Source organism: Globicephala melas, chromosome 3 (assembly GCF_963455315.2).
Source record: "Globicephala melas chromosome 3, mGloMel1.2, whole genome shotgun sequence".
NCBI lineage: Eukaryota > Metazoa > Chordata > Mammalia > Artiodactyla > Delphinidae > Globicephala > Globicephala melas.
The window spans coordinates 117,266,006-118,419,438 of record NC_083316.1 but is presented as its reverse complement, the minus strand read 5'-3'; the positions used below and the strand labels follow the sequence as shown (position 1 = coordinate 118,419,438).

Here is a 1,153,433-nt window from a genome sequence, read left to right as displayed (position 1 = left end):
GTGAACCAGGTAACCGACTCCTGGGAATTTACTGAGGAAATACATCGTAAAATGATAAAAAGAAAACTGCACAGAGACCCTCCCTTGGGCTTTTTCAGATTAAAAAAAATTAAAAAGTGTCTAGATGAGACCCAAAAGAGTAGATTGGTTAAGTAAGTTATGCTCCATCCTCCCCATGAACTTTCACCCAGTCTTTAAAATCATAAATATAATGACTTCACAGAAATGTTTATAATACATATAAAGCCAAACAAAAAACCATGAAATAATACATGCACTATGATTAACACCATGTACGAATACCCATACCCAAGGGCAAGATTGGAAGCACTTATTAAAGTGGTAAGATCATGGACATATTTTTTCCTACAAATATTTTCTTTACGGCTACAATATATTTAATACATTGCTAGCACAATATTATTTTGACAATCACATGTAGAAGGGAAAAGTTTAAATTTCCAAGGTAACAAATATTTTGTGGATAATACCTGTAGTTAGTCTCTTCCCTTCTCTAAATCCCTGGGTCTTTTAACTGCTGGTAACAGAACACCATGATGTGGTGAGTGGAGCATGGGCTTTCAGACAGAGCTGAGCTCCTGGATTTGAGATCTGTGAGGCCTTGGCTAAGTTATGTAACCTCTGTGAGCTCCAGTTTCCTCACCGAAATATAGGATGATAACGTTTACCTACCTTCTAGGGATTTTAAAGGTAAGTGCGTAGTATAGAAGAAGTGTTCAATAAATGATGGCTATCAGGCCAATCCACTGGAGCTTATTTCTACAAGTCTATTTGACACTGCTTTCTACTCCACTTCCTACGTGTATCGCTTTCCTCCCAAATTAGCCAGTGAATTCCTTAAGGGGCACTTCCTCCAGAGTTAGCCAGAGGCTGAAGCCCACAGACCACACTCCATAAATATTAGGTGAACGATGATGGATAGATAACAATTCAGTCCCTTGTTAATCATATGAAGGGGGCAAAAATAAAACCTAGAAACATTTGACCATTCAGGAAAAGCTGATGAAATCTATGGTCTCCCACAAGCAGAGAGCCAGGAGGAACCCCCGAGAAATAATGACACTACCCACCCCCCAACTCCAAAGGCCCTCCCAGCTCATTCCAAAAAATGGAGCAAGCACAGGACCTGGAAATGAAGCACCCCTCCCCCGATCCCACCCAGGGAACTAGCCTGCAATGGGAAAATTCCGAGTGGAGGACTCCACTGCTGAGGAAGGGCAGTTGGCCCCATGTGGTGCTTCCAGCCCATTTCTGAAGACTTGAGAGATCACAGTGGAGAAAACAAAGGAAGAGAAAACCTTAACCCCTCATTATATTCAATCTTCAGCCCCTTAAAGGCTAAACACTTCCCCCACTCCTCACTCTGAAAATTGGTCATGATAAGGAAAGAATCTAGCATTTATCCCATCTTTTCAGAAAGCACTGTATTTCAGGGTAATCAGATAGTGCCACGCAAGGAGGGAGAGCTCTTCTTTACAGATTCTAGGTAATAAACGTAGAAGGAACAAAAAATTAGAAAATCACCTTTTGCAACACCAGTGACATAACTGATTCAGTCAGGGATCATCAACGGATGCACTGGTTTGCGGTGAACTGGATAGTACTCAACGTGGGACCAAAGTCCACCTCACAAATTGTTTGCTGGTAGCAGCGTGGAAAATGACAGTGGCAGGATCAGGCAAGAATCTCTTACCCCCCCAATCAATCTCTGCCCCAGGCACAGAGGGACCCACAGTAGGACCACCAGACAAGATACACCTCCCGATTCTAGGCAATAAGAAGTGTGCAGCGTGGCCACACCTGAACCTAATCAGGTTCCGGGTCTAACTTCAGTTTACGGGAAAAGAGGCCAATGGAAAAGGAGTTAACATCACCACCATCAACAATCAGACCAATCCAGAAGGACTCTACAGAGAATCTGCCTGGTTTCTTCAACAAGCCAGTCTCACAAGGGTGTGGAGAGGTGGGGAGTGAAGTTCTAGAATAAAAGCATCTTAAGAGCCATAACAACCAGATACAATTTGTGGTCCTAATTTAAATAAACCAGCTGTAAGAGATATTCTTAGGACAACTCGGGAAATTTGAACATTGGTTTGGTATTATACGATATTAAAGAATGAATGCAAATTTTATAAGTTGTGATACACGGTCCTAAGGTAACTTACGAATATATTCTTACTTCCTAGAGACGTATACGGAAATATTTAGGGAAATGTCACGATGTTTGTAATATACATTAAAATACACCAGTGAAAAAAAGATATGACAAATAGAACCAAATATTAACGGCTGTTAAATTTAGTTGGTGAACTTGTAAGGTACCTAGTAGAGCTGACTTCATAAAGACAAAGGAGAATAGTGGTGAGGGGGGAGTTGGGAGTGGTTGTTTAATGGATACGGGGTTACAGTACGGGATGATGGAAAAGTTCTGGAGATGGGGGGGTGGCGATGGTTACACAACACTGAGTGTACTTCATGCCGCCAAACTTTACACTTAAAAATGGTTAAATGGTAAATGTTATGTTATGTGTGCTTTATCACAATCAAAAAATTTAGGTGGTGGGTGTTCATTATACCACTGTTATTCTTTCTACTTTTCTGTTCGTTTCTACTTTCTACTTTTCATAATAAAGACTAACTCTCCTCTGGTCACACACTGTCCCTCGGTCTTTACTCTTAGTTAGACCCTATGTCTTCCAAAAAGCCAATAGGAGGTCGAAGCATTTTTTTTTTTTAACTCTCCTTTTTTCATTAAAAGCAAACATCTAGGATGAATCCCTTTCTGGACCTGCAGAGAATCTGGCTCAGAGCAGAACGGAGGAGGTAGATCCTAGAAAGAGAGACTCAGAGCTGGAGGCCTGAGAAACCGAGCCTTGCCTGGAGTGCCCAACACAGCCGGGCGCAAAATAAGGCAGCCAGCCCTTCAGATCACGTGAGGTCAGCATCATCCTCCACTGACAGTGAGGGAAACAGCCTCAGAAAGGTTAAGTAACTTGCCCAAAGCAGCTCAGCTGATGTGCGATGGATTTTTCAGAAAGCAGAGCCTGAGTTAACCAGCCGTGGAAGCTAATCTGTCTCCTCCGCTAGAGAGACTGCGGGGCTGTCACCTCCAAACAGAGGGCTGGCCAAAAACTGTGTTCGGCCTTTTCCGTACCATCCTGCGGAAAAACCCGGATGAACATTTTGGCCGGCCCAATACATCACTCCTGCCACAGGGTTCAAGGTTGGTCGGTCAGTTTGGAAGCACTGACCCCCATTTACCAGGAACTCTAAAGTGGGTGAGGCTCACGCAGGAGTCGCGGCAGAAACCTGGCCTCTGGCCTAAAGGCACTTCCGAGCCGAGCCGTGTGTGGCGACAACACTGAGAAACGCACTGTAACTAGGAGTAACAAAGCAGATTGTGTGGTACCTCCCCCAGCAGCACCTTTCGCACTTGGTTCCTCTTGCTGCCATGCGTGTGAGGACGTATTTAGAGAGGGTTCTCTGCCTCTGCAGTTTATGGCTACGGACTCCTTAAGCTCAGGATCTTGTCTTATCTTTATGCACTTAATACCTGCAGTGCTGCCCGGCACAGGGAGGGCGCGGGCAATGCCGAACGTGGTGGGAAAGTGTGACGAAGTGCGCAGAGATGGCCCGAATTCCCCCTCCTTATCTGCCCTTCCCCCACCCCAGTCATTCCAGAATCCCTCCAAGGGGCCTGGGTTCCCTTGACTTCCTCCCCAGCTGCTGGAGGATGTGCTGTCACTTCTGCCAGAGCCCCACACAGATGCTAAGGGCCCTTCGGGAATCTGCTCCGACCAAAGGCCACCTCCAGGCCCTGAGCCCCGCCTGGTTGTTCTGTCCTTAGGCTGATGGGTACCTTGTCAGTGCTGGTCCCCATTTTCCCCAGCCCCTGGCTGCTAGGCCATCCAATTTTCTCCATGGGTGACAGGGACTCACCAGGCAGATGGGATCGGCTGCCTCCAATCCAGCCCTGAGACCTGGGCAAGGTGACGGAGATAGCAGTAGAAGTCCCCACCCCAACCCCCATCAGGATAAAGGCTTGTTTGTGTGCAGAGCGATGCTGCTAAGACCATTTCCGGGGTCAGGCCTGCCCCCCACCCTCAGCAAGTCCTCTGGGCTCCAGCAGGACGAGAGCATGACACACAGCCAGGCCACAGCGTCCAGGTGCTCAGGCCCCAAGGACGTGGGTTCCCCCAAGAGTCCCTAAGTAGGCAAATAACCCCTCCCAGACCTGGTGCCACTGTCTTTCTGACGGAGCGGGTGGGTGGGCAAACAAAAACCTTAGCAACAGCAGCCTCTCCCAAGGAAATCTCCCTCCCCACAACGTCCATGCCTCTGTGGGCTGGCATTTCATTCGGTGCCACGTTTTCCTCCCTCCTTCCCAGGGATGGCACTGAAAACACACCATCTCCAGGCTCCCACGTGGCTGTAATGACTCCAGTATTCCTCACCGTATGCTATTCACTGACACAGTTTTTAAATGCTACAACATACACGAACTGCCAAGCACATTCTTGCCTTCCAAAGCCTTTTTTTCATTTTGGTCAAACAGGTCAAAATTATTAGTGTCACAGGCCGGATCTGAAGGCAGAAGAAAATGTGGACAAGCAGAAACCTGGAATTCTGTCCTTGTTTGTTTTTAAAGCCATATTCCAACTTTTTTTTGAATGTGCACTCAAATTTGAGACGGAACAATTCTGAGGTTACATATTTATACTCGAAGATATTTGAACTAGAAAATTCAGTTCAACATAGTAAACACTTGAAGTTACATCCTAGCTCAAGACGCCAACACTCAGTGCAGCCGCATTAGTCCTACTTCCTGTTGTTTATATGACAAGTTCATATAAAACTATTCTGACGAGGATACTTCCAGGACCCACCCTCCCCGCCTCCAACCCCAGCTTTTTGTGCAAAGCTAGTTGCCTAAATACCACTGAACAGTGGCACTTTTTACAACTTTACTTTGTCCTGTTAACTATAATTAAGTTATATCTCTAAACCTTCCCAGCTAGAAAGCTTCTGTAAATGCTTCCTAATGAGGTAGCGTGGCAGGATGGTCTGGGGCAGGTTCTGGAGTCTGACCTGGACTGGAACCCCAGCTCCACCTTTTCAGCTCTATGGCTTTGGGCAAGCAACTCAACATTCCTCCACCTCAAGGTCCTCTCCTGGAAAAGAGAGAAGCTAACAGGCCCCAGCCCAACACACAGTAGGGGCTCTGTACATGCTCACCACTCGTCTCGTTCTGCTCGTCCTGACTTGGCGTTTTCCCTAATTGCAATCCCCCGCTGCCGACCTCACAGGTAGAAAACACATGGGGGCAACAAATAGGCAAGCAGTCTGCATAACCTTGGCGGCCAAGTTTCCCGGTGACCCAAGTATGTTTTAGCATCACGACCCTTGGTCTGGCATGGACCCAGAGGAGCACAGGCACCTAGGAAGGGAAGGAAGGCTCTTCCTGTTCTTTCAAGCTCTCAAAGCTCTCCATGTCACTGCCCTCAGCAACCCCCCACTCCACCCCCACTGGGCCTCCACAGCCAAGGTCTCCTTGCACGCAGGAGGGCCTGGTTGGCTCTCATCCCCCTCCTGCAAGGTTGCTCTGTGTTGTCCTCAAGGTGCCTCGAACATGGTCCAACCCAGTGAGGGTCCAACTCTCTCTGAGAAACCAAAGTCTCCTTCCCTCCAAAGCGAAGGCAGAGGACACTGAGCTCACCTGGGAGGACTCAAACCAGCCAACGCTCGCCCTTTCAGCCCAAATCCCAGTATTCAGGATGTTTCCACAACATAGCTTGGGGGCAGGGGGGAGAAGAGGGACGGCAATTGGGACGCAACTTAAACATTCAATAACAAGAGATTACTGAAGTAAATTACGGTATAGTCAGGTGATGGAATACGACCCACACTTAAAATGATGAGATGCAGGCAATGAAAGGAGATGCTTGGGATAGACTGAAACAAAAAGCAGGCTAAAAAGTTTGCACAGTGTCATGCAGTTTGAAAGTTTTTCATGAACCTTTCCCACGCCTATGTGTTTATACATTTCACACCTAGATACATACACAAGCACCAAAATCATACTGCAGTCACCGCACGGTGGAATTGGGGGAAATCAATTTCTTTCTCCTTTTGTTTATCAATAGTATTTTCAATAACGGTCATGCATTACTTCTGGAAAGAGGAGGAAATTAACTTCAAAAGACCATGAAGTATCGTCTCACCTCTAGTCTCTGTGGCTGAGTCACATCTTACAGAGAGAAGAGACGAAGGCTGGGCGGAGCTCCCCAAACGCGGCTTCCCCTCCCGTGCGTGTCACTGACATTCCTTCCGAGTGGCAGAGAATGAGTTTCTCGACAGCAGAGCCGGCCCATCTCAGGGCCAGGATGGTGCTGGCAGGAGTCACTTTCTAACACGTCCCGACATGTGTTTCCAGTAACGCTGTTTGTGGCCGCTTTCTTCTCTTATCGCTCCTCCCGTGACCTTTGCTGGTTACAGACTTACTGGCTGGAGCCAGGTGGATTTGTGTGATTTTTGTTGATGGTTATTAGGAAGAGGAAGTGCCAGAAGGGATTACCCCAAGTTTAAACCTATTTCCAGCAGAGTCCCGGGGCCTTTAATTACACATCTCGGGTCTGTTTGGTAAAGAAGTGGTCAAAGATGTGTTTTTTATCTCCCTCGGAATCTCCTGCGACTGGCAGTGCTCCATGTGCGCCTGGTGTTGTGTCAACTCCAGCCACTGGCTCCTGGGGGGAGGAGGGCGGCGGTGGAAGATGGGATGTGAAGAGGGAGGCCGGCGGCGAGAGGCATTTTAAACAGCCCCATACCTGGGAATCCTTGCTCAGGCCATGCCATTTTGCGGTACAGACAGTAGAGGAACTGCACTCCCAGAGAGCTGGAATTTTGTTTGCAGGACCAGAACTACTGCAGCTTCCAGAGGAGTAGCCCAATTCAGCTACTGCTGAACTACAAGGATGAGGACAGTCAGAATGTGAAATGCCCAGACCAATCCAAGAGCAGACTTTTCTTTTTTTTTTTTGCGGTACGCAGGCCTCTCACTGTTGTGGCCTCTCCCGTTGCGGAGCACAGGCTCCGGACGCGCAGGCTCAGCGGCCATGGCTCACGGGCCCAGCCGCTCCACGCCACGTGGGATCTTCGCAGACCGCGGCACGAACCCGCGTCCCCTATATCGGCAGGCAGACTCTCAACCACTGCGCCACCAGGGAAGCCCAGACTTTTCTTTCTTTCTTCCTTTTTTTGCAGGTTTGTTTTCACATCTTGGTACTGAAATATTAACAGCCTGACTCACCGTGAGGCAATCCTTGACTGGAATGATCAAGGTACCAGATCAGCTGTGGGGCAGACCAACGTCACTTCCGCTACAGGTGGGTCTAGTCAGAGAGATCAGAACCAGCTGGTCCTCAAAAAGAACCTTTCCCACTGTGATTTCTCGAGGCCGGGGAAAGAAGACAGATTCCTGGAATCCACCCCCCAGGCCCTCCTGTGTCTTACTTGCCCGTTGAAGGGACTGCCAAGTGACAAAGTTGCTAAAGGTCCAAGACCGGGAAGTTTAACACGTAAATTGAGACTTTACTGGGGGAAAAAATGAGAATGCTCGGTCACTGAGGGTCTTAGCACGTTTTTGGCATAACAGCGAAGTCAGGAAATGAGGAATTGTTCTTTAGCTGCTTATATTAAAGACACAGCATTGTAGGTCAAATGCACACACAACTTCAGACAATAGGACTCTAAATTTCCCTTTAATTTACGGCCCAGAGGGGATGGAATTTGGGGAGGAACATTTGGTTAGAATGGAAACGGGAACAAATGGGGTTTAGTTAGAGGCCTCTTTCATCCTTCATCTGAGGCTGGGACCCCTTAACCACCCAAATTCTGCCCCTGGCAAGGCTGTTTCTTCCATAATCCCCAGAATCCCAACAGTTCCCTTTCAGGAGGAGCACACAGCATTGAGTACAGATTCTTGCCCCAGTCTCTGCAATCCTGAAACCCCCTCACGGCAAGCTAGGTAATACGCTTTATCTTGGCACTGCTGCCTCATTAGTGCAATGAAAACAGGCCCTGAAAGACACAGAAGAGCTTCTTCCCTGGAGTCAACCCAGCCAGCTCTCTGAGGCTCTCAGCACCATGCTCCATGAGGCGGGCCTGGGTGGGAAAGGCTGCCTGGGGTGGGAGTGTAAAGGCTATTTTAGTTCACCCACAGTTCTGAAGCAATAGGGACAGCCTTTACATCTTACATCAGGATTGTTCCAAGTGCAGTGCCCATACCTTGAGGGTACCTTAAATGATGTTAGGAGGGGCATAACATTTTTCATTTTAATGGGTTTGTATTTATTTTAGTGTGAATTTGAGAAAAATGAAATTAGCACATCAGTGGTTATTTCACGGATGTTGTTTAGGATGAGGCTAAGTAATAACAAATTGAATAATAATAAAAATTTTAAACTAAGGAGTAATTTAATAATATAGGTGATATAGAAATAGGACAAAATCCATGAAGCCAATTTTTAGATGACCAAAGTTTGGGACAAGTCTGTGCCAGTTAGACAAATTAACCAATGTATATGCAAAGGCTAGACAAGTATATTAAAACACTAGAGACAGCCTTCCACGGTGCTAAGGACTATGGAATCAGAAAGCCCAGGTTCAGATGCTAGCTCTATCGTTCAGTTAGCTCTGTGACCTTGGACAAATTCCAACTCTTTAAGATTCAGTTTCTTCACCTGTGAAACAGAAATGAAAACTCCTAACTCATTAGATTATTCTGAGCATTAAATGAGGTAATATTTATAAAGTCTTTAGCATAGCACCTGGCATATAGCAAGTGCTTTCAAAGTAGGAGTGAGGCTCACAGAGGCAAAGGATTCATTTCTAAAGTAGGCTACTCATCTACCTGTCCTAAAGGGTTCCTTCCAGGAAGATGCAACCCAAATAGTACACGAACATTTAGCCTTTGGGTCATGGATCTGCTCCCAGACAAATATGCATGCAGACATGCTTGCAAATGCCAAAATTGCATACAATTTTAAGGTGTTCACAGTTGCCACCTCCTTTAACCACTTCCTGAGCTGACTGCAGACCTGGTAAGCTAAGATGGAGAGCCAGGGTCACAGGAGGGATCTCCACTACTTCTGCGCCAGGGAGGCCGGGCGTCATCCCATCTCCTGGATGCATTCCTAAACTAGATTTTGGTTCTCTCAGGCTGCCTCTAAACACAGAGGCTACCACAGCTTTACTCTCTACGTGGGCAGAATGCAAATAAGATATCAAGGACCACCCTCGGCACCACCACCACACTCAGTAACCGGCTTGTTCTTCCTGCCCTATCTCGGTACAGTACAGCCTGGCCTTGCAATTTTTAACTCGGTGCTAATGGAGCTGGGTAAACTCAAGAGACCAGCAAATGTACATGGAAAACCAGGGGCCCCGATAAGCTGCTGATATGGTGTGCCTGCGCTTCCGTCCGTTCTATTTAAACACTGATAGACCCCTGCACAAACAAGAAACTCTTTGTGCTCTGAGCATCCGCAACTGCCATCCGGAGTCCATTCTGGACACGGCCAAGGCTTGGAGTAGGCGGAGTGGGGGTGGGAGAGAGGCAAACCTTGCCTGCATTTTATCAGACAAATGCACACGGGGAGGACCAAGCTGATCTTCAATCCTAAGGGCTCCACATCGTTCTGCCCCCTGTCCCACCTCACAGTGCTCTCTTAACAACTGAGACTGAGAAAATGTCTTCTAGAAAACTGACTGCAGATCCTTCAAGCAGGACACATGGGCTAGTTCAAGCCATGACCCACCCACATCACACCAGTAAGTAGGAGATGACTGACTCAGCTCACAAAGAAGCAAGGAGGTGGAAGCTGGTGAGTTTCCCCACATGCACTAACATCAACCAAAAAAGGAGTCAAGGTCAAGCCCAAAGAAACTCCAAGGAAGTCAGATTGCTATGGAGCTGGAGTACGGAGGCTATTTGAGTTTTGGTTTATTTAGTAAACAACGTTTGTAAACTCAAATTCTGAACTTGAATTTCTTTCTTGAATATTAAGATGGTAAGAGCCTCACTCCTCAAAGTATGGTTCTTCTGGATGGGTAGTTTGGGCATCATCTGGGAGCTTGTTACAAATGCAGAATCTTGAGGCCCAGACCAGACCTTCTAAACCAGAAACCGCATTCTAACAAGATCCCTGGGCAATGCATATGCACGTTACGGTTTGAGAAGCACTGCTTAGAGTATTTACAAAGCTCTTGGAAAGGTCTATTAGAGGCTAATAAAACTATTATGGATTATGTCCTTTCAGGTTTGCAACAGATCTTCACCTAAATATCGAGTAATAAAAAATAAAGTTCAATTTAAAAGGAGACTAATAACAGTAGACCTATAACTTTTGTTTTCAGTAATCAGTTCTCAAATCTAAATAAAGACATTTCTCACAAATAGCTCAATAGAGATGACATCAGCTGGGCAGCTTCAAACACCCTTCTCTGACTTGAAAACAGGACTATTCTTAGCAGTCCAAAGACTACAATACATGCTCTTCCCATGAAGGTTCACAGCTGTACACATGTGAATTAGTGGCACTTTGAGAAGTTAAAAATGTACTTCAGATTTAGCATTATTGACAGAAGGCGAATTTTACAAAATCAGAGAGTAAATGTTTCTATAATCAACATGGATTACCTTTGGGAAAAAAAAAGCAGAGGAGGTTGAAGATGTTTCGATTAGTGGTCAACAGTGGCTGGGTTTGGGGCTTCCCTGGTGGCGCAGTGGTTAAGAATCCGCCTGCCAATGCAGGGGACATGGGTTCGAGCCCTGGATCAGGAAGATTCCATATGCCGCAGAGCAACTAAGCCCATGCACCACAACTACTGAGCCTGCACTCTAGAACCACGAGCCACAACTACTGAAGCCCGCGTGCCTAGAGCTCGTGCTCTGCAACAAGAGAAGCCACCGCAATGAGAAGCCCGCGTACTGCCACGAAGAGTAGCCCCCGCTCGTCACAACTAGAGAAAGCCCGTGAGCAGCAACAAAGACCCCGCGCAGCCAAAAATAAATAAATAAATAAATTTATTTTTAAAAAAAAGAGAGTGGCCAGGTTTGATGTGGAATCTAAAAAAAATGATACGACTGAACTTATTTACAAAACACAAATAGACTCCCAGACATAGAAAACAAATTTATGGTTACAAAAGGGGAAAGCAGGGGAGGGAGGAATAAATTAGAAGTTTGAGATTAACAGATACATACTACTATATATAAAATAGATAAACAACAAGGACCTACTGTATAGCACATGGAACTATACTCAATATCTTGTAATAACCTACAAGGGAAAAGAATCTGAAAAAGTATATATATATTATGTTATACATATATATTATATATAATATATATATAAAACTGAACCACTTTGCCGTACACATGAAACTAACACATTGTAAACAGTATAAACCAACTATACTTCAAAATAAAAACAAAACTCGTAAGCTAAAAAAGAAAAGAAAAAAAAGAGTGCCTGCATTTGGATCCTTGCTTTGTGTGCTGTGTGACTTCACCTAAGTCACTCGACTCCTCTGAGCCAGCTCCCTCAGTGTAAAATGGGGATAACAGAACTTTTACTACTGATTTATTGTAGGATTAAAAGATATTACGCATGAAAAGCATTATAACAGCACTTGGACTCACTAAGTGCTGAATAAATGTAAGCCATTAATAAGAAATTAGTGTTGAACTACTGTTTCAAGATGTCATTCTGCGTAACTTGAGAGCGAGAGAGTGAAGGACACCTGGGTCTTGTCCTGTCTCTGAGAGCCTGCAGGAATCACTTCATTTGAGCAGTAGCTAGAAAGATCCACATCAGCAGCTAGGCCTGCCTCACTGGCTTAGAGGGGGGATTAAAGAATCCTGGGGTACGAGCTGGGGAGCCTGAGGCCAAGGTCAACGGCTGTGTTAGGGTAGATGTCCTGTGCCTCCAGGCCAGAATCCCCCCACTGCCACTCCAGTGAAGGGGAGTTGGCGGCTGGGAGCCTGGGGGGAAGGGAAATAGTGTTTGCGGATCAAGAAGGGGCAGGTGCACTCCCAGGATAGGTGCTGCATCTTTGCTAAGAGTTCATGTTCTGACAACACCAACCAAATCAGTCTCAGCCTCATCACTTAAGAGCTCTAAGGGGCAAGTTGGTTAACCTCTCTGGGCCTCCCTTTTTTAAAGTATAAAATGAGGATAATAGTACTACCCACTTCAAAGGTTGGGGATGATGATTAAATGAGGTAATGTGTACAAAGAATAAAGCAGGGTACTTAGCACATGGTAAATGCTCCATAAATAGTACCCATGACTATGTATTTATGATAGGCGTCTGCAACACAGCAATTTTACTGTAGGTTGATCTCCTGGGGCCAAGGAATTGGATATAAATTTCAGATGAACAGAGGACTGGAAATGTTTTGGTCATCCTATGAGTGAAAGACTAAGATTATAGGAAGGCTTTGTAATAATTGCTGCAAAAGCCTAGTCATTGTCCTTAGGAATCAAACAGTGGAAAGAAGAGGAATTACAAGTTGGCTTTAGGGACTTCCCTGGTGGTCCAGCAGTTAAGACTCCGCACTCCCGATGCAGGGGGCCTGGGTTCCTACCCTGGTCAGGGAACTAGATCCCACATGCTGCAACTAAAGATCCCGCATGCCGCAATGAAGATCTCACACGTGGCAACGAAGATCCCACGTGCCGCAGCTAAGACCCGGGGCAGACAATAAATAAATAAATATGTATTTAAAAAAAGAAGTACTGGGCTTCCCTGGTGACGCAGTGGTTGCGAGTCCGCCTGCCGATGCAGGGGACACGGGTTCGTGCCCCGGTCCGGGAAGATCCCACATGCCGCGGGGCGGCTGGGCCCGTGAGCCATGGCCACTGAGCCCGTGTGTCCGGAGCCTGTGCTCCGCAACGGGAGAGGCCACAGCGGTGAGAGGCCCGCGTACCGCAAAAAAAAAAAAAAAAAAAAAAAAAAAAGTACTACAGAAAAGTTGGCTTTAAAAACATAACCATTTAGGACTCATCAGAACTCGTCGAAAAGCAGGACAAAGCAAGATAATCTCCACTGTAGCAAGAAGACTGTAAAAAATTTCTTTTTAATGTCTAACATGACCAGAATGGCTTAATAAGAGACCTCATCTCACCAGACTATACTGGCGGCTAGTACTACACTATGTAAAAATGATAAAGCCACAAAAACAAGGCTGAAACCACCCCCCAAAACAGTTGCTTTTGGGGGGTAGTGGGATTAGAGTTGATTTCTAGATTTGGTTTTTTTTTGCAAAATCAGGGTATTTTTGAAACCCCTGTAAGATCAAGGGGGGAAAAATGTGTGACGGTCTGATAGTTTCAGGCACAGTGAGAGATGATTTGGGGCAGTGCTTTTCAAACCTTTTTTCCGGCTGTGGAACACTTTTTGTAAACAAAATCTTATTGAAACCCCCATCTATAAAGCAGATAAAACATTGCTTTTATTGAATAAATTCACTTATAGGTTCAGTTTTAATCCTTGCTCCACGTAGGTCTCTAAATGAGAGCACAAATGTGTACTGGTTGCATACACATTTCAATAAAGACATTCTATTCGATTTTTTAACGGTTAAAGATAGTTTTAGAAGATAAAATTCCAAATAAAAACACAGAATCCTAGTATTTCTTGGAAGATGGTTCAGGAACATAGAGAGGATTGTGAAGATGAGGGCTAGCCGACTGCCAGGCACTTTTCCATAGGGACCACAGCTTCCAGAGCTGCATGCAGAAGTCATCTGTGTACATGTAGGGAGAGGAGGAACAGTGAGCGGAAGACACCCCGATGTCTTCTGTTTAATGACCAAACCAAACTAACACAGAGGGGTATGGAGAAGAGGCGAGTGTGGGGACACTGTGACAAAGGCCTCATCTGTGCAAATCTCCCCAGGTCCCAAATGAAAGGAGAAAACAGGCAGGCGTACCGGATGGGCTTGGATTTGCTGGAAACACCTACCTGGGGGCATTTAGGAATCCTAACTGGCGGGCTCAGGAAGGAAAATAAAGCATGTGATCTTCTTGTCCGGTGGGGCTAAGCAGGAAGGTAAAGAAGGCAGAAAGTAACTAGAGTTGCCGTGGCCTAGGCAAGATGTAGAGAAAGGAAAGGGTGAGGGGACCGCCGAGGAGATGGTCCTCTCTACGGCGGGAGAGAAGAGACTGGTAGGGATTTGGTTCAGGAAAAGGCAAAGCCAAATAGAGTGATCTAAAGTACTGGAAACCTTGTTAGGGGGAGGTACAGAGCGGCAGGTAAGGAGGTCTGGTGAAGAGCAGGGAACATGGCGAAGAACTTAAGGCGAGCGCAGAAAGAAACAAGCGAAGGATAAGAAGTTCAAAGGACGCTTTGAAGACGTAAATCCACACAAAGATAGTGTACGGCAAATCTTGTCATATAATACAAATGGCCCAAGAAAAAAGGAGGCGAGAATTTCAGCCTACAGAACTCAGGAAATGAGAATCAGAGTTTATTGGCTTTATAGAGTGTTTTGATGTGACTGAGTGATGAAAAATTATTTGCCGGGGTGGCTCGGCGGTAAAGAACGCGCAATGATCCCTTTTATAGTAATCTGTGAGGATCAAATGAACATGGATATAAATATAAGGGCCTACAGAAACACATGATGGTATTACCAGAAAAGCAAGAGTAGGTCATACTCTCATCTGGGCAGCAGGAATTTAGGTAGAAAAGAGTGGTTTGATTTGTCAGGGATGGTCTAACGACAGCCTTGACGAAGGAAGGAATGAGGAAAGGCAGAATTTATGAAAGCTATGTGGTCCTCAGAAGGAAATGAATGCCTGGGTTTGAATGATAGGTTGGGGTTTTTAACGTCCTGCCCTTGGATCCAGGGCTGGAGCTGGCTGGAGAGCTGTAAAGAGCTGTCTCCTAAGTGCCTGGCCCTTTAACTACATTATCCCATTTAGAACTAAAAGCAGCCCCGTGAGAAAAGATTCTGCAACACAGATTAGAAAACCAAAGTTTGGATAGGCCAAGTGAATGACCTAAGACAACAAAGCTGGCAAGTGGGGAGCAAGGGTTCCGGCCCCGTGGGATGGACACATGCGCACATCTCCCCTCGCAGTGGTTTTCCAGGTCCCAGCCTCACAAACGCCGAGATGCTTTCCCATCCATCCTTCTAGGCCTTTGGGGCCTGGCTTCTTCAGGTGGTAGGAATCTCTCTTTCCTTGGAGGGTATTGGTTTTAGGAAGACTTTGGTGCTCTTCTGGTGAAAACTAAGTTAGGGGCAGGTCATCACAACTTGAAAAATGCAAAAACCTTCTTACACCTCTATGCAAATAAGGCAGAGAAAATGATGGTGTATTATGATTTCTTGGACAGGAAAGCACTTTGTCTTATGCCCTGCCCTCTCCCTCACCAGAACCTCCTTGTGCCCAGGGGCTCCCATGCACAAATCTTGCATACCCTATAGCCAGCACAGGGTCATACACATCATAATCAGCTAATAGAAATTAATTTATCAAATGAAGGCCTAAAACATCTATATTCAAGAAGCCGGAGCATTTCCATTATGAGTAAGTCCCAGCAATCTACTGCACAGCATAGTGGCCGTAATTTAACAACACTGCTGTGTACTTAAAAACCTGCTGAGAGGGTAGATCTTATGTTAAGCGTTCTTATCATCAAAAAAAAAAAAAGATAATACTAATAACAAAAGAAGAAACTTTTGGAGGTGATGGAGAGGTTCACGGCACAGACTGTGGCGATGGTGTCACTGTATACTTATCTCCAAACTCATCAAGTTGTACACATTAAATACGTACAGCTTTTTGTATTCAATCATTATCTCAATACAGTGGTTTACAACAAATAAAAATTAAAAGTCCAGATCAAAAGTATGTATAATATACAGAAACTATATTTTTCAGAAGGTGGACTTTATCACTTCTAACACACAGGTGATTGTCTAAGTTTCACCTGTAATTCTTTCTGAGGGGAATAAAATACGTAGATGGAGGCGAAGCCAAGGCCACTTGGGATGTGAAGATGCAGGAAGGTGTCTTGGCTTCCCTTCAGGTGTCTGATGTCACTAAAGCAGTGCTCTAGAGGGCCAGCTTGGGTAAACTTATGAGCTCTGTTTTGCCCTGTGTTCCTAAAAGTTTTATGGGAAGGTCACTAATAAACTAAGTGTGTAATGCTCCACCATCTAGTTAAAAAATAATAACTGCTACTGGAGCTGACTTGCACTACATATTTTCTGCAAAACACATTTATTTACCTTTCCTTCTAATAAAATACACCCGGCAATAAATAAAAGGCAGTAAAAGTATCCGTGCCTTACTATTAAAATTTGATATGTTTTTAGTGACAATTTTTAGTATATTGTTTTTGAATGGATCAGGTACTATTTGAAAATAAGCACCCAACGAAGACACGATTGAGATTGGCACCAAGTTACAAACATAATAATTTGTCCTAAGTATAGTGTCTGTACTCAGAGAATTTAAACGTCTTACCCTAAAAGATCCAATTGCACTTTAAAATGGTCAACGTACTTCTACCAATGAGCCGCTTGTATAAAAATGCCACCATAAAACACATTAGTCTTTTTATTTTTTAAGTTTAAACTACAGTCTAGTGAATTTAGTTCATCACACGCTTACATAAATCCTACAGTGGAGGTGGGGGTAGTCTTTGGAATTTCAGACTTCTTTTTTTAAGAAAACCTCTCAAGAAGGTATCCAACCACTTCTTGGAGACATAATCACATCTAAAGAAAAGTGACCCGAATAAAGGAGGGATTTAAAAAAAAACCTTTAGTCAGTCTTTAAATTTATTCTCCAATTTAGGCCAATCCTCTTTTATAGGGGGCTCCTAGCAATTAGCTGGCAATCTTATCCTGTGAGTCTAAAGGATTAAAGCAGAAGCAAAGAACAAAAGGAACCGATTTGCTACACTCTTCCACAGGTCCCCTCTCTTCTTAACAAATCAGACTTCATTTCCTCCAGGGCCCTCCTTACCCACCTAATCTTCTTTCTTTCTTCCTCCCACGGTCCCTTAGGAAAAAGATTCTTAAACGTAACATTAGGGAATGCCATCTAAACCAAATTCCTTCAGAATATAACAAAGGTTGAAAATGACTGCAGAAACTAGAGGGTGCTTTTTTGAGTCCTTGTTTTGGGATTCTGACAAAGTGTAACTTTTTTGATAACTGGATCTTAATATAAAAGGTAGCAGTAGGTAATAAGCCACCCAAGTTAGGTTTCCCAGAAGTTTAGACACACTCCCTTCCCTCTTGCAGACTATTTAGGACAGTGCTCACAGAAGGTCACCACATTAAAGAGAGCACAGCCTGGGAATGGCAGACGTGACATCTGTCGAACTTACTGTTCCATCTGTCACTGACATGGGCCACATACAAACCTCTAGAGCTCTGAGGGACTTTAAGGGGCCTGCTAATCCACTCCTTTTCCTTTACCCTTAAACCATTCCAGAGGAGGATCGACCCTACTTTTAAAGACCTCCAAGGAAGAGTCCACAATCACTCTTAGCCAGCCAAGTATTTGGAAATCATTTTCCCTATGGCCTTTCCCCATTGCTCTGCAGACACATTCCTTCCCATAGTCTTGCCATAAAAAGAAGAAACTATGGTAGCCACGAGCTTTGAGAAGATCTACATGAAGACAAAATAACTCTTCATTTCACCCAAAAATCGATGCCATGAAAATACCCTAATGAAAAATTAACTCATAATTTTAAGCGTAGGTATACATGCTCTGCAGGTTTCTTCTATGGAAAGTGAACGTTGGAGATGAGTACTTACCCCTTATCCTTATTTGGAAGCTCTGTGTAACTGCAGCAGGAACCAAGTCTGACCATTTATAAATTCTACAGGATGGGGATTAGAAAAACATAAGTTTAGTTTCAATACCTAAATCTTGAAAACTGCTGTATCACAGAAGGGCTTAAGGTCAAAATTAGTTGGGAGACCTACATACAGATTAAAACGCATCCCACACATACAGCCACAGGGAAAATACATACAACTACCCCAAAAAGGGCTTTTCTCATACACATGACCGTGATTTATAGAGATCTAGGGTTTGAGAGTCATTGAGCCAAACCTAGAAAAAATGGACTGCTAATTTTGATCCTTTAGCCCACCAGTGCCCACTTTTTAAAAGAACTATATAGTAAGTACCAAGTGATGCTAGTGATAAAAGAGTTGCTGAAAATATTGATCCATCCAGTGGCTCGCTTAGTAATTTATCTGCAATCCTAGTTAAAATACCAACTGGAAATAAATCATGAATATAAAAATCCTCAATGTCAATAATCAGAGAAAAAAACAACATACTAAAATGACCAGAATGACATCTAAACCTAGTGACTGCCAAATACGGCCTGAGAAATGTTCTGTCAAAATAAAGATGTGGAATCAGGAAACAGATGGCAAAATTCTTTCTAAAACCTCACTTTAAGGGAACATTTTAGGCATTTTGGACTGTTGCACAAATGAAAAAAAGAATGTTTCATCAAGTGTAACTCTAGCCGAGTTATGATGATAGGTTGCTCCAATCCTCTCTCCTTGACTCAGGAAGTAATGGGCTTAAATGGGAGAAGCAGCTCTCAGTAGGGGATGTGACTGCAAACCTTAACTAGCATGGTGAAAAACGAGTGCAGCTTGGGATGAATTTCAGAAAAGAGTCAGGCTGGGTTTCAGAGTCAGAAGGCAGCACTTCCTGAATTCTGTAGTTTAGCTGATGATGCTTTGCGGCAAGAAATCACCTTCTCTATTTGAGACGGTCTTTTTTTAGGTTTTTGACCCAATGATGAACCTTCCAGTCAACTAATGAATAACAATGAATACCGTCTTCTCAGCACTCCAGCACTAATCTTTGTAAGATTTAAGGAAACCATTTTTCTCTGTTTTGCTGTCTATTAACCTGCAATCACATATGGATGGGAAAAAGCTTATGAAACATTTCATTTCTCACATAAATGACAACAACTATTCACATCCTGTTCATCACAGGATGAACAACATACAAAGCAGGGTTGGGAGATGTCTGTTTCATACAACTACATCTCAGTTTCTGACCTGGATGAAATCCTGCATAAATGCAAGAGAATTCTCTTTATTTCATATATTCTATACTCAGGTTTAATAGATTTGCATTTCAGTTTACATCTTATTAATTTGCCAATTGAGTTAAAACTCTCAAAATCAGAACACAATGCTTTTTAGTAAAGAAAAAACAAGACTTTTCAGCAAAACAGGCATCAAACCAAAACTTGAGTAATGTATCTATTCTACAAGTGACAAATTCTGAGAATAACTGGAGGGCTGAGGGGATCAAAATGCCAGGCAGTAGATAGGACTATTTCCAATTTCTAGTCAGAGAAACTGTCCTTCAGGAGGACAGCTCTCCATTTAGGTTGTCCAAAGAGCAGGTCTTTCTATAGGCCATAAAGTTGTAAGTAAGAAAGTTGTAAGGAGTAAACTGGGTAATAAAAGAGCCCCTTTTTAGAATGACACAAAATTAGTTTCTGTAACTCTTTTCCTCCTGAAAGTCTTTTACGCTCAACCTGAACTTATCCTCCCCTTCAAGAATTCTTGGTGTCTTTCTCTGAGATGTCCTCCATTTTAGCAGCAGAGCCTACAGAGAACCAATACACAGAAGTTCCCTGTCACAGAGCACTTTCTGTGGGTGCTCTAAATGAGTACAACCATCCACTGTACAAAAGCGTACAGTGTATGCAAAGGGAACGTTAAACCTCGAGTACCTACCTTTAGTATTGGTGGTTTAGCAAACGCTCTCACTCCATCCACCTTATCGGCCTTACACACTTTATAAATGCTATTTAGGCTTAAAGATATGCGAAACAAGATTTTTTTAAACCCACACACCATCTACAGAAACATGTGTGCATTTTGTTAGGCCTCTCATCACCCTTCAAATCATCTTCAGAAAGCCTGAAAAGGTGAAAATCTAAAGAGCTAAAAAACATCAGCAGAACCTGAAAATGATTAAGCTGCATCTTGCACATGATTTTCCTGTATTCATCACTGAGGTTTCACCAAGAACCAGATTCAGGTAGGTAGTAGGGGCCACACTGCTTTTTCATAAATTATTCCCTCATACTGTACATAACGTACAGTTCTATGTCTGTTCTTGGCATGTTTTAAGTTAAAATTTGATCATCGGTGTTTTACCAGCATCGTCAGGACCAAGTGATTTTTCAACATCTACTATTCCAACCCTTCAAGAAGGTCAGACATCCAGAAGAGGTGGTAGGGTTGGACTCAAAGCTGAGGCCAACACTCCATTTGCTGTGTATATTTTTCCTGATTCTCACCTAGAACCCTGCCACCTCAGGCAACCACTTAACTTGAACTATCACTTGGCCCTGAAACTCTCTTTCAGGAGTTATTTCTTCCCTTAAACATAGTATAAGAATATAATGAAGGTGAAAAGAAATTTCATCTGGGTTACAAATGACTCACAGTGGGACACAGCTCAAGTCAGATTGCTTAGTTTGGATCATTCCAAATGGCAGCAACAAGTAAGAGACATGAGGGACCTACCTCTAGTCATGGATGAGACCCAATTGTCCCCTAGCCCAAGGTCAAAGCCAGTTTATTCCATAACCTTACGCAAATAACAGTGGTTCCTCAGTATCCCCTTTCAAATAATTTAAACACTCCTCCTTTATCTGAAAGGGTTATTCTTAATAATGAACCTACCAAAGGGAGACAGAAAAGAATGAAAGACAAAAATAAAAAGTAACAGTGCAGGATAAACATTTCCACCCTAACAGTAAGGCCTCTAGGTAACATATGGTACCAACTTTATATATCTACAAAGACTTTAATCTTTAGAACATTAAAAGGAGAGAAATCACCTTCCTAATTAATTTTAAAGCAAAGCAAACTGTAGGTTTACATATGACAGAGTCTTAAGGACCACCAAATATGCAGAAATAAGAATTCCAGATATTTCAGTCCTCAAATATACAAAGCCAAATAAGGCACAGGACCTAAAGAATAAACACAAAGTGAGACTACAATGTTTTAGTTCATGTGATTTAGGGCCCCTCTATTTGGTCCTGTAAGATAATTTAAATAGTTCTCTCTGTTGTACATGTCCAAATTTATTCAGACTGTTTAGAGAGATCTTCGTTCTGAAACATAGAACACGATAGGCTATAAACTCCTCCAAACTACATTGTTGGTATAATCTAATTCAAAATATAAAAAATCTTCAGAGACTTTCAAACCCTGCCCCACTAATCTATTGTAAAATATAACTTTTAAACAGAAACATACTATACTATTACTTATAGTAATCAATAAACGAGTTAGAATGAATGATCACTGAAACGTTGATCCAGGAGGCACTGTTTTCCTGCTTGGTTTTCAAATAATGTACATTTCTGTGCACTACATACTGACACCCCTGAACAGACTTCCTAAGCTGATCCTGGATGTTCACATGCAGCAGATAAATGAATATCTGCAGGTATCATACCAAGCTAGTGCTGGTTTGTGTAGTTATTGGACCATCTTGCTACATTTTTTTCTTCATATTTTGAATAAGTGGAAGAGGTGGAAAATATCAAATGACTGATATTGTAAGAACCACTGGTCTCTAAATTTAACACAATTGAGACAAAAATAGAAATCAGGAGGAATGAGACATTTTTAGCTTCAACTGGATGCTCATAGGACTTAAACCAGTTGGCTGTGTTCACCTGAGAAAAAGGGCAAATGCAGGGAACACGCAGAAAACATTGGAAATAAATTATCTGAGATTATGTCTAAAAAATGAAGCATAATTGGGAATTCCAGAATGATTTAAGAGCTCTACAATTCCTCCCTATTTTAACCCATTATCTTTTGAAGAACTAATATATTTTAAGGAATATATTGAGTATGATATGAAAGAAACTTCCCCTGCTGAAAAATTGGCCCAAGACCAATTTCTTTTTTGTTTACTGAATGATTCTGTATGAATCTATATGAAGATCAGAAAAAACTGCCTTAGCAATTAACAAGTGCAAACCAAGATATTAAACACTAATCCACAGCAAAAGTTGCTACACAAGAGACGTTTATTAATGTTCTGTTGTATTTACAGCTTTAACATACCAAACCAGGGTGAATACCACTTGGTAGAAAGCACATCACTCTACACTATAACACATTGGTCTCTGCTAACACATTGTAAAAGCAAGTAGTACAGTATGTTAGGGATCATCTCAAAAGTTCCAAGCTAATTCTTTCTTTGCTCCTAGTACCTAATCCCCTCCCTACTCCTAGCCCCTGGCCTAATCATCAGGAGACAAAAGAAAAAGAAAAAAAAGGGGTAGGGATTCTAATCACAGAAAGTATCACCAATTGCATTTTATTAGTAATTATGCTGCATTTGTCCTTGTCCTTTCTATTTTATACAGTGATAACACCTTTACAATCCCTTAGGTACACAACAGAATAAGGTACAGCAAAATTAGAATACAGACTATAAAAAATTAATGCTTATCATTTACCAATTAAGAACATATTCTTGACCACACCTTAAATGTATTTTGCACTATGATTTTGTTTCTAGGTGTTCACAGTACAATTAAATAAATTTCTAGATTAATTTTAACAGCAAAATGGATTATGTGCAGAAATGCAGTCATAACAAAAGTTATACTTTTGAGAAAACCCCTTTTTTAAATGGCCAGCATTGTACATATCTTACACTAAAATATTTAATTCCAAATTCATTTTGAGATGGAGGATGAATAAAGCAAGATTGCCCCCTACTGACTACAGGGACAAGGCTCATGCTATTTAAAATGACTACAAATAGATAAGGCATTATTAGTACACCACAGACTTGATTGCGAGAGCTTTTTCAAACATTAACCACTAATGATTCAATGATTACAGAATTTTTCATTAACTATTAAAATTTTACATCTAGGAACAAATAGAGAGAAATGATCTTTGTCAACAGTACTTTATTTTTTTAAAGCAGGTGATTATTCCTCGGTGTTCCGCCTCTTGATTCACTTCCTGCAGGTGTTCTCTTGCTTCTTGGGAGAGAATTCATAAATGCAGGAAGGCCTCTGCCAGAAAACATCTGCCAGAGAAGGATATTGAATATTGAAACTCTGGTTAAGTTGTTATTTTGGCTAAAAGAAGGATGTAGTCACAAAAGAAGGCAGGATGTCTGGAGACACAAGAAGTACATTTTTACATAGCTTTAAGATTACTATACACTGACATCATAGTATTCAATAAACGTTACATTTTTGGTTCTTAAAGTTATAAAGGACTGTAGAACTAGAGAGAACTTGAATGCTTTCTTAAAACCCATGAGGTCAGGGGTCTCTCTCTCTCTCTCTCTCTAAACCTCCTAACAAAAGAACAGAATTCAAGTAGCACTTCATCCTACACTTAACCTCAACAGCAATGACTGAAATTTGGGGACAAAGACACAGTAGAATCCAAATGCATAGGTAATTTTCCACACACACTCGAAGCTGTTTACCCTGCCAATTCTGCCAAATCTCACACGAGGAAGATTTCCAATAAGGATGCCAGTGATATCAGTCTATACTTGAAGCAGGGCAAAGTTAGGAAACAACTATAAACTCACAGGTACCACAAGTACTTTTTCCAATCAATTAGAAAAAAAGTGACTGTATTTTGGGGCATGTATCTCGGGGTGGGGGGACTGTATATAGCCCCAATTTTTAAAAAGCAATATACATGACTAAAATAAATACTCTCAAAATGATGTCCATCTATTTTGTTAAATGCAGTTTTCATCTAATACTCTAAGGCACTTTTGTTTTGGCATATAAATTGGTTTGGTTCTCATGGAAATAATGGAAAAAATACAAATAACTCCCTATATTACTGCTAAAAAAAATACTCTAAAGAGATATATTAACAGCTTAACAAATATTTATGGAGAAACTACACTGTGATACCCTATACCGGAAGAGAGTTGGATGGGCTCATACATAGGCCCCTAGCTCACTTTTCCATCTTTCCAAATTACTGTAAAAGCCACAAGCAGCCCTTCTGTATCTTTTCTAATTAGACTACTGTATACGTCTTTAAAAGGCTGGCAAGATGCAGAAAAGCTACAACACTGGAGGAAATCAACATGTTCTTTTTGAACACTTAATATTTCCCAAACCCCAAATTCACTAACACTGGTGTTTTGATTTGAAGTAAACCAATGATATTGACGTAAGAGCAACTTTTCTTCATGGAGACTTCAGAATGTGCAGGGACAAAGACACAAGAATATAAGGAATCATGAAGGGCAAGTAGAACCAAAAAGAAAATTGGTAGACAGATGTCAAATAGAGATTTTTCAATGAGGCTAGCTAGCTACACTCACTACAAGCCTAAGTAAATTCAGTTTTACCACTTTCCATTAACAGATAAAAACTGATAGAATGATTACTATAAAGTCAAAACACTAGAGTTTTGCAAGAATATGAGATACAGTTCAGATACAGTTCACCTGGCCACTTTCTTTAGTTCATGCTGCTTCCACGGAGGCAAATTAGTTTTAATAGATCCCTCAAAGTCAGAGCCACCCAACAAACATTAAAAATGCATTAAGAGGTCCTACCTACTGTACAGCACAGGGAACACTACTCAATATTCTGTAATAACCTATATGGGAAAAGAATCTGAAAAAGAACAGATGTATGAATATGTATAACTGAATCACTTTGCTGTACACCTGAAACTAACACAACATTGTAAATCAACTATAATATTAAAAAAAAAAATCCATTAAGAGGTCCTAGATAGGTTACTAATGGGTGATCTCAATCACCATACAAATTCCAAACGAAAAAGATTGCTAGAGAGGCACTCACTGCTCTCTAAGACCCAGAGGCCTGTTCTGATCAACTTGACTCACAAGCTGTTACAAAAACAGTGATGGAATGCCACATTTTAGGGACTGTGGCTATCATTACTAAACTTTAGATTAGATCACTTCAGAAACAAAAGGAATCCAACAGCCTACAGATCATTTAATTTCAAGAGGAAGACAACAATTTCTTCTAGGACACTGTGTGATTTTTTTTTTTTTAAGCAAAAATTCCCCTGGAAACATTTTCTACTATCTTGCTACTTTACAACACAGCCAAATAAGTGAAACTAACTTGAGGTGAATTAAAAATAAAGACGTATTAAGAAGGAGGGGGAAGGTTATAGAAAAAAGGAAATGAAAACACTTATCACTACGTGGAAAAAAGTTAAGAAGATATCTGATGCCTCATATGTATAGCTCACCAGGTCACAGCAATCACTATTTAATTATGAAGGGCCCTATCTCATTAATGCCGCGAGGGCTTACAAATTTTCTTCCCTCCTATTTCAGATGTGGTTAAAGTAACAAATTTAAGATCCATTATACTTCACATATACAAGTGCTTTTGCAGTAGTGTTAGATTATCAGTTAACTGTGTTACCACCTTACGGTTACTATAACTAGCTCCTCAATTATCTGGCAGCATCAAAAGAAGTGGTACTCCATAAAAATTTATTTTCCAGTTCATTGGTAAATAAGATAAAGTATGGACATTTTACATTTTTGACCATTTCAGATAAAGACGTTTCTAAAAGGTATCTGTTTCTTTTTAAACAACATAGAAGGAACATTTTGTTTTTCCTGCTTCCTCACAGTCACACACTTCTTGCTGCCACTGTGCCCAGCTCTAGCAGTTCCTTCTGGCTTTTTTTGCTGTGAGGCAGGAACCCAAATTTCCTTTATAAGCTTATAAATAAGTTCTGAAAGGGAACCTGAGAGTTGCCCTATGATAGTAGTACGTGAGCTTTAGTGTTCAACTCTTGTAATATCTACTTTGGCTGGTTAGAAAGAAGGCCTTTTGAGGTCATTTCACGGTATGTGTGTGTGTGTACTATATTTTGGGCAGCCTAAATAGAAAAGTCACTATTCTTACACTTTTTTCTAGTACAGTGCCAGATCTTAGCACGGGAATTGAGTTATTTTTCTCTATGGCAAAGTTATTTTAGAAATTCCCTACCTGTGGCTTTCTGGCAAAAAGGAAGCCCACAGCTAGCTTTTAACTAGTGATACCTCCAGTAAAGAAAGTAAAAGGTCTTGGTGAAAGAAAAGAAAATCTTCACACCTTACATGATGGTTTTCTAGTACATCTTCAAACTAAATTAAACTAAATTTCCTCTGAACTAGAGAAAGAAAACATTCTACTTTTGGATCTGGATGGACAGTTCTTACCCCTGTCAAATGGACAAAGGAAATTCAGTCCCATGAGATATTACAGCTTTTTGGGTTCCCTCTGGGGATACTGAAAGTTAGTAAGGAAGTTATTAAAATTCTAAATGCTGCTGTAAGTCCCTAAACCCCTAATTTGGAGCTCTGAATCCTCTGGGCATGTCTGGGACAATTTCAAATCAACTAGGATATCAAAGTCAGACAGGAAAGCAAAGAAACCCTACTATGCCCTCCACTGGGGAACTTTATTCATATACCTCTAAGTCTGACAATGCCTAAAGCACTGTAAGGCCTCTGGCTCCAAAATACAGAGAACACCAAGTCTATAATATCCTTTTACCCCTCCAACAGCATTATTACTTAACTAAGGGCTGCCTACTTCAACTCATAACCCTAAAGATGCTTTGTTTTACATTTAGAATATACCCATAAAGCATTTCAGAAGTTTTAGAAAATCAAAACAATAATAACAAATTTTATAAACAAAAAAACCCTCCAAGTCCCTAACAATACAGGAAAACTGAGAAGTTCAGGCTTTCTCTCAACCTGTATTGTCATGTCAACCTGTCATGTATTAGAAGCAAGAATGTATGCATCCTCTAATAAAGCCTGAAATTGCCTTCTAACTGAAGAATGAAGAGAACAGACAGCGTGTGGCCTCATTCCATTTAGAAAGTCAAAGCCATTAGACTAGACCTATAGAATCTGTGAAGGAAGGAAGAAAGGGAGGGAGGGAGGGAGGGCAGGAGGAATCTGTCCCCTCAGGATATGTTGGGCACCAATGGATTAGGGGAAATCTGCAGGTGATTTCAAGCATTCATCCTAAGAAGAACTGTGGCGACCCTAAAGAATTAACTTTTTTTTTTTTTGCGGTATGTGGGCCTCTCACTGTTGTGGCCTCTCCCGTTGCGGAGCACAGGCTCCGGACGCACAGGCTCAGGGGCCATGGCTCACGGGCCCAGCCGCTCCGCAGCACGTGGGACCTTCCGGACCGGGGCACGAACCCGTGTCCCCTGCATCGGCAGGCGGACTCTCAACCACTGCGCCACCAGGGAAGCCCAAGAATTAACTTTTGAGTCTATGGTAGGTAAGAGTTAAACCTAGGGCTTAGAAGTAACTACAAATTATAATCAGATATGTAGAGGAAGAAAAAAGATGACAATGGCTAACTACAATAAAACCACACAAAATATCTGACAAGCCTCTTAAAGTTAGGATGTCCCAGACACAAACACAGGCACATCACAGGCATTAGGACCTAGGCCAGTGGTGTCAGTGTCCATCTGTGCCCAGACTGTGTAACTGAATTCAAATTCAGGACACACCACTCAGGACATTTTAAACATGCAACAAAACATTCCCTTTCTTTAAAAAAAAAAAAAAAATCATACACACAAGTGGTACTCTTAATGGCTAAAATTATCTCTCAAATAAAAGTCCACGCTCCTTTGAAGAAACTGACTTTAACCAACAGAACCTAAGTTCTTTCCATGCTTTCTTTAACTTTTGTAAGAAATGCCTTATGAATATACTCTACCATGCATGTATCTGAGCTTATCTGTCACTGTAACCTTTGTTACTTATGTAAGAACATTTAATTATACATGTAAAGTGCTTAGTACAGTATCTGATATATCAAAAAGTTGACAAACATTAGTTATTACTATTACGCCATGCTTGAAAAAATTTTTGTTTCATTTAAGTAGTTCTCATCACATTATTCTGTTGCTTAAAAACTTTCAATACCATCTCACCACCTGGCAAATTAAATACGGTACTTTCTTTTCTAGAAGCATATATTCTGAGACCACCACGAATCTTCAAAACTGAGAACTCTACTCTGCATGCTAAGATCACCGCAAATCTTCAAAACTGAGAACTACACTCTTAGCATATGATTACTTACATAAACTATGATAACCCAACAGCAAATACAGAACAAACTGATGTTCACATGGAGTCAGCCTTGTGTTGAGCCAACACATCACTGGGTTTAAAGGGCTGCTCTATGAGTTCAACACTTCCAGCGCAAACGGGCTTAGTGCTCAAGATATTTGAGAACACTTTCTCAGCCTGGCTTTCCAGCCTTAATCATCAACACTCCCTTACGCTACAATCACACTGCTGTCCCTTAAGCCAGCTCCGTAACTTCTCTGCTCTATTCCTATTCAATGCTTGGCCTTAGGTGACTCTGAAATGCTTCCCCACCCAACAATTTCCACGATCATTTACACTTCCTACCTATCATTTCAGGTTTATCTCAACTGCTACAACCTTCACAAATCCTTGCTTGAGGCCTTCAACCAGCCTGGTCCCACCTGTCCTCAACAGTCTTAAGTAACAAAGAGTCAACTCCACGAAGGTTAGATCTTGTAACCAGAGGCCTCTCTCTGGTGTACTCTTTCCCAAGATTCCCTAACTCCTCCTTTTTGTAGCTAGTGATGTAAGATGGAGTCAGCCTCTGGGGAAAACCACGGGTGAACCAAAGAGCCTCGGCAAGGCTTAGTCCTCCTGTTCTAGGCAAGGGAAAAGGCCCTTTCCTCCCCTTCCTTTCCTAGGGTTTGACACTACCACCAGAATGGTAACATTAGGATGGGAACCTGAAGAAAAGGGATCAGCAAAGCCTCTCTGACTAACCTGAGAAGATGGAAGCCTTGATGGGCTTGTCAGTGGCCAGGCAAAAGGAGTTCCTAAAGTACTCATGGTCCTGTCAGCTCTGGGGTTTAGGGCCCCGCATAACTGAGCTGAGTGATCAGGCCTGAGAGGCTCCTTCTCGCTACAGTCCTCTGGAACCGGTAAAACTGCAGGCAGCAGTGGCTTTGGGATTCACGATTCAAAGATCTAGGACCCTGAGTCCCAGTCGAGCCTCTTCTGCATTGTCTAAACATGAGATAATGTTTTCTCCTTCGGCAGTTTTTCTAACTTGCCTTTTTTAATAGTTTTTTTCATAGAAACACCCCTTACTAAACTAGAAACTAAAAGACAAGGCTTCCTTACCTTCTCCATATCCCCTACCGCAGGGTGTACACTCTACTCTAAACCTGAATAGTCATCTGCAATGCATCACATGATTATACTGGGACTACAATAAAGTTTTTTTCTTTAATACCTTTAATAAATAAAGAGAACTCTGGTCCTGGGGAGATTTGAGAAAGTTTCTGGCATCTTCCGGACTTTTGCATAATTGATAAATCCTCTGAGAAACAGGAGAAAGCCTAATTTAAAAAAGAGAAGTCAAGAATGAGTTTATAATTCCCATATTAAGTCCACTCCCCAGAAATATCCCTTCTGATACCAATACTTCATCATTTTTCTGCTAAAAACTATCAAAACACAATTGCCTCTAAAATTTCCAAAGGATTTCCACACCAAATTTTCCACTTCTCAATGAGAATACATAATCTCAAGAGCCAAAACAAAGTCTCTTTTGCACATTCAGAATCTAAGTGGTCTAAAAAGGAAACAAAAATAAGATGGGGCCAAACATTTACATTTAGAAGCCTCATTGAGAAGCATTATCAAAACCTACCTTCTCTCCCCTGCCCCGACTCTGGCCTTGCCCCACGGCTCCAGGGATCTTAGTTCCCCAACGAGGGACAGAACCTGCGACCACAGCAGTGAAAGGGTGGAATCCTAACCACTGGACCACCAGGTAATTCCCAAAAGCTACCTTCTGAGTTCCAAAAAAGTATTCCAAGATAATATACTCTTTTTAGAGAGGTTATAAACTGTTTTTCTCAAAAAAAAAAATTCCATCCTTTCTTGCTGTGGGCTTCTTTTTTTCCAAAGACAGTACATAATGTTGTCCACTAGATGTCAGGCTCCCCTTACCTTTACAGCAATTCTCATATTCTCAACTGTATTTCTCTACTCTTAATTTAGGAGTCAGCGGGGAAGGTGACGAGCCCCCTCCAATGGTAGCTCACATACTCCCGGCCCTCCTCCTCCAGAGATGGTCCCTGAGTCTTAGACACATTTTTTTTAAACACCTTTATGGAGATATAATTTACACACCATAAAGTTTACCCATTTAATGTGTACGATTCACTGGCTTTTAGTCAGTTAAAACTATAATCCAATTTTAGAACTCTGTCGCCCCTAAAAATATCCTGTACCCACTAAGGAGCCATTCCCCATTTCCTACCCTCCTCCCATCTCCCCAGCTCTAAGCAATCACTTTCTTTTGGATACATTTTAAAATATACTCAAGGAGTAGAAGACTCTTTGTACTCAAATAGAAATGATTTTTGGCAGTAACCAAGAATCATCAGCACTGAGCACAACATCATCCTTTTGGCACCAAAATCAACAAGCCAGCTCCAGTCAAAGGATGGGTGCCATGTGGGAATGAATATAGGTCAGTTTTGCTAGACATTTCAATTTTGAAAGGTTAAAAAATGCAGGTATTTTATATGAAAATTCTTGATTTTCATGCGAAGACAACTAATAATAATAAAAAAAAAACTTCTTGGGGCTTCCCTGGTGGCACAGTGGTTGAGAGTCCGCCTGCCGATGCAGGGGACACGGGTTCGTGCCCCAGTCCAGGAAGATCCCACATGCCGCGGAGCGGCTAGGCCCGTGAGCCATGGCCCCTGAGCCTGCACGTCCAGAGCCTGTGCTCTGCAACGGGAGAGGCCGCAACAGTGAGAGGCCCGCGTACCGCAAAAACAACAACAACAACAAAAAACTTCTGAAAATAACTGTGGAACATACAAACCACAACTGCAGGCTAGCTATAGCTTATGAGCTGCCAGCTTGAGAACTTTGTACAGACCTGTTCTCTGCAGGAAAAAAAAAAAAAAAAAAAAAGTTCTCTCTGCAAGGGGTTCCAAAAATGACCCAAACACTGGATCCAAATACACTAAGTACATCCAAAGTCTCACTACTTTTTGCTTATCAGTAAGCAGTAAGATAGCAAGAATGATGAATTACAAAGTACTATAAATTCATCTCCCATGAAACTTTAATATATGAAGGAAATCAGCCCATTAAATTTCTTTAAATTATCAACGCTGTCAACAATCAACCTAAAATTATGCTTAATGACTCTTCTTTGGTCTATTCAGGATTTGCTTGGACTTTAGGCGGCTTGGGGGAAGATGAGGAGTCAGACTTTCTCTTAAAGGTACAGTTTAGAGAATAAGCAAGTCAAGGAACTACTCCTCTAAAGTAACTCTCCTGTAGGTCACTTTTAAAAAAAGTTTCTCAGTAATCAAGGGAAGGGGTAAAAATCACTCTCTCTCTTTCCTTGGAATGCCAATGACCAATAGTAGAGCAGATGATGCTACTGGGGAGGTGGGGGATGGCATCATGGATGACTTGTATTTTCTAAGTAAAATTTAGGGTCAGCAATACATGGCTCTATTACCCTGGGTAAAACAGGTAGGTCCTGAATATATTAAGCACCTGTCAGGCATGGGTTCTACACTGTGCTAGCCAGACCCATTAGCAGCCCTGGAACAAAGGATCCTAATCAAGGAGACAACAAAAAGGCCTGAAACAGGAGAAATGTTAGGATAGGAGAAAATGATGTCACAGAAGCAGAGTGAGGCAATTATACCATCTTTAGCAGCTACAGGATGTCTCTGCTATTGTAGAAATGACAGCAGTGATGATGGTCTGTTACTGTATCATATGTATTTTCTCTACAATGAGGAAACCAACAGTATTCACCACACTGCTCATTTCTTTGCTTTAAGATATCTTGGAAGAAAAGATTTTAAAATAAAAATTTAGAGTAATAAGTATAATCTGAAGACCAACAACCTGAAATGGCTGGTATATTTTTTTTAAAAAAATTCCTCCCTCTCATCACAAAATAATTCTTATTCGCAACAACAGCAAACTAAAGAATTCTGGAACCCCAATTCTTACTAGACATAACTTCTGGTGGTTCTTCCAGAAGTTATGTCTAGTAAGGTTATACATTTTCTGTTTTCTACCGATAGATCCAACTGAATATAGGCCACATAGACTCATGAGTAGTTCAGCTGGTTACAATATACCTATAAGCAATTTGGGGTTGAGCTTGTGAATGCTTTGCGGCAATAACTCACAAGGGGAAAACAGATCTATGGACTATAAAGTTATCTTATCAGTGTGCCCCTCTGGCTACACAGGAAATGTGAGAAGTGTATATGGATGGGTTAAGAGAAATTTATCACCACTAAGAGATGTTCTATGAACATTTATATTACTCTGATGGTGACAAGAGCCTAATCCTTGAAATATTTTAAAAATTATACTTACTATTGCTAATATATTACTGTATAGTAAGTGAGATGAGGGCTTAACAAAAGTAATTTTACTTCTAAAATTTAACATAATCTTTCCTCTCCTTTGTCTTTGTTAAGAGCACTTACCTAAAACCAGGAACACCCACCAGAGCCAGTACTGACCATCAAAATATCCAGGGAAGTAAGTGGAAAACTGAAAAATAAAGCAAAATACTTCAGAGCACCTCAGCAGATATAATTTCACATTTTAGCTTAAGAGTTTACAAAACACAAGATTTTATCTTGTATACTAATGCTATTCATTTAGTTCTTACAAAAATTTCTAAGAAGTTAGTGAAAGTATTTTATACAGTACAGATCTGAAATGATTATGATATACGCAAACATATTTTCTTTCATGGAAAAGCAATCTTGAAATATGATAGCTTTCGGCTTTACATACGCCTTGTTTTGAAAGTGCTCAAATCTGCTTGTTTTTAAAAAAAAAATTTTTTTTTTTTTGCCCACGTTATTTTCCCTTGTAGAAATATGTCTTGATGATAACTTTCATTTTGCTTACCCAGTGCCAAACCCAACTATCTGACCTCTTTTCTAATGATCCCTGATTTTGTTTCTATGCCTCCAGCCATGTCTTGACCTTGGAAAACTTTTGTCACATACATCATGATGATCACATTCCTTTGCCAGGGACTAGCACATAATGTTATTCTGGCCAATGGAACTGAGGGCTGCTGAGAAGGTTTCCTAGCTCTTAAGAAGAAAAAGAGGAGAAGAAATAGTTCCCTTTCTTCTGTTGAACACTGTTGTGTTTCTGACGTGATGCGTGAAACTGCCTTGGCCATCTTAACCCTGAGGGTGGAGCAGCTATACTAACATGTTGAGCAGACCGTCAGCTGTCCTCGATGTCAGTGAAACATTTAACTAACCTCCATGTCAGGACTTATTTTCACTGGAAATAAAGTTTCCCCATTGTTTTCTAAGCCATTTTGAGCTAGGTTTTCTGTTACTCAAAAAGCCATCCTAACTAATACAAGCTGATTCATTCAATTCAGTTAAAAGTTTAGTAAAAATAAAAAGATTGGTAACTAATTTGATCTTGTTTCTATTGGAGGCTTTACACAGTATGGACTTTAGCACAGTTTGAGCATTAAATACAGTATTTTATTTCTTAATAAAATAACAAGGTTTATAGAGAAAGAATGAAAAACCTCTTTAGGGCTTGATTTCTTAACTTAAAGTCCATGTTTTAGGTGAGTACACATTAGCCATCTAGGAGAAAAGCATGTAACTTTTATCAGATTCTCTAAGGAACCTGGAATTCTAAAAACGTTAACAATTCCTTTAGAATAAATAACTTTGAAAAACTCCAATGCTCAGTCAACACTCATTAATTAGTTAATGTCAATTTATGATAAACACATTGGTTTTATATATAAAGTTAACCATGGCAGTAAACCTATCCGAAATCAGAGGACACTTTAAGAGACTAGGTATTTTACAATTTTAAATTAACTTCATGCAATGCTAACTAACTGGTAACTCCTACATCACTGAAGATCTCTCTCTAATTTACCTTAGAGATAAGGGCCCCTAATGGAGTAGGGCTTGTTAAACAGTTAAACAGTTTTGGCTCTCCAAACATTATGGCATAACCAATGATGCTACTGATAACCAATCCTGGAAGGAAGGATAGGAGGGAGGAAGGAGGGAGAAAAGAAGAGAGGGAAGGAGAGAAGAAAGACTAAAACTTCAGTAGCATTAATGAGAGGAATGTCTGCTTTTGATGAGATACCAGAGAGGTGACAGAGTCTTTCTTTTATTATAAAAACAACTAATTTCAGAACAAATACATGTATTATCACATTACAAACATTAAAAACAGAGAAAGCAGCTGGTGAACAAGGATAGATGGATGCCCTTGGACCACCAATATTCACTAGATTTGACTACAAAACTTGGGTGCATGAACCAACTGCAACTGATCTAGGTTCAATTTCATGAAACCAGAACAAAGACAAATCAAAAATCATTTTTAAGTGATTCCAAAAACCAGATAAAAAAAATCAAATATTCAAAATTATTCTACTTATTGCTTCTCTACAGACTATCATTACTGTTGCACAACTTACCCTGACAATCAGGATCCACTTAATTAGAGAGAGACCAAATCCTGAAATGGCCCCATACCTTCCTGCAGCTGAAGTGGTCAGGCAAAAAGACAGGAAAAACCCAATCCAGTTAAAGAGGAATGCCACTGTAAAAGCCAAGAGAAAAAAAGAGGTCAGACATGTCCTGTTACCCAAGGAGCAAGAGTGCCCTAAGGGTGCCCTCTGTACTTGCTTCTGCTTAAATGGCTTAGCCCACCCTCCAAAACCCTTATCCCACTTCCCCAAAACATCCATCCTCTGTCTTCCTCCCAAAAGCAAACAAGAAAACACAGTCTCTGGATATCAGGTGTTATATTATTACATCTACTGCTATATACGCTTTCAAAAATGCCTTAATATCACCACACTGAATACTTATGACTTGTGCCCTTTACTGTATGTGTTACACCTGAGTAAATAAACATTATTTGAACATTAAATTAGTGCCCGCCAATAATCTGATTCAAGTAATTCACCTCCTGCTTCTATGAATTTTGACAGCTTATGTAACACGTCACCTCTAAAAGCACTGCATTTGCTTCATATCTTTTTAATACATTAAATTAAAGAAATTGTTGCTCACTTCCAAGTCAGGCATATGGAAACCTAAATGCAAAATAACATCAAGGGGGAAAAATCGGGCTGACTTTGATATATTAGAAAATAGAAGCTTGTAAAATAAAATTCATCGAAGGCATTTAATTCCTATTCCACGGTCAGGAATGAGTAGGAGGAATGCTAAGGGGCCTTGAAGATTGCAAAACTGAAGCTTATTAGATCATGTAAAAATGAAGCATCCCCCAAAACTGCTTTAATTACATTTTGCATAGGTATTCACAGAAATAAAAGACAAAGAGAAAGGATATTAAAAGTGTACTAAGCTCTGAACATCTCAGGAAAAGGCATCAAATATAATGTAATATATTAAATAAAATGTATTAAAATAAATATAATGTATTAAATATATGTAATAAATATAATGTATTAACTCAACTAGTTCTTTTAATTCAGTCATATTCACTCATAATCCAAAGCACTCTGGTTTGTGGGAAGTGGCTCTGCTGCGTGTATATACTTACTGAAAAAAGTTAACATGAAAATCCCATCGTTTCCTATCCTCATCTGGTCAGGATCATCAAAATCATCCCGACCCACAAAATCCTCATCCTAAATGAAAAGAAAAGGTAAATTCACAATAAATTATTTCAAGGCAAAGGAAAGACATCAAGAAAAACAGAGAAAGGGACGAAAGTGAGTTCCAATGAGAAAATATACTGCTTCGGCTCAATTCAAAACTAGGAGCATTAAGGCTTTAACTATATGTTAAAATTTTCATTTGTCTTATAAGTAAAAGATATAATTTTTCTCAGTGAAAGGAATTTTTCACTTTATAACCCAAGTTCTTTAACAATACACTTCAAAAATTATGAAGTTCACAAAGAACTGTTCACTCTTCCTTTTATATATATATAAAGAAAAGAAATATATACATAAAGAAAAGAAAAAGAAATTTTTCTTACACATTTGGCTTAAATTCTAGAATATCAGCAATCCAGGGCCTGTTTAGCCCAGAATATTCGTAATCCTGGGCCTATTAAGAAGATACCATTGACTAGCTCAAGTGCTTTATGAGACTGACTTGGGGTGGGGTGGGGTGGAGCGGTGGAAGAAGATAGTGTAATCATACGTGAAGAGTCTAACAGCGCTGCCCACTGCTCCATAACCATTTATTTATATTGGTACATAGGTCTGAAACAACCTCACTTCCAATCTTGTCGGCAGATAGGATCCTTTCCATCCTAACCTGAAAACACAGTGTTGCAAGTCTAGAAGGAAGATGATCTTGACCAACAATGACACCAACATATGCAACTTACCTTTTCAACTAATTGTAGATAAGTGTTGAGATATTGAAAAATAAATGAATATACACTTAAAAGTAAAAGTGGTAGACTTGTACACAGTACAATGAGGGTTCCTCAAATGAAAAAAAAAAAAAAAAAACTTGAGGGAGAACCAAAACTTGCCCTACACAGAAAAAGGACTGGGAAATCCATAACAAGCTGCCAACTGGCTCCCCTGGGGGATGGGAACTGAAGAAGTGGCAGGGGCAGCTTTCATCTAATTTAACACCTTTCCTCTATTGTTTGAAATTTATATTAGAATGTATTCGTTTTATCTTTTTAAAAATACGAAATAGCTAGTATTATGAATGCATACTAGTAGGATAAATAGGCTTTGCCAAATTAGAAAGTAATTCTGTTTTTTGCATAACTACTCAAAGATGTACTACAAAAATACATGAAGTAATGCCTAATCATATTACAAATGACTTCTAGCTGTTCTTTCTGTCCTTGGTATCTCTACTACCAGGATTCCTCCTACAAACTGTTGCCAGGTTAATGTTTCTAAAACACCATACTTGTCTTATCATACTCATGCTTAAAAACTCTGAAAGATTCTGTGTGACCTACGTGTAAGTCTAAATGCCTCAGCCTAGCATTCAGAAGATTCTACAACCTACAGTTCTGGTCACGAACTCTTTGCTCAAGCAAAACCAATTACTACAACCACAAAACCTGCCCTGCACCTGGCTGATTCACATCTGCTTTCTGAGCTTTTCCTTCTGGAATGTTCTTATCCATCAAAAATCGGGGCCCACTTCAAATCCCATCTTCCCCGTGATCACAAAGTTAAAGTCACAGTTCTTAACGCTCACTGCTCTTGTGCTGTTCCTTAGATATAGGTCTTCGTGGGCCTTTTCCCCAGCTGCATTTTAAGCTCTTGTATGGCAGGAGCATTGCTTTATACAAAGCCTTCCACCTATCCACTGCAAAATACATAGCACATTATATAAAAAAGTGTTCTATATGTGTTGGCTGAATAAAAGAGCCCCTTAAGAAGTTCTTAAATGTGTACAAAAGCATTCTAAAGAGTTCTGTGATTAATCAGAGCTAATCTCCTGGTCTATTTCATGGGACAGTTACCATAATCCAAGAGGTCTGGAGAGTACATACAAGGACTTTGGAGTCTAGAATATCTGGGTTTGACTCACCTATGCTACTTATTAGCTATATGACTTTGGGCAAATTATTTAATCTCTCTGGGCCTCAATTTTTGCATTTGTAAAATAGGGATAATATAATCTCTACCTTGCAAAGTTATTGTGAAGACTGGAAACAACATACAAAATACATGTAAGCATCAAGCACTGTACCAACCACGTTGTTTGCTTCCAATACATGGTAACTATATTAAGACTGTTTTGTCTTTAGAGAGTGAGCTGCATGAGGGGTCTTAGTTTCTCCCTAGCACCTACAAGAAGTGAATGCATTTCACCAGGTAGAATCAGCCTAGACTAGGCTTGTAAACTATTACTTCTGCCCAGCAGTGGTTTTATGAATTTCACCCCTCGTAGTATAAATATGATCTGCGAACAGTCTACTATCCTAAGGCCCGAACTTCTGGGGCTTGTGTCATTGCACTGCCCAGACCGAATTTCTGTTCTTGTTCTTATCTTTTACTCTAGTTTCCTGTCAGGCCTAGGGTCTGGAGCCTTGATTGCCCCACATTTATGGGGACTGGATCCTGCTTTCCTTTCTCTCAATATCTCACCCAAGGCCCCACCTGCATCAGCTTCAACCTGAATGAATATTTATGAAAACACAACTGTATCACTTATAGGCCTGACATCACGAACCAAGAGTGTCCAAAATTCTCCATGGGCTTTCATCACACCCCACCCCCACTCCCATGAATTAACATCAGGCCAGATGGGATCTGAATTCACTGTGCCTCCACAGATGGCATGATCTGGACCGCTGGTGGCATGGGGTTCATCTAGATGATTGTTAGAGCCCTTCTGAGTTTAATTCTATGAAGTTCCACTTATTTATTCTCTCCATAGACTCCCTAGCAGCTATCTACCTAACACCAAAATATTCAGTGTGCAGAATCAAGGCAAAGTTGGTGTATTTCCTAAATCAGCCCCTGCTCCAAGATGTTTCAGCCATGCCAGGAGACTTGAGAAAGTGATGGCAGTAGGAGAGATATAGGGAAAATGAGCTGGCTTGACTAGTGATTTTTCTGCTCATTTGTATCTTTTACCTCATCGTTTTCAGGAAAAGATAAGAGTTTATTATCCCAAAAGAAAATGTATCTGCTTTTAAACACTAGCTGTACTTTTACTAATCAATTTAATCATAAGTAATATCACAAAGTGGATAATGCAAAGAACTTAATTCCCATAAACCAGCACCAAGTAACATGGTAAGTTGGACTTACTCTTCCAGGAACCAAAGGGATAGTAGCTTCAGCTTTGGTTCTCTCAGCTTCATCATAACTGGGCAGTGTGGTAGCCACATTGTAAGATGGGGGCTTTGGAAACCCAGACTCATCTTTGTAGTCAAAATATGCTGCAGAATAAAAAGGAAGTCATAATAATCTGAAGATTAGTTGAAATGAGGAAAAAGAGGATTTCTGCTAACTCTGGCAAACAAAAACCAGCCATTCCTCTAACAGTACATACAGAATAATTGAATCAAAAGGTGTTTAAAGATGAACATAAGACTGGGAATGATTTTTAAATGTATCCACTTTTCAATTATCTAAATTCCACATTCACTTTGCCCTCCCAAGTGCTTCTGAACACTTTTTTTTTGGCTGTTTATGTGGTGTGTTCACAAAAGGCATGTAATATTAATAATGGAATAAGGTAAAATTAAACTAAAAATAATTCACCTGTGTGTTTGGAAATCTGTACCATGGTGTCCTCCCATTTATAAACATGAAATAAACTTGAAAAAAAGTTAAAAGTCATTTCTCACAGATTTTGGCCCTTTTGATTCTTTCACATTATTTTTGCCATGTATTGTTTTCTGTGACATGCCTAAGGTAATTAGGTAATTACAGGTTCAGTTACAGAACCATTATTTATTTGTGTGAAATCTTGCATTCCTTCTTTCTAATACTGCATCTTCATTTTCACTGACTTCTATTATAAAAGAGTCAATATGTATTATTAGAAAAGTTCTATTTACAAATGGATTAAATTTCTATACAATTTTTGAAAACACTTAAGAATTCTGAAAAAATTCCTATACTTCATCAAGATTAACATTTTTCTTTTCTTTTTTCTCTTTGGTTAATTATAACTAACTTCCAATTTTACTGTAGTATATTACTGAAATTATCAATCAATAGAATTCACCTCATTAACAGAAAAAAGGAGAAAAATTCTGTCTTCACATGGGCAGAAAAAGCATTGATAACATACCTATTAATAACAAAAAAACTTAGCAAATTAGGAATACTGTAAAAGAAAACTATGATTCCTTAACCTTCTCACAAATCTCTATGAAAAATCTAGAGTAAGTATCATAATTAATGGTAAATTATTAAAAGCTTTCTCCCCTAAGATTAGAGAATCAGACAAAAATGGCCCACCATTCCCACTTCTAATCAAACATTATCTTAGAGGTACTACTAGTTGATACAATATGGAAAGAAAAGAAAATGTAAGACATAAGGATTGGAAAAGAAGAAATCTATCCTTAACCATGGATGACATAGTTACATATGTAGAAAATCCAAGAGTATCTACAAACTATTAGAATTAATATATGAATTTAGGAAAGTCTCTGAACATATAGTTAATATAAACCATCAACTGTATTTTCATATGCCAGCAACAAAGAGAAAATAAAATTATACACGGACCTTTTATAACAGCACCAAAATACACCAATACCTAGGAATAAATCTAATTATCTCTATATTGAAACTCACAAAATATTATTGAGAGAAATTAAAGAAGATCTTAATAAATGGGAGGGATTTAACATAGACTGGAAGATGCAACATTATAAAGATGTTAATTGATACACAGATTCAATGCCATCCCAACTAAACTTCCAGCAGAATTTTTGTTTGTTTCATCCGTTTTATGGAAATTGGCAAACTGATTCTGAAATGTAAATAAAAATACAAAAAGCCAAGAAGTATCAAGGAAATCTTGAAGAACACAAAGGCTAAAGGACCTAATTACCAGATATCAAGATTATAAAGTTCTGGAATTAAGAAAGTTAAGCACAGGCACAAAGATGAATAAATAGACCTAAGGATAGAATATTTAGTCCAGAAAACAGGCGCGCGCACGCGCGCACACACACACACACACACACACACACACACACTCATTTGATTTATGACAAAGGTGACATTACAGCAGTGGAAGAAGAATGAATGGTCTTTTCAATAAATGGTGTGGGACCAAATGGATATCCATACGGAAGAACAACCTTGACCACTACCTCACACTACACAGAAAAAACAATTCCAGATGGAACGCCCATCTATCTAAATGGGAAAAATAAAATATCAAAGGTTTTAGACGAAAATTAGGAAAATGTGTTACTGAAACTAAAGCTGCCACCTAATCCAATTCAAGAAATTTGTTTTTCTCTATGTCAAAGTAACTATTTTACATACATTACACATACACATACATATATACATGCATGTATGTGTATATAAAACACTGTATATATAATTTCCTTAAAAATTTCTTTTTACTTTTAATTTAAAAGTTAATTTACAAATTGAAGGGTACAATCTGCATTCGCCCACAGCCACAGTAATTCTGAATACATGAACAAAACTGATACCTACTACCTTAAGGAAAACTTTTTTTTTGGCTGCGCCACGCAGCTTGCATGATCTTGGGTTCCCCGACCAGGGAAGGAGCCCAGGCCGCAACAGTGAAAGCCCGGAATCCTAACTACTAGGCCACCAGGGAACTGCCCTTACTACCTTAAGTTGAGGGAAATCAAGAACATTTTTATTTCCCTATTTCAACAGAGTTTTAAAAAATGGGATCCATCAATATAGACACCTCACATAATTTTAAGTTTCCATGAAAAGTTTAACGACAATCTTTTCCATTTTATTTAATACATTCAAAACAAACAAAAATCCAATATTTGTTAGACTGTCCAAATTTATACACCACAAATTAAAACAGGTAAAGTGAGTATACAAAATAGTGACTTGTGCCTTTTATCCCCCTGCCAACATGTGTGCACCACTCTTATTTCTAACCATCAGCCATGTACTTGCCACTCTGCCACAATTGTTTCAGAGAATATGGAAGAGGTTCCATCAAAACTGGTCAATTTTCAGTAATTAAAGTAGAACTGGTTATCATAAAGATCTAATTACCAAAAGTCCTGAACTACTGCAATTTTCTTTCTTCTCCCCCACCCCTTCTAAACATGCGTGTGCAAATTATAAAGATAATCTGGTATAAGATGGGAAGATGAAAGGTTAATTAAGGATGGTTTTAAACTATGAGAAACAAAATGAAAGAGTTGGGAGACTTCTAGTTTTTTTATTAAGAATTTATTAGCATAAAAGAAATCTAACATACTATATTCCAGGTCACAGGTACTAGAATCAAAAAGCAAAACAGGGGGCTTCCCTGGTGGCGCAGTGGTTGAGAATCTGCCTGCTAATGCAGGGGACACGGGTTCGAGCCCTGGTCTGGGAGGATCCCACATGCTGCAGAGCAACTAGGCCCGTGAGCCACAACTACTGAGCCTGCGCCGTCTGGAGCCTGTGCTCCGCAACAAGTGAGGCCACGATAGTGAGAGGCCCGCGCACCGCGATGAAGAGTGGCCCCCACTCGCCACAACTAGAGAAAGCCCTCGCACAGAAACGAAGACCCAACACAGCAAAAATAAATAAATTAATTAATAAATTCCTACCCCCAACATCTAAAAAAAAAAATGATTAAAACAACAGGATTTGGTTTAAAAAAAAAAAGGCAAAACAACTAATGAGCAAACTACAAAAAGAACAGCAACAGAAAAAACAGGTGATCACCTGGTTCCTGAATTCTACCTCCTTTATATTAAGAGTCTCTTGGTATGAAACTGAGTTCCGTAAGAAAGCCACATTGGAATGGGGTTTTATCTGTTTTTCAGAACAGTGACTTTTTTTCACCGCAGACTACAAACTAAAACTAATGTCAAAGATTTCTTAAGGAAAGCTGAAGCAAACACAAACACCAACAAATACATAGCAGACAAAAGCCTCTGGCTGATGCATTTCAAGAGCTCAGCAGCCACCTCACCCTGTTACCTACCTGCACTCTCTGCAGAGATGCTGCTATAAGGTGGAGGAGCGTCCCCTGCAGCTTGTTCCGGCTCTCCAGGCTCTTCTTCATTCTGCAACTAAATAAAAATTTCACATTTTAATGCAATCATAAAGCCAATTAGACAGAGGAAAACCTGAAAACTGGAATAGCCTTTCTGGAAAGCTATTGTGCAATGTGTTTCAAAAGCCTTAAAATGAGCAAATCCTTTGCGAATTATTCTACTCCCAGGAGTTTATCCTAAGGAAGTAATCAGACAGAGGCAAAAAAGGTAGCCATAAATGCTATTGCAGCAAAAATTAGGAACAACCTAAATACCAATCATTGGGGACTTATTAAATAAACTACAGTTCATCTCACAAAGGATTACTAAGTAACCACAAAAATGAAAATGAAGAAAATTCGATGACTTGAACAGATATTCGTGCTGTACTGTTACATGAAAAAAGCTAAGTTTACCAAACCGTATGAATCATATAACTTGGTTTTGAAAGACAGATATGTGATGGAAAGCAGGTCTATAAAGATAAACATCTACAGTTTACACTGGTTATCTCAGGAGATGCAATTAGAGGGGATTTTTTCCTTGTGTATATGTATGTTCTAATTTCTTGTAATGAACATTTACCACTTAATTTTTTCCATTAGAAAAATAATCTAATAATAACAATCTGTTAAGGCAAAGACAAATCACAGTAAAACCAAAGTTTACCATTATATCCAGTTTGTGCATAGAAATTATATCTTAAATAATTGAGATATTTACAAAAACATAAAATTCCACCTAATTCTACATATAACCTCTGTCAATACATCTTCCTCTTCCATATCTCAGTAACTTTCTCACTAGTCAAATCTACAGCTCCAGTTACTTTAGATAACTGACACTGAAAGTGTCTTCCTACCACTGCCAGTCTATATAGTCTATGCAACTCATCTTCATAAACAAAGACATGTGATTTAATTTTTCCACTGTCACGACTACAGCTCATTTAAAAGATGAACTGGCTAAGAGTCAGTCTATTGATGGGCAGATGGGAATATGCTTCAGAGGTGATGGAAGTATTATTACCTGGTCTGGGTGCTGGTTTTGTGAATGTCAACTCCATTAATGTTTAGTAAATGTTATATAAATATATATGATTTATGTAGCTTTCTGTGTCTATATTTTACAAAGGAATTTTAAAGAAAAAATTAAAAACATTAAAAAAAAAGATGAAGTGGCTGAGAATGGGAGTCAATCTGTAAAGTACTAACAGAGTATTTATCAGTGTAACTGACTTGGGGGTCTGCGTCCCAGCTGTGTAACATCAAGATATATAGAGCCAATTGAGCCAGTTGTAAAATACAAACCCCTCTAAACCAACTGCTGCAAAGAACTCTATCCTGAATTGAAACAGAAAAAGAGAAAAGCCTGACCTGTCCTAACATGAAGTAGATATTAAAGTAATATCTCAGCCTCCAATCTCTATGCTATTCAAAATCGGAAGCCAACAAAACCTTTCTGATTAATACTGCCAAGCATTCAACTTCAAATGAATTCTTCTCCCAAATTTTCATCAACATCTACCATCTGGGCACATTTTTTTGAACCCTAGTTATCTAATGTTAAACCTAAGGCATTCCCAAAATAAGTGCATTGTAACATAAGATGAATTTTCCTTTCAAAAGAAAGGAAAGGACAAAATAGCTACAGTAAATCCAAATGTTCCTGGGAGACCAAATCAGTAAATTATTTAAATAGAGTTCCTGGGGCCATGTTCACTTGGAATACTTTTAACATCATCTGTAGCTCTCTAGACAGGGTATTCTCAGCCTACTCCTACCTAACCACTCTTGTGTGCTGCAAAAAGTACAAAAAAGCAGCAAAAAAAAAGTTGCAAAAAGCAGCAAAAAGAGTCAGCAGCAAAAGCAGAGGCAAATACAGACTCACTTTCAAGAATGTTGCCTTAACTTACTGTAGCCAGTCATGTTCTTTATTTAAACCCTGCTTGATATTGTTTTTTTCCAGCTTGATACTTTTGATTTGATAATTCTTTCATCTCCTGAGCTTGGTCAAATAATCATGTTACCTCTGCATAATTTAGGTTTTAGAAAGAAAGCATGAGAATTCTAAGAAATACAGAATTCTAAGAAATAAAGCATAATGGAGTTTTAATGCCTGTATCTACAAGATAGGTTGCCTGTCTCCTAGCAACCTGGAAATGTGAAATTTGATCATTCCACACCAGGGTAACAGATAACAAAGCAAAGAAATTCCAATTGGCTCAGAAACCCCCATTTTCTCTTTGATGAGGAAAAAAGAAACATTTCCAGATGAAAATTTTTACTCCATTAAAATTCACCACTTCAGAATCATATTATTATTAATAGTTAGTAATTAATCATACTAATATTATTTCTAACTGAAAAAACATAACCAACAAAAAACACCCACTATGATTATGGAGGCTCCCCACATACTGGGATGATCCCAGGACCTCACTCTACAGGGTTCCCAACTCTGGTGTTTTCTATAATGCTGGTGATAAATTTAGGCTCCACCAAGAAAGGTGTTTAAAATGAAACACTACGATGTGGGAGGGAAAGAGGCAATCACCTTCAAGAAGTATTTAGTGACCACCATCTGTGTGAATAATAACTTGTTATATAACAGAAGCCCTAACTATACATCTTTTTACACTTTGGGGGCATCTATTGCCATTAATTTGGCTCTGCCAGCCAAACAAGCCAGGCACTCACTAACAGGGGCGGGGTGGAGGGGAAAGGTGGGGAGGACTAGAACTAGAGTGGGCCTTACCTATAAGGCTATGAAATTGGTTACCTGGTTCCAAAATGTATTTTTTAAAATATTTCTTTATTTTTTAAATTTACTTAGGCTGCACCAGGTCTCAGTTGTGGCATGCAGTATCTTTTAGTTGCAGCATGCGGGCTTCTTTAGTTGCAGCATGCGAACCCTTAGTTGTGGCACGCGTGCGGGATCTAGTTCCCTGACCAGGGATTAAACCCGGGCCCCCTGCATTGGGACCGCGGAGTCCTACCCAATGGACCACCAGGGAAGTCCCCCAAAATGTATTTTTAAGGTTCTCCTTTTCTGTCCTTGGGAACCTTTCCTGTGCAGCCCTCCCTGCCATATCCCAGGGGTTCAGGGATCCTCAGGCTCTCCCAAGGCTAAGACAATAAGTGTCACTGTCAATTGGGCTGGCGTTGGAAAGATGCCCAGTCTCTTCTAGCAACTGGGTCAGTGGAAGCTTGAGTGCAACCTACCTGTTACAGATCCCTGGTTGTAGGGGATACTGAGAGACAAATCTGAGAAGTGGTGGGACTTTCTGCTCTCTCCCTACTGCGGGGGGTGGGGGGGTGGTCCTTTGATTGTGTAATTGTGACAGATAATAAATACCTTCGCGGCTCTGGATTCTTCTCAGTCACATAATTTTTTTTAACAATTCTCATCAATTTTACTTATCTCCAAATAAGATTTAAACTGTGGCTTTTCCAAACAGAATTATACAATTACCTATACATGCCATATAAACTACTGAGTTTAATACAAAAGTATGTCTCCACTGCTGACAAAGGAATAATTCAATCATGTGAAAATTCAGATGGTCTTTCTCTTTGCCACTCCCCGGACAGTGCCCTTACTCCCACTTTCCTGATTACCTGCGTTCCTCCTTATACTCTGAGCAGACTCTGTTATGGCTCCCCAGAAGAACCCTAAAACTCTTCCACATTCCCATTTTATAAATATGTCACAATCTCCTATGGTACTTCTTAGCCTTGATCGCCCTCAGGTTGAAAAAAAAAATTACCTACAAATAAGTACTAAAATGCTTTGTCCTCTAGATGTAGCCTGTGAAATACAGCACATCTAAAATAAAGGATGTTTTTCCTTCCTCCGTATCCTATCCATATTGTTGCTATTAGAAATAAGTATATGGTGTTTTAGTTGGACAACAGAATCTCCCATATAGAAATCATACATAGCTCCAGTTCTAATAGAAGAAAACTTGAATTAACAAGTTTAAAGACACGTAAACCCTACAGGTTTAAATTCTTATTTGAGCTCCCACCCCAGTAAGAAGGCTTCCTCATTGCCCTCCCATAAGTAGTTCTAAAGATGTTCTCCAATTTAGAAATAAGCTGTTTTTAAGCAACAGAAGAGCAAGGGCTAGGATTAAGCCTAAGTAAGGGTCAACATTTACAACTGTACAGGACGGCAGTACCTAAAGGCACTTACGTAAAAGTCATTCTTGGATTCTATTTACTAAGAATGGGAGAACAACAAGAAAACCTACTAAACAACAAAGAGAAAAGCCAAAAACTCATAAATCCATGAGAAGAGGTATCAAAATATGCCTCATAATTCACACAAACAAATATGTGGAAAATAATGCTGAACTTATCCGATAAGTCCATAAAGTTACAAGTATTTTCACCACTCATTTTTTTCTTGGGTGAGTCCTATTTAAACGGCAAGAAAATTCTGGTAAGTTTTAAATCACTTCTTTAAGTTAGTAACAGTCTCAGAAAAGCCTAAACTTTAGCTTTAAGTGCTATTTACCACTTCTAATTTTAGAGTTAATTTCTAAAACTTTTACTTAAAATGCAATTTTTTAAACCTCTCATTACCAACCCACTATTTCTGTGTACTCTTTAAATCCCACCAAATGAGACAGTATCATTACCAGAAAGTAAACAAGCACATTTCTTTAGGTAAACAACTGAGTATGCTATTTTACTGTGTTGTTCAGAAACAGCTGAAGTTTGTGAGGACTATAAATTTTCTATTGTATATAGACTATAGTTTTTTTTGTAATTGAAGTATAATTGACATTCAATATTATATGATATTACTTTCAGGTATACATTATAGTAATTCAATATTCATATACATTTCAAAATGATCATCACCGTATCTAGTTACCATCCATCACCATACAAAGTTGTTACAGCACTACTTACTGTTTTCCCTATGCTATACATTACAACCCCGTGACTTACTTATTATATTTTAAAACTGGAACTCTGTACCCCTTAATCCCCTTCACCTATTTCACCTGCCCCCCAACCCACCTTCCCTCTGGCAACCACCTGTTTGTAGATTTTTAATTGTATATAGTATACTGACTATAAAATATTCTACCACCACCAAATTCTTTACATTCAAGAATAGTTCTCCTGGGACTTCCCTGGTGGCGCAGTGGTTAAGAATCCACCTCCCAATGCAGGGGGCCCGGGTTCGATTCCTGGTCAGGGAACTAGATCCCACATGCATGCCACAACTAAGAGTTCGCATGTCACAACTAAGGAGCATGTGTGCCGCAACTAAAGGAGTTGGTGAGCTACAACTAAGGAGCCCACCTACCTCAACTAAGACCCGGCACAACCAGAAATAAATTTAAGAAAAAAAAAGAATAGTTCTCTGCTAAAGGTAATTTTGACAAAGAGAAATTCAACAATAAAAAGACAATCTAATTTTAATAGACATTTCTCCAAAGAAGATATACAAATGGCCAGTATACATGAGACGCTCAACATCATTAGTCATCAAGAAATGCAAATCAGGGGCTTCCCTGGTGGTGTAGTGGTTAAGAATCCGCCTGCCAATGCAGGGGACACAGGTTCAAGCCCTGGTCCGGGAAGATCCCACATGCCACGGAGCAGCTAAGCCCGTGCACCACAACTACTGAGCCCATGCGCCACAACTACTGAAGCCCGCGTGCCTAGAGCCCATGCTCTTCAACGAGAAACCACCAGAGTGAGAAGCGCGTGCACCGCAGCAAAGAGTAGCCCCCGCTCACCGCAACTAGAGAGAGCCTATACACAGCAAGGAAGACCCAATGCAGCCAAAAATAAATTAATTTAAAAAAAAAAGAAATGCAAATCAAAACCACAAGCTACCTCGTCACACGAATGAATATGGCCATAAAAAAAAAAAAGGAAAAAAGGGGGGCTTCCCTGGTGGCGCAGTGGTTGAGAGTCCGCCTGTCGATGCAGGGGACACGGGTTCGTGCCCCGGTCCGGGAAGATCCCACATGCCGCGGAGCGGCTGGGCCCGTGAGCCATGGCCGCTGAGCCTGCGCGTCTGGAGCCTGTGCTCCGCAACGGGAGAGACCACAACAGTGAGAGGCTCGCGTAAAAAAAAAAAAAAGGAAAAAAATCAAATGTTGAATATGTGGAGCAGTTAGAACCCTCACACACTGCTGGTAGGAATGTCAAGTAGTACAGCCACTGCGGAAAACAGTTTGGCTGTTTCTCAAAAAAAAGTTAAACACAGAGTTATAAAAGGATCCAGCAATTCCACTCCTAGACATATACTCAAGAGAAATGAAAACAAATTTTCACAGAAAAACTTATATATGAATGTTCATAGCAGCATTATTTACAATAGTCAAATGGTTCATCAAATGATGAATGGATAAACAAAATATGATATATCCATACAAAAGGATGGATAGGAATAAATCAACCTAACAACAACAAAAAAATGGCGGTAAAGTACTGATACGTGCTAAAACCTGGGTCAACCTTGAAAACGTTATTATGCTAAACAAAGGAACCAGTCACAAAATGCCACATACTGTATGATTCCACTTATATAATGTCTCCAGAAACGGCAAATCCAAGAGAGACAGAAAGTAGACTGGTGGTTGCCAGGTGCTGGGGAAGGGAAGAAAGGGGAGTGACGGACTGCTAATAGTGTCATGTTTCTTTTGGGAGTGATTCAAATGTTCTGGAATTAGACAGTGGCAATGGTTGCAAAACCGTGTGAACACAGTAAAAATCACTGAATTGTACACTTTAAAAAGATGAATTTTATGGTATGTGGATTACATCTCAAAAAAAGAGTATTTTCTAAAACTGCAAATCTGTATAATGCACATTTCATTTAAAATGACACTGAAAACTGACTATTCCAAATCAGTATTTCCTTGCTAAATCAATGTCTATGTCCTTTAATGGGAGGGGATAGGTCCTGATCCCATAAATATCTCCAGAGCTTAACACGGAACACATATATATGAATGGATAAAAAGAAAAAAGAAAAATAACACAATGAATTATAACCTCATCATGATTTTTAAAAAATTCCTTAATATTCTCCTTTCCTGAAAAGAAAAATATTAGGATCAAGAAATTAAAAGATAGTTTGACTAACAATCTGTTTTAAGAGCTGAGAATAAACATCATGATTTTTTTCTACTTTGTTTACCTAAAGATAACTTTAAAAACAAACAACCACCGGATTTAGACTATCCCCAACAGCAGCTCTCATGGCAGAGAGAAAAGATAAATGCAAATCCTCTTAATAGCAAAATGAAAACACAATTAAAAATCAAAATTCACCAAAGCAAAGTAATTAGAATAATGCTTTAAAAAGACAATGGCAATAAGAGGTGAAAAGTATACTACAGTATACCTCCTCAGAAAGGCCAGCAGTTTGTAAAGTTTTCTATTTAAAGATGTTTGTGGTTATCACCGTTAACATACATAAGAACAACTGACGAATATAATCTGGTTTGGAAGGAGGGAAAATATTCTAACTCAGTATTTATGTTAGTCCTTAGAAATGAGAGCAAATGCTACAAACTATGATCACCAATTTGATGGTTTTTCTTCTTTTTTTCACCTGAGGTCCAAATAACAAGTGAAGGCATACCATCCAGAGAGAAAAGAGGAAGGCAAGATAGTAGCCACTCATCACCAACTCCAACTTCATTAAGAAGCCAAGGCACTAGGAGAAATAACTCCTCATCCATGAAGGCACTGAACTAGCCAACTATGGCTATGACAGTGGCATTGTGAGATTTTTGGGTGGCACCAGAAAGCTGCCATCAACCTGCCAACCCCTGGGATCCACATCTTACATCCAAGTATTTTCACTACTGATGGCTTCACCAAGGCACTGTCAAGTAAATGGTGCCCAGTGTTTTCTGTCACCTAGCTTCAGCAAAATCTACAGCCAAGAACCTTCCAGGTTAATGATAAGTGCCCCCCCATCCCTTGCCATGCTTCATGATTTTATAAAGATTGGGGAAATAAGGAACAATCACATGGTTTTCAAATAGGTAAGTCTCTCTGCCCCTGAACATAACATGTTTTAAGAAGTAGCATCCAACTATGTACTAACCAATCCATGACTTGATTCTTACCTCTTCTCCACTTTTTGGTTCCATAAGAAAACTCAGTTCTTAGTTCAGCACTCCAGAACCCACTTGGAGAAGGAATTAAACGTCCTAGCAAAGGCAAGTTGAGCTGGAGACTGAACACCTGGCTTGTTCCCCTTGCCTCTGACAGGACAGTTCATCTTTTGTTTACAGAATAAACAATATGAAAATAGGAGCTAGATCAGATTCATTTTAAAATAGTTTACATAAAATCTAGTCCATGAGTGGTAAATACTGTTTGTGTTTTTAAAACCCTACATGTTGTCCTCGTCTAAGATACGTTAAAGCTCTAAAATATCATCATGAAAGCAAAACTGAACTCCTAATTATTCACCACTTAAAAGGATATATTAAGCAACACTTTATGAAAAAAGAATTGTCCCAACAGAACGTGGACTACAACTGGCATCTATTCAATGGTTCTTTTAAATTTCAAGAACAATTTTTTACAATTATCTGTTCCTATTTATAAACTCACAACAGAACTGAAAGGATTTTGGACTTGGCATGCAGAACATTTCTAGTCTCCATTAAGATTTTATACACACATATACACACTAATACACACATATACATGTATGTGTAAATGTACACATATAAAGACATATATATAAAGATACATATATTTAAGATACATATATACCATACATACATATATATGTCTCTCCTAAAATCCTGACTGGTAAAACAATTATATAATGCAATATTAAAATTACAAAAGAAGTCAACCCTTTTAAATCAGTACAATGCAAGGCTATCATCAAACTACATGCCTATCTAGCAATATATTTAAATTAGTTTGATTTGTACAACTTTTCTGAAAAACAGCTGTACTGCAGAAAGAGTATTTAGAATGTAAATGTGGCAACTTCCCTGGTAGTCCAGTGGTTAAGACTCTCCATGCTCCCAATGCAGGGGGCCCGGGTTTGATCCCTGGTCAGGGAACTAGATCCCGCATGCCACAACTAAGACCCGGGGCAGCGAAAAATAAAAGTAAATGCTATTAATGTAGATACATAACGTACAGGAATAGAATTAGATGTAAATATGTTGTGATTCATGCTTTCCATTCTCTCCATTGCCTTTTCTTCTGCAATAGCCCACAACAGCATTCTTCATGGATAGTCAGAAATTTGAATGATTTCATTCAATGAAATTTTACCAGGCACTATTACATGCCACAATCACACCAATTTGACTATTACCCCTTAATATTCCTGAAAGAACACTTCCATTTTTTCATTAATTTACTAGAAAGACTGGTTGCTATTTTAAGCCATAATAGTATTATTTAGGCTGATAATTTGGGATATTAAAAAGTTAACTTGATGAAATTTGTTAAATGATGCTTTATGTACAATTATTAAGATCAACATTTGTCAACATGGACAAAATAACTTTTCCATTAAATCTACTGACAGAAGCACTATTCCTATATACCATTATAATAAAATGCCACAGGAAATTCTTTCTTAGGTACAGTTACTGGTTTCTTCTGGGCTCTACTTGTTTTTCATATGTCAGTATTTTCTACTCTGTGGTCAGCTTAGTGTTTGGGTCATCACAAGGGATGGCATATTTTTATCAGCAAGTTCCTGCAGAAGTAGTACATATCCATCTTACAGATCTTCAAAAGTGAACTATCAATTTCTTCATTTATCGTTAGCTTTTTTGTGCACAAGGACATGAAGATGTTCACTCACATGTGCTTCTCAAATTAAGAACTTTTATTCATTCAAAAGACCCTACTGAGAGAATGAAAAGACAACCCAGAATAGAAGACATATTTTCTGGCCAAGGACTCATATCCAGAATACATTAAAAAAAAAAACTTCTAAAAAGCCGTAACAAAAAGGAAAACACCGAACAGAAAAATGGGCAAAAGTCTTGAATAGACACTTCACAAAAGAAGATAGCCAAATGGCTGATAAACATATTTAAAAAGTGCTGCATTTCAATAGTCATCACAGAAATGCCAATTAAAACCACAGATAATAGTTAAAATAAAAAAGCAGAAAATACCAAATGTTGTTGAGGGTACATAACAACCAGAACTCTCATACTGGGAATGTAAATTTGCAGAGCCACTTCAGAAAACTGTTTAGCAATATCTACTAAAGATGAATTCATACATACTGTATGACCCAGCAATTATACTCTAGTTATACATCCTGACAGAAACACACATGTTCACCAAAAGACATACCAGGATGTTCAAAGCAACAGTATTCATAAAATTGGAAACTACCCAAATGCCCATCAAGAGCAGAATGGGTAACTAAATTACAACTTCACACAATGGAATATTATACAGCCATGTGAATGAATAAACTGTAACAACACACAACAGCAAGGGTGAATCTCATAAACATAATGCTGAGCAACAGAAACCAGACAAAAGAGCATTTACTGTACGATTACACTTATGTAAAGAGCAAAACCGGGCAAACCTAGTCTGCCAGCTGAGCGGTCACCCAGGGCACGGGCACAATTGGAAGGGCACATGAAGGGAGCTTTTGGAGTGTTAGTAATGCTGTTGCTTGATCTGGGTACTAGTTAACGTGCATGTTCAGCTTGTGAAAATTCACTGAACTACAATACACATTTATGATTTGTGCATGTTTCTGTATGTAAATCATACTCACTAACAGTTCCAGAAGGGGAGAAAAGGAGACTGGCAGAGGATTCGTGAAACCGCGTCCCCCTAAAACTGAGTTCCCCTGCTCAGTCTATGATTAATCTCCTCCAAAACTTTATTTCATTTCTGGTTCTGCCCCTGTTCCTCTCAGGATTGAGGGCTATCAAAGAAAAGGGGGAAATGAAACCAAACAGGACCCTGTAGGGCCTTCCCAGGTACAAAAGGCTCTTCTTGTCCTTTGTTTCTTTTTTAAAAAAAATTTTATTTATTTTTGGCTGTGTTGGGTCTTCGTTGTTGTGCGCGGGCTTTCTCTAGTTGCGGTGAGCGAGGGCTATGGGCGGGGGCTACTCTTTGTTGCGGTGTGCGGGCTTCTCATTGCGGTGGCTTCTCTTGTTGCAGAGCACAGGCCCTAGGCGCACAGGCTTCAGTAGTTGTGGCTCGCAGGCCCTTGAGCACAGGCTCAGTAGCTGTGGCACACGGGATTAGCTGCTCTGCAGCATGTGGGATATTCCTGGACCAGGACTCAAACCCGTGTCCCCTGCATTGGCAGGCGGATTCCTAACCACTGCGCCACCAGGGAAGCCTGTCCTTTGTTTCTTGTTTGCAGAAAGAAAAGCTTTAGTCTCCTAGGCTGCAACTACTGAAGCCTGCATGCTCTAGCACCCGTGTGCCGCAACTACTGAGCCCATGTGCTGCAACTACCGAAGCCTGTGCACGTAGAGTCCGTGCTCCGCAACAAGAGAAGCCTCCGCAATGAGAAGAGTAACCCCTGTTCTCCGCAACTAGAGAAAGCCCGCGTGCAGCAACAAAGACCCAACGCAGCCAAAAAAAAAAAAACCCTTGCCTGAAAGCCATCAGAGAGTTTGGGTCTTTTGAGCATAAGCTGCCCGGTGCTCCTTGCTTGGCATCTTCAAATAAACCCTTATTTTGCTGCAAATACCCACTGCCAGAGTTTGGCTTTCTGTGCCACAGGCACACGAGCCCTTGCTGGGTTAACAGTGTAGACTGTGAGCCCTCTGCAGACTGGGACCTTCATATGGTTCACTGCTGTATTCACCCCAGCACTTAACAGTGAGTGGCATATCATGGATACCTTATTAGCACATGTTGACTCAAGCAAGCATGGAGGTATAGCTTTAACAGAAACCTACCTGAAGAAATGGCAGCTAATCTTAATGCCATCTTGACTTACTAGTTCACATTTATCTTATTCATATTACTTTACAAATCACCAAATAATATAAGGCTAGGTATGGAGCCACATGCAGATGACTGCTGTATCTGTGGAAGGGACAGTGATGATGATTCCATGAGTGATCAACAGCAGGTGGCATCCCCATCACTACTTCATGCTTCATAAAGTACTATGCATTACATACATCAACACTATGGTTCCAGAGTTACCTAGTTTAAAAAGAACTGGTAACAAGAGTATAAGAAACAAAAAAGAGAAACAGACCTCTCCAACCTTCAGCTCTTAGGAAATAAAACATTTAGCATAGTGTATTGGGTACAAATAGGTATTCAGTAAATGTTTGTGGTACATACGAAGGAAAATTGGTATTTTGATTGATCACACTAATTCCTAGAAAGTTTTCCCTTCTAAAAACTACCAATTGGCATATCCAAAAAATGGAATATTCTACATTAAAATGATAGTAAAGGGACTTCCCGGTGGTCCAGTGGTTAAGAATCTGCCTTCCAATGCAGGGGACATGGGTTCGATCCCTGGTCAGGGAACTAAGATCTCACATGCCACAGGGCAACTAAGGCCACACGCCACAACTACTGAGCTCACATGCCACAACCAGACAGAAGCCTGCGCACCGCAACTAAGACCCGACGCAGACAAAAATAAAGAAATATTTTTGAAAAATAAGCATGATTATAATTTCAAAAATAATAATAATAATAAGATAGTAAAGTCAAATGTACAGCCCCAGAAAGTGACAGACATGCCTAGAATCCAGAGACTCATGCTGACTGCAGCCTGCTTGGCTCTGCTAGCCCCATGAGCTACCAGAGCTCTCTCAGCTATGCTTGCTCATTATTATTATTATTATGTGATGATGATGATGATGCCTGGAATACAGCATACTGAGACAGAGATTACGGATGGGGAAAGGTATTCTATTCAAGAGGCTGCCTTAACTTAGGCCTGGTCATGAGGTCCCCTTCTCCTGCAAGAACGAAAACCAAGAGGGAGATTCATTAAGCATTTCATATCTGTCCCTTCACCCTATCAGAGAATGTTCCAATATGCAAGTGTATAATTGCTTGCATTTTATAATTAACACCACTCAAAGAACATGTCAGGCCATGACTGATGTTTTTTACCTCTCTAAGTCTAGAGCTTACCAAAGAAAAGACCATCAAAAGAAGTAATTACAATCATAATTTTCCAGCTGAAGATTAAACACACACATTTGCCTCTTATACCTTCCAAAATCCTCTCAAATGTAAATGTTATTAAAGTTTTATTAAATTTGAGGCCAAAAAAAATTCAAAATCAATTAACAGGAGACGAAGCAGCAATAAAATCCCGCAAGTTAGAAGCAGGAAGACAGGAAACAATGTACACAGCAGACCCAAGAAACCTGAATCCTAACCCAGAAAGCAGAAAATCAACCTGTCTTGCACTATACCCTCTAAAGGCTCAAGAATCAGTGGTAACAGGTACCAGCAGAAATAACAGTGAAAATGAGATTTAAAAGCAGAAAGGGAAGTTGGAGATCCAGTTATTCATTCATTCATTCATTTATTTATGGCTGAGTTGGGTCTCTGTTGCTGCGCGTGAGCTTTCTCTAGTTGCAGCGAGCGGGGGCTACTCTTGGTTGCAGGGTGTGGGCTTCTCATTGAGGTGGCTTCTCTTGTTGCGGAGCACAGGCTCTAGGTGCGTAGGCTTCAGTAGCTGTGGCATGTGGGCTCAGTAGTTGTGGCTCACGGGCTCTAGAGCACAGGCTCAGTAGTTGTGGCGCACGGGCTTAGTTGCCCCGCGGCATGTGGGATATTCGCGGACCAGGGCTCGAACCAGTGTCCCCTGCACTGGCAGGCAGATTCTTAACCACTGCGCCACCAGGGAAGCCCAGAGACCCAGTTAAACAAACACAGCTCCGGGAATCCCCATTAGAAGACTCTCTCTGGAGAGACTGAGGTGGAGAGGTCTGGACTGGAGACACCAGAGCTTAGGAGAAAGAACAACATATCAGAAAAGAGTGATTAAGTGAGAGGTTTATGTACTAAACCTTGAGATATCCCAGTATTCCTCCGCCAATCAGCTCCCAGAACAGTAACAGTCAGGCCTATTCTCTGGGGAAACTGACCAGCCCAAGAAGAAAGATTTAAAAACACTGTCACACAAAGAAACAGCCTAGTTAGATTAGAAGGCAAGAAGCCCCCGCAAGAAGTTCCATCAAGCGTCCTGAGCTTCCAAACTGCTTTACTGATTGTGCACTCTTAACCAAGCAGACAAAGACCACCACATACTTCTAACTAAAAGGTCATAAAAGACCAAAGCAAAGAGAATAAATGCAACACGGAGGAAAGAACTACGCAGGAAGGTGTAAACTTTAAAAAGAAAGAAAAAAACTTTCTGTAATCTCAGAGAAATAAGAGAAAAAAAATTAAAACCATAACACGAGGACAGTGTGCTACTAAAATAGGGGGTAGGGCCAATTAAAGAGTTTTTGAAAATTAAAAATAACAGATTATTAAAATTTTATCAAAGAGTTAGAATATAAAATTGAGAATCTCTCATAGAAAGTAGAGAAAAACAGGTGAAAATATGAGAAGAGGTTAAAAAAAATTTTAAGGGACTTCCCTGGTGGTCCAATGGTTAAGACTCCGTACTCCCAATGTATGGAGCCTGGGTTTGATCCCTGGTGGGGGAACTAGATCCCACGTGCTACAATTCAGACACAGCCCAGCCAAATAAATAAAATTTTAAAAATTAAATAAATAAACAATTTTAAAGAATCAGTATAAAAGATCCAAGATCCAAGGAGAGAAGGAAAAAAAAAATTAAAGCAGAGAAAAAAAAATCAAACACTTTTTAAAATTTCCCAGAACTAACGGACATTAAGCTTCTAGACCAAAAGGACCCACTGAGTGCCTAGCACAACAGATGTAAACAGATCTATACCAAGGTACAACATAGTGAAATTTAACAACACTGGGGACATAAAGAAGCTCCTAAAGGCTTCCAGAGAAACAGAGAAAGTAGGCCACATTTAAAGAATCAGACATCACAATTGGCTTCGGTCTTCCTAATAGTGGAACCTAGAAGGCAATGCAACAAATGGCTTTCAAAATTCTAAAGGAAAATGTTTCCAACCCAGAAGTCGAAGTAAGGGTGAAGATTAAAAAAACACAAAACTTTAACCCCCATGCATTCTTCCTCAGAAAGATACTGGAGTGTATGTTCCATGGATATGAGACAATAAACCAAGAAAAAAAAAAGATGTGAATCAAGGGAAAGGGCTTCAATTTAAAAAGTTGGAAAAGGAAATCCCTAGGATAACAACTAAACAACAGACCTTGAGAACAGCCTTCTAGAACAAGTCAAAAAGCCAGGAAAGAGCCACACACATCACCCTAACAATGAAATCAATAAAATAACTGATGTGTTTGAAAATATCAAAAAACTATTAAGAAGGGCTTCCCTAGTGGCACAGTGGTTAAGAATCCACCTGCCAATGCAGGGGACACAGGTTCGAGCCCTGGTCCGGGAAGATCCCACATGCCACGGAGCAACTAAGCCCGTGCACCACAACTACTGAGCCTGAGCTCTAGAGCCTGCGAGCCACAGCTACTGAGCCCACGAGCCACAACTACTGAGCCCGCGCCCCTAGAGCCCGTGCTCCGCAACGAGAAGCCACCGCAATGAGAAGCCCACGCACCACAACAAAGAGTAGACCCCGCTCCCTCAACTAGAGAAAGCACGCGCACAGTAACGAAGACCCAGCACATCCAATAAATAAATAAATAAATAAATCTAAAAAAAAAACCAAACCCCAAAAACCATTAAGATTATTGAGAGTCTGAGGGTGAATTCATGTTATAAGCAATTTATGATATATACGTAGAAAATCAGACAAACAAAAAAAAATGTTGTTAACTAGGGAAAATAAGGTACTGTCAGGCAAGGAAAAGTAACCACAGCATACAACATATTACTGAATACTGATCTAACTACATTGCGGATATAACTATACTAGAAAAATGGAGAGACAGGAACTGGGAGTACATGCAGTTGTGGGAGGGTGGTAAAAGAGAGCTAAATCCTTAAATCTCCTAGTGGTAAGTCAATTAAAAAAATTTTTTAAACCCTGAAAACTGAAAAATCAAGAAGTAACAGCCTATAAATGTTTTTTACCTTCACAGATAACAGCGAAACAGCAAAAGAAAGAGCTAAGAAGCAGGTAAGTAAGCAGGAGACTGCTGTTTTGGGTAATAAGCCTGTAAGATCGATCTGACTCTAACCTATATGTAAGTATAACTATCTGTAAGATATGAAAAATAAATTTAAAAAGATTAAAATGTGATTACAAAATGTGTCATGAAAGAGTAATCTCGTATTCATGGGAAACTAACCTAACTGGGGGAGAGGGGAGGTACTCAAACTCCCCTTAGGACAGACTACCTAAACTGAGAGGGGAGCTGGGAAGAAGGGAGCATTCCAGGTAGAGGAAGTAGAGCAACAGGAGAGCTCCTGGCCAGAGAAGGTGATGTATTCCAAGAAGTGAAACAAGTTCCCCAGGGAAACAACAAATCATGAGAGTCCAACTCCACCCCTTCTCCCAAGTCCTGGTCTCCCCCATCTACCTCTTACCTATCCTCCAAGGCCAGGCTTAAGTTACATCTTCTCAGAAGCTTCCTAAGAAGTCTCTGGAAGTAGGTGATCTCTTCCATCTCAAGATAATGCCTTTTATCTACTATCTTATTTTCTGAATTAATATAATTAATATTGTGTCAATACCATAATACATTCTCATGGATTGAAGTCATTCAACAGGTATTTAGTGAATACTTACTATATGCGTCAAATTGTGCTGGGTACTAAAAGTAAGGGGAAGTACCATGTTCTTGGATTGGAAGAATCAACATTGTGAAAATGACTCTACTACCCAAAGCAATCTACAGATTCAATGCAATCCCTATGAAACTACCACTGGCATTTTTCACAGAACTAGAACAAAAAATTTCACAATTTGTATGGAAACACAAAAGACCCCGAATAGCCAAAGCAATCTTGAGAACGAAAAATGGAGCTGGAGGAATCAGGCTTCCTGACTTCAGACTATACTACAAAGCTACAGTAATCAAGACAGTATGGTACTGGCACAAAAACAGAAATATAGATCAATGGAACAGGATAGAAAGCCCAGAGATAAACCCACACACATATGGTCACCTTATCTTTGACAAAGGAGGCAGAAATGTACAGTGGAGAAAGGACAGCCTATTCAATAAGTGGTGCTGGGAAAACTGGACAGCTACATGTAAAAGTATGAGATTAGATCACTTCCTAACACCATACACAAAAATAAGCTCAAAATGGATTAAAGACCTAAATGTAAGGCCAGAAACTATCAAACTCTTAGAGGAAAACATAGGCAGAACACTCTATGACATAAATCACAGCAAGGTCCTTTTTGACCCACCTCCTAGAGAAATGGAAATAAAAACAAAAGTAAACAAATGGGACCTAATGAAACTTAAAAGCTTTTGCACAGCAAAGGAAACCATAAAGAAGACAAAAAGACAACCCTCAGAATGGGAGAAAATATTTGCAAATGAAGCAACTGACAAAGGATTAATCTCCAAAATTTACAAGCAGCTCATGCAGCTTAATAACAAAAAAACAAACAACCCAATCCAAAAATGGGCAGAAGACCTAAATAGACATTTCTCCAAAGAAGATATACAGAGTGCCAACAAACACATGAAAGAATGCTCAACATCACTAATCATTAGAGAAATGCAAATCAAAACGACAATGAGATATCATCTCACACCAGTCAGAATGGCCATCATCAAAAAATCTAGAAACAATAAATGCTGGAGAGGGTGTGGAGAAAAGGGAACCCTCTTACACTGTTGGTGGGAATGTAAATTGATACAGCCACTGTGGAGAACAGTATGGAGGTTCCTTAAAAAGCTACAAATAGAACTACCATATGACCCAGCAATCCCACTACTGGGCATATACCCTGAGAAAACCATAATTCAAAAAGAGTCATGTACCAAAATGTTCATTGCAGCTCTATTTACAATAGCCCAGAGATGGAAACAACCTAAGTGTCCATCATCGGATGAATGGATAAAGAAGATGTGGCACAGATATACAATGGAATATTACTCAGCCATAAAAAGAGATGAAATTGAGCTATTTGTAATGAGGTGGATAGACCTAGAGTCTGTCATACCGAGTGAAGTAAGTCAGAAAGAGAGAGACAAATACCGTATGCTAACACATATATATGGAATTTAAGAAAAAAAAAATGTCATGAAAAACCTAGGGGTGAAACAGGAATAAAGACACAGACTTACTAGAGAATGGACTTGAGGCTATGGGGAGGGGGAAGGGTAAACGGTGACAAAGCGATAAAGAGGCATGGACATATATACACTACCAAACATAAGGTAGATAGCTAGTGGGAAGCAGCCGCATAGCACAGGGAGATCAGCTGGGTGCTTTGTGACCGCCTGGAGGGGTGGGATAGGGAGGGTGGGAGGGAGGGAGACGCAAGCGGGAAGAGATATGGGAACATATGTGTATATATAACTGATTCATTTTGTTGTGAAGCTGAAACTAACATACCATTGTAAAGCAATTATACTCCAATAAAGATGTTTAAAAAAATAAAAATAAATAAATAAATAAAAAAATAAAGAGCAAAAAAAAAAAAGTAAGGGGAAGAAGAAAAGGAAGGCAAGATGCGAAGGAACGAGGACAAACAAAGCAGCACTCTACAGGCACTTAGTCAACTTTTAATTCCATAATATTTAAACACGCAAGCTGGCACTTCATAAATGCCTTATTACGCAGATTGCAGATGGCTCACAAGATGAAAAGTCTTGGATGAATGGAAGCTTGACACTTTAAAAACCAAGATACAAATCTGGGGGGAAAAGTATACTCTATACATAAGACAAGCATAAAAGTAACATTTTCATAATAATAAACAGCACACAGCGATTTTTAAAAATTCTTTTTTCTAAGATTCCTAGGCTCACAAGGAGAAAACCTGACAAAAATACAGAGAAGAAAATAAAACCCACCACAATCCCATCTTTCAGATATCCTTCCAGCCTTCTGGGGGAATACAAATCATCTTATAACCTTTTTCACTCACTACACGGTGGAATTTTCCTTCATTATTAAATATTCTTTTGTAATATCACTGTAGCATTTGAAAGTCAGTCTATATTTTTCTCATGGGAAAAAAAGTTCACTTCTTAGAAATAACTACAGCAGTAATTAGGTACAGCTAAATAATATTTAAAGCAACCTGCTAAGAGAAATACAAAATCAGTGTTAAAAAGGTATATGCCAGAAATTGCTGAGATCCATTCAAACACAATTACAGATTCTTACTTAAATATTTTCACTAAAATGTGAAGTCCTAAATATAAAATGGCATTTGGATTACCTTAAACCTAACTGATACATAGAAAATAAGATATTTTAACCTTCCCAATAATGGTGAAGCTAATAAGCCAATAATTACCTTTCATGCCCAGCATAATTTGCCTTTTCTCCCCCTCGACTCAGCTAGTCATTTTGGCCAGAGCTGAATGGTGACAAGATGGCTGTAAAGCTTACAACATCACATAACTGTGATCACCTCAATTAACTCTCACCTAAAATGAAATTGGACCAATGTGCTTGAGAGCATTAATGCTACCCACCCTCACATGCATGACTGAGTAGATCTGATTTTAAGTATGTACACTCTAAAATACTATTACATCTGAAAATGCAATTCTGCTTCACAAGGACAAGTGTTGAAAGGAATCTCCTATCAACAATCAATCATGTGTAAGATCCCCAAGGCTGCAGATAACCCTCAATTCATACTTCTTATGCTATTTCTATAATAACATGAGCAGATTTTCCAAACTTGTGAAAATGCAACTGCTAAAAGCAGTGAATAAGAATACTAGAAATCAAGAGCCAGTTTCCTTTAAAAAAGCTAAAAAAACTTTTAAAATTGGTATTTTCTTCCTTTTAAAAGATTATTGATTTTATTGTGAACCTAAAATTGCTCTTAAAAAGTTTATTTGAAAAAATTTTAAATTATTGATTAACTTTTCTGATTTCTAAAAGCATCATTAACTTTTTATTTTTTAATTAATTTATTTATCTATTTTTGGCTGCGTTGGGTCTTCGTCGCTGCGCGTGGGCTTTCTCTAGTTGCAGCGAGCGGAGCTACTCTTCGTTGGCGGTGTGCGGGCTTCTCATAGTGGTGGCCTCTCTTTGTTGTAGAGCACGGGCTCTAGGTGCGCGGTCTTCGGTAGTTCTGGCACGCGGGCTCAGCAGTTGTGGCTCGCGGGCTCTAGAGTGCAGGCTCAGTAGTTGTGGCACACGGGCTTAGCTGCTCCGTGACATGTGGGGTCTTTCTGGACCAGGGCTCGAACTTGTGTCCCCTGAATTGGCAGGCGGATTCTTAACCACTGCGCCACCAGGAAAGTCCCATATCATTAACTTTTTGTCATGATACACCATGTTTGTTTGAAGCTGACCAGAAGGGAAAGACCTACAAACAGAATGTTTTAACTAGTGGGAAATTACAGAACAGTACTCTGTACTCATCAGTGACTCATTCTTTTAAAACATAATATTAAGGAGATTTTTCTATTTTTTAAACCATGCATAATTTAAAAAAAATCTACTGGGCATATATATTTACTGACATCATTTTCAAAAATAATTATTCATCATAAAAGAAATTTGCTAAATCATCAATAGAATGCTGTCTCTTTGGATCAAAGCCACCAACTTCTATAAATAAAAACAATCAATCATAAAGCTGGAAGGAGACAAAATGATCTAATCTAACTACTACTTCATTTTATGAAAGGAGGAAATAAAGCTAGAAAGAGATTGAAGTTCTAAGTTCTAGCCCACAGTCATATGACAACTACATACTTCATTGCAGAAGTCAGGCAATATATTACTGATTAGATGTTTTCATAAAGTCCTTTTTTGTTCTCCTGAATCAGTCTCTACTTAATGTCCAAATTGAGCCTTCCAGATACTGAAGTGTACATCACACCCTTCAAAAACTGCTTTTTAACACAAAGTTATATGAAAAGTTTGGACGTTATATCATAAAGCTCCTAAAATGAAAGCTTCAAGATACTAAGAACACTATATTCCTGACTACACAGTCCACAAAATTTCACCTAAATTTAACAAGGACAAAACAAATTTTTAAAATTAATAACAAAGTAAACAGCAAAATAAGCACTGAGTTCCATAGAGAAAGGATTGGTGGTTAAAAGGACTTGAGTTTTACCTGTAGTGCTTTCAATTTTTATAGGATTGTAGTCATTGTTAATCAAATCTTAATGTTTACGATGAATCTGGGCAATACATACTATATGGGTATTATTTTATACTATTCCTGCAGTTTTTATTTACTTCCAAATAAAAAAAATTTTAAGGAATTTTTTAAAAAGAAGCAAAACATGATCATTAGTGGAAAACCTGCAAAATAAGAATGAGAAATCACTCATCATTTTTCTTTAACAGTAGTTTGAAAAACAAAAAACAAAAAGGATGCTATACATTTGTCAAAACCTATATTTGTCTAAACCTACAGAACTTTATAGCACAAGGGGTGAACTTTAATGTATGTGAAATACGATAAAAAAAATTTAATGTATGTGAAATAATGTATGAACTTTAATGTATGTGAAATTTTAAAAAAAATGTTAGGTGGTTGGTGGTTCCCAGGATGGTTTGCAGAATGTGACAAAACAATCTAACTGTGTTATAAATTTATGAAACCACCTCATTAAAGAGGGTGAGAAGAAAAGGTGCTGACATAAGTACCTAAGTAACTTTGGAAATGAGTAGTCTTTATAAGACTAAAGGCAAAAGAAACTGTACATATGCCCTGTCCTCTAGTTGATAAAACTGTTTCCCACAGGGGTGTAAGTTAACAATTCTGACACTGCTACACATGTACATGTACACATGTACATTAGAACTGAAGTTAAATTAAGTAAATGGATGGCAGGTGGGAGGAGCCAGGTCTCTCATTGTTGGAGTAGAAGTTTAAAAATGAGAGGGGAGGAGGCTAGAGTGATCCATGTAGTAATGGATTAGAGTCAGTTTAATATAGATAGATGGTTACATATGAAATGTTTATGGATATACACACACACATATATTTCTTTACTCTGTCAGCCTAGAAGGCCTAGAAGCAATGACACACCAGCAGCAATGAGCACAGATCTTGGTTTCTAACATCATTCTCCAATAAAAGGAACCAGGGTTCCTTGGAGAAATGGCTGATTCCAGGATGGCACAGAAAATATACATGGTGAACCTGGTGCCAAAAAGTAAGGAAGTGCTTTAAAAAAACCACAAAGATGGAGCTCTGTCAAAGGGATACAAGTGCCAACTGAAAGAGATCCCAATGGCCAAAGCTGGAACAATTTGAGCAACAAAATAAAATAGTGTTGGCTTATAACCCAGAGTAAAATTAATGAGTTCATACTAGTATCACTGAATAAATAAATTAATGGAGAAGAGACGAATGTCCCACGCAGAAAAATTCCAAATAATTTATGTAGATACACTGCCCCCAATGAGGTGGTGGAACTTAACTCCCCAAACCTTAAGTATAGGCTGTGCATAGTGACCACATTGACTTCCTTCCAAAGAGCACAGTACAAAAGGGGGGAAAGAGTCATTTTACGTAGAGTGATCTGACAAACACTACTTCAGCCAGAAGATCAAGGTCAACATCAACAGTGGTAAGTCATGGGGACAGTATGCATTCTTGATATGACATGATGTAAAATGGCACTTTACCTCTGTGGTCTTCCTCCCTCCAACCCACAACTCTAGTCTAATCATGAGAAAAGCAACCAACAAATCCCTGGACTTCCCTGATGGCGCAGTGGTTAAGAATCTGCCTGCCAATGCAGGGGACACAGGTTTGATCCCTGATCCGGGAAGATCCCACATGCTGTGGAGCAACTAAGCCTGTGTGCTACAACTACTGAGCCTGCGCTCTAGAGCCTGCAAGCCACAGCTACTGAGCCCGTGTGCTGCAACTACTGAAGCCCACGCACCTAGAGCTCGTGCTCCGCAACAAGAGAGGCCACCGCAATGAGAAGCCCGCGCAGTGCAACGAAGAGTAGCCCACGCTCGCTGCAACTAGAGAAAGCCCGCGCACAGCAACAAAGACTCAAAAATAAAATAAAATAAATTAATTTATTAATTAAAAGTAAATTAAAAAAAAATCCCAATTCAGGGACATCCTGCAAATAACTAATACTCCTCAAAACTGTAAAGGTCATCAAAAACATGGAAAACTTGAAAAACTGTCACAGTCAAGAGGAGCCTACGGAGATACAATGACTAAATGTAATGTGGAACAGAAAAAACACACAGATAAAAACTGAAAATCTGAATAAAGTATGGACTTCAGTTAATAACAACATATCAATACTGGTTCATTAATTGTCACAAATGTACCACACTAATATAAGATGTTAAAGGGTTAACTGGGTCTGGGGTATACAGAAACTGCACTATCTCCAATGTTTCTGAAAATCTAAAAACGTTACAAAAAGTAAAGTTTATTTTTAAATATTTAACACTTTTAACATTTTTTTTTTAAAGGAAAGGAAGAAAGCCTGAAGAACGCACACCAAACCTGAGAAGCAGTTACACCTCTGGGGAGAGACTAGAAGGGAAGTCAAGTTTTCCTTTACAAGTTACTGTTTGACTCCAGTACATAAAGAATGTATCTGTGTACTATTTTATCACAAGAAATGTTTAACATTTAATGCCACATTTAAACACTGAATGACAAATAAAATGAAATTGTTATTAAACAGAAACCCTCCCTAAACCTTTGTATGTCTATTCATAAATATCCAATCTCCAGAAAGACCTCCAAATCACATTCAAGCCTCTGATTTACTACTAACTGATATTATTGCAATACACAAATTTAAAAGAGAAACTGTCAAAATTATACTAAATTGCTAGGGGAGAAGAAATATATAATACACGTGAAAGAAACTGCTTTAATCAGAAAATATTTCACTAGAAATGTTCTTAAATTGGATCAATATTTAGAGCTGGTATTTAGAACTTTTAATATAAATTGTGGTATTCAGAAAAAATGAGCCTAACTGTTACAGAAGGATGTGCAAAGTGATGTCTGATAACACTCACTTTATTACTACACTTGGTGAAAGCAACAACATACACTGTACTTCTATCTAGACAGCCACGAGAAGCAATTACAACTGGAATGTGTAAAATTCAACAGATTCAATACATGGTATTCACCAACTGCCTGGCATACTGGCAAAAATGACTTGAGAATAAAGATAAGATCACCAAGGTGATTCTCAGCAGTAATCTCTAATTAAAGTGTTAAAAGTTGCTTTAACTAAATGGGCATTATCCACTACTACAAGAATATGATTCCACTAAACGGCTGTACTTGTTCACAGATAATGTAAGAATAAATGATTAAGAAACCAAAGTAATTATTTTAAAGCCCTAAGAACAAGTAAATCAGAGACTGTCACTTGAATTTCTTCGTCTTCCTTTTTTTTTAATTAACAAAATACAAAATTACTCTCATGGTAGGATTTATTTTATAATCGAATTTAATGTAATGTAATATAATTGGTGTCCAGGATAAAGTAATTTGAAGTTATATGCAGGCAAGGCAGTGGGTGGCATCAGTTTAGATGATGCGAGGATTTCCTAGAGCACCTCATAGAGAGTGAGTCAAATACAATGGATAGCTGCAGATCTGAGCTCCTGACACTCACAAATCCTGGTTCCACATTCATAACAAATTACAAAAGTGCTCTCATGACATATTTCCTCATGTGATAATGTCTGCTTAAAATATCACACCATTATCTTTTACACACAGAAGTATTTATGGACAAAATGACATGATTTCTAGCATTTGCTCCAAAATAATGGTAGAGAGTGTAAATGAAAAAGATTAGCCATTTGTTTTGTTTGTTTGTTTTTTTATTTGGCTGTGTCGGTTCTTACTTGTGGCACGCGGGATCTTTGCTGTAGCATGCGAGATCTTTCGTTGAGGCGCGTGGGCTTCTCTCTAGTTGTGGTGTGCGGGCTTAGTTGCCCCGTGGCATGTGGGACCTTAGTTCCCTAACCAGGGATTGAACCTGCATCGCCTGTATTGGAAGGTGGATTCTTTTTTTTTTTTTTTAACGTCTTTATTGCAGTATAATTGCTTTACAATTTTGTGTTAGTTTCTGATGTATAACAAAGTGAATCAGCTATATGCATACATATATCCCCATATCCCCTTCCTCTTGCGTCTCCCTCCCACCCTCCCTATCCCAGCCCTCTAGGTGGACACAAAGCACTGAGCTGATCTCCCTGTGCCATGCGGCTGCTCCCCACTAGCTATCTATTTTACATTTGGTAGTGTATATATATATGCCCATGCCACTCTCTCACTTAGTCCCAGCGTACCCTTCCCCCTCCCCGTGTCTTCAAGTCCATTCTCTACGTCTGCATCTTTATTCCTGTCCTGCCCCTAGGTTCTTTAGAACCTTTTTTTTTTTTAGATTCTATATATGTGTTAGCATGCGGTATTTGTCTTTCTCTTTCTGACTTACTTCACTCTGTATGACAGTCTCTAGGTCCATCCACCTCACTGCAAATAACTCAATTTCGTTTCTTTTTTTTGGCTGAGTAATACTCCATTGTATATGTGGAAGGCAGACTCTTAACCACTGGACCACCAGGGAAGTCCCAAGGTTAGCCATTTGTTGATAATTGTTGAAGCTGAGTGATGGGTACATAGGATTTATTACGCTAAATTTTTGTATATGTTTGAAATTTTCATAGTAAAAAGTTGAAAATGTACATAAAGAAGATGTGAGATACACACACACAAACACATACACCATTATCTTCTTAATATATACATACAATGGAATATTACTCAGCCACAAAAAAAGAATGAAATACTGCCATCTGCAGCAAGTGGGTGGACCTAGAGAATATTATGCTTAGTGAAATAAGTCAGAGAAAGACAAATACTGTATGATATCACTTATATGTGGAACGTAAAAAATAATACAAATGAATGTATATGCAAAACAAACAGACTCACAGATATAGAAAGCAAATTTGTGGTTACCAAAGGGCAGAGGGAAGGAGGGAGGGACAAACTAGGGGTATGAGATTAACAGATACAAGCTACTACATATAATATAGGTAAGCAACAAGAATATTCACATAAAGGGAATTATACCCAGTGTCTTGTAATAACCTATAATGGAGTATAATCTGCGAAAATACTGAATCACTATGTTGTACACCTGAAACTAACACAATATTGTAAATCGACTATACTTCAATTAAAAAAAAGATATTATGCCTACAACTCAACAACAAAAAGCAAACAATTCAAAAATTTGAATTTTTGAATTTGCCCAATTCAAAAATTGGCAAAGGACTTGAATACACATTTTTCCAACAATATTCAAATGGCCAACAAGCACATAAAAAGATGCTCAATATCACTGATCATTAGGGAAATGCAAACCAAAATCATTATGAGATGCCACTTCACACCCATTAAGATGGTTTTATCAAAAACAAAACAGAAAATAACAAGTGTTGATGAGGATGTGACAAAATTGGAATCCCTATGCACTGCTGGTTGGAATATAAAATAGTGCATTTCTATGGAAAACAGTATGGCAGTTCCTCAAAAAATTAAAAATAGCAATACCATATGAACAAACAATTCTACAAATTGTTGGTTCATACGGTAAAACCTACAAATTATACAAATTCAACAATATATCCAAAAGAATTGAAAGCTGGGACTCTTTTGATACTTGTTCACCCATATTCACAGCAGCATTATTCACAATGGCCAAAAAGTAGATAAACAAAATATAGTATACACATACAATGGAATATTATTTAGCCTTAAAATGGAAGAAAATTCTGACATATGCCACAACATGGATGAACCTGGAGGACATTATGCTGAGTGAAATAAGCCAGACAGAAGGAACAAATACTATATGATTCCACTTATATGAGGTACTTAGAGTAATCAAATTCATGGACAGAAAGCAGAATGTTGGCTGTCAGGGGCTTGGGAGGGGGAAATAGAGAGTTATTGTTTAAGGGGTATGGAGTTTCTGGAAATGGATGGTGATGAAGACTGCCCAACAATATGAATGTACTTAATACCACTGAACTGGGACTTCCCTAGTAGACAGTGGTTGGTTAAGAATCCGCCTGCCAATACAGGGAACACGGGTTCGATCCCTGGTCCAGAAAGATCTCACATGCCGCGGAGCAACTACACCCGTGAGCTACAACGACTGAGCCTGCACTCTAGAGCCCACGAGCCACAACTACTGCAGCCCGCCGCCTAGAGCCCGTGCTCTGCAATGAGAAGCCACCGCAATGAGAAGCCCGCGCACTGCCACGAACAGTAGTCCCCGCTCGCTGCAACTGAAGAAAGCCCGAGCACAGCAACGAAGAACCAGTGCAGCCAAAAAACAACAAACAACTACTGAACTAACTGTACACTTAAAAACAGTGTACAGTTAAAATGGTAAAACTTCATATATATTTTACCACAACTAAAAAAATTCTTCTAAGAAATAATTCTACCCATCTTCTCAGTATTTTTATAAAAGTTTTCTTTGATCATTGGCAATACAGGCCACAAATACGCCAAATAACCTCAAAATCTTGACATGACATCCTAAGGGGCATTCCATGATATAATTATAATGTCTTCTGAAACTAAAAAAAATAAAAATAAAAAAATAAAACCACATGGGCACCACTCACTCCTTCCTCTAGGATCATAACGTCATCTAACACTTGAACGTGAAAAAGTTTGGCCTGCCGGAGATGAAATTCTTTCCCTCATCTATCAAAACCTTCCTTCACAATCCTGAAAGAACTTACCCAAAACTGCTTTACAATGTCACCAAACTACAACACAAACTTATTAGTGATGCCCACAAGCGAGCAACTTCTTTAGCAGACAGGGAGTCAGATCTAAAAGTAAACATTCTGCAGCCTTTTTTTTTTGGCTGCACTGGGTCTTCATTGCAGTGCACGGGCTTCTTCTAGTTGTGGCGAGTGGGGGCTACCCTTCGTTGCGGTGCACGGGCTTCTCATTGTGGTGGCTTCTCTTGTGGAACACGGGCTCTAGGTGTGCGGGCTTCAGTAGTTGTGGCACGCGGGCTCAGCAGTTGTGGCTCGTGGGCTCTAGGGCACAGGCTCAATAGTTGTGGCGCACGGGCTTAGTTGTTCCACGGCACGTGGGATCTTCCCAGACCAGGGCTCGAACCCGTGTCTCCTGCACTGGCAGGTGGATTCTTAACCACTGCACCACCAGGGAAGCCCTCTGCAGTCTGTTTTTAAGTCTATATGGCAGTGTCATCATTGCCTACTTTCAATGGATTTAAATCCAAATATCTCAGAACATTTCAGGAAGTATTTGGCAAAATGCATGATATAGCCAAAGATCTATTACAGTGAGGCAAAGAAGGCTTGGAATGGATGAACAGGGTAAACATCCTCAGAGAGATGAAAACACAACAGGTTTCTCAACACTGGGCCTACCTAGAGCTTCCTGAAACAGTGCTTCAGAATGTTTGGACACACAATCTCAGTTTCAAAATGCAAAAAGGGAAAAATAAAGCGACAGGAAACCTATGAGCCCAGCCTATCTGTATAGTCTGTGGTAATGCTAAGTTGTGCACATATTGCTCTACCAATCAAAAGGCCATAAAGGCAAAACCACTGTTTGCATTTATGAATGAATCTCACAGTTTTCCATTACACTTACTTCACTAGAGGACCAGCTCAATTTGACTAACCAGATCAAATAGAAGTCAGAACGGCCCTTTGTGACAACCAAAGAGTATCATGCGCCTATCAAGTTGCCTGGACAATTCAACATTCCATAATTCAAAAGCCTTTTAAATATGTATATTCTCTGACCAAGCATTTACATGGCTAGAAATTTATACTACGGAAATGGTTGAAGATGTATATAAAAGAAACTTCAGTGACAGAAAAAAAATTATAAACACCCTTAGAGACCAACAATAGCCAATTGATTAAATTATGGTTCAGCTATACAACTGCATGCTCTGCAGACATTAAAATATGAACCCATTTTATTATATAGCTATATTGTGTGCCTTTGTACATATATGTGCACAATACATACACGTGCAAATTTGTGAATGCACATGTATTTGAGAACATGTGGGTATGTAAACATACATGTGCACATATGCACAAAGTGTGTGCAAGTATAATCAGGGGCCCTTGGAACTGCACGTATGTACAAAGATGTGCCTGTATATGTATGTATGGGTACATAAAAGAATACATATGCACATGTATATATCTGCTAATGCATATGCTTATATTTGGGCCATAAGCCTGTGTTTTAAGTAGGTAAGCATGTATTTATCCTTGTAATCACTACTTAGAAGCTGTGACCTTGAGCAAGTTACTGAGCCTCTAGGGAGTCTTGACTTGTCATCTATACAATACCAAACCCTGCCTCGAAGGGGTTTTGTGAGGATTAAGTGAAATAATGGATATAAAGCACTTAGTACCATGACTGGCACATAATAAATGCTCAATCAATATTAACTTTCCTTATCTGTACATGTACACACTCATGTATACTTACACAGCTATGAGTCCACAAGAATACACAAAATATTAACTTTGGTTATCTATATGTGATAGGTTTTTGGTGTGGGGTTTTGGTTTTTTTTGGCTTTCATATTTTGCAATTTTTCTAGGAAGATTAGGTCTTTCTTTTTTTTTTTTTGAAGATTTCTTCAAAATAATAAGTTTTAAAAAAGTAAAAACGATGGCCTGTCCTTAACATACCTCTGTTCTGCATATTAAAAGCTATTAAACACTACGCTGAGAAATACGTAATTTTGTTACTCCACCAAATATTTTGTATTCTAGCGTTATGTCAGCATTACCTAATAGCTCAAGAAGATGGCAGTACAAAGAAAAGCCACAGCTTTTTGCTTCTTTGCCTTAACCAAGGCAGGATGAAAAGAATGAATTAAATCACACGATGGGGTACATGTGATTTGTGAACACCTTGGTGACAGTTAAGTGATACCTGTCAATCATATTTTACTAAAGCAGGGAGGAACCCAGGGCCTTGCCCAAGGTCATACAAAAAAGCATGTACCCCAGGCTGTGAGAGATCTAAGGACTAGACTCCATTGCCACAATTTGGGCGTGCTTATGAAACCAAAAAGCTGAATTCTTAAAATCGGTCATATCAGGAGTCTGACTGTAGGAGGGAGGAAATTACAACAGAGGGCTGACGACAGCAAAACAACCCAGTAACTGGCCCCACCAGGGTTAATCTACATGTTTTAATCATACTGGTTTTCCTCACTTCTAAAATATAAAACTGTATATCATCTATGATAGGACATTTAATTTCATAAAAGCACGATTGCCATTTGTATGCAAATTATAGTGAAAGCATCTGAAACAAAATGTAAGCAGTTACCTGCAGTTCCAATCAACATCAGTTACCAGCTGGCTCAGTTGCCATAATTACGGTGTCTTAGATTGAATACCTCTAAAAACCCTGCAAAATGTCTTCCCGAATTTCCGAGGGAAACCCGGCTACAGACAGGCGAGTAAAACAAGCAGCTGTTTTCCCTAGGGCCTCAATTTATAAATCGTACCCGAGATAATAATCCAATCATCTCCTATACATTTTCTCCCCAGCTATGCTATTCAATCTCTTTAAACGTCATTTCCAATCTCTGAAAACACACACTCAGGCACACGCCCTGCAGCCTGCAACGTAGCTCGACATTATAGGGACATCGCCAGTTAATCGCCTTTTCCAAATCTACTGCGAACTGCAGACTTGTTCCTCGTCTCATTTTGACTTTTGTCTTGAAACGCAAGCGAGGGGTATGGGTTTCGACGAGCAGACTAGGCTCTGAAACCCTGAGTAATCGCATCTCGCTGCGGAGGGCTGTCGGCAGCAGTAGCAGCGATTTTAATCTTTCATCTCCACCCAGTTTCCTTTCCCATCTCACGCTTTTTTTTTTCTTTCTTTCCAGTGACATCAAATTCAAGGTGGAAAAAAGGAAAACTGAACGCACCCTGGTCGACGCCTCCGGAGGGTGGCGGGTTCCGACCCGGGGACCCGCCCGCCGTGGGAAATGCGAGAAACACTGTGGGGCGGAGGTTTTTCCACCGCCCGAGTCCCGGCCCGGGTGGCGGAGGGACAGGCCCAGCTCGCGGCCGCCTCGAATTCGAGCCCGGGGCCCGCCCAGCCCGCCCAGGCCCAGCGCGGCCTGCCAAGCCGCGGCATCGAGTTGGCCACAGGCGGGGCCGGAGAGGAGGCCTGAAGCGGCCAGCGGGTAGGGCAGGGCCGGGGAGACACTGGGCGCTGCTTACCTGCTGGTACCGGCTGCCGCAGGCCGGCTCCACCGCCGCCAGCGCCGCCAACGCCAACGCCATGGCGCAGCCGGCCGCAGGGAAGGAGGGCGAGCGAGCGAGCTGAAGGTGCGCGGGCGCTGCGGCCTGGGGGCGCCGGGAGGCCGACGGGGACGCGCCTCGGGTGGGTCTGGGTGGCCACCGCCGCTGCCAAACCCGCCGCTCTCCTCGGGCTGTAAACGCCGCGGCTACCGAGGTTCCGACGCGGCCCCTGGGGAGGAGGCGGGGACGACGACGACGACACTGCGCCGCCGCCCCGCCCCCGACTCGCGCCGCCCGGCCCGCCCGGCCCGGCCTCGCCCCGCGGTGCCGGCGCCCCGGGTGGGCTCCGCCCCTCCTCCCGCACCCCGAGGCTGAGGCTTCGGAGTCGGTTCCGCTCGAAACCCGGTTGCTCCCAGGTCACCGCAGAGAGGGCGACGCTGTAAATGGGCCCCTCGTTCCAAGCACCGAGCTTCCCCTGCGTGTCACTTCTAACCCTCATCACAAACCCCAGACACGGGGGCCGCAGCCCCGTTGCAGAGGTCGTTGGCGCCCAGGGAGGTTGAGACAGCCTCACGCAGCAGCCATCTGATCCCTAATATCTGGCTGCAGAATCTCGGTTCTTCTCCACTCCCTTCTTGTCTGCCATCCTCATATAGACTAGGGGTCAGTCCGCTACAGGGCAGAGGCCAAATCCGGTTCAGTGACTGTGGAAAGCAACGTGAAAGTCAAATTTCTGTGTCCATAAATTGTTTTATTTGGAACACAACTGCTCCCATTTGTTTAGTATGGCCTGCAAATCCTAAATGACTTGCTATCTGGCCATTTAGAGAAAAAATTTGCTGACCCTAAATCCCGGAGAACTCCTTGATCTCAAAGCCTGTTTCGGGTGGCTGATAATAATAGCATCCGTATTTTTATGTAGTCCTTTTCGTGTTTCAACAGCCTCATCCGTGGATATAGACACGATATTTTCTGAACTAAAGCTCTCTGACATGAAAGGCAAAACTTCAAAGATGTAGCCATGCTAAGAGCTTTCCAGGTAACAGGAACATGTATGCAAAGGGGGTGAGGGAAGTGAAAGCTTGCCTTGTGGAAGAATGGAAAGGAGGCAGCATAACTGCCATATAGGAGATACAAGTATTGATGTTCCACAGATGAGGGAGTAATGCCTGAAGACATTAAGTATTTTACCCAAGAACACAGTGCTGGTAAGGGTTAAAGCTGGACTGTAAACCCATCAAGTTGGCTTTCTAAACCATTATCATGCAACTAAATTAGAAACTTTATGAAGATGAAACTATTCGTCTTTTAAATATTTTGATATCTCCCCAAGTATCTAGCACAGTATAGCTATCTGTACTAGAGCAGGCATTTGAGGTCTGCTGTTTTATCATACCCAGACATCTGGAATTGCTTCTACTCACATGTCCAACACAGAAAAACACTTGATCTCTGAAGCCTGTCGCCATTCCCACTTCTTCTTGATTGCCTTTCCAAGTTGGTAGTCCAGAATTGCCACTAATCTCATTATTGTTTTATCTTCTAATTTTCAAGTTATTTAACTACATATTTTAAACCTCAGCTGCACGTTTTGAACCAACCCTGAGGTCTCTGTATGTAGAAGCCAACTGTAATCAACAAAAATTCTAGGGGCTTCCCTGGTGGTGCAGTGGTTGAGAGTCCGCCTGCTGATGCAGGGGACGCGGGTTCGTGTCCCAGTCCGGGAAGATCCCACATGCCGTGGAGCGGCTGGGCCCGTGAGCCATGGCTGCTGAGCCTGCGCGTCCGGAGCCTGTGCTCCGCAACGGGAGAGGCCACAACAGTGAGAGGCCCGCGTACAGCAAAAAAAAAAAAAAAAAAAAAATCTATATATTTCTCTTCCTCACTTTGAGTTCTCTACCAGTATCCAAACTCCAACATGTCTGTCCCTATTTCCAAGCACTGGCCTCACATATGTCCACTGTGGGAGAGTGAACAAATCCAGCAACATGCCAGTCCGAGAGTTTCCAAGGGGTCTGCTCCTTAGTCTGTCCCACAATTGTTCTTTTTAATCCGGAAAAACAACCTTCAAATGTAACAATGTACACTGAGTCATTCCAAACATAATCTCCTACCTTGTGGTTTTATATAAGGGAAAAAAAGTCTAATTTGAAATTTTAAGAAATCTCATCCTTGGAAAGTAGAAATCCAGACTTCTTTGCTCAGATTTTCTAAATTTATGGGTAAGAAGGAATAAAAAAAAGATGTCTGTGCTGAAACATATGGCTACTGGAGCAACTGCTGCCACCTTCATGCGTGTCTGCAGCACTCTTGTGGCTTCTGTGGATAAGAAGTTGCTGTCCTTCTCATCTACTTCTTTCCTAAATTACTTTCTCCCTCAATAGCTATATACTCCCTGCATGTGGACATACATATTTATCATAATATAAACACTGGGCTTTCTCACAGGAATATTTTCTCTCAAAAGAAAAAAAAAAAGTGGATCTCCAGCTTCCAATCTCCCTTTCTTGCTCCTTTTCTGATGTCCTGAACCAGTATGTTTTCTGTTAACGGTGAGGACTTTTTTTTTTTTTCTCTGAGTTCCCCCAAAGCCTTTTGTAAGTAGATTGGGAGTTCCCTCGTGGTCCAGTGGTTAGGACTCCATGTTCTCACTGCCGAGGACCCAGGTTCGATCCCTGGTTGGAGAACTAAAATCCCATAAGCTGCACGGAGTGCCCCCCCCAAAACAAGCCTTTTGTAAGTAAATTGAGGTGATGTGTGTTGATTCAATGGCTGCGTGAACTGGGGAATTGAGAAATTGAGTCACTGCTGTGTAAGGTCTCCAGTTGGCGAGCAAACTGTACAGCAAAGGGGCAAACTCTGAATTTCTGACTCACGGATCCGTGCCTGCTACAAGCCAAGCAGACAGAGAAGATAATCCAAGGCTGTAAAAATTGCACTCTTTGGCTTCATCTTGAGATGTTGTCAAGAGAGTTTCCACAGAGAAAGTTATTAATTTCAGACTGCTGTACTTAGAAGCTTATTTCCCCACAGAATAGCAGTAATACTTTCCATGTGCAATTCTTTTTATGTGAATTGCTGGCTCTGAATCATCCATCCTGAGAGAGAAGAGAAAAATTACGGACAAGTAAGAACATAGCTCATGTCTGTTTCCCCACTCCTACCCCAATTTAAACAAAAATCTCCTCCAGGATAGATGTGGTCTTCTTTCACATCACCTGAGGTCTGTCCAAGGCAGTACTGAGCTCAATAAGTAACCAAGAAAGGTTTGTTAAATTTTAAACAAAGTCTCATTGGTCTAATATCTCATTTCAGGCCTTGAATGTCTCCAGCTAATCTTTACAGGACTCCAGCTGAACCGTGCAGCTCCATTTCTAGTGACTTACTACTTCTTTGAATTCTCACTCCATCACTATGAGTATCATTAAGGGCAAAGGTAATGTCTTGCTATTGCAAATAAAGAAATTATCCACTGATAATTACTACTGTTTGTGGAGCACCTCCTGGGTCTTGGACCCTTTCATAATCATCTCCTTATTCTTCATAACAAAACCCTTCTGCAGATGAAGAGATTCAGGAAATGTACATCACTTTCTCAGCTAGTGAGTGCTGGAACCAAAATGCGAACCTGTCTGACAACAAAACTTGGGCACTGCCCTGTGTATGGAGGGAAATATAGGACATAGAAGAACCTTGGAGTCTTCACAATGAAGTAGAGAAGATAGGAAACACATATTCAAGACATATTTTTAAATATAAAAATTGCAAGTTAACTATATTTGTGTTGGCCTATATTAAGTAATGCCAAGAGGTGGTGAAGAGAATTATGTGACCAGGTGTGATAATCAGGTAAGGACTGAGGAGAAAGGGTTTTGAATGAGAGTAAGGGTTTGTCATGATGGAAAGAGGGAAAGGCATAGCAAGTCATGAATATAGTTGTACAAAAGCTTAGAACAGGGGTCCACAAACTTTTATGTAAAGGGATAGATAGTAAATATTTTGGGCTTTGTGGACCACAAAAGCTTTGTGACAAGCTTTCTGTCACAGCTACTGCACTTTGCCATTGTATCATGAACACAGCCATAGAAAATAGTAGACAGATTGGCGTGGCTGTGTTCCAATAAAGCTTTATTTATGGACAATGAAATTTGAATTTCCTATCATTTTCAGGTCATGAAATATTATTCTTCTTTTGATTTTTTTTAACTATTGAAAAATGTAAAAACTATTCTTAATGCAGGTCATACGAAAACAGGTGGTGGGCTGGATCCGGCCTCCAGGCAGTAGTTTGCCAATACCTAGTTTCACAGCAGAACAAAAAAAGTTTATGTGCTAAGAGCTTGACTACATAGTTTAAACCACAGATTGATGCAGAAGGCCTAATGGAGAAGAAAGGGAAAGAGTGAAGAGGATGGGAATTTATAAAAACTCTTAAAACATAAATGGCTTGTGCAAAATAGTAAGAGGAAAAGGGTTAGTCAAGTAGGAATCCAACATGAGACTCCTGATTCCTTAGTTTACCTTCTTGCCACTGGAATGCAACTGATTCATTCATTCAACAAATATTAATTTAGCACCAATATGGGCAAGTACTGAGGCTTTCTGCCTAGAACCTGAAACTATAAAAGAATAGTTTCTCATTTATTCTCTGAAATGAAATTAAGTAATGCTAAGAGTGGTTATTTACTTATTTTAGTTAACAGATAATAAGTTTTGGTATGTTATGGCCTTATTTTCATTCATCTCTAAGGATTTTCTAATTTCCCTTGTGATTTCTTGGACTTGTTGATTATGTAGCAGTGTGTGGTTTACTTTCCTTATATTTGTGCATTTCCCAAATTTCTTTCTATTATCGACTGCTAATTTCATTCCATTGTAGTTGAAGAACATACTTTGCATTATTTCAATCCTTTTAAATTTATTGAGGTTTGCTTTTTGCTATAGCATATGGTCTATCCTGGAGAATGTTCCATGTTTACTTGAAAAGAATATATATTCTGCTGCTGTTGGGTAGAGTGTTCTACAGGTGTCTATTAGGTCTAGCTGGCTTATAGTTAACTCAGATCCTCTATTTTCTTGTTAATCTTCAGCCTAGTTGTTCTAGCTATTATTGAAAGTGGATTGTTTTGTTTTGTTTTGTTTTGCTGTACGCGGGCCTCTCACTGCTGTGTTCTCTCCCATTGCGGAGCACAGGCTCCGGACGCGCAGGCCCAGCGGCCATGGCTCACGGGCCCAGCCGCTCCACGGCATGTGGAATCTTCCCGGACCGGGGCACAAACCCGTGTCCCCTGCATCGGCAGGCGGACTCTCAACCACTGCGCCACCAGGGAAGCCCTGAAAGTGGATTGTTGAAGTCTCCAACTGTTATTGCTGAATTGTCTATTTCTCTTTTCAGTTGTGTCAGTTTTGCTTCATATATTTTAGTGCTTTATTGTTAGGTACATATATATTTACAGCATTTACTTATTTTTTACACTTTCTTGATCCAAAAATGATATAAGTGCTTACAGTATAGCAAGAAATCATAGATTAGAGTAGATGAGAAAGAAAAAGCAAAACAAGAGTAGCAACATGAAATAGACTTTGCCTTCTTGTTCACTGTTGTCTCTATGTGAACAGAGCCTGACACATAGTAGGCCCCTGTAGGATTGAAATAACATCAGGAATGAGGTTAACACAAAAATGAAGTAATACATATTACAGGCACACCATAAATTTGGCATCCAATCATAGTGAAGACTTCATTGTTTATACAATTGATAGTGAACCTCAGCTAAATAAAATGAGAAGGACTTCCCTGGTGGCGCAGTGGTTAAGAATCCACCTGCTAATGCAGGGGACACGAGTGTGAGCCCTGGTCCGGGAAGATCCCACATGCCACGGAGCAACTAAGCCTGCGTGCCACAACTACTGAGCCTGTGCTCTAGAGCCCGGGAGCCACAACTAATGAGCCTGCGTGCCACAACTACTGAAGCCCACAGGCCTAGAGCCCGTGCTCCGCAACAAGAGAAGCCACCGCAATGAGAAGCCTGCGCACCGCAACGAAGAGTAGCCCCGCTCACCGCAACTAGAGAAAGCCTGTGAGCAGCAACAAAGACCCAACCCAGCCAAAAATAAAAAGATAATTAAATAAATAAATTTACTAAAAAAGAATAATAAATAAATAAAACGAGAAGATACCGAAAACAATGGAGAAATTTCTTCCAAGAGTCTTCACTAACATTTAATTATAAAGATGCTAAACTGACCCCTCTGTCCTGAACAGAACATATGCTTTAAGTTTTGGGAATCCTCCCTGCCAGGAATGGTGCTACAGCTTGTCCACGTACTTACTGCCATATATGATTGTGCACGTTGTGCATTGCCCCACTGCAGGAATGGCCATCCCATTGTAGTCTATGCAAATGACGCCCGCCACCCTGAATTTGGGCAATATACAATCTGTGCAACCATAGGAGGTGAACCCACAAAATCTCTGAGTGATCCCTCCCCTGACAAATGGCTCCTAGTTTATTTAGGGGCATTGCGGGGGCAAAGGAATGAGGAACAGCAAAGGGTCCACAAAGAAATCAAGTGAGTGGTCCTCAGCTTTGGACAAAACATACCAACCAATTGTATTAAATAGTTCTTTGAAAAAAAGAACAAGGTGATTAGGGCAATGCTTAAATCTCCAACCCTCAGGCTGACTGGAAGGGTAAGAAAAGCGTTTGTCACATTTCCCAGGCTAGTAGTTTTCTTCCTGTGTTTAGGGAGTATAATAAGTAACACAATTACACAAGGGAAATACTAAAGCTCATATTTATTCCTGTGGTGTGTCGGGAGAAAAGATGTGCACTAATTATGACACAGAAGAGAAGCGACCCGCAGGGGGCCCCCACTGGAAGAAGCTGAGGTTGGCTTAAACTGAGCAGCAGCTTGTGGGCATGCATGCTGGTTCCTACAGGTCTTCAGGGAGCTCCTCCCAGGTGACTTAGAGCAGGCCTCAGGCAAAGTACAAGAGAGAATCTCGAGTTCTAAATGAGATTACAGACGGACCTGGAAATTACACCTTAGTTTCTAAGCAGTGTTGACATCCCGGCCAAATTATTCAGGAACTCCTCTCTAACATTATTCCTCTGTGGGTCTCGCCATCCTCACCACATCTTCAGTAACTAAAGCCCGTAGATGGAACAAAGAGAAGCCCCCTTGTATGCCAAATTCCTCTCCTTGAGTCAGCAGTGCTCCACTAGGGTAGTGGTACAAGGTGGGATGGCACTCTGGGAACGCAGCCTTTCCAGAATTGATTGCAACAAAACAGGTCACAAAATCTCACATTTCAATTTTAAGTGGTATAATTGGCTACCCTCTTGGTGGCGGGGATGGAAGCTGTTAGCTCTTGAAACACCAAACATCCTCTTTCCTTGTCTTTCCTTTACCTGTTAAGCCAGTGTCATTCCAGTAGCAAACATGGTCAGTATACTCATCTGTAGGTCATCCAGAATACCAGCTTAATTCCCACTGATGTTTGTCACGCTTTTTATTGTCCACCGCCCTAACAAAGCTGCCTCTGACGTCACTGGCCACATGAACAGTGCTTTAATAACTCACATGTATTGAGCACTTACTTTACACTGGGGACTGTGCCAAGCAGTTTACATTTATCTTTTTACCACTCATACTAAATACATGGGGTAGAGTCTGTTTCTATCTCTGTTCTATGGATGAGGGAACAAGTTGCATGAAAGTTAATTATCTTGCGTGTGTGTGTGTGTGTGTGTGTGTGTATCATCGAAGACTGGGGCTAAAAGGACCTTAGAAATCATTTGATTTGATCCTTCACTTTACAGATGAGGAAAGTGAGCTCAGAGAGGTTAAGTCACGTGCCCATGATCACACAGCCAGGAAATGGCAGAGCTGATCCCCAGCACAAGGTTCCTTCCACCTCGGAACTATACCATCTACCATTTTAGGTTAACACACATCACCCTGGCCTCCTCTCTGTGAGTCTGAGGCCCAATCTTTTATGATTTGAGAATTTGTACCATCCCCAAGTGTGCTGTCATCATGCAACCAAATGTGATTCAAAACAAGGCCGGGGCGGGGTGCGTGGGGGCGTTTTGTGCTCTCTCTGCAACAGATTGATGATGAAGTCAAACTTCATGACTCAGAATACGCAGAAGCTCTCCAGCCCTTAACAACTTTCCCCACAGGAAACCTTGTGCCAGGTGCTTGGTTACCTTTTGAGGTCTTCGTGGGTGGCAGAGAACGCTTCCAAAAATAGATCTGTCCTCAGTGCTGTCAGAAGAGGCTTGCAGCCTAAAAATGTCACTCCCTTCTCCCTTCCAAAACACAGACATCACTGCCCAGGGCGTAGCCCTTCCTTACTAACCCACCAGGTGCCTAAAGATAAGCCTTCCTCCCACCTGGAGTCTAGACTTCTTTTATTGGGGAAGGTAGAAAAGTGTCTCTTGCCAGCAGGAAAAAACCACCTTTCTTATGAATTTTGGCAAAAATTGCTCTTCTAAAGCAGATAGATTTCAAGGAAAAAGGTGTGGGTCTCTGACTTAGTCTTTTACCTCCTGAAGATCAACTAAAATGGATAATGTATGTAAAAGTACTTTGTAAACTGCAAATATCAAGAACTATCACGTGTTTCTGCCTGTGGTCCCTGCATCTCCAAAATTGCAGTGAGTGGAAGGGATGACTTCTCTAGCGATACTTCTGGTGACACAGATTTTCCAGCCGCAGAGACCCAGGGAGTTTTCGTGGCCTGGGCTTTCTGTGGGTAACTCCTTACTTGCTGAGATGAGATTAGGACCACTGCAAAAAGCAGTCCTGAGGCTGGACTGATGCTGGCTAAACCGGGGTGCAGGGCGCTAGAATGAGCAGAAATGAATTCAACCAGACAGCAGAATTGAGGAGACTGGGAGAGAGCATTGTTCAGCCGTGGGCGGACCTTCCAATTGAGTTTCTTCTGCTGTGTTAACCTGGAGTTGGTCTTAATACAGAGACCTGTTTGCTAGCTTCTTGCCAGGGGCATGAGATGCTTGAGCTCCGTGGAACACCTTGTCATGTCAGAGCTGTTTTCAGTTCTTTTATTTTATTCATGTATTCATTCATTCATTAAATAGATTGTTAATTCTTACTTCATGGGCAGCTTTCTCTGTTTCAACAAACCCTTCCATTTTCTGCCCACATACAAAGCCCACATGCAGTGAGTATAGTTTGAAGGTAAACAGGTTTTGTTTGAATAAAAAAGTAAAGATGTGCCTTCTTCTAGTGCACCCAGCCCCTGCCACCCTCCTGCCTCCACACCATAAACTAGAGGTCACTCTGGGGATATTTTCTGGGTGTGGGAACCATTCGGCTCCTGGAAAGCACTAGTTTCAGAATGCCAGGTACTCTTTTCAGAGTATTTTTTATAGCATTATTACAGTATTTATTGGGCACTGTTGTACATAGCTCCACGAGAGATTCTGAGGGAATATAAAAAGCAATAACAACAGTAGCAACACAAAGATATATCATTAAGAACAAGAAGTGTAAGATGTGGTCCCTGGGCTTTAGGTACTTAGAATGGGATGCCCAAAGGCAGAGGAAACGCATGTGACTCATGCCACCTATCCCAGGCCCCAGATAGATACCAATAATTGATCACAACACTCCCACCGAGGTCAGTGCAGCTCAGAATCCTTCTCAACACAGTGCTCTGAATCACCACTGCCAGTTGTCTGGAGCTGGCAGGTAAAATACAATCCATCCACCTCCTCTTTCCATCCCTATATTTTTGACCAAGTTCAACAGAAGTTCAGGAAAGGAAGAAATGATCATATGTGCTACAGTGGCTGGGAAAGATGCCACAGGGGAGAGCAATTTTAGCTCTACCCTGAAGGACCGATCAAATTTGAGTAGAGTGAGTAACTAGAAAAGAGGAGAGAGGAAGGCTATTTGCGGTACTGAAGTTTCTTGCATTTTTTTAAAAAGGTAGTCAAATCTATGTCTCCTTTTTTTTTTTTAACTTCTTGCTTTAATTTAGGAAGATCTTTCTCATCCCCAAGATCATGAAAACATTCACCTATATTTTCTTCCAATACTTTTACGGTTTTCTTTTTTATGTGGACATATTTGATCCAGTTCAATTTATTTGGGGACAAGGAATATGATAGGAATCCATTTTTTTTAATGGCTAGCTAGCTCTCCTACCATTTGTTGAACAATCATTTAAAAAGTCTCCTTTATCATATACAAAATATCCTTATATACATGTGCTTATTTCTGAACCCTGGATTCTTTTTTCAGTCATCTGTTCATAAGTTTATTGTGAGTCCTGAATTTTAGAAAACTCAATTCACAAACTCAACATACAAATTAGATAAACTAAGGAGATAGGATTCTTCAGGCTGCAGGTCGTAAGCTACCCTAACCACCCCTGAAATGATTCAATTTTTCAAAAGCTTAAATGTATACATCTCTTTTATTATGTAACAGCTTTATTGACATACAACTCTTATACCATACACCTCTTCCATTTAATATGTACAATTCAATGGTTTTAAGGATATTTGCAGTGTGGAACAATTTTAGAACATTCCCATTCCCCCCAGATCTCCAGTCCTGTGCAACCATTATATATTTTCTGTCTCTATGGGTTTGCCTGTTCTGGGTATTTCATTACCAATGGAATCATATAATATGTGGCCTTTTGTGTCTGGCATCTTTCACTTAGCATGATGTTTTCAAAGTTCATATTTTAGCATGTATCTGTACTTAATTTCTATTTTTTAAATTGAGATACGATTTATATAACATGAAATTAACTCTTTTAAAATGTACATCTAGTACCCTCATTATGTTGTGCAACCATCACCTCTATCTAGTTCCAAAACATTTTCATGACCCCAAAAGGAAACCCTGTGCTCATTAAGCAGCCACTCCTCACTGGTCCCCCTCCCCCAACAGCCTCTGGCAACCACTGATCAACTTTCTGTCTCTATGGATTTGCCTAGTCTGGACATTTCATATAAATAGAATCATACAACACGTGACATTTTGTGACTGGCTTCTTTCACTTAGCATAATGTTTTGAAAGTTCATCCATATTATAGCATGTGTATCCATACTTCTTTTATTGTTATTGTTGAATATACCACACTTGGTTTATCCATTCATCAGTTGATGGGCATTTTTGTCATCTCCACTTTTGGGCTATTATGCATAATGTTGCTATGAACATTCGTGTACGTGTTTTTGGGTGAACTCTGCACTTCCTTTAAAAGGGGCGTTATCTTTTGCATAAAGTCATATAATTCTTTGTAATACCAATCCTGTGAGTCATCTTTTCAGGATATCAAAAAGTTTCTTTCAGGACTTCCCTGGTGGTCCAGTGGGTAAGACTCCGTGCTCCCACTGCAGGGGGCCCAGGTTCTATCCCTGGTCGGGGAACTAGATCCCACATATATGCCACAACTAAGAGTCCGCGTGCTGCAAGCAACGAAGATCCCGCATGCCACAACTAAGATGCGGCACAACCTAAATAAATATTTTTTAAAGTTTATTTGCTCCTAGCTTTGTTTCTTTTCTTTTTCTTTCTCTCTCTTTTTTTTTTTTTTTGGCTGCGTGGCTTACGGGATCTTAGTTCCCTGACCAGGGACTGAACACGGCCCCCCTGCAGTGGTAGCGCAGAGTCCTAACCACTAGACCGCCAGGGAATTCCCTAGCCTTATTTCTTTAAAGCCAAATGTAATTTCATTTGTGGAAGCCTTGATCCTGTCACTCTATGCTGATTTGAACCACCACTAAGTAAAGTAAATTAAGAAATTAATTAAGAAAACTGCAGTCTGGTGAAGGACACGGCTAGGTGGGTGCACAAAAAGATCTGGTGATAAAGATGAGGTGACACTGAAGTATAGTGTCCAGACTCACTAACGCTACCCCTTTTAAGTCCTTTCCTTTGCGGGAACAGGATCCAGGTAACTTCATTCATTTATTTATGTACCAGAGGTTCAAATTTTAAACTAGCTTAAACATTTAATAGGTTTTGCCCGTTAATCATGCCGTGAACAGGACTGCCGCAGAAAGGTTCAGTGAAATAAATTAAAGAAGCAAAACAAAGTCAGACTCGGTTTTTTTTACAGACCCAACTCCCCCACCAGACTCTAAGTTCTTGAAAACAAGGCCTGCATCTTTGTGGTGGGAGCACCATAAAAGTATTCTATTTGTTAAATGAGAGAATGAGGGAAGGCGTGTCTAGAATCAGATTTCTAGCTTTTGCCCCACTCACCTACTCCCACCCTGTTGTTTATGCTCCCCTGGAGACCCCGGTTTCACCCAGTTCTAAGGGACAAATCATGGTCTGTCTAAGGCAGGGGAGCTGGAAGACTGTCTTTAGCATTTTGGGGAAGGGAGGGGGCACCCACAGTAGAAAACCAAACAAACCTGTTCGGTCATAATCCTTCATCTGCCAATTTTGAGAGGAGAGTGATTTTTTTTTTTTATCCTTTGCAGTTTATACTGAGAAACAAAAATGAAAACAAAAGCAAACAAAAAAGTCTTTAAATACTAAATCAAAGCGACTTGACCAAACCCCAAGGGTGCCTGTAGAGGTGAACAGACCTAGCACTGTAAGCCCCCAATCCTCCTCCCAGGGCTCCCTGACCCCTCAGTGCTGGCTAATTGCAGCTCTGGGAGAAACAGAATAAACAGATGGTTCAATGCCGCTATTTTAAGCAGCACCAAGTCCAGATAGTCAATGCTGGCAACAGACAGTGCAAGAAGCACCTTCATGGCCCGGACGGCCATGTACTCTGCGATACATACTGAAGACAAGTTGCAGGGAAGCCCGAAAAGTCCCTTTCAGGAAAACACCTCTTTGCCCTTTGTTAGGGAAACCTGGGCAGACATGCCAGGCCAGAGGTGACATATCTATCTGGAAGCGCCTAAAAAATCCCACAGTGCCTTGGCTTGAAGCAGCCGTCTCGATGTGCCAGTGGCTGGCTCCTTTGTATTACCTGGCAATCAGTTCAGATGTCACCTCCTTCGGGGGGGAGCTACCCTGGTGCCTCACACAGCCCTTGAGACTGTAGAGATGAAATCGCTCGTCTCAGCCCGCACAGTGCCCTAGTTCTGTCTCCTTGGCCACAGGAGCTCACTGACGGTGAGGGGTGGCGGGGCCACCATCTGAAAGGGGGGTGGCGGCCCTTTTGATTAGTTGGTACTCAGTTTTTCTCTGGCTTTAGCTTCTATTCAGATGAAATAATGGTGATTCCCGCCCCCCCCCCCCCGCCCCACCGTCCCAGAACAAACAGAGCTATGACTTAACGCTTGTTTCCCAGTGTTCACTGCTAATTTCCTGCACCATCAGGTTTCCTGTTCTCTCGCATTTCCATTAAACCTAGACTCCCCCACCCCGGGATGTTGGCACATTGTGGGGAGCACATTGTGATGGGCTGGCTTGCTGGGGGTTGGGAAGAGGCTGGAAATAACTTGAGGAGAACTTGTCCCTCGGCGACACCCACCCATGGGAAACTTGTTCTTCTGACTCTCACCCTCAACCCCCAAGGGCAGCCACAGCTCACCAATCACAGCCAAGCCTGGAAACAGCCTCTGGGTTCTTCCGCACAGCACTCCAGGCAGCCACCACCACTGAACTTAACTGGCAGTATTTGGCTTGATTTATTACAATAATTGGAAAAGAAAAAATAAATCTGTCCCCCAAACTGGATTCAGTTACACTGTTGCTCAGATCGTGTTTTCTTGCACTGTTTCATGAATTTTCCCATCACCAAAGTCCGTAAGGTGAGAGGGCCCCTTGTTCTTTTAAGAAGGAAGGAAAATTTCTCTGAAAACTTCTTTTAAAAATAAGTTTGAATATTTTTTAAGCATGGAGAAGTACAGAGGAGAAAACATTTAATGGTCCCTGTTCTCACTGCAGATCACTCCAGTTGATAGGAGATAATTATTATAATGTTAGAATAGTAATACGTGTATAAGTTTTGAAATTTTAAGCATTAAAGTATAAAATAATATAAAAGTATGAAAATATAAAATAAAGTATAGAATAACAAGTGATAACTTCTGTTCCTGTCCTTCTTATGGTAACAACTGTTATTTATTAATAATTTTTTATGAGTCCTTCCAGAAAAAGTATATGTATATATATACACATTTTTAAAAAGATTTACCAAAATCAGGAGAGAGATAATGCTCTACATTATGTTCTGTACCTTGTTCTTTTTTTCCTTCTTATTAAATAATACATCTTGGCATTCTTTCCTGATTCACCTCATTCATTTTATCAGCATATGGTTTTCCAACATATGGATGTGTCATAATTTAATCAGTACCCTATTAATGGCAAAACATCTTTTAAAGACTTCATTGGGCCCCTTGGCAGTTGATACACTATTCATCAAAAGAGAGGAGGGACCCCTATTTCATTCATTTACTCAAACTCCTATAGCTCCAAAGATGATTCAGCTTGGTCCAGAACATCTGGCAAATACGACTACAAAGCAAAGCATCAGCGGAACTGGGGTGCGGGAGTTGTATGAAAAAAGCTGTTTGTAATGCACCAGAGTGAAGATCACTTGCAAAGATCATAAGCAGTAAACGTCGACAGTCCTAGAAGACTCAGTCACGTGATGGGGTCAGGTGGTATTGCTCTGGGTGACATCAATGCAGCGTTGCTTCACACAGACTTCGGATTAACAATGTCTCAGAAGCCTTCTGGTACTGAAAATGCTTTATTTTATTCATAATGGGTTATTTACTACAGCTGCTGAGTCCACTGAGCCAGCCGTGCTTTCCTATCACCAAGGTGCCTTGAGATTGATTGATTGATCAATCGATCGATCTGTTTATCTATCTTTTTTTTTTTTTTTTTCGGTACATGGGCCCCTCACTGCTGCGGCCTCTCCCGTTGTGGAGCACAGGCTCCGGACGCGCAGGCTCAGCGGCCACGGCTCACGGGCCCAGTTGCTCCGCGGCATGTGGTATCCTCCCGGACCGGGGCACGAACCCACATCCCCTGCATCAGCAGGCGGACTCCCAACCACTGCGCCACCAGGGAAGCCCTATCTTTATTTTTTTTCATTCTCCAGGGAAGAGACCTTTGCTTTGTAATTCTAATTCTGCCAAGGATTTGGGGTGATCGGTTCAGGTAAAATTGAAACTAGCCTCACTTTACCACTTGTTAACTGTGCCCTGGGGCACGTCACCTAACCATCCTAAGACTATAAAATGGAGATGATAATACCTACCCCACAGGGTTGTTGGGATGATCAGCTGGGACAATTTATGTCTGTAGGAAAACACATGGTATGCGCCCACTCGTGTATTTAAACACATATCTAATATGTGAATCTGCAAAGAGAGATGTCTAGGAAGATGTTTACCAAAATGCTAACCTTGGTTTTCTCTGGGGGTGGGATTTCTTAAGATATTTTTCCTTCATTTTTTTCCATACTGCTTGGGCTTCTTTGTTTTGGGGATTTAAGTTTTGGGGGTTTTTTTGTGTGTGGGGGTTTTTTTTTTTACAACGATTAGGAATGATATTTATAAAAACCATAAAGCCATTTTCAAAATGAGATAATGCATTTAAAAGATCACATACAGTAAGTGCTTAATCAATGGTAGATTTTGTTTTGTTTTATTTATTCATTTTATTTAGGCTGAGCGAGGTCTTAGTTGTGGCATGCGAACTCTTAGTTGCAGCATACAGGATCTAGTTCCCCAACCAGGGATCAAACCCGGGCCCTCTGCATTGGGAGCATGCAGTCTTACCCACTGGATCACCAGGGAAGTCCCAAGGGTAGATGTTATTACTGTGAAAAGCTATCTTCAAAAGATGGCTCATTCAATTCCAGAAAATCACAATTTAACTATATTTAAGTCTAAGAAAGCCCAATTTTTAAGAAATTAGGGTTTGGAATCAGACAGTCCTGGGTTTAAATCTCAGTTCTATATCTCTTTTTTCCCCTCTCAATCTTTTTAGATGCTACGTCTTAAGCAAAACACTTCACCACTTATAGCCTTGATTTCTCCATCTGTAAAATAAAATGCTTTTCCCCTTAACCAATCACCCAAAATCCTACGTAACCTTCAGACCACTTGGTGTTTCCAGTTACCTTGAACACACAGAACACCTAGAATACTTGTGACTTTGTAGTGGGTCCTGGATACAATAATAGAACCCAGTCATGCCAACACTGCTAATTTCCTACACAATATCTACTTCCTTTTCTCTCTACTAACAGAACCTGGATTTTATGCAGGGCAGCAATGTGCCCAACTAAAAATGCTTACCTCCCAGACTTCCTTGCAGTTAGGGGTAGCCATGTGACCCAGTTTGACCAATGAGATATAAGCAGTACTCATATGTTTCTTATATATCACAAGGAGCTTACAAGAAAATTGGCGTATACCTGCTCAAAAGGGAGATACTCATCTGATATATATACTCTGCCCTTAAGTCTTCCCCCTGTTCCCACCTGAAGCAGGAAGATGACATTTAGAGGAGCAGTAGCCATCTTTGCAACTATAGGAGCCCCACACTAAGAATGACAGAGCAGGAAAGCAGAAAAAACCAGGTCCCTGATGAATTCATGAAAATGCTGTCCAAATCCTGGACGACATACTCTAGATTTCATGTTGCATAAGGAAAACAAACATTTAGTGGGTTAAGCCACTGCTGGCAGGATTCAGTTACATGCAACCAAATGTAGTTCCAAGCGAATACACTACATTACAGGGTTTCTATGAGGAGTCAAATAAGATAATGTTTGTCAAGTACTTAGCCCAGTGCCTGAAACATGGGCATAACTTAATAAATATTTGTTGATGAGTTCCAATCTTGTCCTAGTAAGAGGAAATTAGGAATTGGAAATCTTTTACAGAACATGATTTCCTAATAGAAATTTAGGAACTTTATTTGTTCATTTGTAAAGTTCTTAGAATGATGCCTGGCACACAAGAAGCACTTTATAAATATCCGATAAATAAATACAATCCTAACAAATGCTTATTAAATGCCTACAATGTGCCAGGCACTGTTCTAGATGCTTGCAAATACAGAAATGAAGACAGACAGTGTTCCGGCTCTTGTGGTACCTTCATTTTAGAAGGGGCAGCAGGAGAGGAACAGTACGCAAATAAACAAATAAACAAGAAACTGTCATGAAAATAAAAGGATGGTGTGATAGAGATACGAGATCTCCTCGGGTCGGGTACACAGGGAAGGCCTCTTGCAGGTGGTGACCTTGAAAGTAAAACCTGATCTGTAAGAAGAAGCCAACTCTGTAAAGATCTGGGGAAAAAACATTGTAGGCAGAGAAAGGCTTGTCAAAAGCCGTAATGTAGCTATGAGTCTGGAGTTACAAAGGAAGAGTCTTCCTGTAATCACCCAAGGTTTGCATTCGCAACCACAGAGAGAAATGCAAACGCAGGGCAAATCCACATTTTATGCAGCCTGAAACTTACAACTTGGGGCGCCCCTCTTTAAGAAAAAGAATACAAAAGTACAGATACAAAATAGGGCTTTGGAAGGGGCCTTTGCAAGTGAGTGGCTCTAAAGCTTAAGCTTTCCTGAGCTTCATGGAAAATCTATTTCTGTTTAGACCTGACGTGATAAAGAAAAGTAAAGAAAGGATTTTTGTACCAATGTTTTCTTAGGTCAGTCTCCAAGGCAATAGAAATAAAAGCAAATATAAACAAATGGGACTTAAACAAACTTACAAGCTTTTGCACAGCAAAGGAAACCATAAACAAAATGAAAAGACAACCTACGGGCTGGGAGAAAATATTTGCAAATTGTGTCACCGACAAGGGCTTAATTTCCAAAATATACAAATAGCTCAGACAACTCAATAACAAAAAAACAAACAACCCAATTGAAAAATGGGCAGAAGATCTAAATAAACAGACATTTCTCCAAAGAAGACATACAGATGGCCAACAGGCACATGAAAAGAGGCTCATGATCGCTAATTATTAGAGAAATGCAAATCAAAACTACAATGAGGTACCACCTCACACCAGTCAGAATGGCCATCATTAAAAAGTCTACAAAGGGAATTCCCTGGCAGTCCAGTGGTTAGGACTTGGCGCTTCCACTGCCATGGCCAGGGTTTAATCCCTAGTTGGGGAACTAAGATCCTGTAAGCAGCACAGTGCAGCCAAAAAAAGAAGAAGAAAAAGCCTACAAATAATAAATGCTGGAGAGGGTGTGGAGAAAAGGAAACCCTCCTACACTGTTGGTGTGAATGTAAGTTGGTGCAGCCACTATGGAAAGCAGTATGGAGGTTCCTCAGAAAACTAAAAATAGAGTTGCCAGATGATCCAGCAATCCCACTCCTGGGCAAATACCCAGACAAAACTCTAATTAGAAAAGATACGTGCACCCCTATATTCATAGCAGCACTATTCACAATAGCCAAGACATGGAAACAACCTAAATGTCTATCAACAGATGAACAGATAAAGAAGATGTGGCACATATATACAGTGGAATATTACTCAGCCATAAAAAAGAATGAAATAATGCCCTTTGCAGCAACATGGATGGAGCTAGAGATTATCATACTAAGTGAAGTAAGTCAGACAGAGAAAGACAAATACCATATGATATCACTTATATGTGGAATCTAAAATATGACACAAATGAACTTATCTATGAAGCAGAGATGGACTCACACAGAGAACAGACCTGTGGTTGCCAAGGAAGGGGGCGGGGAGGGATGGAGTTGGAGGTTGGTATTAGCAGATACAAACTATTGTATATAGAATGGAGAGACAAGAAGGTCCTACTGTATAGCATAGGCAACTATATTCACTATCCTGCAATAAACCATAATGGAGAAGAATATGAAAGAAAAGAATGTGTCTGTATGTATAACTGGATCACTCTGCTGCAGAGCAACAACATGGTAAATCAACTATACTTCAATAAAAAATAATAAAATAAGGGCTTCCCTGGTGGCGCAGTGGTTGAGAATCTGCCTGCTAATGCAGGGGACATGGGTTTGAGCCCTGGTCTGGGAGGATCCCATGTGCCGCGGAGCGGCTGGGCCCGTGAGCCACAACTGCTGAGCCTGCGCGTCTGGAGCCTGTGCTCCGCAACAAGAGAGGCCGCGATAGTGAGAGGCCTGCGCACCGGCGATGAAGAGTGGCCCCCTCTTGCCACAACTAGAGAAAACCCTCGCACAGAAACGAAGACCCAACACAGCCAAAAATAAGTAAATAAACAAATGTGGGGTTTAAAAAAAAAACAAAAAACAAAACCACTTCTCTAATAAAAAAAAAAGAAATGACATCATGTGATTAAAAAAATAATAAAATTAAATTGAATTTTAAGAAAAAGTAGATTTGAAGTACAACTTATTCAGACTCTTTTGGTACTCAGAAACGCACTGAGTTTGATGGAGTGAAAAAAGTTGACATTTATGATAAGGATCCAGGATGACAGGACCCAAGAATGAGCATCTAGCTGCGCCAAATTTGTACTGCAGCCGGAGACTCAAACACCAGCAGGGCTCCTCGTGCTGCATCCACCTCCCTAACCTATACCTGTGCTTCATTCCTATCTTCCTCTTGCAAGATCAGCTCCATCTGCTTTTCTGACCCATGGGACAGAAAACCACGACCACTCATGTTACATGGTACAGCTCCAACCACTAGCTCCAACCACTACACTCCTGGCACATCTCAATTCAGATCAGCCACATTTCAAGTGCTCAATAGCCACACCTGGCTGATGGCTACCAAAGTGGACACACAGGTCTAGATTTCTTGGCTGAGATCTGGTGGATGCTGCTACTTCTGTCCATCACAGCAGGCCCAGGGCTGTAGTGATCAAGCTCAACCTACTCTTGCCTTCTGCGGATGTCATGATTGCGTGTCTGCTCTTGGGCTCAGATAAATGTGCAGGATTAATCATCACGGGCTTTCAGAGTACACACAGCACAAGCACATTTGCTGCTAAATTGCAATGACAGAGTTCTTTCTTTGCTGGACTCAGAGTTAATGTCTTTGCACTTCCTTTATTCCAGAAATGAAATTAAAGCCACTCAAACACACACACATAAGAGGCCCCCAGAAACCTGCAGCTCCATCAGCAAATTGTTCAGCCTTGGTAGGAAGGTCATTAGACTGGTTTTAGATAGAGCCCATAAAGCATCGGGGAAACAGATAAATTTCAAAATACTGGTTGCTCAGCTGTACTTCAGCTCAGCCTCCCAAAGGTAATAAACGCATCTCTCCAAAGTGTGTCTGCTTTCTCTTCAATTTGCTACATCCAGATACTATAAGGTATACTCCTTTTTCATTACATACATATTTGCCCCAAGTTTTAGCCAACACATACGTATATAGGTCAGATCTGCTCCATGTCACTTTGGCAGGTTGGTTTCTCTTCTGTCTATAGATTTTTCAGGTGCAGTTTGTTGAAAAGACCAGATGCGACTGATTTAGAAGTCTTATTTCTCCGTCTGGAAGCAATTTCTAACAGTGGCCTAATAATTTGATAGCTACTATACATCGAGCACTTATTATACACCAGGCAACGTGCTAAGTGCTTACAGACACGATGTCATTTAATTTTTGCAACGTCACCATACATACGTACTATTGTTAACACACTGCCACTTTACAGAGGAGGAAAGTGAGGTTTGCGAAAGGTTAAGCACCTTGTCCGAAGTCATCCGCCTACAAAGCAACAAAGCCAAGATTTGAACCCCAGTTGCCTGACTCCAAAGCTTTAGCTGTTGATGTCTGCACAGCAATTCGGCATGATTTTTGAAACAGAAAGCCATCAAGTCTCGCTTTCAAGGGCCAGCGCTTTCACCAAAAGGCATCTTTGAGGCAGGGTGTCTGAGAAGAGAGGACAGTCGGAATGACGTTACCAACTGGCAGGGCTGGAAGGTAGCAAAATGAAGCTCCTCGTCCGTGGGAAAAATAAAGACAGATGTGCAAATGCCTGGGGAGAGGTCAGTTGACCAATCCTGGCAAAGAAGGGCCGGATCCCAGTCCTCCACTGTTGTAAACCAGCTCTAACCTTCCTCTGTGTGGCCTAGAGCAAAGCCACCTGGCTCCCTGAGCTGTAAAGATGACGGTTCTGCCAGGCTTCCCTGAGGGCCGATTTGGATTAACTAGTTAATGGTTATACACTAATTTGAATAGGCGAAGGGCCCAATAAAATCTCTACTCAGGTCTTTTTAGCACAGTACTGAGCCCCTGTTGATGACAGATACTAAAGGAAGATTAATGTCTCTTGAGTTTTATGGCTTGAATTGAACCATTTGGCAGTACTAGGCCAGACAAGCAAAAAACAGCATGCCGATGTTAATTAGCTAACTCGACTCTAAGCGACAGCACCAGTAATGTTCTCAGAACCTGAATTTAATGTTGGTAACTTCAGGTGGAGGGCAGGCATTGGAGCAACATTTGTCAAAAGACTGAATGCACAGATTTGAGGCTCACTCAGGCACCTACTATGTGCCGGACAGTGGATTACAAATACCGGGCTCTAAAAGGCCACCTATGTGATGTCAAGATTTTGCCCGGCGATTGGGAATGTTACTACATCGGTCTGAATGTGGATTTCTCCATCAGTAAGTGCACAACCAGCAAACCAGCAAACCAGCAAACTATTGAACAATCTTGCTTGATAGCAAACTATCAAACGATTTCTCGGAGCAAAGGGAAATTGAAAATCCAACAGTAGCTCTCTTGGAAGGCTGACCCTAGAAGACGGAAATCTTCATTTGCCAAACACAGGGTAAATAACAGGATTTTCAGGAGCTATTTTGATAACAAATATAAATTGAAAAATATACAGAATATTTTCATCCTTTAAAGGTCCACATCTACTCAGATTTCCACATGGCAAGAGTAAGTAAATTCCCACTTAGAGGTAGAAGTCACATGTCAGTCACATAACACCTCTCCCGCCCACAACTCTTTTTTTTTAAGTGAAAGCAAGTTTATTTAGAGAGAGACACATTCCATAGGCAGATGCAGTCTGTCTCAGAAGATGGGAGCAGCCCCCCAACTCTTAACTGTTTGAAAAAATGTGAAATGTTCAAGTTTCCATACAAATAACCAGGCAATTGTCCAGCTGGTCTCAAAAGTGGCTAGATCCTGTTAATCATTTAACACCTTACCTAATGTAAGATAAACACAAGAGAAGTCATTGCCAGGCTACAGTATTTTCTGGAACCATTATTTATGTATTCATTCGTTCATTCCTTTATTCATTCAACTAAAATAAATTGAGGGCCTACTATATGCCAGGTGCTGTTCTAGACATCAGTGAAGCATGAGCAAAACAAAGATCACCTGTCTTCCTGGAATTTACATTTTTGCGACTACTTTCAATTCACCAGCAGAGCCCAAGGACCCTTCAGCTTGTAGTTTAACGAAACGAAATAGCCTTTTGGGCTAGTATTCAGATTTTCTTACGTTGATTCGTTCTTTCAGCAAATATTTACTGAGTAACTACTGGGCTACTCTGGAACAATACAAACATGTATGAAGATGGAGCTCACTGTCTAGATGGAAACATAAAGCATTTACAGAAAAAAACAATACAACAAGGAATTAAATGCCATGAACCAAGCAGACAGAATGCTGTGGAATAGTCAGAGAAGAAAATTCAGCTTCATGGAGGAGAAACTAGGTGGCATTTGAATTAGGATTTAAAGGATGAGTATGGGGACTTCCCTGGTGGTCCAGTGGCTAAGACTCCTTGCTCCCAATGCAGTGGGCTCGGGTTCAATCCCTGGTCAGGGAACTAGATCCCACATGCTGCAACTAAGACTTTGCATGCCACAGCTAAAAATTCTGCCTGCCACAACGAAGTTCCCACGTGCCGCAAATGAGACCCAGTGCAGCCATATAAATAAATAAATATTACACACACAAAAAAAAGGATGGGTATGATTTGCATATGTAAAACGAAAGGAGGATGGGACATACTAGAATGAAGGGCAGTCTGTAACTGACCAAAAATAACTGATCTTGTTTTCTTATATACATGTTGGTAAAACAAGGTCTGAATGCTGCTACAGACTGAATGTTCGTGTCCCTCCCAAATTCATGTTGAAGCTCTAATCCCCAGTGGGATAGTATTTGGAGGTGGGAACTTTGGAAAGTAATTAGGTCACGTGGGTGGAGCCCTCATGATGGGATTAGTGCCCCTAGAAGAAGAATCATGAGAGAGAGATCATTCTCTGCCATATTAGAATATAGCAAGAAGGTGTCATCTGTAAACCAAGACGAGAGCCCTCACCAGAACCAAACCATTCTGGCACCCTGGTCTCAGACTTGTAGCCTCCAGAACTGTGAGACATCTTTGTTGTTTAAGCCACCCAGCCTATGGTCTCTTGGTCAGTTTGGCTAAGCAGCTATATAGCAGCCCAAAGTATCTAAGACAAAAGCAAAGGTTTCAAAGAAGTTTTAAACTTCTTTATCCAAATGAAGTTTTAGAGCAGCTGTTGTCCTCAGTTCAACTGAACGCTCAAGGTCTACCTACAATGAAGTCACAAGAGTGGAAAATTGATTTCATCTCATATGCCCACAGTGGAACTGGCTGCTAGAAGAGTTATGTTACAAATAATTCTGAGACTTTATTAAGGTTCAGCAGGAAAGGGCCTGTGATTGATTAGTGATGCCTGCCACAGGCACAGGATTCAGATATGGTAGTTGATTCATTTGCTGTCCCTGGGTTCAGGTCACATACCTGAATTACCCAGTGAGGAAAGCTCTGTAATAGAGGTTTTGAAACTGTTTTAGCAGCACAACATTTTGTGCAGATGAAATCTTACTCAACATTCCAATTTTTTTTTTTTTTTTGCAGTACGCGGGTCTCTCACTGCTGTGGCCTCTCCTGTTGCAGAGCACAGGCTCCAGACGCGCAGGCTCAGCAGCCATGGCTCACGGGCCCAGCCGCTCCACGGCACGAACCCGTATCCCCTGCATCGGCAGGCGGACTCTCAACCACTGCGCCACCAGGGAAGCCCTCAACATTCCAATATTTTAAAGAATGGGGCTACCCTCCTCGAAACAGGGAAGGGAGGGGTCTAGAGCCCCACCCACTCACCCTCCTCAGCCATCAGAGGGGCACCTGGAACACAACCTGAGCCATCACCACTTTATGAGACTGTGGCTTTCTGTGTCACAAGAACAGCATTTAGTAATTTGTTCATATTAAATTCCACAAGAGGGATGATAATCACCATTTTACAGATGCAGAAACTGAGGTTCAAAGAGGTTAAGTGCTAAGCCCCAGCCTCCTCCCTCTTACTCAGGCTGGGGTCTCACATGTCTCTAGTTCTGCAGCTTCATCAGAGCTTGTCTTCCAGAGAAGAGAGCTGAGTTGAATAGAAATAAATGCAAGGAAAAGGGGGGTGCTCCTGCCCCTCTGTGTGAAATTCTGTCTCCCTCTGCCTTTGCCTGCATAGCACTTCCACAAGCCCCTTTGTCAGTGACACATTAGAGGTCTGCAATCCTGAGCCACTCAGGGCTCCAGCAGGACTGAAGTTTCCCCCTCACCTCATGAGCTGAGGCAACCTGAGCATGCCCTTCCTCCTTTCTTCTCGGCTGTTCCTAAGGAGAGCCTGTCATCTCTGCTTGGACTGGAGCGTGGGGTGGAGCTGCAAAGGGGGGCACAGGGTGGTCACGGTGAGTCCCCACATAAGGCGTTTACAAATGACAAAGCACGTTTGTTATCTCACCATGCTCACCCCGCTCATCATCACCACCATCCCTTCCAGCCTGGACCACAGCAGCAGCCTCCCATCCCACCTCTTCTCCCCTCACCCACTCTGGTCTCACCGCAACCCCTTCCATTTCCTGCACTGCAGGCAAAGATTTTTTAATAATGCAAATCTGATTGGGTCACTCCTTTGCTCAAAACCCTTTAACAGCTTCCCATTGTCCTCAGTACCCTGTGGGAAGAGCACTTGCTTGTGAGAGTGTGTGTGCACGTGTGTGTGTGTGCGTGTACGCACGTACACTCTTGCAAGGGAGGGTGGTTTATGATACTGGGACATTTGATACACAGCAGGGTGTGTGTACTTATTCATGTACATTTACGTAGGTCCTGCCTCAGTCCACAGAGGTACTGGAGTGGCTGCGTATACAATATGCTTCCCGGGCAGGCAACAACAGGAAGCATTTCCAGCTATGTTTTGGAAACTTCATTCATGTGGTATAAACCAACTGCAGTGTAAAATAATAATAAACGAGTGTTTTATTATTCTAAAAACTCCGACAGGAAACTAAGAAACAACATAGCTGCGGAGGTGCTCTATCTGGATCAACAAAAGGGCATTCCGAGGTGCACTAGGAGAAACTGAGTCATTACCTAAGACAGTCGGTGCCAGCCCTCCTCTGCATGACACTCAGGGACACTTGTTTATTTTTAGAAATTTTCCTCAATTTTAATTACACAGGAATTACACTGTTGGGGAGGGGGAAATTCCTCTTCTACTCCTCTTGATTTCTTGTGGCTGGACTAATAATAAAATTGACACAAGACAGGAGAAAAAGAAACAAATTTCAATTCATGCACATGGAGGTCCCATAGAAATGGGACCTAAGAAGTGGTCAAAGCAGGCACCTTTAACCTTTTTAGACAAGAAGCAATAAATTTGTGAGGAATTGACTGGATAAAGAAACATAGGTTTGGGGTGATGGATTAGTGAAGACGCTAAACAGAGTTTGGGCTTGGGACAGTACATTAAAGAAGGAACAAGGTTTGTTTATATAGACTTCTTGGCCTGACTTCCTATCTTTGGTGATAAGGGCATCCTTCTACCTCCAGATGCAGGGAGTGCATCTGTCACGTGAGAGATTGATTTCCTGCTTTCAGGGAGACAGAGAGTCAGGGTGTCCCTCTTGCTTTGGCTGCTTCTTCTAATGATTTTATTTATTTATTTTTGGCTGCATTGGGTCTCTGTTGCTGCGTGCAGGCTTTCTCTAGTTGCGGAGAGCGGGGGCTACTCTTGGTTGCAGTGAGTGGGCTTCTCACTGCGGTGGCTTGTTGCAGAGCATGGGCTCTAGGCATGCGAGCTTCAGTAGTTGTGGCACGTGGGCTCAGTAGTTGTGGCTCATGAGCTCTAGAGTGCAGGCTCAGTAGTTGTGGCGCATGGGCTTAGTTGCTCCACGGCATGTGGGATCTTCCCGGACCAGGGCTCGAACCCGTGTCCCCTGCATTAGCAGGCGGATTCTTAACCACTGCACCAGCAGGGAAGCCCTGGCTGTTTCTTAAGTCACTTTAATTCAAAAGAATCAATATGCCATTGAGGCACATTTGGGGGTGGCCGACTCTGGGCCCCACAACATGAATATATTTTGGCTGCAAAAATGTCAAACAGGGCTTCCCTGGTGGCACAATGGTTGAGAGTCCGCCTACCGATGCAGGGGACACGGGTTCGTGCCCCGGTCCGGGAAGCTCCCACATGCCGCGGAGCGGCGGGGCCCATGAGCCATGGCCGCTGAGTCTGCACGTCCGGAGCCTGTGCTCCACAACAGGAGAGGCCACAACAGTGAGAGGTCCGCGTACCGCAAAAATAAATAAATAAAAAAAATGTCAAACAATATCCACCTTCTACTCAGAAGTATCCACTGTAGCCAATTTGGTATTTTGTGTATTTTGAGCCTTTTGTTTTGTGGGGTAGGTTGTTTTTGTTGTTTTCCTACACAGGATCATATTCTATGTATTACTCTATAACATGCTTTTCTCTTTTAACATTTTGTCTTGGCCTTATTTCCCTTTCCGGGTATGCAGATCTACTTTGTTCTCTGTAACCACCACATTCTAATTCCACTGTATGGGTGTATCATAGTTTATGGAAGGATTTTCCTCTGAATAAACATGTAGGTTGTTTCTGACTTTTTGTTATTACACCCAATGCTGTATGTGAAAACTATGCACAGTCAAAAAATAATTTCTCTAAAATAGAGAAGAGGAATTTTTGAGGTAAAGCATATACACATTTAAAATTTTAAGAGATACTCCCGAATTACCCTCCAAAAAGAAAGTTCAGGGATCTCCACTAAGCAGTGACATGGTTGTACAGGACTGCTATGTATGTACCTTTGGAGATTGTGGCCTAAAACTGATACAGTGTTCACAAGCAAAAAGAGGCATGCAAATCCATAGGATAATACAAACTCTAAAAAACAAATAAAGCACCATTTGCACTGCCATCGGGGATTGGGGGTAGAGAGAGAATGGTGAGCATAGAGGACTTCTCAGGAGAGCAGCCCCCTCCTCACCCTTCCCTCCTCCAGGCCCCGCCCCTCTTCCTTCCCATCCTCTGGTTGAATAAAGCAGCACTGAAGGGAGAGAGAGAGGACTTCAGATGGAGCAATGGAGAAGGAAAATTGGTATGTGCTCTAACACAGACTGCAGGAGGCTGCCATCACCAGAACCCACGAACAAAGTACTGATGGCTAATTGTACTGACCCCAGTGGAAGTTTGCATTCCACCGGGCTTCTCTCTGGAGATGCTCTGTTCCTCAGCTTGTGATGTAATAATATCATGAGCAGCCTATTTCCCCAAGTCTTCCAGCCTTCAGACGGTACCCTTCCCTTCAATAACAAAATAAAATGGCTGCTTTTCCTATTTCACAACCTACGGCAAGGCCATCTCCCTCCCCAGGATTACTGTGGATTCCAGGGTTACTTATGTGTCCCTGGTCACTTCCTGTCCCTGTCCTGTTCTTGAATCTGCTACTGGCCTCTCTGTTCTCACACCTCTCTCCACACTCATCATCGCTGCTATTCCTTCTTTCGTTCTCCCAAACATCAATGTTTTTCTGCGGTTTGTGGGTAAAGGAGAGGAGTCACAACACAGTGCTGAACAGGAAGCATTACAACGAATACCAGGCATCACTCTTCTGAACAGCTCCTTGACGGCAGTACCCTGGGGGGAGCCACTGGCTGAACTTCTCAGGCCCTGGACTCATGGCAACTTGCCAGGTCACCTCCTCTCTCTCAGGGGCCCTTTGCCGTCTCCCCAGATTTCTTCCCATTTCACTGTCCAGGGAACAGCTCCTCAGTTCCCATTGCTTTCTTCTTATTCAGCCCAGCAGCTGACCTCTCTTGGTCTTGTGGAGTGGTCGATAGGCCCCATCTGTCCACATCGGGGCTCCGCTACTGCTGCCCGCATGGCCTTCGGCATGGTACTCATTCTCTCTCAGCTCCAGTTTCTTAATGTGTGACAGGGGTAACACCAGAATGTATTTAAAGGGGTCAGCACCGTCCCTCGTACATTTGTGCTAGGCATCCGTGACAGTACCACCTCTCATGCCAGGAAGTGACCCATCAGGTCCCTTACCGCTCAGAAGGGCTGTTATGGCCCTGAGTTTTGTCACCACCCTAGCACATCTGGCGGTTGGCTTTTGAAATATGACTTTCTTCCCTGTTAGTGTGTTGTAGGAAAGCTTCCTTTCAGCCTAGCTCCTTAGAGATGTTGCTTGTGAAATGTACTCGTTCTCAGGGGTTTCATGGTGAATATGGGAAAAGAGGTGCTTGGGCAACTTAAACTCCCTTCCTCCAGGTCACAAGGCAGAGATTCAGTGCAACCCCTCCCCTTGGCCCTCTGCTACCCCTCCCTTCACGGATGGCACCTGCACCCACCCAGGGGCTCAAGGAAGACATTTGGGAGTCACTGTGAAGCCGCCTTTCCCTTATCTCCGCCTGTCAGTCCCCCAGTAAGCCCTCGTTGGGGTTACCTACAGATTCTCTATACACCGCTCCGCACAAGCCAGGCCCATGCACCTGGGTCACTGCAGCCATCTCCCCGCTGGAATCCCTGCTTCCACTCTTGCCTTCCTACAGTCCATCGTCCAGCAGGAGAGCAGAGCCATTTAAAAACATGGCAGGGACTTCCCTGGTGGTACAGTGGATAAGAACTTGCCAATGCAGGGGACACAGGTTCGATCCCTGGTCTGGAAAGATCCCACATGCTGCGGAGCAACTAAGCCCGTGCACCACAGTTACTGAGCCTGCGCTCTAGAGCCCGTGAGCCACAACTACTGAAGCCTGTGTGCCATGACTGCTGAAGCTCGCGCGCCCTAGAGTCCGTGCTCTGCAACAAGAGAAGCCACCACAATGAGAAGCCTGCGCACCGCAACAAAGAGTAGCCCCTGCTGGCCGCATCTAGAGAAAGCCCACGCGCAGCAACAAAAACCCAACACAGCCAAAAATAAATAAATAAATAAAGTTATTTATATATTTTTAAAAAGTAAAAAATAATAACATAAGTCAGATCACTTCCCTCTCTTGCTTAAAACCCATCAGCGCTTCCTGTTGCCTTCAGAGCAAAATCCAGGCTCCACGGCGAGGCCCAAGGCCGTGATCCCACTGCTGCCTCTCCAGCTCCATCCCCCGCTGCCCTCACAACTTGCTTCCTTCCTCCTCCTCTAAATCCACATCCCTGGAACACTCCTCACACCTGGGCAACTCCATGGCTCCTTCTCAGCTTGCCAATTTCGGCACAGAAAGACCTACACTGACCACCCACTCTAGATTGGCCCACCCACTCCAATTTCTCTGCATCATCCTGCCCTGTGTACCACCCTCCGAGTCTCCCTCTACTCAGTTGTTACTGTTTTCTCCCCACAAAACTGTGAGCTCCCTGAGGGCAGGCGCTCTGTCTGTCTTGTTTGCTGTTTTGCCCCCAGCCCCTGGCACAGCAGGTGCACAGTATGTACTTATCGAATGAATGAGCAAACAGATGAATGAATACATCAACCAGGAAAATGAAGGAGGAAACCTCCAGGAGAACGTGTGGTGTGAGGAGACACTCCAAGGGAGGGGTCCCCAGGGAGCTCTCTCTCCACACAGGAGCCTGCTTCCTCACTGGGACACAGGCGTAGATCGGAGCCAGGAGCGACAGCCCTGAAATCTCAGGGGCCTCCTGAGGCTTCCTGAGATGGGAGAGGGAACGGCTCTCCATCACTGAGAAACGCCTTGACTGCCGCAGCGAAAGGGCAGAGCTGCTGCCTCCAATGCTGATTTCCACACAGCGGCTGCCTTCCTCCACCCACCAGCGAGCCCACTGAGTTGCCGTAGCAACAGAGGATGGTGCCAGAGTCCAAATAGGGATGTCTGCATCTCCCAGCACGTCTTCTGGGGAGGGCGAGAAGGAGGGGGGCCGGTCCACAGTCGTGCCCTGGCTCTGTCTGCCTCTGGTCTGTCCTGGTGTCTAAGCAAAGCACCTCCTCTGCCCCTCACCCCCACATCCCTTGAACATCGGAGGAAGATCTTGCTTCAGAGCCTTCTCCTCTGTGTTCTCTCTCCTGCTGTGGAAGGCAAGGGAAGGGATGGCCTCATCTTTGTATCCTGTTCAGGCCTGTAAATTGGCCAGAAGAACAAAGGACAAGGGCTCTCTGCTGGCTCACGGCTCTCAAGACGGCCTTAAGAATGTTTTCTTTTTGGGGCTTCCCTGGTGGCACAGTGGTTGAAAATCCGCCTGCCAGTGCAGGGGACAGGGGTTTGAGCCCTGGTCCGGGAAGATCCCACATGCTGCGAAACAACTAAGCCCGTGCGCCACAACTACTGAGCCCACAAGCCACAAACTACTGAAGCCCACACGCCTAAAGCCCATGCTCTGCAACATGAGAAGGCACCACAACGAAGAGTAACCCCCACTCGCCACAACTAGAGAAAGCCCGCGTGCAGCAATGAAGACCCAACGTAGACAAAAATTAAATAAATAAATTAATTAATTAATAAAAAAAGAATGTTTTCTTTCTTTTTTTTTTTTAAGAATGTTTTCTTTTTAAATACCACTTTGTTAGTCTAACTTGTCACGTCCTGGAGTTTTTGAGGCTCTGTTGGCTGCCTTTTTGGTATCCCTAAAGAAGCAAAACCTGGCTTTTACTCCCCAGAAGCTAAATGCCCTTTGGGGAAGCTGCTGAGAAGCAGTTTGTGTCATTTGTCAAAAGAATGACAATAGTATCTACCACTCACTGAGTGTGTGACATGCATCACTTCTCTCAATCCTCACAACTGCCCTGGAGAAAAGGTATTATAGTCCCTCTTTACATGTAAGGAAACTGAGGCTCCCTCGTTCCTGGGGTCACACAGCTGCTAAGGGGCCAAACTGCGATCCAAACACTGCACTCTCAGATGCTGAAACCCAAGCCATTGGCCACTGCTCTATACTGGGAAGTACCAGCAGCTACAGAACATGACTACAGTGAGCTTCCCCAGCCTCAGCCAGCCCTCTTGGGTCCTCATGTGGCCTCATCCTGGCCACAGTGGCCAGCACTTGTTGGCTCAGGTCCCAAGCGGCATCACCCCCACAGGGATCTAACAGCAGCTCGCTCAGAGTGGGAACAAAGGCAGCTTTTTCAGTCCCTTCTTTAGAAACCTTCACTCCACGCCCGCAGAAGCAGCCCCTCGGATTGGCTGTTACCATGGCAACTGGCTGCTGATCTCTGTCCAATTATGTCAGCCCAGAACTGCAGTGCCTCCGTGTCCATTTCCTGCCCAAGCTTCCCAGCCTGCCAGCCCAGCCCCTCTGACCTCCAGGCAGCTTTGAATGCCTAGGCTTTCTAATTACAGCTGCCTTTCTAATTACAGCTGCCTCTGGCTCTTTATCTGGGGTTTATGAAGCACTGATTGTGTTATCCAGCCTTGCCCCCAGCATATGTACTCAACCGACTTGCAGAGAGCTTGGACACACACACGGACACACACATTTCAGACATCTGGGACTTAGTGTCTGGCACCAAGATCTTTCCGCTGCAACCGTGACTTTGTATGCGGTCTACAGTGGCCTGATTTCACGTCTGATTTCTTCATTCATTTATTCATTCAATGACTCATGAGCACCTACTATGTTCCAAGCACTAGGGACACCATGTTAAACAAGAGAGAATGGAACTTTACATTTCCCCAGGGGAGAGGGGTGATAAAGTAAACAGGTAAACAAACAAATAAATATAATTTGCGGTATCTGTAAGTGTGGTGCAGATAAAGGAGCTGAGGGGCTCCGATCCTAGGCTGGACATTTTCCTCTGTCCTCATCTAAGTTCCCCACTTGCAGAGGGAGGGGCACACCAGATGAGGGGTGAGTAGATGGTGCTTGATGTCCAGTGGGCACTTTTGGATGCAAGTGGCAAAGACCAAACTTAGGGAGAAGTGTTCTTTAGGCAGTGACGCAGCTGGGGATCTGAGGTCTGAAAGTCATCAGGACTCCATCCCCATCTCTTGTCCCTCTCAGGACATCAGCAACCTTCCTTCCCCTTGCAGTGGCTTTTCCCACGAGACGGGAAGCGTGGCTGCTGACAGATCCTATGAGTTTTAATTTTCACGGCCTCAGTCATGGAAGACAGCCTGACCTCAAGCACTCTCCCATTCCCAGACCAAAACACCAAGGGGAGAGACTCATTGACGCAGGTTGGAGGTTCCCAGGCCTGGGCTAACAAGTAAAGGCCAAGGATGGGATCAGAGTACTAATAAGGGTTAGTGCTCTGTGCTCTGGGGGAAGGCAGACCATCCCAGGGTCTAGACCACCCCTACAAAGTGAGACCCATGGCGGTGTGTGCTCCCTGCCACTCCCCCACCCTCACCTCACCCCACCCCTACTCCTGCTTTCATACCTTAATGGTCTAACTTCTGTTTCAGAGAGGCAGCGTTGTGGCCTGTACCCCAGTTCAGTCCCAGTTCTTAAGGTCACCCTCTGCTCTGGGGTCTTCTCTGCCCACCTCACCTGTGTCACCCTCATGTGGAATCCTAACCACTCCATGCATGAGTCCAGGTCACCATCAACACTGGGCAGGTACAGCAGGTTTTATTGAAGGTCTGGAGGTGACAGAGGGCGAACACCCCATAGCTCAGAACAAAACCAACTTGTGGTCCGATTCTCACCATCTTCTATCCTTAGAGCTGAGACCCAAGGGTCTTATCTGGTTTCCCTCCCTCCTGACCTCACACCCCACCCCCAACTCACAGCCGGCGCCTGGAAATTCCTTATTACGTTCTACTGCAGAGGTATTCACCTGTCTGTCTCCACTCAAATCAGGTTCCCGTGCCAACACTGGCATATCCTAAAAACACATTAAGGTGCTTTGCTCAACTAAAGAATCTTCATGCTGAGCCTACAAAGGACAGGAGAAACTTTGGAACTATAGTCACTGGTTTAACTTATCCACTCTCAAATGCTTAGGGCTCCCATTCCCAAGGACCAGAGGCAGGACAGGAGGTGGGGGCAGAGGAGTTCATGCACAGACTCTGATTTGGGCCCAGGATAAAGCGGTGTCTTCCTCGATGCGGAACTCTTGTAAGCCTGACCGGGAAAACTTACACACAGTGTATTCCACCACGCCTACTTTGAGGTTAGATGGGTTCGTGTTTTTGGATCCCTGAGAGTTCCTCCAAGGGGTGGGCTAGCAGGTCACACACTACCCAACACCCAGAAGGTGACACAGAGGAAGAACAAGTGGCTCCCAGACTGCAGAGGTCGGGGATGCTTCAGTGAGGGACACACGATCCCATTCAGGGAAGAGAAATAGTAATATGGCTCTGTTACCAAGCCTATTGCCCCAGAATCATACCTCTGTCCCTCCCTCAAACAGAAACCAACTACTCTTATCTAAGTTTCAGGAGGAAGCTACAAAGAGAAAAAAACAACTGGTTGGAACCAACTAGGCCCAAGATGGTGGAAGATTTGACTTCCAATAGACCTTGAGCCTCGTTATAGTCTCACTTAATACATTAGCTAAATGACACGCCCGCCAGCGCCAGGACAATTGCCATGACAACAACTGGAAAAGCCCATACAAGGACTGAAAAGGAGAGTTGGATTTCTGGGTCCAAACCACACCCCTGTTCTTGGATAACTCACGAATATTCCCCCCATTCTTTCCAATTTCCTCCCTTTTACCTCGACCCTCCTATATATTTGATGTCTCCACCCGAATTGGGTTGAGAAGTTGATTTGTGAACTAGGTTCCTGCTTCTCCATTCTTTGGCTGTTGAATAAAGCTTGTGCTTTTCCCGTCTCAGCATCAGTTTTGTATTGGCTGTGCGAATCTGATCGGAAAAAGAACCTCCCTGGCAGAGACAGGGGTCTTGGTCTGGGCTAGGACCCCAGCACGAGTGCAGTCAACCGATTCAGTAACAGATCCTCTCTCCCATGCTCAGTTACATTACCTTGCAGCTGAAAAAGTTCAAGTGCCTGCATTTCCAGTGCCTGCTCTTTTCACTCAATGCCATGGGGCTCAGCAAATGCTAGACTCCTAACGGGGTGTCTCCTCCACAGCTCCCTATTGGATCTGTGAAGATTCAAAGATGACAGTCATCTGGGAAGCTGTGCCCTGACATGTTTCCAGCTGCCTGACGCTATCTCTGTGAACAATCAGAGCCCTCCCTGAGACCTCAGAAAAACCTGTGCAGAGGTAGACTGCCCACAAAGGGCATTCATGCCTTCTAGTGCCTTAACGTAGAGGCTATTTTTAATCTTCTGGAAGGATGAGGAACAGGGATGGGGAAACCAGCTGCCCGTTCTACGTCTGTCCTCTTCTCCCCCAGAGAGTTCATATGAGGAGAGTTACCAAGATCTTGGTGCTCCTTCTTTAGAAGGCTGGTTCCTTCTCATTAACTCAGATTTCCTGGAGCCGGGTCCTATTATGGACTCCTCCTGACTTCATGGTCTGAGCAAACTGCAGGTGGTTTCTGCAAATGCATTTGACTTTGAATCTAGGGGCTACACTACATGGCCTTGAGATCACTTTCCCTCCTCGCAGGAGGGAAGAGCACATTAGTGACATGGCCAGGAACCAGGTAACTTGGGTGAGCTGGTCCTGGCTCTGAGGAAGTCTGACTACTGCAAGCAGGTCACTTGCATCCTGGCACCTTGGTTTGCTCATGTCAAACGCATGGCTTGATAGTTTTCTGAACCACAGTCACTCATCTCCACCTTCATATCTTTTGTCACACTTGTGTATTACCTATCTTATTATATACTTAATCTTTTTCTGAAAATTCATTAATCTTTATAACTTGGCTCCATGCTAAGCAATACATCCATGAAATCACATATTTACGGTGCTAGTTTTATTTTTTCGACTATGTGCTGAAACAAATATTTATTTTTAATCACACTCATCTGTATAATCCCTGAAACCATCCTGACTACCATACACGTGGACACCCCTTTGGAAACGCTGGATTAGAGCACCACTTCAGCTCCCAATGTCTTCACCCCTACTGTGAAATTCTAATAATCCCAAAAAGGAGAAGCAATTTCAGAAAAAAAAAGTATTATTCCCCAGCCAACAGCCAGCATGACCCTTCAAACAAAATTGCTGTGTTTTGACAGGTTTTCCTCTCCCATCACAGTTTACAGAACCCAACACTGACTCCAATTTCCTGAGCCTTTGAGGAGTCTACTGGGCCCTGGCCACTGCACTTCTCTTAGAGTTCCATGTGGTCACTGAAGGCCTCAGTCCCAAACTGCCCCAGGCCTGGCTCTGTGTCAGGTGGTGGGGTTGCTGTGGCCCAGAGGGAAATGGCCTTCCTTTCCCACCCCAAGTGACTGCAGGGTTGGCCTTTCATCCTAAGCAAGCGATCCCAAGGTTAGAGCAAGTCTTTGTTGGGTTGGCAGCCTCATCTGATGCCCTTCACACCCTCCGTGTTTCCTCGAACTCTTTGGACGACACATCGAGAAATTCACGGGGATCCTTGGCTTGGAACTCTCTTCTCTGGTAAGAAATTGGCAAGCGGGGGAAAGAAGAGCTGGGTAGCCAAGAGAGGGGCAACACAAGATGTTTCCCTGGTGAAAGAAGTCGTTCCTGACACCTGCACAGCGACACAAAAGCTGAACAAATCATCAGCCGAATCATCACGGTTGATCTTTCTCTTCCTTAGGGGTCCCCAAATCTGGCTGATCATCAGAATCATTTGAAGCGCTTTTAAAAATAAAGTAAAAATAAAGTTAAATGCCCTTACGCAGCAATTATACCCCTAGGTATTTGCCTATGATAAATGAAAACATATTTATAGCAGCTTTATACATAATAGCCAAAAACAATCCTAAAAGTCCTCTCAGTAGGTGAAGAGAGAAACAAATTGAGGTACAAACATATGGTGGATACTACTCAGCAATAAAAAGGAATGAACTGTTGATGTGATCCATGCAACAACATGGATGGATCTGGAAAACACTATGAGAAGCAAAAGAAACCAGATCCAAATAAGTGAATCCTGTATGATTCTGCTGATATTCCAGAATGGGCAAAACTCACCCATGGTGGCAGAAATCAGGACATTGGTGGTCTATGCAGGGTGGGGGTTGATTTAACTTTCTGGGGCCATGGACATGTTCTATATACATTTGTCAAAACTCATCCAATTATACTCTGAAGATCCGTGTAATTCGCTGTAGATAAATTTTACCTGAATTTCAAAACAAAACTAAAAAATATATCCTCTGACCCCATCCCATTCCTACTGAATCAGAATCTCCAGAGGCAGAATCTGGAAATTTATATTTTAAAAAACTCCCCAGGTGATTCTGCTACACAGCCAGATGTGGGAACCTGCGGCTCTAGAAGCTTTGGTTGACTCTCTCATTGTTTACCAGATTTGAGGAAGTTGTAGGCCTGTTACTAGAAAGAAAGACTAGCTATGATAATAGCTATTGCTCACGGAGCACTTATTATGTTCTCAAATTCTTCCAATAACCCAGCAAAGCAGGTGTCATTTTACAGATTAAAAAAAACTGAGAGCAAGAAACTTGCTCAAATCACACAGCTGATAAGTAGCAAAACCACTTAGCCCAAAGTCTTCCTTACCACAAGTACCTCATTCTTCCCATCATTCATTCATTCATTCATTCATTCAAACAATCAAAAACAAATAAGTATTGTGTACCTTCCCAGAGCCAGCCCACCTGCTGGGCATGATGTTGTACCAACCTCCCTGAGAAGTCTCTAAGGAGGAGTAATGCGTGAGCGAGATGGAGTCTGTAAGGCAGCATTTCCCTTTGCTTTGAAGAACTTGAGGAGGAAAAGGGATCCCAGGCCTCTTTTGATTTTAATTATTCAGGTGGTTTGGGGAAAGGCAGGAGGTTTATGGTTATATAAGCATTGCTAAAGGAAGCCTCTCTGTTGCTTACTTTGGGAACTTTCCAGAAGCTAACACCAATAGCAGGTCATGATAAAAATGGGTTCAAACCATTATCGGATTATGAATAATTCACAAGGTACCCCCTGTTACCCATTACATTTTGTTCTACATAATTGCCTTCTGGAAATCTGCTCCCAGTGAAGGGAATTGGGAGTATGCATGAAATTGAATATTTCTGCCTTTGACAAATAAATTTAAACAAAATTGTGAATTAGTTTCAGTCCACTGCCGCCTATCCCCTTTGAGTTGATAAGACTGGTCTTGTACCCCAGCAAAATAACTCAGCAAGGAGAAAAGGGTCTAGCTTCTTTGAAGGGGAAGTCAGCCCCAGCTCCTATTCATGGCAGGCAGTGTCCCAAGGGTTCTAAATATTGTGGAGGATTCAGGGTGGGATGGGGAGCTCTAGGTCTGGGGAGAATCAGAGCCAAACCACAAAATGAACTCTGGATGGTATGATGCAAAGATGGGAATGACCAGAATAATAAGAGTAATCTTTTCTAAAAAATTGAGATGTAATTCATCCTTTTAAAGTATACAAGTCACTGTACACCAGCCTCTGGCAACCATTAATCTACTTTCTATCTCTATAGATTTGCCTGTTCCAGACATTTCATATAGATGGAATCACATAACACGTGGCCTTTAGTGACAAGTTCCTTTAACTTAGCGTAATATTTCCAAAGTTCATCCATGTTGTAGCATGTATCAGTACTTCATTCCTTTTTATCACTGAATAATATTCCATTGTACAGATATGCTATATTTTGCTTATCCACTCATCACTTAATGGAAATTGGTTTGTTTCTCCTTTTTGGCTATTATGAACATGCTACTATGAACATTCACGTACAGGATTTCGTGCGAACTTATGTTTTCAATTCTCTTCGGTACATACGTAGGAGTAGAATTGCTGGGTCATAAGGTAACATATATTCAATTTTTTGAGGAAGTGTCAAAATGTTTTCCACTGTGGCTGCACCATTTTATGTTATTACCCCCAGCAGCATACAAGGGTTCTGCCCTTTTCTAGCACTACCTTTCTCTAGCAATACCCTTACTTTATCTTCCTGGTCAAAATGTTATCTATTCTGTGTACCAGTCACAGCTTATCTGAAAACCTAATCTACATTACTGGCTTCATGTGTCATCCCTCTGGACAACACATTCACAGTTTAAGAAAAGCTTCCCGGAGATACAATAATACATTATTCAGGACACGTCCAAATTCAAAACATCTGAAGCAGAAAGAGGATTTATTTGCTTATGTAGCTGGGAAGATAGCAGAGCAGCTTACAGACTCTAAGGGGGAGTTACAGGAACCAAAGCTTCAGCTTCACGGTGAATCAGTAAATCTCTCTCTTTCTCTCTCTCTCTCTCTCTCTCTCTGTTTCATCACCCCCACCTTTCTGAACCTCCCTTTTGTTTCTTTGGTTCCCTCTTTCCATGATACTCTCTCCATATCTCATCTCTGTAGCCTCATCTTGGCCTCATTCCACATCAGGTTCTTTCCATGTAGAAGAATGATGGCTGCCAGCAGTTCAGACTTACATCCTCCCAGCTTAGTAGCCCCCAGGGATAGTTTTAGATCTGGGGACAGGGACCCTCTCTCCCAGAATCGTGTGTCATGCCCATCTGGATCAATCATGTGTCTAGGAAAATGAAAGCTAATGTTCGGTCTACACTAGCCACCACACCTACATCTGTGGCCAGATCAGAAGAAGGGGCATAGGTGGACTAGGGTAGATGGTGAGAGGGACACGCTGAGCAGCCAAAAATAATCACTGCCAAAGACCTTAATCCAAAGGGGAGGAGCTAGTGTTAGAAATTTCTGACATCATGGACATTCCAAAATCATAGGCAAATAGAAGGCCATTTGGGGCAGGACAACAACCCCAGAGCTTATTCTGTCTGTGTCTGGAGCCAGCCCTGGTCTGGACAGTTTCCTGGGGTAACAGAGGACACTGAGTCCCTGGAAAGCCAACAGGAACTTTTCAAATTATAGGGCAACACATATCACCGCAGCACATGTGGGGACTGGAGCAGACCCACCACCTAACTTGATTACTGCCTCCTTAGCTATTTAATTCTGTTGCAGTTTTACTTTGTCCATATGAGTGGAACGGAATCTTTCTTAGAAAATGGAGGAACAACTTCAGTAAATGAAAGCATTTTCTACTTTACTCTCGGTGGGTTCCAAAATCTGAAAAGGACTCTCAAGGGACTTCCAAAACTTCTCAAATAAGGTTAAATGGCTATTAGGACCCACACATTCAAGAGACAAAATGAGCTGAATCCTTAGATGTTAGAATTGGAAGACCCTGTGGGGACCACCTAGTCCCCCCACTCGTTTTACACAGGGAGCAATTGAGCCCCAGGGATGGAAGAGGCCTGTCTGGTCGCACAGATAAGAAGTGGCAGAGCTACTACATCCAGATTTCCCAGTCCATCAACCCCATTCTTCTTGACCAGGCCTCTTCTTGTCTGTACTCTCCCTTATGAGCACAAACTTAAATTAAAAAAAAAAAAAAAAAAAGTAAATATGGCTCCAGATACACAGTAAGGGCATAAGAAAGAGGTGCTGAATGGTTGCAAAGACTTTCCAGTTTAGTTCACGCTTTGGGCATTGCAGGAACCCAACCTATGCCTGGGGGAGGATTTCTTGCTGAAATCAGCACTGCGGGTACCATAATCCAGCTGTGAGTCACAAACTGCACAGGAAGCATTTTAATGAGATTTTTTCTGAGTGAGAGAGGAGAGTCTTTACATGTGAGGAAGGGAAAGAGGTGCAGACAGTTTTGAAACTGCAATAAACAGCTGAAATCAACAGACTCCACCTGAGTACTCACCATGTATAATGCCCCGTGGGCAGAACAAAGACATTTCAGACACAATTCTCTCCTTGCACATTTACAGTCCAGGCTCCCAGGAGAGAAGACATGCTTCTGGGACGTGTTTTGGAGTGTGTGTGTGTGTGTGAGTGCTCTCACGCACATGAATTTGTAAGAGCTCTTAGTTCCTGTCTGTCTCAGAAGTTGCAAATATTTCTCTCCTGCTTTCATTTGTCTTTTAACTTGTTTTTCTCTTCTGAAGTATTTCATTTTCATACACGATCATATCCATCAATCATTTCTTTTGTGTTGCCTACGCTTTTGTGTCATGACTCAGTATCCTGCTCTACTTCAGTTTTCTTCTAATTTTTTTAAAATAAATGTATTTTAAATTTTGGCTGTGTTGGGTCTCTGTGGCTGCACACAGGCTTCCTCTAGTTGCGGTGAGGGGGGGCTACTCTTCTTCTCCCTTCACAGAGCAAATATCCCACATAAATGGATGGAGACCGATGGGGGTGACTGGGGATGTGGATTATCAGCAAGAACAATGCTCTGCTAGCCCCATCCCTTTTTCTAGACCTAACCTGAGAGCATGTCTGGTCTCTCTAACTCACCTAGTTAGCACTTGGCTTCTCACAGATATAGCTTTCCCATCCTTGTTCCAAATATCTCCTCCTTGGGAACCCAACAGCTCTCCCTCTGCCCCAGAGGAACGAGACCTGCCTGTGCTTTTTTTTTTTTTTTTTTTTTTAATGAGGCTACTGGATGTTTTCTGAGGGGTGAGGTCTCCTGATTTAAATATTTCTCTCAGGGCTTTTTTTTTTTTTTTTAATATTTATTTATTTATTATTTACTTGGTTGTGCCGGGTCTTAGCTGCCACAGTCAGGCTCCTTAGTTGCGGCTCACTGGCTCCTTAGTTGCAGCAGGCAAACTCATAGTTGCAGCACGCATGTGGGATTTAGTTCCCAGACAAGGGATTGAACCCGGGCCCCCTGCATTGGGAGCGCAGAGTCCTAACCACTGCGCCACCAGGGAAGTCCCAACCTGCCTATGCTTTTGCATTATAGATGACCTAGTATTCTTAGGGAAGCAGTGCCTTCTGCACTTTAGATCTAGGAAGGAGTGAGTCTGTGTTCTAGAGAGGATTCTTTTCCCTCTCACCTTCAAACTGGCATTCACCAGTAAGAGGTTTTTGTCGTCAAGGGTGGGGAGGGGGACAATCTAGCAGCCTTCAAATCACACATCTCAGTCTTTTAACAAGCAACTCCATGGTTAGAAAAATTTTAAGGACATAGCAAAGATTTAATGGCAAGGGTGTGCATTATTTTTTTTAATTGAAATATAGTTGATTTACAGTATTGTGTTAGTTTCAGGTCCACAGCATAGTGATTCATTTTTGCTGTTGTTGTTGTTTTGCAGATTATATTGCATTATAGGTTATTTACAAGATATTGGGTATAATTTCCTGTGCTATACAGCAGGGGTCCCCAACCCCTGGACCACGGAGCGGTAGCAGTTTGTGGTCTGTTAGGAACCGGACTTCACAACAGGAGGTGAGTGGCAGGCAAGAGAGTGAAGCTTCATCTGCCGCTCCCCACCGCTCCCCGTCGCTCACATTACCACCTGAACCATCCCCCCACCCCATCCATGGAAAGATTGTCTTCCACGAAACCCATCCCTGGTGCCAAAAAGGTTGGGGACCGCTGCTATACAGTAAATCCTTGTTGCTTATCTATTTTATGTACAGTAGTTTTTATCTGTTAATCCCATACTAATAATTTGTCCCACCCCAACCCCCCTCTTCCCTTCGGTAACTATAAGTTTGCTTTCTATGTCTGTGACTCTGTTTCTGTTTCGTATGTAGATTCATTTGGACATAGATCTATTTTTTAGATTCCACATGTAAGTGATATTATATAGTATTTGTCTTTCTCTGTCTGACTTATTTCACCAAGCATAGTATTCTCTAGGTCAAGGATGCCCATTATAACATAGTTTATAATAGTGAAAAATTGGCAAGAGCCTAAAGGCTCAAGAGTAAGGGGATTCACACACCTATGGTTTAATCTTCAACAAAGGAGGCAAGAATATACAATGGGGAAGAGACAGTCTTCTCAGCAAGTGGTGTTGGGAAAGCTGAACAGATGCATGCAAATCAATGAAGTTAGAACACACCCTCACACCGTACACAAAAATAAACTCCAAATGGCTTAAAGACTTAACTATAAGACATAACAACATAAAACTCCTAGAAAAGAACATAGGCAAAACATTCTCTGACATAAATCATACCAATGTTTTCTTAGGTCAGTCTCCCAAGGCAATAGAAATAAAAGCAAAAAAAACCAAATGGGACCTAATAAAACTTTATAAGCTTTTGCATAGCAAAGGAAACCATAAATAAAGTGAAAAGACAACCCATAGAATGGGAGAAAATACTTGCAAACGATGCGACCGACAAGGGTTTAATTTCCAAAATATACAAACAGCTCATACACTCAATGACAAAAAAACAAACAACCCAATCGAAAAATGGGCAGAAGACCTAAATAGACATTTCTGCAAAGACATACAGATGGCCAATAGACATATGAAAAGATGTTCATCATTGCTAATTATTAGAGAAATGCAAATTAAAACTACAATGAGTTACCACCTCACACCGGTCAGAACGGCCATCATTAAAAAGTCTACAAATAACAAATGCTGGAGAGGGTGTGGAGAAAAGGGAACCCTCCTACCCTGTTGGTGGGAATGTAAGTTGGTGCAGTCACTATGGAAAACAGTATGGTGGTTCCTCAAAAAACTAAAAACAGAGCTGCCATATGATCCAGCAATCCCATTCCTGGACATACATCCGGAGAAAATATACATGCACCCCTGTGTTCATAGCAGCACTATTTACAATAGCCAAGACAAGGAAACAACCTAAATGTCCATCGCCAGAGGAATGGATAAAGAAGATGTGGCACATATATACAATGGAATACTACTCAGCCATTAAAAGAACAAAGTAATGCCATTTGCAGCAACATAGATTGCAACTAGAGATTATCATACTAAGTGAAGTCAGAAAGAGAAAGACAAATCCATAGGATATTACTTATATGTGGAATCTAAAATACAACACAAATGAACATATCTATGAAACAGAAACAGACTCACAGACATAGAGAACAGACTTGTGGTTGCCAAGGTGGTAGTGGAGGGGGAGGCTGGGGAAGGGAAGGATTGTGAGCTTGGGATTAGCAGATGCAAACTATTATATATAGGATGGATAAACGATAAAGTCCTACTGTATAGCACAGGGGACTATATTCAATATCCTGTGATAAACCATAATGGAAAAGAATATGAAATAGAATACATATATATGTATAACTGAAGCACTTTGCTGTACAGCAGAAACGAACACAACATTGTAAATCAGCTATACCTCAATTTTTAAAAAAAAAAGAATATGGGGATTTATTAAATTATGGCACATCCATAAAATAGAACATTATTTACCTTGTAAAACTATGCCGTAGATGAATACTCATAGACATGGACAGATGGGTACAGTACAATAAACTGTTAGAAAAAAATATAATTGTAGTATGATGCCATTTTTGCCAGTATACATACAGATAAATGTACAGATGGATATATGTATTTCAAGTGTTAACAGCAGTTGACTTGAAATGGTGGGTATGTTTATTATCTTCATTTTGCCTAAGTGTAGGTTCTACATATCTTCTAGGGGTTACCTTTAGAGATGGTATTGAAGAAAAAGGAACATGAGGCAGATGTCTGGTGTGCTGGGAATGTTCTAAATCAGTGCTATCCAAAAGAAATATAATGTAAGCTGCATATGTAAATTAAAATTTACAGGTGAAATTAATTTTAAGGATATATTTGTATTTAATATAATATATCCAAAATATTGTCATTTGGGTATTTAATTACTATAAACAAACCACCAATGACATATGTTCCCTTTTATTGTACTAAGTTGTTGGAAGTATATTTTACACTCACAGCACATCTCAATTCCAACTAGCCAGACTTGAACTGCTTAGTAGACAGAGTGGCTAGTACTTACTGTATCGAATAGTGCAAGACTGTATCTTGATTTGAGCGGTGTCTTCATGGATATTTATATAAAAATTCATCATGCTGTACATTTAAGATATAAGCGTTGGGGACTTCCCCAGTGGTGCAGTGGTTAAGAATCCGCCTGCCAATGCAGGGGAGCCGGGTTCCAGCCCTCGTACGGGAAGATCCCACATGCCGCGGAGCAACTAAGCCCGTGAGCCACAACTACTGAGCCTGCGCTCTAGAGCCCGCTCTAGAACCATGACTGCTGAAGCCCGCACGCCTAGAGCCCATGCTCCGCAACAAGAAAAGCCACCGCAATGAGAAGCCTGCGCACCGCAACGAAGAGTAGCCTCCCTCGCCACAACTAGAGAAAGCCCGCGCGCAGCAACAAAGAGCCAACGCAGCCAAAAATAAATAAAATAAAGACTTGACCTTTAAAAAAATAATCTTAAAAAAAAAGGTATAGGGCTTCTCTGGTGGTGCAGTGGTTGAGAATCTGCCTGCCAATGCAGGGGACACAGGTTCGAGCCCTGATCTGGGAAGGTCCCACATGTCGCGGAGCAGCTGGGCCCGTGAGCCACAACTACTGAGCCTGCGCGTCTGGAGCCTGTGCTCCGCAACAAGAGAGGCCGCGACAGTGAGAGGCCTGCGCACCGCGATGAAGAGTGGCCCCCGCTGGCCGCAACTAGAGAAAATCCTCGCACAGAAACGAAGACCCAACACAGCCAAAAATAAATAAATAAATAAATAAAAATTTTAAAAATGTATAAGCGTTGTATCAATACTTCAATAAAATAAATTTTAAAAAATTTAAATGAACCTTTAAAAAAGAGGGTTAGGAGACATATCAAGCAAAGAAAAGCAGCCTCGAGACTCAGCAGAGCTGAGCATTCCTCTCTGGGACCGAGGACACCATTCAGAGTTCCAGGGGCAACCCCCTCAAGTCAGCTGATTTGCCCACACAACAGAGGCTCAGCCCAGGGCCAGGCAGAGCAGGGCGAATCAGCTCCACTAAGAGAAGGAAGAACAGAGACTTGGGGGGAATGCCCTAATGCTAGTAGGAGTGTGGAGTGAGTCTAAAGGTTTACACACAGCACCTTCTAGCTGCCTTTACCCCCAGAGATGAAGAGAATGTTCTGGGACTCATGTAGAGAAGAGGCGGGTGAGATCCCAACCCACTGGCCAGGAAGGCTCCCACGGCCACAGCTGACCCGTGCTCCATGCAAGCCTGAGAGAATCTACCTCCATTCTGCTCTGAGCACTGCAGGTTAGGTCAGTGTTCCTGAGGTAGGGTACATGCACCCGATAATTTTAGTGGTATGTCAGAAAATTTTTTTAATTGTTATGTATTTATTTAAAATTGTGTGTAAGTACACGCGTGTATAATGGAACATAAAATCCATAACTTCATAGATAACAATTGGTTAGGGTAATGCTAAAGTTAAAAAAATGACCATAGGGAGTCCCCTGGTGGTCCAGCGGTTAGGACTCTGCGCTTCCACTGCAGGGGGCCCGGGTTCGATCCCTGGTCAGGGAACTGAGATCCCACAAGCTGCATAGAGCAGCCAAGAAATAAAATAATAAAATAAAATAAAATAAATGAATAAAATAAAAGGTGACTGTAAATAAAAATATTAAGCATGTAACAACACAGATGGTACATGGATATAGCAGCAACAGCAACAAATTATAAAGTGGTAGGCAAATCTTTGAATTTTTGATAAACCACTGTTCCCTCCATGAAATGATCCTGGAGACCCAGGCTTTTTGGGGTGGGGCAGTGGGAGGTACTTAAGGGACTGGTCTATGCAGGTGAATCAGGAAGAAAAGAAAAGCAACAGTTAGTTCAGAATCTCTTCAAGAGGCATCAGAAATTGGCTGGTTGGAAGTCAAGAGACCATTTGGTAGAAAAAGCAAGACCTTGAAGGAAACACAGTGCAGGTTTCTCCAAAGGGACTTAAATTGCGGTCACAGTAGAGATTCTTCTTCTTTGTTCCCCTGGGGCAAAGGGGAAAGGCCCCCACTCCTCACCCAGGCGGCATCCCAGAGCCATGCACTCCTGGGTCAGCAGATCTCCCAAGGGGGCACTTCCTGTCTGTGGGGTTCACAGGCAAGTGGCTGCCTGCAGGGCTGACCAAGGGCCGGGACAGCTGCCAGGATGAAGGACTGACAGAGAGGAAAGCCGTGGGGAAGTGCACATCTGTGAATATTGAATTTGTTGAACAAAAAAAGATAATGGACCAGTTCCCTAACTCCGGGTGGTGCTCTCTTTCTTAGGTCTATGAGTAGATCTGTTTTGGGAATTTGTCTTTCCTATCAATATCCCCAAAGTCCTTTCTTTCTTTCCTTTTTACCTGTTTCTGACCAGAATGCTTCCCAACTTGGATAGAACTACCTTTGGACGCCAGAGTCCAAAAGAGTCAGGGTCCTGCCAGCAAAGCAGGAAGTAAGGGCTTTGTCTGCCCTTGAGTTCCTGGGGGCCACAGGGCCCACTGAAGAGAAGCCACACACACACCCATTCAGCAAGCATGTGGGTTTCCCACTATTTCTTTTGGGTCCTTTGAGCCTAAAGCCTGTGTGTGGCACCTGTGGAGCAGACACAAAGATTTCACCATCTTGTTCTTAATGTACTCAGTCCATCTGGGAGTAGAGAGGAGCAAAAGCATTAAAAAGGTAGAAGGAAGCCAAGAAGGAGGGATGCCTAGGAGTGCACTGAGGAAGAAACAAGTCAGGCTCACAGAACGGGGTGGGGGGTGAATTATAACCCTCCTCAGAGCTCCCAGCCATATGGATGGGCCCATGATGGTAATAATTGTTTCTATTTATGGACAGCTGACAACGTGCCAGGACTGTGCTGAGCTCTCTCCATGTGTTACCCCACTTAGCAGAGTGGCTGACAGCACAGGCTCTGGAGTTATTCAGTTAGCACATTTTATTAAGAGCCCACTATGTGCCAGGTGCTGTTCTAGGTACTGGAGAAACAGCAGTGCCAACTCCAAGTCCCTACTCTAAGAAGTTACCTAAGCCAGAGGCTTCACTTCGACCAGATTTGGGTTTTAAGCCTACCTTTCACTAGATGATCGACCAGTAGCCCCTGTGGGCCTTAGTCTCTCCAGCTATGAAATATAAAAAGAATTTACCTTAAAGGTTTGTGTGAGGATTAAATGAAACAAAACGTGTCAAGTTCTTAGAGCAGTGCACAAGACCCAGTAAAGGCTCAATAAATACTGGCCGTTATTTGTAATGCTTCAGGTAGGTACCCTTATTGTCCCCATTCTTTTTTTTTTTTTTTGCTGTGGTGGTGAAATATACATAACATAAAATTGATCATTTTTACCATTTTAGAGTATATAGTTCAATGGCATTAAGTACATTCACGTTGGTGGGCAACCATCACCACCATCCATATCCAGAATTTTTTCCACCTTCCCAAACTGAAATTTCATACCCATTAAAAGTAACTCCCCATTTCTCCCTTCCTCTGGTCCCTGGCAACCACCATACTACTTTCTATGAATTTAACTACTGTTAAGTACCTAATATAAATGGAATCATACAATATTTATCCTTTTGTGGCTGGTTTATTTCACTTAGCATAATATCCTCAAGGATCATACATGTTGTAGCATGTGTCAGAATTTCCTTCCTTTTTTTTTTTCTATTTCTATTTTTTCAAACATCTTTATTGGAGTATAACTGCTTTACATTGTTGTGTTAGTTTCTGCTGTATAACAAAGTGAATCACCTATACATATACACATATCCCCATATCCCCTCCCTCTTGCCTCTCCCTCCCACCCTACCTATCCCACCCCTCTAGGTGGTCACAAAGCACTGAGCTGATCTCCCTGTGCTATGTGGCTGCTTCCCACTAGCTATCTATTTTACATTTGGTAGTGTGGTAGTGTATGTATGTCAATGGCACTCTCTCACTTCGTCCCAGCTTACCCTTCCCCCTCACCGAGTCCTCAAATCCATTGTCTGCGTCTTTATTCCTGTCCTGCTCCCAGGTTCTTCATGACCTTTTTTTTTTTTTTTTTTAAGATTCCATATATATGTGTTAGCACACGGTATTTATTTTTCTCTTTCTGACTTACTTCACTCTGTATGACAGACTCTAGGTCCATCCACCTCACTACAAATAACTCAATTTCATTTCCTTTTATGGCTGAGTAATATTCCATTGTATATATGTGCCACATCTTCTTTATCCATTCATCTGTCAGTGGACACTTAGGTTGCTTCCATGTCCTGGTTATTGTAAATAGTGCTGCAATGAACATTGTGGTACATGATTCTTTTTGAATTATGGTTTTCTCAGGGTATATGCCCAGTAGTGGGATTGCTGGGTCAGATGGTAGTTCTATTTTTCATTTTTTAAGGAACCTCCATACTGTTCTCCATAGTGGCTGTAACAATTTACATTCCCACCAACAGTGCAAGAGGGTTCCCTTTTCTCCACACCCTCTCCAGCATTTATTGTTTGTAGATTTTTTGATGATGGCCATTCTGACTGGTGTGGGGTGATACCTCATTGTAGTTTTGATTTGCATTTCTCTAATGATTATTGATGTTGAGCATCCTTTCATGTGTTTGTTGGCAACCTGCATATCTTCTTTGGAGAAATGTCTATTTAGGTCTTCTGCCCATTTTTGGATTGGGTTGTTTGTTTTTTTGATATTGAGCTGCATGAGTTGCTTGTGTATTTTGAAGATTAATCCTTTGTCAGTTGCTTCATTTGCAAATATTTTCTCCCATTCTGAGGGTTGTCTTTTCGTCTTGCTTATGGTTTCCTTTGCTGTGCAAAAGCTTTTAAGTTTCATTATGTCCCATTTATTTATTTTCGTTATTTCCATTTCTCTAGGAGGTTGGTCAAAAAGGATCTTGCTGTGATTTATGTCACAGAGTGTTCTGCCTATATTTTCCTCGAAGACTTTTATGGTGTCTGGCCTTACATTTAGGTCTTTAATCTATTTTGAGTTTATTTTTGTGTATGGTGTTAGGGAGTGTTCTAATTTCATTCTTTTACATGTAGCTGTCCAGTTTTCCCAGCACCACTTATTGAAGAGGCTGTCTTTTCTCCATTGTATACTCTTGCCTCCTTTATCAAAGATAAGGTGACCATATGTGCATGGGTTTATCTCTTGGCTTTCTATCCTGTTCCATTGATCTATGTTTCTGTTTTTGTGCCAGTACCATACTGTATTGATTACTGTAGCTTTGTAGTATAAAGTCAGGGAGCCTGATTCCTCCAGCTCCGTGTTTCTTTCTCAAGATTGCTTTGGCTATTCGGGGTCTTTTGTGTTTCCATACAAATTGTGAAATTTTTTTGTTCTAGTTCTGTGAAAAATGCCATTGGTAGTTTGATAGGGATTGCGCTGACTGCTTTGGGTAGTACAATCATTTTCACAATGCTGATTCTTCCAATCCAAGAACATGGTATATCTCTCCATCTGTTTCTATTATCTTTAATTTCTTTCATCAGCGTCCTATAGTTTTCTGCATACAGGTCTTTTTCTCCTTAGGTAGGTTTATTCCTAGCTGTTTTATTCTTCTTGTTGCAATGGTAAATGGGAGTGTTTCCTTAATTTCTTTTTCAGATTTTTCATCATTAGTGTACAGAAATGCAAGAGATTTCTGTGCATTAATTTTGTATCCTGCTACTTTACCAAATTCATTGATTAGCTCTAGTAGTTTTCTGGTAGTATCTTTAGGATTTTCTATGTATAACATCATGTCATCTGCAAACACTGACAATTTTATTTCTTCTTTTCCAATTTGGATTCCTTTTATTTCTTTTTTGTCTCTGATTGCTGTGGCTAAAACTTCCAAAACTATGTTGAATAAGAGTGGTGTGAGTGGACAACCTTGTCTTGTTCCTGATCTTAGTGGAAATGATTTCAGTTTTTCACCATTGAGAATGATGTTGGCTGTGGGTTTGTCATATATGGCCTTTATTATGTTGAGGTAAGTTCCCTCTATGCACACTTTCTGGAGGGTTTTTTATCATAAATGGGTGTTGAATTTTGTCAAAAGCTTTCTCTGCATCTATTGAGATGATCATATGGTTTTTCTCCTTCAATTTGTTAATAGGGTTTATCACATTGATTGATTTGCATATATTGAAGAGTCCTTGCATTCCTGGGATAAACTCCACTTGATCATGGTGTATGATCCTTTTAATGTGCTGTTGGATTCTGTTTGCTAGTATTTTGTTGAGGATTTTTGCATCTATGTTCATCAGTGATATTGGCCTGTAGTTTTTTTTGTGTGTGACCTCTTTGTCTGGTTTTGTTATCAGGGTGATGGTGGCCTCGTAGAATGAATTTGGGAGTGTTCCTCCCTCTGCTATATTTTGGAAGAGTTTGAGAAGCATAGGTGTTAGCTCTTCTCTAAATGTTTGATAGAATTCAACTGTGAAGCCATTTGGTCCTGGGCTTTTGTTTGTTGGAAGATTTTTAATCACAGTTTCAATTTCAATGCTTGTGATTGGTCTGTTCATATTTTCTGTTTCTTCCTGATTCAGTCTTGGAAGGTTGTGCTTTTCTAAGCATTTGTCCATTTCTTCCAGGTTGTCCATTTTATTGGCATATAGTGCTTGTAGTAATCTCTCACGATCCTTTGTATTTCTGCAGGGTCAGTTGTTACCTCTCCTTTTTCATTTCTAATTCTATTGATTTGAGTCTTCTCCCTTTTTTTCTTGAGGAGTCTGGCTAATGGTTTATCAATTTTGTTTATCTTCTCAAAGAACCAGCTTTTACTTTTATTGATCTTTGCTATCGTTTCTTTCATTTCTTTTTCATTTATTTCTGATACGATCTTTATGATTTCTTTCCTTCTGCTAACTTTGGGGTTTTTTTGTTCTTCTTTCTCTAATTGCTCTAGGTGTAAGGTTAGGTTGTTTATTTGAGATTTTTCTTGTTTCTTGAGGTAGGATTGTATTGCTATAAACTTCCCTCTTAGAACTGCTTTTGCTGCATCCCATAGGTTTTGGGTTGTCGTGTTTTCATTGTCTTTTGTTTCCAGGTATTTTTTGATTTCCTCTTTGATTTCTTCCGTGATCTCTTGGTTATTTAGTAGTGTATTGTTTAGCCTCCATGTGTTGGTAATTTTTACAGTTTTTTTCCTGTAATTGATATCTAGTCTCATAGCACTGGGGTAGGAAAAGATACTTGATATGATTTCAATTTTCTTAAATTTACCAAGGCTTGATTTGTGACCCAAGGTATGATCTATCCTGGAGAATGTTACACGAGCACTTGAGAAGAAAGTGTATTCTGTTGTTTTTGGATGGAATGTCCTATAAATATCAATTAAGTCCATCTCGTTTAATGTGCCATTTAAAGCTTGTGTTTCCTTATTTATTTTCATTTTGGTTGATCTGTCCATTGGTGAAAGTGGGATGTTAAAGTCTCCTACTATGATTGTGTTACTGTCGATTTTCCCTTTTATGGCTGTTAGCATTTGCCTTATGGATTGAGGTGCTCCTATGTTGGGGTCATAAATGTTTATAATTGTTATATCTTCTTCTTGGATTGATCCCTTGATCATTATGTAGTGTCCTTCTTTGTCTCTTGTAATAGTCTTTAAAGTGTATTTTGTCTGATATGAGAATTGCTACTCCAGCTTTCTTTTGATTTCCATTTGCATGGAATATCTTTTTCCATCCCCTCACTTCCAGTCTGTATGTGTCCCTAGGTCTGAAATGCGTCTCTTGTAGACAGCATATGTACAGGTTTTGTTTTTGTATCCATTCAGCCAATCTTTGTCTTCTGGTTGGAGCACTTAATCCATTTACATTTAAGGTAATTATCAATATGTATATTCCTGTTATCATTTTCTTAATTGTTTTGGGTTTGTTATTGTAGGTCTTTTCCTTCTCTTGTGTTTCCTGCCTAGAGAAGTTCCTTTAGCATTTGTTGTAAAGCTGGTTTGGTGGTGATGAATTCTCTTAGCTTTTGCTTGTCTGTAAAGGTTTTAATTTCTCTGTCGAACCTGAATGAAATCCTTGCTGGGTAGAGTAATCTTGGTTGTAGGTTTTTCCCTTTCATCACTTTAAATATGTCCTACCACTCCCTTCTGGCTTGCAGAGTTTCTGCTGAAAGATCAGCTGTTAACCTTATGGGGATTCCCTTGTTGTTGTTTTTCTTACCTTGTATGTTATTTGTTGCTTTTCCCTTGCTGCTTTTAATATTTTTTCTTTATATTTAATTTTTGATTGTTTGATTAATATGTTTTGGCATGTTTCTCCTTGGATTTATCCTGTATGGGACTCTCTGAGCTTCCTGGACTTGATTGACTATTTCCTTTCCCATATTAGGGAAGTTTTCAACTATAATCTCTTCAAATATTTTCTCAGTCCCTTCTTTTTTTTTTCTCTTCTTCTTCTAGGATCCCTATCATTTGAATGTTGTTGTGCTTAATGTTGTCCCAGAGGTCTCTGAGACTGTCCTCAATTCTTTTCATTCTTTTCTCTTTACTCTGCTCTGCAGTAGTTATTTCCACTATTTTATCTTCCAGGTCACTTATCCGTTCTTCTGCCTCAGTTATTCTACTATTGATTCTGTCTAGAGAATTTTAAATTTCATTTATTGTGCTGTTCATCATTGTTTGTTTGCTCTTTAGTTCTTCGAGGTCCTTGTTAAACGTTTCTTGTATTTTTTCCATTCTATTTCCAAGATTTTGGATCATCTTTACTATCATTATTCTGAACTCCTTTTCAGGTAGACTGCCTGTTTCCTCTTCATTTGTTTGGCCTGGTGGGTTTTTACCTTGCTCCTTCATCTGCTGTGTGTTTCTCTGTCTTCTCATTTTGCTTAACTTATTGTGTTTGGGGTCTCCTTTTCACAGGTTGCAGGTTCATAGTTCCTGTTGTTTTTGGTGTCTGCCCCAGTGGGTAAGGTTGGTTCAGTGGGTCATGTAGGCTTGCTGGTGGAGGGGACTGGTGCCTGTGTTCTGGTGGATGAAGCTGGATCTTGTCTTTCTGGTGGGCAGGACTGTGTCCAGTGGTGTATTTTGGGATGTCTGAGAACTTATTATGATTTTAGGCAGCCTCTCTGCTAACGGGTGGGGTTGTGTTCCTGTCTTGCTAGTTGTTTGGCATGGGGTGTCCAGCACTGGAGCTTGCTGGTCATTGAGTGCAGCTGGGTCTTAGCGTTGAGACAGAGATCTGTGGCAGAGCTCTCACCGACTGACATTACGCTGGGTCAGGAGGTCTCTGGTGGTCCAATGTCCTGAACTCAGCTCTCCCACCTCAGAGGCTCAGGCCTGACACCTGGCCGGAGCACCAAGACCATGTCAGCCACACAGCCAGGTACGTGGGGAGTTTCTTGCCTATTGGGAAGTCTGAGGTCTTCTGCCAATGTTCAGTAGGTGTTCTGTAGGAGCTGTTCCACATGTAGATGTATTTTTGATGTATTTGTGGGGAGGCAGGTTATCTCCACATCTTACTCCTCTGCCATCTTGAATGTCCTCTTCCTCCTTCCTTTTTAAGGTTGAATAATATGCCATTATATGTATATACCATATTTTGTTTATCCATGGACACTTGGGTAGTTTCTACCTTTTGACCATTGTGAATAATGCTGCTATGAACATGGGTGAACAACTATCATTTCAAATCCTTGCGTTTGGATATACACCCAGAAGTGGAATTGCTAGTTCATACAGTAATTCCATTTTTTATTTTTTGAGGAGCTGCCATACTGCATTTCCACAGCAATGCACCATTTTACATTCCCACCACGAGAGTTCTAATTTCTCCACATCCTCGCCAACACTTATTATCAGTTTTCTTTTTTTTATAATAGCCATCCTAATGGGTGTGAAGTGGTATCTCATTGTAGTATTTATTTATTTACTTACTTATTTATTTAGCTGCACTGGGTCTTAGTTGCAGCACACAGGGTCTTCATTGTGGCATGTAGGCTCTTTGGTTGCAGCATGCGGGCTCTTAGTTGTGGCACGCAGGATCTAGTTTCCTGACCAGGGATTGAAGCCGGGGCCCCTGCATTGGGAGCACAGAGTCTTAACCACTGGACCACCAGAGAAGTCCCCTCATTGTGGTTTTGATTTGCATTTTCCTACTGGTCAGTGATGTTGAACATCTTTTCAGGTGCTTCTTGTCTATTTGCATACCTTCCTTGGAGAAATGTGTATCTAAGTCATCTCTGAATCTGAGCTGTTTGTGTTGTTGTTGAGTACAGCAAGGTGTTTTACATGAGTTTAGTCCTTTCTTCCCACAATGCTCCCAGAGCCTCCTCTTTATTTATTTATTTATTTATTTATGGCTGTGTTGCGTCTTCGTTTCTGTGCGAGGGCTTTCTGTAGTTGTGGCAAGCGGGGGTCACTCCTCATCGCGGTGCGCGGGCCTCTCACTACCACGGCCTCTCTTGTTGAGGTGCACAGGCTCCAGACGCGCAGGCTCAGTAATTGTGGCTCACAGGCCCAGTTGCTCTGTGGCACGTGGGATCTTTCCAGACCTTCCCAGACCAGGGCTCAAACCCGTGTCCCCTGCATTGGCAGGCAGATTCTCAACCACTGCGCCCCCAGGGAAGCCCCAGAGCCTCCTCCTAATGCCCCCGCCAGGCACAGACTCAGGCCCCGCCTCCTCTGCTGGCCTCCCAAGGCACCTCAGCCTGATAAATGAAACCTGCAACAGCAGCTAGACAAGAAATAACCAAATGCAGAAAGGAGGGAGGGGAAGGCCAACTAAGAGGATAAACAAATAGCCTCCAATTCTCTCAATCCGGTGCTTACTAAATTGGGCACAAAATATCAGTGCCTCAGATCCAAACGTGAAGTGATTCATATGAATTTCACCTTTGAACTTCACAAAGGGAATGTGTCTTTGCACATTCTAGGAGCATCCTCCCTGCATCCCCTCACAGTGGAATGGCAGCAGCAAGGAGCAGAAGACATAAGAAAAAGAGGGGCCTGGAAGGATGGTAGGTCCTGTGCAAGCAGCCTTTGGGGAGCAGAAACGTGTCTGGGGGAAGAAGCAGGAAGAGTGATTGCTCCCCCAGCACATTCTCCAGAGGTGGAATTTTAGAACAATAGTGTAATAAATAAGTTGCTGTTAAAAAGGCAATTGCAGCCATGATGAAAAGTTGTGTAGGGAAGACACATGAGAGCAAAATCAGGAGACCTCCTAAAATGGCAGCCATCCATGAGCCACTTTTTAAGCATACTTGCTCCTCTGACAGTGACCCCAGCCCCATCCCAGGTTCCTTCCCCTAGACATTAGAATAAGACTATAGCTCTTCACCAGGAAACACTACACGCAGGTTCCCAGGCGCCATCTCTGGAGATGTGCCCTCAGTGGGTCTGGGGCAGGGCCTGGGAACCTGAATTTTGGCCCCGCTGCCCACGATGACGGCAATGCTAATGGCTAGAGCCCATACCTCGAACCCCGCTGGCTACTCTCAGTGGCAGAGACTCCCCTGGGCTGTCCCCAGTCTGTGAGACAGCCACCATAGTCTCTATTCCCCCTTTCCCTTCCCCAATACTGGGAATGATTCCTGAGATGATAAACAGAAAAATTAGGGGTCAATGACTTATTACCCCAAGACAACAGGATTCTTCCCTCCCCAAAAGAATTTGCTAAGGGATGCTTTCACTTTTCAGGTGCTTGCTCTTAGGTGTTCGTTTGCCAGATTAAGAGTGTGAGAAGTTTGGCAGATGGCATTCAAGGGAGAGGTGGAGAGCATTTAAGATCCATGGCAAACTGAACATCACTGAGCAACGAAGATAAAATGAGAATCACAATCTAAAGTTACAGAGAGATAGGATTTGGTTTTTATACTTGTCAAGAACACACCCATTTGTAACCATAATAATAATGGCTCATGAGCCAGGCCCTGTGCCAAGTGTTTTATTCATTAATTCATTTAAAAATATATTTACATAAGCAAACGTGTACAAAAATATAAACAGAGGCTGTATTTACAGATGGTTGCAAGTCAGTCAAGCAGTATAGCCTTCTGTTTTAGCACTTGAGTTCTAGACAGCCTCAGGTTCCAGTCCTGGCTCTGACCTTCATTAACTGTGTGACCTTAGCAAGAAGGATATCCAGACCTCAGTGTGCTCATCTGAGAAATAAGGCAGCACGTACCTCACAGGACTGTTCATCTGATTAAAGGAGATGATACATGCAAAGCTCTCAGCACAGCCCCCGGCATGTGGTAGAACAGCTTATGAGTGTTTCTAATGGTTGTTATTATCATTGTTTCTGCCAGAGTAGAGTTTGAGTCCCCCATCCTAAAGCAGGGCAAGAGGTGGGTCTAAAGCCACTTCTGACTTCACACACTCCCACCAAGATAGAGAAAATCCAGGGGATGCTTTCAGGCTAGTGCAGTTGCCGAGGTGGTACCAGAGCCAGAAACAACCTGCCACCAGCATTCATGCTGGATAACTCCTCCTGCACACACAGTATGTCCTAGAAACTGCAGAGATCTGTAAGATAGATGGGAGGCCACTCTAAGAATTAAATGAGTTAGTAGAGAGCCTAGCACACAGCAAATATTCCATCATTATTAGGCATTGTTATTATCTATCATTTTGTAAGGTATCTGCTAGAGTGTCTCTAAAAACATGACTTCATTAATAATAATTCACATTAATTGAGTATTACTCCAAGAGCCATCTCTTGGGTCTGCATGCTCAATGCCTTCACCTTTTCCTGATGACAGCATCTCATTTACCTCTGGGGACCTTCCTCCCTCCATCACAGTCCTCTATTCCTGACAGTCAGTAATAAATCGTTCCAGCCTAACCAGCCAGAGGTGACCAAGGACAAGCCTGTGGTCTGCTGGAATCAGATTTCTTGGCTCCAAGCAGTGAGGTGGGGCACCCCAGAGGACCCACAGAAGGATGGCAGCTCTTTTGTAAGTTTTGGGTTCCAGCTCAAGGATTCCAAGGAGGGTCAAAGGGAAGTGGGAATCAGTTCTGGACTGGTTGCTGTTTTGGACTCAGGATTGAGAAAAGCAGAGATTAACTAGGGATGGAGTGCTGTCATGAGGTGAGGCCACAGAGCAGTTGGTTATCTGCAGTAAGAGATGAGAATAGCAAACCAGGCTTTTGCTTTTGTCTTTTGTCAAAAGTCAGAAAGCAGCAGTCACCCAAAGAGAGGTCCCTGTGGCATTTCACAGCTGCTGCCTGACTGTGGGAGAAACACAAAGCTGTGGCTTTGCAGCTGGCTTTATCTCCTCTGTCCTCCCAGCCGGCTTTTTTTCTTTTTCAGTCCAAGCTGATTTTCAGCGCCAACTGTGACTTTGTACAAAGACACCCTTCCTCAAGACACTTGACTGTCATTTGCTAGAAAATTGTCCTAATGAGAATTCAATCCTCTGACGACTGTGACATGAAGGAACCCCCTGGAGTGTGCAAAGCCCAAACTGCAGTGATAGGCAGAACCCTGCCACACCAGCAGAGGTTGGAGCTGGGTCATCCAAGACAGAGCCCCAGGGGAGGCCGAGCTACAAGCCTCTGGTGCTGAGACGCCCATCACTTCCTGGCCTCTTTCCAGCCTCCCAGAGGACTGATTGTTTAGCTATTCTTTCCATTCTGGGAGCTATCCCAATCTTTATCCAGTAATCCTTGTTAAACCAAGCCACTGAGTTTCTATTGCTTGCCACTCCAGAATCCTAAATGACCTATCTCTGTAAGCCCTGTGTTGGCTGCTGGGGATAGAGGAATAAGATGCAGGCCCACTTGGATGTGCTCACTGACTACTTGTGGCTAAAGGGAGCGATTATTCTCATGACAAAAAGATTCTTCCTTTTGTAAAATAATTCACTCCTGGGTCCTCCCTTCCTCCTCCCACCCCTCATTTTGTAAACTTCACGATGGCTTACTCTATCCCCAGTGCCAGACCTGCAACAAGCCCTCAGCGGATTCATTGAATGAATGAATGAATGGATGCTGTGATCATCTCCATTTCTGCTGATAACTTATTAGCAGATGCTTTCAATAAGTGGTAGAGCAGAGATTCAAAACCAGGTCAGCTTGTGTCTTCCCTGCACTACACCACACTGTGTTTCTCTTATTCACCTGAAAAATGAGTTCTCCTTTTCTTGGATAGGAGAAAGCCAAGGTACCACGGAGAGATTCTAATATCAAAACATCACATTCTGATTTGGCAGATCCTCTAAAAGTTAAACAGAATTCCCACATGACCCAGCAATCCATTCCTAGGTATACACCCAAAACACTGAAAACAGGTACTCAAACAAGCACACACACACAAATGTTCACAGCTGCACTACAGCCACAAGGTGGAAACAGCCCCAAAGCCCATCAATGAATGGATGCATAAACAAATTGCGGCAGATGCACACAATGGAATGTTATTCAGCCATAACAAGAAACGAAGCACTGATGCATGTTATAATGTAGAAAAACCTCAAACACACATGCTATGGGAAAGAAGCCACACACAAAAGGTCACATATAGTATGATTCGATTTATATGAAATATCCAGAATACATAAATCCACAGAGACAGAACACATATTTGGTGGTTATCAGAGGTTGGAGGGAGGGGGAAATGGAGAGAAACTGCTTAACGGATAGAGGGTTTCCTTTTGGGGTGATGAAAATGTTTTGGAACTAAATAGAGGTGATGATTATAAAACACTGTGAGTGCACTAAATGCCACTGAATTGTTCACTTTAACATGGTTAATTTTATGTTAGGTGAATTTCACCTCAAATTTTTTTTTTTTTATTTTATTTTTTGCTGCACCATACGGTATGCGGGATCTCAGTTCCCCGACCAGGGATTGAACCCATGCCCCCTACAGTGGAAGCGTGGAGTCTTAACCACTGGACGGCCAGGGAAGTCCCTCACCTCAATTTTTAAAAAACCACATTCCAGGAGCTGTGCTGGCACTCAGGAACACCAAATGTTTCCCATGGCACCTATGCTTAATGCTGTTAATTGGTTTTTAGGTTGTGCCAGAGAAGCCCTCTTTTGGAGGCAGTATGGTCAAATGGCTGGAGTACAGACAGCCTTGGTTCAAACCCCAGATCAACTACATATGTGCCCTTGGGTGAATTTCTAAACCTCTGGTTACCAGTTTTCTCATCAGTGAAACTGGAATAAGGGTATCTACCTCATAGGGTTGTTTTAAGGACTAAGTGAGAGTATAACGCATGCAAAGCACTTGGAACAGTCCCTAGGACACGATAAATGCTCATTTAATATTAGCTGCTATAATTATGATGATGATCCCCTATAGTGGGTTCACTGTTTCCAACTCCTCCATTTTCAAAAGTTTTTGTCATACTCTCTCTCTTATACATTTTATGCTGCAGAGATCTGTTTCTGCCAGGAAAGGAGCTGTTCTCCTCAAAGCAGACTGACTCCCCAGTGAGGAGACCTCCAGCGATGAAATTCCAAGGATGTTCGGAGGGACCCTTCCTGCTTTTTATCTCCATCAGCAGTGGAGAGCTCCCAGGAAGTGAACTCGACACAGGATCATTACAGCGATCCCTGTTCCCTTTGGCTGCCTGTGCAATTTAGTGCACTTATTGTGAGCTCTGTTTCTTGGTCATTTGCTACGTGGGATGGCATTGTTCCCCTCCCAGCCCCAGGCTAGTTCCTCTGCTCTGTGGTGTGGAGACTTGGAGATGTGGGAAACATCCCACACACCTGGTTAGCCAGCCTCAGAGGTCCACCCTTGTGCAGACGGGTCACTAGGCTCAAAAAACATCCTGTCCACACCCTTAGCCTATCAAACCTGTGCCTCTCACCCATGCCCAGGTCACACATTCGATTTTTTAAAAATCATTGTTTTAAAAATAATTAAAAGTGTTCCATTTGCAAAAGGATATGCCCTGAAAAGGAAGCCTCTTCTGCTCCCTGCCCTTCAGCCTCCCAGCCTTTCAGTTCCCCTTCCCCAAGATCATCATGACTGTTTCTTGAATATCCTTCCACAGACAGTCGACACATATAGGAACATATATTTATTCCTCTCTCCATGACCCCCACACATATTCTAGCACAAATGATACCATACAGGGAATTTGCATCTTTTTTTTTTTTTAAATTAACTATCTATCATGGTAGTATTCATATTAGTTCACAGAACTCCATCTCATTTTTAATGGATGCACTGTATTCCATTTTACAGGTACCCAAAGCTTTATCCAACCAGTTCCCAACTGACGGACATTTAGGTTGTTTCCAGTATGTGCCTTTAACAAGCAGGCTACAATGAATGCCCTTCTAGAAGGAAATGAGAATTCAATTTCCTTCTGTTGAGGTGAGGCTTCCTTCTCTTCCCTTAGCACTTTGCTCATAGAGTTGCCTGTACATACAGGACATGTCCTATATTTTGTCCTGCGTCCTGTATTGACTGTCAGGACACCATGAATGTCTTGCATTCAGCTTTTTTCAATAAATTACTAAAATGCGTCAGAGCTATTTTTCCTCCACAGTAACTGGTGCTTAAATCACTTAAATGGCAACACCAGCTGAAAAGCGTATCTCCACAAATAAAAATTCAACCTCTTATGATCTCCTGCAGGTTTAGCTGAGGGAAATAAAAGGGGAGACTGAGAATCAAAGGTACTTATTTTCATATTCAGGAAAGGAGAACACTGTTCTTTGGTCAAAGTCCCAAGCTGTGACCAGTAACTGCGATGATGAGAAATCACTTACGATTTTTGTTCTGAAAATCAGCCAATCAGCGATACTCTCACTTCAGTAACTATGCTTCTGGATGTGAACAAATCCACCACCAAGCCTCTGAAAGCCAGCAAGTCAGTGACAGTCCCCACGCTCCTAGACGACAGCCAATCAGCAAGCGTCTCACTCCCAGGACCGTGCTCGAAAGCCAGCCAGTCAAAGACAACCTTGCTCCAGGGAGCAGCTGAAAGTCCTTACATCCTTAAAGCCTTTCTCTTCTGAAAGTCCACCAGCCCCTGCGCCCAGGCTTCCCAAAACCTTCCATAAAATCAGCTCTGGCTTTGCTGGGGAGACTTTGCCTTAAAAGTGCAGTCTCACTTTCAGGCAAACAGGAAGTTCACCTTTTTTTTTTTTTTTAATCAGATGTTAAACTCAATTTATGTTAGCTTGCAGTTGTGCAGCCCTTTCAAACTGGGTCAAGTTGGACCCAGTTTATAGTAAGTCAAGAGTTTGAACCTGTAAATGACAAATGCACTCTCACAGCTGTGAGATTATCAAATTCAATCTCTTTGATTCTTGAAGTGGTTTCTATTACTTTTTTTTAAACCTTCCTGCAATTTTTTTTATTGAGGTGTAACAGACACAACACTGTATTAGTTTCAGGTGAACAAAATATTTGATATTTGTAAATATTGCAAAATGATCACCACAATAAGCCTAGTTAACATGTCACCATACAGTTACAAAAATATTTTTTTGTGATGAGGACTTTTCAGATCTACTCCCTTAGCAGCTTTAAAATCTGCAGTAAAGTTGAACTGCAGTCACCATTACATTATCTGCAGTAAAGTTGAACTGTAGTCACCATTACATTATACCATTACATTACAGTCACATTACATCCCCATGATTTATTTACTTTATTGCTGGAAGCTTGTACCTTTTGGTCCTTTTCACCAATTTCTCCCACTCCTTACCCCCTCACCTGTGGCAACCACCAGTCTGTTCTCTGTATCTGTGAGCTTGGTTTTTTGATGTTGTTTTAAATTTCACATATAAGTGTAATCATAGGCTATTCTGTCTTGGTCTTATTTTGCTTAGCATAATGCCCTCGAGGCCCATCCATTTTGTTGCCAATGGCAAGATTTCATTCTTTTTGATGGCTGAATAGTATTCCATTGTGTAATATATACTGCATCTTCTTTTTTAAAAAATATTTATTTATTTTCTTACTTGGCTGCACCTCATCTTAGTTGTGGTAGGCGGACTCCTTAGTTGTGGCATGCATGTGGGATCTAGTTCCCTGATCAGGGATCAAACTGGGGCCCCCTGCATTGGGAACATGGGGTCCTATCCACTGTGCCACCAGGGAAGTCCCTATACTGCATCTTCTTTATCTATTCATCCATTGATGGACAGACACATGGGTTGTTTCCATATCTTGGCTGTTGTAAGTAATGCTGCAGTGAACACAGCGTTGCATATATCTTTTTTAAAAAAATTGCTTTATTTGGCTGCTCCAGGTCTTAGTTGCTGCACGTGGGATCTTTGTTGTGGCATGTGGGAATCTTTTAGTTGCAGCATGTGAACTCTTAGTTGCAGCATGCATGTGGGATCTAGTTCCCTGACCAGGGATCGAACCCGGGGCCCCTGCTTTGGGAGCTCAGAGTCTTAGCCACTGGACCACCAGGGAAGTCCTAACATATATCTTTAGGAATTAGTGTTTTCATTTTCTTCAGATAAATACCTAGGAGTGGAATTGCTGGATCGTATGGTAGTTCTGTTTTTAATTTTTTAGGAACTTCCATACAGTTTTCCATAGTGGCTGCACCAATTTACATTCCCACCAACAGTGCACGAGGGTTCCCTTTTCTCCACATTCTCGCCCACACTTGTTATTTGTTGTCTTTTTGGTAATAGCCATCCTGACAAGTATGAGATGATACCTCATTGTGGTTTTGATTTGCATTTCCTCATGATTAGTGATGTCGAGTATCTTTTCATGTACCTATTGGCCATCTGTATATCTTCCTTGGAAAATGTCTATTCAGATCCTCTACCTATTTTTAATTGGGATTGTTTGTTTGTTGCTATTCAGTTGTATGAGTTCCTTATATATTTTGGATATTAACACTTTATCAGAAATCTATTTTTCTGTATATATGAACCCCCAAATATAAAAGAGCAAGCATAACTTGTGCTGAACTTTCTGAGCAGTGAACATTTATTAAACAAGACAGAAATCCCTTTTGAAAGTTTCTGCAGTATGCAGTTGTTCATTTAATAAAAGATGAAAAATCAGACATAAGCCAGCATATATTAACAACTAACCATAAGAGATGTATGATTTCCTTAACTAACACTAAGGAAAGTGATAAACAATTTTTTTTAGGAAAAATTCAGATTAAGCAGATAATACAATCACAGCAGAAATGTAATGGACTTCCACACCTGTATATCATCATCAGTCTTTCAGCTCAAGTAAGTGTTTGGATGGACTACCACCAGAAGTGTTTTCAGGTTCCAAAATTGCAAACGAATTTTCAAATGCTAGGATGAAATCTGCTGCCATAATAATATAATAGTTCCATTTATCACTACAGAGATTATCAAAGATCTAAATGTCTCACTCTTTTATGGCATTGCCAAAATGCAAATAATCACAGTGCAGAAACAAATTTTCCTTTGTGCAATATTTTTCTTGTGAAAAAGGCTTGCATATAAGGCTATTGCAAGTAGAATACCTTTCAGATGAGACTTCAGAAACAGTAAAAATTTTTGCAGACAGTCTCTTATTGAGTTAAGAGTTAATCTCACACACACACACACACACACACACACACACGAAAACCAAAAACAAAGGGACACGGGAAACTTTTGGTGATGGATAAATCTATCACCTTGATTATGGTGATTGTTCCCCAGGGAATGCATATGCCCATACTCATCAAATTATACACATTAAATATATGTAGTATTTTGTATATATTTTAAAAAGTTAGTAGTGCAAATCAAAACCACAATGAGGGACTTCCCTGGTGGTCCAGTGGTTAAGAATCCACCTTCCAATGCAGGGGACACAGGTTCAATCCCTGATCAGGGAACTAAGATCCCACAAGCCATGGGGCAACTAAGCCCGCGCGCCACAACTACTGAGCCCGCACACTCTGGTGCCTGCGCTGCAACTGGAGAGAAGACCACGCACCACAACAAAGAGCCCGAGTGCCGCTACAAAAGATTCCGTGTGCCGCAACTAAGACCCAACACGGCCAAATAAATAAATTAATTAAACCCCCCCACCACAATGAGATATCACTTCACACCTGTCAGAATGGCTATTACCAAAAAGACAACAAATAACAAGTGTTGGTGAGAATGTGGAGAAAAGGGAACCCTTGTGCACTGTTGGTGGGAATGTAAATTGGTGCAGCCACTATGGAAAATAGTGGCTCAAAAAATTAAAAACAGAACTACCATATGATCCAGCAATTCCACTCCTAGGTAGTTATCTGAAGAAAAGAAAAATACTAATTCAGAAAGATGTACCCCGGGCTTCCCTGGTGGTGCAATGGTTAAGAATCCACCTGCCAATGCAGGGGACACAGGTTCGAGGCCTGGTCCGGGAAGATCCCACATACCGCGGAGCGGCTGGGCCCGTGAGCCATGGCCGCTGAGCCTGCGTGTCTGGAGCCTGTGCTCCGCAACGGGAGAGGCCACAACAGAGAGAGGCCCGCATACTGCAAAAAAAAAAAAAAAATTAAATTAAAAAAAAAATTTTAAAATACAAAATATCTTCCCTCCTAAAAATAAAAAAAAGAAATTACATGTGCATCACAACCAATTCTAAGGTCATTGCTAATATCCTAATATGGTAAAAACATTTTTATCATGAAGCTGTGATTCACCAAAATATATATTTGTATTGAGACCACAGAAACAATTTTATCTTGAATGCTGGATATTTTAACTAAATTTATAATTGTGTTTACATTAATTTTGGATGTTTTACCTTTGGCAGAATGAACTTCTTAAAGCTTTATTTTGATTCCATGAATTGGTTGAATAAAAATCAAATCCCCATTGGAGTTAACTGATATACTTAAAACACTGGATGACATTGATATCAAACTGGCATTATTTAGCTGTTTGTAAGGTTGTTCTTTTGCCCATGGAGCCCACACATTAACAGTTATCACTTCTCTTTGGATATGTACAAGGAAACTTGGAATAAAAAATGAACAAGATTAAAACAAACTCACAGAAAAAGAGATGAGATTTGCAGTTACCAGAGGCAGGGGGGGGAGGGAGGGGGAGTTGGCTGAAGGTGGTCAAGAGGTACAAACTTCCTTTTAAAAGATAAATAAGTACTAGGGATGTAGTGTACAACATGATTAATATAATTAACACTGCTGTACGTTATGAATGAAAGATGTTGAGTAAATCCTAAGAGTGCTTATCATAGGTAAAAACATTTTTTTCTTTTATTTTGTATCTATGAGATGAAGGATGTTCACTAAACTCATTGTGGTAATCATTTCATGATGAATGTAAGTCAGATCATTATGCTGTACACCTTAAACTTATACAGTGCTGTATGCCAATTATATCTTAATCAAACTGGAAGGAAAAATCTTTCCCAAATAAGTGCACCAGATACACATTTTGGCTGAATAACAATGTTTATATCAGTATTTGACCAAAGTCAAGGTCAAAATGCAATACTACAATCACAGAATGAACTTCTTGGATATCAGAATAAAGTCGAAATTTTATTTTAAAAATAAAGAGTTAATGAGAAACTTTTACTATTTTTGTTGGAGATAATACAAATATAACTTTTGGTGGATGTTTCCATAACGGTACAAACGACGTTTATTCAAAGTTGAAGCAAAGCATGAATAATTCTATGGAAGGCGTTGGTGGTCCTGCCTGTGCTCTGCATAATGTGCTCAAGAGTACCTGATGTTGGGGCTTCCCTGGTGGGCCAGTGGTTAAGACTCTGAGCTCCTAATGCAGGGAGCCTGGGTTTGATCCCTGGTCAGGGAACTAGATCCCGCATGCCGCAACAAAGATCCTGCAGTCCGTAACGAAGATCCCGCGTGCTGCAAATAAGACCCGGTGCAGTCAAATAAATAAATTATTTATTTATTTATTTATTAAAAAAAAAAAAGAGTACCTGATGTCTTTTCTTTTGAGATTGAAGTAACTGTCATGCAATGTTCTCCTACTTCAGCATTTACACTATTCTAACTAAGCGATTTAAAGCTTTTTGTGATTTTTTTTTGGCATTCAGTATTCTTTACTTCTCCACATTCAAAAACCACTGGCTCTCTAACAACTGCAGTTGAGAGAATCCTCCATTTATTTGAAGCACGGACATTATGCTTCAATTCTGAAGAAAAGGACCCCAAAATTCTTGTTGGCTTTTTAAATAATGCACTGAATGAAGTTTGTTCCTAGTTTTCAGTATCAATTTAGCGATAGGATTATGCAAACAGAAAGAAGAACCAACAGTGTTGCTGCAGTACTCCATTGCTTAAAGGAACTTGTTGAATGTGTTAAAGAAGAATTGATGGAAAATGTATCCCTTTTATTACCAAAGCTGTTTTTAAAAGGGACAACATTATGTAAGCAGGAAAATAAATTTCAGCCCAAAGTGGATAATTATTGCAGCACTTGTTATGATTATCTTTTGAAATGGATTTCATCCATTGACAAATTCAATTCTTTTACGTGGATGTTACTAAATACGCTTTTAGTGTGGAAACAGGTGGAATCATCAGGTGCAGTGTTGAAGAAAAAAAGAATAAACACTGATGACAATGCTCCTTTTTGTTTGTGCACATTTTAAAAAGTTATTGATCAAAAGGTACAATGTAATCCTGAAGAGTGGAAAAGCAAGTTATGCTGTGAAAGACTTTATTATGGGCTTCAACCAATGAAATTTGAAGAGTAATTCTCAGAGTTGTTAACTTTATGACAAGTTGTTAACTTTATGACCAGCCAGTTCTATATACTGGCTCATAATGCTAACGCTGAGCACGATTTCTCATTAGTGAATGTTCAACGGCCAAGAACACAATAAGTTAGACGTGACCCCTAAAGAAATCGTATCAAAATGTAAATAAAACACAGACTGTAACTTTGAGGAATTTTATAAGCAAATCCTGCAAAACAAAGATTAAGAGCTTCAGTAGTTGTGGCACGCAGGCTCTTTAGTGGCTTGCGGGCTCTAGGGCACAGGCTCAGTAGTTGTGGCGCATGGGCTTAGTTGCTCTGCGGCATGTGGGATCTTCTTGGACCAGGGATCGAATCCATGTCCCCTACACTGGCAGGCAGATTCTTAACCACTGCGCCACCAGGTAATTCCCCAAAATTTGCTTTTAGAATAAGTATGTCATGCGATATTTTTCTTTTATCTCAAAGTACATATGCACAGGCAAGTAGCCATAATTCAAATTTAACTGGATATCCTGTGTTTTTGTTTCTTAACTCTGGAAACAGTACTCACCCAGCCTCAGTCCATTCCTGCCTCTGATCATCCCTGTCTGTAATGCCACCCTCCTCCTCTTCAGCGACCAAACCCTGATTCTCTTTCAAGGACCATCTCAAAACCCTAGTAATAATAATGATCCCTTAGTGACAGCTAACTCAGTGCCAGGCACCGTTCTCAGTGCCTTACATGTATTAAATCATTTATTCCTCCCCTGAGGTAACTACTCTTGGCAATAATAGTCCATACAATAAGGTAGGTGTTATTTTTCCTATTTCATGGACGAAGCAATTAGTCAGAGAGAAATTGACTTCCCAGAAGTTAACCAATCGGTAAGTGGTAGAGCTGGAATTCAAAGCCAGTGTGGCTCTGGCATCCATTCCTGGATATGCCACCCAAGTCTGTCCGGCTCTGACCGATGTGGCTCTCTTGGGGCCGTGACCTGCTTCCCCATTTAACATTTGAACAACACAATCATGCAGTTTATTACATTGTCTTCCCCTTGTGAAGGAGCCTGAAATTACTAAATTTGTTCATATTTCCCCATTTAAAAGGAATTCTGCAATAGCCAAGAGGTAGAAGCAACCTTAGTATCCATGGACAGATGAATGGATAAAATAATATAGTATGTACGTATGTATGTGTGTGTATGTATCTATGTATGTATGTGAGAACACTGTGCTAACTGAAGTCAGTTGCAAAAGTCAAATACCACATGATTCCACATATATGAGGGAACTAGAGTAATCGAATTCATAGAGACAGAAAGTAGAACGGTGGCTGCAGGGACTCGGGGCAGGAGGAAATGGAGAAGTTGTTGTCTAATGGGTTTAGAGTTTCAGTCTGCCAAGAGGAAAGAGTCGTGGAGATTGGTTGTACAACATGAATGTACTTAACACTATTGAGCTGGATGCTTAAAAATGGTTAAGGTGGTAAACTTTGTATGTTTTTACCATAATTAAAATTTTTTTAAAAGAAAGAAGGAATTTCACCTTTGCCTTCTCAGCCTCTCCCCTCTCTTCTGCTCTCTAGGAAGCCAGTTTTGGGCAGTATCATGTCTAGGTTTTTGCAATGAGAGAGAGGAAAAGAGAGACACCTGGGAAGCCAAACCCAGGTGCCTGCATCAAAAAAGAGAAATTTACTGTAAGGAAAAGAATGGAGGTAAGTTGAAGGATGGGCAAGGTAGTCACCTACTTTGGCTGGTTATGTGGGATGGGGTGTTGGGGCAGAGATTTTTTTAGTTAGGAGTTTAGAATGAGCAGTGGAAAAGGTTTCCTGGTAACAGTAAAAAGAATGAGGCAAGGAGAATTTTAAGAGGTGCTCTGGGTTCTGATTTGGATTGTCTTTAACATTCTTCTAGAGACATTACCAACAATTGTAAGTGTTTTGGGTTGCCGGACTGTTTCTTTGAATATAACTCTGGTGAAAGGATAGAAATAATAATATGAGATTAAACTATGTGAAATTGCCAGTATTTAGTTTTTTGACCCAGAAAAATGACAATTTTTGTATGATTCAATCTAATAAGTGATATTTATGGAGCAGCTGCCACGTGTCAGGCATAGTTTCAAATGCTTTCCACGTGACAAGGTATTTTAATGCTCAAAACAACCCTATGAAGTAGCTACCATTACTCTCCCTATTTTACAGTTGAGGAAACTGAGGCACAGAGATTAAGAAAGTACCCCAGCTAATAAGTGGTTGATCTAGCATCTGAACCCAATGGGCTCCAGAGCCAGTGCTCTGAAACATGTGGGGCTTTGGCTTTTACGTGCAAGGTAGTGAGCTAGGTGGTATGGGAAATGCAAAGATCAGTGAGAAACAGCTACAGGGAGTGAAGGTAAGACATGGCCTCAGATAATTAGAAAACAGCAAGTAACAGGAAGACAGGCTCAGCAGAAGCCTTGGCAGGGGATTCCACAAACATGGCAGAGGGCAGCACAACGTGGGAATGTGTGGTCTGAGGAATGGAGTCTCTGGTGGGTCAGATGACACACCTCCATGCACAGGGGAGAGAAACAGGGGTTGAATCCCCTGCTTAACACCTACCCCACCTATGGAATTTTCCTGAGTGTGTTATCTATTGCAGCATAACAAATGACTTTATAATTTAGCAGCTTAAAACAACAAATGTTTATTATCTCACAGCTTCTGTGGGTCAGGAATTCAGGACTGACTTAGCTGAGTGATTCTGGGTCTGGGTCTCTCATGAGATTTCACTCAATATACTGATCAGAGTGGCACACTTGTTGCAAGTGACAAACCTATACATTATAATCACCCAAAGTCCATAGTTTACATCAGAGTTCACTCTTGTACATTCCAGGGTTCAGACAAAAGTATAACCACGTGTATCCACCATTACAGTGTCATACAGGATAGTTTCACTACCCTATAACCTCTGTGCTCTACCTATTCATCCCACCCTCCCTGCTAACTCCTGGCAACCATCTTTTTATTGTCTCCATAGTTTTGCCTTTTCCAGAATGTCATAGGGTTGGAATATTACAATATGTAGCCTTTGCAGTAACACACATTTATGTTTCCTCCAGGTCTTTTCATGGCTTGACAGCTCATTTCTTTTTAGCCCTTATTGTAATTATTGCTTTCAGCCATTAAGTTTTGGGGTAATCTGTTATGCAGCCATAGATAACTCAATATTCTCCCAGAGTTTCCCCTAACTAGCCTCAGGGAAGAAAAGATATTATTTTTATACTCCCTCATTCATTCACCCAACTTAAACCCAACAGAGTATATTTGGCTTTGGACATGGCTAGATCTAGGCAGCTCAAATGATGTCACAGGGCTTTGTATCTCTTTTCTATTGTTTCTACTTTCCTCACTGGCAGCTCTAAGCTTTCCTGGATTTCACAGCTCAAAATTCCTGTAGAAGAAAGGTATCTCCCCACAATACCAGCATAAACCCCAAGGAAGACCTGAGTCATCTGCTGTAACAGTGAGTCATGTTTTTAATCTCAAGACACAGAAAACTCTACCAGCAGTGGCTTAAATAAATACCACACGGATATTTGTTATTTCCTTAGAGGAAGTCCAGAAGTAGAGGTCTAGCACTTGTCAAACATCAAGGACTTAAGTTCCTTCTATCCTCCACTCTACCTTCATGCTTATTGCCTCATAGTTATAATATGGCTTCCCCAGCTCCAGGCATCACATCTGCCTTCACCACAGGAAGGAAGGAAAAGGAACAGAGACTGCATAGATGAACTCACAAGCAAAAAACCTGGGGTGGGGAGGGACTCACAGTTCTTTTAGTTAGCCAACTTTAGTTCCAAAACAAGAGGATGGAAGGATGGGTATGGGTAACAGTTTAAACCGAGGCATGGAGTGGGAGGAGCCTGAGGAGGGCAGAAGGTTAGGGTAGAGAGTATTTCAGGGTTAGAGAGAGAGAGCTGTAAGGAGGGTAGGAGGAAATAAGGGGTATTGGTAACATGGCTAGCCATGCTATGATATGCTAACACAGTCAGCCATCAGTTTCCCCAGGAAATTGGTTCCAGGACCCCCACAAATACCAAAATCCATGCATGCTCAAATCTTACATAAAATGACACAGTATTTGCATATAATCTACATACATCTTCCCATATACTTTAAATCACCTCTAGACTACTTATAACACCTAATACAACGTAAATGCTATGTAAACAGTTGCCAGGCACAGAGCAAATTCAAGTTTTGCTTTTTGAGAACTTTCAGGAATTATTTTTTGAATATTTTCCATCTGAGGTTGGTTGAATCTGTGCATTTGGAACCACAGATATGGAGGGCCCACTGGTTTTCATTTAATGCTTACAACAGCTACATGAGGTCACTATTACGTAATTTCCACTCAATTCCCAAGTTCCAGATAAGAAAATGAAGAGCTGGAGAAGCTGAGTCATTGGCTTGAGTCACTCACTCAAGAAATGGATATTGGCAAGACCAGAATTTAAACCCAGGCCTTCCTGATTAGTCCGCATGCAAAATCAAGAGCCTCCAGGCTTAACAGACACCTGCATTGGTTCCCTACAGAAAGGGTAACTCTGGGGAAACAGACCCAATTAGGTCCCATGAAGTCACTTCCTGTACCATCTGAGGGCAAGTGCTGCAGACCTGAAGGTATCATCTGAAGTGTTTGGAGATTGGGATGGGAACCTCACTGTGAAACATCTGCAATCCTCAGGCTAAGATGAGATTTCTAACTGAATTTAAAAAAACAGAAAAACAAAAGACACCTACACCAACACTGAGGCCAAAGAACAAGTCCCTCTAACTGTGTTAGCTCCACCGCCCGGGCTCATCAGGGCCTCACCATTAGAAGCCCACTCTCTCAAGCTGCTCCGGAGTCGCAGCGAGGCCCAAGGAAGAGGCGAACCAAGTCACGGGAACTGCAGGATGTGGTTGCCCAGCTGACTGTGGACCACACGTGTGGTGTGTTCTCATTTCTGTAAAATACAATGTAAGGATATTCACGAAAAATCACTGAGGATGTAGTCTAACCTGTTAGCAATGATTACCTTAGGGTGGGAAGTAGAGGAGACCAGGGACCTACATTTTTCTCTAGTTCATACTGCTGCAAAGATGGATTTTTTTTTTAAGGTAGAAAAAATCCAATTATATTTAAAACAAAAAAGCAGCAATAACTAGGTAAATAAATGATATCTAAAAAAATAAACTGAAGGCAGAGCCAAGCCCAGCCCTAGAGGAAGCGAGTCTGCTCTTCCTCCCGCGCCCCACCCCCAGCACTGAAAACCCTGCCCCAGCCCCCGGCCTTGGGGACTGCATCCCTGGGAGCGACCTGGGACCGCCCCCAAGTCTCCCTCCTCCACCAAACCAGTCTCCAAGCCCCGCCCCCCACGGCTTTTCCGGGGCCTACACAGCCCCTGTGCTAAGAAAATGGGAGCCCCTGGCCCGCCGGGCAGAGCCCTCCCTGGAGCCGCAGCCCCTAGAAGTCAGCCCCGCGGGCAGAGCGCGGCACCGCGTGACCTGCAGCCACATGACCCACGCGGGGCGGGGCCGCCAGCGCAGTCGCTGCATCAGCCGCGGGAAGCGTCCGCGTAAGTGGGGAGCGGGGTCCGCGGGGACCCTCCTCGCGGGCGGGGGTCCGGGCGCTGCCCAGCCTCCGGCAACCTGGGGCCGGGACCCCCAGCGATCCGTTCGGGTCCCTCCCCGGGAGGGGCGATGGGATCGCCATTGGGGTGGGGGAAAAACTCCTCTACCCCACGGACCGCGGATCCGGCCACCTCAGCCTTGGCCTTCCCACTCTGATTTGACCGCAGTGCGGCGGGGAGGACTAAACGCCCTCCTTCCAGAGCGATTACCTTTGCCGCGTGTTCTTTGGGGGAAGCAAGATCTGCAAAGCAAGGCAGGCCGCTGGGAGCGCCCCTCTCTGGTACTGAAAGAACACACCTCTCCAGGCCTCCACCTGCTCTAGTGAGCCAAGATGATCCCATGACCTCTCTATTTATTGAGGAAGAGTTCAACAGTAGAGTATCTAGCCAGGTGGGGGTTGTCGAGGGGTGGGGAAGGGGGGCCTGGGTCGAGCTGCAAGAGGATAGCCAACATGTTATATTGAATACTATGTGGTTTACATGCATCTTCTCATTTCACATTCACCATCATGAAATTTGTCAGGTAGGTGCTGTTGTCCCCATTTTCCCGTAAGAGAAAACAAGCTCAAAGAACTTGGGTCCTTAACCAAGGTCCTGCAGTTGATCAATGGAGGAACCGAAATTGGAACCCAGGTCTGTCCCACAGCAGCGCCTCCCGGTGGGTAGTGGAGGCACTTGGCCCAGCCTGTCAATGCTCTGTGAACTTCCCCTTCTGGGCTCAGACAGCATGGAGAGAAGGGCTTCTCCCCTCCATCCCTTTCTCCTTACCCCTTACCACTGATTCCTTTTGTCACCTACTCCTGCAGGACAAGATGAAGCTCATCATCCTGGACCACTATTCTCAGGCCAGTGAGTGGGCAGCCAAATACATCAGGAACCGCATCATCCAGTTTAACCCAGGGCCAGACAAGTACTTCACCCTGGGGCTCCCTACTGGTGCGTTGTGGGATGGGGAGGGTGGGCGAGGGCATTATGGGCTTATAAGGGGCCAGGTAGGTAGGCCCATTCAGCCAAGGGACTGCAAGGAGGGCTCTGAGGTACTGGCCCTATGAGTGAACGACTCCCCTGCCCCCGGAAATACGAAAGAGAGGACCCAGCTTCCTCTGGGCTGGTTTGTTGCTGCCTGCTCCTGAAGAGTCCTGGAGTAGAAGGGATCTTGGTTAGGCAGGAAAAACTTTGATTTTTAGACTATATCCTAAGCCAGCCCTGTCAGTCAAGTCTCCTTAACAGAATTAAGTCCTAATACCTTAAGGCATACGTTTTATGTAATGAATTAATTTCTCTTCTCTGCATCTAGAGTGCTACTAACTAAGCACCATCCTTGGGAGAATTGAGAAGATAGTCACTCAACGCATTTTCTGTAAGGCTTAGTTAAACACAGGACCTAAGTGAAAAACAGTCCTAGTTTCTTTGGGGAAAAAATCAGAATGTTGCCTTTATGGGAGGATATTTTAAACCCAGTTTTTCAAGGCAAATGTTCTGATTCTTTCTTTCAGAAGTGGGGTGGATTTGCCTCAGTGACCAATCCACTATTGCAGGAGTCTTCAAGCTTTTTCTGTATACGGCCAAATAATAAATATTTTACACTTCACTGGCCATACACTTTCTGTTGCAGCTACTTAACTCTGCCCTTGTAGCTCAAAAGGAGCCATAGACAATCCAGAAATGAGCATGGATGTCCGCTGGCACTGACATTTGAGTTTATATAATTTTCATATATCATAATATTCTTTTGGTTTTTAAAAAGTTTTAAAGTGTAAAAACTACTCTTAATTTATGAGCTCTACAAAAACAGGCAGCAGGCCAGATCTGGCCTGTGGGCTGAAGTTTTCCGACCTCTGCTCTAGCGGTTTGTGGAAACAGTATATTCAGGTAGGTATCTGGTGAAACCACCAGCGTCTCAGACTGTGTCGGGGCTGTGCTAACATCCTGTTTTCTAACTGTGGAGCCACCCTGGGTCAGAGTCTGGGCTTCTGCTGAAACCCCTCCCCATTTCCCCATCGTCTGCAAAATTAGATCCAAGCCCCTCAGAGTGGTGTTCAGGGTCCTCCAAGACCTGGCCCCTTCCTGACTATCACACTTGAACCAGCACAGCATTTCCATATGGGTTCCTTGGAACATTCCTACTGTTAGTTGAAGCACCCTCAGGGCTCTGGGTGGAAGCCACAGAAGCCGACTCTGGCTAACTTAAGCAGAAAAGGAATTTATTGGCTAGATAGTGGAAGCTCACAGAATTGATGGGAAGGCTACAAGTTTGGAAAATGGACATGATGAAGCTCAGGGGGAGGACAGGGAAGCTGTGTGGCTCAGCCATGGCTAAGACCATGTCACAGGGATAGGCTGATTATTTTGTGTGGATGGGGCTGCCACTGTCATTCATTCAGCAGGTACTTATTGAATACCTGCTGTATGCCAAGCTGTTCTAGGTGCCAGGGATACAGCAGTGAATAAAAAGAACACAAATTCCTGCCTTCCTAAAGCTTGAATTATGGTGGGAGAGACAGATAATAAACAAGTGAATTAGCAAAATATAGAGTATGTTAGATGGTGATAAGAGGGAAGGAGAAAAATGAAGCAGGGAAAGGGGCTAGAGAGTGTTTAGGCAGAGGTGGGAGTTACAGTGTTGGATATGGGGGCAGGGAAGGTCTCTCTGAGAAAGTGACATTTGAGTAAAGGCCTAAAGAGGTGAGTTAGCTATGCAGATACCTGAAGGAGAGCGTTGCAACAAACACCATGTGCAAAGGCCCTGAGGTAGAATTGCTTGAAGCAGGATTCCTAGCTGGGGAGAGAGTTAGCCGGGGGCCAGGTTATATAGAGCCTTTGTTAGGACTGATTATAACTCAGAGTGAAATGAAAAGCCATTAGTGGGTTATGAAAACAATGATCTGATTTGGGTGGGGCTTTTTTCTGTCCATCTTTTCATTTTTAAAAGTTTCATGCATTCAGAAAAGCTGAAAGAATAGTACAGTACCATCTACCTAGATTCACCAATTGTTAACCTTTTGCCACATTCGCTTTCATCTCTTGTGTCTCATGTTCTGTCTGTACACACACACACGCACACATTTCTTATAAGCCACTGGAAAGCAAGGTCCAGAGATCCTGACACTTTACCTCTAAATCCTTTAGTACATATCTCCTCAGAATAAGGACATTCTCTTATATAACCACAATACTATTATAATACCTACGAAAATTAAAAATCATTTCATAATATCATCTAATATATAGACTATATTAAATTTTTTCCCCGAATTGTCCACATTTTTTTAGAGTTTTTAAAAAAAATTAATCCCAGTGTCCAGTCAGGCTTCATGCATATTTAGTTTCTTAATCGACAGCAGTCCTCTTGCCTTTTTACGGGTTTTATGACTGACTTTTTAATGAGACTCAGCTCGGGTTTGCTGCTCTGAGGGGAAGTCTTCCCCAAACCCACAGGCTAGCCTGTACCACAGCCGACATTACTGCTTCGTGTCCCCACTCCTAAACAGTGAGCTCTTCCAGGGTGGCTGCTGTGTCTCTTACTTCTCTGCATCCCCATCACGTACCTCTCACGTACTGGTTGCTCAGGGAATGTCATGTCAGTAATTAAGTCTGACATTCACTGAGGTGCTAATCACAGTCATTTCAATCATCAGTGTGCTGAATGCTAGGGATTCAGCCATGAACAAGACAAGACACAGCCCTTTCCCTCCTGGAGCTTACAGTCTAGGGGGGAAATAGGCATTAAACCAGCACTTAACGGATGGCAGTTGGGATTGAGCATTGGGCAGGACTTCAGATCTGATTTGTTTCTGTCAGGTCTGACAGGTTCTCCTGGTGGAGCATCCCTGATTCATTCCCGGGCGCCCTCTGGGCTTCCAGGAGCTGGGGGCTGAAGGGGGTTCATGGCTGTGGCCTCTCTTGCAGGGAGCACCCCACTTGGCTGCTACAAGAAGCTGATTGAATACTACAAGAATGGAGACCTGTCCTTCAAATATGTGAAGACTTTCAACATGGACGAGTATGTGGGTGAGTCTTGGGAGAATCGTACTCCTCCCCTCACAGGATCGGCCCAGGAGAGGACGGGGGAGGTCTCAGGGAACCAGTGGCATTTGGGGGTAGGCTCAATTGGTGATACTGTATCTTCCAGGCCTTGGTTCACTCAGCTATGACATGAGGCTAATAAAGCTGACCTCATGGGCTGAAAGCATTAAGTGATATAACAGGTGTGGAAGCTTCTTGATCAGAGCAAGCACTTAATGAATTCCAGCATATCTCCTCCCCTGCCTCGTCCCCAACTCCATGCCATTTCTTTCCGGAACAAATGGCTGCAAAGGGGATCTGGGGTCCCATGGCTGGGGTGTGTGCTCCCCCTCACACCAGTGTCTGTGTCTGGACTTTCTCTCTACTGTTCATCTTCCAGTCCCCTTCCTGCCAAGTATACTGGGAAGGGAGCTGAGACTGGTGTCCTTTCCACTGATGAAAAGTGGCACCTTGGGCTTCTGTCACCCTCTCCACCTCCACCATCATTTTGTAATGGTTTTAATTGTGGTAAACTACACGTAACATAGAATTTACCATTTTAACCATTTTTATGTGTACAGTTCAGTGTTAAGTAGATTCACACTGTTGTGCAACCAATCTCCAGAACTCTTTTCATCTTGCAAAACTGAAACTATCCATTAAAAATCAACTGCCCATTTCCCCGCTCCTCAGGCCCCTGAAACATGCACTTTAAACACTGTTTTTCTTCTTAACTGAAAAAAATCTTTTTTTGGAAGCTCTGAGATAATTCTCTCCAACCACTTGGTGTTCCACTTGGGGTTCAGGCTGAGCAGGGTGTAATGGGGGGGTGAATGGTGAGGTGGGAGGCACAGGGTAAGGGGTGTTCTTGCTTCCTTTCCTGATGGGCCCAGCCCTCCCTCGCAGAGGCTAGCCCACCTCCAGAGGTCCAGACTGATCCTGGCCTCCAGCCATTCTCTTGTGAAAAGGAGATCAGAATGAGGGCCCAGGCCCATGGTCATGGGCACAAGGACACCAGCTCAGCTTACTCCGAGTGGCTGGGGGTGAGAGGGCTACTGCCCAAGGCTCCCCGATGGGCTCTTCCCTGAAAGTGTCTCTGGGGTCTGGGAGTATCCTGCCATCCTTGGGAGGGTGCCCTTGCTCAGCCTGGCATGACTGAGTGCAGCCATGGCCCCACAGGCCTTCGTCGAGACCACCCGGAGAGCTACCACTCCTTCATGTGGAACAACTTCTTCAAGCACATTGACATCCACCCAGAAAACACCCACATTCTGGATGGGAATGCAGCTGACCTTCAGGCTGAGTGTGATGCCTTTGAGGAGAAGATCAAGGCTGCGGGTGGGATTGAGCTGTTTGTCGGAGGTGAGCTCGACACCGCAGCAGATGTCCAGGGCAAACCCAGGGTGGCTGGAACATAGGAGAAGGGGACAAGACCCATGCCTGTCTGCAAACAGCTCCCTCTCTCTGCACCAGTGACAGTGGGGTCACTCATTAGCCTGAGGCAGCAGGGAAGGCACAGAGTGGGAGCCCTGGTGCCCTGCCCTGCCTCTGCCGCTCAGAAACTTTGTGATCTGGGGCATCTCCTCTTTCTGCAATTTGATGCCTTGTCTGTAAATCGATGGATTTGGATTTGGACTCCAAGATTCTCTCTATTCCTCAGACAAGGTTTTATGGATCAGTCATGGGACTTAGTTAAACATAATCACAGACTCATGTAGTTCCAGAAGATTCCACCATCAGCCCCTGCATGCTAAAAATAGCAATTGAACCCCAGAGAAGTTTTGTGACTTGCCCAGGGTCAGCCAGCCAGAGCAGTGGAGAGAGGGTGGGGACCTAGGGTATCCCGCTCTCAGGTTTATGCCTGTCCCTGCCCTGAGTTGCCCTCTTACACTTCCATCTGTCAAGGCCTCTGGAGTCCCCCATGGGGGGTGGGGGTGGGAGGCTGAAGTCGAACAGTCTTTGACTGCTCCAGATTTAACCCTTCTTTACTTCCAGGTGGGGAGGAAATGGCTAGGAGTGCTCATGTTCTGAGATCTTATAAACTTGGCAGCCCCTTTCCAGGCCCTGTGTATGTTTTCTTCGGTGTGACTCCATCCCAGCAGGGATAGAGAAGTGGCAGGAGAGAGAGAAGTTACACTTGGATGATCTGGGGGGCAGAAGCTTTTGGGATTGCTCCGTACTTAGCTTTCTGAGGGTGGCAGCAAGTTAACAATGTCTGTGTGTGCCTCAGCTAGAAGTGAGAGGGGAAGATCATATGCTTGGTTTTCAAGGATTTTTTTCAGACCCCAGGTGGGGAAGGAGAGATTGTCCGTTCTTGAAATCTTGGATCCCTGGGACTGACAGGGCTGCCCTGTCTCTTCTGGGCAGGCATTGGCCCTGATGGACACATCGCCTTCAACGAGCCGGGATCCAGTCTGGTGTCCAGGACCCGTGTGAAGACGCTGGCCATGGACACCATCCTGGCCAATGCTAGGTTCTTTGATGGAGATCTCGCCAAGGTGCCCACCATGGCCCTGACGGTGGGTGTGGGCACTGTCATGGATGCTAGAGAGGTAAGGGCACAAGGGGGGCTGGACTTGGCTTTTTGCTGTTAATTTCAACTATACAGGTACCACCTGAATCCATTTTATTAAAAATGAAGACATTGTAAATAAGGCTAAAATCCCAACTGACCCTATCACTGCCGTCCTTCCTCTCTGGAAGTAACCATTCTTCCCAGTGTGAGGTGAAACCTTTTCAGCACTGACTGCCCAGGAGGCCACAGGCTCCTGGTCTCTGCCTACCCAGCACCACTAATATCAGAATATGAATTTGTACCTGTCCAGGTACTGAGAGGGGCCCTCTGGTTCCCTGCAGTTGGTGGAGGCCACTGCTTGAAGGGAGCTCCCCCTGCAACCGCAGGATGCTTGTGGTTATAGCCCTGTGCTCAGGGAGTCATAAATGTGGAGAAGTGTGATTGAAATAGTGTCTTGAACTGAATTGAGTCTTTCTATAGAAATTTGGGTATCATTTGAATTTTTTGTAGTTCCAATTTCCTTACTTTCATTAGAAGCATTTTCTCTTCCTTTCTGATATATTCAGTGGGAAGCAGCTACAGACATTTTAGCTTTAGGTTTCTTTGTCCAAGTCTGTAAACAAACATGTAAATCATTGAAAAAGTTTCCCTGTCTAAAGTGATTTTTTGTAAAATAAGCAATGGCAGCAATTTCTGTTGGGTAACCTTGAATCAGTACCTAGGGAGGTCATTCTGCTGTTTTTGGCCTTGCATCTTATAAACACTACAGTTTGAGGGCTCTTCCTGTGGTGTGCAGAAAGGACCTGGGGATGGAAATCTGGAAATTCTTTTTTTTAAAACGAGTTCTGGGGTCCTGAACAAAGAGTCACATTCTTTCTATGCCTCTGTTTTCTCATTTCAAGAAAGGAACAGTAAATCCTGCTCACAACTCCATGGCAGAAGTGAATTACAATGAAAGGATATCTGGAATGCTGAGTTCTTGATAATCACTTTCTGGCACTTAACATTCTTTTTTTTTTTTAATTAAAAAAATTATTTATTTTATTTATTTATTTTTGGCTGTGCCTCACGGCTTGCAGGATCTTAGTACCCTGACCAGGGATTGAACCCAGGCCCTCGGCAGTGAAAGCAAGGAGTCCTAACCACTAGACTGCCAGGGAATTCCCACACTTAACATTCTCGATATTTTAAGTGTTGAGGGGAGTCTGTGCCTGTTTTACTTAAACAAGAAGCATTACTCCAAGTCACATGAGCAGGTCTAATACTCTGAACTGAAAGTGACCAGATTAAGGGGCAGCTTTATTGGCATTCAACCTTAGCAGCCACACAGATAACTCTCACCATTGCTTCCAAGGCCTCCCTGGAGGCGCAAATCAGGACTCGTCTTTTTCCAGTTTGCCACTGTGGAAACTCACCCAACCTAGCGGCCCCGGGACCCAGTGTCAGAACCGTTGGGATAAGGCGTGGGCCTCTGTATGTACGGCACATCTGCTCCCAGGGCACTTTCACGGTCATCATCAAAGGTGCCAGGAGGCACTATCATGTGGTGGTCAAGAGCATGGACTCTGGGTTAGAAATGACCTGGGGCAAGTTACTGAAACCCCCATCACAGAGTCCACTCCCTTATCCTAGAATGTGGGGATAACAGTGCTCCCCATCTCAGGCTACTTGTGTGACAGAGCACACAGAGCGTGGAGCAGCGTGCCACGTGCTAACGACTTACAATGACACATAACAACAACAGTCCTTACGATTGTCCTGGGTGGCCACCAGGATTCAGGTGTCTAGACTCCCCGTTCCGCTGCTCCTTCTCCTCCATCACAGGCTTGTTTTCTGATCCCCAGGTGATGATCCTCATCACGGGTGCTCACAAGGCGTTTGCTCTATACAAGGCCATCGAGGAGGGAGTGAACCACATGTGGACCGTGTCTGCCTTCCAGCAGCATCCCCGCACGGTGTTTGTGTGCGACGAGGATGCCACCCTGGAGTTGAAAGTGAAGACCGTCAAGTATTTCAAAGGTGAGGGTGGGGTGGGTCAGGGAGTAGGTTGCCAAGTTCAGGTGTGCCAGGAGAGAGGAGTGGATCTAGCTTGCATGCTCTGGCCACTTTGACAACTATGATTTTAATAAAATCAAACCCTCCTCTCAGAATACAGTTTTCTCTTCCATCCATGACTATTTAAGGGTCCATTTCTAGAGACCTGTTTGCTCTGAGGAGGAGGAAAGAGAATGAAATGAAAGTGGTAGTTCAAGGGCAGTTTGGTAATCTCCTTGCAGCGATACTGAGCCTCAGGTTTTTTATCTTTCCAGATCTTGTACAGGCCTTTTCCTTGTAGTCAAGGCACTGAACTGTCATGCACATCTTTTTTTCTTCTACTTAAAGCGGACACTCACTGCTTTAAATAAACTTATGGGAAAATCCTCATTTACTGAGCAGGCAAATTAGGAATTTGTTCTTTGATGAAAAGATTTTTTTTTTTTTTTTTTTTTTTGCGGTACGCGGGCCTCTCACTGTTGTGGCCTCTCCCATTGCGGAGCACAGGCTCCGGACGCGCAGGCTCAGCGGCCATGGCTCACGGGCCTAGCCGCTCCGCGGCATGTGGGATCCTCCCGGACCGGGGCACGAACCCGTGTCCCCTGCATTGGCAAGCGGACTCTCAACCACTGCGCCACCAGGGAAGCCCAAGATTAACCTTATAATGGCCAACTCTCCTAGAGACGAATTTATAACAGTCCCATGGATTCTAGCATTCATTAGGAATAACAAATTCTTTTCCTATTCTTAGGGTGTTTATCGTTTGGGCCCACAGACGAAAGATGATGAGTATCAGTTCTAGGACAAAATTTGAGAGCTCCTGGATGTTACTGTTGATAATCATGGAACTCTGCCTCTACCTGCATTAATGACTTTTGTTTTTAATTTTTTGTAGGTTTAATGCTTGTTCATAACAAGTTGGTGGATCCCTTGTACAGTATCAAAGAGAAAGAAACAGAGAAAAGCCAGTCTTCTAAGAAACCATACAGTGATTAGCCTGTGCTAATCCTAGTGCCAAGTACCTCATTGGGACAGGCAGGTCTTTCTGGAAATTGTCTTTAGGAGGACAGAATTGTATTTCTTTAATCTAGTACAGTTACCCCAGATAAGTGGGTGAACTTATTATTCTTGGCTATGCAGCGTGGAGTCCAGTCATGGAGTTTAGCTACTTGGTTGTAACTTACTGTTAATCAGAAAAAAAAAAAAAAAAATCACTCCATAATTTTGATGTTGGCCCGACTAGGGGTTTTTAACTTTTTGCTCTGTCTCTGACACTGTTCACGTGTACAATACACTCCTGCTAGTAAGTTCTATCATTATGTGCACTGATTCTCAATTGGGAGGGAGTTAGGGGCTTATGTATATGGGACAAAACCTCTTTGGAGAGTCCTGAGAGCCCCTCTTGAGCAGGCCTGCCCCTTATTTGGGAATCACTGTTTTAGATTAAGGAACAAACACTCTTAATGTCTAGAACCAGTATAAGGAAGCGGTCCCTCTGGTCAGTAACAAGTGCCATGGGAAGGAAACTATCCCTTACTTTCTTTCCCCAGTTTTTACTGCTCTTTCAGTTGGCCTTTCTGTGAACTCAGAGGACTCCTTGAGGGAGGATTTGGGTGGGTAGGACTAAGAAGAAGGCTTTTGCTGATAAACTCAGAGCCTCAAGGGGCCCAGCCACGTCAAACTCCCCTCCATCAGGGACCTTCCAGCACCAGGAGGAAGGCGGAAACGCTTTTCCCACCAGAGCCCTGTGTTTTGTTCCAAGGTCTCACTGTGGCACCTCTCATACGTGCTCTTTCATAAGTCCACAGGGCCAGCAGATACTGTCAAGTTCAGCGTTGTGTTCAGTCAAGGTGATGGAGCCAGGGCAAGCAGCTTAGTTGAGTTAGAAACAACACACGAGTGACATGTTCTACATCCCTAAGAGCTGAGTGCCAAGAAACATACCAACTGTTTCTAAAGTTGCCTAATGTCCTTTCCCCACTGAAAATACCCTGCCCTTCTAACCCTCCCAGGTTCGTGTGGCATGGTCTGATGTTCCCAGAACATCAGGAAATACAGCGCTTTTGCTCCTTTATCCTTCACCCCTTGTTCACAAGCTGTCCACTGCTCTGCCTTCTTTTACTCCTCTGCCTTGATGGTTTGGATGCTGCCTCCTCCTCCCTATCTCTGTGCCCATTTGAAGCTGCTGCTGCCTCTATTTCTGGGAAAGACCTTTTGGAGCCTGGCTCAGGCCTCTCTTTAAGTGCTGTGTTTGGTACCAGCATTTCACCTTTAGCTTTTATACGTGATTGTGCTGTCATTCTGTCTTAAGCTAATGGATCAATGGACTTGTTTACAATATTTTCTATTAAATCCAGTATTTTCACGTAAGATGTGTTGTTTGTGGACTTCCACCCCCAAAGGTCAGAAGCTGGTTTGGGTTGATATTTATGTATTTTGAGAATAGCTAGCGAGCAAAGCTTCATACTCGCTCCTCACAGCAGCTCGGCAGGAAGTCACAATCATAGCAACTGTTGATCTTCTTCAATCACCCGAGGGGAAAATAATCAAAATATTTCATAAAAATGAAGTGCCTGTGTGAAAAAATGGTAGGAATGAACAGATGAGCAATAAAGTATCCGATTCTGGCTCTACTTGGCGTCCAAATGAAGATATGACTGTTAACTAGAATAAGGCAGATTTGTGACCAGGAGGGATGTATCAACTGCAAGGTATGGAAGACAGGTTTATGGTTTTTTTTTTAGTTAAAAAAGTCAATATAATGGAACATCTTGGGTCAACGTAACCAACTGAGGTATAAGTAGAAGTTGAAAGAAGGGTTTACTTTTTTTTTTTTTTTTTTTTTTTTGCGGTACGCGGGCCTCTCACTGCCGTGGCCTCTCCCGTTGCGGAGCACAGGCTCCGGACGCGCAGGCTCAGCGGCCATGGCTCACGGGCCCAGCCGCTCCGCGGCATGTGGGATCTTCCCGGACCGGGGCACGAACCCGCGTCCCCTGCATCGGCAGGCGGACTCTCAACCACTGCGCCACCAGGGAAGCCCCAAGGGTTTACTTTTTTAAGAACTGTATTAAGATAACTTACATTCCCATAGAATTCACCTGTTTTAAATATACATTCAATGATTTTTATTAAGTTTATGGAGTTGTACAATTCCTCACCACAGTCCCTCTCTATCATCCCCAAAGCTCCCTACTCCTACCCCAGCCCAGGTGACCACTCATCTACTTTGTCCCTATAGATTTACCTTTGCTGGACATTTCGTATATAAATGGAATCATACAGCAGACATCTTTTGGATCTTCTTTGGCTTCTTTCACTAAGCATAATGTTTTTGAGGCTTACCCATATGACATGTAGCAAGCATCCATTCCTTCTTATTGCTGAAGAATATTCCATTGTATGGATATACCACATTTTGTTTATCCGGTAAAGAAGGGATTACATTTTAAGTACATATGTTAATAGGAAAAAAGTCATATTAGAACGAAATGAGAAAGGATTTAGTGATGACAGCTAAGCTGGAGATGTCTGTATGAACTCAGGACCTTAAAAAGATCTGTCATGGGAAAAGAATCTTAAAAAGAGTGGATATATGTATATAACTGATTCACTTCACTGTACAGCAGAAAGTAACAACATTAAATCACCTATACACCAATAAAAATAAAAATAATAATAATGATTAAAAAAAAAAAGATCTGTCTTTCCCAGGCCAGTTTCCCTGGTGGCCCAACAGCCGTGTCGTCCTGCTACAACCAGCTCTTATGCAGATCAAGTGGGATGTATACTCCTGGGCCAGACTGGGCCTCTGATACCACTCAGGGCTTCTTGGAGAGGAGAAATTATATGTTTTGGGGGCAGGGATCACAGTGGTCCTGGAATATCTTGTTCCCAGAAAACAAGGATGCTTTCAAAAATGTCCGAGGCAGTACTGAGAGGACAAAGCAGCCTGTTTAATGAGACTCCTATTGGCCAGGTTGTGACAGTTTGATCAATAAAGAAATATTAAATACAGCTAAATGAAAGAAGACATACAGATGGCCAAAAAGCACATGTAAAGATGCTCACCACCACTAATTATCAGAGAAATGCAAATCAAAACTACAATATCACCTCACACCAGTCAGAATGGTCATCATCAAAAAGTCTACAAACAGGACTTCCCTGGTGGCACAGTGGTTAAGAATCTGCCTGCCAATGCAGGGGGCACGGGTTCGAGCTCTGGTCTGGGAAGATCCCACATGCCGTGGAGCAACTAAGCCCGTGCACCACAACTACTGAGCCTGAGCTCTAGAGCCTGTGAGCCACAACTACTGAGCCCACAAGCCACAACTACTGAAGCCCGCGACCCTAGAGCCCGTGCTCCGCAACAAGAGAAGCCACCGCAATGAGAAACCCGCACACCACACGAAGAGTAGCCCCTGCTCACTGCAACTAGAGAAAGCCCACGCACAGCAACAAAGACCCAACGCAGCCAAAAATAAATAAAACTAATTTTTTAAAAAAAGTACAAACAGTAAATGCTGGAGATGGTGTGGAGAAAAGAGAACCCTCCTACACTGTTGGTGGGAATGTCAATTGGTACAACCACTATAAAGAACAGTATGGAGGTTCCTTAAACTAAAAATAGAACTACCATATGATCCAGCAGTCCCACTCCTGGGCATAATATCTGGAGAAAACCATAATTCGAAAAGATACATGCTCCCCAGTGTTCATTGCAGCACTATTTACAATGGCCAAGACATGGAAGCAACCTAAATGTCCATCGACAGGAATGCATAAAGAAGATGTGTTACATATATACAGTGGAATATTACTCAGCCATAAAAGAAGAACAAGATAATGCCATTTTGCAGCAACATGGATGGACCTAGAGATTATCATACCAAGTGAAGTAAGTCAGACAGAGAAAGACAAATATCAAGATATCACTCATATGTGGAATCTAATTTTTAAAAATGATATAAATGAACTTATTTGCAAAACAGAAACAGACTCACAGATTTCGAAACCAAACATTATTATCAAAGGAGAAATGTTGGGGGGAGGGATAAATTAGGAGCTTGGGATTAACATACACACAGTACTATATATAAAATAGATAACTAACAAGGACCTACTACATAGCACAGGGAACTCTACTCAATGTTCTATAATAACCTATATGGGAAAAGCATCTGAAGAAGAACGAATATATGTATCTGTATTGATAAAACTGAATCACTTCGCTACACACCTGAAACTAACACAACATTGTAAATAAATCAACTATACTCCAACAAAATTTAAAAAAAATAAATAAATACAGCTAAGTGGAACAAATTGAATCTATCTGTAAAACCCCAAGTGTGACACTCAAAAAGGAAATGGTAACATTAAGTATACATGGAGTTGTATAGGAAGTTGTTCAGGAAGGGTGGATGGAATGTGCTTAAATTTTCATTACATTTAATAAAAACAAGCAGCATGTTGACATAAATGGGTGTCACCTCTCCTATTCAATACGTCTGTTTATAAAGAACAGATGGATACAAGAGTCTAGCCCACTATCTACCCGCCCCTATCTATGGCTTACTCCCTTACTTCCTCAGGTCTTTGCTCAAATGTCATTTATCAGAGAGATCTTCCCTGACCCTCCAATATAAAGTAGCAATCCTGATTCTCCATCCCTCTCTGGGATAGTTTGTGATGCCTCCTTCCTGGGAACTAAAATCCCTACTGTGCTGAGATGCTAGTGAAGCATGCATAAGTTTCCAGTAAGACATATTGTGATAGAATCCTGGGTTATGAAATAATGGGTAAATAAAACAACATAGTAATTTGGATCTCAAGGGTGCCCTTAACACCAACTATTTTCCCCTAGTCCACTCGGTCTACTTAGAGAGACCTAATTCATAATGTCTCAAGACTCTAATCCCTTTTCCTCCAGTTCTTCTCTGAGCTGATGACCTTGAAAATAGAAGCAATCGGAAAGAACTTCCACAAGTTCCCACCATCACGTACACCCGCCTGCCAGCCCTGCCCTCATTGTTTGCCCTTTTCTTGTCACCCTCTGTGCACTAGATCCCATCTTCTCCTGCCTCCTTGAGGGCATTGCTCCAGCAAGACTCTCCTCTCGCACCTACAGCATCAAACTCCTTCTTTCCTGGATCACCCCTACCAGAATACAAAGCAAGCTTTAAAAACAAATCTCTTTACCCTGTTTGTCCCCTCCTGTAATAGCTTCATTCTCTGATACCCTTTTCAATAAGCAAAATTTCTGGAATTACCTATACTCCGGCTCCAATCTCTCTCCCCTAGTTCTCTCTTTATTCTGGTATTCCCATTATGCACGTTACACACCTTTTGCAATTCTCACAGTTCTTAGATATTCTGTACCTATTTTTCTTTCATTCCTTTTTCTCTTTAAATTTCAGTTTGGGACATTTCAAGATATTGACATATCTTCAAGTGCAAGATTCTTTTCTCAGCTGTGTTCAGTCTACTGATGAGCTCATCAAAAGCATTCATTTCTGTTAGAATGTTTTTATTTCTAGCATTTCTTTCAATTCTTAGAGTTTCTTTTGCTTACTCATCTGTTCTTGCATGTTGTCCACTTTTTCTGAGACCTTATCATATTAATCTGGGTTATTTTAAATTCCCATTATGATAACTCGAAAATCTCTGCCACGTCTGAGTTTGGTTCTGATGCTTGCTTTATCTCCTCAGATTATTTTTTTCCGCCTCTTAGCATCCTTGTAATTTTTTATTGAAAGTTGGACACGAGGTACTGGGTAATAGAAACTGAGATAAATGGGCCATTAATGTGAGGTTTTATGTTTATCTGGCTAGCAGCTAGGCTGTGTTTTAATGTCTCCTGTAGGTGTCAGATGCTTCAATTTTCTTCAGTGTCTTTTGTTTTTGTCTCCCCTGTTGTCTTTGGGTTTCCCTAGAAACTCCTTAAAATAGAGGCTGTGTCTTGCAACTCTTTCAAGAGCTGTAATCCACTGTTATAACACTGGAGCCCTATAGATGATATAGTATTAGGGAGAAGCATTCTATAATCTTATGGTTAAATCTGCTTTATTTTACTGGGCTAGAATCTCTGGGCTGAGACCTACAGAAGTTCCTTAGCCTTTTTTCCCTCCCCACTTACGTGAGCAAGGAAGGCTAGAGAGGGCTCACACCATCCAAATGCCCTTCCCCTAGATCACAGAAGACTCCAGCAAAGTAATTTTCCTTGAGGGCAGGCTTCTGCCTGGAAGCAAAGCTCTGGGTGTATTTCCAAATGGTTACTCCTCCCACCCCACCCCCACCTCCTGGGGCCACCCGTTCCCCCAACAAGAGGGGATTCCTCTGCCATCTTCACAGTGGGAACATGATCCAGCTCCTGGAGGTAAAACCCACAGAAGCGTGGGGGCCCCCTAAGGAAAACTCCCAGGAGTTTTCTTGTTCCTGTTTTAAGTTGTAATAATTTGATACTTGTTACAAATTGCTCCCCAGAGTTTTAAACTCTCAAATGAATCCACACTCAGCGCCCTAGCAATTCATTTAAATCCTAATTATTGCCTCAAGCAACTTCGACTTTGGGTGAGCTGATCTGTGTTTTCTGCATTTTCCTGTCTTTCTAGTTTTTGTGGAAGTTTGCCCTGTGACCTCAGTTCTCTGATGGATCGAAGAAAAGCTGATTTTCAGTTTGTTCAGCTTTTTTTATTGTGAAGATACCCCGTTCTTTCTCAAACACACTCCAGATTTTCACCTCCCCTCCAGTGAAACAGCACTCGTCAAGGCCACCAATGACCTCTACACTGATTGCCAAGTCAGTGCTCAGAGCTCATACTATTTGATCCATTTGCAGTACCTGACAAAGCCGACCCCTCCTTCCTTCAAATTTGACATGGCTTCCAGGACATCACACTGTGCTGGTTTTCTTACCTTACTGGCCACTCTCAGTCTCCTTTGCTGGTTCCTCCTCATCACCCTGAATTCTTAGCATTTGCAGTGTCCCAGGGCTCAGTCTTTGGACCTCTTCTCTCTTAAAACTCACTCTCTTGGTACTTTCATCCAGTCTCATGGCTTTAAATACAATCTATACATTGACTCCCATATTTATATCTCCAGCCCGAATCTCTCCCTTGAACTCTGGACTAGAATATCCAACTGCCTACCGAACATCTCCACTGAAATAACTATCAGACATCTCAAACTCATCTGTCCACGACTCAACTCCTGATCTTCACCGGCAAACCTCTGCTACCTATAGGTTTCTCCATCTCAACTATTCAAAAAGACCTAGAAATCGACTGTGATGCCTCACCTTCTCACATTGTATATCCAATCTATCAACAAATCCTATTAGTTTTACCTTCAAGGAAGTACAGAATCTGAACATTTGTCAAGACTCCAAGTGCTGGTACACTTGTCCAAGCCATCTGTACTTTTCACCTGAGTCACTGCAGTAGTCTCCTAATTGGTCTGTTTCTGTCCCTGCTCACCCTGCTCCCCTGAAACGTTAAGTCAGACCCTATCACACTTTGCTCAAAGTCCTCCAAAGGCTCCCATCGCAGAGTAGAAGCCAAAGTTCACCCAAGGCCCTATGCAGTATGTAGCACCACCCACTCCCATCCCACCTCTTAAAATTCTCCCTTCCTCAGCCTGCTTAAGTCCTTACTGGCTACCACACGGTGCCTGGAGCCCTCTAACATGCTCCTATCCCAAGGGCCTTTGCCCCTGCTGTTCCCTCTGCCTCGACTCTCTTCTCACAGGTGTCCACAAGGTTCACTCCCACACTGCCAAGCCTTTGTTCAAGTGCTATGTTGATGAACTCCTCTCCACTCTTTAAGATTCCAACATCACTCTGCTTCCCCCAACACCTTATTCCTTCTCCCAGCTTCTCTCTGTGGTGCTTATTTTCTGATAAACCATATGATTTGCTTAGCGTCTGTCTCCTTCCACCAGAATTTAAGTTCTACAAGGGCAGGGAGATTTATACCTGCTTTAATCACTGTTACATTCTCAGCACCTAGAAAAATAGTAAGGCCCATTGTGAGGTGTTCAATAAATATTCGTTAAATGAGTAAATGAATACTAGGAAACACAGTAGGTTACAAGAAGTGGAACGGGATCGAAAATAAGATACACAATCACCTTTTAAGTTTATATGCATTTAGGTTATATTAATATTAGTTTAGTTTGTTGATTCAATGAAAAAAATTAAAAAGAGCCAAGGAAAAGCAATAACTGTGCTGACTTTATACTTACCAACTGTGGCATCAGAATCTCACTAAATTTTCAATGTGCACAATATCCTCCAAAGCAACCCCTGGCTCTGAGAAATACGGGACTACTTGGAGTGGTAAATCTTCGGGCTGCCTGAATAATTGTGCAAAGAACAGACTATGGGTGCTGAAAGTTGACAGTACCATAAACAGCTTTCTGACCACAAACTCTCAACCTGGCCTGCAGGCCGATGTTTTTTTTAATGAGCCAAAGTTCAGGGAACAGACTATTTGGCTACTCTTACCAGTATGAGAGGGCACCACAGTGTTACAATTCCTTGTCTTACTTAGCAGCTTCAGCTATAACTTAATTTCTTTACTTCAGTGGTTGCAGGCAAGTGCTACTATCAGGAGTGACACTTTAATGTCACATCACAATTGGATGCCAACTATGGTTCAAATAGTTTTAAGTGGTCTTACAGTTTTTGGTAATACTGCTATTCCTGCCTTGCTTGTCTCATTTGATGCTATTCTACCTACCAAGGTGTGTAACAGACTATAATGACACACAATGAGGAAAATTAAAATCCCAGAAATAAACCTGCTTCTATAACCAAGTACACTCCTGTCATAACCAGTTATTGCATTTATAACATGGGAACTGTTGCCACCTGCTGGTGGTGCTTATGATAAAATTAATACTTGGTGGGCTCTCCAAAATTCCAGTCAAAATTTTAAAATTCCCTTCTAAAGCAGGCAACCACATGAATGGCTTTATGATTATCATATTTGATTAACTCCAATTTTTTTTTCTCTGAACAAAAAAGCAGTAAGTATAATAATGAAATTCTAATGTAAACGAGAACCCTCTACTACTAAAAAATGACTTTGCTGACAATGCTATAGGTCTGGGAGTACGGCTGCCAAGTGTTTTCTCCCTTACCCATCTCCTCAACAGGAAGGGATGTAGCCACTAGATGCTCACTCGTTGGATTCAGTATTTAGCTGAGGTGGCAGGCTAATCCTCTCACACTAGTGCAGAGCCTCCGTGAGTCCAGATGACCCACAAGTCTGATCAACTTGTCCAGTGTTTAATGATTTCCTCATGAAGCTGAGCAGAAAAATGACCATAACAGGCACACAGCCTAAAACTCCAGAGACAGCCAGTGTTCTCAAAAAAACCCGATTCAAAGCTACAAAAAGACCTCAATCAAAAAAGAATTTCAGGGACTTCCCTGGTGGCACAGTGGTTAAGAATCCAACTGCCAATGCAGGGGACACGGGTTTGAGCCCTGGTGCAGGAAGATCTCACATGCCGCATAACAGCTAAGCCCGTGCACCACAACTACTAAGCCTGCACTCTAGAGCCCGCAAGTCACAACTACTGAGCCTACGTGCCACAACTACCGAAGCCCGCGCGCCTAGAGCCTGTGCTCTGCAACAAGAGAAGTCACTGCAATGAGAAGCCCACACACCGCAACGAAGAGTAGCCCCCGCTCGCCACAACTAGAGAAAGCCCACGTGCTGCAATGAAGACCCAACGCAGCCAAAAATAAATAAATAAATAACTTAAAAAAAATTCAAAGGAAATTAACAGCAATTCATAGAATGAAATTTCAAATTTCCAAAAATTATACTCATTAGTAATTAATGTGTGCAAAAAATTTAATTGTGTGCCATTTTGCCCTATCAGATTGGCAAAAATAAGTTAATTTTAAAATAAAACAATAATTTTAAATGCTGGGGGGAAAAAAGGCCTTCATGAAATGAAGCTAGATACACAAAACTCTTCGTTCTCTCATATACTTTCTTGATAATACCAACATTCCACAAACCTATTTATTTCACAGGTCATATAAGGGGTTACCTCAATCTTCCATTTTACTCAGAGACAAAAGTACTCTACCCAAAACTATACCATCTTAAAATTAGCTCGTAACTCATACCTCAAAAATAAGCCCTATTGTCTTTGTGAAAATTAAGGGGTGAAGATTTTGTACCTAAGGAAGAAACACTCAGTTGAACAAACAAATCTTTAAGACTAACGACCTGTTGTTTTATTTATTTATTTATTTTTGGCTGCGTTGGGTCTTCGTTGCTGCGCGCAATCTTTCTCTAGTTACGGCGAGCGGGGGCTACTCTTCATTGCGGTGCGCGGGCTTCCCATTGAGGTGGCTTCTCTTGTTGCAGAGCATGGGCTCTAGGTGCACAGGCTTCAGTAGTTGTGGTGAGTGGGCTCAGTAGTTGTGGCTCGCGGGCTCTAGGCTGCAGGCTCAGTAGTTGTGGCTCATGGGCTTAGTTGCTCCGTGGCATGTGGGATCTTCCCGGACCAAGGCTCAAACCCATGTCCCCTGCATTGGCAGGCGGATTCTTAACCACTGTGCCACCAGAGAAGCCCACGTGTTTTTTAAAATCATGGAGAAAAACCACGCCATTTGTTTCACGAAACTAAGGCTTCTTTCCTACTTCCAATACATCATCAACATAATGTACAACAGCCTAAAATAAAATAATCTCTAGCAATGTCAACTAGCCCATGAACTAATAAAGAGCTTCTGAGTGGCTAGTAGTGAAAGATGAATTGAACTCCTATCCAGTCACTGAGAAGAAGCACTCTTCTCAAGTATGTACTGTATAATTAGTTGTTTTAATTTCCATTTCTTATCTTCAACTTATTCTTTAAGTTAACTTTCGTTCTTATATTAAATGTGCTGAATCGAAGTCCATGTAGTTCAAACAAAATATGGGTTCTAAAATCTAAGTTCAGTCACAAGCGGAGGTGCTATACTATGACTTTCTTCCGCTCATTTTAAGAATATGTGTTATATACCATATAGTTTTTAAATGTGAACAGTTGCCTTGGTGACAGAACACAGAGCAGCAACTCTGCTTTAATTATAAGACAATTTTTAAATAATTTTTATTTTTAAGATTAAGCATCCTCATTGACAATCCAGAAACAGTCCGTGCTCTTTGGATACACACACTTAAAATGGTTAAAAGTGATTCACCAATTTTCAATGACAAGGTATGAAAAAAGAACATGTTCACAGCTGCAGAAGAATTCCTCTGTCCTTTTTTTCCAAAAATCTTATTTTGCTACCAAGCCACTCACCAAACCACAAGGAAAGACAATTTTTCAAAAAGCCAGCAAAACCCAGAAACAAGGATCTAGGTATCAAGCCAAAATTATGCCCTGAAACAGCGCTGTTGCCAAAAAAAAAAAAAAAAAAAGGATAGGAAGACAAATTTCCATAGCTCATTAGAGAAGCCCTTTAAAAAGAATTCAGAAAGTTAGGACTGGAACTATGGTGGTACAGTGTTCAAAACACAGATAATTAAAGTTCAGCTTGCGGGCTTCCCTGGTGGCGCAGTGGTTGAGAGTCCGCCTGTCTATGCAGGGGACACGGGTTTGCGCCCCGGTCTGGGAAGATCCCACATGCCGTGGAGCGGCTGGGCCCGTGAGCCTGCGCGTCCGGAGCCTGTGCTCCGCAACGGGAGAGGCCACAACAGTGAGAGGACCGTGTATCGCAAAAAAAAAAAAAAAAAAAAAGTTCAGCTTGTTCGTCTTGGGAACGTATTAGGCTTTCTCCTATCCCAGCAGAGGAAACAGAAATATGAGCTGCTGGAGCTAATATTAAAATTGTCCTTACCAATGAAAAGCAGGGAAAGAGTCAACAGAAAGAATGCTGAACAGAAGACAAGTTGTTCTGAATCTAGGCTCTACTGCCTAGAAGAAACTGGAAAGTTGAATAGGGCTGAAATTCTTCTGAGCCAGTATCAATAAATTCTAGACTTGGCTCAAAACCAGTGGACTATAGACCACTAATAAATATATCAGGTGACCCACAGTGTTTGTGGTATCAAAAAATATTTTTAAAATTATCTATAAATTTCTATTCTGAAAATCAGATCAAAATGACACTGGGCCAGCCAATCAGTCATAGAGTAAAGGGCTTCCTCCAAAGAAAATTTAGCAGTAATTCAGGTTGGAAAGAATGTAACATGAAGTAAATAACATCAGGCTCTCGGTACAATTTTAATAAGGCTTCTACCCACCCCAGTTGTAAGCAGTACTACTGAGGGAGCTCCCACAGAATGTCTTAGAGGGATGTTTCTCAGAGATAAAAAGGACTATAAGCTTAACTCTTGACCCCTCTCTCCTTACCTAAAGCTTGGAGAAGAAAATAAATATTTAATTTTTAACTACTCAAAGCTTTGGGCACATTGTAATACTAATATTTTCTAGTTTTCATTTTCGGAACCTTTGGCTTAATATTTCCTCAATCATGTTGCAATGAAAAATGTCTGAATGTGCCTTAATCAGTAGTACCACATGAAAATATTAAACTTGTTCTTCCATATCTTCTACACAGGAAGAGGGAATCAATGGTACCCTAAATATCCTGCGAAGTGAGTCTGTATACTTGACAAAAGATTAGGGCAAACCATTCCACTTCCATATCTTGAGCAGCAGAAGTTAACTAGTCTTCAAACTCATCTTCCCAAATAACTCCATTAACATCCACAGCATGGAACAACCTGGAAGCATAAAATAAGGTACATTTTAATACACCTGATAGAAACTGAATATAATTTCTTTCCTTTTCTCAAATATACTTTCTGTACTCTTCTGATAATATCTTTTCCTCTCCTTTAATCATTCCACTGGCGAGGGCTGAAATATGGGTCCCTTAAAGTTTATAGGAACAGGCCTTTTAAGGATCCAGACAACTCTCTAGGACCAAGCATAAACAATAATGGGAGATGGGTATCACAAAACTGATACTAAATGTGTACAATATGTGGAATAAGCCAAGACTGGAAAATTCAGGTAGTCTAGAAGCTGAACTCATTAAAAACACTATAACTTTATTACACGCTAATCACTCCATCCTCTCCATCTTCACTGTCCTTGCACTCTCCATCTATAGAATATTTTTCAGTTGCCAATTTCTTTTCCTCCCCTTATGTTACTTAAAATTTATGCAATTTTCAACACTATATTTCCAACGGTTCATGGGAAGAGCCTGTTTCTTCAACTTATCTTATAGTTTCATAACACCAATGATTGATTGTAGGTATTCCACAAATGTCTATTAACAAAGATTATCAGCTGATGCTGAAATTGGAGCTGGTGGAGAACAAGATATTCACATTGTGCCAAGGAATCACCCCACAGATCACTTACTAATAACAAAAAGAGAAACCTTACCTTTACAGTGGAACAAATGATAGAACTGAGCATCATACTAACAGTGAGACAGCCTGACTTTATGGATCTGACGTGGTACAACATGAAGTACATCACCCCTTATTAAGTATTCTTGTCAAAAATGTTACTCCAAATCTAGTCAAACTCCAGTCTAGAGCTAACTTCCACTTTACAGGAAATAGAGAGGATAGAGAAACAAACTCAAAGGTACCATGGAGAAACAAAACTCCAGAAGGTAAGAAGTTATACAGGACAACAGCCTGGACTCCTCAAAAAGTCAATGCTCCCCTCAACATAAACAAACAAACAAAAAGAAGGTGGGCAAAACTTTTCTCCATAAAGAAACTAAAGAGACAGAACCAAATAAAGTGACTGAACTTGATTAGATCCTGGTATAATAAAACAGCTTCAAGAGATATTTTTAGGGATAGTTGATAAGTCTTAAATATTTTATTATATGATAGTATGCCATTGTTGTTAATTTTTTGCAGTACTGTCATTATATAGAAGACTTTTCTTATCTTAGGAAAGACATGTGAAAGCATGTAGAGGGACTTCCCTGGTGGCACAGTGGTTAAGAATCCACCTGCCGATGCAGGGGACACGGGTTTGAGCCTTGGTCCAGGAAGATCCCACATGCCGCGGAGCAACTAAGTCTGTGTGCCACATCTACTGGGCCTGAGCTCTAGAGCCCGTGAGCCACAACTACTGAGCCCACGCGCCACAACTACTGAAGCATATGTGCCTAGAGCCTGTACTCCGCAATAAGAGAAGCCACCGCAATGAGAAGCCCGCGCACCGCAACCAAGAGTAGGCCCCGCTCACTGCAACTACAGAAAGCCTGTGCGCAGAAATGAAGACCCAACGCAGCCAAAGATAAATAAATTAATTAATTAAAGAAAAAAAAGCATATAGACATGAAGCATCATATTTCCAACTTAGGGTCAAGTAGTTCAGCAATAAATTTAGAAAACAAATATGGCAAAATATTACCAATTGTTCATTTTGGTGGAAGGTATCCTATTAATCATAGTCCTATCTCTTCTGTATGTTTGAAAATTTTCACTAAAAAAGTTGAGGAGGATAATAAATAAAAGAAAATCCCCAGATAGTATATTTTCATCATAAAACTCATTTTCAAGAAAATTCATACATGGGGGAAAATATATGAGAATTCTCTAAATAAGCAAAGTACTGAAGTAAAACTTTCTGGGCTTATGGTCCGCAAACCAAGTACCCAAAACTGCTGAGACTAGGAGTCTGTGTGTACGTACCGGTTAAAACATGGGGAAACAGGATCAGTGAAATGTTTATAAGGGTTTGCTCTGGAGAGAGAACCCATGCAAATCCAGCAGAAATACTGCATACAGCCGGTACATGTCATCTTGTTACATCCATCTAATTTCTGGTGGGAAAGACAGAGAAAAATATCAAGGCTACAAAAGCAAAAGAGAAATGCACATGACAAAATGATTTGGTACAACATTCTCCTTGTCTTCTCACTTTTCTAATGCAGGGTGGAGATATACAGGTAACACACAATGATAACTATGAATGCCTAACTCGTTTGCATTACAAGTAAAATACAGAAAACACTTAGCAGGTGTTCCTACAATTAGATACTTAGCAAAACCTCTTCTGATAAACAGTAAATACAAACCAAACATGTATAAGTGAAACACATAGTTAGATTAATATTAAAATGTTTGGATTTAATATGTGGGATTTAAACTTTTTACGTAAATCTAAGTAAACATTTGGTACCAAGTCCCCCATTCTATAAGAGCTGAGGCATGTCAGAAGTGGTTAAATAGAAGGCCAGTTTCCTTAATGGAGTAACTGGGGCATCACCACAAGGGTCAGCTCAGATATGATGGACTGGAACAACAGAATCAAATGCAAAGACATATTTCAATTTTGAAACATATTAAGATTTTGTCAAGAAGCAGTAGATGTATCTATCTATCTTGACTCAGATGTCTCCATTTCATAAGCAGGCACTTGTAAAACAGCTATTAAATTCCAGGGTATATAGTTCGGAGGAGAAGTCAGGCTTGATTCTTTTTTAGTCAGGTAGATGAGTTAAGAGTTGACTGTAGCTCGAGTATGGCCTCTTTATAACCCACTCAATTTTGAGGTGGATATAATGTGAGAACAACTGTCACCATATGAAAGCACTTTGAAATGGGAAGCCTACATACATTTTAGGTCAATAACAATATTTAGTAGTAAATTTACATCTTCCAAGTTAAGAAAGTTTAATAAATACCAAAATGTGTTTTCTTAATTAGGCACAAAATTAAAAGGCTTCTTGAGGAAATCGTAACATGCTTGCAATTAGGTTTGCCTCCATGTCTGTCCCCAAACCTTTACCTCAATGGGAGTCCCACAACATGGGCAGCTCTTTGAGTTCTTTTCTAGCCACTCCTTACTTTCCATCTCTTCCAGTGCCTTCTGAATCACCCTCTTACCATACCTCTGTTCCAAAAACCTTTTATTGGCCTCATCTGCTTGCAGGTACTCATTTCGTAAGTCCATTAATTTCTCTAGAAAGTGAAATGGAAAATTAACTTTTATACAACTTGTAATGCTGACTAAAAACCATTAAAATTGGCTATAACCTTTGACTACTCAATAATGCTATTCCTGGGATTTCATCATAAGGAATTAATCCAAAGTAAAGTTACATATAAAAATGGCAAACGAATTAAATGTCCAAGGGAATAAGTATGTGTGGAGCCACTTAAGATATAATATTTAGTTATTAAAACTTATAATTAGGATGGCTACAACTCAGTTAAAATACTCATTATGGAATTCAGAAAAGAGCGTATTTAGGTTGTAACTAGGTAAAAATTACACATGCATGAAAGACAAAGAACAGACAGGAATCCTCCAAGTAGAAAAGCTGGACTTGTTAAAGGTGACAGAATAACAGCTTATCTTTTTCCTTTGCTTTTAACTTATTAATGTTGATATTTTTGTGCAACTAGTACAACTAGTAGTACAGTTTAAGACTGACTTATCTAAATGACGCAAAGGTTGAAACAGACGCTGATTTTCTACTAAATCAGCATCATTCACCATTTGATAACAACAGGCCTACCAAATTAAACAAGAGCACCAGGGCAAAGACCAGCTATTCAATTCTGTATATAAAAAGAAGCCAGTGAATAAAGTTTACCACCCACAGGAAACGAAAAGTCCCTCCTGTCAACTTTTCCCCTTAATACTCTTCAGTCTGGTTTCTACTGCTTTATCACTTAACTCAAATGGAATGGGCAGCCATTCCCAAAGGCTTTAGTTGTAGACAAGGCTTTTGCTCACAATTCTATTACCTTAATTTTTCAACACAATTAATTAAAGACCTCTCTCAACAATGTTCTAGCTATGTTATTAATTTACTTTCCTCACATTATTTAGAGGTGGACATCTTCCCTCTAAATGCAGTGGACATCTTCAGGGGCAGAATTCTATCTGCACTTTTGCTTCACTTGTGAATCCTTTCTCTGTGCTGTTCATTCCCGTGACTCCATCACTTCTACTTAGATGTAGCAGACATGTATTTTTTTATCCTGTCACTTTTATCTCCTCTAATAATTCAAAACGTTTTTGTGTTCCTAGACATCTTAAGGACAAAGGTTACTGCTCTAATGTTCTCAAAATAATAAAATGATTAGTATATCATATATTTTGTATGGTAATATCAAATATATAGATATAGAGACTGAGAAAGAGATTCCTAATTTTGCTGAAGCCCCCAAGCCTATCTTTGATTTCTTCCCCAAACACTGTGAAACACCCGAAATGTACTTCAGCCTCTCAATGATAAGGATACAGAAGTCTAAAGTAAAGGCTAACATTATATTCTGGTGAGTTCTCCATCCCATCTGCCTATAACCACTACAAAACTCTGCAACAGGCAACTGGAAGTACTGTATTTACTCATTCTCCGCTCAGAGTCCCTTCTTAGAGATAATGACACTGCTAACAATTAATAACTATAGTAATACTGGCATTACTAGTTACCATTTTGTGGTTTAAGACTTAAATATAAGACATAACACCATAAAACCTCTAGAAGAGAACACAGGCAAAACATTTCCTGACCAAGGCAATAGAAATAAAAGCAAAAATAAACAAATGTGACCTAATCTAACTTACAAGCTTCTGTACAGCAAAGGAAACCGTAAACAAAATGAAAAGACAACCTATAGGCTGGGAGAAAACATTTGCAAATGATGTAACCGACAAGGTCTGAATTTCCAAAATATACAAACAGCTCATACAACTCAACAAAAAACAAACAACTCAATGGAAAAATGGGCAAAACAACTAAATAGACATTTCTTCAAAGAAGACATCCAGATAACTGAAAGACATATAAAAAGAGGCTCATCACTGCTAACTATTAGAGAAATGCAAATCAAAACTACGATGAGGTACCACCTCACACCAGTCAGAATGGCCATCCCTAAAAAGTCTACAGGGGAGGACTTCCCTGGTGGCACAGTGGTTAAGAATCCGCCTGCCAATGCAGGGGACACGGGTTCAAGCCCTGGTCTGGGAAGATCCCACATGACGCAGAGCAACTAAGCCCACGTGCCACAACTACTGAGCCTTCGCTCTAGAGCCCGCGAGCCACAACTACTGAAGCCCGTGCACCCTAGAGCCCGTGCTCTGCAGCAAGGGAAGCCACCGCAATGAGAAGCCCGGGTACTGCGACAAAGAGTAGCCCCCGCTCGCCACAACTAGAGAAAGTCCACGTGCAGCAACAAAGACCCAACACAGCCAAAAATAAATAATAAATAAATAAATAAAAATAAAAACTAAACTTTAAAAGAAAAAAAGAGTCTACAGGGGAGTTCCCTGGCAGTCCAGTGGTTAAGGTTCCATGCTCCCAATGCAGGGGGCACGGGATCAATCCCTGGCCAGGGAACCAAGATCCCACATGCCACACATCAAGGCCAAAAAAAACCCAACAAAATAACAAACAAGTCTACAAATAACAAATGCTGGAGGGGGTGTGGAGAAAAGGGAACCTTCCTACATTGTTGGTGGGAATGTAAATTGGTGTAGCCACTATGGAAAACTGTATGGAGATTCCTCAAAAAACTAAAAGTAAGAGTTGCCATATGATCTAGCAATCCCACTCCTGGGCATGTATCCAGACAAAACTATAATTCAAAAAGATACCTATGTTCACAGCAGCACTATTTACAATAGCCAAGACATGGAAACAACCTAAATGTCCATCGCCAGAGGAATGGATAAAGAAGATGTGGTATGTATACAGATACAACAGAATATTACTCAGCCATAAAAAAGAATGAAATAAGGCCATTTGCAGCAACATGGATGGACTTAGAGATTATCATACTAAGTGAACTAAGTCATAAAGACAAATACCATATAATATCACTTACATGTGGAATCTAAAATATGACACAAATGAACCTATCTACAAAACAAAAAGAGACTCACAGACATATAAAACAGACTTGTGCTTGCCAAGGGGGAGGGGGCCTGGGGGAGAGATGGATTGGGAGATTGGGGTTACCAGATGCAAACTATTATATTTATATAGAATGGATAAACGACAAGGTCCTACTGTATAGCACAGGGAACTATATTCAATATCCTGTGATAAACCATAATGGAAAGGAATATAAAAAAGAATGTATACATATGTATAACTTAATCACTTTGCTGTGCAGCAAAAATTAACACATTTTAAATCAACTATATTTCAATAATTTAAATAAATAAATAAATACACAAACTAAACAAAAAATAGTTACCATTTTGCATTTTCCATACATTAGCCCATTCTCAAACTATGGTTAAGTACCAGTTTTTTTCCCTCACTCTGTCAAGGACCAGTACTTTTGCAAAATATAATCAAATGAATTATTAGAAAAATGAGGGTAAAAAGACAAAAAATATAAGCCTAAATTTTTATTAGATTTGACTGCCATAAAATTTAGTCAGTGAATAGCGATAGCAAAATCATTATTAAAGTTTCAAACACTGACTCTCAATTTCTGTATTTACCTTGTCACAGACCAGTATAACAACTACAACAACTTTAAGTAGCACTACAATAGGTCATTTCAAACTTACAGTAACCTTATGAAGTAGCTATTATCATCAGCCCTTTTAGTTTGAGAAAGACTAAGTCACCAAAGTCTAGTCAAATTGATGTCCAGGGCCCGATTCCTCAAACCTTAATCTAGATCAGAAATGGCTAACAGGTTTTACCTCCTGTGACTACCTCAATAGAGGGTGGCCTTCTGAAGCACTGTGTTGAGGAAGATTCTGAGGCCTCCCTGGGCTCACTGAGAAAAGCACTTGATGACTGATCAAACATGTGTACAGTGGAAACAAGAGTGATGGCTTAGATGCTCTGCATCTGCCGACCAGGATCTACATTATTCCATATTCATAGACAGAAATTACCCTGTCATTCCTTCCCTGGAATGCTCCCCCTGATATCTGCGTGGCTTGTTTCCTTACTTCCTTCAAGTCTTTACTCAAACCACTTTGCCAGCGAGGCCTCCCCTGGTTTTTCTAAATAAAATCCAAAGCCCCTTCCCCTTCAAAACACTTCATAGCCTGTCCCTGCTTTATTTTTTTTTCCCTCTTCAGCATTTACCACCATCGAATATTCTTATTTATTTTGTTTGCCTATCTCCCCCATTAGAATATAAGTTCCATGAGGGCATTTGGTCACTGCTGTATCCCCAGAACCTAGGACAGTAACTGACTCAAAAGTATGTGTTGAACAAACACAGAAGAACACAATTCTTCCAAACTGAAGAATTGAAGTGATGTCTCTTTTTATTTCCGGTGAGTGGGGGGAGGCGGGTGGAGCGCTGGGAGACTGAGTTCACACAGTTACAACCTACCTGCAGTCACCTTACATGGAGAAACCCCATGGTAGGTCAATCTGCATAAAGTACAGAAGGCAAAATTGCAGCTGGAACAGATGCCCATTGTGCAGCCAGGCTCCTGCATCACAGGCAGCTGGCAGGATGGGCGGGGGCAGTACACCACATCTGCCATCAGGTCCAAGGTAGACTGGAGGAGAAGGCGGTCATAACGGGCAAATAACTCTGCTTCCACTAGCTCTTTGACCTGGAGGGAAATATAAAACATCATAGGTTTGATGATTTCCCAACCAGTTCTGATCCTGAGGAGATCCTTAGGAAGCTAGTGTAAACCAGAGGCACATAAACTAAAACTCTACCTTCAAAATCAAACCAAGTTATAGGAGGTCTACATCTTGACTGAGATGGTGGTTACATGGGTCTACACATGTGTAAAAACTAAGCAGACAGGGCGAAGGGTGAGCTGTGACAGGGCGAGAGAGAGTCATGGACATATACACACTAACAAACGTAAGGTAGATAGCTAGTGGGAAGCAGCTGCATGGCACAGGGATATCAGCTCGGTGCTTTGTGACCTCCTGGAGGGGTGGGATAGGGAGGGTGGGAGGGAGGGAGACGCAAGAGGGAAGAGATATGGGAACATATGTATACGTATAACTGATTCACTTTGTTATAAAGTAGAAACTAACACACCATTGTAAAGCAATTATACCCCAATAAAGATGTTAAAAAAAAAAAAAAAAACTAAGCAGACAGTACACTTTAAATGAGTACATTTATGCCTTAATGGAGTTGACTGAAAAAACAAGGAAACCAAGCAGGCTGTCTTTAAAAGTCTGTAAAATATTTGGTTAACCATTCTAAGAGATAATAAGGAAGTACGACAGGGTCGTACTTCCCCCACCTAGCAGATGTACAGAGTAAATCACCAGAATTACTTTACTTTTTTAACTGCTCATCCCTGCGGAGGACCACACATTCCAAAGCCAGCAAAGGAAGCATTTACATTTGCTTAAACTAAGATCATGGCATTCTTGACGGATACAATGAAACAACTTGTCAGGCCTCAGACCGCCCTGAGGAGCCCTACCAAGAAGCTCCTGAGAAAATGTCTCCCTTTGTGAGAGAGAATTAGGGGGCGGCTGTCAGCAGAGTAAAAGAGTTACCTGACCAGGCGTGGCCACTGAAGGGCACTTGGGTTCTGGGCAGTTGAGGCACTGAACTTGGCCATCTCTGATCTGGATTTCAAAGTAGTCCTTGAGACAGGCTTTGCAGTACACATGCCTGCACTCCAAGAAGTACATGCACTCACTACCCAGCTTCTCACAGAAGCAGATATTGCACAGGAACAATTTACTATTAAAGCATTTTATCTGTTGAGCCTGATCGAAGTCCAAGATTTCCTGGATCAGACTGGACAACGATTCCACATCCTGCACGGCTCTCTCGTCCACAACTTCCACTTGGTCTACATCAGATCCAGCAGCTCCTCCAAAATCTAGCTCTGTGTTGGAAGAAGCTTGAGCCATCCTCCTCTGAACTTTTTTCTGAGAACCCATCTTGAGTTCAAAAGGAGAGACAATATTCAGATACGCTAAGGTCTCTTCTTTAAGAAACTGCATCCAGGCAAACAGGACCACGCTGCCGCGGTGTTCTTCCCACAGGTTGTCTAAGTGCTTGCAGAGAGCAGACAGCTAGGGGAAAACACATGAGGATGCTGGTAAGTTTGGAAAGATGACGATGCTGTCAACTCCTGATTTCCCTTGAAATCTTTTTAGGTCAGGGTTTTCTACCTCCTAACATGATTTTTCACTTCTGTGATAAACTGTGCTGTACAACGGCATCAGTGTTCTTATCGAAGCACTTCTTAAACTATTCAGCAACACGAGCCACAGTAGAACACAAGGTCAGAAGCTAAAAGAAGTATCATTAAAACAAGAGAAACAGCAAGACTTTACCAAATGCAGAACTAGGTTTACATACGAGCCACTGCAATGGGGGACTTTTTCTGTTCTTTATTTTTCTTCACGTTAGTATTGCTACCTCGTGTAGGAGAAGAGATCTAGTTCTAAAATGAACTATTTCTATTCCTTGGAGTCCTAGCCCTGTAGGTACCCTACAATAATGATTAGGAAAAGAACAGTTTAAAAATACCATCCAAACCTTAAAATTAATTCTTTCAGTCGTATCAAGAAGCCACCTCGTGCGAAAGAATCACTAACAGAATCTAACCTCAGAGTCCTTGGTATTCAGATTTACAAGCTGATTTTAACTAAGCAATCTGGGCTTACATCAGATCCTGGCTAATAGAGGGAGGCAGGCTGATATTGAATCCAGACATGATTATAAGCCCTTAACATGGTTTGGCTGCCATAGGCAAAGCTCACATTTCCTAACCTAAGCAACCGAAGTTTAAACTATTTTGACTTTTCCTCCTTAAAACTGGTCTGTTCATGGGCTTCCCTGGTGGCGCAGTGGTTGAGAGTCCGCCTGCCGATGCAGGGGACACAGGTTCGTGCTCTGGTCTGGGAAGATCCCACATGCCGCGGAGTGGCTGGGCCCGTGAGCCATGGTCGCTGAGCCTGCGCGTCCGGAGCCTGTGCTCTGCAATGGGAGAGGCCACAACAGTGAGAGGCCCACGTACCGCAAAACAAAAAAAAACCCAAAAAGCTGGTCTGTTCAATTTGAAAGGCAAATATAATTCGATTTTCCATTAGAAATGTAAAATATTTTAAAGTAGAGCTCAGGAATCATAAGCAGCTTTTCTTTTTAAGGTAAACATCAAAAAATAAGCCTTCCAGATGTAAATAACTTTTGTAAATTTGAATACCAAGTGAAAAAGGACCACATTCTCTCTTCCTTATGCTGCGTAGTGCTATTCACTAAACCCTATACAGGCACAAAATTAAACACTTACTGACTACTTCAAGATTGGACAACTAATGCTTTTATACATTTGCATGAATATGCTTATATGATCAACCAGAAACCTGATGAAATCTTTAAAATGTAATAAATACTAAAAGGGAAGCCTTGTTCGTGAGTATTGTTTGAGCTACCAAGTCCAGTGGAGAAGCCATTCTCCTCCATCCTCTTTTCTTCTCTAGTCCCTTCTCAAAAGAGGCATCTGGGATGTACATAAATGTGAGGAATAAGGGAGGAAGAAAGAGAAGAGCATGAGAGAGACTGTGTATATATACTGGAAGAGGAATAATGGAAAATACTAGAAAACTAAACCCACTTCTATCTACCAACCAAATTCAGTGAGGGACAGGTCCATGAATCAACTTCACTATCAACAGGTGAAATTCATGATGCCAAGGAATCAGGGCCCAGTAACAAACAAGAATTGAAGGAAGGACAAAAATTTGATAGAGAACCCTACTGTAATTTTAGCTGTGTAACATAAAATAATGAATAACCCTCTTCTCCCCACACCCTAAAAGCCAGCATTAAGTAGATGCTATTTGGCTGGAATCTGAAACTGTATATGTGCAAACATGCATGGACATAAAGTATCAAGAGCTCTCTAGAGAAATGGGACTATAAATATCTAGATAATTCAGTCAACTCTCAGTGATCTAAATGTCAAACATCGTTGATATTCTTGGGCAAATCATCCACTGTCTTGCATGTGTTGCCTCTGACACAGATATTAAAATGTAAGGTAAAATTCCTTTTTATTCTACATGTATTATTCTTTCTTAAAGTTTAATTTTGTTTTTAAACTGTAAGTTCAATTTTACAAAAGCACTCTCATCTAAAGATTAGACTGGTGATGAGCAGGGGTGGGAATGAAAATTACATGATCAAAAAGGAAAAACTGACAGCTGTTCCTTGAGGTCAAGTAACTCTGACAGCTTTTGTCTTAATACATCAGCCTATCAATCTTTATCATGACTTCTAGAATAACGGCTACTGATCCATTATCTACCCCAGAATACATTATATTAGCTTCAAGCCATATTTATGTCTCAATCAAGAGTTGAGGTTGTTACTAGAAAAAGATATACAACCCAGAGTAAATGAAGATCATAATATAAGATCTCAAGCCTTAATGAGATATCTACAGGAATCATACACATTTCTATTTGTGTGCATTCACACCTATGTGAGAGTAGTCAACAACTCTGTTATTAATATACAGACTTTAAAAAATAAAAGCACTCTTACGTTTTCTTAGGAAATATTTATTATAACTACATTAGCTCAATTTTAGTCCTCCTAACTACAATTAAATCTTTCATTTAAGGAATGGATAAGAAACTAAAAAAAAATAGAAAGCAATACCAGGGCTTCCCTGGTGGCGCAGTGGTTGAGAGTCCGCCTGCCAATGCAGGGGACACGGGTTCGTGCCCCGGTCCAGGAAGATCCCACATGCTGCGGAGCGGCTGGGCCCGTGAGCCATGGCTGCTGAGCATGCGCGTCCGGAGCCTGGGCTCCACAGCGGGACAGGCCACAACAGTGAGAGGCCCACGTACCGGAAAAAAAAAACCAAAAAACAAAAAAAAGCAATACCAACATCTAAGGAAAATGAGGAGGACCTTATAGTATCCATTACAATACAGATTAAATAGGAAAATAACAAGACAAAGAGAGAAACAATTTACTTGATTAAAAATTACTCCTACTGCAATTCAAAATGATTAATCGTTCTAATTACGCCATTCTTTTCTAAAACACCAAACATTTTCAATTTATTAACATTACAATTCATGAAGGCAAGGGAAAAAAAAATTACAAAATCAAACCCATTTGTTCTTCATGCACTGAATTCAAGATCATCAAGGTAGTGTTCAATTAAAGATGATTTTTAAGTTTCTAAAGATGGATAGGAGAAATTAAGTTTCGGGTCTAACCTGAGTTGGTGACAGCCATTTGCCACTAAGTGTGAATGAAGGTGGGGCGGAGGATGGATAATCTGGTGGCAGTTCAAAGTTCAGCACAAGTGGAGGCAGAAAGCAAATGGTGTATTCAAAGCCACTATTCTGGAGACACTCATTTGAATTGCCTGAACCAAAAACAAAGATTAGAAAGGATCAGTTGGTCAACACTTGAGTGTCCGTTACTGCTGAGCAGTGCTCAAGAAAAACGTAATGCTTTGGTTGAGGGGATAAAAACCCTCCCCCAAAGCACCTTCTATTCCCTAATGTTACTTCGTAGCCGCCACCTTAAAAAAAAAATCTTGTAAGCCCTTAAAAAAATCTACTAAGCATCATGAAATTTAAAATGAAGATACACAACTTATTCTTGTATACACTTTTGAGTATAATTCCTAACACTAATGACAAGTAATAACACAATATTTTCTTTTGTTGTTGTTTTACAGTAGATGATTAAAGACACAATCTAGAGAAAAGGACGTTTATTTCTATCAAAGAGCCATGACCTACTTAGACCAGCATGTGCCAACTACCCATGAATCATAGTTGGGAGAATTTGTGCCAGTACAAGGATCTCTTGAGGGCAAGACACAACACACAACACTCTCACAATCAAAGTTTCATTTTCAGTTATCACACTTAATTTGTTTACTCAAAGCCTTTATAGTAGAAACATTTTAAGAAAGTGTTCACAGATGACATCTGGTACATTGGTATCAAAAGTACCAGTTTTCAACTTTTTTCTGAAGCAGAAGGTCACAGAGTAGCAGCAAGTGTCATGTGTTTATGGTGGTTGAAAAGATTCTGGAAACCAAACAGTATTAACAACCGCCATGGTACTTTAAGTCTTTCCAAGTGTTTTCACATATATTATTTCATTTTCTCTTTTATTATCCCTATTTAACAGCCAATGACTCATGGCTAATGAACTGCTAGTTAAGACGATTAGGATGCATGAAATATGCAGGATAATATCCGAATTCAGTGATCAAAAAGGCAGAATCAAATTGAAAATTGTTCACCCCCAGCTCAATTTTCAATTAAAAGAGAAACAGGCATTAAATCTGTAATACTACCATATATCACTAATGCCTATAAATACAAGATGATAAATAATTTAGGGTACACTAAGAAACTGAGAATAACCTTTATTTAGAAAAATCTGTTTAAGAGAATATTAACTAACCGCTCACAAATATCTTGAAATTTTGTGGTAAGTCCAAATAGATCCTGGTTTCTCCACCTTGGACAGACTCTGCTTTTCTAAATTCATCTCCATCATAAATACTCGCCAGGGCCAGCAATTCATCCTCCTGAGCTTCTCGGTCTTCTGACGACATTTAATTTTCTGAGGAGCTGAAGACAATCATTCAAGTCAGTTAAGAACAGAAAAGGCACAGAGTTTGGAAAAGTCTAGCAGCACTGTCCACGGCCCCCCCGCACACCCCCCAAAAAGAAAGTTCCTCAAAAACAACTGCAAAGAATTAATCAATATTCTCACTTTTCTGTCAAACTAAAAATGACAGGCATATCTAATATTCCAGTAGCTCTGCAACAGTAACAGCCTTTTCCAAAAAGGAGAGTTGTGTTTCTTTTAATTGCTCACTTTATCAGTTAGGTATGATTTAAGAAAAAAAGCACAATCAAAGAAATCACAAATTAGTTTGACTTGCCCACTGAACTTCGGAAAATGCCTTGCTCATAAAAGTAGTCAAAGTATACTTGATATGCTTAAAAATAAATGAATTTTTTAAATCCACAGCAATCTCTAGGACAGGTTTTCTCAATCTCTGCGCTACTGACATTTTGGAACAAACAATTGTTGTGGGAGGTTATCCTGTGCATTAGAGGATGTATATCAGCATCCCTGGCTTCAACCTACTAGATACCAATAGCATCCCTTTCCCTCAAGAGTTGTGACAGTCACAAATATCGCCAGACACAGCCAAATATCCCCCCCTTGCACAGGGAAGGCAGAAGAAAATTGCTCCCAGTTGAGACCACCCTACTCTAGAGAATGTTACAGGGACAGATACTATGTAAGACAGATAACTGAGGAAGTAGCAAAATAACATTAAATTTTTGAAACAATAATGAATTTTGTCAAATCAATTGTAACATTTATCATTTTTTAAGGTAACACCAACCGTGAAAATATGCTACAATTAAATTGTACAATGCTTTTTAATCACAGCAACTGAAAGACGCGCCACACTATCAGATAATTTAAATGTGCAAAAAATATGTAGTGAGAATCTACGAAAATTACTTTAATAAAACCACCACCAAAATTACCATTCTATCAATTAAAATACTGGACTATAACTGCATTTGCAAATATGCTCCCTCTTGGCTGAAATATTTTTCTAAACTGAAATGCACAGAATTGAAAAGTTAGGACATGGTTTTTCACATTATAAAATACTACAAAACTTAGACAAATTCATTTAAAATGATTCCATTTTCAAAAAGTACGTTTTTCCAGCAGATGATAACAGTTCTCTGCTTGAGCTGTGTCCCTAAGACACAGTGACATATTCTATTCGAGGTCAGTTAGTACCTGTTAATAACAACCAGAAGAAAAGGATATTAGCATTGCAGTCCGTATTTCAGCTCAGTTTGGAACTCACGCAAATCTCATTTATTCTCCAGATGATGGAGATGAGACTGCTGAAGCTGGATAAGAGGCCAAGATGTGGAACTCATACTAGGTATACTACAGAAATCCTGCCAATTGCAGAAAAAAAAATACAAAAGATGGTGTTAGGACCCTCTCCAAATTTAAATTCTGAATTTCCGTTACCATCACTTAAATCAAACACATCCTAACACACAGTCAATCCTAATCTACAGCTGCATATTACTCTCCTAGGTCAGCCTAACTGAGGCACGTGGTTGAACGGACATGTGCATGTCCCCAGTAATAAGAGCACCCTTCTTATCTGACTGCCTTCAGCCCCAGGAGGAGCTGAGGTGAAACACTGAGGTCCTATGAGAGGACAGTACAGCATGCTCCCATAGCAAACGACTTCCTGCGGTTTTCTTGATTTTGTTTTTCCTTTCCTCTTCTGCTTCCTCTATTCCTTCACTTCCTATCCCCCTCCAGTTTGTCCTCTTGCCTGCTAATGAATTAATCCTGCCAGGGACACTCAACATTAGGTTAATTTAAGCAAGACAGCAGGATATTTGAAAACAAAACAATAAAAGCGCGCACGCACGCACGCACGCACGCGCACACACACACTTTTAAGTCCTATTCTAAATGCTTTACCAGGCTTCTTAACTGGGAATGAAGGAGAAGGGGAGAGTGGTCCATAGATGGGTTTTAGAGAATCCTATGAACATCCTAATATTATATGCAAAAAATATGATATAAAACCATAATTTTAAAACCAAATTCTCAGATGTGTGACTCCCAAATAAGCTAAGAATGAAATTCAGGATTAATTTACATTTACTGAGTAGTATTACTATGTACTATACCGTCTTTTCACATTACTTAATTGTAAACAATTTTACCAGGTGTAGTACATGGTGATAATGTAATTAAGCTTTTTGTTTCTTCCTGTTCAAACATTATAAATGGGATGAGATGAATTTATAGTTTCTGGTTTTAGATTAGTGTTCTCTACCTTGTCTGCATGGTAGAATCACCTGAGAAGCTACTTTTAAAATCCCAATACCCAGGCGATACCCCAGAGCAATTCAATCAGGCATCAGTAGCTAGCCAAGCTCTCCACGTGATTCTAATGAGCAGCCAGGCTTAAGCTCTACTCCAAGCTGTTTGAAATCGGCAGCTCCTCATGACCTACCCCACCAGACCCCAGCTTCTGAAGCTGCCACTGGGTCCCAGTCCCTTAATTCAGATCGCTGACCTAGATTTCCTTCTGATTCTATCCATTCAGCTTTCAAGACCCACATCCAAAGCCCCTATTCCACGTAAAAATTTCCAATTAGATATCATGTCTTTCTTTAAAAATCCAGCAAACTCTTCTACTATAACTTTCCTATGATATTGTCACAACCCACCTTGCATTACAGTTCTTCCTCTGAACTTGCACTTCCTCTCCTACCAGACCGCATTAGCTCCTTAAGGGTGAGGATCAAGTCTTTTGCATCTGCGTATATTGTTCTCAGCATCTAGCAGTGCCTTACATTAGACACTGGAAAAAGTGAGAACTGAATTGGGGTGAGATGCAGTGTGCTCTTATGGGGGACTAGAATCAAGGTTCAGTGACAGCGTTGCCACATCCCACTAGGAGCAGGTTGGGTCGGTCGTCACAATAACCGTAAGAACAGTCACTTAGGGAGCTCTTGCCGTGTGTCAGCCATTGTGCTAAGCCCTTTAAATGCATCAGCTCGTTACATTCCCACAGCCCCATGGAGCAAGTCCTGGCCCTACTTCCATTATACAGAGAAAAATGACATTTTAAGTCCTTGCTGGCCCAAAATCACACATCTAATACATAACTAAACCTGGATTCGGACCACCCTGTTTCCTCAGCCGTAACACGGGAACGAGAATAAACCCCGGTGCCACGACGCAAGAGAGAATTCAAGTTTAATATTACTTTTGGCAAACCGGAAACCGCTACATCAGTGAGGGAAGGCCCCTCCTCCTCCGGGTTTCCCTTGGGCCTGGGAAAATCCTACTCATACTCCCAGGCCACACCGTGCGGGCTCCAGCGCTGGGGTCTGCCCTGGCTCCGGGCTCAGCACGCCGCTGCCGGTGTCTCCACCGCTCACCGCGGGGTGTGGAGTCCTTGTTTGTGAGACTCACCTACAACTTGGGGGCAGGCCCGAGCCCTGCTACCTGCCCCGGCGCTTGGATACGGAGGGCGCTGCACGGGTGTGGGCCGGCCCGGGGCGTCCCAAAGGAGCAGGGCCTGGTCCTTCCCCTTCCTCCTCTAAGCGCCCCGTGGGTCTTAGCCGGGCCGGGCTGTGGGCGCCCAGTCCCGGGTCTGGGGAGCTGAAGCCCGCTGAGCAGTCCCGGCCCGGCCGCCCTTCTCTGCCTCGCGCGCCCGGAGCGCAGTCCCCACCGTACCTTCCGGCTGCCCCGCCGTGCCGGGCCCGACAGTTCCGCCCTCCACCCTAGCTTCGGATCCCCTCACCTCCACTCGCCGGCTCCGCCTGGAGACGCCCGGCTCAACCAGCGTACCGCCTCTTCAGTCTTCGGAGCTGTCAGCTGAGCGGCGCGGATCTGGCTGAGAGTCCCCCGCGTGAGAAGGGCTCTGCGCAGCCGCCTTGACCGCCCCGGCCCCTCGGCCGCCCCCCGCAGGTCAAAGGCGGCGCTGCAGGAGCGACCATCGTCACCCGTACCGCAGCCCTGCACACTTAATAAGTATGCCTCTGGAGAAGTTGACACAAATGCAGATTCTGGGGCCCCCTACCCAGGGGGGTCCTTTCAGTACTTCTGTGACAGTGTCCGGAAATTAGAATTTTTACCAGTCCCTACAGATGATCATGAGGCAGCGATCTACCGGGGGGCAGACGTTCCTATAACAATCCCAGACCTGCTCCCCAGATAGACTACGCAAGCCTCTTCTCCCTCCTCGGATCCCGGCCTCAGAAATGCTGCCCATCTTTCTGGCACCTCCACTATGAAGGCATTCACTTATTGTTCATAACAGTAATAACTACCATGTTTACTAAGCATAGGATGCTTCAGGCCCTGTGCTACGTGCTTTATGTAAATTTTCTCTTTATCTTCACTATAACCTTATGATTTCGGTACCATCTGTTATTCCCACTTTACGAGTGAGAAAACTGAAACTTAGAGAGGTTCAAGAATTTACCAAAGGGTACACGATTATTAACAGGCTGAGTGGGAGTTAAAATTACATGTCCCCTACCTCATGCCATATGCAAAAATTAACTGAAAATGGATCAAAGACCTAAATGTAAAAGGTAAAACTAAAAAACTCTTAAAAGGAAACGTTGGAATAAATCACGAACTTGGATTATGCAGTAGGTTCTTAGATATGAAAAAAAGCACAAGAAACGAAAGAAAAAGTAGATAAATTGGGTTCATTAAAATTAAAAACTTTTTTGGCTTCCCTGGTGGCGCAGTGGTTGACAATCTGCCTGCCAATGCAGGGGACGAGGGTTCGAGCCCTGGACTGGGAAGATCCCACATGCCACGGGGCAACTGGGCCCGTGAGCCACAACTACTGAGCCTGCGTGTCTGGAGCCTGTGCTCCGCAACAAGAGAGGCCACGACAGTGAGAGGCCCGCACACCGCAATGAAGGGTGGCCCCCGCTTGCCGCAACTAGAGAAAGCCCTCGCACAGAAACGAAGACCCAACACAGCCAAAAATATTAATTAATTAATTAATTATTTTTTAAAAAGAACAGTTTAAAAAGAAATTAAAAACTTTTGTGCTTCAAAGGACATTATCAAGAAAGTGAAAAGACAACCCACAGAATAGGAGAACATATCTGAAAATCATATATCTGATAAAGGTTTAATAACCAGAACATATAAAGAACTCCTACAACTTGACAATAGAAAGACCAGTAACCCAATTTAAAAATGGGCAAAGGATCTGAATAGACATTTCTCGAAAGAAGATATACAAGTGGTCAGCAAGCATGTGAAAAATACTCAACATCATTAGTCACCAGGGAAATCAAAACCCTAATGAGAAGCTACTTCATACTCACTAGGACTGCTATAATTAAAAGAAAAAAAAACAAAAAAAACAAGCCCATAGATACAGAGAACCATTTGGTGGTTGCCAGAGGTAGGGGGTGGGCAAATTGCGTGAAGATACAGCTTCCAATTATAAAATAAATAGGTCATTGGGATGTTATGTGCACCGTGGTGACTATAGTACATAATACTGTATCGTACACGGTATTTGAAAGCTGCGAAGAGAATAAATCTTAAAAGTTTTCCTCACAAGAAAAAAATCTGTATGTATGGTGACGGATGTTAACTAGACTGATTGTGGAAATCATTTCTCAATACATACACATATTGAATCACTGTGATATACCTGAAACTAACATAACGTTTTATGTAAATTACACCTCAATAACAATTTTTAAAAAGAAGACAGATAATAACAAGTGTTGGTGGGAATGTGGAGAAATTGGAACCCTCATATGTTGCTTTTGGGAATGTAAAATGGTGTAGCCACTCTGGAAAACAGAGGGTCTGCATTTTCATTTTGTGCTGGGCTTCACAAATTACGATGCTGGTCCTGCACCCAGGAGAAAGGAAAAGCCAAGTGGGAAAAAAAATCGGGCACTGGAAGGGCTTACCTGACTGCCACAGAAGGGAAATTTTTGAAATGCAAATAATCAGCCCTAATTTTCTGTACTGTAAATCTTGACCATTACAGAACAGAAAACTAACTACCCCTGTAATGGACACCAGAACCAGAAATATACTCCTTAAAAACGTAAAGGAAGGAAGAAGACTCTCTGAAGCCATTCACTAATATCACTGTTCATGTTTAGCCAAAGGAAATAAAATCAAGAGAGAAATGCATGGCAACCGTACCGCAGAGTGCGTGGAGGTGAGACCACAAACACAGGAAGAGACCTCCCAGATGCAAAAAGTGAGGGAGCCGAAGAACCAGGTCGGGAAATTCTCACAAAGTCGGAGTAGGAGGTGAATTGTGACATCACATCATGACTTCATGTCAGAGGTCACAGGATGGAGGGAATAGAAGGGAGGATTTCAAAGCAGTGTTAATAATTTGGATGAATGTTTAAAGTGGACTAAGCATTCAGAGTCCAGTTTGGAGGTCAGGATTGGATAAAGAGAGTTTTCTACTTAATTTTCTTTTTAGACTCCATAAAAATAACATTTTTGTATCTTTGGTTTTATGTGACTGGCGTTATGTCGTTTGGTTTTAAATTGAGCTATCCCCACGTGCCCAGCCCTTCACTGTGCTAAGCATTTTACACGCATTGTCCCATTTAAACACCCAGGACCCCATGACCAAGGTAATTTTATCTCCCCATTTCACAAATCAGGAACTTGAGGCACTAAGGGGTGAAATGATTTTACCGGTGTCATTCAGTGGTGACATATAGTATCAGGACCAATTCTGCATCAGTCTGACCCTCTCTTAGAGCCTGTGAAAGAACTAGGGTTTGTTGAAACAGAAATACAGAATAAAATCATTCTGGCTTTAAGAATTAAAAGGCGAGGCCCTAGGAAAGTCAGGATTACAGTTTATGACATCATGATAGGTGAGAATGAAGATACAAAGAGAGAGAGAAAGAGACCCAACGCCATACCCCGTCCCCAGGGACACTAGATGATGATGGAGTCTAGGGCTAGGAGAGGATGGGGTGTGTGACCTAGGCCAGAGGTCAAGACCCAGGCCATTGGGTAGAGATGCAGGAGTAAGTCACAAAATATGTCTGGTCTTGTAGGGACCAGCAGGCTTCCATCAGGAACTGCACTGCTTCCCGTCCATCACTGGCATCCAAATGGTGTCCAGAGACTTTGCTGAGCTCATCCCACCTGCCCAGAGGGGACAGCCTCCTTTTCAATGGCCACCACTCACAAGCACCCCTGAAACAAGCCTTGACGTAGAGAGGGGCAGCAGTGTGGAAGGGAAAGCCCTGCCCCAACTCTGGGACAGGACTGGACAGTGGTGAGCCCCACCTCATTACAGAAGTATCACTGCTGGTCTCCTGTCGTTATGTATTTGTTCACTCTGCAGATCTCAAAAAATTTACCATTATCACCTGGGAATCTGAAAAATTGGTGTTTCTTTAAAACGGGGGCTTCATCCTCAAAAAAAAATTGAGAGCTACTACACTAAAAGCAATTATAAATAATTAACAACTAGAGCGCTACTCATGTCCCATGCCCCACTCTAAATGTTCTGTATTGACTAACCTAAACCTGACAGTAACCCTGTAACATATTACCATCATCGTCATCCCTATTTTAAGGCTAAAGAGACTGATCACAGAGAAGTTAAGTGGCTTGCCACTGTCACACAGATAGGAAATTACAAAGCCAGGCTTTGAGCCCAGGCAATTGGAGTCCTGAGCCCACATTACTAACCCTAATGCTATGCTTAGATCAAGTTTACACTTTGCTCATGCAAAGTGCTCAGGTCTGTAAGGAGAAATAGCCAGACTACCTGTGTGGCCAGCTTCCCTGGTCAGCGTAGCTCAAACAATACCTCAGGTCATCCCAGGGTTATATAAAAACAGACTCGTAGAGAGGCTTGCGGTGGCTAACAGTATAAAAATGTTTTCTGCGCTTCTGATGCAAAAGGTAAAATTTGATTTACAATAATAGGCAAAGAATGATCATGTTTATACTTGCAAACTGGGACTTCATTATTATTCCCCCGAATAACAGTGAAAAGGGTTTTGTAACCCCAAGGTAACATGGCGCTGTAAGAAAGAAAGAGGGGTGAGATTTAGCAGCGGCCATCATAAATCAGTGTATGGCTGTTTCTCTCGGAGCTCCAGGCTCAACTCCTGGCTGTCATAAACTTATAAAGGGGAGCCCCATGAGAATTTATGTAACGATGGCAGGACTCATTTTCCTTCCTGCAAGAATCTTTCTGAAGCAAGGTGAGAATTAGGCTGATTAGATTCTATGTGAAGAAAGAAAACCAAACCAATGGAAAGGGGAAAATGTGGGTCAGCTTTAGCTATTTACCACTTCCCTTGCCAAAGAAACCCTGACCTTGTAAATGGAGAAGAACATGCTGAATTCCACCAATGAGCGGCTGAGGGCTTCCCTGGTGGCGCAGTGGTTGAGAGTCCGCCTGCCGACGCAGGGGACACGGGTTCGTGCCCCGGTCCAGGAAGATCCCACATGCCGCGGAGCAGCTGGGCCCGTGAGCCATGGCCGCTGAGCCTGCGCGTCCGGAGCCTGTGCTCCGCAACGGGAGAGGCCACAACGGTGAGAGGCCCGCGTACTGCAAAAAAAAAAAAAAAAAAAAAAAAATGAGTGGCTGGATGACCGAATAAATTAATGAATGAGTGTGATCCAGGCTTTCTCTGGGGTGGTTCTTCCAGTGTGAGAACAGTTCCATCCTAGAGTCACCGAGAAATGCTGAATACATAACAAGGCCAATCAACAGAGTCAGCCTCTGAATATTCATGCACAGATGATGCTCCCAGTCAATATGTTTGATTTTTGTGTTTACTGATAGATTTTCAAATTCACTGTGTAAACCAAAGTTCTAAAAGTAAAAAGAAGAGGAAAAATGAAAACAGAAAAGAACTTGTGGTAAGATCATACATTACTTCTGGATAGGATTGCCAGATAAAAATACTAAAAATTTTTCATTGTTTATCTGAAATTCAAATTTAACAGGGCACAGTATATTTTTATTTGTTAAATCTGGCAAACTATTTCTGGGCTAATAACCCTATGTAGAAGAGAGGGCTGAAGAGAGTTATCTGGTGGACATGCCCATACCTGGGAGTCAGAAGGAAGGCAAACCAAAGGAGGATTCAGAGAAGCAGATAGAAGAGCCTGCAGAAATACGGAAGAAGAACCAGCTGTGCGCAGAGCTTCTGCGGAGCATTGACACAAGCACGGGGGGAGGTGGGGACCAGGAGGATGCTCAGTGAGAAAGGCCTGATGGCTGTAGAGTTTGGCCCTTACAAGGTTGTTGGTGCTTCTAAGAAGTTCTATGTCAGTGGTTCTCAGTGAGGTTGGGGTGGAGAAGGGGTGCGTGGCAGAATGACCTACAGTATATCAGAACCAAAATCTACATGCTGGAAGTAGCCCTCTCCCCCTCTAAGGATGGGGGAGAGAGACATAAGTGTTACCCTTATCAACTCAGAATTTATGTGGTCTGTTCGGGGGGGCCGTGTTGTGGTTACTAAAGCACAAAATAAATGATAAATCTTTTCTTGCATTTATCTTGAAAACCACGCAGGTGATCCACAGTTTACAACTATCTGTTGGAAAGTCCTTATCTTCAACCTACTTCCTTCACAGCCTCTGCCCGTTCTGTAGGGTACCTCCCTCCACAATATCCTCAAGCTTCAGCAATCCCCCACCCCCTCATCTATTTTTCCTTTTATTATGTAGATCAATTAGGCCTCTCTTGCCAGCAAAAAAGGTCCAATCAACTTTCTCAATCCGGTCCCAAATGATCTGAAAGATGAAGCATTTTCAGAGAGGGGGTAATAGAGCTGGCAATTATAAAATTCTCTTTGGCAGGCTGCGAAAGAGAAAAGTATGAATTTTCTTGCCCTGTTCCTGGTATTTTGAAAAGCTTTTCAAGTGATCGTGATACGTGGACGCTTCTGAGAGATACCACTCTTAATCAAGACACAAAGCCTTTTCATTTCTTGAAAAGTCTTATTTCTTGGCAAATTTCTCCCTGCAAAGTGCATTCTTCTCTCTGCTCTTTGCCCAGAAAGAGGTGCCCTTGTGTGGGAATGGACATCCGTGGTCTGTCCCAACAGAGATCACAGAGTGCGGGCCAGGACCAGGTGACCCAGAACAGCCACTTGAGTCTCCCAGCCAATGGCCCTGGCTACACTGCCTCCAATTTCAACAAGGTCTTGCTGAAAAAAAGAGGCAGACCTTAGGTGGTCCAGTCACCTCCCCAACCAGAATGATCCTGAGGATGAAGCTTCCCAGTTGCATCAACACTGCCTTGGTGGGTGGTGATGACTATGGCCAGCGACTGGGCAGATTCACAGGGGGCCCTGGGGGTGAGCAGCCAACCCCGCAGGACATTCATAGGTGGGGCATGATCTTAGCCTTCCTCCAGCTGGTCTTCAAGTCCCCCAAGGGTCAGAGTCCCACCCTGCTGGTCTGACCCCTCAAGGTTCCTCAGGACACCAGGGATCCTTTGACCCCCCCACCCTTCTCACTTCACTCCCCAACCCCTCCCAAACAACGGACCCAAGTGTGAACAACCCCAAGGCTGGTGGTGAACAAGGCTTCACGCACCAAGCCCAAGCCTGCCCTCTTTTCAAAAAGAGGGAGGCTGTCCTCAGCTATTTCGGACCTATTTCAGAGGACTTCTGCTCCTTCAAACCTATTTTCAAAACTCAGGATGATGAAGGCTCTCCAGATAAACTCCAGTTTCACCCCCTGATGTGTGGCGGCTAAAGATCAACTGACCCTGTAGCCAAAAAGGAGGAGGAAATATTACTAAAAGGGGACCTCGTTCCCAGAGGTAATAGCCTTTAAAAGGTCTGGTTTGCTGACTTTGGACTCTTAAAGGGTTGTCTTAGCTTCCTGCCCCCAACGTGAGTAAAACAGAGAACAAGAAAAAAACCACCTACGAAATCCAAATTCAAAATTTTTCTTGGCCTGTGAGTCCATTTTTTACATCCCCGAATCCCAGTCAAGGCAACACACACACACACACACACACACACACACACACACACAATCAATGCCCTTTCCAGAATATAAATGTTAACACATGTAAAATCATGAATTCCATAATTCCTCCTGTGGGCGTTGGGTCACATTAGGTTTCCCACTAAGTGAAATGATTGTCACCTGGGTATAGCTCCTTCCATTGTGTTGTACGTAGCACAGGAACACGGGTCTGGAGTTGTGGACATTTGAGAACTCCAGCCACCCACCTCCCTGCCTCTGTGGCTTTCCTGCCTTTGGCCACCAGATGGCACTCCAGAAACGTTCTCAGCACCAGAGTCTCCTGTACCAAAGCTCCCCTGCATTACTCCCAGCTGGCCTTCTTCTTCCCTCTTCTCTGTTCCCTTTCAATCGACGTCCCAGAGTACAGTTGAAGGGGCTTTGTGGAGGGCAAATGTGCGTGATCTTGGGCAAGCTACCCTTGCTCAGCTTCTTCACCCCTATGGCCTGGTTGTGAGGGTGGCATGGGACGATGCAGGTAAAACACTCGGGACAAAGCTTGGCAGGTAGCTGCTATTCTCATCAGTCTGCTCAGACCCCTTCCAAAGCTCTGCATGGCCTTCAGGACAAGGTCCAAATCCTGAGCACGGGGTCCCAGGCCTTCCGTCATCTGGCGGCCGCTGCTGACACCCCCAGCCCACCGTCCTCCTCCCCACTCGCACAGGCCCTCGTGTGGGACTGCGAGAAGCAAGGTCGCCCACCTCCAGCCTCTTCCATTCTGCTCCCTCCACCTGCTCGCACCTGCCCCCCCCCCACTCTTCCCCGTCCTTCAGGGTGTGTCGGAGGGTCCTCCAGGAGGAGCCTCCCCTGATCCCTAAGCCTGACTCTGGAGCGATCCACTGGACCCACTTCTTTCATTTTCCCCACCCTGGCTTGAGACTACAAGCCCCTTGGGGGTCACTTTGTCTTGCTCACTGCCTTGCACATAGTAGGATGGGTGAGGGCCAGACAGTGAGGCCGCCATGCAGGCTGACTGTCACCAGAGGGCCTGGGGCCCACGCTGGTTCCCCTTGCAGGGCAGGTAGCACTGGGCCCTCGCCCGAGATGAAGAAGCCCTGGGAAATGAGCCTTCCTGGCCAAGAAGGCGGAGGAAAAAACGTGAAGGGACAAATGCAAGACCATTTTTACCATTTGCATTCGAGGTATAAAGCCTGGCCAACAGTACAAGGCAAACGAGTCCCATGTAATGAGTGCTTTCTCTGTGCCAGGCACTGCAGCAAGCCTCCACTTGCATTATCTCATCAAATCCTTACCACAGACTCGGGAGATGGGTGACAGCCATGCTCTACAGAGAAGGAAACTGAGGCCCAAAGAGGTTATGTGACTTGTGCCACGTCTCCGAGCTATTGAGTGTTCTGTCTTCAGAGCCAGACTGTAGGAAACACCCCATTGGATTCAGGCCCCTTGCTATTGGGAAACCTCCAGGGGTAGAATATGAAAGGATAGGGTGTGGGAAAGAGAATACAGAGGGGAAGGGGGGTGCAAGGTGAGGCTTAGGCCAGGGAGGTCCTCAGTCGCCCCATCCTAATGGCCACAAGCCCCCTGGCCAATGGGCCTGATTGGAGTCACTTGTGTCCCAACAGGCACCTCCAGCCCCAAGGACTGAGCTGCCAACACCCATTGAGGGGAAGCTGGCCCTTAACTCCCATCACTTCAAAAGGTTTACAAACCTCTGGACTCAACCTCAAGGTAAAGTGCGAGACTGGACAATGGTGGGGGCAGTGGATGGAGGAGGAAATGAGAAGCAGCAAGTCACCTCAAGGCCACCCAAGCCAACTGCCCACTCGCCCCCCTCCTGGCCTCACCTCTGTGACGGGACTCTTGGACATGAACAGCAGTGGGAAGAGAAGAATTGGAGGAAGGGAGGGAAAGGGAGAGGAAGGTGTGGGAGAGGGAAAGGTATAAAAACCTCCAAGACCAAGGAGCAGGAGCTGGGGGATTCCCCCGAACAGGGGCTCAGGCTGGACCAGATGTGGAGAACAATGGGCCAGGAGGCTAGGGAGCCGGAAGGGAAGGGGGAGGGAGGCCACACCGTCGGGTCAGAAAGGTCATTGTACTTCAGGAGCCAAGGACACGGGCACTTTTGGCTCCTGAAGTATGTGGGCAGGGACTGACCCAGGGCCAGTGCAAGAGCCAGAGGCAGCCACAAGGTAGGCCAAGCTGGCAGATCACACCACCCACCGCTAAGAACAACGTCATTGCCTACGACTCCGGGCCAATGTTTCATTTCATCCCCACGATTTCCTGCTGAGAGGGCTACTGTTGTTATTCCCATCTGTGCTCTTAAGATGAGGCCCAGAGAGGTTGAGTGACTTGTCCTACATGACCCAGCTGGGAAGTTGTGGAGTCAGGATTTGAACCCAGGCATTTTGGCTCTTATAGCCACTCTCTTAATCAGCGCTGCTTCCCATGAGACAAAAACGGGTGATGAGGGCGAAGTCAAGACTGAGAGGTAGACAAGTGTGGGAAAAAGGGGAATGGGAGAAGAATGACGGGAGATGACGGAAACAAAGAGAGACAAGGAAGGGAAGAGAGGCCAGGGTGTGACTTGCCCGGGAGGGGCTCAGGCTCTCTGCTCACTTGGCCACAGCAGGGGCTCCCCTCCCCTCAGTGGCTGCCTTGCCACATGGACGGCACCTTCCCATCCGGCCTGTCCCCAGCCGCATCCTCCTCAGCGGCGGGCCACTCAGCTTCATGGAAACTCTCTTTCTCTAATTGGCATAGAAACTCATAGCCCTCCCTTTTCCTGTAGGTGGGGTTTCCATAGGAAAAAGCTGCTTCTCTGTTTCCCCAGCCTAGCAACTGTTTGGAAGTCAGATCCCCACATCCTGCTCTACTGGGTCAAGTCCCTCCTGGACCGGCTCTTGTCCATCATTTGCTAACGGGGACCAACAGTGCCCCTGAACAATTTTCCTTCATTGGTCCTTGGACCCCTCAAATCTCTTCTGATGAAGATGGCCTCGCCTGGGAATTCTGCTGGCTCCATCAACTAATTATGGGACGAGGCTGTGCCAGCAGGTCTGGGGGCAGGAGAACAGGGCTAATCAAGCCCCCCAGGGAACACTGGAGGACTTGCCCAGCCTTCGAAGAACTCTAGCGGTTTCTGGATCTAGCCCACTCTGGCGGTAAGCATGATGCGACTTCTGCCACTTCTGCTGGGACTTTGGGGGCCAGGTGGCTACTTGTTCCTTTCAGGGGATTGTCAGGAGGTCGCCACTCTCACTGTGAAATATCAAGTGTCAGAGGAAGTACCGTCCGGCACAGTGATAGGGAAGCTGTCTCAGGAACTGGGCCGGGAGGAGAGGTCTGGGCGAGCAGGGGCTGCCTTCCAGGTCTTGCAGCTGCCTCAGGCGCTCCCCATCCAGGTGGACTCCAAGGACGGCCTGCTCAGCACGGGGAGGCGGCTGGACCGGGAGCAGCTTTGCCGGCAGCAGGACCCCTGCCTGGTTTCCTTTGACGTGCTTGCCACAGGGGATTTGGCTCTCATCCACGTGGAGATCCAGGTGCTGGACATCAACGACCACCAGCCTCAGTTTCCCAAAGGTGAGCAGGAGCTGGAAATCTCTGAGAGCGCCTCCCTGCGCACCCGGATCCCCCTGGACAGAGCTCTGGACCCAGACACTGGCCCCAACACTCTGCACTCCTACACGCTGTCTCCCAGCGAGCATTTTGCCCTGGATGTCATTGTGGGGCCCGATGAGACCAAACACGCGGAACTCGTGGTGGTGAAGGAGCTGGACCGGGAAATCCACTCATTTTTTGATCTGGTGTTAACTGCCTATGACAGTGGGAACCCCCCCAAGTCAGGCACCAGCTTGGTCAAGGTCAATGTCCTGGACTCCAATGACAATAGCCCTGTGTTTGCTGAGAGTTCGCTGGCACTGGAAATCCAAGAAGACGCTGCCCCTGGTACTCTCCTCATAAACTTGACTGCCACAGACCCTGATCAAGGCCCCAACGGGGAGGTGGAATACTTCCTCAGTAAGCACGTGCCTCCAGAGGTGCTGGACACCTTCAGTATTGATGCCAAGACAGGCCAGGTGATTCTGCGTCAACCCCTAGACTATGAGAAGAATCCTGCCTATGAGGTGGATGTCCAGGCAAGGGACCTGGGTCCCAATCCCATCCCAGCCCACTGCAAAATTCTCATCAAGGTCCTGGATGTCAATGACAACACCCCAAACATCCACATCACGTGGGCCTCCCAACCATCCCTGGTGTCCGAAGCTCTTCCCAAGGACAGTTTCATTGCTCTCATCATGGCAAATGACCTAGACTCAGGAAACAACGGCCTGGTCCACTGTTGGCTGAGCCAAGAGCTGGGCCACTTCAGGCTGAAGAGGACCAATGGCAACACATACATGCTGCTAACTAATGCCACGCTGGACAGAGAGCAGTGGCCGCAATACACCCTCACTCTTTTGGCCCAAGACCAAGGACCCCAGCCCTTATCAGTCAAGAAACAGCTCAGCATTCAGATCAGTGATGCCAACGACAACGCACCTGTGTTTGAGAAAAGCAGGTACCAGGTCTCCACTCGGGAAAACAACCTACCCTCTCTTCACCTCATTACCATCAAGGCCCATGATGCAGATCTGGGCGTTAATGGGAAAATCTCATACCACATCCAGGACTCCCCAGTTTCTCACTTGGTAGCTATTGACTCAGACACAGGCGAGGTCACCGCTCAGAGGTCACTGGACTATGAACAGATGGCCGGCTTCGAGTTCCTGGTGATCGCAGAGGACAGGGGGCAGCCCCAGCTTGCATCCAGTGTCTCTGTGTGGGTCAGCCTGCTGGATGCCAATGATAATGTCCCAGAGGTGATTCACCCCGTGCTCAGCGATGGGAAAGCCAGTCTCTCGGTGCTTGTAAATGCCTCCACAGGTCACCTGCTGGTGCCCATTGAAACTCCCAATGGCGTGGGTCCAGCAGGCACTGACATGCCACCACAGGCCACCCCCAGCTCCCGGCCATTCCTTTTGGTGACCATTGTAGCAAGAGATGCAGACTCGGGGGCAAATGGAGAGCTCCTCTACAGCATTCAGAGTGGGAACGAAGCCGGTCTCTTTGTCCTCAGCCCCCACCTGGGGCAGCTGTTCATCAACATCACCAATGCCAGCAGCCTCACGGGGAGTGAGTGGGAGCTGGAGATCGTGGTGGAAGACCGGGGCAGCCCCTCCTTACAGACCCGGGCCCTGTTGAGGGTCTTCTTCGTCACCAGTGTGGACCACTTGAGGGACTCAGCCCGTGAGCCTGGGGCTCTGAGCACATCGGTGCTCACGGTGATTTGCCTGGTCGTACTGCTGGCCATCTCCGGGTTGATCTTGGCTCTGATTATGTCCATTTGCCGGACGGAGAAGAAGGACAACAGGGCCTACAACTGTCGGGAGGCCGAGTCCACCTACCGTCACCAGCCCAAGAGGCCCCAGAAACACATCCAGAAGGCGGACATCCACCTCGTGCCTGTGCTCAGGGGCCAGGTGGATGAGCCTGGAGAAGCTGGGCAGCCCCCCAAGCACGTGGGCAAGGAAGCGATGATGGAAGCAGGCTGGGACCCCTGCCTGCAGGCCCCCTTTCATCTCACACCGACCCTGTACAGGACTCTGCGTAACCAAGGTAACCAGGGAACGCTGGCCGAGAGCCGAGAGGTGCTGCAGGACACTGTCAACCTCCTTTTCAACCATCCCAGGCAGAGGAATGCCTCCCGGGAGAACCTGAACCTTCCCGAGCCCCAACCTGCGACGGGCCAGCCCCGCTCAAGGCCCCTGAAGGTTGCGGGCAGCCCCACAGGGAGGGTGCCTGGGGACCAGGGCAGTAAGGAGGCCCCGCTGAGCCCGCCGGCCTCCTCTGCAACCCTGAGGCGGCAGCGGAATCTCCATGGCAAAGTAGCCCCTGAGAAAGAGTCAGGCCCCCGTCAGATCCTGCGGAGCCTGGTCCGGCTGTCTGTGGCTGCCTTTGCGGAGCGGAACCCCGTAGAGGAGCTCACTGTGGATTCGCCTCCTGTTCAGGTAACTCGGTGTGGGCAGCTCCCTCTCTTGTCAGCCCCCCTCACCCGCCCACAACAGCATCAGACCCCATTACCCTCACATTCTTCACATTCATTCCTCAAGCTCACCACGCACTTTAGGATGCATTGGGTGCAGTGGTTCAGGGCACAGCTCTGGGGTCAACAGAATTTAGCTGTGTGATCCTGGACAAATGACTTACTGTCTCTGAGCCTTAGTTTCCTTCTCTATAAAATAGGGATGACAGTAAGAGCATCTGCCTTGCAGAATTGTCCTAAGGATCTGGTCAGTTAATTCCTATATGAGCACTCACTTAGAGTGCCTTGTGCAAGTAGACACAGAGCAAAGGTAGTGATTGAGAGTACAAGCTTTGGAGCAAGGCTGCCCAAGTTCAAATTGTGGCTCCACCTCTTCCAAGCTGTGAACCACAGGGAAGTCACTCAGCTTCTCTGTTGAAGTAGCCCAAGTTAACAGCACCCATCTCCCAAGTTTGCTTGAAGGTAATAAAGTGAATGTGCTTAAAGCCTCTAGAATAGCGTCTGGCGTGTAGTCAGCACTCAGAAAATGATTATGATGATTTCTGCAAAGCTCTTCTCCATTTCACCTGCCCTCATCTCATCTGGGCAACCTCCGGGTGAAGCAAGCCGGCATAGGCATCATTGCCCCCAGGCTCAGGGGCTGCATTTGACCTGCCTGAGACCCCAGAGCTTGCCAGCTAGGCCTATGGGATAGGACAGTGGAAACAACCTTGGAACTTGGGAGTTAGGCAGATCTAGGTTCCAGTTTCAGCACAGCCACTTTAGGAGCTGGGCAACATTAATATCTGAGCCTTATTTTCTTCATCTATAAAACGGGGAATGTGATGCCAAACTTAGCTGTGTCTACCTCCCAGGGGGTTGAGAATTAAACGGGATGATGAATGGCTGTGTCCAGTGACCTAGGATTTACTGGACACACCTGGGAAAGCTTTTTCCGGGACGGTGTCTGATCTCACACCCGTATCAACTCCTCTGAACCCTAGATCATTTTCCCTGTGCCAGGCTGCCCGCCCAAGGCACACTTCTGTCATGAGCCAGGCTATCAGCTCATGTTTCCTGCGGAGCAAGGACACAGCTTCCTTCCCCCACCCCTTCCCCAGGAAGCCACCTCGAGAGGGCCCAGCTGCTCTCTCAGGAGTCCTGCCCTGGGCTCTGTGCAGCCCCAGAAGTTGCCCAGAGCCATGCATTCATTCATTTGTTCATTCATTCATTCACCCATTCATTCATCAAATGCTTATTGAATGAGCTCTTTGTGCCAAACACTGTGCTGGTGGTTGGCAAACAGAGCAGATAGCAAGCCCTGTGGGTGACCCCACTGGGGTGAAAGAGAGGAGGGTACCAAGTTGGGATCAAGTTGAGGGTAAGAGGCAGCTTGCCTAATGCTTGTCTTTCTGGTAGCACAGTGCCACAGTGGAGTCAGATCCCAGTTCAAAGTCCAACCCTGCCTCTAATTGCTGTGTAGCCCCTGTGAGCCTCAGGTGCCACACCTGTAAAGTGGATATAATGGTATCTCTTTCCTTGGGTTACTGAAGAATGACATGAGATTATATACCACTGGACAGTTATTAAGTGCTTATCATAAGATCTATTCCTAAGTAATTTATAGACTTTCACTCATTTAATCCTCATAGCCACAACCAACACATGACCTGAGTCTCATTTTTATTCCCTTTTTTTTTTTTTTACTGCTGAGGAAACTGAGGGTCAGAATGCTTAAGTAATTCCTCAAGGCCACACAGATGGGAAGTGGAACAGGGGCAGATTTAGGACTTGAACCCAAGTCTGACTCCAGAGTCTGGACTCTAACTGTGAAATGACAGCCTGAATGACAGCATACAACTTAGGGTTTGGCACTCAGGGAGTTTCCCTGAAGTAGCAGCTGTCACTCGAAAACAGGGTGGCAGGTGCTTGTAGGAGGGTTTCTGGGCCTGAGCCAGGAGGTGGGAACTGCCCTGAGGCAGGCAATGGGACCCTGGCCCTCCCATATCACAGTGAAACCCCAGTCCTGGCCACATCCCCTTCCAACTCTCCTCTGAGGTTGGCATTTTCTGTCTTGAGCTGCCCAGAGGGCAGAGGGACCCTCTCAGGGAAGAGGGGGTCTGGGCCCAGTTGGGAGGCAGACGCAGCATTTCTAGGAGGAACAACCCAAACCCCTTGACTCTGCAGAGCATTTCAAATTTTCAAACCACCTAATTAATCCTGACAACCCTGTAAAGAAGTCTGGGTGGTATTTTTAGATCCACCTTAGAGATGAGGAAACTGAGGTCTGAGTATGTCTAAAAACCTGCCTGACATCACAGAACAAGCTAGAAACGCCCTTGACTTGGTCTGTTGCCTTCTCCCTCACAAGGGCCTGTGGGGCCTCACCCTGACGTCTCACCCACGCCTGCCCCATTCACCAGCCTTTCTGAAACGCCACCGTCTCCTCTGGCCTTTCAGCTTGAGCACCTTCTGACCGAAACTCCCTTCCTCCCTCACCCTGGCCCTCACCCTCTCTCCACTTGCCAAGCCCCTGTGGAACCTCCGGGTCTCAGCAGAGGCGCCTGGCATGTAGTATGAACTCAGAAAACATATGTTGAAATAAGTGAATTACTTCCCCCTGTATCCACAGCCCCACCCCGTAACTCCCTCCTTGCTGCAAGCTGGGTGAGGGGCCTTCCTCTGCTCCACTTGACCTCCATCGTTTCTCATCCCTGGTGCAACCCCCCATAGCAGCTGCTGTGTCCTCTCTCCCCTGACTGTCCTCCCTGGCAGACTGGGAACTCCCTGAGGGCAGAGACTGGGCCTTGTTCTCACTCTTACCCCCCCAGCAAGCACTCGGCGTGGCACAAACAAGCTCTCATTAAATACTTGTCGAGCGAATGAAAGGATGAATAAACGAATGATTCAAAGACACCCTTCTGCCTTCTGTACAACATAGTCTTACATCTGGCCCGCCAACAATGGCTCAGTTTTTGAACATCACTGAAGCGGGGGAAATAACACTTTACAATAATCCTTATCGAGGTTATAATACATTTACAGTCAGGACATGCCCTTTTCACCCCCGTCCCACCGCTTCCACCGGGAGCTGGTCTCCTGGGGGAATGAGAGTTGGGGGACAGGCCCAGAGGGTTCTCATTCTCTCTCTCAGACTCCCAGGTCCCGGGAATTTGTAGTTGACACATGGCCAAGCAGGGAACCTGTCTGCACACATCCCTGCCTCCGTCACCATCACCGTTCACCATCCCCCATCCGATCCACGAACATCTGAAGCTGGAGGAAAGACTATAAAAAGAAAGCGCCGGCATTGAGGGAAACATCCGGTGAGGAAGTGTGCTGGGTCGGAATTGTGTGGAGTCAACAGATTTTTCCTGTCTTGTAGCAAATCTCCCAGCTGCTGTCCTTGCTGCATCAGGGCCAATTCCAGCCCAAACCAAACCACCGGGGAAATAAGTACTTGGCCAAGCCCGGCGGCAGCAGGTAAGCTGCACGTAGCCCCCACTGGCTTCTCAAGCCCCCCACCAGCCTGCCCTCACCCTTGCAGCCTCTGTGCCTTGAGGAAGGGTGAGCACATCCCAGACGCTGCTCCCCTGGGAGACTGCAGCGAACAGCATCCATTCCCCCACCCAGGCATCCTGGTCCTGGAGCAACTGTATTAATAGTATTTACAGGACCCGAGTCACTAAGGAAGTGACTTCATCCCTGAGGCTCTGATTATCTATCTGTTCCCTGATTGCAGAGGTGCTGGGCTATGAACTTTAAATCTGTAACGTTTAGCTCTTTCTCTTGACCCTTAAACATAATATGAAGGCTCCTGGCTAAGGATGTGGGTGTGTGGGTGTGTTCCTTTGGGCCATCCTAGAATTAAAGAGACCTCAAGAGGACATCTAATTTAACTCCCTCTTGCTACAGATGGAGAAACTGAGGCTCTAAGTAGTTTGATCCAACCCAGCTATGTAAACTTGAGCAAAGCAAGCCTCAGGGATGCAGTTTCTCATCCATGAAACAGAGGTCACCACACTTCCTCGTAGTGATGGGGTAAGGATTTAATGATCACACGCATTCTAAGCCCATGGCCCAGTGCCTGGCACATGGGAGGTACACAAACAATGCTAAGTCCTTTCCCCTTAAAGTGACTTTGCTCAAGGTCAAATAGCCAGTGAGTGGCAAAGCTGGGACCAGCTCTCAGGACACTGACTTCCGGTTCAGTGCTCTTGCTGTGACAACTTACAGTCTTTTTTTTGTTGTTTTTTTTTTTGCAAAGATAGCTAGAAATAGTGTAGAGTAGCGGTGAGCACACACATTCCAGAGTCGTATCAGCCCGGATTTGAATTCTTACTTAATTTGTGGGGACCTTGGGCAAGCTACCTAATCTTCACAAATCTTGGTTTTCTCATTTGTAAAATGAGGACAACAAGAGAACCCCTTACAGACGTGAAAGGTTTGATGAGAAGGTAAATATACCTTGCAAAGCATATGTCTGACTCAGAGTAATTGCTCAATAAACATTAGTTGTTGCCATTACTTGCAAACTTGCTACCCCTGCATAGGAGCCGAAATGGCCACAGAAAAAAAGCAGCAAGGACCCCCAGGCCTTAAAGGGAGCTTTTCCAGATGCTGGGATGAGGCGCCAGGCCTGTCCCCACCATGCTAAGGTAGTCCCAGGAACTGGCCTCCCCCAGGTGATAGAGAGGGTCTTTGGGAGGGAGGGGTCAGGGAGACAGCAAGAGACACCATAGTAGATTCTGAGTAGCTTTCGGATGCCTCACCTCTGCTGCATCCTCTATTGACCTGCTCTTCTGGTCTGCGATTTAGCCTCAAATAGGGAGGAAGGAACATTCAGTCACTCAGTCCACAAAGTATTTATTAAGCACCTACTATGTGCCAAGTCCTATTCTGAGCACTGGTGAGAGAGCAGGGGATGAGACAGACATATATCCCTGCCCTCACTGGAGCTCATACTCAGATAGAGGGATGGAGGGGTGGAAGGATGACTGCATTAGATCACCCAAAGTTTACTAAACTCCTATTCCATGCCAGGTAATGAGAAGCAATGGAGGGACAATGGTGAGTAATATCAGGGCATTCATAGTCACTTCTGTTTGCTGACTGCTTACAACACTGTGCTAAGCTCTTTACATGCAACACCTCATTTTACCCCCATAACGCCCCATGAGGTGGGTGTTATTTATTACTCCCATTTTACAGATGAGGAAGCAGACTCAGAGTAGGCAGGAGGGCTGGGATCAAGTAACCCAGATTGGTCTGACTCTGAAGGCTGGGCTGTGGACCCACTTCCCTCTGTGGATGAATGAATGCTGGCATGAATAGAAGACTATTCATGAGCAGGAATGAATGAAACTATGTGTGAATTTCCTCACTCACGGACTGTGTTGGCTCCCTTTGCAGGAGTGCAATCCCAGACACAGATGGCCCAGGTGCCAGGGCTGGTGGCCAGGCAGAACCAGATCAGGAGGAAGGGCCCTTGGACCCTGAGGAGGACCTCTCTGTGAAGCAGCTGCTAGAAGAAGAGCTGTCGAACCTGCTGGACCCCTACACAGGTAGGGACTCCCCAGGGTCACCCCGACCCCGCTTCTGCCCCCATCGTACCCTCCTGTGCCCAGGCTTCAGAGTTCTGCTCCAATCCACTGCAGGAAAACAGCCATTCTATTTCTGGAGACTATCAGCAAAATTTTTTCACTTCCCCTGGAGCTTCAGATCTTCATTTGTTTAAAGATCAGATTCTACTTTGGTCATTCATTAAAAAAAATCATCATAAGAATAGTGAACAGTTACTGAGCTCTTGGTGTGTGCCAGGTACCAAGGAAGCATCTTATATACATTATCTCAGTTAAGCTTCCAAACAGTCTTTTCAGGTAGATATTATGAGCTCCAATTTAGAGATCAGCAAACTGAGGCTCAGAGAGGTAATACAGCCTGCCCTGAGTCACTTCAATGATTGAAGGGAAGCCATCCTGAGCCCACCTACCATCAGGGGACCTCTCTCTACCTCCTAAACCACTCATCTGCATTTCTTTGATGTCTTTAAATACCCTTTTACCCTGAGAATTCAAGAATCTGCCAGCTCCCTCCGCCCCCGCATCAGTCAGCCCCCTTCAGGTAACACACAGTAAGTCCAACCTACGCTGATTTTCTGTTTCTGTAGTTAATAATCTGCTCTTCATCTGGACATATTCTGTGCTCTGAAGGCATGACAGGGACTTCCCTTTCCTTGGTTAAAAAAATAGATAGCTAACTTTTATTGAGTGCTTTCTATGTGCTAGTCCCTGTTCTAATTGCCTCATGAGAAAATCTTCTGAGATAGGGACTATTCGTTATCCCCATTTCATAAAGGAAAAAAACTGAGGGGCCAGGGTGTTCAGTAATTTTCCCAAGGTTGTGCAGCCAATGGTTATTAACCCAGGCAGTGTGGCTCTAAATTAAAATTAAGTAAAATGAAATCTAATTAAAATCAAGTAAAATGAAAAATTCAGTTCCTCAGTCATATCAGCCACATTTCCGGAGCTCAGTAGCTACGTGTGGCTAATGGATATTGCTTGGGACAGCACAAATCTACAGAGCTTTACGGGACAGCATTGTCTAGAATGCGGAGCTGTGAGGTCCAATAGAGTAGCCACTGGCCACATGTGAAAATGGCTAGTACCAATGGAGATGTGATAGAAGTATAAAACACACTCCAGATTTTGAAGACTTAGTATGAAAAAAGAATGTAAAATATCTCATTAATAATTTTAAAAATACTGATTATGTGATAAAATGATCTTAAATATAAAAAAAACTTTTACAAATTAATTTCACCTTCTCTTTCTACTTTTTAAATGTGGCTACTAGAAAATTTCAGACGACCTCAGTGCCTTGCATTATATCTGTGTGCACCAGCTCTGCGCTGGAGCCTGTGGGCTCAGTTCCCATGTGGTCCTGCTTCCCCACAGCACAGAGGGCAAAGAACACAGGGAGATGGTAACAAGTGGTGTGACGAAGAGCGCAGCAGGGGTAGAAGTGCCTGCGCTGCTCACAGGGCTGGACTGTGATGAGGCTACTGGGGAATGTGCCTGACACTGGGGTCTTGGCTGCATCAGATAAAAGCCCCACCTGAGGATGTGATGATGACCATATTTTACCGTTGCATGAGCTCACTGAATGCTTACAGCCACCTGACAAGATAAGTGCTATTATTTCACCACTTTGTGAGCGAAAAAGGAGGCTCAGAGAGGTTAAGCAAGTTTTTCAAGGTCACAATGCTCATAAGCTGCAAAGTTAGGAAATCAAATCCAGGTCTGCCCAGTGCCCACCTGCCGCGGAGTGAATTCATCATCACATTTCAGCCATTCTCCTACACTCCACTGATTTTCTCATTCCAAGCTTCATTCCCTCCAAAGCTCTCTGACCCTTGTGCAAGGAAAAGCCTGATTCTGTAACACCAAAAGAGTTCTAAACTTATTACCCCAGAGTCTCAGGGCACTTAGGTTTACATTCCCCAAATGTCCAGGGTTAATATTTATGTCCATTCAATCATTCAATAAACGTTCACGAAGCCCCAGGCGTGGGCTGGACCAGTCGGGAAGGGGCGTGACCCTGCCTCACAGCCTGCACAGCCCCACACTGTGAAGGCAAGACCGAGGCTCATTTATCAATAGAAACAGCATTTACTGTATTTTGCAATAACTTTTCAAAATCACAAAAGTAATATTTGGTTAATATAGACAAATGTAGATAAACAAAAAGAGAATAAATCATTTCTGCCCAGGGGTAATTTCAGTTAACACTATGACGCGTCCCCTTCCAGTCTTTCATTCTATGCACAGAATTTAAAGCAGGGTACCTTAAGCAAATATTAAATACATGTTAAAGCAGATGTTGTGCTTTTTTTTTTTTAAAGACACACATTCTTAACCACAAGGCCTATAATTTCTTCCCTCTGGCTTGGCCTCTATCATTGGGCCTGGAACTAGTTTTCTGAGACAGGATTTTCTGTTGAAGAGATGGGAAAAGGAGAAGTGTGATGGTGGGATTTGGGGCCTGGGGGACACTTTTTCACCGCACCGGCCCTTCCCTGGGACAGCTCTTAGGCAGCCAGCCCCTTCACACGGTTTCCTGCAGCTTGAGAGGGGAAGGTTGAGGAGTTGAGAGCATGGGGCCAGGAGGCAACAGTACAGACCTTAGTAGGCCTGGGAAACCAGAGCCACCTAGCATCCAGGGGGAGGAAGGGCCAGCTCTTCAGAGAGTGGGTGCAGTGGTGCAGTGACAGGGGGCTTCCAAGTCATCAGACCTGGGGGTCAAATCTGGGCTTGGTTGCCTAGTAGCTGTGTGACAACTTCTTGGAACTTCAGTTTCCTCATCCATAAAATACTCTTGACTTCAAAGGTTTGTGTGGAGGTTAAATGAGATAATTATGTAAATTGCCTAGCACAGAAGTACTTAATAAGTGGTCACTATTATTATGAATAGGAACCGAAGGCAGCGCCAAGCCAGGAACTCCAGCAATGGCTAAAAACGGGGATTCCCCCACCCCCACCCCCGGCATCCTCAGCTAGTGGTGTCCTGAGGGAGTGAACATCCTGGCTGTACAGGGATGGATGAAGGACACCTAAACCTGAAACAGCCCCATGGACCGGTAGATGCTTTAGAAACGGGCCATTTCTAATTCTAGGCCTTCCTCCTCCCCCTGCCGCATCCTCACTCAGCTCACGCGCGGACATCAGTCGCTGCCTTCCTGCCCGGAGCGCTTCCCTGTCAGGGCCTCTTCCTTCCCGCCCACCTCCGGCCGCCCCATCGGTCCCCTCCATTTCCCTTTCCTTCTTTGTCCGGCGCCCCGCCCTGCCCACGACCCCACCCCCGCCCGCCATGGGCTCCGCCCTCACCGCGTCTCTTCCGCCCCTTGCAGGCCTGGCCCTGGACCGGCTGAGCGTCCCCGATCCGGCCTGGATGGCAAGACTCTCTTTGCCCCTCGCCACCAACTACCGTGACAACGTGTTCTCCCCGGACGCTGCGACCTCGGAGGAGCCCAGGACCTTCCAGACGTTCGGCAAGGCGCCGGGGCCCGAGCTGAGCCCGACGGGCACGCGGCTGGCTAGCACCTTCCTGTCGGAGATGAGCTCACTGTTGGAGATGCTGCTGGAGCAGCGCCCCGCCGTGCCGGTGGAGGCCGCCTCCGAGGTGCTGCGGCGGCTCTCAGTCTGCGGAAGGACCCTGAGTCTAGACCTAGCCACCAGCGGGGCCTCGGGCTCGGAAGGCCCTGGGGTCCGATCTGGAAAGAAGGGGGCCGAGGGCAGGACCAGCAGCGGCGGCAGCAGCAGGGACCTGTGGATCCAGGAACCAGGGGCCCCGGGAGATGTTAGGAAGCCCAGGCCTTGAGGACTCTGGGACAGGAGGTGGTTTCTCTAATCTTTGAACTCACTGACCAGAGGTGGCCTGAGAACTTAAGGTGACCAGTGCTGCCCCACAGAGGAGGCAGGAGCCCCAGGACAAACAGCGGGCTGACCAAAGCAACCCCTTGTTAGGGGCTGGCTCTGCCTGTGGATTTTTTGGAGGAGGAAGACAGTTGGCCGCTGAGATAAGTGTTTGCTGGCAAAACACATGTAAGAGCACAGAGGGTTCATTCTCCTGCAGAACGGATGCCAAGGAGTGTCACAAGCAGGAAAGGATGGCCTGGGTGCACACTGGAGGGTGTGGGGGGCTGGATCCTGGGGCACCAGGCAAAGCTCTCTGACCTACTAATAAAGGAAAAGCAGTGGCTCGTTATCCTGTTTGCACCTGTCGAGAGGGAGGATGGAAGAATAGAGTGAAGGTTCTTTGTCATCCAGTTCCTGGCCAGAGGGTCATGCGGGGCCTGGACAGGAGGGTGCACAGTGTTAGGTAGGCAATGATGGACATGGGTACTCTTGACCCCTGCTCCTCTGCTGCTGCTACATTATCAAATAATCCGATTCTCAGCTGGAAAATTAAGGCTAAGAAAAGCATGACTATAGAGCATTAACATGAGCCAGACACAAGTCTTTACAATAGGATTTCATTTCATTTCTCCACAGCCCTAGGAGGGGAGGTGTTATTATCCCCATTTCACAGACAAAGCCATGAAACTTGGAGAGGCTGAGGGTCTTGCCCAAGATCAAGGAGAGAGAGGAGGCAGAGCCAGGAATTGGAACTAGGCTTGTCCAACACCAAAACCCATGCCCTCGACCTTGACACTAGACTGCCAGCCAAGGAAAGGAAAGGAAGAGCCCCCATAGGTGAGCTTTTGCCAGTAGCAGACTTGCCTGAGATCCCCTCAAGAAACACAGTTGAAAAGACCATTTCCAAAGCCACTCAGGCCTTCACATCTCTGCTCTTCCAAGCACATAGCGAGAGGGACTTGGAACTGACCTGATGCAGGGTGGGTGTCTGCAGACTCCTGTCCTTTCCCAGCAAGCAGCCCTTCAGGTACAGAAGTCATCTTTCCAGACCCAGCAATCGTGAGTAAATCTTCCTCTGTCACAGCAGTGAATTCAGGCCCTAGAGGACAGTGTGTGAACCGGGTCTATGAAATTGACACTGACAGCAGCAAACCTTCCAGGAGAGGAAGGAGTGAAAAAAATAGCAAATATTTTCCCAAGGCTCAGCCTTATAATTTCCCTGGAAATTTCCAAGCAGTCTATTCAGCTTCTCAGTAATGTGGGGCTTTCTTGGATACTAAAGGGAAAAATTCCTTTCTGTGCCTCTCCTTTTGCCCTTTTTCTGGAGCTCAGTACACATGTTCACTGTCCACAGAAATGGGCCAATCATACTCCCCACTAGGGATAATGAAAACCATCCACACTTGGAATGCAATGAGGCATCATTATTCCATTATCCCATTTTACAGATGAAGAAAATGAGGCCCTCATAGTGCTTCAGGAGCTTCAGGAATGCTTCTGGAGCAGGGTCTCTAGGTCTCTGATCATCACTCCGAGGCAGAGTAAACTCTTTACAAGGTCTGTGATTTGCAAGCTGCTGGGTTCCCCAAGTCAATGAAAGAGGCTGGGGGACACCAAGCAGGTAGGGTCTCCAACCTGACCAGCCAGGTACCTGGCACAAGGCAACACTTGATGAATACTTGTTGAATGGAAGAATAAATGAATAAATGGGTAAATAGATGCTACAGGAGTCCCTTTTCTCTGTATTGGAGCTCCAGGTAAGCCTTCCTTAGAAAAGAGAAAAAAAAATGTTCCATTATGTGAAGACAAAGTCGGAAAACCACAGCACTGGAGTAGGCAGTGCTGACCCCCAATTACTAGTGGATTTTCAGTGCAGAGCTGATGTTGGGAGGTGGAGAGAAGAGATGGGGAGAGGTGACCTAGGGAAACTGGAACCAGGGCTCACGACTGGATCACTGCCTCACTCTAGTTCAAAAGTCCTAAATCTTGGACCCCCTGAATGCCAGGCGAGACTTTGTGTACAGGTGTTTTTCTAGGCAGAAGATACGGAGTTATCAGATTTTCAAAGGAACATGTGACCTATAAAAAGATAAGCAGCACTGCTCTCAGTCACTATCTAAACCTCCACAGACGTGGGCAATTTTAGTCACAAGAAGTCTGAACATTTTATAGCCAAGGAAATGGCAAGACAGAAAGAGCTGACTGGCCCAGAGCCACACGGCAGGCTTGTGACAGGGCTAGCATCTGCATCTGAGGTTCAGGATGATGTTCTTTCTAATACATCAAGGGTTCTTAACCTGAGGTTCTTGGTTGGGCTTCAGGATCTAAGAACCTGCTGAACTGCATGCAAAATTGGGAAGATGTGCATTTTTCTATGGGAAGGAGTCAGTGCTTTCATCTCATTCTCAAAGGGGTCTGTGACCTAAATAAGATTAAGGCCCACTGTGATCCTCTATTCCCCGCCGAACCTGGAGAACTCATGGGTAGAGCTGTTCCTGTTCTGAGGCAACCGACCTTTGATCAGGGCGGGGTTGTAGGTACGTGAGGGTTAAGTGCTCTCACCCGAACGTTGCAACCCCTCCAAGCAGGCTGATGCCAGACCTTATACCCAATAACCGACTGAGAGTGAGACAGTGTGCATGCTGACAGAACTGAGTCTGCTGAACAGAAAGGTTACAGAAACTTCTTGACATAAGCCGAGATGTCAGAGCTGAGACCTTGGACGTGCTCAAAACCGTTTCCACCAAGATGGGCTCTGTCCCCCGGGAGACTGAAGGAGCTGGCGAGCCAGCGAGCACTCAGTTAAATGTCGTCTTAATTTGGAAAGCGCAGAGGGACATTTTTTATCAATAGTCAGCCGTCCTCCAGCACCAGGAGGGCAATGCAGTGCTCACTCGGAGCCTGGGGGCCGTCCTGAGATTGACAGGAAGCCTCCTTGTCTGTGACCCAACTTCAGCTTGGCAGTTCACTGATCCCTACCTCTCCGCTGACTGAAATGAGTGAGATGGCAACTACCACCCTTGGGACTCTGGAGAGAACCAAATCTCCAACACGAGAAGAGAGGACAGGGGAGGGGAGGGAGGAGTTTTAGCACAGGCTCAGCCTGGCACATAGTGTGGACCTAGAAAATAGATCAGTGTTTTCCAGTCCCTACTGAGTACTGGGCACAATATAATGGGTCTGGGGTGGGGGGCACGATCAGAAACGCTCATTCAACAAACATTTTATATTTGCTGAGCAATTACTACAGGTCAGAAGTAGCACTAGGAATGGCAGTCAGGGGAGGGGTATACAGAATCATTCATTCAACAGATATTTTAAAGCACCTCCTATGTTGCTGGGTAGGTTTGGTGCTGGTGTCCGGTGGAGAAAAGACAACGCATAGAATCCCTCATTCACTGAATGAATATTTACTGAACATTTACTAAGTGCCCTGCCCTGTATTAGTACTGAAGATATAATGAACCAAACAGCCTCATTCCCTCCACAGTGTCAGGGCTCCCTGAAAACAGCATCTCCGGATGAGGAAACTGAGGCAGCAGAGCCTTGCGCAAAGGGCTCATTGCTGAGGGCATCAGGGCTCGAACCTCGGGTCGTCCTGACCCAGGCTGGCCCTGCTAACAAAGGCCACCTCCCTAGCCTCCCCTCACATTTCCTTTCAGGGCACTAACAATGAGTCATTAATAACGGAATTTTAATGGCAAAAGCACAGCAGTTCCAGGGTCTGCGAGGAAGCCCATCCCCTGGGCAGTACAGAGACCGTAGGGACTGAACAGCGAGGATTCTTGGCCCCTTGACAGCATTTCTCTCACGACTCTTCCATCCTTCCTGCTCCACAAGGAGAGCTTAAAAATATCCTCCCTCCACATTTGGTACCCTAAATTGGATCAGCACTTAACTTATAACGACGGAGAGGGAGGGAGAACCCTATTTGGCCATCAACACAGAAGGCCCTGGGTCCCCGGACTGTGCGAACTGCCCCCCGGCCCCAGGCATGGCCAGAGGAGCCCATAATCGGAGAACCCCAAGTGACAACAGGAGGGGAAGAGGCTGGCAAGTGGAGCTCCATGGGAAGGCAGGAAGTGACACTTTACTTTACACAGAGGGTGCCCCCGGGAAGGTTCATCGGCGATCTGCAGGGAGCCGGGCTCTGCGCCCGACTCTATGAGGGAAGCACTGGGTTAACCAAGTTCTTTACTGCAGGACTTCTTGGAACCTTGACTATGCTGACGTGCATCGTGCATCTATAAAAAGGGGACGTCTAGTACACTGTTTCCCAAACTTATTTGACCACAGAAATCTTTTTTTTTTTTTTTTTTTGCAGAGATTAGTGCACTGCACAGCTTAAAAACCGGAGCTTTAACCAATGTGTGTATTGAGCCCTTACCTGCATGACGGGACCTTGTGCTAAGTGCTGAGGATACTGGAATCCAAAGACAAAGTCCCTGCTTCCAAGGAGCCATCTGTGGAAGAAAGCCACATGAGGGGACCAGTGGGGGTGAGGCCAGTGTGCAGGGCAGCCCTGGAAAGGGAGCAGAGGGCAGGAGAGGCGCTCGAGCTGGAGGAAGCTTAGGGCTCCAGCAGTGAGAGGAAGTTGCTGGGAAAAGTGTGATGAGACCACTAGAGGCTGGGGAGGGGGGCGGGCAGCAGACAGGGAAATGTGGACAACTCCCCTCCTCAAATCCTCCCCGCTTTGAGCTGGCCATGCTGGGTGGTCTTTCGCATTTGGACAGTTCCTAGGGGGTTTGGGCCTCAGTCCCTCCCACCCCCCGTCCTCAACCACATCTCTGCTATTGAACTTGGGCTAACATCCAGAAGCCGGGGAACAGCTATGCACAAATTCAGTAATTGGAATCATTAGCGTTGACTCAGAAATCATTTCTTGCTATGTCTCTCTCTCGGAGAAGCTTTTAAGACCCTTTAAATTGGTTAATGGAGAGTTTAGAGATGAGGATGGAGCCTCGGCTTTCTGCTTCCCCTGCCCATCTCCCTGGCTTTCCCCAACATACTCAAGGGCAAGAGTGATGAGACAATCCAGTATCAGTTTTATTAAACTCCCATCCATTTCTGGCACAAACCTTTCACAAAAGAGGATCTCAAAATCTATACTCTCCTGCTCCAAGACTCCAAGGGCCCAATTGCCATTTACCCCCTTGTATCGGCAGGACGATAGTAACGCTTTCACCTAAAATTACAGTGAGAACTGTGCAAAAAAGAGCCCTGGGCCAGGAGTTGGGAGGCTGGGGTCCTTGTCCTGGGCTGGTGACTCATAAAGCCAGGTAACCATGGGCATCACTCTGCCTCCTCAGGCCTAAGTAAGCACCAACGTCCTTTCCGCAGTGAAATGCCCTACATCAGCCCTGGAGGGTAGGAGGGCAGACACCGCTGCCCTTGGTCTACAATTGAGGAAACAACACAGCAAGTCAGGCCACTGCTTCAAGGTGACGTGGCCAGAACCTGGATCTTTACACACTTTCTTCTTCTGTACTGTGCTGGGCAGGTACTTAAGGTTCTTTGGGAAGGCGGGTGAACATCTGGCCTCTTCTCTGGGATTCAAGTTGTGGTATCTCTCTGAGAACTCGCAGGCTCCATCTCTAGGGCTGAGTGAAGTGCGAAGGTCTGAAAAAGTCAAGCAGCTACATCAGGCATTTAGACACTAAACTCCTTCCTTCCAAATCAAAGGTGAAATGGAGACAGTCGGGAATCCATTGGGGATGAACAAAAGCGGACGTCATTCAGCGTTTCCTGAGTTTTAGGCATTCGTGAAACCACCCCATGACTTCTGCCACCTCTCTGGATCTGTGCTCCCCTTTACGCAATGTCACAACGTTTTTTCTCTACTTGATTCATTATTTTTAATATCTGTGACACTATGACATGCTAATCGCATTTTTATAATATATATTAATATACAAACACTAAAATTTAAAAATATTAGTTTGAATACTACCTAAAATCCTCTGGTGAAGCACTGGAGGCACACACATCAGACGCTGGCAAAAAATGATGTGGTCTAAGCCTGAGGAAATCGAAGACTGGCAAGGGGGACGGGAAGGGATTTGCTCCAAGGCAAAGGCTAAGGCGAGGACCAGGGTCCCTGGAACCTTCAGCAAAGTTTTTCACAGGTCACTGAACGAATCTTTTTTATGCACAGCACAGAAATGACTGTGAATGGGGAATTCCCTGGCAGTCCAGTGGTTAGGGCTCGGCGCTTTCACCACTGAGGCCGCGGGTTCAATCCCTGGTTGGGGAACTAAGATCCTCACAAGCCGTGTGGCGTGGCCAAAAAATGAATGTGTCCACTGCCCCCTTGTGAGGCTGAGGCTACCAACTAGGGGAAATGGTCAAAGTCGTTTATTAGCCATGCACTTGAAATTGCTTGGGAACCTGAGCCCCCATGGAATTTCTACCTGTAAAGGGATACTGACACCCTGTTTTTTTTTGCTGCATCCCATCTCCTCCCTGCCCGCCCCTCCCCCCAGCACCAGTGAGAGGTACCGGTGGCTGCATTTTATCTCACCTTAGCCGAAACCCAGTCTGACGAGACTCCTTTCCAAGGGGTAGGGGTGTGGGAGAACAGCCCTGCTGGGGGATCCGGGGCTGGCTCTGAGACGAGCGTTTCTATAGAGGAGGCCAAGGTTCCCCGTGCTGGAGGCATGTGGCAGGCGCGAGGCTCCTGCCAGCAAGGTGTTCAGGCTGCAGAGGGAGGGGCTGGAAAACGACTTCAATCCTCTCACTGCCAGGTCGCTGGGCCCCGGGGCTGCGAGGAGAGGCGAGAGCAACTCTTACTCAGGCTGTGTTCTTAGACTCCTACTTTGGAGCAGGGGCTTCTTAAAGGACTTGGTTCCCCTGGCACTACTAACCCAGGTCAGCCCGAATGAGTCAGGAGTGAGCAGGGCTCCCAGAGCCCTAGATGGTAAGTCAGGGCACGGAGGCAGCCTTGGGATGGTGTCTCTCCTGACAAGTCATTGGAGTGACTACCATTTATTCAACACCTACTGTGTGCCAGGCTGTGCTAAGCCCTTTGCTGTCATCTCATTTAATCTCAGTGCGGTGGCTTCTCTTGTTGTGGAGCACGGGCTCTAGGCACGTGAGCTCAGTAGTTGTGGCTCGTGGGCTCTAGAGCACAGGCTCGGTAGTTGTGGCGCACGGGCTTTGTTGCTCCGCGGCATGTGGGATCTTCCCGGACCAGGGCTCAAACCCGTGTCCCCTGCATTGGCAGGCAGATGCTTAACCACTGCGCCACCACGGAAGTCCCATCTCATTTAATCTTTACAATCTAATGAGTTTTCAGAGGTGAAGAAACAGAGGTGCAAAGACATACAGGCCAAGTTCAGGAATGGAGCAGGGGTTAAAACTCAGGTTTGATTTGTCTGACTCAAAAAGCTGTGCTCGTTCCCACCAATGGAGCAGAAGTAACAAAGAGACCAAAGACTACTGCCACCCCCTTCTCCGTCACAGGGTACTGAGCTCGGGGAGGCACCTGCTGGCTTTGACTCTCATCTGTACCTGCTGCCTCCATGGAAAAGAGGGTCCGCAGCCTCTCCTGGGCAGGCGCATTCCCCAGAGCTGCTGACTGCTGGTAGCATCTCACAGCCTCTCCCAGATTCCTCTGCACACCAAGGCCCTTCTCATAGCAAATTCCCAAGTGGTACCTGCTCTGTGAATCCTAAAGGAGAAGACGGACAGACACACAAATGCCCACGCATGCAGGACTGAAGAACTGAAACGCTGGGGCAGGAGGAAGGTGCAGCAGTCAGCAGGCCGGTGCTTCACCCCTGCAGGGTCAGGCCCAGCTGCAACCCTCCCTGGACCAAGGGATCTCAACTGTGAAGAGCCAGAGGCCCAGAACAGAGGACACAGGGATCCCTCCACCCAGGGAGCTTCCAGCCAGAGCAGCGTGGAGGCTTCTCGTGTTGAGGATGGTGCTGAAAGTGTGCAGAAGTGAAGGCTGCGGGAAGCACTTGGCCCTGCTCTGGGAGCCCAGGGAGTCGGGCTCCTATGTTATCCTGAAAGAGCCAGGAGCAAGGGTGGAGGCTGGGCTTCCGAAGGCCCTGAATGCCTTCCTGATCTCTACCCAGAGAGCTACAAAGCATACATTACAGAGAACATGTTTAATCTCTTTGTCCCTGGCTCTGGATCCTCTCTCCCCTCTCACTGAGAATTAGGCTCCTGGGAGAGGCAGTATCAGGTAGTGAGTAGGAGCCCAATCTCTCCAGCCAGACGCCTGGGTTCCAATCTTGGCTCCACCACTTACCAGCTGTGTAACCTCGGGCATCATATTCTGTGTCTCTGTGCCTCAGTTTCCTCATCTGTAAAGTAGGCATGATAAGAGCACCTACCTTATTACCCTGTCGTGAGGATTAAATGTGTCAATATGTGGAAAGTGCTTAGATTAGTGTTATTATTTTCACACCTTTAGTTGCCCACATCATTCATCTCTCCCTCTCTGTAATGAATATTTTCATTATATTCAATCTCCCAACCATGGTTCTATTTCTCTTCTACCCTCTAAAGAGTTTCTGTAACACGTAGGTCAAAGTCTATGTAATAAATATGGTGGACTCATGGCTACAGGCCAGCTTAGGACAGTTAGGCCAAAACACCCATGCTGTTATGTGTGTGTTACACAACATCCCTTTGTGCACTTCTCCTGGCATGCTGGGTGACTAATGCCAGCCAGGGTGCCCCCAGGCTTGTCCCACACATGGTCACACAACCCACTGAGCCCAAGGAAGACTGGGGCTCTTTCATAGAAAGACAGGCACAGAGGCAGGTACTGTTTGATGACATTGGTCCCCTTTTGATGGCTACTGCAGATACTTTGGACAACACAGAGTGAAAAAGGAGAAGTATTCTGATGCCCAAGAGTTCAATAACGCTATCACTATGTTGGCCAGGAAGTAAAGAGAAGCAGCAGCCCCTATGCTGGGAAATTCTAGTGCATGGCCCCTGCTGGCTTTAACCCAGGGCTCCTGGTCCTTTAAGATACAACTCAAAAAATATACTGGTCAAAGACACTTGACGATACAGCAAACCCACAGATGCCTTTTCAGTAATTCACAGTGACATAAAGCTCTGAGATTTCCTGCATTAAAGATACCTGTTTAACAAAGTATTTCCCAAACCCATCTGACCATTTTTCCCTCGTGTGATTTATAAACGTTCCATGGAACTAATGCTCTGTGGAACAAACTCCATGCTGCCTGGATGCCAACCCCTAGGTGACAGACAACCAGACATCCTCTACCCCGCCAAACTGCTCAATGTCTTCACCTCACGCGTCTTCTGACTTCCCTGGACTAAGCCACTTGTGACGATGCACCTTCCACGTGTACACTTTACAAAGCACTTTCACACTTATTATCTCAGATTTTGATCCTCACGACAACCCTGTGAAGTGGTAGACAGGTCAGGCAGGCATTAGTATCCCAATCTGAAGAGATGAGGAAGACAAGAAGTGACCAGCCCAGTAGTATGCTAGTAAATGTTTAACAACCAGCTCTCCAGGGGAAAAAGCCCTGTTTTGTAGCATTTGGCAATTCTAATGCTAATGCTCTCCCCGTAGCTGATTTCAAGCTAACAACAATTCTCGCAGGCTGGTACAAGCCAGTGCCAGCACACCACTGGACCTGTCCAAGGGGCACACAGTAAGTCAGCAAGAGTTAAGGCTTGAAGCCAGCCCAATGCTCTTATCAACCGTCTCCTAGGCACGGTACCAGTTCCAAAATCCCTTCCTTTATCAGACTTGATCCCCATCATGCCTGGATATGGACACCTCATACCCCACTGTTGGCTGCAAGCCAAAGATATTTCACGGCTCTCTGCTCGTCCAGGTATGCCTCCTTGGTGAAGAGCACCCCGAGAAAAGCTTGGGCCTGTGGTCAAGGAAGAAGGAAAAAGGTATCTTGGTCACTGCCAGGCCCCACCTGCCCCAAGTGCCCAGGAGTAACCCCACCAGTGGCACTCACCTCTCTCAAGCCTGAGTCTGCAGCATGCTTCAGCATGGACACTGCCCTCTGCTGCTCAGGGTCCCACGAGGAGGCTGGATCCTGCAGCAGGCACCTGGCATAGCGGTACTGAGCCAGGTTGTGGCCCTGGCTGGCAGCCAGCTGGTAGTAAGAGGCTGCCTGGGGCAAAGGGAAAAACATCCAGTCAACTGATAACTCTGTACGCTGCCTTTTTATGGAGTGAAGTGTTTAATTAAATAACACATAATCATTATAGATTAGTCAGAAAATACAGAGAAGCCAAAAATAGAAACAAAATTCCAAGAAATCCTGCCTCCTAAAGATCATTCTCTGTTAACATTTTAGTGTACAATCTTGCAAATTTCTTCCCCCCCCGTACTGTATGTATTAACATATATACACAAATATGTTAATATACACTCACACACATATATAAATGTGTGTGTGTATGTGTGTGTGTGTAGGAAGAAAGGGAGAGAGAGAAAACTACACTCACTATTTTTTGTAACCTATTCTTTTTCATTTAACAATACACCATGAATATCTTTCCCTGAAAATAAATATAGATCTAGCATATCATTTTTAAGGCCCACATAGATCTTATTAACCAATTCTCTGTTGAAGGAACTTCAAGTTTCTTCCCATTTTTTGGCCATCGTATACAATTCTAAGAAACTGTTATAAATAAATTCTTATATATAACATCTATGCATACTTATCCTACTTTTTAGAATTAATTGATCCCTTCATCAAGGTAACGTTCTAGGTCGTGAGGATACAGCTGCAAAGAAGAAAGACAAGGTCCCCGGCCTTCCTGTGTTTTGAGTCTAAATTCCTAGAAGCTGGAGACTTCTTTCTTAGTTTTCCCTCCGGGCTAGAAGAGAGAAGCTGGACTTTCCCAAGCCCTGCCCACTGCTCATTTCTGGAGGTCACTCTGGGCGGTGCAGCACAGGCCATGGGCCTGGGGGCAGGGAGGAAGTGTAGTACCTTGCCGAGGTCCCTGGGGGTGCCTCTGCCGTGCTCGTGACACAAGCCCACATTGTACTGCGCTTTGCTGTAGCCACGGTCTGCTGCTTTCTGGAAGTAAGAAAAGGCTGCCATGTAGTCTCCATCCCTCATGTTCTCTGTCCCTGTAAGAAAGCACTAGGCGTAAACATAGCTTGCTCTGTGAACTTCCCCACATTCTTAGTCAGATACCCACATGCTCCTTCCTTTCTTTTCTTTTTTTTTTGGACACTTCGCATGCACTTCCATCCTCTGAATATTTCACTGGTTTGCCATAGGTATCAGTGGGTTCTGCCCTCCTGTACACCATCCTCCTCTTGGTAACAACATCCTAATTTCCCTTTGGGAACAGCCCTCCCCGCAGTGCTGTCAATCAATGTGCCTGCCCTCTTCCCAACCAATGAGACCCTCTCTCAGGAGTCTGAATCTTGATCTGGCTGCAACAGGAAAGAAAACAGCTTCCGCAGGTTTATTCTGATGGCAGCACTCTGAAGACGCTGTTTCTCAGTTACTGCCGCATGCATCCCTGGAGCTCTCTGATTCCTGTCCTTTCTGAGGCTTGGCAAGTCGACAGATCCCAATAGATTCCTTTTGTGCTTAGGTTAGCCAAAGTGGTTTTAGGCTGCTTGTAACCAACATAACATAACTGATTCAGCTGACACTGTCAATCTTGCTTTGTGAGAGAATATAAGAAAGAGAGCTCAGCTCCAAAGCCCATGTTCTCTTTATCATCCAAACGAAAAGGAAAACAGGGAAGGGGCTGAGCACAGCCTACTCTCAACTCTAAGCCTTTGCTCAAGCTGTTTCTCCTGCCTGGGATACCTTTTTCTGCCTCCATCATCAGACCTTCCCAACCTGTTTCTGCTCTAGAATCTTCAGACCACACTCAGGCTTTAAACACGCTTTCGGCACTTACTTCACACACAAGCCTTTTTCTAGGAACTGAACTGTTTCAAGAGTACAAGCCCTGTCTCCTCAATTAGACTGTAAAATCCTGGAGGCAGAAGCAGAAAAAGAATGTAGAAGAAATAACTTTGCATAGGGTGAAAGCTCTATACAAATGCAAAATATGATTATGGCTTATGCTCCCTTTGTGTTCTGCCACAGTGCTTAGCACTTGCTGAATAAATGAATATGCATATGAAGGAAGGAATGGGCAAGAAAATTCGCGGAAGACTGTCTGCCCATGAAAAATCACAAAAAGCCAATGAGGCAGAACCGGGCTCCGTTCGGCCAGCAGTGAATGAGTCACCTCCTGGCTGCCTGAAAACTCACTGTCAAGGGTTCACAGAGCCCTCTGTTCTTGAGGAGAAGACTCGAGAGGGCACAGGATCCCACCCTGTCCCCATCCCCCACACCGATCCTCTGCCTCTAACCTAAACCAAGTCACCATCATGTTTTGCTTAGCCATCAGTAACAGCTCCAATCTAGTCTCCTGTTTCCCCTCTGGCATTCCTATGACCTGCGTCTGTCTACACAGCAGGCAGAGAGATCTTTGGAAAAGTAAATCAGATCACATGACTACCCCCACTTCCTGCTCCAGCGTAAAACACTCCAATGGCTTCCTGGCTCACTCAGAAGCACCACACGCCACCACGGCTCAGAAGGCCTGATCTGATCTGGCCCCTGCCTGCTTCTCTGACTTCATCTCTTTCTACTCTCCTGGTGATCGCTAAACTACAACCACGCTCACCCTTTTCTTTGTTCCTTTAACAAACAAAACTCAATCCTGCCTCAGGACCTTTGCACTTGCGGTTCCCTTTACTTGGAAAGCTTTCTCCAGATGGAAACAAGACTGGCTTGTTTTTGTCAGTCTGGTCAAGGATCTTTCCATCCGCGAGGCCTTCCAAATCAGAGCTGCTCCTTGCCCAAGTCACTAATGCATCCCCCTGTTTAATTTTCTCCATAACATTTATCACTATCTGAAATACTCTTTGTTTTTTGGGGGTTTTTTTTTGCGGTATGCGGGCCTCTCACTGTTGTGGCCTCTCCCGTTGCAGAGCACAGGCTCCGGACGGCGCAGGCTCAGCGGCCATGGCTCCGCGGCATGTGGGATCTTCCCGGACCAGGGCACGAACCCCTGTCCCCTGCATCAGCAGGCGGACTCTCAACCACTGCGCCATCAGGGAAGCCCTGAAATTCCCTTTTTTATTTGTTTACCAGTTTGCTGTTTTTCTCTCCCTCAACTCACATGGAAGCTCCATGAGAGTAAGGACTTTGTCTTGTGAATCACTGTACCCCCAACACCTCAACTAAGACCTAACCAAAGGTGAATGCTTAATACATTTGTACTGAATGAATCCTAGCCTCTCACTCACTTGCCCACTAGAGTCCAGGAGATGCTGCTGGCAGTCTGGGTCTCCACATGAGAAGGCCTGAAAGAAGCCAAGTCACTGCAGAGAATAGGACAAATGGTGGAGAGGAATCTGGAGTCTCCAGATGTGGGTAAGGAAGGGCACTTGAGGGCCTGCTCCAAATCTCAGGAGCCTGTTCTTGCCTAAGTGCGGCAGAAAATTCAAGGTGTCATTCGAGATTTATTTTCTCCTTCTGACACAGTAACGGAATTTTCAGGTAAGCACATGGTCATTCAGCTAAGGACTCTATTTTCCAGGCTCCTCTGTGACTAGGTAAGGCCGTGAGACTTCATTCTGGACAATGATTTGTGTAACTTTTAGGTTGGGGAGGAGTGGTCCTTTAGTTTTCCCACCTTTCCCTTCTAGCTAGCTAGAATTTGGATATGAGGCAAACTGAACCTTGAGATGGGAGCCCATTTTAAGAAGGGCAGAACCATCTGACTGAGAATAGGTCCCTGACACCACTGTGCCACCAGGCCAGATTTGGTCGACCTACCTGGGAGAAAATAAACTCTCTCTCATGTAAACCACTCCCTGCCCTGACTCTACTTGACCTACTGCATACCCTTTCCATTTTCCCATCCACCCTTCTTGAGACAGGGTCCACCCAGTTACCCAGGAAGTTGAAAGCGATGGAAACACTGAGCTGGAAGAGCTGCTGAATGGAAGTCATGGCCTCCTCGAGGGAAAGACTTTTTGATTTATCTTGTTCCTGGGGAAGAAATATAAAGACTCATCATGGGACAGTTCACTGGGATTGCCACCTGTCTAGGGGAATGTTACGGGGATCCAGGTGGCCAAATCTGGACAATACCTGCTTTTCGCCAGTGGGCCGAGGCTGGGCTGGCTTTGCCTTGGACTTGAAGCTACTGCTGGCATGCAGGAAGCCGGCGTCACTGGGATCTGCAAGGGAAAAGGCAAAGGAAGAAGGTGTTAGTTCTCCTTTTCTCTCACTCCCCCAGTCCACAGAGCCCTCCATCCAGCACCACTGCCAGGAACCAAAATCATTCCAAATTGCCCCAGAAAGCATGGGGGCTCACAGGAATGACAATTCCGCAATGTGGTATATGCAGCAACAAATGTCCATCTGCCCAACTCCCCACCCCGCCACCGCCTTCTGCTGATTTTAGGAGGTGAGACCATACCTTCCTCAGAAGCACCCTGAAGACCAGTTGTTCTCAAGGAGCTGGGTGAAGAGAGGCTCTCAGGCCGAGTGGAGGGTTCTTCCTGGCCCAGCCTGAGTTCCCTGAGGCCAGTGTGCCTGGGAGCCGGGCTATCAGGGCTGGGCAGAATGTGTCTCCGCAGTGCTGGAAAGAGCCAGTGAGAGCGGTCACATCAGAAGGGGATAGGTTCAGCCTGCTGGGGCTGACTGAGCCCTCCCTGAGGCTTCGCGGACCAAAGGAAGAATCTAGAAACTGCTGACACCTGTCCTTCACATGCCTCCTCCTCCACTTCCTTGGCTGGCTTCCCTCCGCAGGGGTGGAGAGGGGCCCACATTTATGCTGATCCCCACACCCCAAGCATAAATCGCTCCTTGGCTTGAATTCTTCCAGTCGCAGGGAGGGATCTACTTTATTCACTGTTCTAGCCCCAGCACTTAGCACTTAGTTTGATGGTTAATATTGATTATGATTATAATCATAATACTAAGGGCAAGAACTTAAACCGCTACTTACTGAGCACATACTACATGCCAGGCACTGTTCTAAGTCCTCGACATGTATTAACTTATTTAGTCCTTCCAAGAAACCTGTGGGGGTAGGTTTTATTAGTTCCCCATTCTATAGGTGAAGACACTGAGGCACAGGGAAGTTAAAAGTGACTCATCCAGGGACACCAAACTAGTATCAGCAGTTCTGGGCTTGAACCATGACAGTGTGACTCCAGAGCCTTAATCACTGTGCTGCATTGCCTCTGTACCACGGCACATGATGGCCATTCAATAAAGATTCACTTACTGATGAATGACTGACCAGAGAATGACCTAACTGGCTGAGGAGTGGGCAGGAAGCCACTCCTAGGATCTAAAATGACCTGGACCCCTGCGGGGCTCTGTCAATGGAAGGGGAGGGGAGGACATGGGAGGGGCCTGGAGGACAGGCGTGGCCCACACGCCGGGTGGACAGACCTTCCTCCCATTCCTCTTCCTCTGACTGCAGATAGGAGAGGCAAGGAGCTGCTGACGGCTCTTTTCCTGAGGTGTGTCCAGAGATGTTTCCTGGCCCAGAGAAGCTCCCAGCCCAGCTCTCCTGTCCCCGGGACTGAGAACTCACAGGAGCGCGGGTGCCTCAAGGGAGATGAGAAGAAACGGTCCAGAGGACTGCGCCAAAAGCAGCGCTCCGCTCGCCGAGGTCCTGCTGGCAGGGATGCCTGGAAGTGGATCTGCCTTGCCAGCTGCAGGGCCAGCACGGCCAGGGTGCCCTGAGGAAGACAGCACTTCAGGGGACACAGTTCTCCACCAGTCAGCTCCTTCAGTCTCCGCCTACATCTCCAACATCACTTCCTCGAGAAGTCCTTCCTGACTCCTGGCTGTAGCCGCTCCCCCACAGCGCACTCTCGTAAGCACCCGAACTTCCCCCATGGAGCCCTGATCACACTGGTACTTAAACAGCCACCTCTACAATTACTCATCAAGGTCTGTCTCTCCTGTTAGTCTCTAAGCACCACGAGGGAGGAACCATGTCTGTTTTGCTCACCTATGTATCCCCAGCGCCTAGCAGAGCACTAAGATACAGCACTAATAAATACATGCTGAATAAACGCCTGAGCGAGTGACTGAATAAACAAAATCTAAGCAGGCAAAAAGATAACACGGCAAGTTTGGGCTTGGGCACACGTGCAGCCAAACGCAGACGGGTCAGAGTTCCCCAACAGGCTCCCTCCTTCTCTAGCCTGGCACAACTCCTCCCCCACCCCAAAGCCACCCCACCACACACATTCACAGCTACAGGCTTGTCGTGGGTGTCTCTTCTCCAACAGGTCTGCAGAAGACCTAAGCTAGCTCCTAGCCCAGTGACTGCTTGGTTTTCCCTGTCCCTTCCTGTGTTATGCACGAGAAAAGACACCCAAATACTTATTTGTTGCAACAGGCACTGTATACAATGGCAAACAAGACAGACCCAGTCTCTGCCCTCATGGAGTTCATACCTTCACTGAGGGAGAAAGACGACATCCAAGTACACAGAGAAATAATATAATAACGACAAATTATGCCAAATGCCGCTAAGGAAACAAATCAAGAGTTTACACAGGGCATAAGAGGGACTCCTGACAAGACAGGAGTAGAGGAAAGCCTGTCTGTAGAAGTGATGTGTGTGCTGAGACCTGAAGGAAGAGAAGGTCCCAGCAATGTCAATAACAGGGACACGTATCCATATCACTGGAGATAAGCTTGTGCTCAGGCCCTTTCACATAGGCAGTAGTGACAGAGCTGAGGGATGGCATCAGGACCCCTGAGATGCAGACCCAGTTTTAGAAGGACTCACTATAGGATTGCCCTAGGGTTCATATCTTCGACAAAATGGGAAAACACATCCCTCTCCAGGGTGTGTTATGCCCCTAGGCCATAGCTCCCCAGAGAGAAGTGTCCCTGGCATGGACACATTCCAGTCTCAGCTCTGCTGATGACACCAAGTTACAGATGAGACAACTGAGGCTCAGAGAGGTCAAGCCACTTGCCCAAAGTATGCAGCATGAAAGTGAGAAGGATGAGAAGTGATGGAGACAAGTGTGACGTGAGTGCCAACTTCATTTAAAATATCTTATAAGCAGAACCTAAGAGGCAAAGATTCTGCCTTGTTAGACCTCGTGTTACTGAGCCTCTGGCTTTATAGATCAGATTTAACAAATATTTACTGAGCGACGATCATGGGTCAGGATATGTACTATGTGCTTTTACAAGCCATACTAGGTATAGCAACCAAGCTGCAGAGCATAGTAGCTAAGAGCATGAGCTCCAGAGTAAAATCTGGTTCCTCTACTGAATAGCTGTGTGACCTTAAGAGTGTTACCTAAAGTTTCAGAGCCTGAGTTTTCTCATCTATAAAATAGAGATTATATTTCCTCTGCAAGATTTTGTAAGGATTAAATAAGATGATATATATAGATACATTAATAAATTAAAAGTTAGCTATTTAGTATTATTTAATTATAAGATTCAGGAAGGCAAGAGTCATATCTACCTTGTTCTCTGCTATGTCCCTAGTACTTAGCAAAAAATGCCTGGCTCAAAGAAAGTGTTAAATAAATGTTTACTGAATGAAAGGAGGAATATATACATGGGCAGCAGGGGGAAAGGGAGTAGCAATATCTCCCCAAATATGCTCCAATGCCATGAGTTACTCAAATTTTGAGTGTGGCCACAATGATGCCCTAGCTCTTGTTTCTAGGCTATACTTCCATACAGGATCATTCTCATCCACACTGAAGGACAAGGACAGGGCTGGGGAAACCTTACCCATGATATGGCATCCCACAATGTGTTCCGGGAGTCACGGGCAGACATCCACTGGAAGGCAGCCTTCCATCCATGGGACCTTGGGCCCTTGCTTGTGCCTGGGCCATGGTGGCCAGACCTAGAAGATGTAAGATGTAACAGAGGCTATCAAGTTCTGTCCTAAGTGGGAGTAGAGGGAGGCTAGGGGAGCACATGGGTGACGGAATGGCAGTCTTTCACCTGTCGAAACTGGGCACAGGGACCAGCAGGTTGGAGGAGGTAGCCTGAGGCCCATCTGGGCTGGTGGACTTGGAGGTCACCCCACGGAGGCCAGGTCCCAGCAGACGGGGAAGAGCTGTGCAGAGCAAGGATCAGTCACTTTGATATGAGCGGGACTGAGGCAACAGTGGCCCCATCAATCTTCCCTCTGACCCTTGACAGAGCCCCACGCCAGGAACCGAGGAAACACTGGCACCTGCTTCTGCAGAGGTTCTTAAACAAGGATACATACACGTGGGGATCTTTTGCTTAGTACAGATTCCAGCGTGCCACCCCAGAGCCAAATAAACTAGGATCATTCAGGGTTGAGCATCAATATTTTGAAAAAGCTCCCCGGGTGATTCTGACGCCCTCCTAGGGCTGACAACCACTGTTCTAAAATGACCAGACATTCATACACAAACTCTCGCTCCATGTTTGTAGCTCTTTGTCTCTAAATCGCGCCTCTTTTCATTGGCTCCGCCTACCCCATTGGCCCCGCCTACTGCACTGGCCTCTACTCCTCTTTCATGAACTCCGCCCACCATCTCCGGGTACTTGGCTCCTCCCCCTTCCAATGGCTCCACCCATCTCCTTGGCTCTAAGTCCCACCCTCTTCCTACTAGCCACGCCCACACCTCAAATTCGAACCGCCCCTTGACTCAGAGTGCAGGGCGGCCCCTAACGACCCCGCCTCTCTTCCGCTCTAACACCGCCCACTATTGCTTTGGCTCAGTCCTCCGGCCCGCCCCCTCCTCAGTTCCAAGTCTCAGCTGCCGCAAGACCCGCGGCCGAAGGCCCTTACCTCGGCCCAGGAGTCCCGGGAGCCGCCACATGTCGTCGCCAACACCATAGAGTTCGCAGCCGAAAGAGCGCGGCCAAACCCCGGGACGGCGGCTAGAGTGGCCTGTGTGGCGCCCTCGGAGTGGCCGAGTCCCCAAGGAAGCTCACCGCCAGCCAATTAGAAGGGGGCCCAGCCGGAAGGACGGCGCTCAGCGAAAGGAAGTGGGAGGTGTAGGCGTACTGGGGCTGGCGGGGAGGTGAACTTCAACAAGGGCACGGGGATGTGGGCCTGGCCTCCGGTGGAAGAGGTGTCATTTGCTGCCGGCATAAGAATGGGGGGGGGGTCGTGCAGAGGAGGAGGGTCGCAGGGGGCGAAGCTGAACCGCCTCAGAAGAAGGACCATTGAGAAGCGGGGCGAGAGCGGCCTCGGTGGTGCCAGACGGCCTTGCAGACACCGTGGAGACTCGAGGGGGAACAATCTTCCCCAGGCCCCGATGCTAGAGGAGGTGGGAGACACCAGGCCCAGTGGGTGGAGGAGAGGAACCTTAGGGTCCGACGGAGGAAACCAGTAGTACGAGCTTTCTGCCCAAGGCCATCTGCTTGGAGTTGCCCGACTGGGTAGGCGATGATAACTGCGAGCGGGGTTCCGATTCCGGGGGATCCAGCTCTGGCTCCAGCTTTGTCTCACCATGTAGCCTCGGGCCGAGCCCTTCCCTTGTCTGGGCCTCCGTCTGCCCAGTAATAGAGTCAGATGGAGTGAGGTCGACTGGTCCTTCCTGATTTGACAAGAACAACTTGAATTGCTGCTTTCAAAATACCAAAGAGGATACTGGCCCCTTCCCCGCCCCCACGCCTGTTAATCAGAGCTCTCATCTTCAGACCCAGCCAGAGTTATCTGTGTATTCTTTTGTTGGGCAAAGACTCGGTCCTCTTTCCCCACACCTGAATCCGTGAAATAAAGGAGCTCAAAATCAAATATAAGTTGCTTACACTTTCTCCCTCCTCCTTTCTCCCAGGTAGTGACTTCTGGTTTGATGGAAGTCTCTATCTGGGGTAAAAGAGTACTGGAGGTACCTACTTTTAGACCCAGGCATGTGTATGACAGTGGTATTAATTTGTTCAGCAATTTTTGAGCCATATGTCAGCCAGCATCCTAGAATCTGAGAAGACCGAGGAGTAAAGAGCATTTGTAGCCTCCAGAGAGACATGATCCAGTGTTTTAAGAGTGGCCTCTGGAGTCCCACAAACGGTTTGAATCCCAGCATTTGCAGCCTCCAGGAAGACATGGTCCAGTGTTTTAAGAGTGGCCTCTGGAGTCCCACAAATGGTTTGAATGGTTTCTTACTTCCTGTTATGTATTCTTGGTCAGTTTACTTAACCACTTTAAGCCTCAGGTTCTTGATCTATAAAATAGGAAAACGGATATGTCATGCAATTGTTGTGAGGCTTAAACAACACATTTAAACTGTTTAGCATAGTTCCCGGCACATGGTAAGAGCCTAACGAATGTAAGTTGCTATTAATGGCAGTGGTAGAGGAGGTGAGTACGCAAAAGGCATAGATATGTTCCAGTAGAAGCAAGAGCACTGGGTTATGGGATACCATGGAAGGATTCAGAAAAGTAGTTGCATTTGAGTTGGACCTTTAAATTTGAGTAAGAATTTACCAGGTGGAGAAGGGAGGAAGGTATTGCAAGCAGAAGAAGCAATAAACAAAGGCCCAGAAACGTGAATATTGGGAAACTTCAGAAATACCCTTGGCTTTGGGATTTGGGGCAGCCACCTTTCACATTCCTTGTGTTATTGTGTCAAAATAAAATAACAAGCATGCTGGTTCAGCTCTCTTCCATCTCCCAGCATTTCCCAACTGTTTGAGCCCTCACTGCTCTCCACGTTTCCTAATTCCTGTAGCACTTAATTTCTTACCACACAATTTAGCAGTAATTATATGTTGTCCTGTTATTTAATTATCTCATTTGTGTAAGTCTAGTCTCCCCAGTTCTCTCCCTCAGGGCAGGGATGGCATTTTCCCATTTTGCATCCCACGTAAGGCTTGACACAGAAGATATTCAAACAATACACGTTGACTTGACTGGACACTTTGTGCTGATGATTATTACAGACAAGACCACCAGACCTCAATCCTGGGATTTACCGATTTGAGCAGAAATGTATTCATTCCGCATACATTGAAGGCCCTCCATGTTTAAAGCGAGTTAAAAATTTTTGACGATGATGTCTGTTCCTATGTGTAAAATGGCATTTTGATGTCTCTTGTCCCTAGAAGCCTGTGAATGCTAACAGACCATTTGAGTGAGGGGTACTTGGCTAGAGCAGCTGGAGTCCTCACTGACTGACACACCAGATCACCTGTTCAGTGCTGCCCAGAGGAGCACCATCGGGGATCACAACTTTGTTCCCTTGCCTTTAGCTTCTGAACTTGCAGGCCCGAACCATTAGCCATTCTCTTCTGCTCCCAACGTTGTTCTGTGTTGTTGGCTTGTGGCCCAAAGTCAATCTGACTCAGTCCTTCTACAAAGGTAAGCTGTCTTACATCGGGAACTTACTGCCCAGATGTCCAGTTAATCACCTTTTGTTGATGTCATTGTATACTCAACACAGTGAGTGGTCTAGACATTTGTTGTTGGCTTCGCCTTGTAGACATTCTTAATTTGCATTCATCAAATATATGAGAGCTTATTCTGTGCTGGAGAATGTCCTGAGTGTATAACAATTTTTAAGAATAGAATGGTCCCTGCCTTCATGGAGAAAATAGTCTAGCAGGACAAACATTCAGTAGACGATTGAAATCCAGAATGGTCCTTTAGTTATGTATTGCAGCATAGCAAACTCTCCAAAATTTAGTGGCTTAAAACAATCATTTTATTATCTCTTGCAGTTCTGTGAACTGACTGGGCTCAGCTGGGCAATTCTGCTGGTCTCACTTGGGGTCTGTCATGAGGTGGCAGTCAGATGGCAGCTGGGGCTGGAGTCATATGAAGGCTCAACTAGGCCGCTTTCTTTCTCCGTGTAGTCCCAGGGCCTCTCCTTCTGGGTAGCTGAACTTCTTAAATAGTGGCTCAGAGCTTCTAAAAGTACAAAAGCTGAAACTGCCAGGCTTCTTCAGCCTTAGGCCTGGAACCTGCTCAGGGCCACTTCTCCCACACTCTGTTGGTTAAAGCACTTCACAGGGCCATCCCAGCATCAGTGTGGGAGGGGAAGACACACAGGCACGAATACAGGGGAATGTGGTTTTTTTGTGGGGAAAGAACAGGGTGCTATTGGAACACCCAGGGGAAGCTCATAACCTAGGTATGGAAGTCAGGAAGACTTCCTGGAGGCAGTGACTTCTAAACCGATGAACCTCAATGAGGAGGCCTGGGAATTAGCCAGATGAGGAAGGGAAGGGAAAAACAATTCAGGCAGGGGAAACAGCTGGTACAAAGTCCCAGGGAGGCAAAGAGCACAATTTAAGATCAGTGCAACTGTAGCTAGGGTAGGGGATGGTGGAGGGGGTGGTATAGGATAGCAATAGCCCTTTAGTCTGGAGAGGTAAATGGGGCCAGATCATAAAGTCTCTTTTTTTTTTAACTTTTTATTTTATATTGGAGTATAGTTGATTAATAATGTTGTGATAGTTTCAGGTGTGCAGCAAAGTGATTCAGTTATATATATATATATATATATATTTTTTTTTTTATATTTATATATATAAATGTATCTATTCTTTTTCCAACTCTTTTCCCACTTAGGTTGTTACGTATTATTGAGTAGAGTTCCCTGTGCTCTACAGTAAGTCCTTGTTGGTTCATAGTCTTATATAGCGCCCACCGCCCACCCCCCCACTCCCACCCCATGTCTGGACTCTGTCCTGAGGGCGTGAAACATCAAAGAAGGAAGGAGGGGCATGATCAGGCCCAAGGGATGCTAAAAGGCTCTTGGCTGCTGTGTGAGGGATGGTTTGGAGAGGGTCACGCCCTCATTTTCACCCTGTCCCTTCTAGCCAGTGACCTCACCTTCATCGCTGAGAAGGCTGAGTCATTATCACAGCACTGATACCAGTTCCTTTTGCTTTTTGTTAGTGGGAATTTGTATCATTAAAAAATGCAGACTCCTTTGTGCAAGTTTTTGATTTTTTTTTTGTTTTGTATTAGAGAAAAAACCCAAAAACATGTCATAGAAAGCCTGCTATTTCTGGTAGCATCTAGACATGAGGCTGGCCAGGTGGTCAAACAGTTTATGCTTAAGTGTGAACCGTGTTAAGGAAGAGCCTGCCTGCAAAAAGCAGGGATCGTGCCAGGCTCAGTGGATTCTACCCCTCACTTAAAAAATGGGCTGCCTGCCGGGACTTCCCTGGTGGCGCAGTGGTTAAGAATCCGCCTGCCAGTGCAGGGGACACGGGTTCGATCCCTGGTCCGGGAAGATCCCACATGCCGCAGAGCAACTAAGCCCGTGAGCCACAACTACTGAGCCCACGAGCCACAACTACTGAGCCTATGTGCCACAACTACTGAAGCCCACGTGCCCAGAGCCCGTGCTCTGCAACAAGAGAAGCCACCGCAGTGAGAAGCCCGCACACAGCCACGAAGACCCAACACAGCCAAAAATAAATAAGTAAAAAAAATAAAAATAAAAAAAGGTCTGTTAAAGGAGCGCCTACTCTAGTAAAAACGTCACTAAACGGCTTATAACAAAGCCCAGCAGACCCCACACACAGCTCTCTACCCTCTAGTCCTGCTCCCTAGAGGCAACAATTTTCAACTCTAAAATTTCCAGAAGCAGCACAGAAGAGCACTGGAATGGGACTATCTGGCATCCAACCCAGCTCTCCCACTTACCGGCTGGGTGACCTTGGTCAAGTGAATTATCTTTTACCTTGGTTTCCACATCTGTAAGATGGGAATGATAATTGTACACGTCTCATGAGATAACACATAATTGCCTGGCCCGTGGTCAACAAACAGGAATGTGAAGAAGGATCTAACTTGAAAGCAGCTGTGAGCACAGCTGTGGATGTTTAGCTGCACACTGTACAAATAAATGTAAGCCATGAATGTGAGTTGGAGGAAATGACAAGAACACAGAAGAGGTCTGTCTCTTTCCTTTGTTCTAAGGCCAAACTCGGTATTTGCTCCTAGTCCCATTCCCTTCCTGTCTCTTCTAGAACCTTGTCTCTATAATTATCCTGACCCTCAAGACAAGCATACATCTATTAGTTTTTTTCTTTCTATGAAATATACACAGGCCTTTCCTTTCTTGGGGGGGAAATCCTTTATTTCATCCTCCTGCCCTTTACAGCTACCATTCTGTTTCGTTCTCCCTACTGCTGGATTTCTTAAGTAACACACACACTGCCTCCCATTCCTTCATGACTCCCTCACTTTTCCGCCGGCTCCCAGCCTCCATCGCTACTCTTCTGACACAGCTGTCACCAGGGTCATCAAAGACCTCCTCATTAACCATCAGTGGGCCTTCGCTCAATCAGTCTTGACCCAGAGCCCTTGACTCAGTTGACCGTCCACTCCTTAACTCTCACATACCAAACCACCTCGTCACCCAACCCTTCCTTACGGCCGTCAATTGTATCATTTCCCCAGACCATTCAGGAATAAACCTTAAACCCAGGGTTGGCTCAACTCCTTTCTCTGCCCACCCCCATATTACTTTTGACTCTTACTGCAAATGTGAGAAACTCATTGAAGATAGCTTTTTAGAAAAGTTTTTATCAAGATATGGAGGAGTGGGGGACAGCTAATGGACCCCAAAGGTAGAATGCATCTGGAACCCAGGAAAGCCCAGGACTGCAGACTCAAAGCCAATGATGTGAGTCCTCTCTCTCTAGCTTGCCTCCTGGATTTCTCGTGATCGGCACCCCAAAGGTGTCAGACACTCCCACACCCAGCTAGTCACCAGGTCCCGTAAAAATCACCATCTTTTGTGTCAGCCCCTTGAATCTGTCTCCTCTCCAGCTTCCCTTGTACTGCCTCTCCCATGTCTGTTTACCTCCTGATCACTGTTTCTGCCATTGCCTCTTCCTCCCGATGCTGAGTACAGCATTGCCCACATTTCAGTTCTCTGTCCATCACTCTTTTCTTGACCTTCCTTCTGGGCGGCTGACTCCTAAACAGAGTAGAGTGGTTAAGAGCTTGAATTCCGGAGTCCTAATGGCCTGGGTTTGAATCCCCCACCACTTTGTTTTTGGTCGCGCCGTGCAGCATGTGGGATCTTAGTTCCCTGACCAGGGATCGAACCCTTGCCCCCTGCAGTGGGAGCACGGAGTCTTAACCACTGGACTTCCAGGGAAGTCCCTACCACCACTTTCTAGCTGAGTGAACTTGGGCAAGTTACCTGAATTTTTTGAGCCTCAATTCCTCATCTGTGAAATGGGGATAATACTGGTCCCTTCCTGACAGGGTTGATGTGAGCATTCACTGGGCAACCACACATGAGGTGCTTAGCACAGCTCCCTGCACACAGAAAGGACTCGATAAATGGCAGCACTTAACAGCCTTACCCTTGTTCTCTTTCCTGAGTTCTAACATCACCTGCTAGTCTCTTCCATTAGATGTCCTGCTGTGACCTCAGATCCACCTGTCGGAATACTCCAGCCACTGCTGGAAGATGCAGCTTTCTGAGAACTGGAGGGGGGTGGGTGCTGAAAAAGAGGAGTGGTCTCATCAAATCCTCGAAGGAACCCTGACCTAACCTCAGCCACGCCCCAGCAGAGAAGACTCTGAAGAGCAGTTCCCCTGTAAGCCTCCAAAAGCTTTGCTGGCTGTTTCTTGGAATCTGGGAGAGCAGGCAGGGCCGCTGTTAAGAGAGCAAATGAAGGATGTGAATCCAACCTTTTAAAAAAAAGCCCCGGGGGTGTGGTAGCAGGATCAATGGAGCTTCGAGGTGGGTGTGAAAGGTGAGAGCAACACCCTTAGGGTGCTGAGCCGGCTTAGGCTGGGGCCTCCCTCCAGTGCTGGGGTTTGGCAGCACAGAAGCCAGCGATGCTCCTGTTTTCAGCTGAGCTGTTGCAGGTCCCCCTTGCCGCCCTGTGAACATTCCTCATTAAGCTCTTGTGCGGAGCAGGGCGTAGGGCTTTCACCTGCCCCTCAGCCCTGCGCGCCCACCTCCCTCTCTGCCGCTGGGTGGCGGGATTTCTACTAGCAAGAACATGGTGAGGGGCAGTGCCCCACTCTCAGTGCAGAACCAGAACTGGGGTCGTGGGCAGGGAGGGTAACCTCACTGAGAGCCCTTTGCTCTGAGGCAGAGTGGCCAAGTAGCTGAGAGCTCTGGCTTTGAAGCAGAATGTGCCCTCTTTGAATGCCACTTCTGCCATGGCTGTCTTTGTGATCCTAGGCAAGTTGTTTAACCTCTATGCTTCAACTATACAATGGGGATAGTAATAGGCCTATCTGACAGTTGTGAGTTTTAGTAAGATAATGCAGGAAAAGCACGAAGCTTAGTCCACTTAGACCACCCCCCACACACCCTGTGCTGTCTCCACCCCATCTGTGTGTTGTGTTGTCCTCTATTTACATGCCTGTCTCTGCCATTGGACTATGAGCTCCAGTAGGTCAGTGATAGAATTATACGGTTCTGTGTCCTTGGTGCCAAGCTTAATAAATACATTTATTGTTGGAAGGAACTGGTAAAACAATATAGAAGATTCAAGATTCCCTCTGGCCTCAGAGTCCCACCATTTCACCAAAAATAGTGGGCCTAGGTCGGTCACTGTCCTGGGGGCTGGGGATACCACAGTGAATGCAATAGGATGGGCTCCTGGCCTCAAGAAGTGAACTGTCTAGGGAGTGATGGACATCAAACATATAACAAAACTGAAGATACATTACAACTGGGAGCATTGCTAGTAAGAAGCCAAGGCTGCTATGAAAGTATAGAGCAGAGACTATGTTTGGGGGAGGGGAGAATCAGGAAATTTCCTGGAGGCAAGTAAACCGAGGCCCCAAGAACGGGCAGCCTGGAGTGAAGTGGAAGGTGTAAAATAGCCTTCCAAGCAGAGGAAATAGCATGTGCAAAGATCCTGAGGTGGAAGGGAGCTAGGCTGCTGGGTGGAAGACAAGGTTAATGACTGGAGCCTAGTGATGGAGGGGGTCAGTGGCTTCTCCAAGGCCACAGAGCTGCAAGCATAGGTTATGCAGAGCCTTGTAGGTTATGATGAGAATCTGAGCCTTTAACCTGATGACAATAGCTAATATTTATTCAATTTCATGTATATTTGTACTGAGCTGAGTACTTTATGTGTGTTTTCTCATTCTCCTTGCACAATCCCCCAGGAGGCTGGTGCTATTATTCCCATTTTACAGATGATGAAACCCTGGCTCAGGGAGGTTAACGTGTTCAAGGTCACCCAGTTGGCTGTGGCAGATCTGGGATTTGAACCCAGACATCAGGATCCCAACGCCTGCCCTCTTAACTCCAGCGTGGCCCAGCCTACGAACTAAGTGCGATCTTTGATCCGTGCTGCATCATCCTCAAAGCCTGCGTTCTAATTTCACCATACATCCCCGATCCTTCCCCTTGGAACTGGGGGAACCCACGCAGAGGCCCGCCCTGGTGAGATGAGCTCCCTGGCGGCCGGCCGTACTGCGGGTGGTGGCGAGCACCGAACCTCCTCAACGCAGGCCTCCAGCCACGTGACGGGTCTGGGCGCCGGCGCTGGGAGCGCGGAACGCGGCCGCAGTGCGGTGGGCGCTGGGGTAACGCGCTCGCGCTGCCGCGGCAGCTGTGAAATCTGGAGTACCGGACCCCAGAGAGCCGTGGGGGTGTGGGGAACGAGGGGTGCCGCTCCGCGTCCGGCAGGGGGCTCTCTCTCCCGGAGATCTCGGGGCCCCAGCAGCCCGGATCAAGTTCCCTCCAGCCTTGAGACGGAAAACAGCGTTCGTTTCTGATTTAAAAAATGACTGTTTTTTAAATAGGCTTCATTCTTCCTCTCTGGCCTCTCCCAGGGCCAGAAAGAGGCAGAAAGCGACACGGAGAATCCATTCCAAACGAGCAGCCAAGAGGAGACACGGCAGCTCCCAGATGTTGATGTTTTGTTTTTTGACATAAATCTTTGCACTCATATGGGAGTCTTTTCATTGATTCATGTTTCCATCTGCTGGATTTCCTTTTATTTATTTAATACGGCTTTTGGGGGAAATCTTGCTCCGAAGCTCTGGAGGAGCATAAACGGTGGCAACCGCTGTACCCCTCCCCGCTCCTCCAAACCTTGGCTGCTGGGGGAAGGGAGTGTGTGGCACCCTGCGGATAAGGCTGCTGCATGTCCTCCGCTTGGGGAGCAGGTGCCCTAGGCCCCCGTTAACGTGGCTGTTCCCCTGCTTGGTGCCTGCCAGAGGCTGTAAACCCGACAAAGAAATGGCAGGAGTCACACGGAGTCTCTGTTCCTTCTCCTTCCAGCCCACCCACAGTACCACGCTGCCTTCACGCCAAAACACTCTACGTCTGACAGTGGCTGTCCGCATCAAATGTATTAAAGAGTATCTCTTCCTTCCCCGGCTCCTCTGCCCACCCCAGGAGTGATTCTTAGTAATTAATAAGAGCTTCACCTCTAGAGTCAGACAGCCTGAGTCTGAATCCTGACTCTGCTCTGTATAGTGAATTCCTGAACACCTTAACTTCTCTGAACCTCAGATTCCTCATCTGTAAAATGGGGATGATTATTCTTTCTTTCTCAGATACAGTTACACTTTACAAATGAGACACTGAGGCTGAAGGTAGTTTAGAGATTTTCCCAACTAGGACAGAGCCAGGACATACTCCTATGTCTTTCTGATCCTCACCCTATTTATTCACCCCCAATCTTGCACAGCTGCTCCTCCAGGTTTCCCAGAATAGGCCATCTGTGACAGAAAGGGGGTACCCTCTTTTCCATGAGGCAGAAGAAAAAACTAGAAGTTATGGTTCAGGAAGTCTGACACCTTAGAACAATATCTATCTAACCTTAGAACATAGGCCCAGATTTGGGAAGGACCTACAGGTCATCTCATCGGGTCTCCTACCTAATCCATGCAGACTTCCCTGACAGGTACAGAAAACTCACGTCCTTACAGCCCCTCCTATCTGAGGGTGCCTCTAGGTATCAGAAGACCCACAGACCCTTGAATGGGACCATTTGAATGTAAGAAACATGATTTCCACAGACCAAGCCCCTTAAGACCCCTTGTTGCTAAGGCCCAAGGCTGTATCTTCAGTCCTGAGTAGAGGGGAGGGATTACTCAAGGTGTGAGATTATTCCATAGTACATCCTTTGTGAAGCACATTCCTTCCTTACGTATATCCCACCCAGTCCAAGCTCCTCTGCATGTGCTACGTGGGGCTCTCCCTGCAGGGCAGGACATGGCTACATATCTGGGACTCTATGATTTGGTTCTAAGCTCACTCTATAGGAGCACATGTCCTTAACTCTTCATCCACACATGCTGTTTTCTGGAACTCCCATATATGGTAAACCGACATTTATGATGCCTCTGTATGTGCTCAGTGCCTTACAGGAAGGAAGCCTCAAAATATGATTATTAAAGAGAATCGGGGGCTTCCCTGGTGGCGCGCTGGTTAAGAATCTGCCTGCCAATGCATGGGACACGGGTTCGAGTTCTGGTCTGGGAAGATCCCACATGCCGTGGAGCAACTAAGCCCATGAGCCACAACTACTGAGCCTGTGCTCTAGAGCCCGTGAGCCACAACTACCGAGCCTGCATGCCACAACTACTGAAGCCTGAGCTCCTGGAGCCCGTGCTCTGCAACAAGAGAAGCCACCGCAATGAGAAGCCTGCGCACTGCAACGAAGAGTAGCCCCTGCTCGCTGCAACTAGAGAAAGCCCATGCACAGCAACGAAGACCCAACGCAGCCAAAAATAAGATAAATTAAATTTTAAAAAAAAGAAAGAAAAGTTTGTGAGGTCCAAAAAGGAGAAACAACCCCAATACCCAGCTATAATGAATGGAAATATAAATGGTTGTATTTCATACAGTGGAATATACAGCAATGAATATCAATTAACTTCAGATACATGAAACAACATAAATGAATTCCACATAGATTCATGATAAGAAAAAACCTCAAAAGAATATATATTGTATTATTCCATTCATATATAGTTTAAAAATAAACAAAACTATACGATTTAGGAATGCATACATGGGTAATAAAACTATAAAGAAAAACAAGGGGATGTTTATCACAGATATATGTAATAATAACACATAATCTATTGATATTATAATATTAATTATAAGTATGTTAATATAGGGGACCAGTATGGGTTAAATGGTTCATATACATGTTTTAGACATCTTCTGTATATGTTGTATTCACAATTAAATTTCTAAAGCATCACATACCTACTAGGGTCCTGTGAGAATTGAATGAGGTAATACATGATGAAAGCGTTAAGTTCCATTGCCTGGTGCACAGTATGTGCTCAACGGAAGTGACTTTTTTCATGTTGAGGGAAATATTGGGGGCCTTGGAGAAATGCCATATAATTAGCCAATAATAAAAATTCTAAAAGGCCCTGGTTTTTCCTTTGAGACACACTGTCTTCCTATTTTGGTGGTATCTGGTATGTAAGCATAAGTCTGTGGGGGCGGGGAGGCGGTGGCTGATGGATGTAGGGTTAATTGACCGTCGTAAGCTTAGTGCGGAGCTGGAAAACTTCACTCTCCTCCTCAGAGAAGACACAGAGGCGAGGGTGCCTCTAGGGAGCCTGGACGGGAGGGGTAACAGCAGTGAGGAGAAAACTGCATTTTGCACGCCTCATATGAGAGGTCCAGCCAGTCCCAGGGATGTCTCACCTACACCCTCTCGACTGCACTGTGCTTCCTGCAGTGTGGTTGAGGCCTCAGAAATCAGCACGGGCGACAGTAGGATGGCTCAGGCCCAGCTCAGCGACAGTGAGGGAAGCCATTCTGCTGACTGTGTTCTCTAAGGCAAGGTGCAAGCAGCCAAGGCAGGAGCAGTCGCCCAGCCAAAAGGTGCTGGGATCAGCCAGGAGGCTGGGAAAACCTGGCAGAGTCTTCCAGCCAGGAGATGCCAACAGAGGTGTACACCTGTAGATGCCACGTCTGAGGGTCCAAGAACGGAAACTGCTGTGCCCAGGCTTGGCCAGGAGCTCCCTAGCTGTGCCTCCCCATGGGGAGCCCAGTCTGAGATCCTAGAGAAGGCCTTTCCCAACCAGAGTGTGCTGATTTCCACACCAGGGATGGATACACTGCATCATGCGGTGGAACTCATGGAGAGAAGTGAGTTTAAACCTTGGATGCATTACATAGACTGTGGCTTCTTGAGCTAGAGACTCCTTAGGATTTCCCCCTTTTATTCTGACCCCTTCTAGTTAATCCAGTTCAGTAATTCCATTCACCTGATATCAATTAAGCACATGTACTGTCCAGGTGATTTTTCTAAATGCTGGGAGTATTATGATAAATAAGGAAGACATGGGTTCTGCCCTCAGGGAGTTTGCAGACTCGCTGGGTGGGGGCGGGTGGCGGTGCAGGAAGAGCTGCGGGAAAAGTAATTCCAGTTATGAGGTGTATTACGAAAGGAGAAGCTCAGGTCCTATGGGAGAGGATCAACAGGAGGTTTAAGACAGTATAGTGATATTTCTCAAAATCGGTACCTGTGCCTGCGTCAGGTATCTAAGGTACTTGCAGAAAATTCAGATTCCTGGGCCTCGTGGCAGATGCACTGAGTCTAAGGCTCTGAAGGTGGGGCCAGGAATCTGCTTTTCTTTTTTAATCGAAGTAAAATTTACATAACATACAAATAGCCTTAAAAGCATACATTTCAGTGACATTTAGTGCATTCACAATGTTGTGCAATCACAACCTCTATCTAGTTCTAAAATATTTTCATCACCCATCAAGCAGTCACTTCCCATGTTCCCCTCCCCCATCTCTTTGCAACCACTAACCCACTTTCAATGGATTTACCTATCTTGCATATTTTAAATGAATGAAATGATGCTCTATATGACATTTTGTGTCTGATTTCTTTCACTTGTCGTAATGTTTCTGAGGTTCATCCATGTTATATCATATGTCAGTACTTCATTTCCTCTTATTGCTGAATAACATTCCATTACATGAATATACCATATTTTGTTTATCCATTCATCCATCGATGGACATTTTGGTTTTTTCCACCTTTTGGCTATTGTGAATGTTGCTGCTATGAACATTCACGTCTAAGTATTTGTCTGAGTACCTGTTTTCAATTTTCTTGGGTATATACCTAGGAGTGACATTGCTGGGTTACATGCTAGTTCTATGTTTAGCTTTTTTTTTTTTTTTTTTTTTTGCGGTACGCAGGCCTCTCACTGTTGTGGCCTCTCCCGTTGCAGAGCACAGGCTCCGGACGCGCAGGCTCAGCAGCCATGGCTCATGGGCCTAGCGCTCCGCGGCATGTGGGGTATTCCCGGACCAGGGCACAAACCCACGTCCCCTGCATCAGCCACCAGGGAAGCCCTATGTTTAGCTTTTTAAGGAACCACCAAACCATTTTCCACAGTGGCTGCACCATTTTACGTGCCCACCAGAAATGTACAAGGGCTCCAAAGTCCTCAGATCCTTGCCAACACTTGTTTTTGTTTAGGTGTTTTATTTTTTGTTTTGTTTTGTTTTACTATAGCCATCCTAGTGGACATGAAGCCGTATCTCACTGTGGTTTTGATTTCCATTTCCCCAATGACTAATGATGTTGAGCATCTTTTCATGTACTTATTGGCCACTTGTATAATCTTCTTTGGAGAAATGTCTGTTCAAGCCCTTTACTCATTTTTACATTGGGTTATTTGTCTTTTTGTCATTGAGTTGTAATGAGTTCCTTATATATTCTGGATACCAGAACCTTACTGGATCTATAACTTGCAAAATGTGTTTTCACTTTCTTGATGGTGTCCTTTGATGCACAAAAGTTTTTTATTTAATGATGTGCAATATATCCATTTTTTCTTCTGTTACTTGTGTTTTTGGTGTCCTGTTTAAGACCATTGCCAAATCCAGGTCATGAAGATTTACCGTTATATTTTCTTCTAAGAGTGTAATAGTTTTAGCTCTTATATTTAGCCTTTTGAACCATATTGAGTTAAATTTTGTGTATAGTGTAAGGTAGGGATCCAACTTCTCTTCCTCCTCCTCCTCCTCGTCCTCCTCCTTCTTTTTGCATGTGGATATCCAGTTGTCCCTGCACCAACTGTTGAAGAGACTATTCTTTCACCATTGAATTGTCTTGGCACCCTTGCTGAAAATCAACTGACCATAGATATATGAGTTTATTTCTGAACTCCCAGTCCTATTCCATCAATCTATATGTCTATCCTTATGCCAGTACCACACTATTTTAATTACTGTAGCTTTGTAGTAAGTTTTAAAATCAGGAAATGTGAATCCTCCAACTTTGTTCTTCTTTTTCAAGATTGTTTTGGCTATTCGAGGTCCCTCCATATGAATTTTACAATCAGCTTTTCCATTTCTTCACTGAGTCAAAAGCTCTGAAGGTGGGGCCCGGGAATCTGCTATTTGAATTTTTGAAAATTGTGGTAAAATATACATAACATAAAATTTATCATCTTAACCATTTTAAGTGTACAGTTCGATAGTGTTGAGTATACTCACATTGTTGTGCAACCAATTTCCAAAATTTTTTCATCTTGCAAAACAAACTATACACATTAAAAAAACAAACAAAAAAACCTCCACTGTTTCCTCTCCTCCCAGCCCCTAGAAACCCTATTATATTTTCCATCTGTATAAATTTGACTGTTCTAAATACCTCATATAAGTGGAATCATACAGTATTGTTTTGTCACTGACTTATTTCACTTAACATAACGTCCCCGAGTTTCATCCATGTTGTAGCATGTGTCAAAATTTCCTTCCTTTTTAAGGCTGAATAATATTCCATAGTATGTATATACCACATTTTGTTTAGTCATTCATCCATCAACGAACATTTGGCTTGCTTCCATCTTTTGGCTATTGTGAATAGTGCTGCTGTGAACATGGGTGTATAAATACCTCTTTGAGACCCTGTTTTGAATTCTTTTGGGATTATACCCAGAAGTACAATTGGTGGAACATGGTAATTCTATTTTTAAGTTTTTGAGGAACTGTCATACTATTTTCCAAAGTGGCTGTACCAGTTTACATTCCTACCAACAGTGCACAAGTATTCCAATTTCTCCACAACCTAGCCAACAGTTGTTATTCTCTCTCTCTCTCTCTTGATTTTTTTTAATAGTATGAGATGGTATCTCATTGTGGTTGATGACTTGCATACGAATCTGCTTTTTAAAAGAATAAACTTTCTATTTTGGGATAATCTTAGATTTACAGAAAAGTTGCAGATAGCAGAGCTCCTGTATATCTCCCATTCAGTTTCAGTTTCCCGTAATGTTTCACCTTATGTTACCATGGTACTTTGTCAAAACTGGGAATCTGCTTTGTAATAAGCACACACTGACACACACACACACAGTGACTCTTACATGCACTAAAGTTTGAGAGCCATAGATCTAGGGGTCAGGAAAGTCCTTCCAAGGAAATACATTTCAGCTGTTACTTGACAGATGAGTATAAGTGAGTAAAGAGAATGGGGTGTGATCCAGGCAGAGGCAAAAAATTGTGCCAAAGCCTGGAGGTAATAAATAACTTGGAGCATTTGAGGATAATCATAATAGCAACAGTAGTAATTTATTGACACTTACCATATGCCAAGCACTGGTAAGCACTTTAGAACATTATTTTACTTAATTTTTCACAACAATCCTATAAAGTGGGAAACGTTATCATCTCCATTTTATAGATGAGGTGAGAAAGAGACAAGTAGCTTGAGACTTGAAAGAGATAAGTCACTTGCCCAAGGCCACCCAACTATAAAGTGGCAAAGACAGAATTTGAACTCAGACCTTTCTCTTCCAGTTCCTTCTCTCCCACCAGGCCCCAGGAAAGCTTAATCATCTGCTTGCGGTAAGAAGCAAGGCATTGAACACATGCTTTTCCCTCCCCTGGTTTACTCTTCCCACTCTCTTCCCTAGGCTACTCATCCTTCAGGGCTCAAAGAGCCCTTTCTGTTCCAAAGCTGTTCCTTACTATTATTCTCCCTCATTGTACTGGTGTTTGAATGAGTGAATGAATAGAAATAAGTAGCACTAGCAACAATTTGCACTTACATACTTATTCATGTGTTTAAGGCTTCTCTCTCCTGCTATCCTATTGACCCACGAAAGCAAGGATCCAGACTCTTTGGTTCACCTAGTACCTGTAGGTGCTTATTAAGCATTTATTGACTAAAGGAAGAAAGATAGGAACTCAACAGACATTTTTTGGAGGTTGAATGAGTGACTTTTATTTTTGAGAAAGAAGAAAATCAGATGGGTTGTCGGATGTCATTTAAGACATTAACCATGTTAAGGATTCCCTCTCTCTCCAGCAAAAACCTCAACCTCACTCCTCCAAAACCCATCACACCCTACAGAAAGTGCCAGTGGTTTTGATTCCTCAGAAAGAGATACAGAAGAGACCTTGGTCTGACCTAAGAAACATCTCCGTCACTGTTGGGAAGTTCAAGTCCTGAGATGGGGGTGGGAAGTCTCTATGCAAGAATATTATCAAGAAGAAAATAGAACATCATCTTAACAGCCTCAGAAAGTCAACTGCCTGCAAGGATGGAAAGGGACAAGCGACTTCCCCAACCTTTTTCCCACTGTGGGATTCTGCTTTCCAACGTAGCATCAGAGAGCTAGCAGAGTGACCATGCTGCAGGTGAGGGCATAATTGCTCCTTACCTCCCCTGGCTCCCACAGTGTTAAATTAGCTTTGTGTCAATACAACACCCGCAGCTGGGATGAATTACTGAAGCTCATTCACTGCAACGGGCCCAGGTTCCACTTGCTTTATGGGATGGAGGTGAACGTGAGCATATTATTTCTGTTTGCCTTGTGGTCAGTACATTTTTGGTCCATTGTTAATACGGAGGGACTCAGCCCTGACCAGCAGATAATCCCAGCCTCTGCGTCTCATGAGATCAGTGGAGACAGGCGTAGTAGGAGGGGAGGAGCACACAAACAGGTCTGCTGGCCCCAAACTCACAGGGGCTCTTAGTTATCACAACTGACACTGTAGTCCCCAAACACCTACTTATATACACATAAGCACGTACAGTCAGCATTCACACACATATAGATGCATACGTACACTCAAACTCTCAATAAAGGTATACTCACTCACCAGGGGCCCAGGAACAAAAATATGGAGGATGCCAACGTTTTAAATAATGATTTTCTAGAAGATTGTGCAAATTTTAAAGGCTCTTCTCCTCCCCCACCTTCAACACCAATGCTTCGCTAGCAGGGCTGCCTAGTTTGCCCCTGATACTTAGCAGAGATGGATGATCTGGGATGTCCAAGGTCAAGGGTGGGGGATCTAACTGCTGGGGGCTCCCATGTGCATGCACGTGAACAGTTTTCCTTCTCTGTTCTCCTGCAACTCCCCCATGGGTTGGTGTATACCTGGATTTAAAGATATGTTTCTGTTGCTTGGCCCAGATGTCAAAGTTATTAGCTACAGCTCTGCATTTATTCATAGACACCAGCACCTACATTCACAGTCACAAACATGCATTTACATTCCTACACACACACAAACACACACACACACACACACACACACACACACAATGCATACCCAGAGATAGGCCTGCTGGCCACATGGTTTGGTTAGAATGCTGCTGATGAGAAGGCCTCCTGACCCTATCAGCTGGTCACATGTCTCTCAAAAATCCCGCCATTAAATATTTATCCCTTTAGGAGTCCCTAGTTAAGAATCAAATACCTCTGGTCAAGGCAACACATCACAAGGTTATCATCTAACATCTTGGCAGGAATTCACTTTGCCCAGGGCACTTCCCCCTCCTTGGGTGGCTAACTCTTATTCATTCTGCAGGTCTGATCTGGCCTTTCCTGCCCACTCCCTCTTCCTCCAGACTAACAAGGGAGGTTAAGTTCCTCCATTATCCACTCTCATTACTCTCTGTCATTTTCCTTAGATGCATCCACTATAACTGTAATTAAATGAATATTTTTTGTCATTATAGTTGTACAGTTTGTGGCCACAGTGAACTGAGAGCTCCAGTTGGTTAGGGGCTGCCTTTCTCTCTGTTCTTCACTGTACCCCCGTGTACCTAATATGGTGCCTGTGCTTGGTACATAGTAGATGTTCAATAAAATTTAAATGAAGTTGGAGGGTTTGAGGAAAGGAGAGGAAAGGAGAAAAGGGGGCACAAAAGGTCAGAGCAGATGGTTCCAAACTTTTTTGATCTTGGGCCAAAGATCACTAGATCAAAAAGGCTAGTGAATATCACTAGCCTTTCCTTTCCTCACCTGCCAGAGTGACATCACGGCCCCTTCCCTGGGTGATGTTAAGATGCCCTAATGGATCCACACAGGGACAGCACTAGGATTCAAGGGGACAGAGACTTCTCAGCCGGAAGAAACAGGCTTGAGGGGCATCCTGAGCTGGTCTGGCTCCCCACTTTTCCAAATTGTGACTAAGAGCGCATACTTCCAGAGTAAGCCTTGTGTGAGGAACCCCCTCTTCTAAATGTTTCCAGGTAGTTAAGATGGAAGATGTTTGCTGCTGAGAAAGTACGGTATCAATAATAATAACAAAAATACTAACAGCTGCCATTTACTGAAAGCTTACTATATGCCAAGAACTGAACCAAGCACTTTGTCCATGGTTATCCATAATCATTTCAATTAGTTCTCCAACCTTCTTGGGAGGCAAGTATGTTTTATTCCCCTTTTACGGATTGGGAACAAGCTCAGAGAGATTATGTCATTGGCCCAAGGTCACACTAGGGCCAAACTAGGAAGCAGTTGAGTCAGGACAGGACTCTGGAAGCCAAGATTTTACCCACCGGGATACACTACCTTCCATTTTAAGCCCATGAGGAGATGCCAGCCCACTTCTTATCCCTACACTTTCATACTCGCTCAGCAGATATAAACTGACACCATTTATAAACGAGATTTATTTGGGATCTTGGAAGCTGCTACTATTTCCTTGTCCGAGAAGCACCTAGACTCAGCTCCTGATTCCTAGAGTCAGAGAAGAGAAGATGCCAAACCATCTGGAATTTCAGGAGGAAGCAGAGATAGACAGCTGGAAGGTGCCAGTTTCTGGATATTCCTCATCAAAACACCCCTGGGTTCTCCTGCTTGAGGGATGGGCCCACTTTAGCCTTCCCTCGGCACTCCTCTTCTCCCAGTGGTGATCCTGAGGGCTCATTCTAGAATGATGGTCTGAGGCAGGTGACAGGTGAGCCACATAGGGCCACATAAGCCAAAACCAGTCAGCGTGAGGGAGGATCTGCTACCAAGTGTGGGCCCTGTTTTCTTGGGACCTCACTCGGGGTCCTGGATTATTGCGTATAGCCCCTTCCAGGAAGTGGGAACTATTGTGGACATTGGGTCATGGTCTCTTCTTTCCCCGCCTCTCCCTCGTGCACTGACGTCAGCTTTAGTCCTCCAGTGATTCGCAGAGCCTGAGCTCCATAGCTACAAATTAGGTCTGGACTCACTTTAAGACCACTAAGGTCCCAGGCCTCCTGGGGCTGAAATTTGGTCTGTCACAGATACTTTCTGGCTCATCCTTTTAACCTGCATTGATCCTGGTGTTTTCTCCTCTAGTCTGTGAACTCCTAAAGGGCAAGGTCCAAATTAGTGTTGAATATGGTCAGTTGGCATGCATCCTCTATTGCTACTTTCTTCTACTGTGTTACAGAGACTAGAAAGCTACAATCCAGTTCCTCTGACTCCCTTACAATTAAGTGCACTTGTGTGACTGACAGGCAGAAAAGCGGAAGAGGCCTTCTTTCTGCTATTTTGGGCTTTCTGCCGGCAAGCAGGATCCTGGAGATGTGGGGTTCTCCTGTAACGGTTATTCCAGCTTCCTGGTCTCTGCTTCCTAATTCCTAGATGGAAAAGCTTTGGCAGTGTGTTCTTTAATTCAATAGTTCCAGTGGTGGCCTTTTGAGTCCCCATCTTTCTGATCATGGCATATGTATTAGCTCTCTTGGTACAGCTTCTAGGAGTCCTTTCCACAAGTCTTTTTAATATTTTTATAAGCATTCAATTCCCATATTAAATTCCCTTCAGTTTAAAATACCTAGAGTAGTTTCTGTTTCCTGCACTGAATCAAGCCCTCAAAGAGTTGTGAAATGACTTCTTGGAAAAATTGGTCAGTATGGTGAAGGGTAGGAAGCCAGCTGAGAAGAAACGAAAAGACACTATCATAAATCAGCTTCTGTTATTGACAACCAGTAGACTTTCCCATTTAGAGTAGAGTATAACAAGGATGGAGGTAGGGACAGAGTAGGTAGGTAGGTAGGCAAAGAAACAGACATATTTCAAGCGTTGTAAGGCTTATTATACATAGGGGATAGAAGGCAAACAAGTATACCGTTGAATTGTGTGAGTTCAGAAGTCTGTTACAGATCCACCATTGAATTCAGACTAATGTGTGTAACCCTTAGATACACACACACACACACACACACACACACACACACACACACACACACGGCATGACTCAGGATCCTCTCTCCTAGTTTGAAAACTCAACCCCTTTATTCACTATGATGACCCCAAATGGGATGGAGAATGATGTAGAAGGTAAAAGACGTGTGTGTGTTAGGAGGATAAGAATCAAGGTGAAGTGATAAGACTGCAGAGAAAGAAGGAAGAATGAAGTAGGAAGAATGAAGGAAGAGCTGGAAGTAGGTGGGAGGGTAAAATGGGAATGAACTTAAATTGAAAGGAGGAAAGGAGGCAAATGAAGGAGTGTTTAAGGGCGGATAAGCAAGAAAACCAACTTCCTCACTCCTGAATAATTTAATTTCTACTGCACAGTGCCTGGAAAAATAGCAGGCATTAGATGTATATTTACTGAACTGAAGAACAAAGTTAGGAAGGATGGGGGAGGCAGGATCACACAGGATGGGGTACGTGTGTACTAATAACCACTAACATTGACCAGGTTTTACCGTGAGCCAGGCACTCCGCTAAGCACTTTACATGCATTATCATTTTAAATCCACAAAGCTCTCTATGAGGCCATTGTTAAATTATCCCCATTTTACAGATGAAGAAACTGAGGCTCAGACAGTTTAAGTAACTCATCCAAGGTCACACAGATAGTAAGTGGCAGAGTTAGGATTTGAATTCTGACGTGTCTGACTTCAAAACCAGTGTTTCTCACCACACATTATGTGTATTCCTGCTTGAGTCAAAGGTGGGTCCACCCCCCCACCCCCCCACACACACACCCCGCATAAGTTTAAAGGGGACACCAAGGGACATGTTCCCAGACCTGGCCTATCAGAGAGGAGAGGTCCAGCAGAGGAGGGATGTGGCAAGCAGCTGGGGCCAGGCCAGGCTCCCTATCTGGGGAGGGACCATATTAAAGCCTCATCTTCAACAACACACAGAAAAACAATTTGAAACTTAATCATCTCCCAGAATTACGATCCCTCCCTGCAGCAGGGAGCACATTAGCAGAGTTGGGAAGTGATAATTCAGCAGCCCCCAACCCAGCAGGGAGGGAAAGAGAAGAGGAGGGTGGAGAGAGCTAGGAAAACAGAAACAGAGGCACGGCAGAGACGGTGGGGGAGGGAGAGGCAGGGCGTGACCTCTCCTGTTTTTTTCTGTAACTCTGTCAGAGACTGAATTCCAGGGGAGTGGCCTGGTGGCACTTGACCCTTCAATTCTCCTCAGATAGGGCAGGGGTCAAGTTGTTCCCCAGGTCAGTTCTCAGCACCCATGGATCCCCATGTCCAGAGCTGCACCCATGCCCACCCAGGTCAGGTGTGGTTTGCAGTGTTAACCTGGGTGGAGGAGAGCTCCCGAGCCCCCGGCTAGCTTAGGCTGGCCCTGAGCCCCCTCTTGTCCGATGGCACCTAGGCGCGTCATTGGTCCGTCAGGACCCGAGGCGCTGGACAGCTCCCAGCCCCAGAAAGGGTTCTGCCGAGAGAGCCAGAGGGTTGGGGCGGGGCTTCTCCCCCAAACCACGGCAGTCCCCACCCTCAAGAGAAGCATGAAGGCTGCTGGGAGCTAGTGGGGGAAAGGGCTTGGGGTCATGTAGCGGTCCCGTTGGAGAGCTGGTGGGGACCTGGAGACTGGAGCCCTTCGGGCAACTTCTCCAGACACATTCCTTCCTTCTGAGTCGAGACCCCCCCACTGCCCCCACCACCCCCCGCCAGGGACAATGGTGCCTTCAGCCCCCGGAGATGAATGGGGCCTTTGAGAGCCGCACGCCACGGGGTCAGCAGTGGTCACTGGGTCCCGGGGCGGCCCAGCCTCCAGAGCACAGAGCCACTGGTCTGGGGTGAGTGCATAGCTCTTGGGGGAGGGAAGGTATCCTATGGCCCCTGTCTTAGACTAAGACTGCTGGCTCCTGGGAAAGAGATTCACCCCAGATCAGGCAGTTCCTGGTAAAGAAGGATCTTAGGGGCGTGGGGAGAGAGGAACCCCCCTCTCTGCGCCAGAGGAAGAGACAGTCCTGGGTCTCCTCAGGAGGCAGCAGAATAAGCTGTGGTGCAGGGGCGGGGAGGGGGGTGGTGAATAGAACCTACCAAGCTTTGGTTACCTCCTCTCTCCCCTCCCCAGATCAAGGTCCCACCCTCCCTTTGGATGGGGCAGCTTCCTCCTTCTCTCATTGCCCAGGTCCCTGCTTCTGGGGTTGCCCCTGAGGTCTGGTCCCTCCTCCCTGCTCCTGTCTCCCCTCCCCTTCTCACACTGCACAGACTATCTGGTTTCTATGGAAACAGGCCCAGGAAGGCTCTGCCAGGAGGCCAAGGCCACTACTGCTCTTGGTGGGGAGGGGGTTATAGGAACTGAATGTAAGGGGCAGGAGGTGAGTCCTAGCTCCCAGAAAGGGACGAAGACCTGTTGGGAGTGAGATTTTCCCTGCTGGAGGGGCACCAAGAAGAGGAGCCAGAGATATAATTTTGTGATGTGACCGAGGCAGAGTTGAAGAGCTTCTTGTTCCTCCGGTTCTTCGCGCTCCAGAAATCTAGACGAGCCCCCTCAGGGGGGAAATTAGTGGGTAAAGAAGGGAGACAGGTAGTACCAAGAGCTTTGCCCCTTCCTATTTCATATGAGGCTCTATTGTTTTGCCCCTCCTGGGGATATGCCCACTTGAGAGAAGGAGGTCCCCAGGAAACTAGAATGCTATTGGGGGGAAAGTGAGGGTCAAGTGCTATTGGGGGTGTGAGCGTTCAGGGCTGTTCGGGAATCTTCCGTAGGCAGCTGGAGCTAGAGGTGGCCAGAGGCCCAGGAGTGTCAGGTGCTTTTGTGGCATCTCTCCTAGCACCTCCACTGAAGAGTTGTGGGAGAGACTGCAGCTTCCTCCCCGCCATCCATCCTGTCAGGATGCTGGGGTATGAAAAGAAGAGAGTGGAGGTGGCCACGTAGGGGTTGGGAGCAGAGAAAGTGAAAGCCTGAGGAAGGAGGGGTAGGGAGAGGGGTGGGTGGGGTGATGCAGATGTGTATGGTGAGGGCAGGTAGGGAGCTTCTTAGAGGCTTGACTGTCAGCTCCTGGGAAGTGAACCCCAGCCTTCACACCCTCCCAATGCTCCCACCTCAGGCAAAACGGCCTCTCAGGCAGGGACCATTGGAAATCTCAGAGTCCTGGGAGATCTGTGTGTGTGTGTGTGTGGTGGTGGTGGGGTTCCCTTGGGAAGGGGCCTCCCAGGTTATCAGAAGGTTCAGCAAAGCTTCCCTGGGGAAGAAAAAGGGGTCTCTTGGGAACCTAGAGTTTCCTGGGCTTGCGCCATCGGCTCTCCCTCGGCCAGAGCCCCCAGCACAGTCGTTTCGGTGTTTGCTTATTTTGGTTATTTTTTGATCAGATATTTTGGCGCTGTGCACACTGCCTCCTGTTGCCATGGCAGCCGTGACAGGGGCTGAGGCACCGTGAGAAAAATACCAAAATTAATGAGTGAGCGAAAGTGCAGCCGAGAGAAAAACAAGGTTAAAAAAAGAGTTAAAACAGTAATGAAAACAGGCTTCCCAGCTCCACAGCAGAGCAACTGCTGAAGCCTCCCCAGAGCAGCAGCCCCCGCCCAGCCTTGGGCTCCTGGCATCTCCCAGACCTCAAGGCAGAACTCACTCGCCTTCCCCCACCCAGCCAGCCACAGACACAGCAATGGCCACTCGGGAACCCTCCCAAGTACAGCAGTAGATCAGCTCCAACAGCAGATCAGCTCCCATCTTAGGTAGCATCCTGCCTTCCAGAACAGCTTCCCAGGGAACAGCTTCTCATCTCCTAGGAAACAGAGTGTGGCCTCTGTCCCCCACACAACAGTGGTCCCGCTATATTACCAGGAAATGGCCTCTCAGCTCCACTTGAGCTTCAGAGCTATGGCTGCAGGCATAACAGCATCCCAGCTAGAGTCCTGCACACAGTAACAGCCCAGCCACAAGACTGGGCAACAGCACCTTAGCTGTAGCCAATCCCCAGTATGCTGTCATCACAGCTATAGCTTCAGGACCAATAGCAACCCAGCTACAGTCCTATACACAACAGTAGTTCCGCTCTTATCCCAGGTAACAGCCTTCCTCCCAGGTACAGGCTCCTAGCAACGGCCTCTCATCTAGTACCTAAGCAGTAGATCCAGCTACAGTTCTACCTACGTCATATTAACAGAGAACAGCTTCTCAGCTATAGCCAGTCTCAGGTATGCCAACCTCACACTTTTAGCTTCAAGCCTTACAGCATTTCAGTTACAGCCCTCCTCTCAACATGCACACATGAACACACACACACACACACACACACACACACACACAGCTTGGCAAAAGCCTCTCTGATTGTTCTGGCTATACCCTAGGCACACCAGCATCATAGCATCACAACAGTGTCCCAGCTGCCATCAGAGACAACAATTTTTTCTGTTACAGTACAAGGCTCTACAGCATCCTAACTCTCTATTAGCCACGGCCCATCCCAGGCACATACATATCACAGCAAGAGCCTTAGGCCACAAGCAACGCAACCGCTCCCACACCTAGCATCCCCCAATCCCTGGCCACAGGCTCAGCTGGAATCTCAGGCATTATCAGTTTAGAAGACCCCGATTCCCTACTTGCCAACCAGGTCCTCCTCCCAGTTTGGTATGGGGCCAGGAGCCTGGCTTCTCTCCTCTTCAGATGCAACCTCCCAGTCTCAGCCCTTTGCCTGCCCTTCTGCTTGGGGAAGACAGCCTCATCCTCATTTCTACCTTGTCCCAGGCTCAGGGCCCCCACAGAGCCCAGCCTGGCAGCTGGGGTAGGAGGGGATGGGGAGTAGGGAAAAGAGTAGACACACCCTGGTGTTGCGCTGGCCCAGTTCTGCTCCTATCACTTGAGGTGCAGGATTTGGGTTTGACGGTGGTGGAGCAGGGAGGACGGAGGAGAACATCTGGGAGATTAGCATTTCCTGCCCAGCTCTGCGGCTGCCTCTTGCTCAGCCCTGAGCAAGGGAGGAGAACAGAGGAGCCTTTGAATGGCTCCCAGCAAGCAGACTGGGGAGGGTTTGCTGCAGTGGGCAGCGGGCACAGGCTGGGGGCAGGGAAGCTGGGGCAGCTCCTCTGTGGAAGATTTCTTGTCTCTGGGCCACTGATTCCTCCCTTGGAGTTGTGCTCAGTGATGCGGAGCATATGAGTTTTGCAGGGGACCGGGAGAAACCACCTATAGGACAGTTCCTCCTTTCACTAGCTCACCCCATCTCGTACCCAGAGCACCACATCTTGGATTCCGGGGCTGAGGTCTGAGAGTGCAGACTAGAGCAGGGCCCAGGCCAGAAAGGGAGTTGGAGGGGAGCTGCTCTCGGAGAGATCTTGGGCAGCCCTCAGCTGGCCCGAGAGCCCACCCTTACCCTGAAGAGTGTTCCACAGAGAATACAGGTGTCAGAAGGGGAGGAAGCAGAGGAAAGAGACAAGGGATAGAGGAGTGGTAGGGATGGGAAAATGCCTGTGGATAGGGTAGTCAGAGGCTATGGCAAATAGAGGCCCAGTCATCCCATATTAGGCCTCTGCACACCCAGTTCCAGGCCTTACCAGGGACAGTCTTTCTCACTCTTCTGGCCTGGAACCCACTGCGTTGGCTTATAAGTGGCAAAAGCTGGAGGTCGTATTAGACTGGGGCACTTGAAAGCCTGGGGTACCAAACCCTGAGCGAAGGAAAAGGAGTTCCCAGGCTGCTCAGACACCTCTAGATGGCGCCAGAGAGCCAAAACTGAGTGGGAGAAACTGAGTATTGAGTGTGTGAGACACTGCGTGTGACACAGTGTGTGACTCGGTGTGATTGTGACAGGGAGCGTGTGGCACTGCGAGGGCGTGTGACACAGGCCGTGACACTGCTTGGCTTCGCGGGGTAGGAACCCATGTGACTGTGTGAATGTGTGTATGTCACTGGTAAATGTGTCGGGGTCACAGCTCCATGCCGCCCAGAGGGCAGGTGATTGAGGGACCCTCTAATAGCCCGAGCTTAGGCGCGTTACCTCATCCTCACACTTGTACATCTCCCCAGTCCTCATTCTAGAGGAGCCCCCCGGGGCCCGTTACCCTCTCCCTCGCACGGTCCCCTCCATAGCCCCACCCCCAAGACTTGCTGCGGCCACCGACGCTGACCACTCTGCGGCTTCGGCCAGAGGGGGAGGGGTGGACTTCCCCTGAGCGCAGTGAGAAGGGAGGGCCATTCGGGGTGATCTGGGGGTCTGGGCGGGAAGAAGGTGGATCTGGAGGAGCAGATGCCCAGAAAAGAAGGCACCGGGGGAGACATTTCCCGTGCCTCCACTTCCCAGGGGGGCAGGGTAGGGGACAGGTGTTTGAGTGAGGTTAGGAAAGGAATTCGGGAGGGGTCCCAGATGGGGGCACGGGTGAGATAAGTGTAAACTGAAGAGCCAGGGAGGGGGACGGACTGTGTATACAGGCCTCGGGTAGGGGAGAGATAGCCAAAGGGGTCCTGGCTTTGGGGAGCGGTGCTGGGGTCCCCTCCCAGCAGGACCAGAGCGGTCCCGAGCTCCACCTCCCGGCCGTGTTGGGCGGGGGAGGGGGCAGGGAGGCGGGAGGGAGGCAGGCGGGCGGGCCAGGAGGGAGGGGGAGGGAGGGGGCGGGGGGGAGGGGGCGGGCCCGGCTGTGCTCTCCGTTCGCCGTTGGCTCCGCCACCGCTGCCGCCACCACCGCCGCCTCACACACTCGGGGAGCGGGAGCGCGGCGCGGACGCGAAGCCGCCGGGGCTGCTGTGCCCAAAGCCAGCCGGAGCCGAGCCTGAACCGCAGCGCCAGCCAGAGCCGTGCCGTGCCGAGCCGCAGCCCGGGCCGGGGCCGGTGGCGGCTCATGGACTGCAGGGCCCGCGGCCTGCGCTGCCCACAGGCGGGTAAGGATCGGTGGCGGTGGAGGCGGTGGTGGCTCCCGGCCGGGAGCGGCCATGGCCGGCAGGAGCCGAGGGAGGGGCACTCGGCCGAGCGAGGCCACGGGGGCCCGGTCGGTGCTCAGCGCGCCGGGGCTGAGGTGGGGGCGGTTGGGGTTGCGGCTGGGGCACCCTGGCCTCCAAGGTCCGCCGCAAATAGCCGAGCGAGGAGAGCGGGTGCTGGACTGGGCTCCAGCCTGGGCGCCCTGCACCCTGGAGCGCTTGGAGCTGCGGGGATAGGGGGGCTCCAGCCGCGCGAGGGATGGAGATGGCCTGGGGCAAGCCCAAAGCCCCCAGTTGGAAGGGGGGCCGTCCCCGAGGATGTAGCAAGCAAGGACCCTCGTTCACAACGCGCGCGCGCACACACACATACACACACACACACACACACACACACTTGTTGGGCGACCAGCTCGGATCACTCAGGCGCTTCCAGCTCCCCGCGGGCACCCGGAGGGCCAGACCACGGACATATGTACACACATACATACATATGTGCACACAGGCATACCTCCCGCACACCAGCGCCCACTGGGGCACCGTCAGTAGCTTAGAATCTGCTTCAGCTTCTGCACGCTCAGCAGCACGGACACACAACCCGTGGCCATACAAAGCAACAAAACACAACCGGGTGTGACATTCGGCGACATGGACACACAAAAGCAATCTCATGCTCGCACATACGAGTGTCACGACCACAGTTCTCCAGATGAACACTCAAAACCCAGCCCCGCACACACATATTCCTTTAAGGCACACACCCTAACATAAATTATGTTACACTCCTTGGCCAGAACACAGGTACACAACACATGTCTCGCTTGCACCCCTCGACTGCACCCATAAACACAGAACCCAGTGTTTCAGCACACTCCTTGACGGCACACGCCCTAACACAGCAAGTGGCACCCACAGCAGCGCCTCACGGTCACAAACACAGAATCTACTGCTTCACACATCTTAACACTGGGTGTCACACACACCTTCCACCAACAGTGTCACATTACACCTTGCAGCGTATACACACAAGCATACACGCTCTGTCCCTCACCCTCGGAGGCCAGATTCCGTCAGGGGAAGCCGCCGGGCCACCCGGAGAGCCCCTAGAGCCCGTTTCCCCTTAGCGCCGTACAGTGAGTGTAAATTTCGGCCCAGCGGGAACCCTAGGGACTGGCCGGACCTGCTTCCCCGCTGGCGCCTCCCCACCCCCACTCCGGGGCCGGCCGGCCGGGAATTCCCGGAACGAGCTGGACCTGGCAGCCCGCGCCAACCCCTCCTCCCCGGAGCTCCAGGGCCCTAGGTCCCTTTACAGAGGGTGCAAGCCTTGGGCGGTGTTTGCGACCCTCTTCGGACCATTTAGCTTCGTTCTCCAAACCACCTGGATCCCCAGCACACCTGGGGCCCACACACCTGTGTCCTTCTCACACCTGGGCGTCCTCTCCGCCGGGTCCCGGCTGCAGGCCAGAGTCGTGTGTGCGGGCAAGGCCCTGGGACCAGGAGGGCACGCGCGCGGCACGCGCAGGAGCACAACCGGCAGGCGAGAAGGACTCGCACCCCTTCCCCCCCCCGCAGCTACCCTCGGGAGCCCAGACTTCTGGCCTCAGTTTTTCAGCAGTGGTCGGAGACCATTCCTTCTAGCAGGAAATATTCGGGGCTGCTTTGAGGTCTTTGACGATTGAGAGTGGGGCAAAGCCCCCTTTTTCCGCTAGAGGGTCCGTTTTACGAGAATTTCTCCTCCGGGCCGGGCTCGCTGCTTTGTGATTCCGGCGCTGGCTCCCTCCCCGCCCCCTCACTGCGCCCGCTGCGCGGCTCTAGACGACGCCGGCTTGCGGGGGTCCCTAGGCTGAGGCCCGAGAGGCGGAGGAGGAGGGAGTCCCCGCGGCGGCCCCTGGGGCTGGGGGCACCAGGGACACGCCGGTGAGGCGCGTTCTCACCGCGCCGCGCTCGCGCCTCGCCCTGAGCTCGGGAAGGCCCGGCGTCTCCCTGCTGAAGGTGGGGGTGGGGTGGGGCCGGCCGAGCCGGAGGCTGGCGGAGAACAGCCGCCGTCCCACCTCCCCCGACACACTCTCCCGCGTCCTCTGGGAGGAGATACCCCGCGCGCAGGAGGTGTACGGGGAGCGCCCGCTGACCGCGGCGGTGTAGGCTGAGGTCTGCCACGGCCGGCAGAGTCCAGGACGTCGTGCCGGAAAACGCCGAGAGCCTTCCATTACCTGCTCTGGGCCAACCCTCGGTAGCTGCCAGGAAGGAGAGCGCGCAGAAGGTGTTTGTGACAGCCCAGAGGTCTAGGTGTGTGTGGGGTGGATGGGTGTTACTTTCTTGACGTGGCGGTCTGGGAGGATTGAAATGTGTAATTACGACCAGACCAGGGGATGTGGAATCGAGGAGAGAGGGATGAGAGGAGCCTCCAGAGACTGCCAGGGGCGGGGTGGTAGGGGAGCAGGTCCGGTTTCAGTTCTGGCTGCATTTAGTTTCTTCCCTTCCCTCCCACCCAATCCCCAATTCCAAAAGGGATTTCAGCTGGAAAGGGGGGGTCTTGCTGGTAAGGCGTCCTCCTGGAAGACGGGCTGCTGCTGTGGCTACTTGGTCAGGGGAGCTGGGCTAGGTAGAGATGGTGAGCTAACTGCCGCGGAGTGTGGGTGGAAGGGTCAGGAGAAGGTCTGCAAGGGTGGGGGGAGGAGCTGAGCAGGAGTCAAGGCTGGGGGGGAGAGGAGATGGGAAAGGAGGAGGCCCTTCTGATACGGGTGAGGTCTGCCCCTACCGTGAGAGAGGATAGTTGGTGCTGCAGAGAGAGATTCTTTCAACCATGTATTGAGCACCTACTGTCTGCTAGGGCCCATGGTGGGTGATGAGGATGCAGTACTGTAGTAAGACAGACACCATCCTTGCCTTCATAGGTCTTCCCAACTGGCAGGGGATTGGCTCATTTATTTATTGAACCAATGAGCACCTGCTGTTTGCCTGATGTTGGAAATCAAGTGCTGTCTTCGGTGATGGAAAGCTATCTGTCCTTTACAACGTAATAGACCTTAATGCATCGGCTCTCATTTAATCCTCCCAAATAACTTCAAGAGGCAGGATTATTTCCATTTCACAATATGGAAATATGTTCAGAGAGGTAAAGTCACTTGGCCAAGGTCACACAGCTAGGAAGTGGTGGAACCAGGGTTTGAACCCTGACAGTCTGACTCAAGAATGCAGGTGCCTGGAAACCCTGCAGAGGCTAACAGAGGGTTGTGAAAAAGAAGGGAGAGGAGCTGAGGGCTGTGCACTTATTCACTGTGGGAAGCCTCTGAACAGCTCCACCCCACACAGCCCAGCTTGCTTACCCTCCTCTCCCAGATGTTTGCTGTGTCCCTTGGTGATTTGTGCCCACAGTGGTGGTGACTGTTGTGTAACAGTGCAGGAGTGAGGGTCAGGGCTGACCTGGCCTCTGGGACAGTGATGTCTGCCCCTGTATGTTTCCTCTCTGGCCACAGCATTCAGCAGGAAATGGCCCCTGGTCCCCGAGGTGGACTGTCAATGAAGGTTCCAGGTGAACCCTCAGCACTGTTCTCCTTCCTCCCCAGATGTTGACACAGATGGCGTTTTCCTTGCCCTTCCCTGGACTCTGCCCCCTCACACCTCACTGTGCTCCTCTGGCCTGAGAAGAATGAGTCACTGCCCCTACTGAGGCTCTGGCTTCTCAGGGTCCTGGGTGCCCAGTGTCGTTAGGTGGAGGTGGGGACACCCCTGCTGGGAAGGCAGCCAATGCCTAGGGAAGGGCAGATAAGGCACTAATCGTTTCAAAGGCTGCTGTCTGGGACTAAGGACTCCCAGCAACCAACCACCAGGACAAAGTTCAGGGATGGTGGGTGGGAGCAGGGGGTAGGAAAGGCTGCCGCACTGCCACTCCTGGCTGTTCTGTCTCTCTCTCTGCATCCTGGGAGGCCTGGGTTCCTTTGGACCTTGAACCCTAGGCTCTCTCTTTCTCTTTCACTCCTTGCCCTGCAGGTTTGGCAGCCCAGGGATCGTGTGTGTGTGTGTGTGTGTGTGTGTGTGTGTGTGTGTGTGTGTGTGTGTGTGTGTTGGCAGGGGCAGGGAGGGGGGGTGACAGGGGTGGTACATAACAACCACTGATTTGCCTTCCCCCATCCAGCCTTTTCCCAATTCAGTGAGGAGGCATTCTTATTTCTCAAATCCCAACTCTTCTGCTTACTACTTCTGTGACCTAAGGCAATTATTATTTTTGAGCCTCAGTTTTATCATCTGTATTATGGGGAGCCATAAATTAATAATAAATAGTACCCATTTCAGTGGGTTGGGAGGATTCGATGGGAAATGGATGTAAATGTAGTGAAATCTCTCGGGGAGTGTTAGTTGGGTCGATGGTGATAGTGAGGAGAGTGATGATGGTAATAAAGGTGACGATAATAGAATCTATGCTTCTTTCTTAACTCCAAAGACCTAGAGTACCTCAAAGTTGTTCCCAAAAGGTTCCTGACCCTTGCTGCCTCCACCTTGCTGCCTGGGGGTTTCTCCAGGTCCCTCTTCCAGAATGAGAATTCCTAAGGGTGGAGCCAGATAATACTCATTTTAAAGGAACTCTCCAGGTGCTTAAAAGAGCCTAAACTCTCTTCAGGTCTTATTGGGCAACCTACTCTGGGCAACCCTCCCCCAACCCCATTTCCCCCCCAAATTCCACCTTCCTCCCAGGAAACCGCGCCCCCTCCCCGCCCCCAACCTTGCTTGCCTTGGATATTCCCTTTTGGTTTTCTTCCCAACTCAGAAGTTAGATGCCACAATCCTTTCCTGACCCCTAAGGGTGACAGGGTGAGTGAGAGAATGTGTATGAGAGTTAGGGGGCAGGCGTGGGGAGGGGGGAGGGGGGGAATGTGTCACAAGCATGCTACGTTTGTGCTGCCTGGAAGGCCTGAGGGGTTAGAGCCCCTGGTTGTGACCCCAGATGGGGAAGGAAGCCCCCAAGGTCAGTGCTTAATCTGTAGCTCTTAGAGCGGCTACAAATGAAAGTCACCCTGACGGTGCCAGACCACGGACCTCTGAATTTGTAGCCAAAATTTCTAAGTGTTCATTTTTCTTGGAAAAATCTGCGGTGTGGTTTCATAAAATACGTAAAGGGGAATGTGACCCAAAAAGGTTACAAACCGTTGATCTGGAGGGAGGGAGTGGAGGCAGGCCGGCACTGCTTTATTTCTCCTCTTTGTCATGTTTAGGGTAACTCCCAAGTAACCCCCACCCCGCCAAGACTTCCGCACGGAATCGGTGCTCACAGTGATCCCATGTCGTGTGTGTGCTGTGCAAGGGAGGGCAGGACAAGGCGCCCAGAAGGGAATGAGGTTCTTTGGAGACAGGTGTGTTTGGGTTGAGGCTTGTTGGTAAGATGAGCCCAGTGCCAGGTCCATGCAGAGAGAGGGGAAATGGCTGGAGGGTGGGTCCAAATAGAGCATCAGATAGATTCCTCCCTCCTTTAAAGAGATTAAGATTGCAGCTGAGAGCAAACACACACACTAATCTGATAACAGCCTCACAGGCGTTGAGCCTATTAGTGCGAGGAGTGACCTGGGAGGGGCTATGCTTGTGTAAGGAATCTGCATTCAATGACCATTTGCTGAGAGTCTGCTAGGGACCTACACAGAGAAGGATTAAATCAGACCCCAGGGAGTTCTCAGTGGAGTAGGGAAATTGGGCAAGAAAACAAGCAGTGACCATACAGAAAGTTCCAGGATAGGCTGAGCCTGAGAGGTGAAGTAATCACAGTCATTCATGAGCTGTTACTGAGTACCTACGGTGTGCAGGGTCCAGGGCAAGGCCCTGAGGATGTAAACAGAGCAGAGGCCCTCCCAGTCTCCACTCACCGTCTCATAGGAAAGAGAAACAATTCACAGGTTATTTCCCAAACAGCTACCTAACTGCAACTGTGAGTGCTTTGAGGCAGCATTTGTTGAATACTCACTGTGCTAGGCATTTAGCCCACATGATCTCAGACTCCCTAGGAAAGAGGTAGTATTATCCCCATTTTACAGATAAGGAAACTGAGGCTCTAAGTCAATTGCTCCAGCTCACGCAGTCAGAAAGTGGGCAGCTGGGGTTTGCCTCAGGCTGTCTGATGTCACATTCCCTGCTCTTCTCCACCCTGCTGCCTTACATCTGTCAAATGGGTACAGCCCAACAAAAGTGACAAATAGTCCTTGAGTTAGAACCACTGTCAGCTCCACAATGACAGATTGCATCTGTCTTGTTCGCCACTGTGTCCCACTGCCCAGGATAGCGCCTGGAATGTTGTAAGTGCCCAATAAACGCTCACTGAATGCATGAATGAGCACCTATAGTATGCCCAGCTCTGTGAAGGTGAATGGGTGGGGGCTGGGGGATGAGTGTAGGGAGCCCTGTCCCTTCCTTCGGGATGCTCAGAGAGGAATAAGTGCAGAGAACACAGGAATAAGTGCACAATAACTGGGATTGAACAACACGGGCGGGCGGTGTCCCAGGCTGCACAGTGATTCATTGCCATGGGATTGAGACACACAATAAGTGGCTGTGAGTTGGAGGAAGGAGAGGTCACCGAGGGCTGAGGAGGCCTGGGAAGGCTTCCTGGGTGACCAGAACCTGCCTTCAGTGGGGTGGGTGTGGCCTGTGACAGGGCCTGGGGTGGGATTTCCAGGTATGGGGCACGTACTCCAGGAGCTAGGGAAGGAAGATTGAGCCTGAGCCTCTGCTGAAAATACTGGGCTGAAGATTTTGGATTTGAATAGAAGGGCTGGCCGTGGTCGTGGTAGTGCTGGAGAGGAGGAGGGAGTCAAGACTGGGACTTAGCTGGAGGGTCTGGCTGGGGTCTGCTGATGCACAGCTCAAAGCTGGGGGAGATGGGCAGAAGAAGCAGGCTCTTGTGGTGATGGCGGTGCAGCTTGTGGTTGGCTGGGGCATACAGGGCTCTAACTGGAAGGATTTGGGGGTGGGCGGGGAGAGGCAGGTATGAGATGGGACTGGACCGATTAAGCGGGGGAGGGGCCAGATGTTCACTGAGAGACTGAGCAGGGGTATGGGGAGTGAGCGGTCAGGGCAAGGCTGCTGGTGTTATTGGCAGCTCTGTCCCAGTTAGACCTGCTGGGCTCCTAGTTGCTAAGGATAGGCTGGGGCAGCTCCCAATGCCAATTCCAGGGCTAGTCAGCTCTGACCACAGTCCTGACCCCAGTCTTGACGTCTACTCTCTTCTTCCACTTACCTGCCCGTGTCTCTCCTCCCCGCCGTCCCCCACCCTGGTGGAGAGGGAGGGTAGAGGAGCCCCGGGAGCTGTGTGTGTACACACAGGTGTGAGTGCCCAGGGGCATGTTTGTTTGGAAGGGGCTCGGGGAGGGCTAACACCTACTCCACAGCCCTAACCGTTTTCAAGCCTTGACTGGTGCCCAGTCCAAGCTGGCCCTTCACAAGGGCGGGGACATTGGGCACTAGGGTGATTACTGCCAGGAGAAAGGGATCTGAGATGTCCTACCTCCTGTGCGTACACTGACTTGGCATCTCAGAAGGGAGAGGAACGTGACATCATCCCTTCTCCCTGCAGCCAACGTGAGTGGCCCTCAGTGTGGGCAGCTGACGATCTGGGGTCTGGGGAACGTGAGGGTACCTGCGGCTCTCTCCTACCTTGTATGTGGGGGTGGGGGGGTGGGGGGTTGCCCCTGGTCTCGCCCTTCCACTTGCTGTCTCTCCCTATCTCAGTATCAGGGTAATTAGCATGGGTGACTATGGCAGGATGCTGCTGAGAAGGAGGTGTTGGGCAAAGCACAGAGTAGAGAGCAGGGAGGGAGGGAGGGAGTGTCAGGTGGGTCAGGGCGTTCCTTGGGCAGGAACTGCTCTAGACCTGCTCCTCCAGCTGGGGCAGACACCGCTGCTACACCAGCTGTGGGTGAGACTCAGGGTTCTGGGCTCTGTACTAGGGCAGATATCTCCTGGGAAATCAGTGTGTAGGTGGCAGAGGGGGAGTCAGGGGCTGGCTCTGGGCAGCCCCCAGGGCCTGGGCCCTCCTCGCAGCTGACCCCCTGTTTTGTCTCCCTCGCGTACAGCCCTCCTGATTCTGGAGCCTGCCCGGATGGGGTCCCTGAGGCGCAGCCCAGGCCCTGGGGGGCAACGGTTGCTGCCGCCTGCCTTGCTGCTGGCCCTTCTGCTGCTGCTGGCTCCGTCCCCAGGCCACGCCACTCGGGTGGTGTACAAGGTGCCAGAGGAGCAACCGCCCAACACCCTCATTGGGAGCCTCGCAGCCGATTACGGTTTTCCAGACGTGGGCCACCTATACAAACTAGAAGTAGGCGCCCCGTACCTGCGGGTGGACGGCAAGACAGGCGACATCTTTACCACGGAGACCTCTATCGACCGCGAGGGGCTCCGAGAATGCCAGAACCAGCTCCCTGGTGAGCCCTGCATCCTGGAGTTTGAGGTGTCTATCACGGACCTCGTGCAGAATGGCAGCCCCCGGCTGCTAGAGGGCCAAATAGAGGTCCAGGACATCAATGACAACACGCCCAACTTCGCCTCACCAGTCATCACGCTGCCCATTCCCGAGAACACCAACAATGGCTCACTCTTCTCCATCCCAGTGGCTTCGGACCGCGATGCTGGCCCCAACGGTGTGGCATCCTATGAGCTGCAGGTGGGGCCCGAGGCCCAGGGGCTCTTTAAGCTGCAGGTGGCAGAGGACCAGGACGGAAAGCAGCCGCAGCTCATCGTGATGGGCAACCTGGACCGGGAGCGCTTGGACTCTTATGACCTCACTATCAAGGTGCAGGATGGTGGCAACCCCCCACGCGCCAGCAGCGCCCTGCTGCGGGTCACTGTGCTCGACACCAATGACAATGCCCCCAAGTTCGAGCGGCCGTCCTACGAGGCTGAGCTGTCTGAGAACAGCCCCATAGGACACTCAGTCATCCAGGTGAGAGGCCCCTCCATCTAACTGTCAGGGTGACCCACATTTAGAAATGGGAGCCTACCCCAACCTCGTGAGAGTTCCCTTCACTTAAGGGCAAGATGGCCAAGATGTTGTGGTGAGATCTCTTTTCCCCAGCCCCCGCCTGGTGAGACCTTCCCACAAGCCCACCACACCCCAGCAGGGGATTTACTTTCCTCTGTCAAGCTATTCAGGTGACAGTGACATAGCATATGAACAGTGATCCCCCCATCCCCGAGGCAGACTCGAGCTGGAGAAACCTCTGCAAAGTGAAACCCCCTCCCAAGTCAAACGATATCCTTCTCCCCAGCCAAGTGAGCTGAGCTGGAACAAGTGAACCGCCTTTTGTCCAAGTAGAATCTCTCCAGAGATGAGAATGTCTTCCCAACCAGGGGCCCTTTAGCCACATGCGAGTTTCCTGAGGCTGGAGGACAGAGCCTTGCTTTGCCCATCCCTGACAGTCACAAGAGATCCTTTTAGCCAGGTGAGTCCTCAGAATTCTAGAAAACTGTACACAGATGTCTGTACACCCACCTCCTCCCCTAGGCACAGGGTACCCATGGGTGTGGGGTGCTGGGCACAGTAGGGGGGGTCGGTGGGCTCTGCTGAAGCTCTCAACACCCCTCTCGATGGGAACTGCCCCAGGGGCTGGGCAGCTTGGTGGGGTCAGGGCCTGGGAGAGAGCAAAGAAAGCGTCCCTGCAGACAGGTGGGCGTATCTCCCACTGTCATCTCAGCCCTGGCCTCCTGCCAGCCCGAGCTCCTTTCTCCTTCCCCATGGGCTGAAGCTGTCTGTCTCTGGTATGAGGAAGCTGAGGAGGGCTCACCATTACCCGTCCTGGGAAACCCTTCATCCCAAGTCCTCAAGCTGAAGCAGGGCACGGGGAGGAGTTTGGGCCTTTTTTTAGAGGCTGGTGGACTGGAACCTGTAGAAGAGAGACTGAGAAAGAAAAGGGAGACAGACAGTCGGGGATGGCGAATACTCATAGCCTAGGTGCCAGGTACTGTTCTGAATACATTATGTGTATTATATCATTTAATCTCCACAGTACAATGTAAGCATTATCCCCATTTTGCAGATGGGGAACTGAGCCCACAGAGATTAGGAAACTTGCCTGGTAACCCCCACCTGATGTGTTCAGATTCCACCTTGGCCACATCCAACAGTTTGGCTTCAGAGCCCATGTGTGTAAGAGCTGGGAAGTGGGATGACGCAGGAGAATGGGGCAGAGACAAGGCTACGGGTAGACAGAGCAGAAAAGAGAGGATGGGAGAGAGCCAGCAGTGGGAAAGAGGCAGAAGGAGAACTGAGCAAGATGGGAGGAAAAGAGAGACAGAAGTCAAGACTCAGAGACAGAGACAGAGAGGTGAGATGGCAAGAGAGGCAGACAAGGAGGTGGGTGACCAGTTTAGAGACAGGGAGACAGTGGGGATCATAATGAAAAAGTTGGTGACAGACTGGGGGAACAGGGGGATGGAGGGGCGAGGAGAAACGATTAGAGGGGTGAGCAGAGACCAGGTAGCTCACCAGTGTTTTCACTGACAAAAAAATCCTGATGGGAAGGAAAGGAGACTAGCAGTGGCCTGAGGGCCTGCTAGGTGCAATGCCCAATACTGTGTCAGCACCGATTTTCAGAGCTGGATGGACAAAAAGAGGGATAAATGCTATTTAGGGAGCGCTTGCCATGTGCCAGGCAGTGTTAGGCATTTTTACACTTATCATCCCATTTAATCCTCACCACACCCCCATTAAGTAGGTTCTATCATTATCCCCATTTTACACATTTGTAGACTGAGGCTTGAGGATGTTAAATAATTGGCCCAAGGCCTCATAGTTGGGAAGTGGCAGAGCTGGGATTTGAACCTAGGACTCTTGCTCTGCTCCCCAGAGACTCTGCCAAGTGGCGCCTATCCTGTCTACCCCCTACCCCCTCCTCCCCCGCCCCCGCCCGCACTGCCATCACATTCTGTTGGGCTGTGACCTAACTCCATCCCTCTTGTTGCTCCCTGACCAGTGCTACCTCATGACCATTCCCAACTGGCTCCTGTTGCCCCATTACCACCCATGTTTGTATAGACTTGGGCCGAGTGTGTGTCGGCCTTGGCGTGGAAGGATGCGCCCACTGCAAAGGGACAGACAGTTCATTGTGTGATGCTGGGAGCCCAGCCCGCTGCCAGCAGGCTCTGTGGGCTGCACCAGCCCCTCCCTCCTGGCCGCAGGCTCGGCTGGATTCCTCAAGTTGATGCCTAGCCAGCGCCAGCCATGGGAGGGGAAGAGAGATGAAACAGGTTTCCCCGGTTTTGACAGAGTGTAGTGACCTGGCCTGGCGGGCTCCCTCTGACCCACATCCCTACCTGGCTCCTTTCAAAAAAGAAATCCCCTCACCTGTGGCCTCCAGAGGGGCACGTGGGTCTCCATTCGTGTGCCAGTAGACACGTGCATAAACATACCTTCTCACGTAATCACAACACGTGTGTGTGCATGCATGCATGTTGCACACATATGTCTCGCATACACACCATCTCTACTACTCACACCTTTCCAGCTCTTCGGAAGGGTTTGAAGGCCAGTTTAATCGGGTGGAAGGGCTGCCCTAGCTGCTAATTGGATCCTCATCCCCATATTTGGGTGGACTAGTATAGGAGAGATAAGTAGAGTTCAGTTCTGCCCTGTCCCATGTCTAGTAGTAGCTTGTAGCACCACTGAGGATTTGTGGGCTGTATCTGTGCTCTTCAGGGAAAGAGATCCGTAATATATGCCAAAGTGTCAGGATTGGGAAAAGGGCAGGGCATGCATGTGCTGCTTTTGGAAAGGGTGCCTTGTTGGATTAGTTGCGTCTGCCGTGCTCGTTGGAAAGGCAGAAATGTGTCGCTTAATTTATCGCCAAACTAACCCAGCCCCGTTTTCCTTGTTTCTTCCCCCTGCCCTGTAGGTGAAGGCCAATGACTCTGACCAAGGTGCCAACGCAGAGATCGACTACACGTTCCACCAGGTGCCCGAGGTTGTGAGGCGTCTTCTGAGACTGGACAGGAACACGGGACTTATCACTGTGCAGGGCCCCGTGGACCGTGAGGACCTAAGCACCCTGCGCTTCTCGGTGCTTGCCAAGGACCGAGGCACCAACCCCAAGAGTGCCCGAGCCCAAGTGGTGGTGACCGTGAAGGACGTGAACGACAATGCCCCCACCATTGAGATCCGGGGCATAGGGCTGGTGACTCACCAAGACGGGATGGCTAACATCTCAGAGGACGTGGCAGAAGAGACAGCTGTGGCCCTGGTGCAGGTATCTGACCGAGATGAGGGAGAAAACGCAGCTGTCACCTGTGTGGTGGCAGGTGATGTGCCCTTCCAGCTCCGCCAGGCCAGTGAGACGGGAAGTGACAGCAAGAAGAAGTACTTCCTGCAGACCACCACCCCGCTCGACTATGAGAAGGTCAAAGACTACACCATCGAGATTGTGGCCGTGGACTCTGGCAACCCCCCACTCTCGAGCACCAACTCCCTCAAGGTGCAGGTGGTGGATGTCAATGACAATGCACCTGTCTTCACCCAGAGCGTCACTGAGGTCGCCTTCCCAGAAAACAACAAGCCAGGTGAAGTGGTCGCCGAGGTCACTGCCAGTGATGCCGACTCGGGCTCCAATGCTGAGCTGGTTTACTCTCTGGAGCCTGAGCCGGCTGCCAAGGGCCTCTTCACCATCTCACCTGAGACTGGAGAGATCCGGGTGAAGACATCCCTTGATAGGGAACAGAGGGAAAGCTACGAGTTGAAGGTGGTGGCAGCCGACCGGGGCAGCCCCAGCCTCCAGGGCACAGCCACCGTCCTTGTCAACGTGCTGGACTGCAATGACAATGACCCCAAGTTCATGCTGAGTGGCTACAACTTCTCAGTGATGGAGAACATGCCGGCGCTGAGTCCAGTGGGCATGGTGACGGTCATTGATGGGGACAAGGGGGAGAACGCCCGGGTGCAGCTCACGGTGGAGCAGGACAATGGTGATTTTGTTATCCAGAACGGCACGGGCACCATCCTCTCCAGCCTGAGCTTCGATCGGGAGCAGCAAAGCACCTATACCTTCCAGCTGAAGGCGGTGGACGGCGGCGTCCCACCTCGCTCGGCCTACGTTGGCGTCACCATCAACGTGCTGGATGAGAATGACAACGCGCCCTTTATCACCGCCCCTTCCAACACCTCCCACCGGCTGCTGACCCCCCAGACCCGTCTGGGCGAGACGGTCAGCCAGGTGACAGCTGAGGACATTGACTCTGGTGTCAACGCTGAGCTGACCTATAGCATCGCCGGCGGCAACCCTTACGGACTCTTCCAGATTGGGTCGCATTCCGGCGCCATCACCCTGGAAAAGGAGCTTGAGCGGCGCCACCACGGGCTGCACCGCTTAGTGGTGAAGGTCACTGACCGCGGCAAGCCCCCTCGCTCTGGCACAGCCTTGGTCCACCTGTATGTCAATGACACCCTGGCCAACCGCACCCTGCTGGAGACCCTGCTGGGCCACAGCCTGGACACGCCGCTGGACATCGACATTGCTGGGGATCCGGAATACGAGCGCTCCAAGCAGCGCGGCAACATCCTGTTTGGCGTGGTGGCGGGTGTCGTGGCCGTGGCCTTGCTCATCGCCCTGGCCGTGCTCGTGCGCTACTGCCGGCAACGGGAGGCCAAGAGTGGCTACCAGGCTGGCAAGAAGGAGACCAAGGACCTGTATGCCCCCAAGCCCAGCAGCAAAGTTTCCAAGGGAAACAAAAGCAAGGGCAAGAAGAGCAAGTCTCCCAAGCCCGCGAAGCCGGTGGAGGACGAGGATGAGGCCGGGCTGCAGAAATCCCTCAAGTTCAACCTGATGAGCGATGCCCCTGGGGACAGCCCCCGCATCCACCTGCCCCTCAACTACCCACCAGGCAGCCCTGACCTCGGCCGCCACTATCGCTCTAATTCCCCACTGCCTTCCATCCAGCTGCAGCCCCAGTCACCCTCCGCCTCCAAGAAGCACCAGGTGGTGCAGGACCTGCCACCAGCCAACACTTTCGTAGGCACTGGGGACACGACGTCCACGGGCTCTGAGCAGTACTCCGACTACAGCTACCGCACCAACCCCCCCAAATACCCCAGCAAGCAGGTAGGCCAGCCCTTGAAGCTCAGCATACCCCGGCCCCCACCCCACCCCTACCACGGGGCCATCTGGACCGAGGTGTGGGAGTAACAGAGCTGGTGTCTCGGGCCTGCCGTGCTCACCAGCCCAAGTCGGTGGTGGGAGGTGGAGCCAAAGATCGGGGGATGCTGGGACCGCTGATGACCCTGCTGCCTCACCCAGGCTTGGAGGGTCGGGCCGAATGCAAACTGAGGGTGTGCTCCGTGTCCCCCCCTCCCCCGCTCCGCACTGGGAGAGGCCTGTGGCTTGTCACATTCTGGGACACTGGACCACCCGCTGGGTCCTGCAGGTGGGGACTGATGGGTAGGTGAGCAGAAGGGTTTGGAGGCAGAAGCGGGGAGGGAAATGGAGAAGAAGTCTCCTACAAACGTGGGTCTCTGTCCGAGACCAGCCATGGGTGCTTCTCTAGAGGGGAAAGGGGGAGACCTGGGGTCCTGGTGGGTAACCAGGTGGACGCTCTGTCAGGGAAGGGGGCCTCCCCACTTGTGCCTTCTCTGTGTACTGTGTGTCACCCTCTTCCCCACCCCAGACTCCTGGGGCTGGGCCCCAGTTCCCCTCCCCCAGCCCCAAACACTTCACCCTGATAATAAAGTTCTCTATTTTTGGAGTTTTGGCTTCTTATTTTCCTGGAACTGAGAGAAGGAGCGAGAGAGACTGGAAACAGCCCTTTGTCCGATGTCCTGCCTCACTTTCCCCATCCCTGCTCTTTGTCCCTTCCCCCGTCCCAGACCTGCCCCTCTGCCCCAACCCTATCTTAATTGACCAGGTCCCCCCGCCGCCCCACCATGACCATGTCCATGATTGGGGGAAGTGCTTTCTGAGCAGGCTTCAAATGGAGCTGTCCAGCAGTGTCCCCTTCCCTCACGTTTGTGAGACCTCCCTGGGAATGGCACCCTTTACCAAGAAAGCGGATGGAGATGCACCCAAGTCCTGCCCTTTCTCTGCTGGCTGAGACTTGACCTTTCCCATTTGTGCACATCGGAGCATCTCCCAACAGAGCTCAGACCAGAGCAGCTGGTGGGGGTGGAGTGCAGCCTGGCTGCCTCAGGTGAAGGCAGAGAACCTCTTAATTATACCAGCCACCTTCCCTCGAGGTAAGATCGTCCCAAGTCCTTTTCCCAGCCTATTCATCCCAATACCGCTCAACACCCAGCAATTAGCCTGCTCTGCCCTGTGTCTTCCCACCATGGTCACCAGTCTGGGCTGCCGGGAGGGAGGACCCAGGGAGAGGGGAGGATGTCCCCCAGTGCTATGGACTGACCTGCTCCGTATCCCCACTGCTGACCAGGGCTGAGGCGCCCTATCCGGCCCCCTCCCTTCCCTTCCTTCAGCTCCTTGCTCTGGCCACCCTGAGCTGCTAGCTCTCACTCACTCTCTCTCTCTCCGTCTCTCACTTCTTGCTCTCCTGGGTCTGCCCTGTCTCTGGCTGTGCCTGAGGAGGAGGCTAAAGTCTGGGTGAGGGGCCTCAGGTCCTGGGGGAGTCTCTGAGGCCAGAGGCAACCTATCTCCATGGCGACTGAAGAGGCTTGAGACACTCCCAGGAGGTCCAGGGTGCCAGCTCTCTACTCTGATTCCGTCCACAAACTCCCCAATGCCCCGGGGTATCCCCAAAGTAAAAACTCCTAGGGGCTTTGGAGGAGTGGTGCATGGGGAAGTGAAATCTGGTTTCATCGCGTTTCCCTTGGACAAATAAGCATCTCTAGGGTCACCTCCAGCAGCTCCTGACCAATCATTCTTTCTCTTTTGTTCCTCTCCTTGCTGCTACCGCCTCTCTCTTTCTTATGTTCCTTTAGCTCCTTAATCTCTTTTTCTTTCTCAAGGTCTGAGGGATTATCCCTTACTCGGCTCCAGTCCAACCCATCCGTGGAGCCACACTGAACATTCAAACACAACAAAACCACAACACCAGTGTCATCATTAAGACACATAGGCTGAATCCCTACTGTGTGCTCAGCATAGTATTAGACCTTGAGGGAAAAATGGTCACATTTCTACAAGACATACAAGTAACAAGATGAGGCAGTTGAGAATCGTGGTGTCGATTCTCACCAGTGAGAACTGCCACATATTAAAGCTCTTCCCAACTTGTTCTACCACTTCTGCCACGACTTGCTTCCATTTTTTTGAGTCCTTACCAGGTGCAACGTACCATGCTGAGCATTTTATGTGAATTAGCTCATCCACTGCTCATAACTCTTTGTGATGCAGGTCATTTTACAGAAGTGAAAACTAGTTAGCGACGGAGTCAAATTCAAACACAAATCATCAGGAAATCTGATTGCCAGAGTCTGCTGTTTTCCGTTATGCTATAAAAAAGGGGTTCCAAGACTAAGTTCACATTAACCTGTTAAAGGCTCTGCAAAGCCTGCAAGAAGGGAAAACCTGTTAAACTTTGTGTAACTCTGGGTTTTCCAAATTTATTTGACCATGGTGCCCCCTCCCTTTCTTTGAGGCACATAGTACGAGAAAACATGCATAGGACATGGGAGTGGGCTTCTGGGAGGGGAATGAGAACCCTGAGCTGGCTCTTCATAAAGTGAGGAGCTGGAGTTGGACGGGAGGCTGAGCCAATCCCGAGGTGAGGCGGGAGTGAGCGAGCGTGACCAAGTCAGAGGCAGGGGGAGGGCAGAAAGGGGATTCTGGCTGGAGTGGAGGGTATAGGAGGGAGCTGAGACAGGAGACTGGAAGACTGTAGGTTGTAGAGGACATAGATGCTTTGCCAAAAGTTCCTTAAGAAGAAGTGGGAGGCCCTGAAAGCTCATGAGTTTTGGATGAACTGAGTTTTAGAGAGTTTACTGGAGTGTATGGTGGATTTAAGGTGGGTAGAGGTGAAGGTACAGGACTGCACCTCTAAGGTCTGAGCAAGGATGGTGGAAAAGAGCATGATGGATGGATGGATCAGGCTGACCTTCTGGAGAAACGACCCACAGAACTCAAGGGATAATTGGATATGGGATAAGGATGGGGAGTGAGTGGAGAGCTACCAGGATCCCCAGATAGATATCATCCTTCTGCATCTGGGTGGTAGGATGATGAGATCTTTGCCCATGCAGACACTGAGTAAAGAAAAAGAATTTGGTTTCAGGCATGTTGAATCTGAAGGGTCCATAGGGACGGCCGATTGGAAATAACCAGCAAGGGTCTAGAACTTCTGGACTAGGGTCTGAGAGAGATTTTGGATCTAGGCTTTTTAAGATTTGATAGTCATAGAATGATAGGGAATATTTAGTGTTGAGTATGACCCAACCCTCCATTTTACAGAAAAGAATCATAGGAAAAAGACCAAGTGATGTGCCTAGGAGGCAGGACTGAAGCCTTGGATTACCGGGCACAGGTTCTGCAGGGAGGGAGGGCTGCTGGCTAATGTCTTAAAAGAAAACTGGAAAGAAAAACACCCAACAGCCAGACTGCCCTGTGCCTCCCAGACCCTCCTGGAACCTATTCACTCCATCACCAGGTGGACGTGCTCCTTTACATCCTCCCAGCCCCAAGTATCAGGTCAGTTTTGGGGATCTTGTCTGTCATCACCCAGACCTTTCAGTGTTTTGGATCCCAACGTGGATCTCAAGAAGGGTTGCCTATGCCTGAAGGTGGGGTGGGAGCCAAGGTGGGAAGGCGGCTCCAAAGCTCCCTGTGCTGACAACCTCCCTTACCCCAGCTGCCTTGGATGGCACGGAAATTGTGTAGGGTATCAGGAGGGTGGGTCTGCAGACCTGGGACACCCTCCTCTGGCCATCTTGAGAACCTCCTATTGAGAGTTTTAAAGACAAAGCACCACAAGGTCTTAGAGGATTAGAAGGAGCCTGGAGACTCGTCAGCAGGGCCCTGGGCCTGGGCTGCTCCCACCCCTGGCCCACAGGGGCCCGGGTCTGTGCCCTCCACAACTTCTAATTTCCAGTTGGCAGGAGAACCAGTGGTGGTTCCAGGTGGGTGTTTGGGGGATGGGTTGGTTGTACCGAGTGCCAGGCTGAGGTTGCCAGATCGTCAACCCATGGCAGGCAGGCAGGGCTGCTGTCTGGGAGCAGCCTGTCCCTGTTGCCCTCCCTCCACCCCAGTCCCCGCGCCAAGCTCCTAAATCCTGGCTCTACCAAGCCAGCGGCCCCTCCCGGAAGCTCCTTCCTCTTTCCTAGAAGGAGTCTCCGTTCGAAGAAGCCAGCCTTCCGAATCCCTGATGTCTGCTGGGCCCCTCCCCCTATGCCCAGGTCCTCCTGGGCCCTGCCCGCTCCAGTTAATACTGTTTCCTGATCTGGAGGACTGGGGAGTTCCCAGTGTTCTGCTACCCCACCCCCAAGGTGCCCAGGCTCCCTTTCCCTCTTCCCTCCCACCTTTTTCCACTCCCAGGCCTCTCTGAAGGGGAACGCGGTGGGCAGCTGGGTGGGTGAGGACTCAGCAGGGAGTCCTGCCTATGGCATTACAGACCAGGGGTGAGGAACAGAAGATCAGAAAGAGGTTAGCACCCCACTGGCTGGAGGCAATGAGAAGTTAACAGAGCAATGAGACAGGTGAGGAGCTGGAGTCTGGAGGGTGCTATTTGGAAATCAGGGAACTGTTCTGGTATTGGTGAGCTGTTGTGGAATTAGGAGTCTGTCCTGCTTTTAGGGAGCTGTTGTAAAAACTGGAGGCTTGCTGGTGTTTAGAGGCTATGCTGGAATTAGGGGAGTTGGCTGGTGTTGTGCTGTTTTGGTGTTGGCTGTCTGGAATTAAACAGAGGCCGTGCCAGTACTGGGAAGCTGTGCTCTAACAAGTGGTTGTACTGGATTAAGCTTATTGTGCTGGCCTGGGAGCTATCATAACACTGGGGCCTGTGCTGTGTTGGGACTTCCAGTGCGTGGTCCTGGCTGTCCGGGGAGCTGACCTAGAATCAAGGGGCAGTCCTCTATTAAGGTCTCTGCTTTCTGGGGGGGTTCTGCTGTGCTAGGGGGCTGGGCCTCTTCCTGGTTGCTGTTGAGGCCTAGAGGGCTAGGAGCTCTAGGGGTGGGCTTGGCTGGGGCTGTAGCCCGGTGCGGTGGTGGCCCCGTGGCGCAGGCTGGCCGGCTGGCAGTGACACTCCCTCTCCCTGCAGTTACCTCACCGCCGAGTCACCTTCTCCGCCACCAGCCAGGCGCAGGAGCTGCAGGACCCGTCCCAGCACAGTTACTACGACAGTGGCCTGGAGGAGTCCGAGACGCCGTCCAGCAAGTCATCCTCGGGGCCCCGACTCGGTCCGCTGGCTCTGCCTGAGGATCACTATGAGCGCACCACCCCCGATGGCAGCATAGGAGAGATGGAGCACCCCGAGAACGGTGAGGGGACCCCAGGAATGAGTAGAAGCCTGTGAGTGATGACGAGACCTTAGAGGTAGCCTCCATCTCTCGAGCTCTCGTGTATTCAGCAGTAAACACTGTGCTGAGTGCTTTCTGGTATACGTTCATTTAACCTTCGCAACCGCTCTCTGATCTGAGAACTTTATTGTGCCCCCTTTACAGTGGGGGAAACGGAGGCTCAGAGAGGTTGAGTCACTTACCCAAAGTCATATACAGGAAGTGACAGAGCTGGGAGGGATTCACACCCAGGCACCTCTGACTCCAAAGACTTTGAATTCAGCACTACTTTATTCTGCTTCCTGGGAACAGAGACCCTGAGAATGGGGGCCAGAGGGCTCAGGTGGTGGTGAGGGAACTTTGAGGGGATCCTGAGATAATGAGAGCGCAGAGGGCCTTGAGAAAAGGGAAGGGACCCTGGATGCTATGAGGAGCCCAGAGAAGGGTGTGATGATCCCCTGTCGGGAGGAGCAGGAGAGGGTGTGGCTGAGGAGAAGGAGTGGGGAGGCCCGGGGAGGGGAAAGGCTTGTGTGGGCGGGGCTTGGAGGGTGATGGCAGACGTGGGATCTGGGCTGGAGCAGAGGTCAGCATGGGAATGGATGGGGGGCGTGTTGTTAGAATGTGTGTGTGTAGTGCGTGTGTGTGCGTGAAGGCACCTCTGGTGGCCCGTGGTGGGGAGACTAAATCAGCTTCCCCTTGGGATAGAAAGACTCTCCAGCTTAGAGCTTTCCTCAGATCTCATCCCCTCCCTCAGTCCAAACTCCCCCAGCCCGCCACAAGATGAAAAGTTTCACACCTCACCCCTCAGGCCCAGGGCTCTTGTCTAACCTCCCAGGCCCCAGGTCTCAGAGTGCCCTCCATCCCCACCCTGCCCATCATCGTGCGATCTCACGCCCGTCTCGTCCTTTTTGTGCCCGCGCAGAGCCGGCTGGCCGGAGCAGGCCCTGAGGTGGACTGCCAGGTATGTGGGAGCTGCTCTGGGGTCTGGGGTCTGTGGGACTCGGCCCAGCACCCAGCCCCGCCCACCCAGTGCCCGTGCTCTGCTCCGTGCCACGTTGGGTCCCCCCACTCTGCCCTGAACTGAAGAGCCCCGGAGGGGTTAACAACAGAGCTGTCCCCTCCTCACCTTGCACTGGCAGGAGGCCAAGCCAGGGAGGGTGGTGCCGCTCAGTCACATCCCTGGACGGGGGGGCACCGCCTGGTACTGTCCCCAAGCGAGGGCGGGACAGGGGCAACTGTGACAGGAAGTACTCAAGGCCCAGACGTTCCCATGGAGACCCCCACTGCCCAGCAACCACACTGGCTACTGCTGATGTCAGACAGCCAACTTCTGTTCCCATGGGTGTTCTGGGCAGGGAGCGGGGCAAGGCCAGGGGGGTGGTGGGTGGTGTAGGGGCCGGAGTGAGGCGGGGAGGGGCTGCATGAGTGTGCTTGTGGATATGTGAGTGTGTGCTTCTACGCAAACCCCTGGCTTTGTAGCAGGGCCTTGCTATGCTGGTGTGGGGTGGGGTCCCAGGGCAACTGGGAGCATGGTGAGGCTGGAGGGGGCTCAGAAGGGAGGCATGTGCCCACCTTTGTCTGAGGATAGAGATGCCTGGTGTAGATTTGTGTGTCCACACCTATCTGAGGGTAGGAGTGTGTGTGTGTGTGTGAGAGAGAGAGAGAGAGAGAGAGAGAGAGGAGGGAGAGAGCAGTAGAGAGAGAGAGAGAGGAGAGAGAGAGAGAGAGATTGTGTCTTTAATGAGGATGGGGGTTTCCTCACCCCCATCTGAGGGTAAATGCATGTTTCAGCCCGTCTGGAGATAGATGACGGAGTGTGTAGATGGGGTGTGTGTTTGTGCACCTGTCTGAGGGCAGATATGGTGGATGTGTGAGAGGAGAGCTGGAGGGTGGGTGAGGATGGAAAGAATGTGTCTATTTAAGGACAGATTGTGTGTGTGTGTGAGAGAGCACGCATGCGGTGGATGGTGGGAGGGTGTGTGTCTATTGCGGTGGATGGTGGGAGGGTGTGTGTCTATTTGAGGGTGTGTGTGCCTGTGAGCTCAGTGGGCAGGAAGGGGCGTGCACCCCCGTTCCAAGGCGGCATGGAGGCGCTGGTGGGAGGCTGTGGAGCAGAGCTCTGCGAGGCTGCCCTGCCTGAAGACCATCCTCCCGGCTCTCCCCTGCAGACCTGCGCCCTTTGCCTGACGTCGCCATGACGGGCACATGTACCCGGGAGTGCAGCGAGTTTGGCCACTCCGACACGTGCTGGATGCCTGGCCAGTCATCTCCCAGCCGCCGGACCAAGAGCAGCGCCCTCAAACTCTCCACCTTCGTGCCTTACCAGGACCGAGGAGGGCAGGAGCCTGCGGGCGCCGGCAGCCCCAGCCCCCCGGAAGACCGGAACACCAAAACGGCCCCCGTGCGCCTCCTGCCCTCCTACAGTGCCTTCTCCCACAGTAGCCATGATTCCTGCAAGGACTCGGCCACCTTGGAGGAAATCCCCCTGACCCAGACCTCGGACTTCCCACCTGCAGCCACACCGGCATCTGCCCAGACGGCCAAGCGCGAGATCTACCTGTGAGCCCCCTTCTGGCCGGCCGGCCATCCCTTCCCCAGCCACCGGCCAGCTCCCAGGTGGGCCCATGCCAGGGCCCCTGCTCCTGACCCCTCTAGCGTGGACTTCCTGGCCAGGGCCCTGAGTGGGGGGGTTACTGGCCTCATGACCACACTGGCCCTTCCCCCATGCAGGGTCCAGGTCTTCTTCCCTCACTTCAGCCCCCAAACCCTAGGGAGCCCCCTCTTCCCCTTTATGGGGCTCCCCCCAGCTGATGCCCAAGAGGGCTCCTCTACAATGACTAGGCTCCGGTTCCTCGACTTCCAGGGATCACCCCCTCACTTTGGGCAGATGGCAGAGTCAAGGGTGGGCAGCACACTTTTAACTCGTTGTGCCCCGCATGGCCAACCAGGGCGGGCATAGGACGCCCCCATTCCAGCCCTGCAGCAGGGCTGAACTGGGGAGCCCCTTTCGCTGGGAACTCCCAGAGGAAACTCTTGACCGCCAGGGGCTCCCTGAAGGGCTTTTGTTACCAAAGGTGGGGTGGGATGGCGGTGGGAGTGGGGCGGAGGCCTTGTCTTCCTATACTGCTCCTGGGCTGGCCCACCTGCCTGCCGCATGCCCATGCCTGGTCCCATCCGGGCACCCCCCCTTCCCACTGGTCATGCAGTGTCTGTATATAAGGACCTTGGAATGACGTCCCCATTTCTGCCTGATTTGCAACTTTTCTTGTTGATGTTGTGTTGTCTTGGGGGGGCCCCTCTGGGGGGAGACCTGCCCTGCTCCCCCTCTTCCCTGCCGCAGTGCCCCCCACCCCAGGCCTCTATTGTTCCATGTTGTAAATACCCCTGGGGCTGTGGCAGGATGGGGGTGCAGGCCAGGGAAACAAGGGGGGTGGGGGTGGGGATGGGGGAACACTCGCCTATCAGCAGAGCTGGGCTTTTATTTAATTTTTTTTAAGAATACAAATCTCTATTTTTTTGGAACTGTTGCGCTGTGCCCTGGGGTGGGGGGGATCCCCGCTCAGGCTGGCCCCCACATCCAGACGAGCATCACGGAGGGGCCCTGAGGCTGTGGGGGGCAGCTGGCCGGGGGTGGGGAGACTGTGCCTCTGGCCTGGTTGGGTGAGTTGGGAGCAGGAAGGTTTGCTCAGGGGGTGGCTGGTTGCTGCCCCCAACAGGGGGTACCTGCACCCTGCCCCCTCTCTGCTCTGCACCCCCCCCCAAGCCCCTGCCATGACTGACCCGTCAGCCTGTAAAACCACCATTGCCTTGATCTCAGGGGGTGGGAAGGGCTGCCTTAGGGCACCCTGGGCTCCAGGCCCCCTTCTTCCAGTTGGGCTTCCCTTTGCCAGGGTCAGGGGTCCCGTGGCGTGGGGGGATCGGGGGGCAGAGAAGCCCAGTCAGCCATGATGAGGTGGGATTCTTTTCTTCACCTCAGGGGGCCAGGGTGTGAGGGGCATCCTGCAGAGGCCCCATCTCCCACTGTGGCCATCTCAAAGCCTCAGCCCCTCTTCCTTCCACAAACCCCCACTGCCTTGGCCCATACCTCTCCGGCTCTCCAGGGGCCCAGGCTGGGAGGCTGGAGACTCAGGGTATGGCCCTTGCTTGACTTAGTCTAAGCCTGGGGGTGTGGCCCGAGGGTGGGAGGGGTGGGTACAGGCTGCTGGGTCGTCTGGTGCCTTTGGGAGCTGTGCTGCTGGAGTCTTGACTCCTGTAACCCCAGAGACCCCACCTCCACCCCTGAAAGCCAGGGGGCTGAAGAATCACCTTGTTCTCTGCTCCGTGCCCCTAGCTTGGCTTGGGGTAACAGTGCTGGGAAGGAGAGCCTTGTTAGGCTCGTGGCCCCAGCATACACAGCCCTCCAGTGGAGGGTGGAGGGGGGGTGGTGTAGAGTGGCCTGGGGTGGCAGCAACCAGGTCTAGGGATTGGCCAAAGGCTCCTTTCCCTGGGGGAGGCCCAGGAAGTGGGCTGGGGCTTGTTAAAGAGACAGCCCCTTCCCCCTGCACAAACGGGGCAGGTGCAATAGTGGTGCAGTTGGTAACGTGAGGTGCCCCGCTGGTGGGTCAGTGGCCTCGAGGGCTGTCCTGGGTCCTGGGGGTCAAGATTCTGGCAAGAGGATTGTACGAGGCCCATTTGCTTGGTGGAGAGGGTGGTCCAGACAGGAGGCATTCCTGGGGTCAGTGGACTTCCCCTGGAAGCCCCTGGTGGCCTGGGCACCCTGGCCTGGTCTCGGAGACCCCTGCGCACTAGGTGGAAGGGCAGAGGAGCATTTTGCACAGTGGAGAAGCCAGAAGGAAGGGGGTGGCCCAGGTGGCTGGGAGGGCTGAGAAGCACAGAGGAGGAGCCCTTCCCACAGGCAAAGGCAGAGCCCCTAGCCCCCTGGTTGGGGTTGGGGCACTGAGTCTGTCACCACCTGGGCACTTGAGAGGTGAAACCAAAGGTGGGCAGGGGATGGGTGACAGCACTGGGGACCATGCCTGTTGGTCCTAGGTCTGTGAAGCCCTTCCCCAATGCCTTGTGTCGCGTACAGTTTTATGTACAAATAGGCGACATTTGGCCAGAGGAGACCCCGCTCAAACCCAGCCTGACCCAGTCAGTGTCTTCCTAGAGGGGACCTAGTCTGTCCCTACCTCCTACTTCAGAGCATGTCTCTTGGTAGGGGGAGGGTATATGGGGACATACTTCTCTCCTAGGGTCCCTGAAGCGCGTCTCACATCCTCGGGGGAGGGTCTCTGGGGCATCCCTCACCTCTGGGGGCTCCCTAGGCCCTATCTCTCCCCTTGGGAGTCTCTGGGTGGGGGCGACATGTATTCCCGCTGGGGACCATGGGAGCATGTCTCCCCCGCTACCCAGGCTCTCTGGGGAGCCTGTTGTCCTCCCAGGGTTTCTCGGAGTACTTAAGGCATGTCAGTCTTGGGCCATCTCTCTTCCCAGGGAAGGGGGCTATCTCTGAAGCATGTCTGGGAAGAGATGTTTCTGGCCCTCCCTGCACCTCTTCCCCAGGGGTGTCTCTGACTTGCAGCACTTCGGATGAGACTGGGCAGCTCTGAGCTGTCTTTTCTCGCAGGGGCTCTGGGATACCTCTCTCTCCTGAGGGCCCGGCCTCCGGAGCCATTTCTTCCCTGTGTGGGGCCGTCTCCTGGTGTTTGGTTGGCTTGTGTTGGCCAAGAGAAAGCCTCTTAGGGGGCGTCTCCACGCGGGACTTCTCTGGGAGGGGGGACTGTGTCTCGCCCATGGGGTTCCCGGGCGGTGTGTCTGCCCGTGGGGAGGGGGAGACTGTGTCTCCTCGGGTTATCTGAGTGGGGAGGGGGGCCGTGTCTCTCTCGTGTGTTGGGGGTCGGGGGTCGGGGAGGGGGGTTTTGGGCGCATCGGATGCCCACACTGGGGTCGTGTTTCTCTTGGTTCGTGCCACTTCCCACCGCCTCGCTCCTCCCGGGAAGGGCTCCCGTCCCGCCCCCACTCCACCCCCGTCCCTGGCGCTGCGAGCACAATCCCGTCGATTTGTAATGATTTCTGTCTCTGTCTTTCTCTTTCTCTGACCACCCCCGCCCCCCCCCACCCCGCCGCGAGCATGCGCAGGCACCTCCCCTACCCCTCCGGTTCGGTTCGTTTCCGGTTTGTTTGCTGAGCTGTCAATGAAAGACCCGTGTAATTATTCCCGAGCTTTACAATAAAAGTGTGAAAACCGGACCCCACTTGGCTTCTTTTGGGCCCTCGGGCCGGCGTCCCGGGGAGAGTGGAGGCTACGTCTGGGGTAGAGACCTTGGAGGGGGGCCGGGGGACGCGGACGGGAGAAGAGGGATCGAAACCCATACTGGGATTAGTCGGTTCCACGCAGGGATGGGGGCAAGAGGACGGACACTGAGGACAGACATCTACTTCATACGCCTCAAAGTGGCCCCCGTGCCATCCGCTGGGCCCGATCCTCTCCCGGCAACCCCATTCCCACCGGAGCTGACATGCAGGCTAGGGGTTAGGCTTGGGGGGCGCGCCGCGCTGCGGAGGGTTAAGCTGTGCTGCCTTCTTCCAGGGGGCATGTATCCGTTCACGCACCCCTCATTTAGCAACGAGTTTGAATCGTGGAACTGGATAGGAGAAAGGACGGGAGACATCTGTCTGTCTGTCGCTCCCTCTCACGCTCAGGAACGAGGGTTGGAAGTCGATGTACGGGGACCCGAAAAGGTCTCAGCCCCCGTCCACGACTACGCTCCCCTCCCCTGCTTCCGGGCCCGAGCGGCCCCGGCCTCCTCAGTCCGGCTCCCGGGTAAACACCGGCTCCGGAGAGGTCGTAGAACAGAGACCGGATCAGCCGGTTTCCCGGCCCCGCCTCCCGGGGCGCCCCTCCCTCCGCGCGCGCTTCCGCTCAGCCCGCGCGCCGTGTACCCCCGCTCGCGCAGCGTGGGCCTGGCTCCCGGACCCCGGGGTTGGTTCAGCTGCTGGGATTAGTCGAGAGCAGGGACTAATCCTGGATGAGCCTCCGTGTAAACCCCGATCGACCGCCGGTACGGCGGGGGTCGTGGGGGCCCCTTTATCCATTCCCATACTCCGGGCTTCTTAGGGCCTGGACCCTCCCCACGCCCCCTCGCTACAGTTGGAGACAAGTTGGTTGGATCTGCTGTGCGGAAGAGGTGGGGGCCGGCGGGGGCGGGCAGCGTGAAGACACTGCCCAGATCAGGCCTGGATCAGTCGCGCCCCAGAGAGCCTGGCGGTGGGTGGGTGGGGGGGCACCTGAAGGAAGGGCAGAAGCCCTTCTGACAGCCTCTGAATCCACAAGGGGTGAGGTCAGCTCCCTGGCTCAGTGTGCAACTCCGTGCTCCCCACCGATCCTCCAGTTACAGAATCTCCAGCCCTCCCTCTACTTGTGGCAAGGGTGACCTGCCCCTAACCTTGAGGCCTCACCTTCTCATCACAGGAGGCGCTGAGTCAGCAGGAGGGCCCCATGTCACCTCCACCCCTGACTTGGCCAGACAGTGAGGGGTGAGGAGCTCCTCCTGTTGAGGCCAAGCCCTGCCAATGATATCAGGGGTCAAGGGACTAGGGTACTAGAATCCTGTCCCTGGTTGGTTCATTCATACCACAAACATTTCACGGTCTCTATGGGAGAGGCAGACAGGTAAACAATGACCACATCGCGTTCAGCCCTGCCCTGAGCCGTAAATTCAGGCTAGAGGGCCAAAGGAGGTGTCTCCTCCAGCACCGTCCAGCAGGCTTCCTGGAAGAGGTGGTCCCAGAGCTGAGTTCTAAAGGGCAGATGGGGAAGAGCCCACTGAGGAAGGGGTCTGCATCCCAGGCTGATGGAGCAGTGTGTGTAAGGGCCTGGAGGTACAGAAGGAGAAGGTGAGGTAGTTCAGGAGGGCAGGAGAAGTTGAAGAGGAAGGCAGGGGCCAGAGCTAGCAGGGCCTGCTGGTCAACCTAAGGAAGGAAAGGGAGCCACTGAGGGATTCTAAGCCTCTAAAAGAAAAGGTCAGATTTATGTTCTTTACAGATTCTAACTGTCCTCTTGCCTTCTCTGCCGAAGTTTCTCTGGAGAGCCTGGGTTGGAGGTGGAGGCATATACCCACAGACAGCAAGGAAGAGGAACCAGGGTACAGTGTATATTAGGAAATTCGGTCCCCACATCCTTCCATCACACCTGGAGTTAGAGAGACCTACATTAGAAATCTGTAGTGCTTCCTACGGGTATGAGCTTGGGCAGGGGACTGTGCCTTGGTTTCTTCATCTGTAAAATGGAGCTAATAACGCTTACCATCACAGAGGACCATCGTGGGGCTTCACTGAAATCGTGTGTCCACTCTTTTATTTAACACATATTTAACACCTACTGTGGGGCAGGCTCTGTGCCAGCTGTTGGCGTTACAGCACTGAATTAGACAGGCATGGTCCCTACTGTCTCTTAGAACTTCCATTCCAGTGGAGAAGACAGACAATAAACAAACAAATGCGGTAATTATAGGTTGTGTTAAAGCGCTGTGAAGGAAACAAACAGTGGGACACAAAGGAGGATAACTGGAGGTGGGGGAGAGAAGGGGGCCGCCTTACTCAGTGTGGCCCAGGCAGCTTCTCCAAGGGAACCTGAAGATTTCGAGCTCAGGACAGAGTATTCCAGGTACAGAAAACTGCAGCTGCCAATGCCCCGAGATGGGAGACAATAAGGAAGTTAGCATGATTCCTCTAAGATGCTAGGCTTCCTGAGGGCAGGAACCTAGGTCTCTGACTTCTCACCACCTCCTGGATGAATACTGGGGGAAGTAAACAAATGGAGGGGAATTTCCGGCTTGCTGGGTCAACCTCCCCACCCCCATCCCCTGGAGTGTGTTGTGAGGGGGGTGCTTTTGGCCTCTTCTCAGCCTGCCCATCTGCACAGCTTAATCTTCCCTCCAGCTGTTCTATACAGGAAAGGTGTCTGCCCACTTCTGTTCCTTTCCTGGGGCTCCCAATCCTCTCCTTGGACAGGAGGGGCAGCTTGGGCCCCCGCCCAGAATCTGCTGATTAAGAGCCTGGATTGAACATGATTTAGTATCTGACCTGCAGTGGTTGAGGGTTACTGGGGCCCTCTGGAGTCTCCCCCTCGGCTGGGATCTCACTTCAGGGAGACCTTGAGGAAAGCTTCCTTACACGTGGATACGTTTCACACACAGCCACCCGTGCTGCACAGCGCACACAGCTCCTCTCACCCGCTCACATCCAGCTGCACATTATGTCTCCATGGCAACCAGAAGGCCTGGTCCATGGATGTTAGAAATAAGTGCCAGAGGAAGGGAAAGAGAGAGAGAGGAGCAGCATCAGAAATAAAGAGACTCAGAAAGCTAGCCTCCCAAGGAGGCCCCCTCTCTTTCCTTGCACCCTCTGCCAGGAAGACTCGAATGGACTCAGGGCCTCAAGAATGGAGGACCTCAAGGTGGGCACTAAGCAGTGGGCTGAGGGCTGTCTGGACACAGGTCATAGGGGCCCAGTGGGCAGTGAGGGAGGAGCAGGACCAGGAGAACTTGAGTGAGTCTGGAGTTTTGGACTAAGAAGACTTGGTCTGGGTAAAAGGCAGAGGAGGTGTGTGGGTAGGGATGCGAGACTTAGGGGAGCTACTTTCCCTTCTTCCTGGCCTAATTGGCTGTTCAGGCCGAAACCAGCTCTTAGTCACTTAGTCTAATTAGAATTGTTCTGGAGAAGACAGTGGGGGAGGGGAAGGAGAAGCTGGGGTGTGAAGGGGGAAGGGCGGGAGGAAAGGGAGCTGAGTGGGGGTGGGGAGTGGGAGTTCCTTCTATCACCTTCCATCCTTTCTGTCACCATCCAGTGGATGGGCTGGGCTATAACTGTCCAGGCTGTGGGTCACTCTAATACCCCCGCCCAGCTGTCACTCGTGTTCCGTCACACACACCTGCTTTGTGCTCAGTGTCTGTCTCTTCCTCTAGCTCTCTCTTACTCTCTCTCCTTCTCTCCTTCTCTGTCTCTTCATCTTTCTTTTCCCCCTTCTTCAGGGTCTCCCAATCTCTGGCCAACAATGTTTGCCTCATAAACAGCTGAAGATTTTGGAGTGCTGGCTGGGGCTGATCCACTTTGGAGTGGAGGAGAGGCAGGGGGGCCGGATTGTACTGAGAGCTGCCTCATCTTTTGGGAGTAAGAGGGAAGGGGGCAGACACTGCCCAGGCATGACTTCCCCCCAACAGACACACACCCACCTCTGTTCCCACCTCCCTCCCCTAACCAAGTGTCATCACATCTCTGGAGTATGTGGAGCTTGGCCTCTGGAACTGGACTGTCTCGATTGCCTTGGACAAGTAACTTAACCTCTCTGAGCAGCAGTTTCTCTAGCTATGAGATGGGAATAATACATCCTAACTTTGTAGTGTGGATTTAAGAGGATGATGCATGTGAACTGCTTAGCACGGTAAGTTATAAGTGCTCGATGAACGCAGCTTTTATCCTCAGTCCGCAGCTCCTTTCCTTTCCCAGGCCCTTTGGGAACCAGGACGTGTGCATCTTTCCCTTCTCCTTCTTCTGCTTCCCCATTATTGCGGCCCCTAAATTACCTCTCAGTTCCTAGACTCAGCCCCATGACCTTTCTCTCAAGGCTCCCCTCTATGGGTGGGTGTCCTCGTTGTGGGGGATGAGTATGGAATAGGAGGTTAGGCTTGGATCCTGCCCCTGCCCACGGGGGTAGGGGTTCGGGACATATCCTTCTCTAGTCTGGGGACTGGGTTTTCCCTCCTCTGCAGGCCTGGAAGAAGACGAAAGGGGACAGCCATAAATCATGTAGGGGAAGTGCACTTGCTGAGGAGGACAAGATGGGATGAGCAGAGTCCAGAAGCCTAAATATTTCATGGGGCTGCAGCACCGGGAAGGGCAAAGTCCCCGAGCTGTGTCTGTGAACGCGCTCTGGACTCCACGTGGCTTGGAGCTGTTCCACGTGCTCATTCCCCCTGCACCCCCGGAAAACTGCCTGCAGTGACCCCTTTCCTGGCCAGGAGCCTTCCCAAGTTCTCTCGGCACTTGCATATTTAATTTCTTAACAGCTGTGGTAGTTTGTTCAGGTTTGAGGCTGTGTTTTGACATGGTCATGTTTTTCTTGCCCGTGTACTCAGTCTCCCGCTTTAGATGCCCCGGGACTGGTACTCTTGGCCCTCATCTCAGTGTTATCAGGAGAGCCACTAGTTGGCAAGAGCTGATGGGGTGGGGGCAGAGGCGGGGCTGGAGGGAAGGAGGTCTCTCCGATTTTCTGTCTCTGTCCATCATGGTTGACTGAAGAGCAAGGCATCTGTCTGAGCAGGGGGTGAATGGGCGGAGAGCAGCAGGGTCTAGTAGCTTCCGTGTCCACCGCTTACAGATGACCTGGGGGACGGCCTCTGCCAAATCTCTGCCTCCAGGTGGCCCCTGTCGGCTGCTCTCCATGGTCCTTTTCCTGACTTCACATCTATTTGGGGGATTAGAAAGTGCCCTTGTGATCTCTGTCACAGATTCCCCTTTATCCTTTTCCTTGACCTTGGCCAGTCTATCATTATTTCATTTATTTGTTTACTTGTTCAATTTCTGTCTCTTCCCCCTAGAATAAAAGCTTGCAGGAGGCAAGAATCTTGTTCAACTTATTTACCATCCCTGAATGAATGAATGGGAGGAAATCTGCCTGGGGAGTCTGCAGCCAGAGCAAGAAAAGGGAGGCAGAGGGAGGGCAGCCACAGGTGAGTAGGGATACAGGTGGGAAGGGTTGTGGTGGAGAGGGGGAAGGAGGTGTGGAAAGTGAGGGGCGTGGGTGGGATGGGGATGAGAGGGAGACTGGGGAAGAGGGGGATGTGAGGAGGGAGCTGAGATGGAGGTAGATGGAGCTGGAGCCATGAGGCATGGGCTTTGGGGGAAAGGATCCAGGCCCCCAGAGGGGTTAGAGGCAGGTGCCTTTGAGCAGAAGGAGGTCAAGCCTGGAATAGAAAGCCAAGGACAGGCTCTACCCTGAGCAAGTCTACACTTGGAATTTGGGTTTGGGGCCAGAGTGGGTGGAATGCAGAAACCCACCAGGAATAGCTGAGCCATGGGAGTTTCCCAGGGCCTGCTGGTACCATCAGTGTCCCTCCAACTCACCCTCACCCCCAAATCTGGGCCAGATGCCCAGACTGAGGTCCCCTCCACTTGCCCTTCTAAGCCCATAAACAGGAAATGCCCCGGGCTGCGCTGACCAGTGCCACCCTCAGAGAAGGAGCCAGGGATCTTCCCAGGGCAGGAGGGAGGTACACAAAGCCAGTAGGGGGTCCTGACTCTCTGATTACCCAAGCTTCAGAAACCTCCATCTGCCCAAATCAAAGGTGACAGGCAATATCAACTCATTAGCACTAAGCCCCTAGAGGAACCTGGGCTTGAAAGAGGAATCCTTTCCCAGGGCTCTTCCTTGTCCCTGGCCCCCTCCTGAGCCCTGGGGCTTCCTGAGAAGGCAGGCAAGGGACAGGGGTGGTAGCCTGGGGTGCGGTTGGGGAGACTCCCATCAGAGAGATGGTGTCTCCCCCAGAATTGGTCAGAGTGGCTGTGGAGGGGGAAGCAGAAAAGATTGGAGGTGCTGTGCACCTGCAGTGGTTGTCATGGCAACCTGACTTGCATCCCAAGAGGGTGGCCTCTCCCTCAAAGCCCTATGAAGCCTGGAACACAAGCGTGGACACACACACACACGCACGCACACACATACACACACACACACACACACACATGCAGCTTTGCAGAACTGTACCCCTGAGAGAGCCCTATCAGCTTCCTCCCTCTTCTCTCTACTTCCCCGGGTGAGGCTGAGACCAGGGACAGGGCCATGAGAAGAGGCTGTATGTGTGTGTGGTGGTGGGGGGCGCTCAGGATGGGGAGGCCCTCCACAAGGCAGGGTGTTGGTGTGGGGGCGTGTGCAGTGTGCCTGGGGTGGTGTCCCCAGTATGCGTAGAGAACAAGTGCCTACTCAGCTCACCCACTGCCAGGCCTGCAGTCAGACCACACAGGAGAGGGATTTGGGAGGGAGACGATTATTAACAAAGACAACAACAATCACAGTTAACCTTAATTGAGAGCTTATTAAATCCCAGCTATGTGATTGTGGCGAGCATTTGACAGGCAGTGTCTCATTTGATCCTCACAACAACTGTACAAGGTAGGAATTATTAGCCCCATTTACAGATATGAAAACTGAGATGCTAAGAGGTAAAGTAACTTGCTCCAGGTCCAGGAACTGGAAAGAGACAGGGCAAGACTCTGCAGGAGGAGGCAGAGGACAGCGGTGCCAACGTCTAAGGCCACTTGTCCTGTCGCCAGGCCCACGGGATACTCCCTCCCGCCGCCCGTGTGCCCCATGCACCTCAACAGGGCTGGTCTGGTGCCGCGCCAAGAGGCAGGGCCCGGGAAGTCGCAGTGCCTGCCTGGGCTGAACTGGGGCAGCTGAGGGCACCTGTGAGGGTTAGGGACACAGCAGCGGGCATTGTGATTGGCACGAGCCAGGGAAGCGGCTGGCAGCCTTGCTCCCGGTAAACATGAGGAGAGGTTACTTCACAAGGAAACAGTAATTAACTTTAATTAGCACCTTGCATCTCGGAATATTATTAACATCTCAATTTCTCTAATCAAGACAGCAAGAGAGGGGCGGCATCCGCCTTGCTGACTCCTTCCTGGCCATGCGCCCTAGCTTGGCATGGTTCCTGCCCGGCCCCCACTGCCTGGATGGTACCCAGGAGCACTTCCTCAGAGCCAGGTTGCCAAGGGGAGCCTGGACTGCCAGGGCAGAGAGAGCAGGTCCAGGTCACGGATGCAGGAGCCAGCCACAGGGCAGAAGGACAGGGGCAGGGCTCTTTGTGTGGCCACCTTATGTTTCCAAGTAGACTATAAGCACCAAAGGAGGACTAGGCTGTGTTCCCCATCAGAGAACAACACGGCCGCCTCACTGTCCCCTCTTCCTTCTTCCCCGTCTTCCTTCCTTCTCCCCTCTCCTCTCGCTCTCCCTTCTTCTCCTTCTCTGAGGTCTTTCTCTCCCTTCTCTCCAACTCCCCTTCTCCTCCTCACCCTAATTTTCCATTTCAACATGAATTTATTAAGCATCCTTTACAGGCCAGGGGCTGGCTTCCACCACTGGGGATGCAGCAGTGGACACCACCGGATAAACCCTGCCCTGGGGAGTTTCGAATCCCACGGAGGCGATAAGGCTTGGGCATAAAGAACTGTAATTGGGCTGCATCCTAACAGGCATCATAATGGAGGTGCAGATAGAAGGCTGGGGGTGGGGTGGGTTCTAGGAGGGAGGAGGGGAAAGGGAGAAGCAGGGCCCCTAATGGTGGGGCGCCCAGACAAAGGCAGAGGGATCCTGAGGCAGCGAGGGCACTCGGTGCCATTCAGCCCTCTTCAGAAGGCCATCAGGGAGGGCAGGCCCTGAGGGCACAGGAGTTGCCTCTCTCATCATTACAGCCACCCTCAATGGCTGCTAAGCCCACCAGGCGTCTGATATTCATAACTGACTGTTCTCCTTGGTCTAATTACAGCGGCCTGCTGCTTGCACAATTGGTTATCTAGTTGGCAGTGTCCTCGGGGCTGTCTCCCCATTCCAGTCAATTTGTATTTATTGAGCACCTACTACCTCCCTGGAGTAGGCTCCAAGGGCTGGGGCTCCTCTCACAGAGTGTGGAGGGGTCACAGTCAGTTGAGCTGCCTAGAGGCCTGACATCTCAGCAACACAAAGGCGGTATGTTCAGGGGGTTCCCCCAGGGAACAGGCTGGTTCCACATGGGCCTCATCAGCACTCCTCACCTGTACTCGTGCCCACACAAGTACACTTCCCCTCCCACCTCTGTTCTAACAGAGGACAGTGCCAGAAGGCTAAGGTTCAACTGCAAATCTTGTCCAACATTAACCCAGAGGGCAGGTTAGATGTTCAGTGGAGACCCCGTGTCATGTCGCCAGGTGCAAAATGGTACCAGTTTTGTCTGAGCGCCCTACTGTGGGCCACGGAGCGGGAATGGGCATCTGTTTTTCTTTTGCTCTCACTCTGCTTGCCAGTTATGATCATCTTTGGGTGAGGCCTACAGCATCTCACTGAATCCTCACAGGAACATAAAGAAGCAGGGATTCTCATGCCCATTTAACAGCTCACAAAACATGACAGAGGTGACCGGTCACACGGGTGGTCAGAAAGTGAAAGCAGGGGCTTCCCTGGTGGCGCAGTGGTTGAGAGTCCGCCTGCCAATGCAGGGGACACGGGTTCGTGCCCCGGTCTGGGAAGATCCCACATGGCGCGGAGCGGCTGGGCCCGTGGCCAGCGTCCGGAGCCTGTGTTCCGCAACGGGAGAGGCCACAACAGTGAGAGGCCCGCGTACCGCAAAAAAAAAAAAAAAAAAGAAAGTGAAAGCAGAGCAGGACAAGCCCCACTGTGGCCTTCTCAGGATCACTTTCCTAATCTCGGTCTCCCCACTTGATGGTGAGCCCAGCCTCGGCCAGGAGCTGGGACGCTGGGAGGGGCCTGAGCAAGGCCCCTGCCCTCAAGGACCATGAGAGAGCGGCTGCTTGCCTTCTAGCAAACCCTAGCCCTCTCCCCTCCTTCCCCTCCCTTCCCCCGACTCCTCCCCACCCCCACGCCAGCTCCCCAGGGCCAGGGGCTGCGCCTCTGTAATTGTAGAGTAGCCTGCACAGGGCGGGGAAGAATCTGACGTTTCCAAAGGCCTTTTTGATGTCGGTGATTATGGCAATGATGAGGCTGTCCATCTCCTACCAAGACTGGGGCCTTTCTTTGTTTCTCTCTCAACCGGGGTCTCTCTTGCTCCCTCTGCCCTGAGGACTGGTGTTGTCAGGGGACCGGCACTTGCTTCTCTTTGTGGGAGGAAGGGGATGGACCAGGCCGAACTGAAACCTGGGGAATCAGCCCACCCTTCACCTTCCCGGAGCTCTGGAGTGTGCTGATGTGATCATTAGCATAATATTTGCATAAGGAACAATTGAAGAGATTGGAGTCTTGCCCCAGAGGAAACACCTGCAAGGAACTGTGAATGAAAGCCTCTCCTGCCCCCCACTCTGGGATCCCTCCCACCCCCAACCACAGGATGGGGGACGTGGCAGGAACCCAGCATGCCTAATGATGACGACGACGACGTGATCACAGATCACAGTTATCACTCCCAGAGTGCCTACTAAGTGCCTGGCACTGGAGTGCGTCTTCCATTTACACAGCCACCTGAGGTGACACATCTTATTATTCCATAATACAATTTACAAAGGAGGAAGCTGAGGCTCAGCCTCCCCGAAGTCAACTAGGTGATGCTGGTGGCAGAGCTGAGTTTTGGAATGGGGGTATGCCCTCATGCCCTCAACGACTCACGGCGGATTGGGGTACTCTGGGCTCAACTCGGGCGCCAAGATCCAGTCTCCGTGGGCCCAGGGGATCCTGGGAAGATTGGAACAAGGGCTCGAGACAGGCTCCTCCACAAGGACAAACATGCTCACACACATGCACAGCCGCTCTGCCCTGCCCCCACCCATGCTTCTGGAGGCAGAGGAGCTAGGCTGACTTGGCCCATAACCAGGTTAGCCAAGATCCAATTAGCTAGTTAGCACAGGCAGAGCTGGGGGCAGGCAGAGCGCGCAGGAGAGCGGCGACGGATGGGTCGAGTAATGTGCAGAGACAGCGGCTCCACGCTAACCTGATAAGCAGCTCCCAGCATCGATGAGGCCCAGCCTGGCAGGCGGAGTGGCCTCAATCCCGGGCGGCTGGTTGGGGTGCGGGGACAGCCTCTGATCCCCATCCCCCGACTGCCACACAGCCCTTCACAGTGCCCTCCTCCTCCGACCTCCCCTCAGCGGCACTCGCTCCCGCCCTGCCTCCTCTGAGGGCTGCGGGGAAGGCAGCTTCCTCGGGATACATTTTCATCCAAATGAGGCTGGGATGTCTGCCTCAGGGAAGGAAGGTGGGGGTGAGGTGAGACCACCACCTCCTCCAGGTGGGAGGGCGGGGGTGAAGCAGCTGGAGGAATTATTGGGGAGGGGTGTTAAAATAATAACCGTCGCTATTTGTGGAGTTTGCTATGCGCCAGGCACTGTGCAGACCATTTATGTGTACCCTCTCTTTTACGCCCACAGCAACCCTTTGCTGTAGGTACTATTAGAATCCCCATTTTGCAGATGAGAAAACTAAGGCTCAGAGAGGTTAAGAAACTTGCCCCAAGTCACGTGACTATCAAGACTCCTCAGGCTAAAACCACCACACAATACTATCCCTGAACCCGGTCTAGGATTAATAATAATGTAACTGATAGTCATGCTTCTTGGCTTTTCTGTATATAATACTTTTGCTTTAGAATTTACAAAGGCTCTTTGGATTTATCCTGACAAGCCCATAAGGTAGATGTTTTATTTCTAATCCCTACTTTGCAGAGAAAAGAAATTGAGGTTTGGAGGGGCAATGTGACTTGCCTGAAGCCTCAGCTGGTGTGTAACAGTCAGAACTTGAACCCAGGCCAGGACCTTCTGCCCCTAGTCTTGTGCTCTTGAGGAGACAATGGAAAGAGAAAAAGACATCCCATCCCTAAGTGAAGGGTGGGTGGTTCATCTATTTACTTATGGGTCACAAGCTTGCTGGAAGGATTACGAAAGGCCCTGTGCTGGGCACGCTTATTGGGGGCAGGGGGAGAAAGCGAATGTTTTCCTGCCTCCATGGAGCAGGTGGAGAGGAAAGCCCTGAGGTTCAGTGTCCGGGGACATGGGGCCGCATTGGCCAGGGGACTCCAAGGAATGAAGGGCCAAGAGAAGGGTCTGCCCCTTAGGGCACCAAATCATCTTTGGTCTGATATCCTGTTTTTCAGAGGCTGCATCTGAAGCCCAGGGAGTTAAGTAACTCCCCAAGGTCACACAGATATGGGCATGCAAACCAGGGCTCCTGACTCTACCGTGAGTTTCCCCTCAGGCCGGGGCCTCCCATTCCTAGCAGGATGGGGACTTCCTAACCTTCTGAGCTCTAAGTCCTGTCTGACATCCCCTCACACCCACCAGGGAAGGAACAGATGCTGTGCCAACCATCCCTTGGGGGGAAGTGTCCCCATTTCCCTCTCTGTGCTCTGGGAGGAGGGAATCAGCTGAATTCTTGCCACTTCAGGCCATCTGGGGCTTTGGGGTTGGGACCCGGGGATGGGGATGTGTATTAAGAAGGACAGCATGAGGAAAGCACACACCAGTGCGGGGCACAGCATTTGAGCCACACCCAGGAGAACATGGGTGCACGTCTGTGCTACTCTCTGCCTCCCCTGATACCGGCACCAGAAGGGTTAAGACGTCCCCAGCCCCAGGGGACTGAGGAGCTGTCTGTGCAGGAAGCTGCTCTCCCAGTCCCCAAGGCCTCGGGGAGTGGGGAGGGGAGCAGCTTGCTCAGCCTCTTTCCCAGGCTCCTCAGCCTCCCTGGGGATCCAGCTACATGCCAGAGAGGTGACCCTCGACCCTTCCCCCTCCACCCTCCCGCCCTCCCCAGCCTAACTGGGTAAAGACTCTGATCCCTGCTCAGGGTGCTGGGAGAGTGGGATCCCCCCTACTTCCTCACCTCGCTTTTCCCACCGTCTCACTTATTCCCCTTTGTGCCTCCCTCCGCTCCCGTTCCACAGTCACCATATTCAGACCCCTGAGTTTCTCCCCCACCCCAGCTCTGGGCCCCCAGGCCTTTCTTCCCAGCCCCCTGCATTTGTAATCTTCTAAAAATAAAAGCCTGTGTTTCAAGTAGGCAACTCCGGAAATATACAATCCAGCCCAGGCATCCGCCGGGTGGGGACAAGAAAGGACCGTGTCCAGAGAAATACCTAGACAGAGCGGCCTCCACCCTCCCAGGTAAACACAGGAACGCAGCCTGTTCCTGATGAGAAAAAAGGCAGGAGTGGAGGATGGGCACAGGAAGAGGGAGAACGCTCTCCTGGGCGGGGCTCTTGAGCTAAGGTCCCTAACAGAGAGGGTCTGGGTCTCCCTGGGGCCTCCCCTGTCTGTCATCATGAACGTCATGTCCTCTCCTACTTCCTCAGCAACTGCTGGGCGAGGTGGGGGTCTCCTTTCCCCCATGGCCAGCCCCGGGCATCCAGAGTCAGGACTGAAATCCAGGGAAATCCCAGCAGGTTCGGGCCCTATCCCCTGCTCTGCTTCCCAGGAATGGGCAGGATGGCCACTTTGGGCGGTGCTGTTCAGAGACATCTGTTCCCCATCCCTCTGCCTCCTCCTGGACCCTGGCCATGACAGAGGCCAAAGAGGTTCAGGAGTGGCACCATCTAAGATCCCCTTGTCTTTCCCAGCTGTGTGATCAGACGGCCGTGGGAAAGGGGGCTCCTCACTGGCCGGAAGGGACACTCCAGACCCTCTGTGGCTGACCCAGGCTGCTTCCACAGGGTGGCAGAAGGACTGGGGCCAAGTCGTGCTGGACTTTGATAAGATTCACTCCCGCACTGGGCCTGATGGACTTTCTGGCTGGAATTTGTGTAACTGCCCAATCCTGGTACGTTTGGGGACCTCACGAACGATAGTAATAATTGGAAGAGTGATAGCTAACATTTTTTTAAGCGCTTACTGTGTTATCGGACTTGGGCCAAATACTACACGTGCTTCATTCTCAGTCCTCTCAGGAGCCCATTTTTATCATCCCTAATTTACTTAGTTTTTATTTTTTTGCAACTTTAATTTTTTTAAATTTTAAAAAAATTTCGGCCTCACCACGTGGTGCGTGGGATCCTCTCACTGCTGTGGCCTCTCCCGGCGCGGAGCACAGGCTCCGGACGCGCAGGCTCAGCGGCCATGGCTCACGGGCCCAGCCGCTCTGCGGCATGTGGGATCTTCCCCGACTGGGGCACGAACCCGTGTCCCCTGCATCGGCAGGCGGACTCCCAACCACTGCGCCACCAGGGAAGCCCCGAAGCGTGGATCCTTAACCACCGGACCACAAGGGAACTCCCCACCCCTAACTTATTGGTGAGGAAACTGAGGCACGGACTGCTCACAGAGCTGACCCTAGCCCCAGGTCACCCTGGTAAATGGCATCCCGACAGCCGACTGACCCTCGCTAACCCCAGCCTGGCAGACTCCTGCAGCATCCTCACAAGCCCCGCTGGCCTTACCATCTCCTTCAGCGGGAGGCTGGGCGGGGCTGGCAGCCTCAGCAGGGCCCGCCCACAGCGCAACAGTGAAAGAGACAAAGACTGACTAGAGAAGCTGCCCTCTCTGCTCAGCATCTTGGGGCCCTTTCCCAGCCTGTTGCCTGGCCTTGGTGCTCTTCCCCACATCTGGCTTTTGCATCCTAAAAAGAATCAGCCCCTCCTCTCAGGCCCAGAGGGAGCTGTCCAGCTCTTCCTATACAGCACACGATCCCCACCCGAGAGCAGGCATTTTGAATTGCAGCCTTTTGGGTTTAGACAAAATGTATCTGTCACATGGAAACTCGATGGTGTGCCTGTGCCTGGGAGAATCCCACCATTAAAGTAGGTGACACAGGTAAACACTTAGGCCAGCACCCGGCATATGTACAGTGAGTAGATTAGGGGGTCACTCATGGAACCCCTGAGATGCATCACGCTTGGTAATAATAATGCTAGCATTACCAGCTACCAGTTATTATCAGTCACAAGCCTGACCCTGTGCTGAGCACTTCACAGACATTTAATATTTGCAACGACCTATAAGTTACACGCTACTCCTCCTTATCTTACGGATGAGAAAACTGCGGTGAAAGTCTCATAGTAAGTGCCTGAGGTGGGATTTGAACCCAGGCCTACAGATAAGTGGCTTTCTTGTAGTCACTCTGCTCCTGGCTGATTGGCCCTTATGCATGTCCCACAAGCACACAGGCCCCTTGGGTAACGTTGGCAGCGTTTCCTGAAATTCCAAAAATGCTCCAAGCAGTTCTAACGGGAATGTCCTGCGACTTGGGTCAGGCTTTGCTTTAACCCTCTAGTTGGCTGCTGGCCAGCACTCACCTTCCTGTGTCAAACTCTTCTGATCAATAACTAGGGGATGCTTTTATGCTCATAAAGCACCCACTAAAATACCACCTCATTATTGTAATTCTTGATAGCTCCTCCCCACCAAAGAATCCCCTTTCCCTTCTCCTGTTTGTCAGCTGAGCTGCTAATTTATACGTTCTGTTTGTCCTTCGCTTTTAGGTCCTACCTGATCCTCCCTCCTACTGTGATCTTGGGGGTCCAGGATACATTCCATGCAAACTCCCCCTCCCCACTCCTACCACCGGTATGGCCTTGAGACATGCATTTAACTCTAGCCCCTCCGTTTGCCCACCCTGTTATTTCTTTCTTAATACTTCTCTGGTCACATCATTCCTGCTCCTCCTCTGACTGTCTATGGTGTCCCTATCATTGCCTCCCTCCCCCGAGCCAATGGCACTGAACCGCCCAACATGTGTAAGTGTGACTGCCTGGAAAATGTAACTTTCAAAGAGCCTGAAGTTGAATGACAGTAAACAGAACCTTGGAGACCCAGACATCATCTAGGGTGTACATGGACTCAGCAGCAGGAACTTAGGCATGAGGCAAGACGGGAGAGAGAGGGATGGGATGATCAAAAGAATGAGCTGGAGGGAGAAATGGGAAATGAGGGAAGTGATATTGATTCAACCAGGCCAAAAGAATCCTTGACTGTCAGTGTGGGAAAAGCCCTTAGAGATCAACCAGTCCAGGAGTGGCAAAGGAGTTTCAAGTCATGAGCTAATGCTGAGTGATGAATAGCAGCTGCCTGGAGTGTGTCCTGAGAAGAAAGTGTCGTTATTGATTAGCAATGTCTGCCATGGGCACTGAATTAGACATGGTAGCATGCGGGCCAGAATTTACATCCCTGATCTAGTTTCGACCTCTTCTTTCTGGAGCAACTGAGAAGCCCAGAGGGGAAGAGACTTGTCCAAGGTTTATACATTGGAGGAAATCTCAGGGCCCTTGCTGTCTCCTAAAACCCAAGTGAAGGTTGCACACACATCCTAGCCAAAGACAAGGGACCCAGGGAAAGAGGGTCCTCAGTATGGAATAACTAGTAAAGGAGCAGGCAACTTGAAGCTGTGAAGAAGACTGTGGATGCATCGTAGACCAGACACTGGGTGAGTGCTCAGTTCTCACTAGGTGATCAGTTGACCAGATATGCCCAGTACCCTGGCTGTACCTCCTCTGAACTCTGGCCTCCCACCCAGGGAGGACAAGGAGGCTCCCTGGAGCAGAGGCCTTGGCTCTCTCTAGACAAAGAGTAGAGAACGCAGTCAGAGGGAGGCAAAAGGAGGGGGAAATGGTCTTGAGGCAAGGATGGCTCCCATAGGAGCAAAGGCACTGACTATGCCACGGTGGAGAGGGCCCTGGAGAAGATGGCAATTAGGAGGCAAGCACACAGGCACCTGTGCAGGTTTGGTATGTGAGCCAGAGGAGAAGAGAGAACCTCCAGGTGACAAGAGCTGCAGAATGGAGATAATGGTACCCTGACAAAGCAGTGGGGGCTTGGAGCCTAGCCTGGCCAAGGTGCTGGCACAGCTAAGCCATGACGTACCACTTCCAGGCTGGGGAATGTGGGCCGTGGAGGGGCAGGGAGGTGGGCTGAGGTGCCCAGCATCAGCATAGCCTCAGAGGTTTGCTGTTGAACTTCTTCCCTCCCTCCCTGTCTCTGTTGCTTTTCCCTTCTCTTCCTTTCCCAGCCTATCTTTTCCTTTCTCTTTTTTTCTTCCCTGTACTGCTCTGTACAACAGAGTCTCCACCAGGAGCAGAAATGCAGAAGGGAGTGGTGAGGATAGTGGTGACACTGAACGATCAGGGAGCTGCTTTCATGCAGATCACCTCCCAAGGCTCTGAAGACAACCCAGGCTATGAAGGAGTCCAAGAGCAGAGAATCAGATCCAACATCCTACCCAGTTTTTCACAAAAGGAAACTAATACCCAGAGAAGTGAAGACCTCCCCCAAGTCAGTGCCACGCTGCTTTGCGTCCCACTTTCCATCTCCCTTCTGCTGCTAGCACTCCCATATTTTCCCTAGGGAACCACCCCTTCCCCACCTCTGTTCATGTGGTTTAGAAAGTGCTGAATAAACCTGACCATACCCAAGATCTCAGGGTGGCATATGACTGGAGCTGGCCCATCTGTGCCTTCCAACCCTGGATCACAAGTCTCGATAACAGTTGATCCCATAAGGTCAGCACTGGATCTTTTGTGGAACAACTGGAAAAGGAGTGCTTTTTTTCCATTGGGTTTGTCACGTTGGTAGGTTTAAGCCTGGAGCTGCTTAAAACACATATGGAGTGGCTACCAGAGAGTAAAGCCAACACAAAGGAGAGACAGATGCCAGATGACATTGTCTGAGTGCCTGGATCCAGCTATACCTGAAGACTAACCTTAGACTTTTCAGTTATGTGAGCAAAAAAGACTTAAGCCAGTTTGCATTGGATTTGCATCCAAGAGACTCTAAAGCAGCTTAGAGAAACAGAAGGAGAGAAAGACCACCCAGAGACAGAGACAATTGCAGGGATGAGGACCAGGTCTGATAGGAAAGTGGGGGAGTGGGAGGGCTGGTCCATCAGGATCACTGAACTGACATTCAACAGTGAAACAAGAATACCAGAATTTATTGGAGGGAACACACAGCCAAAGATGATTCTGCAGGTGGATTAATCTGAGGTGGGGTGAAAGTTTTTTCCTGCTACATAAGCTGTCTATCTGTGTACTGACCGAAGTCCACCCGAGCCCCCAGCCTGCACAAGGTGTGGGTCAGCAGAGGGTGGGGAGGAAGGCATAGTCAGTTGGAGTTTATCTTGACAGTCAACAGCCGGTTGCAATGGACAGGACGTCCCTACTAATAGCTCTTATGATGCAAGCCTCATTCCAAGACAGATCTTTAAAGACAAATGAAAACATTCAACCAATCCCTGCTTATCACATGAGCTCAGCATTGCCCCCCACCCACCCACCGCCCCAATCCATTCCTTATCAGACGTCCCCAGATTTTATCTGATTTACAGGATACTAAACTTAGTGATAAACAAGAGAGACTGAAGGAGGAACTAAGTCACAAGCTTGACTCCTCCACAGTCCAGGTTGCTCAGTTCGACACGTCACACATGCAGCAACCTGGGGAAGGTGATCACAACTTTCCTTGCTGTAGCGGCACAATGTGCTGGAACCCCATTGATTATAACCTAGTGAGATGACCTCCTGGGAACCACCAACCTCGGGCCTCCTCTGTGCTGCTTGCAGGAGGTACCAGGTGGGGATGGGCATGGTGGAAGGAAGTCATGCGGCGTGCTGATAAGAAACTCCCTTCCCTTGTCCCAGACACACCGATGTCTGCCTCTCAGGGGTGAGAGGGAGGACACGGCCCTAAAGAAAGACACAGAGGGTGGAGGGTCTGGTGCCTGGTGCCTGGGAGTTATTTCTCTCTTTACTCTTCCCCACCTCTCCCACTTCCCATCACTGGGAAACAATCAATGCTTTAAAAAAAAACGACATAAACAAAATACATATATGTAGTAGATGTGTACCTATAAAAGTCAATATATAAAAATACATACAATATTCAAGAAGTTGTCATTCCCCCTGTTAACTCTGTGTTTTAGAGAACTTTCCATGCTTTGCAGTTAAGGTCCGCCCCATCATTTCTTACAGCAGCATGGTAATTCTGTTTATTTAACCACCCCCTTACTGATCGACATTGAGGTTGTATCTGATTTTTTTTTTTTTTTTTTTTTACTGTTGCAAACAAGAACATCTAATACATTTTGTGCAGTGAACACCTAATAAACTTTGGGCACACGTATGAGCGTTTCTTGAGGATTCATTCCTAGAAGAGAGATTGCTGGCTCAAAGTGTGTATGAATTTTTCATTCTGAAAGATACTGCCAAGTTGGAGCAGAGACCTTTTTCCTGTGAAGGAGCCATCCCTGGGGCTGAACCAGAGATGAAAGCCACCTGGGGTGGAAAGAGCATGAGCTTTCAAGTCAGTTGTGTTCAGATTCAAATCCTGGCTCTCCCATTTTCTTCCTGTGTGACCCTGGATAAGTCACTTAACCTATCTGAGCTTCTGCTTCCTTAACTGCAAAGTGGGGGACCATAAGTGCTGCCTCACAGGCTGTTGCAAGGATCAGCGGGCTTCCTATAGGCCAAGCCTCTAGCATGAGGCTGGCGCAGAGTAGGCTGTTGGCTGAGGTTAGTACCTTTTTCCTGCCTGGACCCCCTTCTGCATTCATCGTGGGAGGCCACCTCTGGGGAGAGGCTGGGGAAGGTGATTTATTAGGAGTGTCAGGACAGAGTGAGGACTCCACAGTGGCTCCTTCTAAAGATCACCCAGGCAATTCTGGGAGCTAGGGACGATTTCAAGTAAAGCGTAAGGATTTGCTTTGGAGAACACAGCCTGGGGCCCATCCCCTGGAGAACCTTTCAGTAAATGATCCCTTCACCCCACCCATTGCCCTCCATGTTCTCATGGAAGGAGAAGAGTGGGACGGGGGCTTCCCTGGTGGCGCAGTGGTTGAGGGTCCGCCTGCCGACGCAGGGGACACGGGTTCGTGCCCTGGTCCGGGAAGATCCCACATGCCGCGGAGCGGCTGGGCCCGTGAGCCATGGCCGCTGAGCCTGTGCGTCCGGAGCCTGTTGCTCCGCAACGGGAGAGGCCACAACAGTGAGAGGCCCGCGTACCGCAAAAAAAAAAAGAGTGGGACGGCTGGATTTTATCACAGGGAGTGGCTGGATTGCTCTCGGTACAGAGAATGAAACAAGAACATGTGCAGCAGACAGGACTAAGGTTGGGTAGCAGGGTGAGATCTCTGTCTTGGAGAGCTGACGTGTGGTGGGTGAGGAAAGCGGCAGGCTGCCCTGCTGGAGACCCCGGCCCAGGAGCTGGCCCGTCCGCCACGGTTCAGGGGCAGGGTGGTCCTGTGAAGGGGTCTGGAAAGATGGCGGGTGTGGCCATTCTTTGAGGGTAATGGTCAGACTGTGTCTGTAGGCCCAGTCGGATCCCTGGCAATGCTCATGGCCCCTCAGCTACAGGTTGCTGTGCACCCTCCCCTGACTTTCAGGGCTATGGTTTCTTCCTCCTGGAGACCACATGGGACATGAGAATCCAAGACTGGGCTGCCGTTCCTGGAAGAGGATGAGTGTGTGAGCCCAGAGGCTGCTGCGGTGGGGACCACGGTGGCGACTGAGCCAAAAGAGGTAGAGCTGCGCAGTGTGGTGGCAGCCATGGTGATGACGGCTCTATAGCTGTAGCCAGAATGAGTGACGGCTTGGTCCGGGAGGCTGTGGGGACCTGGTAAGGAAGTGCTCTGTAACTGGAGTCTGAGCACTTGGTTTCCAGTCCCAGATCCATCTATTGCAAGCTGTGTGGTCTGGGGGAAATACCTCACCCTTTCTGACCTCAATTTCTTCATCAGTAAAATGGAGACGCTAATACCATCAGTCCTATCTCCCCCGGTGTCTCTGACCAGCAGGTGTCTTTATGCCAAAGGGTGAGAGTGAATTCAAGTGGAGCTACTTTGCTAAAAAAAGCCTGGAAGGGGAGGAGACGACTGAGCAGAACTGGTCCCTTTATCCCCAGAATGATTTCTTGTGTCCCCTGGAGACTCCTGTGATCGTGCGTCTATTTCCTGGTTCCCAATTCCTGGATTCCCGGGTAGCTGAGGTCTCCGGCTCTCACCTCACTTAGCATCTCCCAGTGATGATGTGGCTTTCTGCCCAGGCCCCACTCACCAGTGCTGGTGCTGACCCTGCAGGTCCCTGGCTCCCTCCGCCTGGCCCAGAGACAGGGCCCAAGCTTGTTGGAAGGAACTAACAGGAGGCTTGCATGAGAGCCAAGTGCTGTGCATAACAGGAACTGATTAGGGTCGCTGAGGGCTGCGCCTGAGCAGTCTCACCCAAGGTGCACTTCTCAGGGGTTGGGAGGGTTTTGGCTCTAAGCACGATTCTGGGCTGAATTGGGGCAGGTGGAAAGGCAGGGTCGGGGGTGAGGGTAGGCAGGGAAATGTGTCCTCCAGATGATCCCTTAGGGCAGTGCGGAAGTGGGTCCTAGAGTGAGTAGCTTTCCTCGGTGCCCATATCCTATTTGTGCTCTAGAGAGATGGGCAAAGGACAAAGTATGAGACTCCACCCAGGAAAACCCACTCTCCTCATTGAGATGGGAGATGAAGCCCACTCAGTCCCCACCACTGCAAGAACAGTAAAAGAGAGGAATAGGGTTGACCACACTGCTTGTCAATAAATGGGAGGGGCCAGAGCTGGGGTGAGGACCCCCAGTGCGGGAGGGATGGGAAGGGAGCTATCCTTCATTGGGCACCTCAGAGATGCTAGATACTGCACCTGCAAAATTTTATTCATCCTCATGACCACCTTGAGAGGTAGGTGCTACCTCTGCGGCCCCATTTAGAAGAGGAGGAAACTGAGGGTCTGAAGGTTAAGTCACGCTGCAAGGAAGAGGCTGACAAGGGATCTAAACCCAGAACTGCCTTTCTGACTGCTAAATTGGTGCTCTGTGTGCCTCGCCTACTTCCCAGGGCTCAGGGCCCTCCCTCTTGCATACCCACCTGTCCCAGGCCTGGCCTCCCTGCCCCCAACCTCCTCCAACCACTGCATCTCCTGAGAGCTCCTCGAATCTCTTCATTCACTCCTCACTCTGCTTCCTCTTTGGAAACCAGCCATAGGCTTTTTTCTTCCGTCTGAGGGAGAGAAAATCGTCTCATTCCCCACCCCCAGGTCTTTCCATCCTCTCATCCATCCAAACCTAAACATCTCTCTCTCCTCCCCATCCCCCCTCCTTTTTTTTTTTTCTTTCTGTTTATCCATCACTAGACTCCGACCCCCCTTCCCTCTCGCCTGTAGGTTCTGTGGCTATAATCAAATCATAACTTTTATTAAATTTAAGATTACTTTTTAATGGAATCAATTTCTTGTGTGGTGCTTCTCTGCCTGCCCGCGGGCTCCGCCGGTCTGCGCTCAGCATTCCTACCCGCACAATTGTCTCTGCCGCGGGCGTTTCTGGCTAAGCTGCCTGAGAAGGAGGGGCAGGTCTGCCATCCCTAAACACACACACAGAAACACACATGCAGGAACACACACACCCACACCAAGATGTACCTTCCTGCAGGGCCCCAGGTGCATAACCCCCAAGCCCCAGGCACCCATACTGAGTGGTGGGAGTGGGGGAGCCAGATCGAGGTGGCAGGGGCAGGAGGAGGGAGCTGCAGAAAGACTGAGGGTGCAAAACAAATGTGAGCCCAGCAGACATTGCTCAGCCTGTTAATTTCCTACAGTTCTGTTTTCCAGCCTCAGAAACAAGCTGGTTTCTGCCAGTGCATCCCCTTCCCCTGCCTGCATTGTGTAGCTGGGGAGTGGGGAGAAGTTGCAGGGAGGAGCTGGGGGGTGGGAAGCAACGAGGGGACGCGGGTCCTCGTGTGATTTATAGAAGGACAGGCAAGACGCAGAGATGCCTCAGAAGCTGTGACCCCCGAAGAGAAGCCCAACTGGCAGATTTGCAGGCTGGACTGGTCTAACCAGACGCGGGGCCGTGGCTACAGGAGGAGGGGAGCCTGGGGGTAGTGCAGGGAACATTCTGGAGATAGGAGGAGGAACAGGGACAAGACAGGTCAGAGGGCCACCTTGATGGGCAGGGGTTGGGGAGAGGTACTGGGGGAGTTCTCATGGTGAGGGTCTATTGAGGAGGGTTTGCTGATTCAGCAGAGACTTGGTGGCCTCTGTGAGCTGTCTGGGCAGCCCTGGGCTCTGCTCTAGCTTTCCTGGGAGGCTCCCTGGACAGTCTCAGGTGCACATGATCACGGGTGGACAGGTGGATCTGAGGCCGAAGAGCGGCCACCCCTCAGCTCTTCACGCTGTCCTCAGTGCACCCTGCTCACTCAGTGTCAGGAGGGGGACCTCATGTCCGTGCAGGCGGTGGTGCAGAGCTTACAGGTAGGAGCACGCTTTGGCATCAGGAGTCCTGTGAATCTAGACTCTGATGCTTTCTGTGTGACCTTGAGCAAGTGACCTAACCTCTCTGAGTCTGCTTTCTCATCTGTAAGTGAGGAGTCAGTGAGATGATGCATGAGGAACATCTAGTGTAGAGCCCGACGCAGAGTCGGAGCTCAATAGGTGGATTCGTATTAGTATTTGTACTTTGTCTGCTAAGCACCAACCCAATGCAGACATACACACATCCCGAAGGCCACTGAGCCAAGGGGTAGGCTGGAGGGCGGTCCCCACCACGCAGGCCTGGCTCCTGGATGAAACGCATGCCAGGACCATAGACCATGATATGAGTGACGGTACCAGGACTGGAACTCAGGACATGGCAGGGCTCTTCTCCCTCCTGCAGGACGGTGAGTGGCTGATGGTGGGGAGAGGGAGGGACTGGCGAAGGCTCCTGGACATGGAAGGTCAAGCCCACTCCCCTAGACCTGACTGTCAGGGACCCATGAGCCGGAAGTAGGGGCTCCCTCTGGGGCAGGAATGAGGGAGGACTTCCTGCGGCTGATTCTCCCCTGCAGTCTCTGAGCCACCTGTTGGTTCTGGAGACGTTAGAGGGCTCTGACCTTCTGAGGGCGGGCCCAACAAGAGCAGTCTGTAAAGATTTCATTAGGCGCTGTGCATGAGTGACCTTTGCTTCCCATTTCTGTCCTCCAGCCCTAGGGGGGAGGGAGAGACTGGTGGAGAATATGAACAGGGGCAGAACTGGGAAAGGCTGCTTCTGTTAGGGAAACCTCACGTCCATCACAGGATAACTGAAATCTGCAGCACGGCCCCATCAGAGCAGCACCTCGGAGCCTCGAAGCTGCCTTGGAGCGAGGGGCAGCTGGAGCCATCCCCTCCACAAGGCAGGACCTGACCTCTCACCTTTCACTTCCCCCTGAAAGGAGGCTGGTGCAACCTGCCTCAGCATCTGCCTCTGTTTGACCTCAAGGATAGGCATGCCTGCTGAGTCTACACCTGGACCTGCAAGCCTGTAGGGTCTTGTCTGGGCCTGGATGTTCCCATGTGTGGGTCACGCACGGAAAGTCTTACTGCTCCAGGGGACTTTTGAGGTCTGAATATTATTCACTGCAATTCTCCTTTCACTCACAAGGCAACCAAGGCCTAGACAGGGAGAGTCACATGGACTAAGTGGTAGAGCCTGACCAAGGTCTCTGGAAATTTCCCAGGCTGCCTGATGTGCTCTGCGCCGCTGACTGTGGGTGTAGCTGTAACCCCTCTCTACCCTTACATCGCACACCCTTACGCAGTGTTTACGGCGAGCTGACACTTTACATGTAGTACCAGCAACCCTCCAAGACAGGTACTATTTTTTTTTTTTTTTGCGGTACGCGGGCCTCTCACTGTTGTGGCCTCTCCTGTTGTGGAGCACAGGCTCCGGATGCTCAGGCCCTGTGGCCACGGCTCACGGGCCCAGCCGCTCCGCGGCATGTGGGATCCTCCCGACCGGGGCACGAACCCATGTCCCCTACATCGGCAGCTGGACTCTCAACCACTGCGCCACAAGGGAAGCCCCAAGACAGGTACTATTAACGATTCCCATTTGACAGACGAGGAAGCTGAGACTCAGTGAGGTTGAATAACTAACCTAAGCTATAAGTGTTAGTTATAGGGTTATAAGTGTTAGCTGGAATTTAAAACCAGAATGTCTGGCCCTGGGATCTGGGCTCCTCACCCCTTCCCTATGCTGCTATTCCTCACCCGGAGCTTCATATCAATACATTTGCCCTCACTTTCCCTTTTTCCTGTTCCCTCCTTTCACCATCATTGTTGCCATTACTGCCACCTTCCCAGTTCTCATTTTCTCATTTCAGTCTAAGCCAGATAATCGCCCTAGACACAGGGCAGGTTCCCCATCGCTAACGCACTCCCCTTTCCCTCGATCTTCCCTGTCGTCTTTGCCAACATCATCTTCAACATTATCACATTAGCATCAGCATCACCTTCGCCATGTAAAAATCCATAACTGCAAAGGACTGTGTCCTTATAGACCAATGTGAATCTAACTCCTGCCTTGAGATGAGATGGGACAAGAGGAGAGAGCTTACAGTCTCCTCCAGCCACATATACTCCTTCAACTAAAGATACAAAGCCGGAATGTGGAAAAGCAGTCTCCCTCTTAGAGACTTTTCTGGAAATAAGAGGTGGGGGAGAGAAGTTGCAAACAGCCAGAGTTTCTGTTGAGGGAAATTAATCAATGGCCAAGGAGGTTGCTTGTCATCTTTCAATATCTATAGAAATAACAAGCCTCCAGGGAGCGGGGTGTCAGAGCTCCAAGGGAACAGAAGATCAGAAAATATTCTGCCCAACCCGTGCCTCTAATGAGCTACAAGGGAAAGACGGAAGCACAGGCAGCAGTTTCCACCCACTTTTGGCGTTGGCCAATATCCCATCTTCCCAGCCACAGTAGCTCTTACAGCCCCTGGATGCCAGCAGCGAGCAACACTGCCCAGGAGTTTTAAAAATTGATTATTCCTTTGGGTCCAAATTCCACCCACCTCCCAGCCCAAAGAGCCTGCTGGTTGGCTCTCCATGAGTGTTGGCTGCCAGGGGTGCCATAGTCCTACCCAGCATCAAGGGAAGGGAGGGCAGTGACTTCCCGGACCAGAGTCTCCATCCAGAATTCCAGCCAAAGCCCCAGAGCTCCCAGGACCTAGAGGAGTTTTTCCCCCTGGTTGTGTTTGGAATTGGCTGGTTTTCTGGGCACCAGGCCCAGCTCAGTTTAATTTTTGTTTATTTTTATGTACAGATTCTCTTCTGTTTGGGGAAGAGCTTTGTGTAAATTATTATTATTTATATGATAAAGAATAAATCACACAAAATAAAAAACCCCACAATCTCTTTTTCTCAATAGAATTACTAAATTAGGGGCTGAAAGGAACAGCCGATATGCTGGGGTTTGGTTTCAGGAAGCCTTTGGACATGGATTCTCACAAAATCTCTTAGTAAATGGGCTCTGTTATCCTGGATTCGATGCTACTCACAGCCAGCAGAGGCATATGGGGCCTCCCAGGAGGACCACGGTGGTTTGGGCCTAAGGGTGCTGGCTTCCTGGTCCTCCACACATCCCATCCCTTGGGAGATGAGTCGGGCATTTTAAAGTGACTTGCTAACTCAGAGTGGGAAAAGGGGAAATAGAGGAGTTGGGGATTCTTGCCAGAAACGTGATCAAATGCCCTGAATTGAGGTGGGGGTGGGGCATATAGGAGTGACTTGAATAGTGGCATTATTGCATCAGGGGAAAAATGAGCCAATCATTTCTTTGCCTATTCATTAAATTTGCATGCTACGAATCTATTGGTTGGAATGAAATGAGTCAGGAGGCAGGGATGCAGATGAGCAGAGGACCAGCCTGGCCCAGAGAGTGTCCCCAAGGGGCCCCCATCCCCAGTCAGGGTAGGAGAGCATCAGTTCATCAGTAGCACCATCCCCCCCAACCTCTGTGTCCACTCTTGCACAAAATTGTTTGGGGACTAGAGAAAAGCACACCTTATGATAGGAATCCATTCCGGGGCTAACATGCTAAAGGCCAGGAAGAGGAACAAGTCAGAATAGCTCATTTCTTTTTCAATCTCCTGGGATCTCAGGCCACCAGAGGTTTTAGAAAACAGACATACCTGGCAGCATTGCCTACCAGCTTTTGCTCGAGCTGTGTACCCTTCCTAGAATGGACTTCTCCTATCTGCCCACCCATGTTCTACCTTTGTTTCAGGCATAGCTAAGACCACCATTATGGTTCACAGCAGGAGCTCTAGACCTTCCTCTTGAGCTTGAAAATCCACTCTGCCACCTAATAGCTGTTAAAAAGTCAGACAAGTTGCACAAACCCCTGAGCCTTAGTCTCTCCATCTGTAATTGGGATAATAATAGTAATTGCATACACGTGCGCGCGCACACACAGAGACATGGACTTATAGTGAGGATTAAGTGAGAAAATCCAGGTAAAGAGAGCCTGATATGTGGTAAGTGCTCAATCAACGTGGTCATTATTTTAAATAATACTCCAATAAGCTATCCCAGAGCTCCCCAACCAGGAATTAACTGTGCCTGCCCCTCTAACCCCACCCCCAGCCCATCTGTACTCTGGGAGCCCAAAGCTTCAAATTCTAAGATGTCCACCTAAATAATTTTTCACAATCTGCCCCGTATCAGCTTTACCTATGCTTGTGGCAGTCCCTAGCCATGCTTGGCCCTTAGTGGGTACTCAGTAAGTCAATAAAAGCTTGTTTAAAATGTTGCCCAATGAGTCCTACATCCTATAAATCCCACTCAATTCTAACTCCTCTGTTCTAGCACGTATGCAATGCTTGGTTCAGTCCCTCCCGGTAGAATAGGGCGTGGGGAGCAATGGGAAGCGGGGGTGGAAAGAGACGGAGCCTGTGAGGAGCTTTACTGCAACCAGGCCACACGGATCCATCTCTTTCCAGACCCTTCCATAGGGCACGTAAAATTCCACCCTCATCTTTGATTACCTAACAGCTGACCTGAGGCACGTGTGCTTGTACAGGTCCTTGTCCAGCCAGAGGGGATGGGTGTTGATCAGCTGAACCAGGGCAATGAACTGTTCAGGCCATGACTCTGGACTAAGAGGCCCCTTGAGAGACGGTCCAGGCAGGCCCATATGCGTTTGCCCATAAATACCTATACATTTATATATGTGTATCTGTGGGTAAACACTGGTCCTTTTATCTTGGAATACATTCAGTAATTCATTTATTTGTTCACTTATTATCTCTTGAGGGCCTACTATGTGCTAGCACTGTCAGATGCTATAATGTGGTAGTGACAAGACAGGCAAAATTCCTGACCCTACAGTGCTTACTTTCTAGTGAGAGGAGAGAGCAAGAGTAAACATAAAAGGAAAGAATTCAATTTCAGATTGTGAAAGTGCTATAAAAAAATAAGACAAGCTAAAGGGATAGAGCGTGACCGGTCATATGGAGGGAGCTCCTTTAGGCTGGGTGGGCTGGGCAAGTTCTGAAACCTCAGAAAAATCTGGGAACAGAGCATCCCGAGCAGAGGGAACAGTAAGTGCAAAAGCTCAGAAGCACTGCTTTGGGACCAGCCCCTCTAAGTATTTGTGTCTTTCTGAGGCAAATTTCAGTCAGCCCTCATTGCACGTACACATTTGTGTCTCTCCACTGCTCTTAGAATCAAGTCCAACTCCTCACTGAGGCCTACAGCCACCACCACCCCGCCCCCCGCCCCTGCCCCCACCCTCCAATCCCACTAGCTTATTCAGTTCCTTGAATAAGAGAAGCTCCCTCTTGCCACAGGACCTTTGCACAATCTGTCCCCACCACTTTGAACACTCTTCCCTACCTCTTTCTCTAGTTAAAGCCTATTTCCTTTGGATGTCAGGAAGCCTAGGGTGGTCCACCCTTTTTCCTTCCACAATTAATCAGGTTCCTTTGTTAGATGCTTTCATATTATCAAGTTCCTTTAGTCAGATCCCTTATCTCAGTAATTATGCATTAATTCTTGTGCTTATCTGATATTAGTATCTGAGTTCCCCACCAGAATTACAAACCTCAGGAGAGCTGGGATCCTGTCTGTCTCCCCAGCTGTTAGCACAGTGCCTGGTAACTGGAGGGCACTTAATAAATACTTGTTGAATAAATACTTATGGATGCTGGGTTCAGCTCTGGGCCCCACCACCAGGAGTCCTCAATGACACACTGGGCAGCACAGACGGGAATAGGTTGGGGGAGAGACTCAAAACCGTGTACTAATGGGGCCTGGGGGAAAAGTGGGTTGTTCAGCCCAGGAGAAGGAAGACCTTAGGGAGCTGCAATGACAGCCTTCAAATTCCAGGAGTCCTGTCACACACCAGAGGAAGGCCACATTAACATGGGAGCCAGAAAGTGGAGGACTGGGCCGCAACCAGGCGGTAATTGGGGCTCCTTCTAAGGAAGGTCTCATCATAATGAGAAATTTCAGGAGTAGAACAGGTGCCTTATAAGCTAGTGAGTTCCCTGTCCTTGGAGGTTTATTGTAAGCAGATAGGAGAAGAGAGAGAGGGGGTCCTGAAGCCTCCCTTGAAGCCAGGGTACTGTGATTGGGGTCTACCAGCAGGTTAGGTCCCTCAACCCCGCTGCTAGTCAGTCCTTTCAGCTGTGAAATGGGGGCCCCCGGCGCCCAGGGTTACTGTGGGGAAGCAGGGTCCTTTCCAGCTCCCTTCTTGGTGGCTGCTCTTCCCCTCCTCCCTGCCTTGGAGGGGAAGGGGGTGGGGCTGGGGCTGGGGGAGGCTCTTCCGAACGTCTTAAGTGGCTCCCCAGCTGGAGCAACGGTGCATATTTTAAGTGGAGTTTACAGACAATGGATCTCTCTGGGGCTTGGAGGGGAAGGAAGCTGAAATTCAGGACCATTCTGTGAATTCTCAAGTTCTTTGTATCCATTGTATGGGGAACAATGCTGTTTGTTCAGCACGTTCACTCAAGGTGGGGCGCTGGGGGGGATGGTTAAGCCCTGGCCTTCGGAGGTTCTTGGCCGGGCGGCTGCTCAGGAATGGGGGACCCTTTCAGGGGAGGATGGAAGCTGGAGGAGCTAGGGGTGGGCGGGATGTGGGGAAGCTGCAAGTCTGGCTGGGTGGGTTTGAGTTACAGAGCAGTTCCCCAAGGAGAACAAATTGCTCCCTTCCAACTCCTTCCCACCCTTCCCAAGGGATTCTAAGCCTCCAAGGCTTCTAACCTCGACCTTAATATGTTAACCAAAGGCTACAAAGGATCGAGGTTGGGTGGTAGAGCCGTTCATTTACTACGTGACCTTGGACAAGTCACTTCCTCCTTGAGACTTCACATGCTTGCTGTTTCCACAGTTGAGGCGTTGGCCTAGAGATGGTCTCACAACTCTGCCAGTTCGGATGTTCCTTGGACCAAAGCTAGTCTCCCCTCCTATACCCATCACATCCCCAGCCTCATAAAGCTTAGGCCCCTCCCCGATCCCCAGAGTCTCGCCCAGCAGCACACAATCTTGTTTGCTGGAGGAGGCTGTGCATCCTCAGAGTGAAGGAAGGAAGAGACGCAGCCCCAGTTTCAGTCACAGACCCTCACTAATCAGACTATCCCTTTTATTGCATACATTATCTCACGCTGCCTGGATGAAAAGCTCTGCTCTCTCGCTAGCTGATTCACCTTCACCTCTCTGAGCCTCGGTTTCCCCTCTGTAGAAGGCACATGACAATAACGATATCTACATCACTGGGCTTTTATGAGAATTAAATGAGACAACGCACCTAAGGCATCCCTGTCTGATAGGGAGGTAGGGCTCATAGATGTTTGCCATGTACAGACAGCCCTCCCTACCATGGGTTTCACATCCGTGGATAGTAAAACCCACGGAGAGCCAAATGTATTCGTTGTACTATGCCATCTTATATAAGGAACTTGAGCAACCTCAGATTTTGGTATCCACAGGGGTTCCGGGAACCAATCCCCTATGGATACTGAGGGATGACTATGCCTGTATATAATTACTATCTCTTTTTTAGATAAGGAAATCAAGGCTCAGAGAGGCAAGTGTCACACAGTGAATAAATGACGGCATTATAATTCAAACCCAGGCTGGTTGATTCTGAAGCTGAGCTGCTGACCGTGCTCAGGGCCTCCTGCAGTGGTGGGACCGCTGCCTGCTCTGAGCAGGCCTTGCCTGACTTTCCAGTAGCACCTGCCAAAGCTCAAAAGCCCAAGAGTCGTGTTGTTTAACCGGAGCTGGGCTCTGAGGCTCCCCTCTAGTCCTTCCTGTAATCCCACTGTAAGCTGGAACCTCTCCATCCCCCAATAGCCTCTGCAAGGCAATGTCTTACACAGGAGGAGGCACCAGGGCCGCCGTCAGGAGCAGCCTTGGTGCTCCTGGGCTGAGTTCCAGGGCTGAGCCATCGCATCTGGCCTCTGAGCGACAGTTTGGCTGGTCCTGGAGAGAAAACCTGAACTTGGAGGCTGAGAACTGGCCCTGTGTTGCTCTGGGGCCATCAGGGAGCCTGTCTGGGCCCTGGATCTTCACGGAACCGGAGCTGAGACAGACACAGGTCCATGAACTGAGACAGAGCTGGGAACAGGAGGAGCACAGGCCCAAGCCTTGGGGGTCCACAGGTTGTGGGGCGCTGAGCCATGGCTCCTTCCCATTCCTATCCTACCCCTCCACCCACATGAGTCCAGCCTCACTCCCACCCTCACCTCATTCAGCCATTTAGCTCCCTGGTTCATGGATCTCGGTTGAATGAGAGGAGAAAGAGAGGAGTGGGGGAGACAGAACAGTGTCCACTCTGCCGATGGGAAGCAATTCTCATTCTGTGAATGAAAGTGATGTGGGTTCAGGGTGGAGGGAGGCGGGTGGAGAGAAGCACTGGGTAGGGCAGCCTGAGATGGGGTTGCCATGGGAACAGCAGCCTGTCAGGAGCCCTGGCTTCAAAGCTGAGGTGCGAGTGTTGCAGGTTCCTGGGGGAGGCAGGCGGATGGCGGATGCAAGTCTGGGGTGTGGGGGGGCAGTTCTGATGTGAGTCCCCTGGGACTGCAGCTCCTGGATCCCAGATCAAAACCCTAACCTGGGAGTGAAGCAGCATCACGCGATGCTTCCCGGCAGACACCTCTCAGCCTCAAACCCTCCCTTGCTGAGTGTAAGGCAGGCACGGGGGTGGAATCTGCACTGTGGGGGAGGCTCGGATGGAAGTCCTCTGTCAACACTACCCTCTTCGCTTCAAATGGGCCAGGAGGGAGAGGGGCTCTTCCTCCGCGGGGGAGGGGGAGGGGAATGGGGATTTGCTTCGTCCTCCAGGCTGGAGTCAGGGGTCAGGTTCCACAACAACATGGTCACCTGAGGCCTCTGGCTCCAGTTCCCCGAGGGAGTGGCCTTGGAGGCTAGGAATGGGGCCCAGGTAGAAGGCTGGGCTGGGTGTGAGCCCTCCAGCTGCACGCTCACTCCCATCACCTGCCACCATGACCCTCCGGCCGCTAGGGGGGGCCATGGTGCAGCATCCCCGGGAACTGCAGGACAGGTCAGTTCTGAGACGTCAGGTGGCCCAGTGAGGCAGCGTGGCTGGGATATGGCCTCAGGGCACTTGCCTTTCATGGGGATGACCCAGCAAATTCAGGCCACAGCGAGACCTGAGGGCCTTTAGGAGGCACCCAGCACCCCGTCGCCGCCAGTTCTGTCCCAGCCTCCTCAGCCTTGATGCCCAGCTGCCTACTCAGACCTTTCCAGAGACCACCAACCAATCTAAACAGCTCTCAAGCACCTACCCCTCGCCAGCCCTGTGCTGGGCACCGCAAGCGGGTCCGAAGGTAACAGGAGAGACAGATGCTTGCACAGCATCCAGCGGCGGGAACTGCCGGCACTGGAGTCATGGAAACCTGGGTTTGAGTCCTCACTGCGCTTCTACTAATTGGGTGACCTTAGGCAAGTTACTTCACTTGAGCCTCAGTTTCTGCGTCTGTAAAGTGGTGATAACAGTACCCAGCCCGTGGAGCTGTGGGGAGAAAATGTGTTTCAGCCTTTAGCGCAGCGTCTGGCACGTGGGAAACCCTCAGTAAAGGTAACTCCTGTTATTAGGGTGAACCATGCGGAACGGTAACACGGAGGTAGAAGCAATGTGGCAAGGAGTCTTGGAGAAAAGAAAAATCAATCTGCTGAGAGCCCTCCTCAGGGAGGGCTTCCTGGATGTAGTACCTAATATGAGCCTGAAGGAAGGATAGGATTTCTGGCTGGGGAAGGACAGAGAGGGTGTACCAGCAGAAGGAACTTCAATGAGGAAAGGCATTTAGAGCTCTTACTTTATTTAATCCCTGTAATGTAAATGGGCAGCCTGAGGCGAGGCATCTCTCTCGCCTACATCCCTATTTCCCCGAGGCTCTCCCACCCACTAGGAACCCTACCCCGGGGCTCCCTCCTCCTGCCCCTCGTCCTCTTCCTTTCACTCTCATTCCCACTCTTTCCCTCTTCCTCCTCCTTCCTTCTTCCCCTCTGGGAAGTCAGCTCAGAGAGAGCAAGTTGCACAAACGGTGACCACTGCCCTGTGAAGGCTTAGGCCAGTGGTTCTCAACCAAGGGCGGCCATACGCAGCCCACCTCCCGCCCCCAGGACATTTGGTAGTGTCTGGAGGCATCTTTGGTTGTCAGAACTGGGTGGTGAGGGGATGCTACTAACTTCTGGTGGGTAGAGGCCAGGGACGCTGCTAAATACCTTAGAATGCACGGGACAGTGCCCACGACAAAGAGGTACCTGGTCCCAAATGACCATAGTGCTGAGGCCGAGAACCTGGGCTTAGACCAAGAACTGCAGTTGGGGAGAAACTCAGCCTCTGCCCCAGGCTTCTGACGTCCCACCTCCAAATCCCGATCCAGGAGGCTCCGATCCCCTCGCCCCATCTCTCTTCTTCTTATCCCCTCAGCATCCTCTGGCTTCACACTCCCACCACTCCCTGGCCTACGCTCCTTCCCCCAGGGTCATGCCCCCCCTTTTTTCCTCCTCTCCCTCGGCCAGTGCCACAAGGGCCTGTCAGGCAGGAGTCAGCCTGCAGGCTGCACGAGGCTTCGGAGACCGGGCTGCCTGCTGCACTTGGTGCTGCCGGCCCACCGATTGGCCGAGGCTGCTGTTTCCATGGTGATCCCCAGCAAAACCCGAGGCCCCCCTTGCCCGCCCCCTCCACAGGCCCTATTCAGTGGCGAGAGCAGCGACAGGCAGGTTAATAAAACAGGAGCCAGTGTGAGGAGCCAGGCTGTGGGCCGAGGTCCCAGCGTGGTGGCCCGCCCAGAGGAGGGAGGGAAGGATGGGGGTGGGGAGTAAGGAACTGGCTTGCCGCCCAGTCAGCACCCTTCACACTCCAGCAAATTGAGGGGACTCTACCCACAGCATGTTCTGGGGCTGTCCTAGCCCTGGGGACTTGGGGGTTCAGCCCCTGGAGTGCACCTTTGTGCAGTGGCCTCTGGAGGCATATCCTTTCCGCCATCAGGACCACCGGCCCCTGAAACACGGATGGGAGGAGTCCTGGGGCTGGGGGTGGGAAAGGAGAGAGGTGGAGATGGTGTAAAGGAGAGAAATGGCAGTGAAAGATTGGAATGGGAATCAGGAAGGAAATTGGGGTGAGATGAGGATGAGGTGGGAGGGGAGTCAAGGTTGGGGATGGAGAAAAACATGAAGAGGATGAGGACGGAGCTAGGGACGAGGCTAAGGGGAAGAAGGAATGAATTGGAAGAAATGGAGGGTGGACTATGGTAGATACTGGGGAAAGAGGTGAGGCCAGGTTGGGGATAGAGTGGGAGCTGGTGGAGGGTGCCAGGTGGAGATGGGATGGGGTTGAAGGTAGCAGGTGGAGATGAGAGACTGGGATGGGAGCTGAGACTGAGCGAGATGGAAAAGGATGGAGGGGGCTTCCCTGGTGGTGCAGTGGTTGAGAGTCCGCCTGCCGATGCAGGGGACACGGGTTCGTGCCCCGGTCCGGGAGGATCCCACATGCCACAGAGCGGCTGGGCCTGTAAACCATGGCCGCTGAGCCTGCGCGTCCGGAGCCTGTGCTCCGCAACGGGAGAGGCCACAGCAGTGAGAGGCCCGCGTACCGCAGAAAAAAAAAAAAAAAAAGAAGTAGAATATGTGGTGTGGCCTTGGACATATGACTTCACTTCCCCAAGCCTCATATTTCCCACCTATACACAGGAGAAATGATACCTCCTAGGGTGGTGAGGTAGATACAAGGAGATGACGTCTGGGAGATGACTGGCACAGAGGGAGCTCTCAGTAAATGCTGTTCCCTGCTCCCGGGGCCAGGTTGCCTCCTCAGGTTTTTCCTGGGAAATGTGTGATCCGTTCCTCCAGGTCCCAGAGGAGAGCAAGGGGGAAGGGACCTCCTGCATCCCAGTGTCTCTATCATCACCACTCTCAGAGGATTCAGTGTGAGAGGTGGAAATTGAATTTCATAGGCCTGGAAAAAGAGGATGGACCGGGGTGGGGGTGGGGGAGCGGTAAGCCCCAGTAATGACGCGTTTGTGTCTCCCCAGAAGAGGTAAGTGGATCCAGGATGAAGGCATGAGGGGGATTCCTCCCCATCACACCTCCCCTTACTCTAAAGCCCTGCTCCCACCCTCAGCATCGCTGGGAAGGCCACAGAGAGCCTGGGCGCAAGAGCACAGAGCCTTCCAGGCCCACGCCGATGGGCTGCGGCCCCTCCAGCCTGCCTGTGGCTAGTCGAGCTCTGGGAGGCACGGTTGGGTGGCCAGGCCAGCGGCTAGGAGCCCAGGCCTGGGAGGGCAGTGGAGGCCGCAGCAACCTGAGCACTCGATAAACCATTAATTCTTAATAAACGACAGGCTGTGCATTATTTAACAATAATGATACTTTCTGTTCCATTATAGATTAAAACACCAGCCTCTTCTTATTAATCCTGCATTTCAAAAGCTTGTAAATCCTGCGCCGGAGGAGATAAAAGCTGGCTCATCCCCATCCCGGGGCTGACATGCTTGCCCTGACACGGTGGCTCTGTGGCTGGGCCTGTGTGTGCACACGCGTGTGCCCTGGACCCGCCCCCCCCCCCCCCCACAGCCATGGACAGGAGACAGGAGCGCTGCTGCCTCCACTCTCCGGCTGGCCTCTGGCTCTCAATCTCCTGTCTCTCACTTTGTTCCTCCCTCCCAGCACTTTTCTCTTCTTCTGTGTATCGTTCTTTCCTATCTTGTTTCTCCCTCTCCTTGCATATTTCTCTCTCCTTGTTTTCTCTGTCTGTCTCTGCTTCTTCCTCTGTCTTCTTCCATCCCTCCTTCTCCCTCTCTCCCATTCTCTCTCTCCCTTTCTCATACACACACACACACACACACACACACACACACATATCACCTGCTTCTCCCTCATTTACCTTCACACCATTTGACCAAACAGCCCTACAATATGCACAGACTCTATTCCCGTATGGTATTTGCTTTTCTCAGGGGTTCTCTGTGGGCTGGGATGGGAGAAGGGAAGAGAACTCCTTAGAGAAGGAAAAGGAGGAGCACAGAAAACCCTGAGACCCCGCCCGCAGGTTGGGTGGGTTCTGACCTTGAATCTGCTTGACATCCTCAGAGCTGCACAGGGACTGTCCAGTGCTGCCCTGGGGGATGCTCAGTGCCCTTCTGTGCTACCCCCAGGATCTGTCACATCCCCACTCAGGGACCGGGAAATCACGACTGCTGCAAAACTCCTATTATTCAAGAGCAAGTAGGAGCCCATATTCACTTTCAGACCCCCCTCTGGCAAGTTACAGGCCTTCAGGAATCTGAAGGCCGCCATTCCAGCCCCCTGATGCTTCTAGTCTCACCAGCCGAACATTCCTCCAGGCCTCCTGTGTCAGTGGGTTGAGTTCCCTCTTCATCCTGATTCCCCTGCTCTGTACCACCAGGGTGGGTCAGAGAACTATTAACAGTGGCCCTAAAGCTGACCACAGCCCTTCCTATGGTGTGGCCAGAACAGGTCAGCTAGACCCTCTTCCCGTCTGGGGAGCAGAGACTGTAACTGAGAGCTTGGGAAGAAAATTCGCTCTGACCTTGAATGTCTCTCCCAAGGTCATTGTGAAAAATAATATCTGTCATCGTTTATTGAACTTTTACTACATACTAAGCATGCCTTCTATATCCTTTATCTCATTCAATCCTATGAGATCCACTCTAAAATCATTTCCATTTTGCAGATGAAAAAACAGACTTGGAGGGATTGGGTTAACCTGGCCATGGTCACATAGCTAAGCAAGTGGTGAAGTCAGAATTTGAACCCAGTACTGTCTGACTCTGAAGCATTTAAATTCAGCAGGAGACTGCAGCCCTAGAAGGCTAACCTCAGATCTTCTCCCCAGATATTTGGAACTAAAAGTGTCTTCTTGGTCCCCTGGGCCCCCAAATACAGAGGCACTGGTGTCCCTGAAGCTAAACTGTCTCTCCAGGATTGGACTCACCGTGTCTGGCGTGGGCTAGCCAGCTGGAGGTGTAGATCAGGTGGGGGGCTCTGGTGGCTCTATTTGCACTTGTTGGACATTTCATCAGGTCGAGGAGGAAGAGATGATGGTCCCTTGCGCCTACTGACTGCCCCTATATGCTGGGCTCTATCATCTCCTTTATTCCCCACTACAACTCTGTGCAGGGGGTATTAAGCCCATTTTAAAGAGTGGCAAACTGAGGCTCAGAGAGGTTAAGTTTAAAGGGAACCATGCTTACCCCCTTGTTCAGGAGTCTTGGAGCTTGAGTGTGATGCTTTTTTAGGGTGTGAGTGTGTGCAAAGGGTAAATGGGAGGGGAACAGGGGGCCGGCTTCAAGAAACACAGAGTTGGAGAGGGGAGGTGAGCAGCTAGCTTTCTTCTTTTTTCTAAATGCATGAATGGGAAATTTAACTTGATCCCTTGTGGCTTCTGGGCCAACCCCTGAGTGAAGTCAGATGGCTTTTGCAAAGGAAAATTTTATCCATTTTCTGGTTTTTATGGGGCTTCCTCAATGAGCAAAACCTCTCCTGTTGGTGCTTAGAGAGGATTTCTCCGCGTGGCCCACCGTGATGCCGTGTATCTCCCCCAAAAATATGGCCCTAATATTCGCAGGGTTAGGGTTAGTTATTTTTATGTCTTTGTCATTTTGTTTCTCAGCAGCTCTTTCTGCTGCCTGGAAAGGACGCGGCGGACACTTTATTTCCAGAGTCATATTTTTAAATTTGATCAAAGCAAATTTCACTCATTCTCTGTATAAATTATTTAACTCATTTCTTTTAGGTTAAATGTCTCAATAGGAAGACAGAAAATCTTTCCATCACATTTTCTTCTAGGATTTTAATCAGCTCCCCTAGATGGTATGAAGTTCTTGTTCCGTCCCCCATCCTTCTCCGTCTTTACGTCTCCCTCTCTCCCTCCCCGTCTCCCTCCTTATCTGCTCTCCGTCCTCTGCCCCTAACTCCTCCTGGGTCCCTCAGGCTGGTCCCAGCTTCAGTCCCCGATGACTCGGACTAGGAAGAATGGGGGGATCCTGAACACGCAGGGCCCCGCTGTCGATGAATTACCAAAAGGCACCCTTCCTCTGAGCTGACGTGGCCCTGCCAGGTCCCTGGCTTGGCCAGCAGAGTGAGGATCGAGTGTCAGGCCCTGCTCACCCCCTCAGCCAGGCCTCTGTGAGCAGCCCTGCCTCTCCCTAGACCTGTGCTGCCCACACCTGCATTCTCCCTCTAGGGCTGTAGCCTCCTTCTGAATTCAAACGCGAGAGCGTCTCCACAGATTCCAGCTCTGTTTCCTAATGAAAAACTCCATCCTACTCAATCAATTGCCCCTGTCACCGGTGGTTTCCTCAGTGTCTTATTTCACTCTGGTCTGGTTCCCTCAGCCCCAGGGCCCTCTGTGCAGTACCCACTGCCCGCCCTCCCCTCCTTGGGCCTGGCGCCTCACTCTCCTGAGGGGAAGGGGGCTCAGGCAGAGGTTTGGGGGCTGAGAAGTAGTGCCGCAGAGGAGGGGGGGGCCTTGCTTCAGCCAGGCAGCCCCATCTCTGGCCCCGGGCCCTGTCAGGAGGAGCAGAAAGCGGCATAGCAAGCTCATTACCCCATGCACACGCTCCCTACCCTCACATCACAGCGTTTCAGCCAAGTACAAGTCTCCAGTGGGAATTCCCTTTCCTCTTACTTTTAAAATATACAGTAATTAACAAACTAATGCTATTAATTGCCACAAGGAGGAAATTACAATAAAATCACTGCAGAGTCCACAAGCCCTCAGCCTGGTGGTGGGTGGGTCTCAGCTCAGGCTGGAGAGGAGAGACCCAGTCTGGGCCCAGGTGTCATCATCTCAGCCACAGCGGGGGTCCCCTCAGGCTGGGAACCGTCTGCAGGGGCTTTGAGTCCTCAGCAGGCTGAGCCAGGGCTCAGGCACAGCTGCCGCATTTCCTGTGCAGGAAGAGTCAGGATCCCGGCCATTCTTCCAGGCCCGGAGGTTCACTCTTTTATGAAACCCTTAAATAATAGAGTTGTGGCCTGGAGCTGACCTGGGCATGTCTGTGAAGACATGACCCCTGCTCTGGAGCAGGCCCAGCGACTTCCCTTCCAGGTCACGGGAGGTTCCCACAGGCAGCCCTCCAGAGGATTCGGCTCAAAGAGAGCCTGGGGGAGGGCCCGCTGGACCACCGTGACCTCCTTCTCTGGCTCGGCGGGAGCATCTTCAGAGTCACCCTGTCCATCCTTCTGCTTTCCTTCCAGCACGGTCAGGCTGGGCCTTTCCTCTCGGGGGAGGTTTTGCTCAGGCATAGCCAAAGACCCCAGGAAGGAATAGGCTTGTTGTTGTCCGACTGTCTGGAAGTCTGTTTACAGTCTGGCTTCAGTCCTTCATGTTGCAGCCCTGTGTAATTTCCTCTGGTGAGTTCCCAGCAAGCCTGGCCCATGAATTCCAGGGGCCCTTCCTACATGTGCCTCCCCATTCCAGGCTCACTATATCCCCTGGTGGTCCTCTGCATCCCCTTCCTCCATCAGGTGGCCATGGTGGCCGGGAGAGGCAACGTGTTCTTGTCCTCCCCCACTAGACTTTGACTCCATTTGCTTATTGACAAGTGTCTGCTCAGAACTTTTAGAAAGGCTGTTCAGAAACCCACAGAGAGGTTACATTGTAGTTCCTATTTTACAGACGAGAAAACCAAGGCTCAGAGAGGTTAAGTGACTTGGTGGAGACCACACAGCCGTCAAAATGCTGCGTCAGGGCTTGAACGGCACATTATAAGTGCCCACTTGACTCTATCTGCCTTGTTTCCTCTTGGTTCTAAGGGGAATGAATACTCCAGGTAAGAGGACAGAAACTTTCAATTTTCTTTTCTTTCCATGACCATGCTGGGCTTGGGGAGGTGAATAAAAAACTAAAAAGTAGCTCATCTCATTTCCCTTTACAGCATCATGAATTGGGTACTACCAGCACGCAGATTTTACACATGGGAAAACTGAGGCTCAGAGCAGTGCAGTACTCTGCCCAAGGTCGCAGGGCTGGCAGTGTCGGAGCCAGGAGTTAAACCCCGTCCTGTCTGACTCCAGAGCCCATTCTGCCTTTAGCCACTTGCTCGAAGAGTGAAACAGACTGACTCGGAGTCAGCGACAGTGAGTCCAGCCAGGGAGAGTGATGAGTCCGAGAACCTCATTAGGAGCGAAGCTGCCACACACGTCAAAAACCCGACCGCCCAGACAGCCCCACTCCAGCTTCCAGCATGCAGTGTAAACATCCTCACTAATTCACCAAACTCAATCACGTTACCGGGATGGATTTTCCCATCATTACTCCTGAGTGAGTGACAACCTGCTCAGACACTTATCTTCCCCACTGCCTTCAGAGAGTTTCAGAAATCAGACCGCTTTGCTCCCTAAGTTGATTTCAACGTGTCCTAAAGTCATTTTAATTGGTGAAGCATCAGAGGCAATTTGGGTAACTTTCTGAGAGCCCCTTCCCGCCAGCACTGAGCTATGGGGAGGGGGGGTCTCGAATGCCACCCGGCCCCTGGGTGGCACTTCCCCTCCTCTGATTGGTCAGGAGACCTCGCCCCACACTTTATTTTCTTGTTTTTTGCTGAGGTTCCTACCGCTGGTTCCTGAGGATAACAAGATTCATTTTCTCAATGGCTTTGACAGATAGGATTGTTACTGTTATTACACTCGTATACCACCTTTCTTCTGAAAAGCTTAAGGTGCTTTACAAATTTAAAAATTATCTAATAATCTTCCAGCAACCCTGAGAGAGGGGGAGAAGCTGCAGCTAGAGGCACTGCAGTACAGCCAGAGAATCCCACATCCCTCGACCCTGCGACCAGGGAGGGTGAGCGTGTGGCCACTGCTGGTTTGAGGGCACTTGGGGCCAAGGGCCTTCAATGGTCCTGCTCCCCCTGTTGAATAAGGAAGAGGAATATGTCTGGGTGGGAGAAGGGAGAGGGGAAGGAAGAGAAGGAGGGAGACAGACCCAGCTCCAAAGGACAAAATCCAATGGGAGGAGCCCAGGCAAGGAGAGTTTTCTTTAAAGACACAAGAAATGAGAGAAGGCAGGAGGCTCCCAGGGGCTTGCGGGTAAGAGAGCTGAAATTCAAAATGGAGATCTACCAAAGCAGCAACTAGGCCGGTTGCAAAAGACTCAGCTCCGGCATGAGAACATGGGCAAAAATATCGAGACCCCAAACTGCAAATTTAGATGGCTGCTTTCAGGTGGGTGTGGGAAGCCTCTGCGGACCTCTTTTTATGTTTCAGCTGGGAGCTGAAAGGTGTGCTGCCATTAGGTCTTTGCCAGCCTGACATCCTATCATTCTGTCTTCCTTCGGATTTCCTCTTGCCAGTGGCCCCAGTAATTGTAGCACCTTCACTAAGCAGGAAGGGAAATCTACTATCAAAACGATGGAAGTGCTCAATTGTTTCACCATTATTTTCTGGAGAAGGTGTGCAGACCCCACCTTATAGGAGGCTGTCCTTTTGGGATTAGGAATTGGTGAGATGGTTCGAGGCTATAATCCAGCATAGGACTGTGGTTAAGAGCTGGGATCTGAGATCAGACAACGTGGTGACCTTGGACCAATGACATAACTGCTATACTGTGTGTGTGTAAAGTGCCTGGCACTGTCAGCCTTGAAGATGACGAGGAGGCAATACAGATGCTGGTGACATGGTGTGATAGTGTGATTTATAATAAGAAACATATATTTGGTCTTTGTCTTGTTTCTGGCACAGAGCTCCTAGAACCCTTGGTGGCAACCATAAAGATATTTTTGTTATGTTAATGAGGTGACTTTTGGAAAACCCCTAGGTCACCTAAGGATGGGGCTGGTTGCCAGGGGACCTAAACATGTGATTAGAAGGTTGGAACTTTTAGTCCCACCCCACTAACACTGCCCTCCCAACCCTGCCGCATGACTTCCAGGGAGGAGAGAGGGGCTGGAAATTGAGTTCAATCACCAACAGTACCTAGGCATGATTTAATCAATCATGCCTATGTTATGAAACCTCCATTTAAACCCAAAAGGAACCGTACAGAGAGCTTTCTGGGTTGGAGAACTCAGGGAGATTTGGGGAGAGTGGCTTGCTTGTAGAGAGCATGGACACTCCACGATTTCTCCCCATGCATCTCTTCATCTGGTTATTCCTCAGTTATATCATTTTATTTAAAAAATGGTAATCTAGGGCAGAAGTCCCCAGTCTTTTTGGCACCAGGGACCAGTTCTGTGGAAGACAAGTTTTCCACAGACGGGGGCGCGGGGGGAGGATGGTTCAGGTGGTAATGCCAGCGATGGGGAGCGATGGGGAGTGGCAGGTAAAGCTTCACTGCCTTGTCCCCCGCTCACCTCCTGCCGTGCAGCTTGGCTCCTAACAGGCCACGGACTGGTAACCGTCTGTGGCCCGGGGATTGGGGGCCCCTGATCTAGGGAGTCCCCTGGTGGTCTAGTGGTTAGGATTCAGCGCTTTAACTGCTGTGGCCCAGGTTCAATCCCTGGTCGGGAACTGAGATCGCACAAGCCATGAGGCGAGGCCAAAAAAACAAAACAATAACCCCCCCAAAACGGTAATCTAGCAAATAAAATGTTTCTCTGAGTTTTGTGAGCTGCTCTAGCAAATTAATTGAACCCGAGGAGACGGTCACTGGAACCTTCAGTCTGTAGCACAGGTGACAACCTGGACTTTCAGTTGGTGGCTGAGGTGGAGGTGTGGGGTGGCAGTCTTGTAGGACTGAGCCCCGAGCCTGCAGCATCTGATGCTATCTCCTGATAGCGTCAGAACTGAGCTGAAATATAGGACACCCAGCTGGTGTTCTAGAATTGTCGTTGGTGTAGGGAACCCCCCATCCCCCCCCCCCCCGCTTTGGAATCGGGTGATTAGAACCCTTTATATGGCTACCCTTCCTTTGACCACCTTCTAAAGGCCCGTCCCCTCTCAAGGACTAGGCAGCCTGGACAAGACTCAGGGGCAGTTGGCAGGCTGGGGATTTGGGTGGGAAGGGTGAGACAGGGTCTAGAGACCCCGCATGGTGGTCTTTGAGGCACCTACTCTTCATCCTCTCCCCACCCCAGGCCCACCAGACTACGGCTGTCATTCTAATCTGCTTCGCTGCTCTGATCTGCCCCCTGCAGCCTTAAATGATGCTGGAGGTGCCGGCTGGCTGCATCCCCTCCTGTTCCTCTAGCCAGCACCTCTCCCTGAGTCTCCACTGCGGCTCTGACAAGGCTGCTTGGTGCACCCAGTCTTCAGAGAAGGCCCGGGCCCCCTCTGCTGTGACTAGGGGTGGGGGGGAGGTCCCCTGCTTAGGAGCCCAAAGGAGGACCTAGGAGGTGGAAGTGATGCTGCAGCCAGAGTCCGAAAGGCAGGTTGGGGAGGAAGGATAATGTAATTCAGGATGGGGAGCTGGAGCGGGAACACAGAAGCTTCTGAGTGTGAAGAGAGGACGCAAGATGGGGACGCTCCGGTAGCTTTCCCCATAACCCTCCTATCAAATGAGACGCAGTAGGTACTCACTAGATGGGAGCTATTAATATATACACATACTTCTTAAATAATTAAGAAATTCGAAAACACTCAGCCCTGCAAGGTGCTACGGAGCCGGTATCGTCCGTCCGTCAATCCATCCATCCATCCAATATTTATTAAGCACCACCTCTGTGCTAGACTCTGTGTAAGGCACTGGAGCACAACGATGAACAAAAACAGACATGGACCCTCCCTGCACAGAGCTTAGAGTCTAGTGAGGGACATAGGCTTTAAATAGGCAAACACACAAATAAAGGAATGATTTTAAAAGCAACCTGTGCCTTCCATCACACGTTTAACAATATCCGGGAGAGCAAAACTAGGGGCCAACTCTAGAAGGATGGCCAGGGAAGACCTCTTTGTGGAACTGCTGGGTAAGATAAGACCTAAAGGCGAGTGGGAATTGGCCAGGAGCAGACTGGGGAGTGAGTGCAGAAGCGACAATAGGAGCCAGGGCTACAAGAAGACTGACGGATGGGTTAAGCAGGGCCTGGGCCATGCGGGGTCTTGGAAGGAGGTGGGATTTTTTTTTTTTTCATATTTAAGTGCAATGGGAAGCTACTGAAGGAGAGTGATCTAATTTAAGTTTTTAATGCTCTCTCTGGCGGTTGAATGACAAATGGATTAGGAAGGGAGATGAGAGCTGAAGTAGCAAGACCAGTGAGCCACTCTTTCAGGAGCTAGCAAGGTAGGGAGGCCTCCCATGACGTCCCTCTCTACCCACTTAGGGTCTAGAACACAGCCCTTCTCGACTTTGGTTGAACATTAGAACCACCTGGGGAACTTTAAGAATCCCAAGCTGTCACCCAGGCCCAGGCCACTTACATCAGCATTTCTCAGGGTAGGACCCGGGACCTACAGTCCTTTTTAGAGCTTCCCAGGGAATCCTAGTGTACTCCTCCAGTACAGTCTCCAGTCCAAGAGGATGGGGAAGGGAATTTACGTTTACTGAGCACCTACTGTGTGTCTGCTGCTAAGCCCATTTAGTTGGCTCACATCCATTTCCTTAATCCACAACTGTGAGAGATGGGTATTACTGCACCCACTTTGCAGAAGAGGAAACCGAGACTCAGAAGGGTCTTTTCTACTTTCTGGCCTTGAGGAAGTCCTTTAAACCTCTTTGAGTCTCATGTATAGTGTGTGTAAATCAGGATGGTATCTACTTCATAGGACTGTCAGGGGAGTTAAATGAGGCAGGTTTGCCCACATTTGGAACATAATAACACTTCAATACATTATAACTGTTATTAGTGGAACCCAAGGTCCCAGAGTCAGTAAGTGGCAGAGGCAGGATTTGAGCCTCTGATGTGTTCTGTCTCCTCTAGGCCCCTCTGCTATAGCACAGGGGCCGCCTCTGCAGAAAGGCTGGATTGTGAGTGAACCCCGCCCAGGCACAGGGATCAGAGCCCGCACCCAAGCCTGGGAGGCAGCACCCACACCCCACACTCCTCCAGTCAGAGCTGCACTCACACCAGGCTTTCAGCAGGGTCTCCCTGCTTCCCTCTGAAAGGAGGGGGTGGGAATGATTCTCCCCTTTCAGAGATGGGGAAGTGGCTTGCCCAAAGGCGTAAAGTTAGAGACAGAGCTAAGAATGGCCCCAGGTCCCCTGTTTCCCTGCTGCAGCTATTTTCCTCTTGCTGGGGCAATGGAGGGGCAGATGAGGCTTGACTCAGTGCCTAGAGCTAGTGTTGGGATGCCAAGAAGGGTGGGTAGTCTGAGGGTGAGGCCTGGGGCCAAGGGCCCAACTCCTCGGATCCAGTGCTGGTGGGTCCCCTGGCTGACTGGTGGGCCCAGCACCGTGAGGGCCCTGGTACCATCCTTCTCTGAGAGTGCCTCCAGTTGGAGCCCAGAGGTCTTTCTGGATCTACCCTGGCCATGCTGAGGATGCCATGGGGTCTACTACTGACATAGTAGAACAGAGCAGCTATGAACACAGGCTCTGAAGTCAGGCAGACCTAAATTTCAACCCCGGCCCTGCTCTCTTGAGCTGTAATAACTTGGACAAGTTTAACTTAAACTAAGCCTCAGTTTCCTCATCTGCAAAATGGACATAAGTAAAAAATAATGTAGATCAAATCAAGGATCTTGATAAGGAAGGAGCTCCAAGACATACTATTGGTTGAAAACAAAAATGCAGAACAGAAGAAAACCAAGATGCAGAGCCGTTTTAATATAGTACGCACCAAGCTGAATTCTTAAAAAGGGATCTCTCACGCGTGCATGTGTGCGCTTGGATATACAGATACTATATCAGAAAGCCCACAGAACAACCCCCTCTGGGGAGTGGGGCTGGGGTGGGAGTAGGAAGAAGAGTTACTTTTCTTTGAATATAATTGGTTATAACTGGTGCTGTTTGAATTGTTTACCTCGTGCAGGTTTTTATTTTTTTCAATTAAAGTTTTTCTTTTTTTTAATGGGGTTAACAATACAGGGTTGATTCAAGAATTAAATAAATTAATGCATATAAAGTGCTTAACACAACACCTAGCACAGAGCAAGTACTCAACTTCATACCACAGTATTTGTGGAACAGGTGGTAACTTCCATCGGTCCCAATGCTTCACGCCCTCTGCTGTGTATGCACACACACACACCCCGCCCCACGGCCTCAGGACCTGCTCTGGCCAAGGGGGCGTGGTTAGGCATGCTCTCTTGCATTCCTGCCTTTTGCAGAAGACCATGCCTCAGGTAGCAGTTGGTCCAAAAAGGATGAAAGATGCATGGAGCAGACCCGCACTCAGTCCACAGGTTAGAATCAAGCTCAGCTGAGCCCAGTCGAGATCCACCAAAACCCAGCCAGCCTGCAGGAAATACTTACTGTTGTAGGACCCTAAACTTTTGGAGTGGTTTGTTATACAGCATAATTATGGCAAAAGCTGACTATATGGCAGGCCCTGTGCTAAGTATAGGGGATACAGGAGTGAGTAAATACAGACACCATCCCTGCCCTCATGAAGCTTATACTCTAATGACAAAAGGGCTATGAGAGCATTTAATGGCAGAGAGGCTTGATCTAGGCAGAGGGTCAAAGAAGGTTCCTTGAGGAAGTGACGTGAACTGAGACCTGAAGCATGAAAAGCAGTTAACCAGGCGAACTCCTTCAGATAAAGGAACAGAATGTGCAAAGGCCCTGAAGCTGGAAGGAAACACGGCTCCTCCGAGGGGACTGACAGTGGCTGGAGAACAGAGAGAGAAGCGTGAGATGGGGAGGTGGGTGGCGCACATCAGGCAAGGATTTTTTTTAAAGCGACGGGAAACTATGAAATGGTTTGGGAAGAGGGTTTGGTGGAAGGGAGAGGAGGACAGGATCAAATTTATTTTGGAAGGGGTCATTTGAACTGAGGTTATATACACACTGGAGTCATGTTAGGTGAGGTGGTATTGGAACTATTACAACATCTGCGCCCATCTCTGTATCTCAGCCACATTTGTGTCTACATCCCTAGCTGTGTCCTTGCTTTTGTATCTGGCCTCAGAAGCTCCAGGGCCCCCAGTTCCTTCCCAGATTACTGGGGTCCTTAAACTTTACGGTCCTCTTTATCCACACCACGTGGGTATGCCCTGTGCATCTCTAAAACTCTTGCCCATCTTCTAGGTATCTTTGGTCTCTCCAGTCTGGGCTGTGGTTGCTGGTCCTAGGCTGATGTCTCTGAACCAGCAGAGGCTGAGGACTGCCCCCAGGGCTCCTGAGGCTGAGGCTGGGTGATGACTCCTCCCACGTGCAGAGGAGGCACAAAGGGCCCCGGCATCAGCAAAACTTCCATCAGTGCAAATCAATGCAAGATTAAAATTCATGATGGTTCCGGGGCACAACTGCAAACAATTTGTTCAGTAAACTTTGCTCTAATTGGCATTCGTAGAATTTCCTGTTAATCAGGCCCCTTGGGCTCTGTAGGGCTGGGATGCTCTGTCTCCCCATGACAGGACAGGGAGTGAGAGGAAGGGTGGGCGTGAGAGGAAGGGGGAGGGAGGATGGTCAAATGTGGGTATCTGTAATGATGTGCCCGGGTATGTCTCGCTGTGTGGACTTGAGTACCAGATTGGGGTGTCCACAGATGACTTTGCCCAGGAGAACCTCTGTGCCACTCCAGGCGGGTCTTTGTGTTTTAGGGGGATGGGTCTGCCTGAGTCAGAGTCTATGGGCCAGTTTGTTGGGGAGTGTGTCTGTTCAGGTGTGTGCCTAGGTGCTGGGGTGATGCATATCTGTTGTGACGTCTGTCCGAGTATGTGTTGAGACCTGTATCTAAGTGTTCATTTGTGTTGGTGCCTGCACACATGTAGCTGTCCAGGCATGGTCTGGGTCTCAGTGTGGAGGGGCTGAGCCCACAGCACTCACTTAGCCCACACCATGCCCACTACCCCTTTCACTGGGGCCCTCTTTCCCATCATGCACCAAAGGCCGAAGACCCAGGGCCTAAAGGCTTTTGAGGGTTCTGCTGAAAAATGTCAGTGGCCTCATATATGAACAGAACTCACATGAAGAAATCACAAGTAATGAACGCTTAACAGAGGTCTCCAAAACGGAGCATTATGCAAACGCAAAGCTGCTCAACTCATATGGTTACACACAAATCATATGTATGTGGGGTCTGGCTGCATTTCACTCTGTGTGATACTATGGGAGGTACAGCCTCCAGGGGTAAGAAGACCCAAGAAGGTGTAGAGACGGTCCTGGCCAGCTCCTCGAGCTCCGGCAGCGAGCCCTCCCCACCCTGGTCCCCAACTCTACTCACTCTCACAAGGAGCCAACCTCTGACCTTGAACAGTGATGGGGTCACCTTGGCACACTGTCAGACCCTGACACACAGAGACTGGGAAGGCATGGCCGTGTGTGTGTGTGTGTCTGTGTGTGTCACATGCCTCTGAGTGCCAGGGCTGCCTGCAGCTTGTGTCTCTGAATGGGTTTGTACTCAAACACAGAGAATAAGGGCAGTGCTAGTGTTATGCGTAAGGTACTGTGTCTGATGCCCAGATGGTTAGGAGGCTTCTTTCTGTGTGTGTGCGCACGCGCACACGTGCATGCCCAAGCAGAGAACTTGTCTGAGCGCGAGGGCAGCTGAGGGAGTGCTGGCTTGGGGTGTGTGTGTGTGGGTGGCCCCCACCCCAGCATCCCTCACAGTCATTATCTCAGCAGGAGCAGCTCTTGCCCTGGGGCCCGCCCTCACTGTTTCAAGCAGCTGCTGCTTTCCCCAAATTAACCCCTCTGCTCCAGCTTCTCATTTTCGTGCTAGGGGGCCACGGGCTGGCTGGGGAGGGGTCTCCGGAGGACAGTGCCCCCAGCAGGCAAGCTGATCTTCCACAGACCACCCCCGTCCACCCCTTGTCCTGTGCCTGTGACAGCAGTGATTCCGCGACTGGGTATCAGAATGTTGGTTGTGTGACTCCACATGTGCCCGTTTGTGTGTGTATCTGTGTGTGTGTATGTGTCAGAGAGAGAGAGAGGGACTGGAGCTGGGTCTAGAATGGGAATGGTTCAAGAGCAGACAGGAAGCTGGAAAAAGCTCACGCAGCTCTATGTTGAAAAAACCAAACAACCCAACCAAAAAGTGGGCAGAAGATTGAAACAGACATTTTTCCAAAGAAGACATACAGATGGCCAAAAAGCACATGAAAAGATGCTCAGCATCATTAATTATCAGAAAAACGCAAATCAAAACTACAATGAGGGGCTTCCCTGGTGACGCAGTGGTTAAGAATCCGCCTGCCAATGCGGGGGACACGGGTTCAAGCCCCGGTCCGGGAAGATCCCACATGCTGCAGAGCAACTAAGCCCGTGTGCCACAACTACTGAGCCTGTGCTCTAGAGCCCGCGAGCCACAACTACTGAGCCCACGTGTCACAACTACTGAGCCCATGTGCCTAGAGCCCGTGCTCCACAATAAGAGAAGTCAATGCGATGAGAAGCCCGCACACCGTAACGAAGAGTAGCCTCCGCTCTCCACAACTAGAGGAAGCCCGCGGGCAGCAACGAAGACCCAACACAGCCAAAAATAAATAAATAAATTTATTTTAAAAAAAAAACTACAATGAGGTATCACCTCACACCAGTCAGAATGGCCATCATCAAAAAGTCTACAAATAATAAATGCTGAAAAGGAAACCCGAGAACTACTATATGATCTAGCAATCCCACTCCTGGGCATATATCTGGAGAAAACCATAATTTGATACATGCACCCCAGTGTTCATTGCAGCACTATTTACAATAGCCAAGACATGCAAGCAACTTAAACGTCCATTGACAGAGGAATGGATAAAGAAGATGTGGTACGTATATACAGTGGTACATATATACAATGGAATATTACTCAGCCATAAAAAAGAACAAAATAATGCCATTTGCAGCAACATGGAAGGACCTAGAGATTATCATACTAAGTGAAGTAAGTCAGAGAAAGACAAACATCATATGATATCACTCATATGTGGAATCTAATTTTTAAAAAGTGATATAAATGAACTTATTTTCAAAACAGAAACAGACTCACAGATTTCAAAAACAAATGTATGGTTACCAAAGGGGAAACGTGGTGGGGAGGGATAAATTAGGAGCTTGGGATTAACATACACACACTACTATATATAAAATAGATAACCAACAAGGACCTACTGTATAGCACAGGGAACTCTACTCAATATTCTGTAATAATCTATATGGGGAAGGAATCTGAAAAAGAATGAACATATGTGTATGTATAACTGAATCACTTGGCTGTACACCTGAAACTAACACAACATTGTAAATCAACTATACTCCAATAAAAAAAAAATTTTTTAATTAAAAAAAAAAAGAGCAGACAGTGCCCCCTGGCTGCCTGGGAGGGGTGGGGCTGTCTCTTGGTCCCAGCATAGGGGTCCTGAGCCCCTCTGGCATTGGGGAAGGGCCAGAAGAACCTGGATTTCAGGTGGCAGGGACATGGCTTTGCCCAGCTGGGGATGTTGAGGGTCCAATCTAGGCTTATGAAGGGACACCAGGGAGGCTCAGCCTAGGCAGAGGGTGGCCAGCCTCCTCCACCTGCCCGCAGGGCCAGATCCAGACAAGGGAGACCCGTGATCTCAGCAGAAGTTGCTGAAAAGAGGGGGAAGCAGGAAGACAGATGAAAGAAGAGAGAAGTGGGGAGAGAGAGTCAATCCCAGAGGACCTTGGTCTGAGCACCTCCCTGAGGCCAGGGAGGAAGGAGTGGGCTCCAGAGAGTCCACCTGAGACCCAGGGAAGGTGCAGACAAGGGAACCCAGGCCTGGGGGAGATGGATGGACAGATGTCTCCGCTATGGGCACTCTGAGCTCCTGTGACTGTGTAGAAGGACCCAATGCCATGGCACAGATCTGTAGACCATGTGAGGTGGGTACAGGGACATCAGCCTCTAGCGCCTTGGCTCTGACTTTAAGACGTTCAAGTTCTACCATGTGCCCCTGGGATGCAGTCGTAAGGGAGACCCCGGCCAGCCCTCATGGAGCTGCAGGCTACTGGGAGAGGCAGGGGAGGAACCAGCGAGGGGATGGGGGAAGCTCAGGGCTGTGGCGGCCCAGACGAGGCACATGACCCAGCCTAGGGATTAGGGAACATTTTTGGAGGAGGTGACATCTCAGCCCAGGGCCTGAATATAATAACAACACAGATTATCATCTGTAATAATAGTGACAAACAATAGTAATACTGAGCAACCTACTGCATGCTAGATATTTTATCTAGTTTAAGCTTTATAACTGCCCTGTGAACTAGATACTAGAATCCCCATTTTACAGATGAGGAAGTTGAGGCTCAGAAAGGTGAAGTACTTTGTCCAAGAACAGAATAGCTAATAAGTGACGGAGCCAAGATTTCAAGTCCAGCAAAATCTGCACATTTACCCCAGTGAGACAGAGCCTCCTGTGGCCCTAAGTCACCTTTCCTAATTTCAGCAGTAGCCCCGTGGGCCTCTGAACACCCCCTCTGACCCTCAGAGGTTAGCCTGGCAGCATGGACCAGGCCCACGTGGGCAAGATGCAGGAGAAATTGGGAAGGGCAGCTGTAGTCCACAGGCCGGTGTTTGCAGAGACTGACATCTACCTGGCCTTGTTTTCATTTGCTTTTTGGTTGAGAAGGGAAAAGGCCCACATTTTTATGACACCAGCTTGTGATTCTATTTTCTGTTTAAATTCTGGGTGAGGGAAAAATAAGAGACATCAGAGAAACCTTCAGAATCTCATTTCGAGAGTCTGAGCTGCAGATAAATGAGCCTCCTACAGAAACGCTACATCAAAGCGAATTTTCTCAGCTGTATTTTCTTTGTTTTAATATGGCCATTTACTACATTAATATTCCAGGAAGTCATTTTAATTTCATGTTTATCATCCATTGGGAACGTTAAACAGGATCAATATGGAACCAGTGGCAAATTTAGGGATCTTGGGGGAGAAGGGGAGTTCGGAGGCTATGGTGATTCCACAACCGGGAGTCCTTAGGAGGCGGAGGAGGCTGGGGAAGGGAGGGAGGGATGGGAGGGGTGGGGGAGGGGAGTTGTCAGGTGGTGATTGTCTGAACCCGCAGAGGAGGAACAATGACTGAGCAGCTCCTAGTGTAAGGCACTGTGTACACCTTATGTTTTTCAATCCTCACAACAACTCAGGAAGTAGGTACTCATTCCCATTCCTCACATATGGGGAAACTGAGGCTCAGAAGATTGTTACATGTCCAAGGTCTTACAGGAGAACTCTGATTCATAGACTGATTCATTCTTTCAAAAAATACGTGTCATGCACCTGCTATGTGCCAGGCATTTACCTGGCAGCTGGAGGCTTTAGGTCAATGAAAGTTAATTTACCAGACGTCTAAGGCTCCGTGTCGAGTCCACGGAATGTGTCTATTGGCGAATTGCCTGCTTCCGAGGAAAGAGGTGGACCCCTGCCTTTGCGGAGGTTATGGTTAGGTGGGAAGACAGTTATTCATAAAACAATCACACAAGTCAAGATGAACTTGCCCCTATGGTAAAGGCTTGGGGCTGGAATGGGGGCTTCAGCTAGACTGGCAGGTCAGAGAAGGCTTCCTGGGGGTGGTGATGCTCCAGCTGAGATCTGAGGGAAGCAAGGGAGGCAGCAGGGTGACAGGGAAGAACAGAGCGGTGTGGCAGGGAGCAGGCCCAGTTCCAGGGAGAAAAAGAAGGGGGCATCCAAGCTGGGAGGAGCCAGGGACCTGGCGGGACCGCAGGCGTGATGGGAACTCCTGAGCCAGGTAAGGACGGAAGGAGCCCAGAAGGCCGTGAGGCGGATGTACACTCTGGGTCAGACTGTGTGCACTGGGGTCCTCTGAGCTCTGTAAGGCAAAGCTGGGCAGCGGCGGAAGGAGCCGGGTAGGGAGCAGTGGATCTTGAATAAAAGCCTGTGAGCTGAGGTGTCTCGGGGACGTGAGGGAGGACAAGGAGGGTGGAGCTGGACCTTAAAAGCAGGGGATCCCTGTTCAGGGAACTGACAGATGAAGAAGGCAAAGCCTTGGAATCATCCGTGATCCTCTTCCTCTCACACTCCCCACATTTTATCCTTGAGCTCATCCTGTTGGCTTTACCTGCGCAATAGACCCAGAACCCGACCTCTTATCACCACCTCCGCTGCTCCCTCGCTGAACTCGGCCACCATCTCCTCTCACCCGGATTATTGCAGTAGCCTCCTAACTCTTCTCTCTAATCCTGCTCTTGACCCCAACAGTCTGTTCTCAGCACCACAGTCAGAGTGATGCCTTTAAAACAGAAATCAGATCATGCCTAAAACCCTCTGGTGGATTCTCGTCTCATTCGTGTCGTCTCATTCAGATAAAAGCCAGTACTTACCGAGGTGAACAAGGCCCACACAATCTGCACTTCCCCCATAACTGCCTTTGCTAAGGTAGCTCCTCTGGCCCTCTTGCTATTCCTAGAATATGCCAGGTATGGTCCCACCTCAGAGCCTTTGTAGTTTGCAGTTGCTCTTCCCTCTCCCTGGAACGTTCTTCCCCCTGGGTGACTGCTCACTCCTGCACTTCCTTTGAGTCTTTGCTCCAGGTCACTTTGGCTGCGGAGGCTGGCATGGTGGCGGTAGGGAGACATCCTCTGACCCCCTATTTTGACTGCAGTCCCCCCATCAGCACGCCCTCCCTTCCTCTTACTGCTTGTTTTTTTTCTATCACATTTCTTGCTTCTAACAGGTGTTATAATTTACTTACTTATCTTGTCTGTGGTCTGCCTGCCCCCCACAAGGGCAGGGATTTTTGTCCCTTTTGTTCACTGCTACATCCCCTGTGCCTAGAACAGGGCCTCCTCGTCACAGGTGCTCAGCCAGCCACATTAGAAGAGGCACCTCCCCACTTTGGGAGGCAGAGAGCAGAGGTCCAAAGAGAATACTATTTCCGTGCTGAGGTGTTTTTAATTTCTTTTTTTATTTCATTGACTCCTAACAACAGCCCTTTGTGGTGCCAACTGATTGGCCTCATGTCACAGATGGGAAAGCTGAAGCTCAGAGTGGTGGTGAAGGAGCGGTAGAGCTGGGCATCCTTCAGATCTCAAAGGACAGGCATTGGCGCCAGATGGCCCGGGCTGGGGCCAGGTGCCTCCATGCACCATCTACAAGACCTTGGACAAGCTTCTGTCCTCTCTGTGCCTCAGTGTCCTCATCTACACAATGGGAACAGTCACAGTACCTACCTCCCAGGGCTGTTGGGATGACTCAGGGTAACGGTACACGCACGTCCCTTAGTGTGGGACGCTTGGAAGGCACTCGGTGATGCTAGCTGTTGTTATTCTTGGAGCTCTGCTGCCTGAGTCAGGTCTCTGCGCCCCTCCCCACCCAGGGGTCTCCACAGAGTCTCCACAAGGGACCTCAGGTCAGCCCAGGGCTCTGCCTCCGAACGGCAGTGGCCAGGCTTGTCCACTCCCATTTGTTTAGGCAGAATTTAATTTCTCCCTAAGCTGAGAGTCCACTGCCCCCGTCCTGCCCTCTCCCTTGCTCTCATCAGCGGGGAAAATGAGCTCCAGGAGCTTTCCCCTGGTCCAGAAATCCAAGGTGAAGAATTTCATTAACAATCAAGAGGACATAATCAACATTCTAATAATTCCAGATCTGTACTCCCCCTTTTGCAGCCCCCCCAAAGTGCCCCATCCCCCCCACTCCACCCCATTCCCAGCTCTCCCAGATACACTCACCTTGACAAAGAAATCTCATTTCCTCTCCAACCGAATTTGCTTTGCTCTTAAATTCAGCACCTTACCTTCGGTCCTGACAATGAGGGGATGTACTCCAGACTTCCTGCACTTCTCCTGCTCCTGAAGGAGACATGAATGTGAAGGATGGGGTCATGATGGACTTGCTTCTCTTACACCTCCCGGAAGGTTCCAGGGTGGGGTGACACATTTTCCCCCTAAGGACTCAGGTCCTCCCTGCACCGTTGCCAGAGAAGCAGAACTTCTGGTGTGTGTGGGGTGCTCAGGTCATCTCTTCTCCAGGACTGTAGAGGGATTGAGAGCTGGTCAATGCCCTTTTCAAGTTCACTGGCATTTTACACAGTACAAGGGCCCTACCTTAAACCCCCTCCACCCCAGCACTTGGGGAGATCTAGCCTGTACCACCTTCTGGCTGTTTGATCGTGGGTAAGTCAATCTTTCTGGGCCTCAGTTTCCTTATCTGTAAAAGGGGGATGGTAGCAATAATGCCCTTCTCTCAAGGTCACTGGGGAATGAAATGAGATACTGCTCAGCACAGTGCCTGGTATGGAATGGGCACATACTGAGTAGTCGTAGTCTGTCACAGCATCTTTGGCACTTGAATCCTGAGCCGTGGTACTCACCATCCTCTCTCTCACCTCACTCCTGCCTTCACATCCCCTTGGAGTACACTGCGTTCTTATCGATACAGTGAAGCATGGGACACGAGTGTGTTAAACAGACATTTACAATCCAGTGTGGTAAGAATGGTGACAGGTGAAGTTCTGGGGGCTTTTGGAACCCAAAGGGGGTGTTATGTGGTGGTCAGAGGCTCTGGTGGGAGCTGAGACTGGAGGAATGAGGAGGGATTTGCCTGGAGAGGATGAGTGAGAAGGGGCTCTGAGCATGGAAACGGTCAGTGTGAAGACCTGGAGGTGAGAACTCCCGGGGGCTAGAGAGGAGAGTTCCTTATGGGGTGTGTGTGTGGCCAGAGTGGTCAACCAGGCCTTGGAAGCCACCAAGGGCAGTTTGGCTTTTATCCTCAGGGTGTGTGGAGCCGCTGTGCAAGGACACCGAGGAGAGTACTGGCCTGACTGTTCTCGAAACTTCTGTCTGGCTGCAGTGTGGGAGGGAGACAGGAGAGGGGCAAGGGTGGACCTGGGGAGATGAGTGAGGAGGGGGCTGGGGCCTGGGCTGCTGAGGGCTGCGGAGCAATGTGCCTTCCAGAGGCATCCTGGCCAGGGCTGGCGCTGACTGACAAGGTGGAGCTGACAACGGCCCCCTGGAGTCTGGCTTCAGCACCCACACCCACTGCGGGCGCCTGGAAGAGGCACGGGGGCCCCCTGCATGTCTGGGCCCCGGTGGGGTGGGGGGCTTCACATGGTCCAGGCCTGTCTGAGAAGATGCCTGAGGAAGCCCTGGGCTGCTGGAGCGGAGCCCAGAGTCCACTGTCATCCTGGCCTGGCCCAGCCCCGTGCTCTGTGCAGCTGAGGCCCCCAGATCCCAGGCTCAACAGGGGCTGTGGCAGTACGTTGAATTCTCTAATCTCTGAAGCTTCCTGAGATCCCTTTGGAGCCTTGAGCGGCCCAGGGGCGCACTTCCCTACGGTGGCTCCATGGCAGGGCTCACGGCACCTTCCCTGTGCTTCACGCACTCACGCTACACCACACACACGCGCGCACACACACGATGAACCTTCCAAGGAGAAGGAAGAGGGAGAAGAAAAGATATCCCCAGTTCCATTCTCCATGGCTCAGGCAGAGATTAACCCCTTAGGGGACAGGGGAGGGACTTTACTGTGCTCCAAGTGACAGGGTGCTCTCCCTACTGGAGCTTCAGCTGGGCGTCAAACCTAAAGACCCCTTCCCTTCCAGCTCTTCCCTAGGGCACACAGCTCTGGGTCACCTCCCCAACCTCTGCCCTACTCCCTAAGGGGATCTGCGGCAGGTCTGGCTGTGCGTGCGCGTGCGTGTGTGTGTGTGTGTGTGTGTGTGTGTCTTTCTGTCTGTCTATCTGTCTCAGGGAGAGGGGAGGTGGGGTGTGTCTGGGGAAAGAGGAGAGGAAGAAGGAAAGTCTTGCCTCCATTTCCAGCAGGCACAGGAGGAAGAGGTTAGACAGATGGTTACAAACCTCCTGGAAGATTTCCCGCCCTCACCCCTCCGGCCCCCAATCCTTCCTCCATATGGCAGCCACATTACTCTCCTGCCCCACATCTTTCTGTAGCTCCTCAGTGCCCTCAGACTCAAGTCCAAATTCTCCAACAAGGCTGACAGGGCCGCCATCCATCCTCCAGCCTTGCGTTAACACCCCTCCCCCAGAGCCTCCAGGCCTCTTCCCACTGCTCTTCCCTCTGCTGGTCCAGCCCCCCACCCTACGCTTCTTGCTCATTCTTTAGATATCAGAAACCTTGAAGCAAAGTTTCTCAGATTCCTCCTCCAAGCTAGGAAAGTCTCCTCCTTTGGGCACCCCAGGACACCACTGGCCTCCCCCACCCCCAGGGAAGCCTGTGCTTCTCCCATCCTCGCTCTGATCGCTCTGTGTCGTACCTGCCTGGCCCTTTCCCGCTCGAGGCTGTGAGCTCTGTGAGGGCAGGAGCTTGCCTTTCTAGAATCCTCAGTGCCCAGCACCATGCCTAGTATTCATTAAATATTAGTGGAAGGAAAACCCCAGGAATTATCAAAACGGTGTTATCTTTCAGGCTAGAAGCTGGTTGGCGATCACCAAAACAACCTCCTATTTTTGGAATAAACTTGCCCAAGGTCACAGAGAGGGAGTGGTTGAGCCAGGAATAGAATTCAGCAGTCCTAACCCCTGGGCCCTTGCCCTCCCACAGGGGGATCCAGAGAAGAAGTGGAGGCAGCCGGCAGGAAGTGGACACAGGGGACGGGGCTTGGTCTGAGGATCCCTCAACAGCAGTGCCCATGGTGTTTGCACAGATGTGTGTGTGTGTGTGTGTGTGCTGCACTTGACTGGCTAGGAACCCCCTCCTGCCACCCCACAGTGAGGGGACCCAGCTCCCTGGGGAGGAGCCCACCCAGGACTTGGTGCTGGGGTGTCGCGGAGGCCAGGCGGTCAGATTGGACTTGGGATTTGTCATCTCAAAAGCCTATGGAAGCTGAGAGCAGATACCCAGGGGCCAAAGCAGGCGCTGGGGAGGCAATCATAGGCTAACAGCCTCCCAGCCTGAGATGCAATTAGGGGGGAATTCCCTGCGGGCTGGTAGGCAGCAGGGATGGGCAGTAAGTTGTTTGGAGTTGAGGATGGGGGCCCACCTCTGCCAGTCCTGGATCAGGGTCAGAGGGGCCAGGATGAGGGCACAGGTGGGTAAGGAGATCTCCAAATAGAAGGAAGAGTAGGGACATGGGTGCAAGTGAGCCAGAGGCGGGCCTTGGAGGTGAAGTACAATCATGGAAGATTTATGGGTGGGGTGTTTTCCCAGGACCCCAGTGTAACAGTGAAAGAGCCAAGTTAACTAACTTAGATCCTCAGCCTTTCTGAGTGGCGGTTTCCTTCCCTATAAGATAGGAATAATAATAACAGAATCTATCTCTGAGGCCTATTGTGAAAGTTAAATGTGAAAAAGCATGTGGAGTGCTTAGCTCAGAACATGGCCCTTATTAAGTGTTTAGTAAACCATCACAATGACAGGAAAGATTTAGGGTGGTGGTGTCACATACCAGGCATACACACAAAATTTGGAATCATATAGACCTGGGTTCGAACCCCAGTTCCTCCACTTAGAAGCTCAATGACTTTAGGCAAAGCCTGAGCCCCTGGCCTGCTATCTGTAAACAGATGTAATAGCAGTACTTAACTTCAGCCAGGGGTGAGAGGAAGGTCAATAGGGAATGTCAACTGCCCTGGAAACAGGTTCTCCCTAAATGGTAGCTCCCAGGATGGAGCTGGGAATCACCCGTGCGCCCCGGATCACAGCTCCAAATCTTCTGCCGCTGAGACCACAAGGCAGCTCTCTCTGACCCCAGGGATCCTACCACTCCAGCCTGTCTAAGACAAAGGTCTGCAGAGCTGGCTTCCTGCCGGAGCCTTACAAGGAGCCAACAGGGAGATGTGACTGTGGTTTGGAGGGTGAGTTCTGTTTTGAAACTGCCACCAGATACACTGCAGCTGTGAGGAGCTGAGAACCGGCTGGATAAGTTTAGTCACAACTGCAGCCCCAGGCCCAGCCTCAGCTGGGGTGGGAAGGGGAGAGGGCACGGGGGGTTGCCATGCTCATCCTAACGGCCTTTACTGAGCACCTTATCTACATCACCTAGTGTAATCCTCATAACAACCCCATGAGGAGGCATAGGTATCCTTCCTATTTTACAAGTAGGGAAACTGAGCCCAGAGAGATGGAACGCCTTGCCCAAGCCTGCCTAACTAGGAGGCGTCAGCCGCAGGATTGTAACTCACTCGGGACTGCCCCAGAGCCCAGGCTTTTCAGCCCGGCAGTTGTGAGCTTCAGGAGCACGAAGCTTGATTAACAACCTGTGTCACACATACTCCTGCAGGATCCCCGTTCTGGAGGTCTGGAGGAATATGCAGGCTCGCAGTGTTAACAAGGCCCCGGATTCAGAGGCTGGTGGTCCAGGGACCACTCGGGGAAGGCCCAGGCTGATATCAGGCTGGGCTGAGGTAGAGACCATTGACTGGGCTGGAGGTCGGGGTGCTCCAGCCGCTGCGTTCCAGCCCCGTGGTCCCTCCTTACCTGCCTGCCTGGCCAGGGAATCAGTCCAGGTGCTTTGAGATAAAGAGGAAGTCCAGTCCTGAACCTGCTGAGGTGGCTGCTTTGGGGTAAATATAAACCTGGATGTCCTGAGCCCTGAATGACTCAGCACAACTGGGCCCAAGGTTTTCCTCTCCTCTGTTGGTGGAGAAGGTAGAAATCAGTGGCACCCAACTCCCTGGAAGTCATTTCCGTGAAGAGATCTCCTCCCCCAGCTCCAGCACAGGCTTTGGAAGGGGAAGCCACACTCTGTTCCCAGGGCCCACCTGAGGCCAGGGAGACAGCCTGGTGTTGCAGCAAGAGCGTGGGCCAGGGTGGGCCTGAATTCAAATCCCAGCCCTGCTACTTACCGGCTGTGTGGCCCGAGTCCCAGTTTCCTCGTCTGTAAAATGGGGATAAGCGTATCCACCTCTGCAAAGATTAATACGGAACATTTGCGAGGAAAGCACAGGCATTCTGCAAGTGTTTGTTTCCTTTCCTCTCCAGCCCCCAAGCCTCTCTGGCAACTGACATTCACCACCAGCAGCAGAGCCGTCCCCAGACTCCTCTTTAAAATGCGCAGAAGCGGGAAGAGAGGGAGGGTCATTCAGGCCACCTGAGATGAAGCGCGTGCAGAGCGCTGACTTTCACAGCTGTAGGGTGGAAATGATGATGTCCCTGTTATTGAGTTACTGACACCTGGGAAAAGCAGGTCTGGCAAGGCCTTCAATAGAAGATTCTGGCCCCACTCCCTTATTTGAAAAAAGGAGAAAGGCTGAGAGGGGGAGCTGCTGGCCCAAGGTCACCCAGAAAGTCAGGGGCTGGTAGAGGCAGGCTTGGGTCCACTTCAGCTGAGATTCTGCTTCCTTCGTGTCAGGAGAGACAGGTCGGGGGCTGGGGCGCTGACCAGGAGGCCCTGCTGCTCTTGGCCACTTCCCTGGCACCCGGAGCAGTCCCTGGCACATAGTGGAGATTCCATAAGGATTTCTCAAATAAATGAGTGAGTGAATGAACGAATGAGGGAGCAGGAAGACAATGCTGCCCTCCCAGGACAGGAGGGTATCTCTGGGAGACTATGGTCACCTTGACACGGGGCCCTCAGGGCCTCCCCAGGGCTGAGTCCACATGGCCACTTTGCCCGCTCCAGATGGCAGCTAGGGGAAGGGGGAGGGGGACTCCTCAGCGACTGGGACCAGAGCTGCAGCCAGAGGGATGGAGGTTAGACAGCAAGAGAGTTACTTGAAGGAGGCAGGGCGGCTGGGTGGTTTCTTTCAGAGCTCTGAGAGGGGGGAATGCTCTGTGTCTGAGGCGGGCGGACAGGAGGGCTTTGTGAGGGCTGGGGCGGGGGGCAGTGGCTGGGGGAACTCTGAGTCACTCTTGTTCAGAGCCTGGGACCTCTGGGGGGGGAGGGCGGTCTGTGCGGGCAAGGGCCACCTCTGCTCCTCGGAGGCAGACCACGCTCGGCTCCCTCTGGCTGCTCGGGATCCTGTTGCCATGGAGACACCAAGGCTCCTCTGAGAGCATTAGAGGTACTGGGCACGTCCTGCCCTCAGCATGGATTAAAGCCTGCGGCGGGGGTGTGGCTGCAGTTGGGGCAGCAAAGAGCTTTGGTAGGACCTTGTCGGGCACAACACCAAAGACATAGGCGACGTGGCAGCCACCGGCTTTAGAGTCCACAGACCTGGGCCAGAATCCCATTTATTAACTGGTGGCCTTGGACAAGGGACATCACACCTCTGAGCCTCAGTTCCACCATCTGTAAAACGGGGTCGATAAGAGTCTTCCCGGGGTTGTCCTGCCGCTCTCTCGAGCCTGCGCTCGGAAAGCACAGTGCTGGGCCGGGGAGACTCGGTGAGTGGTAACCATTAGTTCTCTAATGGGCATTAGGGTTGGTGCTCTGCAGGAGTCTGCCTTGAAGGCAGCAGCTCCCTGCCCTCAGCCTGCTCTTTGGGACGCCTGGGTGGGTCTGGAGAGCGGCCTGACTCTTCTCCACAGACGCAGGTGATCAAGAGTCAGGACTTATGTCATCCTTTGAACATGGGCCTGGAGGCTCTGCCGCAGGCACATCTGAAAAATAAATAATAACAACTTGAATAATTCACAGAATCCGCGTGAATAATTCACCATGGCCTCCCAAGCACCAGCCGATTAGTCACCGCAGACCCAGGCTCCGGTCCTCTCTGCCTCTGGCTGTCCTGGGGAATGTGGCCTGGCCCCAGGGGCGGGAGGTGGAGCACATGCAGGACCACTTGCGGGGCGGGGAGCGGGGGGGGGGGGGGCGTAGGGAGGACTCCCAAGGCTGTAGGGGCCTGGGGGCACAGCTGGGGAGGTAGGGTCCATGGTCTCTCTGGGTTCTACAGAGACCTCTGTGCTGGGGCAGCCAAAGGGGACTGTCCGAGGGTCCCTGAGCAGAGGGGATCCTGCAGCTGGCCATCGCTGCTTCCCCTCTGGGCTGCCTTTTGGAGACTTAGAGGGAGGACAGCCCTTCTTGGTACATTTTCATAACTAGTGACTAGCCCGCTGTAGCCCCATCTCCACAGGGACCCCAGGCTGGGAGGTCTCTCAGCCCTGAAATCAATCCTCCTGCAAAGCCCACACAGACCTCTCATGTTTCTCCTGGGAGGTAGGATGAGGTGGGGATTAAATGCCTCCGCTCAGGGCTCAGGCAGAGTTCAATTCAACCACCCGCTCACTGACTATGCGACTTGACCAAATGGCACAAATGTTCCGGGTCTCCACTTCCTGGTCTGTAAAATGGGGATTAAAAACACCTGCTTCCTAACGTTATGACTGTTCTGCGGACGAAGTGATGTAATGACCACAAATTGCTTAGCGCAATGCCTGGCACGTAGTAAGTGCTAAAAAACAGTAGCTGTGATAGAGACTCACCACCTTTCCCAAGATAGCATGCTGGGGACTCGGGGCAGGAAGAGGGCTGCTCAGACATTGCAGATGTTCACATAAGACATGATCTGCAGGCCCAGGAGATGGGCATAGACTGCCAGGCGACCCAAGGGAGGCCTGCCTGTGAAAGTGTGTGTGGCCTCCAAGATCCTGCCTCCAAGGAGGTCCTCCACTCGAAACACCCGGGATCCTCCTGAGCACTTGCCACGATTTGTGGTTATTTTCTTGGCTATTTATCGCATTCTGATTACGTGCCTTCCCCAGTCGACTGTGAGCTCCATGAGGACAGGGCCCTCATCTGTCTTGTTGACCAGTATCTCCGCAGGCCCTAGAATACTGCCTGGCACATAGTAGGTGCTCAGTAAATATTTGTCCATTGAATGAATAGACGCCTCAGCTGGGCAAGGTTTTAGAAGGCACGAGATCATGAAGAGCTGCCGGAACGGAGCCTCCACTGTGGGTGGGTCGGGAGGGGTTCTGGCGACAGGAGCTGGGTGTGCAGCTCAGAGGGGGAAGGTGGCTCTGGGGCTGGCCCCTGCCACACTGGCTGCTGGTGACGCTTCAGGGGTGGGGGCAATGCCTGTCTCCCTGCTTCTTACCTCCTAGGTAAGCCTTCCCTAGACCAACAGCACAAAGGAGGCTTAAAGGTGGCACAGGCTCGCTGCACCTTCCCCAGTAATGATTTAATCGCTTGTTTAGAATTTCCTGTGGCATTAATGATTATCCCCCAGAACAGAGGGAATAATTGTCTGTGTTCTCATGGTGAGCGAGCTCCCTGTTAGCGGGAGCTGAGCCTGCTCTTCTGTAATCTTCTCCTCTCACCTGCCTGTCACTCACCCGCCAGGTGATGGGGATGGATGAGCTCCTGCGTGCAGGGCTGCTGGGAAGCCACCTGGAGCTGCACGACCTCGCCAGGGCTAGGAGGCTGCAGGGAGGCCAGAGGGACTGAGAAAGAGATGCACAGAAACGCAGAGAGCGATGGAGAAACAGCAAGAGGCAGAGACGGTGAGAGAGAATGATACTGGGAATCTGTGTTCTTGGGCTGAGTAATCCCCACGCTCAGCTCCAGTTCTCCCCAGCCGCCTCACTCGTGCTGTTTTACAAAAGCTTCTGTGCATGAACGTGAACACTCCTGTGTGCACGTGTGGACATTTCTAGGGCAGTGGTTCTCAAAGAGCGGTACCCGTACCAGCAGCATTAGCAGTACCTGGCGTTTGCTTGAAATGCACATTCTCAGGCCCCACCCCAGACCTTCTGAATCCCAAACCTGGAGGTGGACCGTAGCACTCTGATAAGCTTTCTAGGTGATCCTGGTGTACCTAAGGGTGAGATGGCCTGCTCTAATGTACAGAGTGTGTAGAGGTGTGTCAGGTGGATACACGTGCTGCTGTGTGGGCACGTGGCCACGTGTACACACATGTGTACAGGTTGCTGGCCTCAGCTCTGACCCCCTGCAACGTGGCTCAAAGGGAACCATGTCCTGGCCCCGCTAGACCGGGGACTGGGAATCCCAGGGACCTGTCTCCACCCCACCCCTCCGTGAGCCATTGCTGTTGGGCTTTGAGGAAGTGACTTTTCAGGGATTAAGCAATTTAAGGAGTACTATGCAAGGCTGGGGGAGCGAATGATTGGCTCTCAGCCGAGAGCCACAGCACCCACCTGCCGGAGCAGCCGGCAACTCAGCACAGTTTTGGCTTGTGGGTGATATTTCAGGAAGGGGGAGTGGGAGGCAGGGTGGGGTGAGAGCGACCCTGGGTTCTCTGAGGGTGGCTCTGGGATGTGAGGGTATTGCAGGGGGAGGGGAGGGGAGGGGGAGAGGAGGGTTATGATGGGGGGTGTGCGCGTGGGGAAGGAGGGGGAAGCCGAGGGAGGCTGGGCAGACTGAAGGAAGTGAGGGAGGGAAGAGGAGGGAGAAGAGCAGAGAAGGGAGATACTGTGGGTGGAGGAGGGAAGAGAAAGAGAGACGAGTGGTCAAGACAGCAGAACAGTGAGGGTGGTGTTACCAAAACGGTCTTTAGGGGGCTGGATGGAGGGAGGTCTCTAGGGAGTGGGGATGCCTGAGGCTCAGGGAGGAGGGGGCATGGGGCCCCCTCCCACCCTAGGCTTACCTGAAGGAAGGGGTGTGGGCATGAAATTCACTAGGAATCTGAAACAAATAAAGTGAGCTGCTTGTTGGGTTTTGTATTTAACAAGACAAATAAATGGAAGGAGTATGAATAATTAGGAAGTAATGAAGACCTTGCAAAAATAGCTTTTTCTTAAAAAAAAAAAAAGGTAGAAAAGAAAATAGGTACTCAGAAAGCCAGAACATATGCAAATTACCCAACCTGGGCTGGTGAGTGAGTCAGCAAGCCAGGACACCGGCGGGAACAGCTCAGCTGGGCCTGGGGAGGGGGGGGAGGGGGGCAGTTGACCAGGCAGCCAAATCCTGCCAGAGTGGGCTGGGAAGTTGAGATCATGTACCTCCCCCTCGCTTCCCAGCCTGCCGCTCTCTGCTGGAGCACCTGGGACCCATTTGGGGGAGACCATAGCAGTCCCCAGCAGGGATGCTGACCTCAAATGTCTAAGCCCAAACCCCCAGCAGCTCTCACTTCCTTTAATTACCACTGGGGACCCATCATCCATTAATTTCATGCAACCCTTTCTGAACTCCTTTCTATTTTCAGCTTGTGCAGACCCCTTGGGGGTAACAAATTCCAGAAGTTGGACAGCAGCTGTGTAAAGCAGGACTTCCCTTTAGAAATCCTAAATTAAGTAACTCCAGCTTCAGAAGGAACCTCCCTGTTCTGCACTAACGTTTCCTTATCAGTAACTTGGGAGGTTTGGTCCATCCCTCCTCCCAGCCCGCAATGTTTCCAACAGCCCCCTTGCTCCAACATCACAAATATTCTGAGCTCTGAAGTCAGACTTGGGTCCAAACAGGGGCTCTACCACTTCCTAGCTGTGTGATCTTTGAGCAACTCACTTATCTTTCTGTCTGTAGTGTTTCCATCTGAAAAATGAGAAGTAATTATATTGCCTATTTCAAAAATTGGCACATGATGAAATAATGTATGTAAATCATCTAAAACAGTTCCTAGCACACAGTAAGTTGTGGTTCTGCGCTGTTCTAGCCCCAGTGGGAGAGCCGTGAGCAAGACGGGGAGACCCCTGCCCTCGGGCAGCTTCCATCCCAGGAGGAGGTGGGGAGGTGACCATTAGCCAGGACACAAAAGAATACAGTGATCCCAAAGAGTGGTGGAGCTCTGAGGACAATGAAAAGGTGATGGGAAGGTGCGGGACAGATGGCTGATCTGGGAAGACCTCTCTGCTAAAGTGGCACTTGAGCTGAGAAGAAGCCCGAGAAGTCGTCTGGGGGAGGGATTTTTGAAATTAATCTCAAGGTTCGTAAGCAGTTCAGGACCACACTTTCTGTATCCTGTGTGATTTCAGAGAATTTGACCCCCTCAACCCTCATCCCACTCTCCTTCCTACTCAGGTTCCCCGCTCTGGGCTGAGTCCCCGTCTGTTCACGGTTCCAAGGCCCGAGAAAGCAGTGGAGCTGCCAAGGGGCTAAGAGCTCGGCCTCCTCCTTCCTTCGCTCCCTCACTCCCACGCCGTCCCTCCCTGGTTCTCTCCCCTTGCCACTGCCCAGGGTGATGGATGCCTCCTTCCCAGGGCTGAGTCATGCGCTGCCTCTTGGAAGCCCTGGGCGATGTCTCTGCCACCTCCCCACTCCCTGCCGGCCGCAGTGGGGAGGCAACCTTTATAGGGCCTTTCCCCGGGGACACACATAAATTCTGCTTCACTCTGGCTTCAGGCTGCAGGAGAAGGGGCCGCTGCTCAGAGCTACTGTCTTTAATGCACACCAGGAAACTGAGACAGGGAGGCTTGCCTGTGCCGCCACCCGGCAGAGGCTGAGCAGGGGCTTGAGGCCAGATCTCCAGACTCTGTGTCCAGTGCTCTTTTCCTGGCACACTTGACTGCTTGCCTGCATTTAGGGCTTTGCCAGGATCTCAGCTTCTTGAGTTCCAGAGCCGGGTCTGTGCAGCCTCCTCTGAGTAGTCCACAGTCCAGCGCTCTGTGTAACTAGCCTCACTGTGGCTCTGGGACTGATGGCTAGTGACTGCTTAGGGTGCGTGTTGAGGTTTTTGATGCTGCATGGGGCTTAGAGGAAAGAGCATTATAGTTCAGTGGTTCTCAAATTTCAGCCTGCATCAGAATCACCTGGAGGGCTTATTAAAACACAGATTGCTCGCTTCCACCCCCAGAGTTTCCCATACAGGGTCTGGTGTGAGGTCTGATAATTTGCATTTCTAACCAATTCCCAGGAGACGCTAACAGCTGCTGGTCTGAGAACCACTTTGAGAACCACTGCTGTAATTGACTAGCGCTGTCTGCTTTGGGTATGAGAATGGGCAATTCTGACAAGTATGGCATAAATTTGCCATCCCTCTTCTAATATGATTTCTGAATCTTTTTGTCATAACTTGCAAATCTTTATTTCACAGACAGCCAGAGTAATCTTTTCAAGATGCAAATATGATCATGTGATTTAAAACCCTTTGAGGACACCAGATAAAGAGAAAAGGCCATAATGTGGTCTACAGGGTCCTGCACCATGTGGCCACTGCCCACTTCTGCAGCCTCATTTCACACCACATGGCCCCCTGTGTCTCCCTTCAGTCCCTCCCATTTGCTAGCATCTCTTTGGGCACAGGACATTTGCACATGCTGTTCCCGCTGTCTAGAATGCTCCTACCACCAGTCAAGCTCCCTGACTAATAAACTCCAACTTATTTCTCAGATCATTTGGGCAGAGGGAAGAGCAAACGCAAAGGCCCTGAGGTGGGAATGAGCTGGAGCAGAAAGAAGGTCTGATGCCTTTAGTGAGGTGAGTGGATTGAGGAGAATGATGAGGGATAAAGTCGCAGGGTCAGGTCATCAGTGTCTGTGCATAGACAGATGAAGGCCAAGGTGAGGAGGCGAGCTGATGACCAAGCAGATTGCCGCTGACTGCTCTTAGGAACAGGGGGAGGTGGGCTTCTTCTCAGAGTCAGAGAGGCTGGGCCCATACCTGAACCAGAGCATCCCCCTCCAGGCAGGACCTTAATGAAGACCTGTCTGCGGCATCCTTGCAGCCAAGATGCAGGCCCAGGCAGAGCCCGTCTCCTGACCACTCACAGTCCCTCGCGAGATTTCCTGGATCCCCTACTCAAGAAAAAACTGGGATGTGCCTCTCAGGTACAGTGATGAACAGGTGTTCTTTGGCAGGTGTTTCCACGACTGGCGGGTGTTTCTGAGTTGGGGGGTGTTGAGTCCCTCTGTCTTGGCCTCATTTCTGGGGCTCGAGCAGCCCCTCCCTGGGGCAGCCAGACTTGGGGGGTGGGGCTTCGGCAAGCGCGATACAGCGAGGAGCTATTTAAAGCTGCCGGCAGCTCGCCCCTTCTGTTCACGGCTCTGGGCTCTGGGCTCTGCCGGGTGGGAGCTGCCATCGTCACGCGCCCACCGGCGCACACAGCAGCCCAGTGCACCCACACAGAGACGTGGGGGAGGGTCTTTCTGTACCTCCACATTCTGGCCAGGGGTCCTGCTGCTCATAAGGCAGGGCCAATAAGGCAGGTGTGGATCCTGGAGAGCCCCTCACTCCCAGCGCATGTTCCCATCCACAGCCCAGGCGCGTCGCCTAAATTTAGGTCACTCCCACCCACACTGGCTACAAGTGTAACCAATTAACGGCTTTCCGAGGGTGTTGGTGGGGGGCGCAGGCGGGGCGTGGGGGTGGGGGAATCTTCAGGCCCACGAGGGACTGGAGGGGCTTCTTTGGTTCCGGAAGGCTGTCCCCGACCTTGAGGGAGGAACCATGAGCCCCCGGCTCCTCCCACAGCTGCAACCCCAAATGAGTGGGTCCCCCTGGAACGGTAGTTAGCGGTCCTCCCATCTGCCACTCACACCTCCCAGGGTCCCACAGCAGGGAATCGCCTGTGAGGGCTGCCCCGGGTCCGCAGGGGTTCAGAGCATAATCCGTGGAGGCAAGCAGGCCCTGGTATGAACCAAGCAGGTAGCTTAACCTGAGCCTGTTTCTTTCTCTGGGAACTGGGGGTAAAAATAATGTCCACCTCGTAGCTATGAGGATTTTAATATAAATGCACAGAGCCTCGCCACAGACTAGCACTGAGCAAGCTCTGAATAAGTGATGGCCTCTGCCAACATTCCTATGGTTATCATGCTATATTTTGAAATTGGCCCCTTCTCCCCCACACCGGGTAGGGTGGCCCCCTCCAGGCCCCTGTAGATACAGACCTGGGCTGAAAGTCCTGGGGGCAGGGGTGGGGGTGGGGGACACAGTAGGTGACTTTGGCCTTGACTGTATGTGCTGGTTGTGTCCTGGACACACACGGGCCCTGAGCACACATCAGGATTCTAGCAGTGCTGACGAGAATGTGCTGGAAACTCCGTCTCTGCTGTGATCCTCAGCAGAAGCACATCTGGCTCACAGAGCCCAGGCCTAGGAGCTACGCCACCGGCGCCTTCTCAGGTGAGAACCGCTGATTCCTCCAGACTGGGGCAAGTGGGAACTGGGGCTCTTCTTTCTGGACCAGGCAGACAGGTAGACAGGCAGACAGACAGCTCTCTGCAGGGTCAGCCCTGAAATACAGTCTGCCACCTGCAGGACCAGCCCACCCCTTACAGATGTGGGGATCTACAGGGGTGATGTCCTAAGTAGGAAAGGCTGTTAGCAACTCACAGCTGCAGAGGGAGAGTGGAGATGGGGAAGCCTAGGAACTGAGAGGTGAGGGCTGGAAGCAGCAAAGTGAGTGAGGGGAGAGAGAGGGCTGCATGAGGTGCAAGTGGGGAGAAAGGAGAGGGGCAAGCAGATGGAGGGCCCTAGGAGGCTCATCCCATGGCCTTTCACCACATCCATGCCTCTTGTTTCATTTAATGCCTACTTCTGACCCCTCCTATAACCGCTCCACTCACATTCATTGTCCCTTGAATCCTCTCCTGTGTCCCATCACTCCCCCCACCCCAGGCTCCTCCCCCCCCAGGGGCTCCTTCTTCACACCCAACCAATGTCCCGTCCTCCCACCCCAGCCCTTCACTGAACCCTCTTCACATCTAGGCCACGTCGTTGCATCCAATGGGGCCACGACCCCCACCCAAGCCCTCCATTGTCCCGCCCAGAGTCTCCTCTAGAAAGCCCCAGGTCCTCTGCCAAAGTTCCAGAGATCCAGCTCCAGCCCAGCTCCCTTTTCTGGGTCCCCATCACCCGCTTCCATCATCGTGTTCCACAGCCAGCCACCCGGGAGCTGAATCAGAGCCATAGAGCTAACATTTTGCACACACGTCTCTCCAGATGACAGGCAAGATGGGCCTTCTGCCCTCGGCCCACACGCACCGGTGCTCAGGAAGTACAGAAAGCCAGGGCTGCACCCCACACCGGGTGGGGGAAGAGGGCTGGGGGGCCCTTTTCCTTCTGGATAACTGGCCTGGACCCGTCCTCTCGAGATTTTGCTCAAGGCTGGGACTTACCTTTTACGGAGCAGAAAAAATACACTGTAAGATGGAGAAAGACATAGAGGCTGTAGACAGAGACTGGGGGAAAGTTCCTATCAGAGATGGGGATGGGACAGGAAAACAGGGCAGGAGAGGCAGGGCGAGAGACTGGTTAGACACAGACATCAGAGACAAGGACAAGGAGAGACAGAAATAGGGAGACGGAGAGGGAGAGGGAGAGGGACTGAGGAGGGGAGACGGAAGCAAGATGAGCAAAAGGAAGGTAATTGTGAGAGTGGGGGAGGGAGAGGAAAGGGACCCTGAGAGCGGACAGGAGCTGTCAGCCAAGGGGGGGAGGAGCTGCGGGAGCGGGAGCTAACACTGAGGGGAGCCCTCACAGACACTCAGGGAAAACAGAACTCAGAGCCTCCACAGAAGGATCCAGAGCTTTACCCTGAGGGGGGAGAGCAGAGGCAGTTCCCAGGCACCCCCCACCCACCCACCCTGCCCTGGGACCAGAGGGGAGCTGCTGGCAGGCGAGCCTGAAGAGATGGTGAGGACCACGCACCCCCGACCTGGCAGAGCCCAGGCCCAGACCCTGCTAGGAAGAGTTGGGCTGAGCCCAGGGTAGGCCCCTGATGCCAGCCCAGTGCTCTCTTGCTGCCGGCATTGCTTCTGCCCAATCATATTCACAATAGCCACCATTTATTTGCACCCCTACTAGGTGCCACTTACATCCGTTATCTCTTCCAATCCTTTCACATAAAATGCTGCAAGGCCAACACCATTGTTACCCCCGTTTTACAGATGAGAAAACTGAGACTCAGAAACATGAAGAGAGGGGCTTCCCTGGTGGCGCAGTGGTTGAGAGTCCGCCTGCCGATGCAGGGGACATGGGTTCGTGCCCCGGTCCAGGAAGATCCCACATGCCGCGGAGCGGCTGGGCCCGTGAGCCGTGAGCCGTGAGCCGTGAGCCGTGAGCCGTGAGCCGTGAGCTGTGGCCGCTGAGCCTGCGCGTCCGGAGCCTGTGCTCCGCAATGGAAGAGGCCACAACAGTGGGAGGCCCGCATACCGCAAAAAAAAAAAAAAAGATGAAGAGCTTTGTTTAGATCTAACTCCCCACATTGTCTGTGAGCCTCTGCTTTTCTAGCAGTACCATGAAGTTCCATCTCTGCTCTAACATTTTGTGATTCTGCAGTTTTCCAACACATACACGTGGGTGGACTCCAGGACACACACACACACACACACACACACACACACACACACACACACACGTGTCCCCAGAGGGGACTTGGCATCTGTCCTTCATCTGCCCCTTGGCTTCCCCACCCCCACCCCAGCATCTCATGCTTTCCCTCCACAGTATCTCAGATCGCCTCCCTCTAGCTCAGCAGCTAAGCACGAGGATGATGTCATTCTTTTTATTTAAAGAAAAGGGCTGAGCTGGAGCTTCAGGATGGCAGTCCACGTGGGAGCAGGAGGCAAGTGACGGGCCACACCGGCTCCTGGCGCAACCTCTTCTGTCCCCCCAGCTGCCATCTGCTGGGCTGCTTCATGACCCTGCCCCTTGCCCTGAGAAGCCCCTTAGGAGGCCCTGCTCAGCACGGGAGCAGTATGGGTGAGACCAATGGGAGAAGGAAAGTGGATGCCAGAGGTCTGCAAGGATAGCATGCTTGTTAAGGGCTCCCTGGGCTCAAGGAATGTGGTGCTGTTAAAGCCGTGATGCAGGGGAAACTGAGGCTCCAGGACAGAGTAAATCACTCAAGGTGGTTATCTATGTACAGCATCCCGGTTAGAGGGTACCTGGGAGGAGGACTGAAAGGGGAACTTACTCCCTGAGTCACTAAGTCTGAGTTCTTCCTCCTTCCTCCTTTCATGGTCAGAGTCTAGTCACCTGTTTCTCTCTGGATCACCCAAGAGTGGGCATCAGTGAGGAAGAGCCCCTGTTCCAGGAGCGGGACCTGCTTGGCTTGCCCTAGGTTCCCAGTTCCCTTCCAGGGCCTGTCCTCCCATCCACGCAAGACCTCCTAGCTGTATCTCTACCCCGTTCCAGCCTCAGCCTCACTCCCTTCTGGGAAGCCTCTTTTTGGAGGGGCATGGAGAATTTATAACCTCATGTAAATCTAGCAACATCGCTAAGAGGTTGGTATGACGACTGCCTTCCTCATTTTACAGCCAAGGCAACTGAGGCTGGGAAAGGAGGAGCAGCCTGCCCAGGTCACACAGCTGGTCAGTGGCAGAGCCAGCGTGCGAATCCAGGTTTGTCGCGTTCTGAAGCCACTGTCCTCTGCTTCTCCCTATTCTGCAGGACTCTCCCTCAGCTCCCGAGAGACCCCCACAGCTTCCCTGCGCTCCCCAGCCCTCTGCCAAGGCTGAGGAGCTATTAGGAGTCCACGGGCCCCCATTCTCTTCAACTATGTCCTGGCGAGAGGCTCCATACCCGGTGAACACCAGCTTCTGTTCCCCCAATCTGTTCCCAGGGTCCCTGGCCCAGGCAGCGTTCAGTGAGTCCCTGCCAGAAGCAGGCGGAGATGCTTGTTCTATGTTTTATTTAGCCACTAATTGCCTGCATTTAAAAGGCATCACGGTGCCACAGTCGTCCTCTGTTTTATGCCCTGATGCGCGTTTCTGCACGAAGGGACACGGGGGCAGGGGAACCAGTGAGCGAGGGGCCACGGGCTCCCCAGTGACGGCTTTAAAAGCCTGACCCCAGCGCTGAGTGCCAGAGGATGTCAGGTCGTCACCCTGAGAAGCACGACGGGGGCGGGCAGGGCTGGGGCCTCTGCAGAAAGGGGGAGAGAGGTCAGGGCTCTGCCAAGGGCCAGGAAGGAGTGGGAGGGGGCACTCTATGTCCCCACTCACCCCCAGGATGAGGGCCCCGCTGATGGAGCCCTACCCAGAATGCTTGGAGACCTCTGCGACAAGCAGCTGCCTGGAAGAGAACATGGCACAGGCCTCAGTCACATCTGCTGCACTCAGGAAGGAGATGACACGTGAGCCTTGCCTGTGCAAGAACAAGAGGTGAAGTCAAAGGAGATGAGGGCAAGGGTGGGCAGGTGGAGGTAAGTGGGTGAGACAGGTGGTTGGCGGCAGGTACCTTTGGAGACAGCCCCAGTAGCCCACTTTGGGTTTTCCACCTGTTCACCCAGGTAGGTGAAGAGGAAACTTGTTTCCCACCATTTCCCAGTCACTTCCAGGTCTAGTTCGGAGCCAAATATCGTGTCACTCTGACCCCAGCTCTGACTCACACCAATGTCAGACCTATACTTCAGTGACAACCCTCACCTTATCTCCAACCTCAACTCCAACCCTCATCCCAACTCCAACTTCACCCCCAATCCCTCCTCTGATACCAAAATCAAGCCAAAGCCCACCCCCAATTCTTACCCTAACAGCAATAATAATCCCCATCCCATTTCCAGCTCCAACCCCCACCCTGTCTCTCATATCAACCCGCCTTAACTCCATCCCTGCCTCCAGCCCCATCCATCCTCTAATACCCATTTCAGATGGGAGTCCACCCCCAACTTCCTTTCCAGTCCTTATTTCTCACCTGATCTGACCTTTTCTCCAGCCCAAGATGACCTCCTAACTGCCACTGATGCCAGTCCCTCTCCCTGGCACCACCCCCTGCCCCTGGCCTGGTCCCATGGTGCCTGGTGAGGCTGAATGAGGGCTGCCATCTTGAGCCGAGCCACCAGGCTACGGGGAGCTTTGGGGCGGTGCCTCCCCGCTCAGAATGCTCGAGGTCCCAGCTCTGAGTGCAGGAATCTGGGCCACTCCTGCCCTTTTCAGTTCTCAGCAACCGACCAATGACACCAGGACATAGGCAGGGATGTGACAGACCCCCCCCCAGCTGAGGAGCCGTGCTTCTCTGGAGGAATGGCGAGGTTAGTACTCTGCAGAGCAGCCCACCACTGCCACTCCTCACACCTCACTGGGTAATTTCTACACGGCCAAGGACTGAGGCTAATGGGCCGCCTCCTTCCATCCAGCTGCACAATCAGGGAGGGCAGCCCCCAGGCACTCCCACAGACCGAGGGGCTCTGCGTTCTGTTGAAAGGATGCCATTTCCATCCTACATCCGTCACAAGAGAAGGGCACTCTGAAAGCTTGGAATCCTGCAGCCACTGGGAGAGAATGAGCAAGTTAGAATGCTCCGCTGAGCCCTAAGAAGCAGGAAAACTTCCTCTCTGGGGATGGGCAGAGAAGGCATCCCTCTCAGTGGCTTGAGTGCCAAGGAGCCACCGTCTGAGCTCAGCGAATGCCGAGTGATTAAGCCTCCAATGTGCAAAGCCTTCCAAACAGCCCCTTCCAAGAACAACTTGGTGTACCCGTGCCCTGTTCCCGAGGCCCACCGCTGTCCACCCTCGAGCCACCCGGTGACAAACACCGGCCCTCACCACCGCATGGGCTGGCACCCCCCCAGCCCGCTGTCATCACCCACCCCTCTTCCTGGGGTCTGTCTGCCTGCTCAGATGGGGAGCTGGTGGCCGGGCTAGCTGCCAACTCTGCACTTCCTGCCGGGCCCAGTGCACCATGGTCGCTCACCAAACACAAACTAAATGTCTGGTCCGAACTTTCTCCAGTTTCATTTCCCGGCAACTTCCACTTCCTGGGAGGTGAGATGGTGACTTTTGCTCCATCCTGCAGGGAGGCAAGATGGTCCAGTGATTGAGAGTTCCAGTTCTAGGATGAAACAGATGTACCTGGACGCCACCCACACTTCCAGCCCCACCATTTGCTAGCTGTGTGACCTTGGGCAGGGTGTCTTCACTTCTCTGAACCTTGGTTTTCTGTTTTGTAAAATGCAGGTACTTACGGGATCTGTCTCACAGAGCTGCTTTAAAAATTCAATGAGGTGGTGCACAATCAGTGCGTGTGTGTGTGTGTGTGTGTGTGTGTGTGTGAAGTGTCAAGCATAGTAGCTTTAGGTCCTCAGTAAACACTAGATCTGCTGATGATACGGCTATAGACGCTGGTGCCTAACTTCAAGACAAGGTCCCGAGAGAGCAGGACAGCTTGGGTCCTTCTCCTGGGGAGAGAATATTCGATACTGTTTACAGTCCTGTCTGAAGCACCCACTCCCCTTTCTCTTCATCCCACCAGACATTCTCCTTTGCCCGTCCCCAAGCCTGGGCCAGGGAATCTAGTTATGTTCATTCATTTGCTCATTCACACCTTCCTCTAACAAATATTTATAGATTGACTGTTCTGGGCAGGTCCTGTGCTATGGGCTGGGAGAGAAGCAAACAGGTCGAGGTCGTTAACCTCACAGAGCTCGTGGTCTAGAGGGGTGGGGACAGGGGCTTGTCAGCATAAGCATGGGGGGCGCACAGGAGGACCCCGGACTAAGGGAAGGGAGGTGGGATGGTCTGAGCTACCATCTGGAGGACCAGATAGGAGGTAACTGAGGAAAGGGGAGAAAGAGAGGAAAGCAGAGGAAACAGCCCCAGCAAAGGCCTGGGTAGGAGAGAAAAGGCAGATTTAGGGCTTCGAGAGTGTCCAGGGTAGAAGCAAAGCCATAGGTGATGTGGCATCATCACACAAGCTGGCGTTTGCCTCTGTCTTCAGAGCTCTTCCTTTGGAGACTGACAAGGCCTAATGCTTTCCCCTCTCTCTGCACGTGGCCTCTTGTCTCCACAAGGAGCCCTTCCTGAGCCCCTGCCTAGTTGGTGCGCAGTGGGAGGAGGTAGGGTGGGACCCAGGAGAGGCGTTCACACCTGGGAGGGCCTGGGATGGACGGAAACCAGGAGGAGGAACTTGTCAGCTGGAGAGAAGTTCTGCCACTGCCAGTGTGACCAAAGCATTCACTCTATTTTCTCGCTCAATATTCCCAACATTGCAAGAAGATACCCTTGGTAGTTCCATTTCACAAATGAGGAAACTGAGGCACTGAGATTTTCAATAACACAAATGTGGCCCTGGTATCCCCAAAGCCGGTGTTCCGAACCACCAGGCCACCCTGGAGGTGGGATAGCGCTGGGGGAGAGGACCAGGCAGAAGAGGGGACAGGAGAGGGAATGGAGCTTTCCGGGGGGTGACTCTCCTTGGCCTCCCCACTGGCCTCTTCCCCAGACACAGACCCCGGGAGCCAGAGCCTGCCAGTCCCTTGAGGGGACAAAGCCCCCATTCAGGGCTCTGACCGTCTCCCCTCCCAGCTGCTCAGCTCCTTGCAAAGCATTTTCCCTTAATAGCCTCCCATTCAGCAGGACGCCTGCAGCCCACATCTGTGGAAACCAGGGCACAGCAACTCCTCCTACCAGGCCAGCAAGGCTGCCACGCCATGGTCACCATGTCCCAAGTGTCTCCTTTTCCTCCAAGTCAGGAACCTTCCAACCCCCTTCCACTCCACCTGCTATTTCTGGGACTCTGCCTGTAGAGGGGGAGAGAGCTGAGACCCTGTCCTTCAGGCCAGTCCTTAACTTTTCTCTGCAAAATGTGTCTGAAGGGTGGGGATGGAGAGCAGGAGGAAGAGAAGATCTCTGGGTTCTAATCCCTCCTCTGCCTCCAATTTGCTGGGTGACCTTGGGAAAGTTACTTCACCTCTCTGGGCTTCCTGTTTTTTCAACTGTAGAATGAGAAGGTAGCCCAGGCATGGATTCAGACCACCCAGGACTGAATCCTGGACCCACCACTAGCAAATTGTGTGACCTTTGACATACCTCTCTGAACCTCAGTTTCCTCATCTGTGTGAATGGGATGACCTACCTCAACGGCCGTTGAGAAGATTCGAAGAGGTAATCCGTGTGAAGCACTTAGCATAGGCCTGGCCCACAGTAAACAATCAATAAATGTTTGCTGTGATTATTACTATTACCGTAATAGATGTTTTTCAAAACAGCTGTAGAATTTTTTTCTTTTCGAACACAATTTATAATCAAAACTCTGATAGTGGGGCATGGCGGGCAGGGCCTGTCCACCCTTTCTTCCAGCTCTTCCCAGCTCTCACCCACAGTGGCCTCTGGTTGTGACCAGTAAGTCTCAGACCTGGCTGATTCTCAACTCCTCCTGGGAGGGTTTTAAAGTCAGCTTCCCAGGCTCCACCTCTGAGATTCTCATCCAAGTAATCTCGGGGGAGCCCAGAAGACAGATCTTGTAGAATCACCCCAGGTAGTTCTAATGATCTCCCAGGTTCAGGCTGCACTAAGGTCCTTTCTGGCCCTTAGGTGACATCAAGACTTTAAGGACAAGGGCCTCCTTCCCCGTCGCCCCCTCTGAGGCTGAAAACTACCCCACACAGGCCCAGAGGGTTCCAGTGGTCCCCACACCCTTGCCCAGCTCCCAGTCTGTCCCCTACCTTCATCAGAATCCCTTCTGCAAATCCTTGACTGAGAGGGGACAGAGGTGAAGGGCTCCTTCACCCACCTCCAGGCCCAGCCCTCAGGCACCATGTTCCTGCCCCTCCTTTCCAGGCCTGTCTCTTTTGCTAATAATGTTTAAAAAGCCTGTGAGGGCTTACCATGTGCCGGGCGCTGTGCTAAGCTCCTTACAGATATCATCTCGTTAAATCCTTGCAAAGCCCTATGATGTATGAATTACCATCCCCAGCGACAGATGAGAAAACAAAAGCATAGAGAGGTTAAGTGACTTGATTCTAGTCACACAGCTATAAGTAGCCCAGCTGAAACTCTACCCTAGGTCTGCCCAACGCTGTAACTCATGCTCTTAACCGCTTTGCTGACGTCCTCCCCTCAGTGCCCCCACTCCTAACCCTTCTCCATGAATCCCCACTCCCTGCCTCTACATCCCCAGGGGCCTGCTGAAGCTTCTCCCAAGAACGTGGCTCTGGCCACAGCTCCAATGGCAGGCAAGAAGCACCACAGCAGAGCTTGCTCTAACTGGCGCCTGAGAGCGTGCCTAACCTTGGGGTAGAGAGGCCAGACACTCCCTTGGGAGATCACAGATGCCCTGGTGAATCCAGTCACCCAGCCAGTTCCTCCCAAGCAGACTCCCATCAGCCCTTCTGTCTGCCATGTGACAGTCATCCATCCATCCGGACATCAGGTCAGCCTGCACTTACCAGCCCTGGGCATCTGTCAATCTTCCTTCTGACATCAGAGGCCACCAGATGGTCCTTACATGCTTCTTGGTTCATCAGTCAGTCAGTCCCTCTCCTCAGACCTTGATGTGTGAGTCTCCAGGGTGGAGATCCCTGACTCAGGGTCAGTGGGAACAGACCTAGCAACTGTCCCTGGAGACCTTATCATCGGACATCCACAGAGCCAGCATTCACCCAGCAGCCGCCTAGGTCATGATGCCAAACAGATCTCCCATCCTGACCCACCGCCACCTCATCTCCCCTGGGCCCATCTGCCCCCCCACTGCTGGGGACCTTTCCCTTGGCGACATGTCTAGGTAATTTGGAAGGTGATTAACAGCAATCATGCTTGAGTTTGACATCCAGGCATGGCCGCTAAATTGAGGCTCACAAAGCCTCCTTGACATCCAATATGTTATATGCTTTTCCCCTTAATTAGGAGTTAAAGTGGATAAATATGAAGTTGCCATGGCAACACCCTCCCAGGTTGGTGGAGGGATGCAGCTCAGTTTCTGTCGGCTGGCTGGCTGACATGTTGGCTGATGGACCAAGTCGGCTCCTGGGAAGGAGTAGGATGGGGCCCCCTTCCACTTCCCTGGGAACCTGTCCCCCAGGCCCAGTTCTGGTTATTCTGTCACTGTTCACCAGACTTCACAGAGCCCTGGAATGCCCCACCTGGACCATAGACCTCAGCTGGTCTAAGCCCCTCATGGAGCAGGTGGGGAAACTGAGGAGGAAAGTCTCTGCTCCAGGAATGAAAGGCAGACAAGACCTACTGACTTTGGGACCAGAGTCCATAGTCATTCCTCACCAACCTGGGATCCTAGATCCTTTGGAGGATCTGCTGAAGCCTATGCATTGTCTATCTGGATACACTTTCAGGAGGTTCAGACCCCCGAAGCGTGTCTGTGTACTGTACCCAGCTGTTTCTCCAAAGCTTTTACCACCTGCAGAAACTCCTAAAAAAATGCATTTGTGTGGTAAGTCTTCACTCTTTCATGTCTGCTTTCCCCCACTTGATAGTTTTGTCTGAGACACCCCGCAATCTTCTCTTCCTCACCCCACCTCCCTTAGGCACCCTTGGCAAGGTGCCTAAGCCATTCCTCCACCAGGATTCTATGTGTGTAGCCGGAGTGGGCAGGGGGCAAGGGTAGGACGATAGGGGTGGGGAGCCCTTGGGACTGCAGCATGGCTTCAGCGAACAGCTTTTCCTGCTCTGCAGCTGGAGGGTGACCTACAAGTTTGGTTTTTGCCTGGCAACGGGAGGCTTGGGGCTGTGGGGGCAGTGATGGGGTGAGCAGAGTCAGTCAGATCTGAGGGGAAGGCTCTGCAATGTGGGCCTGAGATCAGCCACATAGTGGGGTTCAGGCCCAGAACTGGACTTTGCTTTTAAATTTTCATAACTAATAGCTGAGCACTTACGGTGTGCATTTTCTCATATTATCTCATTTAATCCTCAGCAATTCTACAGAGCCGGTACTATGATTATCCCTACTTTACAGAGGAGAAAACAGATTCAGAGAGATTTAGCCACATCGTCAAAATCACACAGCTAGTAGGTGGAGTCGTCAGAATTTGCACCCACGTCTGTCTGACTGCAGAATCCAAACTCTAACCACTACACTCCACGGGCATTTGAACTGCCTTTCCCTGACCCGCAAGTTAGCAGCTACGGGGTTTCAGCCAGGGAGCATTTCTGCTGGGGAGGTGGGGACACTGAAAAACTCCTCCGTCTCTGCCCCCAGCTCTGCTCTTGGGGCCGGTGGAGGAGAGTCTATGGGCTCATGCCTCACACAAGTTCCCCTACTGAGGAAGAGCCAGCCTCAAACAGCTTCTAACAGAGTCAAGATGTTTAAACCTTGAAGGAGGAAGTGAGGGCCCTGGTCAAAGAGCCCACAAAAGGAAGCACCTCAGAGTGACCTAGTCCTATTTCAGGAGACCAAACTGGGTCTTTCTTCTTCTCCACCCTCTCCCTCTGTGCCACAGCCCTAGTGCAGAGCCGCGTGTTCAGGCAGGGAGAGGAAGCTGCGCTCCCTCCCCAGCCCCACTGCGGAGGGAGCATGTCCCCTCATCTCATCCATCAGTCCTGCGCCTGTGCTGGCAGGTGGGAGGGAGCCTCCTGAGGAGCTGGGACTCGGGGCTCCCACGCGCCCCCACACCACGTGCCGTGGGTGCTGGCAGCGGGAGCTGGGGCTGGTGGCGTGGCCCCCGAACTTCCTTTCCTTCCAGTTCTGACTAAAGATAGAGACGGCAGGGACGAAGCTCGTCCTGTCAGACAGTGTTGGGGGGGATGCCTGTGCAGACACAGCTCCCCGCTTCTTGGCACGTGACACCCAGCCCCCAATTTTCCCCACGTACACCCCCTGCTTCTCACAGTCTCCCTCTGCTGTGGCAGCGACGGCCGAGGATCCAGCGTTTCTTGGGGGAGATCTGCTGCTTTCCCCCAAATCTCAGCAAACGTCCTCATTGGTCTCTGACTCTAGGGATGGGTCCAGGTCGGGGCTGTAGTCTAGAGGAGCAGAAGACCTGACTTCAGGGGTTTCCTTCCCCTCTTCCCTCAAGCCACATAAGGTGGGGTGACAGGGCTGTCAGGACTGGGGCCCCTTCATATCTTTCAATATTGGAATAAGGCCCAGAAGCCCAGTCAGCTAAGTGGAATAGTCTTGGTGGTAGAGGCAGGGGAGGGGAGCATGTGCTCTAAGAATGTCTTGCATTTTTCAGGGAGGATGACTTTCAAGCCTCAAGCCTCAGGGTCCCTCCTGCCTCTTGGCCTTCCTGCAGGTTCCCCTGCTTCAGGTGACTGAGAGAAACCAGGGCCAACTTAGTCTCCTGTTTAGCTGCTCGGTTCCTGTAGGCAGCCCCACCCAGCAGAGAGACCTGGAGGGGTCTACAGGAAGGGGTAAGGGAGGAGCCTGGCATCCTTTGCTGCTCCTCTCTGCCATCCCCACCCCACCCTGGCTGCCCAGTCTGGAGCTCTGCTTGGGGAGAAACACACACACACACACACACACACACACACACACACACACACACGCACACACGCACACACACACACATTATCCTGGACACAGCATGAATTTATAAGCTCACACCAGGTCCTGAGGGCATGAAAAGCTAGTGCTGGGCTGGGGACAGGCACAAAAAAGATACCTCTACCACAGTTCCTTGTCACCCAAAGAGATGCTTTTCTCTTGGGGACAGAGACCAAAGCTGAGACCTCTTCTGATCCCCAACCCCAATCCGATCCAGGCACCCAAAAGGTTCTAGATCTCTGCTGGTTCAATGGCACACGGGGTGGAGAGCAGTGGGCAAGAGGAGACAGTTTGCTGCTGTATCCCCAGTGCCTGAAACAGTGCCTGGCATGGAGTAGGTGCTTAGAAATATCTGTTGAATAAGCGAATGAAAGAATAAACGAACAAACAGGATGCAGTCAAGACCCAAGACAGGAAGGGAATCATCATCATGGCACGTTTGCACCAGGGCTGGATTGGAAAACGAGAGAGCCAAGGGTAGGCTAATAAATTCAGTGCCTCTTCAAACCAACACTCTCTCAATATTTGTTCAGTATTTGTTTGGAAGAGAAGCTGTGCAGGGACTGGGCAGGAAGCCCCGCCCCCGCCCCCGCTGCAGCCCTCAGCCTCTCCTCCACCAGCCCCAATGATTCAGCTTTGGCCCTAACCTCACCAGTCCCGCCAAGCTACACAGAAACCCTTTGGTTCCGCAGGACCCCCTCCTCCGAAAGGAGTTTAATGAATAATTGTTGTAGCTTGAGTGCCCTGTGGGAATCTCACCTCTGTGCCCAGCGGTTTATGGAAGCATTCCTGCCACTGCTCACTCCCACCCCAGGCTTGTGCCTGGTAACTACTCTTTTCTCCAATTCGTTAAGTGACCAGTGAAGCTTTAGGGCACCTTAGAGATGGGTGCCCTGGGCAGCTGCCTGGTGGGCCGCCCTCCGCTGGATCTCTCCTCCGGGTGACTATGGAGGGGAGAGGCATGGGGGTGTCTACACAGTGCCCTCTTCAGCTCCGACAATCTCCTTCCCCCGTACCTAGGAGGGAAGGTCAGGATGGGGAGGTGGAGTGTCCGGAGGAGGTAAACCCCCTTGCTTCCAGCTCTGAGCAGGTGAGAGGCGAGTGACCAGCAACCAGAATGGACTCCTACTCCCTTCCCAGGGAGCTCCAGGGGCAGACCCGCTGCTCTCTGGCCCCCATTCTGCAGGGTAATGACCTGAGCCCCGAGATCCAGCAAGTGCAAGTGAGCCCAGGATAAACGACGTTAGAGCTGCTGAACTAACGCCACCTGACTTCCATTCCGCAGGGGTGACTGTGAAAACCAGATGTCTGGCCAATGAGACCATCACCGGAGCAAAATCTTTAAGTAAATACGTAGTCACTCGTAGTCACTCACTTCCGTTTCCTCTGCTCTGCCTGACCCGCCCTCCCCTGCTTTCTGATTCCAGCCCCAACTTCCCACCTCAGCCTGCCTGCCCCCTGCCCCCATCCTCTCCCTGCAGCTGCTTTCCCGGCCCCCACCCCCGCCCGCGGAGGGCTTCTCCATCCTCTCCCAAGCCCCCTGCCACCTGAGCAGCATAAAATGAAACCTCTGAGCACCTGTGCAGGTGAAGGAACGGTAACAACATTAACACTATTTCTCGAGCACTCACCCTGTGCCAGACGCCGGGCTACAATACTTCTTTTATTTATTTATTTTTTTGGCTGCGCCCGAGCGGGGGCTACTCTTCGTTGCAGCGCGTGGGCTTCTCATTGCGGTGGCTTCTCTTGCTGTGGAGCACGGGCTCTAGGTGCGCGGGCTTCCGTAGTTGCAGCATGCAGGCTCAGTAGTTGTGGCGCACGGGCTTAGTTGCTCCACGACAATGAGATCTTCCCGGACCAGGGATCGAACCCGTGTCCCTTGCACTGGCAGGCGGACTCTTAACCATTGCGCCACCAGGGAAGTCCCTGGGCTACAATACTTCTTTATGTGCATTATCTCATTTACTCCTCACAGCGACCCTGAGATATGGATACCATACATCATTTAGGATAAGGCTCTAGGGTCAGACAGAGTCCCAGCTTTCTCGCTCACCAGCTGGGTGACTACAGGAAAATCACTTAGCCTCTCTGAGCCCCTGTTTTCTCAACTGTAAACTAGGGAGATTCACAGTACCTACCTTCTAGGGCTGTGAGAGGATATGAAGAACTAAAGTGCTCGGCACAGTGCCTGGCACATAGGCAGGCTGACTCGTGGCGCCATAATCATTATTATCTTCTTTTCAGTTGAGGAAACCAGGGAGGCTAAGTCAGGTGCCAAGGTTATGAGTGACTAGAACATGGCAGGGTCCGGGCTCTAACCAAGGCCTCCCCATCCTGTCTGAGGGGCTCAGCTTGGGGCCAGGTCAGACATCTCCCCCATCCCTTGACTCTGCCGGCCCCCAGGGTCACGGCCCCTCTTTCTCCTGTGGGAAGGAAACTGGAACTGAACGAGCTGGAGTGAGCCTGTGGATCTCTGGCGACAGCCAGCATCCCACAGTGTTCTCCGGAATGTGTGCACACGCCCACCTGCCAGGCCTGGAGGAATCCAGGCTTTAGACTTGAAAGGTAATTCCATCCCCCGTGCTTCCTACCCTCCCCCGCAGCGCTGGGTGTCCATGACCGCAACACAGACCCAGTTTCAGAGGAACAAGCCCTCAAGTGCAGAGCCCGATGTGTGCCCGCCTTGCTCTCAGGCAGCCTCCCTGGTGGAAGCAGCAGCTCTGCAACTAGCTGGAGACATAGCCACCCCTGGCCTCTCACACCTCCTCTGGACTTGACAACTCTCCACCCTTTCCTCAGCCTGCCGTGTCCAGGCTCCTCGTCTCTCTCCCTCGCCCCAGCCTGGGGAAGCTCCATCTCCCTGCCCATCCTCTCCCCTGCCCCCCAGGCCCCCGACCCAGGGTCACTTCTCATCACAGTGGACACTCCACGACTGCCCCTGTGCATCCCCCTTCACCTACCACCTCCATCACCACCCTCTACCTGTTTCTCTCCACCCAGTGGCCCAGCTCAGCCCAGGCCCTGAGCCTGGTGCCCAGCGCTTGGGACTGGGGCAGGAGGAAGCCTGGAGCAGCTCAGAGCTCTGTTTAACTACTAATGAGAATGAAGCAATCTGTAATTAGGGGATGAGGGCATGTGGCTGTGCTCCGTGGACCCTGCGCTGGGGGAGGGGGCTGGAGCCCCTGCACACGTCCTCACATGCCTCCGGCACCCCATCTCTGGCCAGATTCCTCTCTCACTCACCCTCCCACTTTATACTGGGTCCGTGGCCAGCTCTCTGACCGTGATCCCCATTCATTCAGCCCGCAGGACCTTTCCCACTCAATCCTGCCCCGGCTTCTTGTCCCAGCCTTCTCCACTGAGCAGAAGGTGCCCATTCCCTGCAGTCACAGAAATCCCCAACTCTCGTGGCATCACAACTCCCTCAGGGGCCAGGCCAGACCCCCATCCCCAGCCAGGCCTTGAGTACTTGGAATAAGAAGCCCCCGCAAAGGAATCCACAACGAGTCAAGCCCCACGCCTCTCCTGCTCCCCCATTTGGCTTCTACTTTCTGTCCCCCTCCATTGGCATCTGCCCTATTCTCCCCACCCACCCAGCAGGGGGCCAGTGATAACCCCTCCAGCAACCTTCCCCATCCCAGCCAGTCCCCTGTCCTCTTCCCCTCTGACTCCTATGAGAGCTTCTTGGGTGGTGGGAAGGCAGCACCCCACCCCCTTCCCACCCCCACACCCCTTTGTCCAGGGACAGGAGGAGGATGTTGCCCTCCAGTGGCTGTGGCTAGCAGTAGCCCAGGGAGGGAAGGATGTCCAGGCTCCTTGGACCGTCTCAGGCCCCCATCTGTCTAGGGGCGGAGCTGGGGAGGGGGGGGTCCTGCCAGGCACCTTTAGAGCTGGGTGCTGCCTAGTAGCCTAGTTAGCGCTGATCCCCTCACTCTGGCCCCGTGGGCCTGCTTGATCAGGTTCATCCCTGACCCCTCCCCCCACCGGAATATTTTCTGATACTTTCACCAGCTCTTGAGATCTATTCTAGCACATACTCTACCCACACCCTCCCACCCAGCACCGTCCAGCAACAGGCCTGGCACAAGGTATCAATTAATTACAAAAATGACAAGCAAGATCAACACTCCTATGGAGCACTCCCTGCTTCCTCTGCGCTAGGGAAGGGCTTTGCAAACGCTGGCCGCTCAGTCCACACGGCAGCCCCAAGAGGTGAGGGAAATTGTCAACCCCACGTTACAGATGAGGAAACAGAATCTCAGGGAAATGAGGTAATATCCTGGCTCACCCAGCCGGGAGGGGCTGACTTAGGGGTCTGACTCGAGAGCCCAGCTCTTGGCCAGGAGATATTTGGCCGAAATGGCCATTGATGGAGGGCTGTATGTAGGTGAGAAGGGGGTTAGGGACAGGCAGGGGGTGTGGCCAGCATAGGGACATGAGGAGCGAAGTGGGAGGTGAGGGAGTGTCCGGAGCAGCAGAGGGTTCCAGAAAGTGATGTGAGGCGGGGATGTGCAGGGTGGATAGAGGGTGAGAAGTGGTGGGGAAAGAGTGTGAGGGGTGCAGGGGTGAGCCAGGGAGGGGTGAGGTGTGAGGAGGGAAAAAGGAGGGGAGGGGGTGTCCAGCATGTGAGAGACGTGTACGCAGGGAGTGGTACAGGGCTGAGGTTGAAGAGAGATGAGGTTTGGGGTGAGAGGGCAACGTGAGGACAAAGCAGGAGGTGGAGAGAGTGTCGGTGTGTGGGGGGGTGTGAGGCGGAGGGCGGGAGGCATGAGGGGCACGAGGGGTGAAAAGGTAGGGCAAGGATGAGTGGGAGGTGGGGGGAGTGTCAGGTGTGGAGGTGTGAGAGGCACGAAGCGTTTGAGGGAGAAAGTGAGAAAGGTGTGTGGGGATTGCGAAGGTCCCTGAGTATCTGGAGGACATGAGCAGGGGAGAGGAGCGGAGGAGGGGCGGGCATGGGTGGTGTGGGGAGGGGTGCATGGATCTGAGGGGCTTCCACAGTTTGGCTTTTGTCCCTGTTTTCATCCCCAGCTGCCGCAGCCCTGCCAGAGCTGGCCTCACTGCCAGGCTCATTTCAGGGATGGGTGGAAATTTCCATTTCAGCAAAATCCATTTGTGAAGCCCTGGAGCTGTGAGCCTTGTTCTGCTCTGCCCACCTGGCTCTGGCCTGCCCAGCCAGCCCTACTCTCTAGCCCAGACCTCCCTCTGCTCTCCCTCCCCTTCAGGCAGGGGTGGACTCAGGGACTTGCCACCCCCAGCCCCGCCAGACTCCACTCCAACTCCGCCAGTATAGCCTGCAGAGGAGCCCGCACTGCAGAGCATCTCGATATCCTGGATGCCCCAAGGGGCTGGCGGGTGTGAGGGCCTGGTCACCGCCTTGTGCTCAGCTAGAGTACCATCAGTACACCGTCTGTCCCCACTGCCCCCTTTCCCAGTGCTGTGGGTGGGTGTGACATCACAGGATAGCAGAATGGGACAGGCTCTTCTTTTTTCTCTTTTTAATTTATTTATTTTAATTTATTTATTTTTGGCTGCATTGGGTCTCTGGGCAAGCAGGGGCTACTCTTCGTTGCAGTGCCCACGGGCTTCTCATTGCTGTGGCTTCTCTCGTTGCGGAGCACGGGCTCTAGGTGCGCAGGCTCAGTAGTTGTGGCGCACGGGCTTACTTGCTCGGCGGCATGTGGGATCTTCCCGGACCAGGGCTCGAACCTGTGTCCCCTGCATTGGCAGGCAGATTCTTAACCACTGCGCCACCAGGGAAGCCCGGGATAGGCTCTTCAAGATAATCCTATTTAGAGCTCTTCACTTTATAAATGAAGAAATAGAGGTCCAACCAGGAAAAGGCACTTATGTGTCCAGAGCTACACAACTGGCTGGTGTGCAGGGCCTGCACGACCCCCTTACTTAGAGGAGGAATTGTAGAACTTAGGTTCAAATTGTAGAACTTAGGTTGCAAACTTAGGTTCAAATCCTGGTTCTGTTGGAGTGGGATGCCTTCAACAAGTGGTTTTACTTCTCTGCGCCTCAGTGTGCTCACCTACCAAGTGGGGCTTGTGACCATTCTCCCAGGCTGGTGTCAGGGTGGTGAGTCGACCATAGCTAGATGCAGTGAAGTGGGCGTAGGTAATAAAAGCTGCTGGGCCCTTGAGTCCATGGGGCAGGCAGGCACAGACACCAGTTCTAGATTCTGGCCTTTTGCCTTGCTCCACACCTTGCCAAGGGCCACAGAAACTGCAGGGACCATCAGGGATGACATGGCCAGGGACTGGGGCTCTGGATGGAAAGATGAGCTGTGGGCTCCTGGGGTAGAAAGTGAGGGGACACCTTGGGCCATCTCACTCAAGCCTCTGAGCAAGGCTTTCCTCTTCCAGCCCGTAAGGAGTGGCCACTCTGGACTCAGGGAGGAGGGATGGATCTCCTGGGTTCGAGCCACAGCCCTGCATTGGGGGAAAGACGGAGCTCCTCAGGAGCAGGGGCAGGGTCTCTCTTCCTCACTTCTGTATCCTGGCACAGCACGCGGCAGACAGGGTACACCCCTCAGGCACTGCCACAGCTAGAGAGAGCTTAGGACAGATCTTAGTAGCCAGTACATGGCAAGCACCAAGGGCCACTTGACCTAGCCTGCGATCTGCCCAAGACCCACATCCTAGGTGCACCCTGTGGCACATGCCCCAGCACACACTGGAGCCAAGCTCAGCTCTAGCACGTGCCCCAGCACATCCTCCAGCTGCTGCCCCCCTCCCCCAGCCTCCACAGGAATCCCAGGGCCCATCTGCTCCACTTTCCTGAATCCCCCCTGAACATCTGGACTGCTCCCGAAATCTGACTTCAGGGAGTTGCTGGAGGGAAGAGGAGACTCCCAGGTCCCATTTGTCCTGAGCTGGAGCCAGGGAAGTCTCTGCCTGACCCGCTACTCACAGCCTGCAGCTACCAGAATGAACAGGCTTGACGGGACCCTGGTTCCTAGCTCCTACTTCCCCTACCCTTGGGTACCCCCTCGCCTGTAGGGTTGTAACTATCCTCGTGTCTCCGTGCACATGTTACGCACCCTACACAGCCTCCCCAGCATCTGCCCAAGCGACACTCAATTCTCTTGAAGAAAATACATAATCTGAACATATTTAATTTCACTGAACTGTACACTTAAGAATGGTTTTTATGTTATGTGTACTTTATCAAGAAAAATAAAAAAAACAAACAGACCCCAAACCCCAAACCATAATCTGCTCATGTGTTTAGTTTTGCACTCGACACACAAAGGCTCCCAGAGCTTCCTAGCAAGGGCTGTGCTCCATCCAGAACTGTACAGCCCAGATCACAGGCTGCCCCTCCCCCTCCCCCTCTCCTTGGTTGGGTTGTGGGGGACTTTGTCCAGGGCAGCAACCAGTCTAGGTTCCAGTTAGGAGTCACCCAGCCTAGGAGAGCCAGGCTGGGAATGACCCTCCCCTATGTCCAAACCTTTCCCCACCGCCTCTCCCTTACCTCCACCTCACCAGCTCTCTTACAGGCTATCCTAGTTCTTTTTTTGGTTTGGTTCAGGAGAGGGCCTCTCCCCGCCGTGATGCTCTCCATGGTCCTGAATCACCAGGTCAGGGCCGTATGACTTCCCCTTAACCTTGAGGAGTGGGTCACACTGACCCACACATCTCCAAGGCACATTGACCGAGGTAAGGAAGGAGATGATAGTGAAAGAGAGGGCAGTGGAGGGACAACAGAGGCAGAGAATGGGGACACAGGGACAGAGAGAAAGGGATCAACATGAGACTGCCAGAAGGAAGAAAAAGTGATTTTTGTTGTTCCTTCTAAGAAAGGCAACCTTCCCTCTGGGTACTTGGATGTGGGTTAAGACCTCCTCCCTTATCCTATGCAGATGCCAGCTCCTGTTTGCCCCTGCAACCTTTCAGCTGTCCCACCTTCCAGTTTCTTCTCTTACCCACTGTTTCCTGCCCCTCGCTGACTTGGGATCCCTGTGTGTTGAGTGCCATCCCCAGCCCTGGCCCTAAAGGCTCAGCTGCTGCTGCCTTCTCCCTGAAAGCTGAGAGGGGCGACCACTCGCCAGACTTCTCCCACCCACCACCCCTCCAAGAGCAGTTTAGGGATGCAGAAGTCCTGTTCAGTCTCCCTAAGAGTGGCGCCCCCATCCCCCAGTGCCCTCCTGAGCAGAGGGATGCCTGTAGCCAGAGGGAGGGACAGACCCAGCCTGGGGGAGTCCTCGGGACTGAGCCTGGAAGGAAGGAGCTGGGGAAACAGAAAAGAGTGCAAAGCGGTTTCCCGTTCTGTTATGGCTGTTATTATTTATTTATTCATGTATTTTTTTTATTAAAGAGGAGATGGCCTAACGAGCGGGAAGCCCTGCCGGCTCTCAGGGGCGGAGCTGGGGGTAATGGGGCGCTAGCCACTCATGCAGGGCTCCCTCCCCAGCCGCCAGAAGTCCTCAGTAGAATCTCCTCCATGCTCCTCCCTCCCCCTCCACACTGCGCCTCTGCCTGTGCCACAGGGGCCCAACCCTCACCTGGGCAAGCGTTTCTCTCTTCCCCATCCCTCCCAGGTTCTGTGGACACAAGAGCCAGGGCTGGAGCCTCAGAGGATGTCCCTCTTCCTTCTCCGACAGCCCCCTTCCCACACCCCACCTGGTGAGACCATCCCCCTCCCAGGCTCCTTCTCTAACTACAGAGCCGGCTCCCAGCCCTCGCCAGTAGGGGAACAGCCCGGCTCTCACCCCCTAGTCAAAGGTCATGCCAGCCTTCATCAAGGACAAGATTTAGCTTCAGCTCTAGCTTTCAGTCAACAGCAAGCTTCAGACCTAGGTACACTTCAAGTCTTAAACCCAGCTCCTAACAGGCAGCTAGCCTCAGACCTGGACTGGATCCTCACTCCCTGCACGTGGAGACAGCGGCAGCCTAGTCCCAGCTCTGAGGCTCTCTCTGGGAAACTAGGCTTAGATCCAGCTCAAGAACCAGCACCTATGGTAGGTATAGCCTCAATCCCTGTCTGTACTGTAGAAGAGCCTCAGACCCAACCTCCAGCCCCAAGCCCAACCCCAGGGTTTAGGGCAGTGAAGAAGGTGAACGCTTTTGGAGGTGATGCCAGTAATAGCTTGGCTGGTTCGGGGAATATGGCTGCGGGGACGAGCAGGGGCGACTGGTTGTTCCTTTTGCACCAGACCACTGCAGGCTTACTCCACTGGCAAAGGGTCGCCTCCTACTTGTCGTAAGGACCTAGCGGAGGGCACACCCTGGGAATTTATGGAGAGGAGGTGGGGGTGTGGGCCCTGAGAGACCTCTACCTATGTGAGCACAACGCCACAATTTCCATCAGGCTCCCCTCAACGTCCAACGGAAGCTGGACCAAGGGAAGTGATGCGTACAGCAAACATGAGCAGTGCCCTGCTGTGTGCCAGGATCTGGGGACAAGAAGAACATCCCCAATAAGCCAGGTCTCTCTAACGGTGGGTGGGGGACCAGCATAAAGGTCTTAGCAGCACCGAACTACTGAGCATGTACTTATGCCAAGCCCTGTGCCTCACAGCATTAACTCACAGCATCATTACAGCCCTACAAGGTACACGCTGTTATTGTTCCCCTTTTATTTATTAAATAACATTTTATTATTACAGAGGCAATACATGTGCGCTGTGGAAAATTTAAAAACACAAAAAGCAAAAACATAAAAATAAAAACATCACATTCCTACCACGATTCACACCTTAATGTGCATCCCTCCAGACCTTTTTCTTACTTATAAGTATCTTTTAACCAAAATAAGACACACTTTACATACATACTGTTTCATGATCACCTTTTTTTCAGTCAACAATCTCCAGCTTTCCATTTTAGTACGTTTTCATCCCTTTTAATATCCAGACCCTATACAAACCTCCCCATTTGCTGCCCCCCGAAGTCCTTTATGGCTGGTTTGTCAGAATCCAACACCAGGCCACACATGGCGTCTGATCATTTTGTGTATTAAATTGTTTAAGACGGTGCATTGCCCCATTTTATTTTTTGGCCACCGCACCACGAGACAGCCAAGTCAGTTTTCCTACAGAGTATCCCTCCTTCTAGATGTCTGGTTACTTTCTTGTGCTGGATACTTCCAGTGTTTTCTGTAAACCAGAAGTTAGATCTAAAGGCTAGAATGATTCAAGTTAAATGTTTTGGGCTAGAACACATGCGAGGCTCTGTCACACCCTTCACTTCCTACCACATCGGAAGACACAACATATCTCATTCATCCACTGATAGAAATGCTCAGATGAACACCAGCTAATGATAGTTACGGCTCTCTCTTCACCTTGCTCCTAGAAAATAGTGTGTGTGCGTTACTCTGGCACCAAACAAATGCCAATGTCCCCATCAACCATTCCCCTAATAGTTTTTAATACCAATCCACAACCCTTGTCTGATTACTTCCAGTTTTAAAGATGAGAAAACTGAGACTCAGGTCGGGGAAGAAAACCAGTCAAGCTCACACAGCCAGCAAATTTTCGTCAGGTTTTCGTCCTCTTTCCCACCATACTGAGCTGGGTGCACAGTAGGTATCTGGTACACATTTAAATGAATGAAAATCTGGGACTTCCCTGATGGCGCAGTGGTTAAGACTCCAAACTCCCAATGCGGGGGGCGTGGGTTCGATCTCTGGTCAGGGAACTAGATCCCACATGCCTGCTGCAACTAAGGGTTTGCATACCACAGCTAAGGAGCCCACGAGCCACAACTAAGGAGCCCGCCTGCCACAACTAGTACCCGGCACAACCAAATAAATATTTTTTAAAAATTAAAAAAATATATAAATGCATAAAAATATGCGGGGAAGGGGTTTCCCCTCTTCCTAGACTAGGCTGACCAGAGGTGGAAAAGGTTCTTGGTGAGGCCCAACCTGGGTCTGAGAGCTGTTGCCACTAATGATGGCGCTGGCAAAGAGACTGCACCTGTTATGAGGGGGCCTGTGCTAAGTGCTTTACAAATGCGAGCTTCTTTGATCCAGTCAACAACCTGCCAGCTATGCACTATTAAAACCCCAAGCCCCATTTTACAGATGAGGAATATGAGGCTCAGAGAGGTAAAGTACTTGCCCAAGGCCACACAGCTAGTGATCAACAGAGCCATGGTTAGTTCTTCTGACTCCAAAATCCAGGCACTTTACCACCACCCTGACCTGCCTTCTCAAGCTGGTCTCCCTCCCAGGCCTGAGACTGAAGAGTAAAACTAACGAGAGGGGCTTTGGGCCTCCTCCTTGCATGGGCTGGTTCTGACCCTGCCTCCAGCCCCTTATGGCCATGAGTCAGCATCAACGGGAGCAAAGAGGGTTCCCTGTGTCTCCTTTGCTGGTCTCTCCTCACCAAGTAGCTCTCTCCGTCTGTGAAATTGCTAGAATCTGACCTGGTTCCTCCAGCCTCTGCACCCAGTTAATCCCTCCTAAACTCCATTCACCCTGCCCTCCCCCAAGCCCACTCTAGGCCTTAATGCCCCCATCAGAGCCCTTCACACTTGCACGACAACCTACGGTTTATGAAACGCTTCCTTTTTCTCACATGTATGTAGTTGGACCCCACAATCATCTTTTGAGGGAGGCAGGGATCATGTGTTCCATTTCACAAATGCAGACATTGAGGTTTGCTGAGGAAAGTTCTGAGCTCAGAGCTGCCTCACTCTTCCCCAGTTCAGTACAGTATTTTCAAGGTGGGACCTAGGCCCGTGTGCCAGTTCAGGACCAGCCCAGATGATGGAACTTGGCCGTCTTTTGGAAGGTGAGGCTCGTTCGTCCCTGGGAGAGGCCTGTGAGCCCGTCTGAGCCTAGAGCAGGGGCTAAGTGGTCAGCCTCCCATCTTCCATCCCTGTCAGGGAGCAAATCTCTGAAATGTCACAGCGCTGAGGGCGTCCTGGGAAATGTCAACACGTGCTGATTCGGGTCCCTTGGCAGAGGGTGGAGCCAGCCTTTCTCTGCAGAGCCTCCCTCCACCATCTCCCTGTTCCCAACAGCCAAAGGAACAGATGCCAGGGAACTCTTAGGGCTGGTCCAACCTGATTTTATAGATGGGGGAACTGAGACCCAGGCTCACAGAGCAAGCTGGTGATTTCTTCTTTGAAAACATCAAGGATTAGTGACGAATCCCCACCCACCTCCCCACTCCCTCTTATTTCCTATCTTCCTCTGAGCCCTGGAAACTCACCCACACACACACCCCCACCTCCTCTCCCCGCCCACTCCCTATCCCCGTCACCCCCGAGTCAAGACACCAATTCCGGCAGCTAAGGGAGCAGAGGGAGGGCCTGAGGAGTGGCTCTGGGCCTGGCATCAGGGGCTGTGCTAAGGAGAACAGCTTGAGCTAGCCGCCACACCAGCCTCTGCCTTCCCCACCCCCTCACTGGACTGACACCCGGACCAGGTTCTTCCTGCCACCTCCAGAATAGAGAAAATAAATGTTCTACTGAATGGCAGCATGTGGGCTGCGGCGGCGACACAGTAGCCTCCATGTACCCTGGGAAGCCACCACCCTCTCCAGTCCCTACGTGCCTGGTGCTCCTGACGTCTCTCACCTTCTCTCTGTTGGAGCCTCTTTTTCCATCACCCACCCCACCTAACCAAGGAAGGCTGCCTCTTGCCCCAACCCAGGCAGTCCTACTGAGGCTCCATCCATTTGTTTTCACATCTACTGGATGCAAAGGATCCTGCATCACCATCTCAAGGAATCATCCCCGGGGCCCTGGGGAGTCTGAACCCTCTGTTTTCAGCGGCAGAGTCCACGTCCTTTTCTCTCCCAGCCCTCTCACAATTGTAGTGTATAGCGAATGCTGTGTCCTCTCTGGGCTGCGTCTGTGTATCTGTAATGAGAACAGGATCCAATGCGGGGAGGGCACGTCTGTGTTCGTGCTTACCCTCCAGGCCTGCCATGTCACAAGTACACAGCAAATTATCATTGAGGAAATAAACACTGATATCCCAGATCAGGCCCAGACTGTACCTAATAGTCTGCACTTCTGCCTCGAAACACTTTGAGGTTGGTCTTCCCCACAGACTGTTAGCTCCCTGAAGGCAGGGACCATGTGTTTCTGATTCATTTCTGCATCCTTAGTGATTAACACAGTACCTGGCCCGTAGCAGGCACCCAGTAACTCTTCATGGAAGGGAATGTTTGAGTGGGTGGATGGATAGATACATAAATGGGTGAATAACCTAGGCAGGAGATTTTTATTCTCTTATTAATGGGGAACTGAGACTCAGAGAGGATGGACACCAAGAAAAGTCTTCCCAGATGTTAAGTGGTAGAGTCAGGATTTTAATGCAGGAAAAACTGGCCCAGGAGGCTTGGAGCTACTGGCTGGGTGTAGGTGAAGGGAGCGGGGTAGGGTGAGGAGTTGAATGGGGAAGCCTTAGTGCTGCGGCCCAGGCAGTGGAGACTCTGCCTGGGAGGAAGGACTTTCTTGGAATTATCCTGCCTCCAGGTGGAGAAGCAGGGAAGCCTAAGTGGTTTTTCAGATCCTGGAGCTGGGTCCATAAATCATGGCTCCATTCAAGACATGGGTGCCTTCTCTCCAATAACCGGGTATGACTGGATACACATTCCTAGTGACATGGGAAGGCTTGCAGCCTCCACATGCAGGTGCCTGTGCCACCCTCGCCCAGAATAGAAGGCGCCACACAATAGGGTCTGCCAGTCCTCTGCGGTGTGTGAGGCGTATGGGGGCCCAGGGGAGGTGCAAGCGGGGGAGGGGACCCCAGAAAGGCAGTGAGCCCAGAGCGGGAGGGCAGGAGAGTGGCGACAGCCCAAATAGCCTTCCTTTGGTGAGTTCAATCCCACTCACTATTTATCGAGCACCTACCTTGTGCCAGATGCTGTGCTGGGCGCCGGGGCCCCTGACATAGCTCAGACGGAGGAGAGAGAGAGGGAGAGACAGCTACAGAGACGATAATCACAGCACGGGTGATAAGTGCTTGAGAGGGGTGTACAAAGTGCTCTGGGAGCTCAGAGCACCAGGCCATTAACTCTTCCCGCGTGGAGAAGGATTTAGAAGACTTCATCGAGGAGGAGGCGGTTCAGCTGAGTTAGTTCGGTTCAGAGGCTGGGAGAGGGAGGGAAGGGCCCTTCAGGCAGAGGTGAACATGTGCAAAGGCGGGGGTGGGAAAGAAGAGTGAGAAAACTTCTGTATGGCTGGAGCAGAGGGGAGGCAGGAGAAGAAACTGGACAGGGAGCCTCGGGCCAGAATTTGCAAGGCCATGAATGGTCCTACTAGAGAGTTTGGACTTGATCCAGTCGTGGGCAAAGGGGAGCCATTGAAGGATTTCAAGCAGGGCTGTGACAGGACCAGATTTGTGTTTTAGAAAGCCTTCTGGTGGGGGGAGAGAGAATGAACCAGGACTGTGGCCAAAGGGCAGAGAAAAAAAGTGGATTCTGGGGACGTTTTGCAAGGAAAATGGACAGGACTTTTTCCTTCCTAAGTAATTATTTTGGACCTTCTTGCCTTTCTACCCAGGCGCCGAGTTCCGCTGGGGAGGGAGCTGCTCCCTCCTTTCTCTGTCTGATGCAGGCTTCTGCATTCACAGAGCTGAATTACAAGGTCTGATTGACTGATGTAGCAGAACTGGCTCCCAGTGGTCAGGGAGTCCTGCTCTGAGGAGGAGCTGGTGACTTCTTTCCAATTCAGTCCATAAACCCCAGAGCAGGCCTGTGGGGAAGGCTCACTTGGCCCTCTCCTCCCTCCTTCCTTTTTTCCTTCTCCTCCCTCCTTCTCCTCACCAGAGCCCAAGCTTCCTTGCTGGGATCCTCTCAGAGCCAGCAGAGCTGTGGATGAAATGGTTCGGTGGCTCCAGCCCAGCTGCTACCATGGCAACCAGGCTGCCTGCCAGACCCACAGTCTAGGAGCAGACCCAGCTTTCCTGCTCTAGAACTACAATTCCCGGAATGCAAAGCATCTGGGGTCTCTGAGAGAAACCCAACTCCAAATGGGTAGATAGCCAGAGCCCTCCAGCTTGGAAGAGGACACAAATGGACACCCCCAGGGGAACACGGTACAGAATGTGGGAACCTGGAGCGGGGGGACAAGGCAAGGGATACTTCTGGGGGAGGCCTGGGAACCCCTTCTGATGGTGGCCCAGCGGACATCCCAGAAGGAGGACAATGGTTACAAGAAGGTGCAAGGGATCAGGATGGGTGCTAGTCCTGGTTTTGCCACAAGCCTGTGGTATGGCTTGAAAACTTTCTCTCAAGAACTGTCCACTACTCTCAATCTCCACCAGCGCGTTCCTGGTCTGAGCCCAGGTGGCTGCAACACTTACTGGTCTCTGCCTCTGCTCAAGCCCCTCCCTTTCTTCTTCGACTGAAGCCTATTGAATGACCTTTTCAAAATGTAATTCTGATTATGTCACTGCTGCCTAAGCCCGCCCCCCTGCTCTTTCAACTCTTCAGTGTTTAAACCTTTTGCTCTTAGATGAAGAAATAAATTCCTTACCTCGCCTGACAAGGCCCTGCATGGTCTGGCTTCTGCCTGCTTTCCAGCCTCCCCATTCACCCCACACACTTCAGACCTTCTGGACTTTTAGTACCATGTAGAAGCCATGCTCCTTCCTGCCACAGGTCTTTGCACATGCTGTTCTATCTCTTCAGGACACTCTTTCCTCCACTGTTGCTCTACACAACCCTCTCTATCTCAGAGAAATATTTTCTACTCAGGAAACTTTCCTGACCTACTGAACTTGACCAAATCCCCCCTTTATGTACTCTCATTAGCACTACAAGCCTCTAAAGTACCTGTCATGGTTGCAATTTTATAGTAATTTGTATGATTAGTTGACAACTATCTGTCTCACCACCAGAATGCAGCCTCTGTGAAGAGGGGGAGTGCCTTTTCGCCTGCCTCTGCGTCCTCAGGGTCCAGCGCCATGCCTGATGCTCAAGAACCATTCACTGAAGTAAATGACTCTGTCTAAGCCAGAGTCTTCCTGGCTGAGTGCCCACCACGTGCCATGCACTGTGGACGTGGTGCCAGAGATACAGCAGTGGACAAGACACACAGGTGTGGGCCCTCCTGCTGTGGAGCTCACAGTCTAATGAGGAAGATAGACACTGAATATATAATGACCAGAGGGCTGAGTGTTGCAAACAGTGAAGAATGTAGGGCCCTGGTAGCCCAGAGACAGAGGATCTGGAAAGACCCACCAAGGAAGAAAAGTCGGAGTTACGAGATAAACAGGGTGAAAGAACATTGCAGGCAGAAGGGGCAGCCTGAGCGAGGGTGCTACTGAGGCAGAAGAGAGCATGCGGTGTTTGAGGCATGAAGGAAGGCCAGAGTTGCTGGAGCGTAGAGGGAATGGGAGGTGGTGTTAGCTTCATCTATGTGCTTTGGTTTTACTGGGCAGAAAGTGGCATTACATGAGCTATCTTTTTAAACCAGCTGGCCCTTGTTTCCATCCTCCTCCCCCCTGTTCCAGGCCCAGATGGAGATCCAGCATGAACACACCCAGGCTGTCCCACGGCTCAGGCACACTGTCCTTCACCTCTGAGCACCCACTGCTGTACTTCAGGTGTCCTGTGCGGGCCCTGTCTGTGTCTTGTATGATGGGGCTGTGACATCTGGTGTGAGTGTGTGTGTGTGTGTGTGTGTGTGTGTGTGTGTGTGTGTGTGTGTGGAGGGGGGCATGTGCTGGGGGAGCAGTCAATCAATTGTGGAGCATACACTGTTGACAAGTTGGGGGTGGGGTGGGGTGCCTGAAGAGGCAGAGAGGCTGGCCTGGGGCTTGGGGGTGGGCACACAGCTTGCCTGGGAAATGAGGCATGACTTACCAGCTGCAGACTTCCATGGGTAGGGAGCAGAGGCCCCTGGGCACAGAGCAGGGAGGGCTTTTCTCCTCCCCACATCTGGTGCTGTCCTCCTCTTCCTTTAGGGTCCTGGGTCAGGCGGGGGAACTATCCCTAGCTGGCTGAGCCCTTCCATTCCTTCCTTTGAATTTGGGGGCTCCCTCCCAAGTAGCTCCCAGTGGCACATGGCTGGAAATCATGGGTGTTAGCTTCTTCATTCCACTGTAGGTATTCCAACCACTACCCTTCCAACACACACAGAGACATGCACTGAGCAGCCAAGATCTCCGGTTCTGTTGCGATCTCCCTGGAGCAGAAGCCCCCAGCTCACCCATTCCCCGGAACAGTGTTTCTCACAATGTGAACTTCAGACCCACTGCATCAGAATCATGCGGAATGCCCGTGAAAATGCAGGTTTCCGGGGAACTCTGATGCAGAGGTTCATGGACCACATTTTAAAAAGCTTCATCTGGAGGATACCTAATTCTGTCCACAGAACTGCCAAGGCATCCCTTTCCCCAGAAATGTCTCCTCAAATCCATCCAGTGATGGTATACTTGGCGATTCAACCCTGGACCCTGGACCCATCCCTTCACAGCCAGACCTCTGCCAGAAGGGCAAGCCATCCTGCCCCTTCAGACCTGCCACCTCATGCAGTCAATAGACATGCACCAAGGACCTACTAGGTGGTAGGTGCTAGAGTCCTGACAACAACACGGTGCCCACGATCCCTGCCCTCATGGCTCTTCTAAGTTAGGAGTGAGGACAATTATTATAGAAGCAAATAAATAAATAAGCAAGATAATAGTGGCAAGTGCTATGAAGAAAATAAAATACAGTTATCTGAAAAAATTTCCCAGAGGACCCGCTTAATTCCAGGTTCAGGGAAGGGGGCTACCTTGGTGCTTATGAAGAGTAATGTTCTGGAAATGAAAGAAAGAACCCTTCCTCTCCCTTTGCTCCTGTCTTTGTCTCTCTTCTTTCTTTCTTTTCTTTACCTTGGCTTGGCTCTCTGTTTTTCTGGTTAAATTCCCTCTTTGTCTCGTTTCTTCTCTCCTCCTCTGCTTCCCTCCCTCCCGCTCCCTTTGCCTCCCTCTTCTTCCCACCCGCCTCCCTCTCTTCTGCTCCCTCCGGAGAAACAGATCCCTCTGCCTCTCAGGTTAGCCAGCAATAATTGAGCTGTGGGCTTGCTCAGCAGCTGGACCTGAGAGCAGGGCTAGGGGAGGAGAGCAAGGAGGTCAGAGGGGAGCTGGAGGTGGAGGAGAGCTGGAGGGACGGGAGCAGGGAGGGGCCTCGGGAGGGTCAGGACTCTCAGAGGAACTGGAGGTGGCTGCTGTGCCAGGTAATCTAATCGGGGGTGAGTCATAAAGATCACTCACTCCTGTGCACCGGACTGGCCCAGGAGATCACATTCATTTCAAGCGGGTGTAAAATCTACCGAAAATCCCCCTCTTCACCACACACATGAAGATAAACTGTCTTCGGCTTCCAATATGATCTTACAACAGCTTGTCAGTGACAAAACAGCCTCAAATCCGCCCATTTATCAAACGGCCAATCCTGTTAACAGCCTAAAAGAGACATAATTACCTGCGGCCTATTGTGCGATTCTTTATACTCACGCCGCTTCCTTCTTCCTGGCAGAGTTCCAGAACGTGAGCTCAGAATTCATTCCCGGTGACTGGGGAGATCATCGGAGATGTTAAAGTTGGGGACAAGAGGGAATGGTTGAGGTGAGAAGTTTGCACCGTGGGCGGGTATGTGGGTCAGCACCACGGACAGAGACAGGGCCGGGCGCCTGGGAGTGGTGGCCTGCACGGTGGGGGGAGGAGCCAGGCCCAACTCGTGCGGGCAGAGCGAGGGCCCGCAAGGGGCCTGGCAGGCATCTCAAGGGCTAGGTTCCAGCTGCCTGTATAGAGAATGCAGTGGAGCTTCAGCCCGTGGGGCGTCAGCACTGGCAGTAGGGACAGTATAGAGCACAGCTTGACCTGTAGATCAGCAGTTTGGGTAGAATTGTCCACCCTCAGGCAGAGCCAGGAGTCCCTTCTGTTGACCTCAGGATGGCTGACACAATTTGGGTTTCCATGGCTTCAGAATCTGCCATGCTGCTACCTGGGTGAGTAATCATGCTGGTTAGTAAAAGCTAACATTTACTGAATGCTTGCTATGGGCCAGGCTGTTCTAAGCTCTTTAAGGATATAATCTTAATCAATATAAACCTTATGCAAATCCATTATAGGATCCAATTTTATAGATGAAAACATGGGTGAGGTTAAGTTACACGTCCAAAGTCTCCCAGAGCTGATTTAGACTTGCGGTCTGTGAGCTGGGCTGCCTCCCAGGCAGCCTCTGGCCATGATGGGAAATGAGTTTTGCAGCTCTGGTTTGGTCTCTCTCCCTCTCTGCACTTCTTCCTATTCCTCAGGGAGCCCAATCAAGGCAGGTCTCTGCTCTCACAGCTTTGGGGAGAAGGATGGGAGAACAACATGACATGACCTTTTCCTCCATGAGAAATAAGACACCCTGGAAACTGGCGTCTCTCTAGCCAGGGCTGCTCTATTAATGTATCTTCATTCCCTATCCCCTCCCTCTCTCTGCTGGCCCTAGGTACCTCTCCTCCACCCATTCCAAGAGGCCACCACACCCCTCTTCTCCTACTTCCCAGTGCCAAACCCCCTACTTGCTACTAGCTTTCCCCACACTCCTTTCCATTTTCCAGCAGGTCCACGGGAATCCTCTCCTGGGAGGAAACCATCAAAGTTCATTTGGAAGCCAGATAAAGAGGCAGACAATGAGACAGACAGCAAGAGACAGACAACAGACAGACTGAAAATGAATTGTGAAGCACTGTTGAGTTAATGATTGTGGTCAAATCCTGTTGAGAGACAAGGCCAGGATTAGCTATCTGAGACTGTCTCACAGAATTTCTAGAACTCAGCTTTAACTCTGCTGGCTCCCTCTGCCCACCAGCCCTCCAGCCTCACCACTCTCCTTCCCTGGGCTGCCCCCCAAACTAGCATCCTTTCTCCCACCCCACCCAGCCACAGGGCATTCATCACTTGGGTTAGTGATTTATCAAAGTCTCCGACAGTTGCCGCTTGGCAAAAATCAATCTGTGAAGAATGGGACCAACCCAGGGCCCCCTGTTCTCCCGAGCCCCCACCATCAATCTGCCCCAAAGGAACTCAGCAGCTCCAACCTCAGTACTGCCTCCCTGACCTCAGCCTCACCCCAGCCTTGGCGGGGGGCGGGGGGGGGGGCGGGGGGGCGGGGTGTCTCTGGATCCCTTCCTGTTCTTAGAGAGAGGGGAGTGACTGAAGGAGGACAGAGAGAGAGAGAGGTGTGAATTAGTGCCTTTGTTAAATGTTTATTTTGTTGTTTTTAAGTGAGAAAGTCCGAGCTCTATTAAATGCAATCAATACTTGGCCCAAGAGAAGCTTCCCTTCTCTGAGACATTTGAAATCTGGTCAAATCGTTGTGCCCCAATACAAAGTAATTTATCAATTTCAAAACCCTTCTAATCAGTAGAGGCTATGGAGTCCCCATTCCTGCCCTCTTCTGTGGCAGGACACACACACACACAGCTGTGCACAAACTCCTCCCTCCCCCCCTCCTACCTCCCAAGGACTGCAGAATGTCTTCCCCTCAGCTCAGCCTCCAGGCTGGGCGCCATCCTCAACGTCCCCAGCCCAGCCTATGTGCTTCTGGCCCAGAGAGGCTGTGGGGCCCCTGCAGGTCTGTGGCGCTCAGCCCTGGGGAAGTGGAGGTGGGCATGGGCCCAGCCACAGTGCACTGCTGAGTGCACTCCTCTCCACCCAGTGAAACAGCCAAGTGGGGACAATTCCTGTTCATAGAGCCCAGAACTGGAGCCAAGGGGCTGGAAGGGGCTCAGAGCCACCAAAATCATCCCCTAGGACCTTGGCCTTAGTCTCCACGGGGCAAGCAGGATCAGCTGGTTGGAGGGGGGTTTGCTGGCTGAACCTGGGGATGATGTCACAGTACTCTCCTGCCTCTGAAGCTGCTATTTTTGCCCTCGAGGACAGCCTGTGTCTAAAGGGAGACTGCGACAGCAGCGAAGTCACCTTGCAACTCACCTGCCCGCTCCCAGGAAGGGTAGCTGGAGCCTTTGCCATGCCATTAGATTGGATTCTCGGCAAGCCTTTTGTGGCCACAAGCTGTGGTGGCCAGATAGGCCACTGACCTGTGGGTAGGGGCCACCCCCTGAGTGGCTGATTCAAATGCTCTCCCCACAGTGGACTCTGCACATTCCTCCGTCAGAGAGTGACTGAGGAAAGTGACTCAGCAAGCCAGAGGCCACCCCACAAGGGAACTCAGGAGCACAGATGGCATAGGAGCTTTCTGAGACCTCCACCCACAGAACAGTCAATCCAACGGTCTTACCTTGACCTCCAAGGCCCTGCCATGAGGCCTAACCTAAAACCTCCAATAGACCTATGAAAGCATGCCTAGTCCTCTGTAAATATGTGTGCAGTCAATGAATGTGTGGAACTCTCTGTGTAGCTCTGCCCCCTGCTTTGTGCATTCTCCCCCCAAATCCATCACAGCTCCTCTAGGGCTAGGTCTAAGGATTTTGCATATCTTGGGAGCCCTCATAGTTTTTCCCTGAGGCTTCTGCACAAAGTAATATTAAACTAGAGTGAGCACTGTGCCCTACAGTTTATTAGGTATTTTAATATTAACTATCTATTCTGCAATAATGCTGGGGCGTAGGTATTATCCTAGTTTTTACTGAGAGAAACCAAGGTTTAGAGAGGTGAAGTCATGTGTCCCAAATCACGCGGAAAGTGCTAAACCTGGCTTGCCAATCCAAGTTCTCTGAATCCAAATCCTAAAATCTTTCTACATCGTTCACTCCTTCTTTTATCATATAAATATTGAGCCTCCTTCTTATGTCGAAAGCTTTTTTCATGGAAGTCTAAAGTTAGGTGACATTATCCCCTTGCTATAGACTGGGAAATAGAAACTCCACGGTGAAGTGATTTGCCCAGGTAGCACAGTGTAAGTATGAGATGGAAGTAGATTAAACCCAGGTCTTCTGACCTCAAATCTGGAGTCCTTCCCATTGCACCACACAAAATTTTCATGGCCACGCAGCATATCAAAGAGATATCAGTGTAAAGGGGCCATGTTTCTCCTTGATCCTGTAGACCATCTGAGGGCAGCCACTCCAGTCCAGCCCCCCACCAGGACTGCTTGTGGGAATTATGAACGTCATTCCCCCAGGAATTTGAGAAAACAGTAGGAGTACGGCACCACGAGCCACGCTAGCTGGAGGTGGTCCCCAGTGCTAAGCAGAGAGGAGAGGCATACAGATCCAGGGCTGAACCCTTCCGGGAGACAGGTGGAAGCAGAGAACCATTGAGGAGGTGACCGGGAAAGCAGATGACTTCTGGGAACTACGGTGCCCATTACTGTGTTGGATCTCCCAACCCCGCGCCCCCCCCCCCACAGACCTGAGGACTGCCCAAGCCTCCCCCAGGAGGGGACGTCCCCCACAAAGAATGGCTGCAGTACCAACTAGCTCCTCACCCCAATTGCTTCCCACATTGATGGATGAAAGCGCCTCTGCAAATTAGAAAAATAACTAATGTGCTACTCCCAGCCCCTGCTGCCTGTGAGTGGAGGGGGCTTTTCTGGCTTAACCCAAGAAGTGGGAGGAATCAATCCCCTGAATAACAACCTGAAGCAGCAGCAGGGAGAGGCTCCTAGCCTGGTGGGGGTGGAATTACATTTCCTACAGGGTGTTCTCGATGTCGCCTCTCATCACCATAATATTTACATCAAATGCAAAAGGCCTCCTTGGAATAGAACCCTGAGGTTGTAGATGCCAAATCCAAGAATGTCAGCAAAGGCAAAAGATCAAGTTCTTTTTTTTTTTTTCCCTTTTTTGCGGTAGGCGGGCCTCTCACTGTTGTGGCCTCTCCCGTTGCGGAGCACAGGCTCCGGACGTGCAGGCTCAGTGGCCATGGCTCACGGGCCCAGCCGTTCCGCGGCATGTGGGATCCTCCCAGACCAGGGCGCGAACCCATGTCCCCTGCATCGGCAGGCGGACTCCCAACCACTGTGCCACCAGGGAAGCCCAAAAGATCAAGTTCTTTAAGCAGCAGTCTCTCCCTCCCTACCCGGTGATGCATGCCACAATCCCCCCGGGGGAGGTGGGTGGGCCCCTGAACAGCCCTGAACCTCACCCAAGATCTGGAATGGCTGGGAACTTGCAGGCAGCTCAAGCTCCCAGAAGGGCACTCTTCTCTGGTCCTGGCATGCCAGGAGGTCTTGTCCCTTCCTCCAGGCTTTACACAAAGTCTGAGGAAATGTGTCCACATTTCCTCCCTGTGAAGAAAGGACACCTCATGGACAGAAAGACAGGCGAACTCTCTTCTACGAACCCCAGAGCCTCCGTGATCAGGCCTCAGTATGGTCAGCAATCCAGTTCTCAGCCCAGTGTGCCCCTCCCTTTTCTAGCTCCACCCTTGGGGAAACTTTTCTGAGGTTGTTTGTCATCGAACATTTATTGAGCACTTACTTAGCACCAGGCCCTGGGAATACAATGGTGAACACCCTGCACAGCTTATGTTCTCAAGGGCAAAACACAATGCCCTTGTGTTTTATTAATCAGTCAAGATCGCTCAACAAATAACTTCAGATGGTATTCAGTGCTGTGAAGGAAAGAAATTGGGATGAAGGGATAGAGGGAAGGATGGAGCCCACTGTTGCCTGGGTAGTCATGGAAGGCCTCTCCAGAGAGGTGGCACTTGACCTGAAGAATGAGAAGGAGCCGCTTCGTGAAGATTAGGTGGAGAAGCGTTCCAAACAGGGAGGCACAGCAAGTGCAGGAGCCTTGAGAAGAGAATGAGCGCATGTGCAAGAGGAACAGAGAGCAAGCGGGCAGCTGGGGCAGAGTGAGTGATGAGTGGGAGGTGAGGTTAGATGTGCAGGGTCTTACCAACCACAGAACGGAAATGGATATGTTTTTTTTTTTTGGAAACGGATTTCATACTGGAGATGCTGGGAAGTCGTGGGAGTGACTCAAGCAGGGAATGACACTATCTGATGTACATTTTTTTTTTTTTTTTTTTTGCGGTATGCGGGCCTCTCACTGTCGTGGCCTCTCCCGTTGCGGAGCACAGGCTCCGGACGCTCAGGCTCAGTGGCCATGGCTCACGGGCCCAGCCGCTCCACGGCATGTGGGATCCTCCGGGACCGGGGCATGAACCCGTGTCCCCTGCATCGGCAGGCGGACTCTCAACCACTGCGCCACCAGGGAAGCCCCCCGATGTACATTTTTAAGTTTTGCTCAGATTATAAAAGTCTCAGTCTAGTTCCGGCTTCCCAGCTTACTCACTGTGTGATCTTGGGCCAAGTGCCTGCATTAGTAAACCTCAGTTTTCTTAAGAACTCCTTGGGGAGTCAGAAAGGTGACATGAGTTAACATGCGTAGCGTGTCTAGTTCAGGGCCTGGTGTCAGTAGGTGCACAGTTAATGCCCCACATTGTCTCTCCCACTCTGTGCGTCCTCTGAGTCACAGCCTAGGCCCCATCTCTCCCCAGGTGTCACACACTAAGTGCACCCAGGGCCTAGCTGGGGTCACAGAGCAGGGGGAGGGGCCTTGTCCACTGGCATCAAGACCAGTTGAGGTGGAGCCAGTGTTCCCTTCACCCAGCGTCCCAGCATTTGTGGTCCCCACCCCTTGGGCCACAAGAGATCAGACTTCATGGGACTCCCCAGGGGCCATCAGTGGAGTGGTGTCCAAGATGCTGGGCACGTTTGCGTGCAGACACTCTGCATTTCCATGTCACCTGCTGCACCAGTAGGGCAGACACAGCATCCAGGGGAAAGGTTATTGCTGCTATCAAAGGTTGTGCTCCTCTAGACTCATCTGCTTTCCTCCCCAAGTCCTTTGCGCCAGAAGTTGCCTGGAGAAGATTGGGGGAAAGGGTGGAAGCAACTGGAGGGAGCAGATTATAAAGGTTTTTGTCAGGCTGTGTGGAAACTGAACCAGGGCTGGGAGCAGATGGGTGACCCCACTTCTCCCTGGAGCTGGCCTCACTCTGCAGCCAGCTCCCAAGTGGGGAGAGGGTGGCAGCTCTGAGAGAGGATCCTCCCAGCAGCTGCCTGGGTCCACAGGTCCACCTGACTGTCCTCAAGAATAAGGTAGTTCTCCTCCCTCCCTCCCTGTACTGGGCTCCACAGAAAGGATATGATGAGGTTAATTAATTGCTCATAGCAAGTTCTTTGGAAAGAAGAGAAGAGGCAAAAGAGCCGTCACGTCTGGAAGCCAGAGGGTCCTCAACACAGGGCTAGCAGCGAAGTCCTGCCAGACACAACAGGGAGTAAGGTGGGGGGTAAGGGGGTTGTGACGGCTGCAGGCAGGCACAGGAAAGGAGAGGGGCAGCAGAGGAAAGGGGTGTGAGAGAGGCCTCAGATAGCAGCCTCACAGGAGCCCCCAACCCTGGCATGTTTGGGAAGCCCACAGGAGGAAGAAAGTTTGGTTGGGCAGGGATGGCAAAGCCCAGACTGGCTCAGCCCAGTTCCTCAGACAAGGAGGACGAGGAACGCAACGCAAGCCACAGGCACTTCCTCTCCCTCCTCCCCCCAAATCTAGGTACCCATGAGGGGCCCTCCTTCTCCCCATCCAACTTCTTAGAAACCCCTGTAGCCGCAGTGAGGCCCCCAACTCTCTCTTGAACTTTACACGTAGGGCCACTGTACTTAGCATCTCCACCAAACCCAGAGGTATTAACATGAAGCAGGCTGGAAACAGGCAGAGAAAGCGGGTGCTGCCGGAACCCCGAGGGTACTGACCAAGGTCCTGAACAGCCCAATTCCTTCTACAGAACCTTCACAGTTCTTCCTATTCACCCTCTCCTCCCATCCCCACCCACACATCTACCCTGCTGTACCTCCAAGGCTTCATCCTGAATGTGAACCCTCGAAGGGCTGGTTAGTCAGGGAGCTGAACTCAAGAAGCTCCTCTAGGTTTCAAACCTCCTCCCGAAAGCAGCCGCCTGCCCCCCTCCCTTCCTCTCCCTAACACTGGCTCCGTCTGTTCTATCAGCTCCTTCAAGGACAGCCCCCTGTGTTCTGACCATGGTAGCAGCTGGCAGGGCCTCAGGCTGCACTTGACATCCTGATCTAACCATATTCTTGGAGAGGAAGCAGGTTGGGAGTTCCGCATGCTTGCACACACCTGCACGTACCGTGCTCACACCCTCAATGTCAGCCTGGACTAGAGAAGTGGTTCTTAGATTTCCTGGGTCAGAGACCCTTTGGCTGTGACGAAAGCCAGGCACCCTCTCTCTGGAAAAATGCACACATACACAACCTTTTGTGTGTCCTATCAGGAGGGCCTGGAAGAGGGGTAGCCCTTCCCCTGATTCCTGCTCTCAGCAGCAATCCTTATCCAGGGGTTGGGGTTCCCCTAAGAAGACGTTTTCCAGGCAGATGGGGATTTGGCCAAATCACAGGGCGCCCTTTCATGGGTTGAGTCTTCAGGAATCGCCTGAAATAGTGCCAGTGGGGCTGGGCTAAGGGGGGCAAGAGGGGTCTGAACAATCTCCAATGCCACCTCCATTTCTCAGACTCAAGGACTCAGTAGTTCTGTCCCACGCATGCCTTTTGCTAGCCAGTGAAGTCCAGGCATTATCCTCCCTGCCTGTGGAGGTTCTTTTTGAACCAGGACAAGTAAGCTCTGAGCTCCTGGTGTCTCCTTGAGTCATTGCACTGTCTGACCAGGTTTTTGCCATCCACAGTGAGCATCAACCATGTAGACAAGAAACCTGAGCTCTGTGTGGTTTCAAAGCTCCCTCTGACCAGGCATGAACTCACTGCCTTGGGTTCGGTGCACACCTGTAGACACACAGGCACTGACACACAAAGCACGCACACACAAATTGTGCAAGAGCATAGAAAAACACACACACCACAGAAGCAGGAGGAAGCACGTAAAACTGCAAAAGGCACATACATGAACACGCTATTCATATACACATAATCACAGTCACGTAAACCATATGTGTGCCCATACATGCTCTAATGTGTAACTTCCCATTCCCACCTCCTGGGGAACACTCCAGCCCCACTAAACTTTCTATTTCTCTCTGCCATACTTTTGTGTAGTCTGTTCCTTGGGATGGAATCACTCTTCCCTCCTTTTCCTCACATGGTAGTTTCCTAGTTAGCCTAGTAACCTTCGTATTAGGGTTTTCCTAGGGATGCCATAGCAAAGTACCACATGATGGATGGCTCATAACAACAGAAATTTATTCTCTCACAGTTCTGGAGGCCAGAGGTCTGAAATCAAGGTGTCGGCAGGTTGATTCCTTCTTGGGAGCTCACAGTGAGCATCTGTTCATGCCTCTCTCCTGATCCTCTCTGGGGATAGGCAGGGGTGTGCTGATTCTGTACCCCAAGCTGTGGGAACACGGGGGCAGCCCCTGGTAGGGCTCTTCTCCTTCCTCGGAAGCTGTGGGTAGTAGCAGTACCTGCTGGAAGGGCAGGGTCAAGCTCAACCACTGGTCCCTCCACCCACTCCTTCCTTGGCAGAGGTAAGTGACAAGCTGGCAGAAAGCTTCGCTGACACCTTTGTTGGCAAAGCAGCCCCTGTCGGCCACCGATGACAGGGTGGGGGCCATGGCCAATGGGTAAAATGAAATGGTGCCTCTGGCTCTCAAAGCTCCTTCCCATCTCCCAAGCCCTGGCACCCAAGGGCCCCTGAGGAAATGGCCAAGCAGTGGTGAGGGGAGGCTCAGCCAGGAAGAGGGGGGAGCAGTGCCTGCCCTCACCAGGGAGGGTGAAGAGATGGGGAGCTCTTTTCTGGGTACTGAGAGAAATGATCATTTGTTCTCTCATCCTGCAGAGACAAGGAAGGACTGAGTCTGGGGCTAGAGAAGCAACTATAAGACCTCTGTCACCCTACTGGCCTCCTCCGTCACTTGCCATCTCCCAGGGATGTGGGGCTCGGAAGTAGCTGCTATCACGGGAGTTCGGAGAATTAAGAAGAAAGTGGAGACCGCCAGGAAGAGGAGGGGGGCTGGGGGTTCCAGGATGGGAAATTTGGCCTGAGCACCTTCCAACAGTAGACACCCTGTCCCTGTCCCTACTGGTCCTGCTTGGAAAGGCCCCCAGAGGGAAGGAGGAAAGAGTAGGACAAGCTCTGTGTTTGGAAGGTGAAGTGATTTTCTTGAATCTGCAAGATAGGGTTCTGGAAAACCGTTCCCCTGGGGCACCTGGGTGGGTCATTGGCAAGCAGCTGGGCAAGCAGGTGGAGCTGGAGCCGGGAGCCAAGGAGGGATGAACACTCACGGCCTCCCGGGTACCATCTGCAGCTGCTTGCTCTGCAGTGACCCTGGCTACAGCTCTCCTGCAGGAAGCAGGAGTGTGCCGTGGATCGTCCAGCCCAAGCGAGGGCTACAGTGTGAGACAGGATGAGCACCCCTGATGGAGGGCTGGCCGGCCAAGCAGGCTCCACGGAGAGAGATGGGCCGGAGGAAGCCCACAACTGGACAAAAAGGACAGAAGTAGGTGGCAGCACGATGGGGGCGAGAGGGCGAGGGAGGGGAGTTTGAGGGGCCAGGCAGTCAGGAGAAAGCTCTGGCAAGCTGTCATGGGGCCATCTCCCTGCCACAAGGTCTCAGGGGTCCCCCAGTCATGCCCATCTGGGAGCCCAATGACAGCCTCCTGATAGGGCACCCAGGTCTTTCTCGGCAGCCCCCCGTCCAGCTCTTCACGAGGACTTGGTTTGCTAACTTGACACCATTCGCTCAAGTTTACCCCACCGCCAGCCACAGATCATGGCCAACTGGGGAATCTGAGGCCAGTTTTCTGGGCTTGCCTTAAGGTGGAACAGGGTACTCAGACCCCTGGATAGCCGAGCTCCTAGAAGAACTCTTCTCAGAGTCAGAGTCACCCACAAGCCCAGACTTGTCAGCGCCCACGTTCTGCCTTCGCCCCCACGCCAAGATCCGTCTCCCAAGTCACAGCCGAGATCGGTGGGGGTCGGGCAGAGGCTGACCCAGATGCCGCCTTCTCTCCTCTTTGCTCTTTGTCTGGCCCCCGCCCTGCCATGGCCGCGGGGCCCTACACGCCTCTGTGAAACCCCATTTCCTCTCCATTCAATGACACAGTCTCTCCCACAGACTCTGACTTCCGTCCCACATCCTGAGCATTTCTAGGCCAGAACCCCTAGCCGGCAGGATCACAGAAGCCTGCCGGCCTGCAGCAGCCAGCAGGCAGGAGCGCTGATTGGTATTAACAGAGACCAGGCCACCAGATCACAAAAGACGCTCTCTTCCTGACCAGAGCCACGCCTGGGGCACAGCCTGCTTCTGGTGTCTGCTCCGGGGAGGAGGGGGCCCCTTTGGGGGGAGGGGAACAAAGGTGGGGGCGGGGGCGGGGTGCCCGCTGGGACCCTCCTCCTGGTGCTCATATACACTCAGCAAGGGGCTGGCCCTTCTCACTGACCCGCAACACAAGTCCTTGGGTAGCACAGAGCATACCAGGGACCTTGTCCCCTCAAAGCCCACCCTGTAGGCTCATTTAAATCTAACCTCACCTGGAACAAAAAGCTCTGAGTTCAGAATGCCTGCGCTAATATTCCAGACTACACTAACGTGTGTGACCTTGGACCAAAACACGGTGCCTCTGGTTTGTCGTCTGTGAAAGGGAATAACACTACCTACCTCACTGGGTTGTCGTGCACATTAAATGCTATTCATCAAAAGCTCCTAGCATTGTCCCCAGCATGTAGTATGCACTTCCTCAATAAATGGTAATTGCAGTTATAGGATTATGATTATGATTTCCTGGATTCAGTTCCCTTTATTATAAGAAGTTCCCATTTCAGGACTTCAGCACTGAGCATAAAGAGTGGAATAGAGGGGCATCCCAGAGACGTTTGTTGAATAGATGGAAGGAAGGCAAGGAGAGAGGGAAGGAGGAAGGAAATCGGATGTATTTATCACAGGTCAAATCAATTTTGTGGGTAGACAAGAAAGACCCCTATTTAATAATCCACCTGATAGACAGTCACTCCCTAAAATTTCACCAATGTTGATTCATTCCTTTGAGTGAAGCACCGCCCTCTTCTCATCGGTCCCCTTTAAGATGCAGACAATCACACTTTAGTTTGAATGAGTTATAAGACTGACTGATGAGAGGAGGTGGTTGGAGAGCAGAGCCTCAGTGGGGAGAAAGGGAATTTTGACGTGAAAAGTGAAGGGATCAGGGCTTCCCTGGTGGCGCAGTTGTTGAGAGTCTGCCTGCCGATGCAGGGGACGCGGGTTTGTGCCCCGGTCCGGGAAGATCCCACATGCCACGGAGCGGCTGGGCCCGTGAGCCATGGCCGCTGAGCCTGCGCGTCAGGAGCCTATACTCCACAACGGGGGAGGCCACAACAGTGAGAGGCCCGCGTACTGCAAAAAAAAAAAAAAAAAAAAAAGTGAAGGGATCATACAGTTGTGCAGGCTGTAAGAAAATTGAGTGCAGGACACTGCAATTTGCCTTAGTAACAGTTCAGATGTGACTGAACCTTATATTCAAGAATGTCTTCCTTTTCTTTGTCCCAGATCCTTCATGCTATGGATTATAGAACAAAACGGTCATCTATTTCTCCACAATATGGGCCCAGCACAGAATGTATGACTGCATTTGTTCCTGAAGATTTTCTTTTTCTCGTGGTAGGAACTGTCCATATGCAATCTCAATCCTAAAGTGACTTTCATTTGCTGGGGAAATTTGAAGACTATCTTTCGCCAATCTGAGGTTAAACACAGAGGGAAATCTAAAGCAATTTTCCTGTTTGAGAAGCAATTACAATATTTTTAAACAACTGAAGCTTCAAAATTTCAAATTCACCATACAGTTAGGCCCCCACCACAGGAGCTACAGATTTTGCAAAGTTTACAAAGCAGTGAAATAGCTCCATGGCTTTTCCCCGAGTGCTGAGTCTTTGAGTATTTCACAAATGAAGATGCTCCAGGAGACTAGATGCAGTTTTCTTGGTGTTTGGCTTTTTGGGGCCTTTTAAAGTAAGTGTTCCATGGGGAAAAATTAAGAGGAAAGATGGTATAACAAAATATCAGAGCAACAATACATTTTTTTAAAATTAATTCATTTATTTATATTTATTGTTGGCTGTGCTGGGTCTTCGTTTCTGTGCGAGGGCTTTCTCTAGTTGTGGCAAGCGGGGGCCACTCTTCATCGTGGTGCGCGGGCCTCTCACTATCGCGGCCTCTCCCGTTGCGGAGCACAGGCGCCGGACGCGCCGGCTCAGCGGCCATGGCTCACGGGCACAGCTGCTCCGCGGCACGTGGGATCTTCCCGGACCGGGGCACGAACCCGTGTCCCCTGCATTGGCAGGCAGATTCTCAACTACTGCGCCACCAGGGAAGCCCAACAACAGTACATTTTTAATAGCATTATTTATCAACATTTATTGGCGTTTGGACTTAACAAACACTCTGGTCCATCCCCATTGAGCATCTGAGTAAATTTAAAGAACTTGCCTTGCCTTTGACGCAGTGAAGATGACCCAAGTAGGGTCCTTGTGACATTTTGCAGAGACAGACTTTCGGATGCTGGGCCAGAGAGGATAGATACAGAGACCATAGCCAGTTCCTACCTTTTCCCTGGTCCATTTCCCAGGCCTGGAGAACTCAGTCTGCTTTGTGAGTTTCCCCCAGGCTTTCTCATAAACCCCACCCACTACAGCAGGTGGACAGAGGGTTCTGAGGACACATGAATCATGCTGTCGTTCTGCCCACCAAGACTACCAAAGGGGCAGCCATAAAAGACCGATCTCTTTTTTTTTTTTTTTGCGGTACGCGGGCCTCTCACTGTTGTGGCCTCTCCCGCTGCGGAGCACAGGCTCCGGACGCGCAGGCTCAGCGGCCACGGCTCACGGGCCCAGCCGCTCCGCGGCATGTGGGCTCTTCCCGGACCGGGGCACAAACCCGCGTCCCCTGCGTCGGCAGGCGGACTCTCAACCACTGCGCCACCAGGGAAGCCCAAGACCTATCTCTTTTGCCACAGCTGATTTATCATTATCAGGAATTTGGCAGATGATCCACAGGCGAGAAACCCCCTCTGGGGTCTGGTGGGCGGAAAAAAGTGAGATGCGTTACTCAGAGTTTCTCTTCAAGGAGTCTAAACAGGCAAGCATAAGGCCCATGATGGACAGGTACTGTTTTTGTCTGCCCAGCACTCATTTCACATTTCTCTAATAACACCTCCATATTCTTTGGGGGAGCAACTGCTCTACCGCTTTCGGTCCCTAGAGTTTAGGTAAGCTGGTCCCACCCCTAGATTCAGGGATACAGCCCCAATCCCAAGTCCGACCAGTCAGCAGAACCCACCCCGACCACAATGGTGGGTTCAAGAGGGGAAAATGAATACATTAAGGTATTGGTCTGGCTACTGTAACAAAGAGACCCATACAGCCATCGCTTGAACAAGACAAAAGTTTGTTTCTTTTTCATGTAAAAGCCCAAATGAATGCAGTAGCTCTGCTCCATGGAAGTCCTCAGGAACCCAGGACTTCCGCTGGACCTCTTCTGTCTTCTGCTCTGCCCCTCTGGGGTTTACTCTCATCACCTCCACGACCACATGGCAGCCAGAGGCAGGAAAAAAGGAAGGGGAAGCGTGACCTTTCCTTTGAAGGGAAGAGCCCGAAAGTTGCCCATGTCCCTGTTGCTTACAACCCATTAGCCAGAATTTAGCCCCAGACCACACCTAATTGCAAAGGAAGCCTTACGGCCAGTTACAAACTTCTACCAAGTTGGAAGAAGAAGAGAATGACAACGGTGAGACAACCAGAGGCCCTGCCGTAGCAGCCATCCTGTCACCATGATGGGAGAGTCTGTCCACAGATGGAGTTAACACAGAGGAAAGAAGAGATGACTGATGGCGAGAACGTCACTGAGGCCCACAGATCCAGCCATGCTGAAAGCCAGCTCTCCCTCTGATTTTTCAGTGATGTGACCCAATAAACTCCCTTCCTTTTTTTCTGTTTTCTTTCCTCTTGTTTTTGTTTTTGATTAAACTAGTTTGATTTGGGTTTCTGGCACCAGAACCCAAAGAGCTCCGGCTAATCCATGGCAACATTAGAAGATAAATGGTCGTAAGGAAGAGAGAGGTCAAAGAGACCATGACGAGAAAGCCAAAGGCATGAGGAAACAGGACCCTCACAAGACAAAAAAAAGGGGCAGAGAGTCAAGGATGGTGAGAGGGGAAGAGGTGGACACACAGAGGGAAGATAAACTTTCATCTCCTTCTGTAAATGTCCCTCCTGCCAAGCCACTCTGAGGTTCAAATTATCTTCTAGTTCAGTTACAATGCAGGGAAAGTTGTTTTATTTTTCAAAATATTTGCTGCCCTTCCCTTGGGTGCCCTTTCTGAAGGAGGAATAGACTTCCCATTGATGTCAGCCTTGGCCATGTTATTTACTTTGGCCAATAAAATGTGAAGGGAAGCTTTAAGCCCCAGTGTGCTCCTCTGTCCGCCTGGGCTCCAGAGTGAAGAAAACATGTAGCAGAGCTGCAGCTGACCCACAGCAGACATGTAATATAAAGGAGAAAAAAAATTTGTCATAAGCCTCTGAGATTTGGGGATTGTTTGTCACTGCAGCATAACCTAATATAAGCTGACTGATGCACATGTCTTTAAGGCCGATATTTCCTGCAGTTCCTGCTGATCTTGAAGCTTGATTGTTCATCTTTCCATGGGTTCCCAAGCACATATTTCCTTACAGTATTACCTCTCCTCTACTTGTAACCGACAGGGAGTATGCCTTGGAGAATCATCCTGATGTCTAGGAAATTTGGAGAGTTCTATCCATTAAGTCAGGAATGACAGGCCTATGCTTCATGAGCAAGTACCCCTTATTACCAAGTCCTTTTCCAATTCCTTCTCCCCAGTTCCACCTGTAGCCCCAAGAGGACATGGATCAGATCTGATTATTATAAAACTGAGTAACTGCATGATTAAGTAGTTTCATATCTGCAAATCTTACAGAATTTCTGTAAGACAAAATCAGAAATGGATCATATTACCGATGCTGACTTATCGAACTTGAGGATGTTTCACGTTAGCGTATGTGCCGCACTAGCAACGATAATGATGGTGGACAAATTCACGCAGTGCCTTCTATTTTCAAAGCATGTCACGCACTTGCTTGCTTTAAATTCACAATAGCCTGCAAATATTATCCCCATTTTACATACAGGGAGACCGGGGGAGAGAAAGTTGAAGAGACCTTACAAACTTTGGAGCTCTGGCTCTTTGTCCTGCTTCTTCTCCCTTCCTTCTACCTGAATCACAGCAGGAAGAGAACACCTTCTCCATGACAGGAGCTTGGGAAGGACAATCAGAGACACCCTGATTTAAATAAATAAGTGAATGCATGAATGTAGGACTAAACGGATGGCTAGGTAGATAGGTGGATGATGGATAACTGGACGAGTGGATTGATGGACAGATGAATGGTTGGGTGCCTTGCTGGATGGATCCCTTTTGTATGGGTGGGTAATCGGTAGGTGGATTGGGGTGGCTGCTGTGGTGGGAGAGAAAAGGCAGTGGTGTTCTCTCAGAGTCTGGAAAGTGTGCACAATACCTCTAATACTCTGCCACCCAGAATGCCCTATACTTGGCCACTATCTTAACCCTACCTGCCTAAGTATTCTAATTCCCCCTCACCCCCAAGAAAATAGAATGTGTTTCACCCAAAAGGTTGCCTACTGTTACTCTACAACTTATAAGCCATGTTCACTACATCTCTCCATGCCTCAGTTTCTTCATTTGTGAAGTGGAAATAGCACCTCCCTCTTAGGGTTGTTGTGGGAATACATAATATATATAGATCACTTAGTAAAGTGCTCAATGTATCATAAGTTCTCCATAAATAATAACTATTAAAATTATTATGTCCTAAAGTTCAGGATGGTTGCCTGTGGAAATCAAGTTAAGTTCCCGCTAAGCATACCCAACTGTGATTACCCATCTTTAGCCCTTTTTCATTAGTGGTGGAATCTGTAATAATACAATAACCTTTATTTTATTACACAGCCCTTGGAAATTGAGGGTTTCATCCGTGTCAATTAATTCCTTCACAGCCCACGTTGGCAGTGACAGTCAGAATGTCAAAATGTCTCAGAGGATTCCTAGGAAATCTGAGGCCCTTCACGACGAGCCTGCCTGGGTGAGAGCCCAGCCGGAGTGAATCGTTAATGTACTTCACAGGAAGGGGACTCTTCCCAAATGCTAATACAATCAACCTGAAAGGCAAACTAAGCGTCCTGCTCAGTGATCACAGAGGCGCTCCCGGAGCTGGGGCGCTGTCCGCTGAGGAGGCCAGAGGCCCTGCTTCCCGCCCAGCCTTCCCGGGGAGGAGCAGCCCGTCAACGAGGTTTGCAGCTGCCTCGTGCAAGGTCAGCAGGCACATCCTGCCACAGACAGCCGGGCAGCGCCCTCACCGACTCTGGCCGCACGGACCTGGGTCCGCCCCAGGGAAACAGCACATTCTGGAGGAGGCTTAGCCAGGAAACCCCCATGGAGCGAGACAGGAGATATCTGGATAAAGGAGGAACTGCCTAATTCCCAGCGTTTGCTCCTGGGACCCTGTTTGCCGCATCCTGTGGAGCCAGACTGCTTCAGTTCAAACCCTGGCTCCCCCGCTCCGCTTCCTAGGTGTGTAGCCTCGGGTACATTACTTAACCTCGTGCGCCTTACTTTTCTCATTTGTAAAGTGCAGATAATAACAACATCCACCTCCTAGGGTTGTGTGAGGATTTAATGATTTAATAACTATAAAGCACTTAGAGCAATGCCTGTGCATGGAAAGCACTGTATACACGTCTGCTATTATTATTCATTCTTTCTTCAATCCCTTCCTTCATGCCTGCTTTAATTCCACCCATCCATTTATTCCTGCACGCGTGCATTCATGTATCCAACCTGCCTATCTGAACCTCGGATGAGGTCATGTTAAAAATGAATAAATAACAAGGTTTGGTCTGAGAGACAAAGAGCTGCCCTGGGTAGCTGGGGAAGGTATCCTAAATCCCCAATTCCTGAGGCAACGTTCCACACAATCAACAGCTGGATGCCTTCGCTCATGTGGTTGTCTCTCTTTGGATACCTGCCTCCCTCCCTCTTCTCCCCTCAGAAAATTCTTACTCATCCTTCAAGGCTCAGTTCAAAGGGCATCTTTTCTAACTCCCAGGCATAACTATTCTCCATCTCCTCAATGAATGCTTATTTTAATGAGTGAATGAGTGACCGAATGAATAAAGGCTCCCAATGCTTTGTTCATATTAGTATTGTAGCCAGTATCACCTTGTGTTACAATTAGTCATTAGTACTCTCCCTTGTGCCTGGAACACTCTTTCCCCTTCTAGTAGGCCATTCCTATTTGTCACTCAGGTCTTGGTTTGGAAGTCACTTCCTCCAGGAAGCCTTCTTTGACTTACCAGATGGAGTCTTGGAGCGTCTCCTGTAAACTCTTGCAGCCCCTGCTCCTCCCCATCACCTCACTGGCCACACGGTGAGATAATTCCTAGTTCATCTGACTGTCACCCCTATGGGACAGCATCTTCTGTGAGGTTAGGGGCCAGGTCAGGCATTCCCAGCACCCAGTAAGGCGTCAGGTACACATGTCCACAGAACGGACAGCAACGCAAAGGGTTGGGCACTGCACAACTGTGGACGGCAGCCCTGCCCTGGAACGGCAAATGCTATTAACGGTAAATAGATTGTGGCAAAGCCTAGCACTCCGGGTCCCTGTGCCTGGTGCTTCTCCCCTGCTGCTCCAGGCCCCTTCTGGGTGCCGCAGAGGTGTTGCGGCTTCTCTCCTCCTCCTCTGTCAGGAGGTTTTCTGTGTTTGTGAACCTCTCAGTGCACCTGGAGAGAAGTGGATGGTGGAATGGAATGGGATGGAGAGAGGCGGGTTCCCTGAGCCTGAAAGAAAGGAGGCCGTGGCTCTCCCCTTGATAACAGTAAATACTGAGCGTTTTCTGGGGATAACGTAGGCCCTGCCCGAACACCTCCCTCCAGCTCTGACAAAGGGTGCCTGGAGCCCCTCCTTCTCAAAACATTTAGGCACTGCAGGACTCTCCCCACAGAGGGCAGGACAGGGGAGTGGTTAAGAACAGACCACAATGCAAATTCCAGCCCACTTCCTACCGGCTGTGTGGCTTTTGGCAGGTTGCTCAGCCTTTCTGAGCTTCATTCTCTCACCTGTTTAAGGATCATACCTCACAGGAAAAATGTGAGAATTAAATGAAATGGTACATGTAATATGCCCAGCCCAGAGTAAATGTTCCACGAGTGTTTGCTAAGATTATTATTGTTGTTGTTATTAATCATCTTGTCAGAATCAGATGGGAGCTCAGAACAGATGCGTAATGTGGTGTTGATCTATCCCCAACTCAATGCAGTCCCTCATTGAGTCCTGGAGGCAAATGACGGTTTGTCAGAATCACAATCTGGCAGCAGAACCAGAACCTTCCCATCAGTGTTCTCCCCACCACGTTGTCAGTGAAATGTCACTTACTTCATTCCTTTCCTCAGCGTCTGGAGGCTACATATAGAGTGGAGGGTGAGACGGGACACTGGATTGAAATTCTGTGTTTAGCACCTAGCAGCCATGTGAACTTGGGTGAGTTACCCTCTCTGACCTTCGGTTTCCTCATCTATAAGATGGGAATAATAATTCCTGCCTTAGTGCGAAGCATCAGTAGATTATCAGAAGTTAATCAGGAAGTTCAAGGAGAGCACTCAGTACACTGTCTGGCACAGAGTAATAACTGTTCATTATTATTATTATTTTATTAGTAAGTCTTAGGGTAGATGGCTGTTGGGGGAGGGAGCATTTAAACTGTGTCCTTGAAGGAGGCTTTTATTCTTCCTGGAAGTCCAGGCTACTGTGCTCCTGACCTGGGCACACCATTCCCATCTCAGGCCTGGGGGCCACCCCCCATGCCCCATTGTGCGATTCCTCCCCACTCCCTTCCATACGGCACCTCGCACTCCACCCAGGCAAGCTGTGGCCTGCTTCTACTTTCCTGGTGACCTCACCAGGGGACACTAATCTCAGATGCTTCTTTCTGCGAAATGCAATCCATGTCTGATGACAGAGGGACCCAGGCTCCCCCAGGCTGGGCTGGCTGCTGGGATGGCTCTGTCTCGTGAGGCAGACAGAAACCTCTACTAACCACAGGGGAGCCGGCTGCTGGCTGCCTTCTGTGTGCTCTGCTCTACCTGTCTGCAGCCGGAGCCGCTGGCTGGTTCTTGAGGACGGGCAACTGACCTGGGGTTTGTTCCTAAGCTGGCATCACTGCCCTCACTCCAGTGTCATCCAAAGAGCTATTTGTCCCCCTATGTCCCAGAGCAACCTAGATGTCTGGGGGCCCCTCTACTCTGTTGTACCCGGGAGCTGTGGGATTCTGGGGAGGGGAGAACCCCTGGCCCCATCCCGCCCTCGCATCTCCCACCAGCTTCTTTTCTGGGAGCAGATCTGCAGGGCCCCCACCTCCAGGCGCCCAGAGGCCTGAGGAGTTGTCGAAACCACTGAACCTGACATGTATAATCATAGGAGATGCCAGCCGTCTCCTCCAGATGCGGACTAAAAATACAGAGGAGCAAGGGCCCTTGGTAATGGAGACTTTAAGAGCCTGTGACATGCGGCAATGGCTGCGCGGTCGCTAATGAGCTCTGAGCCGGTCGATGCCTGGGCCGGGAGTGAGCGCGTGGGCTGGGAGCAGGGATGGGGGTGTCACTCAGCATTTGTCCATCCTGGCTTAGAAACCTGGAACGCTGGTGTGCGCCAGGGACTTGGGGACCAGCTTGAGTGACCCCTGGACGATCAGATGGGGAGACTGAGGCCAAGTGACAGGAGGTAGGAAGACATCCAGGGCCCCCAGCCACACACCCCAGAGCTCAGCACACAACCTGCACCGGGACAAATGGGTGACGACTGACCAACTGAGTAAACAATTGAATGAGTGAATGAATAAATATCTTCCTCACTGCAATGTGAGCTCCCCAATGACGGGGACTGTAACTTAGTCCCCTGTCCCTCTAGGAGCGCCTGGCACAGAGTAGGCACTCAGACACTGCTTGCTGGCTGAATGAACACGTGATCTGCTTCTTCATCTACCCTCTTCCTGAGTGCAGAGAGAAGGAAGCCTGTGCAAACTGTTCCTGGGGTCTCTTTCCATGGGTCCTGCCGCTCAAAAAGCCAAGGTGTAGTCCCACCTACCAGAGAGAAAAACCACCACGACACAGCAGACGTCTCTTAAACACCCTCCTAAGAACATGGCACAGATTATCTCACTTAGTCTTCATGTCAACCTTATGAGTTAAACGCCATGTTTACACGCATTTTGCACAGGAGGAAGCTGAAGGGCTCAGAGGGGTTGTGTGACTTGCCCTGGGTCACGCCTCGAGGAATAACTGGGGCCAGGATTCAAACCGGACCAGCCTGCCCCCCTCCCTCCTGAACCACTGTGCTACCCTGCCTCCCCTAAAGTACAGCAGGAGAGGAGAGGAGAATTGCGGGCCAGAGAGAGCCAGCAGCGTGGAGGCAAAAAAATACCTCCAGGGCTCATAAAGTGTTTGATAAATTCCAGGAGAAGAATAGGAAGAAATAATGAGCATTTGTCAGAGTCTTTTATAGCATATAATACGCCTTCCCCTGCATTCTCTCATGTGATCTTCACCACAGGCCTGGGAGGAAGGTATTATCATTATCTACATTTTACTGGGGAGGAAAGGAAGGCTCCCACGCATCCCTGCTCAGGCTGGGCAGGCTGCATACCTTTGGGGGTCTGGGGAGACGGTGATGTGGTGATGGGGACTTGCTTCCCATCTCCTGGACGTTGTCATAAACCCTTCCCAAACTGTCACTGGCTCAAAGGCTAAATCCAGGCTGAGGCCCATGACATTTCTGAGCTCCCTATCACCACAGGAGAAAGGCCAGAAGAGGGCAGAGGGCGGACCAAATGCCACCTCCGCCAAGGAGCCTGCCTGGACCTGCCCAGGCCTGCAGGCCTCCGGGAATCTCACTCTTCTCTGAGCTGTTCATCTCCTCCATTTCTTTGGCAGCCCCTCCCAAAGTAGGGCCGAGCTTGCTATTTCTGCGTCATCACAATAGGTATTAGCCAACAAATAGTTACTCTCAGGCGGTGGGAAAGTAAACACCTGTGCAAGTTTGCTGGTGCACTGGTATGTGATGGTTTCAGGGCTGAAAGTATGTGTGGAATGAAGCCAGAGGCCCTCACCCTCTCTTTGCCCCTCTGGCTCCCCAGCTCCTCTGTCAGCTTCTCAACCATCAGAGCTTGTGGCCAAGGCTGGGCACAAAATGGGTGTGGTGACACCTTTTCTGAGGCTCCGCATGAGAAATGAAATTCAGATATAACATGATGGAGGGCTGGTGTAGGGTTCCTGTCCTACGCCCAGTCACTGTGCTCCAAAGTGAATGAGGGTGTCAGGCAGTGACTGCCCTGTGATTAGTTGGAACTCCCTCAGCTCAGTATAGGGTCAGTTGCGTTCAGCATAAGTCATCATCATTACTTTTTGTGCCAGTTCAGATGGATGGAAAAAAAAAATTGTTTCTCACCAACCCTACAAAAATGAGAACCCAGGGGCTTCCCTGGTGGCACAGTGGTTAAGAATCCACCTGCCAATGCAGGGAACACGGGTTCAAGTCCTGGTCTGGGAAGATCCCACATGCCACGGAGCAACTAAGCCCGTGTGCCACAACTACTGAGCCCGGGAGCCACAACTACTGAAGTCTGCCTGCCTAGAGCCCACGCTCTGCAACAAGAGAAGCCACTGCAACGAGAAGGCCGCACACCACAACCAAGAGTGGCCCCCGCTCGCCGCAACTAGAGAAAGCCCACGCACAGCAACAAAGACCCAACAGCGCCAAAAATAAATAAATAAAATTTTAAAAAATAAATGAGAACCGAGGTTTTATGCGATTGAATTTCTTGGACCCCGGTTAATGCATATGGTGGAGTTTTACAGTCCTTGTGATTGAAAGGGGGAGCCAGAGCAGGAACGTGCCTGAGCAGGAGGCAGGCAGACGGTCCACAAACATATATGGAGCCCCTGCTGCGTGCTCTGCACTGTGCTAGGCTTGGAGGACACAGTGGTGAACCAGGTAGACACTCCCTATTGTCAGGAGTTTCCAGTCCAGCGGGGGACGGGCAAGCAAACTTCACAGGGCAGTAGGTGCTCCTAGGGGTGGGGAGGGGGAGGGTGTTTCGTGTACCGAGAGCATGAAAGCCCACAGAAAGCTCCTGACATAATTAAGGAAAGAGAAGACCTCTGGGAAGGGGTTGAACCTGGGCTGAGTCCTAAAGGATATGTCGTGATAATGAACGCCTGACCTGGAACCTGGGCTCTGCTACTTCTAGGGGGTGACCTTGGGCAAGTCACTTGAACACTCTGTGCCTTGGTTTCCTCATGTATAAAATAGGGATAATAACGGTAACACTTACCCCATGCGGTTGTGAGGATCAAGTGAGTTCACACATATAAAGCACTTAGAATAGTGCCCAGCAAATGGTTAGCATCTCCCACATGTCAAGTATGATTATTTTTACCTCTCAGGTTGTTGTGAGGATGAAATAAGATAACACTGAAGCACTCAGCAGAGAGTAAGTGTCAGCTGCTATTATTTTTGTTATTAAGTAGGCACTTGCCAATGCTGGCCAGGTGGAAAGAGGGCCAAGGAGAAGAGGAATCCAAGGCGGACACAACAGCATATGCAAAGAGAGGCCTGGAGGCCACAGAAAGCCTGGTGCATTTGGCAAAGTTTAGACATTCAATTAGACTGGCACATAGCTAGCTTCCAGGAGTGAGGCAGGACCGGGCTGGAGAGGTAGAGGTAGGGGCTGGATGGGGAGGTGTTGGGAATACTGAGCCTCCCGCCCCTTACTGACAGCCCAGCTGAGAGTGCCTAGGCGTTAAAGGCTTGCCTGGGATGGGGGGCTGCTCAGCTCCATCCCCCACCCTGCCCAGTGCCACTCTGCGTGGAGCTGCCGGCTGTCAATTAGGCAGCCTCAGTGCAAGAGGCTCTCTTTCCTCATGCAATACATGTCACATCCGGGAACGATCAAAACAGCTTTGCTTTGCTTTGGCAAAACGTCTTGTGCTGCGTGTTTGTTCTTTGGTGTCTGAGTGTAACTCCTGTTCTTCCTGAGACACCTGTGATTTGCTGGTCCCTGACAGCCATTACCTGCTCATAGTCTCTGCCTGCCACACACCCCGCCTGATGGCACCACCATTCCTTTCTCTGCCATCCCCAGAGCACTAAATGCCTCTCCGGGCCGCAGGGGTTGAGGCTTGCACGGAATCAGACATAGCTGGCAAGAATGGCCAATTTTAGGGCTTCCCTGGTGGCTCAGTGGTTAAGAATCCACCTGCCAACGCAGGGGACATGGGTTTGAGCCCTGGTCCGGGAAGATCCTACATGCCGCAGAGCAACTAAGCCCGTGCACCACAACCACTGAGCCTGCGCTCTAGAGCCCACGAGCCACAACTACTGAGCCCGCACGCCACAACTACTGAGCCCGCAGCCACAACTACTGAAGCCCGTGTGCCTAGAGCCCCTGCTCCACAATAAGAGGAGCCACCACAGTGAGAAGCCCACGCACCACAACGAAGAGTAGCTCCCACTTGCTGCAACTATAGAAAGCCCATATGCAACAACGAAGACCCAACAAAGCCAAAAAAAAAAAAAAGAATGGCCAATTTTAGTAATCACCTCTGCTATTGGGGAATACCTACTGTGTGCCGGGTGCCTTAAATGCCTTATTACTCTGCCCAACAACTCCACAGTTCAGGTTTATTATCTTTATTTAACTGAGGCACAGTAAAGCTAAGAAACTGGCCCAAGTCCACCCAGTTGATAAGAGTCCAAGGCAGCATTTGAACCCAGATCTCTTGGCCGCCACAGCCTGCACACCTGCCGTGACACCAGGCTGCCTCTCTCCAGATCACTTCCTCCACAGCCAGCTGCTTCTGAAAGGAGGGTCTTGAGGATGGCTGGATTCAACATAGGCAGGAGATCAACAGATGAGAAGTCAGCTCCTCTGGCCCCAGGGCCCCTCAGCCCCTGAGGACAGGCCCCCTCGCAGGTAGCAGGCCCCCAGTGCTTGTCTCCAGAGCTCAGGCCCCGACCAGCTCTTCCTGCAGGCAGCCCCTCCCCTGTCTCTTTCGGCTCCTGGACCCATCCTTTGGCCTCCACCATCTACCCACCAAATCTCCCTTTGAGTTCATACGTGTCAAGCATTCAATTCAAGCTAACTGTTGTTAGTATTATAATGGGTGCAATCATAGCCTTATGTAAGGCTTGAGAGCCCTGCCTTTTTCCCTACTTTCCCCCTTTCCGGGACCAAAGGAGGTACAGGTGCTCCATTTTGTGATAAGCTCCTTGAGGGCAGAGCCCTGTCTCATTCACCTTCATTTTCGCAGTGCCTTGAACCACAGTAGGTACTCAGAAAGTATTTGTTGAATAGTCATCTCCACAGCTGCTATAATTGAGCTGCCCTGAGCATTTCACTTACATGACCCCGTTTAGTTGTGATAGGAACCATATAAAGTGGGTATTATCTTCCCCTCAGATGAGGAAATGGAGGCTCTGAAAGATGGAGCGATGCGTCACCAACCACCGTTAGGAGGTGGTGGAGCCAGGATTCAAAGCTCAGGGCTGCCAGGCCCCAAGCCCACCTTTCCTACCCTCCATCCTCTACTCTCTGTTAATGTAATCAGTCAATGAATAGTCAGTCAGTGAGTGAATGGAGGAGTCTCACGTGCCCTCTGCAGTTAGCTGCACCTGGCCTGAGCCCTCCCACCATCTCCTAGGACACTGGAGTCCCCTGCCCATCCTGCCCCTCCCCTGGCCATGGGCTCAGAGCAAAGCCTCTTCCAACAAGGCTTATTATTTCTAATCTTAGGAGAGAAGCCTCAGTTCAAAGGCATTTCAATTCCATTGGAGACATGGAACACTTGGCCTCTCTGACCCCCTTCTACCCCTACCTCCTCCTCCACCTGGCGCCAATAACACAAGATAAATCTTTCCTCAGAAATATAATAGTTGTTCTTCCTCTTCCCGTTGAAGTCTCTGCCAGGTAATTAGCATACGCTGACACCCTGATAGATGAAAAGAAAGGCATGAGATAATTCCCTTTTTCTTTAACCATTATAGTATGAAGCAGCCTTTCAGTTTGCCAGTTACCCCATCCAGCATTCCTGAACGCAGCCCACTGTGTGATATGTTATTCTAGCTGATCCTACCATCTCCGGTAATCATCACCAACCCCAGGTCACGCTTGATAGAGCAAATTCTCCCTCTTCACACTGACACCTCTCTAGTAGGAGGGGCAGCCAGGGTTCAGATGGTCTGGAAATTGTAGGGATGATGCCATCACACTTGGTTGGGCACCCCCAGCTGGCAGCCTGAGGCCTCTTCCAAGGGCCTCCAGGGGCACTTTCAGAATCCTTCCCCTCTTCCTCTTTCCTGCTCCCCAAAGAAGCTGGCCTTTGACCAGGGCTCTGGAATCCCTGCATTTGATGATGCAGCAGGAGTTTCAGCTTGCAACTGGTGGTCTTTCTTTCTCCTCACCGACAAACACACACAACATACATACACACACACACACACACACACACACTCACTCTCTGGGCTCACGGGCCTGGCATCTTGGGGTGGTGCCCAGCCTCTTTAGAGGGACTGTTCCTCCATGGTCATATGTATGTTTACATGTATATGATTTTCTCCTTGTCTTTTTTGGGGGGTGAGGGATAGGAGAATGAATTCACTTCATTCAGTTTACTAAATGAAATAAATAATTTATTAACTGTTTATTAAGTGTTTACTATGTGCCAGGCAGACAGGGATGAACAAGACAGGTTAGAGCCCCCGCCTCATGGAGTTTATAATTCAGTCCAAGGAAGCACACAAGGAATTATTAATAAACCAGTAAAAGGTATAATTTCAGATGGTGATATATGCTGTTTAGGGAAACAAAACAAAACAAGTGAGGGCATAGGGAGGGCGTGGGAGGACTCTCTTGAGACAGGATGGCCAGAGAGGGCCTGAGATGTGAACTGACAAATGATGAAGGTGAACAAGCCGGCTGTGTATGAGCTCGGGGGAAACCTTCCTGGAAGTGGGAACAAATACTCACCACTCACAAACCGGTCTGAGAATGCGTCATCCTGCAGCTGGGACCGTCACTTTGGAGGGGTCTGTCCCACCCTGACGCAGTCTGACTTTCCCTGGGACCGCAGAGGGTGGGGCAGGGTTGGGCGAGCAGCTTGCTCCTCCGTTGGGAGATGGTGAGAAATAGCTACCTGGGTCTACCAGTCACCCAGGCCATCCGCAAGGCTGGGAACCAGGCACCCCACACCTGAGCAGAAACCGAAAGCAGATCAACTCTATCATCCTCCCAAAGGCTGCCCAAAGAAATCTAGTAGCCCCCCTGCCTCAACCCTCTTCCACTCCAGGCAGGAGGCTCAGCTGCCCCTACCTTCCCCTCACCTGTTTGCCCACTGGCTCCACCTTTTGGATGGGACAGGCTCCTGACACCCTCACACTGGGCCCAGGGGCTGGGGGCTGGGGAATGAGAGCCTGCCAGCTGCCTGCATCAGCACAGACACTACTCTTGTCAGCCAGCTAAGAGAAAGTAAGAATTTTCTTTAAAGGAAACTCATCTAGCAAAAAGAGGAAAAAATAAAAGAGAAAGAAGTCAGCGGCGGGGTGGGGGGTGGTGGCGGGGGATGCAGAAGCTGGAAACAGGTATCCACAGAGCTGGGGTTCTGGACTCAAGAAATTCAAACCTAGCCACAGCTCACTTGGCCTCCTGCGGACTTCACCCCACCACCATCCTGTGGCTCAGGATGCAGGAGGGCCTTGGGACAGCGCTCAGGTTGCCAGGTGACTTGTCAGTCATTCTGTTGGGGGGTGAGGAGCACAGGCCCAGAGCCCAACTGGGCCACGTGGAGCCTCTCCTTCCCCTGCGTCACAGGGGACCTGTTGGCGCTCCCAGCCGCCTCAGCCTCCAAACCTGTCTCCCCACCTCACCCTGTGCCCTCCCCCCATCTATTCTCCATACATGAAAACCAGTGATTCTTTTTAAAAACAGTATATATGAATCAGGTGACGTCGTTGATGGATTAAAACCCTCTACTGAATAAACACTAGGATGGGCAAGAGACAAAGGCCTGGATACATGGGATGAACAACATGAACTGCCAGCCAGACCTCCCACCTCCCTTCAGGGAAGGGCCGGGTGCCCCAGGTGCTGGAGTGCCGTGGGCAGACAGCTGCCAGCCCTCAGCCCCTCCAGGGACTGCCTCAGCTGCAGAGAACACGGTTCAAGGCCACGCCGCTTCCTGGGGTCTCCGAATCCTAGAACTGACTGATGTAGGACACGAAGGACAAGCCATCAGCTCAGCTCCGAAGGGCCGTGCCAGCTATAGAGCTCCCGATCAGGTTGGCCAAGGCTGTCCTTGACCTATATCCCAGCTCCGCCTCTCCCTCTGCCCTGGCCAGCCTCCTTCCACAGGTGCTGCTCCCAAACGAACACCTTAATAAAATCTTGCGCACTAAAGCAAAATCAAAACCAGAAATAGAAAAATTCCACTGACCTCCCACAGTATTTTCAATAAAAAAATCAATTTTTTTACGAGAGCCAATAGACCTTGCATGCATGCCCTGACCCCAGCCCGCCTTTCTCAGCTCGTGTCACTGAGGTCCTCCCTGGCCACCTTGTCTAAAATGTCAACCTCACATAGCCATTAATTTTTTTCTCTTTATCATTTATCACTATCTATCATACTATACATATTTTTTAAACTTATTTATCTAGTTTATTTTCTGTCTCCCTACTAAAATATAAGCTCTAGGGGGGCAAGAGTTTTGGTCTTTTCCTATTGTGCCTCCACAGCTTAGCACAGTGTCTGGCACGTAGTAGGTTGTTCAGTGAAATAATCAATGAATCTCCTACCTACTGCTATCTCACACAGCACCTGGAACATAGTAGGCATGAAATATTTGTAGACCAAATGAATGAAAGAAAGAATGAAGCTGTGTCCACCAAGTGGGCCTCTCTCCAAAATCCTCCATTTGTTCTCAAGGGCTCCTGCCCCTCCAGTTCCTTAAGTTCTCTCTGGTAACCCCTCCAGGAGCCCAAGGTCACAGATATCGGTGACAGAGTTGTATGCCTGTCCCCCACCACCTATAAGCCTCTGATCATAGACTCTCTGACCATAGGCTGTGTGGTCAGTGCTAACAAACCAGGGCTCTGGAACCAAACTGCCCGGATTCAAGTTCTGGTCCAACCGCTTATCAATTGGGTGGCCTTAATATCTGTGAGCCTTTCATCTGCAAAGTAAGGAGGATGACTGTGCCCACCTCATGGGGTTCTGGCATGTGCCTACTGAACGCTCATCCCCTACGACATCCTGAATGCTCAGAGGGCAGGACCAAATATACAAGGTCACAGCTGACCCCTCAGCACTTAATAGGTACACGATAAATGGGAGAAGGAAATTCCGTGTTTCCCACTGTCCATGGCTCCCCAGATGTGCATGAGTGAGCAAAACCGGTGGGACGGCACGGCAGAGGCAGATCCCTAATGGCTGCACTCAGGGGTCTCTGCCCGATCACCCAGGGTTTGCTTTCTCCTTCCTTCGCCTGAGGACTGCCTCTATTCTCTTATTTGGTGGGGAGGAGGAAGTCCAGTGGTGGTCATCCTATGCCCAGGGGTCCCTGCGTACCCCCAGATGACCACGCTACCCTGCAGCTTCTCTGCTCGTGGGCCTCTGACCGAACCCCAATCTCTTCTCTGGCACCCCCTCTCCTTACTCCAGGATCCAGCCGAGTCCTCCTCCAAACAGCCTCCGATAGCTCAGGCCACAATATTCTCTCCCCGTCCTGACCACCCACTGCATCTATCGACTGAATCGTGCTTGCTGGTATTTGCTTCCACCTAGGTCTGCATTTGATTAGGTTCTGCCGCAGGTTCCCATCTCACTTGCCTGTTAGATCTCTCCAAATCGACTTTAATAATAATAACCGTAATGCTCCCACACATCTGGGAACCCACTGCGCACTCATACAAAAGGCTTCAATTGCTTTTATCTCTGTCTCCACAACCACCCCAGAAAGGAGAAAGTGGGGATGTAGAATCTTCCCCACTCTGCAAGTAAGGCAACCAAGGCTCAGATAGGCTCACATCAAAAACTCCTCACCCCGACCCATTCCCCTTTCACCAGCTCAGTCACTGGCACCACTGTCCACCAAGATGCCCAAGCCAGAATGGGGGTGACATCACCATGCTTCACCTCATCCCTTCTCTCACAGCCAGACAGTCCCCAAGCCCTGCCCAGGTCACCTAAGTCTCTCCCCCGACCACTCTCCAGCTCTGCCGTCTTGGCCATGTGAGCTGGCCATCCCCTTCCCTAGAGGATTGCAAAGGTCTCCCTCCTCACCTCCATCATCGTCCCACCCCACCCCATCCTTCTGTACACTGCATCAGAGTGGTCTTTCTCTGCTGCATACTCATTTATGTATTCATTCATTCACTCATTCAATAGTTTTGAGAGCTTACCCTGGGCCATGCCACTGTTCTAGATGCTGGAGGTTCAGCGATGAACTAAATAAAGCCCTTGTTCTCACGGAGCTTATATTCCAATGGAGAGGTGGGGGACCAATAAGAAATAATCGAGTAAATATATAGCAGCTAGAGAGTGTTAACCTTCATGGAAAGAAAAGAAGCAGAGGGAAACAAGGAAGTGCTTGGGCAGGAGAGAGGCTTGGGATTATACAAGGTAGGGAGGGAAGCAGACTTCTAGAAGAAGTGAGGGAGTGAGCCTCCTTGACACCTGGGGCTGTTCCAAGCAGATGGAACAGCAAGTGCAAAATCCTCGGGTGGGATTGCGCTCGGCAAATTCACGTTTGAGGAAGTGCACAGCGACCAGCAAGGCTAGGGGAGTAAGAGAAGAGGGAGGGGTTTGGCAGGAGGCCACACCTTGCAGGGTTTGTAGGCCATCTTCAAGATTCTGGCTTTGACTCTGAGGGAGATGTGGAGCCATTGGAGGGTTTGAGCAGAGGATCGACATGATTCGTTGGACATTTTAACAGGATCCCGCTAGCTGCTCCATAGAGAACAGACGACAGGGGGACAAGAGTAGAAGCAGGGAGACCAGTTAGGAGGCCACTGCGGCAACGAGGGGAGAGATAATGATGGCCTGGACCAGGGAGGTGTCTGTGGAAGTGGTGAGAAGTGGTCAGGAGTCATACGACTTACAAAGGTAGAGCTGACAATATTCTCTAATGAATTGGATATGGAGTGTGAAAGAGAGGACGCAGGAATGACACCAAGGACGACTGCAGATCTGATCTTGTCACTCCACTACTTCCCCATTGCTCTTTGGTTTGTCCAAACCCCTTAACAGGGATTATAAGGTCCTCATGATCTGAAGCCCCCCTTTACAGAAGAGGAAACTGAGGCCCAGAAAGGTTAAATAACATGACCAAGGTCACACAGCTAGTAAACAGCAGACTCAGGATTTGAATCCAGGCATCCGATTCCAATGCTCCTTCTTTAACGAGAGACTGAAATTTCAGTTCCACAACCAGCCATGAGCTCATTCCTCTAAACTCTGTGACTCCCAACAGGCGGCTCCACGTGTCGAGAACATTCTCCCTCCCACCACTCACATACCCCTAACCCCCCCCCCCCCGCCCACTGCCACACACACACACTTTTGTCTGGCTAAATTGCCTTCCTCTGGGAAGCCAGTTAGGGTTAGGCACCCCTGCTCCGAGCAACCACGGCTGCCTGTGCTTGCTGTGTGACAGTCTGCCACGCTGCCTACCTAAGAGCCTGTTTATCTACCTACTAGATGATCTCTGTGCGCACACAGGCCAGTATCCACAGAGCAGGAACGAGGGCCTGGCATCTGTAATTATCTGTGACGGATAAAGGAGACAGAGCTCAGACTCAGACATTCTACCTCTAAGAAGGATGCACTTTGTATCCCCCCTCTAATAAACTCTAGGTCTGTGCCCCTCCACTTTGCCTTCTCACAGCCCCTCCACTGCTACCTACGTAGTAGATAATAATAATAGCTGACATTTACTGAGTGCGTACTTTGGACCAGGCACAGTCCTAAGCAGTTACATGCACTATCTCTCTTAATCCTCCCAACACATCTATGAGATAAACATGCTTATTATCTCCATTTTACAAGTGAGGTAACTGTGGCTCTCGGAGCTTAAGTAAACTCCCCCAGGGTCAAAAGTACTTGGATGCTAAACTAATAGCTGATGAACTGAACTGATGACATTGGCAGTAACCTGTGCCTGCTTTCTGTGGGTCCACGGCTCTCAGCCCAAGACCTGGCACAGAGTGGACAATCGGCTCAACCAGTGAACAGATCCGCAGCCCAGCTTTCAGGCCACAGAGGAAGACCTCCCTCCTCTCTTCCAGAGCTTCCCTCTCCTCATTCATCTCTCCCTTCACACCCTTAATAAAAGCCCTGAGAGTGACCGACCGAAGGCTGTGATTTCCTCCGGAGAGCAGCACCATTTACGTGGGAACATTCAAACAGGAACAGAATTCTTCCGCGAGGGCATGGGCTTCAGAAGACAGCTGTGGATGGACAGTTGTTGTTGCGGAGGAGGGGGGTACCCGAGGGATGGGGAACGATCCTTTATTTCCCTCTCAGAGCCTTCACCTTTCATTAAAACAGCCTCCGGATGGGGGTGCAATCAAACATTCATTAGACAAGCAAGGTACATTTAAAAAGAAAACTAACAACGCCCAAACGCGCACGCGCACAGAGCAATCATCTGCGCAATGAAACCAGTCCTTCAGGCGAGAAAAGCAGGCTGTGAGCCTCCGCACGATGCTCCCGGGGCCCTGGGTCTACCCCTGGTGACCGTGGCTCCCTCCCTGGCTGCGTGCCCGTCGCGGTCCCTTAGCTGTCTGCCCCTAAGCTACGACCCTGGGATATGTCACCTGTGGGATACTGCACGTGCGGAGCAGTCCGTACCCCCACCAGCGGGTCTGACACAAGGGGGTCCTTCCTGATGCTCCCACCTCGACAGGTTTGCCCACCGGCCTTAGACGCACAGAGTTCTCACTTGCATCTGTTCGCACATCCTGACCCGAGGCTCAGACCTTGGCCCCGGGGGTCGTCTTCACAGAGCAGTGGCATTTCCCCAAAGCCCGGTGGTTGGGGGAGTGGGGGATGAAAGGCAGTTGTCCGGAGGCCTCGGCTCTCCTCCCCTCAATCACGACCGGCTTCCCGCAGGAGACGGCGGCGGAGCCCGGAACGGGGCAAGGAAGTGGCTCGACAGATGGGGAGTGGGAGGCTCTTCCCAGCATATGGGGCTGCGTGGGCGTAAGGAGTCTGGGCCGGGCATGGGGGAGGGGGCACAGGGCTGCGGAGACGGTCCCCGGAGTCGGGACCCGCACTGGAGTGGGGGTGGGCGTGTGAACTGGACGGAGAGGGGAGGAGGTAACTCCTTAAAGGTGGGGGCGGGGGAGTGGGGGAGGCCTTGGATGCGCTCATCCCAGAGCCTTCGGAGTGCGCAGCACGCCGAGCGCCTTGCACAAGAGCTCCCCCTGATGGCGCTTCTCACGTCAGACACGGTTTCCATTTTCTTCTCTTATCAGTTTAACAAAATCCTTCATGGAGAGCTCCTTCGGAGCCAGGCGCTGGGCTGAGATCTTTGGAGGATCCTACCATGTACATTTTTCAACTAGGAGAATGGAGACCCAGCGAGGTTATATCGCTAGACCTGGGTGGCAGGAGGCAGGATTCCAACCCGTGCACTCATTCATTTCACAGTCATTAAGAAGTTCCTCCTGTGTGCTGGGGGCTAGCGATACTGCAGTACACAAGACCAACGGGTCCCTGGCCTCGTGGGGCTTATGGTCTAGGAGAGGAGACAGAGAGTACACAAGTGAACAAATAAAGGAGCAAGATAATTTCAGTGTGCAGAGGAAATAAACCAGGGTGTGGAGCTAGGCAGCAACTGTTCTCGGCTTCCCCCAGCTGGCCTCCTCCTCACTGCTCCATGGGGGACAGGGATTTGTCAGCCATGGCTTCTAGGCAGCAGCAAAGGAAGGTGGCTCTGGGGGTGAAACTAAGGTGCAGGGGTGTGCAGATTCCCAAGGCCAGGAGCTGCTCCCCTCCCTGGCACCCCCTCCCACGTGCCACCACCAGCACCTGCAGCCCAGGCTCTCCCACTGTGGCCAGCAGGCTGAATTATCTTCTCATCTCAACCCGAAGAGTTTTTAATCTGTTCTTACACAGGAGCCTGGCTGCCTGCGCCAGGATTATTACTGAGTTCTCTGCACAACGCTCCTGCCTCTCCTGGCTGTTCTGACCAAGTGAGGCTCTGAGATGGAGGCTGGAGGAGTCTCTGCTCCAGAAAGATCTAGGGGAGCACCAGTGCTTGCTGTGGGCAGGGCCCTGAAGCATTCAGGAAGCAGATGCTCAGGAGTTCAGGGGCACTGTCACGCAAGATGGGGTGCAGCCAGGGTGTAGAGGTGTGGGGAGGAAGGGGCAAAGTTCACCATTGGAGCTCAGGAGACGGGGCTGTTCCTGTAGTACGAGGTGACTTGGCAGCTCCAAGGGGAGAGATGAAAGGAGGCAGGAGAGGCTGGGACGGCCTAGGAAGGGAGAGGAGATCAGGAGAACAGGATTCCGGTCCCACCTCTGCCATTTACAAGCCATATGCCCTTGGGCAATTATTTTTTTCTGTAAAATGGAGGTGAGGAAAATATTCTGATAACATTTAATGAGGTGGTGTACGCACACGGTATTCCCACAGTAAACACACGGTCGTGTCAGCTGTGGTTATTAATATCATTATCTGTAAAATGGGAGTAGGAGTGCTGGCTCTGCTTCCTGGACAGATCTCTTGTGAAACTCAAGCGGACAGAGGCACCAGGCACACATGAAGACTATTGTTGATCTGCGGCCAGTTCACCGAGGCTAGTAAAGGTGTGAGGAAGTGTGAGGCAGACACACGCAGTCAGTCGCTTCCGCGTTGGGTCAGTGACAGACACACGCTGACAGCTGCTTATTAGACATGCAGCCTGGATAACCCCATCCCCACGCCGCACCCCGCCTTCGCACCAGGCCTAATAGCAGGCACTGTGGAACGGAAGCTCCCACACGCGACTTTGTGTCTGCCCTGGTGCCAGTAGGTACTTGAGAGTGGACTTCCAAGTACGCAAATCTGAGCGTCTCAATCATTGCCCTGGGATAAGCCCCCGATGCCCTCCGTGGTCTGGGTATGTCTTCTGTTCCCGCCTTGCCGCTCACCTCTCCCGCCCCTAACACACTGAGCTCCTTAGGGCTCCTATTGTATACTTGGCCTCTCTTATCTCTTCCCCCACACATGCAGTTCCTTCCTCCTGGGACACTTTTCCCTTCAAACTCTAACCCCCGATAACAGAGACTTGGTCTATGGGTTTATCCAAAATGGATGATCAGTAACTACTGGTTGAATTGAATTGAATCCACCCTCATCCCAGCTGACTCCTTCCGGCCTCAGCTCAAACCTCAATTCTCAGGAAGAGCCTTGCTGCTGCGGAGGCTGGATAAAGCCTCAGAAAACCACCTGTACCTCCCCTGGGAAGTGGACTAAACTCCACAAGGGCAGGGACAGCTCTTTCTCGTTTACTTTTCTGTCTTCAGTTACCCAGCATGTAGCAGGTGCTCAGGAGATATTTTGAATGAGCAAATAAATGGATGGATGGTACCAGGACACCCTGCTTCCTGTTTTAGTCCCTCCCACTCACCCTCCTTCCCCATCTTCAGAGGAATGACTTCGGTATCTCAGGACCAGGTCTTTATTCTCCAGCCCCTTTTCCTTCTGTCTCCTTCTTCCATACCCATTCACTTCTAGGCCACGCCCTGGCTCCTGGGCACACCCCTCTGGCTGGGCCCTCTCAGCTTTGGGGGCCCCTCCCTGATGAAGAGTAAGGTCTGCTCTGAGCTCCTGGGGCAGGCCTGTCCCTGGGCGCTCTGAGCCCACCTCCCTTCCCCGCTCCAGAGATCACGGCTGTGAGCCTGCAGACACAGTGAGGCTGGGCGCCTCTCTCCCCTCACCAGCCAGCCCCGCCTAGCAAATGCCGAGTCATCGGCTGCCGCTCGTCTCCAGCTCCTCCAGCCTGAGGAGCTGCCAGGAGCAAACCCAGAAGAGCCGCCCCTGGCAGCATCTGAAGCACTTCACACCTGGAGCCAAGGAACCTCTGCTCCCTTTGTGCAGACTCCCACTTCTGCAAGGTAGGTGGAGGCCCAAAGCTGAGTGGGACCACTGACCCATCTCAGTGCCGCCTCCCCACCCCAACCTCCACTGCCAAGGGCCTCTGGACACACGCTGACCACCGGCCTCAGTTTCTCCACGGGGCCCTTTCCATGAAGGAGCTACCAAGGGAACTGCGCCAAAGCTTTGGTGCCTGTGAATGCAGACTAATAATTAAGCCCCTACAAACTGCCTGTAGATGAACAATCCCTGCATTTGTACAGCCCTGCACAAATTTCAAAGCCTTTTCACATATATCATCTCATATGATCTCCCACAATCATCCTATTGGGTAGTTACTGGGAAGAAAATTAATGTCCTTATTTTGTAGAGGAGGAAACCAAGACTCAGAGAGGGAAGAGTCTTGTCCGAGGTCACACAGCTTGTGGGGGGCCAGGGTCGGGCCCAGGACACAGGTTCCTAAGAGTCCGTGGCTCATAATTATTCCCTTGCCCGGGATCCTGGAGTAGCCTCTACAGCACAAACCCTCTCAGCTCTCCTGCCCACGTTAGAGATGAGGTGGCCCAAACTTAGAGAAGTTAAGTCATAGCCTAAAGTCACACAGGCTCTTCAGATCCAGGACATAATGCTCGTCAGTTTGACCAATCTGACTTTAATCCCTATCCTTAGGCTCTTTCTGGCTTAACTGAGGCTCCTTCTCAGGCCCCAAACCTTCAGAACCTCTTCCTTGAAGTCTGGGACTATTAGAGAACTCTCTCTTCCACGGCTCTCTGCACTCCCACGTCCTCATTCACTCACACGTTCATTTGACAAACATTCACTGAGGCCCTTCTCTGTGCCTGGCATTATGAATACCACAGTGGACAGTGGGCCAATCTCCTGCTCTGGAGGAGCTAGCCCAGGCCAGGGAAACCCGGGAAGGCTTCCTGGAGGAAGGGGCACCCAAGATGAATCTTGAAATATGACTAGGGGGCAGGCAGCGGAGAGAGAAGGAAGAATGTGCCAAGCATAAAGAGCCAGAGGTTAAGAGAGAGCAGCACCTGTTCAGAGATGCCGTAAGTGAGGCAGTTTGGCTGGAGGAGAGAAGAGAAGTAAAGCTCATACAGTGCTGAAGAGGGGCATGTGGCAGGGTCGTCATCCTGCCAGGCCTGTGTTAAGGATGCTGTGGAGGCTGTGTAGAGGGTGGGGCTGGCACTGGGGACACCGTGTTCCCAGTCCTTTCTTGTCCAGGACCCTTGCAGCCAGCCTTGCAGGCTGTGGGGATGTGGGAGGGGCCTTCCAGGGCACTCTTGGCTGAGCTTGCGGGAGACTTTGGAGGGCGGGGGGGGGGGGGTGGTTTGTGGATGGTGTAAGATGTGAGAGCCGAATCTTCCCACCAGTCGTCCCCAGTGAGGTACCCGTTTGCGAGCAAGCAGAAGGAAGGGCATTCTAGACAATGGGAACACCATGTGCAGAGGCCCAGAGGCAAAAGAGAGCAAAGCCAGCTGTGGAGCTAGAGCCGTTCAATATGGCTGAAGAGGGGGTCTGAGCTGGGTGGGGCCCCTACTGTGCAGTAGGAGTGAACTCCGACTTTAATGGGTGAGAGTCCAGGGGTTCTGCAGATGGAACACTGCAGGTTCCAGCCCCAGCTCCTACTACCCAGGTGTCCTGGGGCAAATTATGTCATTTCTCTGGTTCTCAGTTTTCTCCTCTATAAAATGGGATTGTTGTGAGGATTATACAAAACAATACACGAAACACAGCATATAATAAACACTTAATAAGGGCAACCTATGTTATTATCGCTCTCATTAGTATTAGCAGTTTTGCAGTGAGAAATCCAAAGTGGAGTACCATGTTGTAGGGGAGGAATCTCATTTTAAAAAGTAAAAACAAGTTGCAACGTGTGCTTATCTGTAATCTCCACATTCACAGATATGTGTGAAATTTCATCTGCAACTGTTTTCTCACCGTGTCATCTCATCCCAAATCAAATGATGATGTTGGATGTTGGATGTTGTCACAGGAATAGTAGGGGCATCACAGCAAATGGTAACAGGCTTGAGGCTGGGAGCGGGTGCAGGGGAGGGGAGGGGGCCTCTCTCAGTCCCCGGAGGGGTGACAAGCGCATGTTTCTGAGCTGGGATGGTGGGGGACACTTTGAGGACTGGGAATGAATCTACCTGCCCCAGTTAGGATGAGAAAATCAGCCACACTTTTCTGGAGTGAAGGCTGCGAGAGGAGTCTGGGACACGGCCCCTGCCTCCAGAAGTTTATCATTTTGTAGAGTTATGAATTAATCTCATAGAATCTGCATTGTTTAAGCACGGGGATTGAGATTTTCAGGTGTTAACCGCGAGACCCCATAGCTCCAACATGGTCAGACAGGCCAACGAGGACCAGGAAGCCTGTGCTCCAGAGTCCTGCCTGGTTGGAATCCTGCCTCCATCTGTGCACCCATGAGCCTTAGACAAGCTACTTGTCTAGGTTTTGGTTTCCTTCCCTATACAACTGAACCAATAATTAGACCTACCTCAAGGTTTGTGTTAAGATTCAAAGAAATAACGCCTGTACAGTGCTTGACATGGGGCCTCCCACGTGATCAGGGCTCAAAAACTAGCAGTGGTAATTGCTGATGTGATGTGGTCATTGCCAATATGATGTGCTTCTCCTTCTGGGAAGCTTGATGACCAATCTTGGAGCTCCAGGTAGACTGCCCATGGAGAGGGGCAACAGGAACCTCTAACAGCAACTGGGGAACAAACTGGGCCTTGGCCTCAGCAGTGAGAACAGGGAAGGAGGTCAAATCAGCCACGGGGCTGGCTGGACAAGGACCTCTAACCAGCACACGGGGTGCAGAGCCTGGGGCAGGGCGAGGTCTGCATCGGGAGCGCTGGTCTACGTCTTGGTGGAGGTAGGGAGCAAGGCCCATCATTTTCCAGGCCTTCTGAAATTCAGGAACATGAAGTTTTAAAAAACAGCACACACACAAAGAAATGGTTTCTTGCAGCTGTTTTGGCATTTGGGGAGTAATTTACCAATTTGGGGTTCAACTTAATGAAGTCGGGGGTAGGCAACTTCCATGGGAGTTCTGCTTCCTAGCAATCTGTGTTCGCCCGGCCGGCAAAGAGGGCCGAGCGGGTGGTCGGTGGGGAGCATTAACAGTAACATGTTGTGTATTTGTCATCAGAATGGAGCCCCCAGGCACTGGGGTAGTGCCCATGGCTGCCCAATGATGCATTTGTCATGTGGCCACTGACACAATCAATTGACCCCCTTCCACACCGGTGTTTACTAGCCATTGTACAAATATTTCACCCCTCCCCGGCTGACACATAATCTCTTCTTTGCTGCCTCTGACAAATGAACATTTCTCTGTAGACTCTTAAATGAGTATGTGTCACAGCTATGTCACTGATTAATTTTTTTACCACCACGAACAACGATGCATAGAAATGTAACTTATATTCATTTCCCGGCTTGAGCCTAGCTGTCTAAAAAATTCCACCAGCAGATACGACTGACAGACAGCTATCCTAGCGCTTGGGCGTGCTGACATGTGGTTGTGTGAGTGCCAGCTTGTTAATTACGGGCTTTCTCTTCCGGCCTGGCTGCGGAGTAACCAGCCACAAGGACCTTAATCACTGTCGGGGCCGGGAAGGGCCTGCTTCAGAAGGCTCCGGGGGCTGGCTCCCCAGCCCAGCCTAACCACACACATTTTTTTCCTCCAAGCATTGGCCACATTTGCCTCCGGGCCTTGGTTTGGGAATGCCCCTGAAGTCACCCTGGTAACACTCATTGCCACCTTGAACTCTTCACCCACTGATCTGTGAGATCATGAGGTTAGGGACTGGGTCTTATTTGCTAAGCACAGGGTGGATGCTCCCCAAACATTTGCAGACGTCAAATGAGCCATGGTGTAATTATTGAACAACGTACCAGACACTTGACATGTATCGTTCATTTCACCTTTTCAGTGAATATTCTTGGAACCCCTACTATGCAGACCCAAAGACCTGGGGCCAGAGGAAAAGGTGACCATTGCTTGGAGAAAAAAATGGAGTGCGTGGTTAGACTGTGGTGGGAAGCCACTCCCGGGAGTCTTCAGAAGCTGCCATTCCTGGGCCCAACAGTGATTAGGGTCCCTGTGATGGTTACTTGGCCGCTGGGCCAAAATGAAGTTCAGGTTCTAGTGGTGCAGGACTAGAGGTTCTCGGAGTAGGCACTATTTGTACCCTGGTTTGCAGCTGAGAAAACTAAAGGGCAGTTCTTGCCACTGGAGTCTGGCTAAGAGCCTGTGTCATCGATACCAGAGCCTGCACACCTAACCATCCTCTGTCAATCTCCCCACACCCACAATCCTTTCCTGGGGCTGCCTTAGGGTCCCCCCACTGCAGCTCACCTCCCCGCCTGTCCTTTCCTCTCCTTCACATTTTCCTCTTCCTGGCAGATTCCAGACTCACCTTGGGCTTCAGAGCCGACTCAGCATCCCTGCCCCAACCCCGACCCTGTCCATCTGCTGCTTCCCCCTCCCTACCCACCCACCCACTGGCACGGGACTGAGCCTGCAGCAGGTGTCTAGGCTGCTCCCACCCCACCCCCTACCTCCATGCACCTGTGTCCCATGCACCTGTGTGCCTTCTCTCATGTCATGTAACCACTGGCTGGGAGCCAAGTCCACGACACCTGGGGGCACTTCCGATAGATTAACTAACTCACACCAGCTCCACTGTCGCCCGCAAGGCTCTCAAGAGACTGACCTGAGGGAATTCCCGGGCGGTCCAGTGGTTAAGACTCAACATTTTTCACTGCCAGGGGCCCGGGTTCGATCCTGGTTGGGGAACTAAGATCCCACAAGCCTTGCAACGTGGTCAAAAAAAAAATTAAAAAGGGAGATTGACCTGAGATATAGGGATCCTTCCCCTGCCTAATGTCGTGTCCCTGGAGTCCACACAAATCAGTCAAAACCACTGATGTATGTAGTAAGGTAGAGAGCCTGGAATGGGAGACAGTCTGGATCCCAGTTTCTCTATTTACCCACTGTGTATCCTTGGGCAAGTCACCCATTTTCTTCTTGTCTTTGACGCTGGGGCTGCCGATACCCCTTTCACAGGGCTGTTATAAGGGTGAAAAGAGCTCACGTGAAACAGCACCAGGCATGGTGCCTAGCACACAGTAGGTACGCAGTAAATGGCAGACATTTCAAGGAAAGGACTTTCAAGACTCCTTCCCATCTTGACCAATCATCTCCCAGTCAGAGAAGAAAAGCTGATCGAACCCATCTCCTGAGACACACGCAGGTGCCTGTCGATACCCAGCCCACACAGACCTAGGAGGTAGCCCTCTGAGACCCCACGTATCAGGTGGCACTGCCCGCCTTCTCCCCTCCTGGCCTGAGTGGTGTGGGAAGAGGGGCAGTTCTAGGGAATGAGATGAAACTGCTGGGGGTGGAGCTTCCCAGAGGATCTGCTCTCACTTTCAATAAGCATCATTCAAAATGATGGCCACATATGAACATTCAGTCCAGGCAGCACTGAATGAAGGACATGTTTATGTGCATTATCCCCCCGAAAAGTCCCCCAAACCCTCTGAGTTAGGTATGACCGACCTCCTTCTACTGGTAAAGAAATTGAGACCCAAAGAGATTAGGGAAACTATAAAACGTCACACAGAGCCAGGACTCACTTGAACTTGGGTCTACCTCCTTCCCAAGCAAATGCTCTTAACTACCACCATATGTCACCTCCTTCCGATCTCCTTCCCCACTAAGCCTACCAAGTGTGCTCCAGGGGGCAGGTACCACCTGCTCGATGATGTCATCCAGGGCCTGTGCTGTGACGTCACAGCCCCAGTGGGCTTGCCTTGCCCCACCTGTGGGGACTTAGTGGTGCTGAGGGCAAGGTCAGGGGAAGGAAAAGCCCAGATGATGCAGTACTGGGTCAGAACCAGGATGACAGCAGGTCCGGGGAGGGGGCTGATGCAAGAGAGGGGCCCACACAACTGGCCCTTCAGTTGCAGGCTTGGCTGTGCCATCCCCCATACATTTCCTTGTTCGAAATGGAGCCTGGAGCCCCGGAAATCAGGACAAAGCACCACCCACAGCTCTGGTCTCGATGACTCAGATTCCACCTCCCACAGCCTCTTCCTGTGTGTGTTTCTGAATGTGTGCGTACCCGAGCGTGCACCCCGCCAGTGCATGAGGCTGTCAGCTGTGTGTGCACGTGTGTGCACATGCACACACAGGGACGAGTCCACATGTTTACCTGTGTCCATCTGCAGACCTATTTCCAAGCCCGAGCCTGCAGGATATGACAACCAGCAGGGTCGGTGATAATCATAACGTTAGTAGCAGACGCACTTCCTCTGTTCAAAGGCACTGTGCTAAGCACTTTACATGTAGCATCATGTGGAATCCTTACAACAGCCTTATGAGATAGGTACTATCACTATTCCCATTCTACTTATGATGCGACCAAGGCTCAGAGAAGTTACACTACTTTTCCAAGGCCACACAGCCAGGAAATGGTGTAATCTTCAGATGCCAAAGCCTGTGCCCAATAAGATGTGCTTTCCTCCTTGCCCTCTAGGGGGTTTGGAGAGAAGACCCCAAGGGTCCTTTGTATGCAGAAAGCAGCCAGGGTCCCTGAAGGAAAGGGGGCCAGAAGCCAGAGTCTTGGAGGAGAAGGGGGCAAAGAGCACATAGATGCCTGAGCAGGAGGGGGCAGGGCAGCTGTCTCTCAGAACAGGTGTTAGAGAAGCTGTGACAGCCACTTAGAACCATAGTGGCAAGCCTCCTTTACATGCCGATTTGCATATATTTGCATGTATTTGCATCACGAAATCCGTGGAATCGGCCTTAATGGTCCCTGCCTCGGAAGACTGGCAGAAGCTAAGAGGGTAGGAGTGACAGGGTGGGCCTGGGGAATTCGGGAAGGGAAGGAGGGAAGAGGCAGTACTGTGGAGGCACTGGGAGGTGCTGGGCACTGCTAAGAGACAGTTTCTAGGGGAAAGCAGGAAGATTCTTCCCCCTGTGTCCTGAGTCCATCTCCTGAGGGCAGCGGGGAAGAGCGGGGTGGAGGTGAGGGGAAGGGAGGGGGGTGGATTCAGAAGTCGGGGAGAGCGGAGTGGGGTGTGGGACCTGAGTCAGGGGGTAGGACTCGACAGGAAGGCCGAGGCTGAGTCGAGAGCCCCCAGCCCCAGGTCCTGGGAAGACTGGCAGGAGGACAGGGGAGGGCCTTGCCCTGCGTGTCCCCGCTGGGCGGCCGCCCACTCAGCCGCTGGAGCTCAGTGGCTCGGTGTTGGGCGCCATCTAGTGGACATATGCGGGAACGCTCCTTCTTCCTGCCTACTCTGGCGCAGCACCTTCCTCTGCCTGCCTGAAGAAAATGGGTATCTGCTTTGCCCCTGCGGAGGAAGCACATCGTGGACCACGGTCCCGCAGCCCGCTGTCTGAATGGGCCTGGGAGTTGCGACTTTCCGGAGGATCACCAGCAGGGACCTTCCTATGGGGCTCAGGCCAGGCTAAGATAGGCTAGTATAGCTAAGTGATGAAGAGCTTAGGCCTTAAGGTCAGAAAAACATGGCTGTACCAGTTACTAGCATTGTGACTTTGGCAAATTAACCTCTGCATCAGTTTCCTCATCCGTCAAAGGGGGGTGATAATAGTTATTTGTGGGACTGAAAGGAGCGAATATATGTTAGGAGCTTATTAGTAGATCAGGATTAGGAAAAGGCAAGTGAGGTGACTGGGATGCAAAATTTAAGGACTTGGGACTTGCAGGACACAGAGACCTCTTTAAAATTTGTGTCCTAGGCCCCACATTCTTTTCCCTCTAGTCCTGGCCTTGCTTATTAGCACATTGCCTTGGCACCAAAGGAGCTACTGTTGGTGTTATTATCACAGCGTTACTGCTGCGAGGATGCTAAGCCTTGGAAGGCAGCCCTACCCCCAAGGCCCAGCAGGCAGTAGCACCCCAGGTCCCGTCTGGCCTGGTCTGGCAAGGGTGTGAAGCGCAACTGGAACCCAGAGAGGTGAAGGGTCACTTCCCAGTGAGTCAGGAAGTCACAGGCAGATAGGATCTATGCGGATATTGGGTCACAAACTTTGTGTGGCCTCTTAGGTTCCCTGTGCCCAACTGATAGACGAGGATGGGGCTCGGGCCTGTTTCACAGAGGGTCAGTGTGATATGTTGGTGAGAGTTGGAAGTGGACTGTGGCCACTTTATGGCCCTCTCAGGGTGACCCTAAAGGGCATCAGTGAGGGGAAGTCCCACCCAGTGCGCAAAGCTTTAAGCGGTACTCTTGGTCCAAAAGAAGAGATGGACTGAGGTGTGGATATTCCCTGACTCCTGGGAAGCTGTGCGTGTCTTGGCTGGTTGGTCAGGAGCCTGGAATGAACAAGACCAGTGTCAGTGGCAAAGAGGACTAGGGAAAGGTAGATGGACAGACTTCTGGGAGTGGTCACCAAGTGTGCAAACTTCCGGTCTCAGGACACCCGCAGGGTGTCCACTGCCAGGAGGCTCTGAACCAGGCAAATAGAGTGATTCATCAGTTGGGTGAATCTCTTCCTGTCCACCCCAAATGCCTGCACCATAGCCCTTGAACAGAGCGGTCATGGTGCCAGGGATGGGGATGAAGCGTGGGCCCGACAGCCTGGGCTCCCCTCACCAAGGCTGAGCTGGTCTACCACTCTGCGGGCTCAACCCACCTACTGCGAGACCTACCCTGAGTGCGTGATGACTCTTCCTCAGAAGACCAGCCAAGCCCCTGGTGGCAGGTGGATTGCACTGAGCCCCTTCCTTTCACCCTGGAGGGAACAGTGACTCATCCTTCCTGGAACCAGTGAAGGCTCAGGATTCGGGCTTGTCTTCCCTGTCCACAGAGCCTCTGCAAAGAAGGTACAAAAAAGGGGTCATCTAAGACTTTTACACTTGCAGCTCTTACATCTAGGCCTTTGATTGTTTTGGGTTAATTTTTATCTATGGTATGAGGTACTCGTGCGACAGTGATCAGCAGATTCATCTCTCTCACTCCCTTGTACCTCATCACCCACAAGCGGTCAGCCTGGCAGAACAGTGGAGCGGCCTGCTGAATGCTCAGAAGATGCCGGCGGGGTACACCTGTGGGTTTGGGCCCTGACCTCTTTGACAGGGTATTTGTTTTCAACAGCAGTGTGTTCCCTATACCTAGAAATTACAGGTCCCAGAGTCAATGTGGCAGTGGAAGTGGCCCATCTCACCCTCAGATTTGCACAACTTTTGCTTCCTGTCCCCCAAACTTTAGGCTGTGCCAGTTAGAGGCCCTAGCTCCCAGGGAGGGAGAACTTATACCAGGGAACACAGTAGTGTTTCCACTAAACTGAAAACTGTGCCTGCCACCTGGCCACCTTAAGCTCCTCATACCAGGGAACCAATAGCCAAAAAGGGCATCACTGTACTGTTCAAGGTCATTGGGACTTCCCTGGCGGTCCAGTGGTTAAGACTCCACTCTTCCAACGCAGGGGGCGCGGGTTCGACCCCTGGTCGGGGAACTAAGATCCCACATGCTGTGTGGCGTGGCCAAAAAATTAAAAAATATTAAACAACAACAACAAGGTCATTGATCCTGGTTGCCAGGAGGAACCAGGGCTGTAGCATGTAGATGCAATGAAGGCAGGGCAGGGTAGATCTGGACCCAGTCCGGAGATTCATGGGGCATCTCCTAGAACCTCCTACCCAGTGCTAATTGACAATGGACAGCCTCAACAATGCCAATCCCAAAAGGGCAGGCAATCAAAGAGTCAGACCTTTCCAGGATGAAAGTCTGTATGGTCTTATCAGGTTAGTAGCCCAGATCTGCAAAGGGCTACTTGAGGGGAGGCGGGGAAGGAGATAACATCATCAGTTATGGACTCAGGACCAGCTACAGCGGTGGGTCCTGGGCTCGCTTCACTAACCCTCTTGCCCGTATCTTCCTTGAGATCCCATCAGGCACTATCTTAAAGGGGATTTGTTGACAGTGGACTGTGCCTCCCTTTGAGGATAAAGTGATAACTTTGTTCTCACGGAAGAAAACGGAGGCCCCATGGTGTGGTATGGAAGTCAGGTATAACGGGAGGGCTCTAGGGGATCTCAGTGGCTCGAGCGGTAGGCGTAGGGAGACACAAACCTTCCTTCTCAAATGCCTTAGCTACCTCCTCTCCTTCTGACGCTGCCCCTCCGCTTTCAGGCCTAGACGCAAGACCGCACTGTGCGTGTGGGATCTGGTTTCCGAGTGCCACCAGGGGCTGGATGACAGAACCCAGAAGTTTGGGGAGCATTTGACGCCCCGGGCTAGGTTGTGGGTGGGGGCTGTGGGCCCCTCCAAGGTGTGACCCTCCTCACAGCCTTCAGCAGAAGCCCGCTACCACACGCTGCGAGCACACCGGCTGAGCCCTGCAGCGCCTCTCTGTGGCCAGTTTGAAGCACAGCCAGGACAGCAGGGCATCATTGCCCCAACTGGCCTTGCAGCTTCCCCGCCCTCGTTTCCCTTTGCCTCACCCTCAGCCCCCTGGTTTTCACCTGAATCCTAGCCACAAGCTCTGCTTCTAGGGGGCCTAAGACAAGGGGTGTCTTGAGAGCCGTCTCCCCCGTGTGTCCCACTTCGTGGCCACTGCCGGAGCCCGTCTGACCAACCCAGCACTGCTGCCGAAGCCAAAGAAATGAAGACCTCAGTGGGCGGGGTGGGGGGTGCAGGAACCAGCTAAGGACTCTCCAGATGGGGGACAGAGAGGGTGGGCATCTGAGAGATGAAGGAGGAAGCCCAGAGCAAGAGGGTAGAAAGTTAAGTCCCAGTGAAAGTTGTCTTCTGTAAATGGGTCTATGCAGGGAGCTTTGGGGAGGAAGTGGCTGGAGCCTGGAGGTGAGAAGGGAGGACAGTATTTCCTCCCCACATCGGGTGGCCTCGCAGGGCCAAAGGCAAGTTCCTCTGAGCCCCCTCAGACCTCCATATTCCTGGGTTGGGGAGTGTCTGATTCGCAGATGATGTGGACGGTGAAAACGGCAGGCGTGAGTGAGTGGTGCTGGGGGCAGGAGGAGGCGGCATCAGGCAGAAGGCCTGGAGCAGCAAACAGCTCCCTTTTCTAGTGCAAGGAGGCCAAGAGGGGCTGGACAGGGGCAGAGTAACCCCCCTCCTGGCCGAGGTCTCCCCACCTCCTCTGGCTACTCCAAATCCCCCAGTTCATAAACACTGCAGGCTTCCGGCACGACCCCATCTCTAGAGCACAGCTTCACACTACAGTGCAGTTGTGTGCCCCAGGAGGGACCATCCCAGTGGCAGTCTGGTGGTTTTCAGGGAGGCTGGGCAGGAGGAAGTTCAAGCAGACACTGAGACCAAATGTCCCTAATGTCACCGCTGCCCCCATCCTGCCTTTCTTTAGATGTATGGGAAGTACTCCAGGCTGGGGGCAGAAGTCCTGGCTTAAAACTGTTCTGCTTGGAATATAGCCAATGTTTTATAATAACTATAAATAGAGTATAACCTTTAAAAACTACGAATCGGGCTTCCCTGGTGGCGCAGTGGTTGGGAGTCCGCCTGCCGATGCAGGGGACACGAGTTCGTGCCCCGGTCCGGGAGGATCCCACATGCTGAGGAGCGGCTGGGCCCGTGAGCCATGGCCACTGAGCCTGCGCGTCCGGAGCCTGTGCTCCGCAACGGGAGAGGTCACAACAGTGAGAGGCCCACGTACCGAAAAAAAGAAAAAAAAACAAACTACGAATCACTACGTTGTACACCTGTAACTTATATAATATTCTTCATCAACTATGCTTCTATTTTAAAAAAAAAAAAAAAAAAGGACTGTGTTCTGCTAGTTCCTAGGTTCTTCCCAGTCATTCTTCTACCTCCAGGGCAGACCCCACTTTTCTGCATTTTTAAGGCAGAAAGAGGGGCAGGTAGACCAGGGACCTGAGCCCCAGGCAGGGGACCCTGCCTGCTTGGGCCACATAAGTGGGACTGGAGGGGGCCATCTATGGTAGAGTGCATGAGAAGGGGTCCATAACTGTCATTGGAATTCTCATAAAAGTTTTGCCCCGCCATGCAGCTTGCAGGATCTTAGTTCCCCAACCAGGAATTGAACCCGGGCCACGACAGTGAATATGCTTTCCTGGTTAGGAAAGCCAGTGGTTAGTGGCTTTCCTAATCACTGGGCCACCAGGGAACTCCCTAAAAGTTTAAGATCTGCATGTGCTGTCCAGTGTGGTGGCCACTAGCTACATGTGGCTATTTAAGTTTAAATTAATTACAATAAAATAAAACAAAATAAACTCATTCAGCTCCTCCAGCTCACCAACCACACAGTGTCTCAACGGCCACACGTGGCTAGTGGCCACCATGCTGGAAAGCACAGATAGAACATGTCCATCATTGCAGAAAATTCTACTGGACAGCACTGCCCACTAACTTTAAAAAAATTTTTCCCACCTTTATTGAGGTACAATTGACAAATAAAACTGTATGAATTTCAAGCATATGTGCAATGCAACGTACATATATATATTGTGAAATGATTATCACAATGAAGTTAGTTAACACATTCACCACCTCACATAGTTACCATTTTTTTGTGTGGTGAGAGCATTCAAGGTCTACTCCCCTAGCAAGTTTCATATATATTTTTAAAAATTTATTTAGGTTGCGCCAGGTCTTAGTTGCAGCACACAGGATCTTCACTGCAGCACGCAGGCTCTTAGTGGGGGCATGCAGGCTTTTAGTTGCAGCATGCATGCATACAGGGTCTAGTTCCCTGACCAGGGATCGAACCTGGGCCCCCTGCATTGGGAGCGCAGAGTCTTACCCACTGGGCCACCAGGGAAGTCCCTCCCTTAGCAAATTTCAAGTATGCAGTACAGTATGGTTAACTGTAGTCACCGTGCTGAACATTAGATCCCTGCCCACTAACTTTACACACCGAGAAACTGAGACCTGTGGAGGGGGTGACCTGCCCAAGGTCCCAAAGGGAGTCTAGTGGTAGCTGCAGGACTAGATGCTCTTCATAAAATGTCTTGCAGTGAAATTGCATTAAAATATCTCCTTATATACAGCTCACATCAACAGCCTGGGGTGGAAGGGACAAGGCTCTAGTTTCAGGGGTGGGGATGGAGGGAAGGGAGGTGTTCTGTGTTTGTTCCTCCCCTCCCAGCTCCCAGGGCTGCCCCAGTCCTCCAAGATAAAGGAGGCTTAGAGGCCTGGCACTCCCTTCCCTCCCCCACGATGACCTCATCCTCACAAAAATGTGCAAAGGGCACTGGGGAGGGGCTGCGTGGAGGGGACTGTATGGGTGGGGGAGATGGCACAGTCTTCAGGCCAGAGAAACTGGGGGTGGGGAGAGCTGTGAGGACCCTAACCGGTCTTCTGTGTGGGCATCTTAAAAATGCAAGGATGGGGGCTTCCCTGGTGGCGCAGTGGTTGAGAGTCCGCCTGCCAATGCAGGGGACACGGGTTCGAGCCCTGGTCTGGGAAGATCCCACATACCGCGGAGCAACTAGGCCCGTGAGCCACAACTACTGAGCCTGCACGTCTGGAGCCTGTGCTCCGCAACAAGAGAGGCCGCGACAGTGAGAGGCCCGCGCACCGCGATGAAGAGTGGCCCCCGCTCGCCGCAACTAGAGAAAGCCCACGCACAGAAACGAAGACCCAACACAGCCAAAAATAAATAAATAAATAAATAAAATTAAAAAAAAAAAAAATGCAAGGATGAACCTATCACCTGTTTGAACTCTTCTTGGAATGGTGACCAAATCCCAATCAAGAACAACAAGGGTCTTCACGGCCTGGTCCCTGAGGTCCCTTAATCTTGGGTGGCCTCAAACTCCCAGCCTCTTTGATCTGTCTCTATTCCTCACCAGGCTTGCGTCCCCCTCGGGATCTTTGCCTGGAAAACCCTCCTTCCCACCCCCAATTAACTCCTAACCATCTTTCTGATCTCAGCTTAAGCACGGCTTCCAGGAAACGCTTTCCCAGACCCCCAGGCCAGGTTGGCTTCCTCTGTTTCATGTTCTTGTACTGCTTCCCTTCAGAACACTCATTTTGGGGTGTAATTATACATTTATTTGGGGCACTCCTCTCGTAGACCAAACTCTCCACAGTCTGTTTCTGCTCATTGTTGTACCTTGTTGGGAAGGGGGGAATTTCCCCCTCTACCCCTCTTAAGCTCTTGTGGCTAGACTAATAATAAAATTGACACAGAGAGATTAACAGAGAAAAAGAAACAAATTTTAATTCGTGTGCATGGAGGTCTCATAGAAGTGGGACATAAGAAGTGGCCAAAGCAGGCAGCTTTTAGAGTTTTTAGACAAAGAAACAATAAATGTGTGAGAAATTGACAGGACACAGAAACATGGGTTTTGGGTGCCCAATTAGTGAAAAATTTAAACAGAGTTTGGGCTTGGGGCAGTACATTAAAGAAGGAACAAGGCTTGTTTATATAGGCTCCTTGGCCTGACTTCCTATCTTTGGTGATAAGGGCATCCTTCTACCTCCAGATGCAGGGAGTGCATCTGTCACGTGAGAGATTGATTTCCTGCTTTCAGGGAGACAGAGTCAGGGTGTCCCTCTTGCTTTGGCTGTTTCTTAAGTCACTTTAATTCAAAACAATCAATATGTCATTGAGGCACATTTTGGGGTGGCCAACCACGGACCCCAACACTCTCTAAACCCTTGAGCAGCGGTTGGTCCATAACAGACACTCAGTAAAAATATGAGAGATGTCTAAACATGGGGAGAAATATGAGAAATAAATGAAGTGATCGAATGGGAGTATTCCTTCCTGCAAGAAACGTGCCCCTCAGAGGTCACCCCCACCCCAGCTGGCCCAAATATGGGTGACGGTTGTGCCCTCTACCACACAGAAGGGGAGTGAGACCTGGAGGCCACTGGAGACAGTGGAGGTGATCAGGAGTCACAGGGGTGACAGGAAATTAGATGAGGAATAACAAAATTGGTGGAATGGAGATGACAACCAGGGACCTTGGGGGATGGTAGAAATAGGACAAGTGCAACGTGGTCTAATTTAACAATAGGATGCCATGGGATGATTGATTAAAACAAGATCAGGGGATGTACCAGGGCGATGGGGTAACAGGCAAGCTGGTTGTAGTCTAAAGTCACTGTGGAAGTGACTGGTGAAAATAGTAACAAAGAACGGGAAATGTTTATAAGCACTTGCTGTGTTTCAAGTCCTTTGCCCATATTATCCATATATCTCCATGGATTAATCTTTACAGCAACCCTGTGAGGTAGGCACTATTATTATCTCCACTTTGCAGAAAAGGAAACTGAGGCACCAAGATTTAAGTAACTTGCTCAGGTCCCAGCACTGGTAGAGGTGGGGGTCAGGGTTTGACTTTAGAGATTTGCTCTTAATTACTACATCATACCATCCCCTTCCAGGGAGCAAAATGGTATTCCAAGTGACAGGGGCTGTAGCAGTCAGTCTATGGTGTGGGTGGGGAAGGGGAGGACAGAGCCACGCAAAGGGGTACTGGAAAATTCCCTTCCACACCCACCCCTTGTTTCTGTCCCTCCCTCTGCTCACTAGTGCCCCTTTGTCCCATGTGTTAGGGTTAAGATGTACTCATGTCACATTTCATTCTTACTCCTCTCTCCCTGCAAAATGCCAGAGAGGCTGAATCAAACCACACAACGAAGACCATGGGAGACAGAAAGGCAGGGCTGGCTATGGGAAGGTCTCTGGGGAGATGGAGTATCAAGGAGTGAGACGACCCAGACAACTGAGGTTTGTGAAGCTCACAGAAGTGTTGCTGTAGGTTACAAGGTCTTCTGAGAGATGAAACATTGGAGAACCTGGCCATTGGTTTTGGTCTCTGGACTGGACCTTATTGTTAAACCATGGCTCCATGCGTACTCTGGGTCACGTGAGCCCTGCAGCTTATGTTTGGTAGACCAGAGCGGGCAGATCAGACGATGATTGTCAGTAATGCAGTCTCTCTTGCCGGGGTGAACTGGTAGGGGTCCAGGGTTAAGGTTTGAAGAGGGACCCTTCTCAGGGGTACCTTTTGCACACGTGGTACCACTGAAGGAGCCACAGATGATAACCCCAAAAGGAAAAGGCAGCTCAGCTCAGATTACCAGCCGTGGCTGTCCATGGAGTAAAGTGAGTTCCCTGGCTCAGCCTGGCATTGCTGATCTTGCTGTAGGTGGACCCCTTGGGCAGTGAGAATGAAGGAGGTCTGGTTAAGGAACAGGGATCCAAGACAGCCCCCCAGGGAAAGAGCCCCTTCAAGGGACATGAGCCACCGACCCAGTCTCCCTCTCATTCCTTTGAGCTGGTTTACCCTGCACAATACCACTCCCCCTGCTCTCTTCTCCTAGGATGCCTTCAGCTCTTTCAGGACATGCTGTGACCGCTCTCTACCCCCAGTTTCTGAGACCAACAGCCCTCCCCTGGTCTAAATCATCTTGGGAGGCATACACCCCAACAAGGGAAGAGCTGATTTGGTACTCCACCCCATTCTCAAGTATTCAGAGAAAAGATCAACCCCAGAACTCCATGCTCCCCTTCCTTGAGGCCACTGACCTCCCTTCAGCCCATCCATTAGGGGCCAGGGCTGACATCTGCTGTAGACTTACTCCAGAGCCTCTGTGCCCTCGACCCAGACCTGGTCAGTTGCTCAGTGCTCTTTTGGGGGCCTGGAGGAGGGCAGAGGACAGCCTCGACCTCTGGATTCCTGGACTGCAGCTCCACGGAGTGGAATTCAGGGAAAGATTCCTTGGACCCAAGTCCAGGATCACAGGAGCTTCAGCCCTTGTCTTCTGGAGTCTGGGATGCCTCCATTACCTGCCTTCGTTTTCACTCATCTCTGTCTTGGCCTGTTTCTGCCCCTAAGAAGGCTGAGAATGGAAGAGGGGGTGGGGAAGGAAAGACCTGCATCTCCCCCCAGAGCCCGAGGCTCAGGGACATTCCCTCTTCCAGGTCCCAGTGACCCTAGAATTACAGAGTTCTCCTTGCCCCACTGTGCCCAGGCTACAGGAATCCCCTGAGTCTGCCCTGTTCCCTCAGTGACAGATTATGGGGACACAGAGAGAGACACAGAGGCACATAGAGACAGAGACAGAGATTAGAGAAACTGGGAAAAAGAGCCAGGGAGAAAGAGGGAAGGAAGATACCAGCCAAGGACCAGACGCTCCACCAGCCCCAAAGGGTTGAGTCAGAGAGGGGAAGTAGGGTCGGAGGGAAGGAGCTGGGCCTCCTTCTCTGTGGCTCTGCCCTGACCCTCTGACTCAGGTGTCCTTATCTTGGAGTCACTGAACTTGGATGGGAAAAAAAATTATATTATTTTCACTAATCTCTAGCTGAAATGTAGCATGTCCTTCAATTATGACAGCAGCAACAAACCAGTCATATTAGCCACAACTATGGCTTTGTCACCAATAGAAATCATATATATATTTGTATCATATCATTACAGTATTGCAGATAGTTTGAAATATCATGCACGCTCACCACTGCTTCAAAATTATGTGAGGCGTCAACCTACTGCTAGATCTTATTTAAAGCATTAATAAAGAAGTACATATATTACTATATCACTTAAAAGTTTTATAACAGTATTGCAATATAATTGGTTTCCTTTGTAATCCTACATATTTCATTTTATGCATTTTTAAAACATTATTCTGAGATTGGGACCATATCCTTTACCTGATTGCCAAAGAGGAACCTGACACAAAAAAGGATTCAGAACTCCTGCATCTGGGCCCTGACCAGGACCCCCCCACCCCGCCCCCGGCGCCCATCCCTGCAAGCTCCCCGTGCCCTCTACTAATTTACCCAACTCTCCTCTCTTGCTGGGTTACTCCGAGTCCTCCAAGAAGAAGCCGCCACGGCAGGATGAAACGTGCAAGGATCTGATTAAAGCAAAGCAAGGGAGCCAGGAGCTGGGAGAGCTATGAAAGAGAGAGGGAAGGAAGGAAGGGTGAGAGGAAATATCCTAGACCACTTATGCAGAAGAAGGAAAGTTCAGCAAGCCCATGCGGGAATTCTCGAGCCAATGTCAGCTGTGAGAGGAGCCCCCTGTCTCCCAGGGCTAGGCCTGCCTTAGGATCTCTGCTGAGCTTGGTCATTTGCTGGGAGCGGCCCGGGGGGAAGCTGGCCTTAGAGTAGGAGCTGATGGATTTCAGAGAGAAGCAGCTGAGGCCCTTGGTCAATTTTCACTCCTTATAGCTGCAGGTCTATGAGGAGCATTCTCCTGCCCCGCACCCCCCAGTTAACCATCCAGAACAAAGACATCCAGGAGACTGTCTCCTTATCTGTAAAATGGAGGTGGTAAATTCCCTATCTTAAGGGTTGCCGTGAGAATGAATCAAACTGCAAAGCAGTGTTTGCACAGGGCCTGTGACATAGTCAGCTTTCAATAACTGGTGGCCATTATTATGGCCATTTGAAGTATTAATTATTATCATTCTCTTTCTCAGCTAGAAGGGCTCCAGAAGGCTGAAAATGGCAGTCCCCTTACAAGCTGGGGCAGATGGGAGAGGCGGGGACCACTTCCCCACATTCCCTTCACCTTCCCCTCAGGCAGGGGTCTTCCCCTAGCTACTGATAGTTCCTGTGTCTGCTGACTCACAGCCAACTTCCTCTCATACAAACCGGAAAGCACAGCCCGGCCAGCGGGCGCCCCTACCCCGCCCCCCAACCCACACACAGCTAAAGGCCAGCCCCACTCGGAGGGGGAGGGGCCTCAGGCTCTGGGGGGCAGGCTCTAAGGTTAGGGCTCCAGGCAAGATCCCGAGAGGGGAGAGGAGCCGTTTCTCCTCAGGGACCCCTCTCCCGCCCCCCCTCACCACCCACCCACACACCCACCCACCCACCCACCCACACACACACAAACTGCAGTGGGAGGGTGGGGAGAAGGGGCTTCGCCCCAGGATGCAAAGGCTGCTCGCCGGGTCACCGTGCTTACAGGGCACCAGCCTTATCTTCAAAAAGGCACCCCCGAGACCTGACCTTCATCTCTGGGAAGAAACCTAGACTAGGCCCTTGGAGAGGGAGAAGCAGTCGCGGACTCCTCCTCTGGGCCTCTGCCTCTTTCCCCCAGGTCATACGGCTGGGCTCCTGAAGGTTCGCCAGCTTGGAAGGCTGTGGATATCCGTGACTTGTGGATATCAGCTTCTGTTCCCTCATTAACTGGGTACCAGAGTCCAGCCACCCTGCGGGGCGTGGGAGAGATGCCCTGGGGACTTAAGGCCCTATTCTTTATCCTCCCCTTTCGGCCGGACGGGGAGGGAACAGCGGAGGGCATGCAAAGCTGTCCCCCGCAGCACTCTCCTTCTCTCTCTGGTTCTACCCCTGTCCCCATCTCCGTCTGGTCTCTGCCTTTTTGTCCTGCTCTCTAAGGCTGTCTCGGCCTCCAACCCTGTTCCGGTCCCCCCCCCCCCCTTTCTTGGCCCCTCAAGGGGCTGAGCTTGCCAGGCTGCGAGATAAGCGCAGTGGTTGGGTAAGGAGCCCAAACCTTTTGGAGGCCGCCGCTTGCACAAGGAGTGGCCGGGGCCCCGCCGAGGGAACCGACGAGCGGGGCGGGGCTGGGCCCCGTCTGGGGAGGGCTGAGGGGAGGCGGGGCCGGCGCGGCAGGACCCGGAGCCTACGGCAGCGCGTCGGGCACCTGGGAGCCGACTGCAGCCGCTTAGTGAGGTGAGGACCCCCGCGCCCCCGGGCCCCTGCCTCCCAGACTCCTCCCCATCACCTCCTCGAGAGCGTTCGTGGGATCCCCGGCCCGCTCCGCGCCGGGGGCCCTCCCCTCTCCCCCTCCCCGCCGCGACCGCCCCTCCCTCGGGTTGCCGGTCTCTGCCCCCTCCCTCCTTGCCCCCTCCCTCGTCGTAGCCGGAGCTGCTCCGCGCGGCCTGGCCCGCCCCCCCGCACTCCTGCCCCGCGCACCTCCTAGTTCCCAGTCCCATGCCCTCGAGTCGGGCCTGAGTCACCGGGAAACTGGACTCTGAGTCAGGGCGGGAGGCGCAGCACCCCGGCCCTAGCTTGGGGAGGGGCTCGGCCACAGAGAGGCAGAGAGGCCAGAGCTGATGCTGGGGCGAGAGGGAGTCCTGGCCGGGACCCCGCAGGAGAGAAACTGGGAGAGAGCCGTCAGGGCAGAGGCAGAGACAGAAACCTAGAGCCAATTTCATGTGGCCAGAGACACAGATGAAACCGAACATCTAGTTAAAATTGGAGACGGAGGCAGGGAGAGGCTTAATGACAGAGAGCAAAACAAGGAGAGGGACCAAGATGGATTTAGAGGTAGAGATGGAGATGGAGATGGAGTGGGGTAGGGACAGGGACAGGGTAGAGATAAAACTCAGGGAGACAGAATCCAAGGTAGGTCTAGGCAGTAGAGCAGGGTCAGGGTCAGGCTGGTGGAATGGGACAGAGCCTCAGAGACCTGGGTCCAAAGGCATGAGCAGGGCGAAGGAGGACTTGGAGAAAGCAGAGGTAGGGGGATGTCATTTCACATTGTGAGTTCCTGCAGGGTGGGTGCTCCTGTTTGCACACACGTGTGTGAGAAGATGCTGCAGCGTGAAGACCCTGGTGTACCCCTGGTCCCTCATCTCTGACTCAGTTCTCTGCCCCATCCTCACTCCCCAAGTGGCCTCTGCTCAGATGTCGGTACTGCTTAGAGCTCTCTGGGCAGCCTGACCAAGGGAGGCAGGATGTGGGGGCAGCCAGAGCCGGAGGGAAAGGAAGGAAGTCTGAGCAGAGACAATAGGTGGAAGGGGAGGGGGAACTGGGAACGTCCAGGATTAGGATGGCCCGAGCCTGTACCTCAGCTCTGGAAACCAGCGGGAGTGGGATCTGCATCTCCCCTCTCCTCTTGTGCCACAGCTGCCCTATCCCCACGCTGTGCCACAGCAGGATTAGGGCACATCGTGGGCCCTTCCTCCCCACCATCCCCCCTTCACCCTGCAGGGGCAGGGTTCCGGCCTCTTGTCCCAGACTTCCTTAGTTGAACGTGCAGCAATGCAGAGGCAGAGTTTTGACCCAGACACAGGGTGGGCAGGAGCTAAGGGACCAACACTGCCATCGATAAGCCAACTTGCTGTGAGCCCTGGGAAAGCCTCTTCCCCTCCCTGGGCCTCAGTTTCCTCATCTGCAAATGAAGGGGTTCACCTGCAATGAGAAAGCATGTTCTGGGATGGCTCTGCCCCCGGATTACAGGCCTCTGGTCATTCTTCTTTGGAGGAAGACTGGAGTCTGGTACCCCTGTCCAGGCCTCAGACTTTGGCACAGGGAGGGGGAATCTCAGCCTGAGCCCTCCCTTCACCTGCCCCTCCCCCCAGCAATGGCCTGAGCCCCCATGGCTGCCCCTCAGGACCTGGACATCGCTGTGTGGCTGGCCACGGTGCACCTGGAGCAGTATGCAGACGTGTTCCGGCGGCATGGCCTGGCTACAGCGGGTGCAGCCCGGGGCCTGGGCCATGAGGAGCTGAGGCAATTGGGCATCAACGCCACAGGGCATCGGAAACGCATTCTGCGCCTGCTGCAGGCGGGCACGGCAGAGGGCTCCCCGGATCCCCAGCTGGGAAGTGCCATGGAGCCACCGCCCAGCCCGGCCCCCCAGGCGCAGCCCCCCAAGCCTGTGCCTAAGCCCAGGACGGTATTTGGTGGGCTCAGTGGCTCCACCACCACCCAGAGGCCTGGGTTGAGTCCAGCTCTCTGGAGACCAGAAGCATCCAAGAGCCCAGAGCCCAGCCCGAGGTCCCCTCCTGTCCCTCAGAGGTCCTCCTCTGAGCAGCCTTCAGCCTTGAATACTGTGGAGATGATGCCCAATGCCATCTACTTCGGCTTGGACTTAAGAGGCGGGGCACAGACGGCTCAGGACACGTGAGTGGAGTTGGCTCCCTGGGGATCCCATGCTGGGGGCAGGGAGGAACAGGGCCCGAGGGCTTGTCCTTCCTTCTCTTTCCTTTAATGACACTAGACCTTTCCCCTAAGGGCCCCAGACAGCTCCCAGACAACTGCCCCCACTCCTGCCCTCAGGCCCACAACGGGCACAGGTAGGTGGGTTATCATGGGTTGGGGGAAGAGGGGCAGTGCCCTTCAGGACGTCAGACACTCTCACCTGACCTCTTCCCTGTCTCCCCTTTTTTTCCTCCTGCCAGTGCACATCATGGACCCTGGTTGCCTGTACTATGGTGTCCAGCCTGTGGGGGTCCCAGGGGTCCCCGACAGAAGAGAAGGCAGAGTTATCTGTCAGGAAAGGGCTGAACACAGGTGAGTGGTCCATAGCATGATGATGGCAGGAAGAGGGGCAGCTTGAGGAGCGGTTGAGCTGGTGGTGGCCGTGTTTCCCGTTATCTGTCAAATGTGCATTAAGTGTCCACTGTGTGCCAGCCGGGTTCTTGAGGTACAGGATGAATATGACAGACCCAGTCCCCCATGAGGGAGCTTGTGACTCAGTGGGGACAGACAGGAAATAAAACAGGTAGACAAAGAAATGGATGTATGATTTAAAATAGGGAGCAGTGCCTTTCATTCCTTCATTTAACTATCTTTATTGAGCACCTACTGAATGCCGGATATCGTTGTAGATACTTGGGATAGATCAGAAATCCCTGCCCTTGTGGGGAGATGTTAATTAACAACAGATATAATAAATGAGCTACACCATACGTTAAAAGGTGATAAGTGCCATGGAAAAAATCGAACCAGGTTAGAGGGCTGGGATGGAGTGAGGGGGGAGTGGACTGCAGTTTTTCATGAAGAGTTGCCATTATTAAGAGGATGACATTCAAGCCAAAACTTGAAGGAGGGGACGGAGTTAGCCCTCTTCTAGGAGAAGAGTGTTGCAGGCGGGAAGAGTGGCCAGAATAGAGGCTTTAAAGAGGCCAGTTGCCCACAGGGATCCAGGAGTGATGACAGGGTCGGCCGGGCTGGGGCAGAGTGGGGCAGGGTGGGAAGAGTTGGGGGAGATGCTGCCATCAGAGCTGTAAACGGAGCCAGATGGGTAGGACCTTGTAGGGACTTGCTTTTACTCTAAGTGAAATGGGAAGGCAGCCACTGGAAGGTTTTTCGGTTTTTTGTTTTTTTTTTTTGCGATACACGGGCCTCTCACTGTTGTGGCCTCTCCTGTTGTGGAGCACAGGCTCCGGACGCGCAGGCTCAGCGGCCACGGCTCACGGGCCCAGCCGCTCCGCGGCATGTGGGATCTTCCCGGACCTGGGCACGAACCCGTGTCCCCTGCATCGGCAGGTGGACTCTCAACCACTGCGCCACCAGGGAAGCCCCGGAAAGGTTCTGACTTACATTTTAAGAATCCCTCTGGTTGCTGTGTTAGGCATGGTCTGTAGGGGGCAAAAGCAGAAGCAGAGAGACTAGTTAGGAGGTTCTTGCAGTGATCTAGGTGAGACATCTCAGGCTAGTGTGATGGGAGTGGAGATGGTGAGAAGTGGTTGGTTTGTGTTGTATTTTGAAGGCGAACCGTCCTGGTAAATTGAGGTGTGAGAGAAAAGAGCAGTCAAGAATGACTTTAGGGGTTCTGGTCTGAGCCTGTACTGTCCGTTGTGGTGGCCAGTAAACAAGTGTGGTTGCTGAACTCATGAAACGTGGCTAGTCTGGTGTGAGCTGTGCTGTAACTATGAAACAACCACATTTCAAAGATTTAGTTCCACAGCACTGTTCTGAGCAACTGGAAGTCCTTCAAGTTGCCATGGTCGGAGATGGGGAGGACTGGGCATAAAGCAGAGGTAGGTGGGGGGCAGATGAGGCGTTCAGTTTTAGATGTGTTGAATTTGAGGTGTGTACTATACACCCAAGAAGAGGTGGCAAATAGGCCACTGGATATACAAGTCTGGAGTGTGGGGAAGAGGTCCGAGCTGCAGATCCAGATTTGTGAGTTGTCAGCGTTTGGATGGGTATATGTAGCTGTGAGTGAGTGTTGATAGAGCAGAGAACCAAGCACACTCCAGCATCAAGAGGTTTGGGAGAAGAAGGACAATCAGCAAAACAGGCTGAAAAGAAATGGTTAGTGAAGCAGAGGGAAAAGCAGGAGAAGTTGATGCCACAGGAGCTAAGTGAAGAAAATGTACAAGGAGGAGGGAGAGGTCAGCTATGTCAGGTGCTGCTGAGAGGTTGGGTAATTTGAGGGCTGAGAATTGACCGCTGGAACTGGTAACATGGAGGTCACTCGGGACCTTGACAAGTGCTGAGGATGAAAGCTGGATTAGAGTGGGCTCAAGAGAGAACGGAAGGAGAGGAGCTGCAAATGTGAAGACAACATTTTTTGAGGAGTTTTTCTGCAAAGAAGAGCAGAGAGTTGGAGTGGTTACTGAGAGTAGAAGTGGAGTCAAGAAGGGGGTTTTTATAGCATAGAATGCTACGTATGTTCATAGGTGAATAGGGATGACCTGGTAGAGAGGGAGAACTAGCTGATGTAGGGGAGAGAAAAGAGAGAAAGTCTGGAGCGATGTCATTGTGTAGGTGAGGGGACTAGGATCAAGTGCTCAGAGGACGGACCGGCTTTAGACAGGGCTATTTATTCCAGTACCAGGAGGAAGGCAGTGTGTGTGTGAAATGGGGCAGATGAGGCACTGGGAGTCTGCGGGGATTCTCGTCTGATGGCTTCAGTTTCTCAGTGAAGTAGGAAACAAACGGGGTAGAGGTTCTCAACCTCAGCGGCACTACCTCCTGGGGAACTTTTTTTTTTTTTTTACCGGTATACGGGCCTCTCACTGTTGTGGCCTCTCCCATTGCGGAGCACAGGCTCCGGACGCGCAGGCTCAGCAGCCATGGCTCACGGGCCCAGCCGCTCCGCGGCATGTGGGATCTTCCCGGACCTGGGCACGAACCTGTGTGCCCTGCATCGGCAGGTGGACTCTCAACCACTGCGCCACCAGGGAAGCCCCCTGGGGAACTTTTAAAACAACAGATGCCTGGGCCTCATTCCCAGAGACTCAAATTTAAGTGTCTGGTGTGGGGCTCATATACAGGTATTTTTAAGTTTCCTGGGTGATTCTGTGCAGCTGAGGTAAGGAACCACTGGAAAGTGATAGAGAATAATAGAAGACTTTCTGAGAAGGAACACTCGAAGGATGAGAAGAAGCAGCCCAGGGGAGCGTGCTCTAGGCAGAGGGAACACCGTGTGCAAAGGCTCTGAACTGGGGAAGAGAATGTGGCTGGACTGTAGTAAGCCAAGGTGAGGGCGATACAGGGTGAGGTCAGGGGAGTCGCCACGGGTCTCACTGTACAAAGTCTTGCAGCTCCTGGTAAGGAATTTCAATTTATCCTAAGTGCAGATGGGAAGTCATTGTAGAGGTTCATGCTGGTGAGTGAAATGCTCTCATTTGCATTGTTAAAAGAGCACTCTGGTGTCAGTGGGAGAACGGATGTTTGGTGGGAGGGTGCGAGTGGAAGCAGGTGACCAGTTAGGCGATTCCCTTCACCTCGGTGAGAACTGATGGAAGCTTGGTCCCCGGAGAGAAAGGCAAGAACTTTCTGGAGCAAGAACCAGTCAGGCTTATTGATGAGATATGGGCAACTGTGGCAGAAAGCCATCTACTCAGCCCTTCCCCAAATTTTCTGCCAAGTAATCCTAATGGCAGAGGCGAAGGACTGAAATTTTTTGTTTGTTTGTTTTTTTGGCTTTTTTTTTTTTTTTTTTTTTTTTTGTGGTACGTGGGCCTCTCACTGCTGTGGCCTCTCCCGTTGCGGAGCACAGGCTCCGGATGCGCAGGCTCAGCGGCCATGGCCCACGGGCCCAGCCGCTCCACGGCATGTGAGATCTTCCCGGACCGGCGCACGAACCCGTGTCCCCTGCATTGGCAGGCGGACTCTCAACCGCTGCGCCACCAGGGAAGCCCAGACTGAAAGTTTTCAAATGCCAAGTCCAAGTGTGCTCGGGGAAGAAGCTCCATGCTAGTGTTTTGGGTTCTCAACCTCCCTGTTCCCCTGTTTGAAAAGCAGATCCAGTACCTGCCAGGCATTCCACTAGGCGCTGAGGGTGGGGCTGTCCAGGGAACTGGGTCTAATGTGTGTCCCTCTCTGTCTTGGCCCCCACAGGCTCAGCAGGCAGGATCTGGAGGCACGAGAGGACGCTGGCTATGCCAGCCTTGAGCTGCCGGGGGATTCCACCCTCTCACTGCCCGCCCTGGACGCGGAGACCAACGATGACCTCATTTCACCCTATGCCAGCTTCTCCTCCACGGCAGACCGCCCCACGCCCCTGCTCAGTGGCTGGCTAGACAAGCTCTCCCCTCAGGGGTGGGGCTGCTGGGAAGGGCAGGGGAGGGGGGCGTGGGAGGCTGCATGGTGGTGGTGGAGGTCAGGCCCCAAGTGCTCCCAGCTCCTAGGACGCCCCGGGATGCAGCTTCCACCACTTACTGGTCTCGGCCCTTGCCTTCCCCAGAAACTACGTCTTCCAGAGGCGCTTTGTGCAGTTCAATGGGAGGAGTCTGATGTACTTTGGCAGCGATAAGGTGGGTCCGGGAGATGCTACATGGGGCCTGGGGAAAGGGAGAGGGAGAGGGAGGGCTGAGGAAGGCTCAGGACTGGAAGGCCAGTCCCCCCCTGGTGGGGGAGGCAGGTACCGCATGACTGGTGTCAGCATCTAAAGGAGCTCGGTTAGCAGCTGTACCCCACTGCTTGCGGAATGAGTGCTGATCTCATTAAAAGTTGGCACTGGCCCCCCCGGGGTCAGCGCACGTGGCTGAGTTCCTGTCCCCATGGGCCAATGGTCTGTCCCTCCAGGACCCCTTCCCCAAGGGTGTGATCCCTCTGACAGCCATCGAGATGACCCGCAGCAGCAAGGACAACAAGTTCCAGGTCGTCACTGGCCAGAGGGTGTTCGTGTTCCGCACAGAGAGCGAGGGTGAGGGCCAGGGCCTCCCGGGCCAGGGCAGGGCTGGGGAGGCCAGGTAAGCACACAGCCGGCTGACCCTCTTCCCTGTCCCCCGCCAGCTCAGCGGGACACGTGGTGCTCCACAATGCAATCCTGCTTGAAGGAGCAGCGCCTCCTGGGCCACCCCCGGCCCCCACAGCCACCCCGACCCCTTCGCACGGGCATGCTGGAGCTGCGTGGGCACAAGGCCAAGGTGTTTGCTGCGTTGAGCCCCGGAGAGCTGGCCCTGTACAAGAGTGAGCAGGTGAGGAGGGCCGGGCTGGGGCCGAGGGGCCTGACCTATAGCCCATTCTGGCCTCACTGTGCCTGCCCCGACCCTGCCAGGCCTTCTCTCTGGGCATCGGGATCTGCTTCATTGAACTGCAAGGCTGCAGCGTCCGGGAGACCAAGAGTCGCAGCTTCGACCTGCTCACACCACATCGCTGCTTCAGGTGGGGCCCAGACTGGCAGGAGGCAAGGCTCGGGGAGAGACATTGGTGGGGGCACAGGGGTGCAGAGGACCCGGGACCTCCTCAGTAGGATTCAGTGGGTGTGCACTGACAGGAGGCCAGTGAACAGGGTCAAGGATGTCAGGAAGGTCTGGGCTGGCCCACATGTGGCCAGGGGGATGGAACAGGTCGGGGGGTATGTCCATGCCCACGGACTGGCTGTCCACCCCTCAGCTTCACAGCCGAGTCTGGGGGGGCTCGGCAGAGCTGGGCGGCCGCTCTGCAGGAAGCAGTAACCGAGACCCTGTCTGACTACGAGGTGGCTGAGAAGATCTGGTCCAATCGGGCAAACCGGCACTGTGCGGACTGTGAGGCCTCCCGCCCGGACTGGGCCGCTGTCAACCTGGGGGTGGTCATCTGCAAGCAGTGCGCAGGTGAGGGCTGGAGCCTGTAGCTGAAATGGGGAGAAGGAGGGAGTTGGGGGCAGGAGGGCTCAGGGTGCCCCTGCCACATGCCCTTCACACCCTAACAGGTCAGCACCGGGCCCTGGGTTCTGGGATCTCCAAGGTGCAGAGCCTGAAGCTGGACACAAGTGTCTGGAGTAATGAGATAGTGCAGGTGAGGAGTCTGAAGAGGAAGAAAGTGTGTGTGGGGGGCCGGGGTTGCGGATGGAAGGAGAGCATGCAGAAAAGGCCTTGGGTCCTGCTTGGGGCAGGATTGGAATGTCTGGGGACTCTTGAGTTCCTGTCACTTGCCTCTGCCCCTTGTCATCCTACAGTTGTTCATTGTCCTGGGAAATGATCGTGCCAACCGCTTCTGGGCTGGAGCGCTACCCCCAGGTGAAGGGCTGCATCCAGATAGCACCCCTGGCCCTCGGGGAGAGTTCATCTCCCGGAAGTACCGGCTAGGTCTCTTCCGGAAACCCCACCCTCAGTATCCAGATCATAGCCAGCTTCTCCAGGTAGGAGGGAGGGCCGGGGCTGACGGGGAGGGGGGAAAGCAGTCTCTGAGTTGAAATGCCTAAACTTGCAGTGTTCTCCCTGTAGGCACTATGTGCAGCTGTGGCAGGACCCAACCTGCTAAAGAACATGACCCAGCTCCTCTGCGTCGAGGCTTTTGAGGGAGAGGAGCCCTGGTCCCCTCCAGCCCTCGATGGCAGCTTCCCTGGTCTCCTGCCCGCAGGTAATCCCCACCAATGCCTCCTCTCTCTCCCTGCAAGAACTCCCAGCCCCGACCTGAGCCTTGGTTCTTCCGGGGGGCGGGGGGGGGGGCAATTACCTCTCACCCAGCCCATCACAATGGTCCAGCCTGGGCAGTTTCCCAACCCTCCAGGTCCTCCAGGTCCTATTTCTTGATGTTATGAAATGACCACTGTCTGGAATGGATCTGGAGGTTTGAGGTGTTACTGCTGGCCTACCCCTGATGGGATCAACCAGTAGGCCGGGTCCCACCTCCCCAGGGGTAGTCTGATCATAGAAATGGTCATGTTATAGAGGCTGGTCTCCAGGAGTCGTGCCAAAGGGGCCAAGACACTTGCAGGATGGCCCATGCTCTGAGGCCTCCACCCAGAGCTGACTTGTGGTGGGGACAGACAGTGGGCAAGGCCTGGCTTGGAAGCCTCGTCACTCCCTGCCACCCTCTTTTCTAATCTAGGTGGTGAGATGTCCCCACTGGGCTCTACTTGGCCAATGGAGTTGGGTCCCACTGTCTTGCTTGATTCAATCCCTTCCCAAGGAGGTCAGGCCGTCCCATTACACTGGCTTGACCTGACCACTTCTTCTTCCCCTTGCAGACCCCTCCCCTGGCGTGTACAATGAGGTGGTGGTGCCTGCCACTTACAGCAGCTTCCTGTACTGTGGTCCCGTTAGCAACAAAGCTGGACCGCCACCCCCTCGCAGGGGCCGAGATGGTGAGAAGGGAGGGCAGAAACCCTCTGGGATGCGAGGAGGTGGGCAGAAACCAGGATGGGAATGGGTGTTCCATAGAGGGACAGGGAGGAGAGGACGGGGATGGGACATGCCTTGGAGTGGGCTGGGTGCCGGGAGTCAGAGAGGGACCATGGCAGGTGGCAGCATTGGGTGATGGTTGAGAGGCTGTGCTTTGAAGTCAGACTGTGGAGGTCAAATTCCAACTCTGCTACTTTCTACCCATGTGACTTGGGCAAGCTACTCAAATTCTGAGCCCCAGTTTCTCCTTCTGCAAAACAGGAGTGAATGTAAAACCCACCTCATAGAGCCGTGAAGATTACGTGAGATCATACACAGGCAGAGGGCTTGGCATAGAATGAATATCTGGTAATTGGGAATTCTGACAGTGGGGACAGAGGTCAGCCGCCTGCTGACCATCAGTTTCCTTCTTAGCTCCCCCCCGACTGTGGTGCGTGCTGGGTGCGGCTCTGGAAATGTTTGTGTCAGAAAGCAGCCCTGAACCCCTCAACCTCATCCAGCCCCAGGATGTCGTATGTCTGGGTGTGAACCCCCCACCCACTGACCCAGGTGACCTCGACAGGTAACACCCACCATGTTCCCTGAACTCCCCTTTTCCCTTCCTGAGCCTGAGCCTGCCAACCCCCTCACTCACCCCCATTCTCCGCCCGGACCTCATCTTCTCTCCAGGTTCCCGTTTTCCTTTGAGCTCGTCCTCACTGGGGGGAGGATCCAGCATTTTGGCACAGATGGAGCCGAGAGTCTGGAGGCCTGGACCAGCGCTGTGGGCAAGGTGAGATAGCCGAGACCCCCTCCCTGATAGCTCATGGTTTCCCTGTCCCCACCTGCCCCCATCCTGTCCTCTCTTATTCCTACAGCCACTCCTACCCCTTCCACTAACAGCTAAGGTTGACTGAGCACTTATTCTGTACCAGGCCCTGTGTTAAACACTGCCCACTCAATGTCTCAGTTAAATTTCACAACAACCCTCAGAGGTAAGGATTATTAATACTTCACACCTAAAGAACTCAGAGGTTATGAAGTCATGTGGTCAAGGTCACAGAGCTAGGAGGCAGCAGAGCACAGGACGAAAATCAGGCCTCTGTCTCCAAAGCTCATGGGCCAAACCTCACTGTGCTGGGCCTCTTCCCACAGAGAGGCTGCCTCTGACTCCCACTCCCTTCCCCCAACCCTCAGATCTCCAAGTCCACAGGCAAAGCTGCCTTCATCTGTTCCACCTTCTCCATTCCCAGGGAAGCCACTGTCTCTCCACCCTGCATCCCCTCTGTGGCATTAAAAGTTCAGGCGCGAGAGTCAGATATCCTGGGACTTGAGTCCTCCAACTCTCACATGTGAGCTCTTCCATGTGAGTAGAGTGGTGTAAAAGACCCCACCCCCTAGTGTTGAGGATTAAGTGACACGCGAGGCCTACACTGCCCGGCACGCAGCAAGCCCTCCACCTGTGGGTGTTGAGGTAGTAATGGCAATGATGATGACAATCGCTCCCATCCTTAAACAGCTTTTCACCCAGCTCTGCTCCACCTTCAACTCACCATCCTGGCGCCCTCCTGACAACTCCTTAGAAAGTTGTGTGCTCTGGCAGCCTGCAGTTCCTCCTTAACCCCTTGTGGCTGCCCCCCTCTGCCATACTCTTCTGAGCTGCTACCCTGCAGGTGGCTGGTGACCTGTCCATGGTAAAGTCCAAGGGCCTCCTTCTGGCCTCACCAGGTAGTCTCTGCATCTCACACTCCTCTGTGGGAAATGCTCCCCTGCTTTGGCTTCTGACCCCACTCTCCTGGTTTGCCTGTAACTCCTCACACCAAGAAGTTATCTCCATATCCTCTAAGGGCTTTGTCATGGCCCTCCCAGCCAGGTCCAAGTCTCTTCGTATTATCTACTCTCCAAAAATCTAGCCCATCCTTTAAGGCAGTGCTACCCCAAGTGTGGTCTGTTAACCCATCCTGGCCCAGGGACTCTGTTATGGCCCATGACAGCTTAAGTACAGGGCTTGAGTCAGCATTTAGAGTCTTTCATAGCAATTTGACAGAGAGATTTTATGTGTGCAATCTAATTTTAAAACTTGGGGGCTTATTTTGTAATTCTTCTCATTTCATTTTTCTAGTAATTCATTTTGTTGCTTTTTAATGAAAGTGTTGGTTAGTGACAGATTGGAAAATTTTTTTAAAACTCCCTGTTCCTTCACCGCAAGTAGCTTGAGAAGCACTGCTTTGAGGTTCACCTCGAATAGTCCTTTCTCCATGAAGCCTCTGCCCGGCCCCAAGAGGGTGGGACTTCCCGGGGCCTCGTGACTCTTCGGTTACAGCATGTAGCTACCCATTCTGTCTTCCCCTACATCCCAATTAAGGGCATGAGGCTGCCTGCCACACAGGGATCTTCTCTGGGTTGGCTGGAGCAAATCAAATTGAATTGCATTTCTTTCTTGTTTTTCTCCATCCATCTCCTGTCTCCTTCACCGGTCTTTCCTTCATTCTCTCCCCATCCCTTTCATTCCTCTGTTTCCTTGGCTTTCTCTCCATGTTTTTCTCTGCCTTTCCCTATCCCTCTCACTCTTACTTCTCTCCCCCACTCCTTGTCTCTTTCCCTATTTTCCTCTCTCCCCTTGTCCTCCTGCCTCACAGTGGTTCTCCCCACTGAGCTGTCACCAGCTGCTGGGCCCTGGGCTGCTGCGGCTGGGCCGCCTGTGGCTGCGGTCCCCTTCCCATACTGCCCTGGCCCCTGGCCTCTGGCTGTCTGGGTTCGGACTTCTTCGTGGAGATCACCTCTTCCTGTGCCCAGCATCGGGCCCGGGCCCCCCAGCCCCCGAGGACATGGTTCATCTGCGCCGGCTACAGGAGATCAGTGAGCAGGGCTGGGGGCAGGGATGAAGGGTGGCTATGGGGAGTTAGGGTGGGTAGTGGACCTTCATCTATTTGGGGGTCCCTATGGGAGACAGCAGGAATAGTGGATTCAGGCGCAAGTTCTGGAGTCAAATTGCCCAGATTTAGACCCCCACCTCCATCACTTCCTGGCTGTGTGACCTTGGACAAGTTACTTAACCTCTCTGTGCTTTAGTTGCCTCATCTTCACAACAGGCACAATATTAGGGTTGTAATGAGTTTCAAATAAGGCAATGCATGTAAAACACTTATCACAGAGCCTGTCAGGAGGCATCTTGTAGGTATTCAATAAATGTTATTTGTTATAAATATTATTGTTATTATCATTATTTGGAGTTGCTTGCTTGTTGGGAACTGGGAGAAGGGACTGGGAATTCTCATTTCCTCTTAAAAGAGGAACAGTGTAGGATAGTGTTTTGAGGTTTTGGAGACAAACTTGAGTTCTATTTTATAGCAGGTAATCTGAGGCAAGTTACTTAACCTCTCTGAGCTTATGTGTACAATGGGGATAACAATATGTAACTCACAGGATTTATTGCAGTATTGTTTGTAAGGCTCCTAGCATGAAACCTACATACCTTAAATACTTAATAAATATTAGTCACTATGATGAAGACGACAATGATGATAATGTCCAATGATTCTCCTCCCAGGTGTGGTCTCAGCCACTGACACCCCAGACAAGAAAGAGCATTTGGTTCTGGTGGAGACAGGAAGGTAAGTCTTGCCACTACCCTTGACTCTGGGCCCCCCTTTCTAGAGCACAGCTCACACCCTCCACCCTGGCCTGCTGGACCACTGCCCACTTCCTCAAAGTCACTTCCCTAGTTCAGGGGCCCTGTCTGGGTTGGGTGTTGTTGCCCCCTGCTGGTGTCTCTGGGAGGTCTGGTCCTTGTGCTCCTGGGCCTCTTAGTCGGAGGACTCCTCTGGAGCTGGCTCTGACTCAGGTCTCTTGGGTCTCAGGACACTGTATCTGCAGGCAGAGGGCCGGCTAGACTTCTCAGCATGGAACGCGGCCATTGCCGGGGCAGCCGGCGGGGGAGGCACAGGGCTGCAGGAGCAGCAGATGAGCCGGGGTGACATCCCCATCATTGTGGATGCCTGCATCAGTTTTGTCACTCAGCATGGTGAGTGGGTACTGGCTGACACCGAGTGGGGGATGGGGAACGTGGGCGCAGCAGGGGGGCAGGTGTTTGCCCTGTGTGTGTGTGATTTACCTTCAAAAGCTTTGCCTCCAGAAACTGCAGCCTGACAGCAACCAGTGTATGACCCTTGGCAAGCTGCTTTGCTTTTGTGAGCGTCAGTTCTCTCATCTTTAAAGTGGGGCTACTAACAGTGTCATCTTCCAAGATAGCTGTGATAGTGAGATAACACATGTAAAGCATTTAGTGCAGGACCTGGCAGGTAGTGAAGTGTTCCAAGGCAGCTGTTACTGGGGCGTGGGCATGGAATGAGGGTGGCACTGAGTTGTGACTGGAGATTCAGAGCCATGGAGAACAAAGAGGGGGCAGCTACAAGGCAAGAGCCATGCTGTGCAGCAAAATCCTTGGGGCTCTGAGCAGAATTATTCTGTGTGGGAGGTTTTCCAGCCATAAAGGATCAGCTATGCAAGGGGTTCCCAGAATTCTTTGTGAGTTTTTGACCTCCGTTTTATTTTCTTTCCCAAGTAAGGACTAAGTTGAATCTCTTTTCCCCGCAAACTCTCTTTAGAAGGCTGGGCTCTTGAGAAGGAAAATTCACAGAAAACTAAGGAGGACAGTCAAGGGGTAAAAGGCACATCCATGCACCGACAAGGAGTTGTGCTTACTACACGAACAAGGGATAGTCAGTGGCTAAAGACATTCTCCACGCCTTGGCAGTAGCCTCGTGCACTGACTTCCCCCACTCACTAGACCGCTATCCCCTTCCCAGCCTCCCTCGTGTTCATAAGAGGATTGAAGTAGGAGGCCCAGTGAAAAAGCCCTGGGGAAAGTGTGGGTGTTCTTCCCTGCTCCTCCACAGTTCCTGCACTGCCACTCTTCGTTCAACAAATGTTTATTGAGCTGCTCCCCTGTGCCAGACACGGGGGATATGGCAGTGAACGAGGAAGGTTATATGAAGCTCAGAGACTGGTGGGAGAGATGGGTAATAATTAAGAAAACAAATACAGTCAGTTCTCGTGATTCACAGTACTTATATTCTATAAAGTCACTGAAAGGACTGGATCAATGAATGCTGAACCGTTGCCCCAGTGGAAATACAGGGTTAGGTTCCTGGGAAACTCTGGTCATATTTTCATTAATTGATCAATATGTAACTTTCTTTTATGTGTCTTTCTGTTTAAAGACACTTTATTTTTAAGCTTCCATCTTCCTCTTTTTTTTTTAAAGTGAAGTATGGTTAATTCATAATGTTGAATGTGTTAGTTTCAAATATATGGCAAAGTGATTCAGTTTTATATATATATATATTCTTTTCCATTATAGTTATTATAAGATATTGAGTATAGTTCCAAGCTTTCATCTTTAAAAAAAATTTTTTTGAAGTATATTAGATAAATTACAAGGGTACAATATAGTGATTCACAATTTTTGAAGTTTATAGTCCATTTATAGTTATTCTAAAATATTTGCTGTCTTCCCTGTGTTGTACAATATATTCTTATAGCTTATTTTATACCAAATAGTTTGTACCTCTTACTCCCCTACCCCTATACTGCCCCTCCCCCATTCCTTCTCGTCACTGGTAACCACTAGTTTGTTCTCTGTATCTGTGAGTCTGCTTTAAAGATACTTTATTTAATATAAATTGTTGATTCGTTAATTTTGACCGCACAGCCAGCAATACTCAGCAACTCATGCCTGAACAAAATTTATCTGACACATGTATTTTCTCAACAAGGCACATCAGAGCCTTCTTGTGCTTAGGAACACTAGACAGCACTTCAGCACTACACTTGGGGGCTAGTTTAAACCGTGAAATCCCCCCCAAAAAAGAAGCACAAGATGCAAAAAATGTGACTTTAACTATACAACGAAATGATACTTGTTTACCATATGAGGCCTTAGCTAGAAACATGTCCATCAGGCAACTCAAAATTTTCTCCACTTGGGCATGTTCACAAGTGACTGCAAAGTGCCACAAGTATTGATTCGGGGGCTCCAAATATACTTTAGCAAGTAGATGAATTCATAAGTATAGAACCTGTGAATAACGAGGCCTGAGTGTAATGTGATTTCAGAGTGCTATTTAAAGATCAAAGTGGGGGAGGGGAGAAAGAGAGAGTGAAGGGTGCTGCTGTGTGATTAGGCAAGGACCTTCTGATGATGAGGGCTGGAGCAGGGACCTGAGAAGCAAGACCACAGAGGCCGATTTCTTCCTCTCTGACTCTCCTGCCTCCAATAGCCACATACCATGAGGGGTGACAGACAGGATGGTGGGTGGGTTGTGGCAGGTCTTTGGGCAGTGGTGAGCTGAGATGATGGCCGTTCTCAGGGCTCCGGCTGGAGGGCGTATACCGGAAAGGGGGTGCCCGCGCCCGCAGCCTGCGGCTCCTGGCTGAGTTTCGGCGGGATGCCCGGTCAGTGAAGCTCCGACCAGGGGAGCACTTTGTGGAGGATGTCACTGACACGCTCAAACGCTTCTTTCGAGAGCTTGATGACCCTGTGACCTCTGCTCGGTTGCTGCCTCGCTGGAGGGAGGCTGCCGGTAGGTGCTCCCAAGATCCCTAAGAACTCCTCACCGACAACCAAGACCCAACCAGGAACTCCACCCACCCCACCAGAATCCCTGAGCCTCCCCTGTGGGATTGGGCGGCCGCCCTCCCCAATACTCCTCCACTGGAAGATCACCCAGGGACTCAGCTCAAGGCAAGGTGGGAAGGGGGCAGAAACACATCCATCCTGGGTTTGTTTCTCTAAAAATCCCTCTACTCTTCCTTCCCTGACCCTCTCCAACCCTTCCCCATCCCATCCCCAGAGCTGCCCCAGAAGAACCAGCGCCTGGAGAAATACAAAGAAGTGATTGGCTGCCTGCCACGGGTCAACCGCCGCACGCTGGCCACCCTCATTGGGCATCTCTATCGGTCAGTACAGCCAGACCCCCTGCAGGCTTCCTCCCTGACCCTTCATCACCTCTGTCCAACCCCCTGGCTTACATTCACATATTCATCCCACAGATAATTGTTAAGTGAAGATATCACAACATAAAGGCTCACAGCGTGGACTTTGGAGTCAGACAGACCTAGGCCTTAATCCAGCTCCACTATTCTAGCGCATGACTTTATTTTTTTATTTATTTTGGCCACACCGCGCGGCCTGCGGGATTTTAGTTCCCCAACCAGGGACTGAACCCAGGCCCTTGGCGGTGAAAGCTCAGAGTCCTAACCACTGGACCGCCAGGAAATTCCCTAGCGTGTGGCTTTAGAGAAGTTATTTGCTGTCTCTGAGCCTCGGTTTCCTCATTTGTAACAGGAAGATGGTATAAGGAATAGTATCCACCTCATAGGTTATACGAGATTTAAATGAGATGATCCTTGTAAGCTTCTTACTACAGCACCTGGCATGTATGTAGTAAGCATTCAGAAATGGTGAGCAATCAGTATTATTTTGTTTTATTTATTATTCTATGCCAGGCAAAGATTAGATGTTGAAGACACAAAGAAGAATAAGATGCACACCTACCTTTACCAGTCTATTGGGGAGACAGAATTTTAAATGATTCCAGGGTGAGCCTCAGCTCTGTTGTACTGATTACACTATATCACAGGGACTGGACAACTATGGCCTATGGGCCAGATCCAGCCCATTACTTGCTTTTGTAAATAAAGTTTTGTACATAAAATATAAAGTCATGCCCATTCATTTATATATTTTCAATGGTTCCTTTCACCCTACACAGCAGACTGTATAGCCTGAAAGCCTAAAATATTTACTCTCTGTCCCCTTACATAAAAAGTTTGCTGACCCCTATTTATAAGTCTGTCTCTCCCCTAGACTGGGAGCTCTTAGAGCCAGGGTTTTGTCTAACTCACTGCCGTATCCCAAGCGCTTAGCTCAGGGCCTGGCATACAGTAGAGACTCAATAACCTTTTGCTGAATGAAGGGAGGGGTCGATGAACAAGTGAGCGGAAGCTCACTGCATTCCTCATGACCCTCACACCCCTCTGCAGGGTGCAAAAGTGTGCGGCTCTAAACCAGATGTGCACGCGGAACCTGGCCCTGCTATTTGCACCCAGCGTGTTCCAGACGGATGGGCGGGGGGAGCACGAGGTGCGGGTGCTGCAGGAACTCATTGACGGCTACATCTCTGTGTTTGATGTAAGCTTTCCCAACCCCTGACCTACAGTCCCTTTTCCTGGACTCTGGATCCTGCTCACCCTAGCAAAGGCCCAGCCTAGCCCTCTGAAGGCCTTCCGCATCAGGGACCACCTCCCAGAGCCCTGGGCCCCAATCTCCTGTAACTATGCTCCTAACACGCTTGCCCCACTGGTTCTTAGCTCTTCTGGCCTCTAAACCTCTCCTACAGGTGCTCCGGTCTTGCACATCTCTCCCCGCTTCCCTCCTTTCCCGGCAGCCCGCCCCCCCCCAATGCGTGCGCGCGCACACACACACACACACACACACACACCCCTTCACCCTTTTGGCTCTTCCACAGATCGACCCTGACCAGGTAGCTCAGATTGACTTGGAGGTCAGTCTTATCACCACTTGGAAGGATGTGCAGGTAACTTGTCCTGACCCTAGACTCCCGAGTGGGCCAGGAGGGGACATCAGGACAGGAAGGTGACCTTCTGCTTCTGGACACTGGCCCTCAGTTCTTTGGGACACAGGAAACCCAAGGAGAGGAGTGCTTTGGGGAGGGGGTTTGGTTTAGGATTTGCTCCATTTATTCCACCATGAGGATTCTTTACAAAAGGGTGGCAGGAGCACTTCAGTTTCATGTGTAAGAGATCCAAGGAAGGGTTAGCTAAGTTAGACAAATAGGTGAGAAGAATAACAAATACAGTAGCAAACAGCTGAGGACTAATTATATTCCAAGCACCTGTACTCTCACTTTAGCATCACCCAACTCCAGGAGGTAGGTAGTCCCATTTTTTCAAAGAAACTGAGGTTTGGAGGGTCACTTACTCAAGGTTGTACTGTAGCAAGTGGCAGAGTTGGAACCCAGACAGTCTGACTCCAAACCTGTCTTCCCAAGCACAGCTGCACTGCCTTGGGAAGCTCTGTACACAGTTCCGCCATGCCTGGAGATTTTTCTCTTTGAAGGACCTGAGCGATGTTTGGAATGAGGGTTGGGAGGAGGCTTCTGTGGTGGGGAGAAGCACTCGTGAGGCAACCCGAGGAGTCCTCTGACCTTGATTCTTTGCACCGTCTGGGTCCTCCTGATTTCTTTACCCCTCCCCTCAGCTGTCCCAGGCTGGAGACCTCATCATGGAGGTTTTTATAGAGCAGCAGCTCCCAGACAACTGTGTCACCCTGAAGGTCAGTCCTGAGGGGACAGGAGGGGAGATGAGAGGATGGTGGGGGGCAGGGGCAATGGCCTGACCGGCACGGGTCCTTTGCTCTTGCCCTGACCCCAGGTGTCCCCAACACTGACTGCCGAGGAGCTGACTAACCAGGTACTGGAGATTCGGGGGACGGCAGCCGGGATGGACTTGTGGGTGACGTTTGAGATTCGAGAGCGTGGGGAGCTTGGTGAGTATGACCGTGCATGTGCGCATGCACGTGTGGTGCGGGGTGAAAGTCACCAAGACTTATGTGTTACCAGATATGCAGTTGTCCACTTGCTCTTTCTCAGTACTGTCTGCCCTCTTGGCTTTCGTGGACCCCACAGAACCTTGGTTTCCCTTCCACCTCAAAGGAGGCTTCTCTTTCTCCTTTGCCCAGACTCCAAATGCTGGAGGGACCCAGGGCTCAGTCCTCAACCCTCTTCCTTTCTCTGTCTACATTTTTTCCTTGGATGAGCTCATCCATTCCCGTGGCTCTAAATGCCATTAATAAGCTGGCCCCCAAATGTTTATGTGTGACCCAGACCTCTCCTCTGAGCTCCGGACTCACATATCCAGCTGGCTACTTGACACATCCACTTGTACATCTTATAGCATCTCACATTTAAAACGTCTAAGACCAGGACTTCCCTGGCAGTCCAGTGGTTAAGACTCCATACCTCCACTGGAGGGGCTGCGGGTTTGATCCCTGGTTGGGGAACTGAGATCCCACAAGCCGCGTGGCACAGCCAAAAAAAAAAATGAAAAAAAGAAAAAAAGTCTAAGACCAAACTCAGTTCCCAGTCCCCTCGCCTAACAAAATGCCCAAGCCATTTCCTAGTTTCCCTAACTCGGTCAGTGCACCAGCATTCACCCAGTTATCAAAGACAGACACTTGGGAGTCTTCTGGGACTCCTTCCTTTCCTTCATCTTCATACACAATGGGCAACTAGTCCTCTTGAGTCATTTCGAATCTATCACCTCTCCATCTCCATCGTTACCACCAACCTAGTTGAAATCACCATGATCTTTGTGCTTCCCAGCATTAACCACTAAAATGTATAGCCCGGGAAAGGGCATAGCTGGCCAATGTTCCCTTCTCGCCCCCCAAGAATCCGTTTTCCGCGCAGCAGTCAATGAGCATTTCAAGCATAAATCATCATGCTATTCGCATGGTTAAACCCTTCCAATGGTTTCCCATTGAACTTAAAATAAAATTCAAACCCCTTATTATAGCCCACAAGACCCTGAATGTCTGGCCCTCGCTTATTTCTCAGACCTCGTCTCACATAACGTATTCTCTTTGATTGAGCCACACTGACTGTTTAGTTCCTCAAGCACATCTTTCTAACTCAGGCCCTTTGGTGTTGCATTTTGTCACACCTGAAGTCTTCTTCCCCCGATCTCAGCGTGGCTTGTTCTTCCCAATCCTTAGGTCCTCTGAGTCTCATCTTCAAATGCCTCCTCTGAAAGGCTTTGCCTGGTCACCCTGTCTCAGTAGCTGCCCTGTTACTGTCTCTCAGCTTCTTATTGCTTCTTTCAGAATAATGGTTTGTCTTTAGTTACCTCATTTACTTATCTGTTATTCTCTGCTCCCTCGCCAGGCTGTGGGCTTTGTGAAGGCAGGCCGTGTGTTTCATGCTCCCCACTGTATCCCCAGGACAGCCCAGCACCTGGCACAGTCAGTGCTAAATAATGTCTGTGGCTGGATGGTGGAATGGACGAATGAATGAATGAGCGACTGGTGGGCGAGGAGGGGGGCGCTCCAGGCTGTGGATCGATATCTGGTTGATACCTACCCTCATCTTGCCCCTTAGAGCGGCCACTGCACCCCAAGGAAAGGGTCCTAGAGCAGGCCCTACAATGGTGCCAGCTCCCAGAGCCCTGCTCGGCCTCCCTGCTCTTGAGAAAAGTCTCCCTGGCCCATGCCGGCTGCCTCTTCACAGGTGAGCCTCCTGCTTCAGCCCAGCACCTCCCAGGCCTCTTTCAGGGACCCTCCACCTAGCCCTGCCCATCTGTGCCCAGGTATCCGCCGTGAGAGCCCACGGGTGGGCCTGTTGCGGTGTCGGGAAGAACCGCCCCGCTTGCTGGGAAACCGCTTCCAGGAGAGATTCTTTCTGCTGCGTGGCCGCTGCCTGCTGCTGCTCAAGGAGAAGAAGGTGGGCCCTAGGCAAGCAGGGAGGGATGCTGGGTGGCCGTGTGGGAGGAGCCCTGACGGCACTGACCCTGTCACTCCACAGCCCATGTTCTCATCAATCTCATTGCTTTCCTGGCCCTTTGACTTCTGTGACCCTTTGACCTCACACGACCCCAGTGCTTCCATGACTTCTTGACCTCCTTAACCACGATCCTTCTCTCTCACCTCTCAACCTCACTGACTGCCTTCGCGTTGTCAGAGCTCTAAACCAGAACGGGAGTGGCCTTTGGAAGGTGCCAAGGTCTACCTGGGAATCCGCAGGAAGTTCAAGCCTCCCACCCCGTGAGTTTTTTTCCCCAGTCCACACTTCTAGAGCCTTCCTGCTGCCACCCTGCTGGCCTTTCCGATCACCCATCACTGTTCTCCTTTGCCTCTCAGGTGGGGCTTCACGTTGATCCTGGAGAAGATGCACCTGTGAGTACCTCCCAGCCTGGCTTCTCCTGTGGCCCAGTCAGGCTCCCTGTCCTCTACCTTCTTGCTTTTTCTATCTTCCATCCCTCTAGCTGTGACCCCTTCCCCTCCTGCTGATTCCCCTCTGATCACCCCCAGCTACCTGTCCTGCACAGACGAGGATGAGATGTGGGACTGGGCCACCAGCATCCTCAAAGCCCAGGTGAGGGGAAAGAGAGAGCTGAGGGGTAGGTCTGTGGACTCAGCACTAACCCTCAGCACCTCCCATGCCCACCAGTGCCATCCCCTCACCCTCTCTCCAGCATGATGACCAGCAGCCAGTGGTCTTACGACGCCGTTCCTCCTCTGACCTCGCCCGTCAGAAGTTTGGCACCATGCCTTTGCTGCCCATCCGTGGGGATGACAGTGGGGCCACCCTCCTCTCTGCCAATCAGACCCTGGTGAGGTCCCCCTAGCCTGCCCCAACCCCTCTGGGTCCCTGCTCACGCCCTTGCCACACTGCAGAAAGGAGTGGCGTGCCTGCCAGCCTGGTGCCCCCTCTGCCTTCTCTATGCCCCAATCTCTACACCTGCCTCCTGTTGCCAGGCCTCACTGTGTCTCTGTGTCTCTCCCTCCCTGCCTCCCCACCCCACCTGTGCCCAGCGGCGACTTCACAACCGGAGGACCCTGTCCATGTTCTTTGTGAGTACTGTGCCTGCTCCAGTTGTGTGCCTGTCAACCCTGTGTCCCTGTGTTCCTCTGTGCTGCCTGAGCCGGTGTGCTCTCTGTATTTGTCCTGATGCAGACCATCATTGAGTGTGTGTGTGTGTGTGTGTGTGAGAGAGAGAGAGAGAGAGTGTGTGTATTGGGACCAAAAGGAATGAGGAAAACAAGGGATGGTAGGATGCGGTGAGGAAAGGGGAAAGTGGTCACAGGATCTGAGAAATAGAAGGGAAGTGGTTACGTGAATGCATTTTGGAGTCAGACAGACCTGGGTTCAAGCCCCAGCACCACCTTTTACTTAACTGTGTGATCTTGGGCAACTTACTTAACCCCTCTGTACCTCAGCTCACTCACCTGCAGTGTAACCATCATACAGGGTTGTTTTTGACATCATACATGCAAAGTATTTTGCAGCATCTGGTAAAGAGGAAGAGCTCAATAAATGTTAGCGATTAATAATCTGGTAACTCTAACTCTGTGCCTGCCTCTGGTTACCCCCATTTCCATCCAGCCGATGAAGTCATCCCAGGGGTCTGTGGAGGAGCAAGAGGAACTGGAGGAGCCTGTGTACGAGGAGCCGGTATATGAGGAAGTGGGGGCCTTCCCCGAGCTGACCGAAGACACCTCCACCTCCTTCTCCATCACACCGGAGCGGACAGCCAAGCCAGAGACCCCACTGGCCAGCCAGCGGTCCTTTGATCAGTCTCCTCTGCCCAAAGCAGGCCCCCTGGGCTGGGAGGAGAGACCACCTGAGCCCCCTCCGGGGCCCCCTTCAAAGAGCAGCCCCCAGTCACGTGGGTCCCTGGAGGAGCAGCTGCTCCAGGAGCTCAGCAGCCTCATCCTGAGGAAGGGAGAGACCACCGTAGGCCTGGGCAGCCCCTCTCAGCCCTCCAGCCCCCAGCCCCCGAGCCCCAATGGCCTTCCAACACAGACACCTGGCTTCCCCACCCAAGCTCCCTGCACTTCCAGTCCATCCCCCAGCCAGCCCCTCACATGACCCTGGGACCAGCAGTCTGAGGAGTAGGTAACCAAAGGCCCAAGCTCTCCCCATGGCAGACCCTGCTGGGAGCATCCTTTGCCCTGGTTGATAAGACTCTAGAAGCCAGTATAGTGCTGTGGAAGGAGAACGGGGCCGAGAACTCCCGAGGCTGCGTCCTGCTCAGAGAAAGGCAGGTCGTGGTGCCTCTCTGGGCCTCCGCTGACTTACCTGTACCATGAAGTAACTGAAATAAGGAGAATGGTGAATCTCAAACTGTTTCTCAGAGCTGTAAGCCCCACATAGTTTCCCTCGAGAAGGGCAGCTTCCGCTCTATGTATTTGATATGTAGGGGTTCTATGAGAGATCTTGGGTTTGAAAAGAATGGTTTTATGCATTAACAAAAAAAAGATTTGGAAGGCACAGATTTGAATGATCTCCAAGTTTATCCTACCCCACCTTCAACATTCAGAGACTACAGTGAAGCCCCAGAGTGGGGAGGTTGATTAGGGCTGGGAACTGGGGCAAAGAGGAGCCAGAAAGGATGCGTCACTGTTAATAAACCTTGGAACAAAAAGACTGCCATTTTTTACTTCATTCATTCAATTATTCAACAGATATATATATATATATTTTTTTTTTTGCGGTACACGGGCCTCTCACTGTTTTGGCCTCTCCCGTTGCGGAGCACAGGTTCCGGACGCGCAGGCTCAGCGGCCATGGCTCATGGACCCAGCAGCTCTGCGGCATGTGGGATCCTCCTGGACCGGGGCACGAACCCGTGTCCCCTGCATCGGCAGGTGGACGCTCAACCACTGCGCCACCAGGGAAGCCCCAACAGATATATATTGAACACCTAATTGGTGCCAGCTATTGAGGATATAGTGTGAACAAAAGAGATGGGGGTCCTTGCTTTAAGGGGAACAGAATATGCACACACAAACAAAGGGCTGTGAAGAAACTAAACCAAAGTGATGTGCTTGTGGAGGTGACATTTGGGCTGGGTGGAGGGTAAAGGTAAGAAGCCAGGCATGTGGAGTGCTGAGAGGAGGAGCACTCCAGAAGGAAAGGGAAGGCAGTAGGCATGAAGGCTCTGCAACAGGAAGGGAGTTGTCATGTTGGGGGAAGAGCAAGGAGGCTGGAGTGGCTGGAGCACAGTGAGTGGGGAGCTGGACAAGAGGGGGAAAGACTGGCAGGGACCCAGTGATGAACAGCCTTGTGGGCCATGATTTTATTCTGAAGCAATTGAGGAGTCTTAGGGAAGAGAGGGATGAGATTTTGCTTCCTTTGAACAAAAAGATCAATCACTCTGGCTGTTTTCTGAACAATGGGTTGTAGGGGGAAGACTGGAAGCAAGGAGGCCAGATATCAGACCAGGAGACTGATAATGGGGACTTGGACCAGGTTGGTGGTTCTGGAAATTGAGGGAAGTTGATCAATGGGAGATAGAACCTATAGGCCTTGCTGATGGATGGAAGGTGGGGGTAGGAGGAAGGGTACATAGACTCTGGCTTTCTGACTCTCCTAAGTGGATGGAGAATGGTTCCATCTAGTATGTTACCTGGGGGAGGTGACTGGGGAAGGATCAGGTAGAAGGAGCCGTTTGAAAGTTTGAGGTACCTATTTAGATGAAGTGGTGGTGTCAGGTGAGCTGTTGGAAATGTGAATCTGGAGTTTGGGCCACAGATATCTGCCTTTTCCAAGTCGGGGGTGTAGTGAGGAGGTGTGGGCCATGGATAGGTGAGGAGGATGAGGAAAGTGTGTGTGCAGATCCTCAGAAAGCAGTGCCAGGGCGGGGATAGGGGGTATGTCCTGGGGTGTAGAACCTTAAGGGCAGGCCCTAAAGCCGATAGGGGCTTTCTGGGTTGCAAGTCCCCACTCTCATCTCCCAGCTCTCATCTCCCAGCTCACGCCCACTCCATTGGCCCTGTCTTTTCCTCTGGTACTGGTTCCTTCCTGGCTCCAGGCGTCTTTCTCACCCTCACTCACGCAGGCTTTTCCAGTTCAGTGGGAATTAGGAAAAGGTCTGGGATCAGCCCTGTTTCTCTCATCACACGCATCTGCGCTCAGGCATTCAGTGATTCAGTTTCCTTGGTTACAGATTTGAGTTCCTCACCATCCTTCACCCATCGCGTCGGGATTGGAGGTCTGCATATGTAAATGAATGATTAGAAATAATTACGAGCTAAGTCAATAGCTCTCCACCAGAAATAGAACCCAGGCGTCTTGACACAGAAACCTGGGGTTCCCCCTACCGCCCAGCGGACGCGGCGTCCACAGGGCGGCGCGGACCCTTTCCGGGGTATTCTCAGCAGTAACAGAGGTTTAGTTCCTGCCACTCTTGGCGCTTCGCGGCCCAGCGAAGGGACTGATCAGGCGTGGGCGGGGCGAGGGCGGAGCTGGGCCAGATCCTGGGCGGGGCTTAGCTGTGGGCGGGGTTTCCTCGAGTTCCGGAGTCGAGTTGCTGCCTGGGCCGGAGCGGAGATGCAGCCGCCGCCCCGAAAAGTGAGCTTGGCCTGGGGACGGGGATTCCTGGCGGGCTGGGGGAGTGATGCGGCCCAAAGGGGCACCAGACCTGCGGTGGGGGACGAAGAGTAGGAAGGGGTTCAAGGGCCAACCCAGAAGTAACCGAGGAAACAGCCCAGCTCCTCCCTGGCCCCGCCCCCTCACCGCTCCCTGCGCGGAGTGTTTTTCAGGTCCCTGCGCCAGGGGTCTTCATCTTCTTCTTACCCACACAGGTGAAGCCATCCCAGGAGGTGAAGCTTCGCTTCCTGGAGCAGCTGAACATCCTTCAGACCCGGCAGCAGAGAGAGGCGGACCTACTGGAGGATATCAGGTAGCCCTGACCCCCTCCACGTACGCCGACTTTCTCTGTCACACGCTCCGCCTTTTCTCCAACATACTACAGCTGTCGGGGTGGGCGGGGGTGAAGAGCTCTCCAACCTGCCCATTCAAGGCCGTCATCCTAGGCCTCCCTCTCCAGATGCCGGATACGAATTATCCTTCTACGCACCCCAACACACATAAACACACAGGGACCCTCTCTCAAACCCCTTCACTCCACACCGCCCCCTCCACACCCACAATCAAACTCAGGACAGAATCCCCCCTCCCTCTTCCAGACCTGTTGGAAGGCTGGCACACACTGTACTCAGCTGACCCCCATCAGTCCTCACCTCCAAGCACACAGATGGTTCTCCAGGGGTGGGGAAGATCCTGCTGAGGCTCTGAGCACTGAGATGAGGTTGTCCTTTGCTGCGGCTGCCCGAGGTGATCTCAAGGACTCTGTCTTCAGTCTCAGGCCCTCCTGGTATAGTCACACTCCAGGCCTGGCTCCCCTCTCCCTCCTGCCCAGGCTAAGGAGAGGGTCGAGGGTGGGAGAAAAGGACCAAACAGTAAGACCACCCCATCCCCCTAATCTCCACAGATCCTACAGCAAGCAGAGGGCAGCCATTGAACGGGAGTATGGGCAGGTATGGGACTCCTTTCTCTGGACCTTCCCTTTTGTTCTAGCCTCCTTTACACTACCAGCAATGTGCCTCCACGCATACTCCTGTTCTGGTCAAGAGCAAATGCCTAGCACCAGGCAAATTTGTGTCAAATCCCTGCTGTGGTACTTTTTAGCTGTTTGACCTTGGACAAGTTACTTAACGTTTCTTGGCCTCAATTTCTTTCTCTGTAAAATGGGAATAATAATAACTGTACCTTCACGCAAGGTTGTTGTAAGGACAGAATAAGTTAATGCATGTAAAGCACTTAGCAAAGTGGGTGGCATTATTATACTCTGATCATATGTTCTCCCAAGTGGGGAGAGTCTTTGAAAGGGAACTGGGTCTGTGATGACTTTCCCACCAGGCACTCCAGAAACTGGCTGGGCCATTTCTGAAGAGGGAAGGACACCGGAGTGGGGAGATGGACAGCAGGTGGGTCCCATGGTGGGGTGGCAGGGAGGCCAGGGAGCCAAGAAGGGATGAGGAGCTCAACCCCAGGAACCTATGAGGAGGGCACGTGAGCGGCAGGTAGAGCTGACACGGCAGCGGGATAGCAGCTGACCCAGCAAGGACACTGGATGGGGGCGGAGGGCATAAGTGATCCTTGTGGCCGAGCTAATGGGCTGATCGATTGATGGGCTCCCAGACGAGGGGGATGGGAAAGCAGTCTGTCTCCCATGGTGTTGGGGGTGGGGGGCGCATCTCGTGAAGCTTTGGAGTGCTCCCCTCGTCAATGCAGACTTTCTCTGGGGAGAGGCAGGATGGTGTTTGGTGCCTGGCGCTGCCTGCTGGATGCCACCATGGCTGGGGGCCAAGCCCGGCTCCAGGCATCTGACCGATACCGTGACCTGGCAGGAGGCACAGGGCGGAGCGCTAAGGAGCAGGTGCTTAGGAAGGTACGGCTCAGTGGATGGGGTGAAGGAAGGGCTGACTCAGGGATGGAGGTGATCTGGATCAGGACTTGTGTGTCCATGCCCCTAGGGAGCAGAGAACCTCCAGAGGGCGCAGGCAGAGGTGCTGCAGTCTGTCCGGGAGCTGAGCCGAAGTCGAAAGCTGTATGGGCAGCGTGAACGGGTGTGGGCCTTGGCACAGGAGAAGGCGGCTGATGTCCAGGCCAGGTGGGGTCATGGGGAGTTAGGAAGCCTGTGGCGTCGGGGGATGGAGCCAAGGTGCCATGGCTGGGCCTGACCTCCGCTCCTCTCCCTTGCCTGCACAGGCTTAACCGAAGTGACCATGGCCTCTTCCACACTCGGACCAGTCTCCAGAAACTCAGCACCAAGGTTCAGAGGATGTGGGCATGAGTCGGGGCAGGGAGAGGTGGGCAGATTAGTCTAGTGGTTTGGAACCCGGGGGCATAAGTCAGAGAGACTGGGATGAATCCAGGCTACCCTACTTCCTTGGTGCCTGACCTTGGTAAACTTGATCTCTCTGAGCCTCATTTTCTTCATCTATAAAATGGAAATAGTACCTTTGTTTTTCATTCCTTTAATATGCAGTGATTGAGGACTTCTATGTACTTGGCATTGTTTGAAACACTGGGGATATGATGGGGAACACTACCAGCAGAGCTCCTGCCTCCACAGCCTGGTTAGGGGAGACAGATAGTAAATAAACAAAGACTCAGAATAAATGAAAAGAAGGTGATATGATAAAGCATAACAGGGGAGTGTAATTTAGAGGGAAAGCCTCTCTGAACAGGTGGCCTGAGTGTCAAGGAGGAGCCAACCATGCAGAGATGTAGGGGAAGAACATTCCAGGGAGAGGCAGCAGTGAGTGCAAAGGCTCTGAGGTGGGAATAACTTTGTAGGCTCAAGGAACTGAGGGAAGGCCAGTGTGGCTGGAGCACTGTGAGCAAGGGGACGAGCACTGTGGAAAGACTCAGAGAGGGTGCAGGGGCCAGCTCATGTTGGACCTGGTAGACCACGGTAAGGAGCAGTTGGGATTTTATCCTAAATGTATGCAGTTGCCACTAGAGGATTTTGAGCAGGAATTGTGAGTATGTAAAATTTTTAGTATGGTTTGCCAGTTATCTCAGTCATGTGAGAATCCATTCTGGATCTGGGTTGGCCGTGGAAGGACCCCAAGGGTCCAGGGCTCCCAGTTGACACCTATGTTCCTCTCCTAGCTGTCTGTCCAGTCGGCCCAGTACTCCCAGCAGCTGAGAGCGGCCCGCAATGAGTACCTGCTCAACTTGGTGGCCACCAATGCCCACCTTGACCACTACTACCAGGAAGAACTGCCGGCCGTGCTCAAGGCCAGTCTCAGCCTAGATACCCATGCCTCTCAGCAGGGAGGGCATCTCCCTGCTTCCCACCACGATCAGGCTGGGTGGGGCTGGGGACCTAGTCTGCTCAGAGTGGGCAGAAGATACATACCTAGGTTCTGCTTCTGCTTCTAGCTGGCTGCATGACATTGTGCAGAACACTTGCCCCTCTGAACCCCAGTTTCTTCCTCAGGACTAACCCCTGCTCTGCCTACTTTATAAGACTAATGGGGCTCAAGGGAGAGAATGAATGTGAAAATGCTTTTTAAACTGTTAAGTGCTGTGCACACATGAGGGCCTATTATTAGAAGCATAATAATGTCTTATTCCTTCTCAGTTTCCCATACCTCATACCCATCACCCATTCAAACCTGGACAGAGAGCCTGCTTGGGGGAAGGGTGGTGTCAGCATCTTGGGGTTCTCTCCAGGCCCTGGTCAGCGAGCTGTTGGAACACCTGAGGGACCCGCTGACTTCACTGAGCCGCACGGAGCTGGAAGCTGCACAGATGGCTCTGGAGCATGCCCATCGTGGGGGGCAAGCGACCTCCCAGGTAAGCTCCCCAGAGATCCTCTTCACCCTTCTCTCCCAGTACAGCGCCCCCTCCTCCACTGCATGTCTGCCCCTTTCCTTCTCACCTTGTCCTCTCTCTACCAAGAAGGGCTGGGGACAGGCTTGGAGAGGGAGCCAGTGAGTGGCCGACTTTGATTTTTTCCAACTCCCAGGTAAGCTGGGAGCAGGATCTGGAGCTTTTTCTTCAGGAGCCCGGAGTATTCTCCCCCACCCCAGCTCAGCAGTTTCAGCCAGCAGGGAATGATCAGGTAAGACCTCTCTGCTAGGTGCAGTCAGGCCACTTGGAAAGGGGACTGTGGTGTAGGCCTCTTCCCCATTATCCTTGTCCTGGTTTTAACTTAGGGACTATTAAACCATGGAGAGAGGGTTTCAGAACCCCAGTTCACCTCCCTCCCACCAGGACACAAATTAACGCACTTCCTCCCACCCTTCTGTCCCTTCACTGCACTATCTTCTTCATTCTACCTCTGTCCCTCAACCTGGATCCCACTTCTGGGACTCTCTGTGTGTCCACATGAATGCACTCCTGTGTCCACAGTCATAGGTGTGTGCTCCCACCTATTTGTCCCTGACCCTGGAGGTCAGGAGACAGGGAAGAAAAAAAGGAGGGAACTGGAGGGAGGGGGAACAGAGAAGGAGCAGCATCAGGGCATCCTCACAGCTCCTCATTCATTCAGGTGTGTGTCCTGGAGCTGGAGCGGGGCGCAGGAGGTGTGGCCGGGGAGAGTGGCCTGGAGAAAGAAGTTCAACGCTGGACGAGCCGAGCTGCCCGAGACTACAAGATCCAGAACCATGGGCAGCGGGTGAGGTGGGGAGTGCAGGTGTCGGGGGTGGGCAAGAAGAGCTGAGAGATGGGGATCCCGGCGTCACTGGGGATGTCATGGGGCTGCAGGCAGGAGGGGAGGGAAGGGTAATTTAAGCCGACAGTGTGGCACAGTAATTTAAGAGCGTAACCTTTGGGACTAGACTCACCTGGGCTCAAATCTTGCTCTGTTGCTTCCTAGTTATGTAACCCTGAGTAAGGGAGTGACTTAAGCTCTCTGGACCGCAGTTTCCTCATCATTAAAGTGGGGCTAATGATAGCACCCACATCACAGGGAAGATGAGATGACATAATGCATGTGAAACAACTAGGAAACTCCCGGGTTATTAGTAAGTTGTGCCCCATAGTATCTCCACCCACTCCTGTCCTCTGCGTCCCCAACCAGGTGCTGCAGCGGCTGGAGCAGAGGCGGCAGCAGGCTTCAGAGCGGGAGGCTCCAGGCATAGAACAGCGGCTGCAGGAAGTGAGGGAGAGCATCCGGCGGGCACAGGTGAGCCACAGCCCTGGGGTTAGAGCCACTGAGACTGCACCTCCTCCGGCAACACCCTCCTCCACTCCTTTATCTGATGGTGGGGAGACTGGAGGCAGGAGGTAGAGGGTGGACACATCTGGGGAGGAGGCTCCACTCACCTCCCAAGGGCAGGCCCAGCCACAGCCTTGACTGACCCCCTCTTCCCTGTGTCAGGTGAGCCAGGTGAAGGGGGCTGCCCGGCTGGCCCTGCTGCAGGGGGCTGGCCTGGATGTGCAGCACTGGCTGAAGCCAGCCATGACCCAGGCCCAGGATGAGGTAGAGCAGGAGCGACGGCTCAGCGAGGCCCGGCTGTCCCAGAGGGACCTCTCTCCCACGGTGAGCTCCCTCCACTCCCTCCCCGTACACACCAGGAGGGTAAAGAGCCGCAGTGGAAAGCAGAGCTTATAAAGTGGGAATCACACTAGTAGCTAACTCAAAGGGTTGTTGTGAGGCTGAAATGAAATCACTTAAGGATGACTCTTGGCACAGTTTGTAACACAGAGAGCTGTCAATGAACTTTTATTATGGAGTATAGGATGGTGGTTATGAAAGGTCCCGAGAGCAGACTATAAGCAGTTTGAGTACCAGCCACTCCACTTACTAGCTGTGTGATCTTGGAAAGTGACTTAGCCTTTCTGAGCCTCAGTTTCCCATTAAGTAAACTGAGGTTGATAGTTTCGCAAAATAACACTGGGTTATTAAGAAGTTTAAACAAGACAATGTACATAAGATACTAAGCATTGTGCTTGGCACATATAAGCGCTCAATACTGTAACTCTGTGATTAGTGTTATCTTGCTCTGTGGTGGTTCTGCCTGTGACCCAGGGTGAACGGATGGGTGGTACTACCTTGGAGGAGGATCCACAACGTTAAGGGTAGGATGGGGTGGGAGGGAGGCGCAAGAGCGAGGGGATATGGGGATATATGTATACATGTAGCTGATTCACTTTGTCATACGGCAGAAACTAACACAACATTGTAAAGCAATTATACTCCAATAAAGATGTTTAAAAAAAAAAAAAGGTAGAATGGAGGAGTGAGAGATATAGTGGGTGGTACTTGAGACGGGGCCTCACAACGATGCCTGTTCTCTGTCCCCCAGGCTGAGGATGCTGAACTGTCTGACTTTGAGGAATGTGAGGAGACGGGGGAGCTCTTTGAGGAGCCCGCCCCCCCAGCCCTGGCCACCAGGCCCCTCCCCTGCCCTGTCCATGTGGTGTTTGGCTATCAGGTATGAATGGAGGTGGGGACCGCAGACAGGCAGGGATGGGGAACAGCCAGTCCTGAATCCTTCTTTGTGGGTCCCAGGCAGGACATGAGGACGAGCTGACCATCACAGAGGGCGAGTGGCTGGAGGTCATAGAGGAGGGAGATGCCGACGAATGGGTCAAGGTGGGTATGGACCCGGGGCTCTGCCCTTGGCAAGGGGGCAGTGGGAGGGACTTCTCTGTGGTCCGTAAAGACCCAGCCAGGCAAAGCTGGAAGCCTGAGTGGAGGAGGGCCAGGGCCGTGGACTGCTGAGGCAAGCCTGCTTTCTGTTCACGTTGCTGGGTGAGCAGGCTCGGAACCAGCACGGTGAGGTAGGCTTTGTCCCTGAGCGGTATCTCAACTTCCCGGACCTCTCCTTCCCTGAGAGCAGCCATGACAGCGACAATCCTTCGGGGGCAGAGCCCACAGGTAAGAAAGGGAGAAGAGTTACTCAGTGGTTGTAGCCCTGGTCTGGGGGCACTGCTGCCCGCCTCTTCCCCTCACCATCTCTCCTGGGCTTCCGCAGCGTTCCTGGCCTGCGCCCTGTACAGCTACACGGGACAGAGCGCAGAGGAACTGAGCTTCCCCGAGGGGGCGCTTATCCGCCTGCTGCCCCGGACCCAGGATGGAGTGGATGATGGCTTCTGGAGGGGAGAATTTGGGGGCCATGTTGGGGTCTTCCCCTCCCTGCTGGTGGAGGAGCTACTTGGCCCCCCAGGGCCATCTGAACTCTCAGACCCTGAACAGGTGAGGCTTCCTTTTCCCTGGGTCCCCAGGCACCAATGGGTTGACCCTCCCATGCCAGGGAGGTCCCATATCCGTCTTAATGCCCCCTCCCCCCCATAGTGGCTTGGGACTCCCCATCTCCTTTGGCGCAGAGAAAAGGAACACCAAGGCAGTCTTCATTAGAGTTTGGTCGTCCTGCTTTAGAGCTGGCTCTTAGTTCAGATTCCTGTTCTGTTACTTTAGGCAGTGATTAGACCTCTCTGAGCTTGTTTCTTCACATGCATGTAGAAGGGGGACAATAACGCCTCTTTCAGGAGGCTAACTACCCTGATTAGAGATAGTGGAAGTGAAGTGCTTAGCACAGTGGCCCATAGGTGCTTTGATATATGGTACCTGTTGTTCTAGCAAGAAGAGCATAGGAGTAGGAGTCAGGAGTTCTAGCCAGGACTTTGTCACTAACTAGCTCTGTGATTTTGGATAGATGGATTAACCTGAGTCTCACCTCTGACATAGGAATCATCAAATCCTTACCTCATGGGGTGGAGGTGAGGACTGAATGAATTAGTGCATGCGAAGTGCTAGCAAAATGCCTGGGACATATTAAGTGTCAATATATATTGGCTGTTGAAATGTGTATCACCTACAAGCCTCACCCAGATACAAGCATTTGGTCACTCTCTGAACTGGGGTGTGACGGGACAGGAACTGAAGCTGGGATGGGAGGAAGAGCTGGTGAAACCTTCCCACATGCCGGGAATAACTCTTTGCCCCCTCATCCCCAGATCCTGCCATCCCCTTCCCCTCCCAGCTTCTCCCCTCCTGCACCCACCTCTGCCTTGGATGGCTCGCCTGCACCTGTCCTGCCCGGTGGTGAGTAGAAGGAGCTGGGGCCCTGGGAGGGTAAGAGACAGGAAGAAGGAGGAAGTCTGGAGCTCCTGGGTTACACTCAGCCCCTCTGCCTGCCCTCAGGAACCTCCTCCATCAGGCTCTCTGATGCATGATGGTAGAAGAGCTTGGGCTTTGGAGCTGGGCCCACTGTTCAAACTCTGCTCTATGACGTCCTAGTGTGTGATTTAACATGCCTGGGCCTTTACAGAGTGAGAAGGAAGGTCCCTCCCTCACTGAGTTGTGAGAGTTAAAGGGATGTGTCTATAGAGTGCCCAGCGTTGTGCTGGGCACATAGCAAGCATGAAATTAGTAGCTGTTTTCTCATTATTATTATTTTAAAAATTAGCCAGGGGGCTTCCCTGGTGGCGCAGTGGTTAAGAGTCTGCCTGCTGATGCAGGGGACACGGGTTCGTGCCCCGGTCCGGGAAGAGCCCACATGCCGCGGAGCGGCTAGGCCCGTGAGCCATGGCCACTGAGCCTGTGCGCCCGGAGCCTGTGCTCCGCAACGCGAGAGGCCACAACAGTGAGAGGCCCAGTTACCGCAAAAAAAAAAAAAAAAAAAAAAATTAGCCAGTTTCTCCCACAGTGTTTTCCCAATACACGTCCTCTGCCCTTAGTGTTCTTGAATCCTGCAAACACCTGGTTTGCATCATCATTTTCCTCATCCATCTTTTCTTTTTTTTTCCTTGTTTTTGTTGTTACCTCATTCATCTTTCCTAAAACCATCTTTTCTAAAAGGTTCTTTCACTTTCTTCACTGCACCCCCCACCCACCGTGACCCTGGAACCCCGTGAGCGTTTTCTGCACCCCGCTTCTCCAGCACCCGTCGTTCACTTTGAATGATTTAGTACTCAGTCATTCATTGTGTCTGTTAGTGTTTCATTATGTGGTTCCTGGCAGCCATTAGGGGTGGGGGCGGTGTGGATCCCTCCTGCCCCCGGGTACCTTTAGCAGGCCCGATTATACAGCAGGTGCTCAATAAGCGTTGAGGTTGGATGGATTGATGGATATTATGACCCAGGTTAGTGACTATTTGTTAATTCAACAAATATTTACAGAGTGCCACTGTCCTAAGTGCTGGAGATACAGAAGCGAACAAAACAAAGTCGTAAGACTGACTTGTGGTTCTTACTTCCAGACCAAGACCTGGACTGCCCTGGACCCCTGGATGTGATGGCACCTCGACTCAGGCCGGTAAGGGCCCCGCCCTTGGAGGAGAGTGTTTGGAGAGGGGTCACTCCAACTTGTCCTGTTTTATCTGCAGGACAGAGGGAATGGACAGGGATATCCCCAAGGGAGGCATCTGGTGCACTGACTGTGTGTTCCCTACAGATGCGTCCACCGCCTCCCCCGCCAGCTAAAGCCCCGGATCCTGGCCACCCAGATCCTCTCACCTGAAGCCCGGGGGAATCACTTTCCCCCAGTGATGCTGCTGCCCCTATCTCCGTGCTATCAGAGACCACCCCTCCCCACGGTGATCCAGAGCGACACAGCCAAAAGCTGGAATCTCCCTGATTTCCGTTCTCACCTTCACGGGTAGAAATTTCTTCTCTCCCCATTTCTGGGGCTGGAACCCACTCCTTTTTTGCCATCATCCTCCAGCCATCTCTAAGGGCTGAAACTACTCCTTTGTCTTCTGCTACCACCCCATCTCTAGGGTGGTGAAGTACCCTGAAATCTCTGGGACTGGAATTCATCCCCCAAAGTCTCGAGTGGCTCTGGCTTATTTGTGTCTCCACCCTGGTTCTGTGAATCACCCCACTCCAGATGCCAGAGCCACTGGGGATGGGGGCAGGCCTGTCAGAAGGAGCTGGAGCCAGTATGCGAAGCAGCTGTAATCGTCTGAGCGGATTTATTGACAGTGAATAAAGGGCACAAAGCCCAAGCCAGGGCCTGGGCCTCTTGTGCCAAGAGGGCAGGGGGTCTAAGGTGCTATTGCTTTAAGGGCCCACCAAGGGCAGGGGCCTGCTCCCAGCCGCACGCTCTAGCATATGGAGTGAGGTGATGGGGAAAGCAGGTCAGGCGGCCTGTTGGCAGACAGGGGAAGGAGAAGAGACTGAGGACCAGAGGTGGGACTTCTCCCAAGGTCCCCCAGCCTGAGACCGTGCAGTTCCAGGTGGAAGTAGGGCTGGTCCCTCAGCTGGGGGGCAGTGCTGTCCAGTTGAGAGGAGGGGCTTCATGCCCACCCAACCCCTGGCCCTGCCAGCTGGTAGTCCATCAGCGCAATGAAGGAGAGGAAGGGTAACAGTGTTGCCTCCTCTTCAAGCTGTGTCCCCGCTTTTCCCCAGGGGCTGCAGGACCTTCCCTGTCCCCTGGAGCACAAGCCCACTCCCCACCACCAAACCAAGGAATATGTACCAAAGGCTAAGCCTGCAGTTTAGCTTGGGGGTTCAGGGAACCAATGGGCTTAGGTAGTTTAAAGTAGGGGGTGGGAGGATGAGATTATCTGACTTGGGGCCCAGGCAGACTCACCTCACACACCCCCTGCCCCCTGTGGTGGGGACACCTGAGAGAGAGAGGAGGGGTCACCAGTGGGAGAACAGGAGGTGGGTCATATCAGTGCCCCCTAGAGTAGGGGCAGTAAGAGCTGAGCCCACCGCAGCCCACCACATGTCTTCATACCTGGTGATCTGAGGTGTCCGGTTTGCTTGGCTGTCCATTTGCCTCTTGACTGGCCAGCCCTGGGCTTGGGCCCCTTCCTCCAGCCCCCAGCATCGACTCTGCAGAGGCTCCAGGGCTCCTCTCAAGTGCACGACGGACTAGGCTGCTGTCCCTGAGTCCTCCATTCCGCACTGGGGGGCTGGCAAGGGCCAGGGGCTGCGGCCTCTCAGGGGGAAGGCTCTCAGTGGCAGGCATCCCTGTCCTGGGCTGCCCTCCCCCAGACCCCTGGCCACCCCCTGGGTCCAGCCCCCCACCAGATCCCCAGCTCCTGTCCGTGGGGGAGCCATCACGATGCTCATGCAGCCCATAGCGCTTCTCAATGTGTGTCACCCGGAACCTGGGAGGGGAGGGAACACTGGGGCTTAGGACCACCACCCAGAGGCTGCTTGGCCCTTCCCTCCGGTCAGGGACATCCTGGGTTTGATAGGCACTTCCCTCTGGCCTAGGGCAGGGGAGACCAGATTGTGGGGCACATTGTGCAGCCTGGCTTCTGCTGTGGCTCACAGGCCACAAAGAAAGAGCCAGGGCCTACCTTTGGAGGCAGGTGCCTGACCGTTGGGGTCCCCACCTCAACCTCCCTTTCCCTGGGGCACTCTATACCCACCTGCCCACAGAGAACACAGTGGTCTCCCCAGGCCGGGGGCGACTCTTTCCTTCCTTGGAGCGTCCCTGACGGACAAGTGGGGGTCTCTTGTTGCGGCTGCAGTGGATGCAGGGGGCTGCGGAGCCCAGGTGCACTGTGTGATGATGGGAGGGGGCTCCGTCCTGCAAGCTGGAGGTGGCATCCACACTGGACGGTAGGGAGGAAAGGACCAGGGGTGACATTCCCAGTTTTCTTCCTGTTCGACTTGCTCCTGTTCTTTCAGCGTGCTCCTTAAACCCCAGATGCCCCACTTGCCCCAGGCCCCACCATTCGTTTCTTGTCTTTATCTAATAAACTCAATATGAAGATAGTAGTGACCATGTGTTCTCCCTCCCGGGGCTAAAAAGCGGGCAATGCTTAATGCAGAGGAGTGGCATAAGGGGTGAAGGTTAGGCTTGATGATATCCAGAGGAGAGATGTGGTTTGAAGGACTCAGGATTTCTACAAAACGTCCTTCTTCCTGTATGTTAACCAGCCTTACTCTCCCTTGTCAACCCAAACATGCAAGGAGACTAGGAGAGAAATGTGCAGGAGGAGAGGGTACTCTCCAAGGCAAGCTCAATCGTGCTGGCCCTTGTTCTCAGCTCACCTGGACAGCTGCATTGTCCCTTCTCCTTCACTGTCCCCCAGCATCTCCTTCAAGGCCTCAGCATTGGCTGAGGGCAGAAGGAAAAGAGGGGGTCAGCGGAGGCAAAGGCCGGGGCAAGGGAAAGCTGAGGAGGTGGGGAACAAGGGGCCAGCATGCACCCACCTTCATTTTGGATGATGCATCGAACAATCCTCTCTACTGTGTCCTCATTCATGTCATCGTCCTCAGCTGAAGGATGAAAGAGGTCGGTAAGGAAGCAGCAAATGAGTCAGCTTTGGGGGTACATTACCTGGTGGCTTCTGTGGCTTCTTGCTCAAAACCTACCCCTTTAGCAAATTGCCATGGTGCTGTACATTAGCATTCCAAGGGCCAGGGCAGAAAAGATGGGGAAATCAATGGGAGTCCAAGACGCATCAGTGGGCCCTTCCCACCCATGCTGCCTACTCTAGCCCTGCTTTCGGGGTGGTGGCAACCCAATTGCTTTTGCAGAGTCAAGAAAGCATTACTAGACCTCCTGAAAACTTGGTCGGGATTTGGCCTGGGTCTGTTGACCAGGAAGAGGTGTGGGGAGAAGGGTCAGGGAGAAAGGTGACTGAGCCAGGTTCTAGGCTGTTCACTCACGGGGCTGGAGCTGGGTGTCGTCAGGCTCCGAGCCCCTCGAGGTGCGGCAGCGGTAGCCTTTCTTCTTGAGCACGTGGCAGATCATGAAGCCTACCAGGCCCATGAGGAAGAAGACCAGCACAAGCAGGAAGAGCATGTACAGCCCATGTTGGGGCGGCTCCAGGTCAGGCTGTGGTTCCGACATGAGGCCCTGGGGGGCGAGCGCGGGCCAGGGCGCCTCCTGGGGTTAGGGGGCTGCAGCTAGAGATGGGGGGAGGGATAGGAATGCCTTCTTCAGGATCCGAGACAGGCAAGCCTCTAAGGTCTGGCCCCACCCCCCTACCCAACCAGGGAGCTGTCCGTGCCAGGGGTGCTGGTCCGGGCCAGGGGTGCCAGACGGCAGCTGCGCAAGCTGTCTTCCACGACCCTGGTCCGCTTCCCCGACGCCCAGAACGTTCCCCTTTCCAGCTTGTCCTGAGCTTCCGTCCCTCCCAAGGACACTGCAGAGCGAGATGGGACGGAATTCTCAGGCGGCCTGCACAAGGATCGTGCCTGAGTCAGCGTCCACACCTCCTCTGCGTTGGCCTGAGCCAGGCCTCCACAGCCCCCTCCCCTTCCTGTACTCTCGCGTACACACCCCCTCCCGCCTTTCTGTTCCTCCCATCCTGACCACCTGGCCCACCGGTACCGGTGGTTTAGCTCTGGCTCCGGCTCCGGCTCGGGTTCCGGTTCCAGGGGCGTCCTAGTCCGGCTCAGGGCCCCCGACGCCCTCCCGGCGCTCATCCCTTGCTTTCTTCCCCTCCCCCCTTCGCCGCCTCAAGGGCTCCGGGCTGCGGCCGCAGATACCCTTGCCGCGGCAGGCGGGGGGAGGGAAGGATGGAGAGGGATGCGGGCTGGTTGGGACCGGGGAGAGGCTCCGGACAACTCCAGCCCTGGGAAGGGAAGGAGAAGGGGGACGCCGCCGCCGCCGCCCTGGGTTCCCAAAAGCCTTCGACCGTCGCCGGCCCGGGACCAGGGGGCGGAGCGCAGGTGTGCCGGGCGGAGAGCGAGAGCCTTGCGCGCTTGTGAGCGCAAGTGTGATGCGCGCGTGACTGCGCCGCTCCCCCGCTTCCCCGACCCCGCGTCGGGGGAGTGTGCGGTGCCGAGTCTGGGTCCGGTGAGGAGGACAGGCAGTCAGGCGAGAGTGCTCTCTACTGGTCTATCGGGCACGGCTGGCTTGGCTTCTGCCCTCAGATGCCCCGGCCGGATGTGTAGCAGGGAATCTTCCCAGCGGGCCGGAGGGAGCCGGCTTTCTGCACCCGAAAGGAACAGCGTGGCCGGTTCTCCGGAGCCTCCTAGAGAGGTGACATGGCCTACGCCCCGTTTTGGAGAGGTAGCTGGACGGGATGGCTCGGCTTCCCGAGGATTTGACCCCCGCCCGGAAGGAAATGGCCCTATCATACTATTACCGACGCTACAGTCCTCCGGCCAACGCCAGACGCTCACGCCCCAGAACCTAGAAGGGCGTAGCAAGGCGAGGGCGGAACTCCGCAGGGGGCGTGGCCTGGGCGTGGCCTAAGGGAGGCCGGCTTGGGTCTCCCAGTTCCGCAGAGGCAGGCTGCGTGCTTACGCAGCACGCAGGACCGGGGGTGGGGCAGGCGGCCAGGCTGGCGGCGGAGGCGCTGGGCCTGGTCCCGCCGGCACCATGGCCAAGACTGTGGCCTATTTCTACGACCCCGACGTGGGCAACTTCCACTACGGTGAGGGAACAAGGTTGTAGGCGAGGGATTTCGGGACGCGGAGGTTTCGAGGTCGGGGCTACAACTCCAGGAATGCGTACTGATGAACTCTCTTCTCTCACCCCCAGGGGCTGGTCACCCTATGAAGCCCCATCGCTTGGCATTGACCCATAGTCTGGTCCTGCACTACGGTCTCTATAAGAAGATGATCGTGAGTCTCGCGGCTTCTGCTGGGGATTGAGGTTGGGGAGGAGCTGCGGCCCTAGGGATGGGTAGGCTGCACTGAATGCACCAAGAGCGACCCACCCCTAGAGTGTGTGTGTGGGGGTAGAAGGAACCACGAGCACCCCCATATGCAGAGTGTTGGTGGATGCATCCACTGACTTAATGAGAGATACTTTTTCACCTTAGGTCGGCCACCTTTTGACCTCAAGTGGACCAACTCTTGGCCTAGGGTTAGGGTGGAGTGGGGCTGGTTTGAAGACACAAAATTTTTCCCTCCTCAGCATCTTAGGGCAGTTCTGTGGCCTCAAAGAAGAGAAGGTGGCTGGATCACTGTATCTGGATGTGAGGTTTACCCTCATTCCCATACCTTCTCTGCCACCTCTCTCCACCTCCAAGCTAGAGCTCCAGGGAGGACTTTGCAGCCCTCTGTGTAAATGTGTATGTGTGTGTAGGACAGAAGGAGATGTCCTGGGTATTCCCTTTTCAACCTAGAATACCACCCGCCCCCTCACACACACACATAGTTATACTTAATTACTACCTATCCCTCCATCTCCTGGATATACACATGCTGTCTGTTCCTGGCCTGGAATTTATAGCAGTGATATGTGATTATAACATATTGCTCGGCCCTGATGCATTGCAAGGGGAATTAGTCAACAGTATGAATGAGTGTCCACTGCTTGTGCTGAGGCACAGACAAGTTAATTGGTCGTAGAAAAGACTGAGGTGATGTTAGTGCATGAATCCCTGACTCTCTTGAAATTGTTTGCCAGTATGTGCCTTTGAGCATTTTCTGGGGAGAGAAAAACTTTTTGCTCTTGTCCAATTTCTAAAGAAATGTGTGAACCGCTCAAAAGATAATAAATCTCTGGCTTATTAGCACCTGGGCATCTTGGGTTTTAATTAGAAGGTTGTCGTGTGTCCCATATTATTTGATTCCAAAATTAAGAAGAACTCAGAGGAGAGAGTGGACAGAATCAGAGCCCAGGGGAGATGAGTATGAAGAGAATCAGGAATAGGAGATCCAAGGAACAGGGCAGGTGGAAGGGGGTTAAGGTTTGAGAAGGTAGGAAAGGTGGGATGGAAAAGGCAAGCCCAGTGGTCTTTAGGGGGCTTGATCATAATAAACCACCAAGCTAATCAGAGTCTCTCTTCACTGACATTTGTCTCATAGAATAACAAGGATTGGGGGGCGAGGGGACTGCTGTGTGTAGTTTTGGACAGTCCCCAAGTCTGGGCTCAGTGTGGGCAGTCTCAGCCCAGTGAGTGGGACTGACCCTGCCTGGGTTCACCTTGTGTTTCCATCCGAGGTCTTCAAGCCATACCAGGCCTCCCAGCATGACATGTGCCGCTTCCACTCTGAGGACTACATCGACTTCCTGCAGAGAGTCAGCCCCACCAATATGCAAGGCTTCACCAAGAGCCTTAATGCCTTCAACGTGGGCGATGACTGGTGAGGGGAGGACTGGGACCTTTGATGCCAGACACCTTGTTGCCAGGCATTTCAATGAGAGCACTTGAGTGAGGTCTTGTGGCAGCAGTGGGAAGATATGATGGAGGGGAGATACTTGTCAATGAATCATCATTTACTCGTTTATTCAACAAATATTTATTGGTCATTGGCTCTAGGCCAGGCCCTGCGCTAAATGCTAGGGACGCAATGATCAACAACAACAAAACAATTTTAATATTGCACTTGTGCTAAGGCCTGTGAAGGAGACGTATATGACAGACTATGAGAGTGTATACATGGGAGAATTCTGTAGCCTGGGCAGGGGCTGGTCAGTGGAGGCTTCCTAGAGGAAATAATAAAGATTGAGCTGAGATCTAAAGAAAGTAGGAGGTAGTTAGAGGAAAGGTAGTTGGGAGGATGGAGGGTGAGGGGAAGAATGTCTTGGGCAGTAGGGACAACATGTGCTAAGGGTCTGTGGTAGGACAGAGTGAGACTTATTTGAGGAACAGAAAAAAGGCCACCCACAGAATCTGAGAGTGATCTGAATCGAGGCTAAAGAGATAGGTAGGGCCTTTGAAAAGTAAACAGCCCTATTATGAATTGGGGTTTTTAACCTCTTGAGTAGGGGGAAGTCATCAAAGGGTTTTAAAAAGCAAGAGAGTGATTAGACACTACCACATTTACGTTGAACTCATATCATAAGAAGTAGACTCAGAGTTAGGCCCTGTGAGAAGAAGGTGGACAACAAAGATAAGCCATGATCCTTGCTTCCATTCTAGTCTACATCCACAAAAATATAGTGACCACAACAGCTGCCATCTACACAATTCATTTCTAAACTTTTTGTTAGGGAAAATTTCAAACATTTCTGAAAGTACGGTGAACCCGCACGTATCTATCACTGAGCTACAACACTTAGAGCAAATGGCTAATCTTACTTCGTCTATATCCTCCCATGTTAGATTATTCTAAAGCAAATTCCAGATGTCACACCCTTTTATCCATAAATACTTTACTATATATCTCCAAATGATACTCTTTAAAAAAAAGTGAACAATATCATCACACCTGAAAAATTAACAGTAATTCCTTCATATCATCAAATATGCAATCAGTACTTAAATTTCTCCAGTCGTCTCAAATTTTTTCCTTTTTGCAGTTAAATTACTTTAATTAAGATTTAAACAAGGTCCACATATTATATTTGGTTGCTACGTCTCTTAAGACTTTTAACCTATAATGTTTCCTTCTCTCCTTTGAATTTATTTTTTGAAGAAACGTGGTTGTTGATCCTATAGTTTCCTACAACAGCTACAGTTTATTGAGTACTTATTCTGCTGTGCCAAGGATTACTGGTATATCCACCTAATTCTCACACCACCCGTGAGATGTACTAGTCCTTTTCCTGATGGTAGGCATAAGTACATAAACTGAAATTTGAGGAGATTTTGGTAACTTAACCTGAGTCACATAACTGGTCAGTGGAGGTGGCAGGATTCAGATCCAGAGCCTAGGTTTTTAAACACTACATTAATCCGTTTCCCTGAAAGATCCTACCAATAGAAGCAGCCTGGGCTGGAGGATAGAGGCCAACTCCTCAGGCTGGCCCTGAGCACCTTCCCAACCTTATCCCCACACCCCTGCTGCACAGGGTGTCTTCCTGGAATACCCTTTGTTCCCCATTCAGCCTCACCAAGGCCTTCTCAGCCTTCACACCACCATGAAGCTTCACGCCATGGAGCCTTTCTTGAGCACACCAGTCGCAGTGGTCTGTCCTGCACACGCTGCCCTGCCCATTGGGTTTTTCAGTTACATGCTGTCTTGGGAGGTTTCTTGTTTTTTGTGTTATTGCTGCTGCTATTTCTGAGTTCACTTTATAGATCTGGGAATGCAGAGTCAGCCCTCAGGCCACAGCTGGGGCCGTAAATGCTCTTTGTGCAGCTAGGGAATACTACCACTGGGCTTCCCTACTTCCCATCCAGTGCCTCGCACAAGGCTCGGTACATGGTTTGGTCTAAAATATTTGTCAAATAAATTTGCAGATAACCCAGGTATGTAGGAGGGGCAGGGGGGTTATTGAAGCATGGAGATCAGAGGGCTTTGGGGTAGGGAGAGAGGTGTAGGAAGGGAGTGGACAAAGGTAAAAGGGCTCCAACTTGCTCTTCTTCCTGCAGCCCAGTGTTTCCCGGGCTCTTTGAGTTCTGCTCCCGTTACACAGGTGCATCTCTGCAAGGAGCAACCCAGCTGAACAACAAGGTGACCATAGCCCCGAGTCCTATTTCCCCCTTCCTGTGGGTCCCTGAATCCAAGGGCTTAACCCTGATCCTGAGCTCCCAGCTTTGGCGGTGGGCAGGAGAAGGACTGTGAGTTGGGTGTTTGTCTTTCAGATCTGTGATATTGCCATTAACTGGGCTGGTGGTCTGCACCATGCCAAGAAGTTTGAGGTGAGTGAGGAGGAGATGGGGGAGACAACAGCTACTGTAGGGTAGGAGGTCAGGATGACACTAGTGGGCAGCTGGGTGGAGGAGTCGTTCCTCTCTGTAAGACCACTCTCTTACCATAGGCTTCTGGCTTCTGCTATGTCAATGACATTGTGATTGGCATCCTGGAGCTGCTCAAGTAAGTAGCCTGGGAGGAGATGGGGGGACTTAAGAGGCTCTTGGCTGAGGAGGTCTGAGACTGCCCTGGCCCTGACCCTGACCTCCACCCCACACTAGCTTTTCCCAAGTTCTTGATGCTTTTCTCAGGCTGCCTCTTCCTGTGCTCTGCTGCAGATTCCCCGCTGCCTGCTCACATTTCAGCCTTCTCTGCACATCCCTCTCCTGTCCCTGCCTCCAGGCTGGAGCCCCAGGGTTGCCCTTAGGGAACTGGTGGTATTAGGTTTCAGGTGACTTGGGCCAATGTAGACTCTTCATAATTCCAGACCTTGTGTTTGGGAGGAGCGGGTTGGGGGGTTTTCCTCCTGGGGTTCACCTCTGCCTCAGACCCTGGCTTTGCCCTCACCCCAGGTACCACCCTCGGGTGCTCTACATTGATATTGACATCCACCACGGTGACGGGGTTCAGGAGGCCTTCTACCTCACGGACCGGGTCATGACAGTGTCCTTCCACAAATATGGAAACTACTTCTTCCCTGGCACAGGTATGGGAATAGGAACGTCTGTCCCCTTCATACTCTTCAGCTCTTACCATGACTTTCTCCTCCTCAGCCTCAGGTCTCAGCTCAGATGGCCCCCTCCTTGGAGAAGGCTTTCCTGATCACCCCGTTACTCTGTCACATCACTCTGCTTAGTTTTTTCAGAGCACTCACTGCTGTTTGAATTTATTGTGGTGTTTTGTTTTGTTTACTGCCTCCCACCTTATCATGCCTACCTCCCAAGAACATAAGCTTGGTGGGATTTCAATCATTTCGTTAGTTCTCTTTACTGCTGTATCCCCAGTGCCTCGCTCCCAGCTTGGCTCATGGTAGGCCCTCCAAAAGTATCTGTTGAATGAATGCAAGCTGCAGGGGACTTAGTGGTTCGAGGGAGTGAGTGGTGGGTGCACATAGATGGAGTGAGAGGCCCTCGGAGTACAGTTGGGGTTGAAGCGGCTGGGTTGTAGATACCTCCCAGGTACCGCTGCCACTCCCACCCCCCACTTCCCTACAGGTGACATGTATGAAGTTGGAGCAGAGAGTGGCCGCTACTACTGCCTCAATGTGCCCCTGCGGGATGGCATTGATGACCAGAGTATGTACTGAAGTCTTCTCCCCGCTCACTAGGCTCCTTCTCTCTCTCCTTGAGTTAACCTCTTCTGCCTGATGTTGTCTACTGTTGGGCCAGGTGTCCTTAAGGATGAATGGCCTTCAGAGGGACCGTGAATTCCCCGGAAATTGTATGCAACATATTGTATGTGCATTTTTCTGGGAAAAGGGTCATTAGCTTCCATCAGTCACTCCAGAAGTTCATCAGACCCCACCTAGAAGTTCAGAACCAATGGTTGCCCCTTTGGGTTGCCCCATTCCTGGGGCAACATCTAGAAGCGTATACTTTGGCTTTTGGTAACTTCTGCCACGCGTTCCTGGGCTCCACGCTCTCTGAACCCCCTTTTTCCTTTTGTTCCCTGTCTCCCCATCCCCTTGGGGTGCCAGGTGCCCATCTTTGGCCCTCTCCCAGGTTACAAGCACCTTTTCCAGCCAGTTATCAACCAGGTGGTGGACTTCTACCAACCCACGTGCATTGTGCTCCAGGTAATACTGTCAGTGCCTCCTCAGGCACTGGGCTTGAGGGAAGAGAGCAGGAAAGAGGAGAGTCCCTAGGCTGGTGGGGGAAGGGAAGTGAAGGACATCTGTGACATTCTGAGTAGTTATCTCACTGTAGCCACCTTGGGTTTTGATTTTTGCAGTGTGGAGCTGACTCTCTGGGCTGTGATCGATTGGGCTGCTTCAACCTCAGCATTCGAGGACATGGGTGAGACCTGCCCTCCTTCCACTCCCCCAGGTTTTCACGTGGCCTTGGGCCTCAATACATGGAATGGGAGTAGTTGGGGAATGGACCTCACCTCCTTTTGGAACTCAAAAGTAGCTATATGTTGTACTTTGATCCAGAAATGTCACCTTAAACAGTGTTCCCCAGTTGGTCATTCATTCACAGTAGGTTTTTGTTAAGCACCTATTATGTTCCAGGCATTGTACTAGGAGATGGGGATGCAGTGGGGAAACTCCCATGGAGTTTACAGTTTAGCCTAGGAAACAGACAAAAAATAAGTAAGCAAACAAGACAGGTAGATAGTTATAAATTCTGTGAAGTAAAAAGATAGAAAGCTAAGACACAGGATAACAATGGAGAACCTACTTTAGATAGCACGATTTGGAAAGAATTTCCCAAAATTCTGAGCTGAGACCTGGAGGCTAAAAGGAGCGAACCATAAAAGGAGCAGAGGGAGGTCTATCCCAAGCAGTGAGAAGGACCCATGCAGAGGCTCTGAGACAGGGCAGAGCTGGTATAGTGGAGGAGATGAAGTAAAACCAACAAGGTAGGGACAGGGAGAGCAGGCTGCAGGTGGTTTGAGGTGAGGTCTGAGAAGTCGGCAGTGGTGGGGCTGTGCAGAGCCTTTAGACCCTGGTAAGGAGTCTGGATTATATTTCAGATGTGATGGGAAACTTTAGACAGGTTTTAAACAGGGAAGTGATATGATCCGGCTTATATTTTAAAGTGACTGCTCTGAGTGCTGAATGGAGAAAGGTTTGGGGTGGCGGGGGGGCGGTACACAGGAGTGGAAGTGGGAAGACCAGTTAGGAAGCTATTGGTATTGTGTAGGCAGGATGCCAAGTTGGAGGAGGTGGTTGATGGAGAGAAGCAGATGATTTGAGTTATATTTTGGTGGCTAAACTGACAGCACTTGCTGGTGCCTTGGTGAGAACAGTTGACTAACAGGTCGGGTGCCAGGGTGGGTGCTGAGCAGGACAGAGGTAGGAGTGCACCCTATTTTAAAGTTTTTATTGAGACACAACATGTGGATAATAAAGTGCGCAAATCTCAGGGATATAACTTAGTGATTTTCACTGCCTAGATCAAGATAGAGAACATTTCTAGTTTCCTTGTGCACCTTTCCAGGAAATATCTAGAAGCGTATACTTTGGCTTTTGGTAACTTCTGCCACCTGTTCCTCTGGTTCCTTTTAACAGGGAGTGCGTTGAATATGTCAAGAGCTTCAATATCCCTCTGCTGGTGCTAGGTGGTGGTGGCTATACTGTCCGGAATGTTGCCCGCTGTTGGTGAGCACGCCCCCATTTTTCCTCCTCCCCCTTGTCCAGTGCGAGCTAGGGGCTCCCTGAGAGATGGCCAGGTGGGCCCTTCAGCCCACTTGTTCAGCCCGCCCCCCTCTGCTGGTTTGTTTCAGGACGTATGAGACATCGCTGCTAGTAGAAGAGGCCATTAGTGAGGAGCTTCCCTACAGTGGTAAGGACCACCCCATGATGCCCCCAGAACAGGAAGGCCATTTTCAGAAGACCCCAAAATGGCCTGGTTTGAAAGCAGGTGGAAAGTTTGACTTTCTCAGAGCTCTGCAGACTAAACCCCTGGACCCAGGTCAGGGAAAAGGTTGGGCAGCTATTACGTAGGGGTTTCGGATGGAAAGGAAAGGGAGTGGCAAGTCTTGGGACCTGCCTGCCTCTATCTGAGCCATAACGTCTCCTCCTAATCTCCTTTTCCCCCAAGAATACTTTGAGTACTTTGCCCCGGACTTCACGCTCCATCCAGACGTCAGCACCCGCATCGAGAATCAGAACTCACGCCAGGTCAGCAGCTCGGAGAAGCTGAGCACCAGGGCGGGGGAGCCCAGGAGAGGTCCAGGATGTGGGAAGTCAGAGAAACCAGGGAAGAAAAGAAGTTCTCAGCCATCACTGTCACTGTTCTCAGCTAGGAGGCAGCCCAGGTTAAGGCAGAAGCAGTCAGGGTTGGGAGGAGGGACAGTTAACAGCTGGGAGACTCAAACTAAGATGCGAGGTGGGATTGAAACTAGGACAGTCGGGGCAAAAGGCAGTTAGAAGCATAGATGCCCTGGGAATCACTGGGAGCTGCTCACTGTCTATTCCTCATCCCCAACCAGTATCTGGACCAGATCCGCCAGACAATCTTTGAAAACCTGAAGATGCTGAACCATGCACCTAGTGTCCAGATTCACGATGTGCCGGCAGACCTCCTAACCTATGACAGGACTGATGAGGCTGACGCAGAGGAGAGGGGTCCTGAGGAGAACTACAGCAGGTCTGGGGCAGGGACTTGAGAGCAAGGGATTCCCACAAGCTTTTTGGGGAGGTTAAGAGGGAAAAAGTACATTAGAGGGCATTAGCCTAATTGTCCTTGGCTTACCTCTTTGGTATGTAGCAATCCCACACTTTTCTGCCCTGCTTCAAATGACGTAAGTAACATATGTTTGTTGTAAAAATTTTAAACGGCACCAAAATATGTTCAGTTTGCTTTTACACGATCCCAGACCCGTTTCACAAAGTATCCAATGTTAATAGTTTGACTTCTATCTTTTCAGATTTTTTCTGTAGATTACAACTGTACGATTTAACATTCACATATAAACACAAGGGCACACATACACTCATTTTCAGAGTTGTGCAGTCTTTTTTTTTTAATACAAATTGGATTACTCTATACATGTTCTACAATTTCCAACTTTTTTTTTTAACATAACAGTGTATCTTTTCATGCCAATATATATAAAAATCTGCTTCATTACTTTATTAGCTGTATAATATTCCATTGTGTGGATGTAGCATAATTTAACCAAGTGCCATTGACAGGCATTTACATTATTTTCCATTTTATCCATATTACAAAGAGTATGGAAGTGAATCCCTGTCCATATACATCTTTGCATGCTTGTTTGAGTGGGTGAGATTCCTGGAATTGTTGTTGCTAGGTCAAAGGCTGTGTGCACTAAAATTTTTTTATTTGTTGCCAAATTGCCTTCCATAAAGTCTGTAACAGTTTATATTCTTGGCAGCATTTTACTCACTCCTTCCAGATTCTAAGCTGGACAGGTCACTGCCCATGTACTGCTCTTGAAAGGCCCTTAGATTTCTTTCCTCTGTTAATTTTCTCAGTTGTATTATGTATGTGTGTGTGTTTTTATGTCTTCACCTTTCTGAGATACATATTAAAATATTTACAGATGCACTGAATAGGGGAAAAAAAAGACTAGAATAGACTTTTTAAAACACCTCAAACCAGGCTTTTCTGAAAAATGAAGGGAAAAAACAGCAGAACCCAGAAGTGCAGAAACAGATGCACTTAATAGAGAACAGATTTCCTTACGTGACTGGGGGATAACCACAGCTGGACGCTTGTAGGACACCTGGTCCTGCTCCCATGCACTGTTAGATGTTTGATCTGGCTCTGCTGCAGAGTCTGATGGGCTTCTCAGTCCCTTCCAGAATCTTCTCTCTTTCTTAGAGTTCAGGCTTTCAGATCTCTCCTCTGGACCTGGGCTCTACTGCTTAGACCCTTGGGACCACTCCAACCCTTCTCCTCCATGAGTAACCCCTTATTTTCTCTCTTGGTTGAGGAAGTATCTGAACATCTGGCCTCCGGGATCCTTCTTGACCCCTCATCTCCTTCTTAACTTCTCCAGGTCTCTGGGGCTTGACTTTTGGAAATTGATTTTCTTAAAAATCTGTTTTTAAGTTCTTCCTTTTGGCAAAGTTTGTTTTATTTTTATCTGTAGTTCCAGGCTGGTATCTGGGCCTAGTTTCTGCATTATACAGCCTGCTCTCAAGAGCCAGCAGAAGCCTCAGGCCTCTTCCTGTCCTAAGCCCTACCATCAGACCACCCACTGAACTCCTTTTCTTTGATGCCTATAGCTCCAGCTTGCATATCATTTGCAGAGTAGTAATAAGTTTTACCACTTTTTGTGGGTTTGCTAAGCAGCAGACTGTTACTGAGTGCTTTATATTAAAACATACATGATACAATGTCATCCTGTCATCAGTCTCTTGCCATCAGACAACCCTAAGAGGGGCTATTCTTAAATTACCAGAAGAGGAATCTAAGGCTCAGAGAGGCTAAATAACTTTCTGAAAGTCCCACAGCTAGCTAAATATCAGGGCTGAGATTCAAACTCGAGTCTCTGACTCCTCACCTTTAACCCTTGTGCACTTAGAGGTAACTGAGACATTGCTTTCAGGCAGAGGGGCCTTTCCTGACTTTGTTCCCCAGCTTCTCTTTGATGACTTTCTTCCTTCTTTCTCAGTTATCAGCCGTGGGCAGGATAATTCAGTTATACATATTCTCCCAGAGAATAGTTTTCCAAAAAGAAAGAGAGCAGTATTGAGTACTTATGGGATCTTGTGTTGCTTTCACATCCCTTTGCTCACTACAGGTTTATAGTATATCACTCCTCTGCTAAAAATGCTCCTTTCCATTGCACTTAGAAGAAAATCCAAATTTCTGACGGTGGCTTTAAGAGGCCCTGCATGCTTTAAAGGCCCTTACCTATGTCCCTGGTCTCATCTCTAATGACCATCGTCTGTGCACACTTCCCCTAGCCATCTTGACCTCCTTTTCTCACTGGAATACATCAGTCTCCGTCCACCTTATAACTTCTGTACTTGGTTTTCTTGCAGCTTGGAATGGTCTTCCTGATGTCTTTGCCTGTTCAGCTTCTTCTCAGACTTCAGGTCTTACCTTGTTAGAACAGCCTCTCCTGATAATCCTATCTGAAATTTTACCTGTTTCCTCCCATCACGCTCAGTCACATCCCTTTATTTCATTTTATTCATAGTGCTTTCCACCATCTGAAATTACGATATTTATGTTTTTACTTTGTTAGTTATTGTCAGTCTCATTTATTCGGTGAGTTTTTTGAGGATAGGCAGAAATTTTGTCTGATTGATTCTCTACTGCTAAGGCTTATGACAGTGTCTGGCACAGAGCAGTCTGTCAGTAAATGTTTATTGACTATATGAATGCATGAATGCATAGCAGTCAGTCTCTACCAGCAGAAGGAGAGGAGTGGTTCCCTGACAATGGGGGCCTGAGAAATGGCTCCAGAGAGGGTACCTATGTGGGAGAAGATTGGAACTTGGAGAGTGGGAACCTGACCTCTCTTTCTCTCTTTCCTTACTTTGTAGGCCAGAGGCACCCAATGAATTCTATGATGGAGACCATGACAATGACAAGGAAAGCGACGTGGAGATTTAAGAGTGGCTGGGCTTGCTGTGTCCCCAGATATTCCTTTTTACCTCTTGGTTGGGTGGGAGGGAAAAGGTGTGGCTCTTCCACCCCTGGTCAGGTTACTCTCAGGGCTTTTACCAACGCTGGGGGAGGGTTTGGAGACCACATCTTGTTCTGGAACCAACTATCCCCTCTCTTCTCCCTCCCAAGGTCTGAGAATGGTACCTATTAGGGATTGGATGGGGAAAAGGATAGCCATCTCTAGGACATCTTGGGCGGTGAGCCCTAGAGGCCAGTCCCAGCCCTTCTGGCTCACTTATTCCTTCCCTACTTCCCTGTAACCCAGAGGCTTTAGGGGTGAGGGGGTAGACAGGAGTAAGGTTGCCTTTGACTTCCTCCTGGGTTCTCCTAATGCAGGCCTTGTTTCCAGTGCAGGTGAAGAGTAAGGGATTTTAGGGGGCTCTGGCTCCCTAACACCTTAACCCAGATGATGGGAAGTGCAGTTTTGAGATCGGGGAGGGTGTGAAAATGTCCTGTTCTAACTTCTGGCTTTATGTCCATTTTACCACCCTTTTTATTCAATAAACCAAGTTGGTATTTTTTGTACCTTTTGCCTTTCTGGGAATATTCTTAATTCTTGCTAGCTGCCTGTGTATGAAGAGAGAGGAAATGGGGTGATGATGTATATAATAAAAATCATAGTTAACATTCATTCAGCACTCACCTTACATTAGGACCTGTATATATGTATTCTACATGGATTGTCTTACTCATATATAGGGAGTTAAGAGAGCATATTAGTTAAGAGTTAGACAAACCTGAGCAGATTACTAGCTTAAGAGAGGGAGTAGAAGATGACTTCAGGTTTTTGAACCTGGGTGTTGGGATTGGTGATGCTAGTTGGTGAGGATACACTGAGATAAAATGGTGACTGACATAAGCAGTTGCTCCTTATCTTCATTGTCTATGTGAAGAATGATGCTAGATATTGTAGTAGCCACAAACATGGACTCTTCCCCAGTAGGGAGTAAGATAAATGCTATAGTAGATGTAGACAGTGGTACAAGAAAGAAGAGTAATACCTGGATCACTCCTTCCATGCTCTGATCCTGTCGTTTCTCAACACTAGCATAGAAAGTAAGTAGCTTTTGAACTGTTTGGGACAAATTGATTTCGAAGTGTGGGCTGGACAACTCTGTGCAACTGTCCATCAGGCAATTAGAAAGTGGAAGGTAAGAGATGAAGGTCAGATTTAGGAGCCAGCCAGCTTGGCAGAGTCTTTGTAAAATAACAGACCCTAGACTGAGCACTGGGCTCCCTAATGAATGAGTCACTGACTGCCCTCCAGGAACATGCAGTTGAAATCTTTTGCCAGTCGTGGGAAAGATAAGTCCAGACTTTGAGGACTTACTGGGTACCACAGGCTTTTCACACAAGGGACAGATGTAGCTATTCTTGAGAATAGATGAAATCACTGAGGGAGGAAATCAAGCTAGTAGAGCAAAGAACATACTTTTGGAGAATGCCTGTTTTTTTCACTCAGGTTTGGTTTATGTCAGTAGGGAATCCTGGTTAAATATAGGGCTTGGCCGTCAGACCAACCTGGTTTTAAGTTTTTTGTCACTTCATTATGTGTCCCTGGGCAAGTCACTTCAATTGTCGATGTCCAAATTTCCTATCTTTAAAATGGTGAGACTAGTGGAATCTATCACATGGCATTGTGAGGATTCAGTGAGAAAATAGGTGTAGAGTGTTTTTGCATAGAGTCTGGCATAGAACAAGTGTATGGTAAATGGTTAGCTATTATTAAGCTTCAGGCACACTGTAGCAATAACTAGTTTTTCCAGATTAGAAACATGGAAAGTAGTAGACCTTGGATTTAGAACTAGGTAATCTAACTCCAGAGCTAGTCGACTTCAGTCTAGCACTGGCCCTGGACCAAGCTCTGTTCTTGGTACATAGCTTTCAATAAATGGTAGCTATCACTTTATTTTTTCATGTGCTCCATGGGTATTGAACACATAAAAACTATATTATCCTGGAAAGCCCGGCACTAAATTTTCTGCAAAGATAACAGTCTCTCTTATGCGATTTTTGGTTCAGATAATAATATCCTGGTCTGGAGTGTGAGAGGGTCCAGGCTTTACAGCCACGTGGGCACTGCGTGGGAGCAGGGAGGCCTGCGCCGCTCCAGCCGCCAGGTGGCGCTGCCTGGGAGAGTTGCACCGCCCACTCACCATCACCCCCCCAACGTGGGTCCGAATGGTTAGGCCCGCCAGGCAGGTAGTGCGTTTCCGCGGCTTTCCTCCACCCCCCCTCCCTTACCCCGTTGGTAGGGGCTGCGTGTCCGGGCGGAAGTGGGGCAGGCGGGCGGGAGCGAGGCGTCGCGGTTGTATATTCATGAGGCGCGCGCAGCCCGGCATGCTAATGAGGCGGGGCGCGGCGGCTGGCTGAAGAGCTGCTGGGCGGCGGCGGCGGCGGCGGCGGCGGGCTTGGAGCTGCCGGGCGGGAGCGGCGTAGGCGCGGGGTCACTAGCAGCGCGAACCTGGACATGGAGCCGCCCGGCGGGGGCCCGGGGCCCGGTCGCGGGACCCGGGACAAGAAGAAGGGCCGGAGCCCGGACGAGCTGCCTTCGGCGGGCGGCGACGGCGGCAAATCCAAGAAATTTGTGAGTGTCCCTCCCACCCGGTTCCCTCAGCCTGGCCCCGTAACCGCCCTCCGGACCCCGGAGACCTCCGCAGCCGGCCCCAGGGGTGCACGCCAGTCTCTGGGGAGCCGACCCCGCGCCTCCCTTCCTCATTTTGCTCGGTCCTGGGCTCCAAAGCCCAACCTCCGACTGCTCCGGGACCTCCCGGAGCCCCGGAGTCCCAACTGGCTCTTGCCCCGGCAACCTCGGGGCTTCCTCATCCCCCAGCCCGCACGTTCTGCTCTTAGCCCCCGTAGCCCTGGCCGGTCTCGGCCCCATCTCTTCCCTCTCAGCCCCACTTCCTTTCTTCTTTCTCCGTTACCCGAACACGCCTTCTTTATCTCGATCCTGTGTGCTTTTCGGGGTCCATTTTCTCTTATTACCCTTCCCCCTGTTTTTGGTATCCTCCTGTTTGCTTCTCCAAAGGTCACTTCCTTGCCCAAGATTGATCTCTTTCACCTGCTAACTTTCCTCCCGCCCAGTCTCCTCTCTGGGCCCTCAGCCCAGTGTCACCTGATAATCCTTCCCCCCAGGAATGTTACCTGACTTTGGCCCTGCCTTCCCTCCTCCCTTGGACGTTTGTCCTTGCGGCTGCAGGAATGGGTACCTGCCCAGTTACTCTGGTCATTGGGCATGACGGTAGTTGGCTTCCCAGTATTTCTTTATCCAGAGAACCTGTCCCTTTGCCCTGTTGCTTATCACTTAGCAAGGGGTTCGAACTTCTCTCATGAATATGCCCTTCTTAGGACGGTGATCACCCTCCCCCATGGGGAGGAAGTTAGACTAAAAGGCCAAGAATTTTGTGAGTACCTAAGGGAATTGCCTTTTGTACGTTTCCCATGATAACTATCTCTTCAGCTCTTCTGCCACATCCTGTGCCCCAAGGCTACTGACAACCCTTTTCCAACCTGTAGAAGAGTCTGACTTTCATCAGGTGCCAATTCCAATCTGAAAGAATATTGATATTCGTGTAACACTGTGGTATCTCATTACCTTTGCACACACTGCATCTTCTTTTTTACTCCTCTCTCCAGGGAGTTGTTTGCTTTTTACTGTAGAAGCTTTGAAAGATAGGGGGCGCTGTCCAAGAGAGGGAGTTTTGGATCTTAATAACCGTTTGCTAGTTGTAACTGTAATGTAGTCTTCTCTCCCACGTAATTACTCTGCCACCCCAGTATCTTTTTCTACTAACCAAAAGGTTTCTAACTTTTTCCTCTTTCTTTCTCTTTTCTCTTATCCCCACCCCTTAGCGTTCGGACCCAACTCCACAAGTGTGGGAAGAAAACTGAGAAAGTGATGAAAAAGGATAATGTTGCTTTGGGACCTAGAGGGTTGGAATGTGGAGAGCACTAAACAGAATTAAAATAGTGACTCATCTCTTCCTACCTATTTCTAGCAAGACAGGTGCTTCTGGATGTCCTTTCCTGTGACTGTAGGCTGGCAGTCACTGCCTGTGTTTTTATCTGGTGAACATCTTTTTTCCCCCAGAAATGTAGGTTTAATAGTAGTGACAGTTTTCCCCCTATGGTGACCAAAGCAATATTTCCCTGTGTTTCTTTAGGATAAGCATGAACTTCTAGTTAGGGAGCTTTCCTTCTAAGTTTTAAGGCCCATATTTCTTCTATTTATGTATCATTTTGTTTTGCTTTTGTTTCCATGGTTACCCTTTGACCTTCCTCACCCAAATTCCAGCTGTTTTTGCTGATTTATAGTGACCTCTGTGACTTGTAAATGTTTTTCAGGTTCTAAATGGAATTTTACATGTGCTTTTGTTTTATCTAACACTTCCGTGTTTCACAGATTTGTAAATTCTACTTAAGTGTGTGGGGCTGAAAGGTGAGATACCTGAGGAAATTCAGCTTCTTTTCACCTGTTTTTTGGCATGTCCGTGGAGTCTTGTGTATGCTGAGTGGATTTGGCTCAGAGTCGTTGGTATTTGCTTTAGAGAGGGTACAGCTGAACCAAGTTTCTTTTTCTTTCTGAGGTGTTGGTCTTAACTCTTAATCTGCTGAATTTAAAAAAAATATGTAGCACACACAGGTAGTGAGGAGAATTGCATTCCTGGCTAGGAATTGGAAAGTTTCCAGGAAAGTAGAGCTGCTTAACCCCTTTATTGCCAACTATACCATACCTCAAGGCTTCAGGATATTCTGTCTTTCTCATTGCTCTTTATATAAGAACTCTGTGGAAATGAGAGCCTAGGAGGAGCATTGCAATCCACTTCTCTTTGTGTCTGTGTATGTATATGGCGGTGGGTAGAGTGGGCGAGATTGCCGGTTTGCTTTTGTTACCCATGGTGTAGTTTTCTTGAACTACAGGCTAAAAGTGAACTCAAAGCCGTTTCGCCTGCTCCACCTTTTTTACAGTGTGTGTCCTCGGGAGCTACATTAAGAATGCATTTTATAAAACTGCACTGGTTTGGACCTAGTGTGCCTGAAGGTATTTGTTTGCACCTGAGGGGTTACTAATCCCTTTAGCTGCTACATACCTTTCCAAGCTGATGCAGGTTCTAATTACAGATCGACTGATGAGAACACAGAGCTCACAAATTGCCTAAGATCTGCTCTTTACCCTTAAAGGCATCTAGTGTGGAAAGGACACAAGGAGTCTAAGTTTAAACAGTGGTAGGGCTCATCTTTTTAAAACATGTGGTTGTTCGAGATGCTAATGTGTGTGGTGAAGCCAGGCTGTCTGGTGTTCCATTCCCCTTGGTTCTTCTTGAGTCTGTCGTCTCCTGGACAATGAGCTTATCCCCTTGTCCAGCATTATACCAGTTCCTTTTGGAAGCCCTTAAGATGAAGGGAAATAAAAATGCTAAATGAACGGAGTGTTTTCTGCCTTTTCAGCAGTAATGAATGTGGGTGTCAGAGAGACTGATTTCTGAAATATGTGTAAGGGGAGTAAGTATAACCAGGATGTTAGGAAGCTGCAGAGTATTCCTGCATTTTACAGACTCCATGTCTTCTCATACAATCGAGAACTGATCCATTTTAAGAAAGACTATCGCATCTTGATTCAACTAGGAGCCTAACTTCGTAAAACATGAATTTTAGTGTGGGATTAGAAATAATAGAAGATATGTAATTTTTTAAATCTTGTTTAGTTTTGGATACCTATGTAAAATTATTGCTGTGTTGCAGTTTCATGCCCTTCTAAAAGCAAAGTGAGGGACTTCCCTGGTGGCGCAGTGGTTAAGAATCCGCCTCCCAATTCAGGGGACACGGGTTTGAGCCCTGGTCCGGTAAGATCCCACATGCCATGGAGCAACTAAGCCTGTGTGCCACAGCTACTGAGCCTGCACTCTAGAGCCTGTGAGCCACAACTAGTGAGCCCGTGTGCCTAGAGCCTGTGAAGCCACCGCAATGAGAAGCCCTCGCACCACAATGAAGAGTAGCCCCCACTTGCTGCAAGTAGAGAAAGCCCATGCGCAGCAACGAACACCCAACATAGCCAAAAATAAAAAATAAATACATTTATTTTTAAAATAAATAAATAAAAGCAAAGTGAGAGTGAAAGTATATTTAGTTGTAGACCCCTGTTCATCCAAAATGAAGGATGCCAGGCAGAATTTTTTTTTTTTTTTTTTTTAAGATATTGGGGGTAGGAGTTTATTAGTTTATTTATTTTTGCTGTGTTGGGTCTTCGTTTCTGTGCGAGGGCTTTCTCTAGTTGTGGCAAGCGGAGGCCACTCTTAATCGCGGTGCGCGGGCCTCTCACTATCGCGGCCTATCGCGGCCTCTCTTGTTGCGGAGCACAGGCTCCAGACGCGCAGGCTCAGTAGTTGTGGCTCATGGGCCCAGTTGCTCCGCGGCATGTGGGATCCTCCCAGACCAGAGCTCGAACCTGTGTCCCCTGCATTAGCAGGCAGACTCTCAACCACTGCGCCACCAGGGAAGCCCCGCCAGGCAGAATTTTAAACAAATATTAAGAAAGGTAGAGATTATGAAAGAAGTGGAGTTGTTCATGCAGATACCTGCTTTAATTTTGATCCAGAAGGTCGCTGAAAACCAAGGAGTATGCATAGAACTTTATACAAGTCATTTGTGTTTTTTGAAGTTGATAAACACAGGGATTACTTAGTTTGGAAAGAGGGAGGGGAGCCTACAGGAATGTTATTGAGAGTTTGAGATGACAGAATGATACCTTAAAAATTTGCCCTCTGCCTGCCTGGTCTTTAAAGAGACAGCACAAGGATCCACTGGATAATGTTACATTTACTTGTCTCAAAGGAAATCCTCCCTCACAGAAGGTGAAACTGAGGGAATGCCTCAATTAAAATCTCTGCCTTGAGAGAGTTGTTAAATGTTCGGATATTTTTATAAAAAGAGTTGAAATTTTTATGACCTGTAAATTGTTTATTTAAAAAGCTAAGAATATAGTAATAAGTGAGAAATGATTTAACTTTGTTGATGGGCGTATGGGTCAGAATAGACTAATTTTATTTCCTGTGTGATAAAATCACCTTTTATTATCCCCTGGGGTGTTCAGTGTATTTTATAAATGGATTGCCACGTTATTCTTGGAGAGTGTTATATTTTCAGTGAAATGTAACAGAGGCTTAAAAGATAAGGTTATACCACGTATGATTTAGAAAAACAGCTTAAAATCATGTTTATTAACAAGAAATATTAGGTATTATAGAGAAACAGAGTTTGTATATGCAGGTGGTGTTTTCTCTCATTTTATGTCTCAGCTGAAATCATGACTACAAAAAGCATCCCCATATTGAAAGAAATCTTAAGTGTTTTTCTTTATTATGTTGAGCCTTCTATTCTCAATCACTTTTGTCTGAAAGCAGTAGGAAAAAATTCATCTCTTGCTAACCAGCAAAGCAGCATTGGGTGTTTGCCCCTTGTTTGGGTTAGATGAGACAATGCCAACCCTCTCCCTGTGCCTAGCTGTCTTATCATTCCCTCCCTCTTTGTTTTTACTACTGCCCTGCTGCTATAAGGACTCGTTCTAGTTCCTTGGATAGCCAGACCTTTGGGGAATCAGGAGCAGTAAAAGATGCTTATACTAAAATTTCTTAAAACCTTGAAGCTGAAATAGAAAAATAAAGAATATTTTAATCACTATGAACATATCTTACCTTATTTTCTACCTATCTTTTTTTAACAAACACAGTTTTTCTAATCAAAGAACCTTTTTTAAGAAAGTAAGAGAATTACTGTAGGAAAAGGGAAATTGAGACCAGTATTTTAAGGAATTTTACCACTGATTACAGGATAACTCTGGGTGAATCATTGTTCTTTCAACTTTGAGATTCTTACTTCCATTCATTAGTAAAGCTTGCTGTGAATGGTAGTCTTAAAATTTTAGAGTTGGAAGGGACTTTAAATGTCATCAAGCCCAAACACCTGCTCAGTGTAGCATCCCTTCTTACAGTTGTAGGTTGGAAATTGGATAAATAAATGGACGAGGCAAAAGCATAAAATTTTGGATTCTACATTTCCTTTAGTAAATTTCAGGATCTTGGAGGAAAGGGATTATATAAAAGGAAGAGATACGCTAGAAGCTATGAGACTGAAAGGGAAAAGATTGAAGAAATTGACTCTGTTGCTTGGCTCTGTGACAATTAGGGAGTGTCAATTGGTCCTTTAAATATTTGCTTAAATTTCTTCCCTCCAAGAAGGGGGATGAAACAGATAAGGGGACAAAAAAGAGAAAAATCATAAAGAACTTAAATTAAGAGAAACACAGCATTCCTATATGGAAGCATTGTTATATGGAAGATGGGAAATTCCATCCTTGATTGTGGTTATAAGTGGTCTTTAGGCAGTAGCTACTTTGTCATTTTGTTAGGTAGCAGATACAGGTAGCGTTTATGGTGTCCTAGATTATTTTTCTGGATTTCTGATTCTGTGACTTATTCCCTGTTTTAGGAATAGTACTGTTTGAAAGCAATAGGATTTGCATTTTCTTTGAAGACTTAGCATACTTCAAGGATCCAACAGAGGTTGCTTTATAAACCATCTTTGATCCTAAAGGTCACAGAAAACCAAGGTAGTGGGCTTATATCTCAGATATAGCTGCCTTTTTTTTTTTAATGTTAAGTAATTAACATTAAAGTAAATCAAGTAAAAAGATAACCCACACTTGCTTTTTTTTTTTTTCACCTAGAGTAGCTGATACTTCATTCAGGGGTCTTCACCTGTTTGTTTTGCCACAGATCCTTTGGACATCTATTTTCTTTAAACATCTTTATTGGTGTATAATTAACATACAATAAACTGCATATATTTAGTGCACAATTGGTGAACCCATTGCCACAGGCAAGATAACGAATATATCCATCACCCTCAACAGTTTTTTCCTGCCCCATTGTATTCTCTCCTTCTCATTCCTCCTTGTGCCCCAATCCCCAGGTAACTAACGACTGATTTGCTTTCTATAACTATAGATTAGTTTGTATTTTCTAGAAGTTTATATAAATAGACTTATACACAATATGAACCCTTTCTTTTGGCTTCTTTCAGCATAATGTATGTTAGCTATATTAATAGATCATTCTTTTTTATTGCTGAGTAATATTACATTGTATGGGCTTACTGTACTGTAATTTGTTGATGGGCATTTGGATTGTTTCCAGTTTTGGTTCTTTTTTGTTTTGCTGTGAACAGTCATGTACAAGTTTTTGTCTGGACATATGCCTTCATCTCTGTTTTGTAAATACCTAGGAGTGGAATGACTAGGCTATATGGTGGGGCTATGTTTAACTTTTAAAGAAGTTGCCAAACTGCTTCCAAAGTGGTTATACCATTTTACATTCTCACAAGCAATACATGGGTTCTGGTTCCTTGTCAGCTCTTGGTATGATCAGTCTTAAATTTTAGCCATTCTAGTGGGTGTGTAGTGAGTGGACAAAGAATGTCGCTTGCCATTTCAGTAAACAAAGGATGTTGTGGCCATAAAGTCGTCAGCCACTGTAGGAGTCCCTGTTGGTGCACCCTGAGGGGAATGCAGGAAGGAGAAAAACAGGTTGCCAGCCACCAAGCCATCAGTCACTGTAGCTGTCCAGACTATGCACCCTGAGGGGAATTCAGGATGGAGAAAAACAGGACACTGGCCTTAGGTAGTTAAGATGCATATCAAAGGAATGATTTCAGTAAGCCCAGACTCTTACATCTTCCCATATACAGAAAAGCACTAAAAATCATTAACTTGAGATGTCTGTTTTTTTGTGATTAGCAGTAATCTTTTGATGTTCAACTTCATGTTTTTTTTTTTTTTCCAGCAAGAATTCCCGTATATCCCGGCTCCTCTCTTAAATCTTTGGAGTAGTCCCTCAGAACTATCTGAGAGGCTGCCATCCGGTGCTTTAGTCCTCAGTAAGGTCTCTGAATAAAACATAATTTTCAACTTTTAGGTTGTGCATTTTTTTCCAGTCTACAAACAGTATCTCAGTGTGGCTTTAATTTGCATTTCCTTAATGATGTTGAGCATTTTTTCATGTGTTTATTTGCTGTATATCTTCCTTGAAGTATCTGTTCAAAAATTTTGCCCACTTAAAATTTTTTTATTACTGTCTAAATACAAATCCTTTGTTGGATATGTTTTACAGATGTTTTCTTCCTCCTGTGACTTGCCTTTTCATTTTCTTAACAGTATATTTTGAAGAACAAAAATGTTTAATTTTGATGAAGTCCATCCAATTAATTGTTTTTGCTTTTTGTATCATATTTCAAAAATCTTTGCTAAAATCATAGTCACTAAGATTTTTCTCCTAAAAGTTTTATAGATTTAGCTCTTAAATTCTCCTATCACTGTGGAAATATCAGTTATATTCCACATGTTCTCTTTGGGGTATTAATTTTCACCTGTAGACAAGACAGACCATTTCTGATACTCTTGGAATTGGGGACCTTTGAGATTCTATTTATAGTGAAAGCATTTTCATCTCTTATGTGATGTTAGAAACCTTTTGTTTTCCTGTGCTCAGTGTGTTACAGGTTGTATAATGCCAATCTTCCTATCTATAGATATTAACGAGTGCTCATCATCTTTATAGATAGGAAGATTACTTCATTGCAGACTGGAAGGACAGGGAGTAATAATAACTGTAACAGTAATAATAGCACTTGTTTGTTGCATACTTGCTATAGCCCTAGAGCTGCACTGAACAGCTCTAGATATAAAATAGGTACTATTGTTATTCCTGCTTTCTAGGTAATTAAACTGAAACTCAGTGAGATCAGCAACATGCTTTAGGTCATAGAACTGGAATTCAAACCTAGGTCTGGCTGATTTAAACACACACACACACACACACAGCCATCTTCTTGTTCACTGCATTGTATTGACAGTTTACAAATGTCCAGTTTTTGCACTTGTTGTATCAAAGGGTATTCACTGTTAGGAATTTCATAGAAAATTTTGATGGTATATCTTTAGAGCCCTTTGACTACTGCAGTCTATTAAAACTGGACTCTTTTTCAGTTCAGTTAGTGGGAAAAGAAGTGTTGGGTCTAGATGAACCAAGTGCAGTGGCTAAATGCCTGACTGCGTTTTGCATTTAATAATTTAGACTTTGAGACCATTGCAGGAATCTTAATTAAACCTTTCTTAGGCATGTAAAAGTAGCTGTTATAGTGCATGCAAAATCTACCTTTCCCCTGGCTCATACGTTATTAAGAAGTTGTCTAAATTATTATTATTTTTTAATGTAACCTTATCTCCTTTGTAAATAGAACAGCTCTAACAGCATCACCTGGCAGGAATTTTAGTTGTTTAAATTGCTGCGAGCAGCAAGTAGTGGTGACGTATAGGAAGGAGGAAGCTGTTGCTAGACCAGCTCCATAGTTATCATTTCTATATTTTAGAATTGGCCCTGAAACAAATAAGGATTGCAAATGGTTACTAACTCTAGGGTCTCTCCTGAGTCTGGGGACTGCTGAAGTTTATTCTTTAGACCTGGCAGTTATTTGCCTGTGGTTAATAATTAAGACTTTGCCACAGAGGTCCAGGTACCTGGAACTAGGATTTTCTGTATGATTGGTGGCAAAGAGTAGAGAATAGAGTTTCTCTTGTTTGTGTGAATCTACCCTAGATCCAAAAGGCTGAAGATCAAGAGCCATGTTTTTGACCTATCAGGTTCAGTCCATGCTTTTTAAGAGATTGTAATCTCAGCCGTGTCTGTAGAAGAATAGGTAGGAAAAGCTTAAAAGCCATGAGCATAGACTTCAAAAGCTGTAGAAATTCAGAGAATTTAAGGAATTATGTGGAAAGATTACTGAGTTGAGAGTCAGAAGACCTGTTTCAGAATCATAGAATGCTGAAGGTGAAAAGGATGCTGAAAGTTATTTAATTCAAATCCTTTATTTTATAGATGAAGGAATGTGGGCCTAGAGAAGTGATCTGTCCAAGTTTACAACTAGACCTAGGACTAGAACCCCCATCTCTCACTCTTACTGAAATATTCTTCCCATATATTGCTACTTAGTTTGACTTTGCTACTAATTAACTGTGTGAACTCTGGGCAAGTCACTCTTCTTTCTTGGTCTTTCCTCGTAAAATGAGAGAGTTAGCATGAATGATTTCAAAGGTCTATACTAATGTCCGAAATTCTTCATAAATGATCTAGAATACAATTGTGGGCAATGCTAGTTAGCCTCATGGAAGATGAAGGCCCTGGAACATGAAGGAACATGATAGGCCCTGGAAGTAAATCCAGGGATTGGTAGAGGAGAGGGGTAAGGGGTTTCGTGGGGTGGGGAACAATGTGAACAGAGGCTCAGAGGTTTGAATGTATGGCTGTAGTAAAAAGAAATGGCCCGGTTATAGCAGTCAAGAGGATCAGTGGGAGATGAATCATTTAAGAAAGCCACTTCATAGAGATTATTTTATCCCTGGGAAGGGCTTTTAGGTTCTCTTTCTGTAGAAACCCACGGAAAGCAGAATGGAAAAATTTGCATTTTGTAACATGTCATGATGCATGTTGATGCAGTTTTTGGCCTTGTGAATATGTGGTGGTGAAGAACATGAACAGATTAGTGTTAAGGTTCCAGCAAATCACCTCTGCTATCTAGATGGGAGTTTAGGTAGTTAAGTTTGTTTGATTTCCATTCCTTATCCATTGTAATAATCCATCTTCTCAGACTTTCAGTGATCATTCTAGATTTTAAAAGATGTGACTGTCTTCATCTGGATCTCAGCACTGTATAGTCAAATTGTGGGCTCAGAGACTTCCCTGGCGGTCCAGTGGTTAAGACTTCACACTTCCAATGCAAGGGGCGCAGGTTCAATCCCTGGTTGGGGAACTAGGATCCCACATGCCATGCGGTGCGGCCAAAGAAAAAAAAAGTTGTGGGCTCAGGTGGGAAATTGTGGGAATAATCTGAGCCTATCTCTGGGACCTGTTATTTTCTTCTAAACATACTTTAGCACAGTGCAGTTATATTGGTTTTGATTGCATGCTTATTTGAAGTGTTCTTTAGTCTTTAATGAATGCACTATATATATATTATGTATATATATTGTGTGTGTGTGTGTGTATATATATATATGTATGTATAAAGAGACAGAGAGAGAAAGACAGAATGATATCGAAATCTCTTGAGGAGGGTGGGTCTTATCTCCCATCTAGCTTGTAAGGTATCTAAGAGTGGTGGTGTTTAGCTCATATTAGCAATAACCTGTTATGTATTTTAGTTTTACTGTGAGTCTTGTGACTCTTGGGATTACTTTCAAGTCTCTCCATTTCTGTGGTCTAATGTAGGAGATTGACGGTTTTGAAAACATTAGTCCTCTCACCAAGGTAACTGTGAGGCAGAGAGAACCACTGATATGACTATACCAGACCAGAAGAACTCTGTTGAGAAAAGATTTTTATTTTTCTCTAGAGATAGTGTCTTAGGTTTTGTCTTGTATCAGTATTTAATGAAGGATCATGTCTATCGGATTTAAAATCTGCATTATTTTACATAGCACAGGGCTGCCAGCTTTTATCGTTATAAATGAGAGCAGTATTTGACCCACTGCTCTAGGGATTGATAACATACATTTAAAGTGAATAATTGCTAAGTTCCTATATTATTTGAATCAGTACCACAGTCTTTCATGGCTACAGAAAGGTTTACACAGAATATTAAATAAAGGAGACCAAGATGAGTCTTCAGGTCCTCAGGATATGTCTGGATCTCCACAGAAAATGCTGCTGGCAGTAGGATTGCCTTAGTTTTTTCTCAAAGTCACATATTTCTGTCCATAGCTATGGAGTTCCTTTGATTCCTTCATTTGGCCGTAGAAGCAAAGTAGTTTTAAGGACTCTTCTAAAATTATTTCATCATGCTTTCACGGGGCCTAAAGAGATATTTTTAGTTTTGTTAGTTTTTGTGAAAGATGTGTGTCAGGCTCCCCAGGCATAGAGGTTTCTAGTGATTTCTTGATTCTGGTATTTTAAAAAGATGGGAGTTGGCCTTAGTTGGCAGCTCTTTGCATCCGCCAGGGCTTGTTCGTTACTTACTTCTAGGCCCATGGGTGACGTCTGTTTCCTGTGATTGAAACCACAAGAAGAAGTGGTGAGAAGTCTCTGTAGGATATGTCCTATCAAGCAAGCAGCAGGCATTGGGCTGCCCTCAAAAAGAACAGTAGTAACTAAGCACTGTCTTTAAGGGTCCCTGAAGAGACCCTAGAAATGATCTGACTCAGCCTCCTCATCTTAACATGAGAATGCCACTGAGGCCTAGAGGTATTAAGTTGCTCAAGGTCATGTAATTAGGTAAGCTAGCTTTTAGACTCCACTAACTGTTCATTATTCTTTCTCACATTGCATTGTCATCCCTAAATTTTGTGACTGTGCCCTGCCAGAGTGTTGCCTTAAGCAAAGTACTACTGGAAAAGAGTAAATGCCGGTGGGCATTTTGAATATGAATATTGGATATTTTGCTTTTCGATGCTGTGCTAATTTTTATACTCTTTTAAAATAATTTTTTATACTCTTTTTGAAAAGACATACACATACATTTTCAAAATAGCAAAATCTAAGAACCCCCAATTTTTATTTTTTATTTCACTTAGTATTTGAATATTCTAGTCATCTCTATGCACAGATATTTTTACAACATTGCAATTACAGTTGCTACACATTTTCTGCTTTTAAAACAATGTGTCATAAACATTTTTCAGCTCTCTAATCTTTGAAAATTGGTACTTTTGTTTGAAATGGAAATTTTGTTTTATTTTGCTTTGGCCGCACCGCACGGCTTGTGGGATCTTAGTTCCCCGACCAGGGATCGAACCCCAGCCCTCAGTGAAAGCATGGAATCCTAACCACTGGACCACCAGGTAATTCCCTGGAAATGTATTTGTATCATAAAAATGATACACATTTTTCTAAGAAAATGTAGATGTGTATAAAAATAGAGTAAAACAATATCCTAACTCGTTTTCCAGAAATTTTAGTTATTTTTCAGTAGTTAGAACCAAAGAGAAAAATACATGGTACATGGAAGTCTCTTTGGAGCCTAAGTACTTTGGCATGAAATTCTGTAATGTGTTTGCATTAGAACATAGTTCCACACAAGTATCGTTGCTAGAAGTATCGGAAGTTTCTTGTTTTAACTCTTGCTTATATTTCTGGTTATAGAGGAGTAATGAGATTTCACCTCATGCTGTCTCCCTCCTCCCTTCTCCAAATTTTCTCAAAATAAAATCTTAATTCTAGATTTGTAAAGGGCCAGTAAATGTTTACTGTGGTTTCATAAGATCGAGTCTGGCTTTTTGAGTAGTAGTATAATTTTTGGATCAGTTAAGCTATTATCAGTAGGTCGTGATTACTTCTTGTATTCAGGAATGATGTGAGGGTAGAAGAAGTGTAACCATCATTTAGAAATGAAGGGTTTGAGAATGGGATTTAAAACAAGGTGGCCTCATGCTTGGTGCCTGTATGTAGAAGCAATATCAGCTGCAGGAACTTCCTGTCTGTCAGGCCGTTGGGTGTGTCATTCATGTGCTCACCCTTGAGAAAGAGTAGATGTCCTGCTACTCACATCACAACATGGGAGGAGAAGACAGTTGCTACGGAGATTGGGAAACAGCATTCCTGAGTCATTGACTGTTTCCAAATGAATGAACAACACCCCTTTTTTCTTAGCTTCTCTAAGCTAAGGCAGTGAAGAGAGAGGCCTAATAAGAAAGTAAAGAACAAGTATCAGTATTTGGAGCTTGAGAAGTATGTCAAAACTTTGGAAAAGTAGGTTAACGTTATTTATTGTTTTCTATATATGTATTTGAAAGTTTTATTAGAACCTTTGGATGTTTGAAAGGGAGGAAGCTTTGCTTACTCTGCCCTCTCACCAGATGACAGAATGTGTGTGCGCCTCCTTCCTGACAGCAAAGGAGAGGACCGTGTCTGCCACGTCATGTGGTACTTGATAGGAAACTAGGACTTCTAGAATCTGAGCACCTTCTCTAGTGGCAACTTGTTTTCCCGGCCCTTGAGTGCTTTGTAGTGCAGGGGGCTGGCAGTTTGTGTGCATGGACATAGAGGAAGAATGCAATGTTCCCAGCCTGGTTTCCACCTGTTCTGCTGAGCTGGAATAGTGAAACCTGAGTGGACTGTCCTTCTTCCTCGAGGCTATCAGCTATCTAGGATGCAGTCTCTGCCAGTCCCAGGCTTCAGGATGAGCTAAGCTGGAGGCAAAAAGTTGCCCTCTCCTTTTCCCCAAGAGACTTGCCTTCTTGGACTATTAGAGAACTGTTCGAACGTACTGGACCTGTCTCTCAGAGGATTGAATTCTAATATTAAGATAGTTTTTTCCCCTCATTTTAATTATAGTCGGGAAATGTGGTTTATTGGAAAGCAGACTCTAAACAGTTTTAGACAGTCGTGAGGGAAATTGAGTTTGTTGCTTTGAATTTATAAGCAAATTGCTTCAAGTTTATAATTATTGAAACGGGATGGAGTACAGTTACCTAATAATATTCTTTACATGGCCTTTAAAAAATGTATTTTTTTTTTTTTTTTTTGGCTGCGTTGGGTCTTAGTTGCAGCACGCAGATCTTTCGTTGCGGCAGGCGGGCTTCTCTCTAGTTGTGGCGCATGGGCTCCAGAGCATGTGGGCTCTGTAGTTGCAGCACAGGGGCTCTGTAGTTGTGGCGTATGGGCTTAGTTGCCCCACGGCATGTGGGATCTTAGTTCCCCCACGGCATGTGGGATCTTAGTTCCCCAACCAGGGATCGAACCCACGTCCCCTGCTTTGGAAGGCAGATTCTTAACCACTGGACCACCAGGGAAGTCCCCTATATGGCATTTCTAACTTGTGCTTCACATGGGCCACTGCCTGGAATCTTTCTGGACTCCCTGGGTTGTATCAGGATAAAGATACTGATTCTAGAAGGCAGGGGTAGATTGAAAGACGTCTTTTAATTAGGAGTAAAAGATCTTGGGGGCTTCCCTGGTGGCGCAGTGGTTGAGAGTCTGCCTGCTGATGCAGGGGACACGGGTTCGTGCCCTGGTCCGGGAGGATCCCACATGCCGCGGAGCGGCTAGGCCCGTGAGCCATGGCCGCTGAGCCTGCGTGTCCAGAGCCTGTGCTCCGCAGCGGGAGAGGCCACAACAGTGAGAGGCCCACGTAGCACAAAAAAAAAAAAAAAAAAAAAAAAAAGATCTTGGGCTCTCCTCTACTGTGTTTCCTGTGTTGTCTCTTGTATGAGTTGTCACAAATTTAACTCTCCAATACTGAGTTTAGCTGTGGGGCTGCTGAGGCAGTGTGGAACTAAGTGGATGAGCTGCTAGAGTCTTACTTGTTCCTTTAGCACTTTTTCCTTAGCAGTCATGGAGAACATGAGTGTGCCATCTCATTTCTGGGGGTTGCTAGATAATCTTCAGTTTTCTTTCCCTTAAGCGCATTTAACTTTATAATGGTAAATTAGCTTTAGAGTTCATATTTTTCAATTTCTAGTCATTTGGTGCTCTTGTTTTAGACTTCCTTTCCTCTGATATACCTTTTTTCTTTGATTTTCTTTTTTGAAGTGGGTACTCCAGTTCTACACAACTCCTGTTGAGGCTGTTGGCACTAATAAGTAGTGATGTCAGGATCTAGTTTGTTTCTCTGTAAATGGAATATGAGATATTGACTCATTCCATGCCATCCATGGGCCGTTATTTTAAAATGGAAGGGAAAATTTCCTACATTTGAAGGTATCCATTATTTCCTTCTCTCTAGTTCTAATTGACTTCTCTATAAGGAGTGGGAATTGAAGGGAGTTTCATTGGTTCCATCATCATATATTATTTACCTTTTACAAAACACTTTGCAAAACAAAGTGCTTTACGTCTATTTTATTATTTATTCTTCACACAAGCCCTATGAGACAACATAGTCCTAAAGATAGGAAGGCTGAAACTGTGGTGGATAAAAAGAAGAGCTTGGGACTTCCCTGGTGGTGCAGTGGTTAAGAATCCTCCTGCCAATGCAGGGGACACAGGTTCGATCCCTGGTCCGAGAAGATCCCACATGCCGCAGGGCAACTTAGCCTGTGCACCACAACTACTGAGCCCGTGCTCTAGAGCCTACGAGCTGCAACTACTGAGCCCACACGCCTAGAGCCCGTGCTCCGCAACAAGAGAAACCACCGCAGTGAGAAGCCTGTGCACCGCAACAAAGAGTAGCCCCCACGCTCAGCAACGAAGACCCAGCACAACCCCCCCCCCAAAAAAAGCTTACCCTGCCTTTACTGTCCTTTAGTGGAACTGTAGCAAATCTTGTGGCAAAGCTGGAATAGGGCTTGTTGGTAACTGAATTCACATCCATGTTATGACCCTCTGTTGCCTCACTATCCTAAGAAACTGAATGTCAGTCCTGTGCTAGAATAAAAAAATGAATCAGAGCCAGACCCTGCTCTTTGTTCTTTCTGATTCTGAATGACAGATACCTGACCTGTTCCTTCCTGGGTAGGTATATTGGGACTTGAAGGGAAACTGTTGTTGGCTGCAGTGAGACTTATTTCCCATTTTACCCATAGGTAGCCTATGTCTTTACTGAAGGCTTATTGCTTTTCACAGGTGGTGGAAGACTCCCTAGGTGACATGTGTGCCATAATTGGATATTTTCCCCAAGGACAACTAACAAATATGTCATGTGGGCTGAAGCATCACTCAGGGTCTCCTGGCCTTATTCATAGGGAAAGACGTTATTCTTGAAGGTTTGGTCTGAGCTGTCTATAACAATCATACTGTACTGTCATAAACCTTAACTTGAAACTTTTCTTTAGCTTGTTCAATTTGCATAAAGTAATGAATAAATGAATATACTGTGCTTAGGATGATGTTCTTAAACCTAGAGTGATGATAATTTTTAAAATATTTATTAAATATTGGACATGTCAAATGAACAAAGCATGGGTTCTTGCCCCCAAGCAACTTACAGTCTGGTCCACAGAAACAGCTACAATAACGGTCTGAAGAAGGATCTGATATAAAATATTTAGAGCCTGGCTTGGCTGAGTCCTTTAGATCTTTTTGTGAAATGATTGGCTATGGCTAAGTATACAATTTACAGATGAGGAATAACTTTTTCCTTATGCCAAGTTGTAGGAGTACCGTGTCAACTAGTACATGTGTATATTTTACGAGAATATATTTCTGTAGTAATAAGAGTACAGTTGCTTTTATAGAATGCTCTCTCACTCCATTTTATGATCTTAGTGGTCCCAAGAAGTGTGTGTCTGGTTTTGTTTTGTTTTTTAATAAATAGGGGAACTGAAGCATGAAGAATTAACGCGATTTGCTCAGAATCATACTTGCAGTTGTTTAGCATGCCATAAATAAAAATTAGGACTCATGATCTTTTTCCTTTAGCTAAAGTTCTAGATAAATTTTGTCAGTTTGCTTACTGTATTAGTTGCCTACTTTTACATGACAAACTCAATAGCTTAAAATAAAACCCACTTATTAGCTCGCAGTTCCATTGGTCAGAAGTCCAGCAAGGATAGTTTGGCTGGGTTCTCAGAGTATCACAGGGCTGAAATCAAGGTGTCAGCTGGGCCTTTTCTCATCTGTAGGTGCTGGAGGAAAACCTTCCAAGCACATTCAGGTTGGAAGAATTCAGCCTCTTGCAGTTGTAGCACTGAGGTCCCTGTTTCTTTGCTGGCTCTCAGCTCCTAGATGCTGCCTGTAATCCCTGCCATTTGGCTTCTTTTATGCTGAAGCCAGAAATGGCGTGTTGGATCCTTGTGTTTCTGACCTCTTACCCTAGGTTTAAAGGGCTTGTGTGATTGGGTCAGACCCACATGGATAATTTCCCCTTCTTAAAAGTCAGTTGTGCTAAATAATATAACCTAATCACAAGAGTGATATCCTATAATATTTACAGTCCTGGTGATTATACAGCGAATGTACGTCAGGCTGGGAATCTTGGGGGACGTCCTAGAGTTCTACCTACCACACTAAATATTTCCCTCACGCTGAATTAGCCCATGAGCAAGTGTGGATGTCAGAAGAGGGAGAGGTGGGAATTGAGTATATTGAGGCAGTGAATTGCATTGTGATTATAGGTGTTATGAGAAAAACCTGGGCCTCCTAGAATCATCACAGAGCAGGGGCCAAGTGGCATTCACCTGTGGTGTTCTCCCTTAGCCGAGAGTTCAGATATAGTTGTCCCCTATAAGTTAGCCTGAACAAAATCTTTAGAAAGTACCGAAATATGGGCTTGCTCTAATAGGTTTATATTACCCGTATGCTAGCCACATGGTTCATGAGGTAAAAGTCCATGATTAACTGTTCCTGTGAAGCACATTGGTAGGAATTAGAAACACTTTTTGCTATGTAAAGTACTCTGTGATCAGAGTAATGGTTAATCATATTCTCTTATTAGATCTCTCCTAACCTCTCTTCTGCTAAGGACACTACCTAATTACTTTTTGTTAGGCTACATGAGTATCCTGTTCCAAGAGACTGTCCTTAATTGTCTGAGAATCCTATGCCCTTTTTGTGACCAGATGGAAAAGTTAAAGATTCAGGGAACTGGGTAGAAGTGAATCAGTGCCTTGGATGAATTTTCTTATATCCTTGAATTTATAATAAGACCAGTTCTGTTACTAGGCAAACAGAGGGAACCTCTGTCCAAAAAGACTGCCAAGTTTAGTCCGATCGGCCCACTTTTAAAAAGCTGAAGTGCTAATAGATGCAGCCACCACCACCACAACAAATCCAGCTGTGGAAAAGGAGTTTTAGATTTCATTTGCATTTATTATGATAATAATTGATCAGAGTATGTTTCAGACTCATTCGGTCATGAATTTATTTTAATTAGCTTGGCCTCATAGGGCATACCTTGGGAGATTGACTTTAATTTTTGGTTTCTTAGAGAAACCAAACTGTAAAGTCTCTAGGAAGTTTCTTATTTCCTGCAGATGGTAACCAAAAGATTTATCTTACCACATATTACATTAGGATGTGGTGACTGAATCAGCGCTTTGAATTACACTCTGGAAGGAGAGCGAAGGGACAGCTTTTCATTTTTATGTTGATTGATGGTCTTAATGCAGAGCAGTGCCCAGCCAAGTATATTTATTCTGATGCTATTACTTTTGATGCAGTGTACCTTTGAGCAATTTGTGTTAATTTAAGTAAGATTTGATAATACTGAGAATCTTTTAGAGGAAATGAATCTTATTTTAATAAATGCAGTTTTGTTAAGGTCTTTTCCTGTACCAGCTAATGACCTTCAGAAATTTATTTACCCATCCCATTCTATTGAATAAAAAATTCCTATAGAATAAATGTTTTTCTGCCCCTTTAAAAAATATTTTGTGCTTCTATCATTGTTTGCATATAACTGAAAGATTATTATAAAAATTGAGTAAGAAGCAAAAATCTAGACTATATTTAAATGACTATATTGCCACCCTGAGGAGGAGGCTCCCAAGTGTTGGAGTCATAGTCTGACTTTAGATTCTCTGTGTGTTTACAAGGGCTCCTTCTGAGGGTATCCGTGGGTTAAGCCATGAGGAATGTAGGAAATCACCACAAAGATCCTGGAATCTTTGTCCTAGGGATTTCTTTTACCTCTTTCATGTGTTAGATCTCCTGTTTCCTGTATTTCAGGTCTTTAACTTTCTTGGTTTGCTCCCTCATTTTGGTGGAGCGTATCCTACAATTGCTTCCTAAAGTGCACGGGGATAAATTTTTTGAAAGCTTCAATGTCTGAAAATATCTATTTTGAACTCACATTTGATGAGTAATTTGGTTGGGTATAGAATTCTAAGTTAGACTTTTTTTCTTTTTTTTTCAGATTTTAAAAAGGCCTTTTTTCATTGTTTAGCTTTTTGTATGTAGTTTAAAAAATTCAAAGCTTCTCTGATTTCTTTGTATATGACCAGTTTTCCTCCCTTCTTCCCCGCCCCGCTTGCCCCAGCCGCACTGCATGGCATGCGGGATCTTAGTTCCCTGATCAGGGATTGAACCTGCTTCCCCAGCAGTGAAATTTCGGAGTCTTAACCACTGGACCGCCAGGGAAGTCCCCCTTCTTTCAAACTGTAGGATTTTCTTTGTTTTCCCAGTGTTTTGGAATTTCACCATGATATACCTTTGTGTGGTGATCTGTTTTTGTCTTTTGTGATGGGAACTTATCCTTCAGTACTGGAAAATTTTTTTAAAAATTGACCTATAGTTGATTTACAATGTTGTTAGTTTCTGCTATACCCCAAAGTGATTCAGATATACATATGTATACATCTTTTTAATATTCTTTTCCTTTATGGTTTATCACAGGATTTTTTTTTTTTTTTTTTTTTTTTTTTGGCTGTGTCGGGTCTTCGTTGCTGCACGCAGGCTTTCTCTAGTTGTGGTGAGCGGGGGCTACTCTTACTTGCAGTGCACAGGCTTCTCATGGCGGTGGCTTCTCTTGTTGCAGAGCATGGGCTCTAGGTGCATGGGCTTCAGCAGTTGTGGCTTGCGGGGTCTGGAGTGCAGGCTCAGTAGTTGTGGTGCATAGGCTTAGTTGCTCCACGGCAAGTGGGGTCTTCCCGGACCAGGGCTCGAACCCGTGTCCCTTGAATTGGCAGGCGGATTCTTAACCACTGCGCCACCAGGGAAGTCCCTATCACAGGATATTGAATATAGTTCCCTGTGCTATGTGGTAAGACCTTGTTGTTTATCCGTTTTAGATATAATAGTTTGCATCTGCTAACCCCAGCCTCCCAATCCATCACTCCCCCACCCCCCTCCTTGGCAACCACAAGTCTGTTCCCTATGTCTATGAGTTTGTTTCTATTTCATAGATAGGTTCATTTGTGCCATATTTTATTTATTTTTATTTTCTTAATTTAAAAAATTATTATTTTATTTATTTATTTTTGGCTGCGTCGTGTCTTCGTTGCTGTGTGCGGGCTTTCTCTAGTTGCGGCGAATGGGAGCTAGTCTTCGTTGCGGTGCGCGGGCTTCTCATTGCGGTGGCTTTTCTTGTTGCGGAGCATGGTCTCTAGGCGCTTGGGCTCAGTAGTTGTGGCTCGTGGGCTCTAGAGTGCAGACTCAGTTGTGGTGCACAGGCTTAGTTGCTCCGCGGCATGTGGGATCTTCCCGGACCAGGGATCGAACCTGTGTCCCCTGCATTGGCAGGAGGATTCCTAACCACTGCACCACCAGGGAAGCCCTGTGCCATATTTTAGATGCCACATATAAGTGATATCATATGGTATTTGTCTTTCTCTTTCTGACTTACTTCACTTAGTATGATAATCTCTCAGTACATCCACGTTGCTGCAAATGGCATTATTTCTTTCATTCTTATGGCTGTGTAGTATTCCATTGTATATATAAACCACGTCTTCTTTATCCACTCATCTGTTGATGGACATTTAGGTTGTTTCCATGTCTTGGCTATTGTGAATAGTGCTGCTGTGAACATAGGGTTGCATGTATCCTTTAAAATTATAGTTTTTTTCTGGATATATGCCCAGGAGTGAGATTGCTGGATCATATGGCAACTCTATTTTCAGTCTTTTGAGGAACCTCCATACTGTTTTCCAGAGTGGCTGCACGAACTTACATTCAGTACTGGGAAGTATTCTTGAATTATTTCTTTGATAGCTTCCTCCTCTGTTCTCCTGTTATTTGGATATTGGACCTCCCAAACTGATCTAATTTTCTTATCTTTACTCTCTTATTTTTCCATCTCTGTCTTTTTGCTCTAATTTTGGGAGATATCCTCAAATTCTTATCTTCCAGCCCTTCTATTGAGTTTTCTCTTGAGTTTCTGTTCTCATGTGTTCAATTTCTCAGGGTTCTTTTTCCTCTGAATGTTTCTTTTTAAAATGGCATTATAGGGACTTCCCTGGCGGTCCAGTGGTTAAGACTCTGCACTTCCACTGCAGGGGGCGTGGGTTTGATCCCTGGTCGGAGGACTAAGATAATGGATGCCGCACAGCATGGCCAAAACTTTAAAAAAACAATTTAAAAAAATGGCATTATGTTCTCCCTTGTGGATATTAATTTTTTTTCCTAATCTTTCTTTTTCTTGCATAGTCTCTGTATAATGAGTTGCTTTTTCCCCCTCTCTTATTAGGATTTTTCCTCATGTGTTTGATAATCCTTGGTTGTCTGTTAATGTTTAAAAATGAGGGGCTAAAAAACTCATTGGTAACTCTGGATGCATGGGTAGGGTTTATTAGCTGTGCAGTTTATTGTAGGCTAGCCCTGTCCAATAGAAATATAATGTGAATCACATATGTAATTTTAGATTTTCTAGTAGCCACAGAAAAAGATAGAAAGAAAAAAGTGAAAAGAAACATGTGAAATTAACTTTAATAATAAAATTTTTAATCCAGTATATCTAAAACATTATTTTAACATGTAATAGATATAACAATTATATATAATTATATATAACAATTATATATCTATAACAATAGATATAACAATTTTAACATGTAATAGATATAACAATTATTACCTTCTGTTTTTTATATGAAGTTATTGAACTCCAGTTTTTATTTTACATTTATAGCACATCTCAATTTGGATGCTAAATTTTCATGAAGATACTTGATGTGTATTTAGATTTGAAAAAATTTACAGGTGAAAGGTAGATTCACATACCTAGCGTGTTCCAAACACATTGATACTTAAGTTTAACAATAACAATAAAATATTAGCTTTTAATTTTAAATTTCGATAAAATTAAATAAAATGAAAAATTCCTTTTTCAGTTGCACTAGGCATATTAGAAGTGCTTAATAGTTACCTGTGTCTGGTAGCTACCATATTGGATGGCATGGTTCATCTGCTTGGACTATGTCAGTAGCTTAATGTTGTTTTTCAGTTCCCCAGAGAAGGCTCTTCCAACCTTCTGCCTCAAGGGTAAGGGTTTTGGGGTGCTGGGGTCCTGAGAAACTAGAAGGGGGAAGGTGCTGGGTGTCTCAGCTTATAGTATGCATAGATTATTACTCTTCTTTTTGGTATAGGATCTCTGCCCACAACTGTGCCTGGCATCCCCTGATCCAGAGATCTGTGTTTTACCCTCTTCTAAGAATAAATTTCCAGACTTCTGCTGGAGTAAGGGAGGGTAGTCTCCCAATGGCATGGGGGGAGAGGTGTTGGGGGGTAACGGAGGATCTACCTGTCCAACTGCTTCTTAAACAGCTTTCAAACCAATCTTATTTTTGGGTCTCCCCCTCCCTCCAACTGCCCATTTCTATAGGTACCTGGTGCTGCTAATTCCTCAGCCTGTTGAGGATCCTGAAGTACAATTTGGATTGGTCATTAGCTTTTCCTATGGCAGGTTTAGGACTCAGTTTTCTTAGGTCTGTTGGGTCTTAGTCCTAGCTTCAAAAGTTGATTGCAATTACGCTTTTCTTGTTCTTCCCAACCTTGTAGGCTCCTTCCCTCTATCATTTTTTCTTTCTAAAAATTCCTTTTCTGTAGATTTAGAAGGGTTTCAAAAAGCGGGGAAATTTGATTCAGTCTACCGTCTTTTATCTGGAAGTTCCTATTAATCTGTATTCATGAGCAGATTTTGATATGCTAAAAAATTTCATTCCGTATTTATGCTTCCTTCAGTATCTATATTTGTAGTTAAAGGTTTTAGTATAGTTTTAGTGGAAGACTCAGTAGGAGGGACAGGACGATGAAGTATTTAGTGAAGATAAGTAAGGGTTTATAGTTTGGGGGCAGAAAATAATTGATAGCAAACAAGGAGAAAGGTGAGTGTAGAAGCATTTAGAAAGAAGTAGGTGGGATCATTAGAGACTATGTTAAAAAGCTTGAACCTCTGGGGCATAAGGCATAAATATAGCTCCAGTAGCATTTATCCTCAAGGTCTCCACTATTTTTAGTCCTTCTTACTTTTCATGAGCTAGGAACCTCTTGTTGCATATCTCAGAGAATCCACAAAACAGTTAATGGTACAGTTAAAAAAAAAAAAAAAGCTGTTTGTAAACTGTATGTTCAAGATCTGTAAGGAAAGCACACATAGTATTAAATAAGTAAATTAATACACCCTCAGTATACTGTAGCAGCAGATTCCATTTCAGTAATGGAATTGAGCTTGCTGTTTGGGTGTTCTGTTGGGTTCTGAAACAGAATTTTGCCGGTAGTACTGTGATTCACTTTGCTGGTAGATGCTGCCCTCTGTTGGAGTAGTTGAGGAAATGCATGGATCATTTTTACTGTCCTTACTCAAATTGAGCACTAAAGCATGGATAATTTTTTTAAGGAATAAATCTGTTTCTAATGATGCACCAAGGAAAGCAAGGGAGACTGGTTTCTTCCTTCTTAAGAAAAGAGATGTTTACTTTTGTATGTAAAGGCAACAGTTAGTGGGCATTAAATGGGAACAAGACAAGAATCTGGAGAATGCAAATATTTAGGGCTTTGGAATCTGGAGACCAAGAGTTCCATACCCAGCTTGCCCTTATTCATGTGACCTCAGTGATTTACTCCACCTATCTGGGCTTCAGTTTCTTCACTAATGCAGTGAAGAGGTGGAATAGATTTGAGGGCTTTTGCAGGGATTGGTATTTTAGGAGAGCAGCCCCAGATTATGGTATCTGTTCATAGGAGATATAATGACTAAGTCTTAGGCTCTACCATGAAGGAACTTAGTCTGGAAATGGCTAGAGGAGGCAATCAAAAGAGAGTTGTAATCCACTTCTAGTGCTGTGAGACAGGAAAGTATCTATTTCTATATACACACAAGGAGAGGTACCCATCCAATTAGAGGAGGTATCATCCTGTAGGGCCTGTTGGAGCTAGCCTTGAAAGCACAGTCTAGTCTGAGGGAAGCAGCAGCCTAGAGAAAGTCTTGGGTTGTGAGACAGCAAGATCTGTTTGTGGACCTGCACACTAGTTAGGATGCCCAGAACATAGAGTTTGAAATGGAGGGTTTGTTGAGAGATGAGTCAAGGGAGAGAAGCCAGAAGTGTCATATGCCATGCTAAGGAATTTGGATCTTAACCTGAGGGCAGTAGGGAACTATTGCAGGGTTTTAAATGGGAAATAACATGGACAGCTTGGCATTTTAGAACGATTACTCTTGGGTATAGTATATAGAATGGATTTTGTGTTGGGCAGATGGGATTGAAGGCAAGGAGATCAGTTAGGAGGCTATTACAGTAAATCAAACAGGAGATCATAGTGGCGTGAAGTTCAATAGTGGAATGGAGGGAAAAGAAATAAGAGTCTGCAGACAGAACAAGCTGCTGGTTTGTTGTTCTTTAACTTAAACTGCAGCTGAGATTGATTCATTAGACCCAGGTTCTGTTACCTACATTATATCCATCCCAGAATTGTTTGGGTTGTTGCTTGGTTCTGAGGGAACATTTTGAGTTTGGAGGACAAGGTTCTGGAAGCACTTGCTCTAGGAGCAAATAAGTTTAACCTTCGCAATGGCAACCTAACTATAAACATTTATCCTTTTTGTGGCTTGTTTCACCTCTGTGTGTCAGGTGACAGGGTGGTGACAAAAGGAACTGTGAGTCTCCTTGGGTGTTGCGGTCTCTGCTTCATCATCCTTCTGCCTTTGCTGCCCTTCTGCCTTTACTTTGTGTAAACAGCACACACAAAGTAACTTTAGATTCCATTGACACTGAGCAAGGATCCTATGGTTTCGGGTGAGTGATTAGCATTCCATCAGTAGAAGGTTGACCTCCTCTGGACCGTGGAGGGCAAAGTTAAGATTCACAGTTCACACTGGATTTAACCGAACTCTGACATGGGGCACATGAACATAAGGACATAGATTTTTCTCGTCTGTAAAAAGGTTGGTAAAGTAGCTTTGTGGCAGTGTCAGAAATAGTTTTTCATTAGTTGAGAAAAGTTCATCAAGAGGCATTTACTATACTCTTCTAAGGACATTAGCAAAAATAGATATGGTTTAAAACTAAGTATTAGAATGAAGAATTCCTGCTTTCCTGGAATACCTGCTTGTTCAGATTTTTTGGGGTAAAGTGTAGCACATATACAGAAGAGAATATAAAACATACAGAATAATTATAAACAGAACATCCATGTAACCATCATCCATATCAAGAAATAGAATATTATTGTAAGCACCCCTGAAGCCCCCTGTCCCCTTCTGCAGTCATTACTCTTCCACCCACTTCAGGTAACCACTCTTTTGCCATTTGTGGTAATCATTCCCTTTATAATCGTACATCCTAAATAATATAATTTAGTCTTGCATGTTTTTAATCTCAGTGTAAAAGAAATAATACATTCACTTTTATGTTTGTGAGTAGCTGTAAGTTCATTCACTTTCTTTGTGTAATTGTTTTCCACTCTACCATTATACGAGTTTATCCATTCTATTCTTGATAGCTATTTGGATTGTTCTCTGTTTTATTGATAGATATTACAGTGTTGCTGTGAACATTCTTGTTATACACAACCTGCTATATATGTGCAAGTTTCTGAAGGGTAGATTTATAGGAACTGATATGTTGAGTTGTAATATATCTGCATATTTTAACTTTACTAGATCATGCCATACTGTTTTCCAAAGTGGCCATAGCAATTTACATTCACACCCACAGTGTGTGAGAGCTCCCGCTGCTCTGTGACTAGACAGACACACATGAAAATTTTTGCCAGTCTTGAGTGTGAAATGATATCTCGTTGTGGTTTTAGTTTGCATTTCCTTGTTTACTAATGCAGTTGAACACATTTCATAGGTTTATCAGTCATCCCATTTAGAGTTTTTTCAGTTCTCCACCTTTTTTTCCCCAAAGGGTTATTATATTTTAGTGACCTTAAAACTCCTACCCCTTACCTAAGGGAATGTGCCAAGGAATAGTCTGGCAGAAATCTAGCATGTGGGAAGGAGCCTAGATCCTTTCAACTTATTTTCTCCTCTTTTTTTCCCCAACCCATCTGGTATTTGGGAGCTTTCCTGGCATTTCACTGATCTCTCTTCCCTTTCTTCTCCCTCGTTTTTCCTGTTCCTAGACTCTGAAGCGGCTCATGGCAGATGAGGTAAGGAAATTTTGTTCAGCATGTGCATGGCTCATTTCCTACACTATGATATTTACCAGTTGCAATAACTTTGACTTTCTGTAACTTATAAATGTGATATGGGTTCTATTCTCAGATCATCCCAAAGCTTTTCCTAACTCTTTGCTCTGTTTGACCCATTGCATGCATTTTCCTGGCACATTCATTGGCTTCCAAGGTTAGGCATGTTCTTTAAACTCCAAGCTGACTTGCTGTCTGGATGTCACTCTTATCATTTGAAGCCCCAGAATGCTTGCAGATATTTACTGTTATTTTCAATCAGGTAATGCCGATAAGCTGCAGCTTATCGGTAGCTCTTTTTGAATCGAACACTTGTCCTTGCGGTTTGAGGAGCGGTTCATAAGCATTTGGTTGACAGAGAGATGACATATATACCCCTGAAGTAGATTATATTCTTTGCAAAGGGGATTTTGGAGAATATGTACTGAACTTTTGCTGCTTACATAACACAAGTGCTATGGAGCGTACAGAAGAAAGAAAAAGGAATGGTTCCTGGTTTTAAGGCATTTCCTTGTTTCTTGTATATGACTTATATCTATTAAAATCTATGGTCACACTTACCTCTTGAAGGGAGAGATCCTCTGAGGACCTGGCCATATTTATTATTGGATAGCTAGAGGGAAACAAAAGGCATTTTGCTGAGCACTCTGCACATGAGGTGCTGTCAGTTCTGTGCTGCTAGAGGGCTTAGAAATGACAGGGGAGCTAAAGAACAAAGTTTTCTCTTTTTAGAGAGTTTCCAGTTCTTAATACTTCATTCCTCTTATCTTTGGATGAAGGTGAGAGTACAGAGTCCGTGTAGTAAATTAGGTACAAGGAAGATTGGTTTCTCTTTTTCATGTCAGAAGAGCCTTGAACTGGCCACAAACCAGAGGAGCCATGCACGTATAAGAAGTTAGAGGCTATTTGATGTGTGCTTTGTTGTGTAAACGAAAATGGATCACTGCTAATACTTTTTTATTCTTTCTCAGCTGGAGAGATTTACCAGCATGAGAATTAAGAAGGAGAAAGAGAAGCCTAATTCTGCTCATAGAAATTCTTCTGCATCATATGGGGATGATCCCACTGCACAGTCATTGCAGGATGTTTCAGATGAGCAAGTTCTAGTACTCTTTGAACAGATGCTGGTAAGTTTCCCACCCCAAAGCATTGCTTCTTCTTGAAAATGCTTTTACGAGCATGATGGGCCCTTTTTTGTGTACAGTCCCCCTTAACTATCCTTTAATTACAAAAAATTCCAGGCTTAACAGAAAACTTCTTAATAGCAGTCCCATTAATGAAGGGACTACATATACAAGCGCCAGTCCGTAAGATTGGAATCTATGAATTAGGCTTGGAAATATCTGATCACTGACCACCTTGTTAATGTCCTTCAGCCCAGCAGCACTTTAGCCACAAAGATATTTTAAATGAGTGGGCCAGCTCTTGTGGTAGTGTGATGACCACCTTTGGGTTAGCCAGAGTAGATAAAGTTTTAAAACATTCACAACAAAATCTATGTGAAGAAGAAGCTGAGTGACTTCCCTGGTGGCGCAGGGAATCCGCCTGCCAATGCAGGGGACACGGGTTCGATCCCTGGTCTGGGAAGATCCCACATGCTGCCAAGCAACTAAGCCTGTGCGCCATAACTACTGAGCCTGCACTCTAGAGCCCGTGAGCCACAACTACTGAGCCTGCGTGCCACAACTACTGAAGCCCGTGAGCCTAGAGCCCATGCTCCACAACAAGAGAAGCCACCGCAATGAAAAGCCTGTGCACCGCAACGAAGAGTAGCTGCCGCTTGCCACAACTAGAGAAAGCTCACGCGCAGCAATGAAGACCCAACGCGGCCGAAAATAAATAAATAAAAGGAAGGGAGGGAGGGAGGGAGGGAGGGAAAGAAGAAGCTGAGGAATGGAAAGGCATCGTTTGCCCGAGATCTTCTACTTAGTGGTGAATCTGGAAAGAGAATTCTGATGTTACAATCACTAGAAGACCTTTAAAGGTTGGGGCTGAGGTCAGTTCAATAATGAGCTGTGCATGGATGTGACTGACTTTGCTGTCTTCAGTGAGGACCATTGCGTGGGGAGGACACTGAGTGAATGTCCGCTAGTGCTAAGTCTTGGAAAGTTTTGAGTACATGCTTATAAGGTTTCATAAGACCTATATATTAACTTGGATTTATGATCTCAGATTCAATTAGAGATTAGTGGCAGGCCTAACTTAATTAAAAGCATGCACTTAAAACCCTTAAAACTGAGGCCTGGTACCTGTGGTAGTCACCACTCAACCAGTACTACTATTATTACTTTTCCTTGAAGCTTTCAGTTTGTCTCATAATAATCCAAGTGTGTTAAGAGTCCAAGAGTATGATCTATCAAGACAGTCTCTTGGCCTTGGATTGCAAATTTAAATGTCTTTAGGGCCAAGGGAGGAAGCATAAATAAGTTAAGCAGGCTACATAGAAGATGATAAAAAGGAGAAAGGACTGCAGTAAAATGAAGGACTTTTGACATTTTTGATAAACTCCAACCACAATTCAGTTCCAGTAGGTTTTGTAGCATTCCAGTTGGGAATGATAGCCCAGTAGTGCCAGATATTTTTGTTTTTCAAAAGAAGCTAGAAATCTCTTTTTTTTTAAAAAAACAAAAATTGTTTTTTAAAAAACAAATATCATAGCCAGCATTCAGATTTCCTGAATTAGGTCATTTTTAGAAAAACAATTTGTTTGTTCAAATCATAATTCCAGGTAAGGTCCGTTGTGATATTCTACTAAGTTTCATTTGAACTGTAGGTTTTCCTCCCTCTCTTTAATCCTTGCTCTTGTTATAAAAAATTTGTTGAAGAAACTGTTTGACCTCTAGAGTTTTCCATAATCTTAAATTTGATGATCGCATCCCTTGGCGCTATAAATTCATATTTTTATATGAAGTCTCTCAAATTTAAAATGTTGAGCTAGCCAGACAAAACATACTTTATCTTTGGGTCTGATTCAACCTGAGGGCCAGTATTTTGCAACTTCTTTGTTCAATTTATCTGTAAAAGGAGGAAGAAAGCACCAGGAATTGAGTCAGAAAGAAGTCAAATTATTACTGTGACAATTTCGTGGTGGTGATTCCTTCACACATCACACACATACACAAACACACACATGGGGGAGAAATTGAATATACCCTTTTTTTTTCTCCTATACTTTCCCCGTTTCAAATAATATTCTGGACTTGTTAGGGTTAAACTTGTGCTCACAAAAATAGGAGGCTCAGACACATGGTTATATATGTAACAGGGTCAAGCAGAGCCTTTCCCCCAATGACACACTCCAGGTTATGTCTGTTGAGGGAATTTGTCACAGTTTCCAGTTCTTTCTTCATGGGAAAGGAGTTTGTACAGGGACTTAGTTAACCAGGGGTAATGGGTGTTTAGGCCCTAGAGTGCTGCAGATTTTGCTGGTGTTTGCATGATGCCAGTCATCCAGTGCTTCAGTCTGAAGAGATGATTAAGGTCCATTCTAAGTGCAGAAAATACTATGTTTGCTTTTCTTTCAATAATGCAAAATAAGTTTTCCCTCTATATTGAGAGTCCATTTTGTTAGGGAAAAATTTAGTGTATGTGTATAAAAATGTCTGTTGGGATTTATAATAAAATGTTAACCATATTTATCCCTAAGGAATTCCCATCATCTATAATAGCTTAAGTCTCTAAGGATCAGGAAAATTTATTTATTCAATAAGCATTTAGTGTGTTCATCTCTTTACTAAGTATACTAAACATTAAACACTGAAAACTTGTAAGGAATTCAAGGCAATTTTTCCCCCTTTTTTCCTCCCGTTTCTAGTTGGATATGAACCTGAATGAGGAAAAACAGCAACCTTTGAGGGAGAAGGACATTATCATCAAGAGAGAGATGGTGTCCCAGTACTTGCACACCTCCAAGGCTGTGAGTCCTGGGGCAGGTACCCACGACGTGGGAGGCTGTGCCCTTATCTTGGACCTGTTTGTTTTGCTACTTTTATAGAACTTTTCATGTCCACATCAGTTTTATTTCATTCTTTTATATAAACCTACTCATTTGAGTTACTTTTCTTACATACTTTTGCCTGATTCGATCTTCATGAAGTATGTATGGGTAATGGGAAGGAAATTCTGAGTCTCACATAGTTTGGTGGTATATATAATGGGTGTTTGCCCTCATATTGTTTAAACTGTATTAACTAATTCTGGTCCAATTTATGACTGAGTCTAGTGTTTACTAATCTCTGTATGCTCCTTTCCAGGGCATGAGTCAAAAGGAGAGCTCTAGGTCAGCTATGATGTACATTCAGGAGCTGAGGTCGGGCTTGCGGGATATGCCTCTGCTCAGCTGCCTGGAGTCCCTTCGTGTCTCCCTCAACAACAACCCTGTCAGGTGAGGATTCTGAGGTAGTAACAGGAGTGAGAGCCCAGTGTTGGAGCTCACTGGTGGGGATTAAAGATCAAAGGAGTCAGGGAATTATGAGACTGTTTTGGATTGGAAGTAAAGAGTTGCCAGGATATACTTTATTTTGGTGGATACTTATTGATTTGATTTGATATTGCATCGTCTTTGTCTCTTCCTTACAGTTGGGTGCAAACATTTGGTGCTGAGGGCCTGGCTTCCTTATTGGACATCCTTAAACGACTTCATGATGAGAAAGAGGAGACTGCTGGGTGAGGACTTCCGAGTCTTGGCATCTTCTAGGTGGAGGGTAGTAGAGGACTTGGCTGTTTGCTCTAAAGGAGAAAATGGCAGTTAAATGGAAAGTTATGGACTAGGATATTATGTTGTTAGCTGAGAATGGGGTTTATCGTAGGGGTGACCGGAGAATGAAGGATGATTATAGGTACAGGGAAAGGAGGAACTTAAATTTCACGGTGAATAACACAAGATATATACCACATAAGATTGTGAGTCTCCCAGCACAGGTTCTTATCCAGTCTGGAAACAGGGTCTGATTTAGTCTAAAGCTCTCCTGTGATCTGGTCTGGGTCATATCTCATTTGGAAGTCTTATAATACACTTGATCAGTTTGGGACTAGCTTTATGATAGTCTTCAGGATTGGAATAATTCTGGGGATACCTTGCACTGTCTTAGGTTAGGCTACCTTGAAGCCAGCCTGACCCAAAATGATTTCTCTACTTCCTGGGATCTTTCCAAAACAAAACACAGGACCTCTACCTCCTGAACATACAGACTTGAAACCTCTGATGCAGTGAGGCAAGCAGTAATAGGTGGGATGTTATCCTGATAGAATTTAGCCCTTAGGAGCCTACAGGGAGTTAAAGAGAAGATTTTAATATAATACTGAATTCTTGGTTTATGAGAGGATTAACCAATGGTTCTTTCTTCAGCTACCTCTTTTCGCCAGTGTTTTAGGGTAGAGTGCTATGTGCTAGAATTTACTCAGCTACTAGTTGGGAGTGTTCCTAAGACCCTTGTTTACAAGATTGAAAAGTCAAATGGGGAGGGGTATAGAATGAAGGGACTTCACTGATTATGTCTTCTACATGCAGAAGCTACGATAGCCGTAACAAGCATGAGATCATCCGCTGCTTGAAAGCTTTTATGAACAACAAGGTAAGATATTTCCCATTCTCATTCAACCCCCATCGTGACCGCTGTTTTTTCTCTTCTGTTGGCAGACTCAAAAAGGGACCTAGGAATATGAGGTTCAAGGCTTCTAGCTTTCCCTTTTAGTACCGTAACTTTTTGATCACCACATACACATACTTTTATGGATCTTTTCCCTCAGTTGTAATGTCTGTTTCAGAGGATAGGCTTAATTTTCTTCTTCTGTTTATACTTTTTTTGCTAATTCTTAAATTTCCTGACCTGTAGTTATTATTTTTGGAAGGTTTACTTTATTTTCTGCTTATTTGTTGTTGTTTTTTCCCCAGTCTATTCCTACTTTACAATCTTTTCTTCCTTCCTTTCTTTTTCTTTCTCTCTTTCTCTCTCTCTTCCTCTTTCTTTTTCTTTTTTTGTCTGTTTAGTATTTAAACTTAGGGATCCTACAGTTATTTGTTCCTCAGTGCAAATCTGTCTTCCTCACTATTTAATTTTGTTATAATTATTCCACTGGCTTAGGGGGAGCATTGAAAAGAAACATAAGAATCAAAGTTTTTATTCTTGGAAGACATAGAATTCTGTTGTGTCTTCTAGAAAATTATTTTGCTCTGCTCATTTCTGTTTAGCTATATTGGAAAAAGTGTTCTACCCTATATTAGTTTGCTAGGGTTGCTATAACAAAGTACTACAAACTGCGTGTCTTAAACAACAGAAGTTCATTTATCTCACAGTTCTAGAGGCGATACGTCCAAGATAAGGTGTTGATAGGGTAGGTTCCTTCTGAAGGCTGTGAGAGAGGGTATGTCCCATGCCTGTTTCCTAGCTTCTGGTGTCTCGTTGGCAATCCTTGACATTCCTTGGCCTGTAGATGCATCACCCCAATCTCAGCTTTTGTGTCCACATGGCGTTCTCCCTGTGTGCACATCTGTGTCCAAATTTCCCCTTTTTATAAAGATAACCATTATATGGGATTAAGGGCCCACCCTACTCTAGTCTGACCTCATGGTAATCTAATTACACCTGCCAATGACACTATTTCCAAATAAGGTTACATTCTGAGGTAATGGGGGTTAGGACTTAAACATACGAATTTTGGGAGGAGCACCATTCAATCCATAAGAACCCGTAAACTTGTCCTTGGTTAGATGCTCTCACCTTTAAGCCTCCCTTTTCTCTTTTTGTCCTACCAGTTTGGAATCAAGACCATGTTGGAGACAGAAGAAGGAATTCTGCTGCTGGTCAGAGCCATGGATCCTGCTGTTCCCAACATGATGATTGACGCAGCTAAGCTGCTTTCTGCTCTTTGTATCCTAGCACAGCCGGAAGACATGTATGTGACTGGAATTATTTTTCTTCTCTATTTTTTTTATCATCTTCTTTAGTCTAGAGGAATATTAAGTTGCTTGGGTGTCCACTTAGTCTTAAATACTAGGTAAGACTATATTTCTTACATGAACACTGTGTATCTTAATATTTAAGAAAGATTGTTAAGAGATGGAAGCTGTTCTGCATGTACCACTGGTTTTCAAAGGTACAGCAGGATCTCCTAGATCTCCATTAATGTCTGTATTGTCTAGGACAAGGGTTTCTTTTTACATTTTTTTAAAATTCAGAAGTAACACACCATTATTTTTAAAATTCAAACAACATAGAAGTATATGAAATACAATTTAACAACATCATCCCTTTGGCAAACCCTATTCAGCAGAGGTAACCACTGTTAATGGTGTGGTACAGTCTCATAGATCATTTTCTAGCACAGACAAATATTTACTAAATTCTAACACACCTGCCACTCCAAAAGATGGTTTCTTAGAATTAAGGAAAGATGGCTTATGCCTATAAAACCAATCTCATGTATAGGATAGATTTTTATTTTTGTGGAGCGGTTTGGTTTAACAAAAGCTAAATCATACCACCATTCTTTTCAACTTGTTTCTTTTTATTTAACAGTAGCTCTTGGACATTCTTCTCTGGCAGTACTTCTAGATCTATCTTATTATCTTTGGTGGCTGTTTAGCATTTCATACTCTGTACGTCCCATAATTTAATGATTCCTTCATTGCTAGACTTTTAGGTAGAATTTTTTTTAGCACATTCTGACCCCTGCTCCAGATGATAAAAAATTTTATTATCAATTCTTGTGCATATATTCTTTGTACATATATTATTTCATATTTATGTGTTTATGTTAGATAGATTTTCTAGAAGTAAGCCAATGTTATGTGCATTAAAAAATTGGTACTGTTAAATGCCCCTCCAAAAGTTGTACCAATTTATATGCCATAGAACAGGGGTCTTAATTTGGTAAATATAGGTAGGAGTCTGGGGCGGATTTTAGGGAGTGCATTTTTCTGAAGAGATGGTCCTTAGTTTCCTGTTGATCTGGCCTCTGCTCCAGGTGATGAGAAGAAGAATGTGAGAAATCCAGAACATTGCTAATGTCTGTTTCCTAACTGATCTATGCCTCTGTATAATATACCTGTTGTGTACCTGTCTGTGTCAGAGCACCCAACCAGTTCTCTCCCTTTCCTTACTGTCTGGCAGGAATGAAAGAGTTTTGGAGGCGATGACAGAAAGAGCTGAAATGGATGAGGTGGAACGTTTTCAGCCACTGCTGGATGGATTAAAAAGTGGGACCTCCATTGCTCTCAAGGCATGTATACCTATGAAACTTGGCCCAAAAGTAGAATTCAAGATAGAAAGACTTAAGTTCATTTGACCTTTTAAGAGAACACATGGAGTGGTTACCAATGATATATATTTCAAAGTTCTTTCTGAAGGGAAAATGATTACCCTTCTCTCCAAGAAGGCAGAGAAAGAACTGTCTTCCTCATTATGAGATGGAAAAAAGTCACGGTATTTATTTACAGGCTAGAAAAATCAAGGCCTAGAACAAATTATACCATAGAATCTCTGGAATCCTTTAGACCTCTGAACTCTCCAGACCTGTGTTTAAACCAAGTTGTATTGCTATATATAAGGAAGTCATTCTTGTAGTTTTTGTACTGAATCTTCTAGGTTATATTTGGGGGCCTCAGAATGCATGTAAAGAGAATGGAATCTTGATCTCTAGGAGTTAACATTGACACAGCTGCTGAATTTTCTTATTTTAGGTGGGATGCCTACAGCTGATCAATGCTCTCATCACACCAGCTGAAGAACTTGACTTCCGAGTTCACATCCGAAGCGAACTGATGCGCTTGGGGCTGCATCAAGTGTTGCAGGTGAGATGCAACACTTCATTAGAAAGGCTGGGCTGGTTCCTTCCCGCTCTTATAACCCCATCATCCCTGGGAAGACTTCGGTTTTCAGTTTAAAAACCAGGTTGAGGGAGTGCCCTGGTGGTCTAGTGGTTAGGATTCAGCACTTCCACTGCCGTGGGCCAGGTTCAATCCCTGGTTGGGGAACTGAGATCCTGCAAGCCATGCGGCACGCCAAAATTTAAAAAATTAAAAAAAAAAAAAACAGGTTGAAATGTTTGGGTTTTTAACCAGCATAGGACACTTTTGGGTTCCCTGGCCTATACTTTTGCTGTTGACAGGACCTTCGAGAGATTGAAAATGATGATATGAAAGTGCAACTAACTGTGTTTGATGAACAAGGAGAAGAGGATTCCTATGACCTGAAGGGACGTCTGGATGACATTCGAATGGAGATGGAATATCCTTTTACTGACTGGGTTGAAGACACCAGACATTCAGTTGCATTCAGTTGTAGATCCCTGTAAGGAATGGTGTGGAGTGGATGACTTACACGAGGGCATTAGCCCTGTCTTCTTTGTAGATTAGGCAGGTGCCTTTTGATTGCCATTGGATATATTTACGTCATTGTGGACCAGAAAAGTTGGGAAAGGCGATCTGAGGGTTGCTCAACATGGAAGCAGCCATCAAAATTAGTATAGACCTCCTAGAACATGATAGCTTAGCTTATTAAGATGTAGAGCTGGTTTTGGGAGAACATAGACAAGTCAGGGAGTGAGGTTGTAATTTGCTCTCTTGTATGTTTCCATGAGACTGACGGGGAATAATTTGGTTACCTATTGATACTTGCCACAAGTGACTTTGAGGCAGTTACCTTTTTGTGTCTTGTCTACTGCTCGATTTTCAAGCCAAGTACTAGGAGTTTTCTGTCTCTGTGTATAGTACCCCCTGACCCACTGGTCCCCTGGCCAAAGAAAGTTTATAGAGCTTAAAGTTTAGGGCAGGGTTTACAGGAGGAACGGCTGTTAGAATAGAAGTGGCATCTTGCTACTTCTCCCGAGAGTTGGGCAAGCTACCTGTCAAACTTAGTTTCTAAATATATGCTTTCCTTAGCCTCTTCTCCTTTTCCACTGACTTCAGTGAAGTCTTCCAGATTCTCTTAAACACAGTGAAGGATTCAAAGGCAGAGCAACACTTCCTGTCCATCCTGCAGCACCTACTCTTAGTCCGAAATGACTACGAGGCCAGGTAAGGTGGTATACCTGTGGGAAGTTTTGAATTTGAGCCTAAGTGGAGAGTGCAAACTTCTTAAATTCAAAGATTGTCTGTAGAGAGAAAAGGAAAAGACAAAGACATGGATTAGAGTTCATTTTTAGTTTCAGACATTAAGGGAGTTGCCAGTTGTCCCTTTAATCCAACTGAAAGGCATCTCTGTGGAAGAGATGAGAGTGTATAAGGTGAACTGCCTCCCTCTTTTGGAATGGGGTGGTGGGGTGGAGTGAAGATGATAGCAAAGGAAGGCAGCCATTTAAAGTTGATTCATGTTGGAACATGAGATTCAAGCAGTAGAGTAGAGATTCAGCAATAGTAGTATCCATCACAGGCAGGATCAAGCTCGAATTTTAGATGGAAAAGGATTTGCACTCGGAGGCAGATGGCAAGAAGTTTTGACTATCTGAAGTAGATGGGGTAGCTGATGTGGAAGAGGGGGATTTCTTAGCATGGCAGCAATACTTGTTAATTTCATGAAAAGGTCTTTTCCAGAACATTTATCCTCAGGTCCTTCTGCTGTCAAAACAGTTACCTTTCTTGATCCTGAATACCAAAATTTTATTTTGGTTTTCCTTTAATAACCTTATTTTGTTTCTTCTGTAGACCGCAGTACTATAAGTTGATTGAAGAATGTATTTCTCAGATAGTTCTGCACAAGAATGGGGCTGATCCTGACTTCAAGTGCCGGCACCTCCAGGTTGATATTGAGGGATTGATTGGTAAGCATATTTGTCTGTCTGGTTCCATAAAACATTGCTTCTTCTATCTTTCATTTTGCATCTTTCTTTCAGTGAAAATTTCAGAGAAGATACTTTTCTAGCTCCTGGTATTTCCATTTTCACCCTTTCTTAGGTGATATAACCAATACCTGTGCTAGGAATATATAGGCCTTTAGTTTATTTCTACATAATTCTAAAAATTTATCCTGTCTCATACACCACCCCACGTTTTGAAGGGTCTTCAGCTATTGTCTGCTACTCCTGCTGGTCCCAGAGATTCATAAGTATTACTTGTAGGTGTTCTCTGTGCCACCTGACATGGTGGCCTTACTGCATAACAGGCACTCAGAAATTATATGTTGAACTTAACTGAAAGTTCCATTTCTTTGTCTAGTACAGAACATTCTTGTCTAGTACAGAACATTAAGAACATTTCTTTGTCTAGTACAGACATTCTTTGTCTAGTACAGAACATTCTTTGTCTAGTACAGAACATTAAGAACATTTCTTTGTCTAGTACAGACATTCTTTGTCTAGTACAGAACATTCTTTGTCTAGTACAGAACATTAAGAACATTTCTTTGTCTAGTACAGACATTCTTTGTCTAGTACAGAACATTCTTTGTCTAGTACAGAACATTAAGAACATTTCTTTGTCTAGTACAGACATTCTTTGTCTAGTACAGAACATTCTTTGTCTAGTACAGAACATTAAGAACATTTCTTTGTCTAGTACAGACATTCTTTGTCTAGTACAGAACATTCTTTGTCTAGTACAGAACATTAAGAACATTTCTTTGTTAGTACAGAACATTAAGAACATTTCTTTGTCTAGTACAGAACATTAAGAACATTTCTTTGTCTAGTACAGAACATTCTTTGTCTAGTACAGAACATTAAGAACATTTCTTTGTCTAGTACAGAACATTCTTTGTCTAGTACAGAACGTTAAGAACATTTCTTTGTCTAGTACAGAACATTAAGAACATTTCTTTGTCTAGTACAGAACATTCTTTGTCTAGTACAGAACATTCTTTGTCTAGTACAGAACATTAAGAACATTTCTTTGTCTAGTACAGACATTCTTTGTCTAGTACAGAACATTCTTTGTCTAGTACAGAACATTCTTTGTCTAGTACAGAACGTTAAGAACATTTCTTTGTCTAGTACAGAACATTAAGAACATTTCTTTGTCTAGTACAGAACATTAAGAACATTTCTTTGTCTAGTACAGACATTCTTTGTCTAGTACAGAACATTCTTTGTCTAGTACAGAACATTAAGAACATTTCTTTGTCTAGTACAGAACATTCTTTGTCTAGTACAGAACATTCTTTGTCTAGTACAGAACATTAAGAACATTTCTTTGTCTAGTACAGACATTCTTTGTCTAGTACAGAACATTCTTTGTCTAGTACAGAACATTCTTTGTCTAGTACAGAACGTTAAGAACATTTCTTTGTCTAGTACAGACATTCTTTGTCTAGTACAGACATTCTTTGTCTAGTACAGAACATTCTTTGTCTAGTACAGAACGTTAAGAACATTTCTTTGTCTAGTACAGACATTCTTTGTCTAGTACAGAACATTCTTTGTCTAGTACAGAACATTAAGAACATTTCTTTGTCTAGTACAGAACATTCTTTGTCTAGTACAGAACGTTAAGAACATTTCTTTGTCTAGTACAGAACATTAAGAACATTTCTTTGTCTAGTACAGAACATTCTTTGTCTAGTACAGAACATTCTTTGTCTAGTACAGAACATTAAGAACATTTCTTTGTCTAGTACAGACGTTCTTTGTCTAGTACAGAACATTCTTTGTCTAGTACAGAACATTCTTTGTCTAGTACAGAACGTTAAGAACATTTCTTTGTCTAGTACAGAACATTAAGAACATTTCTTTGTCTAGTACAGAACATTAAGAACATTTCTTTGTCTAGTACAGACATTCTTTGTCTAGTACAGAACATTCTTTGTCTAGTACAGAACATTCTTTGTCTAGTACAGAACGTTAAGAACATTTCTTTGTCTAGTACAGACATTCTTTGTCTAGTACAGACATTCTTTGTCTAGTACAGAACATTCTTTGTCTAGTACAGAACGTTAAGAACATTTCTTTGTCTAGTACAGACATTCTTTGTCTAGTACAGAACATTCTTTGTCTAGTACAGAACATTAAGAACATTTCTTTGTCTAGTACAGAACATTCTTTGTCTAGTACAGAACATTAAGAACATTTCTTTGTCTAGTACAGAACATTAAGTTCCATTTCTTTGTCTAGTACAGAACATTATTAAGAAAAATAAAAAGAACAAAGACTGCCCTTTGGTTATGTAGAAGGGCTTAGGCAGAGAGAGGGGAATACGAGAATTGGGAACTTGACTTCCTGACTGTTTGCCTTCTTTTTAGATCAAATGATTGATAAAACAAAGGTGGAGAAATCTGAAGCCAAAGCTACAGAGCTGGAAAAAAAGGTATGTATGAGAGATCAAAAATAATTGGAATATATCTTTCTTTATCTAAGGATTTTGATTTTTCTGACATGTGAAACAGTTACCTGTGATATATTCAGTGTTTAGCACACAGTAGCAGTTCCTAGGGGAACCCTTTCTGCTGTAGGTTACTCAGTGGAGAAAGTGGTGTGGATGTGATCATGAGGAGCTAGTCAGTCGTGAGTTTGCACAGTTCTTGGGCCCCTGAGCAGGAGGAAAGACAGGTGACACTCTCATATAACATTGACAGCACTTGGGTTTGCTTGGCGACTCAGGCCTTTTATCCATAGAACAACAGGAACTGGAATATGTCTGAATTCTCTTTGATTAAGGACTCCTATTGTTTTTGTTTTTTTAATTTTTTTTTTTTTTTTTTTTTTGCGGTACATGGGCCTCTCACTGTTGTGGCCTCTCCCATTGCAGAGCACAGGCTCCAGATGCGCAGGCTCAGCGGCCATGGCTCACGGGCCCAGCCGCTTCGCGGCACGTGGGATCTTCCCAGACCGGGGCACGAACCCATGTCCCCGGCACTGGCAGGCGGACTCTGAACCACTGCGCCACCAGGGAAGCCCAAGGACTCCTATTGTTGATAGGTTTTTGATCCTTGAGAATACTGGGATTGTGCACCTTAGCTGTCCTGGTTAAATGTCTTTAAAATCTTAGTTGTTGCTGTTTTTAAAAATAACTCCAAGTATAGATAGACTATGGAAATAATCCCTGGCTTCCCCCTCCTTTAACCTTGATTTTAAGGTTGAAATCATGGTGGCCTTTTTTCCAGGCATCCCTTGGGTCAGTGAGCTCAATGGATCAAGGATTAGCACAAAACAGTAAATTATGGGGACTAACACCTGGCCTTTGCTGAGTTGGAGAGCTTACTGGGAGCCTGATTTCTTTCTCCTCTAGCTGGACTCAGAGTTAACAGCTCGACATGAGCTACAGGTGGAAATGAAAAAGATGGAAAGTGACTTTGAGCAGAAGCTCCAGGATCTTCAGGGAGAAAAGGATGCATTGGGTTCTGAAAAGGAAAAAATTGCCACAGAGAAACAGAACCTGGAAGCAGAAGTGTCTCAGCTCACAGGAGAGGTAATATCTGAACAGAGAAGGCAGAGTGACCTGTAACTGCCACCAGCAGCCTCAGAGTGAGCTTGTGTTGGAGCAGGACTGTCACCTTACTCCCAGGGAGGGTTCAGATACTAATAGGTAATCTAGTTAGATGGCACATATTTTTAAAATCATAAGCTGTTTTGTTTTGGAAGTAAGTAATACATAGATGGAAAATTAGGAAAATACAGAACAACACAAAGAATAGATGAGTCACAGTACTACCCAGAAGTAAAGATAATAGCCTTCTAATAAATTTAGGAGTAAATACTAAATAAACTGTTCTCATATTTGCTATTTTTCTCTTATTTTAGTCATCTCTGGACAGATTTATGCCCACACACTCTCTGCAGTTATAGATATTTATATGATCTGTGATACTTGATAACTTGATCACCTAGGTGGTTATATAATTACCTGTATAGCACATATGTTAATTACATACCTAGAATATTTGATTTACTTGATCTTTGCATTTTCTTTCTTTTTTAAAAAATTAATTTATTTTATTTTTGGCTGCATTGGGTCTTTGTTGCTGCGCGCGGGCTTTCTCTAGTTGCGGTGAGCAGGGGCTACTCTTCGTTGCTGTGTGCAGGCTTCTCGTTGCGGTAGCTTCTCTTGTTGTGGAGCACGGGCTCTAGGCATGTGGGCTTCAGTAGTTGCAGCACGCAGGCTCAGTAATTGTGGCTCGCAGGCTCTAGAGCTCAGGCTCAGTAGTTGTGGTGCACAGGCTTAGTTGCTCCGCGGCATGTGGGATCTTCCCGGACCAGGGATTGAACCTGTGTCCCCTGCGTTGGCAGGCAGATTCTTAACCACTGCGCCACCAGGGAAGTCCCGATCTTTGCGTTTTCTAATCAAAGGGAGAGTTTAACATAAACTTTGAAGTTGCCGTTTTAATGCAAAGCATACTGAACTAGGAACATGAAGACCTGAATTCTAGTTTTGTCTCTGTCACTAAATAGCTATGTGACTTTAGGTGGAGCCTTTCAACTGTCTGACTCCTTTCACTCCCTTCATGTGTAAAGTGAGAAGTTTGGATTAAGTAACTTCTTGGGTCCTTTCCAGCCCCAGTGGTCCCTGAAGTGGAGTGAGAAGTACTCCCATTGGTGTTATTTCTTTAGGTTGCCAAGCTGTCCAAGGAACTGGAAGATGCCAAGAAAGAAGTGGCTTCACTCTCCACTGCAGTTACTGCTGCAGCCCCTCCTAGCAGTGCTACTTTTCCCCCTGCCCCTCCTTTACCTGGTGACTCTGGGCCTGTCAGTCCCCCCTCACCCCCTTTACCAGGAGAGGTTAGCACAGCCTCTGCACCCCCTCTTCCTGGGGGTGGGGCCATTCCTCCTCCACCACCTCCTCCTCCTCCTCTGCCTGGGGGTGCCTACATCCCCCCACCCCCTCCTCTGCCTGGGGATACCTGCATCCCCCCACCTCCCCCTTTGCCTGGGGGTACCTACGTCCCCCCACCCCCTCCTCTGCCTGGGGGTGTTGGCATCCCCCCACCCCCTCCTCTGCCTGGGGGTGTTGGCATCCCCCCACCTCCCCCTTTGCCTGGGGGTGTTGGCATCCCCCCACCTCCGCCTTTGCCTGGGGGTGTTGGCATCCCCCCACCTCCGCCTTTGCCTGGGGGTGTTGGCATCCCCCCACCTCCGCCTTTGCCTGGGGGTGTTGGCATCCCCCCACCTCCTCCTCCCTTGCCTGGAGGACCAGGAATGCTACCTCCCCCTCCCCCTCTTCCTGGTGGAATCCCTCCACCCCCTCCATTTCCTGGAGGCCCTGGTATTCCTCCACCTCTCCCTTTTGGAGCTCCTGCAGCCCCAGTTCTGCCATTTGGATTAACCCCAAAGAAACTTTACAAGCCAGAGGTACAGCTCCGGAGGCCAAACTGGTCCAAGGTGAGAATTTCTGTCCATCTCTTCATCAGTAGATTTTAAGAGACCACTTCAGTTTCCTACTTTGTGTTTTGTGCATGGTTGGGCTTCCCTTTCTTATGGCTCACATCTGTCTGTCTTCAAGTTTCACTCATGTGTATGTTTATTCAGCAGATAATAGGCAAATCCTATATGCTGGATATCACTCGGGAGAGTTCTTCGAGCCCTATACTCTGCTACAAAACCTAAACTTATCCTTAAGTTAATATTTTTGCCCTTTTCTCTGAGGATATGAGTGCCATGGGATACCACACAGTTTGATAATAGTCATTTCACCAATCTGCAAGGTACTGATAAATTTTGCTGATCCAAAAGTCATGGATTTATGGATACAACTCCCTACCACTCCCACCCACCCCCACCCCGGTAAATAAGTTACACAGGATATGTTTGCATGGCACAGTGTGTGTTTGAGAGCGCTGTGATTCTGCATCAGCCTTTTGCTTCTGGAAACCAAGGTAAAATAAAGGAGCTTAGGGATTTGTTCATATAAAGTGAACAAATTTGGTACAGTTCACCACCCTGATGGGAAAAGTGTAATGTAGAGCAAGGGAAGATGTGAAATAAAGCCTTAATGCTTCTAAAAGTAGAGGATTTGGGGTTAGAAGGAGGATAAGCAGCATAACTGATTCTAGTTGTTGAATAATCACCAATAAACACATAACCTGGAATCATCGTCTCCTGGTCCCACCACAAAGAGCATAGCTGTTCTCTGTGTCTCAGGTTAGTCTTATTTTAGTATGATGTTGACAATAACCAGCCAGCTGCTTCTTTTGCATCTTAATCAGTTTTCTAGGATGGAAAGTACAGAGCTCAGTTTAGTAACTCTTAACACCTGCCTGTATCCACAGTTTGTCGCTGAGGACCTTTCCCAAGACTGCTTCTGGACAAAGGTGAAGGAGGACCGATTTGAGAACAATGAACTTTTCGCCAAACTTACCCTTACCTTTTCTGCCCAGACCAAGAGTGAGTCCTTTCCTCTTTCATGCAAAGGGCCAGTGTAGGACTTAGAACATTTGTTAAGGGGGTCTCCCATTTCTTTCCCTTCCCTGGGTGAGGGTTGAAGAGAGCTGGGAGTTCCTATTCAGAAGAAAATAAGCTGGTTTTGTATTCTGGGGATGCTGGAGTTGGCAAAGAGAACTGTTGCGTGTACGTATTTTTCCCCCCAGTTTTTTTGCATGTAGGTATTTTACATGCATGTAGATATTTTACACAAGTGTAACTTGTGGGGATATGAGGTTAATGTGACAGAGCTCAGGCTGGTCTGAGAGTATCATTTTGATGATACTCTTGAATGGATTCTGGCACTGCCTTTAAGGCGCCTTCTTTAGACCTACATATGTAATTGATAAGAGCTGAGCAGAGTCTTTAGTAGGTGAGGTGGCTGAACAACTGTGTTTGTAAAATAACAAAGAACCATATGTGATCCCTTTTCTTTTTTCCATTTCTTTCCAATATCTGATGCTTTCTCCTTCCTGGCACTTTGCTCCTGCAGCTTCAAAAGGTAAGAATACAGAAGAGCCTTGTAGTTGGGTCTCTTGAATATTAGAGAAAAAAAATGAAACAGATGTAAAGGGATTTCTCTTTAGAAAACTAAGACTAGAAATTGGGGATTGATTTCTCTTTTGCTAGGTTTTTCTTGAGAGTCCAGAAGGACCAGTAGCTCTGATGTTAGCTGACAGGGAAGAAAATTATTTTAAGTTGAAGCTACAATATACTTGCTCTTTCTTTGGAAGGTGAGGGACAACTTAAATAATACTGTTACTTTACATTTGTGTTGTATTTTACAAATTTCAAAGTGCTTTAACATATTCTACCCTATTAGGACTGCAAAGAAACCTTATGAGGTAGGTTGGGTGTATATTATCTCCATTCCATAGCTTACATAGCCTTATTAGTTAGGTAGCTTGCCCGAGGTTTTATATGGCCAGATCCAGGGGTCTTGACTTCTGGTCTGTCTTTTCATATAAATTCTTGCTTTTCTTTTTCACCTTCATATCTTCCCCTTTATTTTAGAAGAGCTGATCTGTTTTGCCCTTTTCTTTCTTCACTTCCTAATTCTTGTGGTTTCGTGCTGTCTTGTGATGGGACACTTACAGTTATTTCCCCAGAGGGATGCAGTATTTGCAAGATATTGTCATGTACCTAATGACAGTTATAACCTAATAATTTTGTATTTCCATCTTCTTCCAGCTTTTTTGTTTATTTAGAGGTTTATTATGACCCTAGTGATGACAATTAAGTGCAACTTCAGAGCACTCCTCCCTCCCCCTGCCAGTAAATAAGCATTTTTAAAGACAGTTACTACTTTTTTCCTTAAGTGATCTGATGGGACTAGGCTGCACTTCATTCTAATAAGATACCTAACAGAGGGAGTTTTCTGGTGGCCTAGTGGTTAGGATTCGGTGTTTTCACTGCAGAGGCCCGGGTTTCATCCCTAGTCAGGGAATCATCCCGCATGCTGCATGGCATGACACAGCCAAAATACAAAAAAAAAAAAAAAAGAAAGAAAGAAAGAAAAGAAACCTGTGCCTCTGGCAGCCCCTAGTTACACATATGTATCTAGGAGTCAAAGATCACAGTGCTCAGGCCTGCCCTGTTGCCCTAGCATTCTGGGCAAAGTTGCCTTTTCCTCTAAGAGATATATCACCTTCTGAACTAAAGTTCAGCTCGGAGAATTACTTCTACCTGCTATTAAAAATGCTGTGATAATGACCACTTATACTACTCTAGAATATCAGCAATGACTAGTTGACAATCAAAATCAAATTTGTAAGTTCACAGAATACATCCCTGTGTTGGCCTCTGGTGTCATTTTCTTTCTTGTGGCTGCATTCTGAGTGCCACTGCAAACGTACACTGACTCGGTCCCTTTTCCTGCCTGCTCTGTCACCATCCTTCTTTTATCCTGTACATTTGTATTGCTGTTGATTGCAGTGGAGTTTTCTGCAGTTTAGTGGTTTGCCTCGGCATTTTATTCCCACTGTGAATTGGTATGTAGTGTGTGTGTATGTATATATATATATATATATATATATATATATTTTTTTTTTGGCTGCGTTGGGTCTTCATTGCTGTGCAAGGGCTTTTCTCTCTAGTTGTGGCGAGCAGCATCCACTCTTCATTGCGGTGTTCGGGCTTCTCATTGCGGTGGCTTCTCATTGCGGAGCACGGGCTTTAGGCGTGCGGGCTTCAGTAGTTGTGATTTGCGGGCTCTAGAGCACAGGCTCAGTAGTTGTGGCACACGGGCTTAGTTGCTCCGTGGCATGTGAGATCTTCCCAGACCAGGGCTTGAACCCATGTCCCCTGCATTGGCAGGCAGATTCTTAACCAATGCGCCACCAGGGAAGTCCTGGTATGTAGTGTTTTTTTTTTTAATTAATTAATTAATTTTTGCCTGTGTTGGGTCTTCGTTTCTGTGCGAGGGCTTTCACTAGCTGCGGCGAGCGGGGGCCACTCTTCATCGCGGTGCGCGGGCCTCTCACTGTCGCGGCCTCTCTTGTTGCGGAGCACAGGCTCCAGACGCGCAGGCTCAGTAGTTGTGGCTCACAGGCCCAGTTGCTCCGCGGCATGTGGGATCTTCCCAGACCAGGGCTCAAACCCGTGTCCCCTGCATTGGCAGGCAGATTCTCAACCACTGCGCCACCAGAGAAGCCCTGTAGTATTTTTTAAATACCTAAGCAAGACCTTATCTCATCGTTTGTTATTTTCAACAGTGTAACCAAACTTTTTAATGTTCTTTTAGCCTTCAACTTCTGCCCTGGAAACTATTTTCTGTTCATTGATGATTCTAACTTCCTGACAGCTTTGGCTCCCGCCCCCGCCCCTTAAATTATTCTTAGAAATCTCTGTATCTTAATCTGAAAGGCATAAGTATGAATTAGTCAATTTAGTTTAGTGTCAGTATTGATTTTCATGTAATAATAATCATCATTAGTAGTTTGCTGCTACTTTGACGAAGGACATTTCTAGCTAGTCTTTAAATATCTTTACTTTAGTTAGCACTTTCAGGTGTTAAATTGGCACCCTGCCTTAATTTCCCAGTCTTTTTATTAGGAAGCACTAGAGAAGGTGTTCTTGAAAATTATTAAATCATGAACAATTTTCCAAACATCCTAAATCTTACTCATTTAAAACAATTCCTGCGATAGATTTTTTTTCCTATCAAACAAGTACTTATGGTTTACCCAACTCTAACAGTTATCACATGCAACGAAACCTTCCTGCTTGTCATCAACCACACTACATCTGTATGTTTCCAGTCATCTTCTCCCAAGAAACAAATGCTGCTCCCTTTAAAAATTATTTCTTCCTTGCATTTTCAGTGTTTTACTGACTTTAATGTTTGGTTTATTTTTTTCTTCTACATTTTCTTGCTTTCTTTTCCTTTGAGTTACTCTGCAAGTCTATAGTGATGCAAGCAGTATTTGAATGTCAGGGCTTGTTCTAGTGTGTATTTCTTGGTGACAGAACAGTTGCTTTGACATCGTGTACATGGGCATCAAGTAGCAGATGGAGGTGCTGCATGTGGACCCAGTGCCACAGTACCCACCGTGATCAGGGTAACTCATCTGCTCTGCCTTTTCTGATGCAGTTTTGAGCCTCCCTCTCTTGGTGCTCTGGTTGACAGACTTAATACAGACTCCTCCCAAGTAGCCCCTTTCTTTCAACATGGCCCCCCAAAAACACTTTAGTAAAAAAGACTTTAGGCTTCTAGAGTTTAGGTTTTTATCAGGTAAGGAATTTCAAGCTAAGAAAACTTCAGAGGTGAGGACTCAGAGGATCTAGAGCTCCTCAGTATGAAGGCAAGGTTTACTTTGCTTTTGGTGCTTTGAACATCTCTAGTATAACATTTCAGAATACCTTCATTCTTAATCCTTTTTTCGAGTAGGTAACCAGTTTCAGTTACCAAGTCTCTCATTCATAGCCTTAATATTGATGGTATAATTAAATGATAGATAAATACTCATTGCCACTCTATAACTATTTCATCTTCCAGATGAAGTAGAGATATGGGTTAAATAATTTTTTCAAGGCCTTATAGTAAGTGCCAGAGGCAGGATTCAGACTCCAGAGTGTGACTCCAAAGTCCTGCTCTAACCCCCTGCTTCCCAGATGTGTATGTCCCTGCCCTAAGAGCTTCTGAAAGCTTAGATCCAGACAGAAGCTTGAAGAAGGAGATATGCTGGCTTCTGCTACCACCTCATTCATTCTGTCACAAATATTCTTAAGTTGGAAGTGACTCTTATGAGTACAAAAAAGGAACAACATTAGATTAGGGAAAGTAAGATACCAGATATTTAGGGTTGAAGAAGAGAAGCCATGTTCTGATTACAGTATATTCAACTCTAGCAAAACTAATCCAGCTGGAGAAGCACGACATGCATATCTAGTACATAGACATCTTGCTTAAATGATTTCAGCCCAGTAGTTGCCAGTCTTGATGAAGAAGTTATCTGGACACAAGGTTTGCATAATATTGCATTGTTTCATCTCTCACTTGCTAAACACAACTCTCTGCTGTTTGTTAAGCATAGCTGTATCCCCCTTATATTTTAGTGGTACCTGAAACCTCCCATATACTGATGGCTCCTCCAGGAATGAACATCAAAGAAAACATCCGCCTCACTCTTGACATCTGCCTCCTGTAGGTCAAAGGTCTCGAGCCACTGCTTCATTAAGGTTCAGGAAGATGTGTGCCTTTTACTAAGAAGAGCTAAGAGAGAGGAAGTGGTTCTCAAGTTTATACTACAGATTCTTTTACGCATTTTTCTCTCTTAAGGATTATTGTCTTGTTTCTGATCTCTTGACTTTCTGTAAATCAGGAATTTACTTAGTTGATTTATTCCTTGACAGAGAATACTTTGAATTTTGATTTGATAGGCAGTGCTGTAAAACTTTTAGTCCTTTTTCACTCTCATGCTTATGGTTATCAGCCAGGAGTCTTTTTTTTTTTTTTTTTTTTTTTGCGGTACGCGGGCCTGTCACTGTTGTGGCCTCTCCCGTTGCGGAGCACAGGCTCCGGACGCATAGGCTCAGCGGCCATGGCTCACGGGCCTAGCCGCTCCGCGGCACGTGGGATCTTCCCGGACCGGGGCACGAACCTGTGCCCCCTGCATTAGCAGGCGGACTCTCAACCCCTGCGCCACCAGGGAAGCCCTCAGGAGTCTTTTATCATGGTTTCTTTGTTGAATCTGCTTCTTGAATTCCTTGGGAACATGTTCAGTAGTTAAATTTTATTCTTTTTCATCTTCTCCTAGGGAGCATTTTCATCACTGTGGTGGTGGCCTCAGGTCATTATTTGTATGTACAAGATAACTAGTTTTTCATTCTGCTTTCCTTCTCTTACTCTCTTTTGTTGATATCATGATCCCATTAAAAGTATCACCTCTTAAAACGTAGGGTGGTAAGTGATAACTGATGTCCGAAGTACAGTGATGTTTTTCTTTTTTGGTTTATTCCTTCCTTCCAAAAAAAATTCTGCTCTTGTAAGATCCACAAGCTAATCGTCCTTAGTAGGTGTGCGGCGGTGGACAATATGTAGCATTAGACCCTCTCCCTGTTAAAGTATGAGGTGCATTTCAGGAATTACGAGCATCAGAGCAGTTCTACAAGTGGTTAATAGCAGTAATGTTGAAAGAACTCTGGCTAAAAAGTAAGATCCTGGCAAAAAGCTGAGAATTTCATAAACAGTAACAATATTCTAATTAGGATTTGACTGTCGGCCCAGATTCCAAGGTTTGTGCTGTAGTCGCGCAAGTCTGAACTATTGGTGACAAGCGGTAGGTTTACCTGTCTACTGCTGTCCCAGAACCTTCTTGCTTAAGGCTTCAGTCTACAACAGGAGCCTGTGTTGGGGAAGCAATCCCATCTTTCCCAAAAGGGATCTAAGGGTCTTTTTCCTTTTCCCTGTGATCCTTTTCTGTCCACTAGGTAGCACCCACCCAGTTGGATCTTTATCAGGAAACACCTTAGTGAATCTTTACAGCCTCTGCAACTTTATCCTCTAGAAATAAGATTTTCTAAGAGCTCCTCATGCTCCACCTTAGTCAGTGATTCTTTTGGCAGAAGGGTGTCTGTTTCATCAGTTCCCTACCCTTTCAAGTGTATAGGATTAGGACCAGAAGTGCTGCTCAAGTGAACATTTCTTTTAATTACTTGCTACTCTTGGATTTTGAGCAGGGTCAGGCCATTAGCTCAAAGCAGTTGGGAAGTTCTGTAATATCAGACAATACTCCCTTGTGATTTAAAAACATCAATCTACCTGTATCACCTGGGGTTATGAGGACTCCTGCATGTGGAATAAGTACCACACTTCCTCTGGGTTGTGATCTCCCATCATCAGTGGTATAAAAGAAGAACCGCAACTACCCCCTCACATATCCCTCAAAACTCCAAACCTTGCCATCACTATTTGCCTTGAACCCACTGGATCTAATATTGTGTCATTTATCTAGGTTTATGTCACTCACCACAGGAAGGCGCAGACTCCCAGGTTCCCCTCATCTCCCATACTCGAATCCCCATAGGTTCTGTGTGTCTCCTATTCTGCCTCCTCCTGCCATCCCACCTGAGCTCTTGAAACCTGTCCACTGTGCCCTCAGGAATTCATGGTCCATTACTAACAAAATCTCCTATATCATCGACTTCACTTTGTTGCTCTAACAGAAACCAGGCTTTCCCTTTTGCCCTCTCGTGTGTTTTTTTTTTCCTCTCATAAACCTCACCCCAGTGGACCTGAAGATGGGGTAGATGTCCTCTTTGTTCTTCATTGCCACTTTCAGATCAGTCCACCTTTTTCTTTCCTAAAAACCCATAATTTTGAATCTCATGACATCAAGTCATAATCACCCAATTTCTCTCTTTGTGCTGTTGTCTACTAACACCCCAATTTATTCCTCTGTAGTACTCCAGTGCTGTTTCTTAAATCTTAGCAATTTCTGTATAAAAGGGTCATGATCCTCCCAATATTCTGGCCTCACATTTCCTGGCACTCTTCTTTTCTAGTGATGATCTGTCCTTCACCCCATCTCACCCATCTGTCTTACGGTCATCACCAGAACTGCAGCCCCTCCACGATCTCAATTTCATACCACCCACCTTCCATTTTTTTTCTTGTGAAAGATATAGTTTATGTCCAAAAAATATGTATCTATTGTTGCTGTAAAAACTAGATGTAATGCTAAGTGAAGAGAAATTGAACCATAGTAGCAGCACAAAATAAAATGCTGAAATAGTTTCTTTCTAGAGAACACAAGACATGGTCACAGAATTCAAAACAGGGTGCTGTGGATGTGAGTTTAGAAACAGAAAAAAGATGAGAGGGTATTTCTTAATAGTACCACCTTCTATCTTTTTACCTTGCTGTCTTTGGTACCCTGACCCCAACAATCCTCCAGCCCTACTGAGACGCCACTCCATTTATCCTTCAGTTTTCACTGTCCTTCACCCCCTTGAAGACTTTACTTTCTTCAGGTAAAATTATCATTAATAATTATAATAACCCTTCCCTAGGTTTTTTTTTTTTTCTTTCCCCATTTCTCTCTCATTTCATCTTACTTGGTTTGCAAGATCACAGTCCTGGTTATTAATTCCATCTCTATCCACCCTGCACCTGTAGCGGTGCAAGTGGACACACTGGAGAAAAGGATACAACTTGCTCTCCTTGATACACTTTCTTCTCTTGGCTTTCAGGACAGCAGGGTCTCTTTCTCCTGCCTCACTGGCTGTTTTTTCTCCTGTCTCTCCTCTGCTCAGTTGGCAATATTGCTTGGCCTTGCCAGGCAACAGATATTAAACATTTCTAGTCCATTCAGTTTCCTACTCTCCTAAATGATTATTTCGCACCTTTTCTCTCCTCAAAGGCCCAACACCTCCCTCATCCTCATTCTTAGTTGAGGATGTTTTCTTTCTACTTCACTGAGAAAATTGAATTAGAAGAGGAGCTTCCACAGACTCCCACCATTACTTTTACCTACTTTCTGTGTCTTCCTCTGTGACCATGTTCCTGTCTAAAGCCAGTTTCTGGGCCAACGTGATATCCTCATTTCAACAAATGTATAGAATACACTGAAAGTATAAAATCTCCTTCTCCCCTCTCGACCATGGCTAACCATACCTTTCATATGCATATGTTATTCTAATAAAGGAATAGGTAAAATCCTTTTCTCCTTTAGTTCAGGAAAGAAAATGTAGGAAATTTTCAAATAGAACCGTACTGGAAAATTAAGGGGCAGGGGAATTAAAAGATAAAATTATAGAAATGTGAAGGTATATACATATTTTTAATGTAATGTGTGTGATCCCATTTGGTATCCACTGCTCTGCCTTTTGCTTGACATGTTTTAGCATCTCTTGATATCATTAGATCTACCTCATTTCTTTTTTTTTCTTTTTTTTAAATTGAAGTATAGTTGATTTACAATGCTGTGTTAGTTTCTGGTGTACAGCACAGTGATTCAATTATACGTATATATATTCTTTTTCATATTCTGCCTCATTATTTTTAATGGATAGTTGAATTCTGTCAGATAAATAGTACAAGACGATCCCTTATTGAGAATTTAAATTACTGATTTTTTATATAACAACAAACAATGCTGCCAGAAATATTTTATATTTATCCCTGCATACTTGCATTTCTGCACGGTAAATTCTTAAAGTAAAATTTCTGGGCCCAAATTACTAGGTGTAGGATTGTACCACTTTACACTTCCACCAGGAATAAGAAACTATTGTAATTTCTGATAGGGCAAAAGTGTTACCTTGTTTTAATCTGACCACTAATGAGACTGAACCAAAGGTTATCCATCATACCTTGACTCTCTCCTCATCTGTAAAATGAGATAGATAAACCTAAAGATACCTTTCAGTTCTAAACTTATGGTTCTCTTACTGTATTTTCCTTTTTTCCTTGAATAAGCTGTCTTCGGTGTTATCTGTCTACATCTCACTCTTGTTTTGACAGCTTTCTAAGTTCTTGTGTTGGTTTACTTGTTTTGGTCTGAGTTTCATGCATCTTATCCCATGCACTGGGGCCAGGCATTAGGACTTCCTCCTTGCTTACAACCAGTATTTGGGGATAGAGAGCTAAACTGGTGTAAAACTTTAAAACTTTTGCATGAAGCCTGCTGGTATAGATTCCACGGAAGACTTACTGGTGGAGATTTAAGGGAGGGTGTAATCAGATAAAGATAATTAAACTTTAATTCCTTCTAAACTAGAGGAATTTGATATATTTTATCTGCAGTGTGCTCTTCTCCTTTTTCACCACCAGATGGCACATGGAGCTCTTCTATTTTCGATGTGTCATTGTTACGTCTGGTAGTGACGCAGTCACGTTAGAGAGAGGCAACCTCTGTTGTTTTCAAATACACACTGCCTGGTATGCTGCCCTCTACCTGTCAGGAAATTCACTTGGAGGACTGATAGTAAAACGAAGACAGGAAGCTATAACTTGCCCTTTAACGAAAGCATCTTGTCCTGTTGCAGCTTGTATTTTTATAGGAGCAATATTAGTGCTCTTTTGGGGGCCCAGAGGCTGGAGAATGCTTTTGAGTTTGTTTTTGTTTTAGTCTGATATTTTCATGAAAGCATAGCCTTCATTTCAGAGGGCTTAAAGAGGGGCTTAAATTTTACCAGCTTGGTAGTTCATTTTGTAATCCCATTATATACACATTCCTAACACCATCTTTGTCTCAATTTCTGCTGAATAGCTACTTTAGGCACACAATAGAACTACCCACTGATTATATACTGATAATTTCCCAGGGATACTATACTGAATTGCCTTCAGGGAATTCCCCTAGCCTATCTTGGGTAGAATTTGCTGCTGCAGAAAGGCTTTTACAGTCAACCCTTCTGTCATTTGTTAACTCCTGATTATCTTAAAATAATCCCAGTTTTAGAGCCTCTTTCTAGCTATTCAGACTTTAGTTTGTGCCTCTGTTACTATTCTAGACATAAACAGACTGAAACTGTATCTTTTAAACCCAAGGTCCTATCTCCCATTACCTACAGATTCCAGATTTTATTTCTGACAAAATGTTCTTTTATATGGCATTGGCTGAGACTCAGGCCATCTGCCATGGGATGAGTATTGCCTAAATTTCTGTCAACTTAGTGCAGTTAGTCCTTATCCTTAAATATCTATTTCTACCAGTAATTCCCAGACTTCAGTGTGCATAAGGATTACATGAGGAGTTTGTTAAAGGTATAAATTCCTGGGCTCCACCTCCAGAGATTCCAAGGACTGTAGAAGGGTATGTTTTTAACAAGCTCCTCATGTAATACACTAATATGGCTTGATCCATTGCTTCAGTATTTATTTCTTTTTGATTTTCTGCTCGCTGTCTTCCCACTCTCTGCCGTAGTCTAGAAGCTGATTTCTACTTTTTCTTGTAATAACATTTTGATGTGTCTATCAGAGTGAGTGTTGTACAATTATTCTTGTTTTTATGGAGGTCATGCATGATCAATTAGGAAACAATCTGACATTTTCTGTTAACTGGTACCACACTTGCTTTTACAAAATTCTTTTCTTGCCATCCTCCCAGCCAGGTCTCGACAGGCAACTTAGAAGGATGGTTCTAAAGAAGTTCTCTGGAGTCAGTGAAGTAGCTGGGAAGCACTTCGAGACTGACTAGCCTGGGAGAGGGTGGATGGAGGGTAGATGATGAGAGGTCTCTCAGGCCCACACAGCAAAGATGGAGCTGTGAGGAACTAGAGGAAGTCCAGATCATGATGAAAGATGTTACAGCTGTGCAGCTATAACTCTTATTCAAGTTTGGTTGTTCTCTCACCATGGAGACCTGGAGTTGGTAGGGATTAGAGACGTGTGTAGGAAGAGGAATGGGATCTCAGGGAGATGTGAGAGCAGAGCTGGGCTTCGGATGGGTTTTGCAGAAGAGTGATCCAGTGCTCTATGGGCTCCTACTGGAGCCCAACAGTGCTGCCTCAAAGAAAAAGCACTGTTCTGAGGATCCCTTCTAGTCTTTGGGAATCATTCGGTCTGAACTTGCTTTCCTGTTGGTATGGGACAAATCTGCCTCCTAACATGAGGTTGGGAAGACTAGTTTTCAGGGAGTACAGAGGGTGTCTCCACTATAGAATATTTCCTCTGGGACTTTTCTTTCTGCATCTCTATTATCTATTTTTTATGTAGGTGATATAGGTAGTTCAGAAGTAAAGATGATATTTTTAAAAAGTCTTAATTCCCTTCCTAGTATTCATGCATCCCAACCTTCTCCCTCTCTGTCTGTGCCATGTAGCTTGCGGGGTCTTAGTTCCCCAACCAGGGATTGAACCCGGGCCACAGCAGTGAAAGCACTGAGTCCTAACCACTGGACTGCCAGGGAACTCCCTAGAAGTAACCATTTTTATTAATTTCTTTTAGAATTTTTGAAAAATGCAATTGTAGCAAAAACTAATATAGATTCTTATCCTCCCTCCCCTTACCAAAAGTACTGTCTATACTGTTCTATACCTTGCTTCTATATCCTGGAGATTTTTCTTATTAGTACATAGAGATCTTTCTCATTAAAAAAAAATTCTAAATTAAAAATTTTTTTTAGTTACCACTTTTATAATGAACAGTACGAAAAAACAGAAATACATATAGTAATGAAGTAATCTGTCCTTTTTTTGGAAACAGTCCCTGCAGTAACCCATTTGATCTGATTGCATCTTAGTGTGAACGTGTCCTTGTGTCCTCCCTGCTTTCCTTGCAAACTCTTTCATGTAACGACTAAACAGTTAGTTACCAACACCAACCCTAAATGTACAGCAATTCATACTAGAGCCTTACAGCCACTGTGGTATGGGGAAGAGAGACTTGAGAATTTCTGCTAAGGGGCCTTCCAGACCTCCAGCTACTTCCCTGGAGTAGGAGCCGAGCTTTGTGTCACTAGCACAGGGACACTACCCGTAAAAGGGTATGGCCTTCCTACTTAGTTTTTGTTCTGGAGATAATTGCTGTAGAACTTAATACCCTGTAACTATCCCATTTTATGACTCTGGTCCATCACCTTTGGAGCAACATGGAAGAATGCTCATGATACAGTGTTAGGTGGGAAAATGCAGGAAACAATTATATTCAACCCTTATTGCAATTGTGTTTTACAGAAAAAAATGCAGAAGTAAAAGTCTGAAAGGGAATATACCAGAATATTATAACAGATTTTGTTCGGGTGCTAGACTTTTTTTTCCTTCAACTTTTCTATACTGTGGTCTCTTAGTTTTATAATGGGAAAGACAAAAGGGTTAAGAAGGAAATTTGCTAGTGTCCAGAATGCTTGAAAAGGGGGTTTCTAGAGTATTTGGACCTAATAGATTAATTTCTGCAAGGCAGAGTGCTAATGCCCAGTTCTGTAGAGCAGGTAACAGCATCTTTTACTTCATTCTCCCTAATGATCCTAGCCTGCTTCTCTTTGAAAAGTCAGATTACAACTTAAAAAGCTATTTGTTCTCTTTTCCGCTACCCTGGGCAAGGGAGCCCCAGTTATACAACAAAAGGGCATTGGTAGCCCCATGTCTGCAAGATGGGATGGAATCATTCATCCCTCCTGATCCTTCAGCAATCCCAACTCTGTTCTTAAAGTCAGTGATATTTTCTCTTGGATCTATTAGATGAAAAGATAAGGCACTCTCCTGTCTGTCTGTGTGTGTTTAAATTTCCTCTTTGCAAGAAAAACTGCTAAAATCCTTCCAAGAAGAATGTCCCCCTTTTCCTGTTCTCCTTGCATTCCTGTTCTGCTTGCATTTTTCTTTTCAGCCACGGGGCGTGCGCAGTTGAGCCATTTTGGCTCAGATTCCAGATTGTGAGGTCAGAGACCAGGGATTGGAGGAGACTATCAGGTGACTTTCTGTAACAGTGATGATGGTCCAGCCCTCATCCCCACCCCTTCCCTCCCCCCTCCGCCCACCCTTTCCTGGCTTCCACCTTAGGAACAAAGAAAGGGAAAAAACAGCAGTGTGACGAAAACCAGCAGCTGCGTCTGCAGACTCAGGCTGGGGGCTGGGTGTTTATTCCATCTGTTCTCTTTGTTATTCTTTTACCCTGTTACTTCCCCTCCCAAAACCCAGAATAAAATGGAGGGTATTTCTAGGATTCTTTGTTACAGAGAATGGGTTAGAATTCTGCAGTTTACTCCGTGTTTAGGTTGGGGGCTGAGGGAGGTAGGCTGAGCAGAGATTAAAACTGTTCCCAGCACCTAGGAAAAGATGAACGTATTTTGTCTTCTCATTCCATTTTGTCCCAGAATTCCTATTTAATGTCAGATACAGTGACAGAGGCTTATCACCCATTCTTTCTAATTATTAAAACAATGCTCCCTAATAGGTATTATCTTCATTTTATAACCGACAGTTATGAAGTATAGAATAGTTAACATGTCCTTTGCTTACTGAGAGCTTATAGCAAGTAAATACCAAGCCAGGATTTGACCCCAGGTCTCTTGGGCTCAGAATCCAGCATTATTGAAGGGAGTGGCAAGAAGGCAGGAATGTCAGAAAAACCTGAGATGCTAGCTGCTGGGGACTGTCCTGGCACTGTGGCAGTGTTCTTTGCTTTTCACAAGTGACGAGTGTCCTGATTTCTTCAACAAGTAAATCTCAAGGGATAAAAGGAGATGGAAGGGAACATATACGTTAAAAGAGAGTCTAAAAATACGTCAACCCCTTATTCAGATCCTGATTCATTTTTTAAAGGAAGGAAAAGTCTTGATTCCCAGCGCCTTATTTTGATGCCTTTTCTCCTGCCCTCTCATGCCCCTGTTCCCTTACATAAACCCGTCCTACCCTTTTGCTGACTTGCTTGGGGCAGTGCCTGTCCTGCTAGCCCCTACCCACCCACATCTCGGAAGCTGATCTCGTTGTTAGCACTCCCTTATTGAGTCACCATCCTGGGTGTGCTGGGAAAGTATCTGTGAGAAGCTCAATGACTGTATTGTCTGAATGAGCAAATGCTTGTGAAGTGCCCAGATTCTGAACGCTGCGTTTCTGCCACCCTTTCATACTTCTGTTTGCCCCCTTCTTGCTAACTCAGCATTTGGTTCTTGCAGATTTGGAATTCTGTCTGGCTTTGTTCTTGACCTTCAGATTTATCCATCTCTGCCACTTTGCTCCATCCTTCCTTACAGCTTGCACATCCATGATGGCCCAGTTCTGTTGGATTTAGCAGATAGGTATTTATTTTGGCCAAGAGGTCAGTGATAGAAATCTGGTTACCTTTGGGCAGGAATAACAGCTGTTCAACTGGCGTGCGGTTTATCTGTTCCCCCACAGTTCCCACCGAGGTGTATACCTACAAGTGGCTTTGAGGTACTGAATTTTTCCCCCCGTGCATATTACAGCTATGGGAAGTATAAAGTAGGAATCCCCCACATGGGCTGCTTCTTACATTAGCACATGATAGGGCTCTCTTGCTCTGTCCCCTTCCCAGAATCAAAGAGTTAGTGTAGAGCTTAACAGACATGGTTTATTGTATGCTGGGTGGACTTGGTGATTCTATAGCTATGTTATCCTCACAGAAAGTTTGTTGTTATTTCCTAGAGGTCTAACTAAGTATTCTCGTCTTTCAGATATGCTAGGGAGACCTAGGCCTCTTCCACAAAGACCCTGTTTTTTTAGAGAGAACTGTAGTGGTACCAGAGTCCACTTTTTTTTTTTTAACTTCCTATTATGATTCTGTGCTCATGTGTGTTGTATGTATTGCCATTATCTCACTTTATGGACATTGGATAAACTCACATGTTTGTGCTGCCTCATTTAAGTAGTGGAAACCGTTGGTGCCTTAGATCCACAGATTTTTCAACATATTTCTGCTTTTTCCATCTTTCTCCTGTGTTCTCTTTTAGTCATAAAGTATTTAGTTTACTCAAGGGAGCTGTAGCATAAGACTATGGAGGGTGTTCCCTGTAGAATAGGGACAAATGCCGCAGGCTTCATCCTGGGCAGAGCAAGTAGTGTGTGGTCCTGAGACAATAAGTGAGAATTAAGGATAGGTGGAGTTGTTTTATAGATCAGCCTGAATCTTTCATCCCTTCAGGTGTAACTGGCTTTAGAGCCAGTCTGTGTTCTCAGCAGTATTTCACCAAAGTCCTTTTTCCTATCCCACTTAGTCACTCCCACCTGTGATTCTTAGGAACTTAGTTGCCAGGATGTCAGGCAACTCCCCACTCCTCCATTTCCTGTTTGTGGTCTTCATTGAGAGAAGCCTGCAGCAGGAATTCCTGGGGAAGTGATAGCTATAGCTGTGGGACTCCGGAGGCCATTAGCTCTTTCTTAAGTTGGGGAATACTGTGCTGAGATGGACCTCCCTTCCGTTCTGCAGGCTCTTAGAAACTGTTAATAATCATAACCAAAGTATAACTGGGACTCTGGCTGCTGTTGTGCCTTGACTCTGCTCTCTTTAGAAACGGAGAATTATTTTCTTTTCTTAGCCTCAATTTCTACCCTCTGAAATTTAGAGTTAAAACATAATTTTCAAGATTCATGACAAAATTGCTTGGACTCTGTAGGATTGATTCTTTTGACTTATGCAAAAATAGCAAAAAAAGAAAAATAGGGTCCGTGTGTTGGACAGCAGGGGGTGCCCTTTCCCTTCGCTTTATTGCCTGGCACTCCCTGCTGCATTCAGCCATTTTAGATAGATTGTTTTTGCTCCCAGCTAACTCCATTTTGTGTTTGTGACGCAGGAAAAAAAAATTCTGCAAGGGAGGAGCCTGGCTGGGGGAGGGAGTGAGACAGGCTGAGGCAGGGCTTCAGATCTTTACTCAGCACTTGTTCATCAGGGACTTACCTTGCTGCAGGCTGCCTGCATCCTGAGCAATAGATGCAGCAAGTCCCTGCCAGCTGAGCGAAGAACAGAGTGATGCCTGGCTACTGGACGCCTACTAACCATGGCTGGGTGCTGGTTTTGAGACAGCATGCAGGACATCCCCTTTGCCTTATGAAGAATCTAAGCCTGGCTTCGGTGGTTTTTACCACAGATATTTAGGCTGGTATCCTCAATTAAAGAATCGGCTAAGAAGAAAAGATACCCTTTTCTCTGAGTTGTCTGAGAAGAATCAGATGCCCTAATGACTTCAGGGAAACAATACGAGTTAAAAAACAAACTTTTATTTTTGAAAATATAACCTCTCCCCACACACATATATAATACGTACATACATACACACACACGCACACACACCACATATGCGAAGAAAATAGTATGAATACCTGTCTCCATCACCCAGTTTCAAAACTTAACTCATGGCCAGTCTTGTTTCATGTACCTGCATCAGCCTCCTCTTCACCACCCCAGTTATTGTAAAGCATATATCATTTAATATCCTTAAGTAGTTGAGAATGTGTATGAAAAAATAAGGACTTTTGAAAAAAAGAGAGAATTGTATTATCACATCTGAAAAATTCTTTAATATCGCATATCCACTCAGTATTCTTAAAGTAGTATTTTTTTAAGTTTGTTCATCTGAATCAGAGCCACACACAGTCTATACATTACAGTTGGTTGATGTCTCTATAGGTTCCCTCTCTAGCTTGCCTTTGTCTCTTATTTTTTTATCTTGTAGTTTGTGTATAGACTTAATTTCTTAAGGAGAGAGGGTGGATCTCTCAGGTTGGGATTGAGAAGATTCAGAGCCAAACTTCTCTTCTTCACACAGCGGAGCCTCCCATCTTCAGGATTTCCCCAGAGGTGATGGGAGAGGAGGTGAAGGCACAGTGCTCTGCAGCCTTCAGAGGGAGAAGGGACTGGAGTCTTTTACTAGGAGAGTGGCTTGTTTCTCCTGACATGATAGCCTGTTACCTACCCAAAGTCTTTAGAAAAGTTTGCAGACTGCTCTCAACAGAGAACATGGTCAAAGTGGACCATGCTGTTTCCTGGGAATTAAAGGAGAGGTTTTAAGCTTTGGGACACCAAATTTACCTGTTCTTTAATAGCTGCATCTCTAGAGTGATTCCACGTCCTCAGCTTTATCTCCCAAACCTTTCTTTTTACTTAATTGGCAGCCTTTCTCCCTGATCAGACTTAATTAGTTAGTAATACTTCATAGACTGTTCTGCAGGAAGAAAAAATATCATGTTGTGTGGGGAACGGGCACATGGGAAAATTCTTTCATGGCTTCAGGATTATAACATCCGCATGACCTTGTTGGAGATAACCCCAGGGACGGACCTGGATGCAGATGATGAGATGAAAGCTCTTGGTGTTCTTTTTCCCCTTTTGGAAATGGGTCAGTGACTCTGACTTTCAGCAGACACAGCAGGCAGTCTATTCCCTTGCTTTGTGGGAGAGCACAGGTTACAGAAGGGAAGTTGCAGTAGTTGACTTCTTGGCAAGGCTGGCAGGGCAGTGGTAAAGTCTGGTCGTTGGAGACTAGGTTGGCCAACTGCCTAGTTTGGAAGCTGTAGTTCCCATTAACCAAAGTGCTAATTTTTAGGTTGTCTCTTCATGTTTAAACTTTTATGGTTAAATATAATAAAAATATAGAAAGTACATAAAACAGATGTGCAACTTAGTGAATTATTATAAGGTGAATACCCTTGAAATGTCACATGTCAGGAGATAGAAACTTTCCAGGAGACTCCTAGGAACATCCATGTGCCTCTTCTCCTCTAAAAGAAACCAAAATCCCGACTTAAGGTATGGTCTCCATTTTTTGAAAAAGCTTTATCACCCAAGTTTATATTCCTGAACACTATAGTTTAGTTCTACCCATGTTTTTTAATGTCTTCTTTTTTTTCTTTAAATTTTATTTATTTATTTATTATCTTCGACTGTGTTGGGTCTTTGTTGCTGCGCATGGGGTTTCTCTAGTTGCGGCGAGTGGGGGCTACTGTTCGTTGCGGTGCACAGGCTTCTCATTGTGGTGGCTTCTCTTGTTGTGGAGCATGGGCTCTGGGTGCATGGGCTTCATTAGTTGCGGCATGCAGGCTCAGTAGTTGTGGCTCACAGGCTGTAGAACACAGGCTCAGTGGTTGTGGCACATGGGCTTAGTTGCTCCGCGGCATGTGGGATCTTCCTGGACTAGGGCTCGAACCCGTGTCCCCTGCATTGGCAGGCGGATTCTTAACCACTGCGCCACCAGGGAAGCCCCTTAATGTCTTCTTTATGTCTTAAATCTATTGGTTTTTTCCTCTTTCTCTTTTTTTTCCCCCTTGCAGTTAATTTGTTGTAAAAAACTGTATGATTAGTCTGTGGAGTTTCCCATAATATCAACTTTGCAATTGTATTTGCACAGTGTAGTGTGTAATTTCTATCCTGTGTATTTGGTGTAAATTGGTAATTGGATCTAGAGGCTTAATCAGAACTAGGCTCCATTTGTTTGTCTTTCACCAAGACTTCTTCATAATAGGTGTTAGGTTCCTCTTCAGAAGGCACATAATACGTGGCTGTCCCCTCTGTGATGTTAGCAGCTGTTGATTCTCAGTACATAGATCTGTTCATTCATTACGATTGCAAAATGGTGCTATGCCAAACAAAAGGAATTCCTTATATATCCTAGATATAAGTCCTTTGTCCTTCTCTGACTTTGTGGCTTTTCGCTTTTTTTAATAAATTCATTTATTTATTTTTGGCTGTATTTGGTCTTCATTGCTGCGCGCAGGCTTTCTCTAGTTGCGGCAAGCAGGGGCTACTCTTCATTGTGGTGTGCAGGCTTCTCATGGCGATGGCTTCTCGTTGCAGAGCATGGGCTCTAGGCGCGTGGGCTTAAGTAGTTGTGGCACGTGGGCTCAGTAGTTGTGGCACGTGGGCTCAGTAGTTGTGGCTCACGGGCTTAGTTGCTCCACGGCATATGGGATCTTCCTGGACCAGGGCTTGAACCTGTGTCCCCTACATTGGCAGGCGGATTCTTAACCACTGAGCCACAAGGGAAACCTACTTTTTTTTTTTTTTAACAGTGTCTCAATATAAACAGTGTCTTTATATAAAGTGCTTAGATTTACTAGTGTTTTCCTTTATGAGTAATGCGTCTGTGGCTTATTTAAGAAATCCTTTAGTCATCAAGATAATTAATCCTATAGCTTTTCCATTCACATTAAGGTTTTTAATTAACCTGTAGTTGATTTATTTGCATATGGGTACAATTGCTTTTTTTCATACGGACACTTAGTTCCAGTCCCATTTATTGGGAAGTCTGACATGCTCAGTCTGTTATATCAAGTGCTCTTTTACACCTGGGTCTGTTTTCTGGACTGTGCTCTCCTTGTTGATCATTTTGTCTATCCCAATGCCAGTACCATACGATCTTGATTTATTACTGTTATAAAGTGTATTAATCTCCTATCTTTTGCTGCTTTTCCAAGAATGTCTTAGCTGTTCTTCTTTGTATTTCCATATAAATTTTAGAATCAGCTTGTCAACTTAAAAAAAGAACCCTGTTGGAATTTTTATTCTACTGACTCTATAAATCAATCTGGGAAGAATTGGTATCTTGTTATCAAGTCTTTTAATCTATGGATCTTAAAATCTACATTCACTTATTTATCATTTTTAATGTTTTTCAGAAAAGCTATATTGTTTCTCCTAGAGGTCTTACACAACTTTTATGAAATTTATTCCTAGGTACTTCATCTTTTTATATGATATTTAAAATTTATTTATAGATTCTTTTGGATTTTTTTATACTGATAATCAGTATCTTCAGATGAGAGTGTTATTTCTTCTTTTCTAATGCTTAAGATTTTTTTCTTGCCTTACTGCACTGGCTCAGACCTCCAGCCAGTGTTGTTGAATGAAGTGGTAATGGTGAATATTCTTCTCTTGCTCCTAATCTCAAAGACAAAGTTTTCAACATTTTACCTTTAAGCATGGTTTTTGCCTTCAACTTTTGGTAACTACTCTGTCGAATTAAGGAAATTCTCTTGTATTCCTGCTTTGCTGAGAGTATTTTTCATGAATGGGTACTGAATTTGATCAAATGCTTTTTTGTACTGTTAGGATTATCACATAATTTTTCTCCTTCAATCTGTAATTGTGGTGAAGCATAATAATTGGCTTCTCTTACACTAATCTTGCATTCCTAAAATAAATCCAATTTGGGCATTATATATTATCCTTTTTATTTTATATCGTTTAATTCAGTTTGTTGGTATTTCAAGAATTTTATGCTTATGAGTAAAAGTAACCTATGATTTTTTGTTCTTTTACATATTGCTATTAAGATTATACTAGCCTCATAGTGTGACTTGAGGAATATTTCCATTTTCTATACTGTGGAAGAATTTTTACATACGATTAGGGGAATTATTTACTCCTTGACTGTTTGAAATAATTGGCTGGTGAAGTCATCTGGGTCTCCTAGGAAATACTGACTACCAATTTAATAGCTTTCATAGTTATAGGGACTGATCAGGTTTTCTCTTATTGAGTCAGTTTTGGTAAGTTACATTTTTCTAGAAATTTGTCCATTTCATCTAGATTCTCACATATATTTTGTATGAAATTATTTACTTTAATGCCTGAAGCATATTTATTCATTTCTGTTTTTGTTTTTGCTTTTGTTTTTTGTGGTGCTTGTTCCCGACGTTGGATGCCTAATTGCTCTCTCTCATTTTTAAATACTGATCAGTCTCACCAGAGGTTTTCTGAATTTACGAGTCTTAAAAAAAAAAGAAGAAGAACTGTTGGCTTTGTTAATCTCTGTTATAGATCATTAATTTCTGCTTTTACCTGTATTTTCTTTTAAAATTTTTCTTTAGAGTTTATTTTACTGTTCTAATTCTAATTTTTTTTTCCTCTTTTTTTTTTTTCCTAATTTCTTGAAATGAGTAGTTAACTCATTAGTTTTTGGTTTTTTTTTTTTTCCCATATATGTGTTTGACATTAAGTTTCTGTTTTAGGTGTAGCCCCTAAGTTTTAATAGGCAGTGTATTAGCTTATTAAGGCTGCCATAGTGTTCCATGGACATGGTGGCTTAAAAAACGTATTTATTTCTCACAGGTCTGGAGGGTAGAAGTCATAGATTTAGGTGTCAGCAGGTCTGGTTTCTTCCCTTGGGTTGCATATGCTGCCTTCTTGCCATGTCTTCACATGGTCTTTTCCTACGTGCCTGCATTCCTGGTGTCTCCTTGTCTGTCCAGATTCTTCTTCTTACAGGGACGCCAGTCAGATTGAGCAGGGTCCACCCTAAGAGCCTCCTTTTAACTTAATCACCTCTTCAAAGACCCTGTCTCCAAATACAGCCATATTCTGAAGCACCAGGTGGTGGGGGGTGCAGGCAGGGGGCCGTGGGGCGTGTTAGGGCTTCAACATATGAATTTGGGAGGAACACAACTCGGTCCATAACAGGAAGCATTTTTATTATTCAGTCCAATAAATTTTGATTTTCATTATGATTTCTTTTCATGGGTTATTTAGAAGTGCTTTATTTCTAGATATATGGAATGTATTAATTTCCTATTGCTGCTATAACAAATTACCACAAATTTAGTGACTTTAACAGGAATATAAATTTATTTGGAGTCCACAGTCCTAATATCAAGGTTTTGACAGAGCTGTGTTTCCTTTGGAGGCTTTAGGGGAGAATCCGTTTCCTTGCCTTTTCCAGCTTCTAGAGGCTGCCTGCATTCCTTGGCTTAGGGCCCCTTCTCCATCTTCAAAGTTAGCATCATAGCATCTTCATATCTCTATCTCTGTCTCTCTTTCTCTCCTCTGCTTCTGTCATCATGTCTCTTGTCTTGCTGTGACCCTCCTACCTCCTTCTTATAAGGATCCTTGTAATTACATGGGATCAACCAGGTAATCCAGAATAATCCTCCCATCTCAAGATCAACTTTACCACACCTGCAATGTACTTTTTGTATGTAAAGTTGAATTAGGATGTGGATATCTTTGGGGAAACATTATTCTGTCTACCAGTGTGAGTTCTCAGGATTTTTATAAATGTCTTATTAATTTCTAGCTAGTTGTGTTTTGGTCAGTGCTCTTGTTTTTTGTTTTTTTGGGGTTTTTGCTTTCCTTTTCTTTTATGTATGAAATCAGCAAGCCACAAAGAAAAAAAGATTTTAAAAAAAGAGAAGAGGTGGGGGGGACAAAAAGGAAAGTAATTGCTGAGGTGATTTCATACCTTGAGGTAGTTTACTTTGCGCACTTTACCTGATGGACTCCACCCACATGTCATGGTTGTCTGGTTGTTATTGTTGCAATGTCAGAAGAAGGTTAGTCCAAACATGGGCTCTTCCACATGCAGAGAGGGCTTCCTCCCTTCCCAGCATACTTGATAGCATTGTCTAAGGTAGCTAAAGTGCACCACCTGGCTAATATGCACTGACAATCAATACTTTAGGAGGGGAGGCCTAACTGGTCACTGCTCTTGTGATTTCAGTCTTAAGAAATTTGTGGAGTTTTCCTTTATGACTCTGAATATTGTTAAATATTATAAATGTTCTATGTGCACTTGAAATTCATGTATTTGTTCTTCAGTTGCATGAAGTGTTGTATATATCTCCATTAGGTCCTGTTGGTTAATTGTGTGGCTTAAATTTTCTGTATCTTTACTTTTTGTTTGCTTGTTTTATCAGTTACTTAGAGAAATGGTTGAAACATCCCACTTTGTGGATTTAGCATTGTAATTCTGTCAGTTTTTGCTTTATATTTCTTCTTTTAATTTTTTATATCAACTTTTTATATCAATTTCAGACTTACAGAAAAGTTGCTAGAATAAAGCAAAAAATTTCCTGCACATACTTTACCACATTCCTGAGATGTTAACATTTTACCACATTAGCCTTACCCTTCTGTGTGTGTGTTATTATATTTTTCTGAAGCATACAGATCAGTTGCCTCTTTATCCTTTGGTGTGCATGTGCTAATAGTAGATCCATAGCCACATATCAAAATTAGGAAATTAACATTAATGTAATAATATTATTTAACCTGACCTTTAGATTTTGCCAGTTGTCACAGTGACATCCTTTGCAGAAAAAATACTGGATCATGCATTGCATTCAGTTGTCCCTTAGTATTCTTTAATTGGGAATAATTTCTGTTATGGTCACCTGCAAAGGCATATGGACGCCTACTCAAAATTTGGTTTGGATGTCAAGAATGATGATGCCCCACACACACCAAGAGGGTATGAAAAGGTTTATTAACTTAAATGATTGAGGTCTCTGGGAAGAGGAGAATAGTCCTCTCAAGCAGGTTTGAAATGGCTTGAAAGGGCAAGGAAAGGAGACTGGCCTAAGTTTTTATTGTGTTTAGGGTAGGGTCAGGCTTAGAGTTCCTGCACAAGGACCTTGCATAGTCTGAATCTCCACTGGCACCAAGGAGGGAGCACTGAGGCCTCTGTGTTCCTTGGCCCAGATGTGAGGCACAAGGTGAAGTGGGAGAGGTGAGGCTTAACAGCTGTCAACCGTTAAACCAAAAATGGAGTCAGACTTCTCATTGTAGTTCCTTGGTCTTTATCTTTTAATACCTTGGCATTTTTTTAAAGAGGATAGACCAGTTAGTTTGTAGAATGTCCCTCAGTATGTATTTGCCTAATGTATCCTCATGATTAGATTAAGCTTATCCTTTTTTGGTGCTTCATATATCTTAATACATAAATATGTGTTGTTATCAGGTGCATACAAACTCAAAATTCTTATATTTTCCTGACAAACTAAAACTTTTATTGTTATAGTGTGTCCCTATTTATCTTTGTAATGCTTTCTGTTGCCTGGAAAACTGACTAATATTAATGTACCTTCATCATCTACATTGTTGGTCTTAAGTGGAGCATATAGTCTGTCTGTACTTAACATAATTACTGAAATATTTGGATTTAAATCTACCATCTTATTTTGTATTTTCTACTAGTTCTATCTGTTCTATGTAATATGTTGATTTCATTCTGTTAAAAATATTTTCTAATTTCTTTTGTGATTTCTTCACTGACTCCAGAGTTATTTGGATATTTATTCAGTATCCAAATAATTGGGAACTTTGTAGTTATCCTTTTACTGATTTCCAATGCTAGTGTGATCAGAGAAAATACTTTGAATGATTTCTATCCTTTGAAATTTGTTGGTTTGCCCAGCATATGGTAAATTTTGGTAAATGTGCTGTGTGTGTGTGGAAAAAAAGGTGTAATTTGTCACTGTTGGATGCATTGTTCTAATGTGTCAATTAGGTCAAGTTTGTTAGATGTGTTCATATTTTCTATATCCCTTCCAAGTTTTGGTCTGCTTGTTTTATTAGTTACTGTACAAAGGGTGTTAATTCTTCCGCTGTAGTTATGGATTTACCCTTTTCTTTTAGTTCAATTTTTACTTTATATATGTTGAAACTAAATTATTGGATGTATTTAGATTTAGAATGATCATATTTTCCTTGTGGATTGACCCTTTATCACTATGAAATGTGTCTATTCAAGGCAGTAGCATTATTACAGATAAAATCTTTATCTGATATTAGTACAGCTACATCAGCTTTCTTTTGGTTAGTATATTTTCTTCCACTATTTTGTCCTAAGGCTTCTGTGTCTTTATTTAAGGTGTGTCCCTTGTAAGCAGTACATATTTAGTGTGTGTGTTTTGTAAATCCAGTCTGATGATCTTAGTCTTTTCATTGCAAAGTATTTAATCCACCTGAATTGATATATACCAAATTGCTCTTTGTTTTCTGTTTGATTTTTCCAATTTACATCCTTTTTCTGTTCTTCTTACTGATTCATTTAAAACTTTATTATTTCACATTTCCCCTATTCTTAGTTACACGTTTTTTTTTACTATCCTTTTAGTGTATACCTTAGAAATTACAACATGCATGCCTGACTTATTACAACCTAATAAATATTAGAACTTTTACCACCTTCCAGGTAATGTTAGAACTTTACAATATTTTAACTCTATGCACTACACATCTTTTGAGTCATGGATTTCATGCATTTTAATTCTACATATTTTTTAAACCCTATAAACATTTTTACTCTTATAATATCAGTATTCACTTAAAAACTCCTTTCTAGTGTTTTTCCTTCCTACCTGCATTTCTGTATTTCCTTTTGGGATACTTTATTTTCTGCTTGAATAAATAAATACCCCCTTTACTATTTATTTTAGTTCAGGTCAACTTGTAATGAATTCTCTGTTTTTGTCTGGATATATCTTTATTTCACTTACTTTTTTTTTTTTTGTGATACGCGGGCCTTTCTCTCTCTCACTGTTGTGGCCTCTCCTGTTGCGGAGCACAGGCTCCGGACGCGCAGGCTCAGCAGCCATGGCTCACGGGCCCAGTCGCTCCGCGGCATGTGGGATCCTCCTGGACCGGGGCACGAACCCGTGTCCCTTGCATCGGAAAGCAGACTCTCAACCACTGCGCCACCAGGGAAGCCCCATCACTTACATTTTTGAAGGATATTTTTTGTTTTCCCTTAAGAAACAAACAAACAAACCAAACCCTCCACTGTCAGTGTTACTGTTATTCATTTGAAGACACGTTCCACCTCCTGCTACTTTGAGAATTTATTTTTTACTCTGACTTTTAGCAGTTTTACTGTGATAATGTGCTATGGTGTGGTTTTCTTTGTATTCATACTTGGGGTTCTCTGAGCTTTTGATTCTGTGTGTTGAAGTCTTCATCACTTTTAGAACAAATATTTTCTCTTCAAATACTGCTCCTGTCTAGTTTTTCTTGTTTTTTGTTTTAATTATTGGCATTTTATTTTGCTTTCAAATTCAGTGCCAGTGAATATCACATTTAGCATTCCATTTTACGTGTGTGTGTCATGGGGCTTTTTTGTTTTTGCTTTGTTATTTTTAATATTTTACTTTCCCTGAGTACCTGTCTAAGGCTTCTGTTTGAGACTGAAATCCTGGGACTTTTCCCATGCTCCAAGTCACATTTCTCCCCCTTCTCCAGCCTTCAGCTTTATTCTGGTATATTTAATATACAAAAAATTGCACATACTTAATGTATACATTTTGATGAGTTTGGACATATGCATATACCTGTGATACCATCACTGCAATCAAGGTAGTAAACATATCCATCACCTCCAAAAGATTTCTGAAGTCCCCTTGTTTTCATTTTCATTTTTGTTGGAAGAACACTTAACATGAGATCTGTCGTCTTAATGAGTTTTTACATGTACAGCACCATATTGTTAATTGCTCTGTCCAATTTTTTCTTCTCTTTCTGGGCCTCCAATTACACACGTCCCTTGCACTCTTTTTGTTACTTTCCGTCTTTTATCCCTCTGCTGTAGTTTGTATCTTTTTTTTTTTTTTTGCGGTACACAGGCCTCTCACTGTTGTGGCCTCTCCCGTTGCGGAGCACAGGCTCCAGACGCGCAGGCTCAGCGGCCATGGCTTACGGGCCTAGCCGCTCCGCAGCATGTGGGATCCTCCCGGACCGGGGCACGAACCCGTGTCCCCTGCATCGGCAGGCGGACTCTCAATCACTGCGCCACCAGGGCAGCCCTGTAGTTTGTATCTTTTTTATTGATCTGTCTTGCAATTCAGTAACTTCTATTTTGTCTCTAGTTAAACCCATCTATAGAGCTCTTAATTTCATTTAGTTCTAGAACGTCCATTTATTTATTTTTTTAAATAAATTCTATTTTTAAAATAAATTCTAGTTCTGCGCCACCAGGGCAGCCCTGTAGTTTGTATCTTTTTTATTGATCTGTCTTGCAATTCAGTAACTTCTATTTTGTCTCTAGTTAAACCCATCTATAGAGCTCTTAATTTCATTTAGTTCTAGAACGTCCATTTATTTATTTTTTTAAATAAATTCTAGTTCTCCATCTTCATCTATTTTTATTTTTCCCTCAATATTCTTGAACATGTTAGCTATCATTACTTTAAAGCTCCAATGTCTGGATCATGCATAAGTCTGTTCCTATTGTGTTTTCCTCTCTAGGCAGATAAGTCTGTGGGCTGATCACCTTCATGCAGTCAGGGAGTGAGCTATGCCAAGGTTTGGTTGTGGTTTTGGAAAGGCTTGATCTACCTCTGGTTCACCCTCTTCCTAGAGTGTAGGCTTTCTAGGGCTCCCAAGTGCAAGCCTGTTGTGATCACTTTTATCTCTGAGGATGTAGCCTTTTGGGTTCCCAGCTAAACAGGAGAGAGTCTCATATGAGATTCCCCACATTAGGCAGAAACTGGATCTTGATTCCTGTGTACCCCCTTGCTGCACAAAGCCCTCAAACTGATATTGGAACAATGCTCCAGTGTTTTGCTCACTGTTTCTCTGGAGCAATTCATCATCTTCTCAGCTCTTCTGTGCTTCAAGGTGATTTTTTAAAATACCATACCAGCATTTTTAGATGTTTTTCCATGGGAGACTTGACCCCCAATACTGGAAATGGAAATTTTCATTTCTTTTCATATATTTTATGATGATTTTCACACTGAAAAACAAAAATTTTATGTACTCAAATCAATCTGTCTTTTCCTTTATACCATCTTTATTTTGTGTTATTCTTAGGAAAGTTTTCATTTATTCAAAATAATACTGTATTTTGGTTTTTAACATTTAGCTGTTTAATGTATCTGGAGTTTATTTTTGTGAATAGTGTAAAGTTAGGATCTAACTATTTTCCTTTAACATGGAGAGCCAGTTGTTCCAACACTATTGATTAGATCAGGAGTCAGAAAACTATGACCAACCCATTTTTGTTAATAAAGTTTTATTGGAACGTGGCCGTGCCCATTTGATTACATATTGGCTCTGACTTCTTTAATATTATACCAGCAGAGTTGAGTAGTTCCAACAGAAACTGTATGGCCCACAGAATCGTATATTTACTTTCGGGTCATTTAAGAAAGTTTACCAACTCCTGTGTTAGACTATACTTTTTTAAATTAATCTGAGTTTTTACTTTAGCATATAAATGTGTTTCGTATCTATTTCTAGAATCTCTTCTATTTATTATTATTTATTATTAAGAACTTCATTTGTTCTTCTTTCATTATCACTCTTAGAGTTACTATAGCTTTATACTAATACATTTTATTGGCCTTGAAGATACAGTGTGTTTAGGCAGGTTTATTGAGGCATAATTTGCATACAGTAAGATTTACCCTTTTTTATGTGTACATTTCTGTGAATTTTGACAAATGTATACAGCCATGTAAAGATAGAGAACATTTTCATCACTCTTAAAGTTTCCTCCTCCCCATTTGTCCATCGCCTCTCCTCACCACTAGGCCCTGGCAGGGGCTGATATGTTTTCTTGTCCCTACAGTTTCTTTTTCGGAATGTCATATAAATGGAATCATACACTGAGGAGTCTTTGAAGTCTGGATTCTTTCACCAAGCATCATGTGTTTGAGATCTGTCCATGTTGTTTGCATGCGTGGTCATTCCTTTTTATTGCTGAGTAGTATTTCCTTGTGTCCATTCACTGGTTGATGGACATTTGGGTTGAATCCAGTTTTGGGCATTTATGAATAAAGCCAATAGAAACATTTGCATACAAGATATTGTCTGGACATACATGTTTTTCTTTTTCTTGGACAGATACCTAGGAATGGGATTGTTGGGTCATATGTTACAATAAATGTATGTTTAACTGTATAAGGAACTGCCAAACTGTTTTCACTTTACTTTCGAAAGTAGCTGTACCATTTTTTTCATTTCCACCATCAATGTATGAGAGTTGCAGGTGCTTTGCATCCTCACCGGCACTTAGTATCATCAGTTTTGTTTTTCCATTTTAGTGATTCTAGTGGGTTGGGCATTATAGTTTTAATTCCTAATTAATTTAATTCTTAGTTCGTATTCCTAATGACTTAATGATGTTGAGCATCCTTCTCTGTGCTTATGTACCATCTGTGTATCTTCTCGGTGAAGTGTCCAAATGTCTTTTGCCTGTTTTAAAAAATTGGGTTGTTTGTTTTCTTATGGTTGACTCATGAGACTTTTTTTATATGTTCTGAACACTAGTCCTTTATCAAAAATGTGTTTTGCAGGCATTTTTCTCCCAGTGTGTGGCTTGTCTTTTTATTTCTTAGCAGTGTCTCTGAAGAATAAAACTTTTAAATTTTTATAGAGTCCACTTTATCAATTTTTTCTTTTATGTTTTGTGTTACCTTCTATTGCCGTGAACAAATTACCACAAACTTAGCAGTTTAAAACAACATAGATTTATTATCTCACAGTTTGCATGGGTCTGGAATCCAAGTTAGCTAGATCCTCTGCTCATGGTCACACCAAACTGAAGTCAAGGTTCTGGCTGGGCCGCATTGCCTTCTGGAGCTCAGTGTCCTTTGGCACGCTCATGTGGTATTTGGCTGAATCCAGTTCCTTATAATTGTAGGACACAGGTTCCTCTTTTCTGGCTGGTCATCAGCCAGTGGCTGTTCTCAGCTCCTGGAGGCTGCCCACCATTTCCTGCCACATGGCCTTCTCCACAACATGGCGGTTGCTTCTTCAAGAAAAACAAGAGAGCATCTGCTTCAGTTTCAAATCTCTCTGACTTCTCTTGTCTCTGAGCTCTAAACCCTTGTTTAAAAGGGCTCACCAGGGCTTCCCTGGTGGTGCAGTGGTTGGGAGTCCGCCTGCTGATGCAGGGGACACGGGTTCGTGCCCCGGTCCGGGAAGATCCCACATGCCGCGGAGCGGCTGTGCCCGTGAGCCATGGCCGCTGAGCCTGCGCGTCCAGAGCCTGTTGCTCCGCAACGGGAGAGGCCACAACAGTGAGAGGCCCACGTACCGCAAAAAAACAAAACCAAAAACAAACAAACAAAACAAAACAAAAAAAAGGGCTCACCAAAATAAGTCAAGCCCACTCACATTCAAGGGAGAGGATTATACAGGGTATGTGCACTAGGAGGGAAACTCCTAGTTTCCTAGAACTCCAAGAAAATCCCAGGATGCCAACTTAGGATTCTTCCTACCACATGGTTTGTACTTTTTTATTTCTGAGAGATCTTTGCCTACTCCAAAGTGGTGAAAATTTTTCTGATGTCTTTTTTTTTCTTTTTGGCTGTGCTGCATAGCTTGTAAGAGCTTAGTTCCCCGACTAGGGATTGAACCTGGGCCATGGCAGTGAAAGCACCAAGTCCTAACCACTGGACCACCAGGGAATTCCATATGATTTCTTTTAGAAGGTTAATAGTTTTAGGGTTTCTATCTAGACCTGTGGTTCATTGTATGCATATATGTGTTTATTTATGTATTAAGATAAATTCACCCTTAATGTGTACAATTCCATGGTCTTTTGTATATCACAAAGTGGTGCAGCCACTGAATTAATTCTAGAACATTCTCATTACACACAAAAGAAACCCTCAGTTCATTAGCAGGCACTCTCCACTTCTTTTTCCCACAACTTGGCAACCACTGATCTACTTTCTGTCTCTGAATTTGCCTATCCTAGATGTCTTGTATCAGTGTACTCATACAATATGTACACTTTTGTGTCTGACTTTTTCACTAATCCTGATGTTTGCAAGGTTCACCCATGTTTTAGCATGTATTAGCACTTCATTCCTTTTTATGGCCGAATACTACTCTACTGTATAGATATACCACATTTTGTCTTTCCATTTGTCAGTTGGTGGACATTGGGTTGTTTCTATGTTTTGGCTATTATGAATAATGCTGCTGTGAATATTCTCTCTTTTTCTTTTTTAACTGAACTGTTTGAGATAAAGTACCAAGTTCATGGCCCTTTACCCCTAAGTTCTTCTGCATGCCTTTCCCAAGTATAAGGACTTTCTTTTTCGTAACTACAGTGTAATTATCACATTTAGGAAATTTATCATTGATATAATACTGTTATTTAATATACAATCCATATTCAAATTTCACTGATTTAATTAGTGATTTTAAATATCTTAAACAGATGTTTAAAAATTACAGATTTTTTTATTAAGGTGAAATTCACCTATCATAAAATTAACCATTTAAAGTGGATAATTTGGTGGCATTCATAAAATGAAGTAGAAAGTATTTTTTTTCCTTTTTTATTTTTTGGAGGAGATTGGCATTAATTTTTCTTGAAATGTTTGGTAGAATTCTCTAGTGAAACCTTTTGGCCAGGAGATTTTCTGTTCAGGAGACTTTTAGTTATAAATTCAGTTTTTTAAATGATTTCAGTAATACTCAAGTTATCTGTTTCATCTTGGTTGAGTTTCAGTAGTTTGTGGGTTTTGAGGAATTGGTCCATTTTTTGGTAAATTGTTCAGTTTATGAGTACTAAGTTGTTTGTATTATTCCCTTGTTATCCTTTTGATGGCTGCAGGACCTAAAGTGATATTGTTTCATTCCTGATGTTGGAGAGATAGGTCTTCTCTCTTTTTATCTTTGTCAGTATTTCTAGAGGTGTATCTATTTTATTAATTTATTTTTTAAACCAGCTTTTTGCGTCGTTGATTTTTTTTTCCCTGTTGTTTTCATTGTTACTGATTTCTGTTCTTTTATATTTCCTTCCTTCTGCTTGCTTTGGGTTTCTTTTTTTTCTTCTTTTTCTACTTTGTTGAAGTAGGAAATTAGATTACTGATTTGAGCTCTTTCTTCTTTTCTAATATAAACTTAGCACTGTCAGTTTCCCTCTCAGCATTGCTTCAGCTATGCCCCATATATTTTGATATGTTGTACTTTCATTTTCATTCATTTCTAATGTATTTTTAAAATTTATTGTGAGATTTCCTCTTTGACCCACAAATTATTTAGAAGTGGTTCTTTAGTTTCCAAGTGTTTGGATGTTTTCCTGTTATCTTTCTGTTATTGATTTACAGTTTGATTCCATTATGGTCAGAGAACATGCTCTATGATTTTAATCCTTTAAATTTGTTGAGGTTTATTTTATGGCGCAGGTGGATATTTTTCTTGGTGGATATTCAGTGAGCACTTTAAAAAAATTTATTCTGCTCTTGTTGGATGAAGTGTTCTATATATGTATATATCAATTAGACCCTGTTGATTGATTTTACTGTTCACTTCTATATCCTTGTTGATTTTTTGTGTAGAGTTCCACCCATTACTGAGATAGGGTATCAATGCCTTGAAGTATTATTGTGGCTTGGCTATGCTGGTTTCCTCATTTCATCTCTATCAGTTTTTGTTTCTTATATTTAAGGCTCTGTTGTTTGGTGCATACACATTTAGAATTGTTATGTCTTCCTGGTGGATTGATCCTTTAATCATCATGTAATGTCCCTCTTTGTTTCCAGCTATTTTCTTTGCTCTGAAGTCTACTCACTGGATAGAATATAGCCACTCTTAATGTTTGCATGGTATATCTGTTTTCAGCCTTTTACATTCAGCCTTTGTGTTTGAAGAAAGTTTCTTACAGACGGCATATTGTTGGGTCTTTTGTTAATCCATTCTGCCATATTTTGTGTAGGTCTCAGCCTACCAATGCTGTTGCCTGGGAATGCCTGGGGGCACTTACCTGGGCCAGTGTTGTGGCTGGACCAGCCCTTGTGGTTCTTATTAGGATTGCAAGATGCACCTCAGCAACAAGCATCAGAGAACAAGCAAGGTTTTATTGCTCACAGGTCCTGACATGACATGTCTCAGGCCACACATTGAGGTCACAGGAAGAGAGATGGGTAGGGGGCTCTAGGTCATCCCTGGGCTTCTTCCTTTATTGGGGTTGAGGGTGAGGTGCCTAGGGTTTCATGGGTTCACTCTTTATTGGTGAATTTAAAACATGAGAGCGGGAATTAAAGTGCACAAAAGGAAAAGCAGGGTCACTCTAATGATCAGTTATGTAGGTCACCCACGGCTTTCTAAAAGGGGAACTTCATGGATGGTGGCCTGGTTCTTTATCTAGTTGTGTAGCTGGCAATATGTTTATTCAAGATGGATGTCTTTGGAGTGGATGCCTCAGCAATCAAAAGCTTATTATCAGGTACTTATATTACAATTTAAAAAAAAACAAACTGTCAGGTTCTTACACTACAACCAATCTCAGTTAGTTGGTATATTTAGACCGTTTATATTAAAGGTAACTACTGATATTTTAGGGCTTAAGTCTGCCACTGTGTTGTTTTCTGTATGCTTCCTCCTTTTCTCTTTTCTTACTTTTCTGTGTGTTTTTTTGAATATTTTTTATTCCATTTTAATTTATTTATAATGCCTGAGTATATTACTTTATACAGTTTGCTTAGGTGTTGCTCTAGGTATTACATTATACACACATAACTTTTCCCAGTCTAATGATATCAGTGTTTTACCAGTCCACGTGAAGTGTAGAAACTGTATTTCCATTTAGGTCCCTTTACCTTCCCCAATTTTTAAATATAATAGTATTTCCTCCACATGGGGCTACTCCATTTTGGTGAAACTGGAAGCCCATATGCTTGTCTTTTATCTGTCACCTTTACTGAATTATTCATTAGTAGTTCTTCATTACTTCTAGTAGTTGTCTTGAATTCTACATATAGTTATATCTTCCACAGAAATGACATTTTCATCCCATTCTTTCTTGTATTTATACTTTTCATTTATTTTTATTTTATTGCCAGGCAAAAAGTTGAATCTGTTTTTTCTATTTTTCAACATCAGCAGTGACTCTGTAGCTTTTCACTTCTGCTTCTAAGGTTTTGTGATACAGTCTGGATGTTTTAAGTCTAAATTTTTATCTGACTACCCATGGTTTTTTTTTTTTTTTTTCGGTACACGGGCCTCTCACTGTTGTGGCCTCTCCCGTTGTGGAGCACAGGCTCCGGACGCGGAGGCTCAGCGGCCATGGGTCACGGGCCCAGCCACTCCGCAGCATGTGGGATCTTCCCGGACCGGGGCACGAACCTGTGTCCCCTGCATCGGCAGGCGGACTCTCAACCACTGCGCCACCAGGGAAGCCCTTCATTTTTTTACATGATTTGTCTTTAGGGCCTCTCTGACTTCAGCTCCAGCTCACCCCCTCATTCCATCTACTCCACCAATAATGACCTTTTTGCTTTTCCTTTAGCACATCAGGGCCTGCTTCTGTCTCAGGCCTTTGCATTTGTTGTTCTCTCTGCCTGAATTGCTTAGCTTTCTCACCTTCTAAAAGGTCTTTACTGTCATGTCACATTCTCACTAAGACCTTCCCTGGTAATCCCACTAAAGTTATAATCCGTCCCCTCATCAAATCCCCCAGTTCTCTTCCTTACTTGGTTTTCTTTTCATAGCACTTATGACCATCTAATATACTATTTTATCTATTAGCTGGTTTATTGTCTACTTCTCTTCATTAGAATATAAGTTCCATGAAGGCAGGAGTTTTTCTCTATTTTTCTATTTTGTTTTATTCCTGGTACCCAGAACAGAGCCTGGCACACGCAGGTACTCAATAAGTCTTTATTTAAATAACTAATCTTCATCTATTTAGCATTTTCCTTCTTCAAGTTAGAACTCTTAGGCCAAAGGATGTGTTTTTTTATTAATAGTTCTTTGTACCTTTTGCCATATAACTTTCTTTTTTGTTCGCTTTCTTATTTATTTATACCAGGTAATACTTTTCATATGGTTTAAAATTCAACCAGTATAACAGGGTTTGTGTTGAAGAGTATTCCTCCCTCTTCCATAGTCAAGCACCCCATTCCTCTCCTCAAAAGCAACTAGCTTGTTCACTTTCTTGATACTTCTTAAAGAGATAGTCCCATAAGGCTTTCTGAAAAGTTGACAAAATATTTTACAATTGTCTGTCCAGAACAGTTCCTGTTTCTCTTTCTATCTGCTGCTGAATCCTTCTCAATAGGCAGTGTAAATCATTTTTTAGAGGATGTTACTGTCATGCTAGGTGCTGAGGGAGTGATATAGTGAAGAATTATTTTGCCCATGCTCTTGAAGTTCAAAATCCAAATGGGGTGGGAAGGTATCCACACTTACAAAGTAACACAGGATTTAGAAAGATCAAGATGATATATATGAAATGTCATGAACATTGAATTATTAATTGTTGAATGAAATCTAAGTGACAGATACCACGAAAATTAGTTCATCAAAGCAGAGAGTGACTACATTTATCAGAGAAGAATACATTGGTTTTGGATAATCTGAGAAGAGTGTAGAAGGAAAGGAGTATATTATACCTTCTGTGTGTGTACCAACATGATATTTATATACTAGGAATATATTTTTATGCCATGAGATTTTTCGAAGAGGAATAACAAAGTCCTCATCTTGTAAGGGAGAGATTATATGTGATTGTGACAAAGTCAGTGAGAGGACTTGCTGTAAAAAAGTATCACATTCAGTGGGGATTCAGAGAGAGATCATAACCATTTGGGGATCAAGAGAATGTTTATAGGGAGTTCATAATCAAGACAGAGCTTGAAAGATAAGTAATAATAAGCACAAAAGGATAACACAGTGGAAGACTCTAGTACAGGGGTTGGCAAACTATAGCCCTTAGGCTGACCACCTGTTTTTGTAAGTAAAGTTTCATTGGAACATAGTCATGCTCATTGGTTTATGTATTGTCTGTGACAGCTTTCACTCTGTAGTGGCAGAGTTGAGCAGTTGAGACAGACCACATAGTCTGCAAAGCCTAAAATATTTACTATTTGGTCCTTTACAGAAAGAAAATTTGCTGTTCCCTACAAGTAGATAGGCTATGGGTGGGAAAGTATTATTGCTAACTGTTAAAGAAATGAAAATGATATATTTATTATAGCTGGAGGGGGAAGTCACTAATAGAAGGGTGGGTGGCTAAAGAGGAGGTTATCCTTGAAGGAATTTAATAGGAAGACCATTACTAATAGAGAGGAAGTGAAGAGTATCTCTAGGCTGGAACAGTAGTTCGTTTAGACATAGATGTGGTTTGTCCTTAATCATACTTCTCTAATCTTTCCCTCGCTAGCCAAGAAGGATCAGGAAGGTGGAGAAGAAAAGAAATCTGTGCAAAAGAAAAAAGTAAAAGAGTTAAAGGTGTTGGATTCAAAGACAGCCCAGAATCTCTGTGAGTAACTCTGTGATCTCAGCAATTTGAAATATGAAGAAGTTTTTCTAAGAGCTTAATTCTCGTGGATCCAGGGTCCCTTGATATGAAACTTCCATTTGTTAGTTCCAGGCATTGCATAGTAAATACCTGATATCTCATCCCTTCAATAGCACTGCAAGATTGTTAGCATCTAGTTTCACAGCAAGAAAATAAAGGCTAATAGGACTTTTAGGAATTTGCCTAGTCACATAGCAGGTAAGAGGCAGGTCTGGGAGTTGAACCTCATATTTTCTTATTTCAAAGCCATTACCATTTCCATTGCATCCACAGAAAATCTAACACAAATGTTCTAGGCACTGCACATTTCCTTCTTTCTCATTTTCTTTTAAGTATTTCCTTTAAAGGTGGGCACTGGCTTGACTTCCATTAAATCTAAAGTAACTTTGTGGTTTAGAATAAATAATGTAAATCCTGTACTTCTCAGAGTAGGATCAATAACTTCAAAGAGTTCTGTTCTGAACTTGCTACCTATACTCATAACTTTGATTGGTGGCAAATTTCAGATCAGAAACTCCTCTGCAGAGTTGATATAGGTAGTATTTAATGATCAGAATGAATGTTCATTTTTTTGTTCATTTCAACTGTTGGTATCCCTACTTTATGTTGCATAATGAAGATTTAAATATTTGTTCAACAAATATTTGACGGTCTGCCAGGTTTCAGGCTCTATTAGGCACATACTAGGTGTGTGTTTCAGAGATGAAAGGGTATGTATTCCATAAAGCCCATTCATGATCCAGTGACATGGCTGTTGTCCCCATTTTACCAAGTGAGAAAACTAAAGTTCAGATGTTACGACTTGGCCAAGATCACACAGGTAATGAGGACACATACCCACAAGTATAGTCAGTGATATAATGAGAACAGTAAGCCTTTACAATTCTTGACTATATAATCTTAGATCATTGGCAACAGATATTACTAAATAGTGTCTGTCGGTAAGTCCTTTTATGGAAATTAAAGTGATGTGAGATAGTTCCTCTTCTCAAGATTATCTCTAGCAACATTAAAATGAGCAATTGTTATTTTAGAAAATGATAAAAGACTGTGGGGTAGTACATTGTTATTTCCAGTTGAATGATATCAATATGGGAAACAGAATTTAGGAAGAGAATTGAGATTAGGAGGGTCTAGGTGTTATTTAGTGATTCAGTGATTATTAAGTGCCTCTTATATGGTGAGGATGCAAAACTAAGTAAGGTAGTCCCTATCCTCATGAGCCATATGTCTGGTAGAGACAGAAAAGTAAATAATGGTTATAGCACAAGTTGGTAAGTGTTATGATGGAGGTGTGCTAGGAAGCTTATGAGAGCACTGGGCAAGGGGGCATCTAAATCAAGTGGGAGGAGTATTGGAGAGAGCTCAGTCATTCTAAATGAAGTACTGCTTAAAACTATTTACAACAAACTAAATGAAGGGTGAGGGCTGGCTTGTTTCAGGCAGAGGGATCAGCATGTATGAAGGCACAGAGGCATGTGTGCAGTTCAAGAACTGCAAGTAGTTGAGTACAGCTGAGTAAAGGCCATATGTGGGGGAGTGGTGGTTGAAGAAGCTTTCAAGAAATAGACATAGAGGCTAGATCATAAAGAAGTCTGATAGGCTTAGGCTAAGAAGTATGTATTTTATCCTAAAAACTGTGAAAGTTATTGGAGGGATTTTAATCAGGAAAGTGAGTGATACAACCCTATGTAATTTGGGGGAGGGCTACTTCAGCAGTGATTATGAGGCCAGATTGCTAGGGTAGGGGAAGACTCTAGGCAGAGAGATGTGTTATGTTATGGCTTTAAACTAGGCGAGAGGTGATCAAGGCCTGAAACTAAGTGGTAAGAATGAATAGGAAGGCAGAAGATATTAAGAAGATAGAATTAATGGAACTTAGTGATTGATAGAGGGGATAAAGGAGATGTTTTCTTGGGTTAAGATCACTCTATAGAGAGTGGTACCACTTATTGAAATAGGAAAATCCAGCAGGAGCAGATTCTGTCTTTTGTGGGAGAAATGGTGGACATGAGTGAGAGATGGCAGAGTGGTAGGTAGGAATGATTGATTTAATTTTAGGATAGAATTTAAGGTTCCTGTGGGAATCCTCCAACAGGATGGGTGTATTAGGCATTTGGGTATAGAAATCAGGAGGAATGTCTGGCTGGAGATAAGAATTTAAGAGATAGTATATGAGTCATAGTTGAAGCCAATAATTTGCTTTGAAGGTCATTAATATTTGGGGGGGGGCAAGTAACAAAAAGGGGAGACCTCAAAGGAGGCTGGAAAGGAACAGCAAGAAAAATAGTCTGACATAGTCTAAGAAGTGGGAGTCGTAGTCAAGTAAAATCAGGACAGGACAAGTGTCTTTTGGATCTGGCATTAGGAAAGCCAGTGACCTAGGCAGGAATAATTTTAGTATAGCCTAAGTGTTAAGAACAGAAGCTCTGGAATCCGTTTGTATTTAAATCCTGGCTCCAACCCTTACTAGCAGTGTGACCTTGGACGGGTAGCTTAACTTCTTTAAGTATGTTTCCTTTTCTGTCAAATGTGGTTAATAATACAAACTTATACATTATTATAAATAGGGTTAAATGAGATATATATGTAGATTGTGTTTAAGATACTAGGTCTTACATGGAGTATACACTCAACAAATGATTGTCATCTTTTCACTGACTTTGTGGGGACAGAAGAATTAAGGAGAATGTGGAAGCAAGAATAGACTGTTATATTTTTAGAATGTTATAAAGTGAAGGAAAGAAGGAAGTTGGTAATTAAGAATGTTGCATCAGGGAGGATTTTTTTTTTAAGATAGGAAAAACTTGAACGTGTATATCGTTGTCCCTCGGTATCTGTGGGGGATAGGTTCCAGAACCCCCCTCATATACCGAAATCCATGGGTGCTCAAGTCCTTTATATAAAATGGTGTAGTATAGTTGGCCCTCTGTATCCACAGATGCGGAAGGCCCACTGTATATGCTGAAGGAAAAGGTCCTTAGGGCTACCTGTTCTATTGAAACACGAGAAAAGGATGAGTATATGGATATAGTTCTGCTAAGCTTACGTAAAGAAGTGTCGGCACAAGTTTTCTTCTAGATGATTCCAAAATAGCCCTTACTCGAGCCTTTTCTAGTCTGGTTCCAACTGAGGGCCCCCAGTGCTCAGTTTATAAGTGGCATGAGAGAAAGCTTAGCAAGTAATTTGACCGATGGCTTCAATTTTTCTCAGTAAAAAGCAGCAAGGCCTTTTTAGAACAAATGGGGAAGTGGCAGGACATTTGGGAGAATGGGGATATTTTATGTGGAGGAGCTGCCAAGAGAGCCAGGGTAGCGTGGAGTAGGGACACACAGAAGGATTCCCCACCATCACCGGTGCCACTTCAGATTCGTAGAATCTGATCTGCAGTGTTCATCAGCCCAGGTGTAAGAGGAGAGATATGAGATGGCTGGGTTAACTAAGGACTGGAAGGAGAAGGAAACAAGAGAATAAGAATAGTAGTAATAATAGAATGGGAGTGAAAGGGTAGACTACAGGGTCTAGGTTAAACAGAGAAAGCAAAGTAGAACTGAGACATTCAGAGAAAATGGAACGGTCATCTCTCTCGTGGGAGAGAGAGAGCGCGCAGCAAGAGAGCACTCTGATGAGACTGAAGAGTCAATTTAGGGATAAGTGAGAGAGCTGAAAGGACGGGAAGTGTTTGTTGGGGAATGGGATGTGGCAATTTAAGAATCAGAGCATTTCAAGGCAGTGGCAGCTTTGAGGATGGAGTCAAGGGAGTGAGGAACTAAAATAGAACAGGGTGAACATTTTTGATGTATATATAGAGAGAGATCAAAGACTTCCTGTGTGAGCAAAGACAAGGTGTTTGTAGAATGTCGTGCTTGGAACAGGGTGGCTGGCGTGTGACATAAATGTGGGGATTCGTGGGAGGGAAAGCGGGGAGGTGGGAACCTTAAACACTGAGCTCAGGAACTTGGAGCTTAACTATACGGGCAGTGGGGAGCTGGTGGAGGTTTCAGATCATGACTTTAAGAGAGCACTCCCAGGAAGGTTGTCCAGCATAGGTTTGTAGGGTGGGCTGGAAGCGGGAAGAGACTGAGAAGAACATGTCTTTATATCTCATTTCCTGGCAGCAATCTTTTTGGGTTCCTTCCGCATGCCCTATCAAGAGATTAAGAATGTCATCCTGGAGGTGAATGAGGCTGTTCTGACTGAGTCTATGATCCAGGTAAGGAGCAAGGTCGTTCTGGAGCTGGCTCTTTGCATTGCTATACACTAGCTCTGTCTCCTCTCTGCCTAGACGACGAGGACTCTGTAAGCATCGTTGACTTAAAGAATGCTGGCTTTATATAAGCTTCCATCTCTCTGGTGATCAGGTTATTTCTGGTATATTTTTCAAAAGTCCTGCCATCTCACTAGCTGCCTCCCCCACCACCCCCTGCCCCAGCCCGTGTCTCCTTCTTAGTGGTCCTTGGGCAGAGCGAGGGACTGACAGGAGGCTCAAGTTGTCAGCTCATCCCCCTCAAACTTAGACAGTCCCTTCTGTCTTGCAGAATCTCATTAAGCAGATGCCAGAGCCAGAGCAGTTAAAAATGCTTTCCGAACTGAAGGACGAATATGATGATCTGGCTGAGTCAGAGCAGTTCGGCGTGGTGGTGAGTGAGGCCTGTGGCACAGACTCTTCTCTGACCCCCTCTTCCCCGAGAGCATCCGGGGCACTTGCTCCTGGCCTCTTGTCTATTCTGAACCCATCTTTCTCTCTTTCTCCTCCCTACCCTGGAACTCAGATTCTGCCATAGGAGGCTTAAGCCTGTATCTTCTTCTTCCTTTCCTCTCTTCTCTGTTGGCTATAACGGAACTGCTTGTCTCTCCCCAGATGGGCGCTGTGCCCCGCCTGCGGCCTCGCCTCAATGCCATCCTCTTCAAGCTGCAGTTCAGTGAGCAAGTGGAGAATATCAAGCCAGAGATTGTTTCTGTCACTGCCGCATGTGAGGAGTTGCGAAAGAGCGAGAACTTCTCTAGCCTCCTGGAGATTACCTTGCTTGTTGGAAACTATATGAATGCTGGTTCCAGGAATGCTGGTGCTTTCGGCTTCAATATCAGCTTCCTCTGTAAGGTGAGCCAGGGGGTTAGAGCAGGACGACGGAAGGGAGGGCTGTGGCCTCTAGGAGCCCAGTGTGGCAGACTGCTGTCGGCCTGAGGTGATCGTGGGCGTGTCAGGACTCACCATTTCTCCTCTTCCCCCAAGCTTCGAGACACCAAGTCCACAGATCAGAAGATGACGTTGTTGCACTTCTTGGCTGAGTTGTGTGAGAATAACTATCCCGAGGTCCTCAAGTTTCCAGATGAGCTTGCCCACGTGGAGAAAGCCAGCCGAGGTGAGGCAGATTGGGGTGAAGCTAGAAGGTGGTTCCAAGCCCCAGAAATCTCTGCACAGGGTAGGGAAAGAAGACTCAGTCTAGATTTTAGATCCTTTTCAGTTCAGACAATTTTAAGGAACGGGAGAGAGCACAGGCATGATGTCTAAGCCACAGGGAGGAGTATCGGGCAGAAGAGAGGTCTCCATGTACAGAAGTGGGAAGCACTCTTTCCCTTCTTAGGGAAACACCAGACACCAAAAAACAACTAGAAGAAAGGCAGGTATTTTTAGTTTAAGTCAACAGTTTTTCTCATTCAGAAAGCGTAGACTGGATTAGCAAAAACCAGGCCTCACCGTCCTGGGACTAGGCAAAGAAAAAGCAGCATTCAGTAGAAATGGGAATAGATTTCTGCCCACCCTCTGTATTTCTGTGTAAGGTCTCCTTCCTCCCAAACCCTGTTCTCTAAAATAAATGAGACCAAGATCCCGGGGGATTTCATAGATTCTTGTTAAATTAAATGAAGCCTCTCTTCTCCTTAGTATCGTACAGCTTATGGAGGCTGGAGGTTTAATCATCAAGTAATTTATAGTTTCACTGAAAAGCTGTGTGAAACAATTAGAGAGCACGTGAGAGGACTAAAATAATTAAGTACCAGCTGGATGTACAGACTGGAGCAGTGCCCTGAAGAACAGAATAGGGTTTTGAGACTGGAGGTAGTAAAAGCTCTTGCTGTCTGTTTTTGTGTCTACTTTAGTTTCTGCTGAAAACTTGCAAAAGAACCTAGATCAGATGAAGAAACAGATTTCTGATGTGGAACGTGATATTCAGAATTTTCCCGCTGCCACAGATGAGAAAGACAAGTTCGTTGAAAAAATGACCATATCCTTTCTTGAAAGGAGGGAGTTGCCCCCAGGAAAAAAAAGAACTTCCCGTGGGGGGACAACAGGATAGATACGATACACAATTTTTCCTTAAAAAATGGTTTTTCATTAAAAAATGTTTTTTCATTAAATGCATAGTTCTTGAAAGCATTCTCATTGTTGTGGTTTGCATCAAACCATGCAGATAAAGTAAAAGTCTCCCTTGAGACCTTGCCCTCTGCCCCATCTCCCCACCTGCCAGACACACACACCCCATACTACACACACATACATATTCCCTTCTCCCTCCCCTTCCCAAAGATAACCACTGCCACTGGGCTTCTCTCTGATTTGCACCCTAATGAATGTATTTGAGTAAAAATTGCACTGTACTGCTTTAGCATTTAATATGTTTGGCCCTGTTTCCATAGCAGTATATGCAGAACAGTCTCTTTTTAAACTGCCACTTCCTATTCTTTAGGAATACCATAGTTTATGGTTTACCATTCCCGTTTGGATGTTTAGATTGCTTCTGGGTTTTGCTAATGCGCCGTGTTGCGCATCCTTGTGCCTGCCAGTACACATCTGTGAGTCGTCCTCAGGGCCAGAGAAGTGGGTCTGCGTCCTGGTGTTGGTCCTTTACTCTTTGGCTGCACAGCTTTGTGAAGGATGCACAGGAACAGTATAACAAACTGCGGATGATGCACTCTAACATGGAGACGCTCTATAAGGAGCTGGGCGAGTACTTCCTCTTTGACCCCAAGAAGGTGTCTGTGGAAGAATTCTTCATGGATCTGCACAACTTTAAGAATATGTTTGTGGTAAGCAGGGTATACCTGCCAACTGAAGCTTTCGTGGACCTTTCTCACTTTCCACTGGGTTCATGTTGGTTGGTGGTGGGTGTGTACATGTGTGAGTGCATACGTGCCCACGTGTTCATTTTCTCCCCCACAGCAAGCAGTCAAGGAGAACCAGAAGCGGCGGGAGACAGAGGAGAAGGTGCGGCGAGCAAAACTGGCCAAGGAGAAGGCAGAGAAGGAGCGGCTGGAGAAGCAGCAGAAGAGAGAGCAGCTCATAGACATGAATGCTGGTAAGAAGCGAAGGCGAAGGGCCGATGGGTTGAGACAGGAACATTTGGAAGGCTTCTCTGTCTAGAGTCTAGAGGCCAGAGAACAGCTCATGTCTGAGCTCAACTGCTGGCAAACGATTTTTGGCAGCCTTCTTCCTCCACGATCCTGATGCTGGACTTTAACCCCGACTCCGTTACATGCACGTTCCAGTGCTCGACTCTCAGTTTTTTCCCTCCTTTGCTGGTTCTGCATTATGTCTCATCTCCCCAGTGATTTAGTATTGTTGTAACATGTACTCTTGCCTTCTGCCTGTCCAAAAATTACCCCGTCCGGTTTTCATACCCTCTAGTACATCTTTTGTTCTTTTTCCCAAACTGTTTTCCTGGCCCTGCTCCTGTCTTTTAATGGCTTGCCTTCGCTTTCTGCTTATTTCACTAAGTATTGTGTCCCCAGTACCTCAGCACAGTTGTACACACCTATCAGATTGTAAATGGACTGAACTTCTGGAAAGGGGGCAGCGGAGCTGGCCACCCTCTTCTTTCTTCAGCAGAATCTCTATTTCACTCTCAGAAGCATGTCTTTGTTGAAACATATGCCCTCAATTACTGGCCCTCTGTTTCCTGTTTCTGCTTCTTTCCTGCTGCCGACTCCCTGCCCCTCTCTGGCTGCTCTCTCTGCGGGCAGCGGAAATCCAGCATCCATTGCACACAGCCCTGAGCTGGTGCCACCCTTCTTGAACCTGAGGGGCTACGAGCCATCTAAGTAAAGAGGTTCTCTGGGCTGCTGGGTCTGGCAAGAATCCATGCTTTGCTGAGCACGAGTGGTGAGGGCTGCTCTGACACTCCAGCTCCCGGGGACTTCTCTTTGTGGCACGATCAGGGACCTGAAGCAGCAGAACTGCCTGCATTTCTGTCTTTTCTTTATATTTTTGGGGGAAGCAGTTCCCCTGCCCTTACTCCAGTTGTATATAAGCCACAAACTTTGCTCTAGTAATGCCATTAAAAAAGCCCACACCAAGTATCCTTCACCTTCCCCCATTCTCCCCAGGCCTCTAGGCTTTGTCCCCAGTTATTGTGTAGGACGTAATAGGGAAAGGTGGAGTCCAGCTGATTTGTGGGAGTCCAGCTGATTCGAAGGCTGCACACAGTCGTCAGGCAGCGCAGGGGACCCTGCCCTGGTCCATGTCCCCAAGGGCAAGCAGATGAGGTTGGAATGTAGGGCAGCTGCACTGGTGGTGTTTGGCCAGCAGGCGGCACTGGGAGCAGTGAGCCCAGCCTTGTGGCTGGCAGCCTACGGGCTCCTAGGGATTTCACAGTTTCAGATTTCACCACCCTTAGCTGTTGCCATGGAAACGGAGTGGGCTGGAATAAGGATCCTACATTAACTCTTTGTATTCCAACCAGAAGCTCCTCTTAGATGCAGAGCTGACTTCCGGAAGATGCAGCCACTGGGGGCAGTACTTAAGTGAAATACACTCTTGATCAGTGGTCTCTCATCTTTCCTCAGCCCTGCTCTGAAACTGAAACCAGGCTTTCCGTGAGAGGTTTATGTAAATTGGAGTAAAACACTTCAGGATAAAGAGAGAGTGATATAATTCTTTATTAATGTCATAATCCCGGTCTCTGTACGTATCCCAGTCTTGCAGTCAAGCAGGTCTACACTTTTCTGTGCTAGTTCTGATGGGGGTGGGAAGGGAGGAGGGCACTGCAGGAAAATTATGCAAGGTTTGCAGTGGTTGGTAACCAGTGAAACCTTTTGTTTTAACCATTTTCAAACAGACACGAGTAAACATGGGCTGTGAGACTTGAGGTTGAGCCCTCCGTGTGCTCCAAGCCCCGAGAAACTGTGGGCGCGGGCAAGCAGTTCAGTGGCAGTGCGTTTTTTTTGTGGGGCTCAACACATGAGTGCTACTCGGGCTGAAGCGCTTACATCTCTGTTTTTGTTCATGACAGAGGGCGATGAGACAGGTGTGATGGACAGTCTTCTGGAAGCCCTGCAGTCAGGCGCAGCATTCCGGCGGAAGAGAGGACCCCGTCAGGGTAAGTCAGCAAGTGGAGCCCAGCCTGTGTGTTGAAGGAAGGCAGTGAGGCCTCTCTGCTCCTGGTCCTGCTTGTCTTGGGCTAATGAGCAGGTAATGATGTTCTGAGGGTTTAGAAACTTCCCCACAATAGTCCCTGCATCTAGAGTGGATTACCTGGTCCTCTTCCAACCATGTTAGAAAGTGCTGACTTGGAGAACTAGGACTTGAGGGACTGACAACAGATATTACATGTGATTATTCTTGTATCTCTCCTCATTCTTGAAGCAGAAACGTAGAATAAGCAAACCACTGTGCAGGACACAGAGATTTGAGTAGGCGTTTGTGTATATGAACAAAAAATTTGATGTAAATTCAAAACTGTACATTAGATGTAGGAATACAAAGAAAATAAGTCAAGAGTCCTTACTCTCAGCTTCACAAGCAGAAGAGAGAGAGAGAATAGAAAGTATAGAATCCTATAGAGAGAAGGCGAGGCATCATTCTCCCCAGATGTAAGAATGTAGAGGAGCATCTCAACCGAAGGATTGTGCTGTGTCTGAAACCTGCCTTTTTCTTGGGTGTAATTGGCCTCCACTGCACTTGCCTTCCCCGTTTACTCCCCCGCAGCCTCCTCTCCCGACCTTCAGAAGATTTAAGTGGATTTTGTTGAGCCAGAGCCTCTAAGAAGAATTATGGGGATAGGAGGACAAATGATCCAGGCGTTAGTATGGGGAAGGATCAACGGTTAAACTGCCTTTGAGGGAAGTATATAGTGGCCAAGAGACTGGTCCAGAAGAAGGTATGGCCAAAGCTGCTCCTCATGACCTGCGCCACCGAGTCTGGTGAAGGCCCTTTGGGGCTAGGCATGGTGGCTTCTTTCCTAGGTTGAAGGGTGGGCATTACAGAAAAGGCAGCATTAAGAGTTTGTGCTTCTGAGGTGGTTTAAGCTACGTTCCCCCTTCCCTGGCTGGTGCGTTCTGTCGGCCTGTGTGACAGGAGCTTCACTTCAACGCTATTGTACAGATGAGTTGTGTGGTTTGCTTTGGACACTGCTTAGCTATTAACAGTCGTATCTGTAGGACCTGTAGTACCCGTCACAGCCTGTAAAGGTGACCTTATGATCAAGGGTATGGAGCATGTTAGCCCACACAGAGTCAGTGTCCTGGCCCAGACGTTGTAGATCACTATGAGTTTCTTCGTGAATGGCTGACTGCCTGCTTCTGCCAATACTCTGAATACCCAGAGGGAAGTTCCCTCTGAGGGCTCTTCTGTAGGACGTCAGAACCTGCCCCAAACAGAAGAATCCCTCATTACAACTCTGACCTATTTCCTGGCATCCTCTGAGTACAGGCTTTCTGGAGGGGAGGAGAGGTGAGTGTGATCGACTTAGGTCTTTCTGGGATAGCGTGTTCAGTCGTGTAGATCTAGGTTTGGGCAGAGTATGAAGCTAGTGGTATTTTTGGTGTGTTTAGTCTTTAGAGATTGTTGCAACATTGTTTCCTCCCCACCATATAAGGTGATGTGGCCTGACGTTAAGCGTTTCTAGATAAACAAAAATACATTGCCTCTCCCTATTTTCCTCTATCCTCTCAGCTAAGTGCCAACCTTCACTGGACTTTTGGTGGGGAATTCCCTTTTAAGCTTCTTCCTGTAGAACTAAACCAGAATCCCAGATGCTTCCTGGACACAGGCAGCCAGACATCAGTGGCTTCCCTCTACTGGAGAGGCCCCATTCTCCACTTCTTCCCAAGTGAGAAACCAGGACTTACAGGCCGAGGAAGCAGGGATTTTGTTCGAACCTAACCTTTCAGCAGAGGACATGGGTCAGTCAAAGTGCTGTTTCCCAGTGCAAGAAGGACTAGGAGATTCTGAAGCAAAAAGAAGGTGAAAATGAGAACTACGTACTTTTAAAATTGGCTCCATCTTGTATCCTTATCTTTCTGGGGTCACTAAACACACCGAACATATCTGGGAGAATCAGGGGAGACATTTCTAGTTACCCTGGTAACCCCTGTAGACATTGGTACATTCATTTCCGAGAAAGTGACATGGCCTTCCATTAAACATAAACAGAAGGCCAGGCATCACAGTAGAGTGCAAAGAGCATAGGACTGGGTAGGCATCAGAAGACCCAATGTCACATCCAACTGATGCTGCCTAGATTACCTGAGACAAGTTTCTGGGACTCAATTTCTTCACGTCTAAAATGAGAGTTGGGCTAGAGTGGTCTCCAGGGCCCTTTACAGCTTTAGTATTTTTTTTTTTCTACCGTGACAGTAGGATTAAGAGGAGAAGAAAAGAAAGAGGCTGGACCCAGAAGGCCACATTGTAAAACTATAAAGGTTTCCCTCACTGGCTGCCGGACTTAGCTGGTCCACCCAGTGCCTGGCCGTCTCTGACTGTTCCTGCTGACTGATTTTGAGCTAAAAAACCGAAGCACTATCATGCAGGTCTGCCTCACAGCCCTCCTCCGTCCCAGAAAGGCAGCCGTCCATATTGAAAGACACAGCCTTTGCCCTGGGATTTAAAGGAATGTCTAAAAAACATCTTCTGGTCTCTGGAGACCTGAGGGAGTGACCAGTATACAAAGACCCATTGAGGGGTTGGAAGAGGAGCGTTACTATCAGGGCTGGTTCATTAAAAGTGACATGTAAACTGCTGTGATCTGCAGGGTGTGGGAGAACAATGCTTGGAGTGTCAAGGGGAAGAATCCATGTGATTGTATTAGAGCTGCTATTTCAGGCTGACGATTGAGTCAGCTTGTGGTTTTAATGACTCAACTTTATCTCCATGTCTGAATTGTGGCTCCTTATATACAGGCCATCTGCTCACTGGGATAAAAGTCAAGGAAAGAAAGAAATTCATCTCCCTCTCCCTTTCCTTCCCTCTGCCACTTCCCAGCTTCCAGCTAAGCTCTCCCTACACTGATAGAACCTTAGAGTTGGGACCAGCGCTGAAGCCCTCCAGTGATTAGCATCTCACCTTCTCGTAGGTAACAGGACTTGAGACCCAGATAAGGTCTTGCCAGGATCTACAGAACTGGCTAATGATAGAGCCAGAACTGTAACCCACTGTTGTGACTCCAAGTCCAGGAATATTTCCACTAAGCCTATGTGAGGAGCAGGAGATGACAGCGAGCCCTCTGTGTAGGCCAGAAATGCTCTTTCATACCTTCCAGCAAGGAGAGCCCTGGACATGGTGAAATTGCTTCAGGGAGTTTTCCAGCGACCACCTGTCTAGAGAGGTTAAGAGTATATCCTCTACCACCACTATTTCTCCCTCCACTTTTGTAAAAATAGGACAGGAATTATAATTAGAAGTGTTGTAGACAATAATGAGTTCTTTAGGATGGTAATGATTGCCCCATCTGTCCTAGTTTCCTCTTCCCTAAGGAAGCTTATTAACAAGAGTACTTCCTCCTTAGTAGTAGTTCCTAGCCTGTGTGTTATAAATATCTTTTTTCCAAATCATTAACCTTTTTCTAATTCATCCATACTAGTGTTATATGTCTGATTTCGCTGGTGTTTTTATCTAGCTCACCCCTAACTTCTAGAAATCTGGCCTCAGAGAGCTTTGGCCAATGTCTCAAGATTGTTCCCTTTTCCCCACAGTCTGTGGGACTACTAGGAGCTAATAATCCTCCCTGGTCCCGTAGAATCAAAATATGTATCTGCTTCTGTGGCTACTTTTCATCGTCTTAACAAGTACCCAAGTTAGGGAAAGGCTGGGAGAGGTTGTCTTCTGGATCGTCAAGCTGTTCAGCATAACTGTGGCCCTGACACCAGAGTGGCAGCCAGGATCCCTCGATTCTGTTCCCAGTTCCAACAAGAGTTTTCTCTTTTCTGATTCTGACCTTAGGCCACATCAGGTCCATGCCTAGTATCCCTACCTTCTAGGCTTCTTGGTCTTTCCTGACTTACCATCCACTCAGGTTTTATGCAATCTGCAATGCATCAGAAGCTTTTTGAATCTAGGAATATACAGAGACGTGCTTGATTAGGTACAACTGGTATCTTCTTAGTTTTAGAGGAAGAAACCAAAGAGAGAAACAGCTGAAGATACTTCACACTTGTACTTTGACTTTTCCCATGTTGTCCAAGACAGGTGTTCCTGAAGACCCAGTGTTCCTTTTCCCTGGGTCCAGAGTCAAATTATTTTAATATATACTTACCCCTTGAGTCACACACACACAAATATAGTTGGAATATTTTCTCACCTGCTCCTGACTGAATTCAAAGGAGCAGCAAAGTGATAATCAAGCCACTGCCTCTTCTGGACATGACAAGTAGGGTCCTAGAGAAGGGAGTATTCCAGAAAAAGAGCAGAAACTCAGCAGGTCTGAGGAAGATTTTGCTGGAGATAGGAGACCATCTTAGTCGCACTCCTACGCACCCTTTCCTCCCCCGTCCGTCGCTGAGGCATCATTACACGTTCATAATCCGAGGAGTAGTTTGTGTGAAACCCTATAGTCTTGGTCACACACCTTCCCCCGTAACCAGATGAGCCCTGTGCCTGCCAGCCAGGGTCTTCACTATTCTTTCTCCTCTTGGTAGACAATCCTGCGTGTCCCTGGGAGAAGGAGGAGGAGACCTGTAAATTGGTAACCTGTGGACGTGCTGTGTGCTTCCAGCTGACCCGCGGGTAGCCTCTGCCGTGTGAACACAGTGGCTCTGGGTCATGTTTCTGCAGAGGCTGACAGCCCTGGTGAAGACCTGGGCCCTCTGACCCTGTCTGGCTTCCGTCCCAGCCAAAGCTTTTTGCTGGTCTCAAGAAGGCAAAGTGGACACTTTGTTCACTGACCCTTCTGGACCTCTTCCTTCCTGCTCGTGCCCTGCCGCTGCCCTGGCCTGCATTTAGGGGTGCTGGCCTTCTCGCCTCTGTCTCTGCTTCTTTAAGGTTTAGGCACTGCTTTCTCCACCCAGCTTTCCCATGACCCAGCAAGCTGTTTTGTTTTTTGTTTGTTTTTTAATTGGATATAAATCACATACCTAAAATTCACCCTTCTAAAGTATACAATTTACTGGTTTTTTTAGCATATTCACAAGGTTGTACAACCAGCACCACTAATTCCAGAACATTTCATGACCCTAAAAAGAAACCCCACGCCCATTCTCCCCACGCCTAGGCCTGGCAACCACAAACCTACTTTTGTCTCTGGATTTGTCCATCCTAGAGATTTTACAGAAATGGAATTATAGCATCTGTGGCCTTTGTGTCCGGCTTCTTTCACCCCTGGCAGGCAGCTCTTTGGGACCTGCAGTCTCTCTGCACTGCTTGTAGGGCATGGGAAGAGGCAGAGAGCATGAGATGGGCATGGTCCCAAGGAACGGCTTTCTTGTTGAGGATACTGGGACCATAAATGTGGATTCCATGAATGAATATGAGTCTTGGGGATGACGCCCAGGAGTTAGGACAGTTAGGACAGAAACTCATGGACTGATTGGTTCTTCTCTTCCTATTTAGGGTGGCAACAGAAGCTTCACTACCCCTTAGCCCATTGGGCTAAGATTTCTTTGTAGGGTTCGTCCTGGCCATCCTTGACCCCAGCTCTGCTGTCCCTGACATACCTTTCACTACCCCTCCCCCTACACACACCCACACACACACAGTGCACACCTTGTAGAGCCCTTGGCATTTGGATCATCGCTGCTGCCCTTGAAGAGGTGGAAAAGAGCTCAGCGTGTGGGCACGGCGAGAGAGAGGGAGGGTTGGTGGAACCCAGGCGAGTGTGGCATCATGTGACGTCAGTGCATGGCTGCAGCTCCTCTTTGCGGGAGTCCCTCTGGCCGCCTGCTAAAGGCCTTCCTCTGCTTGGGACAACCCTGCCCAGGGCTGACTGAAAGTGATTTTGGCCTAGGAGCTTTCTGAGAACTGCCAAGAAAACAAAAACAATACTGTTGACTAAGCTTGAGTCTGTTTACTTCCAACAACCCTCTGATGAGAAAACAGATTTTGAGTACTTCTCTCTTTACATTACACTGCTGATACTTGAACTCCGTTGTGTCTGTCTAGCTGTAGTCAAACTTCTTATACTGCTTTTCACACAGGAACTCAAGAGCTTGCTCTCCTACCTGTACCGTACTCTCATATTCCCTGCTTGCCCCTGTCCCCGCCGCAAAGGTATCTCCCATGTGTTCCTGGCTTTCTTCCCCTCCTTCTTCAAAAGAAGGGCCTCTGAACTGGACAGGGCCGCCATGTGTGCATGGCTTCTGGCCGAGTATCTGCCGTAGAGATCGATAGGGATTCGAAACTGGCCTTCCATGGATGAGATCTCTCATGTCTTCTCTTGCAGGCAACAGGAAGGTCGGGTGTGCGGCCATATCTCAGCTAGAATCAGTGCTGACCAGGGACGATGCCATGACCTGTGTTCCTGCCAAGATGGCCAAGAGCGAGGAAGTCCCCACCATCCTTGAGGAGGCCAAGGAGTTGCTCGGCCGGGCAAGCTAAGCCAGGTCCTGGGGCCATGGCAGCTCCTCAGTGGAGCTCCAGACTGTCCCTGCCCTGCAGCGTGTGGGTGAAGGGTCACAGAGATATTCCTCTGCGGTGGCCACTCCCATCACCTTGACCCCATCTTTGTCTCCAGCCTGCTGCTCTCTGTACATCACACACAGCTTCAGCTGCCTGGAGGCCAGAAGGAAAGGGCAGGGTGGGGAGGCCTGAGGCCAACCCGGCCAGCCCTGGCTCTCGTATTACCAAAGCAGGCTCTGTGTTTGCTGCCTTAACCCCAAGTGTCTCCTCCGTTCTCCGTGGCCTCATCTCAGACAAGGCCCCACCTGCTTTCTCAGCCTCTGCCTTTCCCGTGGGCTTTTGCCTAGGTCAGTCTTGCTGGGTTTATGCTTTTCTTTTGTGTTTTCTCTGGCCCTGAGAACAGCATGGGCTGATGAACCTTTGGGCTCTGTCCCTCCTTTCATTGCTGTCACCATCACCCCGCCTCCCTGCTCCTCCTGCCCCTGGCTCTTGTTATTACTAGGGGTGTGGCATTGGGAGCTGCTTCCAAGGAAGTGGGGAGCAAATCCCCCTTATCCCACTTTTTGGGAAAGGCCTCCCAAAACAAAAAGAACCTGGACCACTTTTATCTGTTCTCCTGTGGCCTAGGCCAGAGCCTAGGGCGGGCAGGCATGGCACAGGTGGGACCTGCCCCCAGCCTGCTGCCATGCTCTGTGCCCTTGCCTCTCTGGACCCTCTGCGCCAGCCCTAGGCTACTGAGCCACAGGCCCTTCTCACGCCCTCCCTAGAGCTTTGGTGCATCTCATCCCAACACCTTATCCTCTGTCTCCAGGGAAATGGGAGGTGGAGCCTCCTGGCTGAGAAATTGTTTTGCTAAAGGATCTATTTTTATATGAATTTTTTTTTTTTTAAGAAAAATAACTCTTCCTTCCTCCTTTCCCCTCCATAATATAAGAGGCTTTGATGGCAGGTTCCAGAGTCCCTGGGATTTCTCCCCACAAGCCTCAATTCTGAACAAGCCCCTGGACCTCCACCTCAGCCCTCAAGCCTCTGGGCCCTTGAGGCCAGTGCAGACTCTCTCTCCCAGCATCTGACTCTGGGGCAAGGGGAAGCTCTTCTCTTGTTGAGCTGGACCAGGCCTAAGAGTAGTGGGAGCTCTGAAACGACAGAGTTTTTATAAATTTAATATATTTATCAAGCCAAATGTGCAAATGCTAACTGGCCACTCTGGAGCAGTGCGCACAGGCTGTGCCCCACCCTGGTCTCTTCTCTGCAGTGGGCAGGCCGGACTCTTTGGCGGTCCCAGCCACAGGAAGCTCAGATTCTCCGGTCAAGGTGACGCTTTGCCCTCCTGTGCTCCCTTCAGCTTCCCACCCCTGGGAGAGAGAATGGCACTGGTAGGACCTGGCGCAAAAGTATAGTTATTAGAGCAAGGGGGAGCTTAGGAGACCTAAGGGCGCCTGCAGGGAGGCCTTGAGGCCCGGAAGGAGGGTTCTGGTTGTTGGAGCCTGTGTGTGGAGGGGCAGCAGCAGCTCCTTTGCACTATTTCTGGGAGGACCGCGGTGCAGGGGCCTGCTGCTCCCCTAGGTCCCTCCTCCCTGCTGACATCTGGGGCTTTGACCCTTTCTTTTTTAATCTACTTTTGCTAAGATGCATTTAATAATAATAAAAAAGGGACAAAATGCAAACCTGTTCCCCTCACCTCTTGGGCTTCTGGGATGTCATCACCTCCAGTTTGTTGGGTTTGTTTCCAACTGTTAATAAAGCATTGAAACAGTACTGCCTTACAGCTTCATTTGTGAATTTCTCAACTGTTTGTCTCCACTCTCATCCAGGCTTCTCCACTCTCATCCAGGCTTCTCCACTCTTGTCCTGCCTCAAGCCCGACTGACCTGACAAAATCATCAAAAGGGTGCCGGCACCTTCAAGGTGCCAGACGCTACGATTGGGCGCAGGGCTAGAACTGATTCATACATAGTGGCTTCTGTCCCGCCGTTTGCCCTCTGTAAAGGAGTAGGGCCGCAGTTCAGCCCCCTACCCTTCCACATTGCTGCCTCTTGCCTTGGAACCCTTTTCTTGGATTCAGTTCTGGGACCCCCACCTCCCCATGACCCCAGACTTCACATGCAGTTTCCTGGCAGTACCTGTGCCTCTTTTGCTAAGGGAAACCTATGACTGCCATTCTGCCATTCTCTCGTATTCCCCTCCCACACTCACTTTTGGTGTCCACAGACCACATTCCAGGCTAGGGCTTACCCTGGGGTGGAAACCTGAGCCTGCCCAGCAGAGGTCAAAAGACAGAGGTCAAAAGACAGAGGTCATGCTCCAGGTGACTTGATGCTCAGAGCCCAGACTTGTTTGAGCACATTGTGACCTGCACAAAGAAATCTTACAAACCAGGTCCAGAACAGACAGGGAAAGGCTTGGAGAGGAACCACAAACCCATTTGGGCAGGCTCCGCAACTGGAAATAAAAGCCTCTTAAGTAACCCTGGAGCCTGTGCAGCTGTCTCCATCGTATGGCTGGGGATGCGGAGGTGGGTTCTCTGCCTCCTTCTTCCCCACCCCCAGAGGCCACGCGTTTCTGGCTTAGAGCTGTATAGGCACACATACCAATTAGGGGACCGACCAACCACAGCTGCTCACGCGCTCTGCCGCTCTGCCAGTCTCCTGCCGTGCCTGGAATAGAACCCAGGCGACCGGCACCCCACCCTCTGCAGCCTGGCTCTCAGAAACAAAACCCCGCTTCCATCTCAGCAACCACGCACACCACCCTTCCTCCCACGCAAGAAAGCCGCCCCCAGACGCCTACCTAGTTGGAAGGCTTGGTTTCCATGACAACAGACTTCAGAAGCTGGGAGACCGCTTGACCGGCTCTGGGAGAGTACAGAGGACGCCCAGAGACAGCCACCCCCAACCCTGCGGTTGGGCATGCCCTTGCCCTCATCGACCCCCCTGAAAACCCCAATGGGTCTGTCTTTATGTCCTTCCGCCCCTTCCTCCCACTCTGTTGCCTGCAGCTTCTTTGGCGGCAGCAACCTCGAATCCCTCCTTGCTTCCAGGAGGCTGGAGGAGGCGGGAGACGGGCTAGGCGAGAAGTGAATGGAAAGCACAGAGAGAGGGAGAGAGGAAGGGAGGGCATCTGCGCCTGCGGGCAATCTTATATCTGTCTTGCCCTTTCTGTCCCCTTGACACCGCCCGCCTCCCCCCCCCCACCCCCGTACACATGCATTCCAAGCCCCCTGGGAGGGAGGGTGGGGGAGGTGAGGGGTGTGGAGGAGGACTGGCAGAGGAGAGTCCACCCTCCTCCCCTGGCAGGGCGCTCGGGGTGGTCATTTTAGCAGGGAAGGGGCGGAACTCAGGAAACGTCCACAGCCCCTCTCCAGCTCTATTTGCCAGCCCGCGCCGCCCCCTCGCCTGGGTCTCCTCTTCTGCCTGGAGACGGCAGCGAACAGACAACGGAACCCGCCGCCGCACGCTGCCACGTCGCGCTCAGAAATCCCCTCCCCCACAGCGGACCCACAAGCCGATTACACACACGGGGTACAGATCCACAAGCACCATTACGGTCAACGCACACCATTATATATGCACGACGGTGTTGCCGCATTTAACAATTATACACAGACTCTCGGGCACTGACCCAAAACCAACACGCAACACAATAATCGCCTCCGATCCCGCTCGTCTTCCAGCATACAACTGTGAGCTCATCACTTCATCCACACACGCCAGGAGCCCCCATCTCTTACATAGAAACGGTGAACCTTTCAGAAGAAATCTTTTAATTTTTTTCAAAGAAAAAAAGCCATATAAATATTAGAGTATAAAACTTGCGTGAGACACAGGAAGGGGGTGGGGTGGGGAGCTACGTGACTATGCAAAGAGAAGCGCTTAGAGGAGTCAGGACGCGGGAGGGGGTCGCCGGAGCGCGTGGACACAGCACAAAACACAGCACGGGCCGCCGCAGGCAGATTCGGGGACAGACGGCTGCGTGGAGCCCGCCGCCCGCGGCCCACTCGCCATTACGGAAAAGCACGCCGCACTATACACTATTGGCTATTCTACACCAGCCGAAAGGGGGGGGGCTCTACACCACTGCAAGGGCCGGGTGGGGTTCTCGCGAAGCCCCGCTGCGTGAACGGGACGCCGGGGGCAGAAGGGGTGGACAGAGGAAGATCTATGCACAAGGAGGCACTGGGGAACTTTAACCAGGCTCTGGCCACGAGGGATCGGACTGGGGGCCTGGGCAGTGGCCTTCACAGAGATGAAATGGCACCTGTCGAGGTGAAGGACTGGGGTTGCTGGATGCAGGGGCCCTGTGGAGAAGCAAGCCCTGATCCTGGGCTGACACTTTCTACTTGGTCCCTGCTCTAGCTCCTTTCCTTCCCAACCCAGGGACCAAAAATGGTCTAGCTGGCCCTCCCTTCCTGCTGGGGCCACACTGATCCTTCCACCAGCAGCACCTCTGGAGTACCCAGCACCCACAGAGGCCCCTCTGACCTCTCCAGGGGACCTGGTCCCAAACCTGCTCAGAGCTTCCTTGGACCATAATGCCAGTTTAAATCCATTGGTGCCCGTAGCTCAGCCCACCGCTGGCTGCCTGGGCTGCCCTGTATATGATAGGTGAGGGTCCAGCCTGGTGCTTGGCTTATGGCTGGAATTTGGGGATCTGGTCAGTACCCTGGGGGCATACAGAGCCTCCAGCAAGACCCTGTTAACTGATGGATCAAGCTTTGTCCGTCCCCCCATACACACACACACAGACACACACACACACCCTTCCCTTCTTTATCTTACCACCCCATACTGTCTTAGAACATGCAGTGAAGTCTCTTGTTTGGGGAGGGGGAAGTCACAGCATGCAGTGGGAACATCAAACAATGAAAACCAAAAGACTGGTCCCCAGGGTGTTGGGAAGAGGCATGGTAGCAAAATGCCCTCCCTAAATCCAGCAAGCATCAGTACCATGGGAATGGTGACCATATCTCCCAAAACTTGAGCTTGGTCTCAGGTCCTGGAAGGAGGTGAAGGGATTGGCACCAAACCATGCTTTGGGGGAAGTCTGAGAATTGAAGGAGAGGCCAAGAGGTCATGATGCCCTTCCAACTCTTCAGAACTATGAGCCTTTTTAGGTCACCAGGTACCTCAACACCCCCAAACAACTTAAGAAAGAGGAGCCTTTGAGGAGGAGGGTGGGGTGGGTCGGGTAGGAGGGAGGCAGGGGATGGATGGGCCCGATTGAATTTGGAAGATGGAGGAGTTCAGCTGTAACTGAAAGGGGTGTGATAAATGGTGTCTACACTAACCCACTACCCCCATGGGCACAGCAATTGATTGGATGGGGGTTCCCAGCAGAACTCCCTTTGCATATTCAATCCCCTGGGGGCAGGGGGGGGGTGTTGACTGGGCACTTGTTTCTGTTTCCCAAGGGGAGCATGGCCTGGGCCCCTACCAGTATCCTGGGGGTGAGCCCTGAAAATCCGAGGCCTGGGCACAGGTAGGGAGAGGCTGGGCTGGTTGGGGAGGGAGGCTGCCCTGTGGCTCCAAGGCCTGGCCTCCGCATTACTTCTTCTCCTTCTTGCCCGACTTCTTCTTGTTGCCGTTGCCACCTGCCGGGGCCTTGCCATCTCGCTTGCCAGCTGCGTTGGTCAGAGTGGCATTGCTGCCGGGGATGTAGACGTTCTGGCGGTAGTCGGGCACGTGCTGCAGGGTGAACTGGGGTCCGTAGCGGGCACTCAAGCCCATGGTGCCGGCACTCCCTCCCAGGGTGGAGCTCCCATCAGCGGCTTCTGCAGAGACAAGGGAAGGTCAGGGGCTAAACTTCAGGGTCCCCAACAGTTACTCTCTTATAGCACAAGCAGTTATAGCACTGGACACACCATCCCACCCACAAAGGGGTAGGGCTAAGAGGCTCTAGCGTGACCACCTAGGTTTCATTCCTAGTTCTTTTACCTAGTCAACTGTGATCCTAGTCAAGTGTACCTAACCTCCCTATGTCTCCTCAGTTTCCTGAACTGCAAAATGGGGATAATAATAGTACCTATCTCTTCTGGTTTTCGCGAAGGCTAACCAAGATTACATATGTAAAGCATGTAGACTAGTGACTTCAAACATGCTAGCTGTCATTTCTCTCAGGGCTGAGACACTGCTCTCAAGACCTTGCCCTAGCCCTTCTCCAGGCAGCCTCTCTGGTCTCCACACTAGACCACAGACTCCTGGGCGACCAAGACCATGGTTCGTGCAGGTTCCCATCCTGTTCCACCCAGTGCCAAGCACAGACCGGGCATTGAGTTGTTCTCTTATGAGTTAGGAGTAGGTGCTTTTCCAGGGATTCATTTCGTAACAGCAACCAGTGCCTACTGTGTGCCAAGCACCTTGCTAGATGTTGCACATGCATGACGGCTTTTTACCTCAACTCAACACTCCAGGGACGTGTGTGCTCTTATCTCCGCTTTACAGATGAGAGAAGCAAGGGTCAGAGAAGGTAAAAGACTAGCCCAAGGCCTACGAGCCAGGACAGGTGAGAGCAGGGGTGAGGCCTAAGTGTATCTTAAGTGTATGCTGTAGGGTATGGTCACCACCACCACCACCACCAGAGGCCTGCACCTCATCGCTGCTCTGAGGATACAGGAGGGGGAGAGAGGCTGAGAAGATGATGATCCCAGGACCAGATGTCTTAGGTACAATGTAGGCACAGGCTCACAATGTCAGAGTAGGTGACATCAGAGAGAGCCTGTAGCCCAACTTCCCATCCTGCACAAGAAGAAACTGGGGTCCAGAGAAGTGCAAATTCTGACTCTGGCTCAGTGTCACCTGGGAGCTTGTGAGAATCACAGACTCAGAATCTGCATTTTAACAAGATCTCCTGGTGATGTGTATGCACGTTAAAGGGAGAGAAGCACAGAAGTACCTACCTCCCTGGGTTTCTGTGAGGATTCAAGGAGACAGTGCTTCATCCAGTGAAGCACTTGGTAAGAGCTCACTAAACGTCAGCTGCTGCCGCCAGCACCACCACCATCACCATACTGCGCGTCACTGCTTCCATCCTACATGCTCCCGTACCGCCTCCCCAGGGGGCAACAAACCAGGAGTTTTGATGACTCTGGCAGAGCTCATGAAGCCTCTTGCTGGAGTCCTCCCGCAGTTGGAGAGTTAAAGCCCCAGGAGTGCCCAGCCCAGCCCCCATATAGCAGAAGAGGTTCCCCCCACCCTGGCCTCCCTCCACCCTCACCCCAGACCCTGGGAGTGGGTAGAGAGGGTGACTAAAGCCGGAGAGGCTGAGTAATCCTGGGACACCAACCAGGGATTGAGAAACAGACAGGAAATATTTTCAAAGAACAGCACCAAAGGGGGAGGGGCAAAAGAGAAAGCCGAGGAGAGATGAGCCCCGGCCTTTCCCCCTCCTCACTCCAGCGCTCAGGTTTCCACAGCCTCCATTTCAAACCCCAAAACTCCGCCGTCCGAGGGCCTTCAGGGGGCGGGGAAGTAGGTTGGGTGGGAGGGAGCAGCGCCCACTTCCTCCTCTCCTTCCTCCGGCTGCGCCCCTCCCCCAGCCCTTTCATTGCACGGACGTTTCCTCCGTTTTCCCTAATTAATTCCAGGAGGGAGCGGGTCCTCGACCGCGCTGCTCCCTCCCCTCCCCGTCCCCCCGGAATGGAAGCAATGGGGGAGGGGGCCCAGATCCGGCTTCAAGAGCCAGGGTTCCAGAGTGATTTAGGGGTCAAGAGGGGAGACTGTCAGAGGCGCCAGAGAGAGAGAGACAGACAGAGGGAGAGAGAAAGGGGAAGAAATGGGGAGAAACAGGGAGAAGGGAGGCAGAAAGAGAAAGCTAGGAAATAGGCTTGACTGGGTAACTGCAAGCCAGGCCCACCCACATCCTACATGCACCCACGATCTCTAAGGAGCACCCTAAGGGGCACCCGAGCAGATGAAATGACAAAGCGAGCCCCACCACCTCCTCCCCAGAAGCCCAGACCTGATGTTAGCCTGGGCCCTACAGGATGCAGTGAAGCTGGGCTGGACCGGGAGGGAGGAAGATGGGGAAACCCAGAGTGTAAGAGAAACGGGCTGCCCTTGAGTTCCGTCCGGTCAGCTCTGCCGCGAAGGAGCCAGCCGTGTGACCCTGACCGAGGCCCTGCCTGACCCCGACCTCAGTTGGATTGAAGGCTCTGACCTTCTGTGGAATCAAGTCTCCAATGGCCCCCCCTACCTTCTAACCCTGCAAGACCTACACTGGGCAGGAACCAGGATCTTCCCTGAGTCCAAGGAGAAACAGATTTTGAAGAGCAGCAAGAAAGAACCTGGGCATCCTCTGGCCTGGAGGAGGTGAGAGCGCTGCCAGCCTCTCTCCTCAGGGAAGCACCTCCCAGCCCCATCCTCCCCGCTCCTCCCGCCCTGCCCTCCCCACCCCGGGGCTGAGGGCGCAACTCCAAGCAGTCCAGGAGGCCCCGTGAGACTCAGCCAGGGCCAGCTGAGCCACAGGCTGCAGCCTCCTTGAGAGCACACCTCCCCCTCAAAGGTTTATTTAAAAAGCCTCCCACGTATACTTGCTCTCCCGCCTGCTTACTCCTCCTCAGCAGCCCCACAGGCCTGGCTGGGCTGGACTCCAGGAACCTCTCTGGCTCCAGGGCCAGGAAGGGGGTGTGAAAGTGAGAGTAGGGGCTGACCCTGCCACCTCCACCCCCAAGGTCCATCCCCCCAGCTGACACCCGGCTCGGGCCCTGTGTGGGCCAGAGGGGTGGAGCCCTGACAGGGGAGCCAGACTGCGGTGACCCGGGGGCCTTCTGGGAGGGTCTGGGGCTATAAATACTGATTCCATTTCTGTTTTTAAAATCTGGATTTAGGCTAAAAAGTCTGCTTCCTGGCCTTAGGGCTCAAAGCCACAACAGCTAAAATATACCTTACTGTCTGTTTACTTCCCTCAAGAACCCAACTTGGCATCTCCTCAGACCCAGCTAACTCCCTCTTTCCTACTCAGTATCTGGCCTCTCTAGAGCTACAGCAGCTCTCCCACTCCCACTCCCATGCCAAACCGGGGTCAGCTCTGTCCCAGAAGGCTGGCCCCCCGCCCCTTCTCCCTTCCACTTCACCACCCACGGCCTCGCCCCACTGGTCCTCACAGACATCCGGGGAAGGCTTGCCAGATTTAACAAATAAAAATAAAGGGTGCCCAGTTAAATCTGAATTTCATATAATTTTTTTTTAGTACAGTATGTCCCAGTCCTAACGTTTGGAACCTACTCATGCTAAAATATGACTTGTTGTTTATCTGAAGTTACAATTAACGGGTCATCCTGTATTTTATCTAGAACCCTCATCTGGGAGAATAACGCAGCATTAAGAGAAGTTCGGCTTCTAAACTTATTCAGCTAAAAGGGAAACTGAGGCTGAATGGAAAGGCAGACACAGTCGCTGGTATACAAAGGGCATGAACTTAGGAGTTGGGCTGGCTTAGAATTCCCAGTTTGCAGCTCAAAATGGGGGCCCTGGAGCAAGCGACTTCTTGGTTCCCTCATCTGTCAAATGGAAGGAATTAGACCTGCCTTGCAGAGCTGGTGAGAGGATCCACTGACATGTGGCCCATCAGGTTTGCCTAGCATCAAGTTTGGGGCAGCACACAGGCACAACTGTAGTGATTACAGTTCTGACTTTACTTGGTTCTCTACCCACCAGGCCTCCAGACATGCGGGACAGCCGGGCTCTCGGTTCACTATGTAAGGCCACTGCCGGCTTCCATATAAGCCCAGGACTGGCTTCTCCAGAAGCTAGTCCTTATTAGCAGGCGTTATTCTAACTCTACCTTCTATCCCACCATGGGTCAAAAAAGATAATCGTTAATCAATTTTCACCATTGCATATCATGCCCTTCCTCTCTGCCAATCCTATGCTGAGGCCTTACATTCTGCCCTCACGACACCACAGTGAGATCTGTTATTATCGTTCGGATTTTGTAGTCAGTGAAACTGCGGTCCAGGGGGCTTAGTCACTTGCCTGATGACTCACAGCTTAGTGGTGGCACGAGGATTTGAATCCAGGCTGGCCTGCCTCCAAAGCCTGTGCTCTTAAGTACTAATGATATTATTCCGCCCCCCTCCGTCCCCACTGGCTCAGGACTCTTCTTACTTTTCAGGGATGAAAACCATCACCTGAATCTCTATTGTTGAAGTTCTTTGTTAGCCTTGTGGGAAAAGCAAAATCCTGCTCTGCAAGTGGGGGCAACCAAAAAAGACAGTGTGTGCTCTGGACACTCATGTCCAGAGTGTGTGCTCCCTGCTGGGAGTATCCACACCCACTTCCATGGATTGAGGGCATGTATGTGCCAGGCCCAGTTCTATGTGCTTTACGGTATCATCTCACTGAATCCTTACAACAATCCTTTGAGGTCGCTGTCCCCATTTTCTCGTCTGAGGAAACTGAGGTTTAGAGAGATTAAGCAAACTGATCAAAGTCACAAAGGTAGTTAGCGGCAGAGCTAGGACCTGACCTATAGTCCCTTCCAAGGCTAGAATTTTAACCACTACTCCCTACTTCTCCTGCAAGGATCTTTCCCTGTTCATTCCCCTCTGGGCATCCCAGGACCACCCCCATCCCTCAGCTATTCCCTAACCCGGCTTTATATCCTGGAATTATGGGCTGCCTCAGATCGGCTGAAAGGTCCAGAGGAACCACATAGGTGGAAAGCCAGTCTCAGGGCACGGTGCTGTGGGATGCACCCCAGAACCCCAGGTCTCCCACCCCACACATGCTGGCACAACTTACCACTGGCGGAGGCCAAGATCATGGCTTGCAGCATCTCTGTGTCAAACTGGTTGTTGGGCCAGGTGCCGGTTTCATCGCCATTTTGGGATCTGCGGAGAGAATGGGATGGTGATCACGGTCTCCCAAGCCACCAGCTCATGCCCCTCCTGTCCTCTCCCAGGGCTCCCACATCCAGTGCCTATCCCCAGCCCATGCCCAAGACCTGCTCCCTTCCAGCAAGGTAGGAGGCAGATTATACAATCCTTCAGAAGCCAGACCCCGCCCCATTTGCCAGTCCCCCAAACCAGCTTTCTACTGTTTCAGACACCATGGCCCTTCGAGGGAGAGGGCAGGATGCACTGAAGCTTGCCCCGCCTTGAGGGAGCAGTGGCTCACAGTGAGGGGAGCAGACCCTCTCCTGAGGACAGTGAGGGTGGGAAACGGGAGAGAATGTACCAGAACTTGACAAAGGTGAGAGGACCTCGGGGGAGAGGCTGGGGGCCCCACGAGACAGGGAGAGAGGTTTCTAAAACTCAAGTCTGATCACTTCAGTGGCTCGCTGAGCCCTCAGGATAAAATCCACAGGCACACAAGGACCAGCCCCTCCTATTTCACAAGAACACCCCCAACCTCGCTCTCAAACATTCTATCAGAAACCTTTTCTGAGGCGCTTTCCCTAATTCCTCAAACTCTCTCTTGCGGCACACCATTCCCTAGAATGCAAGTTCCCTACCTCTGCCTTGGTAACATGAATAGGTTGCCAGAGGGGACCCCTAAGCCCACCCAGCCTGGGTTAGGTGCCTCCGCTGTGCTCCCACCCCCACTGTCTGCCCTGCGGTGGCTCTAGTCCCACTGTGACTGCCACTGTCCCCACCTGTCCGCTCCACCCCCAGACCCAGCTCCTTGAGCTCTGGGACCAGGACTGTGCCCGTTTTCTACTGAAGCACCTAGTTAAGAGCTTTAGATGCTCTAAACATTGAGAAAAACACGAGGTGATTCCTAATTGTTAAAAATGTTAATCTGTAAAAGAACTCTAAGGGATGCTAGCCCAACTTGGATTTTTCCCATAGTAACTATTTCCATGCTTTGGGGGGGAATTTTCAGGGATCAAATGATTTCCATTTTTGAGGGGAAGGGGAAGCAGCCTGACACACACGTCTATTAGTCGACCTTTGCACCATCTGGAACACTAAAGTTCCTCAATAAATGTTTGTTGCCTGAATGAATGGGGAAAGCCCTGCCCAGAAAGTTAGGCTCACTATGAGGTAAGAAGGGTTTGGCACCAGGGGAGGGGCTGCAGGGAATGCCTTGAAGGCAAGAAAGAGTGTGTGTGTGTGTGTGTGTGTGTGTGTGTCTGTGTGTGTATTTTGTCACAGTGGCTGAGCACAGTCAAGAGCTGTTTTACAATTTTTCCAAGGTCTGTCCCTGCTTATGGTTTCCCCTGATCTGGAATTCCCATCCCCAGGCAGGTGGACTCAGTCTACGGCTCAGACCAGCTGCTGTGTGGTCCCCTCTACGGGGTCACAGCAAATGTAGAGTTAGGGTTGGAGGAGAAAGCAGGAATGTCATTTCTCCCTCCACAGAATGGGAAGAGCTGGGATTCTGGGTTCATTTATTCAATCAATATTCATTGAGCAAGTACTGTGTGCCAGACACAGGACTAGGTGCTGGGTTTGTAGCTGTGAACATGACTGAACTAGTCTGACTTCACCATGCTCGATCTCCATGGAGAGGCTGATATTAAATAATTACACAATAACTGAATTGTAATTGTGACAAGCAAGTGCTATGGAGGCAAAGAGCAGGGGTACAGGAGAGTTCTGCCTAGTTGGGGTTAGGGAGCCAGTCAGTCCAGGCTTCCTCAAGGAAAGGACAGGGTATTTAAATCTGAAGAGGCTATCCAGGGGATCTGCAGGAGAATGCCAGCCAAACAAACGTAGGAGGAGTGATAGAAAATCAACACTGTATAACTGCTGATGTAAAAACCGATTCAGGCAAGGCTCATCAGTGAATATAAAAGCAGCGAAAGGTTGCTGCACAGTCTCATATATCACCCACAGATTACTTATTAATCACCAATATTTAAAAATATCTTTGTAACAGAGAGATCTGGGAATACCACTTTAACCCAGGGAACAAATTGACAGGAAATGATTCCCAGCAGAAAGTGTACAATGACCCCCACGCAGTATTCTTATCAGACTCTGTAAGCTGATCTCACCATGAGAAAATGATCAGCAAATCCAGACTGTGAGACATTTTGAAAGACAACTGGCCTGGACTCTTTAAAACATGTCTATGTCTTAAAAAAAAACAACCCTCCGGGGGCTTCCCTGGTGGCGCAGTGGTTGAGAGTCTGCCTGCCAATGCAGGGGACACGGGTTCGAGCCCTGGTTTGGGAGGATCCCACATGCCGCGGAGCAACTAGGCCCGTGAGCCACAACTACTGAGCCTGCGCGTTTGGAGCCTGTGCTCTGCAGCAGGAGAGGCCACGATAGTGAGAGGCCCGCGCACTGCGATGAAGAGTGGCCCCCCACTTGCCGCAACTAGAGAGAGCCCTCACACAGAAACGAAGACCCAACACAGCCAAAAATAAATAAATAAATAAATTTAAAAAAAAAAAAAAAAAAAAAACAACCCTCCAAAAGGTAAGGAGGCTGTTTTAGATTAAAGGAGATGAAAGAGAGGTAGCAAGCAAATGCAATTCGTGTTCCTTGATTGAATTCTGGAGTTAAAAGAAAAAAAATACAGGTTGAAAGGACATTTGGGGAACATTTATGAAAATCTGCTAGTAGACTGTATATTATTGCATTAATGTTAAATTCTTCAAATGTGATCATTCTTTTGTGTTTATGTACGAGAATGTTATTGTTATCAGGAGAGAGATACTGAAGTGTTTCAAATGTTATGATGTCTGCAACTCTCAAATGGTTCAGAAAAAAAAGTGTGTGAGGTGTGTGTGTGTGTGTGTGTGTGTGTGTGTGCATGTTGAGAGACAGAGAGAGAGGAGAAAGTAAATGTGCAAAATATTAACAATTGATGAATCTAGGTTTAAAAGAGTATTTGGATGTTCATCATATGATTCTTTCAACTTTGAGAGGTTTGAAGCATTTCAGAGTAAAAAACTGAGGGGTAAAATTAAGCTAACTAGGAGAAGCGTAGTGTTGTGAAAGCTTTCCAAGCAGAGGGAGCAATACGCCCCAGCCTCTGAGGCTGGGAGGACCTTGGTGAGTTCACACCACTAAGAGAAAACCAGTGTGGCTGCCATAAGGCGCAGTGGTGTCAGGGCCTGGGGCTGCAGAGTGTACACTAAAGGTTTTGGTCTCATCCTAAGAGCTCTGGGAAGCCACTGAAGTATATAAAAGGGGGGTTGTCATGATCGGATTTAAGTATTTAAAGGTCATGGTTGCTCCTATGAGAAGACTGAGCGTTGGGGGTACCTCTGGGAGGACGGGAGCCCAGTGATGGAGCCTCAGCCGCCTCTGTCTCCATGAAAATCCAGGAGTCCTTACTTGCAGGCAGACTGAGCTCTCTCTGGGCCTGCCTGGGGGCGCAGGGCTGAGGCAGGTGGCCTCAGGCCGAGGTGAAGGGCCTAATGGGGAAAGAGTGGGGAGATCAGGTAGGGGGGTGAGCAGCAGGGAGAAGAGCTTTGGGGCTGTGGGGTAGACAACAGGGTCGGACACCAGGTTAGGATACCCTGTGGTGGTGGGTGATGGTGTTGAGGGAATAAAGGTGAGTGGAAGGGTGGGCCTGGAACCATGATGGCCTGGGCGGAAAGGATTCTTGGGAAATGATTGAAGGCTAGAGGCCAAGCACGTGGGCAGGAGATGAGTAGAGAGACAGACTTCTTTTTGAACCATTTACTCAGAACTTCTTATTTCTGGGTAGTGGGCTGACTAAATTACATACATATTGTCTATTTCAGCCTCAGAACCACCTACAGATTAGTGTTATTATCCCTATTTCCCAGCAGATGAAACTGGGCTCAGAGAGGTTGAGAGACTTTCCCAAAATCACACAGCTGGCAACAGGCAGAACTACAACCTGTACCCACTATGTGCCAGTGCCTGTGACAGGCCCTAGGATTTAAGAGGTGATATGATTCTTGCCCTAAGAAGTTTGTATTCTAGTGTGCTGTGTGCGTGTGTGTGTGAGGGGCAGTCCCAGAGGCTGGGTTGTAAAATTATGAGTGCTTTTTCTTTTAAACTGTTTTCTCTATTTCTCATGTTTCTATAATGAGCGTGGGTTATTTTATAAGCAGAAAAAAAATAAGATGCTATTTGTTTGTTGAATGACTGCCCAAACTGAGGGAGAGCAGGGATAGTGTCTCTCAGTGGAGGTGGAACAGAAGGGGAAACGGCAGTGTGGAGCCATCCAAGGAGAACAGTGTGGGGACCAGGGAAAGCCAAATGGAGACCCTCCTCTGGGCAGAGGCTGGGAACAGCTGCAGGGCGGGGCCTGGGGTACAGCCTGAGAAAGGAGAACTGGCTTGCTGGGCTCAGGGCTTGAGACAACAGCTGTTGGGATCAGAAGCCAAAAGGAGGACCTGAGCAGGGGGTAGCGGTGGAGAGGAGCAACACCTGGCAGGCAGGGACTTCCTTTTGTCTAGGCAATGGGACAGGGCGCTGGCTTGAACTTGAACCAGGTTTACTGAAGAACTCGACGCTAGCCCTGCTCTGAACCTGGTGTCCCAGTAGCCAAGGTAGGCCAGAGAAGCAGTGGGGAGCCAGAACCAGGCTTAGACTGAATAAGAGAAATCTCCCCTCTTCATCTTCTCACCCTCATTGACTCCTCAGAATGGCAGCAAAGAAAACCTGCATCATTCTGCTGAGCCTGAGAGGCCTCACCACAGGACCTTTGCACATGCTCTTCCGTCCACCTGGAATGCTCTTCCCTGTTTCCTTCAGCTGGTTAATCCACAGTCTCATTTCCTCCTGGATGTCCTCCTGCTCCCTGACCAGGTCAAATCCCTATTTTATACTCTCACCGCCAGGAACTGCTCTTCACAGCACTTATGGTAGCTGTAATCTTACTATTTTTTTTGAGTAATTATTTGGTTCATATCTGTCTCCCTCAACACACTGTAAACTCCCTAAGGCAGAGGTTATGTCTATCTTATATCTCCTACACCTAGAATACTACCTGTCCTACGGTAGGTGCTTATTAACTATTTATTGAATGAACAAAAGGGGGAAGTTATAGTTGCTGGACTGGGCCCCTAACATTTGACTTCATCTGGGCCCCTGTGCAGCTGAATCATAAATGTTTGTTCCATCCCCCTCAAGTTAACTAAGGAAGGGAGAGCCCTGCACCTTCTCCTCCATCTCCCCAAGAGCTCCTTCATGTACTTTAGGCCACCAAGTCTCTCATTTGATGAAAAGGGACTTGAGGCAGCCAGTCTAGAAGGCACGTAAGAGTCAAACGGCTAATAAGGACCTGCTGTAGAGCACAGGGAACTCTACTCAATACTGTGTAATGACCCATATGGGAAAAGAATCTAAAAAAGAATGGATATGTGAATATGTGTAACTGATTCACTTTGCTGTGCACCTGAAACTAACACAATATTGTAAATCAACTATACTCCAATAAAAATTATTTTAAAAAAAGGAGTCAACTGGTGGGGCTCTCAAGTTCAGCAGTGAATTCCGCTTCAGGGCCAGTATACGGCCTGGGGTGGCAGTGGGTAACGGGAACATGAATTGCCCTGTACTTCTCATCACCTCAGCTCAAACGGCACTTCCTCCTGGAGGTCTCCTCTATCCCCCTCCCCCATTACACTCACATGACCCTCCTCCCAGAACTTGCTATGATTTGTAACTAGAAATTTTTTTAGTGTGATTTGTTGTCAATTTTCTGTGTTCCCTGCTGGCATGGCAACCTGTAAGTGCAAGGATCGTGTCTGCTTGTTCACTCTTACAGGCCAATGTTTAGCACAGGGCCTGGCTCATAGTATATGCTCAATAAATATTTGTTGAATGAATAAATACATGAACGAATACATGAACGACCTAACGGATAAACCTGTGGGAAGGCTGGCAAGACCAGCAGGGAGAAAGGAGAAAGCTGGGGTCAAGGGAGGGGCAAGGGCAGTCCAAGCCATCTGGTTTGCTGCCTTCTAGGGGCCTGCTAGGATCTAACTGCCTTGAGACCTCGGCAGGACTCACATGCCCAGGAGCTGGAGTCTCCACCGTACACCAGGGTGTCCCGGGTTCTTGTGGCAGTGAGGGCTCAGCATCTGGGGAATGTGGGCAGTAAGTGTCCAACCAGCGAGGAGGTGGGGAAGGCAGCCCAAGCTCTGCCCTCCGTCTCCTGGGCTTCTTGGACTCCACCAGGCTCCCAGGGTCACCAGACTTCTAACAGGGAGGCCTGGCCCAGAGCTGACCCCACTCCCCTCAGACCAACTGCAGGTCTTTTGCTGAAGTCTTCCTCCCCTCCACCCCACCCCCGCCCGCTCGCCCCAGGGAGTTCCTGTCGTAGCAGGAATTCATACCAGATTGATCTGAGCAGCTGGGGCAGCCTGGATGGGAGGGTGTATGGTGGAGAGCAGAGATCAAACGCTCTGTCTGTGAGGGGCTGGGGAGGGAGAGAGCCTGGGGGGCGGGCATGTGTGTGCTGGCTTGCCCACAAGATTTAGGAAATGAGAGACAGAGAGAGGGACACAGAGTAAAAGACAGGATAAAAGAGAAAGAGAGAGAGATAAAGAAAGAGCAACAGAGAAAGAGACCCATTAAGGCAAAAAGAGACAGACAAGAGACTTAGATATACAGAGAGAGACAGAGACAAAGACAAAGGAGACACAGAGAGGCTGAGAACAGAGAAGAAAGGAGAAACAGTGAGAGGGAGAGAAAGAGACTGGAGACAGAAGAACACCAGGACACTAGGAAATGATGAAAGAAGGAGAGACAGAAGAGAGGTCAAGGACAGAGACAGGGAAGCAGAGACAGAGGGAAAAGGAGAAACAGAGACTGAGACTAAGGCGGAGTCACGTTTATTCATCGATTCCACATTTATTGGGCACCTAGCCATAGCAGGCGCAGCAAGAGGCACAGACCAGTGCCAGTAGACACAAATGGTAGGGACCGAGACACAGCAATAAGAAAGAAACTGAGATCGAGACGAGAAAGAGAGGGAGAGGCAGAGATCGCAAACTAACATGGAGACTGAGCCAAGGACGGTGAGAGAGTGTCCGAGACAAAGGGCCTGCAGGCAGAGAAGGCTGCAGGCTCTCCGTCCCCAGCCCCACCGCCAGCTGCCTGACCTCCCTCCCCTCAGCCTCGGCTCTTTCCTGCCGGCTCAGGAGGAGGCTCTGGCTGCTGACAGCTCCTCCCCTCCTCCTCCTGTCCCAGATTCCTCTGCCTGAACCCCAGTCAGGACGGAGGCCAGCCAAATCTGGAGCAGGAGGATGGAGCCGGTGGATAGGTATAAAAACCTTCCTCTCCGCCCAGAGACCTCCTTGAGACCATCCTTTGCTCCCACGGAGCCCCCAAGATACAGGAGAAGGTTTGTGTGGTGGGGCGCAGGGAAGGGATGAGTGTGTGAATTGCGTTTCCAAAATAGCCAGAGTAGGAGCGTCTTCCTTCTGGGGTTTGTGTACCAGCCGCCAACGTACCCAAACCTCCCTGAAATCTGGAACTGAGGGAGGAAGCCATTTGTAGCGAATGCTGAGCCCTCCCCCCATCTCCTCCCACGTCATCACTGAGAAAAATGTCGCAGAGGAGAGGGTGGGCTGGAGAGGCAGTCACCTACCCGCTGGTGCCAGGTCTCTGGGCCTGGGAGAAACGCCAGTCCGTGTTGGGCGGGGCTTGCTGTGGAGAAAACAGAGGGAAAGGGGCTGAGTACCCAAATGGGGTAAGATGAGGGCGAGGTAGGCTCATTTTCAAAGACAAAATACACCTCAGGTCTCAGAGGTCTGAGGTAACAAAGAGATAAAATCACAGTTATCTGACCACAGTGAGCAAACCCAGATTCCTTTCCTAAGGAACCGGCCCCTTCCTCCCTGCCCCCAGACTCAGAACTTCTGAGCAGAGATTCAAGGGCTGAAAGCATCTTCTGTGAAACCGGGGGGAGGGGTGCAGAGAAGGCCCCCAAAAGTCACAGAGGTTTTTACATGAGAATTCCACCGGCCCTAGAAAGAATTTCATTCAGCTCCTCAGCTGGGAACAAAGCATCCTCTGCGGCAAGATGGCTGCTGCTCTGGGTAACCCTTTTCATGCCAGGTTGTGCCTTTACACATTCAGAAGGACACCCCCTTCAGACCCCTGGCTCTCAAGGATCCCTTCCCACAGCTAAATACATTATTAATTTAGGAGTTATGCCAGACTGGGCCTTTGGATGGCAGGGCATCCAAGCCCCAGGACACCTCCCACCCCCAGAACTCTGTGCCAGACAATGGCTTTGACTAAGGAGGAGAGAACAAGGCAGCTCTGTCTGGAACAGAGAGAACTGCTGGGATGGAGCCTGGCAGAGATCAAGCTCCCACAGGCTCCAAGGAGAGCCAACGCAATCTCCAGGGCTCCCAAGGGGCAGATCTGTAGCCCTCTCCCACCTGGATGAAGGGGTGGGACTCTAGCCAGCCACTTCACTTCCAAGACCCTCCCAGCCTTTGCAGAGGGTGTATTATCCCATCACACACTCTCATGGAGCACTTGTAGAGCCATTTCCTCTCCATTCTGGGGTGCTCTGGTAATTGTCACACTCACTCCCAGGAGCAGAGAGGGAGGTGTGAGCACCTCCGATTACACTGGGGAGAAGGAAGACCCAGGGCTGCCAAATGACTCACTCTAAGTCTCACAGGTGGCAGTGATGTAAGCAGAACCCAGAAACTTAGCATCCCAGGTACAAGAGGAGTTACAAGCACCATTCTGGAGCTGCCATGGGGAAGGGCACAGGGATGTCCAGCTCTCAGTTACTATATTCTTAGACACAGCAGAATCTACATGGAGATGCAGGAACCATGACAGACTGGAGGACAGGAACTAGGCCAACTCACAACCTACATAAGGACAGCGGGTCCAAGTTTGTTCGATTAGGGATGCTCAGGAATAAGAAGCCCCAGTAGGCTTTTCTTCACGTGTTAGGCTCTAAATGGGAAAGAATGCCCCCCTTTGCCTCATCCCAGCAGACACAAACCGTCTCTCCTGTTCTCCAGTTTTACAAGTACCAAGTGATTGAAAGCACAAATTCTGGAGTTAAGACAGACCTAGATTAGATCTTTTTCGACCACTTACCCTGTGAACTTGAGCAAGTCACTTGAGCTCTGTGAAACTCAGTTATAAGAGGGAGGATTCTAGTACCCACCCAACAAGTGTGGGGAAGAGCAAAGGAGACGTTGTGGTTCTCTAAGAGGAAGTTGTAGTAAGGCTCTCTCAATTAGCTATCAGAATCACATGGGGGTGTTGTTCCAAACTATAACTCTGATTCGAGGGGCAGGATGGGGTACGGACATATTTTGAATAAAAGCTCCTGGAGTTACAGAAATGTGTGCTTTTTACCATTATAGTTTCCCCATGTATGCAAGCACCCTGCTGGCTTCTGGCAGAGAGAGGCCATGGCTTTCCAACAACCAGGGAAAGAAAGACTTGCCAGAGTGTCACTCCCAAAGCCCTGATCCTAGATCGCTGGGCACATGTGGTGACGACGGAGCCAAAAGCCTATGTCTTAGCGTCCAGAGCCCAGGTGTTCCAGGGTCCCACTTCCCACCAGAAGACAGGTCGGTGGTGCCACAGAGGGCCCAGGCGGCCTGTCCTATAGGGGCCTGTTCGCTCGTCCCAGGCCGGACCCCGCCGTGCCTTGGGCCACAGGGCAGCCTGGCCGACCCGAGCTAGGCTTCTGGGCTGGAGGCACCGCCGGCCTCCGCTCTGAGCCCTGGGCCCGGCGGGATCCGCCAGCCCGCGGGTCATAGAGTGCTGCCCGCCCCGCGCCTAGAGCGCCCAGAGTGGCTACACTGCGGGCGACTCTGGCTCGTCAGGAGGCGACTGGTCCAGGTCCGGGCGGGGGCGGGGGCGGGAGGCGGCTCCAGAGTCGTCAGGGGCAGGACGGTCACAACTTGGGCGCGCTCAGTCAGTACCTCTGAGGCGAGCAGCAGGGTGGGAGGGAAGCTGTGAGCGGGCTGGAACAGCCAGTGTACCTGGCAGCGAGCGGCTGGCAGTAAAAGGCGGTGTACGCGGAAGGCCAAGTGCGAGGGGGCGTGTGCTGCGCGGGTGAGGCGCAGCGAGGGCGCTGCGCCTGCTCTGAGGGCGCGCTTCTGCTCTGTCCACAGACGCGTTGGTTTGATGTGGGAATAAAGAGGGTTGGGAATAACAGCGAGGTCACAGGTCAAGGGAGTGGGGAGAAACCTAAGACGAAACCTCAGGACCAGTGGAGCGTGCCCGCACCAGAGCCTCGGAGGCTGGCTGCAGGCGTGGATCTGTGACCGCCTCCACCCGGACCCCGGACCTGGCGGAAATCGCCAGAATGATCGTCAGGAAATCGCCAGACCGCAGGCTTTTCTGAATGTGGGGTCGGTCCTTTCCTGTCTCCCCCTCAACCACAATCACCATCACCTCCCCGGGCTCAGAACCCCATCCCTGCCTCGGCCACACCTCTGGTTCCACACAATCCGTCCAAACAGTCCCGACATTCGGGCCGAGCCCGCACCAGAGGAGCGGATGCCAAGTTCAAAGTGCCTGATGCGGCTGGGCGGCTTCTCCATTGCCGCCCCCAGGGATCGCGCTGAGCCCCTCACCTGGCTCCGCTCCCGCAGCGTGTTAGAGCGGGACCGGAAGGTGTCAGGCTCCTGTGCCAGCGCTGAGGGCTGCTGGACGCTGAGGGGCCTTAGAAAAGTGAAGTCACTGCCGTCCGAGGCTGGTGAAAAGCACGTCCTGTAGCAATGACTGTGCGAGTCTGTGGGCCGCAGCGTCACCTCCATGTACTTGAGTGTGCCGTCTGAGCTCACCTGTAGGTTGGGGCCGGACTGCTTATAGAACTCCCGGGAGGGCGAGTCCTGGCGCCCACAGCACTCACCCCCACCCCCATCCCCGTCTGCGTGCCCCCGAAGGCACTTAGCTGACAGAAAGGTGAAGGTGACTAAGGATAAGAGACTGACGGCCACAAGAGCCACAATGAGATAAAGGGTAAGGTCTGAATGCTCAGGAGGGTGTGTGAGGAAGTCGCTGGATTTGGGCATTTCCTCAGGGTCCTTATCCTCCAGAATCAGAAGCACTGTGGCTGTAGAGGAGAGTGAAGGGTCACCATTGTCCCTCACCAGGACCACCACCTGCTGGGTGTCAGGGTCATCCTCCAGTAAGGCCCGGGCTGTTCGCACCTCACCAGTGTGTGCAGACACCAGGAACAGTCCTGGGGCTGTGGACTGTGGCAACAGTGAATAGGAGAGCCAGGCGTTGTGGCCTGCATCAGCATCTACGGCTGTCACCTTGGTGACGAAGGAGCCAGGAGGGGCAGAGCGAGGGAGACGCTGGGGGACTGAGAGATCCCGGCCTGGTCTGGGGTGCAGCACGGCTGGGGCATTATCATTCTGGTCCAGGACAAACACATGGAGAGATGTGTTGGCATGCAACGGGGGAGAGCCAGCGTCTCGAACGCCCACCACGATCTGCAGCATCTGCAGCAATTCGTAGTCGAAAGTACGCTGGGCAAACACCCGCCCATCCTCAGGGTTGACATACACAAAGGAGGAGGCTGGGGCTCCCTGAATCTGATTCCCTACAATGAAGTAGGTGAGCCGAGCATTTTCCCCAGCGTCTGGATCAGAGGCAGCCACGGTGCAGAGAAGGGAGCCTGGAGGCCGGTTTTCTGGGATGTAAGCAGTGTAGAGCTGCTGGGTGAAGCAGGGTGCATTGTCGTTCACATCTGAAATGTTGAGCCTGACGGTGAGATGGGCGTGCAAGGGAGGTGAGCCCCCATCGCGGGCCAGCAGCTCAATGATATAGTGGGATGTGGCCTCACGGTCCAAAGGCTGGCTGGTTAGCAGTGAGTAGTGGTTCTCAGAAGGCTTAATCTGAAATGGCAGGCCCGAAGAGATATCAAGGCTCACTTCACCATTTCTCCCTGAGTCTCGGTCCCGCACATTAAATAATCCCACTACTATGCCCACTGGTGTGCTCTCCAGGACAGGGTTGACCAAAGAGGCCAACAGTACCTCTGGGGCGTTGTCATTCGCATCCCCCACATCCACTTGAATCACACAGTGGCCTTCCATGGCTGGCTGTCCTTGGTCACGGGCTCTTGCATGAATTTCATAGAAACTTGATTCCTCAAAGTCTATGGGACCCAACACACGGATTGCTCCACTGCTAGGGTCTAGGCCAAAGAGATTCCGCACTGCCTCAGATGTATGGTCTCCAAAAGAATAGTCTAGTTGGCCATTGGTGCCTTCATCTGGATCAGTGGCATTGAGGCGGAGCAGCAGCGTACCCACGGGCGCATTCTCTGGGAGTCCCACACGTAGAACTGAGGACTGGAAGGTTGGAGCATTATCATTGACGTCCAGCACAGTGATGGAGATAAGGGTGGTCCCCGAGCGGGGTGGGATACCCCCATCCACAGCAGTGAGCACCAGCTGATGGCTTGCCTGGGCTTCACGGTCCAGCTGCTGCTCTAGCACCAGCTCTGGGAACAGCTTCCCATCTTTTAGGGTCTTCACATTCAGAGAGAAGTGGCTACTGGGGCTCAGAGTATAGAAGCTCACGGTATTGGTACCCACGTCTGGATCCTGGGCACTATCCAGTGGGAACAGTGCCCCAAGTGCAGCTGATTCTGAGATGCGTATCTCTCGCTCAGGGGTGGCAAAGCTAGGAGAGTTGTCATTGAGATCCAGGATTTCTACCTCTACACGGATTAGTTCCAGCGGGTGTTCGGTCACCACCTGTAGTGGCAGCAGGCAGCTGGTGCTGGCTCCACACAGGCTCTCTCGGTCAATTTTCTGATTCACTGCCAGAGCACCACTCACCAAGCTCAGGGAAAAATAATGCCCACTCTCCTCAGAGCCCAACCGCAGCCGGCGGCTCAACAGATCTGTCAGCTTTAAGCCTAGATCCTGAGCAACGTTCCCCACCAGCGTCCCCGGCTCAGACTCCTCCACCACTGAGTAACGAAGCTGCCCAGACACCCAGCCCCAGGAGCACAAGGACAACATGCACAGCACTTGCCATTTCCCAGCGAGCTGCGGGGGTGTCTTGGGCCCCATGACCCAGAAGTCCCTTCCTGGACACTGACTCTGTGCTGTCCTGTCTCGAAGGCAGACCCAGGGCTTGGGATGTTGCAGCTGAAATCTCTTATGTCTCCTTCCAGCCTCTTAAAAAACTGCTCCGAGGTTTGTCTGCCTGCAGCAGTTCTTCTTAGTCACCAAATGGCGGGGGTGGGTTGGGGGGGGGAGGGGAATCGAATCTGAGTGGAGCTGGGGAGCTGGGGGAGGAGAGGCGGGCAGGAAGAGCAGATCCCCCACCTTGGCTCTGAGTCTGATTGGCCCAAAAGTCTGTGCTCCCAACCAATTATCAAGTCTCCTCAGTCCTGGAAACCTTAGGAACAGGCGCTGCAAATCTGTGTCACAGAAGCCTCCTACCTCCCCACTCATTTCATGCTGCAGGTTGATTCAGCCCCCTTGGCAGCTCAGATGGTGCTCAACAGGGAAGACAAAGTGGTACAGAACTTCTCAGTGTTCTGTCCCAGCAACTTCCTGCATGACTTCAGAAGCTCCCACTACTTTGCTTGAACCAACAAAATTTTGTCCTTCTCAGGGAGGCAAAGCCCATGTGTTAGCCCCTCCCTACCCCATCCTACCAAACACTGCCAAGGTGAGAGAAAAGATTTGTCAGGACCCTTTAGAGTCTTGCTCGGACTCTCCAGCAGTACTTCGAGGAATCTCAGTGTCAGCTGATGGCTATAAGGATTCAATTTTTCTGAGATCCCAGACTTTAGCTATGGAATGGGCATCACAGCTTGTGATAGGAGGAACATTTCTAGGACTGATCCAGGTCACCCAAGGAAGGTGACTAGAGTCTAGGCATGGCCTCTAGGCTTTATGGTTTCATCAATTCAGAAGAAACTACTTAAAGACTCCCATAGTGGCTGTCTCTATGAATTCCTCAGCAGTAAAACAGGTTTAGATATTTAGTGATTTCACTTATTGCCTTTTCCTCCCAAAGAGGTAATGTTCCCCTGCCCCAATCTACTGAATCTAGCTCAAATCCCAGTGGGGACTTGATTGGGAGTCCTGAAGACCTGGACGAAAAGATCCCTGCTTCCACCTCAATGCCTCTCTACTCCCTGGGTTCTTTCTTCTTTTTGCTCTCTGCTATGTTTCAAGCAGAGAGTCCCTTTCACCGTGGATTAGGGAGTAGATGATGCTGTGGGGCAAAGATATTAGCTCCCCTTAACCTAGAGTTAAAGTGTTCCAGACCCCGGCCCCTCACATTCAGGAAGAGTAGAGAAAGCAGCCACCGGGGTTTAGGTGCACCTTGTGCACAAGAGCCTTCCATATGATCCACATTCCAGTCGTGTGTTTCCACAATACCCTGCCTCTTGATCACTTACTTTCAATTCTTACTCTCAGATAAGGGCATAACCCACCTCAAGTACTAATCCGTGAAAACTCCCTGGTTAATTCACAAAACACTTCTACAGCATAGCATCCACCACATAGTTACCACTCACAGCAGTGGTGACATCACTATAGGCTCTTACAGAGAGACCAGTACTCTCTGGGACATGGCCCAGCCACACGCCTGCCTCAGAACAACCCTCAAGCATTGGCTGAGCCTGCAAAGGTCTCACCTCTAGCCCATAGAGAAGATCAGAGGGTGGGCAACTTGGGCGAACAGGTTCCCCTGCCATAGGTGCACTGGGTGACTTCACCATCATGAAGCTATCGCTCCGAGTGGGTGCAGAAGCCAAGGGTGTACAGCCATGAGAGTGGCCGCCCACATCAACAAACTTGATAGGATCATCTGACCCTAGCTGGATTCGGAGGATCCCATTGGAAGGAGGAAGCCCCTCTCTCCTTCGAGATCGGGTGAGACACGCACAGGTGCCGGCAGGAAAGCAGGTCACTCCACAGGCAGCCCCACGCAGGCACTTCGAGATTAGTGCCACGAATGAGCCAAAGGAGACAAAGCAAATCGCCACTAGAGATACAGCCAAGTACAGGGTCAAGTGGGATTCTCCTTCCCTTGGAGCTGAAGATTCTCGAAGATCAGGGACAACTGGATGAGTGTCTTCTTCCAAGGACACCAGGAGAGTAACGGAGGTAGAGAGTGGTGGGCTACCACTATCCTTTACCACAATGACCAGCTTCTGCGGCGGGAGATCAGCTGGGATGGGAACAGCCGTCCGCACCTCCCCAGCATAGCGGGAGACTGCAAACAGGCTGGGATCTGGGGCCTCCAGGAGCTGATACGAAACCCAAGCATTGTAACCCGAATCCAAGTCCACAGCGGTCACCTTTGTAACTAGGTGTCCAGCACCAACTGATGGAGGCAGTGCTTGTGGACATAAGGAACCAGGTCGGGCTCTAGGGCGGAGCACAGCTGGCGCATTGTCATTGAGGTCCAGTACAAATAGACGAACTGTCACGGTGCTACTAAGGGGTGGGTTGCCCCGATCCCGGGCCTGCACCTCAAACTGCAGTGTCTGTGTTTGCTCATAGTCAAAGGATCGAGTAGCATGAACAGCTCCCGTCTGGGGGTTCAGAGAGATGAAGGAGGAAGCTGACACATCTCGATTTCTGGGCTCTAGGAGAGAGTAGGAGATAAGGGCATTCAAGCCAGAGTCTGGATCAGAGGCTGCAAGGGAGCAAAGCAGGTCCCCTGGGCGATTGTTCTCTGGAACAAATACTTCGTGTGACCTCTGAAAGAAAGAGGGTGGGTTATCATTCACATCTGAAATATTGAGGAAAATGGTCCTGTGGGTACTCAGAGGAGGGCTCCCAGCATCAGAAGCAGTGACCATGATATCATAGCTGGATTTGGCCTCTCGGTCCAAGGGTCCAGCAGTCACCAGGGAGAACTGGTTCTTGAAGGCGGACTTGAGGGCAAAGGGCAAATGGTCAGGAATACGGAGGCTCACATCTCCATTTGAACCTGAGTCGGGGTCCTGCACACTGATGAGCGCCACCACGGTGCCAGGTTCTGCGCTCTCAGGGAGAGTCCCAAGCTCTGAGGTCACTGTGATGTGGGGGGCGTTGTCATTTACATCCAGGAGATCCACCCGAAGGCTGCAATGTTGCTCCATGGCTGGAGAACCCCCATCTCGAGCCCGAACATCAAATTCATAGTAATTCTCGCTCTCAAAGTCTAGGGGCCCCTGAAGAGTAAGCTTTCCATTAGTGGGGTGCAGGCTAAAGAGATTTCTCACACGATCAGGGGTGTGACCACTGAAAGAAAAGGTGACGTTACCACTGGGACCCAGGTCTGGGTCAGAGGCATTGAGCTGGATGAGTAGCATGCCGGCTGGCGCGCTCTCCAAAACGCTAATCCTGTAGCTGGATTGCTGGAAGGCTGGGGCGTTGTCATTCACGTCCAGCACTGACACCCGGAGCTCCGCTGTGCCAGATCTCGGGGGGTTCCCTCCATCCACAGCAGTCAGCACTAGGCGGTAGTCTGATTGCTTTTCCCGATCCAAAGGCTTCTCCAGGAGCAGCTCTGGGACCAGGCTGCCGTCGCTGCGCTTCTTGACATCCAGTGCAAAGTGTTCATTGGAGCTTAGTCTGTAGCTGCTGATGGAGTTGCTCCCCACATCTGCATCCTGAGCCTTTTCCAAGGGGAAACGCTGTCCTGGAGGAGCTGCCTCCCCAATTTCCAAGTCCAGCTGCTGCCGAGGAAATCGGGGGGCGTGATCATTCACATCCACGATTTCTACCTCTGCTCGGTACATTTCCAAAGGCCCTTCTGTTACAAACTCCAGGGGCACGATGCAGCTGGCACTGAGCCCACACAGTGCCTCTCGATCGATTGGATTCTTGATGAGCAGGGCACCGCTGTCCAAATCCACACGGAAGTGTCTTTGGTTCACCTCTCCAGCGACCTGCAGCCTGCGAGCTGCTAAGCTCTCTGTATCCAGCAGGAAATCTTGGGCGACATTCCCTACAAAAGTCCCTTCCTGTGACTCCTCTGGGACCGGGTATCGGATCTGCCCACAAACGTAACCCAGGTGGCAAAAAAGGAACAAAAGGGTAGTCCCCCGGCAGATTTCTACCCAGCTTCTCACCTTGCGGAGCATTGCTGCCGCCCACTAGTTCTCTATCTGGTCCTGAGAAGCCGAAGAAGCCGACCCGCCCCGAACGGCCACAGCAGCTGGAGACACCTATCTCCCTTTCCCCGCGCCAGCTCTGGCGCGGCTGGGCCGGCGCCGCAAGGGTTACGCGCCGTTTTTTTTTGCTGGTGGCGGGGTAGATTTGTCTGCCTTCCTCCACCCGATTGGCAGACAGAGGCTCCTGGGCTCAGCCAATAGGCTAAGCAGAGAACGTCCCAATAGCAGCAGGGTAAATGCGTCGCAGCATTGGAAAAAAGAAAGAAAAAACAAAAAACAACCCACCTATCTTTTTGCCTTCCTCCTGTTCAACAGCATTTCCTCCCCCCCTCACGGGTTATTACCTCTATGGAGAGGCAGACAACATACACGGTTTTTTTTTTTCTAACACACCAATTCCCAGCCCACACCACCCCGCCCCTTTTCGGTGGGGGAAAACAGCGACAGCCTGAGCCCTAGCAACCTGCAGCCCAGAGAGTGAGTAGCCATTTGAGACTGGTCACTTTGTTCAAGCCAATGTTGTCATCCACCAATATTCTAAATGAGTAGCTTCTGCCTCGGTCTGATTGTATTAGAGCAACAGCTACTTAGAAGCACTGCCTTATACTAAAAACTCTGCCCCTCTGCAGATTATTCAGAAATATATCCATCTCTTTGCAGAAGAGGCTTACACATTAAGGTAGCCTATTAAATTTATGCAGTACACATTTTTGTTGTAACAGAAGGCGCAGCAGAAACTAAACCTCTCTTATTCAGATACCCACTGGTGGTACACTAAATTGCCATTCATCGATTTCAAGGACAGTATGGAAGGAGGTGAAGGCGGGGGGGAGGAAACCGGGAGAGAGAGATGTTCCAAATCAGTAAAGAATCAGTTTGTCTGGGAGACGCTAAGGACTACATCTCACTTCCTGGCAGAATGCTAATGTTCACAGATTTAATAGCTTCCGTGAATGATTAAGATCTGCTACCAAAAGCACAGTGCCTACAAATCTCCTTTATCTGACACCACTGTATGCTTGATATGTTGTTAATTACCAACAGTGACTGTTTCAAAAGAGCAAGTTTTTCACTTAGCCCTAGGGGGCCTTTTGGCAAGGGAGACTTGATCTCACCCCACCCCTACCCTGATCCAGACCCTCCCTGGAGCCTGGCTACCACCTTGCACAAATGCAGAAACATCATTCAATTCACACTGTAGTTACCTGCAAACTATAGTTCAAGTCGCAAACACACCAGAGCACAAAGAGAAAAATCCAGCCTGATTTGGACATGAGATTTTTTAAATTCATCTGAATCCTCACCTAGGCTACCAAAACCAGTGGCAAAACCTGAGGTTATCCTCCCCAGGTGTTTTCTCAAGCCCCTGATCCTCAAGAATATCCTTTTGATGGTGAGGCCAGCAACCAACACTCTGTTCTCAAAGGGAGGTATCTGCTTTCTGTGTTCTTTTACTCCCAAACACCTAAACCTCCTCCCATGGGAATGACGGAGATGTCAATCAATCTGACCCATCAGGTGGTTATGCCAGGATTCACTATCTCAGTGGAATGACACCATTAGCCACCCACGCTGGGTCAGTCACAATGGAGAGGAGTAAGGAGGGTCATCCTTGACTCATTCCTCTCCCTCATTCCCTTTATCATGACAATGAATGAGTGCTGATAATTTCACTACAGTTACCTCCATCTATACTGTCACTGTGCTGGTTCAAGCATTTATCAACCTTCTCAAATCCTATAATAGCCTTCTAATTTTTTTTTTTGTCTACAGTCCCAATATCCCCAATCCATTTCATTTGTGGCTGCCAGAATAATCTCTCCAAAACAAACAAAAAACCCTGATGACATCACATTTATGTCTCTTCAAAATTCTGCAATGACTATCATGGATATAGAATAAAATAAAAACTCCTTGGCATGGCACAAAGGTAACTCAAGATTTAACTCCTGCCTAATTGCTTCACTTTATCTCCTGCAAAGATTGTTTTACAAACACACTTTAAGCTTCAGCAATAATGAAAAATCATAATCCTTCTGCATGGAATCTCCTGCAAGGGTCCCTCTCTACCCCCTTTTCCCCTTTATTATCTGACAAACTACTACTCAACCTTTTGTTCTCAGATCAAGCATCATCACCTCTATGAAGTCTCCCTGATTTCCCCAGGCTTAGGTGTTTCTTTTCCTTTGCTCCCATTGCTTCTTGTATTATACAGATCTCCATTATCGTTTTTGTGGGTGTGTGTGCGTGTCTGTCTCCTACAGTACCCTGCGTACCATAGCGGCAGGGACTGTGTCTTTTTATCTTTTAAAGTGTCTGGTACATAGGGATGTTCAATAAATGGTGAAATGATAATATCACTAATTATTAGTTCAACAAATATCTACTGAATATTTGTACTTTATATGAGTACTTTATATTAAGTATACATTTTATATGCATTACTTTTCACTCTTACACAATTTTGGAAGATTTTATAGATGAAAACACTGAAGATCAGAAAGGTTAGGAGACTTGTGTAAAGCTCAACTAGTAACTGCAGTACTAGGATCTCCCCACTGCCACCTCTGGTCTCTCTAGAAAGAAATAAAGCCTTTCTATAACATCTTTCTTTTTTTTTTTTTAACATCTTTCTTTTTTTTAATGTATTTATTTTATTTTTGGCTGCACTGGGTCTTTGTTGCTGCGCACGGGCTTTCTCTAGTTGCGGCGAGCGGGGGCTACTCTTCATTGCGGTGTGCGGGCTTCTCATTGCAGTGGCTTCTCTTGTTGCAGAGCACAGGCTCTAGGCACACCGGCTTCGGCAGTTGTGGCACATGGGCTCTAGAGCGCAGGCTCAGTAGTTGTGGCGCACGGGCTTAGCTGCTCCACGGCATGTGGGATCTTCCTGGACCAGTGCTTGAACTCATGTCCCCTGCATTGGCAGGCGGATTCTTAACCACTGCGCCACCAGGGAAGCCCCTCTTTCTATAACATCTTAAATCATTTTTCTACCAGTTTGTCATCCCTGTAACCATAAACTCGTCCTTTACTGATGCCTTTAATATCAAAGAACTAGACCTCTTATAGGTCTCAATCCCTTTTATTTGCAAGTTCACAGCAAAACAAACAGGCATACAATCTATATTACTAGAACTGGAAGATCATAAAGCCTGAATCCTACACATCCTAGACTTGACCTTTTTATGCCAGGTATGTGATTCTCCCCTCTCTAGATTTTTAAAACACCTTTATTGAGCTATATAAATAATATATACTTATATATATATATAAGTATATATTATTATATATAATTCATCCATTACACCATATGATTCATCCCTTTAAAATGTACAATTGAATGGTTTTTAGTATATTCACATATACTAAAATGATGCAACCATCACCATAGTATAGTTATAGAAAAAAATTTTCATTCCCAAAAGAAATCCATTCCCAAAAGAATGGATTTCTAGGCTAGAAATCCATTGCCTAGCTCTAGATTTTTAAAGAAATAGTTGCCCAGGTGCCAGTCGCTGAGGAAGATTTTTTCTTCAGATGACTGAAATATCTTATGTCTTCCTTACAGTGCTCTCCTAGAGCTATTCTATATAATATTTTAAGGTTGGGAAATAACATCACAGAATTCTTTAAAGTTCAGTTTGGCCCAATAAGGCTGGCTGCTGGTTCTGTGAACACCAGAATAACACTTTGCTTCAAAAACATGCTAATTGATAGACTGGCAGGTCCTAGGGCAATGCTTTGCAAAATCGTCTTCACATTGAGATCACTTGGGGACCTTCAAAAACTACTGATGCCTGTGTCCCATCTCAAGAGATTATGCTTTAGTCCATCTGGGATGTGGCCTGGGCTTCAGAATTTTTAAAAGGTCCCTAGGTAATTCTGGTGTGCAACCAAGTTTGAGAACATTGTCCATGGGAAAATGCCAGTTGTTTTCCGGTCTGACCAGAAAAGCAGCAGCTGCTTCTCTCTGGCTTTCATCCTTCCTTAGCCTTTCCATCTATGCCTCTACTTTGTCATCTTTGACTGTCTCCAGGTTTGTTCAATTTCTAAAGTGTGTTTAATTACGATTTGGAGTGGGTTAAGAACTAATAAAAAAATATTAGTCACAGCTAAGAATTTTTTTTAACACCTTTGATATTCTAGGCACTGTGCATATATTATATCATGAACTAATGTTATAAAACCCTTGTTACTCCCTTTTTGCATATGAAAAAGGGTCTAGAAAAGAGATTAACTTGGCCACGGACTCATAGATGGTAAGTGTCTAACTGCCAAACCCAAGGCTTGATAGCAATAATACACTTATTAGTAACAAAGTAACAGTTGTTCTCCCACAAATGGAAGTGTGTTTAATTTCACTCCAAAACAAAGACCTGCACACCATCCTGAATAAATGAAAGCTTTATCTTTTTCTCAGGATATGAATTTACCTACCTTTCACACTATGTGTATACCCAAGAAAAATGATGAAAGGATAGGAAATGACACTTTGGGCAAGAAGAACTTTCATTTTGTACTTTACGTTCTTCCAGATTGTCTGGATTTATCTTCGAAATAAATGATTACTTTTACTTTTATAATGAATGGTGGTTACCTTTGGATTTGGAGAATATAATTAGTTTTAATTTTTTCTTATACTTTTACATATTTGCCAAATTTTCTATAACGCACATGTATTACCATAACAAAAAATTTTTTGTGAGTAATGTCCACATAATTTCAGCACTGTGCTTGAAATAAAATTAAAAGGACCCTAGAATTTTATTTCTTTCATAGAAAGTCATCTGAGAATGAGGTACAGGATCTGTGTAGTCAAAGGAAAATTATCAGCAAACCATTAGCTTTAATGCAGATGTGGCAATCATTTGAAAGCTGGACAGATGAGGTAGTTTTTATATTCCTAGCAGCTGCCACTGGTTAGAGGTATTCACCAGCTTGTACTCAATGCAAATGACACCAAGCTAAGCTCTTGAGTGCTGAGACGGTGAGTTATAGCTTAATAGCCCTTTAGCAGGATTGGTTAGTTGCTATGGCAAGTGAGTACTGAGGGTGTGAATTGTGTCCACAGATAAGTCAATTAACTCCACACTGTGTGGGACCACAAACCACACTCTAGCTGGGCCATCCCCCTCCCCCAAAGGCACGACGTTTGATCTGGGAAAGGCCAAGTGAAAATGCGGACGCATCATTAGGAAAACATCTTGATCACAGAAAATAAAGGTGGCTACATACTTTCCTGAAACTGATGCAGGAATTGAAAAGCATTAATATCATTCCAGGATGACTTGCTAACCCTTACCTGTCCGGGAGGGGAGCTCTCTGCACCCAACACTTGCCTATAGAACACTGGATCAAGGCTCCGCAGAGTGTTCTGGCGGCTGGCCAGTGGGCTGGCGGCACCTGGTTTCTTCAGCAGCGGGTCGCTGCGTCTCGAGTCAGTGGTGAGGTACACCTGATGGTAAAGGTGTGGAGGCAACAGGCCTCCCCGCACGGCGTCCGCGTGCAGAGAAGGCCCTGGTGTTCGGTACAGGGAGCTCACGGGAGCTCGGTATAGGTCCCTGGACTGCTTCCATTTGTAAACTTTGAATACGATCACTCCCAATACTGTGACTGCGAACCCCACGGAGACCAGGATTAAAGAGAGAAGTAGATAAAAGGTGAGATTTTTATTCTGCTCCCTGGGGGCAGAGCCGGAGGGGAACTCAGCTCGGGCTTCAGGAGATTCCTCGATTACTGACACAGTCAGGGTCGCGGTGGTGGACAGCGACGGCTCCCCATTGTCTTTGATCAAGACCGTGAGAGTCTGCCTGGGCGAATCTGTATCCTGGACTGGGCGGGCAGTGCTGACTTGACCCGTGTGAAGTCCCACAGCAAAAAGGCTCTGGTTGGGGGCTCCCAAGAGGCTGTAGGAGAGCCAGGCGTTGTGCCCTGAATCCGGGTCCCAGCCTACCACACGCGTGACCACGTGGCCTGCAGACGTACCTCGAGGCAGCATCTCCACCGAGCTCTGGCCAGGCCGGGGGTATAGGACCTGGGGGGCATTGTCATTGCGATCAGTGACAAATATGTTCACGCTGATATTGGTGGCCAGGACAGGAGTGCCCCCATCGCTGATATGAGCTGTTAATTCGAACGCCCGCCGATCCTCATGGTCCAGGGGCACTAAGGATGACACGACGCCACTGTCACGATTTATCGTGAAATAGCGACCCACTAGCCCTATTTCAGCTCCTTGCTCCAGGAGAAAGAAGGAAAGGCGAGCATTCTGCGGGGCGTCAGGGTCCCAGACACTTAGGTTTAGTATTGGAACACCGGGGAGGTTATTTTCCTCAACGTAAACATCGTAGGAAGACTGGGAAGATTGTGGAGGGTTGTCGTTGATGTCGGACACTTGCACCTGCACTGTCGTGAGGGCTGAGAGGGGAGGGGTTCCCGCGTCTCGAGCCGTGATGCTGAGGTTGTATTCTGGCACAGTCTCCCGATCCAGGGCTGCGCTGGTTTTCAAAGTAAAGTAATTCTTGAGGGAAGATGTAAGGCTAAAAGGGAGACCTGGTGGAACCTCGCAAGTCACCAGCCCGTTCTCCCCAGCATCCAGATCGGTAACACTGAGCAAAGCAATGACAGTTCCTAGGGGTGCATCCTCAGGGACTGGGCTGTACACGGAGGTGACTGTGATCTCCGGGGCGTTGTCATTTACATCCACAACCTCTACCAAAACTTTACAATGTGCTCCCTCAGGACTGGCGCCCTTGTCTTTGGCCTGTATGTAAATCTCATGGAGTTTGGCGTCTTCGAAGTCCAGTCGACCCTTGACGGTCAGCACCCCAGTTACAAGGTCTAAGGAGAATAGTTCCCGCACGCCAGCGCGGTTGTGGCTGCCGAAGGAGTAAATGATTTCGCCGTTGGGGCCTTCATCCAGATCCGTTGCATGGACTTGCACGACGCGAGTGCCGGGGGGTGCATCCTCCAGGACGCGCGCCCGGTACAAGGACTGGTTGAAGGTGGGCGCATTGTCATTCGCGTCCAGCACGACGATTCGAATAGGAAGGCTGGCCGAGCGAGCCGGAGTTCCTCCGTCCAACGCTGTCAGCACCAGCTGGAGATTTGGTTCTCGCTCCCGGTCCAGGGCGCGCTCCAGCACCAGCTCCGCGTACTTGGTGCTATCTTCCCGCGTCTGCACGCGAAGCGCAAAGTACTCATTTCGGCTCAGCTCATAGGTTTGTAAAGAGTTGCTTCCCACATCTGGATCGTGCGCGCTCTCGAGCGGAAAGCGCGTCCCCGGCGCCACAGCCTCGCTAATCTCCAATTTCATTTCCCGGGTAGGAAAAGAGGGATTGTTGTCGTTGATATCCTGGATCACCACTTCCGCGCTGAACAGCTCTAGCGGCCTCTCCACTACCAACTCCAGAGTTATGGTGCAGGAGGGCAGCGTCCCACATAGCTCCTCTCGATCCAGGCGGTCGTTCACGAACATCTCTCCCGTCTCCCAGTTCACCTCAAAGAATCTTCGGCTAGCTCCGGACACCACCCGGAGCCTGCGGGCTGACAGGCTGCCGAGATCCAAGCCAAGGTCCCTAACCACGTTTCCCACCGCGAAACCCTTCTCTCTTTCCTCCAGGATCTCATAGCGAATGACGGCGGCGGAAGCCTTATGCAAGGCACCAAGAAGAAGCAAAACTCCCACCACACTCCCAGTGCTTACCAGTCCACTTCTCCAGGCCTCTGGGACCATCTCACTCAAAGACAGTTCCTCTTAGCTGGGTCCAGATTGGCCCGGCTTCTTTCCTGAGAAACTTTCAGCGGGTTAACGCTCGGGCGCTGGGCTCCGAGTCGGACATGGCTTTCTGGATGCCGTTGATTTGCTCGCCGGCTATTCAGTCTCTGCCTCATCCCGCGGCGCCAAGAGGGGACGGGCCGGGGCCAGATCTCCAGCTTCTTCATTGGCCGACAGCGGCACGCAGAGTCCCAGCCAATAACTGCACGAAAAATGCGCCAGCGCCCGGCTCACTGAGCGGGACCAGCGCTAGCGCCAGGAGCTTCTTTCCTTTGGCTTCCTTCCAGAGTTTACAGCCAGAGCTCCTTGGCAGTATCCGCGCATCGGAAACACACCTTAGCTGTAAAGCTAACTGCAGGGTGATGGAGATGGCCTTTCTGCGAGTCTTCAAGCCGAACTAGGGCCTATTAAACACCTCAACCGCTGACTTTAACACTTCAACCCCCAAAAAGGGGGTTCAAACCAAACCGAAAACGACACAACGTTATCTGGTTTGTTGGAGGACTAGGTACAACTTACCTAGCTGGACCATATTGTGGCGAGGCATTTAGCATTTCTGTGGAGGTGTTGATAATTTCAGTTGTATCTTTACCAACTGAGACTGTAGAACTACGGGTCACTTCCTCAGTAGAGAAAATCTACAGGAGCTACCAGCTGTTTGGTTTAACTTTGTTTTATGAAATTTAAAAGTACAATTCAGATTTCTTTTTAAATTGGATGTTGTTGCTTAGCTCTTATTTCTTAACAACCAGGGAGCAATGTGAAATTTCTATGCTGTTTGTCCCAACAAGCATAACCTCAATCAGAGAGCATCTCTAAAGTTTCCCTTTACTTGATCAATTTGTTTCTCAAGATCATATGGCATTCCACAAAGAGAAGTTGCATTGCTAATAAAGGATAATACCCCCTCTTCACTCCCCTTCCCCCCCAAAAAAAAACATAAAAGAAAAAGAAAAAAGACCAGGTTATATTTACCACCTTGGGCCTTTATAAAATGATTGGGATATCAGAAATACAAAGCCTTTAGCCACAGAATAAAGAGCCTGAAGTTTTCTGCATTTAGGATTGTAGTCAAACAAAATAGTAATGATTAGGATAATGAATAAGAGAGTCAGCTATGATATAAGTTAGAACTGAGTTGTACATCCTTAAAGGGTTCGTGAGTTCCTATCTTATTAAATGAATAAGGCAGCTAAAATCCTGGCACATAGTAAGTCTTAATTAATGATGCACATCACCCCATTAGATACTAGATGTAAAGAACCTCATACTATTTCTGTACGCTTATCTTGGACACCACTTTGGTTGCGTATAGTCCTTTCTGAATTTTAACTGAACCCTGAGGAAGGGTGGTAGGCAGAGAGGTTAGATAGGTATATAGGAAGTATATATAGGATATTTATTGAAGAGATGAAAAGCCATATTTGACCTGTCTCTCTATGTCCTCAATACTTTCTCTCTTAAAACCTCCAGTTTTAAATACTCAAATTTGACAATTGTCCATACCACCAAGAAGGCTGATAGGTATTAGAAGATTAGAATATAGAATTTAGAACATATATAGTAGCCCAGCCACTTGCTACTCAGTGTGAGCCAAGGACCAATGGCATGGGTATCACCTGGGAGCTGTTAGAAATGCAGAAATGCCCCACTCCAGACCTACTGAATCAGAATTTGCATTTTAACAAAAAGCCAGGGTGATTTGAATGTAAAGTTTGAGAAGCACTGATCTAGTAGGTTTTTCAGACATACCGATTTATCAATCATTTTTTTCCCTATTCACCATCACTTAATTGACATTCTGGTTTCAAAAACTAGCTTTTAAAAGCTGCAGTAGTTTTCCCTTTAACAATAAAGCCCATAGTTTTCCTAAGACCTCTTCATAAGCCAGCAGAACCCTCCTTGGATCCATTGTTTACAGTAGCAAGAGTGATCTTAAAATTTTAATTGAATCAGAAGATTCTCCAGCTCAAAACTTCTCAGCAGCATCTCACTCACTACTCTTGAAATATACCAAATCCTTTGCATAGTATCCAAGTTCTCAAGCATTCCCCTTCTCTCAATATGTTATTACACTGCTTCCAGTGTGGTCCGTCAACCAAGCTCTTCATGCTTTTTTCTCCTAGGAAAGCTTCTTTCCCTTCCTTTCCTTTGCTTATTTCTACAAATCTTTCAGGTCTCAGTTTAAATGTTGTTTTCTAATAGAGGTCTTCCTTAGGCCCCACTTAAAACCAGGATCCTTTGTTATGCTCCCACAGAGAACCTTATATTCTCCTTTATTGAACCTAGCACAATTTAAAATTTTATAATTATATTTTGTTTAAGCATAGTGCCTGCCTCTCCCACTAAAACAATAAAGCTGCAAGAAGGCAGAGACCATGCCTGTTCTGATTATCACTTGCCTCCCCAGTGACTAGCACCGTAGGCACCTGATGCTTAATTTTTCCCAGCTTTATGGAAGCATGATTGACAAACAAAATTATATAAATTAAGGTGTACAACACGATGATTTAGTATATGTATATATTGTGAGATGATCAACACAATATAGTTAACACATCCATCACCTCACCTAGTTACCATTTTTTAAGGTGTGTGGTAAGAACATTTAAGACCTACTCTCTTAACAAATTTCAAGTTACACTACAATATTGTTAACTATAGTCACCATGCTGTACATCGGATTCCAGAACTCATTCATTTTATAACTGAAAATGTGTACCCTTTGACCAACATCTCCCCATACTTAAGGCTTATTAATATAGCAATATTTATGCTAATGGCATAGTAATCATTACATGCAGTAAGGACTATATATATTCGTGCGTATCCATTTTCCCTAGGAGAAAGCATTTTTGGAAGATACAGTCAGTCTTTTAAGCTACAAGTGGCGCTAGCGAAACTATTTCTTAACCTAATGATTTGAAAGAGAAAACATAGTTTGCCAAAGAGTCAAGCAAGGTGTGGTAATATAACTCACACTGGACATAAAACTTGCTGTCACCTATATCCAGGGGAAATGGAAGTACCAGTGTACAGGATCAACGGAATTTTCCAGTCTCTATCTTCTTTCCTCTCTGTTTTATAATTCCAAGAGAGCCTTAGATCAACAAGATGCAGCAAACAATTTTAAAATAGAAAGTGAATCTATTATAGTGTTCAACAGTGAGGCCTTAGTGTCAAAAAGACTTGAGTTCCAACACTGGACATTATACTTAGTAGCTAGGTAACCATGAAGCTTTTATTTTTAACTTTTATTTTCTTTATCTATAAAATGGGAATAATAATAGTACTCCTTGACATAATCACCGGTATCTCAATCTTTTATATTAGTCTTTGAACAGCTTTGTACTTACCATACAGCTCATTTGGACAATCAATGATTTTTAGCCATTTTATACATTTACACAACCAATACTACAATCCAATTTTAGAATACTCCCATCAACCCCCAAAATCCTTCATGCCTGTCTGCAGTCAATCCTTGCTCTCACCCCCAGCTTCAGGCAGCCACTGATTGATTTTCTATATAGTTTTCCTTTTTCTAGAAATTTCACAAAAAAGGGAATTATAAAATGCATAGCCTTTTGGATGCTCAACATCACTAATCATTAGAGAAATGCAAATCAAAGCTGCAAATGAGGTACCACCTCACACCGGTCAGAACGGCCATCATTTAAAAGTCTACAAATAACGCATGCTGGAGAGGGTGTGGAGAAAAGGGAACCCTCCTAGACTGTCGGTGGGAATGTAAGTTAGTGCAGCCACTATGGAAAACAGTTTGGAGGTTCCTCAGAAAACTAAAAATAGAATTACCCTATGATCCAGCAATCCCAATCCTGGGCGTATATCTGGACAAAACTATAATTCAAAAAAGATACATGCCTCCCTATATTCATAGCAGCACTATTCACAATAGCCAAGACATGGAAACAACCTAAATGTCCATTGGCGGATGAATGGATAAAGAAGATGTGGTACATATATACAATGGAATATTACACAGTATAAAAAAAGAACAAAATAATGCCACTTACAGCAACATGGATGCAACTAGAGATTATCAAACTAAGTTAGAAAGAGAAAGACAAATACCATATGATATCCCTTATATGTGGAATCTAAAAAATGGCACAAATGAAGTTATCTACAAAACAGAAGCAGACTCATAGACATAGAGAACAGACTTGTGGTTGCCAAGGGGTAGGGAGAGAGAGAGGGATGGACTGCGAGTTTGGGGTTGATTGATGCAAACTACTACATATAGAATGGATAAACAACAAGGTCCTACCGTATAGCACAGGGAACTATACCCAATCTCCTGGGATAAACCATAGTGGAAAAGAATATAAAAAAGAACGTATATGTGTGTAACTGAGTCACTCTGCTGCCACACTGTAAATCAACTATACTTCAATTTAAAAATTTTTTAAAAATGCAAAGCCTTTTGTATCTGGCTTCTTTCACTTAGCATAACGTCACATCCAACTCTTAACCACACCCTCAAAAATGTTCTGTCTCCAAAGTTCCTCATCTAATAATGGGCACTTCTAGCCTAGTCAAAAACTCTCAGGTCAGGGCTTCCCTGGTGGCGCAGTGGTTTAGAATCTGCCTGCCAATGCAGGGGACACAGGTTCGAGCCCTGGTCTGGGAAGATCCCACATGCCACGGAGCTAACTGGGCCCATGAGCCACAACTACTAAGCTTGCGCGTCTGGAGCCTGTGCTCCGCAACAAGAGAGGCCGCGATAGTGAGAGGCCTGTGCACCGCGATGAAGAGTGGCCCCCACTCGCCACAACTAGAGAAAGCCCTCACACAGAAACGAAGACCCAACACAGCCCAAAATAAATAAATTTACAAAAAAAAATTCTCAGGTCATCCTTAACATCTCTTTCTACATTCCAACATTTAATTCATTACCAGTTCATGTCAATGCTTACTACCTCCAAAATATACTTTGAATCTATCAATTACTTTCCCCTCTACCGCTACCACCTGAGACAAAGTCACCTTAAATACTGTCAGCTTCCTCTCTGGTCTTCTTACTTCCTCTTTTGCTTTCCCTAAACTCCATTCCACATGTGGAAACCTGAAGAATCTTTCAAAAATATATATTAAATTATATACTCTCCTTGCTAAACACAGTGCTTGGTACCAGGACTGGCTACATAATTTGCGGGACAAGCACAAAATGAAAACAGGGGGCTCCCTGTTAAAAAATTAGTACAATTTCAAGATGATGACAGAAGAGCATTAAACCAAATGCAGGGCCCTTCTAAGGTTGGGAACCAGTATGACTGCACAGTTCACATGCCCATGAAAATGGCCTTGCCTGGCCCAGAGAAGCTCTCCATAAGTATTGCCTAATATTATTTTTAAAATATTAGGTAATTACCTAATATTATTTATTCCAAGAGGATTAATAATATCAAAAAATCTTATTCATGATACTATTAAATTAATGAATTCAAGGAAAAACATATGTATTATCCCCTAAAAGCCTAAATATCATCTAGTAATCTTTGAATTCAATCTAATTTGCTGATTTGAGGAACATCCTAAGGTCAAATTAAGGGATAATTTAAGTAGAAATTATATAAAAACAGATAATCAATAGATCAACATGTACCACGATGCAGACAGGTGGGATATTCAAGGATTTGATGGAAGCTGAATGGTTTAGCCTTAATATTTCCGTGAAGCTTATCTGAAGTTTATTTATGTGAGAAAATATTTTGCATACTTTGATTTGAAAAGATGATCTATGAACCTTAAGAATAAGAAATTATTTCATTAAAATATTTTGGAACTACAATCAGTGATTTAGAGGTCAAAGTTTAAGCAAAAAAAAAAAGAGGTTTACTTCTCCCTTCCATTTGAGTGATAATCTCTTTTAGTCTTGATCACATCAGTACTATTACTGTTCATTATACCACAAAGCTTAAATATGTCAGGAAACTACCTGCAAAAAATTGCTAAATTTGTCCATATGAAAATATCCCAAGAGACCTTAAGTCTCCTTAGACAGATGAAATTTGTTTAATTTTTCCCCAGCATGCTATTATATTGTTACCTAAATTATTATCAATTTTTTGAAACAGGTAGCCTTGTACGGCTGAGTTATATTTCTAAACGAAGTAATTGACATCAATATATAATGATAACTTTGAGAAAGAAGTGTGACTTTCTGATCTTTAAAACCTTCTGGCAAGATAGAAGTTTAGTACATGATATAGATGCAATCTCAAATCACCGAGACAAGGATGAAGTTTTTATGTACTTTTTATGTACTGGGACAACTGGATAGCCACTTAGAAAAAAAAGAAAAAAAGATAAAATTAGTTCCATACCTCAGCACACACAAGAATAAAGTCCATATAGATCAGGGATCTAAATGTACAAACCAAAATACCATACAAATACTAGAAGAAAACTGATGGATTTTTCTACAATCTGAGTGTGGGACAAGGTTTTCTAACTATGACTCAAAACCTAAGTGCAATATAGAAAAGGACAGATTCATTTGGTTACATAAAAATAAAGGGGGAAAAACATTGCAGTGCAAAAATACCATAAACAAAGTTGAAGGCAAATGACAAGCTAGGAGAAAATATTTGCAACTTATATCTTGGACAAAGGGCTAATATCTCTAAACATATAAATAACTTTCTAAAAGACAAAATACTAAAAAAAATCTAGAAGATAGAAAATAGAATAATGAATATAAAACATGAACAACTTTTAGAAAGATAAACTGGCTCTTAAACATATGAAAAGGTATTTAACTTCAACAGTAATGAGAGAAATTCTAATTAAAATGATTTTGAGATTTTAAAAACTGATCAGATTGGCAAAAATTAAAAAGCTTGACAACATATTCTATAGATGAGGCTATGGGAAAATAAACATTCTCCTCTATTGGAATGCAAAATGGTACAATCTGTATATAGGGAAATAGTTATGTCTAACAGAACTACATATGCACTTGCCCTATGACTTAGCAATCACACTTTTAGAAATTTACCCTAAATATACACCTCAAAAATTATGAAAATACATATATGAACCAGGTCATTCATTACAGCATTATTTGTAACTGCAAAAAGACTGAAAGCTACCTAAATGGAAAACTATAGTTAGTTGAATATACTATGATACGTACACATACAATGGAGTTTTATGAAGCTACAAAGAAAGATCTTTGTAAAATGATATAGAATGATTTCCAGAATATATTGTTAGTGCAAAAAGCAAAGTGAAGGGCTTCCCTGGTGGCGCAGTGGTTGAGAGTCTGCCTGCCAGTGCAGGGGACACAGGTTTGTGCCCCGGTCCGGGAGGATCCCACGTGCCGCAGAGCAGCTGGGCCCGTGAGCCATGGCCATTGAGCCTGCGTGTCTGGAGCCTGTGCTCCGCAGTGGGAGAGGCCACAGCAGTGAGAGGCCCGTGTACCGCAAAAAAAAAAAAAAAAAAAGCAAAGTGAAAACCTTTTCTTCTGACGATGTGGAACTAGCCATACCACTATAAACAAATAGAAAATTGATTAAAATATTTAGAAAAATGCTTTTAGCCATTGGCTCAAAAGGAGTGCAAGACTGAGAGAAGGGAAGCAATGAGACGAGCCCCAGGATCTCTGTTATTTTACCTGGAGGCAATTTTCAGAGAAAAAAAGATTTTAAAAAAATGAACAGTGTTTCAGCAACCTGTGGGAAAATATCAAGTGGTCTAACATAAGTGAAATTGGAGTTCTCTAATTTTGTGTGTGTGTGTGTGTGTGCATGTGATAAATAGTATTTGAATAAATATAGCCTCAAACTTCCTAAATCTAAAGAAAATTATAGACCCACAGAATCAAGAAGTTCAAGTATGCTACCCCAAGTAGGATTAAACACACCACAAAGAAAATGCACCATAAAGAAAACACACAATAAAGAAAAATACACCAAGGTCCATCATAATCAAATTTCTAAAAACCATTGATAAAGAGAAAAATTTAGAAGCAGTCAGAGGAAATACAGAAGAACAAACGTAAGAAAGATTGCAGACTTTGCATCAAAAATAATGCAAGGCAGAAGAAAGAGGAAGAATATCTTTAAAGTGCTGAAAGAAAAAAATTGGCAACCTAGAATTCTATATTTAGCAAAAGTACCTTTCAAAAATGAAAGTAAAATAAAGATTTTTTGTTCAGACAAACAAAAACCTAGAAAATATATAACCAGAAAATCTATACTACAAGAAACATTAAAGAAAGCTCTTTAGTCGAAAGGAAAAGTGACACCGATGGAAACTTGGGTCTGTGTAAGGAATCAGTGACAGAAATGATAAAAATGTAGGTTGCATATTAAAGACTTTTCATGTTTAAATTTCTTTAAAAGATAAATGATTACCTAAAGCAAAAATAATAACAACATACTGTGGGGCTTAAAATACTACAGTAGTAAAATGTGTGGCAACAATGGCACTAAAAAACAAAGTAGGGGAAATGGAAGTATACTGTTAAAGTGGTGTAATATTACTCAAATTCTGTTACATTTATGATCATAAGTTAAAGATGCATAGTGTAAACCCCAGAACAAACACTTAAAAATCAAAGAGGATACTTAATAAACTAATATCAGAGACAAAACAGAATACTAAACGATAACCAAGAAGGCAGGAAACGATCAAAGAAGAAATTAACAATGGATGGAGGGCACACATGGGCAGTGAACAGACACCAATTGCTGCCCCCACCAAACCAGAAGTCTGCTGCACCTACACACACCATATCAAGGGGATAACAGACAGCACACACTGAGGAAAGAGGCAGCAAGCACCCAAACTAAAAGCAGCCCCTTGATTCCGGACAAATTGGTGGAGGAGAAAAACTTGAGCCCACTTCCTCTCACGAAAACACCAAAATCCCAACTGCTGAACAACCATCAACAAAAAAGACTGGAACCAACCAAAAAAGATATTTTACATCCAAAGACAAAGAAGAAGCCACAACAAGATGTTAGGAGTAGCACTTTCATGATATAAAGAAATCCCATAGGGAGTTCCTTGGTGGTCTAGTGGTTAGGATTTGGTGCTTTCACTGCAATGGCCTGGGTTCAATCCCTGGTCAGGGAATTGATATCCTGCAAGCTTCATGGCATGGCAAAAAAAAAAAAAAAAAAAAAAAAAAGGAGGAAGAAATCCCATGCCCACTGGGTAGGCAACTCACAAACTGGAAAAAAAATTATATCGCAGAGGATCACCCAGAGGAGTGAGAGTTCTGAGCCCTACATCAGGCTCCCCAGTCTGAGGGCCTTGCATTGGGAGGAGGAGCCCCCAGAGCATTTGGCTTTTAAGGACAGTGGGGCTTGAGTGCAGGAGCTCCACAAGACTAGGGGAAATGAAGACTCCACTCTTGGAAGATGCACACAGATTTCACATGCACTGGGACACAGCACAAAGCAATGACTCCATACAAGCCTGAGCTAGACCTACCTGCAGGTCTTGGAAGGTCTCCTGGGGAGGTGGGGTTGGCTGTGGCTCACTGTGGGGGTAAGGACACTGGTGGTGGAGGCCCCAGGGAATACTGATTGTCATGAGCTCTCCTGGAGGTCGTCATTTTGGCACTGAGACCTTGCCAACAGCCTGCAGGCTCCAGTGCTGGGACCCCTCAGGCCAAAAAAACAGTGATGGGGAACACAGCCCCATCCATTAGCAGTCAGGCTGCCTAAAGTTGTACTGAGCTCACAGTCACCGCTAAACACACCCCTTGACATGGCCCTCCCCATCAGAGGGACAAGACCCAACTCCACCCACCAGCGGGCAGGCACCAGTCCCTCCCACAAGGAAGCCTGCACAAGCACCTGGACCAACCTCACCCACCAGGAGGCAGATACCAGAAGCAAGAAGAACTATGATCCTGCAGCCTGTGGAAAGGAGACCACAACCACAGAAAGTTAGACAAAATGAGACAGCAGGGAAATACATTCCAGATGAAGGAACAAGATAAAAACCCAGAAGAACAACTAAGTGAAGTGGAGATAGGTAACCTACCTGAAAAAGAATTCAGAGATGATAGTAAAGATGATCCAAGATCTCAGAAAAAGAATGGAGGCACAGACCAAGAAGATACAAGAAATGTTTAACAGAGAGCTAGAAGATCTAAAGAACAAGCAGAGATGAACAATACAACAACTGAAATGAAAAATACACTAGAAGGAATCAATAGCAGAATAAATGAGGCAGAAGAACAAACAAGTGACCTGCAAGACAGATGGGTGGAAATCACTGCTGTGGAACAGAGTAAAGAAAAAACAATGAAAAGAAATGAGAACAGTCTCAGAGACCTCTGGGATAGTGTTAAATGCACAAACATTCGCATTATAGCGGTCCCAGAAGCAGAAGAGAGAGAGAGAAAGGGCCCGAGAAAATATTTGAAAAGATTATAGCTGAAAACTTCCCTAACATGGGAAAGGAAACATTCACTCAAGTCCAGGAAGTGCAGACAGTCCTATACAGCATAAACCCAAGGAGGAACATGCAGAGACACATATTAATCAAACTCACAAAAATTAAAGACAAAGAGAAAATAATAAAAGCAATAGCGGGGGCTTCCCTGGTGGCACAGTGGTTGAGAGGCCGCCTACCGATGCAGGGGACACGGGTTTGTGCCCCGGTCCGGGAGGATCCCACATGCCGCGGAGTGGCTGGGCCCGTGAGCCATGGCCGCTGAGCCTGCGCGTCTGGAGCCTGTGCTCCGTAACGGGAGAGGCCACAACAGTGAGAGGCCCGCGTACCGCAAAAAAAAAAAAAAAAAAAAAAAAAAAGCAATAGCGTAAAGCAACAAATAACATACAAGGGAACCCCCATAACTTTATCAGCTGATTTTTCAGCAGAAACTCTGCAGGCCAGAAGGGAGTGGCATGATACATTTAAAGTGAGGAAAGGGGAAAACCTACAACCAAGGTTACTCTACCCAGCAAGGCTCTTATTCAGATTTCACAGAAAAATCAAAATCTTTACAGACAAGCAAAAGCTAAGAGAATTCAGCACCAACAAACCAGCTTTAGAACAAATGCTAAAGGAACTTCTCTAGGTGGAAAAGAAAAGGCCACAAATAGAAACAAGAAAATTACAAATGGGAAAGCTCACTGGTAAATGCAAACATACAGTAAATGAAGGAAATCATCCACACACAAATATGCTATCAAAACCAGCAATTGTGAGAAAAGCAGAGTACAAATGCAGGATATTGAAAGTGCATTTGAAATTAAAAGACAAGCAACTTAAAACAATCCTGTATATATACTATATATATATATATATATACACACACTATATATATATATCAACCTCATGGATACATGTACCCCAAAGTTCATTGCAGCACTATTTACAATAGTCAGGACATGGAACCAACCTAAATGTCCATTGATGGAGGAATGGATAAGGAAGATGTGCAATTACACTTACACACACACACCCCCCACACACACACACCCCACACACACAACGGAATATTACTCAGCCATAAAAAAGAATGAAATAATGCCATTTGCAGCAACATAGATGCACCTAGAGAATATTATACTAGGTGAAGTACGTCAGACAGAGAAAGATAAACATAATATGATATCACTTATCTGTGGAATTTTTTAAAAAGTGATACAAAGAACTTATATACAAAACAGAAACAGACTCAGAGACTTCGAAAACAAACTTATGGTTACTAAAGTGGAAACATGGCAGGGAGGGATAAATTAGGAGTTTAGGATTAACATACACATACTACTATATCTAAAATAGGTAATCAACACGGTCCTACTGTATAGCACAGGGAAATGTACTCAATATTCTGTAATAACCTATATGGGAAAAGAATCTGAAAAAGAATGGATATATGTATATATATAACTGAATCACTTAGCTGTACACCTGAAACTAACACAACACCACAATCAACTATACTGCAATATAAAATAAAAATTATTAATAAAAAGTTCCATAAGGAAAAAAAACAATGCACAGACAAGGAGAAAACAAAGAGCACAATGGTGGACATAATCATATCAATATTACATTAAATGTAAGTGATCTGAACATGCCAATTAGAGATCAGTGGTAGATAAAAAAGCCTCAACTATGTCCTTCAGAAAAAATACTTTATATATAAAGAATTGAAAAAGATATACTATGCAGCACTAATTATAAGAAAGCTGGAGTGACCACATTAATATCAGAAAAAATTAGGCCTTAAGACGAGATATATTAGCAGAGATAAAGAGAGATATTACAAAATGACGAAAAGGTCAATGTATCAAGTATCAAGAATATTTAACAATCTCATATGTCTATTTACCCAAAGAAAATTAAAAGGGACAAAGAGGGACATTATATAATGGTAAGAGCGTCAGTCCACCAGGAAGATATAGCCATCTTAAATGTGTATGTACTTAACAACAGAACTTCAAAATACATTTAAGCAAAAACATACAACTGAAAGGTAAAAAAGACAAATCCACCAAAATATAGGTGGAGACTTCAATTTGACAATAACTGACAGAACTACTAAAAAAATGTATAAGAAGTGAACATTTGATAAAACTTTTTCAATAATTGATAGAATTACTAACTAGAATATCAAAAAAGTAAGGAACACCATTAACTTATAGGGCCTAATTGACACTTACAGAACATCCCGCCCAAAACAGAATACATATTCTATTCAAGTACCCATGGAACATTCTGATTGTATCCAGGGTCAGGAAACAAAGCTCAACAATTTTAAAAGAATGGAAATCACACAAAATATATGCTCTGAACATCCTGAAATTAAACTAAAATTCAGTAACAGAAAGTCAACAGGAAAATCGCCAAACATTTGGAAATAAACACAATTATAAATAATCCATGGGCTAAAAAGTAAGTCTTAAAGAAAATTTAAAAATACACTTACCGAATGAAAATGAAGATACAATGTATCAAAATTTATGGGATGCAACTAAAGTATTCCTAGAGGGAAATATATAGCACTAAATAAAGATAAAAATTCTCAAATCAATAAACTGTGATCTCACCTCAAGAAACTAGAAAAAGAGCTAAATAAACACAAAGCGAGCAGAAGCAAAAAATAATAAATTCAATAGCAGAAATCAATCAAATTGGGACTTCCCTGGTGGCGCAGTGGTTAAGAATCCACCTGCCAATGCAGGGGACATTGGTTCGAGCCCTGGTCCGGGAAGATCCCATATGCCATGGAGCAACGAAGCCCATGCGCCACAACTACTGAGCCTGCACTCTAGAACCCACGTGCCTAGAGCCCACGCTCCACAACAAGAGAAGCCACCACAATGAGAAGCCTGTGCACTGGACCAAAGAATAGCTCATGCTCGCCGCAACTAGAGAAAGTCCGCATGCAGCAACGAAGGCCCAACGCAGCCATAAATAAATAAATAAATTTATTTTAAAAAAGAAATCAATCAAATTGAGCTCCTAGGTATATATCCAAGATAAGTTAAAGCATATGTTCATAAAAAGACTTGTAGCAAATGATCATAGCAACATTTTTCACAATAGCCCCAAACTGGAATCAACCCAAATGTCCATCAATGGTTAAATGGATAAACAGAATGTGGTATATAACCTTACAATGAAATACTATTCAACAATAAAAGGAATGAAGTGCTGATACATACTACAATATGCAAGAACCTCAAAAACATTATGCTAAGTGAAAAAAGCTAACACAAAAAACTACAGATTTTATATGAAATTTCTACAAAAGGAAAAACTATGGAGACTGAAATCAAGTCAGTGGTTGCCTGGGGCTCAGCGTGGAGTGGGAATTAACTGCAAACAGACACAAAGGAAATCTCTGGGGTAAAGGAAATGTTCTAAAACTGGATAGTGAGGATGGTTGCATAACAGTACAAAGTACCAAAACTGGTCTAACTTGTCACCCTTAAAATGGGTGAAGTTTATGATATGTGAATTATATCTCAATAAGACTTTTTTAAAATAAAAATAGAAATCAATAAAACTGAAAACAGAAAAACAATAGAGAACATCAATGGCACAAAAAGCTGGTTGTCTGAAAAGCAGTAAAACTGGTAAATAAATTGACAAACTCTAGCAAGACTTACAAACCAATATCCACAATGAAACAGGATATCACTACAGACCCAACAAACATTAAAAGGACTATAAGGGAATATTATGAACAACTGTTTGCATCTAAACTTGATGCAACTTGACAGTTTAGATGAAATGGACCACTTGCTCAAAAATAAAAGCTGCCACAACTAACCCAATATAAAATGGATAATCTAAATAGTCCTATAGCTAGTAAAGAAATTGAATTCATAGTTTAAAAATTCCCCAAAAGAAATCTCTAAGCCCAGATGGTTGTACTGGAGAATTCTACCAAATTTTTAAAGAAGAATTAACACCAATTCTACAATCTCTGAGAAAACAGAAGAGCAGAAAACACTTTCCATTTCATTTTATGAAGCAACTATTACTCTGATATCAGAAGGCAAACAAAGAAAGCACACAAAAAAGAGAAAACTACAAACCAATATTCCTCATGAATGGAGGTACAAAAACCCTTTATAAATCATTAGCAAATAGAATTCGGCAATATGCAAAAAGAACTACACTTCATGACCAAGCGGAGTTTATTCCAGGGATGCAAGCCTGGTTCAATATTTGAAAATTAGTTAATGTAATTCACTGTATCAACAGGCTAAATAAGAAAAAACCACATGATCATATACATGGATGCAGAAAAAACATGTGACAAAATTTAACACCCATTTATGAAAAAGAAAAAGACTCTCAGAAAACAAAGAATAGGGGAGATCTTCCTCAACTTAATAAAGAGCGTCCACAAAAAACCTAAAGCAAACATTATACTTAACAGTAGAAGACTAAATTCCCCCCACCTAAGGTTAGGAACAAGCCAAAGATGTCCACTGTCACTATCCTTTTTCAGCATAATACTAGAAGTTCTAGACAGTGCAGTAGGCTAGGAAAAGAAAGGATATACAGATTGAAACAAAGAAGTAGTACTGTGCTATCTGCAGATGACATGATTGTCTACATACAAAATCCCAAGGAATCTACAAGAAAACTCCTAGAACCAGAAAGTGACTTCAGCAAGGTCATAGGATACAAGATCAACATATTGAAATCTATTCTATTTCTATATACTGTCAATGAACACATGGAATTGAAATGAAAAACCCAGCACCATTTACAATTGTTCAAAAAGTGAAATTCTTAGATATAACTCTAACAAAATATGCACAGAACTTGTAGGCTGAAACTTAAAAAATGCTGATGAAAGAAATTAAAGAGTAAATAAATGGAGAGAGTGACATACAATGTTCATGGATTGAAAGACTCAATACAGTAAAGATGTCAGTTCCCCCCACTTCGATCTCTAGGTTGTGACTCCTATCAAAATACGAGCAAATGTTTTGTAATATAGACAAGCTTATTCCAAAATTTATATGTAAAGGCACAGGCCCTATAGAATAGCTAAAACAATCTTCAAAAAGAAGAAAAAGTGGGAGGTATTACTCTAACCAATTTTAAGACTTACAAAATATTATAGTAATCAAGACAGTGTGGTGTTGGAAGAGACACACACACATAGTGCAACGAAACAAAACAGAGAACAGGGAAATAGACCTACACAAGTAAGGCCAACTAGTTTTTTTTTTTTTTAAGCCATAATTGGAAGAGACACACACACATAGTGCAATGAAACAAAACAGAGAACAGGGAAATAGACCTACACAAGTAAGGCCAACTAGTTTTTTTTTTTTAAGCCATAAAAATTTACTGGTTCACACAACTCAAGTCCAGAAGCAAGCAGGTGTCATGATTAGTTTGCTCCAGTAGCATAAATATGTCACAAAGGACCTGATTTCTTTCCTTCCTCTATTTAACATACAATGGTATTCTTCCTGGTATAGCTCCACACTAAGGCTGCCTGCCTCCTCTGTGGTCTTAACATGGTTGTTACTAACTCCTGCATGCTTCCATTTCCTGAGGAATAAAAAACATCTTCTTTAAATCCCAGCATACCCCTCCCTTCAACTTAGTTTGGCCAAGTGGTTTTCTTCTGTTTGTTTTGGGTTTTTTTTTTGGCCACGTGGCTTGCTGGATCTTAGTTCCCCGAACAGGGATGGAACCAAGGCCATGGCAGTGAAAGCACTGAGTCTTCTCTGATTGCTGTGGCTAAAACTTCCAAAACTATGTTGAATAAGAGTGGTGAGAGTGGGCAACCTTGTCTTGTTCCTGATCTTAGTGGGAATGGTTTCAGTTTTTCACCATTGAGGACAATGTTGGCTGTGGGTTTGTCATATATGGCCTTTGTTATGTTGAGGAAAGTTCCCTCTGCCTACTTTCTGCAGGGTTTTTATCATAAATGGGTGTTGAATTTTGTCGAAAGCTTTCTCTGCATCTATTGAGATGATCATGTTTTTTTTTTCCTTCAATGTGTTAATATGGTGTATCACATTGATTGATTCATGTATATTGAAGAATCCTTGCATTCCTGGAATAAACCCCACTTGATCATGGTGTATGATCCTTTTAATGTGTTGTTGGATTCTGTTTGCTAGTATTTTGTTGAGGATTTTTGCATCTATGTTCATCAGTGATATTGGCCTGTAGTTTTCTTTCTTTGTGACATCTTTGGTTTTGGTATCAGGGTGATGGTGGCCTCATAGAATGACTTTGGGAGTGCTCCTCCCTCTGCTATATTTTGGAAGAGGAAAGCACTGAGTCTTAACCACTGGACCACCAGGAACTCCCATGGCCAAGTGACTTTTGACAAAATTGCAAAAGTCATTCAATGTAGGAAGTGTAGTCTTTTCAACAAATGGTACTGAAACAATTGGTCATCCATAGATAAAAAATTGACTCTCAACCTAAAGACAGAATATGTTTTTTATTTCTTGGATAAATACCTAAATACCCCTATTTTAGAAGATAACATAGGAGAAAAATCTTCAGGGATTAGGGTATGTGAACAGTTTTTAGACCTGACACCAAAAGCATGATCCAAAAAATAAACTGCACTTCACTGAAACTTAAATCTTTTGCTTTAGGAAGATCCTGTTAGGGGATGAAAAGACAAGCTATAGACTGGAAGACAATATCTCCAAACCACGTATCTGACAAAAGACTCATATGTAGAATATATAAATAACTCTCAAAATTCAACAGTAATAAAAAATCCAAATAGAAAATGGGCAAAACACAAAAACAGATGTCTCACTGAAGTGGTGACAAATAAGAATATGAAAAGATTCAATATCATTAGCCATTATAGAAATGTAAATTAAAACCACCAAGAGATATCATACACTTATTAGAACTGCTAAAGTAGAAAACAGTGACAGGACATTGGTTCAAGATAGCAAAGTAGAAGGACGTGCACTCACTCCCTCTTGCGAGAGCACTGGAATCTCAACTAACTGCTGAACAATCATCGGCAGGAAGACACTGGAACTCACCAAAAAAGATACCCCACATCCAAAGACAAAGGAGAAGCCGCAATGAGATGGTAGGAGGGGAGCAATCACAATAACATCAAATCTCACAACCGCTGAGTGGGTGACTCACAAACTGGAGAAGAGTTATACCAGAGAAGTCCACCCACTGGAGTGAAGGTTCTGAGCCCCACATCAGGCTTCCCAACCTGGGGGTCTGGCAACGGGAGGAGGAATTCCCAGAGAATCAGACTTTGAAGGCTAGTGGGATTTGATTGCAGGAGTTTGACAGGACTGGGGGAAACAAAGGCTCCACTCTTGGAGGGCACACACAAAATAGTGTGCATATCAGGACCCAGGGGGAAGGAGCAGTGACCCCATAGGAGACTGAACCAGACCTACCTGCTAGTGCTGGAGGGTCTCCTGCAGAGGCAGAGGACAGCTGTGGCTCACCACAGGGACAAGGACACTGGCAGCAGAAGTTCTGGGAAGTACTCCTTAGTGTGAGCCCTTCGGGAGTCCCCCATTAGCCCCACCAAAGAGCCTGTAGGCTCCAGTGCTGGGTCACCTCAGGCCAAACAACCAACAGGGAGGCAACTGAGCCCCACCCATCAGCAGACAAGTGGATTAAAGTTTTACTGAGCTCTGCCCACCAGAGCAACACCCAGCTCTACCACCACCAGTCCCTTCCATCAGGAAGCTTGCACAAGCCTCTTAGATAGCCTCATCCACCAGAGGGCAGAGAGCAGAAGCAAGAACTACAATCCTGCAGCCTGTGGAACGAAAACCACAGGCACAGAAAGATAAACAAAATGAAAAGGCAGAGGACTATGTACCAGAGGAAGTAACAAGATAAAACCCCAGAAAAACAGCTAAATGAAGTGGAGATAGGCAACCTTACAGAAAAAGAATTCAGAATAATGATAGTGAAGATGATCCAGGACCTCAGAAAAAGAATGGAGGCAAAGATCGAGAAGATGCAAGAAATGTTTAACAAAGACCTAGAAGAATTAAAGAACAAACAACGAGAGATGAACAATACAATAACTGAAATGAAAAATACACTAGAAGGAATCAACAGCAGAATAACTGAGGCAGAAGAACAGATAAGTGACCTGGAAGACAAAATGGAATTCACTGGGCTTCCCTGGTGGCGCAGTGGTTGAGAGTCCACCTGCTGATGCAGGGGACATGGGTTCGTGCCCCGTTCCGGGAGGATCCCACATGCCGTGGAGCAGCTGGGCCCGTGAGCCATGGCCGCTGAGCCTGCGTGTCCAGAGAGGCCACAGCCGGGAGAGGCCCGCGTACCACAAAAAATAAAAAAAGAAAAAAATGGAATTCACTGCTGTGGAACAGAATAAAGAAAAAAGAATGAAAAGAAATTAAGACAGCCTAAGAGACCTCTGGGACAACATTAAATGCACCAACATTCGCATTATAGGGGTCCTAGAAGGAGAAGAGAGACAGAAAGGACCTGAGAAAATATTTGAAGAGATTATAGTCGAAAACTTCCCTAACATGGGAAAGGAAATAGCCGTGCAAGTCCAGGAAGTGCAGAGAGTCCCAGGCAGGATAAACCCAAGGAGAAACATGCCATAGTAATCAAATCGACAAAAATTAAAGAAAAAGGGAAAAATGACAAATAACATACAAGGGAACTCCCATAAGGTTAACAGCTGACTTCTCAGCAGAAACTCTACAAGCCAGAAGGGAGTGGCATGATATACTTAAAGTGATGACAGGGAAGAACCTACAACCAAGATTACTCTACCCGGCAACGATCTCATTCAGATTCAACGAGAAATCAAAAGCTTTACAGACAAGCAAAAGCTAAGAGAATTCAGCACCACCAAACCTGCTCTAGGGACTTCCCTGGTGGTACAGTGGTTAAGAATCGGCCAGCCAATGCAGGGGATATGGGTTCAAGCCCTGGTCCAGGAAGATCCCACATGCCACTGAGCAACTAAGCCCATGTGCCACAACTACTGAGCCTGCACTCTAGAGCCCATGCACCACAACTACTGAGCCCGCGTGCCACAACTACTGAAGCCCTTGGGCCTAGAGCCCACACTCCACAAAAAGAGAAGCCACCGCAATGAGAAGCCCAAGCACTGCAACGAAGAGTAGCCCCTGCTCGCTGCAACTAGAGAAAGTCCTGCACAGCAATGAAGATGCAATGCAGCCAAAAATAAATTAAAAACAAAAACAAAGAAACAGCTCTGCAACAAATGCTAAAGGAACTGCTCTAAGTGGGAAACACAAGAGAAAAAAAACGACCTACAAAACCAAACCCAAAACAATTAAGAAAATGGTAATAGGAGCATACATATCGATAATTACCTTAAATGTGAATGGATTAAATGCTCCAACCAAAAGACACAGGCTTGCTGAATGGATACAGAAACAAGACCCATATATATGCTGTCTACAAGAGACCCACTTCAGACCTAGGTACACATACATACTGAAAGTGAGGGGATGGAAAAGGATATTCCATGCAAATAGAAATCAAAAGAAAGCTGGCGTAGCAATACTCATATCAGATAAAATACACTTTAAAAAAAAGAATGTTACAAGAGTCAAGGAAGGACACTACATTATGATCAAGGGATCAATCCAAGAAGAAGATATAACAATTATAAATATATATGCACCCAACATGGGAGCACCTCAATACATAAGGCAAATGCTAACAGCTATAAAAGAGGAAATCGACAGTAACACAATAATAGTGGGGGACTTTAACACCTCACTTACACCAATGGACAGATCATCCAGACAGAAAATTAATAAGGAAACACAAGCTTTCAATGACACAATAGACCAGATTAATTTAATCGATATTTATAGGACATTCCATCCAAAAACAACAGATTACACTTTCTTCTCAAGTGCACACGGAACATTCTCCAGGATAGATCACATCTTGGGTCACAAATCACGTCTTGGTAAATTTAAGAAAACTGAAATTATATCAAGCATCTTTTCTGACCACAAAGCTATGAGATTAGAAATAAATTACAGAGAAAAAAAACGTAAAAGACACAAACACATGGAGTCTAAACAATACGTTACTAAATAACCAAGGGATCACTGAAGAAATCAAAGAGGAAATAAAAAAATTCCTAGAGACAGATGCCAACGAAAACACGATGATCCAAAATCTATGGGATGCAGCAAAAGCAGTTCTAAGAGGGAAGTTTACAGCAATACAATCCTACCTCAAGAAACAAGAAATCTCAAAACAATCTAACCTTACACCTAAAGGAACCAGAGAAAGAAGAACAAAGAAAACCCAAAGTTAGTAGAAGGAAAGAAATAATAAAGATCAGAGCAAAAATAAATGAAATAGAAACAAAGAAAACAATAGCAAAGATCAATAAACAAAATTGATAAACCTTTAGCCAGACTCATCAAGAAAAAGAGGGAGAGAACTTAAATCAACAAAACTAGAAATGAAAAAGGAGAGGTTATAACAGATACCACAGAAGTACAAAGCATCATAAGAGACTACTACAAGCAACTCTATGCCAATAAAATGGACAAGCTGGAAGAAATGGACAAATTCTTAGAAATGCACAACCTGCCAAAACTGAACCAGGAAGAAACAGAAAATACGAACAGACCAATCACAAGTAATGAAATTGAAGCTGTGATTAAAAATCTTCCAACAGGGCTTCCCTGGTGGCACAGTGGTTGAGAGTCTGCCTGCTGATGCAGGGGACACGGGTTCGTGCCCCGGTCCGGGAAGATCCCACATGCCGCGGAGCGGCTGGGTCCGTGAGCCATGGCTGCTGAGCCTGCGTGTCCGGAGCCTGTGCTCCACAACGGGAGAGGCCACAGCAGTGAGAGGCCCTCGTATCACCAAAAAAAAAAAAAAAAAATCTTCCAACAGACAAAAGTCCAGGACCAGATGGCTTCACAGGCGAATTCTGTCAAACATTTAGAGAAGAGCTAACACCCATCCTTCTCAAACTCCTTCAAAAAACTGCAGAGGAAGGAACACTCCCATACTCATTCTATGAGTCCACCATCACCCTGATACCAAAACCAGAGAAAGATACTACAAAAAAAGAAAATTACAGGCCAATATCACTGATGAACATAGATGCAAAAATCCTCAACAGAATACTAGAAAACAGAATCCATCAATAATTAAAAGGATCAAACACCATAATCAAGTGGGATTTACCTCAGGGATGAAGGATTCTTCAATATATACAAATCAATCAACGTGATACACCATATTAACAAACTGAAGAATAATAACCATATGATCACCTCAATAGATGCAGAAAAATCTTCTGACAAAATTCAACACCCATTTATGATAAAAAAACTCTCCAGAAAGTGAGCAGAGAAGGAACCTACCTCCACATAATAAAGGCCATATACGACAAACCCACAGCAAACATCGTTCTCAAAATCATGAAAAACTGAAAGAATTTCCTCTAAGATCAGGAAGAAGACAAGGACGTCCACTCTTCACCACCATTATTCAACATAGTTTTGGAAGCACTAGCCATGGCAATCAGAAGAAAAAGAAATAAAAGGAATCCAAATTGGAAAAGAAGAAGTAAAACTGTCACTGTTTGCAGATGACGTGATACTATACATAGAGAATCCTAAAGATGCCACCAGAAAACTACTAGAGCTAATCAATGATTTTGGTAGAGCTGCAGGATACAAAATTAATGCACAGAAATCTCTTGCATTCCTATACACTAACAACGAAAGATCTGAAAGAGAAATTAAGGAAACAATCCCATTCACCACTGCAACAAAAAGAATAAAATACCCAGGAATAAACCTACCTAAGGAGGTGAAAAACCTGTGCTCAGAAAACTATAAGACACTGATGAAAGAAATCAAAGATGACACAGATGGAGAGATATACCATGTTTTGGGAGTGGAAGAATCAATATTGTGAAAATGACTTTACTACCCAAAGCAATCTACAGATTCAATGCAATCCCTATCAAATTACCAATGACATTTTTTTTACAGAACTAGAACAAAAAATCTTAAAACTTGTATGGAGACATAATAGACCCTGAATAGCCAAAGCAGTCTTGAGGGAAAAAAACAGAGCTGGAGGAATCAGACTCCCTGACTTCAGACTATACTACAAAGGTACAGTAATCAAGACAATATGGTACTGGCCCAAAAACAGAAATATAGATCAATGGAACAGGATAGAAAGCCCAGAGATAAACCCACGCACCTATGGTCAACTAATCTATGACAAAGGAGGCAAGGATATACAATGGAGAAAAAACAGTCTCTTCAATAAGTGATGCTGGGAAAACTGGGCAGCTTCATGTAAAAGAATGAAATTAGAACACTCCCTAACACCATACACAAAAATAAATTCAAAATGGATTAAGGACCTAAATGTAAGACCAGACACTATAAAACTCTTAAAGGAAAACATAGGAAGCACACTCTTTGACATAAATCACAGCAAGATCTTTTTTGACCCACCTCCTAGAGTAATGGAAATAAAAATAAACAAATGGGACCTAATGAAACGTAAAAGCTTTTGCACAGCAAAGGAAACCATAAACAAGACGAACAGACAACCCTCAGAATGGCAGAAAATATTTGCAAACAAATAAATGGACAAAGGATTAATCTCCAAAATATATAAACAGCTCATACCGCTCAATATTAAAAAAACAATCAACCCAATTAAAAAATGGGCAGAAGGGCTTCCCTGGTGGCGCAGTCGTTGAGAGTCTGCCTGCCGATGCAGGGGACATGGGTTCGTGCCCCAGTCCGGGAGGATCCCACATGGAGCGGCTGGGCCTGTGAGCCATGGCCGCTGAGCCTGTGCGTCCAGAGCCTGTGCTCCGCAACGGGAGAAGCCACAACAGTGAGAGGCCCACGTACCGCAAAAAAAAAAAAAGGGGGAGAAGACCTAAATAGACATTTCTCCAAAGAAGACAGACAGATAACTAAGAGGCATATGAAAAGCTGCTCAACATCCCTCATTATTAGAGAAATGCAAATCAAAACTACAATGAGGTATCACCTCACACCTGTTAGAATGGGCATCATCAGAAAATCTACAAACAACAAATGCTGGAGAGGGTGTGGAGAAAAGGGAACCCTCCTACACTGTTGGTGGGAAGGTAAGTTGGTGCAGCCACTATGAAAACAGTATGGAGGTTCCTCAGAAAACTAAAAATAGACTTACCATATGATCCAGCAGTCCCACTCCTGGGCATATATCAGGACAAAACTATAATTCAAAAAGGTACATGCACCCCCATATTCATAACAGCACCATTCACAACAGCCAAAACATGGAAGCAACCTAAATATCCATTGAGAGATGAATGGATAAAGAATACGTGGTAAATATATACAATAGAATACTACTCAGTCATAAAAAGAACAAAATAATGCCATTTGCAGCAACATGGATGCAACTAGAGTTTAGCACACTAAGTGAAGTAAATCAGAAAGAAAGAAACCATGTGATATCACTTATATGTGGAATCTAAAATATGGCACAAATGAACCTATCTACAAAACAGAAACAGACTCACAGACATAGAGATCAGACTTGTGGTTGCCAAGGGGGAGGGGGGAGGGAGAGGGATGGACTGGGACTTTGGGGTTGGTAGATACAAACTATTATATTTAGAATGGATAAACAACAAGGTCTACTGTATAGCTCAGGGAACTATATCCAATCTCTTGTGATAAACCATGTGGAAAAGAATATTAAAAAAATAAATGTATATATGTGTGTAACTGAGTCACTTTGTTGTACAGCAGAAATTAGAACATTGTAAATCAACTATACTTCAACTTAAAACAAAGTAAGATGATCTTCACAATGAAAAACACAAAACAGTGCTTAAAGTAATTAAAGAATTCTTAAGAGACATATCATGCTCATGGATTGAAAAATTCAAGTTACTTTTTCCCAAATTGAAGCAATAGAGTCTGATCAAAATCCAGAAGCTTTTTTTTTAAACAAAGTGACAGAATGATATGAAAATTTGTATAAAAATTAAAAGATCTAGAATAGCAAAAAACAATTTGGAAAGGAAAACAAAATTGGAGAACTAACACTACCGGGTTTCAAGACTTTATTACAATGCTACAAATATATATGTATTAGAACAGAGATTCCAGAAAAAGACTCACATATATATGGTCAAATGATTTTTAAGGAGGTGCCAAGATTATCTAGTGGGGAAAGGATTAGTGTTCTCAGCAAAATAAAACAAGCAAAAACTCAAAATGAATCATGCACCAAACTGTAAATAATAAAACTATAAAAATTCTGGAGGAAAACGTAGGAGAAAATCATCAGAACTTTCAACAGGCAAAGACTTCTTAAACAGAACATAGGGACTTCCCTGGTGGCGCAGTCGTTAAGAATCTGCCTGCCAATGTAGGGGACACGGGTTCAAGCCCTGGTCCGGGAAGGTCCCACATGCCATGGAGCAACTAAGCCCGTGCGCCACAACTACTGAGCCTGCGCTCTAGAGCCCACAAGCCACAGCTACTGAAGCCCGCGTGCCTAGAGCCAGTGCTCGCAAAAAGAGAAGCCACCACAATGAGAAGCCTGCGCACCACAACGAAGAGTAGCCCCTGCTTGCCACAGCTAAAAGAAAGCCCACACACAGCAACGAAAACCCAATGCAGCCAATAAATAAAGAAACAAAGAAACAAACAGAACATAAGAAATACAAATTATAAAAGGAAGAAACTGGGGGCTTCCCTGGTGGCGCAGTGGTTGGGGGTCCGCCTGCCGATGCGGGGGACGCGGGTTCGTGCCCCGGTCCGGGAGGATCCCACGTGCCGCGGAGCGGCTGCGCCCGTGGGCCGTGGCCGCTGGGCCTGCGCATCCGGAGCCTGTGCTCCGTGGCGGGAGACGCCACAGCAGTGAGAGGCCCGCGCACCGCAAAGAAAGAAAGAAAGAAAAAAAGGTAAAAGGAAGAAACTGATAAACTGAGCTTTATCAAAATTACAACTTCAGCTCTTCAAAAGACACTAAGAAAATGAAAAATTAAGTCAGTCTTTAAGACAAGTCACAACATCCACAAAACATGTATGTGACGAAGAACTCAGATCTAGAATTTATTTTTGAAAACTCTCATAACTCAATTTTAAGAAGAAAACTAATTCAAAGATGAAAAGACTTGAACAGACTTCAAGAAGAAAATATACAAATAGCCAATAAGCATATGAAAAAATGTTCAATATCTTCAGTCAACAGCAAAACTAAAGTCAATGATACAGTACTACACACACAGTAGAATGGCTAAAATTTAAAAGTTTGGCAATAGGAAGCATCGATGAGGATGCAGAGCATGTGGAAGTCTCATACACTGCTGATGTGAATGTAAAGTGATATCAAAACTTTGAAAAATAGTTTTTCAGCTTCTTATAAAGCTAAATATAGACCTTCCATATTATATGACCCAGCAATTGTGCTTTTAAACATATGCCTACAAAAAGACTTGTACATGAATGTTCATATCACCTTAATCCAGAGTAAAACCAAACTGGGAAGAACCCAAATGTCCATCAGCAGGTGGGTGAATACACAAATTGTGCTATCTATATAATACAACACTGCTCAGCAATAAAAAGGAACAAGCTACTGGTACGTGCAAAAATGTGAATGAATTCCAAAAAAAACTGAGCAAAATAAGGCAGACACAAAAGAGTATATGTTGCAGGATTCCATTTAGATGAAATTCTGGAAGAAGCACAACTAATTTACAGTGACAGGAAGCAGATCAGTGATTGCCTGGACATGGGCATGTGAGGAATTGATCTTGAAGGGGCATGAAGGAACTTTTGAAGGTTATAGAAGTGTTCTGTATTTTGATTAGAGTGGTGGTTACACAGGTGTGAATACTTGCCAAAATTCATTTAGATGTATAATTTTAAGTTACATTTTATTATATATAAATTATACTGCAATGAAATTGATTTTTAAAAAATTTAAAGCAAAGTGCAAAAGAGTATATACAGTCAGTTCTCACTTTGCATGGTAGTGCAGGATGTAAAAATGACCATGCAAACTGAAACTGTGTAAAGTGATCTTAATAAACAATGGGGGAAATTAAGACTCTTCCATGATCTTTAAAAATGTTTTAATGAAAACATTAAAGAATCTCTTGTAGGGAAGTAAAATAGTAAAACTAATATTTATTTAGTACATTGTAATCTAAAACAGTAGAACCAGGGCTTCCCTGGTGGTGCAGTGGTTAAGAATCCGCCTGCCAGTGCAGGGGACACGGCTTCAAGCCCTGGTCCAGGAAGATCCCACATGCCACGGAGCAACGAAGCCCATGCACCACAACTACTGAGCCTGTGCTCTAGAGCCCGTGAGCCACAACTACTGAGCCCACGAGCCACAACTACTGAAGCTCGTGCGCCTAGAGCCCGTGCTCCGCAAAGAAGAGTAGCCCCCCCTCGCTGCAACTAGAGAAAACTCGCGTGCAGCAAAGACCCAACGCAGCCCAAAAAAATAGAATAAAATAAAAAAATAAAACATTAGAACCACTGAGAATTAAAGGGTTTTATTTCTTAATAAAAAACTTAACAAGAAGAGCTTGAAAAGGGTTTGGCTTCTTCTAGTCCTATAACTTACAAAACAGAGCAAGCATCTTTTCTATGCCTTGGCGAATTGTCATACACCTTTTTATGTCTGGATCAATATCCAACATTTTATGTATCCTTTGAGCTTTCGATGTCATGAAGTATCTCTGAGAGTTCCTGTAATGCGAATGTTTTGCTGGTGTCATTTTTCTTCTGGGACATCTTCATTTTTCTCATCAAAACCACTTACCTCACTCATGTCATTAAGTTCACCTTCACTAAGTTCCTTTGGCTGCATGTCTAGAGACTCTTGAAGGCAGCAGTGTCAACATTCCCATGGTCAGCTATTTATTCTGTAACTCCATTTACGTTCAGTTCAAATTTCACTTAGAGCCTTATCACTTTTGTTTCTTGGCTGCACTTTCATCTTTGTTGGTCAATTCTCTCCATACATTTTTGTACAATGTCATGTGGGTTTACCACTTGAAGACAAGAAGCCAGAACAAGTACACGCTCTGCTGTTTGTGCATGAACTACATAACAGATGCACAGTAACGAATCACTAACAGACTGGAAGAAGCCATGTGATATGCACCACGATCAGTGACCAATCTTTTATTTCCAAAGTAATTTGTGGACTGAAGGGCCAACAGCAAAATTTGTACTTTATGCAATTACTCAGTTAATATACCATGGTAACCGAAGTTTGAATTGTTTTTAGGAGACTGGTATTATTTCAACTGTGGTAAGTGAAATGTGTGTATACCGTAACTGTTCAAAGCCAGGAAAGACTGCATAGCATGTTACTTTTTGTGTAAGAAAGAAGACAATATAAATATATGTGATTATTTTTTGCAAAAAGACACACAGTGAGTGGATATGAACAAGGCAGAAGAGAGAGGGGAGGAGCAACAATTTCCTGAGTACATCTTAAAACAAACACTTTTGACTTTAATTATGTAAATGTTTTACATATTCAAAAAGATACCAATCAACACTCAGCAATTTTAGAGTGTGGAAAAACTCTAAAATTGCATACAATAGAAATGAATAAACTTCATTTCAAATGAATAACATAACCATACTGCAAGTAACTTTGAACACTGTACTTTGACTGATAGAAGCCAGATACTATATTTTGAGTTGCCCTACGGGAGAGGTCCACATGGCAAGAAACTGAGGTAGGACTCTAGCTAACAGCCAGCAAGAAAATGAGGTCCTCATTCCAACAACCCATGAGGAACTGAACCATAGCCAGATTCCTGATCCACAAAACGTTTAAGATAACAAATATTTCTTATGTTAAACGATTAAGTTTTGGGCTAACTTGTTACACAGGAATGGATAACTAATATACTAACAAAAGATGCCTAGTTTAGATATAATCACGAGGAAGCATAAAACAAACCAAAATTAAGGGCATTCTATGATATAAATGGCTTATAGTCTTTTAAAAATGTCAGTGTAGGGCTTCCCTGGCGGCGCAGTGGTTGAGAATCTGCCTAATGCAGGGGACACGGGTTCAAGCCCTGGTCTGGAAGGATCCCACATGCCACGGAGCAACTAGGCCCGTGAGCCACAACTACCGAGCCTGCGCGTCTGGAGCCTGTGCTCCGCAACAAGAGAGGCCACGACAGTGAGAGGCCCGCACACCGCGATTAAGAGTGGCTCCCGCTTGCCACAACTAGAGAAAGCCCTCACACAGAAACGAAGACCCAACACAGCAAAAATAAATTAATTAATTAATAAACTCCTACCCCCAACATCTTAAAAAAAAAGACAGTGTAAGGCAAAACAAGGCTGAGGAACTGTTTCAGATTAAAGTAAACTAAAGAGACATGACAACTAAATGCATTGTGTGAGCCTGGACTTGAAAAAATTACTGTAAAGTATGGGTAAAGTTTGAGTACAGACTATAAATAATCATATTGTATCAATGTTAAACTTTCTTATTTTCATTATTGAAATTCAGTTATATAAAGAATGTCCTTGTTCTTAGAAAATACACAATGGGGCTTCCCTGGTGGTGCAGTGGTTGAGAGTCCGCCTGCCGATGCAGGGGACACGGGTTCGTGCCCTGGTCCGGGAAGATCCCACATGCCGCGGAGCGGCTGGGCCCGTGAGCCACGGCCGCTGCGCCTGCGCGTCCGGAGCCTGTGCTCCGCAACGGGTGAGGCCACGGCAGTGGGAGGCCCGCGTACCACAAAAAAAAAAAAAAAAAACACAATGAAGTGCTCAGGAATAAAGAGACATGATATCTACAACTTACTCTCAAATAGTTCATAAAAACAGTAACCTGTGTACACTCATAAATACGTACACACATGTGTACACATACATAGGAATGATAGAGAATGAAAGAGAGAAATGATAAAGGAAATGTAGCAAAAGACAAAATATTAACAAGTGGATAAAGTGTATACAGTTCTTTGTACAATTCTTGCAACCCTTCTGTAAATTTGAAATTATTTCAAAATAAAAAGTTAAAAAAAAAACTTGCTGTGAAGGTATCTATCAAAATTACAAGCCCATTTTTTTCTTTGACTCAGCAATTCCACTTCTGAAAATTTATCCCACAAATATATTGCATATGTACAAAATAATGCAGGTACAAGGCTATTCAGTGCAGTTGTTTGTAATACTCAAAGATTGGAACAACCCAAGTATCAATTTACTAACCAGGAGACTGATTAATAGCACAATAGAATACTAAGCAGCTGTTTAAAAAAACAGCTTTCTTATGTATTAATATGAGAATAGTTTTAAAGGATACTTTGAGGAGTGAAGAAAGCAAGATACAGAACAATGTATAGCATGTTATCTCTTTTGTAAGAAAAGTGGGGATATAAAAACATATCCATAATTCACCCACATTTGTATAAAGAAATGCTGAAAGGATACTTAAGAAACTAATTAAGTTTACCTCTACGGGTGTTAGGCTGCAGCCCGCGGGCCTACAAGCTCTGTACTTGCCCAACTCCAAGACTGAAGAAAAAGCCCGGAGACCGTGACAGAGACATCAATGATTTGTTGGATAGGGAATCCTACAAGTCAGAAGCAAAAGGTCGTGGAGCAACACTCCACCATGAACAGCAGACAGCAAGCAGGACGTGGCAACAACCTTCGCTACTCACGGGAAATGGAGGTTACCATTTATAGGGGGAAATGACGTCAGGTTGGCTCATCAGTTACCAGGGAAACCAGCGGCTGGGGCAGGGGGCAAGCACGTAGTTACTGATTAAACTCTATGATTAAGAGGATTGGATAATCATGTGAGTAGGTTGTAAGTGATGCAGGGACTGGTCAAGCAGGGGATGTACAGACAGTGAGAGAACAGCCACCTTGAGTGGCCTGACCATACGCTCCACCCCTAGGTACTCTGCATGACCCTTACAATCTTGGTTCACCCCCTCTTCCACGATATCCCTGATGTCAGGTATGTAGAGGTGCACCGCAACCACACACCACAAATGCCACACAGACACCAGCAGCTAAAGAGTATCAAGAGTAAGACAGCTGGTATGTGAAAAATACTCATTCGCCATGTGGGCAAATTGTGGAGCCAAGCGCCTACCGAGGTGATGGAGAGGGAATCTATGGCAGGGTTGTCCTGGCCTAAAGCTTTCGTAGCAGAGGAAATACTGTGGGAGTTATTGGGTATATATACACAACATTGAGTTTGAATGAGAGCACAGGTCCCGCCTTGTGCTGCCATTAGCATGTCCAGAGCCATCCTGTTTTGAAGGACCACTTGTCTCATTTGGGTGGTCTCCTCAGACAGGAGGGTAATTGCATGTCTAGTATTATTTAAGGCAGCTGCTGGATGTTTAGCCAGGGCTTCTACTTGCCATTCTACAGCAATAGAGGCATCTCGCTGCAGACCCAGCAATCAGACACATTTCACAGTGAGGCCGCCGCCGATGCCCAGTCCGTGAACAGACTCCCTCTGCACAGGCTAGGGATGAAATGTAAGATTTTTCACAGGTACAATACAGAAGATATCATGACCTTTGAGCAAAATACAAGCAGTAACAGCACTCTGAGATAATATCACCCCTGCCTGTGGTTTTTTTGTCTTGGCCTGCAGTACCATACCGCCTATCCACCCTCAGTACCCTCAGCTGGTGCCAAATACTGACGAGGCGGTATAATAAGACCACCAGGTTAAAATGATGCTGATTTTCCCTAGTAAGGGTCTCTGATTAATTACCTTAGTAGTTTAAGTGGGGCTGGGTAGAAGGCAGGTGAAATCTGTAAGTCCCTTTCTAATCCTATTCCCCACATACACTGTGGAGTATGCAAACCCAAACCACTGGGGACTTAACTGCCCATCGCAGGGCCATTTTGTAATGTTTTCCTCTGGTGGGGAGATCTGGTGGCAAGTGCAAAAGTGAGTTATTGTCCTGACCGATAGTTGGCAATGACCTTTCAGTGATCGACAGTTGAACTAAGACGGTTTGACTAGTTGCCTCTGGGTTGACAAGCCATTGGCACTGAGACAATTGCTCCTGGGATGTTCAGGAGCAATCAGGAGAAGGGGGAGAAGGAGGCTACCCTTTATAGTGCAGTTGATGTCAGGTTGGTTCATCAGTTAACCAGGGAAACCAGCGGCTGGGGCAGGGGGCAAACACATAGGTGATTAAGCCCTATGATTAAGAGGATTGGATAGTCATGTGAGTAGGTTGTAGGTGAAACAGGGACTGGTCGAGCAGGGGATGTTCAGAGGGCAAGAAAGCAGCCATCTTGAGTGGCCTGACCATACAAGGGGGTAGGAGGAAACAAGTGGAATAGAAAAAGGACAGGAATGGGAAAGAGAAAATACATGCCTATTATATTGTTTTGATTTTTGAACCATGTAAATGTGCTTCCTACCCCAAAGTAAAATAAATAAAAGAAAATTAGTAAGATTGAGGTAGATAGCAGACCTATAAGGATTCAAAAAAGGTGTCCCTGAGATATTATTAACTGGGAAAAGCAGGTTGCAGAACAGTATATGTACTGTAAGATGATCCCTGTTGTGCAAACAGCACACGCATTTACATATACAGAAAAATGCTTGGAAGTACACATAATCAGGTATTAACAGTAGTGACCTCTTAGGGGTGAGTCTGGAGGCAAGGTGAGGGTGGTGAGGAGAATCTGATGTTTTATTTTCTTAAATCTCCTTTTAAATTGAAATATTGTTTACATACAGTGAAATGAAAGGATCTTAAGTTCAATGAGTTTTGGCAAATGTATACACCATATAATCTACCCCCATCAAAATATGGAAAATTTCTATACCCTCAAGGGCAAAAGAAGTTCTATGATCATTAATACTGTTGCTTTCAGCTTCAAATGCTTAGTCACTGTTAATTCACTTAAGGAATATTTATTTAGAGCTTAATAGTGTCAAGCACTGTTACATGCCTTAAAAACATAGCATGAAAAAATAAATAAATCCTTGTCATCTAGGAACTATATACTTGCTGGTGAGAGAGAGCTAACACGTTGATAAGGAGGAAAGTATGTACCAGATGAAAGTCATAGAATAAGAAGCAGTATCTTTTTTACAACGTTACTGGGGACTCTACAGGATGTTTAAGGTAGGTGTGGGTATACAATCTTCCAAGTATATTCACAATATTAAAATCCAAAAATTTTATTATTATGGCTATGCACTTTTTATCCTAAACATTCCTTATCTGAAATTTTACTGTTTATAAGCCAAAAACTGATGGTGAAGAAAAACTGAGCTTAAAAATGTCCATGGGAAAAAAAAAAAAATGTCCATGGAAAACATACAATCAAGTGGGAGAAAATTAAACAACAACAAATTTTAAAAGCCTGATAAGTTATGATCCAAACAGAATTCCAGAGGCAGAAAAGAACTGGGTACCAGGACTAGTCTCAAGAGTGGGGTGAGTATGAATTAGAGACAGTGAGGTTCTCTGGGTGCTGGTTGTTTCTAATAGTGAAAAAAAGATCAATAAGAAAAATAAAACACAGGAGTAGCTCTGCCATGAGCCCAAAAACATACCTGTGTAGAGCTATCAGGAAGTTTATCATGCTCAACCTGGTAAAGTTCTACCCATCTGAAGGGATTATCACAATGGAAGAAATCAGAGTAAAAGAATGGTGACCATATGCCCAACCACACTCTTAATATCTGCACTTGGATGTTTCTCAGACTCTTAAACTTAACATGCTTACAACTCAACTCTTGATTTCTTTGAAATCTACCCTTCTCTACTCTTCCACATCTCACTAAATAGTACCTTTGTCCATCCAATTCCTTAATTCAGAAACCTGGAAATAATTCTTATGCCCCCCTTTTCATCCTTTATTCAGTGAACAATTTTTTATTAAGAATCTATCACGTAAAAAAAAAAAAAGAAAAGAAAAGACAAACTATGACAAAAAAAAAAGAATCTATCATGTGCCAGGCAATGATATGAAGAATATAATAATAAAGAAAACAGTCCCTGCCCTTACGGAATTTACATTCCACCCACTCCATTATTGTCTTGTTGGATATATTTCCTAAATACATCTCCAATCTACCCATTTATTTCTTTTTTTGTATAAATTATTTTCTTTTATTTATTTTTGGCTGCATTGGGTTTTCATTGCTGCGCACAGGCTTTCTCTAGTTTTGGCGAGCCGGAGCTACTCTTTGTTGCGGTGCGCTGGCTTCTCATTGTGGTGGCTTCTCTTGTTGTGCAGCATAGGTTCTAGGCACAAGGGCTTCAGTAGTTGTGGCCTGTGGGCTCAGTAGTTGTGGCTCACGGGCTCTAGAGCGAAGGCTCAGTAGTTGTGGGCTTAGTTGCTCTGCGGCATGCGAGATCTTCCCCGACCAGGGCTCAAACCCGTGTCCCCTGCATTGGCAGGCAGATTATTAACCACTGTGTCACCAGAGAAGTCCCTATCCATTTATTTCTATATCCACCGCCTTCCCTTGAATCCAGTGCAGCACCATTTCTTACCAGGAACGCAGTCTCCCCTCTGTTCTCCCTACTTCCATTTATAACCCTCATATATCTATTCACCACACAGCAGCCAGAGTAATCTTTTAAAAATTTAAACCAGGGCTTCCCTGGTGGCACAGTGGTTGGGAGTCCGCCTGCCGATGCAGGGGACACGGGTTCGTGCCCCGGTCCGGGAGGATCCCACATGCCGCGGAGCGGCTGGGCCAGTGAGCCATGGCCGCTGAGCCTGCGCGTCCGGAGGCTGTGTTCTGCAGCGGGAGAGGCCACAGCAGTGAGAGGCTCGCGTACCGCAAAAAAAAAAAAAAAAAAATTTAAACCATATCTTGTCTCTGCCTTGTTTCAAACCTTTCAATAGCTCCTAAGTACAAGGTTACTTAAAATGTACCTCACTTACTTATTTTCCATTTCTAACCTCCCTAACCCTTTTTAATTTGCTCACCTTTTCTTTTCTTTTTTAAAGGTCCTTTATACATGCTATTCCCTCTGCCTGACAATTTCTTCTTTAATCTCCTTGTTACCTAGCTAACTTATATTCATCCTTCAGATAGCACAGGAAGAATCACTTCCTGAAAGAAGACTTACCTGACCCTTCAGACCAGAGTAGGCCTCTCTATTACAAGCTCTCTTAGCACCCGGTTTTTCTCCTTGGTGGCATTTATCAGGCTTGTAAAAGATCATATCATAGAATGGGGACCCATTAATTGCAGAAATCATATCTGCCTGTTCATTGATGCACCCTTGGCACCTAGGACAATGCCTTGCATATAATAGGCAGTTAATAAATATTTGTTACAGAAATGAATGAATGATCCACTCTACTAGACTTGGGGCAGACACTAGTGTTTGCTCTGTTTGGGGGTAGACTCTTCCAACCTCCTCCTGCACAGAATGTAAGCCTGAACTTACGTAGAGGTGATTTAAGCTTATACTATATTCTCTTACATTATATTCTCATACAGTATGAGAATAGAGCACCCTACACCTCCTGTTTTTCAAAAGCATATGCAATATACAAAAATCAATCGTTTTTCTGTAAACTAGCAATCAGAAAATGAAATAAGAAATACATTTTACAATAACATCCAAAAGCATCAAATGTGTAGGAATAATTTAATTAAAGATATACAAGACCTAAAACATTGCAGAGAGAAGTTAAAGAAGACCTAAATAAATGGAAATATGAAATATATACTATTCTCCTGGATTGGAAGTCTCAATATTGTTAAGATGACCCCTCCACCAGTAGATTTATAGTTTCAAGGCAATAAATCCCATTCAAAATCCCTTCAGGCTTTTCCCCTCTAGAAAGTGACAAGACAATTTTAATTTATTTGGACAGGCAAAGAACTAAGAATAGTCAAAACAGCGTTGAAAAAGAAGAAAAAACTTGGGGGACTTACTACCTGACCTCAAGACTTATAAAGCTACAATAATCAAGACAGAGTGGTATTGGCAAAGGGATGGATAGATCAATGGCACATGATGTAGAGTCTAGAAATAGACCCATATATATAGATCAAATGATTTTCAACAGGGGTACCAAAGCAATTCAATAGGAAAAGGAAAAGTTTTTTGACAAGTGATGCTGGAAAAACTGGGCATCCATATAGGAAAAAAGAACCTTAACCCCTACCTCACTGAATCACTGCCTCATACCACATATGCAAAAACTACTTTTAAAAATGTAAATAGAAGAGTCAGTAGGTATAAAACAAGTGCCCCTTGTCCACCAGGAATATTCACTGCCTCCTCTAACGTACTGCTAGAACAATGTTAAATAAGATAAAGCCAGTAAATGAAAGTGACACGTATTTGTTGAGATGCTTGCCTTTTCTTGGTTTCCAAGTTTTAGCAAACTTTTCAGGTGAGCATCAGAATCCAGGTTGAAGATGCCAAATTATCTGATTTGTTGAATTCCTTTTGGAGACCAACAGCCAGGTGGAATTTATAATAAAATTAACATATCTTGCACAACAAAACCCACACCAACAAGGAACCCTACCGTGACTAACCAATTAGACGCATTCTAATGCATCTTTCTCCTAATATTCTCTTTCTTTTGACTTACCAGTAATCCTTTCACTCTTTTCAGTGTTTCCATATTATCCATTTTACGTATTTTCACTTTCCAAAGGTAATTGTTTTTCCTTTTTTGTGTGTGGTCGTTGTTGCTATACGGCAAGCTTCCAAAAAGACTGACAGTAAAATATATAATGGGGAATTTTATATGCAAATGTTAGTACCTAATTTTTGAAGTGTTTATAAACTGCAAGTTTGGTGAAATGCCACACTACCATTATTGGGATCCATCTGTACAATTACCTGATTACAAGGAATGTCTCGATTTGGCATTCTGTGCTAGCTCAAATTCACTCAAAGTATTTGAATTGAGTATTTTACTCAATAGCATGGTGGAGTAGGAGATGCAGGCATTGGGTCCCAGATTGGGATCTGAGGTGCAGACTTGGGCAATGGAGGTGCCAGGAAGGTTGTTCTCATCCACGTGGACCACTTAGGAGGACTGATGGAAAACTGGAGCGTTGTTGTTGACATCGCCACTGTGCTGTGTGATGCTTCTGCTGCAGGAGAGTGGTGCCTTACTTCTGTCAGCAGCTGTGATGGTAACATTGCACTCCAGGGTTTGCTCCCACTCTAGGGCCCCATCTGTTACAAGCTTGTAGTAATTATTGGTGAAAGATTCAATTCTAAAAAGTGTATTTTCTTGTACCAGACATTTGACCTCCCTGTTTTCTCCTGAATCTGGATCCTGTGTTTTAAACAGAGCAGTTACTATCTGAGGTGCAGAATCTGCAGGAATTATTATGAAAATAGAAGTAAAAATAATCTCTGGGGGGAATTCCCTGGCAGTCTAGTGGTTAGGACCCCGCGCTTTTACTGCTGAGGTCGAGGGTTCAATCCCTGGTCAGGGAACTAAGATCCTGCAAGCCGCCAGTCGCGGCCAAAAAAAAAAACCTTCAGTACTTTGTCATCATCATCTAGAATTTTGATCTCAACTACACTGGGAAACCAATCCCCCACACACACCCCCATTCCTTCCTTCCAAAACTATGGAATACTTTTTAATCTCTTCATATTCCGATGTACTTAAGGTTTTCATTTCTCCTCTACCATGATCAAGGCCAAACCGGATATGGGTACTCTGGGCTGCGAAGACATTCTTGATCTCCACTTTGATGCCCTTGTCCAGGTCAGTGGCCCTCAGCCTCATCATGGAGGTGCCTAGGGGCATGTCTTCTTGAAGGCTGACCCTGTATACATTCTGGCTGAAATCGGAGGTTGAGGGGTTGTAGTTGGCGTCGACCACCAGGGTCGGGATCCGAGTGGCTCTGTTTCTGGTGCTCCTCTCCATCTAATGCTGTCAGGACTAAGTGATGCGACCTCTGCTTTTCCCAGTCTAGTGGCTTCTCTAACACAAGTTCAATCTATTTGTTTCCACTGTTGGTCTATTTTACTTGGAAGACAAATATACAGTTGCTGTTAGGGTGATAACTTTGTAAAGGAATTGCTTCCATCATCAGGATCTTTTGCAGGTACTATTGCAAACCTTGCTCCAGGCTGGATCAACTCACATATTTAACTCAATAGCACTCCTGCTGAACTGGGGAGTATTATCGTTTACATCTTGACTATCTATATTAACGTGAAAAACATTTAAAGGATTCTCAACTACCACTTATAAACGTATGATACGAAGTATAGTATGTCGGCATATCTGCTCCAGGTCCATCCTGTTACTCACAAATAAATCCCCACTTTCTTCACTTGGAGTGAGGTATTCTTTTTCCACATTAACTTGCAGCTTCTGAGCCCATTAAGTCCTGGACACCTAGCCCCAGATCTCTGGCAAGGTGCGATTAGGAAAGTCACCCCGTGGAAATATTATGGGATCTCCTTGTTTACCTCTGTTTCTACATGGGCTGATAGCACTGCTCTGCGTCCCTACTCTAGAACTGCAACCTGAAGAAATTAGAGGTCAAGGTTCTGAAGAATTGAGAGCAAAGAGAAAGATGTTTCTCACTGGAATTTGCAAGTTGAGAAGCAGTAGTACAGTTTTATTCAGGCAATTAAATATTCTTCGAAGTTTATATTCTCAATGACTCCAGCATATGAAATCAAAGCAATGACTTCTTTTTATTTCTTCTAGACATTTAAGAGTATTTTTAGATTGAGTCTCTCTTTTTATTTTTATTTTTTGGTGGGGGAAAAGGCTTTACTTTTTTCATATACACAGTCTCAGGATGAACTATTGGTTGGATCTTCAGCTATAAATATATAGAAAGCTTCTAGCAGGTTTCACAACATAGAAATCTTATGGATTGTGGCACCTATTTTAAAAATGTGATAAATCTTCAGTTCCTTATCTTCATATAGATAGATCAGAGAGTTGGCTCTTATTAGGAGTTTGATGTAGAGGGAAAGCACATGTAAAATGGATTTGCACTATGATTTTTCCCCAAGAGATTACTTTCTAATCATTGAATTCAAGCCTTTTTTTGAGTATTTAGAAGGTATACAAACAACTGTGTGCAATTCTTCAGAGACTTAAAGATGAACTAAGAAATTACGCTTGTCCTCAATGATTATCAAACATAGTAGATCTTTTTATGGCTTCTCTCAGAGAAATTGTGGAGGTACTGATTTCTTTCTACATATAGATAAATTATTTTATCTCCTCTATGGTCCATCTGATGGCAATTTCATCACATTTTCCTGAACTAGAGCTCTTCCAATTTGGTATCCAGAAAACGTATCCTCTATCAAAGAGTTTTTTCAATTATCTTTGCCATTGGCTATCTTTTCCTATCAGTGTTTTAAAAATGTGTCCTAAAGAGTGTGCTCTGTTATTGATAACTTTTCATTAGGTATGGTTTCCTAAAAATGAACTCCAAGTGTAACATTAGAGAATAAATCTGTCTCTTTCCTAATATATACAGTCATTAGTTTGATCAACATCCCGTCACAACTATGTGTTTGCTTAAAATTTTTTAAAATAGCTTTACTGAGGTATAATAGATATACAAAGCGTGGTACATATTTAACGTGAAGGCGTTTACTTTCTTGAACTTGATACCTTGCATAAGGAAAAAGCAGATTTTTCACCAGAACTAACCAATTCATGATCACAGCTATACTCTGTTACATATAACTGAGAAAACTGTAATACAATCCACTCGTTTATCATTAGTCTTCTAACGCAGCTTAAAATAATCTATGGGTTGAGTAGTCTCAACAAGTTGTACAGACTCAGCAAGGATCCTAGGCCATTACTGCTTCAAGGAGGGTATCTCTTATAGAATGGAAGTGGGGGAAGAATGATGATAGATTACATTCCAATTTTAGGTGCTATAAAATAGAGGAACTACAATTTTTAAGTTATAGCTGAATACTTTAACTAGATTAAGTGAATGCATACCCACCTTCCATATAACACAAAGGAAGATAAGAAAAGTCCTTGACATAATTTCATTACTGAAACCAGAGGAAATAAAATCCAAGCCCATTGTCCAATTACTCTAAAAAAACCAATCAACAAATAACCTAATTATCAACAAATATCCTAAAGCTAAGATTGATATTTTGTGCAGCCATTAACTTAAATTCTCATGTGGCCAAAACCAAATAACTCCAGCTTTCAGATTTTGGTGATCCATTTTCCATTTAAATCATCCTAGCAATTCTATTGGAGTAAATTGGTCCTTAAATAATAAGTTACACAGGACGCTTGTTTAAGTTAAACTATCATTCAGAGAGAGAAAAATTAACATTCATAAAATTGTCTCATCAAAAACAATCTTCCCCCTATCTTTCATGACCCCAAACAGGGCCTTCTCAATCAAGAACGTGCCTAAGCACTTAAGATTTTTACAGTAGCTTTCATAAAATTGTTAGAACAGTTTTACTTCCACTCACAGGTCATCCCATTGTATTGTGTGGAGGAGTACACAAATCATTATTACTTTTCCCAACAGAATGTCAAGTGTACTGATATTGAAAGCAGGACTCTTTTTTCTATCAACAATGTTAAAAAAAAAAAAAGGACTACTGTTAATTAAGTACATATTATGAACCAGACGGTTTATATGTTATCACTAGGCTTCACCACAATCTTTCAAATTACATATTACAATCCCTATTTTGCTGAAGCTGAAAGCAATTGAATAACGTCAAAGGTCACACAGTTAGGAGTTACCTCGTTACATAGCTGCTGTTTCTCTGTCACACTACATCTTGGAATACTGATATTAGGTAATCCCCAGAGCACATACATTTGTTCATTCATTCACTCAGCAACTATTTAATGAAGCCAATTTAGCTCATACTGGAAGCATAATTGAGATCACTGATACCTGAGATACAGCCTAAGGGTCATCACTATTTATTGCCCTAGCTCTTAATGATTTGTCCCTAAATCAAGTTACATGAACAAAGTCAGCGTAATTGGACTATGCTAGTTTAGCTTCCCAAATAATTTCTATTGTGTGTTACGTCTTTCATTTTGAATCAACCACCACAAGAAAACTGGCCACGTGATAAACATTTTGATAGCTTTTACAAAACAACAGAAGTTACATTTCTGTTTTCCTTGGTATTATTTAGAAAGCTCTACTTATTAAATTCCATTTGGAACTTAATGTCAATATGAAGTTTGCCATTTTAGATATGCTCAAAAACTTCCTTCAAGGGGGAAAGGTAAGCTGGAATGAAGTGAGAGAGTGGCATGGACGTATATATACTACCAAAAGTAAAATAGATAGCTAGTGGGAAGCAGCCACATAGCACAGGGAGATCAGCTCGGTGCTTTGTGGCAACCTAGAGGGGTGGGATAGGGAGGGTGGGAGGGAGACGCAAGAGGGAGGAGATATGGGGATATATGTATATGTATAGCTGATTCACTTTATTATAAAGCAGAAACTAACAGACCATTGTAAAGTGATTATACTCCAATAAAGATGTGTAAAAAAAAAAAACTTCCTTAAAAAAAAATAAGGCAAATAGATCCACTTTACATCTCCTTTTTTTTTTTTAATTTCCTTTTTTTGTCTTGGCTGTCAAGAAGCATAAAGTGACATGTGAATTTCAGTAGCAGTAACTGCCTCATTTTAGGGCAACTTGATTATCTTTCATTCTCCAAATCGTTTTCAATCTCTTTTATAAGTCTTGGTTTTAATTACCTATTGTATTTTTGAAAACAGATAGGCAACAAGTCAGGAGAAAATAATTAGGATGTTATGATTTCCTTCCCCTTTATAGAATTCACCAAAAGAGGGCTTCCCTGATGGTGCAGTGGTTGAGAATCTGCCTGCCAATGCAGGGGACACGGGTCTGGGAAGATTCCACATGCCGCGGAGCAACTAGGCCCGTGCGCCACAACTACTGAGCCTGCGCTCTAGAGCCCATGAGCCACAACTACTGAGCCTGCACGTCTGGAGCCTGTGCCCCGCAACAAGAGAGGCCGTGACAGTGAAAGGCCCACGCACCGTGATGAAGAGTGGCCCCAGCTTGCTGCAACTAGAGAAAGCCCTCGCACAGAAACGAAGACCCAACACAGCCAAAACCATAATAATAAATAAATTAATTAATTTTTTAAAAATCCTTAAAAAAAAAAAAAGAATTCACCAAAAGAAACCAGGCTTCTCACAGGTTACAGCAACGCTTTCCCAAGAATAATATATTTTAGCATTTGATTTCTGTTCAACATTCTACAATAAGCGTAAGGTTCTCAGGAAACAGAATCGGTGCATTTTCGAGAAAATTGTCCGTGTGTGAGAATTATGGGAAATTTTAAATAAGAAGAGAGAATTACTACAAATTTACCACTATATCAAAAATGTGCTCAAAACACAATCTGTTAACTCTGAATATTCCACAGAGTCACCATAATATCGTCAGTGTGGATAATGGGCAAAAGAAATATCTAAACTGGAAACACATATAGACTTGTATTCCTGAACTCTGTAATGGGGATGAAAAATGAACAATCTCTTCAGTTTTTCCTCATGACAACACTTACACCGTGCATATTTCAGTGAGAACGTTTTTAAATGCATAAGAAATAAACTCACGATATTTGGAATTTCATGAATGATGTGAAACCATGAAATAACTTAGGACACTGAGAAAGTATAATGTATGCATCCCTAATAACCAGAATTATTGCACTTGAAAAGAAACTAAATGCAATTTATGAATTTGTTAGGCAATTTCATGTGTAGTCAGAAGCCGCTCTATTTATAATAGTTTATTTAAAATATCATTTATATACTTTTGATTGAATTAGATTTATCCCCTCTAGAAGAATCTGTGTTCTTAAGAGATAAATTGGCATCAGACGTTCAACATAAACCTGCTGGACGGCCGATGGGAAATAAAAACAGCAATCAAAAGCAAGAAGAGCTGTACGGTTGGTAAATTAAATTAGAAAAATTATATAGAGTATTAAAAGTACTGTATAAAATGGATATAAAATTTTATATATAACATACACAAATATTTTTAAAATTATTACAAATAGACGTGAGGAAAAGCCTGAAGGAAGTCGGCCCGGTTGTCAATGGTGCCTGCAATGTTTATAAAAATTTCTTGCTGTTTTATAAATTCCGAATATATACTAATTACCTGTAATAAGAGATATCTTGCTCAAAGCTCAGAGGAGAATGTTTGATATGCACTCACCTGAATTAATGCATGATTATCTTTAGAAAACACGGAATCGCCCGAGAGCAAGACAGGCTCGCTTTTCTCACAGCTCTCCTGGCTGATGAGTGTGTCCACGTAGTTGGGCTGCGGGAAGATCACGTGACTCCCCCGCGAGTCCGCTGTGAGCGAGACCTCGTGGGAATAGGTCTGCAGGAAAGTCCGCACCCCGTCCACGCCCACAAACTGAGAGGCGGGCACACCCGCTAACCCGCCTCCTGAAGCCTTGAGCAGGCGCGACGTGTGCCAGCGCCTCAGCCTGAGCGCCAGCAGCACAATGACAAAGGCGAGGAAGACGCAGGAGACGGCAGCCACCGCCACCACCAGGTACAGCGTGAGGTCCGAATTGTCGGGGCTGACGGGAGACTCAAGGCTGCCTAGATCAGCCAGGACGTCGGGGATGCTGTCCGCTACTGCCACTGTGAGTGTGACGGTGGCAGAGAGAGGGGGCTGCCCGTGGTCCTGGACCGCCACCACCAGGGTCTGCTTGAGTGTGTCACTGTACAGCAGGGCCCTCGCTGTGCGCACCTCGCCCGTGTGCAGCCCCACCGCGAAGAGCCCCGGCTCGCTGGCCTTGAGGAGGCGGTAGGACAGCCAGGCGTTCTGGCCCGAGTCTCTGTCCACAGCCACCACCTTGGTCACCAGGTAGCCGGGCTCTGCGGAGCGGGGTGCCAGCTCCACGCCCATGGAGCCATCGGTGGGTACGGCGGGGAAGAGGATCTCTGGCGAGTTGTCGTTCTGGTCCATCACAAACAGGCTCAGCGACACGTTGCTGCTGAGTGGAGGGTCCCCGCTGTCATGTGCCATCACTTGTAGCTGCAAGTCTCGGAACTGCTCATAGTCGAAGGAACGCAACGCATACAGGACGCCAGTGTCTGAGTTTATGGAGACGTAGGAGGACAGGGGAGCTCCCTGGAGGCTGTCCTCCGCCAGGGAGTAAGTGACCTGGGCATTCTCTCCATAGTCGGGGTCATGGGCAGTCACAGAGATGATGGACGCTCCTCTGGGGTTGTTTTCTAGGATATATGCGGAGTAGGAGGCATGAGAGAAGGCGGGCGGATTGTCGTTGGTGTCTGCCACGTTCAGGGTGATGTGAGTTTCCGTGGACAGGGGCGGACTTCCTCGGTCAGTGGCAGTCACCGTGATGTTGTAGCTAGGAACCAGTTCTCGGTCTAGGAGTGTGTCTGTTACTAAACTATAATAATTTCCATAAGCCTTTTCTAATTTAAAGGGCAGATTCCCTTGGATGAAACAAATCACTTGTCCATTTTCCCCAGAGTCTTGATCGTTTACATTTAGAAGGGCAATTAACGTCCCTCTGGGAGAGTTTTCCAGAATGGAGCTGGAGAGAGAGGTGACTACTACTTCAGGGGCGTTATCATTCACGTCCAAAACTGTGATGAGGACTTTGGCTCGTGCAGAATATCCTGCGTTATCCATTGCTTGCACTTCCATCTCGTAGAATCCTGATTCCTCGTGGTTCAACTCCCCTATTGTTGAAATTGTTCCTAAATTACAATCTAGCTTGAAAAGTTGGGCCGCTTTGTTGTCCACATACCGGAAGGAATACATCACTTCCGCGTTGGCTCCTTCGTCAGGGTCGGTGGCGTTTACCAGAAGCAGCTCAGTGCCCACGGCCACATTCTCCGGAACGCTCACACGGTACTCGGACTGAGCAAACGCTGGTGCGTTGTCGTTCACATCAACGACCATCACACGGATGCGCGCGGTGCCAGTGCGGACTGGATAGCCCGCGTCGGAAGCCGTGAGAACCAGGTGGTGAACGGCCTTTTCCTCGCGGTCCAGGGCGCGCTCCAGCACCAATTCCGGATATTTATTACCATCCGCTCCGCTTTGCACGTCCAGGGAGAAGTGAGTATTACTACTGAGCTCATAGCTCTGGAGTGAATTCTTCCCTATATCCGGATCCCAAGCGTGGGGAAGGGGGAACCGCATCCCAGTGGCTGCATTTTCACTCATTTTTATTTCTAATTCACCTTCCTGGAAATACGGGGCATTATCATTAATGTCCCTCACTTCTACCACTACCCCGTATATTTTCACTTTATCCTCCATCAGAATCTCCAGATTTAGTTGACACTTGATGGCCCCCATACAGAGCTCCTCCCGGTCTATCCTGCCGGCAGTGACCAAGCTGCCGCTTCGCGGATTCAGAGCAAAAAGTTGTGTCCTACCTCTGGAGACGATGCGGACTCCGCGCTCCTCCAGTTCCCAGGGCTCCAACCCCAGATCCTTGGCGATGTTCCCCACCCTAGAGCCTTTCTCCAGCTCCTCAGGAACCGAATAGTGGATTTGGGTGCATCCAGTTTCCCACTGAACCCCCAGGAGAACTCCCAGCAGGACCAGCTTTTTGCAGTCCTGGTGCAGTCGCGCAGGAATCATTGTCACTTTCCTTGAGGATTATTTCCAATTCTTCCCTTGATCACCGAAGTCCGGATCAGCGCATCCGTCCTTAAAATCCGACAGCTGGGGGACCCGAGCTCTTCCAATCAGTTTCCTCACAGTCCCGGAGATGGTTAGTTTCTATCCGTGCTTTGTGCTTCAACGCGAGTGCCCGGCTAGCAGGATCTCTCTCTGCTTTTCTCTCCCTGATTGGTGAACAGCGGCGCTCAGAGTCCTAACCAATTACTGCACAATCTTGCACTCCAGGAAAGGATTTTGGTTTTCAGACCTTAAATAGCTCCACCTACTGTTCTCCAAATAGGGATGGAAGTGGAGTCAACCAAAACTACAGTATCCATTTTACTTGGAATTTCAGTGAGCTTCTTTTTATTGCCCTAGAGTTTTCATACAGAGTCACTTTCTTGAGATTATTTTCTGTACCTGTAGGCGTATTCTGATTTTTCCAATGAGCCTTTACATGAATTTGAAGTTTCTATACACAGTAAATTTAACTGTATATTTTAGTGCACCTGCTTTGATATCACCCCCACCACACATACACACCTATTATGGGAATCTCCTTAGGAGTTTCATGTTTTGAGAAATTATATAATAGAATAAGTTAAAAATTCTCACCCAGCTAAAATCTGTGGCAAAATTTTTTGGTAGATTCTTAAATTTGCCTAAATGGAAGAACTACTTTAACATGTGGTTGACATTTAACATGTTAAAATCAAATTTTCACAATAATATGGAAACCTAAAAATAAGAAACTTGATTGTACACATTACCAGAATCACACCTCGCAGGAAATCAAGTGAAGAAGACACAGTAACATTTTTAGAACAAAATGGAAGCATTCCAACTAGCATTTGCTTGAAATAAGGGTAGTACTCTACTAATATATTTCAAAAGAATATTTAGTTATCTTTGATAAAGGAGGCAGGAATATACAGTGGAGAAAGGACAGCCTCTTCAATAAATGGTGCTGGGAAAAATGGATAGGTACATGTAAAAGTATGAGATTAGATCACTCCCTAACACCATACACAAAAATAAGCTCAAAATGGATTAAAGACCTAAATGTAAGACCAGACACTATCAAACTCTTAGAGGAAAACATAGGCAGAACACTCTATGACATAAATCACAGCAAGATCCTTTTTGACCCATCTCCTAGAGAAATGGAAATAAAAACAAAAATAAACAAATGGGACCTAATGAAATTTCAAAGCTTTTACACAGCAAAGGAAACCATAAACAAGACCAAAAGACGACCCTCAGAATGGGAGAAAATATTTGCAAATGAAGCAACTGACAAAGGATTAATCTCCAAAATTTATAAGCAGCTCATGCAGCTCAACAACAAAAAAACAAACAACCCAATCCAAAAATGGGCAGAAGACCTAAATAGACATTTCTCCAAAGAAGATATACAGACTGCCAACAAACACATGAAAGAATGCTCAACATCATTAATCATTAGAGAAATGCAAATCAAAACTACAATGAGATATCATCTCACACCAGTCAGAATGGCCATCATCAAAAAATCTAGAAACAATAAATGCTGGACAGGGTGTGGAGAAAAGGGAACACTCTTGCACTGTTGGTGGGAATGTAAATTTATACAGCCACTGTGGAGAACAGTATGGAGGTTCCTTAAAAAACTACAAATAGAACTACCGTATGACTCAGCAATCCCACTACTGGGCATATACCCTGAGAAAACCGTAATTCAAAAAGAGTCATGTACCAAAATGTTCATTGCAGCTCTATTTACAATAGCCTGGAGATGGAAACAACCTAAGTGTCCATCATCGGATGAATGGATAAAGAAGATGTGGCACATATATACAATGGAATATTACCAGCCATAAAAAGAAACGAAATTGAGCTATTTGTAATGAGGTGGATAGACCTAGAGTCTGTCATACAGAGTGAAGTAAGTCAGAAAGAGAAAGACAAATACCGTATGCTAACACATATATATGGAATTTAAGAAAAAAAATGTCATGAAGAACCTAGGGGTAAGACAGGAATAAAGACACAGATCTACTAGAGAATGGACTTGAGGATATGGGGAGGGGGAAGGGTAAGCTGTGACAAAGCAAGAGAGAGGCATGGACATATATACACTACCAAACATAAGGTAGATAGCTAGTGGGAAGCAGCCGCATAGCACAGGGAGATCAGCTCAGTGCTTTGTGACCACCTACAGGGGTGGGATAGGAAGGGTGGGAGGGAGGGAGACACAAGAGGGAAGAGATATGGGAACATATGTATATGTATAACTGATTTGCTTTGTTATAAAGCATAAACTAACACACCATTGTAAAGCAATTATACTCCAATAAAGATGTAAAAAAATAAATAAATAAATAAATAATTTAAAAAGAATATTTAGGATCAATACCCTGTAATAAACCATGATGGAAAAGAATATGAAAAAGAATATACATATATATATATATATATGGTATATGAATGACTTTGCTATACACCAGAAACTAACACAACATTGTAACTCAGCTATACTTCAATTTAAAAAAAAAAGAGAGAGAGAGATTGTTTAGGAAAAATAGAACCCAAAGAATATTATAAGCTTACCTTTTTCTGGGAAACAAACCTAATTCCAGTTACTGAGATCACTGGTAATACACTGGAAGCCCATCAGAATACAGGAAAAAATCCTCACTATTGTGCTTTCATGTGTGTAAATATTTAGATTCTGAGGATAAACATGTTTGGCAGGTATACCATAAAATAATATCTTTAACACTGGGATGAAATCTACAGGTAGCTCTGAGAAAAGGTAGGGCACAAAACTGATCTATTCAATGGCACTCAGAGAATCCCTAGCAAATTGTACCTAGAGTAAAGCAAAGCCTTAAGAAAAGCCTTATATGCCAAGATATTGATGTTCTGAATAAGAGAAACGCCCACAGGAAAAAAATATTATGCTTCCATTAAAATATTTGAATGGCAGCGGCATCATAATACCTACTTCTCACAGTAAGAGATTTTGTTTGTGGATAAAGAATAACTCATGAAATTGTCAAAATATTTAAAATACTTGAGGGTTAATAATGGAGTAACTGACCCACTGAGAAAGGGACAGAAAAGACTGAGAGAGGGCAAACAAAACTGAAGTGATAGTAGATATAATCTGTTTAAGATTTTCTTTCCTAAATATTGGTTTAAAAAATAAACCAAACCCATATGCAGATGAAAGGCATTCATTGACACGTAAATGGAAGCAACAGAGCTAGAGTTTAACTTGTTATTCTCCTCAGTGACACTTACTACTAAAAGAGCTTCATTAGAAAGATCTTGCGGGGGCACCATTTCTGGGGTCATGGTGAGAAAACTGAACCTTGTTTTCTGAGAATCGACAACGTAACAGATTGTAGGAATAAGGCAAGGTTCCCTTGTTGTAGTTCGGAGAAACCCCTGGACCAGTCTTAGAACAGAGATCAGGCTGAAAGCAGCACCAGGTGGCCAGGCTAGAGGAGCGTCGCAGGCGCAGAGCAATGGCCAGAATCACCACGAGGAGGAAGAGCACCAAGATCAAGGCCAAGGTCACCACCAGGTAAAACTGCAGCTCAGCCTGGGGGTCAGTGGGCTCAGAGTGGTCACTGAGGTCCGGCAGCGCCTCCTGCAGACTGTCCGCGAAAACCAGGAGCAGCGTGGCGGTGGCCGAGAGGGGCGGCTGTCCCCCATCGCGCACAGCAACCAGCAGGCGCTGGCGGGCCGCGTCCCTGTCGCCCAGGGCCCGCGCAGTGCGCACCTCGCCCGTGCGCAGCCCCACGCTGAAGAGTCCGGGCTCGCTGGCCAGCAGCACGTGGTAGGACGGCCAGGCGTTGTGTCCAGAGTCGGCGTCCACCGCCACCACCTTGGTGACCAGGTGGCCGGGCTGCGCGGCGCGCGGCGCCGTGTCGAAGAGCGCCGAGCCATCGGGCCCCAGCGCCGGGTACAGCACCCTGGGCGCGTTGTCGTTGCGGTCGCCCACCAGCACGCGCAGGCTCACGTTGGCGCTGAGCGCGGGCGAGCCGTGGTCGCGGGCCTGCAGCGTCAGCTCGAAGGCGCGCAGCTGCTCGTGGTCGAAGGCGCGCTGCGCGAACACCACACCAATCTGTGCGCTCACGGACACGTAGGACGACAGCGCGCGCGGCTCCAGGTCGCTGGCCAGGATGGAATAGGAGACGTGGCCGTTGGGCCCCAGGTCGGGGTCGGAGGCGCTGACTTGCGCGATGGAGGCTCCAGGCAGGTTGTTCTCGGCCACGTGGATCACGTAGGAGGCCTGGTGGAAAACCGGAGTGCTGTCATTAACGTCGCTGATGTGTAGAGTGACACTTGCGCTGGAGGAGAGTAGCTGCTTGCCCCTGTCGGTGTCTGCGATGGTGACTGTGTACTCTGGGGTCTGCTCCCGTCCAGGACCCCATCTGCCACAAGCTTGTAGTAATTATTGGTGGAAGATTCAATTCTAAAAGGAGCTCTCTCTTTTATGAGACATGTGACCTCCCCGTTTTCTCCCGAATCTTTATCATGTGTTTCGGACAAAGCAATCACTGTTCCCGGTTCTGCAACCTTGGTTATGGAACTAGACACCGAAGTGAAAACCACCTCTGGGCCACTGTCGTTCTCATCTAAAATGTTCAGTATAATTTTACACTTGGTGGCTATGCTTCCACTGTCCTGGCCTCTATGCTTATAGTATAACTGCTACTGCTTTCAAAGTCTATAGGGTCTTTGGATTTAATTTCTCCTCTTTGATGATCTAGCACAGACATATTTGCAATATCTCATAGTGTTTTGAAGGAGTAGGTGATCTCTGCACTGATGCCTTCATCCTGGTCAGTGGCCTTCACCTTTAGCACAAAGGTGCCTGGGGGCGAGTTCTCACACAGGCTAACTTTGTACACATCCTGACTGAACACTGGGGGGTTATCGTTGTCATCAGTGACCTTGATCCTGATTGGAGTTTGCCAGTTCAAACCGGATCACCCCCGTCCACTGCTGTCAGGACCAGGAGGTGAGAGCTCTGTTGTCCCTGGTTCAAAGGCTTCTCCAACACTAATTCTGGGGAATTCTTGCCTTCAGTCTTACCCTCAACCATCAGAGAGAAATGCTCACTATAGCTGAGTTGGTAACTCTGCAGAGAGTTAAGCCCTATATCTGCATCTATAGTTGATTCCAGGCCAAACCGAGTTCCTGGAATTGCAAGTTCATTGATTTGTAAAACAATGCTATTTTGGGGAAAATGAGGTGGATTGTCATTTATATCTTCTATCATCACGTTTACGTGAGAAACATTTAGAGGATTCTCTGCTACAATTTCTAAAGGCACGACACACAGAGGGTTTTGGGGGGCAGGGTGACTCCCAATCTATTCTGTCACTCACAAGTACTTTCCCATTCTCCATGTTTACAGTAAAGTATTGTTTCTCTGCACTAACTCTGAGGTTGCGAGTCAATAAATCCCGTACATGCAGCCCCAGGTCCTCAGCGAGATTCCACACCACAAAGCCTCTGTCCATTTCTTCTGGAATAGAATAGCGGATCTGTTCGCAGAGCGCCCCGCATAACAAAGGCATCAAGAAAGGGAAGATTACTTGCCACCGCTGGGTACTGCTCCTCTGCTTCCCCTTATTTCCCATCCTTCTGTGCATTGCTGCAGGCTCCAACGTTAAGAAAAGATGATTTATAAATTTCGTTTAAAATACCCACATCGACTACATAGAAAACTCAATGCTCCCAGTTTGAACACATCCCAATCTGTATTCTGGAATCAGATTTGCCAAGTAGAGAGCCTGAGTCCAGGCTACTCTCCTTTCCGACTTGCTTCTGTGACTACACAAGAAATCACTGGGGTAGATACTGGACGCTAGCTCTTGCAGCGCATTGGCCAACAGCGGCCCTTGGACTCTATTTAGAAAACTGCAGTCAGAAGCCTTGTAAATAATGGGATTTGGTATTCCAACAGATATGTTGAACTGATGTATATAGGGAATGAGGCAGTTTAGGAGTTTTGGATAGGTCTGTTTTCCAGTGTTTACTACCAAAGAGGGTTCCTTAGAGACGGGATCCTATAGAAGAGCCGTTAAACTAGTAATGAGAAAAGTCTGTCATTTTCTCATTAGAGGCAAGGCACATATTGGAAGAACAAGGCAAAGTCTCCTCTCCAGATTTAGAACAAAGACCACGTGGAAAAAGAGCCCCACCATGTAGTATGAGGAAATTTTGACAGCCATGAAATGACACCCAGTATTATCTTCAATCTGATATGTGTATGATTTTCCTCCTCCTTTCATCAGAGGAAACTGGAGGAGAGATCAAAGCTGTCTAGGTTTTACTCAGGATAAGGATAGCCAATACCATAAACTCTTCTTGTTACTTATAAAAGAGATTTATGAAAAGGATTATGAAGTGTTTTACACTTTCATCATAAAGAGAATATAAAAGCATACCCTAGTAGGTTACTATAGGAATTTAATGACATGAAATGGGAGGGTTTTATTTTTATCCTTTTATTTAACTGTACCGTACGTTGCCTCTCAACAGAACTTTATCACTACCGCTAATCAAAACAACCTTCTTAATCTCAAGTGTCAAAACCAACATTTCCTTTTTATTCTCTAAGATCTTGGTTGCCAACTCCTAACAAGTTCAGACTATGTTAAAAAAAAATATGAAACAACCTCCCTCTTCCAGCAAACACCTCATATTCTTTTTATTCATCTAATTTCAGTTCAAGTAAAAGGCCTTAAATCTTTTTTCTCAGTTTGGAATCCCATAAGCATAAATTCTATCCCTAGATGCTCAAAACACTAACATTTTTCTTGATTTCAAGACAAATTTCGGCATCTGTTGCAGGACTTCCCTTTCCTACAGTTGAAATTCTTTTTGTCCAAACATTAGATACTCAATTTTTAGTTAACTATAGTAAGGTCAATTCTGAAATGAGAAGGGATATCTTGAAAGGGAACATGAACATGCAAGTAATTTGCACCAAATATCTAGAAGTGGTGTGAGAGTGCTGAGCTGAATTGACTGTGGAGATGATTCCTGAGATCAATACCCCAGATAAGTTTCCTTCCCCCCTTGACTTTCCTAAACATTGCTGCAGATAACACATTATTAGGTAACTATCAGGGCTTCAATAACAAGTTGGTTCTGAATATAAGAATCGAGTATACTTATATTTAAAAAATGAGTTTACATGAAACTAACACAATATTGTAAATCAACTATACTTCAATTTTTAAAATGAGTTTACACACAGATTTAGAGAATAGACTTGTGGTTGCAAAGGGGAAGAAGGGGTGGAGGAGGAAAGGATTGGTATTTTGGGATTAGCAGATGCAAACTATTATATGGATGGATAGATAGACAACAAGGCCCTGCTGTATAGCACAGGGAACTATATTCAACATCCTGTGATAAACCATAACAGGGAAAAATATGAAAAAGAATATATATATATGTATAACAGAATCACTTTTCTGTGCAGCAGAAATTAATACAACATGGTAAGTCAACTACAATAAAATTTTAAAAAATGAGTTTACAAAGGAAATGACAAAAGGAATCCAAGACTCCTAAGCATAGTGAAAACAAACAAAAGTTTCCAGAGGAATACCAGCTAAGTCAGTCTCACGGGTTCTAAGTATCCGCTCCACCTCTTATATTCACAGACTGTTCCCATACAAACAAATCTGAAAAATGGAAGCATGTCTAGCAGATTTGAAAATAACTTTTTGAGAAGGACTGGATCAAAATTAAAAGCTATTTCTGTAGGAGAATTTACTACATTTAAAAAAAAAAACACCCCGCAACGGGAGAGGCTACAGCAGTGAGAGGCCCATGTTCCTAAAAAAAAAAACAAAAAAAAAAAACCTTCAACAATACACAGACACTAAAGTACAAGTAAAAGAATAAAAGGAAAGAACACCAGTTCTACAATTCAACTATTTCTTCAGAACAATCTAATGACTTCACTGTAGAAGTAGAAAAGATGTCTAGAACTTAAGACGAAAAAGTATGCTCTATATTTCCTCTCCCAAGAGACCCTCATATCTAAAAGGCAGTCAGTAGGTCTTGTTTTGGTGGGGTAAATAAATGAGACAAAATTGAAATAATCAACAGGATCTAAATGTATTACCAGCCACCAAAAATCAAAACAGAATTGTTTTGTGCTCAGAGAGAAGCATACGTGTGTAAAAGTGTATATGTGTGAATGTGTGTGTATATGTATTATAGATAAGAGCTAGAGTAAGTATGCTATTGGATCAACAGGCTCAAATATGAACATTAGACATAAAACAAATAATGGTAGAATATAATTATAGATCAATGGAGACAATATGAAGTCGAATTGATGTTTACGAATCATTAATTTGAATAATAACCAGTTTACATTGATAGTCAGATACTGGTGATAGAAAAATATTACTAAAATTCAACTTACAACAAAGCAAGCCATGATAACTGAACTGGACCTTTGAATTAAAACAAAGAAACAAACAAAAGAAGCTGACAGGACCAAAAAAAAAAGCCTTTCACAAAACCTTTCTGAAAATTGATGAAAGGTAAATTACAGAAACTCACGTTTTGCTTTAAATATGTAAGAACATATGCCCCACCCCAAACAGATTTTATAACAGGCTCGGAAAAAAGTAACTTAAAAGACCTGTGCAGAGATATCAACAATTGGGAGGCAGGAAATAAATCTCACCTGATTACTGGTAGGATCACATTTGCCTAAACCGGTAGCTGAATCTTCAGCTATCAAAAGAGGCTCGCTTTTCTCACAGCTCTCCTGGCTGAGGAGCGTGTCCGCGTAGTTGGGCTGCGGGAAGATCACGTGACTCCCCCTCGAGTCAGCGGTGAGCCAGGCCTCGTGGGAATAGGCCTGCAGGAAAGCCCGCACCCCGTCCACGCCCACAAACTGAGAGGCGGGCACACCCGCTAACCCGCCTCCTGAAGCCTGGAGCAGGCGCGACGTGTGCCAGCGCCTCAGCCTGAGCGCCAGCAGCACAATGACAAAGGCGAGGAAGACACAGGAGACCGCAGCCACCGCCACCACCAGGTAGAGTGTGAGGCCTGAGTCGTCGGGGCTGGCGGAAGATTCAGGGCTGCCTAGATCAGCCAGGACGTCAGGGATGCTCTCGGCCACGGCCACAGTGAGTGTGACGGTGGCAGAGAGAGGGGGCTGGCCGTGGTCCTGGACGGCCACCACCAAGCTCTGCTTGAGCGCATCTCTGTCCAGCAGGGCCCTCGCTGTGCGCACCTCGCCCGTGTGCAGCCCCACCGCGAAGAGTCCCGGCTCGCTGGCCTTGAGCAGGCGGTAGGACAGCCAGGCGTTCTGGCCCGAGTCTCTGTCCACAGCCACCACCTTGGTCACCAGGTAGCCGGGCTCTGCAGAGCGGGGTGCCAGCTCTACACCCGTGGAACCGTCGGTGGGGAGGGCGGGGTACAGAATTTCCGGCACGTTGTCGTTCTGGTCCAGCACGAATATGCTCAGTGACACGTTGCTGCTGAGCGGTGGGTTCCCACTGTCATGTGCTGTCACCCACAACTGCAGTTCATGGACTTGCTCATAGTCGAAAGAACGCAGCGCATACAGAATGCCGGTGTCTGAGTTTATGGAGATGTAGGAGGATAGAGGTGCTCCCTGGAGGGTATCCTCTGCCAGAGAATAAGTGACCCGGGCATTCTCTTTGCTGTCCCTGTCGAGTGCAGTCACCGAGAAGAAGGAGGCCCCTCTAGGATTGTTTTCAGGAATGTAGGCAGAGTAAGAGGAGTGAGCAAAAGTGGGCGGGTTATCGTTGTCATCTGCTACATTCAGTGAAATATGAGTTTCTGTAGACAAGGGTGGACTTCCCCGATCTGTGGCTGTCAACGTTATATTATAGCTCTGTACCTGCTCCCTGTCCAGTGCTCTGTTGGTTATCAACTTGTAATAATTTCCGTAAGTCTTTTCTAATTTAAAAGGCATATTGTTAGGAATGAAACAGGAGACTTGACCATTTTCTCCGGAGTCTTGATCTTGCACATTTAGAAGAGCAATCACAGTACCTGGAGGAGAGTTTTCCAGCACTGAATTCGTAGAAGATGTGATAGTTATTTCTGGAGCATTATCATTCACATCCACAACTGTGACCAACATCTTAGCAGTGGTGGAGAGACCTCCACCATCTTGGCCTTGAATTTCCATCTCATAGAATCTGTGTTTCTCAAAATCCAGAGAACCTTGTATTAAGACTTCTCCAGATTGAGAATCCAACTGGAATATCTCAGAAGCTTTGCTTTCCATATTCAGGAATGAATATACCACTTCCCCATTGATTCCCTCATCTGGATCAGTTGCGTTTAACATAAGCACCCGAGTTCCGGAGCTGAGGTTCTCAGGAACACTCACTCTATATACAGACTGTGTAAACTTTGGGATATGGTCATTTACATCGAGAACCACCACGCGGATGGAAACAGTGCCCTGGCGGATGGGATCTCCTCCATCTAAGGCTGTGAGGAGGAGGTGGTGAGCAGCCTCTTTTTCCCGGTCCAGGCTCCCCTCCAGCACTAGCTCAGGATTCTTGGCCCCATCCGTTGTGCCTCGCACTTGCAAAGAAAAGTAATTATTAGGGTTGAGCTGGTAGCGCTGGAGGGAGTTCATTCCCACATCTGGATCCCTAGCATTAGGAAGAGGAAATCGCGATCCCGGAGTTGCATGCTCACTGACTTTTATCTCTACTTCCTCCTCCCGGAAGCTGGGGGCGTTATCATTAATATCCATTATTTCCACCTCCACTCCGTAAATCTTAAGGGTATCTTCCACAAGTATCTCCAGGTTTAAAAAACAGGAGGAAACCGCCTCACAGAGCTCCTCCCGGTCTATCCTATCAGCAGTGATCAAGCTGCCACTTCGCGGATTCAGAGCGAAAAGCTGAGTCTTTCCTCTGGAGACGATGCGGACTCCGCGCTCCGCCAGCTCCCTGGGCTCCAGCCCCAGGTCCTTGGAAATATTGCCCACGAAGAAGCCTTTGTCTGTCTCTTCCAGCACCGAGTATCGGATCTGCCCAGCCCCAGACTCCCGCAGCGTCCCCAGGAAAATATACAGTAGGACCAGCCCGCTGCGGTCCAGGAGCAGTTGCCGATTCGCCATGGCAGTGGCTGAGCCTATATTCCGCGGTTTCTTGAGCTGTTTGGTTCTGAATCAGCTTATGCATCTACACAGTCACTCGCCAAGTACATCCAAAATATATTAGAGAGCGAAGAGAAGTACTTTTAAGTTTCCAGCATCACGATCTGTGAGTATCCACTTCACTCTGCTTTGTGTTGTAGAGGTAGGGGAGGGAGGGACTCTAGCTCGCAGCTTCCCGTTTCCCTAATTGGTGAACAGCGGCGCCTAGAGCCCAATCTTATTATTGCAACGAGAAAGAAAAACAATTGCTGTTCCTGAAGTTATCACACTTACCTCTTTGAGAATCACAAGTATTTGTAAAGCTTAAAATTGCAGACAATAAAGTATTATGTAATGGGATGTTAAAGGTTTACCAAGAGCACTTATGAAAAGAGTGATTATTTAAAAGGCTTGCTAATTAAAAAAAATTCAAATACTACTGGAACTGAAAACTTGCAGGTTAGATTTGGTTCCTCCTGATTTTTACTGACTGAAGGGAACAGCATTTGTGGTTGTGTAACTAGCACAGTTCCAAAAAAATCAACAGTTAGGATTATGACTATAATTCTTACCAATGTTTATTGAGTAAAATAAAGATAAAATGTTTGAGAAAATTTGGATGGCATTAGGGTTGTCATTTAAAATACCATAATATAAATATATAACTGTATTCCATATCCTTAATTAAAAGGTGTTCTATTTCATGAAAAACTGACCTGAGAGTGCTCTATATATTTTACCTTAAAATGCACTTGAGTGGTAGAGGGAATGCAGCATTGTAAACTTTAGTCTTAATAGTAATACCCATAGGTTTGAATTAGATTTTAGGAACTTCATCAAGAGAGGGAATCTAGAAACTCGAAATAACAGTGCTATATTAGAATATATTGGCATATTGGAATATAAAAAGCATTATTTTAAATACTTACCTGTTTAAAAGTGTTCTTATCTGCTTCAACACTAAGAGTTAAAACACTAGCCAATAGCACTGAAGAGCTGTCTTTGTTGAGAATATCTTGTGTGGCAGGACAATGTTCAACAGATGTGAGAAAATTAAATTCCGGATTAGCTTGATTCCTAGGCACACATAAATTATCGGCATAGGGCAATGTTCCATCACTGTAGTTGGGAGGAATCTCAGGACCAGACTTGGAGCAGAGAACAGACCCAAAACAGCCCCCACCAGCGCTGGGGCTGGAAGAGCATCGAAGGCGCAGGGCAATGGCTAGAATCACCACGAGGAGGAAGAGCACCGAGATCAAGGCCAAGGCCACCACCAGGTAAAACTGCAGCTCAGCTTGGGGGTCAGTGGGCTCAGAGTGGTCACTGAGGTCCGGCAGCGCCTCTTGCAGGCTGTCCGCGAAAACCAGGTGCAGCGTGGCGGTGGCCGAGAGGGGCGGCTGTCCCCCATCGCGCACAGCAACCAGCAGGCGCTGGCGGGCCGCGTCCCTGTCGCCCAGGGCCCGCGCCGTGCGCACCTCGCCCGTGCGCAGCCCCACGCTGAAGAGTCCGGGCTCGCTGGCCTGCAGCACGTGGTAGGACAGCCAGGCGTTGTGTCCAGAGTCGGCGTCCACCGCCACCACCTTGGTGACCAGGTAGCCGGGCTGCGCGGCGCGCGGCACCGTGTCGAAGAGCGCCGAGCCGTCGGGCCCCAGCGCCGGGTACAGCACCCTGGGCGCGTTGTCGTTGCGGTCGCCCACCAGCACGCGCAGGCTCACGTTGGCGCTGAGCGCGGGCGAGCCGTGGTCGCGGGCCTGCAGCGTCAGCTCGAAGGCGCGCAGCTGCTCGTGGTCAAAGGCGCGCTGCGCGAACACCACGCCGCTCTGTGCGTTCACGGACACGTAGGACGACAGCGCGCGCGGCTCCAGGTCGCTGGCCAGGATGGAATAGGAGACGTGGCCGTTGGGCCCCAGGTCGGGGTCCGAGGCGCTGACTTGCGCTATGGAGGTTCCAGGCAGGTTGTTCTCGGCCAAATGCACTACGTAGGAGGCCTGGTGGAAAACAGGAGCGTTGTCGTTGACGTCGGTGATGCGTAGGGTAATGGTAGCGCTGGAGGAGAGCGGGGGCTTGCCCCTGTCAGTGGCTGTGATAGTGACGTTGTATTCCGGAGTCTGTTCCCTGTCCAGGGCCCCATCTGTTACTAACTTGTAGTAATTATTAGAAGAAGAATGAATTTTAAATGGAATGTCTCTACTTAAAATACATGTGACTTCTCCATTTTCCTTGGAATCCTGGTCCCGTGTTTTGAAGAGACCTACAACCATTCCTGGCCGGGAATCCTCCAAAATCTGATCAGAGAGAGAAGTGATAATTATTTCTGGGCTGTTGTCATTTTCATCTAAAACTTCTATAATTACTTTACACTGTGTAGAGAGGGATCCTCGGTCCTTTGCTTCTACATCCATGGCATATCTTTTCACATCTTCATAATCCAGGGGTTGATGAGTTATAATGTTTCCTGTAGCTGAATCCAGAGAGAACACGTGCCGGGCTGTATCAGCCACACCAAGGAATGAGTAGGTGATCTCTGCATTGACGCCTTCATCTTGATCAGTAGCACTCACCCTCAGCACGAAGGTACCTGGGGGCACATCTTCCCGAAGGCTGACCTTGTACACATCTTGGCTGAACACAGGGGGATTATCGTTGGCATCCACCACCAGGATTCGGATCTGAACGGTGCCGCTTCGCGGCGGATCCCCGCTGTCTAAGGCTGTCAGCACCAAGTGGTGAGCGCTCTGCGTTTCTCGGTCCAGGGTCTTCTTCAATACCAGTTCTGGATATTTGCCACCCTCAGGATTGTCTTTCACCACTAACGAGAAATACTCATTAGGACTTAGTTGGTATTTGCTCAGTGAATTCATATTAATATCAGGATCTTTTGCAGACTCAAGAATTGTTCCCGTCCCTAGACTGACAGATTCACTGATTTCTAAGTTTATTTCATCCTTATGGAATTGAGGAGCATGGTCATTAATATCCTCAACAACCACAATGATATGAAAAATATTTAAAGGATTTTCCACCACGGCCTCCAACTCCAATTCACATCTTCTTCTCTCTTTACATATCTGCTCACGGTCTATTCGGTCCTTCACAAGTAAGTCCCCACTCTCCGCGTCTACGTTGAAAAGCAGCTTCTCCGCGCTAACTCGCAGCTTTCGAGCCGACACATCCAGGACACTGAGCCCTAGATCCTTAGCGAGATTCCCTACCACAGAGCCCTTGGCCAGCTCCTCGGGAATGGAGTAGCGGATCTGCTCGCAGAGCGCGGGGTAGAACAAAGGCAGCAGGAAGGGAAACAGTACCTGCCGCCGGCCGGCCGGACGTCTCTGCGTGCAGCTCCCTCCCATTGCGCGCTCTAGTTCTCGCTGGGTCCCAGGATTTATAGTTGGAGAAAGTGGACACTGGCGCACTGGTAACGCATTTGGCCCAGGACAGGCGGAGCCCCCAGGCTTGGGGCTGGAAATCCGTTTGTGCTGGGGAGAGTCTGCGCGGCCAGGAGCCCCAGCGTGTAAGCGGGTTTCCTTCTCTCTGTGTTGGTGGCTGCTCTGGAAATCCCTGGCTACAGGCTGAGGAATCCCGGGCGTCTACTAGGCTTGCCCTGCACTGGCCGACAGCGGCGCCCAGAGGCTCCGTGTGGAACGGCAGCTTAGTTTTTCTCTGCTCTATTTAAGGAAGTCTTTTTCTTTAAACGCAGGATGACCGCCGCTAAAATAGTTGAATCTTATTCCTCGGTGACTCCGTTTTCATCATGAAACATTTTTTTCACATGGTCAAAACTATTATATATTTTATATGTTAAAATTTTACATATATTTTGAATAGGTAGAAATATTTCTTTCAAAATCTAAAAGGCACAAAGGAATGTAGAGTGAAAAGTAGGTCTCCTATTCCATTGCCTACTGCTATCCAGTTCTTCCATCCAGAGGCAATCACTGTTGCTGCTTTTAAGACTAATCATCCACAAAAGAAAGTACTAAAGATAAGCAAAAAACTTTTTTTTTTGGTCTTCAATCCAGGCTTATATTTGGCTAGAAAAGTATTAATCCATCCCCCCATATTTAGGAAACAGAATACAAACACTGTCATATTCATTACAATCATCTAAGGTGTCCTATATTGCTTTTAAATAATTATATTTTAACATATTTGCTTACAATAGTTACCATGCCAAAAGAGCAGGTTTTTTTAACCTATGTTTTTCAAAATAATAGAATTATTTGAAATAGATGCATACTAATTTTGACTCTCATGGTCAGAAATTTTAAATGACAGTTTCAATGATTTAAAAGTTAAAAAATAAAAGTTAATAACTATGACTCTAAAGATAATAACTATGCTGTCCTTCCACAGACATATCCTTGAACAAAAGTTGAATGACATGAAAAAAGTCATGGTCTCATAAATATTTTGAAACACATTAGGACATGATTTGACTTTATGCTACCATATTAGTTTAGAAGAATATTAGTAATAAATTATAAGCGATCAAACCAAACACATCACTAACTTCACTTAACTAAATGGGCTCATCAGTAACTCCACTGACCATCTGTTTATAAATCTATGTACTTCTCTGCTTGTATTCCGATCTCATACAGAAATGACATCTCTTTCTTGACTTTAAGTTTATTTTGACTTTAAATTTCAGAGTTTGCAGAGTTTCAGGTGGACATTTCTTTCTCTATATAAAGAGTCACTGAAATGCTTTTGGCACACACGTTTGCCCCTGTACCTGGGAACATGTACCACTCTATCTCCCCAAATTATATATATATATATATATTTTTTTCATCCTTAGAAACTGGAAAATTTAACAAAAAGTACAGAGAGAACAGAACCCCAAATTTGTTTCTACAGGCTCTCTGGAATCCCTCTTGAGCAAGGAAAGTAAAATTCAAATGGTATGTCTTCTGGGAGTTCCCTGGTGGTGCAGTGGTTAAGAATCTGCCTGCCAATGCAGAGAACACAGTTCGATCCCTGGTCCGGGAAGATCCCACATGCCACGGAGCAACTAAGCCCAGTGCACCACAACTACTGAGCCTGCGCTCTAGAGCCAGTGAGCCACACTACTGAGCCCGAGCGCCACAACTACTGAAGCCTGGGCGCCTAGAGCCTGTGCTCTGCAACAAGAGAAGCCACCGCAATGAGAAGCCCGCGCACCACAACGAAGAGTAGCCCCCGCTCTCCACAACTAGAGAAAAGCCTGCGCAAAGCAACGAAGACCCAACTTAGCCAAAATAAATAAATAAATGGTATGTCTCCCACATGACAGTATGAAATTGGAATCACAGGCAAAATGGACGCTGCAGTGTTACCAGGTATGATTACACTTGAAAAAATTTAAGCACACATTGTATTGTTATGAATTGTTAACAGAATATTATTGAAAATGGGTCGGATTTCCAGTGAGGCTAATGCACTTGTTTCTGACATTTACCTATTCTTACCAGACCTGCCTTCAAAGCAAGAGGTAGGGTTGTCTAAGGGGCTAGGATTTCAACATGTAGCCACCGGGAGAGCACACAAATTGACAAGACACTTCTGTATGAAAGTCCTCTCTTAGGAACTGTCAGTAACAAAACTATAAAATACAAGACTCCGTGAAGCTACTCATAACAGCCTATTACAATAAACCTTCATGGGATTAGGTGAATAGTTACCAGAAAGTAAAAACAAATCAGCCTTAATAACCATCAAGTTCTACTCTTCAATGTTTCAGCAAGAAGCAAATGTCACTGAAATGGAGGGAAAAGTGAAAAAATTAAGTTTCCACCAACATGCTGCAAACCTAAAAGTAAAACCAACCATCATTTTTAAAGGATAGAAAAGGAACAAAAATAGAACTCACTGGCACCAAAGGGGTATCTTCTATTGGAAACTTCGAATCATCTAACAAAGACTGAGGATCCTTTTTCTCACAGCTCTCCTGGCTGATGAGCACGTCTGCATAACTGGGCTGCGGGAAGATCACGTGACTCTTCCGCGAGTCCGAGGTGAGCGAGACCTCGTGGGAATAAGTCTGCAGGAAAGTCCGCACCCCGTCCACGCCCACAAAGTGAGAGGCTGGTAAGCCTGCCAATCCGCCTCCAGAAGCCCGGAGCACACGCGACGTGTGCCAGCGCCTCAGCTTGAGCGCCAGCAGCACAATGACAAAGGCGAGGAAGACACAGGAAACCGCGGCCACCGCCACCACCAGATACAACGTGAGGCCTGAAGCATCAGAGGCGTGCGGGACCTCCAAGCTGCCCAGATCAGCCAGGACATCCGGGATGCTATCAGCCACAGCTACGGTGAGCGTGACGGTGGCAGAGAGAGGGGGCTGGCCGTGGTCCTGGACCGCCACCACCAGGCTCTGCTTGAGCGCGTCTCTGTCCAGCAGGGCCCACGCTGTGCGCACCTCGCCCGTGTGCAGCCCCACCGCGAAGAGTCCCGGCTCGCTGGCCTTGAGCAGGCGGTAGGACAGCCAGGCGTTCTGGCCCGAGTCTCTGTCCACAGCCACCACCTTGGTCACCAGGTAGCCGGGCTCTGCAGAGCGGGGTGCCAGCTCCACGCCAGTGGAACCATCGGTGGGGAGGGCGGGGTACAGGATTTCAGGCGCATTGTCATTCTGGTCCAGCACGAATATGTTCAGTAACACGTTGCTGCTGAGCGGTGGGTCCCCACTGTCAGTGGCTGTCACCTGCATCTGCAGGTCATGAAACTGCTCAAAGTCGAAGGATCGCAGTGCATACAGTACTCCTGTGTCAGAATTGATGGAGACGTAGGAGGATAGAGGTGCCCCTTGGATAGTGTCTTCAGCCAGGGAGTAAATAACCCGAGCATTTTCTTCACTGTCTGGGTCCAGTGCAGTCATTGAGAAGATAGAGGCACCTCTGGGGTTGTTCTCTGGGATATAGGTAAAGTAGGAGATGTGAGAGAAGGTGGGTGGGTTGTCATTGATATCTGCCACTTGCAGGGTGAAGTGAATTTCTGTGGATAGGGGTGGACTTCCTCCATCTGTGGCTCTTACTGTGATATTGTAAGAAGATACCTGTTCCCTGTCAAGGACTTTGTGTGTCACCAATCTATAATAACTGTCAATGGATTTTTCTAACTTAAATGGTAGATTCCCCAATATAGAACAGGTGACCTGCCCATTCTGCCCGGAGTCCAGATCATGCACGTTTAAAAGAGCTATAACAGTCCCCAGAGGTGAATCTTCCATCAGGGGACTAAACAGAGATGTGATCGTCACCTCTGGGCTGTTGTCATTTACATCTTCTACTGTAATCAACACTTTAGAAGTTGCAAGATATGCCCCTCCATCTTCAGCTTGTATTTCTATTTCATAGAAACCTGTTTCTTCATAATCTAGATTTTCTGATAGTTTTATTTCTCCCGTATTTTTGTTTAGTTGGAATTTCAACAGTTGTGTATCAGGTAATTTTCGGAATGAATATGTCACTTCTCCATTGGCACCTTCATCCCTGTCAGTGGCGGTGACTGTCAACAGCTGTGCGCCCACAGGCAAGTTCTCGGGAACACTCACTCGGTATTCGGACAAACTGAAGACCGGAGCATTGTCATTTGTATCGAAAACAGTCACACTGATGAGGACAGTGCCAGATCGGAGAGGGTCACCCCCGTCGACGGCAGTTAGGACCAGATGGTGCATTGCCTCTTCCTCGCGATCCAGGGCGTGCTCTAGCACCAGCTCTGGGTACTTAACGCCATTGACACGGCTTTGAACTGCTAGGGAGAAGTGCTTATTGGAGCTGAGCTGGTAGCTCTGTAGGGAGTTCACGCCCACATCCGGATCAACAGCTTCCGGGAGAGGAAAACGCGTTCCTGGAGCTACGTTTTCATTAATTTTTACATCTAGATTTTCTGCTTGGAATTTTGGTGCATTATCGTTGATATCAGTTACTTCTATTTCTACTCCGAAAAGTTTCACCCTATCTTCCACAAGAATATTAAAACTCACCAGACACCGCGCGCTCTGAGCGCAGAGCTCCTCCCGGTCTATCCTGCCCGCGGTGACCAAGCTGCCGCTTCGCGGATTCAGAGCAAAGAGCTGCGTCCTACCTCTGGAGACGATGCGGACTCCGCGCTCCGCCAGCTCCCGGGGCTCCAGCTCCAGGTCTTTGGAGATGCTGCCCACAAAGGAGCCTTTCTCTAACTCCTCGGGAACGGAGTAGCGGATCTGCCGAGCTTCGGCCTGCCACGGCATACAGAGGAAAAGGCAGAGCTGGACCAGCGCGCTGCGGTCGGAGCTATTCCTTTGAGCGGCCATTGTTGTCTGGTGACGGAATTCTCGCTAAGTCCTCACTGGGCACGCTGTGTGTTTTGGCTGGGTCCTTTTTCTTTCTCTGGCAGCAGGGAGTCTCTGCAGCCTGCGCACCTTAAATTCTGGAGTGAGTTTCGCTGCATCCCTGGAGCCTGTTTGCAGGGACTCTGGAGCTTTGTGTAGTTGGGAGTCCTGAGAATCCGGATTGAGCGCTGGCTGCGGTTCTCTCCTAATGGGTGAACAGCGGCGCTCAGAGTCCTCAGAAGTTACTGCACCCACTGTGTATGCAATAGAAAACAAACGCTACTCTATTTTTTGTTGTATATTTTATTTTATTTTACATTACTTCTTTGGTTCCTCAACTGACATCCTTAAATCAACTACTATTTGTAGTTTTCTTACTCGGTGGAATAAAAGTACCTCAAAGTATTAAATGATAATAGTTGATTTAATATATATTTGCAACACTAATTTTTCCAATAGAAATATATCCACTTTAAAAGGTAAGTAATGCTTACTTTCTTTTCTATGAGCTTCTAGCTATATTCAGAAAATTCTTACAATTTTATTTGAAATTCTGATTTAAATGGTCCAACTGTGTTTAGTAGACACTTATACAGAGACTATGAGATATACCCCTTAAAATTCCGCTTAGAATTTTAAAATTTTAGATTGATCAATCAACGAATTAATTATATTTGTTTAGCATTAAGATTGTGTAAAATGTTTTCAAGTTTTTCTAAAATAGTTTTACTGAGCCTCAATGAATTTTTTGAAAATATATATTTTTATTACAGGCATATATTATTAGAAGTTAACTTGACCTATTTAAATGAGTTGAGCTGGTAATCACAAACTAAAAGGAACATGTCTGTATTGCACTGGGAAGAGAAATACAAGTGCTACAATTTTAAAAACCGGAGTTAGAAATAGTGATGTAGGTTTTTGAAAAATACGTATTTATGTCAAATGACCTGTTTTCACCAGGGCGTTGATGCCTATATAAATAATCTCTTCTTTGCATGTTGTATGGAAGCCCAAAGTAAAGTGGCGTACACATCTTCGGTTGTACATCCCCACCAACCCAGTAGTAGTTCTTTCCTCAAAGATGAGGAGTTTGGAGGTTGACTTCTTTCATGCAGAGAGAACAGGTTGTTCAGAAACGTTTATGTCCCTATGCCCCCAAGTATAGAACTCTTCAAAGATTTTACCTTTTGTCTTCAAAGATTGTATATCAGACAATCAGAGACAGAGATTGAGCACAGAACACAATAGCATTTCATTGGCTTTCTTGAAAATTCCTTATCTTGCAATGTAGAGAAAAAAGGGTTGGGAAAGAGTACAATTTGAGCACCAAGAAAAGTAAAAGGAAAGCCAGAAGGACCAAAACTTGAAGAGAAAAATTCCTCTAGGGCAGTTAGTATTAAGATTTTGGGCCCATAGGAAACCTGGCAATGGAATCAAAGTGTTGACTCCTCTACCAAGAAAAATGCATACATCTGTAACTTTACATGCAATTTCAGGAATTCATGGATCCGCTCACCATGCCCCCTCAAGTGCTTACAGTTTTAAAAATTGTTAAAATAAATGAAGATACCCAAATGCACAGACAAGATCATTTGCACTACATGTTTCTTTGAAATGAGCACCTGCTGGGATATTTAATGAGTAGCTAATATTATTAAACATTAAAACAGACATAAATAGGGTATGGAAATTTCAACTTAAATCCCAGCAGATTTGAATAGGTTATTATTTATTCATTTAAATTTATTTATTTATTTATTTGGTAAGAAGCCAAGACCACAGCCTCTGTTTTGCTAATCTAAGCTTGACAAGATATCTCCAATTTAGTGACATTCTTTCTGAATTATAGAGCAATTTATGAACCACAAAAGTCTTGAAAATGTACTCAGCAAAAACTGAACATTGAGAAGACAAGACAGTGATTAGCTATGTATTTTCTAAATATGATTCTAGATGTAAGAGTGAAAGAGTACGCCCCAAATATGAAAAAACTAGTAGAATGTTACAGAAGACAAAAAAAATGAAACTCACCGGTGTTTGGGTCTCAGGATGTGAAGTCAAATCATTCCCACTCTGAAGTGGAATTAAGGCCCCAGGAGAATCACCACAAACTATGTCTTGAGTGGAATGCAAAGGATCACTACATCTTAGGAAATTAAACTCTGTCTTTCCAGTATGGGCAACGCACAGATTGTAGGAATAAGGTAAAGTTCCTTCACTGTAGTTGGGGGGAACCACGGGGCCAGACTTGACACAGACACCAGGCTGAAAGCAGCCCCACGCAGCGGGGCTGGAGGAGTGTCGAAGGTGTAGGGCGACCGCCAGAATCACTGCCAGGAGGAAGAGCACCGAGATCAAGGCCAAGGCCACCACCAAGTAAAACTGCAGCTCAGCTTGGGGGTCAGTGGGCTCAGAGTGGTCACTGAGGTCCGGCAGCGCCTCCTGCAGGCTGTCCGCGAAAACCAGGAGCAGCGTGGCGGTGGCCGAGAGGGGCGGCTGTCCCCCGTCGCGCACAGCAACCAGCAGGCGCTGGCGGGCCGCGTCCCTGTCGCCCAGAGCCCGCGCCGTGCGCACCTCGCCCGTGCGCAGCCCCACGCTGAAGAGTCCGGGCTCGCTGGCCTGCAGCACGTGGTAGGACAGCCAGGCGTTGTGTCCAGAGTCGGCGTCCACCGCCACCACCTTGGTGACCAGGTAGCCGGGCTGCGCGGCGCGCGGCACCATGTCGAAGAGCGCCGAGCCGTCGGGCCCCAGCGCCGGGTACAGCACCCTGGGCGCGTTGTCGTTGCGGTCACCCACCAGCACGCGCAGGCTCACGTTGGCGCTGAGCGCGGGCGAGCCGTGGTCGCGGGCCTGCAGCGTCAGCTCGAAGGCGCGCAGCTGCTCGTGGTCGAAGGCGCGCTGCGCGAACACCACGCCGCTCTGTGCGCTCACGGACACGTAGGACGACAGCGCGCGCGGCTCCAGGTCGCTGGCCAGGATGGAATAGGAGACGTGGCCGTTGGGCCCCAGGTCGGGGTCGGAGGCGCTGACTTGGGCGATGGAGGTGCCGGGCGGGTTGTTTTCTGCCACGTGGACCACGTAGAAGGCTTGGTGGAAAACCGGAGCGTTGTCGTTGATGTCCGTGATGTGCAGAGTGATGGTAGTGCTGCTGGAGAGGGGGGGCTTTCCCCTGTCAGTGGCTGTGATGGTGACGCTGTATTCCAGAGTCTGCTCTCGGTCTAGGGCTCCATCTGTCACCAGCTTGTAGTAATTATTAGAAGAAGAATAAATCTTGAAAGGAACATCTCTTCCTATATGACAGGTGACTTCTCCATTTCCTCCGGAATCCCGGTCCCGTGTTTTGAAGAGGGCAACAACCATTCCTGGAAGAGAACCCTCCAAAATCTCATCAGAGAGAGAAGTGATGATTATTTCTGGACTGTTGTCGTTTTCATCTAGGATATCTATGATTACTTTACATTGGGTAGAGAGACCACCTCCGTCCTTTGCTTCCACTTCCATGGTGTATCTTTCTATATCCTCAAAATCCAGTGACTGGTTATTCTTAATCATGCCTGTTTTCTCATCCAGTGAGAACATGTGCCTTGTACTCTGAGCAGTGCTCCTGAAGTAGTAGTGTATTTCAGCATTGGCCCCCTCATCCTGGTCAGTGGCTGTCAACAGCAACACGGAGGACCCAGGGGGTAGATTTTCACTAATGCTGATTCTATATTCGTCTTTGCTGAACACCGGGGGGTTATCATTGGTGTCCTTGACAGAGATTTCTATCTGAGCGGTGGCACTTCGTGGCGGGCCCCCTCCATCCAAGGCAGTCAATATCAAGCTATGGGACCGCTGCTTTTCCCGGTCTAGGGGTTTCTCCAAAGATAACTCTGGGTACTTGCTACCATCGGAATTAACTCGAACCATTAATGAGAAATAAGGGTTAGGACTTAGCTGATAATCTTTAACTGAGTTCGTGTTTATATCAGGGTCAGTGGCAGGGTCAAGGGATATTCGTGTACCTGAAGATACAGATTCAAAAATTTCTAAATGTATTTCCTTTTTATCGAATTGAGGAGCATGGTCATTAATATCCTCAACAACCACAATGACATGAAAAATATTTAAAGGATTTTCCACCACGGCCTCCAACTGCAATTCACATCTTCTTCTCTCTTTACATATCTGCTCACGGTCTATTCGGTCCTTCACAAGTAAGTCCCCACTCTCCTCGTCTACGTTGAAAAGCAGCTTCTCCGCGCTAACTCGCAGCTTTCGAGCCGACACATCCAGGACACTGAGCCCTAGATCCTTGGCGAGATGCCCTACCACAGAGCCCTTGGCCAGCTCCTCGGGAATGGAGTAGCGGACCTGCTCGCAGAGCGCGGGGTAGAACAAAGGCAGCAGGAAGGGAAACAGTACCTGCCGCCGGCCGGCCGGACGTCTCTGCGTGCAGCTCCCTCCCATTGCGCGCTCTAGTTCTCGCTGGGTCCCAGTCTTTCCGGAAAGCCAAAGAAAATGCAATCCACGGCGTCACTGGAAGAGCTTTCGGCCCAGGACAGGCGGAGCCGGGAATCCGTTTGTGCTGGGCAGAGCCTGCCCGGCCAGGAGCCTGAGTGCGTGAGCAGGTTTCCCTCTCTCTGTGTTGGTGGCTGCGCAGGAAATCCCAGACTGGAGGCTGAGGAATCCCGAGCGTCCGCGCTTGCCCTGCACTGGCCGACAGCGGCGCCCTGAGGCCTCATGTGAAACCGCAGTCTGACATTTCCGTCTTGAATACAATTTCTCTCCAGAATGTGTATGTATATACACACACATATACATATATATAGTTATGTAATTATATATATGTATAGTTATGTAATTGCCCCAAATTCCAGTTTTAACAGCGTATACGGCAGATGTCTGCATACTTAGTTTTTCAAGAAATTTATTGTGTAAAATTTCAAACTTATACAAAAGTAGGGAGCATTATTATTGAACCTTCATATACCCATCACCCAACTACAACTATGATCAACACAAGGTCATCTTTGTTTACTCTTTATTTCATTCCCTTATTATATTGAAGCAAATCCAAGGTATTTTAATAACTCTTCTTTAAAGACAAGACACGAAGATGAGGAAGAATTTTATCCTTAAGCCTATTATATTATATAATCTGTTACCGATGCAAAAGTCCTGCCTCATTTAAGAAAACTGGAACAGCATTTTCCAGTCTGCCCAGTCATTGATCCAAAGAGCCTTGTGTTCTGTTTTTAAAGGCAAGTGACATTTTTATGGAAGAGACTAGTAGTTACCTACCATGACATACAAGCCTTCGTCAATATCTGTTATTACATTTTTCCAAATTAACCATATTTTAATATTTATGTATACTAAGTACTAAAGGTTACTCCCCAAGACAGAAACTTTAAGTGACAGTTTCCCTACTGCATGGTTAAAATTATGACCCTGAAGGATGCTTTACTTTTTTCCTACTAGCTTAGGAATAAAGAGTATTTGAAATAATTATAATGTCTGTATGTCATAATGGATTTCCAGACATGTTAGCCCTCATATTCAGCATGTTCAGAATAGAACTTTGAGTCAATTTCAAAGCTTATTTTCAAAGTCTCCTACAATGCCATTTATTACTTGAAATAACATTATGTTAAAATCACATTACAGGGCTTCCCTGGTGGCGCAGAGGTTGAGAGTCCGCCTGCCGATGCAGGGGACACGGGTTCGTGCCCTGGTCTGGGAAGATCCCACATGCCGCGGAGCGGCTAGGCCTGTGAGCCATGGCCGCTGAGCCTGCGCGTCCGGAGCCTGTGCTCCGCAACGGGAGAGGCCACAGCAGTGAGAGGCCCGCGTACCGCAAAAATAAAATAAAATAAAATAAAATAAATCACATTACATAATACATTATTCTTTTCCTTATGTCTAAAAGCCAGTAAAATATTCTTAGAATCTCCATAGCAGTTCCTGAGAATATTTTCCTAAACCATCTCCCATAACCAGATTTATTTCTAGCCTCAAAAGTTGGAGGATTAAAAAAAAAAAAAAAAAAAAAAAAAAAAAAAAAGTTGGAGGATTGAGCCATAAAAAACAGTTGAAGAATAACTTTTATTTCCTATGTTTTGTCTTCTCACAGGGTCCAGTCTAAGAAACCCCTCTTCAGCAAGCATAAACTATAGGAGGTTTCAAATTATTAATAATCTGATATTATAGTGTTAGGAAATCAACAGCTCTGAGGATGAGAATAAATGATGTTAAAGTTTTTCACTATTAAAAGAATAAAGCATCCTTTTCTAGGATTTGGAAATGGATGATATTTGAAGTTTGAATTATCCTCCGAAATGATCTTTAAATGCAAACAACCTCTACAAACATGTGAACGGAAACACGTCACCTCTAAGGGGTGTTGTCCTGTCACAGAAACAGTAAAGAAGTACTGAGTCTGGGCTTTCAGTTGTTTTTATAAGAAGAATGCATTTCTTATTAATTTACCCTTACAAAAATAGCATCGGCTGCAGAAATGTTTTTAGAGTAAGAATTTCACAATGGGGCCATTGGAGATAACAATAGTAACAAATTTCAGGAATGGAAACCAGTCCTAAGAATTAGTAGTGAACCGTGGTAACCACTGAAGCAACCTCACCCAAAGAGCCATGCCCAATGCCTGATAATGAGAGCAGTCCCAAGAGGAAGGTTTCCACTGACCTTAGGTTAATCATTATGAGAAAGCAAAAATTATAACAACGATGTAACCAATAAATGCCTCCTATATATGTTAGAGCAAAAATTAGGCCCAGTGAAAATTTAAACGTATGGTGAAATATGTTAATATCAACTTATTCTAAAGTGCAAACACTTAAATAGAAAACCAAATTTTTTTAAAAGTAAAGGAAAAATTGAACTCACTGGAACCAAAGGGGTGTCTTCTATAGGAAACCTGGCATCATCTGAAGCGCACAAAGGCTCGCTTTTCTCACAGCTCTCCTGGCTGATGAGCGTGTCCGCGTAGTTGGGCTGCGGGAAGATCACGTGACTCCTCCTCGAGTCCGCTGTGAGCGAGACCTCGTGGGAATAGGTCTGCAGGAAAGCTCGCACCCCGTCTATGCCCACAAAGTGAGACGTAGGCACACCCGCTAACCCGCCTCCTGAAGCCCGGAGCAGATGCGACGTGTGCCAGCGCCTCAGCCTGAGCGCCAGCAGCACAATGACAAAGGCGAGGAAGACACAGGAGACCGTGGCCACCGCCACCACCAGGTAGAGAGTGAGGCCTGAGTCGTCAGGGCTGGCGGGAGACTCAAGGCTGCCTAGTTCAGCGAGGACGTCGGGGATGCTGTCAGCCACGGCCACGGTGAGGGAAACGGTGGCAGAGAGAGGGGGCTGGCCGTGGTCCTGGACCGCCACCACCAGGCTCTGCTTGAGCGCGTCTCTGTCCAGCAGGGCCCTCGCTGTGCGCACCTCGCCCGTGTGCAGCCCCACCGTGAAGAGACCTGGATCGCTGGCCTTGAGGAGGCGGTAGGACAGCCAGGCGTTCTGGCCTGAGTCTCTGTCCACAGCCACCACCTTGGTCACCAGGTAGCCGGGCTCTGCGGAGCGGGGTGCCAGCTCTACACCCGTGGAACCGTCGGTGGGAAGCATGGGGTACAGGATTTCTGGCACATTGTCGTTCTGGTCCAGCACAAACAAGCTCAGTGACACGTTGCTGCTGAGAGGTGGGTCCCCGCTGTCGCTTGCCCTCACCTGCATTTGAAGATCGCGAAATTGCTCGTAGTCGAAGGAGCGCAGTGCATATAGCACACCAGTGTTGGAGTTGATGGAGACATAGGAGGAGAGAGGTGTCCCTTGGATGGTGTCTTCGGCTAAGGAGTAAACAACCCGAGCGTTCTCATTGCTGTCGGGGTCGTGGGCTGTCACCGAGAAGATGGAGGTGCCTCTAAGGTTGTTCTCAGGGAGATAGACTGAATAGGAGGTTTGAGAGAAGGAGGGTGGATTGTCGTTGACGTCGACCACGTGTAGGGTGATGTGAATTTCCGTGGACAGGGATGGTGTTCCTCTGTCTGTTGCGGTCACTGTGATGTTATATTCAGAGGTTTTTTCTCGGTCAAGATTTCGGACTGTCAACAACCTATAATAATCTTCTACTGACTTTTCTAATTGAAAAGGTAGAATCTCCTTGATGGAACAAACAACTTGGCCATTCTTCCCAGAGTCTCGGTCATGTGCATTGAAAAGAACGATTACTGTTCCTTGGGGAGCATCTTCCCTCACTGGACTAAATAAAGATGTAATGGTCACTTCGGGTCTATTGTCATTGACATCTTCCACTGAAATGAGCACTTTGGTCCGATCCTTCAATGCCCCACCATCTTCAGCCTGTATTTCCATGTCATAAAATGCACATTCTTCATAATCTAAACTCTTTGCTGTTGATATTTCGCCAGTATTTTCATTAAGCTGGAATAACGGAGATTGTTTTTCACTAATTTTCCAGAATTTATAAGCCACTTCTCCGTTGGTTCCCTCATCCGGGTCGCTAGCGCTTACAGTAAGCAGCCGGGTGCCCGGGGGCACGTTCTCTGGGACTTTCACTCGGTAAATCGGTTGAGCAAAAACCGGGGCATTGTCGTTTGTATCCAACACTGTCACTCGGATGTGCACTGTGCTGGAGCGACGCGGTTCGCCTCCATCGGAGGCGACGAGGACCAGACGGTGAGCAGCCTCCTCCTCGCGGTCCAGGGCGCTCTCCAGCACCAGTTCTGGGCTTATAGTTCCGTCGTCTCCAGTTTGCACGTCCAGGGAGAAGTGGTGATTGGGGCTGAGCTGATAGCTCTGCAGGGAATTCAAGCCCACATCGGGGTCAACAGCCCCTGGGAGTGGATAACGTGTTCCGGGCAAAGCAATTTCGTTAATTTTTACTTCCAGATTTTCGACCTGGAATTTCGGATTATTATCGTTGATATCAGTTACTTCTATTTCTATTCCGTGAAGCTGCACCCTGTCTTCAACCAGGACTTTAAAGTTCACCAGACACCGCGCGCTCTGAGCGCAGAGCTCCTCCCGGTCTATCCTGCCCGCGGTGACCAAGCTGCCGCTTCGCGGGTTCAGAGCAAAGAGCTGCGTCCTACCTCTGGAGACGATGCGGACTCCCCGCTCCGCCAGCTCGCGGAGCTCCAGCCCCAGGTCCTTGGAGATATTCCCCACGATATAGCCTTCTTCTGTCTCTTCAGGTACCGAATAGCGGATCTGGCTAGCCCCGGTCTCCCACAGCCTCCCCAGGAAAAGGCACAACAGGGCCAGTCTTCTGTGGTGCAGGCGATTCGTTGGAGCGGCCATTGTTGCTTCACTAAAGATTTTTTTCAGAATAATTTCTGTGAACGCTGATTCCTTAGGTTCTGTTTTCCTCCTGCAGATTATGGTGATCTTTTCCCTCAGGAGAAACCCGTAGTGCCTCAGGCTAAGAGGCTGAGTTATGTTGCAGCCCCGGAGTCGGTTTGTGGGATCCGAGCGGCTTTGTGTAGTTGCAGATCCTAATATCCAGACGGAGCGCTGACTGAGCTTTTCTTAGAGTTGGTGAACAGCGGCGCTCAGAGTCCTAAGCCGTTACTACACCCACCCACTCAAGTACTGAGATATGCAGTACTTCTGTTATAGATGACTGAAAAAGAAAACACTACTCTCTAACGATAATGATTTTAGATTTCTCTAATTGTGTAGTGCGTTCATATTTCAAATTCAGTTACCATTTGTGGATATTTTAGTTGGAAATGAAGTGGAGTGAAATTCTATTAAATGTCACTTTGGTATCAAACAAACTTAACTCTTATTTTTGCTAGAATTCTGTTCTCTCTCTCTAGATATGTAAATTATTCAAATTTCCTTTTTTATAATGTTTCAAATACTTTCTATAGGTCATTATTTTCTGAAGTAATTAGAATGTGCAATCCTCTTTGGAAATACATCCATATTTTTCTTAATTTTATATGTATGCTTATATATGTATAGTACATAATAATATTGAATGAATATAAGGATTATTCATCTTGAAGCTATTTTATAAGCCTAATTCATTTTCATAGTGAAATTCCTGGAGTAAGGTCTCCTTAAGATTTTCTTCACAAAAATTTAATTAGGCAATGGTACTAGATTTTATCACCTAATATTGCTAAACTTTAAATGGATTGGGTTTTTAAATTTTACATAGTTATGATTGTTAAACTTTTATGCTATCACAATTTTTTTAATATTTAGTTTTCTGTGTGAATTCATAGTGCATGCACAGCCTATGGCATCTGGAAGATTCAGATGAACATACATTGAAAAGTAAGTTTCTATTTCAATTCTTCCATCAAGAAATTATGCAATTTTAATTTAATTATAAGCCTCATATTATAAGGGTCATCTAAACTTATGTAATAATGTGGGGAAAAGAACACAAGATGTAGAATGAATTATTACCACAAAAAGTAAGTACCACAATAAGAAATTTCTTTCAGCAATTTGTAGAGAAACTATTTACTGAAGCAGTTCCTAGCAAAAAGACTGATACTTATGTAACGGCATCTTTGTATGTGCTTGAAATTAGTAGGTTTTGCCTTTAAAATGGAAAATTCAGAATTCTCCTTCCCTCCTACAGTTAGAAGAAGGATGAGAAAACCTCCAGTCACTAATGTTTAGAGCTCCAAGTAATAAAACAAATCCAGTGACCTTCCCCCCTTTCTTCTTCAAAAAATATAGGTTGGGAATGACAGCACATTATGGAGGCAACAACATTTCCTTTTCTTTTACCGAGCATCTCCTTCTGTTAACTATAAAGAAGAAGAGAATTTCGTATTCAAGAAAACTTGAAGGAACTTAGATAATGACTTCGACTTTCTGATGAATTCACTGAGTCGTTCTCTCCACACACACACAACACACAGTAATTTTTCTTAAAATTTTAAGGACTTCAAAGACTCATAAATAGGTAGACTTAAGGAACTAGACATGAGGAATAAATATAAGAAAGGGATGGAAACTGTACCAATGAAATCAGTGAAAGAAGATACCTAGTAGTACTCTTTTTGCTTTAAAGAATGAATTGATTGCCTACTTTAAATCTGATGTTTACTTATATATAATAAACATTAAAATATGTTAAAGAATGAGAAAAATCAATGGGTAAATTTCATTAGCTTAGAAAAAAGATAAGAAATCGGCAAAAGAATTTTGCGGCAAAGCAAAGAGCATACTCTCTCTTCTTTGTAACTCCGAACTGAGTAACATAACTCTATTTTATGTCACATGCTTACCCAAATCACCGTTCCCCATGATGATTGGATATACAGCTTTCTGATGAGCTATAATATTCCTAACACAACTACAAGATTAAAAATATATTTTCATATGAATAAACAAAACGGTGAAGATGATGAAAAGGAGTAGACACTTAAATGGAACTCACCGCTGTTAGAGTTTCAGGATGGGAAGTTGACTCACTGGAATTACAAAGTGGAAATAAGGCCCCAGATGAATCACCACAAAGTATGTCTTGTCCTGAACTCAACTGCTCATTACATTTTAGAAAATTAAACTCTGTCTTTCCAGTATGGGCAACACACAGATTGTAGGAATAAGGTAAAGTTCCTTCACTGTAGTTGGGGGGAACCACGGGGCCAGACTTGACACAGACACCAGGCTGAAAGCAGCCCCACGCAGCGGGGCTGGAGGAGTGTCGAAGGTGTAGGGCGACCGCCAGAATCACCGCGAGGAGGAAGAGCACCGAGATCAAGGCCAAGGCCACTACCAAGTAAAACTGCAGCTCAGCTTGGGGGTCAGTGGGCTCAGAGTGGTCACTGAGGTCCGGCAGCGCCTCCTGCAGGCTGTCCGCGAAAACCAGGAGCAGCGTGGCGGTGGCCGAGAGGGGCGGCTGTCCCCCATCGCGCACAGCAACCAGCAGGCGCTGGCGGGCCGCGTCCCTGTCGCCCAGGGCCCGCGCCGTGCGTACCTCGCCTGTGCGCAGCCCCACGCTGAAAAGTCCGGGCTCGCTGGCCTGCAGCACGTGGTAGGACAGCCAGGCGTTGTGTCCAGAGTCGGCGTCCACCGCCACCACCTTGGTGACCAGGTAGCCGGGCTGCGCGGTGCGCGGCACCGTGTCGAAGAGCGCCGAGCCGTCGGACCCCAGCGCCGGGTACAGCACCCTGGGCGCGTTGTCGTTGCGGTCGCCCACCAGCACGCGCAGGCTCACGTTGGCGCTGAGTGCGGGCGAGCCGTGGTCGCGGGCCTGCAGCGTCAGCTCGAAGGCGCGCAGCTGCTCGTGGTCGAAGGCGCGCTGCGCGAACACCACGCCGCTCTGTGCGCTCACGGACACGTAGGACGACAGCGCGCGCGGCTCCAAGTCGCTGGCCACGATGGAGTAGGAGACGTGGCCGTTGGGCCCCAAGTCTGGATCTGAAGCGCTAACTTGGGCGATGGAGGCTCCAGGCGGGTTGTTCTCGGCCACGTGGACCACGTAGGAGGTCTGGTGGAAAACAGGAGCGTTGTCGTTGACGTCAGTAATATGCAAGGTGACAGTTGTGCTGGTGGACAGGGGCGGCTTGCCCTTGTCGGTGGCTGTGATGGTGACATTGTACTCCGGTGTCTGTTCTCGGTCCAAGGTCCCGTCTGTTACCAACTTGTATGAATTTTTGGACGAAGAGATTATCTGAAAAGGTACTTCACCCTCTAATCGGCAATTAACCTCCCCATTCTCCCCGGAATCTCTGTCATGTATTTTGATCAAAGCAATTAGCGTTCCCGGCACTGCGTTTTCCAGAATCATTTCGACTAGGGAATGAAACGTAACATCTGGCCTATTGTCATTTTCATCTTGAATGTTAATTTCAACTGTACATTGTGCAACCAGTCCTCCGCCATCCCTCCCTTCCACCACGATAGAATATTCCTTGATTTCTTCAAAATCCAGTGTGTTTAGAGTTGTAATTTCCCCATTCTTTGAATTCAGACCGAAGACTTGCCCGGTCCTGAAGAAGGAATAAGTGATTTCTGAGTTGACGCCCTCGTCCTGGTCGGTGGCTGACACCTGCAACACAGTAGTGCCTGGGGGCACGTTTTCTCCAAGGTTGACTCGATATACGTCCTGGCTAAATACCGGGGGGTTATCATTGGCATCAGTGACCTGGATCCGGAGCTCAGTAGTGCCATTTAGGGGTGGATCTCCACGGTCTGAGGCCGTCAAGACTAAACGATGATAACCCTGTTGTTCCCGATCTAAGGGTTTCTCCAATACCAGTTCCGGGTATTTACTACCATCTTGTTTCTCCTTATTTATCAACGAGAAACTAGGGCTAAGAGAGAGTTCATAAGTCTGCAGAGAGTTCAAGCCAATATCTGCATCTTCCGCGACTTCTAATATAAATCGCGTGCCTGGCAGCGTAGACTCACTTATTTGTAGCTCAAAGGAATTTTGCATGAATTTTGGTGTGTGGTCATTAACATCCTCGATCTCCACACTCACGTGATAAAAGTTCAATGGATTTTCAGCAACAGCCTCAAATTCTAGAGCACAAGCCGGCTTCTTCCCGCATATCTGCTCCCGGTCTAGCCTGCTGCTAACAAGTAACTCCCCGCTCTCCGAGCTCACAGTGAAGTAAGGCTTCTCCGAACTGACCCGCAGTTTTCGAGTCGGTAACTCGTGGACACTGAGTCTCAGGTCCTTGGCGAGGTTCCCCACCACCGAGCCCTCTGGCATCTCCTCGGGAATCCTGTAGCGGATCTGCTCAGAGAGCGCCAGGCAGAACAAAGACAGCAGGAACGGAAAGAGCACTGGCCGCCTCTCAGCCCAGCCCCTCTCCCCAGCTCCGCTCCCCATCCCTCTTGCTCCCCTCAGCTTGCTCACCGGCTTGGAGACGCCGGATTACAAACAATCTCTGTGTCGCAGTTGTCCGGAGCTCCGAACAGCTTTATTCCGGCGTGGGGGGTCAGGCAGGGTTTCTTCTTCTCCAGAGGAGGAAGCGGTGGAAAGGCTAGCGAGTCTGAGATGGGAAAGTGCGCTGCGTCTGCGCGAGGAGGTCGCCAGCACCAAGCTCTCCACTTTGGCCAACAGCGGCGCCCAGAGTCCGCACTAGGAAACTGCAGCCCCCGCTGCTTAAGTTTAAACAGCTAAAATAATTATAACCGTGTGCCTAATTTAATATGCCATATTTTTATGTTAATATATTTAATACCTTAAATTATCAAGACTTCCTTAAGGTATCTTTTCTCTTGTTTCCAAATTATTAGAAATATTATGTTGGGCCTGTATACAAACTTACATATATTGGTCCATTTATTTCACAATTCTACAAACATACATTGAACTTTTGCTTTGTGCTAAGTACTGTCCTTGTCAGTGGCCATATAACAAAGAATAAGACACAGGTCTTGCCCTCAGAAAGTTTATTGTCTGCTAATTTCACGAATCGTTTCTGTTTATTAGCTATGATATATAAAAAAATTTTAAGCTTCTTTCACTGATTCCTATGTTTATCCCCAACATTTCTACATACTCAATGCTATTTCATATCACATATATTAGAGAAATCAATACTGTTGAAAACTATTTTGTAAAATTGTGTAATTTTGTACCAATCCTCAAACATCTCCTTCTGATCATCTCAACACTCTCTTTACAAAATAATTTCTTTTTACTCTTCTATCTCAAGAAGTATTCATTAAAAAAAACTGTCCCTATGATGTAGCCAGGATATTATTAACTGTACCTCCTACCTCATATCTCAAAATTAACTGGCTTATGTCATACCCAATATCACATATAAATTCATCCTTAAAATGTATTGAAATGTTAGTCTATCCTTCAATACAAAGTCACAAAGGGATACTCTAATAGAATGCATTAGCTCCTTATCTATGTACTTCTGTTATGCTAAAGTAATGGCTTCAGAATTGGAGGAATTGAGCTCATGGTAAATGTATTTACATAAATTCACTGAATGTAGTGACACCTGTTCTAATTATTTTACTCCATTTGTTTAAAAAATTTTGCAATTAGTGAATGCTTTGAGCAAGAGTATTGGGGCAACTTTCCACACACTTTTTAAATTTGCAAAGTGTCAACAAAATAGTTGTCTCCTCAAGTGACTGTACACCCAAACACTACAGAAAATATGAAGTTAACTCCTACCCATTGTATACGCAAAATTGGAAGGAACACAGCACAATCCCTGGGAAATGTCCTTTTAATTACTAATGAATAATTCATTGTGATTTCCACTCTCATCTGATGACAAATCAGAGGTTAGTTTTATTTAAATGCTATAACAAGGGATATGGAAGTCATATAGTCCAGACAGAATCATTTTTAATTGAATTTTAATCATTTTTAATTGAATCATTTTTGATTGGTTTGTTTAGAATTTGTGTACATGTAACTTCTGTTCTTAAAACCAACACTCTCGAACTCTAACCATGAGAACACAGCACATTTCACATGGCTGTACAATCAAAACAGCTCATTGGAATTCTAATGAAACGCGTTCTTCTGTATTTTACAAAAGTCATTTTCAACAATTTAAAATGACATGTTATTGCAAATTTGATGGGGGCAGGGGGCAATGACCATTTTAGGCTTCAGATTCTATGTCTCTATTGGTATGAGTCCTGGGTGACCACTGACACACAAAAACAGTGGTGTGTGTGTTAGGGACCAGTCTCATCTACCACCACCCTTTAAAATATGTTTGTTTTGAAATATAAGAAGTATTAAAGGTTTGAACGGTAGTGATCCAGATGCAGGGCTCAGAAAAGAGGTTTAAAGTGAAGAAAATTTCAAGAGCCTAGTTTTAGTTTTAGCAAAGAATTCTTAGGATTCTTTGCAATCCTAAGAATCCTAAAAATTCTGAGATGCATTTTACTTTTATTAAGCTAATACAAGGGTTTAGAAGCCTCAATAATGGGTTTTTTTTGTTGTTTTTTTTTGCGGTATGTGGGCATCTCACTGCTGTGGCCTCTCCCGTTGCGGAGCACAGGCTCCGGACGCGCAGGCTCAGCGGCCATGGCTCACGGGCCCATCTGCTCCGCGGCATGTGGGATCTTCCTGGACCAGGGCACGAACCCGTGTCCCCTGCATTGGCAGGCGGACTCTCAACCACTGCGCCACCAGGGAAGCCCCTCAATAATGTTTTGTAAGTTTTAATTTATATGTATACATATATGTGTGTGTATATACACACACACACATATATTCCTATATATAAAACGAACTGACCATATGTGATTGGGTAACTATTTCTTAAGTGAATAAGTAATAATTGTGGTAAAATACCGAAAGCTTTAAGAGGTCAAGAGTTCATATTTAAACAATCTTGTCTAAGCCTTTGGAAAGCAGATAAAACAATTATGTTGATTAGAACTCAATTTTATGGTATCACTAACACAAACCCAGAACTTTGTGGTACACCTCAAAAATTATTTTTAAACTTTCTTCACAATGCATGTTTCAAAACACAACTTAAATGTATAAAAAATATAATTCCTCTAAGAAATAAACGTAAACAAAGAACTGAACTCACCTGAACAGAAGCAGCTTCATCCCTACATTCACGAAAATCTCTGGATGTTAACAAGGAATCCTTTTTCTCACAGCTCTCCTGGCTGATGAGCGTGTCCGCATAGTTGGGATGAGGGAAGATCACGTGACTCCCCCGCGAATCAGAGGTAAGGGAGACCTCATGGGAATAGGTCTTCAGGAAAGCCTGTACTCCCTCCATGCCCACAAAGCCTGAGGCTGGCAGGCCTGCCAACCCGACGCCCGAAGCCTGGAGAAGACTCGACTTGTGCCACCGCCACAGTCTGAGAGCCAGCAGCACAATGACAAAGGCGAGGAAGATGCAGGAAACAACGGCCACTGCCACCACCAAGTACAGTGTGAGGTCTGAATCATCAGAGCTGGTGGGGGTCCTGATACTACCCAGGTCGGCAAGGACTTCTGGGATGCTGCTGGCCACAGCCACGGTGAGTGTGACGGTGGCAGAGAGAGGGGGCTGGCCATGGTCCTGGACCGCCACCACCAGGCTCTGCTTGAATGCGTCTCTGTCCAGCAGGGCCCTCGCTGTGCGCACCTCACCCGTGTGCAGCCCCACCGTGAAGAGACCTGGATCGCTGGCCTTGAGCAGGCGGTAGGACAGCCAGGCATTCTGACCTGAGTCTCTGTCCACAGCCACCACCTTGGTCACCAGGTAGCCGGGCTCTGCAGAGCGGGGTGCCAGCTCTACACCCGTGGAACCGTCGGTGGGAAGCATGGGGTACAGGATCTCTGGCACATTGTCGTTCTGGTCCAGGATGAACAGGCTCAGTGATACGTTGCTGCTGAGTGGAGGGTCCCCACTGTCACTGGCTGTCACCAGTAGCTGCAAGTCTTGGATCTGCTCATAGTCAAAGGAACGCAGCGCATATAGGACGCCAGTGTCAGAGTTGATGGAGACATAAGACGAGAGAGGCGTCGCCATGATGGTGTCTTTGGTCAGAGAGTAAGTGACCTGGGCATTGTTGCCACTGTCAGGGTCATGGGCCGTCACAGAGAAGATGGAGGCGCCTCTGGGGTTGTTCTCCGGGATATCGGCTGAGTAGGAGGCATGAGGGAAAATGGGTGGATTGTCGTTGGTGTCTGCCACGTGCACGGCAATATGAATTTCAGTAGATAGAGGTGGGGTTCCTAGATCTGAGGCCATCACTGTTATATTATACATAGAGATCTTTTCTCGGTCCAAATATTCCCATATCACCAATCTATAATAATTATCTATTGATTTTTCTAATTGAAAAGGTAAGTTATCACGTGTGTAACAGACAACTTGACCATTCTTCCCAGAGTCTCGGTCATGCACATTCAAGAAGGCAATTACTGTCCCAGGAAGAGTATTTTCCAAGACTGGGCTAAACAAAGATGTAATGGTCACTTCGGGTCTGTTATCGTTGACATCTTCCACTGAAATGAGCACTTTGGTCCGTCCCAGAAGTGCCCCCACATCTTCAGCCTGTATTTCCATGTCATAAAATGCACATTCTTCATAATCTAAACTCTTTGCTGTTGATATTTCGCCAGTATTTTCATTAAGCTGGAATAACGGAGATTGTTTTTCACTAATTTTCCAGAATTTATAAGCCACTTCTCCGTTGGTTCCCTCATCCGGGTCGCTAGCGCTTACAGTAAGCAGCCGGGTGCCCGGGGGCACGTTCTCTGGGACTTTCACTCGGTAAATCGGTTGAGCAAAAACCGGGGCATTGTCGTTTGTATCCAACACTGTCACTCGGATGTGCACTGTGCTGGAGCGACGCGGTTCGCCTCCATCGGAGGCGACGAGGACCAGACGGTGAGCAGCCTCCTCCTCGCGGTCCAGGGCGCTCTCCAGCACCAGCTCTGGGCTTATAGTTCCGTCGTCTCCAGTTTGCACGTCCAGGGAGAAGTGGTGATTGGGGCTGAGCTGATAGCTCTGCAGGGAATTCAAGCCCACATCGGGGTCAACAGCCCCTGGGAGTGGATAACGTGTTCCGGGCAAAGCAATTTCGTTAATTTTTACTTCCACATTGTCGACCTGGAACTTCGGATTATTATCGTTGATATCAGTGATTTCTATTTCTATTCCCCAAAGTTTCCCTTTATCCTCAACCAGGATGTTAATATTTACAAGACACCGCGCGCTCTGAGCGCAGAGCTCCTCCCGGTCTATCCTGCCCGCGGTGACTAAGCTGCCGCTTCCCGGGTTCAAAGCAAAGAGCTGCCTCCTACCTCTGGAGACGATGTGGACTCCGTGCTGCGCCAGCTCTTGTGACTCCAGCCCCAGGTCCTTGGAGATGTTCCCCACGAAGTATCCTTTGTCGCTCTCTTCAGGCACGGAGTAGTGGATCTGTCCTCTCCCGATCTCCCCTAGCGTGCCCAGGAGCGCGCACAGCAGTACCAGATCGCCGCGTCCTCGGTAATTCTTTGGAGTGGCCATTGTTCTTTCACTAAGGAATCCACTCAGAATCTTCACTGGGCATATATGTCTTCTTTACCTTGTTGCTGCTTTGCAGATCATCTTATGGAAAGCTGGAGTTTCCCAAATTTAGGGGCGGAATTTTGCTGCAGTCCTGCAGTTGGTTTGTGAGATCTGCGGGTCTTTGTGAGGTGGGAGCCCAGAGTATCCGGACGGTTTTTGGTTGCATTTATCTCCAAGTAGGTGAACAGCGGCGCTTAGAGTCCTAGGCAGTTACTGCACTCAGATTTGTAATATTGCATGCTAGATTACTTAGGAAAAAGTTACTACTTGCTTTTTATAGTTTGGAATAATTTATCTCTGAATTCATATTTTAAAAGTAATTGCCAAGAAGTGTGGGATGAAGTATGGTTAAAGTCTTACAAAGTATTATTAAATGATCAGATTTTGGGGTTAGTGTCATATTAAATTACTCAAATTTCTGGAATATATTTACTCTGTTAAAAATAAAATTTTATTTCTTATTATGCTCTAAGCTTTATTGTTAATATCTTCAACATCTATTATCAAATAAGAACTATAGTTATCACTGGAAATTAATTCATTTTTAGACTAAAATACACCTATTGGAGATGACTGACACAGAAGTTGTTTTATTTGGTTTAAAACAATTAATATTTATAGTAAGCTTCCTGTAGAGTTGTTGCCTTTTAATATTCTTTTTAAAATGGCATTTTAATTACACATTAATAATAATGTTTTCAAATTAATTTTGTGATGTTTTACTAGGATATGTACTTTTACTTTGAAGTTTTATCAGAGATTATTTAAATTTTATATATTTTCTATTTGAATAGAAAATACTTGAAAGATACAAATGAATATACAATGAAAAGCAAGTTTCCGTCCTATTCTTCTGCCAGTGAGAGATGATTACATTTTAAAGCCGACTTAGTTAACTTTTAAAGGTATACATATAATCTAAAGGTAATTTTACCTTAACTAGCACTTTGATCAAAAGAACCACAAAATTATCACTAACGAGTCAAAAAGTGCCAGTGCAAGAATAAATGTCTCTTTTCTTCAGCAGTTTGTACAGTGGCCATTAACTGAAGCAGTTGCTAAGGGAAATCTAGCAAAGGCCCAATACAATGTATTATCATCTTGTGTATGTACTTGTATGCACATAAGACTGTCAGTCTTGTCTAAAATTTGAAGAATTCAACATGCTATTTTTCTCCTAGAGATAGTAGAATGACTAGAAGACCTCTAGCTATATTAGTTTAGGGCTACAAAAAAAAAGATATTTCAAAAATTACATAGGAGAAGTGTGTGTGACAGGAATAACAGAGGCCAAAACATTGTGTTTTCTTTGATAGAGGAAGCCTATAGAATGAGCATCAATACAGATTAATCCTGAAAAACCTATGCTGCAAGTAAGGAGAACATGCTTTTATCTTCTGGTGAACATAATGAATCTACTGATAAATAAAATGATTTTACACACACACACACAGAGCACAATGAATACAATTACAGTAGGCCCATCTACATAAAAATACAGGTTAAGAGACGTTATTCTAGGAGTTTTTGAAACAAAAGAGAAGTAAATATAGGAAACAATATTAGATTAATATGGAAACCATTATAGTTAAATCAATTAAGAAAACTACCTAATTTTAGCTTATATTTTTTCTTTAAAGGTTTATTTATATGACTGCCTACATTTACATTTACAGTATATCCAAGCTGAAAAAAAATCACAATATATTAAGCTGTGGAAGAAAAATTTAGGGAAAAATCTCAGTAGTTTTATGGGAGACCCTATAACATTGCCTAATGTTTCCCTTGTAGATAAAACCACAACTTGACTGCTTTGTAAATCTGAGCCTGGTAAGACACCACTGAAAGACACATAATTGCTCCGAATTCAACCTCCCTTGAAGAATGGTATGACAGCTTTTAGACTGGCTACTACACTCTTAAGACAATGTTTGGATCGAAAAATTGTATATAGGCACACATTGGTAATATCTTGAGTTTGGTTCCAGACCACTACAATAAAGGGAATAGCACAATAAAGCAGGTCACAGAAATTTTTTGGTTTCCCAGTGCATATAAAAGTTATGTTTTAAGTGTGCAATAGCATTATATCTAAAAAAATGTACATGCCTTAATTTAAAATACTTTATTGCTTAAAAATGCTAACCATCATTGGAGCCTTCAATGAGCCAAACATAATCTTTTTGCAATAGTAATATCAAAGATCACTGATTATAGATCGCCATGACAACTATAATGATAAAGTTTGAAATATTTTAAGATTTAAAATACTGTGACACAAACTGTGACACAAAGACATGAAGTAAGCAAATGCTGTTGGACAAATGGTGTCAATAGAGTTGCTTGACCCAGGCTTGCCACAAACCTTCAACGTGCAAAACAACAACAACAACAATGAAAAAACAAAGACTCAGTATCTGCGAAGCGCAATAAAGCAAAACGAAATAAAACAGAGATACGCCTGTATTTGCTTGTGAATATGGAGAACTGTCTAGACCATAAGAAGCAGGTTATACTTACAGGAAACTCACCTGATGGGAGGTTGACTCACTGGAATTACAAAGTGGAAATAAGGCCCCAGATGAATCACCGCAAAGTATGTCTTGTCCTGAACTCAACTGCTCATTACATTTTAGAAAATTAAACTCTGTCTTTCCAGTATGGGCAACGCACAGATTGTAGGAATAAGGTAAAGTTCCTTCACTGTAGTTGGGGGGAACCACGGGGCCAGACTTGACACAGACACCAGGCTGAAAGCAGCCCCAGGCAGCGGGGCTGGAGGAGCGTCGAAGGTGTAGGGCGACCGCCAGAATCACTGCCAGGAGGAAGAGCACCGAGATCAAGGCCAAGGCCACTACCAAGTAAAACTGCAGCTCAGCTTGGGGGTCAGTGGGCTCAGAGTGGTCACTGAGGTCCGGCAGCGCCTCCTGCAGGCTGTCCGCGAAAACCAGGAGCAGCGTGGCGGTGGCCGAGAGGGGCGGCTGTCCCCCATCACGCACAGCAACCAGCAGGCGCTGGCGGGCCGCGTCCCTGTCGCCCAGGGCCCGCGCCGTGCGCACCTCGCCCGTGCGCAGCCCCACGCTGAAGAGTCCGGGCTCGCTGGCCTGCAGCACGTGGTAGGACAGCCAGGCGTTGTGTCCAGAGTCGGCGTCCACCGCCACCACCTTGGTGACCAGGTAGCCGGGCTGCGCGGCGCGCGGCACCGTGTCGAAGAGCGCCGAACCGTCGGGCCCCAGCGCCGGGTACAGCACCCTGGGCGCGTTGTCGTTGCGGTCGCCCACCAGCACGCGCAGGCTCACGTTGGCGCTGAGTGCGGGCGAGCCGTGGTCGCGGGCCTGCAGCGTCAGCTCGAAGGCGCGCAGCTGCTCGTGGTCGAAGGCGCGCTGCGCGAACACCACGCCGCTCTGTGCGCTCACGGACACGTAGGACGACAGCGCGCGCGGCTCCAGGTCGCTGGCCACGATGGAATAGGAGACGTGGCCATTGAGCCCCAGGTCAGGATCCAGCGCGCAGACTTGAGTGATGGAGGTGCCAGGAGGGCTGTTCTCTGCTACGTGGACCACGTAGGAAGCCCGTTCGAAAACTGGCATGTTGTCGTTTACATCACCGATGTGCAGGGTGATGCTTGAGCTGGAGGAGAGGGGTGGCTTGCCTCTGTCAGTGGCTGTGATGGTGATGTTATACTCAGGGGTCTGCTCGCGGTCTAGAACTCCATCTGTCACTAATTTATACGTGTTTCTTGAAGTATTGAGTATTTTAAATGGAACATCACCTTCTAATTTACAAATAACTTCTCCATTGTGTCCGGAATCCTTGTCACGGATTTTGAGCAAAGCAATGTGTGTTCCCAGCTTGGTGTCCTCCATAATAAGATCTGGTAGAGACTGGAATATCACTTCTGGGACATTGTCATTTATGTCTAGGACTTCTATCTCCACGGTACACTGGGCAATCATTCCTCCACCATCCTTTGCTTCCAAAACTATGGAATATTCTTTGACTTCCTCAAAATCTAATGCATTTAGAAGAGTAATTTCCCCAGTATTAGAATTCAGGTCAAACTGGGTAATCTGGCCTGCTTCAGTGAAAGAGAAGGTGATCTCGGCATTGACACCCTCATCTTGGTCGGTGGCCATAACTCGAAGCACAGTGGTGCCTGGGAGCACGTTTTCTGGAAGCTCCACCCTGTATAGTTCTTGGCTGAATACTGGAGGGTTATCGTTGGCATCAGTCACTAGGACTTGTATCTGTGCAGTACTGCTTAGGGGTGGATCCCCGAAATCCAAGGCCATCAATGTCAAGTGGTAGGACGTCTGCTCTTCCCTGTCTAAAGGTGTCTTCAGTACCAGCTCAGGGTATTTACTGCCATCTAATTTCTCTTTAATCACAAGTGAGAAATGATCATCAGGACTGAGCTGGTAATTCTGTAGTGAGTTGGTACCAATATCTGCATCATGGGCAGATCCTAAAATAAATCGTGCCCCAGGCTTTGTGGACTCACTTATTTGTAGCTCAAAGGAATTTTGCATGAATTTTGGTGTGTGGTCATTAACATCCTCGATCTCCACACTCACGTGATAAAAGTTCAATGGATTTTCAGCAACAGCCTCAAATTCTAGAGCACAAGCCGGCTTCTTCCCGCATATCTGCTCCCGGTCTAGCCTGCTGCTAACAAGTAACTCCCCGCTCTCTGAGCTCACAGTGAAGTAAGGCTTCTCCGAACTGACCCGCAGTTTTCGAGTCGGTAACTCGTGGACACTGAGTCTCAGGTCCTTGGCGAGGTTCCCCACCACCGAGCCCTCTGGCATCTCCTCGGGAATCCTGTAGCGGATCTGCTCAGAGAGCGCCAGGCAGAACAAAGACAGCAGGAACGGAAAGAGCACTGGCCGCCTCTCAGCCCAGCCCCTCTCCCCAGCTCCGCTCCCCATCCCTCTTGCTCCCCTCAGCTTGCTCACCGGCTTGGAGACGCCGGATTACAAACAATCTCTGTGCCGCAGTAGTCCGGAGCTCCGAACAGCTTTATTCCGGCGTGGGGGGTCAGGCAGGGTTTCTTCTTCTCCAGAGGAAGAAGCGGTGGAAAGGCTAGCGAGTCTGAGATGGGAAAGTGCGCTGCGTCTGCGCGAGGAGGTCGCCAGCACCAAGCTCTCCACTTTGGCCAACAGCGGCGCCCAGAGTCCGCACTAGGAAACTGCAGCCCCCGCTGCTTAAGTTTAAACAGCTAAAGTAATTATAACCGTTGTGCCCAGCTGAAAAACCTTTTTTAGATGTCCGTATATTTAATAACGTTTAATTTGTACTATTAGAAACGTCATTATCCCAACTTTCCAGGTTTTTAGGTAAATCAGGTAGGTTTGATATATAAACATCTATATACTGACATAATTATTCCCCGACTTTCAAATCCGCACTAGTAATAGAAGGATAACTATAACACAGACTTGGCCTAAACGATCTCAGAGCATAGTAATTGTGAATACTTATTAATTAGCAATATACTGGATAAGGTTTTATCTTTTTTTTCCTCGTAGCCTTTTCCCTTACTGTTGTGGTACCTAATTCAATTTTTCCAGAGAGCAACAGTAATGCTGAAATTGTCTTTTAAAAGGGCACAATTTTTTTTTGAGCACAGGCTCCGGACGCGCAGGCTCAGCGGCCATGTCTCACGGGCCCAGCCGCTCGGCGGCACGAACCCGTGTCCCCTGCATCGGCAGGCGGACTCTCAACCACTGTGCCACCAAGCAAGCCCTAAAAGTGCACAATTTATACTTACCTCTCTTCTTCCAAAATAGTTTCAGTGATTTCTTTATAGTAACATTTCTTGATTTTAACTTCCAATATCTCACTTAAAGAAATGATGCAGCCTTTTAGAAAAGAGCCTATCCCTCTCCTTCCCATTGCACGATTATTTTCCTGGGTACAAAATGCAACATAAATCTCCAAAACTACAGGGGAATAATATATTTTGCTTTGCAACACAAACTCACTAAGCATGGTCTATGTACTGAGGCACTTGTTCCCACTTCTGTACTTATCACATCCCGTAATGACGGTTGAAGGAAATAGTCCCTAGAAAGTTTATTTGCAATAGCTCACTGAATTTAGTGACGATTTCTCCCCTTTGTTTAAAAATATTTTTAATCATCTAATAAATTTGGTTGGGGGGTTCTTTTTCAAAATACCTGATAGCCACATTTCTGCCTCATAGAGTGTCAGTAACATTATCCTCTCCCCCAAGTGATTGTACATCTGAACACTTCAGAATGTATGAAATATACTCCCACAGGACTGCACAGACCTTTATATGCAAAACACCACATAACACAACATTATGCTAGAAAAAATGTGCTCTTACCTAATACTCAAAAGGTCCCAGTAAACAAGATTACCTTGTCATCAACTACTTCCTGATACTAATCAACTGATGTACTGAGTTATACTAAAATGTTGTATAACAAGTATAGAAGTAGTTAATTGCAGACTAGATTACTTCTAACTGAATTTTTCAGCAGACCCAATAAGTAAAATTCACTACTGGTCTAGGACTTGAGTGTATGAGATGGTTGTTTCATAAAGCCAGCATCCCAAATCTCCCACTTATAGAGCCCACATACACACTTTGAATGACTGCATCACTAACACAGCACATTAGAATTTGGGGTAAAAACATGCAATGGCCTATTTCACAAATGTTACTTATGACACTTGAATGGCATTTTATTTGATGTCACATTTTATTGGTTTTGGACAATGACCTTTAGTGTAGTATTAGACTCCATGCCTGTCATTGATAAAGATCTCAGTGAAGCCTGACACACACACATTTCATTCTTTAGGCATCCATCTAACCTTCTACCAGGACCTGACTTTAACAGACAATTGTGGTTTAAATAGGTCAAAAGCCATGGAGGTTTTCAAGGTCACCAGGGGGAGTTACATGGAAGCAGAAGCAAGGCACAGAAAAATTTTTCAAGAGCCTTTTATAGATCTGATCTAAAGAGAGTCCTGAGAAAACAGAAGTGTACTTTCTTAAGAACCTCATGCAATGAGAAAGACTTAACAATTCATTCTCATTTATAAAATACATGAATTAAGAACACCATGTGGAACATAAGTAGAAGGTATAAAAATGCGATTATCCACTTATTCACAATCTTGTCCATATGCTTTCACTATAAATATGATGCCAAAACCTATATCAATAAGCGTTCCATGTTAAAGAATCACCTCCGAAATAAACGATTAATCTTGCTTTACCACTTAAAAGGGTTTTTTTACCCATCTTCAAATCACTTATTTCGCAAAACAATAAAGAAATTTACACAAAATATACTTCTTCAAAGAATATAAAGATAAGTGAATGACTGAACTCACCTGAATACTTTGGGCTTTATCCTTACATTCATGAAAATCTATGGATGTTAACAAGGGATCCTTATTCTCACAGCTCTCCTGGCTGATGAGCGTGTCCGCGTAGTTGGGCTGCGGGAAGATCACTTGACTCCCCCGCGAGTCCGCGGTGAGCGAGACCTCGTGGGAATAGGTCTGCAGGAAAGCCCGCACCCCGTCCACACCCACAAAGTGAGAGACGGGCACGCCCGGCAACCCGCCTCCTGAAGCCTGGAGCAGGCGCGACGTGTGCCAGCGCCTCAGCCTGAGCGCCAGTAGAACGACGACAAGGGCAAGAAAGACGCAGGACACCGCGGCCACGGCCATCACCAGGTACAGCGTGAGGACGGAGTCGCCAGAGTCGTCGGAGCGCTCGAGACTCCCCAGGTCTGCCAGCACATCTGGGATGCTGTCAGCCACAGCCACCGTGAGTGTGACTGTGGCGGAGAGAGGGGGCTGGCCGTGGTCCTGGACCGCCACCACCAGGCTCTGCTTGAGCGCGTCTCTGTCCAGCAGGGCCCGCGCTGTGCGCACCTCGCCAGTGTGCAGCCCCACTGCGAAGAGTCCTGGATCGCTGGCCTTGAGCAGGCGGTAGGACAGCCAGGCGTTCTGGCCTGAGTCTCTGTCCACAGCCACCACCTTGGTCACCAGGTAGCCAGGCTCTGCAGAGCGGGGTGCCAGCTCTACACCCGTGGAACCGTCGGTGGGGAGGGCGGGGTACAGAATCTCAGGTGTGTTGTCGTTCTGGTCCAGCACGAATATGTCCAGTGACACGTTGCTGCTGAGCGGTGGGTCCCCGCTGTCACTTGCAGTCACTCTCAATTGCAGGTCATGAAACTGCTCATAGTCGAAGGAGCGCAATGCATACAGGACTCCAGTATTGGAGTTGATGGAAACATAGGAGGATACAGATGGCCCCTGGAGAGTATCTTCAGATACGGAGTATGTGACACGGGCGTTCTCGTGGCTGTCAGGGTCACATGCAGTCACAGAGAAGATGGAGGTGCCTCTGGGGTTGTTCTCAGGCACAAAGACGGAGTAGGAGGAGTGGGGGAAGGCAGGTGGGTTGTCGTTGGTGTCTGCCACATTCATGGATATGTGAGTTTCCGTTGACAAGGGCGGGCTTCCACCATCTGTGGCTTTCAGTGTGATGTTATATACAGAAAATTTTTCCCGGTCTAGGTTTTCTGCTGTCACCAATCTATAATAATTGTCTATTGACCTTTCTAATTTAAAAGGCAGATTTTCTGAAACAGTGCAGGTCACCTGACCATTTTTCCCAGAATCTCGGTCTTGAAGGTAGAAAAGAGCAATTACTGTTCCAGGAGGAGTGTTTTCAGGGACTGAGCTGCTTACAGATGTTACAGTCATTTCCGGGGCATTGTCATTCACATCTAAAATTGTGATCAGTACTTTAGCCCTTGTCATGCTACCAGCACCATCCTGAGCTTGAACTTCCATTTCATAGTAGCCAGATTCTTCATAATCTAGGCCATCTAAAGTTGATAATTCTCCTGTGTGGGAGTTCAGCTGGAATATCTGTAGAATTTTTGGAGTTATTTTCCTAAAAGAGTATGTCACTTCCCCATTGACTCCCTCATCCAGGTCGATAGCATTTACCATGAGTAGTCTTGTGCCCACTGGCACATTCTCAGGGACAGTTACTTGGTACTGGGGCAAAGAGAAGACTGGCGCATGATCATTCACGTCCACCACTGTTACTTGGACACGGGCGGTTCCGGATCTGGGTGGATCACCGCCGTCAGAGGCTGTGAGGAGGAGGTGGTGAGCTGTCACTTCCTCCCGGTCCAGCACGCGCTCCAGCACTAATTCCGGATATTTAGTTCCATCCTCTCCAGTTTGCACAACCAGGGAGAAGTGGCGATTGGGGTTGAGATGGTAGCTCTGGAGAGAGTTCGTGCCCACATCCGGATCCCTAGCCTCATTTAACGGAAATCGCACCCCAGGAGCTGTATTCTCCATTATTTTCACATTCATTTCTTCCGTCAGGAATTTAGGAGTGTTGTCATTAACATCCATTATTTCCACTTCTATAGGGTAAAGATTCATTTTATCTTCCATCAGGATGTTAAAGTTCACCAGACACCGCACGCTCTGCGCGCAGAGCTCCTCCCGGTCTATCCTGCCCGCGGTGACCAAGCTGCCGCTTCGCGGATTCAGAGCAAAGAGCTGCGTCCTACCTCTGGAGACGATGCGGACGCCCCGCTCCGCCAGCTCCCAGGGCTCCAACCCCAGGTCCTTGGCGATATTACCCACAAAAGACCCTGTGTCTGTCTCCTCCGGAATGGAGTAGAGAATACGTCCTGCCGAAACTTCCCTCTGGGTCCCCAGGAGGATGGAGAGCAGGATGAATCCTCTGTAGTCCCCGCCCCTCTCCCGAGCCGCCATTCTTGTTCTGCTCATCTTTAGACACTGGCCTATCTCCTGTTGTGTTTCTGGATGCCAGTATGTCTGCGTGGAGCCCTCTGTATTCGGAAAAGGAGCCCAGAATCCAGTGGTACAGAGGCCTGAGTTTAGTGCAGCTTGGAAGAGAATTTGTCTCAGTCTGGCGTTTCTTTGTGCTGTAAAAGCTCAGTGGTTCTGGCGGATCTTTTGAACCATTTTTCCCCTGACTGGTGAACAGCGGCGCTCAGAGTCCTTACTAAGTTACTGCACCATATTGAAGCAAAATAATTGATTTTTCAGAAAGTTGTTTTATCCTTCAAAATTCTCCCATTTATATTTCTTCAATTCATACAACTCTGATATCATTTAAAATTAAATTTTAAGCAACTGTGCATTAATGCAACAATGTTCATGGATGGATGTTTATTAATCCCAGATTTTTAACTCTCTGCTCTGCATTGCAATTTTGAAATGATTCTTAGACATTGCCTCACACCTTATTGCACATAGATAAAAATCAGTCATTGCAGATAAAAAAAGTATGATTTATTTTTAAAAGGTGTGTATACATAAGAAAGATGTTATGTAGAAAATTTTTATATCAGCATATACATTTAAGTTAATTCAATAATATTGAACATATACTATGTTCTAGACACCACCATGGAAGGCAGAGAGTCCATTTTTTAACATATAGAGAGATAATTTAATAACATTTTTCATTGAATGGAATCTTAGAGATTGTTTAGTCCAATACCTTCATTTTAATAATTTTAAAAATGAGAGGGAATTGCTTTATCCTTGACTATATAATGGTAGAACCAATGTAGGAATACAAATATCCTCATTCCCAGTCTCCTAAGAAGAAAAAAGGGAATCATTGTTGGCCTTGGCTGATGCTTTATGCTCAAAAAGTGCCATTAGAGATGAGGTGAGAAGCCAAGCAGCTCCAATCAGCTACAGAAGCAACTCATTTTATACAGAAGGCATAAATTTGCAGATTCTGCTGGCTGTGGATTCATAAGGAAATGAGTGTTGGCTTCACTGTTTCTTTTCATTATGCAATTTAAATAATCACCCTACCCTATAATTGAGAAAAGATGGGTCTCTAAACAGCCTTTGAGGATAGATGCAGGACTGTCCTGAGAGGATCCTTAGAGGTACTCACTGCTCCACTGATGTTAACGAAGTAAAACTCAATTGTTGATGGATCTGAGGTTACTCTCAGCTGGCAGAAATAAAACAAATTCCTTCCACATAGTTGCAGAAGAGAGAGACCTGTTCTGAAATGAAGACCTGGCAAGAAATCACCTTGCTTTGTAAATTATTTTCAGGCCTGGGGAGTAGCTAGTAGCACCAGAAGGGAGAACTAGAAGTGACACTGTAAAAGCTTAGCTCAGTTGGTGAGAAGTTCCTAACTAAGTAATCTATTTCTGCTCTCTGATGGCCTTATGTCAAAATACAGGAAATACTTTGAATGAAATGCCGTTTCAATCTATCAAAATAATTCACATCATATTTGCTTTCACCTAGTAGATAAAAGAACTTTTTTGTTGTTCAAAGGAACCAATATGAGTATTGTAGATTAATTACATAACCAGGAGTTTAAAACTATTAGTTTAGTAGCAATCTTGAATTTCTTGTTGATGTAAGCAAAGTATATGGTCATTAAAGATCATAAGTACTTGCAGATATTTTCAAACAAAACTTTCATGTCCATATATTATGGCTCCCAATGTCATAATTTTTTTTCTTCTTGATACTTCAAAATTCATAGCGTAATCTCACACTTGTCTCTTATTCTGTTTTTAAAAAGTCTCGATTAACAATACTTCTGGGTACCTTCTTTGGAGCTAAATAAATAAGATCTAGATAAAGGACACAATCAAGTTTTTAAAGTTACTTTACAACATAAAATTAAATATTAAAAATTTCTACTCAACCACCAAGAGGTGTTTAAATATAACATAAAACTACTGTATAAAATTGAAATAATGTATTTTCAAAGGGAGTATGTTATTATTGATTGAGTTATTGGGAAGAATCTTGACCTTCATTTGTTTACTTACATTAAAAAATTCTATGAAAAGTCTATTCATCTTCCCAGACAGTGAGTTATTCACCTCCTCTCCTTTCCTTATGGGACATTTTTTTTCCTGAAGATCCATTTGTTTGGAGTTCTGTTTAGGTTTTCATTCCCAGGCAAAGATGTAGGATTCTTCCAATGATTCTCTCTGAGATTTTACTTCTTCCCCTTTGACATCACTTGATCAGAATGGGTGGTTTTCACAAGTGATAAAATAGCCCAATAATTTGGTAGATTTTTTTCCTGGTGCTTCCAAATCATTATATGCTCAAAATCTCAGATTGCCTATCTTTTTAATAATGATCTATAGTATGTAAGTCAAAGAGCCTCAGCCACAACTTAGCCAAGTCCATGATTGCCAGGATTTAACACTTGTTCAGTCCACGTGAATGAATGACTATTGTGAGAGTAGAATCTAACAGTTTTTCTGTCAGTGAAATATTTTATTTGTTTAAATGAAATGTTCACGGGTAATTCAGATAAGAGAATAAAGTAAACTACCTAGTATCCCAGTTACTCAGCAGATAAGGAAATAAAATAAACCAGTCTACCAACCATGAAACGGTTAGTGAGTTTTGTTTTTAACAATGGAGGTACAAGATTAGTTTAAATCATCCAAAATTCGTAGTATACTAATAACATTTACACTCTCACAGTGTGTGAAACAAATCTTAATATTAAAGGCCATCTGACTCCCACGACCAATATCCAAGATTCAAGTTCTTTAAAACCTGAATTCTATTAAATTCTGATTAAACCATTAAAGAATTATATCACAAATGTCCAAACAAATTATATTTGAAATGTGTATGACTGGAATCTCTTGGTTAGTCATATACACCTGGAATCTTGAAATAAATAATTCTACAATAATCGCTGAAAGTAAATATCGATTTAGAAAAACATGCATTAATTATCCTTTAGCAGCTAACTTAAAGATATCAACTCAGTATTATCTTTCTTTACAAACACTGACAATTTCAGATTACAAAGGAAGTTCTCACTCATTTTCAAGATATATTCTGAATTGTCTACTTTACACGTGCATACCAAATTTAGATGCACAAATGGCAAATCCATTGTGTTATCAAATATTAGAATCCTAAGCTCAGGATTGGAAAATACCTTGGCTATCATGAAGTTCAACAACTCACCAAATTATATCAATATTACCTCCTGTATGCCATTAATCCCAGGACAATCAACGTCCTTTGGAAAAGCACCAATAATAGAATCTCCTACCTCCTAGGAAGTCCATTTTGTTAGAACAACTTAACTGGAAACTTTGTTGTTTTCTACTCACCAAGCCATAGTTTCATTCACACCTTTGGGCCATGATGATTTAGATTAATCATTCTTTTAAATGACAACCCTTGGGCTTCCCTGGTGGCGCAGTGGTTGGGAGTCCGCCTGCCTGCCGATGCAGGGGACACGGGTTCGTGCCCCGGTCCGGGAAGATCCCACATGCCGCGGAGCAGCTGGGCCCCTGAGCCATGGCCGCTGAGTCTGCGCGTCCGGAGCCTGTGCTCCGCAACGGGAGAGGCCACAACAGTGAGAGGTCCGCGTACCGCAAAAAAAAAAAAAAAGACAACCCTTCTTTCCTTAAATATTTGAATAGGGTTCCTACATAACAAAAGCTTTATTTTATCTGGGTTTAATATGCTAAATCATTTAAATTCTTATTTGAATACTATTAATCCTTCATTCTCCCATTCACTAGTCCTCTAATTTTAGAGCTGTATCTTGTAAGTGGACACTAATTACCACATTTAAAAACTCACTTTCTTTTTCTTTCTTTCTTTTTTTTTTTGCGGCACGCGGGCCTCTCACTGTTGTCGCCTCTCCCGTTGCGGAGCACAGGCTCCGGACGCGCAGGCTCAGCGGCCATGGCTCACGGGCCCAGCCGCTCCGCGGCATGTGGGATTCTCCCGGACCGGGGCACGAAACCCGTGTCCCCTGTATCGGCAGGCAGGCGGACTCCCAACCACTGCGCCACCAGGGAAGCCCAGATCTTAATCTTTTTAAATAGAGGCTGTGATTCAGTTTTTTCCACAGTATAAAAATAATCTCAGGGGCTTCCCTGGTGGCGCAGTGGTTGAGAGTTCGCCTGCCGATGCAGGGGACGCGGGTTGGTGCCCCGGTCCAGGAGGATCCCACATGCTGCGGAGCGGCTGGGCCCGTGAGCCATGGCCGCTGAGCCTGCGCGTCCGGAGCCTGGGCTCCGCAGTGGGAGAGGCCACAACAGTGAGAAGCCCGCGTACCGCAAAAAAAAAAAAAAATCTCAGATATGCCACATGATAGAAAAAAAAGAAAAGAAAACAACTAAGAAGTGAGATGTAAGCAACCCAAGGCACAAAGAGCTTGCCAAGAGGAGAGGAGTAAAGGAAATTCAGGGCATACATTATTACGATTTATTTTGGTGAAATTCGAGAAAACTAAGATTTAATAGACCTCTACTGATATAAAAGAAAAACCTTCTCAAAACTATGATTCACTGCAAAAGACTAAGAAAAATAAGCACTGATCAAAGAGAATTTTAATTTTTCCTGTTCGAATAAGAACAATAAAAGCAATAACCTCACCTGAACAAGGGAGTCTTGCTCTTTACAAAAATCTTCCTGAATCAAAAGAGGCTCGCTTTTCTCACAGCTCTCCTGGCTGATGAGCGTGTCCGCGTAGTTGGGTTGCGGAAAGATCACGTGACTCCGCGAGTCCGCGGTGAGCGAGACCTCGTGGGAATAGGTCTGCAGGAAAGCCCGCACTCCGTCCACACCCACAAAGTGAGAGGCGGGTAAGCCCGCTGGTACACCTCCCGAAGCTTGCAGCACGTGCGATCTCTGCCAGCGCCGCAGTCTGAGCGCCAGCAGCACAATGACAAAGGCAAGAAAGACGCAGGAGACCGCGGCCACCGCCACCACTAGGTACAATGTCAGACCTGAAGGGTCAGAGTCGTGCGGGACCTCCAGGCTGCCCAAGTCGGCCAGGACATCTGGGAGGCTGTCACCCACAGCCACTGTGAGAGTGACTGTGGCGGAGAGAGGGGGCTGGCCGTGGTCCTGGACGGCCACAACCAGGCTCTGCTTGAGCGCGTCTCTGTCCAGCAGGGCCCGCGCTGTGCGCACCTCGCCCGTGTGCAGCCCCACCGCGAAGAGTCCCGGCTCGCTGGCCTTGAGCAGGCGGTAGGACAGCCAGGCGTTCTGGCCTGAGTCTCTGTCCACAGCCACCACCTTGGTCACCAGGTAGCCGGGTTCTGCAGAGCGGGGTGCCAGCTCCACACCGGTGGAACCGTCGGTGGGGAGGGCGGGGTACAGAATCTCAGGTGTGTTGTCGTTCTGGTCCAGCACGAATATGCTCAGAGACACGTTGCTGCTGAGCGGTGGGTCCCCGCTGTCACTTGCAATCACTCTCAGTTGCAGGTCACGGAACTGTTCACAGTCGAAAGAGTGCAATGCATATAGTACGCCAGTGTCGGAGTTGATGGAGATATAGGAGGATAGAGGTCCCCCCTGGACGGTGTCTTCAGCTAGGGAGTAGGTGACCTGGGCATTCTCATGGCTGTCAGGGTCGTGTGCAGTCACGGAGAAGATGGAGGCACCTCTGGGGTTGTTCTCAGGAATGTAGACAGAGTAGGAGGTGTGGGGAAAAACAGGCGGGTTGTCGTTGATGTCTGCCACATTTAGGGAGATGAGCATTTCTGTAGACAGAGATGGAATTCCTTGGTCTGTGGCTGTCACAGTGATGTTGTACGAAGACACCTGCTCTCGATCTAGAACTGTATTCGTCACTAATCGATAATAATTGTCTACTGATTTTTCCAGTTCAAACGGCAGACTTCTTGAGATAGAACATGTTACCAGGCCATTCAGTCCAGAGTCTCGATCATATACTTGAAAAAGAACAATCACTGTGCCTGGCAGTGTACTTTCAGCAACTGACCTGCTTCCAGAGGTAACTACCACTTCTGGTACATTGTCATTCACATCCAAGATAGATATTAAGACTTTGGCTCTGTCTTGTAGACCTGGCCGATCCCGGGCTTCAACATCCAGCTCATAAAAGCTGGAGTCTTCATAGTCTAGATTTGCAGAAGTTGATATTTCTCCAGTCAAAACATTCAAGCAGAAAGTCTTTGAGATCTTTTCTGTTATCCTCACAAAAGAATACGTTACTTCCGCGTGGGCTCCTTCATCCTGGTCCCTGGCATTTACCGACAACACTGGCGTACCTACTGGAAGATTTTCAGGAACACTCACACGGTACACAGACTGAGTAAACACTGGAGCGTTGTCATTTGCATCTAGGACAGTAACCAGAATTCGAGCCACACCTGAGCGGACAGGGTCACCGCCATCCACGGCAGTAAGGACCAGGCGGTGAATGGCCTCTCTCTCCCGGTCCAGGGCGCGCTCCAGCACAAGCTCCGGGTATTTGGGCCCATTGGCTTCGCTTGGCACGTCCACTGAGAAGTGACTATTCCCGCTGAGCTTGAAGCCCTGGAGAGAGTTCACTCCCACATCCGGGTCATAGACCTCCATTAGCGGAAACCGAGAGGATAAGGCTGCGTTTTCGATAATTTTCACTTCCAATTCTTCCCTTAAGAATCGGGGTGCATTGTCGTTAATGTCCACTATTTCCACTTCCACGGGATAAAGATTCAATTTATCCTCAACAAGGATGTTAAAACTCACCAGACACGGTTCGCTCTGAGCGCAGAGCTCCTCCCGGTCTATCCTGCCCGCGGTGACCAAACTGCCGCTTTGCGGGTTCAGAGCGAAAAGCTGCGTCCTACCTCTGTGGACGATGCGGACTCCGCGCTCCGCCAGCTCCCGGGGCTCCAGCCCGAGATCCTTGGCAATGTTGCCCACGAAAGAGGCTTTGTCCAGCTCCTCAGGAATGGAGTAATGGATCTGCCCGGCCCCGGCCTCCCACAGCGTCCCCAGGAGCATGAAGAGCAGGAGCAACACGCTGTAGTGCCGCCGCCTTTGCAGAGCCGCCATTACTGGCTCGTTCTGGACTTCCCTGGGATTACGAGTAGGGTGAACAGGTTCGCATCAATTTTGGGGCTTCTCAGAATTGGAGGTCAAGGTCCATAAACAAGCCGCGATCAGATGCGAAGCGTTTTAGGACAGAATGTCTGCGCAGCTGCAAAGCTTTGGTGTAAGTTGTGCTTTGTGCTTTGAGGATATAACTCGAGTTCTCACTGCTTTCCTTGCCCGGTTGGTGAACAGCGACGCTTAGAGTCCTAACTTAATACTGCACGGTTCCGTGGAAACCATTATACACAGGATCTTATTTCTGCTAAATCTGCATAGATGACACTCAATATTTCTCTCCCCAAGAATGAAAAGCACTTGGAAGAATAAAATAGCGTATTTTGAAATTTTTTATATGTTCCCTGGAGTGACATTTATTTCTGTGACATTTCTTGTGGCACTGGAGAACACAGATACGTTTACACTTTTCTATAAATCTTGAAACCCACACTCCACCATCATTTATATTTGTCTCATTTTCAATAAGGGTACCAACAACCACAAACATGTTTGGGACCAATCCACCACTAGGTCACAAGAGTTGCCATTTTTAGACGTCATTACCTATTTTTATCAACATATAGATTAAGAACTGCCCTAATTTAGCCAATATTTGTTTATACCCTCAAGAACATGCAAAGGAAGTGAAAATATATAGGCTACAGTGAAAAAGTATTCTTATATTTATATTATATATAAAACATAGTTTAGGACTGACTACACTGAAACCATGTAAACCACTTAATTGTCTAGATTATATATAAATAATATGTCCTACAACGAGAATAGATACTAGCATATTAAAAATGTTTCAGGACATATTGTATTAGAATTAACAGAAATTTCAAGATCATCACTAAGCGACATTCCATGAAAGAACAACTGCAACACAGATTAGTGAACAAAGAATTTCTAACAGCCTCCCCATACCCATTCTATGTCCAGAAAAATCAATAAAACACCAAAAAGAAAAGCCCCACAAAAAACAGGGCATACTTAGCCTGTATATTTTTGACCTCTAAAATAGTGAATCGAAACCTAATTATACTTATGGGAGAAAAAGGTTTTGAAGTAACTCACCTGTTGCAAATTGACTGAATTACAAGCAATTTGGGGATTGTCGTTACTGGTACTTTCAAGCCAAGAGGCTTCATTATACAGAAGATCTCGTGGTAGAGCATTTTCAGGCTTTATATTGAGAAATTTAAACTCGGTCTTTGAGGAATGTGTGGCGCACACAGATTGTAGGAATATGGTAAAGCCCCTTCCCCATAGTTGGGGAGAACTCCGGGTCCAGTTTTGGAGCAAAAATTAGTCTGAAAGCAACTCCAGGTGGCAGGGCTGGAGGAGCGTCGCAAACTCAGGGCAACCGCCAGAATCACTGCCAGGAGGAAGAGCACTGAGATCAAGGCCAAGGCTACCACCAGGTAAAACTGCAGCTCAGCTTGGGGGTCAGTGGGCTCAGAGTGGTCACTGAGGTCCGGCAGCGCCTCCTGCAGGCTGTCCGCGAAAACCGGGAGCAGCGTGGCGGTGGCCGAGAGGGGCGGCTGTCCCCCATCACGCACAGCAACCAGCAGGCGCTGGCGGGCCGCGTCCCTGTCGCCCAGGGCCCGCGCAGTGCGCACCTCGCCCGTGCGCAGCCCCACGCTGAAGAGTCCGGGCTCGCTGGCCTGCAGCACGTGGTAGGACAGCCAGGCGTTGTGTCCAGAGTCGGCGTCCACCGCCACCACCTTGGTGACCAGGTAGCAGGGCTGCGCGGCGCGCGGCACCGTGTCGAAGAGCGCCGAGCCGTCGGGCCCCAGCGCCGGGTACAGCACCCTGGGCGCGTTGTCGTTGCGGTCGCCCACCAGCACGCGCAGGCTCACGTTGGCGCTGAGCGTGGGCGAGCCGTGGTCGCGGGCCTGCAGCGTCAGCTCGAAGGCGCGCAGCTGCTCGTGGTCGAAGGGGCGCTGCGCGAACACCACGTCGCTCTGCGCGCTCACGGACATGTAGGACGACAGCGCGCGCGGCTCCAGGTCGCTGGCCACGATGGAGTAGGAGATGTGGCTGTTGGGCCCCAAGTCTGGATCTGAAGCGCTAACTTGGGCGTTGGAGGCGCCGGGCGGGTTGTTTTCGGCCACGTGGACCACCTAGCAGGCCTGGTGGAAAACCGGAGCGTTGTCGTTGACATCAGCGACTTTCAACGTGACACTTCTTTTAGAGGAGAGGGGCGGCTTGCCCTTGTCAGTAGCTGTGATAGTGACATTGTATTCTGGAGTCTTCTCTCGATCTAAGGCTCTATCTGTCACCAGCTTGTATGTGTTTTTTGTATCTTGAACTATTTTAAATGGGAAATTTCCTTTTAGTTGGCATAAGTTTTCCCCATTAAATCCAGAACCTAGATCATGTGTTTTGATCAAGGCAACCACAGCCCCCAGCTCAGCATCTTCTTGTATATATTTAGATTCAGAATCCAGGGTTATCTCGGGAGCATTGTCATTTTCATCCAAAATACCTATTTGTAGTTTGCAATGCGCAGTTTGACGTCCACCATCCTTTGCTTCCACCCCAGTTGTGTAGCTCCCTCTCTCTTCAAAGTCCAGTCCTCCACCAGTGGTGAGTTCCACTGTTTCACTGTCCAGCTTGAACAGTTGTCTCACTGCCTTACCAATATTGATAAAAGTGTAGGTGATCTCAGCATTGATGCCCTCATCCAAGTCAGTGGCCATCACTCTTAGCACAGAGGAACCCAGGGGTAGGTTCTCTTGAACACTGACCCTGTACATGTCCTGGGTGAACACTGGGGGGTTATCATTTGCATCTGCCACAACTACCCTGATTTGCGTAGTGCAGCTTCTGGCTGGCTCACCCCCATCCACAGCCGTGAGGACCAGGTGGTGGCAGGACTGCTCTTCTCTGTCCAGGGGAGCCTGCACTACCAGTTCTGGGTACCTACTGCCGTCTGGGTTCTCCTTCCGGATCAAAGAGAAATGAGGGTCAGGGTTGAGGTAGTATTGCTGCAGGGAATTGACACCTACATCTGAATCTTGTGCAGATTCCAGGGCAAAGGTGGCTCCAGTTAGGGCCAGTTCACTGATTTCCGGCTCAGTGACATTTCGGCTAAAGGTCGGTGGGTTGTCGTTGACTTGAATCTCCACGGTTATATGAAAAAGTTTAAAGGCTTTTCAGCGACCATTTCGAATTCCAGAACACACATCCACTTCCTGCCACAAATCTGCTCTCGGTCTATACGATCGCTCACAAGTAAGTCTACGTTCTCGGTGCTCACTGTGAAGAATTTCTTCTCTGCACTAATCCGCAGGTTCCATGTACACAAATCTCGCACGCCAAGCCCCAGATCCTTGGCGAGGGTCCCCACCAGCGAGCCCCTGGCCAGCTCCTCTGGAATAGCGTAGCGGACTTGCTCCGAAAGCGCCAGGCGGAACAAAGACAGCAGGAAGAGAAACAAAATTCGCCTCCGCCCAGCCTGGCGCTTCGACCCCAAGTGGTTTCCCATCCCACTCGCTGCGCCTTTGCCTTTCTGATCCCGAAGAGCTGCGATCGCTAAATGATCCCAAGAATTTCTGAGCAGGAGCTACTCCTTGGACACGTCTTGGCAAGCAGATTCTCGGATAGATATTTCTGCCGCAGAAAACCTCAGAGAGTGCACAGTTCGCGGGATTCCGCGGTCCGCAGGCGATTCCTTTGCTTCAGGAGGAGCTGGATACTTTGTTCAGTACTAGCCAACAGCTGCACCCCGCGCCTCGGCTGCAGAACTGCACTAGTGATTACTAAATCAGTTCCAAATATAGAGCCAGCTAGAAGACAAGTCTACTGTGTCCTCATACAGATACTCATTCATCCCATGTTATAAGGATTTTAACATTTTTAAAATGTACTGTATCTTCGTTCTCGCTGTCATTTCTTTGAACTTGAACTTTATCCATCCAAATCAGGTGATTTTTATTCCTCAAAGCCAGAGGTATCTTGCTGAAGATGTTTATTGGCGTCGTCATGCTTTTAGTTTCCATTTTCATACAGTGGCCATAATAACATCTTCCCTGCGTACCTCAGTAAAATTGAAGACCAAATAAAGTAATATGTAGAAAGTGATACAAATGAAAGTGTTGGTTGTGACAGAAAGTGTAATATGAAAATTCTTGAAATATCAGCTTGATATGTATTGTTATTTCACTCTATTTCCTTTTCTTCCAACTTATAAAAGTTATAAATCTCACAGCTTTTAGTTTTATCCTATGCATTGCTTTCTTCTGTCTTTATAATCTTCTTCCCAAAATAACTGATAGATAGCAAGGAGATTGGTTGTCCTTATGAAATAGAAGTATGGTAAAGAATCAAGAAACTCTCTTTTCCTAAAATCGTAGTCATTTAATTAAAAATAGACACTTTTCCGTGTCTTTTTAATTAAATGACTATGATTTAAAACTATTGCACTAATTTTATTTGTCCACACTACATTACCATTGTCTTTAATTGTACTGTTTCTTCTCAAGTAGCTTAGCAATGGTGAGTTACTTGGATTTTGGGGGTGAAGCATGAGTCCTTATAATGATATATTCCAAAGAAAGTAATCTATGTTGTCCACTTTTCCTTGGTCTCTGGGTTACTATCTGATCATCTCAACTCTTTGTATTGACACTCTTCCCTTAGCAATAAGCACTTCAGTTTCCATGTTTCTGATAGGTTTCTTAGAGTATTTATTCCATTTCCAAACTAGAAATCTTCATTCAGAAATTGGTTTTTTTTGTTGTTGTTTTTTTGGGGTTTTTTTTGTTTGTTTTTGCGGTACGCGGGCCTCTCACCGTTGTGGCCCCTCCCGTTGCGGAGCACAGGCTCGGACGCGCAGGCTCAGCGGCCGTGGCTCACGGGCCCAGCCGCTCCGCGGCACGTGGGATCCTCCCGAACCGGGGCACGAACCCGTGTCCCCTGCATCGGCAGGCGGACTCTCAACCACTGCGCCACAGGGAAGCCCAGAATTTTTTTTTTAACTACATAATATATGGTCAGTCTAAAACTTGGAAGATGTATAACAATGTAGAACTCATTTTATAGTGGAAAAGCACATTTATCCAGGATTCCAGACAGAAACTCATTGGCATCTCTATACAAACATAAAAAACACTACTGGGCTTCCCTGGTGGCGCAGTGGTTGAGAGTCCGCCTGCTGATGCAGGGGACACGGGTTCGTGCCCCGGTCTGGGAGGATCCCACGTGCCGCGGAGCGGCTGGGCCCGTGAGCCACGGCCGCTGGGCCTGCGCGTCCGGAGCCTGTGCTCTGCAACGGGAGGGGCCACAACGGTGAGAGGCCCGCGTACCGCAAAAAAAAAAAGCAAAAAAAAAAAAAAACCAACAAAAAAACCCCACTACTGACTCAAGACTGCTCCAAAATATGACTGAGCAAGTGCCTTTTTTTTTTTAAACACTGTGTGAGCACTTCAATTAGTGCAGGAAAGTTATCTTTTCAGAACACACATGAAGCTAAAGATTCAAGTATTTCAGAGTATACTATGTATAGTATATACACTCACGGTGTGTAGATCACGCATTTTATTATGTAAAGTCTATTGAAGTTTATAGATATAAAAGGTATTTTCTCCCATTGCATGAAAAAGTTAACCCAGGACACATACCCAAATCTATACAGTAATCTTTTCTTTAAAAAATAATGGAAAAGTGAGTTTTCATGTAGGAGTGAATGATATCAGTATTCAGTATTGATCATACAGATTCTCTTGTTACTCTTTGGATGACTTCACTATTCAGTGAGTCTGTACATTGTACCCTGAGATCAGAATTGCCCATATATAAATATAATTAGATCCCCTTCAAATAAATGTTGAAAAAATAAAAATCAAGTGGTCCTAGGTTCCCAAATGTATGGTAACCCTTTCATGTGGTTGAGTAATGTAACCTACTGTTCCATTAATAATATTTTATTGCCATTTTCCCCATTTATTCATACTTTGCAGCTGATGTTCAAGTTGTTGAAAGTACAAAATTTTAAAGATTGAAAAATCTTTTAAAAATAAGGATCTGAAAATCATCTTCAGCAAATCATATGCAAAAATGAATAGCGTACATAGTTCTTCTATTACACAAGACATATTCGTGAAATTTGAGACACACAGACCAGCATTTCATAAGAAAAATCTCATAGTTTAAGATGAGCACATCCCTGAGAAATAGTTTTTTAAATTTCCAAACCATTTTAAAGTCGTGTCAGTGAAAATTTAATTAACTATCAAGTTAAGAGGAAAAAAAGGGAATTTTATTCGAGCTGAACTGAGGATGATAACCCAGGAAGCAGCTTCTCAGAAAGCTCTGAGAACTGCTCTGCCTGTTAGAAGTTGAAGGCACAGTCAAATACATTTTTGAGACAAAGTATCGTTTATCAAAATGATATACTGATAGTCTGTGTAAAGTTCACCAAGGATACATAGTCCAGGTAATTACGTACAAAGTGAGCAGAAAGTCACCGTGACCCTCTACAGAGCTGGGAAAGAACACTATTCTTTTAAGAAGTTACAGCGCTAGCATCAGGAGAAAGAAAAAATATTGAAAGAAAAAATACAGTCAAGCAGGCATTCTCATTTCTGAGGAGCTCTGGTTAATGTGTAATATAGATGTACACTGCACATTAGGGAGGGAGGAGGCCCAAACAAACACAGAGAATTTTATCCTTAATTTTTCTTGTCCTGCCTTACTTTATTTCATCAGTTGAATTGATTTTCCAAATACAAATCTTAAACTCTTCTAATAAAGCAGAATTGTAGCTGCACTTGCAGAAATGCAAACATTCAGGTCAATATTGATTCTGAAAAGTGGAGGGGTTATGTGTAACCAGAAGATGCCAGGTGTATGGTATATATGTATTTAATGAACTGGTATCTAATTATTTGGCGATTTTAAACTGCATCACAGAATTTATTCTAAAGCATAATTCAAAGGATCCTTTGATTTCTTCTCTAAACAATTACACATGTCCAATTATTACATGGGTTAACCCAAACTTTCCAGATTTCAGAATGCCACAGACATTATCATCACTATAAATTTAATCTGTCTTTCTGATACTGATCACGCAGAAGTTTTCTATATTCTTCCACTGATTTATGCAAATTATTAGTACCCTTACAAAAACAGCAGGTACTAAAATACCAATACTGCACAATACTTTCTCCAAAACATATGTGCTATTGGTGTTTAGGCAAATATTCAAAAGAGAACATTACATCTAACAATTTGGATGTTCTAATCAAACAACTCTTCTATTAACAAACAGTTCTGGTATAAGAAAGCCTTTGGATAAAGTGATTATGTATAACCACTTTCTTTTAAAATACTTGGAGCTTCCTTAAAAAACTACAAATAGAACTACCATATGACCCAGCAATCCCACTACTGGGCATATACCCTGAGAAAACCGTAATTCAAAAAGAGTTATGTACCAAAATGTTCATTGCAGCTCTATTTACAATAGCCCGGAGATGGAAACAACCTAAGTGTCCATCATCGGATGAATGGATAAAGAAGACGTGGCACATATATACAATAGAATATTACTCAGCCATAAAAAGAAACGAAATTGACCTATTTGTAATGAGGTGGATGGACCTAGAGTCTGTCATACAGAGTGAAGTAAGTGAGAAAGAGAAAGACAAATACCGTATGCTAACACATGTATATGGAATCTAAGAAAAAAAAATGTCACGAAGAACCTAGAGGTAAGACAGGAATAAAGACACAGACCTACTAGAGAATGGGCTTGAGGATATGGGGAGGGGGAAGGGTAAGCTGTGACAAAGCGAGAGAGAGGCATGGACATATATACACTACCAAACGTAAGGTAGATAGCTAGTGGGAAGCAGCCGCATAGCACAGGGAGATCAGCTCAGTGCTTTGTGACCGCCTGAGGGGTGGGATAGGGAGGGTGGGAGGGAGGGAGACGCAAGAGGGAAGAGATATGGGAACATATGTATATGTATAACTGATTCACTTTGTTATAAAGCATAAACTAACACACCATTGTAAAGCAATTATACTCCAATAAAGATGTAAAAAAAATACTTGTTTCACTTAAGCCTATGGATATCAGCTATAGTTTCTAAAATATCCACATATTATAGAAAAAAGACATTAAAAACAAAATATAATTTGAAAACAAACGGAGAAAGCATCAATTATCAAATCAAGTTAATCTGTAAATAGAGCAAAGAATGATTCACTATTTACGTACTTAACCGATTTTGAATGGGGCAGAAAAATGATGGAAACAAATGAAGAAAATGCTCCAAACATAGTTACAGAAAAAAGAAAACTCACCTGAACAACTCCTAGCTCTGTTTCCTTTGCGTTTATCTTCTCAGATATCAGGAGAGGCTCGCTTTTCTCACAGCTCTCCTGGCTGATGAGTGTGTCCGCGTAGTTGGGCTGCGGGAAGATCACATGACTCCCCCGCGAGTCCGCGGTGAGCCAGGCCTCGTGCGAATACGTCTGCAGGAAAGCCCGCACCCCGTCCACGCCCACAAAGTGAGAGGCGGGCGCGCCGGCCAACCCACTGACGGAAGCCTGCAGCACGCGCGACCTGTGCCAGCGCCGCAGTCTGAGCGCCAGCAGCGCGATGACAAATGCGAGGAAGACGCAGGAGACCGCGGCCACCGCCACCACTAGGTACAGCGTGAGGCTCGAGTCCTCAGGGTCGGCGGAGGGTTTGAGGTTGCCCAAGTCCGCCAGCACATCTGGGATGCTATCAGCCACAGCCACTGTGAGCGTGACGGTGGCCGAGAGAGGGGGCTGGCCGTGGTCCTGGACAGCCACCACCAGGCTCTGCTTGAGCGCGTCTCTGTCCAGCAGGGCCCGCGCTGTGCGCAACTCTCCCGTGTGCAGCCCCAACGCGAAGAGTCCTGGATCGCTGGCCTTGAGCAGGCGGTAGGACAGCCAGGCGTTCTGGCCTGAGTCTCTGTCTACAGCCACCACCTTGGTCACCAGGTAGCCAGGCTCTGCAGAGCGGGGTGCCAGCTCCACACCGGTGGAACCATCGGTGGGGAGGGCGGGGTACAGAATCTCAGGTGTGTTGTCGTTCTGGTCCAGGATGAACAGGCTCAGAGATACGTTGCTGCTGAGTGGAGGGTCCCCACTGTCACTGGCTGTCACCCACAGCTGCAGTTCTCTAACCTGCTCATAGTCGAAAGAGCACAGTGCATACAGGATTCCAGTGTCAGAGTTAATGGAGACGCAGGATGATAGAGGCGTTCCCTGAAATTTGTTCTCAGCCAGAGAGTAAGTGACCTGGGCGTTGTTGCCGCTGTCGGGGTCATGGGCGTTTACAGAGAAGATCGAGATGCCTCTGGGGTTGTTTTCTGGGATGTAGGTGTAGTATAAGGTGTGAGGGAAAACGGGAGGGTTGTCATTGATGTCTGTCACTTTCAGGGAGATGTGGTTTTCTGTAGACAGTGGTGGATTTCCACAGTCAGTGACAGTTACTGTGATGTTGTAATCTGAGATCTCTTCTCTGTCCAGGGCTCCTGTTGTCAGTAAGTGATAGTAATTATCAACTGACTTTTCCAATTTAAAAGGCAAGTTCCTGGGAATAGAACATGAAATCTCACCATTCTCTCCAGAATCACCGTCATGTACGCTAAACAGAGCAATTATCGTTCCGGGAAGACAGTCTTCAGAGATGGAACTGGCGAGAGAGGTGAGGATCACTTCAGGCACATTGTCATTCACGTCCTGAACTGTGATTAGTACCTTAGCGCTGGCAAGAAGAGCACCTCCATCCTGAGCTACCACTTCCATGTGATAGAATCTGGATTCTTCGTAATCCAGTGATTGCAGAGTTGAGATTTCACCCAAGTTGGAATCAAGTTGGAAAGTCTCTGAAATTTTGTCTTCTTCATTGCGAAAAGAGTAGGTCAATTTCCCATTTATTCCCTCATCTGGATCCGTGGCGGTTAGTGTGAGCAGCCGAGTGCCGAGAGCTATGTTCTCTGGAACACTCACTCTATACTCGGATTGAGTGAACAGGGGCGCGTTATCGTTTGCATCGAGGACCATCACGCGGATGTGCGTGGTACCAGAGTGTACGGGGTCTCCACCATCTAAAGCTGTGAGTAGGAGGTCGTGAACAGCTACGTTCTCGCGGTCCAACGGCTGTTCCAGTACCAGCTCTGGATATTTCTGTCCATCTGTGTCGCTTTTCGCGGCCAAAGAGAAGTGCATATTGGAGCTGAGCTGGTAACTCTGGAGGGAGTTCACACCCACATCGGCATCTCGAGCAAAGGGAAGTACTAACCGCGTTCCCACAGCCGCATTTTCATTAACTTTTACTTTTACTTCCTCATCCCGGAAACGCGGGAAGTTGTCATTAATATCGATTATTTCTACTTCTACCCCATACATTTTCATTTTACTCTCAACCAAGATGTTAAAACTCAGCAGACACAGCGCGCTCTGAGCGCAGAGCTCCTCCCGGTCTATCCTGCCCGCGGTGACCAAGCTGCCGCTTCGCGGGTTCAGAGCAAAGAGCTGCGTCCTACCTCTGGAGATGATGCGGACGCCCCGCTCCGCCAGCTCCCGGGGCTCCAGCCCCAGGTCCTTGGCGATGTTGCCCACGAAGGAGCCTTTATCCAGTTCCTCTGGCACCGAGTAGCGGATCTGCCCGGCCCCGGCTCCCCACAGCGTCCCCAGCAGCATGGAGAGTAGGAACAGCTCTCTGCAGCCCCAACCCCTCAGTGGATCCGCCATTGCCTCTCTCTGACCAGTTTTCTCTTAGTCCTGGTTCCAATCTGCTGTTTCCTTACTTCTCTAAAGCCAAGGGGAACACATTCCCTTGCGGAAATGGGAGAGGGGCGCGGGTGGGCGGCTTTTCCCAGAAGCTTGTCTGGTCTGCGCGTGCTTAGTGCGGAAGGAACAAAGTCTGATCGCATCAGCGGCAGCTTCTTTCCCACTTTGGTGAACAGCGACGCTCAGAGTCCTAACCAGTTACTACACCAATTCTGTTTTGATTTCAAATATGTTTAATTCTATTTTATTTCTAATAATTTTCTGTTTCCTTAATATATTACCACGTGACATTCCTTATATTTAAATAAAATTTAATTCTAAAATAGCAAAAGACTTCCACAAGCTTAATTCTGAGACTAATGTAATTATTAGATTATTTTTTACTTCTTTAGAAAAGTTTTATTTACTGTGCCATTGAGCCTATGCCCTTTAATTACCTCTTACCTATATTGAGTCCATTTAATTAGGACATCAGTATTCTTTTGCGGTTTAAAGATTTCACTTTCTAATTAGGATATATTTATGAAAACATGCCCGTTTGTATATAAGAATGCCAAGAAAACAATTCTAGCTCTCAGTAGACCTTTGAAAAAAGGCCTACTGAATTATGCAAATTGCATTAGCTGTCATATGCAGAAGAAATAGAGGGACTTTTTTTTTTTTTTTTTTTTGCTTTTTGTTACTTGTGAGGTCTTCAAGAAAGTTTCAAGATTTTCACACTAAGAACATGGCAACTACACTATATCAGACGGAGAGTTTGAGTCGGATTAACTATGCATTATTTATATTTTCCTATTACCATGTCTAAATTGGAGTTAGATGTTTTACAGTTACAGACACCTGGGGAAAATCAGTAGAGTGACTATGGCAGAAAGGGCTTTAGTTCATCACCCTTACAGAAAAACAAGTCCAGATACTTATCATTGAGCAGGCAGTGAGTGGCCTCTCTATGTTAAGACAGATATTTAATGTTATCACCTTTATATGGTAGCAGAAAAAGAAATGCCTCATGACTAAAAAAAAAAAAGTGGACATTTCAGAGAGTCCATTGAGAGAAGCAATTTTTACTTAATGACACCTTTATAAGAAAATAAAGAAAATAAAGATGTTTTACATCGATACCTAGAAAATTCAAAAAATAAAGTTTTAAGGAAGCAATGTGAGAATAGGTTGCAAAATTTTTCTCAATGTACAATTTTTCACAAGAGCAATTTGTTATTGTGCCTGAGAGAGAAAGATTTCTCCCATTTATTAAACACACTCTTAATAGCAGACACTGCATACCTCAAACTTTTCACAACCTTTTAAAATAGATCTGGGATCCCAAGACACTTAGCTTGTAAAGATACGAAGAGTGCTGGTGTTCATGTCAGTCCTACCCATGTTCTGCTGTTGATAGGCCATGACATTGAGTAAAATTCTTCCTTTCTTTGGTTCCCAGTTTCCCAAACTAGTGAGATGGGGAGCTCTCTTTACTCTTTTTTTTTTTTTTTGCGGTACGCGGGCCTCTCACTGCTGCAGCCTCTCCCATTGTGGAGCACAGGCTCCGGACGTGCAGGCTCAGCGGCCATGGCTCACGGGCCCAGCCGCTCCGCCGCATGTGGGATCCTCCCGGACCAGGGGCACGAACCCGCATCCCCTGCATTGGCAGGCGGACTCTCAAGCACTGCGCCACCAGGGAAGCCCTCTCTTTACTCTTAAGTACTATAATTCTAAGAGGAAGTGCAACTAAAATTAATAAAACTAATATAAAGACCCTGAAGGAAAAAGGAATAGCTTAAGGTCTCAACAGTAATAAACTTTCAGAGGGAAGGAATGTAAAGATGAGGAAGAAAAAGAAGTATTTTATGAAGTAAAAGCTTGTAACTATGTTAAATAAATCATACCTGTCAGATAGAAAACCTATGTCAAAGATTTGTTTAAATATGATTATGATATGTAAGGCAGAAAACCACCCAAATTCTAGCCACAAAACAATAAAATATGAATTGAAGACTTCTACTCCGGTTAGATGATTTGTTAATAAACATTGAAACCGCAAGGTAAAAAAGTGAATTAAATTAGAGCTCACCTTTAAAATAGTACCTGAGGCAAATGGGACCCCAGCATCTCCGTGATTACTACTTGGCACCCAAGAGGCATCTTCGCAGAGGAGATCCTGAGGGGGAGCCATTTCTGGGGTGACGCTGAGAAAATTAAATTCTGCCTTAGCTGATTGTGAGGCAACACACAGATTGTAGGAATAGGGCAATGTTCCCTCACTGTAGTTGGGGGGAACCATGGGTCCAGACTTGACACAGACACCAGGCTGAAAGCAGCCCCAGGCAGCGGGGCTGGAGGAGTGTCGAAGGTGTAGGGCGACCGCCAGAATCACTGCCAGGAGGAAGAGCACTGAGATCAAGGCCAAGGCCACCACCAAGTAAAACTGCAGCTCAGCTTGGGGGTCAGTGGGCTCAGAGTGGTCACTGAGGTCCGGCAGCGCCTCTTGCAGGCTGTCCGCGAAAACCAGGAGCAGCGTGGCGGTGGCCGAGAGGGGCGGCTGTCCCCCATCGCGCACAGCAACCAGCAGGCGCTGGCGGGCCGCGTCCCTGTCGCCCAGGGCCCGCGCCGTGCGCACCTCGCCCGTGCGCAGCCCCACGCTGAAAAGTCCGGGCTCGCTGGCCTGCAGCACGTGGTAGGACAGCCAGGCGTTGTGTCCAGAGTCGGCGTCCACCGCCACCACCTTGGTGACCAGGTAGCCGGGCTGCGCGGCGCGCGGCACCATGTCGAAGAGCGCCGAACCGTCGGGCCCCAGCGCCGGGTACAGCACCCTGGGCGCGTTGTCGTTGCGGTCGCCCACCAGCACGCGCAGGCTCACGTTGGTGCTGAGCGCGGGCGAGCCGTGGTCGCGGGCCTGCAGCGTCAGCTCGAAGGCGCGCAGCTGCTCGTGGTCGAAGGCGCGCTGCGCGAAAACCACGCCGCTCTGTGCGCTCACGGACACGTAGGGCGACAGCGCGCGCGGCTCCAGGTCGCTGGCCACGATGGAGTAGGAGACGTGGCCGTTGGGCCCCAAGTCTGGATCTGAAGCGCTAACTTGGGCGATGGAGGCTCCAGGCGGGTTGTTTTCTGCCACGTGGACCACGTAGGAGGCCTGGTGGAAAACTGGAGCGTTGTCGTTGACATCTGCGAGGCGCAGAGTGATGCTTATACTAGAGGAGAGGGGCTGCTTGCCTCTGTCGGTGGCCATTATAGTGACGTTGTATTCTGGGATCTCCTCTCGGTCCAGGGTCCTGTCTGTCACTAGCTTGTAATAGTTCTTCGAGTAAGATTTCAATATAAACTCGGTCTTTCCCAAGATTTGGCAGTAAACTTCTCCATTTTCTCCAGAGTCTCTATCTCTTGTTTTTATCAAGGCGATCACTGTTCCTGGTGGTGAATCCTCTGGTAGGGGAGTAAATATTGAAGTCACAATCACTTCTGGTGCACAATCATTCTCATCGAGAATTTCGACTTGGACACTGCAATGGGCTGCTAGATCTCCAGGATCTTTCGCTTCTATAGTGAGAGTGTAACTACTAGCGATTTCAAAATCAAAATCATCCTTTGTCGTGATTTCTCCTGTTCTTCTGTCTAAGTTAAAAAATCGTTCCACTTGTTCATCCACATTATGAAAGGAGTAGATGATCTCTGCGTTGACGCCCTCGTCCTGGTCGGTGGCTGTCAGTTGAAGCACTAAGAAGCCAGGGGGCACACCCTCTTGCAGGCTGACCCTGTACACGTCCTGGCTGAACACTGGGGGATTATCGTTGGCATCTGTGACTTGGATTTGGATCTGGGTGGTGCCACTTTGGGGTGGGTCCCCACCGTCTACAGCTGTCAGGACCAGATGATGAAAATTCTGCTCTTCTCTGTCCAGAGAATGTTTCAGAATCAACTCAGGATATTTACGTCCATCTGGAGTCTGTTTCTCTGTGAGATCAAAGTGCTCATTTTCATTAAGGTTGTATCTTTGCAGTGAATTAGGACCAGCATCCAAATCCAGCGCCGGGTCTAGTGGAAATGTTTTACCTGGCTTAGTGGATTCTACAATTTTTAAGTCAATCTTACTCTGTTTGAATAGCGGAGTGTTGTCATTTATATCCTGTACTATTACTGATACATGGAAAATATTTAGTGGGTTTTCAGCGACAGTATCGAAATCCAGAATGCACAGAGGCTTCTTCCCACAAATCTGCTCTCGGTCTATTCTATCACTCACAAGTAAGTCCCCACTCTCAGGGTTTACAATAAAATATTCCTTCTCCGCGGTAACCCGCAACTTCCGGGCCGGCAAGTCCCGGACACTGAGCCCCAGATCCTTGGCGAGGTTTCCTACCACTGAGTTCTTGGCCAGCTCCTCGGGAATTGAGTAGCGAATTTGGTCTGGGAGAGCCCCGCGGAACAAAGACAGCAGGAAGGGCAACAGTACCTGCCGCCACCGCGCTCGGCCGCTCCTCTCTGCGCTCGGCCTCATCCTGTCTCCCTCCACTGCTGCTCCGCTCCTTGGTCGGGAGGAGGAATAAGCAAAATCCGGGATAGGGTCACTTTTCCTGCTTTCGTTTCCACTATCCAAACCTGTACTGGCCTCCCTTGTGTGGTTTGTTTGAGCAGGAAGTTACCCTTTCAGAGGTTCCCAAATGCGTCTCTGATTATCATCTCTTCCTTCTTTTGACCTACAGCGACGCCCAGAGGTTTTCCCCAGAAACTGCACTAATGACTTGTAAATGTTTTGCAAGGAACTATTTTTGTTTTCTCTTTTTTTGGGGGGGGATTTACAAGGAGTATTTATTTGTTTTTAAATAGGTATACATTCATACAGTTCGAAATTCAAAGGCACATATGGCATATTTTATAGGCTCTTCCTCTCTGCTTTCAACAACATATTTCTCCCAGGAGAAATGAGTGCTATGTTTTTTGTGTATCATTCCATTAGTATGTTTTGTAGAGTTCAGCAGATTTCTAAAAATATTCTCCCCCGGTTTTAGACACAAAAGTATACAATACACAATGTTTTGCATCTTGCTTTTTTCACTCATTATATCTTTTTTTTAATTGATGGAAATTTGCTTTTTATTTTTTGACAGCTGGCAGATGTTTCTTTCAAATTCTCAACCATTTGTTAGTAATAAAATGTAATTTTTTTGATTGTTATCCAATTTGAGGAAACTTCTATTGAGTTTCCTTGAAATCTGAGCTATAAGACTTTGGTGCATTTTATTTTATTAAATTAATTTTTATTGGAGTATAGTTGCTTTACAATGTTGTGTTAGTTTCTGCTGTACAGCAAAGTGAATCAGCTATACGTATACATATACCCTCTCTTTTTTGGATTTTCTTCTCATTTAGGTCACCACCAAGCATTGAGTAGAGTTCCCTGTGCTGTACAGTAGGTTCTCATTAGTTACCTATTTTATACATAGTAGTGTATATATAACTCATTATATCTTGAAGATAACATATTCTAACAGTACATAAAAAGGGTTCCCATTTTTAATTTCTTATGGCTATGTAGTAGCCCATCACATAATTGTGCAATTTATTTAACCAGAAAAATTACTTTCTAAAAGAAACCCAGTGTCCACTCAAACAAAAATGTATTTCCATGTGATATTAGTTATAAATTATCTACTGCCCTCCTAGGCATTTAAAAAATATATATCACTCTGATTCTGGAATGTATTCTTAATGCCAGCATGCAAATATGTCTGTTACAGTTTCAAGACAATTGATATTTCCAAATTATATTTTAAAGCTTCAGCATTTTAAACGATCTATCCTCAGATACGATTTGTTTCTCAATATTCATTAATTATTTTCTCTTTCCTCTCCTCGTGCCAGCTAGTTGTATCATACCACATTCCTGTTTTACTCTATGTATTGCACCACAATTTCCCATGAAGACAAAGGCATTTAGAAACTCAAACTCTCCTTCTTAAGCTGAATTGAGGCATAGTCCACAAACTATTGCTACAATTTCCAGGTATCCAAAGTTCACTAATTTTTGCAGTCCTAGACATTCATGAATATTTTCCCCAAGTCATATCATCCCAGAGCCCAACGGTGACAGAGATACCTATGAGCAATTTTTGGGACCAGGGCTGAGACCTTCTTACTAAATAGCATAAATCATATCAGTTTAGAATCTAAGTCACCCAACCTGAATAAGAGGCTCCCAAGATGAAAAAGGAAAGATTTTTTAAAGTTATGTTTTCCTCAGAAATCAAAAAGGGTCTCATAGTGATACCATAATAGGTAATTCAGAAATTATTAAAATCACTCCTGCAAGCTATTAAATATGAGTGAAATTAAATGGGCAATATTTTTGGTAATCACAGAAGTGCACCAGAGGAATCACACATAGTCAGTTGGTGCATCTCACAAACTGCAACAACACAATATATGAAATGTACCAATCCAGTTGAGAAACTATCCCTGTTAAAGTTATATCTAAATGTTAAGTATATTCCCCAATATTTATAAATTGCCATTGTTTAATCATAATGGAAAATACCTATCCCAAAGGAAAGAAAAGTAAATTTCAAGCAAAGTACATTAGGGTGTAAAAAGAGGAAATTTTAAAATACTCAGTCCAGACACAACAACAGCTTCATAAGGGAGAATGCTTTAATATAAATATACACAATTGCCTCCTTAATAATTGTGAATTATTTCACAATTCTAATCTATCCTTTCAGTAATGCCTAAAGGAAAATGGCTTTAAAGACGTGAGAGGCAGCAGAGAAGAAAAAGAAATAGAAGGAATTCAAATCGTAAAAGAAGAAGTAAAGCTGTCACTGTTTGCAGATGACATGATACTATACATAGAGAATACTAAAAGATGCTACCAGAAAACTACAAGAGCTAAGCAATGAATTTGGTAAAGTAGCAGGATACAAAATTAATGCACAGAAATCTCTCACATTCCTATACACCAATGATGAAAAATCTGAAAGAGAAATTAAGGAAACACTCCCATTTACCACTGCAACAAAAATAATAAAATACCTAGGAGTAAACCTACCTAAGGAGACCAAAGACTGTATGCAGAAAACTATAAGACACTGATGAAAGAAATTAAAGATCATACAAATAGATGGAGAGATATACCACATTTTAGGATTGGAAGAATCAACATTGTGAAAATGACTATACTACCCAAAGCAATCTACAGATTCAAGACAGTACAGCACTGGCACAAAAACAGATATATAGATCAACAGAACAGGACAGAAAGCCCAGAGATAAACCCACGAACATATGGTCAACTTATTTTTTTTTAATTTATTTTATTTTTTATTTTTGGCTGCGTTGGGTCTTCGCTGCTGCACACGGGCTTCCTCTAGTTGTGGTGAGCGGGGGCTACTCTTCGTTGTGGTGCATGGGCTTCTCACTGCAGTGGCTTCTCTTGTTGCAGAGCACAGGCTCTAGGCGCGCGGACTTCAGTAGTTGTGGCACACAGGCTCAGTAATTGTGGCTCGCGAGATCTAGAGCGCAGGCTCAGTAGTTGTGGCACACAGGCTTAGCTGCTCCGCGGCATGTGGGATCTTCCTGGACCAGGGCTCAAACCCGTGTCTCCTGCATTGGCAGGCGGATTCTTAACCATTGCACCACCAGGGAAGCCCTGGTCACCTTATTTTTGATAAAGGAGGCAAGAATATACAATGGAGAGAAGACAGCCTCTTCAATAAATGGTGCTGGGAAAACTGGACAGCCACATGTAAAAGAATGAAATTAGAACACTCCCTAACACCATACACAAAAATAAGCTCAAAATGGATTAAAGACCTAAATGTAAGGCCAGACACTATAAAACTCTAGAGGAAAACATAGGCAGAAAACTCTATGACATAAACCACAACAAGATTCTTTTTGACCCACCTCCTAGAGAAATGGAAATAAAAACAAAAATAAACAAATGGGACCTAATGAATCTTAAAAGCTTTTGCACAGCAAAGGAAACCATAAACAAGATGAAAAGACAACGCTCAGAATGGGAGAAAATATTTGCAAACAAAGCAACTGACAAAGGGTTAATCTCCAAAATATACAAGCAGCTCATGCACCTCAGTCTCAAAAAATCAAACAACCCAATCCAAAAATGGGCAGAAAACCTAAATAGACATTTCTCCAAAGAAGATATACAGATTTCCAACAAACACATGAAAGGATGCTCAACATCACACACCATTAGAGAAATGCAAATGAAAACTACAATGAGGTTATCACCTCACACCAGTCAGAATGGCCATCATCAAAAAATCTACAAACAATAAATGCTGGAGAGGGTGTGGAGAAAAGGGAACCCTCTTGCACTGTTGGTGGGAATGTAAATTCATACAGCCACTATGGAGAACAGTATGGAGGTTCCTTAAAAAACTACAAATAGAACTACCATATGACCCAGCAATCCCACTACTGGGCATATACCCTGAGAAAACCATAATTCAAAAAAGTCATGTATGACAATGTTCATTGCAGCACTATTTACAATAGCCAGGACATGGAAACAACCTAAGTGTCCATCGACAGATGAATGGATAAAGAAGATGTGGCACATATATACAACAGAATATTACTCAACCATAAAAAGAAACGAAATTGAGTTATTTGTAGTGAGGTGGATGGACCTAGAGTCTGTCATACAGAGTGAAGTTAAGTCAGAAAGAGAAAAATACCATATGCTAACACATATATATGGACTCAAAAAATAAAAAAAGGTTATGAAGAACCTAGGGGCAGGACAGGAATAAGGACGCAGACATAGAGAATGGACTTGAGGATATGGGGAGGGGGAAGGGTAAGCTGTGACAAAGTGAGAGAGTGGCATGGACATATATACACTACCAAACGTAAGGTAGATAGCTAGTGAGAAGCAGCCGCATAGCACAGGGAGATCAGCTCGGTGCTTTGTGACCACCTACAGGGGTTGGATAGGGAGAGTGGGAGGGAGGGAGACACAAGAGGGAACAGATATGGGAACATATGTATATGTATAACTGATTCACTTTGTTATAAAGCAGAAACTAACTCACCATTGTAAAGCTATTATACTCCAATAAAGATGTTAAAAAATAAAGACGTGACAGGGTTAGAAGTATAAACTTAAGAAATTGCTGCTGAAACTATAACTGAAAGAAGATTACAAAGGATAAGTAATCAATAACTATTAGGCGTAGTAACTGTTATTTATCATTATTGAAGGATCATTTGCCGTTCCACTTTAAAGCACTTTAAAGAATACTAAAAAAGAAGTGTCTTTTATATGTAATTGGAGACATTTATGCAGCTCTCTGCCTACGTTTCAGTGTGGCAAGATCTGACTCACCTGTTGAAGACTGGGTTCTCCTTTTCTTTCAGGTAAATCTTGAGATATCAGGAGAGGCCCACTTTTCTCACAGCTCTCCTGGCTGATGAGCGTGTCCGCGTAGTTGGGCTGCGGGAAGATCACGTGACTCCCCCGCGAGTCCGCGGTGAGCGAGACCTCGTGGGAATAGGTCTGCAGGAAAGCCCGCACCCCGTCCACACCCACAAAGTGAGAGGCGGGCACGCTGGCCAACCTGCTGCCTGAAGCCTGGAGCAGATGCGACATGTGCCAGCGCCGCAGTCTGAGCGCCAGCAGCACGATGATAAATGCGAGGAAGACGCAGGAGACGGCGGCCACCGCCACCACTAGGTACAGCGTGAGGCCCGAGTCATTAGGGTCCGCTGAGGGCTTCAGGCTGCCTAGGTCAGTCAGGACGTCTGGGATGCTGTCAGCCACGACCACCGTGAGTGTGACTGTGGCGGAGAGAGGGGGCTGGCCGTGGTCCTGGACCGCCACCACCAGGCTCTGCTTGAGCGCGTCTCTGTCCAGCAGGGCCCGCGCTGTGCGCACCTCGCCAGTGTGCAGCCCCACCGCGAAGAGCCCCGGCTCGCTGGCCTTGAGCAGGCGGTAGGACAGCCAGGCGTTCTGGCCCGAGTCTCTGTCCACAGCCACCACCTTGGTCACCAGGTAGCCAGGCTCTGCGGAGCGGGGTGCCAGCTCCACACCCGTGGAACCGTCGGTGGGGAGGGCGGGGTACAGAATCTCAGGTGTGTTGTCGTTCTGGTCCAGCACGAATATGCTCAGAGACACGTTGCTGCTGAGTGGAGGGTCCCCGCTGTCGCTGGCTGTCACAAGTAGCTGCAGGTCTCTAACCTGTTCATAGTCAAAGGAGCGCAGAGCATACAATACACCTGTGTCAGAGTTGATAGAGACATAGGAGGAGAGAGGCGCCCCCTGCAGCTTGTCCTCAGCCAGAGAGTAAGTGACCATTGAGTTCTCGTTACTGTCAGGGTCGTGGGCGGTCACAGAGAAGATAGAAGCTCCCCTAGGATTGTTTTCTGGAATGTAGGCCAAGTAGGAAGCTTGAGGGAAGGCAGGTGGGTTGTCATTGACGTCTGCCACGTTCAGTGAGATGTGTGTTTCTGTAGACAATGGTGGAGTTCCGTGGTCAGTGGCAGTTACAGTGATGTTATATTCTGAGACTTCTTCCCTATCCAGAGTCCTGTGTGTCAACAACCGATGATAATTTCCAAAGGTCTTTTCAAGTGTGAATGGCAGATTATCTGGAATAGAACATGTGACAAGGCCATTCTCTCCTGAATCACTGTCATGCACATTGAAAAGTGCAATTACTGTGCCTGGGGAAGAAGTTTCTTGAATAGAGCTGGTGAGAGATGTAACTGTGACTTCTGGGGCATTGTCATTTACATCCAGAATTGTCACCAGTACCTTACTTCTGGCTCGGAGACCAGGCCCATCATGGGCTTCTACATCTATATCATAGAACCCAGAGTCCTCATAATCCAGATCCCCCAATATTGTTATGTCCCCAGTCAGAGAATTCAAGTGGAATAGCTGGGATATTTTATCTCTTACTTTCCGGAAAGAATATGTGACTTCTCCATTGGCTCCTTCATCTGTATCAGTGGCTTTTACTGTGAGTAGCCTGGAGCCCACCGGCACGTTCTCCTGCACACTCACATGGTACTCGGGCTGAGTGAATACTGGGGCATTGTCGTTGGTATCCACAAGTGTTACATGAATCCTGGCAGTGCCAGAGTGAACCCGGTCGCCTCCGTCGAAGGCGGTGAGAACGAGATGGTGAACCGCCTCTTCCTCGCGGTCCAGGGCGCGCTCCAGCACGAGCTCAGGGTACTTAATCCCATCAGCTCCTCTTTGCACATCCAGGGAGAAGTGACCATTCGAGCTGAGCTGGTAACCCTGCAGAGAGTTTATCCCTATATCCGGATCAAAAGCTTCAGGAAGAGGAAATCTTGTCCCAGGATTTTCATTTTCAGCTACTTTTATTTCCCTTTGCTCTGCCCCAAAGTTGGGCGCGTTATCATTAACATCGATTATTTCCACTTCTACTCCAAAAATCTTCACGTTGTCCTCTAGGAGAATCTCCAGGTTTACTACACACTTTGGAGATCTGTCACAGAGCTCCTCCCGGTCTATCCTGCCCGCAGTGACCAAGCTGCCGCTTCGCAGGTTCAGAGCAAAAAGCTGCGTCCTACCTCTGGAGACGATGCGGACTCCGCGCTCCGCCAGCTCCCGGGTCTCCAGCCCCAGGTCCTTGGCGATGTTGCCCACGAAGGAGCCGTTCTCCAGCTCCTCAGGCACCGAGTAGAGGATATGTTCGGCCCGGATTTCCCACAGGGCCCCCAAGAGAACGCAGATCCCGATCAGCCGGCTGCAGTCTGGGCAATAAGGAGAAGCCGCCATTACAGCCCCGCGGCGGAATAGCTTGCTCGTGGGTGTTCCCTTGGTGGAGGCCTGAGGATCCCAAGGATCTTCAGGGTCCAAGATAATGTGCTTTCACCGTTGGATGCTGGCGCTCTCGGGGGTCCAGTTCGAAGCTTTCTAAAGCCCCAGAGCTAGTGCTTTGTAATGCAGAAATCTTGTGGTTCGTATTAATTTCCTGGTTCTTTTCTTCCCCCGATTGGTGAACAGCGACACTCAGAGTCCTAACCTGTTACTGCAGTCTATTCTTGGTAAATAAACAATCACTTGTGTACACCATTTCTTTGCCCTATTCTATTTTTCCCCAAAATGATAAAAGTCAAACGCCTGCTGTTCAATTTGCAATGAAAATCCAGAAGTGATCCAAAGATTCCTGTACAATAAGACTTATAAAATAATTTATTTTTTCAGAGACAATTTTTTTGGGGTAAGAATTTTTCTACCTCTTTTTAAGTTTTTGCATTATTTATTCTCATAGCCCAATTTCACTACTGTGTATTGCATAAGGGACATATTTATCCCTCCCAGGAACAAGGTTATACTTGAAGACTGAAAGAATAAATGGATGAAAAGACAGGTCTGGGCTCCAGTCCCAACCTATGCAGAAACAAGTATTCTCACATGGGTTGACCCTTTAGAATCTGGGGCAAATTTTCAATTCCCTTGTAAGAAAATATCTACTGTTCAAAGAGTTAGCCTTACCCCTGTGCAAATGGGCTTGGCAAATACGATAATAGGTTTGGGAAGGACATTTGCTCATTAATTTTGTATAAGAAGATTCTAGGCCACAGGTTATATCTGTGATGATCATGTTCACAGTGAGTTCTCACTCTAGAACAGCACCTTTCCTAGAGTATACACTGAAATAGTTTTTCAATGCTTAACGAATGAGTCATTAATGCAGCTGCAAAACCTAAAACAATGGGTAAATAACTGACCTTAAAAGGAAATAATAAAGGTAAGAAGACAGAAAAGTTAAACTGAAGCACTGTGAAGAGGAAATGGTGTTTCAGTGATCATTTCCACATTAGGACACATCCAGAAGGTATTATCTTACTTTTATTTATAAGTTTACTTTAGTTTTGATTTTAGAAATAACCAGTAAAAGGAAATATTTTAGTAATTGTATATAATCATTGCATGTTTCATAGTTTTCTTATTCATGAATACTTAATTTACTAATGTGAGAAAACTTGAAATAAAGCAGCAAGGTCTCAGTTCTTTAGATTATTACCCACATAATAATTAGTTTCTAGAAATTACTCATAAATTTTGACCAGACACAAAAGTCCATTAACTATTCAGAGTTTTAAAATTCTCAGACTTTGGAGAATAGATTAAAAGTATTTTCCACAATCCTCAAAAGACTCACAAATTGCTGGGGATTGGGAGGTAAAATAAAATATTTTGAAAAAATTTGACTCACTTCTCAGAAACCTACACTAAAAAAAGTAACATAGAAAAGGCTCTGCATACAAAAAATGTTTGTTACATTCCTTACTATACTAGTGACAAAGTAGAAAGGGTATAAAAATAAATTATTTAAGAATGGTCAAGAAAATTATTCTTGACAGATTTTGAAGTGGGAAAAAAGACCCAAAGTTAGTGATTCAAATGTAAAACCTGGCAGTCTTTGCTGCACGTGACAAGGCAAAAAAGTGCTAAGAGAATTATTGGAAGGCTATATTAAAATACACATCGCGGAAAAAAAGATAAACAACTAGAATGTATTTCATGAAGATGAACATTAACTTAGGCAGAAAGAACTGTCAATACATTTACAATCTTGAAAAAAAGGAGTATTACACATCAACTAATTAAGGACAGTTCTATTACTAAGGGTGGTGACATCCAAGAAAACGCTATCTTTAGCAGGATTTGTTGACCATATAGAAATGCCAAGAGTGCAAATTGAGTAGTAATTAGGTAACTGCCAAGACTACTGAGCAATCAAGGGACCAATCTCCACCCATCCTATATACCTCCTCTCCCACTACCACCACTAGAACAATGAACAAGGGCCGAAAATAATGATGCACTGTCGAGAAGAAAATACAATAATAAAATTTAAGTAAGTCTGAAAAACTCACGTGATGGGAAAAAGAGGAATCATGAGAGATTTGGGAGTCTTCATTACTGGCACATATACCCATAGAAGGATCTTCACCTAGGACATCCGGAGGGGTAGCTGTTTCTTGGCTCACATTGTGAAAATTAAATTTCACAGTTTAAATCGCACAATTGAATGCGAGGCAACACACAGATTGTAGGAATAGAGCAATGTTCCCTCACTGTAGTTGGGGGAACCCTCCATCCAGACTTGGAACTCAGACCAGGCTTAAAGCAGCTCCAGGCAGCGGGGCTGGAGGAGCGTCGAAGGTGTAGGGCGACCGCCAGAATCACTGCCAGGAGGAAGAGCACCGAGATCAAGGCCAAGGTCACCACCAGGTAAAACTGCAGCTCAGCTTGGGGGTCAGTGGGCTCAGAGTGGTCACTGAGGTCCGGCAGCGCCTCCTGCAGGCTGTCCGCGAAAACCAGGAGCAGCGTGGCGGTGGCCGAGAGGGGTGGCTGTCCCCCGTCGCGCACAGCAACCAGCAGGCGCTGGCGGGCCGCGTCCCTGTCGCCCAGGGCCCGCGCCGTGCGCACCTCGCCCGTGCGCAGCCCCACGCTGAAGAGTCCGGGCTCGCTGGCCTGCAGCACGTGGTAGGACAGCCAGGCGTTGTGTCCAGAGTCGGCGTCCACCGCCACCACCTTGGTGACCAGGTAGCCGGGCTGCGCGGCGCGCGGCACCGTGTCGAAGAGCGCCGAACCGTCGGGCCCCAGCGCCGGGTACAGCACCCTGGGCGCGTTGTCGTTGCGGTCGCCCACCAGCACGCGCAGGCTCACGTTGGCGCTGAGTGCGGGCGAGCCGTGGTCGCGGGCCTGCAGCGTCAGCTCGAAGGCGCGCAGCTGCTCGTGGTCGAAGGCGCGCTGCGCGAACACCACGTCGCTCTGTGCGCTCACGGACACGTAGGACGACAGCGCGCGCGGCTCCAGGTCGCTGGCCAGGATGGAGTAGGAGACGTGGCCGTTGGGCCCCAAGTCTGGATCTGAAGCGCTAACTTGGGCGATGGAGGCTCCAGGCGGGTTGTTTTCTGCCACGTGGACCACGTAGGAGGCCTGGTGGAAAACTGGAGCGTTGTCGTTGACATCGCGGATGTGTAGGGTGATGCTTGTACTGTAGGAGAGGGGCGGCTTGCCCTTGTCGGTGGCTGTGATGGTAACATTGTACTCTGCCCTCTGCTCTCGGTCTAGGGCACCGTCAATCACTAGCTTGTAAAAATTCTTGGAGGTGAATTCTAATTTGAAGGGAACTCCTTCCTGAATATAGCATGTCACCATATCATTTTGCCCAGATCCTGGTCTCGGACTTCAATGAGGGCTATTATGGTTCCAAGGTCTGAGCCCTCGGGAATCTGGCTAGAGAAGGGCATTAATGTCACCTCTGCACTCACAATGAAAAACTCCTCTGCACTAATCTGCAGTTTTCGAGCTGGCAACTCCTGGACACTGAGCCTCAGATTCTTGGCCAGGTTCCCCACCCTTGAGCCCTTGGCCAGCTCCTCTGAAATCGAGTACTGGATCTCCTGGGAGATTGCCCTCCACAACAAAGACAGCAGGAAGAGAAGCAGTACCTGACTTCTCATTGTTTCAGCTTTTCTGGAGCTCCTAAGCATTTCTTGAACTCTCTGGGAAGCTGCTCTTCAAGATGTCTCTGGGATGTTTTAAAAAATCAATGACAGCTCCCTGGACTTTTGAGATTTGAGGGTAGGACTTATTTGTTAGGCGCTTGAGGTTGCACAGGAGGTGCGTTTGCGTTCTGATGTGCATAGGACAAAGCAGAAAAACACTCTGCCCATCACTCCTGCAGAAATGAGAACCCTTATGTTCCCTTTGGTCAACAGTAGCACCCAGAGGTTGTCTGAGAAAACTGCATATTGCCCAACTATTTATTCCTCAAACGGTAAGCTCTTGAACCTATATATCTTGCCTTTTTATTTGTTGGAAAGAACAAACTATTCAAATTTTCCCTTTAAATCTGATATTTTCTAGCTTTTCATAATCTTTGAAGTGTTGCCATCATTTTATTCTTCTTTCTTCATTAAATATTTTTCATAAGGCATACAGCTTTTTTTTTTTCAGTTTTGGGAGCAGAAATATCTTTAGTGATTCCACTGTATTTATAAACACTGGCATGGCTAGTATGGATGTAACCAATTAGGTTACTGGTAGTGGATAAAAAGGTCTAATCTTTGCAAAAAAAGGAGTGAGTCAAAGCCCTAGACTTATTTTAATATATTGCTCATCATTTTAAAACATAGATAATCTTCCCATTACGTACAGAGGAGCCTGATATTTTGTTAAAAAGACCAATCTAAGCACAAGGGACCAATTTGAGCACACACATGTTTTTATAAAACTAAATCCTGTGTAAACTTATTTATTTCTTTGAAATCAGTGCTTCTTTACTATATGACTGTATACACAAATACTCCTTAATGCCAGTTCTCAGCTCCAGTAAATTTATACCATTAATAAGTGTAATGAGTTTGATTTGACCACTGGTAAATCTTGGAGAGGAAGTGAGAGTTCTTAGACACTCCATTTTGAAACTTACCTGTAATCCTTGAACCAGTCTTGGGTAACTAAAACAAACACCTTTATTTCAAATGCACTACCGAATTAAATACAAACTCAACAATTTATTCTGTTATTTTGCAGTGCTAATCAATACCCCTCTTACATTCCAGTCAAGACAGATTATTATCTGTTTTCTGAAGACATCGTTTCCCTTGTTTTCCCTACTTCATGCCTTTATACTTTCTGTTCCTTTTATTATAAACCCTCCTCCCTTTTTATTGTAATGAAGTCTTGCCTATCCTTCAAAAATCCTTTTTAGTTAAAATGGGATGTCTGAGACTTCTTATAATCCATACAAGTAGATGCCTTTGTACTCTGTGCATTTTCCCAGGGTATATGTAGGCTATGCTATTTTTTAAAAATTTATTTATTTATTTTTGGATGCATTGGGTCTTCGTTGCTGTGTGCGGGCTTTCTCTAGTTGTGGAGAGTGTGGGCTACTCTACGCCGCGGTGCGTGGGCTTCTCATTGAGGAGCATGGGCTCTAGAGTGCAGGCTCAGTAGTGGCGCCAGGCTTAGTTGCTCCGCGGCATGTGGGATCTTCCCGGACCAGGGCTCGAACCCGTGTCCCCTCCATTGGCAGGCAGATTCTTAACGACTGAGCCACCTAGGTTATGTTTTATATGAAATTCTTAGAAAATTCTCTTTGAACATATAAAGTTCCCCTGACCCTAGCCATTTAATTTTTTTTCTCATTACAAGGAAAGGTATATTAATATTGTAAAGATTTTTCCTAAAAAATATTCCAAAGGTAATGTGCCTTTTTTCTGTGATGCATTTGTAGGCTTGGGTGAGAATATACACTTCCTCTGCTTTCAGTTATTTCGTTCAGGTCCTTTTGTCTCACACTTTTGACTGTACCTTTTCCTAACACACTGAAGGAGAGCTGTATTCCTTTGTTTGAGACCTAATGAAATCTATTTTGGCCTAATTTTGGATGACTCTCTGGTGCGATTTTATGGGTGAAATTAATTTCATAAATTTCAAAATGGGCCAACAATTTCTAGCCCAAGAAAGTTGTAGGACTCCTATTCCATTGTTGAAGTGGATGGTCTGGAAACCTCTCATAGAGGTTAAGACATATCTCCTAACATTTTAAAACCCTTCCCAAAGGACAAGACCTGCCACTCCAAGGCTCATAACAGTTTAGGCCATTGAGCTTCCCACCTTCAGAGAAAAGGCTGAAATCCACATGGATACACACACACACACACACACACACACACACACATACACACTTTAAGTATACAAAGTAGGGACTACATGCCAGGTAAAAGAATTTGACCAACATCTATGTTTTTTACCCTATCATTTTTATGTCATCAGGATGAAATGAGTTTGGTCTGTCTTGGAAGGAGTTAAGCATCATATTATTATAGCCTAAAATACCATATATATATGTGTTTATATATATATAATACATATTATATATATATATGCTTTATATATATATATATATATATATATGCCTGTTTACCAGGATAGACTAGGTAGGTTGGAGTGACAAACTTCATCACAGTGATTTAAAATGAAAAAAGTCTACTTATCGCAGGCATACAGATCAATGTTGAGTCAACCACAGGGCTCTTCTGTCACTGTAGTTATTCAAGGACCCAGATAGATGGCACAGTCACAAGTTCAAAGAGTAAGTTAGAAATCTGGTAATTTTTACAATGGCAACTAGAACTTCGTTTGGGAAGAAATTCACATACTTCCATTTACAATGTATTGGTCAGAACTATTTACTAGGCCCACTCAGCCATACCAGATCAGCAAGTGCAGCCCCACCACAATCCCAGAAGAAGAGAGGAACATATATTTAAACAAAAGAATCAATGACGACCACATTGCTTTATTTTCAAATAAATGTGTGTTAAAGCTTTATAATAACCACACTGGCATAAGTGTTCTTTATAATGTTCAAAAAGAAATAAGCTCACCTGAATTTGCTTGGGATCTCCTTTCATTTCAAGTAAATCTTGAGATATCAGGAGAGGCTCGCTTTTCTCACAGCTCTCCTGGCTGATCAGCGTGTCCGCGTAGTTGGGCTGCGGGAAGATCAAGTGACTCCTCCGCGAGTCCCTGGTGAGCGAGACCTCCTGGGAATAGGTCTGCAGGAAAGCTCGCACCCCGTCCACGCCCACAAAATGAGAGGCGGGTACGCCCGCTGGTACACCTCCCGAAGCTTGCAGCACATGCGGTCTGTGCCAGCACTGCAGTCTGAGCGCCAGCAGCACGACGACAAAGGCCAGGAAGACGCAGGACACTACGGCCACTGCCACCACCAGGTACAGCGTGAGGCCTGAGTCGTCAGGGTCTGCTGAGGGCTTGAGGCTTCCCAATTCGGCCAGGACGTCTGGGATGCTGTCAGCTACTGCCACTGTGAGAGTGACTGTGGCGGAGAGAGGGGGCTGGCCGTGGTCCTGGACCGCCACCACCAGGCTCTGCTTGAGCGCGTCTCTGTCCAGCAGGGCCCGCGCTGTGCGCACCTCGCCCGTGTGCAGCCCCACCGCGAAGAGTCCCGGCTCGCTGGCCTTGAGCAGGCGGTAGGACAGCCAGGCGTTCTGGCCTGAGTCTCTGTCCACAGCCACCACCTTGGTCACCAGGTAGCCGGGCTCTGCAGAGCGGGGTGCCAGCTCTACACCCGTGGAACCATCGGTGGGGAGGGTGGGGTATAGGATTTCAGGTGTATTGTCATTCTGGTCCAGCACGAGTATGCTTAGAGACACGTTGCTGCTGAGTGGAGGGTCCCCGCTGTCACTGGCTGTCACCAATAGTTTCAGGTCTCTAACCTGCTCATAGTCGAAGGAGCACAAGGCATACAGGACTCCGGTATCCGAGTTTATGGAGATGTAGGTGGAGAGAGGTGCCCCCTGGAAGGCATCCTCAGTCAGTGCATAGGTGATGTGGGCGTTCTCGATGCTGTCAGGGTCCTGGGCGGTCACAGAGAAGATGGAGGCTCCCCTGGGGTTGTTTTCAGGAATGTAGGCAGAATAGGAGGCATGAGTGAAAGCAGGTGGGTTGTCATTGATATCCGCCACATGCAGGGTGATGTGTGCGTCTGTGGACAGCGGCGGACTTCCCCAATCTGTAGCTCTCAGAGTGATGTTATATTCGGACACCTGTTCACGGTCCAGGCATCTGGCTGTCACTAAGCGGTAATATCGGTTTATCGATTTTTCTAAATTAAATGGCATATTTCCCAGAACAAAAACTGTGACTTGCCCATTTTGCCCCGAATCCCGATCATGCACGTTGATAAGGGCAATTTCCCTTCCAGCAGTAGCCTCTTCTGGGACTGATCCTGTGAGAGAAGTAATCGTAATTTCCGGGGCATTGTCATTCACATCCAGAACTGTGACCAGAATCTTAGCTCTTGAAAGGAGACCTAGTCCATCTTGTGCTTCAATTTTAATTTCATAGAAAGTAGCATCCTCATAATCTAGGCTTTGTGATATTGATAAATCCCCAGTCACTGAGTTGAGATTAAAAATCTGAGCAATTCTCCCAGGCATTTTATCTAGTACATAGGATACTTGAGCATTAAATCCCTCGTCAGGGTCAGTGGCATTCACCGTGAGCAGCCAGGTGCCTACCGGCAAGTTCTCCTGAACACTTACTCGATACTCAGGCTGAGTAAATACTGGTGGATTGTCATTTGCATCCAGCACTATCACTTGGATGCGCAAGTTGCTAGAATGAACAGGGTCGCCACCATCAGAAGCAATTAGGACAAGCTGGTGAACTTTCTTTTCCTCACGGTCAAGAGCCTGCTGCAGCACCAGCTCTGGGTACTTGGCCCCATCAGAGACACTCTTCACAGCCAAGGAGAAGTAGTCATTGGGGCTGAGCTGATAGTTCAGCAGAGAGTTCATGCCCACATCTGGGTCAAATGCAGTCTTAAGTGGAAATCGAGTTCCTGGAACCGTTAGTTCACCAATTTTTATTTCCAATTCCTCTGTTAGAAAATCAGGAGCATTGTCATTAAGGTCTTTAATTTCTATCTCTACTTCAAAAATTTTCAATTTGTCTTCAACCAGGATGTTAAAACTCACCAGACACCGCGCGCTCTGAGCGCAGAGCTCCTCCCGGTCTATCCTGCCCGCAGTGACCAAGCTGCCGCTTCGCGGGTTCAGAGCAAAGAGCTGCGTCCTACCTCTGGAGACGATGCGGACTCCCCGCTCCGCCAGCTCCTGGGGCTCCAGCTCCAGGTCCTTGGCGATGTTGCCCACGAAGGAGCCCTTCTCCAGCTCCTCTGGCACCGAATAGCGGATCTGCCCGCATCCGGTCTTGCACAGCGTCCCCAGAAGCGCGTACAGCAGGGCCAGTCCTCCGCCATTTCTGAATCTCAGGTAATTGGTCATTTCCTTTTTGGTGAATTATTTTCTCTGAATTGGGTACCAATTTCTCACGACGAACTTCAGTCTTATTTTCTCAAGGAACTAACCCTTTCGTGGGCCTAATTTATAGGTTACGGAGCTGGCTGACTGAAAGGGTGAGCTTTGGAGCAGCCTCGGATCTTGTAAATGTGATTTGCTGGTTCTTTGCTCTTTGGAAACAAGGAAATGGATTAGCTCTTCAGTGGCGTTTTCCTCCTTGAGTGGTGAACAGCGACGCTCAGAGGCATAACCGTTTACTGCACCCTCTTAGACAAACCCAAGCCAGACTTTCTGTTTCTCAGCACCTGAAATTCTTTTTATCAGAGGTAATGGGATCAGTTTTTATTTCACATAACTGAATCGCTATATGTTAAAGGATGTGACTTCAAGTTATCTTCCTTGGGAAGCCATGAGCTAATCTTAAGATCATTAATATTGCTTCAAACATGCTGAAGTTACTGTTTTGAAATGTTCAGACAAAGTTTAAGAACCTCACAGAAATATCAGCCATATTTATAGGCATGCCTCTTGAAATTTGTCCTTGATGGCCTGACATCTTGGTTTCAATATTTTCCATTTAACGCATCCATTAAACACACATATAATTAAGTGTACGACAAAACCTGGGGATTTAAGGTGAACAATATGAACACAGCCACTTTCACAGAGTTACAAGGATATAAAAGCAAACAAGGAATTACAGTGCATTGAGATAACTACCATAATGGGAGAAGCCAAGGGCAATGGGAGGGCCTCCAACTTGGCCTTGGAGGTTAGCAAAGGCTTCCCCAAGAAACATGAGAGGAGTGGATCAGGGATAAGGCCTGGATGTGAGAGAGGTGAGCATGGGAATGCCTAGATGTGAGAGAGAAACCACAGAACTTCAGGGTACTGAAAGTAGTCCACTTTGCCTAAATCTAGAGTATGAAGATGTTTTTAAGGACTGAAAAACTGAAACTAGTAGAGATAAAGTTTTGTTTTATATGCCAGAAACCCTTTTCCTGTATTTGTTTTCCTCTCCAAGCACAGAAATAGGAATTCATTTGTCACTTCAATCATCATGCATTATATACCTATGTATAAGGCATTTATTTTCAGGAAGTGTTACTATAAGCACTAGAAGGAACTTTGTATTCAATTTTCCTCAGTTCATACTTTTATTTACCTGCAAAATGTTATGACATATTATTCCACAGTGAGTTCCAACTTTATCTCAAAGAATATTATGTAACAGTAGTAAGACAATGGAATGCATTGTTTCAGATCAATTCTCCCTCCAATGCCCTTAAACAATAAAGAATCCCAGCACCTTAAAGAATGACAATACCATTATATACATGACTTAGTACATGATTATTTCCAAATAAAAGATGATCCCATTTATATATTAGTATAATTCTTGTTCTCTGTTATTAAATATATAACTAACATACTAAAAGCCAACATGGGAAGAGGAATGGGGAAGGTAAACTTGGTTGTAAGGGGGACTTATGTTGGTTGAGGAATTGGAAACATTTTTAACAGCTGCTGTGAGTAGGAAATTTTGAGAAGAGAAATGTAAAAGGAGAAACTTTAGGGGCAATAATTTGATATGGTCTCTGAATCCCTTGAGGATATATATTATTTTTAAAGATAAAAAGGCAATGTGGTTTGCACATATGAGAAAAAATAAAAGTAACGGCGGGGTGGGGGGAACATCCCTGCCGGCGCAGTGGTTAAGAATACGCCTGCTAATGCAGGGGACACGGTTTGAACCCTGGTCTGGAAAGATTCCACATGCCATGGGGCAACTAAGCCTGTATGTCACAACTACTGAGCCTGCGCTCTAGAGCCCGCAAGCCACAACTACTGAAGCCCGTGCACCTAGAGCCCATGCTCTGCAACAGGTGAAGCCATCGCAACGAGAAGCCCACGCACCACAATGAAGAGTAGCCCCTGCTTGCTGCAACTAGAGAAAGCCCACGTGCAGCAACGAAGACCCAACGTAGCCAAAAATAAATAAATAAATAAATTTATTTTTTTAAAAAAGTAACACGGAATAGAAACATCTTCACTGTTATACAAACCATGTATTATAGAGCAAATGATAACTCAGTCACTTCTTAAAGGAACACAGAGCTACTTTAGAGGCTAATGAGATTTTTAACTAAACAGAGATTCCATGACATACCCTCCTGAAACACGGTGAAGTATATATATTTCTAAATTTGCATCTTTTAATAGGGAAGATCATGCAAATCAAGAAAAATGAAGAATCTCACTGCCAAACTGAAGAAAAAATATTAAGACTGAGTGAGAAGAAAACAACCAACTAAAGTATTTCATTATTCATAAACAAATAAAAATAAACATAAAAGCCTTAAATTTTAAAGGAGGGAGGCATCTCGGGAAACATAAAAGTCAACATTTATATTTCTAAGAAGGAAAGAATTGTTGATCCAGGTGCATGAGATGGTTTCCTCAGGGATGAGAAAGAAGTATGAGAAGCCAGACACGCCAGTTCCTCAGGCAGTGCTCTTTTGATAACCTAAATATCACCTTCACTTAATAACTCCTGATTTATAATCATGACGCAATGATTCTAGCTCCTCTTCCTGTTTACACTGTGTGAACACTTAGAACTAGAAAGAAATAATTCACCAGGACTAATTTCCTAAAAATGGAATATATCCGCAAAGAAATATGGGAAATAGAAAAGGTATGGTAAACTGTGGAGACAGCTAAGTAATTAGGTAAAATTTCTTTTAGCAAAGTAGCTCACAGGTATATTGCGAAGAGAATTTACCTGAGAAAAAGTTTCTTCTTTGTCTTCAGGTATAAGTTGAGGTTCTGAAAGAAAATCCTTTTTCTCACAGCTTTCCTGGCTGATGAGCGTGTCCGCGTAGTTGGGCTGCGGAAAGATGACGTGACTCCCCCGCGAGTCCGCGGTGAGCCAGGCCTCGTGGGAATAGGCCTGCAGGAAAGCCCGCACCCCGTCCACGCCCACAAACTGAGAGGCGGGCACACCCGCTAACCCGCCTCCTGAAGCCTGGAGCAGGCGCGACGTGTGCCAGCGCCTCAGCCTGAGCGGCAGCAGCACAATGACAAAGGCGAGGAAGACACAGGAGACCGCAGCCACCGCCACCACCAGGTAGAGTGTGAGACCTGAGTCGTCGGGGTTGGCATAGGTCCTGATGCTGCCCAAGTCGGCCAGGGCCTCGGGGATGCTGTCCGCCACCGCCACGGTGAGCGTGACGGTGGCCGAGAGAGGGGGCTGGCCGTGGTCCTGGACCGCCACCACCAGGCTCTGCTTGAGCGCGTCTCTGTCCAGCAGGGCCCGCGCTGTGCGCACCTCGCCCGTGTGCAGCCCCACCGCGAAGAGTCCCGGCTCGCTGGCCTTGAGCAGGCGGTAGGACAGCCAGGCGTTCTGGCCCGAGTCTCTGTCCACAGCCACCACCTTGGTCACCAGGTAGCCGGGCTCTGCAGAGCGGGGTGCCAGCTCTACACCCGTGGAACCGTCGGTGGGGAGGGCGGGGTACAGAATTTCCGGCACGTTGTCGTTCTGGTCCAGCACGAATATGCTCAGAGACACGTTGCTGCTGAGCGGTGGGTTCCCACTGTCATGCGCTGTCACCCACAACTGCAGTTCATGGAATTGCTCATAGTCAAAGGAACGCAGCGCGTAGAGGATGCCAGTGTCAGAGTTGATGGAGATGTAGGAGGACAGAGGTGCCCCCTGAATGATGTCCTCAGCCAACTTATAGGTTACATGGGCGTTGTCATCACTGTCAGGGTCATGCGCCATCATGGAAAAGATGGAGGCACCTCTGGGGTTGTTTTCTGGAATGTAGGCAGAGTAGGAGGTGTGGGGAAAGGTGGGAGGGTTGTCGTTGATGTCTGTCACCTGCAGCAAAATGTGAGCATCTGTGGACAGAGATGGGTTCCCTCCATCTTTAGCGATCACAGTGATGTTGTATAAAGAAAACTGTTCCCTGTCAAGGACTCTGGTTGCAACCAGTCGGTGGTAATTGTCCACTGACCTTTCTAATTTGAAAGGAAGGTTCTCCGGGAGTGAACATGTGATAAATGCATTCTGCCCAGAGTCTCTGTCATGTACATTGAAAAGTGCAATTATGGTTCCTGGAGGAGAGTCTTCAGGAACTGAGCTGGTAGCAGACGTCATGTAAAATTCTGGGGGATTGTCATTTACATCGAGAACAGTGACAATGACCTTCGTTCTGGTCAGAAGGCCTGGACCATCCTGAGCTTCAATATCAATTTCATGGAATTTGGCATCCTCATAATCTAGGCTTTTTGTGATCGTTATTTCTCCAGATGATGACTTAAGCTCAAATACCTCTGAGGTTTCTTCAGGATTTTTCTCCAGAAAATATGCCACTTGAGCGTTGTATCCCTCATCTGCATCAGTGGCGGTCACTGTGAGTATCCGGGTGCCTACGGGCGTATTCTCTGGAACATTTACATGGTACTCGGGCTGTGTAAAAACAGGCGCGTTGTCGTTCGCATCCAGGACCATCACGCGGATGCGGGAGGTGCCAGATCTGATAGGGTCGCCCCCGTCCAAAGCCACAAGAACGAGATGGTGAACGGCTTCTTCCTCACGGTCAAGGGCGCGTTCCAGCACCAGCTCCGGATACTTATTCCCATCTTTTCCGCTTCGCACGTCCAGGGAGAAGTGGTCATCTGAATTAAGTTCGTACCTTTGGAGGGTGTTCTCTCCGACGTCTGCATCATGCGAGCTCTTCAGAGGGATCCGGAATCCTGGCGTAGTCAGTTCACTGATTTTTAGCTCCAGTTCCTCTACTACAAAGCGAGGGGCATTATCGTTAATATCTGTTATTTCCACCTCTACTGAATAAATACTCAATTTATCTTCCCGGAGTATGTTGAAACTCAGCAGACACCGCGCGCTCTGAGCGCAGAGCTCCTCCCGGTCTATCCTGCCTGCGGTGACCAAGCTGCCGCTTCGCGGGTTCAGAGCAAAGAGCTGCGTCCTACCTCTGGAGACGATGCGGACTCCGCGCTCCGCCAACTCCTGAGGCTCCAGTCCCAAGTCCTTAGCGATGTTGCCCACGAATGAGCCCTTTTCGATCTCTTCTGGCACAGAATAGCGCATCTGCCCAGCTCCAGCCTCCCATAGGGTCGCCAAAAGAAGGCACAGCAGGACAAGCCTTCCGCGGCTTGGCAACTTTAGCAGAGCCGCCATTTCTTGAGCTGCAGTCTTTTCTCCCAGGCAACTTCCAGCATCCAGGCCGGGATTCCAATCTTTATTCCTCAGGGTCTGAGGTGACCAGCATTCACGGGACCTAGGTAACTGTGGAGAGAAGTAGTGGGCTGCTGGACTTAATTTTTTTGCCGTCCCGAAGCTTGCGGGCCAAACGCCCAGCCTTTTGTGTTATGCGAGCCGTAATGTTGGAGTGGATGTCTCACAGGCTTACTTCTTAGGTGGTCAACAGCGACGCCCAGAGGTCTAAGTAATTTCTGCACTCTTTTAGGTAAACCCAAGTTATTATTTGTTGCCCCTGTGACTTTCAAGTTGTTTTGAAGAATCTTACAGTTCTAAGATACCTTAGAAGTAGCTCTTTCAAGTCAGGAGTCTTTTTTTCAGAATGAATAAGAATGGTGTGAATGAATGTGACCTTGATAGTAGTTGCAAGGAGAGTATCATTGAACGTTGGAGGCATTAATCAAGGCAGCCTCTGCCCTTATGCCAAACATCTTCAACCTCTTATTTTATATTCAGAGACAATAGGATTAATCTAAAAATATTAGCTACATTATATTCTAATGTTATATATTTTAAATTTCTGTGCTTAATGGCTTAGTATTGAACTTCAAAACCTGTATTTTTCCCCCAAAATCTGTATTTAAATTATTGAATTTTCGGACATTTAATTGGGTGACTACCCAGTTAAGGCCTGACACTTTGCCTGATTGATGCTGGAGATAGAAATGGTGCACCTGATGAACACAGTCCCTGTTCTCAGGAAGCTTACAGGATAAGGGAGGACATAGTAAAGTACACAGAGTATTTTAATAGAGTATGGTAACTGCTATGATGGTTGGAAACCCTGGGCAATGGGAGAATACATAGGAAGGGTATCCAGCCTAGATTTGGGGGTCAGGAAAGACTTTTCCAGGACAAGATTGAAGCTGGATCCTAAAGGGTATGACTGGATCAAGAAAGAGGCTGGAGTAGTGTTCTAGAACCTTAGTACAAATTCTTGGAGGTGAGAGGCAGCAGGAACATTAAGGAAACTGAAGGTGGTTTGTTCCTTGTTCTTTTCAAGATTGTTAGGGCTACTTGAGGTCCCCTGACACTCCATATGAATTTTAGGATGGATTTTTTTTCTATTTATACAAAAAAGGCATTGGGATTTTGATAGGGATTGCACTGAATCTGTAGATTGCTTTGGGTAGCTCTATAAGTTTTTGATAGATACTCTTTATCAGGTTAAGGACGTTTCCTTCAATTTCCAGTTTGCTAAAAGATTTTAATCCTGTGTTGAATGTTCTGAAGACCTTTATTATGCCTCTATTGAAATGAACGTATGGCTTTTTATCTTCAATCCCCTAATATGAAGTTTTATATTATTAGATTTTCTTATATTGAAATATTCTTGCATCCCTAAGTAATAAACCCCATTTAGTCGTAAGCTATAAATATTACATATATAGTAGATAGGATTTTGAATCAACATTCTTGAGCGAGATTGCACACTTCTGGTCTCATTTCAGTCTTTTTGCCTTTTGGCTTCTTCCCCATTGAACTTTTTTCATTTTTAACCCATTCCTCTGAGAACCCTGATGAAATATTTATTGGAAACAATTGATATTAACTCACCATGTTTTCTAGTAGAGCCTCTAGTTTGTTTTTTAAAACTTTTTCTTCAACATTGTTTTGATACTTTTGAGTCTCATTAAATAACTGCTCGACATCCCTTATTGTAGTTCTCTAAAGATTTCTGTTTCTTTGTCTTTGACAACATCTGGTTTTACTCTGTATATTATTTCCCACTCATGTTTCTTGCTTCGTATTAAGCTGTTTTATTTTTTCCTAGTCTTACTTGCTTTTCCTTCCCTTTCTCTTTTCCAGGTCTTTGTCTATAATCAGAATTTGGGGTTTTCTTTTAAGATCTCTAAAACGAATTTTAGTCATGCCATCTGACTAGCCGATATTAGTCCCAGCACTGGACTTGACAGTAGTTTCATTTTCTCCCCACTGGTGTCGGCTTCTATTGCTTCATCATCATAATTCTTCTTTGTTTGCATTTCAATAATTTATACTTTTTGTTACTTTTCCTATTATTTTATTTAAATTTATGCTAATATTATATCTTTCTTGCTCTGTTTCTTGAGTGGCAAGCTAAACTCACTTGTTTTAAATCATTTGCTTTTTGAAATTCTTATAGTTGTCTACAGATTTACCCCTAAATATTCTTTTCTCTGCATTCCACAATTTTTAATAAGTAATATTTTAATTCTTATAGTTTTTATTTCATTGTGATTTTTTTAAATCCAAGAGTAATTCAGGGTTGTAGATTTAAATGTCCAAACTTTTCTGTTTCCTTCTACTATTTTAAAATGTTTGCTTTGTGATTTTTCCAGCTTTATTGAGGTATAATTGACAAATAAAATTGTAAGATATTTAAAGTGTACAACATGATGATTTGATATATGTATACATTGTGAAAGGATTCCTCTACTGAGCTAATTAACACATCCACCGCCTCACATATTTACCTTTTTGTGTGTGTGTGAGAGCATCAGGTTCTACTCTTAGCAACTTTCTATTATACAATACAGTGTTGTCAACTGTAGTCTCACGCTATACATTAGGTCCTAAGGCCTTATTCCTCTTACAGCTGAAGGTTTGTACCCTTTTACTAATCCCTCCCTATTTTCCTCAGCAGCCACTTTGTGATTTAACTACATAAGGCATGTATATTATTTGTACTTTGAAATTTGCTCTACCATTTTTGTGATGACTATGTAGTAAATTGTTGTAGATTTTCCATATGTTCATGTAAAAATTGGCTATTCTATATTTGTTGTGTGTACAAATACCCAACAAATCTGTCAGATCAAGCTTATAGATTCTGTTATTCAAATACGCTGTGTGCTTAGTAATTTTCTGCCTGTGTGATGTATTCTTTCTTATGGAACTGTGTTAAAGTCTCTTTTAAATTTCAGATTTGAAAATAATCTGTATTATTTTCAAAGCTATATTGTTTGGTAATAGGAGCTCATGATTTTTATATCCTTTTGGTTGTCTGTTCTTTTTATAAGTATGATCAGTTCATTAAAAAAATCACCACTAATGTTGTTGCCTTAAACACTACTTTGGTGTTATATTAAATTGACATGACTGCTTTCTTGTGTGTAGGGTGTGTGTGCATATCTATCGACATCTTTACCTTCAGTATTTCAGTATAATTTTATTTTAAGCACGTATCTTGTCAGCAGAATAGATGGATTTAAAAAATCAACCAAGGGCTTCCCTGGTGGCGCAGTGGTTGAGAGTCCGCCTGCCGATGCAGAGGACACAGGTTCGTGCCCCGGTCCGGGAAGATCCCACATGCCGCAGAGCAGCTAGGCCTGTGAGCCATGGCCGCTGAGCCTGTGCGTCCAGAGCCTGTGCTCCGCAACGGGAGAGGCCACAACAGTGAGAGGCCGCGTACCGCAAAAAAAAAAAAAAAAAATCAACCAACTTGGCAATCTTGGTGTTTCAATAGGTTAAAAGGTCATTTATATATACACAGAAGCAAAGTTTTAAATTATAAGAGTTGAGAAAATTTTAAATTGTAACAACTTATGGTATTGAGAGTATACTCTTGGTACCAAACAGAAAATAAAAATAAAAATCCACACTTAGACATACAGCAAGAATGAGAGAATTTTTTTTTAAAGCCATCAGAGAAAATAAAGATTACCTAAAAAATAATAATTTGTTGGCAGGAAATTCTCACTAGCAAAAGAAAGTTCCAGAATTCTCCAGGTCCCAGGCCATAACTAGGTATTTTAATGGCACTTTAATGGTATGCAGCAGTGGTATTCTGAATATCACAGCTCAGGTCTGAGAGACTTAGTGTTCATTTCCTGAAGCCAGCATCTGTGTCCCCCTTACTCCCTTGGTCTTTAGCTTGCAACAAGTTACGACCATGGGAACTGGTAGGTAATGTTTTTATGTGATTTTCCGCCTTTTTAACTAGCTAAGGGGCCTAACTGCTTATTTTGGATGCAAGCAGTAAGCCTGGCTCAGGTCCCTTGTTTAGCCCGAAGCCCTTTTGTCCCTATTACACTGCTTGAACAATCTCATCTAAGTACAAGACTAGAATTCCCACTTTAGTTTTATCCTGGCTCACCACTTTCTGTCCCATCTTCGGTCCATTTAGCTATCTATCTTTTATTTGTGCCTGACTATGCTTCTGCTTTCTTCTTTTTTATTTTATACATGTATCTTTAATTTATTGGAGCAGAGTAAGTATATCAAAGCATAGATTTACTCCCCTACAATGCATTTCTTGTGAAGAGCTTACACACATTAAAATGGAATATATACTTGATTTCTGTTAGTTGTTTACATTACAGGCATAATATACAAATCACGAGGCTTCAAACTATTTCTCAAGTTACACAGAAAATTTTCTGTCATTCATCTTATTACTTAATTTCATGTTACTTAAACAGTTGATGCATTCTTGAGCATGCATAAAACATGTCAAAATAAATGACTAAACAAAAGGCTAAGAAAGTTTAAATTTGCAGCTTACCTAGATTTCCATAATTTTATATTAACACAACTTAAAAATACTACTTTAGACAATCTTTACCTTTTCAAATGTCCCCAAATAAAACAGCGCCCCGACAGATGACATCTACATTAAACTTAAGGATAAATTAGGAGATATTTATAACTTAAGGATATTTGAAAACAGTATTAGTCACATTAATATTGGTGGACCTTTTCTAGTAAAACCCAATCCTTGCTAGATAAGAGAATGGTAAAGCCAGACAAATAAAATTATTTGGCCAGAAGCAAGCAAGAAAACTTTAGAAGCCAAATCTCCTTGTTTCTAATGCAGTGCTCTTTCCACAACTCTTTTCATTAGAACTCTTTGTTCTAATGAAAGAACAATGATAAATATACTCGGATATAAACATTTAATGATTTCCCAGGATTTGTAAATAGAAAGCTACAATGATATATGGGAAATAGAGAACTGTTAGTAGTAAAGAATGGAAGCAAGTAAGTAAAGTCAGGAATTATTTTTATCTAGATAAATTTACTACACAAAGTTTACCTGAGAAAATGTTTGCTTTCTGTCTTCAAGTAAAGACTGGGGTGCTGATAGAAAATCCTTTTTCTCACAGCTCTCCTGGCTGATGAGCGTGTCAGCGTAGTTGGGCTGCGGGAAGGTCACGTGACTCACCTGCGAATCCGCGGTGAGCGAGACCTCGTGGGAATAGGTCTGCAGGAAAGCCCGCACCCCGTCTACGCCCACAAAGTGAGAGACGGGCACGCCCGTCAATCCTCCTCCTGAAGCCTGGAGCACACGCGACCTATGCCAGCGCCACAGTCTGAGCGCCAGCAGCAAAATGACAAAGGCGAGGAAGACGCAGGACACCGCGGCCACCGCCACCACCAGGTACAGCGTGAGGCTGGAGTTGTCCAGGTTGGTGGAGGGTTCCATGCTGCCCAAGTCGGCCAGCACATCTGGGATGCTGTCAGCCATCGCCACTGTGAACGTGACAGTGGCCGAGAGAGGGGGCTGGCCGTGGTCCTGGACCGCCACCACCAGGCTCTGCTTGAGCGCGTCTCTGTCCAGCAGGGCCCGCGCTGTGCGCACCTCGCCCGTGTGCAGCCCCACCGCGAAGAGTCCCGGCTCGCTGGCCTTGAGCAGGCGGTAGGACAGCCAGGCGTTCTGGCCTGAGTCTCTGTCCACAGCCACCACCTTGGTCACCAGGTAGCCGGGCTCTGCGGAGCGGGGTGCTAGCTCCACACCGGTGGAAACGTCAGTGGGGAGGGCGGGGTACAGAATCTCAGGTGTGTTGTCATTCTGGTCCAGCACGAATATGTCCAGTGACACGTTGCTGCTGAGCGGCGGGTCCCCGCTGTCACTTGCAGTCACTCTCAATTGCAGGTCACGGAACTGCTCATAGTCGAAGGATCGCAACGCATACAGGACTCCAGTGTCTGAGTTGATGGAGACAAAGGAGGATAGAGGTACCCCCTGGATGGTGTCCTCCACCAGGGAATAAGTGACTCGTGCATTCTCATTGCTGTCAGCATCGTGGGCAGTCACGGAGAAAATGGAGGCACCTCTGGGGTTGTTTTCTGGAATGTAGGTGGAGTAGGAGTCCTGGAGGAAGACAGGGGAGTTGTCATTGATATCTGTCACTTGCAGTGAAATGTGTGTTTCGGTAGATAGAGTCGGAGTTCCCTGATCTGCTGCTGTTACTGTGATGTTGTACTGGGAGGTAAGTTCTCTGTCCATTGTTCTTTCTGTCACTAAACGGTAATAATTATCATCTAACTTTTCTAATTTAAAGGGTAGATTTCCAGAAATGGAACACGTAGTGTGACCATTGTCTCCGGAGTCCTGGTCGTGCACACTGATAAGAGCAATTATGGCCCCAGGAGGAAAGTTTTCTGGGACTGCAGTGGTGACAGAGGTGATGGTCACCTCTGGGGCATTATCATTTATGTCCAGAACTTTGACCAGCACCTTAGCTCTGGCCATGAGGCTTGAACCATCCTGAGCTTGAATTTCCATTGGATAAATTGTGTATTCTTCGAAATCCAGAGGTTCTTTATTTGATATTTCTCCTGTGTAAGAATCCAAGTGAAATACTTGTGCCACTTTGTGGTCTATATTATGAAACAAATATGTTACTTCCCCATTGGCTCCCTCATCTGGGTCCGTGGCTTTTACTGTGAGCAGCCGAGTGCCCAGCGGCACGTTCTCAGGAACACTCGTGTGGTACTGTGCTTGAGTAAACGCTGGAGGGTTGTCGTTTGCGTCCACCACCTGAACTCGAATTCGGAGGCTTCCTGAACGGACTGGGTTGCCCCCATCAAAAGCGGTGAGGAGGAGGCGGTGGACAGCATCTTTTTCCCTATCTAGGGGACTCTGCAGCACCAACTCTGGCTGTTGGGACCCATCAGGTCCCTGTTGCACATCCAGGGAGAAATGAGGGTTGGAGCTGAGCTGGTACATCTGGAGCGAATTCATACCCACATCAAGGTCTTGCCCAGAAGGTAGAGGGATCCTGGTACCTGGAGTGGTTATTTCATTCATTTTAAATTCTACTTCCTCTAACTGGAATTGGGGAGTGTTGTCATTAATATCAATTATTTCCACTTCAACAGGGAAAAGCTTCATTTTATCCTCTACCAAGACGTTAAAACTCACCAGACACTGCAGGCTCTGAGCGCAGAGCTCCTCCCGATCTATCCTGCCTGCGGTGACCAAGCTGCCGCTTCGCGGGTTCAGAGCAAAAAGCTGAGTCCTACCTCTAGAGACGATGCGGACTCCCCGCTCCGCCACCTCCTGGGGTTGTAGTCCCAGGTCTTTGGCAAGGTTGCCTACAAAGAAACCTTTGTCTGTCTCTTCTGGCACTGAGTAGCGGATCTTCCCAGCCTGGGCTTCCAACAACATCCACAGAAAAAGGAACAGCAAGACCAGCCTGCGGCAGCCGAGCACCTTCACTCGAATCGGCATTGCTCTCTTGCTTCGTAGTTTTCTCCCAGTCTGGCACCAACAGTATTGTTTCTCTGCTCTTCTGAGTCTAAATTAACCGAATTTTCAGGAGAATTCAGAGCATAAAGGGGTCCTGAAGTAGGATCTGGGCAGCCTCAGGGAGTCTGTTTTCAATCTGGCAGTGATGGAGGTTCTAAGAAGTTTTTTTTTCCCCTCCGTGTGTTTGTGTGTGGGTGTGTGTGCGCGCGCGCGCGCTGCCTTTATCTCCCAGACTGGTGAACAGCGGCACCCAGAGTCCTAACCAGTTACTGCACTCCTAGATAATACTTGGACTTTCTCTTCTCACTAACCTGATCAACCTTTCCTCAAGTCTTAGTTTATTGTCAAGGAAATAGTTAAGCATTATACATTATAACTATGAAAAGGAGAAATTGCTGTGTTCATTTAATTAGTTACATCTACATATTGCTTAATTGTAACATACAGTAGAATCCAAGCTATCCTGGATATTCCAGTAGTATTCCCAAGCTATCAGCTTTCCATTTGCTAGTCAGGAAGTATCACAAAGGGGACAAATCATTCCCCCACTTCTTCTGTAGTACATTTTGATCACTTGATAATTTCACAGGCCATATAGAAGAGCAAATGCCCTTTGACTGGAGGATGAAAAAAACTAAAAGGAAAAATAAACTTTTAGAGTGTAAGCAAGACTTTAAAAAATTGGACTATCCCATTTCCTGTCCATTGCGCTCTGAATATTTAGTAGAAACCTTGGAATTTTGAAGGACATATTTTACTCCATCCTTATTTTTCCTCTTTTACTGAAGCATCTATGTATTATGTGGATTTAAAAAGACCTTTAATATGGGCTTCTTTTTTTTTTTTTTTTTTTTTTTCAGTACGCGGGCCTCTTGCTGTTGTGGCCTCTCCCGTTGTGGAGCACAGGCTCCGGATGCGCAGGCTCAGCGGCCACGGCTCATGGGCCCAGGCGCTCCGCGGCATGTGGGATCTTCCCGGACCGGAGCATGAACCCGTGTCCCCTGTATTGGCAGGTGGACTCTCAACCACTCCGCCACCAGGGAAGCCCTAATATGGGCTTTTAAAAGACCTTCAACTCAGCTGAAAGTAATATATTTTGATATATTAAAATAACACTGGGCTTGGACTTCCCTGTCAGTCCAGTGGTTTAGACTCCATGCTCCCACTGCAGGGGGCAGGGGTTTGATCCCTGGTCGGGGAACTAAGATCCCGCGTGCCACACCACGTGGCCAAAACGAACAAACAACAAAAAACCACTGGGCTCTTGGAATTTCATTGGAAAAATGTCACATGAATATCTAATTTAGACTAAATTTAAGAGACACAAGAGGTAGTGATATTTTTCAAAATTGAAAATAAAAAGGCCACATCTTTATTTTTAGATAGTCTATATTAGGATAATATGTATTCTCCTACATCCACACTTAATGTTTTCTCCAAAAGAAGTTGGTTTTCTAAAACAGCAAGATTTTAAAACTATATTGCCTTCCTTCTTTTACTCATTGCAAATTAGTAAAAGGTTACTAACTGAAGTGTCTTGGGCTTAGTGTGATTTATTTATCCTTATACAGAAGTTAGGGAAGAATGATCTCTGCATTCCAGAAGCTGACAATTTTAGGAACAAATTGGGCCAGATATTGGCAGCCAACCCATGGACAGCATGACTGAGAAGGCTCTGGAAAATGATGCAGGGAAACAATCAAAGGCCAGAATAGTTCTTGGAGAGAGACTCTATGTTCTTACACAACCAAATCTACAGTTTCCCAGCTTCTCAAAGACAAATATAATGTAGCCCAAGAGCAGAACTTAAAGATGCAGTGAACCTCCTTCAATATTTCGAGGAAAGAACTCTTTAGCCAGAAACACAATTTTTCAGAACGTACATTAATAGGCACAAAGTTTTGCCCAAAGGAATTTTCTGGGCTAACGAAACAAATCAAAATATACATAGAAACTAGCAAGCAAACTTGTAGAGCTCTCCCACACCCCTAAAGACAACAAAAAATAAGCAGGATTGCTTACAGCAGGGTGATATTTATGAAATAAAAGTGTTAAAACTCACACGAATACATTTGAATCCAATGTAATAGTTAAGGCTTCACTGCTGGTACTACAGAAACTATCTAGTTGAAGATGTTTCTGAGTTAACTTGAAGAAATTAAGACTTTGCAATATCTGAAGTCACATATTGACTGTAGGAATAGGGCAAATCTCTCTTGCTGAAGTGGGAGCAACTCCACGTCCAGTCTTGGACCAGGCTGAATTGCAGGGCTGGAGGAGCACTGCAGGCACCAGGCTATGGCCAGAGTCACTGCTAGGAAGAAGAACATGAAGATCAAGGCGAAAAGGCCATGACCAGGTAAAGCTGTAGCTCTGGCAGTAGGTGCTGGGTGGTCGCTGAGGTCTGTCCACAACTCCTGCAAAGACTAGCTGCAGCATGACGAATGTCGTCATTGAGCATGGTGACCAGCAAGCCCCAGAGAACGGTGTCTCTGTCATCTGCAGTGCTCCAGTGGGCATCTTGCTCTTGTGCATTCTCAGGTTGAAGAGTCAGATTAGGACACCTGATAGGACAGTCAGGTGTTGCGCCCCAGTCACCTTGGCGACCAGGTAGTCGAGCTGCAGTGTGTGATGCCCCATTGAAGAGGCATGTGACTTCCAGGTGCAACTCCCAGCATAGCACGTCTTCTGTGAGCTTTTGCAGTGGTAGTACACCATTACAGGCAGGCTCAGGCTGACACAGAGCACTGGTCCCAGGCCACAGAGTCAGCTCAAAGGTAGGCTGCAGTGAACACCACTGTGCTCTGCACTCACTGACACGTCAGACAACAGCACCCAGGTCACTGGTCAGGAAAAATAGGAGGCACTTAGGGCACCAAGTTTCAGTTGGAAGTGCTAAAGTGTGCAATGGAGGCTCTGGGTGAGCCTCCCATTCCCAATCTCCTGGACCATACAGTAGACCTGTTGGAAAATTAGAGCATTTTTGTTGATGTGGGTTATATGCAGGCTAATGCTTACACTGGAGGAGAGGGACAGCTTGTCTTCGTTACCTCGTGTTTCCGAATCTGCTCCTGGTTTAGAATCCTTTCTGTCAGTAGCTTACAAAGAATTACATAGTAATTCTTTGTTGTGAATTGTTTGGCTATGTGTTTATTACTCTCTACAATATCTTTCACTTTTCTCTTCAAGAAATCTCTGAGTCCTGTTGTTTTGATTAGAGCAACCACAGTTCTTATCTCTAATAGGACTAAACACTCAGCTGAAAATCACCTGCACTGTATCATAGTTCTCAACCTGCGTTTCAACCAGGATTGTGAAAAGCGCCTTTAACTGTCTCCAGTCTTCTCTTCTAAGCTGTGATATAACAGTCATTCTTCAAAATCAAAGATGGTGCTGTCGTTATTGAATATACTGTGTATGCTCTGTGAGACCATGTGGAAAGTGTAGAACTCTACCTTAAGGGTGTCATCTAGGTCAGCAGGGATCACCTGAAGAATGCAGACAAGGAGGTTCTCTGGCAGGCAGACTCTGCTGTATACTTTGTAGCTCAGCATGGGAGGACTGGCTTTGGCATCCAAGACCTGCATCTTGCCCTGAGACTCCTCCCCACCACTAAGTGGTGGCAGCTCTGCTACTCTGGTCCAGATTTCTCCAATAAATAACCAGAATATTTACTGCCCTAGTGTTCTCTTTTACTTTGGGCAGTGAGGGAGATGGTTAACTGAAATTAATTTGATAAACTTGTAGAGAATTACTTGCAGCATCCATATCTACTGCAGTTTAGGAGTAAACTTTGCTCCTATTAAGATGTTTTCCAGAATTTTCAAAACAAAATGGCTGTGCTCAAAGCCGTATATTATTTATATCCAGGATAAATAATTTATATAAAAAACATTTATAGGATTTCCAGTGAAGGTTTCAGATTCAAGGGGCCTAGGGACTTCCTTTGGCCTATTGGCTAGATCTATCCTGTCATTTGTTCCTTCCTACTCTCTTTACTGGCAGTAAAGAGAGGCTTCTCAGCACTCACCCATGGTTCTTGTCACCAACATGTAGATCTTTGGCGAGATTCCCCACTTTTAAATCCTCGGCTATCTCTTCCGGAATCTCTCAGCGTAACTGCTGCGCAGTTCACTAGGCTGAACAAAGACATCAGAAAAGGAAACAGCGCTTCCTGCACTCCCGCGTCTTCCCTGTGGGGAGACTTCTCTGTCTTCACGATGCTGCTTCGTAGGACCGAATGCACCTCGCTACAGTTGCTCCTCGGATTACCAAGGTGCGCTGGAAAGAAAAGGCAGCAGCTCTCTCAAACCTTCCTGACCCAGATATTTGGAGCAGATTGCAAGAGAGATGGCGTGCAGAGTCCGCTCCTGGTGTGTTTCTCAAAAATGTGCATACATCGCTGCGTCAGAACCGCCAGTGGGTTCCTTTGTTTCACTCTAAGCCACGGATTGGCCAACAGCGGCACCCAGAGGTCCAGTAGGATAGCTACCACATGTTATTTCTGAAAGTCCTCACAGGAGACTGTATTTGCTTTATTTCCGGGACTTATTTTTACAATACCAGTTGGTTCAGTATAAAGGCTACAAGTCACTATTTCTTTTTGACAAAATACTAATAAAGTGGTCTTTCCACAAAATTTAAATCAAACGTTTTAATTTATTAAAATTCACATCAGCTTAAAATAAAAATTCTTACACAATTTCCCTCTTGACATTTCCCTTTGAAGAACACTTGAAGCTTCTTTTTATTAAACATTTTTTACTCAAGAAATTACCCACTGTAAAAAGAATTTTACATGAGAAAAGGAAATTCTCACTGTATATTCTACAATATAAAAGAAACTTGCAATATAAAAGGTAGAAAATACTGACAAAAATTTTCAAGTATCAGTAATCGCATTATTTAATTACAATTTTACACATAACATAAAATTTACCAACTTAACCATTTTAAGTGTACAGTTCAGTAGTATTAAATACATTCATAATGTCATGCAACCATCACAATCATCCATCTCCAGAACTCGTTTTATCTTATAAAGCTGAAACCTATACCCATTAAATGGTAACTCCTCATTCTCCCTCCTCTCCAGCCCCTGGCAAACACCATTCTACTTGCTCTGTCTATGATTTTGACTATTCTAAATACTTCATATAAGTGGAATCATATGGTATTTGTCTTTTGCGTGTGTGTGTGACTGGCTTATTTTACATAGCATAATATCCTCAAGGTTCATCCATGTTGCAGCATATATCAGATTTTCCTTCCTTTTTAAAAGAATATGGAAGTTCCTCAAAAAATTAAAAATAGAACTACCACATGATCCAGCAATTCCACTTCCGGGTATGTTTCTGAAAAAAACGAAAATACTAATTCAGAAAGATGTAATCACCCCTATGTTCACTGCAGCACCATTTACAATAGCCAAGATATGGAAGCAACCTAAGTGCCCATCAATAAATGAATGGATAAATAAGATGTGGTACATATACAAAGCCATAAAAAAGAACAAAATCTTGCTACTTGCAACAACATGGATGGACCTAGAGGGTATAATGTTAAGTGAAGTAAGTCAAACAGAAAAAGGCAAATACCATATGATTTCACTTATATGTGGAATCCGAAAAAGCAAAACAAATAAACATAACAAAACAGAAACAGATTCACAGATACAAAGAACAAACAGGTGGCTGTCAGAAGGGAGATGGGTGAGGGGATGAGTGAAACAGGCAAGGAGTATTAAGAGGTACAAACTTCCATTTACAAAATAAATGAGTCACAGGGATGAAATGTACAGCATGGGGAGTACAATATAGTCAATAAAATTGTAGTAACTTTGTATGGTGACAAATTGCAACTACACTTACAGTGGGGGTGATTATTTTGTAATGTACAGAAATATCGAATGACTGTGCTGTGCAACTGGAACTAACATAGTGTTGTAAGTCAATTATACTTCAATTTTAAAAAAGAATTTCCTTCCTTTTCAAAGCTGAATAATATTCCATTGTATGTACACATACCATATTTTGCTTATGCATTCATTGGTTGATGGACACCTAGGGTGCATCTAACTTTTAGCTATTGTGAATAATGCTGGTATGAACAAGGGTGTATAAACATCTCGTAGAGACCCTGCTTTCAATTCTTTAGGGTATACACACAGAATTGGAACTGATGGATCATATAGTAATTCAATTTTTAATTTTTTGAGGAACCACTGACTGTTTTCCACAGTGGCTGTACCATTTTATATTCCCACCAACAGTGCACAAGGATTTCATTATTCCACATCTTTGCCAATATTTATTATTTCCTGTTTTTTGGTTTTTTTTTTTTTGCGGTACGCGGGCCTCTCACTGTTGTGGCCTTTCCTGTTGCGGAGCACAGGCTCCGGACGCGCAGACTCAGCGGCCATGCCTCACGGGCCCAGCCGCTCCGCAGCATGTGTGATCCTCCCGGACCGGGGCACGAACCCGCGTCCCCTGCATCGGCAGGTGGACTCCTAACCACTGCCCCACCACGGAAGCCCCTCCTGTTTTTTTAATAGCAGTCATCCTAATGGGTGTGAGGTGGTATCTCACTGTTGTTTTTATTTTCATTTCCCTAATGATTAGTAATGTTGAGCATCTTCTCATGTGCTTATTGGGCATTTGTATCTTTTTTTGAATTACATATATACTACTATAATCCTCCCAATAATCAGCTCTTTCATGGATACCACTGGTTACCTCTATAGACTGAATATTTGTGCCCCCTCAACACCCCAAATTTCACATGTTGAAACCTAATCAATGTGATGGTATTTAGAGGCAGGGCTTTGGGGAGGTGATTAGGTCATGAGGTTGGAGTGCACATGAATGGCATTAGTGCCCCTGTAAAATAGGCTGCAGAGAGCTCCTCCACCCTTCCACCATGTGAGGTTACAGCAAAAAAGACTGCCACCTATGAACCAGGAAGCCTACCCTCACCAGACACCAAAGCTGCCAGTACTTTTATCTCAGACTTCTCAGCTTCCAGATCTGAGAAATAAATTTCAGGTGCTTATAAGGCACTCAGTTTATGATATTTTGACACAGCAGCCCAAATAAATTATGACAGTTGCCCATGCTCTTTCCTCTCTTCTAACACTTCATTTTTAGTTTAGAGGTCCACCCTCTGTGCACCTAAGGGGCAGCTGAACCCATTCATAGCTGTAGTAGGTTCTGATAGGTCTAAACCAATATTGGTGATCTCATTACTCTTGCCCATGTTTAGTTAGAAATGTGGCTTAAAACAATTAATAATTTAAAAATGAGCTTAGGGCAAGGTTTCTCAACCCTGGTACTATTTTGAGTCAGATAACTTTGTTGGGGGGAGATGTTCTGTGCATTATAGGATATTTAGCAGCACTCATGAGGGGCCAGGAGATCCCACAGGTGCAACAATCAAAATGTCTCTCGACATCACCAAATGTCTCCTTCTCCCCACCATTTTGAAAATCACAGGCTTAGGGTATTCCACTGGTGACTATTATTGAGCCAGGGATAGGTATATAGTCTAAGTTGGTCCAATCAAATTGAAAGACAGATTGTGGTTGGGAAGAGCCACTCTCTGAACTTACCGTGGACAAGGAAGGAAGTTCCCCAGTTACTGCTGGCAGGTTTCTTATGACCACAGACTTTGGAAATTTACAAGGAGGTGAGGGTAAAGCTGAAAGAATAATAAAGTGTAAATAAATGTTCATTATCCAAAATTAGCAAGAGTTAAACAAATTGTGCCAGACCATAATTCGATCCTGCCTAGAGGCAGCCATACTTCTAGAACTGCACTGTCCTACAGAGTAATCACCTGCCACATGTGGCCACTGGGCACTTGAAGTGTGGCTAGTCCAAACTGAGATGTACTGTAAGTGTAAAATAAACACTTGATTTTGAAGATTCAGTACAAAATAAGAATGTAAAATATTGTTAATATTTTATACATTGATTATATGTTGAGCAATATTTTGGTAATTAGGTTAAATAAAATGTCATTGAAAGTAGTTTCACGTGTTTCCTTTTGGCATTTTAATGTGGCTACTAGATAATTTAACATACATATGTGACTTTCACCTGTGACTCACATTATATTTCTATTGGACAGAGCTGCTCTAGACTACCTGGTTTTTGAGATAACACATTTTCTTACTGTTTAAACCAGCGTAAATTAGGCTGGTCTTTTTTTCTATCGAAAGCATCCTATTTGATACAAGAGACTGCTACAATTTAGTTAACTTGCTTTTTACTGATTATATACTGCTGGAACAGTATATAAGTGTATTTTGGGGGGTATTTGCTATTTCTTCACTCCTATAATTTTCAATCTCCAAAATATAAACAAGGCTTCTTCCATCACTCACATTTTTTTTTAACCTCCACAGTATAAGGAACTTGAAAGTTTATTAAAGAGAATTTTCAATCATACAGCATTAGCCCGATTGTGATACTCCTTTATCATAGGTAGGAAGCCCTGTGAGGCTTATTACCACACTGGGGAATTTATTGCTCCCCCCCAAATCTTTGGTTCACCAGTATCACAGATATTTTATGGAACAACCACAGGGGTATAATTCTTTTTATCAACTTAGAGTGTTTCTATATGTCAAGTGGATTTGATTTAAAAAAACAACATTTGACAAAATTCAACACCGATTTATGATAAAAACCCTCCAGAAAGTAGGTATAGAGGGAACTTACCTCAACATAATAAAGGCTATATATGACAAACCCACAGCCAAAATCGTTCTCAATGGTGAAAAACTGAAACCATTTCCACTAAGATCAGGAACAAGACAAGGTTATCCACGCTCACCACTATTATTCAACATAGTTTTGGAAGTTTTAGCCACAGCAATCAGAGAAAAAAAAACAAATAAAAGGAATCCAAATAAGAAAAGAAGAAGTAAAGCTGTCACTGTTTGCAGATGACATGATACTATGCATAGAGAATACTAAAGATGCTACTAGAAAACTACTAGAGCTAATCAATGAACTTGGTAAAGTAGCAGGATACAAAGTTAATGCACAGAAATCTCTTGCATTCCTATACACTAATGATGAGAAATCTGAAAGAGAAATTAAGGAAACACTCCCATTTACCACTGCAACAAAAATAATAAAATACCTAGGAATAAACCTACCTAAGGAGACAAGAGACCTATATGCAGAAAACTATAAGACACTGATGAAAGAAATTAAAGATGATACAAACAGATGGAGAGGGATACCACGTTCTTGGACAGGAAGAATCAACATTGTGAAAATGACTATACTACCCAAAGTAATCTACAGATTCAGTGCAATCCCTATCAAGCTACCAATGGCAGTTTTCACAGAAGTAGAACAAAAAATTTCACAATTTGCATGGAAACAAAAAAGACCCCGAATAGCCAAAGCAATCTTGAGAAAGAAAAACGGAGCTGGAGGAATCAGGCTCCCAGACTCCAGACTATACTACAAAGCTACAGTAATCAAGACAGTATGGTACTGGCACAAAAACAGAAATATAGATCAATGGAACAGGATAGAAAGCCCAGAGATAAACCCACGCACATACGGTCACCTCATTTTTGATAAAGGAGGCAAGAATATACAATGGAGAAAAGACAGCCTCCTCAATAAGTGGTGCTGGGAAAACTGGACAGCTACATGTAAAAGAATGAAATTAGAACACTCCCTAACACCATACAGAAAAATAAACTCAAAATGGATTAAAGACCTAAATGTAAGGCCAGACACTATCAAACTCTTAGAGGAAAACATAGGCAGAACTCTCTATGACATAAATCACAGCAAGATCCTTTTTGACACACCTCCTAGAGAAATGGAAATAAAAACAAAAATAAACAAATGGGACCTAATGAAACTTAAAAGCTTTTGCACAGCAAAGGAAACCATAAACAAGATGAAAAGACAACCCTCAGAATGGGAGAAAATATATGCAAATGAAGCAACTGACAAAGGATTAATCTCCAAAATTTACAAGCAGCTCATGCAGCTCAATATCAAAAAAACAAACAACCCAATCCAAAAATGGGCAGAAGACCTAAACAGACATTTCTCCAAAGAAGATATACAGATTGCCACCACCACATGAAAGGATGCTCAACATCACACATCATTAGAGAAATGCAAATCAAAACTACAGTGAGGTTATCACCTCACACCAGTCAGCATGGCCACCATCAAAAAATCTACAAATAATAAATGCTGGAGAGTGTGTGGAGAAAAGGGAACACTCTTGCACTGTTGGTGGGAATGTAAATTGATACAGCCACTACGGAGAACAGTGTGGAGGTTCCTTAAAAAGCTAAAAATAGAAATACCATAGAGCCCAGCAATCCCACTACTGGGAATAAGCCTGAGAAAACCATAATTCAAAGAGTCATGTACCACAATGTTCATTGCAGCTCTATTTATAATAGCCAGGACATGGAAGCAGCCTAAGTGTCCATCGACAGATGAATGGATAAAGAAGATGTGGCACCTATATACAAGAGAATATTACTCAGCCATAAAAAGAAACGAAATTGAGTTATTTGTACTGAGTTGGATGGACCTAGAATCTGTCATACAGAGTGAAGTAAGTCAGAAAGAAAAAGACAAATACCGTATGCTAACACATATATATGGAATTTAAGGGAAAAAAATGTCATGAAGAACCTAGGGGTAAGACAGGAATAAAAACGCAGACATAGAGAATGGACTTGAGGACACGGGGAGGGGTAAGGGTAAGCTGGGACGAAGTGAGAGAGTGGCATGGACATATATACACTACCAAATGTAAAATAGATAGTAGGAAGCAGCCACATAGCACAGGGAGATCAGCTCGCTGGTTTGTGACCACCTGGAGGGGTGGGATAGGGCGGGTGGGAGGGAGACGCAAGAGGGAGGAGATATGGGGATATATGTATATGTATAGGTGATTAACTTTGTTATAAAGCAGAAACTAACACACCATTGTAAAGCAATTATACTCCAATAAAGGTGTTAAAGAAAATAAACAAAATTAAAAATTCAGTTCCTTGGGACTTGCCTGGCAGTGTTGTGGTTAAGAATCTGCCTGCCAATGCACGAGAAATGGGTTCGAGCCCTGCTCCGGGAAGATCCCACATGCTGCGGAGCAACTAAGCCCGTGAGCCACAACTACTGAGCCTGCGTGCTGCAACTACTGAAGCCCGCGCACCTAGAGCCCGTGCTCTGCAGCAAGAGAAGCCACCGCAATGAGAAGCTCACGCAATGCAACGAAGAGTAGCCCCCGCTCGCTCCAACTAGAGAAAGCCCACGTGCAGCAACAGAGACCCAATGCAGCCAAAAATAAAATAAATAAATAAAATTCAGTTACCCAGTCAAAACAACAACAACAAGAACAACAACTGGATTAATCAATAGACATTAAGGTAATGGTGATGTGGCAGGGCCCTTACCTTTAAGATCAATGTAACTACCCCTCAAAAAACAGCATTCAGAAAATGTATTAAACTCAAAAACAGAAAATATGTTTCAGGATTGAAGGAGGTAGATACTTTAGGGGAAACTTCAGTTGATCCTTTTAATTATCTCTGACAACCTTCCATTTCAAGGTTTAATAACTAAAATACACGATAATTTTGGCAAATCTGAATTGCCCAGAATTTATCTCAAGTTATTTTTTGTGACAAAGATATATGAGCATCATAAAACTCATAGGCAATTAAAATGCAAAGCAATATTTGGATTATTTTCATGTATAAGCACGGCCTCACATTTTATAGGGTTAAATAAAGCATTATGCAAAGGCTAGCATGCTAAACTCATATCTATGAAGTAAAATCAGGTACAATTAAGGGACAAGCACATTGGAAAAACTTCTTCAAAAAGAGGAAATAGATCATCCTGGAAATTACATATACATCAGCTAACGTTCTTCAACACATTACAGAACAAAGAACTAAAGTACAGTTATGTAGAAGAGCATAATTTTCCTTCAAACTTAACATAAAAAACCAGACTGGTACCAAACCATTTAAATTCCACCCCATGACACACAGTAGCACAGTCTACGAAACAAAAGGGATCACATTCACACACGCTGTTTGCAAACTTCTGGCCTCATAACAATTGGCACCGTCCGTGACTGGAGAGGAAATGTATATATAAAGTGGCTCTATCTCATTTTAAGGCGACACAGAATGTATTTTCTGACAAATTACTATAGGATTTAGATTGTATTTATATTCTTTCTGGATGGATCAATTGTTTCATTCAATTAGCAAATATTTTTTATCTCCCACGTTTTGATACTAGGCACTGGGACCGGATGAACATGATATTAGACTCCTGATTATCATGGAGCTTCCAATCTTAGGTGAGGGAGACAATAAGTACATAAAGAAATAAAGTGAATTTTCTAAATGTTAATCACATTTTAAGTGAATTCTCTAAAACTTAGACGCAGGTGTTGATATATTAGATAATAGAAATTGAAATTTTAGTGACCTCGATAGTCTACCAAATTGATCCTATTAATAAATAAATGGAAATGAATAGGAATAAGTGGAAACTGTTACACAGTTAGACTGAAGTACTATAAATACATGTTGAAGAATACTTGACCACCTAAAGAAGAGGCAAGCAGAAAAGTTATCCAAACAGTAGAGGTGGATTTTTTAAAATTCCAAACTAATTTAAAAATTACTGGCAAATGAGTAGAAGGAAGTAATACTTCAATTATATTCTACTTTAATCAGACTATTCGTCTTTCAGCCAACTGTCCTAAATGAACGTGGGCCTCCAGAAGAACAGTACCTTCTCTGTTTACATTTATATTTACGTCAAACACATTAAAAAGAGGAATCACTATTCAGCCATAAAAAGGAACGAAATTGGGTCACCCATAGAGACGTGGATGGATCTAGAGACTCACAAAGAGTGAAGTCAGAAAGAGAAAAACAAATATCGTATATTAACGCATATACGTGGAACCTAGAAAAATGGTACAGATGAACCGGTTTGCAGGGCAGAAATTGAGACACAGATGCAGACAACAAACGTATGGACACCAAGGGGGGGAAGTGGCAGGGGAGGGGAGGGCGGGGATGAACTGGGAGATTGGGATTGACATGTATACACTAATATGTACAAAATGGATGACTAATAAGAAATTGCTGTATAAAAAAAGAAAAGAAAAAGAAAAAAGAGGAATCACCCTTGTTCCCTCAGGGGGTCTTCAAAACAGAAAAAGACCGAGTCACGGGCCCCCTACGGCCATCTTCATAATCAACAAACACAGACTTAGAGTTATGGTAGGCTGCATGTCCTCACTCCACTGACTTGGATACTTTAAAATCCACGGTATGGTTAGTTATAGAGTTCTTTTATCGGCTCCAGATTGAATATAGCCTGTGGAGATGCCGAGATGTTTCAAGAAACAAACACCATTTCCGCATGGACGCCCTATCTCCGGCAATCACGCGGAAGCCTAGGAGGTATCCGGCCCCACAGACATCCGGTAAAAGCCCTGGCTTAGCGGAGGCGGGCGGGAGAATCTATGTCCTTCTTAGAACCGTTACTTTTAAAAACCAACAGCTCTTTTTTTTTTTTTTTGCGTTACGCAGGCCTCTCAGTGCTGTGGCCTCTCCCGTCGCGGAGCACAGGCTCCAGACGCGCAGGCCCATCGGCCACGGTTCAGGAGCCCAACCGCTCCGCGGCACGCAGGAGCCTCCCGGACTGGGGCACGAACCCGCGTGTCTGCATCGGCAGGCGGACTCCCAACCACTGCGCCACCAGGGAAACCCTAAATCAACAGGTCTTTAAAACATAGTCTTTCTCCCGTTAAGGCCAAGTTCTCGCGAGACGACAAGACACGCCTGAGCGCGTAATCGGGCGTTGCGCCTGCGCGCGCTGAGGCAGCCCGCACTTCCGCCCGAGGCGTGTTGCGACTCACAGCAGCTTCCCGTCCCGTGTGGTGACGTAGCTCTCTTTTCTCGGCTAGGTCGGCCGTTAACGGACGGAGGCCCGCTGAGCTGCGGAGTTGCAGAATCTGGCGTTTGGAGCTGCGGTTTTTGGCGAGATTTCGCGTTGCCCGTCCTCCGCCATTTCACCGATAATCAGCGGATCGCTTTGCCAGGTGCCGGGAAGAACAAAGGAATTCGGAAGGAGACGATCGGCTCCCGGCCACCTTGCTCTGAGTGGCTTCCTTTTCCGCTCGCGCCTGTCCGGAGAAACTGGACTTATAATCGTCACTGGATTGTAAGTACCCGAGGCGAAGACAGCTCACTACGCCCCGCTTTTTGCGTATCTTTCTTCCGGGAGAGTTTGTGGATTGGGAGTATCTGCTGAGCCTTACTTTCTGTGCCGAAAATCATTCCGTGGGAGCCGCCATTTGCTTTCCCTGCGTTGTCCTGCAGCGGCATCTAGAGGTTGGAACGTGGCATTGCAGCTCATAGATTTAAATGGACCTGAGTAAGGCAATGCGTCAGTAACCACTGGTATTGTTACAGCATATTTACAAAGATTTGGGGCTTAATTCAGAATAGACGCTTTGTTGCTGTTCTACCTAGAACTCTTTGTAATTAAAGACTTCAATTTATAAAGAACTGGTCTTTCTGTTGAAATAGCTGAAATTTTTCAGTGCAACAAGTGGTTATTAGAGAAAAAGTGAGTCACAAAGAAATAAAGATGAGTAAGAGCAAAGATGATGCTCCTCACGAACTAGAGAGCCAGTTTATCTTACGCCTACCTCTGGAGTATGCCTCTACCGTGAGGCGGGCGGTACAGTCTGGTCATGTCAACCTGAAGGACAGACTGACAATTGAGTTACATCCTGATGGGCGTCATGGAATTGTCAGAGTGGACCGGGTCCCATTGGCGTCAAAATTGGTAGATCTGCCATGTGTTATGGAAAGTTTGAAAACCATTGATAAAAAAACCTTTTACAAGACAGCTGATATCTCTCAGATGCTTGTCGCTACAGTTGACGGTGATCTCTATCCTCCTGTTGAGGAACCAGTTGCCACTGCTGATCCCAAAGCAAGCAAGAAAAAGGATAAGGACAAAGAGAAAAAGTTTGTATGGAACCATGGAATTACTCTGCCTCTAAAAAATGTCAGAAAGAGAAGGTTCCGTAAGACAGCAAAGAAGAAGTATATTGAGTCTCCAGATGTGGAAAAAGAAGTAAAGCGGTTGCTGAGCACAGATGCTGAAGCTGTCAGTACCCGTTGGGAAATAATTGCTGAAGATGAAACAAAAGAAGCAGAAAACCAAGGCCTTGATATCTCTTCCCCAGGCATGTCTGGCCACAGGCAGGGCCGTGACTCATTAGAACATGATGAGCTTCGGGAGATATTCAATGACCTTAGCAGCAGCAGTGAAGATGAAGATGAGACACAGCATCAAGATGAAGAAGACATAAACATCATTGACACTGAGGAAGATCTGGAAAGGCAGCTACAGGACAAGCTAAATGAGTCAGATGAACACCACCAAGAAGACGAGGGAACTAATCAGCTGGTTATGGGAATTCAGAAACAGATTGATAACATGAAAGGCAAGCTCCAAGAGACCCAGGACAGGGCAAAGCGACAGGAGGATCTCATCCTGAAAGTGGAAAACCTGGCTCTCAAGAACAGATTTCAGGCTGTGCTGGATGAACTGAAACAAAAGGAAGACCGAGAAAAGGAGCAGCTCAGCTCTTTGCAAGAAGAGCTAGAATCACTCCTAGAGAAGTGAGCAGAGTTTTGATACTTAATTTCATTCCTGACAGTGGTCAGCCTTGAAAGAAAAACTTTGTTTTCATCACCTGGACTAGATAGTAAAACTTTGCAGTAGTTCCCAGTTTCCTCCACTGCCTTCTATTGGATTTGTCTTGCAGACAAATGTAACTGTGAATTTCTATCTCATTTGTCTTTTGGAACCACTTTGGTGGGTGTTTGTCCTGTAGTAAGTAGGAATGTATAGACAGATAAATGCAGGGAAGTTGTAGGATTAGTGAACAGTTCAGTTTAGTAATTAATCACAGCTTCACTGCAGGACTTTGCTGCTGTTTCTCCGTTTACCAGAAGCTGCCATTGCTACTCTGTGATGCCATCTGAGATAAATTAGTAGAGTCTAGTTTGGTGGCAGTGAAGTTTGTTTACATATGTTTTCCCATGCTGTAGCTATTGTCCCAGTTATTCAAAGCAGTTTTCCACGTTTTGCATTGCAAATCATTTCATAAAGTTGTTTTCACAATAAATAAAAGCAAGTAATTTTCACCTTATAATGTGTCTTGCTCTTTTAGGGGTAGTGAGTATCAGATCCTCTTCTGAAGTGGTTTCTTAATGGGGTTTAATGGACTAACCAATTGGATTCTGTTTTGTAGGAAAAGAAGCAGTTACGTTAGAATTTAAGAAAAAGAGGAACAGCAGAGGCAAAGAAATGGGGAAATGTCATCTTTGCATTATGTTTCCAATCCACCTGCTCCATTTGGAGGTCAGGAGATAAAGAACATTCCTAAACTATCCTAAATTCTTTTCTTTCAGCCTGATCTCACCACATTCTCTCACTATTTTCAATCCTGAGCTTATTTCCATTTTTTTCAAGGAGTTTAATTACTCTTTCTCTTTAATAGTCTATTGGGATAAATACTATTACGCATCTATCATACCAAAGTCTAAGTTACCTGTTGCTCATGTCCTCACTAGGCTGTAAATTCACTGAGATTATGTACTTTGCCTTGTTAGTCACTGTAAACTTACTAAAGAAGAGTAGAGATTAAAATCACAAGGTCAGGAGATGTGGTGCCTCTGTTTGTATTCTATTTCAGTGACCTAGTTGAGATTGATCTTGGGCAAGTAAATTAATCTGTTGGTTTCAGTTTCCTCATCTCTAAAACGGAAGTGATAATACTACCTACCTGGGGGCCCTTGAGTTGTTGGCTATTGAGTTGATACATATAAGGACTTAGAACAATTCATAGAATAAAAGCAAACTATTTATTGCCTATTTACTAGGGTCTGAACATACAGGGATTAAAAATTTGAATTAAAGCCTGATTGAAATGGTAGAAAAGTGTATAAAGAAACAGCTGCTTTAAATGGGGTTGACTGATTTCAAATTAAAGAATCATTCTAAAAGTTTATAAATTACAGCAGAAACAAAGTTTGCTTCAAATACATCCGCAGCATAAGCAAACTGAGTCAGTTTACTACTGTAGCTTTGGTTTTTATTTGATTCATTTATGGCTTGGTTTTGCATAAATACTAAAACCTCCATAATGAAGAGTAATTATCTGTTATGTAAACTTCAAAGGAGAAAAACTTAACTGAAGAAGATTGGGATCCATTTCCCTTCATGTAAATCCAGAGTTACCAAAAAAGACTCACTTTTCTCACAGCTCCCTTGCCTGATGAGTGTGATGTATAGGTGGGCTACGGTTTTCAATATTTCTGAGTTCCTGAGTGGAAGTTGAATTTTTTAAATTAGTGTTTTAAAATATAAGAAAAAACTCACTGAAAATTTTAAGCAATGCAGAAATTTTACAAATTCTTAATTTTATTCACTCCCCTATTGCCGATCACTTAGGTTGTTCATTTTAAATTTGCTATTACACAGAATGCTGCAATAAGCATGTCAGTGTGGTCTCTGTTTTGCATTATTTCTATAGATTAGGTAAATGGGATCTTTATGTTCACATCTAAATGTCATAAAGCCTAACGTTTTGAATTTGTAGATCAAATGTTTGAGACAAAAACTTTGGACAAATTGTGACCAATCATGCCTCTGAAGGACTGTCTTCAACTCTGCTTAAACTTTTATTACCTGGTAAGAATTGTGTGAAAACACAGAGTAGGAAGACTGCTCACCACACAGCAGATATATTGGCCTTCTTTCTGTATTTCAAACGCCCAGCTCTTTCACACTACAGAGCTCTACTTATATTACACTTATATTTCCCTTTTCCTGGAACAGTCTCCAGATAGTCTCATGGCTAGCTTTTTGTTACTCAGCCCTCAGCTCAAACCTTACTTTCTCTGGTAATCCTATCTGGCTACTCAGTCTGATTGCTAGGGTACATGTGATGTGGGTGTGCATCTTCACTGAAAATTTGGAAGTTCCTTTGCCATTGTTTTCCATGTATGCGTGGGAGTACATGTGCTCCAAGTCCAGCTGTTTAAATATATTTCATGGAACTTGAGATCTGTGTATTATTGCACAGCTATGTCTGATAATTCAATGAAATTACAGACGATTTCCCTATTAATGCCTTCATGATCCCTGGCACTGATTACTAACTTGGTTTCTCCAAAACATATAGATATATGAATTTAATGCAAAAGCAGTTGATGATTTATTGTAGTATCCTGCATCTCTTGTGTTTGTAAAAACAGTATGTGCTTTTAAAAAATAAACAATGAACCATAGGTAATTAATGGACAGTTTTAAAAAACCAAAACAGTTTTTAAAAACCCTCAAATGTGAGGGACTTCCCCGGTGGTGCAGTGGTTAATCCACCTACCAATGCAGGGGACACAGGTTTGAGCCCTGGGCTGGGAAGATACCACATGTTGTGGAGCAACTAAGCCCATGTGCCACAACTACTGAGCCTGTTCTCTAGAGCCCGTGAGCCACAACTACTGAGCCTGCATGCCACAACTACTGAAGCCCGTGCATCTAGAGCCCATGCTCTGCAACAACAGAAGCCAGCGCAATGAGAAGCCTGTGCACCGCAACCAAGAGTAGCCCCCGCTCGCGGCAACTAGAGAAAGCCTGAGCACAGCAACAAAGACCCAATGCAACCAAAATAAATAAATATATAAATAAAATTAATTTTTAAAAAACCATCAAATGTGATACGAAATTTTAAAAATTAAAAAAATTTTTTTTCTAGTTTAAAATGGCACATTGTTCTCATGAATCTCTTTTCTCTGTCAGATAGCCTGCTAATATAGTAACCGCCAAGGGCAAGGAAAATAGGAGATGAGACAACAGTGGATGAGAGATGTCAATGTTTTCAGAAGGCCAAAGCAGATGAAGAAACGATAAATTCATAGATCACAGAAAGTTACATGCTAAATGTCTGCAAGGAGGTATACCAAGGAGAAACAAACCTACCCACTTGATACAGACACTGAGGCTCAGTTTTTGCAGGCAGTTTCCAAGGAAGAGGGAAGGTGTGAGGCTAGAAACAGGATTCATTAATGTCTGTGTTCAGGGACTTCCCTGACAGTCCAGTGGTTAGGACTCTGGGCTTCCACCGCAGGGGGCACAGATTCCATCCCTGGTCTGGGAACTAAGATCCTGCATGCCATGTGGCACAGACAAAAAAAAATAAGATAAAATCTGTGCTCAGAGCTGTTGGATGTCCAGGAGCCCTATCTCACTCAAGCCAGATGACTTTTCCTTCCCCATGCCACAGACAGAAAGTTTATTTTCTGGGTAAATTGAACCAAAGAAGGCACAGATGGAGGCTGGGGGTCCATAGCATTGAACAAGGGAATTGTGTGAAAGTCTGTTTTCTGACTGCAGGATGTCAACCCTCTTCTCCCACTTGGTGTCATTAAATCAGTACCCAAGGTAAACACCACTCGCACCCCCCCTCCCCCGCAAACACACACAGACACACACACACAGTCAAGACTGGAAGATTATTCTCTGAAGAAACCATATGGTACCAGAGAAAAGAAATCCAGATACATTTGGGCACTCTCCAAAGAAAAGGCCAAGTCACTACTTACTACAATGAAGTCTACCTGTTGACAAACAGTATCCACGCACAATCTGCTTTTAGGTGCCTCACTTTTAAATATTAACTGATACCCAAAGAATCAGACAAGGAAAGCTTTCTAAATGAAAGAATCCTTTTAGCATACTTTCTGCCCCCTCCACCATTTTGTTTTTACCCCCAAAGTAAAATACCGCCTAGGGCTTAAAATGTAAACTTTAAGAGAATTCGTTCCAACGCTGGGATTATAAGCATATGGGAGGAAAAGTGTGTCCTGACAGCGGTACCCTCACTGATGCCCCAAACTGCATCTTGCCTACTAGGCCTGTAGTCAGTTATATCCAGAACTTCTGCTGCATAAAGCTGCATGGCTCCTCAGCAAGAACGCCGAGACTTAGCACGCACAGAGCGCTGGAGCCACACAGGTCTTTTATATCAAGTTTTTTAGCTGTATATAGATGTTTTCCAATGCGATTGTACAAGGCCTTGACTTAACCTCTAGAAATAACGAGGGTGTGCGTCCCACCAGCTCACAGGGCTTCAGGCCAGGATCCTCGGCGATGTTACCACGAAAGAGGGGATCTGCCCGCCTCAGGCCTCCCCCGGCGTAGCCCCCGGCGGACAAAGAGCTACACCTGGAGATGCGCGGCGGCCTGCACCTTTGTGGAGCCTCCATTCCTCTCCGGAGACGATTAAGGGTTTTCTGATCCGAAGGAGCCACCGATTGTCAGGTAAACCCCGCAAAGTGTTTGTTCGTTTTCCCTATTTTAAACCTTTGTCTCTGTAGATTGACTCTTTGACCCCAGGCGCGATCAAATACCTCCCATTTTGTTTTGCCGAGAGGTGGGGGTCTCTGGCCGAACAGGAAGGCAAGTCTTCCTCCGCCGCAGCAGCGCCTGGAGTTTCTGGCCGTAATCGCAGGAATTTATCGGACAGCTTTCTACTGCTGTATTGAGATTCATTAGAAGTGTTTCTCTAGTCTGCCCCGGGGCCCGCGGGCGCTGGGACTAACGGGCGGCGCGGAGCGAGCGGGAGGGCGGCTGACGGGTTTAGGGCCCAGACGCGGCGGCCGCAGGGCGCCAGAAGAGGCGCGCGCGGGCCCGCGGGCCGGGGGTTATTTCAGTGCGTGGGGAGGGCGGCCCGCGGCCTAGTCTGGGGTTAAGCGGCTTCTCCCGCGCCGGAGACAGAGCCAAGAGCAGGCGGCTGGACACGGGACGGCCTCCTAAGCTCCAGAGAGTTCCCTTCCTCGGAGACCAGCAGAAGAGTGGGCGAACATGAAATCCAGTCCTGCCATCCAAGCCGCCATCGACCTCACCGCGGGGGCCCTTGGGGGCACAGCATGCGTCCTGACCGGGCAGCCCTTCGACACACTGAAAGTGAAGATGCAGACGTTCCCTGGCCTGTACAAGGGCCTCGTCGACTGTGGCCTGAAGACATACTCCCAGGTGGGTTTGCGGGGCTTCTACAAAGGGACCGGCCCCGCGCTGATGGCCTACGTCGCCGAGAACTCAGTCCTCTTCTTGTGCTACGGCTTCTGCCAACAGTTCGTGAGGAAAGTGGTTGGATTGGACAAGCAGACGAAGCTGAATGATCTGCAGACTGCGGCCGCTGGTTCCATCGCCTCTGCGTTTGGCGCGCTGGCCCTGTGCCCCACTGAGCTGGTGAAGTGCCGGCTGCAGACCATGCACGAACTGGAGATGTCAGGGAGGATAGCAAAAAGCCATAATACAGTTTGGTCCGTCGTGAAGAGTATCCTTAGAAAGGATGGCCCCTTGGGCTTCTACCACGGACTCACGAGCACTCTGTTTCAAGTAGTACCAGGCTATTTCTTCTTCTTCGGTGGCTATGAACTGAGCCGATCGTTTTTTGCCTCGGATGGATCAAAAGATGAACTAGGCCCTGTCCCCTTGATGTTAAGCGGTGGAATTGCTGGAATTTGCCTTTGGCTTGTCATATACCCAGTGGATTGTATCAAATCCAGAATTCAGGTTCTTTCCATGCTTGGAAAACAGGCAGGACTTATCAGAACTCTTTTAAGTGTTGTGAAAAAGGAAGGAGTAGCAGCTTTATATTCTGGTCTGAAAGCTACTTTGATTCGAGCGTTCCCTGCCAATGCGGCACTATTTTTGGCTTATGAATACAGCAGGAAGATGATGATGAGCCAGTTTGAAGCATACTGAAGTGTCTTGGTGAATCTGGATCCAAGTACACGCCTTTGAGGACTATAATTTAACTCAGAGTTTCATGGAGCACTGGACCAGTGTGGTATTATTTTTGACTTAATGGGAACTTTGCTTTTGTCTTCCCTGCTTATATGCTAAATCTTAACCTTTATGGAAGAACCTCTATTTTATATCATATAATTTCTGCCCATAATTGTATTGAAATAGAAAAGTTGCTGCGCTTGTGTTTGGTGAGGTAATACAGGGCGAGTGGGTGGCCGTATGTACCTAATCTGAAAAGCTAAACATAGTTGTATCACCGGGCTTTTGCATAAATCTACACATGTGCATGCAGTTTGTTTGCTTATATGTTGTGAGTGAAACACAGTTTGGTTTCCATGTTTAATCTCATGTCACTAGAAAAACCGAGTTAAACATGTTTCAAGATGGTTATAAATGATTACTTAACCCACTCAAGATGTAGGGTCTCTTTAAAAGTCTGCTTAACATGTGCACTATATTAGCCAATTAAAGTTTTTAAAAAGTGTTTGGTGCTTGAAAACGAAAATATCCATCTACATTTTTTCATTTACAATGATTTATTTTATTTTTTATTGAGGTAATCTTGATTTATGGCATTATATTTCTACATCTGTATACCCTACAATGTGCTCACCACCAAAAATTTAGTTTTCATCTATCACCATACAGTTGATCCCCTTTATCCACTTTGTCTCCCTCGTTTACCTGCCCGCTCTGATAACCACTACTCTGTTGTCTGTAATGACATGTTTGTTTTATTTGGTTTTGGTTTGTTCATTTATTAGGGGTTTTGTTTGTTTATTATAGTTTTTCATATTCCAGATATGAGTGGAATCCTATAGTATTTATCTTTCTCTGTCTGACTTACTTCACTTAGCATAATACCGTCAAGGTCCCGCCATGTTGTCGCAAATGGCAAGATTTCATATTTTTTCTCATCTAGATTTTTTGTTTAATATTTATTTGGCTGCACCGGGTCTTAGTTGCGGCATGCAGGATCTTTAGTTGCAGCATGCAGAATGTTTTTAGTCGTGGCATGCGGGATCTAGTTCCCTGCGCAGGGATCCAACCTGGGCTCCCTGCACTGGGAGCGTGGAGCCTTAGTCACTGGACCACGAGGGTGGTCTCTGTCATCTTAGATTCTTAAGAGGAGAATATACCTGCATACTGATGTGTCTTCCACAGCCTCGAGTTAAAGTTTCAGAGTAGGCACCCTGGATTTTCCCAAGATGTTCTACTCTTAAAATAGTGCTATTCATCTTCAAAGTGGGATCATATTCCACACTCTTAGTTAGGTGTGGCCTAGAGCATTAGGCCTCTGGGAAGTAGCCTGGCCTTTGTCTGTACCAAATTTCCTTCCTCTCTTCTCCCAAAGAGCTTCCCCTCTGCTCTACTTTAGACTGAGGAAGAGGTGAGGGATGGGGCTGTGCTTCTGTGCTTGGATGAAGACCCATGTAGTTGACAACAGTTCTTGGCTTCCAGTCTCAGGTCCTGGCCTGGGTAGGATTCCAGGATGTACTATTGGCCCATTTAGGGGTTGTTGATTCCTTTTGGATCGTTCACTGTCCTCTCTGCCTCCACCAGTCAGAAACCCTTCCAGGGAACAGAGAGTGCCAAAGCCATGAGAACTTTTTGTTCCCTGATGGTGATCAGGTGACGTTACCAGTGGACGAAGTCCTCTCCTCTCAAATAGAACTAGACAGAATTTAGTGCTTGCAGTCCACAGTGATTAATGTTAGGGCTGACCCATCCTGAAGTTTACCTGAGGGCTGATAACTCCTTGTCATTTTTTTACAGTGTTGGAAACTTCTAAATTTCGTACTGGCCATCTGTGAGTTTTATTGATGACTGTATATATGATGTGATTTTACAAAGCAATGAAACATAAGAAAAGCAACTTTATTAAACTGTACCATATGTATGTATATAGGCACTGACAAAAACAGAAAAACATAGTTCGTCTGATCCCCACACTCCTGTGCATGTGTTCTTTGGCCCTATAATGTAAGAGGGTCATTCTTACTAAAGTAAGCCTCATCATTCCATGATGATCCAAGACCAGCAGAGTCTCTCTCAATAAGAAGTGTTCTTAAGCAGCCTGTAAAGCTGAAAAGAGGCAGGCTCCCAGTGTTAATGATCGCACGTGGCATGTGTGTCAATCACTGCTGGTGGAATGTACACCTGGTATGGAATCCCCAGTTTCCTTCAGCTTTTTTCTATCTGAAACCTCTGAGGTAAGTCTAGCCATATTGCCAGAGGCAAGAGGGTCAGGGTGATGGATGTTGACAAATGGGGGCTGGGGCAGACATTTGGGGAGGGGATGCTCAGTGTCATGCCTGGTGTGCTCCAGAGCGGTGACTGGTCTTCCATTTGCTTTTTCTTTAAAAGAAAACCATTTTTCTACTTTACTTCTAAGTTATTTATACATTTAAGTTATGTATTATGTACATAAGTGGTCAGTAGCTACTTAATGGGGCTTCATTCAAGCAGGTCTGGATTAAAGTAGAAAAGAGAACAGGAATGGCTTCTGCAGGAAGTGGACCTTTCAAAGTCCGAAGGCCCCCTGCTCAGTACCCATGAGCTTGTCTCAATTAGCCCTATAGTCAACGGACCTTTTCACATGTTGTCCATTAAAGGTTTACCTAAATATCTTCAATAGAAATCATTTGAGGCAAGCAAGAGTGGGAGTAAGGAATTGAAACCTAAGTCAGAAGAATTGTTTTCCACCCTTTTTGCTTAATTCATGGTTCAATATTTAGATACAATTTGTACCACTTCAGATCTGTACTCAGACAAAACTATAGTAACTTGAAATATTGTGTTTAAAGAAATTTGAGTGTTCTATCATTAAACTATTTACCTAAATAAAAATATTTATTGAATTCACACCATTTACAGTATACTATATTGAGCTCTGGGTATTCAGATATTAATGGTCTGGTTTCTGTTCTCAGGGTCTAGATGGTCTAGATGTTTGTTTTCAGTCAGAAGAGCAATATTCTAGAATACAATTTAGAACAAAAAAATAGAATCCAAATTGTGTGTGTGTGTGTGTATGTAAAATCAATGATGTGTGTGTGTAAAATCTTTTCCTTAACTGTGTTTTTGGTTTTATATTGTGGTTTCTTTGTAGTCTTTAAATTAGTTTCATGGTATTTCTTTCTTTTTTCTTCCCCAGCTTTATTGAGATATAATTGACAAATAACATTGTGCATGTTTAGGGTGTACAGTGTTATGATTTTATATGTATGTTTATTATGAAATGATTATTACAATAAGGTTAGTTAATGTCCATCACCTCACAGGTTACTATTCATTTATTTATTTATTTATTTTGAGGTGAGATGGTATTTATTTCTAAGATTTAAGTTGGTCAAATCCATATTTCTGATGCGTAGCCTTATTTTAAACTTTACTTCCACATTGTATAATTTATCCCTCAACGTTTGAAAAATTATTTCTTATTGAAGTATAGTTAGTTTACAATGTTGTGTTAGTTTCCAGTGTACAGCAAAGTGATTCAGTCATACATATGTGTGTGTGTGTGTGTGTGTGTGTGTATATATATATATATATATCCTTGTTGTTTACCGATTTTATATATAGTAGTGTGTATATGTTAATCCCAAACTCCTAATTTATCCCTCCCTCCCCCATTCCCCTTTGGTAGCCATAAGTCTTTGACTCTATTTCTGTTTTGTAAATAAGTTCATTTGTATCATCTTTTTAGATTCCACAAATAACTGATATCATATATTTGTCTTTTTCTGTCTGACTTACTTCACTTAATATGGTAAACTCTAAGTCCATCCATGTTGCTGCAAAAGGCATTATTTCATTCTTTTTATGGCTGCATAATATTCCATTGTGTGTGTGTGTATGTGTGTATATATATATATATATATATATATATACCACATCTTCTTTATCTATTCATCTGTTGATGGGCATTTAGGTTGCTTCCATGTCTTGGCTATCATAAATAGTGCTACTGTGAACTTGCATGTATCTTTTAAAATTAGAGTTTTCTCTGCTATCCCTCAATTTTTTTTTTTTTTTTTTTTTGGCCATGGTGCAAAACTTGTAGGATCTTAGTTCCCGACCAGGGATTGAACCCAGGCCATGGCAGTGAAAGCACCGAGTCCTACCACTGGACTGCCAGGGAACTCCTTCTTATCCCTCAACTTTGAAAAATCTTATTATACCCTTTGGTCTACTGTCAGGACCAGATGGTATGTATCTTGCAATGCTATAGTGATACTGTAGCTAGAAATTCATTCTCTGTTCCAGCTTTCATGGGATACTAATACCAAGCTACAGCAGTTAAGTATATGTAATATCTCAGAAGGACCATATCTGGCAGTGGAGTATCAAACTTGATCATTTTCTTGAATTAAACAAGAGAATGTCCCCAAGGTGTTGAACTTGGAAGGAAAGTAGTTTCTCTTCTTCTGGCCCATATCTCTAAGAAGGGGTGACATTATTATCAGGAAGTTGTTGTGTGCATAAAACAGTCACAGGAGATTTTTTGCTCAAGCCAGAAAGTACCTTCTGTTTGGAGCCTACGTTTCCAACGTAAGCACCCTTTGAAATTTGAAATTCCTGTTTCAAAGTCTGTGACTCTCTGGTCTCTCTGATCTCTCCAAATTCATGCGGAATGGCCCAGGAATCTTCTCTGAGGGCCTTTTTAGAAAGTAAATTATTTCAGTGTTGGAACTATCATCTAAGTCTGTGGTCTGCCCTTTGAGCTCCATGGTCCACCGTGTTTTCAGTGCCCTCCAAATGCCAGCACTTTTAAATACAGGCTCCTTGTGAATGGTGTAAATGATGTTTAAAAGGCGGACTAGGATCATCCTGTGTCCCTATCTCTTCAAGGTTGGTGGAGTATCATCTGTTCTGATGCTCTGTTCATTGCCACAGATATAATGGCTTTTTCAAAACCACTTCAGAAAATTTGGTATTACTGGCTTTAGTCTGCACCTTGAGATAAAAAATTTCACAGCTGGGTAAGTAGTTTTGTAGAAAATTGATGTCTGTTAACAATTCTGCACATTCTGTGGGGGGAAAAATTGTACTCAGAAAGAGTATTATTTCTGTTACAGGGAAGCCAGATAATTGTCTATATAGTGAGAATTTCTACTCCAGCCTAACGTAGTTTCACTGGGTCCTCCTCAATAACCAGCAGACTTTAATCGGGGCATCCTCCCACTTAATTTCTTTGCACATTGACTTACAAATGGTTCTTTTGTCCATTCGGAGCAAAGACTCCTTTCTGCCTTTCGATGAATGGCAGACCCTTCAACCCGTGCTCTGAGTTCCCGATCTAGGTTCTTGGAGGTTTTGTCCACAAAAAGCCTTCTCTGTCTCCTTAGCACCAGACATGGGAATCTACTTGGACTCAGGTGCCCACTTGGTCATGAAGAGGCCGTGCAGCAGGATAAGTCTTGGGTTCTGAGTCCGGAGGCCGGCCGCAGAGCCATTACTCTCTTTTGTAATGCATTAAGGATTTTAGCACACACTGCTTTTTATTTTTAATTCTCTGCTTCTATTTTTATGCTTGCCTCTCCACTTCTCTTTGCCGTCTGGAGTCAAAGCTGAACCACGTCGATAAGAGCCTTGCACTATATCCAAGAGTTTTTCCTCCAGATTGATTCTGGTCTGTTAGTGCGAAGAACTAGGCAGGAAGTTTCCTGGGTTTCAGGACTTTCACTCCTTGAAAGAAGGTCTAAAGGCCTGGTTGAGCTTAAACATTTTTGGCAAGAATACTTCATTGGTGATTCTGTGTGCTTTATATTCTCTCACATGTGCTGTTTTGTTTTATTTTTATACGGTTGGACCTCAAGTTCACAGAATTGGATTATGCGAAACTGTCATCATTAGTCCATACCTGACCTGCGTTGTTTATTTACTTACCTATCCAGTATCATTTAGCTGTATATCTATATATGTAGTTATCTATCGAAATAGTAATAAGAATTTGTGAACACAGTACCTCCCCACAAATGCCAGGACCTTGGTAGTGATATACATCTGATCGTACAAATGGTCCCTCCTACCACTCCCTGGACCCAGCAGATCAAGGTAACTATCATCCTGAATTCTATGTGCATCATTCTTTGCTCCTCTGAATTTTTTTTTTGTATTATATGTTACTCCCACATATATATTTTTCTAGTTGTTTTAAATTTTATAGTAAGGGTAAAATACTGTATGTGATACTTTGGTACATTTTTTTCTCTAATATTTATTTTTAAAATCCAATCATCTTGTGTTCCTGTAATTCATTTATTTAGATTACTGTAAAACATTCCATTTTGTGAGTATGCCGTAGCTTATTCATTCAGTTGATAGGCATATGGATTGTTTCCTGATTTTTGCTCCTGTTGCCCACTGTCAATATAAACATTCTTATATATACCTCCTGATGCAAATGTGCAAGAATTTCTTTTGGGTATATAACTAGGAATAGAAATTCTGGAACTCGCAAGTATTTATCTAGGAGTAATCGTTATATTTAATAGCTAATATTCAACTATTTGGCAAAGTAGTTGTATGGATTTTTACATGCACTTGCAATATATAGGCCTGAATCTCTTGTATCCACAGGCTTTCCAACACTTGGCATTGTCAGGCTTTTAAATTTTTGTCAAACAAAAAAATCTACCTGATCTTGGTTTTGATCTATATTTCTCTAATTACAGCAAAAGAACATCTCTTTGTGCATCTATTGGTTATATGTTTCTTCTGTGAAATGTTTGTTCATGTCTTTTACAATTTTTCTATTGTTATTTTTATTTATATTGGTTTGTAGGAGTTCTTTATATATCCTTGATATTAATTCTTTGTCAGTGTGTATATGTGAGTATCCTCTCCTGGTTTGTACCTTTTCACATCTTTAAGATGTCTATTGATGAATGAAGTTTCTTGATTTTATTACAAATGTATTAATCTTTTATTCTATTGTCAGTGTCTTTTTTTTTTTTTTTTGCGGTACGCGGGCCTCTCACTGTTGTGGCCTCTCCCGTTGCGGAGCACAAGCTCCGGACGCGCAGGCCCAGCAGCCATGGCCCACGGGCCCAGCCGCTCCGCGGCATGTGGGATCCTCCCGGATTGGGGCACGAACCCGTGTCCCCTGCATCGGCAGGCGGACTCTCAACCACTGCGCCACCAGGGAAGCCCTGTCAGTGTCTTTTTAAAGAAATTATTTCTAGCCCAAGGTCTAAAATCCATTAACCTGTATTTTCCACTAAGAGCTTGAACGTTGTTTTGGGTTTTGTTTTTGTTTTTGACATTTGAGTCTTAGAACCATTTGAAGTTGATTTTTAAATTAAGACCCAATTTAATCTTTTTCTGTATGGATAACCATTTTTAATTGAACATTTCATCTTTTCGCATTGATCTGTGTTATGAACTGAATGTTTGTGCCCCACCCCCTACCCTAGTTCATATATTGAAGCCCTAGCCCCCACTGTGATAGTGCTAGGAGGAGGGGCCTTTGGGCACTAATTAGGTTTAGATAAAGTCATGAGGGTGGAGCCCATGATGGGATTAGTGTCTTTATAAGAAGAGGAAGAAATATCAGAGCTGCTTCTTAAACCACGTATACATACATGGTGTATGTATACATACCTGGTGTATGTATACATACCTGGTGTATGTATACATACATGGTGTATGTATACGTACATGGTGAGGAGGCTGCAGCCTGCAAGCCAGGAAGAAGACCATCATTAAGAAACCAACTGCTACATAGAGAATGGACTTGAGGACACGGGGAAGGGGAAGCTGGGACGAAGTGAGAGAGTGGCATGGACATATATACACTACCAAATGTAAAATAGATAGCTAGTGGGAAGCAGCCACATAGCACAGGGAGATCAGCTTGGTGGTTTGTGACCACCAAGAGGGGTGGGATAGGGAGGGTGGGAGGAAGGGAGACGCAAGAGGGAAGAGATATGAGAACATATGTATATGTATAGCTGATTCACTTTGTTATAAAGCAGAAACTAACACACCATTGTAAAGCAATTATACTCCAATAAAGACTTTAAAAAAAAAAAAAAACAGAAACCAACTGCTGGCACCTTGGTCTTTGACTTCCTAGCCTCCAGAACTATGCGAAATAAATATCTGTTGTTTAAGCCACCAGTCTATGGTATTTTGTTAGAGAAGCCTGAGCAGACTAAGACATTCTGAATTGCCATCTCTGTAATGTTCAAACATTCCATATATATATGTCTATTTTTGAGCTCCCTAATCTATTACATTTGTCAAATTTTCTGCCTGTGCACCAATATCAGACTATCTTGATTAATATAGCTTTATAACAAGTCAATAATAAGTAAGGCAAATTTTTAATCCTACTTTTTTTCTTAAGAAGTTTCCTAGCTCTTATTTTATTCTTTCATATGAATTTTAAAGTAATGTAATGTTTAAAGTAATGTTGTCCTGGGGGAGAAGAGAATTTATAACTTTAAAACATTGAATCTTCCAATTCAGGAACATCATATATTTCTCCATTTATATAAGTCATCTTAGTGTCTCTTCACAAAGGCATATGGTTTCTCCATAGAGGCCTTATACTTTATTAGTTAGACTTATTCCTAGCTACTTGATTTTTTTTAATTATTATAAATTCTATCTTTAAAATGTCAATTTCTGTTTACTGCTTTATAAAATAAATTGATTTTATATTGATTTTCCAAATTCAGCAACTTTACTAAACTCTTTAATTATAATATTTTATCTGTAGGTACTTTTGGATTTTCTTTGTACTCCTTAGTATCATCTACAAATAATAACAACTTTGCTTCTTATTCTGCAATCTACATAACTTGTATTTCTTTGCCTTATTATTCTGGCCAAAACTTCCAGTACAATATCAAATAAATGTAATAGTGGGCATTTGTGTCCTGTTTCTGATGTCAGAGGAAAGGTTTTAACATTTCACCATTAATGTGTTTTGCTGTACATGTTTTCATATCATTTAAGGATTAAGGAAGTTTTATTTCTAATTTAAGGAGTTTTTCCCCCCATTATAAACAGAATTTTATCCAATCCTTCTTCTGTGTCTCTAAAAATTATTGTATGATTTTTTTCTCTTTTACTTTATGTCAGTGAGTGATATTGGCTTTTAATTTTCCTTTCTTGATATCAGGGTTATGCAAAACATTTTAAGGGCGTCTTCTCCCTTTTTTTCTATTCTATGGTAGTGTTTGTATAAGATTGGAATTATTTCTTCCTTGAATTTTTGGTACTACTCACAGCGCCTTTCTTTCTTCCTTTGTTTTTTAAAGAAAAGTTTTTCTAATTAACTTGAAAAGTAGTTTAAGTGGGTAAGCAGAAGGGTACCTTGTATAATGCTAGACAGTTGCAGTATGGGAAGAAATGGACTTAGGCCCTGAGATGAAATTGGGGTGGTCCTCTACATCTGGGGAATGGGGACAGCAGCTCTCAGTGGAGCCCAGGCAGCGCCAGTTGTGACCCGACTGTGCGTTTGGTTTCAACCGGCGTCGTCCGCGAGTCCTGCGCTGGGTTACTTTACACTAGTGAAATGTTAACCAGCCATATTGGCTCAATAAATAGCTTCAGTAAGGAGTGAATTTCCTTCTAGAAATCAGTGCCTATTTTTCCTGGAAACTCCATTTTAAATAGTCCGGTTCCATCTGAAGTCAAGCTGTTGTCATTGCTGTCATTCCATGATGTTCTCTCCCGTGACACCTGTAGGTCAGATGAACCACTTTTTTGATTTAGAGATACTTACGTCCTTTGTGTTAAAGTTATTTTGAAGGGGTTGACTTGCTGGATGGCTCTATTCTTTTTCCTCCAGGAAGAAGGGGAGAAATGTACTTGGAAGTAATGTATGTTTATATCAATTTGCAAATTCCTGTACATATATATATATATATATATATTTTTTTTTTTTTTTCGGTACGTGGGCCTCTCACCATTGTGGCCTCTTCCGTCACGGAGCACAGGCTCCGGACACGCAGGTTCAGCAGCCATGGCTTACGGGCCCAGCCGCTCCACGGCATGTGGGATCCTCCCGGACCGGGGCACAAACCCGTGTCCCCTGCATTGGCAGGCGGACTCTCAACCACTGTGCCACCAGGGAAGCCCTAGCGATATATTTTTTTAAGCGTGAATGTAACAACATACTGTGAATTCCATCTTGGTTACAAATGAGACTCCTTTAGTCAGTTATGCAAATAAAATCAGTTCTTAAAAAAAAAACCAAAAAGAAAAAAACCTTATGGTTTAGTGGCTCCGATGATACCAAGCCCACGGTAAGCAGCTCTTATGACATTATGATCGTTTGATGTCCCATAGTCAGCCACTCATTCTCTACTAGGGCTCAGGAGCATGACAGCATCTACTTATAAGGACACAGAAGTTATCTGCTATAGAAGGCATGGATCTGCACTATAAGATTTGCACTATAATCATCCTACTGTGGCTTGCTGGAAACTCCACACAGCATCCTTATCCACTACTGGCATTTTTAGCAACATCCAATTGACTAGATGACATCAGATTGGCTAGTATTATCGTTTCAACCTGCTACGTATCTTTTCCTTACTCCGGGCCCTGCTCAAACCTGGCAGCATTTTGAGTTCCAAATATGGTATATGCTGCCTCTAAAATCCAGAGAGGTCCCCAAAGACAGTGCCTCTCTTTTAGTGGTAAGAGATGCAAGAGATAACTTGTATTTTACCTTGGGGGTGTGATTTCCTGGCATGCCCCAGACCCCTAGAATCATCACTGATGGGGCAGGCCCCTGAATCTTCACGGGGCTAATCTTTTACTCTTTGACATGCATGTGTCCTGCTAGGCCATCTAGGGTCCTTTTCATTTACTGCTCATTAGGCCCAATTAGCATGATGTCATCAATATGGTAGTCTAACATTATGTTCTGCAGAATGTTCAATGTTGAGGTCTTTGTGGAGTATGCTACAAAAGAAAGGGAAAGAGTTGACATAGCTCTGGGGCAAGACAGTGAATATATTTTGCTGCCCTGTTATGAGAAGATGAACTGCTTTTGATTTTATTCACTGGTGGAGTTTAAGATGAATGCATTCACCAGAAAAATAGCCACCTACCAAGTGCTAAAGGTTATACTAATCTGCTCCAGTAGAGATAACCACTGGTATGGCAGCTGTAATTGGAGCTGCCAGTTGATTAAACAAATTGCAGTCCATTGTCATCACTATGATCCATCCAGTTTTTGCAGGGGGTGAACAGGTGAATTAAATGAGGATATGAGGAGACTATCACCTCTGCATACTTTAACTTTTAGACTGTAGTGCTCATCTCTGAAATTAGGATGCAGTGTTACTTATTTACTATCTTGGCTAGGGAAAGGGAAATTTCAGGTTTTCCACTATAATGTTTCTTACCCTACCAGTCAGGGAACAAATGAAAGGGTTTGACATTGAAGGTTTCTAAGACCATCCCCAGGTTTGGTGATTTGCTAGAAAGACTCATGAGACTCAGCATATAGTCATACTCATGACTGTGAGAATGTAAAACGATACAGTAAAAGGATACAAAGAAAAATCAGCAAAGGGAAAAGGTGCCTTGGACAAAATCTGGAGGAAAGTAGATAGAAATTTCTAAGATCCTCTTCCTTGGATTCACACAGAATGTGCTTCATTCTTCTAGCATCAGATTGAAACAACATGTATGAAGTGTTGTCTACCAGCGAAGCTTACCTGAAATCCAGGGGTTTTATTGGGTGCTGGACACATGGGCATCCCCTGCCTAGCATAAACTACATTGTTTGTATATACAGTTTAGGCACAGTAAATGGCCTTTATCAGTTATGAAACGCTGGGGACAGTCTCCAAATCCAAGTCCCAGATGCCAACAAAGGGCCAACCTTGCAAGCAGGGCTTTCTAAGGATAGGAGTCTCAGGCCTGCTATGGTAACTCTTTCCTGCACAGCCCATCCCCTTGGCCCTTGGCCAAGGTGTCTTTACAACAAGATTATCATCAGTAGGACCCCATGTAGCAGGGTGAGACCAACATACAACATTGGCCTCAGTTATGCCCTCCATGGGTCCTAGATTTGGCCAGTTAAACAAATCCCACTAACCGTAAAGGCCTACCTTAGAAAGCCAGGTATCTTCCTGTTTAAGTTTTTGTTGTAACCTTTTCACCTGACCCAAGGCATCAAGTCAGGCACAGCACAACTCTGGCTAGGAAGCTGAAGCTGACACAAATGCCTTGTAGGGCTGAGGCAGTGTCATGATAGCAGGGTACACATGGAAGAAATACAGTCCCAGAGGGCACATGTAGTACCTCTGGAAACAGAGAGTTTACATAGTTAGGGCACCCCAAGCAGGACATACATTAGTTAGGCAGTACTGGTTAACAGAGACTTCAAGATGGCCTCTAACCATGGGGCCTCCTGCTCCAGGATTCTCAGTTCAGTCCAAATAATTCAGTTCAGTTTTTGGTTTCAAAGGGGCTTCCCAAGGCAGTTGGTTCCAAACAGTTTTGCTTGTGCATGACATCACCTTTTCCACCTCACAGGCGTGGACAGCATCTGGAAGTGTTCTGCATGGAAAGTGCAGGAGCTGGAGCCATTCTCTGCTGCCTCATAGTCAGCACTGTCAGGTGTGATTGTGGCCTCAGCAGTCCATTTGAATCCAGAATGCTCACAGCAGCTTGGAAAAGCAGCATGGGGAGTTTTCCTTCAAGAAGAGAGGGAAGCTCCCAGGAAGAGTTCTGAAAAACAAACATTGTTAATGTCCTCCCCACTCTCTGTGCCTCCCCGGGCTGTGTTTTCTTCAGTGTTAAAAAATCAGTGTGTCCCATTCAGCAATTATGACTTTATATTTTTTTAGTCATCCTCTCCTTTTACCCAGATCTTTTGTCTGAAAGGGTCATATGCAAGACAAAAGCATTTTCACAGAAACAATTTTTAATATAATTTTTACCATAAAGTCATATCATGTTAAGGAATTTATCATGATGATATCCTGAATTTTCAAAGGTTTTCAAAATGGATTTACACAGATCAATCTCTTTCTGGGGATGGTTGCATTTAACAGTCAAATTGCCTTAATAACATGTGTGTACTAGGTAAAAGGTGAAGGAAATAGAGTCACACTATCAGTTCATTGATGCAAATTGCAACCAATCTGAACACAAGTTAATAGCAGTGGAACATACCCCATTGGGGGTCCAGAGTCTGATCTGTCAGGAGTGGGTGGAGGGGGTCATAGTGCTGTGATGTGCCTTCCCCCAACTTGCAGGTTTCCACAGTACTCACAAATTAGAAATGCAACCATTCTCTGTATATCTCTATCAGAAACATAGAGCCAGGGCTTGCTTCCCTGATGGCGCAGTGGTTGAGAGTCCGCCTGCCGATGCAGGGGACACGGGTTCGTGCCCCGGTCTGGGAAGATCCCACATGCCGCAGAGCGGCTGGGCCCATGAGCCTGCGCATCCGGAGCCTGTGCTCCGCAGCGGCAGAGGCCACAACAGTGAGAGGCCCGCATACCGCAAAAAAAAAAAAAAAAAAAGAGAAAAAAAAGAAAAAAAGACATATAGAGCCAGTCAGCACCTCAATTACAGATGGCCCCGTCAGTAAATAAGACTTTCCTGTGGGCATCTGTAAGTGGTCCAGATGGTCCAGCCAGCATCCATGTTTTCTCTGTTTAAGGCCCCACAAGGGGGTTTCCTAAATCTGCAACAGGCACAGCATCTGTGTTCCCTTTATTGAGTCTGTGGCTGCTTTCAGTTTAGCACAGCTCATGCTATAACTGAAATGGTGCTTAGAAGATAGTATCAGATTTTCCCTTAGAGCCAGATCTAGGCGATTAGGATCTGTGAGTTCAGAATGCCAAGAAAGCCGGTGGTAAGGGACAGTGGAAATGCTCCCCAAATCCAAGTTCCCAGATAACAGCCAAGGGCCAACCTTGCAAGCAGGGCCTTGTAAGGATAGAGTATTAAGCCTGCTACATTAATTCTTTTCTGCACAGGCTTCTTCCAGCTGATGAGTATATCTATCCCAATTATACACTCAGGGACCCAGGAAATAATCACATGGTAGGTCTGGTTGCTTTGGACCCACTCTGAGATGGATTTGGGCCTAAATTCCATTCATCTCTTCATCTCTATAAGCCTGCATTATAACTGAAGGACCATTATGGTGTTTTAGGTCACCTCTTATCAGAGTCTGCTCAGGAACTATATTTCACCTTCCTTGAGAAGTCTGGATAATCTACTTTCCCAAGTGCAGTTACCCAGGCAAACAGCTGCAGATCTCTTTAGGAAAGGATAGAAGGAACACTTAGAGTCTTTAGCTGCAGTGGCATTGCCCTTCCTTAAAGAGGGTCATCTTCCCCTTCTAACAGGCTCTGGTATGTGATCTGACATATCTAAAAACAGGGTGAGGGACTGCAATTGTCCACTGCAGTAGCTGTATACCAGCTCTCAAATATCTTTATTAAACAAGTCAAGCAACATTTTATTTGGCTGTCTATCTTTCTCACTCCCAGGAACACCATGGTTTATTAGGCATAGCCACAATCCCTATGTGTAAAAACACCTTGGTTGCCATGATGGTCTTGCTGCTGCCGCAGTAGTTAAATCTACTTTGCCACTAATTATGTGAAGCCATTTGGTCTCTGTTATTCTGAAATCTCATTATCCTCATTCATGCCAGAGAGCTCAGTTCTTTGCCAGCATCAATACCACAAACCCTTGTCTATAGGGGATAGTTACCCACTGAGTTTTACAAAAATGTCAGTCTTTTCCTCACTAGAAGCGTCACTTCTGGGCCATCTTAGGGAACATAATTGTTGGGTTCTCAGGGTTTATACAGTAAACCCATTCTAACATTCCCACCTCTCCGAGCCTTCTGATATTCTCCTCCATACTATGTCCAAGGGTAGTTCATATCTCTACTACATTTATTAGCCATTAATTGTGTCTAATCTTCAAAAAGCCTTTGACCTTTCTGGCCAAAGTATTAGGATCTGGTCCAGGTATCCTTGCCAGAATCCCAAGTCATGGGCAAGTTCTCCACGCCATTTAATTCTACCAAATCTAGGCTTATATTCTGTACCCTGGTCCAATACCCTCAAAATCCACTCTCACATTTTCCCTGTATCCTGCGGGTATGTATTGGTCAGGCCTTGCAATTCTTTCTGTGAAAGTTATCTCCCCCAGAATGGCGAGTATACTTTTCCATAGGTTATAGCCTAAAAGGAATGTGGATTAGAGGGACAGATGTGGAGAAGAACAAGTGTCACTTTGTAAAGCACCTGCCTCCTAAGTTTGTTGTATGATTTCCAGGAAAGGGGATAGTGCTTTCCTCTGGCAAGTAGTAAAAGTCTGCTTATGTTGGCCTGGAGGAGTCAGAGAGTCAAGGGCTTTAAGATTTTCATGTTCATTTAGCAGCAAATACTGGTATAGCTGGGGAAAGGGCTATTTGATATCTTATGGATAGAACTATGCCTGGCACATAGTAAGCATTATGTAATGTTTTTAAAGTAAAAAGCCACATAATTGACCTTCTTTTCAATTTCAGTATTAATATTCACAACTGCAGTGTTGAACATTTAGTGAGCATTCGTATGAGGCACATATATCTACATACTCTGTACTCCATTCTGGAGAGTTCCGTAAAATATCTCTCACCCAGTGTGATACTGCGATTTATAATAGGAAATATATATTTGATCTTTGTCCTCGGTTTCTGATACGGCTCTTAAAACCCTTGGAATTTCCTAAGTGAAGTGAAGAGAGCAATAAAGGTGTCTCTTGTTATGTTATGTTAATGAGGTGACTTTTGGAAGAGCACCTAAGGATGGGATGCTGGTTGCCAGGAGAACCAAACATGTTATTAGAGGGTTAGAACTTTCAGTCCTTCCCCTGACATCTGGGGAGGGGAGAGGGACTGGAGATTAAGTTTAATCACCAATGACCAATGATTTAATCAACCATGCCTATGTAATGAAGCCTCCAGAAAAACCCAAAAGGACAGGGTTCAGAGAGCTTCTCAGTTGGTGAACACATGGATATTTGGGGAGAGTGGCACATTAGGAGGGCATGGGAGCTCTGTGCCCCTTTCCCCATACCCTGCACTACGCATCTCTTCCATCTGGCTCTTCCTGAGTTATACCCTTTTATAATAAACTGGTAATTTAGTAAGTAAAATGTTTCTCTGAGTTCTGCGCCACTCTAGCAAATTAATCAAACCCAAGCTTTGTGGGAACCTCTGATTTACAGTCAGTCGGTCAGAAGTACAGGTACAGCAGTACAGCAACCTGGGCTTGCCACTGGTGTTTGGAGTCTGAGAAGGGAATCTTGGGACCCTCCAATCCGTAGCCAGTTGGTCAGAAGCACAGGTAACAACCTGGGCTTGCAATTGGCATCTGCAGTTGGGGTTGCGGGGGGAGTCTTGTGGGACTGAGTTCTCAACTTGTGGAATCAGGTGCCATCTCAGGGGAGATAGTGTCAGAACTGAGTTGACTTGTAGGATACCCAGCTGGTGTCAGAGCATTGCTTGTTGGAGGTGTGGAAGAAAACCCCCTCTCCTCACATTAAAATTGGGTGCTCAGAACACAAAAGAGGTGACGTCAGTGACATGGGATTTGCTAGATTAGCCCTGGCTCACGGAAACACGTGGTTTGGGAAGAGAAAGGATGAAAGGGCAGGGGATGAAGAACCTCTGATTCCTGGGCCACATGGTCACCCATGGTATGGAGCAGCAGCTCGCCGTAGTCAGTTACTAAAGGTAAAAGTTACCAGTGGAATCCAAATCCTGGGGAATGGAATCACTGGGTGTATAAGGAAGTGCAAAATAATAAGAAGGATGCTAAACATACAATCCCTTGGTTATTGTTATCTGTAATAGCTAAACTAAAAGTAAAAGAGAATGCTGGGTTAGACCTTGATGCTGGTCCAAACTCAGATTTCAGTGAGTCTGAGCTTGGGCCACTAGCCTCAAAGCTGCCCCCAAGGTAAAAAATGTGCAGGGACAACAGAAAGGCCTCTAAGATCTCTGGTCACAAAGAAGGTAATCAACATGGGGCGGGTGGGAGGGGGAGAGGACAAAACCAAGAAACTCCTGAAGCCAGGGTTATGGTGTGAAGGAATTGTTTCATTTTGTAGATCAGTATCATCAGCTTCCTGAAGAACGTTTACTGAAATGAATCATAACTAATGCGGGGGCTGTGTCTTTGGTTTTGAGTGCTGCAGAGTGGAAGAGCATGTTTGGGTTGATACAGGGCCCACAGCTCACTATGGAACAATCACAGATGACTATATGTGATTCAGATACACAAGAGGTTATTCCTGAGGGAACAGCCAGCCTGATGGACCAGATAAAAGCCACTGCAAGGTCTGTTTACCCTGCAGTGTTTGTCTTCCTCTATGAATGCCAAGTGGAAAACTTCAGATGAAATAGCTGATATGCTTCATATGCAAACCATGTGGTACTGGCTTTATGATGAGTAGGATATTCACCCGCTGAATATATTCTGAGGTTAAAGGGGCCCCTTCACATGGGCATCCCATATAATCCTATTGTTGCCAAATCAAAAAAGCGTTCAGGGCTTCCCTGGTGGTGCAGTGGTTAAGAATCTGCCTGCTAATGCAGGGGACACGGGTTCGAGCCCTGGTCCGGGAAGATCCCACATGCTGCGGAGCAACTAAGCCTGTGCATCACAACTACTGAGCCTGGGCTCTAGAGCCCGTGAGCCACAACTGCTGAAGCCCACACGCCTAGACCCCGTGCTCTGCAACAAAAGAAGCCACCACAATGAGAAGCCCGTGCACCCCAACGAAGAGTAGCCCCGACACGCCACAACTAGAGAGTCCGTACGCAGCAACAAAGACCCAACGCAGCCAAAAATAAATTAAAAAAAAAATTGTTCAGGAAACATCAAATTTGCTATCTTAGCTTCCCCTCACTGGGTCTTATAGATGCTAATAAAAACATTAAGTTAATTAACTAGAGAATGGGGAGAGGCCAAGGGGGAAGTCACAGGACTCTTCCCAAGGAGGTAGAAATTTTAAAACAGTTATTAAGGAATAAGATGAGGGACTTCCCTGGTGATCCACTGGTTAAGACCCCGCGCTCCGAATGCAGGGTGCCTGGGTTCGATCCCTGGTCAGGGAACTAGATTCCGTATGCCACAACGAAGATCCCACCTGCTGCAACTAAGACCTGGCGTGGCCAAATAAATAAATAAATAATAAATAGGTAAATAAATAAATATTTTTAAAAAAGGAATAAGATGAATGAAGTGGATATCGATAGGAGCAAAAGAAAGAGAAAACAGAAAGGGGAGTCACAGGACTCATTCCAGAAGAGCAGAAATCCTTAGATGGTTATTTAAAAAATGGAGTGAATAAAATGGACATTGATTGGGTTAAAACAAAGTTTTAATACAGCACTACCTAAGGTTGGGTGGGCCAAAGGAACCCCCCCCCCTTTGATCTCTCAACATTAAAGTTGAGAGAGTCCACTCTATTTACCCCTGTTTGGAGAAATTTTAAAAGTCAGAAGGCAGACATTACAATGAGAAACCTGACTGGAAATTGCATGGGAGAGTGGGCAGGCCGATTTATAAGGTGAAGATTGACAAAAGGGCCAGGGTCACTTGGCTCAACCCCTCACTGGGTAGCCAAAGACTTTTGCACTGGAGTGGGTAAAATGGTCAGGGGCTGGAGAAGAGAAGTTTCCAGGACTCAACTGTGGTACCAAAGCCCATTGGTGAAACCCAATTAGATTAAGATTAGATTAGATTAAGATTACCTAAAAAAGGTAATGGTTGATAGGATTATGAAAGTTAGAATTATGTAAAGAAGTGTGGGGCTTTCTTGGTGGCACAGTGGTTAAGAATCCGCCTGCCAATGCAGGGGACACGGGTTCAAGCCCTGGTCAGGGAAGATCCCACATGCCGCGGAGCAACTAAGCCCGTGCACCGCAACTACTGAGCCTGCGCTCTGGAGCCCGCAATCCACAACTACTGAAGCCCGCATGCCTAGAGCCCGTGCTCCTCAACGAGAAGCCACCGCAATGAGAAACCCGCGCACCGCAACGAAAAGTAGCCCCCGCTCGCCGCAACTGGAGAAAGCCCGCGTGCAGCAATGAAGGCCCAATGCAGCCAAAAATAAAATAAAAAATAAATAAATTTTAAAAAAAAGAAGTGTGTCAACTTTTCCTGAATGTTTTATGGGAATGCATATTACGAAGGGCAAGGGAACACTTCGCCTACCTAGTATTGTAAAATCAAAACCTGTGGATGCTATACACTACCGAATGTAAAATAGTTGTCTGGTGGGAAGCAGCAGCATAGCACAGGGAGATCGGCTTGGTGCTTTGCGATGACCTAGAGGGGTGGGATAGGGAGGAGGGGAGGGAGGAGGGGTGGGATAGGGAGGATGGGAGGGAGGCTTAAGAGGGAGGGGATACGGGGATACGTGTATGCATATGGCTGATTCACTTTGTTGTGCAACAGAAACTAACACGATATTGTGAAGCAATTATACTCCAATAAAGTTCTATTAAAAAAAGAACAAACCGGTGGATGAAGTCCTAATAGAGGCTACAGTTAGGAACATATGAGTTGTTGGAATTACAGTAAAAGTTTGTAGGAGAATTGGTATGTTTGAACTTACTAGAGAATGGACTTGAGGATATGGGGAAGGGGAAGGGGAAGCTGTGACAAAGTGAGAGAGTGGCATGGACATATATACACTACCAAACGTAAAATAGATAGCTAGTGGGAAGCAGCCGCATAGCACAGGGAGATCAGCTTGGTGGTTTGTGACCACCTGGAGGGGTGGGAAAGGGAGGGTGGGAGGGAGGGAGACGCAAGAGGGAAGAGATATGAGAACATATGTATATGTATAGCTGATTCACTTTGTTATAAAGCAGAAACTAACACACCATTGTAAAGCAATTATACTCCAATAAAGATGTTAAAAAAAAAAAAAAAAGAACAGGCTTTATGTGAAGTGCTTGTGTCTTTTTTACCAGATTGTATTTGGGAGATGGACACTGAATCTGACTGCGGAACATTTCCCCTACCTAGTATTGTCAAACAGGAGGTATGTAAATCCACCTTTCAAGCAATATTAATTGGACATGCTAAATGGGAACCAGTAAGATTGCCTGAGCCATACAGTGTAGAATGGAAGCTGGAGTGCTGGTGGGGACAAATTCTCTGTGCAATAGCCCTATGTGGGGCATATACTAGGGCTTATGGCTAGAGCCTGTGAGTGCTTCCCAGTGATGACGACTGGGACTTTGGACAAGAGAATTTCCACTTGAGGGGTGTTTACTCCCTTGGAGTAAAAAAAGACACAAGCACTTCCCATAAAGCCCTATAAAGAGCCCTTGCCTGGCTGACAGAGCTGCTTGGTTTGTAGATTCCAAGGTGAATGGACAACATCCTGTTTGGAAGGCCATCACTCTGATGGAAGGAGGTAAAAACAAATCAGCTTGGTGGGCTGAATTGCATGCTGTTTCCTCAGCAGTGATGGAAGGATTGAACAGTGGAAAAAAGCCACTATGTTTGGCTTTTTACTGACTCATGCACAGTGGCCAAAATGATTGGAATCGACAAGAAGATACACCTGTGTGTTTGCTTGAGGTGGCCAACTGGGTCCATGATGTTGAGGGTTTGCAGCAAGGCAGAGATAGGCTGAATCTAAACATATTCCTCTTGTACCCTCTGAGGCACAAAATGTTTTATCTGCCAACAAAATACACAGAGACTGCAGATAGCTGTGTGACCAACTTCCTGGCGGGAAAGCCCTTGAGCACAGCTGGCTGTTACTGGTAGCCCTATGGGGCTACAAATGGGTCGTGATAGGAATAGACACTGATTCTGGTCTGGACTTCGCTTACCTGGTGGTAAATGCAAATGCTCAGAATATTGTGAGAGAATTGGAAGAGAAGATATTGCACCAATTTGTATAGCTGACTATCATTTCTTCAGACCAATGACCTCACTTTACAGCCCATAATGTCCAACAATGGGCAGAGAGATATCCTCCTCAGAGTAATATTCTGATAGAGAATTGGAACAGGCAATTAAAACATTGATTGTCTAAAACAGGAGGAGATAAAAGCACGAAGGGCTGGTTTACACATATTCATGAGAATGTGCTCACACTCAACAAGAGGGGGGCTAAAAGAGTGTCCTCACTGAATAGATTTCTCCTGTTTTCCTGGTGGATCTGGGGCAGAAGGGTTGGGGAAGGTGCTGGTATACTTTCTTCTTCATATAACCTCATCTTTTTTTTTCTCCTACTTGTTGCATTGGTCATAGTACAGGGCTGCAATTACAAGGACAGGAAACATGAATGGATTCCTAAGTAAGGAACTATAACTATGTTTTTAACCTTATGTCAGAATTCCCAAGGGCCTAATGGGGCAGGATGTACCTTCACACCATCTGGCAAAATTGGGATTAACAGTGAATGCCACTATATTGCCTGGTGGTAAAGATAGCCCACTAGTTCTGCATCTATGTACCTTACTCTATGGGAACAGAGTGGACAGAGGAGGAAGCACTTGCTAGAGTAGTACTGCGGTCTGCAATCTACACCAGCATACTGGCTGAACCTAATGTCCCTTCCAAAGGTAGAAAAGTTTGGGATAAAATGGAAAGAAGAAAAAATAGTAGCTATTGGTAAAGGAATGAAAAATGGGTTATGTAATGAGGGAAATTCAATATTACATTAACACCTCGGAAGAGGCTCAGAGCAAGAGATGATACCCAGACTTTCTTGTTACCAACCCTCTAATCTTATTCCCTTTTACCCCATGGCATATAGGCCAAACCATTAGCCACCACTCATGAATAAGTGCTGTTATGGACTGAATTGTGTCCTTGCTGAAAAAGATATATCGGCATCCTAAACCCTAGTAGCTCAGAATGTAACTTCATTTGGAGATAGGGTCTTAACAGAGGTAATCAAGTTAAAACAAGGTCATTAGGATGGGTCCTAATCCAGGATGGTTGATGTCCTTATAAAAGGGGAAATTTAAACACAGAGACAGACACGCATAGAGGGAAGACCATGTGAAGAGAAGGAGAAGATAGGGAGAAGATGGCATCCACATCCAAGGAAACAGAAATGGAGCAGATTCTCCCTCTCAGCCTTCACAAAGAACCCACCCTACTAACACCTTGATTTAAGACCTCTAGCCTCAAAAACTGTGAGACAATGAATTTCTATTATTTAAGCCACCCAGTTTGTGGTACTCTGTTATGGCAACCCTAGAAAACTAATACAAATGCAAATACATACCTCGGGCCATCTTTCTTTCCAAGAAAAGTGAACAGTCAGATGTACCACTCAAGGTTCTTTCCTATCAAGGGAAGAGAGGCAAGATAGGTGAAGGGGATTAAATAGTACAAAGTACTAAATATAAGATAAATAAGATACAAAGATATAATGTACAGTAGAGGGAATTTAGCCAATACTTTATAATAACTTTATATGGAATATAATCTATAAAAATATTGAATCACTATGTTGTACTTCTGAAAGTACAATGATATTGTAAGTCAACTATACTTCAATTAAAAAACAAAAAGCAAAAAAACAAACCCATAAAGGTCTTTCCTAGCATGAAGAGTTCCTTTCTCTTCTGCCCTTCCGAGCCAGTCCCGTGGGATGTAATACATTACTAGTCTCCTTATGGTTTGTGTCAGAGTTCTGTGAGGAAATATTTTAAAATTAGGCTCAAATTTTCCCTCTTTAGTGATCTGATCACAGGGAATGAGCTGATCATTCCCTTCTCTACTGTCCATTCTAGGTTTCTTTTCACCTTCACTAGCATGTCTGCTGGTTTTGGTGGCTTATCTGGTGGTATAATACAGACGTTCATCCCCAATAGATATGAGCCCTTGTCATCAAGCCCTTTCAATATGGGATTGTTGCATATATCCAATTACCAATAAGGCCATAGATATAGGTTGAAAGAGAGGTGGTAATGCAGGAGCAGTAGGTGTATTGCCAGTATAAACCGTCCACTTATGAAACATATTTATGCTCTCCAGACCTGCTCACGTATGATCTTGTATTACTACTTCCACTTGAAGATGGAGTGCTGCTATACATACTACAATTTTATGGTTTGATAAATCAGGTAAATTATAGACACCTCAGATCACATGTTCACTTTATGTCCCACAGTCAGGGGTTCAGTCTCTACCGTGGTCCAATAGCAAGCCAGGAGCTGTGTTACTGAGTTGGGATCTCTAAGAAGCAGACTCTGAGATTGAGTTAAAGTAGGGTATTTTCTAGGGAGTTCTTTGAGATTAACATTCATGGGGAGAGCTGACAGAGGCAGGATTCAGCAAAGAGAGAAGTGGGGAACTCTGAAGCTAAAATGTCCCTTTAGAGTTATGCTGAACTAGCTGAAATGGCTAGGTCTTTATATTTCCACATTGATCAGTCATTGGATGTGGGCTGCCTGAAAAGGGTGTGACAGCTGAAGGGTGCCTACTGATAACACTCCTGGCATTCCCAGAATCAAGACTTCCATGGAAAGGGAATTTGAGTGGTGCATGTCCATGTCCTTATAGTCCACCTTCTGTGCCTCTCAGATCCTTTTCTTCACACATATTCAGGGAGCAGCTCCTTCATGGTTCTGCTGGTCTTCTCTTCCTGGGGGAAACTTAGAAGAGAAAGTTTAATGGGATGACCTATAGTCTCTACCACTGAAACTGGTTTCAGGGTTAGAACTGATAATCATTGTCTCCCTTCTCTACTATCTATTCTAGGTTTCTTTTCACCTTCACTAGCATGTCTGCTGGTTTTGGTGGCTTATCTGGTGGTATAATACAGACGTTCATCCCCAATAGATATGAGCCCTTGTCATCAAGCCCTTTCAATATGGGATTGTTGCATATATCCAATTACCAAAATAACTGGGCTAGTGTGTACCAGGAGGCACTCAAGTGGGTCAACTATGTGCCAAACATATTTTTCCTTGAACCCTGTGTGTCATAGCAGCCCTACTTCCTCCTGATGATCAGGGTCAGTTTCCCCTGTCAAGCTGGTGGCTCCTCTCTTGTCTGCTGGACACTGGTCATATGGAACGGAAAGGATTGAGGATATAGCTTTAGCTTATAGTATAGCGGGAATCATGCAATATCCCCTGGTGGAAATGTTTCCCTTTAAGGACAAGGACTTCTAACTCTGCAGAGCCCAGAGTTTCAGAAAAGGGAAGCACAAATTCCCCAAGCAGGTCATTGAGAGCAATGTTAACTGAAGCCATTCCTTCCATATAAAGTAAAGGGCTTAGTGTTTGTCTCTATTGCTGGCATATTGGAAATTTGGATGTGGAAGCACCTAAATCAACCTTGGTAAGTGAGGTGCTTGAATAGCTTTTATCTTTGCCACTGTGGCCTCTTTTGTTCATCTGCTCATCATGCCAGCAGTGGTCTGGCTGATGAAAGAGTCTGTCTGATGTCAAAAGGATCAATAATTTTTGTCTATTCCAATGTTTAGTGACTCTTTCTTGGTGGAATGCCCTCTGGTGGCCATTAACTTATTAACATATACTTATCACATTAACTTATTAACATATACTTATCACATATAGGTCTTCACACTTTGTGTTTACTCCCATATATTCATCATGCTTCTAATCCATTACTCCTTGTACCCAATCTTCCAGCTTTCCAGGATCCCAAGATTTTATTCTCTAATACCTTTATTCAATGGGAAAAAAAGCAAAGCTCTTTGTAAGAATAGTTGGATACATGTCTGGATCAGCAGAATATAGAATAATTTTGTGACCTCTTGTTATTTCCAGAAAGCAAGGACGCTTTCAAAATCATAGGTTGGGTCAAAAGTCCACAGCAGCCAGTTTGAGGAGTCTCCTGCTGGCCAAGTTGTGATCAGTTACTTGCAAAAATGGACCAAAAATGTATACTTGATTAAAACAAGTTAAGTCCATAGATGCCATGAATATGTAATGATACTAAAAAGAAAAAACTTGATTATTTCTTTTATTTAGTTTATTTATTGATCCTTTTGCCAATACTTCACTGTCTTGATTATTGCAACTATACAAGATGTCTTGAAAAATATATATATATATATTTGCTTGTCACTTGCCAATTTCCACAAAACAGCCTACTTGGATTTTGATTGGAGTTCCATTTCTCTAGAGATCATTTTGGTAATTGTGAACATCTTAAAAGTTTTGAGTCTTCAATCCATGAACATGGCATATTTCTCCATTTATTTAAATCTTCTCAATTTCTGTTTGCAATGTTTTGTAAGTTTCAGTGTGAAAGTCTTGCACATCTTTAGTTAAATCTATTCCTAATGTATCTTTTTGATGCTATTGTAAATGGTAGCATTAAACTTTTATTTTCCATTTGTTACTTGCGATTATATATAAACATAATTTATTTTTATATATTAGTCTTATATTCTGCAACCTTGCTAAATCTACTCATTAGTCCTAGTAGTTTTCTTGTAGGTTCTTTAGGATTTTCAACATATACAATTAGGTCATCTGTAAATAAAGACAAATATTTTAAATATCTGTGCCTTTTATTTATTTTCCTGGCTTTTTACATTGACTAGATCTTCCATTATAATGTTGAACAGAAGGAGTGAGAACTTTCTGGCTTTGTCTCTAATATTATGGGGAAGCATTCAATATTTTACCAGTAAGTATGATGTTAGATTTAGGATTTTAGTAGGTTTTTTTTTAAACCACAATGAGGATGTTCCCATCCTCTAGTGTGTTGAAAGTTTTCACAAAATGCATTTTGAATTTTTCAAAGATTTTCTATGCATTTATTGAGATGATCATATATATGTTCTTTATTTTGTTAATATGGTGAATTACACTGATAGTTTTAATTTAACAATACTATGTTTATCATTTAGGAATTTCATTCCGTTTTGACTAACATAAAACTCCCACAAATCAGCAAGGGGCTTATTTCTCTCCTGGGAGAGTCTAGAAATAGGCAACACAAGGACAGTATGGCCACTCAACAATTGCAATAGGGGAGCAAACTTACTCATTTGTTTGTTTTCTTTTGCTGCAACATGTTATGACTCAGGAAAAACAGAGTCACTGGAAGTATTAGGAGAACTATGTGCTCACTATAGAAATTAGACCTTTCAAAAGTGTGGAGAAGAGGTAATCAGAGGATTGGAGAAAGTCTCTAAACACAATATTCTGAAACAGTGGTATGAATGGACAGTTTTGAGTTTTCAAGGAAATTCAAACAGCTGTGCACATCTATCCACCAAAGTAGGACCATGAAGGGTGAGCTCATGGAGATGTTTGTGGAAACTGCTACCTCTAAGGTGACTAAAGTGCTTGTGATTGGCTCAGGGTTGATGTTATTCTGCAAAGACAGTAGTCAGGAAGATAAGCTTGAAGTTTGGAACTTCTGAACAGTTCTGGATCTGTCTGTCAATCTGCTACTTCCACATCATTTTGAGATTAATGGCTTCTTCATCTTTGCATTTCAAATCTCATGTAGCTTCCTCTTTTGTCTAATTCTAACCATACAGCAAGAGGATTCTAGACAATGTAATTCTAAGCTTCATATAACATAATCCAGCACAACCATCATTACCCCTAACTTTCACCCTCATGGTTCCAAGTTCTCTCTTTTCAACTTGAATTGTTGTGTCCAACTTAAAGGAGGAGCAAAGTACAAAAGGTTAAATTACTGAGTCTGATGAAACCATCTTTTTTTGATAATTTTGAACATTTTTTATGTATATCAACTACTTATTAACCAAAACAATTGTTATATACTACACTAGCCACAAAAATGCTGAAGATACACCTCTCAACAGTTAAGGTCAATAACCTGAAAATTTCTAAGTTTTCATGGTAAGGAAGAAGGGTAGAATAGCTACCAGGTAGGCAAATCCCAGTGTCTGCCACAGTAGGCCAGAAAGAAAATCCCAACAAGTACCAAAGTCAATATCCCGAGGACCACATGCATTGCATATAGTGGAAATTAATTAGAAACAATAACAAAGCTAATTTCAAATACACTTACTTGCATGTTAAAAAATACACTTTACTTCAGTCTGAGATTTCACAATGGAAATGAGACAATATACATAGGTGAACCACAATGAAAATAATACATTTTGAAAGTTGTGTGAAATAGCTGAAAGAGTACTGGGAGCAAGTTATTGCCATAGAGGCTTATATTAGAAAATGAAAACTATAAAATATGAGCTAGGGGATCACTTCAAAGATGAGAGACACACTGATAAAGCAATTCCGTATTTATAACATTTGAAACATTTCTCCTCTGTTATTGCTTTCCTTATGCCTAACAAAGAAGAGATGCATCTGAAGGTTTTCCCACATTGATTACATTCATTGGGTTTCTCTCCAATGTGAGTTTTCATATGTTTTTGGAGTATTAGGGAAAACTAAAGGATTTTCCACATTCTTCAAATTCCTATCTCCCAGTATGAGTTCTCACAAAGAATGAGAAAGACCTGAAGGTTTTCCCACATTCTTTACATTTATATGGTCTCTCTTCAGTGTGTGTTCTCATATATGCCCTAAAGTGTTAGGAATTATACTCTCCCACACTTATTACACTTATATGGTTTCTCTCTAATGTGAATTTTCACACAGCTTTGAAAGAATTAGATACAAGTTAAGATTGTCCTACACTTCAAATACTAATAGGATTTCTTTTCAGTGTGAGTTCTTACAAGTTTCCTAAGTGATGAGGAACAGCCAAAGGCATTCCTGCATTTCGTATATTCACAGTGTTTCTCTCCAATTTGTGTGATCACATGTACAGTAAAATGTGAAGAATAAAAGAAGGACTTGTCACATTGTTTACAATTATAGGGCCTCTCTCCAATATTTGTACTCATGTGGTTACTAAAAGAGGAAGGGAATTGTGCATTCCTTACATGTGTAGAGCTCATATCTGGTGTTTTCTCATTTGTAGAGTAATCTTTGAAGAATAAGTGAAGGTTTTCCCACATTCCTTACATTCATAATGCTTCTCTCCAATTCGAGTTCTTATGGGTACTTTAAGGGATGTAGAAGAAATAAAAACTTTCTCACATTCTTTTACATTCATTGGGTATATTTTCAATATGAGTTCTCACATTTGCAACTAAAGGATAAGGGACAATTGAAGATTTTTCCACATTTTTTACCTTCATAGAATTTTTCTCCAATGAGAGTTTTCACATTTTCTTAGAGATGAAAGAAATGGAACGCTTTTTCACATTATATAAATATGAAGCCTATCTCCACTGTGAATTCTTACATGTATAGCAATGCATGAAGAATGAACAGAAGCATTCTTACATTTTATATATTCACAGTATTCTTCTCCAGTGTGAATTTTCACATGAGTCCTAAGATACAAAGAATAGCTGAAGAGTTCTCTACATTTCTTACATTGTTAGCGTTGTGTCCAGTGTGTCTTAACAAGTGAATGATTAATGAAGGCTGTCACATAGCTAGTGAATTCACAGGATTTCTCTTCAGTATGAGTTCTCTTGTGCACATTTAAGTGCAAATTAAGAAACAGGCTGAAGGCTTTTCCATATTGATTACTCTCATTATAGTTCTCTCCAGTATGAAACACCTTCCACATAGTAGATTTTAACGTCTTTCTGAAATATTTTCCAATTCGATTTTATTCACAGAGATTCTCCACCATAAGAATTCTTAAATATCTCTCCTGTGTCTGAAACTGATCTGTGCCATGGCAAAAAGGATGATAATTATGTAATAGGAAGCTTTTCACATTGTAGATGAAGTAGTATAATACTAAGTTAAGGTAGACCATGATAAGTAAAGGCTGTATATTCTTATTCGTAGGGGAAATACCTCCCAAAATGTTACAGGTAAAAAGTCAATTTAGGACATAAAATGGAATACCAAAAAATACAGAATTAAGCTAAAAGAAAACAGAAAACAAAACAAAAAAAAGGAGTGAAAACAGAGAGTGTGAATTAAAAAATTCAATAGACACAATTATATAAATAATTATATTAAACATAAATAGAATGCACTCTCCCATTACAAGGCAGAAATGATAATACTGGAGAAAAAAAAAAAGATCCAACTCTATGTAGTTTACCAAAGATGAACTTAAAATATAAAGACAGGATGAAAACAGATATATTATACAAACCCCAAGCATAAGAAATATGGATGACTCTATTAATATCAGATTTAAAGTATCACTAGAAACTAAAAGGGATGTTTCATAGTGCTTAATGTCAATTCAACAAGAAGATAAAATAATCCTACTGATGTACACGTCTAACAACAGAGCTTCACAATACATGAGGTTTAAAAAAATGCTAGAACTGAAAGAAGAAACAGTCAAATACACAGTTATAGTTGAAGAATTAATATTTTTCTCTCAGTAATTGATAGAACATGTAGGAAAATGTGGTAAGGATAAAGAATATTTAAACAACATTATCAAAGCAATTTGGCTTAATTGATATTTACAGAACACTACACACCACAACTGTAGAATACGCATTTCCTTCAAGTACACATGCAAAACTTATCAAGGTAACCCATATGTTAGATAACAAAAACAAAACAGCAAAACTCAATACATTTCAAAGGATTGAAATTGTACAGAGTAAGTTCTCAGACCAAAACAGAATTATTTTGGATATCAAAAATAATATCCCTGGATATTTGGAAATTAAGCAATACTTCTAGTTAAGCAATAGATCAAAGAAGAAATCAACAGGGAAACTGTAAATAAATTCAAACTTAATGGTAATAAAATCACAATGTATCAAAATTCATGAAATGCAGCTCAATTAATGCATAGAAAGAAATTTATAACTTTAAATTATATATTTATATATTTTAATCTGTATTAGAAAAGAGTCAATGATCTAAGCTTTCAGAGAAACTAGAAAAAGAATAGAAAACTAAATCTGAAGTAGGTATAAGAAAAGAAATAAAAACGTATGAGTGGAAATCAATGAACCAGAAAACAGAAAGTAATAGGAAAATAACAAAGACAAGGTTGGTTTAAAAAAAGAAAGATTAATAAAATTGATATACTCACTGCAATACTGATAAAGGCAAAAGGAGAGAAAACATGTTTACCAATAACTAGAAGGAAAAAGGGGTACCACTACAGATCCTAAATATATTGAAAAGATAATAAAGGAATATTGTAAATAACTTCATGCCAGTGTATTAACATCTTGGGTAAAATGGACAAATTGTTTTAAAAACACAATTTACCAACTGACACAAGAGGAAATAGAAACCTGGAATTGCAGCATATCTATTTAATAAGTTCACTTTGCAATTCAAAATTTCCCCACAAAGAGAACGGTAGCCACACATGGCTTCTGGTAAATTCTATCAAATACATAAAGAAGAAATAATAAATATCTTACACAACCTCTTTCATAAAAGAGAGGTGGAATAAACAATCGTCAACTCATTTTATGAGACCAGTATAATCCTGAAACTAAACCTGACAAGGGGATAACATGAAAAAATACAGAGAGACAAATATCCCTCATGAACATAGATGCAAAAACTCTCAACAATGAAGTGGCAGATGTTATCCCCCAATAGATAACATTTTTCACACTGCTGCATGCCACCTGGAAGAAAAACATATGAACAGTTTGCCTGATGAATCACAGCCATACAGGTACTCTTCCGTTCCCAGTCTGCAGGACTCCAGTTTGTCAGATCTCCTTGGATCTTTGTATTCTTCTACTGTTGCTGCTGCTAGCTCATATTCAGAATGGAGATGGACTTGATTCAGATCTCACCACTCAGATTTCAGCTGTGACTACCAAAACTACTGCTATGATGGCCATTTGAACTGGCAAGATGGAAACTACCAAAAGGACCAGGACTAGGGTAAGGCAAGCGTCTCAGAAGCAAAATTAATGGGTCACCCAAAAACTTAGTAGTAAAGATAGATACTACTTAATGCAATATTCTAAAAAGTCAAACTTAATGAAATAATTCATGATGAACAAAATATTAATATTTTAAATAAAGACAGGATCCAACCCTACACTTGCAGAACTTGGCCTCACCCTAATTCCAGCCCTGACACATCCTGACATCAACTTTATTGTTTCCTGAGCCCACTGGGGAAAAAAGGACCAAGTCTGGGCTACACTTCCCTCCCCTGGCCTGCTCCTTCAAGTCCAAGAGGGCTACTAAGCTTCTAGATCCAATAATTCTGGCATTGTTAAATTTACAAAGAGAAACATCCTTCACTTCGCAAATATAATCTATTTTAGGATATGTTAGTAATGGCAATTTTATTTATTTTCATTTTATTTATTTATTTATTTATTTATTTTTTGCGGTACGTGGGCCTCTCACTGTTGTGGCCTCTCCCTTTGCAGAGCACAGGCTCTGGACGTGCAGGCTCAGCAGCCATGGCTCACGGGACCAGCCGCTCCGCGGCATGTGGGATCTTCCCGGACCGGGGCACGAACCCGTGTCCCCTGCATCGGCAGGCGGACTCTCAACCACTGCACCACCAGGGAAGCCCAGCAATTTTATTTTTTAATTTTTTAAATCACATTTCCTTTTTCCATGCAAATTTTTATTTTTTAAAATTTTATTATTTTTTTTGGCTGCGCTGGGTCTTCGTTGCTGCGAGTGGGCTTTCTATAGTTGTGGCGAGTGGGGGCTACTCTTCGTTGCAGTGTGGGCTTCTGATCGCGGTGGCTTCTCTCTTGTTGTGGAGCATGGGCTCCAGGCATGCAGGCTTCAGTAGTTGCAGCATACGGGCCCTAGAGCACAAGCTCAGTAGTTGCAGCACGCGAGCCCTGGAGCGCAGGCTCAGTAGTTGTGGCACATGGGCTTAGTTGCTCTGTGGCATGTGGGATCTTCCCGGACGAGGGATCGAACCAGTGTCCCCTGCATTGGCAGGTGGATTCTTTTTTTTTTTTTTTTTTTTTTTTTGTGGTACGCGGGCCTCTCACCGCTGTGGCCTCTCCCGTTGCGGAGCACAGGCTCCGGACGCACAGGTTCAGCAGCCATGGCTCACGGGCCCAGCTGCTCCACGGCATGTGGGATCTTCCCGGACCGGGACACGAACGCTTGTCCCCTGCATCGGCAGGCGGACTCCCAACCACTGCGCCACCAGAGAAGCCCTTGGCAGGTGGATTCTTAACCACTGCGCCACCAGGGAAGTCCCAGTAATGGCAATTTTATGACATACACTTATGCACTAAAGGGAAAAATATCTTTACAGTGTGGAAAAGCTATGGAAAAGCATTGTTAATCTGGTATATCTCTCTGCATATATACTAGAGATGCACCTCTACCATCTGCTAAAGCTACTCCCCTAGACACACACATACACACACACTCAAATGTACACATATACAAACATACACAAATACACAAACACTCTGGGTGAAGCTAAGGCGTTCTAAAACTTCTTGAGGCAATTCCATCATGTAACATGATAGATTTTTATTGATTTTTCATGATTATGCTGATAACCTGGAAGGAATGCTCTTTTCAAGGTATTCCAGATCAGTCCAAGAAAGACATAAGTAGGAAGACTTTGGAGATGCCTTTAAATTCTACACTTTACCAATATTTGTAAAGTAAGACAGGAAAGGACTAATGGCTCCTGCCACACTGAGGCCTCAAAACACACATCTCTGTGTACTGAAAATGTTGTTAGGAATTTCTGATCCTTCCATCAGGCATATTCTACCAAAACATGTAGACTGCTGATCTTCTTATGAAGATTTTCAGGACTCATATTTAGTCAATTTATTTTACTAAGTAAAATTTTTGGCTGTGCCGCTTCCCTGCCAGAGAGGGAAACAAGTGTTCTAAACTTCCAGTCGTCTTGTAAGGACACCACTGATGCAGGTTAGTAGTATAGCTGGCATTTATCAGGTCACTTTCTCATTCTATTTTCCAAAACTCAACTTTTTGGGTTGCTACCAACTAGGAAGATTCCTTTGAAAGTTCAATTATCTGTGTATGTTTATATTAGTCAAATTGAGAAATGACTGAATAAAGATATAAAGTCAGCCATAGTAACTCAGAGTACTGTCCCTTGATAACACCTAAGGGAAGTTAAAACTATTTTTCTGACAAACATCTCATACATCTTAAACAGACAACATAGGAGCTAGTCAGACAACTGTGTAAATCAACCTTACTCACGAGGAGGAGAGATGTGTCAGCTTGGAATGCATTTGTCTGTAATCAACAGAAAACATGACTACAGTTGTTTAATCACATAGGGGTTTATTTATAAAGTGCAACATAAAGCCTGGGAGAAGGTAGCACAGAGGTGTTGCAGCAGCTTGACAATGTTGTAAGAAATTCAAGGGCTTTCCACCTTATCATACTTAGTATATAACCTTTGTTCTATGGTATTCATCTCATGGTTGCAAGTTGGCTGCTTCAACTCAAGGCTTACTCATCAGTACCCATGCCAGTTAAGAAAAAGGAAAATGGGCAAAGTCCTAAGGAACATGCCACCTCAGATTACCCCTTTCAAAAATATTTCCCTTAATCCCAATTCCCAATTATACTTTTACATCAGTAGCAATAACAAAGTTATATGACACTCCTACCTGCAAGAGATTATGGGAATATGAATATTTTGGACTAGAGTAGGGGAAGGAAAAGAAAAATGGGCTTGGAAATGGCTTTGTTGGTAGCCATTTGTATTCATGTCTTATAGCTGCTGTAACAAATTACCATAAACTTAGTGGCTTAACAACACAAAATTATCTTACTGTTCTGGAGGTCAGAAGTTAAACTGGGCTAAAGTTAAGGTAGAACTATATTCCTTTCTGGAGTCTTTAAGGGAGAATACATTTTCTTGCCTTTTCTAGCTTCTAGAGACTGTCTGCATTCCCTTATTTTTGGCTCCCTTCTATCTTCAAACTCAGTAATGGCTGGTTCAGTCTTTTTCACAGAACATCACTCTGATACTGACTTTTCTGTTTCCCACTTCCACTTCTTATTAAAGGCTCTTGTGACTACACTGGACCCATTTGGATAACCTAGGGTAATCTCCTTATAAGGTTAGCTGATTATCAACCTTAATTCTATCTGCAACTTTAATTCCCCTTTGCCACATAACATAAGATATTCACAGGTTCCAGAGATTAGGACATAGATACTTTGTGGGGCCATTATTCTCCCTACCACAGTCCACCCTCTTGTCCTCAAAGATTCACATCCATCCCACATAAAAAATATATTTAAGGTCCTCAAAGATCACATCTCATTATAGTATCATCTCAATGTGTATGCCTAGTACAAATATTGTACACCTGTGACATCATTGGCTTTCTCTCCAGAACACACTTTCCTAATTTTAGCATCTTCTACAATCTGAATAGGCTGAGCATTTCTCAAATCATCATATTCTGGTTCCTTTTTGCTTAACAGTCCTTCCCTCAATCTATTTCATTCTTCTCACATTTTACTATAAGCAGCAAGAAGAAACCATGCTGTACTTTCAACCCATGCCTCCTCAGCCCAAATCTCCTCAGCTAAATATCCAAGTTCATTGCTTACAAGTCCTTTTCCTCCCACATTTCCACGCAGGACACAATTCAGCTAAGTTTTCAGCCACTATGTAGCAAGGATTCTATTTCCTCCAGTTTCCAATAACATTTTCCTCATTTCTTTCTGAGCCCCCATCAGCAGTGACTTTAAACTTTTTTTAAAAAAAATTATTTATTTTTGGCTGTGTTGGGTCTTTGTTGCTGTGCATGGGCTTTCTCTAGTTACGGCGAGCAGGGACTACACTTCGTTGCGGTGCACAGAGTGCGTGGGCTTCTTGCTGCGGTGGCTTCTCTTGTTGCAGAGCACGGGCTCTAGGCACCCAGGCTTCAGTAGTTGTGGCTCGAGGGCTCTAGAGCGCAGGCTCAGTAGTTGTGGCACACGGGCTTAGTTGCCCCACGGCATGTGGGATCTTTCTGGACCAGGGCTCGAACCCCTGTCCGCTGCATTGGCAGGCTGAGTCTTAACCACTGTGCACCAGGGAACATCCATATTACTACCAAGTCTCCTAAGGTTTTGATTTAGGTAATCTATAAGGCAATATATGTTTTCTCCACCATACTCCTTACTTCCCTCTGAGTCTTCGCTAGCAGAGTTATTAACATCTGTATTTCAACTAACAGTCTGTCCAAAGCAATCTAGGCTTTTTCCATCACGTGCTTCAAAATTCTTCCAGCCTATGCCTGCCGCTCAATTCCAAAGCAATTTCCATATTTTTAGTTATTTGTTACAGCAGCACTCCACTGCCAGGTACCAACATCTGTATCAGTCAGGGTTCAACCAGAGAAACAGAACCAGCAGGAGATATATATTAAGAGATTTATTGCAAGGAAGTGACTTACTTGGTTGGGTGAGCTGGCTAGGCAAGTCCAAAATCTGTAGAGCAGGCAATTAGAAAGAGCAGGCTGGAAGTCTGGGGCATGAGAAGCTGCTGCCCACAGTCAGCCTTTCTTCATCTCAGGGAAGACTCAGCTCTGCTCTAAGGCCTTTCAACTGACTGAATCAGGCCCATCCAGATCATCTAGGATATTCTCCCTATTTTAAGACTAACTGATTAGCAACCTTAATTCCTCTGAACCTTAATTTCCTTTTGCAATACAACACAGAATATTCACAGGTTCCAGGGATTAGGATGTGGATGTCTTTAGGGGCCATTACTCTGCCAACCACACCATTCTATAGTATCCACTTATGAGGCTCCTGGAGATAGAGGAGTCCTGACAACAGAGCTGATTATTTCTTCATATCATTCAACTCCCTCACCAACATATCCTTTACTAAGCTTTCTTTGGTTAAGTAATATTAATTCTACAATGCATTTTCTTTCAAATTCCCTATTAACCAGAACAATGTCGTCATCCAAAGGCAAGCAGATATTGGAATGCTGTGTCATCAAAAGCTCCTCTAGGCCCAGAATTTGGAGCTCACTTGAGAATTCATCTACAATAGCAAGGGACAATTGCAGGCAATGCATTACTTGGTCACGTCTAAAGAACTCCTTAAACATAGTCAACCTGGTATCAGTAAACTCTTTAACAGGATCACAACTTCAGTTAGATATAAGGAAGAATTTACAAGTATTTTCAACATTAATTTAGATGAGAAAGAATAGATGATAAATATATACTTGCATGAGATAACATATGCAATGTTTCAGAGTAAAAGTCCAATGATTACAAGTGTGATTTTTGAAATAAATAGCATGAAATTATACATATTGCTGCCTATTGGTAAAACAAAAATCCAAACAGAGCTTGGAAGAAATTGGACATAAGTAAATATAAATTGATTCCACTCCAAACAGAAGACGGGTTATAGACAAGTCTAACTGTGTAAATAATAAAAACTTAAAAAACTTCCAGTAATTAAAAAATGAAGTATGATAAAAAGGGATCAGACATTTTTATGTAGTGCCATATAGTGAGAAATGTACTTTTAAACTTAGAATTACTTTTATTCTGAGAGGCTAACTTTCATATTATCATTTAGAAATAAATACTAAAAGTTTAATCAGAAATATGAAATTTCCTGATATAAAATTTTTACTAACAATAATTGTAAAAATAATTATACGACAAACAGGCCAACAAAACAATGAGTAGTATTACTAAGAAAAAACAGAAAAGAAGACAGACAAGTAGCATTAAAGATTACTACTAGGTTAAAAAAGGGAAAGGTGTAGGAGACAAAACTAATGTTTGCATTGGGGAAGTTTTAGATACCTAACTATTCTGGAAGGTTGAACTTCTTTCTGACTTCCTCCCAAGGTCCGATTCCAGAATATTGGGGAAGACAGGCTTCAAGAATTTGAACTCATTACTCCCAGAGCCTCCCGTCAGACACACCTCGTACTGGTAGCTCTGGGACAGGGTCCCCGTGCCGCTGACGTCCACCAGGTGGCCCGGAAAGTGGCCCTCGGGCACCGAGCAGCGACCCACCGAGGCCGTCCCGCCCCTCCTGCACAGCCGCGCCGCGACGAACACCAGCACCGAGAAGACGAAGAGCGACGACACCGACGCCAAGGCCACCACCAGGTAGACGGTGAGCGGGGCGGCCGGGGCCGCGTCCGCCGCTTCCGCTTCCGGGGCCGGCAGGTAGGGCTGCGAGAAGCCGTCCACCAGCAGCACGTGCAGCGTGACGCTGGCCGAGAGCGGCGGCTCGCCGTTGTCCTTGACCAGCACCAGCAGCCTGTGCTTGGCCGCGTCGCGCTCGCTCAGCAGCCGGGCCGTGCGCACCTCGCCGTTGTGCGCCCACACGCCGAACAGGCCGGGCTCCGTGGCCTTGAGCAGCTGGTACGACAGCCAGGCGTTCTGGCCCGAGTCGCCGTCCACCGCCACCACCTTGGTCACCAGGTAGCCCGCCTCGGCCGCCCTGGGCACCAGCTCGGTGCAGGGCGCCGAGGCGTTCTGCAGCGGGTACAGCACGAAGGGCGCGTTGTCGTTGTCGTCCGCCACGAGCACGCGCACCAGCGCCTGGCTGCTGAGCGCGGGCGAGCCGCGGTCGGCGGCGCCCACGCGGAACTCGAACGCCCGCAGGGCCTCGTAGTCCAGGGACCTCAGGGCGAACAGGTGGCCGTTGTCCGGGTTGATGGACACCAGGGAGGCCAGGGGCACGTGCGCGTCGAGGGGCGGCAGCAGCGAGTAGGTGACCTGGGCGTTGGCGCCCGCGTCTCTGTCTGTGGCGCGGACGCTGCCGATGTGCAGGGCGGGACTGTTGTTCTCGCGGACGGACAGGGTGTAGGAGGTCTGGTTGAAGGCGGGGGCGTTGTCGTTGACGTCGGACACCAGCACGGTTATGTTGTGCTCGGTTTTCAGTCTCGGTGTCCCCATATCTGTGACGGTGATAGTGATATTATATTGGGCTTTACTCTCTCTGTCCAGCGCCCCATTTGTTACTAGGGTGTAGAAGTTCTCTGCAGATGGTTTCAGGAGGAAGGGGAGATCATCCTGGATGGAGCAAGTCATCCTTCCGTTGTCCCCTGAGTCTCGGTCTCGAATCCTAAACAGGGCCACTTCTGTCTCGGGGGAATTTTCAGGAATGGGGTTGGTAAGTGATGAAATAGTTAGTTCTGGGGAGTTATCATTAACATCCATCACCTCAATGGAGACAGAGCATTTTCCAGAAAGTCCCCCACCATCAGACGCATCTATATACAGCTCATATGAGGATATTGTCTCAAAATCTAGTTTTTTAATTAGTCGAACGTCTCCTGAAATGCTGCTTAGCTCAAAAGTTGTGCTTATCTCTTGAGAACTATCAAAAAGGGAATATGATATCTCTCCGTTTGTTCCGGTGTCCAAATCCCTAGCTGAGACCTGGACAACTAGGGTGCCTACAGGGCTGTTCTCTGGGACCTGCACCTGGTAGTGCGTCTGTGCAAACTCAGGGGCGTTGTCATTAACGTCCAAGACCAAGATTCGGACCTGGGCGGTGCCAGACCTGGGCGGAGAGCCGCCATCCAGCGCTGTGAGGGTTAATCTGAGCTCGGCCTGCTCTTCGCGATCCAGCTCTTTGTCCAGCACCAGCTCTGGGTATTTCCTGCCGTCCCCCCAGTTGCGGGTGGAAACATGGAAGTAAGAGTTGTGACTGATATTGTAGTTTTGTATGTTGTTGTTGCCCACGTCCAAATCCTGGGCTGTTTTCAGAGGAAACACGGTCCCAGGAGGGCTAGTCTCTAGGATTTTCAGCGTCATTTCTCTTTCAGGAAACTCAGGAGAATGATCGTTTATGTCTCTCACCAGTAGCTCAGCTCGAAATACTCCCAGTGGTTTTTTCAGTAACACTTGGAAATGCATTACACATGGATCTGTGGGGCCGCACATCTCTTCCCGGTCCAGTTTCTCACTTAATATCAACTCCCCAGTCTGTAGATCAAGCTGCAGCCAGGGTTCGTTGTCCTCGGAGACCACCCGGGCTTCTCGCGCAGCTAGCTCCTCCACTCCCAGCCCCAGGTCCTTAGCAAGATTGGCCACAAAGGAGCCGCTCTCAGTTTCCTCCATCACGAAATAGCGACGGGATTCCCAGCCTGCCAGAGCCACTCCCAGCAAGAGAAAGAGAATCAGGACTTGCCTTTGTTTAGGAAAGCGCTCCCCTCCGGCCTCCATCTTTACTCCCACAAACGCCTTTCCAGGAACAGGGGCCAGCTCTATCTTAGGTAGCAATGGGACTGAGACAGTGGTGAATCTCCCAGTGGGTAACCTGTCCAGAAATGTCGGCGAGCAGCATTCTCTGGAGTTTTTGGTGCTGAGCTTTGCTTACAGGATTTTTTCTTCCGCTGGAGATCTGAGGTAGAGTTCGTAGCATTTCCTGGGCTTTTTTTTTTTTTTTTTTTTTTTGACGTCTTAGCCTGCAGCGCCATCATGCGTTATTTTCGAAAAGAATTGCTGCAATTGCATTCTCTTGGTATATAATAATCTAGATGGCTATTGGGAGTTTGGAAATGGTTTGGGGGAGATGATGTAATCAGAAAACCATGCAATTATAACTATTCATTCCTTCATTCAAAGGAGTGTGACTGATATCTATGTACTGGGCTCTGAAATACATCAGTAAGCAATCCAGACATTGTCCCTATCTTCTAGAACCTGTCGTCTGGGTGGGGTATTCTGAGGAGAACTGAAAGAAGACTTAAAAGTGATCAGTCATCTTGTAAAAATAACAATATATACCTATGTGATTTCTTAAAGTTCTCTCAGCAAAAAGTTTGAATTCCTCTACATTTCCTTTCAAATTCTAGGCACCCTATGTGCCAGAATTGTGGTTTCCATTGGTTGAATCACATCAAGGAAAAAGCTATTAGTTCATTCCAATTTATAATACCCTTTCTATATAAGGTCAGAGATTTTATGATTTTATGAAACTTTCAAACTGTGGAAAAATGCATATGAGGGCACTTCCCGTATCTCCTCCTGCTTTTTCTCCCTAGCATTGGTCACCATCTTATACAGCATATATGTACACATTTAATTGTTTCTTTTCTGTGTCACCCTTGAGTTTAAGAACTTTGTTTTGTTCACTTCTACATCCATCAACATCTACAATAGTTCCTGGCACCTAGTAGATACTCAACAAATATCTGTTAAATAGATCAATGAATAAATTAATTTTACAATTCTGATAGATGGATTCTCCTCCTAATGTAGAAGCCCCCTGTTTTGCTAACATCCTAGTTCATTGTATGAGCTAAATAAACAAGACAGCATGTTCTCAAGTGACTTTTTTTCTATGCTCCTTTGAATAGTAACTTGAAATAATTCAAAATGATCTAAAATTTTTTTTCACTGAATGACAAAATACCCTGGTTCCCCTAAGCAAAGGAATATATTTTAAAAAAGAAAGAACATAATAACAAGGCTATAATGAGCCTACAAATAAGGCATACATCTCTTAGACCACATTTTTACATTATCAGTGTTATTTTGCAGTAAAGCTATTATGACACTAATGATATTCAAAAACTCTTATATAATAGAATTTGCTAAGAATTTCTAATTTCTATTAAACACTCCAAAGACTGTACAGTTTGGATATATCCATCAATTCTTCTCAAAATTGTATATTCTAACAAACGCTTGTTCTTGTCCCTTACAGACTACTAATATTCCACAACCTTTTGATCCTAAATATTACATTAATATGAAAACCACAGTTTTTAACATCTCAAATTAATAGTAAGGTCCAATCCATGCAAGCATATCTAAAAGTGCTTTTGATAAGAGAACAAATCCACTTAGCTATCTTATTTAGAGGGAAATTTATTTAAAAATTTCATATTTATTTCCAAAAGCTCAAGAGAGAAAGTACATTTGGGAGCAACTGGAAAATCCACAATGAGGCATCTCCTTCCTTTTTGTCTCTAAGTAGATTGGCTTTCTGTGCTTCTTTCATGTATTTAGCCAACATGGTATCACTTTCTTGCTAAGTGTCTAACAGAGATACTATAACCAGTTTCTAAAGTCATTTTTTTAAGCATAGATAATGAGATTGGGTCAGTTTGGATCAGTAATGTCTACCACCTTGTCTTGTTGTTTGAAATCACAGAGGGAGATGGGTCATATAAAATAAACATGGCTGCAACAGTACATTTTTACTGAAGAGAGAAGTTTCCAGAAAAAGATGGGGTGGGCTAGACAGACACCACAAAAGGAATCTATTATTTAAATATCCTAAAATAACCTAATAATCTTTCAATACTACTCATATATTATATACTGCAGGTTGATAAAAAAAGAGAAAACACCTTTAAGTATAGGATAAATTGTAGTCTTTTCCATTTAATACTACTGTGAAACAAAAACATGCCGTTTTTTCAGATATTTCTCCATTTAAAAGTTTAAGACAAGGAGGCATAATATCAGATTAAACAGAAGATTTACTAATAATTCATTATATTTGTATCATGCTCATCTCCTAAGTAACCACAACATCAAAAATTTAGAAAAAGTTTCTGGACAACAATCAGAGAATGGGTTTGGGGTCACCTTCAAATCAATAGTGCTTGATGATGAAAAACTGAAAAACTAACAAATATTCATGACTTTTCAGTAATGAAGTAAAATTGAAAGTTCTTTGTTTCCATCAAAATAGAAATAATAGAGTAAGTATGAGTATATTCTCAAATAAAATTTCTAATCTCCTTAACTAGCAAAATGAAATCAGAAAAAAAAATCAATAAATTCTTTATGGCCCAAAAGGCTAATGGAAACGGTATATTTAGAGAAAACTAACTTTCATCCCGAATGCTCTGAAAAACCAAAAAATTCCTAATTGAATCCAAAACGATTTATAAAGTTTGAGTTTTCCTCTACATCATTTACAGACTCTTGGTGATTGGAGGCAACAGACTTCAGAAAGTTGAACTCGCTGGTCCCAGAGCCCCCCTTCAGACACACCTCGTACTGGTAGCTCTGGGACAGGGTCCCCGTGCCGCTGACGTCCACCAGGTGGCCCGGAAAGTGGCCCTCGGGCACCGAGCAGCGACCCACCGAGGCTCCCCCGCCCCTCCTGCACAGCCGCACCGAGACGAACACCAGCACCGAGAAGACGAAGAGCGACGACACCGACGCCAAGGCCACCACCAGGTAGACGGTGAGAGGGGCGGCCGAGGCCGCGTCCGCCGCTTCCGCTTCCGGGGCCGGCAGGTAGGGCTGCGAGAAGCCGTCCACCAGCAGCACGTGCAGCGTGACGCTGGCCGAGAGCGGCGGCTCGCCGTTATCCTTGACCAGCACCAGCAGCCTGTGCTTGGCCGCGTCGCGCTCGCTCAGCAGCCGGGCCGTGCGCACCTCGCCGTTGTGCGCCCACACGCCGAACAGCCCGGGCTCCGTGGCCTTGAGCAGCTGGTACGACAGCCAGGCGTTCTGGCCCGAGTCGCCGTCCACCGCCACCACCTTGGTCACCAGGTAGCCCGCCTCGGCCGCCCTGGGCACCAGCTCGGTGAAGGGCGCCGAGGCGTTCTGCAGCGGGTACAGCACGAAGGGCGCGTTGTCGTTGTCGTCCGCCACGAGCACGCGCACCAGCGCCTGGCTGCTGAGCGCGGGCGAACCGCGGTCGGCGGCGCCCACGCGGAACTCGAACGCCCGCAGGGCCTCGTAGTCCAGGGACCTCAGGGCGAACAGGTGGCCGTTGTCTGGGTTGATGGACACCAGGGAGGCCAGGGGCACGTGCGCGTCGAGGGGCGGCAGCAGCGAGTAGGTGACCTGGGCGTTGGCGCCCGCGTCTCTGTCTGTGGCGCGGACGCTGCCGATGTGCAGGCCGGGACTGTTGTTCTCGCGGACGGACAGGGTGTAGGAGGTCTGGGTGAAGGCGGGGGCGTTGTCGTTGACGTCGGACACCAGCACGGTTATGTTGTGCTCGGTTTTCAGCCTGGGGGTTCCCATGTCAGTGACGGTGATGGCGATGTTGTACTCGGCTCTTTTCTCTCTGTCTAGAGGGCTCTCTGTTAGCAGGGTGTAGAAATTTTTGAAGGTAGGCTTCAAGAGAAAGGGGAGATTGTCCTGAATTGAGCAAACCATCCTCCCGTTGTCCCCAGAGTCTTGGTCTCGTAGGCTAAAAACAGCGACTACCATGTCAGGTGACGAATTTTCCGGTATGGGGCTGGTAAGAGATGTTATGACTATTTCTGGTGGGTTGTCATTCACATCTACAACACTAACTAAAATTGCTGATTTTCCTGAAAGGCTCCCACCGTCAATGGCCTGAATATTTATTGTATAAGACTTAATTAACTCGAAATCCAGAAGTGCTTTTAAACGGACTTCGCCAGAAATGGGATGGATTTCAAATGTTTTCCGTATGTCTCTGGAGACGTGGGAAAATGAATAAGATAGTTCTCCATTTAGTCCTGCATCTAAATCTGTAGCAGACACCTTGACGACCAAGGAGTCCAGAGGGCTGTTTTCTGGTACCAAAACCTCATAGACAGACCTCTCAAACTCTGGGGCATTGTCATTGATATCTGAGACCAACACACGCACCAGTGCAGTTGCAGACCTGGGCGGAGACCCACCATCCAGGGCTGTTAGTGTTAATCTAAGTTCAGGCTCCTTTTCTCGATCCAGAGGTTGGTCCAGCAACAGCTCTGCGTATTTTCTACCCTCCTCACTGTCTTGCAGTTTAAGGTGGAAATGAGGATTGGGGCTTAATGTGTAGTTTTGAACAGCATTCTTTCCTACATCCAAGTCCTGAGCGCTATCCATTTGGAATGAGGTTCCTGGAGTAGTACTTTCTAAGATTTTCAGAAGTATATGTTTGTCTAGAAACGTGGGAGTGTGATCATTTATGTCTTTGACCCTAAGCTCAGCTCGAAAAAATTGCAAAGGATTTTCTAATAATATCTGGAAATTTAATATGCATGGCTCGGTGAGATCGCAAAGCGCCTCCCGGTCCAGTTTCTCATTTAAGATCAAGTTGCCAGTCTGCCGATCCAATTGCATGTATGGTTTATAGTCATCAAAGATGACTCTGGCCCCCCGCGCAGCCAGGTCTTCCACGCCCAAACCTATGTCTTTCACCACGTTGCCTATAAAAGAGCCGACCTCCATTTCCTCTGCCACAGAATAGCGCCAGGTCTCTGAACACACCAAAGACCCTCCCAGGAAAACAAAGAAAAGCAGCGCTTGCCTTATCTGCTGAGGGCTTCTTTCTCCCGGCTCCATGGCTCCCTGGCTCCCTAGCCGAACGTCTTTCCGCGGAAATATTTCAATTCAGTCTCAAACTGCTCCTCTCAGCTATTAGCCTGGACCATTGAGAATCTATAGACTTGCAATTCGGTAACGAGGGCGTTGTTGGCTCCCTAGCTTTCTCTTGAAAGCCTCTTTTTATCACCACTGCTTCTCTGGAGCTCTCAGTTCCAGTGGTTCACGGTAACCAGAGCATCTGATGGTACAAAAATTTCCCCATCTTATCCTGCAGCGCCACCACGCGACTCTGCGGAGTCTCAGGTTTTAAACAAAGCCAAATAAGTTTGAGACAAAATATTAGTTTATCTTGCGTGTTTGTTGATGACTCTGAATTATACTTTCTCCTATATTCCTATTTTCTTTTCTCAGTTTTGTTCTTGTGATGCTGTTACTATTCAGTCTTTAACACAATAAACCACAATCTCTAGAGCTGTGGTGGCTATAAAAAGCATATTTAAGATATAGTCCCAGCCTCAAATAAGATATGCTATCTCTGTGAAGACAACACAACTAAACAACTAAAACAACTAAAAATAGTTAAGAGGACCTTTTTATGTAATTGACTTAGTGAGCAAGAGGTTCCCAGGAAAATTGGAAATGGGAACCAAAGATCTTAGTCTTCTTTAGATATCAGCAAATATGCTTTGAAAAGACAATAAAGATAATGTCATGTATTTAAAACTGAACTGGTATGTACAAATAATTGTTTTGGGGAGGCTGGACATTTCAGGCTGAGTAAATGGTACTGTTTATTTAGGGATACTCCATAAGTGTAGTCGAAAGTAAGTGCTCAACAGTAGTGAATAATGTAAGACATGTCCAGTTTCTGTCGACATTTTTAAAAAGTTGAACAAACTAGAACCCAGTTTAGTTGTGGAACTGAATTCTGTTTTGTAGACCCAGAACTTCCAGAGACATAATTCTAAATATATTATCATCCATTCATTAATTTTTTCAGCAGATATTTATTGAGCATACACTTTGTGTTAGGGATAGAGTGGTAAACAGACAGACATAGTTTCTGTCCTGAAAGATAGAGGCAGAAAAGTGGTCACACATTTAAAATAGAGCATAATGAATGCCATGATAGCAAAAGTTCATGCTAATATAAGAGCATAGACGAGGGTCATCTAACCAGGATTTGAAGTAGAGGAAAGACTTTTCCGGAAAAAGTTAATTCTAATTTGATACATGAAAAACGAGTTTGAGTAATCCAAACAAAAATTGGGTGTGGGGTAAAATTTCCAGCAAACTAAAAACATGATTGTGCAAATCCAAAAATGAAAGAAGTATTTTGGAAGAACTGAAATAGGATCAGTATGGCTGAGCCATAGAGTAAGAGGAGAGAAATGGTGAGAGCTGAGATTGGAAAGATCAACAAGTATTTTGTAAGCCATGCCAAGTCATTTGGAATCTACATTAATAGAAATGCAAGATTATTAAAGTGTTTTAAATAGAAAAGTGACATGACCGTGTTCTTATCTTTCAAGAAGATCATCCTGTTTCAGAGTTGAAGATAAATCACAGAGGAGTTGAGACTAGAGGCAAGGGATGGATTAGAAGTTGTTCCATTAATACAGGTAAGAGATAATATTGCTGTCACCTAGAAATGCAGTTATAGAGTTGTATTAGAATGATAAAGATAAAATATACAGGATATGGTGATTAGACACAGAGTAGAATAGGAAGGAGTAAAAGTCAATGTACTTTTTTTCAGGCTTAGGGAACTGGGAGAGTGTTAGCGCTATTAACTGGTAGAGTAAACACAGGAAGAGGAGAAAAGAGGAACATGTTTAGAGCTGGAGAAGACGTTTAGTTTTGAGGAATAGAAAGTTTTAACTTAAAACATGTTGAGATTGAGGTGTCCATAGAGTATCCATATAAACTGTTAACATAAATGATCTTACATTATATAAATTAAGTTGAGGAAAGAGGTTTGGGCTGCAGAGACAAATGTGGGATTTATTGGTATGAGTGGTGATTGAAGCCCTTTGAGAAAGAATGTAAGTTGTAGATTAAGAGAAGTACGTTTGAATTTGTGATTTCAGAGGTGCAGCTCTAAAAGACTACCATCTTCAGAAATTGGCCATGGTCATATAGATCTACTAGACTAAGGTAAAATTAGATGTCACTAGGGATGAAGAAGGCTAGAAACAGAGTAGGTCAAACTCCTGGACTCAGAACTGTGGCAAGGGAGGGACAGAGTAAAACTATAAAGTTATATTTGAAAAATAGCTTTATACCACTTCTTTCCCATGATCTTAATTAATTTAAAACCAACTGACATCCAGTTGATTTGATTCTCTCATTTGGTGACTCATATGCAGAGACTATTTAGGCAGGAAGGTTTACTGATTTCTTTCAGCACTTGGAAGGTATCTTTCTTTTAGTTTCCATTAATACTGTTGAGAAATTGTCAACATGGAACATAGCTTTCAGTCTGTCATGTGTTTAAAGATTAAGTGTCTTTTTCCTATGACTTTTCTTTTGAAATTTGTCTTGTCTTTCTGAAATTTCACAATGATGTTTCCAGGTATGGTTATCTTTCATTTATCCTGTTAGGTTTACTTGGGTCTATTGAATCTGTGCATTAAGGTTTTCATCAATTCTGGACAATTCCCGGCCATTATTCTTTCTCATCTCTCCTGAAATTCTGGTTAAATATATGTTAAACTTTTTTACTCTGTTCTGCATTTCTAACCACATCCTCCATATTTTCCACCTTATTAACCCTCTGAGCTATATGTGGGATAAGTTATAGTCTGACCTATCTTTCGCTCCACAAATTCTTTATTTCACTGCATCTAGTTTTCTATTAAACCTTTTATTCAGTTTAAAATTTTGATTATCATATTTTTCAGTTCTAGGAGCTCTATTTGGTTCTTTCCTAATCTTTCACATTTTATTGTTTCTTGTTCCATGTACATTTTCAGGTGTAACTTTTATTTCAGTTAAAGTTGTTAGCTTCTTATAGACTGTTTCTGATAATCAAAATATTGGAAGTGTTTGCAAGTTTATGTGTGTTTGCAAGTGTTTTATGTTTTCTGCTGGCTCTCACTCATGGTGTCATGTTTCCTTGTGCGTGCAGTTATATTTATGTTCAAGTTAAGAACATAAAAATTATTTATATGAATAATTCTAGGATTAAGATGAATAAACCTTCTTTCATAGAAGGTCTGCATTTGGTTCTATCAGGATCTGGGAGCGCTATTTGTCAATGACCACCTTAAATCAAGTTCAACGCTAAAACTCAAGTTCAAGGCTGAAATGGCATACAAGGGCTCATCCATTTCCAGTTTAATACTACCATAAAGGTGTCGTTCTGAGGATTCCGTATTTATTAAAGTGAGGGTCTTCTATCAGCTTCTCAGTTTGTCAGGCTTTGATTTCCTCCCCCATATACACCATCAAAATAGAGGTTCACATATCCCAGAATTCCAATTGTTCCCAAGGAAAAAAGTGGATTTGGGGCTGATTTTCTCTCTCTGAGTTACCTTTAAACATTAACTGTGACCTGACATATATTAGTGTTTTATTAGCTATTTTTTTGAGTGGAAGTGTTGGTGTACATAAAATGTATACCACCCTTATTAAAAAGGTAAATTCTCAAGGATATTGTTATGTCTTAAAATGACAAGCAAATTTTTAGCTTTCATGGAGTATGGGAAATTGATCTTATTGAGAGAATAGAGAAATAATGTGTTTTTTTTAAACCAACTTCATCTGATCAATACTAAATCAACTCTATAATGCTGCAATCAATTTAAACAATGTCTTATCATTGACATTGGTATAGCTCACACTTCTGTCTGCACTCCTATGTAGAAACACACATCTTCTTTCCTACATTTGTTCCTTCTTCTCTTCTTCCAATGTTTATATATTTGTATATTTCTATAAGTTTAAGATATTATGTATTATATGGATGTATATGGTATGTACAATAAATCTCAGGCTCTTTCTTCCTTTTGAAACATTTGGAATTTATTCATGTGGTCGTCTGTACACCTAGTTCACTCCTTTTGATCACTGCATAATAATCCTTCACAAACATGTTCCACATTTTATTTATCAATTGCTTTACTGATGGATATGCAGATAGACTCCTATTCTTTGTTTTCCCAAGATGAACATTATCATTCACTTCATTTTGTAAAGCTGTGTAAGAATTTTCTGGCTTATATGCCCCAAAGTAGAATTGCTGGATCATAAAGTATGTACATACTAAATTTCATTAAATACTATTGAAACTCCTTCAAAATGGGGTGTATATGCAATTTCCTATGGTTCCACTTGATGGAAATTTGTCATCTTTACTAATGCTATGGGTATAAACTGCTGTTTTATCATGTGTATCAGCAACTAATGAGGTTGAGTATCACTTCATGTTCTTCTCAGACTTTCTGTTTTCCCCTCTTTTGAATTTCCTTTCCCTTTTGTCCTTTTAAAAATATTCTATTGGCTCTCCCGACTTTCTGACTTTTGCTATCTGTAAGACTTATCTGAATAATCTAAATATTAATCCTTCTCAGTGAAAATGCTGCAAGTAGCTTCTCCCTGTCTGTCATCTGCTAGCTTGTCTGGGCTATCCTCTAGTTTTGAGGTAGTAATATTTGTCAATTTTTATCCTTATTGTTGGCACTTTTAAAACCTTGTTTAAGAAATCGAAATCAATAATAAGGTCATAAAGACATTTTTACTTAGACTTGTTACATTTTTTCCAATTAAATATTTCAAATTCACCTCTTAGATCCACATGAAGTTTATTTTTATATCACATGAGATAAGGATTTTGTTTCTTTATATAGTGAGCCAGTTTTCCCAATAACATTGCTAAGTAATCAGTCTCTTCCCCCCCACCCCAAGTGATTTTGACACCTCTTCAATCATCACCAAATTTTCTTATATAAAATATCTGACCTTGAATTCCATTCTATGTGGTAGTGTACAAGTTCGTTTCTGTATCATTCAAATAGGATATTTTGTTATCTACTCTTACTCTTATGCATAAGAAGCATAAGCTTTGCTTCTAATGACTCTGAGAGATAAAGAGGGCCCAAACATTCTTTTTCAGGATTGTACTGCTTAAATGTCTATTTAATAAAATTCTCACAACTAGTACATATCTGTTGCAACACAAAATAAGACCAGTAAAAACTGCATGAGGCAAAGAAAAAAATTCCTAAAAAACTGGAATTTGTTTTACCCATTTCACAATGTCAAGCAAAATTGCATTTTACTACATCATCTAGTCTATAATATTTAATTTTATGAGAGAAATCACAGAAATGTATATGCACAGTAGCTCTATATCCACACTACATTCTAGTTACCAAAGTGTCCATTGAACTGTACACTTATAGATTGGAGACATTATAATTTGGAACACCATGAGACATCTATAAACCATTAATATAGACCCATTCCTTCTTTATGAACATCTGAGAGAGGCCACAAAGTATTAAGGATGTTTTTATATTTACTTTTTAAAATCAATAGAAAAGTGAACCTAATTTATTTCTCTACCAGTTTGAATTTTCATTTTAATTTCCTAAGAAGTTTTTATCTGTACTCTTCTGATGGAGGAGTATTTACTCAAGATGATACCATGAACGTATGAGTTACGTAATGAACAACATAAAATAATACAAATTTAAACCAGCAAATGTGGTATATTGAAAGAAAACAAAATAGCAACATAAAATCCCGGAACATTATAAGACTCTTCCCAAAACAGCATCAACGACAACAGTAAAAAAAAGGAAAATTACTTAAGAAATCAATAATTTTCAGTGTGGTCACTTTTATCTTGTCATAAAGTGAATTTTTGAAAAACACTATATAACAAAAAACAAACAAATAAGATACCCTACTACTGAATACTGGAGAGGTGGCACTTTTACCCTTTGTGATGAAAATTTTCAAAGGGAATAGTGCAGTAAAATCCAATATACTTTCCACCCAGCTTCAACAGCACTTTTTTTTTTTAACATCTTTATTGGGGTATAATTGCTTTACAATGGTGTGTTAGTTTCTGCTTTATAACAAAGTGAAACAGTTATACATATACATATGTTCCCATATCTCTTCCCTCTTGCGTCTCCCTCCCTCCCACCCTCCCCATCCCACCCCTCCAGGCGGTCACAAAGCACCGAGCTGATCTCCCTGTGCTATGCGGCTGCTTCTCACTAGCTATCTGCCTTATGTTTGGTAGTGTATATATGTCCATGCTTCTCTCTCGCTTTGTCACAGCTCACCCTTCCCCTCCCCATATCCTTAAGTCCGTTCTCTACAACAGCATTTTTAATTTTTGCTGTATCTATGCTTTGATGAAATGTCTAGAAGTAAATTACATACATTGTGGCATTTGCTCTTAATACTTGAGTTTGCACCTCCAAATAATAACATCGTCTTGCATAACTATGCCATTATCAGAACAAAAAATTAGCAATAACTCCATTAATATGACATTTTGACCAAATATATGAAAAAGCAGAACACAGATTATTTTTCCACGTCATTATAGCCACAAATAAAGATTTTTAAAGCAACTGTGAGGAGAACATGAGGAATGATAATGCATGCAACTACCGTCCAACGTAAAATCTATTACAGATTGACAAAATGGATCCACAGTTTGCCAAGAATGACAAAATATTAGAAGTTTAAAGTAAATTATTTTATTGAATGTTGAATCCAAAGCTATTCCTAAAGTTCTCATTTTCTCCTATATGCCTACCGGTGTCTTGGACTGGAAGATTAGGGATAATCGGCTTCAGAAATTTAAACTCATTCGTCCCAGTACCTCCCATGAGACACACCTCGTACTGGTAGCTCTGGGACAGGGTCCCCGTGCCGCTGACGTCCACCAGGTGGCCCGGAAAGGGGCCCTCGGGCACCGAGCAGCGACCCACCGAGGCCGCCCCGCCCCTCCTGCACAGCCGCACCGCGACGAACACCAGCACCGAGAAGACGAAGAGCGACGACACCGACGCCAAGGCCACCACCAGGTAGACGGTGAGCGGGGCGGCCGGGGCCGCGTCCGCCGCTTCCGCTTCCGGGGCCGGCAGGTAGGGCTGCGAGAAGCCGTCCACCAGCAGCACGTGCAGCGTGACGCTGGCCGAGAGCGGCGGCTCGCCGTTGTCCTTGACCAGCACCACCAGCCTGTGCTTGGCCGCGTCGCGCTCGCTCAGCAGCCGGGCCGTGCGCACCTCGCCGTTGTGCGCCCACACGCCGAACAGCCCGGGCTCCGTGGCCTTGAGCAGCTGGTACGACAGCCAGGCGTTCTGGCCCGAGTCGCCGTCCACCGCCACCACCTTGGTCACCAGGTAGCCCGCCTCGGCCGCCCTGGGCACCAGCTCGGTGCAGGGCGCCGAGGCGTTCTGCAGCGGGTACAGCACGTAGGGCGCGTTGTCGTTGTCGTCCGCCACGAGCACGCGCACCAGCGCCTGGCTGCTGAGCGCGGGCGAGCCGCGGTCGGCGGCGCCCACGCGGAACTCGAACGCCCGCAGGGCCTCGTAGTCCAGGGACCTCAGGGCGAACAGGTGGCCGTTGTCCGGGTTGATGGACACCAGGGAGGCCAGGGGCACGTGCGCGTCGAGGGGCGGCAGCAGCGAGTAGGTGACCTGGGCGTTGGCGCCCGCGTCTCTGTCTGTGGCGCGGACGCTGCCGATGTGCAGGGCGGGACTGTTGTTCTCGCGGACGGACAGGGTGTAGGAGGTCTGGGTGAAGGCGGGGGCGTTGTCGTTGACGTCGGACACCAGCACGGTTATGTTGTGCTCGGTTTTCAGCCTGGGGGTTCCCATGTCAGTGACGGTGATGGTGATGTTGTACTCGGCTCTTTCCTCTCTGTCCAGTGCTTTTTCTGCAACTAGAGTGAAAAAGTTCTTGAAGGTCTGTTTCAGAAAAAATGGGAGGTCATCTTGAATAGAGCAAACGATCCTCCCATTTTCCCCAGCGTCTTGGTCTCGGACACTAAAAAGAGCCACAAGGGTCTCTGAGGCGTTCTCTGGAATTATCTTTGTAATTGATGACATGGTCACTTCTGGTGGATTGTCATTTATATCTATTACTTTAACCAGAAGAGTGCATTCTTCCGAAAGACCCCCACCATCTGTTGCCTGAATATTTATAATGTGTGACTGTATTGCTTCAAAGTCCAAGTGTGATCGCAAATGAACTTCCCCAGATAGTGGATTGATTTCAAATGTTTTACGAATATCTTCTGATGCGTGAAAAAATGTGTAAGATATTTTCCCATAGTTTCCTGCATCCAAATCCTTAGCAGAGATGGTGATAATCCAAGAGCCAACAGGTGTGTCCTCCAGGACCTGCACCTCGTAGAGCCTCTGAGGAAACTCTGGGGCATTGTCATTGATGTCCAAGACCTTGACGAGGACCAAAGTTGTCCCAGACCTGGGCGGGGATCCACCATCCAGTGCTATGAGTGTTAATCTGAGCTCAGGCTCCTCCTCATGGTCCAACGCTCTGTGCAGGACTAGTTCAGGGTATATCTTTCCATCACCACTGTCTTGAATTTTAATGTGGAAATGAGAATTCGGGCTAACTGTGTAGTTTTGGAGACTGTTGCTTCCTACATCCAAATCTTGGGCACTCTCCATTAGGAATGTGGTTCCAATAATGGTACTCTCTGATATTTTAATAACTATTTCCTTGTCAAGAAATGTAGGGGAGTGATCATTTATATCTTTGATATGCAGCTCAGCCCGAAAAAACTGTAAAGGGTTTTCCAGTACCATCTGAAAATGCAGAACACAGGGCTCCGTGGAGTCACACAGCTCTTCCCGGTCCAGTTTCTCATTTACGAGCAAATCCCCGGTCAGCAAATCGAGGTGCAAATGCTTTTCATTATCATCACACACTACCCGCGCCTCCCGAGAAGAGAGCTCCTCCACCCCAAGCCCCAGATCCCTTGCCAGATTGGCCACAAAAGAGCCAATTTCTGTTTCCTCTGCCACAGAATAGCGCACAGACTCAGGACCTGCCTGAGACAATCCCAGTAAAACAAAGATAAACAGAACTTGCCTTTTCCGCAGAACGAGTGCCCCTCTGACCTCCATGGTTTCTTCAAGAAACCTCTTTTGTAGAAAAATTTAAGTTCAGCTCTAATTTTGCAAGCTGAGGCTCTGATTCTCTTTTTAGTTGGAAACTTCTAGAGAGTATATAAACCTCCAGCAGGTCTGTAGGTGAAGCTCCTTAATACCTCTCTTTTCAGTGGGTTGGATGTTCTCTGTTTCCGTGAATAATGGAGCCCACAGTGTTGTAGAAGCACTCTTTTCATCTTATCCTGCAGCGCCACCATGTGTCTCTATGAATTTTTTCAGTAGAATTTTTTTTTTCTCTTTGAACAAGTAATTCATAAATTCATCTGGAGTATTTTAAAGCAAATCCCAGACATCACGTATTTTTACCTCTAAATACTTCACTAAGTATCTGTAATAGATAACGACTTTAAAAATATATACTATACCACTATCACAATCTACAAATTTAGTGCTGGTAGCTTAATATAATTTATAGTCAATCTGTGTTTGTTTTTACACATTTTCCTCCAAAATATGTTTTACTGTTGGTTTGTTCGAATCAGTATTTAAACAAGGTTCATGAAGTGCACTGAATTATCACTGTTTTGAATGCCCAACAAGAGGAACCATTAAAATGTCCTGAACTGAAGAAATGATATTTTATTCAGGCCATTTATTGAGTAATTGCAAATATATCCTCCCCTACACGCTTGTAAACACTTATAGATTTCAGTCGATTATAGTTAGTAATGTCATTGCTTTTTTCACTTGTATATTTTTAAAAATACATATGTGCATCTTTATGGAGCTCACAGTCTAGAAAATTTGTCAGGCAAGTAATTAAAATATGCCAGAATGTATGCACAGGTAAATAGTAATATATAAATACCAAGAACGGACATCTTATACCTAGGAGACAGCATTGCATAGTGGTTATGAACATGGATTCTGGAACCAAAATGTCTACATTAGAATCCTAGTTCTCCTACTCACTATCTTAAGTCTTGGGCAAGTTATGTACCTCTGCTTCCTTAACTGTAAAATAGGGGTAATAATAGTGTTTACCTCGTAGGATTATTATCATAGGAATCTAATGAGTTAATTTTTACAAAGTGGCTAGTAAGTGCTTGTTAAGTGCCTGTTAAAATAAATAAAATCTAATCCATATTTTTGGACATCACTGAAACCTTTCCTAAGGTATTGAACTACAAGTTGTGATCTGGAGGAGCCATTCAGGAGAAGTTTTTTTTTTTTTTTTTTTTTTTTTTTGCGGTACGCGGGCCTCTCACCGTTGTGGCCTCACCCGTTGTGGAGCACAGGCTCCGAACGCGCAGGCTCAGCGGCCATGGCTCACGGGCCCAGCCGCTCCGCGGCACGTGGGATTCTCCCGGACCGGGGCACGAACCCGTGTCCCCTGAATCGGCAGGCAGACTCTCAACCACTGCGCCACCAGGGAAGCCCAGGAGAAGTGTTTTGAACGGATATTTTAAGGAAACTGGGAAGTTAAATATGCCTCAAGCTTTAAACCATGGAAGGGGGAGAATGTTAAAATGAGGTTGGGGGAAAGAAGCAGAGTAAGGACGTAAACAATTATATGAGTTATAGCATGCATTTTAAAATTTATCCTAAAGGCACTTATAATACAATGTAGGATCTTAAACAGTTGATTAACATAATTATACCTGCAGTTTTGAAAAATCAAAATTGGCTGAAGTATGATAATCAGTTTCAGGGGGAATAACTGGAATCAGAGAGACCAGTTAGGAGGTGATGGTAGCCTGGATGAAGGTAATACTAGTGTCGATAAGGAGAAGCGGGGTGATTAGAAAGATATTTAGAAGATACAAATATTTAAGACCCAGTGATTGATGGCTTGCATGGGGAGAAAAAGTGGAAAGACTCAAAGATAATGAACACCTCTCTGGGTTGGGTACTGATGGTTAGTGCATCATTCACTAAGACAGGGAATGCTGGCAGAAAAAAACAACAACCAAGATTGAAATAGAAAAAGATAAAGTTAGTTTGGGACATGTTGATATTGAGGTAAGTGCCTGTGGAATGTGTGTGTGTGTGTGTGTACATATATAACTGAAACACAGAAAACAAATCTGGGCTGGAGATACGGATTTTGAGATTCATCAGCATGTACAGGCATACCCCAGAGATATGTTGGGTTCCATTCCAGACCACTGCAATAAAGCGAGTATCTCAATAAAGTGAATCACAAATTTTTTTGTTTCCCAATGCATATAAAAGTTATGTTTACACTATACTGTAATCTATTAAGTGTGCAATAGCATTATGTGTAAAAATAAAATGTACATACCTTAACTTAAAAATACTTTATTGCTAAAAAATGTTAACTATCATCTGAGACTTCAGCAAGTCGTAATGGTTTTGCTGATGGAAGGTCTTGCCTTGATGTTGATGGCTGCTGACTGATCAGGATGATGGTTGCTGAAGGTTGGAGTAGCTGTGGCAATTTCTTAAAATAAGGCAACAATGAAGTTTGCTGCATCGATGGAGCCTTCCTTTCATGAACAGTTTCTCTGTAGCACGTAATGCTGTTTGATAGCATTTTACCCACAGTAGAACTTCTTTCAAAATTGGAGTCAATCCTCTCAAACTCTGCTGCTACTTTATCAACTAAGTTTATGTAATATTCTAAATCCTTTGTTGTCATTTCAGTAATCTTCACAGCATTTTCCCCAGGAGTAGATTTCATCTCAAGAAACCACTTTCTTTGCTCATCCATAAGAAGCAACTCCTCATCCATGAGAAAGTTTTACCATGAGATTGCAGCAGTTCAATCACATCTTCAGGCTCCACTTCTAATTCTAGTTCTCTTGCTATTTCCACCACAACGGAAGTTACTTCCTCCACTGAAGTCTTGAACCCCTCAAAGTCATGAGGGTTGAAATCAATTTCTTCCAAACTCTTTAATATTGATATTTTGATCTCTTCCCATGAATCATGAAATTCTAATGGCATCCAGAATGGTGAATCTGTTCCAAAAGGTTTTCAGTTTCCTTTGCCCAGATCCATTAGAGAAATCACTATCTTTGGCAGCCAAAGCCTTATGATATTTATTTCTTAAATAGTAAGACTTGAAAGTCAAAATGATTCCTTGATCCATGGGCTGCAGAATAGATGTTGTGTTAGCAGGCATGAAAACAACATTAACCTGGTTGTACATCTCCATCAGAGCTCTTGGGTGACCAGATGCATTGTCGATGAGCAGTAATATTTTGAAAGGAATCTTTTTCTGAGCACTAGATCTCAACAGTGGGCTTAAAATACTCAGTAAACTATGTTGTAAACAAGTGTGCTGTTACCCAGGCTTTGTTGTTCAGTTTAAAGAGCACAGGCGGAGTAGCTTTAGCATAATTCTTAAGGGCCCTAGAATTTTCGTAATGGTCAATAAGCATTGGCTTCAACTTAAAGTCACCAGCGGCATTAGCCCCTAACAAAAGAGTCAGCCTGTCCTTTGAAACTTTGAAGCAAGGCGCCTACCTCTACTCTCTAGCTATGAAAGCCCTATATGGCATCTTCTTCCATATTAAGACTATTTCATTGACATTGAAAATCTGTGATATAGTGTAGCCAACTTCATGAATTATCTTAACTAGATCTTCCTGATAACTTGCTGCAGCTTCTACATCAGAACCTGCTTCACCTTGCACTTTCACATCCTAGAGACAGCTTCTTTCCTTAAACCTCATGAACCAGCCTCTGCTAGCTTCAAATTTTTCTTCTACTTCTTCCTCACTTCTCTCAGCCTTCATAGAATTGAAGAGAGTTGGGGCCTTGTTCTGTATTAAGCTTTGTCTTAAAGCAATGTTGTATCTGGTTTGATGTTCTATCCAGGTCACTAAAACTTTCTCCATATCAGTAATAAGGCTGTTTCACTTTATCATTCATGTGTTCTCTGGAGTAGCACTCTTAATTTCCATCAAGAACTTGTCCTTTGCGTTCACACTTGGCTGTTTGGTGCAGGAGGCCTAGCTTTCAGCTTGTCTTGGCTTTCAGCATGCCTTTTTCACTAAGTTTAATCATTTCTGTCTTTTGATTTAAGGTGAGAGACATGTGACTCTTCCTTTCACTTGAACACTTAAGGCAAATTGTAGGATTATTAACTGGCCTATTTTCTTAAAAATTTTTTTTTAATTAATTTATTTTATTTTTGGCTGAGTTGGGTCTTCATTGCTGCGTGAGGGCTTTCTCTAGTTGTGGCGAGCCGGGGCTACTCTTCGTTGAGGTACACGGGCTTCTCAGGCTTCTCATTGTGGTGGCTTCTCTTGTTGTGGAGCAGGGCTCTAGGCACGTGGGTTTCAGTAGTTGTGGCTTGCGGGCTCTAGAGCGCAGGCTTAGTAGTTGTGGCACACAGGCTTAGTTGCTTCGTGGCATGTGGGATCCTCCCAGACCAGGGATCAAACCCGTGTCCCCTGCATTGGCAGGTGGATTCTTAACCACTGCGCCACCAGGGAAGTTCCTTAACTGGCCTATTTTCAATATTGTTGTGTCTCAGGGAATAGGGAGGCCCAAGGAGAGGGAAAAAGATGGGGAACATCTAGTTGGTAGAGCAGTCAGAACACACATTTATCTATTAAGTTCACTGTCTTATATGGGTATAGTTCATGGTGCCCCCCCAAACAATTACAATAGTAACATCAAAGATCACTGATCACAGATCACCATTATATTTGTTTTATTATAACAAATATAATAAAATGAAAAGTTTGAAATATTGTGAGAATTACCAAAATGTGACACAGAGACGTAAAGTGAGCAAATGCTTTGGAAAAATGGTGTCGATAGATATGCTCATTGCAGGGCTTTGAATTTGTAAAAACTTTCAGTTTGTAAAAACACACAATATCTGCAAAATGCAATAAAGTGCAATAAAATGAGGTATGCCTGTGTATGGTGTTTGAAACCATGAGATCTCTACGAGAACCAAGCAAAAGTGTGTCAAATAAGAATAGAAGAGGCTTAGCACAGAACTCTCAGAAACATCTTCATTTAAAGGAGAGGTAAGGAAGCATTTTTTTTTTTTTTTTTTTTGCAGTACGTGGGCCTCTCACTGTTGTGGCCTCTCCCGTTGAGGAGCACAGGCTCCGGACGCGCAGGCTCAGCGGCCATGGCCCACGGGCCCAGGCGCTCCGCGGCATGTGGGATCTTCCTGGACCGGGGCACGAACCCGTGTCCCCTGCATCGGCAGGCGGACTCTCAACCACTGCGCCACCAGGGAAGCCCAGGAAGCATTTTTTAAAAAAAGACAAGGAAGATGCAGAGTTCAGAATCATCAAACTAAAAGCAAATAGCATTTCAAGGAGATGAGGAAGATCAACAGTAGCAAATCCTTCAGAAAACTCAAGAAAAATAAGTATTAAAATGGTCCATTGGATTTAAGAAGATGGTCATTGTGGAGGAGTCTGATAGATGTCTGCCAAAATCTGTTCTCCTTTTCTATATAGTAATAGAACTGTACCCAGGCACATGGTGACTCAGCCTTCCTTGTAGTTAGGTGTGGCTAATTAAGTTCTCACAGATTGTGAACAGAATTTTTATTTGTTACCTCTGGGTCTGGAATGGAAGACATCTGTATGTGTCTCTTCCCTCCTAGCCAGCTAGAACCCAGATGTGGCAGTGACCCAGCTACAAGTCATATAGATTATACACTGAAACAGGGAATGTAAGAGGAATTACTTGGAACAAATTTTGGTTCCAGAAGGACCATGAGGAGCAAAGCTGCCCTATCTACCCAATCATTTACATTGTGGCTGGTACAAGAAAGAGATACATACTTTTACAAGCCACTGTGTAGTTGTGCTGCTCTATTTCAGTAGTGTAACCTTACCTAACTTATACACAAATCTTTGATGAGCTTTACAATAGCAGTTTTCAGTAGAGTGGTTGTGATAAAAATTAGATTTCACTGGGATGAAAAGTGAGAGGGATAAGGAAATAAAAATGTCAATCCTTTTGAGAAATTTAGCTGCAAAAGAAAGAAGTAGATTGGTATCTGGAGGAGAATTTAGACTCAGGAGGGTTTTTTAAGCCTAGAGAAATGTTTTTAAATGCTAATTTGCAGTATTGAGTAAAGAGGCAGAAAATTAAGATACACAAGAAAGGATGTAATCAATGTGAAGCCCCTAGAAAGTGGTCAAAATAGGATCCAGGGATCCTATATATGAAGGGATTGGACTTAGGTGGAAGGGACCTCAGCAGAGGAAATTTTCCAAGTACATATGCTATCAAGAGTATAGGTTTGGGGACAGGAAATTGAGATAATTCCCATCTGATGGATTCTGTTTTCTCTTTAAGGTATTAAGCAAGTTCGTCTGCTAAAAGGGGTGTGTAAGTAGTAGGGTGAGTAGTTTAAGGTAAGATAAGTAGGTTTGAAGTAGTTGTTATGGAGAATAAAAGAGAAAGCTGATTAGGAAAATACAAAAAGATTTCTTGATCTTGAAAGCCCAATTAAGTTTGGGTGTGATAAACTTAGTGGCAATAGTATTGATAATTTTCTAAGTTTGTCTTATAGAGTGCAGCATCCCGGGTGTAAGAGAAAAGAGATAACTATATTCATCTCACGTGGAGTTTCATCAGGTGGTGAAGGAAATCCTAGAGTGAAGGCAGGTTGAACAAGAGAATTGAGAATATGAGCATGAAGTGATTGGGAGTGCTAAACAGGGAGTCAGCTGGATGGGAAGGAAATTACAACAGGAGGGGGTTGATAGGTGGTAGTAGCATCATGGAATGGAGGTCATGACAAGGTCAAAGACAAGATGTGATAGGAGTAGCAAGATGAGAGGGCTAAAGGCATAGAAGGTTGTGTTCTCAGAGGGAGAGATCTGAAACCATATTTCATAGAAAGAACAGTTCTGGGTAGTGAAAAAGTACAGCATGTAGCCAAGGCACTAATGACAACTGGAACAGAGGACTGAGAGGCCATGTTAGATTAATCAGTGGATGCAGGAATGCAGTAGTAGGATAGGGACTTGAAGTAGAAAGGAAATGAGGAAAACAATGTGTTTGTAAGTGAAAATGTCCTTATGTCCTTTCTTTCCCATACTCTTGGCAAATTCCAACCTAAAGTGTTATTTTGTTCTTATTGGTAAGGGTTTTCAAGAAAATCATTTCTGGGAGGCTGAGCAGTCTCTTGCATCTCCGTTTTGTAAGTGACCTCTTCCCATTGGACAACTTATAGTCCTTTAATATAAAATTGGCTGATACAGTTGGATTCCTATGCACTGGTTTATATTTAACTATAAATAAGGTATCTGAAGCATAAGAGCAAAATCTATTTTTAGCAATACATTGTAAGATAACTGGTTGGTTTACTTATATCTGGGCATCTGAGCTCCTGAAGGCCTGGCCTCTCTCCATTAGAGTCAGGAAACACATAGTTCTTTCCAGAAATAGGCAAGTCCTCCTGTTCAGATAGCTGGAAAAACTCTAAGCAAGAGGACAAGTACCTCGTCCTTTTCTCTGCTGTTGTGCCTGTTAGATTTTCTGCCTGAGTTGTTTAAACTGCTCTTTCCCCTTCCCCCATTATAGATGAGAGAGACCAAGCTTACTGGGGAAACAAGCTGCTAGAACACTCCCACCTTGGTTGTTGACAGCTATAACTGTATATCTCTTTAAGCTAGTAGTCCTCCATCTTTTCCCCACTAAGAACAGTAAACACAGGAGGTAACCTTAATACTTAATTTTGATTAATTAATATGAGTTTTTGTTCTCTATGTAAGGAAGCTTTCATTTAGGGAAGAAGAACTTACTCCAAGTTCCACTTCTGAAAATAGAAAATTAGAATTTAGTTAGCCTGCATGGAGGGACTTTTGTTCCCTCCATTTTTCTTGAATTCAAAGAGTAATTAATCAGTCCACACAGTTCAAAAGAACTGGTGGTGAAATTTTAGCATTCAAGGGCTGTAAACATTAGATTATTTTGGATATGTTAGAGCAAGAGGTTTGACTTCCAGGCATTATTAACTGACTAATACCCAGCCCCTCTATAATGTTAAGATTAGAATATCTTCAAGAGGCAGTGCGTGGCATTGACTCCAGTCTGTGGTCCCACCTCAGGCATAAAAGCAATCATTTTACTCACCCTCATGCACCTCCTCTTTCTCATGCCTACTCTCTCTCTCTCACACACACTTCCTTTCCTTCTATACCCTTACTCATTTTGCTCATCTACATTTTCCTTCCACAACACACAGACTTTAGACTTTTTGATGAAATTCATTGGAAAGATCCTCCCCCAACAATGAAGGCTTTCTCTTCTGTAATATAGTCAGGTTACTAAAGGCAAGAGTGGTTGGTTGGTGCTTGTACAGCATGAAACAAAACTTCCTCCTACAATGACTTGAAAAAAGTTCGAAAATTAGAATGTTAAAGGACTATCTTTTCATACTTTTCAGTACTCTACAAATATCTGAGAAAAGTGGTTTTGAAACTTTGGATTGCTACCCATTAGTAGGTCATGAAATCAATTTAGTGGATCATGACCACATTTGAAAATTAAACAGAATGTGATAATACAGGCAATTTCAGATTGTATCACAAAAAAGCTAAGCACTGTTCACAAAACATTTCTTTCATATAAAACATGTATGTTATATAATATATTCAATATAATTTTTCAGTTGCCTGTGATTTTTTAAAGTTTGAAAATTAGTGCCCAGTGTATATATATTAAATTCTGGGATAACACAGGAGGCAAAAAATTATACACATTAGCAAACAAGTCCACTCTACAATAAACAAATGATTACTTGGGAGCCTGTATTCAACTAGGTTGCATCATACCTTTGTAACATTAATGAGACATCTGGAAAATTATAACTTCATATTCCAGTATTCTGTGGGTGACCACAATATTAATGTGTCTTCAGAATAACCCTCCAGGATGAGTAAAGAAGAGACACTAAGAAAATTGCCTTCTGCCCCATTCTAACAAGGTGTTTATGATTGTATCATAGGACATGATTTTTCAGGTATATTTTCAGCAGTAATAAACATTTTAAAATGTTAACTAAAAGAGTGGTGAATTTAAAGAAAGAATGACATTTCTGAATAGCAACCATTATTCAACCACAAGAAAAACCGCAAGAAAGAAAGAAAATGAAGAAATACTTGAACCCTTGAAATACTTTGAAAGTGGTCTGCTTTATTTTATCATAAGCATAATTGTGAATGAAAGTTCAACTGGAGAGAGGGCCATGAGCAAAAACTGATTTGGTGTTATTATTTAAGGAGGCAAATTAATTACAAATTAAGACCTCCTTGGTTAGAGAATAAATTGCTATCTAACTACAACCACAGGTAAAGATAAACATTCACTTAAAAGTAAAGGTGGGTAGAACATGCGAAAATATAAAACTAACATCAGTACAACTTCAAACACACACATTTTGGGGGAAATAATGTTGGTATGGAAGTGCCACAAAACAACATACCTATGAGATATAAAAGTTAATTATGGTCACTGAATATTGAACCCAAAGCTGTTGTAGAAGGTACGATTTTCTTCTGTTTCCTTCCCAGGGCATTGGGGCGGGAGGTTGGGGAGAATCGGCTTCAAGAATTTGAAGTCATTACTCTCAGAGCCTCCCGTCAGACACACCTCGTACTGGTAGCTCTGGGACAGGGTCCCCGTGCCGCTGACGTCCACCAGGTGGCCCGGAAAGGGGCCCTCGGGCACCGAGCAGCGACCCACCGAGGCCGCCCCGCCCCTCCTGCACAGCCGCACCGCGACGAACACCAGCACCGAGAAGACGAAGAGCGACGACACCGACGCCAAGGCCACCACCAGGTAGACGGTGAGCGGGGCGGCCGGGGCCGCGTCCGCCGCTTCCGCTTCAGGGGCTGGCAGGTAGGGCTGCGAGAAGCCGTCCACCAGCAGCACGTGCAGCGTGACGCTGGCCGAGAGCGGCGGCTCGCCGTTGTCCTTGACCAGCACCAGCAGCCTGTGCTTGGCCGCGTCGCGCTCGCTCAGCAGCCGGGCCGTGCGCACCTCGCCGTTGTGCGCCCACACGCCGAACAGCCCGGGCTCCGTGGCCTTGAGCAGCTGGTACGACAGCCAGGCGTTCTGGCCCGAGTCGCCGTCCACCGCCACCACCTTGGTCACCAGGTAGCCCGCCTCGGCCGCCCTGGGCACCAGCTCGGTGCAGGGCGCCGAGGCGTTCTGCAGCGGGTACAGCACGAAGGGCGCGTTGTCGTTGTCGTCCACCACAAGCACGCGCACCAGCGCCTGGCTGCTGAGCGCTGGCGAGCCGCGGTCGGCGGCGCCCACGCGGAACTCGAACGCCCGCAGGGCCTCGTAGTCCAGGGACCTCAGGGCGAACAGGTGGCCGTTGTCCGGGTTGATGGACACCAGGGAGGCCAGGGGCACGTGCGCGTCGAGGGGCGGCAGCAGCGAATAGGTGACCTGGGCGTTGGCGCCCGCGTCTCTGTCTGTGGCGCGGACGCTGCCGATGTGCAGGGCGGGACTGTTGTTCTCGCGGACGGACAGGGTGTAGGAGGTCTGGGTGAAGGCGGGGGCGTTGTCGTTGACGTCGGACACCAGCACGGTTATGTTGTGCTCGGTTTTCAGCCTGGGGGTTCCCATATCTGTGACGGTGATGGTGATATTGTACTCGGCTCTTTCTTCTCTATCTAGTGTTTTCTGGGTTACTAAGGTGTAAAAGTTCTTGACTGACGGTTTTAGAAGAAAAGGAAGGTCATCCTGGATGGAGGAAATAGTTTTCCCATTGTCCCCAGAGTCAGGATCTGAAACACTGAAAACAGCAACTACAATGTCAGGGGAGTTCTCTGGGATGGGAGTGGTGAGTGCAGACACTGTCACTTCTGGAGGATTGTCATTCACATCCACTACTTGCAGGAGAAGAGTGCATTTTCCTGAAAGACCTCCCCCATCAGTGGCCTTGATGTCTACTTCATAAGACAGAACTGTTTCAAAATCAACTTTTTTTCTCAGTCGAATTTCACCTGTCATAGGATTTACCTCCAAAGTTTTACTAATATCTTCTGAAGGCTGAAAGAATGCGTATGATATTTTCCCATAGACTCCACTGTCTACATCGCTGGCAGAGACAGTGACAACCAGGGAGCCTACGGGGCTGTCTTCGGGAATATGCACCTTGTAGAGGGACTGCTCAAACTCAGGGGCGTTATCGTTAGTGTCCACCACTTCAATGCGCACCTGGGCTGTTCCATACCGAGGCGGAGAGCCGCCATCCAGCGCTGTCAGGGTTAATGAGATTTCAGGCTCCTCCTCCCGATCCAGCTCTTTGTCCAACACCAGCTCAGGGTATTTTCTGCCATCGCTGCGATTTTGGGTTAGAACCCGGAAATGGGAGTTGGGGCTGATTTTATAGTTCTGAACATTGTTGCTGCCTACATCCAAGTCCAGAGCATTACTCAGAGGGAATGAAATTCCTATAGGACTGTTTTCCGGTATTTTTAGAAACATTTCTCTTTCAGTGAACACGGGGGAATGGTCATTTATGTCTTTCACTCTCAGTTCTGCCTGAAATATCTCTAACGGTTTTTCCATTAATACTTGGAAATGTAGTATGCAAGGCTCACTCGGACCGCATAGCTTCTCTCGATCTAGTTTGTCATTTATGAGCAAATCCCCAGTCTGAACCTTGAGCTGCAAATGCTCTTTGTTCCACTGGGAAATGATCCGGGCACCGCGGGTGGACATCTCTGTCAACCCCAGCCCCAGGTCTTTTCCTACATTTGCCACAAAGGAGCCTCTTTCTGTTTCTTCCACTACTGAATAGGGCCCCAACTCTGCGCTCGCCCCATACATGCTCAGCAAAACAAAGAAAACTAGGACTTGCCTTTGTCTCGGATTGTGCATCCATCCAATCTCCATTGCTCTTTCCTGAAAACTGAGTTCGCAGGAGCTTCATATATGCCCAGGATCCTGGTAGTCCGGTCCTGCAGTATAGCAGGTCAAAACTATGTCTCTAAATACAGTTTTAAAGAGGTTTCACGCACATTGTGCTCTGACTGAGAAAGCTGTTCTTCAGCTTCCAGGCAGTGTGAAACTGGCTGGATCCTGGAGCTACGTCTGCAATTCTGTTTCTCACCACCTTAACCTGCAGCGCCACCATGCGTTCTTACTATGTCTTATCTTTTCTGGTTTAACGTTGGATGCAAAATTCTCCTAAATGTAACACATAGGCTGTGTCAACCGTGTTCTGTAATATGAAACACTTAGTTCTATTTTCTTGTGGTTTTTATGAGTTCAGAGAGAGCTGTGTTGTTACACAGGAAGAGTACTAAGAGCAAACTTTCATTATGTTGACTGTTTAAAGCTGTTCAGGGTGAATAATTAAATAAAATAATTTAATTAACATTTAAGCTGAGAAGAATATAAATTTAGAAGCAAAATATTTCTGAAATAATATGGGAACAGTTTCACAAGTACATTATTTTCATGGTACATGTTATAGAATTACAGATGAGTGGACACTGCAAAATTGCAATCAGTGATGGTTCTAAAGAGAGTATTTTATCAACGCCTTATTAAAGAGTAGATTACTTCCTCTTCTTTCCAACACCTAAGCCTGAGGACATGTGTTTTTGAAACTTTCAAATTATTGGAAAGTTATTTCCCAAAAAGGCAGTCTAAGGGTTATTAGGCCTGCCATGTTTTGGGATTTTTTTTTATCATGACAAGAATAATTTCTGTTTTATTCCTTTTAAAAGACAGGTTTAATGAGATGTAATTCACATACCATACAATTCACTCGTTTAAAGTCTACAATTCAGTGACTTTTAGTATATTCACAGAGTAGTGCATCCATCACCACAGGCAATTTTAGAACATTTTCATCATCTAAAAAAACCCCAAAATACTCTTTAGTTCAGATTTTCCATTTTTAAAATTTAAATTGAATTCCAGTAAAGATTCATAATGTTTTTATAAATCCAGTGTTTTTGTTAACAATCTGTAGAACAATTTTTGATAAATACCTTGTCTGGGGTTAAAGCATTCAATCAATGGGGTCTAAACTTCTGTTATAAAGGTCTTTGTATGCCTTCCTTTGGCCACAGGTCGTCCTGCTAGACCAGATAATTTTCTTCCAAGCTACCTGCGGTAGGCAGAATAATGGCCACCCACCGAAAGATGTTCATGCCCTAATTCCCCAAATCTGTAAATATGTTATCTTACATGGCAAAAGAGAATTCACAGATATAAGTAAATTAAGGACCTTGTCGGGGGTAGGTTATCCTGGATTATCTGGGAGGGACAGAACCTTTCCTGGCTATGGTCAGAGGGGTGATTACACCCCTCTGTGATTACAGAAGAAGTGGACTAAGAGAAACAATGTTGCTGCCTTTGAAGATGGATGAAAGGGGCCATGAGTCAAGTACTGTAGGCAGCATCTAGAAGCTGGAGAAGAGAAAGAAATAGATTCTCCTCTAGAGCCACCAGAAGAGAATGCACCCCTGGTGGCATCTTGAATTTAACCCAGTCATACCCATATCAGACATCACATCTACAGAACTATACAGTAGTGCATTTTTATTGTTTTAAGCAACCAAGTTTGTGATAATTTTTAATAGTAGAAATAGAAAATGAATACATAAGCATGAAATTTCATGCACCCAGCATCTGAGTCAACAAAAATTCATCACTCTACAAAATTGGATTATCACAGCAAATGCTGAAGAAAGTCTGATTCGGCTCTTGTGAACCATCCTTTCAGAATAAAGTCGTTTATGACCCTCTAAATCTTTTTTCAGCATAATTTTTAAGAGGCGTTGTCAAAGACATATGGTTAGTTTTAATAGAAAATAACTGGAGCCTATCTTTATTTCTATTTAATTTCCAGAATCTCTAAATTATTTAGTGATAAAAATTCCTCCACATCATTGCCTATACTTTTCTGAAATTAGTTATTTCATTTAGAGCTAATACTAGAATAGCAACTGCTTTCAAAGAAATAGTGCGCTAAAATGAATACAGTATATTTAATTTGAATAAGGGACTTACAGAATGTATATAATAAACTTTCAAAAAAAAGAGAAAATATATATTAGGACTGACAGAAAAAGACTGAAGGAATAGTACAAAAAAACTCAAGAAATAAAACCATAGGGTAATTCTACTCCCTGTTTAGGGCCTTCATTTCTGCAATTATGAATGTGATATGTTGAGAAGGTACAGGAAGGTAATCAGGCTGATAAGATCATGATGAAGGTCAATTGTGGTACCTGACCCAGCTTACATAGGTCAGTGCTTCTGTAAGAACTTTGGGTTTATTGGTCCAGAGCAGTGTGATCTCTGGTATAGAAACAAAATCAAGCTACAGATTAAAAGTTACATTTCTATATAGGAGTTCAATTCATGCAATAGAAGGATTTCACTTCCTTGGTTAGGAAGACAATGCCACCAGTTAATGCCTGCTGTGATAGCGTACTGGTTAAGAACTGGAATATTCCATTCAAGTAGACTTAGAATATATTCCAAATTTTTCCTTTTATTACTTCAGAATTGTGAACAAGTAAAAGAGGAAATAACATGCCAACTTCCTTAGGGTTTGGCAGAGGATTAAAAAGATAATGGGGCTTCCCTGGTGGCGCAGTGGTTAAAAATCTGCCTGCCAATGCAGGGGACACGGGTTCGAGCCCTGGTCTGGGAAGATCCCACATGCCGCGGAGCTACTAAGCCCATGAGCCACAACTACTGAGCCTGCGCGTCTGGAGCCTGTGCTCCACAACGGGAGAGGCCATGACAGTGAGAGGCCCGCGCACCGTGATGAAGAGTGGCCCCCGCTCGCCGCAACTGGAGAAAGCCCTTGCACAGAAACGAAGACCCAACACTGCCAAAAATAAATAAATTAATTAAAAAAAAAAGATAATGAATGTAAAGCACTCTGTACTCTTAAGTAAATTAGAAATCAAGGAAAACTTGACAAAGATCAATTAGATCAAACTACACACTTAAGATCTGTCCATTTTACCGTATTATATAACATTTTAACAAAAAGTCTTACTGTGAAAGCATTAGGATTGGATTCCACTGGAGGTAGCACAAAACTAAAATGATGGTGGCTTAAATGAGATAGAAGTTCCTTTATTTCTTATGTAGAAAAAGCTCAGAAGTGAGCAATCCAGGGATGACATGGTGACTGTGATTATCAGGGGTCCTCATCTCTTTAAAGTTTATTCTATACTGACTGTCTTGGTCCATTATTTCCATCCTTAGTGTTGCTTTATGGCTCAATATGACTGATTGTGTTCCAACCAAGACTCCCACATTCCAAGCAGCAAGAAGCAGGTAGAGAAGGACAAAAAGGGACCCCTTCCTAGATGAGTCACCTCCCTTTTAATGGTCTTCTTGGAAGTCTCTAACGACATTTGCATATACATGTAGTCAAATGTCCCGTTTTAGCTGCCAAGGAGCCTGGGAAAACATTCTTTTGACTAAGCACACTAATGCTCTAAATGAAATTTGGAGTGTGTTACCAAAGAAGAAAAGATGAATGGAGATTGGATAGCTACTGCATTTTCTGTCACAATATGACCAATGTTTCTCAAGTGGGAAAAGCCAATTTCCTTCTATGCCCTTTCATCACACTGGATAAACACAGTGTAGCTTTTTCTCCCCTTTTACACCAGGGAAACTAAATGGAAAGCAATTACAATAACTATATTAAAACTAACACTGGTATATTAATGAATATACAATTAATAAGAGAAAATAAGAATAAAGTGCTATGAGAGCAGAATAAAGTAAGAGCCAAATTCTCACTGTACCAGTTCTCTCTCCTTCCTGATTGGGCATGCTTCAGTGTGTTAGTGCAGTACTGCTCTTATGTACTTAATGGTTTAAAAACTAATAAGAAAAACTCAAGGAAATATAACTGATTATATAGAATTAATTTCCCACTGTTTTTTTTCATAACACATTTCTAAGCTATGCCAGAAAGAACCTGTACATTTATTGACTTCAACAGTGTTTTGAGAGGCAAGATTTAGGACCATTAATCTTCTTACAGTAATGAAGAAAAGATAGCTTTCTTTAAAACAAAATTTGCAAGCAAGTTTAATGTAGTTTAAAAGTTCATGATAGGTTGCCAGAAAAACCATCACCTTGAAGTATCATCAATTTAAAATATATGGAACGTGAAACACAATTGCTGTCACTGAATACTGAAACCAAAATCTTTCCTAAAGTTGGGGGTTTCTTCTATATCTGGGCCAGGGGAATGGCCCTGAAAATTGGTCACAATTGGCTTCAGAAAGTTGAACTCGCTGGTCCCAGAGCTCCCCTTCAGACACACCTCGTACTGGTAGCTCTGGGACAGGGTCCCCGTGCCGCTGACGTCCACCAGGTGGCCCGGAAAGTGGCCCTCGGGCACCGAGCAGCGACCCACCGAGGCCGCCCCGCCCCTCCTGCACAGCCGCACCGCGACGAACACCAGAACCGAGAAGACGAAGAGCGACGACACCGACGCCAAGGCCACCACCAGGTAGACGGTGAGCGGGGCGGCCGGGGCCGCGTCCGCCGCTTCCGCTTCAGGGACCGGCAGGTAGGGCTGCGAGAAGCCGTCCACCAGCAGCACGTGCAGCGTGACGCTGGCCGAGAGTGGCGGCTCGCCGTTGTCCTTGACCAGCACCAGCAGCCTGTGCTTGGCCGCGTCGCGCTCGCTCAGCAGCCGGGCCGTGCGCACCTCGCCGTTGTGCGCCCACACGCCGAACAGCCCGGGCTCCGTGGCCTTGAGCAACTGGTACGACAGCCAGGCGTTCTGGCCCGAGTCGCCGTCCACCGCCACCACCTTAGTCACCAGGTAGCCCGCCTCGGCCGCCCTGGGCACCAGCTCGGTGCAGGGCGCCGAGGCGTTCTGCAGCGGGTACAGCACGAAGGGCGCGTTGTCGTTGTCGTCCGCCACGAGCACGCGCACCAGCGCCTGGCTGCTGAGCGCGGGCGAGCCGCGGTCGGCGGCGCCCACGCGGAACTCGAACGCCCGCAGGGCCTCGTAGTCCAGGGACCTCAGGGCGAACAGGTGGCCGTTGTCCGGGTTGATGGACACCAGGGAGGCCAGGGGCACGTGCGCGTCGAGGGGCGGCAGCAGCGAGTAGGTGACCTGGGCGTTGGCGCCCGCGTCTCTGTCTGTGGCGCGGACGCTGCCGATGTGCAGGGCGGGGCTGTTGTTCTCGCGGACGGACAGGGTGTAGGAGGTCTGGGTGAAGGCGGGGGCGTTGTCGTTGACGTCGGACACCAGCACGGTTATGTTGTGCTCGGTTTTCAGCCTGGGTGTCCCCAAGTCCGTGACGGTGATGGTGACGTTGTATTCTGCTCTGGTCTCTCTGTCTAGCGGTCTCTCTGTTACTAGGGTATAAAAGTTTTCCATGGAAGATTTAAGGAAAAAAGGTAGATCGTCCTGAATGTAGCAACTTATTTTCCCATTCTCTTCAGAATCAAGATCTGAAACACTGAAAACTGCAACCATAGTCTCAGGAGAGTTCTCGGGGATCTGCCTAGTAAGTGCAGACATGGTGACTTCTGGAGCATTGTCGTTCACATCCATGACTTGAGTCAGAACGGTGCATTTCCCAGAAAGACTTCCAGTATCTCTGGCCTCGATATTGACCTCATAAGACTGAGTTGTTTCGAAATCAAGTTGTTTTTTCAGTCGAATTTCTCCTGTCATGGCGTTGATCTCAAAGGTTTTGCTAATCTCTTCTGAAGCCTGGAAAAGTGAATAGGAAATCTCTCTATTGACTCCTATGTCTATATCCGTAGCAGAGACTTTGACAATCAGGTAGCCTATGGGACTGTCCTCGGGGATCTGTACCCTATAGAAAGGCGGCTCAAATTCAGGGGCATTATCGTTGATGTCCACGACTTCGATGGAGACCTGAGCGGTGCCAAACCGGGGTGGAGACCCGCCATCCTGAGCAGTGAGGGTTAACCTGAGCTCAGGTTCCTCCTCCCGATCCAGCACTTTGTCCAGCACAAGTTCCGGATATTTCCTGCCATCGCTGCGTTTGCGGGTGAGGACCCGGAAATAGGAGTTGGGACTGATGGTATAGTTTTCAATATTGTTTCGGCCTACATCCATGTCCTGAGCGTTCTTCAGAGGAAACTTAGTCCCAGGAGGACTGCTCTCTGATATTTTTAGCAACATATCTCTGTCCATGAACACCGGAGCATGGTCATTTATGTCTATTACCTGTAGCTCAGCTTGAAAAAACTCTAAGGGATTCTCTAGCAACACCTGGAAACGCAGCATACAGGGCTCTGTCTGACCACACAGTTCTTCGCGGTCCAGTTTCTCATTTAGCAGTAAATCCCCAGTCTCCTGATCGAGCTGCAGATACAGTTTGTTTCCTTTGGAAATGACCCTAGCTCCCCGCCTGGAAAGTTCCCCCTGCCCCAGACCCAGGTCTTTTGCTAAATTGGTTACAAAAGAGCTCCCTTCAGTTTCCTCCACCACAGAATAACGCCTAAATTCAGAGCCCGCCTGAGCTAAGCCCAAGAAGAAAAAGAAGAAAAAGACTTGCCTTTGTCTGCAAATGAGCTTCCTGACAACCTCCATTGTTCTTGCTCGGTATAGCCTCTGGCGAGGGTGGTTCCGCTGAGCTGTAAAGGCCTCAGTACGTTTCTGAGACTGTAGTTATTCCACAAGGTACTTCAGAAATATTCCAGTGAGTAGTCCTTTACAGAGGACCCAGTCCTCCTTCTGTGGCATCCAAGCTTCTCATGGGCTTCCAGGCTCTGCTGTTGAGTTTTGCCTGTTAATGGAGACGCAGCTGCGGTTCCGGTTTGTACCTTATCGTGCAGCGCCACCACGCGTCCTCAGAGAATCTTACATTTTCTGGGTTGAAAATGGATGCAATGTTCCCAGCTCTTTTTGTTTTGCTTTTTTAAATTTTGGCTGAGCCGCGTGGCTTGCGGAATCTCAGTTCCCCGACCAGAGACTGAAGCCGGGACCACCAGGGAACTCCCCAATGTTCCCAACTCTTGCCAGTACGTATCACCGAGCTATGTAAGGCTACAATACTGTTTTTACTATCTCTGAACCTTAAGGTTGAGGCAATTGTCTGAGGGCCATACAGGAGAAAAGATATTAGTAGAGACTACTTTCAATAATGCTAATTGCGTTTGTAGCAAAAAGAAAATATTTATGTAACAGTTTGCCTGAGAAGAAAGACTATATGCAGAAATTTAAATATATATATAATAACATAGAAAACTTTCAGAATTATATACTTTTATTGCCATGAACTATGGGAATAATTAGTAGCTGTGAACCTTGGACACGTTATTTAACCTCTGCCTCAGTTTTCTCATCTAAGGTGGAGATATTAATGGTACTTACTACATAGGGCTGCTGTGAGTTCCTCACCTTACAGATGGGGAAACTGAGGCAGAAAGATTAACCACACACACACACACACACACACACACACCCCAGGCATGTAATGTGATGCCATCAGGTAGCTCAGTTTGCATTAATCCATTGTCATGACTAAAAAAACCCCCAAGATTCACGTGGTAGAATAATTCATGAGCAGCATTATTTCAGAATGAAGTTATCATATCAAACGACGAAACCGGAAAGGCTGGAGAATCTTTCTAATACATGTATAATCTGTGATGGTAGTGATGATTCTGTATCTCAGAAGGGTGTCCTCTTCTCTTTCTACAGTGTCAATTTTTAAGAACCTTTTATTTTGAAAATTTTCAAACCCCATAATGAAGGAGAATAGTACGATGAACCCCCAGGTACTCAAAACTAGCTAGAACAATTATCAATATTTTGCTACAATTGTTTACCCTGTCTCCCCAACATTGTCACATCCCAAACTAAATTTTTACCCATAAAACTTCATTATAAATCTCTAACTTTTAAAGTCTTAAAAAACCCACTACAATGCCCTTACCACACCTAAGAAATTAAGTTAATATTGTTTAATATCCCATCTATATTCAGATTTTTCCAATTATTTCAAAGTCGTTATGATTGTTTGAATCAAGATTAAACAAGATCCACTATCCATTGCATTTGGTTGGTATGTCTTAATTTCTCTCATTGTGCAAGATTCCCTCCTCCCCTTTTCCATGCCATTGATTTGCTTGAAAAACTAAATAATTTTATCCTAACGCTATGGAAACAACTTAAGATTTTAATGCTGTGTGGTTCTTTTTTTTTTTGTCATTAGACTATATCCCATTAGTAATGCACAGTAATATTACTATTTTAAGAGTTATCAGCACTAGCTTATGATATATTCAGAATACAGCTCTGCAAAAATGATCTGGATAACTGTTAAAGAAAAAGCAGTTACAGATTATTATAACAAACAAAGCTTCTCCTTAACTCTCCAGAATCTTTAAGTAATTCAGTGATAATTTGTTTCTCTTTAATATTGCATATTTAAAAGTATTCTTTTTCTTATACTTTTCCGATTCAGCACTGAAGTATATTGAATAGAAACTTTAAAAAATAAACTTTCAAATTAAAGGAGAAAAACGTGTTAAAAAGGTAGGGACTACTGTAGGAAAATTACTGCAATGTGAGGAAAATAAACAAATGAAGCGATCAAAATTATGTAATATTTCTATTCATGGTCATTAATCTTTTCTATGAAATGAAGGTCGCATATTCAGATAACAAGGAGAAAGCACAGATTGATCTTTCATTTTGTTGTACTTGAGATGTGGATAGATCAGAGCTTTAAAAATAATAGTTGAATAATTGATACAGAAAAACTGGATTATTAGTATATAAGAAAATAAAACCACAAATACATATCTGATTCTTTGCAAATACACGAAACACTGAACAGGAATATGAGTATGAAAAAAAGATTTCTCCTTAATTAGGGAGAAACTTGCCAGGTGATATCTAACAAGAGAAAACAGTATAGCATCACAGCAAGGCCCCAGAATCAGAAGATTTAGGAGAGATGCTTAGCTCTGCCATTAATTAGTTGGTGACCTTAGTGAACTCACTGAACGTCTATGAACATCTATTTGCTCATTTCTAAAATACCTCTCATCATAGAATTACTTCTAAAATTAAAAGTGGTAAAATAGTGTATGATGCATAGTAAGTGCTTTTTTTAAAAGTTAGGGTAGGTATACTTGTAGAGCACTCTAATCAACTTACAAAATAAAACTAGCAATAATATTTGAAGACAGTGAATTCCAATTTAAAAACATCTCAAATAAGATGTGTCATGTAATAGACTGCACACAAAGCATAATTGAGACAAAAGGTGACAGTAAACAATCCATGCTTTTTGGAGTGTTCTTAGGGCTGAAGCTGAATCCTTTTCTGTCAAGAAATTTATTCTATGACCCTAAGAATACTTGCAATAATGTGAAAGCACTCCTCTACAGGTAAATCGAGATAAATTTCTTAATAGGAATATATTTACAGATATAATACCGGCATTTATTTTTCATTCTTTATCAGAAACCGAAATCATTCTGATATGAGGGATATTCTTCCACTTTTCCTGCCTATGCTCTGGGATGTGAGATTGGTGATAATCGGCTTCAGGAACTTGAACTCGCTGGCCCAGTACCTCCCCGCAGACACACCTTATACTGGTAGCTCTGGGACAGGGTCACCGTGCCGCTGACGTCCACCAGGTGGCCCGGAAAGTGGCCCTCGGGCACCGAGCAGCGACCCACCGAGGCCGCCCTGCCCCTCCTGCACAGCCGCACCGCGACGAACACCAGCACCGAGAAGAGGAAGAGCGACGACACCGACGCCAAGGCCACCACCAGGTAGACGGTGAGCGGGGCGGCCGGGGCCGCGTCCGCCGCTTCCGCTTCCGGGGCCGGCAGGTAGGGCTGCGAGAAGCCGTCCACCAGCAGCACGTGCAGCGTGACGCTGGCCGAGAGCGGCGGCTCGCCGTTGTCCTTGACCAGCACCACCAGCCTGTGCTTGGCCGCGTCGCGCTCGCTCAGCAGCCGGGCCGTGCGCACCTCGCCGTTGTGCGCCCACACGCCGAAGAGGCCGGGCTCCGTGGCCTTGAGCAGCTGGTACGACAGCCAGGCGTTCTGGCCCGAGTCGCCGTCCACCGCCACCACCTTGGTCACCAGGTAGCCCGCCTCGGCTGCCCTGGGCACCAGCTCGGTGCAGGGCGCCGAGGCGTTCTGCAGCGGGTAAAGCACGAAGGGCGCGTTGTCGTTGTCGTCCGCCACGAGCACGCGCACCAGCGCCTGGCTGCTGAGCGCGGGCGAGCCGCGGTCGGCGGCGCCCACGCGGAACTCGAACGCCCGCAGGGCCTCGTAGTCCCGGGACCTCAGGGCGAACAGGTGGCCGTTGTCCGGGTTGATGGACACCAGGGAGGCCAGGGGCACGTGCGCGTCGAGGGGCGGCAGCAGCGAGTAGGTGACCTGGGCGTTGGCGCCCGCGTCTCTGTGGCGCGGACGCTGCCGATGTGCAGGGCGGGGCTGTTGTTTTCGAGGACGGACAGGGCGTAGGAGGTCTGGGTGAAGGCGGGGGCGTTGTCGTTGACGTTGGACACCAGCATGGTTATGTTGTGCTCGGTTTTCAGCCTGGGGGTTCCCATGTCAGTGACGGTGATGGTGATGTTGTACTCGGGTCTTTTATCTCTGTCCAGAGAGCTATCGGTTACCAGGGTGTAGTAATTCTCTACAGGTGGCTTCAGGACGAAGGGGAGATTGTCTTGAATGGAGCACACCATCTTTGCATTGTTTCCTGAATCTCTGTCTCGAATCCTAAAAACAGCTATGACTGCCTCAGGTGAATTTTCTTTAATTGCTGTAGTAAGTGATGACATGAGTAGTTCTGGTGGATTGTCATTTATATCTGTTACCTGAACCACCATCGTACGTTTTCCAGAAAGTCCTCTGCCATCTTTGGCCTGAATAGTTAATGTATAAATTTGCATTGCCTCATAGTTCAATTCAGCTTTAAATGAAGATTGCCAGATGTTGGATTGATTTGAAACGTTTTGAGAATTCTTTCAGTAGCATAAAAAATGCCTAAACTATTTCCCCGTTACTTCCGGTATCTAAATCTCTAGCTGACATGGTGACAACCAGAGAGACAACAAGGCTATCCTCAGGCACCTGCACCTTGTAGAGAGACTGTACAAATTCATGGGCGTTGTCATTGATGTCCAAAACCAGGATGCATACCAGGGCAGTTCCAGAGCTGGGTGGAGAGCCACCATCCTAGGCGGTGAGGAGTAAACTGAGCTCAGGCACCTCTTCTTGATCCAGTAGTCTATCCAGCACCAATTCAGGATAGATAATCCCCTCCCCACTATCATGGACATTAATGTGGAAATAGGCATTGGGGCTGATGGTGTAGTTTCTCAGGTTGTTTGTTCCAACATTTGAATCCTGTGCACTTTCTAGGAGAAATGCTGCCCCTGGAGTGGTAACTTCTAATATTTTCAAGGGAATCTCTCTATCTAGAAATACTGAAGAATGATCATTGATGTCTCTGACCCATAATTCAGCACGGAAAATCTGAAGAGGTTTTTCCAGTAACAACTGGAAAGGCAGCACACAAGGCTCTGTGGGGCCACACAGGTCCTGTCAGTCTAATTTCTCATTTAGAAATAAATCACCAGTAAACGGATCGAGTAGTAAAAATCCTGTATTCTGGTCTGAAATGATTCTAGGTCCCTGGGCTAAGGATTCCCCGAACCCCGGGTCATTTGCTAGGTTGGCCAGAAAGGTGCCTTTTTCAGCTTCCTCTTCCACAAAATACAGTAGTGGTTCCCCACCAGCCCAAGACACTTGCAGAAATACACAAAGAAACAGTACTTGCCTTTGCTGCACAGCACGCTCCACTCTGGCCTCCATTCTTTGTTTAACCAGTCTTCAAAAAACACTTTTTCTCGGCCTCGAGCAATTCAGAACTGGCATCAGCTGAATCCTTAGAAATGAGCTGGATCATAGCAATGCTTGTGGGGAGGGATCCCCACTTTCTCCCAACACTTATTACCACGGGTTCCTTTCCTCGACTTTTCTAGTCTGGTCAGCTTTCCTCTTAACACTGGAATCTGCAACATTCTTTACGCGAATATTTTGTTCTCTTTTTAGCCTGCAGCGCCACCTTGCGTTTTGTGGATGTTACTCCCAATTTCAGGAATAGAACAAAAAGATGGCGGATTAAAAGAGCTGGAGTAGGATTTTTTTTTTCCCCTTAGTGTCTTTGCTATTTCATTTCATATTTTCCCTCAACTGGCCACAGTAATCCTAGTTTGTAAATGCTTACATCGTATCCGTCTCTGTGAGTCTACATTCGCAGAAAAATAAATCAGTCTTTTTCCTTAATTTAGGTGCACAAAATTAAACTCTGGCTTCCCACCAGCAGTTAATCCTAAGAAAACCTTTTCCTGTTTTTAAGATTGATAGTAAAGAATATATAAGAAAATGAAGTCTCCATCAAAAAGTCAACATATATTGGTTGAGAGCCTTTTGTTTATTTGTAAATTGCTTACCAATAATGCTGTACACCCTTGAGAGTAACTGGCCTTTTTTCAGTTTCTTGTGAATTAAATAATCCTTCCAGTTTCAAGGTCTTCACTCTTCACCCGCAATATTTTTTGGAACATTTTCTACCCCCCATCCTCCACCCTTCACCTGATTTAAGTACTATGTATATGTTAGTGTTCACATGACTGGCATTTCCAAGAGTATGCAATGAATACTCTTAAAATTAATAGTAGCAAGTAGGTGTCATTCTTGTCTTTGTGGAAGCGCTCCTAGTATTTCATCTTTAACTATGATGGCTGACCTCAGTTTGGGGTAAATGCTCTATTTTTTGTATCAAAAAAGTTTTCTTATTTTTCTTTATTCTTTAATATTTTAGAGTAATTTTTGACATCTGTTGAAATTTATTCTTTAGCTTTTTAATTCTTGAGTTCTTGATATAAATGACATTTAACCATTACATATTATTGTTTTAATGTACAGATGGATTTGATGAGCCAGCATAGTTTTAGGATTTTTCTGGCCCTTGCTGCTCTGTGTGTATACATGAATGTGTGTGTTTAGCTTCTATGGTTTTGGTATTAAACTATCCTGGCCTTGTAGTATGGATTAGGAAGCTTTCTATCTATTTTTATGTAACAGAATAGTTTTTATAATTATCATCTGTTTCTACATGCTTTATTGCAACTTGCCTTTTAAATGGGTTGGGTTTGGATGGTAAATCTATGATTATCTTTTCCATTTTACTTTTGGTTATTAATCTGTTCGGGTTTTATTTCTTTTTAAAGTAATTTGTAGTTTATTTTTAAAAACCATTTATTTTATCTGGATTTGCAAACATTTTGGTATTATGTTTTCGATTTACAAACATTTTGGTATTATGTTTTCATTGCATTATTTATCTCTAGTTATAACTCTGTTCTTATTAGTAATATTTAGTACTTTATCTCCTTTTTATTCTTTTTTTTGTTTTTGGCAGTATAGGACATTTAAAAATTTTTTTTATTATTTGGCTGCACCGGGTCTTAGTTGTGGCACACGGTATCTTTAGCTGTGGCATGCGGGATCTAGTTCCCTGACCAGGGATCGAACCTGGGCCCCCTGCATCGGGATCGTGAAGTCTTAACCGCTGGACCACCAGGGAAGTCCCCTCCTTTTTATCCTTGAGGAGACTTGCAAGATCTCTATTATACTGATCTTTTAAAATACACTTTTTTCAAATAATCTTTGACCTTGATTCAAAATCAAATAGTACTAAAAGGTTTATAAGAAAATACAGTAGTTTTCTGCACTTTCCCTCCTCATTTTCCTAGTTCCCTTACCAATAAGGAGACTTTTTTTTTTTTGAGGTAACATTGGTTTATAACCTTATTTAAGTTCCACGTGTACATTACATTTTGACTTCTGTATACACTATGATGTGTTCACCACCAAAAGTTTAGTTTTCAACTACACAGTTGACCCCCTTTACACATTTCATCCTACCCCTACACCTCTTCTCTGGTGGCCACTACTCTGTTCTCTATATTTTTTTGTAATTAAAAAAAAATTTTTTTTTGCCACGCCACGTGGCATGTGGGATCTTAGTTCCCCGACCAGGGATCAAACCCACACCCCCTGCATTGGAAGGGCAGAGTCTGAACCATTGGACTGCCAGGGAAGTCCCACTACTCTGTTCTCTATATCTATATGTTTGTTTTTGTTTGGTTTGGTTTGTTTATTTTGTTTTTTTGGTTTTTTATATTTCACATATGGGTGAAATCATACAGTATTTGTCTTTCTCCTTCTGACTTATTTCATTTAGGATAATATCTTCAGGGTCCATCCATGTTGTAGCAGATGGCAAGATTTCATCTTTTTTGTGCTGAGTAGTATTCCATTGTATGCGTGTGTGTCACATCTTCCTTATCCATTTATCTGTCAATAGGCACTTAGGTTGTTTCCATATCTTTGCTATTTTGAATAATGCTGCAATGAACATGGGGTGAATATATCTTTTTAAATTAGTGTTTTCATTTTCTTTAGGTAAATATCCAGAAGTGGAATAGCTGCATCATATGGTAGTTCTATTCTTAGTTTTTTGAGGAATCTCCATACTGTTTTCCATAGTGGCTGCACAAATTACATTCCCACCAACAGTACATGAGGATTCCCTTTTCTCCATATCCTCTCCAACATTTGTTATTTCTTGCCTTTTTGATAATAGCCATTCTATTGGGTGTGAGATGATATATCACTGTGGTTTTGATTTGCATTTCCTTAAAATTAGGGATGGTTGAATATCTTTTGATGCGGCTGTTGGCCATCTCTTTGTCTTCTTTGGAAAAATCTCTGTTCAGATCCTCTGTTCATTTTTAAATCAGGTTGTTTTGTTTTTGTTGAGTTATATGAGTCTTTATATATTTTGGATATTAACCCCTTATTGGATATATGATTTGCAAATATCTTCTCCCATTCTTTAGGTTGTCCTTTTGTTTTGTTGATGGTTTCCTTTGCTGTGCAGAAGCTTTTTAGTTTGATGTAGTCCCATTTGTTTATTTTCATTTTTGTTTCCCTTGTCTGAAGAGACATATCCGGGAAGAAATTAAGACCAATATCAAAGAGCATACTGCCTATGTTTTCTCCTGGGAGTTTTATGGTTTCGGGTCTTACATTCAAGTCTTTAATCCATTTTGAGTTGATATTTATGTATGGTGTAAGATAGTGGTCTAGTTTCATTATTTTGCATTTGGCTGTCCAGTTTTATCCCATGTCCCCTGCATTGGCAGGCAGATTCTTAACTACTGCATCAACAGGGAAGTCCCACTTTTTTTTTTCTTGAAGTTAATGATTGCCTTGCCTTTTCATTTGCTTGGTTTTCTTGAGATATGTGTCACCTATTCTTCTCACACTTCCAATTCCTCTCAATACAATTTTCCACATGGTCATTCCCATGTCTCCTGAGATATCAATTCTCCTTAAAATTGAGTGGTTGCTCCCTACATCTGCTGCATAGGTCTCATCCTGGAACTTTCCTTTGCTGTCATTCTTGGAATTCCCTTTGCCTTTTATTCTGATTGGGTTTCCTATTTCAAGGATTTTATTCTTCCTCTTTTTTGGTTTATTCTATAGCTTTAAGAGATCACATCCTCCAAGAGTTTCATCTGATTGAAGATATGTCAGGGGACTTGCTGATGATATCCTTTGAAATGCCTGTCTCTTGAGTCATACAGCTCCAAACTGGACTAGTTGTTCACTATACTGGAGACAAGTGTCATCCTGGGATCATCCTTCAACATCATGTGGAGATTCATTTTACTTGTTCTGCTTTGGTTTTTGTTTGTTTGTTTTGTTTTGTTTTAATATTTATTTATTTGGCAGCACCGTGTCTTAGTTGTGGCACGTAGGATCTTCATTGCGGCATGTGGGATCTTTAGTTGCAGCATGCAGGCTCTTAGTTGTGGCATGTGGGATCTAGTTCCCTGACCAGGGATCGAACCTGGGCTCCCTGCACTGGGAGCATGGAGTCTTAACCACTGGACCACCAGGGAAGTCCCTCACTTGTTCTGCTTTGGATCATCTCTTTTCGCTTTTTTCTTACTTCCTCTCTCCTAGATTACGCTCACATTTTGATAGATATCTTCTAGTAGTTTCTAGAGAACAGTGTATGAGAGGTAAATTTTGTTGTGACCTTGAGTGTATTAAATTATCTTTATTTTACTCTCAAACTTGATTGTAAGTTTGACTGATTATAGAGTTTTAGGTTGGAAATAATTTTTCTTCAGAATTTTAAAATATTTTGTCCATGAGCTCTAAACCAACGTGTTTGTTAAGAAGTCTAAAGTGAATTTTATTTTATATCTTCTTTTTGAGACCTGTATTTTTAGTTCTTCTTGTAGTATATTGTCATTGTCCCAAACATTTGAAAATTAAACACTGATGTGTCTTTGAGTTTATTTTCATCCATTGTACAGGACAATTGGTAAGCAGTTTCATCTAGGAAACTAATTTCCTCCTGCTCTTAGAAATTTTCTATTTTCTCCAGTTTACCCTATTTTTTTTGCTTTGCTTTGTTTTTATTTCATTTTTTTCCATTGAGAAAAGGGTTTTAATAAAGTTTTTTATCAATTATATAACTATTTGGAAAAAGATAAAATTAAGATCTATTCCTTACACCATACTGCTTTGTTTTTATTTCTATATTTCTTCTTAGAAACTTTCTTTAGGAGTCTCATTCAGGTGTCTGTTCTTGATTTTTTTGGGAGACTAAAGAGCTCAGTAATAGTTTTGAGCGTGTTATCAGGGCTTGTCCATTCTGATTATTACTCTAAGGTGAACTGGGAGCTCTTGTTGTTGGAGAAACCTCAGTGTCAGTGTGATTAGGTCTTTTCACTTCGACTGGTCAGATTCCCCAACTCTTTAAAAATCTCCTACCCAGGAGAAAAAGGTATGGATTGAAAAGGTAAAGGATTGAATAGCAGAAGTGGAGTGTAGGCCTGCATTATTCAGGATAGGTTAGGTTATGCTTCAGTACTAAACAGTTACTCCAAATCTAAGTGATTTAACACTATGAAGGTTGATTTCTTTCTTGCACTACATGTCCCATACAGTTCAGCATAGGACCTTCCTCATAGCTGTCAGTGAGGGATCCAGGCTTCTGGAGACTCCCATCTCCACAAAGGCTTTCATGATCACTATAGTGGGCAAAGTAAATGTGTTAAACCATGCACTGTCTCCAAAAGCTCCAGCCCAGAAATAATGTATTTCACTTCTCCCATTTTAATGGTGAAATGAAATTACATAGCCACATGTATTTTTTTTTTTTTTTTTTTTTTTGCGGTACGCGGGCCTCTCACTGTTGTGGCCTCTTCCTTTGTGGAGCACAGGCTCCACACGCGCAGGCCCAGTGGCCATGGCTCACGGGCCCAGCCACTCCGCGGCATGAGCCACATGTATTTTAAAGAGGAAATAGAATTGAAATTCTACCATGTGTCTGAGGGGAGGAAAACTGAAATATTTGTAATTGGTCCCAGTGACTAAAATAGCATTTTAACAATGAACATTCACTGTTTAGATGGTCACCTATTTCCACTACGCATATTACTCTTGCCCTCAGTTTTGACTGTGGACCCTCTAATATGATGACTCTCTTTGCTTCAGTCATCAGAAAACAAAACTCCAGACTTAGGCTAGGGATGGGAAAGTAGGTTACTCCATGACTGGAGTCAGGGAAAGTGATTTGACCATTAGAGATTTAACTGATTCTCAGGCAATTTTAACACAATTCTCCTTATTTGGCACCCTGTCATGATTTCCAGAGTGTCTAGGGCTGATAGTTCTGATATCCAATACTTCTGAAAATCCTGCAGTCTAACCATGATTGGTTCTCAGCTTTTCCTACTTCAGGATGGGTAGTTGGTTTATCAGTTCTACTAAGTTATCCATCTGCTTTCCAGCTACTAAGATTTTTATCTGCTGTCTTATACCTTATTCTCTCCATCCTTATAGATTTATATTTTTGAAAATATCTCTTCACTTTTGTGTTAGTGCATTTTGAGAGAGCCAAATTAAAGGCGCATGTCCAATCCACCAATTTATCTCAAAACACCCTTGAATTTTTCAGAGAAATAGACTTGTGTTTAATTGGTCAAATCTATGTGATTTTTATTCTATTTAAGTAATTTATGCTTTTATATTTAAAAATTCCATTTCTTTTATTGTCTTTATTTTTAAAATGGTTTTTCTTGAATCCTGAGTTGTTTGCTTAGCCTATTTGTTCTCAATAAATCTTGATTTCTAAGAAATGCATGTAAGTCTCACAATTTTCTCTATTCATTCTTTGGTTCTTACCTTAAATATCACTTATTTAAAAAGCTTATTATATCAGCTAGAATTATGTTCTATATAATTTTAGCCTGAAATAATAGAAAAACCCTAACAACAACTGCTTATACAAAATAGAATTTTATTTTTCTGTCATAAAATAAGGCTAGTGGCTGAAATGCACTGCATGATATCTGGGACCCAGTCCCATTCCATTTTGTTGCTTTACCATCTTCAGGACATGACCTTTACCTCACAGTCCAAGACAGCTGCCTAATATCCAGCTATTACATTGCCATTCAGACCAGCAAATAGGAGAAAGGGAAAGCTGTGCCTTCCTTTTTAAAAGGCTGCTTCTAAGAAGTATTCCATGGCACTTGTGCTCATGTCTCACCGGCCATAACTTAGTTATAAGACCATACCCAGCCACAACAGAAGTTGGAAAGTATAATCTATAGCCCACATATCCACATGGGCAGCTAAAAATGAGAAGTCTGTTAATAATAAATAATGAGAGAACATATATTTGGGTGAAATTAGTAGTCTATGCCATACCCACTCAGATCACAGCTGTAGCCCCCACTAGCCACTAGGAGGAGATAGTATCAAATAAATTGCCTGATTGGATTGGTTTTTAGAGGAGCATATGATTGTATTTCTCCATATTGGTGGTGTGTTTTATTTATTTATTTATTTATTTTAAAAATTTATTTATTTATTTATTTTTGGCTGTGTTGGGTCTTCGTTGCTGTGCGCGGGCTTTCTCTAGTTGCAGTGAGTGGGGACTACTCTTTGTTGCGGTGTGTGGGCTTCTCATCCTGGTGGCTTCTCTTGTTGCAGAGCACAGGCTCTAGGCATGCAGGCTTCAGTAGTTGCGGCACACAGGCTCAGTAGTTGTGGTTAGTTGCTCCACGGCATGTGGGATCTTCCCGGACCAGGGCTCAAACCCGTGTCCCCTGCATTGGCAGGCGGATTCTCAAGCACTGCACTACCAGGGAAGTCCTGGTGGTGTGTTTTGTAGCCAAAAAATTCTTGTTCCACTGAAAGTTTAGCCCTCAAAGCAATTAAGTACTAAATTCAATTTCTGGGACAAGATCCTTTGAACCAGTGATGCTTCCCTAGTGTGCTATTGGCACCTGTCATCCATTCCTACTTCTTTTTATTAACTTTTAAAAAATTTAGGGTCTGCAAAGCTTAAAACTCCATTTTACAGACTCCTTTGAATTATTATTCTGGATGTAAATTAGATTTTACCAGTGAGATGCCTTCACATGAGCCTTTGAAGACAGGCAAAGGTCATCTTCATGTTGTCATTGCTGCTGACCAGCAGGTCAGAAAGATGTGAGTGCTTGCAGCCAAGTCAGCATTTCTGTGTCTAGCCATCAGTTTCATGGGGAACTGGAGGCCACTGCGGCAGCCAGACTCTATGTTCCACTGTGTAGTCACCAATTTTGGAGGTGGGAGAGGAGAGGCCGTTGTGGGAGTAGCAGTTTGGGTAGTAGCAGCAGCAGCAGCTCCCTAATTTCTCTATGGCAACAATGGTAGTATGCCTTCAAAACCAGTAGTTCAGTGTTGATTCTCGCTTCTGCTTGTCCAGTTCTTCTGATTTTGTAAGCAACTAATTCCCTCTATAAAATTTCTTTTTTTTCCTTTAGTTAGATGTACGTAGAATGGTTTCTGTTTTTTTTGTTTTTGTCTTGAACTCTGAATAATTCAGTTTTATACCTTCACTTGAATTATAAGGAATAGGAGCTTCTCAATTAGAGTTTGTAAAGGAAAAGATGTAAAATATAAACTCATTAAGCAGTTAAGGCACTATTCTCTTAAGCTAACATGTCTTGGTTTAAGAATAGGGAAGAATGAAAAATTATGGGTGCACTCCTGAGAGACTAAGGATGAAAATTTTAATAAATTTAATGTGTATATTTTTACAAAACAGAGCATGGTCTAAAAGTGAGCCATAAACACTTTCTTTCGCCCCTCACAGGCAACATGGTAGATAAAAATTACTTTTAAAATTTAATTATCTGTGGATAAATAAGAAAAGGGCTCAACATCACATACATTTTAAAAGGTGATAACTGGCTCACATTGTTTTTTTCTTTTTGGCCACACCACTCAGCATGTGGGATCTCAGTTCCCCCGGCCAGGGATGGAACCCGTGCCCCCTCCAGTGGAAAGATGGAGTCTTAACCGCTGGACCACCAGGGAAGTCCTTGGCTCACATATCCTAAATGATACATAGTTAGGTGAATGAAGCAAGTATCAAATAGTGTAAATAGTATATAAGCATTTTATAAATAAAATATTTTGTTAGTTTTTTTAAAATAAATTAATTTTTTTTATTTTGGCTGTGTTGGGTCTTCGTTGCTGGGTGCGGGCTTTCTCTATTTGCGGTGAGCGGGGGCTATTCTTCATTGCGGTGCACGGGCTTCTCATTGTCATGGCTTCTCTTGTTGCAGAGCACGGGCTCTAGGTGTGCAGGCTTCAGTAGTTGTGGCACGTGGGCTCAGTAGTTGTGGCTTGCAGGCTCTAGAGCTCAGGCTCAGTAGTTGTGGCGCACAGGCTTAGTTGCCCCGTGGCATGTGGGATCTTCCCGGGCCAGGGCTTGAACCTGTGTCCCTTGCATTGGCAGGCGGATTCTTAACCACTGCGCCACCAGGGAAGCCCTTGTTATAGTTTTTAAGTTTATAAAGCCAGACAATAAAATAACAGATTGAAATTTATTCATTAATTTATTCAATACTCATTCATCCATAATTACTTCAGTATGTATTTTTCTAAACACAGTAGAAAAACAGCTCTCTCCATGAGGAGCTTATAATTTAATAGGGAAGGGAGATCATTGATTTGACTGGGCAGAATACCCAATGAATGGAACATTATATTCAATGGATTCAAAGAAAAAATAGCCTAATATGTCATTGAAATTATGGCAAAATTGAATCTTCAAATTGAAAAGACATTAGGCAGAGCTTTTTATTTCTGAAACTGATGAAAATTCAGATGCACCTCATGTGCAAAACAATAAAAAGTGATGGACAAGACTTTTTAAAAATCACTTTAGGGAATTCCCTGGTGGTCCAATGGTTAGGATGCTGCACTTCCACTGCCAGGGGCCTGGGTTGGATCCCTGGTTGGGGAACTAAGATCCCGAAAGCCCCATGGTCCAGCCAAAAAATGAAATAAAATAAAATAAAATAAATCACCTTAAAATATTAAAGAGGTGAAAATAGCCTAATTTTTTTTTTTTTTTTTTTTTTTGCGGTACGCGGGCCTCTCACTGTTGTGGCCTCTCCCATTGTGGAGCACAGGCTCCACATGCACAGGCTCAGCGGCCATGGCTCACGGGCCCAGCCGCTCCGCGGCATGTGGGATCTTCCCAGACCGGGGCACGAACCCGTGTCCCCTGCATCGGCAGGCGGACTCTCAACTACTGCACCATCAGGGAAGCCCAATAGCCTAATTTTTGATGGAAGCCTGTAATAGAAGGGTAAACAGTATATCAAAACAACAAAACTTATTATTCTTTCAGGGCATGTGAAAACATTTTCCCTTGGGCTTTGATTTGAAGTGATGTGAGATCAAAGAAATACAAGTCAAGTCTCAGGGCCAGCCAGAGGTGCAGCATATTATAATGAAGATCCTCCCCATTTTAAGGGACCCCACAGGGCTACATCCACAATATAAACACAGTGTAAACACCAAAAAAATCTAAACCTGCTCCCTCCCCTCAACTCCAGGGAATTATATAGAAGGCTCCCTGGTGTTAAGTAGAGCAGAAGAAAGAGAAGAGAAAACATGCGGGGGAAATTGTAGCTACCGAGTGGGCCTCATGTGTGTTTGTATTTTGAATCTGCATAGGTTGACTTGCAAGAAACCTTAAGCTATAACTTGGTTTGTGATGGTCCCCTATTTATAGTGTTTCTATTCTGGCTAAAACAAATGAAAACCACTTTTGAAAGATGGAACATGCAACCAAGGCTTTGAGGACACCCTACAAATAAATTTTCAGGTGCAGTCAACCATATAATTCACACGAACAAACAGACAACATAAATGAGAAGAATAAGAAACAATACAGCGAAATAGACCCATACAAACTTCAGATGTGGGAACTATCAGCGTTAAAAACCATTTATACTTACCATATATAAGTAAATAAGTGACATACTTGAAGCTGCACAGAACAGATTGAAAGGGTACACTGAGCTTCAGGGAAGATAATACAGAAGTATCAAACTTAAGACATAACCTGATAAAGATAATGAATTTCAAGGGTAGAAAGCAAGTCATCTACAGATGAAGAAAATAGCCTCAGACTTCTGCTCATCAACATTTAATACCAGAACATAATGGAAATGTCTTCAGGGTTCTGAGGGAAAGATATTATGGCTCAATAATGTTATACCTAGCCGAGATGTTCAAGTACAAAGATAATAATGCAGCAAACAGGAAAGAATATATAAAACATTGCATTAGCATTCATGAGTGCTTATTTTGAAAAAAACTACTTAAGGATAAAATTCAGTCAATTTATAGATGAACTGAGAAACTGATGAAAGGGTTAATGTAATATTTGGTATCAACAAATCTCTGAAGAAAGTTGACTGAAGAATTTTATACCCAGCTAAATAACACTTCTCAAGCATGTGATAATCAAGAAATACAGCACCTATAAACTCTTCTCTAAAGGATTACACCTGATGAAATCCAGTAAACCAAGAGATGATGCACTATAAATAATTCAGGTTTGGGGAAGCTGGGATAAAATAACTGAGAGTAAGGATGGCATTATCATTTCCAGTTTGAGCATACCAGTTTATATCAATTCCCCCCTGAAACTTCATTTAAACAATAGAGAGCAAAGGTTTAACATAAATGAACCTATGAAGACAAAAAAATAGAAGAGTAAACAGCAGGGGAGAAAAGTCACTAAAATTTTTGGAAGATGCAAAGTATACAGACAATTGGTTATGGACAGATTTTACTTTTTCCTGTTGTCAAATGAGAGTAGAAAGTAGGGGTGCAGGTGGGTAGGATTAATAAGAAAATCAAATCCAACCAAAGTAATGATTCATATTGAGGGTCCAAGGAGAGGCTGAAAACAACAGTGGCTGAAAATCTGTACAAGGACTACATGTATCTGAGAATTCCTTCCCCAGTCACTGAAGCAAGGTGCCCTCCCTTTTCTCTTAGTGGCAGGAAATGGGAGGTACACTATTTGTAGATGTTATATAGACAAGGCTGGACTGAGGGACACTAGCACAACTGAGGGTAGGGCTGAGACCTTATTGAGAAGAGTATTAAAGAAATTCTACATACTGATTAAGACCCCATTTCCAACCAATGAGCTCTCAGAGCGCTGAGTGCCTTCTTTATAATACCTTCCACCACTACTCCCATTCTTACTGAATTCTTCTCTGGAAAACAACATAGGCCCAAGAGAAGAGATTTACAGATATTAACTTTTGGTCCCCAAGCAAAATGTTTTTTCCTATTTAATTATTCTAAGGTGAGATCCACCACTCAACTAGTCCCACCCAAACATGCAGTGCCTAATCAGCTTTTTATTGTCTCATGGAAAAAGAACAAAAACAAAAAACAGACAGCCAAGCAGCATAATACATAAAAAGGAAAGTCTCTAACATGAGAGTGGAGAACAAAGACAGAGAGGATAAAAGTAATACTAAAGAAAAATGAAATGCTAGGATTAGAAGAAAAATTTTAAAAACCTTAAAATTAATTAAAATTAATATCTTCAGAAGTATAAGAAAAGACCAAGCCTCTGTGATACAATAAAAGGCTGCCATTGATTGATAAAGACCTAAGTGTAAGGGCTAAAACTATAAAACCCTTAGAAGAAAACATAGGTGTAAATCTTCATGACTTTGGATTAGGCAATGATGTTTTAGATATGACACCAAAAGCATAATAAGCAACCAAAGGAAAAAATAAATAAATTGGGTTTCATTAAAATAAAAAAATCTTTTGTGCTTCAAAGGATACTATCAATAAATTTAAAAGACAAACCACAGAATAGGAGAAAATATTTGTAAATCATATGTCTAATAAGGGTCTAGTATCCAGAATAAAGAACTACTCCAACTCAACAATAAAAAGACCAAAATCCTATTTTTAAATGTGCAAAGCATTTGAGTGGATATTTCTCCAAAGAAGATATTCAGATGGTCAATAAGCAAATGAAAAGATGCTCAACATCATTTGCCATCTGGGAAATGCAAACCAAACCACAATGAGATACTACTTCACACCATCTAGGATAGCTATAATCAAAAAGAAAATAACAAGTGTTGGTGAGGAGAAACTGGAACCCTCCTACACTGTCAATGGGAATGTTAAATGGTACAGTTACTTTAGAAAACAGTTTGACATTTCTTAAGAAGTTAAACAGAGTAACTGTATTTATGACCTAGCAATTCTAATTCTGGGTATATGCCCAAGAGGATCAAAAACATACATCCACATAAAAACTTGTACATGAATGTCCACAGCAGCATTATTCATAATAGTGAAAAAGTGGAAACAAACCCAAACGTCCATCAGCTGATAAAATATGGTACATCAATACCACATTAATATTATTTGGCCATAAAAAGGAATGAAGTATTGATATGTGCCACGACACGGATGAACCTTGGAAACATGCTAAGTGAATGAAGACAGACCCAAAAGGCTACATGTTGTATGATTCCATTTATATAAAATGTCCAGAACAGACAAATCCATAGAGACATAAAGTTGATAAGTGGTTGCTGAAGGCTAGAGGGAGGAGAGAAGGGAAAGTAACCATTAATGGGAACCAGGTTTCTTTCCAGGGTGATGAAAATGTTCTGGAATTAGACAGCAGTAATGATTGTACAACTGTTTGAATATGCTAAAAACCACTGAACAGCTTTAAAATGTGACTGTTAGGGTATGTAAATCACATCTCAATTTAAAAATTAAAAGCTAAAAAGCTATAGAAAGAACCTTCAGAGAACAAGAGAGCTTTTTGAGAGGAAAACTATACTAGCAAAAGCTTAAAACTCAATCAGAAGTGTTAAAAAGTAGGTTGAGAAAATCTATTAGAATCCAGGGAAATAAAGACAAAAATAGTAAATAGAGAAATGTTAAGAAAAATTAAATATCAACCAAGGAGGTCACTATACAACTAACAAGAGTTACAGAATAAGAAAACAAAGAACACTGAATAGAGGAAATCATTTTTTAAATTACACACACACACACACACACACACAAATCCCAAATCCTGTCTTAGTCTAAAGAACACATTACACAAGATTGACAAATCTCATTGGGTATTTATCACAATAAACGACAAAATTCTTACACTATGACACATAATTAAGAAATTCTACAACAATGGAGATAATATATGACCTAATTTCATCTTGAGCGAGGTTTCTCAGCTACAACACTATTGGCATTTGGGGCCATATACTTCTTTGTGGGCAGGGGGCTGTCCAGTGCATTGTAGAATGTTTAGCAGCATCCCTGGCCTCTACCCACCAGATGCCACTAGCACCATCTCCTCCACTTGTGACAATCAAAAACGTTTCCACACATTACCAGATGTTGCTGGGTGGCAAATTTGCGCCCAGTTGAGAACCAGGGATCTAGGAAAAAAATAGGTCTCAGAAAAAATGGGTAATCAGAATGTTGAATATCTCAACATTGGAGATTAGAAGACAATGAAGCAATGCCTTCAAAATACTAGTAGCAAATAATTCCTCACCTATAATTCCACATCCAACAAAATCAACAAATCAACATTTGATTTTATAGCATCCAAAATTTTCAGATGTTCAAGTTCTGAATAAATTTGTCACCAAATATTTTTCAGGAATTTAGGGGGGTAAACCAATAAAGAGGAAGACATAATAAATGCAGAAAATGAAATCAAACACATGAGAGAGAGAAAAGAAATTTCCAGGATGAAGGGTATAGCAAACCCCAAACTGCCAGCTGTGGAGTAGGTCTAGAGAGAAAATAGTGTACAATTGAGCAGGAGTCTGGGTGGCTCCACAGTAGCTCCAAGAAAAAATAATGGAACTGAGAGGTTTTCTTTATGGGCTTAATAATACAATGAGGAGCTTTAGACTTTAAAAAGTATGGGGATAACTTTAAAATATGTACATAGAAAAATTTACACCTATGTTTTCTTCTAAGGGTTTTAAAGTAAAGTGGAAAATGAGGCAATTATTAACTTAAGAGTAAAGAAATAGAAACAAAATCTTAGAGCAATATGAGGTTTGGGTCTAAGTGATATTTACATAGTCATAATTATTTAAACACTATTTAAACAGAATAATGATACAGGTATGAGAGAGGATGGGGTAGAAGAAATGTGCAAGTTTGTGTGTGTGCCCTTTGGAAGTAAATGGATAATATCTAAAACTTAAATTTGAGAAAAAGCATTTTGTAAACATATTATTTAGAAATATGGAGGCAAGTATAATGGGGGAAAAAAACAAAAGGTTCAAAAGTTGTTACCTCTGGACAGACTTGAATAAGCTTGAAAAAAGTAGCGTTATTTGATGACTTAAATATTTGAAACATAAAATGTCTAAACAATTATGAAGATTATCCTTTTAAAACACATTGTAAGTGTTATAAACATTGTTAAGGTAACTACATATAACAAAAGTATAAAGTAAGGTGAGGAGAGGAGGAAGTGTAAGAATGTTTATTTGCTCGTCTTTCAGCAGGCAGTTGATTATTGCTAATATCTTAATATGCACCATACTCCTGTTTGTTAACCTTATAGGGAATATTTACTTAAGCTTAACCAAGTTCTGTAGTTTCATATTATTTTTATTATATTTCAGTAAAATCTGATGGTTTTAATTATAAAGAAGCAGTTTCTTACAGATTCGTTTTATAAAATTATTTCCATCCAGCTAGTAACTTATAAGCAACATAGAAATATTTTAGAATGATGATGACATTGATAATTATTCATGAGTGGGAGAATCATGGTGTTAATTCACTTTCTCTTTTGGTCTTATTGAATATGTTTGAATCATGTGACTACATATTATTTTAAAAGAATGAAAATCATTATTTGCATACTAAAAACCATTTATTATGAAAAAGAAATCATAACTCCACCAACATTTTTTCTATTTAACTGGGATTAAGTCCTTTTAAATTATGGCAGACGGTCTAAATAATATCAATTTTGTAAAAGAGAATACTCAGAAAACATCCAGATAAAATATTAGTTCATTTGAGGAAAGACAATAGTGTTTTCAAAACAACACTACAGAAATCCAGCGATATTCGAGGTCACAAAATTTTTTGCATAGGTGAAAATTATTTTTAAACCTAAAAGCCATCATTTACAATAGCCTGACATGCTATGATAATCGTAAAACATAATTCTCTTAGTCATAACGAGATATCAACGAACAAGCTCAAATATCAGGAATCTGAAAACATTTGTGACTTCCGAAAATCTGACCACCAAAAAACTGAGACCATTTCACCATTTAATGTCTCATCTCACATGCAAAATGTGAAGGGCTTAAAAAAAAAAAAAGACAGCAACAATAAAAAACACCTAGAGATTCTGAATGTAAAATACTTCAAACTATAAATATGACAAAACTTACGAATGAGTGAATATGTAAGCTCTATGTGAATGAAAGGGTTGGAAATTAATACATTAGTGAATATGATCATTTATCACGCCTTGTCAAGTGAGATTCTTAATTGAACCCCAAATGGTTTCTAAAGTTCGAGTTTTCCTCGGTGTCCGTACCAACCCCTTCACCCATGATGTTGGGGACAAGAGGTTTCAGACACTTGAACTCCCTGGTCCCGGAGCCTCCCGTCAGACACACCTCGTACTGGTAGCTCTGGGACAGGGTCCCCGTGCCGCTGACGCCCAGTAGGTGGTCCGGAAAGGGGCCCTCGGGCACCGAGCAGCGACTCACCGAGGCCGCCCCGCCCCTCCTGCACAGCCACACCGCGACGAACACCAGCACCGAGAAGAGGAAGAGCGACGACACCGACGCCAAGGCCACCACCAGGTAGACGGTGAGAGGGGCGGCCGGGGCCGCGTCCACCGCTTCCGCTTCCGGGGCCGGCAGGTAGGGCTGCGAGAAGCCGTCCACCAGCAGCACGTGCAGCGTGACGCTGGCCGAGAGCGGCGGCTCGCCGTTGTCCTTGACCAGCACCAGCAGCCTGTGCTTGGCCGCGTCGCGCTCGCTCAGCAGCCGGGCCGTGCGCACCTCGCCGTTGTGCGCCCACACGCCGAACAGCCCGGGCTCCGTGGCCTTGAGCAGCTGGTACGACAGCCAGGCGTTCTGGCCCGAGTCGCCGTCCACCGCCACCACCTTGGTCACCAGGTAACCCGCCTCGGCCGCCCTCGGCACCAGCTCGGTGCAGGGCGCCGAGGCGTTCTGCAGCGGGTACAGCACGAAGGGCGCGTTGTCGTTGTCGTCCGCCACGAGCACGCGCACCAGCGCCTGGCTGCTGAGCGCGGGCGAGCCGCGGTCGGCGGCGCCCACGCGGAACTCGAACGCCCGCAGGGCCTCGTAGTCCAGGGACCTCAGGGCGAACAGGTGGCCGTTGTCCGGGTTGATGGACACCAGGGAGGCCAGGGGCACGTGCGCGTCGAGGGGCGGCAGCAGCGAGTAGGTGACCTGGGCGTTGGCGCCCGCGTCTCTGTCTGTGGCGCGGACGCTGCCGATGTGCAGGGCGGGGCTGTTGTTCTCGCGGACGGACAGGGTGTAGGAGGTCTGGGTGAAGGCGGGGGCGTTGTCGTTGACGTCGGACACCAGCACGGTTATGTTGTGCTCGGTTTTCAGCCTGGGGGTTCCCATATCTGTGACGGTGATGGTGATGTTGTATTCGGCTCTGCTCTCTCTGTCCAGCGCTCCTTCTGTTACCAAGGTGTAGAAATTTTCTACAGAAATTTTCAGAAGGAATGGGAGATGGTCTTGGATGTAACACATCATTTTGCCATTGTCCCCGGCGTCTGGATCTGAAATTCCGAAAATAGCGACCACAGTGTCAGGGGTGTTTTCTGGGATATCATTCATGAGTAATGACATGGTCAATTCAGGGGCGTTGTCGTTTACATCCGTCACTTCTATGGCTACAGTGCATTTTCCTGAAAGACCCCCACCGTCTGAGGCCTCAATTTCCATACGGTAAGATCGAATTTCCTCAAAATCCAACATTTTTTTTAATCGAATATCCCCCGTTACTGTGTTGATTTCAAAGGCCTGAATGACTTGATTTGATGATTGGAAAAATGAGTAGGAGAGCTCTCCGTGGGTCCCAGCATCCAAATCTCTGGCAGAGACAGTGATGACAAGGGAGCCTATAGGGCTGTTCTCTGGGACCTGCACCTCGTAGAGCTGCTGAGCAAATTCAGGGGCGTTGTCATTTATGTCCAGGACCATGATGAGAACCTGGGAAGTCCCAGTCTTTGGCGGTGACCCACCATCCAGCGCCGTGAGGGTTAACCTGAGCTCTGGCTGCTCCTCACGGTCCAGCTCTTTGGCCAGCACCAGCTCCGGGTATTTCCTGCCGTCGCTGCGATTTCGAGTGAAAAGGTGGAAATGGAAGTTGGTGCTAATTGTGTAGTTCTGAACTGTGTTACTGCCCACATCTAAATCTTGAGCTATTTTCAAAGGAAATGCGGTTCCTGTATGGCTACTTTCTGAGATTTTCAGTAGGATTTCATTTTCCAGGAACTCAGGGGCATGGTCATTTACGTCTTGGAGCTGTAATTCACCTTGAATGAACTGCACCGGGTTTTTCAGTAACACCTGGAAATGCAGTATACATGGATCCATGTCACCGCACAACTCTTCCCGGTCCAGTTTTTCTTTTAGGAGCAAATTCCCACTCTTGTGCTCGACCTGCAAATGCTGTTTATTCCCTTTGGAAAGAATCCGGGCGCCCCGCGAGGCCAGCTCTCCTAAGCCCAACCCCAGATCTTTTGCTAGGTTGGCCACAAATGAGCCGCTGTGTCTCTCTTCTAGAACGGAATACTTAATGACCGCACCACCCACCTCCCACAATAGTAATAGAATAATAATGGCAGTCACTTGCCTTTTTTGCGTCGCTTTGGGTAGCGGCGTCTCCATGGTTCCTCCGGGTCTAAAAGATGCAGTATTTAATCACAAAATAATTGTTTTGCAGCCAACTCTGCTATCTTGGTTCAGTAATCTTGAGTTAGCTCTTAACGTTGACAGGGGGATAGCTGCCTCTCTGAAATCTTCTTTACCCATCAGTGTGAATGTTTCCTTTGTGAGCTGCCAGAAACGGATCGGTTTTTATGGAGTCTGGGAGCATGCAGCGACAGTTTTTCACTCTCTTAACCTGCAGCGCCACCACGCGTTCTGCTTCACAACTTCAGGTAGTCTTTATTTCAAAGAGTAACGTAATAATAGCTAAACTGCATTGAACACCTTTTGGGTCATAGAGTGTTATAAACTCCTTTCCCCCTCACCTGTGATGCAGTTTTGTTCAAGTATCTAACAACAGTTGTGAGAGCAAAGTAATACCTATTTATCTATATATTCATCTTCTCTATAAAGGTACAAGTTCAGTAGACAAAACTGGGCTCAAGATAATTTTATTTATTTATTTAATAAGTATTTCTCTGTGCAGGAATTTTTCTAGCTTCTCAGGATAAAGCGGTAAATTAAACACAAAAATTCTTGCTCTCAGGAGCTTACATTCTATTACAAAAATACGAATTTGTTCTATCGTGTTAGAAGAAGTTATAAAATTTTAAATCCAGTTTCTACTCCCAGTCAAATTGCAGTGTGCCTGTAACTTCTGAAAAATGTGATTTCTTTTCAGTCTCTGTATACATAACCTTGGGGAATTTTTTTTCCTTCATAAACTCATTGTGTGCATAGCTCACTAAAGTTGAGAAGAAATGCCCATTTGTTTTATTGGAAATCAGTAAGTTCTGAATTCAGGCAATGTCTTTCTGCAAACATGAAGAAGGCAATAAAGCCAATGAAGTCAAACATATACTTTCTAGGGAAGGGTTTTGACCTGTCAGCATTGGACAGGGCCCATGCCAGTGTACACCCTCTGGAACTGTGCAGATGGGGTTACTGAAAAAATCCACTGCAACAAGTAAAGCCATGTGGTTGGAGTAAGAAGCAGTTCCCCCAAAGAAGAATGAAGGAGGAGAGGGGAAATATCTGGTAATACAAAACAGTAAGGGTTCCCTACACTCACTGAATTGATCAGTAATCATCCCTGACAAAAGAGCCATGATAGTTCATTTATTTGGACACAGAACACAGCTAAATATAATTTAGTTAAGCCCAGTTCCATTTTAATTAAGGATAAAAAGAAAATATTCACTCAATTGTCACTGCCAGACTTTGATGGGACCTTGTAAAGAGGGATATTTCATAAAATACTACAAATATAACCAACAAAAATAAAATCAAATATGGGTTAAACTGTGAAAGTAAATGATTTTGTGGTTAATAAAGATAAATGGTGCATACACAGGGCTGGAAGGGAAAATCTGACATAAGCTAGTAACCTGCTGCTCATAACTTACTTAGGGCTTGGCAGGTATCACACATATAGAAGGAGGAGGAGTTTGAAAAGTATAATTTGGATTTTACCAAAAATACCTCTGAACTTGCAAACTGTTAGACAAAGACAAGGAGATAAAATGTACTCTCAAGCACTTTATATTCTGTAATAGAGATTAGGGTGAACAAGGATGTTTTCTGTTTAGAAGGAAAGTTAAAACAGTGATATTTAATAATTTCACTTATTGGCAAGGATACTATATTGTAAAGAGAATATTAGTATTACTAATTCCTTGAAAGTTATTTTTTTAAATTCACTATTGGTATGTTAATAACATTTAGCAAATATTTATTAAGCATTTATAATTGGCTTGGTGTTGTTTTAAAAGGGCCAGCATATTCTTATATGAAGCTCACAAACTAATTTAATGTGTTGATAATTTTGTTAAGTCTATATTCATAGAAAATATGTATTGGCTATTGTGGTATACTGAAATACACATAAATATGAATGGCTATTTTAGCATTTAGTCATCTTTAGCGTTTATCTTTAGTTTTCCACACTTTAGTTACCCTAAACTTATACTGGGAATACAAAACAGTAAGTGTTCCCTACACTTATTGAATTGATTGGTAATCATCCCTGACAAAAGAGCCATGATAGTTCACTTATTTGGACACAGAACACAGCTAAATATAATTTAGTTAAGCCCAGTTCCATTTTAAATAATATCAAATACATTCAATAATATCACATTAAAATTTTAAATATTTGATTAAATAATATTAAATACATTAAAACTTTTTCCCTACATAGCAGTAGTGATGACAATTGTCACCACTACTTAGAAATACAATCTTAAGGACTTTGGAATATAATTTTTGTAAAAAGGATAGATTATTCAATTAAAAATTGTTTAAATAATGCAAATAAAAATTTACTTTTGTTCAAATTTTCAGATATACTTGAGTGAGAGTAATTTTTAAAAACTACTAACGATAATATAGGGAAAATACTGTGCATACCCAGTACCTGATTTTTTAAAATTTCACCCTAAGGAACAGTAATAAAATAATCAGGAAAACGGACCGTCAGTATTATGCATTAGTAACATGTGGGTTTAACTTAAAAGAGATTTCTAACTTATTAAGTAGGGTTTAATAGAATAATCCGATACTTAACTGAACAGGAAACTATTCCGAACGGTGGGGTTTTCCTCCATTTCCCTCCTAGTGCCCTGGGGAGGGAAGTTAGGGTGAATAGGTTTCAGAAACTTGAACTCGCTGGTCCCAGGGCCTCCCGTCAGACACACCTCGTACTGGTAGCTCTGGGACAGGGTCCCCGTGCCGCTGACGTCCACCAGGTGGCCCGGAAAGTGGCCCTCGGGCACCGAGCAGCGACCCACCGAGGCCGCCCCGCCCCTCCTGCACAGCCGCACTGCGACGAACACCAGCACCGAAAAGAGGAAGAGCGACGACACCGACGCCAAGGCCACCACCAGGTAGACGGTGAGCGGGGCGGCCGGGGCCGCGTCCGCCGCTTCCGCTTCAGGGGCCGGCAGGTAGGGCTGCGAGAAGCCGTCCACCAGCAGCACGTGCAGCGTGACGCTGGCCGAGAGCGGCGGCTCGCCGTTGTCCTTGACCAGCACCAGCAGCCTGTGCTTGGCCGCGTCGCGCTCGCTCAGCAGCCGGGCCGTGCGCACCTCGCCGTTGTGCGCCCACACGCCGAACAGCCCGGGCTCCGTGGCCTTGAGCAGCTGGTACGACAGCCAGGCGTTCTGGCCCGAGTCGCCGTCCACCGCCACCACCTTGGTCACCAGGTAGCCCGCCTCGGCCGCCCTGGGCACCAGCTCGGTGCAGGGCGCCGAGGCGTTCTGCAGCGGGTACAGCACGAAGGGCGCGTTGTCGTTGTCGTCCGCTACGAGCACGCGCACCAGCGCCTGGCTGCTGAGCGCGGGCGAACCGCGGTCGGCGGCGCTCACGCGGAACTCGAAGGCACGCAGGGCCTCGTAGTCCAGGGACCTCAGGGCGAACAGGTGGCCGTTGTCCGGGTTGATGGACACCAGGGAGGCCAGGGGCACGTGCGCGTCGAGGGGCGGCAGCAGCGAATAGGTGACCTGGGCGTTGGCGCCCGCGTCTCTGTCTGTGGCGCGGACGCTGCCGATGTGCAGGGCGGGGCTGTTGTTCTCGCGGACGGACAGGGTGTAGGAGGTCTGGGTGAAGGCGGGGGCGTTGTCGTTGACGTCGGACACCAGCACGGTTATGTTGTGCTCGGTTTTCAGCCTGGGGGTTCCCATGTCAGTGACGGTGATGGTGATGTTGTACTCGGCTCTGCTCTCTCTGTCCAGCGCTCCTTCTGTTACCAAGGTGTAGAAATTTTCAACGGATGTTCTTAGAAGAAAGGGGAGATTGTCATCTATAGTACAAGTAACCTGTTGGTTATGTCCAGAATCTGCATCCGATACGCTGAAAACTGCCACTATGATCTCAGGCAGGTTTTCAGGGATGGGGTTGGTAAGTGACGACATAGTCAGTTCGGGAGCATTGTCATTCACGTCCAGGACCTTGATGACTAAACTGCATTTTCCTGATAGTCCCCCACCATCTGTGGCCTCAACATCCACCTGATATGATTGAAATTCCTCAAAATCCAATGTCTTTCTCAGTCGAATTTCTCCCGTATTTGCGTTTATTTCGAAGGGTTGGTTAACATCATCGACTTGAAATAGGGCATAAGATACCTGCCCAAAGGATCCTGCGTCTAAATCTCTCGCTGAGACGGTGAGAACCAGAGAGCCCACGGAGCTATTTTCAGGGACTTGGACCTCATAGAATTCCTGAGCAAACTCGGGGGCGTTGTCATTGCTGTCCAAGACCACGATCTGAATTTTTGTGGTCCCAGACCGGGGCGGAGACCCGCCATCCAGCGCTGTGAGGATTAGCCTGAGCTCGGGCTGCTCCTCACGGTCCAACGCCTTGTCCAGTACCAGCTCTGGGGACTTCCTGCCGTCCTTGCGGTTCCGAGTGAGAACGTGGAAGTGAGGATTGGAGCTGATTTTGTAGCTCTGAAGGCTGTTGCTACCAGCGTCTAAATCCTGTGCCATTTTCAAAGGAAATACCTTTCCTGGCATAGTAATTTCTGATATTTTTAGTAGCATTTCTCTAGCGGGGAACTCTGGGGCGTGGTCATTTATATCTCTAATTAGCAAGGCAGCCTGAAAAAACTGCAAGGGATTTTCCAGTAACACTTGGAAGGGTAGCACACAGGGCTCAGTAGAGCCGCAAAGCTCCTCCCGGTCCAGTTTTTCATTTAGCAGCAAATCATAGGTCTCTGGATCAAATTGCAAATACTGCCTATTCCCTTTAAAAACAACTCGGGCGGCCCGGGCAGCGAGCTCTCCCATTGTGAGTCCCAGGTCCTTTGTCAGGTTGGCCACAAATGTGCCACTTTCTGTCTCCTCCAGTATAGAGTACTGAATCGATTCTGAACCTGCCTCCCACAAAAGAATCAATATAATAAAGATCACCACTTGCCTTTTCTTATGATGTACTTTTGTTTGCACCATCTCCATTGTTATGTCTGGTTCCAGAGGAAAAATCCTTTTCCGATCCCAATCACCACGTCCGCCGTTGACCCTCCAAAATGTCTGCTATAAAATTTCAAATTCGTTCTTATAATTTTCTGGTGGCGTCCACTCCCCGAACACTTCTATCTTAGCTTTAGCTGTGTGTTCTGTATTTTTTTCTTGGGTTTCTCCGTGAAATGGAGTCCACTGAATGCAGAGCTTTTATCCACTCTCTTAGCCTGCACTGCCACCATGCGTTCAAATTAATAACTTCGTGGGGTGCTGCAGGTCAACACCACATCCAAAATCTGAGCATTAAAAGGTTTTTTTAAAAGTCAGTGTTTCTCAAACTGTAGTGTGTGAAACACATGCATAAAGACTTACCTGGGAGTCTCGGGGTGTTTTTTCAAAGTCAATTCCTGAGCTCCCCTCTAGAACTTGAATCAAATTCTCTGGCAGTACTAACAGAAATTTGCACTTCAGTCTTACTTCTTAAGTGATTCTGATGCGAACTAACACATTTAAGAATCATTCCCTCAGGTAATGTAAACTTCCTATAACCAACTTTTATTCATTGGCAGTGCAGTTTATCTCTGAGGAGCAGTGTAATTTCTGAATCCAAGTATACTATTTAATTGTCCCATCAACAAACTATACAAAATGTAAAAGTTGGTTAGCAAGACCAATCTTAAAATACACAATCATTCTCTAAATTATATGGCTAATAATATGATATGAACAACATACTTACTTTGTTTTGTGGGCACACCTGCACAGTACAGGGAACAATTAGGCTATTAGGAAAATTGAGGCCAAGAAATACTTATGATAGAAGTATCTAATCAAATTAAAGTATTTAAAAGAGGGACTAGGAGCAATCAGGTATCTGTCATAAGTAAGCATTTTAGGATTCCCTTCATTTTTGTATGGGTAGAAATGGTCATGATTTTATTAGTGGTCTTCATTTTATTGTAACTTTTGGGTTAAATTTCCCTGCTATATTAAGTAATTAATCAAGGTCCAAATATATTGCCCTGTTGTAAGAGCATATGCAATGCAGAAAACAAACATTCAAGAATCACCTCTACCAGTCTCTCACAACAAGGATGACACTAGGTCCTATAAATATAGACCAAATAAGGTAGTGTGAAAGGTGAATTATATTTGAGTGGATACCTTGGAATTCAATGATGGTTCATCATGGCTATATTCATTCACAGCTCACCAATTTCTGCTCAGATAAATTGGAAAATGTATCTCTAAACTTCCTGAGAATACATTAAATAGGTCAGTGCATATCTGAGTACACAAAATACACCAAACATAATTCATTTAAGAATGATTTCATATTTATTGAGAGGTGAAATCAATCGAGTTCAAGCAAAATTCACTTCAGGTAAAGAGTGAATATGGAGGATTAAAAATGATATTTTTCAAAATACTTCAACTCTAGCTAAAATAAATAAAGGTAAATAAATCTAAACTCTGAACAGATGAAGTCATTTTGTAGTTGAAAAGCACCTCTATCTACCCAGAAGGATAAAATTAAGATCATTTTGTTTCACTTGATAAATGTTACTGAGAACAGACTTCCTTGAGGATCTGAATAACAAAATACACTGATGAAGTAAAACCAACAATCATAAACATCTTAGATGGGTTTAGTTTCTTCTCTGAAACAAAATTATTTCTAGCTAAATCCTAAATGCTTCCTCCTTTCAGTGGGCAGTCTGAGTTCTGATTCCAACTTAATGGCATCGCTGGCATCCATAGTGTCCTTTATTCACTCTCTTTGCCTGCAGGCATCCTCAAATACAGCTTATTAAAATATTTTTTCATTTTAAAGCAAATCTTAATTATTAGTACAGTATGTGTAAAAAATCAAGTTAGATCATTGAAGTGTCTGTGAGAGCATTACCTGTTATGATAGAGAGAAAGAAGATAGTATCTTTTTGTTATCTTCTTTGGTTTCCTCTTTTTTTTTAATTTATTTATTTTTGGCTGCGTTGGATCTTCGTTGCTGCACGCGGGCTTTCTCTAGTTGTGGCAAGCGGGGGCTACTCTTCATTGCCGTGCGTGAGCTTCTCATTGCGGTGGCTTCTCTTGTTGCAGAGCACGGGCTCTAGGCGCGGGGGCTTCAGTAGTTGTGGCTCGTGGGCTCTAGAGCGCAGGTTCAATAATTGTGGTGCACAGGCTTAGTTGCTCTGAGGCATGTGGGATCTTCCTGGACCGGGGCTCGAACCCATGTGCCCTGCATTGGCAGGTGGATTCTTAACCACTGCGCCACCAGGGAAGCCCCTCTTTTTTAAAAAAAAAATTTTTTTTTTTTGGCTACATTGGGTCTTTGTTGCTGTGCACGGGCTTTCTCTAGTTGTTGCGAGCAGGAGCTACTCTTCATTGCGGTGCACCAGCTTCTCATTGCAGTGGCTTCTCTTGTTGCAGAGCACGGGCTCTCAGGCCTGCGGGCTTCAGTAGTTGTGGCACGAGGGCTCAGTAGTTGTGGCTCACGGGCTCTAGAGTGAAAGCTCAGTATCTGTGGCGCACAGGCTTAGTTGCTCTGTGGCATGTGGGATCTTCCCAGGCCAGGGCTCGAATCCATGTCCCCTGCATTGGCAGGCGGATTCTTAACCACTGCACCACCAGGGAAGCCCCAAGAAGATAGTATCTTAATGTAACCCCAAAAGATATCAGTTGGGTATGTGAAGAAACTGCCTTTTTGGAAAGTGGATTACATTAGATTCCAACAGGAAAATGCTTCTCAGTTGCTTTGATTTGATCGGCTAGAGTTGAATTGACTTTGCTTTTACAAACGTCTCACAAGGAATAATTCATTTCAAGTCTTTATTATGGAAAAAGTTCAACATATACAAAGTAAACAGCATAAACTTGCATGTACACATCACCCAGCTTCACAACATTCTGTCTTGTTTCATCTGTACTTTTTCCTCCACTTTATGCCTCCCACTCAGTGTTTTTTTTTTGTATAGTTATTTTCTTTTTTTCTTTTTTTAACATCTTTATTGGAGTATAATTGCTTTACAATGGTGTGTTAGTTTCTGCTTTATAACAAAGTGGATCACCTATACATATACATATATCCCCATATCTCTTCCCTCTTGCATCTCCCTCCCTCCCACCCTCCCTATCCCACCCTTTAGGTGGTCACAAAGCACCGAGCTGATCTCCCTGTGCTATGCGGCTGCTTCCCACTAGCTATCTGTTTTACGTTTGGTAGTGTATATATGTCCATGCCACTCTCTCACTTTGTCCCAGCTTACCCTTCCCCCTCCCCGTATCCTCAAGTCCATTCTCTAGTAGGTCTGTGTCTTTATTCCCATCTTGCCTCTAGGTTCTTCATGACCATTTTTTTTTGTTTTTTAGATTCCATATATATGTGTTAGCATACGGTATTTGTTTTTCTCTTTCTGACTTACTTCACTCTGTATGACAGACTCTAGGTCCATTCACCTCACTACAAATCTCAATTTCGTTTCTTTTTATGGCTGAGTAATATTCCATTGTATATATGTGCCATATCTTCTTTATCCATTCATCTGTTGATGGACACTTAGGTTGCTTCCATGTCCTGGCTATTGTAAATAGAGCTGCAATGAACATTGTGGTACATGACTCTTTTTGAATTATGGTTTTCTCAGGGTCTATGCCCAGTAGTGGGATTGCTGGGTCGTAGGGTAGTTATATTTTTAGTTTTTTAAGGAACCTCCATACTGTTCTCCATACTGGCTGTACCAATTCACATTCCCACCAGCAGTGCAAGAATGTTCCCTTTTCTCTACCCCCTCTCCAGCATTTATTGTTTGTAGATTTTTTGATGATGGCCATTCTGACCGGTGTGAGATGATATCTCATTGTAGTTTTGATTTGCATTTCTCTAATGATTAATGATGTTGAGCATTCTTTCATGTGTTTGTTGGCAATCTGCATATCTTCTTTGGAGAAATGTCTGTTTAGGTCTTCTGCCCAATTTCGGATTAGGCTTTTTGTTTTTTTCATATTGAGCTGCATGAGCTGCTTGTAAATTTTGGAGATTAATCCTTTGTCAGTTGCTTCATTTGCAAATATTTTCTCCCATTCTGAGGGTTGTCTTTTCATCTTGTTTATGGTTTTCTTTGCTGTGCAAAAGCTTTTAACTTTCATTAGGTCCCATTTGTTTATTTTTGTTTTTATTTCCATTTCTCTAGGAGGTGGGTCAAAAGCATGTTATAGAGTGTTCTGCCTATGTTTTCCTCTAAGAGTGTTTTTTTTTTTTTTTTTTTTTTGTGGTACGCGGGCCTCTCACTGTTGTGGCCTCTCCCGTTGCGGGACGCGCAGGCTCAGCGGCCATGGCTCACGGGCCTAGTCTTTCCGCGGCATGTGGGATCTTCCCGGACCGAGGCACGAACCCGTGTCCCCTGCATCGGCAGGCGGACTCTCAACCACTGCGCCACCAGGGAAGCCCCCTCTAAGAGTTTTATAGTGTCTGGCCTTACATTTAGGTCTTCAATCTATTTTGAGTTTATTTTTGTGTATGGTGTTAGGGAGTGTTCTAATTTCATTCTTTTACATGTACCTGTCCAGTTTCCCCAGCACCACTTATTGAAGAGGCTGTCTTTTCTCCACTGTATATTCTTGCCTCCTTTATCAAAGATAAGGTGACCATATGTGCATGGGTTTATCTCTGGGTTTTCTATCCTGTTCCATTGATCTATATGTCTGTTTTTGTGCCAGTACTGTATAGTTCTTTTCTTAAGATAATGTTTACACAAATTGAAATGCACCAATCTTAACTGTATCATTTTTAACAAGTGGATCCATCAGTGTTAAAGATAATGAACGTTTCCATGATTCACTGGGAACTGTCTTAATTATATTTTCCAGGTTAATTTTAATAATTATGTGGCAAAATATTGGTCTCCTCTGGACACAACACAGAAAGGTAAACAATGTAAAAAATCACCGTGTCCCATGCTCTTTCTTGCTTATGTATGCTAATTTGAAGTGACCATTTCAAGATTAATTTAGTTGTATTATTACCAGTGAGTTGAAATAGTACTTTAACTGATGAAACATTGTAAAGTGTGTTAAACTTAATTTTATTTAGTTAACTTATAACTGTTGCATAGCTGATCAAGCTGATTTCCATTTATATGCCACATGTGTTTGTTTTCCTTTCATTCCATTATAACATTTAAAAAATCTTCAAGTTATTAAAAATGAAAGATAAAGACTAAACTTCAAGGATGGATTGAACCTCTTGGAAATCTTTCTAAATTTAGTTATGTGCAAGGAAAAACACAATTATTCAGGGAAAAGACAGAAATGATATATAAGCCAATAACTTATGAAAACCTTTCAACTGATGTGATATATGCAGCAGAAAAGTTTTAAAATATAAACAGTTTGATGCTAAACACATTTGAAATCTGAAATGGTTGGGGAAGATCATTCACTTCAATATATTTGAAAATTTTCCCTTGAGACTTTGTGTTTGACCCATGGATTAGTTAGAAGTGTGTTGTTTAGTTTCCAAGTGTTTGAAGATTTTCCTGTTATTTTTCTGTTGATTTTTAGTTTGATTCCATTGTGGTTGGAGAACCCATGCTGTATGATTTCAATTTTTAAAAATTGGTTGAAGTTTATATTATGGACTTGTTTAAATGGTCTGTCTTGTATATGTTCTCTGAGCATTTGAAAAGGATGTGTATTCTGGAGTTCTTGGGTGGGTGTTCTATAAATATGTTGGTTGATGGTATTGAGTTTTCTGTACTCTCGCTGATTTTCTGCCTAGTTGTTCTGTCAGTTGAGATAGGGTTGAGAGAGGGTGTTTAAGTCTCCAACTTTAATTGTGGATCTATTTCTCCTTTCAGTTCTATCAGGTTTTGCTTCACATATTTTTCAACTCTGTTGTTTGGTGTGTACATATTTAGGCTTTCTATGTCTTCTTTTATCATTATATAATGTCCTGCTATATCTCCAATGTCATTTTCTTTGCATAATATATTTTTCTATTTTTTTATTTTCAATCTGCCTGTATCATTATATATATTTTCTAATTAATTAATTAATTAATTTTTGGCTGCATTGGGTCTTCATTGCTGCGCATGGGTTTTCTCTAGTTGCGGCAAGTGGGGGCTACTCTTTGTTGTGGTGTGTGGGCTTCTCACTGCAGTGGCTTCTCTTGTTGCAGAGCATGGGCTCTAGGTGAGCAGGCTTTAGTAGTTGTGGCTCATGGGCTCTAGAGCGCAGGTTCAATAGTTGTGGTTCACGGGCTTAGTTGCTCCACAGCCTGTGGGATCTTCCCAGACCAGGGCTCGACGCTGTGTCCCCTGCACTGGCAGGAGGATTCTTAACCACTGTGCCACCAGGGAAGCCCCTGTATCATTATATTTGAAGTGAAGTTTCCTATAGACAGCATATGGTTGGTCATTTTTAAAAACCCATTCTGCCCACCTCTGTTTTAATTGGTGTGTTCAGACCACTTACATTTAATATAATTACTGATATGTTAAAGCTTAAGTCTGCCATTTTATTTTTTATTTGTCTATCTTTTCTTTCTCCATTTTCTTTTTCCTGTCTTCTTGTGGGTTATTAGAATGTTTTTTTGAATTCTACTTTGATTTCTCTATAGTGGGTTTTAGTGTATCACTTTGTATAGCTTTTATAGTGGTTGGCCCACACATAACTTATCACAGTTTACTGGTTGTCATTTTACCAGTTCAAGAGAAGGGTTGAAAACCTTCCTCCCTTTACTCTCCCCCATTTATAATTGTCTTAAATATTTCCTCTACATACATTTTGAACTATATCAGACAGTATTATAATTTTGGATTCAACCGTGAAACATAATTTAGAAAACTAAATTCTAAAAAGGAGAAGGAAAGTCTATTGTGTTTACCCATATTTTTGTTTACTGTGTTCTTCCTTCTGTCCTGATGTTCCAAGATTCCTTTTTTTATTGATTCCTTTCTGTTTGGAGAACTCCCTTTAGCCTTTTTTTTTTTTTTTTTTTTTTTTTTTTAGGGTAAGCCTACTGGCAACCAATTTCTTCCAGGAGGATATTTTCACTGGACATAGAATTCTGGGTTAATTTTTCTTTTCTTTCACCACTTGGAAAATACACTATTTTCTTCTGACATCCATGGTTTCTGATGAGAAATCTACTCTCATTCAGATAGTTATTGCCCTATGGGTAATGTGTCATTTCTTTCTTGCTGCTTTTAAGATCTTTTCCTTCTTTTTAGTTTTCAGAAATTTGACTGTGTCTTTTGGTATAAATTTTTTATTTGTTTGTTTATCTTGCTTTGGATTTGTTTGACTTCTTGAATCTCTGGGTCTCTATCTTTTGCCACATTTGGAAAGTCTTCTCCTCTCCTTCTGGAATTCCAGTGACACAAATATTAGATCTCTTGGTATTGTCCAACAGGTCCCTGAGGCTCTGTTAGTTTTTACACTCTGTTTTCTCTCTTTTGCTCAAATTGGGTACATAATTGCTATTGTTCTATCTTCTAGTTCCCTGACTCTTTGTCTTCCTGTTGTTGAGCTCATCCGCTGTTTCTCATTTCAATGATTGTATTTTTAATTTGTAAAAATTCCATTGGTATTCCTTTATATTTCTTTATTTCCTTGCTGCCACTTTACATTTCTTTTCTGAGAATATTTTTTCTTTTGTTTCAAGCATGTTTATAATTGCTCATTGAGGCATTTTTCAGTCCACTTAAAAATCATTCTCAGATATTTCCAACATCTCTTTCATCTTGGTGTTGGCATCTTTTAATAGTCTATTTTATTCACTTCGATATCTTTCTAGTTGTTGTTATGACCCAGGTAGTACCTTCCTAGATGTGCCTGTACCCAAAAGGAACTCTTGCTCAAGTGCATGAGGAGATGTATTCAAGAATGCTTATAGCGGTATTATTATGGTAACAAAACTCTTGGAGCAACCCAAAAGTCAATCAACATTAAAATGAATTTAAAGGTGAAGGTGTATTTATATAGTGGAATACTGTAGAGTGGTGTAAATGAATGAACTGCATTAACATGGATGAATTCAATACCATAATGATTGAAAAAAGCAAGCCCACAGATGATCCATACTACATGAATCCATTTATATAAATTTCAAAGACAGACAAAAATCAAACAATGTATTATTTAGCTATATATGCATATCTGATATAATTACAAAGAATAACAAGTAATTAATTAAAAATTCAGGATAGTGGTTGATTATAATGAGGGTGGAAGATGTTATCATGGAGGCACACAGGGATTTCCAAGGTCTTGGTATTGTTCTAATTCTTAAGCTGGGTGATGAACATTTTATTATTTTTATTTTAAACTGCACATATACATTGTATACACTTTTTGGAATGTTTAATAGATTTCAAAATAGAAAAAAATAAAAACAAAAAAGTAATGTCTTTAGGGTCAGGCTGCCTGGACTCAAATCCTGATTCCACCACTTACTAGCTAGGTAGCCTTGGGCAAGTTACTTTAATTCTGTATGTCCAGTTTGTTCATCTCTAAAATTGGCATACCAATTGTACCATTATTTTGAGGATTAAATGAGATATGTGTAAAGAATTTAGAAAACAGTAAGGTGTATAGAAATTGTATAATAGTAATAATAATAATACATTGTATGTAACATATAATTTTAATAATTATTAGTTTCCCTCCAAACCTTCCTTCAAAAACATTAAGGCTTTTTTTTTTTTTTTTTTTTTTTTTTTTGCGGTACACAGGCCTCTCACTGTTGTGGCCTCTCCCATTGCAGAGCACAGGCTCCGGACGCGCAGGCTCAGCGGCCGTGGCTCACGGGCCCAGCCGCTCAGCGGCATGTGGGATCTTCCCAGACCGGGGCACGAACCTGCGTCCCCTGCATCGGCAGGCGGACTCTCAACCACTGCGCCACCAGGGAAGCCCAAGGCTCATTTCTAAAGAAATAAAAGAAAATTTTTTGGAGAACACTAGGATATTTATTCCTGACACTTGCCGGGCCACATCCTGAAAAGAGTTCTTTGCCCATTCATCACAATGCCCCTTAAAGTAAAGTCTGATATTTTATAAACCTGGCTCTGCACTACCTCACATGGAGCACCATGTCAAAATTTCCACTCAGGACAGAAACTTGGGTGCAGACCACCTTATCACACAAAAGCAGAGAAGACTTGGGACTTCCCTGGTAGTCCAGTGGTTAACACTTCACCTTCCAATGCAGGGGATGCAGGTTTGATCCCTGGTCAGGGAGCTAAGAACCCACATGCCTCACAGCCGAGAAACCAAAACATAAAACAGAAGCAATACTGTAACAAATTCAATAAAGAACTTAAAAATGGTCCACATCAAAAAAAATCTTGAATAAAAACAAAGCAGAGAAGAGAAAACAGCAATTGCTACACACCAGCTACTCAGTTTCTTTTTCTTACATATGAACAGATAATCTATCACCAGACATATGAAAACCACAAATGACACAGAAACACAAAAAGAGAAATGCAACCTCCAGGAAACAGATCATTCAGGAAATAAAGTGAACTTTGAAAATCCCAAGTGCTACTATGGAAAAGACACAATCAGATAATAAGAAAACTCTTCGGGATTTAAATATGCCACTAAAATTAAAAATTCAAAAAAAAATCAATAAAAATACTCAAAATAAAATGAGGGACTAACTCTAAGTTAGGATATAGAGGAAAAACCAAAGATGTAAAAGAGAAATATAAGAAAGATAGAGAAACAATTTAACATGTTTAATATCCAACAAGTACAAGTCTCAGACAAACATAACAAGCTAAAGTTAGGAATACAATTATTAAGGAAATAATACTAGAGATGAAAAAATCCCAGATATGAAAAGGCATGAATCGTTAGAATGTATAAAACATTGAATGACATAAGTAACATGTAAGACATTTATGAAGTGGAAGTGAAAACTAAATGCATTTTCAGATATGCAGAGACAGAGAAAGTTTATTTTTGTGCACTCTCTCTTAAGAAGCCACTAGAGGATATACTGTAGCAAAGAGAAGGAATTAAAAAAAAAAAAAGAAGAAGGAAAGAAGGAGACTTTCTTGAACCCTACCGCAATCACCTAACATAAGCCCAAATCCTCTAACTCCTTTGTAGGGCACTGTTACTTAGTTGACCCATGGTTCCCCATGGTGTGCAGTCTCCCTCATTATAAGTCAGTAAACCCACCTTTACTGACTATAATGTTCTGATATAATGTGTTCCTGGTGATCTTTACCTGCAGGGCATTCATAATTTATATGGTCATTAAAAGTAAAATTTTAACATTGCTTTTCAGGTTTTAAAACATCTATAGACAAACAAGGAATTCTTAGCTACAGTTGTAGAATGAGTCATTAACCCTAACTATATAAAAGTAAAAGCGCATTTTTGAGAGGTTTGAAAGTATAAGGGAAAAACAAGTAACAGGAAAAATAAGAATTCTATTAGTTTCTTTCATCCAAGAAAATCAAAAGAAACTATTGTTAGTGGAACAATAAATGGAGCTTTCAGTTTGAGCAGAGAAGTAACAGAAAATAGTGAGACAGCTATATGTGAAGGATGTATGAGAGAAATTTTAAGTACCAGATACCAAACAACAATAGCATGAAATTAATTGTTTAAAGTTTACGAAAAAGTTACAAACATATTCTTTAGTGATAAGAAAGTGTTTAAAAAGTTAGAAAATGAAGGTTTAAAAGTGCTTTCCAAAGGGATAAAATGAAAAACAGATAATACCAGGTGTTGGCAGGAATGCTGAGGAACTGGTATATCCAGACACTGCTGAAAGCAATGTAAACTGGGACAACCACTTTGGAAAACGATTTGGAAATATCTACTAAAAGTGGATATGCACTTAACTAAATGAGTAGTAATTCCACCCTTAGGTATATACCCAACAGAAATGCATATACATGTTTGTTGAAGGACATGTAAGAGAATGTTTATAGCAGCATTATTCAAACAGCCAAACGTTGCACCAACCCCAATATCCACATACAGTAAGATGGGTTATAAATTGTGACATATTCATACAGTGGAATACTATACAGCAACAAGAATGAAGAACTAAAATTAAAAGCAGTATCACGGATAAATGTCATAAACATATTGTTGAGAAGCCAGATGCAAAACAGTTCACACTCTACTATTCCATTTATATAAATTCAAAACAGGCAAAACTGAACTATAGTATTGGAAGTTGAGATATTTGTTATACTTGAGCTGGTAGTGATTTTAAGGGGTAATTTGTGTGGCACCTGGGATGCTAATAATGTTTCGTTTCTTCAAGATGCTGATACCAAGTATGTTCACTTTCTGAAAATACAGTGAGCTGTGTTAAGGATTTTTCACTTTTCTGTATGTATGTTATAATTGAAATAAAATATTCATTTAAAGAATTATTTGCCAGTAGGATGAGAGCTAGGAAAGAAGTGTAAATAGAAGTGTTGGTTTTCATCATGTTTTCTCACGTATTATATTTGTTATATGAATGTATTCCTTTGCAAACAAAATGAATATTTAAACATTTTAAATTTTTGCTATTTAGCATCAAATAACTTAGAGCGTGATGAAACAGAATGAATATAGAGAAAACAATATTTTATTAAGACAGTTCATTGCAACAAGTACCAACGGAAGGAGCAAAAATTTCAGGAAAATCAACAGCATGCAAGGATTTGGAATGGCACACTATAAATAAATGCAATGACAACAGAATTTAGTTTTCAAAAATTGGACAAGGGAAAGTTAACTGGACTAATTCATTACAAAAAGGAAATCAAGGCTATATCGGAAGATGGAATTTTTCTCCATGACGCCCTCAAATTCGGTATCTGGGGAAATTAGAGATAAATGACAAATACCTTGCATCATGATGAGATCCCTAACTGAATCCAGAGCTATTCCTGAAGTTGGCGTTTTCCTCTATTTCTTCACCAGCGCCCTGGGTCGGGAGGTTGGGGAGAATCGGCTTCAAGAATTTGAACTCATTTAACCCGGAGCCTCCCGTCAGACACACCTCGTACTGGTAGCTCTGGGACAGGGTCCCCGTGCCGCTGACGTCCACCAGGTGGCCCGGAAAGTGGCCCTCGGGCACCGAGCAGCGACCCACCGAGGCCGCCCTGCCCCTCCAACACAGCCGCACCGCGACGAACACCAGCACCGAGAAGACGAAGAGCGACGACACCGACGCCAAGGCGACCACTAAGTAGACGGTGAGCGGGGCGGCCGGGGCCGCGTCCGCCGCTTCCGCTTCAGGGGCCGGCAGGTAGGGCTGCGAGAAGCCGTCCACCAGCAGCACGTGCAGCGTGACGCTGGCCGAGAGCGGCGGCTCGCCGTTGTCCTTGACCAGCACCAGCAGCCTGTGCTTGGCCGCGTCGCGCTCGTTCAGCAGCCGGGCCGTGCGCACCTCGCCGTTGTGCGCCCACACGCCGAAGAGGCCGGGCTCCGTGGCCTTGAGCAGCTGGTATGACAGCCAGGCGTTCTGGCCCGAGTCGCCGTCCACCGCCACCACCTTGGTCACCAGGTAGCCCGCCTCGGCCGCCCTGGGCACCAGCTCGGTGCAGGGCGCCGAGGCGTTCTGCAGCGGGTACAGCACGAAGGGCGCGTTGTCGTTGTCGTCCACCACGAGCACGCGCACGAGCGCCTGGCTGCTGAGCGCGGGCGAGCCGCGGTCGGCGGCGCCCACGCGGAACTCGAACGCCCGCAGGGCCTCGTAGTCCAGGGACCTCAGGGCGAACAGGTGGCCGTTGTCCGGGTTGATGGACACCAGGGAGGCCAGGGGCACGTGCGCGTCGAGGGGCGGCAGCAGCGAGTAAGTGACCTGGGCGTTGGCGCCCGCGTCTCTGTCTGTGGCGCGGACGCTGCCGATGTGCAGGGCGGGGCTGTTGTTCTCGCGGACGGACAGGGTGTAGGAGGTCTGGGTGAAGGCGGGGGCGTTGTCGTTGACGTCGGACACCAGCACGGTTATGTTGTGCTGGGTTTTCAGTCTCGGTGTCCCCATATCTGTGACGGTGATGGTGACGTTGTATTCCGCTCTGCTCTCTCTGTCCAGTGGCCTCTCTGTCACTAGAGTGTAAAAGTTTTTGAATGTGGGTTTCAAAAGAAAGGGGAGATCATTCTGGATGGAGCAAACCATCCTACCGTTGTCCCCGGAATCTGGATCAGAAACACTGAAAACGGCCACCACAGTCTCTGGGGAGTTTTCTGGGGTAGAGCTGGTGAGCGTCGACATGGTCAGTTCGGGGACGTTGTCGTTCACATCCACCACCTCTATAACTACAGTGCATTTTCCTGAAAGGCCCCCGCCATCTGTGGCTGCAATCTCCACGTTATAATATCGAGTTGCCTCGAAATCCAATGCCCTTTTCAGACGAATTTCTCCTGTTATTTCGTCTATTACAAATGGTTGAGTAGCTTCATCACCTTGGAATAGAGCGTAGGCTACATTCCCATTCGTTCCTGCATCTAAATCTCGGGCGGAGACAGCGACAACTAAGGAGTTTAGGGGGCTGTTCTCCGGAATCTGTACCTCATAGACCGACTGTAAAAACTCAGGGGCGTTGTCATTGATGTCCACGACTTCAATGCGGACTGCAGTGGTCCCGGACCTGGGCGGAGCCCCACTATCCAGCGCCGTGAGGGTTAAAATGAGCTCAGGCCCTTCCTCCCGATCCAGCGGTTTGTCCAGCACCAGCTCTGGGTATTTTCTGCCGTCTCCGCGATTATGAGTGACAACATGAAAATGGGAGTTGGGGCTGATTGTGTAATTCTGAATAGTGTTGCTACCTATGTCAGAGTCCTGAGCTATTTTCAAAGGAAACACAGTCCCTGTCTGGACGTTTTCTGGGATTTTTAGGAGCATTTCCCTCTCGAGGAACTCTGGGGAATGGTCATTTATATCTGTGAGCTGCAGATCAGCTTGAAAAAACTGCACCGGGTTTTCCAGTAATAGTTGGAAATGCAGTATGCAGGGATCTGTCGCCCCACACAGCACCTCCCGGTCTAGTTTTTCATATAGAAGCAAATTCCCGGTCGTTACATCCAGCTGCAAGAGCTGTTTATTTCCTTTGTAATGGATTCGCGCGCCCCGAGTGGCCAGTTCCCCCACCCTGAGCCCCAGGTCTTTTGCCAGGGTGGCCACAAAAGACCCACTTTCAGTTTCTTCTGGCATGGAATACCTAACTGCTTCAGAGCCAGCCTCCCACAAAAGCAATAATATAGCAAGAAAGATAACTTGCCTTTTCTGTAGCGTTTTTGCTGGTGCAGTCTCCATTGTTCAGACCCGGTTCAAGAACTTGCAGTTTCTTCAATTCCGTATGCAATCAACCCAGATGATTTGGTTAAATAAACTCGAATTAGATCTTTCTGACTGACCTGCAGTAGAACGATGCCCTTCTCTGGAGATCTCTGCCTCTAGATCTTATGTAAAATGCTTCCTTCTTTTAGAAAGCATTCAGAGTTCTGATTCCCAGCTTAATGGCTTCCCGGGTATCCACAGAGCCATTCATTCCTACTCCTAGCCTGCAGCACCACCAGGCGTCCTTATTTACTATTGCATATAGTATTTGCCGTCTCTTTCCAAGTTAGAAAGTCACAGAAGTGTTCCCAGTTGTATCTCCACTTCTCAGTTATTGTAAGTTCTAAATAAACATGTGCTAAGTTAACTTCCAGCGAAAGAATACTATTCAGAACAAACTAAAACACTAGTATTCCTCATAAAATATCTTTTGAGTACTTGAAGAAACTTTCTTTTGTGTGATTCTTATTTGATTATATTCACGAAATAAGCAATAATGGATGTTTACAAAAGTTTACACTATTAAAGTTATTTTTATTTTAAAATATTACATATTAGAAAAGGGCATAAATCATGAGTGTACAACTCAAAAAATTTTCAGGAAGTAAACACACTCATAAGCAAAACCTAAATTAAAATTAAAATGTTACAAAAACCCTAGAAGCCCCCTCCTCTCATTGCCCCCTCCCCCCAAAGGTAAGCACTCTCCTGATTTCTATTATCATAGAGCATTTGAACTTTTATACAAATGGAGTTATAGAAATATAACTATGATTTCTATGATAATAGAAATATAGATATAACATAGAAATATATATATAGAGAGATATATATAGATATATATAGAGAGATATATATATAGATATAACATAGAAATAGATATAACTATGATTTCTATGATAATAGAAATCTCCTGATTTCTATTATCATAGAGCATTTGAACTTTTATACAAATGGAGTTATAGAGTGTTATGTTTGTCTTCTTTCACTCAACATTACCTTTGTAAAATTCATCTGTTACATATTGTTCTAATTTATTTTATTCTCATTGCTTTATGGTATTCTATTGTATGACTATACCACCATTTGTTTTTTTATTCTCCAGTTGATGGACACTGGGGTTTTTCAGTTTGGGAATATTTTGAGTAGTGCTGCTATGAACACTCTTGTATATGTCTTTTGGTGTCTATGTGTGCATTTATATTTACTATATTCCTAGGAGTTAGACTGTTGTGCCTTAAGATGTGCACATATATATATCTTTAATAGATATTGCAAAACAGTTTTCAACTGTGTTTTTACCAAAACCAGCAGAGTGAGAGTTCCAGTTGCTCCATATGCTTGTCAACATTTGATAATATCTTTTAATTTTAACCTTTCTGATGAGTGTGTAATGATGTCATATTGTAATTTTAATTAGCATTTCCCTGATGATTAATTAAATTGAGCACATTTTCCACGTTTATTTTTATTAGTGTATATTCTTGTGAAGTACATAAGTTTTTTGTCTATTTTTCTATTTAGGGTATTTGTCTTTTTTTCTTATTAATCTTTAGAAGTTCCTTATATATTCTGGGTATAAGTACTTTTTTAGAAGTATGTATTGCAAATATTCTCTCCCATTCTATGGCATGCATTTTAACTCTCTTGTGGTATCTTTGAAGAACAAAACTTCTTAACTTTTACTCTAATTTTTCAATATTTTTTATTTATGGTTAGAACTTTTTGTGTTTTCTTTAAATCTTTGCATACACTAAAGTGAAGAAAATATTGTTGTATGGTGCTTTTGAAAAATTAATTACTTTACTTTTCACATTTAGAGCTATAATCCTCCTGAAATTATTTTTTCATGTTAATGAGGTTAGGGTCAAATTATTTTTTTTTCATATAAATATCCAAATGACTGCACCATCTATTGAAAAGAAGTTCCATTCCCAATTGTTTCTGACGTGCCATTTTTTTCATAAATCAGGGGTCCATACTTCTGTTCAAGAGCCTTTTTTTCCCATTTTTCTCTTTGTTTATCCCACAATACAATATTATCTTAATTACTGTACTTCATAATAGGTTTTAGTATCTGATTGCTAAGTCCTCCAGTTTTTTTTTTTTTCTTTAAGACTGCTTTGGTTATTATTGTCCCTTTGTATTTCCATATAAACTTTACCTTTCTCTTTTTTTAAAGATTTTTTTTTGATGTGGACTATTTTTTTTAAGTCTTTATTGAATTTGTTACAGTATTACTTCTGATTCATGTTTTGGATTTTTGGCCACAAGGCATGTGGGATCTTAGCTCCCCGATCAGGGACTGAACCCACATCCCCTGCATTGGAAGGCGAAGTCTTAACCACTGGATGACCAGGGAAGTCCCCATATAAACTTTAGATTCAGCTTGTCAGCTTCCACAAAGAAATCTGAAGTTTTGTTTAGGATTTTATTGCATCTGTAGGTTGAGAAGAACTGACATATTCCCAATATTGAGTCTTCCAACTATTGAACATTATATATTCCTCTGTTTATTCAGATATTTAACTTTTCTCAATAATATTTTATATTTTTCAGTGTAGAAGTCTTATGCATATTGTTATGTTTGTTTCTAGATATTTGATGTTTCTGAAACTATTGTAAATGATGCTTGAAATTTTTAATTTTCTGGGTTTTGTTGCTGTATAGAAATACAATTATTATTTGCATGTAGACCTTATATCCAGTGGCATTACTTACTTCATTTATTAATCCTAATAGTCTACAGATTCTTTATGACTTTTAATGTATACAATCATGTCATTTTTAAAAAAGACTTATTTCTTCTCTTCCAATCATTGTGTCTTTTATTTTTTCTTTGCTTTATTCCACTGGTTAGAACCTATAGTAAAACACTGAAGTGAAATAGTAAAGGCAAGCATTCTTGTCTCATTATTGATCCCTGAGGGAAAGTTTTAAATAATTTACCATTAAGGATAATGTTTACTGTAGGTTTTAAAATACTTTCTGAAAGTTCCCTTCTGTTTTCAGTTTGCTAACAATTTTACCATGAGTGTGTGCTCACTAGTGACTTTTTTCTGTATCCATTGACGTAATCATATGATGTTACTCCTTTACCTATTAATGTAATGTAGTATATTGATTGGATTTGCATTCCTAAAATAACACAGTTTTCTCATAATTTATTATTTCTCTTTTATATATTTCTGAATTTTATTTACTGATATTTTGTTTAGAATGTTTCCATCTGTGTTTGTAAAAGAGATTGGTCTCTAGTTTTCCTTCCTTATGATGTCCTATTCAGGTTTGGATGTCATAATCCATTGAAGTCATGCTGGTACCCAGATAATCTGGGAAATATTTCCTGTTTATCTGTCTTCTAAAAGATTTTGTATAAATTGGTGTTAGTTGTTCCATGAGTATTTAGAAGAATTCACTAGTGTGAACTGAAGTGGCAAGGTTTTTAATCACAAGTTTAATTTACTTAAGATATGACTAATCAGATTTCTTCTTGTTTCAGTATATTGTGTTTTTAAAAGATGTTTTCCATTTTACATAAATTACCAAATTTATTGGCATACAGTTGTTCATAACATCCTCTTTTATTTTTTAATGTCTGTAGGATTGGTAGTGATGTTCCTTTTTCATTCCTGATATTTATGATCGATGTTTTCTTTCTTTTTAACATTAGTCTTATGAAGAGTTTTTTTTTTTTTTGTCGGGGGTGGGGAGTTACGCGGGCCTCTCACCGTTGTGGCCTCTCCCATTGCGGAGCACAGGCTCCGGACGCGCAGGCTCAGCGGCCATGGCTCACGGGCCCAGCCGCTCCGCGGCATGTGGGATCTTCCCAGACCGGGGCACGAACCGGCGTCCCCTGCATTGGCAGGCGGACTCTCAACCACTGCGCCACCAGGGAAGCCCCTTATGACGAGTTTTTAATAAGAGTTATTAATTATTACATGGAACCAACTTTAAGTCTTGTTAATCTTCTTGGTTGCATATTTGTCAGCTTTGTATTTATTTATGTTTATATATATATATGTATTATTTTCTTCCTTCTACATTGGTATTTGATTTGTTCTTTTTCTAGCTTCTTCAGATGAAAGCTTAGATTATTGATTTTTAACCTTTCTTTTCTAACCTGTGCATTTAAAATTTTAAAATTTCCCTGTAAAATCTGTTTTGATATATCAGATCTTAACTTTTACCCAGTTCAAAATATATGTAAATTTCTTCTGTGATTTCTTCTTTGACTGATGGATTATATTATTTAATTTTGAAGCATTTGGGTATTTCTTTTAAATTTTTATTTCTGCCTTAATTTCATTGTCAGAGAGCATATTGAGTGATTTCAATTCTTTAAAAAAAATTAGAGACTTGCCTTATGACCCAGAATATGGATAATTTTGATATATGCATGTGCATATAAAAAGAATGTGTACTCTCCAGTGTACTATGTATGTCAGTTTATTCAGATATAATTATTGTGTTGTTCAGATTTTTAATATTAGGTGTGTCTTCTTATTCTATCAGGGGTTGAGAGAGTTGTAATACATCCTCTTCCTATGACTGGATTTATCTATTTCTTATTTATGTTCTTTCAGTTTAACTTTCTATATTTTGTAATTATGGGGATATATTCAGTCTTAGAATTGACATACTTCTGGTATATTTACCTCCTTATCATTATGAAATATCTCTCTTTATCTCTAGTAATGCATCTTTCCTTAAAGTCTCCTTTGTCTTATGTGCGTATATCTATACTTGGTTTATTTTGGTTAGTGTTTGTGTCATGTATCTTTTTCTATTTTTAAATTTTCAAACTTTCTGTCATAACACACACACAGAGACACACACAGTTATGTGACAGCATATAGTTGAATTTTTCTTAAACCTAATCGGACAATATTGGTTGTTTAATTGGATTATTTAATCCAATTGCAATTAATGTAATATTTGATATCTATCCACTTATATATACCATCTAAATTTTTGCTATTTGTCCCTAAAGTTTTTTCTTCTTTTTAATTATTTAGATATTTATTTTTTTCCTTCGATTAATTTTAAAATTATTCTCCTTGTGATTATCTTAGAGATTACAACATCCATCTTTGATCTACAAGAGTCTAATACAAATTATTTAATTTTACTACTCCCATGATAATGCTTAGAACCTTAAAATTCCTTAACTCTGTTTATAGCACCTGCCTTTTACATTATTATTGTCATGAATTAAAATTTTATGTATATTTTAAATCCTTTAAGAAACTATTATTTTTGCCTTTAATAATCAGTAGCAATTTATAGTTACCCTTATTCTTGTTCTTCATTTCTTCCTGCAAATCTGTGATTCCTTCAGGACTGTTTTCCTTCTGCCTAATGAATTCCACAAAAAGTATTTCTTTTAGTGCAGATGCGACTGTGATTAATTCTTGCAGTTTTTGTTTGTTTGAAAGCTTCATTTTTGAAAGATATATTTTCTGGTGATAGAATTCTAGTCTGGTAGTTATTTTTTTTTCAGGACTCTGAAGACATCATTCCTTTGTCTTTTGGCTGCTTGATAGTCAGCTCTCCATTTTATTGTTGTTCCTTTCAAAGCAATATGTCATCTTCATGTGATTGCTTTTAAGATTTTCTCTTTGACTTTAGTCTTTAGCAGCCTTCCTGTGATATTCCTAGCTGTGCTTTGTTTTTCATTTAACATCTTTATTGGCGTATAATTGCTTTACAATGTTATGTTAGTTTCTGCTGTATAACAAAGTGAATCAGCTACATGTATACATATATCCCCATATCCCCTCCCTCTTGCATTTCCCTCCCACTCTCCCTATCCCACCCTCTAGGTGGTCACAAAGCACTGAGCTGATCTCCCTGTGCTTTGCAGCTGCTTCCCACTGTTTTACATTTGGTAGTGTATATATGTCAATACTACTCTCTAGCTTCATCCCAGCTTACCCTTACTCCTCCCCGTGTCCTTAAGTCCATTCTGTACATCTGTGTCTTTATTCCTGTCCTGCCCCTACGTTCATCAGAGCCTTTTTTTTCCTCTTAGATTCCATATATATGTGTTAGCATACGGTATTTGTTTTTCTCTTTCTGACTTACTTCACTCTGTATGACAGACTCTAGGTCCATCCACCTCACTACAAATAACTCAATTTCGTTTCTTTTTATGGCTGAGTAATATTCCATTCTATATATGTGCCACATCTTCTTTATCCATTCATCTGTTGACGGACACTTAGGTAGCTTCCATGTCCTGGCTATTGTAAATACTGCGGCAATGAACATTGTGGTACATGACTCTTTTTTTAAAATAAATTTATTTATGTATTTATTTATTTTTGGCTGTGTTGGATCTTCTTTGCTGCACACGGGCTTTCTTAAGTTGTGGCGAGCAGGGGCTACTCTTCACTGCGGCGCACAGGCTTCTCACTGCGGTGGCCTCTGTTGTCGCAGAGCATGGGCTCTAGCTGCGCGGGCATCAGTAGTTGTGGCACGCAGGCTTCAGCAGTTGTGGCACATGGGCTCAGCCGCTCCGGGGCATGTGGGATCTTCCTGGACCAGGGCTTGAACCTGTGACCCCTGCATTGGCAGGCAGATTCTTAATCACTGTGCCACCAGGGAAACCCATGACTCTTTTTGAATTATGGTTTTCTCAGGGTGTATGTCCAGTAGTGGGATTGCTGGGTCATATGGTAGTTCTATTTTTAAGGAACCTCCATACCGTTCTCCACAGTGGCTGTATCAATTTACATTCTCACCAACAGTGCAAGAGGGTTCCCTTTTATCCACACCCTCTCCAGCATTTATTGTTTGTAGATTTTTTGATGATGGCTATTCTGACTGGTGTGAGGTGATACCTCATTGTAGTTTTGATTTGCATTTCTCTAATGATTAGTGATTTGAGCATCTTTTCATGTGTATGTTGGCAATCTGTATATCTTCTTTGGAGAAATGTCTGTTTAGGTCTTCTGCCCAATTTTGGATTGGGTTGTTTGTTTTTTTCATATTGAGCTGCATGAGCTTCTTGTATATTTTAGAGATAAATCCTTTGTGAGTTGCTTCCTTGGCAAATATTTTCTCCTATTCTGAGGGTTGTCTTTTCATCTTGTTTATGTTTTCCTTTGCTGTGCAAAAGTTTTTAAGTTTCATTAGGTCCCATTTGTTTATTTTTGTTTTTATTTCCATTTCTCTAGGAGGTGAGTCAAAAAGGATCTTGCTATGATTTATGTCATAGAGTGCTCTGCCTATGTTTTGCTCTAAGAGTTTGATAGTGTCTGGCCTTACATTTAGGTCTTTAATCCATTTTGAGTTTATTTTTCTGTATGGTGTTAGGGAGTGTTCTAATTTCAGACTTTTACATGTAGCTGTCCAGTTTTCCCAGCACCACTTACTGAAGAGGCTGTCTTTTCTCCATTTATATTCTTGCCTCCTTTATCAAAAATAAGGTGACCATATTTGTGTGGGTTTATCTCTGGGCTTTCTGTCCTGTTCCATTGATCTATAATTCTGTTTTTGTGCCAGTACCATGCTGTCTTGATTACTGTAGCTTTGTAGTATAATCTGAAGTCTGGTAGCCTGATTCCTCCAGCTCCATTTTTCTTTCTCAGGATTGCTTTGGCTATTCGGTGTCTTTTGTGTTTCCATGCAAATTGTGAAATTTTTGGTTCTAGTTCTGTGAAAAATGCCAGTGGTAGTTTGATAGGGATTGCATTGAATCTGTAGATTGCTTTGGGTAGTATAGTCATTTTCACAATGTTGATTCTTCCAATCCAAGAACATGGTATATCTCTCCACCTGTTTGTATCATCTTTAATTTCTTTCATCAGTGTCTTATATTTTTCTGCATATAGGTCTTTTGTCTCCTTAGGTAGGTTTATTCCTAGGTATTTTATTCTTTTCGTTGCAATGGTAAATGGAAGGAAACAATAGCAAATATCAGTAAAACTAAAAGCTGGTTCTTTGTGAAAATAAACAAACTTTATAAACCATTAGCCAGACTCATCAAGAAAAAAAGGGAGAAGACTCAAATCAACAGAATTAGAAATGAAAAAGGAGAAGTAACAACTGACACTGCAGAAATACAAAGGATCGTGAGAGATTACTACAAGCAACTATATGCCAATAAACTGGACAACCTGGAAGAAATGGACAAATTCTTAGAAAAGCACAACCCTCTGAGACTAAACCAGGAAGAAATAGAAAATGTAAACAGACCAATCACAACCACTGAAATTGAGACTGTGATTAAAAATCTTCCAACAAACAAAAGCCCAGGACCAGATGGATTCACAGGCGAATTTTATCAAACACTTAGAGAAGAGCTAACACCTATCCTTCTCAAACTCTTCCAAAATATAGCAGAGGGAGGAACACTCCCAAACTCATTCTACGAGGCCACTATCATCCTGATACCAAAACCAGACAAAGATGTCACAAAAAAAAGAAAACTACTTGCCAATATCACTGATGAACATAGGTGCAAAAATCCTAAATAAAATACTAGCAAACAGAATCCAGCAGCACATTAAAAGGATCATATACTATGATCAAGTGGGTTTATCCCAGGAATGCAAGGATTCTTCAATATATGCAAATCAATCAATGTGATACACCATATTAAGAAATTGAAGGATGAAAACCATATGATCATCTCAAAGATAGAGAAAAAGCTTTCAACAAAATTCAACACCCATTTATGATAAAAACTCTCCAGAAAGTAGGCATAGAGGGAACTTATTTCAACATAATAAAGGTCATATATGACAAACCCACAACCAACATCGTTCTCAATGGTGAAAAACTGAAACCATTTCCTCTAAGATCAGGAACAAGACAAGGTTGCCCACTCTCACCACTATTACTCAACATAGTTTTGGAAGTTTTAGACACAGCAATCAGAGAAGAAAAGAATAAAAGGAATCCAAATCAGAAAAGAAGAAGTAAAACTGTCACTGTTTGCAGATGACATGATACTATACATAGAGAATCCTAAAGATGCTACCAGAAAACTACTAGAGCTAATGAATGAATTTGGTAAAGTAGCAGGATACAAAACTAATGCACAGAAATCTCTTGCATTCCTATACACTAATGATGAAAATCTGAAAGAGAAATTAAGGAAACACTCCCATCTACCATTGTTTTTTATTCTCCTAATTGGGTTTCATTGAGCATCTTGAGCGGTACATTTTGTTCACCATTTTTGGAAAATTCTTGGTCATTATTTCTTTAAACATTGCTTATTCCCCATTCCTAGTCCTTCTAGGATTACAATCATATGTGTGTTGGAGTTTTTCATTATGTTCCACATGTCACTAAATATTCTTGTCTGTATTTTTAATTATTTCATTCCTCAGTGTTTCTATTTGGATATTTAATATTGGCCTGTCTTGCATTCACTAATCCTATAATCCTTTACAACTACTATGCCATTACACAATCTAATATTTTAAAATTTCAGTTATATTCTTCAGTCCCAAAATTAATTTCCATTTTATTCCATTCTCTTGTGAAATTCTGTTCTACCTATTTTCTGTATTCCTTATTTTAACATATCAGTCATACTTATTTTAACATCACTGTCAGTAAATTCTAGTATGTATTTTATCTGTAGGTCTTCTGTATTGTCTATTTTTCCTCTAGGTTTTATTCATGTCAACCAGCCTTTTTGTATGTGTGCCTCATAATTTTTTATTGAATGCTGAAGATAAATGTAAAAAGCTGTCCAGGATCCAGATGATATTATTTTCTTCCAGAAAGAGTTCACCTTTTCCTCTGTTAGCTTGATAGAGTCATGTCTAATCAAAGTGCCTTAATTCAAACAAGCACTGTGCTTAGTCAAGGTTCTTTGCAGTCCTGAAAAGCACCTGACCCTTCAGAATTTTCAGTTCAGAACTCAGTGTATTCTCCACAGCCTTTCCCATGGCAGATCACAAACTCTAATTTTCATGCATTAAGACTATTAAAACTTCACTCTGCTTTTCTGAAATTTTCCTTCAAGTTTTTAGTCTTCTTCCCTGGAATGTCCCAGAATTTGACAAGCATCATGAGGGGGAAAACTGGCCTTCAGCTTGAATCTTCCAGTTTGCCAAAGGCTATTGAAGTTACGCCATCCCTGGCAGAAGCCTTTTGTCTGTTCTTTGAGTTTGCAGATTTCCTTAGGGCAAATTGACTGTAGGAGTCAGTTCAGAACTCCAAGGATTTTCCTTTTCAGGAATCTTAGCCCCTTCAGTTCTTTTTATATCATCTGCTCTCTGTTGCTTGAAACTGGTAATTTCTGAATTTAAAACAGGTTTTATTGTTGTTTTCTGCTGTTAGATAATCCATCTAACCGGGAAACAGAATTCCACCAAATATGTGCATAACTTATAATTTAAGACTATTTAAAATCTATATTTTGTAATTTCTGGTAGTAAGAAATAGAGGGTCTTAAAGTGATGTGGGTTATATTGCCTTCAGTAGAATTTCTGTGTCTAAAACAGCATGTGTTAAACTCACTATATGCTATGCCTAAAAACAACAACAAAGGAATTGTAAAAAATGCACATATAATAGAAGCACTTGAGAAACTATGATTGAAATGGGTATTATTATCCATATATTTGGCCTTCGTTCTCTATTTTTGTTTTGCAAAAGTAGAACTGGCCTGTTTTTCTTAAGGTATTCATTTTGTGGAAGTTATTTGGATTATATTTACTATTAAATTATAATCATTGAATTTTAAAATGTTGATCTGTTCTACACCAAAGACTGGTGGTTATCCCCAGCTAGTAAGGAATGATCCATCCTTTATAAATACACACAGTAATTTATAAAGTAATACACAAAGTAATTCATAAATTTACTCATATAAATTCATAAATGTGGTTCTGAGTGTTTGGCCAGTCTCATTTGGGTGATTATATAAATTGGACTTTCCTGGCATAAACAAAAACATGAACTTAGATGTTCATAATTTTGAAATATATTGCTGAAAACTTTAATCACATTTCTTTTCATCATACATAAAAACTATTTCATTTAAATATCTAACAGTAAATGGAGAAGTTAAAGTAAATGGAGAAGTTAAAGTTGACTACCGTATTTATGTCATATATTTGTTTGTGTTTAATTTTGTTCTCATTTTTATCACTTTCTAGTTTCAAGTATTAGATTGGATGAAGGCTAATAGCTATGTTTCAATAATAACTTAAACAGTAATTTTCCTTTTTTATTTCATTATATCCTTAGAAAAAATGTAATTCAGAGAAAGTTGCAAGTAATTAAATTCCAGGAGGATGACACAATATCTAAAAATAAATACTTAGGTTATAAAGCAGGCTCTTTAATTACTCACATTGTGCCAAAAGTTCAATAACTGGTCTTATAGTTACATCCATATAAATTTAGTTGGAAACCACATAATCGTCTTGCTTGGCTTAATGAACACAACATGAAACAATTATAATTCAGATAAGTTTATCTTAATTTCTATTTCTATTCTTGTTGTCTTAAAAGAAAAAACAATGCTTGTTTCTTATTACTAAAAGTTAGCATAATTGAAAAAGTAAATTTATGCAAAATACCCAAACGCTACATTGAAGGACGAAACAAGGTGACTTGGAGATCAAAAATAAATCATTATTTTGTTCATAAAAGCTGCCCATGTTTGCAGAGTAACTTAAAATGAGCAATCAGACTAGAACATAATAACCAAAACTGAGAAGAAATTCTGACTCTTGAAACATGCAGGGAAGCTGCAGGAAAACCAAGAAAAACACATACGTTAAACTACATTTGAACTTCTGTTAATAGGGCAAAAGGAAGGACAAGAAAGTATATGCCCTCTACCTCTTGAGACCTTTTAAAGGATTTAGGGTTTACTTAAGATTCTAAGATTTTAAGTATTTTACCAAGTAGTGACTTAGTTTTATTTTAGTGAAGTGACACCAAGCTATATAAGATTTTCTCTTTGTTATTTATAAATGAGAATAATTTTTATTATAATATCAGTGAGTATTTATGGAGCAATTACAATGTGCTACGTAAGTAGCAAACAAGATAATCTCTAGCATATACGGTGCTCACAATGGGATATGGTCACAACTGTAGTGTATCAATAATTTAATAAAGTGCATGTTTAGGTACAATTTGGGAGAAACAAGTATGCTAATTTATATGTTCATGGCTATTCAGGGGGGCATAGCCTGGTAGAATAGTGAACAAGAAAGGTCTTAGGTAGATACAAAGAATTTCAAACATTCTGGCCTCGCAAATATAAAGCTATGTGGTAAAGACAAGTACCAAAAATATATAGAAATGTAAGATTACACAGAAGCTTTAAAATGTTTCCCTGAAAAGACATTAACCAAGAAGTTCCTTTAAATAAAATTTCTTCTTACACTACTTGAGTAATTTATAGTTATGAAAGATTAATCACCAAGAGAAGGTCAAATATGAAGAAATACATAATATCAAGTGTAACTAAAAATGCTAAATCCAATCAATATTAATAAAAGGAAGATTTAGCACAGAGACATGCATAATTTGCAATAGAGATATACATATTTCTATAACAATACAATCTCAAGAGAAAGTAACACAATGTGAGTCAGGTTTAACAAAATTGAGAGGCTCACTTGACCAAATACGACACTTAACCGAACAAAATTATTCCTGCAGTTGGGGCTTTCTTTTAATTTCTCTCTCTCTGTTCTGAACCAAGAGTTTGGGAAATACTGGCTTCAGGAATTTGAACTCACCAGTTTCATGGTCTCCCGTCAGACACACCTCGTACTGGTAGCTCTGGGACAGGGTCCCCGTGCCGCTGACGTCCACCAGGTGGCCCGGAAAGGGGCCCTCGGGCACCGAGCAGCGACCCACCGAGGCCGCCCCGCCCCTCCTGCACAGCCGCACCGCGACGAACACCAGCACCGAGAAGAGGAAGAGCGACGACACCGACGCCAAGGCGACCACCAGGTAGACGGTGAGCGGAGCGGCCGGGGCCGCGTCCGCCGCTTCCGCTTCAGGGGCCGGCAGGTAGGGCTGCGAGAAGCCGTCCACCAGCAGCACGTGCAGCGTGACGCTGGCCGAGAGCGGCGGCTCGCCTTTGTCCTTGACCAGCACCACCAGCCTGTGCTTGGCCGCGTCGCGCTCGCTCAGCAGCCGGGCCGTGCGCACCTCGCCGTTGTGCGCCCACACGCCGAAGAGGCCGGGCTCCGTGGCCTTGAGCAGCTGGTACGACAGCCAGGCGTTCTGGCCCGAGTCGTCGTCCACCGCCACCACCTTGGTCACCAGGTAGCCCGCCTCGGCTGCCCTGGGCACCAGCTCGGTGCAGGGCGCCGAGGCGTTCTGCAGCGGGTACAGCACGAAGGGCGCGTTGTCGTTGTCGTCCGCCACGAGCACGCGCACCAGCGCCTGGCTGCTGAGCGCGGGCGAGCCGCGGTCGGCGGCGCCCACGCGGAACTCGAACGCCCGCAGGGCCTCGTAGTCCAGGGACCTCAGGGCGAACAGGTGGCCGTTGTCCGGGTTGATGGACACCAGGGAGGCCAGGGGCACGTGCGCGTCGAGGGGCGGCAGCAGCGAGTAGGTGACCTGGGCGTTGGCGCCCGCGTCTCTGTCTGTGGCGCGGACGCTGCCGATGTGCAGGCCGGGACTGTTGTTCTCGCGGACGGACAGGGTGTAGGAGGTCTGGGTGAAGGCGGGGGCGTTGTCGTTGACGTCGGACACCAGCACGGTTATGTTGTGCTGGGTTTTCAGTCTCGGTGTCCCCATATCTGTGACGGTGATGGTGATGTTGTACTCGGCTCTGCTCTCTCTGTCCAGAGGGCTCTCTGTTACCAGGGTGTAGAAATTCTTTAAAGTCGGTTTTAGAATGAATGGCAGATTACCTGGAATAGAGCAAACCATCCTTCCATTGTCTCCGGAGTCTCTATCTCGAATTCGGAAGATGGAGACTACAGTCTCAGGAGCATTTTCTGGGATGGAGCAGGTGAGTGAAGGTATGGTAAATTCAGGGGCGTTGTCATTCACATCTACCACCTCTATGGCTACAGTGCCTTTTCCGGAAAGGCCTCCTCCATCTGTAGCCTCAATTTCCACGTGGTAAGATTTAATTTGTTCAAAATCCAATTTCTTTGTCAGTCGGATTTCTCCTGTGACTTCATTTATTGAGAAAGTTTGTTTAATTTCCTCTGATGCTTGGAACAAACTGTAGGAAACAGTCCCAAAGTTTCCAGCATCTACATCCCTAGCTAAAACAGTAAGTATTGGGGAGTCTAGGGGGATGTTTTCCAGAACCTGCACCTCATATGGAGTGTGCACAAACTCAGGAGCATTGTCATTGACATCCATGATCAGGATTCGTAACATGCTGGTGCCAGACCTAGGTGGAGACCCGCCATCCAGCGCCATGAGGGTTAAGCTGAACTCAGGTTGCTCCTCTCGATCCAGTGCTTTGTCCTGCACCAAATCTGGATATTTATTGCCCTCACTATGATTTCGAGTGACAACGTGAAAATGAGAATTAGGGCTGATAGTGTATTTTTGAAGACCATTGCTGCCCACATCCAAATCCTGAGCTAATTTCAACGGAAAAACAGTCCCTGGCTGGCTGTTTTCCGGTATTTTCAGGAGCATTTCCCTATTCGGGAATACTGGGGAGTGGTCATTTATGTCCTGGATTAATAGTTCCCCTTCAAAAAATTGCACCGGAGTTTCCAGGAACACTTGAAAATGCAGCACACAGGGTTCAACGGGGCCACATATATCTTCCCGGTCTAGTTTCTCCCTCAAAAGCAAATCTCCAGTCTGGCGATCTAGCAGCAAGCGCTGCTTGTCATCGTCACACACCACCTGGGCCGACCGGGCGGCCAGCTCCCCAATTCCCAGGCCCAGGTCCTTGGTCAAATGGGCTATAAAGGAGACGCTCTCTGTTTCTTCCAGCACAGAATAACGAATAGGCGCAGGGTGAGCCTGAGATAAGAATACTATCAAAATAAATGTCATCACTTGCCTGTTTTGTTGAATTCTCTCTAGCGTCTCCATGTTGGCGCCAGAGTACTTACATCCAATCCCTTCAGCAACCACAAAAAGACCCGAGGTATTAAATTCTGACTTCTTGCTTGGTAGAATCTTCACAAAATTGCCTTTAATCTTAAAGTCGTTTAGTATATCGCTACCCAAACTCGTTGGTAACCCAGCACGGCTGGCAAAGCTGCTTCTGTGTGGTGTTGATTTCGTCTGGCAACAAAGGAACACGGGAGCTTTTTAGGGCTCCTTATTCACAGTCTTAGCCGGCAGCGCCACCCTGCGTCCTTACTGAGAAACTAATACTGTAGTCTCAAGTCAGCCTATTTTGGAAGTGTCCAAATGTAAGCCCTTTAAAAAAGTGTATAGAACTTTTTTTTTTTTTTTTTTGCGGTACGCGGGCCTCTCACCGCATACCGCCGCGGAGCACAGGCTCCGGACGCGCAGGACCAGTGGCCATGGCCCACGGGCCCAGCCGCCCCGCGGCATGCGGGATCCTCCCGGACCGGGGCAAGAACCCGCGCCCCCTGCATCAGCAGGCGGACCCCCAACCACTGCGCCAAGAGGGAAGCCCTAGAACTTTAAAAAGTTTTGTTATTCCATTAAATGGCTTAAGGTATAGGTTATTCCATTACATTGCATGAGCTAGAATAATTGTGAGCACAAAGCAAGGGGCTATCTTCCTCTCCCCATACCCTTACAAGTGGAACTTAAAGAACTTCATTTCCCCTTTGTCATAATCTAACCAGGGGAGATAAACAATTATAAAATTATAATTAATAATAGTTTTATCTGTTTATTTCCAAGTATGTGAGAAATTTATGATGATGCAAAAAGTTTGTGTAAGGTGTTCTGTACCACTTGGTCTCAGGTTCTATTTTTTTACACTGGTGTGCAAACAGTAATACAGTTGAATAAAGAGGCATCTTGCTTTGTTATAAGTCCTTTTACAGTGTGAACCCACATTAAAATATTAAGGAGGTCAAATAGTATTAGAATCAGATTCTTAGATCCAGAGAGGAAATGAAAGGATTTTTACAGATAAAGAAACAGAAGCTCAGAGGGTGATAGGACTTGATTATTCTACTTGACTATCATCAGGATAATATCAAGACAAAATTGAGTGAAAACCATAGAATTTTATTAAGGTAAAGCCTTTAAGTTTAAGCTGATTTAGCTAGATATCTGTATTTAATAATGAGTTTGCTTCTTACCACATTGATCCTTTGTAGCCCAGATATCACATTCCTTGACTAGCCAATTTGCGGGAAGACAAGAAGCAGTGATTTAAAACATTTTAATGTGTGAGCAAAGGGTACCTCAAGCTTTGCCTACTTATATATGGTGAAGAGGAGAGACTTGTTTATAAAATGGATTTCAGTGCAGCATGCAGCTATTGTGATTTCCCTGGTATAGTAAGTTAACTGAGACACAGTTAATCAGTTTACTGGTTACAATTAGTATATTAAATGGAGTACCACTTATCTTGGTACATATGGGATTTCTCCTCCTTAAATATCTTATAATTTAATTACTTAATTAACTTCATAAACTATGATTCACATTTAATGAATTATTTTAAAATCATGTCAGTAATCTTAGATTCTGATAATGATAGAAAATATTAGGAAAAATTATTATTATTATTATTTACTTTTTTGGGGCTATGCTGCGCACATGCGCGGTCTTAATTCCACAACCAGAGATCGAACCCGTGTCCCCTGCAGTGGAAGCATGGAGCCTTAACTGCTGGTCCGCCAGGGAAGTCCCAGGAAACATTATTTTTGAAAGAAGACTGGACTATAGTAGTCATTCAGTAAATATCATTTGGATAAATTAATTAACCCACTCTAATGATCATATTTCTAGCTATAGTAGAAGATTACTGTGAGATCATGCATTCAGCCATGAACATGTCTGACACTGAATACAGAATTCTGAGAGATGAGAGTATAATACACGCTAAGCACTGTTCAAATAAATTTACTTTTATTCTAGCTCTGTTAATTCCTGTTGTAAGAGATCTAGTAATAGCAATAATAGTAATATTAATATGCTGTAGAATTTTCTTTCATGCTTAAGGCAAATCAGAGAAATATATATCAATATTAAGTGAAATGATAAAAAATAATAAACATACTGAAAAGAAAAAGAAAGAATATTATTTTAGATATAAATGGAAAGCAAATTTCCTGAATGAAACAAAAAATTGTTTCATACTGTATTAACTGAGCTCTAGTTAAAGTTAAAGAGTTCAGGACAAAATTCAAACTAGATTTTGTTTACTTATTCCTATATGCTGACATAGTAATAGTGTTGCAGATTAGCTCTTTTCGATCCCTTTTGTCAATCCAAAACAAATGAAATCTAGGTAATATTAACATATATGTGTCACTATATGCCAGATAGTACTCTAAGCATTTTACATACACTAACTCATTTTATCCCTCAAACAACCCTATGAGGTGGGCACTCTTATTAGGCACATTTTATAGACAAAGACATTGAGGAATAGAAAGTTTAAATAATCTGCCCATAGTCACGCACCATGTGAAAATGGCAAAGGTAGGATTCAAACTGTTACAGAATGGCTCCAGAATCCATTCTTTGATCTACGTGGAATTAGAGAGGTGAACAACATTTTAGGTAATTTAGATCCAAACTTCAGCCTTGCCTTGGGTACACAGATATCATGGGTGAAATATATTTCTATTCAAATTTTCAATTAATATAAGAATCTTTTAAATAGTTTGTCTCCCTTTAGAGATAGGTACCAGCAAAAAGAGGTGCTTACAAAATTTAGAAATTGAAAGGAAAACTAAGAGTCTTTTGTTGAGATCATTAATTAGGTTTAAAAAAAAAAAACTAAGAGTTACATGAATAATGAATTCCCTGTAGCCTTAAATATATATATATATATATATATATATGTATAGATCTTTTGAAATGTTATCAGTGTGTAAAGTTAAAATCAAGAAAGGTGGCCTAAGATGATAGTTTAACATTGCATCATGGATTATTTTGCCAAACTGCCAAACTTATCAGAAAAAAACTATTATATCTGCATGGAAGAGGCAATAATGATAAAGAGAATGACTACCTGCAAAACCATTCCATTCCAGTCAGGAAAGCTGCATTATCCATTCTGAAGGATTCATACAACAACTTACACAATTGGTTGCCAGACCTGAAGCACAATATTTAAAACATTTCTTCCATTTTGAATACACAAAGAGAGATAGAATAGTTAGAGGGATACTCTGGTAATTAAATATCAGTTTTAATTCCTCCTTGGTAAAATACAGGCAAGAACTTTAAATATCATTGAGGGAAAGATAAAAATCATTTTAAAGGAATTTGAATACAAGAAGTCCTGAAGTTCAAATGCTAAACACATACTTTGAAGTTTTGAGTAGTCTCACTTGTTTAAAAAAAAAGAGAGAGAATGTTTTTTTAAACTTCATGATGACTTGAGGGCTGTTTTGCTCTTAACTTGGAGGGGGAAAGTACAGAGGGATATTAAGCAATAATTGTTGAAAGGAGAGATGAATTGGTGAAATATGTATTAGATTTTAAATAGTATTTTTAGTTACTGAAATCACACTTCAAATAGTATTATTTCAAAATATTAAGCAGCATTGATAACTGGTAATTATAAATGGTTTGTAGATTTTACTAGAAATTCTTATAAAAGGAATTATCTTGTGGAATTTTCTACTAAATAGATAAATTAGATTCATCAGCTGGCCATTCAAATGAAATAACCGTAAAGGAAACAATACTTGTCACTGGTAAAAGCAAACTAAAATTTAATATCTTTTAACCTTTTAATATCTTATAGCTAAACTGAAGCTATGTTTTTAAAAAAATCACACTAATTGAAATGCAAATTTAGAAAGGAGATATTTGAATAATTAGAGTGTTTGGCCTTAGAAATTTGTGATGAAATCCAATATAATTTCTAATAATTCCTTGTATTACATACTATATTAAAAATAGGGGCTTCCCTGGTGGGGCAGTGGTTGAGAGTCCGCCTGTCGATGCAGTGGACGCGGGTTCGTGCCCCGGTCCGGGAAGATCCCACATGCCGCGGGGCGGCTGGGCCCGTGAGCCATGGCCGCTGAGCCTGCGCGTCCGGAGCCTGTGCTCCGCAACGGGAGAGGCCACAACAGTGAGAGGCCCGCGTACCGCAAAAAAAAAAAAAAAAATAGTATTTGTATGTTTAATTTTTCAAGATTGTTTTGGCTACTTGCATTTCCAAGTGAATTTTACCTTCAATTTGCTAATTTCTGCAAAAAACAAAACAAAACCAAGCCTGCTGGGATTTTGATACGGATTCAGCTGAATCTGTGAACCAACGTTAAATCTTCCAACACATGAACAATTTTCCATTTACTTAGGTTTTCTTTAATTTCTTTCACTGATGTTTTATACTGTTTGGCATACAAGTCTTGCACTTATTAAATTTATTCCTAAGTATTGTATTATTATTATTATTATTATTATTATTATTATTTTGCGGTATGTGGGCCTCTCACTGTTGTGGCCTCTCCCGTTGCGGAGCACAGGCTCCGGACGCGCAGACTCAGCGGCCATGGCTCACGGGACCAGCCGCTCCGCGGCATGTGGAATCTTCCCGGACTGGGGCACGAACCCTCATCCGCTGCATCGGCAGGTGGACTCTCAACCACTGCGACACCGGGGAAGCCCAGCTGTGGGTTTTCATAGTTGCGTTTTATCAAGTTGAGGATATTCCCTATAATTCTTAGTTTCATGAGTGTTTTTATTATGAAAAGGTATTGTATTTTGTACAATGCTTTTCCTGCATTTATTGAAATGGTTGTATGGTTTTCCTTTTCTTTTAATACGGTATATTGCATTGATTGATTTTCATATGTTAAATCAACCTGTATTTCTGGGACAAATCCCACTTGGTCATGTTGTATAATCGTTTTCACACGTTGCTGGAGTCAGTTTGCTAATATTTTGTTGAGGATTTTTTATACCTATATTCACAAGAGATATTGGTATTTAATTTCCTTTCCTTGTGTTATCTTTGGTTCTGGCAGCAGGGTAATACTGGCCTCATAAAATGAATTGGGAAGTGGTCCCTGCTCCCTTTTTTTAAAAACAAGTTTGTGAAATACTGGTGTTAATTCTTTTTTAAAAAAAAATATTTATTTGGCTGCACCTGGTCTTAGTTGCAGCACTCGAGATGTTCGTTGCCACATGCAGGATCTTCATTGCAGCATGCAGTATCTTTAGTTGCGGCATGCGGGATCTTTAGTTGCGGCACGTGGGATCTTTAGTTGAGGCATGCGGGATCTAGTTCCCTGACCAGGGATCAAACCTGGGCCCCCTGTATTGGGAGCATGGAGTCTTAGCCACTGGACCACCAAAGAAATCCTTGGTGTTAATTCTTTAAATGTTCAGTACAATTCACCAGTGAAGCCATCTAGTCCTGGCTATTCCTTGTGGAAAGTTTTCTGACTACTGATTAAGTCTTGTTGAATAGGATGAAACATTCAGGATGAAGAAATCCATTTCCCCAGAGATAAATATAATGGGAAAAAAACCCTCAAAAGACAATACGTAGAGAAGACAATTTTAATTTTTGATAAACTTTTAATTTTTTTAGAAGTTCAGTTTCTCATCAAAATCTTTCCTCATGGACAGCCCATATTAGTTGGACACGATTGACTTCAAATATCTGAACCCATGGGCTTCCCTGGTGGCGCAGTGGTTGAGAGTCCACCTGCCGATGCAGGGGACACGGGTTTGTGCCCCGGTCTGAGAGGGCCCCACATGCCGCGGAGCGGCTGGGCCCATGAGCAATGGCCGCTGAGCCTGCGCGTCCGGAGCCTGTGCTCCTGAGCGGGAGAGGCCACAACAGTGAGAGGCCCGTGTACCAAAAAAAAAAAAAACAATCTGAACCCATTTGTCTCTGATATTCCAATCAGAAACCTCTCATATTAGTAGTTCTGGAACTAAGTCTTAGTGATGTTGACATCCCCAGAATGCTCAGAAGGTGGCCTTATGAGCAGCCCTCCACTGAAGGCTCCTTGTTCATCCTCCACATTTGAGTATTATTGAATGGGAGCAGAGAGAATTGGAAGAGGAAGATGGCTAAATCAAATTAGTGATCAAGAGGATAGAGCATGTGTTGGCTTGAGTAAACTTCTGTGGGTGGTTCAAGGAACAGAAGGTAGGGCTGGGATAGGTCCTAGACCAGGTATAGCATGATTATGCCAAATAGAAGGTGGCTTCTAGTTGTCTTTAATAACAGCACATGTTTGTGCCTGGCTGTGTCTGTCTCTTAGGAGCCTAGATATGCTTCAGTGCTCTATACTTCCAGGTTGTGGGTCCATGTGCTAAACATTAAGTACTTTGAGGCTTTGAATCTTTGATAAAATAGTCATGAGTTCTAGCTCATCACCATCCAGGATACCACCTTGTTCTACCTGGTACCAACTCAGTACACAATATAGGATTGCTTAGCAGTGGGTTTTCTTTGTCATCCAGCAAGTTGGGTGTGTCATCCAGGACCACCATATGCAGCACTGTCATGCATATGAATCAAGACCATGTTTTTTCCCTGTAGGTAATTCTCATGTATCAATTACTTCAGTTACAACTCATTTTCCTCAAAATCAGCTTTATTCTAAGATTAAATCAGCTTGTTTACTCTAAAGATTGAAAAGTAAATGATGTCTTCATTAGCTCTCATGTCTATAGCCTTATGAGACATCATGACAGCCAAGAAGCAAAGGGTGACAGTCCCTAAGATTTTGCTTCATAGAGCAAATGCAGAGCAGTGCCACCCAAGGGAGACTGGGGCCCAGCTCAAACACATCATTAGGTGTTGGTCCAGAACTTCTACTTGTGTGTGGCAAAGTTGAGCTAAGCTTCTTAATTAAGGCTTGGATTTGTAGAGCCTGAGGCTGTAACCACTTTGAGACTCCTTCCTCCCTTTGCAAGACTACCAAAACCAGTAATGGTATGAGGGAAACCTCCAACAGAACATGAGTTCTCAATAAAATATCACCAACTAACAAGACTAACAGTGTGAAAAACAGACTAAACAAATAAAAGATGTATACAGAAGAAACAGAGATTGGAACAATATGGAAAGAGCTTAAAAGTAAAAGATATTTAATTTCCTCCAACAAAAAAGAAGGAAATGGCAATTGTTTAAAAAAAAAAAAAGAACAAATTGTTGTGAAAACCTGCCAAATGGAAATTTTGGGGGAAAAAAGCCCACCAAAAACTATAGTTAATTTAAAAAAATTCAGTATATTGGGTGAATCTCAGGTTTGGACCTAGCAAATATCAGAACATCAAGAATAAAGAAAACATCTTAGAGAAAAGAAGTTTACAGATAAAAGAATGAGAACTAGACTGATAGACTGTTCATCAACAGTCTTCAATACCAAAAGAGGGAGAAGGAAAATTAGCTTACATGTTATTTTTTTATATAAATTTATTTATTTTTTTGCTGCGTTGGGTCTTCGTTGCTGTGCACAGGCGTTTGCTAGTTGCGGCGAGCGGGGTCTACTCTTCGTTGCGGTGCGGGGGCTTCTCATTGAAGTGGCTTCTCTTGTTGCAGAGCATGGGCTCTAGGCGCGTGGACTTCAGTAGCTGTGGCTTGTGGGCTCTAGAGTGCAGGCTCAGTAGTTGTGGTTCACGAGCTTAGTTGCTCTGCAGCATGTGGGATCTTCTCAGACTAGGGCTCGAACCCGTGTCCCCTGCATTGGCAGGCGGATTCTTAACCGCTGCACCAACAGGGAAGTCCCTAGTTTACATTTTAAAATCTATGACCAACCAAGCTATTGGCTAAGAACATGAGGATTAGACATACAAATAACTGAATTATGCCTAACAGGTTGCCAGCTTTAAAACATGTAACAATCTACTCTAAAAAGCAAAATATAGTAGTGGAATATATGTTTAAAAACTGTCATTTTTTAAAGTCCCCATTTGCAAGGAAGCCATATTCAAGGATTAAGGAAGATTTATTAAAAGTGTGGTAAGTTAGTTCACTAGTTTTAATGAGTGATATTTGAATATAGTTTAGTCTTTTAACAACTCTACATAAAAGTTTAAAGTTCATTTTCATCTCTTTGCCTTTCAGTATTAAAAACTAGATTAGAATATTAGTAAGAGATCAATCTGGAAATAATTCACAGTAATGAATTTGTCCATCCTTTAAAAGAAAAACTACTGGGAAATTATTATGAATGTAGAAAGTCATCATTTTTACCTAGTGCTGGACTTTCGGTTGGGGGAATTCCAAAAAGTGGCAAAGATACTTAGTACTATACATATAGTGCCCTCTCTGTCATGTACTTAATAAAATATCCAGGTAAAGAAGTTTCTGAAAGTTGTCTTCAAATAAAAGGGTAAAAGGTTTCCAATAGCCAAGAAATAAAAGCAACTTTGAACCAAGAGTAAGGTATAATTTTTTCCTATCTTCAAATTTAGTCCATATGATCTTTTCTGGCTTTACGAAACTCTGATCACTTCTCAACAATATGTGAATTCAGTGCATCTATCAACTAAGATATTATTAAGTATCTGTCTTCTTATGTCTGGGTCTAAATAACTCCCCGGTTATATAGTGCCTCCAATTTGAGTCCAAAATCATATACCATATTGGCCAAAAAAGAACTGGCCTCCATATTTTCTGTAGTTGAAAACTTCCCTGGTTCTGACATGAGCTGCAACTAAGCCAGCCAAATACAGAGAAGTCTCGATCAGAATTCTTTGCCTTTTCTCTGATCTTTATGAGAATTCAGCTAAGTATGAAAAGAAGAAAAAAACATCTGACCAAAGAGCCAGATTCAGTATCTCTATAAAGTACTTAATGAGTGAAAGGAAATACTGTCTTTCCCCTGATTACTAAAGATTCATGTATTTGACTCTCATACATAAAATAACACCATTTTAATATGATTATAACTTTATGTGTGATTGAAGACATGTCAGTAATAAATTTTTTTGGTTTTTTTTTACAGTCATTAGGAGTTTTAAATTTTTGAGCTGTAATTGACATGTAACACTATATTGGCTTCAGGTGTGACAATGATTTGATATTTGTGCATATTGCAAATGATGACATAAGTCTAGTTAACATCTAGTTAACAACATTCTTTTTCTCTTTTGAGAATTTTCAAAATCTTTGAGAAACTTCAGTTCTCTTTCTTCTAGTCATGAGTATTCAATTTCTGGAAAGTTCTATGCCTCTGGATGAGAAAATGCCTATGAGGAGAAATTTTATTTTTTCCTAATCAGATTTGTTAATTGGGGACTAAATATTTTGTACTTTAAAATAAGGTTTTTTTCTATTTCATTCAAATTAGACATAAAAATTGATGTTTGGTTGCTTCAAGAGTTTATTCTTAGTTGTAGTTAATTTAGACTTTCACAGTGATATCGCTCTCTCCCCTTTAGAACTTCCCATTCTTCTAATCTTCTTTTAATTACTCTATAGGAGGTAGAATGCTGATGTGGTTGGGCAGTGTTTATCCCAAAGTACAATACATAATCCTAAGTCATGTCTAAGGTTGAAATCTGAAAGAGGGAACTAAGAGAGGAAGCAAAGAAAATATTTCCTTCATATATCACCATATAAATGCCAAGTAGATATTAATTTTTTTAAAGTAGGATTGGATGGGACACCACTTTTGCTATAAAGCATTTAGAGAACATATATACATGTACTTTCTTGAAATTTTTTTAAAATGGCCCTCAGGTTGATAATACTTACATCTCAGAAGTTAAAAAACAAATTGTCATTCCACCAGATGCTTATTAAATAATCTTTTCATGCCAAACGGAAAAGCATAATCAGTTGTTCAAAATGCCTATGTTTAATTTTTTTTCTCAGTCATCCATCATAAATACACTTTAGGCAAATCTAAGAGTAATCTGACCTATTAACCTACATTTTTGTCCATTTTTAGCCAATATAAGCATATACAGTGTTGAAATATTAATTGCAAATGTCAAAACAGAAAATGAATTATATGTGTAAGTTGTATTTGAGTACTAAGCCCCTACAGGATGATACACCTTAAAATGGTACATATTAAAACATTTTTAGTTATCCACTTCATTAACCACAGACAAAGCTGCTTTAGGAGTATTATAAAGAATATTACCTGACTATATTCAATAGGGTAAATTATAATATTGGTGGTTCAGAACTCTCTCTACATTGCTTTGGATAGAGAATTTGAAATGACTACCTTAAATAAACCTATTTGAAATCATCATTAAAAGATAATGCATTTATTTTTACTCACCTATTAGAAAAAGAAAGAGACATTAATACTGGATTGAAAAGGTAGGAAGCAGATGAAAAAGGAACATGCAGGGTTAACTAGACAGAAAGTAAAATCAAGATACAAACAAAATACTGTATCAACTCAAGAGCCTTGACTTAAAAGAAAGCATTCGTAGCCAGACAATTTTCTGATTCTTCTGTTAATGAAACCTACGCTATTCTTGCAATTGCCTTTTTGCACTAGTCCTGCCCAGTGTCTTGAACCAGACCACTAGGGAGAATCGGCTTCAAGACGTTCGACTCATTGAACCCGGAGCCTCCCGTCAGACACACCTCGTACTGGTAGCTCTGGGACAGGGTCCCTGTGCCGCTGACGTCCACCAGGTGGCCTGGAAAGTGGCCCTCGGGCACCGAGCAGCGACTCACCGAGGCCGGCCCGCCCCTCCTGCACAGCCGCACCGCGACGAACACCAGCACCGAGAAGAGGAAGAGCGACGACACCGACGCCAAGGCGACCACCAGATAGACGGTGAGCAGGGCGGCCGGGGCCGCGTCCGCCGCTTCCGCTTCAGGGGCCGGCAGGTAGGGCTGCGAGAAGCCGTCCACCAGCAGCACGTGCAGCGTGACGCTGGCCGAGAGCGGCGGCTCGCCGTTGTCTTTGACCAACACCACCAGCCTGTGCTTGGCCGCGTCGCGCTCGCTCAACAGCCGGGCCGTGCGCACCTCGCCGTTGTGCGCCCACACGCCGAACAGCCCGGGCTCCGTGGCCTTGAGCAGCTGGTACGACAGCCAGGCGTTCTGGCCCGAGTCGTCGTCCACCGCCACCACCTTGGTCACCAGGTAACCCGCCTCGGCCGCCCTGGGCACCAGCTCGGTGCAGGGCGCCGAGGCGTTCTGCAGCGGGTACAGCACGAAGGGCGCGTTGTCGTTGTCGTCCGCCACGAGCACGCGCACCAGCGCCTGGCTGCTGAGCGCGGGCGAGCCGCGGTCGGCGGCGCCCACGCGGAACTCGAACGCCCGCAGGGCCTCGTAGTCCAGGGACCTCAGGGCGAACAGGTGGCCGTTGTCCGGGTTGATGGACACCAGGGAGGCCAGGGGCACGTGCGCGTCGAGGGGCGGCAGCAGCGAGTAGGTGACCTGGGCGTTGGCGCCCGCGTCTCTGTCTGTGGCGCGGACGCTGCCGATGTGCAGGGCGGGGCTGTTGTTCTCGCGGACGGACAGGGTGTAGGAGGTCTGGGTGAAGGCGGGGGCGTTGTCGTTGACGTCGGACACCAGCACGGTTATGTTGTGCTCGGTTTTCAGCCTGGGGATTCCCATATCTGTGACGGTGATGGTGATGTTGTACTCGGCTCTGATCTCTCTGTCCAGCTCTCCTTCTGACACTAGGGTATAAAAATTCTCTACAGATGGTTTCAGGATGAAGGGGAGATCGTTCTCAATGGAACACACCATTTTCCCATTGTCTCCAGAGTCTAGGTCGGAAACACTGAAAACAGCCACCACAGTCTCTGGGGAGTTCTCTGGGATAGGGCTGGTAATTGAGGACAAGGTCAGTTCTGGTGGGTTGTCGTTCACGTCAACCACGTGAACTATCACTGTTGATTTTCCTGAAAGGCCTCCACCATCCTTGGCTTCTATGTCCACGTCGTAAGTATGGATCGCCTCAAAATTCAAATATTTGATTAGTCGGATATCACCAGTAATTGGATTTAGTTGAAAAGTTTTTCTAATTTCTTCAGAAACATGAAAAAATGCATATGATATTGTCCCCAAATTTCCTGTATCTAAGTCAGAAGCTGAAACAGTGACAATAAGAGAGTTAACGGGGCTGTTCTCTAGAACTTGAACCTCATAGAGGGACTGTGTAAATTCTGGGGTGTTGTCGTTTATGTCTAAGACCAGGATGTGAACCTGGACGGTCCCAGACCTCCGTGGGGTCCCGCCATCCAGCGCAGTGAGCATTAACCTAAGCTCTGGCTGCTCCTCACGATCCAGTGCTTTGTCTAGTACTAGTTCTGGGTACTTCCTTCCATCCCTACGACTGCGTGTGAGAACGTGGAAATGGGAATTAGGAGTGATCGTGTAGTTTTGGAGACTGTTTCTTCCCACATCCAAGTCTTCAGCATTTCCCAAAGGAATTATTGTTCCTGGTGGAGTGTTTTCTAGGATTTTCAGCTGCATTTCATTTTCAGAGAATGCCGGAGAATGGTCATTTACGTCTATCACCTGGAGCTCATTTGTAATAAACTGCAAGGGGTTTTGCAGTAATATCTGAAACTGCAGTATGCATGGCTCTGCTGAGCCGCATAGCTCCTCCCGGTCCAATTTCTCATGCAGGAGCAAATCACCGGTCTGGTGGTTGAGCTGAAAATACTGTCTGTTCCCTTTAGACACAACTTGGGCCCCTCTCGCGGCCAGTTTCCCTACACTTAGCCCCAGATCCTTTGCTAGATTGGAGATGAAAAACCCCCTCTCTTTTTCCTCAGCCACAGAGTAGCGTCTCGACTGGGACCCAGCCAGAGACCCACCCAGAAGAACAAAGAGAAACAGGACTTGCCTTTGTCTAAGAAAGCGCTCTCCTCCGGCCTCCATTGCATTTTCTGCCATGTTCTTCCGAGAATTATGGTCAAGCTAGCCTCCAACAGCACTGGGAAACGCAGTCTTTTGCCTCCTAACCTTTGAAGAAAATCTAGCGAATAATCCTTACCAGAGTCTTAGATTTGCTTGCTTAAAAATCTGCTCCGGCTCACAACCCCTAGTTTACTGCACTGAATCGTTGTTACAGAGTATATACGCAGTGCCTGCGGTTTAATTCTCCTTCTTAGTCAACAGCACCACCGTGCGTTCGCTCACAGTTTCAAAATCTTGGAGAAGGTGATGTTTAGCTGGGCTTTTTGTTTTGATTTTTTTAATCGCTTATTCCCTTTTATCAAACCGAGTTGATGCTACTGTAGGAATTCCTTCTGTTATATGGTTCAAATAAACACAATCTAGGGAGAAGAAATGCGCTCTTATCTAAAAGAAGTGACTGTCCCTGGTAGAGTCCCATTTCCATGATTTTGCGGAAGTGGGCACCTGCTAGAACTATTCACCCCACCTCCTGTAATTATTACAGAAAAAGTTTTACAAGATTTTGCTCTAAGTGATGAAGTTTCGCTTTCCTACTTGTGTTTTTCTTTATTTTCCAAATTTTGTAAAATGCACACGAGTTGCATTTATAGTCAGAAAAATGCTACGAAAAGACAACCTCAAGCAAGGTGATAAAAAATTATAATAGATCATGTCAGGGGATATATCCAGAGACCACAAATGCCTAATTCCCTCCACATTTTCGCACTCACTCAAGGAACACAGAGCTTTCTCCTCTTCCTATTTCACAGTAATTCTGTGATTACTGGTTTCATCTGTATTAACTCTTTAATCTGCATAACTGTATTTCACCTGTGGAAACCGATATTTATTGCGTTTGTAGAAGTTAGACGTATTGTGGTAATAAGACAGACTATGTCTGTATATCTTATAGAGTTTCCCATCTAATGGGGTGAACAGAATTTAAACAGATGTTTAAACAGTACTATACAGGAAATGTATAATGAGTGCACTGGAAGTATACAATATGGAGACCTAACTTAATTGGGGGGATTCAGAAAGTTTCCCAAAATTGTCCCATTTAATCTGGAATATGAAGGATGAGAAGAAGTTTGCCAGGCTAAAACTAAAATGGGAAGATTCCATATATAAGGAATGCAAAGGCCCGGGGACAGAAAAGCATAGCTATTCTAGATAATGAAGGTAGGATAGTGTACCCAAAGTTTAGTGTCTCAAGAGTAAGTGGGGGGCTTCCCTGGTGGCGCAGTGGTTAAGAATCCACCTACCAATGCAGGAGACACGGCTTCGAGCCCTGGTCCAGAAGATCCCACATGGTGAGGACTAAATTAGCCCCCACGGCCTAGAGCCCGTGCTCTGCAACAAGAGAAGCCACCACAATGAGAAGCCCGTGCACCACAACGAAGAGCAGCCCCAGCTCGTGGCAACTAGAGAAAGCTGGTGCGCAGCAACGAAGACTCAGCGCAGCCAAAAATAAATAAATAGACATTAAAAAAAAAGAAACATAAATATCACCTATTAAAAAATAAAGAGTAAGTGGGAAGACAAGGCTGGACAGGGAGGCAGGGGCCAAATAATAGGTGGCTGGATTTTATTCTAAGAGTGAAAGGAAGCTATTGCAAGGTTTTGCGCAGAGCAACGAAACAGCACAAATATCATGTGTTCAATATAGCTTCTTCACAATTATAAGTAATGTTATATGAAGGACCATTTATTAAATTTACTCTTAATATTAGTGATACTAAAAATAACAAAATTACACTTCTTATCCTTATGTTATCTTATTTGGACATAACTGCAAGCTATTTAAATAGCTGTTATCATTTCTGGGGGTACAGAAATTATATGACTTATCCAAGATCCAACAGGTAATAATTTGATACCAAGATACTTCTCTATATGAATGCTAAGCTCAAAATGAGACCTTTAAATTTTATATTATAATTTTAATAGTATGTTCAAATAAACATAAAATAATATAAAAATTTAAAGATAGTCTAAAGAACATTAAAAATTAAAATTCTGTTTTAATGTGTGGATCAGAAAATGAACTGCAAGAAATAAATAAGAATAAAGAAAGTTAAATGAATCATTTAAGGACTTATGGAAGGAAAATATACATCATAAAATTGAAAACACAATTTCCCCATGTGGATTCCTTAAGCTAGTGGGCAGGAGAGGAGATTAAAATTAAGGAGAAAAAGAAAAAGGAAAACTATCTTGAAGGAAAGAGACACCAAGCACTAGTAACTGCATAATATTTGAGTAACAGTGAAGTTCTGTTAATAACCAAAAATTAAATCTGAGAGCATTTAACTCCAGCAAAATTTGTCCTGTGAGTATTTTAATGTATTTGAATGTCAGTATATCACAGATGAAATAAAGACATTTCTTTCCTTCAATCAGTCATTTAAAATTTTTATGAAGAACCTAGTGTTGCAGTCATTGTGCTAATCATGCAGTAAATGGAGAGCTACTGAGAAACGTAACTCAAGCACTAAAAAGGAAACCAAAAAGCATTGAAAAGTCTAGGAAACTGAAAGGGGGAAAATGGAAGTAGTCAGTGAAAAAAAAATAGAATGAGCAAACCAAGATAAATATTTTTTCCATGGGCTTATTTCCAATTGAATCATAAATGCTCCAGATATTATTTTAAAATGCAATGCCAAATTACATATGAAGTTTCTAAAATTTGGTCATAGACAAAAACGTGTACTCTCTCAGATCTTTTGGATTTTAATGAAGTACTCAAAGAATAGATGGTTTTAAATAATTAAAACAGATTTTTAAATGGATTGAAACAATCAGAGGTTTTAAAATTTTTAATAAAAAGCATGAATAATTAGCATGTCTGAAAATGACTGGACATTGCTATTTATTTAACTACATTTTAGAATATTGGTAGTTGATTTATTGAAGACTTTTAATGTGGATGATTTGTAGAATCCAACAGTCAAGGTTTTCACAATCTCTAAAGAATCATAATTATCAGGTATGAACATTTTAAGGAAGTATATATTTAGAAAAGTGTGAGAGGGTGCTTTGTTATTCATGAATGTACCTATGTTAATGGTTTTAGCCAATGTGAGTTGACAGGAAGTTTAAACTAGCCTAAGAGAATACTCTCTACAAACACAAATATTCTGGGTAGGAAAAAAGAGTAACCCTTTGTACTTATTGCAAACTTTCAAAAATGTAGGAATGCAAAAATTACCTAGGGACTGTGGAAGGTGAATTTTGAAAAAAAAGTGCTCTAAAAATTAAAGACTTCAGAAAATACAAAATATACTTTCACACATTAAATCGAATTAAGTTACAGTGATACTAACAATAAGAAAATTTGCATTCATTATACCACAGAGCAGCACATCTAGAAACACCAGTAACATGCGCTGACTTGGAATAAGATAGTTACATTTCAAATACAAAGAAAACAACTCCAATGGGCACGGCAGTAAAAAACGACTTTGCACAATTTAACTGAGACGGCATCATAGACCCTTACTAAAATTTAACTGAATTCAAAACTATTCCTGAAACTGGGGTTGGCCTCACTAACCCTCTCCTCATCTTGAGTAAGGAAGTTTGGGATAACCGGCTTGAGGAACTTGTAAGTCCCAGAGCCTCCCGTCAGACACACCTCGTACTGGTAGCTCTGGGACAGGGTCCCCGTGCCGCTGACGTCCACCAGGTGGCCCGGAAAGTGGCCCTCGGGCACCGAGCAGCGACCCACCGAGGTCGCCCCGCCCCTCCTGCACAGCCGCACTGCGACGAACACCAGCACCGAGAAGACGAAGAGCGACGACACAGACGCCAAGGCGACCACCAGGTAGACGGTGAGCGGGGCGGCCGGGGCCGCGTCCGCCGCTTCCGCTTCAGGGGCCGGCAGGTATGGCCGCGAGAAGCCGTCCACCAGCAGCACGTGCAGCGTGACGCTGGCCGAGAGCGGCGGCTCGCCGTTGTCCTTGACCAGCACCACCAGCCTGTGCTTGGCCGCGTCGCGCTCGCTCAGCAGCCGGGCCGTGCGCACCTCGCCGTTGTGCGCCCACACGCCGAAGAGGCCGGGCTCCGTGGCCTTGAGCAGCTGGTACGACAGCCAGGCGTTCTGGCCCGAGTCGCCGTCCACCGCCACCACCTTGGTCACCAGGTAGCCCGCCTCGGCTGCCCTGGGCACCAGCTCGGTGCAGGGCGCCGAGGCGTTCTGCAGCGGGTACAGCACGAAGGGCGCGTTGTCGTTGTCGTCCGCCACGAGCACGCGCACCAGCGCCTGGCTGCTGAGCGCGGGCGAGCCGCGGTCGGCGGCGCCCACGCGGAACTCGAACGCCCGCAGGGCCTCGTAGTCCAGGGACCTCAGGGCGAACAGGTGGCCGTTGTCCGGGTTGATGGACACCAGGGAGGCCAGGGGCACGTGCGCGTCGAGGGGCGGCAGCAGTGAGTAGGTGACCTGGGCGTTGGCGCCCGCGTCTCTGTCTGTGGCGCGGACGCTGCCGATGTGCAGGGCGGGGCTGTTGTTCTCGCGGACGGACAGGGTGTAGGAGGTCTGGGTGAAGGCGGGGGCGTTGTCGTTGACGTCGGACACCAGCACGGTTATGTTGTGCTGGGTTTTCAGTCTCGGTGTCCCCATATCTGTGACGACGATGGTGATGTTATATTCGGATCTTGTTTCTCGGTCCAGGGCTGTGTTTGTGACTAAACTGTAAAAATTCTCAACAGAGGGTTTAAGAATGAAGGGAAGATCATCTTGGATGGAGCAAACCATCCTTCCATTGTCTCCAGAGTCAGGATCTGAAACGCTGAATACAGCAATTACAGTCTCCTGCAAGTTTTCTGGGATCTCAGTGATAAGCGTTGACATGGTCAGTTCTGGCGGGTTGTCATTCAAATCCATCACTTGGACAAACACCACACAACTGCCAGAAAGGCCCCCACCATCTGTCGCCTGAATATTTAATGTATAAGTCTGAATAGATTCAAAATCCAGTTCCTGTGTTAAAAGGAGTTCTCCCGATTTTGCATTTAATCCAAATGTTTTCCGAATATCCTCAGATGCTTGGGAAAGTACATAAGATATTTCTCCATAGGTTCCAATATCTAAATCTCTGGCAGAGACAATGGCAACCTGGGATCCAATGGGGCTGTTTTCTAGGACATGCGCCTCATAGTGCAGCTTTGCAAACTCGGGGGCATTATCATTGATGTCTAAGACTGCAATGCGGATTAGGGCGGTCCCAGACCTGGGTGGAATCCCGCCATCCAGCGCTGTGACGGTTAATCTGATCTCAGGCTGTTCCTCTCTATCCAGTGCTTTGTCCAGCACCAGCTGTGGTAATATTGTGCCGTCGGCACTGTCTTGTAATTTAAGATGGAAGTGGGAATTGGGGCTGACTGTGTAACTTTGGAGACTGTTGCTTCCTACATCTAAGTCCTGGGCACGCTCTATTAGGAAAGTAGTTCCAGGAGTGATACTTTCTGAAATTTTCAATATTATTTCTTTGTCTAGGAAAACTGGAGAATGATCATTTATGTCCCTAATCCGTAGCTCAGCCTGGAAAAACTTCAAGGGATTTTCCAGTAACATCTGGAAAGGTAGTACACAGGGCTCGGTAGGGCCACACAGCTCCTCCCGGTCCAGTTTCTCATTTAACAACAAATCTCCGGTCTGCCTATCAAAATGCAAACGCATTTTTTTCCCTTTGGAAACGACCCGGGGGGCCCGAGCAGCTAGATCATCTACCTCCAACCCCAAGTCTTTCAACAGATTGGCCACAAAGGAGCCACTGTCCATTTCCTCGGCCACTGAATAACGCCTAGGCTCAGAGCCAGCCTGAGCTATGCCCAGCCAAACAAAGAATATCAAGACTTGCCTTTGTTTCAGAAAGCATTTCTTCCTCTCTCCTGCCTCCATCGCACTCTCGTCTCCCAGCAAACTTGACCCAGCTCGGATTCACGTTGTCGCTGATCTATCTCCCAGTATCACTCAGACACTGGGATAAGTGGAGATGCCTATGGCCCTGATTTCCCGGAGCAACTGCCTTAGAAAGCCTCCTTTTCCTGCTTGCTTCTTTAGCAGAGCATCTAGCTAGAGGAACGCAGACTGGTAGCTTTCTTCCTTCTACTTCTAATGCTGCAGCGCCACCCAGCGTCCTTTCCGAGTGTTTATTTTTATCAAAACATTAAGGAAATCCCAATCCTTTCTTTCACACTGATGGCAAACTAAATGGAATATTTTCAAGTACTGTCTCTCAATGTACCGAAGTAACAATAATTCCATATTAACTAAAATCCAGTCCCTAATAACTTTTTAAAATTATCCTTCCATTATCCTCCCCCAGTTTTCTTCAACTTAAATAAGACTTCTATTCACACTTGAATTCCTTTTATAAATGCACTTATTTTCTTAACCACTTGACATAAGGAATGTCTTAGAAAATTTGTTTTTAAACCAAGTTTTATGATTGTATTGGTGTTACATCTGTTTATTCTAGAACAGTCCCCTGTATTTTATTGATATTGAATTTTTTGAAGTGTCCAGATCAGTTGTCTTATAGGTAAACAAAAGATAAAAATAGCTAAGGCATTGGTACTTGTGACTATAAATTAACAATTAGCTATGCTTCAGAAGAAAAGAAAACACTACTGAAGATAGAGCAATAAAACAATAACTATAGCATTATTCAGAAAGGGGGTGTTTCCTCTGCTTTCTACCCAGAGCCCAAAAAGCAAGAATGCCAACGGTCATAGCTATCTCCACATACTATCTTGTTCTTAGCTTCAAAGAACCTAATTTAATTGGAGATAAGGTGATGTTAAAGAGATGTATCTCCCGTTTCTCTGTCTTGCATTAGGTTGGCAGAATATGGGGATTTTTTTTTTCACATTCAATGGAAAGAAAATTCTGGAAGGAAGGACCAAGGCATTTTTTTTTTTATTCCAGAGTTCTGAGATAATCCTTAAAGAGGTGAAGTCTTCTTCTGGAAGTACTTGTAGGATGAGCAGGTAAGTGTCAACATCACCAATTTTATGGAATTGTCATCCAACATCTTTTACATGAAGAAAGGTATTTCTGAAACTATTTCCTATGTAAATTGCCTGAATGTTTGCCATGTAGCCATGAAGTTGCCTGGTAATTTTCTTGCAGTGGATGTTTATAATGCACAGATATGAGTGGTATTTAAAATGTGTGATGAGTACGCACCAGAGATTGGAGAATTCAGTGAGACTGGAAAATTCAGTGAGTCTGGAGAATTCTGTGAACAGCTCCTTAATATACTGAGATTAAATCTTGAGCAGGCTTTGACAACCAGGTTGCTGAGGAGCATGCATCTCAAAGGTTGCCATTGATTGTCACGATCTGGACCTTAGGAGGTCTGCGACTAGTGTTGATACCTACCATTTTCTTCTGTGAGAGTTAAACTTACCATAGGTTGTTCTTCATCCAGTGATTTTCCCCCAAGAATGGGCAAATTACTCACCCCACTATTGCATCGCATATTATTGTGAAATTAAACTCCCTGTGTGGTTTCCAATGGTGGAAAATTCGACCAAATCTCATGCACATCCCCATGCACATTCTGAAACATTCACAAGAATTTTTCAAAGGGGCAACATCTCAGATTCATAGATTTTTCTCAGAAAACAAAAAAGTTTACAGGTAATACTTGGAAATGTATAGTTTCTATAGGTCTGGCTTCCTATTCGGGAGGAAAGGCTCTTCTGTGGGTGTATCTAAAATATTCTTTGATCTCTTAATAGTTTAGATCCACCCACAGAAGAGCCTTTACTCACGAATCTTTGGTCAGTTTGGAAACCACCTTGCTCAGGTCTGTCCGCCCGCCGCTACGCAGACACTCCCCTTTCGGCTGCGAGGCCAAATCTCCAGGAACCGGCTATAAAAAGCAGCCTTCCTTTTCCTGGACTGCTTACGCTACGCCCAGGAAGAAAAGGAAAACTCACCACTTGCCTTTTTCTGCTAGATTTTCTCTCAGTTTCCAGCATAGCCTCTTTGACTGCGTTGTCTTTAATGAAAGAAGCCTTCGGAAGTCTTCCAGTAGGGATAACATCAACATATATGTAGTTCCTATTTGCTTGAAGAAAGGTCTAAAATCTCAGCTTGCTGCCGACGTTTTCCAAGGCGCGTCAACCCCCAGCCCCTCTCAGTTTTGTCTTTTGTAAAATGGAGTCTGTGGCAAGCGCCTGGCTCCACCTCCATTTTTAGCCTGCAGCGCCGCCAGGCGTCTGAACTGAAAACCTGGTTTGTACAGCGCTTTCCCTCAGAAACTGTCAAAAAACAACAAAAAAAACAAAAAAGTGTTCGTGTCACGTGGTCTAGTGGCACAATTCTTACCTCCTGATAGTTTAAATTACTTCTCCGACTTTTGGTTTAGCTAATTACAATTTTTAATTAGTATACGGTTTTATTATCAGTCCGCTGTACAATTTCTTTTGAGAGTAATTTGAATTTGATTTCTTCCATTTTAGACAGGCCAGTCGTTTGGCTGTACATTCACTGAGTTTTTAAATTCATCAGCAGGTGCTTATTACACACAGCTTAATTTCAGGCACTGTGAAAGGCATTAGGGATATAAAATGGAATAAAGCCTGGTACTTACACCCCAAGAGGTTACAGCCTAGAAGTAAAGTAAAGCGATAATTACTGTAGTGAGTAATAAGTGCTAAGACAGAGATTTGCACAGGCACTCTGAAGTACTCAAAAGGAATATTTAAGCAAGAACAGAAATGGGGTATCAGGAAAGATTCTCAGAGGAGGTGAGGTTCGAGCTAAGTTGAATTTTATGGTACCAACTTAAAAAGAAACCCATTGAAATAGTTTTCTACTGCAGATAAAGTAGATAAAGTATTTCTGATTTTACAGGAAAGAAGATTTACTCAAATGATGGGAACATCATGGCTTATTTGGGATGCAGTCTTTTACTCAGTCAACATCACAGAGTACTGTATGACGTGTTGTGGGGTGACAACTAACTAAAAGACTAGGGCTGGGCCCTTGTTTCCTATTTCAATTTGCTCACCTATCTAATACTCAACTTAAAGGAGAGTCCTAAGCATGAGTATGTGTGTGTATGAGTGGCTTGTTCTGTTAACAGTATCTTTAGGAGATATTTTTGAGTGGTGATTAAGAGCACAGACTTTTATGTCAGGAAGACTCATATTCAAGTAGTGGCTCTGCTACATCCTGTATGTTAAGTTAGGAAAATTCTTTACTCTCTCCAGACTTCAGTTTCCTCATCTGAAGAAAAAAAAAAAAAGGATGTAAGGATGGTATCTACTTCATGAATTTGTAAGAACTAAGTGAAACAATGCTTATGAAATAGTCCGCCTAGTTCTTGGAACATCATAGTGTTTCATAAGTGCTAGCTATTTTAAGTGGTGATACAGTGAAAACAAGGAACTTATCTACATAGTTCGGTTTACTCCTACCAACAAATGTAAGTCTAAATGACTCCCTTGTGTATGTTGGTGGGAATGTAAATTGGTGCAGCCACTATGGAAAAGAGTATGGAGGTTCCTCAAAAAAAGAACTATCATATGATCCAGCAATTCCACTTATGGGTATATATCTGAAGGAAATGAAATCACTATCTCGAAGAAATATTTGCACCCCTATGTTCATTGTAGCATTATTCACAATAGCCAAGACATGGAAAAAACCTAAGTGTCCACTCATGGATGAATAAAGAAAATGTGGTGTGTATATATACATGGTAATTATGTCAGAAAAAGGATATGTTAACTGACCTTACTGTGGTAAACATCTTGCAGCAGAAAGGGGAATATTAGAGTAGTGGCAAGAGGACAGACCCAAGCAGGGTGGTTTACAAAGAAACCAAAGAATATCTTAGATCCACCCACAGAAGAGCCTTTGGTTCCAAAGGGAAGGCAGATGTATAGAAGCGCTACATTTCCAAGTATTACTTGTAGACTTCCTTTCTGTATTCTGAGAAAAATCTATGAATCTGAGATGTTCTCCCTTTGAAAAATTCTTCTGGAGTACCAGAATGTACATGAGGAAGTGCATGAGATTTGCGTGAATATTCCGTCATTGGAAACTACACAATCAGTTCAATTTCCGTTTTATTTTTGTAATTATGGTGACAATATTGAGCTCTCCTCTCATAGCAACTTTCTATTATTGAAGTATAGTTGATTTACACTATCATGTTAGTTTCAGGTGTACAGCAAAGTGATATAGATATATATACATACATATATGTATTCTTTTTCAGATTCATTTTCATTATAGGTTATTACAAGATATTGAATATAGCTCCCTGTGCTATATAGTAAATCCTTGTTGTTTATCTGTTTTATATATAATATTGTATATCTGTTACTCCAAACTCCTATTTTATCTCCTCCCCCTTCCCCTTGAGTAACCATAATTTTGTTTTCTGTCTGTGAGTCTTTCTAATTTGTAAACAAGTTTATTTGTATTATTTCTTATATTCCATATATAAGTGATACCAGATAATATTTGTCTTTCTTGGTCTGACTGACTTCACTTTCTATGATAATCTCTAAGTCCATCCATGTTGCTGCAAATGGCATTATTTCATTCTTTTACATGGCTGAGTAACATTCTTTTTGTATATGTACACCACATCTTTATCCATTCATCTGTTGATGGACATTTCCATTGTTTCCATGTTTTGGCGATTGTGAGTAGTGCTGCTATGAACGTAGGGGTGCGTGTATCTCTTTGAATTATAGTTTTGTCTGGATTATGGCCAGGAGTGGGATTGCTGGATCATATGGTACTCTATTTGTAGTTTTTATAGGAATCTCCATGCTGTTCTCCATAGTGGCTGCACCAATTTACATTCCTACGAACAGTGTAGGAGGGTTGCCTTTTCTCCACACTGTCTCCAGCACTTGTTATTTGTAGACTTTTTTTTTTAACATCTTTATTGGAGTATAATTGCTTTACAATGGTGTGTTAGTTTCTGCTATATAACAAAGTGAATCAGTTATACATATACATATGTTCGCATATCTCTTCCCTCTTGCGTCTCCCTCTCTCCCACCCTCCCTATCCCACCCCTTTTAAAGATGGCCATTCTGACCGGTGTGAGGAGGTACCTTATTATAGTTTTGATTTGCATTTCTCTAATAATTAGCAATGTTGAGCATCTTTTCATGTGTCTGTTGGGCATCTGGATGTCTTCTTTGGAGAAATGTCTATTTGGGTCTTCTGCCCATTTTTTGACTGGATTCTTTGTTTTTTGTTTGTATGTTTCTTTTTTTTTTTTTTGGTATTAAGTTGTATGAGCTGTTTGGATATTTTAGAAATTAAGCCCTTGTTGGTCGCATCGTTTGTAAATATTTTCTCCCGTGCTGTAGGTTGTCTTCTTGTTTTGTTGATGGTTTCCTTTGCTCTGCAAAAGCTAATAAGGTTGATTAGGTCCCATTTGTTTAATTTTGCTTCTATTTCTTTTGCCTTGGGAGACTAATCTAAGAATATATTGCTGTAATTTATATCAGAGAATCATTGACCTATGTTCTCTTTTAGGAATTTTATGGTGTCATGTCTTATATTTAAGTCTTTAAGCCATTTTGAGTTTATTTTTGTGTATGGTGGGAGGGAGTACTCTAACTTCATTAATTTACATGTGGCTGTCCAGAGTTCCCAACAGCAGCTGAGAAGAGACTGTCTTTTCTCCACTGTTTATTCTTCTCTCCTTTGTCAAAGATTAATCGACTGTCAGTGTGTGGATTTATTTCCGGGATGCTTATTCTTTCCCATTGATCTGTATGTCTGCTTTTGTGTCTATATCACACTGTGGTTTCTTTTAATAACATTTTAAAAATTTTGGATTGCACATGGGCAAGGGCGAGGGATCTGATGTGTGTTTGTGTGTGTGTGTGTGTGTGTGTGTGTTTTCCACTCATTGTTTTCAGAGCTTGGGACTGCTAAGGTCTTTTCTTTTGTTAAGACCGTGCTGTGTGGCATAGGGGATCTTAGTTCCCTGACCAGGGATCGAACCTATGTCCCCTATATTGGGAGGACAGAATCTTAAACAATGAATCGCAAGGGAAGTTCCCACACTGTGTTTTTTGTAATTTATTTTATTGACGCATAGTTGAGTTATGATGTTGTGATGATTTCTGATGTAGAGGAGAGTGATTCAGTTTTACATATATACAGATACTTTTACATATTCATGTCCATTACTATTTATCATAGGATATTGTGTATAGTTAAATGTGCTCTACAGTAGTACCTCGTTCTTGAAAAATTCTCGATATAATAGTTTGCATCTGCTAATCCCAAACTCCCAATCCATATCTCTCCTTCTTGGCAACCACAGATCTCTTATCTATGACTCTGAGTCTGTTTCGATTCTGTTTGCAGATGAGTTCGTTTTTGTCATATTTCAGAATCCACATGTAAGTGATACCATATGGTATTCGTCTTTCTCTTTGTGACTTCCTTCACTTAGTTTTGGTAAGTGGTAGTGGGAAGATATTTTCCATACCATGTCACGGAAAGACCAGAATGAACTTTTTGGCCAACCCAATGTGATACTCTCTTGGTCCATCCGTGTTGCTGCAAACGGCAATATTTCAGCTTCTTTTATGGCTGAGTAGTATTCCATTATATATGTACATATACACCATATCGTCTTAATCCCTTCATCTCTTGACTGACATTTAGGTTGATCCCGTGTCTTGGCTATCGTGGGTAGTGCTCCTGAACCTAGGGGTGCATGTATCTCTTTAAATGATAGTTTTGTCTGGATGTATGACGAGGAGTGGAATTGCCGGATGATATGTTAATTCTAGTTGTACTTTTTTGAGGAACCTGCCTACTGTTTTTTATAGTGGCTGCAACAATTTATATTCCCCCCCACAGTGTAAGAGAGTTACCTTTTCTCCACACCCTCTCCAGCATTTGTTATTTGTAGACTTTTTAATGATGGCCATTCTGACCTGTGTGAGGTGGTACCTCACTGTAGTTTTGATTTGCATTTCTCTACTAATCAGTGATGTTGAGCATCTTTTCATGTGTCTATTGGCCATCTGGATGTCTTCTTTGGAGAAATGTCTGTTTGGCTCTTCTGTGCATTTTTGACTGGGTTGTTCATTTTTCTTTTATACATTTGTTTGTATGAGCTGTTTGTATATTTTAGCAGTTAAGCCCTTGTCGGTCACATGCTTTGCACATCTTTTCTCCCATTCCGAAGGTGATCTTTTTGTTTTGTTGATGCTTTCCTTCGCTATGCAAAAGCATGTAAGGATGATTAGGTCCCACTTGTTTATATTTGCTTTCATTTCTTTTGCACTGGGAGACCGATCTAAGAAAATATTGCTACAATGTATGTCACAGAATGTTTTGCCTATGTTCTAGGAGTTTTATGGTGTCCTGTTTTACATTTAAGTCTTTAAGGCATTTTGAGTTTATTTTTGTATGTAGTGGGAGGGAGTGTCTACCTTCATTGATTTTCATGTGTCTGTCCTCATTCCCAGTACTACTTGCTGAAGAGACTGTCTTTTCCGCATTGTATATACTTGCCTCCTTCACGGAAGATTAATCGTCCATTGGTCTGTGGATTTCGTGCCGGGCTCCTTCATCTGTTACAGTGATGTATGTATCTGGTTTTTGCCTATACCACATTATGTTTCTTTCGATGTACTTTATTGAAGTATAGTTCATGTACAGTTCTTTCTGCTGTACAGCACAGTGATTCAGTTTTATATATATATATACTTTGCACATTCCTTTTTAGTACAGTTTATCAGAGGATATCGAATGTAGTTCCCTGTGCTGTACAATAGGACCTTGTTCTTTATTTATTCTCCATAGAATAGTTTGCATCTGCTAATCCCAAACGTCCCGTCCATCCCTCTCCCAGTTCCTCTCCCCCTTGGCCACCACAGGTCTGTTTTCTATGTCTTTGAGTCTGTTTCTCCTATGTAGGTAAGTTCATTTGTGTCCTATTTCTGATTCCCTGTATAAGTAATATCACATGGTATTTGTCTTTCTCTTTTTGACTTCCTGCATGTAATATGATAATCTCTAGGTCCTTCCAGGTTGCTGCAAATGGCATTATTGCATTATTTTTTATGGCAGAGTAGTACTCCACTGTATACATGTACCACATCTTCTCTTTTTTTCCAATTTTTACTTTATTATTATTATTGCACATCTTTATTGGACTATAATTGCTTTACAATGGTGTGTTAGTTTCTACTTTGTAACAAAGTGAATCAGTTATAAATATACATATGTTCCCATATCTCTTGCGTGTCCCTCCCTCCCATCCTCCCTATCCCACCCCTCTAGGTGGTCACAGAGCACTGAGCTGATCTCCCTGTGCTATGCGGCTGCCTTCCACTAGCTATCTATTTTACGTTTGGTAGTGTATATATGTCCGTGCCACTCTCTCACTTTGTCACAGCTTACCCTTCACCCGCTCCATACCCTCAAGTCCATTCTCTAGTAGGTCTGTGTCTTTATTCCTGTCTTACCCCTAGGTTCTTCATGATATTTTTTTTTCTTAAATTCCATATATATGTTTTAGCATTCGGTATTTGTCTTTCTCTTTCTGACTTACTTCACTCTGTATGACGGACTCTAGGTCCATCCACCTCGTTACAAATACTTCAATTTCGTTTCTTTTTATGGCTGAGTAATATTCCATTCCATACATGTGCCACATGTTCTTGAACCATTCATCTGTCGATCGACACTTAGGTTATTCCCATATCTTGGCTTGAGTACAGTGCTGCTGTGAACATAGGGGTGCGTGTATCTCTTTGAATGTAGTCTTGTCTGGATATATGCCGAGGACTAGGATTGCTGGATCATAATGTAACTCTTTTTGAACTTCTTGGAGGACACTGCTTACTGTTTCCTCTAGTTGCTACACCCATTTACATTCCCACCAATAGTGTAGGAGGGTTTCCTTTTGTCACACCCTCTCCAGCATTTCTTCTTTGGAGGCTTTTTAGTGATGGCCGTTTTGAGTGGTGCGAGGTGATACTACTTTGTAGTTTTGATTTGCATTTCTCTAAGAATCAGCAATGCTGAGCATTTTTCATGTGTCCATTGGCCATGTGGATGTCTTCTTTGAATAAATCTCTAAGTCTTCTGCCCATTTTTGGATTGGTTGTTTAGTTTGCTTGTTGGTTTGTATTGAGTTGTATGTGCTGTTTGTATATTTTAGAAATAAAACCCTTGTTGGTCGCATCGTTGAAAACATTTTCTTTCATTCCGTAGGTTTTTTGTTTTGTTTTGTTTTGTTGGTGCTTTCCTTTGCTGTGGAAGAGCTTCTAAGGTTGATTAGTCCCATTTGCTTATTTTTGCTTTTAATTCTTTTTTGTTGTCCAGCTGATCTAAAAAAGCATTGCTAGGATTTTTGTCAGAGGATGTTTTGCCTATGATTTCTTCTAGGTGTTTTATGGTGTCATGTCTTTATATTTAAGTCTTTAAGCCATTTTGAGTTTATTTTTGGGTACGGTGGGAGGGAGTGTTCTAACTTCATTGATTTACATGTGGCTGTTTATCTTTCCCTATACCACTGGCTGAAGAGACTGTCTTTTCTTCATTGTACATACTTGCTCCTTCATCACAGATTAATTCACTGTCGGTATGTGGATTTGTTTCTGGGTTCCTTATTGGGGTCCATTAATCTATATGTCTGTTGTTGTGCCAATACCACACCGTGTTGTGTTTTTTTAACATTTATTTCAATGAAGTGTATTTGATATACGATGTTGTGTTAATTTTCTGCTCTGCAGCACAGTATTTAGAATTATTATATAAAGATCCTTTTTCATATTCCTTTCTGTTACAGTGTATCACAGGATGTTGTTTATAGTTCCCTGTGGTATACAGAAGGACCTAGTTGTTTGTCCACTCTCCATGTAATTGTTTATATCTGCTAATCCCAAACTCCCAATCCATCCCTTCCCTGCCCTTCTGCCCCTTGGCAACCACTGGTCTGTTCTTTATGTCTCTGAGTCTGTGCAGATGAGTTCCTTTTTGTCATATTTCAGATTCCACATGTAAGTGATACCATATGGTATTTCTCTTTGTCTTTCCGACTTCCTTCACTTAGTTTTGGGAAGTGGTAGTGGGAAGATGTTTTCTGTACCATGTCACGGAAAGAACAGAATGAACTTTTTGGCCAAGCCAATGTGATACTCTCTTGGTCCATCCGTGTTGCTGCAAATGGCATTATTTCAGCTTTTCTTAGGGCTGAGTAGTACTCCATTATATATGTATATATATATATACCATATCGTCTTGATCCCTTCCTCTCTTGACTGACATTTAGGTTGATCCCATGTCTTGGCTATCGTGGTTAGTGCTTCTGTGAAACTAGGGGTGCATGTATCTCTTTGAATGGTAGTTTTGTCTGGATGTATGACCAGGAGTGGAATTGCAGGATCATATGGTAATTCTAGCTGTACTTTTTTGAGGAACCTGCCTTCTGTTTTTTATAGTGGCCGCAACAATTTATATTCCCCCCTACAGTGTAAGAGGGTTACCTTTTCTCCGCACCCTCTCTAGCATTTGTTATTTGTAGACTTTTTAATGATGGCCATTCTGACCGCTGTGAGGTGGTACCTCAATGTACTTTTGATTTGCATTTATCTACTAATCAGTGATGTTGAGCATCTTTTCATGTGTCTATAGGCCGTGCAGCAGCATAAGTCTTGGGTTCTGCGTTTGGAGGCTGCCGCAGAGCCATTACTCTCTTTTGTAATGCATTAAGGATTTTAGCACACACTGCTTTTTATTTTTAATTCTCTGCTTCTATTTTTATGCTTGCCTCTCCACTTCTCTTTGCCGTGTGGAGTCAAAGCTGAACCACGTCGATAAGAGTCTTGCACTATATCCAAGTCTGTTAGTGCGAAGAACTAGGCAGGAAGTCTCCTGGTTTTCAGGACTTTCACTCCTTGAGAGAACGTCTAAAGGCTTGGTTGAGCTTAAACATTTTTGGCAAGAATACTTCATTGGTGATTCTGTGTGCTTTATATTCTCTCACATGTGCTGTTTTGTTTTATTTTTATACGGTTGGACCTCAAGTTCACAGAATTGGATTATGATAAACTGTCATCATTAGTCCATACCTGACCTGAATTGTTTATTTACTTACCTATCCAGTATCATTTAGCTGTATATCTATATATGCAGTTATCTATCGAAATAGTAATAAGAATTTGTGAACACAGTACCTCCCCACAAATGCCAGGACCTTGGTAGTAATATACATCTGATTGTACAAATGGTCCCTCCTACCACTCCCTGGACCCAGCAGATCAAGGTAACTATCATCCTGAATTCTATGTGCATCATTCTTTGCTCCTCTGAATTTTTTTTGTATTATATTTTACTCCCACGTATATATTTTTCTAGTTGTTTTAAATTTTATAGTAAGGGTAAAATACTGTATGTGATACTTTGGTACATTTTTTTCTCTAATATTTATTTTTAAAATCCAATCATCTTGTGTTCCTGTATTTCATTTATTTAGACTACTGTAAAACATTCCATTTTGTGAGTATGCCGTAGCTTATTCATTCAGTTGATAGGCATATGGATTGTTTCCTGATTTTTGCTCCTGTTGCCCACTGTCAATATAAACATTCTTATATATACCTCCTGATGCAAATGTGCAAGAATTTCTTTTGGGTATATAACTAGGAATAGAAATTCTGGAACTCGCAAGTATTTATCTAGGAGTAATCGTTATATTTAATAGCTAATATTCAACTATTTGGCAAAGCAGTTGTACTGATTTTTACATGCACTTGCAATATATAGGCCTGAACCTCTTGTATCCACATGCTTTCCAACACTTGGCATTGTCAGGCTTTTAAATTTCTGTCAAACAAAAAAATCTACCTGATCTTGGTTTTGATCTATATTTCTCTAATTAGAGCAAAAGAACATCTCTTTGTGCATTTATTGGTTATATGTTTCTTCTGTGAAATGTTTGTTCATATCTTTTACCATTTTTCTATTGTTATTTTTATTTATATTGGTTTGTAGGAGTTCTTTATATATCCTTGATATTAATTCTTTGTCAGTGTGTATATGTGAGTATCCTCTCCTGGTTTCTACCTTTTCGCATCTTTAAGATGTCTATTGATAAATGAAGTTTCTTGATTTTATTACAAATGTATTAATCTTTTATTCTATGGTCAGTGTCTTTTTAAGGAAATTATTTCTAGCCCAAGGTCTAAAATCCATTAACCTGTATTTTCCACTAAGAGCTTGAACGTTGTTTTGGGTTTTGCTTCTGTTTTTGACATTTGAATCTTAGAACCATTTGAAGTTGATTTTTAAATTAAGACCCAATTTAATCTTTTTCTCTTTGGATAATCATTTTTAACTGAACATTTCATCTTTTCAAATTGATCTGTGTTATGGACTGAATGTTTGTGCCCCACCCCCTACCCTAGTTCATATATTGAAGCCCTAGCTCCCACTGTGATAGTGTTAGGACGAGGGGCCTTTGGGCACTAATTAGGTTTAGATAAAGTCATCAGGGTGGAGCCCATGATGGGATTAGTGTCTTTATAAGAAGAGGAAGAAATATCAGAGCTGCTTCTTTACACCATGTATACATACATGGTGTATGTATACGTACATGGTGTATGTATACGTACATGGTGTATGTATACGTACGTGGTGAGGAGGCTGCAGCCTGCAAGCCAGGAAGAAGACCATCATTAAGAAACCAGCTGCTACATAGAGAATGGACTTGAGGACACGGGGAAGGGGAAGCTGGGACGAAGTGAGAGAGTGGCATGGACATATATACACTACCAAATGTAAAATAGATAGCTAGTGGGAAGCAGCCACATAGCAAAGGGAGATCAGCTCGGTGCTTTGTGTCCACCTAGAGGGGTGGGATAGGGAGGGTGGGAGGGAGGGAGACGCAAGAGGGAAGAGATATGGGGATATATGTATATGTATAGCTGATTCACTTTGTTATAAAGCAGAAACTAACACACCATTGTAAAGCAATTATACTCCAATAAAGGTGTTAAAAAAATTCAAGAAAATTAAAAATTCATTTCCCTGAGATTTGCCAGGCAGTGTAGTGGTTAAGAATCTGCCTGCCAATGCAGGGTACACGGGTTCGAGCCCTGGTCCGAGAAGATCCCACATGCCGCGAAGCAACTAAGCCCATGACCCACAACTACTGAGCCTGCGTGCTGCAACTACTGAAGCCCGCGCTCCTAGAGCCCGTGCTCTGCAACAAGAGAAGCCACCGCAATGAGAACCTCACGCAATGCAACGAAGAGTAGCCCCAGCTCGCTCCAACTAGAGAAAGCCCGCGCGCAGCAACAGAGTCCCAATGCAGCCAAAAGTAAAATAAATAAATAAAATTCCGTTCCCCAGTCAAAACAACAAGAACAACAACTGGATCTATCAATAGACATTAAGGTAATGGTGATGTGGCAGTGCCCTTAGCTTTAAGATCAGTGTAACTACCCCTCAAAAAATAGCATTCAGAAAATGTATTAAACTCAAAAACAGAAAATATGTTTCAGGATTGAAGGAGGTAGATACTTTAGGGGACACTTCAGTTGATCCTTTTAATTAACTCTGACAACCTTCCATTTCAAGGTTTAATAACTAAACTACACCATAATTTTGGCAAATCTGAATTGCCCAGAATTTATCTCAAGTTATTTTCTGTGACAAAGATATTTGAGCATCATAAAACTCATAGGCAATTAAAATGCAAAGCAATATTTGGATTATTTTCATGTATAAGCATGGCCTCACATTTTATAGGGTTAAATAAAGCAGTATGCAAAGGCTAGCATGCTAAACTCATATATATGAAGTAAGTAAAATCAGGTACAATTAAGGGACAAGCACATTGGAAAAACTTCTTCAAAAAGAGGAAATAGATCATCCTATTACATATACATCAGCTAACGTTCTTCTTTACATTACAAAACAAAGAGCTAAAATACAGTTATGTAGAAGAGCATAATTTTCCTTCAAACTTAACATAAAAAACCAGACTGGTACCAAACCATTTAAATTGCACCCCATGACACACGGTAGCACAGTCTACGAAACAAAAGGGGTCACATTCACACACGCTATTTGCAAACTTCTGGCCTCATAACAGTTGGTACCGTCCGTGACTGGAGTGGAAATGTATATATGAAGTGGCTCTATCTCATTTTAAGGCGACACAGAATGTATTTTCTGACAAATTATTATAGGATTTAGATTGTATTTATGTTCTTTGTGGATGGATCAATTGTTTCATTCAATTAGCAAATATTTTTTATCTCCCACGTTTTGATACTAGGCACTGGGACCGGATGAACATGATATTAGACTCCTGATTATCATGGAGCTTCCAGTCTTAGGTGAGGGAAACAATAAGTACATAAAGAAATAAAGTGAATTTTCTAAATGTTAATCACATTTTAAGTGAATTCTCTAAAACTTAGATGCAGGTGTTGATATATTAGAGAATAGAAATTGAAATTTTAATGACTTTGATAGTCTACCAAATTGATCCTATTAATAAGTAAATGGAAATGAATAGGAATAAGTGGAAACTGTTACACAGTTAGACTGAAGTACTATAAATACATGTTGAAGAATACTTGACCACCTAAAGAAGAGGCAAGCAGAAAAGTTATCCAAACAGTAGAGGTGGATTTTTTAAAATTCCAAACTAATTTAAAAATTACTGGCAAATGAGTAGAAGGAAGTAATACTTCAATTATATTCTACTTTAATCAGACTATTCGTCTTTCAGCCAACTGTCCTAAATGAACGTGGGCCTCCAGAAGAACACTACCTTCTCTGTTTACATTTATATCTACGTCAAACACATTAAAAAGAGGAATCACTACTCAGCCATAAAAAGGAACGAAATTGGGTCATCTATAGAGACGTGGATGGATCTAGAGACTCACACAGAGTGAAGTCAGAAAGAGAAAAACAAATATCGTATATTAACGCATATATGTGGAACCTAGAAAAATGGTACAGATGAACCGGTTTGCAGGGCAGAAATTGAGACACAGATGCAGACAACAAACGTATGGACACCAAGGGAGGGAAGTGGCAGGGGAGGGGAGGGCGGGGATGAACTGGGAGATTGGGATTGACATGTATACACTAATATGTATAAAATGGATGACTCATAAGAACTTGCTGTATAAAAAAATAAATAAACTAAAATAAAAACAGAGGAATCACCCTTGTTCCCTCACGGGGTCTTCAAAACAGAAACAGACCGAGTCACGGGCCCCCTTCAGCCATCTTCATAATCAAACACAGACTTAGAATTATAGTGGGCTGCACGTCCTCACTCCACTGACTTGGGTACTTTAAAATCCACGGTATGGTTAGTTATGAGTTTTTTTTATCGGCTCCAGATTGAATATAGCCTGTGGAGATGCCGAGATGTTTCCAGAAACAAACACCATTTCCGCACTGACGCCCTATCTCCGGCAATCACGCGGAAGCCTAGGAGGTATCCGGCCCCACAGAGATCCGGTAAAAGCCTTGGCTTAGCGGAGGCGGGGAGAATCTATGTCCCTTTTATAACCGTTTTCTCTAAGTACCCTTAAACCAACAAATTTTTGTGTGTGTGGTACGCGTTCTTCTCACTGTTGTGACCTCTCCCGTTGGGGAGCACAGGCTCCGGACGCGAAGACCCAGCAGCCACGGCACGCGGGATCCTCCCCGACTGGGGCACGAACCCTTGACTCCTCCATCTGCAGGCGGACTCCCAACCAATGCGCCAACAGGAAAGTGCTAAACCAACACCTCTTTACGAAACATAGTCTTCATCCCGTTAAGGCCAAGTTCTCGCGAGACCACAAGACACGCCGGAGCGCGTATTCGGGCGTTGCGCCTGCGCGCGCTGGGGCAGCCCGCACTTCCGCCCGAGGCGTGTTGCGACTCACAGTAGCTTCCCGTCCCGTGTGGTGACGTAGCTGTCTTTTTTCGACTAGGTCGGCTGTTAACGGACGGAGGCCCGCTGAGCTGCGGAGTTGCAGAATCTGGCGTTTGGAGCTGCGGTTGTTGGCGAGATTTCGCGTTGCCCGTCCTCCGCCATTTCACCGATAATCAGCGGATCGCTTTGCCAAGTGCCGGGAAGAACAAAGGAATTCGGAAGGAGACGCTCGGCTCCCGGCCACCTTGCTCTGAGTGGCTTCCTTTTCCGCTCGCGCCTGTCCGGAGAAAATGGACTTATAATCGTCAGTGGATTGTAAGTACCCGAGACGAAGAGAGCTCACTGCGCCCCGCTTTTTGCGTATCTTTCTTCCGGGAGAGTTTGTGGATTGGGAGTATCTGCTGAGCCTTACTTTCTGTGCCGAACATCATTCCGTAGGAGCCGCCATTTGCTTTCCCTGCGTTGTCCTGTAGCGGCATCTAGAGGTTGGAACTTGGCATTGCAGCTGATAGATTTAAATGGACCTGCGTAAGGCAATGCGTCAGAAACGACTGGTATTGTTACAGCATATTTAGAAAGACTTGGGGCTTAATTCAGAATAGACGCTTAATTGCTATTCAACCTAGAACTGTTTGTAATTAAAGACTTGAATTTATAAAGAAGTGGTCTTTCTGTTGAAATAGCTGAAATTATTCAGTGCAACAAGTGGTTATTAGAGAAAAAGTGAGTCACAAAGAAATAAAGATGAGTAAGAGCAAAGATGATGCTCCTCACGAACTAGAGAGCCAGTTTATCTTACGCCTACCTCTGGAGTATGCCTCTACCGTGAGGCGGGCGGTACAGTCTGGTCATGTCAACCTGAAGGACAGACTGACAATTGAGTTACACCCTGATGGGCGTCATGGAATTGTCAGCGTGGACCAGGTCCCATTGGCGTCAAAATTGGTAGATCTGCCATGTGTTATGGAAAGTTTGAAAACCATTGATAAAAAAACCTTTTACAAGACAGCTGATGTCTCTCAGATGCTTGTCGCCACAGTTGACGGTGATCTCTATCCTCCTGTTGAGGAACCAGTTGCCACTGCTGATCCCAAAGCAAGCAAGAAAAAGGATAAGGACAAAGAGAAAAAGTTTGTATGGAACCATGGAATTACTCTGCCTCTAAAAAATGTCAGAAAGAGAAGGTTCCGTAAGACAGCAAAGAAGAAGTATATTGAGTCTCCAGATGTGGAAAAAGAAGTAAAGCGGTTGCTGAGCACAGATGCTGAAGCTGTCAGTACCCGTTGGGAAATAATTGCTGAAGATGAAACAAAAGAAGCAGAAAACCAAGGCCTTGATATCTCTTCCCCAGGCATGTCTGGCCACAGGCAGGGCCGTGACTCATTAGAACATGATGAGCTTCGGGAGATATTCAATGACCTTAGCAGCAGCAGTGAAGATGAAGATGAGACACAGCATCAAGATGAAGAAGACATAAACATCATTGACACTGAGGAAGATCTGGAAAGGCAGCTACAGGACAAGCTAAATGAGTCAGATGAACACCACCAAGAAGACGAGGGAACTAATCAGCTGGTTATGGGAATTCAGAAACAGATTGATAACATGAAAGGCAAGCTCCAAGAGACCCAGGACAGGGCAAAGCGACAGGAGGATCTCATCCTGAAAGTGGAAAACCTGGCTCTCAAGAACAGATTTCAGGCTGTGCTGGATGAACTGAAACAAAAGGAAGACCGAGAAAAGGAGCAGCTCAGCTCTTTGCAAGAAGAGCTAGAATCACTCCTAGAGAAGTGAGCAGAGTTTTGATACTTAATTTCATTCCTGACAGTGGTCAGCCTTGAAAGAAAAACTTTGTTTTCATCACCTGGACTAGATAGTAAAACTTTGTAGTAGTTCCCAATTTCCTCCACTGCCTTCTATTGGATTTGTCTTGCAGACAAATGTAACTGTGAATTTCTATCTCATTTGTCTTTTGGAACCACTTTGGTGGGTGTTTGTCCTGTAGTAAGTGGGAATGTATAGACAGATAAATGTAGGGAAGTTGTAGGATTAGTGGGGTGAACAGTTGAGTTTAGTAATTAATCACAGCTTCACTGCAGGACTTTGCTGCTGTTTCTCTGTTTACCAGAAGCTGCCATTGCTACTCTGTGATGTCATCTGAGATAAATTAGTGGAGTCTAGTTTGGTGGCAGTGAAGTTTGTTTACATATGTTTTCCCATGCTGTAGCTATTGTCCCAGTTATTCAAAGCAGTTTTCCACGTTTTGCATTGCAAATCATTTCATAAAGTTGTTTTCACAATAAATAAAAGCAAGTAATTTTCACCTTATAATGTGTCTTGCTCTTTTAGGGGTAGTGGGTATCAGATCCTCTTCTGAAGTGGTTTCTTTATGGGGTTTAAGGGACTGACCAATTGGATTCTGTTTTGTAGGAAAAGAAGCAGTTGTGTTAGAATTTAAGAAAAAGAGGAACAGCAGAGGCAAAGAAATGGGGAAATGTCATCTTTGCATTATGTTTCCAATCCACCTGCTCCATTTGGAGGTCAGGAGATAAAGAACGTTCCTAAACTATCCTAAATTCTTTTCTTTCAGCCTGATCTCACCACATTTTCTCACTATTTTCAATCCTGAGCTTATTTCCATTTTTTTCAAGGAGTTTAATTACTACTCTTTCTCTATAATAGTCTATTGGGATAAATATTATTATGCATCTATCACACCAAAGTCTAAGTTACCTGTTGTCCATGTCCTCACTAGGCTGTAAATTCACCGAGATTACGTACTTTGCCTTGTTAGTCACTGTAAACTTACTAAAGAAGAGTAGAGATTAAAATCACAAGTTCAGGAGATGTGGTGCCTGTGTTTGTATCCTATTTCAGTGACCTAGTTGAGATTGATCTTGGGCAAGTAAATTAATCTGTTGGCTTCAGTTTCCTCATCTCTAAAATGGAGGTGATAATATTACCTACCTGGGGGCCCTTGAGTTGTTGGCTATTGAGTTGATACATATAAGGACTTAGAACAATTCCTAGAATAAAAGCAAACTATTATTGCCTATTTACTAGGGTCTGAACGTACAGGGATTAAAAATTTGAATTAAAGACTGATTGAAATGGTAGAAAAGTATAAAGAAACAGCTGCTTTAAATGGGGTTGACTGATTTCAAATTAAAGAATCATTCTAAAAGTTTATAAATTACAGCAGAAACAAAGTTTGCTTCAAATACATCCGCAGCATAAGCAAACTGAGTCAGTTTACTACTGTAGCTTTGGTTTTTATTTGATTCATTTACGGCTTGGTTTTGGATAAATATTAAAACCTCCATAATGAAGAGTAATTATCTGTTATGTAAACTTCAAAAGACAAAAACTTAACTGAAGAAGATTGGGATCCATTTCTCTTCGTGTAAATCCAGAGTTAAAAAAGACTCACTTTTCTCACAGCTCCCTTGCCTGATGAGTGTGATGTATAGTTGGGCTACGGTTATCAATATTTCTGAATTCGTGAATGGAAGTTGAATTTTTTAAATTAGTGTTTTAAAATATTATAAGAAAAAACAGTGAAAATATTAAGCAATGCAGAAATTTTACAAATTCTTAATTTTATTCACTCCCCTATTGCCGGTCACTTAGGTTGTTCCATTTTACATTTGCTATTACACAGAATGCTGCAATAAGCATGTCAGTGTGGTCTCTGGTTTGCATTATTTCTATAGATTAGGTAAATGGGATCTTTATGTTCACATCTAAATGTCGTAAAGCCTGACGTTTTGAATTTGTAGATCAAATGTTTGAGACAAAAAATTTGGACAAATTCTGACCAATCATGTCTCTGAAGGACTGTCTTCAACTCTGTTTAAACTTTTATTACCTGGTAAGAACTGTGTGAAAACACAGACTAGGAAGACTGCTCACCACACAGCAGGTATATTGGCCTTCTTTCTATATTTCAAACGCCCAGCTCTTTCACACTACAGAGCTTTACTTATATTACACTTATATTTCCCTTTTCCTGGAACAGTCTCCAGATAGTCTCATGGCTAGCTTTTTGTTACTCAGCCCTCAACTCAAACCTTACTTTCTCTGGTAATCCTATCTCGCTACTCAATCTGATTGCTACGGTACATGTGATGTGGGTGTGCATCTTCACTGAAAATTTGGAAGTTCCTTTGCCATTGTTTTCCATGTATGCGTGGGAGTACATGTGCTCCAAGTCCAGCTGTTTAAATATATTTCATGGAACTTGAGAGCTGTGTATTATTGCACAGCTATGTCTGATAATTCAATGAAATTACAGACGATTTCCCTATTAATGCCCTCATGATCCCTGGCGCTGATTACTAACTTGGTTTCTCCAGAACATATACATATATGAATTTAATGCAAAAGCAGTTGATGACTTATTGTAGTATCCAGCATCTCTTGTGTTTGTAAAAACAGTATGTGCTTCTAAAAAACAAACAATGAACCATAGGTAATTAATGGACAGTTTTAAAAAACCAAAACAGTTTTTAAAAACCCTCAAATGTGAGGGACTTCCCTGGTGGTGCAGTGGTTAATCCACCTGCCAATGCAGGGGACACAGGTTTGAGCCCAGGTTCGGGAAGATACCACATGCTGTGGAGCACCTAAGCCCATGTGCCACAACTACTGAGCCTGTTCTCTAGAGCCCGTGAGCCACAACTACTGAGCCTGCATGCCACAACTACTGAAGCCCGTGCATCTAGAGCCCATGCTCTGCAACAACAGAAGCCAGCGCAATAGAAGCCCGTGCACCGCAACGAAGAGTAGCCCCCGCTCGCGGCAACTAGAGAAAGCCTGAGCACAGCAACACAGACCCAATGCAGCCAAAAATAAATAAATATATAAATAAAATTAATTTTTAAAAAACCATCAAATGTGATACGAAATTTTAAAAATTTAAAAAATTATTTTCTAGTTTAAAATGGCACATTGTGCTCATGAATCTCTTTTCTCTGTCAGATAGCCTGCTAATATAGTAACCGCCAAGGGCAAGGAAAATAGGAGATGAGACAACAGTGGATGAGAGATGTCAATGTTTTCAGAAGGCCAAAGCAGATGAAGAAACGATAAATTCATAGATCACAGAAAGTTACATGCTAAATGTCTGCAAGGAGGTATACCAAGGAGAAACAAACCCACCCACTTGATATAGACACTGAGGCTCAGTTTTTGCAGGCAGTTTCCAAGGAAGAGAGAAGGTGTGAGGCTAGAAACAGGATTCATTAATAGCTGTGTTCAGGGACTTCGCTGGCAGTCCAGTGGTTAGGACTCTGGGCTTCCACCGCAGGGGGCACAGATTCCATCCCTGGTCTGGGAACTAAGATCCTGCATGCCATGTGGCACAGACAAAAAAAATAAGATAAAATCTGTGCTCAGAGCTGTGGGATGTCCAGGAGCCCTATCTCACTCAAGCCCGATGACTTTTCCTTCCCCATGCCACAGACAGAAAGTTTATTTTCTGGGTAAATTGAACCAAAGAAGGCACAGGTGGAGGCTGGGGGTCCATAGCATTGAACAAGGGAATTGTGTGAAAGTCTGTTTTCTGACTGCAGGATGTCAACCCTCTTCTCCCACTTGGTGTCATTAAATCAGTACCCAAAGTAAACACCACCCGCACCCCCCCTCCCCCGCAAACACACACAGACACACACACACAGTCAAGACTGGAAGATTATTCTCTGAAGAAACCATATGGTACCAGAGAAAAGAAATCCAGATACATTTGGGCACTCTCCAAAGAAAAGGCCAAGTCACTACTTACTACAATGAAGTCTACCTGTTGACAAACAGTATCCACGCACAATCTGCTTTTAGGTGCCTCACTTTTAAATATTAACTGATACCCAAAGAATCAGACAAGGAAAGCTTTCTAAATGAAAGAATCCTTTTAGCATACTTTCTGCCCCCTCCACCATTTTGTTTTTACCCCCAAAGTAAAATACCGCCTAGGGCTTAAAATGTAAACTTTAAGAGAATTCGTTCCAACGCTGGGATTATAAGCATATGGGAGGAAAAGTGTGTCCTGACAGCGGTACCCTCACTGATGCCCCAAACTGCATCTTGCCTACTAGGCCTGTAGTCAGTTATATCCAGAACTGCTGCTGCATAAAGCTGCATGGCTCCTCAGCAAGAACCCCGAGACTTAGCACGCACAGAGCGCTGGAGCCACACAGGTCTTTTATATCAAGTTTTTCAGCTGTATATAGATGTTTTCCAATGCGATTGTACACGGCCTTGACTTAACCTCTAGAAATAACGAGGGTGTGCGTCCCACCAGCTCACAGGGCTTCAGGCCAGGATCCTCGGCGATGTTACCACGACACAGGGGATCTGCCCGCCTCAGGCCTCCCCCGGCGTAGCCCCCGGCGGGCAAAGAGCTACACCTGGAGAGGCGCGGCGGCCGGCACCTTTGTGGAGCCGCCATTCCTCTCCGGAGACGATTAAGGGTTTTCTGATCCGAAGGAGCCACCGATTGTCAGGTAAACCCCGCAAAGTGTTTGTTCGTTTTCCCTATTTTAAACCTTTGTCTCTGTAGATTGACTCTTTGACCCCAGGCGCGATCAAATACCTCCCATTTTGTTTTGCCGGGAGATGGGGGTCTCTGGCCGAACAGGAAGGCAAGTCTTCCTCCGCCGCAGCAGCGCCTGGAGTTTCTGGCCGTAATCGCAGGAATTTATCGGACAGCTTTCTACTGCTGTATTGAGATTCATTAGAAGTGTTTCTCTAGTCGGCCCCGGGGCACGCGGGCGCTGGGACCGCCGGGCGGCGCGGAGCGAGCGGGAGGGCGGCTGACGGGTTTAGGGCCCAGACGCGGCGGCCGCAGGGCGCCAGGAGAGGCGCGCGGGGGCCCGCGGGCCGGGGGTTATTTCAGTGCGTGAGGAGGGCGGCCCGCGGCCTAGTCTGGGGTTAAGCGGCTTCTCCCGCGCCGGAGACAGAGCCAAGAGCAGGCGGCTGGACACGGGACGGCCTCCTAAGCTCCAGAGAGTTCCCTTCCTCGGAGACCAGCAGAAGAGTGGGCGAACATGAAATCCAATCCTGCCATCCAAGCCGCCATCGACCTCACCGCGGGGGCCCTTGGGGGCACAGCATGCGTCCTGACCGGGCAGCCCTTCGACACAATGCAAGTGAAGATACAGACGTTCCCTGGCCTGTACAAGGGCCTCGTCGACTGTGGCCTGAAGACGTACTCCCAGGTGGGCTTGCGGGGCTTCTACAAAGGGGCCGGCCCCCGCGCTGATGGCCTACGTCGCCGAGAACTCAGTCCTCTTCTTGTGCTACGGCTTCTGCCAACAGTTCGTGAGGGAAGTGGTTGGATTGGACAAGCGGGCGAAGCTGAATGATCTGCAGACTGCGGCCGCTGGTTCCGTCGCCTCTGCGTTTGCCGCGCTGGCCCTGTGCCCCACTGAGCTGGTGAAGTGCCGGCTGCAGACCATGCACGAACTGGAGATGTCAGGGAGGATAGCAAAAAGCCATAATACAGTTTGGTCCGTCGTGAAGAGTATCCTTAGAAAGGATGGCCCCTTGGGCTTCTACCACGGACTCACGAGCACTCTGTTTCAAGTAGTACCAGGCTATTTCTTCTTCTTCGGTGGCTATGAACTGAGCCGATCGTTTTTTGCCTCGGATGGATCAAAAGATGAACTAGGCCCTGTCCCCTTGATGTTAAGCGGTGGAATTGCTGGAATTTGCCTTTGGCTTGTCATATACCCAGTGGATTGTATCAAATCCAGAATTCAGGTTCTTTCCATGTTTGGAAAACAGGCAGGATTTATCACAACTCTTTTAAGTGTTGTGAAAAACGAAGGAGTAAGCAGCTTTATATTCTGGTCTGAAAGCTACTTTGATTCGAGCGTTCCCTGCCAATGCGGCACTATTTTTGGCTTATGAATACAGCAGGAAGATGATGATGAGCCAGTTTGAAGCATACTGAAGTGTCTTGGTGAATTTGGATCCAAGTACACGCCTTTGAGGACTATAATTTAACTCAGAGTTTCATGGAGCACTGGACCAGTGTGGTATTATTTTTGACTTCTTGGGAACTTTGCTTTTGTCTTCCCTGCTTATATGCTAAATCTTAACCTTTATGGAAGAACCTCTATTTTATATCATATAATTTCTGCCCATAATTGTATTGAAATAGAAAAGTTGCTGCTCTTGTGTTTGGTGAGATAATACAGGGCGAGTGGGTGGCCGTATGTACCTAATCTGAAAAGCTAAACATAGTTGTATCACCGGGCTTTTGCATAAATCTACACATGTACATGAAGTTTGTTTGCTTATATGTTGTGAGTGAAACACAGTTTGGTTTCCATGTTTAATCTCATGTCACTAGAAAAACCGAGTTAAACATGTTTCAAGATGGTTATAAACGATTACTTAACCCACTCAAGATGTAGGGTCTCTTTAAAAGTCTGCTTAACATGTGCACTATATTAGCCAATTAAAGTTTTTAAAAAGTTTTTGGTGCTTGAAAACGAAAATATCCATCTACATTTTTTCATTTACAATGATTTATTTTATTTTTTGTTGAGGTAATCTTGATTTATGGCATTATATTTCTACATCTGTATACCCTACAATGTGCTCACCACCAAAAATTTAGTTTTCATCTATCACCATACAGTTGATCCCCTTTATCCACTTTGTCTCCCTCGTTTACTTACCCGCTCTGATAACCACTACTCTGTTGTCTGTAATGTCATGTTTGTTTTATTTGGTTTTGGTTTGTTCATTTATTAGGGGTTTTGTTTGTTTATTATAGTTTTTCATATTCCAGATATGAGTGAAACCCTATGGTATTTATCTTTCTCTCTCTGACTTACTTCACTTAGCATAATACCCTCAAGGTCCCTCCATGTTGTCGCAAATGGCAAGATTTCATATTTTTTCTCATCTAGATTTTTTGTTTAATATTTATTCATTTATTTGGCTGCACCGGGTCTTAGTTGCGGCATGCAGGATCTTTAGTTGCAGCATGCAGAATGTTTTTTTAGTTGTGGCATGCGGGATCCAGTTCCCTGCCCAGGGATCCAACCTGGGCTCCCTGCACTGGACCACCAGGGTGGTCTCTGTCATCTTAGATTTTTAAGAGGAGAATATACCTGCATACTGATGTGTCTTCCACAGCCTCGAGTTAAAGTTTCAGAGTAGGCATCCTGGATTTTCCCAAGATGTTCTACTCTTAAAATAGTGCTATTCATCTTCAAAGTGGGATCATATTCCACACTCTTAGTTAGGTGTGGCCTAGAGCATTAGGCCTCTGGGAAGTAGCCTGGCCTTTGTCTGTACCAAATTTCCTTCCTCTCTTCTCCCAAAGAGCTTCCCCTCTGCTCTACTTTAGACTGAGGAAGGGGTGAGGGATGGGGCTGTGCTTCTGTGCTTGGATGAAGACCCATGTAGTTGACAACAGTTCTTGGCTTCCAGTCTCGGGTCCTGGCCTGGGTAGGATTCCAGGATGTACTATTGGCCCATTTAGGGGTTGTTGATTCCTTTTGGATCGTTCACTGTCCTCTCTGCCTCCACCAGTCAGAAACCCTTCCAGGGAACAGAGAGTGCCAAAGCCATGAGAACTTTTTGTGCCCTGATGGTGATCAGGTGACGTTACCAGTGGATGAAGTCCTCTCCTCTCAAATAGAACTAGACCGAACTTAGTGCTTGCAGTCCACAGTGATTAATGTTAGGGCTGACCCATCCTGAAGTTTACCTGAGGGCTAATAACTCCTTGTCATTTTTTTACAGTGTTGGAAACTTCTAAATTTCGTACTGGCCATCTGTGAGTTTTGTTGATGACTGTATATATGATGTGATTTTACAAAGCAATGAAACATAAGAAAAGCAACTTTATTAAACTGTATCATATGTATGTATATAGGCACTGACAAAAACCAAAAACAGAAAAACATAGTTTGTCTGATCCCCACACTCTTGTGCATGTGTTCTTTGGCCCTATAATGTAAGAGGGTCATTCTTACTAAAGTAAGCCTCATCATTCCATGATGATCCAAGACCAGCAGAGTCTCTCTCATTAAGAAGTGTTCTTAAGCAGCCTGTAAAGCTGAAAAGAGGCAGGCTCCCAGTGTCAATGATCGCACGTGGCATGTGTGTCAATCACTGCTGGTGGAATGTATACCTGGTATGGAATCCCCAGTTTCCTTCAGATTTTTTCTATCTGTGAAACCTCTGAGGTAAGTCTAGCCATATTGCCAGAGGCAAGAGGGTCAGGGTGATGGATGTTGACAAATGGGGGCTGGGGCAGACATTTGGGGAGGGGATGCTCAGTGTCATGCCTGGTGTGCTCCAGAGCGGTGGCTGGTCTTCCATTTGCTTTTTCTTTAAAAGAAAACCATTTTTCTACTTTACTTCTAAGTTATTTATACATTTAAGTTATATATTACGTACGTAAGTGGTCAGTAGCTACTTAATGGGGCTTCATTCAAGCAGATCTGGATTAAAGCAGAAAAGAGAACAGGAATGGCTTCTGCAGGAAGTGGACCTTTCAAAGTCCGAAGGCCCCCTGCTCAGTACCCATGAGCTTGTCTCAATTAGCCCTATAGTCAACGGACCTTTTCACATGTTGTCCATTAAAGGTTTACCTAAATATCTTCAATAGAAATCATTTGAGGCAAGCAAGAGTGGGAGTAAGGAATTGAAACCTAAGTCAGAAGAATTGTTTTCCACCCTTTTTGCTTAATTCATGGTTCAATATTTAGATACAATTTGTACCACTTCAGATCTGTACTCAGACAAAACTATAGTAACTTGAAATATTGTGTTTAAAGAAATTTGAGTGTTCTATCATTAAATTATTTACCTAAATAAAAATATTTTTTGAATTCACACCATTTACAGTATACTGTATTGAGCTCTGGGTTTTCAGATATTAATCGTCTGGTTTCTGTTCTCAGGGATCTGATGGTCTAGATGTTTGTTTTCAGTCAGAAGAGCAATATTCTAGAATACAATATAGAACAAAAAAATAGAATCCAAATTATGTGTGTGTGTATGTAAAATCAATGATGTGTGTGTGTAAAATCTTTTCCTTAACTGTGTTTTTGTTTTTATATTGTGGTTTCTTTAGTCTTTAAATTAGTTTCATGGTATTTCTTTCTTTTTTCTTCCCCAGGTTTATTGACATATAATTGACAAATAACATTGTGCATGTTTAGGGTGTACAGTGTTATGATTTTATATATGTGTTTATTATGAAATGATTATTATAATAAGGTTAGTTAATGTCCATCACCTCACAGGTTACAATTTATTTATTTTGAGGTGAGATGGTATTTATTTCTAAGATTTAAGTTGGTCAAATCCATATTTCTGATGCCTAGCCTTATTTTAAACTTTATTTCCATATAGTATAATTTATCCCTCAACTTTTAAAAAATTATTTTTATTGAAGTATAGTTAATTTACCATGTTGTTAGTTTCCAGTGTACAGCAAGGTGATTCAGTTATACATGTGTGTGTATGTGTGTGTGTGTGTGTGTGTATATATATATATATATATATATATACACTTTTTCAGGTTCTTTTCCATTATAGGTTATTACAAGATATTGAGTATAGTTCTCTGTGCTAAAGAGTAGGTCCTTGTTGTTTACCAATTTTATATATAGTAGTGTGTATATGTTAATCCCAAACTCCTAATTTATCCCTCCCTCCCCCACTCCCCTTTGGTAGCCATAAGTCTTTGACTCTATTTCTGTTTTGTAAATAAGTTCATTTGTATCATCTTTTTAGATTCCACAAATAAGTGATATCATATATTTGTCTTTTTCTGTCTGACTTACTTCACTTAATATGGTAAACTCTAAGTCCATCCATGTTGCTGCAAAAGGCATTATTTCATTCTTTTTATGGCTGCATAATATTCCATTGTGTGTGTGTGTGTGTGTGTGTGTATGTGTGTGTATATATATATATATATATATACATACATACCACATCTTCTTTATCCATTCGTCTGTTGATGGACATTTAGGTTGCTTCCATGTCTTGGCTATTATAAATAGTGCTACTATGAACTTGCATGTATCTTTTAAAATTAGAGTTTTCTCTGCTATCCCTCAATTTTTTTTTTTTTTTTTTGGCCATGGTGCAAAACTTGCAGGATCTTAGTTCCCGACCAGGGATTGAACCCAGGCCATGGCAGTGAAAGCACCGAGTCCTACCACTGGACTGCCAGGGAACTCCATGGTTTCCCTCAACTTTGAAAAATCTTATTATACCCTTTGGTCTACTGTCAGGACCAGATGGTACGCATCTTGCAATGCTATAGTGATACTGTAGCTAGAAATTCATTCTCTGTTCCAGCTTTCATGGAATACTAATACCAAGCTACAGCAGTTAAGTATATGTAATATCTCAGAAGGACCATATCTGGCAGTGGAGCATCAAACTTGATCATTTTCTTGAATTAAACAAGAAAATGTCCCCAAGTTGTTGAACTTGGAAGAAAAAGCCTGTGCGTCCGGAGCCTGTGCTCTGCAGCGGGAGACACCACAACAGTGAGAGGCCCGCGTACCAAAAAAAAAATAAATCTGAACCCATTTGTCTCTGATATTCCAATCAGAAACCTCTCATATTAGTAGTTCTGGAACTAAGTCTTAGTGATGTTGACATCCCCAGAATGCTCAGAAGGTGGCCTTATGAGCAGCAGTCTACTGAAGGCTCCTTGTTCATCCTCCACATTTGAGTATTATTGAATGGGAGCAGAGAGAATTGGAAGAGGAAGATGGCTAAATCAAATTAGTGATCAAGAGGATAGAGCATGTGTTGGCTTGAGTAAACTTCTGTGGGTGGTTCAAGGAACAGAAGGTAGGGCTGGGATAGGTCCTAGACCAGGTATAGCATGATTATGCCAAATAGAAGGTGGCTTCTAGTTGTTTTTAATAACAGCACATGTTTGTGCCTGGCTGTGTCTGTCTCTTAGGAGCCTAGATATGCTTCAGTGCTCTATACTTCCAGGTTGTGGGTCCATGTGCTAAACATTAAGTACTTTGAGGCTTTGAATCTTTGATAAAATAGTCATGAGTTCTAGCTCATCACCATCCAGGATACCACCTTGTTCTACCTGGTACCAACTCAGTACACAATATAGGATTGCTTAGCAGTGGGTTTTCTTTGTCATCCAGCAAGTTGGGTGTGTCATCCAGGACCACCATATACAGCACTGTCATGCATATGAATCAAGACCATGTTTTTTCCCTGTAGGTAATTCTCATGTATCAATTACTTCAGTTACGACTCATTTTCCTCAAAATCAGCTTTATTCTAAGATTAAATCAGCTTGTTTACTCTAAAGATTGAAAAGTAAATGATGTCTTCATTAGCTCTCATGTCTATAGCCTTATCAGACATCATGACAGCCAAGAAGCAGAGGGTGACAGTCCCTAAGATTTTGCTTCATAGAGCAAATGCGGAGCAGTGCCACCCAAGGGAGACTGGGGCCCAATTCAAACACATCATTAGGTGTTGGTCCAGAACTTCTACTTGTGTGTGGCAAAGTTGAGCTAAGCTTCTTAATTAAGTCTTGGATTTGTAGAGCCTGAGGCTGTAACCACTTTGAGACTCCTTCCTCCCTTTGCAAGACTACCAAAACCAGTAATGGTATGAGGGAAACCTCCAATAGAACATGAGTTCTCAATAAAATTTCACCAACTAACAAGACTAACAGTGTGAAAAACAGACTCAACAAATAAAAGATGTTTACAGAAGCAACAGAGATTGGAACAACATGGAAAGAACTTAAAAGTAACAGATATTTAATTTCCTCCAACAAAAAAGGAAATGGCAATTGTTTAAAAAAAAAAAAAAGAACAAATTGTTGTGAAAACCTGCCAAATGGAAATTTTGGGGGAAAAAAGCCCACCAAAAACTATAGTTAATTTAAAAAAATTCAGTATATTGGGTGAATCTCAGGTTTGGACCTAGCAAATATCAGAACATCAAGAATAAAGAAAACATCTTAGAGAAAAGAAGTTTACAGATAAAAGAATGAGAACTAGACTGATAGACTGTTCATCAACAGTCTTCAATACCAAAAGAGGGAGAAGGAAAATTAGTTTACATGTTATTTTTTTATATAAATTTATTTATTTTTTTGCTGCGTTGGGTCTTCGTTGCTGTGCACGGGCTTTTGCTAGTTGCGGCGAGCGGGGTCTACTCTTCGTTGCGGTGCGGGGGCTTCTCATTGAAGTGGCTTCTCTTGTTGCAGAGCATGGGCTCTAGGCGCGTGGACTTCAGTAGCTGTGGCTTGTGGGCTCTAGAGCGCAGGCTCAGTAGTTGTGGTTCACGAGCTTAGTTGCTCCGCAGCATGTGGGATCTTCTCAGACTAGGGCTCGAACCCGTGTCCCCTGCATTGGCAGGCGGATTCTTAACCGCTGCACCAACAGGGAAGTCCCTAGTTTACATTTTAAAATCTATGACCAACCAAACTATTGGCTAAGAACATGAGGATTAGACATACAAATAACTGAATTATGCCTAATAAGTTGCCAGCTTTAAAACATGTAACAATCTACTCTAAAAAGCAAAATATAGTAGTGGAATATATGTTTAAAAACTGTCATTTTTTAAAGTCCCCATTTGCAAGGAAGCCATATTCAAGGATTAAGGAAGATTTATTAAAAGTGTGGTAAGTTAGTTCACTAGTTTTAATGAGTGATATTTGAATATAGTTTAGTCTTTTAACAACTCTACATAAAAGTTTAAAGTTCATTTTCATCTCTTTGCCTTTCAGTATTAAAAACTAGATTAGAATATTAGTAAGAGATCAATCTGGAAATGAATTTGTCCATTTGTCCACAGTAATGAATTTGTCCATCCTTTAAAAGAAAAACTACTGGGAAATTATTATGAATGTAGAAAGTCATCATTTTTACCCAGTGCTGGACTTTCGGTTGGGGGAATTCCAAAAAGTGGCAAAGATACTTAGTACTATACATATAGTGCCCTCTCTGTCATGTACTTAATAAAATATCCAGGTAAAGAAGTTTCTGAAAGTTGTCTTCAAATAAAAGGGTAAAAGGTTTCCAATAGCCAAGAAATAAAAGCAACTTTGAACCAAGAGTAAGGTATAATTTTTTCCTATCTTCAAATTTAGTCCATATGATCTTTTCTGGCTTTACGAAACTCTGATCACTTCTCAACAATATGTGAATTCAGTGCATCTATCAACTAAGATATTATTAAGTATCTGTCTTCTTATGTCTGGGTCTAAATAACTCCCCGGTTATATAGTGTCTCCAATTTGAGTCCAAAATCATATACCATATTGGCCAAAAAAGAACTGGCCTCCATATTTTCTGTAGTTGAAAACTTCCCTGGTTCTGACATGAGCTGCAACTAAGCCAGCCAAATACAGAGAAGTCTTGATCAGAATTCTTTGCCTTTTCTCTGATCTTCATGAAAATTCAGCTAAGTATGAAAAGAAGAAAAAGAAATCTGACCAAAGAGCCAGATTCAGTATCTCTATAAAGTACTTAATGAGTGAAAGGAAATACTGTCTTTCCCCTGATTAGTAAGGATTCGTGTATTTCACTCTCATACCTAAAATAACACCATTTTAATATGATTATAACTTTATGTGTGATTGAAGACATGTCAGTATTAAATTTTTTTGTTTTTTTTTTTAGTCATTAGGGGTTTAAAATTTTTGAGCTGTAACTGACATGTAACACTATATTAGTTTCAGGTGTGACAATGATTTGATATTTGTGCATATTGCAAATGATGACATAAGTCTAGTTAACATCTAGTTAACAACATTCTTTTTCTCTTTTGAGAATTTTCAAAATATTTGAGAAACTTCAGTTCTCTTTCTTCTAGTCATGAGTATTCAATTTCTGGAAAGTTCTATGCCTCTGGATGAGAAAATGCCTATGAGGAGAAATTTTATTTTTTCCTAATCAGATTTGATAATTGGAGACTAAATATTTTGTACTTTAAAATAAGGTTTTTTTCTATTTCATTCAAAATAGACATAAAAATTGATGTTTGGTTGCTTCAAGAGTTTATTCTTAGTTGTAGTTAATTTAGACTTTCACAGTGATATCGCTCTCTCCCCTTTAGAACTTCCCATTCTTCTAATCTTCTTTTAATTACTCTATAGGAGGTAGAATGCTGATGTGGTTGGGCAGTGTTTATCCCATAAGGACCATACATAATCCTAAGTCATGTCAGGTTGAAATCTGAAGGAGGGAACTAAGAGAGGAAACAAAGAAAATATTTCCTTCATATATCACCATATAAATGCCAAGTAGATATTAATTTTTTTAAAGTAGGATTGGATGGGACACCACTTTTGCTATAAAGCATTTAGAGAACATATATACATGTACTTTCTTGAAATTTTTTTAAAATGGCCCTCAGGTTGATAATACTTACATCTCAGAAGTTAAAAAACAAATTGTCATTCCACCAGATGCTTATTAAATAATCTTTTCATGCCAAACGAAAAAGCACGATCATTTGTTCAAAATGCCTATCTTTAATTTTTTTTTCTCAGTCATCCATCATAAATACACTTTAGGCAAATCTAGGAGTAATCTGACCTACATTTTTTGTCCATTTTTAGCCAATATAAGCATATACAGTGTTGGAATATTTATTGCAAATGTCAAAACAGAAAATGAATTATATGTGTAAGATTTATTTGCGTACTAAGCCCCTACAGGATGATACACCTTAAAATGGTACATATTAAAACATTTTTAGTTATCCACTTCATTAACCACAGACAAAGCTGCTTTAGGAGTATTATAAAGAATATTACCTGACTATATTCAATAGGGTAAATTATAATATTGGTGGTTCAGAACTCTCTCTACATTGCTTTGGATAGAGAATTTGAAATAACTACCTTAAATAAACCTATTTGAAATCATCATTAAAAGATAATGCATTTATTTTTACTCACCTATTAGAAAAAGAAAGAGGCATTAATACTGGATTGAAAAGGTAGGAAGTAGATCAAAAAAGAACATGCAGGGTTAACTAGACAGAAAGTAAAATCAAGATATAAAGAAAATACTATATCAACTCAAGAGCCTTGACTTAAAAGAAAGCATTCGTAGCCAGACAACTTTCTGATTCTTCTGTTAATGAAACCTACGCTATTCTTGCAATTGCCTTTTTGCACTAGTCCTGCCCAGTGTCTTGAACCAGACCACTAGGGAGAATCGGCTTCAAGACGTTCAACTCATTGAACCCGGAGCCTCCCGTCAGACACACCTCGTACTGGTAGCTCTGGGACAGGGTCCCCGTGCCGCTGACGTCCACCAGGTGGCCTGGAAAGTGGCCCTCGGGCACCGAGCAGCGACCCACCGAGGTCGCCCCGCCCCTCCTGCACAGCCGCACCGCGACGAACACCAGCACCGAGAAGACGAAGAGCGACGACACAGACGCCAAGGCGACCACCAGGTAGACGGTGAGCGGGGCGGTCGGGGCCGCGTCCGCCGCTTCCGCTTCCGGGGCCGGCAGGTAGGGCCGCGAGAAGCCGTTCACCAGCAGCACGTGCAGCGTGACGCAGGCCGAGAGCGGCGGCTCGCCGTTGTCCTTGACCAGCACCACCAGCCTGTGCTTGGCCGCGTCGCGCTCGCTCAGCAGCCGGGCCGTGCGCACCTCGCCGTTGTGCGCCCACACGCCGAACAGCCCGGGCTCCGTGGCCTTGAGCAGCTGGTACGACAGCCAGGCGTTCTGGGCCGTGTCGCCGTCCACCGCCACCACCTTGGTCACCAGGTAGCCCGCCTCGGCCGCCCTGGGCACCAGCTCGGTGCAGAGCGCCGAGGCGTTCTGCAGCGGGTACAGCACGAAGGTCGCGTTGTCGTTGTCGTCCGCCACGAGCACGCGCACCAGCGCCTGGCTGCTGAGCGCGGGCGAGCTGCGGTCGGCGGCGCCCACGCGGAACTCGAACGCCCGCAGGGCCTCGTAGTCCAGGGACCTCAGGGCGAACAGGTGGCCGTTGTCCGGGTTGATGGACACCAGGGAGGCCAGGGGCACGTGCGCGTCGAGGGGCGGCAGCAACGAGTAGGTGACCTGGGCGTTGGCGCCCGCGTCTCTGTGGCGCGGACGCTTCCGAAGTGCAGGGCGGGGCTGTTGTTCTCACGGACGGACAGGGTGTAGGAGGTCTAGGTGAAGGCGGGGGCATTGTCGTTGACGTCGGACACCAGCACGGTTATGTTGTGCTGGGTTTTCAGTCTCGGTGTCCCCATATCTGTGACGGTGATGGTGATGTTATATTCGGATCTTGTTTCTCGGTCCAGGGCTGTGTTTGTGACTAAACTGTAAAAATTCTCAACAGAGGGTTTAAGAATGAAGGGAAGATCATCTTGGATGGAGCAAACCATCCTTCCATTGTCTCCAGAGTCAGGATCTGAAACGCTGAATACAGCAATTACAGTCTCCTGCAAGTTTTCTGGGATCTCAGTGATAAGCGTTGACATGGTCAGTTCCAGCGGGTTGTCATTCAAATCCATCACTTGGACAAACACCACACAACTGCCAGAAAGGCCCCCACCATCTGTCGCCTGAATATTTAATGTATAAGTCTGAATAGATTCAAAATCCAGTTCCTGTGTTAAAAGGAGTTCTCCCGATTTTGCATTTAATCCAAATGTTTTCCGAATATCCTCAGATGCTTGGGAAAGTACATAAGATATTTCTCCATAGGTTCCAATATCTAAATCTCTGGCAGAGACAATGGCAACCTGGGATCCAATGGGGCTGTTTTCTAGGACATGCGCCTCATAGTGCAGCTTTGCAAACTCGGGGTCATTATCATTGATGTCTAAGACTGCAATGTGGATTAGGGCGGTCCCAGACCTGGGTGGAATCCCGCCATCCAGCGCTGTGACGGTTAATCTGATCTCAGGCTGTTCCTCTCTATCCAGTGCTTTGTCCAGCACCAGCTGTGGTAATATTGTGCCGTCGGCACTGTCTTGTAATTTAAGATGGAAGTGGGAATTGGGGCTGACTGTGTAACTTTGGAGACGGTTGCTTCCTACATCGAAGTCCTGGGCACGCTCTATTAGGAAAGTAGTTCCAGGAGTGATACTTTCTGAAATTTTCAATATTATTTCTTTGTCTAGGAAAACTGGAGAATGATCATTTATGTCCCTAATCCGTAGCTCAGCCTGGAAAAACTTCAAGGGATTTTCCAGTAACATCTGGAAAGGTAGTTCACAGGGCTCGGTAGGGCCACACAGCTCCTCCCGGTCCAGTTTCTCATTTAACAACAAATCCCCGGTCTGCCTATCAAAATGCAAACGCATTTTTTTCCCTTTGGAAACGACCCGGGGGGCCCGAGCAGCTAGATCATCTACCTCCAACCCCAAGTCTTTCAACAGATTGGCCACAAAGGAGCCACTGTCCATCTCCTCGGCCACTGAATAACGCCTAGGCTCAGAGCCAGCCTGAGCTATGCCCAGCCAAACAAAGAATATCAAGACTTGCCTTTGTTTCAGAAAGCATTTCTTCCTCTCTCCTGCCTCCATCGCACTCTCGTCTCCCAGCAAACTTGACCCAGCTCGGATTCACGTTGTCGCTGATCTATCTCCCAGTATCACTCAGACACTGGGATAAGTGGAGATGCCTATGGCCCTGATTTCCCGGAGCAACTGCCTTAGAAAGCCTCCTTTTCCTGCTTGCTTCTTTAGCAGAGCATCTAGCTAGAGGAACGCAGACTGGTAGCTTTCTTCCTTCTACTTCTAATGCTGCAGCGCCACCCAGCGTCCTTTCCGAGTGTTTATTTTTATCAAAACATTAAGGAAATCCCAATCCTTTCTTTCACACTGATGGCAAACTAAATGGAATATTTTCAAGTAGTGTCTCTCAATGTACCGAAGTAACAATAATTCCATATTAACTAAAATCCAGTCCCTAATAACTTTTTAAAATTATCCTTCCATTATCCTCCCCCAGTTTTCTTCAACTTAAATAAGAATTCATATTCACACTTGAATTCCTTTTATAAATGCACTTATTTTCTTAACCACTTGACATAAGGAATGTCTTAGAAAATTTGTTTTTAAACCAAGTTTCATGATTGTATTGGTGTTACATCTGTTTATTCTAGAACAGTCCCCTGTATTTTATTGATATTGAATTTTTTGAAGTGTCCAGATCAGTTGTCTTATAGGTAAACAAAAGATAAAAATAGCTAAGGCATTGGTACTTGTGACTATAAATTAACAATTAGCTATGCTTCAGAAGAAAAGAAAACACTACTGAAGTTAGAGCAATAAAACAATAACTATAGCATTATTCAGAAAGGGGGTGTTTCCTCTGCTTTCTACCCAGAGCCCAAAAAGCAAGAATGCCAACGGTCATAGCTATCTCCACATACTATCTTGTTCTTAGCTTCAAAGAACCTAATTTAATTGGAGATAAGGTGATGTTAAAGAGATGTATCTCCCGTTTCTCTGTCTTGCATTAGGTTGGCAGAATATGGGGATTTTTTTTTTCACATTCAATGGAAAGAAAATTCTGGAAGGAAGGACCAAGGCATTTTTTTTTTTATTCCAGAGTTCTGAGATAATCCTTAAAGAGGTGAAGTCTTCTTCTGGAAGTACTTGTAGGATGAGCAGGTAAGTGTCAACATCACCAATTTTATGGAATTGTCATCCAACATCTTTTACATGAAGAAAGGTATTTCTGAAACTATTTCCTATGTAAATTGCCTGAATGTTTGCCATGTAGCCATGAAGTTGCCTGGTAATTTTCTTGCAGTGGATGTTTATAATGCACAGATATGAGTGGTATTTAAAATGTGTGATGAGTACGCACCAGAGATTGGAGAATTCAGTGAGACTGGAAAATTCAGTGAGTCTGGAGAATTCTGTGAACAGCTCCTTAATATACTGAGATTAAATCTTGAGCAGGCTTTGACAACCAGGTTGCTGAGGAGCATGCATCTCAAAGGTTGCCATTGATTGTCACGATCTGGACCTTAGGAGGTCTGCGACTAGTGTTGATACCTACCATTTTCTTCTGTGAGAGTTAAACTTACCATAGGTTGTTCTTCATCCAGTGATTTTCCCCCAAGAATGGGCAAATTACTCACCCCACTATTGCATCGCATATTATTGTGAAATTAAACTCCCTGTGTGGTTTCCAATGGTGGAAAATTCGACCAAATCTCATGCACATCCCCATGCACATTCTGAAACATTCACAAGAATTTTTCAAAGGGGCAACATCTCAGATTCATAGATTTTTCTCAGAAAACAAAAAAGTTTACAGGTAATACTTGGAAATGTATAGTTTCTATAGGTCTGGCTTCCTATTCGGGAGGAAAGGCTCTTCTGTGGGTGTATCTAAAATATTCTTTGATCTCTTAATAGTTTAGATCCACCCACAGAAGAGCCTTTACTCACGAATCTTTGGTCAGTTTGGAAACCACCTTGCTCAGGTCTGTCCGCCCGCCGCTACGCAGACACTCCCCTTTCGGCTGCGAGGCCAAATCTCCAGGAACCGGCTATAAAAAGCAGCCTTCCTTTTCCTGGACTGCTTACGCTACGCCCAGGAAGAAAAGGAAAACTCACCACTTGCCTTTTTCTGCTAGATTTTCTCTCAGTTTCCAGCATAGCCTCTTTGACTGCGTTGTCTTTAATGAAAGAAGCCTTCGGAAGTCTTCCAGTAGGGATAACATCAACATATATGTAGTTCCTATTTGCTTGAAGAAAGGTCTAAAATCTCAGCTTGCTGCCGACGTTTTCCAAGGCGCGTCAACCCCCAGCCCCTCTCAGTTTTGTCTTTTGTAAAATGGAGTCTGTGGCAAGCGCCTGGCTCCACCTCCATTTTTAGCCTGCAGCGCCGCCAGGCGTCTGAACTGAAAACCTGGTTTGTACAGCGCTTTCCCTCAGAAACTGTCAAAAAACAACAAAAAAAACAAAAAAGTGTTCGTGTCACGTGGTCTAGTGGCACAATTCTTACCTCCTGATAGTTTAAATTACTTCTCCGACTTTTGGTTTAGCTAATTACAATTTTTAATTAGTATACGGTTTTATTATCAGCCCGCTGTACAATTTCTTTTTTTTTTTTTAAACATCTTTATTGGAGCATAATTGCTTTACAATGGTATGTTAGTTTCAGCTTCACAACAAAATGAATCAGTTATATATATACATATGTTCCCATATCTCTTCCCGCTTGCGTCACCCTCCCTCCCACCCTCCCTATCCCACCCCTCCATGCGGTCACACCGCACCGAGCTGATCTCCCTGTGCTATGCGGCTGCTTCCCACTAGCTATCTACCTTACGTTTGGTAGTGTATACATGTCCATGCCTCCTTATTGCTTTGTCACCGTTTACCCTTCCCTTCCCCATAGCCTCAAGTCCATTCTCTAGTAAGTCTGTGTCTTTATTCCTGTTTCACCCCTAGGTTTTTCATGACATTTTTTTTTCCTTAAATTACATATATATGTGTTAGCATACGGTATTTGTCTCTCTCTTTCTGACTTACTTCACTCTGTATGACAGACTCTAGGTCTATCCACCTCATTACAAATAGCTCAATTTCGTCTCTTTTTATGGCTGAGTAATACTCCATTGTATATATGTGCCACATCTTCTTTATCCATTCATCCGATGATGGACACTTAGGTTGTTTCCATCTCTGGGCTATTGTAAATAGAGCTGCAATGAACATTTTGGTACATGACTCTTTTTGAATTATGGTTTTCTCAGGGTATATGCCCAGTAGTGGGATTGCTGGGTCATATGGTAGTTCTATTTGTAGCTTTTTAAGGAACCTCCATACTGTTCTCCACAGTGGCTGTATCAATTTACATTCCCACCAACAGTGTAAGAGGGTTCCCTTTTCTCCACACCCTCTCCAGCATTTATTGTTTCTAGATTTTTTGATGATGGCCATTCTGACTGGTGTGAGATGATATCTCATTGTAGTTTTGATTTGCATTTCTCTAATGATTAGTGATGTTGAGCATTCTTTCATGTGTTTGTTGGCACTCTGTATATCTTCTTTGGAGAAATGTCTATTTAGGTCTTCTGCCCATTTTTGGATTGGGTTGTTTGTTCTTTTGTTATTAAGCTGCATGAGCTGCTTATAAATTTTGGAGATTAATCCTTTGTCAGTTGCTTCATTTGCAAATATTTTCTCCCATTCTGAGGGTTGTCTTTTGGTCTTCTTTATGGTTTCCTTTGCTGCGCAAAAGCTTTTAAGTTTCATTAGGTCCCATTTGTTTACTTTTGTTTTTATTTCCATTTCTCTAGGAGGTGGGTCAAAAAGGATCTTGCTGTGATTTATGTCATAGAGTGTTCTGCCTATGTTTTCCTCTAAGAGTTTGATAGTTTCTGGCCTTACATTTAGGTCTTTAATCCATTTTGAGCTTATTTTTGTGTATGGTGTTAGGGAGTGATCTAATCTCATACTTTTACATGTAGCTGTCCAGTTTTCCCAGCACCACTTATTGAATAGGCTGTCCTTTCTCCACTGTACATTTCTGCCTCCTTTGTCAAAGATAAGGTGACCATATGTGCGTGGGTTTATCTCTGGGCTTTCTATCCTGTTCCATTGATCTATATTTCTGTTTTTGTGCCAGTACCATACTGTCTTGATTACTGTAGCTTTGTAGTATAGTCTGAAGTCAGGAAGCCTGATTCCTCCAGCTCCATTTTTCGTTCTCAAAATTGCTTTGGCTATTCGGGGTCTTTTGTGTTTCCATACAAATTGTGAGATTTTTTGTTCTAGTTCTGTGAAAAATGCCAGTGGTAGTTTGATAGGGATTGCACTGAATCTATAGATTGCTTTGGGTAGTAGAGTCATTTTCACAATGTTGATTCTTCCAATCCAAGAACATGGTATATCTCTCCATCTATTTGTATCATTTTTAATTTCTTTCATCAGTGTCTTATAATTTTCTGCATACAGGTCTTTTGTCTCCTTAGGTAGGTTTATTCCTAGGTATTTTATTCTTTTTCTTGCAATGGTAAATGGGAGTGTTTTCTTGATTTCACTTTCAGATTTTTCATCCTTAGTGTATAGGAATGCCAGAGATTTCTGTGCATTAATTTTGTATCCTGCTACTTTACCAAATTCATTGATTAGCTCTAGTAGTTTTCTGGTAGCATCTTTAGGGTTCTGTATGTATAGTATCATGTCATCTGCAAACAGTGACAGCTTTACTTCTTCTTTTCCGATTTGGATTCCTTTTATTTCCTTTTCTTCTCTGATTGCTGTGGCTAAAACTTCCAAAACTATGTTGAATAAGAGTGGTGAGAGTGGGCAACCTTGTCTTGTTCCTGATCTTAGTGGAAATGCTTTCAGTTTTTCACCATTGAGGACGATGTTGGCTGTGGGTTTGTCATATATGGCCTTTATTATGTTGAGGAAAGTTCCCTCTATGCCTACTTTCTGCAGGGTTTTTATCATAAATGGGTGTTGAATTTTGTCAAAAGCTTTCTCTGCATCTATTGAGATGATCATATGGTTTTTCTCCTTCAATTTGTTAATATGGTGTATCACGTTGATTGATTTGCGTATATTGAAGAATCCTTGCATTCCTGGAATAAACCCCACTTGATCATGGTGTATGATCCGTTTAATGTGCTGTTGGATTCTGTTTGCTAGTATTTTGTTGAGGATCTTTGCATTTATGTTCATCAGTGATATTGGCCTGTAGTTTTCTTTCTTTGTGACATCCTTGTCTGGTTTTGGTATCAGGGTGATGGTGGCCTCGTAGAATGAGTTGGGGAGTGTTCCTCCCTCTGCTATATTTTGGAAGAGTCTGAGAAGGATAGGTGATAGCTCTTCTCTAAATGTTTGATAGAATTCGCCTGTGAAGCCATCTGGTCCTGGGCTTTTGCTTGTTGGAAGATTTTTAATCACAGTTTCAATTTCAGTGCTTGTGATTGGTCTGTTCATATTTTCTATTTCTTCCTGATTCAGTCTTGGCAGGTTGTGCCTTTCTAAGAATTTGTCCATTTCTTCCAGGTTGTCCATTTTATTGGCATAGAGTTGCTTGTAGTAATCTCTCATGATCTTTTGTATTTCTGCAGTGTCAGTCGTTACTTCTCCTTTTTCATTTCTAATTCTATTGATTTGAGTCTTCTCCCTTTTTTTCTTGATGAGTCTGGCTAATGGTTTATCAATTTTGTTTATCCTTTCAAAGAACCAGCTTTTAGTTTTATTGATCTTTGCTATCGTTTCCTTCATTTCTTTTTCATTTATTTCTGATCTGATTTTTATGATTTCTTTCCTCCTGCTAACTTTGGGGTTTTTTTGTTCTTCATTCTCTAATTGCTTTAGGTGCAAGGTTAGGTTGTTTATTCGAGATGTTTCCTGTTTCTTAAGGTAAGATTGTATTGCTATAAACTTCCCTCTTAGAACTGCTTTTGCTGCATCCCATAGATTTTGAGTCGTCATGTCTCCATTGTCATTTGTTTCTAGGTATTTTTTGATTTCCCCTTTGATTTCTTCAGTGATCACTTCGTTATTAAGTAGTGTATTGTTTAGCCTCCATGTGTTTGTATTTTTTACAGATCTTCTCCTGTGATTGATATCGAGTCTCATAGCGTTGTGGTCGGAAAAGATACAATTTCAATTTTCTTAAATTTACCAAGGCTTGATTTGTGACCCAAGATATGATCTATCCTGGAGAATGTTCCATGGGCACTTGAGAAAAATGTGTATTCTGTTGTTTTTGGATGGAATGTCCTATAAATACCAATTAACTTCATCTCATTTAATGTATCATTTAAAGCTTGTGTTTCCTTATTTATTTTCATTTTGGATGATCTGTCCATTGGTGAAAGTGGGGTGTTAAAGTCCCCTACTATGAATGTGTTACTGTCGATTTCCCCTTTTATGGTTGTCAGTATTTGCCTTATGTATTGAGGTGCACCTATGTTGGGTGCATAAATATTTACAATTGTTATATCTTCCTCTTGGATCGATCCCTTGATCATTATGTAGTGTCCTTCTTTGTCTTTTCTAATAGTCTTTGTTTTAAAGTCTATTTTGTCTGATATGAGAATTGCTACTCCAGCTTTCTTTTGGTTTCCATTTGCATGAAATACCTTTTTCCATCCCCTTACTTTCAGTCTGTATGTGTCTCTAGGTCTGAAGTGGGTCTCTTGTAGACAGCAAATATATGGGTCTTGTTTTTGTATCCATTCAGCCAATCTGTGTCTTTTGGTGGGAGCATTTAGTCCATTTACATTTAAGGTAATTATCGATATGTGTGTTCCCATTCCCATTTTCTTAATTGTTTTGGGTTTGTTATTGTAGGTCTTTTCCTTCTTTTGTGTTTCTTGCCTAGAGAAGTTCCTTTAGCAGTTGTTGTAGAGCTGGTTTGGTGGTGCTGAACTCTCTCAGCTTTTGCTTGTCTCTAAAGGTTTTAATTTCTCCATCAAATCTGAATGAGATCCTTGCTGGGTAGAGTAATCTTGGTTGCAGGTTTTTCTCCTTCAACACTTTCAATATGTCCTGCCACTCCCTTCTGGCTTGCAGAGTTTCTGCTGAAAGATCAGCTGTTAACCTTATGGGGATTCCCTTGTGTGTTATTTGTTGTTTTTCCCTTGCTGCTTTTAATATGTTTTCTTTGTATTTAATTTTTGACAGTTTGATTAATATGTGTCTTGGCGTATTTCTCCTTGGATTTATCCTGTATGGGACTCTCTGTGCTTCCTGGACTTGATTAACTATTTCCTTTCCCATATTAGGGAAGTTTTCAACTATAATCTCTTCAAATATTTTCTCAGTCCCTTTCTTTTTCTCTTCTTCTTCTGGAACCCCTATAATTCGAATGTTGGTACGTTTAATGTTGTCCCAGAGGTCTCTGAGACTGTCCTCAGTTCTTTTCATTCTTTTTTCTTTATTCTGCTCTGCAGTAGTTATTTCCACTATTTTATCTTCCAGGTCACTTATCCGTTCTTCTGCCTCAGTTATTCTGCTATTGATCCCATCTAGAGTACTTTTAATTTCATTTATTGTGTTGTTCATCGTTGCTTGTTTCATCTTTAGTTCTTCTAGGTCCTTGTTAACTGATTCTTGCATTTTGTCCATTCTATCTCCAAGATTTCGGATCAACCTTACTATCATTATTCTGAATTCTTTTTCAGGTAGACTGCCTATTTCCTCTTCATTTGTTAGGTCTGATGGGTTTTTATCTTGCTCCTTCATCTGCGGTGTGTTTTTCTGTCTTTTCATTTTGCTTATCTTACTGTGTTTGGGGTCTCCTTTTTTGCAGGCTGAAGGTTCGTAGTTCCTGTTGTTTTTTGTGTCTGTCCCCAGTGGCTAAGGTTGGTTCAGTGGGTTGTGTAGGCTTCCTGGTGGAGGGTACTAGTGCCTGTGTTCTGGTGGATGAGGCTAGATCTTGTCTTTCTGGTGGGCAGGTCCACGTCTGGTGTGTGTTTTGGGGTGTCTGTAGACTTATTATGATTTTGGGCCGCCTCTCTGCTAATGGGTGGGGTTGTGTTCCTGTCTTGCTAGTTGTTTGGCATAGGATGTCCAGCACTGTAGCTTGTTGGTCGTTGAGTGAAGCTGGGTGCTGGCGTTGAGATGGAGATCTCTCGGAAATTTTTGCTGTTTGATATTATGTGCAGCTGGGAGGTCTCTTGTGGATCAGTGTCCTGAAGTTGGCTCTCCCACCTCAGAGGCACAGCACTGACTCCTGGCTGCAGCACCAAGAGCCTTTCATCCACAGGGCTCCTTAATTTGGGATGATTGGTTGTCTATTCAGGTATTCCACAGATGCAGGGTACATCAAGTTGATTGTGGAGCTTTAATCCGCTGCTTCTGAGGCTGCTGGGAGAGATTTCCCTTTCTCTTCTTTGTTCTCACAGCTCCCAGGGGCTCAGCTTTGGATTTAGCCCCGCCTGTGCGTGTAGGTCGCCGGAGGGCGTCTGTTCTTTGCTCAGACAGGACGGGGTTAAAGGAGCCGCTGATTCGGAGGCTCTGGCTCACTCAGGCCCGGGGGTAGGGAGGGGCACGGAGTGTGGGGCGGGCCTGCGGCGGCAGAGGCCGGCGAGACGTTGCAGCCTGAGGCGCGCCTGTGCGTTCTCCCGGGGGAGTTGTCCCTGGATCCCGGGACCCTGGCAGTGGCGGGCTGCACAGGCTCCCCGGAAGGGCGTGTGGCTAGTGACCTGTGTTCGCACACAGGCCTCCCGGTGGCGGCAGCAGCGGCCCTAGCGTCTCATGTCTGTCTCTGGGCTCCGCACTTTTAGCCGCGGCTCGCACCCGTCCCTGGAGCTCTCTCAAGCAGCGTTCTTAATCCCCTCTCCTCGTGCACCAGGAAACACAGAGGGACGTAAAAGTCTCTTGCCTCTTCGGCAGTTCCAGACTTCTCCCCGGACTCTCTCCCGGCCAGCCGCGGTGCACTAACGCCCTGCAGGCTGTGTTCACGCCGCCAACCTCAGTCCTCTCCCGGCGCTCAGACAAAAGCCGGAGCCTCAGCTCCCAGTCCCGCCCGCCCCGGCGGGCGAGCAGACAAGCCTCTCGGCTGGCGAGTTCCGGTCGGCCCGATCCTCTGCGCTGGAATCTGGCCGCTTTGCCCTCCGCACCCCTGTTGCTGTGCTCTCCTCCGCGGCTCCCAAGCTCCCCCACTCCGCCTCCCGAAGCCTCCACCCGCGAAGGGGCTTCCTAGTGTGTGGACACTTTTCCTCCTTCACAGCTCTCTCCCGCTGGTGCAGGACCCGTCCCTATCCTTTTGTCTCTGTTAAGTTTTTTCTTTTGCCCTACCCAGGTACGTGGGGGGTTTCTTGCCTTTTGGGAGGTCTGAGGTCTTCTGCCAGCGTTCAGTAGATGCTCTGTAGGAGTTGTTCCACGCGTAGATGTATTTCTGGTGTATCTGTGGGGAGGAACGTGATCTCCGCGTCTTACTCTTCCGCCATCTTCCCGGAAGTCTGTACAATTTCTTTTGAGAGTAATTTGAATTTGATTTCTTCCATTTTAGACAGGCCAGTCGTTTGGCTGTACATTCACTGAGTTTTTAAATTCATCAGCAGGTGCTTATTACACACAGCTTAATTTCAGGCACTGTGAAAGGCATTAGGGATATAAAATGGAATAAAGCCTGGTACTTACACCCCAAGAGGTTACAGCCTAGAAGTAAAGTAAAGCGATAATTACTGTAGTGAGTAATAAGTGCTAAGACAGAGATTTGCACAGGCACTCTGAAGTACTCAAAAGGAATATTTAAGCAAGAACAGAAATGGGGTATCAGGAAAGATTCTCAGAGGAGGTGAGGTTCGAGCTAAGTTGAATTTTATGGTACCAACTTAAAAAGAAGCCCATTGAAATAGTTTTCTACTGCAGATAAAGTAGATAAAGTAGTTCTGATTTTACAGGAAAGAATATTTACTCAAATGATGGGAACATCATGGCTTATTTGGGATACAGTCTTTTACTCAGTCAACATCACAGAGTACTGTATGACGTGTTTTGGGGTGACAACTAACTAAAAGACTAGGGCTGGGCCCTTGTTTCCTATTTCAATTTGCTCATCTACCTAATACTCAACTTAAAGGAGAGTCCTAAGCATGAGTATGTGCGTGTATGAGTGGCTTCTTCTGTTAACAATATCTTTAGGAATTTTTTTGAGTGGTGATTAAGAGCACAGACTTTTATGTGAGGAAATACTCAAGTACTGGCTCTGCTACATCGTATATGTTAAGTTAGGAAAATTCTTTACGCTCTCCAGACTTCAGTTTCTTCATCTGAAGGAAAAAAAAAAAAAACAACGGATGTAAGGACGGTACCTACTTCATGAATTTGTAAGAACTAAGTGAAACAATGCTTATGAAATAGTCAGCCTAGTTCTTGGAACATCATAGTGTTTCATAAGTGCTAGCTATTTTAAGTGGTGATACAGTGAAAACAAGGAACTTATCTACATAGTTCGGTTTACTCCTACCAACAAATGTAAGTCTAAATGACTCCCTTGTGTATGTTGGTGGGAATGTAAATTGGTGCAGCCACTATGGAAAAGAGTATGGAGGTTCCTCAAAAAAAGAACTATCATATGATCCAGCAATTCCACTTATGGGTATATATCTGAAGGAAATGAAATCACTATCTCGAAGAAATATTTGCACCCCTCTGTTCATTGTAGCATTATTCACAATAGCCAAGACATGGAAAAAACCTAAGTGTCCATCCATGGATGAATAAAGAAAATGTGGTGTGTATATATACATGGTAATTATGTCAGAAAAAGGATATGTTAACTGACCTTACTGTGGTAAACATCTTGCAGCAGAAAGGGGAATATTAGAGTAGTGGCAAGAGGACAGACCCAAGCAGGGTGGTTTACAAAGAAACCAAAAATATCTTAGATCCACCCACAGAAGAGCCTGTGGTTCCAAAGGGAAGGCAGACGTACAGAAGCGCTACATTTCCGAGTATTACTTGTAGACTTCCTTTCTGTATTCTGAGAAAAATCTATGAATCTGAGATGTTCTACCTTTGAAATATTCTAGAGTACCAGAATGTACATGAGGAAGTGCATGAGATTTGCGTGAATATTCCATCATTGGAAACTACACAGTCAGTTCAATTTCCGTTTTGTTGTTGTTGTAATTATGGTGACAATATTGAGCTCTCCTCTCATAGCAACTTTCTATTATTGAAGTATAGTTGATTTACACTATCATGTTAGTTTCAGGTGTACAGCAAAGTGATATAGATATATATACATACATATATGTATTCTTTTTCAGATTCATTTTCATTATAGGTTATTACAAGATATTGAATATAGCTCCCTGTGCTATATAGTAAATCCTTGTTGTTTATCTGTTTTATATATAATATTGTATATCTGTTGCTCCAAACTCCTATTTTATCTCCTCCCCCTTCCCCTTGAGTAACCATAATTTTGTTTTCTGTCTGTGAGTCTTTCTAATTTGTAAACAAGTTTATTTGTATTATTTCTTATATTCCATATATAAGTGATACCAGATAATGTTTGTCTTTCTTGGTCTGACTTACTTCACTTTCTATGATAATCTCTAAGTCCATCCATGTTGCTGCAAATGGCATTATTTCATTCTTTTACACGGCTGAGTAACATTCTTTTTGTATATGTACACCACATCTTTATCCATTCATCTGTTGATGGACATTTCCATTGTTTCCATGTTTTGGCGATTGTGAGTAGTGCTGCTATGAACGTAGGGGTGCGTGTATCTCTTTGAATTATAGTTTTGTCTGGATTATGGCCAGGAGTGGGATTGCTGGATCATATGGTACTCTATTTGTAGTTTTTATAGGAATCTCCATGCTGTTCTCCATAGTGGCTGCACCAATTTACATTCCTACCAACAGTGTAGGAGGGTTGCCTTTTCTCCACACTGTCTCCAGCATTTGTTATTTGTAGACTTTTTAAAGATGGCCATTCTGACCGGTGTCAGGAGGTACCTTATTATAGTTTGATTTGCATTTCTCTACTAATCACTGATGTTGAGCATCTTATCATGTGTCTGTTGGGCATCTGGATGTCTTCTTTGGAGAAATATCTATTTGGGTCTTCTGCCCATTTTTTGATTGGGTTCTTTGTATGTTTGTTTGTTTTTTGGTATTAAGTTGTATGAGCTGTTTGGATATTTTAGAAATTAAGCCCTTGTTGGTCGCATCGTTTGTAAATATTTTCTCCCGTGCTGTAGGTTGTCTTCTTGTTTTGTTGATGGTTTCCTTTGCTCTGCAAAAGCTAATAAGGTTGATTAGGTCCCATTTGTTTAATTTTGCTTCTATTTCTTTTGCCTTGGGAGACTAATCTAAGAATATATTGCTGTAATTTATATCAGAGAATCATTGACCTATGTTCTCTTTTAGGAATTTTATGGTGTCATGTCTTATATTTAAGTCTTTAAGCCATTTTGAGTTTATTTTTGTGTATGGTGGGAGGGAGTACTCTAACTTCATTAATTTACATGTGGCTGTCCAGAGTTCCCAACACCAGCTGAGAAGAGACTGTCTTTTCTCCACTGTTTATTCTTCTCTCCTTTGTCAAAGATTAATCGACTGTCGGTGTGTGGATTTATTTCCGGGATGCTTATTCTTTCCCATTGATCTGTATGTCTGTTTTTGTGTCTATATCACACTGTGGTTTTTTAAATAACATTTTAAAAATTTTGGATTGCACATGGGCAAGGGTGAGGGATCTGGTGTGTGTGTGTGTGTGTGTGTGTGTGTGTGTGTTTTCCACTCATTGTTTTCAGAGCTTGGGACTGCTAAGGTCTTTTCTTTTGTTAAGACCGTGCTGTGCGGCATAGGGGATCTTAGTTCCCTGACCAGGGATCGAACCTATGTCCCCTATATTGGGAGCACAGAATCTTAAACAATGAATCGCAAGGGAAGTTCCCACACTGTGTTTTTTGTAATTTATTTTATTGAAGCATAGTTGAGTTATGATGTTGTGATGACTTCTGATGTAGAGGAGAGTGATTCAGTTTTACATATATACAGATACTTTTACATATTCATGTCCATTACTATTTATCATAGGATATTGTGTATAGTTAAATGTGCTCTACAGTAGTACCTCGTTCCTGATCCATTCTCTATATAATAGTTTGCATCTGCTAATCCCAAACTCCCAATCCATATCTCTCCTTCTTGGCAACCACGGGTCTGTTATCTATGACTCTGTTTCTCTTTGCAGATGAGTTCGTTTTTGTCATACTTCAGATTCCACACGTAAGTGATACCATATGGTATTCGTCTTTCTCTTTGTGACTTCCTTCACTTAGTTTTGGGAAGTGGTAGTGGGAAGATATTTTCTATACCATGTCACAGAAAGACCAGAATGAACTTTTTGGCCAACCCAATGTGATAATCTCTTGGTCCATCTGTGTTGCTGCAAACGGCATTATTTCAGCTTCTTTTATGGCTGAGTAGTACCCCATTATATATGTATATATATATATATACCATATCGTCTTGATCCCTTCATCTCTTGACTGACATTTAGGTTGATCCCGTGTCTTGGCTATCATGGGTAGTGCTCCTGTGAACCTAGGGGTGCATGTATCTCTTTGAATGGTAGCTTTGTCTGGGTGTATGACAAAGAGTGGAATTGCAGGATCATATGGTAATTTTAGCTGTACTTTTTTGAGGAACCTGCCTATTGTTTTGTATAGTAGCTGCAACAATTGATATTCCCCCCCAGAGTGTAAGAGGCTTACCTTTTCTCCACACCGTCTCCAGCATTTGTTATTTGTAGACTTTTTAATGATAGCCATTCTGACCCCTGTGAGGTGGTACCTCAGTGTACTTTTGATTTGCATTTCTCTACTAATCAGTGATGTTGAGCATCTTTTCATGTGTCTATTGGCCATCTGGATGTCTTCTTTGGAGAAAAATCTGTTTGGCTCTTCTGTGCATTTTTGACTGGGTTGTTCATTTTTCTTTTATACATTTGTTTATATGAGCTGTTTGTATATTTTAGCAGTTAAGTCCTTGTCGGTCACATGCTTTGCACATCTTTTCTCCCATTCCGAAGGTGATCTTTTTGTTTTGTTGATGCTTTCCTTCGCTATGCAAAAGCATATAAGGATGATTAGGTCCCATTTGTTTATATTTGCTTTCATTTCTTTTGCACTGGGAGACCGATCTAAGAAAATATTGCTACAATGTATGTCACAGAATGTTTTGCCTATGTTCTCGGAGTTTTATGGTGTCCTGTCTTACATTTAAGTCTTTAAGGCATTTTGAGTTTAATTTTGTATATAGTGGGAGGGAGTGTGTATTCATTGATTTTCATGTGTCTGTCCTCATTCCCAGTACCACTTGCTGAAGAGACTGTCTTTTCCGCATTGTATATACTTGCCTCCTTCATGGAAGATTAATCGTCCATTGGTCTGTGGATTTCGTGCCGGGCTTCTTCATCTGTTACAGTGATGTATGTATCTGTTTTTGCCTATACCACATTATGTTTCTTTCAATTTATTTTATTGAAGTATAGTTCATTTACAGTGCTTTCTGCTGAACAGCACAGTGATTCAGTTATATATATATATATATATATATATATATATATGTATACTTTGCACATTCCTTTTTAGTACAGTTTATCAGAGGATATCGAATGTAGTTCCCTGTGCTGTACAATAGGACCTTGTTCTTTATTTATTCTCTATAGAATAGTTTGCATCTGCTAATCCCAAACTTCCTGTCCATCCCTCTCCCAGTTCCTCTCCCCCTTGGCCACCACAGGTCTGTTTTCTATGTCTTTGAGTCTGTTTCTCTTATGTAGGTAAGTTCATTTGTGTCCTATTTCTGATTCCCTGTATAAGTAATATCACATGGTATTTGTCTTTCTCCTTTTGACTTCCTGCATGTAATATGATAATGTCTAGGTCCTTCTAGGTTGCTGCAAATGGCATTATTGCATTATTTTTTACGTCTGAGTAGTACTCCATTGTATACATGTACCACAAATCTTTTTTTTTTCCAATTTTCTTTTCTTTTATTATTATTATTGTACATCTTTATGGGAGTATAATTGCTTTACAATGGTGTGTTAGTTTCCACTTTATAACAAAGTGAATCAGTTATACATATACATATGTTCCCATATCTCTTGTGTGTCCCTCCCTCCCATCCTCCCTATCCCACCCCTCTAGGTGGTCAGAGAGCACTGAGCTGCTCTCCCTGTACTATGGGGCTGCCTCCCACTAGCTATCTGTTTTACGTTTGGTAGTGTATATATGTCCATGCCACTCTCTCACTTTGTCACAGCTTACCCTTTCCCCGCTACATACTCTCAAGTCCATTCTCTAGTAGGTCTGTATATTTATTCCTGTCTTACCCCTAGGTTCTTCATGATATTTTTTTTTCTTAAATTCCATATATATGTTTTAGCATTCGGTATTTGTCTTTCTCTTTCTGACTTACTTCACTCTTTGTGACGGACTCTAGGTCCATCCACCTTGTTACAAATACTTCAATTTCTTTTCCTTTTATGGCTGAGCAATATTCCATTGTATATATGTGCCACATGTTCTTGAACCATTCATCTGTTGATTGACATTTAGGATATTCCCATTTCTTGGCTTTTGAATAGTGCTGCTGTGAATATAGGGGTGCATGTATCTCTTAGAATGATAGTCTTTTCTGGATATATGCCGAGGACTAGGATTGCTGGATCATAATGTAACTCTTTTTGAACTTCTTGGAGGACACTGCTTACTGTTTCCTCTAGTTGCTACACCCATTTACATTCCCACCAATAGTGTAGGAGGGTTTCCTTTTGTCACACCCTCTGCAGCATTTCTTCTTTGTAGGCTTTTTAGTGATGGCCATTTTGACTGGTGTGAGGTGATACCACTTTGTAGTTTTGATTTGCATTTCCTTAATAATCAGCAATACTGAGCATTTTTCATGCATCCATTGGTCGTCTGGATGTCTTCTTTGAACAAATCTCTAAGTCTTCTGCCCATTTTTGGATTGGTTGTTTAGTTTGTTTGTTGGTTTGTATTGAGTTGTATGTGCTGTTTGTATATTTTAGAAGTTAAACCCTTGTCGGTCGCATCATTGAAGACATTTTCTTTTTTCTGTAGGTTTTTTGTTTTGTTTTGTTGATGCTTTCTTTTGCTGTGGAAGAGCTTATAAGGTTGCTTAGTCCCATTTGCTTATTTTTGCTTTTAATTCTTTTTTGTTGGCCAGCTGATCTAAAAAAGCATTGCTAGGATTTTTGTCAGAGGATGTTTTGCCTATGATTTCTTCTAGGTGTTTTATGGTGTCATGTCTTTATATTTAAGTCTTTAAGCCATTTTGAGTTTATTTTTGGGAACGTTGGGAGGGAGTGTTCTAACTTCATTGATTTACATGTAGCTGTTTATCTTTCCCTATACCACTGGCTGAAGAGACTGTCTTTTCTTCATTGTACATACTTGCTCCTTCATCACAGATTAATTCACTGTCGGTATGTGGATTTCTTTCTGGGTTCCTTATTGGGGTCAGTTAATCTATATGTCTGTTTTTGTGCCAATTCCACACCGTGGTGTTTTTCTAAAATTTATTTTAATGAAGTATATTTGATATACAATGTTGTGTTAATTTTCTGCTCTGCAGCACAGTATTTAGAATTATTATATAAAGATCCTTTTTCATATTCCTTTCTGTTACAGTGTATCACAGGATGTTGTTTATAGTTGCCTGTGGTATACAGAAGGACCTAGTTGTTTGTCCACTCTCCATGTAATTGTTTATATCTGCTAATCCCAAACTCCCAATCCATCCCTTCCCTGCCCTTCTGCCCCTTGGCAACCACTGGTCTGTTCTTTATGTCTCTGAGTCTGTGCAGATGAGTTCCTTTTTGTCATATTTCAGATTCCACATGTAAGTGATACCATATGGTAATCGTCTTTCTCTTTCCGACTTCCTTCCTTCCTTAGTTTTGGGAAGTGGTAGTGGGAAGATGTTTTCCGTACCATGTCACGGAAACACCAGAGTGAACTTTTTGGCCAAGCCAATGTGATACTCTCTTGGTCCATCCGTGTTGCTGCAAATGGCATTATTTCAGCTTTTTTTATGGCTGAGTAATAGTCCATTATATATGTGTATATATATATATACCATATCGTCTTGATCCCTTCCTCTCTTGACTGACATTTAGGTTGATCCCATGTCTTGGCTATCGTGGTTAGTGCTCCTGTGAACCTAGGGGTGCATGTATCTCTTTGAATGGTAGTTTTGTCTGGATGTATGACCAGGAGTGGAATTGCAGGATCATATGGTAATTCTAGCTGTACTTTTTTGAGGAACCTGCCTACTGTTTTTTATAGTGGCTGCAACAATTTATATTCCCCCCCACAGTGTAAGAGGGTTACCTTTTCTCCGCACCCTCTCCAGCATTTGTTATTTGTAGACTTTTAAATGATGGCCGTTCTGACGGTCATCAGAACCTCAATGAGGTGGTACCTCAATGTACTTTTGATTTGCATTTTTCTACTAATCAGTGATGTTGAGCATCTTTTCATGTGTCTATAGGCCGTGCAGCAGGATAAGTCTTGGGTTCTGCGTTTGGAGGCTGCCGCGGAGCCATTACTGTCTTTTGTAATGCATTAAGGATTTTAGCACACACTGCTTTTTATTTTTAATTCTCTGCTTCTATTTTTATGCTTGCCTCTCCACTTCTCTTTGCCGTGTGGAGTCAAAGCTGAACCACGTCGATAAGAGCCTTGTACTATATCCAAGGGTTTTTCCTCCAGGTTGATTATGGTCTGTTAGTGTGAAGAACTAGGCAGGAAGTCTCCTTGGTTTCAGGACTTTCACTCCTTGAGAGAAGGTCTAAAGGCTTGGTTGAGCTTAAACATTTTTGGCAAGAATACTTCATTGGTGATTCTGTGTGCTTTATATTCTCTCACATGTGCTGTTTTGTTTTATTTTTATACGGTTGGACCTCAAGTTCACAGAATTGGATTATGCGAAACTGTCATCATTAGTCCATACCTGACCTAAATTGTTTATTTACTTACCTATCCAGTATCATTTAGCTGTATATCTATATATGTAGTTATCTATCGAAATAGTAATAAGAATTTGTGAACACAGTACCTCCCCACAAATGCCAGGACCTTGGTAGTGATATACATCTGATCGTACAAATGGTCCCTCCTACCACTCCCTGGACCCAGCAGATCAAGGTAACTATCATCCTGAATTCTATGTGCATCATTCTTTGCTCCTCTGAATTTTTTTTTTTGTATTATATTTTACTCCCACATATATATTTTTCTAGTTGTTTTAAATTTTATAGTAAGGGTAAAATACTGTATGTGATACTTTGGTACATTTTTTTCTCTAATATTTATTTTTAAAATCCAGTCATCTTGTGTTCCTGTATTTCATTTATTTAGACTACTGTAAAACATTCCATTTTGTGAGTATGCCGTAGCTTATTCATTCAGTTGATAGGCATATGGATTGTTTCCTGATTTTTGCTCCTGTTGCCCACTGTCAATATAAACATTCTTATATATACCTCCTGATGCAAATGTGCAAGAATTTCTTTTGGGTATATAACTAGGAATAGAAATTCTGGAACTCGCAAGTATTTAGGAGTAATCGTTATATTTAATAGCTAATATTCAACTATTTGGCAAAGCAGTTGTACTGATTTTTACATGCACTTGCAATATATAGGCCTGAACCTCTTGTATCCACATGCTTTCCAACACTTGGCATTGTCAGGCGTTTAAATTTTTATCAAACAAAAAAATCTACCTGATCTTGGTTTTGATCTATATTTCTCTAATTAGAGCAAAAGAACATCTCTTTGTGCATCTATTGGTTATATGTTTCTTCTGTGAAATGTTTGTTCATGTCTTTTACCATTTTTCTATTGTTATTTTTATTTATATTTGTAGGAGTTCTTTATATATCCTTGATATTAATTCTTTGTCAGTGTGCATATGTGAGTATCCTCTACTGGTTTGTACCTTTTCGCATCTTTAAGATGTCTATTGATAAATGAAGTTCCTTGATTTTATTACAAATGTATTAATCTTTTATTCTATGGTCAGTGTCTTTTTAAAGAAATTATTTCTAGCCCAAGGTCTAAAATCCGTTAACCTGTATTTTCCACTAAGACCTTGAACGTTGTTTTGGGTTTTGTTTTTGTTTTTGACATTTGAGTCTTAGAACCATTTGAAGTTGATTTTTAAATTAAGACCCAATTTAATCTTTTTCTCTTTGGATAACCATTTTTAACTGAACATTTCATCTTTTCGCATTGATGTGTGTTATGAACTGAATGTTTGTGCCCCACCCCCTACCCTAGTTCATATATTGAAGCCCTAGCCCCCACTGTGATAGTGTTAGGAGGAGGGGCCTTTGGGCACTAATTAGGTTTAGATAAAGTCATGAGGGTGGAGCCCATGATGGGATTAGTGTCTGTATAAGAAGAGGAAGAAATATCAGAGCTGCTTCTTTACACCATGTATACATACACGGTGTATGTATACATTAATGGTGTATGTATACATACATGGTGTATGTATACATACACCGTGTACGTATACATACATGGTGTATGTATATGTACATGGTGTATGTATACATACATGGTGTATGTATACATACACCGTGTACGTATACATACATGGTGTATGTATATGTACATGGTGTATGTATACGTACATGGTGTATGTATACGTACGTGGTGAGGAGGCTGCAGCCTGCAAGCCAGGAAGAAGACCATCATTAAGAAACCAGCTGCTACATAGAGAATGGACTCGAGGACACGGGGAAGGGGAAGCTGGGACGAAGTGAGAGAGTGGCATGGACATATATACACTACCAAATGTAAAATAGATAGCTAGTGGGAAGCAGCCACATAGCAAAGGGAGATCAGCTCGGTGCTTTGTGTCCACCTAGAGGGGTGGGATAGGGAGGGTGGGAGGGAGGGAGATGCAAGAGGGAAGAGATATGGGGATATATGTATATGTATAGCTGATTCACTTTGTCATAAAGCAGAAACTAACACACCATTGTAAAGCAATTATACTCCAATAAAGGTGTTAAAAAAATTCAAGAAAATTAAAAATTCATTTCCCTGGGGTTTGCCTGGCAGTGTAGTGGTTAAGAATGTGCCTGCCAATGCAGGACACACGGGTTCGAGCCCTGGTCCGGGAAGATCCCACATGCGCGGAGCAATCAAGCCCGTGAGTCACAACTACTGAGCCTGCGTGCTGCAACTACTGAAGGCCGCGCACCTAGAGCCCGTGCTCTGCAACAAGAGAAGCCACCGCAATGAGAACTTCACGCAATGCAACGAAGAGTAGCCCCCGCTCGCTCCAACTAGAGAAAGCCCGCGCGCAGCAACAGAGACCCAATGCAGCCAAAAATAAAATAAATAAATAAAATTCAGTTCCCCAGTCAAAACAACAAGAACAACAACTGGATTTATCAATAAACATTAAGGTAATGGTGATGTGGCAGTGCCCTTAGCTTTAAGATCAGTGTAACTACCCCTCAAAAAATAGCATTCAGAAAATGTATTAAACTCAAAAACAGAAAATATGTTTCAAGATTGAAGGAGGTAGATACTTTAGGGGACAGTTCAGTTGATCTTTTTAATTAACTCTGACAACCTTCCATTTCAGGATTTAATAACTAAACTACACCATAATTTTGGCAAATCTGAATTGCCCAGAATTTATCTCAAGTTATTTTCTGTGAAAAAGATATTTGAGCATCATAAAACTCATAGGCAATTAAAATGCAAAGCAATATTTGGATTATTTTCATGTATAAGCATGGCCTCACATTTTATAGGGTTAAATAAAGCAGTATGCAAAGGCTAGCATGCTAAACTCATATATATGAAGTAAGTAAAATCAGGTACAATTAAGGGACAAGCACATTGGAAAAACTTCTTCAAAAAGAGGAAATAGATCACCCTGGAAATTACATATACATCAGCTAACGTTCTTCATTACATTACAGAACAAAGAACTAAAGTACAGTTATGTAGAAGAGCATAATTTTCCTTCAAACTTAACATAAAAAACCAGACTGGTACCAAACCATTTAAATTGCACCCCATGACACACGGTAGCACAGTCTACGAAACAAAAGGGGTCACATTCACACACGCTATTTGCAAACTTCTGGCCTCATAACAATTGGCACAGTCCGTGACTGGAGAGGAAATGTATATATAAAGTGGCTCTATCTCATTTTAAGGCGACACAGAATGTATTTTCTGACAAATTATTATAGGATTTAGATTGTATTTATGTTCTTTGTGGATGGATCAATTGTTTCATTCAATTAGCAAATATTTTTTATCTCCCACGTTTTGATACTAGGCACTGGGACCGGATGAACATGATATTAGACTCCTGATTATCATGGAGCTTCCAGTCTTAGGTGAGGGAAACAATAAGTACATAAAGAAATAAAGTGAATTTTCTAAATGTTAATCACATTTTAAGTGAATTCTCTAAAACTTAGATGCAGGTGTTGATATATTAGAGAATAGAAATTGAAATTTTAATGACCTCGATAGTCTACCAAATTGATCCTATTAATAAATAAATGGAAATGAATAGGAATAAGTGGAAACTGTTACACAGTTAGACTGAAGTACTATAAATACATGTTGAAGAATACTTGACCACCTGAAGAAGAGACAAGCAGAAAAGTTATCCAAACAATAGAGGTGGATTTTTTAAAATTCCAAACTAATTTAAAAATTACTGGCAAATGAGTAGAAGGAAGTAATACTTCAATTATATTCTACTTTAATCAGACTATTCGTCTTTCAGCCAACTGTCCTAAATGAACGTGGGCCTCCAGGAGAACACGACCTTCTCTGTTTACATTTATATCTACGTCAAACACATTAAAAAGAGGAATCACTACTCAGCCATAAAAAGGAACGAAATTGGGTCATCTATAGAGACGTGGATGGATCTAGAGACTCAGAGTGAAGTCAGAAAGAGAAAAACAAATATCGTATATTAACGCATATACGTGGAACCTAGAAAAATGGTACAGATGAACCGGTTTGCAGGGCAGAAATTGAGACACAGATGCAGACAACAAACGTATGGACACCAAGTGGGGGAAGTGGCAGGGGAGGGGAGGGCAGGGATGAACTGGGAGATTGGGATTGACATGTATACACTACTATGTATAAAATGGATGACTAATAAGAACATGCTGTATAAAAAAATAAACTAAAATAAAAAAAGAGGAATCATCCTTGTTCCCTCACGGGGTCTTCAAAACAGAAACAGACCGAGTCACGGGCCCCCTACAGCCATCTTCATAATTAACAAAGACTAAGAATTATATTGGGCTGCACGTCCTCACTCCACTGACTTGGGTACTTTAAAATCCACGGTATGGTTAGTTATGAGTTTTTTTATCGGCTCCAGATTGAATATAGCCTGTGGAGATGCCTAGATATTTCCAGAAACAAAAACCACTTTCGCACGGACGCCCTATCTCCGGCAGTCACGCGGAAGCCTAGGAGGTATCCGGCCCCACAGAGATCCGGTAAAAGCCCTAGCTTAGCGGAGGCGGACGGGACAATCCCTGTCCTTTCTATAACCGTTTTCTCTAAATATTTGTGAACCTACAGCTTTTTTTTTTTTTTTTTTTCGGTACGGGGGCCTGTCACTGTTGTGGCCTCGGCTGTTGGGGAACACAGGCTCCAGACGCGCAGGCCAAGCTGCCACGGCTCACGGGACCAGCCACTCCGCGGCACGCGGGATCCTCGCGGACCGGAGCATGAACCCGCGACTCCTGCATCGGCAAGCGGACTCCCAACCGCTGCGCCAACAGGAAAGCCCTAAGCCAATCGCTCTTTACGGAACATAATCTTCATCCCGTTAAGGCCAAATTATCGCGAGACGACAAGACACGCCGGAGCGCGTATTCGGGCGTTGCGACTGCGCGCGCTGGGGCAGCCCGCACTTCCGCCCGAGGCGTGTTGCGACTCACAGCAGCTTCCCGTCCCGTGTGGTGACGTAGCTGTCTTTTCTCGGCTAGGTCGGCCGTTAACGGACGGAGGCCCGCTGAGCTGCGGAGTTGCAGAATCTGGCGTTTGCAGCTGCGGTTGTTGGCGAGATTTCGCGTTGCCCGTCCTCCGCCATTTCACCGATAATCAGCGGATCGCTTTGCCAAGTGCCGGGAAGAACAAAGGAATTCGGAAGGAGACGCTCGGCTCCCGGCCACCTTGCTCTGAGTGGCTTCCTTTTCCGCTCGCGCCTGTCCGGAGAAACTGGACTTATAATCGTCACTGGATTGTAAGTACCTGAGGCGAAGAGAGCTCACTACGCCCCGCTTTTTGCGTATCTTTGTTCCGGGAGAGTTTGTGGATTGGGAGTATCTGCTGAGCCTTACTTTCTGTGCCGAACATCATTCCGTGGGAGCCGCCATTTGCTTTCCCTGCGTTGTCCTGCAGCGGCATCTAGAGGTTGGAACTTGGCATCGCAGCTGATAGATTTAAATGGACCTGCGTAAGGCAATGCGTCAGAAACGACTGGTATTGTTACAGCATATTTATAAAGACTTGGGGCTTAATTCAGAATAGACGCTTAATTGCTCTTCTATCCAGAACTGTTTGTAATTAAAGACTTGAATTTATAAAGAAGTGGTCTTTCTGTTGAAATAGCTGAAATTTTTCAGTGCAACAAGTGGTTATTAGAGAAAAAGTGAGTCACAAAGAAATAAAGATGAGTAAGAGCAAAGATGATGCTCCTCACGAACTAGAGAGCCAGTTTATCTTACGCCTACCTCTGGAATATGCCTCTACCGTGAGGCGGGCGGTGCAGTCTGGTCATGTCAACCTGAAGGACAGACTGACAATTGAGTTACACCCTGATGGGCGTCATGGAATTGTCAGCGTGGACCGGGTCCCATTGGCGTCAAAATTGGTAGATCTGCCATGTGTTATGGAAAGTTTGAAAACCATTGATAAAAAAACCTTTTACAAGACAGCTGATGTCTCTCAGATGCTTGTCGCCACAGTTGACGGTGATCTCTATCCTCCTGTTGAGGAACCAGTTGCCACTGCTGATCCCAAAGCAAGCAAGAAAAAGGATAAGGACAAAGAGAAAAAGTTTGTATGGAACCATGGAATTACTCTGCCTCTAAAAAATGTCAGAAAGAGAAGGTTCCGTAAGACAGCAAAGAAGAAGTATATTGAGTCTCCAGATGTGGAAAAAGAAGTAAAGCGGTTGCTGAGCACAGATGCCGAAGCTGTCAGTACCCGTTGGGAAATAATTGCTGAAGATGAAACAAAAGAAGCAGAAAACCAAGGCCTTGATATCTCTTCCCCAGGCATGTCTGGCCACAGGCAGGGCCGTGACTCATTAGAACATGATGAGCTTCGGGAGATATTCAATGACCTTAGCAGCAGCAGTGAAGATGAAGATGAGACACAGCATCAAGATGAAGAAGACATAAACATCATTGACACTGAGGAAGATCTGGAAAGGCAGCTACAGGACAAGCTAAATGAGTCAGATGAACACCACCAAGAAGACGAGGGAACTAATCAGCTGGTTATGGGAATTCAGAAACAGATTGATAACATGAAAGGCAAGCTCCAAGAGACCCAGGACAGGGCAAAGCGACAGGAGGATCTCATCCTGAAAGTGGAAAACCTGGCTCTCAAGAACAGATTTCAGGCTGTGCTGGATGAACTGAAACAAAAGGAAGACCGAGAAAAGGAGCAGCTCAGCTCTTTGCAAGAAGAGCTAGAATCACTCCTAGAGAAGTGAGCAGAGTTTTGATACTTAATTTCATTCCTGACAGTGGTCAGCCTTGAAAGAAAAACTTTGTTTTCATCACCTGGACTAGATAGTAAAACTTTGTAGTAGTTCCCAATTTCCTCCACTGCCTTCTATTGGATTTGTCTTGCAGACAAATGTAACTGTGAATTTCTATCTCATTTGTCTTTTGGAACCACTTTGGTGGGTGTTTGTCCTGTAGTAAGTAGGAATGTATAGACAGATAAATGTAGGGAAGTTGTAGGATTAGTGGAGTGAACAGTTCAGTTTAGTAATTAATCACAGCTTCACTGCAGGACTTTGCTGCTATTTCTCAGTTTACCAGAAGCTGCCATTGCTACTCTGTGATGCCATCTGAGATAAATTAGTAGAGTCTAGTTTGGTGGCAGTGAAGTTTGTTTACATATGTTTTCCCATGCTGTAGCTATTGTCCCAGTTATTCAAAGCAGTTTTCCACGTTTTGCATTGCAAATCATTTCATAAAGTTGTTTTCACAATAAATAAAAGCAAGTAATTTTCACCTTATAATGTGTCTTGCTCTTTTAGGGGTAGTGGGTATCAGATCCTCTTCTGAAGTGGTTTCTTTATGGGGTTTAAGGGACTGACCAGTTGGATTCTGTTTTGTAGGAAAAGAAGCAGTTGTGTTAGAATTTAAAAAAAAGAGGAACAGCAGAGGCAAAGAAATGGGGAAATGTCATCTTTGCATTATGTTTCCAATCCACCTGCTCCATTTGGAGGTCAGGAGATAAAGAACGTTCCTAAACTATCCTAAATTCTTTTCTTTCAGCCTGATCTCACCACATTCTCTCACTATTTTCAATCCTGAGCTTATTTACATTTTTTTCAAGGAGTTTAATTACTACTCTTTCTCTTTAATAGTCTATTGGGATAAATACTATTACGCATCTATCATACCAAAGTCTAAGTTACCTGTTGCCCATGTCCTCACTAGGCTGTAAATTCACTGAGATTACGTACTTTGCCTTGTTAGTCACTGTAAACTTACTAAAGAAGAGTAGAGATTAAAATCACAAGTTCAGGAGATGTGGTGCCTGTGTTTGTATCCTATTTCAGTGATCTAGTTGAGATTGATCTTGGGCAAGTAAATTAATCTGTTGGCTTCAGTTTCCTCATCTCTAAAATGGAGGTGATAATATTACCTACCTGGGGGCCCTTGAGTTGTTGGCTATTGAGTTGATACATATAAGGACTTAGAACAATTCCTAGAATAAAAGCAAACTATTATTGCCTATTTACTAGGGTCTGAACGTACAGGGATCAAAAATTTGATTTAAAGCCTGATTGAAATGGTAGAAAAGTGTATAAAGAAACAGCTGCTTTAAATGGGGTTGACTGATTTCAAATTAAAGAATCATTCTAAAAGTTTATAAATTACAGCAGAAACAAAGTTTGCTTCAAATACATCCGCAGCATAAGCAAACTGAGTCAGTTTACTACTGTAGCTTTGGTTTTTATTTGATTCATTTACGGCTTGGTCTTGCATAAATATTAAAACCTCCATAATGAAGAGTAATTATCTGTTATGTAAACTTCAAAAGAGAAAACCTTAAGAAGGTTGGGATCCATTTCCCTTCATGTAAATCCAGAGTTACCAAAAAAGACTCACTTTTCTCATAGCTCCCTTGCCTGATGAGTGTGATGTATAGGTGGGCTACGGTTTTCAATATTTCTGAGTTCATGAATGGAAGTTGAATTTTTTAAATTAGTGTTTTAAAATATTATAAGAAAAAACTCACTGAAAATTTTAAGCAGTGCAGAAATTTTACAAATTCTTAATTTTATTCACTCCCCTATTGCCGGTCACTTAGGTTGTTCCATTTTACATTTGCTATTACACAGAATGCTGCAATAAGCATGTCAGTGTGGTCTCTGGTTTGCATTATTTCTATAGATTAGGTAAATGGGATCTTTATGTTCACATCTAAATGTCATAAAGCCTGACGTTTTGAATTTGTAGATCAAATGTTTGAGACAAAAACTTTGGACAAATTGTGACCAATCATGCCTCTGAAGGACTGTCTTCAACTCTGCTTAAACTTTTATTACCTGGTAAGAATTGTGTGAAAACACAGACTAGGAAGACTGCTCACCACACAGCAGGTATATTGGCCTTCTTTCTGTATTTCAGACGCCCAGCTCTTTCACACTACAGAGCTTTACTTATATTACACTTATATTTCCCTTTTCCTGGAACAGTCTCCAGATAGTCTCATGGCTAGCTTTTTGTTACTCAGCCCTCAGCTCAAACCTTACTTTCTCTGGTAATCCTATCTGGCTACTCCATCTGATTGCTAGGGAACATGTGATGTGGGTGTGCATCTTCACTGAAAATTTGGAAGTTCCTTTGCCATTGTTTTCCATGTATGCGTGGGAGTACATGTGTTCCAAGTCCAGCTGTTTAAATATATTTCATGGAACTTGAGATCTGTGTATTATTGCACAACTATGTCTGATAATTCAATGAAATTACAGACGATTTCCCTATTAATGCCCTCATGATGCCTGGCGCTGATTACTAACTTGGTTTCTCCAGAACATATACATATATGAATTTAATGCAAAAGCAGTTGATGATTTATTGTAGTATCCAGCATCTCTTGTGTTTGTAAAAACAGTATGTGCTTCTAAAAAACAAACAATGAACCATAGGTAATTAATGGACAGTTTTAAAAAACCAAAACAGTTTTTAAAAACCCTCAAATGTGAGGGACTTCCCTGGTGGTGCAGTGGTTAATCCACCTGCCAATGCAGGGGACACAGGTTTGAGCCCAGTCCAGGAAGATACCACATGCTGTGGAGCACCTAAGCCCATGTGCCACAACTACTGAGCCTGTTCTCTAGAGCCCGTGAGCCACAACTACTGAGCCTGCATGCCACAACTACTGAAGCCCGTGCATCTAGAGCCCATGCTCTGCAACAACAGAAACCAGCGCAATGAGAAGCCTGTGCACCGCAACGAAGAGTATCCCCCGCTCGCGGCAACTAGAGAAAGCCTGAGCACAGCAACAAAGACCCAATGCAGCCAAAAATAAATAAAATTAATTTTTAAAAAACCAAATGTGACACGAAATTTTAAAAATTTTAAAAATTAAAAAAATTTTTTTCTAGTTTAAAATGGCACATTGTTCTCATGAATCTCTTTTCTCTGTCAGATAGCCTGCTAATATAGTAACCGCCAAGGGCAAGGAAAATAGGAGATGAGACAACAGTGGATGAGAGATGTCAATGTTTTCAGAAGGCCAAAGCAGATGAAGAAACGATAAATTCATAGATCACAGAAAGTTACATGCTAAATGTCTGCAAGGAGGTATACCAAGGAGAAACAAACCCACGCACTTGATATAGACACTGAGGCTCAGTTTTTGCAGGCAGTTTCTAAGGAAGAGGGAAGGTGTGAGGCTAGAAACAGGATTCATTAATAGCTGTGTTCAGGGACTTCGCTGGCAGTCCAGTGGTTAGGACTCTGGGCTTCCACCACAGGGGGCACAGATTCCATCCCTGGTCTGGGAACTAAGATCCTGCATGCCATGTGGCACAGACAAAAAAATAAGATAATAAGATCTGTGCTCAGAGCTGTTGGATGTCCAGGAGCCCTATCTCACTCAAGCCCGATGACTTTTCCTTCCCCATGCCACAGACAGAAAGTTTATTTTCTGGGTAAATTGAACCAAAGAAGGCACAGATGGAGGCTGGGGGTCCATAGCATTGAACAAGGGAATTGTGTGAAAGTCTGTTTTCTGACTGCAGGATGTCAACCCTCTTCTCCCACTTGGTGTCATTAAATCAGTACCCAAGGTAAACACCACCCGCACCCCCCCCTCCCCCGCAAACACACACAGACACACACACACAGTCAAGACTGGAGGATTATTCTCTGAAGAAACCATATGGTACCAGAGAAAAGAAATCCAGATACATTTGGGCACTCTCCAAAGAAAAGGCCAAGTCACTACTTACTACAATGAAGTCTACCTGTTGACAAACAGTATCCACGCACAATCTGCTTTTAGGTGCCTCACTTTTAAATATTAACTGATACCCAAAGAATCAGACAAGGAAAGCTTTCTAAATGAAAGAATCCTTTTAGCATACTTTCTGCCCCCTCCACCATTTTGTTTTTACCCCCAAAGTAAAATACCGCCTAGGGCTTAAAATGTAAACTTTAAGAGAATTCGTTCCAACGCTGGGATTATAAGCATATGGGAGGAAAAGTGTGTCCTGACAGCGGTACCCTCACTGATGCCCCAAACTGCATCTTGCCTACTAGGCCTGTAGTCAGTTATATCCAGAACTGCTGCTGCATAAAGCTGCATGGCTCCTCAGCAAGAACCCCGAGACTTAGCACGCACAGAGCGCTGGAGCCACACAGGTCTTTTATATCAAGTTTTTTAGCTGTATATAAATGTTTTCCAATGCGATTGTACACGGCCTTGACTTAACCTCTAGAAATAACGAGGGTGTGCGTCCCACCAGCTCACAGGGCTTCAGGCCAGGATCCTCGGCCTGGATCTGCCAGGATCTGCCCGCCTCAGGCCTCCCCCGGCGTAGCCCCCGGCGGGCAAAGAGCTACACCTGGAGAGGCGCGGCGGCCGGCACCTTTGTGGAGCCGCCATTCCTCTCCGGAGACGATTAAGGGTTTTCTGATCCGAAGGAGCCACCAATTGTCAGGTAAACCCCGCAAAGTGTTTTCCCTATTTTAAACCTTTGTCTCTGTAGATTGACTCTTTGACCCCAGGCGCGATCAAGCACCTCCCATTTTGTTTTGCCGGGAGGTGGGGGTCTCTGGCCGAACAGGAAGGCAAGTCTTCCTCCGCCGCAGCAGCGCCTGGAGTTTCTGGCCGTAATCGCAGGAATTTATCGGACAGCTTTCTACTGCTGTACTGAGATTCATTAGAAGTGTTTCTCTAGTCTGCCCCGGGGCCCGCGGGCGCTGGGACTAACGGGCGGCGCGGAGCGAGCGGGAGGGCGGCTGACGGGTTTAGGGCCCAGACGCGGCGGCCGCAGGGCGCCAGGAGAGGCACGCGGGGGCCCGCGGGCCGGGGGTTATTTCAGTGCGTGGGGAGGGCGGCCCGCGGCCTAGTCTGGGGTTAAGCGGCTTCTCCCGCGCCGGAGACAGAGCCAAGAGCAGGCGGCTGGACACGGGACGGCCTCCTAAGCTCCAGAGAGTTCCCTTCCTCGGAGACCAGCAGAAGAGTGGGCGAACATGAAATCCAGTCCTGCCATCCAAGCCGCCATCGACCTCACCGCGGGGGCCCTTGGGGGCACAGCATGCGTCCTGACCGGGCAGCCCTTCGACACACTGAAAGTGAAGATGCAGACGTTCCCTGGCCTGTACAAGGGCCTCGTCGACTGTGGCCTGAAGACGTACTCCCAGGTGGGTTTGCGGGGCTTCTACAAAGGGGCCGGCCCCCGCGCTGATGGCCTACGTCGCCGAGAACTCAGTCCTCTTCTTGTGCTACGGCTTCTGCCAACAGTTCGTGAGGGAAGTGGTTGGATTGGACAAGCGGGCGAAGCTGAATGATCTGCAGACTGCGGCCGCTGGTTCCGTCGCTTCTGCGTTTGCCGCGCTGGCCCTGTGCCCCACTGAGCTGGTGAAGTGCCGGCTGCAGACCATGCACGAACTGGAGATGTCAGGGAGGATAGCAAAAAGCCATAATACAGTTTGGTCCGTCGTGAAGAGTATCCTTAGAAAGGATGGCCCCTTGGGCTTCTACCACGGACTCACGAGCACTCTGTTTCAAGTAGTACCAGGCTATTTCTTCTTCGGTGGCTATGAACTGAGCCGATCGTTTTTTGCCTCGGATGGATCAAAAGATGAACTAGGCCCTGTCCCCTTGATGTTAAGCGGTGGAATTGCTGGAATTTGCCTTTGGCTTGTCATATACCCAGTGGATTGTATCAAATCCAGAATTCAGGTTCTTTCCATGTTTGGAAAACAGGCAGGATTTATCAGAACTCTTAAGTGTTGTGAAAAACGAAGGAGTAAGCAGCTTTATATTCTGGTCTGAAAGCTACTTTGATTCGAGCGTTCCCTGCCAATGCGGCACTATTTTTGGCTTATGAATACAGCAGGAAGATGATGATGAGCCAGTTTGAAGCATACTGAAGTGTCTTGGTGAATCTGGATCCAAGTACACGCCTTTGAGGACTATAATTTAACTCAGAGTTTCATGGAGCACTGGACCAGTGTGGTATTATTTTTGACTTCATGGGAACTTTGCTTTTGTCTTCCCTGCTTATATGCTAAATCTTAACCTTTACGGAAGAACCTCTATTTTATATCATATAATTTCTGCCCATAATTGTATTGAAATAGAAAAGTTGCTGCTCTTGTGTTTGGTGAGATAATACAGGGCGAGTGGGTGGCCGTATGTACCTAATCTGAAAAGCTAAACATAGTTGTATCACCGGGCTTTTGCATAAATCTACACATGTACATGAAGTTTGTTTGCTTATATGTTGTGAGTGAAACACAGTTTGGTTTCCATGTTTAATCTCATGTCACTAGAAAAACCGAGTTAAACATGTTTCAGGGTGGTTATAAATGATTACTTAACCCACTCAAGATGTAGGGTCTCTTTAAAAGTCTGCTTAACATGTGCACTATATTAGCCAATTAAAGTTTTTAAAAAGTGTTTGGTGCTTGAAAACGAAAATATCCATCTACATTTTTTCATTTACAATGATTTATTTTATTTTTTATTGAGGTAATCTTGATTTATGGCATTATATTTCTACATCTGTATACCCTACAATGTGCTCACCACCAAAAATTTAGTTTTCATCTATCACCATACAGTTGATCCCCATTATCCACTTTGTCTCCCTAGTTTACCTACCCGCTCTGATAACCACTACTCTGTTGTCTGTAATGACATGTTTGTTTTATTTGGTTTTGGTTTGTTCATTTATTAGGGGTTTTGTTTGTTTATTATAGTTTTTCATATTCCAGATATGAGTGAAATCCTATAGTATTTATCTTTCTCTGTCTGACTTCACTTAGCATAATACCCTCAAGGTCCCTCCATGTTGTCGCAAATGGCAAGATTTCATATTTTTTCTCATCTAGATTTTTTGTTTAATATTTATTTGGCTGCACCGGGTCTTAGTTGCGGCATGCAGGATCTTTAGTTGCAGCATGCAGAATGTTTTTTTAGTCGTGGCATGCGGGATCTAGTTCCCTGCGCAGGGATCCAACCTGGGCTCCCTGCACTGGGAGCGTGGAGCCTTAGTCACTGGACCACCGGGGTGGTCTCTGTCATCTTAGATTTTTAAGAGGAGAATATTCCTGCATACTGATGTGTCTTCCACAGCCTCGAGTTAAAGTTTCAGAGTAGGCACCCTGGATTTTCCCAAGATGTTCTACTCTTAAAATAGTGCTATTCATCTTCAAAGTGGGATCATATTCCACACTCTTAGTTAGGTGTGGCCTAGAGCATTAGGCCTCTGGGAAGTAGCCTGGCCTTTGTCTGTACCAAATTTCCTTCCTCTCTTCTCCCAAAGAGCTTCCCCTCTGCTCTACTTTAGACTGAGGAAGGGGTGAGGGATGGGGCTGTGCTTCTGTGCTTGGATGAAGACCCATGTAGTTGACAACAGTTCTTGGCTTCCAGTCTCGGGTCCTGGCCTGGGTAGGATTCCAGGATGTACTATTGGCCCATTTAGGGGTTGTTGATTCCTTTTGGATCGTTCACTGTCCTCTCTGCCTCCACCAGTCAGAAACCCTTCCAGGGAACAGAGAGTGCCAAAGCCATGAGAACTTTTTGTGCCCTGATGGTGATCAGGTGACGTTACCAGTGGATGAAGTCCTCTCCTCTCAAATAGAACTAGACAGAACTTAGTGCTTGCAGTACACAGTGATTAATGTTAGGGCTGACCCATCCTGAAGTTTACCTGAGGGCTGATAACTCCTTGTCATTTTTTTACAGTGTTGGAAACTTCTAAATTTCGTACTGGCCATCTGTGAGTTTTATTGATGACTGTATATATGATGTGATTTTACAAAGCAATGAAACATAAGAAAAGCAACTTTATTAAACTGTACCATATGTATGTATATAGGCACTGACAAAAACCAAAAACAGAAAAACATAGTTCGTCTGATCCCCACACTCTTGTGCATGTGTTCTTTGGCCCTATAATGTAAGAGGGTCATTCTTACTAAAGTAAGCCTCATCATTCCATGATGATCCAAGACCAGCAGAGTCTCTCTCAATAAGAAGTGTTCTTAAGCAGCCTGTAAAGCTGAAAAGAGGCAGGCTCCCAGTGTCAATGATCGCACGTGGCATGTGTGTCAATCACTGCTGGTGGAATGTACACCTGGTATGGAATCCCCAGTTTCCTTCAGATTTTTTCTATCTGTGAAACCTCTGAGGTAAGTCTAGCCATATTGCCAGAGGCAAGAGGGTCAGGGTGATGGATGTTGACAAATGGGGGCTGGGGCAGACATTTGGGGAGGGGATGCTCAGTGTCATGCCTGGTGTGCTCCAGAGCGGTGGCTGGTCTTCCATTTGCTTTTTCTTTAAAAGAAAACCATTTTTCTACTTTACTTCTAAGTTATTTATACATTTAAGTTATATATTGCGTACGTAAGTGGTCAGTAGCTACTTAATGGGGCTTCATTCAAGCAGGTCTGGATTAAAGCAGAAAAGAGAACAGGAATGGCTTCTGCAGGAAGTGGACCTTTCAAAGTCCGAAGGCCCCCTGCTCAGTACCCATGAGCTTGTCTCAATTAGCCCTATAGTCAACGGACCTTTTCACATGTTGTCCATTAAAGGTTTACCTAAATATCTTCAATAGAAATCATTTGAGGCAAGCAAGAGTGGGAGTAAGGAATTGAAACCTAAGTCAGAAGAATTGTTTTCCACCCTTTTTGCTTAATTCATGGTTCAATATTTAGATACAATTTGTACCACTTCAGATCTGTACTCAGACAAAACTATAGTAACTTGAAATATTGTGTTTAAAGAAATTTGAGTGTTCTATCATTAAACTATTTACCTAAATAAAAATATTTATTGAATTCACACCATTTACAGTATACTGTATTGAGCTCTGGGTATTCAGATATTAATGGTCTGGTTTCTGTTCTCAGGGTCTAGATGGTCTAGATGTTTGTTTTCAGTCAGAAGAGCAATATTCTAGAATACAATTTAGAACAAAAAAATAGAATCCAAATTGTGTGTGTGTGTGTGTGTATGTAAAATCAATGATGTGTGTGTGTAAAATCTTTTCCTTAACTGTGTTTTTGTTTTTATATTGTGGTTTCTTTGTAGTCTTTAAATTAGTTTCATGGTATTTCTTTCTTTTTTCTTCCCCAGCTTTATTGAGATATAATTGACAAATAACATTGTGCATGTTTAGGGTGTACAGTGTTATGATTTATATATGTGTTTATTATGAAATGATTATTACAATAAGGTTAGTTAATGTCCATCACCTCACAGGTTACTATTTATTTATTTTGAGGTGAGATGGTATTTATTTCTAAGATTTAAGTTGGTCAAATCCATATTTCTGATGCCTAGCCTTATTTTAAACTTTATTTCCATATGGTATAATTTATCCGTCAATTTTTTAAAAATTATTATTATTATTATTATTATTTTTTTTTTTTTTTTTGCGGTATGCGGACCTCTCACTGTTGTGGCCTCTCCCGTTGCGGAGCACAGTCTCCCGACGCGCAGGCTCAGCGGCCATGGCTCACGGGCCCAGCCACTCCGCGGCATGTGGGATCTTCCCGGACTGGAGAACGAACCCGCGTCCCCTGCATCGGCAGGCGGACTCCCAAACACTGCGCCACCAGGGAAGCCCTTAAAAATTATTTTTATTGAAGTATAGTTAATTTACAATGTTGTTAGTTTCCAGAGTACAGCAAAGTGATTCAGTTATACATGTGTGTGTATGTGTGTGTGTGTGTATATATATATATATATATATATATACTTTTTCAGATTCTTTTCCATTATAGGTTATTACAAGATATTGAGTATAGTTCCCTGTGCTAAAGAGTAGGTCCTTGTTGTTTACCAATTTTATATATAGTAGTGTGTATGTGTTAATCCCAAACTCCTAATTTATCCCTCCCTCCCCCACTCCCCTTTGGTAGGCATAAGTCTTTGACTCTATTTCTGTTTTGTAAATAAGTTCATTTGTATCATCTTTTTAGATTCCACAAATAAGTGATATCATATATTTGTCTTTTTCTGTCTGACTTACTTCACTTAATATGGTAAACTCTAAGTCCATCCATGTTGCTGCAAAAGGCATTATTTCATTCTTTTTATGGCTGCATAATATTCCATTGTGTGTGTGTGTGTATGTGTGTATATATATATATATATATATGCCACATCTTCTTTATTCATCTGTTGTTGGACATTTAGCTTGCTTCCATGTCTTGCCTATTATAAATAGTGCTACTGTGAACTTGCATGTATCTTTTAAAATTAGAGTTTTCTCTGCTATCCCTCAATTTTTTTTTTTTTTTTTTTTTTTGGCCATGGTGCAAAACTTGCAGGATCTTAGTTCCCGACCAGGGATTGAACCCAGGCCATGGCAGTGAAAGCACTGAGTCCTACCACTGGACTGCCAGGGAACTCCCTGGTATCCCTCAACTTTGAAAAATCTTATTATACCCTTTGGTCTACTGTCAGGACCAGATGGTATGCATCTTGCAATGCTATAGTGATACTGTAGCTAGAAATTCATTCTCTGTTCCAGCTTTCATGGGATACTAATACCAAGCTACAGCAGTTAAGTATATGTAATATCTCAGAAGGACCATATCTGGCAGTGGAGTATCAAACTTGATCATTTTCTTGAATTAAACAAGAAAATGTCCCCAAGTTGTTGAACTTGGAAGAAAAAGCCTGTGCGTCTGGAGCCTGTGCTCCGCAGCGGGAGAGGCCACAACAGTGAGAGGCCCGTGTACCAAAAAAAAAAAAACAATCTGAACCCATTTGTCTCTGATATTCCAATCAGAAACCTCTCATATTAGTAGTTCTGGAACTTAGTCTTAGTGATGTTGACATCCCCAGAATGCTCAGAAGGTGGCCTTATGAGCAGCTCTCCACTGAAGGCTCCTTGTTCATCCTCCACATCTGAGTATCATTGAATAGGAGCAGAGAGAATTGGAAGAGGAAGATGGCTAAATCAAATTAGTGATCAAGAGGATAGAGCATGTGTTGGCTTGAGTAAACTTCTGTGGGTGGTTCAAGGAACAGAAGGTAGGGCTGGGATAGGTCCTAGACCAGGTATAGCATGATTATGCCAAATAGAAGGTGGCTTCTAGTTGTTTTTAATAACAGCACATGTTTGTGCCTGGCTGTGTCTGTCTCTTAGGAGCCTAGATATGCTTCAGTGCTCTATACTTCCAGGTTGTGGGTCCATGTGCTAAACATTAAGTACTTTGAGGCTTTGAATCTTTGATAAAATAGTCATGAGTTCTAGCTCATCACCATCCAAGATACCAGCTTGTTCTACCTGGTGCCAACTCAGTACACAATATAGGATTGCTTAGCAGTGGGTTTTCTTTGTCATCCAGCAAGTTGGGTGTGTCATCCAGGACCACCATATGCAGCACTGTCATGCATATGAATCAAGACCATGTTTTTTCCCTGTAGGTAATTCTCATGTATCAATTACTTCAGTTACAACTCATTTTCCTCAAAATCAGCTTTATTCTAAGATTAAATCAGCTTGTTTACTCTAAAGATTGAAAAGTAAATGATGTCTTCATTAGCTCTCATGTCTATAGCCTTATCAGACATCATGACAGCCAAGAAGCAGAGGGTGACAGTCCCTAAGATTTTGCTTCATAGAGCAAATGCAGAGCAGTGCCACCCAAGGGAGACTGGGGCCCAGCTCAAACACATCATTAGGTGTTGGTCCAGAACTTCTACTTGTGTGTGGCAAAGTTGAGCTAAGCTTCTTAATTAAGGCTTGGATTTGTAGAGCCTGAGGCTGTAACCACTTTGAGACTCCTTCCTCCCTTTGCAAGACTACCAAAACCAGTAATGGTATGAGGGAAACCTCCAATAGAACATGAGTTCTCACTAAAATATCACCAACTAACAAGACTAACAGTGTGAAAAACAGACTCAACAAATAAAAGATGTTTACAGAAGCAACAGAGATTGGAACAACATGGAAAGAACTTAAAAGTAAAAGATATTTAATTTCCTCCAACAAAAAAGAAGGAAATGGCAATTGTTTAAAAAAAAAAAAAAGAACAAATTGTTGTGAAAACCTGCCAAATGGAAATTTTGGGGGAAAAAAGCCCACCAAAAACTATAGTTAACTTAAAAAAATTCAGTATATTGGGTGAATCTCAGGTTTGGACCTAGCAAATATCAGAACATCAAGAATAAAGAAAACATCTTAGAGAAAAGAAGTTTACAGATAAAAGAATGAGAACTAGACTGATAGACTGTTCATCAACAGTCTTCAATACCAAAAGAGGGAGAAGGAAAATTAGTTTACATGTTATTTTTTTATATAAATTTATTTATTTTTTTGCTGCGTTGGGTCTTCGTTGCTGTGCACGGGCTTTTGCTAGTTGCGGCGAGCGGGGTCTACTCTTCGTTGCGGTGCGGGGGCTTCTCATTGAAGTGGCTTCTCTTGTTGCAGAGCATGGGCTCTAGGCGCGTGGACTTCAGTAGCTGTGGCTTGTGGGCTCTAGAGCGCAGGCTCAGTAGTTGTGGTTCACGAGCTTAGTTGCTCCGCAGCATGTGGGATCTTCTCAGACTAGGGCTCGAACCCGTGTCCCCTGCATTGGCAGGCGGATTCTTAACCGCTGCACCAACAGGGAAGTCCCTAGTTTACATTTTAAAATCTATGACCAACCAAACTATTGGCTAAGAACATGAGGATTAGACATACAAATAACTGAATTATGCCTAATAAGTTGCCAGCTTTAAAACATGTAACAATCTACTCTAAAAAGCAAAATATAGTAGTGGAATATATGTTTAAAAACTGTCATTTTTTAAAGTCCCCATTTGCAAGGAAGCCATATTCAAGGATTAAGGAAGATTTATTAAAAGTGTGGTAAGTTAGTTCACTAGTTTTAATGAGTGATATTTGAATATAGTTTAGTCTTTTAACAACTCTACATAAAAGTTTAAAGTTCATTTTCATCTCTTTGCCTTTCAGTATTAAAAACTAGATTAGAATATTAGTAAGAGATCAATCTGGAAATAATTCACAGTAATGAATTTGTCCATCCTTTAAAAGAAAAACTACTGGGAAATTATTATGAATGTAGAAAGTCATCATTTTTACCTAGTTCTGGACTTTCGGTTGGGGGAGTTCCAAAAAGTGGCAAAGATACTTAGTACTATACATATAGTGCCCTCTCTGTCATGTACTTAATAAAATATCCAGGTAAAGAAGTTTCTGAAAGTTGTCTTCAAATAAAAGGGTAAAAGGTTTCCAATAGCCAAGAAATAAAAGCAACTTTGAACCAAGAGTAAGGTATAATTTTTTCCTATCTTCAAATTTAGTCCATATGATCTTTTCTGGTTTTACGAAACTCTGATCACTTCTCAACAATATGTGAATTCAGTGCATCTATCAACTAAGATATTATTACGTATCTGTCTTCTTATGTCTGGGTCTAAATAACTCCCCGGTTATATAGTGCCTCCAATTTGAGTCCAAAATCATATACCATATTGGCCAAAAAAGAACTGGCCTCCATATTTTCTGTAGTTGAAAACTTCCCTGGTTCTCACATGAGCTGCAACTTAGCCAGCCAAATACAGAGAAGTCTTGATCAGAATTCTTTGCCTTTTCTCTGATCTTCATGAAAATTCAGCTAAGTATGAAAAGAAGAAAAAGAAATCTGACCAAAGATTCAGATTCAATATCTCTATAAAGTACTTAATGAGTGAAAGGAAATACTGTCTTTCCCCTGATTAGTAAGGATTCGTGTATTTCACTCTCATACCTAAAATAACACCATTTTAATATGATTATAACTTTATGTGTGATTGAAGACATGTCAGTATTAAATTTTTTTTTTAACAGTCATTAGGCATTTTAAATTTTTGAGCTGTAATTGACATGTAACACTATATTGGCTTCAGGTGTGACAATGATTTGATATTTGTGCATATTGCAAATGATGACATAAGTCTAGTTAACATCTAGTTAACAACATTCTTTTTCTCTTTTGAGAATTTTCAAAAATTTGAGAAACTTCAGTTCTCTTTCTTCTAGTCATGAGTATTCAATTTCTGGAAAGTTCTATGCCTCTGGATGAGAAAATGCCTATGAGGAGAAATTTTATTTTTTCCTAATCAGATTTGATAATTGGAGACTAAATATTTTGTACTTTAAAATAAGGTTTTTTTCTATTTCATTCAAAATAGACATAAAAATTGATGTTTGGTTGCTTCAAGAGTTTATTCTTAGTTGTAGTTAATTTAGACTTTCACAGTGATATCGCTCTCTCCCCTTTAGAACTTCCCATTCTTCTAATCTTCTTTTAATTACTCTATAGGAGGTAGAATGCTGATGTGGTTGGGCAGTGTTTATCCCAAAGTACAATACATAATCCTAAGTCATGTCAGGTTGAAATCTGAAGGAGGGAACTAAGAGAGGAAACAGAGAAAATATTTCCTTCATATATCACCATATAAATGCCAAGTAGATATTAATTTTTTTAAAGTAGGATTGGATGGGACACCACTTTTGCTATAAAGCATTTAGAGAACATATATACATGTACTTTCTTGAAATTTTTTTAAAATGGCCCTCAGGTTGATAATACTTACATCTCAGAAGTTAAAAAACAAATTGTCATTCCACCAGATGCTTATTAAATAATCTTTTCATGCCAAACGAAAAAGCACGATCAGTTGTTCAAAATGCCTATCTTTAATTTTTTTTCTCAGTCATCCATCATAAATACACTTTAGGCAAATCTAGGAGTAATCTGACCTACATTTTTTGTCCATTTTTAGCCAATATAAGCATATACAGTGTTGAAATATTAATTGCAAATGTCAAAACAGAAAATGAATTATATGTGTAAGTTGTATTTGAGTACTAAGCCCCTACAGGATGATACACCTTAAAATGGTACATATTAAAACATTTTTAGTTATCCACTTCATTAACCACAGACAAAGCTGCTTTAGGAGTATTATAAAGAATATTACCTGACTATATTCAATAGGGTAAATTATTAATATTGGTGGTTCAGAACTCTCTCTACATTGCTTTGCATAGAGAATTTGAAATAACTACCTTAAATAACCCTATTTGAAATCATCATTAAAAGATAATGCATTTATTTTTACTCACCTATTAGAAAAAGAAAGAGGCATTAATACTGGATTGAAAAGGTAGGAAGTAGATCAAAAAAGAACATGCAGGGTTAACTAGACAGAAAGTAAAATCAAGATATAAAGAAAATACTATATCAACTCAAGAGCCTTGACTTAAAAGAAAGCATTCGTAGCCAGACAACTTTCTGATTCTTCTGTTAATGAAACCTACGCTATTCTTGCAATTGCCTTTTTGCACTAGTCCTGCCCAGTGTCTTGAACCAGACCACTAGGGAGAATCGGCTTCAAGACGTTCAACTCATTGAACCCGGAGCCTCCCGTCAGACACACCTCGTACTGGTAGCTCTGGGACAGGGTCTCCGTGCCGCTGACGTCCACCAGGTGGCCTGGAAAGGGGCCCTCGGGCACCGAGCAGCGACCCACCGAGGCAGCCCCGCCCCTCCTGCACAGCCGCACCGCGACGAACACCAGCACCGAGAAGAGGAAGAGCGACGACACCGACGCCAAGGCGACCAGCAGGTAGACGGTGAGCGGGGCGGTCGGGGCCGCGTCCGCCGCTTCCGCTTCCGGGGCCGGCAGGTAGGGCCGCGAGAAGCCGTCCACCAGCAGCACGTGCAGCGTGACGCTGGCCGAGAGCGGAGGCTCGCCGTTGTCCTTGACCAGCACCAGCAGCCTGTGCTTGGCCGCGTCGCGCTCGCTCAGCAGCCGGGCCGTGCGCACCTCGCCGTTGTGCGCCCACACGCCGAACAGCCCGGGCTCCGTAGCCTTGAGCAGTTGGTACGACAGCCAGGCGTTCTGGCCAGAGTCGCCGTCCACCGCCACCACCTTGGTCACCAGGTAACCCGCCTCGGCCGCCCTGGGCACCAGCTCGGTGCAGGGCGCCGAGGTGTTCTGCAGCGGGTACAGCACGAAGGGCGCGTTGTCGTTGTCGTCCGCCACGAGCACGCGCACCAGCACCTGGCTGCTGAGCGCGGGCGAGCCGCTGTCGGCGGCGCCCACGCGGAACTCGAACGCCCGCAGGGCCTCGTAGTCCAGGGACCTCAGGGCGAACAGGTGGCCGTTGTCCGGGTTGATGGACACCAGGGAGGCCAGGGGCACGTGCGCGTCGAGGGGCGGCAGCAGCGAGTAGGTGACCTGGGTGTTGGCGCCCGCGTCTCTGTGGCGCGGACGCTGCCGATGTGCAGGGCGGGGCTGTTGTTCTCGCGGACGGACAGGGTGTAGGAGGTCTGGGTGAAGGCGGGGGCGTTGTCGTTCACGTCGGACACCAGCACGGTTATGTTGTGCTGGGTTTTCAGTCTCGGTGTCCCCATATCTGTGACGGTGATGGTGATGTTATATTCGGATCTTGTTTCTCGGTCCAGGGCTGCGTTTGTGACTAAACTGTAAAAATTCTCAACAGAGTGTTTAAGAATGAAGGGAACATCATCTTGGATGGAGCAAACCATCCTTCCATTGTCTCCAGAGTCAGGATCTGAAACGCTGAATACAGCAATTACAGTCTCCTGCAAGGTTTCTGGGATCTCAGTGATAAGCGTTGACATGGTCAGTTCCAGCGGGTTGTCATTCAAATCCATCACTTGGACAAACACCACACAACTGCCAGAAAGGCCCCCACCATCTGTCGCCTGAATATTTAATGTATAAGTCTGAATAGATTCAAAATCCAGTTCCTGTGTTAAAAGGAGTTCTCCCGATTTTGCATTTATTCCAAAATGTCTTCCGAATATCCTCAGATGCTTGGGAAAGTACATAAGATATTTCTCCATAGGTTCCAATATCTAAATCTCTGGCAGAGACAGTGGCAACATGGGATCCAATGGGGCTGTTTTCTAGGACATGCGCCTCATAGTGCAGCTTTGCAAACTCGGGGGCATTATCATTGATGTCTAAGACTTCAATGTGGATTAGGGTGGTCCCAGACCTGGGTGGAATCCCGCCATCCAGCGCTGTGACGGTTAATCTGATCTCAGGCTGTTCCTCTCTATCCAGTGCTTTGTCCAGCACCAGCCGTGGTAATATTGTGCCGTCGGAACTGTCTTGTAATTTAAGATGGAAGTGGGAATTGGGGCTGACTGTGTAACTTTGGAGACTGTTGCTTCCTACATCTAAGTCCTGGGCACGCTCTATTAGGAAAGTAGTTCCAGGAGTGATACTTTCTGAAATTTTCAATATTATTTCTTTGTCTAGGAAAACTGGAGAATGATCATTTATGTCCCTAATCCGTAGCTCAGCCTGGAAAAACTTCAAGGGATTTTCCAGTAACATCTGGAAAGGTAGTACACAGGGCTCGGTAGGGCCACACAGCTCCTCCCGGTCCAGTTTCTCATTTAACAACAAATCCCCGGTCTGCCTATCAAAATGCAAACGCATTTTTTTCCCTTTGGAAACGACCCGGGGGGCCCGAGCAGCTAGATCATCTACCTCCAACCCCAAGTCTTTCAACAGATTGGCCACAAAGGAGCCACTGTCCATCTCCTCGGCCACTGAATAACGCCTAGGCTCAGAGCCAGCCTGAGCTATGCCCAGCCAAACAAAGAATATCAAGACTTGCCTTTGTTTCAGAAAGCATTTCTTCCTCTCTCCTGCCTCCATCGCACTCTCGTCTCCCAGCAAACTTGACCCAGCTCGGATTCACGTTGTCGCTGATCTATCTCCCAGTATCACTCAGACACTGGGATAAGTGGAGATGCCTATGGCCCTGATTTCCCGGAGCAACTGCCTTAGAAAGCCTCCTTTTCCTGCTTGCTTCTTTAGCAGAGCATCTGGCTAGAGGAGCGCAGACTGGTAGCTTTCTTCCTTCTACTTCTAATGCTGCAGCGCCACCCTGCGTCCTTTCCGAGTGTTTACTTTTACCAAAACATCCCAATCCTTTCTTTCAGACTGATGGCAATCTAAATGGAATATTTTCAAGTAGTGTCTCTCAATGTACCGAAGTAACAATAGTTCCATATTAACTAAAATCCAGTCCCTAATAACTTTTTAAAATTATCCTTCCATTATCCTCCCCCAGTTTTCTTCAACTTAAATAAGAATTCATATTCACTCTTGACTTCCTTTTACAAATGCACTTATTTTCTTAACCACTTGACATAAGGAATGTCTTAGAAAATGTTTTTAAACCAAGTTTCATGATTGTATTGGTGTTACATCTGTTTATTCTAGAACAGTCCCCTGTATTTTATTGATATTGAATTTTTTGAAATGTCCAGATCAGTTGTCTTATAGGTAAACAAAAGATAAAAATAGCTAAGGCATTGGTACTTGTGACTATAAATTAACAATTAGCTATGCTTCAGAAGAAAAGAAAACACTACTGAAGATAGAGCAATAAAACAATAACTATAGCATTATTCAGAAAGGGGGTGTTTCCTCTACTTTTTACCCAGAGCCCAAAAAGCAAGAATGCCAAGGGTGATAGCTGTCTCCATATACTATCTTGTTTTTAGCTTCAAGTAACCTAATTTAATTGGAGATAAGGTGATGTTAAAGAGATGTATCTCCCGTCTCTCTGTCTTGCATTAGGTTGGCAGAATATGGGAATTTTTTTTTTTTTTACATTCAATGGAAAGAAAATTCTGGAAGGAAGGACCAAGGCATTTTCTTTTTATTCCAGAGTTCTGAGATAATCCTTAAAGAGGTGAAGTCTTCTTCTGGAAGTACTTGTAGGATGAGCAGGTAAGTGTCAACATCACCAATTTTATGGAATTGTCATCCAACATCTTTTACATGAAGAAAGGTATTTCTGAAACTATTTCCAACATCTTTTACATGAAGAAAGGTATTTCTGAAACTATTTCCTATGTAAATTGCCTGAATGTTTGCCATGTAGCCATGAAGTTGCCTGGTAATTTTCTTGCAGTGGATGTTTATAATGCACAGATATGAGTGGTATTTAAAATGTGTGATGAGTACGCACCAGAGATTGGAGAATTCAGTGAGCCTGGAAAATTCAGTGAGCCTGGAGAATTCTGTGAACAGCTCCTTAATATACTGAGATTAAATCTTGAGCAGGCTTTGACAACCAGGTTGCTGAGGAGCATGCATCTCAAAGGTTGTCACTGATTGTCACGATCTGGACCTTAGGAGGTCTGTGACTAGTGTTGATACCTACCATTTTCTTCTGTGAGAGTTAAACTTACCATAGGTTGTTCTTCATCCAGTGATTTTCCCCCAAGAATGGGCAAATTACTCACCCCACTATTGCATCGCATATTATTGTGAAATTAAACTCCCTGTGTGGTTTCCAATGGTGGAAAATTCGACCAAATCTCATGCACATCCCCATGCACATTCTGAAACATTCACAAGAATTTTTCAAAGGGGCAACTTCTCAGATTCATAGATTTTTCTCAGAAAACAAAAAAGTTTACAGGTAATACTTGGAAATGTATAGTTTCTATACGTCTGGCTTCCTATTCGGGAGGAAAGGCTCTTCTGTGGGTGTATCTAAAATATTCTTTGATCTCTTAATAGTTTAGATCCACCCATTCTTCGTGATTCGTGATTCGTGATTCTTTACTCACGAATCTTTGGTCAGTTTGGAAACCACCTTGCTCAGGTCTGTCCGCCCGCCGCTACGCAGACACTCCCCTTTCGGCTGCGAGGCCAAATCTCCAGGAACCGGCTATAAAAAGCAGCCTTCCTTTTCCTGGACTGCTTATGCTACGCCCAGGAAGAAAAGGAAAACTCACCACTTGCATTTTTCTGCTGGATTTTCTCTCAGTTTCCAGCATAGCCTCTTTGACTACGTTGTCTTTAATGAAAGAAGCCTTCGGAAGTCTTCCAGTAGGGATAACATCAACATATATCTAGTTCCCATTTGTTTGAAGAAAGGTCTAAAATCTCAGCTTGCTGCCGACGTCTTCCAAGGCGCGTCAACCCCCAGCCCCTCTCAGTTTTGTCTTTTGTAAAATGGAGTCTGTGGCAAGCGCCTGGCTCCACCTCCATTTTTAGCCTGCAGCGCGCCAGGCGTCTGAACTGAAAACCTGGTTTGTACAGCGCTTTCCCTCAGAAACTGTCAAAAAAAAAAAAAGAAACAAACAAAAACAAAAAAGTGTTCGTGTCACGTGGTCTAGTGGCACAATTCTTACCTCCTGATAGTTTAAATTACTTCTCCGACTTTGGGTTTAGCTAATTACAATTTTTAATTAGTATACGGCTTTATTATCATCCAGCTGTACAATTTCTTTTGAGAGTAATTTGAATTTGATTTCTTCCATTTTAGACAGGCCAGTCGTTGGGCTGTACATTCACTGAGTTTTTAAATTCATCGGCAGGTGTTTATTACACACAGATTAATTTCAGGCACTGTGAAAGGCATTAGGGATATAAAATGGAATACAGCCTGATACTTACACCCCAAGAGGTTACAGCCTAGAAGTAAAGTAAAACGATAATTACTGTAGTGAGTCATAAGTGCTAAGACAGAGATTTGCACAGGCACTCTGAAGTACTCAAAAGGAATATTTAAGTAAGAACAGAAATGGGGTATCAGGAAAGATTCTCAGAGGAGGTGAGGTTCGAGCTAAGTTGAATTTTATGGTACCAACTTAAAAAGAAACCCATTGAAATAGTTTTCTGCTGCAGATAAAGTATTTCTGATTTTACAGGAAAGAAGATTTACTCAAATGATGGAAACATCATGGCTTATTTGGGATACACTCTTTTACTCAGTCAACATCACAGAGTTCTGTATGACGTGTTGTGGGGTGACAACTAACTAAAAGACTAGGGCTGGGCCCTTGTTTCCTATTTCAATTTGCTCACCTATCTAATACTCAACTTAAAGGAGAGTCCTAAGCATGAGTATGTGTGTGTATGAGTGGCTTGTTCTGTTAACAGTATCTTTAGGAGATATTTTTGAGTGGTGATTAAGAGCACAGACTTTTATGTCAGGAAGACTCATATTCAAGTACTGGCTCTGCTACATCATATATGTTAAGTTAGGAAAATTCTTTACTCTCTCCAGACTTCAGTTTCCTCATCTGAAGAAAAAAAAAAAAAAAGGATGTAAGGATGGTATCTACTTCATGAATTTGTAAGAATTATGTGAAACAATGCTTATGAAATAGTCAGCCTAGTTCTTGGAACATCATAGTGTTTCATAAGTGCTAGCTATTTTAAGTGGTGATACAATGAAAACAAGGCACTTACCTACATAGTTCGGTTTACTCCTACCGACAAATGTAAGTCTAAATGACTCCCTTGTGTATGTTGGTGGGAATGTAAATTGGTGCAGCCACTATGGAAAAGAGTATGGAGGTTCCTCAAAAAAAGAACTATCATATGATCCAGCAATTCCACTTATGGGTATATATCTGAAGGAAATGAAATCACTATCTCGAAGAAATATTTGCACCCCTCTGTTCATTGTAGCATTATTCACAATAGCCAAGACATGGAAAAAACCTAAGTGTCCACCCATGGATGAATAAAGAAAATGTGGTGTGTATATATACATGGTAATTATGTCAGAAAAAGGATATGTTAACTGACCTTACTGTGGTAAACATCTTGCAGCAGAAAGGGGAATATTAGAGTAGTGGCAAGAGGACAGACCCAAGCAGGGTGGTTTACAAAGAAACCAAAGAATATCTTAGATCCACCCACAGAAGAGCCTTTGGTTCCAAAGGGAAGGCAGATGTATAGAAGCGCTACATTTCCAAGTATTACTTGTAGACTTCCTTTCTGTATTCTGAGAAAAATCTATGAATCTGAGATGTTCTCCCTTTGAAAAATTCTTCTGGAGTACCAGAATGTACATGAGGAAGTGCATGAGATTTGCGTGAATATTTCGTCATTGGAAACTACACAATCAGTTCAATTTCCATTTTGTTGTTGTTGTAATTATGGTGACAATATTGAGCTCTCCTCTCATAGCAACTTTCTATTATTGAAGTATAGTTGATTTACACTATCATGTTAGTTTCAGGTGTAGAGCAAAGTGATATAGAAATATATACATACATATATGTATTCTTTTTCAGATTCATTTTCATTATAGGTTATTACAAGATATTGAATATAGCTCCCTGTGCTATATAGTAAATCCTTGTTGTTTATCTGTTTTATATATAATATTGTATATCTGTTACTCCAAACTCCTATTTTATCTCCTCCCCCTTCCCCTTGAGTAACCATAATTTTGTTTTCCGTCTGTGAGTCTTTCTAATTTGTAAACAAGTTTATTTGTATTATTTCTTATATTCCATATATAAGCGATACCAGATAATGTTTGTCTTTCTTGGTCTGACTGACTTCACTTTCTATGATAATCTCTAAGTCCATCCATGTTGCTGCAAATGGCATTATTTCATTCTTTTACACGGCTGAGTAACATTCTTTTTGTATATGTACACCACATCTTTATCCATTCATCTGTTGATGGACATTTCCATTGTTTCCATGTTTTGGCGATTGTGAGTAGTGCTGCTATGAACGTAGGGGTGCATGTATCTCTTTGAATTATAGTTTTGTCTGGATTATGGCCAGGAGTGGGATTGCTGGATCATATGGTACTCTATTTGTAGTTTTTATAGGAATCTCCATGCTGTTCTCCATAGTGGCTGCACCAATTTACATTCCTACCAACAGTGTAGGAGGGTTGCCTTTTCTCCACACTGTCTCCAGCATTTGTTATTTGTAGACTTTTTAAAGATGGCCATTCTGACCGGTGTCAGGAGGTACCTTATTATAGTTTGATTTGCATTTCTCTACTAATCAGTGATGTTGAGCATCTTTTCATGTGTCTGTTGGGCATCTGGATGTCTTCTTTGGAGAAATGTCTATTTGGGTCTTCTGCCCATTTTTTGATTGGGTTCTTTGTTTGTATGTTTGTTTGTTTTTTGGTATTAAGTTGTATGAGCTGTTTGGATATTTTAGAAATTAAGCCCTTGTTGGTCGCATCGTTTGTAAATATTTTCTCCCGTGCTGTAGGTTGTCTTCTTGTTTTGTTGATGGTTTCCTTTGCTCTGCAAAAGCTAATAAGGTGGATTAGGTCCCATTTGTTTAATTTTGCTTCTATTTCTTTTGCCTTGGGAGACTAATCTAAGAATATATTGCTGTAATTTATATCAGAGAATCATTTACGTATGTTCTCTTTTAGGAATTTTATGGTGTCGTGTCTTATATTTAAGTCTTTAAGCCATTTTGAGTTTATTTTTGTGTATGGTGGGAGGGAGTACTCTAACTTCATTAATTTACATGTGGCTGTCCAGAGTTCCCAACACCAGTGAGAAGAGACTGTCTTTTCTCCACTGTTTATTCTTCTTTCCTTCATCAAAGATTAATCGACTGTCAGTGTGTGGATTTATTTCCGGGATGCTTATTCTTTCCCAATGATCTGTATGTCTGTTTTTGTGTCTATATCACACTGTGGTTTTTTTAATAACATTTTTTAAATTTTGGATTGCACTTGGGCAAGGGCAAGGGATCTGGTGTGTGTTTGTGTGTGTGTGTGTGTATGTATGTGTTTTCCAATCATTTTTTTCAGGACTGCTAAGGTCCTTTCTTTTGTTAAGACCGTGCTGTGCGGCATAGGGGATCTTAGTTCCCTGACCAGGGATCGAACCTACGCCCCCTATATTGGGAGCACAGAATCTTAAACAATGAATAGCAAGGGAAGTCCCCACACTGTGTTGTTTGTAATTTATTTTATTGAAGGATAGTTGAGTTATGATGTTGTGATGATTTCTCATGTAGAGGAGAGTGATTCAGTTTTACATATATACAGATACTTTTTCATATTCATGTCCATTACTATTTATCATAGGATATTGTGTATAGTTAAATGTGCTATACAGTAGTACCTCCTTCTTAATCCATTCTCTGTATAATAGTTTACATCTGCTAATCCCAAACTCCCAATCCATATCTCTCCTTCTTGGCAACCACAGGTCTGTTATCTATGACTCTGGGTCTGTTTCTGTTTGCAGATGAGTTCGTTTTTGTCATATTTCAGATTCAACATGTAAGTGATACCATATGGTATTTGTCTTTCTCTTTCCGACTTCTTCCTTCCTTAGTTTTGGGAAGTGGTAGTGGGAAGCTGTTTTCTGTACCATGTCACGGAAAGACCAGAATGAAATTTTTGACCAAGACAATGTGATACTCTCTTGGTCCATCCGTGTTGCTGCAAATGGCATTATTTCAGCTTTTTTTATGGCTGAGTACTACTCCATTATATATGTATATATACACCATATCGTCTTGATCCCTTCATCTCTTGACTGACATTTAGGTTGATCCCGTGTCTTGGCTATCGTGGGTAGTGCTCCTGTGAACCTAGGGGTGCATGTATCTCTTTGAATGATAGTTTTGTCTGGATGTATGACCAGGAGTGGAATTGCAGGATCATATGGTAATTCTAGCTGTACTTTTTTGAGGAACCTGCCTACTGTTTTTTATAGTGGCTGCAGCAATTTATATTTCCCCCCACAGTGTAGGAGGGTTACCTTTCCTCCACACCCTCTCCAGCATTTGTTATTTGTAGATTTTTAATGATGGCCATTCTGACCCGAGTGAGGTGGTACCTCAGTGTACTTTTGATTTGCATTTCTCTACTAATCAGTGATGTTGAGCATCTTTTCTTGTGTCTATTGGCCATCTGGATGTCTTCTTTGGAGAAATGTCTGTTTGGCTCTTCTGTGCATTTTTGACTGGGATGTTCATTTTTCTTTTATACATTTGTTTCTATGAGCTGTTTGTATATTTTAGCAGTTAAGCCCTTGTCGGTCACATGCTTTGCAAATCTTTTCTCCCATTCCGAAGGTGATCTTTTTGTTTTGTTGATGCTTTCCTTCGCTATGCAAAAGCATATAAGGATGATTAGGTCCCACTTGTTTATATTTGCTTTCATTTCTTTTGCACTGGGAGACCGATCTAAGAAATTATTGCTACAATGTATGTCACAGAATGTTTTGCCTATGTTCTAGGAGTTTTATGGTGTCCGGTCTTACATTTAAGTCTTTGAGGCATTTTGAGTTTATTTTTGTATAAAGTGGGAGGGAGTGTCTATTCATTGATTTTCATGTGTCTGTCCTCATTCCCAGTACCACTTGCTGAAGAGACTGTCTTTTCCGCATTGTATATACTTGCCTCCTTCATGGAAGATTAATCATCCGTTGGTCTGTGGATTTCGTGCTGGGCTCCTTAATCTGTTACAGTGATGTATGTATCTGTTTTTTGCCTATACCACATTATGTTTCTTTTGATTTATTTTATTGAAGTATAGTTCATTTACAGTGCTTTCTGGTGTACGGCACAGTGATTCAGTTTTACATATATATATATACTTTCCACATTCTTTTTTAGTACAGTTCATCAGAGGATATCGAATGTAGTTCCCTGTGCTGTACAATAGGACCTTGTTGTTTATTTATTCTCTATAGAATAGTTTGCATCTGCTAATCCCAAACTTGCCATCCATCCCTCTCCCAGTTCCTCTCCCCCTTGGCTACCACAGGTCTGTTTTCTATGTCTTTGAGTCTGTTTCTCTTATGTAGGTAAGTTCATTTGTGTCCTATTTCTGATTCCCTGTAGTAGTAATATCACATGGTATTTGTCTTTCTCTTTTTGACTTCCTGCATGTAATATGATAATCTCTAGGTCCTTCCAGGTTGCTGCAAATGGCATTATTGCATTATTTTTTATGGCAGAGTAGTACTCCACTGTATACATGTACCACATCTTCTCTTTTTTTCCAATTTTATTTTACTTTGTTATTATTATTGTACATCTTTATTGGAGTATAATTGCTTTACAATGGTGTGTTAGTTTCTACTTTATAACAAAGTGAATCAGTTATACATACACATATTTTCCCATATCTCTTGCGTGTCCCTCTCTCCCATCCTCCGTATCCCACCCCTCTAGGTGGTCACAAAACACTGAGCTGATCTCCCTGTGCTATGTGGCTGCCTCCCACTAGCTATCTATTTTACGTTTGGTAGTGTATATATGGCCATGCCACTCTCTCACGTTGTCACAGTTTACCCTTCCCCGCTCCATATCCTCAAGTCCATTCTCTAGCAGGTGTGTGTCTTTGTTCCTGTCTTACCCCTAGGTTCTTCATGACATTTTTTTTTTCTTAAATTACATATATATGTGTTAGGATACGGTATTTGTCTTTCTCTTTCTGACTTACTTCACTCTGTATGATGGACTGTAGGTCCATCCACCTCGTTACAAATACTTCAATTTCGTTTCTTTTTATGGCTGAGCAATATTCCATTGAATATATGTGCCACATGTTCTTGAACCATTCATCTGTGGATTGACATTTAGGATATTCCCATTTCTTGGCTTTTGAATAGTGCTGCTGTGAATATAGGGGTGCATGTATCTCTTAGAATGATAGTCTTTTCTGGATATATGCCGAGGACTAGGATTGCTGGATCATAATGTAACTCTTTTTGAACTTCTTGGAGGACACTGCTTACTGTTTCCTCTAGTTGCTACACCCATTTACATTCCCACCAATAGTGTAGGAGGGTTTCCTTTTGTCACACCCTCTGCAGCATTTCTTCTTTGTAGGCTTTTTAGTGATGGCCATTTTGAGTGGTGTGAGGTGATACCACTTTGTAGTTTTGATTTGCATTTCCCTAATAATCAGCAATACTGAGCATTTTTCATGCATCCATTGGCCATGTGGATGTCTTCTTTGAATAAATCTCTGAGTCTTCTGCCCATTTTTGGATTGGTTGTTTAGTTTGTTTGTTGGTTTGTATTGAGTTGTATGTGCTGTTTGTATATTTTAGAAGTTAAACCCTTGTTGGTCGCATCATAGAAAACATTTTCTTTCATTCTGTAGTTTTTTTGTTCTGTTTTGTTGATGCTTTCCTTTGCTGTGGAAGAGCTTCTAAGGTTGATTAGTCCCGTTTGCTTATATTTGCTTTTAATTCTTTTTTGTTGGCCAGCTGATCTAAAAAAGCATTGCTAGGATTTTTGTCAGAGGATGTTTTGCCTATGATTTCTTCTAGGTGTTTTATGGTGTCATGTCTTTATATTAAAGTCTTTAAGCCATTTTGATTTTATTTTTGGGTACGGTGGGAGGGAGTGTTCTAACTTCATTGATTTACATGTGGCTGTTTATCTTTCCCTATACCACTGGCTGAAGAGACTGTCTTTTCTTCATTGTACATACTTGCTCCTTCATCACAGATTAATTCACTGTCGGTATGTGGATTTCTTTCTGGGTTCCTTATTGGGGTTCATTAATCTATATGTCTGTTTTTGTGCCAATACCACACTGTGGTGTTTTTTTTCAATTTATTTTAATGAAGTATATTTGATATACAATGTTGTGTTAATTTTCTGCTCTGCAGCACAGTATTTAGAATTACTATATAAAGATTCTTTTTCATATTCCTTTCTGTTACAGTGTATCACAGGATGTTGTTTATAGTTCCCTGTGGTATACAGAAGGACCTAGTTTGTTTGTCCACTGTCCATGTAATAGTTTATGTCTGCTAATCCCAAACTCCCAATCCATCCGTTCCCTGCCCTTCTGCCCCTTGGCAACCCCTGGTCTGTTCTTTGTCTCTGAGTCTGTGCAGATGAGTTCCTTTTTGTCATATTTCAGATTCCACATGTAAGTGATACCATATGGTATTTGGCTTTCTCTTTCCGACTTCCTTCACTTAGTTTTGGGAAGTGGTAGTGGGAAGATGTTTTCCGTATCATGTCACGGAAAGACCTGAATGAACTTTTTGGCCAAGCCAATGTGATACTCTCTTGGTCCGTCCGTGTTGCTGCAAATGGCATTATTTCAGCTTTTTTTATGGCTGAGTAGTACTCCATTATATATGTATATATACACCATGTCGTCTTGATCCCTTCATCTCTTGACTGACATTTAGGTTGATCCCGTGTCTTGGCTATCGTGGGTAGTGCTCCTGTGAACCTAGGGGTGCATGTATCTCTTTGAATGGTAGTTTTGTCTGGATGTATGACCAGGAGTGGAATTGCAGGATCATATGGTAATTCTAGCTGTACTTTTTTGAGGAACCTGCCTACTGTTTTTTATAGTGGCTGCAACAATTTATATTCCCCCCTATAGTGTAAGAGGGTTACCTTTTCTCCACACCCTCTCCAGCATTTGTTATTTGTAGACTTTTTAATGATGGCCATTCTGACCGCTGTGAGGTGGTACCTCAATGTACTTTTGATTTGCATTTATCTACTAATCAGTGATGTTGAGCATCTTTTCATGTGTCTATAGGCCGTGCAGCAGGATAAGTCTTGGGTTCTGCGTTTGGAGGCTGCCGCGGAGCCATTACTGTCTTTTGTAATGCATTAAGGATTTTAGCACACACTGCTTTTTATTTTTAATTCTCTGCTTCTATTTTTATGCTTGCCTCTCCACTTTTCTTTTCCATCTGGAGTCAAAGCTGAACCACGTCGGTAAGATCCTTGCACTATATCCAAGGGTTTTTCCTCCAGGTTGATTCTGGTCTGTTAGTGCGAAGAACTAGGCAGGAAGTTTCCTGGGTTTCAGGACTTTCAGTCCTTGAGAGAAGGTCTAAAGGCCTGGTTGAGCTTAAACATTTTTGGCAAGAATACTTCATTGGTGATTCTGTGTGCTTTATATTCTCTCACATGTGCTGTTTTGTTTTATTTTTATACGGTTGGACCTCAAGTTCACAGAATTGGATTATGCGAAACTGTCATCATTAGTCCATACCTGACCTGCGTTGTTTATTTACTTACCTATCCAGTATCATTTAGCTGTATATCTATATATGTAGTTATCTATCGAAATAGTAATAAGAATTTGTGAACACAGTCCTCCCCACAAATGCCAGGACCTTGGTAGTAATATACATCTGATCGTACAAATGGTCCCTCCTACCACTCCCTGGACCCAGCAGATCAAGGTAATTATCATCCGGAATTCTATGTGCATCATTCTTTGCTCCTCTGAATTTTTTTTTGTATTATATGTTACTCCCACATATATATTTTTCTAGTTGTTTTAAAAATTATGGTAAGGGTAAAATACTGTATGTGATACTTTGGTACTTTTTTTTCTCTAATATTTATTTTTAAAATCCAGTCATCTTGTGTTCCTGTAATTCATTTATTTAGATTACTGTAAAACATTCCATTTTGTGAGTATGCCATAGCTTATTCATTCAGTTGATAGGCATATTGATTGTTTCCTGATTTTTGCTCCTGTTGCCCACTGTCAATATAAACATTCTTATATATACCTCCTGATGGAAATGTACAAGAATTTCTTTTGGGTATATAACTAGGAATAGAAATTCTGGAACTAGCAAGTATTTATCTAGGAGTAATCGTTATATTTATTAGCTAATATTCAACTATTTTGCAAAGTAGCTGTACTGATTTTTACATGCACTTGCAGTATATAGGCCTGAATCTCTTGTATCCACATGCTTTCTAACACTTGGCATTGTCAGGCTTTTAAATTTCTGTCAGACAAAAAAATCTACCTGATCTTGGTTTTGATCTATATTTCTCTAATTACAGCAAAAGAACATCTCTTTGTGCATCTATTGGTTATATGTTTCTTCTGTGAAATGTTTGTTCATATCTTTTACCATTTTTCTATTGTTATTTTTATTTATATTGGTTTGTAGGAGTTCTTTATATATCCTTGATATTAATTCTTTGTCAGTGTGTATATGTGAGTATCCTCTCCTGGTTTGTACCTTTTCGCATCTTTAACATGTCTATTGATAAATGAAGTTTCTTGATTTTATTACAACTGTATTAATCTTTTATTCTATGGTCAGAAATAATTTCTTTTTAAAGAAATTATTTCTAGCCCAAGGGTCTAAAATCCATTAACCTGTATTTTCCACTAAGAGCTTGAACGTTGTTTTGGGTTTTGTTTTTGTTTTTGACATTTGAGTCTTAGAACCATTTGAATTAAGACCCAATTTAATCTTTTTCTCTTTGGATAACCATTTTTAACTGAACATTTCATCTTTTCGCATTGATCTGTGTTATGGACTGAATATTTGTGCCCCACCCCCTACCCTAGTTCATATATTGAAGCCCTAGCCCCCACTGTGATGGTGTTAGGACGAGGGGCCTTTGGGCACTAATTAGGTTTAGATAAAGTCATGAGGGTGGAGACTATGATGGGATTAGTGTCTTTATAAGAAGAGGAAGAAATATCATAGCTGCTTCTTTACACCATGTATACATACATGGTGTATGTATACATACATGGTGTATGTATATGTACATGGTGTATGTATATGTACATGGTGAGGAGGCTGCAGCCTGCAAGCCAGGAAGAAGACCATCATTAAGAAACCAGCTGCTACATAGAGAATGGACTTGAGGACACGGGGAAGGGGAAGCTGGGACGAAGTGAGAGAGTGGCATGGACATATATACACTACCAAATGTAAAATAGATAGCTAGTGGGAAGCAGCCGCATAGCACAGGGAGGTCAGCTCGGCGCTTTGTGTCCACCTAGAGGGGTGGGATAGGGAGGGTGGGAGGGAGGAAGATGCAAGAGGGAAGAGATATGGGGATATATGTATACGTGTAGCTGATTCACTTTGTTATAAAGCAGAAACTAACACACCATTGTAAAGCAATTATACTCCAATAAAGGTGTTAAAAAAAATAAACAAAATTAAAAATTCAGTTCCCTGGGATTTGCCTGGCAGTGTAGTGGTTAAGAATCTGCCTGCCAATGCAGGGGACACGGGTTCGAGCCCTGGTCCGAGAAGATCCCACATGCCGTGAAGCAACTAAGCCCATGACCCACAACTACTGAGCCTGCGTGCTGCAACTACTGAAGCCCGCGCTCCTAGAGCCCGTGCTCTGCAACAAGAGAAGCCACCGCAATGAGAACCTCACGCAATGCAACGAAGAGTAGCCCCAGCTCGCTCCAACTAGAGAAAGCCCGCGCGCAGCAACAGAGTCCCAATGCAGCCAAAAATAAAATAAATAAATAAAATTCCGTTCCCCAGTCAAAACAACAAGAACAACAACTGGATTTATCAATAGACATTAAGGTAATGGTGATGTGGCAGTGCCCTTAGCTTTAAGATCAGTGTAACTACCCCTCAAAAAATAGCATTCAGAAAATGTATTAAACTCAAAAACAGAAAATATGTTTCAGGATTGAAGGAGGTAGATACTTTAGGGGACACTTCAGTTGATCCTTTTAATTAACTCTGACAACCTTCCATTTCAAGGTTTAATAACTAAACTACACCATAATATTGGCAAATCTGAATTGCCCAGAATTTATCTCAAGTTATTTTCTGTGACAAAGATATTTGAGCATCATAAAACTCATAGGCAATTAAAATGCAAAGCAATATTTGGATTATTTTCACGTATAAGCATGGCCTCACATTTTATAGGGTTAAGTAAAGCAGTATGCAAAGGCTAGCATGCTAAACTCATATCTATGAAGTAAGTAAAATCAGGTACAATTAAGGGACAAGCACATTGGAAAAACTTCTTCAAAAAGAGGAAATAGATCATCCTGGAAATTACATATACATCAGCTAACGTTCTTCTTTACATTACAAAACAAAGAGCTAAAATACAGTTATGTAGAAGAGCATAATTTCCCTTCAAACTTAACATAAAAAACCAGACTGGTACCAAACCATTTAAATTGCACACGGTAGCACAGTGTACGAAACAAAAGGGGTCACATTCACACACGCTATTTGCAAACTTCTGGCCTCATAACAATTGGCACGGTCCGTGACTGGAGAGGAAATGTATATATAAAGTGGCTCTATCTCATTTTAAGGCGACACAGAATGTATTTTCTGACAAATTATTATAGGATTTAGATTGTATTTATGTTCTTTGTGGATGAATCAATTGTTTCATTCAATTAGCAAATATTTTTTATCTCCCACGTTTTGATACTAGGCACTGGGACCGGATGAACATGATATTAGACTCCTGATTATCATGGAGCTTCCAGTCTTAGGTGAGGGAAACAATAAGTACATAAAGAAATAAAGTGAATTTTCTAAATGTTAATCACATTTTAAGTGAATTCTCTAAAACTTAGATGCAGGTGTTGATATATTAGAGAATAGAAATTGAAATTTTAATGACCTCGATAGTCTACCAAATTGATCCTATCAATAAATAAATGGAAATGAAGAGGAATAAGTGGAAACTGTTACACAGTTAGACTGAAGTACTATAAATACATGTTGAAGAATACTTGACCACCTAAAGAAGAGGCAAGCAGAAAAGTTATCCAAACAGTAGAGGTGGATTTTTTAAAATTCCAAACTAATTTAAAAATTACTGGCAAATGAGTAGAAGGAAGTAATACTTCAATTATATTCTACTTTAATCAGACTATTCGTCTTTCAGCCAACTGTCCTAAATGAACGTGGGCCTCCAGAAGAACACGACCTTCTCTGTTTACATTTATATCTACGTCAAACACATTAAAAAGAGGAATCACTACTCAGCCATAAAAAGGAACGAAATTGGGTCATCTATAGAGACGTGGATGGATCTAGAGACTCAGAGTGAAGTCAGAAAGAGAAAAACAAATATCGTATATTAACGCATATACGTGGAACCTAGAAAAATGGTACAGATGAACCGGTTTGCAGGGCAGAAATTGAGACACAGATGCAGACAACAAACGTATGGACACCAAGGGGGGGGAAGTGGCAGGGGAGGGGAGGGCGGGGATGAACTGGGAGATTGGGATTGACATGTATACACTAATATGTATAAAATGGATGACTAATAAGAACTTGCTGTATAAAAAAATAAATGAACTAAAATAAAAAAAGAGGAATCATCCTTGTTCCCTCACGGGGTCTTCAAAACAGAAACAGACCGAGTCACGGGCCCCCTACAGTCATCTTCATAATCAAGAAACAGAGACTAAGAATTATAGTGGGCTTCACGTCCTCACTCCACTGACTTGGGTACTTTAAAATCCACGGTATGGTTAGTTATGAGTTTTTTTACGGCTCCAGATTGAATATAGCCTGTGGAGATGCCCAGATATTTCCAGAAACAAAAACCACTTTCGCATGGACGCCCTATCTCTGGCAATCGCGGAAGCCTAGGAGGTATCCGGCCCCACAGAGATCCGGTAAAAGCCCTAGCTTAGCGGAGGCGGACGGGACAATCTATGTCTCTTTTATAACCGTTTTCTCTAAATACTTGTGAACCTACAGCTTTTTTTTTTTTTTTTTCGGTACGCGGGCCTGTCAATGTTGTGGCCTATCCCGCTGGGGAGCACAGGCTCCAGACGCGCAGGCCCAGCGGCCACGGCTCACGGGACCAGCCGCTCCGCGGCACGCGGGGTCCTCGCGGACCGGGGCACGAACCCGCGACGCCTGCATCGGCAAGTGGACTCCCAACCGCTGCGCCAATAGGGAAGCACTAAACCAACCCCTCTTTACGAAACATAACCTTCATCCCGTTAAGACCAAGTTCTCGCGAGACAACAAGACACGCCGGAGCGCGTATTCGGCCGTTGCGCCTGCGCGCGCTTGGGAAGCCCGCACTTCCGCCCGAGGCGTGTTGCGACTCACAGCAGCTTCCCGTCCCGTGTGGTGACGTAGCTGTCTTTTCTCGGCTAGGTCGGCCGTTAACGGACGGAGTCCCGCTGAGCTGCGGAGTTGCAGAATCTGGCGTTTGGAGCTGCGGTTGTTGGCGAGATTTCGCGTTGCCCGTCCTCAGCCATTTCACCGATAATCAGCGGATCGCTTTGCCAAGTGCCGGGAAGAACGAAGGAATTCGGAAGGAGACGCTCGGCTCCCGGCCACCTTGCTCTGAGTGGCTTCCTTTTCCGCTCGCGCCTGTCCGGAGAAACTGGACTTATAATCGTCACTGGATTGTAAGTACCTGAGGCGAAGAGAGCTCACTACGCCCCGCTTTTTGCGTATCTTTGTTCCGGGAGAGTTTGTGGATTGGGAGTATCTGCTGAGCCTTACTTTCTGTGCCGAACATCATTCCGTGGGAGCCGCCATTTGCTTTCCCTGCGTTGTCCTGCAGCGGCATCTAGAGGTTGGAACTTGGCATCGCAGCTGATAGATTTAAATGGACCTGCGTAAGGCAATGCGTCAGTAACGACTGGTATTGTTACAGCATATTTATAAAGACTTGGGGCTTAATTCAGAACAGACGCTTAGTTGCTCTTCTATCCAGAACTGTTTGTAATTAAAGACTTGAATTTATAAAGAAGTGGTCTTTCTGTTGAAATAGCTGAAATTTTTCAGTGCAACAAGTGGTTATTAGAGAAAAAGTGAGTCACAAAGAAATAAAGATGAGTAAGAGCAAAGATGATGCTCCTCACGAACTAGAGAGCCAGTTTATCTTACGCCTACCTCTGGAGTATGCCTCTACCGTGAGGCGGGCGGTACAGTCTGGTCATGTCAACCTGAAGGACAGACTGACAATTGAGTTACACCCTGATGGGCGTCATGGAATTGTCAGCGTGGACCGGGTCCCATTGGCGTCAAAATTGGTAGATCTGCCATGTGTTATGGAAAGTTTGAAAACCATTGATAAAAAAACCTTTTACAAGACAGCTGATGTCTCTCAGATGCTTGTCGCCACAGTTGACGGTGATCTCTATCCTCCTGTTGAGGAACCAGTTGCCACTGCTGATCCCAAAGCAAGCAAGAAAAAGGATAAGGACAAAGAGAAAAAGTTTGTATGGAACCATGGAATTACTCTGCCTCTAAAAAATGTCAGAAAGAGAAGGTTCCGTAAGACAGCAAAGAAGAAGTATATTGAGTCTCCAGATGTGGAAAAAGAAGTAAAGCGGTTGCTGAGCACAGATGCCGAAGCTGTCAGTACCCGTTGGGAAATAATTGCTGAAGATGAAACAAAAGAAGCAGAAAACCAAGGCCTTGATATCTCTTCCCCAGGCATGTCTGGCCACAGGCAGGGCCGTGACTCATTAGAACATGATGAGCTTCGGGAGATATTCAATGACCTTAGCAGCAGCAGTGAAGATGAAGATGAGACACAGCATCAAGATGAAGAAGACATAAACATCATTGACACTGAGGAAGATCTGGAAAGGCAGCTACAGGACAAGCTAAATGAGTCAGATGAACACCACCAAGAAGACGAGGGAACTAATCAGCTGGTTATGGGAATTCAGAAACAGATTGATAACATGAAAGGCAAGCTCCAAGAGACCCAGGACAGGGCAAAGCGACAGGAGGATCTCATCCTGAAAGTGGAAAACCTGGCTCTCAAGAACAGATTTCAGGCTGTGCTGGATGAACTGAAACAAAAGGAAGACCGAGAAAAGGAGCAGCTCAGCTCTTTGCAAGAAGAGCTAGAATCACTCCTAGAGAAGTGAGCAGAGTTTTGATACTTAATTTCATTCCTGACAGTGGTCAGCCTTGAAAGAAAAACTTTGTTTTCATCACCTGGACTAGATAGTAAAACTTTGTAGTAGTTCCCAATTTCCTCCACTGCCTTCTATTGGATTTGTCTTGCAGACAAATGTAACTGTGAATTTCTATCTCATTTGTCTTTTGGAACCACTTTGGTGGGTGTTTGTCCTGTAGTAAGTGGGAATGTATAGACAGATAAATGTAGGGAAGTTGTAGGATTAGTGGGGTGAACAGTTGAGTTTAGTAATTAATCACAGCTTCACTGCAGGACTTTGCTGCTGTTTCTCCGTTTACCGGAAGCTGCCATTGCTACTCTGTGATGCCATCTGAGATAAATTAGTAGAGTCTAGTTTGGTGGCAGTGAAGTTTGTTTACATATGTTTTCCCATGCTGTAGCTATTGTCCCAGTTATTCAAAGCAGTTTTCCACGTTTTGCATTGCAAATCATTTCATAAAGTTGTTTTCACAATAAATAAAAGCAAGTAATTTTCACCTTATAATGTGTCTTGCTCTTTTAGGGGTAGTGGGTATCAGATCCTCTTCTGAAGTGGTTTCTTTATGGGGTTTAAGGGGCTGACCAATTGGATTCTGTTTTGTAGGAAAAGAAGCAGTTGTGTTAGAATTTAAGAAAAAGAGGAACAGCAGAGGCAAAGAAATGGGGAAATGTCATCTTTGCATTATGTTTCCAATCCACCTGCTCCATTTGGAGGTCAGGAGATAAAGAACGTTCCTAAACTATCCTAAATTCTTTTCTTTCAGCCTGATCTCACCACATTCTCTCACTATTTTCAATCCTGAGCTTATTTACATTTTTTTCAAGGAGTTTAATTACTACTCTTTCTCTATAATAGTCTATTGGGATAAATATTATTATGCATCTATCACACCAAAGTCTAAGTTACCTGTTGCCCATGTCCTCACTAGGCTGTAAATGCACCGACATTACGTACTTTGCCTTGTTAGTCACTGTAAACTTACTAAAGAAGAGTAGAGATTAAAATCACAAGTTCAGGAGATGTGGTGCCTGTGTTTGTATCCTATTTCAGTGACCTAGTTGAGATTGATCTTGGGCAAGTAAATTAATCTGTTGGTTTCAGTTTCTTCATCTCTAAAATGGAGGTGATAATATTACCTACCTGGGGGCCCTTGAGTTGTTGGCTATTGAGTTGATACATATAAGGACTTAGAACAATTCCTAGAATAAAAGCAAACTATTATTGCCTATTTACTAGGGTCTGAACGTACAGGGATCAAAAATTTGATTTAAAGCCTGATTGAAATGGTAGAAAAGTGTATAAAGAAACAGCTGCTTTAAATGGGGTTGACTGATTTCAAATTAAAGAATCATTCTAAAAGTTTATAAATTACAGCAGAAACAAAGTTTGCTTCAAATACATCCGCAGCATAAGCAAACTGAGTCAGTTTACTACTGTAGCTTTGGTTTTTATTTGATTCATTTACGGCTTGGTCTTGCATAAATATTAAAACCTCCATAATGAAGAGTAATTATCTGTTATGTAAACTTCAAAAGAGAAAAACTTAAGAAGGTTGGGATCCATTTCCCTTCATGTAAATCCAGAGTTACCAAAAAAGACTCACTTTTCTCATAGCTCCCTTGCCTGATGAGTGTGATGTATAGGTGGGCTACGGTTTTCAATATTTCTGAGTTCATGAATGGAAGTTGAACTTTTTTAATTAGTGTTTTAAAATAGTATAAGAAAAAACTCACTGAAAATTTTAAGCAATGCAGAAATTTTACAAATTCTTAATTTTATTCACTCCCCTATTGCCGGTCACTTAGGTTGTTCCATTTTAAATTTGCTATTACACAGAATGCTGCAATAAGCATGTCAGTGTGGTCTCTGTTTTGCATTATTTCTATAGATTAGGGAAATGGGATCTTTATGTTCACATCTAAATGTCATAAAGCCTGACGTTTTGAATTTGTAGATCAAATGTTTGAGACAAAAAATTTGGACAAATTGTGACCAATCATGCCTCTGAAGGACTGTCTTCAACTCTGCTTAAACTTTTATTACCTGGTAAGAATTGTGTGAAAACACAGACTAGGAAGACAGCTCACCACACAGCAGGTATATTGGCCTTCTTTCTATATTTCAAACGCCCAGCTCTTTCACACTACAGAGCTTTACTTATATTACACTTATATTTCCCTTTTCCTGGAACAGTCTCCAGATAGTCTCATGGCTAGCTTTTTGTTACTCAGCCCTCAGCTCAAACCTTACTTTCTCTGGTAATCCTATCTGGCTACTCCATCTGATTGCTAGGGAACATGTGATGTGGGTGTGCATCTTCACTGAGAATTTGGAAGTTCCTTTGCCATTGTTTTCCATGTATGCGTGGGAGTACATGTGTTCCAAGTCCAGCTGTTTAAATATATTTCATGGAACTTGAGATCTGTGTATTATTGCACAACTATGTCTGATAATTCAATGAAATTACAGACGATTTCCCTATTAATGCCCTCATGATGCCTGGCGCTGATTACTAACTTGGTTTCTCCAGAACATAAACATATATGAATTTAATGCAAAAGCAGTTGATGATTTATTGTAGTATCCAGCATCTCTTGTGTTTGTAAAAACTGTATGTGCTTCTAAAAAACAAACAATGAACCATAGGTAATTAATGGACAGTTTTAAAAAACCAAAACAGTTTTTAAAAACCCTCAAATGTGAGGGACTTCCCTGGTGGTGCAGTGGTTAATCCACCTGCCAATGCAGGGGACACAGGTTTGAGCCCAGTCCGGGAAGATACCACATGCTGTGGAGCACCTAAGCCCATGTGCCACAACTACTGAGCCTGTTCTCTAGAGCCCGTGAGCCACAACTACTGAGGCTGCATGCCACAACTACTGAAGCCCGTGCATCTAGAGCCCATGCTCTGCAACAACAGAAGCCAGCGCAATGAGAAGCCTGTGCACCGCAACAAAGAGTAGCCCCCGCTCGCGGCAACTAGAGAAAGCCTGAGCACAGCAACACAGACCCAATGCAGCCAAAAATAAATAAAATTAATTTTTAAAAACCATCAAATGTGATACAAAATTTTAAAAATTTTAAAAATTAAAAAATTTTTTTGTAGTTTAAAATGGCACATTGTTCTCATGAATCTCTTTTCTCTGTCAGATAGCCTGCTAATATAGTAACCGCCAAGGGCAAGGAAAATAGGAGATGAGACAACAGTGGATGAGAGATGTCAATGTTTTCAGAAGGCCAAAGCAGATGAAGAAACGATAAATTCATAGATCACAGAAAGTTACATGCTAAATGTCTGCAAGGAGGTATACCAAAGAAACAAACCCACCCACTTGATATAGACACGGAGGCTCAGTTTTTGCAGGCAGTTTCCAAGGAAGAGAGAAGGTGTGAGGCTAGAAACAGGATTCATTAATAGCTGTGTTCAGGGACTTCGCTGGCAGTCCAGTGGTTAAGACTCTGGGCTTCCACCACAGGGGGCACAGATTCCATCCCTGGTCTGGGAACTAAGATCCTGCATGCCATGTGGCACAGACAAAAAAAATAAGATAATAAGATCTGTGCTCAGAGCTGTTGGATGTCCAGGAGCCCTATCTCACTCAAGCCAGATGACTTTTCCTTCCCCATGCCACAGACAGAAAGTTTATTTTCTGGGTAAATTGAACCAAAGAAGGCACAGGTGGAGGCTGGGGGTCCATAGCATTGAACAAGGGAATTGTGTGAAAGTCTGTTTTCTGACTGCAGGATGTCAACCCTCTTCTCCCACTTGGTGTCATTAAATCAGTACCCAAAGTAAACACCACCCGCACCCCCCCTCCCCCGCAAACACACACAGACACACACACACAGTCAAGACTGGAAGATTATTCTCTGAAGAAACCATATGGTACCAGAGAAAAGAAATCCAGATACATTTGGGCACTCTCCAAAGAAAAGGCCAAGTCACTACTTACTACAATGAAGTCTACCTGTTGACAAACAGTATCCACGCACAATCTGCTTTTAGGTGCCTCACTTTTAAATATTAACTGATACCCAAAGAATCAGACAAGGAAAGCTTTCTAAATGAAAGAATCCTTTTAGCATACTTTCTGCCCCCTCCACCATTTTGTTTTTACCCCCAAAGTAAAATACCGCCTAGGGCTTAAAATGTAAACTTTAAGAGAATTCGTTCCAACGCTGGGATTATAAGCATATGGGAGGAAAAGTGTGTCCTGACAGCGGTACCCTCACTGATGCCCCAAACTGCATCTTGCCTACTAGGCCTGTAGTCAGTTATATCCAGAACTGCTGCTGCATAAAGCTGCATGGCTCCTCAGCAAGAACCCCGAGACTTAGCACGCACAGAGCGCTGGAGCCACACAGGTCTTTTATATCAAGTTTTTCAGCTGTATATAGATGTTTTCCAATGCGATTGTACACGGCCTTGACTTAACCTCTAGAAATAACGAGGGTGTGCGTCCCACCAGCTCACAGGGCTTCAGGCCAGGATCCTCGGCGATGTTACCACGACACAGGGGATCTGCCCGCCTCAGGCCTCCCCCGGCGTAGCCCCCGGCGGGCAAAGAGCTACACCTGGAGAGGCGCGGCGGCCGGCACCTTTGTGGAGCCGCCATTCCTCTCCGGAGACGATTAAGGGTTTTCTGATCCGAAGGAGCCACCGATTGTCAGGTAAACCCCGCAAAGTGTTTGTTCGTTTTCCCTATTTTAAACCTTTGTCTCTGTAGATTGACTCTTTGACCCCAGGCGCGATCAAGCACCTCCCATTTTGTTTTGCCGGGAGATGGGGGTCTCTGGCCGAACAGGAAGGCAAGTCTTCCTCCGCCGCAGCAGCGCCTGGAGTTTCTGGCCGTAATCGCAGGAATTTATCGGACAGCTTTCTACTGCTGTATTGAGATTCATTAGAAGTGTTTCTCTAGTCGGCCCCGGGGCACGCGGGCGCTGGGACCGCCGGGCGGCGCGGAGCGAGCGGGAGGGCGGCTGACGGGTTTAGGGCCCAGACGCGGCGGCCGCAGGGCGCCAGGAGAGGCGCGCGGGGGCCCGCGGGCCGGGGGTTATTTCAGTGCGTGGGGAGGGCGGCCCGCGGCCTAGTCTGGGGTTAAGCGGCTTCTCCCGCGCCGGAGACAGAGCCAAGAGCAGGCGGCTGGACACGGGACGGCCTCCTAAGCTCCAGAGAGTTCCCTTCCTCGGAGACCAGCAGAAGAGTGGGCGAACATGAAATCCAATCCTGCCATCCAAGCCGCCATCGACCTCACCGCGGGGGCCCTTGGGGGCACAGCATGCGTCCTGACCGGGCAGCCCTTCGACACAATGCAAGTGAAGATGCAGACGTTCCCTGGCCTGTACAAGGGCCTCGTCGACTGTGGCCTGAAGACGTACTCCCAGGTGGGCTTGCGGGGCTTCTACAAAGGGGCCGGCCCCCGCGCTGATGGCCTACGTCGCCGAGAACTCAGTCCTCTTCTTGTGCTACGGCTTCTGCCAACAGTTCGTGAGGGAAGTGGTTGGATTGGACAAGCGGGCGAAGCTGAATGATCTGCAGACTGCGGCCGCTGGTTCCGTCGCCTCTGCGTTTGCCGCGCTGGCCCTGTGCCCCACTGAGCTGGTGAAGTGCCGGCTGCAGACCATGCACGAACTGGAGATGTCAGGGAGGATAGCAAAAAGCCATAATACAGTTTGGTCCGTCGTGAAGAGTATCCTTAGAAAGGATGGCCCCTTGGGCTTCTACCACGGACTCACGAGCACTCTGTTTCAAGTAGTACCAGGCTATTTCTTCTTCTTCGGTGGCTATGAACTGAGCCGATCGTTTTTTGCCTCGGATGGATCAAAAGATGAACTAGGCCCTGTCCCCTTGATGTTAAGCGGTGGAATTGCTGGAATTTGCCTTTGGCTTGTCATATACCCAGTGGATTGTATCAAATCCAGAATTCAGGTTCTTTCCATGTTTGGAAAACAGGCAGGATTTATCACAACTCTTTTAAGTGTTGTGAAAAAGGACGAGTAGCAGCTTTATATTCTGGTCTGAAAGCTACTTTGATTCGAGCGTTCCCTGCCAATGCGGCACTATTTTTGGCTTATGAATACAGCAGGAAGATGATGATGAGCCAGTTTGAAGCATACTGAAGTGTCTTGGTGAATCTGGATCCAAGTACACGCCTTTGAGGACTATAATTTAACTCAGAGTTTCATGGAGCACTGGACCAGTGTGGTATTATTTTTGACTTCATGGGAACTTTGCTTTTGTCTTCCCTGCTTATATGCTAAATCTTAACCTTTATGGAAGAACCTCTATTTTATATCATATAATTTCTGCCCATAATTGTATTGAAATAGAAAAGTTGCTGCTCTTGTGTTTGGTGAGATAATACAGGGCGAGTGGGTGGCCGTATGTACCTAATCTGAAAAGCTAAACATAGTTGTATCACCGGGCTTTTGCATAAATCTACACATGTGCATGCAGTTTGTTTGCTTATATGTTGTGAGTGAAACACAGTTTGGTTTCCATGTTTAATCTCATGTCACTAGAAAAACCGAGTTAAACATGTTTCAGGGTGGTTATAAATGATTACTTAACCCACTCAAGATGTAGGGTCTCTTTAAAAGTCTGCTTAACATGTGCACTATATTAGCCAATTAAAGTTTTTAAAAAGTTTTTGGTGCTTGAAAACGAAAATATCCATCTACATTTTTTCATTTACAATGATTTATTTTTTATTGAGGTAATCTTGATTTATGGCATTATATTTCTACATTTGTATACCCTACAATGTGCTCACCACCAAAAATTTAGTTTTCATCTATCACCATACAGTTGATCCCCTTTATCCACTTTGTCTCCCTCGTTTACCTGCCCGCTCTGATAACCACTACTCTGTTGTCTGTAATGACGTTTGTTTTATTTGGTTTTGGTTTGTTCATTTATTAGGGGTTTTGTTTGTTTATTATAGTTTTTCATATTCCAGATATGAGTGGAATCCTATAGTATTTATCTTTCTCTGTCTGACTTACTTCACTTAGCATAATACCGTCAAGGTCCCGCCATGTTGTCGCAAATGGCAAGATTTCATACTTTTTCTCATCTAGATTTTTTGTTTAATATTTATTTGGCTGCACCGGGTCTTAGTTGCGGCATGCAGGATCTTTAGTTGCAGCATGCAGAATGTTTTTAGTCGTGGCATGCGGGATCTAGTTCCCTGCGCAGGGATCCAACCTGGGCTCCCTGCACTGGGAGCGTGGAGCCTTAGTCACTGGACCACGAGGGTGGTCTCTGTCATCTTAGATTCTTAAGAGGAGAATATACCTGCATACTGATGTGTCTTCCACAGCCTCGAGTTAAAGTTTCAGAGTAGGCACCCTGGATTTTCCCAAGATGTTCTACTCTTAAAATAGTGCTATTCATCTTCAAAGTGGGATCATATTCCACACTCTTAGTTAGGTGTGGCCTAGAGCATTAGGCCTCTGGGAAGTAGCCTGGCCTTTGTCTGTACCAAATTTCCTTCCTCTCTTCTCCCAAAGAGCTTCCCCTCTGCTCTACTTTAGACTGAGGAAGGGGTGAGGGATGGGGCTGTGCTTCTGTGCTTGGATGAAGACCCATGTAGTTGACAACAGTTCTTGGCTTCCAGTCTCGGGTCCTGGCCTGGGTAGGATTCCAGGATGTACTATTGGCCCATTTAGGGGTTGTTGATTCCTTTTGGATCGTTCACTGTCCTCTCTGCCTCCACCAGTCAGAAACCCTTCCAGGGAACAGAGAGTGCCAAAGCCATGAGAACTTTTTGTGCCCTGATGGTGATCAGGTGACGTTACCAGTGGATGAAGTCCTCTCCTCTCAAATAGAACTAGACAGAACTTAGTGCTTGCAGTACACAGTGATTAATGTTAGGGCTGACCCATCCTGAAGTTTACCTGAGGGCTGATAACTCCTTGTCATTTTTTTACAGTGTTGGAAACTTCTAAATTTCGTACTGGCCATCTGTGAGTTTTATTGATGACTGTATATATGATGTGATTTTACAAAGCAATGAAACATAAGAAAAGCAACTTTATTAAACTGTACCATATGTATGTATATAGGCACTGACAAAAACCAAAAACAGAAAAACATAGTTCGTCTGATCCCCACACTCTTGTGCATGTGTTCTTTGGCCCTATAATGTAAGAGGGTCATTCTTACTAAAGTAAGCCTCATCATTCCATGATGATCCAAGACCAGCAGAGTCTCTCTCAATAAGAAGTGTTCTTAAGCAGCCTGTAAAGCTGAAAAGAGGCAGGCTCCCAGTGTCAATGATCGCACGTGGCATGTGTGTCAATCACTGCTGGTGGAATGTACACCTGGTATGGAATCCCCAGTTTCCTTCAGATTTTTTCTATCTGTGAAACCTCTGAGGTAAGTCTAGCCATATTGCCAGAGGCAAGAGGGTCAGGGTGATGGATGTTGACAAATGGGGGCTGGGGCAGACATTTGGGGAGGGGATGCTCAGTGTCATGCCTGGTGTGCTCCAGAGCGGTGGCTGGTCTTCCATTTGCTTTTTCTTTAAAAGAAAACCATTTTTCTACTTTACTTCTAAGTTATTTATACATTTAAGTTATATATTGCGTACGTAAGTGGTCAGTAGCTACTTAATGGGGCTTCATTCAAGCAGGTCTGGATTAAAGCAGAAAAGAGAACAGGAATGGCTTCTGCAGGAAGTGGACCTTTCAAAGTCCGAAGGCCCCCTGCTCAGTACCCATGAGCTTGTCTCAATTAGCCCTATAGTCAACGGACCTTTTCACATGTTGTCCATTAAAGGTTTACCTAAATATCTTCAATAGAAATCATTTGAGGCAAGCAAGAGTGGGAGTAAGGAATTGAAACCTAAGTCAGAAGAATTGTTTTCCACCCTTTTTGCTTAATTCATGGTTCAATATTTAGATACAATTTGTACCACTTCAGATCTGTACTCAGACAAAACTATAGTAACTTGAAATATTGTGTTTAAAGAAATTTGAGTGTTCTATCATTAAACTATTTACCTAAATAAAAATATTTATTGAATTCACACCATTTACAGTATACTGTATTGAGCTCTGGGTATTCAGATATTAATGGTCTGGTTTCTGTTCTCAGGGTCTAGATGGTCTAGATGTTTGTTTTCAGTCAGAAGAGCAATATTCTAGAATACAATTTAGAACAAAAAAATAGAATCCAAATTGTGTGTGTGTGTGTATGTAAAATCAATGATGTGTGTGTGTAAAATCTTTTCCTTAACTGTGTTTTTGTTTTTATATTGTGGTTTCTTTGTAGTCTTTAAATTAGTTTCATGGTATTTCTTTCTTTTTTCTTCCCCAGCTTTATTGAGATATAATTGACAAATAACATTGTGCATGTTTAGGGTGTACAGTGTTATGATTTATATATGTGTTTATTATGAAATGATTATTACAATAAGGTTAGTTAATGTCCATCACCTCACAGGTTACTATTTATTTATTTTGAGGTGAGATGGTATTTATTTCTAAGATTTAAGTTGGTCAAATCCATATTTCTGATGCCTAGCCTTATTTTAAACTTTATTTCCATATGGTATAATTTATCCGTCAATTTTTTTAAAATTATTATTATTATTATTATTTATTTATTTTTTTTTGCGGTATGCGGGCCTTTCACTGTTGTGGCCTCTCCCGTTGCGGAGCACAGTCTCCCGACGCGCAGGCTCAGCGGCCATGGCTCACGGGCCCAGCCACTCCGCGGCATGTGGGATCTTCCCGGACTGGAGAACGAACCCGCGTCCCCTGCATCGGCAGGCGGACTCCCAAACACTGCGCCACCAGGGAAGCCCTTAAAAATTATTTTTATTGAAGTATAGTTAATTTACAATGTTGTTAGTTTCCAGAGTACAGCAAAGTGATTCAGTTATACATGTGTGTGTATGTGTGTGTGTGTGTGTATATATATATATATATATATACTTTTTCAGATTCTTTTCCATTATAGGTTATTACAAGATATTGAGTATAGTTCCCTGTGCTAAAGAGTAGGTCCTTGTTGTTTACCAATTTTATATATAGTAGTGTGTATGTGTTAATCCCAAACTCCTAATTTATCCCTCCCTCCCCCACTCCCCTTTGGTAGGCATAAGTCTTTGACTCTATTTCTGTTTTGTAAATAAGTTCATTTGTATCATCTTTTTAGATTCCACAAATAAGTGATATCATATATTTGTCTTTTTCTGTCTGACTTACTTCACTTAATATGGTAAACTCTAAGTCCATCCATGTTGCTGCAAAAGGCATTATTTCATTCTTTTTATGGCTGCATAATATTCCATTGTGTGTGTGTGTGTATGTGTGTATATATATATATATATATATATATGCCACATCTTCTTTATTCATCTGTTGTTGGACATTTAGCTTGCTTCCATGTCTTGCCTATTATAAATAGTGCTACTGTGAACTTGCATGTATCTTTTAAAATTAGAGTTTTCTCTGCTATCCCTCAATTTTTTTTTTTTTTTTTTTTTGGCCATGGTGCAAAACTTGCAGGATCTTAGTTCCCGACCAGGGATTGAACCCAGGCCATGGCAGTGAAAGCACTGAGTCCTACCACTGGACTGCCAGGGAACTCCCTGGTATCCCTCAACTTTGAAAAATCTTATTATACCCTTTGGTCTACTGTCAGGACCAGATGGTATGCATCTTGCAATGCTATAGTGATACTGTAGCTAGAAATTCATTCTCTGTTCCAGCTTTCATGGGATACTAATACCAAGCTACAGCAGTTAAGTATATGTAATATCTCAGAAGGACCATATCTGGCAGTGGAGTATCAAACTTGATCATTTTCTTGAATTAAACAAGAAAATGTCCCCAAGTTGTTGAACTTGGAAGAAAAAGCCTGTGCGTCTGGAGCCTGTGCTCCGCAGCGGGAGAGGCCACAACAGTGAGAGGCCCGTGTACCAAAAAAAAAAAAACAATCTGAACCCATTTGTCTCTGATATTCCAATCAGAAACCTCTCATATTAGTAGTTCTGGAACTTAGTCTTAGTGATGTTGACATCCCCAGAATGCTCAGAAGGTGGCCTTATGAGCAGCTCTCCACTGAAGGCTCCTTGTTCATCCTCCACATCTGAGTATCATTGAATAGGAGCAGAGAGAATTGGAAGAGGAAGATGGCTAAATCAAATTAGTGATCAAGAGGATAGAGCATGTGTTGGCTTGAGTAAACTTCTGTGGGTGGTTCAAGGAACAGAAGGTAGGGCTGGGATAGGTCCTAGACCAGGTATAGCATGATTATGCCAAATAGAAGGTGGCTTCTAGTTGTTTTTAATAACAGCACATGTTTGTGCCTGGCTGTGTCTGTCTCTTAGGAGCCTAGATATGCTTCAGTGCTCTATACTTCCAGGTTGTGGGTCCATGTGCTAAACATTAAGTACTTTGAGGCTTTGAATCTTTGATAAAATAGTCATGAGTTCTAGCTCATCACCATCCAGGATACCAGCTTGTTCTACCTGGTACCAACTCAGTACACAATATAGGATTGCTTAGCAGTGGGTTTTCTTTGTCATCCAGCAAGTTGGGTGTGTCATCCAGGACCACCATATGCAGCACTGTCATGCATATGAATCAAGACCATGTTTTTTCCCTGTAGGTAATTCTCATGTATCAATTACTTCAGTTACAACTCATTTTCCTCAAAATCAGCTTTATTCTAAGATTAAATCAGCTTGTTTACTCTAAAGATTGAAAAGTAAATGATGTCTTCATTAGCTCTCATGTCTATAGCCTTATCAGACATCATGACAGCCAAGAAGCAGAGGGTGACAGTCCCTAAGATTTTGCTTCATAGAGCAAATGCAGAGCAGTGCCACCCAAGGGAGACTGGGGCCCAGCTCAAACACATCATTAGGTGTTGGTCCAGAACTTCTACTTGTGTGTGGCAAAGTTGAGCTAAGCTTCTTAATTAAGGCTTCGATTTGTAGAGCCTGAGGCTGTAACCACTTTGAGACTCCTTCCTCCCTTTGCAAGACTACCAAAACCAGTAATGGTATGAGGGAAACCTCCAATAGAACATGAGTTCTCACTAAAATATCACCAACTAACAAGACTAACAGTGTGAAAAACAGACTCAACAAATAAAAGATGTTTACAGAAGCAACAGAGATTGGAACAACATGGAAAGAACTTAAAAGTAAAAGATATTTAATTTCCTCCAACAAAAAAGAAGGAAATGGCAATTGTTTAAAAAAAAAAAAAAAGAACAAATTGTTGTGAAAACCTGCCAAATGGAAATTTTGGGGGAAAAAAGCCCACCAAAAACTATAGTTAACTTAAAAAAATTCAGTATATTGGGTGAATCTCAGGTTTGGACCTAGCAAATATCAGAACATCAAGAATAAAGAAAACATCTTAGAGAAAAGAAGTTTACAGATAAAAGAATGAGAACTAGACTGATAGACTGTTCATCAACAGTCTTCAATACCAAAAGAGGGAGAAGGAAAATTAGTTTACATGTTATTTTTTTATATAAATTTATTTATTTTTTTGCTGCGTTGGGTCTTCGTTGCTGTGCACGGGCTTTTGCTAGTTGCGGCGAGCGGGGTCTACTCTTCGTTGCGGTGCGGGGGCTTCTCATTGAAGTGGCTTCTCTTGTTGCAGAGCATGGGCTCTAGGCGCGTGGACTTCAGTAGCTGTGGCTTGTGGGCTCTAGAGCGCAGGCTCAGTAGTTGTGGTTCACGAGCTTAGTTGCTCCGCAGCATGTGGGATCTTCTCAGACTAGGGCTCGAACCCGTGTCCCCTGCATTGGCAGGCGGATTCTTAACCGCTGCACCAACAGGGAAGTCCCTAGTTTACATTTTAAAATCTATGACCAACCAAACTATTGGCTAAGAACATGAGGATTAGACATACAAATAACTGAATTATGCCTAATAAGTTGCCAGCTTTAAAACATGTAACAATCTACTCTAAAAAGCAAAATATAGTAGTGGAATATATGTTTAAAAACTGTCATTTTTTAAAGTCCCCATTTGCAAGGAAGCCATATTCAAGGATTAAGGAAGATTTATTAAAAGTGTGGTAAGTTAGTTCACTAGTTTTAATGAGTGATATTTGAATATAGTTTAGTCTTTTAACAACTCTACATAAAAGTTTAAAGTTCATTTTCATCTCTTTGCCTTTCAGTATTAAAAACTAGATTAGAATATTAGTAAGAGATCAATCTGGAAATATATGTCCACAGTAATGAATTTGTCCATCCTTTAAAAGAAAAACTACTGGGAAATTATTATGAATGTAGAAAGTCATCATTTTTACCTAGTTCTGGACTTTCGGTTGGGGGAGTTCCAAAAAGTGGCAAAGATACTTAGTACTATACATATAGTGCCCTCTCTGTCATGTACTTAATAAAATATCCAGGTAAAGAAGTTTCTGAAAGTTGTCTTCAAATAAAAGGGTAAAAGGTTTCCAATAGCCAAGAAATAAAAGCAACTTTGAACCAAGAGTAAGGTATAATTTTTTCCTATCTTCAAATTTAGTCCATATGATCTTTTCTGGTTTTACGAAACTCTGATCACTTCTCAACAATATGTGAATTCAGTGCATCTATCAACTAAGATATTATTACGTATCTGTCTTCTTATGTCTGGGTCTAAATAACTCCCCGGTTATATAGTGCCTCCAATTTGAGTCCAAAATCATATACCATATTGGCCAAAAAAGAACTGGCCTCCATATTTTCTGTAGTTGAAAACTTCCCTGGTTCTCACATGAGCTGCAACTTAGCCAGCCAAATACAGAGAAGTCTTGATCAGAATTCTTTGCCTTTTCTCTGATCTTCATGAAAATTCAGCTAAGTATGAAAAGAAGAAAAAGAAATCTGACCAAAGATTCAGATTCAATATCTCTATAAAGTACTTAATGAGTGAAAGGAAATACTGTCTTTCCCCTGATTAGTAAGGATTCGTGTATTTCACTCTCATACCTAAAATAACACCATTTTAATATGATTATAACTTTATGTGTGATTGAAGACATGTCAGTATTAAATTTTTTTTTTAACAGTCATTAGGCATTTTAAATTTTTGAGCTGTAATTGACATGTAACACTATATTGGCTTCAGGTGTGACAATGATTTGATATTTGTGCATATTGCAAATGATGACATAAGTCTAGTTAACATCTAGTTAACAACATTCTTTTTCTCTTTTGAGAATTTTCAAAAATTTGAGAAACTTCAGTTCTCTTTCTTCTAGTCATGAGTATTCAATTTCTGGAAAGTTCTATGCCTCTGGATGAGAAAATGCCTATGAGGAGAAATTTTATTTTTTCCTAATCAGATTTGATAATTGGAGACTAAATATTTTGTACTTTAAAATAAGGTTTTTTTCTATTTCATTCAAAATAGACATAAAAATTGATGTTTGGTTGCTTCAAGAGTTTATTCTTAGTTGTAGTTAATTTAGACTTTCACAGTGATATCGCTCTCTCCCCTTTAGAACTTCCCATTCTTCTAATCTTCTTTTAATTACTCTATAGGAGGTAGAATGCTGATGTGGTTGGGCAGTGTTTATCCCAAAGTACAATACATAATCCTAAGTCATGTCAGGTTGAAATCTGAAGGAGGGAACTAAGAGAGGAAACAGAGAAAATATTTCCTTCATATATCACCATATAAATGCCAAGTAGATATTAATTTTTTTAAAGTAGGATTGGATGGGACACCACTTTTGCTATAAAGCATTTAGAGAACATATATACATGTACTTTCTTGAAATTTTTTTAAAATGGCCCTCAGGTTGATAATACTTACATCTCAGAAGTTAAAAAACAAATTGTCATTCCACCAGATGCTTATTAAATAATCTTTTCATGCCAAACGAAAAAGCACGATCAGTTGTTCAAAATGCCTATCTTTAATTTTTTTTCTCAGTCATCCATCATAAATACACTTTAGGCAAATCTAGGAGTAATCTGACCTACATTTTTTGTCCATTTTTAGCCAATATAAGCATATACAGTGTTGAAATATTAATTGCAAATGTCAAAACAGAAAATGAATTATATGTGTAAGTTGTATTTGAGTACTAAGCCCCTACAGGATGATACACCTTAAAATGGTACATATTAAAACATTTTTAGTTATCCACTTCATTAACCACAGACAAAGCTGCTTTAGGAGTATTATAAAGAATATTACCTGACTATATTCAATAGGGTAAATTATTAATATTGGTGGTTCAGAACTCTCTCTACATTGCTTTGCATAGAGAATTTGAAATAACTACCTTAAATAACCCTATTTGAAATCATCATTAAAAGATAATGCATTTATTTTTACTCACCTATTAGAAAAAGAAAGAGGCATTAATACTGGATTGAAAAGGTAGGAAGTAGATCAAAAAAGAACATGCAGGGTTAACTAGACAGAAAGTAAAATCAAGATATAAAGAAAATACTATATCAACTCAAGAGCCTTGACTTAAAAGAAAGCATTCGTAGCCAGACAACTTTCTGATTCTTCTGTTAATGAAACCTACGCTATTCTTGCAATTGCCTTTTTGCACTAGTCCTGCCCAGTGTCTTGAACCAGACCACTAGGGAGAATCGGCTTCAAGACGTTCAACTCATTGAACCCGGAGCCTCCCGTCAGACACACCTCGTACTGGTAGCTCTGGGACAGGGTCTCCGTGCCGCTGACGTCCACCAGGTGGCCTGGAAAGGGGCCCTCGGGCACCGAGCAGCGACCCACCGAGGCAGCCCCGCCCCTCCTGCACAGCCGCACCGCGACGAACACCAGCACCGAGAAGAGGAAGAGCGACGACACCGACGCCAAGGCGACCAGCAGGTAGACGGTGAGCGGGGCGTTCGGGACCGCGTCCGCCGCTTCCGCTTCCGGGGCCGGCAGGTAGGGCCGCGAGAAGCCGTCCACCAGCAGCACGTGCAGCGTGACGCTGGCCGAGAGCGGAGGCTCGCCGTTGTCCTTGACCAGCACCAGCAGCCTGTGCTTGGCCGCGTCGCGCTCGCTCAGCAGCCGGGCCGTGCGCACCTCGCCGTTGTGCGCCCACACGCCGAACAGCCCGGGCTCCGTAGCCTTGAGCAGTTGGTACGACAGCCAGGCGTTCTGGCCAGAGTCGCCGTCCACCGCCACCACCTTGGTCACCAGGTAACCCGCCTCGGCCGCCCTGGGCACCAGCTCGGTGCAGGGCGCCGAGGTGTTCTGCAGCGGGTACAGCACGAAGGGCGCGTTGTCGTTGTCGTCCGCCACGAGCACGCGCACCAGCACCTGGCTGCTGAGCGCGGGCGAGCCGCTGTCGGCGGCGCCCACGCGGAACTCGAACGCCCGCAGGGCCTCGTAGTCCAGGGACCTCAGGGCGAACAGGTGGCCGTTGTCCGGGTTGATGGACACCAGGGAGGCCAGGGGCACGTGCGCGTCGAGGGGCGGCAGCAGCGAGTAGGTGACCTGGGTGTTGGCGCCCGCGTCTCTGTGGCGCGGACGCTGCCGATGTGCAGGGCGGGGCTGTTGTTCTCGCGGACGGACAGGGTGTAGGAGGTCTGGGTGAAGGCGGGGGCGTTGTCGTTCACGTCGGACACCAGCACGGTTATGTTGTGCTGGGTTTTCAGTCTCGGTGTCCCCATATCTGTGACGGTGATGGTGATGTTATATTCGGATCTTGTTTCTCGGTCCAGGGCTGCGTTTGTGACTAAACTGTAAAAATTCTCAACAGAGTGTTTAAGAATGAAGGGAACATCATCTTGGATGGAGCAAACCATCCTTCCATTGTCTCCAGAGTCAGGATCTGAAACGCTGAATACAGCAATTACAGTCTCCTGCAAGGTTTCTGGGATCTCAGTGATAAGCGTTGACATGGTCAGTTCCAGCGGGTTGTCATTCAAATCCATCACTTGGACAAACACCACACAACTGCCAGAAAGGCCCCCACCATCTGTCGCCTGAATATTTAATGTATAAGTCTGAATAGATTCAAAATCCAGTTCCTGTGTTAAAAGGAGTTCTCCCGATTTTGCATTTATTCCAAAATGTCTTCCGAATATCCTCAGATGCTTGGGAAAGTACATAAGATATTTCTCCATAGGTTCCAATATCTAAATCTCTGGCAGAGACAGTGGCAACATGGGATCCAATGGGGCTGTTTTCTAGGACATGCGCCTCATAGTGCAGCTTTGCAAACTCGGGGGCATTATCATTGATGTCTAAGACTTCAATGTGGATTAGGGTGGTCCCAGACCTGGGTGGAATCCCGCCATCCAGCGCTGTGACGGTTAATCTGATCTCAGGCTGTTCCTCTCTATCCAGTGCTTTGTCCAGCACCAGCCGTGGTAATATTGTGCCGTCGGAACTGTCTTGTAATTTAAGATGGAAGTGGGAATTGGGGCTGACTGTGTAACTTTGGAGACTGTTGCTTCCTACATCTAAGTCCTGGGCACGCTCTATTAGGAAAGTAGTTCCAGGAGTGATACTTTCTGAAATTTTCAATATTATTTCTTTGTCTAGGAAAACTGGAGAATGATCATTTATGTCCCTAATCCGTAGCTCAGCCTGGAAAAACTTCAAGGGATTTTCCAGTAACATCTGGAAAGGTAGTACACAGGGCTCGGTAGGGCCACACAGCTCCTCCCGGTCCAGTTTCTCATTTAACAACAAATCCCCGGTCTGCCTATCAAAATGCAAACGCATTTTTTTCCCTTTGGAAACGACCCGGGGGGCCCGAGCAGCTAGATCATCTACCTCCAACCCCAAGTCTTTCAACAGATTGGCCACAAAGGAGCCACTGTCCATCTCCTCGGCCACTGAATAACGCCTAGGCTCAGAGCCAGCCTGAGCTATGCCCAGCCAAACAAAGAATATCAAGACTTGCCTTTGTTTCAGAAAGCATTTTCTTCCTCTCTCCTGCCTCCATCGCACTCTCGTCTCCCAGCAAACTTGACCCAGCTCGGATTCACGTTGTCGCTGATCTATCTCCCAGTATCACTCAGACACTGGGATAAGTGGAGATGCCTATGGCCCTGATTTCCCGGAGCAACTGCCTTAGAAAGCCTCCTTTTCCTGCTTGCTTCTTTAGCAGAGCATCTGGCTAGAGGAGCGCAGACTGGTAGCTTTCTTCCTTCTACTTCTAATGCTGCAGCGCCACCCTGCGTCCTTTCCGAGTGTTTACTTTTACCAAAACATCCCAATCCTTTCTTTCAGACTGATGGCAATCTAAATGGAATATTTTCAAGTAGTGTCTCTCAATGTACCGAAGTAACAATAGTTCCATATTAACTAAAATCCAGTCCCTAATAACTTTTTAAAATTATCCTTCCATTATCCTCCCCCAGTTTTCTTCAACTTAAATAAGAATTCATATTCACTCTTGACTTCCTTTTACAAATGCACTTATTTTCTTAACCACTTGACATAAGGAATGTCTTAGAAAATGTTTTTAAACCAAGTTTCATGATTGTATTGGTGTTACATCTGTTTATTCTAGAACAGTCCCCTGTATTTTATTGATATTGAATTTTTTGAAATGTCCAGATCAGTTGTCTTATAGGTAAACAAAAGATAAAAATAGCTAAGGCATTGGTACTTGTGACTATAAATTAACAATTAGCTATGCTTCAGAAGAAAAGAAAACACTACTGAAGATAGAGCAATAAAACAATAACTATAGCATTATTCAGAAAGGGGGTGTTTCCTCTACTTTTTACCCAGAGCCCAAAAAGCAAGAATGCCAAGGGTGATAGCTGTCTCCATATACTATCTTGTTTTTAGCTTCAAGTAACCTAATTTAATTGGAGATAAGGTGATGTTAAAGAGATGTATCTCCCGTCTCTCTGTCTTGCATTAGGTTGGCAGAATATGGGAATTTTTTTTTTTTTTTACATTCAATGGAAAGAAAATTCTGGAAGGAAGGACCAAGGCATTTTCTTTTTATTCCAGAGTTCTGAGATAATCCTTAAAGAGGTGAAGTCTTCTTCTGGAAGTACTTGTAGGATGAGCAGGTAAGTGTCAACATCACCAATTTTATGGAATTGTCATCCAACATCTTTTACATGAAGAAAGGTATTTCTGAAACTATTTCCAACATCTTTTACATGAAGAAAGGTATTTCTGAAACTATTTCCTATGTAAATTGCCTGAATGTTTGCCATGTAGCCATGAAGTTGCCTGGTAATTTTCTTGCAGTGGATGTTTATAATGCACAGATATGAGTGGTATTTAAAATGTGTGATGAGTACGCACCAGAGATTGGAGAATTCAGTGAGCCTGGAAAATTCAGTGAGCCTGGAGAATTCTGTGAACAGCTCCTTAATATACTGAGATTAAATCTTGAGCAGGCTTTGACAACCAGGTTGCTGAGGAGCATGCATCTCAAAGGTTGTCACTGATTGTCACGATCTGGACCTTAGGAGGTCTGTGACTAGTGTTGATACCTACCATTTTCTTCTGTGAGAGTTAAACTTACCATAGGTTGTTCTTCATCCAGTGATTTTCCCCCAAGAATGGGCAAATTACTCACCCCACTATTGCATCGCATATTATTGTGAAATTAAACTCCCTGTGTGGTTTCCAATGGTGGAAAATTCGACCAAATCTCATGCACATCCCCATGCACATTCTGAAACATTCACAAGAATTTTTCAAAGGGGCAACTTCTCAGATTCATAGATTTTTCTCAGAAAACAAAAAAGTTTACAGGTAATACTTGGAAATGTATAGTTTCTATACGTCTGGCTTCCTATTCGGGAGGAAAGGCTCTTCTGTGGGTGTATCTAAAATATTCTTTGATCTCTTAATAGTTTAGATCCACCCATTCTTCGTGATTCGTGATTCGTGATTCTTTACTCACGAATCTTTGGTCAGTTTGGAAACCACCTTGCTCAGGTCTGTCCGCCCGCCGCTACGCAGACACTCCCCTTTCGGCTGCGAGGCCAAATCTCCAGGAACCGGCTATAAAAAGCAGCCTTCCTTTTCCTGGACTGCTTATGCTACGCCCAGGAAGAAAAGGAAAACTCACCACTTGCATTTTTCTGCTGGATTTTCTCTCAGTTTCCAGCATAGCCTCTTTGACTACGTTCTCTTTAATGAAAGAAGCCTTCGGAAGTCTTCCAGTAGGGATAACATCAACATATATCTAGTTCCCATTTGTTTGAAGAAAGGTCTAAAATCTCAGCTTGCTGCCGACGTCTTCCAAGGCGCGTCAACCCCCAGCCCCTCTCAGTTTTGTCTTTTGTAAAATGGAGTCTGTGGCAAGCGCCTGGCTCCACCTCCATTTTTAGCCTGCAGCGCGCCAGGCGTCTGAACTGAAAACCTGGTTTGTACAGCGCTTTCCCTCAGAAACTGTCAAAAAAAAAAAAAGAAACAAACAAAAACAAAAAAGTGTTCGTGTCACGTGGTCTAGTGGCACAATTCTTACCTCCTGATAGTTTAAATTACTTCTCCGACTTTGGGTTTAGCTAATTACAATTTTTAATTAGTATACGGCTTTATTATCATCCAGCTGTACAATTTCTTTTGAGAGTAATTTGAATTTGATTTCTTCCATTTTAGACAGGCCAGTCGTTGGGCTGTACATTCACTGAGTTTTTAAATTCATCGGCAGGTGTTTATTACACACAGATTAATTTCAGGCACTGTGAAAGGCATTAGGGATATAAAATGGAATACAGCCTGATACTTACACCCCAAGAGGTTACAGCCTAGAAGTAAAGTAAAACGATAATTACTGTAGTGAGTCATAAGTGCTAAGACAGAGATTTGCACAGGCACTCTGAAGTACTCAAAAGGAATATTTAAGTAAGAACAGAAATGGGGTATCAGGAAAGATTCTCAGAGGAGGTGAGGTTCGAGCTAAGTTGAATTTTATGGTACCAACTTAAAAAGAAACCCATTGAAATAGTTTTCTGCTGCAGATAAAGTATTTCTGATTTTACAGGAAAGAAGATTTACTCAAATGATGGAAACATCATGGCTTATTTGGGATACACTCTTTTACTCAGTCAACATCACAGAGTTCTGTATGACGTGTTGTGGGGTGACAACTAACTAAAAGACTAGGGCTGGGCCCTTGTTTCCTATTTCAATTTGCTCACCTATCTAATACTCAACTTAAAGGAGAGTCCTAAGCATGAGTATGTGTGTGTATGAGTGGCTTGTTCTGTTAACAGTATCTTTAGGAGATATTTTTGAGTGGTGATTAAGAGCACAGACTTTTATGTCAGGAAGACTCATATTCAAGTACTGGCTCTGCTACATCATATATGTTAAGTTAGGAAAATTCTTTACTCTCTCCAGACTTCAGTTTCCTCATCTGAAGGAAAAAAAAAAAAAAAGGATGTAAGGATGGTATCTACTTCATGAATTTGTAAGAATTATGTGAAACAATGCTTATGAAATAGTCAGCCTAGTTCTTGGAACATCATAGTGTTTCATAAGTGCTAGCTATTTTAAGTGGTGATACAATGAAAACAAGGCACTTACCTACATAGTTCGGTTTACTCCTACCGACAAATGTAAGTCTAAATGACTCCCTTGTGTATGTTGGTGGGAATGTAAATTGGTGCAGCCACTATGGAAAAGAGTATGGAGGTTCCTCAAAAAAAGAACTATCATATGATCCAGCAATTCCACTTATGGGTATATATCTGAAGGAAATGAAATCACTATCTCGAAGAAATATTTGCACCCCTCTGTTCATTGTAGCATTATTCACAATAGCCAAGACATGGAAAAAACCTAAGTGTCCACCCATGGATGAATAAAGAAAATGTGGTGTGTATATATACATGGTAATTATGTCAGAAAAAGGATATGTTAACTGACCTTACTGTGGTAAACATCTTGCAGCAGAAAGGGGAATATTAGAGTAGTGGCAAGAGGACAGACCCAAGCAGGGTGGTTTACAAAGAAACCAAAGAATATCTTAGATCCACCCACAGAAGAGCCTTTGGTTCCAAAGGGAAGGCAGATGTATAGAAGCGCTACATTTCCAAGTATTACTTGTAGACTTCCTTTCTGTATTCTGAGAAAAATCTATGAATCTGAGATGTTCTCCCTTTGAAAAATTCTTCTGGAGTACCAGAATGTACATGAGGAAGTGCATGAGATTTGCGTGAATATTTCGTCATTGGAAACTACACAATCAGTTCAATTTCCATTTTGTTGTTGTTGTAATTATGGTGACAATATTGAGCTCTCCTCTCATAGCAACTTTCTATTATTGAAGTATAGTTGATTTACACTATCATGTTAGTTTCAGGTGTAGAGCAAAGTGATATAGAAATATATACATACATATATGTATTCTTTTTCAGATTCATTTTCATTATAGGTTATTACAAGATATTGAATATAGCTCCCTGTGCTATATAGTAAATCCTTGTTGTTTATCTGTTTTATATATAATATTGTATATCTGTTACTCCAAACTCCTATTTTATCTCCTCCCCCTTCCCCTTGAGTAACCATAATTTTGTTTTCCGTCTGTGAGTCTTTCTAATTTGTAAACAAGTTTATTTGTATTATTTCTTATATTCCATATATAAGCGATACCAGATAATGTTTGTCTTTCTTGGTCTGACTGACTTCACTTTCTATGATAATCTCTAAGTCCATCCATGTTGCTGCAAATGGCATTATTTCATTCTTTTACACGGCTGAGTAACATTCTTTTTGTATATGTACACCACATCTTTATCCATTCATCTGTTGATGGACATTTCCATTGTTTCCATGTTTTGGCGATTGTGAGTAGTGCTGCTATGAACGTAGGGGTGCATGTATCTCTTTGAATTATAGTTTTGTCTGGATTATGGCCAGGAGTGGGATTGCTGGATCATATGGTACTCTATTTGTAGTTTTTATAGGAATCTCCATGCTGTTCTCCATAGTGGCTGCACCAATTTACATTCCTACCAACAGTGTAGGAGGGTTGCCTTTTCTCCACACTGTCTCCAGCATTTGTTATTTGTAGACTTTTTAAAGATGGCCATTCTGACCGGTGTCAGGAGGTACCTTATTATAGTTTGATTTGCATTTCTCTACTAATCAGTGATGTTGAGCATCTTTTCATGTGTCTGTTGGGCATCTGGATGTCTTCTTTGGAGAAATGTCTATTTGGGTCTTCTGCCCATTTTTTGATTGGGTTCTTTGTTTGTATGTTTGTTTGTTTTTTGGTATTAAGTTGTATGAGCTGTTTGGATATTTTAGAAATTAAGCCCTTGTTGGTCGCATCATTTGTAAATATTTTCTCCCGTGCTGTAGGTTGTCTTCTTGTTTTGTTGATGGTTTCCTTTGCTCTGCAAAAGCTAATAAGGTGGATTAGGTCCCATTTGTTTAATTTTGCTTCTATTTCTTTTGCCTTGGGAGACTAATCTAAGAATATATTGCTGTAATTTATATCAGAGAATCATTTACGTATGTTCTCTTTTAGGAATTTTATGGTGTCGTGTCTTATATTTAAGTCTTTAAGCCATTTTGAGTTTATTTTTGTGTATGGTGGGAGGGAGTACTCTAACTTCATTAATTTACATGTGGCTGTCCAGAGTTCCCAACACCAGTGAGAAGAGACTGTCTTTTCTCCACTGTTTATTCTTCTTTCCTTCATCAAAGATTAATCGACTGTCAGTGTGTGGATTTATTTCCGGGATGCTTATTCTTTCCCAATGATCTGTATGTCTGTTTTTGTGTCTATATCACACTGTGGTTTTTTTAATAACATTTTTTAAATTTTGGATTGCACTTGGGCAAGGGCAAGGGATCTGGTGTGTGTTTGTGTGTGTGTGTGTGTATGTATGTGTTTTCCAATCATTTTTTTCAGGACTGCTAAGGTCCTTTCTTTTGTTAAGACCGTGCTGTGCGGCATAGGGGATCTTAGTTCCCTGACCAGGGATCGAACCTACGCCCCCTATATTGGGAGCACAGAATCTTAAACAATGAATAGCAAGGGAAGTCCCCACACTGTGTTGTTTGTAATTTATTTTATTGAAGGATAGTTGAGTTATGATGTTGTGATGATTTCTCATGTAGAGGAGAGTGATTCAGTTTTACATATATACAGATACTTTTTCATATTCATGTCCATTACTATTTATCATAGGATATTGTGTATAGTTAAATGTGCTATACAGTAGTACCTCCTTCTTAATCCATTCTCTGTATAATAGTTTACATCTGCTAATCCCAAACTCCCAATCCATATCTCTCCTTCTTGGCAACCACAGGTCTGTTATCTATGACTCTGGGTCTGTTTCTGTTTGCAGATGAGTTCGTTTTTGTCATATTTCAGATTCAACATGTAAGTGATACCATATGGTATTTGTCTTTCTCTTTCCGACTTCTTCCTTCCTTAGTTTTGGGAAGTGGTAGTGGGAAGCTGTTTTCTGTACCATGTCACGGAAAGACCAGAATGAAATTTTTGACCAAGACAATGTGATACTCTCTTGGTCCATCCGTGTTGCTGCAAATGGCATTATTTCAGCTTTTTTTATGGCTGAGTACTACTCCATTATATATGTATATATACACCATATCGTCTTGATCCCTTCATCTCTTGACTGACATTTAGGTTGATCCCGTGTCTTGGCTATCGTGGGTAGTGCTCCTGTGAACCTAGGGGTGCATGTATCTCTTTGAATGATAGTTTTGTCTGGATGTATGACCAGGAGTGGAATTGCAGGATCATATGGTAATTCTAGCTGTACTTTTTTGAGGAACCTGCCTACTGTTTTTTATAGTGGCTGCAGCAATTTATATTTCCCCCCACAGTGTAGGAGGGTTACCTTTCCTCCACACCCTCTCCAGCATTTGTTATTTGTAGATTTTTAATGATGGCCATTCTGACCCGAGTGAGGTGGTACCTCAGTGTACTTTTGATTTGCATTTCTCTACTAATCAGTGATGTTGAGCATCTTTTCTTGTGTCTATTGGCCATCTGGATGTCTTCTTTGGAGAAATGTCTGTTTGGCTCTTCTGTGCATTTTTGACTGGGATGTTCATTTTTCTTTTATACATTTGTTTCTATGAGCTGTTTGTATATTTTAGCAGTTAAGCCCTTGTCGGTCACATGCTTTGCAAATCTTTTCTCCCATTCCGAAGGTGATCTTTTTGTTTTGTTGATGCTTTCCTTCGCTATGCAAAAGCATATAAGGATGATTAGGTCCCACTTGTTTATATTTGCTTTCATTTCTTTTGCACTGGGAGACCGATCTAAGAAATTATTGCTACAATGTATGTCACAGAATGTTTTGCCTATGTTCTAGGAGTTTTATGGTGTCCGGTCTTACATTTAAGTCTTTGAGGCATTTTGAGTTTATTTTTGTATAAAGTGGGAGGGAGTGTCTATTCATTGATTTTCATGTGTCTGTCCTCATTCCCAGTACCACTTGCTGAAGAGACTGTCTTTTCCGCATTGTATATACTTGCCTCCTTCATGGAAGATTAATCATCCGTTGGTCTGTGGATTTCGTGCTGGGCTCCTTAATCTGTTACAGTGATGTATGTATCTGTTTTTTGCCTATACCACATTATGTTTCTTTTGATTTATTTTATTGAAGTATAGTTCATTTACAGTGCTTTCTGGTGTACGGCACAGTGATTCAGTTTTACATATATATATATATTTTCCACATTCTTTTTTAGTACAGTTTATCAGAGGATATCGAATGTAGTTCCCTGTGCTGTACAATAGGACCTTGTTGTTTATTTATTCTCTATAGAATAGTTTGCATCTGCTAATCCCAAACTTGCCATCCATCCCTCTCCCAGTTCCTCTCCCCCTTGGCTACCACAGGTCTGTTTTCTATGTCTTTGAGTCTGTTTCTCTTATGTAGGTAAGTTCATTTGTGTCCTATTTCTGATTCCCTGTAGTAGTAATATCACATGGTATTTGTCTTTCTCTTTTTGACTTCCTGCATGTAATATGATAATCTCTAGGTCCTTCCAGGTTGCTGCAAATGGCATTATTGCATTATTTTTTATGGCAGAGTAGTACTCCACTGTATACATGTACCACATCTTCTCTTTTTTTCCAATTTTATTTTACTTTGTTATTATTATTGTACATCTTTATTGGAGTATAATTGCTTTACAATGGTGTGTTAGTTTCTACTTTATAACAAAGTGAATCAGTTATACATACACATATTTTCCCATATCTCTTGCGTGTCCCTCTCTCCCATCCTCCGTATCCCACCCCTCTAGGTGGTCACAAAACACTGAGCTGATCTCCCTGTGCTATGTGGCTGCCTCCCACTAGCTATCTATTTTACGTTTGGTAGTGTATATATGGCCATGCCACTCTCTCACGTTGTCACAGTTTACCCTTCCCCGCTCCATATCCTCAAGTCCATTCTCTAGCAGGTGTGTGTCTTTGTTCCTGTCTTACCCCTAGGTTCTTCATGACATTTTTTTTTTCTTAAATTACATATATATGTGTTAGGATACGGTATTTGTCTTTCTCTTTCTGACTTACTTCACTCTGTATGATGGACTGTAGGTCCATCCACCTCGTTACAAATACTTCAATTTCGTTTCTTTTTATGGCTGAGCAATATTCCATTGAATATATGTGCCACATGTTCTTGAACCATTCATCTGTGGATTGACATTTAGGATATTCCCATTTCTTGGCTTTTGAATAGTGCTGCTGTGAATATAGGGGTGCATGTATCTCTTAGAATGATAGTCTTTTCTGGATATATGCCGAGGACTAGGATTGCTGGATCATAATGTAACTCTTTTTGAACTTCTTGGAGGACACTGCTTACTGTTTCCTCTAGTTGCTACACCCATTTACATTCCCACCAATAGTGTAGGAGGGTTTCCTTTTGTCACACCCTCTGCAGCATTTCTTCTTTGTAGGCTTTTTAGTGATGGCCATTTTGAGTGGTGTGAGGTGATACCACTTTGTAGTTTTGATTTGCATTTCCCTAATAATCAGCAATACTGAGCATTTTTCATGCATCCATTGGCCATGTGGATGTCTTCTTTGAATAAATCTCTAAGTCTTCTGCCCATTTTTGGATTGGTTGTTTAGTTTGTTTGTTGGTTTGTATTGAGTTGTATGTGCTGTTTGTATATTTTAGAAGTTAAACCCTTGTTGGTCGCATCATAGAAAACATTTTCTTTCATTCTGTAGTTTTTTTGTTCTGTTTTGTTGATGCTTTCCTTTGCTGTGGAAGAGCTTCTAAGGTTGATTAGTCCCGTTTGCTTATTTTTGCTTTTAATTCTTTTTTGTTGGCCAGCTGATCTAAAAAAGCATTGCTAGGATTTTTGTCAGAGGATGTTTTGCCTATGATTTCTTCTAGGTGTTTTATGGTGTCATGTCTTTATATTAAAGTCTTTAAGCCATTTTGATTTTATTTTTGGGTACGGTGGGAGGGAGTGTTCTAACTTCATTGATTTACATGTGGCTGTTTATCTTTCCCTATACCACTGGCTGAAGAGACTGTCTTTTCTTCATTGTACATACTTGCTCCTTCATCACAGATTAATTCACTGTCGGTATGTGGATTTCTTTCTGGGTTCCTTATTGGGGTTCATTAATCTATATGTCTGTTTTTGTGCCAATACCACACTGTGGTGTTTTTTTTCAATTTATTTTAATGAAGTATATTTGATATACAATGTTGTGTTAATTTTCTGCTCTGCAGCACAGTATTTAGAATTACTATATAAAGATTCTTTTTCATATTCCTTTCTGTTACAGTGTATCACAGGATGTTGTTTATAGTTCCCTGTGGTATACAGAAGGACCTAGTTTGTTTGTCCACTGTCCATGTAATAGTTTATGTCTGCTAATCCCAAACTCCCAATCCATCCGTTCCCTGCCCTTCTGCCCCTTGGCAACCCCTGGTCTGTTCTTTGTCTCTGAGTCTGTGCAGATGAGTTCCTTTTTGTCATATTTCAGATTCCACATGTAAGTGATACCATATGGTATTTGGCTTTCTCTTTCCGACTTCCTTCACTTAGTTTTGGGAAGTGGTAGTGGGAAGATGTTTTCCATATCATGTCACGGAAAGACCTGAATGAACTTTTTGGCCAAGCCAATGTGATACTCTCTTGGTCCGTCCGTGTTGCTGCAAATGGCATTATTTCAGCTTTTTTTATGGCTGAGTAGTACTCCATTATATATGTATATATACACCATGTCGTCTTGATCCCTTCATCTCTTGACTGACATTTAGGTTGATCCCGTGTCTTGGCTATCGTGGGTAGTGCTCCTGTGAACCTAGGGGTGCATGTATCTCTTTGAATGGTAGTTTTGTCTGGATGTATGACCAGGAGTGGAATTGCAGGATCATATGGTAATTCTAGCTGTACTTTTTTGAGGAACCTGCCTACTGTTTTTTATAGTGGCTGCAACAATTTATATTCCCCCCTATAGTGTAAGAGGGTTACCTTTTCTCCACACCCTCTCCAGCATTTGTTATTTGTAGACTTTTTAATGATGGCCATTCTGACCGCTGTGAGGTGGTACCTCAATGTACTTTTGATTTGCATTTATCTACTAATCAGTGATGTTGAGCATCTTTTCATGTGTCTATAGGCCGTGCAGCAGGATAAGTCTTGGGTTCTGCGTTTGGAGGCTGCCGCGGAGCCATTACTGTCTTTTGTAATGCATTAAGGATTTTAGCACACACTGCTTTTTATTTTTAATTCTCTGCTTCTATTTTTATGCTTGCCTCTCCACTTTTCTTTTCCATCTGGAGTCAAAGCTGAACCACGTCGGTAAGATCCTTGCACTATATCCAAGGGTTTTTCCTCCAGGTTGATTCTGGTCTGTTAGTGCGAAGAACTAGGCAGGAAGTTTCCTGGGTTTCAGGACTTTCAGTCCTTGAGAGAAGGTCTAAAGGCCTGGTTGAGCTTAAACATTTTTGGCAAGAATACTTCATTGGTGATTCTGTGTGCTTTATATTCTCTCACATGTGCTGTTTTGTTTTATTTTTATACGGTTGGACCTCAAGTTCACAGAATTGGATTATGCGAAACTGTCATCATTAGTCCATACCTGACCTGCGTTGTTTATTTACTTACCTATCCAGTATCATTTAGCTGTATATCTATATATGTAGTTATCTATCGAAATAGTAATAAGAATTTGTGAACACAGTCCTCCCCACAAATGCCAGGACCTTGGTAGTAATATACATCTGATCGTACAAATGGTCCCTCCTACCACTCCCTGGACCCAGCAGATCAAGGTAATTATCATCCGGAATTCTATGTGCATCATTCTTTGCTCCTCTGAATTTTTTTTTGTATTATATGTTACTCCCACATATATATTTTTCTAGTTGTTTTAAAAATTATGGTAAGGGTAAAATACTGTATGTGATACTTTGGTACTTTTTTTTCTCTAATATTTATTTTTAAAATCCAGTCATCTTGTGTTCCTGTAATTCATTTATTTAGATTACTGTAAAACATTCCATTTTGTGAGTATGCCATAGCTTATTCATTCAGTTGATAGGCATATTGATTGTTTCCTGATTTTTGCTCCTGTTGCCCACTGTCAATATAAACATTCTTATATATACCTCCTGATGGAAATGTACAAGAATTTCTTTTGGGTATATAACTAGGAATAGAAATTCTGGAACTAGCAAGTATTTATCTAGGAGTAATCGTTATATTTATTAGCTAATATTCAACTATTTTGCAAAGTAGCTGTACTGATTTTTACATGCACTTGCAGTATATAGGCCTGAATCTCTTGTATCCACATGCTTTCTAACACTTGGCATTGTCAGGCTTTTAAATTTCTGTCAGACAAAAAAATCTACCTGATCTTGGTTTTGATCTATATTTCTCTAATTACAGCAAAAGAACATCTCTTTGTGCATCTATTGGTTATATGTTTCTTCTGTGAAATGTTTGTTCATATCTTTTACCATTTTTCTATTGTTATTTTTATTTATATTGGTTTGTAGGAGTTCTTTATATATCCTTGATATTAATTCTTTGTCAGTGTGTATATGTGAGTATCCTCTCCTGGTTTGTACCTTTTCGCATCTTTAACATGTCTATTGATAAATGAAGTTTCTTGATTTTATTACAACTGTATTAATCTTTTATTCTATGGTCAGAAATAATTTCTTTTTAAAGAAATTATTTCTAGCCCAAGGGTCTAAAATCCATTAACCTGTATTTTCCACTAAGAGCTTGAACGTTGTTTTGGGTTTTGTTTTTGTTTTTGACATTTGAGTCTTAGAACCATTTGAATTAAGACCCAATTTAATCTTTTTCTCTTTGGATAACCATTTTTAACTGAACATTTCATCTTTTCGCATTGATCTGTGTTATGGACTGAATATTTGTGCCCCACCCCCTACCCTAGTTCATATATTGAAGCCCTAGCCCCCACTGTGATGGTGTTAGGACGAGGGGCCTTTGGGCACTAATTAGGTTTAGATAAAGTCATGAGGGTGGAGACTATGATGGGATTAGTGTCTTTATAAGAAGAGGAAGAAATATCATAGCTGCTTCTTTACACCATGTATACATACATGGTGTATGTATACATACATGGTGTATGTATATGTACATGGTGTATGTATATGTACATGGTGAGGAGGCTGCAGCCTGCAAGCCAGGAAGAAGACCATCATTAAGAAACCAGCTGCTACATAGAGAATGGACTTGAGGACACGGGGAAGGGGAAGCTGGGACGAAGTGAGAGAGTGGCATGGACATATATACACTACCAAATGTAAAATAGATAGCTAGTGGGAAGCAGCCGCATAGCACAGGGAGGTCAGCTCGGCGCTTTGTGTCCACCTAGAGGGGTGGGATAGGGAGGATGGGAGGGAGGAAGATGCAAGAGGGAAGAGATATGGGGATATATGTATACGTGTAGCTGATTCACTTTGTTATAAAGCAGAAACTAACACACCATTGTAAAGCAATTATACTCCAATAAAGGTGTTAAAAAAAATAAACAAAATTAAAAATTCAGTTCCCTGGGATTTGCCTGGCAGTGTAGTGGTTAAGAATCTGCCTGCCAATGCAGGGGACACGGGTTCGAGCCCTGGTCCGAGAAGATCCCACATGCCGTGAAGCAACTAAGCCCATGACCCACAACTACTGAGCCTGCGTGCTGCAACTACTGAAGCCCGCGCTCCTAGAGCCCGTGCTCTGCAACAAGAGAAGCCACCGCAATGAGAACCTCACGCAATGCAACGAAGAGTAGCCCCAGCTCGCTCCAACTAGAGAAAGCCCGCGCGCAGCAACAGAGTCCCAATGCAGCCAAAAATAAAATAAATAAATAAAATTCCGTTCCCCAGTCAAAACAACAAGAACAACAACTGGATTTATCAATAGACATTAAGGTAATGGTGATGTGGCAGTGCCCTTAGCTTTAAGATCAGTGTAACTACCCCTCAAAAAATAGCATTCAGAAAATGTATTAAACTCAAAAACAGAAAATATGTTTCAGGATTGAAGGAGGTAGATACTTTAGGGGACACTTCAGTTGATCCTTTTAATTAACTCTGACAACCTTCCATTTCAAGGTTTAATAACTAAACTACACCATAATATTGGCAAATCTGAATTGCCCAGAATTTATCTCAAGTTATTTTCTGTGACAAAGATATTTGAGCATCATAAAACTCATAGGCAATTAAAATGCAAAGCAATATTTGGATTATTTTCACGTATAAGCATGGCCTCACATTTTATAGGGTTAAGTAAAGCAGTATGCAAAGGCTAGCATGCTAAACTCATATCTATGAAGTAAGTAAAATCAGGTACAATTAAGGGACAAGCACATTGGAAAAACTTCTTCAAAAAGAGGAAATAGATCATCCTGGAAATTACATATACATCAGCTAACGTTCTTCTTTACATTACAAAACAAAGAGCTAAAATACAGTTATGTAGAAGAGCATAATTTCCCTTCAAACTTAACATAAAAAACCAGACTGGTACCAAACCATTTAAATTGCACACGGTAGCACAGTGTACGAAACAAAAGGGGTCACATTCACACACGCTATTTGCAAACTTCTGGCCTCATAACAATTGGCACGGTCCGTGACTGGAGAGGAAATGTATATATAAAGTGGCTCTATCTCATTTTAAGGCGACACAGAATGTATTTTCTGACAAATTATTATAGGATTTAGATTGTATTTATGTTCTTTGTGGATGAATCAATTGTTTCATTCAATTAGCAAATATTTTTTATCTCCCACGTTTTGATACTAGGCACTGGGACCGGATGAACATGATATTAGACTCCTGATTATCATGGAGCTTCCAGTCTTAGGTGAGGGAAACAATAAGTACATAAAGAAATAAAGTGAATTTTCTAAATGTTAATCACATTTTAAGTGAATTCTCTAAAACTTAGATGCAGGTGTTGATATATTAGAGAATAGAAATTGAAATTTTAATGACCTCGATAGTCTACCAAATTGATCCTATTAATAAATAAATGGAAATGAAGAGGAATAAGTGGAAACTGTTACACAGTTAGACTGAAGTACTATAAATACATGTTGAAGAATACTTGACCACCTAAAGAAGAGGCAAGCAGAAAAGTTATCCAAACAGTAGAGGTGGATTTTTTAAAATTCCAAACTAATTTAAAAATTACTGGCAAATGAGTAGAAGGAAGTAATACTTCAATTATATTCTACTTTAATCAGACTATTCGTCTTTCAGCCAACTGTCCTAAATGAACGTGGGCCTCCAGAAGAACACGACCTTCTCTGTTTACATTTATATCTACGTCAAACACATTAAAAAGAGGAATCACTACTCAGCCATAAAAAGGAACGAAATTGGGTCATCTATAGAGACGTGGATGGATCTAGAGACTCAGAGTGAAGTCAGAAAGAGAAAAACAAATATCGTATATTAACGCATATACGTGGAACCTAGAAAAATGGTACAGATGAACCGGTTTGCAGGGCAGAAATTGAGACACAGATGCAGACAACAAACGTATGGACACCAAGGGGGGGGAAGTGGCAGGGGAGGGGAGGGCGGGGATGAACTGGGAGATTGGGATTGACATGTATACACTAATATGTATAAAATGGATGACTAATAAGAACTTGCTGTATAAAAAAATAAATGAACTAAAATAAAAAAAGAGGAATCATCCTTGTTCCCTCACGGGGTCTTCAAAACAGAAACAGACCGAGTCACGGGCCCCCTACAGTCATCTTCATAATCAAGAAACAGAGACTAAGAATTATAGTGGGCTTCACGTCCTCACTCCACTGACTTGGGTACTTTAAAATCCACGGTATGGTTAGTTATGAGTTTTTTTACGGCTCCAGATTGAATATAGCCTGTGGAGATGCCCAGATATTTCCAGAAACAAAAACCACTTTCGCATGGACGCCCTATCTCTGGCAATCGCGGAAGCCTAGGAGGTATCCGGCCCCACAGAGATCCGGTAAAAGCCCTAGCTTAGCGGGGGCGGACGGGACAATCTATGTCTCTTTTATAACCGTTTTCTCTAAATACTTGTGAACCTACAGCTTTTTTTTTTTTTTTTTCGGTACGCGGGCCTGTCAATGTTGTGGCCTATCCCGCTGGGGAGCACAGGCTCCAGACGCGCAGGCCCAGCGGCCACGGCTCACGGGACCAGCCGCTCCGCGGCACGCGGGGTCCTCGCGGACCGGGGCACGAACCCGCGACGCCTGCATCGGCAAGTGGACTCCCAACCGCTGCGCCAATAGGGAAGCACTAAACCAACCCCTCTTTACGAAACATAACCTTCATCCCGTTAAGACCAAGTTCTCGCGAGACAACAAGACACGCCGGAGCGCGTATTCGGCCGTTGCGCCTGCGCGCGCTTGGGAAGCCCGCACTTCCGCCCGAGGCGTGTTGCGACTCACAGCAGCTTCCCGTCCCGTGTGGTGACGTAGCTGTCTTTTCTCGGCTAGGTCGGCCGTTAACGGACGGAGTCCCGCTGAGCTGCGGAGTTGCAGAATCTGGCGTTTGGAGCTGCGGTTGTTGGCGAGATTTCGCGTTGCCCGTCCTCAGCCATTTCACCGATAATCAGCGGATCGCTTTGCCAAGTGCCGGGAAGAACAAAGGAATTCGGAAGGAGACGCTCGGCTCCCGGCCACCTTGCTCTGAGTGGCTTCCTTTTCCGCTCGCGCCTGTCCGGAGAAACTGGACTTATAATCGTCACTGGATTGTAAGTACCTGAGGCGAAGAGAGCTCACTACGCCCCGCTTTTTGCGTATCTTTGTTCCGGGAGAGTTTGTGGATTGGGAGTATCTGCTGAGCCTTACTTTCTGTGCCGAACATCATTCCGTGGGAGCCGCCATTTGCTTTCCCTGCGTTGTCCTGCAGCGGCATCTAGAGGTTGGAACTTGGCATCGCAGCTGATAGATTTAAATGGACCTGCGTAAGGCAATGCGTCAGTAACGACTGGTATTGTTACAGCATATTTATAAAGACTTGGGGCTTAATTCAGAACAGACGCTTAGTTGCTCTTCTATCCAGAACTGTTTGTAATTAAAGACTTGAATTTATAAAGAAGTGGTCTTTCTGTTGAAATAGCTGAAATTTTTCAGTGCAACAAGTGGTTATTAGAGAAAAAGTGAGTCACAAAGAAATAAAGATGAGTAAGAGCAAAGATGATGCTCCTCACGAACTAGAGAGCCAGTTTATCTTACGCCTACCTCTGGAGTATGCCTCTACCGTGAGGCGGGCGGTACAGTCTGGTCATGTCAACCTGAAGGACAGACTGACAATTGAGTTACACCCTGATGGGCGTCATGGAATTGTCAGCGTGGACCGGGTCCCATTGGCGTCAAAATTGGTAGATCTGCCATGTGTTATGGAAAGTTTGAAAACCATTGATAAAAAAACCTTTTACAAGACAGCTGATGTCTCTCAGATGCTTGTCGCCACAGTTGACGGTGATCTCTATCCTCCTGTTGAGGAACCAGTTGCCACTGCTGATCCCAAAGCAAGCAAGAAAAAGGATAAGGACAAAGAGAAAAAGTTTGTATGGAACCATGGAATTACTCTGCCTCTAAAAAATGTCAGAAAGAGAAGGTTCCGTAAGACAGCAAAGAAGAAGTATATTGAGTCTCCAGATGTGGAAAAAGAAGTAAAGCGGTTGCTGAGCACAGATGCCGAAGCTGTCAGTACCCGTTGGGAAATAATTGCTGAAGATGAAACAAAAGAAGCAGAAAACCAAGGCCTTGATATCTCTTCCCCAGGCATGTCTGGCCACAGGCAGGGCCGTGACTCATTAGAACATGATGAGCTTCGGGAGATATTCAATGACCTTAGCAGCAGCAGTGAAGATGAAGATGAGACACAGCATCAAGATGAAGAAGACATAAACATCATTGACACTGAGGAAGATCTGGAAAGGCAGCTACAGGACAAGCTAAATGAGTCAGATGAACACCACCAAGAAGACGAGGGAACTAATCAGCTGGTTATGGGAATTCAGAAACAGATTGATAACATGAAAGGCAAGCTCCAAGAGACCCAGGACAGGGCAAAGCGACAGGAGGATCTCATCCTGAAAGTGGAAAACCTGGCTCTCAAGAACAGATTTCAGGCTGTGCTGGATGAACTGAAACAAAAGGAAGACCGAGAAAAGGAGCAGCTCAGCTCTTTGCAAGAAGAGCTAGAATCACTCCTAGAGAAGTGAGCAGAGTTTTGATACTTAATTTCATTCCTGACAGTGGTCAGCCTTGAAAGAAAAACTTTGTTTTCATCACCTGGACTAGATAGTAAAACTTTGTAGTAGTTCCCAATTTCCTCCACTGCCTTCTATTGGATTTGTCTTGCAGACAAATGTAACTGTGAATTTCTATCTCATTTGTCTTTTGGAACCACTTTGGTGGGTGTTTGTCCTGTAGTAAGTAGGAATGTATAGACAGATAAATGTAGGGAAGTTGTAGGATTAGTGGGGTGAACAGTTGAGTTTAGTAATTAATCACAGCTTCACTGCAGGACTTTGCTGCTGTTTCTCCTTTTACGAGAAGCTGCCATTGCTACTCTGTGATGCCATCTGAGATAAATTAGTAGAGTCTAGTTTGGTGGCAGTGAAGTTTGTTTACATATGTTTTCCCATGCTGTAGCTATTGTCCCAGTTATTCAAAGCAGTTTTCCACGTTTTGCATTGCAAATCATTTCATAAAGTTGTTTTCACAATAAATAAAAGCAAGTAATTTTCACCTTATAATGTGTCTTGCTCTTTTAGGGGTAGTGGGTATCAGATCCTCTTCTGAAGTGGTTTCTTTATGGGGTTTAAGGGGCTGACCAATTGGATTCTGTTTTGTAGGAAAAGAAGCAGTTGTGTTAGAATTTAAGAAAAAGAGGAACAGCAGAGGCAAAGAAATGGGGAAATGTCATCTTTGCATTATGTTTCCAATCTACCTGCTCCATTTGGAGGTCAGGAGATAAAGAACGTTCCTAAACTATCCTAAATTCTTTTCTTTCAGCCTGATCTCACCACATTCTCTCACTATTTTCAATCCTGAGCTTATTTACATTTTTTTCAAGGAGTTTAATTACTACTCTTTCTCTATAATAGTCTATTGGGATAAATATTATTATGCATCTATCACACCAAAGTCTAAGTTACCTGTTGCCCATGTCCTCACTAGGCTGTAAATGCACCGACATTACGTACTTTGCCTTGTTAGTCACTGTAAACTTACTAAAGAAGAGTAGAGATTAAAATCACAAGTTCAGGAGATGTGGTGCCTGTGTTTGTATCCTATTTCAGTGACCTAGTTGAGATTGATCTTGGGCAAGTAAATTAATCTGTTGGTTTCAGTTTCTTCATCTCTAAAATGGAGGTGATAATATTACCTACCTGGGGGCCCTTGAGTTGTTGGCTATTGAGTTGATACATATAAGGACTTAGAACAATTCCTAGAATAAAAGCAAACTATTATTGCCTATTTACTAGGGTCTGAACGTACAGGGATCAAAAATTTGATTTAAAGCCTGATTGAAATGGTAGAAAAGTGTATAAAGAAACAGCTGCTTTAAATGGGGTTGACTGATTTCAAATTAAAGAATCATTCTAAAAGTTTATAAATTACAGCAGAAACAAAGTTTGCTTCAAATACATCCGCAGCATAAGCAAACTGAGTCAGTTTACTACTGTAGCTTTGGTTTTTATTTGATTCATTTACGGCTTGGTCTTGCATAAATATTAAAACCTCCATAATGAAGAGTAATTATCTGTTATGTAAACTTCAAAAGAGAAAAACTTAAGAAGGTTGGGATCCATTTCCCTTCATGTAAATCCAGAGTTACCAAAAAAGACTCACTTTTCTCATAGCTCCCTTGCCTGATGAGTGTGATGTATAGGTGGGCTACGGTTTTCAATATTTCTGAGTTCATGAATGGAAGTTGAACTTTTTTAATTAGTGTTTTAAAATAGTATAAGAAAAAACTCACTGAAAATTTTAAGCAATGCAGAAATTTTACAAATTCTTAATTTTATTCACTCCCCTATTGCCGGTCACTTAGGTTGTTCCATTTTAAATTTGCTATTACACAGAATGCTGCAATAAGCATGTCAGTGTGGTCTCTGTTTTGCATTATTTCTATAGATTAGGGAAATGGGATCTTTATGTTCACATCTAAATGTCATAAAGCCTGACGTTTTGAATTTGTAGATCAAATGTTTGAGACAAAAAATTTGGACAAATTGTGACCAATCATGCCTCTGAAGGACTGTCTTCAACTCTGCTTAAACTTTTATTACCTGGTAAGAATTGTGTGAAAACACAGACTAGGAAGACAGCTCACCACACAGCAGGTATATTGGCCTTCTTTCTATATTTCAAACGCCCAGCTCTTTCACACTACAGAGCTTTACTTATATTACACTTATATTTCCCTTTTCCTGGAACAGTCTCCAGATAGTCTCATGGCTAGCTTTTTGTTACTCAGCCCTCAGCTCAAACCTTACTTTCTCTGGTAATCCTATCTGGCTACTCCATCTGATTGCTAGGGAACATGTGATGTGGGTGTGCATCTTCACTGAGAATTTGGAAGTTCCTTTGCCATTGTTTTCCATGTATGCGTGGGAGTACATGTGTTCCAAGTCCAGCTGTTTAAATATATTTCATGGAACTTGAGATCTGTGTATTATTGCACAACTATGTCTGATAATTCAATGAAATTACAGACGATTTCCCTATTAATGCCCTCATGATGCCTGGCGCTGATTACTAACTTGGTTTCTCCAGAACATAAACATATATGAATTTAATGCAAAAGCAGTTGATGATTTATTGTAGTATCCAGCATCTCTTGTGTTTGTAAAAACTGTATGTGCTTCTAAAAAACAAACAATGAACCATAGGTAATTAATGGACAGTTTTAAAAAACCAAAACAGTTTTTAAAAACCCTCAAATGTGAGGGACTTCCCTGGTGGTGCAGTGGTTAATCCACCTGCCAATGCAGGGGACACAGGTTTGAGCCCAGTCCGGGAAGATACCACATGCTGTGGAGCACCTAAGCCCATGTGCCACAACTACTGAGCCTGTTCTCTAGAGCCCGTGAGCCACAACTACTGAGGCTGCATGCCACAACTACTGAAGCCCGTGCATCTAGAGCCCATGCTCTGCAACAACAGAAGCCAGCGCAATGAGAAGCCTGTGCACCGCAACAAAGAGTAGCCCCCGCTCGCGGCAACTAGAGAAAGCCTGAGCACAGCAACACAGACCCAATGCAGCCAAAAATAAATAAAATTAATTTTTAAAAACCATCAAATGTGATACAAAATTTTAAAAATTTTAAAAATTAAAAAAATTTTTTGTAGTTTAAAATGGCACATTGTTCTCATGAATCTCTTTTCTCTGTCAGATAGCCTGCTAATATAGTAACCGCCAAGGGCAAGGAAAATAGGAGATGAGACAACAGTGGATGAGAGATGTCAATGTTTTCAGAAGGCCAAAGCAGATGAAGAAACGATAAATTCATAGATCACAGAAAGTTACATGCTAAATGTCTGCAAGGAGGTATACCAAAGAAACAAACCCACCCACTTGATATAGACACGGAGGCTCAGTTTTTGCAGGCAGTTTCCAAGGAAGAGAGAAGGTGTGAGGCTAGAAACAGGATTCATTAATAGCTGTGTTCAGGGACTTCGCTGGCAGTCCAGTGGTTAAGACTCTGGGCTTCCACCACAGGGGGCACAGATTCCATACCTGGTCTGGGAACTAAGATCCTGCATGCCATGTGGCACAGACAAAAAAAATAAGATAATAAGATCTGTGCTCAGAGCTGTTGGATGTCCAGGAGCCCTATCTCACTCAAGCCAGATGACTTTTCCTTCCCCATGCCACAGACAGAAAGTTTATTTTCTGGGTAAATTGAACCAAAGAAGGCACAGGTGGAGGCTGGGGGTCCATAGCATTGAACAAGGGAATTGTGTGAAAGTCTGTTTTCTGACTGCAGGATGTCAACCCTCTTCTCCCACTTGGTGTCATTAAATCAGTACCCAAAGTAAACACCACCCGCACCCCCCCTCCCCCGCAAACACACACAGACACACACACACAGTCAAGACTGGAAGATTATTCTCTGAAGAAACCATATGGTACCAGAGAAAAGAAATCCAGATACATTTGGGCACTCTCCAAAGAAAAGGCCAAGTCACTACTTACTACAATGAAGTCTACCTGTTGACAAACAGTATCCACGCACAATCTGCTTTTAGGTGCCTCACTTTTAAATATTAACTGATACCCAAAGAATCAGACAAGGAAAGCTTTCTAAATGAAAGAATCCTTTTAGCATACTTTCTGCCCCCTCCACCATTTTGTTTTTATCCCCAAAGTAAAATACCGCCTAGGGCTTAAAATGTAAACTTTAAGAGAATTCGTTCCAACGCTGGGATTATAAGCATATGGGAGGAAAAGTGTGTCCTGACAGCGGTACCCTCACTGATGCCCCAAACTGCATCTTGCCTACTAGGCCTGTAGTCAGTTATATCCAGAACTGCTGCTGCATAAAGCTGCATGGCTCCTCAGCAAGAACCCCGAGACTTAGCACGCACAGAGCGCTGGAGCCACACAGGTCTTTTATATCAAGTTTTTCAGCTGTATATAGATGTTTTCCAATGCGATTGAACACGGCCTTGACTTAACCTCTAGAAATAACGAGGGTGTGCGTCCCACCAGCTCACAGGGCTTCAGGCCAGGATCCTCGGCGATGTTACCACGACACAGGGGATCTGCCCGCCTCAGGCCTCCCCCGGCGTAGCCCCCGGCGGGCAAAGAGCTACACCTGGAGAGGCGCGGCGGCCGGCACCTTTGTGGAGCCGCCATTCCTCTCCGGAGACGATTAAGGGTTTTCTGATCCGAAGGAGCCACCGATTGTCAGGTAAACCCCGCAAAGTGTTTGTTCGTTTTCCCTATTTTAAACCTTTGTCTCTGTAGATTGACTCTTTGACCCCAGGCGCGATCAAGCACCTCCCATTTTGTTTTGCCGGGAGATGGGGGTCTCTGGCCGAACAGGAAGGCAAGTCTTCCTCCGCCGCAGCAGCGCCTGGAGTTTCTGGCCGTAATCGCAGGAATTTATCGGACAGCTTTCTACTGCTGTATTGAGATTCATTAGAAGTGTTTCTCTAGTCGGCCCCGGGGCACGCGGGCGCTGGGACCGCCGGGCGGCGCGGAGCGAGCGGGAGGGCGGCTGACGGGTTTAGGGCCCAGACGCGGCGGCCGCAGGGCGCCAGGAGAGGCGCGCGGGGGCCCGCGGGCCGGGGGTTATTTCAGTGCGTGGGGAGGGCGGCCCGCGGCCTAGTCTGGGGTTAAGCGGCTTCTCCCGCGCCGGAGACAGAGCCAAGAGCAGGCGGCTGGACACGGGACGGCCTCCTAAGCTCCAGAGAGTTCCCTTCCTCGGAGACCAGCAGAAGAGTGGGCGAACATGAAATCCAATCCTGCCATCCAAGCCGCCATCGACCTCACCGCGGGGGCCCTTGGGGGCACAGCATGCGTCCTGACCGGGCAGCCCTTCGACACAATGCAAGTGAAGATGCAGACGTTCCCTGGCCTGTACAAGGGCCTCGTCGACTGTGGCCTGAAGACGTACTCCCAGGTGGGCTTGCGGGGCTTCTACAAAGGGGCCGGCCCCCGCGCTGATGGCCTACGTCGCCGAGAACTCAGTCCTCTTCTTGTGCTACGGCTTCTGCCAACAGTTCGTGAGGGAAGTGGTTGGATTGGACAAGCGGGCGAAGCTGAATGATCTGCAGACTGCGGCCGCTGGTTCCGTCGCCTCTGCGTTTGCCGCGCTGGCCCTGTGCCCCACTGAGCTGGTGAAGTGCCGGCTGCAGACCATGCACGAACTGGAGATGTCAGGGAGGATAGCAAAAAGCCATAATACAGTTTGGTCCGTCGTGAAGAGTATCCTTAGAAAGGATGGCCCCTTGGGCTTCTACCACGGACTCACGAGCACTCTGTTTCAAGTAGTACCAGGCTATTTCTTCTTCTTCGGTGGCTATGAACTGAGCCGATCGTTTTTTGCCTCGGATGGATCAAAAGATGAACTAGGCCCTGTCCCCTTGATGTTAAGCGGTGGAATTGCTGGAATTTGCCTTTGGCTTGTCATATACCCAGTGGATTGTATCAAATCCAGAATTCAGGTTCTTTCCATGTTTGGAAAACAGGCAGGATTTATCACAACTCTTTTAAGTGTTGTGAAAAAGGACGAGTAGCAGCTTTATATTCTGGTCTGAAAGCTACTTTGATTCGAGCGTTCCCTGCCAATGCGGCACTATTTTTGGCTTATGAATACAGCAGGAAGATGATGATGAGCCAGTTTGAAGCATACTGAAGTGTCTTGGTGAATCTGGATCCAAGTACACGCCTTTGAGGACTATAATTTAACTCAGAGTTTCATGGAGCACTGGACCAGTGTGGTATTATTTTTGACTTCATGGGAACTTTGCTTTTGTCTTCCCTGCTTATATGCTAAATCTTAACCTTTATGGAAGAACCTCTATTTTATATCATATAATTTCTGCCCATAATTGTATTGAAATAGAAAAGTTGCTGCTCTTGTGTTTGGTGAGATAATACAGGGCGAGTGGGTGGCCGTATGTACCTAATCTGAAAAGCTAAACATAGTTGTATCACCGGGCTTTTGCATAAATCTACACATGTGCATGCAGTTTGTTTGCTTATATGTTGTGAGTGAAACACAGTTTGGTTTCCATGTTTAATCTCATGTCACTAGAAAAACCGAGTTAAACATGTTTCAGGGTGGTTATAAATGATTACTTAACCCACTCAAGATGTAGGGTCTCTTTAAAAGTCTGCTTAACATGTGCACTATATTAGCCAATTAAAGTTTTTAAAAAGTTTTTGGTGCTTGAAAACGAAAATATCCATCTACATTTTTTCATTTACAATGATTTATTTTTTATTGAGGTAATCTTGATTTATGGCATTATATTTCTACATTTGTATACCCTACAATGTGCTCACCACCAAAAATTTAGTTTTCATCTATCACCATACAGTTGATCCCCTTTATCCACTTTGTCTCCCTCGTTTACCTGCCCGCTCTGATAACCACTACTCTGTTGTCTGTAATGACGTTTGTTTTATTTGGTTTTGGTTTGTTCATTTATTAGGGGTTTTGTTTGTTTATTATAGTTTTTCATATTCCAGATATGAGTGGAATCCTATAGTATTTATCTTTCTCTGTCTGACTTACTTCACTTAGCATAATACCGTCAAGGTCCCGCCATGTTGTCGCAAATGGCAAGATTTCATACTTTTTCTCATCTAGATTTTTTGTTTAATATTTATTTGGCTGCACCGGGTCTTAGTTGCGGCATGCAGGATCTTTAGTTGCAGCATGCAGAATGTTTTTAGTCGTGGCATGCGGGATCTAGTTCCCTGCGCAGGGATCCAACCTGGGCTCCCTGCACTGGGAGCGTGGAGCCTTAGTCACTGGACCACGAGGGTGGTCTCTGTCATCTTAGATTCTTAAGAGGAGAATATACCTGCATACTGATGTGTCTTCCACAGCCTCGAGTTAAAGTTTCAGAGTAGGCACCCTGGATTTTCCCAAGATGTTCTACTCTTAAAATAGTGCTATTCATCTTCAAAGTGGGATCATATTCCACACTCTTAGTTAGGTGTGGCCTAGAGCATTAGGCCTCTGGGAAGTAGCCTGGCCTTTGTCTGTACCAAATTTCCTTCCTCTCTTCTCCCAAAGAGCTTCCCCTCTGCTCTACTTTAGACTGAGGAAGGGGTGAGGGATGGGGCTGTGCTTCTGTGCTTGGATGAAGACCCATGTAGTTGACAACAGTTCTTGGCTTCCAGTCTCGGGTCCTGGCCTGGGTAGGATTCCAGGATGTACTATTGGCCCATTTAGGGGTTGTTGATTCCTTTTGGATCGTTCACTGTCCTCTCTGCCTCCACCAGTCAGAAACCCTTCCAGGGAACAGAGAGTGCCAAAGCCATGAGAACTTTTTGTGCCCTGATGGTGATCAGGTGACGTTACCAGTGGATGAAGTCCTCTCCTCTCAAATAGAACTAGACAGAACTTAGTGCTTGCAGTACACAGTGATTAATGTTAGGGCTGACCCATCCTGAAGTTTACCTGAGGGCTGATAACTCCTTGTCATTTTTTTACAGTGTTGGAAACTTCTAAATTTCGTACTGGCCATCTGTGAGTTTTATTGATGACTGTATATATGATGTGATTTTACAAAGCAATGAAACATAAGAAAAGCAACTTTATTAAACTGTACCATATGTATGTATATAGGCACTGACAAAAACCAAAAACAGAAAAACATAGTTCGTCTGATCCCCACACTCTTGTGCATGTGTTCTTTGGCCCTATAATGTAAGAGGGTCATTCTTACTAAAGTAAGCCTCATCATTCCATGATGATCCAAGACCAGCAGAGTCTCTCTCAATAAGAAGTGTTCTTAAGCAGCCTGTAAAGCTGAAAAGAGGCAGGCTCCCAGTGTCAATGATCGCACGTGGCATGTGTGTCAATCACTGCTGGTGGAATGTACACCTGGTATGGAATCCCCAGTTTCCTTCAGATTTTTTCTATCTGTGAAACCTCTGAGGTAAGTCTAGCCATATTGCCAGAGGCAAGAGGGTCAGGGTGATGGATGTTGACAAATGGGGGCTGGGGCAGACATTTGGGGAGGGGATGCTCAGTGTCATGCCTGGTGTGCTCCAGAGCGGTGGCTGGTCTTCCATTTGCTTTTTCTTTAAAAGAAAACCATTTTTCTACTTTACTTCTAAGTTATTTATACATTTAAGTTATATATTGCGTACGTAAGTGGTCAGTAGCTACTTAATGGGGCTTCATTCAAGCAGGTCTGGATTAAAGCAGAAAAGAGAACAGGAATGGCTTCTGCAGGAAGTGGACCTTTCAAAGTCCGAAGGCCCCCTGCTCAGTACCCATGAGCTTGTCTCAATTAGCCCTATAGTCAACGGACCTTTTCACATGTTGTCCATTAAAGGTTTACCTAAATATCTTCAATAGAAATCATTTGAGGCAAGCAAGAGTGGGAGTAAGGAATTGAAACCTAAGTCAGAAGAATTGTTTTCCACCCTTTTTGCTTAATTCATGGTTCAATATTTAGATACAATTTGTACCACTTCAGATCTGTACTCAGACAAAACTATAGTAACTTGAAATATTGTGTTTAAAGAAATTTGAGTGTTCTATCATTAAACTATTTACCTAAATAAAAATATTTATTGAATTCACACCATTTACAGTATACTGTATTGAGCTCTGGGTATTCAGATATTAATGGTCTGGTTTCTGTTCTCAGGGTCTAGATGGTCTAGATGTTTGTTTTCAGTCAGAAGAGCAATATTCTAGAATACAATTTAGAACAAAAAAATAGAATCCAAATTGTGTGTGTGTGTGTGTGTATGTAAAATCAATGATGTGTGTGTGTAAAATCTTTTCCTTAACTGTGTTTTTGTTTTTATATTGTGGTTTCTTTGTAGTCTTTAAATTAGTTTCATGGTATTTCTTTCTTTTTTCTTCCCCAGCTTTATTGAGATATAATTGACAAATAACATTGTGCATGTTTAGGGTGTACAGTGTTATGATTTATATATGTGTTTATTATGAAATGATTATTACAATAAGGTTAGTTAATGTCCATCACCTCACAGGTTACTATTTATTTATTTTGAGGTGAGATGGTATTTATTTCTAAGATTTAAGTTGGTCAAATCCATATTTCTGATGCCTAGCCTTATTTTAAACTTTATTTCCATATGGTATAATTTATCCGTCAATTTTTTTAAAATTATTATTATTATTATTATTTATTTTTTTTTTTTGCGGTATGCGGGCCTTTCACTGTTGTGGCCTCTCCCGTTGCGGAGCACAGTCTCCCGACGCGCAGGCTCAGCGGCCATGGCTCACGGGCCCAGCCACTCCGCGGCATGTGGGATCTTCCCGGACTGGAGAACGAACCCGCGTCCCCTGCATCGGCAGGCGGACTCCCAAACACTGCGCCACCAGGGAAGCCCTTAAAAATTATTTTTATTGAAGTATAGTTAATTTACAATGTTGTTAGTTTCCAGAGTACAGCAAAGTGATTCAGTTATACATGTGTGTGTATGTGTGTGTGTGTGTGTATATATATATATATATATATATATATATACTTTTTCAGATTCTTTTCCATTATAGGTTATTACAAGATATTGAGTATAGTTCCCTGTGCTAAAGAGTAGGTCCTTGTTGTTTACCAATTTTATATATAGTAGTGTGTATGTGTTAATCCCAAACTCCTAATTTATCCCTCCCTCCCCCACTCCCCTTTGGTAGGCATAAGTCTTTGACTCTATTTCTGTTTTGTAAATAAGTTCATTTGTATCATCTTTTTAGATTCCACAAATAAGTGATATCATATATTTGTCTTTTTCTGTCTGACTTACTTCACTTAATATGGTAAACTCTAAGTCCATCCATGTTGCTGCAAAAGGCATTATTTCATTCTTTTTATGGCTGCATAATATTCCATTGTGTGTGTGTGTGTATGTGTGTATATATATATATATATATATATATGCCACATCTTCTTTATTCATCTGTTGTTGGACATTTAGCTTGCTTCCATGTCTTGCCTATTATAAATAGTGCTACTGTGAACTTGCATGTATCTTTTAAAATTAGAGTTTTCTCTGCTATCCCTCAATTTTTTTTTTTTTTTTTTTTTTGGCCATGGTGCAAAACTTGCAGGATCTTAGTTCCCGACCAGGGATTGAACCCAGGCCATGGCAGTGAAAGCACTGAGTCCTACCACTGGACTGCCAGGGAACTCCCTGGTATCCCTCAACTTTGAAAAATCTTATTATACCCTTTGGTCTACTGTCAGGACCAGATGGTATGCATCTTGCAATGCTATAGTGATACTGTAGCTAGAAATTCATTCTCTGTTCCAGCTTTCATGGGATACTAATACCAAGCTACAGCAGTTAAGTATATGTAATATCTCAGAAGGACCATATCTGGCAGTGGAGTATCAAACTTGATCATTTTCTTGAATTAAACAAGAAAATGTCCCCAAGTTGTTGAACTTGGAAGAAAAAGCCTGTGCGTCTGGAGCCTGTGCTCCGCAGCGGGAGAGGCCACAACAGTGAGAGGCCCGTGTACCAAAAAAAAAAAAACAATCTGAACCCATTTGTCTCTGATATTCCAATCAGAAACCTCTCATATTAGTAGTTCTGGAACTTAGTCTTAGTGATGTTGACATCCCCAGAATGCTCAGAAGGTGGCCTTATGAGCAGCTCTCCACTGAAGGCTCCTTGTTCATCCTCCACATCTGAGTATCATTGAATAGGAGCAGAGAGAATTGGAAGAGGAAGATGGCTAAATCAAATTAGTGATCAAGAGGATAGAGCATGTGTTGGCTTGAGTAAACTTCTGTGGGTGGTTCAAGGAACAGAAGGTAGGGCTGGGATAGGTCCTAGACCAGGTATAGCATGATTATGCCAAATAGAAGGTGGCTTCTAGTTGTTTTTAATAACAGCACATGTTTGTGCCTGGCTGTGTCTGTCTCTTAGGAGCCTAGATATGCTTCAGTGCTCTATACTTCCAGGTTGTGGGTCCATGTGCTAAACATTAAGTACTTTGAGGCTTTGAATCTTTGATAAAATAGTCATGAGTTCTAGCTCATCACCATCCAGGATACCAGCTTGTTCTACCTGGTACCAACTCAGTACACAATATAGGATTGCTTAGCAGTGGGTTTTCTTTGTCATCCAGCAAGTTGGGTGTGTCATCCAGGACCACCATATGCAGCACTGTCATGCATATGAATCAAGACCATGTTTTTTCCCTGTAGGTAATTCTCATGTATCAATTACTTCAGTTACAACTCATTTTCCTCAAAATCAGCTTTATTCTAAGATTAAATCAGCTTGTTTACTCTAAAGATTGAAAAGTAAATGATGTCTTCATTAGCTCTCATGTCTATAGCCTTATCAGACATCATGACAGCCAAGAAGCAGAGGGTGACAGTCCCTAAGATTTTGCTTCATAGAGCAAATGCAGAGCAGTGCCACCCAAGGGAGACTGGGGCCCAGCTCAAACACATCATTAGGTGTTGGTCCAGAACTTCTACTTGTGTGTGGCAAAGTTGAGCTAAGCTTCTTAATTAAGGCTTGGATTTGTAGAGCCTGAGGCTGTAACCACTTTGAGACTCCTTCCTCCCTTTGCAAGACTACCAAAACCAGTAATGGTATGAGGGAAACCTCCAATAGAACATGAGTTCTCACTAAAATATCACCAACTAACAAGACTAACAGTGTGAAAAACAGACTCAACAAATAAAAGATGTTTACAGAAGCAACAGAGATTGGAACAACATGGAAAGAACTTAAAAGTAAAAGATATTTAATTTCCTCCAACAAAAAAGAAGGAAATGGCAATTGTTTAAAAAAAAAAAAAAAGAACAAATTGTTGTGAAAACCTGCCAAATGGAAATTTTGGGGGAAAAAAGCCCACCAAAAACTATAGTTAACTTAAAAAAATTCAGTATATTGGGTGAATCTCAGGTTTGGACCTAGCAAATATCAGAACATCAAGAATAAAGAAAACATCTTAGAGAAAAGAAGTTTACAGATAAAAGAATGAGAACTAGACTGATAGACTGTTCATCAACAGTCTTCAATACCAAAAGAGGGAGAAGGAAAATTAGTTTACATGTTATTTTTTTATATAAATTTATTTATTTTTTTGCTGCGTTGGGTCTTCGTTGCTGTGCACGGGCTTTTGCTAGTTGCGGCGAGTGGGGTCTACTCTTCGTTGCGGTGCGGGGGCTTCTCATTGAAGTGGCTTCTCTTGTTGCAGAGCATGGGCTCTAGGCGCGTGGACTTCAGTAGCTGTGGCTTGTGGGCTCTAGAGCGCAGGCTCAGTAGTTGTGGTTCACGAGCTTAGTTGCTCCGCAGCATGTGGGATCTTCTCAGACTAGGGCTCGAACCCGTGTCCCCTGCATTGGCAGGCGGATTCTTAACCGCTGCACCAACAGGGAAGTCCCTAGTTTACATTTTAAAATCTATGACCAACCAAACTATTGGCTAAGAACATGAGGATTAGACATACAAATAACTGAATTATGCCTAATAAGTTGCCAGCTTTAAAACATGTAACAATCTACTCTAAAAAGCAAAATATAGTAGTGGAATATATGTTTAAAAACTGTCATTTTTTAAAGTCCCCATTTGCAAGGAAGCCATATTCAAGGATTAAGGAAGATTTATTAAAAGTGTGGTAAGTTAGTTCACTAGTTTTAATGAGTGATATTTGAATATAGTTTAGTCTTTTAACAACTCTACATAAAAGTTTAAAGTTCATTTTCATCTCTTTGCCTTTCAGTATTAAAAACTAGATTAGAATATTAGTAAGAGATCAATCTGGAAATAATTCACAGTAATGAATTTGTCCATCCTTTAAAAGAAAAACTACTGGGAAATTATTATGAATGTAGAAAGTCATCATTTTTACCTAGTTCTGGACTTTCGGTTGGGGGAGTTCCAAAAAGTGGCAAAGATACTTAGTACTATACATATAGTGCCCTCTCTGTCATGTACTTAATAAAATATCCAGGTAAAGAAGTTTCTGAAAGTTGTCTTCAAATAAAAGGGTAAAAGGTTTCCAATAGCCAAGAAATAAAAGCAACTTTGAACCAAGAGTAAGGTATAATTTTTTCCTATCTTCAAATTTAGTCCATATGATCTTTTCTGGTTTTACGAAACTCTGATCACTTCTCAACAATATGTGAATTCAGTGCATCTATCAACTAAGATATTATTACGTATCTGTCTTCTTATGTCTGGGTCTAAATAACTCCCCGGTTATATAGTGCCTCCAATTTGAGTCCAAAATCATATACCATATTGGCCAAAAAAGAACTGGCCTCCATATTTTCTGTAGTTGAAAACTTCCCTGGTTCTCACATGAGCTGCAACTTAGCCAGCCAAATACAGAGAAGTCTTGATCAGAATTCTTTGCCTTTTCTCTGATCTTCATGAAAATTCAGCTAAGTATGAAAAGAAGAAAAAGAAATCTGACCAAAGATTCAGATTCAATATCTCTATAAAGTACTTAATGAGTGAAAGGAAATACTGTCTTTCCCCTGATTAGTAAGGATTCGTGTATTTCACTCTCATACCTAAAATAACACCATTTTAATATGATTATAACTTTATGTGTGATTGAAGACATGTCAGTATTAAATTTTTTTTTTAACAGTCATTAGGCATTTTAAATTTTTGAGCTGTAATTGACATGTAACACTATATTGGCTTCAGGTGTGACAATGATTTGATATTTGTGCATATTGCAAATGATGACATAAGTCTAGTTAACATCTAGTTAACAACATTCTTTTTCTCTTTTGAGAATTTTCAAAAATTTGAGAAACTTCAGTTCTCTTTCTTCTAGTCATGAGTATTCAATTTCTGGAAAGTTCTATGCCTCTGGATGAGAAAATGCCTATGAGGAGAAATTTTATTTTTTCCTAATCAGATTTGATAATTGGAGACTAAATATTTTGTACTTTAAAATAAGGTTTTTTTCTATTTCATTCAAAATAGACATAAAAATTGATGTTTGGTTGCTTCAAGAGTTTATTCTTAGTTGTAGTTAATTTAGACTTTCACAGTGATATCGCTCTCTCCCCTTTAGAACTTCCCATTCTTCTAATCTTCTTTTAATTACTCTATAGGAGGTAGAATGCTGATGTGGTTGGGCAGTGTTTATCCCAAAGTACAATACATAATCCTAAGTCATGTCAGGTTGAAATCTGAAGGAGGGAACTAAGAGAGGAAACAGAGAAAATATTTCCTTCATATATCACCATATAAATGCCAAGTAGATATTAATTTTTTTAAAGTAGGGTTGGATGGGACACCACTTTTGCTATAAAGCATTTAGAGAACATATATACATGTACTTTCTTGAAATTTTTTTAAAATGGCCCTCAGGTTGATAATACTTACATCTCAGAAGTTAAAAAACAAATTGTCATTCCACCAGATGCTTATTAAATAATCTTTTCATGCCAAACGAAAAAGCACGATCAGTTGTTCAAAATGCCTATCTTTAATTTTTTTTCTCAGTCATCCATCATAAATACACTTTAGGCAAATCTAGGAGTAATCTGACCTACATTTTTTGTCCATTTTTAGCCAATATAAGCATATACAGTGTTGAAATATTAATTGCAAATGTCAAAACAGAAAATGAATTATATGTGTAAGTTGTATTTGAGTACTAAGCCCCTACAGGATGATACACCTTAAAATGGTACATATTAAAACATTTTTAGTTATCCACTTCATTAACCACAGACAAAGCTGCTTTAGGAGTATTATAAAGAATATTACCTGACTATATTCAATAGGGTAAATTATTAATATTGGTGGTTCAGAAGTCTCTCTACATTGCTTTGCATAGAGAATTTGAAATAACTACCTTAAATAACCCTATTTGAAATCATCATTAAAAGATAATGCATTTATTTTTACTCACCTATTAGAAAAAGAAAGAGGCATTAATACTGGATTGAAAAGGTAGGAAGTAGATCAAAAAAGAACATGCAGGGTTAACTAGACAGAAAGTAAAATCAAGATATAAAGAAAATACTATATCAACTCAAGAGCCTTGACTTAAAAGAAAGCATTCGTAGCCAGACAACTTTCTGATTCTTCTGTTAATGAAACCTACGCTATTCTTGCAATTGCCTTTTTGCACTAGTCCTGCCCAGTGTCTTGAACCAGACCACTAGGGAGAATCGGCTTCAAGACGTTCAACTCATTGAACCCGGAGCCTCCCGTCAGACACACCTCGTACTGGTAGCTCTGGGACAGGGTCTCCGTGCCGCTGACGTCCACCAGGTGGCCTGGAAAGGGGCCCTCGGGCACCGAGCAGCGACCCACCGAGGCAGCCCCGCCCCTCCTGCACAGCCGCACCGCGACGAACACCAGCACCGAGAAGAGGAAGAGCGACGACACCGACGCCAAGGCGACCAGCAGGTAGACGGTGAGCGGGGCGTTCGGGACCGCGTCCGCCGCTTCCGCTTCCGGGGCCGGCAGGTAGGGCCGCGAGAAGCCGTCCACCAGCAGCACGTGCAGCGTGACGCTGGCCGAGAGCGGAGGCTCGCCGTTGTCCTTGACCAGCACCAGCAGCCTGTGCTTGGCCGCGTCGCGCTCGCTCAGCAGCCGGGCCGTGCGCACCTCGCCGTTGTGCGCCCACACGCCGAACAGCCCGGGCTCCGTAGCCTTGAGCAGTTGGTACGACAGCCAGGCGTTCTGGCCAGAGTCGCCGTCCACCGCCACCACCTTGGTCACCAGGTAACCCGCCTCGGCCGCCCTGGGCACCAGCTCGGTGCAGGGCGCCGAGGTGTTCTGCAGCGGGTACAGCACGAAGGGCGCGTTGTCGTTGTCGTCCGCCACGAGCACGCGCACCAGCACCTGGCTGCTGAGCGCGGGCGAGCCGCTGTCGGCGGCGCCCACGCGGAACTCGAACGCCCGCAGGGCCTCGTAGTCCAGGGACCTCAGGGCGAACAGGTGGCCGTTGTCCGGGTTGATGGACACCAGGGAGGCCAGGGGCACGTGCGCGTCGAGGGGCGGCAGCAGCGAGTAGGTGACCTGGGTGTTGGCGCCCGCGTCTCTGTGGCGCGGACGCTGCCGATGTGCAGGGCGGGGCTGTTGTTCTCGCGGACGGACAGGGTGTAGGAGGTCTGGGTGAAGGCGGGGGCGTTGTCGTTCACGTCGGACACCAGCACGGTTATGTTGTGCTGGGTTTTCAGTCTCGGTGTCCCCATATCTGTGACGGTGATGGTGATGTTATATTCGGATCTTGTTTCTCGGTCCAGGGCTGCGTTTGTGACTAAACTGTAAAAATTCTCAACAGAGTGTTTAAGAATGAAGGGAACATCATCTTGGATGGAGCAAACCATCCTTCCATTGTCTCCAGAGTCAGGATCTGAAACGCTGAATACAGCAATTACAGTCTCCTGCAAGGTTTCTGGGATCTCAGTGATAAGCGTTGACATGGTCAGTTCCAGCGGGTTGTCATTCAAATCCATCACTTGGACAAACACCACACAACTGCCAGAAAGGCCCCCACCATCTGTCGCCTGAATATTTAATGTATAAGTCTGAATAGATTCAAAATCCAGTTCCTGTGTTAAAAGGAGTTCTCCCGATTTTGCATTTATTCCAAAATGTCTTCCGAATATCCTCAGATGCTTGGGAAAGTACATAAGATATTTCTCCATAGGTTCCAATATCTAAATCTCTGGCAGAGACAGTGGCAACATGGGATCCAATGGGGCTGTTTTCTAGGACATGCGCCTCATAGTGCAGCTTTGCAAACTCGGGGGCATTATCATTGATGTCTAAGACTTCAATGTGGATTAGGGTGGTCCCAGACCTGGGTGGAATCCCGCCATCCAGCGCTGTGACGGTTAATCTGATCTCAGGCTGTTCCTCTCTATCCAGTGCTTTGTCCAGCACCAGCCGTGGTAATATTGTGCCGTCGGAACTGTCTTGTAATTTAAGATGGAAGTGGGAATTGGGGCTGACTGTGTAACTTTGGAGACTGTTGCTTCCTACATCTAAGTCCTGGGCACGCTCTATTAGGAAAGTAGTTCCAGGAGTGATACTTTCTGAAATTTTCAATATTATTTCTTTGTCTAGGAAAACTGGAGAATGATCATTTATGTCCCTAATCCGTAGCTCAGCCTGGAAAAACTTCAAGGGATTTTCCAGTAACATCTGGAAAGGTAGTACACAGGGCTCGGTAGGGCCACACAGCTCCTCCCGGTCCAGTTTCTCATTTAACAACAAATCCCCGGTCTGCCTATCAAAATGCAAACGCATTTTTTTCCCTTTGGAAACGACCCGGGGGGCCCGAGCAGCTAGATCATCTACCTCCAACCCCAAGTCTTTCAACAGATTGGCCACAAAGGAGCCACTGTCCATCTCCTCGGCCACTGAATAACGCCTAGGCTCAGAGCCAGCCTGAGCTATGCCCAGCCAAACAAAGAATATCAAGACTTGCCTTTGTTTCAGAAAGCATTTCTTCCTCTCTCCTGCCTCCATCGCACTCTCGTCTCCCAGCAAACTTGACCCAGCTCGGATTCACGTTGTCGCTGATCTATCTCCCAGTATCACTCAGACACTGGGATAAGTGGAGATGCCTATGGCCCTGATTTCCCGGAGCAACTGCCTTAGAAAGCCTCCTTTTCCTGCTTGCTTCTTTAGCAGAGCATCTGGCTAGAGGAGCGCAGACTGGTAGCTTTCTTCCTTCTACTTCTAATGCTGCAGCGCCACCCTGCGTCCTTTCCGAGTGTTTACTTTTACCAAAACATCCCAATCCTTTCTTTCAGACTGATGGCAATCTAAATGGAATATTTTCAAGTAGTGTCTCTCAATGTACCGAAGTAACAATAGTTCCATATTAACTAAAATCCAGTCCCTAATAACTTTTTAAAATTATCCTTCCATTATCCTCCCCCAGTTTTCTTCAACTTAAATAAGAATTCATATTCACTCTTGACTTCCTTTTACAAATGCACTTATTTTCTTAACCACTTGACATAAGGAATGTCTTAGAAAATGTTTTTAAACCAAGTTTCATGATTGTATTGGTGTTACATCTGTTTATTCTAGAACAGTCCCCTGTATTTTATTGATATTGAATTTTTTGAAATGTCCAGATCAGTTGTCTTATAGGTAAACAAAAGATAAAAATAGCTAAGGCATTGGTACTTGTGACTATAAATTAACAATTAGCTATGCTTCAGAAGAAAAGAAAACACTACTGAAGATAGAGCAATAAAACAATAACTATAGCATTATTCAGAAAGGGGGTGTTTCCTCTACTTTTTACCCAGAGCCCAAAAAGCAAGAATGCCAAGGGTGATAGCTGTCTCCATATACTATCTTGTTTTTAGCTTCAAGTAACCTAATTTAATTGGAGATAAGGTGATGTTAAAGAGATGTATCTCCCGTCTCTCTGTCTTGCATTAGGTTGGCAGAATATGGGAATTTTTTTTTTTTTTACATTCAATGGAAAGAAAATTCTGGAAGGAAGGACCAAGGCATTTTCTTTTTATTCCAGAGTTCTGAGATAATCCTTAAAGAGGTGAAGTCTTCTTCTGGAAGTACTTGTAGGATGAGCAGGTAAGTGTCAACATCACCAATTTTATGGAATTGTCATCCAACATCTTTTACATGAAGAAAGGTATTTCTGAAACTATTTCCAACATCTTTTACATGAAGAAAGGTATTTCTGAAACTATTTCCTATGTAAATTGCCTGAATGTTTGCCATGTAGCCATGAAGTTGCCTGGTAATTTTCTTGCAGTGGATGTTTATAATGCACAGATATGAGTGGTATTTAAAATGTGTGATGAGTACGCACCAGAGATTGGAGAATTCAGTGAGCCTGGAAAATTCAGTGAGCCTGGAGAATTCTGTGAACAGCTCCTTAATATACTGAGATTAAATCTTGAGCAGGCTTTGACAACCAGGTTGCTGAGGAGCATGCATCTCAAAGGTTGTCACTGATTGTCACGATCTGGACCTTAGGAGGTCTGTGACTAGTGTTGATACCTACCATTTTCTTCTGTGAGAGTTAAACTTACCATAGGTTGTTCTTCATCCAGTGATTTTCCCCCAAGAATGGGCAAATTACTCACCCCACTATTGCATCGCATATTATTGTGAAATTAAACTCCCTGTGTGGTTTCCAATGGTGGAAAATTCGACCAAATCTCATGCACATCCCCATGCACATTCTGAAACATTCACAAGAATTTTTCAAAGGGGCAACTTCTCAGATTCATAGATTTTTCTCAGAAAACAAAAAAGTTTACAGGTAATACTTGGAAATGTATAGTTTCTATACGTCTGGCTTCCTATTCGGGAGGAAAGGCTCTTCTGTGGGTGTATCTAAAATATTCTTTGATCTCTTAATAGTTTAGATCCACCCATTCTTCGTGATTCGTGATTCGTGATTCTTTACTCACGAATCTTTGGTCAGTTTGGAAACCACCTTGCTCAGGTCTGTCCGCCCGCCGCTACGCAGACACTCCCCTTTCGGCTGCGAGGCCAAATCTCCAGGAACCGGCTATAAAAAGCAGCCTTCCTTTTCCTGGACTGCTTATGCTACGCCCAGGAAGAAAAGGAAAACTCACCACTTGCATTTTTCTGCTGGATTTTCTCTCAGTTTCCAGCATAGCCTCTTTGACTACGTTGTCTTTAATGAAAGAAGCCTTCGGAAGTCTTCCAGTAGGGATAACATCAACATATATCTAGTTCCCATTTGTTTGAAGAAAGGTCTAAAATCTCAGCTTGCTGCCGACGTCTTCCAAGGCGCGTCAACCCCCAGCCCCTCTCAGTTTTGTCTTTTGTAAAATGGAGTCTGTGGCAAGCGCCTGGCTCCACCTCCATTTTTAGCCTGCAGCGCGCCAGGCGTCTGAACTGAAAACCTGGTTTGTACAGCGCTTTCCCTCAGAAACTGTCAAAAAAAAAAAAAGAAACAAACAAAAACAAAAAAGTGTTCGTGTCACGTGGTCTAGTGGCACAATTCTTACCTCCTGATAGTTTAAATTACTTCTCCGACTTTGGGTTTAGCTAATTACAATTTTTAATTAGTATACGGCTTTATTATCATCCAGCTGTACAATTTCTTTTGAGAGTAATTTGAATTTGATTTCTTCCATTTTAGACAGGCCAGTCGTTGGGCTGTACATTCACTGAGTTTTTAAATTCATCGGCAGGTGTTTATTACACACAGATTAATTTCAGGCACTGTGAAAGGCATTAGGGATATAAAATGGAATACAGCCTGATACTTACACCCCAAGAGGTTACAGCCTAGAAGTAAAGTAAAACGATAATTACTGTAGTGAGTCATAAGTGCTAAGACAGAGATTTGCACAGGCACTCTGAAGTACTCAAAAGGAATATTTAAGTAAGAACAGAAATGGGGTATCAGGAAAGATTCTCAGAGGAGGTGAGGTTCGAGCTAAGTTGAATTTTATGGTACCAACTTAAAAAGAAACCCATTGAAATAGTTTTCTGCTGCAGATAAAGTATTTCTGATTTTACAGGAAAGAAGATTTACTCAAATGATGGAAACATCATGGCTTATTTGGGATACACTCTTTTACTCAGTCAACATCACAGAGTTCTGTATGACGTGTTGTGGGGTGACAACTAACTAAAAGACTAGGGCTGGGCCCTTGTTTCCTATTTCAATTTGCTCACCTATCTAATACTCAACTTAAAGGAGAGTCCTAAGCATGAGTATGTGTGTGTATGAGTGGCTTGTTCTGTTAACAGTATCTTTAGGAGATATTTTTGAGTGGTGATTAAGAGCACAGACTTTTATGTCAGGAAGACTCATATTCAAGTACTGGCTCTGCTACATCATATATGTTAAGTTAGGAAAATTCTTTACTCTCTCCAGACTTCAGTTTCCTCATCTGAAGGAAAAAAAAAAAAAAAGGATGTAAGGATGGTATCTACTTCATGAATTTGTAAGAATTATGTGAAACAATGCTTATGAAATAGTCAGCCTAGTTCTTGGAACATCATAGTGTTTCATAAGTGCTAGCTATTTTAAGTGGTGATACAATGAAAACAAGGCACTTACCTACATAGTTCGGTTTACTCCTACCGACAAATGTAAGTCTAAATGACTCCCTTGTGTATGTTGGTGGGAATGTAAATTGGTGCAGCCACTATGGAAAAGAGTATGGAGGTTCCTCAAAAAAAGAACTATCATATGATCCAGCAATTCCACTTATGGGTATATATCTGAAGGAAATGAAATCACTATCTCGAAGAAATATTTGCACCCCTCTGTTCATTGTAGCATTATTCACAATAGCCAAGACATGGAAAAAACCTAAGTGTCCACCCATGGATGAATAAAGAAAATGTGGTGTGTATATATACATGGTAATTATGTCAGAAAAAGGATATGTTAACTGACCTTACTGTGGTAAACATCTTGCAGCAGAAAGGGGAATATTAGAGTAGTGGCAAGAGGACAGACCCAAGCAGGGTGGTTTACAAAGAAACCAAAGAATATCTTAGATCCACCCACAGAAGAGCCTTTGGTTCCAAAGGGAAGGCAGATGTATAGAAGCGCTACATTTCCAAGTATTACTTGTAGACTTCCTTTCTGTATTCTGAGAAAAATCTATGAATCTGAGATGTTCTCCCTTTGAAAAATTCTTCTGGAGTACCAGAATGTACATGAGGAAGTGCATGAGATTTGCGTGAATATTCCGTCATTGGAAACTACACAATCAGTTCAATTTCCATTTTGTTGTTGTTGTAATTATGGTGACAATATTGAGCTCTCCTCTCATAGCAACTTTCTATTATTGAAGTATAGTTGATTTACACTATCATGTTAGTTTCAGGTGTACAGCAAAGTGATATAGAAATATATACATACATATATGTATTCTTTTTCAGATTCATTTTCATTATAGGTTATTACAAGATATTGAATATAGCTCCCTGTGCTATATAGTAAATCCTTGTTGTTTATCTGTTTTATATATAATATTGTATATCTGTTACTCCAAACTCCTATTTTATCTCCTCCCCCTTCCCCTTGAGTAACCATAATTTTGTTTTCCGTCTGTGAGTCTTTCTAATTTGTAAACAAGTTTATTTGTATTATTTCTTATATTCCATATATAAGCGATACCAGATAATGTTTGTCTTTCTTGGTCTGACTGACTTCACTTTCTATGATAATCTCTAAGTCCATCCATGTTGCTGCAAACGGCATTATTTCATTCTTTTACACGGCTGAGTAACATTCTTTTTGTATATGTACACCACATCTTTATCCATTCATCTGTTGATGGACATTTCCATTGTTTCCATGTTTTGGCGATTGTGAGTAGTGCTGCTATGAACATAGGGGTGCGTGTATCTCTTTGAATTATAGTTTTGTCTGGATTATGGCCAGGAGTGGGATTGCTGGATCATATGGTACTCTATTTGTAGTTTTTATAGGAATCTCCATGCTGTTCTCCATAGTGGCTGCACCAATTTACATTCCTACCAACAGTGTAGGAGGGTTGCCTTTTCTCCACACTGTCTCCAGCATTTGTTATTTGTAGACTTTTTAAAGATGGCCATTCTGACCGGTGTCAGGAGGTATCTTATTATAGTTTTGATTTGCATTTCTCTACTAATCAGTGATGTTGAGCATCTTTTCATGTGTCTGTTGGGCATCTGGATGTCTTCTTTGGAGAAATGTCTATTTGGGTCTTCTGCCCATTTTTTGATTGGGTTCTTTGTTTGTATGTTTGTTTGTTTTTGGTATTAAGTTGTATGAGCTGTTTGGATATTTTAGAAATTAAGCCCTTGTTGGTCGCATCGTTTGTAAATATTTTCTCCCGTGCTGTAGGTTGTCTTCTTGTTTTGTTGATGGTTTCCTTTGCTCTGCAAAAGCTAATAAGGTTGATTAGGTCCGATTTGTTTAATTTTGCTTCTATTTCTTTTGCCTTGGGAGACTAATCTAAGAATATATTGCTATAATTTATATCAGAGAATCATTTACGTATGTTCTCTTTTAGGAATTTTATGGTGTCGTGTCTTATATTTAAGTCTTTAAGCCATTTTGAGTTTATTTTTGTGTATGGTGGGAGGGAGTACTCTATCTTCATTAATTTACATGTGGCTGTCCAGAGTTCCCAACACCAGTTGAGAACAGACTGTCTTTTCTCCACTGTATATTCTTCTCTCCTTTGTCAAAGATTAATCGACTGTCGGTGTGTGGATTTATTTCCGGGATGCTTATTGTTTCCCATTGATCTGTATGTCTGTTTTTGTGTCTATATCACACTGTGGTTTTTTTAATAACATTTTTTTAATTTTGGATTGCACATGGGCAAGGGTAAGGGATCTGGTGTGTGTGTGTGTGTGTGTGTGTGTGTGTGTGTGTGTGTGTGTTTTCCAATCATTTTTTTCAGAGCTTGGGACTGCTAAGGTCTTTTCTTCTGTTAAGACCATGCTGTGTGGCATAGGGGATCTTAGTTCCCTGACCAGGGATCGAACCTATGCCCCCTATATTGGGAGCACAGAATCTTAAACAATGAATAGCAAGGGAAGTCCCCACACTGTGTTGTTTGTAATTTATTTTATTGAAGGATAGTTGAGTTATGATGTTGTGATGATTTCTGATGTAGAGGAGAGTCATTCAGTTTTACATACATACAGATACTTTTTCAAATTCAGTCCATGACTATTTATCATAGGATATTGTGTATAGTTAAATGTGCTCTACAGTAGTACCTCCTTCTTAATCCATTCTCTGTATAATAGTTTACATCTGCTAATCCCAATCTCCCAATCCATATCTCTCCTTCTTGGCAACCATAGGTCTGTTATCTATGACTCTGAGTCTGTTTCTGTTTGCACATGAGTTCGTTTTTGTCATATTTCAGATTCCACATGTAAGTGATACCATATGGTATTTGTCTTTCTCTTTCCGACTTCCTTCACTTAGTTTTGGGAAGTGGTAGTGGGAAGATGTTTTCCGTACCATGTCACAGAAAGACCAGAATGAACTTATTGACCAAGCCAATGTGATACTCTCTTGGTCCATCCGTGTTGCTGCAAATGGCATTATTTCAGCTTTTTTATGGCTGAGTAGTACTCCATTATATATGTATATATATACCATATCGTCTTGATCCCTTCATCTCTTGACTGACATTTGGTTGATCCCGTGTCTTGGCTATCGTGGGTAGTGCTCCTGTGAACTTAGGGGTGCATGTATCTCTTTGAATGACAGTTTTGTCTGGATGTATGACCAGGAGTGGAATTGCAGGATCATATGGTAATTCTAGCTGTACTTTTTTGAGGAACCTGCCTACTGTTTTTTATAGTGGCTGCAACAATTTATATTCCCCCCCCACCATGTAGGAGGGTTACCTTTTCTCCACACCCTCTCCAGCATTTGTTATTTATAGACTTTTTAATGATGGCCATTCTGACCTGTGTGAGGTGGTACCTCAGTGTACTTTTGATTTGCATTTCTCTACTAATCAGTGATGTTGAGCATCTTTTCATATGTCTATTGGCCATCTGGATGTCTTCTTTGGAGAAATGTCTGTTTGGCTCTTCTGTGCATTTTTGACTGGGCTGTTCATTTTTCTTTTATACATTTGTTTGTATGAGCTGTTTCTATATTTTAGCAGTTACGCCCTTGTCGGTCACATGCTTTGCAAATCTTTTCTCCCATTCCGAAGGTGATCTTTTTGTTTTGTTGATGCTTTCCTTCGCTATGCAAAAGCATATAAGGATGATTAGGTCCCGTTTGTTTATATTTGCTTTCATTTCTTTTGCACTGGCAGACTGATCTAAGAAAATATTCTTACAATGTATGTCACAGAATGTTTTGCCTATGTTCTAGGAGTTTTATGGTGTCCTGTCTTACATTTAAGTCTTTAAGGTATTTTGGGTTTATTTTTGTATATAGTGGGAGGGAGTGTGTATTCATTGATTTTCATGTGTCTGTCCTCATTCCCAGTATCACTTGCTGAAGAGACTGTCTTTTCCGCATTGTATATACTTGCCTCCTTCATGGAAGATTAATCGTCCGTTGGTCTGTGGATTTCGTGCTGGGCTCCTTAATCTGTTACAGTGATGTATGTATCTGTTTTTTGCCTATACCACATTATGTTTCTTTTGATTTATTTTATTGAAGTATAGTTCATTTACAGTGCTTTCTGCTGTACAGCACAGTGATTCAGTTTTACATATATATATACACTTTCCATATTCCTTTTTAGTATAGTTTATCAGAGGATATCGAATATAGTTCCCTGTGCTGTACAATAGGACTTTGTTGTTTATTTATTCTCTATAAAATAATTTGCATCTGCTAATCCCAAACTTCCCATCCATCCCTCTCCCAGTTCCTCTCCCCCTTGGCCACCACAGGTCTGTTTTCTATGTCTTTGAGTCTGTTTCTCTTATGTAGGTAAGTTCATTTGTGTCCTATTTCTGATTCCCTGTAGTAGTAATATCACATGGTATTTGTCTTTCTCTTTTTGACTTCCTGCATGTAATATGATAATCTCTAGGTCCTTCCAGGTTGCTGCAAATGGAATTATTGCATTATCTTTTACGGCTGAGTACTACTCCACTGTATACATGTACCACATCTTTTTTTTTCCAATTTTATTTTATTTTATTATTTTTTACGTCTTTATTGGAGTGTAATTGCTTTACAATGGTGTGTTAGTTTCTGCTTCATAACAAAGTGAATCAGTTTTACATATACATACGTTCCCATATCTCTTCCCTCTTGCGTCTCCCTCCCTCCCACCCTCCCTATCCCACCCCTCTAGGTGGTCACAAAGCACTGAGCTGATCTCCCTGTGCCATGCGGCTGCTCCCCACTAGCTGTCTATTTTACGTTTGGTAGTGTATATATGTCCATGCTATTCTCTCACTTTGTCACAGCTTACCCTTCCCCCGCCCCATATCCTCAAGTCCATTGTCTAGTTGGTCTGTGTCTTTATTTCTCTCTTACCCCTAGGTTCTTCATGACATTTATTTTTCTTAAATACCATATATATGTGTTAGCACACGGTATTTGTCTTTCTCTTTCTGATTTACTTCACTCTCTATGGCAGACTCTAGGTCAATCGACCTCTTTACAAATACTTCAGTTTCATTTCTTTTTATGGCTTAGTAATAGTCCATTGTATATATGTGCCACATGTTCTTGATCCATTCATCTGTCGATCGACACTTAGGTTATTCCCATGTCTTAGCTTGTGAATAGTGCTGCTGTGAACATAGGGGTGCATGTATCTCTTTGAATGAAAGTTTTGTCTGGATGTATGACCTGGAGTGGGATTGCAGGATCATATGGTAATTCTAGCTGTAATTTTTTGAGGAATTGGCCTACTGTTTTTTATAGTGGCTGCAACAATTTATATTCCCCCCTGCAGTGTAAGAGGGTTACCTTTTCTCCACACCCTCTCCAGCATTTGTTATTTGTAGACTTTTTAATGATGGCCATTCTGACCCGTGTGAGGTGGTACCTCAATTTACTTTTGATTTGCATTTCTCTACTAATCAGTGATGTTGAGCATCTTTTCATGTGTCTATTGGCCATCTGGATGTCTTCTTGGAGAAATGTCTGTTTAGCTCTTCTGTGCATTTTTGACTGGGTTGTTCATTTTTCTTTTATACATTTGTTTGTATGAGCTGTTTATATATTTTAGCAATTAAGCCCTTGTCGGTCACATCATTTGCAAATCTTTTCTGCCATTCAGAAGGTGATCTTTTTGTTTCGTTGATGCTTTCCTTCGCTATGCAAAAGCATATAAGCATGATTAGGTCCCATTGGTTTATATTTGCTTTCATTTCTTTTGTACTGGGAGACCGATCTAAGAAAATATTGCTACAATGTATGTCACAGAATGTTTTGCCTATGTTCTAGGAGTTTTATGGTGTCCTGTGTTACATTTAAATCTTTAAGGCATTTTGAGTTTATTTTTGTATATAGTGGGAGGGAGTTTCTACCTTCATTGATTTTCATGTGTCTGTCCTCATTCCCAGTACCACTTGATGGAGAGACTGTGTTTTCTGCATTTTATATACTTGCTTCCTTCATGGAAGATTAATCGTCCATTAGTCTGTAGATTTAGTTTTGGGCTCCTTCATCTGTTACAGTGATGTATGTATTTGTTTTTGTGCCTATAGCACACTATGTTTTTTTCGATTTATTTCATTGAAGTATAGTTCATTTACAGTCCTTTGTTAATTTCTGCTGTACAGCACAGTGATTCAGTTTTACATACATGTATACTTTCCACATTCTTTTTTCATACAGTTTATCAGGGTATATTGAAAGTAGTTCCCTGTGCTATACAATAGGACCTTGTTGTTTCTTTATTCTCTATAGAATAGTTTGCATCTGCTAATCCCAAACTTCCCACCATCCCTCTCCCAGTTCCTCTCCCCCTTGGCCACCACAGGTCTGTTTTCTATGTCTTTGAGTCTGTTTCTCTTATATAGGTAAGTTTATTTGTGTCCTATTTCTGATTCTCTGTATAAGTAATATCACATAGTATTTGTCTTTCTCTTTTTGACTTTCTGCATGTAGTATGATAATCTCTAGGTCCTTCCAGTTTGCTGCAAATGGCATTATTGCATTATCTTTTACGGCTGAGTACTACTCCATTGTATACATGTTCCACATCTTCTTGATCCATTCATCTGTCGATCAACATTTAGGTTATTCCCATGTCTTGGCTTGTGCATAGTGCTGCTGTGAACATCGAGGTGCATGTATCTCTTTGAATGATAGTTTTGTCTGGATATATGCCAAGCACTAGGATTGCTGGATCATAATGTACCTCTTTTTGAGCTTTCTGGAGGTCGCTGCTTATTGTTTCCTCTAGTTGCTACACCCATTTACATTCCCACCAGTAGTGCTGGAGGGTTTCCTTTTGTCACACCCTCTCCAGCATTTCTTCTTTGTAGGCTTTTTAGTGATGGCCATTTTGACTGGTGTGAGGTGATACCACTTTGTAGTTTTGATTTGTGTTTCTCTAATAATCAGCAATGCTGAGCATTTTTCATGTGTCCATTGGCCATCTGGAAGTCTTCTTTGAACAAATCTCTGTTTAAGTCTTCTGCCCATTTTTTGATTGGTTGTTTAGTTTGTTTGTTGGTTTGTATTGAGTTATATGAACTGTGTGTATATTTTAGAAGTTAATCCCTTGTTAGTCGCATCGTTGAAAACATTTTCTTTCGTTCTGTAGGTTTTCTGTTTTGTTTCGTTGATGCTTTCCTTTGCTGTGGAAGAGCTTATAAGGTTGCTTAGTCCCGTTTGCTTATTTTTGCTTTTAATTCTTTTTTGTTGGCCAGCTGATCTAAAACAGCATTGCTAGGATTTTTGTCAGAGGATGTTTTGCCTATGATTTCTTCTAGGTGTTTTATGGTGTCATGTCTTTATATTTAAGTCTTTAAGCCATTTTGAGTTTATTTTTGTGCATAGTGAGAGGGAGTGTTCTAACTTCATTGATTTACATGTGGCTGTTTATCTTTCCCTATACCACTGGCTGTAGAGACTGTCTTTTCTTCATTGTATATACTTGCTGCTTCGGCAAAGATTAATTGACTGTCAGTGTGTGGATTTATTTCTGAGCTCCTTATTTTGTTCCAGTGATCTATATGTCTGTTTTTGTGGCAATACCACACTGTGGGTTTATTATTTTTTTTTATTGAATTGTACTTGTGTTACAACATTGTGTCCATTTCTTCTCTACAGCACAGTGATTCAGTCTTATTGACATATATATTCTTTTTCATATTCCTTTCCATTACAGTTTATCACAGGATATTGTATATAGTTCCCTGTTGTATACAGTAGGACCTTGTTGTTTATCCATGCTGTATATAATAGTTTGCATCTGCTAATCCCAAACTCCCTGTCTCGCCCTCTCCTAGTTCCTCTCCTTCTTGGCAACCACACTTCTGTGCTCTGTGTCTCTGAGTTTGTTTCTGTTTGCAGATGAGTTCATTTTGTCATGTTTCAGATTCCACATGTAAGTGATACCATATGTATTTGTTTTTTTCTTTCTGACTTCCTTCACTTAGTTTTGGGAAGTGGTACTGGGAAGATGTTTTCCATACAATGTTATGGAAAGAGTGGAACGAACTTTTTGGCCAACCCAATGTGATGAATCTCTTGGTCCGTCCATGTTGCTGCAAATGGCATTATTTCATTCTTTTTTATGGCCGAGTAGTACTCCATTATATATGTGTATGTATGTGTGTGTGTGTGTGTGTGTGTATATATATATATATATATATATATACACACCATATTGTCTTGATCCATTCATCTCTTGACAGCCATTTAGTTTGTTTCCACGTCTTGGGTATTGTGGATAGTGCTCCTATGAACATAGGGGTGCATGTATCTCTTTGAATGATAGTTTTGTCTGGATATATGTCAAGGAATAGGATTGCTGGATTATAATGTAACTCTTTTTGAACTTTTTGGAGGCCACTGCTTACTGTTTCCCCTAGTTGCTACACCCAATTACATTCCCACCAGTAGTGTAGGAGGGTTCCCTTTCCTCACATCCTCTCCATCATTTTTTATCTGTAGAGTTTTTAGTGATGGCCATTCTGACTGGCGTGAGGTGGTACCACTTTGTAGTTTTGATTTGCATTTCTCTAATAATCAGCAATGTTGAGCATTTTTTGATGTGTCCATTGGCTGTCTGGATGTCTTCTTTGAAGAAATCTCTATTTAAGTCTTCTGCCCTTTTTTGGTTTAGGTTGTTCGGTGTTTTTTTGTTTGTTTGTTTTGTTCTTTGGGTTTTGGTGGGGGGTTTTTTTGTTTTTTTTTTTTTTGGTGGGGTTTTTTTGTATTGAGTTCTATGAGCTCTTTGTGTATTTTAGAAGTTAAATAATCCCTTGTTTGTCACATCGTTTGAAAATATTTTTTTTTTATTCTGTAGGTTTTTTTCTTTTTTGATGCTTTCCTTTGCTGTGCAATTACTTATACAGTTGATTAATCCCGTTTGTTTATTTTTGCTTTTAATTCTTTTTTGTTGGCTGGCTAATCTAAAACAATATCGCTTGGATTTTTGTTAGAGATATTTTGCCTATGATTTGTTCTCGGTGTTTTATGGTGTCATGTCTTATATTTAAGTCTTTAAGCCATTTTGAATTTATTTTTGTGTTTGGTGGGAGGGGGTGTTCCATCTTTATTGATTTACATGTGGCGTTTATCTTTCCCTATACCAGTTGCTGAATAGACTGTCTTTCTTCATATTATATACTTCCTCCTTCATAAAGATTAATTGACTGTCGGTGTGTGGATTTTTTTCTGGGTTCCTTATTGGGGTCCATTAATCTATATGTCTGCTTTTATGTCAATACCACACCATGTTTTTATTTATTTAATTATTTTATTGAAGTATATTTGATATGCAGGGATGCGTTTTCTGCTCTGCTGCACAGTATTTAGTTTAACTGTATAAAGATTCTTGATTCTTTTTCATATTCCTTTCCATTACAGAGTATCACAGGATGTTTATAGTTGCCTGTGGTATATAGAAGGACGTAGTTATCTATCCATTCTCTATGTAATAGTTTACATCTGCTAATCCCAGACTCCCAATACATCTCCCCCCCATCATTCTCCCCCTTGGCAACCACTGGTCTGTTGTTTATGTCTTTGAGCCTGTTTCTGTTGTGTAGGTAAGTTCATTTGTGTCCTATTTCTGATTCCACATATAAGTGATATCATATGGTATTGTCTTTCTCTTTTTAACTTCCTGCATTTAGTGTGATAATCGCTAGGTCCTTCCATGTTGCTGCAAATGGCATTATTTCATTTTTTTTATGGCTGATTACTAGTCCATTGTATACATGTACCACATCCTCTTGATTCCTTCATCTGTCCATGGACATTTAGGTTTTTCCCGTGTCTTGGCTTGTGAATAGTGCTGCTGTGAACATAGGGGCGCATGTATCTCTTTGAATAATAGTTTTATCTGGATATATGCCAAGGAGTGGGATTGCTGGATCATAATGTAACTCCTTTGGTACTTTTGGGGGGACCCTATTTACTGTTTCCCCTAGTGGCTACACCCATTTACATTCCCACCAATAGTGTAGGAGGGTTCCCTTTCCTCACACCCTCTCCAGCATTTGTTCTTTGTAGGCTTTTTGGTGATTGCCATTCTGACTGGTGTTAGGTGGTACCGCTTTGTAGTTTTGATGCATTTCTCTAATAATTAGCATGTTGAGGATCTTTTTATGTGCATTTTGGTTATCTGTATCTCTTCTTTTGAGACATGTCTTTTGGCCTTCTGCTCATTTTTCAAAATTTTTTTGATATTCAGTTTTATGGCCTTATTCTCATTTTGTTCATTGTTTTGAATTTTTTTGTAGGCTTGTTTTAATTTCTTTCTTCTTTTGTTCTCCTGTGATTTGATGACTGTCTTTAGTGTTATGTTTGGATTTTTTTTCCTTTTATGTGTGTATCTCTTCTAGATTTTTGGTTTGTGATTACCATGGGGTTTTTATAAAGCAATTCATATATATATATATATATGTGTGTGTGTGATTATTTCAAGTTGCTCATGTCCTACTTTCAATTGCCTTTTAACACCCTGCATTCGTACTCTTCCCTCATGATTACTGTGTTTGATATACTTTATATCAAGTTGTTTTCGTGTATTCCTTAACTGCTTATCGTGGATATAGATGGTTTTACTTCTTTTATTTTTTAACCCTCTTACTAATGTCCTTCTAACTTTTTGCAGGGATGATTTTCTACCTTTACTTTATGTTTGCCTTTACTAATGAACTTTTTCAGTTTGTAATATCCATGTTCCTATTTGTGACCCTTTCTTTTTTGATTATAGAATTTCCTTTAACATTTCTTGTTAAGCTGGTTTGGTGGTGGTGAACTCTAGCTTTTGCCTGTCTTTAAAGCTTTTGATCTCTCCATCAACTCTGAATGAGAGCCTTGCTGGGTAGAGTATTCTTGGTTGTTGATTTTTGTCTTTCATCAGGTTAAATATATTGTGCCACTCCCTTCAATTTCTGCTGAAAAATCAGCTGGTAGCCTTATGGTGGTCCCCTGTGAGAGTTGGTTGTTGCTTTTTCCTTGCTGCTTTTACTACTCTCTTTAACCTTTGTCACTTTAAGTACAGTGTCTTGGCGTGTTCTTCTTTGTGTTAATACTGTACAGAACTCTCTGCACCTTCTGGACTTGGATGTTTGTTTCCTTTCCTGGTTAGGGAAGTTTTCAACTATTATGTCTGCAAATATGTTCTCAGCCCCCTTTGTCTCTCTCTCTTCCTTCTGGTACCCCTATAATGTGAATGCTTGGTATTGTGCCAGAGGTCTTTTAAATTGTCTTCATTTCTTTTCATTCTTTTTCTTTTCTGTTCAGCATCACTGATTTCACTACTCCATCTAGATTGCTGATCTGTTCCTCTGTATCATTTAGTCTTATTCTCCTGTTGATTCCTTCTACTGTATTTTTTTTTTTTTTTTTTTTGGCGGTATACGGACCTCTCACTGTTGTGGCCTCTCCCGTTGTGGAGCACAGGCTCCGGATGTGCAGGCTCAGCGGCCATGGCTCATGGGCCCAGCCGCTCCATGGCATGTGGGATCTTCCCGGACCGGGGCACGAACCTGTGTCCCCTGCATCAGCATGCGGACTCTCAACGACTGCGCCACCAGGGAAGCCCTCTACTGTATTTTTTATTTCAGTTATTGTATTCTTGATTTCTGTTTGGTTGTTCTTTATATTTTCTAACTCCTTTTTAAAAACTTCTAACTTCTCACTCGGTGCAGCCATTCTTCTCCCGAGTTCTTTGATCAACTTTACGATCACTACCCTGAACTTCTTTTTGGTTAGATTGCCTATCTTCACTTAGTTCTTCTTCTGGGGTTTTATCTTGTTCTTTTCTCTGGAACATGTTTCTCTGTCACCTCATTTTGCCTAAATTGCTGTTTTTATTTTTATGTATGTGGTAGGTTGGTTATATTTCTCAACCTTGGAGAAGTGGCCTTTTGTAGGATATGTCCTATGTGTCCCAGCAGCACATGCCCCTCTTGTCACTCAAGCTGTATGTTCTAGGGGTTCCCCCTATGATGGCCGTGTGGGTCCTTCTGTTGTGGCAGGCCATATGGGTGGTATGCTAGGCTTGGTTGGTTCCCAGTCTGGTTGGTTGCCAGACCCTGCCTTATGTGGAGGCTGCTGTCTGCACATTGGTGGGTGAAGCCAGGTACTGGGGTTAGTGCTGGCCTACTGGTGGGCAGAGACAGGTCCTGGGCTCTGGTAGCAGGATGCAAGGGTTCTAGAGCTGGTATCTGATTGCTGATGGGGGGGTGGTTCCTGATAGAGTTGGATACAAGGTCCTGGGTATGCTGAAGTTTGTGCTGGCCTCCTAGTGGACAAGGCTATGGCCTAGCTGGTCCCAGGGCAGGGTCTGGCCTGCTGATGGGCAGGCTGGGTTCTCAGATTCAGGGATTATGGTTTTCTTGAGTCTGGTATCTGCCCCCTGGTGGGTGAGGCTGGTCCAGAGGCTAGAACAGGCTCTGTGGAGGTCAGGACCAGGGACTAGGGGATTCTGGGACTGGTGCCTGCCCGCTGGTGTTTGGAGCTGGGTCCTGGTCCCTCTGGTGGGCAGGGCCATGTCCAGAGGTGACTGTGGGCTCAGGGGTCTTAAGGCAGCCTGTCTGTTGATGGGTGTGGCTCTGTCCCTGCCCAGTTAGTTGCTTGGCCTGAGGCATCCCAGCACTGGCATCTCCGTGCTTTTGGGTGGGGCCAGGTCTTGGTGCTTATGAGCTAAAGGGAGGATTCCACAACAGCACTTGCCAGCAGCAGTGTCCACATGGTAGAAGGAGCTCCCCAGAATGGCCTCTGCCAGTGTCTGTGTTTCCAGGGTGAGCTGTAGTTGCCTCCTGCCTCTCTGGGAGACTCTCTGAGATCAGCAGGTAGGTCTGACCCAGGCTTCTCTCAAATTACAGCTTCTGCCCTGGGTACTGGAGCATGTCAGATTTTGTGTGCTCCCTTTAAGAGTGAAGTCTCTATTTCTCCAGCCCTCTGGGACTACTGAAAGTAAGCCCCACTGGCCTTCAAAGCCAAATGCTCATCTTCCTGGTGCAGGGCCCCCAGGCTGGAAGCCTGTCGTGGGGCTCAGATTTCTCACTCCTTTGAGAGAACCTCTGCAATGTAATTATTCTTCAGTTTGTGGATCACCCACCCAGCAGAATGGGACTTGACTGTATCACCAGTCTGCCCCTTCTACTCATCTTGTTTTGGTTCCTTCTTTATGTCTTAAGTTGTAGAAAGTCTTTTTTGATATGTTCTCGTCTTTTTCATAGATTGATTTTTCTGGAGATGGTTGTGATTTTGGTGTGCCTGTGAGAGGAAGTGAGCTGAGGGTCTTTCTACTCTGCCATCTTGGCCAATCCTCCTAGGATTTTGATTTGAGACCTTTCCTTTATCCAAATATATGTTATTTAGTACTATAAATTTCCCTCTTAGCACAGTTTTTGCTGTTGTCCACAAATTTTGATATGCTATATTTTCATATTCATTCAATTCATTGCATTTTAAGACTGCCCTTGAGAATTACTCCTTGACATGTAGGTTATTAAGATGTTTGTTATTTAGTTTGCAACTGTGTTGGAGTTTTTCATCTTATCCTTCTATTATTTATTCATTTCTAATTTGCTCTCATTATGGTTGCAGAGTAACTTCTGTATCATTTTCATTTTTTTTAATTTGTTGGGGTTTGTTTTATGGCCCAGGACATAGTCTATCTTGGTGTAAGTTCTGTAAGCATTTGAAAAGAGTATAATTCTGCTTTTATTATGTTCTGAGACTCTGAATTTAATTTAAACCTTCTGTATTAACTGGCTTTCTCTGACACTACTCTGGTAGAGGAAGAGAGAAAGCTGACTCATTCATTATTGCCAGGGAGAGTTGGAAGTCCAGGTTCCCCACTTGGCCTCTGTTGACATCTGAAGAGGTGAGCTACTCACTACCATGGGTGGGTGGGAGTTCCAGCTTCCCACATTTTCTCCACTGATACCATGGCAGGTAGGGGATAGGAGTGGGGAGGCTTGTTACACAAGTGTGTGAAACACAAGCCTTCCCACTCAGCTTTGCTGGCATGGGTGGTAGGGGGACTATTTTTTTTTCTGTGTTGTTTGTCCAGAGTAAAGCAATTATTATCTAAAAGTTTTATGTCTTGCTAGGCTTCCCCTTTCCTGATCCATTGGGTAGAGTAGGGTTGGGTTTTTTTGAGGCTTTTTTTGCCTGTGACTATTGGCATTTCTGGATTGTCAGCTTCTTAAACTCCAAGTGTGAGATATATGAGGGGGAAAAAAGTAAGAAACTCATGACTGTGTTGTTGTTCCAGTTCCTAGATCCCTAGCTGGTCTGCCCTCTTCTCTCTACCTTACAAATTTTTCTTATGTTTGTTTCATATATAATTTGAAAGGTTCTTAGTTGTACTTATCAAGAAGTATGGGGAAAAGTATGTTTATTCCATCTTCCTGGAAGTCGAAGTCTTACAGTCTAATGTTTAATCATTGCTCTTTTCTCAATATAGTCATTCTATCCATCTATAAAGAAAGGCGGTTGGGAATGGTGGAGGGAGAGAGTCAATAGGAGGGGGTAGAGTGACCGAGAGATTGGGATTAGTTTTGCCAATATTTAGAATTTTTGTATCTGTTGATAGTGATATTGGGAAATAATTTTTCTTTTTTTTTTATTTCTCTTGACCAGTTTTAGTATCATAAAATTAGTTGAGGGGTGCATCATGTACCCCCAAGATCACCCTTTGATGATTTGCTAGTAGGAGTCACAGGACTCAGCATCCAGTTTTACTTACAACTAAGAGATACTAGAACAAAAAAGAAAACAAAGCTAAATCAGCAAAGAGTAAAGGGACATGGGTGAAATCTGGAGGAAATCAGGCACAAGTTTCTAAAAATTCTCTCCCTGTGGAGTTACACAGGCCACACTTGATTCCTCCAGTGATGAACTATGACAACATGTGGGAAATGCTGTCTACCAGAGAAGCTCATTAGAAACTCAGAGACCAAGGTTTTTACTGGGGTCTGGTCATTTCGCTACCTGTCTTGGGCCAAAATTCCAGACTCCAGAAAGGAAAGGTTTTCAGGATACATCACAGTGAGCCACTTCTATCATTTAGGGAAAGCTTTATATCAGTGTAGTTAACCGTTTATGATTCAAGTCCCCACACTGCCTTTGCTTTGGGTATTATATCCAACAAATCATTGCCAAGGCCAATGTCAAGAAGCTTTTCCCTAGGTTTTCTTCTAGGAGTTCTAGTTCGGTTCTTATATTTAAGTCTTTACCTGTTTTGAGGTAATTTTTTAGTGGTGTAATATGAGGTCCCAATTTCATTCTTTTGCATGTGGATATCCAGTTTTCCCAACACCGTTTATTGAAGAGACTGTCCTTTCCCCATTGAGTATTCTTGGCACCCTTGTCAAAGATCAATTGACCATGTATGAATAGTTTTTTTTTCTGGGTTCTCTGTTCTGTTCTATTGGTTAATACATCTGTTTTTATGCCAGTATCACACTGTTTCCATTACTGTGGCTTTGAACTATATTTTGAAATCAGGATGCCTCCAGTTTTATTTTTCCTGCTCAAAATTGCTTTGGCTATTTGGGGTGTTTTGTGGTTCCATGTTAATTTTAGGATTGTGTATTTCTGAAAAAAATGCTATTAGGATTTTGATAGATCTATATTGAATCTGTAGATTGCTTTAGGTAAAATGGACGTTTTAACAATATTAATTTTCCCATACATGAACACCAGGTGTTTTCCCATTTACTTGTGTTGTTTTGATTTTTTTTTCAATTGTTTTACAGTTTTCCATGTCTAAGTCTTTTGCCTCCTTGTTAAGTTTACCCTTAAGTATTTTATTATTTTTGATGCTAATGTAAATTGTATTGTTTTCTTCATTTCCTTTTCAGATAGTTTGTTAGCATATAGAAATGCAACTGATTTTTGTACATTAATTTTGTATCCAGCAACTTTACTGATTTCATTTGTTAGTTCTAACATTTTTTTTATGTGGAGTCTCTAGGGTTTTCTATACATAAGATCATGTCATCTGCAAACAGAGATAATTTTACTTCTTTCTTTCTGATTTGAATGCCTTTTATTTCTTTTTCTTTACCAAATTGTCTTGGCTAGGACTTCCAGTACTATATTTAATAAAGTGGTGAGAGTGGGCATCTTTGCCTTGTTCATGATCTTAGAGGAAAAGCTTTCAGCTTTTCATCATTTTGTATGATGTTAGCTGTGGGCTTTTCATATATGACCTTTACTGTACTGAGGTGAGTTCCTTATATACTTAATTTGTTGAGACTTTTTATCACAAAAGGGTGTTAAATTTTGTCAGATGCTTTCTCTGCATCTGTTAGGATGATCATGTGATTTTTGTCCTTCCTTCTGTTCCTGTACTATATCACATGATTCGCATATGTTGAAGCATCCTTGCAACCCAGAGGTAAATCCCATTTGGTCATGCTGTATAATTATTTTTAATGTGCTATTAAATTTAGTTTGCTAGTATTTTGTTGAGGGTATTTGCATCTATATTCTTCAGGGATATTGGCTTGCAGTCTTCTTTTCTTGTGGTGTCTTGGCTTTGGTAACAGGGTGATGCTGGCCTTATAAAATAAGTTTGAAGATGTTCTCTATTTTTCTGAAAGAGTTTAAGGAAGATTGGTATTGATTATTCTTTAAATGTTTGGTGGAATTCATCCACTAAACTAACTGGTCCTGGGCTTTTCTTTGTTGAGAGGTTCGTAATGTTTTGATCTATGATCTTGGAATAGGATTTTTGCAGCCTATGCTAATTTGCCATCTTGGCAAGAACCAGAATCAGTATTATCTTTTCTCTTTCTGCCTTTCCCTCTATTCTCTTTTTCTATGTCTTTAATTGAACATATATTAGGGTTTTTTCAATCTATGTTCTATGTTTTCTGTGGCTGGTTTAAAACTTCGGTCCAAGATTTTTTGACACTCCTGTATTCAAGAGGTAGGACCTATGTCCCTTCACCTTGAATCTGGTCTCTGGCTGCTTGATCAAAGTCAAAAAAGTATAATGAAAGCGATATTTGCTCTTGGACCCCAGCCGCCATGTTGCAAAGAAGCCCAGGCCATATAGAGAGGGCACATGCAAGTATTCTTGTTGACTGCCAACGTCAGTGATGTAAGGGAAATCACCCCCAGATGATACGAGCCCATAGTTACCATGTCAACCCCATCTTTGAGCCTTTCTACGTGAGGCCTCAGAAAACAGATCAGAGACAGCCCATCCTCACTGTGCCCTCACTGAATCCCTGACTCAGAGTCCATGAGAAAAGTAAAATGGTTGTTTCATGCCACTAAGTTTTGGGGTGGTTTGTAACTTTTTGTTCTGTTATTGATGAATCCCATAGTTATATACAAATTTACTAATTTGTTCTTCAATAGCTCCCAGACTAAATTTTATACCATCTACTGAAGTTTTATTACATGACTATGTTTTGTTTCTAAAATTTCTAGTAGGGTCTGTATATATCTAACTAGTTTTGTTTTATTTCAGTCTCATGTTTTATTTCTTCCATAATTTATTGCCCATTTTGTGGGTATAATCCCAAATTCATCTTCACAAGTGTCTTCTTAAATTTTTTATTTTGAATAGTACTTTTTAAAAAATATAATTCTCTTTCCTTCCTCTCCCCACTGATGTTCACCTCCTAGACCACCCAGATATGCTCTAGAGTCAGGTCTTGTAATAGTGATTTGGGCTTCTGATCCAAAATAGTACAGTTGACGTCCTTGAGCCTGTTAGCTATAAGGTTTAGTTCATAGTCTGTGCCTTCCAGCCTCCATAGGTCTGAAACATACTACAATGTATAACTTCAGGAATCTTTTGGTGGTTTTTTAACCTTTTTCCATGAATAAGACAGGCCCATCCCAGATCCTGGCTCTAAGCAATGACCCTGGCTTTTATTCTCTATCTTTCATGGAGAACCTTTTGTTCTTGATACCCCATAGCAGCCAAACTAATGGGAACCAATGCCACCATCTGATTTGGCAGCTCAGAAATGAAAGGATTTCATCCCTGCTCATCATTTTATATCTGTTTCATTTCTGGTTTTTGCAGTTAAATTTTTTCTATTTTAAAAGTTTATTATCTGTGTGGTTTAGAGCAAAGCATGGTACATAGAACCATAAGTTTGCTTCACCAGCTGAAACAGAAAACTCTTCTTATTTTTACTTTTTATTTTTATATATTTTTTCCTTTAACATCTTTATTGGAGTATAATTGCTTTACAATGTTGTGTTAGTTTCTGCTGTATAACAAAGTGAATCAGCTATATGCATACGTATATCCCCATATCTCCTCCCTCTTGCATCTCCCTCCCACCCTCCTTATCCCACCCCTCTAGGTGGTCGCAAAGCACTGAGCTGATCTCCCTGTGCTATACAGCTGCTTCCCACTAGCTATCTATTTTATATTTAGTACTGTATTTATGTAAATGTTACTCTCTCACTTAGTCCCAGCTTACCCTTGCCCCTCCCCATGTCCTCAGGTCCATTCTCTATGCCTGTGTCTTTTTCTTGTCCTGCCCCTATGTTCATCAGAACCTTTTTTTTTTTTTAGATTCCATAGATATGTGTTAGCATACAGTATTTGTTTTTCTCTTTCAGACTTACTTCACTCTGTATGACCGACTCTGGGTCCATCCACCTCACTACAAATAACTCAATTTCATTTCTTTTTATGGCTGAGTAATATTCCATTGTATATATGTGCCACATCTTCTTTATCCATTCATCTGTTGATGGACACTTAGGTTGCTTCCATGTCCTGGCTACTGTAAATAGTGCAGCAATGAACATTGTGGTACATGACTCTTTTTGAATTATGGTTTTCTTAGGGTATATGCCCAGTAGTGGGATTGCTGGGTCATATGGTAGCTCTATTTTTAGTTTCTTAAGAAACCTCCATACTGTTCTCCATAGTGGCTGTATCAATTTACATTCCCACCAACAGTGCAAGAGGATTCCCTTTTCTCCACACCCTCTCCAGCATTTATTGTTTCTAGATTTTTTGATGATGGCCATGCTGACTGGTGTGAGGTGATACCTCATTGTAGTTTTGATCTGCATTTCTCTAATGATTAGTGACATTGAGCATCTTTTCATGGGTTTGTTGGCAATCTGTATATCTTTGGAGAAATGTCTGTTTAGGTCTTCTGCCCATTTTGGATTGGGTGTTTGTTTTTTTCATATTGAGCTGCATGAGCTGCTTATATATTTTGGAGATTAATCCTTTGTCAGTTGCTTCCTTGGCAAATATTTTCTCCCATTCTGAGTGCTGTCTTTTCGTCTTGTTTATGTTTTCCTTTGCTGTGCAAAAGCTTTTAAGTTTCATTAGGTCCCATTTGTTTATTTTTGTTTTTAATTTGCATTTCTCTAGGAGGTGAGTCAAAAAGGATCTTGCTGTGATTTATATCATAGAGTGTTCTGCCTGTGTTTTCCTCTAAGAGTTTGATAGTGTCTGGCTTTACATTTAGGTCTTTAATCCATTTTGAGTTTATTTTTGTGTATGGTGTTGAGTGTTTTAATTTCATTATTTTACATGCAGCTGTCCATTTTTCCGAGCACCACTTATTGACGAGGCTGTCTTTCCTCCATTATATACTCTTGCCTCCTTTATCAAAAATAAGGTGACCATATGCGCGTGGGTTTATCTCTGGGCTTTCTATCCTGTTCCATTGATCTATATTTCTGCTTTTGTGCCAGTACCATACTGTCTTGATTACTGCAGCTTTGTAGTATAGTCTGAAGTCTGGGAGCCTGATTCCTCCAGCTCCGTTTTTCTCTCTCAAGGTTGCTTTGGCTATTTGGGGTCGTTTGTGTTTCCATATAAATCGTGAAATCTTTTGTTCTAGTTCTGTGAAAAATGCCATTGGTAGTCTGATAGGGATTGCATTGAATCTGTAGATTGCTTTGGGTAGTATAGTCATTTTTACAGTGTTGATTCTTCCAATCCAAGAACATGGTATATCTCTCCATCTGTTTGTATCATCTTTAATTTCTTTCATTAGTGTCTTATAGTTTTCTGCATAAAGGTCTTTTGTCTCCTTAGGTAGGTTTATTCCTAGGTATTATATTCTTTTTGTTGCAATGGTAAATGGGAGTGTTTCCTTAATTTCTCTTTCAGATTTTCATCATTAGTGTATAGGAATGCCAGAGATTTCTGTGCATTAATTTTGTATCCTGCTACTTTACCAAATTCATTCATTAGCTCTAGTAGTTTTCTAGTAGCATCTTTAGGATTCTCTATGTATAGTATCACGTCATCTGCAAACAGTGACAGTTTGACTTCTTCTTTTTGGATTTGGATTCCTTTTATTTCTTTTTCTTCTCTGATTGCTGTGTCTAAAACTTCCAACACTATGTTAATAGTGGTGAGAATGGGCAACCTTGTCTTGTTCCTGATCTTAGAGGAAATGGTTTCAGTTTTTCACCATTGAGAATGATGTTTGCTGTGGGTTTATCATATATGGCCTTTATTATGTTGAAGTAGGTTCTCTCTATGCCTACTTTCTGGAGAGTTTTTATCATAAATCAATGTTGAATTTTGTCAAAAGCTTTTTCTGCATCTTTTGAGACTATCATATGGTTTTTATCCTTCAATTTGTTAATATGGTGTATCACATTGATTGATTTGTGTATATTGAAGACTGCTTGCCTTCCTGGGATAAACCCCACTTGATCATACTGTATGATCCTTTTAATGTGCTGTTGGATTCTGTTTGCTAGTATTTTGTTGAGGATTTTTGCATCTATGTTCATCAGCGATGAACATATCAGGATGATGGTGGCCTCATAGAATGAGTTTGGGAGTGTTTCTCCCTCTGCTATATTTTGGGAGAGTTTTAGAAGGATAGGTGTTATCTCTTCTCTAAATATTTCATAGAATTCGCCTGTGAAGCCATCTGGTCCTGGGCTTTTGTCTGTTGGAAGATATTTAATCACAGTTTCAATTTCAGTGCTTGTGATTGGTCTGTTTATATTTTCTATTTCTTCCTAGTTCAGTCTCAGAAGGTTGTGCTTTTCTAATAGTTTGTCCAATTCTTCCAGGTTGTCCATTTTATTGGCATATAGTTGCTTGTAGTAATCTCTCATGATCCTTTGTATTTCTGCAGTGTCAGTTGTTACTTCTCCTTTTTCTTTTCTAATTCTGTTGATTTGAGTCTTCTCCCTTTTATTCATGATGAGTCTGGCTAATGGTTTATCAATTTTGTTTATCTTCTCAAAGAACCAGCTTTCAGCTTTATTGATCTTTGCTATTGTTTCCTTCATTTCTCTTTCATTTATTTCTGATCTAAACATTATGATTTCTTTCTGTCTGCTAACTTTGGGGGGGTGTTCTTTTTTCTCTAATTGCTTTAGGTGTAAGGTTACTTGTTTATTTGAAATGTTTCGTGTTTCTTGAGGTAGGTTGTATTGCTATAAACTTCCCCTCTTAGAACTGCTTTTGCTGCATCCCATAGGTTTTGGCTTGTTATGTTTTCATTGTAAGTCATTTGTTTCTAGGTAATTTTTTATTTCCTCTTTGATTTCTTTAGTGATCTCTTGGTTATTTAGTAGCGTATTGTTTAGCCTGCATGTGTCTTTATTTCTTACAGTTTTTTTCCTATAATTGATATCTAGTCTCATAGCATTGTGGTCAGAAAAGATACTTGATATGATTTCAATTTTCTTAAACTTACCAAGGCTTGATTTGTGACCCAGATATGGTCTATCCTGGAGAATGTTCCATGAGCACTTGAGAAGAAAGTGTATTCTGTTGGTTTTGGATGGAATGTCCTATAAATATCAATTAAGTCCATCTTGTTTAATGTTTAATCATTTAAAGCTTGTGTTTCCTTATTTATTTTCATTTTGGATGATCTGTCCATTGGTGAAAGTGGGGTGTTAAAGTCCCCTACTATGATTCTGTTACTGTCAATTTCCCCTTTTATGGCTGTTAGCATTTGCCTTATGTATTGAGGTGTTCCTATGTTGGGTGCATAAATATTTACAATTGTTATATCTTCTTCTTGGATTGATCCCTTGATCATTATGTAGTGTCCTTCTTTGTCTCTTGTAATAGTCTTTGTTTTAAAGTCTATTTTGTCTCATATGAGGATTGCTACTCCAGCTTTCCTTTGATTTCCACTTGCATGGAATATCTTTTTCCATCCCCTCACTTTAGGCTGTATGTGTCCCTATGTCTGAAGTGGGTCTCTTGTAGACAGCATATGTATGGGTCTTGTTTTTGTATCCATTCAGGCAGTCTATGTCTTTTGGTTGGAGCATTTAATTCATTTACATTTAAGGTAATTATCGATATGTATGTTCCTATTACCATTTTCTTAATTGTTTTGGTTTGTTTTTGTAGGTCTTTTCCTCCTCTTGTGTTTTCTGCCCAGAGAAATTCCTTTAGCATTGTTGTAAAGCTGGTTTGGTGGTGCTGAATTCTCTTAACTTTTGCTTGTCTGTAAAGGCTTTAATTTCTCCATCGACTCTGAATGAGATCCTTGCTGGGTAGAGTAATCTTGGTTGTAGGTTTTTCCCTTTCATCACTTTAATATGTCCTGCCACTCCCTTCTGGCTTGAAGAGTTTCTGTTGAGGGCTTCCCTGGTGGTGCAGTGGTTGAGAGTCCGCCTGCCAATGCAGGGGACATGGGTTCGTGCCCCGGTCCGGGAAGATCCCACATGCCGTGGAGCGGCTGGGCCCGTGAGCCATGGCCGCTGAGCCTGCGCGTCCGGAGCTTGTGCTCCGCAACGGGAGAGGCCACAACAGTGAGAGGCCCAAGTACAGCAAAAAAAAAAAAAAAAAAGAGTTTCTGTTGAAAAATCAGCTGTTAACCTTACGGGGATTCCCTTCTATGTTATTTGTTGCTTTTTCCTTGCTGCTTTTAATATTTTTTCTTTGTGTTTAATTTTTGATAGTTTCATTAATATGTGTCTTGGTGTGATTCTCTGGGTTTATCCTGTATGGTACTCTCTGTGCCTTCTGGACTTGATTGACTATTTCCTTTCCCATGTTAGGGAAGTTTTCAACTATATTCTCTTCAAATGTTTTCTCAGCCCCGTTCTTTTTCTCTTCTTCTTCTGGGACCCCTATAATTCAAATGTTGGTGTGTTTAATGTTGTCCCAGAAGTCTCTGAGACTGTCCTCAATTCTTTTCATTCTTTTTTCTTTATTCTGCTCTCTGGACGTTATTTCCACCATTTTATCTTCCAGCTCACTTATCCATTCTTCTGCCTCAGTTATTCTGCTATTTATTGATTCCTTCTAGAGTATTTTTAATTTCAGTAATTGTGTTGTTCATCACTGTTTGCTCTTTGGTTCTTCTAGATCCTTGTTAAATGTTTCTTGTAGTTTCTCCATTCTGTTTCCGAGATTTTAGATCATCTTTACTATCATTACTCTGAATTCTTTTTCAGGTAGGTTGCCTGTTTGTCTTCATTTATTTGGCCTTGTAGATTTTTACCTTGCTTCTTCGTCTGTAATATACTTTTTTTGTCGTTTCATGTTTTTTTTTTTCTTTTTGATGGGTGGTGCTGTATTCCTGTCTTACTGGTTGTTTGGCCTGAGACCTCCAGCACTGGAGTTTGCAGGCAGTTGGATAGAGCCAGGTCTTGGTGCTGAGATGAGGACCTCTAGGAGGCCTCACTCTGATTAATATTCCCTGGGGTCTGAGGTTCTCTGTTAGTCCAGTGGTTTGGACTTGGAGCTCCCACCATAGGAACTCGGCCTGACCTGTAGCCTGGGAACCAAGATCTCGCAAGCTCATGGCATGGTGAAAAAAGGAAAAAAGGAACAGTACAATATCAAAGAATAAAAAAGAAAATAAAATTAGAAAAATAAAAAATATATTAGGAAAAATAAAACTATAATTGAAACAACTGCAACAAGGTAAAATAAAACCACAACAGAAAAAAGAAAAAAAAGGGGGGGGGGGGAGAACAAGCCAAAAGGACAGAACAATAACAAAGTATAAAGAATAAAATAAAATTAGAAAAATAAAAGATTTATTAGGAAAAATAAAAATATAAAAGAATCAACAATGAATCAGCTAGGTAAAACAGAACCCCAATCTAAAAGAGGGGGAAAAAAAAAAACCTTGGCTATGGGGGCAGAGTTTAGGCGGGGGTGGAATTTAGGGCGGGGCTTAGGGTGGGGCAGGACTTAGGCTGGTGGGGTGTTGATGTTGGAGCATGGGGCGGGGCCTAGGCGGGGCAACATTCAAGCATGGGCCTGGCCTCTGCTTAGGACCTGCGCACAGAACGGGAGAGACAGCATGTGGAAAGGAGGGCCTCTGGAGTGTGGGGTTCCAGAGTTTGGAGGTAGGGCCCTGAGTGAGGGTGTGTGGATGGGGTTTAGGCCCAGCGCTTTGGAAGGGGTCTGTGAGTGTAGAGGTAGGGCCATGCGTGGGGGTGTAGGGGCGGGACTTGGGTTCTGCGTGGCAGGAGGGAGGCTCTGAGGGCAGAGGATTAGGCCCGGGAGCCCAACAGGCTCCCCAGTGCCTAAGTGGACTGGGAAAGCACTGCCCAGGTTCCCTTCCATTCCTTCTTGCCCCTCCCCCACCATCTCCCCAAGCATCTCCCCCATCCCGCTGGACCCCTAACCACAGGGGGGTCCCTCTGGGTGTAGGAACTCCTCCCCTCCCCAAGCCACCCCTCAGGAGTGCTGGTCCCAAAGGTCCAGCCTTTACTTTTGCTCCCCCTTCCCTCCCTCCCACTCCCTCAGGACCCACACAGCTGGAGGGGGCCTCCATGGGCAGCGGATCAGGCCCAGGATCTCAGCAGGTTCCTGGGGGCCCAAAAACCTGGCCACACTTCCTTTTGTTCCTCTGCCCTCCCAGTGGTTCCCCAATTTCCCCCTTCCAGCGTGGGATACCTTCCCCTCCCCCAGCCGGCCCTCAGGGGCGCCAGGCCTGTCCTGCCTCCGCTTCTCTTCCCCCTTCACTCCCCCCATGCCCCATGTCCTACCTTGTCGCTGGGGGTTTCTCCCGTCTGCTTAGGTGTCTGTGGTCTCCCACGGATGCCTGGTAGGTGCCCTAGTTGTGAGGAGACATGACTTCCACGTCCTCCTAGTACGCCATCTTGACTCCGCCCCCTATTTTTACTTTTTAATATTGTTTCAGTGTTATATAAACACAACCAATACTTTAATAATATAAAAAGTGTTACATAGATTTGGAAATGAGGTCAAATTTTGGGCTGAAGAGTGGATGTGTGATTAATCACCTATTTGATATTCGGCTCTATAGAAAATAGACCTTTATATGAGACAATTATCAGGATAAATTCTGCTTCCAAGAATGAGACAGGTTCATCTTTAAATATAAAACAACAACTAAAAGCACAGACACAGAAAGCAATATACCTATTTATTTTTGGTAGAATTATTAAATAAAACCAAAGAGACCAATTCCATTTTGCATATATCTCTATGTCTAATTTCAGCATCTAAATCTATGTTTAAATGACACCTAGGAGTTCCCTGGTGGCACAGTGGTTAAGAATTCACCTGCCAATGCAGGGGACAGAGTTCGAGCCCTGGTCCGGGAAGATCCCACATGCTGTGGAGCAACTAAGCCCGTGCACCACAACTACTGAGCCTGTGTGCCACAACTACTGAAGCCCATATGCCTAGAAGCCATGTTCCACAAGAGAAGCCACCACAGTGAGAAGCCCACGCACCTCAACAAACAGCAGTCCCTGCTCGCCACAACTAGAGAAAGCCCATGTGCAGCAGCAAAGACCCAATGCAGCCAAAAACAAAATATAAATTTTTTTAAAATTAAAAATTAAAAAAAATTTTTTAAAGTACAGCATTAAATGACATCTCTGTTATACTTAGCTTGTAAATATATAAATAGGTCTACATAATAAAATTTTAAATTTTCATAGTTTAATATCTAATAGTTTTGTAACTAATGGAAATTTAAAATCAAGTTAATGGAATTTTCATTTAAAGTTAAAACATTATAAATAAACCTTAACAAGTGAAAGAAATTTATGCTTAAGATAATGTAACATAGTATTACAAAGAAATACTAATTTTGAACAAATTGTGTTCTATGTGTATAATTCCAGGCTTAAAAATCTCCTCTTCATCCCAGATAAAAGAGTTTGCTCAGCAATATAACGCTAACATTGCATTATAGTCCAAATAATAAAGTAAATGTCCATGAATCCATATATAAAGAAATAAGTAAATAATAAATGTGGGAGAAGTGACAAGCATTCCTTAAAGAATTTCAATTAATGTAAAAGGAATCAGAAATAGAAGATCACCATTCACTGCCACAGTTATTAATTGCCACAGAAAATAGCCCACAGTGGATACTAAAATTTGTGGTCAAAAGTTAAAGCAAAAACATTGTTTTGTTTAATGTTTATTTACTTATTTGGCTGTGCCGGGTCTTGGTTGTGGCACACGGGAATCTTCCTTGCAACATGCAGGATCTTTTCTTTATTTCTTTAGTTGAGGGTTGGGGGATCTTTAGTTGTGGCATGTGGGATCTAGTTCCCTGATCAGGGATTGAACCTGGGCCCCCCTGTATTGGGAATGCGGAGTCTTAACCACTGGACCACCAGGGAAGTCCCTAAAGCAGAAACATTGTATTTGCATAGTTTCAAACTGTCTCTCCCCAGCTATTAATTACAAAGGGAAAAAGAGTAACATTACAGTAAAGAAACTTGACATATATTATCTTAACCAAGTGATCAAGATTAACATCATGGGCTTCCCTGGTGGCACAGTGGTTGAGAGTCCACCTGCCGATGCAGGGGACGTGGGTTTGTGCCCCGGTCCGGGAGGATCCCGCATGCCGTGGAGCGGCTGGGCCCGTGAGCCATGGCCACTGAGCCTGTGCGTCCGGAGCCTGTTGCTCTGCAGCAGTAGAGGCCACAGCAGTGAGAGGCCCGTGTACCGCAAAAAAAAAACAACAAAAAAAAAAACCCAAAACAAGATTAACATCACTTTAACACTACTGAACTGTACACTTAAAAATGGTCAACATAGTAAATTTTGTTTTTTTACCAAAATAAATTAACATCACTAGATAAGACATTTTGACATGTACCCCCCTGATATGATGCATTGAGAAGGCCACAGTATCATTTCTGTGATATTCTTCCCAGTAATGCATAACATCAATCTAATTATGAGAAAACAAACACAATGTCAAGTTGAGGGACATGTTTGTTAACTATAAGCTTACTGTGGTAATCATCTCACAATACATGCTGTACACCCTAAAGTTAAACAGTGCTATATGTCAATTACACCTCAATAAAACTGGGGAAAAAATGAGGGACGTTTTACAAATAACTGACCAGTACTCTTCAAAAGTCTCAAAGTCGAAGATTGGTTCAAGATGGCGGAGAAGGACGTGCTCTCGCTTCCTCTTGCAAGAACACCAGAATCACAACTAACTGCTGAACAATCATCAACAGGAAGACACTGCAACTCACCAAAAAAGACATCCGACATCCAAAGACAAAGGAGAAGCTACAATGAGATGGTAGGAGGTGCGCAATCACAATAAAATCAAATCCCATAACTGCTGCGTAGGTGAGTCACAAACTGGAGAACACTTATACCCCAGAAGTCCACCCACTGGAGTGAAGGTTCTGAGCCCCACGTCAGGCTTCCCAACCTGGGGGTCTGGCAATGAGAGGAGGAATTCCTAGAGAATCAAGGCTTTGAAGGCTAGCGGGATTTGATTGCAGGACTTTGACAGGACTGGGAGAAACAGAGACTCCACCCTTGGAGGGCACACACAAAGTAATGTGTGCATCAGAACCCAAACAAAGGAGCAGTGACCCCATAGGAGACTGAACCAGACCTACCTGCTAGTGTTGGAGGGTCTCCTGCAGAGGTGGGGGGTGGCTGAGTCTCACCGTGAGGACAGGGACACTGGCAGCAGAAGTTCTTGGAAGTACTCCTTGGCGTGAGCCCTCCCACAGTCCGCCATCAGCCCCACCAAAGAGCCCAGGTAGGCTGCAGTGTTGGGTCGCCTCAGGCCAAACAACCAACAGGGAGGGAACCCAGCACCACCCATCAGCAGACAAGCAGATTAAAGTTTTACTGAGCTCTGCCCACCAGAGCAACAGCCAGCTCTACATACCACCAGTCCCTCCCATCAGGAAACTGCACAAGCCTCTTAGATAGCCTCATCCACCAGAGGGCAGACAACAGAAGCAAGAAGAACTACAACCCTGCAGCCTGTGGAACGAAAACCACATTCACAGAAAGATAGACAAGATGAAAAGGCAGATGGCTACGTACTAGATGAAGGAACAAGATAAAACCCCAGAAAAACAACTAAATGAAGTGGAGATAGGCATTATTCCAGAAAAAGAATTCATAATAATGATAGTGAAGATGATCCAGGACCTCAGAAAAAGAATGGAGGCAAAGATCAAGAAGATGCAAGAAATGTTTAACAAAGACCTAGAAGAATTAAAGAACAAACAAACAGAGATGAACAATACAATAACTGAAATGAAAACTACACTAGAAGGAATCAATAGCAGAATAACTGAGGCAGAAGAACGGATAAGTGACCTGGAAGACAGAATGGTGGAATTCACTGCTGCAGAACAGGACAAGGAAAAAAGAATGAAAAGAAATGAAGACAGCCTAAGAGACCTCTGAGACAACATTAAACGCAACAACATTCACATTATAGGGGTCCCAGAAGGAGAAGAGAGAGAGAAAGGACCTGAGAAAATATTTGAAGAGATTATAGTCGAAAACTTCCCTAACATGGGAAAGGAAATAGCCACCCAAGTCCAGGAAGCACAGAGAGTCCCATACAGGATAAACCCAAAGAGAAACACACCAAGACATATAGTAATGAAATTGGCAAAAATTAAAGACAAAGAAAAATTATTGAAAGCAGCAAGGGAAGAATGACAAATAACATACAAGGAAACTCCCATAAGGTTAATAGCTGATTTCTCAGTAGAAACTCTACAAGCCAGAAGGGAGTGGCATGATATACTTAAAGTGATGAAAGGGAAGAACCTACAATCAAGATTACTCTACCCAGCAAGGATCTCATTCAGATTTGATGGAGAAATCAAAAACTTTACAGACAAGCAAAAGATAAAAGAATTCAGCACCACCAAACCAGCTCTACAAAAGATAATAAAGGAACTTCTCTAAGTGGGAAACAGAAGAAAAGGACCTACAAAACCAAACCCAGAACAATTAAGAAAATGGTAATAGGAACATACATATCAATAATTACCTTAAACGTGAATGGATTAAATGCTCCAACCAAAAAACACAGGCTTGCTGAATGGATACAAAAACAAGACCCATATATATGCTGTCTACAAGAGACCCACTTCAGACCTAGGGACATATACAGACTGAAAGTGAGGGGGTGGAAAAAGATATTCCATGCAAATGGAAATCAAAAGAAAGCTGGAGTAGCAATACTCATATCAGATAAAATAGACTTTAAAATAAAGAATGTCACAAGAGACAAGGAAGGACACTACATAATGATCAAGGGATCAATCCAAGAAGATATAACAATTATAAATATAAATGCACCCAACAAAGGAGCACCTCAATACATAAGGCAACTGCTAACAGCTAAAAAAGAGGAAATCGACAGTAACACAATAATAGTGGGGGACTTTAACACCTCACACCAATGGACAGATCATCCAAACAGAAAATTAATAAGGAAACACAAGCTTTAAGTGACACAATAGACCAGATAGATTTAATTGATATTTATAGGACATTCTATCCAAAAACAGCAGATTACACTTTCTTCTCAAGTGCGCATGGAACATTCTCCAGGATAGATCACATCTTGGGTCACAAATCAAGCCTCAGTAAATTTAAGAAAATTGAAATCATATCAAGCACCTTTTCTGACCAAAACGCTATGAGATTAGAAATCAGTTACAGGGGAAAAATACGTAAAAAACAAACACATGCAGGCTAAACAATATGTTACTAAATAACCAAGAGATCACTGAAGCAATCAAAGAGGAAATCAAAAAATACCTAGAGACAAATGACAATGAAAACACAATGATCCAAAACCTATGGGATGCAGCAAAAGCAGTTCTAAGAGGGAAGTTTATAGCTATACAAGCCTACCTCAAGAAACAAGAAAAATCTCAAATAAACAATCTAACCTTACACCTAAAGGAACTAGAGAAAGAAGAACAAACAAAACCCGAAGTTAGCAGAAGGAGAGAAATCATAAAGATCAGAGCAGAAATAAATGAAATAGAAACAAAGAAAACAATAGCAAAGATCAATAAAACTAAAAGCTGGTTCTTTGAGAAGATAAACAAAATTGATAAACCATTAGCCAAACTCATCAAGAAAAAGAGGGCGAGGACTCAAATCAATAAAATTAGAAATGAAAAAGGAAAAGTTACAACAGACACTGGAGAAATACAAAGCATCCTAAGAGACTACTACAAGCAACTCTATGCCAATAAAATGGACAACCTGGAAGAAATGGACAAGTTCTTAGAGAGGTATAACCTTCCAAGACTGAACCAGGAAGAAATAGAAAATATGAACAGACCAATCACAAGTAATGAAATTGAAACTGTGATTAAAAATCTTCCAACAAACAGAAGACCAGGACCAGATGGCTTCACAGGCGAATTCTATCAAACATTTAGAGAAGAGCTAACACCCATCCTTCTCAAACTCTTCCAAAAAATTGCAGAGGAAGGAACACTCCCAAACTCATTCTATGAGGCCACCATCACCCTGATACCAAAACCAGACAAAGATACTAAAAAAAAGAAAATTACAGACCAATATCACTGAAGAATATAGATGCAAAAATCCTCAACCAAATGCTAGCAAACAGAATCCAACAACACATTAAAAGGATCATACACCATGATCAAGTGGGATTTATCCTGAGGATGCAAGGATTCTTCAATATACGCAAATCAATCAATGTGATGCACCATATTAACAAATTGAAGAAGAAAAACCATATGATCATCTCAATAGATGCAGAAAAAGCTTTTGACAAAATTCAACACCCACTTATGACAAAAACTCTCCAGAAAGTGGGCATAGAGGGAACCTACCTCAACATAATAAAGGCCATATTACGACAAACCCACAGCAAACATCATTCTCAATGGTGAAAAACTGAAAGCATTTCCTCTACAATCAGAAACAAGACAAGGATGTCCACTCTCACCACTATTATTCAACATAGTTTTGGAAGTCCTAGCCAAAGTAATCAGAGAAGAAAAAGAAATAAAGGAATCCAAATCCGAAAAGAAGAAGTAAAACTGTCACTGTTTGCAGGTGACGTGATACTATACATAGAGAATCCTAAAGATGCCACCAGAAAACTACTAGAGCTAATCAATGAATTTGGTAAAGTTGCAGGATACAAAATTAATGCACAGAAATCTCTGGCATTCCTATACACTAATGATGAAAAATCTAAAAGAGAAATTAAGGAAACACTCACATTTACCACTGCAGCAAAACGAATAAAATACCTAGGAATAAAGCTACCTAGGGAGACAAAAGACCTTTATGCAGAAAACTATAAGACACTGATGAAAGAAATTAAATATGATACCAACAGATAGAGAGATATACCATGTTCTTAGATTGGAAGAATCAGTATTTTGAAAATGACTATACTACCCAAAGCAATCTACAGATTCAATGCGATCCCTATCAAATTACCAGTGGCATTTTTTGTGGAACTAGAACAAAAAATCTTAAAATTTGTATGGAGACACAAAAGACCCCGAATAGCCAAAGCAGTCTTGAGGGAAAAAGACAGAGCTGGAAGAATAAGACTCCCTGACTTCGGACTATACCACAAAGCTACAGTACTCAAGACAATATGGTACTGGCACAGAAATGGAAATATAGATCAATGAAACAAGATAGAACGCCCAGAGATAAACCCACACACCTATGGTCAACTAATCTATGACAAAGGAGGCAAGGATATACAATGGAGAAAAGACAGTCTCTTCAATAAGTGGTGCTGGGAAAATTGGACAGCTACATGTAAAAGAATGAAATTAGAACACTCCCTAACACCATACACAAAAATAAACTCAAAATGTATTTGAGATCTAAATGTAAGACCAGACACTATAAAACTCTTAGAGGAAAACATAGGAAGAACACTTTATGACATAAATCACAGCAAGATCTTTTATGATCCACCTCGTAGAGTAATGGAAATAAAAACAAAAATAAACAAATAGGACCTTAAAAGCTTAAAAGCTTTTGCACAGCAAAGGAAACCATAAACAAGACGAAAAGACAGCCCTCAGAATGGGAGAAAATATTTGAACATCAATCGTTGGACAAAGGATTAATCTCCAAGATACATAAACAGCTCATGCAGCTCAATATTAAAAAAACAAACAACCCAATCCAAAAATGGTCAGAAGACCTAAATAGACATTTCTCCAAAGAAGACATACAGATGGCCAGGAAGCACATGAAAAGCTGCTCAATGTTACTAATTATAAGAGAAATGCAAATCAAAACTACAATGAGGTGTCACCTCACACTAGTCAGAATGGGCATCATCAGCAAATCTACAAACACCAAATGCTGGAGAGGGTGTGGAGAAAAAGGAACCCTCTTGCACTGTTGGTGGGAATGTAAGTTGATACAGCCACTATGGAGAACAGTATGGAGGTTTCTTAAGAAACTAAAAATAGAGCTACCATATGACCCAGCAATCCCACTACTGGGCATATACCCAGAGAAGACCATAATTCAAAAAGAGTCACATACCACAATGTTCATTGCCACACTATTTACAGTAGCCAGGACATGGAAGCAACCTAAGTGTCCATCAACAGATGAATGGATAAAGAAGATGTGGCACATATATACAATGGAATATTACTCAGCCATAAAAAGAAATGAAATTGAGTTATTTGTAGTGAGGTGGATGGACCCAGAGTCGGTCATACAGAGTGAAGTAAGTCTGAAAGAGAAAAACAAATACTGTATGCTAACACATATCTATGGAATCTAAAAAAAAAAAAAAAGAAAAGGTTCTGATGAACCTAGGGGCAGGACAGGAATAAAGACACAGACCTACTAGAGAATGTACTTGAAGACACAGGGAGGGAGAAGGGTAAGCTGGGACGAAGTGAGAGAGTGGAATGGACTTACATACACTACCAAATGTAAAATAGATAGTGGGAAGCAGCCACATAGCACAGGGAGATCAGCTCAGTGCTTTGTGACCACCTAAAGGGGTGGGATAGGGAGGGTGGGAGGGAGGGAGACGCAAGAGGGAAGAGATATGGGGATATATGTATATGTATAACTGATTCACTTTGTTATAAAGCAGAAACTAACACACCATTGTAAAGCAATTATACTCCAATAAAGATGTTAAAAAAAAAAAAAAACGGAATTTAAGGGACTGCCCTAGTGCTCCAGTGGTAAAGAATCCTTCCAATGCAGGGGATGCGGGTTTGATCCCTGGTGAGGGAACTAAGATCCCACATGCTGCAGGGCAACTAAGCCCAAGTGCCACAAACTAGAGCCCACTCACCCTGCAGCCTGTGCACCACGACTAGAGAGAGAAAACCTGCACGCCACAACTAAAAAAGCTCGCGCACCACAACAAAGAGCCCACGTGCCACAACGAAAGATCCCGTGTGCCACAACCAAGACCCAATGCAGCCAAAAAAATAATGAATGAATAAGTAAATAAAATATTATTTAAAATATAGTATAAAATTTTTTTTAACTTTAGAAATGTAGATCTATATGCATTTCAAAGTTAAATATGTAATTGAAGCAATTTGCCCAAACTAGAGGTACTGTTCTACCTTTGGAATACCAGGTACAAATGTTGTGCCTATCTGTGTGGGACACACCCTTGTGGGTTTGAATTTACACATTGTATAAACTAAGGTACCTAATTAAAGACGCATTAAAGCAAACTTTTTAAACAGTTAAGGCACAGTTGGTAGTATTAATAGCATCCTTGAAATATGTTAATGTTTTAATTTTTTTTCTTTAATTTTAGAATGAGAGAACTTAAAATAGCTTACAAATGCAAAACAATGATGATCAAAAAGAAACCTAACTTGAATCCCTACTCCATTTCATTTTTTGAATGATATGCTAGGAACTAACTCTTTTTCTTAGTTTCCATGTTGTCACATCAGCATGCTCAGAGGATAAAATGGCTTAAGATCAAATCTGTTAATACATGAAAATCTGTCTTTTCCTAAGGCCACTTTATTGGTATTAATGCATTCTTTCTTCTTTAATATCTTTTTGTTTTGTAGTTGTTCAGTAGCATTTGTTATCTACAAGTCTATTTTTTTCCTCATCTACGTTCAAACAACTGCTTTCTGATGAGGAATGAGATATCTGTGTATAAACAGAGATTTAAGACTTGCCTAAGGTCCCCAACAACCATTAAGAAATCTACACCTAACTTAATTCCTGAACTGAATCTCTTTAGCCTTATATCTGCCTTTACATTTGCAAATAAGTCAAATCCTTTTTCTTCTTCTTTACCCTTCCTCCCATCCAGTTATCTATGAGGACCACCATTTACCAGACATTTGCATGATTGTGAATGATGTTATGCAAGATGTTGATTCAAAGATGATCTCTACTCATCAGATGACAAATCTAGCAATTTCTGAATAACAATAAACTATATTTCTACTTCTTGAACCTAACTGCTTTCTGATGTATCAAAACTAGGAGCTAGTTCTTGTCCCTATGCATGCATAACTTTCTAATGGAAAATAACTTAAAGGCAAAATAACATGATATCTCTATGGAACTAAGCATATCCAGAGCCAGGACTAATGAACTTCCACAGGAGACATGAATAATGGCCACATATAGTCATCAGATACTTGGGCATGACCCTCTGACCCCTGAGACCTACTCCTATCAGAATCTGGTGGTAAACTGGAGCCAGCCTCTGTTTTTACCTCTCCAGTGCCATGGGGGAAGGGGAAGTTGGGCATAAGGCGCTTAAGAAACCAGAATTCACTATTGCCAGTGCCAGTGGCTGAGGACACTTCATAGGGACAAGGCTGGGATATGGATCCACTGGCTCCTCCTTGTACCAGGTTGGTAGAGAAATTACAGTCATCATAGAAACGCTCTTGAATTGTGAACTTTTCTCTGTATTTAATCTTCTGGCAGATATGTGTAATGAAGATCACTGTGACAGAGAGGAGAAAGAGAAAGGAAAGCACAGCCAGAGAAATGACCAAATATTTAGTGGATGGATTTACCCTTGTAGGATGCTTGAATGGATCCAGGAACTGCAGATAGGGCTCAGAAAAGCCATCTACCAGGAGGATATTAAGTGAGGCAGTAGTAGAAAGAGCTGGTTGGCCATGATCCTGAACAAGAACGATCAGTTTCTGCATCATGGGGTCTCTCTCAGATATCTGCCGCAATGTACGGATTTCCCCATTTTGTTGTTGAGCAGAGAATAACCCAGGGTCAGTGGCCTTAAATAGATGATATAAAAGCCAGGAATTCTGACCTGAGTCACCATCCACAGCCGCCACCTTAGTCACCAGGTAGCCTGCCTCTGCAGACCTAGGCACCAGGTCATTGCAGGGCAAGGTGCCATTTTGCAGTGGGTAAAAGATCATTGGGCAGTTATCATTGTCATCCAGGACAACCACTCAGACAGTAACCTGGCTACTCAGTGACAGGAAGCCCCCATCAGTTGCCTTTACCACAAACTGAAAATCTTGAATGGCTTCATAATCCATAGTTCTCAGTGCATAGAGTTTCCCATTGTCTGAATTTATGGAGATGTAAGCAAAGACTGATAGATCTCCACTTTTTGGAGGCAGCAGAGAATATATTATTTGGGCATTCTCACCCAAATCTAGATCCTCAGCATGGACTTTGCCAATAAAAACTGCAGGGCTGTTGTTTTCTCGAACAGTCAAGACGTAGGAATCTACTTGAAATACTGGGGGATTGTCATTAATGTCAGATATTAGCACCTCTATCACAGTCTCCGACGACAGAGTGGGTGGTCCAGTATCCATGGCAACAAGGGTGATATAGCCAGAGACCTCCTCCGGATCCATGCCTCTGTCAGTGACCAGTGAGTAGGAATTCCTGAATGTAAGTTTGACTGCAAAGGGAAGGTCTTCTTTGAGGAAGCAAGTGATTTTTCCTCCCACTCGAATGTCCTGGTCTCTGATAGAGAAAAGGGCCACTACCGTCCGTAGTGGAGAGTCCTCAGGGAGAGGGCTGGACACAGAGGAGACTGTAACTTCAGGAGGATCGTCATTAACATCCACCACCTCCACCAGGACTTTGCTGTGGGCAGAGAGGCCTCCTCCGTCGGTAGCTTGAATGTCAATGTCGTATGTTTCAATTACTTCAAAATCTAGGGACCCTCTTAGTTGAACCTCTCCAGTTTCAGAGTCAATCTGAAACATCTGGAGAATTACTTCTGGGTTTTGAGCTAAAGAGTAAGTTATCTCCTTGTTAGAGCCCTGGTCTAGGTCGGTGGCAGTTACCGTAGCCACCAAAGAACCATTGGCACTGTTTTCCAGTACCTGAGCGCGGTACACCAGTCGAGAGAATTGGGGCACATGATCATTGACATCCAGAACCTCCACGCAAATGTGGGCAGTGCCAGACTTGGGCGGAGACCCTCCGTCCACAGCTGTAATTGTCAGGTTGACTTCAGGCTGCTCCTCTCTGTCCAGGGGTTTATCCAGCACTAGCTCGGCATACTTGGGCCCATGGCTGCGGAAGCGGGTGTGCAGGTAGAAATACTCACTGGCGCTCAAGGTGTAGTTTTGGAGACCGTTGAGGCCGATGTCCAGATCCTGCGCGCTCTGCAGAGGAAACCGTGAACCCAGGGGGGTGCTCTCCGGAATCTTTAAAAGAGGCTCCTTGTTTAGGAAAACCGGGGCATTGTCATTGATATCAAATACCCTGACCTCCACGCCAAAGGACTGCAGTGGCTCCACCAGGACTATTTCAAACTGCAGAACGCATGGATCGGCTTTGCCACAAAGTGACTCCCGATCCAGTTTCTCCTTCACGAACAGATCTCCTGTCTTGTGGTGCAGCCAGAAATGCAGTTTATTGCCCTCAGAAACGAGCCGCGCCCCGCGCGCATCCAGCTTCCCTACCTCCAGCCCCAAGTCCTTAGCCACGTTAGATACAAATGAACCACTCTCCATCTCCTCTGCCACCGAATAGCGGATGGTCGCCGTACCCCCCACAGATAAGCACAGAAAAAGGAGAAGCGAGCCCACTTGCCTGCTTTGCAAGAGTTTTCTGCGTGCAATCACCATCCGTTCTCACAAGAGCACTCTCTGCAGCAGATACACCTGTTGCGTACACACTTTCACTTTTCTGCCAACAGGTTCCTGCAACAGCTGCTCTCGGCTTTGCTAGCCTCTAACCGCAGCGCCGCCAAAGGCTAACGGAGCCAGGTGAGCTGTTTTGCACTTGGAAGAAAAATTGCATTAAGTAACTCAACTCCCCAGTCTATCGAATGTATTAATAGATATGTTCTCATTCTGGAGAGTTAGGTAGAGGTTGAAAGTTGTTGCCAAAGCAACAACAAACTCGCCTTTCAATTCCCTTTCAGGAAAAAAAGCCCTGGGGAATTGAACACCCAATGAGGATACTCGTTAAGCAAGCTCAAGGTTGAAGTCATAGTATCTGTGAGCCGGCTGGGGCCGCTGCAGCAGCGGGCAAACAGCGAGGTGTTAAGGTACTCGGCACACTCCACACACACACTCCGCCCAGAGACCAAGGGAGAGGCAAAAAGATGCTGCAGTGTCTTCTGAAGCGTGAACCAACTGGATGGGAATGAGGGAGGGGGGCTTGGAAGAAAGTGATCAGTAGAAAAAGGAAAGGGGACAGACATCATCTCTCAGGAAGCTGGGGTCCATTAGGTACATTGATAGGGGAACTGTTCAACTTGCCTCATGGTTTGCATAAACCCATTCTTTTCTACAGAACCCTCAAACGCTTAGGAAGCGACTGGCTTGTCACTTATGATTCTGATGAAAGTAATACTTATTGGGTATGATTTCTATATACTGGTACTGTATTAAGTAATTTACATGCATTATCTCATTTAACCCTTGCAACAACTCTATGAGGTACACATGATTATTATTTCTTTTTTACAGATGAAATTGAGACTGGAGAGGTTATGTTACTCCCCCAACATCTTCTACCTAGTAAATATTAGAGAAGGAACTCAATTTGATTTTGTCTGACTCCAAAGTCATGCTCGTAATTAGTATGTAACTCTACTTTCCAAATAATATAGTAGATAAATTAAATGAAGATAAATGTTTGGCTTTGGATTTTAAAGGAAATTAAATAATAGACTACTTACATATATTGAAAATGGCCCAACAGAAATTTTGCAAGATATTTGTTGAGAGTTTTTTACAGTCATAAGATCATAGAATGTTTAAGAATGATAATGCACCTCAGAAAGATTAGGTCCAATCTCCCCCACCCCTTTTTTAAATAGATGAAAAAACTAAGGCCCAAATGATGAAATCACTTGCCCAGTCCATACAGCTACTGCTGGTAATATAAAAACTAGAACCTGTCTTCTGACACTGTCTCATGCTCATTAGCAGGAGCATTTGGTGGTTTCCCATTTGTAAAAAAAAAAAAACTCATAACACTTACAGTAGGTAATCTTCAGAATCTAGTCTCTTTCCTTTGATATTTAGCTCAGTCTCAGATTGATGTTGTGTTCTGCTCTAGCTCATTAATTTCCATTGCTGTATAGAATTCCAGTCTGGTCAATGTTCTTTGGCCACAGACCATCAGGAACACACCTGTAGTTGAACAAAGTTGTATTTTCTGATTACTGCAACAAGGGAGACATCACACCACAGAGAATCATGGGGCATCTCAATAAGACAGTGTTAAAAAGGACTTGCGGTATTTGTGCAAGGTGATTTGGGGGTGGTTTGAAGTAGGACTTTGCTCTGGATTGGATGCTGTCAGAAACAGTTATTTTTATAGTTGGATATATTAATAATTCTTAGAAGGTGAGAAAAATGGAAGGAGGCTAAAGCTGTGATTGGTAATTCATATTAGCCATTTTTGTGGATTGGAAAATGTTCCTTTTCACCTGATTATGGCAAACTCTTGTTTTTCTCTTAATCCATCACTGTCACAGAGTGGCCTTGTCTAATGTTGTTCTATGAACCTGTTTTAGTTCAACACGAGAACAGCATAGCCTAGGTCTGAGTATCAGGCTAGCTCCTAGCTGTCATGGACTGCTTTTGTCTTTTTCAGCATGACCAGCAAAACTCATTTATTATTGTTCTACTGTTCACAGAAGTATGTCATTATATATGTCACTTTGTACACACGTGTGTACATTTGAGGGGGGGCATATACCTAGAAGTGGCATTGGTGTCATAGGGTATGCTCTTTTCAGCTTTACCTGATACTGCCAAACTGCTTTCTAAGAAGTTGTACCAATTTACACATCTCATCAGCAGGATGAGACGTATAAATAGGTCGATTATTTTAAATTGGTCCATTTGTTCTATTCTTACCAACACTTATCGTTACTAGTCTTCTTAAAAGTTTAACCATTTTGGCTATCACAGTGTGGGCTTAATTTGCATTTCTCAGATTATTAATTATTGATGACGTAGGGCACTATTTAATATATGTTTAGTCATCTGGATAACCTTTGGTTGGGGGGGGGGTTGTTCAGTTCCCTTGCCCATTTTTTTACATTGGATTGTCTTTTTCCTATTGATTTGTTGTAGTTCTTCATATATTCTAAATATGAGTCCTGAGTATCTCTTTATAATTAAGAAAAAGAGACATGCTTATCCTTAGTTGATATATAGCTTATCCTTAGTTGATATATATCTACAGAGTTTTGTTTAAAAAGAGGTATTTCTCCCAGTGATTCACACATTAAGCAGAAGCTTATGGCATCCTAGGAAGTCTTTTTTTTAACTTAGATATAATTGACATATGACATTATATGAGTTTAAGGTATAAAATGTGATTAGATATTAGTATATATTGCTAAATGCTCAACACAGTAAGTCTAGTTAACATCCATCACCACACATAGTTATAAACGTTTTTCTTGTAATGAGAACTTTTAAGATCTACTCTCAGCAATTTTCAAATATATTATACAGTGTTATTAACTACAGTCACCACCTAGGAAGTCTTAATACAATCAGTTTGTAAGTAACATTCAAAACCCATAAATTTAAAAAATACATTCTTACGACTTGAAATACAAGAAATGCTGCTCTTCAATTGGATTCCTCTGAATCTTAATTTGTTTAGTTAGTTCTCAGGCTATGTATTATCTGCTTGATGGGATTAAATTCCAAAATATTTTTTTTCCTCTGAAAACTTTGGACCCTTTAAACATCATGGTATTTTTTTAAAATAAGTTTTTATTCTTCCCAGTGAAGGTAGAACTAGGACATACAGGATAAATCTACAACTTACCAGCCTGTAATGCCAGTGTCTTTACTCAAAATCTAGTTATTGGGAAGAGGGGCAAACCACACCTAGTAAAATATCATGAAGTTTAGGGGGAATAAAAAATGCATTCCAAAATTGTATCTAAGGACTTCCCTGGTGGCGCGGTGGTTAAGAATATGCCTGGCAATGCAGGGGATACAGGTTCAAGCCCTGGTCCGGGAAGATTCCACATGCCGCGGAGCAACTAAGCCCGTGCGCCACAACTACTGAGCCCACGTGCCTAGAGCCCTGCTCTGCAACAAAGACAAGCCACTGCAATGAGAAGCCCACGCACCGCAATGAAAAGTAGCCCCTGCTTGCCGGCACGCAGAGACGAAGACCGAACGCAGCCAAAAATAAATAAAAGTAAGCATAGACTGAGAAGGTAGGACTGCATAATTTTTAAAAAATTTTATCTAAGTACTAACTCTTAGTTTTTAAAAAATCTTATTTTGAAATAATTTAAATCTTCAGAAGAGTTTCAAGAGTGCTTACAATTACCCATTACCGACCTATTGATTTGGTTTGACCAAATTTTAGTCAGGTTTCTCTTTTTCTCATAGGCCTCTGAACTTTAATTCACCCCCAAACTGAAACAAGTCCTAAAATCCCCCACTTAATGGTTCAATCTGAGAATTGGCCAACCACAGAGGGAAAAAGATTCCTGTTAAAGCACCCTGATTATACCATCTGCTTGCTCTATCCCCTTGTCCTACTCCCACACAAAGTTACTGCTAGCCCTGCTTACCCCTCCCTAATTTAAAAAACAAAAACAAAAAACCTTTTTCTGTATGAGACATTTGCAGATTTTGTGATCAATGAGTTCTGCTATTGCAATAGTCTTTTAAAACACTTCTCCTTCCCTAAGTCCAGATTTGTTGATATTTGACATAATAAACAATAATAAATAATTATATAGTCTTCATCTAGATTCACCAATTTTGCTACATTTGTTCACTTTCTTTCATATATATACACATGTATGCATATATATCACATACGTTATACATTTTATATATATATATATATATACATACATACACATTTATTATTCAAAAATAGTCACTCTCTTAACTTCTGTGGGCAGAATATATCTCTCTGCTCTATTGATGTTGAGTTTGGCCATGTGAATTATACTAGACCCTCAAGATGCGTTCAGTATAATTCTCCACCCCTTCACTTTGGGCTTGACCACGTGAGTTGCTTTGGCCAGCGGGATGTTAGCAGAGTGGGTAGTATCTGTGAATGTGACCTTATGTGAAAACAGTGTCTTTTCAGATATAATCAAGTTAAGATAAGCTTATATGGAATTACGGTGAACTCTTAAGTCTAATGACTGGTATCCTTATAAAGAGAGATTTGGAGACACACAGACACACACAGGGAAGAAGGCCATATCACGACAGAGATAAGAGACTGGACTGATGCTGCTATAAGCCAAGGGATGCCAAGGACAGCTGGCAACAACCAGAGCTAGGAAATAGCAAATAAGGATCCTCCCCTAGAGCCTTCAGAGAAAGCAGGGCCCTCCTGATGCCTTGATTTCAGACTTCTAGCCTCCAAACTATGAGAATAAGTTTGTTTTTTTTAAGCCACCCAGTTTGTGGTAGTTTGTTATATCAGCCCTAGGAAACTAATACACAGAGTAAAGCAAGTTGTGGCTTGAAAGGTGCTGCAATAATTGGGCTTGCCCTCTTGCTCTTCTGCCACCTTTCTAAGAACTTTTTCTGGATAGCCCACCGACTCAAGGATGAGGACGGAACAGCACTGGATACAACCTGTATACTGAAGCACAGCACAGCTGATCTCAGCCTACATCTGCTGACCTCCAGATGCACAAGTGGGAATTAATGTTATTTTGAGCTATTAAGTTTTGCACCGTATTTTGTGACCATAGCTGACAGATACAGTATGTAAACATTGTATTTTGTTATGAGTTAGTTGCAGACATCTTAACATATCATCCCTAAATATCTCAATATGTACCTCTTACAAACAGGGGCATTCTCCCACATAACTTCAACTACAATTATCACACACAGGAAATTTAACATGAATACTATTACCTAATATTGTATTCAATATTTGAATTTCCTCAATTGTTCCAGTGTCCTTTGTGGCTGGTTTTTTTTTTAATCCAGGATATAATCAAGGTTTGCACATTGCACTTAATTGTCATGTTTTTCTAGTTTCCTTTAAACTAGAGCAGTTTAAAGAAAATATTTTTATGACTTTTTTTTTCATGACACTGCCATTTTTAAAGAGTCATTTTACAGGATATCCCTCAGTTTGGGCATTGTGTCTTCATTAGATTCAGATGAAATATTTTGACATCAATACCACCTTGGAGATGTTGTAGTCTCTTCAGTGCCTTACATCAGGAGGCATACGATGTCATTTATGTCCCATTATTGGTGATACTAAGTTTGATAATTTGGTTACAAAATAGTGTCCACATTTCTCAATTTGAAAGGTACCTTTTAATTTTTCATGATTAGTTATCTTTGGAGAAATGTTTCAAAACTATGTGACCATGATGTGGAGAAAAGGGAACCCCTGTGCACTGTTGGTGGGAATGTAAATTGGTGCAGCCACTATGAAAAACAGTATGGAGATTCCTCAAAAAATTAAAAAGAGCTACCATGTGACCCAGAAATTCCACTCCTAGGTATATCTGAAGAAAACAAAAACACTAATTAGAAAAGATATATGCGCCCCTATGTTCATTGCAGCATTATTTACAATAGCCAAGATATAGAAGCAATCTAGATAAAGAAGGTGTGGGGGGGTGTATGTATGTGTGTATATAACAGAATATTAGCCATAAAAAAGAATGAAATCTTGCCATTTGTGACAACATGGATGGTCCTAAACAGTATTATGTTAAGTGAAATAAGTCAGATAAAGACAAAAACTGTATGATTTCACTTATGTGTGGAATCTAAAAAAACAAACAAACAAAAAAACAATGAACAAACATAACAAAGCAGGAACAGAGTTATAGATACAGAGAACAAATTGCCAAAGGGGAGCAGGTGTGGGGTACGAAAGAAATAAGTGAGGGAAATTAAGAGGTACAAACTCCAGTTACAAAATGAGTCAAGGGAATGAAATGTAGTGCAGGGAATACAGTCAATAACTATGTAATATTTTTGATGATATAACTAGACTTACCATAGTGATCATTTTGAAATGTGTAGAAATACTAAATCACTGTGTTGTGTACCAGGAAATAGCAGTGTTATAGGTCAATTATACTTCAAAAAACCAAAATCATAGAAAAAGAGATCAGATTTGTAGTTACCAGAGGCAGAGGGAGGGTGAGGATAGGAAGAGGAATTGTATGAAGGTAGTCAAAAGGTTCAAACTTCCAGTTATAAGATAAATAAGTAGTAGGGATGTAATATATAACATGATAAATATAATTAACACTGCCTTATGTTATATATGAAAGTTGAGAGTTCTCATCACAAGGAAATTTTTTTTCTATTTCTTTCATTTTGTACCTATATGAGATGTGAATGTTCACTAAACTTATTGCGATAATCATTTCATGATGTAAGTCAAACAACTGTTATATATCTTAAACTTAATACAGTACTGTATATCAATCATATCTCAATAAAACTAGGGGAAAAACTATGTGAATATTCTATTTCCAAAACAATTTTATTACTCAGTGTTTTCCAACATCCATGGATGATACTTGCCTATATTAATATATACTTGTACTTACATAAGTATCTGTGGTGTGTGTATGTGTGTGGGTATAATCATGGTATTTATACTTTCAATCCTTTAAAACAGGTTTCTTCCTTTCCATCCCCCAATTCATATTTATATTAGCCTTGTACCAAAGTGAGAATATTTGGTTCCCAGCACCATCAATATATTTGCTCATTATGCAAATCTTAAAATATGATATTTTTACAATAAGATTTGGTAATCATGATCCTTGGTATTTGCCCAAAGTAGCTGAAAACTTATGTCCACACAAAACCCTGCACACAAATGTTTATAGCAGCTTTATTCATAATTGCCAAAACTTGGAGCAACCAAGATGTCCTTCAGTAGGTGAACTGATAAGTAAACTGTGGTATATCCAGATAATGAATTATTCTTTATTATTATTATTATTCAGCACTAAAAAGAAATGAGCTATCAAGCCATGAAAAGATATGGAGGAAACATAAATGTATCTTACTTAAAATGCATGCTGCTAAGTGAAAGAAGCAAGTCTGAAAAGCTGCTCTATGATTTCAACTATATGACATTATAGAAAAGGCAAAAGTATAGAAACTGTAAAAAAAAAAAAGAAAGAAAAAAATCAGTGGTTGGCAGGACTTAGGGGGAGGGAGGATGAATAGGTGGAGCACACAAGATTTTTTTAACTGGACTTTATTACTGTGCGTGTGTAATTACAATACTGGCTAATCTCCCCATTGGTTGTTTCTATTGTATTCAAACTTGAAATAGTCTTACTTTTAATATTTATGATATTTGTTATAGTCATATTTATAAGCATATTAATATCTGGGATACCCTCTTTCTTTCATATATACTCAAGTCTGAAAAACACTTTTTAGGAGCACATGTATTTTATTATTATAATTTTTTAATTTATTTTTTTAATTTATTTATTTTTGGTTGCATTGGGTCTTTGTTGCTGCACCCGGGCTTTCTCTAGTTGTGGGAGCGGGGGCTACTCTTCGTTGCGGTGCACGGGCTTCTCATTGCGGCATCCTCTCTTGTTACGGAGCACGGGCTCTAGGCGCGTGGGCTCAGTAGTTGTGGCACACGGGCTTAGTTGCTCTGCAGCATGTGGGATCTTCCCGGACCAGGGCTTGAAGCTGTGTCCCCTGCATTGGCAGGCGGATTCTTAACCACTGCGCCACCAGGGAAGCCCTGGAGCACGTGTATTTTAAAACATTGAGTTCACACCTGCGGTTTTAGACTTCACTATTATTTTAGGATTCTTTTCTTTTATTGTGTCTTTTCATGCATTTTAGGTTTCTTATTTCTTTTGGCAGGAACAAGAGGCTTTGAGGGTATAGAAATCTTTCTTAGGCAGCTCAATTTATTGCTGCTGCTTTTGATCTACCATCTGTTGCTTTAAATGACAATGCCTCTTGTTTACCATGTGCATCTGCGTATAATGTTTCTGTCTTCCACAGTAATATAAGAAGCCTTAATATAAACCAATACCATTTATAGTCCAGATTTATATTACATTCTTACTTTAAACAGAGGGCTTTCATGCCCATGTTGACTCTGGTAGCATGGGTTATAGGTGTCTTTCCATGAAATCTGACAGGTGTTTGAGAAACTTCCCAATTTAACCAAATGGAGGCTAGGTTAGAATGTTTATTCTTCTCTTAATTAAACTCCAACCAATTTCTCTCCTTTATCCGTGAAGATAATTCAAATAACATCCCCAAATTGGATACCTAAATTTTTATTTAAATCAGTACTTTGAAAAAAAAGTTTTATGTCTGAAAACAGAAATGATAACTATTTTCTGTGTTAAGATCCATAGAAGAGTAAATGAGAAAACATCTATCAGAATACTAAATATTAACTGGGTTGGTTGACAAAGCCAAGTGTGCTTCCTGGGTAGTTCTATCTTTTTCTGAGATTGCTAAGTTTGAGAAAGAAATTCATGTTACTCTCAATTTGCTAGAAGTGACTTTACACTGTAACCCACATATCTGAAGATATAGTAAGACTCCGGCTATAAAGCAGTCACTTGTTTCGGAATATGGGAAGAGTGATATTAAACTAATTAGGAAGAAGAGGTTACCATCAAAAACATAGAAATTGTAAGGTCAGTTGGAATTTTGACTTCATAGCCTCTTGGAAAAAAAAAAGTACCCACCTTTCCATAGTATTTTTTATAAAGATAACATTTGAAAGAACTATTCCATTACCTCTTTCTCCTGTTTCATTCTCATTATCTATCAAAAGAATCTCTACTTAGCAACCCGATTAACTTCAGGGGCTCCCCATCTGAAGTTAAATGTACAAACTTCAAAGTGGCTTCATCATCACTGTGTAAAAGTACACAGTGTGAAAATACACAGGGTAAACATAAGAAGCATACCATAACTCTCCTGTGTTTTCAACTCTGATAGTTTATATATACCAGTCCTGGAAGAAAATAAGAAACATGAGTTTTCCTCCTAGAATTTCTATGACCTCTTACCACTTCCTAAATATAATTACACTTGTTTTTTTCCTTCCGGAAGCAGAAATCAGAGAGAGAAGTACTCTCAGCTAAGCTTGCTTGAATGTATTTGGCTAACAAGAGAGAGCTTCAGAAGCATTTCTTTCAGCAAAATGTACTCTGTGAATAATTTAGTAACTATTTCTAAATGTCTATAAAAACAAATATTTTTCAGATAGTCATCTGATAACAAGATAGGCTGAAAGAAATGCTTGGGAAAATTTTAACATTTGTAAATTATTTGAGGAGATGTGGTAGAAGTGAGAGATCACTCTGGAAATTCTCAATTCTTCTATACCTCTCTGTGGCTTTTTAAAATGGCCAGATCTCCCCAAAACCACCTCCTGAGGTTCAATATTCCAAACCCCTCTGATTTGTTTCTTCAGAGTTTAGGATCTCCATCCAAAGTCCTTTTAGAACTTTATCAAAAGCATTTTCCTCATCTACCACCAGGTGGCAGGTGGATCCACTTTTTGGAGAGCGACCCTGACCCCGCCCTACCGGAAGTTGTCATGCAAAGGAAGCCTCTCTGGCCACGCCTAGAGTTCAGCACCCTCGACGCGGACAGCGACACCGCCCAATTTAGTCCCATGACTCGCTGCAGAGATTTTCACCTGACAAAGGAACTGGCCAATCCCAACTGGTTCCAAGGGCTGCGTGACTGACCATTTACAAAGCCAGATATGGAGGGGGAAAGAACTCGATTTGGGACATTTAGGTTGGCAGGAGAACCAGGTGATTTTAAATAATACATCGTAATGCAAAAATCCTAATTTTTCCCCCTCACTACCCACCAGATTCTAAGTGCATTCTTAGAAATGCTATCTTGCGGTGCGAGAGACAGTAGATTAACCAGCCTCGGTGTGTTGGTTTGTTCCGACAAAACGCGTTAAGACAACGAAGGCGGTACAAAAGTCCGTGTGAGTTATGGCGGCCAATCCCTCTTCTTGCACAAAGCTAGCTGCCTGTCAGCTTTCCTAAGAAACCAGCATGGGGACGGACTGCTTTTTCTGCATAGTTTTTCAGTTACTGTCGAAAACCCAAACAGAAGGTCTTTTTGTTCACATGAAATTACTATTTTAGACAGGTTGGACTGAAGCACGAGTGTACTCTAAAATTGATGGTTTAGGTGTCATCTTTCCAGTTGCCTAGCAACAAATTAAACAAAAAAGAGCACATCTGCGGGTTTTAACTTACATAACAGCAAAAGCCCAAGGGCAAATGAAAATGCACTCAGGACAGCTTGATATATTAACTAGTTCTAGTGTTTAGAAGCAGTCTCAGTGCTGGGGCAGCAGGTAGAGCTAACGGGAACAAGTAGCTATTTAAGATGGACAAATAAGCTAAATTAAGCCGAGTTTTACCTGTAAATTATCCGTGTTGTACGGGCTGCTTTCTCACTATTTCCCACTATTTTTGGCGGCGATAATTCAGATCTTTAACCAGCAGAGGGCGAGTCGACTGCATTTTTCGCCCCTAAGGCACTCCCTTCCTTCACCCCACCCTTTCTCATCCCTGGCCCTTGGGAAATTAATTTACTAGGCTCTTCAAATATAGACCAACGGAGTGGAGGAAGGAAAGCAGCAGCGCAGAACTCCACAGAGTGCCAGCCCTGTCAGCCTTGGATCTGTGGCTGCTCTGCTGTCCCCTTACTTGGAGCTGCAGAGGGGATTGCACCCGTTGTCCCGGGAGGAGGCTGGGATTAAAAGCAGCCCCACCCCCAGAAGCCATGGGTATTTGTGATCACTAGCTTCAGAGAATTGGGAGAGCCAGAGAGAGCCTGGTTACACGACAGATATAACCTATGAAAGAGAAAACCAGTTCACTTCTCAGGGCCAATAATAGCTCAGTATGTTGGAACATCAACAAAAAAAGGCTCTGCTCTGGCTTTGATACTCTGGGAACAAAAATGGGGTGGGGGTAGGGAAAGGAGAAGATGAAAGACTAAGAATCTGACTGAGTCATCTTTAAAACAACAAGCAAAGCAAGCCACTCAGGGGGAGAGACAATGACAGAAAGCCTGCTAGAATGCAGGGCAGAGCAATAAAGCATGCTGTACAAAGTTAATTTATTGCTGGGCGGAACCCTCTGCATTCTGGACAGGCATACCACTTGCTCCAGAGGAGGTGGGTTTTACCTTGTATTGTAAGACTTTGCACAATCTTCTCGGGCAGGCAGCCAGAAATCCCATTAATTGGACATGCCCTTTTTCTTCTCCTCATATTTATGTCTCAGTTTCAAGCTAGTAAAATTAATTTTTTCTGGAGGACATTAAACTAAATTTTATGCAGCATTGCATTTTCTCTCCTTCAATCATTAAATTTCTATAAAGCTTGTTTTTAAAGGACACCATTTCATTAACAAATTCAATTCATGAGGAAGTATTATACTCTGTTAAAGTTGATGATGGTGTCTTAGGTTAGATCAACACTTTTCAGAAAGCATGATTTGATTCAGTTTCATCATAAATCCTTCAAGTAAATTGCACTTTGATGGTGTTGTATTGCACACCTTCTGTATCTAATCACTTATAAAATAAATTTTTTATGCATATACCAAACTTCATTCATGTTACACCAAGATCCAAACAAATGCTTAAAACTGGCTAATATAATCTCTCCATGGAAACCAGAATTATCTTTAAAAAACTGAAGTAAGTCACTGAACAAGCACTTAGTAAAACAGGGTGTTCAAAAAGCCAATAAGCATATTAAAAGGTTTCAACATCATTAATTATCCAAGAAATGGAATTTTAAACCACAATGAAATGGCTTTATCCACCAAAGAGAATCAATTAATTAAAAAGCTGACATTTTCAAGTGTTGGAAAGGATGGGGCAACTTCAGCTATCACACACTGATGGGCTATAAGTTGGTACAGTCACTCTGGAAAACTGTCAGCATTTACCAAAGTTCAATATATGCATACCCTACAACTCAGTAATTGCAGTCTTAGGTATATTCTCAATAGAAATACTTATATGTGCACACAAAAAGACACGTAAAAGAATGTTCATCTTAAACTTGGAAGCAATCCAGACTTCAACAATAGAATGGATATATTGTTATTGCCATATACAGAAATATATACAGTAATGACTTTTTAAAAAACTACTGCTACATGCAACAGTATGTATAAATCTCACAATGTGATGTTCAGCAGGAAAAAATCAGAAACAACATTTTGTACGATTCTACTTATATAAAGCTCAATTATCGGAAAAACTAAGGGAAGTCAGAATAGTGGTTGCCTTTGGTGGAGATAAAGACTGAAAGGGGGCATGAGGGAGGCTTCAGGGGGTATTGGTAATATCTGTTTCCCGATCTGGGTGGTGGTTACTCAAGTGTGTTCACCCTTTAAATATCTATTGAGCTATACACTGATTTCTACATGTTAATTATGTTATGCAATCTAAATTCCTTAAAGTCGCCTATAAGGCCCTGCAAAAACTAATCCTACCTAAATTTCCAATCTCTTATTAACCATTTTCTCCCTCAATCATCACACTTGCATTACTCTGAGCTTTCATCAGTTTCCAGAACATATCTATCTCTTTTCAATCTTAAGGCCCTTGGGCTTGCTGTTTTCTCTTCCTGGAATGCATTATCACCAGCTCTTTTCATAACATGTTCCTTCTAATCTTTCAGCTCTCAGATTAATGATACCATTTTAGAGAAACTTGCTTTAACTCTCCTATCTGAAGTCCCTGTGTCATTTTTCTATTTGCTGCCATCACAAATTATCACAAACTTAGTGGCTTTAAACAGTACAAATTTATGATCTGAGACTTCTGAAGGTCAGAAGTCTGCAATGGGTCTCACTGGGCTAAAATCAAGGCACCAGCAGGAGCAGTTTCCTTCTGGAGGCTCTCGGGGAGAATCCATTTCCTTGCCTTTTCCAGCTCTTAGAGGCTGGAGGCACTTCTGGATTTGTGGCTCCTTCTTCCATCTTCACCATCAGTAGTGCAGCATCTTCAAATCTCTCTCAGACTGTGACCCTCTCTTCCCTCTTTTCCACCCTTTCGATATTGTTGAATCCAGCCAGATATTTCAGTATACTGTCCTGATCAAGGACAGCTGATTTAGCAACATTAATTCTCCTTTGTTACGTATTATAACATATTCACAAGTTCTGAAGACTAGAGTTGTGGACATCTTTGAGGGGCATTATTCTGCCTACCACAGTCCACCTTTCTAGCACAGCATTGTATTTATTAAGAGCACTAATCACAGTTTTTAGTCATTTTATATATTCCTCTGCCCATTCACTGTCTAACTGCTCCCACTCTAAGGTAAATTCTATGAGCGCACAGACCCTATCTGTCTTGTTCCCTGCTGTTTCCTTGGTGCTTACTTTAGCATAATGCCTGACACACTACAGAAATTCATTAAGTATTTGTGGAAATAATAAATAAATATGAGTTTAGGTCTATGTTTTAACACTTGAAAACTCTGGTTTTTACCTTTTCCTTTCATATAAAAATATATATATTGTGTCTTGGCAGGAGGGGGATTTCTGGTGCAATCACAGTGTAGAGTTTTGAAGCTCTCTACTATACTAACTCACTGTAAAAAAAAATCACTCCTACAAATAGGGTCCATATATGTCACATACATATCTTCATTTCTATCATACTTAAAAGTAGAGTTTATAAGTTACTTCCTCCTGGAAAATAGTGTATCAGAGGGCTCATATTCTGAAGAAAAGATAATCCAGAGTGAAGAGTTGGAATTCTTTATTACAGTCATGTGAGAAAAAACTGTGGTGCATGGGGCTCTAAGTATGATCCTAGAATGTAGTTGCAAAGACGGGTATCATCAGATAATCATTGTACATCTGATATTATAACCTGTATTACCAGGTTGTAATATCAGATACCAAAGTTTCTTTAAAAAAATACTTGGTGGTTCACTTATTTACTCAGCAAATATTTATTAATCATCTATTAAGTGTCAGACCCTTTTCTAGTCTCTGGGCACACAATACAAAGTCCCTGCCTATAGGGAGCCTACAAATAGATGTACAATATTATGTGAGGTAGTGGCAAGTGTTATAAAGAAAGGGAGATTAATCCCTTGTTGGTTGCTTTGTTTGCAAATATTTTCTCTCATTCTGAGAGTTGTCTTTTTGTTTTGTGTATGGTTTCCTTTGCTGTGCAAAAGCTTTTAAGTTTCATTAGGTCCCATTTGTTTATTTTTATTTTCATTACTCTAGGAGGTGGATCGAAAAAGATCTTGCTGCGATTTATGCCATATGATCCAGCAATCCCTCTCCTGGACATATATCTGGAGAAAACCATAATTCGAAAAGATACATGCACCCCAGTGTTCACTGCAGCCCTATTTACAATAGCCAGGACATGGAAGCAACCTAAATACCCATCAACAGAGGAATGGATAAAGAAGATGTGGTACATGTATACAATGGAATGCTACTCAGCCATAAAAAAGAATGAAATAATGCCATTTGCAGCAACATGGATGGAACTAGAGATTGTCGTACTGAGTGAAGTAAGTCAGACAGAAAGACAAATATATGATATTGCTTATATGTAGAATCTTAAAAAAGGGTACCAATGAACTTATCTACAAAACAGAAACAGAGTTACAGATGTAGAAAATAAACTTATGGTTACAGGGTGTAAGGGGGGGTAGGGATAAACTGGAAGATTGGGATTGACATATACACACTACTATATATAAAATAGATGACTAATAAGGACTTACTGTATAGCACAGGGAACTCTACCCAATACTCTGTGATAGCCTATATGGGAAAATAATCTAAAAAAAAGAGTGGATGTGTATATATAACTGATTCACTTTGCTGTACACCTGAAACTACCACAACATTGTAAATCAACTATACTCCAATAAAAATTTTGAAAAAAAACGAAAAAGAAGAAGAAAGGGGATGATGAGAAACCAAGAGAGGGTTTTGAATGGAGATTCAAATAAAATTTAAAAATAAAAAGATAAGTCTGGTTGTTATATGGGTATAAGAAGGGATACCAGTTAGAAGGCCATTGCAGAAATATGGGCAAAAAATAGTGATAGTTTGAATTAGGGTGACAGTGCTGGAGTTAACATAGATTGGTTGGATTTGGGACATATTTTAAAGAAAATTGAAATGATTTGATGATGGTCTTGATATAGAATGTTAAAGAAAAATGGCCCTCAGTTTGTGTGGGGTATTTTGGTATTGGTGGTGCTATTTACTGTTATGGAAATTTAGGGTTAGTTTTGGTATGGAAAAAAAATCAAGAATTTTGGACATGTTAAATTTGAAATGTTTGTTAAACATATAAGTTATGTTGATTGGGCAATTGATTATTGAGGCCTGTGGACTTAGGGGAGATATCACATCTAGAAAGATTTGAGCAAAGATTAGGAAAACCATAATTAAAGTAATGAAATTGAATGAGATCACCTAGGGAATTAGTGTAGTTAGAGAAGGTGGCCAATCCTAGGGCACGTCAACATTTTGAGGTCTAGGAAATGGAGAGAAGCCAACAAAGGAGACTGAGGGGGAGTAGCCAGTGTGGTCATAGGAAATCAGGAGAGAATATGTTCTGAAAGTCTGAAAGTCACTGTGTCAAGGAGGAGGAAGGAAATACCGCTGTGTTTAGTTAGATGAAATGTGAGATGGAAAGATGGAGGTCCTTTGTGACCTTGGCAGAGCAGATTCAATGAAGTGATAATATAAAAATCTGATTTAATGTGACAATCCATTATGAAAATATTACTCAGCTTGGATTCCTTTTAAATAATGCTACTTGAAGTAGAGATTACATGAATTTCCAGGTTTGATGATCTATATACATAATAAATTAGTTATATTAGTATATATATTAGTAATAAATTAGTTAACTTCTAAATTCACAATTCCTTGATATTAGATCAAAGTATATAGGTTACTTGACTGTAATGGTGGCTGCCTGAAGGAAAAAATGAGGCAGTTTCTTCGTAGCTCTGTGGATACTATTTACTTCTCTGCCTATGATTTCCCTTACTGGGAAACTCTTCTCCTCTTCTGAAGTAATTACAGATACTTACTGTTTGCCTCAAAATAGAAACATAAACTTCCTCTGTGGAGAGGTCTTCATTGAACTTCCTATTTTATCTGAACCAATGACTTTCAAAGCATTTTCCAAGACCTTCATGTGATGCACTGATGTTCACAAACTAGTTTTTTGTGTTCACTTGTATATATGTTAAGGCTGTTTCTAATAATTGCCATCATAATCGCCCGGCCTCCTATTCTTGCAAATTGTCCATTCCACAGAGCTCTTAAATCCTTCTCACGGGCCCAATAAAGGAGTTTTAGAATTCAATCACTAAAAAACTTGTGCCAGCTCTTTTTCACAGAAGTGTTAAATCGAGGGACTTCTAAAGTTTCATTTTACCTAACACTCAATTAGCACTACAGTCATTCAGTTTTGTTGTTTTCTTTCTATTTTTTTGGCCATGCTGCATGGCATGCGTGATCTTAATTCCCTGACCAGGGTTCGAACCCATGCCCCCTGCAGTGGAAGTGTGGTGTCAACCACTGGACCGCCAGGGAGGTCCCTCAGTTACTAATTATTAAGCACCTTCTGTGTGTTTGGCCTACTCAGGGTCAGAAATATGATGTTGAATGAGATGGACACTGTTTCAGCCTCAAAAAACTTGGGTCCTAATGGTAAGATAGGCAATTAAATTGTTATAATAAATATGTTACAGACTATCATAAGAATATAGCATAATAGAAAAACTCAGTATTCCAGGTGGGGGATGGAAGGTTATGAAAGGCTGGGCTCTGAAAGATGAGGAGTTATCCAGGAAGGGCAACAGTGACTTAGTAATAGGGAAAAGCATGTACACAGATTTAGAAGCCATGGAAGAATGGAAGGATAGTGCAACATTTAAAGAACACTGTGAGAAAGGGAAAAACTTTATAATTATTTTTCTCTCCTTTAAGGTGACCTACCTCAATACTTCTTATTGATTTTCAAACTATCTTAAAAATTGATTTTCATTATTATGGATAAATGCCAAATTCTATTTTTTTAAGTATTTTTATGCAATAATCAATATTCATTAGTTCATATATAATAGCTAATACACAAACACTACAAATTTTATTGATATTTTTGAAATTCTTTTCAGATAATCTTAGGTACATTTAAGAAGTGTTCTCTAGACTTGTGGTTGCCAAGGGGGAGGGGGTTGGAGGAGGGAGGGGGTTGGAGGAGGGATGGAGTGGAAGGCTGGGGTTAGCAGATACAAACTACTATATAGAGAATGGATAAACAACAAGGTCCTACTGTATAGCACAGAGAATCATATTCAATATCCTGTGATAAACCATAATGGAAAAGAATATTTTTTTAAAAAGAATGTGTATATATATATATATATGTATATGTATAACTGAACCACTTTGCTATACAGCAGAAATTAACACAACATTGTAAACCAGTTATACTTCAATAAAATAAATAAAAAGTTGTTCTCTAATCCTTCCAAGATTACCTAACCACTCCGATTGTTCATTAATTCACTCTCATGAGGCTCTGGGGAATACTTGTACATATTAAGCATTTCCCCTTATCCCAATTCCACAATAACAGTCATGAGAAATACAGTAATCTGTTAATAAATATGTATTAAATGAGGCCTCATTTCTGATATGCTCTAAATATGACAATTAAGGAAATGTAATTTATTTCTAAAATTTAATAAACCAAGATAACATGAAACTGATGATTCATCCTCTTATTATTTCTGGATTTCTGGATGTGGAAGAGGTGAATGAAAAGAGAATAGATGTGGAGAGTTAAAATTGTAATTTTTTTTCTGTGAGAAACAGGAGATACCTAGTATAGGTTTCATTTTATATATAAAGAAACTGAGGCCCAGAGAAATGGGATGTCTTAACTCCAAGTTAGAAACACAGCTGTCATAGAAATCAGATTCCTACTCCTTAGTCTACTACTTTTCTCATTATGACAGACGAAGATCTTTGGCACTCAAGAAAGTTTGTTTGTTTGTTTGTTTCCATGAGAGTTCTTTTGATCTTTAAAAGTTGGCAGGCCACTGCTTAAAATTCATTAATTTAGTCAATTCGCCAGTATCTATAGAGGTCCTATAATATTTTAGGATTTTTCTATGTGCTAGGGATACAGCACTGAATAGACAAAAATCTCTGCCCTCTAGGAACCCCAGAGAGATAATTAGACCACTTATAACAGCTTCACCCTGGAGACATTCAGAGATATGGATACATTTGAACTTCAGGGGTGTGTGCGTGTGCGTGTGCATGTGTGTGTGTGTGTGTGTGAGAGAGAGAGAGACAGAGAGAGACAGAGAGAGAGAGACAGAGAGAGAGAGAGAGATCTGTTTCATTTAAAGTCAGGTTTATTGAGATATAAATTCCATGTAGTAAAATTCACTCCTTTAAGGTGTACAGTTTGATGAGTGGCAAACATACATAATCATTTAACTACCACCGCAATCAAGATGTAGAATATTTCCATTACCCCCAAAAGTTTTCTCATGCTACTTTTCATTCAGTCTCTCACCCCACCCACAGCCCCTGGTAACCACACTGATCTGGTTTCTGTTCTGTATAAAGAGAATCACAAAGTATGTAGCCTTTTGCACTGAGCATCCTTCGTTTAGCATAATGCTTTGAAATTCATCCATGATATCACATGTATCCGTAGTTAGTTCCTATCCATTTGTCTTTAGTACTTGGTAATTGAGCTTCCTTGTCACAGCCTTACTTCGCACAAGGACGAGGTGAAAAAGGTTTAGAATCAACCAACATGGAAAGTCTAAGATTCATCCCATCAAAGGAAGATTCTGAAAGGGATACACATCACTGTTAAGTGAGCTACATGTAACTTCCATCCAGGGGCTACAATAAAAACTGTCTGAAACACTATTCCTGAGCCTAGAAGTAGGGCAGAGAGGGTGGGGGATAGGAATCACTACTAAGAATTTGGAACCACTTCTAGCCCTCACATAATTTTGTAGCGTGTATGCACTGGACCTGGACAGTTGGCAAGGGGTGGTGGGTACAGGGATAAAATCCTCAGAGAATGTAATTTTATATTGCTTTCAAACTGGTAATGCCCTGGAATGTGGTTAAATTAGAATAATGCCTCTTTACCCCAGGCTTCAAACAATTTCCAAAAATAGAATTTCAAGTTAAGTGAGCAACTTACCATTAAAAAAAAAAAAAAAGTAGTTCAACGTGCAAGGAAACAAGATACCAGAGTGAGAACCAGCAGAAATAAAAACAGCTGAAGCAGACATGCATTGATGTCAGACAATGGAATTATCAAACACAAAATATGAAATGTCTGTATTTAATGTATCTAAGGAAATAAATGTTTGAAAATAAATGGAGGGAACAGAAACCGTGAAGAATGAGCAAGTATATTTGAGGAAAGAACAAATAGAACTGCTAGAAATGTAAAGTTGTAATAAATGAAAGTTTAAAACTCAACGGGTAGTTTTAAGAACATATCAGACATAGATGAAAAAGAATAGACTGAAGGCAAAAAGAATGTAGCAAAAAGAGAAAACAGATGGAGATTATGAAAGACTTTACAAGACACAGATCTATATATACCATTTCACTCTATTCTAACTGGAGTCCCAGAAGGATAAAACAGAACGGATAAAAGCAATATTTGAGGAGATAATTAGAATTTTTCATAACACCAAACCACTAATTCAAGAAGCCAAATGAATCTCATATAGGGTCAAATAAACACATATATAGATCATAGTGAGATTGCGGAATACTGAAGATGAAAAGATTATCTTAAAATAGATATAAAAGATCAATTTCTTTTCAAGTAATGATGGAGAACTAACTTCCCAGCAGCAATAGTGGAAAACAAAATACAATGAAATGACACTGTCAACATCTGATGTAAAATTATAGTTAACTTAAAATTCTACGCCTAAACAACAAGGTCCTACTGTGTAGCACAGGGAACTATATCCAGTCTCCTGGGATAAACCATAATGGAAAAGAATATTTTAAAAAAGAGAATGTCTACAAGTGTATAACTGAGTCACTTTGCAGAGATTGGCACAATGTTGTAAATCAACTATACTTCAATAAAAATTAAAAAATTTTAAATTCTAAGCCTAGCATAAATATCTCTCATAAGCCAGTAGGAGAAGAGGATCAAGATAGTGGAATAGGATGACGTGGCGCTCACCTCTCCCAACAACACATCAAACACACATCTACATGTGGTACAATCCTCACCGAAAACTAACCCGGAAACTGGCAGAAGAACTCCTAAACAACAAAAGCTGCAAAAAAGATCTCCATGTAACCAGGTAGGATAGAAAAAAAAAAAGAAAAAAATTACCAGGTCGGGAACTATACCCCTGGTAGAGATCTATATGGAAGAGAAGGTCCACATGGGCAGACGCTTGTCCTGGGGAGCAAGGAGGTCATGCCCAGTCCTGGTGTCCCGTGCAGAGGAGACAAGCCCCCTTGCCTGCTGGGAAATCCGCTGAGACAGACAGAAGGGCTGGAAAAGCCTAGACTCTACTTGCAGAAGTACACAGATGCTGGCTTGCCAATAATCAGGGCAGAGAGAGCCATGCACTGGCGTCTGCAGCCTTGCTACACTTCTCAACATAAAGGGGCTAACACTCTAGTCCAGTTCACTCCACACCACAGCCTGGCACACCGTCTGGGCAAAGACCTGGTCTAGCTATGCAGAGACAGACTGGGTTAGCTAGGGTGCGATCTGGGTGGAGCCAGGGAGACCACTGTCACAACATGCATAGGGCAGTGCCATAAGAGCATGCAGTGGCTAAGCACCTGTCTCCAGGCAGGCCCTGGAGAGGATTCAATCTAGCTACTCCTCTGCATAGAGTATGGTCTGGTTGGGATGGCAATGGCCTTGTCAGCACACTCAGGAGTTCGTCTCCCAATGAGAGAGCACCTCCCCACCCCCAGCTCTGCCCACTCCTCACTTGCGGCTTAGTGCTAGATCTGGGGCAGACAGGTCCTGGGAGAAGACTGCCACAGAGACAGCCCAGACCTTAGGGCAGCCCAGCCACCTCAATTCCTACAGCCACAACGCCCTGACCCCCAGCCTACTCCACACTGCAGCCTTGCACTAGATCTGGGACGAACACAACAGAGAAAGAGACATGACCTTGGGCTGCTTCTGGGTGAACTGCGGACACCTACACAGGCAGTGCATAGGTCCTTTCTGACTGCACAGGCCTCACTTGCTTCAGTACTCACCTCCTTTGGGGCAGGGCATGCACTCAAGGGCAATGGAGCCTGACTGAAACTGACCGTCAGTTTCAGAACTTCAGAGGTTCTTATCCAACAACTGGGAACAGACCCACCCCTGACAGGGCAGCCACAGTCATAGAGCAGAGAGGAAGCCTTGACTCACATCCTGCACAGGCTCTAGATACTACAACACTAATCACCACCACCACCACCCCCGCATCAAGGGGATAACAGCCAGCACACCCTGAAGAAAGACGAGGCTAGTGTCCATACCAAAACCAGCCCTCACACCAAAAACACTGGACATGCAGTCTACATAGGGACACTCCCACATAAAAACACCCCTTCAAGACCACAGCAGATAACTTTCTTTCTCTATGAATTTAATTGAAACGGTTAAGTAAAATGAAAAGGCAGAGGAACTACTCCCAATGAAAAGAACAAGAGAAATTCCCCGAAAGAACAAATAGTAAAACAGAACTCATCAGTCTACTAGACCCCAAGTTGAAAAAGGTGGTAATACAGCTCCTTGAAGCTAAAGGACAAAGAGAAAGACTGGGAAGGCCTGAGGCACTAGCTTCCAGGATAAAATTCCTCCTCAGGGAAACACCCTCTTGCTGATAAAAATACAAATGCAAACTCAATAAACTTATGCTTTGGGAAAAAAAAAAAAGGTGGTAATAAAAATGCTCACTGATTTAAGAAAGATTACCAAAAGAGACACAGATCACTGTAAAAAGGAACTAGAAACTACAAAGATGAACCAATCAAAAACAGACAATTCAATTGCAAAGAAGAAAACCAATCTCAAGAGAAACCTTCAAGATGGTAGAAGAGTAAGAAGTGGAAATCACCTTCCTCCCCATAAATACATCACAAATACATCTACATGTGGAACAACTCCTCCAGAACACCTACTGAATGCTGGCAGAAGACCTCAGACCTCCCAAAAGGCAAGAAGCTCCCCACGTACCTGGGTAGGGCAAAAGAAAAAAACAGAGACAAAAGAATAGGGATGGGACCTACACCAGTAGGAGGGAGCTGTGAACGAGGAAAGGTTTCCACACACTAGGAACCCCCTTTGCGGGTGGAGACTGCGGGTGGCGGAGGGGGGAAGCTTCGGAGTCGCGGAGGAGAGCTCAGCCACAGGGGTGCGGAGGGCAAAGCGGAGGGATTCCCGCACAGAGGACCGGTGTCGACCAGTACTCACCAGCCCGAGAGGCTTGTCAGCTCACCCGCCGGGGCAGGCGGGGGCTGGGAGCTGAGGCTTGGGCTTCGTAGGTCAGATCCCAGGGAGAGGACCGGGGTGGTGGCGTGAACACAGAATGAAGGGGTCTAGTGCACTACGGCTAGCCGGGAGGGAGTCCAGGAGAAGGTCTGGACCTGCCTAAGAGGCAGGAGACCATTGTGTCGGGGTGCGCGAGGAGAGGGGATTCAGAGCACCGCCTAAATGAGCTCCAGAGACCGGCATGAGCCGCGGCTAACAGCACGGACCCCAGAGAAGGGCATGAGATGCTAAGGCTGCTCCTGCAGCCACCAAGAAGCCTGTGTGCGAGCACAGGTCACTATCCACACCTCCCCTCAGGAGCCTGTGCAGCCTGCCACTGCCAGGGTCCCATGATCCAGGGACAACTTCCCCAGGAGAACTCACGGCGCGCCTCAGGCTGGTGCAATGTCATGTTGGCCCCTGCCGCTGCAGGCTCGCCCCGCACACCGTACCCCCTCTCTCCCCCTGGCCTGAGTGAGCCAGAGCCCCCAAAGCAGCTGCTCCTTTAACTCTGTCCTGTCTGGGCGAAGAACAGATGCCCTCAGGCGACCTATACGCAGAGGCAGGGCCAAATCCAAAGCTGAACCCCGGGAGCTGTGCGAACAAAGAAGAGAAAGGGAAATCTCTCCCAGCAGCCTCAGAAGCAGTGGATTAAATCTCCACAATCACCTTGATGTACCCTGCATCTGTGGAATACCTGAATAGACAAGGAATCATCCCAAAATTGAGGCGGTGGACTTTGGGAGCAATGATAAATATATTTTTTTCCTTCTTCTCTTTTTGTGAGCGTGTATGTGTATGCTTCTTTGTGTGATTTTGTCTGTATAGCTTTGCTTTTACCATTTGTCCAATGGTCTGTCTGTCCATTGTTTTTGTTTCTTTGTTTTTTGGGGGTTTTTTTTTTTTGAGTATAGTTTTTAGCACTTGTTATCATTGGTGGATTTGTTTTTTGGTTTGGTTGCTCTCTTCTTTCTTTCTTTTTTATATTACTTTTAAACTTTTTTAATTTTTAGTAATTATTTTTTACTTTTTATTTTAATTATTTTATTTTTTTCTTTCTTTCTTTCTTTTTTTCTCCCTTTTCTTCTGAGCCCTGTGCCTGACAAGGTATTGGTGCTCCAGCTGTGTCAGGCCTGTGCCTCTGAGGTGGGAAAGCTGAGTTCAGGACATTGGTCCACCAGAGGCCTCTCAGCTCCACATAATATCAAACGAAGAAAGCTCTCCCAGAGATCTCCATCTCTACGCTAAGACCCAGCTGACTCAACGACCAGCAAGCTACAGGGCGGGACACCCTATGCCAAACAACTAGCAAGACAGGAACACAACCCCACCCATTAAGACAGAGGCTGCCTCAAATCATAATAAGGTCACAAACACCCCAAAACACACCACTGGATGCAGACCTGCCCACCAGAAAAACAAGATCCAGCCTCATCCACCAGAAAACAGGCACTAGTCCCCTCCACCAGAAAGCCTACACAACACACTGAACCAACCTTAGCCACTGCAGGCAGACAACAAAAACAAGGGGAAGTATGAACCTGCAGCCTGCAAAAAGGAGACCCCAAACACAGTAAGATAAGCAAAATGAGAAGACAGAAACACACAGCAGATGAAGGAGCAAGGTAAAAACCCACCAGAGCAAACAAATGAAGAGGAAACCGGCAGTCTACCTAAAAAAGAATTCAGAGTGATGACAGTAAAGATGATCCAAAATCTTGGAAATAAAACGGAGAAAATACAACATTTAACAAGGACCTAGAAGAACTAAAGAGCAAACAAACAACGATGAACAACAAAATAAATGAAATTTAAAATTCTCTAGAAGGAATCAATAGCAGAATAACTGAGGCAGAAGAATGGATAAGTGACCTGGAAGATAAAATAGTGGAAATAACTACTGCAAAGAAGAATGAAGAAAAAAGAATAAAGAGAATTGAGGACAGGCTCAGAGACCTCTGGGACAACATTAAACACACCAACATTCGAATTATAGGGGTCCCAGAAGAAGAAGAGAAAAAGAAAGGGACTGAGAAAATATTTGAAGAGATTATAGTTGAAAACTTCCCTAATATGGGAAAGGAAATAGTTAATGAAGTCCAGGAAGTGCAGAGAGTCCCATACAGGATAAATTCAAGGAGAAACACGCCAAGACACATATTAATCAACCTATCAAAAATTAAATACAAAGAAAAAGTACTAAAAGCAGCAAGGGAAAAATAACATACAAGGGAATCCCCATAAGGTTAACAGCAGACCTTTCAGCAGAAACTCTGCAAGCCAGAAGGGAGCAGCAGGACATATTAAAGTGATGAAAGGGAAAAATCTACAACCAAGATTACTCTACGCGGCAAGGATGTCATTCAGATTCGACAGAGAAATTAAAATTTTACAGACAAGCAAAAGCTAAGAGAATTCAGCACCACCAAACCAGCTTTAAAACAAATGCTAAAGGAACTTCTCTATGCAGGAAACACAAGAGAAGGAAACAACCTACAATAACAAACCCAAAACAATTAAGAAAATGGTAATAGGAACATACATATTGATAATTACCTTAAATGTAAATGCATTAAATGCTCCATGCAAGAAATATAGACTGGCTGGATGGATACAAAGACAAGACCCATATATATGCTGTCTACAAGAGACCCACTTCAGACCTAGGGACACATACAGACTGAAAGTGAGGGAATGGGAAAAGATATTCCATGCAGAGGGAAATCAAAAGAAAGCTGGAGTAGGAATTCTCATATCAGACAAAACAGACTTTAAAATAAAGACTATTACAACAGACAAAGAAGAACACTACATAAAGATCAAGGGATCAATCCAAGAAGAAGATGTAACAATTATAAATATATATGCACCCAACATAGGAGCACCTCAGTACATAAGGCAAATACTAACAGCCATAAAAAGGGAAATCGTCAGTAACACAATCATAGTAGGGGACTTTAATACCCCACTTTCACCAATGAACAGTTCATCCAAAATGAAAATAAATAAGGAAACACAAGCTTTAAATGATACATTAAACAAGATGGAATTAATTGGTATTTATAGGACATTCCATCCAAAAACAACAGAATACACATTTTTCTCAAGTGCTCATGGAACATTCTCCAGGATAGATCATATCTTGGGTCACAAATCAAGCCTTGGTAAATTTAAGAAAACTGAAATCATATCAAGTATCTTTTCTGACCACAACGCTATGAGACTAGATATCAATTACAGGAAAAATAATCTGTAACAAAAAAAAAAAAAAAAAAACACATGGAGGATAAACAATGCACTACTAAATAACCAAGATATCACTGAAGAAATCAAAGAGGAAATCAAAAAATATCTAGAAACAAATGACAATGAAAACACAAAACCTATGGGATACAGCAAAAGCAGTTCTAAGAGGGAAGTTTTATAGCAATACAACCCTACCTCAAGAAACAAGAAACATCTCAAATAACAACCTAACCGTAAACCTAAAGCAATTAGACAAAGAAGAACAAAAAAAAAACCCCAAAGTTAGCAGAAAGAAAGAAATCATAAAGATCACATCAGAAATAAATGAAAAAGAAATGAAGGAAACAATAGCAAAGATCAATAAAACTAAAAGCTGGTTCTTTGAGAAGATAAACAAAATTAATAAACCATTAGCCAGACTCATCGTGAAAAAAAGGGAGAAGACACAAATCAACAGAATTAGAAAAGAAAAGGGAGAAGTAACAACTGACACTGCAGAAATACAAAGGATCATGAGAGATTACTACAAGCAACTGTATGCCAATAGAATGGACAACCTGGAAGAAATGGACAAATTCTTAGGAAAGCACAACTATTCGAGACACAATGAGGAAGAAATAGAAAATATTAAGAGACCAATCACACAAGCACTGAAGTTGAGACTGTGATTAAAAATCTTCCAAAAAAAAAAAAAAAAAAAAATCTTCCAACAAACAAAAGCCCAGGACCAGATGGCTTCACAGGCAAATTCTATCAAACATTTAGAGAAGAGCTAACACCTATCCTTCTCAAACTCTTCCAAAATATAACAGAGGGAGGAACACTCCCAAACCCATTCTACGAGGCCACCATCACCCTGATACCAAAACCCGACAAAGATGTCACAAAAAAAGAAAACCACAGGCCAGTATCACTGATGAGCATAGATGAAAAATCCGCAATAAAATACTAGCAAACACAATCCAAAAGCACATTAAAAGGATCATACACCATG

At 44.6% G+C, this 1,153,433-nt stretch overlaps 34 protein-coding genes and 9 pseudogenes across 92 annotated transcripts; 18 read left to right on the top strand and 25 right to left on the bottom strand.

The window, feature by feature from the left end:
- Positions 1 to 22,143: 22,143 nt before the first annotated feature.
- NDFIP1 (Nedd4 family interacting protein 1) lies at positions 22,144 to 74,662 on the bottom strand. The gene is made up of 8 exons (XM_030841194.3): positions 74,382 to 74,662; positions 42,857 to 42,944; positions 38,998 to 39,128; positions 35,793 to 35,880; positions 34,696 to 34,820; positions 32,693 to 32,759; positions 29,440 to 29,545; positions 22,144 to 23,180 (listed from the first exon to the last, which is right to left on the bottom strand). Exons 1-7 carry the CDS (start codon positions 74,442 to 74,444, stop codon positions 29,442 to 29,444), a joined length of 666 nt encoding a protein of 221 aa, XP_030697054.1. The 5' UTR covers positions 74,445 to 74,662; the 3' UTR covers positions 22,144 to 23,180; positions 29,440 to 29,441.
- A 71,768-nt stretch (positions 74,663 to 146,430) lies between these two features.
- Positions 146,431 to 157,861, top strand: GNPDA1 (glucosamine-6-phosphate deaminase 1). Of its 3 annotated transcripts, none has more exons than XM_030841195.3 (7): positions 146,431 to 146,607; positions 147,468 to 147,597; positions 150,571 to 150,672; positions 151,846 to 152,028; positions 153,034 to 153,218; positions 155,026 to 155,200; positions 156,111 to 157,861. In XM_030841195.3, the coding sequence occupies exons 2-7, from the start codon at positions 147,474 to 147,476 to the stop codon at positions 156,209 to 156,211; spliced, it is 870 nt and encodes a 289-aa protein (XP_030697055.1). In that variant the 5' UTR covers positions 146,431 to 146,607; positions 147,468 to 147,473; the 3' UTR covers positions 156,212 to 157,861. The 3 variants fall into 3 exon arrangements, with proteins under 3 accessions (XP_030697055.1, XP_060152358.1, XP_060152357.1); XM_060296375.2 differs by lacking the exon at positions 146,431 to 146,607 and adding an exon at positions 146,649 to 146,942; XM_060296374.2 differs by lacking the exon at positions 146,431 to 146,607 and adding an exon at positions 146,955 to 147,052.
- Positions 157,862 to 167,630: 9,769 nt separating this feature from the next.
- Positions 167,631 to 214,075, bottom strand: RNF14 (ring finger protein 14). Of its 10 annotated transcripts, XM_060296368.1 has the most exons (10): positions 213,575 to 214,075; positions 210,158 to 210,286; positions 191,074 to 191,308; positions 182,590 to 182,759; positions 181,380 to 181,531; positions 177,687 to 178,214; positions 176,539 to 176,767; positions 172,004 to 172,176; positions 170,905 to 171,035; positions 167,631 to 168,957 (listed from the first exon to the last, which is right to left on the bottom strand). In XM_060296368.1, the coding sequence occupies exons 4-10, from the start codon at positions 182,741 to 182,743 to the stop codon at positions 168,900 to 168,902; spliced, it is 1,425 nt and encodes a 474-aa protein (XP_060152351.1). In that variant the 5' UTR covers positions 182,744 to 182,759; positions 191,074 to 191,308; positions 210,158 to 210,286; positions 213,575 to 214,075; the 3' UTR covers positions 167,631 to 168,899. The 10 variants fall into 10 exon arrangements, with proteins under 10 accessions (XP_060152351.1, XP_030696980.1, XP_060152350.1 ...); XM_030841120.2 differs by lacking the exon at positions 191,074 to 191,308; XM_060296367.1 differs by lacking the exons at positions 191,074 to 191,308; positions 210,158 to 210,286; positions 213,575 to 214,075 and adding exons at positions 183,964 to 184,130; positions 186,515 to 186,666.
- PCDH12 (protocadherin 12) lies at positions 196,565 to 209,536 on the top strand. Of its 2 annotated transcripts, XM_030841110.2 has the most exons (4): positions 196,565 to 199,757; positions 203,157 to 203,254; positions 205,184 to 205,335; positions 208,680 to 209,536. In XM_030841110.2, the coding sequence occupies exons 1-4, from the start codon at positions 196,878 to 196,880 to the stop codon at positions 209,147 to 209,149; spliced, it is 3,600 nt and encodes a 1,199-aa protein (XP_030696970.2). In that variant the 5' UTR covers positions 196,565 to 196,877; the 3' UTR covers positions 209,150 to 209,536. The 2 variants fall into 2 exon arrangements, with proteins under 2 accessions (XP_030696970.2, XP_060152348.1); XM_060296365.1 differs by lacking the exons at positions 203,157 to 203,254; positions 205,184 to 205,335; positions 208,680 to 209,536 and adding an exon at positions 202,926 to 203,112.
- Positions 214,076 to 214,212: 137 nt separating the features above from the next.
- On the bottom strand, positions 214,213 to 228,319 carry DELE1 (DAP3 binding cell death enhancer 1). 2 transcript variants are annotated; one of them, XM_030841113.3, is made up of 13 exons: positions 228,016 to 228,318; positions 227,193 to 227,307; positions 226,974 to 227,091; positions 224,791 to 224,938; positions 223,663 to 223,824; positions 223,332 to 223,420; positions 223,133 to 223,229; positions 220,146 to 220,288; positions 219,159 to 219,317; positions 218,973 to 219,065; positions 216,697 to 216,856; positions 215,708 to 215,947; positions 214,213 to 214,806 (listed from the first exon to the last, which is right to left on the bottom strand). In XM_030841113.3, exons 1-12 carry the CDS (start codon positions 228,044 to 228,046, stop codon positions 215,709 to 215,711), a joined length of 1,554 nt encoding a protein of 517 aa, XP_030696973.1. In that variant the 5' UTR covers positions 228,047 to 228,318; the 3' UTR covers positions 214,213 to 214,806; position 215,708. The 2 variants fall into 2 exon arrangements, with proteins under 2 accessions (XP_030696973.1, XP_060152349.1); XM_060296366.2 differs by lacking the exon at positions 227,193 to 227,307 and having other exon boundaries at positions 228,016 to 228,319.
- Positions 228,320 to 254,358: 26,039 nt separating this feature from the next.
- Positions 254,359 to 278,268, top strand: PCDH1 (protocadherin 1). 4 transcript variants are annotated; one of them, XM_060296362.1, is made up of 6 exons: positions 255,192 to 255,417; positions 263,505 to 264,367; positions 267,315 to 269,510; positions 274,606 to 274,825; positions 275,766 to 275,804; positions 277,012 to 277,145. In XM_060296362.1, exons 1-5 carry the CDS (start codon positions 255,378 to 255,380, stop codon positions 275,789 to 275,791), a joined length of 3,345 nt encoding a protein of 1,114 aa, XP_060152345.1. In that variant the 5' UTR covers positions 255,192 to 255,377; the 3' UTR covers positions 275,792 to 275,804; positions 277,012 to 277,145. The 4 variants fall into 4 exon arrangements, with proteins under 4 accessions (XP_060152344.1, XP_060152345.1, XP_030697044.1 ...); XM_060296361.1 differs by lacking the exons at positions 255,192 to 255,417; positions 275,766 to 275,804 and adding an exon at positions 254,359 to 254,412 and having other exon boundaries at positions 277,012 to 278,268; XM_030841184.2 differs by lacking the exon at positions 275,766 to 275,804 and having other exon boundaries at positions 277,012 to 278,268.
- A 156,932-nt stretch (positions 278,269 to 435,200) lies between these two features.
- ARAP3 (ArfGAP with RhoGAP domain, ankyrin repeat and PH domain 3) lies at positions 435,201 to 459,075 on the top strand. 4 transcript variants are annotated; one of them, XM_030841080.2, is made up of 33 exons: positions 435,201 to 435,321; positions 436,988 to 437,499; positions 437,611 to 437,672; positions 437,778 to 437,889; positions 441,673 to 441,873; positions 442,019 to 442,088; positions 442,360 to 442,480; positions 442,570 to 442,754; positions 442,835 to 442,941; positions 443,173 to 443,372; positions 443,471 to 443,556; positions 443,717 to 443,899; positions 443,985 to 444,120; positions 444,731 to 444,847; positions 445,299 to 445,446; positions 445,554 to 445,656; positions 447,503 to 447,722; positions 448,414 to 448,477; positions 448,724 to 448,887; positions 451,235 to 451,447; positions 451,718 to 451,823; positions 452,910 to 453,057; positions 453,395 to 453,463; positions 454,147 to 454,221; positions 454,320 to 454,434; positions 456,044 to 456,172; positions 456,252 to 456,385; positions 456,623 to 456,705; positions 456,802 to 456,837; positions 456,973 to 457,036; positions 457,137 to 457,274; positions 457,477 to 457,515; positions 458,048 to 459,075. In XM_030841080.2, the coding sequence occupies exons 2-33, from the start codon at positions 437,207 to 437,209 to the stop codon at positions 458,531 to 458,533; spliced, it is 4,407 nt and encodes a 1,468-aa protein (XP_030696940.1). In that variant the 5' UTR covers positions 435,201 to 435,321; positions 436,988 to 437,206; the 3' UTR covers positions 458,534 to 459,075. The 4 variants fall into 4 exon arrangements, with proteins under 4 accessions (XP_030696940.1, XP_030696937.2, XP_030696939.2 ...); XM_030841077.2 differs by having other exon boundaries at positions 435,249 to 435,321; positions 436,956 to 437,499; XM_030841079.2 differs by lacking the exon at positions 457,477 to 457,515 and having other exon boundaries at positions 435,249 to 435,321; positions 436,956 to 437,499.
- Positions 459,076 to 460,950: 1,875 nt separating this feature from the next.
- On the top strand, positions 460,951 to 472,648 carry FCHSD1 (FCH and double SH3 domains 1). 7 transcript variants are annotated; one of them, XM_030841164.2, is made up of 20 exons: positions 460,951 to 461,017; positions 461,251 to 461,348; positions 461,940 to 461,985; positions 462,368 to 462,435; positions 462,764 to 462,899; positions 462,985 to 463,121; positions 463,220 to 463,283; positions 464,129 to 464,257; positions 464,696 to 464,818; positions 464,991 to 465,086; positions 465,516 to 465,641; positions 466,047 to 466,151; positions 466,347 to 466,508; positions 467,275 to 467,403; positions 467,481 to 467,564; positions 467,732 to 467,849; positions 467,947 to 468,167; positions 468,929 to 469,016; positions 470,173 to 470,228; positions 470,367 to 472,648. In XM_030841164.2, the coding sequence occupies exons 1-20, from the start codon at positions 460,997 to 460,999 to the stop codon at positions 470,430 to 470,432; spliced, it is 2,073 nt and encodes a 690-aa protein (XP_030697024.1). In that variant the 5' UTR covers positions 460,951 to 460,996; the 3' UTR covers positions 470,433 to 472,648. The 7 variants fall into 7 exon arrangements, with proteins under 7 accessions (XP_030697024.1, XP_030697020.1, XP_060152335.1 ...); XM_030841160.2 differs by having other exon boundaries at positions 462,743 to 462,899; XM_060296352.1 differs by having other exon boundaries at positions 470,173 to 472,648.
- RELL2 (RELT like 2) lies at positions 469,590 to 475,051 on the bottom strand. Of its 2 annotated transcripts, XM_060296356.2 has the most exons (9): positions 474,216 to 475,051; positions 473,893 to 474,027; positions 473,549 to 473,788; positions 473,090 to 473,155; positions 472,928 to 472,994; positions 472,300 to 472,485; positions 471,657 to 472,032; positions 471,507 to 471,540; positions 469,591 to 471,061 (listed from the first exon to the last, which is right to left on the bottom strand). In XM_060296356.2, exons 3-8 carry the CDS (start codon positions 473,730 to 473,732, stop codon positions 471,508 to 471,510), a joined length of 912 nt encoding a protein of 303 aa, XP_060152339.1. In that variant the 5' UTR covers positions 473,733 to 473,788; positions 473,893 to 474,027; positions 474,216 to 475,051; the 3' UTR covers positions 469,591 to 471,061; position 471,507. The 2 variants fall into 2 exon arrangements, with proteins under 2 accessions (XP_060152340.1, XP_060152339.1); XM_060296357.2 differs by lacking the exon at positions 471,507 to 471,540 and having other exon boundaries at positions 469,590 to 471,061.
- On the top strand, positions 473,810 to 475,085 carry LOC132597108 (uncharacterized). The gene is made up of 2 exons (XM_060296358.1): positions 473,810 to 474,027; positions 474,216 to 475,085. The coding sequence occupies exon 2, from the start codon at positions 474,414 to 474,416 to the stop codon at positions 475,083 to 475,085; it is 672 nt and encodes a 223-aa protein (XP_060152341.1). The 5' UTR covers positions 473,810 to 474,027; positions 474,216 to 474,413.
- A 22-nt stretch (positions 475,086 to 475,107) lies between these two features.
- HDAC3 (histone deacetylase 3) lies at positions 475,108 to 487,200 on the top strand. Its single transcript, XM_030841167.2, has 15 exons — positions 475,108 to 475,266; positions 475,374 to 475,456; positions 476,784 to 476,926; positions 479,101 to 479,182; positions 479,314 to 479,370; positions 479,490 to 479,545; positions 479,935 to 480,068; positions 480,577 to 480,657; positions 481,084 to 481,157; positions 481,313 to 481,377; positions 482,595 to 482,684; positions 482,810 to 482,868; positions 483,127 to 483,206; positions 483,518 to 483,675; positions 486,552 to 487,200. Exons 1-15 carry the CDS (start codon positions 475,212 to 475,214, stop codon positions 486,619 to 486,621), a joined length of 1,287 nt encoding a protein of 428 aa, XP_030697027.1. The 5' UTR covers positions 475,108 to 475,211; the 3' UTR covers positions 486,622 to 487,200.
- A 1,912-nt stretch (positions 487,201 to 489,112) lies between these two features.
- Positions 489,113 to 586,394, top strand: DIAPH1 (diaphanous related formin 1). Its single transcript, XM_060296359.1, has 28 exons — positions 489,113 to 489,262; positions 515,661 to 515,687; positions 516,698 to 516,853; positions 519,541 to 519,642; positions 519,980 to 520,110; positions 520,305 to 520,391; positions 521,236 to 521,299; positions 522,481 to 522,620; positions 523,838 to 523,946; positions 524,407 to 524,517; positions 524,835 to 524,953; positions 525,625 to 525,741; positions 526,369 to 526,484; positions 528,896 to 528,960; positions 529,882 to 530,061; positions 531,201 to 531,968; positions 532,856 to 532,970; positions 533,500 to 533,508; positions 568,736 to 568,834; positions 572,992 to 573,086; positions 573,412 to 573,513; positions 573,735 to 573,974; positions 574,107 to 574,236; positions 574,973 to 575,098; positions 575,736 to 575,899; positions 576,033 to 576,168; positions 578,101 to 578,187; positions 584,461 to 586,394. The coding sequence occupies exons 1-28, from the start codon at positions 489,146 to 489,148 to the stop codon at positions 584,613 to 584,615; spliced, it is 3,867 nt and encodes a 1,288-aa protein (XP_060152342.1). The 5' UTR covers positions 489,113 to 489,145; the 3' UTR covers positions 584,616 to 586,394.
- A 1,984-nt stretch (positions 586,395 to 588,378) lies between these two features.
- LOC115844238 (protocadherin gamma-C4) lies at positions 588,379 to 765,935 on the bottom strand. 25 transcript variants are annotated; one of them, XM_060296346.1, is made up of 4 exons: positions 762,955 to 765,935; positions 603,104 to 603,162; positions 595,376 to 595,464; positions 588,379 to 590,406 (listed from the first exon to the last, which is right to left on the bottom strand). In XM_060296346.1, exons 1-4 carry the CDS (start codon positions 765,244 to 765,246, stop codon positions 590,180 to 590,182), a joined length of 2,667 nt encoding a protein of 888 aa, XP_060152329.1. In that variant the 5' UTR covers positions 765,247 to 765,935; the 3' UTR covers positions 588,379 to 590,179. The 25 variants fall into 25 exon arrangements, with proteins under 25 accessions (XP_060152329.1, XP_060152325.1, XP_060152321.1 ...); XM_060296342.1 differs by lacking the exon at positions 762,955 to 765,935 and adding an exon at positions 755,307 to 757,954; XM_060296338.1 differs by lacking the exon at positions 762,955 to 765,935 and adding an exon at positions 741,021 to 743,631.
- Positions 668,834 to 671,171, bottom strand: LOC115844242 (protocadherin gamma-B5-like). The gene is given in 5 exon segments (XM_070045073.1): positions 668,834 to 669,942; positions 669,945 to 670,211; positions 670,214 to 670,510; positions 670,513 to 670,873; positions 670,875 to 671,171. Coding segments are annotated over 5 exon segments (2,331 nt in total).
- Positions 721,931 to 724,388, bottom strand: LOC115844241 (protocadherin gamma-B3-like). Its single transcript, XM_030841158.3, is given in 3 exon segments — positions 721,931 to 722,128; positions 722,131 to 724,040; positions 724,043 to 724,388. Coding segments are annotated over 3 exon segments (2,454 nt in total).
- On the bottom strand, positions 745,684 to 747,148 carry LOC115844226 (protocadherin gamma-B1-like). Its single transcript, XM_060295373.2, is given in 3 exon segments — positions 745,684 to 745,760; positions 745,763 to 746,857; positions 746,860 to 747,148. Coding segments are annotated over 3 exon segments (1,461 nt in total).
- Positions 750,016 to 752,711, bottom strand: LOC115844235 (protocadherin gamma-A3-like). The gene is given in 2 exon segments (XM_030841132.2): positions 750,016 to 750,066; positions 750,068 to 752,711. Coding segments are annotated over 2 exon segments (2,490 nt in total). The 5' UTR covers positions 752,507 to 752,711.
- A 13,251-nt stretch (positions 765,936 to 779,186) lies between the features above and the next one.
- Positions 779,187 to 781,542, top strand: LOC132597106 (transcription initiation factor TFIID subunit 7). Its single transcript, XM_060296335.2, has one exon. The coding sequence runs from the start codon at positions 779,946 to 779,948 to the stop codon at positions 780,993 to 780,995; it is 1,050 nt and encodes a 349-aa protein (XP_060152318.1). The 5' UTR covers positions 779,187 to 779,945; the 3' UTR covers positions 780,996 to 781,542.
- A 4,700-nt stretch (positions 781,543 to 786,242) lies between these two features.
- LOC132597018 (mitochondrial ornithine transporter 2-like) lies at positions 786,243 to 787,148 on the top strand. Its single transcript, XM_060295471.1, has one exon. The coding sequence runs from the start codon at positions 786,243 to 786,245 to the stop codon at positions 787,146 to 787,148; it is 906 nt and encodes a 301-aa protein (XP_060151454.1).
- A 10,886-nt stretch (positions 787,149 to 798,034) lies between these two features.
- On the bottom strand, positions 798,035 to 826,509 carry PCDHB15 (protocadherin beta 15). Its single transcript, XM_060296334.1, has 3 exons — positions 824,049 to 826,509; positions 809,457 to 809,517; positions 798,035 to 799,901 (listed from the first exon to the last, which is right to left on the bottom strand). Exons 1-3 carry the CDS (start codon positions 826,305 to 826,307, stop codon positions 799,870 to 799,872), a joined length of 2,352 nt encoding a protein of 783 aa, XP_060152317.1. The 5' UTR covers positions 826,308 to 826,509; the 3' UTR covers positions 798,035 to 799,869.
- An 846-nt stretch (positions 826,510 to 827,355) lies between these two features.
- On the bottom strand, positions 827,356 to 831,562 carry LOC115850597 (protocadherin beta-18-like). Its single transcript, XM_030852296.2, has one exon. The coding sequence runs from the start codon at positions 831,354 to 831,356 to the stop codon at positions 828,966 to 828,968; it is 2,391 nt and encodes a 796-aa protein (XP_030708156.2). The 5' UTR covers positions 831,357 to 831,562; the 3' UTR covers positions 827,356 to 828,965.
- A 5,957-nt stretch (positions 831,563 to 837,519) lies between these two features.
- LOC115844225 (protocadherin beta-14) lies at positions 837,520 to 841,646 on the bottom strand. Of its 2 annotated transcripts, XM_060296323.1 has the most exons (2): positions 840,426 to 841,646; positions 837,520 to 840,139 (listed from the first exon to the last, which is right to left on the bottom strand). In XM_060296323.1, the coding sequence occupies exon 2, from the start codon at positions 840,137 to 840,139 to the stop codon at positions 838,061 to 838,063; it is 2,079 nt and encodes a 692-aa protein (XP_060152306.1). In that variant the 5' UTR covers positions 840,426 to 841,646; the 3' UTR covers positions 837,520 to 838,060. The 2 variants fall into 2 exon arrangements, with proteins under 2 accessions (XP_060152306.1, XP_030696986.2); XM_030841126.2 differs by having other exon boundaries at positions 837,520 to 841,646.
- Positions 841,647 to 849,578: 7,932 nt separating this feature from the next.
- Positions 849,579 to 856,556, bottom strand: LOC115850725 (protocadherin beta-16). The gene has a single exon (XM_030852399.3). The coding sequence runs from the start codon at positions 852,311 to 852,313 to the stop codon at positions 849,914 to 849,916; it is 2,400 nt and encodes a 799-aa protein (XP_030708259.2). The 5' UTR covers positions 852,314 to 856,556; the 3' UTR covers positions 849,579 to 849,913.
- A 34-nt stretch (positions 856,557 to 856,590) lies between these two features.
- LOC132597105 (protocadherin beta-8-like) lies at positions 856,591 to 859,184 on the bottom strand. Its single transcript, XM_060296322.1, has one exon. The coding sequence runs from the start codon at positions 858,993 to 858,995 to the stop codon at positions 856,596 to 856,598; it is 2,400 nt and encodes a 799-aa protein (XP_060152305.1). The 5' UTR covers positions 858,996 to 859,184; the 3' UTR covers positions 856,591 to 856,595.
- A 2,693-nt stretch (positions 859,185 to 861,877) lies between these two features.
- Positions 861,878 to 864,395, bottom strand: LOC115844212 (protocadherin beta-7-like; annotated as a pseudogene).
- Positions 864,396 to 877,930: 13,535 nt separating this feature from the next.
- Positions 877,931 to 914,905, bottom strand: LOC115850793 (protocadherin beta-6-like). Of its 8 annotated transcripts, XM_060296328.1 has the most exons (4): positions 885,555 to 888,004; positions 885,425 to 885,479; positions 882,785 to 882,832; positions 882,054 to 882,262 (listed from the first exon to the last, which is right to left on the bottom strand). In XM_060296328.1, exons 1-4 carry the CDS (start codon positions 887,811 to 887,813, stop codon positions 882,189 to 882,191), a joined length of 2,436 nt encoding a protein of 811 aa, XP_060152311.1. In that variant the 5' UTR covers positions 887,814 to 888,004; the 3' UTR covers positions 882,054 to 882,188. The 8 variants fall into 8 exon arrangements, 7 of the variants coding, with proteins under 7 accessions (XP_060152314.1, XP_069901307.1, XP_060152312.1 ...); XM_060296331.1 differs by lacking the exons at positions 885,425 to 885,479; positions 885,555 to 888,004 and adding an exon at positions 914,847 to 914,905 and having other exon boundaries at positions 877,931 to 882,498; XM_070045206.1 differs by lacking the exons at positions 885,425 to 885,479; positions 885,555 to 888,004 and adding an exon at positions 914,847 to 914,891 and having other exon boundaries at positions 877,931 to 882,262.
- PCDHB5 (protocadherin beta 5) lies at positions 896,501 to 902,339 on the bottom strand. Its single transcript, XM_030841091.2, has one exon. It carries the CDS (start codon positions 902,092 to 902,094, stop codon positions 899,704 to 899,706), a length of 2,391 nt encoding a protein of 796 aa, XP_030696951.2. The 5' UTR covers positions 902,095 to 902,339; the 3' UTR covers positions 896,501 to 899,703.
- On the bottom strand, positions 914,627 to 938,145 carry LOC115844211 (protocadherin beta-4). The gene is made up of 2 exons (XM_060296325.2): positions 937,958 to 938,145; positions 914,627 to 917,325 (listed from the first exon to the last, which is right to left on the bottom strand). Exons 1-2 carry the CDS (start codon positions 937,997 to 937,999, stop codon positions 914,755 to 914,757), a joined length of 2,613 nt encoding a protein of 870 aa, XP_060152308.1. The 5' UTR covers positions 938,000 to 938,145; the 3' UTR covers positions 914,627 to 914,754.
- PCDHB3 (protocadherin beta 3) lies at positions 923,872 to 930,600 on the bottom strand. The gene has a single exon (XM_030852418.2). The coding sequence runs from the start codon at positions 930,002 to 930,004 to the stop codon at positions 927,638 to 927,640; it is 2,367 nt and encodes a 788-aa protein (XP_030708278.2). The 5' UTR covers positions 930,005 to 930,600; the 3' UTR covers positions 923,872 to 927,637.
- On the bottom strand, positions 931,594 to 936,295 carry LOC132597104 (protocadherin beta-2). The gene has a single exon (XM_060296321.1). It carries the CDS (start codon positions 935,907 to 935,909, stop codon positions 933,516 to 933,518), a length of 2,394 nt encoding a protein of 797 aa, XP_060152304.1. The 5' UTR covers positions 935,910 to 936,295; the 3' UTR covers positions 931,594 to 933,515.
- Positions 938,146 to 951,948: 13,803 nt separating the features above from the next.
- LOC115844201 (transcription initiation factor TFIID subunit 7) lies at positions 951,949 to 954,246 on the top strand. Its single transcript, XM_030841076.3, has one exon. The coding sequence runs from the start codon at positions 952,666 to 952,668 to the stop codon at positions 953,713 to 953,715; it is 1,050 nt and encodes a 349-aa protein (XP_030696936.2). The 5' UTR covers positions 951,949 to 952,665; the 3' UTR covers positions 953,716 to 954,246.
- A 4,718-nt stretch (positions 954,247 to 958,964) lies between these two features.
- LOC132597017 (mitochondrial ornithine transporter 2-like) lies at positions 958,965 to 959,872 on the top strand (annotated as a pseudogene).
- Positions 959,873 to 965,860: 5,988 nt separating this feature from the next.
- LOC132597103 (protocadherin beta-2-like) lies at positions 965,861 to 971,916 on the bottom strand (annotated as a pseudogene).
- Positions 971,917 to 994,344: 22,428 nt separating this feature from the next.
- On the top strand, positions 994,345 to 996,679 carry LOC132597102 (transcription initiation factor TFIID subunit 7-like). Its single transcript, XM_060296319.2, has one exon. The coding sequence runs from the start codon at positions 995,099 to 995,101 to the stop codon at positions 996,146 to 996,148; it is 1,050 nt and encodes a 349-aa protein (XP_060152302.1). The 5' UTR covers positions 994,345 to 995,098; the 3' UTR covers positions 996,149 to 996,679.
- Positions 996,680 to 1,001,381: 4,702 nt separating this feature from the next.
- On the top strand, positions 1,001,382 to 1,002,284 carry LOC132597016 (mitochondrial ornithine transporter 2-like; annotated as a pseudogene).
- Positions 1,002,285 to 1,009,940: 7,656 nt separating this feature from the next.
- On the bottom strand, positions 1,009,941 to 1,014,882 carry LOC132597101 (protocadherin beta-2-like; annotated as a pseudogene).
- Positions 1,014,883 to 1,029,982: 15,100 nt separating this feature from the next.
- LOC132597100 (transcription initiation factor TFIID subunit 7-like) lies at positions 1,029,983 to 1,032,313 on the top strand. The gene has a single exon (XM_060296318.1). The coding sequence runs from the start codon at positions 1,030,733 to 1,030,735 to the stop codon at positions 1,031,780 to 1,031,782; it is 1,050 nt and encodes a 349-aa protein (XP_060152301.1). The 5' UTR covers positions 1,029,983 to 1,030,732; the 3' UTR covers positions 1,031,783 to 1,032,313.
- A 4,716-nt stretch (positions 1,032,314 to 1,037,029) lies between these two features.
- LOC132597015 (mitochondrial ornithine transporter 2-like) lies at positions 1,037,030 to 1,037,935 on the top strand (annotated as a pseudogene).
- A 7,110-nt stretch (positions 1,037,936 to 1,045,045) lies between these two features.
- Positions 1,045,046 to 1,049,775, bottom strand: LOC132597099 (protocadherin beta-2-like; annotated as a pseudogene).
- A 15,862-nt stretch (positions 1,049,776 to 1,065,637) lies between these two features.
- Positions 1,065,638 to 1,067,959, top strand: LOC132597098 (transcription initiation factor TFIID subunit 7-like). The gene has a single exon (XM_060296317.2). The coding sequence runs from the start codon at positions 1,066,379 to 1,066,381 to the stop codon at positions 1,067,426 to 1,067,428; it is 1,050 nt and encodes a 349-aa protein (XP_060152300.1). The 5' UTR covers positions 1,065,638 to 1,066,378; the 3' UTR covers positions 1,067,429 to 1,067,959.
- Positions 1,067,960 to 1,072,675: 4,716 nt separating this feature from the next.
- LOC132597014 (mitochondrial ornithine transporter 2-like) lies at positions 1,072,676 to 1,073,581 on the top strand (annotated as a pseudogene).
- A 7,657-nt stretch (positions 1,073,582 to 1,081,238) lies between these two features.
- On the bottom strand, positions 1,081,239 to 1,086,181 carry LOC115850698 (protocadherin beta-2-like; annotated as a pseudogene).
- Positions 1,086,182 to 1,123,759: 37,578 nt separating this feature from the next.
- PCDHB1 (protocadherin beta 1) lies at positions 1,123,760 to 1,126,246 on the bottom strand. The gene is given in 1 exon segment (XM_030851498.2): positions 1,123,760 to 1,126,246. A coding segment is annotated over 1 exon segment (2,487 nt).
- Between the last annotated feature and the right edge of the window lie 27,187 nt (positions 1,126,247 to 1,153,433).

Excerpts from the sequence above, each read along its gene's own strand:
- NDFIP1 (XM_030841194.3), bottom strand. The coding sequence starts at position 74,444 with ATGGCGTTGGCGTTGGCGGCGCTGGCGGCGGTGGAGCCGGCCTGCGGC. Across the intron at positions 35,881-38,997 it reads TCCCTTTGGTTCCTGGAAGA|GATGAGGATTTTGTGGGTCG; the intron begins GTAAGTCCAACT and ends CTTTTCATTTAG. Across the intron at positions 34,821-35,792 it reads TTTCATGTTAACTTTTTTCA|TGGCATTCCTCTTTAACTGG; the intron begins GTAAGTATATAC and ends TGGCTTTTACAG.
- GNPDA1 (XM_060296374.2), top strand. The coding sequence starts at position 147,002 with ATGACCTCTCTATTTATTGAGGAAGAGTTCAACAGTAGAGTATCTAGC. Across the intron at positions 147,598-150,570 it reads CACCCTGGGGCTCCCTACTG|GGAGCACCCCACTTGGCTGC; the intron begins GTGCGTTGTGGG and ends CCTCTCTTGCAG. Across the intron at positions 152,029-153,033 it reads GATTGAGCTGTTTGTCGGAG|GCATTGGCCCTGATGGACAC; the intron begins GTGAGCTCGACA and ends TCTTCTGGGCAG.
- RNF14 (XM_060296368.1), bottom strand. The coding sequence starts at position 182,743 with ATGTCGTCAGAAGACCGAGAAGCTCAGGAGGATGAATTGCTGGCCCTG. Across the intron at positions 178,215-181,379 it reads AATGGCTGTCACCAACTCAG|CTGTCTGCTCTCTGCAAGCA; the intron begins GTTAGACCCGAA and ends GTTTTCCCCTAG. Across the intron at positions 171,036-172,003 it reads GTTGTGGGACTCCCATTGAG|AAATTAGATGGATGTAACAA; the intron begins GTAAAGGTTTGG and ends CTTTCCCACCAG.
- PCDH12 (XM_030841110.2), top strand. The coding sequence starts at position 196,878 with ATGATGCGACTTCTGCCACTTCTGCTGGGACTTTGGGGGCCAGGTGGC. Across the intron at positions 199,758-203,156 it reads TGGATTCGCCTCCTGTTCAG|CAAATCTCCCAGCTGCTGTC; the intron begins GTAACTCGGTGT and ends CCTGTCTTGTAG. Across the intron at positions 205,336-208,679 it reads CCTGCTGGACCCCTACACAG|GCCTGGCCCTGGACCGGCTG; the intron begins GTAGGGACTCCC and ends CGCCCCTTGCAG.
- DELE1 (XM_030841113.3), bottom strand. The coding sequence starts at position 228,046 with ATGTGGCGGCTCCCGGGACTCCTGGGCCGAG. Across the intron at positions 219,318-220,145 it reads CCCCCAGGGACCTCGGCAAG|GCAGCCTCTTACTACCAGCT; the intron begins GTACTACACTTC and ends CCTTTGCCCCAG. Across the intron at positions 215,948-216,696 it reads CTTTTCCATGGAGGCAGCAG|CCCCGGGGCCCAGCGACCTG; the intron begins GTACAGATGAGA and ends CTCTCCTCGCAG.
- PCDH1 (XM_030841184.2), top strand. The coding sequence starts at position 255,378 with ATGGACTGCAGGGCCCGCGGCCTGCGCTGCCCACAGGCGG. Across the intron at positions 255,418-263,504 it reads CCTGCGCTGCCCACAGGCGG|CCCTCCTGATTCTGGAGCCT; the intron begins GTAAGGATCGGT and ends CCTCGCGTACAG. Across the intron at positions 274,826-277,011 it reads GATGGAGCACCCCGAGAACG|ACCTGCGCCCTTTGCCTGAC; the intron begins GTGAGGGGACCC and ends TCTCCCCTGCAG.
- ARAP3 (XM_030841077.2), top strand. The coding sequence starts at position 436,973 with ATGGCTGCCCCTCAGGACCTGGACATCGCTGTGTGGCTGGCCACGGTG. Across the intron at positions 443,557-443,716 it reads GGAGTAATGAGATAGTGCAG|TTGTTCATTGTCCTGGGAAA; the intron begins GTGAGGAGTCTG and ends GTCATCCTACAG. Across the intron at positions 456,173-456,251 it reads TGCCGGCTGCCTCTTCACAG|GTATCCGCCGTGAGAGCCCA; the intron begins GTGAGCCTCCTG and ends ATCTGTGCCCAG.
- FCHSD1 (XM_060296351.1), top strand. The coding sequence starts at position 460,997 with ATGCAGCCGCCGCCCCGAAAA. Across the intron at positions 461,986-462,367 it reads TTGAACGGGAGTATGGGCAG|GCACTCCAGAAACTGGCTGG; the intron begins GTATGGGACTCC and ends CTTTCCCACCAG. Across the intron at positions 463,122-463,219 it reads GCGGCTGATGTCCAGGCCAG|GCTTAACCGAAGTGACCATG; the intron begins GTGGGGTCATGG and ends TTGCCTGCACAG.
- RELL2 (XM_060296356.2), bottom strand. The coding sequence starts at position 473,732 with ATGTCGGAACCACAGCCTGACCTGGAGCCGCCCCAACATGGGCTGTAC. Across the intron at positions 472,486-472,927 it reads GGGACAATGCAGCTGTCCAG|TGTGGATGCCACCTCCAGCT; the intron begins GTGAGCTGAGAA and ends CCTACCGTCCAG. Across the intron at positions 471,541-471,656 it reads CGGACACCTCAGATCACCAG|GTGTCCCCACCACAGGGGGC; the intron begins GTATGAAGACAT and ends TCTCTCTCTCAG.
- LOC132597108 (XM_060296358.1), top strand. The coding sequence starts at position 474,414 with ATGCGGGCTGGTTGGGACCGGGGAGAGGCTCCGGACAACTCCAGCCCT.
- HDAC3 (XM_030841167.2), top strand. The coding sequence starts at position 475,212 with ATGGCCAAGACTGTGGCCTATTTCTACGACCCCGACGTGGGCAACTTC. Across the intron at positions 479,371-479,489 it reads ACCATGCCAAGAAGTTTGAG|GCTTCTGGCTTCTGCTATGT; the intron begins GTGAGTGAGGAG and ends CTCTTACCATAG. Across the intron at positions 481,158-481,312 it reads CCACGTGCATTGTGCTCCAG|TGTGGAGCTGACTCTCTGGG; the intron begins GTAATACTGTCA and ends TGATTTTTGCAG.
- DIAPH1 (XM_060296359.1), top strand. The coding sequence starts at position 489,146 with ATGGAGCCGCCCGGCGGGGGCCCGGGGCCCGGTCGCGGGACCCGGGAC. Across the intron at positions 520,392-521,235 it reads GAGAAAGAGGAGACTGCTGG|AAGCTACGATAGCCGTAACA; the intron begins GTGAGGACTTCC and ends TTCTACATGCAG. Across the intron at positions 568,835-572,991 it reads AAAGACAGCCCAGAATCTCT|CAATCTTTTTGGGTTCCTTC; the intron begins GTGAGTAACTCT and ends ATTTCCTGGCAG.
- LOC115844238 (XM_030841156.2), bottom strand. The coding sequence starts at position 608,540 with ATGGGGCCCAAGACACCCCCGCAGCTCGCTGGGAAATGGCAAGTGCTG. Across the intron at positions 603,163-606,080 it reads CGCTGCGGGAGCGGAGCCAG|CAAGCCCCGCCCAACACGGA; the intron begins GTGAGGGGCTCA and ends TTTTCTCCACAG. Across the intron at positions 590,407-595,375 it reads GATCTTGGCCTCCGCCAGTG|AAGCCGCTGATGGGAGCTCC; the intron begins GTAAGTTGTGCC and ends TTGTCTCTGCAG.
- LOC132597106 (XM_060296335.2), top strand. The coding sequence starts at position 779,946 with ATGAGTAAGAGCAAAGATGATGCTCCTCACGAACTAGAGAGCCAGTTT.
- LOC132597018 (XM_060295471.1), top strand. The coding sequence starts at position 786,243 with ATGAAATCCAGTCCTGCCATCCAAGCCGCCATCGACCTCACCGCGGGG.
- PCDHB15 (XM_060296334.1), bottom strand. The coding sequence starts at position 826,307 with ATGGAGGCCGGAGGGGAGCGCTTTCCTAAACAAAGGCAAGTCCTGATT. Across the intron at positions 809,518-824,048 it reads CCCAGAGCTACCAGTACGAG|GAAAGAACCTTGAGTGGTAC; the intron begins GTGTGTCTGACG and ends TTCCCTTGATAG. Across the intron at positions 799,902-809,456 it reads GGAAAGAAAGATGGCCCGAG|AACTCTTCCTGGGAGCTTCC; the intron begins GTATGTATTTGC and ends TTTGTTTTTCAG.
- LOC115850597 (XM_030852296.2), bottom strand. The coding sequence starts at position 831,356 with ATGGAGCCGGGAGAAAGAAGCCCTCAGCAGATAAGGCAAGCGCTGCTT.
- LOC115844225 (XM_030841126.2), bottom strand. The coding sequence starts at position 840,460 with ATGGAGGTCAGAGGGGCACTCGTTCTGCGGAAAAGGCAAGTTCTGTTT.
- LOC115850725 (XM_030852399.3), bottom strand. The coding sequence starts at position 852,313 with ATGGAGATTGGATGGATGCACAATCCGAGACAAAGGCAAGTCCTAGTT.
- LOC132597105 (XM_060296322.1), bottom strand. The coding sequence starts at position 858,995 with ATGGAGGTTGTCAGGAAGCTCATTTGCAGACAAAGGCAAGTCTTTTTC.
- LOC115850793 (XM_060296326.1), bottom strand. The coding sequence starts at position 887,813 with ATGGAGATGGTGCAAACAAAAGTACATCATAAGAAAAGGCAAGTGGTG. Across the intron at positions 882,833-885,424 it reads TCGGAATAGTTTCCTGTTCA|ACCCGGAGGAACCATGGAGA; the intron begins GTTAAGTATCGG and ends TGCATCTTTTAG. Across the intron at positions 882,263-882,784 it reads CCCAAAGCGACGCAAAAAAG|CGACGGCAGGAAATACCCGG; the intron begins GCAAGTGACTGC and ends TCGAAATCGCAG.
- PCDHB5 (XM_030841091.2), bottom strand. The coding sequence starts at position 902,094 with ATGGAGACTGCACCAGCAAAAACGCTACAGAAAAGGCAAGTTATCTTT.
- PCDHB3 (XM_030852418.2), bottom strand. The coding sequence starts at position 930,004 with ATGGCAGAAAATGCAATGGAGGCCGGAGGAGAGCGCTTTCTTAGACAA.
- LOC132597104 (XM_060296321.1), bottom strand. The coding sequence starts at position 935,909 with ATGGAGGCAGGAGAGAGGAAGAAATGCTTTCTGAAACAAAGGCAAGTC.
- LOC115844211 (XM_060296325.2), bottom strand. The coding sequence starts at position 937,999 with ATGCTGGAAACTGAGAGAAAATCTAGCAGAAAAAGGCAAGTG. Across the intron at positions 917,326-937,957 it reads CTAGCAGAAAAAGGCAAGTG|ACGAAATCAACACCACACAG; the intron begins GTGAGTTTTCCT and ends CTTTGTTGCCAG.
- LOC115844201 (XM_030841076.3), top strand. The coding sequence starts at position 952,666 with ATGAGTAAGAGCAAAGATGATGCTCCTCACGAACTAGAGAGCCAGTTT.
- LOC132597102 (XM_060296319.2), top strand. The coding sequence starts at position 995,099 with ATGAGTAAGAGCAAAGATGATGCTCCTCACGAACTAGAGAGCCAGTTT.
- LOC132597100 (XM_060296318.1), top strand. The coding sequence starts at position 1,030,733 with ATGAGTAAGAGCAAAGATGATGCTCCTCACGAACTAGAGAGCCAGTTT.
- LOC132597098 (XM_060296317.2), top strand. The coding sequence starts at position 1,066,379 with ATGAGTAAGAGCAAAGATGATGCTCCTCACGAACTAGAGAGCCAGTTT.